The sequence below is a fragment of the Diabrotica undecimpunctata genome, chromosome 1 (genome assembly GCF_040954645.1).
Source record: "Diabrotica undecimpunctata isolate CICGRU chromosome 1, icDiaUnde3, whole genome shotgun sequence".
NCBI classification, from domain to species: domain Eukaryota; kingdom Metazoa; phylum Arthropoda; class Insecta; order Coleoptera; family Chrysomelidae; genus Diabrotica; species Diabrotica undecimpunctata.
The window spans coordinates 24,760,578-25,688,781 of NC_092803.1; the positions used below are offsets into that span (position 1 = coordinate 24,760,578).

General features: G+C 33.6%; 12 protein-coding genes and 1 pseudogene across 50 annotated transcripts in view; 6 read left to right on the plus strand and 7 right to left on the minus strand.

Moving 5' to 3' along the window:
• The window catches only part of sw (cytoplasmic dynein 1 intermediate chain short wing), a 52,336-nt gene extending 38,445 nt beyond the window's left edge, over window positions 1-13,891 (plus strand). For all 29 annotated transcript variants that reach the window (XM_072539145.1, XM_072539139.1, XM_072539143.1 and 26 more), the window contains 6 exons: window positions 2,427-2,580; window positions 5,372-5,744; window positions 5,866-6,066; window positions 6,370-6,561; window positions 12,673-12,939; window positions 13,056-13,891. In XM_072539145.1, the coding sequence (XP_072395246.1) occupies window positions 2,427-2,580; window positions 5,372-5,744; window positions 5,866-6,066; window positions 6,370-6,561; window positions 12,673-12,939; window positions 13,056-13,217 (1,349 nt within the window). In that variant the 3' untranslated portion in view covers window positions 13,218-13,891. The remainder of the gene's footprint in view (window positions 1-2,426; window positions 2,581-5,371; window positions 5,745-5,865; window positions 6,067-6,369; window positions 6,562-12,672; window positions 12,940-13,055) is intronic.
• A 6,970-nt stretch (window positions 13,892-20,861) lies between these two features.
• Window positions 20,862-23,955, minus strand: mms4 (Methyl methanesulfonate sensitivity 4). Its single transcript, XM_072527916.1, has 6 exons — window positions 23,448-23,955; window positions 23,179-23,347; window positions 22,956-23,114; window positions 22,609-22,892; window positions 22,353-22,548; window positions 20,862-21,037 (listed from the first exon to the last, which is right to left on the minus strand). Exons 1-6 carry the CDS (start codon window positions 23,840-23,842, stop codon window positions 20,882-20,884), a joined length of 1,359 nt encoding a protein of 452 aa, XP_072384017.1. The 5' UTR covers window positions 23,843-23,955; the 3' UTR covers window positions 20,862-20,881.
• A 60,299-nt stretch (window positions 23,956-84,254) lies between these two features.
• PIG-B (phosphatidylinositol glycan anchor biosynthesis class B) lies at window positions 84,255-100,509 on the plus strand. The gene is made up of 8 exons (XM_072539245.1): window positions 84,255-85,037; window positions 85,093-85,303; window positions 85,462-85,612; window positions 85,735-86,016; window positions 86,093-86,194; window positions 96,726-96,911; window positions 99,920-100,123; window positions 100,186-100,509. The coding sequence occupies exons 1-8, from the start codon at window positions 84,792-84,794 to the stop codon at window positions 100,277-100,279; spliced, it is 1,476 nt and encodes a 491-aa protein (XP_072395346.1). The 5' UTR covers window positions 84,255-84,791; the 3' UTR covers window positions 100,280-100,509.
• A 31,046-nt stretch (window positions 100,510-131,555) lies between these two features.
• On the plus strand, window positions 131,556-143,576 carry LOC140438213 (nose resistant to fluoxetine protein 6-like). The gene is made up of 10 exons (XM_072527923.1): window positions 131,556-131,946; window positions 138,272-138,453; window positions 140,499-140,668; window positions 140,818-141,017; window positions 141,069-141,333; window positions 141,423-141,794; window positions 142,112-142,319; window positions 142,436-142,564; window positions 142,635-142,850; window positions 143,437-143,576. The coding sequence occupies exons 1-10, from the start codon at window positions 131,616-131,618 to the stop codon at window positions 143,542-143,544; spliced, it is 2,181 nt and encodes a 726-aa protein (XP_072384024.1). The 5' UTR covers window positions 131,556-131,615; the 3' UTR covers window positions 143,545-143,576.
• Window positions 143,577-143,778: 202 nt separating this feature from the next.
• On the minus strand, window positions 143,779-854,404 carry LOC140446660 (uncharacterized). 11 transcript variants are annotated; one of them, XM_072539252.1, is made up of 29 exons: window positions 853,886-854,404; window positions 267,350-267,438; window positions 258,941-258,976; window positions 255,430-255,465; window positions 253,331-253,366; window positions 233,985-234,020; window positions 227,928-227,999; window positions 225,473-225,541; window positions 224,489-224,542; window positions 214,698-214,877; window positions 214,560-214,631; window positions 214,455-214,499; window positions 213,883-213,988; window positions 213,556-213,635; window positions 201,394-201,502; window positions 198,124-198,212; window positions 197,932-198,066; window positions 187,380-187,406; window positions 182,758-182,799; window positions 182,533-182,637; window positions 178,589-178,633; window positions 171,251-171,313; window positions 157,735-157,761; window positions 157,289-157,342; window positions 157,089-157,115; window positions 156,927-156,962; window positions 153,883-154,017; window positions 149,643-149,834; window positions 143,779-144,287 (listed from the first exon to the last, which is right to left on the minus strand). In XM_072539252.1, the coding sequence occupies exons 1-28, from the start codon at window positions 854,241-854,243 to the stop codon at window positions 149,685-149,687; spliced, it is 2,313 nt and encodes a 770-aa protein (XP_072395353.1). In that variant the 5' UTR covers window positions 854,244-854,404; the 3' UTR covers window positions 143,779-144,287; window positions 149,643-149,684. The 11 variants fall into 11 exon arrangements, with proteins under 11 accessions (XP_072395353.1, XP_072395365.1, XP_072395358.1 ...); XM_072539264.1 differs by lacking the exon at window positions 224,489-224,542 and adding an exon at window positions 227,820-227,831; XM_072539257.1 differs by lacking the exon at window positions 253,331-253,366.
• Window positions 198,231-200,922, plus strand: LOC140442301 (ubiquitin carboxyl-terminal hydrolase MINDY-3 homolog; annotated as a pseudogene).
• On the minus strand, window positions 255,095-390,132 carry LOC140446703 (uncharacterized). Its single transcript, XM_072539303.1, has 2 exons — window positions 388,238-390,132; window positions 255,095-255,106 (listed from the first exon to the last, which is right to left on the minus strand). The coding sequence occupies exon 1, from the start codon at window positions 390,013-390,015 to the stop codon at window positions 388,279-388,281; it is 1,737 nt and encodes a 578-aa protein (XP_072395404.1). The 5' UTR covers window positions 390,016-390,132; the 3' UTR covers window positions 255,095-255,106; window positions 388,238-388,278.
• LOC140442308 (uncharacterized) lies at window positions 346,325-354,840 on the plus strand. Its single transcript, XM_072533384.1, has 4 exons — window positions 346,325-347,805; window positions 347,935-348,296; window positions 352,865-354,230; window positions 354,328-354,840. The coding sequence occupies exons 1-4, from the start codon at window positions 346,432-346,434 to the stop codon at window positions 354,688-354,690; spliced, it is 3,465 nt and encodes a 1,154-aa protein (XP_072389485.1). The 5' UTR covers window positions 346,325-346,431; the 3' UTR covers window positions 354,691-354,840.
• Window positions 382,590-384,340, minus strand: LOC140446726 (uncharacterized). Its single transcript, XM_072539320.1, has one exon. The coding sequence runs from the start codon at window positions 384,307-384,309 to the stop codon at window positions 382,606-382,608; it is 1,704 nt and encodes a 567-aa protein (XP_072395421.1). The 5' UTR covers window positions 384,310-384,340; the 3' UTR covers window positions 382,590-382,605.
• LOC140446713 (uncharacterized) lies at window positions 398,394-400,247 on the minus strand. The gene has a single exon (XM_072539311.1). The coding sequence runs from the start codon at window positions 400,198-400,200 to the stop codon at window positions 398,473-398,475; it is 1,728 nt and encodes a 575-aa protein (XP_072395412.1). The 5' UTR covers window positions 400,201-400,247; the 3' UTR covers window positions 398,394-398,472.
• LOC140442311 (uncharacterized) lies at window positions 410,470-412,210 on the plus strand. Its single transcript, XM_072533389.1, has one exon. The coding sequence runs from the start codon at window positions 410,483-410,485 to the stop codon at window positions 412,208-412,210; it is 1,728 nt and encodes a 575-aa protein (XP_072389490.1). The 5' UTR covers window positions 410,470-410,482.
• Window positions 854,405-873,897: 19,493 nt separating the features above from the next.
• On the minus strand, window positions 873,898-879,085 carry LOC140438223 (uncharacterized). The gene is made up of 3 exons (XM_072527928.1): window positions 879,016-879,085; window positions 875,747-875,930; window positions 873,898-875,661 (listed from the first exon to the last, which is right to left on the minus strand). The coding sequence occupies exons 1-3, from the start codon at window positions 879,022-879,024 to the stop codon at window positions 875,366-875,368; spliced, it is 489 nt and encodes a 162-aa protein (XP_072384029.1). The 5' UTR covers window positions 879,025-879,085; the 3' UTR covers window positions 873,898-875,365.
• A 17,833-nt stretch (window positions 879,086-896,918) lies between these two features.
• LOC140438235 (phospholipase A1-like) lies at window positions 896,919-906,251 on the minus strand. Its single transcript, XM_072527936.1, has 4 exons — window positions 906,163-906,251; window positions 897,751-898,116; window positions 897,250-897,534; window positions 896,919-897,191 (listed from the first exon to the last, which is right to left on the minus strand). Exons 1-4 carry the CDS (start codon window positions 906,233-906,235, stop codon window positions 896,959-896,961), a joined length of 957 nt encoding a protein of 318 aa, XP_072384037.1. The 5' UTR covers window positions 906,236-906,251; the 3' UTR covers window positions 896,919-896,958.
• Between the last annotated feature and the right edge of the window lie 21,953 nt (window positions 906,252-928,204).

The following is a 928,204-nucleotide window of genomic DNA, read 5'->3' on the forward strand; positions in this document are numbered from 1 at the left end:
GTATTTAAAGACATATCAAGAAATAGTATTACATAAAATATACCAAAATAACAGTGGTGTTTTTATTGGAAGCCGTCTGTTATAAACTGGTGTCAATGCAGCCAGTTGGCTTATTGTACATCTTCTTTTCATTCCTGATATCCATTCTAAGATTGTGGAACCTTGTACTAGCTTGTATAGGTCTAGAGGATGGATACCGTATGTTTTTGGAGTCACTTCATAGTCTCCAACAAATGTTCTCTGCGAACAATCTAATACCTCGCAGTCTTGCAAGCTATGCTTGACCGTTTCAGGTTCTCACAGATAGTTGCATTTATCCTTCTTTGAATACGTCCATCTTTTTAATTTTGACTTACATCATGAGCTGTCTGTTCTGATTTTATTAAGCGATCTCAATATGGTCTTCTTCAATTTTAATTTAGCCATATTAACTGTTTTTCTTCAAAATTGCCTCATATTCGATTGGAATATTGTTATTCCATCTCTATCTAGGTCGGCCTTTTTTTCGGAAGCCGTCTCTTATAAACCAGTTGTACTGCATTCAATTGGCTTACAATCCAGAATTCCGGAACTCTGTACCAGCTTGTACGGGTCTAGTGGACTAGTACCATATTTTTTTAAAGTCACTTGCCTCTCCCCAAAAAGTGTTTGCCGCCTGCGATCTAGTGCCCCGCAGTCATGCAAGTTATGGTTGATTGATTAAGTTTCTCTGATAAGAGTCAGCAGCTAAGTTTCCTTGAAACAGCCCCATTCTATGAAGGTGTCCCCTGGCGTATGTCCGCAGTACTTCAGTCCTATTAGCGCATGTTCGTCCAATATATAATTTGCCTTGGGCTTTTCCGGTTATAATTTTCTAGTGAGAGTTATTCTCTGTTCGGATTCAGCCTTTTTTCGGCCGCGGACGGTACTTTTTGTCACTCCCATGTCTCGCTCTGGACCGAAGCATTTTGTAGCTGTTGCTCTTCTGGCAAATTTATTAACTTTCATTGCCGTGTATTCCTCGGTGACCTGGAACCTATACTCCGAACCTGGATCCTGGAACCATTCTACACCAGCCTAGAGTTCACCTTAGGGCTTCTAAGAGCCCCCATGGCCGCTTGGATATCTGTGTTTATATAGATGCGCTTGTTTGAAAGCTCTCATCTTAATTTCTCTTGTAAAGTGCAAGATTGTATAAATCTCTGCCTAGATGTAGGATGATCCACTTCTCAATGTAGGTCTCTCCCAATTGCCTCCATATTTCTCTATTTTGGGCCAATCTAATCCATTGTTTGCCTGCCACTGCTCTTATGTCATCTACTCATCTCTCTTGAGGTTATCTTGTGCTTCTTGTTCCCCTTGGTCTCCAATCTAGGATTCTCCGTGTCCAGCCATATTGACTGTTTTTCTCTACTAGAATAAAAATGTTCCGCACCCGACCTTTCTGCAGTTTTATACTGATCTGTGCACCAGGTATACTCTGCAGTATGAGTCGTGTGTTTCCTTTGCAAATTCCTTTCGTGCGGCAAGTTTCCGCTTGGAAAGGTACTAAAGGCATGTATCTGAGTACTTTATGGTCAGATATCATCATCCATTCGCTATTCCTGATTTCATTTATGATGTTACTGTATCCTGCACTGAGCCAGATTGCGGTCAGTCAACAATCTTACATTTTTGGCCAAGAAACGCAAAAGCGCCCAATAATCCACTAGAAAGAGAGAGAGAGAGAGAGAAATATTCTGATCTCACAGTTACGTTGCTAAGATTTTCTCGCAGTCTACAATATATAATTCTTGTCTCCCCTTTATAGACCCTGTGATTCCAGGGCAAGCTTTGCATTTTGCTTAGTTTGGGGAACACTTTTTTGTTGCACCTTTGGCCACCATATTTCCATGAGTATGTTGGCTACCATTAACATAGTTACCACTCTCTTGGTTATTTGTTGTATCTATTAATTCCAAGTAAGCCTTGAGTCTAATATTATCTCTCAAGGTACTTTAGTTCTCTCACTAGATTTAAATTTGTACTATTTGGGCGAGTCAGTCCTGGAAAATTTCCTGAAGCGCTTCTGATATTTAGTGGTGAAACTTTTGACTAAGTAAGCATTTTACCAAGTAGTCCATTTTATTGGATAATTGAAAAATGCTTGTTTCTTATCTATCATTTAGATATGAATGGTTCTGAACCGAGCTTTACAAAGGACGAACACAACAATAAAAATCAAGAATCGATTTCCAAAGTATTTTTATAACGCAAATCTAACCATATTTTTATATCCATTGAACCAAATCCTTTAAAGGAACGATTTGTCGATCGGTCTTTAGAGGAACTCGCTTAATGTTACCCTTTCAAAGTGCAGCTGAATTAGTTGCAGTACATTTTAGTTTCTAAATGAAGAGTGCAGCTTGTTGTTTATACTATGATTTTAATCAAATATTGTTTTATAGTTAGGGAACTGAGCGAGGAAGAGAAACAGATGATCATACTTTCAGAGGAATTCCAACACTTCATAGATAGAGCCGGCAGAGTGATGGAGAGGGCTCTGTGTGAAAGTGTCGACATTTATATGGATTACACAGGCAGCTTAGGAGAGGAAGGACTGTAAGTAGGAACTTTCTTTTTTTATGAACCTTTTATATCTGGGAAAATAACTTTCCTTACTAATTCTTCTTCAATAACGTATGTCCAACGTCTTCTTTAATAACGTATATTAACAAAAGCAAAATAATATCGAGTTGCCTTTGGAAACAAAAGTTTGTTTACTTTGTCTACTGTCAGTTGAGATTTTCGCTTTAAGATGTATAAATTAAAGATGAGAAACAGTATCTACAAGTTGGTTGGGCGGGTACCCAAAGCTAAAATCGGTCGAATATTCCAGAATGAAAACATTTCACGCAGAACCGTTTATAGAATAATAGCCGAGTACAAGCAGGGAATACCATGTCTGAATCTTTCAAAGAGAGATTGGTAAGAAGAGCAAAAAATCAGGTTGGAATGTCAACGAGAAAACATGCTGGTCAATATAGATCTTCTAAGAGTACGATATCGTTGGAATTGAAAATTAATGGTCTTAAATATTGAAAGCGATGTAAGTGCTCTAAATACTCTCAAGCGGAACTCCTTCATATACCAAGATGATTTCACACTTTCAGTAATTCTGAAAAAAAGGGATACGATGGATTTTATAAGGACAAGTAGAAGACTGCCTGACAATGTTGGATACAAACATAAAGGGAAATTTGCAAATAAAACCTTTGTCTGGTCCGCAATTTCTAACAGGGTTGTATCCCGACCTTTTGTGGGAAGAGTGAGGAGTGAAGCTTTGAATAGTTAATGCTATATTGATAACTGCCGTTCCAAATTGCTTCATTTTGTTCACGAACTCATGCTAATGACGATATTAGGTTTTACGGACTCAAGAGACATGCCATTACTCAAGAGACCCAAAACTGGCTTCGACAACGACACATGCCTTTTGTTTCCAAAAACGATAATCCTCCAAACTTGCTGCAGGCAAAAGACAAAATACGTATCCCGTTGAGCGACAGTCAATCTGAATCACAACAATAGCAGTTTGTGGTAGCGGAAACACGACGAAACGACGTTAAGACGGCGGCAAGATAGCGTCTAGTAATTTACATTATCCAGACAATTATAAAATAGATGGGTAACATAAGTAAATACAAATATAATAAAAAACAAAATACATGAAAATAGGTACGCAACCACAAACACTACGGCCACTTGTTATAGAAAATAACGTCATCGAAGCAGTTAACGAATTTGTATACCTGGGAACGCTCGTCAATACTGAAAATGACACTACCGCAGAGATAAACCGCAGAATTTGCACGGCTAATAGATGCTATTTTGGGCTTAATCTCCTTTTTAAATCTACAGTTATATCAAGAAATACAAAAGTAAAACTCTACAAAACAATAATACGCCCAGTCCTAACATGTGGTTCAGAAACCTGGACTTTAACAAAAAGCAATGAAAACATGTTAGGATGTTTCGAAAGAAAAATACTAAGGCGCATCTATGGAGCGGTAAATGAAAATGGTGTCTGGAGAAGACGATACAACTTCGAACTCTATAGGATATACCAGGAACCAGATATCGTAAAACACATAAAGATAGGACGTCTGAGGTGGGTAGGCCATGTAATGCGGATGGAGCAAACCGACCCAGCTAGAAAAACGCTCCTTGATAGACCTATTGGTCAAAGAAGAAGAGGAAGACCCAGAACAAGATTCCTAGATAACATCGATGAAGACATGAGAAATATGGAAATACGTGCTTGGCGGAGGAAGGCGATGGATAGGGACGACTGGAGAAAAATTCTTGGAGAGGCTAGGACCCTAGGAGGCTAGGAGGAGCAGACCCACACAGGGTTGTAAAGCCAAAATGATGATGATGAATATAAGTAAAGTTATAAGATACCTAGATGGAAAATATAAGAAACATGAAGTTATCGCCAAGTATAACTGGTTCGTTCGGAAACTGGTACACAAGAGAAGTAATATTTAAGATACTCTATTAGGGCTTAAATTTTCATCTAAGAAATCATGCTAGATTAGCCCTAAATATGGGTAAGCACAGGGAACCACTTCGAGTCAACAGGGTTTTCTATTTTTAGAAACTCGATATTTTGGCTAGAGGAAGCAGCATGTGAATGGGTTTAGGAAATGTGTGATTCCTAAATTAACAAAAGGCAAAAAAATCATTGAATCAGTCCACTTTCAGTAATTAAGAAATCGATGCAAAAACGTAGTGGACGTAGCAAAAAAATGTTGAGAGAAAATAATTGGGAGAAATTGTGGGATACTTTGAACATGCTTCAACTTAAGTGAACATTTTTCACTTATAAGTTATTTTTTGGGTAGGGTGTTATTTTAAATATATATTGAAATTTCAAAAAATTCGTAAAAATAAAGCAGAATTTTTAAAGAAAAACTTATGTAATAGATTATTTTTGATTGCATATTTGAATTCTAGTCATCAAAATACACAAGAAATAGTGGAAACATGGTTGTAATGAGTTGTTTAGACGGTATTAAACATTAACATTACCATGATTATACATATTCGAGTTATGTGTATATATTTTTTTGAACATAAATAAGTGTTATACAAATTGCGACACACACAATGTAAATTGAGATCATTTTAATATTTTATATAAACAAAATAATATTTAATATTATTCTCCGGATAATTTGTTCGTTACAGCTTTTAATAAGCTCCCTCATGTCAAATAGTACAAAACTGCAAAAAATTTTAAATATTTTTAAAAGCATCACCTGCTGGAGGTAAACCTGTATACAATTGTAATCCTTTTAAATAATCAGCGCTGTTACGTTTCTGTAACGTAAAATACTTTGATTTCCAGTGACGAAAAATCTCACCAACGTATTTCGTTTCACCGAAACTTCTTCGATGAACGATGGTCCCGAAATCGCACCGTCACATCTCTAGACTGGTCCCCACAATTCCCCGAACTCCTTCTTGCAGCTTACAACAATAACGAAGAATCTCCCAACGATCCGGACGGTGTCGTACTAATTTGGAATACCAAATTCAAGAAGACGACGCCGGAGTACGTATTCCATTGTCAAAGTGCCGTATTATCAGCAACGTTCGCCAGGTTCCATCCGAATCTCATACTTGGAGGAACGTATTCGGGACAGATAGTGTTGTGGGACAATAGGGTACAGAAAAGGACACCCATCCAGAGGACTCCTTTGTCTGCTTCCGCCCATACAGTGAGTAAATCGAATACTTGTGGTTTAGAATCAACTTTGCAAAATAAATTGTGATAAAAACAAGAAAACAATAAAATTTATTTTTTGTTACAAGTACCGTAAAGTTTTGGTTTATTTCTAGCATCCTGTATATTGTATGAGCGTCGTAGGCACGCAAAACGCACACAATTTGATCAGCATCTCCACTGATGGCCGACTCTGTTCTTGGTCTCTGGATATGCTCGGTCAACCCCAAGAGATATTAGAACTACACAGAATGCAATCCAAACCAGTCGCGGTAACATGCTTGGACTTCCCCCATTCGGACGTCAACAACTTTGTGGTAAGTATCATAGAAAAAGATGTTGACCAACCAAACAAAAAAAAGTTCCTCATAATTTGGGTATAAGAATCAACTGTAGATGTTTTAAAGACTTTTGCATCAGGTTAAGACTTTATAAAAGTTTACTTCCGGGTAAACAACAATATAGTTTGTACTAAAGAAATTAATCATATGTCCAGCTGTAAAAAATTAACCACTAGAAGCGAGTGCTTTGGTTCCCTTAATTTGTACCTATATTTCCTAATTTTCATGCTGTATATCCTAATTCTTGCAAACAATATTTATGAAATGAGATTTTTTTAGGTGGGAAGCGAAGAAGGATCTGCATATTCGGCGTGCAGGCACGGAGCAAAAGCGGGAATCACGGATACTTACGATGGACATCAAGGTCCTGTAACTGGGATCAGCGTGAATGGTGTCCAAGGCGGTATAGATTTCTCGCATATGTTCCTCACGTCGTCGATAGACTGGACCATCAAGTTATGGAGCTTAAAGGTAAATCTGCAGTATACAGTCATATATTTTTAAGACCAATTTACAAGAAACTCTTTGATTTTTTTAAGCCAGCTGTAGCATTTTCTCTACTGGCTTCACTTTGTGCTATTTTTGTTCTCTACTTTGATATCTGGTGATGTTGTTTCAATTACTTATGGTCAAGCAAATGAAGCGAACTGCTTGTTTTTTCATTTTTAACAATTTTAATAATTTTATAAGTAGATCATGGATGTTTTCCGAAGCATCTACATAAAATCGGAGTTTTCCCAACAGACAGATGTCAGTGTGGAAATAGTATAGCTTATCTAGATCACATATTCTTCAACTGCCCCTTACATGTCAATACAATTACGTGGCTGCTTCAAGAATTGTTGAAAGCAGGTTTAAAGACGCCATTGAACTTAAATGTACTATTAGGTGAAGATAATACAAAAATGTTTAAATTAATTAATTATGGTATTTCTGCAAAAAATTAAATTAAAGGTGTGGATGAAAATTTTGATCGTTTGAATGGATATTTCCTTTGTGTGTGTACCTATTTGTTGCCTACCTATCTAACCGTAGTTTATTTCTTGTGTGTTATAATGAAATCACTCTAATGAACCCCTGAGCGTGAAAAGTGTCCTCCCTGTACAATCCTGAATTAATTAATACTAATATTTGTATGTAAGTACGTGGATAAAGGTTCTAAACCAAGGCTAAAATACAAAAAAAAAATTAATAACTTTTGATGTCATATTTTCCGTCATTGACGAAAATTTCATCTTCATTTTTTGCGTGATAGTCTTTTCTTTATCAGTATACTTATGCCTACTGCTGTTCTTATCTTTTCCTGTTTCACTATCGAAATGAAAAAAATCCTTAAACTCATCTATCCGATTCCATTTTAGTGTAAGGATTCTTACATCTAATTTAAATCTTTTAATTTTTTTCTACACCTCATCTAGCTTAGTCCGAATACCTTGCACATTCCAAAACTCATTACTTCTTCGGTAATCTAGGCCGTTTTTCCATAGGACCTATTCGGTCCGGTTTTTTTCTAGGATTAAAGGAGTTAAATTCTCCAGTAGGTTTGTATGACTGTTTAACACTTACACTGCCACCATAGTGAGAAAAAGAGGGTCCTTCTGGCCGTAAATATTTTCCCCTCTATATACACACACAATTAAAAACTAAGCATATATTTAGACGTTTCTTTTCAAAAAAACGTTAATTTGCGTTTGTTAGAGATGAGAATCACCATATGATTCACGCGGCCTTGTTGGCTGATACCGTTTATTACAGCCGTGTGCATCATATGCCGATTCACACAAAAACAAGTCCATATAATTCACGCGGTCTTGTTATCTGATATCGTTTATTACAATTTTATGCCCATTCCCACAAGATGAGTCATTTCTTGCAAAAATGCAATTTGGCTATAAATGGATATTATTCATTTCCAAGCGTTAGCCCGTAGGTGTTAGTCGATTTCTCTCGAGTATTTTGTGTAAATCTTTATACTGTGAAAATGAATTACGAAAAAGAACAAGAAAAATTAAATCGTCTGTGGCAGGAATATCTTTCAGATGAAGATAATGAACCATTTGAAGATTCTGATGATGAGTTTCTCCCTAGTAATTCTGATAGTTCTTTAGATAATGAACCAATTAAAATTAATAAATCAACCAAGTACTTCTGGCACATCAAGAAATATATCTGATAGTGTAATGGAAACAATAAATAATGTTATTGAAAACAATTTAGAAGAAAGTGAAGATGAGGATAAAGAAAGTGAACACATTGATAATAGTGCGAATTTATCGTGGAAAGACGTGAGTGGACAGTATATGAAATTATTTGATTTCACTGAAATAGATGTTGGTGTAAAAGCAGAACTACACGGTGAATATTTTGATAAAGGTCCTTTAAATTTTTATGAGTTATTTCTTACTGACGAGGTATTGGAATTAATGGTGACGGAAACAAACAGGTATGCAAATCAGCTAAAAAGTACTGTAAAATTACCCCATGCCAGAATTTCTGAATGGCGTGATACAAATGTTGAGGAAACAAAATGTTTTATTGGGATCTTGATTTGGATGGGCTTATGTCGTTTTCCTACAATTGAAAGTTATTGGTCTAAAAGTAGTCTGTACGATAATAAAATGAAAAATTTGATGCCTCGCAACCGTTTCCAATTATTACTCAAGACATGGCATTTTCATAACAACGAAATAGTAACAGATGATAGATTACAAAAAATTTCTCCTTTGACAAACCTGTTGATAAAAAATTTTCAAAAACATGTTGTTCCCAAAGAGAATATATGTATAAACGAATCATTAATACCATTTAGAGGACGGTTGAGTTTTCGGCAATATATTAGTAATAAAAGACATACATTTGGTATAAAACTGTACAAATTATGCATTGAAAAAGGATACACCTATAACTTCCAAATTTATTGTGGCAAGGATAAACTACCAAATCAATCGTCCTCTGAAAATGTAGTACTGACTTTGTCTAATAACCTACTGGATAAGGGACGTACAATTTATACAGATAATTATTACACCAGTATTTCTCTAGCCCATAAATTACAGAACAGAAACACTCATTTAGTTGGAACTCTGAGAATCAACCGAAAATTAAATCCCAAACATATAATTGATACAAAATTGCAAAAAGGACAAACAGTTGCAGCTGAAAGTAATACAGGAGTGGTGATTCAAAAATGGAAAGACAAACGCGATGTTTATACTCTAAGTACAAAACACACTGCCGAACTCACAGAAGACAGCCAAAAGCCAAAAGTTGTAACTGACTACAATAAATATAAAATATACATCGATATGTCTGACCAAATGAAAACATACACCACCTCATTGAGAAAAGGGAGTAAAGTGGTATAGAAAGTTAGCAATTGAACTGTTTGTGGGTACTACGTTAGTAAATTTGTATATATTACACCAAGAAGTTTCAAATGAGAAAATGACTATAACAAAATTCAAAGAGGACCTTGTAGTAAGCCTAGTAAAGTCCATTCAACAAAACCCTAATTCTAACGACAGTCATTTGTTGGAAGACGTAGGTTCCAGTAATCGTCGAAGGTGTGTTGTTTGTTATGAAAATATTGCTAAAACTGGACGAAAAAACGCTCAATTGAAAACTCCTCAGTCAAGATATCTTTGTACACAATGTAATAAGCATTATTGTTTGAGTTGTTTTTTTGAAATACACAAATGTACAAAATAAGCGTAACTTTTAAAATTTTGCAATTTTTATTAATAAATAAAGTTTTTGTTAATTTCTTATTAAAATAACAATGTATGAAAATGATAATTTTCGTTAAAAAATAAATAAATAATAGTTGACTTGAGTATACAGTTTTTATCAGTAACCCACTTTTCAGGCTGTGAGAATCAAACATTGGTTAACATATTTCAGAGGCCAAATAGAGTTTCTGTTGCTTACAGCCGTCTATTTTTAAACTGCATTAACGATACATTGATATGAGAGACCAAAACTGCTTCTCGCAGCTTTTATAATTTGTGATGCGTGAGAATCGATATTTGATTCTCGTGGCTGTAAAGTCATATTACCCGTGCATCACGTTATGCTTCTCATGGCAGTGAAAGTGTTAAGAAGTCAACAAGTAATTACCAGAATTGATCATCTTTACCTGTAGACAAGCAATATAGATAGATCAACAAACAAATACAGGGAAATTGTTTAGGCTGTTGTTTTTCTAAGATCTATACAATATTATCCTTGGTGGCGCAATGGAGAAGAGGCCACGTGGTGTGTGCACAGTGACACTAACTGGGAAATTTTACTATCTTTTTTAAGTTATTGTTATGTTTGATATCATTTTCATATTATTCCTGTCTTTAGAAAAAACTCGCGAAAATTCTACCAGAAGATAAACAGCTGCAGAAAAGAATTCAAACCCAAAATAACAGCATGTAAAGACAGAGATGGTTCCATAATTAGTGATACACAGATACTAAACAGGTGGGCGAATCATTTTGAAGAACTGCTTAGTGACAGTCATGAAGAAGACCAAATAGAAATTATACTTTCCCTGAAATGGATGAACGCTCAAGAGCCGCCCCCCACCGAAGAAGAAATTAGAGAAGCCATTTCAAAATTGAAAAATAAAGCCCCCGGTTTGGACAATCTTCCTGCCGAACTCTTTAAAAATGTTGGTGACACCCTTTTTAAACACATGCATAAATTAGTAACCCAAATTTGGCAACGGAAGAGAACGCCCGCGGACTGGAAAGTAGGTGTAATGCACCCCCTTCACAAAAAGGGAGATATGATCTTGTGTGATAATTATAGAGGCATCACCCTACTTAACGTGGCATATAAAATATTGTCCAACGTATTGTACAGAAGATTGATCCCCTATGCTAAACAAATAGTTGGGAACTACGAGTTCGGTTTCCGACCCAATAAATCAACAACGGATCAAATCTTCACAGTCAGGCAGATTCTTGATAAAACGCTTGAGTTCGGAGTCGACACCCACCACATATCCGTGGATTTCAAAACCGCATACGACTCAGTCAACAGACAAAAACTTCTACAGGCTATGGTGGAATTTCAAATGTCGCTTCATATTGTTCAACTAACGCAACTTACACTTACAGGCGTAAAGAGTGTAGTCACAATCCAAAACGACTTTTCAAGACCCTTCCATTGTAAAAATGGACTGAGACAGGGAGATGTACTGTCGTGTCTCTTATTTAACCTTGCACTAGAAAAATTAATTCGAGAGTTCCATATTAATACGAATGGCACCATCTTTAATAAATCTGTACAAGTGGTCGGATATGCCGATGGCATAGACATTATTGCTAGGTCCACAGAATCTCTGATCGAAGTATTTCGACCACTAAGGGCGTCTGCATTGAGAATGGGATTAAAAATAAACGCACAGAAAACCAAGTATATGTATTGTACTAGATCAGGCAACCAGATACCTAGACTATTAATTGATGATCTGGAACTGGAAGGTGTGGACACCTTCGTCTACCTGGGTTGGCTGATGACCAAAGACAACAATGTCAGCGAAGAAATTAGAAGAATAGAGCTTGCCAATAAGTGCTATTATGGCTTGAGGAAACAGATGGTCCCAAAACTACCCAGAAAAATTAAAGTTACCATATATAAAACACTAATAAGGCATATTAATGTTAACATACAAGTCAGAAACGTGGTAACTTTCACAGAACGACCAAGAATTGCTTAAACGTTTCGAGAGAAAAATTCTAAGGAAAATATATGGAGGAGTCCAAGAACAGGGTTTGTGGCGTAGGCGCTACAACTTTGAGTTATACAGAAGTTTTGGGGAACCCGACGTTGTAAAATGTATTAAATTAGCACGCCTTCGATGGATAGGTCATGTAATTAGGCGAGATGAAGATGCGACGATCAGAAAAATTTTCGACCGAAGAGGACCAGTGGGAAGACGAGCCAGAGGAAGACCAAAACTTAGGTATCAAGATAACATAGAGGATGATCTAAAATTCATCGGAGTTAAAGCATGGAAAAGAGTTGCCAGAGACAGGGGCGAATGGAAGATTGTTCTGAAGAAGGCTTTGGCTCATAAGGAGCTGTAATGCCACTGATGATGATTATCCCTGTCTTAGTTTAAAAATTCCATCATCGATTTTCTCTAAGGAAGATTGTGTAAAAACAGTGTGGAAAACAGATTTCTGTAATGTTCTAAAAAAGAGCCTATTATATGAAACTCAAAAAATATTTAAGAGACATTTCTTCATCCTTTTTGACCTTATTAAATGTAGACGAATCCGAAAATAAATTAATGACATCTTTATGATATTGTTCCAAGATCTAAACCATATCTGACGCTTTGGAATACATGAGGAACCAGAGACAACAAGAGATTATCCTTGAAGAGAAAAGCATACCATAATGCTGTAAATTTCATATAAAAATGCAAAATTGTAACAAAAACTTATTATTCTAAAGATACTTATACACGGAAGTTCACTTACAGAAGTCAATTTTTCACTTAAAATTTATTTTTTTTCTCAAGGTCTTCTCTATACTTTTCTATAAAAATGGTGAGTTTTTGTTTCTATTTCTTATTCTTTCCAGGATTCAAAACCAATATACTCATTTGAAGACAATGGCGACTACGTTCTCGACGTGAAATGGTCACCTACGCATCCAGCCCTATTCGCAGCAGTAGACGGTAGCGGTCGATTAGATTTGTGGAACTTAAATCAAGATACGGAAGTGCCTGCGGCTAGTATCAACGTAGAAGGGAACCCCGCATTGAACAAGGTCTCATGGACCCCCAACGGCCTTCAAGTAACAGTCGGTGATAATCAAGGGAAGATATGGGTGTACGATGTCGCAGAGGTAAGTCTTACAGCACATTTTATTCTTAAAAGTCATTCACAAAATCCATATTTGAATAAAATTATATATTGCGCCTTATCGACAGCTCTAATGAATTTAATAAATGTCTTTTACAGACCTTTGCCCATCCTAGGCACGACGAATGGAACAAATTCCTTTATACGACGCAAGAACTAAGGAATAACCAAGTCGATGATGATCTAGAAAAATTAAATATTTCTGTACCGAATACGTCTCTAGGCAACATGACTTCTCTATCGTTAACGCCCCTTCGATAAGTTATTTAAATAAATCCATAGTCTAATTATATAATTAAATAACGAGGACGAGGCAGATGTATAATCTATTGAGCCACAAGAAAGGAAGAGGTAAAAAGTCACATGGTTTTGAGTCTGTGATAAAAGAGGGACGTAAGTTAACTGTAGAGTACCTTTTCCTTCTGCTGTAATGCATTTTGCAGTTATTTTCTTCTACGATTTAAAATATTTAGATGCCGGCAAGTAGTTTATTTCTCTTAATTGATGAAAAGCTGTTTTGTGATCAGAAATAATACCAAACGAATCCAAAGCAAGAACAAAAAATCACCTGATGCCAATTCTGTTCTACCAAAGGCAAGGATAGAAGAAAACATAGGTATGTAAAATGTAAAATTCCGGTGTATTGTCTTTATTTTGTATAGTAACTTCCTTCTTGTGATTTGATGGTTTACACAAAGCCCCCTACTCGTTCATAGCGCTTCTAGCCCATTTATGCATGCGAAAAATCTATAAATACCATTGGGAGATGTGTGTAGTGTCCCTGCAAAAAATAACCCATGTTAAGTTAAAATTGGTACTTAACAGAAAAATTGTAACAACACGAACCGTTTTTATTGCTAAGTTTAATTTATATATTTGAGAAAAATGTAGCTTATATTCTGTAAATAAAAAAACTGTTTTTTTATTAATGCAAACATGGCTCATTTAATTTTTTATATAGCTCTCTACAATATTTTGTATTAGAATAATAAGGGAAAATTAGGAAAATGCCTGAAAGCTGTTGTAGTCTTGAAAATAACCAAGAACTATCTATTTTTCTTCAGAGAAAATATGAATTTATTTATAAGACAGCTGAAGAGGCGTTCTAGTATGACATTATTTTATACAACTGCGTAATAATTAGGAAAATATTGAGAAACTGTTGTAATCTTACAAAAACCAAAAAGAATCTATTTTTCTTTAGAGAAACCATGAATTTACGTATAAAAGACTACTGAAAAGGCGTTGTAGAAATACTCTTAGAAAACTGTGTAAAGATTATAAAATGTTGAGAAACTGTTGTAATTTTGGAAAATTTAATAATTACTATTTTTTTCAGAGAAAATGAACATGAATTAAAAGACAGCCGAAAAAGCCTTTTAGTATGATATTCTTATAAAAAACTGTATAAAATGAAGAAAATTCTGAGAAAGTGTTGTAATCTAGCAAAAACCAATAACTATCCATTTTTCCTCGGGAAAAACATGAATTTACTTATAAAAGATAGCTGAAAAGTCGTTCTAATATGATACTCTTAAAAAACTGTTTGAAAATTAGGCAAATGCTGAGAAACTACTGTAATCTTGTAAAACCCAATACCTATCCATTTTTCCTCAGGGAAAACATGAAGTTCCTTAGACAGTTTAAGGCGTTCTAGTACGATATATTTTAAAACAATTTGTGAAAATTAGGAATTGTTGACAAACTTTTGTAATCTTGCTAAAACCGATAAATATCTATCTTTCTTCAAAGAAAACATTCATTTACTTATAAAAGATAGTTGAAAAGGTGTCTCGTATGATACTCTTTTAAAAAACTGTGTGGAAATAAGGTAAAGGTAAGAATTATTGTAATTTTGGAAAAACCAATACCTCTCTATTTTTCTTCAGAGAAAACAAGAATTTACTTATAAAAAACATCCAAATATGATGAAAACATCGTTTAATTCTAGTATGATACTCTTTCAAAAAAATTGTGCAAATTAATAAAATGTTGAGAAACTGTTGTAATCTTGCAAATAGCGAAGTCAATAACTATCTATTTTTCTTCAAATAAACCATGAATTTACTTATAAAAGGCAGTTGAAAAGACGTTGTAGTATGATACTCTTAAAAAACTGTAAAAATTAGAACATGCTGAGAAAATGTTGTAATTTTGAAAAACCAATAACTATCTACTTTTCTTCAGAGAAAACGAAAATTAAAAGACAGCTGAAAAAGCGTTTTAGTATCATATTCTTATAAAAAAAACTGTAAAATTAAGAAAATTCTGAAAAGGTGTTGTAAAAGTGTCTATTTTTACCAGAGAAAACTTGAATTTACTTATAAAAGACAGCTGAAAAGGCATTCTAGTATAAAACATTTAAAAAAAAAATGCGTGAAAATTAGAGAAATGCTGAGAAACTGTTGTAACCTTGCAAAAGCCAATAACTATCTATTTTTATTCAGAGAGAACATGAATTTACTTACAAAAGACATCTGAAAAAGACGTTCTATTATAGTATGACACTCTTTAAAAACTCTGTCAAATAAGGAACATGCTGAGAGACTGTTGTAATCTTGCAAAAATCAATAACTATTTTTATTCAGAGAAAATATGAATTTACTTGTAAGATAGCTGAAAAACTAATAATTAAGACAATGCTGCTAAGGTTTTGTAATCTGGAAAAAACCAATAAGTATCTATTTTTCTTGAAACAAAACATGAATGGCTTCTAGTATATTTTTTAAACAAACTGTGTGAAAATTTGGAAAATGCTGAGAAACTGTTGGCTTATCTGGCAAAAACTAATAACTATCTACTTTTCTTCAAAGAAAACATAAATTTACTTACAACAGACAGCGGAAGACTTGTTATATAATATAATGCTATAAGTAGGTAAAAGAATATTTGCAAGGGAGAAGTATTAACAGTTCTTACGTTTCCATTATATTCCTTTGAGCATCTTGAAAGCGGTAAGCTGGTTTCAGGTAGAAGAATTTTGCTTAAAACCAAAAAGAATGAAGAAAGGGAGAGATACATTTTTATTCTAGAATACATAGATACTGATACAGTTTTACATAGTGCTTAACACCAACTTTCTTGGTAGGCAACAGTTCAAAAGAGAAAACAGACATGTAAAACTTATTTGTAAAAAATGTAATGGTTTATTTTTGAGGGGACACCAAATGATAACTAACTTAAAACCTATCTATGTATATTGTTACGATATTATAGAACCATACATTCATAACGAATAATCGATAAACAACCTGGTTCTCTAAAATGAACATACTTAATTTCAGTGACACATCCGGTTTCACAATTTTTATGAGATTTTTTTATGCAAAGAGTATCGTAACAATATTTTGCATAAAGCTGAATAGAGGGAGTAAAGATGATATTCTTTTTGAAACTTTTCTAACTGTGACATGAATAAAGAACTTGTTTGTCCATTAATTGTCTTATTAATGTATTTTACTTCACGTCACATTTTTTTATTCATTAAGTTTAGATAAAATTAGTATCTACACAATAGAACAGATATGAAGAATATCCTAAATGTGAGAAAGTATTTAACATAGATTAATGGATTTAAATATGAGAACTCTTACCTCTAATTTGAGAACACTACCGGTTCAAAAAGCTATCCAAAGATACTAAGAATTTATTAAAGAGACAAATACAAACAACACCAAGCACCTAAAACATAAACGAAGTCCTAAAACTACAATATTACTTACTAGTTAATTCAAGTCTTTCGGACGGCCGTGTATACTATTGCCCACTAAGTCACTATCAGGCAGATCCTGAATGTAGGGATGTGGCAACCCTGCTGGGCGTCTAAGAACGCCAAAAAAACTAATTGACAACTTAAACATAACTGACCCGTTTACCCAAAAGGAATTTTATGGATATCTACTACAATAATTCCTTATACTAACAGTGGGACAAATCTTGACAGATTGGAGAGTACTATTCCTTCTGTGCAGCTGACGGGAGGGGATATATGTCACGTTTAAAGCGCTCATATCAAAAGCGCCAAACTTGTCATCACCGCAAGGTCCGCTTGCCATTATGCTAATTTCAGTACTAAAAATATTAACTTACAACTTAACATTAACTTGTAACTAACAAGTCGATTTAGTATGAAAAATGTGGGTTTGCGTTTGAAACTATCTTAATTTTAATTAGCGTGTAGGCATACACTCTACCAATTCTGAATTGATAACCTTAAAATGCAGTTTGTTTTTTGCTTAGAGTAAACAAAACACACAGGTAAATAATGATGGCGAAAAAGAAGTTAAAATTATGTGTAGTATCTTTAAGTAATAAAAATGCTTAAAAAAAAGTCACACACTTCTTAAAAAAAATCGGGTGCCGGTGGAAGTTACACTTCTATACACGCATTCGCCGTTACAAATTTATTTGGGAGTCAATCTGCACAATCATTACATTATGTAATTCTATAGGTAAGACATAGCAGAAAGAGAAACAGAATTAATAACAACTTACTAACAATGAAGGATTGAATCAATATTTTGATGAAAATGTATATTTTTATTTTCATATATGTATGAAAGGAGTTGAATGCAAAAATTTTTTTACACATACTCTGCAGTAAAATTCATTGTTTATTTTGTTATTAATATAATAATACAATACAAGTTAAACTGCAATATTCATAAGTATTTAAAAATGACAATAATATACATAAAAAAATACACTACAATACAGTGCAACATAATTCCATATAATAATACAATACAAATTAAAATGCAATATCCATAAGTATTTAAAAATGACAATAATGTAATATTAATAAAAAAAGTCCTCCCCGACTGGGAATCGAACCCCGGTCTCCCGCGTGACAGGCGGGGATACTGACTACTATACTACCGAGGACATAACACAAACTTATTTCAAAATTGACAGTTCTGGATCATACAGTGATTTATTGAGATTATTATTTTGAAATACAAAAGACTAATATAATTATGAACATTTAATAAATTATACAAAATATATCACCTAAATAATAATATTAATAAATATTTTATTATATGTATAATATTATATATATATATATATATATATATATTTATATAATATATATATATATATATATATATATTTATATATATATTTATATATATATATATATATATATATATATATATATATATATTTATATAATATTATATTAAATTATATATACAAAAGGAACATTTTTATATTCGAGAGAGGAAGAGAGAGAAAATATATCTTCTGTCTCTCTTTTACTCATTATCTTACATATGTAATGATTTCACAGATTCATTCCCATACAAATTTCCAACGTGGAGCGCGCGTATAGAAGTATAACTTCAAAAACATTTATGCAAAGGAATATTAAATATGTTGAATGAAGAATTATTAGTAGAAGACCCTTTTGCATATAAAAACTTTACGAATAAATAATAATTTGTTTACTCTAATTTTTAGTACTGAATCGGCGCGCCCATCTTTGTAGATACAATATATTTAGCAATTTTTAGTATTAACACGTTGCATGCTAATCACGCCTATGAGCGTTAAGATATCGTTTCAGTCATATGCTGATGACGCACATGTGAGTTTTTAAGATATCTATGTTTTGTCTTTTCTAGCATAAATACCCTCGTGTATAAAAGTTCACTTTTTGGAAGAGTTTGTAGAGGAAACTATCTGTTAACATATTTATCAAGCGGTTCTCAAAAATATTTTCTACCTTTCGTTCTACTACTAATAGTTCCATAGTTCCCTTTCTTATGGCTAAAGTAATTTAGGCATTCTAGGTTTACTTTTTTTTATTAGCCTGTAGTTTATATGAGGCTGTTCCAGACGTGACAAGTTAATCCTGCCAGACCGGCCACGGCATTTTTATGTACATAATGAGAAATACTCTATGTCCTTATTATTTCTTTTTCTCCTTTTAGAATGTTTTCATTATCTTCTTTAATTTCACTTGTGTTTTGGTAATTTTTTCTCGGGTGCTGTATTAAATCAAATTATTTTTGATTTGCTTAATAAATTTAAAGGTTAAAAAATAATATTGTTTCTGGTAAAATTATTCAAAGAAAAGCAGTAGAAAGTTTAAGTGAACTAAGCATTGATATGAAGGCTTCTAGTTCTTTTAGGATTGAGAAATTTTGAAAGCGACAAAATAGTTTCTTCAAATTTATAAATGACGAAACAGCTGCGAAAAATTACTTAATTACTAAAAAAAAACTGCTCAATTTATTGAGTATACAAACAACAGACAACCACAACATTTCAAAAATTTTAAATGTTGATAGTAAAGGTCGTATAAATAGAAAAAGATGTAAGGTATGTTCAAAGAATAATTTAAGAAAAGACACGATATTTGAGTGCAGCTTCTGTCCTGAAAAACCTGGCCTTTGTGTTGGAAATTGTTTTGTACAGTTTTATAATAATAATAATTTGTAATTATTAATATTATTATTGTAATATATTTTCTATTAAAATTTCCAGTAAATGTTTCTTTTGACAATAATGACTTTCTGCAATTTAGAAATCAAAAACGCACATGTGAGTCTCTTAGCATGTGGATGAACATTAATGATCTAGTGCTGACGACGCCTATGAGCGTCACGCGTTAAAAAAGACAAAATTTATCAAAAACTTTATAAATTTACTAACAAGAAATCAATTACAGTTATAACGATTTACAAAAAAATATTCTCAGCACCTATCAATAGCATATCTTTAGACTTTAAGCATGCAACGTGTTAAATTTAGCATAATGGCAAGCAGACCTAAGGTTTTTATAACTTATAATTATATTAAGTATATAATAATTGTTCAGAATGATAGTAGGTAATATTTGTTGCAATGTAAACTGCTACAGTAAGAGTAAAAGTGGTTGCACTTTTCATCGATTTACGAGTCAAAATCATAAAAAGCATCAGTGTGAACTGTGGATTGCAGCTACAGTAGACTCCCTCTATAACGAGAACTGATATGGCAGACTAATTACCTCGTTATAAGCCGATCTCGTTATATCAATCGTGCATACATATGAATAAGTAGTTTTCTAAAATTTTAACTTTATATAGTGAAGCCATTCGGAACAATATAAGATGCTAAATATTGTTTGAATGGTGTTTTTGAAAAAAAGTTGTTTACTTTTATTGTCAATGATATACGTTAAAACAAAAAATATGTATTCTGTAAATCTGTATAAAGCGTATTTGCAAGGATAACATAAACTATTGCTTCTGCAATTGGAAGAAGTCAGTCATTTTTGACTGCTTTAAATTGTCGAATATTCTATCATCATATTTTCTAAAGATGTGAAACAGTTGTATGCTTCTTCATTTGCGTTTTTTATTTGGATACATTTTTTACAACGTTTAAAGCATTTTCCACATCTTGTTTATTGGGCCCTTCTTATTATTAGGTGCGAATGGTCAACTCCCTACAATGACACTTGGGAATTATAAATTGTAAATTTCCGAAGAAGTTTATTGCGGGCGGCAGTTAAAAGGGGTATGTAAAACAACACGATTTTCGATCTTATTTTCTCTCGTTATAACCAAATTTGCCTCGCTATAGAGGGTTACAGTTCAATAGAAATTTCAAGGGACATCTAATGCACCTCTGTATAAGGTCTAATTTATATAGAAAGAAACTTTTATGTAATGATTACTATTATAGGATATATTATGGCTAACTGATATTTTGTTTATTTCAACCCCGAAGAAGTGAAGAAACATTCGCAAGAACGTTATACAAACAATTGATACACATTGAGATTTTTATTGCAAATTTCTCAAAAGATTTGTTCATGCGATTTTGTTTTACCATTAAAATAAACGAGTTGACAGGGGGGGTAAGATTTTATCCTTGTATGAACACCAATAACAAAGAAATAAAACAACAAAATTCAAACCAATTATTTTCATTCATAACAATCTATTGCTCTCAGACATAAAATAATTATGGCACTTTTTGCTGAACTCTGGACCCAATTTCCTGACTGAAGCTAGTGGACCTTGGGCTCTCCTTATAGGCAAATCTTGCACCAAAGCTTCACCGGGCACAGTGCTAGTTCCATAAGCCTAAAAAAGCCAATAAATAAATTTTAACACTTAGCCATAAATGTATAACTTGGTAATCCATGTGTTTCACTGGGTTAATTATAAGCTAAAATAAAGTGAAAATTGTATGTAATGGTGCTTTTTGAATATACATATTGATGTGTTTAATGCATTATTTTGTTGGAAACAATAAGGTAAGTTCACATACAACTATTATTTGTTTTCTCTAAAAATAAAAGGTTTTCCTGTCAGAACCTTATTTATGGACACACTGTATGTTGGAGAAATTATGGTTCTAATTTAGATCTATTTTGTAATATGCTTCAATACACAGCCAAAAGTAAAGGATTACTGGTCAAGTTGAGCATGTTTAGGTAATCATTTTATAAACAAATAATATGTTGCGAAACAGATTTACATTTCTTAATTAATGACTGGTTCGAAGGACCTGTTGCTTTGCAGCAATACTTGCCAATGAAACCAGTCAAATGTGGAATCAAAATCTGGGTTAAGTGTAATGCTGGAGCTGAATCTACTAAGCAAGATAACAAAAGGAGGTGAAAAGCTGGCAGAAACAATAAAACTATCTAATATATTATTGTGTATAGACTTTTTACCTCTGTCAAATTGTTCAAAGATATAAAATTTGCCATTGTCACTTATAATACACAGATGTGAATCTGCATTTGTAACGAAGACAACATAATATTTACTGTTGCAGGACACAAAATATATTCTATTAATGAGTGACTGACACTCAAAGTATGTTTAGACAAAAACTAGCTGTAGATAGCTAGATAATATATAAGATGAAAAGAAACAAGAACGAATTTATTGACTTTTTACCAGACTTAGCAGAAGAAATGGCTGCTTTTAATATTTCCTTTGAATTTGACAGGTCCCTTAGAAATAAACAACATATGCTTTGTTAATACATCAATAGGTGGCATTAGGAGTGCAAACATAATAAATAATTCATTGAACTATTTGAATATAATATAATTTCTTTAAAATAGAAATAATAAATAAATAATAAAATTACTTTATTCAATTTTAAAAATATTATTTAAATTTTAAAAATATAGAAAACAAAATACAACGTCTCAGGCTAGTCTATTGTAACATCTTCTTTTATTATCTTTATCATTATAACATACAACTGAGACAAAAATACCATCAAGACTTACAGGCTCCTATAGAGTGTAAAATAGTGAAAAATTAAAAATATTCTTATTTATATACAGTAATTAATGGTTTGAAACGATAAACAATTATTTAAGGTTATAAAAAATTGATTCTGAATGGATGGAATGGATTATTAAAGTGTATTAAGTACCTGAAATAAGGATGACATTGTGGGATAGACTGTAGTGATTGCCTCAGCTGTCTCCAATCTAGCTAATGGAAATTTCGTCAACATTTGGCGCCACAATCTATTCAATCCATTGCCGTTTTTATCTATTTTTACTACATCTTTGTTAACATCATTGAAGTATTCATTTTGTTGTTTGTCTTTCTCCTCCCTTTCTGCCCTAGAGTATATCAGAATTAAATCATATGTGGTAGATATTTACCTATTTTTTTTTTCTTACTTATAAGGATAATAAGAAACTGCTTTAGTAGCCATGTAAATAAATGAAGCTACATCTTCCTTGGTTCTTACAAAATTCCAAAATGTTGGGAAAAACATCTCTGCTTCCAAAATCTCCAATTCCTGCTCATCTGTAGGCTTGGAAATGCCATAAACAAGAATGGTGAGATGATCAAAGTTTGTAGAGGACTTAAGACTTGTTAAAATTGGAATTAAGTTACCAAATTGTGCAGGACTTATAATTTTCATATAGTGTCCCTCTTCGCTCTCAAATTCAATTATTTCCTGAAAAACAAACAACAAATTTTTTATTATGGTTAATACAATTAATTATGCAAAATAACTTACCTCATCTTCTATTTTTTCAATTTTTCTTGTCCAAGATATCAAATCTTGTGAAGAATGTTTCTCTACATATGAAATACCTTTGTTTTCTAAATAAGTTTTGATACTTTCTCCATAATCTATGTTATTAAGTATTGATTGATCTATGTTCAGTGTTAGTTCCTTAAGAAATATGACAATAAAGATAATTTTAATAATAGTAAACATATAATCACATAAATATTACCTCTATGGATTTTTCTGGGTCTCTACTATGCTTTTGAATGGTTTTTTGAACCTTTTTTAGATTATTCTCTTTTTCTGATTGTTTCTTTTTCTTTTGCTTTGGTGATGATATCTCATTGGTAGGACCATTTTCAGTGTTTTTCTTCCTTGGTGCTCTCTTTTTCTTTGGGCTACAGAATATATTAGGTATACTTATTATATACAATATAAAAGTCATTCTTCAATAAATAAATGCTAACATGTAATATATAGTAAGTACAAAAATATTACCTATCAGCGTGTGTTTCTTGTTTATCACCTGTTGCTATATCAAAATTTTGCATTTCAAAAATTGTATTATCTTTTTCTAATGCTATCTCAGTACTATTTTTATGTTTAAAGATTACTTCAGCCTTATTCCTGTTAGATTCAGGCTCATCATCACTGGATAATACAATTGTATCTTGAAAATTTCGGCTTGTACATGCATATGCTGAAATTTGAGGATGAGATTCATCTTGGAAAGGTGAGGTACGCGGCGATAAACTTTTAGGTGGTTCGCATTCCTCGAATTCAGATAAATCATATATGTTCTTTACTTTACATTTTGTAATACTGTTATCTATAATAGTAGTATCACTGTCATTGCTGCTTAGTGAGCAGGTATCAATTTCTTTTTCATTCATATTAAATCAGTAATATTTAATTTATTCAGAATTATTTTTTACATCATCTTTAGTTTGTTCTTACTTTGTTTGGACATTTAAAGCACTTTAAAGTGTGGTTATGGTTAGATCATATATGTCAACTTCAAGCTTCAAGTAGCCATCATCTAATCTACTAATCCATCATCTAATCTACTAGCCATCATCTAAAGCGGTGTCTAAACTACTGTCATTGTGTCATTTGCCCATTGACATTTACCGTTACCGAACACCATGGACGTATAAACACAGATCTATGTTTATACGTCCATGCCGAACACCAACCGGAGACACCGAACAACCCGGAGATCGGGTTGTTCGGTGTCTCCTCTTACCCTCAAGTAACATATTCTGTCTGATATTGGTTAAAAATTTACAACTGCTTTGTTTACTTTCTCCGACACCATGAATCCCACTCCAAAATATCTCTTGGTCCCCCCACTTGAACAGTGTGCTCTTTCCTATTTTTATTATTTCATTTCCCAGTTATTTCGTTTCTTGCAGGGCAAGGATATCTATTGTATACTTTTCCTAGTTTAGTCTAAGTTTCTTAAAGCTTCCTGCTCATAAGTACCTCTCACATTCCAAGTCCCAATTTTTATTATATCGTTGGATTGTTGACTTTCTTTTGTGTTTATTTTCCGTTTTCCATGGTCTTATTCCTTTGTCTTGTCGTTTCGGTATCATATCTCCCCGGTTGTTTTTTTCTACTAGTTTTTTGACAATTTTTCTTTGGTATTTTCTTTTAGTTGTTGTTTTTCTTCATCCCCTATCCATTCTTTCCCATTCACGAACAACTTCTTATCGCCTCTTTTCGTCTGTTTTCCTTTACTTTTATCTTCCTTTGATACTTTAACTATTTCTTTCTGTAGTTCTTTTTCTTTTACTATCAGATCATTATTTATGTAGATGCGATCTTTATTGTATTTCAACTTACTTTTCCTATTTAGTATCTTAATTTTATCCGTGTAAGTTTTTGTTTCTATGGCATAGACTGTTCCTCCTATTTTTGTTGCGTTCCTAAGTTTTATTTGCACCTGCAGTGCTTGTGATATGAATGTTTCGAAGCTTTCTTTTAGTGTCTTATTATCATTTGTATCTATTTTTAAGTATCATTTGTATCTTTAATATTTAAAGATTTCTATTAATGTTAACTTAAAGAAATACACAATAATATGTTTCATTTAATTTGTATAAATTCATTATAAAGCGTTTTTATGAAGAAAATTTGTTTGGAACACACTGTAACTGTAATCGAACGAAGGCGATATTTTGGCATAAATTGGTAACACTTATTTGACAGTTGCGGTGTTGATAGTTTTTGTACTTAATTATTTTGAAATTTAAAGTGTATACCTCTTGTTTTATATTTTTACCTATTTAATAAAATCTGTTATTTTTAGAACAAAATTAGTGTGTTTTATTTCAAAAATATCACGTAAGAATTTAAATAGTCGTTGTAAAGAGATGGTAGTTCTTTTGCAATAATTATTTGACCTATTTGATTTAAAATGGATTCAGGATTTTTTTTATACTTTGGCAACTATGTCAACTTAGATCTCTGTCAATGATAATGACGTGCTACGGTAAGTAAATTAGATGGACTGTACTTTCTTATCTGCCAAGAAACCAAAAAACGCGTAAGAATGCTTAAGCAGGTCGACCCCTCGGACTTAAAACATTCGCCAAAACCAGTTTTTAATCTTTCACACAATTATTTATTTACACTATTTACTCAAAACTTGTTAAAATTTTAACACTTAACAGTCTAACAACTTTTTTTGGTGTATAAATATCTATTATTTGAACGTATTTATAATTCAATTGCGATGAATCAATTTTAATTTATAAACCATATTTCTCTCCACCATTGGTAATTAAATTATTAGTTTCATCTTACGTCAATAGTCTTCAATATCAAATCGACCAAAAAGAGTGAAACGGACATAATATACTAAAAAGAATAAGTAAATGTTTGAAAAATTATTGTCTTAATACTATATAGGTATATAGAGATTATTTTGAACGATTTTGGCTGAACTATTGCTTAAATTGCTTTATAACAATTTTCCATTTATTTACATGACATGAGGACAATAAATATTGATCTTATACTAATATATCTATTTTGAAACAATATATAGGTATTTCGATACAATATAAATTTAAAACCTTTTTTATAATTAATGGATACATTATAATATCTAATACATTTTCTACAATTTCTTTTATAAAAATGTATCAAGAATAACATATTTTATAAAATAAAATAAAATATCAATACCGGGTTAGTGTAGAACAGGTTTCTTAATCTTTTTGATAAATGGAACCCTTTTTAGTAGTCACTTTTATTGTGGAACCCCTGAATGACTGTTAAAAATTTCGTTCAGGATTTTTCGAAAGTCTTCTTCAAAAGCTTCCTTTTCTTGTACTGAGTAGTCATCATTTACGGCATATACCCCCAGAAGTGTTATTTGTGTTCCTCTTAGGAGAATCGTCACTTTAATAAAACGTTCGTTGTATGCTTCTCAAGATTTAATATATTTTTCGAATTTCTTGTGTACAAATATTGATATCCCTGCTCTTGCTCTTTGATCCTTTCCCACTCCTTAGAAGAAATGTACATAATCTTTTAATTTTTTGCTTCCATTTCCTTTTTTCTTGGTCTCAGAGAGAATGGCTATATCTAATTTTCGATTTACGAATTCCTGCATAATTTCTTGTTGCTTGTTCCGGATTCCCTGTATATTCCAGACTGCGTAATTCATTGTCCATTTTCCTTGCTGTTTTCGTCTACTGTAATTTCTGTCCGGTAACCGAGGCTCATTGGTTTTTTTAGCACTGTAGAATTTTCACAAGTGTAAGGTCGCTGGGCTTACGACTTAAACCCCATCCTTGGAGGACCGAATTTTCTGTTGGGGTCCGTTCCCCTAGAACATTATCCTTTGACCTGAATAAAATTCCAAGAAATTTTCTAATCTCTTATAAACACTGGCTTTACGTACCTAGAAATTTGTAATTCTGAATTCCAAGTACAAATGCAATTAACTGATTAAATTTAAATAGGTACACAAAATTATACTTAAAATTTTATTTACCAATCATTTACAACTCAAAATTGAAATACGTACCTGGCTACACCTACTTTGTATCATTTAGTAAAGTACCCTTAAACTTTGGATAGAATTTAAAATTGAACCTAATGTAACGAAAGACTAAAGGTCGCGGCATATTATCGTGCACGTATAGTTTCCGGCACGTAGCGTTTCCACTCCAGCAATTGGGCTGCGCGTTCACATTTTCATACATAGAACGTTTCAGTTTGGTTCGGTGAAGATATGATCTCGCTTTTCTCGACAAAAATTATGTGCAATTGCTCTTCTACTTAACGATGAAGAATAAAAAAATGTGTTAAAAAGAAGGTTTGAAGTACATCCAATGCTAAGAGAAAGGAAGAAGGAATGTGAATACTGGACTTTATACAGAGAATTAATTGATGACGATGAAAAATATTATGGATATTTTAGAATGAATAGGGTTCAGTTTAAATATGTTTTAAATTTAATTTCATCTTCAGTTAAAAAACAAAATACTACATTTAACGAAGCCATACATATCAAACCAAAAAGTATTTTTAAAAAGAAGAGGTATCACTTCCGTACAAAAGTCCTAATTGTTTATCACTTCCGTGATTAATTGTCACAAAGCAATAAAAACACATGCATAAATGACATAATAGCCTCGAAAATTATTTTTCTAAATACTCTGTATCAAAATCAAACAAATACCTAAATAAACAACGGGGGGAAAACGACGGACATCTAATTCACATTATCCTTACCAACCGGTTAGGTACGACTCGTTACGTAGCCGTCGGCATCAGTAAAATATTGTTTTCAAAATACTGAACTGAAACGTTAAGTGTCTGAAACGCTATGTTGCGGACAGTGTGCGTTGTTCATATTTAAAACCATTTAAATTATATTTTTCGGAAACTAAACGCTATGTGCTGGAAACGCAACGTGCACGATAATATGCCACGACCTTAAGGGTGACTATTCGTTACAGCATTAAGGGAGTACAGTCATTTTGTGCTTGATATCGGCTCAGTCTCTTAATATGGAGAATTCCATCCGAATTATCTTGCAACGGATAGTACAATCTAATTAAGAAAACGCACGTTTTTTGTTATTTTTGTCAACAATTTTTCAACAAACTCATTTTCTCCCAAGATACTTGATACTGTGCTTTTACAACGCCTTTTTTGTCTTTAATTAAAGTTTCAACTTGCATATTGCCTACGGCAGAGGTATAAAATATTACATAAGGTCAACGCTCTTTTACTGCACTTAAATCTGATATCTGAAATCTGAGACATAACTTCTTACAAGAAAATTTTGAAAAACATTTATATATATATATATATATATATATATATATATATATATATAAACATATACGTTATTGTTAATTGTTTGCATGCTCATTGCCAGAAATAATGAAAAATTGTTGAAAAATGTAATATAGGTATTAGGTATAAAATGAAGTTTCTTACTAATATTTTCCAAATAAAAAATATGTAAATATTTTAACGTGTTTTATTCAGATTTATATAGGCTTTATATAAATATAGGATATATGATTTATATATTCACTTATATATTCACAATAGCAATTTTTTTTCTTGTACCTCGCTTATTTTTGTAAAAAATTTTGCTTTTATAAGTGCTTATTTTTGGGGGACAAGGAAGGAGCCTCCATGAGATCAATAGTGCCACATCAACTACAAAGTAAACTCTATTGACGACGTCTACTAGTAGACGGCTAATCCTTCCAACACCGGACCAAACCAAATCAGATGGCAAACATCAAGCCAAAACGGTTCTTCTCAGAGTCAAGACTGACAGTAGCGAGCATAAATATCGAGTTCATCAATATAGCCAAACAAGACATCTTATCAGAATTCTGCAAGAACACGAAATGTGAGGTATTGTGCATCCAGGAAACTCACCGAGACCTAACTGCAGTGAGACCGAAAGTCTCCGGTATGAAACTGATTGCGGAGATACCACATAATAAGCATGGATAATAACGAGTGGCCTCACGTTAATCCATGATCCTAAACTTCCACCATCTTTTCAGAGCAAACTTTGGAAAAGAGGATGTAACCCGGATATTTGTTTTTCAAGTAATAACCTCAAAGACCGATGTACCAAAGTAGTATATGGCCCCATACCAAAAACTCAGCATAGACCAATTAGTATAAATATCTTTCCAATTGTCAGACCACAAGCTATTTCATTCAGAAGGAGATTTAACTTCAAAAAGATAAACTGGCAAAAGTATGCAGGTATACTAGATTCTGAGCTACTACGTCTTGAACCAAAAGTAAAGAACTACGAAAAAATTGTAGAGGTACTCAAAAATGTGTCTAGAAAAGCTATACCCAGAGGATGTAGACAATATGTTCCCGGGATGTCCAGCGAGTCCCAAGAACTAATGAGAATATACGAACCCCTCTATCAAACATAAACCACCTTGCAAGGTTACAGCAAACTAATTCGCTACTCAACTCCTTATGAATGGAAGAACTACGAATCGATATAAGGACCCAAATACTAGAAGAAGATTGGATTCGGAGACGAACCACCTAGGAACTCCTTTTACACTAAAAGAACTCCAAGACTGTATGAACAGGTTAAAAAACAGGAAAGCTGTAGGTGTGAATAATATATGCAGTGAAAAAATAAAGCATCTAGACCAAGGAGCAAAAACCTGGATGTTGCAACTTTATAACACGTGCTGCAAAGATTGCGAAAGGAAATTTAAAGTAATAGTCTTGTTAAAACCAGGAGAGGACCCAGAAAATCCCAGTAGCTACAGACCGATTTCGCTGTTGTACCACTTTTTCAAACTATAAAAGAGACTCATACTCGCCAGAATAAAAAAAAAATGTCGACAAGCACCTCATCCCACAACAAGGAGGATTCAGACCCGGCTAATCTTGCACTAGTCAAGTCCTCGCACTGAAGAACACATTGAAGAGGGCTTTGAAGTAAAACTTATAACAGGGGCTGCTTTCGTATATTTGACAGCAGCCTATGACACAGTAAGGCACAAATCATTGCTCCACAAATTATACGAAACTCTCAATGACCACCATCTGGGTAAAGTCGTATATTCTTTACTGCAAAACAGACGTTTTTTCGTTATGCTAGAGGGTAAAGTAAGTCAGTGAAGAGTTCAAAAAACGGCCTCCAACAAGGAAGTGTTTTAGCACCAATGCTCTTCAATATATACACAAACGACTAACCTACGCCGACCGAAACCAAGCACTTCCTCTATGCTGACGATCTTGCAATATGTACTCACTCAAGGAAATAGTTTTGAAGAAGTGGAGGAGAAACTCGAAACTTTCTTAAAAACAATAACAGCGTACTACCTGCAGAATTCCCTGAGATCCAATCCCTCTAAAACCTAAGTCTGCGCTTTCCACCTTCGTGCAAAGGAAGCCAACCAAATTCCGTGGAATGGTAATACATTAGAACACACAAACCAACCTATATATCTTGGAGTAACTCTGGACCGGTCCCTCACCTACGAACAAAATTGCATAAAAACGAGAGGGAAAGTAACATCTAGGAACAGTACACTCAGAAAGTTAACGGGAAGTAAATTTGGTACACGTCCTGGCGTTTTAAGAACAACAGCACAGACACTGTGTTTCTCAACTGCTGAATATGCGTGCCCCGTTTGGGGCAGATCTGCCCACACCAAACAAGTTAATACTGCGCCAAATGAGACATGCAGGATAGTAACGGGCTGCATAAAACCAACGCCACTCTCAAATCTATATAAAGCAGCGGATTTTGCAGAACCCTCAACACGCAGAGGCGTTGCAGAGCACATAGAGAAAATTAAACAGATCGCGGATGAGCGGCATGCCCTATATAAAGCTCGAACACTACGAAAGCGATTAAAATCCAGGAAAAGCTTTCTTGGAACAGTGTAGGATGAACCGCCTGAGTATTTTTCTATTCCCCATGTTCAATGGACCGGCCAGTCCCTAGACTTTAAAACGTGGAAAACTATGAATAGGATAAGAACGGGGGTCTCTCCAGTAAAATCAAACATGGCAAAATAGGGAAAAATAGACTAAGATGATGTGAATGGTGACTGTGGAGAAATACAGAATATGGAACATCTTCTTACATGCAGAAACTGTCCTCATCGATGTGCCCTCGAAGATTTGTGGCTCGCCAACAAAGATAAAACGTAGCCCATACTGTGCCGAAATTTTATGAATGACATGTCCGGACACGATAAAGTAAAGTAAGTAGTGCTTACTTTGATCTTCCTTTCATGCTTATAATTTGGTCTTTAATTATCACTCACAATAACAATTACAAATTATAATATTTATCACTATTCAATTCATCATATTACATTATAATTAAACCATGTTAAAACTAAACAGTCCTAAACGCTCCAGCCTAATTAAGTCCTTACTGAATTTCCTGTTGTAGTCTTTACACGACCTTTACAGCCACAATTTGATTTCAGTCTAAGGTAGTTATAATACGTAAATATTGACTGTCAACACTATTCTATTTAGCAGTTCTACCAGTTTCTTGTGGTACACGCTATCAAATGATTTCTGGAAATCTAAACTGATATATTTTATATCTATTTATCTATATCTATAACATTTTTCAGTGTATTCAGTGGTATGATGGACAAGAGTGCAGCAAAAAAGTGTTAACCTCAAACTAAACAAGGTGAAAATATTTGCTTGAACTACGTGAAACTACAATTTTAAAAAACCTGCAAGAAAAATTATTTGAAGAATAAAAAGACGATATATACGGTACTTATTCGAATATGGTTGGCAAAGAACTAGTACAAAATGAATGGGGAATTCATCCCATCGATAGTGATTGGAAAAAGATTCCTGCCAAGCCAAGAATCCGTTGGTTTAGATACATTTGAAGAATACCAGCTGAGTAGCATAATGAAAGCACTAAATATAATTTTGGGAGAAAAATAAGGCTAGGAATCTCAAAACATTATTAACTAAGTAGGTTCTTAAGTTCCCAAAAAAAGTACAAAACAGAGTGACCAAGTATTGTAATTGAAGGGTGCGTACCGCTGTTAATAGGTGTACTATAAGAAAACTCCCAATTTTCATTAGTGATTAAGTTGGAGGATTGATAGCTCTAAATTGCAGAATTATGATTATATACGTTGAAGTTGTAGAAAGAAATGTTGATAAAACCATTTGGTTGATACCAAAAAATCCAGCGCAGCTAAATTTCGGTATGAGGTACTTTATAAAATTGACCATATCTTGAGCGGTTGCATCTTTTGTTGTTCCTGCTGCATAGATACAGGCTTCCAGAAGTTCGTTGGCTTTCTTCTCAACTCTATCGCAGGAATTTATAATTATTATCAAAACTACCTATAAAAAATTAACATATGTCAAAATTATCATATATTAATATAAGAATGTAGGCTTTTTCGGCAAATGTTTCTCAAAGTTACATTTTTATCGAGGTTATAGTGTTTCTATGAACTGCAACTGCTGCAGACGTAAAGGTCGGTACACATATACGAGCCAAACGGTATGCATACGGTATGCGAACGCTATATTCGGTAATGTGTACGGCAGAAAAAACCGCTTGCGTCCTGTTTCATCGTGACTCGTCGCGAACCAAATTGTTGCGGTTTATTTTACGACTTCAAAGGAAGTCGTAAAGTCTTTCTGAACTCGTCTTTCAGTTTGGACGGCGCTTACTAGACGCAGCGAACATTTTTATTGTGTCATCAAATCGACATTGTGTGAATGACGTGTTCCTTCCTAGAGAGACGTGAGAAAACAGTAAACTGATTATTGTACATATTTTTATTTTTGTTAAACAAGCAAAAACAGGAACATAAATCAGTACCCAAATTATAAATAAAATGAATTATTTCGCACGTGTGTGTTCGTTGTTGGTTTGTCGCTTTCCATGGATCGAGATAAGTATGCGATCAGTACGATGTAGAATATTTTTCAAGGATCTGTACGCGTACGGTACGTATACCGTTCGGCTCGCATATGTGTACCCACCTTTATACAAAACAATGCGACAATGATCGACATAGTTTCTTGCTAACCGACAGTCGTCAGATCACGGGCTATAAATACAGAAAGCAATATATTATGTATTTTGCTTAATGCAGATCATATACTAGATATACATTTGGCATTTGTGGACCTAAGCAAGGCGTATGACTCCGTACTAACGTCAGAGCTATGGGAGGCAATGTATAAATTAGAAATACAGAAGGAGCTCATAGAAGCTACAAAAGCTCTGTATAAAGAAAATAAAGTTTCCATTAAAATGGAAACAAGAATTATAGGAGACTTCACCAGAACAAAAGGGCTCCTGCAGGGTTGTTCCATATCTCCAACCCTATTCATAATATACTTAGAGAAAGCCTTGACTAAATGGAAAAGAAAATGCGAAGGCATGGGAGTACCGGTACGAAACGAATACCTATATACGTTAAGCCTTGCAGACGATTAAGTGGTAATTGCACACGACCAAGAAGGCCTGAGTTACATGATGAAGAAACTACAAGAAGAATATACCAAAGCTGGCCTAGATATTAACCTCGCGAAAACAGAGTACCTATCTACAAGTGAAGAAGTCATAGAAGAAGATCTACAGATTGAGGACAACGTAACAATTAAGGGAAAGTATAAATTCAAATACTTGGAGTTTATAATCACGAAAAAGGCAACAACAGAGGAAGAAATTAAGCAAAGATTAGGACAAACAAGAACAGCAATCCGACAACTTAACTCAGTATGGTGGGATATACACCTAAATCTGAAGACAAAAACACAGATTTATAAAACATTAGTGCGAAGTATTATGACATATGGGACTAAAAAGTGGATTATAAATAAGAAAAACAGCAGATAGTAGCAACAGAGATGGAATGCCTGCGAAGATGCTGCAGAGTAATAAGAATAGATAGGAGAAGTATTGACGAAATAAAGCAAAGAACATCAATAGAAACAGACATACTAACATATATACAACGGCTATACAAAAAAGGCTAAAGTATGGACATGTAAGAAGAACTAGCGACAGCAGATGGATAAAGAGAATAACCGAATCAAGCCCCATAGGAAGGAGCAAAAGACGACAACCCCGAAGATCCTGGAAGAACGAAGTAGACAACGCCATGAGTAAGAGAGGCCTAAACGATAGAGAATGGGACAACAGAGAGAGAGAACCAAACTTTGAAAATTATTCCGAGACACCAATATAAATCACGCTCTCATAAAGGCCCTACAAAACTTATCTATATAATGGGTCGGCATCTGCTGTGATGAAAGGGCAACGTCAACGTTGATGTATTTCTATAACACTATTTAAAATTTATATAGCAAAAGAATTACACTTGGGAAAGAAAGTGCCATGGTATGAGAATAGAATTGGTATTCTACCGATTATGGTGCAGATTCCCTTACATAGTCGTTGTTCATTTCTGCTTACAATTGTCTAATATTCGCTTTTCTGCGCCATGTTGTACTAGTTTGTTTCCTTATGTCATATCCTAAGTTTGGACGTCTTCTTGCTCTTTTGACGCCTCTTGGATACTTAGATTGCTAACTGCATTTAGGTCGCTTATGAGTTCTTGTAGTTCTGCAGGACTATTAGCAATCAGAACGATGTCGTCTGCAAATCTTAGATGGCTTAGGTATACTTCATAAATGGATAGGCCTTTGTTCTGCCAGTTCATTTTGTTGAATATATTTTCTAGATTTACAGTGAAGAGCTTTGGTGATATTGATATCTATATGGTTAGTAGTAGACTTATAGGTCTGTAGTTTATGATATCTTTTTTACTACCTTTCTTATAAATGAAAATTATGTTTGCTGGATTCCAGTTGTCTGGTAAGCATTTTAATCTTAGGCAATTCGTAAATATGCCAGCTAAGATTTTCCAGGTTTTTTTTGCCAGCGTATTTAAGCAGTTTCACTGTTCTGTCATCTATTCTAGCTGCTTTACCGCTTTTATATAATAAAATAATACTTCGATAATCTATATAACCAATAAGCTGAGACGACAAGGAATCGAGGGATTTACTTGAACTGGCTAGAATCTATGCCCAAGAATAAATTTGTAAATACTAGCATCTTTGAAGAAACAGTGTTGACCTGGGTCATCAGAGAATACCCGCAGGGGGTAGTTCTGTCCCCACTGCTATGGAATCTGGTGACAGACGGATTGATAGGAATTTTAAAAGCAAATATGCAGATGATTTGGTAATCATCTCACAAAGAAAGTACAATACAGTAGTCAGAGATCGTATGACCGAGGATTTAGATTTAGTGAGATAATGAAATTATAAGGAGGGCCAAGGAAGGTATAGAGTAGCTATGTTTTGGATCTCAAACCTTTTACCCAGTTTTGTATCAAAAATGTAAAACTGATATACGGAAGTGGTCGAACACTGGTGGTAACGGGAAAGTGGAAGTGGAAAGGTGGAAGAACACCTGGTAAGATAGAACTGGAGTAGTGATGGTCGTCAGACTAAGACCAGTGGTTCAGTCTTGTTAGGAAATCAAATAACTGATATGAATATATATGGAATTCAGGAGTTAGTACAGGTCATCATAGGTAACGCTAACCTCGTGACTCTGGGAAAACCAAAGGCTGCAGTCAAAGGATTGTAGAGTACTGAATCTGAGACAATCATGGGTGATATTGGGAGAAAATCCTAAAACAAACACATACGAAAATCTTCATTGGTGGAACATGTATAAAAACAAGAGAGGAACTGCTACATATGGGTAGGAATTTACTGAGAACAGTAAAAGGAATGCACGTAACAGTAAGAGAATTCCTGAACAAAATAGGTATTTACAATATTGAGACCTTAATTGCAGATTCTGCAATAAGGAACCAAAAACTATATAACATGTTATGTGGTTGCGAGGCGCTGGATAGCAAAAGACAAATAAGGTATGGGAAACCAAGAGAAGTCCCTGGAATATTTAGGACACACCAAGCCAAAAAAATTGAAGAAATTGTACCGGGTAAAAAAAATTATTAAGCAAACACAATAAGCTTTAGCTTCAGTGATAACGAAGATCTTTGGATCAAACGAGCCAAGAGAACAAAAAAAGTTTTGTAATATAGTTTGAAATTAGGAAGAAAAAAATGTCTTAACTTACCCACATCTCTGTTACAAAAATAACGTAAAATTGAAGCATCTTCAACAAGCTTTCAAATGTGTAGAAGTATAGTATATAATGGAATATCGATGTAAATGTTAAGAATGACGTTGAAAATATTACCAAAAACAGTTCTCCAGCATATCTGTTAAACGACGTAGCAATCTGGTGTAACATCAAAATGCTTTTTTTAAACATTTTAATTTCTTTTATATATTTATGTCTATCATAATCTTTCTTCGTTAACAATTTTGGTACAATCGTTGATAATATTATATATCTCCTGCATAAGAAATTACTCAGTTGTGAGGTAAATATAGTGAATATTTTTATTTTAAGACCATGTAAAAATTGGAACAGCGTAAATCCTAGATAACTAAACGAAATTGTAAAATGTAGTACGCAATCTTGGAATGGACAAAATGCCAAAACAAAAAGGAATACTATCATGGGGATGTTAGAATAAGCGTTAAATTGTGGTTTGTACATCCTTTCCAATAAATTAATGCGGCGAAACATCTTCATTAAGGGTCTCCTTTGTTTTATACAGGCAATGAAACCAAATATATGCCAAAAAATCCGCAAAATATAAGATACTGCATAGTACATGAGCAAAACAATCGGGAGATGATGGTTAGCTAGCAAATCAATTTGGTCCAAAAACGATAAGTAAACTGCAACTATCATTGCAATAAGTATACATGGAATATACGTGTAAATAAACAGGGATATTCTTTTGGCAGGAAACATGCCAAAATATGCCCCTACCGTAAAAAATAGTTTAAGAAAAACGGTATCGCTGGTCATTTTCAGTAGGTTATACAACAGTATGTTATGGTTGGAAAAAATATATTTACTTTTAATGTAGAAAAAATAATGGATTTAATAATGATGTGTTTTATGTCCTTTACTTGTTATAAATTACAGATCGATCGCAATCTGTAGTTATTTTAGTAAATGCTTAAAGTTTTACCGTTCTTAGATTAGGTCTAACTAATATAGAGGTTTTTACTAACATTTAAGATTTAAAAAAATGTTTTCTTTCTAGCTATTTTTTTAAATAAGCGCTTTTTAAGATTTTTGTTAAGCATTGATTAACTAAAATTATTCTGACACATTATTTTTATTTTTCAGAGAAAGCATGTGTCCAGAAAAACAAAAATTAAAACTTACAAGCTAGTAATCAGGTCATCAGTAGCATAAGAATGTTAAACCTTGCTTTTATATTCAAAATATTATTATTATTATTTATTTAGCTAAAATAAACTTACAAATCAATAGTTACAGAATTAGCAAAAAGTCAGTTAGTAAAAGTTGGAGCAAAAGAACAGAGAGCCTTACATCTGGCACTTGAAAAACAAAAACGTGACAGTTAATCGGGTAGGGACACGAACATCGAATGAATGACAAGAAGTTCTCAAAAAAATGTCTGGAATGGCAACCTCCTGACTATTGGAAGCAAGGAAAATCGAAAGTTAGGGCTGGTATCTGCAAGACGATGAACGCAAGAGATCTCAGGGACGACCTGTGCCACTGCCAGAATAAGATGGAATGGAGTTTGGGAATCAGACAGCTTCGGAAGACGTTCTATAAAAAGCGATTATAGATATATACATATATATATATATATATATATATATATATATATATATATATATATATATATATATATATATATTATATCAATGGTATGCTTGCCGAAACGTCGTCAAAATGGTTTTTATCAAAACCAACAACATTTAACGCGGAGTCAAACCCGGAATACCATTGATATAACATACAGCTCCCGCGGAAATATCAATACTAACATATATATATATATATATATATATATATATATATATATATATATTTATATATATATATATATATATATATATATATATATATATATATATATATATATATATATATATATAGTAAACTCTTAAATATTGGGGAAATCTGCAAGAAATACTCTAATGTGTATCAATTGTTTCGCCGAACGTTTTCGCCAAAGAGAATTAATTTGGCTTCTTCAGGGCTGAAAGAGAATAAATTATAATTAGCTACCATATATTATCTATTAAAACATTATTGATCTTACCGTAACTTAGAATTGTAGAGTTAGAATATTAAAAAACTTTGCTAGTAACATAGTGGTGTTTTTTTGTTACTATGTGCAAAAAAAGTTTTTTATAAGAATTGAAATGTATGGTAGCTTCGAACTTGACACGTAAAGGCTTACCCAAGGTTAATCGAAAAACCCAATGCAACTACATTTAAAAGGAGGTAATTCTTTGAAATGTCGGCAATAACTAAGAATTACCTCCTTTTAAATGTAGTTGCATTGGGTTTTTCGATTAACCTTGGGTAAGCCTTTACGTGTCAAGTTCGAAGCTACCATACATTTCAATTCTTATAAAAAACTTTTTTTGCACATAGTAACAAAAAAACACCACTATGTTACTAGCAAAGTTTTTTAATATTCTAACTCTACAATTCTAAGTTACGGTAAGATCAATAATGTTTTAATAGATAATATATGGTAGCTAATTATAATTTATTCTCTTTCAGCCCTGAAGAAGCCAAATTAATTCTCTTTGGCGAAAACGTTCGGCGAAACAATTGATACACATTAGAGTATTTCTTGCAGATTTCCCCAATATTTAAGAGTTTACTATTTAACTAATCTGCAAAGATTAAATTTCTTTTCTATATATATATATATATATATATATATATATATATATATATATATATATATATATATATATATATATATATATATATATGAAGAGTACACTGCAAAAAGGGGGAATGTCAATAAAGTACAATTTTGGGAAACCTGGTTTTAAAGGTTTAGAGCACCACATTTTAAAAATTGTTACTTTTGGCAACTTCTGATATATATTGTTTTGATTGTTGGAATATTTTTAAAAGGTTACATATAAGTTTTATTTATTTTTGACATTATTTATTTCTTGGCAAACCTTTTTGAAGTAGTGTAAAAAATTAAAACCGGTGTTATTGCAGTATTTATTCGTAAATAACTAGATAATCGTTTAGAACATATAACTTAAAGTATTCTTCTTTTCTTTTTTTGATTAGTGACTTCTGCGACTGGTAAATTTTCAAAATATGTCTTTGCTTTTGGTCCACAAAATGTCTTTAAACGTTGTAGATCTTTAAATTTAGCATCTGATATTGGTAAAAGTGCTAAAAGAAACATTTTTTAAAAACAATAATAATAATAATAATGATATACTCACCGTTGTATAATTTTTGTGGCAACTCAAATTGGCCTTTTGGGTATACTTCAGTTAGGTCTTTGATTGGTTCACGAATCACAGAAGATTCCCAATGCCCATTGTAACTTGATCTGTGTTCCACTATTCGAGGATGATCCTCAGAAATTTTAAACTCTCTAATAGGTCTTGATGCAAATGGACATTTCTTTTTGTAATAACAATCCAGTAGTGTTGACCAATCCCTAATCATTGGTTGATCTACTTCAATCACCTGAAATGGAGTGTTCTGCACGTACGAATTTCAGTAATCCAATCTTGAGGAACTTCAGCTTTTGTCTTTTGACATACCAATGCCATGTCTCGATCACACTCTAAATACGAATGCCCACGCATTGGAAAAGTGACGGTAATGCTTGATAGCCTCTTAGCAATGTGAACAACGTAGTGTAGGAAACGGAACATTGTAAAGTTTTTATTTTGTCCGCCACATGAATCGCAAAATATGGCTAAGTGGCGTACATTTTCGTTAAGACACAAAAATATAAAATTATGAAGAAATGAGACTACCTCATTTGAGCCTTTTCCTCCAACTGTCTCTGGATAGCAATAAAAAATTGGCTGATTAGTTGACATCACATGAATATTAAAAGAAATGAAAGTTAATTGTCTTTTATAGTATGCATCATTTGTTGTAATATTAGGAAGATTTAGATTCTTCTGGTAGTCTAAAGCAATGGCTTCCATTTCAACTGTTTTCATTGCTTTCTTACGGGCAGATCTCTTTCTATCATAAAAAGTTTCAGCTTTTGCTTTGTGTACACTATTAGCAATATGTAACTTTCCAATATGTGCTTCTATTTCTTGCCGTGAGACTTCAGTACCAACTGGAAGATGTTCTAGGGATAGTTTGAGTGACTTCATTTCTGCTAAGAATTTGTCACACTCACTGCATGTATCACTGCGTGGATACCCGAAGGAAATGTTGAATTTTGTATTAAATATCCCTCTATAAAACTCATATGAAACAATGGGATTTTGAAGAGCTTTGTACATTTCATGCATTTTTTTAATATTCAATTCATCAGGTAGGTATAATTTACTGGTTTTGTTTCTGCTGTAATGGCTTTCTCTACCCTTGAAAGATTTAATATGATTAATCACACAATCAACTACCTCCTTCGGTTTTTTGTTTAATCCACGTTTGTCTTTTGGAGCAATCCCAAACATTTTCAAACTGAATTGAATAGTTTGTAGCCTCTTTTTCGTGATACCGTGAAGAGAGATAAATGCTAAATAACAAACAACAGTTTCTTTTACGATGTTATCGGCAGTATATCTAACTTTATGAGTAAGATGCAGATGAAATAAGACCACTCAGATAAGAATTTTGGTCATTATAATTTTGAGAATTAAAATGATTTATTATAAAACGCCTATTCTCTTCTGTTATTTTATTAAAACATTGCAATCGTTTGCACTTACAGTCATCACCTGTTTCATGACTCTGAACACGTAGTAGTTTCATAACATCCACCATGCGTCCAGTTTTTCTTTTTTTCTTGGATGGTTCCATTATATTATTATATGCACAAAATATTTTAATGATTGAATAATAAACACTCTTTAATAATTAGGTACTATTAAACGACACTAAAAGTAACATTAGGTCACAAACAAAATAAACACATAAATAGGTTAAAATATTATTCTAACCTTTCTTACTATTTCAACCGCTAACAGCGAATGGCATTCAATAACATGACATTCCCCCTTTTTGCTTGGTTCGTTCTGACTATTCCCGTTTTTGCTTGGTACCGCATATATTTAAATGCTTTTTTATCACTGACTGTCGCCGTTTCAGCCTTGAATGATAGTTGACATTAATCTGCTATATTCAGAGTAACTGTTACCAACCTTAACTCGAAAAATGAAAAAAACTGACATTCCCCCTTTTTGCAGTGTACTCTTCATATAATATATATATATATATATATATAATATATATAATATATATAATATATATATATATATATATATATATATATATATATATATATATGTATATATATATATATGTATATATATATATATATATATATATATATATATATATATATATATATATATAAGATGGTGGTATTATTGACTGTTGATTTAAATATCAAGTGGTGATTCTTGAAGATGCAGTCAGTCTATTTGGCCCACAAGACAAAGAAAACTCTTTGACTTAAGGTCGCCGCATATTATCGTGCACGTATAGTTTCCGGCACGTAGCGTTCCCAGTCCAGCAATCGGACTGCGAGTTCACATTTTCATACATAGAACGTTTCAGTTTGGTTCGGTGAAGATATGATCTCACTTTTCTCGACAAAAATTATGTGCAATTGCTCTTCTACTTAACTATGAAGAATGAAAAACTGTGTTAAAAAGAAGGTTTGAAGTACATCCAATGCTAAGAGAAAGGAAGAAGGAAGGTAAATACTAGACTTTATACAGTGAATTAATTGATGACGATGAAAAATATTATGGATATTTTAGAATGAATAGGATTCAGTTTAAATATGTTTTAAATTTAATTACACCTTCAGTTAAAAAATAAAATACTACATTTAACGAAGCCATACATATCAAACCAAAAAGTATTTTTAAAGAGAAGAGGTATCACTTCGGTACAAAAGTCATAATTGTTTATTACTTCCGTGATTAATTGTCACAAAGCAATAAAAACACATGCATAAATGACAAAATAGCCTCGAAAATTATTTTTTTAAATACTCTGTATCAAATCAAACAAATACCTAAATAAACAACGAGGGGAAAACGATGGACATCTAATTCACATTATCCTTACCAACCGGTTACGACTCGTTACGTAGCCATCGACATCAGTAAAATATTGTTTTCGAAGACACTTAACGTTTCCGTTCAGTATATTCAAGAAAAATTCAGAACGATTTCCTAAGTGAAAATTGAAACATCAATAAACGTACTTTAACCTTTAATTGTGGCTTATTCCCATTTAAATAGTAATTACTACCTATTCAGTCATACTAACTTTGGGTTTGAGCTGATTTTGATAAATAAATTAGACACATACTAAAATTGTAGTTTCTCATTTAATTAATAAAAATTTAAGAACCAGTTCTTATATACTTCTTGACAGTAATGCACCCTATTGTTAAACTCTTGTCGTACAAGTGTGTCAGGGGAAATTGCCCTACTTTTTTATAATTGGTTATTTCAAAATGTCAATACTATCGGATGCTGTAGTGTAGACCTTAGATTTCAAGTAATCCCATAGAGAAAAATCTAATGATGTGAGGTTCGATGACCAAGCTAGCCATTCTATCGAATCTCGTCGTCTAATCCATCTACCACGATATTCCTCATCTAGGTAACGTCTTACTGCACCATAATAGTGTGTAGGAGCATTATCTTGTTGAAACGTTATTTTTAACTAGCCGAATTCATCTGGATTATCTTCCAGAATTTCAAGATTTAACGGCTCAATTCAAAATTTTACTCATTGCAAAATTGACATGAATGTTTAAAAAGAAGTTTAAAAATAACATAAATAACACTAAAAACATATTACAATTGCTTAGTTCGAATAATCAAATTCGAGTACATTTTATAATAGTGTTTCATATAAACTGCTCAAGGGTAAAACCCTGACTTAAGAAATTATTTTAAGATATTCACGTATTTACTAGGGCTCATCCAATTAAGAGAAATAGTTTTTATAATTGGTCGTAGCAGTACTGTCTTGTATCCTGATTGCTTACTTACTCCTCATAAACAGTCAATAGGCCATGATAGAATTTTATTTTATTTAATGTTAATTTCAATCAGATATTTTTTTGTACATTTGTGTTCTTCTTCTTCATGTGCCGAGCTCGATTATCGAGCGTTGGCTATCAAATTGGCTATAGTAATTTTGTTGACGGCAGCTCGGAAAAGAGATGCAGAGGATCTGTTAAACCAATCTCTCAGGTTTCTAAGCCATGACATTCTTCTTCGACCTGGCCCCTTCTTCCGTCTACCTTGCCTTGTATTATTAAATGGAATATATTATATCTCTCTGGGTGGCGCATAACATGGCCAAAATATTCAAGTTTGCGATTTTTAACTGTTTTGACGACTTCCGTAACTTTTCCCATCCGATGCAAAACCACTTCGTTACGAACTCTCTCCACCCAACTTATTCGTAGGATTCTCCGATACACCCAGATTTCAAAGGCTTCCAGTTTCTTGAAAAGTGTATCCGTCAAAGTCAAACCTTCGACACCATACAAAAGAGTAGAGAATACATAATATCTCACTAATCTAATTTTCAGACTTAAAGTAATATTGTTTCCACATAACAGTTTCTTTATCTTAAAGAATGCAGCTCTGGCCTTCTCTATCCGTATTCTAATTTCTTTGCTCATGTCCCAGTTCTCATTTAGATTACAACCAAGGTAAGTGATACTGTTAGTTCTCTACAGTTGTTCACCATAAGCTGTTACCACTTCCGTTTGTATTGGCGTTTTACTGACGACCATCACCTTTGTCTTTGCGGTGTTTAGCTTAAGGCCATATTCATCACACGTTGTGGTAATCCTATTAATTAGATGTTGAAGTTCTTCATAATTGTTTGCAATTAACACAGTGTCATCCTCATATCTCAAATTATTAATATTGACGCCATTAATTTTTATACCACATTGAACATTATCCACTGCTTTATTGAAAACGAACTCAGAATAGATGTTTAATAGTAGCGGGGACAAAATGCAGCCCTTCTTACTCCTCTTCGTATTTGAAGCTCTTCAGAAGTGTCCCGGCCAATCCTGATGTTTGCACGTTGATGCCAGTAAAGATTTTTAATAATGTGTAGGTCTTTATCATCAATATCTACCTGCTGAAGAATGGCTATCATTTCATATATTTTATTCGATCAAAGGCCTTCTCAAAGTCAATAAAACACATATAAACTGGATGTCCGACATCTCTGCATCTCTATACCATAACCTGAATACTAAATAGTGCTTCTCTTGTTCCAGGTTATTGCGAAATCCAAACTGTGTGTCACCAAGTTGTTGTTCTATTTTTTGGTACATCCTAGAGTGCAAAATTCGTAGAAATATCTTTAAAACATGACTCATCAAGCTGATGGTTCGGTAGTCACTATATCTTTTTGCATTTGCTTTTTTAGGTATCGTCACAAAAGTCGACAGCCGCCAATCCGTTGGTATATAGCCAGTTTCATAAATTTTATTAAACAGATGGAGAGATATTTTACCTAAACTTTCGAAGAGCTTTATTAATTCACTCGGTATTTCATCTGGTCCCGTCACTTTTCGGGTCTTTGCTAATCGTATTGCTTATTCAATTTCGTCCATAGTTATGTCAGGTCCTGTAACTACTTCGTTAATTTCATGCTCGGGCCTTTCATCACTAAACAGTTCCTCAATATACTCTTTCCATCTATCAACGATGTTATTTGCCTGTTTTTTGTTCTGACCTGTCAGTTCTTTTATTTTTTTATACATATTAAATGAATCATTTTTTTGCCTGTAATTCAGGGAAACATGATTCATTTAATAAAAAAACATTTTTATTATACAGATAAAATACTACTACAGAAGCTGCTCCTGAAAGCCTACACCCTTGACGATTATTTATTGTTATAATGAAAAACAAAAATGGCTTTACTTACCCAGAACTCTGTTACTAAAATAACGTAAAACTGAAGCGTATTCAGCAAGCTTTCAAATGTATAAGTATATAATATATAATGAAATATCGATGTAAACGTTAAGAATGACATTGCAAATATTAATAAAAAGAGTACTCCAGCGTATCTGTCGAAACACATGGCAATTTGGTATAACATCGAAATGCTCTTCTTAAACTTTTTAAGTTCTTTAGTATACGTATGTCTCTCATAGTCTTTCTTCGTTAAAAACGTTGGTACAACCGTTGATAATAATACATATCTTCTGCATAAGAAATTACTCAGTTGTGACGCAAATATAGTGATTATTGTGACTTTAAGACTGTGCAAAAATTGAAAAAGTGTAAATCCTATAAATCTAAATGAATAATCAAAATGTTGGACGCAATCTTGGAATGGGGTAAGTGCTATAACCAAGAGAAATACTAATTTAGGTATATTGGAATAAGCGTTAAACTCTGGTTTGTATAATGTGTCCATTAAATTAATGCGCTTAAACATTTCCATTAAGGCTTTCTTTTGTCTGATACAGATAATAAAGGCAACTAGATGCCAAATGACTCTCAAAGTACCAACTACTGCAAAATATATTGGAAAAACAGACGGGACATGATATTTATGTACGATATGAATTTGCTTCAATAAAATTAGGTAAGTTACAATCATCGCTGTAGTAATTATACATGGAATATATATGTAAATAAACGTGGATCCTTTTTTGGTGGGAAACAAGCCAAAATATGCCCCTACGGTGAAAAATAATTTAAGGAAAATAGTATCGCTGGTCATTTTGAATAGTGAGAGTATTGAATGCCTGTAACAGTTGCCTGCAAAACTAAAAGTATATTTCTTGTGATAGTAAAAATATATATCTAATCCAGAAAAAAGTTAAGTAACGTAAAAGTTTAGAAATTTACGAAACATAATGGATTTAGTGATGATGTATTTTAAATCTTTTACTAGCAGATCAATCAATATTTGTAGTCATTTTATTAAAAGCTGAAGGTTTGACCGTTCTTAGATTAGAGGTAAATGTCATATATAGGGTGTCTCAAAATTGACGCCCTTTGTTTCTAAATATGAATCGGCTTACAAAAAGAGCTTAATTATTGATAAAAAAGAAAGATCTAAAATTCAAATTTTAAATTGTAGTAAAGCTAATAATTGTTACAAAAGGTGTTCAAACAAACCGCTTTCTTCTTCAATGAAAACATTTGCACTATTTATTAATAAATCAGAGAGGGTTTTCAGACGAGGATACTGTATGCGAGATACTGTATGCGAGATACAGAATTTTCGATGGCTACTGTATCGGATTCACGGGCATGCTCGTCAGTATGAAAATAGTAGCAGTGCAGTGCGGTTATATTTTTGGATTATGGATGTAGAAGAGTGTGTTATGCTGTGGTACTTATTAAATAAAAAGAAAAAGAAACTGAAAAGACGACGTAATTTGTGGGTTCATCCTATTGTAGAATTAAGAGAAACCAAGGGAACGTATAATTTGCTGTATCAAGATTTATTGCAAGATCCATCGAAGTTTTTTAATTATTTTCGAATGTCTGTGAAGTCGTTTGAAGAACTTCATAAAATTTTAGAAATTCAATTGAGTAAAAAAGACACAACTATGCGTAAAAGTATTTCGTCAAAAAAACGGCTTTCTGTGACTTTAAGTTAAAGTTAAAGTCTATGACTTAAATTTAAAATAAATCTGTGTACTTATTTCCAATTTGTAAATTGTTTACCTCGCCCTAAAAAAATGACCGTATTCCTTTCACAATAATGTAGTTTTATATTCATTAAATAATCAAAATTTCAATTAGAAAACTTTTAAAACTAAACTATATACGTATGAAACAAAATACCTATGTATTTATAATAAAAACATATTTATTTCTTACCATATTCATTTTGCTGTACTGCAGTCATGGCCTCAAAATTGTCGCACATTTGCTTAGAAATTTCGACCCAGCACTGCTGCTTTTTATTTTTATTGCAGTAATGTGGCGATGCTGTATTGCATAGACAGGGATTTGATTGTACCAAACAAATAAATTTGTCACTATCAAATACAGTACGCCCCATTATTTAACTATATTCAGAAAACACCGTCTTTCTTTCGTTGCTCATTCACAATTATTCGACAGAAAATCGCGCGTCTATGGAATGTGGTGCAAAAGTATTCGTGTCTGAAAGCGTTCATTTAACGTAATGTTTCTTCTGTATCTGGGATACGCATTCAGTCGTCGGCGACAGGAAGGTCCGAGATACTGAATTCGGTATCTCGCATACTGTATCTCTCGCGCGTCTCTTGTGAAAAGCTCCATTTGAGTCTATGTAATATCTGCCTCTCGGATACGCGTATCTCGGATACAGTATCCCCGTCTGAAAGGGGGCTTAGATGGCGTATTGTGTGTATCAAACCACGTTTCATCTAAATAAATAATAGGTCGATTCTCTCGACGACACTGTTTAATTTTGTTTAAATATTCCATTCGCCATATCCGTAAACGATTGGATTCCATAAGTACCTTTCTTTTATCTACTTTTTTGTATTTAAACCCTATACGTTGCAAACACTTCCAAACAGTTGTTCTACCGCACTTAATTTCAGTGTTGTCGACGTGAAGCCTGTCAACTAATATATCTAGTGTGGGTACAATTTGTTCTTCATACAAGGCATACACTTTGCGACGAATAAGATCTTCATCTGCACGATCGAGCTTCCGAGAAATACTGTTATCCCGTCTTATTAATCTTGGTATAATAGGATTAGTTACAATTTTTCTGACTGTGGATAATGGTTTTTTAGTCAAAGTTACCGTTTCATGTAAGGCTTCGTTACTGTCCATATTTTTTTCGACAAGAGTTTGAAAAACATTAGCAATAATTTGTTTTGCATCAGTAGATAAATGTATTCGTTGGCGCTGTTCAGGTTCTAATACTTGAATGAGATCACCTCCTTGTCAATTTGCTTCCAATTCATTAACTGGCAGAATTGCCCTATTATCCTCTGGACTCCAGGGACGCCACATTGTTTCATACAATAAAGGTAAATTTGACTACGTGGATTCACCAGCAAGTGTACACACTCTAAAAAAATAAACACTTTTATTACAATACTCAACTAATTTTTTGCACAAACTGAACACTCAAACGACTTTACAACCAATTCCGTCGAAGCAGACTTTTAAGTGTTAGTTTGTCATCGTACAACTCTCTTCAAATTAAAAAACAATTAACGATAAGTAACAGGTAGAAAGTTATATAAATTCCAAGTAATTTGATAATCGGCCAATTAAGTTAAACGTTTACTCATTATAACTGTATATACGGGTTTGTCAGTTCTAATGTGTTTGGGATATTACCCGTTTTCCCAAAACTTATTAATTTCCACCACCGGTCCAGTCAATTTAACTAAATTGAGATCTTCATAATTTTGGGCGCTTTTATTTCGTTGAGACTTAAAATAATGATTAATAAAAGAATACAATAATTATGGGAAATTTGTATGTTTATAAAAAGAGTTTTTTGACATTACGCTTGAATGATAATATTTGATCTGATTATATGTACTAACCTACAGTTGACTTGGCTATATGCCGGTCCTGTCAGCTTGGATAGCTGTGATAATTATACAACAATAGAGTACTTACAAGGGATTATTCAGTTTTACAGCTGTTATTAAAATAACTTTTATAATGAGACACTAAATTTCTGGATACAGTATACCTATCAGACCACAGCGAAGTGTCGTGTTCGTACAGCTGTGGCTCGTCGAGGATTGCATTTGCCGTGCTTTCTTATGTATAAATTTAAGTAAACTGTCTGTGGTAAACAAAATCAGAGGTTGGTCCGTTAAACCACGTGTTCACAAACATATTAGGTTATAATTTCATACATACTTCAGTCAGTATCGGTTCGAACGTCTAACGAGGCTAAGACTATTTTCTCTTCAGTTTTTTGTTAAAAAGTGGAACTAAAAAAGAAGATAATGTTCCGTAAAAGACTATCGGAAGACGAACTTCGCAGAATTGCTGAAAAAAGCTAAAGTTTGCAAACAAACACAAAATTGCAAAGAATTTACTGCAGGTCCTAGTTCTAACCAAAAGAAGCCTGATACAAGAAGGATAGGTAAGTTATTTAGGAATGCACAATTTCTGTTTGTAGATTACTTTTTTTGCTTTGTAGAAAAAGCTTAATCTACAAACGTTAGCCTGGAAGCTGTTGACGATGTTGTATCAAGAAATAAAATAATATGGAGCGATGTGCCAAATCCAGTTGATCTCAATAAGTTCGAACTATCCTTTACTTCAGGAATAAATCAGAAAGAAATTGCACAACTTACAGACCACAAACCAATAGATTTATACCTTTTGTTTATCGACCGTCAAGTGCAAGATTTGTTGGTTACTGAAACTAATAAATACGCCGAACAAACAATAATCGCTGTACTAAAACACACGATTAAAAGTAATGCAAATCAGACAACTTAAAGAGTTGTCTTTGAGTATTGGAAAGTGGGGTAGAAAATAATTTTCCTTTTTTTGAGGAGTTTAAATGACCAATGAAACTTATTGAATTTGATTGTTTGCTAAATAATCGCCAATCATCTTTTTCTACCCTTCAAATAGATCAGGTTTCGAATGGAGTTTCTTTTCTAATTAAAAAAGAGTGACTTTCATATGTGAATGTTTCTTTGGGATACGACCACTTACAATAAAACCAAAGATCGAATCTCGCAATGTAGGTAAATTTTTACCAAGATGAATCACCTTTTTTAAAATATGTCACTGACGTATTCCGCGTTTAAAAGAATATCAATTTTTGAGAAAATACAAAAAATACTATCGGCAAGTTTTATTTTAGGAGAGATATTCAAAATTATTTGCATTAATTCTTACTTGTGGAAGTTTGCAAGTAATCTGATCCAAGACCAATCAACGAACATCCAAATATGAATCAGAAGATATAGAATTTATGGGAATTACTGGTTCCTTTTTGAGGTCACTAGCAAAGATCTCCGACTAATTAAGAACTTATATTGGAGGCAGAGTGCCAAGATTAGGATCGACGATCATACATCTAGAAATATTAGTATAAATAAAGGAGTAAGGCAAGGATGCATACTGTCCCCTATGCTGTTCAATCTTTACTCGGAACTACTATTCAAGCAAGCCTTGGAAAACCTTTCCACAGGAATAAAAATTAATGGGGAGCCGGTATCTAGCATGGGATATGCAGATGACACTGTCCTACTGGCTGATACAGACACAAACTTGCGGGGGGTTGTAGACCACCTTAAGGATGCTTGTCGAGAGTTTGGAATGAAGATCAACGAAAAAAAAACAAAAGTAATGGTGATCCAAAGAAAACAGAATATCCCCTTACCTATAAAAATAAATGGGAATGTTTTAGAACAGGTAAACCAGTACAAATACCTTGGCTGTTGGATTAATTGCAAGCTGGACCCAGAACAAGAAATTAAAGCGAGAATTGCTCAAGCTAGGGATAGTTTCTTTAAGATGCGCGTTCTATTCTGCGATACACATATAAATATTAAATTGAGATTAAAACTTGTAAAATGTTTTATCTGGTCTGTTCTTCTCTGCGGAGTCGAAACATGGACTTTAAAAATAAAGAGCCTGAGTGGAATCGAGGCATTTGAAATGTGGGTGTACCGTAGAATTTTGGGAATTCCTTGGACAGCACGAAGAGCAAATGAGGAGGTGCTAGCGAGACTCAGTTTGGAAAAAGAACTATTGAGAACAGTCAAGGGAGGAGAAACCAGTTGTTTAGGGCATTTGTTGCGCAACGAGAAATACTACATCCCTCAGTTGATAATAAAAGGCAAAATAGAAGGAAAGCGAGGAATTGGAAGAAAAAAATTGTCCTGGTTACGTAATATCAGAAACTGGACAGGACTTGGATTTGAGGAACTCTTAAGAACAGCTGAAGATAGACAAACGTTTGCCACCATAACCGCTAACCTCCATTGATGGAGACGGCACTTGAAGAAGAAGAAGATAAACCGCCTGGTATATACTTGGCAACACAGGTAGGCAACACCGCTCACGGACACAAGGGAATGAAGTTAGTCAGTTATTGGGCAATAAAGGTTAATGATATAAAACCACGTTGTATTATTAATTATTACCTTATTTAAGTAAGAAATACCAAATACACAACAATTGGCGACGAGGATGGGATACATATGATGGTAATAACAACTACTACAGAGATTATTACGACTACTACCATTGCTACTTCAACTTCAAGTACAGTTATTTACATTATTATTATACTACATCCCCAATTATGTCTACACAAGTATCTACATTTCAATTTTCCGTTGAATCTTTCAACCAGTCTGCCACAGGTCTGCCGTCTGGTCCAGGTGGGTAAAGAGGCTGGAAGGTGCTTACAAGGTATTTAAAATTCCAGACGAAATGAGATTACCTTATCTACTACACTACATGGGTTCTGAGGCCTACGACACCCTATGCGACAAGTTAGCCCCAGAAGTCCCGGAAGACAAGTCATACGACGACATTGTCAATTTAATGGATAATTTTTACAACCCTGCACCCCTGGAAATTGCAGAAATCTTCAGATTCCAATCAAAAAGGCAAGCCGAAGGAGAAACAATACAAGAATACCTTCATTCACTACAAAAGTTGTCAATTAACTGCAATTTCTCTACATATCTTAAAAGTGCTATAAGAAACCAATTTGTTTTTGGCCTACGATCGAAAAGAATACAAGCTAGACTTCTAGAATCAAAAGGACTGGACCTAGATAGAGCCGTTGAGATTGCCACAAGCATGGAGGCATCAGAAAAGGACAGTAACCAATTTTTTCATAATCAAAATTATAATAATTCTAGTGTCAATATATTAAATACAAAAGCAAGGAGTGCAAATAATAATAGGATGCAATTTCAGAATAACTCTGCTGCAAATTCTTCAAACACAACAATTGGCGACGAGGATGGGATTCGAAATTAGAGTAATTGGGCAGGATACACCTATAGAATATAACCCAACTTGTTTCATTCCTGATACAGTTACACATAGTATAGTTCCAAGGGAGGTATCTGTCCCTGAACCCAATTCCGTTTCACCACCTACAAATGTACAAGAACTTCTAAATGATACAATAGAGCCAACAGTACCTGAGGCTCACACTGAAGCTGAACCAGTGTTAAGACGTTCAAGTAGAGTATGTAAACCTGTTCAGAGGATGAATTTGTAAGTACATCTTTATTTCAATCTGTATTTATGAATTTTGGTCAAGAGAGGAGGTGTTATATACTTGGCAACACAGGTAGGCAACACCGCTCACGGACACAAGGGAATGAAGTTAGTCAGTTATTGGGCAATAAAGGTTAATGATATAAAACCACGTTGTATTATTAATTATTACCTTATTTAAGTAAGAAATACCAAATACACAACACCGCCAATTCCACAAACTTTTACTACGTGTTGTGTTGCGAGGGGATATTTAGAATTTTTAACAATGAGACTCTTATAAAGGATATTATATAGGAGAGGCGGCGTCAGGTGATACCTTGACAAATACTTTTTTCCCATTTGAAGAATTTATGTAAACTTGTAATGTACCTAACAACACCATAGAAGAATTTATATTGTTCACTTTAGAATTATCCAAACTTATTGAATGTTTATAGGTGGAAGGTCTATTTTGCGAAGGAGAATGGGAACGTGAATCAGGAAAAAGGAAGGAGACATAACTTCTTAGAGGAAAATTTCTACTTGCCTTATAGAACCCATTCAGACAATGTTAGCAGCAACCCCCTATAAATTTTTTATCGATTTAAGGATTTTACCCCGATATTTAGTAGCTTGTCTTATGTACTCCTGGTAATAATATGCTGATGATGGACTTTATAGTCCGAAAACGTTTTGTGATGTAATCTGAAAGGGTCTTTTTATTTATATAACTTTTATAACGGATTTTTAAATAAGATTTAAAAAAATATATTATTGCTAATTGTTTGCATGCTGATTAGCAGAAATAATAAAAAATTGTTGTAAAATATAATATCCGGATTAGGTATAAAATTAAGTTTCTTACTTATATTTTCCAAATAAAACATATGTAAATATTTGAACGTGCTTTATTCAAATTTATATAGGATTTACATAAATATGGGATATAGGATATATATATATATATATATATATATATATATATATATATATATATATATATACACTCACTTATAGGCTATAACAATTTTTTTTCTTGCATCTTGAATATTTTTTCACATTTGTGTGCTTTTATAAGCGTTTATTTTGACCATCCTGTCATAATATAATTTCGTCTTTAATTATCACTCACAATAACAACTCAAAATTATAATATTTAGGTATCACTTAACAATTCATCATATTTCATTCTAATTAAACCAAGTGAGGGCTTACTGTATTTTCTGTTGTATCGTTTACACGATTTTTATAGACCACAAGCCCATGGGAGATTTCTAATGGGTTATTTTATCCAGCATGAATCATATATGAGACAATACTACAATATGTAATGGCTCCAGTACACGTTGGGCCAACTACTTGGCGAATGAGTTGGGCCAATAAGTTGAGCCAAGTAAGAACAGTGATTACACGTTGGTGGAATTGATCAGTCTGCATTAACCTTTCAGTGAGTAGAGTAAACTCTGATTATGGATCTGGATGTGGAGACCGTAGCAGCCTCCGCAATTAATTTGTATTGCGCTTTTAATTTGTATAGAAAAGTGTACCAAACAAAGGTAATTAAAAAACAATGGCGCAAAAGACGGTGCTGGATGCTGAGTATTCATCGAAATAGGAAAAGGTAATTATAAGAATACATCCAGTTTGCATACAGTATCGCGCAAAGTTTTAGCGCCATTCTAGCTCGTAAATAGACTTTTTACACCGCAAAAATATTAATATTAAAACCACAATGTTAAAACTTATAAACAGTAGTACACGAGAAAACAAATATTTTAAACTCAACCAGCAGCTGTCAATAACCAAACATGACCAACAGCTGTTTGCTGGCCGCCAATCGCAAATTTATGCCAAGTGGTCATGTACACGTTGGCCCAACTGCCTGGCCTAACTGATTGGCCCAACGTATACTGGCGCTATAATAATAACTTAAGAAACTGTCAAATGCCGTCAATTCTTATCGGTACAGATCATTCACATGTAAGATAAACTTACCACTCAAAGAGGAGGGGGACTTTTTGGCCAAATATATTTTTACGGAATTGGTAGGCAATACAAAAATAATAACCTGCGACCTACAAAAATATTGGTACCATGTGCAGGGAATTTTTTTTTATTTTTAGAAAACTTTTTTCCAATTTTCTCAAATTTGACACAGTACGACATTCATACAAATAGTTTCGGATCGGTACATAGATAAATTTTTTTGTAACGCCGTACATGTTGGCTGAAACATTTTAAACCCTCATGCTTTGAGTTCACAACATACCAATTCTGCTCTGTTTTGCAGATTACACAAAGAGTTTCGATTTAGTAAAATGGGATCCCCTCTAAAGTATAATGGAAAATATGGGAGTACCTATCCATCTAGTTAACGTAATAAGAAATCTGTAGGATAAAAATTCAGCCAAAGTTAAAATACACGAAATATATTCAGATGAGTTCAAAACAAAGAAAGTAACTGCATACTATCACCATTATTATACAACATATATTCTGAATATATATTGAAAAAAGTACTAGACGAATTGGATGGAAGAATCCCTATAAAAGGCAGAAAAATGAGCAACCAACGATACGCAGATGACACACTTATACTAGCAATACGAAATGATTACCAGAACTGAACGGCTAAGCCGGATAAGCAAAGAATTCGGGCTTCAGGTCAACACCGGAAAAACAAAAATAATGATCGTAGACAGAGCAAATAATAATCTACCGCACATACATTAAGTGAGGAATTTCGAAATGGTAGACAGATTTATATACTTAGGTTCCCTGATAACCAACAATGGCGATAGCTTCTCAGAAATCAAGCGTAAACTAGCAACGGCCCGAACCGCAACAGCTAAACTGATTAAAATATGGAAAGACCAAACAATAACAAAGAATACTAAACTCAGGTTGATCAATGCTCTTATTTTTTCCATTGCTACATACGCAGCTGAAGCATGACTCTCAAAAAACCGATATGAATACGATCGAAGCCTTCAAAATGTGGGTCTATGGAAGAACCAACCTGTGAATTCTGCAAGAGCTTCATATATATGAAACAGGGTATTAAAAAAAGTAAACTGAGTATACCTAATTTACTTTGGCCACGTAGCTAGAAGAACGGGGACCAAGAAACTATTGGTAGTAGAAGGAAAGGTAGAAAGCCGAAGGCCAAAATAAAGATCTCCAACTTGATGAGCAGAGCAAATCAAGGCTCTGGTGGGAAAATCCTTAAATGAAGCATGTGGGACAGGATCGCAGACAATGGAGACAGCAAGCTAATATTAATTAGCAAAGCTAATATCTAATTAGTGTCACCACCTCTAGGAATGAGGAGGAGGCTTTGAGTACCGATAAGAATTGGCGGCATAGTTTTTAAAGTTGTTATTACATATTGTAGTATTGATTTATACGTGATTCATGTTGGGTCAAATGACCCCCAAAAAATCTTCCAAGGGCTTGTAGTCTGTTACAGCCGTTACATACTCTTCTATTTAGAAGTTCTGCGAGTTTCTTGCAGCACACCCTATCAAATGATTTCTCAAAATCTAAACTGATATGATTTATATCTAAACATTTTTCAGTGTATTCAGTGATATGGTGGTCAAAGGTTGCAGTAAAAAAGTGTCAAACCTCAAACTAAATAAGGTGAAGATATTTGCTTCCCTTAGAATCACATAATCTCCGAGGTGCACACTTACAGCAGCTATGAAGGCTATACTGAAGCTCTCTCATCTACACATCTTTCGAGGAAATATTGGAATATCGTAGACTACGAGAAATCCTAAAAAATGAAGATTAGATCAGGTCATAATAACATCATAAGTGAAATCAAGAATACCATATGAATGATATCTTCTAGTCATAAAGTACTCAGATATAGGCCTTTAGTACCTTTATGAGTGAACATTTGCTCATGAGAGGGATAGAGTAGAAAAAACACAATCCAGACTGCAAGGTTATACCTGGTACACAGACCAAAACTACAGAAAGGTTGGATGTAGAAATATTTAGCAGAAGTGCATTCGACTACACAGACGGTTATAACAGACACTTTACGAAAAAAAAAAAAGAATCTGTGTGAAAAAATTGTAATTTACTAAATTTAGTACAAGAAAACATAAGAAATACTAAAAATTAATATTATTACAAAAGATACTATTATTGTTCTGAAGCTATTTTCTTGTGGCATTTTAAATTAATTTATATTTAAATGGGAATAAGCCACAATTAAAGGTTAAAATACGTTTATTGACGTTTCAATTTCCACTTCGGAAATCGTTCTCCGAATTTCAGAACGATTTCCGAAGTGGAAATTGAAACGTCAATAAACGTATTTTAACCTTTAATTGTGGCTTATTCCCATTTAAATATAAATTAAAATATACTACACCAATATCTAGACTAAGCAAACAAGTTAGCTATTATGGCTACATTTTTAAACTTGAAACAGCTGAAAGACAAGTTAATTTAAGAATAAGCAAGCAAGCAATTTAATTAAACCCAGTCAGAACCTTAGAATGACATTCGGGTGTACAAATTTATTGGATCAAGGTGTATTGACTTGTGTTATCAGGAACCAATGCTTCAGACCATCCCTTTCCCCTCTATAACACCCGGATGCGCGATATGGGCTCACTATCACTATCACTAATGCTTTTAGTGTGGAAATCCTGGGTACAAGAACTTCAACACAATATCCTAACCCGATCAATGCAGGCTAGTGTGAGGCGCTCTTTTCCTGCTTTCTCTAGTGACGTATTATCGAACTGAAATTGCTTGCTCGGGTCTCGAGTCTCCGCTCCAGGCTGCGCTCAGTTCGGCAACTAGGTGCCCGAGGATGTGGGCCCTTCATGCCCAGGGTTTAGAACTTTTTTTTGGATGGCTGCTGCCTTTTTGTTAATATTTTTTAAATTTTTCTGGTGGTCGAAGCCTAATTATTAAAATTGACAGTGCTGCGTGCTGGGATTTCTTCTGTTGGTAGAGCTAATTGGTATTAAAAAACCGAATTTAATTAACAAAGTAATAAATCGGATATATTGGAAACGAAATGATTAATAAAGCAAAATATAAAAGATTCGAATAGGGTTGGCAAAGAATTGTAATAAAAAATAACTTATGGAGAATTTATTCCATCGATAGTGGCAGGAAAAAGATTTCTACCAAGCCAAAAATCGTTAGTTTAGATTTGAATAATACCAGCAGAGTAAAATGCACTATAAAGTACTAAATAGAATTTTGGGAGAAAAGTAAAGGTAATAATTTCAAAAAATTATTCGCTAAGTCGCTACTAAAGGTCGAAAACAAAGATCAAAGCAGAGTAACTAAGTATTGTAATTGATGGGTGTGTAGTGCTTGTTTTTGAATACCATAAAAAAACGATTAATTTTCATTTAGGATAAGTTGGAGGATTGATAGCTCTAAATTGCAGTATTATGATAATATACGTCGAAGTTGTCGAAAGAAACGTTGATAAAACCATTTGGTTGATACCAAAAAAACCAGCGCAACTAAATTTTGGTATGAGGTACTTTATAAAATTGACCATATCGTGAGCGGTTTCATCTTTTGTTGATACTGCGGCATAGATACATGCTTCCAGGAATTCGTTGGCTTTCTTCTCAACTCTATCGCAGGAATTTATAATTAAGATCAAAATTACCTGTAAAAATTAATGGTTGTCAAAATTATTGAATAATAAAATAAGAGTGTAGGCTTTTCGGCCAGGATCTATAGACCGTGGTCTGGAATTATTTTTTGAGGTATTTCTACAGACTGCAACTGCGGCAGATGTTATAAAAAGCAATTCGGCAGTTGTCGAAACAGTCTCTTACTAACCGACACTAGTCAGATCACGAGTTATAAACACGGAACGCAATAATATCATTATTAAAATAATAGCTTGTATAAAGATCGCAATTCTGGACTCTTACCTCTACCCCCAACTATTTTCTGAAGCGTAAAACTTAAATTAAGTATTTAGGTAACTGATTTATACGCCATTTAAAAATTATTGTCTCAGTTATATCACCACTGCCGGTGGTCGCAGTCGACCATGGCTCTCATAAGCGCGATTCCCGTTTACTTGGACTGTCATTGAGTGTTCTACTCTGGAAGATCCATCTACTGTGCCGTAGCCCATTTCTCCATACGATGTAGCTGGCTGTATGTATTCTACCACAAACATGTGTTTTACTTGCTCGTTCTGTGACCATTTCAGAATGTAAGAAATGAATGCGAATACCTTTCAAGGTCAATGATATACATTTATTGAAAGATCGTCTTTTCCGCCCAACCACAGTTTCTTAAAAAGGATTAAAGTTTCCAATCGACATAGAATTACTCATTGTCAATTATTTAAGTTAAAATTTATATTTATTTCTGTTCATACCTTTAAACATAACGTTTAGTAGTTTCCCTGAGTTTGATATTTACATCAAAACTTCCTTTTTTAAGAAATGTGAGAGACATCACGTTGTCTATCACATTTCTTGGAGTATTAACAAATGCTTTTTCTAAGTCAATAAAGGCTTGTTATAACTCAGTGCTTAAATTTCGTGCATTTTGAATTAATTTATTGATAGTAAAAATGTGGTCTTCGATGCTTCTGCCTTTTCTGAATCCACGCTGCCATTGTTCCATTTCAGAATCAACTTCTTGTAAAAGACTTTTCTTTAATATTCTCCCGTAGACATTTCCGCCTATCTCCCTTTTCGAAGATGGGTAGAATAACCTCCACTTCCCAATCTTTTGGTATTTTGCTCTCACTCCATGCGTTATTGCAAACATTTGCTAGCAATTCAATGCATTTGTCGCCCATGTTTTGTAGCAATTCCGCTGTGATTTTATAAAATATTTACCGCATTACCTTTCTTAAGTTTTTGAATAATTTCTTTTATTTCTGCTATAGTTATTTCTCCCGGATTTTGGTCTTCTTCTTGGTCTTTTTTTTAGTATTTATTTCATTGTTTCACCAGTTTCTATACCTATTACTTCTGTTATTTCTTATTATTCCTCATAACTTGTTTACCACGGTTTATTAGTGCTGCTTTCAGTTTCTGTCAAGCTTTGCCCAAGTCACAGTCGTGTTCGGCGTACTCTGTTACGTAGTTTGTAGCATTTCTATTTCGTATCGTACATGTCAAAACACCGAAAAATATTCTTAATCTTTTTGCGTCGCTGATATTGATAATATAAACATTTTAATTTTGTTTATATAACATAGATGGGTATTTTTTTTTATGTAGATTCCTACACAGGAATCTCTTCGCTGATGCGGGCAAGAGACCGGTTTTTGAATGATGAAATTACCCTACCATGGAACGCCAAAGCGTTTGGTTTCATTGTTTAGTCCGGATTTTTCTTCAAATTCGTTATTGTTTGTTCGTTGTTCGTTTTTGTCATGGGAAAACGTGTAGTGTAGTAGCAGTGTGGAGTTTAAGTGAAAGTTAAGATATTGATTCGGAAGAAATAGCTTGCGGCGTGTAGTTCTTCAAAGCCGGCAATTTTTTGTCGAGAGGTGAATTTGAGCTTAAGATGCTTATATTTGGCAGTCTTTGTTAAGTTAATCACCAATTTGTTGTGCTGTGTCCTATGTGAGGAGTTTTGTAAAGCAGCGTTACAACAATTTGAGAGGTCCACATAGTTTTAAGCAGGCTCCAACCAAATCAAGAGTGGCCGTTCGCAAAGGTTTCGGAATGTTTGCTTACCCTATCTCTAGCACAGTAATTGCTGTCCCCACTTTCAACCCCCTATAAGTGATACCCAATGTGGTAGGCAGATTAAATCGTTACAAGTTATCCACGTAATTCTCAAACTTCTTTGCTATCTTCTTGTCTGCTAGCTTATATGACTTGATAACTTGTATAGTGGGAGTATTATGAGATTTACTTCTTTTCTTTGCGTCTTTCGTTATTGGTTCTCGTCGCAGTCCCAAGCTGGTCCTAGCTACAACTAGATAGTGGTCACCATTTATCTCAGCTCCTCGTTTTACTCTTACGTCTTTAACACATTGCCTTGGTGGTCTCCCCACTAACACATAGTCTAAGATGGATCTTTCTCCTCTGCTTTTGCATTCTCTTTTGTATTTGTGTGCATCTTTGTGATGGAAAAATGTATTCATTATTATTAAATTATTTTCTCTGCATAGATCAATAATACATTCCCCATTGTCTTTTTTTATTTTTTCTCCATATGATCCTAATACATCTGGGGTATGTTTATCTTGTATACCCACTAGACCATTTAGGTCCCCCAATGCTATAATGTTGCCTTTTAAATTGTCTATTATCTCAGACTAAATCTTTACTAGCTGCTTTTTCGTCATCATTTATTCCATACATAACGATAATATTAACTAATTTATGTTCAGCAGTCGCCAGTCAGTTAGAATCCGAAAATGAATTCCCAATCTTTAATATTCTTTACTAGGTTACTTTTTATTAGGAAGCCTACACTTTCTTTTGTCCCTTTGCTTTATGATACTCCACTGGTGATAAGGAAGTGCCCATATTCTAAAAACTGTGTGCTTTTTCCCTTCTTTTGGTCACTGTTATAGCTAGTACGTCTATTTGATTTTTTTCAAATTCTTCAGCAAGTTCAACTTCTTTGCCGTTAAGACCTCTGACATTCCATGTTGCTAATGTCCATCGTTCGGGTTTGTGAACTACTCTGTTATTATGGGCCGTGTCATTGGACTCTTTTATTTTGCATGTGGGTTTTAAATATTTACCGTTTATGTTGCATTTTTAGGAGTTTTTCTTTTCTTGTCACTAGTTGCTCGCAGTTTTGCTCATTATTTATATATCTCTGTCTTTGCTGCTTCTTCTATAATTGCTCATATCCATTGTCTTGGCCTGGTTCGTCATAGTATTTGCTGAGCAATGATTTACTAGTTGTTTGTCTCCATTTTGACTATTTTGTTCTCTTACACAAGTTATTAACCAAAATAATTCCTGAACAAAATTATAATTTAAACATGAAAGGCAAACGGGCTGCTTAACCATAAGTAGAAAGTAATCACTTTCTTAAACCTTTTAAAACCGTTAAAACTTAAACCTGAATAAAATGGTTATAGTACTAATCTCTGGAGAGAAAAGCTACAGCTACAAGTACGAAAAAGAAATACACAACCCTCCAAAAGAGGAAGAGAAAAAAAGAAGAAATAAAATCTTCATAAATATTTTCAGCGTGCGTTTGGAATCAGTAGTGGTCTCGCTTACGTATTAGTTGACAACTTTATTAATCTTCCAGTCGATAATATATAATAGTTGATAGTCGATAAAAAGAAATGGTTTTTACAATTGGTCGTAACAGCGCTGTATCCTGATTGATTACTTAATCCCCATAGACTGTCAATAGGTCATGATAGAATTTTATTTTATTTAATGTTAATTAGAATTTAATAATTTTTTGTACATTTTAACTAAACAGATAAAATACTACTACAGAAGCTCCTGGAAGCCTACACCCTTGATTATTATTTATTGATGTAATGAAAAACAAAAATGGCTTTACTTACCCACATCTCTGTTACAAAAATAACGTAAAATTGCAGCATATTTGACAAGCTTTCATATGTGTAGGTATATAAGGTATAATGAAATATCGATGTAAACGATACGAATGACATTGCAAATAGTAATAAAAACGGTACTCCAGCATATCTGTTGAAAGACATAGCAATTTGGTATAACATCGAAATGCTCTTCTTAAACTTTTTAATTTTTTTAGTATATTTCTGTCTATCGTAATCTTTCTTCGTTAATAACGCTGGTACAACCGTTGATAATAATACATATCTCCTGCATAAGAAATTACTCAGCTGTGACGCAAATATAGTGATTATTGTGACTTTAAGACTATGCCAAAATTGAAATAGTGTAAATCCTATAAATTGAAACGTATAAGTACAATGTTGAACGCAATCTTGGAATGGGCTAAATGCTATAGCCAAGAGAAAAACTAATTTAGGTATATTGGAATAAACGATAAACTGTGCTTCGTACAATGTGTTCATTAAATTTATACGATTACACATTTCCATTAAGGCTTTCTTTTGTGTTATGCAGTTAATAAAAGCGGCTAGATGCCAAATGATTCTCAAAGTACCAACTACTGCAAAATATATTGGAAAAACAGACGGGGTATGATATTTTCCTACGTTAATAATTTGCTTCAATAAAACTGTGTAATTTATAATAATCGCTGTAGTAATTATACATGGAACGTATATATAAATAAACATGGATCCTTTTTTGGTGGGAAACATGCCAAAATATGCCCCAACCGAGAAAAATATTTTAAGAAACGTGGTCTCTCTGATCATTTTGAATGGTTAGAACATTGAATATTTGCAACAGTTAGAACTAAGCGTTTATTTGTTGTGATAGCAAAATATATCTAATTTAGAAAAAAGTTAAGTAACTTAAAATTTTAGAAATATACGAAACACATAATGGATTTAGTGATTATGTATTTTAAATCTTTTACTGGCTATTAACTACAGATCAATCACTGTTTATAGTCATTTTATTAAAAGCCGAAGGTTTTGATGTTCTGAGATTAGATGTAAATGTTATATAAAGGGTGTCTTAAAATTAATGCTCTTCATTTTAAAAATTGAATCAGCTTATTACAAAAAACGGGATATGGTACTCCGGGAGTGACCGAGGAGGGGAAGTATAGCTTTTTTATCATCTAAGTACAAAGACATGGTTTTTAATTCAGTTTAAATTAATTTAATTAATAGTTATTGAATCCAATTGAATTCAAAAGATTTAATTGAATTCAATGGAATACAATTTAATTCGATCCAATTCAATTCAATTCAATTCAATTCTTTTTAACTCAATTCAATAATTCAATTCAATTCATTTCATTCAATTCAATTCAATTCAATTCAATTCAATTCAATTCAATTCAATTCAATTCAATTTAATTTAATTTAATTCAATTCAATTCGATTCGATTCGATTCGATTCGATTCGATTCGATTCAATTCAATTCAACCGATTTTAAACAGTTAGAGATTTTCAATTTGAATAGTTCATTTAGGGTCTTCAAGTAAGCTCCTAAATAAAATAACAATTAGTAGGTAAATAATGTGCTTTATTGTGTAGTTTATAAATAAACTATTTAGTGAAATTATTGACAAACATTAATATGAATTTCAAACAAATTACTGTAATGATCAATCCGTGTTAATATTGTCCAATCCTGTTAATATTCTTAGATCAATTACTGAGTATGCGTACTTTTATCTGCAACTCTAAACTGTAAAATGACAATTACGTACGTGGATGCAGTACACAAGATTGTTGGGATAAGATTTTTATCCAAATCGAAAAATCCAGCGGCTGTAAATTTCGGAATTAGATGTTTTATAAAACTCACCAAACTGCTAGTATTGCTATCATTAGCCACAGCACGTAAATAAATACAGTTTTGCAACAATTTTGTTGTACTCTTCTCAATACTGTCTAAAGACATTATAATGGTAATCAAATAGATCTGAAACAATATGGAAGTAAATTAAAAGTAAAAGAAAGAAGGTTAGTAAAGAAAAAAAAAGCTGAAAAAAATCTTGTACAGGTTTTAAAGGTTCTCAAAGCTATATGAGGAATAGCTAATGACAAATCTTTGACTTATACGCTTTAGAGAAAAATGATTAAATAAAAATTGTAGATCTTAAAAAGTTTTTTTAATTTTGTGTTAATAAATTAAAATAAATATAGAATTGGTTCTTGAAGTGTATAGATTGGACAATTAATTGGTTCTTGAAGTGTGTTAAATCTTAGCTACTAATCGACCAAATAGTTTGTAAGTTTTCAATTTGTTTATCCCGGAGACTGATTATCTAAACAACTGTACTTGTCCAAACAGTGACTCTAGAGATATTTAGCAGATCTCACTCGATTATTTGAACATTCATTATAAAGATATTATAATTTTCTTAATTTTAACACGCTAGCTCTCTAAAAAATAATTTTTTATCGCTCTGAATACGTCGAGTATGAGTACTTGAAAAGTTCTCCTTTTCATACTAAATTGGATCTGGGTGTTTAGAACTTTATTTTAAATGAAATCTCAGAGCTTACAAATTACTTTCTCATAAAAAAAAGATATAGCTAAACCCAATTTCAGTCTCAGTTCGTAGTTATCCGTCGAAATGGCTTATGAAGTCTAAATTCATGGCCAATGTCTCGTGTTCGTTTAGTTGTGATGAAACCTGCATTTTATGTGGTAAGATTTATCATTATATCGTTAATTTATTTGATATAAAGAAGTATTTTCTTTATCTTCATATAGGGTCCTTCTCTTAAGCTGAAAACGACCCCGTCAACCTTTTGTGCAGTCTGTTCTGCTACCAAGGGCGATATACCGTTATTATTTTGGGTTTTTTTCTGACTAACCAGAAAAGGGAATCACCTTTGGTGATTCAGGGAAATGCACCTGGTTCCTTAATTTTAGCTTCTGTGATTCTATGAAGCAATGAACTTTTAATGTGAGTTTTTATGAGTCTATTGACCATGTTTTGCTTTTATGTTTAGTTCGGAACTTTTTTAGAAAGAATTACATATAGTTTCATTATTACCCATGTAATTTTTGTTTTCAGTTATCTTTGTTCATTTATAAAGAAAAGGAATGAAGAACATTTCCCATTTGCAGAGCATGCCTTGCAGGCCCGTTATCTCCGGTGTTGTATATGTTGTACTTAATATCCGAATTTGGCCATTTATCGAAATTTAAACCCACAATGCGCTGTAAATTTCGTTTATTTCTCACATCGCGTTTCGGGTATTTTTGACGTGCACAGAACGCGTTGTGGGTAAATTCACGATACACACAGACACGGTATGCCACTATTGATACGTAATTCCGTCCACTTCGCGCATGACGTCAGGTACGAGGACCAACACTGACTACTGACTTGCTATTTGACTTGCAAGTGCTTTGTTTACATGTTATTTTTACGGAACGGAGAGAATATTTTGTTGTTTTTTAATTGTTTCTCATTATTATTAACGTGTTGGATACCCAATTTATTATTTGTATTGTATTTTGTGAGTCTGTAGTAAATTTACAATGCCGAATTGTGCCGTGTGTAAGTGCAAAAATTGTAATCAAAGTACAAAAGGTACGAAAATAAAATACTTCAGCTTTCCAAAGGAAGAAAATTTGGCAAAGCAATGGATAAACGCTTGTCGGAGAGAAGATAAAATTAATTTAAAAAATGGTAAGTGTGGAATTAAAGAAAGACCTTAAAGAACTGTATTAAATAGGTAATAATATATATATATATATATATATATATATATATATATATATATATATATATATATATATTTCAGCAACGATTTGCTAAATACATTTTGAAGAGAAGTATTTTGAAAGTCCTCTGAAACAAAGATTATTGAATTACTTCCCAAAGAATGCTCGTCATTTAAAGGCTGATGCAGTACCTACTTTAAACTTACCTGGAGGCTCATCAAATGCTGACCAAAAGCGAAAATCTGAGGAAAGAACACTGAGGATTACAAAAAGAAGACGTAGAAAAGAGGTGGAAAATATTATAAAAGCATCAGCCAGTAGTATTTCAAGTTGTACACTAGCACAGAACAATGAAACGGTTACTGAGGAATCACAGCTTCCAACATATGATGAACCATTAATTTCAGCAGTACCAAATATTGAGTAAGTGTTGCAATATTACAGAATGTTAATAATAGTATTTCTTAGATTTTATTAATGGATTTAAAGTAAGAGACTTATTTTATTTCCAGAAGAGACCAGGCTGAACTAATTAAACTCAGACAAAAAGTAGAGTCCTTGGAAGCACAGAACAAACATCTTTTGAAGGAAATCGAAGAGACTAAGTCATCTACTGCTCGAAAATATCATAGTCTTTTAGCGACAGTGTTTACGCCGGGACAAATTAAAATGTTATTAAACCCAGATAAAAAAATAAGGGTTCGTTGGTCGACAGAAGATATCGCTTCAGCAATTTCATTGCGAAGCGTAAGTCCGAAAGCTTACCGATATTTAAGAGCAAATAATTATCCATTGCCAGCTCTGTCGACATTAAGAAAATGGGCTAGCAATTTTGATGTCAACGAGGGGATTTTAAAAAGTGTTATAACACTAATGAAGAAAAAGTCATCCGATTTCAATATTCTTGATCGGCTCTGTGTTTTGACATTCGATGAAATTTATGTCTCAAATAAAATGGATATAGAGAAAAAACAAGAGCAGGCTGTTGGACCACACAACGCTTGTCAGGCAGTTATGGCACGCGGATTAATTTCAAATTGGAAACAACCCTTGTACTACCAATTTGATCAACCAATATCTAAAGAAATTCTTGAAGAAATTATTTCTGAACTTTACCAAGCCAATTTCATTGTGGTTTCCATTACAAGTGATATGGGTCCTGGAAATATTTCGTTGTGGAATAAACTGAAGGTCGGACATGATAAAAGTTGCTTTTTCGTTCATCCATGTGATGAAACTTTAAAGATTTTTGTTTTTGCAGATATTCCACATTTGATAAAACTTGTAAGAAATCACTTAATGGACCATGGATTCATTATTGATGATAAAATAATAAATATCGATTATTTTGAAACGCTCCTTAACATATCTACTTCAGAATTAACCTACGCCCATAAATTGACCCAACAACATTTGAATGTAAGAGGATCCATGCGACAAAGGGTCCGTCCAGCAGTGCAAGTTCTATCCAACTCAGTGGCAAAAGCCATAAAATATTGTGGAGAGAGTGGCCTTATGCCGAAAAATAGCTTTTGGCAAGAAGCCTCTGTTATGGTCCAACTGTTCAATGACTGGTTCGATTTGTTCAACTCACGTTCAAAATTCACTTCTAACTGTCCAGGAAGAAATGCTTTCGGTACAGATATTAACAACCAACGACACCTACTGGATCAAATGATGGTATTCATTAAGTCTATGAGAGTAGGCACTCACAAGAAAATGATTCCCTTTCAAAAAGGAATTTTACTTACAAGTACATCAATGTCGCAAATGTACGATTATTTGAAAAACAAATACGATGTGGAGTATATATTAACTTCCAGACTAAACCAAGATGTTCTTGAGAACTTTTTTGCATATATTCGGGGCATGGGTGCAAGTAATGATCACCCTTCTTCCCTCGATTTTCGGTACAGACTTCGATGGTACATTCTGGGCAAAAATTCGTCAGCAATTTTCACAGAAAACCGAAATACAACAGATTCTAATGAGGAGTGTTTGTTGGATATTCTCAAGGAGTCTCAGGGCGTAACATCTGATCTAGAAACAGAAGAAGTTTGCTTGACACAGAAATTGTTGCACAACCTTGCAAAAATTGACGAGCCGCAAGAAACAAAAGAATATGCCGAAAAAGAAATTATGACAATTTCTTTTGTAGAACCATATTATTTGCAAGACGAATTTATCAATAACGAAATAGGGCAGCTAATGCAAGATTTTGAGGTAAAAGAAAAAGTGAGTCAAGAATCACTTAAATATATTACAGGATTTGTAGCATACAAATTTAAAAATAAATACTCATTGGAAAACCCCACTGCAGGTATGGACATAACTAGGGCCCCTGACTGGATACAAACTCTCTCTAGAGGTTCTCTTATACATCCAAATGATGATTTGTGGGAAGTTGCTCTGAAACTTGAGACTGAGTTCCATAAAATGCATGGTAACTCTTTATCTAAAGACAAGAACATTTTTCATAAATTAGCTGATAAAACCATGTCACAAATAAAAACCACGTCTGTGCCTTACGAAGTTGTCCTTTACTTTGCTAAAACTCGAACATATATTAGGCTACGAGAGTTAAATAGAAAAATTAGTTTTAAGAATGCTCAAAGAAGCCTAGAGAAGAAAATGTTAAAATTTACAAATTTTAAAAAATAATAGTAGATGTCTTTTTACTCTATCTTGTAATAAGATATCTTGTAATCATTTATTCTATAAAATGTCGGTTAACCATGTTATTTACAAGAAGTTATAGATGATGAAGCAGAACAGTTGTTGCAGAATTTTGAAATGAAAGAAACAGTAAGCCAGGAATCACTAAAATATATAGCAGGCTTCGTGGCATTTAAATATAACAAGTACTCTCTAGGAACATCTACATGTATAGACACAAAAAATGCACCTGATTGGATAGATGCTCTTTCTCGAGGTTCTCTCGTGCAACCCAATCATGAGTTATGGGAAGGAGCATTGAAACTCGAGTCTCGGTTTCATAAAATGCATGGCAATTATTTATCTAAAGAAGTAAACAAATTAGCTGAAAACACGATGGCCGAAATACAAAATACCACTGTTCCTTATGAGGTTATCCTGTGTCTTGCCAGCACTAGAACTTATATAAGACTGAGGGACCTGAATAGGAAAATAAGTTTCAAAAACGCTCAAAGAAACTTGGAGAAAAAGATGACAAAATTTACTAATTTTAGAAAGTAGACCTACAACTTTTATCCATGAAAAACTTAATTCGGGAAGCCGACGCCGCATAGGAATAAAAACAAGTATGTATTATATTTTGTAACAAGTTTTTTAGTATTATAGTATAGCGTATTATTGGAAGGACATGTTGTATTTGCTCTTATATTTTATTGTATTACATTATTTAACGAAATATTAACCTTTTTCCAAGGTTTGAAAGTCGTTAGAATATCTTAGTAATTTAATAGTTCTGTTTTTCTTAATTAATCTGGTCAAAGAATTCAAAACATTCAATAATAGCTATATAAGATCAAATTGACAATAAAACGCGTTTTAAAACCTCATTTTTGGTATAAAAATGTAAGAATATTTATTATAGTATGTAAGAAAAAATATACCTAGTAATTACAAAAAATGTAAGAATACACATTAGCGGAAAAACGATAATCTTTATATTAATATCAGCATTTGTCATTTGAATATATAATTTATGAACTTATCGATATTGAACAATTCCGTAAAAATAGCTAATAATATTTATAAAATTCGTTTTAAGTATATCCTACCCAAAAATTAGCTATTATAATTTTAAATAACTGAAAATTCTGCTTTCAACTACGCTAGCACCATTAGAACCAGTAGAGTTTTACCTCGCAAGTGACGTCACGCCAAGCGACAGAGATGTTGTCAATATGCGCATTGGCATACCGTGTGTAAGTGTATCGTGGGTAAATTACAATAATCCACAATGCGACACTACGAAGACCGTCGGAAACACACGACGAATTTCGCTTTATGGCCAATATAAATACCCTCTCTCTCTCCAATGGCGCTACAGCCCAAATCGGGCCTTGTCCTCTTCCAAACTATGCCTCCAACCTTGTCGGTCCTGCGCCGATCTTCTCGAGGTTCTCACGTCTAGCAAATTTTGCGCGTCCGCTGCCACTTCATCCTCCCATCTTTTCCGTGGCCTTCCTTTTGGTCTTGCGCCCTGCATTTTACTATCTAGGACGCTTTTCGACAATCTTTCTGTCTCCATTCTTACTACATGACCCGCCCAGCGAAGTCTCTGAAGTTTAACGAATTCTGTGATCGGTGTCTCTTTGAACAGTTGGTAGAGTTCATGGTTATACCTGGATCTCCATATTCCGTTTTCGTTAATAAGTCCAAATATCTTTCTTAGGACTTTTCTTTCGGATATAAATCCCCACAAAGCGAAATACGGAAATCGCATATCGATGTTATGTTACCGGTAACACGAGTTTTATTCAGTGTAATTTCTGATAATTTCTAATACAATGGGTGAATCAATCAAAAAACTTAAAAAAGAATTCGGGGATGGTTTGAATAAACTTTACGTGGAGTCAAGTATTAGGTCTACGCTACTTTTAGAAGGCGACTATAAGAAAACAATTTATAAGGTTAAAGAAGCACAAGAAGTGCAGAGATTCGGAAGGACTATTATCTAAACATTATCGAAGACTCAATCGATATGAATTAATAAACATTGGAGAAAAGGAATATCTGATAGCCAAAAGACACAACGAAGAGGAAATCAAATTTTTTGTTCATCGTGAACAGTTATTTGATATTGTGCATACAGCCCACATAAATATAGGACGTAAAAGAGAAAAAGGTAGGTACATATTTCCGTTTTTTTTAACTATGCGTTAAGCACAGTCTTTATGTACCCCTCTCTCTTTCTCTCTTCCTTTGGCAAGTTCTTGTCAAAAAGTTTTTAAACATTTTTTTATTGTTTATAGGAATGGAGCATGAGTTAAATAAAAAATACGCAAATATAACCCGAAATCTACCTGTGCGCTACCCATCCAAGACTAACTAGGGAGCAGCGTGCATGCAGATATCGCTGAGCGATGGAACACTATCAATGGAATTTCGAGAATTGGAGGAATTATTTCTTTACTGACAAGTCCAGATTTCGTTTGTATACGAATGATGGCCGAATATTGGTGTGGAGGGAAAGAGGACAACGTTACAATGAAAATCTAAGAGTCCCAACCACTCTTTTTGGAGGTGGATCCGTTTGCGTGTGGGGAGGCATATGTTTTGACGGTCGCACGGACTTAGTCGTCTTAATTAATGAGACAATGACTGCTACACGATATCGAGACAGAGTCATAGTACCAATAGTTGTTCCATTTTTTGGTGCAATAGGCGAACAATTTGTTCTGATTGATGATAATGCTCGCCCTCCCCGTGCGAGAATTGTCAACGAGTGTATAGAAGCTCATGGCATTACAAGAATGGAGTATCCACCGTGTTCACCTGATTGCATTGAACATGTTTGGGCCGAAATGTCTAGGCTACAAAACAGGCTCCTTCAACCGTCCCAAACCTTAGATCAGTTGGCCAATACATTACGTGCGATTTGGGAACGTATACCGCAGCAGTTCATCAATAATTTAACAAGAGTCTTCCAAATAGAGTTAGAGCACTAAGGCGACACAGAGGTGGACCCACACATTATTAATTTTTCTTTTCGGGATATTAGAAATTGAGCAGGAATAGAAATTTTAAATTGTTAATTTTACAATTTTTGTTTATTTTCTATTTTTTTTTTCTTAAAGAATTTCTTTTTTTCGGTTCATCTCGATTTCATCATGTATGAAAATACGAAGTAAAAATAAATCTTTATTTATATCACTCCATTTCTCTATTTAACCTTATGAACAAAAAATAAAATACACATTTTCATAATAGGTATCCACTTCAATTGTTGAGAAGTGTATATATATATATATATATATATATATATATATATATATATATATATATATATATATATATATATATATCGCCATCATTTTTATTTACGAGTTTTAAAGAAAATTAGAAGTTTCGCCTTGTGGGTATTTGTATTGCCCATAACGAGAAAAATCGTCGTGTGTGTCCGACGGTCTTCGTAGTTTCCCATTGTGGGTCTTCGCATTTTATCCACAACGCATTCTGTGCACGTCAAAAATACCCGAAACGCGATGTGAGAGAGAAATAAACGAAATTCACAACGCATTGTGGGTACAAATTTCGGTGAATGGCTGAATTCGGTCATTGAGTACAACATAATGTTAGTCTGGAGTCTCGTATATAGGTACAAGGTGATATTTTATTTAAAAATTATATTTATATACATACCCATAAAGTTGCGATGAATATAACGTAAAATCGAAGTAAATTAAATCTATTGATACTCTTATCTGTATAAAGGGTCATGTGCAAGACTCCCGTTAAACTGTTAAATGAAGATACAGATATCATTAAGAATAATTTTCCCATAATATTATTATAAATAGTAGCAATTTTGTGAAGCTGTAAGCTCTTCTGTTTAATCTTTAAAATACCTTCAGAAAAGTAAGTTAAATTTCTAGATTTATCACGCTTCAGCGCTATTAGATGTTGGCATAAAACATTGTATCTCGTGTGCAAAAAATTCCTAATCTGCAATGTTGTTATTGCTATCAACGACATTTTAAGGAATGTCAGAGAAGAAAACGAAGTGTATGAGTAATACCTAAAGGAGTTATTAAAATGTACAAAGTAATCTAGAAACGGTGAAAATCCCAATGTAATTAGAAGAAAAATGGGAATAATTTGTTTCGTAAGGTCAACGGTGTGTTCAGATTCCTTTTCTAAATGTTGAACAATTCGCATCATTTTCCTGCTAGCAGCTTTATCTCTGTACACAGATATGTAACATATTATATAAAATGATACTCGTATGGTACTTCCTATTGCGAAATAAGCAGGAAACACTGAAGGAGTTTTTGATCGGAACCAAATTCGAAGGAAATTCGCTAGGGATAAATAATTTCCAGCCAATCCTACTAAAATAATGACAAAGGTGTACACACGTATGTAAATTGAATCTTTTTCTAAAGAGAATATGCCAAAATATCCCCCGATTTTATGAAATAGTTTCAATAGGTACGTATCTTTTTTATATATCATTCTTCCCAGTATTTTTAAGTCTTTTTCTTCTGAATGCAGTTTTCAACCAAAATACTAAATAAACGATTTGAATTTCTTATTATTAATGAAAATAATTATCAAAATTGCTTCACATTGTCTTAACAGTAGACAAATACTGAAAAATTGAATACTACCTAAAAAGTGATAAAAGCATCAAAAATCGATTGGTATACCCTTAGCAATTACAGTACATACATAAAAGTTTTACACGTGTAATAATGATAAACTTATTATCGTTTGTAATAGTATGTTATATATATATATATATATATATATATATATATATATATATATATACAAAACTCAAATATTTGGGTGTGCAGCGGAAGATAGGACAAAGAAGTACTCTTTTTAGTTAACCAAGCTTTCGCAAATCTTTATTTGCATCATCAGGGTGCTACAATAAACAAAATTAGTACAAAATACAGAAAAGAATTATTTTGCATCTTACACTAATTGAGGTTAGTTGTCGTGATGTTTATTAAATGAAATGTGCAACTCATTTGATCCCTACAAATGATAGCGAAAACTATCCAAAATTGTTTTTAAAAAAACGTTATTTAACAAATACATATTTAAAACACTTTAAAACACATATACAAGAACACTCAAATAAAATTATGTTAAAATAATTACAGAACATGTCATAATATAAAATTTAGGTTATAAACATTCTTATCAGAAACAAAAGAATTGGTTGTGAATTCGTTACTGCCAACTTAAAACGATAGAACGTTAGATCTTAATGATAACAATGTAAAGGTAATAGTATACCTGATAGACGCTGAACTTCTTGAAACAGAAAAGGTAAAAAGACTTATATTAGAACAAGTAGGAGAGGTACTGTATATCTCATATATAATGAAACTTATATTGTTGATGATGAATTGTCTGTGTTAGTAGATTCGTGTTTATCCAAAGTTAACAATAATGAATATAGGTTGCTTAAATTATTGGTATCTGTCTTTTTGTTAATAGTTTCTTTTTCTTGAAAAATGAAAGCCATCTCGAGAAACAATCTTTTTAAATAATTGCTCTCCGTGGATAGGATTTTTACATTTGGAAAATCGAAAGAGTGCCCTGTTGTGTTAGCATGTGTGGCTAGAGAACATCTATCAGGGTGTAACCTAATGTCACTCTTGTGAAGAGTCAAGCGGCTAGAAACTTTTTGGGAGGTGTGACCTATATAAGAACCTTCACAGCCCAAACAATTAAGTTTGTAGACAACATCACTTTTATCTAAGTTTGGTACTTTATCTTTCAATGACTTGTACAAAGATCCCACAACTAGAGTGCTTTTATAAGCAATTTTTACATTTGGTAGGTATTGAGCAAAAATTCTGGTCAATTTGGGAGAGACGTCCTTAATAAATGGAAGTGATACAAAAGATATATTAGGAATATTGTTAGTCAGTGAGTGGGAATCAGAGCTAACTTTCATAGCACCTGTATTTTGGGGAGGGTTTACTTGTGTGTTGAGTATAACAGAGGATGTGTTAAAGATGATTTTCCTGAGTAAGGATTCGGGGTAAGAATTATCTAGGAACAACTGTAAAAGGATGTTGAGATTCTTTTTTCTAAAAACAGGGTCAGCTAGTTTACAAACTCGTGTGGTCATTTGTTTGACTAGATTAATTTTCATGCTTGACTTGTGGTAAGAGTGGTAGTTGAGATATCTTCCAGAGTTACACTTTTTTCTATACCAATCAATTGTAATGATGTTATCCGGTTCTCTAATAAACATTGTGTCGAGAAAAGGAACAGATTGGTTTTGATCCTCTTTTTCAAGAGTAAATTGAATGTGGGAGTCGTAGCTATTGAAAATGTCTAAGAGCTCAATTTCTAAACCTTGTGGGCACGACATAATAATGTCATCCACATACTTTTTAATAAAAGGAACATTGAAAGGAACAACCTGAAGAATAATATCCAACAGATCATCCATTACATATGTAGCTAGAATTGGAGAGATACTGGCTCCCATAGGAGTGCCAAAGGTTTGTTTATAATATTTGTTATTGAAAGAGAAGCAAGTGGAATTAAACAAGAACTCTATCATCTCAATAAACATATCGTAATCGATGCTACATACTTGTGAAATTTTATTCCAGTGTTTATGAATAGATCGGAGAACGGCATTTAAATAAACATTACTGAAGAGGGAGACCACATCTAGACTAACGAGAACATAATTATGTGGTAATACAGTTCTGTTAAATAACTCAACAACTTGGAAAGAATCTCTGATGTAGTAGTCATTACTTGAATCATAAGCTTTGGTCAAAATATTAGTGAGAAAGCCTGCAATATGTTCAGTTGGTGAGCCTATGGAGGAAACTATAGGTCTCATAGTTAAGCTAGGTTTATGGATTTTAGGGAGGGTGTAGAATTTAGCAACAACACTTTTATAGGATGAGAGTCTCTTTTTTGTGTTCAAATCAATTTGTTTATGTTGCCAAAGGCGTTTTATTATGGCATTAGATTTATTTTGAATATTGCTAGTTGGGTCACTAGGGAGGGTTATGTAGGATGAACCCTGATCAAGAATATCTTGAGAAAGTTTAAAGTAATCATCTTTCAACATTATTACGGTAACATTACCTTTGTCAGATTGAGTCACTACTAACTCAGGGTGAGATTTGAGGAAGCGTTTAGTTTCTTCAAAGAGATTTTGTAGGAGAGAAGGGGAACTCCTACGTTTAAACGAGTTATTAGTGATTATGTTAATCGATCTAGCAATTGCAATATTTCTACAATCAGGATCCGGAATAAATGATGATATAAAATCAATATCTGATAAAAGCGGTTTAATAGGAGAATCAATACCTAACCGTGGTTCAATGCTAAACTTAGGACCTAACGAGAGAAACTTAATAACGTTTGATGGAATTTCAACTCGGGAGATATTTTTTATCCAAGCATACTTAGTAATAAGTTGGTTGTTCAACATAGTAGATTTTAAATTGTTGAATTTATTAATATTACTATTTTTTATCTTATGAAAAGAAAAATTATAGTGTTTCATTTGTTTCTGAATAAAATTATTACAAATATGTTCACTAGTACTACTAATTATATTTAACTTAAGGGTATTTAGTTTATTCTCTAATGATTTTATTAGTTTATGATTAATGTTTATTTCAATAGTTAAAAGTTTATACCCTAATTTGTTAATAAAAGTTCTCGTAAGGTGGGTGTGAGTATCTTGCCTGTAAATTAAATTCTCAATTGGGACAGCACAATGTGAAATGTGTTTCGGAAGTATTCCAGATTTCTTACATTTTAAAAGGAAAATTCTTCTATTTCTTTCTTTGGATAATTTTAGACTCGTCTTCGACCATCCCTTGAGGAATCCAACGGCTGCAGTTCCATATGTAGCGTAGATGTTCTCGTAAAAACCCATTACACAGTAAACTGAAAAAGCGATAAACGCTTGTCATCAACGCTGATCAAATAGAATACAAAACTCAAATATTTGGGTGTGCAGCGGAAGATAGGACAAAGAAGTACTCTTTTTAGTTAACCAAGCTTTCGCAAATCTTTATTTGCATCATCAGGGTGCTACAATAAACAAAATTAGTACAAAATACAGAAAAGAATTATTTTGCATCTTACACTAATTGAGGTTAGTTGTCGTGATGTTTATTAAATGAAATGTGCAACTCATTTGATCCCTACAAATGATAGCGAAAACTATCCAAAATTGTTTTTAAAAAAACGTTATTTAACAAATACATATTTAAAACACTTTAAAACACATATACAAGAACACTCAAATAAAATTATGTTAAAATAATTACAGAACATGTCATAATATAAAATTTAGGTTATAAACATTCTTATCAGAAACAAAAGAATTGGTTGTGAATGTTTGTATTGTTTCTGATAAGAATGTTTATAACCTAAATTTTATATTATGACATGTTCTGTAATTATTTTAACATAATTTTATTTGAGTGTTCTTGTATATGTGTTTTAAAGTGTTTTAAATATGTATTTGTTAAATAACGTTTTTTTAAAAACAATTTTGGATAGTTTTCGCTATCATTTGTAGGGATCAAATGAGTTGCACATTTCATTTAATAAACATCACGACAACTAACCTCAATTAGTGTAAGATGCAAAATAATTCTTTTCTGTATTTTGTACTAATTTTGTTTATTGTAGCACCCTGATGATGCAAATAAAGATTTGCGAAAGCTTGGTTAACTAAAAAGAGTACTTCTTTGTCCTATCTTCCGCTGCACACCCAAATATTTGAGTTTTGTATTCTATTTGATCAGCGTTGATGACAAGCGTTTATCGCTTTTTCAGTTTACTGTGTAATGGGTTTTTACGAGAACATCTACGCTACATATGGAACTGCAGCCGTTGGATTCCTCAAGGGATGGTCGAAGACGAGTCTAAAATTATCCAAAGAAAGAAATAGAAGAATTTTCCTTTTAAAATGTAAGAAATCTGGAATACTTCCGAAACACATTTCACATTGTGCTGTCCCAATTGAGAATTTAATTTACAGGCAAGATACTCACACCCACCTTACGAGAACTTTTATTAACAAATTAGGGTATAAACTTTTAACTATTGAAATAAACATTAATCATAAACTAATAAAATCATTAGAGAATAAACTAAATACCCTTAAGTTAAATATAATTAGTAGTACTAGTGAACATATTTGTAATAATTTTATTCAGAAACAAATGAAACACTATAATTTTTCTTTTCATAAGATAAAAAATAGTAATATTAATAAATTCAACAATTTAAAATCTACTATGTTGAACAACCAACTTATTACTAAGTATGCTTGGATAAAAAATATCTCCCGAGTTGAAATTCCATCAAACGTTATTAAGTTTCTCTCGTTAGGTCCTAAGTTTAGCATTGAACCACGGTTAGGTATTGATTCTCCTATTAAACCGCTTTTATCAGATATTGATTTTATATCATCATTTATTCCGGATCCTGATTGTAGAAATATTGCAATTGCTAGATCGATTAACATAATCACTAATAACTCGTTTAAACGTAGGAGTTCCCCTTCTCTCCTACAAAATCTCTTTGAAGAAACTAAACGCTTCCTCAAATCTCACCCTGAGTTAGTAGTGACTCAATCTGACAAAGGTAATGTTACCGTAATAATGTTGAAAGATGATTACTTTAAACTTTCTCAAGATATTCTTGATCAGGGTTCATCCTACATAACCCTCCCTAGTGACCCAACTAGCAATATTCAAAATAAATCTAATGCCATAATAAAACGCCTTTGGCAACATAAACAAATTGATTTGAACACAAAAAAGAGACTCTCATCCTATAAAAGTGTTGTTGCTAAATTCTACACCCTCCCTAAAATCCATAAACCTAGCTTAACTATGAGACCTATAGTTTCCTCCATAGGCTCACCAACTGAACATATTGCAGGCTTTCTCACTAATATTTTGACCAAAGCTTATGATTCAAGTAATGACTACTACATCAGAGATTCTTTCCAAGTTGTTGAGTTATTTAACAGAACTGTATTACCACATAATTATGTTCTCGTTAGTCTAGATGTGGTCTCCCTCTTCAGTAATGTTTATTTAAATGCCGTTCTCCGATCTATTCATAAACACTGGAATAAAATTTCACAAGTATGTAGCATCGATTACGATATGTTTATTGAGATGATAGAGTTCTTGTTTAATTCCACTTGCTTCTCTTTCAATAACAAATATTATAAACAAACCTTTGGCACTCCTATGGGAGCCAGTATCTCTCCAATTCTAGCTACATATGTAATGGATGATCTGTTGGATATTATTCTTCAGGTTGTTCCTTTCAATGTTCCTTTTATTAAAAAGTATGTGGATGACATTATTATGTCGTGCCCACAAGGTTTAGAAATTGAGCTCTTAGACATTTTCAATAGCTACGACTCCCACATTCAATTTACTCTTGAAAAAGAGGATCAAAACCAATCTGTTCCTTTTCTCGACACAATGTTTATTAGAGAACCGGATAACATCATTACAATTGATTGGTATAGAAAAAAGTGTAACTCTGGAAGATATCTCAACTACCACTCTTACCACAAGTCAAGCATGAAAATTAATCTAGTCAAACAAATGACCACACGAGTTTGTAAACTAGCTGACCCTGTTTTTAGAAAAAAGAATCTCAACATCCTTTTACAGTTGTTCCTAGATAATTCTTACCCCGAATCCTTACTCAGGAAAATCATCTTTAACACATCCTCTGTTATACTCAACACACAAGTAAACCCTCCCCAAAATACAGGTGCTATGAAAGTTAGCTCTGATTCCCACTCACTGACTAACAATATTCCTAATATATCTTTTGTATCACTTCCATTTATTAAGGACGTCTCTCCCAAATTGACCAGAATTTTTGCTCAATACCTACCAAATGTAAAAATTGCTTATAAAAGCACTCTAGTTGTGGGATCTTTGTACAAGTCATTGAAAGATAAAGTACCAAACTTAGATAAAAGTGATGTTGTCTACAAACTTAATTGTTTGGGCTGTGAAGGTTCTTATATAGGTCACACCTCCCAAAAAGTTTCTAGCCGCTTGACTCTTCACAAGAGTGACATTAGGTTACACCCTGATAGATGTTCTCTAGCCACACATGCTAACACAACAGGGCACTCTTTCGATTTTCCAAATGTAAAAATCCTATCCACGGAGAGCAATTATTTAAAAAGATTGTTTCTCGAGATGGCTTTCATTTTTCAAGAAAAAGAAACTATTAACAAAAAGACAGATACCAATAATTTAAGCAACCTATATTCATTATTGTTAACTTTGGATAAACACGAATCTACTAACACAGACAATTCATCATCAACAATATAAGTTTCATTATATATGAGATATACAGTACCTCTCCTACTTGTTCTAATATAAGTCTTTTTACCTTTTCTGTTTCAAGAAGTTCAGCGTCTATCAGGTATACTATTACCTTTACATTGTTATCATTAAGATCTAACGTTCTATCGTTTTAAGTTGGCAGTAACGAATTCACAACCAATTCTTTTGTTTCTGATAAGAATGTTTATAACCTAAATTTTATATTATGACATGTTCTGTAATTATTTTAACATAATTTTATTTGAGTGTTCTTGTATATGTGTTTTAAAGTGTTTTAAATATGTATTTGTTAAATAACGTTTTTTTAAAAACAATTTTGGATAGTTTTCGCTATCATTTGTAGGGATCAAATGAGTTGCACATTTCATTTAATAAACATCACGACAACTAACCTCAATTAGTGTAAGATGCAAAATAATTCTTTTCTGTATTTTGTACTAATTTTGTTTATTGTAGCACCCTGATGATGCAAATAAAGATTTGCGAAAGCTTGGTTAACTAAAAAGAGTACTTCTTTGTCCTATCTTCCGCTGCACACCCAAATATTTGAGTTTTGTATTCTATTTGATCAGCGTTGATGACAAGCGTTTATCGCTTTTTCACTCTATATATATATATATATATATATATATATATATATATATATATATATATATATATATATATATATTACAAATGTAATAAAGCGTTTTTTTGCACAAGATGGAGAAAATTGTGGCCACATGCAAGCAATTACAGCAAGTCAGTTGTGTATACTTCATTTGCTATTGAAAGAGACTCGTGCAATAAAAATGTGTTTCCTTTAATAAAAAGTTATTTACAATAAATCCATTTGATATAATTCATGCCCACTGTACATTTGAAGCGGAAATGTTTGCTTGCCCAGCAGTTTTACTTTTTTTGATTTTTTGATAGCAAACATTAAAAACAGATTCATGTTAATTAATAAGGTTATGAAAAGATTTAGACTTTTGAAACATGTTTATTTTATATACATATATATGTATATATATATATATATATATATATATATATATATATATATATATATATATATATATATATATATATATATATATAAATGTTTTGGATGGGTTGGAGTCAATAAAAGGAGCTATTGGTTAACTATTTATTATCTCGAGCCTTCAATTGTGTTTACAATTATTATCAAGAGCTGCTAAAAAAGACAAAATATCTTACAAAGTTGAACTAGAAAGAAAAAAATTTTTTGTTAACTCACCAAATAAAATTAGTTTTGTTAATAAAATTGCTGCTAATACATTTCAAAAAGAATTAATAGTTTTGACCATGTTAGGTAAACTGGCAGTAGTTGAAGGTGGTTCTAATCTCCATTGCCTTTTTAAGTTGTTGCACTCTGCTTCGAATAAAACGTCATTAAATAATTTTTCAGCCATAATCCTTTGATCTGCTGGAAGAACCATTAATTTCATAGCAACATACCCGTCTGCATTTGACCGGTTAAACTTATCATTAATTGTAATCAAAATATCATCCCTAGGCTTTGATTTTCGCCCACGTTTTCTGCAACCAGATGGCATTTTACTATCTTCTTCTTCTTCTTCGTCTAGCCATTCACGTCCACATCTGAACATAAGCCTCTTCAAGTCTTCCTTTCCATTGTTTTTTATTGTACACTACTTGTAGTCAATTTTTCCCGGCAGTCCTTTTCAGATCATCTGTCCATCTCATAGGAGGTCTGCCTCTGGGTCTTTTGTGTTGGTATGGTCTCCAGGTTAAAATTGATCTGTGCCATTTGTTTAGATCGCTCCTAGCTACATGTCCAGCGTATTCCCATTTCAACTTATGATTTTTGCACCACATCGGTGACTTTGGTTTTCTGTCTTATCCATGTGTTTGTTTTCTTGTCCTTAAGTGATATACCATTTTACTATAAGTGGAAGTATCTGCTGATAGAACTGAAGGTTAAGATATTTGGGAGTTTCATTTTCTTCACTTGACGGTGACAGTATCGATTTAGTGCAACTACTTTCGTTATCAGTTATCTAAAAATTTAAAACACGATAAAACTTTTCCAATCAATTATTAACTATTAAGCAACATATTTTGTTCTAGTTTCCAAAAACTAAAAGCGAATGGAAGCGTATTGCAAATAATTTCGAGCAAAAACCTCCAATGTTCTGCTGTTATTGGAGGTTCCGTAATAGGTATTCTGAACCTTAATCCATATTCATTTAAGCGTCTTCGAACGGTACAAATGAAAACTGTGTTTCTATGGACATCATTTAATCGTTGAACAACTACTAGTGCTGATAATGCATGATCGCGTAATGCTTGAAATCAAGTAAAGCGATCTTCAACTTGACTTATGATTCTTCTTCTACCTTGACCTGGGCTACTGGTGCATTCCATTTAGTCTAGTACTGTTTTGCCAAATCTTTGTACTGCATTAAACACTGTACTTCGAGAAATTCCTAAAGCATTTGCGATGTAACGAATGCTCCGCTCACAATCCTGTAAAGCAACAACTTGTTCTACTTCTTCTGGTGTTATTATTTTTTATTGCAATTTTTGAATAGCAAAAAACTAAAAAAAATTAAAGCCAAGCTTGCAAAAATTTAGAATACTATATAAAATCTCCTCTCTCTCTCCAATGGCGCTACAGCTCAAATCGGGCCTTGGCCTCCTCCAAACTATGCCTCCAACCTTGTCGGTCCCGCGCCGATCTTCTCCCGATTCTCACGTCTAGCAAATTTTGCGCGTCCGCTGCCACTTCATCCTCCCATCTTTTCCGTGGCCTTCCTTTTGGTCTTGCGCCCTGCATTTTACTATCTAGGGCTCTTTTCGGAAATCTTTCTTTTTCCGTTCTTACTACATGACCAACCCAGCGAAGTCCCTGAAGTTTAACGAATTCTGAGATCGGTGTCTCTTTGAACAGTTGGTAGAGTTCATGGTTATACCTGGATCTCCATATTCCGTTTTCATTAATGGGTCCAAATATCTTTCTTAGGACTTTTCTTTCGAAGACTTCCAGTTTTCTTTTTGTCTCTTCTGTCATCACCCATGTCTCGCATCCATAACATACTATTGGTCTGATAATAGTTTTGTAGACCCTGATTTTCGATCTCCAGTGTGTGTTTTTGGAGCGGAACACATGATCGAGTGAAAAATAAGCTTTGTTTCCCTTTACTATTCTTCTTTCAATTTCTGGTTCTTCTGTTCCATCAGTGTTTAATGCAACTCCTAAATACATATACTATATAAAATGAATGTAAAATAATGCTGTTCAATTTAAGGTACTATTTCACATTAATAACAAAAAGTTTCTGTAGAACGGTTGTTGTTTGCAAAAATCATCTAAACAGGTTCAAATAAGAAAAAAACGTTATCGATAATAAAATAAAATTCAAAAAAATTAAACAAGTTTTTGTCGGAGAACGAAAAAAACATAAAAATCTGATTGTCCCGTTAATTTTGCATCCCAGTGTATGTTCGTATTGTGCAGTCAATTCCATTCGATTCGATTATACTCGATTCCAATTGATTCGATTCAATTTTATTCCAATCGATTCAATTTGAGTCGGTTTCAAACGATTCGTTTTTATTGCATTTTGCTTAAATATAATTTTATTTTAATTGATACATTTTTAAATAATCTTATTTAAAATTATTGAATTATTTTATTTTTTTTATTTTAGTTTATTTTAAATGACTGCGTTTACTACTCCACCTAGTGTGTGATTGCGCGAATTGTGTGGTGGCGCGATCTGTCCTTACAGTCGTTATTATCGGTTGCCAAAATCTCCTACATGTATGCAACCCGTGTTGCAATGTTTTTGTGTGTATGTTGCCTACCCTGTAGGTCGCGCTGGGTCGTATATTATATTAGTGATATTATGTCCTGGGTCCTACTGGAGAAAAGGGAATACTGGGATTATTATTATTGACAAGAGGTTATAACGCCTAATGTTTTTTATCTAGATCCTGTTAATCGTTAATCTTTGTTTTTTTTTCATGTAAGAATAGTGCTGTAATAAATACACGTTAACATTGAAAATACATTATTTCCCTAAGTAAAGTAATCAAACGAACTCAACGGTGATTAAAGGGGAAATAACAACTTAACCCCTTATACTGTTTTATTTTTTTCTCACATCTGTGCGATCCATCGCTCCGTCCGTAGCCCACGATAAGAAAATTATGCTTCAAAAAAAAAATTGTATAGATGTGCAAATGTTAACGAATAACTATGTTTATGTCATAAATAAATATATAAAGTTGAGTGATACAAAGTATTATCAAATATAAATATTTTAAAGCATACTTAGGGTTTAGCAGAAAATTAGAATATAATTTTATATTCAGTATTCTCTTCAACAAACAACTGATGCCATATTTGAATTTAAAATAAAGCTGCGGTTTTTGTAATGGGTATTACTACATCTACGGTAAAATCTGAATTAAAATTTAATAGAATTCTACCATTCAGTATTCTAAAAAACTAAAAAATCTTCTTACTACACCTATTATTCGGTATTGTACATTCGAAGTGGAGATGGCGTATCTAAATACCATCGCCATTTTTTATCCATCAGTTAAATTAATTCCTTATTCCGTTATTGTTATCATAGTATAAAAAAGAAAAAAACTTTGTGGTTAAACCAGAGAACAACCAACACAATACTAACAAGAACAATAACAATAATAACAGAACAAACAACTTTGTGTTGTTCTGTTATTCTATTCTATGGTTAAACTGTGTTTTCTCTGCTGTGTTGTTATTCCTTTAGTTAGACTTAGGAATCGAACATCGAACATGATGGAACGATGGAACATGCAAATTGCAAAGCAAATGTAAATAATCGTAATCATATATCAAAATGTGATAAGATTATCAAATAAAGGAAATATTGCAAAATACCTAAATTAACATGGGCATAAAATTAATTGATACATTTTTGAAAATCATAATGATCTGATTGAGTTCACCCATAAACACTCTGCCCATAAACAAAACATAACCTTAAAATTAAAAATACAATTTAGCCCAACCAAAATAATCTCTTACGAGACAAAATCTAAAAATAACACCTGTACCCAATAAAAAAGAAACACTTACGTTTTATACTCACGTTTCGCACGTGCCGTAGTAAAAGATATATAAAACCTTATTCAAAACTTTGTATTTAAAAACCAATAGTACAAAATGAAAAACCTGGATGTGTTCTTGATATTTCTAACTGTAAGATTAGTATCTGTGTATTTCGTTCAAACGTTTTACGTGCCAGACGAATATTGGCAGACTTTAGAAGTTGCCCATAATTTGGTTTATGAATATGGGTATTTGACTTGGGAGTGGAGTAAAGGTATAAGAAGTTACATACCCCCGTTAGTGGTAGCAGGATTGTACAAATTTTTAAACCTTCTTGGCCTTGACAGTGCTGAATTCTTGGTAAGTATCCATTTTCAACATTATCTCTAGTTTTTAAACCAATACTGCTTTTTAGATTTATGCTCCTAGAGTCCTTCAAGCTTTTCTCAGCTCCTATTCAGATCTGTGTTTCTACAAATGGTCGGGGACCAAAAAATGGGCAGTGTTTGCAATGGCCAGTTCATGGTTTTGGTTCTATACTGGATCCAGGACTCTGATAAATACCATGGAGTGTTCCTTAACCACAATAGCTCTATCAAAATTCCCATGGCCAGGAAAAGGGATAGGTACGTTTTATCAGACTGTTTCTAGAACAAAAAATTCAATTATTGGTATCAAAATAGACATGACAGTAGATAAAGAGACTTATATTATTTATAAAATAAATCATTATCAGGTATTAGTTAAACACTTATAAACAGATTAATTTCATTTTCTTTTTTAGAAGAATCTTCTACCTTCTTATGGATAACAGCTTTATTGTTTACTATAAGACCTACCAGTGCCATAGTGTGGCTTCCACTTTGCTTGTATCATTTGAAGATAAACAAAAAGTCATTCTTAAACATCACCCTCACCAAATATTTCCCAATAGGGTAAATTATTTGTTTGCATTTAGATTGTAATATTTAAAATTAAAACATTACTTAATTGCAAATTTTAACATTGTATAATGAAAAATTTCTGTAAGAGCATAAGATCTTTTTTTACTTTGTAGATTGATCGTATTGTCCTTAGCTACTATGTTTGACAGTTTATGTCATGGATCTCTTTTGATAACACCCTATGGGTTTTTAAAGTTCAACCTTCTTGAGAATTTGAGCTCGTTTTATGGAGAACAGCCATGGCATTGGTATTTATCCTCTGGGTTGCCTGGCATATTAGGTATACAAGTACTACCTTTCCTTCTGGCTACAGTGGTTGTTTTGAAAAATAGAAAAGTACATCCCAATGAGTTAGTGATGCTTGGGACGATTGTTTTTACTGTGGCTGTGTACAGGTAAAGGTGTTACAAACATGATAATTTGAATTCATAAAAAATCTTAATTAATTTTTAACAATCATTTACTTTTTAGTTATTTACCTCACAAGGAATTTAGATTTTTATTACCTCTGTTGCCATTGGTGTTCTATATATCATCCAGATTCTTATCAGCTTGGAGTAGAAAAGCCAACAAGTAAGTAATTTTATTCGGTTAACAGACCTTCTTTAAGTATATTTTTTTATACGGATGTTTATACCCAATGCATGCTTGTACTGAATTTGGAAATGCTTCATAGCACAAAGGCTATTTCATGACAGAAGATTATAACAGTCTTTATACAGGACTATAGATGACTATTTATATCTTATTCCCTCAGTTTTGTATAAGAAGTTACGCCATACTTGCATATCTTTAGTGCATGTATTTATTACATCTCTCTCCCCAGTCCCTCCAAAAATCTCTTTCCCTGATCATTTCTTTTACCTCATGCATAGATCGTTTGTATATTACTGTAATTTGGTTGATACATCTCGTTTGGGATCTTCCTCGCGATCTACGGCCTTCTACCTTTCCTTGCATAAGTATTTCCATATTTTCTGTGTCTGCTCTCATAACATATCCCATCATTTCCCAAAGAAATTATAATAGGCTCTATTGTTGTTTCTATTATCATATCAAGTTTCCATAATTTTTATAAGACGAATAGCTTTAAGTTAAATGTGGTATTATAGTCAGATACAGTCAATGTGGTTAAGATCGCAATAATAAGGTGGAAATTAGAACAATGTAACTCCATGTTCTTTTACTACTTCATCTACAGCATATTTCTTAAATTTTAGGAAATGTAATTTACATATCTGTATAAACTCTTTTATTTCTTAGTTTATTAACTAATCTAAGTCTTTCTTTTTCCAGTTACACTTTTCTCTTAGGTAATGGTTCTTTTAATCATGAATGGTAACTGGCATTGTCTGTAACTATAACAGAATTAATTGGTTTGAAATGTATCATTTGACCAAAATAATCTTCTAAAACAGAAATCATTTCTTTCAGTTTAAAATTTTAATCAATTAGACAAATAAACCCTCAGTAAACCCCTGATGAACATGTGTAAGCTGTTTATCTTGTCAATCTTTTTTGCACAATGTTATTTATTAATTCATGTTTCATTCATAGAAAAAATATTATTGCTTTCTCTTCTTTATCTATTGTGCTTCTCCTAAATGAAGTTTAATTTGTGCAAGATTTTCCACAATTTGTCTTTGTTCATGTTTTACAACGTGTTGTCACTATTACTGTCTGCTAAAAGTTTAGCTGAAGTAGATATCTTATTTTAGAAAATAAAATGAATGCAGTTTTTGAATTGTTTGTTTTACAATATCGTGTATTTAGGGTTTTTTCCTGTTGACGTTTCCAGTGCTTCTGTAATAGCAAAGAATATAAACGTCTATATTCTTTGGTAATAGTTCCTTGCTTTCATTGTTTCAAAACTCTATAATTGGATGCTTCTCTAACTGCGGTTCGTTGAACACTTAGAAACCATATTCTGAAACGGTAAATACACGTCTTTAAAATAACTTTATTCAACATCAACAATATTACACTATTTTAATACAATCACAACCATAAATTTCATAATAACCTTCAAAATAATCAAATACTACTGCTATTCGAACTGTCAACTGGCTATGTTTGTATACATTTTCTGACATTCCAAACATTACTGGACATTTTGGGATTTTTCGATAACATCTCGATCATGCCAGATTTGTTTCAATACTTCTTCTTTTTGGACACGGGACGTTTTCTATGTGGAATAAATCTCACGGAGCTGTCTTAATACTGCTCCCTCCTTTATAGTTATTCGTCTCGAAGAACTGAACTATCAGGTACCTATTGAAGTCAACAGGGTGGATCAGTACCATGGTATGAAGCTAATCTCTCGATATGAACTACTTTGGGTTTACTTCTAACTGAAAACTGGATGTGGTAGATTAGATCGTTTATTTTCTATAGGACGGTGTATGGACCTTCCCAGTTTCGTTGAAGGGCCTCGGCTTCATCACTTTAAAGCTTCAAACTTTTACGAGTAAATTCATAAACTTTTTCCAGTTTTCTTTCAAATTTTCGATGTACGTCAGGGATGAACAGTTATCTTCACAAGGAGGCGGAGAGGAAGGTAAGGAGGTCCATGCGTGGTGTTAATGAAATGCCTCCCCATATTATAAGCGAGTCCAAATAAAATGGTATAGAATGGTATTTGTTATGTTACATTGTGCATATTGTTTATTAGGCCTTCTAAAAACCCGAACTCGTGTATCACTTGTATGTAAGCAACAGCGTGACTCATTTGTCTGCAGAACTTGTTTCCAATCGGATTCTTACATGTTTCTTGTCAAAAACTATCCATGATTCGTCTGCAATGTCTCATTTACAATGATCTCTGATTAACACTGAATCTCGGGTAGCAATGTGAAGATGCAATTACCTTATAGAAGACGTTATTAAACTGTTTCCAGGCTTATTTGGATGCCACTTACATAGGCAGGTTACAAAGCATTGTTTTATAGTAGAAAGCTCTTACTTTTAACAAACTCTGGTACTCTCACCAGTTAACTTGTGTTTTTTAACCATTTGCGACACTGATGAATGGGACCCACCGAATTTTTCACCTATTTAGCGATAACCCCAACCTTCTTCTTGTAATACGAGTATAATGGCATGAGCACTTCCTCTATTGATCCCTAACCAATTCTTTACTGCAATTAGTATATGCGTAGTAATACATTGTTTAGTGATCAGTGTAGTAGTGTCTGGGGGCTCGGGAGACTGAGACCTCGGAAGCCCTGAAGAAGACATGAAAGATGATGTCGAAAGCTCGGCGCAATGATCATCGAGGCGGGAAGACTGTTGAGTTTAATATTAATTCTTGTAATAGTATTAATCTTAGCTCTAGCTTTAATATATATATATATATATATATATATATATATATATATATATATATATATATATTGTTATGATGTATTTTTTGTTTGAATGATGAGCAATGAGTATTTTTAATAATATATAGGGTTTTTATCGCGGTTCTCAAAGAATTAGTTTGCAAGTACTTTTTTTTAAATTATCTTTATTATAACTATTATGAAACACACATATATATCTAACCTAGCCAATGTAAATTTAAAATAAACTATCTTTAAATTGATGTTCTTATAAAACTAATTAAATTCTATAGACAATGTTAAATTTAAACAAACTATCTTCAAAATTGAAATTGTTATAACACTAACTAAATTATATTAACAAAATTTTGTACCTTTCTTTCACTGAATGCCTAAATGAACTGTTTTCCACTATATATATTCTAATCACCACTGAATGTCTTCGTACTTCGGTTATCCTTGTTTTTGTGAAATTTCTTTTTCCAAATATCAGCTTCTACCAATTTAAGATATATTTTTCTTCACCAGCAATTATACACCACCAAGCAAACCAGCAAACACCATTTATATTTATTCTTCTTTTCAATATACCAATATCCAATTATTATAAGTTGATTTATACTAATCTCCAATCATAATATAATTTTAATTCTTTCCAATGTCCATCCAATATTCTTCTAATATACTTTTATAATCTTCAATAATTATTTGTGTATAATTATAAATGTGCATTAAATATATGCATAATTTTTAATCTTCATTTAACTCACTATATTAAACTGCTTGACTGACTTACTAAAACTGTGAACAATTGACTTCACTAATTAATTGTGTCTATCTTCTACTAACTTTCATAATAAACTGCTTGACTTCTGACTAAAAACTGCCCTCTTGAATCCAAATCACGGGTATTTATGTCCTTTTTGATATTCCAGAACCATCTGGTAAGAGATCATGTTCCATTCGTTCTATTAACTTCTGTATAGATGTTCTCGAAAAAAATATCTGTTCGATCCACCGCCATAATCATTATTCCAGAATGTTCCAACATAAACACAGGTCAAATTCTGCACTCTGGCGAATTCGTTAATGTTCCATTGATAATTTTGTTGACATTTAGGCTTTTCAGATCAGAATAAACATTCAAATTAGTAACTAACACTCTAATTTAATAAAATACACAATTCAAACAATATATTATTATAACCCCACTTTATATTCCCAATTATGATTAATTTCTATCTGTCAATCACTCGAGAGTATTTTTGGTTGCCTATGCACATGGCTCACTTAAATCTATCTACCACATTATAATTACTAAAATACAACTTTTTTACAATTATTATATGCTAATTTCTTAAAATGCCCTCACATAAATATATTTTTATAAAATTCTCTAGTATATAACTTATTTAAAACAACCAAATATCTAATATTATGTAGTATATAACTTATAAATTATTTTCTATAAACCCCAATCGTCACAATACCCCAAAAATAATATTTAAAATAAATAATTTACTTATTATTTTTTTAAATATTAATTTTCTCATACCTTATTAAATTTAATAAATTAATAATTCAATTTTTTTTTATTTAAAATGTGTTAAATACATCCCTGTTCGCTGTCTATGTCAAAGCAAAGAACAACGGATCACAGTTCGGCTATTCTATGGTCAAACTGTCATATCAAATGGAGAGAATAAAATATAACCTTAATTAAAAATATAATGGATATTGTGTTCTGTTTATTTATAGACAAAATCTAGGAATTATTTCCATTCAAAATAACTTTCATCAATATAAATTGGTAAGTTTTACACTTTTTATAAAGACATTTACACAATCAATTCTGTATCTAACCCCAAATTATGATTTTTAGGGTACCAAACAATTTCCGTATGTACAAAATTCAACAAGTATGATGTCAAATTTATTTCCAACAAAGAAATCTATCATCTATCTATGAAATGGATCTATCAGTAAGTTTTTTTTTTTTTTAAATTTTTTTTGAAATTCTTTTCTTTGTTTAGTTGACATATTGGGCATTGGGTAGTAATTTCTTTTGCTATACTTATGTCATTCTTTGCAAAATAATTGTCCCTAAATAGCATCCATAGCTTTCTTGAACCAATATGCATATAATTGTTATGTAAATTTTTCAATATTTTCTTTGCTAAAGTTCTAGTTATTACATATACTTCTATGCCATTTATTATTTTATAATATACCCCATCTTTCTTAAGGACTTTTTGTTTTTCACTCAAATTGATCTGATCTCTTATAATTTCTTCTTTAGAATATAATCCTGTACTTTCTACTAATTGATTTAATCCAATTTTTATTGTTCGCTGCCCTTTTTGTGGTGTATTTTCTAACCTTGATAAAACATCTGCCACTATATTGGATTTTCCAGAAATGTATTTGATTTCAAAGCAGTATTCACTAAGTATTAGACTCCACCGATGTATTCTACTGTTTCCATATTTGTTATTTAATATAGACGTTAAAGCTTGGTGATCTGTTTCTATTGTGAATTCATTACCCAACAAATAAAATCTTAATTTTGTGACACAGTGTATTATACTTGCTAGTTCTAATTCTGAAACTGAGTAACCCTTTTCATGTGGCTTTGTAATTCTTGAAATGAATTGTATTGGGTATTCGACCCCATCATGTATTTGTAATAATACCCCTGATAATCTCTCTATTGATGCATCTGTTCTTAATATGAATGGCTGTGTGTAGTCAGGATAGTATATTTTCAAATTTGACAGAAAAATGTTTTTAATTTCTTGGAATGCTAGTTCTCTTCTCTGATCCCATCTCCATTTTACACCTTTTCTCAGTAGTTCAAGTAATGGAATTTCTTTTATACTTAGATCTGGTATCATCCTTTTATAATAATTAATTATTCCAATAAATCCTCTTAAAGTTCTTAAATTGTGTGGTGTTTTATATTCCTGAATGACTTGTGTCCGTTCTGGATCCATTTCGATTCCCTTAGTGTTAAGTTTATAACCTAGATATATGACTTCTTTTTGAAAAAATGTACATTTTTCTTGATTTATTTTTAGTCCAACTTTGTCTAATCTATTTATTATAATTTTTAGGTGTTTCTCATGATCTTCAGCCGTTTTAGAAAAAATTAATATATCATCAATGTAGTGAATTACAAAATGTTCATATTGATCCAAAATATCATGAAGACATCTACATAGAACACTGCAAGATGATTGAAGTCCAAATGGTACTACTTTGAATTGATATACTACTCCATCTATCTGAAATTCTGTATACTGTCTACTTTTTCTTTCTAGAGGTATTAACCAGAAACTATGCTGTAAATCGATTTTAGTGAAAAATGACATTCCTGTAATTCTTCCTAGTATTCCATCTATACTCATTGGTGCTTCAAATTGCTTTTCAGTAATCTTGTTAATATTCCTTGCATCCAAACATAACCTGATTTCACCTGATCTTTTTCGTACTACTACTATGGGATTTATAAAACGTGTGTCGGCTTTCTCAATGATTCCATCTTCTAACATATTATTAATTGTTTTGTTTACTTCTTCTCTGTATTTATATGGTATTGGGTATGATTTTGTTTTAAAATCTTTTTCTTCTTTAACTTTTATACTATGGATATAATTTTGTGCAATTCTATTTTCTTTATTGACAAGTCCCTTGTGTTGCTGCAATATGGAAATGACTATTGATTTATATTCTTCAGGGCAATTTAAAACTTTTATCACATCTTCTTCTTTACAAATAAAATTATTCTTCATTATGTACTCATTATTCCTTGCTTCCAATTTTACGCACTCCGCCTCGTAGGCATCCATCTGCTTAAAATTTCCATTCCTTAAATATTCACTACAATAATTATTCTTTACATTCTTTTGGGACATTTCCCTATCATCAAAATACATTTCTTCTTCATAAACATCATTATTTTCTTTTAATAATATCCTATCAACTCTTATTCCTTCTTCTACCTCATCTTTCTGCATAAATTTAATTATTTGCCCTTCCAAAGTTACCATTTTTTTTTTCAAAATCTATCTTTACTTTCTTCTTTTCCAATTCATCATTTCCCATTAATATATCAACACATAAATCCTTGACAATAAATCCTTGCATATTAATTTCTTTATTAAGAATATTAATTTTAAAATTGGCTAGTTTATCAATTTCACCCAACTTCTTATTATTTGCACCAATAATTTTAATTTTTGGAATCTTTATTATATCTGATAGTTTTAATGTATTAAAAATAAAATTCTCCGAGACTAATGTACTTTCTGAACCAGTATCTATCATAATTTTAATCATTTTATTTTTGGCCAAAGCATTTATATAAATTAAATTAATAGATTCAATAATTTTCTCTTCATCTAAAGAAATAAATTCAGAAGGTTTTTCATAATAGCAATGGCCTAACTTGTAATTCAGAAAGTTTACTGCACAAAATTTTGATTATTAGAATTGTCAGATTGTATCTGACCACTTGGATCTGATGTCCTATGTCTTTCCCTACTATGACTTCTACTCACATTTTCCTGACTTGTACTACTTCGTTCCCTGTCTTCGCAGCTTCTATTCCTTCGAACACAATTTACCTGTCTGTTATAGTTAGGTCGCTCTGTATTTCTTCTATTGTTAAAATCTTGTCTATTATTATTAGTACTGTTATTAAAATGTTGTCTATTATAATTAGTATTATTATTAAAATTTTGTCTATTATAACTAGTATTATTATTAAAGTTTTGTAAATTATTACCATATCTATAATTATTATATTGAAAGTTATTATTGTTTTTTCTGTTGTTATTATTACTTGTCATATTGCCTCTTTGTATTCTTTGAATAAAATTAATAAAACTATCTATTGTTTGAATATTTTGTACAGTTACGGTTTGCACAACATCAGCATCAAAATGTCTAGATACATTTAAGACTGTTTCATCCTCTCTAAGTGGTGGTTCTAAATATTTTGCAACTGTTATCAATTTCAATGCATAATCTACCATATTTGATTTTAAATTTTGATTATACTTTCCAAAATATAGAATTTCTCTAAACTTTGCTTGCTCTAATTCACCCCAATAATAATTTAAAAATTTATTTTCAAATGTTTGAAAATTATCTAAATCATTCTCAATACTAGCAAACCAAGTTGCTGCATTGTCATTTAATGTCATTCTAATATAATCTTTAATATCATTAATATTATTCACCAATCTTAATTTATGTTTTAAACTATTTATGTATACTCTAGGATGCAAATTTTTTATATTACCAGAGAATTTAATCCCAGTCTCATTTGTTAAATTTAAGTAAGGTCTCCCTATGTCTCTCATTTGTGAAATATCATCTATTCTCTGTTCCACATTTCTTATTTGATTACTATTTATTTGGATATTTTGTTGTATATCGTCTAATTTTTCTTCTGTGTTTCTCCTGTCTTCGTTAATTTTTACTTCTAAGTTACATTTCTGTAACTCTATTTTCTGTTCTATATCTATCTTATTATCTTGAATAATCCTCTTTACTTCTGTCCTCTCATTTTCTATCCTTTTCTTGTAGTCATTCCGTATACTTTTTATTTCATTTGCTACTTTTTTCTCTGCAGCTTCAAGTTTTTTATCCATTTGTTTTACAATTTTATTATTATTATCTTCTATTTTCTTTTCTAATTTTCTATAATTCTCTTCCAATTTCTGTTCCATTTTTTTCATGTCTTCTTTGACTTCTTTTGAATTCTCTTCCAATTTTTTTATGTCTTCTTTGATTTCTTTTGAATTCTCTTCCATTTTCTGTTCCATTTTTTTCATGTCTTCTTTGATTTCTTTTGAATTCTCTTCCATCGTCTTGTTCATCTGCATCATTAATGACATTAAAGCTGCCATATTGACATTTTCCTCTCTTTCTGGATTCATTTCTGCAGTATCTTGTGGAATTTGAACTAAACTCTCCTCTTGTATAGGTTGTGTTTCTACTTCCACATCTTCTTCATTCTTTTTGCTTCTTGTACCTTTCTTTCCTTGAGACATTTTGAGACTTTACTTGTTCAAATATAATTAAAAATAAAATCTATAATTTTTCCTTTCTACTGATAATTAATTTAATTATATGAGAGCACTTATCTTCCCAAACTAATTCTTTTAAATAGAGAGCCACCGCGTTGGGTGCCAAATTGTTATGATGTATTTTTTGTTTGAATGATGAGCAATGAGTATTTTTAATAATATATAGGGTTTTTATCGCGGTTCTCAAAGAATTAGTTTGTAAGTACTTTTTTTTAAATTATCTTTATTATAACTATTATGAAACACACATATATATCTAACCTAGCCAATGTAAATTTAAAATAAACTATCTTTAAATTGATGTTCTTATAAAACTAATTAAATTCTATAGACAATGTTAAATTTAAACAAACTATCTTCAAAATTGAAATTGTTATAACACTAACTAAATTATATTAACAAAATTTTGTACCTTTCTTTCACTGAATGCCTAAATGAACTGTTTTCCACTATATATATTCTAATCACCACTGAATGTCTTCGTACTTCGGTTATCCTTGTTTTTGTGAAATTTCTTTTTCCAAATATCAGCTTCTACCAATTTAAGATATATTTTTCTTCACCAGCAATTATACACCACCAAGCAAACCAGCAAACACCATTTATATTTATTCTTCTTTTCAATATACCAATATCCAATTATTATAAGTTGATTTATACTAATCTCCAATCATAATATAATTTTAATTCTTTCCAATGTCCATCCAATATTCTTCTAATATACTTTTATAATCTTCAATAATTATTTGTGTATAATTATAAATGTGCATTAAATATATGCATAATTTTTAATCTTCATTTAACTCACTATATTAAACTGCTTGACTGACTTACTAAAACTGTGAACAATTGACTTCACTAATTAATTGTGTCTATCTTCTACTAACTTTCATAATAAACTGCTTGACTTCTGACTAAAAACTGCCCTCTTGAATCCAAATCACGGGTATTTATATCCTTTTTGATATTCCAGAACCATCTGGTAAGAGATCATGTTCCATTCGTTCTATTAACTTCTATATAGATGTTCTCGAAAAAAATATCTGTTCGATCCACCGCCATAATCATTATTCCAGAATGTTCCAACATAAACACAGGTCAAATTCTGCACTCTGGAGAATTCGTTAATGTTCCATTGATAATTTTGTTGACATTTAGGCTTTTCAGATCAGAATAAACATTCAAATTAGTAACTAACACTCTAATTTAATAAAATACACAATTCAAACAATATATTATTATAACCCCACTTTATATTCCCAATTATGATTAATTTCTATCTGTCAATCACTCGAGAGTATTTTTGGTTGCCTATGCACATGGCTCACTTAAATCTATCTACCACATTATAATTACTAAAATACAACTTTTTTACAATTATTATATGCTAATTTCTTAAAATGCCCTCACATAAATATATTTTTATAAAATTCTCTAGTATATAACTTATTTAAAACAACCAAATATCTAATATTATGTAGTATATAACTTATAAATTATTTTCTATAAACCCCAATCGTCACAATATATATATATATATATATATATATATATATATATATATATATATATATATATATATATATATATATTTATATATATATATATATATATATATATATATATATATATTTATAGTATAGTACTTTGGAATCTTTTATATAACACTGTAATCATTTTTAGGTTTTCCATATGGTTAGTAGCAGTCGTAATCTTTATTGGAAATTTGGGTCCAGCTTGGTACTTGGGAATGGTACACCAAAGAGGTACACTGGATGTCATGACCCCATTACGAGAGGTAGCCAAACAGAATCTGCAAGATACCCGTTTGCTATTCTTAATGCCTTGTCATTCAACACCATTGTACAGGTAAATTTAATAGAAAAAGTTTTTTAAGTTTGGAACAAAAAAAAAAAGAAGTCGCACAGGCCAAATATGTAGGATACGGTGGATGGGAAGGAAGCACCACTGTCAGACTTCATTAGAATACACAGATTGCAATGGGCCGGACATGTGATAAGAATTGGAGAGGATAGGCTACCAAAAAGAGACCTGAATGTAGGGAAAGAGACCGGTTGAAGAGCCAAAAAAGCGCTGGGAAGACACAGTAAACAGTGACGCACAAGCCCTTTTAGGAGTCCGTGTATGGAGAAGATCAGCCACAGACAAGCAAGGGTGGAGGCAAAAAATAAAGGAGGCCAAGGCTTAATTTGGGCTGTAGTGCTGTAGAAGAAGAAGAATATGCTGGATGGGCAGCAGTTTGCAGCACACGTCGACCAATTTGGTCGGTGGTGTGAGACGGTGCGTTCCCATGGTGGAAGAGTACTTGTCGCCAAATGGGACCGTTTTTTTCTGCAATTGGGCGTCTAATCGGCTCAATAATTCGCCATAGTAGAGCCCAGTCATCGTAGTTGATGTAGATCACACCTTGCGAATCCCACAAAATGGTGGCCAGCACCTTTCCGGCTGATAGGACAGTTTTCGCCTTCTTTGGAGTAAGTTCGCTGGGTAAAGCCTCCTTTTTTAACTGTTCCTTGGTCTCTGGTGTGTACCAGTGGATCCATGTTTCATGTTTCTCTTTTTCAATCTTTATAAAATCCGCGGACACGCCCGCTTCTACACACGAAAACAAGACTACTACGAGTCCAATTCTGCTGAAATTTTCACATTAACTGTAGTGTTGCCCAAAATCGGTCTTGGTCTTGCAGTCTTGGTCTTGTTCTTGCGTTTTTGCAAGACCAAGACCAAGACCGCCTAATTTTAGCAAGACCAAGACCAAGACTGACCGTGCAAGATTTAAGCAAGAACAAGACTAAGCCTGCGAGACTCTTGCGTCTTGCAGTTAGGACTGAATGTGGTTTTAGCAAGAATAGTAGTTCGGGTATTTAAAGACTCAATGAGACGCAAAAAAATGTAATAAAAATTTGAAAAACTGAACTAATGCGTATTACAAACAATACCATAAACATACATACCGAATCAAAATGTTTATTAAAAAAACACATTTGACACGTGCTCAGAGGTCGAGATTACAAAATTAAATATTTTGTACATTCTTTTCCAGCACACGACTTCTTCGCTCTGAAATTAATTGTCCATATTTTGAGTATAGCCGCCCTCTAATCATAAAAATAATCTTCTTGCATTGCGACGCCGACAGTAATATCGTATTTCCATTATAATTTAGTCAGAAGGAATCTAAATAAACAAATCTTATCGGCCTAAGACTATAAATTGTTTCTGCTGAGTGTGCGATGAGATCATTCGGTTAAACAAAATTTGCTGAAAGAGCGCGAAAGTAACGAGACAAATTAATAACATATAATGCCGCCTACCGTAACAAAATACCGAAGTATTTAGAATAACGAAGTAAGGATATATAATTCTCGGTTTGTTATTAAATACTTAAGGTATTGGATAGTAACGAACATAAAGTAACTTTTTTTTTATAGTAGTATCGTAGTTACTTTTTCGACATTACTTAACTTCATTCCCAATTGAGTTTTCCTTTGAGTTTAATGTAATAATTGTTTTTCATCTAATCCTTTTTGTTCCCGGAGTGACAAATTTACAATTTGACATGAGGGACAAAGATTCAAATAATTCTAGTCGGAATAGTGAGCGTTGGAGTTATAGATCTAAAAGACCTAAAAGCAAATTTGATGAGTTTTTCGAAATAATTCATGCATCGCTAATAATTATTGGTTTGTGTAAATTGTGCCTACATAGAAAGGTTGAAATGAAAATGAACAACAGAAACACGTCAGGTTTAAGGAAGCATCTAATATCTTTTCACAAAAAGGAATTACAAACATTTCTTCCTGAAAAACCAAAATTCGGTAGAGATATCACAAGCTTTTTAATAACCGCTGGTAAAAGTGGACATGTAAAAAAATATACTTATTACCTTATTACCAACTACATATATCATATACCTACTACTTTATTTTGGTAAATTAATGTATTTATTAACTAGGTATCTCCTGAATTTAAAAGAACTTCTTTTGATTGTCATTGCTTTTTTACCTATTCTATATTTTTTCAAGTTAGTTTTTTATATAAAAGTAGAGATAAGATTTCTAAAAACATTTATTTTGCTTTAATAAGTGGATTATAGTTTGTTATCTTATCACCTAAAAAATCTGTGCCCTTGATACATGTATGTGGATTTTTTGCCCATCATGTCCATCAATCTCTTTTTTTGGCAGATAATGTTCTTTAAAATACAGGCATGCTTATGTCATTAATTTGTTTTTTTTTGTGTTTTAACCATGATTTAGCACATTTAAGCTTAGTAAATGCAAACGTTTATTAAGAAACAGATTGACTTCTGTGGGGCATGGTAGATATCTGAGTTAGTTAGAACATAGGCACGGTAAGCTTAGATCGTGGCTTCGAACCCCACCCGATGTCAGTTGTTTAGACATTTATTAATTTGGTTGGTCTTTATTATGGCTATGTTAATTCAAGCTTAAAATGTACTTTAAGATCTAAAGTAACGTTTAATGAATAGCAATAGGCTAATGGGTAACTGCAAGATTTGCAAGACTCTTGCTGCAAGACCAAGACCAAGACCAGGAGTGCAATACCAAGACCAAGACCAAGACCAGGTGTATTGGCGCAAGACCAAGACCAAGACTGCCTAAGTCTCGTCTTGTTCTTGCATTTGGGCAACACTAATTAACTGTCTACGAGAATATACTACTCGATAGTAAATTTCTCTTGCGATAGAGGCGCCATCGGGCGGCAAGGCTAATTACTTATCAGATAGTCATCCTATATCTCATATTTAATCTAAAACCACTGCTATTATCATTTGATAAAATCAAATATATTATCTTATAATTTAGTTTATAATATATTTTTTACATTTTTAGTCATCTTCATATAAATGTTACCACCAGATTTTTAACATGTTTACCAAACTTCAGTAACATAGAAAACTACATAGATGAAGCTGATGCTTTTTACAAAAGTCCCACTGACTGGTTAAGGCAGAATTATCCACCAAATGGAACTCTACCGTCCCATATTATTAGCTACGACGTTTTGGTACCTTCTATATCTGATATACTAAGCAGGTAAGAGAGTTCTGAAAATATTTCTTAATTTTTTGATATTTAATGCAATATTCTTGTTTCAGGTATAAATTAACTCACGAAATCTTCCACACCAACATACCAATCTCCTCCCGCATTGGAAGATATGTCGTGATACACAAACTAATAGATTTCTGAACGTCCTGAAGTATTTTAAATGCTTTAAGAGCGTTAGAAGAATTGCTCAATTATTTTGTTTAATAGGATTTTGCGGTGTCATGAATGCCTTGACCAAAGAGAGCCAGAATCGAGACTTCTGCCTCATAGTTTAAGAAATAAATGCATTTTTGTGTTGTTTTTGAATGATTTGGAACATATTTTCCAAGAGTTTTTAATTTGTGAGTTAATAAATGTTTTTGAATTATTTATCATTTTTTTTTATTTCATTAAGACAAATTATTTGGAGCAGCCTTGTAAATTAGCTCACTTACAGCCTATGCAGAGCATCGCATTGACACTAGCAATAGCTTACCAATCGCACTGTCACCATACCGAATGTTACCTACAAAGAAGAAAGTGCTTAAAACCGAATTATGTAGACAAACTTCTGAAAGAAGGTGATCAGGTGAATTCATAATCGAAAAATGTGATCTTAATATAACCAGCGGGGCACATGCCCTGTGCTGTGCGTGTTTGATCGCGAAAAAGGATAATATAAACATGCTGATCGACGTTTGAAAGAACTCAGTCCATTCAAAGGAGATTTAGTATGGGCCAAATAACCGCTCCCAGTAACAGGTCGAAAGGTCACACAGCTAAATTCTATCCCAAGAGAGATGGACCCTATAGAATCAAGCGAATGGTATCGCCTGTGAGTTACGAGCTTTGTGGAGTGGACATCCTTACTGCTCTTGCTATATTCCACGTATCCGCTCTTACACACGCTAACCACAATGATGTAGTGCCAAGACGAGGAAGCCCCAGGAAGAAACCTGCACCTTTTGCTGGCCCCTGATTATCATTTTCTTGTAAAAACCCTAAAATCCCTGAAAGTCTTGCTAAGAAACTAAGTCCATGCTTCTTCTTCTTCTTCTGGTTCCTATCCGTTTCGGATGTTGGAAATCATATTGGCAATCATGACCTTGCTCGCTGCGGCTCGAAACAGCTCCGTTGAGGTTTTCTTAAACCATGTTCTTAAATTCCGCAGCCATGATATTCTCCTTCTACCGGGTCCTCGCTTACCTTTGACTTTACCTTGCAATATAGACTGCAGCAGGGAGTAACGGTGCTGATTTCTCATAACGTGTCCCAGATATTGCAATTTTATGCATTTGATCGTAAACACAATCTCTGGTTCCTTCTTAATTTTTTCTAGAACTTCCTTGTTCGTGATCCTTGCTGTCCATGATATTCTCAGCATTCTTCTATAAAGCCACATCTCAAATGCTTCAAGTTTTTTAATAGTGGTGTCTGTAAGCGTCCATGCCTCCGCCCCTTACAACAACACAGAGAAAACATAGCATCTCAAATGTCTCATTTTTGTATCTAGGGATATGTTGTGACTTTTGAAGATGGCGCTCATTTTGTTAAAGACCGTTCTTGCCTTTCCTATGCGGCACTTTATTTCCAGTACATTGTTCCACTGTTCGTTTATAATAGTTCCCAGGTAGCAATACTGTTTTACTCGCTCTATCTGCGTCCCATTAATGTAAAGATGAGCCCCATTTATATTCTCCTTGCTGATAATCATTTGCAAGTCCATGCTAAAATGTTAAAATTGTCGGGAATAGCAGAGGAATAAAGAAAGGGCGTGATACCTTTTTTTAAGAAAGACGAAAGAAATGATGCGAATAATTCTCTCTCTTCAATCCTGACCCGCCGAAGGGAGTATAGTGGTTATCGTGATGTCGTGTATTGTCCTCTTCCAAAAATCTCTGTCTCTGGCCATTTCTTTTAACTCATCCATAGGTCTTTTGCATATGCTTGTAATTTGATCGATTTATCTTGTTGGAGATTTTCCTCGTCTCTTCATCTTCGGTTTTCTACCTTTATTTGGATATAATAATTCTTTCAAAGTTTGCTGACTTTTAGCTCATTTAAAAATGCGAATAATTACTGGGCAATAAACCTGTAAGTACCATTTTGAGACTCTTAACGAAATTAATAAATAACAAATAAGCTGACTAAAATAAAAACGTGCGTATATCAGTTTATAATCCGGAATATCTCCCGGCACAATCGAAGAAATTTGATGCAAATGATACAAAATTTCTAATAAAAATATCATGAAAAATACAGAAGGACAAAACAAGGAGTAATGTGATCACAAACATAACGCACGATAGAAAGGATAAATGAAACATACACATTCATAAGACGGCAGAAAACAGATTAGTTTGAATAGCATGAGACAAGAATAGAAAAATATGCTAAATAGAGAGGATAGGGCCATAGATAGTTGGACCATTTGAAGTATTTGAAACATGGTGTCATAAAACAATTTTAAAGATTCAATATATTAAAAAATCTATACAAATGCTATAGTCTGAACAATGACCAAGATATTATAAAAACTATTAAAAGAACTAGGCTTTAGAACTAGAAATTATGCTAGAAATTAGTCCATGTTGTGAGAGCGATCAGGAGTTCTGCTTCTAATACCTATTCATGGTAAACGTCACAAAATATTGGAACAGCTACTTTTAACTGTTCATTGTTCGCGGAAAGCACAGTGTGTGTCTTCACAAACTCAAACAATGAAGTCACATCATGAATGGACTTTAATCTGGTTTCGAGTTCAACATTAAATCGGGCAAAACATTTCAACATATTCTTTTGAAGTTCGGCTCAAAGTGTGAATCCTGTATCAATAGCTAACTCACCATTAATTCGTTTTTGACATCGAATTCGTCTTTCAGTGGGAATGTCGTAGTCCTCACATTTTTTCTTTGCAAAATCTTTATCTTCTTCTATAATATGAACACGTTTTTCTTCAGTATAAAGACGAAGTGCTACTATTTTGGTCGCTGATTGATCAATGGTTATACCTTTACTTTGCAATTCAATCATAACAAAAATTTATTTCTCTTAGTATATAGTTGCAAAATAATAGATAACAAAAAAGGTGAAATTATACACAGCGGGAATATTGCTATGACCCACTTCTGGGGTCTAAATTTTCTTGTTGATGATATAATTCCGCAAGTGCAGTAACAACACTATCAAAATATTCTACCAATACTTTAACTGCAGCATAGTGAGCACTCCAGCGGCTAGTGGACGAGAAAAAAATTTAAAATTGCGGTTTTGTGTGTTCACAAAATAATATCGAATTATATTTTGATTGTAAAATGAGTAAAGTTACAAATTAACGATCAATTCTTTTGTGATCGGGTCTTTCGGGTGCCATCCATTTGGGGACTTACCAGGTTTACTTGGGAGTCAAGTCTCCGCTCATTTTCAGAATGTTTTTAATCCTATATGACAATCATCAGTGAAAAACGTCTATATTTGAAACGTCTATATTGGAACTAACCACATAACTTGGTCAGATAACCTTAAATTACCTAATTAAAGTAGCAAACATTGTAATTATTAGGTCACTATGTCGATGATTAGGGATTACATTTTTAAGAAAACGTACAAATTCTCAGCTCCAACAAGGACTTGAACCACCTAGTGGTAACAACCAACTTACCTACTCACTGAAGAATTATCGAAATAGTACAATTCCACCGCATTAGATTTTTTAATAGCGGCGCCGACGACTAATAAATTAAGAATAAGTCTTCTTCTTCTTCTTCTTCTTCCTACTTTATAAATAGGCAAAATGCCTGTTTTACTTCGGTTTTTAACCTCAATTGACGTTGTCTGACCATCTATTCTTCAGTCGTCCCAATGATCTTCCATTTGGCGATTTGTCTCTTGCTATTCGTACTATTCTATTTTCTGTCATTCTTTTGATGTGTTGATTTCATTCCACTTTTCTTTTTTTGGTCCACGCGTTTATTTCCTCTATACCACATCTCGCTCGTATTTCCTCACTTCTTACTCTGTCTCTTAGAGTTTGGTTTGTTATTTTTCGTAAGACTTTCATTTCTGTTGTTTCTAGTAGTCTTTGTGTTTTCGCCGTATCTGCTCTTGTTTCCGCTGTGTACGTCATTATCGGTCTTATTGTTGGTTTATATATCCTGGTTTTCGTTTCCGTTGTGAGGTATTTGTTTCTCCAGATTGTGTTGTTGAGACATCCTGCTGCTCTGTTTGCCATGTTCACTTGTTTTTGTACTTCTTCTTCCACTTTTCCGTAGCTTGACAGTTTTATTCCCAAGTATTCAGTTTCTATCACTTGTTCTATTATTTTGTTATTTATGACTAGTTTACATCTTCTCGGTTCCGCTGATATCACTATCGCTTTAGTTTTCTCTGTTGAGATCTCCATGTTGTATATGAGCGCCGTATCTTCGAATTCTTTAATTAATCTTTGTAGGTCATCTTCATTTTCGGCTGTTATTATGACTTCGTCGGCGTAGCATATTATCCTTATTTCCTTTTCTCCCATTCTATATCCTCTTCTTTTTTTAACTTTCTTTATGATTTCATTCATTATCAGATTAAATATTAATGGGCTCAGCTAATCTCCTTGTCTAATGCCAGTTTCATATTTGATAGGTTGCGATAGTTTTCCCTTACATCTTACCATAGCTATGTTATCTTTATATATTGTCAATGGTTTTTACTAAATCCAGTGATATTCCCTTTTCATATAATAAATGTGTCGCGTCCCGAATTCTCACTCTATCAAACGCTTTCTTCAAATCTATCTGACACATATATGCTGGTTTGTTGTATTTCAGCGACTTTACTTTTATTTGTCTTATTACAAAAACTGCATCCGTGTATGATTTTCCTGTCCGAAATCCTTGCCGTTCCTCTTGCAGAGATATTTGTTCGTTTATTTTTGTCGCTATTATTCTTGTTGTCAATTTGAGTGTTGTATTTAATAGATTTATTGCTCGATAATTATTGGGGTCTTTCTTATCTCCTTTTTTGAAGAACATCACCATAATCGCTCTCCTGTGCAATAAGATTAAGTAACTTTAGATAAATAAGAATAAGTAACTGTGATAATATTCAATCTCCGATAGAAATAAAACCTAAATCGGCAACTAACTAAAAAAAATTACAACCGAGTCAAAAGGACATGTTCACTTTACACTAAACATACCCGCATTTGGAAACACCAACAACACTACATACTATTCTTAAGAAAATTATTCTCATGCATTGCTAATTATTATTTTTGTTATTTGGTCACCAGACCAAAACATGATCATCAATTATATAAAAATGCAAACAACAAATAAGGAATCTCGCTATACTTTCATGCTTCCTAGTTTCATATAGAAAATATGAATTATCACTTAACCTACTTTGGTCAACTTTATTGCAATATTTATATAGTATTGTTAATCTATGGCTATTGCAAAATGTGACAACTGTGTTTGCCACATTTATTATGGTATAATGTTTTCCGTAATAATATACAGTGACAATATAAAAATTTTTAATAATATTTTCCAATACGAAGATATTTTTAGAAAACGCTGGCAGTTCTTTTTTTATTGGTGACGCTTAATTGGAGACTTATGCAATCATGTTTTGTTAAGGTCTTTATTATACATAAGGGAATAGCTTAACGAAAATGCTGATTAAATATTGGGAGAACTAAGTCCAATCAAATATTTTCCATTAAAAATGGATTTTTTGGACTGAAAATAATATCTTCACGAAGATTAATGAACCTGTTCTTCTCCAGCCAAAAAAATGTTTTAAGAGTTTATGCGAGATATATCTACGATTAGTTACGTCAAATATTAGAAAAAACCAACAAATTTAATATTTTTCACATCTTTATAGATCTTAAATCAGCATATGATGGCGTTGGATAGCGTGCTATCAATGTGTGTTGTCGGTGTTGACTTACGGAGCGAAAACGTTGGAAATGACAAGGAAAATAGTGCAAAAGATCCATGTGACTCAAAGGAACATGGAGCGTTTTATGTTCGGCTTTTTTCTACGAGACAAGATCCCAAACCGCCAACTTTGATCAAGATCAGGAGGTTGATGCTATAGAGACAATAGCAAAACTGAAACAGAACTGGGCAGGTGACATGACTTAAAGGACAGATAACAGATGGACAATGCGAATACCTACCGAAAATACCTACCGAAGTAAAGGTCGTTCATTAACTCGATGGACTGACCATCTAAAAGTAAAACTGCCAAAAAAATTCGATACAAGAGGCACAAAATCTAAACTGGAGAAGACTGCAAAGATACTGAGCTATGGAACTTATGGAGGTTTGCCTGATTCTTAATTCTCGAAAAAAATCTGGGGCTTAAACAAATGACGAGAAAATTAAATTAATCTAACAATAAAATACAAAATCGTTGCTTTAACAAAAAGAAAACACCAGCATTACGGACAGAAATAAAATAATACAACTGGTAACTAAATTCTACAGTGAACTATACAAAGCCCCTGAAACACTTGAAGAAGCAATCAGTAACCAAGAAGACGTACCAGAAGTCCTTCCAGAAAAAGTAGAATCGACAATTAGAACAATGAAAAGCGGTAAAGCAGCTGGAATAGATGGCATAACAGTGGGACTGATTAAATATGCTGGCAAAAAATCTGGAAAATCTTAGTAGGCATATTTACGAACTGCCCAAGAAGCACACCAGATCACTGGAATACAGCAAACATAATTCTCATTCATAAGAAAGATAGCGATAGATAGAGAGGACATCAAAAACTACAGACCTATAAGTCTATTACCAATCATATACAAGATATTCACAAATATCCTCAGCAACAGATTAACAAATGCATTAGATGCTGCATAGCCAAGAGAGCAAGCTGGCTTAAAAAGTGGAGTCAGTACCCTGGATTATATCCATACGCCACGAGAACTAATGAGTTTAGCTAACGAATATGAAATATCGCTAGCATTAACCTTCATAGATTTTATGAAGGCTTTCGATTCTATACATGCTAAGGCAGTGATACAAGCTTTGACTAACCAAGGCATTGACAAACCGTATATGAAGATTTTAACAAATATATACAGACAAGCAACAGCTACGATCAAATTTTGGAAAATACTGCAGAATCTTCCACTATCAGAGGCGTCCGACAAGGAGCCGCAAGGAGACCCAAAGCTCTTTACTGCAACTCTAGAAAATATATTCAGCAAAATGAACTGGCAGAATAAAAGGGTATCCATTGATTGAGAATACCTCAGCCATCTAAGATTTGCAGACGACATCGTTCTGATCGCTAATATTTGTGCAGAACTACGAGAACTTATAAGATAAGCGACCTAAATGCAGCTAGCAATCGAGTTGGCCTAAAAGTGACCTTGACAAAACACAAACCATGTACAATGAGCTAGTGGATGTCCAATATGTAATAATAAATAACACTGCACTTGAGACAGTAGACGAGTATGTATACATGTGATAATTAATACATAAATCTGGCTCCTTACTCCCAGAAATCAACAGAAAAATGAAACTGACTTTGGCATCTTTTGGTAAAAATACAGTTATATTCAAATCTAGGATGCCACTCCACCTGAAGAAAAAAGTATTCGATTAGTATATACTACTAGTCATAACATACGGCTGCGAAACTTGGACACTAAATAAAGAGGTAATAGCGAAACTCAAAGTCATTCAAAGGACAATGGAGCGATGTATGCTAGATATAACAAAGAGATATTGGAAAAAGAATAGAATGGATTAGACAGAAAACCAAGGTCACATGAAATTTACAGAATAAATTCTTTAAAATAGCAGTGGGCGGGATTTTATATAAATTGTGGCTTATTCCCAATAAAAATAGTAATTGCATTAAAATGCCACAAGAAAATAACTTTAAGAACAATATTGACAACAAAAGATGGTCCATTAGAATTAAACTGTAGTATCCAAGAGATCAAGAATGTTATATATGAGTCCGGCAGCGGAATAAGAGACACTGTGGAAAAGACTAGGGGTCGATAGTGAGGTTAGGTGATGGAACGCCGTGGGTCTACGGATCCATCCATAATGTATGTTTGTAACCACTGTATCTTTTAATAAATAGTTTTGTACAATATTCGGTGCCTCATTCAATACATACCATATTTGGCGACGAGTCACAGAAAGAATCCACGCAAAAGTCGAAAAATGTCGTTAATTGGATACATTGAGCAGTTCAATCCTGCGAAAAGTGATATCACCTCTTATATAGAGAGACTTGAGCAGTTGTTTATATGTAATGTAGTGGAAAAAGACAAGGAAGTTTAATTATTGATTTTTTTATTGGCGGAGAGACATTACAGTGTCTTAAAAGACTTATTAGCACCAGAGGTACCAAGTTCAAAAACATTTGAGGAGTTAAAAAGAGTTCTGATTGAACATTATAGTCCAAAGCGGTTAGTTATCGCTGAAAGGTATAAATTTTACAATACAAATCAAGAGCCTCAGGAGGATATTAAAAGTTTTGTGTCAAAACTGAAAAGTGTTGCTCAATATTGTAAATTTGGGCAATTTTTGAAAGAATGTCTCAGAGACAGGTTTGTATGTGGTGTACGATCAGTCCAAATAAGACGTAAACTCCTGGCAGAAGACAACATTTCCTTTGAAAGAGCTTATGAGATAGCCTTGTCAATAGAACTTACAGAAGGTCAAGTTAGAAGGATGGAACAGGAAAATGTAGCGGCAATTAAAGGGAAGTTAGATAAAGTAATGTTCAGAAAGAGGGAAGCTACAGTGAAGAAAGATGATGGCCATCAAACTGGTAGAAGTAATGTCCGTGGCCGTCTGCACCACACAACTTTTACAGAGTATATATAGATTTCTTTGTTAAATTTAAGTACACATTTTTAATTTTAATCGATCAGAAATCAAAATGGTTAGATGTAAAATTAATGTCAAATGGTACAGAGGCATCAGAAACTATATCAAAATTAAGAGATATGTTTACTGTAATTGGTCTTCCTGTCGAATTAGTCTCAGACAATGGACCTCCTTTCAATTCCAGTGAATTTGTGGCATTTAGTCAAGCAAATGGAATTAAACCATTAAATACACCTCCATGTCACCCTAAAAGTAATGGTGCTGCGGAGAGTAGTGTTCAAATAGTAAAGAAAAATTTGGAAAAAGCCCTGTTGACTATTAAGAGAGAGGAGATTAATAAACGATTGGTTATTCAGAAAATTCAAAACTTTTTATTCTCTTATAGAACAACTCCTACAACAGCTACAGGGATTTCTCCAAGTGAAAGTATTTTTAAAGTGCGTCCTAGAACTAGATTTAACATGTTGAAACCTTCTTGTCATAATAGTAAGCATGCATCTATCCCAATTAAAAATGGGCATACATGGTATAAAGTAAATGAAAGTGTCTATATTAAAAACAAACAAACAAAATTATGGCAAAAAGGAAAGATTATGAAAATTTTAAGTTACTGTACTTATCTAGTATGTAGTAATGGTGTAATAAAATTTACACACGCAAATGATATGAGAAAAGACAGAGGTGAAGATAGAATCCCAGATTCTAACGAAGCTCAAGCAGAACCTCCTATAGTGAGTGATAATGTGCCAGTGTTACGTGACAGTGTTACAATTGAAATCCCAGTGAATCCAAATTTGAAAAACGAGCCTATTCAATTAGAACCGAAGGAGCCCATTCCAAGTTCATCACAAGAAGAATCAAACACATCTCTACCGAGTGATGAAACATCCAATGATTGCAATATTAGAACGCGCTCTGGAAGACTAGTAAAAGCTCCCATTAAACTTGATCTCTAACGAGGGAGGAGATGTTATATATGAGTCCGGCAGCGGAATAAGAAACACCGTGGAAAAGACTAGGGGTCGATAGTGAGGTTAGGTGATGGAACGCCGTGGGTCTACGGATCCATCCATAATGTATGTTTGTAACCACTGTATCTTCTAATAAATAATTTTGTACAATAGTCGGTGCCTCATTAAATACATAACAAAGAAGACGTCCAAACTTAAGATATTATGACATAAGGAAACAAGCCGGTACAACATGGCACAGAAAAGCGAATTTAAGATAATCGTGGGCAGAAATGAAGAACAAGTGCCATCTAAAGAAGAAGAGTATGCCAATGAAAAATACGGTATTTTTTAAGATATATAGACCTTATTTAAAACCATTAAACAATATTTTGAACCAATTATGAATTTGTTCCAGTTTGGGTATTTATTTTATTTTAAAATATATTGTGTGGAAATCATTATCTAGCATTTAAAACTCCTTAAAATGTAGCTACAACTTTCTCTTTTATATAGTTACGACTGTTTATACAGAGTGTTACCATTCAGGTGCAACCCATACACTATGTACCACCAGACTCGTGTATCTGCAGGAAAGAAATAAAAAATACCAAAACGATATTAGAATTATCTAAAATAATAGAAAATATTTATTCTACATACTCCTAATTTATTTTGAGCTAAAGCCTGTAATTATTTACTCAACGGTTTCCAAAGTTGGCGTTAAATCATTTTTGTGTCGCCCCGTAAGAGACTTGTAGTACTTCCGATAGCGACGACACATCTTTTGGTTCGAGTTGTATCGTTTAAACCACTTTCCTTTGCGCGATAAGGTTAAATAACAGCTCCATACGCGTTTTATTACCAGTTCGCGATTATCTCATAGTTCTATAAGGAAATTGTTTCTTCAGACATACTTTTTTAACATAAATAAAAGAAAAAGTATCTATATATTTTTCTTTGGTAGCAGTACAATCGAAATTATATACAATTGTAAGGATGATGGTTATTGCTAAAATATGTTGGCAATCGCAATGGTCCACATAACTTTGTTGACAGTTCTTTTGCCATGCAAGATTAACTGAATTAGTGGGTACCTCCCATTACATATCATAAGTAATTTATCCAAAATTTTTATTTAAAACTCCTTTATAAACAATATATAATTAAAAAACGCTTTCGGGCTACATTACAACACAAAGCTTTCGGACTAAAAAGTCTACCATCAGTGCATATACCATCTGTACATATGGATAAAAACCTTTAAAATTGTACAAAACTTGTAGTCAATAGAAAGGTCGTATGCTTTTTCGAGACTTATAAAGATAAGATTCTTAGTAACGTGTTTCTCTATGGCTATTTGTAAACATATTGTCCATACAGAACCGTATTTCCCAGAAGCCGTTCTATTCTCCTATTTATTGGTACTTCACTTTTATTAGTTTTTTAAGTATCATGCCATACAACCTTCCCATCGAGCTAGTAACGCCAATGTCTCTATGATTATCTTCTGTCTTCTTTTTTGTAGTTGGAGCTTATACACGATAGATTCTAATCGAAATACATACACTTTTATTCTGAATTAGGTCTATATTTCCTGTTTATTTCCTCTCTTATATTTTTGATAAATTTCCAGAGGCTTGCGCTACTATAGATATCTCTAACATCTTCACATTCTCGTCCCCAGAGTTAGTTTTTCTTTTTTGGCATCATTCTTTTGGTTTCTCCATTCAGGATTACATAGGCTTTTCTGTATTCTGGATCTACTGTTTTAACCAAGTCATTTTTTGTCTATTTACTGTTTCTTCTATTTCATCTGTGATTCACTCAAAATTTTCTTTAAGGCTTTCTTCCCAATATTCTAAAGTCTTCCATTTTCGCTTAATGTAATAATTTTTTTACTAACTGTTACTCCCCTTTTGATGTTTCTACTTCATTCAAAATATTTATGCCAAAAAAGCCAACTTGGAATGCCAAAGCGATGTAGAAATCAATGGCATCAGCATTTAACAGATAATAGAAGCAAAATACCTTGGGAGTAGACTGTCCAGATATGAAGGTTAGGAGGGACAAGTGACAGATCAAGTAAAAAAATTAAACAGATTTGAGATGAAATCAAGAAATTATGAAGCCAGTATAAGACGCCATCAGAAATAAGAAAAACACAGTCACAACACAAAAGTTATTGGAAACAGCGGAGATGAAAATACTTCTTCTCCTTTTTCTCTCTAACACTACAATCCGGGCTGGGTCTTCGTTGATTTCATAATCTGTCCCCAATTATAGAGGTGCATCACTAGTTCCTCTGCTTGTTCATTATTTTGAGCACGTAAATCTGCTCCAATATTATTTCTCTACGACATTTTTAGTGTTCTCAGCGATCGCTTTTTTGTCGGGTTCTCTTCCTAAACACGCATGGAGACACACTGATCTTGTTTATTGACATAGCCGGCCCATCTTAATTTTTCAAACTTGTTCGGTTCGTTCTCACTGTAATAAACATACTGAGATAATTTATTAGGCAAAAATGATGATGATGTGGAACTGCAAATTGCATTATTGAACAAGGAAAATGCATTTTCCAAAGTGCAATAAGTCGGTAATTATTAACGGAAATGAGTTCAATATTACTAATCAGAAGTTTTTGAGGTCACTTAATACGAATATCAGGACGGCGATGGTTTCTGATGTACCTGGTGCACAGGGGCACAATCTACTGGCGTTTTGTGGAAATTCGATACAAAATCAGGGCAAATTCTTTACTCGAAGATTTTTGTGATCGCGGAACACTGATATTAGATCGGCGATAGTCTTTGAGGCACCTTGTACCCATGGGGGGCCTATTCTCCTGGGGGGTTTTTGGAGTTGCTGATCATAAAAATATTATGACAATGGTGGTCTCCGATGCCCCTGATACCTAAGACGGGCCTCGTCTCGTAGAATTTTGTAAAAATTTGTTACAAAATCAGTGAAAACTCGCTACTTGTGTGTTTTTGGGGTCGCTGAAAACTAATATCATATCGGCGATGACATGCGAGGTACTTGGTGCAAGGACGGGTCTCGTCTCCTAGAGTTTAGTGGAAATTCGATATAAAATCAGTGGAAACTCGTCTATCTTCATGTCGAAGATAATATGCGACGTACCTGGTACCCGGGCGGGCCTCTTCTCATAGAGTTTTTTTTTGAAAACTCGATCCAAAATCAGTGCAAACTCGGTAATCGGGATATTTTGTGGTCGCTGATCACGAATGGCATAACGGCGGTGGTCTCCTATGCACAACCATCGCACATCATCGCCGACATGATATTGGTGTTCAACGATCAAAAAAATCTCTGAGTAATGAGTTTGCACTGATTTGGTATCGAATTTCCCCAAAACATCAAGAGACGGGGCCGACCTAGGCGCCTGATGCCTCGCACATAATCACCGACATGATATTAGTATTCAGCGACCCAAAAAACTACCGATAAATGCGTTTGCATTAATTTTGTATCGAATTTCTACCAAACTCTAAGAGACGAGGCCCCTTCTGGGCACCAGGTGCATCTCATACCATTGTTGACATCGCTGTCATGATATTTGCACTGATTTTGTATCGAATTTTCAAAAAAGTCCAGGAGACGAGGTCCAGGTGCACCACTCCACATTTAAGTTAAGTAACTCCAAAAAACCACCGATTAGTATATTAAACTCATTTCTGTTAATTATTTAAGATTTACAGATTTATCATTTTCCATCCCTTCCAAATGTTCTTTGGAAAATGCATTTTTCTTGTTCAATTATGCAATTTTCATTTCCACATCATCATTGTTTTTCACCAAGTTTCCAGGCACTCATACAAATCGAATGCAAAACGTTTCATTGAGAATCATCCTGGAAAATATCCATAGATCCATACAGCAAACATTTGGTACGTTTATTGATTCATTGCCTAGCTTATATAGGGCATGGAATATTCATATATAGAATGAAAGAGGCCAGAGTTGTCAAAATAGCAAGGAATAAAAAGGCGGATGTGCCAATCCGCCAATAAACAAGCATAGAAATGTTTTAGAGAGAAATAAGACAAAAAAAAAACAAAAAAGACATTACTACACAATAAAATCTATCTAGAACCTACTATTGATTGCGTAATTTTAACGTAAAAGGAAACAACGCACTAAACGATGTCAGAGCATAATAGAGTGAGAACACGTGGCTCGGATTATTACATGATCAATGCAAAAATACTGTTTTCATATGGTCCCAAATAAAAAAGGTTAACGAGAACATGGTGAACAATATAAATCTGCCACTGAAGACCAATTTGGTATCACAACTAGAGCTTTCGGCAATAAAAAGAATTTTAAGGCAAAATATTAATAATGCAATGAGAGAAATGCGAACAAAATATGAAATAAAATAAATATGCCCCACTGTTCGAACTGAAGAAGATGTTCGAAATAATGGAAATTCATAAAAATATTAAAATCGAAATGAAAATAATTACAAAATGTGGATTAATCATTATGGGCAATTGCTGATAGAAGACATGTATGAACGTTTTACAACTTCACCAACCAAAATTTTAATTGAGAGCAAAACAATGAACATTACAAAGCAGTAAAACAGCTTAAAAATGAATGTTTTGTAGTTCAGAACGAATTACAACATAATTAATTAAGAACAGCGTAAAACAACCATCTGATTAGCTGCCGGAGGAGAAGGTAGCCCATGCAAGTTCAAATCATACCAAAGGAAATAAATTAGACTGTACCAAGTTAGTCCTAATTATACCTATATGGAATAGTTCTGTCTACACCCGTATATCATTTCTTCGTCAGCTGTTTCCTCCTTTTAGGGCTTCAATCTTCTTATCTCGATTAAAATGAATATAGAACTGTATTAATTAATGAACGAGCAAACGAGGAACAATGAAAAGAAATTGTTAGTAAACTATAATAGTATATATTGATTTATTTATCTGCACTGAATAATTAATACATTAACATAATCACACTAACAGGGTTATTCAAACCATATCTTTTTTTCGCAGCCTCACTGGATTGTATGTGCCTTGTGTGAGCACTGTGCTTCATCAGCGCTAACAGTTGCTTATCATTTATCGGTCCATAATATTTCTGTTCCCTTCTTGTTTTTTCACAGGCTCTTTGTGCTAACATATCAAAAAATTTACACGACAAAACTCTCGTACCTGAAAAGTTGATATCGTTGAGATATTTACAACCTTGAAGGATTTTACACAAACTTTTGCCCTCTAAGAGAAGTGGAGGAGACCAGTTTGAGTAAGTACTAACTATCTTTAAAGACTCTAATTTTTTACAGAAACGCGAAATGGTCGTAGCTAAAACATTTATCTCCTTTCTGCTCCTATCTTTGAGCTCAAGTTCTTTTAACAAAGACGCGTTACGTAACCAGCTACAAAGAACTTTCAGAGGGACGTCTTTAGAGGCCTGAATATTTTTCCAAAGCGTTGGAGAAGAGGATATTTCATACCATCTCTTACACACTAACCTTAGACAGCAGTAGATTTCTTTAATTGTAAACAACGAAAATATTCTTAATAATATCTCATTTGGCAGGATTTCTGTATGGTCGAAGTATCTGCGACGTTTGCTGATGATGTTTTCTGAGGATACTGATGATTCGCGAACACGTTTTATTAAATTTGTCATTATGGTTTGAAACTATAAGATTTTGAGTTTATTTTGACAAAAGTATGTAGCTATTTGGGACAAATGTGACAATCATAATAAAACATAATATTGACATATTGACATATGATATATATTGACATATAGGTGACTGGGAATAGTTGTCACCACACAAACTTATAACAACTGAGGTTTCTAAATAAGTTGTCAGTTTTTAGTCCAGTCAGGTTAGACGAAAAAAAAGGCCTAACCTTGCATGGCAAACTACCACAAATTTTATTATTCTAAACTTTTAAATGACCTACACATCTAACGATTTATCAAACTACATGCAGTACTGCATCGGTTAAAACTGCCGCAGTAACGCATGGTACAATGAATACACAAGGTATGATACATAATGTTCCAAAATCGGTTCGCTTTCGCGCATGACGTAGCCAAGAACGCTTATTTGAATGTAGTTGTATAGGAAAGACTTTTAATTTTAAGTTTTTTTTATATAATTTGGCTAATTTAATTATAGTAATTATAAAGAGATAATAAAATTATGTTATTATAATATTTATCCTTTATAAAACATAGATATCCTTTATAAGACAGGTTTTAATTATCTTTTATTACACGTAGGTACAGGTTAATTAACTTATACTCCAGAGTTCGATATTTCAGATGTTTAAAAAGATACAGAAAAGTGGTAATGGAGGTATACAAAATTTGTACGTACATATACCTACTGAACTAAACACAAAATCAAAATAAATAATGACAAAGTCAACTTTATTTATATCGAATGAGCTAGCTGGCCATCGAATATGAGTGTAGTGAGGGCACACAATATTGCACAACATTTAAAATGACATTTTTGTAATATTCACATCTAAAATTATCTTGGTATTGTTTATAATAATGATAACATTGTATATTTTAATGATGATAACATGATTTAACAAAGAAAAATATGTTATTTTGGAAGATGCTAAATTGATTTCCTCCGAAACAGTTCTTATTGCAAATTGCATAGCAGGCTGAGGCTAGTTTCTTACTTAACAAATCGATATGAAAAAACCATTTAAGGTTTCATGACTAATAATTAATAAAAATAAAGATTTAGACTTACGTCGTTGACCTAGAAGTAGTAAGAAGCTGCTCAACATACGTTTTGGACTCTCTGTGTTCGCCTCCTTGTACGCATTTCTTTTGGTTGGTTAAAAGGGTAGCCGATGTTGATTTAGGCAAATAAAGGCTAGGTACTGCCTCAGGTTTGAGTTTTAGACCCTTTTTAGAAACGTAATTTAAAAGTTCCTGTTGTAGATTTCTTTGGTAATCTTCAGTTTTAAAATGTGTATAACAAATTCTTGCAGTATTACAATTAAAATTATCCTTTCTACAACAAGATATAATACACAGTTTTCTGGTCACACTATCTTTAGGAAATGTATGAAACCTAAAGATTTTATCTTCATCGTCACTATTGCAACAAGCAATTGCACAGCGTACTTTGAAAAAGGTACAAAATCAGATATACAATGGCAAATAAAAACTTTCAGTTTGACAAAAAAATACTATCATCATCATTTTGGCTTTACAACCCTGTGTGGGTCCTAGCCTCCCCAAGAATTTTTCTCCAGTCGTCCCTATCCATCGCCTTCCTCCGCCAAGCACGTATTTCCATATTTCTCATGTCTTCATCGATGTTATCTAGGAATCTTGTTCTGGGTCTTCCAAAAAATACTATACAGTATAAATAAATAGTAACTAAACACCATTTGTATAAAGACACATTATATAAGCATAAATCTAAATTATTTTTCTATTATAAAATACATGATTCAGTCAGTATTGAGTTACTTTAAAATATTTTTATTATCTCATAACTTGCAATTTGCAATAGTCACCATTGATAACCAATATTATTGTTGAACTTTTGTTTTTATACAAGCTTTCTGTCTTGCCGGTGTAAAGTCGTCTGAAGTCGATATTTATTGTGTTTTGCGTTTGAAATAATTTGTGTCTTATTTTCGTATTATTATATTGTTTATTAAGTAAATTTTTCATATAGTAATCGGTAGGTTATAGTAATGTGTATATTTTTTATTTTACTAAATTTCATTATAACTCATCTAAAATACCATATTGAATTGTAAAACAGATTTTTCTGTATTGTACTCTATTTTGTTTTTATTTCAGTAAAACTGCTTGGAAGTAAGTGACAGTGAATCAGAATAAGCAAATCTACTACTATTTACCTATTCACAGTATTTCCTCTGCAGAAAATTTTCAAATTTCAAGGGATTTGCATACAAAAAGAGTACTTATATTATTAGTATATGTATAATAAATATTTCGCCTAAATCTCTAGGAGAAGTAAAGGTTTTACGCTACTGAAAATATATTTTTTATTCAATTATAACCAAAACAAAACATTTAAAAAAAAATTAGATCACTTTTTAAGCATAATTTCAAAATTAATGTGTACGTTAAGCTGTAATAATGGGTTCGAGGTTGTTCAGGCGATCTTAACTACGTCACACTCCTGGGCCAGCTGTCAAATGTCATGCACAATATCATACCTTGTGTATTCATTGTACCATGGCAGTAACGATAAATCGTCATGTGCGTAGGCAAATTGGATGCTGCGCAGTACGTAGTAGTCGTGTCGTTCGCAGTACGGAGCTTCCATAAAATATCGTAACAACGATCGTGTTTGAACGCAAGTTGTATGTAACATGTGTAGAGTCTTAACTACGGCAGTATTGTTGTTGATAGCCAGTAATTGGGACATTAATCATGGACATTAAACAAAAAATTCTGGGAAGAATTTATTGAAATATATAGACAAAACAGCTGTCTATGGAATGTAAAATCAAAAGACTATGCAAATAAAATAACGAGAAACTCAAGTTATGATATTTTATTTAAGAAATTTCAGGAACTGTTTCCAAAAGAGACAAAAGATGTAATGAAAAAGAAAATAAATAATATAAGAACATCTTTTAGGCGTGAACTGAAGAAGGTAAGATCTATAAGGTCCGCAACTTTTCTTTTTGAAAATCTTGATGACATAATCCTCACTCTTTTAATAACAACACCACCAATGCGATAAATGTGAACTACTGTAGTACGATATGTGTTGCATCGTATGTACAGAAAATGACAGTACTGCAAACCTTACGATTTTCTCTACGACCTGCAGTATAAACGCGCAGAACAATAAATCATTACGTATGTAGGGCGTTTTAGGGATGGTCAATTGTAGTGTAAATTTAAAATCACGACTGAATCCCACTCTTATGTAAGCCGTTATGCTATCAAGGAGAACCGTTTTTGCTTAATATCTCCGCCATTTTCAACTTTTTGATAAAAATGATAAGGACTGAAATTGATGCAAATGCGATTTCCTAAAACTCCTTTTTTACAAATTTTTTCGTGTGGTCGATATTTCCGAGTTAAGGGGGATATAGTGAAAAAATGTGGAATAAACAAAAATGGGGAGAATTATACTTTAATTTTAAGATCTTTATCTTAAATCAATATTTGAGGTAGTAGGTTCGTTGCTTTTATGACTTTTTGCTGATAGTGTCAGCGTCTAGAGTTCATTAGCCGCTTAACTTACTCACCCGAGTTAACTCGTTATTAAACTACTTTTCTATTTTCGCATAACCGAGTTAACTCGTGCTCTATGCGTTTTAACTCATCTAGCGCTAAATAACGGTTCCCCCTATTTCTTTTCTTGTTTCTAATTTTAAACTTCCTACGATCGACCGCCGGCTGGAATGTTTAGTCAAATCCAAGGTTAGTCAAGTTTAGTGCGTTTGGAAGCCAGATATAAGTGGCATATTTATTCGTCTCTTGCAGTGGGTTAGTTATTTTTATAGTTTTTTAATTTGAAATGAAAAAGACAGTAAATATTTGATTTTATTTCGCTTTAATAAAGCTCATCAGAACAGATATTCATAGGCGTTCTCAACGTGAAAAATAAATCTTTCCTGTCTTTAAGAAACAACAATAAAATGGCTTCGAAACGGACGCAATAGCGACATCTGATATTAAATCCGTAAAATAGTTTCGAAACACAATTCAGATTTCTGCCTTAATCTGAGCTTTCTAAAAATTGTAAGGCAAAGCAGACGTTGATAAATATGTTAATAGAGACATGGGGAATCTAAAATTTGCATTCCACGACATGTCTTCTCAACTAAGCAGAAATCATTAGCGAATTGGTTTCTTGTACTCACACAGAGTAGATCCGAATAAAATGAAAAAGACACTAAAGATTTGATTTTAGTTTTTTAATTCTTTTATCAACTGCAAAATAAGTATCGATGAGTATTTATTAAGTTTAGATGTATCTGATGTCGAAGATAATATGGAAGAAAGTGGTTGAGATACAAGTATCGACATTTCTTCAGAAAATTCTTCAACTTCGGATGATACTGTGAGTATGAACATGATGCAAATTACAGCCAAATGCTCCAGCACCCCCATATTTTCCTTTTACTGCTGTTTCGGTTATAAATTTTACTGCTATCGACTGGAATACAATGGATTTTTTTAAACATTTCTTGGATGATGACCTAATAAATTCCATTGTAGAGGAAACTAACTGATATGCGGACCAAACAATAGACATTAGTTAGTATCTGGTAACTTCGGCGGAACTGAGAGTGTTTTTGGGCCTCATTATTTTGCAAAGCATAATAAAAAAACCTGAAATATGGCAGTATTGGTCTAAGAATTCACTGATGACGACACCTTTTTTCTCAAAGTGTTTAAGTAATAAACGGTTTGAAGGAATAAACCAAAACCTTCATTTCAGCAATAATGCTGAAACATCTAAAAAACATGAAACCATCGATGAAAGCCTACTATTATACAAAAGTCGGCTTGGATGAATCCAGTATATGAAAAGAGCCAGGTTTGAAATAAAAACCTATTTATTGTGTGAATCAAAAAATGGTTATGTGTGAAATTTTCTCATTTACACAGGAAGACAGACCAATCACAACTTGCAAACACAACTTGCAAATATACTTATTTCCAGAAAAGAAGTTCCATCAGAATTATAAAATACAAAGTTGCAAAAAGGTGACATTATAGCCTTTCAAAGATGCAAGGTGCGTGCTCTCAAATGAAAGAATAAAAATGATATGTACATACATATATGTAACAATAAGAAATGACACAAAAGTTAAGCCTACAGTTGTTATCGACTATAACGATACGATGGGCGGTGTAGACTGTGTCGATCAGCATCTAGCAGATTACATCTTTCACGAACAAGAGGAAAAAAGTATTTTAAATTTTAAATTTTAATTTTATTTTAAAAAACTAAAAGTAAGTTGGCTTTGAGAAAATAAAAAATGTTATATTATCAGTTAACAGGTACGAAAAAATCAGACAATTTTTATTCCGATTCTAATACGATAGAGTTTGTAAAATTAGACCAATAATTGACCACCTCAATAAAGCATTTTCAAGCAGAATTCCATTGGAACAATATCTGTCCGTCGATGAGCAAATTTGTTCTATCAAAGCTAGGCACCACACGAAGCAGTACCTACCAAACAAGCCACATAAATGAGGTTTTAAATTTTTTGTCTTATGCATATCGTGTAGAATTATATACAGGACAAGAGAATGATCAAAAAATGAGACCTGCTTTTGAACCTGACCTCGGAGCAACTGCAAATGTTGTGGTGAGGTTGGCTAGAATTATTCCTAGGAATATGAGCAAGAAGGAATAGGATTCCAAATTGTAAGCTTTCGGATAAAAAAGCCTATGAAAAATGAAGAAAGTTGAACTAGTGTAGAGTTTGTTAGTACTTGCAATGGTGTGGTAATATGAAGCCTAGTGTGAAAAGATAACAAATTAGTCCAATTTCTATCGACTTTCGCTGACGAAGTTCCTAAAACTACTGTCAAGAGATATGATAAGAAAGAAAAGAGAACAAAAAAAGTAAGTTGTCCATATCTTGTACAAGAATACAACCATCATATGGGCGGTGTTGATTTGTTGGACAGCAATATGGGACGGAATAAAATTATTCTAAGGAGTAAAAAATGGTATTTTAGAATATTTTACCATTTACTACATCTAACCGTTGCTAACAGTTGACTTCTTTGCAAGAATTCAGCTGAACATAGAACTAGCGTGAAGCCTAAAGTCACACACGCACAGTTTAGAACACAACTGACAGAAGCACCATTGCAAAAAAGGGGAATACCTTCAGCGAAACTGAAGAGGCGTTACAAATAAAGAAAAGGTCCAGCACAGGTTATGCCAGTAAAGGATGTTCGAATGGATGGAATTCACCATTGGTCTATATGGTCCCCGAAAAACAAATAAGCTGCAAATTCCCACAGCGCAATGGTTATACACATGTGTTGTGCGAAAAGCGTGGTGTAGCACTTTACTTCACTAAAACGAAGAACTGTTTAAAAAATTTTCATTTTTCCTAAATATTGTTTTAGGTATATCCTTATTTGCATAATGTTGTTAATCAACAACACTTATATTTTTCAAAAAAAAAAAGAAAAAAATAGTTGTTCAGAATTTATTTATTATTTTTTCCCGCAAAAATAACGAAAATCCAATCGGCAAACTTTTTTGTAACGAAAAATAAAAAATCATGCACTGAAGGGTTAATACAATAGATTATAATCTGTATAATTGTTTTTTAATGTAAGTCCAATGTAATGACAGTCCAAATTCTAGCATATGCAGACGACGTGGACATTATAACAATAACTAGGGCGAGAACTACGGAAATCCTAACCGAGCTAGTAGCAGCAGCAGAACGAATGGGGTTACAGATAAATCAAAATAAAACCAAATTCATGGCGACTAACACAAACACAAGAGCTGGAAATGTTGACACAAATTTAAACATCAATGACCAAAACTTCGAAGCAGTAAAAGAGTTCATATATCTAGGGACATCGGTTAACCCCAATAATAACACATCTGAGGAAATAAAAAGGTGAATAATAATTGCAAACAGGTGTTATCATGGTCTATCAAAGTACTTAGCTAACAAACGTCTGTCTCAAAAAACTCGTATAAGGCTGTATAGAACACTGATAGTCCCTGTTCTCACATATGGATCAGAGGCATGGACGCTAACGAAAACAGATGAATCCGCTCTATCCATTTTTGAAAGAAAGGTGCTACGCAAGATATTCGGAGCGGTCTGTGAGAACGGAATATGGAGGCGTAGATATAACTTTGAACTGCAGAATATCTACAAGCATACGTTTGGTGGTAAAGATATTACCACTATAATTAAGCGAAACCGCCTGCAGTGGGCAGGACATGTAGCCCGGGCCCCTGAGTCAAACATGATAAAAAAGATTCTAACAGCGCAACCCGTGGGAATGAGAAGACGGGGTAGACCAAAGGTGAGGTGGATGGACGGGGTAACACTGTCACCTCGGGGGAACAATTAAGGGTCTAACCACCTTCTGTTGTCTCCGGGTGCTCTGTAGAGGGCTTCGAATATACTGTCGAGAGCTCCCCTACTTAAGTCCATTTTCGGGTTATGGACTTGGAAAATATTTATCTTCGGTGTCTTGCCTTGAAAAAGGCAAGATATTTCTTACATGACAATTTCTTTGTCGAAATAAAACACCAAGTTAAGTTGAAACAATTCTCAGCCACAGAGTATAGTAAATAAATGCAGGAAGCAGAGCCCCGAGAGCACTAAGCTCTCGGAAAGCCCGTGAGGGACTGACCTGGCTGACCTGAAAATCGCCAATATTTATATGCGCTGCTCCGAGAAGATCGGAGTCGGCAACTGGAAAATGTAAGCGAGGGACAGAATAGAATGGCGTAGAAAGCTTGAGAAGGTCGAGGCCCTCTAAGGGCTGTAGCACCAAGATGATGATGATGATAATTGTTTTTTAAACCTGAAAAAAAAATTGATCCAATGAATTCTAAACAATTTTATAAATTAGCAAAACACTTCTTGCTGGAACACTGTTTCTACAGTATATAGGAATTTGTTTGTTTAAGCTTATAGTGTGGTCATTTTTATGAAAACTATTTTACACCTAACTGAATTGTTTTTTTTTTCATATTTTTATATTTCTATTTTTCACTGTATATGTTATATTATGTGTTCTTGTATTATTTCTTAAGTATACATAAGTGACTTATTTATATTGTGACATGACATGTAGTGTTTACTATGTAAAAATTGTCAATAAACGTATCTATCTATTAACATATTTACAGGTACAATTAAAGAAATAACCAGATTCAAAACCAAAAATTACCACATGTAAAAATGGTTTGTATTTTTTTGTGACAATTAGCCCCGATTACTCCTATAATATAGTATATATTATAGAAGACAGGATATTAGCCGTACAACAAGAATGCTTAAATCGATTATATAAAATACCTATGTTTTTAGGTGTGAATAAAGCTGATACTACAAATAAGTAGTTTTCAATTAGAATATAAAAAATGAAAAAAAAAAAAAACAAAATGTGCTACACACTTGACTTCTATCGATTTAACCATCGTTCTACTTTCACCAATTTCAATTACCTACCGTATTATCGCAATTATGATGCAGGTGATTAGATTGCAGCACGTTAAAATGCTTATTAATGATGAACAAACAAATTGGACGATGTCCGATGGTCGAAATGTGAAAATTATCGAAGTCCACTCGGCATTCTTATCATACCGATAGATTATGCAAGAGAAAACAAAGCAAATACATTTAAATGACTGTTCAATCGAGGGAAGAATAAATGGTTCAATACGTCTCACCTCTCGTTTATATTACAAGAAAATTATGACAAATTTGGCATCTATTCCTGATATAGAAAAATGTAGAATGTGGATTTTCGGCATAAATAGAACAAAACTAGTCTGTCCCGTTCCCGTTTTATATTTTGCTAGAACCCTTATCTAGATATCTTTTTAACGACCCATCTTGGCGTAGAAACTAAGTATCCTTCGAAGGTGGTATCTACTAGTTCTTAGTTACTGCTAATATTATCCATCCGGGAAAACTGAGTTAGAATGATAATCTAGCTTATATTTATCGAGGAAGGAAATATAACCTTCTACATTTTATAATGGATTGAAAGACTAAAGAATAAAGGAATCAAGGAAAAAGTAAATTGTCCTGGCTAAAAAATGTAGGAGGTTGGACAGACGTGGATACGCATTCATAACTAAGTCCTGCATAAGACAGAGATCAATTTGCCACAATTATGGCCAATGAGAATCGTTGGAGATTATAGAGCAGTTTTCCGCCGAGATATTACGACTAGAGTCATCGTGGGATGAATACAACTATCAGTTGCCAACGATTATTCCGAAATTATAAACTTTTTTGAGTCAATAAGCAGATGGAAAACGATACATTTATTATAAACGCTCTTTTCATCGTTGAATACAAATAGTCTGTATTTTTGCCAATTCTTAGGCCGTATAAATATATATGATCACCTACAAGTTCTAAAGAGCCTTACATAGAAAAGTATGGTGTTCATACAACAAATCACTTACCCTAATATTTATAAACTATGAGAAAGCCTTTGATATAGCCTACCTGCATAAGATGGTTGAAGGATAGACCATCGGTATACAGCAATAATCAAACATATCTGCGAAAACGCTACAGCAAGTGATAGACTCCATGTGAGTACGTGAAGGAAATATTATATCTCCAAAACTATTTACCACAGTACTCGATTATATATGCAAAATATATAAATTAAAATGACTTAGGAATAAATATCAAGGCGAAATGCTAACGAATTTGAGATTCGCCGATAACAGCGCTAATAGTAGATAATGACAAGAAAATGTTGGAGATACTACATGAAGCCTCGCGATAAGCAGACCTAAAGATATATTTCTCAAAAACATAATTAATGACAAACTTGGTTTTTAGCAAAAATATTGACATTGTTCTATTCCACAAAATACGCATTTCTAGAGATAATCAAACGTACCAACTTTGCCGGAGAATGGTACTGGCGTGGGCAGTCCTTTTAGACATGGTATGATTTTTAAACGAAAGAATTTCAATCAATGTATCTTGCCGGTCTTCACATATGATGAGGACCTTAACCCTGACAAAAAAACAGTTAAATAAATACAAACCACACAATATGCAAAAGAAAAACAGAAGTATAAGATGCTTTGAAAGAAAATACCAACCCTAAAATGCCTTTCAAAACAGGGGGCGTCCTCAACAAAGATGTACCGACGATTTCCGACGTATACAAATAGACTGAACATAATGTGTACAAGATGGATAGACATAAAAGCATTCAAGGAAGGCTTACCTTCACTAGTAGACAAATTTATAAGCTAAAAGATGTAGCGAAGTATTTTATAGTAAGATGGTTGGGCAATGGCGAACACTAGACCTAAACAGGACAACTACTATAATGCAAATCTTTGCAACTGCATAGCATAGCGTAGCATAGTATTCTTTTTATAGAAAAAAATGCTATGCTACTAAGAACACATCTTTCTATGAAAATAAAGACATTTTCTACGAACAACTAGAAAAAAGACCCAGGAAGTAAACCAAAGCAATATACTTATAGTGATAGGCGATATGAATGTTAAAATTGGAGAAAAAAATAACTTAGTAACTGTAATGAGCAAACATGGCCTAGGAGTGACGAATGATAACGAAGAGCACTTAACAAACTTTTGTTTCAATCACAGTTTAGTTATTGGTGGAACCATTTTCCTACATAAAAATATCCATAAGGTTACATGGACTGCACTTGGTCATACCAGAGAAAATAAAATAGACTACACCGCCATGTCAAAAAGATGGAGATCGCCTCTGCTTGATGTACGTAATAAACGAGGAGCAGACATCGCAAGTGACCATCATGTCCTAATCGAAACTATTAAAATCAAGATTTAATCAAGAAATCAATTTAGACAAACTAACAATTCTCAGAGAAAAGCATATATTCAGGGAGAAACTTTTACTTAAAATAAGAGATTCGAGGTGAATACCTAGGAACCTTTGGCAGAAGTTTGGATAGAGATAGCTAAGGAAGAGCGAAAACGAAGTGCAAGAAGAGACAAAAAAAGGTAGGATTTAGAACTGCCTAAAAAAGCAGAAACAGCAGCACAACACACATAGCTAGGGACCTATACCAAATTACTAGACAATTAATACACAATAGGACCAACAGTTTAAACAGTGTAAGATCCAATACAAGGGAATTCCTTACATAGGGCCAAGTAGATCCTCATTCCTTAAGCTCTTGTCAGGGCGCACTGACACTCTAAAAAATATCGTTAGCTTTCTGCCATTGGCTGCGATCCTGTGCCAGATGGACAGCTTCATGTAGAAATTTTCTCACCGGAGTCTTCATTTGGTCTGCGTATCGTGTTGGAGGTCTTCCTCTTGATACTTAGCCTTCTACCTTTCCTTCTACTACCAAGGAAATGGTACTAATGGTTCCATAGTCACCGTTCTTTTGACTGTATGGCCGAAGTAATTTAGGTATGCTCAGTTTACTTTTTTAAATTATAATAGCCTGTCTTTTATATGAAGCTCTTCGAGAATTGACAGGTTGGTTCTGTATTCTGCTGAGGACACGCATATAATTCTTCTTGAGAATAACCCACATTTCGAAAGCTTCGAAAACTTATACCGCTAGTGCGGCTTTGGGATTATGGTAGAGTAGTCTGCTATCTCTTGGGCCTACAGTATATAAGGAAGGTAACGGAGCCAGTGCTACGCTTTAGCCGCCTATTATTAACAATTTTTTACCCAAGGTACTTATTTTGTTCATGCTAAGTCGACCTAAGGCCAGTATATATTTAAAAATATCTAGATATTCTCGCCGGCAGTGGGAATAAATCCCTGTCTTCTGCATGGAAGTTAGACACTCGCTGAACTATCCAGCCCTAGGTAACATTATTAAACTTCCTGAAAATTGATACTGAAAAAATTAACAAATTAATTGGACATTAGCTAATGGGTGATATTTTGCTAGTTTCAGCGTTTGAGCTCAAATTGCTTAGGTAAAATGTTACTAGTTTGCGTTCTACAGGATGATTCTTTAATATTTTTTTATATTATTTTTAGGGATATATTGAACACTATTTAATCGATTCAAGTGAAATTTGGTATCTTGCTATTATTTAGTATGCTTAATATGAAAATGATATTAGTTTTACCATTGACACTAGGTGGCGCCACCTACTATAACATTGGTTCATTAATATGGCCATAATTTTTTTGTCCGCTCTGTATAAACATTCTAGGAAGAAAAGCATAAAAAAACATTCAATTTTACACATAAAATGTATTCTTGTTTCAAATTAAAAAAGTACACCGTTTTCGAAATAAACGTATTTTTTAAAGACGTGCATAAAATGAAAAAAGTTTATAAAAACTTATGTAAATTCAAACATTATTTAAAAGTTCTCAAATATCAGTGAATATTAAATGTATTAGTAGTAGATAATTTTTGCAAACAAAATAATGTATATGATTGAAACAATTATTTTCATTAAACCTTTTACACAGTAACAAATTTAACAAAAAAATAAGAAATTAAATTAAATTAAAAAATAAAATGAATATAAAACAATTGGCAAAGTGAATAATTCAAAACCAAACGAAAAAAATTACAATAAGTGTTAAAAATGTTCTATAATAATAAAAACTATAATAATATACATACATAATCTAATTCCTTTGTGTAAGTTTTGTCTAATTTTAAATGAGTTTCTTTGAGTCCTAATTAAGTTAACTCCCACTACAATATTTTGCCATAACTCTTGACGGTTATTTTTATAAATAAGTGACTTTAGGTAGCCCCACAAGTGAAAGTCTAGGGGATTTAGTTCGGGAATGCGTGCTGGCCATGGGTATACACTACCTCTACCAATCCACATTTGAGGATAAATTTCATCTAGATAATTTCTAAAACTTCTAGGCTCTAATGTGGGGGTGCATCATCATGCCTGTAGCAGGAGTTACGTCTCAAATTTAGAGGTATGTCTTCTAAAAGGTAAATTTTGGTAAAGGTTGATAAATCTTCTATCAAAAAATTTAGATACGTTACTCCGTCAAGCCTAGTTGGTAATTTGAATGGTCCCACAATACAATTCCCAAATATGCCACACCAGATATTTATGCAAAACTCATGTTGAAAATGATGTTCGTGTAATGCATCTGTGGCATAGGTCTATTGCGCCAGTTAAACACACCTCTTCTCGTAAATGTGGATTCATCGATAAAAAAAATTTATTATAAAACATTGGATCGTCTAAATGCCGCCCTATCATAAACTGACTAAATCAGAGCCTTGCTGGAAAATCCCGTGGTAAAAGATTCTGTACTTGACTAAAACGATACGGATACAGATTTTCTGTTCGTATTATTCTTGACACCGTGGATTTGCTTATACCAGTGGCCGCAGAAACAAGTCTTGTACTGGTTTCTGGATCTTCTGCAACACGCACAACAATTTCATCCTCCATATCCGAATCAATTCCTCTCAGTCTTCCATCATTCCTGTTTTTGTGATGAAATGACCCTGTTTCGCCTAATCTGTCGAACAATGATCTAATAGTTTTATGGTTTGGTTGCCTTCTATTGGGATAAAGTTCGAAATAGCGTTGAGCTACTTTAGGAGAACAAAAAAATTTCCTGTGCATGCAAACAGATCATATCGCGCATTTCTACATTAGAAAATTCACTATGACAATTTTACCTTTTTCTTAACTGGTTTATAAAAAACTTTGCAAAGCACAAAAGCACTTTGATAAATAGTGACTCGCACTGCACTTTGACAACTAATAATAAATAAATTCGTAGTTACGTCTACGTAATTACGAAAACTAATATCATTTTCATATTAAGCATACTAAATAATAGCAAGATATTAAATTTCACTTAAATCGGTTGAATAGTTTTCAATATATCCTTAAAAATAATATAAAAAAATATTAATGAATTACCCTGTAGAACGCAGACTAGCAACATTTTGCCTAAGCAATTTGAGCTAAAACGCTTTATTTGATGTCAGCTATCACCCATTAGCTAATGTCCAATTAATTATGGGACACCCTGTATAAATATCGCTTTGTCCCTATCCTGACAATTGACCACTGCACAGCCAAAATTCGATTTACTAAATGACCTATATTACTTTACCTAACTTATAAAAAAACAAACAAATTTACAAACTAAATTATTTACTGTTTCGTTTCAAACTTCATATCTCTGTAATCGCTAGCTCGCTCCTCCCTTGTTGGATCTGCTCCCAAATTAAATCTCGATCTCACGTCCTTACCAAAACGCGTATCTCCTTTTGGATACTAAATTCTCCCGACTTAAACTTCTGCCGATGCAATAATAATTTATTGGTACTTACAAATATTGTTGACATTAACTTCTGCACTGCTACCAATCAAAATACATTTAATCGCTACTGCTACTGCTTCTTACAACACTTTAGAAAATAAAAAATTACTTTTTAATTCACACAATTTAATTTTCTTCGACCGTTTAGTTCACCGGCATTCAATCTCTTTTCTTTCTTTAGATGTTATTTTTACGACCAGGAACATACTGTCTATTCCACTGCTTTCAAAATCCCATCAAACATACAACTTCTACTCCCCTCTCCATTTTCAACCAATGCTCTTTTAGAATTTCGAACAAACACTCAGAATTCCCATTTTGTACGAAATCCATCAATTATTATTTTCTTGTTTTCGATACACAACCAACAATAACATCTGCATAAATAAAATTTCTATACTTTTGCATTTTTGACAAGACAATAGCTGAATACAATTAATCACTGTTTTAAAATCCCCTTATAAAAGACAGTGTCAAAAAGGTTTTTCCCTAAATTTTAACACGAAACACTTTACATTTATATAACATTTAATCCAACTAATATCTTAAATCTGTTATCTATAAATAACAGTCTATGTCAATATTCCTCTTCTCTGTATTTTGAACAAATGTAAAAAAAAAACAAACAAATAGAACAGAAGCTAAAGCCACGACTAGAAGATTATAATTACGCATTTATCAACGAATCGTAGATGCTCCGAGGAGAATGGTACCCAACGATTATGGTTCTACGATTTTAAGTTGAACGACCATATCTCAGCGATCAGAAGTAAACAATTTCCTTGTTATTTAAAAACTATTGATAATTTTTATTCAATTGATTAAATATTTCCAATATAAGTCATGTTGATTATTACATAAAGTTTCTGAGCTATTTTATAATATCATACTAACCTAATAACCGAAATTCGCCTTAGGCATGTCCACAAGCAATCCAGTTTCTTTATGGAACCTTTCCTGGATTTTTTGTTTCCTTTCTTTTTCCAATTGTTTTTCAGCTTCTGTTTTTCTTGCTCTATATTTTTTTACTGGCAATTATCGAGCTTAAATTCGAGCGAGCATATCAACGGTAGATAACATATCCATTTTTTGTCAAGTAATCGAAAAAATAGCTTATTATAGAAGAGAAAATAGAAGGCAGACGCGGCCCGGGTAGACGACAAATGACCGGGCTGCGCAACATCTAAAATTAAAATAAGATCTATTTTGTTTTACTAAATATAGCAATAAATAAGAAAAATTGTAATGTAAAGAAATTTTTATCCTGTAAATGATAAAACTTCTATTTGTGTTGAAACTTCGAAATCACCAAATGTTAGAATAAATGAAAATGGATCTGAATTAAAAATTGATAATTTAAAGTATCTCACATATACCAATAAAAATTTGAAATAATTTTTAGTTGATAAAAATCATATAAAATCTATAGTAGATGGAACATATTACTAAAAGTCATAAGATTAGTTTTCACATCATACTAAAATGGCCTGGACTATACAAGTGCAGTATGCAAGCCTCCAGTGCAGTGGGGACACCATCACATTCCAACTCTTCGATGAAATCGAAATTCACTCAGTCTAAGAACTATGTAAGATGCACAGTCTCGAAAAAATGTTATATAAGTAATTATTTGTAAAAAACGAAGCAATGAATAATATATTTCAAATTTTATATATTTCTGTGATATGGTACGCGACAAGGGTTTATTCCAATGCCACTAATGTTAAATATACATACAATTCGTCGGATCTGTCGTATTTATCGAATGGGATTCAATTCCCGGTCGATGAAAGTGATATTGAAATATTAGGGCAAGATAAAATATTTAGTAACGGGTCTCAGTTCTGGTGGTTTTCGAGGCTGTATGATCACTACAAATGGTGGAAACGATTAGAGGATTTAGATAATGTTTCGTGTAGAAGTGATATGATGGTGTACTTAAAGGAATTAGTAAATGGTACTAGTTGGGCATTGAAAAGTGAGTGTAGTCATTTTTAATTTTAATCATTACGCTGTTTATTTTTTACTTGCAAATTCATGCACCAATCAAAGCTCTTAAATATCCGTTTTTTGTTAAAAAACTTTTTTTAGTGTAATACACAATTATTGCTATCAATAAGTCCTCACAGACACTTCGTCTAAGGACTAGCAACCTCCAGGAGGTTGCCTCTTAAGGAGTCTTTCGTTGCCATGTAATCTATTCCTGTTGTAACTTAAACTTCATAGTTTATAATTAAAAAAAAATGTAACTCAAAGTCAATCTAACAACATTTAAAGGGTATTTTATCCATATATTTAGTGGCTTCAAATATGTACATCCAGATAGCACTGATGATGGAATATTATTTCCGAAAACGTTCTGTGATGTAGCCCGATAGGGTTTTTATTAATATACGTTTTATAAAAGAATTATTTAAATAAAATTTTTGTGATACATGGTATATATACAACTACAGGAATTTAGTTTCCTTGTAGATGATTATAAACACTTTTATTGACCAATTTGTTTTTGTTTTATGACACAAAGTTTGCAGCAATAATAATTCTTCATATTCTCTAAGAGTTTTGAGAACATTTGGACGATTTTGTAACATATTTTAGTTTGTTTTAGATTTTTTAGCATACATGATTTTTGTTTACTATATTATTTTATTTATTAATATTTTTATTTAACATTATATAAAATTATATCACTATTAGGAATTAACAAGAAGTTTAAGATAAACATTGAGTTTCTCTTATATCGCTGTTTGTAAGTTTTTATTCCTCCATCATAGCTTTTAGTTGTTGTGTGTTTTCTTAATGTTGACTTAATCTATTTTGATATAGATCCCTTATGCTTTTATTTTCGAGTTAGTGCATTTTATAGACGTCTTGAGCTGAGACTTTTTGGTTTATCTCTAATTTCTTTTGAGCTATTGATTGTTTTGGATATCAAAAATCCATGGTCTTAGTGGATGTCGCTGTCTCTGTAGATCCTCGCGTATTGTATAAGGTTTTACATCTTTTCATTAGCTTTGATATTTGGTAAAAGAAGTAGTTGATTTAATTTAATAAAAAGAGATATCTTGAAATAAAAAGCCGTCGCAAAACGCTGCTGAAAAATACTGAATCATTTTAAAGACTTTTACTATTTCCCCATTTAATTTCTTTTGTATAGGATATATTTTTTAATAAAAAGGAATTACCGTGCAACGCGACACATTCAAGGATAGCACGATTTGCTCCCGATCAGTGAAGCGTAGCATTCATTTCTCTAATAGCGAATTGTCGTCTATTTCACTAGAGTTTTATTTATTGTTAATTTATTGATCTAAAAGAAACTACAAGTGGTCTATTCTATCGGAGAGAGCAACAAAAATGTCGGTTATGTAATGCGGTGTACCAGCTACTTCAGTTGCACGTGCACATTACTTGATCTTAATTATTTTCTTCTACTATTCAGAGAGGAAATATATTTTTAGAAACAGGTATTCAGGATTAAGACTGATTTAAATATGCTAATCAATAAGGAAATTTGACAAACAAGACAACCTGGATATATATAGGGTGTTTCATCGTAAATTTACATACGTCAACTGCAAATAAAGGACATAGCCGATCTCAAATCCCCATATTTAGCGGGCCTTAAAACTAATAACCAATATTAGGTGATATTTAATATAAGTGGACGCTTAACTACCCTTCCACTCCACTTAAGAGGTCTAAGAAGAAACAGGGTGTTTTATTTTTTTTGTCAATATTTTTAGGTTGACATAACAAAAAATAAAAAAACTATTGATACTTAAGATTTAACAACCTAATATCAGAATTTTTGGTTTGGATATTTGAAACGAGTAGAAAATTTTTAATGGAATCATTCACTTTTGGTTGTCTCGCGTTTCAATCTAATATAAAAAGCATTTGATGCAGTAATCTACAGGATTGTCCATTCCCGATCTTTAAGAATTCATATAGGGGGTGTATTCCAGACATGAATGTATGGAAAAACAAAGATTACCATAGCCAACGGAGTAAGATCTGGTATACAGATGGATCCAAAACTAAAGAGGGTGTGGGGGCAAGAATATACTCCAAAAATCCAAGAATTAGCGAAAGATTTGATTTAGGGAGGAACTGCACCGTTTTTCTGAAGAACTGAATGAACTGGAAGACCGGAACAATATTGAGCTTCTCTGAGTAACAAAAGCAGGTCAACTTGCACAAAAAGGATCCAATGAATCAAACGAACCGGCTGTAATTCTGGGAACACCAAAGACTGCAATTCGTAGGGCTGTAAAAGGACTGGATCAAAGAGAGTCATGAGCGATATTGGGAGAGGATCCCAAAACAAATACATAGAAAAATCTACATTGGTGGACCATGTAGACAAAGAACAGACGAACTGATTTACATGGATAGGCACTAGTAAGAGAATTCCTCAATAAAATAGGTATTTATAATGGAGACCTTAACTGTAGGCTCTGTGCTAAGGAACTAGAAACTGTAAAACATATATTATGAGACTGCGAGGCGCTGGACAGTAAAAGACAAAAACTGTATGGACAAACAAGAGGAGGTATATTTAGAACACGCCAAGCAAAAGACCTGTACAAACTTCTACAGGATACAACAATTCTAGACTGGGTGTAGGAAACAACAATGGGAAGCAAACATAATAAACTTTAGCTTTAGTGATAACGGAGATTATTTTTATCAGACGGCCCCAGGGAGAAAAAAAAAACAGATTAGCGCACAGAAAGCAGTTTTGGCAGCATTAGTACAGAAAGTAGCTCTGGCTTACATAGGCGGATTATTATTTTTTTTGCTCATATCCCAGTTGTCATTAACTAAAATTAGCGCCCAAATAACTGACGTTGTTGACTCTTTGAAGATGCAATCCATACGTTTTGATTTTATTGGTGGTACCGTTGTTTTAATAACCCCAAAGTTAGTATTAAGATTTTTAAGTTTTCGCGCATATCCATTACATTCTTTGGTCATTCTGTTTGATTATTTGCAATTCTTTATCGTTGAAAGCAATCAGCATCTTAGATTAGTCTTCCTCTATTTCATTCAAGGTTTTTTTGTTTCATTTAAGGTATCTCCACTTGTTATATTCTGACCAATTAAATTCTTAAAAACATCAGTGTCAAAATAATTTATTGATACAAAGATACTGGTCTCTCGAAGTCAATAAAACAGATGAAAATCGGTTGTACTATATCCCGACATTACATCCCCTACATTAAATCATAACCTGCAATCTGGATAGTGCATCTAGGTTAGAAGGTTGTTTCTGAAGGCAAACTTTTCGCCAAATTCTTCTATTTTTGTAAAGTAGTATTGACTGCAGTATTTTTAGTTCCTTTTCAGAAGGTCTCTTATTATTTTCTTTTGCACATTGCAGTATTGCACAAATCTCTGCTTGAAAAACGGATTATTGGAGTATATTTCTTCCCCCACACCTTCTGTAGTTTTGGATCCATCTATATACCAAATCTTACCCTGCTCGTTATGGTACTCCTTGCTTCTCCATACACTCCTGTCTGGAATAGATACTATATGAATTCTTAAAATTGTATTTTTTGTCATGTAATCTGGTTTCTCATTAAAAATGTCCTTCGTCACAGTCCTTATATGCCCTGTCCCTTCATTGCAAAGTTTCAGTGATTATTTTATTTTGTAGGCAAACTTGCTTCTCCTTGTATTATTAAATGTAAGGGAGGTAGCTGCTGTTGGAGTAGTAAGCATGGCACCAGTTATCCTCATACACACAAGTCTTTGCACCTTACTGAGTTTGGCTTTTGCAGTGTCTTAGTTCACTACATCGTTGTTGCATAGGTAATTAAGGGTTTGATCAGCATGGTGTACACCCAGTACACCATGTCCGGCTTTAACCCCTATTTATTCCCACTAAATGGGATAGGTTTCGAGACTAGTGACCCCGAGATACTTTACCTCTTTCTTTGCGACTATGGTGGATTGTGGGAACTTATATTTAACCTCTCTCTATACGTCTATTATCTCAATAGTTCTAGGACCTCGTTCATGCGATATCTGACTACCGTATTGTACTTTCCTTACGAGATGATTACCAAATCATCTATGTATTTAATTGTTTTATGACTTTAAAGTTCTTATTAGTTCGTCCATCGGCAGATTTCACAGCAGTGGGGACAGAACCCCCTGACGTCATCTGTCGACCCGGGCCAACATATGTCCTCGAGTCCTATACGTCTCAGGGCATTGGTTATGGATTTTGTCGAAAGACCCCTCTATACCCAAAAAGGATTCCAGCATCACCTCTTTATTTTCAATTGTGTTTTTCACATTTTTTACGAGTCTGTGCTGTGGAGTGCTGCCCCGATTGAATTCCCTGCGCATGTTGTTCTTGTTGTATAGGAGGTTGTACCAATGTTTCATCCCTAATAGACCTGTCGAGCAGTTTTTTTAAAGCCTTTTGTTAACATGACTTATTGGTCTTAGAGACTGCCTTTTCCCGTTATCTTATCACCGGTTTAGGGATAAAAGTTACTTTAATCTTTCTCCATGCTTTAGGTATGTACCCGAAGGCTACAATTCTTCTGATTACATTGCATATTCTGCTTCCTTTCGGTTCCTTTTGTAATAACACTGGATATATACCATCCATTCCTGGTAACATATAGGGCTTGCATGACTTTATTGCCCATGTTTTTTTGACTATGTGCCAGTTAATTCTTGTGGATCTCTACAGAGCCTCGTTACCTACTGATTCCCAATCAATGGGTGACTCAACTATTTATGATCCAGAGAAGTGCACTCTTAAGTTAATCTGCTAAAGAGAATTCTCTTTAATAAAGATATTACATCAAATTAAAACTCAGATCAATACGGAATACTTTGGGATATGAATCCAACGAACAATATTACAGACAAGCTAAGAAACGAAGTAGTTATACACTGAATAATAAAGAACAAAGATATCACTAAAACAATAACTATTCGAAAGAGGGTACAAGAAGAAGATCCAAAAGAAAAAATGTACAAAATTAACTATTGGTATCAGAAATTGAATAAAGAATCAACGAATAATCTTCCTGGAATTCACAAATTCTGAATAGGCTTTCAATAACGATGACTGATGACTAATAAGTAGTAAGTATTACAAAGCACCCCGCCACTTTTTTATGTAAAAGTGGTCTCAGTTAAACTAGCTAAAATTTTCCAGTGAGGTAGCTTTGTTTATGCTGATCAAAAGTTCTCAATGACTTAAGATTCAGAAATCAATTGTTTCTCAGTTACAAAGCTTCAAAATGTCCGTTTTTAGTTTATTTTAATAATATACTTCATACATGAATAATATACAGGGTGTTAGTAAATATGTAAGTGCAAAAAACTTTAGAGGGTAATTCTGAATGAAAAAATAATGACCGTTTGTTATATAAATATGTATATCTGCAAATACTTTTTTCCGAGATACGGGGTATTGAAATTTTTCTTACAAACTGACAATTGATTTATTGCTCTGAAACTGGTGGATATATACAAATAAAATCTAGTGGATTTTAAGACCAAGTTGTTGCGTATTTTTTGAGATACAATTAAGAATTTTTTCTTGCCTTTTTTTTCGCCTGAAATGCCGTTTTTATGTAAAAAAATAAAACATCTTAACGCGTATGTTTCATTTCGTTAATACAATATTAAGAAATATCTAATACAATAACATTAACCGAGAACAATAACAAAAAATACCACTAATAAAATTTGAATACACATAAGAATCCACTGAAAAAAGTGGACGTGGAAAAAATTCTCCAAGTAGTAGATCTTGCACATGTTGGATATGAAACAGATACAGTTAATGTTGATGTATAGCTCCATCAAGCAATACAATTAGACATTAGAGCATTCACCCTATAGTCCCGATTTATTACCTTGTGATTTTCACATTTTTGAGCCACTCAAAAAGGCGTTAAAAGGTAATCGTTTTCAGTCTGACAAAGAGAATGCCGAAAAAGAATTCTTCGAGCAATAGCGACAAGAATTTTGTAAGCAGGATATACATCGGTTGGTAAAACAATGGAAAATGTACCTTACTTGTAGTGGTAATTACTTGTAGATATATTTGCAAATAATTTTTTTTTGAATCAAAGATGGGTTTTAATTGAACAAGCCTCATATTATATAGTTTACTGAATTCTACAAACAAAACATCAATGCAATTTTTTAAATTATAAAATTCTAACTCATTTCTCTTTCCGTTTTGTTAATAATTTTCGTTTCGGCTTTCTCATCTACACATATGTTTACTTTTAATTATTTTATAAAAATTTTTACAGTGTATGATGCTTCTGGAAGATACTCCGGCCAATTTTTCTTCGGAAACGACTACTGGCTAGGATCGATGACCCTCTGCGAGGAACTAACCAATAAGAAATGGAATGCAGCAGTACCACCGTTTCTAGTTCAATTCTATATTGCAAAAGTGCGGATAAATTTGAACCATCAAGATACACCAGTAGTATGTACTATTTTTTATTTAAATGATATCTGTGTTACCAATAATTCATTTTATATATCTGCAATATTGAATTTAAATTAGTGGGTAAAGACAATATAAAAATATTAAACGTTTTGACAAAGTTCTTTTTTGAAAATTTTTGATTTGTTTTCGTATTATCTACTATTCTCCCTATTTATTTCTCTTTAATTTTCTTTCCTAAGCTATTGTCACTTTTCTTATGTGTTATCATTATTAATATTATACATAAGTCGCCTGTCGTATGCGGGTGACCTAAGAAGAATACACACAGAATCTTCTACTTGTAAAAGGCGACTAACTGGAGCAACTGACCGCTGTGCTTAACCTTATGACATTCCGTCATAACCTTACTCAATTATCTATCCTAGAACCCGTCTCACACACACCCCCAGTGTCAAAGATAGTCTTTTTGATCATGTTTGACTGGAGGGGGTTCATTTTGCTCGGGGTATGTGTGTAGCATATATATGTCGGGCCTTTTAACCTGGGGTTGAGAAAAGCTCCGAATGCAGATGAATCAAATATTTGGTCTATAGCATAACGATGTGGAAGCACAAGTCTGGCAAATACCTCATTAAAGAGCTACATTAATATACCCTAGTCAATCAATAATGGCAATCCAGATCAAATCAGATCTCCGGAGAAAACCAAGTTGAGTTCAGCAAAAGATAATGAATTGAAATGCAGAAAGAATATCAAGATCTGATCATGGCATGTCAAAACCTTATACTAAACTAAGCAGGAGATAAGTGATGGGATCACATGAATATGGAGTCGCAGTAGTTGTATCAACCAAGGTTGCCGAATGCGTTACTAACTTTGCACCAATATCATATAAAGTGATGTTACTACAAGGACAAGCCAACCCCTCAATATAAACATTATCCAAGTTTATGCCCCCACTGCAGACATAGAGGAGAAAGAGACAATTGAGTTTTATCACAAAATCAACAAAATCAAACAGAAAATTCCATGGCAAGAAGTTTTCATCATTATGGCTGATTTTGATGCCAAGCTTGAAGCTGGAGATAAGACACAGTATATTGGACTTGAAGTCGGAAACAAAATAGAAGATCAAATAGAAAAAATCGCAGAAGACAAAAAATTAGTTAAACTTTAATCAAATGAAAGGTAGATATTGAGCATAGTTTGTTTATTAAATCTTGCCCAAGTACTTTCGCTCCTAGAGCATCTTCAGGAGCATTTCAGGGGAATTTATTTCTCTCCTGATGCTAACCAATATGTAGCTTCGCCGTTTTTTAAATTTTAAACTGTTTGTCCTTGTGTGGTGTAGTGTTAATGTATAATTATTATGTTTATGACATTCTCAATAGATTGTTGGATAGGCCAAATTTGACGAAATGCCCCTGAAGATGCTCTAGGAGCGAAAGTACTTGGGCAAGATTTAATAAATAAACTGTGCTCGATATCTGCCTTTCATTTGATTTAAGTTCATTTATTCGAGTATTCAACCTTATATCACTTTAAAAAATTAGTTGTCCTTAACACATTCTTCCAATTACCACTTCGACTGCTGTACACGTGGAAATCCTCTCAAGAAAGACTCGGACGAATCAATAGAAATCAAATAGATTACATTTTAGTAAATAGAAGATTCCGAAACAGGTTCACATCTATTAAAATTTATTCGGGAGCAGACTTGGAAATGGACCACGTTCCACTGTGGGAATGGTATGCTCAAAGACCTTTATTCGAAAATGGAATACACAATCCATGAACTTTCTGCCGAATGAGTCGGTCCTTTATAAAAACATCTTTTAGACAAAATTTTAAAACAGTACTGACTTTTTGATATTTAACTGTTATGCAAAACTTCTTTATGAAATAATTACTTTTCACAGAGGTATTTTGAAAATCAGACAGAGCACAAAATTATACGTATGTCATTAACTTACTAGCAGGTTTGAGTGAAAACACCTTTTCCTCATCGTACCTTCAGGTTCTAGGTCTTTAACCTCATGATAACGTCCATCATAGCAATATTAATTCAACTTTTCTTTCAGACCAGACAGCTAAATATTGGAGAATGTCTTCCCAAATCTTGTGGAACACAAGAAGTGCTGTCTCTACTTACGTTAGAACAAAATGGGGCAACTTCCATGACTATAGCGGGTATTCGTAAAGTACCTGGTGACTACTCATTGCTCTCAGATATCAAGGTTCATCTACTTGGGTAAGTAAAAGAGATTGGACCAATGTCTTGTATCTTTACATAGAAATCTGAACTATAAGAGTATTAATTTTCGAGACGTAAACTATGAATGTTTGTAATAATTTGTCCGAAGTATATTTTGGTCTACTAAATGTACCCTTCTTTTGTAGAGGAACATGTCTAGCTTTATTCTTCATAATATTAACAGCTTCAGTGGTAGATTATTCCAAAATATCAAGTGACCAAAGGCAAAACTCGAAGAAACTCCATTCAGACAACAATAACATTGCTAATTATAACCATGGAGACATACGAAATGAAGCTATTGATCTAAACATTGAAGCAAAAAAGGAAGATAAAAAAAAGACGGGTAAGGTTATAAATTTCAAGATATAAGTGTTTAGTATTATTGTTTTTCCAGGTCTGCTAGTAAAACTTCTTCTATCCTTTTCGTCTGTCACAAATGGTAGAAAAATTTTGTCGGTACAACACATTTCTCTGGAATCTATCAAATGCATCCATGGTTTACGATTCTTCTCGATATCCTGGATAATATTGGTTCACAGCTACTTAGAACTGTTTGCAGTTAGTGACAACAAGAATTTAAGAACTCTTACAGAGAGAAGGTTTCTGTATCAGACCATTTCTAACGCTACCTTTTCTGTTGACACTTTTTTCTTTATAAGGTAATTATGAATTTAGATGAGTAGTGTTTCATCTCCTATTTACATTTATCCAGTTGTTCGCATTTTATTTACATCTAATTTCCTTTTAGTGGTCTCCTAGTGACACTAACTTATTTTCGTACCGCAACTAAGAAAGACAGCCTGCCAGAACCACGGAAACCTCTCCAACACGTCATCGGTAGATTTTTTTTGATGATTATCTACAGAATACTAAGACTAACACCAGCATATGGATTTATTTTGGTTCTTAACGAAATAGTGATGAGATATTTGCACTCAAATTCCGTTTTCTCTCCAGCCATCATCGACCACATCAGCTGCGACCGCTACTGGTGGCGCAACCTACTCTATATCAATAATTTCTTTCCTCAGAATGAGTTTTGCATGCTCTGGTCTTGGTATATGGCCAATGATACGCAGTTTTACATAATTGCTTGTGTACTATTGTTGATAGCAGTTCGGTGAGTACATTATTGTATACTTATATTTAAAAAAATATACATAACTTTGCATCCTAATAAAATCGAATCTTTATGGCTATACAATGCTATCAAAAAGTTCTCGATGTAGTAGTATGTGTAAACGTATAAATTTCCTTCGGCAAATGAAAAGGATAACTTACTAAAATTATTATGATTATAAAACTTAAATCAAACTTACCTGTTGTTGGACAGAACTAGATCGGATTAGGTCGCATTTAGCTATCGGCACACTCTGTGGAGTCATCTTTAAGATTCGGTTTGAATTTCGCTATTTATATAACAATTTTTATTTTCAGCAAAAATAGCTACGTAAAATTGGCAGGTGTGGCTATCGCCCTACTGATGACGGCTTCCTGGATTACAACCTTCATCATCGCCATGAAATGGAACTATGTAGCGAGAGTAGAAGAGCCTTTTGCTCTGTTTGACCAACTTTACGACAAGCCTTGGTTAAGAATAGGTCCATACCTTATAGGAATGGTGGTGGGATACTATTTGTTTAAGGTATACGCATAATATTAAAAATAAGTGATCACGTAATTAATGTACGTCCAGGAAATAAAATTAAGGTAATAGATACTGTTCTCAGATTTTTATTTTTACTCTGTTCTGTTTTTAAGGTTGATTGCAAGCAGAAGTTTCCCGCAATAGTTGTTACTATCGGATGGATATTATCTTTGGGATGTCTGGGGTGTTTGGTATATGGATTGGGAAGAGAGGGATTGGCGGTACCAACATCTGCTTTCTATGTAAGTAAATTTTAATTTTTTTATGATAACACTGAATAATTTTTGTTTTACTTACATATAAATTTTCTAGGCAGCTTTAGGTCATTCGGCTTGGGGTCTATCGATAGCTTGGATAACTATAGCTTGTTGCAGCGGATACGGAGGACCTTTCAACTCTATTTTGAGCTGTAAGCTGTTCTTGCCCTTAAGTAGACTCACCTATTGTGCTTATCTAGTCCATCCTGTGTTAATGTGCCTTACCAGTTTCCATTTAGATGGATCTCTTCATTTGCATCAAGCCATGGCGGTAAGTTAGATCAACGAGAGTCCAAAAATACTCTATGAGAAGTTTGTATACTTTTTTTCTAAAGTATGTTTATTTGCTTTTACTATCTGTATGAAAATTGAGAATTCTGCAGTTTTGGAGATCTAAGTTCTTGCTTAGACACAATTTTCTAGACACAAAGATTTAAAAATTTGTTATATTAAATCATCCATAAAAGATTCCATCTTCAGTGCTGCTACTAGGTATATATTTATGTTTAAATCCACTAAATATATGGGTGAAAAACCTTTAAATGTTATTTAATTGGTATAAGGTGACATAATTAGTTACTATCTAAGGTCCATTTAGAGACTACGCCACCGGACCAGTAACTCTAGTTGGGATTTTACGTTACCACGAAGTAAATCTACTTAAAACTTTAACATCTTATAAAAATTATCAGCAACCATGTAATCTAATGCCAACTAAATAATATTTAAAGAGTTTTCACCCATATATTTAGTGGCTTTAAACATGTCTTCCTAGTAGCAGCACTGAAGATGGAATATTTATTTCGAAACGTTCTGTGATTCTTAATGTACAAAATTAACATTTTATTTTGTTACAGGTTGTAATATATTGCGGAAATCTGGTGATTTCATATCTGAGTGCCTTCATCATCTCCTTGGCATTTGAGGCTCCCATCGTGAATTTGCTCAAAATTATATTTAATTAACTAATTTAATTTGATTACTGTATATATACCTTAAGTTAAAAAGTGTAAATTTTTGATTACATTATCTCTATACAAATTTACAGAAATCACAAAGAAAAATTAAGAAAAGTAGTGACAATTCTTGTCTTAGTGATAACAGATATAGCTCTGGTACAAATATAAATAATATATTGGAATGTTGGCCAATAGCCTTTTAAGGGTAAATTATATAGGTACTAAATAATAACAAAACAACACTATAAATAGGCTTTAATGAAAAAAAAATGTACAACAGGAATTCTGGCTTACAATATTATGTGGATTAGAAGAAAATTTTAGTAAATAATATTCCAAAAGATACAAATATAAGAAACCATTACAAAATATTGACTATTGGACCTACAACGTAACTTATATATTTACAAAACTTTCATAAATATATGGACAATAGTTCTAACGCAGAAGGACCACGCCAAAGTTATTAAAAGTAAAAAAAAATGATAAATGATCATTCTGTTCTAGTGAAATAACTCTATTTTGTTCATTTTAACTTCTTAATAAACTTTAGCAGGTCCAAGTAATTAACATGCTTTATTATAAACTTTTTAAAACACCCAAACGTTGATAATGTAGTACAAAAAAATTTACTGCCGAAACGTTGTTCAAAGCTTCATTATAAAAACAACTGTCTGTGGGAACACTATGTACATGGTCACTTTGCACTATAAGTACTGGACAGTTCTGAAGGGGGGTTAATGTCTGATCTAAAACATAAAACAAAACAGATTATTAGTATTTGGCAACGCATTAAAAATACGTTTAAAACTACTGAAAAAAATACAAAGGAAAGAGACTTAAGAACCAACGAAATATTATGAATGATCAGTCACTTTGGTATAAACAAATCGTTTGACGTCAACAACATATTCATAGATCTCAAACAGATCTACGACTCAATAATAGACACAAGTTATATCACATATTGCACAGCTTTAACTCTTCCAAAAATACATTAGACTAGTAAAAGCAAATCGAAATTGATATGATTGAAATTCTGAGAAACGCCAATAATTAAAATAGAGCACACAACATCCAAAGGTATACGAATCCGATGAGGAGTGCGACAAGGTTGGCTTTTATCACCGCTACTATTTAATATATATTCGGAATCTATATTCAGAAAAGTATTAGACGAGATTTAAGGTGGAATCAAGATTAACAAAACCAGCATAGACAACATCAGGTACACGGATGATACCGTCCTAATAGCAAGCAACGCACAAGGACTACAAAATATAATAAATGCGATAGTTCGTCATATTTCAAAGATACCAACAAACGTACATTTGTATGCCAATGGACAAATAATAGAACAGGTAACTTCCATAAAATATTTGGGACCAAACATCAACAGCCAATGTAACCCAAAAAAAATCCTATCCAAAATCGAACAAACGAGGAAAACACTCATGAACATGAAAACATTTTTTACAAGATCAGACCTTAGTCTTGAGTTCAGAATTCGAAATGATCAGATGTTGTCATGCGTTGAGAGGTGAAAGATATGAGTTACTGAAAATCATATTGGAAGGTAAAGCGCAGAACAAAAATCAGTTTTAAGACGCCTGAACTCATGGCTGAAAGACCTGAGGTGATGGTTTTATCACTCATCCACAGAAATCTTTCGTGCAGCAGTTTCCAAAGCTACAATAGCCAGTTGGATCGCCAACCTTCGAAAGGAGACAGCGCAATAAGAAGCAAAAGTAAAACCAACAATACAGTAGTCAACAGCAACTTTCAGAGTAGAAAATGAGCTTTACTCAGATTTTTCCAATATTCAAACGATTAAAGCAAACACCGACACTGTTCACCTTTCTCTCGAATATGTGATAAGACAATTAAATATAGGAAGAGCTAATCTCCTAACAAATAAATTAATACAGATTGCCGCCTATGCCGATGACATCAGCATTATGTCTCGCAAAATAGAAGAGGTAGCAGAAATATATTCACGATTAAAGACGGAGGTAAAAGAGACTGGACTAGAAATAAATATTCAATAGACGAAACAGCTAACACAGGCAAGAGCTAGGTAAAACGGACGCACAGTTGACTTAGAGGACGATATTGAAACAGTAGAACGTTTTATATTTGTGGGAAATAAATTAAGCACGAATGGAACAGAAGAAAAATTCAAAGAAATATGGTAAAGTTAAAAAAACTTATTAAATTTTAATAGAAGAATGCTAAGAAAGATATTTGGACCTATTAACGAAAATAGATCATGGAGATCCAGGTATAACCATGAACTCTACTATCCCTTTAAAGAGGCACCGATCTCAAAATTCGTTAAACTTCATAAACTTCGATGGGTTTGTCATGTAGTAAGAATGGAGACCAACAGATTGGCGAAAGGTGCCCTAGATGGAAATGCATGATGCGAGATCGATAGACGGTCATGGAAAAAGTATGAGGATGAAGTCGTAGCGGATGCACGAAATTTGCCAGACCTGAGAACTTAGAGAAGAGCGAAACGGGACTGGAAAAGTTGAAAGCATAGTTTGGACGAAGAAAGTGTTAGATGAATACAGAGCGTTATCAAAAGAAATCAGGAAGCAGTGCCGCAAAGATAAAGCTGATTATATCTCTCAAATATGCAGGCAGATAGAGGAACATGGCTGTTGAAATTAACCGAGGGATTTATTTTAGACGATTAAACTCCTTACCAGAGAATTTAAATCTCAAACGTGATCTGTAATAGATAAGGAAGGTAATCTAAAGGTAATCTAAAACATGGCGAAACTACTCTTTTACTCGCTGAAGTCAAAGATGCAATTAAAACGCTAAAGAAAAATAAATCACCAGGAATTGATTCAATACCAGGTTAAATACTACAGTTATTAGGTAACAAAGGATTACACACCATCTATGTCGCTGTTTGGAATTCAGGAAAATGGCCATCATACCGCACACTGTCACTAATAACACATGCTAGTAAAATCTTGTTGCATGTCATCAAAAACAGATTAAAAACCTATATACATTATCAAATACCTCAGGAACAAGTTGGGTTTGTAAAGGGTAAAGGTACATGGAAACAAATTCTGAACCTGAGATAACTCATCGAAAAGTCTAGAGAATTTCAAGTACCTATGATTATATGCTTTGTTGACTACCAAAAGGCATTTAATTGTGTAAGCTGGATAAATCTGTGGTCCATTTTAATTGAAATGGGCACACCAATGCGCCTGGTGACACTTATTAAAAATCTGTACCAGTCCTGTATAGCAACAGTACGACCAGAAGTTCTCAAACCAATACAAGACCGAGAGAGGTGTTAGACAAGGATGCGTGTTGTCACCTGACTTATTTAACATTTATGGTGAACATGTCATGAGGATGACTTTAGATGGATGATCCGGTGGAGTAACAGTGGCTGGTAGGAAAATCTCCAATTTAAGATTTGCTGATTACACTACACTTATAGCAGCAAATAAGCAAGAAATATTTAATCTCCTGGAAGAGTTGAGTACGAAATCAATATATTTGGTCTGAAAATCAATAAAGCTAAGACAAAAATAATGGTAGTCGACAGATTCCGCCCTATTCAACTGGCTAACATATTACAGGAATACCAGATGCGATGAGTTGCCTAACCAAAGTTTGAAAAGACTGGTAAATGCGCTTGTATTCTCAATATTTCTATACGTGGCAGAGACTTGGACTCTTCGCGGACGCGAGCATCAAAAAATTGATGCCTTTGAGATGTGGTGCTGGAGAAGAATGCTGCGCATACCTTGGACAGTTTATAAAACAAACGTTTCCATTCTAAACCAACTCGAGATTAAAAAAAGGCTGCCCACAATATGTTTGCAACGTATTCTGTAATTGGTTCTGAAACGTTCCGGGGAGAAGATCAAGAGAACGACCACTAACTAGATGGTCCGACCAAATTAAGAATTCAGCTGGAAACTCATTCTGCGAAGCTTTCAGAGCAGCTGAAGGTACAGACCAATGGAGAAAAATTGTTAGGAATATTGGAAGAAATCACGATCCTTAGTAATGGCGAAACGACAAGAGGAAGAACTTAGATTTAGGCGCTATTGGAGAGAGAGAACCGCTGTGTTAAAGTTAAACAATTATTTAGGAATACTTAAATAGTAATATTAAAATAATATTACTATTTAAGTAATATATAGGAATATAATACAAATAATAGTAATAGTAAAAAACTATAATGACCAGTTCTTCAACATGTTAATAGTGAATAATTATGCGGAACAATGAATAATAACCTGTTAATATTAAATACTGATAAGAGGAAAATCATTTGTAAATAGTGAGCTGTTCATACTAGAATACGATCAATATGCGTTGCGTCCAAATAGAAAAAACAACAATGAAAAATTATGTGTAAAGTGTAAACAAATAGTAAAAGCTATAGTAGTAAGAACAGTTAATAGTGACTAAACACTCATACAACAATAATAACTAATGAACTTTCATATAAAGACAATTAACAACCAGTGAATTATGAAGAATGAGCAGTGAATAATAAGTCACACACTGAATAATTAAAGGTCCGTAAGATAGTAACCGTGTTTAAGCGAATAATAGATACATGCAAGTGAAAAAATATTATTTAACAATGAACAATATATAAACAAGTGTGAATAATGAACAATGAATATTAACTTTACCCTAAATAACAACATAAGGGTTATATTAAATCCTACATACCTACCCAAGGAATATTTGCTATTCATAATAGTAATGAACGAATTAATAAGAAACACTAGAGTCAGAACTAATCAACTACAGACAATAATAGGTTACCGCAGATTACAACCGGTAACAATAGAGTCCTTAATGTATGCAGACGACATAGTACTAATAGCAGATTCCGAGAATAAAATGCAGAAACTAATGGATATATGGGTAGAACAAATAGAAGAACTTAAAATGGAGATAAACGAGGAAAAAAGTAAGATAATGATAATCAGCGGCAAAGGAGATAATGAAGATAATCAAATAAAGATAAAATGTAAAAACTCAGAATTGGAAATAGTAACAACTTACGAATACCTGGGAAGTATAATAACTAATGATGGAAAAATAGACTGGGAAATAACAAATAGAGCAAAGAAATCAAACAAGTTATATTATGCGTTAGCCCCAATAATGGGAAAAAGAGAACTTGCACGAGAAACAAGATTAAAAATATATAACACAATAGTGATACCGACTGTGCTCTATGCAAGTGAAAACTGGACAATTCTGGAAAAACATAAGAGCAGGATAAACGCAATGGAGATGAGACATCTAAGAAGGATAGTTGGAAAGACAAAATGGGATAGATTAAGCAACGAGACTATTAGGAGAATGGCCAACCAGGAACCGATAATGAACAAAATAGCAAAGAGACAAATGAACTGGTATGGGCATCTGATGAGGATGCAATCCAATAGAATAACAAGAAAAATTTATGAAGCAAAAAACATCGGAAAAAGAAAAAGAGGCAGACCAAGAAAAAAATGGATACAGCAAGTAGTAGAGGCAGGAAAACTTAAACAAAAATCACTCGAGGAATTGAAAATAATGGCAGGAAACAGAAAAGAATGGAAGAGGTGGGTAAATGGAAATTAAAATAGCTAGCCCAAATCCGACACCCTGTTAGGGTAAAAGGAAGGGGAGAAAGAAAGAAAGAAAGAAATAGTGAGCTGTTCATACTAGAATACGATCAATATGCGTTGCGTCCAAATAGAAAAAACAACAATGAAAAATTATGTGTAAAGTGTAAACAAATAGTAAAAGCTATAGTAGTAAGACCAGTTAATAGTGACTAAACACTCATACAACAATAATAACTAATGAACTTTCATATAAAGACAATTAACAACCAGTGAATTATGAAGAATGAGTAGTGAATAATAAGTCACACACTGAATAATTAAAGATCCGTAAGATAGTAACCGAGTATAAGCGAATAATAGATACATGCAAATGAAAAATATTATTTAACAATGAACAATATATAAACAAGTGTGAATAATAAACAATGAATATTAACTTTCCCGTAAATAACAACATAAGGGTTATATTAAATCCTACATACCTACCCAAGGATCAAATGAATCAAAAATAGAGGTTAGTAGGTGAAATTAAGTGTCAGTCGGCAGAGCTTGGTTGATTTCTGCGTAATCGTCGTATTCCTCCCCTTCGACTTCCTCGTAATCTTCTCCCTCTTCGGTCGGATCTTCAACGTCGAATTCTGTGTGTATCGGCGGTGGTGGAGCTGGCCGTGGAGCTTCCTGGAATTAGTAACACCAACACCCATGCAGTTAATCAAACAAAAACATGTACAAGGTTAACGGTAATGAAGTATAAGTGGACGTACATTAATGAGTAAAAGGGTAAAATTAAATATAATCATTATTCAGCGAATAGAGTTCGCTGATAAACTCAGTTCTTTCTTATTCTCTCATTGTGTCTATTTTGGGATGCTTATTACAGGTTTAACGAATATACCTTTTACAACATCGATTTATGTGGTTTATATTCTATGTCTACCGTTCTATCATTAAGTATGTAGTCTCGTAGAAGTTCTGTTCTGTAAGACCTAATTTGTCTGGTCTCTGGTTACCTTTGGCTACTATTTTTATGTATACTAACTACTTATAAGCGACTAGTTGTTGTATACTTCTTAAATATTGATTCGAGGGCGTCTCTCAACAGTTTTTTCTTAAATATTGTCTCCTTTTCTTAGTACTTTAACCCAAATTTCGCATAACAAGTATAGTCCATCGAAAAGTTATATTGAGATTACATTTTTGAGAGGACGCAATTTTATTAATTTTTTTATGTGTGGGGATGTACGAGGGTGGATTAATATAAAACTAGCCTTTGATAGAAAAAACAAGATTTTTGGAATTAAATCGATTTATTTCTCAACATAGTCCCCTTTTAGCTCGATACACAATCGCTGGCGGCAATATCTGGGGAGTATGGTGGGTGATCAACCAATTCATAGCCCAATTCGTGTAATTTTGCCATGGCGATGGCCGATCGGTGAGCCGGTGCCTTGTCTTGGCGAAAGAGCACTTCTTTGCGTTCTCCAAACCGGGGTGTTTTCAACGCAATTCGTCATCGAATCGATCCAGTAATGCTGCGTAGTACTCACCATTGATTGTTTTTTCTTTTATCTAAGTAGTCGATGTGGATGATGCCCTTCGCATCCCGGAAAACAGTCGCCATTACTTTGCTGGCCGAATGTGCACTCTTTGCCTTCTTCGGCGGCCCTTCGTCGGGTTTACGCCACTGTTTCGACTGTTCTTTGGTTTCCGGTGTGTAATAAAGCATTCAGGTTTCATCAACGATGATAAATCTGCGAAAAAAATTATTGGGATCGCGCCGTATCATCGCCAAAAGCGTCTCCGAAGTGGTCACACGTTTTTGCAGTTGATCGATTGTCAGCAAACGCGGCACCTATCGCGTGGATAGCTTTTTCATGTCCAAATGATGGTGAATGATGTTGTGTACACATTCGTAGGAAATGTAGGACCTCTATTAACTCACGGAGCTTAATTCGACGATCTGCCATAATCATGTCATGGACTTTGTTGATCCTTTCCGGCGTGGAGACTTCATTTGGCCTCTCGGGACGCTTATCATCAAAAACACTCGTACGACCACGAACAAATTCAGCTTTCCAAAATTTTACTATTTCTAACGAAAGTGCAACCTCAGCATAAACTTCGTCCAGGGCGGCTTTTATTTGCACATTCGTTTTACCCTTTTTGTAGAGGAACTTAATCACCGAACGATATTCGACTTTTTCCATTTCCCCGAAAACACAAATTTGCTTGCTTTTGGCGGCTGTAAAAACCAAACTAATTGTTTTAAAAACTTTGATTGTTTTTGACAGACGTCATGTCATGAATGGCAAATGTCAACACCGAAACCAATTCGGTATCAAGTAGCGCCATCTGTCAAAGGCTAGTTTAATATCAATCTATCCTCGGATAGTAAAGCTTAAGTTCAAGTTGACCTTTGTCCTCCGGCCGCCATCTGTCGGGTATTTGGGGCCGCCCTCTGTCGGGTATTTGGGCCCGCCATCTGTCGGGACGTGTCTCGTAAATTAGCATCCCTACAGAAAATTTTATAAAGCATTATTTGTAGAAAATTAAATTTTCTACAACTTTATTGTTCAAAACTTTTGAACAAATTTTCTTTTCTATATAACTTTTTTTCTGTTATTTTACAATAAAATGACATTAGATCAATAATAAAGAGGGTTTTCCAAAGAATAATTATCATTACAAATGTGTTTAATTTCATTAATTGTTCTGGGTTTTACAGCACTCCGAAGTTGACCGGTTTCTTGAATAGTCATAAGAATAGGATAAAAACGAAGGCTGCAGTTCTGGACCCAACGACAGTAGGCAAATATGCTCGGCTTTCTCACTGAGAAATAATGCTGTTTCGCTAGCTACATAACTCAGGATGATTCGATAAAATTTTGATGAATTTAAGTTTGCCAATCTTGCAAGCTACTAATATTGTATCGCATCCTGAAAAATCATGGAGAAACAGCAAATTATCTGCAATGACATCGCCATATCTAAAACTTGAAGTACAGTATAATTGATGCGACTTACACCTTTTTGAAGGTTTAAAAAATTAGGCACTTTGGACACATAACATTGGACTGCTCCCTTCCTAATGCCGTGAGCAAGACAAGATTGTCAATGTCCTCTATTAAGACAGTCACAGAATCATAGGCTCGGAATGCAGCAAGCGCAGAACGGATCTGCATCAGATCCTATTTCTGATAGAGCAGTCTTGAGAAGGTCTATTAAATTTGTGTTTTTCGTTTCATTATCAAAAAATTTATCTTGGAATAATATTGGTATCTCTTATTAAACTTTATCTCTGTCCATTGGTGCTTTTTAGTGCGATGGAAGCGCACGAGGTGGGGTAAATTTTGTTGTGGTAGAATGAGTCTTCTTCTTCTTCCTCTTCTCGCAGCACTACAACTCAGGGTGGGTTTTGGCTGACTGCACAACTTGCTTCCATCTTGAACGGTCGTCCATAATAGTTGGGTCAGTGGGTAGCCCCATTGTTCGTAGATCTGACCATTTAATGTCTCTCCATCGCATTCGTGGACGTCCTAAGGGCCTTAGGACGTCCACGAATGGACTAGATTAGAGTCTATGGACATGGCCAGTCCATCTTAGACGTTGGGATTTAATCTCTTGGACTATATCACTCGCTCTATACATCTGTTTGACCTCAGCATTTGTTCTCATTCGGTATTGGGGTAGAATGAGTGGATAATAATTTAATAATAACATATGAATGTTAAGAAAATAATAAATTGATCTAAAACGATATGAATAAAAAAATATATAATAGAAAACGTAAGTCTAAGGGTTGGTTTTTGTCGTATTCTTACAAATAATCAAGAACATGGGCAAATTTGTAGTGAAAATCACTCGTTCCAGAACTCTATAAAATATTGCTCTGACATCATTTTATTTCAAAATGACTAGAAAAAATTTAAGACCGAAAAGAAAATTTGTTCAAAAATTTTTAGCTCTTTTTGTTAATAACTTTTTATTTTCTATTTTACCACAAAAAGTAATAAAAATAAACTTGTGAATAATTTAATTTGCTACAAATATTGTTTAATAAAGTTTTCTATAGAATTGCTAGTTTACGAGACAAAGCGCGAAAACCCTTTGCAGCTATTATTTTAAGATGGCGAGCATTCAAGAAATTTTTAGTAAAAATTATTCTATAAAAAACTCTATGATATTGCTCTGGTGTCATTTTATTGTAACGTTACCAGAGAAAAAGTTATAAGGCCCGAAAGAAAATTTGTTTCAACATTTTTAGTTGTTTTTGTTTATAACTTTTTTATTTTTCATTTTACGATTAAAAGTAATGTAAATAAAATTGTAGACGATTTAATTTTCTATAAGTAATGTCTAATAAACATTTTTGTAGCGCTCTTTTTTTAAGAAGGCGACCGGTGAACAAGGGTGTCGACCCCACAAACTTAAAAGCTTATACTTACTTACCCACTCAACATATCAAAAAATAAAATTGCGCCTCTTAAGCAATGGACGCTAAGGTATAAAAAATCAAACATTTCAAAGGACTAGTATCATCCATTACCTTATACCCTTATACTCTATAAAAAAATATAAATCTAATTTAATAAGTTAATAAACAGTTGTGTGTGATTGAGGGTTATTGGCTTCGGTGTCAATGTTCATCCACCATCTTACAAGTTAATAAACAGAAAATCAGTTAGCACAAAATGATATGAATAATTAAGAAAAAATATCCACATACCTTTGGAGGTCTCCATCCACAACCTGGCAATGGTAATCCGTCTGTTCCTAGAGGACAGGGAGCATCAAGTCCTGGAACTCCTTGGTCTCCCTTATCTCCTTTATCGCCTTTTCTTCCGCGTTTTCCAAGCGGACCCTGAAAAAAATATTTAGTTAAGAAAGAAACAATTACTACTACATGAAATGTGGACAAATACATCAACATCTAAGGTATTAGAATGAATAAACGTCTACAATATAGCAATACAAATATTTATTTATTTCTAGAAGACATCTGATCAAATATTTTTAAAAAACTGTTTAAAATTATGTGATAAATTTATAATAGGCAGTGGTTTATCTTTTACCTTTTCTATTTTTTACTGCTTACCTTTATAGGATCTTTGAGTTAGAAGGGTATAACAAGCCTATACTAAAAAACCAATATCGTCTCGTGGGAATAACTATAAAACTATAACAGCTTACAAGATAACTTTGAGCTTACAAGATAACACGAAAATGATGATGCCTTCATCGAGCTTGTAAAACAATCCTCATGTAAGCGCATACCCTGAGGATGTCAACATTATACATCTGGTCTTAACGACACCTTAACTTAAGAAAAAGACACTGGCAAAATACACCAAAGAATATGACAAAAGTCCATTTAGCGAAACTAAGGTGGAGCTAGATGAAAGATTGCATCAAATACTGAGCGCCTTAAGTCAAAAACAATGAAGTGAGACACAAAGTAAAAGGAAAATGACAAACAACTGTAAGTATGCTTGGAATATGATCAACAAAGTTAACGGTGATCCCACAGAGGTAAAACAGCCATGCGTAGTAACGCCAAATCAGATAGCACACCAACAGCTGCTGAATGGTAAAACAAACCACCGATGTAAAACATCAAAAATTAAGGAGACGCAAGAACAGGAAACAACTTTGTTGCGAAACGCATTTACCACTTCTTTAAACGCTTTCCTATCTTTTGTAACGTAAAATATCTGTTCAACAGTGAGGTTAGTCCAATCTCTGATGTTCCTCAGCCAAGATTTCTTCTTTCTTCCCAAACCTTTTCTTCCCTCCTCTACTCTTCCTTGCACGATGACGTGTAGAAGAGAGTATTTATCGTTTAGAAGTATGTAGCCCCGATATGATGTTTTTCTTATTTTAATTGTGTTCATAAATTTTCTGCCAAGGAAAATTAATAGAGTGGATGAAATCCTAACGGAATAGATAAAGCACGCACTTCGGATCAAAAGAGAAATAATGGGTGCTTGACCTAACAAATGTCGGTCTGTATACCAGATTCCAAAATTCTGACGAAAATCAAAAGTGATACCTCTTTTGAAACCAGGAAAGAGGCCTTATAGACGCCATATTTTTAATAGTATCCAGAAACAATATGCAAACCTAATTTCACAATAAGCAGGCCTCATGCCAAGCAAAGTCTGCACATGCCAAGTACTGAATTTATATTTTTAATATCAATAAATGATATAATTTTACACACACACATATATATATATATATATATATATATATATATATATATATATATATATATATATATATATATATATATATATATATATATATATACTGTTTTATTATATCCGCTAATTAAAAAAACAAAATTATGTTTATAATTGTCAGATTACCAATATTCCTCCATATAAATGTCAGAATATCTTACAAAGGCCTTCTTACGCCTTAGCCTTGGTTGTTGTCCATATACTCCAGCTTCTTCATCGGTTTTAGAGCCGTCTGCTGGTCTGTTTTTGGTAGTATTTTGTTGGTATTTGGACCACCATATTAGAGTGCCATACGTAATCATAGGACTAAACTCATATATAGCCAGAACGCGTGTTTAGTTTCATACCCCATGTTTTCCCACATATCATTCTATATGTCCAAAGAAAAAGCTTTGCTTGTTGGTTACTTTTTTTAAGGGGCGTTCCATGTAAGCCACTTATACAGTATTAGAGACAGTATTATCCTAGTTACTCCTAGATATTTGACCTCATCTGCCTCTTTCACAGCTTCTCCATTCAGAACGGACATCCAGATGTTATCTTAGTTCTGTCCCCCTCTGAAACTGGCTACCTCTATTTTACTAGGATTGACAGAAAGTTTTTTCCTGTCGCACTATCTAGTAAGGATATTTAATGTTCTTTGGAGTAGAATGGATAGAACATTTCCATATTTTCCTCTTACCATGATTATTAAATTATCTGCATAGGTCTACACTTCTACCCACTGTGCTTCAAGGAGCACAATCAAGTCATCCACCAGCAGAAACCACATGAGAGTAGTAAGCTCTACCCCCTGTAGGCAACCATTAGCTGTTTTGGCCAAAATCTTCTCTCCTTGCAGGTCTGTTAGAATCAGCCTATTTTTCAGAATGACTTGGATTCTGTTGCATACGGTAGTAGATATCTTTTTGATGCTGTTGCATCATAATGAGAATTTGGTAGTGTATTATTAACTGTAGTTTCTATATCTAGAAAGACGGTCAACACAATCTCTCCAGTATTATTAGAATGACCAGTTTTCTACTTCGTTCAGTGGTGTTTCTGTTGATTTTCCTTATTGATATGAATGCTGAGACTGGTTTTAATTATATGCCAACCAACAAAATATCTGTACATAAATTTGCTTCTGAATATCTGAATATATTTATATAATGTAATTTTCTTTTAGAAACAACATCAAAACATTTTGTCTTGTACAGATATTATAAAGAAATAAGGCACTAAAAAAAATCGCGAGAACAATATTATATAATATATCAACACCAGAGGTGAACTTACATTTAAGCAAGGACAATAATTTAAAAGTAAACAAAAAAGATATGGTGTTTGAATGTGGTAAAAGCACCATTCATTTGCTATACATTTGACAAAAAATGAAGATCAAGTGAATTAGTCTGATGATTACTACAAGACCTTCTACTTAACAGTCCTGTTGTGCACGAATATTCAGTACACATGCACCGAAATACATGTTGAGTATCAAAATGCAGCTGTCATAACTACAAAATTTTAATAGGAAAACACTCACCGCATCACCCTTGTAGCCTTTGTCGCCTTTCGGACCCTGTGGACAAAATAATATGTCGATTATAAAGTAATTATGGCTTGAAATTGTGCATGCGGTGTATTGTGTAGTAATAGTAGAAACATTAGATTATAAGCATTATATAATAATGATTGGTGTTAGTACCTCTTGTCCAGGAATTCCATCGGTACCCTGGAAAATATAAGTTTCGGTTAGTACTAGTAATACCCAATAAGTTTAGTATTTTTAGTTTTTCTTAAGTTCCTCTACCTAATGTCTTGTTAAGACGTTATTCGTTACTGATTTTATAAAATGTTATTTCGCAAAATTTATAGCCACTTCTAATTTATACCGCCAATACTTACAGGAAGTCCTGGATCTCCTCTCTCCCCTTTACTTCCTGGTTCTCCTTGAGCTCCCTAGTAAGAGATTTTTTTTCAGAACAATTATTTGGGAATACAAAAATTTAACATAATTTATATTTTTTATTTTTCTATTTTTTAATTGTGTCAGATAAGTTGTTTCAAATTGTAACAGTATAAACATAAATATGATTTTTATCATATTTATTATATTATATATTATCAGTAAATAAATAAGAATTTTTGGTTGGCGGAATCATCACTGTTCGAAATTGATCTCTTCTTATTGGTTCAAAAAGGTAGCAAAAAACCATAAAAACAACAAAATTTGTGTGCTTGTGAATATTTCTGATAAATTTTTACACTGTTGACAATTATTAAAATATCGTAATAATATAAAAAAAATTAAATATCGTAATAATCGGGTAATAAAAACGAAAAGAACTTACTTTCATTCCATCCAGTCCTGGCGGCCCCTGTGGAATTTATACAATATAAAAAACTTGTTAATTTTGATGGTGTTGGAAATAATGATAAAGGATGATATAGATTAACTTCTTGTCTATATGCTGGTCAAATTCATGCCTGTTAGTAAGCTCAATTAAAGTGCCAAATATTCGTAGAATCACAAAAGAAAGTGGATGCTTAAAGAAAAAAGGACAAAAACTGCAGGCTTACTTTCTTACTAAAAAAGTGACAGATGTTTGTTTGTTCTTGTAAGAAAATTTAAAAGGAAAAATCTGTTTAAAAAAAAACATGAGAGTCAGTAAGAGGCATGCCTAGATCTCTCTAAATAGATATGCTGTCAATAATAATAAGAAAAGTTAAAGGAAATGTAGATAAAAAATTATATAACTTGACAGACTAGAGAAAACACTTAAACCTCTGTAGAATTTTATCTTAAATATTTGTAGAATTTCCAAATTAAACTGGGGATTCATTTTGTTTATATAAACCACGTTTTCCAGTGGTTTCCATATTGAAGGCTTATTATATTTTAGAAATTTGGTTAAAATTTTCTTAAATATTTTCTCATTTATGTCCCATAATATCTTTTTTTTTATCCGAATCCTAAGAACAACTGTATGGTGCGTTGAAAATTTTAAGAGATGGGAAAACCCAAAATTTTTTGCAATCTACCGTCATAGACAGCGACGATAAATAAATTAAAAATATGACCATACATTGGGTATAATACCTTCATGAAATTCCTTGCTAGAAGTAGTTCTATATATAAGAATCTACAATCTCATACTTTAGAATTTATGCTATTAAAATTATTTCGTAACATCTCATAATATTTCATAACACAAAGTGTGGACGATATTTCTCCTTTATTTACTATTTATTTATTTAATAATGATTTTATTTCTACTATTCCTTTTGCAGCTTCTTCTTCCTCTTCTTAAATCTAGGATTTAGCAAGTTATTATCCGTTCAAGCATCAACCGCTTGATATTTTCATACAGTGTTCTATATTTTTTTGTTGGTGCTACAACACTTCGTGAGCATTGGCCTATCTCAAAACATCCTGCTCTTTCATTCTTTCCTGCCAAGTGCATATCTTTGATTTTTGTTTGTTTGATATCTGAGTTTAGATGTATCCTAGTTATTTTAGCAGGATCATTTTCATCCATCTCCATAAAAGCGGCTTCCCACGATCTGCGATATTCCGGACGGACGCAGACCAGCTCGCATCACGCACCGTGGGAAATGTCTCGTCCGTGATAGCACAGGCACGTCTGTGCTGGTGCGTCCTATCCATCGAGAGTCGGTAACATCAAAGGTGCGGTACATGCCCGTGGGACGCGATCCGAGCGCGTCCTTGTTTTAACTGACAAGTGCAAGTCAGACCAGAAGTTGTTCATTCGCTGACAAGAGTAGTTGTCTGTAGTGTTGTCAAAGTTGTTTTGCACTTTTTTGCTAAAAAATGGAATGGACAATGTTATTTTTGATTTGTTACATTTGTATCAAAATGAAACAAGTTTATGGAACGGCGCCAGAGCATAAGAACCGGAACGATATATACGATGAGAAATTAAAAAAGAAGAGAGACAATTTAATGTCGACATACAGAAGGCAAAAAACAAAAGTAGCGACCTACACAGACTGTCACGGACCGTAGGAAGAGCTCTGTCTGCGGTACGTTGCCGTCCGTGCTCATCAGCTGTGCGCGATGAACTGTAGAATCGAAGATCTTGAGAAGCCGCTCTAACGTAGACTACCCTGCTTAAATGGTTTATTTTGATGGTTTTCGCGATATCTGCATCACCAAAAATCTGTAGGGTTCGAAATTATAGCCTTTTCCCTATAGATCCTGTTCTTTAACTCCGCCAAACATGCTCCTCAATACTGTTCTTCCAAATATTCGCAGTAACTTTTCATCTCTTGTTATAATTGCCGATTTTTTCGATCAGTTATTGAGCACTGGGCGTGTTATTGTTGTATAAAATTTGCACTTTGTTACTCTTGATATACTTCGTGCTCTTAATTGAAGCCTATGCCAAAATAACAGTAGTTAGCCACGCACCACTAGTGACTCTAAAAAGCAGAATTCTTCCACCGTTTATATAGTGTGATGTTGCACCTCTAAGTTATTTTGTTGCATTCTTGGTATAGATGGCATGTATGTATTTTCTGTTTCTTGAATAGTTGGTATTTGTATTACTACTATCCTGTATAAACAACTATTTTTTTAAGTTTGTCGACAAGAGGTGCTAATAAAACTTTTCTTGTTACTAATTTATATTTGCTACTCAGTTTCTTGGAGGTAAAATACTATTCAAAGCTTTGAAGTAAGTTAAATGTGATTGTTATCCTTTAAAATCTTTTGTGGGAATTATCGACAGTGTTATAGAATGTTGACGTCACCACCAACTACTGAACGATAGATTTTTTCATCATAGTTCATTACTATGCATAATAATCGGCTCACTTATTGTGACCCCAATTGCTATAGTATGTGGGTAAATCTAAATCAGTCTTGGAATCGTTGGTTATCAAATCGATATTTTATTAAAAATACATTAATGATTTCATTTGATTCACTTCGATTAAATTCAAATTACGTTAAAACATTTTATGAAACTTTATGTTTCAAACACTAGAATAACAAACTAATAAACTTTCGTTTCGTTCGCGTTTCGTCAAAAAAAAATAAAAAGTGTAGTGTAAAGTTTGATGAATCGAGCAATCAAGTATTATTGGTAGGTCTGCATAGATTCTTCTTTATGTAACTTTATTAACAAAGTTAATATACAGTGAGGGGCGAAATTATGGATTAAATTCACTTCTCGAAAATAGACAATTTTTGAGGCAAATTCCGAAAAAGGTCGATTTTTATTTTTAAATTATGATTTGTTTGGAATACATATCATGCTTGGGACGTTGTCCATCTTATTGTCCATTTACAAAATAGTAAAATACTAATTCACGAAAAGGATGTCAAAAAGAGATGGAAAAAGTATTTTGACAGGTTATTAAATGAAGAATTTTACAAACAACCAGGTGAGTTAAAAGAGACAGTAACAGCCATGGTGATCGAAATAACAAACGAAGAAGTAGCTCAAACAATTCAAAAAATAAAAAAAAGGAAAAGCAGTTGGACCATATGATATTCCTGGGGAAGTGTGAAAAGCATTAGTAGAGACAAGGACAAATTCGTTAACAGGTCTATTTAATAGAATTATGGAAGTTGGACAAATGCCAGACGAATTGAGAATCAATGTATTAGTACCCGTCTACAAAAACAAGGTAAATATACAGCAATGCACAAACTACAGGGCCATAAAACTACTTGACAGACGGATACGTGAAGAAACCGAAATATCCAATAACCAGATTGGTTTTATGCAAGGCAGATCTGCAACAGACGCAATTTTCATTATAAGACAGTTGATGGAAAAATACAGGAATAAAGAAACAAACGCTCATATGGTATTCATTGATCTTGAGAAAGCATATGATAGAGTTCCTCGGGAGATTCTGTGGTGGGCACTCAATAAGAAAGGAGTCCCAACTAGTGTTAGGACAGGTGTGAGAGAGACTGATAAATTTCATGTGAAAGTAATGTAAGTGCTTAATCCTTATTTATTCTCATTAGTTCTGGGTCAAATAACAGCGAAAATACAGGGCAATATTCCGTGGTTCATAATGTATGCTGATGATTGTACTGTTAGTAGAAAATAGTGGAAGCGATTTAGAAAAAAAACTGGAACAGTAGAGACAAGCTCTTGACAAAAAAAGTTTAAAACTTAGTAGGACGAAAGAGTATTTGGAATGTTCATTTAAATATGGAGTTAGTACAAATAGAATAATATATTTGGATGGTGAAATGGTTGTGAAAAGTAATAGTTTTAAGAACCTAGGGTCGGTGTTACAGAGTAATGGGGGAATATATGAAGACGCATGCAGTAGAATTAGGGTTGGATGGATGAAGTGGAAGAAAGCGAGTGGTGTGTTGTGTGATAGAAAAATTCCAATGAAGCTGAAGGGAACATTCTATAAACTAGACACAAGACCAGATATGATGTACGGAATTGAATTTTGGGCAGTTAAAAAGAAAGAGGAGTAGCGAATGTATGTGGCAATAATGAGAATGCTTAGATGGATAAGTGGACTGACAAAAAAGGATAAAATTATGAATGAGTAGGTATATTAGAAGTTTAAGGGTTGGCACTAATTATTGTCAAGATGAGAGAGCATAGCGCATTAAGATGGTTTGGTCATGTTCAACATAGAAACGTTAGTCACCCAATACGAAGAATTGCTAATCTGCGTATTCCTGGAAGTAGTAGGAGAGGAAGACAAGAAAAGATCTGAGGAGAGACGCTTAGGCAGGACATGTCAGTAAAGGGTACTCATATTGATATGACCCAAGATAGTCACTTAATTTAATTTAAGGAGAAATTTAATTAGGGAAGCCGACCCCGCATAGGGATAAAGGCAAAGAGAAGGATAATGAGGTTGTCCATCTCGGCGTAATGACGTAATCCATGATTTTTTTTAAATAAGAATAGAGGTTGTGTGATAGCTAGATTGAAAGGTTATTCAATTCTCTATTCAGTGATATAAACATTAACGTAGTTATTTATTTAGGGTGGCCAAAAATATTTAATTTTTAAATTAAATTAATTAATTAAGTGCAAACTGCGGATGTGCCCCATCTTGTGAGACCATATAAAAAAAATTAATTTACTCTGAAACTGAAACACTGCCTGAAGCAACGAAGCGATTTAAAAGTTTTTCCAAGGGTTTTTTTTTTGTAGGATTTCTTCTGCGCTGATATCTCTGATCTACACTTTTAAAGCTAGTAAGCAGTTTCTAAGACATTCCCCCAATACAAATGTCATACTTGTCATACTGTCAATATTTAAAATATACAAATTTATAACAATTATGCAAATTCAACAATATTACAAGCTTTTGTGACACAAATAGATACTATTTATTTTAATAAATATTTTGACAGATACATTGAAGGTTTTTCTTTGTTTCAAAGCATCCTTTATAAACTTCAGAAATCTCATATTTTAAAATTTACAACGCAGTACCTATATAGTTTACTGGTATTTTTCTTCGGTCTCGGATAACTCTGTCTCCAAAACTTTGATATATATGAAAATATGGAAGGTGAATATATGAAACAAATGAAAAATATAATAGAAAGTGATAAGTAAAATAAAATAATAAAATATAAAAATCTTTCACCAAGAAACAATTTAACAGCCTTGAAAGAATATGAAAAAAACTGAAAATTAAATCACTAAATTTTACCACCAAATATACTCCCGTGTATTTTGTGTTGCCAACTTTTTACAAGGGCACATATCGATTGTACTTTACACGGTGTAAGAAGGAAAAGGTCAGAAAGCAAGAGAAAAGAGTATAAATTAAAGCTTTTTAATACTTACAGCACATGCACAAAACACTTACTCCGTACATGTCGATAATGTTACATCGAGAAGTTTTCTAGGGAATTAGTAAATCTAAAAATATCTTACAATTCACAGGTTTTCGATTCAACCCTAAGCCTTTGTCAGTCACGTTATTTTCAGAAAGGCCCTTTCCAAACACAAACATTTCACATCTTCTATAAATAATGAAGGACTTAGATTACTGGAAATTATTTACAAAAGGATTAGAAGTAATAATTCTTGATATTCTGCAACTGTTTTCTTGTGGCATATCTACATAAACATAATATTTATTATTTATATTATTATGTAAAAGCCTCTATAAGCTTCTTAAGATAAAAGGATTTTCAGGAATCCATAATATAACTATTAAGTCTTCAGAAACAAAATAAATAAAAAAAGTGGTTAACAAGGATATTGTACATAGGTACCACTTTTAACTTATATCTTATATGAAATACTGGTGGGGAATGATTTTCAGTATTTTGAAATTGTTAATAAGATAGTTAATTAATTACGAAAATTGACACTTTAAAAGTGAGCGGTGTTTTGCATGCGAGTTATAATCAAAATATATCCACGTCCACAGTCCACTGAACCTTAGGTCAGTTGTCAGTGGATTTTTTTAAACGTCCCGTATAAAAGTAAAACGACCTCTTATATTGAAATAATGTTGCGTATATTAAAAAGATATTAGATTTTATTTTTAAAAATCACGATCTAAACTGCATGCGTCTTTTTTGTTAAATATAATATTTAAGGATTTTAAAAAATATATAAAAAATTGAAACATACATACAGATTGAGATGTTACTAATACTGTGTGTGACCATCACAAAAAGAGCCACTTTTTTTTATCAATATACACTTTTACGTATATGTACTCATGATAATACGTTAGCATTGAAACTTTTAGCGAAAATATTGCAAAACTTGCAAAAGCCTTATTTTTTGCTAGTTTAAAGTATTCTTGTAAAATGGTTGAATTTGGAGAGGATATTTCGTTTTGTTATGGCTATAGTAGCTATCCCACTATAACATACCTAAAAATTGTTAACATTCATATTATATTACAGCACAAAACCCTTATTTTAACGGTTTTTCAAAGTCTTTATTTTTTATACATTTACTAAATATCAAGAATATGGTTCGATAGATTGACAAATATCAGCTACATTATAAAACTATTTTTTAGTGAAGTTTCTTTAATAACTGCCTACCAGAAAAGTTGTTTTATTATTTGACAAGCTTTATTAAACTGTTGTTAAATAATAACATATTAGTAACTTGGCCAATTTGTCAAACTCAAGTGTCAAATGAATAAAACATTTATATCTTCGTAAAATTATTTTAAAGTATCTTTAATATGTATTTCTAAATAAAAATTACACTAGATATCCAAGAATTACATTAAAATCATCAAACTTGAATTTAGATATAGGCCAGGTAAATAAGTGAAGAGTATCCTGTTTGTGACACTGAACCATCCAGGGAAACGACAGTTGTTTTGAGTAATATGGACCTCTTTAACAAAAACCTATGGTTCCTGCAGTCGATTTTTTGAACTTAATTAATTTAATAAAACCTAATTTCCCTGGTCTAATATCGCAAGAAATTTAGCAACCCGTCATTCACCCAAAGTAGATATAAAAGTCTTTATAGATAGATAGGATAGATAGGTAGATATAAAAGTTTTAGTCCGTTCGCACAGCTCGGGAATATTTTGACCGAGTCATTGTCGGAAACGTACTTAGAAAAACGAAAAATTGCTACCTCCCATATTAATAGCTTAAATAAACTTACTGTTGCAGACTTTTTTCATTGAAAAAAGAAAAATAATCATGCATAAGAGGAGTTTAAGAATATTCATTAAAATCTTTCCATTTGTAAATACAGTCCATCTAATTTACAAACCGTTGCACGTCATCGGCGTCATAGCCCGTGACGTCACATGATACTAACACGAAATATTTAGGCGGTAGGTGTGCTCTTTTTTAGAATCACTTTGCCGAGTACACTGGCATTACAGCCACTATACAGTGTTCCACGTTAAGAAAATAACATTGCGGAGATAGGGCCATGTATTTCTTATGGACGATAGAAGCGCAGCGATGCCACGATGAGCACAAGCACGATTCAGGGTTGTATAATTTGTATTTTCATTTTCATAGACATGAATTAAATAATTGTTTTTTAACGTAATTGACCAAAAGTGTCCATTCGAAACAAGAGATGAAAAGTAGGGAAAATGATTTTAATTACATAAATAGTATTTACAAAAGATAATTTTATTTTATCTTATTTTAATTATAGTAACGACAGTTGATTTGTTTTTCGGTAAGAATATCATATACCATGAATCATAGAAATCAGTAGAAAATATTGCTTAGTTAAATCATGCACTTTGCCGGCTATTAAAGATTTAAAAGCAAATAAACGGACCGCTTGGAATGCGTATATCTAATTACTAATTGCAACTTAAAATAATACGGTGTGCGTATTTCAGCGATTTTATGTCGCTCTCTGAGAGTACATAATGATAATAAGGCTTTGTGGTTCTTCAGTTGTTATTCTGACTTTACAGTTAAATGTTAATTGAAAATGGAAATTCGAAAAATATATCGACAATCTAGTAAACCGCATGCCTGAGAGTTTTGGCAACACTGATCTCCATAAGCCTAATGTTATTTTCTTAACGTGAAACGCTCTATAGACATATTTTATTATATACGCGTAGAACTAATATTTAAAGATTTCTATTAATGTTAACTTAAAGAAATAGACAACAATATGTTTCATTTAATTTGTATAAATGCATTATAAAGCGTTTTTATGAAGAACATTTGTTCGGAACACACTGTAACTGTAATCGAACGAAGGTGAAATTTTGGCATAAATTGGTAACACTTATTTGACAGTTGCGGCGTTGACACTTTTTGTACTTTATTATTTTAAATTTTAAAGTGAATACCTCTTGTTTTATATTTTTACCTATTTAATAAAATCTTTTCTTTTTTGAACAAAATTAGTGTGTTTTATTTCAAAAATGTCACGTAAGAATTTAAATAGTCGTTATAAAGAGTATAATAATAATTATGTGACCTATTTGATTTAAAATGGATTCAGGATTTTTTTATACTTTGGCAACTATGTCAACTTCGATCTCTGACGTAGATAATGACGTGCAACGGTTTGTAAATTAGATGGACTGTACTTAAATATAAACCATTATTAAATTTCAAAAATATACTTTTGTTTTAATGGATGAAGTTTTTTTATTGGTAATAAACTGCATGCTAATATTTTTTGCTTAAATATTGGTTATGAGCACTTATTCTTGATTTTATAGTAATTTACAGCCACTGCCAGTCGGTCAAAATTTAACCAACATTACCAAAAAAAAATACTTACTAAATTTACTAGAGAGTTGGGACTAGGATCAACAAACCGAGTATATTTAAGTTCTTCACAAATGAAAGTTTATTATAGGAAATGGTTTAAATAACACAAAATAAATATTTTTCTTTTGAGAACTGATTTTGGTCAATCCATCTCGTTATAATGGACGTAAAAAAGTTTTGTAAAGAGCTTTGGCTCTTATATCGTAAAGAAATAAATAAGTACAATAAAATGACAATGTTGTGGTGCTTTTCTCACATCAACGAGAATTTTTCTAAACAAAAACATATGCTCTCTATTAATTTAGAGTATGCATCAGGTTTTTTATGGCTACACATTAAATTACACTGTCCCAAGTACTTATGAATATAACTTTTGTAGCTCATTCCTGATCAAAAACTTCAACATCAACTTTAAAGATGTTGCTAGTATTCATAACTGTCAGTTTCTTAAAAAAAAAACCTGATGAACATTGTACAATTTTCAAATAAGTACTGAAGCGGCAAAATTATAGGTTCCATTTTATGACTAGATAATAAAAAGAGCCGAGCTGAAATTTTAAGATCTATATTTCATTTTACTTTCTTGAAACACATCCAAGTAAATATAAGAGATAAGAACCAAAGGAATGATCAAAATATAAATGTAAAATAATACATTTTTTCATGTCTTATTCCTATTTTCAGATTACATTTCAAAAAAATTCAGCTTGAATCGTATGTTTACAGTTAAAACACAAAAGAAGTTAATTAAAACCAAATGATTTTTAAAAAGGTCAAAATAAATTTATGCTATTATTTAAAAAGTTCCCTTTCCGAAATATTTGATATCCTTAGAATCAGAGAGTCTTTTATTACAAAAAACCTGGTGACAAATCTCCAACATAATTTTAATCAACTTCTGAATTAACATAGCCTCTTTCAAATTTTGTCGTACTTATTTTCTTCTGTGGTAATCTATATAAATATTTATAATAAATATTAATATATCTATCATAGATCTTGAATACAAAGTTATTACAAAAAAGGTAATATCGATGGAATATCAGGTGGTTGCCTTTGTAAAATTGTACGAATGTGGTGGCCACTGCTCAAATATATGCAACAGTAAAAATAATATTTATATATTCATATTTATGGATCTGAGAAGGGTATCCAGGTTAAAATCTGTAAACTAGACTCTATATTTTTTATGTACTATCAAAGGGTATAAAAATTTCTACGGGCGTTCTTTAATTAGGCCAGAAGTGCCAAGAATCTCCAGTTCAGTCGCTATTGATATGCAATCTGGACGAAGAATAGGTACTTGGAATCTAAAGCCAGGATCTGACACAACGCGTTTTTCATTGGCGAAGAAAAATAGAAAATACATAAAAAAGACAAAATCTGAAGACGGGAATCAACGCAACGTGGAATACGGTTTTTTTACCTCAATATTTGTGATTTACGATCCCTGGTATAGGGCAAAACTGCCAATATACCATGGGTGCGTGTCCCGTCGTTTGTCACTAAATCAACGCGGTTCAAAGCAAGGTTGGAAGCTGATGCATAGCACATACTAACCCCTCCTCCCTTCCGCTGCGGCTAGGATCTGCTACGGCCAGTTTAGTGCTAATTTTACCATAAAGTGGTCTAACGAAGTTGTGTTTTAATTTTTATCATTGTATAAATTACCCAACTTACTAACTAAAATTTCTACCCCCAACATTGGAGAATAAAACTAAACTAAACCCTCAAACTCGAGGGAACATGTTCCATTAAGGTAGTTATCAATAAGTGAATATTAATTTCACACTAAGGTGGGGTGCCAACCGTGCTCTCTTTGCTTTTCCCTATTATCTATTTTTTATTTCCCTTCGCCCACGTGAACTGGAGATAAGTGCCTTATTACGCTTAATGAAATCACGGCCTAAGAAGTTTATATGAGGCCGGAAAACTCATGATACTATAGAAGAAAGGAAAAGACTGAATATCTCGATATTGGGTATTAGTGAAATGTGTTGGCCGGGTTACGGAAGGTCCAATATATATGAGAATACAGTATACTACTCATACTACGTATACCCTAGAAGACATCTTTAAGTCAATAGACTGGAAAAATAAGGGAATCCCTATTAAGATACTTAAACCATCTTAGATACGCAGATGATGTAGTACTAATAGCCGACACGTGGAATGCACTGAATACGATGATTGAGGAGCTACATACAGAAACTCTACACAAAAAGGACAGAAAGTGAATTTCAGCAAAACTAAACCAATGTCAAACAAAGATGATGACAAACCTATGATAAACATCCAAGGGACAGATATAGAACAAGTAGATGAATATACAGATCTGGATCAAAATGTCAAGATAAGCAAAGAAAATCAGACTACCGAAATAAGCAGACGTATAAAAATGGGATGGGCAGCATTCGGAAGACTCTTATACGTACTTAAAAATAAAAATATTCCTCAAAGACGCCTAACCAAAGTGTTTAATTCCTGTATCCTACCTGTACTTACATATAGAGCTCAAACCTGAACAGTCACTAAAATAAACATGGAGAAGATCAAAAAAACTTAGAGAGCTATGGAATGGCAGATGCTGGGTATCTCACTCAAAGACCACAAAACCAATAAAGATATTAGTAATAGAACAAAAGTAAAAGATGCTGTCGAACAGGCAGCTAAACTGAAATGGAAATAGGCTGGACGTAACGAACGTCTTAAGGATGGCCGGTGGAATAAAGAAATCGGGAATTGGCAACCATATAAAGCCAAAAGACCACGAGGAAGACCGCAAATGCGCTGGAGTGACGATATTAAGAGAACTGCAGGACCAATGTGGAAACGTCTTACAAACAACAGAGATGAATGGCGAGAATTAGGAGAGGCCTATATAATAGAGAGAAGGGCTTAAAAAATACTACTCAGATTGAAATAGAGTAGCTTTCCAAGCAGGTTAAAGTTGTAATAAAACAGTATGCTACGTATCCTGATGCAATTGAGGTCCAAAACTTCTATTATAAATCTCGTTCGTTTTCTGCTGTTCGTAAACATGGGATATATAAATGACAAGATTGGTGAAGCTAAAGAAGAAAATTATTGTAGGAGGGTTTGGACTTGGAGAAGGCAACGATAGAGGATGAGTACCTTTTTCAAATTCTAATAAAGAACTTGAAGAGCTTCAGCATAGGGTCCTAGGACATAAAAAATCAGGAGAAATCATAGATTAGATTATATCACTATCAATGAGCGTTATCGAAACTCGGTTAAAGTAGTGAAAATATATCCTGGAGCTGACGTTCCTTCTGGCCATTTCCTCTTAGTCGGTGATTTGAAACCAAGACTCAGGAATCTTATAAAGCATCATCCCAATCTCACTCTCTCAGTGTATCAAAGACTTCTACGCATAAGGTGGACTGAAAGAATGCCAAATAAAGGGTATTAAGTACAACATCTAAAAAAGCAACAGAAGAAAGGAAAATCGTAAAAATACGAAAATTATTATGTGGAAAGAGGGGTTCCGGTCAAAGAAGAACATCATGGCTTTGTAACCTAAGTTAGTGGTTTAATCAGTCTTTGTCGTCACTCTTCAAATCTGCGGTGAATAAAGTTATCATAGCCAATTTAATAGCCAACATTCAGTAATTAATATGGTAGAAAGAGAAGAAGAAAAACGCCAATTTAAAGAAAAGAGAACAATATAACTACTCTATAAAATTAAGGATTGTTCTTAAAGAGTTCTAAATAACAGTACAGTTATATTAAACCATATCCTAGGGAACAAACAAAAGAAAACTGAGTCACGAAGATGATACTTAAGGTTACGAAAGAAAAGACCAAGAATAAGAAATTGTACACTGACAAAACATAACTGAATAGAAAACAAGAAGTAAGGTACCGCAGTTTGACTTTGACTAAAACGGAGACTTCTGAAACTAGAATAAAAAAAATTGTGACAGAAGCAAAACCTTTTAGTAGCAGATAAAGTTATGGACACAACAAAGAGTTTTGATTTAAAAAAGTAATACAACATACAGTGTTAACAGGTATTATGAAATCAAAAATCTATGGAAATTCGTAACTTTTTTCAAAGGCATCCAAAATTGAAACCATTATAATATTCATTTCTTACATTTATATCCAAATAAAAAAATGTTTTTACAAGATATTTACTTATCATTTTAGTACTTAATGTAAAAATTAAGTTTCCGGGGCAGTTGTGTATCTTTCAATTCCCTTATCTCCAATTATTGTCCTCCTGGGAGATAGCATAAGAAAAAAACGACATACAAAATGATCATACTGTCAAAAAGTCTATTACCAACATAAATAATATTCATCACTGCGATATGTGTATTGTATGTATAAACCAAACCGGCTTTCTTATTACTTCTTATGAAAAAGCTGAACATTTTATTATTAAAGAACATACGGAATTCATTTTAATTTTGTGACGAATACTATTTAGTTAGTATTAACATATGTGTAAATATAATTTAAGAAGTGTTGGTTATTTAAGCTTGTTGAAAAACAGAGTCAAACTGTTAATAATGTTTTGGTTAATGTTTGTTATTGTTTATTCAGGTAAGCTCACTCTGTAGTTGGATTAACATCGACTAAAGTACTGATTTAGTTCGTTGTGAATATCTAGATTTTCTTACCATGGGGCCATTTTTGCCATAGTCACCTGGTCTTCCGCTTTCACCTCTAAGTCCCATCGGACCCTAAAAAATAATTAATAACGAAATAATCAAACATGTTTTCGTTAAATCAGAGTAAAACATCTTGTCGGAATTTTTAACTAATACAATCTGGTGACCAATGAGCAATTCATCTCTAACCTAATGCAAAAACTAATGTAATACTCCTATTATATTTAATAAATAATACACTAGCTCTATGTGCAATCCTATATCTTACTATGCCGTGGTTTTATACTAAATTTTTAAACCAACCCCAAGAGTTTGAGTCATCTTTTAATTTCATTGATGTCAAAAACCTCGATTAATTAACATTCACATGACTATAGACTCCCAGCCTGTGAATTGCTACTGTCTTCTTGATTATTTTATACACATTTTATTTTTCAATAAGGAAATACGAAACCGTACAGGAATTAGAGATACTCTTTCAGATAGAATACAAGGAAGGCAATTACAATGGTATGGTCACGTGATGAGAATGGAGGAGGAGCGGTGGCCAAAGAAAGCCTTAATGTATGTTCCGCCAGAAAGAAGGAAAAGGGGAAGACCACCAAATTCCTGGAGAAGAGAAATTACAAAAACAATGCAATCTAGAGGCTTAGAAGAGGGAGACTGGAGAGATAGGAAAAGATGGAGGCTGAAATGCGGGAAGCGGCAATCGCCGTAGGACCCCCGTTACATGATGATGATGATTTTTCATGCTCATCATCCGATAGGGATCATCTTAATCATAGACAGATAAGCAAGTAAGAAAGCTAAACGTTCTGTCGAGTGTGACACCTAAATATTTTGGGTGTTTACTGTGGTTGAGAAATCTTTCCTCAAAGCAGTTTTTAAGATAATCTTTAGACATCATGTTGTTTCACTGGAACTACTCTACTGCGGTCTTGGCGACATTGTAATGTAATCCTCAGTCGCGAAAATATCTCCCAAGGATATCCCAGTAGTTTGTTAGGATTTACTCAGTAGTCTCTAATACTTATAGCTACGTTTCTGAATTTCTTTTATATCATTTTAAGCATGTCTGCTATGTAGATACTGAAGGGCAGGAGAGAAAATAAGAATCTTTGAGATTTAAACCGCCAAGGATGACTTGGAAGCAACTTTTGGATAACTTGGAAACAGTAAATGTTTTTAGTTACTTTTAAAAGTCTATTTTACGTTTGAAGGATATCTGATAAAAACTGCAAGCTATTATCTGTTAAATCTAGAGTTCACTTTGGAAACACGAGTGAAAGTTAAGGCATTCCTAAGTTTTATTTCATTTAAGGCTTCCGTGATTTTCTCATCGGTGAGAAGGATGAAACATACTGTTGGGGCTTACTAAGTTGTATAAATGGTCGAATGTGTTGTTGCTTTCTAGTTTTCGCAACAGGGACTAAGCTTATCTACTTGATTTGAACATCTACGTGTTTAACTATCGCAGTCCATTTCTCGAGCCTTGCAACATCAAAGCTATACAGAGTACTTCAGACAATTTTCTGCTCTCCTCAGACCATCGGAATATCTCCCACGAATGTATTCTGTATGGTAACCTCTAAGAATCAGTCTTAATATTAATAGGTCTTAACAGTCTTAATAGAAAGTAGGTTAATTATTTTTCCTGAGTGTGAAAAGGACCTTATACTGGGATGCTAATACCGATTTAATCTGAACAGGGCAGTATTGGTTATGAGGAAAGTTAGATATTATCCTTCCTGTTGCTGATAGAGATTGACCTTTGTTTTTCATGGTAACAAAACAAATATCAGGGTAAAGTATGGTTTCAGGCGAAAGAAATAAATGAGGGCAAAGATTGCTGAACTATTTACACCAGAAAAATTTCCCCATAATGAACTCTTTTTCCGATAAAAGGCCTCAGCGTAAATAAACGTGGATCAGCCCAGATGGCAGTCAAAACTGAAATAGATCATATCATAACAAACAGAAAAGAAATAATCAAAAACATGGAAGTACTGAACAAATTTTCAATAGGAAGCGACCATAGATTAATCCGAGCTAAGATACTATTAAATGTCAAATTGGAAAGAACACAGATGATCCTAAAAACAAGAAAAAAGAAATGGATTCCACCTAACGGTCCACCAAAAGGACCTGTATGAATATACACTAACCAGGCATATACAAGACTTGCAAGATGAAATAGAAGATGTAGATTAAGCAAATGATGGCGTAATGAAGGCTCTAAAAGAAACGGAAAGGTAGTGTTGCCTAACCGTTCTGACCCATAAAGAAAATCTAAGCCAAAATACCAAAGAGCTAATAGGTAAAAGAAGACAGTTGATGGAAAAATACGGCTCCAACTACACAACAATGTAGAAATCAAATAAAGATATCCATCGGTCAATCCGAAAAGACGTAAGAGAAAACAATACAAGAGAATTAACTAAAATAATTAAAGAAAACAATAGTTTAAAAGTTTTGAGGCGAAATACGAACAACATAGGCAACAAAAATATTTTTGTTGCAGATGTTCCCTAGTAGTAATCCGTAGTAATGTTCCTTAAAAGATTAAGAACCCAGATAATATAAATATACATCACAAAAATATTATTTTCGTAGTATTTTTTATTTTATTAATACTTAAATTAGCACTTAAATTAGCAATTAAATCAAGAATAAACTTAACATTTCTATATATAACATAAAAAAAATTGACTTAAAAACTACAGAATTTAACTTTTGAATATTTGACATTAAAATTAGACCAGGCGGTATCTGTTTTAGGTTAGGTAAACCATATATCCTACTTTTTTGCTTTAATCGCTTCAAAAGGTGGGTTAAAATTGTTATTAACAATTTGTGAAAAAAATTTGAAAAGTTCAATTTTATTCTCCTTCTCGTTGCCATATCTCGGCAGCTACGCATTTTAGAAAAATTGTACAGACAAAAAAGTTTTGCAATTAAATTTTCTACAAGACAGAGTTAAGTTCAAATTAAAAAATAGTTATTGTTATTGCAAAATTAGCAAAAATCATACAAACAGAGTCAAAAATAAATGTTTTTACAATAATTTTTTTCAGGTATTTAAAAGCAACATGAAACCTTTATAATTTACAGAAAAATCTTTTTAGTATAAAAAACAACTGCACAAAATTTCAACACAATCGATCAAATAGTTTTTGCAAAATAATTTTCAATCTAGCTGTCTGAAAAAAAAAGTTAATTAAAATTAGAGAAAAGAGAATTAAAAGCTATTAAAAATTGTTTGTATATAAAAGGACACTTAGGCTTTAGAATAAAATTCGAATCATTGAAATTTGTTGAATAGAAAAGCCTAGTGAGTTTTTTAAACAAGTGTAAATTTTTTAAACTAATAAACAAATATAAATTTTTTTTAAATTTTCAATAAACCTTTTATTTCTAATCTTATATCAAAAGTTCAACAAAGAAAAACAACATAATATTGAAGCGTAGATTAGAACAAATTTTACAGCTTTTTCTTCTAGTTCCATGACCGTTATCGATCGTTAGATATCACGTTGGCTACCATATTCGCTATAGTAACTTTATTGACAGCAGTTCTAGTGATGTAGTCGATATTCCGTTTTTTCCGATTTTCCATTGTTTTAGATTTTTTAGCAACGATGTTTTTCTACCAGGATCACCATATTTCTCTGAATGATAAGTAAAAGTTCATATTTTTCAAGATGTCCCATAATGTCACCGAAGTATTACAGCTTGCGCCTCTTTATTATATTGACCAGTTTGGTACAGACATCTAAGTACCTCCTCATTTTTAACTGTCGACCCAGCTTATTCGTAGTAGTTGTCTATATAACCATATATCAAAGGCTTTCGCCTCACTTAGAAAAATATAGCAATATGTCATTCGAACGCGAAGGTCAATAATAAGATCGTGGCTGTAAAGTACGTTTCTCACTTAAGTGACTCGGGCTTGTTCTATGCGGCTTTTAATTTCTACGTTTGGATCCCAGCTGACATTGATATTACTGCCGAGACACACGAGTTTCTCTACTCTGTCCAGTACGGCATCTGCGACTTTTATACCCTCATTCTGTATATAGTTTTTTTGCTAACTATCATATATACTTTTCTTAACGTCGAGTTTTAATCCATACTGATCACATGTTTCTTTTATTTTGCTCATTAGATTTTGAAGGTCTTCTCGGCAAGTAGGTGGCACTAACGATTACTCGCAGAAAAATCTTCAAAATGTAACTTATCACACTTATTGTCTGATAATCACTGCATGTCTTTGAACGATGTTTCTTTGGTATTGTGACAAATGTCGACATAAGCTAATTAGTTGGTAATATCCCAGTATCATAAATTCTGTTAAAGAGACCACACAGTTCTTTAATTCCATTTTCTTCCAAAAACTTTAATATTTCAGCACTTACTTTATCGGTGCTTTTCCATTATTTGACGTTTGTATTGTCGACGTTATGTCTATCCATCTTTGCAGATAGTCTGGACGGTTTGCAAAGAATAATGTCGCGTATATCAGATATAAGTAGAGAACACGGACTTGATCTTAATACGAAGAAAACAAAGTACATGGTAGTCAGTAAGCGCGAAATATTAAATACACAGCTTTTGGTTAACTAACATCCAATTGACAGAGTGGACAGCTACACATACCTTGGTATCAACATTAACAGCCAATGGGATCACTCCAGTGAAATAAACAACGCATAGGAAAAGCGAGATCGGCGTTCATAATGATGAAGTCTCTTTTCAGAAGTCACGATTTACCACTTGCTACCAAAATCTCTCTCATTAGATGCTATGTATTTTCTACGTTATTATAAGGAGTAGAGGCCTGGACACTTTCCGAAGCTTCTTTAAGAAAACTCGAGGCATTCGAGATGTGGTGTTACAGACGTATTTTAAGAATTTCATGGGTGGATCGTGTGACTAATGTTGAGGTCCTACGTAGAATAGGCAAGGAATGCGAGATTATTAACACCATCAAAGAGCGCAAACTAGAATATATTGGCCATGTTATGAGGAATGAACAGAGATACAGCTTGTTGCAACTAATTCTTCAGGCAAGGTATTTGGAAAGAGAGGACCAGGGAGAAGAAGAATATCTTGGCTTCAAAACCTGAGAAAGTGGTTTAATACATCGACAACCGGACTATTCAGAATAGCAGCAACCAAAGTTAGGATAGCCATGTTGATCGCCAACATCCGGAATGGATAGGCATCGTAAGAAGAAGAAGAAGATTGTCCACGTAACTGACTTTCTGCTATAGATAGACCTGTTATACCAATCGGTGTATAGTATTCTATTCTTTAATCTTCAAATAATTCAGAAATGCAGTTTTTCCATCCCTTTAACTGTTCATTAATATCCAATATTCTAAACCCGTTTTTTTCTTCTAAACTTTGGGATATTGGGATATTTGGGATATTTGGGATCTCTTTCAATTTCTTGTGAAGATGAAATGTATCGTGTTTGTTTTCATATTGTTCAATTTCATGACATTCTTTGCTATGGAATTGTGTTTTCGCATGTCTTAGATTCTGTCTCATTATTGCGTGAATCCTCTTGTATTCATTTTTATCTTTATTTCTGATTTCTCTTTCATGAGTCTTAATATTTCTTCTGTTATCCACCCTTGGTTTCGTCTTGATTTTACTGCACTTTTTTTTATTTTGTTTATTGAACGGTCTTTAATATATCTATAATTCTCGTTAAGTTTTCTTTAATGCTTTCATCTTTCCTTGATGTCATTTTTACTTTCTGTTCTAATACACTAGTTATTTCTTATTTTACGGTATCGTTTGACATATTTTCTCTATCAACTGTTGGCTTATTAGTCCTTGTAAATCTTTTTAAGGCTGGCCTAGATATTAACCTCGCGAAAACAGAGTACCTCTCTACAAGTGAAGAAGACATAGAAGATCTACAGATTGATGACAACGTAACAATCAAAGGAAAGGATAAATTCAAATACCTGGGGTTTATAATCACGAAAAAGGCAACAACAGAGGAAGAAATTACACAAAGATTAGGACAAACAAGAACAGCAATCCGACAACTTAACTCAGTATGGTGGGATAGACACCTAAATATGAAGACAAAAACGCAGATTTATAAAACATTAGTGCGAAGTATTATGACATATGGGGCTGAAAATTGGATCATAAACAAGAAAAATAGCAGTAAGATAGTAGCAACAGAAATGGAATGCCTGCGAAGATGCTGCAGAGTATTTTTTTTTTTTTTTTTTAAGGCTTCGGCAGTTTGCCATACAGCCAGTTACATGATCTTTTAATCTCATTAGGTACAGTAAAAAGTTTTTGAGTTATTTGCAATCGAATAGACTAAAATAGATAAATTTACAACATTTAACAAAAAGAAGAGAAAAAATATAAATAATACATACACATATATATCCATAAACATATACAATTAACATGGGGGACAAGAATGGATAGGAGAAGTAATGACGAAATAAAGCAAAGAACATCAATAGAAACAGACATACTAACATATATAGAACAAAAAAGACTAAAGTGGTATGGACATGTAAGAAGAACTAGCGACAGCAGATGGACAAAGAAAATAACCGAATGGAGCCCCATAGGAAGGAGGAAAAGAGGACGACCCCGAAAATCCTGGAGGAACGAAGTAGACGACGCCATGAGTAAGAGAGGACTAAACGATGGAGAATGGAACAACAGAGAGAGATGGAAACGGTTGAGCGAGGGAAGGCAGTGAATACTGTAGAATCCCTAAATATATATATAAATCTTTTTAATCTCGGTTTTATTTTTCCTCCAGAATATTGTGAAGTGTTGGTACATCTGCACTTGGATATGTTCTGACTGCTAAAACTGAATTTCTGTATCTTCTATTTATAAATATATATGAAGTCTATTTGGTTACGAATCACATGTTCAGGTGTATCTGTTGGTGATCTCCAGTTGTAAATAATTTCTTATAAAATTATTTAATTTCTTATTTTATGTATATTTTTGTATTAACACAAATAAAATTATATAACCATTTGATTTTTTTTGCATTTAAATATAATATAATATCAATGTTAACTGTAGTATTTTTTATTAATTAATCTAAATACATACATTTTTAAATATTAATTTTAATTAAATTGGTTATTTAATTGTTTTTTCAGAAATTTTTTAATAAAAAATTTGGCCCACCTTTTGAAGTTTCCGCATAGTGAAATTATCATTTCTTATAACATTTCGAAGCTAATAAAGCAAAAAAATAGGATCATATACGATTTACCCAAATTAGAGTATTTTAAAATAGATACCACCTGATCTAATCAGACAATAAACATAAATAACACTTACAGGTAGTCCCATAGGTCCTGGATCTCCCTTTGAGCCTTTTTCACCCTACAAGAAAAAATAAATATAAAATTCTATACATGTGAATTATAATAAGTCTAGTAAATCAATATTAAAGGTTGTCCCTAGCTGAAATCCGTCTAATTCAAATCGTTAAAATAATATTGAAGATATACCACTAAATCTTAGTGCTGACTCTAGAACTTCCTTGTACATAAGAATAATATTATCATCATCATAAGTGGCTCGACAATCCGTTGTGGATCTTAGCCTGCTTACATCAATCCATCTCTTTCGTGGTCATCCTCTACTTCTTGTGCGTTCTGGTTTTGAAAATGTTAATCTCTTCGTGTATTCGTGATCTGACATCCTAACAATGTGTGCAACCCATCTAAGTCTCTGCACTTTAAGAATTTCACAATATTTGGATCGATGTATAACTGATATAATAGTTCAAAGTTGTATCATCGACGCCATAGGCCATTTTTATTTATGGCCCCAAAAATCTTTCTAAGAATTTTTCTCTCAAAAATACGAAGAAGTATATCATCATTTTAAGATAAGGTCCACGTATCAGCCCCATACAGTGTGTCCGTAAAGTATGGAATAAATTCGATATTTCCTAAATAAAAGGCCTTTTTAAAAAAATCTAAAACACGTCGATTTTTTAAGTTTAATGTTCTTTTATTTTAGAATAAAACTTCATTATACAAAGTGATACACATTGAAGTGATGACGTCATCGGCTCTTTTTTTTTAAATGTAACACCCTATATTTTACGACATTTTTAGATCGATAAAAATGAGCTGGTTCCAAAAAAGTATAATACTAAGGGTCTAACGGATATAATTTGAAAGATATGCGCTTAGAAAATTAATTTTTATTGAATTCTAATATTAGTAAATTATAAATAAATTATAATAAATAACTTGAAAGTAATCCAGTAATTAATACATGAGTTTATCTTAAATGTTCGAATTGTAGCCTATATGCATTATATAATGCAGTTTTTTGACACTGTGATAATCTGCTTTGAAGTCGACGAAGAGATGGTGTGTATCTATGTTATATTCTAGACTTTTTTTGAATCCGCCTATGTGCTTTTATTTGATGTGTAGTTGACTTTCCAGCAGTAAATCCGCATTGATATTGACCAACAATATCCTTTGTAAAATTTTTCAGTCTTTCAAACAATACATTGCCGAAGATTTTATACGCAGATGTTAACAGAGTAATGCCTCTATAGTTCTTACACTCCAGTTTATCACCCTTTTAAACAGATTTCATCGATTACTGGGGCTTTAAGTTTTAGGATGGCATTTGACACTTCTTCTCTTGTCGGGTCTTCACTATGTAGTTAACATTTTAGATTTTGTTGATTGTCTATGTTATAACCTCCTTCGATATCGCTTATATTTAGATGTTCGCTGAAATGTTGTGCTAATCTATTAAGAACTGAGTTTTTATCATGTAGAATTTCACCGTTAGTGTCTTTACAAATTTCTAATCGTGGTTTAAATTCTCGACGGCTATTGTTTATTTTTATCAAATAAACTTTGTGTCTCATTGAGAGTGTTCTGTTCGTATTCCCGCTTCTTACGTCGATGGATACGTTTTTCCTCTCTTCTTAGACGTCAATATTCTTCTTTTTTTGTGCGTGTACAACCTATGTCGATGGTTTTTTGATATGCTGCGTTCTTTCTATTTGTGGCCATTTCACACTCATGATCAAACCAATGATTTCTTTTTTCTGACTTGGTTTTGCCCAATATTTCAACCGATTTCTATAACACAATATCTCGTATATTTGTCCATTGTTAGTTGGTTAGTGTCTTCTTCTTTTTCTAAGTTTTATGTCCTTATTTGATCTTCTATTTGCTGTCTGTATACATAATAATAATATAAAGTCATTGAAAAAATCGTAATTGAGATTAAGGCCATGAAATCACATATCACCGGAACGAATAAAGATTGGTTAGACATTGATGTACTCACATTTGTGTAACATGCTAGATTAAAATTAAAATTAATGTTAAAGAAATAATAAGTTAGACTTACTCACAATCAATTTAATTTAACTAATCGGACGACCGGTTTCGCTTTCTATAATATGCAAAGCATCTTCAGGTCACGATACAAAGTTAAAATGATGCCGGTACTCTATTAATTGATGGTTGAAAGAACATGGTTCAAACTATCTTGTATTGTTGATTGGAGAACTCAGGTCAACTATTGTAATTGTTTAACAGTAAACGGGGAAGTTCTTGAGGAGACAGATTTTATCCAATGAAGTAGAGATAGGTGAAATGTAATTGTTTGTTTGATGAAAGTAATGTTCTATACCATTAAGTTTTTAAAGTTATTTATATTTATTCTGGAGATATATTTATGAAATGTGTGTTATTTATTGAGATTTTTATGTTTTGTTTTGGAAGGTGACAGTTGTAAGACAATGAATAAGAATGGATGTACAAATTGTGTGGGTGTGCAATTATATCAGGTTGTAGTTATCAAATTTCTTTGTTGAAATATGTGGCAAATTGTTGTAAAGTCCAAAAAAAAAATTAATGTTAAAATTAAATTAAGACACTTTTATACACACAGAAACACACAGAAAACACTTAAAAAAACGGGGGACGAAACAGACATTTAATTTAAAAGGGGGAGGATTTTAAAAAGAACTACATTTCTTACTTGGAGACAATGAGTTTTTTTTTTTTGTTGGAGACAATGAGTTTTTCAAAAAAATGAGTTTTTCAAATGAGCTTTTACCTTTTGAAATGGACTCACACAAGCAACACATTCATGATAGTTAGTAGTAGTAGCTCTACTTCAGTGAGTTTTTATGTTTATTTAGTATTTAGTATGCTTTTTGTTTTTTATAATCTATATTATAATGTAAGCCTCCTAAATAAACATTATTATTATTATCCAGAGTTAGCCATACGGCTCACACTCCATCTAAGGGGAAAATTCACTCATCCCAGATACCGACGGTATCAAAACGATTGAGCTCTGGTGGGACTCTTTCCGTGTTATCGAGCCCTAGGTGACTTGGTATGCTGGAGTATCTCCCAAAAATTTTCGTACACATCTGGTTGTCGAGAGTAGTACAGCTTTCTGCATGGTCTTATAGAGATGTTCATTCAGACCCAGCTTTTTTATGTCTTCTAGGAGGTTCTTCGGAATGACTCCAGTAGTAGAAAGAATAATAGGTATCGTCTGAGTACTTTTCATTCTTCATTGTTTAATTATTTGTATTTCCAGTTCTCTGTATTTGGCGATCTTTTCCTTGTATTTAGTACGCAGATTATTGTTGTTTTTATCTGTTATCAATATGGACTTTCATGCACTTGATGACGACACACTCAAATATTTGCCATTTTTACACTGCTATCAATAAATTTTTGTTCAGATAAATATGAAACATTTATGTACCCTTTCTACATTAATTTAAATGGCTTTCCTATTCCTTTTATAATAAATTTTTTCAATTTACTCTTAAAAGTAATTCTATATATTTCACAGTTTTGTTGGGTTTTAAATTCACTGTATTAGAAGAAATTCAAGTATATCCATTCTTTTAGAAAGTGCTTTTAGACAATCAAATGGGATTTTACTTTGAATAACTTATTAGTATTAAGGGACGATTACTAATTAGTAATAAGGGAGGCTTATTCTAGGACCTGCTATTACGTTTTTCAAAGGCTCATTAGTAAGCTTTCTAACATTCTATATATAGCACTTATAACTCCTATTATATCTATGTACCTTCCAAATCATTTTAGAAAATCCAGTTATCAATCTTTTTCAGAATTTCTAATTTTTCTAATGCCAGAATTTCCATTGTCTTTTATCTTAGTCTTCTATCTAATTTAAGTTTAATCTAGTATGACTTTATGTACTAACCTAATTTTACCATAAACTGATGGAAAAATTGAACTTACTGGTTCACCCTTTAGTCCGTCTGCACCTCGATCGCCCTTGATTCCTGGAGGACCCTGCAAGCCTGGTACTCCTGGCGGACCGGGTGGTCCTGGAGGTCCCATAATCTGTTTATAAAAAGAACACAATCAAGTACATTATATTTGGAATTTGGATACGATTTTTTAAACAGCTGGTAACCTTTAACTTTTTTTATTGTAAAGTTAAGCAAACACAGAATAACTTACCAATTCTCCGGTAGAAAACTCTCCCGTGCCGTCTCCCTGAAACAGTGTAAAAAATAAAGGAGAAAGATAAATTCTTCAAAGCAGAGATAAAAATAAAAGTCTTCGAATATACACCCCTACTATAATAGATGCAGATCGGGATTAGCAAAATTTAGAATATACGAGTATTTAGGTACATTTATTTTTGAATCAGATCATTTTTTCTGAAAAAATTTTTTTGGTTGTTTTTTCATTTGTTCCACAACAATATTTTACAGAGTTGTTCAATAAGTCCGTAGAAAAATATATAAAAATAAATTATTTAGGGTATTTTTTTATCGTTAACATAACCTTTTTTAAACTCAATATGCTCAATAAAAGTTTAAGTTTTTGAATCCATCTAAAAGGTAGGGAATTTGGAAAGTCGACAAAATAGGCATCTCTTTTAGTGATAAGTGGGGTAACGGGAAATAAAAAGTCACTGGGGGTCGAATCAAGTGAACAAGATGGATGAAGTAATAATTTCAATTTTATATGCTTAATTTTCCATTGAAAATTGTGCAGATAAATACGCATGCATAGTTTTTCAATTAAATAATATAAATTCTTCTTGCATCCTAAAATCCCGTAGCTATAACTATGCCGGTCGATTTAACCGTCATCTACGTGTATCTACGTTTCTTTCACATTTACATATTGACGCAGATATTAATCAGGATTCCGACGGAAAAACATTAAAGCATTTCAGAGTCGACCACTTGATTGCGTTTATTCTCTACTAGAAGAAAACGCAGCTCCCACCTTGCAAAGATTTTTAAAAGTTTTGATGAAGCATTGAGAAGACTGTTTTCTATGACCTCAATTATTTCCATAAATTTGATCCATCGATCGTTCAAAACCTTATCGCAGATTTTGTTAATCATTTTAGAGGGATGGTTACTTCAACTGGAGGTTATGTCTCAGAATTATGTTCATCTTTTTGTATGCAACGGTTACACTTATTTATCCGATTGTATTTTTTTTATCCACTTTGAACTCTTTTGACGTTTAACCTTTAATAAAAATCTTAAAGTGAGAGAGTTCCCGGGAGTTGGCTGTATAAAGGAACACAATTCGTCAAAACTTTCCGTGTATAAATTGGCATCAATAGACTGTTATAACATTATTTCTGTATGCCCTACGTCTTCAGACAGTCCGGTATATTGACAAATCGGTAAAGTTTGACGAATTGTGTTCATTTCGCAATTTTTATATATTGGGCGTCTCAATTCATCAAACTCGTAGCAAAGCTCTTGCTGAAATTTGTAAATCTTTTACACATTTCGTACAGCTCAAAACAACAGAAAACGACAGTCATTTTCGTTTAAGGTTACCAAAATATAGTTGGCGCTTTTTGCAGCTTACGGTAGAATACTAGAAACAGCAGGCCAAATTTGCTGGCTTTCCGTAATTGAGTTTGTATCTACCTGACTGATATTGCTGACGCAGAATAAAGCATATTTTATACGCCGAGAGTCATTCTATTGGATTTTATAAGGACTTATCGAGTGACCTAGGAAGTATTATTATATGGTATAAGTATAGGAATCTTATGTGGAAGTTTTCGGTTAACTGAAATGAAGAGAAATGAACAGAGGAAGAGTATAGGCAGCTAAAACGAGAAGAAAAACGAATACTTAAAAAAAAAGAAGAAAGAGCATATAGAGAGCCAACTAAAAGAACTAGAGAACTATAAGGTACAAGCAGAAACGCGAAAGTTCTACAAGAGGATTAACCAGAACAGGAAATAATTCAAACCTAGATTATCAATCGTTAGAAATAGAACAGGGGAGATCATTGGTGATCAGGACCAGATACTAGAAATATGAGCAGAAAACTTCGAGGAAAGGCTAAATATAAGAGGTGAGACAGGGTTCCACGAATCAGAAATCCAACTCGAGAACATTGACGACGAAAGAGAGAAAGATAACATCCCAACAGAAGTAGAAGTCATCCAAGCTATACAAAATTTGAAAAAAATGAAGCTCCTGGGGCAGATGACATTCCTTCAGAACTTTTAAAACATGGCAAACCGACATACTGTATATGTAGACTGGTAGAACTGATCTGGAAGCAAATAAAGTTGCCAGAAGACTGGAATGTAGGTATAATTGTACCTATCCACAAGAAAGGAGATCAAACAATATGTGACATCTACAGAGGAATAACCCTCCTAAACGTAACATATAAAATATTGGCGACTATCGGGATATTACGGCCGACTATCGGGATATTATAAAGACATAATAGGTGAATATCAGCGTGGGTTTTGTAAAGAAAGATCAACGACCGATCAAATATTCCTTTTAAGGCAAGCTCTGGAAAAAACATATGAGTATGGCATTGATACTCATTACCTGTTTGATGTGCCTTTGATAGTGTTGAAAGAAACGCACTGTACAAGGCCATGATAGAATTCAGCATACCAGTACACTTAGTAAAATTGGTGAAAGCGACCCTCTCAAGAGTCGAGTGTAAAGTTAGAGTGCAGAACGGAGTTTCCATAAAGTTTCAGTCTCAGATAGGACTTAGACAAGGAGGCAGCTTATCATGCCTTCTATTTAATATTGCACTAGGGAAAGCGATAAGAGAATCTGGAATAACAACCAGAGGAACTATTTTTAATCGCAGCGTACAATTAGTAGCGTTCGCCGTTGATATCGACATTATTTCAAGAAGACAGGCGGACGTGGTCGAATCATTCAAGGCACTTGATGCAGCAACAAAAAGAATGGGACTAGAGGTTAACACTAGTACGACGAAGTATATGAAAGTATCAAATTATATACAAGCAGCACAACCAGAAGATCTAACGATCGGAACATATATTTTCGAAGGAGTAAGAGAGTTTATATACCTAGGCTCACAAATTAATCAGAATAATGCAGTAAGTGGAGAAATTAACAGACGGATATATCTGGCAAATAGAGTCTATTATGGATTAAAAAATTTTTTAACAACAAGAACAAAACAAACAAACCTAGTTACAAAAAGAACGAAACTAGTGATATACAGAACTCTTATCAAGCCCATCCTCACCTACGCGGCGGAAACATGGACGATGACAAAGAGCGATGAAGAACGTTTAAGATGCTTTGACCGTAAATTTCTTCGGCATATATATGGAGGAGTACAGGATACCGGAGTCTGTCATACCGCCTGTATGACAGACCTGATATTATTAGGTCCATCTAAATAAACCTGCTGCAGTGGTTAGGTTAGGTTACAGAGAGAATTAATGATATGGAGCCGCCAAAACATATTTATAACCAAAGAATAGATGGAGTGAGAAGGAGGGGCAGACCCAGAGCACGATTTAAGTATCAAGTGGAGAAAGACTTGAGAATGTTGGGAGTACGAAACTGGAAAGCCAAGGCGAAGAATAGGAGAGAATGAAGACTTATCCTTGAGCAGGCCAAGACCCACCATGGGAGCCAACGATGATAATAATGATGAAATGAAGAGAAGAAAAACAAGGATCTTACTACTTTACCTGTATTAACTGTATTAACATAAAATTGACTAAAAAGGAAAATATATTAAAAACATTATTGTGACACTGAAGATATCCACAAGATCTAAGTATATACGCTTATAGATTAGAAAAGCAATGCTATGCAAACGATTAGAAACTTTCAGCAAAAGCTTGCCATTCTTATGAAATAAAAGCCAACTATTATGACGTTGGAACACAAATTAGTCAAATCTTTCGCGTCTGAATCGGAATCAATAGAACAATTAAATTTTATTTCAGTGTCTCCACCTCATCAGTTGTTCGAGCTGATTCAAATTTAAACTCGAAAGGTCTCCAAAATACTTCTGGCTTTTATAAGGTGCCATCTACTTTGATAGCAAGGTACGAAAACCATTTAATAAAATCGTTTTCAGTTTCTCTGAGCTATCGAAATGTGCAAACGATTTAAAACTTTCAGCAAAAGCTTGCTATTGCTCTCATGAAATAAAAGCCAACTGTTATGACGTTGGAGCACAAATTAGTCAAATCTTTCGCGTCTGAATCGGAATCAATAGAACGATATAACTGTTATTTCGGTGTCTCCATCTCATCAGTCGTCCAAGTTGATTCAAACTGAATGGCGAGGTGGAGAAACCGAAATAACAGTTATACCGTTTTGTTGATTTTGAGTCAGACGAGAAAGGTTTCACACTAATTTGTGCTCCAACGCCATAATATTTGGCTTTTATTATATATATATATATATATATATATATATATATATATATATATATATATATATATATATCTATTCACATCCAAAGCCTTTTCAATTCGGGGATTCCCTTGTTACATGATGTCTACGTATTAATAATGTTTTTTTTTCATTCTGATTCCCTACCTTTTTTTTTGTAAGGTTGATACCAATATTGATTAATTATTTGTACGGTACAAAAAAATGTAACTTTTATTGAATATATTTTACATCAACTAATATAACTGTTGTAAAACCGTTCAGAATCAGTCTTGAAGATTTGATTTGAAAAAATACCAAAAGATTCATTTTGTGCTCAATCCGTCTCTGCAGGGGCTGAAAGCCCCGTCTGGTACATTTGTCCTAAAATCTTGTATAGCTGATTCTTATATTTACCTGTCGCCTTCTCAGTTTTTTGTACTTCTGCAGCCGAGCCGGGACGATCCGAGAAAAGAAAGAAAAACAAAGTAAGAGCGTTAGAAAACATCTCGAGGATATGCAGGAAAAAATCCCATAAATGTCGAGTATAACAAGAACGTATCCGAGATGATCGAAGGGTTTAAAGGGATGTTGAAAAATATTTTTAAAATAATACAAATCATTAAATTTTATTATACAGTGAATATAGGCTTAAAAGTCGTAAAACATATGATAATATCAAAATGTTTTAATTAGCACTCTTTGTAGACATAAGATAGGCTTTTGACAAAAAAAAACATCACCCATCTCGACTCCTCATATTATAGAAGTAGCAACCCTGATAATGTTTTTCTTTCATTTTGTGTTATTCAGTATAAATTATTCAAGTGGTGCCCCATCTAACTAAATTTATTAGTTGGATAATTCAAACACGTTAACAAACTTGTTAATTATCTGTGGCAGTCAATATTGCCTTGCATCACCAGATTTTTCCTGTTGTATTGCAACATTCTACGGTAGACCCACATTTTAAATAATATAAGCTAAGTTAAGCTAATAATATAATAAGCTTCGAATCGGATTTTTTGATGGTCCATGTTTCTAAAGCGTAGGTGGCGATAGGAAATATTAATGTTAGAACAAGGCGTAGTTTTGTAATGTCAGTATTCTTCCATATTTTTGTTAGTTTGACTGTTGCCGATCTGACCGTCTTCGCACCCTCCAGACTTCGTCCTCTACCATGTTTCCTATTTCTGTTTGGTTTTTTTGTTTATATTTTTGTTTTTATATATTTATTTTTAAACCATATTCCGTACTCATTGTGCCCAATTTATTCATTATTTTGTTCCAGTTCTTCTACTGAAGACGCCGATATAACCGTGTCATCAGTATATCGAAGGTTTTTCATCTTTCGTCTTCCTGTTGTTGCTTCGCCTGGCAATTTCTCAAAAACTTATATGGGGATATTATACATCACTGTCGAACTCAAGATTTCAATTTGCACGTTATCAACTCTTACAGTGGCGGTACTATTTATATACAATTCTTGTAACAAATAAATTAGATGTTCTGGCGTATCCATTTTCCTAAGTATATGCTACATTTTGTCCTATTTTAGATTAATGAAGGCCATTACCAAAGGACCAATAGTCAACAAAGCACAAATATGTTTCTATATTGAATTTTTCTATAATTTGATGAATATTAAAAATGGATGCTTTTGGGCTCCTACCCGGGACGAATCCATAGTTTTATTAGGGAATCTGTAGTAAGAGTATCGATTTCAGTCTTTCATCGATGATGGTGAGGAGTACTTTGGTACCATGGAATATTTTACTACTTTAAGGTAATTGTTACAATCAGTCGATGAAACTTTTTTATATATGGGAAGAAAAGTGAGCTTACCTCAGTTATTTGACCACTTTCCTGTGTTTCAGATTTCATTGTAGATTCTAAGTCTTACTTCAGTCCCTATCTCTTTCATTTCTTTTGAGTATCTCAGCTGTTATTCTGTCTTCCCCTTCTGCTTTTTCTGAATTTTAGCTTTTTGTTGCCGCCCCAGTTTCGGATTTCAGTACTTGTGGTTTTTTTTCATAACTTCTTTTTTGTGTATTATTGTCTGGGTTGTTGTTAGGGAACAGCATTTCCCAATATTGTTTCCACACCGCTGCCATACCTACTGTTTGTTATGGTATTTCCACCACTATTACCTTTAACGATGTGTGTCTTCGGTTTGAATTCTCTCGCTAGATATTTGACTGTTGATAATAGTTTTTTAGATTCTTGGTGGTCAACATGTTCTTCTGTTGCAATGCTTTCAATTTGATTTTTTTTTCCTTTCTATCTCTATTTCTTTTTGTATTGAATTTGATGTGCCGCTTCAGCCATCCAATGTTTTTTCTATATATTTTTTTCTATGGCGTTTGTCTTGTTGATGGTTTCAGTGATCCACTTCTTTGTGTGTTTCCATGTTTCGTCAGAGTCTCCATTAGTCATTTCTTCAAAATTTTCTGGGTGTTTTGGAATCAATTTTTGTCTTTTATTTATAATTTTTTTTTTGTTTTTTCGCTTAATATTGATTTCTGCTTGTAACATTTTGTGGTCGGAACCAGTCTGTAGCTGGTTTTATACTCTTCACATTGGCTGCTAAGCTCCTCCATTGGTTAGTGACAAGAATATAATTTATTTGGTTTGTGTATCGTCTGACAAGTGAAGTCCATGTTAATAATCTTCGCGGAAGATGTTTAAACATTGTGTTCATTATACTAAGATTTGTATCGCTAGAGACCTAGGGGAGCTGTTCAACTCTTTCATTTTGCTCTTCTAAGCCATGCTCCGTGGAACAATTTGATTAACCCAGTCTGAGAGAGTTGCACACCTTTTAGAATGACATTCGGGTGTTACAATTCATTGGAGCAAGGTGTATTGATTCGTGTTATTAGGAACCACTTCACCGCGATCCAATGCTCTAGGCAATCCCTTTCCCCCAGATACCACTCTAATGCGCAATAGGGTGTCACTATCAGCCAAATGCTTTTTGTATGGAAGTCCTGGGTACAAGAACTTCAACACGACATCCTAACCCGATCAATGCAGGCTAGCGTAAGTCTCTAAGGGGTGCGCCCAGTTCGGCGACACGGTGCCTGAGGATGTGGGCCCTTCATGTCTAGGTTTTGAAGTTTTGTTAATTGTTTTTTGGTTGTCTCTCACCTTTTTGTTGGTATTTTTAAATTTTTTTTTGGTGGCCGAAGCTTTTATTTATTTATTTTTTTTAAGGTTGTCCTGAAAATATCAATGATTACAATTTCTAGTGCTGCCTGCTGGGGCTTCTTCTGTTAGTAGAGCTACGAATTATCTAGACTTTATGTGTTTGCCAGGATTTGCTGCTTTGGTCAATCATATCTTATTTTCTCTCGCAGGATCGGGCTTAGGTGATTCTCTATTTCTGCAAACCTAACTCTGGCTTTTTTTGCCATTTAGATTTGCCGCTTCTCTGAGGATGTTATCGTGGGCTGCTTGTATTTTCTTTTTATTTGAATTGCTTATGTCTCCCCATGCGAGAGATGCATGTGTGATTATTGGAAGTATGATGCTGTTTATATTCTGTCTTTATGCACAGTTTGCTTTTTCTACCTGCAAGTCCTGTTATTGCTGCTCTGGCTGTTGCTGTTTTCTGGATGGTTGTGTCTACGTATTGCGTGAATGTTAAGTCTTGGTCCATAATGACTTCTCTTTTTCACTCGATGGGATTATTTTGCACTAACATCTGTTCCTCTGGGGTTTCTGTTTTCTTTTTGAATATAATTGCTTGTGTCTTCTTTAAATTGATTGCTATTTTCCAATGGATACCCATTCTTCAATGTTATCCAATGCTGTCTGTAGATTGTTGACCGCTACTTCTAAGTTTCTGTGTTTGGCCGCAATAGCTGTGTCTGCGTAAAGGCCGAGTAGTGTTCCTGGTATTCTTGGAACATCTGCGGTGTATATTGTGTACAGTAGAGGTGACAGGACTGCTCTCTGCAGCACTATAGTTTTCCGAGCTCCGTGTTCGGATAGCACTTGTCCTATTCGTATCCTAAAGCTTGAGTTGCTCAAGTACGAAGATATCAGTCTTGTCATGGCCTCACTATATCCGTATATTGGGCCTCTTATTTTGTATATTGGGCCTTTATGCCGTACCGTAGTATATAAATGGCAATGTAATAAATATAAAAAATTAATTTATTTTTGTCAGCTCTTTACTCCTTAATTATTTCTGTGAACAATACATTCAACCAACTTACACCTCCAAACGACTAATGAAATTCTCAGAAAACCTTTCGTTGTAGTAAAAGGCACGGCAAACTGCACTGGAGTTCTCCATAATCTTTTTAATTACTTACTGTGTTTAGAATATTTTTGTCTGTATTATCAGTTAGAGTTAATTTGTATAAAATGAGGACCAAAAATTCAAATGGAATTTAAAATATTATTGTTTATTTGGCTAATAATTAATGTATAAATATAATGGTTAATCTGCTGTATAATTATTTTGTAAATAACATTAAAATAGTGTACTTACTGATTATTTAAATTTATAAATCATCATCATCGTCACTAAATTCACTACCGCTATCATTATGTAAATCTATAATCACTGGTTTAATTTCACTAGTTTTATTTTCCCGGATCCACTACTCTTCTATTAATTTTTTACATTTATTTACAGTATTGGCCCATATTTCTGGAGTTGCAGTTTTAACAGCTTCTTGCCAAATTTCCGTAAATGCATCGTCACTGTATCCACTGCATCCAACGTGATTATCATAATGCGTTTTACATATATTCCAGATATGTTCGATGGAATTAAACTGGCAGTGATACGGCGGTAACCGTAGTACTTGATGTCCATAACTTGATACAATAATTTGGTCATCAACTATATAAACTGTTGGTTTTTTCTTACGTTTCGAAATTTCCAGTTGCTCTGATTTTAAGGCGTATTCCGGAAAATTGATATTATTTTTTAATAACCAATTTTTCATGCTTGGTACGTTCCACGACTGTTTTGATTGTTTCTCCAAAATCTCCGAATGGTAGGGTGCATTATCTAAAACTAAAGCTGATGGCTTACTCAGACTAGGCAACAGTTTCTTCTTAAGCCATTTAACAAACATATCTGCATTCATATTTTCATGGTAATCAGCAGATTTTAATTTTGAAAAAAAAAGTCAAATCTGCGTTTTCTATAAAGCATTCTTTCCCTCCTGCATGAAGAATGATGTGTCCTTTGCCTTCACTATATGTGTTTTATTGATTTTATGCAGTTGTTTTGCCAAATTCTTTTAATTCCATCCTTTGCAAATATCCATGTCCCATCTAAGTATACGAATGTTGCATTTTGAGATTGAAGTCTAGTATATCCCCTCAAAAAGTTAATTCTTTTATGAACCACACTACTCCTTTCGCATAAAAGTAACCTAATATTTTATTTTTTGAATTTAAATCCTAAATCTCTCAACACTCACAAAGGCTAGTCCTCTTAATTTCAGAAACTTATCTTTCTCTTATTTTGGCCAGTAAAGTATCTAAACTGAAATGTTGATTATTTTCACGCATTCGATACAAAATATTGCGAATTTTAAATTTTTTTCCATCAGTTAAAACTTAAATATATTTACCAAAACCCTAACTTTAACCCGTAATAGCAGACATCTCAAAAACGGTACACTCTAACAGACATATGGTCAATCTAACCACCATTATTTAAATTGACAAAATGTTCTAGTTTACTCCGAAGTAGTTTTTAACAAAAATTAAAAGTGATATTTTAGTACTTTGTATATCTACTTTGAATATAAATTATCCTTAGCACGGTAGTATTTGCTTTAGAAAAAATTATTAAGCAAGTAGGTGAAAGAAATTTATGTTAAATACTATTATCCAAGAAATACTATTTATTAAAAAAAAATGTAACAAAATATGCAAAACTATGAACAACGAGTTAATGACACATATATTTATTTTATACCTAAAATTTAGCAATGTGTTAAACATTATGGAGGACACCAGTGCAGTTTACCGTGCCTTTTGCTACAACGAAAAGTTTTCTGCGAATTCCGTTAATCGTTTAGAGGTGTTGGTTGAATGTACTGTATATATTAAACAAAATGGGAAACAAAATACATCTGCGTTGAAGACAAACCTTTGCACTAAATAGTATTGTTACTGTTTCTTAGATTTTAACTATTCTAACTTTCATTGATGTACGTTATTGTTTTATAAATATTTATAACATGTGTTGGTTCTCGTATACAATAAGTTCAGAATAACAAAAAATAGTACATTTGGACTCATCTTCCTGATTTTTTGAGTAATTCGAATTGCTAAATTTAGCGACAAAACAGTTCTACAAGGCCAAATAAAGTTGCATGCACTTTACCAAGGTCGTAATTCTATTGTATGTGTGGGTACATTTCAGAAAAGTGTATGTTACTTTAGTTTGCTAAACAATCACTTCTAAAAATAACCCGATCAATAAAAAAACTTTTGTATCAAAATAATGTATATACAATATAGCTTTTTTGGATTTAGACGTCCCTCATTGTAAAATTTTGTGTTAAAATGTTCATGAAGAAACCACCAATTAATGACGGAGTATTAGTCACTACCAGAAATATTGCCATGTTGCCGCGTCGTTTGTTGAGTTTTCAATCAGTGTTCTGTGACTTTTGTACTCGTGGTATCATCGATTTTTGAGGTTATCTTGTGAAAAACATTTATTTATTTGTTAAAATGCCCAAACAGTTGAATAGTCGATGCAAAGAACTTGTGGCTTCACTAGTTAACTATTTTAAAGAAGAAAGCAATAATAATGGCCCTTTGTTACCCTTAAATGCTGTGCAAAAGGTAATATGCGAATAAAATATCATTACTTTCCTTTACAAAAATTTGTATTATTTTAGCGTGTAGCTGCTGCTTTAAAAATCGGTGTAAGAACAGTAAGCAGCATATGTCAAATGCAGAAAAAAAGTGAACAGTTTGAATCACCAAAGAAAAAGCGTTGCACTAATAAACAGTAACAAATAAAACAACTTTAAATACAAGCTCTATTCGTGATACCATTTACAATATGTACCAGAGAAGTAAGTATGATTATAACAAATATACATTTAACATAATTTTATTTCTGTGTGCTTTTAGAACAGCACGTAACGGTTCAAGCAAAGGATGAAGGTATATACCAATTCGTGTTTCTCGATGAAACTTGGATATTTCAAAATGGGATCATTGGTCATTCTTGGCAAAATGAAAATATAAAGAGTGTTAAAACCACTAAAACGGATGGCAAAATGTTTGTTGTATTAACATAATATCATTGCAGATATATTATACTCCATGCTGGAAATGAAACCGGATTTATAGAGGGTGCTGAAGCACCCTCTATATTTTATTCACAAACTCAACTTAGTGATTATCATGGGGAAATGAACCAGGCAAATTTCTTGAAATGGTTTGAATATCAGTTGCTGCAAAACTTAGAGAATCATTTTCTAATTGTACTTGATAATGCACCTTATCACAGTATGTTATTACATAAAACTCCGAATACAGGATGGTCAAAAAGTGCTATTGAGGAGTGGTTGACAGAAAAAAAAAACATTCCCTATTCCCATATAATGTTCAAAACAGAACTATTGCGTATCGTTTCTCAGTAAATATACAGATATAATCTTACATATAAATGTCATTTATTTTAAACATTTTTTTTAGAAATAAACCACAAACCAAGTATATAGTGGACGATATGGCAGAACGGTATGGACACAGGTTTTACGTCTTCCTCCTTACCATTGTATCTTTAACCCTATTGAATTAATTTTGGGCATAGCAATAAATAGCACATTGGTAGAGATGATAACAGCGCTAACAACTGCCTAAACATGTGGCATGAGGCACTTTACATGATTACTCCTGATATGTGGAAAAACTATATCAATCATACTGAAAGAGAAATATTTAAATGGTATGAGAGAGAAAGACTATTTGCTCGTCAAGAAATTAGTCCAATAGTAATAAATGTTAATAGTAGAGAGAGTGACACTAATGTGGAATCAGATTCAGAAATTGTTTAGTTCGTTGATGTTGTTTTTTGTAGTGTCATGTTTTGCCTTTGAAAATATTTTATTTACTGCTTGTGGTTTTATTTTGATTATATTTATTGTTTGGTAACTCAGTAATAACCTTACCACTTTTATTGTGGAATCCCTTACTTTGTGGAATCTATTCATGAATGTAATTAACAAAAAAACAAATAAAAAAACACTAATTTTCAAATTCTATGTAATATAGTGTGAAATTTGCTACCTTCACCTTTTTTGTTTACTTCAGTTCTGTTCTGTAAATTTTCATACTTCATGAACCATCTGAAAATGCTGCAAATGTTCACAATGATGACGTGAACGCAACTTTATTTGGCTTTCACTGTACTTTACATATGTTATCTTAAAATGTAATAAATAAAAGCTCACCAATTCTTATTTTTACTTTAAAACTGTGGAGTAGAGTAGCCAAAAGAACTATCTACTCGAAATCCCTTCGATACCGACCTCTGATACGTCCTTGAATTCAAATACAAATTCGATTAGGGTAAAAGCCTGAAAGTCAAAGTTTATATTCTCAGTTTCGTGTTGAGTAATATAAGCTCTCAGCCGTTCCAGCCTTTCTAAAATGTTTTGTAATTAGATATTGAAAGCTCTAAACGAAATTTCGGATAATCTCTATATTTATTCTTGATTTTCCATGTCTCGCAAGCAAAGACCGACCTATCGAATGTATCAGAAATTTTACAGTTGTTAAAGAAAACTTTTTAACCAGAAAATGGAATAGTAATTATGAAAAGATTTTTAGTAATAAATATGAAGAATTGATCAATTATTGTACTTTTACCCCTTAAAATTATAATCTAATAATTATTGACTTTCCAAAAGGGGTAGTTAACCGGTGAAAAATTACTAAGGTGGTAATAGATTCATAAAAACCTAGCAGAGCACTGTGGTATATCATAAAATTTTTTGTTTTTGGAATTCTACTAGTTTTAACCATAAGCTAGCAAAATCGCTCCCCTTACGGTTGGTTTGATGGTGAAAAATTATTAGGGTGGTAATAAGTTAGTGAAAATGGGTGGAAAAATATTACGTAGGTTAAATTGGATTTCGCTCATCTGTCTCTGCTAGCTTAAGGGTCCTCAGTTTGACTGGGAAATAATTGATATCTCTTTAGCAGTGTAAGTTTTGGCCCCTTTATATGCTGGTAAATATAGTAAGAGCCGTGGAAGCCGACAGTTGGGATATTACACATGACATCTTCAGGTTTAGTCTTCTCGTCGGAGATTCAAGATCAGCAACGCGATTTTAATCTTATGTAGAGCTAATATAAAGCAACTGCTCTAAATTAAGCTTATTTTTTTTAGTTTTTATCGGTTCGTTGTACTTAATAAAAACAAAACTAACAATTCGGTTTTTGGACACAAATGATTGAATAATGTCTACACTTTAAAAGCTATTGAACAAGCCTTATCCAACTCAGAAGTCTGAGAGAGGAGCAGCAAACGTTTCCCTATACGTGGCAGAAAGATTCCTGTTCAGAAACAATCAGCAAATCAAAATATTGAAGACCAAAAGTGTATGAAACATTAAGAACAAAATTCGTTGAACTACAAGACCATTTAAATCAAATGTTGCGAGAGATAATATTCTTCTCCTCAGAATTCTTCGCTTTCCGAATACTTTGTCTTGAAGGATTATTTTCAGTGATCTGTATCTAGTGCCGTTTCTCATTGTGTGTCCTAGATATTCTAACTTTCTTCTTTTAATCGTATATATCACTTCTCTTTCTTTGCCCATTCTTCGTAGTACAGTCTTGGTGGTTATCTTGTCCGTACATGATATCCTTAGGATTCTTCTATATAACCACATCTCGAAGGCTTCAAGTTTTTTCTCCATCGCTTCAGTTAGTGTCCAGGATTCAACTCCGTAGTATAATGTCGAGAAGATATAACATCGTAGGAGCCTTACTTTTATCTCCAGTTAAGGTTATGGCTTATAAAGAGTTTGGCCATGTTGTTAAATGCACTCCTAGCCTTCTCTATTCTACATTTTAGTTCGTGTGAGTGATCCCATTGTTCGTATACTATTGCTCCAGGATAGGTAAATTGTTTTACTCGTTCCACTGGTGTATTCTTGATAAGCTGTTGGACGTCTCTAATTTTATTTTTGCTAGTGACCAAAAATTTAGTTTTTGATATGTTTACTTGTAGTCCAAATCTTTCACTTACTTCATTTACTTTGTTTATTAGTTACTGTAAACTGGTTAAACTGTCTGTAAAAATAACGGTGTTATCTGCATATCGGATGTTTTTTAGGCGTTCTCCATTTAAAAGGATTCCATGTTCGCAATTTTCCAAGTCTTCACTAAATATTTCCTCTGAATATATGTAGGTGAAAGTATACATCTTTGTATAACGCCTCGCAGAATCTGGATTGCTTCCGTCGGTTCATCTCCAAGATTTGTTCTTATTGTGGCTAATTGGTTCCAGTATAAATTTTGTATTATACGCCGCTCTTTATCATCTATTTGGGCTTTTGTTAGAACATCCATAATTTTTCGGTGTTATACTGTGTCAAATGATTTGTGGTAGTCCACAAAGCAGGTGTAGATATCGCAAGTCATATCTCTGCATCGAGGGAATAATACCTCTAGACTAAACAGTGCATCTCTCGTACCTACGCCTTTCATGAATCCAAACTGTGTGTCTTGTATTCTTTCTTCGCATAGTTTATCATAGATAGAAGCACAGTAGACCTAAATAACAACTTTTTATAATGTTGTTGCTTTTATCTGCTGAAGCTTTCCCGAGCCACAGCCTGTAAATGATAATTCTCAATCACGTAGTTGCCACAATAAACAGAGCGTATTTATTCTGACTGTATAAGCACTAATACTATACCATATCAAACCAACACAATTTTGTAATTTATAATAAACTTACCGAGTCTCCTTTTTCTCCTTTCTCTCCCTTTTGACCAGGATAACCAGGAGGTCCCGGCAATCCTGGAGGTCCCATAAGCCCGGGAGGCCCAATATCGCCGTAGTCTCCTTTTTCTCCTTTCTCTCCTGTAGATCCCTAATAAAAGACAATAATTGCATTATCTATTCAATATTATAAATATAATTTAAGTACCGGAAGACCTGGAGGTCCCTGAAGTCCCGGTTCTCCGTTAAGACCAGAAGTTCCTGGAGGCCCCATTACTCCGGAATCGCCTTTGGCCCCTTAAAAATAGAAAAGCGATGATCAAGAGTAAAAGTAAGTGTATTAAGTAGATACAATAAAAAAAAGGGGATTCGAGATGATAATGGACAACCAGTACCAATCGATTAAACGATATATTTCATAAGGAAAAATCAAAGAAAGCGCTTCAGTGATTTCTGTCTAAAATTTAAAGCAGTATTTTACGAACGTAATAATTGTTTGTAAAAAGGACCATTAACTAAGAAAGAATAATGTTTGGTCTGCTAATCACTTTACCCGAATTGTTATATTTCAAACTTAGCCTGTTGCGTGTGCTTGTTGTAGTGAAAATTCTTTAATGACATGACGTAGGTAGATACTTTTAAAAGGTGTCGTCTTTGAGAGAACAATAATTAGGAGCATGAGATTGAAGGACCAATAGATAAAGATTATTATCAATTAGAAGATCCACAGGGCGACATGTGGAATGTAAGCGAAATATTAAATATTTCTCTCACGCTACCACAGGCATAGTGAAAAATATGTATGAAGGACTGTGCTCTGAACTCACTAAATTTGAGGCCATTACAGACACCGTTTTTTAACAAAAGTGCCAAAATCAACCGTAAATGCCATTATAGGAGGGATATCTACATTAAGAAAAAAGAGAAATGATAGTGGCAAGTTCCGAAAAATAGAAACCAACTTGATTCAACCTATAAGTACAACAATATATAAAATGTATGCAGCCAAAATTTTTCGCACGATTGAAACCTTTTGACAAGAACTAATTCGAAAAGATATTGTTTCTTGTTCGGCAACAACGCTTTGCGTTTTTCTTAAGATAATAATTTTAAGGATAGAACTGTAGATAAACGTCAGACACTCACGGAAAGCAGCAGAATAACTTCGTTGCGAAAGAGTATATTCGAAATATAATAGAGTATGGAAAAATAAAACGAAACATTATATATTTGGATGAAATATGGTACACGATACGCATTACACCGTAAAAAAGCTGGAAAACAACAATAAAACATTTTTAGTTGCACTACCATCCAAAAAAGGTAAAGGAATTATTATTTTACCCCACTGTGGAGAAAACGGATGGATCAACGACGCCCTATTGATATGTGCCAAAAAAAATTAGAGATGCGTCATTAGACTACCACGATGATATGTACAGTGTTCTTTTTGAGTTTTGATTCGAAAAAATTCTTCTCCCAAAATGGCCCAAAAACTTATTGCCCATTGCTTATTGAAAAAAATGCCGAATTCTACTTGGAAAAAATCCCAAATCCAAAAATTTGAATATAAGAAAAATTTAAGATTTAGATACGAAAAAGCAATTATTAGAGCTTACTCAAAGTAAGCGGTTTCAAAAGAAATGTATTGTTGATGACTGTGCTCTGAATAATGAACATACCGTGCTTAGTTCCTCCTTATTTTTGCATATTAAGTCCAATTAATTAATATGGGCGCAATTAAAAGAAAATACAAGAGGAAAAAATGAGGATCCTAAATTTTCATTGGATGTTTTCCAATTAATTGCAGAAGAAGTAAAATATATTATAGCGACAAGTTGGAAAAATGTCATTGAACATGTAATGGGAGAGGAAAACGAATACGCTAAATATTTGCCACATTAACTAATTTAATTATAACTGTAGACAATACCAGTGATTACAGTGATATAATGTGTGACAGTGATTCTAAATAGAGTTTTATTTAGAGTTTCTGAAACGCCAATTTTGTTATAACCTTAAATGTAAACTAAATATTTATTGTGAAAATTGTATATTTAAATATTTAATTTGACAATCGCAAATACTCTACCCTCTTCCATTGAACAGGAATTGTATTTATTAGGTATTAAAAGTCTTCTCTGGGGCAACAAAATTAAACTAGACGTTTTTAAAAGATGGTCACAGGGCTTTTACTTTAGCACGAATGAACAAAGCGCTTTAGAACAAACAGAGGGAGGGCCTTGTGCAGTAATAGCACCTGTTCAGTTATTTATACTTAAAAACCTTTTATTAGACTACAAAGATCTTTCATTTCGAGAAAAGGTTAACTTAGAGTTAGTATCAGCTCTCTGTGAAATATTTTGACAATGTAATATCCGGTAGCATCATGTAGTATATTTAAACAGTGAATTTAGTGCAGCAGTCAACCAAGCAGAATTAAAATGTGAAGCAGAGACAAGTACAGCTGTAGAAAATTTAGAAATAGATTCTGCTAGGTTTCATGATGGCCTCAACGTACATAGTTATCAGTGCCTAGATGAAGTTAAAAACTATTATTGTAAGAATATCACAAAATTAACAGTACAGTACAGCATTTTGTGGTTTATATATTCTGTAATAGCTTCAAAGGGTTTAGAAATGGTAAAATCTTAGTCAGATTAACAGGATCCTTAGATAGATGAGACATATGGCTATGGTAGCCAAAGCCTTATAAATTTAATGATAACTGGTAGGGCAACTAATTATGTTTGGGATCACCATGAAGATATTGGAGGTTTGAAAACTATTAGGAATTGAAGGACAAAGTCAAATAGGTTTTATAACTGTAATGGAATATCACAGGTATTATACAGTTGGATCATTTTATAAAAGTCCAATCGATCATGTTTGGGGAGTTGGTTCAGATACACATTTAACAGTGCGCTTCACTGATCAAAGCAAGTTAATAAGTCCGGAAACTAAAAGTGAACAAGCCAGACGGATTAAAGGTTTTGATCCTCACTGAATAAAGTTGTAAGTAATTAGAAATATATCTTTATTTACTGTAGTGTTTATACTTGGTTTAATATATTTTTATTATTGATAGTATACTTTCCTCCAGATTTTTCAATTTTGATATAATAGGGAAAATTGGAGCAACATTGATTAAACATTGTAGGAAAATAAATTACAAAATTTAAAATTTTAAAGCATAATACGGTCCTGTTATTATCCGAGAATACTACTTGTTCTTCACACAATGTTGCCAAACTGAATTTTGTTATTTTCGGTTTAAATTATCTCGAATTCCAAGTCTACTATACCATTTAGGTAACTTAATGAATGGAGTGAAAATAATACCACCAGACGGACTCTGTGGTAAACTAAATTTATATAAAGAGACATATCACAACATTCAGCTGCCTTTTAAAATTTAATTCTAACCTCTAAGGTCAAGTAGATTAAACTTTTATCTTATGTATTATGTTTTATATACCTGAGAACCCAGTAAACCCTCTAACGCCTCTACCCCCTTTAGTCCCCGGCCGGCCTATGGCCCCCTTTTCTCCCGGTAATCCCCTGGACAGTACATCTCCGTCTAGGCCCTAAACAATCGCACTCATTAGAACATAGCTTCAATTTAAGCGTGTTTGCTCTTGAATGTGAAACATTAAAGAACAATAATCATGCCTGGATATATCTACAACATTAATACAAATAAAAAAAATGTTAAAATAATAATTTAAAGATGTTGCTAGAAAAGTTCATGTGACCATATACAGAAAAAAATAATATTTTGATCGGTTTTATATGACCATCAATGATTATTATAAATTTGAGTACAAATTCTTATTAGATTAGAAAATGAGTTTGTCTCGGCACTTTGAAATATCCAAGTATCTCAAGCTTTTCTTGCTGTAGGATATATAAAAAAACCATCTCAGATATACGGATAATTCTCCATAACGTTTTTTTTTGTATTGATGTAAAAACCTATATACAATAAATATGAGATATCCATTTTAGTCCCATAAACTCAAAATTATAGAGTAATTTCTAGGAAGCTTTATGGTTTGTTAAAAAATTATGCAAAAGTGTTTTATAGTTGTAAACAACAAATAAACAGGATGTAATAATGAATATTTTTAATTTACAATTGGAAAATGTCAATTGGACCTAAGGTACTAGATATCAATTGTTTTATACATGAGATCAGTGACGTCATCACGGGCGCTATAACGTCATTACAATGTAAAAAATTGATCAGGGGGGTGAAGGTTAGGTCAGATGAAAGGGTTTTTATACCAAATTCAACGGCGTACGACAATAAAGGTATTAATTTAAATAAGTATGCTAAACTTTCAACTTAATATTCATTTTCAACAATAATTAATATTCCTTTTCCTTTAACTAAAGCCTCAAACCGTCTAAGCAGTTCACGTGTACATGGCGCATGTATCATCTCTGGCATAATCAGGGTATATGCTTGTCTGATTTTAGTTTTTAAATAGTTTTCATCTGTAAGCCCTTTGTTATAAATGATTCCTTTTAAATAGCCCCATACAATGCGCCATCTTGTTGCCATACTATAGCTCCTCTTTTGCGCAAAGGATTATCCTCTAGTAACAATGATAGGTAATTTTTCAGAAAAGTCAGATATCTCTGAGACCATTTAAATATTCTTCAAAGAAATATGAACCTATTAAACGGGTAACCGCTTCTCAGGAATTAATTCCTCATCTAGTTTAAAAACGAGTTTCCCTTAACCGGTGCAGATTTTTCACTGACCAATAATCGGAGTTATAATCCCATTATTATGGAAACGAGCTTCATCACTTCACAAAATTCTAGTTACAAAGTGATAGGTATTTCGCATCATCACTTGCATTATGGCGATGAAGGTTAGTCATTGACCCAATTCGGTGGGTCACAATTTATGAACCAAACACAATTTAATGGAGTTTAATGTTGGATTTTTAAAATCGTTTGAACTGCAGTTGAAGAGACTGCAGTAATGGACTATATGGACAAATCTTGATTAATTGTTACTTAATTAATTAATTGTTAATTTTTTCCATTGTAATGACGTCACGGCACTCGTCATAACGTCACAGATCTCATGTATACATTAATTTTGATAGTATCGAAGGTTCAATTGACATTCTCAATTTTCAAATAAAAAAAATTATTACTTCCTGAAGTTGTTAAAAACATTTTGGAACACCCTGTATATGTCTGTTATATTCAAACAAAAAGGCCATTGGTTATGTAGGACATCACAAACGATTAGTTTACAGATGTTGTCAAATGAACTTTTCAAAAAACAAATATATAAACATTATTTACATAGTAAAAGTAAAAAAAATGTTGAGTAAATTTATATAAGTGCAATATTTATAAAAAAGCGATATTTAAAAAAGAGCAATTTCAAATAATTTTTTACTTCCATCTGTAATATAAAAGTTAAAAGTTGCATCAAAATATCTGACAATTTTTCTTTTTTTTTATAACTTTTTCTCCAAAATATTAATTTTTTAAACGATATAGTCTTCCAAAGATGGAAAAACACTATTTTCTCCTTTTTTTTCCCAAAATTTAAAAGTTTTTGATAGTTTTTAAATCAATTTTGTAACAAACTATTTTCTAAAATATCATGTATCTCTACTTTGGTCTTCATTTTCTGTTCTTTCATATTTTTTGTTCTTTCGCATCAATTAATCTATATTTGTCTACTACTGAACGTACATCTCCTGTAAAATATTCCACCTGTTTCTATCTTGAGCTTCTTGCATCCAATTTGTGGTAATTCGCTTTAGATCATCCGTCCATCTAATCGGTGGTCATCCTCTGGTTCATATATATCTTTCTGGTCCATCTATCATCCATTAATCTGGCAACATGTCCGGCCCAAGCCCATTTAGCTATGACTCATATTCTTTCAATTGCATTCGTGACTCATGTTCTTCTTCTTATTTCTAAGTTTGCTACTTTATCTCTGATGGTAATACCTAACATTGATCTTTTCATAGCGTGTTGTGTAACTCTTATTTTATTGATTGTTCGTATTGTCAGAGTCAGTGTTTCTGCACCATATGTAAGAACCGGTAAAACACATTGGTTATAAACCTTTCTTCTTAAACATACTGGAATATAAAACTTGAAAATGTTTATTCTACCAAAGACAACCCAAGTGAGAACTATTGATCTTTGTATTTAAATTGTCTAATTATCTCGGCGTAAGCCAATCTCATATTTGGTGGTAAAGACGTAGTATCCCTTATAAAAATAGGAAGACTAAGATGGGCAGGACATCTGGCAAGATCACAGCAGAACAACCCTCCTAAAAGAATCCTTATGTCACAACGGGTGGAAAGTAGAAGTAGGGGTATGCCAAAACTCAGATGGAGGGATGGTGTAGATGAGGATGGTAGAAACTGGCAACAGTTGGCAATGGATAGAACTGACTGGCGTAATAGACTTGGGATGGTCGAGGCTCTTTTATAGGGCTGTAGCATTAATGATGATGATGATGAAGCGAATTTCATGCCCTAGATAGTTGTAAGCTATAGAATTTTATCGCTGACTACAAGGTTGCTTATAAATTTTGTTAATTTTAAGAAAAATTTTTTGACGCTTCATAGAGTGTTTTTAGCATTTTTGTAGCTTTAATAACTAGTATCAGATATTAAAACGATGTCCTCGGCAAATCTTAGGTGATTAAGATCGTCTCCATTTATATTAATTCCCATATTATCCTCTGGTTGAATTCGCTTGAGCATATATTCGAGTATAGCTGTAAAAAAATTCGGGGAGTTGGTATCACCTTTCTCTAATTCCACGTTCTATTCGGAACTTTTTGGTATGTAGATGAAGTCGGATACAAGCTGTACTAGTTTCGTAGATACTCTTAATCAAGGCAATATATCAGTAGTCAATGCGGCAGTCCGCCAATGCTCGGAGAATTTTACTATGATCTATAGTTTCAAACGCATTTTCTTAGTCAACAAGTATAAGAAAGATAGGCTTGTTGTATTCTGTGCATTTTTCTATTAGCTTTTTAATAACTTTTCAGTAGTAGATGATCATTTGCTCCATATCTGGAGTGGAACCCAGCCTATTCAGAAGGTTGATAACTACCCAGTTTGTTCCCAAGCCATTTTGTTATTATCGTTATGAATAGTTTATATGTATGAGAGAGAAAATCAATAGATATGTAGTTTTTTAGGTCTGAAATGTCACCTTCTTGTGCATTATGGTTATTATTACATTATGCCATTGGGAGGGGTTACGCCTCTTGTCAAACAAACATTAAACATCTTTTTCAACATATTTATTAACGTTTCTCTTCCTTCTTTAATTTGTTCAATGACTATCCCATCTTCTCCTCTTCAATACTTCTTACAGTACTTTTAAATGCCTCTCTACACTAGTTCTTTTAATACTTTTACGAAGTTCGGTTAATTTTATCTTACGAAAGAACTGTCTATACCATATAAAGTACGTGTCTCCTAGTAGCGAGATCCGGCCAACAATACGCTGACTGACAGACAGTTCTTACAGTGGGGATTCCGATTCGTACAGAAAAAATAAGCGGTTGCGGGGGTAATACCGTACTTTGGTCGCATTGCTAGTATGTTGAACAAATTGTGCTGGACATGATGTAAACAAAAAAGGCATTCAGACATTAGATGTTCGAAAATCTATTCAGGCCATGTTAATGAAAATTTTTCGCCAATGTGAAAATAATTATGAAATTTTCCTCTAGAAAAAGAAGGTATGCATGTTTGTATATTAACTCCGACGTAACTGGTCCCAAGTCCGGTTAAAAAAGGAGGAAAGTGAATGGTTAATGGATTGGTCGTGGTGGCTTTTTTGATTAAACATCAAGCAAAGCCCTAGTTGACATACGTCAATGTCATTATCAAATCCTACTCGCGATGTGATAGGTGAATGTGATTCCATTCCAATCATGATATTTTATTAAGAATTCAAAAAGAAAAAGAGCTGTTAACCACAATAAAAACAAAAAAAAATCAAATACCCCGGTCACATCATGAGGTATAGCGAAAGACATGGATTGGAAAGATATGGAAAGGTATGATTATGGAACCACCATAAATATTTTTAGGGCAGCAGTTTGCAAAGATTGGCATGATGGTCATCAACATCCAAAACGGATAGGCACTACAAGAAGAACAGTTTAAATAATTTTAATGGGAAAACACGATTACAGATTAGTAAAATCAGAATAGGATCTCGGAATCATGGAAGTCTTTTAAGTAAGAGTATGGAAATTGTAAATACGCCTTAAAGCAAGAGAGGAAAAACTGCTTGCATTTAGATGAAGTGGAAAGAACAGGGGCGAAAGAACTAGATAAAGGATACAAATTGAGGTATGTTGAGATAAGTAACACTAGGAATGCAGTTGGTATAATTGATGGTAGAGAAATGAAAGAGAGTAGTAAGAGTTGAAAAAACGAGTGCTACTTGTCAACTTGTTAAAGAAGTGTTGCATGTTGTGTGTATAGGCACCTCAAGTTAGTCTGAGTGAGAACACAGGAAAAAACTTTTCATAAACAATTATTAGGAGATATACTTAAATATATCCCATCAGAGGAGAAGGTTATAATAGCTGGTGATTTAAATGCACATCTGGGTCAATCTGATAGAAAATATGCAACAATACATAGCTGAGTAGGCTATTCAATTAACAATGATGGTTAACACATTCTTTCAAATATAGAAAGTCAAATTATCATATACAAAAATAGACAAAATCATTGTCGAATAAACTTTTTCATGACAAGAAAAGAAGATATACATGAATTTAAGAATTGTAAGGTAATAGTGAAACTTTATAAGTTACTTGTGCTGAACATTTAAGTAAGAATCAAAACTAATGTCTGGTGAATGTCAGGAAATAAGGAAGAAATTTTACTTAGAGCAAAAATGGTAAAATTTAAAAAAATATGTCTAGCATTACTAGAGATACTATAATTGAAATATTTGGAAAAGGCTCAGGAACTGAAAGCTATTTAAAATTTGGACTCAATATGGTCTCGCATCCTATTCAACAAAATTAATTCCAATATAAATTATTATATTTATATTCCAAAAAAAGTTATGTTGGCGCCCATAGATGTCAGATATTTTGATCAACTTACAGAAAAACTAAAACTAAACATATACTTACAGAGAAATAAACGTTGAAAATGTTAACAAAACGATGAAAAAAGTGTTAGGGGTCAATAAAGCGTGGTGAGCAAAAAAATCTATAGCTTGTGGGTTAATATACCCTACTATTAGTCTACTGGGCCTGAAACAAAGTCTATTAAGTATCTAAGAAATAAAAAATAATTGTTATCCAAGCTGCTAGAAATATCAATATAATATTTATAGTCCAGTCGTCAGAAAGTTGACCCCTAAAAATCATACGAACAAGCTGAATTTTGCCGAGAATATTTACTCCAAAAAAGATGCATAAAAGTTTACCACATTTACCCCTGGGTTTCCCCTTAAAACTCCCCTCGTGGGGGGGTAAAAACACAAAAATATCGATTTACCAAGAATCTGTAGTCCGTAGAAAAAAATATTTCAAATAAAAAATGTGATTTCAAACAAAAATGTTAATAAGCACTTTTTGTGTAGAATGAAACGTTCTTTCAGAAACAATGCTTGAAGCCACCATCGACGGTAAAAATTTGATATCTTTTGATCCAAATGTCCTATTGACAAAAATCAAGATGCGTTTTAACCCTCTGGCGGTCGCGCCGGCGGCAAACATACCGCACAATTTGTTTCAGACTGTATAACACAAGAAGCGCTGAATGTCCAACTCTCTAGTGCTAGATATTCCTTCCTTTCAGTGTGCACGAGCAGCTAGTGGAGTGTAGTCAGATTTTAAATCGCATCAAGTCCGTTGATATTACGTTTTTTGTGGGTGTGTTTGCGGTGCAGTTGCTGTTACGCAACCGATAATGTAAGTGTTTTATTTTTTACAATTTTTAAGATATTCTAAACGATTTTATGTTCTAGGAATCGAAGGAGTCTAAAACCTAACGAGTTGGAAAGGGAAGCAGAAAGAATTTCACGAGAATTACAAGAAGAAGCACGGTGAAAGTGAAATAGACACTGACGATGATGAGTGCATAGCGAGAGAAGTAGAATTTATAGTGAGAGAAGATCATGATAGTGAGTCCGAGCAATCTGCTAATGAAGATAATCATAAAGAATGCATATCTTCCTGGAGATTACAGATTTTTTATTGGACGAGATGATGAAAATGTTTTTTTATAAGCAAACCTCTTACATCATGTAAGACAAAGTCAAAACATATTGTTAAAATATTACCCGGACCAAAATTGTTGGCTGGAAACGCTTCAAACGGTGTGGAAGCATTTAGCTTATTCATCACTGATAAAATGATAGAAAACATTGTATCTAATACAAACGAATGTATTGAATTAAAAATGTACAAATATTCAAGAGACAGGGATTGTAGAGAAGTATCAAAATCTGAAATAAAGGCTCTCTTTGGAGCTTTACTTCTTATTGCTGTTAAAAAAGGAGCACACACAAACTGTGCCGAGCTCTGAGACACAGACGGAACGGGAATGAATCCATTGCGAGCACTTTTTAGCTACAACCCATTTTTATTTTTAGTTCGAGCAATAAGAATTGATGATTTACGTACTAGAGACGAGCGAAAAAAAAACTGATAAACTGACACCCATACGAGAATTTCATGAACAATTTGTCACGAATTGTAACTCTCATTTTAACTTAAGCGAATTTGTTACAAATGATGAAATGCTACACGCCTTTAGGGGAAGATGGAGATTCATTCAGTATATTCCGAATAACCCTGCTCGGTATGGAATTAAAATTTACGCACTATGCGATGCAAAAACTTTTTATACATACAACTTTGAAATACATTGCGGAAAACAAGTTCCTGGGCCATATTTACAATCAAATAAAGCCATTGATGTTGTTCAAAGATTGGTTGTTCCAATTGAAAAATCTAATAGAAACGTGACAACTGACAATTATTACAGTAGCTTCCCGTTAGCGGAATATCTGTTAGAAAAAGGACTCACATTTTTGGGAACTTTAAAAAAAAAAAAGAAGGAGATACCGCGAGAATTTTTAGAAACTAAATTCAGAGATCTTTAATCAAGCCTATTTGGTTTCCAATATGACAAGTGTCTAGTTTCAACGGTTCCAAAAAAAAAACAAGGTTGTACTATTTCTTTCCACGATACATGATGACAATCATGTGGACGAAGAAACCAAAAAATCCGCTGTAGAAGAACTACCCGGAGATAGCCTCTTTCATTATTTTATAGACATCTAGATATAGCATCAATAAATGCCTATGTTATTTTTAAATTTAATAACCTTAACATTAACAAACGACGAAGAGTACTTCTTAAAGATCTGGCATATGAACTTATAAATGACCACTAAAATTGAGAGCAACACTAAAAAATCTTCCTAAAGAAATGTATGTTTATTTGGAAAAATATAGAGATAATGACGAAATTGTTTAAGACATTGTCAAACCTGGAATTTGTTACTTTTGCGGGAAACACAGAAATATTCGCAAGAAAGCAATTTGTCAGCAGTGCAAAAATTACGTATGTAAGAAACATAGCCACATCTCTGTTAATTGTATCCATTGTGATAATAATGAATAAATGGAAAATAGCGATGAGTATGTTTTATTTGTAAGCATAGGTAACTTGTTTGTAATGGTAATAAATTAAATTTACAAACTAAAAACTTATTTTTTTTGTAAATACTGAAGAAAACAATGAAATGTCTTATTTAAAGATCTAAAAATCGAAACTATCTAATGCGGTGTAAAAGCCGCCACGCGACTTACCATTATAATGGGCGATTTCAACGCGAAAATGTACAAAAAACTAGAAGAAAACGAAAACTGTATTGGAGAATTTGGACATGGAGTAAGAAATGAAAGAGGAGATCTATTGGTTAACTATCTAGAAAACAACAAATTATTGGCCATGCACTCTTTCTTCAAGAAAAAACCACATAGAAAATGGACGTGGATGTCGCCAGATGGGAACACTAAAAATGAAATTGACTACATACTAACAAACAAAAAGAACATTTTCGAAGACGTCACAGTAATAAACTCAATCTCTACTGGTAGTGATCACAGAATGATACGGGCTAAAATAAGTATTAAACACAAAAAAGACAATATGTGCACTCTAAGAAAAAAGTCCACCCAGAAAAATTAAAGGAGAATAAAGGACAATACCAAAACAAATTAAGAACAGCTGAAGAACTAATGCTAACAAACCTAAATCTAGATCAACTAAACAAAGCCATGACTGAAGAACTTCTAAAGACTAGCTTAGAAGTAGTACCAGCAAAATCAGACAAAAAATCAAAACTAAGTGCCATATCTTTAGACATGCTACAACAACGGAGAAGCCTACTACAAGAAAATAAAAGAAATACAACTGAATACAAAACCCTTAATACAGAAATAAGAAGACATATAAAACAAGATTTCAAACGAGATCAAGAAGAACGAATCGAGAAGATTATAGAAGAAAACAGAAACTTAAGATCTATCAAGTCCCACATAGGAAGAAATAAAATCATAGAGATGGAAAATAAACAAGGTGTAATAGAAAAAAGCAGAACCCAAATATCTAAGATAACAAGGGAATATTATAGTGACCTCTACAGCTCTAAAAACAGTCCACCTGATACAACTCAATAAAACCTGAAAAAGAAAATAATTAATGTAAACTCTGAAATATTACCCCCATAACCGGAGAAGCAATAGAAAAAGCAATTGGAGATATGAAAAGAAATAAGGCTCCGGGAGACGATGAAATTCTAATTGAAATGTTAAAAGAAGGAGGGGAAAAGATAAAAGACTGCCTAAAGATACTTTTCAATAAATGTTTGTTTGAAGGACAAATACCGCAAGAGTGGAACAAGGCAAATACAATTCTGATATATAAGAAAGGAAATAGATCAAAATTAGCTAACTATAGACCAATATCTCTCTTGTCACAAATCTATAAAACTTTCACTAAGGTGAAACTAGACTAAACAACAAATTTGATGCATAACAACCAGTTGAACAGGCAGGATTTAGAAAGGGGTACAGCACAACCGACCACCTTCACACCCTTAAAATATAGATAGAAAAGACCAATGAATACAACCTTCCAATATACCTAGCGTTTGTTGACTATGAAAAAGCGTTTGACAGCATAGAACTATGGGCAGTGGAAGAAGCGCTAGTTAATGGCCGAATAGATTCACGGTACCGAATGTTAATCCACAATATATATCAAAACGCCACTATGAGAATTCAGCTAGACAGAGAGATGGAATAAAGAAAGATGACATTGAGCAAAGCGCAGGTCCAATGTGGAAAAGACAAACAGAAGACAGAGACAAATGGAGATAAATGGGAGAGGCCTATATTCAACACATGAATAGATTTTGGGCTATAGATAGATAGATAGATAACAAATATAAGGCATTTGAAATATGCATAAAAAACGCAGAATTTATTGTTTCACAGTTCAAACCACTGCATGTCACAGAAAATGGCTCCAAGAAGACAGTGTTGGGTGTAGTTTATAGCAAAAGTTTGGTTCTTTTCAAAAACGTACTAATTTCATTGAAAAAAAGTCTTAAACTTTTTAGATTGTTTTTATGTGAAAGTTTAAATCCAGCGTTTTTTAAAGATATTTCAAATGCGTCACATTTGTGCATCATGCTCTAGAGTCTAGGCTTTGAAGGTTAGGTTCTCATAATCACAACTTTATAGTATCCAGCCAATAAAAGGGAGATACTGTCTTGATTTCATGAGAATAAAAAAAATTGCAAGAATCGCGCCATGTTTATTTATTTAACACCTTTATAAAATCTAAGTTTACTTACAGCAAAATACAAAAACTGCATACGAAACTTTTTACCTTTAAAACGTTTCTTGATTTTTGTCGATACCACACTTCGATCAAAAGATATCGAATTTTTACCGTCGAGCTGTTACAAATTTTATTGTACATTGATTTCGCGCCCGTAACTGCCATTTAAAATCGACAGTCGCTTTAAGTGTTGTTTCCAAGAGAACGGTTTATTCTACACAAAAAGTGCTAATTAACATTTTTGTTTAAAACTAGCTTAGCTACATTTTTTACTACGGCGTACATATTCTTGGTAAATCGATTTTTTTGGTAAATCGTTTTTACACCCCTACGAGTGAGGTTTTAGGGGGAAGCCCAGGGGTAAAAGTGGTAAACTTTTTTGCATCTTTTTTGGGGTCTCCAAATTCATATTCTCAGAAAAATTCAGCTTGTTCTAATGATTTTTAGAGGTTGAGTAGCATTTTCGTCTCTGACGACTGGAGTATTAATCAACCAATTTAATGCAATATTTTAGAATGTTTCAAATATTTGTGTTCTACTTTCAAAAAATATTTAAGAAAAATAAATAATTTTGGTTAAGTCATGCTGAAAAAAGGTTTCTGTGATATAAATATATGTAAGAAGATAAAAAATTATAACCGATTGGTATTTTTCCAATAATAAAGGATCTTTTCGTTTTTAAATTTTTATTTGATTACTTTAAAGATGTCTTCCAGTTCAATATTCTCTTACAGTTTAATTCACAGCAACCCAATTGGTACTTTTTGTTAAGGTCCATATTAAATTCATGTCTGTAAAGTTAACATATCCATTTTATACTGCCGAATTCAGACCAACCCAACAATTAATTAGCAATAAAATTTGCCGCCGAGATGGGCCTTGATAGTTTTGAGCTAGGGGATGATGGTGTAGATGTTGGTGATTAGTTAATTTACTAATCAACAATATTTAATTAGCAATAAAATATTGGTGATTAGTTAATTTACTAATTAACAATATTTAATTAGCAATAAAATATGCCACCAAGATGGGCCCTGCACCCCTTTTTCTTGTCGAGATATAGCTATGGCTATCCTAGCTTTACCGTAAAAGTAGCACACCCATTGTTTCTCGGAAACGGCTACCGCAATAAATGTTTTTTTTTTCGTAATAAATTAGCAATAAATTAGCAATAAATTAGCAATAAATTAGCAATAAATTAGCAATAAATTAGCAATAAATAAACAATAAATTAGCAATCAATTACCAATAAATTAACAATAAATTAGGAAAAATTAGCAATAAATTGGCAATAAATTAGCAATAAATTAGCAATAAATTAGCAATAAATTAGCTATAAATTATGGTGTTGGTCTGAATTTGGCCTTATAAAATGAAGATGCTAACTTTAAAAACGTATTACGAAACGTATAAACGTAAGCTTCTTCTACGAAAAAAATATAGATATACATAAGTAACTAAAAAATAAACTTAAGGAGAAATATATGTAACATGCAGTTAGTTTTACAATCAATTACATGCAGAAGTGATAGAGCAAGAATGGTTGTAAGCTATTCAAGAAGTTTCATTGTTTGAAGCTATGCCATGAGATGTTTTGTTAGATTTTTAGCATGTCTTGATGTATTGAAATAGTACCATACTCATTTATTAATTAAGTGAAGCAGATGGATCTACTATTTAAACTTTTTAATACACCAAGACATCTCAAGCCTGTCAAAGATGTACAGTACCTTCTTGCCACGCCTTCCTCTTGCTCCCTTTTCACCAGGGGCCCCTGGAGGTCCTACAGGTCCTGGTTCTCCTTTATCACCTTTCAACATAGTTTTTAATACCGTTGAAAACGTGTCAAATTAAAGTAGGTCAAATTTTATACAGCACATGCCAATATTTGCATTTACAAAAATAATATAAACAGATTATAAAGTTAATATTATTGGCACATCCTGTATAGCAAAACTAGCTTAAAAAGTAATTAAATGAATCAGATCAATTAATAGTATACTAAACACTTAAAATGATCTATTTTGCTGAAAGTAAGGATAGCTTAAAAAATTCACCTGGTGGTCCTGGGGGACCTGGTGGACCTTCAATGATACCTGTGGGGAACTGGTCACCAGTTAGTGTTGTCGTAAGACCTCTTTCACCCTTATCTCCTTTGTCTCCCTGCAAAAACAGTACAAGTTTTATCTTGAAAATAAAAACAATACGTTTTTCATTATACTCAGTAGTATCTACATAGAACGAAGTATGTAATAGAAATACACTAATATGAATGAATAATAGGTATAGTTAATTACTCGACATTAGAAAATGTAAACGAACTAGAAATCCAGGAATTACTTCATTAGTAAATGAACGCGATATTAGGAAATGTAAGCGAACTAGTAATACAAGAATTACTACATTAGTAACATTTTTTTCCTAATATCCATACAAACAATCTCCAACTAGGAAGGAATATCAACAGAAATACAATTTATTAGTAAGATAAATGAAGAACATGAAACTTTTGCTGATTCGAAACCATCACCTCTCTCATGCTATCAGTAAGACCGCTACTACGTTTACTGCTTGTTAACCACAAAACTATCTCAGATTCTCTACCAATCATCTGTTTTTTGAGACTTACAGGCTTACCAGGTTCACCTTTGCTCCCATTTCTGCCGGGAACACCCTGCGACAACAAATAATATATGAAAAAACCTAATGACTATAAAAATTTAAATTATCTCACAGGCAAACCCATATGTCCTGGAAGTCCTGGATATCCTGAGACGCCCATTACTCCCGTTGGACCTCTCTCTCCCTAAAAGTGATGTATGAATAATGAAAAATTATCCTATAGTTTAAATATACACTTTAAATGTCTTACTTTTGGTCCGATCATACCATCCAGGCCGGGGGGTCCGGGTGGTCCCATTGGTCCCGACTCTCCTCGATCTCCAGCTGGTCCTGGCTCTCCAGGCATGCCTTGTCGACCATCGTGTCCAGGCATGCCTTCAGATCCTGGAGGACCTGGTGGTCCTGGTGGTCCTGGTTCACCAGGTTCACCCTACACAAGAAAAATAATGAAATATGTATGTATTTATATAAAATTACATAATATCGAAAATACTTAAAAGAAAGCTATAATCCGAAAGAAATAAAAGTTTGGAGTCCTTATAATAACTGTGTATTTGTGTGTCTTTAACACGTTCACTGCCACGTTGGTAACATAGGACCAACACCGATGCTGCGTCAGCAGGCCGCATTGCTTCTATGGGGCCAACATACATATAATTTGATGTACCAGGCCATGTTGGTCGCATGGGGTCAACACCTTTTCTAATAGCTGATGGGCCGTTGGAGCATATTTAACTATATACGATTGTAGAAATTGAGGAACATGGCCTAAAATCAATATTTACCACATACAATTTTTTAATCATAATGAAAAACGTGGTTCCTATTGAAAAATGAACCCTATAAAAACGTAATACTCGCTTTAAAATAAACTTTATTTAACAAATAAACGTGTTTGCATGAATAAAATAATAGCTAAACATTACTCGCTATACAAAAAATAAATGTTTTTATCTTATTTAATTTTTATGAAGTTCATTAAAACAAGATATTCACAAAAATGGCTAGTTTTGTTCATTGCATATTGGCTTTCATACTCTTCACTGTTCTTCTTATAATAATTTTTGCACATTGCATTTGCACTTTCTTTGCTGATGTTTACTTCCATCTGTTTTCCATTCAATAACGTGATAAACAGTTGGTGTAGGTATTTGTCTATCTGAATTTATTTTTTCATTTTGTGTCACTAGATGCTTCACTATCTGCTTTTTAAAATCTGTCACTGGCATATTTTCCCTAGTTACAAGATTGTATAAAATATAAGAATTTACCATAGATATCGTTAATAAAAGTTCGAAAGCTACTTTCCTAAACCACTTTCCTAAGCTTTTATTTAGAGGACTAGAGTATGCCTCTAGTAGGTCGGATAAATCAACTGCTGTTTTGCCTTTGTTATAGTCTAATACTACTTTTGGTTTTGGCTTAGTTTACCTATTACATAATACTTCTTGCATGTCGTTCTTTTCATACGGCGGCCCAGTGGAGCTCAGTGTAAAATATATGTTCGTCATGGGTGCAAAATGTTAAAAACATCTCTGGCAGCGAACGTGTTAATGATTTTTTTACATACACAAGTATTTAGCGATAATTTATAGCGATAATAACAATAAGAAAGTGTTGAAACAATTAAATAAGCAAACATTTTTTCCTGGAAGGCAGTAATAAGGATATTACGTTGAGTAACAAATATTTAAACTAAAATCATTGCCTGTAGTGTCCATTAAACTTAAAAAGGCGCTCATAAATTTTTATCATTTTTGCTATGTACGAGTAAATATACGACCGAATTCTTTTTCCTTTCAAAACCTTAATTTCAGTCCAACGCTAGTAGCACGTCTAACAAAAAATTCTCGCTGTGATACAAATTTATATCTCTAATTAAAACCGCGAAACTTGTCGAATATGGTAGTGTGCTAAAAGTTATGATATGACATCAACTACTCACCCTAAAACCAAATTATGCTGGGGATATTTTCGTGACGATAGGAAGTAAAAAGAGAAAAGCAATTTTGTCGGTAAATAATTTCAACAGTAAATTCGTCGGGGGTTGCCAAGTTTACATATTTTCCGGACTTCAAGGAATAATGCTTAATTTTATTTCTGGTATGCACGACAAATTAACGAATACGCTGATGCAATATCTTTCATAAAAATTGCAGCCTCCCTTAAATATTCGTTCTTAATTTCTACCCACGAATGCCTGATATTCGCTTTTCTGTGCTATGTTATACCGTCCTTTTACACCATCTTAAGTTTGTACGTCTTCTTGGTCTCTTGACGCGTCTTGAACCACAGTGTAATTCTAGTGGACCATCTATTGTCAGTTCTTCTCACTAAATGTCACGCCCACTGCCATTTTAAAGATTTAATTCTCTGGATTACATCAGTGACCTTGGTTTTCTGTCTGTTGCATTCTATCATTTTTCGATCTCTCTTTGTTATACCTAGCATGCATCGCTCAGTTAACCTTTGAGTGACTTTGAGATTCGCTCTTATCTCTTTATTTAGTGTCCAAGTTTCGCAGCCGTATGTCATGATTAGTAGTAGGTATACACTGATAGAATGCTTTCTTTTTTAGGTGGAGTGGCATCTTCGAATTGAATATAGCTGCAACTACAGTAGGTATACCTTCTCGCTTATTGTCTCAAGTGCAGTGTTGTTTATTATAACATCTTGGACATCCACTAGCTCGTTGTACATGGTTTTTGTTTTTGTCAAGTTCATTTTTAGGCTAACTTTATTGCTAGCTGCATTTAGGTCGCTTATAAGTTCTTATAATTTTGCAGGATTATTAGTAATCAGAACGATGTCTTCTCCATATCTCCCTATTAGAAGGACATTCTGAGGACAGAGGAGAAGACATTCTGAACGACAATGGTCAAAGATTAATAGATAATAGAATAATTTTTGCGAGGCACATTCTTTGAAAATATTAAATGGTTTCTTCCCCCATAAGAATATACACAAATTTACATGGACGCAGCCTACCAGGAATTTAAAATCAATAATTGACTATTTCATTCAGCGTAAAGATTCTAAACTAAAAACGAAGGACGTGAAGGTGTTTAGAGGGCCAAAATGTGGAAGTGACCACCATATGATTATTGCAAAAGTAATGGTGGCATTTAAGAGAGAACAATCAAGTCACAAAAATGATGAAGTAACAGACATAGGAACAACCATAGAAAACATAAAATATAACCTGGAAAGCTTTAAACAAGATTCGACAAAGTTCTTGTATAAAATTAGAATAGCTCAGAAAATAAAAAATATAGACACAAAGGACTTAGACCCTGAAAGTCTGTATGAGGTAATTAAAAAATATATTCATGAAGCGGCAAATGAAGCACTGGGAAAAGTTGAAAATCGGAAAAAAGGAAAACATGAATGGTTGTCAACGGAACTAGAAGAGAAAGTTCTCAAGAAAAAATAAGCATATCACATATGGCTTCAATCCAAAGATCCTCAAGACAGAGAAATATACACTAAATGGAATAGAGAAGTTAAAAAAGACGTGGATAAGGCGTAAAATATAAACTGGGAGACTAAGTGTGATGAAGTGGACAGATTTATGGGTGGAACAAAAGTGGCACAGGCTTGGAAAACATTAAAGCAGTTTAGGAAAAATGAGAAAAATGAAGACAACATTTCTCTCATAAAGTTAAATGAATGGGAAGAATATTATACGAAACCGCTGAAAGAGGATGGAGTAGAGTACAGATGGGAAAAGATAAGGGAATTAATAGACAACAGAGATGAAAGACAGGAAATCCCTATAATAACATTATTTGAATTGACGAAAACTTTAAAAGAGGTTAAAAACATAAAAGCCGCAGGGCCTGGAGACATTCCCATAGAGCTGGTTAAATATGGGCCAACTGCACTTTTAGAATTAATAGTAGACCTTTTCAATAAATGTATGTGTTCAGACCAGGAAATTCCTAAAGATTGGAATAAATCTTATATAAGCTCCATATATAAGAGAGGGAATAAAAGAGACTGTTCCAATTATAGAGGTATTAGTGTGACGAGCTCTGTGGGCCGGTTGTACGGCTGAATATTAAAGAAGAGGGTTGAAAGACAGATACAGGATATTGAAGAACAAAGCGGCTTTCGTACCGGGAGATCCTGCCTTGATAAAATATATCCTACGACAAATAATTGAAAAGCGTGTCGAAAGAAGTAGAGAGACCCATTTAGAAGTAGAGAGAGAGCGATATATAAATTGTACAAAAATGCAGTTAGTTGTGTAAAAATTGGAACCAGAACCTCAAATGAATTTAAAGTCACTAAAGGCCTAAAGCAAGGATGCTGTTTGTCACCGACACTCTTTAAAATATACGTCCAAGAAGCATTGAGGAATTGGAGAAATAAATGTAGATTTATGGGCATCGAAGTGGGACAAGAAACTCTGTATACATTGTTGTTTGCAGATGATCAGGTGGTGGTTGCAACCGATGAGGAAGATATAAATTATATGAATCGAAAATTATTTGAGGAATATGCCAAATGGGGGCTTACTGTAAACATAAGCAAAACAGAATATTTAAAAATTGGAGGAAATACCACAGATCTGAGGCTTGAAAACGCAGTCATAAAAGGCTGCAACCAGTATAAATATCTAGGAAGCATCATATCAGCAGATGGCAGAGTTAAGATAGATGTACAAAACCGAATAACCCAAGGGAAAAAATGCATACGAATACTGAATTCATTACTGTGGTCTAATAAAATAAAGATGCATACCAAACTTCGCGTATACAGAGCAATTGTAGAACCAATTACCACATATGGTGCCGAATGTTGGACGATGACAAAGAATGAACGAGATAAAGTAGACGTTGTGGAAATGGATTATCTTAGAAGGTCATGTCGAGTATCGAGAATGGAAAGAATCAGAAATGAGGAAATACGAAACCGTACAGGAATTAGAGATACTCTTTCAGATAGAATACAAGGAAGGCAATTACAATGGTATGGTTACATGATGAGAATGGAGGAGGAGCGGTGGCCAAAGAAAGCCTTAATGTATGTTCCGCCAGAAAGAATGAAAAGGGGAAGACCACCAAATTCCTGGAGAAGAGAAATTACAAAAACAATGCAATCTAGAGGCTTAGAAGAGGGAGATTGGAGAGATAGGAAAAGATGGAGGCTGAAATGCGGGAAGCGGCAATCGCCGTAGGACCCCCGTTATAATGATGATGAGAACGATGTCGTCTGCAAATCTTAGATGGCTGAGGTATTTTCCATCAATTAATAGGCTTTTGTTTTTCCAATTTATTTTGCTGAATATATTTTCCAAAGTTGCAGTGAAGAGCTTTGGTGATATTGCGTCTCCTTGTCAGACGCCTTTAGTAGTGGAAAATTCTGGAGTGTTTTCAGAAATTTTAACCTTGGCTTTTGCTTGTCTGAATATATTTGCTTAAGTTTCTATGTAAGGTTTATCAATGTCTTGGTTGGCCAAAGCTTCTATTACTGCCTTGGGATATATAAAATCGAAAGCCATCTCGAAATCTATGAAAGTTAATGCTAGCGGTATTTCATATTCTTTAGCTCTACTCATTAGTTCTCGAAGCGCATGGATCTGATCCAGGGTACTGAATCCACTTCTGAAACCAGCTTGCTCTCTTAGCTGTGCAGCAACTAATGCATTTGTTAATCTGCTGTTGATGATCTTTGTGAATATTTTGTATACGATTGGTAGCAGACTTATAGGTCTGTAATTTTTATTATCTTCTTTGCTAACTTATGAATAAGAATTATGTTTGCAGTATTCCAATGGTCTGCATTCCGGTGGTATGCATCTGTATCTTAGGCAGTTCGTAAATCTGCCTGCTATTGATTCCAGGTTTTATTTCAAGACTTATGGTACATTTTCTTGGTTACTGATTACTTCTTCAAGTGTTTCAGGGGCTTTGTATAGTTCGTTGTAGAATTTGGTCACGGGTTGTATTATTTCATTTCGGGCTGTAATTCTGGTGTTTGGTTTGTTAGAGTAACGATTTGCTTTTTTCCCAATGATAAATGATTCTCTTGTTTTTTATAGTTTTTTCTGTTTTCGATTGCATTTTCTACCAGTTTTTCATTGTAATTTTTTATCTCTTCCTTGATACATTTTTTTATTGTCTTACAAAGTTCTGTGTATTGTATTCTCTTAATGTTGCTATTTACTTTCATTTCTATTGTTTGTTTTAGCATTATTTTGGTTTTATCAGACTGTCTGTTATTTTCATTTTGTTGTTATGGGCCTCCGATTTCTATGGCACTGTCATCGATGATTTCCGTTAAGATCTGTCGATTTGGTCATGTCAACTTTCAACAATTGTTCTTTGGTAGTGATCTGAGTTTTCTTTTAGACTGTTAATATTTATACAGGTTACTGTTGATTGTGTGATTCATTTTATTCTTTCTAATTTCATATCTAGAACAATTTTTGCTCTGATTAGTCTATGGTCGCTGCTTCTTTGAAATTTATTTAACACACTGGCATCTTTTATTATAGCAATTTTGTTGGTTAGAATGAAGCCAATTTCGTTCTAAGTGGTTCCATTTGGTGCTACCGAAGTCCATTTTCTTTTCGATTTATTCTCAAGAAATGTATTTGCAAAATGCATGTTTTGGTAGTGTGCAAACTGAACCAGTCTTTCTCCAATTTCATTTCTCACACCTACTCCATACTTTCCCATGACTTGTTCCTTGCCGTTTCTCTTTCCTACTTTACGGTTAAGTTACCAATTAAATACTTAAAGTGACTTGTATTGTTATTTAATCCTTTCTAAAGCCGAAATCCTATATCTTTCTATTTTATATAAGAAGCCGAATTTTGACACAGAACTTAGCTAAACGAAGACAAAATACCGAGCAATCAATAATATAGAGCATAATCTAAACAAACGGGCTCTGAAATATATCACATAAGGAAATAATGCATACAGCAAACAGCGAAATGAGAAGAATGCCACATCGACAATATACATACTTATACTATAATTTTTTTATATACTAACACTGATGGAAACTTTCCATATTGTTCCGTTTTTTTCTTCATTATTCTTCCTTCTGCTCTTTAATAACCTCTAGATTTTATCAATATACGCTTTTATGTCAATATGAATATCACTACCTTATACAGTGTGGAAACCACTTATGGAATAAAATTGTTTGTGTCCTTGTTATAGAAAATAATAAAAAACTCCTGGACACGTTAACTTTCTAATCCCTAATCTAATTCTAATTCCTAATTAAAAGCAAATTTCTTGCAGAAATAAAAATGAAATATTTAACTGAGACCCACCGAATTGAAATTTAGTGATGATCGGTTGCGGAGAGAATTATAGAAGTCAAGTTGAAATAGCAAACTTATTTAATCAGAGGTATCATCAGTTGCCTAATATTGCACAAGGTACTGTGTCCAAAATTTATGCACAATTCAGAGAACTTGGACATGTCAAACCACTTAAAAGGAAACCGAACTTCATTGAAGATGAAGTGAAAGTGAATATTTTGATAAATGTCGCAGAGAATCCAACGTCAAGTTCACGTCAAATTGCACGTCACAATAATATGAGTCACACAACTGTCCTAAGGTGTCTCCATAAGGAAAAACTTCATCCATATAAATTGACTTTTATGCAGGAGCTAACAGAAGACGATCCAGATCTTAGAATGGATTTCTGCAAAAGAATGATGGATAAACTTAACAAAAATGAAATAGCTCTTAGCACAATTCTTTTTTATAATGTATCAACATTTACATTGAACGGAGAGGTAAACCGACAGAACTGTAGATATTGGTCAGTATTATAGGAGATCATATTATTGGTCCTATATTTTTAGATGGTAATTTGACAGCGGAAAAATATTTAAGCATGCTAAGAGACGATGTTCTTCCTCAGTTCGCTAACTTATATCCCAGTCCAATAGATTCGACCCTACCGCATGAAACTGTCTGGTTCCAGCAGGACGGTGCAACACCCCATTATGCTTTAATGGTGAGAAATTACTTGAATGAAATCTTCTTCAATAAATGGATTGGACGAAGGGGTACTATTGAGTGGCCAGCTAGGTCGCCAGATCTTACGCCTTTGGATTTTTTTCTGTGGGGTTATCTCAAGAACAAAGTATGTATATGCAACACAACCAACTAGCATTGAAGACCTCAAAGGAAGGATAACTACAGAAATACGGAATATTTCACCTCAAACTTTAAACAAAGTTTGGGACGAGTTTTATAGGAGACTGTGTTATGTCCAACAACAAGGTGGAGAACATTTTGAGCATTTATTTTAATGTAATCCTATCAATTACCTCAAGTATTCTATGAATTGATTGCCTTGAAGAAAATTATACTCAATTAAAAAATTTCACCTTGTATTATTCATAATAGACCCTACATGATAGTTCGTTGGGTTCAGGTTATTAAGGAGCTTTTAAAAATATAAAAATATACAGGGTGTTTCATTTAAAATACAGATTATGGACTATGCCAGACTTGCGTGAATCACCCTGTACATTCAAATTTATGTTTAAAAAGCGCACATTTAAATTTAAAAGTAAAGGTATCTCAACGTTTTTTATTATTTTCTAAAGGACACAAACAATTTTATTCCATAAGTGGTTTCCACACTGTATATATATATATTTATGTTTGTTAGTAATAGATTAATCTTTTTCCATATTCGCTCCGTGCGTGACTGACGCGACACCTACCGCCTTCATCTGACAGTTTTGGACCTACCAATTTTCAGGTTAAACATATGACATATGTTTGACATTGTTAAATACATGCGAAATGACAATTATTAATAATTAACGTTTTAATTATATTTTTTCAGTTTATGTACAAAATAAATGTAGTATTAAAAACTGGGTTTCTCAAAATTCATCATAATATATCTTTTCAACCATAAACGGAAAAGAAAGGGAAAAATCTAGTACTGGCAAATCAAGTTTTTCACGTGAAAGAGCATATATTTAAAAACAGTAAGAGTAAAAGTTATGATACAAAAGCTAAAGTCATCAGGCACTCTGCAGTTAGCTTGAAGCCTTATAAAATATCATTTAAGGTAAATTGTTTAAATTTTTCCTATTTCAATTGCAAAAAAATGAAGTTATGTGATATTTACTTTTCCATATTAATAGCACGGATCCATCTTTTTATTTTCTATAATTTATATGTAATCTTTGGGAACATATAAAAACTACACTTACTATTTTTGCTATTATTAGCACAATTAAATACGCAATATGTATTTGCACACATTTTTGATAAAATTTATGCGTAAAAATTTAGGTCCAATTTTGTCATATTTCGCCGCTACGCACGCTGGCATCGTTTCAAAGTACCCCTACCATGGTCACGCACGGAGCGAATAGAATTATTTTCAAACTTTGCTTTACGAGTTACGTCTTTTTCCACATTTGTGATTATTTAACTTTTACGTGATTCAGCGTATTTTTCTTGTAAAGTTCTTACATCTTATTTGTTTTGCTTCTATTATTTTTGTCTTCTGTGTTATTTTGTTTTGGTTCAAATGCTGCGAATTATTTATGCAAGTCATCTAAGGACGCATATAAATACATCGAGTATTTTGTGTAAAAACTACATAAATTTTCTGTATAATATCGGCAACACTGTGTTTGTTTTGTAGCTAGTGAAGTAAACGTGTAAACATGTGCGATTGGGTGCAATGAAAAGTCGATTAGGACATTTTCCCGATTGGTTAGTTAAACGTAAACAAAATGCATTTTTAAAGGTGTGTGATTAAATTATTTTTGTTGTTTGTTTGCAATTACCATATAATTTAAAAGTCTCCGAGCACTTTTTGCTCATTTCTAAAAGAACTGTAGCATTAAAATATATTCCTAAATATTTACGCCTAAAGTTTTTTTACTTAACTAATGGTTTGTACCCATTTTCAGCATAAGAAAAGGTAATTGACAACAAACATTTTATTATCAAATAATGTAACATACTATTTACATTTATCATGCAACATTAAAGAAAATAAAAAAGGTAAAATAAAAAAAAATGAAACTCACTTTCAGGGTTATCAATACTTCGCCAGAAATATTGTGACCCCTTTCTTGCAATCCCTAAAAACAAATATAAAGTGCACTAACTAATAAACAAAATATAAATATCAAAAAGAGTAAAAATCATTAAAAAATAATATAAAATGCGTCCATAGTGTTTATAACAAACATTAGTGCAAATCTAAGTCTCAAATACTTTTATTTGATTTAGAGTTGGATCAAATAGGTTATCTTATTCATTGATCGTATTATTTGCTTAAACCGTATTCATTTTACAAATTCCCAATTGTCAATAGAACCACGTGAAAGCCAAAAGGGTGGTACTGATGTGTATCATAGGATTTTTAAAAATATTTACTTTTGAAACTGTTAGTGTAAGAATTTCTTGAAATTTAATCATTATATCACATTTAAACTAAACTCTAAAAAATAACACGAATAGTAAATAATTTAACAATAACTATAACATAAATATAACACAATATATTAACTTAAAAATCAACACGATACAATTTGAATTTAAAATGTTGGCAAGTTTGGATCTGTATCATGAGAATCTGTCCGGCTTAAGGTAATAAATTATATTTAATAGCCTCTTGACGAATGAGACTGCGAATATCAACACGTGGTCATGTTTATAGATAGGAATTTGGTAAATGAATGTACTTTAGAATGTAAGAGTAAGTATAAAATTAAGAACTTAATCACTAAAAAGAACAGTTTATTTGATCTTTATTAACTGCTTTTTAAGATAGCATCTGAATAAATTCCAAAGTTACTATAGATATACGCACTATCATTTGTTAGTCATACTGTGTATCATCTATCCCATTACAATAAAACAACCAAGCCAAAATGTAATAATCTACCTAGAATGAAACCAAACATCTATGCAAACCTGCTAAACATAAAAATACTCTAAATATAATAATAAATAATATTCCACTACAAATTATATCGAGAAAAGACCGAAAATTGAAAAAGTCAAACCTTGACAGCGACGATTTCGGCGTACCCCAGGGTTCCTCCCCGTAGCGTCGTTACTGATCGTTTTAGTGTCTGAAAACCACGTTGACAAGCTTAAATGATATTCATGGTTCATGTATCGATGTATGATCAAGATCAACTATCTACACCAAAAACTACCGTGCAGCAAATACAAGTGGTGAAGTCTATTGGGTATTCACGAAATGAAATTGATGAGATGGGAAATGAGATGAAAAAATGTTACAGGTTACGATATCAATGTACCAAGCTAAATTAAAATGATGGAAATCGACAGTATCACTGTTGCAGATATTTATCTAATGATTGCAATTCTATTGAAATGCTAGTTTTTCTATATGTAATATTATTTTATAATTTTCTTCAAGTGCCATATCAGAATTATCCGATGTTGGCGATCACCATTGTAAAGGCTTCTCGATCTTTTGCCACAGGAAAAAACCTGTTTTCTTCCTACACCCCTTCGGCCTTCTATTTTGCCATTAAGGATCAGTTGTAGTATTATATATCGATTTTCCCTTATTATGTCCTTGATAAGACAATTTTTGGTGTTTAACAATCGTTAGCAATCCTCTATCTTTATGGAACCTCCTTAGTACTTCCTGATAAGTTTTTCTTACTATCCAAGGTATCTCCAGAATCCGTCTATGAATCCACATTTCCAATGCTTCAATTTTGTATATGGTTGTTACTTTTAGTACCCACATTTCTGCTCCTTACCAAAGTACAAATTTTTAATAACACGAATATCTTTGTCACCTATTCCTATAATTTTTAGCATATGCATTAATTTTACATGCTGTACTTTATGGAATGCCTTTTTCACGAAGTCCACAAAGCGTGCAAATACATGTTTTCTTTAGTTTTTACATTATAAGTTAATTGTACTGTTGTAGACTTTTCTAGACCCAACAAAATTTATATTTAATTATTCTTGTCAGAGAGTGAATAAATATCTTGGATGATGTAAAATCGGCATGTAGTTCGACTTCTACTTTTTACCTGACATATTTTTTTTTCTTATTCGCTAACCTGATAGAGGTGTCGTGTTATCATGAGTTATCATAAGTTGGTCTTGCCGATGTTCCTTCATCTTTCTTGATCTTTCGTCAATCTTGCACATTTTGATGGTGAAAAGCCAATGATTAGGTCGATGTGATCGGTGTACTTTGTAGGGGATCTGCCTCTGACTCTTTTACCTTTCATGTCACTTTGTACTGTGAACTTCTTAATGCCATTTCTTCGAAAAAGTGTCCAAAATAGGCTATTATTTGTTCTGTTATATGTGTCCGTAACCTTGATTTTCAGTTGTTCTAATATGGACAAATTTGTTCTGTGGGCTCTCCAAGGAATTTTCAGCATACGTCTCCTGTAGAACATCTCGAAAGCATCTATTCTCTTTTTTTCGATTTCTTTGAGGGTCCAACATTTTGATGCATGTAGGAACATTAGGAAGACTAGTCTAATTTTAGTTCCTTCACTGATTTTATGACTTCTCCAGAGTTTAGTCAGCTTAGCCATTGCATTTTTGCTATTGATATTCTTCGTCTTCTTTCTTCAGTGTATCCACCTGTGTTAGTCATCAGGGATCCTAGGTGTACTAGGTGGTCAACAAGCTTGAGGTTGGTTGTTGTTTGCTATATACATTACCATGATTCATATCTTTTTTCTGTTTATGTTGAGACCTGCCTCTTTACTGATGCGTTTTATTATCTCTAGTAATTGACATAATTCCACTATCGAGTTGTCGAGAATGGTTGTGTCATCTGCGTATCGTAAATTAAAGATTTTTCTTTCGCTTATAGTGACACCGTCATTCTATCTATCAGTAGCCTTCCGAATAATCCATTTCCCAAATATGTTAAATAGGATTAGACCCAGTGTGCAGCCTTGGCTTCCCCCCATTAGTGAAGCCGCAACTTTCAATCAGTTCTTAATTGTGTTTAACTTGGCTAAAGTTGTTATATAGATTGATTTTGGTAAGTTAAATCACATGATGTAGAACACCAATTTCGGTAAGAATCTGCCAGAACTTCTTCCAACTCACCACACCAAAGGCCTTGCCATAATCAATGACACACATATATGTTGTGTGTATACCTTCATATATATCACGTGTTATGTCATGTATTACTTCAATATTTTTGGTGCAATATAGCCATATTTAGAAAATATCATATTTATCAGACTCTTGAAAATCGGTGTAACTTTCCTTATCACCTCAAATCTTTCAAAATAGATCACAACCAACTGCAAACCATATTTATGTATGTACACAATCGCAACAGAAAAACAAATAAAGACCTATCTACTCAGGAAGCTCGATACTCACCCTGACAGGCAGCTAGAAAGGAATAAACAAAAGATTTTTTGATAACAAAGCCACTTTTTCTAATCATTTCTGTACATTTTTTGTATTTAGATAATGATAAGTGCATACCTTGACTGCTTGTAGCACATCGATACCTGCGCTGCCCGTTTGGCCCTTTTGACCTTTTTCACCAGGCCTGCCCTGAAAAAAAACGATAATGTTATATATCACAATACACACATCAAAATAATCTAGGGAACACATATATTAATTGCTTTAAATCAATGTTAGCTGCAAATACAAAAATAAATTTATGTTTTTAGTCTTTTTTAGTAAAAGCATACACTCCCTTCTCAGACAGAATATCACTCCTTCAGCTGAAAGCATATCCACTCGATCTAAATATCATACAAGTATACGCTCCAACAGCAGACAAAGATGACGAGATTGTGGAAGAATTTTACCAACAACTGGAGACCCTGATGAGAATGACCAAGAAAAACGAAGTGACATTAATAATGGGCGACTTCAATGCAAATGTCCGCAGAGGTAAGGTGTCAAACGTTATGGGCGGTCACGGATTAGGAACTAGAAACGAGAGAGGGGAACGTCTCATACGCTTCTGTCAGGAACAAAAACTATTGATAACTAATACTTTTTTTAAACTGCCCCCACGCAGACTTTACACCTGGAAGTCGCCAGCAGACTCGAAAGAAACAAATGTAAGAAACCAGATCGACTTCATTGCCATACCAGAAAGATTCAGAAACTCAATCACATCAGTGCAAACCTATCCCGGGGCTGACGCTCAATCGGATCACAACCCAGTGGTGGGTAAACTGGGAATCAAACTAAAACGTATAGAAGGGAAGCCTAACAAAACCAAGATAAACATTAGGAAATTAAAGGATCCCAACATTAAACAACAAGTACAGGAATCCTTAAGAAGAAACATTGGAAACTTGAGTGAACCCGCACAAGACGCAGTTGCTAAATGGGAAGAAATAAAAAGAGCTGTTGAAATAACAAATAGGACACTTCTGTTACAGGAGCGCGTAAAGAAGAAAGAATGGATGACGGATGAAATCCTTGATATGATGGAAGAAAGAAGACAACACAAATGCAAAAATCAAGTGAAGTATCAAGAAACAAGTCACAATATAAAAACAAAGATAAAGGAAGCGAAGGAACGCTGGCTGAAGGAGAAATGCGATGAAATCGAAGAGTGCGACAGAAGATATGACTACCACAACATGCACAAAAAGATCAAAGAATTAACAACTAAAAAGAAAACCAATAATCCCCACCCGACACTAATAGACGCAGACGGTAACCTTATATCAGATGACTTGAAGCTCATTGACACATGGAAACATTACGTAGAACGACTTTTTAACGATAAACGCAGAGCGACAGTGGACCAAGATGACGACATGACTGGACCCGAAATACTAAGGTCTGAAGTGGAAAAAGCCATTTCATCGCTAAAAAACGACAAAACACCAGGTCCCGACAACATACAGAGCGAGATCATAAAACTCCTTTGCGAAACGGATGACCACTTCCTCGATTTTCTGACAGGCCTTTTTAACACCTTTTACGACAAAGGGGAGATTCCGGAGGAATGGCTTCGATCGACCTTTGTAGCCATACCTAAAACACCAAGTGCAAAACACTGTGATCAACACCGCTTAATAAGCTTGATAAATCACATTACCAAAGTTTTCACCAAAATCATACACAATAGAATATTATAACAAATGCGAAGCAAATATATCACAGTTCGGATTCCGAAGCGCATTGGGCACAAGAGAGGCGATCTTCAGTCTGCAAGTTTTAATTCAAAGATGCAGAGACATGCACAAGGAGGTCCACTTGTGCTTCATCGACTTCTCTAAGCCGTTTGACAAGGTCAAACATGATAAACTCATCGAAATGCTCAGGAAGATGCATATTGATGGCAAGGATCTGCGCATAATAACCAGTCTCTATTGGAACCAAAGTGCTGAGATAAAGATGGGTAACTTACACAGTGGGAAGATAGATATTAAAAAGGGTGTACGACAGGGATGCGTCCTCTCGCCGCTCCTGTTCAATATATACTCTGAACAAATCTTCAGAGAAGCACTGGGAAAAGTTTCGAAGGGTATCAAAGTAAACGGAGAGGTAATCAATAATATTAGATATGCTGACGACACAGTTATTATAGCAAATGACTGCAACGAGCTTCAAAGACTCATGCAAAGCATACACACAGCAAGTCAAGAATATGGTTTAGAACTCAATACAACCAAAACTAAATGCATGCTCATCAGCAGAACACAACAACCTCCGATGCAATTGACATTAAACAACAGAAAAATAGAACAAGTGGAGACATACACATACCTTGGAACCACAGTCAACACAAAATGGGACCAGTCAACAGAAATAAGATCACGAATTGAAAAAGCGCGAAACGCGTTCAACAATATGAAAAAGTGGTTCACAAGCAAAATCTCAATGGAACTAAAATTAAGACTGGTCAAGTGTTATGTCTTCCCGGTCTTGTTCTATGGAGCAGAGGCATGGACCACAACGGAAGCCACCCTGAAGAAACTAGAATCCTTTGAGCTGTGGATATATCGCCATATTCTTCGGATATCCTGGACAGACCACATCACTAACGTAGAAGTAATGCAGAGAATAGGCAAAAGCAAAGAAATAATCTTCACCGTAAAGAAACGGAAGCTTGAGTACTTCGGACATGTCATGAGGCATACTAAGTACCGGCTGCTACAGTTAATAGTCTAAGGAAGAATCGACAGTAGGAGCGGACCGGGAAGAAGACGACACTCATGGATGCATAACCTGCGACAATGGTTCGGACTAACATCGACCGAACTGTTCACAGGTGCCGTAAACAAAGTCAAAATAGCCTTATTAATAGCCAACGTCCGAAACGGATAGGGAAGAAGAAGAAGTATTTTTTGTTATTTGGTCGATTATTGTACCAACTTGGGCGGCAATGCTGATAAGAATGGCTATAAAAAATTTAACAAAACTTCAATATGCGTTTTTTGTCTACAAGATATAAAGTAATATTTCTTTATTGGTACTTGATTTTTGATATCTATGTGGATTTTTATTTAGTTTTGCGATTGCCAGTAATGGAAAGACATCATTTAAATCGCGAGATACAGTGGCGTGCTATCTGGATGCTTCAAGCTGGCAGAAATCAAAGAGACGTTGCTGAGGTCCTCCACACGAACAAAAGTGTCATTAATCGTTTGTGGTTAAGGTGTTAAGAAACTGGTGATATTTCTGAACGTCATACAGACCGTACAAGGATAACCAACCAGATTGATGACCGTTTTATTAGGTTGCAGGCTTTGTGAGATATCACTGACTGCATCACAATTACAAATGAGACTGCAAGAAACCCATCAGGTGTTTGTAAGTGGCCAAACCATTAGGAATAGTCTGCATGAAATAGGGTTAAATGCTCAAAGACCTGTGAGAGTGCCTGTGTTATCCAAAGGAAATCGCGCTCTTCGACTTCAGTGGGCACAAGATCACGAAAATTGGATTAGACGTGAGTGGGCCTCTACTTTGTTCACAGTTGAGTCCCGATTTGGATTTGCACCAGATACAAGACGGACAAGAATTTGAAGATAATCTGGCAATGCTAAACGGTTGGCCACCGTACAGGAGGTTCATAGATAGCAAAGCGGCAGTATAATGGTATGGTGTGGCATTACTCTTGGTGGGAGAATCAATCTCGTTTTTCTGGAACTTTTTAAAATGCAACAGACTACCGCGATATTATTCTCGAACCTATTTTTCTATCCTTTGCACAACAAGCTGAACAACAATTTCAATTAATGGACGACAATACGCGTCCATATACTCCAGGGTCGTGCGAAAATTCCTCGAAGATAATGAAATTGAGGTTTTACCTTGGCCTACATAATCACTAGATTTAAACCCAATATGTGGGACATATTGGGCAGATACATTTTACAACAAAATATTGCGTTTTAAAAAAGTCCTTTGTTCGCAGTACCAGTAATGCATTGTTTAGTAATCAGTGCAGTAGTTGTTTGAGGGCTCGGGAGACTGAAACCGCGAAAGAACTGAAAAAGACATCGCAGAGGATGACAAAAGCTCGGCGCAATGATAACCGACGCGGTTCAACCCGGAAGGCTGTTGAATCTAATATTAATTCATGAAATAGTATTAATCTTAGCTCTAGTTTTAATATAAATTTACATTTACACATATATATATATATATTGTTATGATGTGTTTTTTGTTTGAATGATGAGCAATGAGTAATTTTAATAATATATAGGGTTTTTATCGCGGTTCTCAAAGAATTAGTTTGTAAGTACTTTTTTTAAATTATCTTTATTATAACTATTATGAAACACACATATATATCTAACCTAGCCAATGTAAATTTAAAATAAACTATCTTTAAATTGATATTCTTATAAAACTAATTAAATTCTATAGACAATCTAAAATTTAAACAAACTATCTTCAAAATTGAAATTGTTATGACACTAACTAAATTATATTAACAAAATTTTGTACCTTTCTTTCACTGAATGCCTAAATGAACTGTTTTCCACTATATAGATTCTAATCACCACTGAATGTCTTCGTACTTCAGTTATCCTTGTTTTTTTGTGAAATTACTTTTTCCAATTATCAGCTTCTACCAATTTAAGATATAGTTTTCTTCACCAGCATTTATACACCACCAGCAAACACCATTTATATTTATTCTTCTTTTCAATATACCAATATCCAATTATTATAAGTTGATTTATACTAATCTCCAATCATAATATAATTTTAATTCCTTCCAATGTCCATCCAATATTCTTCTAATATACTTTTATAATCTTCAATAATTATTTGTGTATAATTATAAATGTGCATTAAATATATGCATAATTTTTAATCTTCATTTAACTCACTATATTAAACAATTGGACTATCTCCAACTAACTTTCATATTTCTTATTAAACTGCTTAACTGACTTACTAAAACTGTGAACAATTGACTTCACTAACTAATCTACTAACTTTCATAATAAACTGCTTGACTTCTGACTAAAAACTTCCATCTTGAATCCAAATCACGGGTATTTATATCCTTTTGGATATTCCAGAACCATCTGGTAAGAGATCATGTTCCATTCGTTCTATTAACTTCTATATAGATGTTCTCGAAAAAAAAAATCTGTTCTATCCACCGACATAATCATTATTCCAGAATGTTCGACCGTAAACAATGGTCACACTCTGCACTCTGGAGAATTCGTTAATGTTCCATTGATAATTTTGTTGACATTTAGGCTTTTCAGATCAGAATAAACATTCAAATTAGTAACTAACACTCTAATTTAATAAAATACACATTTCAAACAATATATTATTATAACCCCACTTATATTCGTATTATGATTAATTTCTATCTGTCAATTACTTACTGTATAGTTGGTTGCCTAGTCACATGGCTCACTTAAACATATCTACCACATTATAATTACTAAAATACAACTTTTTACAATTATTATATGCTAATTTCTTAAAATGCCCTCACATAAATAATTTTTATTAAATTCTCTAGTATATAACTTATTTAAAACAACCAAATATCTAATATTATGTAGTATATAACTTATAAATTATTTTCTATAAACCCTAATCGTATCAATATATATATATATATATATATATATATATATATATATATATATATATATATATATATATATATATATATATATATATATGTATGTATATATATTTATATATTTAGAAAGATTTACGAGGTTAGTACAATTAAACCTAAAGCTAAAATTAATACTATTACAATAATTAATAATGAACTCAACAAGCTTCCGCGTTGAATCGCGTAGATTATTACTGCGCCGAGCTTTCGACATCCTCTCTGATGTCTTCTTCAGGGCTTCCGAGGTCTCAATCATCTGAGCCCCCAGACACTACTATACTGATTACTAATCAATGCACTACTGTAGTAGCGCATTTATTAAAAAAGATATGATAAGTTACAATCAAAAATATTATATCCTGAGATACATAGACGTATAGATTGGAAGACCAATTTATCAAATTCGAATAACTTAAGTTATAAAATACTTAAAAAATTTAATTATCAATAATACTTACTGGTTCTCCTTTGGGACCATCAAGTCCTATAGGTCCCTGAAACATAAAATACAATTTTAATGTCGTTCTTTCTTTGTTAGTTTCTGAGTTGTAAAAGGGAAATTGTCACGTGACTAGCTATAAAACAAGTTACCAGGAGGTAAACAAGAAGAATTTGTTGCTGTAAATGATTTGTTTGTATAAAAATAAACATAACTTTTCCTGTCCCACTTATTCCGATTTCTCATCATCATCATCACACAGCCTGTAGCATTCATTACTGAACATACACCAGGTGTCTCCAAACTTCCGATCATGGGGCCTTGTTTATTCAGTTTTGTTACAATCCTCGAACGCTACTCCATTAGGCGTTTAGTCCACCTTCATTCAGCACCATTCATTCCATCTTATTCCATGTATTATATTTTTTCTACAGCATCTGTAGTTCCTGTTCTATAATTATATTTATAACACTACATCTTAGCTGTAATCCCAACATTGATCGTTCCATGTCTCGCTGAGATTGTTAAGTAAGTTTATGCACCATAAGTCATTAACATCTTAGCGCAGATGTGATGTGGTTCATCATTGAGCTTCAGCGGCTCGGACAGTTTGACTAATGGTCTCCACTTGTCGCGTTCATCCGTTACATGTACTGACTGAGTACACTGTTTGTTAAGAAGCCTGTTGTATGCTTTGAGAAGTAAATGATGATGCTTGTTGTTATAACAACTGTTTTTCCATAAGCGTTTTCATGATTAGTAAGCGATAGTATGTACCATAATCCAATCTAAAACATCCAAGCTCTTTAGGGTGATAGCAGGATAGTTTGGAAGTTAATCGTCTTGTTAGTGTCTTTGTCAATAATTTGTACTGGGGTTCTGTTGTTTTTCATTTTTTTTAAATACTGTTTAAAATTTCTGACGATGTAATTTCCAGCATATTTTCGGAGCCCTGATTGCAAGCTTTTGGAATATTGGTTATGTCTGTGTTAGCGACATTTTTCTCTATAAAGAGCTGAAGAAATCTCATACTATCTGAAGTCTTTTTATTTATCTGATATTACTGTATCTATTGGGACGCAAAGTTTATGAACATTTCCTTTATTCTTGCTATATTTCCTATTTCGTATTTTCTATATTGTATTTTTCTATGTCTCTCATATTCTTCGGCTTATTCCTATATTTTCTGCTGGCGTTATCTACGATTCTTCTTCAGTTTTCAATAAGTTGGTTTGGATGTTCACTTATTTTATCAGATATTTTATTTTGTTTACTCTCTTACTTCCTTTTTTACAGGGTCATTCAGAGCTCTTCCCATTCGGTTATATATTTCCTCCAGGCCTAGTTTCTCTATCTTTTGAAGGCTGTTCTCCACATATTCTGTGTATTTAGAAGGGTTTTCTGTGGGTGCCCACTCCTTGTTTCCTAGTTTCTTCCTTGTTATTCTAGTTCTTTCTTTGTTTTTTTTTGTTTTCTTCTCACAGACCGATGGTCACTACTTACTAAAAACACATTTAATACGCTCACGCCTTTAACTATTTTCTTCGATTAGATTTTATTTCCGTTTGAATACCGTTTGAAATTGTTCAGGTCCACTTTCAGGTAGGTTTTCTAACGAAGGTATTTATTATGTAAAGTTTATATTCCAGTGCGAATTACAGCAATCGTGCACCAACTTTGTTCCTTGTACCTGTTTTGTGGCGATCAATGGCCAATTCTTCTTCGTCTTCTTTTCCTCCTTTTTTCACTTGAGTTTGAGTTGAGTTTACCAATTATTATTGCAATACCAGTGGCATTAGATTTTATATGCTAAAGTTCCTGTTGGAGTTCTATAATTTTTTTTCGGACAACCTAGTCCAGATTACCAAAACTCGAAAATATTTGTAACCCGTGGATGTTTTTATTTTTAAGGTTTTAAATATATCAACATCATAGTTTAGTTTTCTCATCATGTGAGCCAGTTTTTTCTGATCTTTGTCTGTTACTCCCTGGATATAATCAAAAAATAGTGAAACGATTGCATCATTTTTTTACTATTATTGATGAAATCTTATATGATTTGATTTACTTGATTAGTGGATTTGGCAGCTTTATCAGAAACAGTTTATATATGTTAAAGAAATATTGTCGATTTATTAATATTTTTTCGTTCTCGATAATGGTGAAGTGAATACCAAATATGGCCTTTCCATCAAATTCTGCACATTAACAAAACATTTACATATTTTATCAAAAAACCTCATTTCATCACTATTTCCTGATTTGGTTGTTTCGTAGTGACTAATAACTTGTTTCATACCAATTACAGCGTCGGAAAATGAACGACGTCAGTGAAAATAGTCCGGAAATGCGACAATTTCCTTTCCACATACATGATTGAATCCAGGTGTTAATGGTACAGGTCTATTGGGTTATTAAAGCAAAATTAGTGTTAAAAAAAACAGAGGCGAGGATGCTAACGGTGGCTAATATCAGTCGGTTAAGGGTCGAACATCTACAGGAGTATATATAGGGTGTTATAAGTATCTAAGTGAGTTTCTACTAGATTAGTTTTTACCCCAAAGCTTTTTCTTTGTGTCACTTTTACATGTCCTTTGAAAAAAAAAATAAATGAAAAAATAAAGTATCTTATGTATATTACTGTAAAGATTTGATTTTTCTAATAAAAAATTATATTCATTAGTTTTTATTATAGATTTTCGATTACTTGTTGAGATAGTGAAATTTATCATAAACATGAAAAGCATCATTTTTAAGTATTAAAAATACTTCAGTTGCCGATGATCAGTTTATCAAATTTAGAATCTCGGTTTGCATTAAATGATACATAATTATGTTATATTGTCATTTATTGTATTTTATTGTAATTGTATTTCTTATTGTGAAATAAGATGCAGAAGTAGAAACAAAGAGTGTGAATTCTTCTTGTTGTGCAACTTCTTATGGAGTGCCTATTGACTTCATTTCTGTTTTACCTTCCGTTATAAAATAGTCAATTTTTTTAAATACAATTTCTTTGGGCACCTGTTCCATTTATCGCGGTTCTTAAATAATGGTAGTTTGCTACATTTTCAATTTAAAAGCCATTTATATTAACATGTGTAAGTTATAATGTAGTCTTACTAAAGATCATATATATTATCATTTGCTGAAATTATTTACTGCAAATCATATGCGCTTCTTGCATATCGTTCTGTGTGGGAGACACAAAGAAGAAAAACTTAACATATATTTGTATAAAACATATTCCTGCAACACATCAAAAATATACACCCCAAAATACAGTTTACCATGGAACGGGAGAATATCCAACAACTTCCATTCTTAGATGTGTTGGTTATAAGGAAAGAAGACGAAAGCATAGGATATACAGTATACCGAAAACTAATCCATACTGACAGACATTTACACGCTCATTCATACCATAATCTACACAATTATATTCGGTAATCAAAATCCTATAAAACCCTAACCCAATAAGTATCCATATATCTCCGATATATCTCAAATGCGTCCAATCTTCTGCACATATCTTCGTTCAAGGTCCACGATTTAACATCATAAAAAAGGACAGAGAGAACGTTAGCAACATTCTTGTCCCATTCCTTTATCCTTCCAAAATCTAGTTACCTACTTCCTATCCCTCCCTGGTGAAGGGCAGCAGCGATCATCAGTACCAGTTCAAGGCGTAGAGGAAATGATCCTGGACCGGCTTGAAACTGGATTACCACAAGCATGACTGGAGCAGTTTAAATGGTTGTGGTACTGCGATGGGGAAGGCAACGAGAAAACCACCCCATTATATTTTCCACAAATCTAAATGGCAGACGAGAAAAAGAAAATGGCCCTCAGTCCGGGGCACCCCTTAAATGGGGAGAGGGTGCGAAGAATCCCCCCGTCAACTACCCAAGAAAGTGCACAGAGAATACAAATATACGACCGAATAGTACGCATTGCCACCTGGAACGTACGCAGTTTATTTATGTCCGGGAAACTGGCAAACACTGAAGCCGAGATGGTAAGACTGAAAATAGACATATTGGGGATGAGTGAAGTAAGATGGCCTGGATCAGGAATACAAAAAGCAAAACATGGATACATATACTATTCAGGTGGAACCGACCCAGAACATCAATATGGAACTGCTATATTAGTGTCGAACAAAATTGCTCAATCAGTCATAGACTTCATCCCTCTAAATGATAGAGTAGCAATGTTGAAATTACAAACAACTCACAGAAAACTAAATATTATTCAGGCCTATGCTCCAACAAGTGACAAGTCAGACGAAGAAATCGAAAAATTTTATAACAACATAGATGAAATAATGAGACTGACAAAAAGAGGTGAGATAACGATGATCATGGGTGACTTTAACGCTAAAATTGGTCGTGGTGCTGAAGGAGACCACATAGGAGCATACGGTCTAGGTACCAGAAATAATAGAGGAGATAGACTTGTACAATTCTGCGTAGAAAACAATCTGTTAATTGCCAATACCTTCTTCAAACAACATCCTAGAAGGCTATACACATGGAAATCACCTGCAGACAGAAAAGACAAAATTGTTAGAAATCAAATTGACTTCATTTTGCTCAATAACACCTTTAAGAAATACATACAATCTACGAAAACATACCCTGGAGCTGATATACATAGCGATCACAATCCAGTTATAATGGATTTTAGATTAAAAAGATTTCTCAAAGTCAAAAAGAAAACAGTGACAAGAAAAATAGACATCTCACAACTGAAGAACCCTGAACAGAAAAAAGAAATAAGTATCAAGCTTGAGGAAGAAATAAAAACGATCGAAAACTTGGTACAGACAGACATTGAAGTAACATGGACTGCTCTAAAAACAAAAATAACAAAGATACAAGAAGAAGACATCGGGTTCATAAAACACAACAAAAAACAAGAATGGATAACGCAAGAGATCATGGACCTCATGGACGTAAGACGAAAACATAAAACAAGCCCAATAGAATACAAGCGAATCAACAAAATCATTAGAAAAAAGTGCAGGGAGGCGAAAGAAAACTGGATGTCAACAAAATGCCTAGAAATAGAACAACTTCAGGAAAAATACGACACCTTTAATATTCATAAAAAAGTAAAAGAAATGACAGGTAGACACAAAAAGAGACAAGCAACAATATTAAAAAATGATAATAACGAAATAATTATGGGTACAGAAGACAAACTAGAGAGATGGAAAGAATACATACAAACTCTTTTTGACGACGATAGACCTTATTCTCCACCATCCACAGATAATCGAATAAATGAAAAAGGCCCAGAAATAACCAAAGAAGAAGTGATTCATGCAGTAAAATCTCAGAAAGATGGAAAAGCCACCGGTCCAGACAATATCAATGTCGAAATACTTAAACTAATTGCAGATAACGAAAGTAAAAGCCTAGATTTAATAACAGCACTATTCAATAAGATATATGACACAGGTAAAATAACAACAGACTGGCTAAAATCAACATTCGTAGCATTACCAAAAAAATCGAATTCCTCACAATGCGATGATTATCGAATATTAAGCTTGATGTCTAATGTCCTTAAAACTTTTCTCAGAATTATCCATACACGAATTTACAAGAAGTGCGAGTTCCAGATGAGTGACACTCAATTCCAATTTCGAAACGGATTGGGAACACGAGAGGCTCTTTTTGATTTAAATGTGTTAACGCAATGATGCAGAGACATGAATGTGGATGTATATGCATGTTTTATTGACTATCGAAAAGCATTTGACTGCGTTAACCATCAAAAGATGATCGAAATTCTGAGAACAACTGGAGTTGACGAACAAGACTTGCGAATTATCTCAGAACTATACTGGCACCAAACGGCAACAATTGAAATAGAGCACACAACATCCGAAGACATACAAATCCGACGAGGAGTGAGACAGGGTTGCGTCTTATCACCGCTACTCTTTAATTTGTATTCGGAGTCTATATTCAGAGAAGCATTAGACGAGGTCCAAGGCGAAATTAAGATTAACGGAATCAGCATAGACAACATCAGATATGCTGATGATACCGTCTTAATAGCAAGCAACGCACAAGAACTACAAAATATAATAAATGCGGTAGTTCACCACAGCGAAATGTTCGGTTTACATCTAAACGTTTCCAAAACTAAAACTTTAGTATTTTCAAAGACACCAATAAACGTACAGGTTTATGCCAAGGGTCAAATAATAGAACAGGTAAATTCCATAAAATATTTGGGAACAAATATCAATAGTCAGTGTAATCCAAAAAAAGAAATCCTGTCAAGAATCGAACAAGCAAGGAAAACATTCATGAGCATTAAAACATTTTTTACAAGATCAGACCTTAGTCTACAGCTTAGAATCCGAATGATCAGATGTTACGTTTTTTCTGTCTTACTGTATGGCTGTGAAAGTTGGACAATGGACTCCGAAGTAGAAAAAAGAATAGATGCCTTTGAGATGTATATATACAGACGAATGTTGAGGATTCCATGGGTACAAAGAGTTACTAATGTTGAGGTACTTCGTCGCATGTGTAAACAAAAAGAATTACTAAGAATAATCAAAGAGAGGAAAATGCAATACTTGGGTCATGTGCTGAGAGGTGAAAGATATGAATTACTTCAAGTTATACTGGAAGGAAAAGTACAGGGCAAAAGATCAGTAGGAAGACGCCAGAACTCGTGGCTGAAAGACCTGAGGAGATGGTTCGACCGCTCATCCGCAGAGATCTTTCGCGCAGCAGTTTCCAAAACTACAATTGCCATTTGGATCGCCAACCTTCGAAAGGAGACGGCGCAATGAGAAGAGAAACTCTTGTTGATAATATCCAGTTTTCATTCATGCATAAAGGATGAGTAATAGTCTACTAAGAAATGTTAGGATCCTATATATCGTATTCGTTTCAGAGTATACCTTTACAGGTTCAACAAGGCCTCATACATTCTGTTGGTATATGCTAGATCAGTAGGCGAGATGAGCCTGCTTAAAAGAGAGAGAGAGAGAGAGAAAGAGAGAGAGAGAGAGAGAAAGAGCTGGGAGCAATCGGTCACGGAACTGGTGGAGGAGATGCTGACGTTACCGGATGGTGGAGAGCAGTTCAGTGATATGCGAAGAAGACGCTGGAGAAAAAGGAATAGGTAGAAAGACGACCCGACCAAAGACAAGGTGCAAAGAAAAGAGAGAGTAAGACGTCCCGAGATTGAACATAAATAGGAAGAGAGAGGGAGAAAATGATTAAACAGTATCCAGCGGAAAAGTTCAAGAATGCGTGAAGATCGTGTATAAATGAAAAGACATATGTCGACGTTATACCCCAACAAGGTTCGTTCTGGCGATAATTGATAGTTAAAAAGGGTGTTTTTTAGCAGGTTGGTCTCTGGAACTGTCGATGATAGTGTCTGAAGAACTCTTGCAGTCTCGGATGTCATCGTGAGTAATCGTGACCACAAAGACGGTTCTGCTTACTTTCTATGAGCAAGGTTTGTTCCGACCTTTTTTACACCTCTTCTTTAAAAAACATAAAAAAATGTCGCATTCAGTAATGTTATTCCTGTATAATGTTATATTTTATTGGTTAACCCTTCTTGAATATTGGCGTTATCCTACCCTCCTTCCAGTTTGTATACATTGATTCTATTTCCCATACTTTGACTGTTAATTTGTAGATATTAAGTAGTAATTTTGCACATTCTTTTTTAATGAAACTGTTAGAGAGTTCTTCTTTTAGGGGACTAGGTAGGACATTTTTTTCCTTTTATGCTTCATTTGCTTTATATTGAGCTTTAAACATTTTTTTTATTTTTTGGTGTTTTATCTCATTATCTCTATTGTCTCCTTTAGGGTATTCTTCTTGTTTCTAGTTAGCTTAATTTTTGTATGTGATGTTAATTTTAATATTCTTTTGAAGATTTAACTTCTTTTTATTGTACCGTCTTCTAACCAAGGTTAGCGATTACTTCTTTAAATGCTTCCCTATCTTTTGCAACGTGAAATATCTATTCAACACCAAGGTTAGTCCAATCTCTGATATTCCTCAGCCAAGATTTCTTCTCTCTTCCCAAGCCCTTACTTTTGTCTACTCTTCCTTGCATGAAGATGTGTAGTAGAAAAGAGTATTTATTGTTTTGAAGTATGTGGCCCAGATACAATGTTTTTCTTATTTTAATTGTAAGAATTAGACATGGCAGAAAAATAAGCTTTCTGCCATGTCTAATTCCTCTTAACACTTCTTCAGTCAAAGGAATTTTAAGAATACGCCTAGATAGGCCACATTTTGAATACCTTCAATTTTTTTACGGATTGAGCTTTCAGAGTCCAAGCTTCTACACCCTATACCAGTTGCGACCATACATTACATTCAACGATCCTCAATCTGATAACCATACTTAATTTCTGATATGTAAACATTGACTTGCATTTTATAAATCTTTTTCGAGCTATTTCAATTCTGACATTATTTCCCCATCTTAATCTAACTGTAAGTTTATAATTGGTCCGTGGTATTTATACATGTCGACCCTCTCTAACGGTTTATCCTCCAATATCAGATGTATGTTGTCAACAGAGGTTTTCGAGATCACCATGTATTTGGTATTATCTATATTCATTGTTAGTCCCATCTTTTTGCTTTCTGTGTTAATGATTTCTATAAGAATTTGTTAATCGTCTATATTTTCTGCAATGATTGCGATATCGTCTGCAAATCATCATCATCATTTTGGCTTTACAACCCTGTGTGGGTCCTAGCCTCCCCAAGAATTTTTCTCCAGTCGTCCCTATCCATCGCCTTCCTCCGCCAAGCACGTATTTCCATATTTCTCATGTCTTCATCGATGTTTTCTAGGAATCTTGTTCTGGGTCTTCCTCTTCTTCTTTGACCAACAGGTCTATCAAGGAGCGTTTTTCTAGCTGGGTCGGTTTGCTTCATCCGCATTACATGGCCTACCCACCTCAGACGTCCTATCTTTATGTGTTTTACGATATCTGGTTCCTGGTATATCCTATAGAGTTCGAAGTTGTATCGTCTTCTCCAGACACCATTTTCATTTACCGCTCCATAGATGCGCCTTAGTATTTTTCTTTCGAAACATCCTAACATGTTTTCATTGCTTTTTGTTAAAGTCCAGGTTTCTGAGCCATATGTTAGGACTGGGCGTATTATTGTTTTGTAGAGTTTTACTTTTGTATTTCTTGATATAACTGTAGATTTAAAAAGGAGATTAAGCCCAAAATAGCATCTATTAGCCGTGCAAATTCTGCGGTTTATCTCTGCGGTAGTGTCATTATCAGTATTGACGAGCGTTCCCAGGTATACAAATTCGTTAACTGTTTCGATGACGTCATTTTCTATAACAAGTGGCCGTAGTGTTTGTGGTTGCGTACCTATTTTCATGTTTTTTCGTCTGCAAATCTTATGTTATTAATGATGTTCTTTCCAATCCTTACACCTTCACTTCTTTCCCATACTGCCTCCTAAAATATTAAATAATGGGCTTACATATTAAATAATTATGGCGACAGAACACATCCCTGTCTGACTCCTCTTTGAATTTCTACTTGGTTAACCTCACTATCTTCCACACTTACGACCGCTGTTTTAGATTTAACTACTGGTTTATTTTCCATTTTTTGGATATTAGTCTATGATCTATTTGCTTTCATCTATTGGTATTTCAGGTATCATCCATGTTATGTAAATACTTTTGTCTGTGTTTAATCCAGACCAACAATAATGTAAACATTTTCTTTAAAATTTTCTTTGGATATAATTTCTTGTATCGTTGTTAGGATTTTTCCTGCTAGTTCGTTGTTATTATCTTCTTTTCTACTTTTGCGTTTACGTCTTCGACATTAGGCAGTCTATCATGTACTTTTAGGTTTTCATATAGTTCTGTTATATCTGAAATATATATTTCTAGATATAGAACGTTAATACATCATCTTTCATAGATTTTTATTTCATCAAAGCAGTACTCTGCATATTCAACACCGGATTCAGGTCAACAGTACACAAAGGGGGGAGTACAAAAGTACATAGGTATATAAAATTAATCATTTCAATGAAATAATTCAATCCGAGCATTATTTGCTAATCCAAACGAGTGCTACAATAATTAATTAAATGTTTATTCGCAATATTCTGCACCAAAACATACAAGTTCCAGTTATTAAAGCATTTCCAGGGAAATTTAATATAGGATCTCGAATTAATTCCCCACGCCAACACTCTAAATTCTATTTCTGCATCTGTTTACATAATAATACCCCACTGGAGCTTATTATTTAACTGTTAATAATATATACAGGGTATATCACATGAATATTCTTTTAGGGAGATACAAAAAGGCAAAATAAATAAATTTAATAATTAAATTATATAAGAAATTGGCTCCATGAATGACACTACCGTTGTATCTGACAATGCGCCCTTATTATTTACATTATTCGATACAAAAATTGAGAGTTTTAGTGGTACTAAAGAAAGAAAAAGTCTCATTATTTACGGGCGCAAAATTTAAATTTGAAAAGTATTTACCTTATGTAGGGTAGAGCGGGAAAAGTTGGGACAAATTTCGTATTTTAATTTTTACAATTTTAGTTTAGATTTTTTTCCTATTAAAAAAGTTACTATATGATATTTTTATATGTTGCAAATTTTTCTAAGATATTAACTGTTTGATTGAATTGATACTTTTCCCAAAATTGACATTTTTATATATTGGTACAAAGTTTATCAATGTTACCCACATGGGAGCAAGTTGATATTAGCTGGAGGCAGGTTGAGACAAATATATAAATGTTAAGAAAATGGATATTAATGTAGAAATTAATCACCCAATAAAATATTATTAGTATCAAGTAATTTATTTAAGAAAGAGATGTACAAAAGTGACAAGTAAAATATATTATTGATGTTATTCACATAAGTTATGATGTTTTTGTTCAAAACTTAGTCTAAATCGCTAATTTAAAAGTCAGAGGTACAATGAATATAAGGATACATTTTACTGTCTTTGCCAGATTAATTGTGGGCTAATTTTTTACATGATATGCACTGTATCCAGTCTTGACCAGGTTTGGATTTCGAATAAATCTCCAAACATATGAGACACAAGATATTATCCTCTCCTCAGACTCAAATTCAACCTTGATCATTTGATTTGAAATTAATTTTATCATCTTCTTCTTTGTGCCATTCTAGATCATTTTATTTTAATCTTTTTTTGTTCACTTTTTCTATTGCAGCATTTTTTTGCTTCTTTTTCTTTAGCTTCTTCCTCTAGCCTTTCCTTTACTGACTGAGTGCTTGTAAGAACCGCAGATTTTAAGGGTTCTTTCCTTTTTTATTGTTTTTCCTTTATCCAGCTTTTGGATAGCGACAAATTTATTCAGGACTCACGGGTAACAGGTGTATAGAAACATTAGTATGCGTAGAAGACGTATATTGTTGTTCCTGTGACTATATATTTACAACGGTGCTAGTCACCGTTGTAAATATACAGTCTGGGTAGTTTCTGCCTGGGTAGTTTCTACAGCGCTGTTTTGAAAAGTCATCTCTCTATCTGTAACTGAACTTGACACGAAGTCAGCATCAGTAAACACGTTTTTGTTGTAGAACGTAAATCCTGTGGCTTAAAATCCAGAAATATTATTCCCAGAAATTTATTGCTTAGGGCACTGCCAATTTGACGATGCCAGGACTACCGTAAGTTGTCACTGTTTTACCTGCATTGTTTGTCATCCAATCTTCAACTGAAGCAAAATAAATTTTTTTAAAAGATCCGTGGATTGATCTCTCAAGAGGTTGCTGGCAATGAGTGCGAAGTATCAGGGAGAAAGGACAACATGACGATACTATTTTTTTTACGGCGGTCCGTTGTCTTTCCGAATTTCCGTATAACCGAATTTCCTATGACGCTGACAACCAAGACCATAGTAACCATTTGCCCTCTCTCCGCTGACGTAGCTTTCCCTACTTGGCGTACTCTTTTTCTGCTACAATTTTATTTAGTTTCTGTACTATTTGCACAACGGTTTCATCGACATTCCATATATACTTGTTTTCAAATTTGTACTTTTCCAAAACACATTTCAAATTTTCAAAAATAGGGCAACATTGGTTTTATTAAAGCTGGTTCCAAGCTAAGGCTCCTAGCTTTAGGTTTCCTTGATTATTAGTCGAACGTGTCTTTTCATAAATAATGTGAACCAGTTCTTTTGTTGCCTTTTATGGTTAACCCATGTATCAGGTACAGAAATGACATTCTTATTAGCCATAGCAAGTTTATAAGCTAATATTTTGATGTTTTGTGTAGTGAGTCCATAATAAATTTTCAATGAATGTATTGTGTACTCTTCAAGTTCAGACTCTAGTCTGAAGTTAATTTCCTAGAAGATATCTTCTTCCCTAGAAGATATTCACTGAAAGACAACACTCAAAAATTACTTCGCATTAAACAAAAACCAGCATTCAATAAAATCGCCTAGCCTAGAGTGTTCCATTAACAGTAGGACTTAGTAGTGCACTGCGTCGCAGTAAACAGAAGCTTCTACCCACTCATTTTCTGTCTAGCTATGTGCGTCTGCTAACTGTCCCTGCTCTATCAACTTGCCCGCGTATCAATTTACCCCGCTCTCCCCAAGTGAAAGTGGGAATAAAATTTATGATTTTTTTTACTGACCATTTAGTAGGCTACCCGGGACCGGAGTTTTAAACTGGTGATATATCTTTGTAGTAGCAGGAAAATAGAGGCAAAGAGCAAGGAACTAACTATAACTATTAGATGACTAAGTTTTTGAAAGTTTCACGAACAAAAAAGATTAGTTGATGCACGAATCCAACGACAATTGATAATGAGACTTTCGAAAATATCAACGAGTGTGAATATCTGAGTAGAACGATCAGCGATACTAATGAGATTAGTCAAGAGATACATCTAGAATACTGAGTGATAATCGAGTAAAAGGTTCTTTACACAAAATGTTTAAATCCTTGTCCATAAAGCTAAAGCTTAATATATATAATATCATCATAAGACCATTAGTGCTATATGGATGTGAAACGTGGTGCATGACTCTAAGAGACCAATAACGTCTTATTTCCTAGGAAAATAAAATTATCAAATCCATCTTCGTATCAAGACGCACAAGGCAACTGAAAAATTTATAACAATCAGGAAATATGAACACTCACTAGACAGCCTTTGCTAACAAGTATAGTAAGATCCCTTAAACTAGCCTGGATAGATCTTGTACTAAGAAGTAATGATGGCAGAGATACGAAAACCGACTTTACTATAGGAAGGCACCCTCTAGGTCGTCCCCGACAGAGATTGAGTGACAATTTATGGAAATTTAAAACAGATACACCTCTCGATATAAAAACAGGACATAAAGAAATTGTGAGGCTTTGAGAAGGAGGCCAAAACCCTTTAAAGATTATTCGAATATCAAAAATAAGTTACTAAGATATATCCCTGTGTACCAAGTCTTACGGCAATCCTAATATAAAACATTTTTTACACCAATTTCTACATAACATAGTAGTGAGGAGCAGTGAATGTTCAGGAGAAGTGAAAGACTGGTGGTTACAATAACTGAATAAATGAAGTAATCAACGTACCCACCGAAGAAAACTAAAAATTGAATGAGGATTTAGATACTCAGTAACACAAATACTCAATGGATCGAGAGCTCAATCGTGAATGCGTTGAGAAAAACCACACGCGTCCAAGTGAAATTACTAGTTGAAATATAAAAAATGAGAAAGATCTTTGATTTAGGCTTTCTTTAGCCTCTTCAGAGAATGAGATGAAATGGGAAGAAAGAAAACAAAACAACGCATGTCAAATTTAAGTTGCTTTTATTAAAGGTAAAATACCTCTTTAATAATTCTCTATTATCACGATATTTAAATAAGAAGATAAAAGACGAAGGAAGTGAAGTTGAACATCTTGAATATGTTACCTATATGAGGAATCTACGACAAAAGGACGCGGAAAACAGGACGCGAGACCAAAGGACGCGGAAAAAAGGACGCGCGAAAAAAGGACGCGCGAAAAAAGGACGCGTGGAAAAAAGGACGCATATTATTAATGAATTACTATAAATAGTTTATTTTAATTGACATTAGCCATTACCCCCTTTTTATCCCCATATGTTATTACAGAAAATGATTCTACCTAACCTAAAATGGGTTACGGTAAGAGTAAAAAGTGAAAAATAATTATATGAAAAAAACTTGCCCTCACATTTTATCGAGGCTTAGGACTAAAATATTTTAAGTAAAATAATAAATACTAATATAATGTTGATTCAAGATTTCTGGTATTGAAACAGGTTAGATTCCATATTATCAGAATTATGTATGGGATTAGAAAAACCCAAGTACCAGCCCAGTAAGGGGTCTAATGAGGGTTTAACGCGAACCGGAAGGTTGGTAAATTCCTCAGGTAATGTTAAGAATGTAAATAGAAACGATTAGTAAGAAAATAAAAACTTTCTAATTGTTTGATAATTGTTTTTAAGAAATGAATATTACAAAAGGTCCGATATAACAAAACATCATTAACCAAATTGTTTATACAGGGGAAACTTGTCGCGGTAGGTAATTTATTCTGTTATTAACAAGAAAACATTTTACAAATTGATATCAGTTTGTTAAGATCGTGTTAGCGTTTGTGAAAAGCCAAAAAGGCAACAACTTGTTACTTTATAATGGATTTCTCCATAAAAAAGAGCGAGTGATTGGTGAAAAGACAATTTGGAAGTGTGCTACTTATAATAAGTGCAAATGTACAGGAAGAGTGCATACCGTTGTGGATGAAATTACAAAATCCACAGAACATAATCACGTTACAGACACGGCAAAGATTGAAGCAAAAGAAGCTTGTAACCGGATGAAAGAAGTTGCACAACAACTGGAACACTCCACCCAAGGTGTAGTAAGTGAAATTTCTCAAGGACTTTCCTTAGCTGCTACGGCACAACTTCCATCAGTGTCGTCGTTAAAAAAAACTGTGCAAAGAGTTCGGAACGAGCTAGGAGGTACGCCCGCAAATCCCAGAAATTTAGAAGAACTTGTGCTTCCTGAAGAATATAAAACAACTACAGGCGGTGAGCTATTTCTATTATTTGATAGCGGGCCAGAAGAAGAACGTATTTTGTTATTTTCAACACAAAGAAATTTAAGATTTATGGAACTATGCGATCATTGGTATGCCGATGGAACATTTAACTCAGCACCACCATTGTTTTCTCAAATATACACAATTCATGGAGTGCGATACAGTAATGTAATCCCGACTGTATTTGCACTTCTAACGAACAAAACACAAGAGACTTATACATGTGTTTTTCAGCAACTAAAGGTGTTGAATCCGGCCTTGCGCCCTCTAACAATAATGATGGACTTTGAAAGAGCGGCAATGAATGCTGCACAAACTGAGTTCCCAAATGTGAGAATTCGCGGATGTTTTTTTCATTTCTCGCAGTGTATGTGGCGCCATATTCAAAGTGCCGGATTGCAACGTAGATATATTGAGAATCCTGACTTCGCCCTTCACCTAAGACAATTGACAGCTCTTGCGTTTGTTCCAGACAACCATGTAGTCAGAGTGTACGAGGAGTTGCTCAATAGCGATTTTTATACACAAAATGAAGAACTACTAGTGCCACTGATTAATTACTTTGAAGACACTTGGATAGGGAGATTAGCTAGAAGAGGAAATCGAAGACAACCCCTTTTTCCAGCAAATGTATGGAATTGTTACGATTTGGCAGACCAAGATATACCTCGAACTAATAATGCTGTCGAAGGATGGCACAACAGCTTTTCTTCTCTTCTCAATAGTGCACATCCGAATATTTGGAAATTTATTAATTCTCTAAAAAAAGAATATGATTTAAATGTTTTGAAAATAGAGCAGTACATTTCGGGCAATGTACCTCCACGCAAAAGAAAATATCAAGATACAGCAAACAGGATAAGGGCTATTGTTGCCAATTATGCTGACAGGCCAACTTTAGAATATTTGCGAGGCATTGCTCACAATTTTCAGTTGCAAACATAAAAAAATACAAAAAAAATTAATATCAAAAATAAAACAAAAAGAAATAAAATGACAAAAAAATTCCAAAAAAAGCAAAAAATTAAAAAAAAATTAAAAAAAACTTGTAAACACGCCAGCTTCTGCTGCCAGTCCTAAGCCTGGATAAAGTGTGAAGGCAAGTTTTTTTCATATAAATATTTTTCACTTTTTACTTTTACCGTAACCGATTTTAGGTTAGGTAGAATCATTTTCTGTAATTATATATAGGGGATAAACGGGGGTAATTGCTATTGTCAATTAAAATAAACTATTTATAGTATTTCATTAATAATATGCGTCCTTTTTTCCACGCGTCCTTTTTTCCACGTGTCCTTTTTTCGCGCGTCCTTCTTTCCGCGTCCTTTTTTATGTGTCCTTTTTTCCGCGTCCTTTTGTCGGTATACCCTATATGAGACCATTTCAATTTAGGTAAAGAGAAATAAGAATAACACTCATATATTTATTCATTCGTTTTTAACCAGTTCATCCATTACATATGTAATGTATATGTAACGTAGTGTACTACCTACAACCTTTCCACTTTCTTTTAAATTAAATGTGTGTTTTTGACTTTTGAGTGTGTTCTGTTTGTTCCTTAAATGTTTTTAATATCTTGAAAATTTATTTCTATTTTCTTTTTTACTATCTGAAATCACAATATTTTCTCTCTACCAAAAAAGACCAAGATCTGATCTTTATTTAATTAATAAATATGGTTTGGATCATTTGCACATCCAAACTAATATCAAAACGTCTATCTTCTTCTACCTTGTTACAGTGATGTCTGTTGAAGATTAATAATTTAAATAAATAATACGAATTTTCAAAATATATCTCTGCAATAAATATGAATAAGTTTTAAATAATATAACATCACACTTAATTTTCAACAACAAATTTACGTCAATAACTACATTCCTATCATTCTTCTTCTTCCTCCTCTTTATAAGCAATTTTGCTTGTTCATTGGCGGATTAATACCTTTATGGAAGGTTGTCGCTTCATCTCTTGCTATTTTACGACACGGGGCTCCTCCACTCTGCTTATTTGGTTATTCCATTCTTTTTTTCTATTTTGTGTTCATTTATTTATACACTGTACGTTACATTGTCTTCTAATGTCTTCACTTCTCTTTCGATCTCTCACCGTATTTCCTGTAATTCTTCTCAGTACTCTCATCTCTGCCGTTTCCAGTAGCCTTTGCGTTGTGGCTGTGTCGGGTCTTGTTTCTGAGGCATATGTCATTATTGGTCTTACACTGGCTTTATAAATTCTTGACTTCATCTCAGTGTTAATGTGTCTATTTCGCCATATAGTGTTATTAAGGCATCCTGCCAGTCTATTTGTTTTTTGCAGTTGATCTCTCGCTTCTTTGTCCAGGTCTCCATAGCTGGACAGTGTAATTCCCAGGTATTTTATTTCCATTACTTGTTCAATACTGATGCCATCAATTTCTATTTTACATCTGGTTGGTTCTTTGCTGACTACTATTGTTTTAGTTTTTTGAGATTAGATTGTCATATTAAATTTTTTGCTCTTATGTTAAATCTGTGGATCAGTGTTTGCAGACTATCTTCATCTTGGGTAATCAATATTGCATCGTCTGCATAACAGAGTATTTTTATTTCTTTATTTCCTATTCTGTCTCTTCCTTTATTAACGCGTTTGATGATTTCATCGATAATTAAATTAAAGAGCATGGGGCTCAGTGAATCCCCTTGTCTTATTTCGCTGCCTATATCTATAGGTTCTGTAAGTTGGTCATCTATTCTGACTTCCATTTTGTTGTTCTGGTAGATGTTTTCGATAGTTTTTATAATGTTTAGGGGCACTTTTCTATTATACAGAAGATAGACTACATCTTTGAGTCTTACTCTGAAAAACGCTTTCTTTAATTTAATAAATCTGTACACAATCTTACACTACGAAAACCCTGTTGTTTATCTGCTAAACTTATCCTCTGATTTACTAGCACTTGTAAAATTTAAGTTGTAAGTTTTAGGTTAGTATTTAACAAGTTTATACCTCTGCAGTTTTCTAGCTGTTTTTTATCTCCTTTTTGGAATAGTAGAATTAGTTCGCTTGTTTTCCAGTCTTCCGGTATTTTATTATGTTTTATAATTTTATTAATTAATGTTGTTAATTGCTCTATCACTGCTGCTCCACAATATTTCAGTAATTTGTGTGAGATCCCGTCTTTACCTGCTGCTTTTCTGTTTTTCAGCTTTTCAAGTATTTTCCGAGCTTCCTGAATATTTATATTAAGTTCTTCATTTGTGGTAATTTCTGGTGTTTCAGGTTCTAACGTCGTCTGTTCTTCCTCTGCATAGAGCTTGTTTAGGTAGTCAATCCACGTATTCTTTTCTATGTGTATTTGTTCTATTAGTTTCTTTTCCTCCGTTTTTTGACTTCTTATGAAGCGCCATATTTTCTTTTGCAGACCGTAAAAATTATGTTCCATTTTTTTCGAAAATTGTTCCCAGTGATCATTTTTTATTTTTCTTACAAGTGCATGCGTTTCGTTTCTATCAAGACCTTTCCCAATAGTCGTCAATTAGTGTAGTGAAGCCGATGGCCACCTGTCTCCAGCTAAATATAACGAAATTTTTCACTACTTTTTCTCAAACACTTAATAATAATTCTTGTATCGGCATCATTTAAGTTGCCATGAACCGTTGACCTGACGATGCATAGCAAATTATAGTACGCGAAACCGGTCGTCGGTGGTAGAATAAATTGATTGGGAGTAAGTCTTATTCTTATTTCGCTTTACTTGAATTGAAGTGAAGAATTAACCACAATGACAGTCAGAATTAACCGTGTCTTTTTTGAACCACGTTTCGCTACCCTTGGAGATCGCAACTTGCGGAAGAAAAATTAGTCACCTTCAATTTAAGCAATCTCTATGTTTATTTTACTATACTGGCCTTGCAAGTTGACATTTGAAGATTTGTACTTTCTAAATCGTATCTAGAATTTAATCTTATTATTACTTAAACTTATTTTACACATATATTTCCGAAAATATAAGAAATATGTCATAACTTGTCAATAGTGAACGATAAATATATAAACTTTTTGAAAACACAGGAAAACTTTTGTGACTTAACAACATCGTTTAAAAAACTAACGTAAATTCCTAAAACATATAATATAGCTAATTAATTCGGCTTTTTAACTTTTTCGTGTGATATACCCTGTAGGTTGTTAGGTTAGAATGCCACCACCAGCACTACAACAAAAACAAATGGAACACACCGGAAATCCCGGAAATCCGCGTACCCCGGTCTGGCCCTGCAACAGATCGTTTTAATCACAACATAAATATTTTTTAATGAACTGTAGTACGCTAGTATGGTTGGGGGGTAATTAATCGGAATTTGTCGCAGCGGGCTTTTGTCTAACGAAAATTGTTTGTTTTTAGAGGAAAATATGTTTTATAATTGTATATATGGTGTGAAATACTATCTCTTATAACCAGAGAAAACCCCAAAGAAAATATCTCATCTTGGACGCTCGTAAATGACATAATTGTTGCAGTTTTTTTAACAACAATAGGAAATGTTCATGTTCAGAATATGACACTACTATTACGACTTTTTTTTGAGATTACATATAAAAAAAAATTAGGAATTATAGGTAGTCTTATTCTGTATGAAGTATGAAGAACGAAATAGTCAATTCTAATGGGTCCACTCAGATTTTTTTATGCATTTTTGGCTGCTGATTACGAATTTCGGGGGTGGATTTCGATCCTAGCAGCAAACAATTGTTATAAACAATTTAATTGTTTATAAGTCTCTAGCTCGTAAACTAAAATAGATAGAAACACTTTTTTTTCAAATAAAATTTGTTCTTTGTAAAAAAACAAAGAAAACCGCGTTCACTAAATTTGAATCTAATAATTAGAACTGTAGATATTGTAAAATTAGTTCAAAATGGTTGCAAAATAAGTGCTATTAAAAGCTTTTTCGATCGTAATTCGGCTTCTATGCATAAAGCTTTACACAGTCTCGTTTTAAAGCTTTATTTATAAACTTTCAAATAAAATTGATTAAATTACTTTATCTTGATTTGTATTAAATTTATACATATTTGAAGTTGTCATTTTCTTAAAAATATTGTAAATTAATTTGTTTATATGGGTTTTAGGCAAATTTTAGCAACAAACATTTATACTTAAATTATCAGTAATGATGGAAGAACTCAAAAGGAATATTTTGAGCTTAAGAAAATGTTCGTAGGTTTATTTTTGGCCAAGACATCGATATTTTAATAGCATGCTCTTAGGCTCAAGATCAGTTCGCAGCGAAAAGGTATGCAATAGTGGCTTAACTCAAAAATTGACATAATTGAGTTAACACACCGCAGGGTTCGAAAAAGCCTTAATTATCACCTGCAAAACTGGCACAATAATAATAGCAAAAATGTCCGCTAGACGTCACTAGTGTCGCTATGACATGTTGTCGGTTGAGATAAATTGTTTCCTGCAGTACTGGCACCTTTTACTCTTGAGTATGCAGTGGAAGTCTCGAACTGTGTCGATATCAAGTTTCTATGTAATACCGGCATTATTCAGTTGTGCCACTATAGTAGACAATTTTAAATATTTTCAAACTGTATCAGTGAGAAAAATCTCTTTTAGTTTACGAGCTAGAGTTTTATATTTATATAACTGTATTGTTTATAACAATTGTTTGACCACTCGAATCGAAATCCATCCTCAAAATTTGTAACTAGCAGCAAAAAATGTATAAAAAAACTTGGGTGGACCTATCAGAATTGAAAAGGGCACGGTAGCTGGCCCCTAGACTAAAGGAGAATAGATTTTATAGTTCCTGGTCTAATTTATTACTTAGAAATATATATCTGAATGCAAAATCTACAAAAATTCATCATAAAAGGAAATAAATCGTTTATTAAAGTCCCATATATGGAACCAGTATCTTCATATGAACCAAAACTACAAGAACTTACATTTTCTGATAAATTTCACAGAAAAATATTGAGGAGTAGTAGATACAAAGAATATTACTGTTCAAGGAGTAAATAGTCACTAAAAAATGATGAATATAAAAAATTTTGAACAAGCAAAAACTGAAAATTTTTCTTTAAAAGATTCCACACAGGAGACCAAAGTCGAGAAGAGTACATATTATTATAACAGACGATATAAAGTTCAAAATTATATTAGTACTAATATTAAAATTTTATTTAAAAAATTGCAAATACTCGTATAAGTGGCAATGGGTAAGTATATCAGACTAAATCTACTTAAAATGCTTCAAAGTCATTTTTAAAACTAGTTTTTGGGATTTAGCTACAGGCAATGGATTGTTTTGTTTTCTACGTCTTACCCTGTAGCCAGTTTCTCCTTTCAGACCCCTGATACCCTGTAATAATTACTACCCTTAACAAAATGTATATGTAATGTATTTCTTTACCGAAATGGTCCCTAAGTATATCCAAAATATTTTCAATTACAAATATTTTTCTTACAATATACAGAGTGAGTCATTAGGAACTGTAAATACCTCTTATTATCTCGTATTGAGGCCCCTAGGGGAATATCTAATGAACCTTGTCTGCTCCCATTATTTTTAAACAGTAAGTTCGATGTGTCTCACATTTTTGTCAAAATTTGCACTAATTTACTCAAACTAGAAAAAAATCGGGTCCGGCTTTAAAAAATTAGTTACTTTTTTCATAGCAAAACTTTGAACCTGTTTCTGAAAAGTTTTTGAAAACTCTACTAACAATTGTATAAATTAGACAAATAGACAAGAAATTATAATAATAATGGAATATTTAAATGCAAAGATAGGAAAAGGGCAACTGGACAATATAATAGGTGATTATGGTTTAGGAACCAGAAATGCTAGACCCGATAGATTGGCTCAATTTTGTCAAGAAGAAAACTTGGCGAATATGAACACATGGTTTCGATTACCATCCTATAGAATATATTCTTGGAGGCCACCAAAGGATAATAAACAAAATTTCATTAGAAATCAGATCGACTTTATACTAACCAATCTAAGATTTAGAAATTCCATTATAAGCGATAATTCCATTATATTCCATATAAGACTTACCCTGGAGCAAATATTCCATCAGACCATAATCTCCTTGTCTCAAAAATGAAACTGAGAATAAAAAAGATAATAAATTCCAAAAGTTCTAAGGTGAACATTCAGTTGATCAATATACACGAAATACGTGCTGAGACTTCAACTTTTAAAAATCAAAAAATGAAAAACACTAAGAATGTGAACGTTATATGAAGCAAAATTAAAAATTCTGTTATAAAGACACAGAACGAAACTTTATGAAACAAATAAAAAGTCGAAAACTTTGGATGACTTAAGAAATACTGGAAATCGTGGAACAAAGAAGAAAATATAGAAACAAAAACCCAGATAAATACAGAGAACAACATAAATAAAGAACAAAATAAAAGTGGCTAAGAAAAAGTAGATGATGGAAACATGCATTGAAATAAAGACATGCAGAAAAAACATGATCATTATAATTTACATAGAAAAGTCAGAAAATTATCTGAAAAATCACGAACAAACACACCTACCCAGTTAATTGACAAAAACAATAAACGTATAATCAACCCAATTGAAATAAAACAAGTATGGACTAAATATATTGGAGATCTTTTCGTGGACACAAGAACGGAACAATCACAAATTGATAGCGAGGAAGCTCCAATAATATTAAAATGAAGTCCAATATGCTATAAACAACTAAAAATCTGGCAAAACCCATGGGCCAAATAAAATTCACATTGAGCTGATTAAACTTATAGTGTAACGTAAGCCAACTATTTACTTAAGTACACAAACAATCTAGGCCTTTCTGCTCGTGTCAAAAAAGGTTGGGAGTGGTTCTTTCTAAATTCATATACAATCTGTTAGCATGATCATTTCCAATTACAATGAATTGGGCGCCATTCCTTAATAGGTACCCTCATAAGGAAACAAGTTCAGACAAAGAAACAAAATGAAAAATTTAAAACAAAGCTAAGCTTTATTATGTTGTAACGAACAAAAAGTTGTTTAAAGATTTTTGGTTTTAGAACACATACCATAAACTCAGCTATTTAGATAACCTTGGGCCAATAAATATCTTCTTAGCTTATCTTATTACATAGCATTTAATTAGCCTTATTCTGAGGGCCAATGTCAGATCTTTGCTGCATAAAATCTTTTTCATTTTCACGAAGTTGGCACGTGCTTTTTCAATTCTGACTCTTATTTCTGCAATATAATCGTTATTTTCTATGATTATCGTTCCTAAGTAGTTATATCTGTTTACTCTCTCAATCTGCTGGTCGCCTACCGTTAATATTTCAGTTGTATTGTTATTCTTGCTAATTTACATGAATATGGTTTTTTGATGTTAAGAGAGAGTCCGTATTCCCCACTATATCTTAATATTTTGTTCCTAATGTTGTTAATTAAACTTCCGTTCACTTTTATACCGACTGTCTCGTTTACCAAAACTTCTTGTATGATTTCTTCTGAATAAACAATAAACAATTACGGCGACAGTATGCAACCTTGCCTGACCCTTCTCCTTATCTCCACTTCTTCTGACACTTCTCTTCCAATTTTCACATTTCGTTGGCTGTAGTATAAATCTGATATCAATGTTACATCCCTCACATCCAGATTCTTGTTTTTGAATACTTCTATAAGTCGGTCATGTTTTACCTTATCGAATGACTTGTTGTAGTGCTGATCCAAACATCTTTGGGTCAGCACGTTAAAAAAAAAATAGTGCCTCTCTTGTGCCCACTCCATTCCGATATCCAAACTGGGAATCACTAATATCCATCTCCAACTTAGCGTATTATGGATGATTTTTAGCAGGGTTTTTAAGGTATGTGAGATTAGACTGATCGTTCGATAATCACTACATTCTTTACATTACATTCAATACAATAAATATAGTTCTGCCAACTATTAGGGCTCCCGGTGAGAAATACATAAGAGAAAAGGAATTTTTCGGCTTACCTCGTCTAGAGACCACTCAAACAAACTTTTGTCCTGTCTCTTGGACGTTCAAAGAGAGAAAAGGGAGATGAATGGCTGAGTAGCTGAATCGCTCCAATTTTGAGGCGACCAAGGTCGGAACCATTAGGACTACAGTTTTATTCTTGGAGTAGGTTAAATGCTTCCGCGCTAAGCGGATAGATGGCGTGAGCAACATTAATTTGAATATTTACTAGGAATTTGAATACAATTTGAATACAACGGTTACAATAGATGAAGGCAATTTAAGCGCAATCACTATCCTCTTTTTAACAACATATACAAATCTGGTGACATACCTACAGAATGGCTACTATCGATCTTTGTTCTGTTACCAAAAATCAAGAATTACAAACACTGTAATGAGACTTACCGTTCAAAAGTTATAACGAATGGAAATTTAAGTAAAAATTCATAATATTCATCCTGTAGATTATTAAACAATGTGAGCAGACACTTGTTAATGTTCATTTGTTATTAACCATAGGGCCTCCATACGAGGTAAGAGTATGTACAGTTCCTCATGACTCACCCCGTATATTTTTACAAATCGAACCCTATCTACAAAAAATTTATTTAGTAGCTTATGATTGCTATTTTTTTAAGTGTAATATTTCAGTGTTTAATTTATAAAATATGCTATATATTTGTATTTTAATTCATAAATTTTAATAACAGGGATCCAAGATAAAGAAATACTGTATTTTTTGCAATATTCAAAATGGCATGGAAATAAAAAATCAAAGAAAAAAAAATGAATGCTGATGATTTGCCTGTAAAAAATTATGATTAAATGAAGAAAAAATAAACAAAAATAATATACCGGAAAGCCATTTTTGCCCGGTGTCCCTGCTGTCCCCTAAGAAATAAAAAATAATGGATAAAATAAATATAAAAAACCAATAATTTAGTATAGCTATTTTTCTAAATATACCTAGGTAAAAAGAAAGAAAAAAAAGTTCAAAATTTTTGACAGTTTCGATTTAACAATATCAAACAGGATTTGGAATTTTTGTTCATTATCATAGTTTTGCATACTAATATTAGATTTTCTTTAATGGAAAAGCTCAAATTTTAAGGAAAATATAAAATCTTGTAGTAGACAAGTTTACTCTTCATTCGCTTTAGTTTTGCTGAATTTTTGTGAAAATTGGGCATATGATGTATTGTTTACGTATATAATTACATACAGGTATAAAATTTAGAAAAGATACATCAGATTACAGTTATCAAAACATAATGTGTGAAAATGGTATGGTGTATCATGTCCTGCATTGCTATGCCTAAAATGACTAAGCCACAGCAGAAAATTACATAAAACGTTAATAACGGTTCTATCGTGAACCTTTAAAAATCATACGAACAAGCTGAATTTTATTGAGAATGCCAATTTTGGGACTCCAAATAATATGCAAAAAAAATTACTGCTTCCACCTTCGGCTTCCTCCTAAAACCACCCCTCGTACGTCGATTTACCAAGAATATGTAGGCCCAAGAAAAAAATGTTTCAAATAAAAAATGTAGCTGAGATAATTTTGAACAAAAATGTTTATTAGAACTTTAAATGTAAAACAACCCGTTCTCTCAGAAACAACGCTTGAAGCGACCGACAATTTTAAATGTTAGTTACGTGCGTGAAATCAATTTTTATCAACTCAACGATAAAATTCGATATCTTTTAACCCATTAATTACCAAGGTATGAAAAAATAAGAAGAATGAGGACTTTTTTTATAACTTTTATTATCATAATGTAATTAAACTAAACAATCAAGAAAAAAAATTAAAACATGTTTTATTGCAAAAAACTGGGTGTTGCGTAGACGCATTACCGGTCAATGCTGTGTACTATGTGTGGTATTTTTGAAAGCAGCCAATATGAAAGTAAACGTTACATTTTTTGCTGGTATAAATTGTCTGACTGTGACAAATTTGACATCTTCTTCGTACTTCTGTCTTCTGTGGCGCGTGAGTACTATTTTGGCATATTTGGATTTCACGGTTTGTTGATGGATTTGCTATTTTTTTTTCTTCTGCTGCGACATCTTTTTTTCATGTGTAGTGTTATAAATTTTCCATGAATTTACCAGAATATTATCCATGGTATTAGTGAACACCACCATTTTTTTCCTTTGATATTTATTCGATAATTGGCTATTCCATTATCGTGAAGGTCAACACTCTCGTACTCGCTGAACTTCGATCAACTTCGCGAGTAGTATAGTGGCCGCTTAACAATTTCCTCCGTAGCTAATTGAAGTTTAATTTTCGTTAAAGCTTTATTTATATTATTTATAAAACAAAACGATTTGTTTCACACTATAACAACGTCGATATCAAAACAAGCAGCAGGTCTGATTGTGACTGGCAACTTGACTCATCACATATTTGAAGTGGATACACCACGTGCAACTAGCAAAAACGCACAGTAAGAGTATTTCATTTATGGCGGTAAATACCAACCAGAACATAGATTGGTAGATCAGGCCTTAAAAATTTCATTCTCGCTTATATTACTATTTGACCGGTGATGCGTTTAGGCAACACATAAATTTGAAGTTGATTAGAAAAAAAGTTATTTTTTGTATATACTTATTTATAATAAAGTAAAAAAGTCAAAAAATATTATTTAAGGTGTTGTGTAAAGCTGAAAAGTGCAGATTTTGTATGCACTCTTTATATTTGGCCGCAAAGGTGTTAAATAAATAAACGTTGCGTATTTTTGCCATTTTTTATAATTCTCATGAGATCAATAAAATTTATCGCTTTCATTGACCGATCATTAAGGAATTTCCATCATAGAGGCATAGAGCCTAACATTTAAAACTTAGAGCATAAAATTTCGGTTTCAAATTTTGAAATATGCTTAAATAACACTGAATTTAAACTTACACATTCAAACTTTTTAAAACGTTGTACGTTTTTCGAAACTACACAACTTCAGCTACAAACTACGCCCAATACCGTCTTCGTAGAGGCATTTCCCGTGACTTGTGAGCTTTGTAATGTAAAAGTTTAAATGCTGCGTTTTTCGGCGTACTTCAAATGCCTCACAGTTGCTGAAAAAACTCGAAACATCATGTAATACTTTAAATATTAGTCTCTAACAATAGAAATTTCACTACGACTGTCAACGAAAGTGATAAATTTTGGAATTAAAAATGGCAAAATGGCAAATGGCAAAAATCTCGCAACGTTTATTTATTTAACACTTTTATAAAAACTGACTTCATGCTCGACAAAATACGAAAGCTGCACTCTTTATATTTAAAATGTATTTTGATTTTTGTCGGTAGGACACTCTGATCAAAAGATATCGAACTGTACGCGCGACGTACAGATTTTTGGTAAATCGATTTTTTCCGTTTCCTGTCCAATTGTTGGCTTTGTTTTGCCAGTTAGCACTTTGTTGTTTTTTAGGAAGTCCAATATCAACTCTAACTAAACTCCTTGTCGGTTTTTAATTAAAGCCATTATTATAATTATAATTTAAAAAAATACACCCAAATATTCAAGGCATGTTAACACACAAAAAAGTGATTTAACAAATAACATAATACAATCTAATTAAGAACGAAAACGGCATGTAATTTTAGACAGGTTTAAAATTACGTTTAATAAAGTACATAAATTTCATATTGTAACGAACATGCATTCGACGTAGCCCACATAACGGTTACATCTCGAGAACCATGATGTGTGTTCTATAAATAAATATATTTATATAAATAAATTAGAACCTTGAAATTAGAATTTCTTCTTATAAATAAATATATTTATATAAATTAGAATTTTGAAAAAGAGTTTTGAACTTTTGAAAAGTATTGTTCGTCGGGTAAGAAAGAACATTTAAAAAAGATCCTTCAATAACGACTGAAGGATGTTCTCAACAAGAATGGAGATGACCCAGAAACATTCCAGTTCCAGTCAGCAGAAGAAGCAGTTTTAACGAAAATAAAAAATATTTCTCAAATGATCGAGGAAACTTCTAGAAAAATTGATGATAAATTAGAGAATGTTTCCAAAAGATTTGATGATATGCCTCAAATTATTAAAGAAGCAGCTAGACAAACCGATGAGAAATTTGAAAATGTTTCTAGAAGATTCGACGAAGTATGTAGTCAGAACAATGAGAAATTTGAAGAATTTTCTAGAACATTCGATAAGATACAGCAAAATGTAAACGACAAGATAGAAGACGTAGAAGAGAAGATCAAACAATTAGAGACCATGATAACCAATACAAAAGTGCTACCACCAGTTAATACAGTAGTTTTAGATCCTGTACTGAAAGAAGAATCACCTAGAGATGAAACGACACATCATATGAGATTCAAATTGCCACCATTTGATGGAAAGTCTTCTTGGTCCATATACCTTAGACAGTTTGAAGCTATTACGACAGCCAATCATTGGACAGAACAAGAAAAGGCTGTTTTCTTGACTGTTGCTTTACGAGGTGATGCTGCGGATATCTTAAGATCGATTCCTAAGGGCCAAGAAAAATGTTACCAGACCTTGATCATTCGACTAGACAAACGTTACGGAGATGCTCATCTACAACAAGTCTACAAAGTACAAATAAGGAGTAGAATTCAACGAGCAAGTGAGAATTTGTAAGAATTTGGTTTTGAAATGAATTGAATGTTGGCTTATCCGAAGGTACCAGACAACATTTTGGAATAAATTGCTGTAGACCCCTTCGTCAGTGGGTTGAGAGACAGTGAATTACAAAAAGCTTTACGACTAGCAAGAACGAAAGTTTTAGATGAAGCGCTCGCCATTGCCTTGGAACACGAATCAGCTAGTCGAGCTTCACGGAACTATCGAGTACGAACCCCTGGAGAGATCGATGAACAAAACAATAAACGTCTGGAGGAAGTCGTACGGAAAGTAGTACGGGAGGAAAGACCTTCTTGGCAACATGTGTATTTAGTCCAGAATTTAAGTATAACTGGAGCCAATGGAATTGCCTAGTACTAAAAGATGATCTTCTGTATAGAACCTTTGAGAACGATGATGGTACAGAATCTAAGCTTCAGTTGATTGTACCTAAAAGTAAAAGTACTGTCAGAAGTATTGCGTTGGTTGCATGACGGTTCATCAGGAGGACACTTTGGTATTACGAAGACTCTGCAAAAGTTTCGAGAACGATTCTATTGGGTGAACTGTAAGATGATGTAAGAAGATGGTGCCGGAAATGTGAACTGCGTGCAACCAGTAATGGTCCAGATGGTAAAAAAAAAGCACCCATAAAACAGTATAATGTTGGTAGTCCTATGGAAAGAGTAGCAATCGACATTGCAGGTCCATTTCCAGAAACCAATGATGGAAATAAATATATCCTGGTAGCTATTGATTATTTTACGAAATGGGCTGAGGCCTACGTGATATCAAATCAAGAAGCTGCTACCGAAAAATTCTTTAGCCGATTTGGTGTTCCCTTGGAGACCTACTCTAAGGTCGAAACTTTAAGTCAACCCTCTTCCAAAACGTTTGTAAATTGATTGGTGTCAATAAGACCAGAACGACACCTCTGCATCCTCAATCAGATGGAATGGTCGAGAGGATGAACCGAACGATGGGTAAACACCTGTCCAAAGTTGTATCAGAACATCAAAGAGATGTTGGCCAGCACATTAATTTATTCCTAATGGCCTACCGCTCTGCTGTGAATGAAACAACAACTCCAACCTGCCTGATGTTAGGTCGTAAAGTTCGTTTGCCTGCTACCTAGAGTTTGGCTACAGACCTTCCGAAGAACATGTTGCAAGCGAAGAATATGTCGATCGCCTGAAGTTAAGAATGAACGACATTCATGAACTTGCCCGACAACACATCCAGTTAGCCAGTGACAGAATGAAAGATCAATATGATTCTCGATGCAAGTATTGACAGCTATGAAGTAGGTGATCTTGTTGGGCTTTATAATCCACAACGTCGCTGAGGCTGATCTCCTAAACTGCAAAGACAATGGGAATGTCCGTATGAAATTAAAAAAAAAATAAGTGACGTAATATACAGAATTAAGAAGTTGCCGAAAGCAACGTCTTGCACCTTATGCTGGCTCAAATAAAACAGAAGAAGCACGAACCCTTTAACATGAGATCAAAGATGACCGGCGACCAAGCTTTAATGAATTTATGTCAAATTACGCAGAAAGGAAGAGTGCTAGGTTCGGCGAACAGAAGTTCAACAGGATCTTTTTAGTGTTCCGCATAGCATCCCTCTAGCTCACTATGTTTTCAAAGATCTTGAGATGACTAAAGTAATCTCGTCCGTATTCTATAAGAACTTCGGTTGTTTGGACGAGTTAAAAAATTAGCAGCCTAAGGTTGGAAGAGTATTGAGATTAGAAGATAGTCCTCGATCTTTGCTGTATATGGTGATCAGGAAGTCGTATACAGACAAGGCAAGCTACGAGGATATATGGCGTGCTCGAACTAATTTGAAGAAAATCGTGTGCAATCATGACATCAAGAATTTGGCCTTAACCAAGATAGGCCATGCACTAGAAAAACTGGATTTAAAGATTGTCAGAAGCATGCTTGAAGTGATCTTCCGAGAAACCGGCGTACGAATTACTATGTGTTGCATTAACCCGAAGAGATCGTGTCCTTCAAAAAACCGTTATTTTATCTTGAGGGGTTCATGCAGAGCTGGAGGGTCCTATAGAGTCCGCCATCCTGAATCTACATTATAGAGTTGCTGATCGGGACGCTCAGATCTAAGAGGGGAGCAGTGTAACGAACATGCCTTCGACGTAACCCATAATATAACGGTTGCATCTCGAGAACGATGATGTGTGTTATCGAAGGTTCCGGATGTATCGACCGGGTAAGAGATCGAGCCATCTAACAAGCGAAATAGAGGTGCACTATTCCAGATTATTCTAGTACATAATACCTTGTATATCTAAGCAGCGCTGTTATGAGTTAAAGGGGAGTTGATAAGATATTATCGTGCTGTAAACTTTTATATTTATTTACATTTATATACATTAGAACCGCTCGTTTTATTGAAACATGCTACAATATCAAGGTAGACAACCCGTTATACTTAGATGACACATCATACCAATTTGAAAATTTTTACATAAATATGTTAAAATTGGAGTTTACTCCATGTAATTATTTTACATAAACGATACATCATAGCTTCCCTAAATATCTTTCAGGAACAAAATACTGTAATTCGTGTTATAGACAGAGGCACAGTTTAAACTAAAAGTCCGTTATTCCTTCAGTCAGACATGTTTCGACCTACATTTGGGACCTATCAGTTAGTAGCAGATGAAAGACTGGCCTAGAGTCAAAAAGACCAAATTTTCCTCTTCATGGAGTAGACAAGCTACGTAGAGTCATTTATCCTGGATTAAAGGAAATGGACACTATTAAATAAGGTCTTGCATGACAAAAAATAGATACCACTTTGAGGTATCTCTTTTCTATATTTACTCATGTCTTCTTTTTAGTAGTTATCAAACGACTAAATTAGCTTTACATGTTTTGTTCATGCCGAAATTCTTCATCTTATGACTTGAAATTAATTAACAGCCTCCTCTTTTTCTTCGTTAACTAATAATCAAAACAAATTTTCAAGTCATTGTAACTATTGTGCTATGTTTAGGTACTATGTATGCTAGTTTTTTCATATTTCTTCTATTATCTCATCCGTTATGATACTGCAGATAAATATGGAGCCTAGATTGATATTGTTATTAGTATTTTTTTTTTCTTCAAATTTTTGTTTGTGAACGGATCTTCGACACATTGTCTAAATATATTATTGTTTTTAAAACTTTATTAGACCGTGTTAAAATGATAATATTAATCTGTGTGTTTCTGTGAGATGGTGTAGCGGTTTAAATGCTTTTTACTTTTTATCATATCAAATAACAAAATTAATTTTGATATATTGAATTATTTTTTATCAAAAAGTCTTTCCTAAAACCATTATTTTTTATTTTTACCTAGGCTACAGAACTATTTCAAAATATTTATCAATTATTATTTTCTAACTATTCTAATGAATATTAATAATACGAAAAATACAAGGAAATATAAATTTTCAGTCCTTTTCGTCCTTTTTTCAAATAATACATCATATTTTTTCCGTGGTGAAAGTATCATTAATCTACAGGGCCAAGGAATTAGCAAGGGACAACGAGTAAATACGTGTTAAAAACAAGAAGATATCTGAAACGCAACTGAGTACTTATAATAAACTTTATGAAATGCTTGATGGAAAAATTCCAAGATATCAAATTAAAATCATTAACAATGAAAATATTCAAGATGGTAAATGTACAACTCTGAGAAAATTTAGGCTTGTAGTTCAGATGTTCCAGAAGTAAAACTATTTCTTTCATAGTTATGAAATAAACAAAACCGACCAATAAAGGGCATGGCTGAAGCTAAGCTAACATTCAGCACCAAAGGATCTAGACAAGATGAACACATTTATAAAATTATTGTAATTACTGACATATTGTACCTCAATGCAACCTATGTCAAGTATATGGACATCCTTGTTAGGCATATGGTGAACATCCAGTGAAGTATAGAGGATATGTCGAACCAGATCAGATGAGACAAGGGAATTAAACCCCACGAGTTTGTGCAGTGAAGTGATATCACAAAAGAAGAGCATAGTAGTGTACACGTTAATCTAAAAGAAATACTGCTGACTAAGACTTAAGCTTAGAAAAAAATCGAATAGATTAAGTTACACATAAGTTACTCAATGTTTTATCAGTGAACATATAGAAGTTTATTTGGAAAGGAACATAATAAAAAAAAACTACAAGGCATGTATTTTTTTATTTGTTTAAGGTAATATGATGTAATTAATTGCTTGCAAGAGAAGTTAAGCGAAAATATGCTTTATCACTACTTTTATTATTTTTTTGTAAAGTTCGTATTTATTTACATACATACTTATATGACACCATCAACACGAGGAATAGTGTACAGGAGGAAAATTATAGACATTAAAGGAGAAGGCAAGGACATTTTTCTATAAAAAGATTGTTGTGTTATAATAAATATTTTGAAACATTAATTTTTATTTGTTGCAAAAATCTTCCCATCTGAAATATAGCGTGACCTTTATTTATAAAAACTATATTATCTAAGCATTTCTTTATGACGCTAAAAATTAAATTATGTTAGGTATATATTTCAGATCAGAGGAATATAATTTAACATTTATATAAATAAACTTATACTTACAGGTGGACCAGATTCCCCAGATTCTCCCTTTTTTCCCTTCCGTCCTCTTTTGCCGGGCACTCCAGGAGGTCCAGGTGGACCTGGTGGCCCTGAAAAGATAAAATGAAACTTATGTCGCTATTTCAAGAATGCATGTACATAATTCCCGTTTTATGTTAGTTATGGCAGTAACGCTATCACAATATCCAATACTGGATGTTAGAAGTACCTTTATTACATTGCACCATACTGATGCAATACCTTTATTGCATCAGCAGTTTACCTTTGGAAAACCATCAAGTACGTATAGAGAAATAGTGATATTCGAATTAAGCCAATATCTTTAATATGTCATTTGTTCAGCTCAAATGTGGTTTTATTTTTCTAGATATATAATTCACAGAATAAGATATGGTCATTATCTACAAAATACCCCATTTTTTGTTGAAAAACCATTATATCACAAAAAATTGTTGTTTGGGCTAAAATATGTCACACTTACTGTTACAAGATACATATTCAGGCAATTGTCTCTCGCCAGATAGTGTGTCGCGATTTTCGAGTAAAGAATTCAAGTTATTTCCTTTTCGATAAAATCTTAAATCATCGACATTAACTTTTTATTTCCTTTTAATTTATACCATATTGTGTTTAATATATTAGTATTAAGTTTTCTCTGAATTCTTTATATCCAATTTAAAATATTCTACAGTCCCATGGTCAGTCACAAAGCCTATAAATACAGAGTAAAATACTATGATTTAAGACAATATTTAAAAATATTCTGCATTAAACTAAAATTGTACAGAATATCAATAAAAATGTACAATTCCAAGTTGTTATACGGATAATTACAAGTAAAGCTTTGTCCATATACTAACAGATAGATATTCACTAACATATATACTATACCATATACTAACACATAGTTGTTGACACTATTGAGATTGTACTAGTTTGAAGTTTTGAACTAATTCGTCACTCTAACAAAACAACTATGTCTTCACACTTTGTATCCACATTCAAACATAAAGGGTACAATTACACATTCGTCGATAAACAGTTAAACTGATTTTTGTATGGCTAAAATAGTTAAACAGGGTACAGAATGGGCAACAAAGCCAAAAATATTCTATGCTACGCAGATGACGCAGTAATGGTATCAAATAATGGAGATGACCTACAACGAATGGTCCACGCTTTGGAAGCTAACGCAGAAAAATTTAACCTGAAAATATTAGCACTAAAAATAAAGTCCCCCGTTATTGATAGGGAGCCAGTGAGATGCAAAATTGTAATTAACGAAGAAATAGTAAAAACAGGTATCGAAATTAATTCAACTATCTGAGAACGTAAATATCGTTTTATGGCAACATCTCCGAAGACAACCGCATACAAGCTAATAGAGCAGCGTTTGTATCATGATGCCTACGAGACTTGTGTACGACCGATATTAACCTACTCGTATGCTATAGAAACAAGAACAGAAACAACAATTACAAAGAAAATCTTAAGAATCATAGATATGCAAACACTGAGGGCGACAGCAGGTAAAACTTTAAGAGATAGGATCCCCAATATACAAATCAGAGACATCTGTAAATCAGAGAGACTTGCTCAAATAGTAAGAAATGGAAAACTGGAAGGTAAAACACAAGGCATACCTCCTAAAAGATGGAGAGATAGCTGGCAGTCAACATAGCAAACACTGCTAAAGCATACCAGAAACAACAGATCTTAAGGCCTAACATACGAAAAGGAAGAAGAAGATTATCGGATTTAAGATTCAATTTGGACTATAACACAAGTTCTTCTTCTTCTTATTTTTATGTAGACATGTCTGTCTATTTTTCAGTGTGCCTCCAGCAGGTTGTCGTTCCATCGTTTTCGTGGTCTTCCTACTGATCGTCTTTCTATTGGGAAACCGTCTCTTGCCGAATTTACTACTCTATTTGTTGTCATTCGGCTTATATGACCATTCCATTCTACTCTTCTGTTTCTTACCCAGTTCATGATGTTCTCTACCTTGCATCTATGTCGTATATCTGTACATATAGCTCTGTCCCATGGCGTTTTACCATCAATTTTTCTAAGTGTTTTCATCTCTATTGTTTCTAACATCCTTTTTGTCCTATCTGTATCAGATCGTGTCTCTGCCGCGTATGTCATTATTGGTCTGATGACTGTTTTGTAAATTCTGCTTTTCGTTTCTTTCCCGATATTTTTATTTCTCCATATTGTTTTATTTACGCAGCCTGCGGCTCTGTTTGCTCTATTCAATTGATCTTCCACTTCAGTTTCAAGCTTTCCGTAGCTAGATTATGTGATGCCTAAAACACCATCACTTGTTTATTAATTATAATAGAAGTTATCTAAGTAAATTCATTCGCAAAGTTAGTCACTGCTTTATCGCAAACACCTATGTTATGACTGGAATTATCGATTCTAAAGTAGTTAGTTAATACATTTTGCGCGATTTTCATATACTTTAGAAGTTCTGAAATTACTTAAAACAGATAACACAGAGGCAAATAAGGTTTTGCTTTGAATGACTTCATTCAAAAGAAAAAAAGTTTATTTCATTGCCTCTTTTAATTATAATTTTTTTTAGAGGACGTTATAATATTTCTTGTATTAGTACCTTTTATTTCCTCTTTTATTTTTCTGTTTAATAAAAACATCTTATACCCACGTGTAATATTGTCTTCTTAGAAATAATCCCCGAAACACATTTTCCGCACTCAATAAATCTCGAACTTTTCCACTAATTCATTTACAGTTCATCTCGCAATCATCCCCTTGGAAGGAAATATGAACTTACGACCCTCTAACGACTTGAGATAGACACGTAAAGCAAATTGCTGCGACTGTTCTCGGCACAAAAGGCGAGAGGGACCGTTCTGCAAGTGAACAGAAGAAGAGCAAACACTCGAGGAAACGATGATGGTTGGTAATGCAACAAAACACTGGATGGGGCAATAATCGCGTTATGTAAATTCTCCGAGAGGGATAATCAGGGGTGAAAGTATCTTTTTCCTAATTTCAGATGGAGAAGTGCAAGGCAGGGGCGCACACTTTTTTGTCTTGCACAAAAAAAGGAAATTCATACGTGAGAGCTTTTATTTCGACGAACAGTATATAAAGAAATTTCTTTTTCTATTTATTGGCAGATATTTTTGATCCGATATTCAGGCTCCTTTCTCCACTGCCTTAAAGAAAGTATTATTTTACTGTTTTTTTATTTGGCACATAAAAAGTCTTCATGTATGTGTAATAATATTATGTATTTGTAACAATAGATAGGAATATTATATTCATAGTGCATTGTTACGGTTTGACTCAGTGTAAATTTCAAATGCAGAAACAAATGATCCATCAAAGCAGTGATTCATATTTTTATGAGTCACGATGCTCTAATTGCAGTTATGGCGTAACAATAATTTTAGAAGTCGAATTAACCACTTTGTCAATTCTCCGTTTTGCTTGTATTTATAAAAATAATTTTTTTTTCTATTTCGTTGCTGTTATTTCAAACTTCTTGGAAAGAATTCTTACTTTTTTCTGTATAAATCGCGTTTCTATTTCCTGTATCTTTTTCTCAATTATCTCCTTCTCTCTTCCTTCTTCCTTCTTCCTTCCTTCCTTCTCAAATCTCCTTTTTCTCTTTCTTTCCTGTCTGTACCATTTTTTCTTTTGTATTCCTTCTCTTATTGATAATTTCTTTGCATTCGTCGTCGAACAACCTTAGAATTATCGATACGAGAATAGATTGATATTAAACTAGCCTTTGATAGATGGCGGTACTTGATACCGAATTGGTTTCGGTGTTGACATTTGCCATTCATGACATGACGTCTATCAAAATTTTAAGTATTAAAAACAATTAGTATCGTTTTTACAGCCGTCAAAAGCTTTGACGGCTGTAAAAACCTGCCAAATTGCGTCGAAAACGCCCCGGTTTGGAACGCGAAAAAGTGCTCTTTCGCCAAGACAATGCATCGGCTCACCGATCGGCCGTCGCCGTGGCAAAATTACACCAATTGAGCTATGAATTTGTTGAGCACCCACCGTATTTCCCAGATCTTACCGCCAGAAATTTTTTTCCTGTTTTGAAACCTAAAAAAATGGCTCCGAGGACGCCGTTTCGCAACAAATGATGAAGTCGTCGCTGAAACTCCGGCCTATTTTGAAGAGCTCGAGCAAAAGTAGTATTTGGATGGGATAAAAAAATTGGAACATCGCCTTACTAAGTGTATCGAGCTAAAAGGGGACTATGTTGAGAAATAAATCGATTTAATTCCAAAAAACTGTTTTTTCTATCAAAGGCTAGTTTTATATCAATCCACCCTTGTACTCTTTGCAGGTTATGTTTTGCGATTTCATCTGCAAATTTACATTTTTGTTCGTTTAGCGGTTGTATATTTAAAGTAACACTAGGATTAAGCTGCTTTTTTTGTTCTTTCAAATATTTGGGCAAGTTTTGCGATTACCAGGAAATCTGCATCTGCGCCTCTATAAGATCTTGTACCTGTTTACCATCTTCTTATATTATTTTTTAATGACCACATGGTCTATATGATTGGTATTTTTACCATTTGGAGCTAGCCAGGAACTTTTATGTATGTCTTTATAAGAAACTCAAACAAATATTCCTTCTATTGTTGCTAAGTTTACTAGTATTTGTCCGTTATTATTGTTCATTTTGTGCTTGCTAAAACTGCATATTGTTTCTTATACATTTCTTCTTTTCCAACGTTTGCATTGAAATCTCTTATTGTTATCTTTATGTCTTGTTTTGGTAATGAGTTATAATAATTTTATGTTTTCATAAAAAGTCCCTTTTTCTTCGTGTTCTTTATCCCCGCTTAACGCATACGCAATAAATCCCTCTTCATTATTTCCCAAGAGAAATAATCAATGAATTTTTATGTATTAGTAGTAGATAAAGTATAATATTTAATTTTTTACTTTATTTAATGTGTTGCATATATTTTCATTTTATAAAAAGTTGCAGAATCAAAGCTCTATAATTATGCTCACCGAAATATATGGCTTGCCATGGATTTCAAAACTGTCAGTGACAGATGTAAATGTAGAGTCCCAGTTGTTTTGAGTCAAGTTTTAATTAAATTAAAAAAAAAATTATTAAACAATCGAATAAATCAGATATGGAATTTGATAATAATGCACCTGGGATTAAAAGTTGTGCAAATAATATATACCAGACCCCCTGTTGCAAAAATCGAGAAATAATATTATGAAAAGTTTTATGCGCTATTTAGAGATTAGCAACAAAAACGTGAAAAGATCTTTTCCGAAATTTTTTTAAGTAAATTTTTTGTAAAATGTAAAAAAATAATCATCAAACCTCTGGAAAATAAATTCAATCCTAAAAAAAAAACAATATGTACGATACAGCATATCGATATTGCAAGAAAAAATTAGAACTTTATTCCCAAATCAATTTAGCTAAGAAATTGGTCCTTACAGAAAAAAAATTAAGCATTTCTTAGAAACTGTCCCGGATGAGAAATAATAACACTAATTTTAATAAAATGTATTTACTTTCAGGTCGATCTTGTCACTGGTATTTTGAGTGTTCCAATGAACGGTTAGGTTAGGTTAGGTTAGGTTGACTATTGAAGATACTGCAATTGAAAGTGTTAATAACTATAAATACTTAGGAACATGGATAACATCAGATGTAGACCAAACCAAAGAAATTAAGACACGTATTGAAATAGCACGTGCATCATTCATTAAACTTAAAAAGTTTCTTTGTTGTCGGGGTAAAAGGTTAGAACTACGCCTGAGAATGCTTCGATGTTACGTGTTCTCTAGTCTTCTTTATGGCTTGGAAGCGTGGACACTAAAACAAGTCCATCTGAATAAGTTGACCGCCTTTGAATTTTGGTGTTACAGAAGAATCCAGGAATATCATGGATTCAAAGAATGTCAAACGTGGAAGTAACTAGAAGGATAGGAAATGAGGCGGAAATAATATTAACTATCAAAAGACGAAAACTTGAGTACCTAGGACATGCGATGAGAGGGCATAAATACGCATTATTACAACTTATTATGTAAGGCAAAATCCGAGGAAAGCGAAATGTGGGACGACGAAGAATATCCTGGCTTAAGAACTTAAGGGAATGGTTTGAATGCAGTAGTGCAGAACTTTTTAGAGCGGCAGTCAACAGAGTCCGTATAGTCATGATGATTTCCAACCTTCGATAGAAGATGGAACTTAAAGAAGAAGAATGAACGGTTGATTCTATAAAAGCTGAGTTTGCTCTTTACTGTTCTTTGCCAACTTTTAGACATCACCATTTCCTGATTCCTTATCTTATAATCTGCCATCCTTAGCAAGGTTACCTTGTTGTTTGTTAACAGTTTCTGAAAAATCATTATTATCTTCTTTTTTTTTTTTTTAAAAGCCCTTTCCGTTTCGGACGTTGACCACCATCAAGGCAATGTGAACGTTATTTACTGTGCTTCAGAATAACTTGGTTAATGTTGCTCCAAACCTCTTGCGTAAGTCATGAAATTCTTCTATCTGATCCTCTCTTGCCTTCAATATTTCCCTGGAGTATAACCTGGAGTAACCTATATTTTCCTTCATTTCTCATATGTGTAAAATATTGTAGTTGTCAACATTTTACTGTTATCAGCTGGTCAGGTTAACAATTCATTCGTCTGGGTACTTTTTCGTTAGTAACATTTGTGGCCCATGAAAGTTTCAGAACTTGTCGGTATGTCCACCTGTCGAATGCCTGTATTCTTCTCTCCGCAGCTTCCAAGCGCCTGGGTGTAATAGAACAGAGTAAATATAACATGAAGCATCATTCTTCATTCAATGTACATCTGAGATATGTGAACTTTCACACTCGTTTTAGAACCTGATCATGCTTTGTTTGTTCGAATTAGTTCTGACCATATTTTCGTCGTTTTAATGTTTAATTTCAGTCCGTATTCTTCACTTATCGATAAGGATGTACAAAAAAGGTGTCTTCTTCTTCTTCAGTGCCTTATCCGGTCCGGATGTTGGCGATCATCAAGGCTATCATGGTTTTGTTGACTGCTCTGCGAAACAGCTCCGCTGAGGTCATCCCAAACCATTGTCGGAGATTTTTCAACCACGAGATACGACGGCGTCCTGGTCCTCTTCTGCCAAATACTTTACCCTGCATAACAAGTTGAAGAATTCGATATTTTTCTTCGTTCCGCATCACGTGGCCGAGGTACTCAAAAAAGGTGTACATATGTGAAATTATTAATATACTTTCAGTGTATAAGGACTGAATTAAGTAGGGCTGGTTCAAAATAAATTAGGATAGGTAGTAAAGGGTTATACAGATAATAGCAAATCGAGTTTATAAAAGTCCTACCAATACTGCTGCTACACACACACACTCGCGATATTTATAGGCTTTTACTTGCGGTTGTTTTTCGTACGGGGAGAGCTGTCTTTACCGGATTCTCAACACGTGTCTCGCGGAACTAATGCTAAAATCAACAGACAGAGCAATTTGCGTTTGTTGTTTCTACGATTGAAAGGAAAAATCTTACTATCAGAGAGAGAGAGAGAGAGAGAGAGAGAGAGAGAGAGGGAATGTCTGTTACTAGCGGCAGTCAACAGTCGAGAGAGAGAACGTCTGTTGCTAGTGAGAGTCAACAGTCAAGAGAGTACTTCTGTTGCTGGTCGCAGTCAACAGTCAAGAGAAAGAGAGAGAGTCGTTTTCGTTTGCTATTTTAAAACTGTCTGTCTTTTTAAAGGAGTCGGGTAGAAATGAGAGTAGGAAGGGTTAAAGTAGGGTAATAATTTTAAAATTGAGGTAGAGAATGATAGAAATTAATACATGACATGACTTTTCACATGTGAAAAATTGAACAAAGGAATTGTAAACCTTCCAGGCTGTCCGCTAATAATATGGACCATTCGCATCTCTGATATTGTTAATGGATTTACCATTCACTTTAATTCGCTCTGTGTTTAGCGTCTCTCTAAAAATCTGCTGTGAGTATAAATTGAACAACAATGTTCTTTCAGGATTTGAATAAAACTGGTATAGTGTTTATCCAATCGGTCTTTCGCCTTTTGTGTCCAATATAAATTGATTATTATTCTTATATCCTTCCTGCGCTTCTCATGGTGTGAACCATATTTTCATTATTGCACATGTTGATATCTTTGAGTAGTCCAGAAAACAAATATACCCGTGACAATTAACTTCCCTACATCTCTGAATCATCACCTGTAAACACATTATATTAGTATCTAATAATTATATTTCTTCCCACGCTCACTATTATCTTACTTATCTATTATCGTCCTTTCTTGTTCATCATTGTTCTTGTTATAAATCATCATTTATCCTGTGTTTTACTCTATATGATAGTGCCATTTTTTCAAAACTTTGCTTTTTTGTTCATTCTGCATAACCGACTTATCACTTACTTGTTTTGTTCCATTCTTCTACGTCTTCTGTTAGTGCCATCATTCATTTTTCTTTGTTAAGTCCTTGGTTTCACTATCAAAACCTGATAGATTCTCGGTCGTCTCCGCCAATGATTTGTGGGGCGGGCGGTACAGTATTTAACCGGAGTCATCGGTAAATTAGATGTGAATAATTCAGTTCTGGAAAATGAGTTGTGTATATCTCTTTGTAGGTGCACCATTCGGGACGAGAAGGGGGCGTTTTTTGAAATTATTCGTCCAAATCAGTTCGGTAAATAGACCCTGTTGAGGGGTCGCAGTACAAAGTGGCGATTTTTAACTACGGGGTTGCTTGTAGGGTTGTTAAGTGTTTTATTTATTGCCGGCTTTTGTGTCGTTGCGGATTTGGTGAATGGGTTTCGGCGGAAATATCCCTGTGGGGTCTTTAATTGGCTTTTGATTAAGAGTTACAATAGACTAACTAACTATTGTGTACTTATTTCCACCGTATATTTATTTGTATCACTAGATAGTTAAAAATTTTGATTAGGAACCTAGATATGTATTTTCCTTCCAAATCGTTTTAAAGAGTATAAAGTAGTTGTTAGCATAAGTTGTAGTTAGAAATCTTCGCTAAAAATCGTGAAAGATAAAATTAAAATGACTCAGAAATAACATTTATCTTACAAATAATTTTTATCGTCCTAAAAGCCCTCCAACAAGTCGACTTCGCCCAATCCAGGCAGCATCCGGTCTGGATTTGGTATTTTTGCTCAGATCCAAGAGCGTAATTTGTTTTTCTTGGAAACTTTTCTAATAAACTTCAAAACTCATTAGAGGTTTGCCATAGGCGCTTGTTGCTGAACTTTTCCGACTTTTAAACGGACTCATTGATATTCCAAAGACGTCGTTAGTGTACAGAGGCGCCAAAATCTATTGTTCCCTCGGAATCAATCTGGAAATTCGGTGTTTAAAAACCAGTTAGAAGTTTCTAATTTAATATCGACGACAAAGTTGGCTTTGCGGGTAATTCTTGAGGTCGGTATTGACATAAGAGATGATTTAAGATAATAAATGTGTTGTTTGTTTTCCCCTGTATCATGGTTAGTATAATTATTATAAAAGGATGTTACTAATACATCTGTTATTCAAAGTTAAAATAAAAAAAATTAAAAATGAATATTAAATCGAAATAAAGTAGAAAAATCAGTTCATGATACAGTCTGTTCGCTCAGCTTGGGAATATTTTGACATATTCATTATTGAAACAATACAACACAAAAATGTCTACCTTTCAGTACTGCAAATTACTGTTGGAGACTTGTTTTATAAGATAAATGACAACAGAGCTGGATAATTACCTGTGAAAAAAAAGGTAGAATATAAATAATGTGATACAGGAAAATTAATTATGATCTTAAAAATCTTCAAAAGATCAGAAACTAATTATAGCACATAGCATCGAAGCAAAGATTAAAATCATGAATGTGTTGCTTGTGTGAGTCCATTTCAAAAGGTGAAAGAAATAATAAGTTAGACTTACTCACAATCAATTTAATTTAACTAATCGGACGACCGGTTTCGCTTTCTATAATATGCAAAGCATCTTCAGGTCACGATACAAAGTTAAAATGCTGAAAACAATAATCCCATATTAGGGTGTTGTCTAACAAAGATAAAAAACATAGGTAGGTGATATAAATTATATAAATTACAGTAATTATGCCAATATTACATGTCTGTGGTTTTATAAATGAATAAAAATAATAATAATAAAATGTTTAAGCAGACAAGGTAAGACCCACAAATTGGTAACATCGTCTATTAAACTGTAATGAATCAATAAATAAATAAACCACTAAATAAACATTACTTACATGCCGGTACTCTATTAATTGATGGTTGAAAGAGTACCGGCATGTAAGTAATGTTTATTTAGTGGTTTATTTATTTATTGATTCATTACAGTTTAATAGACGATGTTACCAATTTGTGGGTCTTACCTTGTCTGCTTAAACATTTTATTATTATTATTTTTATTCATTTATAAAACCACAGACATGTAATATTGGCATAATTACTGTAATTTATATAATTTATATCACCTACCTATGTTTTTTATCTTTGTTAGACAACACCCTAATATGGGATTATTGTTTTCAGCATTTTAACTTTGTATCGTGACCTGAAGATGCTTTGCATATTATAGAAAGCGAAACCGGTCGTCCGATTAGTTAAATTAAATTGATTGTGAGTAAGTCTAACTTATTATTTCTTTCACCTTTCAAAGATTAAAACTTCTTCTTCTTCTTTTTATGTAGACATGACTGTGTCTGTTTTTCCTTCAGTGCCTCCAGTAATTTGTCCTCCCATTGTTTTCGTGACCTTCCTACTCATCGTCTTCCTATTGCGTCTCTGGCCGTCTTCACGTTAATCGTTTCATTCTATTCTTCTATTTCTTACCCAGTTTTCTATTTCATGTCTGCTGTTTCTAACATCTTTTTGGTCATCTCTGTGCCACGTCGTGTTTCTGCCGCGTATGTCATTATTGGTCTGATGACTGTTTTGTAAATTCTTCTTTTCATTTGTTTCCCGATATTTTTAGTTCTCCATATTATTTCATTCAGACAGCCTGTGGCTCTGTTTACTCTATTCACTTGATCTTCCACTTCAGTTTCGAGCTTTCCGTAGCTAGATAATGTGATGGCTAGATATTTAAACTCCATCACTTGTTCTATTATCTGACCTTCCAGCTTCATTTTCATATTCATAAGTTTGCTGTTTTAACCATGCATTTTGTCTTTTTTGGTAAAATTAACATGTTTTATTAAATTGGTGCAGCACACGTTGTAAATCATCTTCACTTTGAGAGAGTAGTATTGCGTCCTCTGCATAGCAGATTATTTTAAGTTGTTTTTCTCACATTTGGTATCCTTTTTTAGTTCTTACTTTTATTAATATTACATCCATAATCAGGTTGAATAATAAAGGACTTGGGGAATCTCCCTGTCTTATCCCATTGCCAGCTTCAATAGGGTCAGTTAGTTCTTCGTCTACTTTTACTTCTATTGTGTTGTTTTGTTAGATATTTTTGATCGTTTTAATTATTCTTCGAGGTATCTCTCTTGCGTAAAATAAGTGGATAACGTCCTTTAATTTGAGCCGGTCAAATACCTTCTTAAGGTCCACGAAACATAGATATGCCGATATACATATATTTGTTGTATTCTAATGATTTCTTTTGCACTTGCTTCATTATAAATACGGCGTCGGTGTATGATCTTCTCGACCTAAAATCTTGTTCATCCGATTTGTCTCCCTTTTTGAAGAGAGTTATTAAGATGCTTGAGATCAAGGCTTAGAATTCCTCATTCTTGAGGAATTCTGTTTTATTCTGAATTATTTTTTTGGATTAGTTTTAATAGTTGTTTGGTCAGGTCTGGTCCTCTGTACTTAAGGGAATTCGTTCGGTATTCTGTACACTCCTTGTGATTTTCTATTTTTTAATTTCCTTAATGCTTCCTTTACCTCTTCCTCCTCAATATTTATTTCTTTATTTGTCGTCACCTCGGGTGTTGGTGGTTTATTATAGTCAACTTTAGCAAATAGGGATCGAAAGTAGTCTACCCATGCTTTCTTCTGAATGTGTTTTGTTTTTATTAGTTCGTTTATTTCTTTTCTTTGTCCTCTGATTACTCTCCATATTTCTTTTTGTGTTCCGCAGAAGTCGTGTTCCATCTGTTTTGAGAAATTTTGCCAGTGTTCCCTTTTTATTTGTCTAACTAAAGTATTCGTTTCATTTTTGATTCGTTTATAGTGGTTGTATGCCTGTTGTGGTTGTTGTGTTCTGTATTGTAAAAAGGCTTCCTTCTTTTCTTCACATTTTGTCTTGACTTCCTGTCTAAACCATGGTTTTTTCTTTTTTGATATGTTAGTGTTCGTTACATTCCTCTCTTCAAGTGATTTTCCTAGCTTTGCTTGATGTTATCGGTTTCTAATATTTCATTCCCAGGGATCTTCTTTGACATTCTTTTTCTATATAAGTATTCCGTGGATACCGTATTTAGTCCTTCGACTTTGATTTTTGTTTGTGTTGCCGCCGCTCTCTTGGGTGTGGAGTATTTCACGATGATTCTTATTTCACATAATACTAGGCTATATTTGCTACCTACATCTGTTGAAATGAGACATCTTACGTCGATTATTTTCAATGGATATCTCTGTTGGTTTTAACATAGTCTATCATAGATCTTTGTCCACGGGTGTTAAACAATGTATATTTGTGTTGGTCTTTGTGGTCAAAAAATTTGTTGTTTATTCTAAGCTCGTTATTCGTGCAAAAATTTATAATCAGTTCTCCCATATCTTTTCGTTTTTAACAACCTTTTTAACTAATTAAAACTTGCCTGGAAATATTTTCGTTGGTTAATTAGTCAGCAGAAAAAGTTTTCCTAATCCATTATATCAATCCACCACCCTAATAGTTCTCTCCCAATTGCTTTCATCTTCCTCTATTGTACCAATATAATTTAATTTTTGTCCACCACTGCTATGTCATCTATTTATCTATTTTGTGGTCTCCCTGTACTTCTTTTTGCCTCTCTTCCGTAACCAACGACAACGTAACCAATGGGGCGATGCCCTAAGTTACAAACGCAGTGCTACTGAACAAACAGTTCACCACATAATCCAAGAATGTTCAGCCACATGATTCGAGGATAGTTTAAACGAAATTAACAAAACTAACTCCTGAAACAATGGAAAGGCACCACGGTAACACTTCCTACAATTCGATACTAGCGTTCATATGATGCTAAAAGTGCAGCCTATTTGACAGGTTAGCATTCGAGCTTATTCGTTGGGCGGTTTGGTATAATCTTGGTGAGCAATTTATAAAGATGTGGTGGTTACAATTTCGTAATTTTGTCGAAGGGTATTAAAGGCCATCGCATAAAGGGGATATCGTGTGCGTAATACAACAGAGATATCAGGGAAATTGGTCGGTAATTTTCAGTTGCCGTTTAATACCCATTCTTAAACATAATGATGACTTCGTAGTTGTAACATTTGTGAGTGATTTTTCATTCATCGATTAACCAGTTACTCTAATTTTCCAAATAAGTATACAATTATGGATTAAATTTACAACCCAGATTTTTTGTTTTATTTTTGCTTTCTCTTACTTCCAGGGATGAGTAAACACGAATCTTTCATCAAATTTGTGTACTTTTACTAATTAACATTCAAACTTCCAACCTTGTAGCTTACTTAATTTGGTTTACAGTGACTCTAAAAAATAAATTTTGTAACATATATTTGAAATTAAACGAGGTAGGTACGCTTGGCAACATTGCGACATTATTTATAGTTGTTGCTTACTATTATATACAATTGTGTAATATGTAATCAACTGCTTTATTTGTACTTTTTTGTTTAATTGGTTACTTAAAAGATAATATCGCGATTAATTAAAAAAAAATAAAGATAATATAATAGAACAAAAAATTCTTCAAGTGTAGATAAATATGATTTTAGTCAAAATTATACATGATTTTGGACAAGATAACACTTATTTGCTAGTAGAGTATAGTACATAATACTTGTCTTTCTAATAACTATCTAAAGAAAGATAACAGATTACAAATAAATCAAATTTCTTTTAATAATTTCAAAAAACAGTTTTTTCCTCTCTAAAACGGATATTACAACAGATTTATTTCAATGTGTATATTGTGGGTGTGATGTTCAATTTATCTACCTGTCAATGGTGGACATAGGTCTCCTCTTCAATTTTTATCAATTTGCTGGTTATAATACTTACTGACGAATTATTTAACAACAAAATTTAAAAATCTGTAGAACTTAATATAACTTATACCTTAAACAATAAACTTATAGTACTTACAGTATTATGATCAAAGTTGAAAGAAAGAATTTACAACAATATTAAGATCAATTATATAGTTGCGAAATACGGATCACGATCAAACAACACCTAAACAAAGTAAATATGTATTGGAAACAAAAATAATTCTAAAAGTTCGAAATTCGAAATGAACAAGTAAAGAATTTGTATAAATGTTTTAAAAAATACAAATATATTCTCGACACATTCTGTTATATATAAAGCTGTATGTATTATAAAATCTGTAAAATCTCTTAGAATATTCAAAAGTTCTTCGAAATATAATGTAGGAGCATGAAGTAGCAAATCATCCATCGTTTATAAGAAAGGTGCACGCAAAACATTTGCAGGTATCTACCAAAGGGATATAATTGGGAAATAATGTAAGTTAAGAGACTAGCCAAATTCAGAATCAAAGAAAACTTCCATATTGGTTTGACGAAGAAATAGAACAAGAAATAAAGAAGAAAAAGGACCAATATCAAAAATTCTTAAATACAAAGAATATAACGGATAAAATAATCTACAAGGAGTCTCAAGCTAAAGTACGAAAAATAATATGTCGGAAGAAAAATGAAGCATGGCAACAAAAGTGTAATATGATAAATTCACATCTAGGAGGACGAAGAAGCACAAAAAGTTGGAGAGTCTTAAAATTCACAAGATAAGAAGAGAGACATAGTGCCAACAATAACAATGGATGACTGGGACCAATAGTTTGAGAAACTAAGGGAAGATAGACCACAATTTAAAGACAGCAACGAAACACAAAATATAAATATTTTAACTTCGCTTATACGAATAACAACGAAAAAAGTGGAAGATGTATGTAGATCTCTAAAAAATAAGAAAGCACTGGGTCCAGGTAACATCCCTGCAGAGTTAATTAAACACGGTACAATCAAACTATATACAAGTTTAGCCAAACTGTTCCAAAACTGCATTAATGGAATGACAACCCCATTGGAGTCGAAGATTCTATTCATATCCACTACACACAAAAAAAGCAGAAGGGATGCATGTGACAATTACAAAGGCATTGCCGTGACAAACTCGATCAGTAGAATATACGGAAAAGTAATTAAAAACAGAATAGAAAGCGAATATAAAGACTTTGAATCTGAGGAACAGGCAGGATTGAGGGCAGGTAGATCTACTGTTGACCATTTATTTTGCATTACACAGATTATTGAAAAGAAAATAGCCGTTAATCAAGAAGTACATTTATTGTATGTATACCTACGAAAGGCCTATGGTAGCGTACCACATTATAAATTATGGAAAGCGTTAGAGAAAACAAACATAAGCATGAATTTAATAAATGCGAAGGAACTGTACGCTAATGCTAACTCAAAGGTAAAGGTCGGAAACAATCTGTCAAATGGATTCCAAATGAATGAAGGCCTTAAGAAGGGCTGCTCTATCCTCGACATTATTTAAAATTTATCTAGAACAAGCTCTAAAACTGTGGAAGCGCAAATGTAGAAATATGGGAATGCCGATTGACAAGAATAGCATATACACTTTGTCATTTGCAGATGATCAACTAGTGATAGCACAAGATTATGAAGATATTGTGAACTTAGTATATGAGTATTTTTTTTAACCTATTTCCTATTCTTCCATTGTTGGATGTAGGGCTCCCCCAGTTCTCTCCATCTTTCCCTATCTTAAGCTGTTCTCTGCCATGTGGGACCTCCTTGTTTCCTGATGTCATCTTTCCACCTCATCTGTGGTCTGCCTCTTGATCTCTTTGCATTGTATGGACACCACTTTCCGATGCCATTGTTCCATCGTCCGTCTTGGAGACGTTCCTTGTGTCAAGCCCATTCCCAGTTTTGCTGCTTGTTCTATCGCGTCTACTGTCTTTGTTCTGGTTCTGATCCACTGGTTATGTTTTCTATCTTTAAGTGATATACCCAACATTTGTCTCTTTATCGCTCTTTGTGCCTTCCTTATCCTATCCAAATTGGCCTGTGTAAATGTCCATGTCTGTGCTCCGTAGGTGAGCACCGGTATTATACAGGATTTATATACCTTGCTTCGTAAGTATAGAGGGATTGTTTGATTTTTTAGAACGTAAGAAAGTTTGCCGAACACTGCCCATTCCATTCTTACTCGTCTCGATATTTCGGCTGTTTGATTTTCTCTGTTAGCTCTGATTGCTTGTCCTAGATAGATATACTCATTTACCTGTTCTATTTTTTCTGTTTGTATTTTTATTGCGTCTTGGTCTTCCGTGTTTGTCATTACTTTTGTTTTGTTGAAGTTAATTTTTAGGCCTTTTTGCAGTGATTTTTCATGAAGTTCATTCAGCATTGAGTATATGACCCGAAAATTAATCGGGGAGTATAAAAAATGGGGACTTTAAATCAATATCCAAAAACCGAGTATATGTGTAACGGCGGGAAACAACAGGACTTCTCAATAGTATCCTTTGGGATCAATCAATTTCTAATAATAACAAGCACAAGATATATAACACAATCATTAAAAGTATAATTACCTACAATAGTGAAGTATGGCAAATAAAGGAAAGATACAAGAGAAAACTTAAAACAACGGAAATGGATTTCTGGAGATGTTCAGCTGGAAAATCTAGACTAGAAAGAGTAACGAACAACAGAATAAGAGAAATTATGAAAGTAAAACATACAATAGTAGACGATATTAGTACCCAACAACTCAGATGGTATGGTCATGTACAGAGAATGTCTGAAGAACGTCTCCCAAAACAAGTCTTAATGTGGACCCCTCACGGTAGAAAAAGAAGAGGAAGACCCCGCCTTAGTTAGAGAGAAGGCATCAATAGAGAAATGAAAGACAGAGACATAGAAGAAGACTTATGAATGAATCGAGAGGATTGGCAACTGTACAGGACGTTTAGTAGTGGATTGTTATTTTTACAGGCTCTAAATAATCCACACATCGTTTATTAAGAGTTTATAAAAGATAAAATCGCAAAAGAATAGAAAATGTATAATTAACTTAAAACACCACCCTATCGTAGCAGAAAAGGTGCGTACTGCCCTCCATTATGGAGCGAATTGTGATAATTTGTAAAGTATATGAAATTATATGCTGCTGAGACTAAAATTAGTATTTTTGGAATTGTTTGATTACTTAATATTGATTAATTTTTATACTAGAACGCTGTATTTACTCATAATGATTTCCTTTAGGTCACGATCAAATTCAGTATCTGTCATTTCCACATTTTGTTTGTTCTGTTAGTTAATCAGCTTCAATCGATGTAAATAAACAGTTTAGTTCTCAATCATTAACGAAGGTAATGTGTTTTATTTACTCTCTAAATAATAATGCGAATAATTTTTGTATAAAATATATTTGAAGATAAAAGGGCCACATAAAATAAAAACATTCTTTAGACGAGCCGACAAAAATTAATAAAAAACTTTATATTTTAATTTTACATCACACGTATCTTATATGTATAAATGGTAAAAAATATTGAAAAAGTCACATAAATAGATTATTCTTTAGCAGAGTATGAAGGTGTATGTGACATATGAAACTGAGACTGAGCTTCTAAAAGTTGTTCATAATCTAAATTAAACACCTGTTTACATATGTAGGAAGATGTAAACATCGCAATTATCTTCTGAACATGAGATTTAAGGTTTGAAAAACTTAAGAATATTTAAGGTTGGAAGAACGGAAAACAGCGTTTTCCGTTCTTCCAACAATATTTAGATCATCAGCATAGGCCAAGATTTGAACTGATTTATTGTATATTGAACCAATGGTTGTAGCGCCTGCGTAGGGCCTGCGTAGCGTAAGCGGTAGGATGCTTGCCTCGCATGCCGGTGGTCCGGAGTTCGAATCCTACCGCCGGCAAGAACAACTAGACATTTTTAAAAATGTCTATAGGCCCCAGGTCGACTCAGTCTGAATAAAATGAGTACCTTGGGTAAAACCAGGGGTAATAATAGGCGGTTGAAGCGTAGCACTGGCCATGTTACCTTCCTTGTATACCGTAGGCCCTAGATATAGCAGACTACCCTGCTATACTCCCAAAGCCGCGAGCGGTATAAAACGGGAGACTATTATTATACCAAGGGTTGTGATTTGAGACATACGTATTACTTTTTCCAGAGCCAGATTGAACAGTATACAGGAAAGAGTGTCCCCCTGGCGCAGCCCGTTATTTTATTTTAAAAGGTTCAGACAGTTACCCCTGAATTCGTACTCTATATTCAACTTTTTTTTAGGGTTAGTTTTGTTAAATTTACCAATAGATTTGGTATTCTTAGCTCTTTCATTGCTTTAAATATGTCTCTTTTATTTACAGAGTCATAGGCTGCTTTGTAGTCTATCAATATGTGATGATTATCAAAGCCACATTCCAGTGTTTTTTCTAAAATTTGTTTCAGGGTTACAGTCTAATAAATTGTCCATTTCCCACCTCTAAAACCTACCTGGAATTTTTATAACTATCCGTTCTGCATATGGTGGCATACGATGACATAGTACTGTAGAAAATATTCTATGCGCTGCCTTTAGAAGCGTAATTCCTCTGTGGTTAGAGTATTCAAATATATATATCTCCTTTTCCAATTCAAATCATTGGGGAAGGATTTCTGTGTCCACATTTCTTTTATAAGCTGCTGTAATGTCATTATGGTATCGTGGCCACCTTGTGTTAAGTGCCTGGTTATAGTATTCCATTCATCTATTCAATACATCTTTCCTTGTTCCCGTCTACCGCATTTCCTGTAGTGCTAAAATATGTACCTACTTTGTACGTCTTCAGTCTATCTAGTAAATATGTGAGTGCTCCAGTTTGGTACAGGGTTCGGGTATTCTTCTTTTTCTTCTTGGTGTGCCTATCCGTTACGAATGTTGGCGATCATCATGGCAATCTTTATCTTATCTGCAGCAGCGCGAAAAAGCTGCACATATGTTGCATTGAACCAGATTCTGAGGTTCTTTAACCAAGATGTTCTTCTTCTTCCTGGACCTCATTTTCCAAATATTTTTTCTTGCGGGATGTCATTGACATTTCGCATAATATGTCCGAAGAATTGTAACTTTCAAGATTTGATGATGGTCAGTACCTCTCGGTTCTTATTCATTCTTGTAAGGACCTCCTCTCATTTGTGACTTGGTCAGTCCACAGGATCTTAAGTATTCTCCGATATAGCCACATCTCAAATGCTTCCAGTTTTCTGCATATATCTTCGTATGGGTATTCCATGTTCCTAATTGGAGTGTTCCTAAGTGTTGCTAGGCCACTGGTAGCAAACAATTTCTAATTTCGTAAATCTACCGAGGTAACTTTCTTCTAGCAAATTCCAAAGAAATCGCTGGTATAAAGCATTCAAAATCTGTTTTTAACCAATTAAAACTGTTAACTTGGAAATCCCCGTTAGCAATCATTCAAAAGGGGGTTTTAGCTACCTAATAGAAATTTCGTAGAAATTTCCCCTGACCCCTGATAGATGAGGCAATGATAATTTGAAAGTAGTCATGTAGTCAGTATCAAAGTGTATGCAAGCTTAACTGGTCGCGTCTTGGTTAGAGTTAGTAACTCTCGCCTATTCGTCAGTGTCACATTGTATCCCAGCTTAGCTGGTCGCATATTGGTAAGAGTTTTCAACTCTCGCATATTAGTCTGTGTTAGTTTCGTATTCGATCAAATTCGACGCATTTCTGGTTTAAGAGTTTTAGACTCTCGGGTATTGAGTATACCTAGTTATTGTTATATAGTTTAAAGGTCATAAGTTTCACAACGCTCATTAATAGTCAATCATATTAATACTGAAGAAAACATCGTTGGTTTATGTGACAATTTTATAAGTAACTTATTGAAACTGTAACAGCGAGAGCGCTGTTATGTTTCGCGGACTCGCGTAAATTGGACAGTAATCGGCGGTTTAGATATAAAAACTTTAAGCTAATACTTTGGCTAGATCTTAACTTAGTTGTAGTAACAAAGTTAATCATTAAATTACGTATTGTTTAATGCTTGTGTTCTTATTTTTCACTGTAGTGGGTGGTCCTTCAAATTGAAATTAATTACATTACTTAGTACGCTCTAAATGGTAGTAAGATCGCCATCCTAATTTGTGGCACAAATCTTTCGTTTATTTCTACCACCAATCTCAATCCAATTTTTCGTTTTCAGAGTCGTCGCCATGAGTTTCGTCTAGTTAATAGTTCCTGAGGTTCTGTAACATATGATTTTTTACAGGAAGAGGTTGTCGGTCTCTAGCCCAACCCCCAACCTGGAGGATCAAGGAATCTGTTAGGGTTGCCATACCTTTCTCTGTTTTAGTTGTTGGTAATTTTATTTCCCAGCTACAAAATATAGTTCACAAGAAAATTTGTGGGATTCTTTAAAGAAAACCTTTCGCATATGAATCTATACACATTATCAGTTCATCAAAAGTAAATCAATAAGTTTTTAAACAGTAATATATTGGTAACTCTTTTTTACTTTAATTCTTTAAACAACGTGGATGTAAGATGTTACCTAAAGTCACGTATAAGCTATTTATGAATGACCTAAACCTCCCTACCAGGGATTTGGAATTTTGTTTGTGGTCCCAGGTTAAAAAGTCTACTGTACTTCTATTTTTTTACATGCTTTTGTTTTCGGTTATACTGAGTTCTATTTTTTCTTCAAAAAAACATTGAATTTTTAAGTCAATGGTTCCAGAGTGGAAGTTTTTTATACTTCACTATCATCAAATTCATATCACTCCATATAATTTTATTTTATTAAAAAAATCAATAAATCACTAGTCGATAAAAGAGTTCCTACTTCGATTTGTTAATAGAAGCGCAAGACTATAATAATATTCTTCGATTCCGGTTTAATAGCCTTGTGCTGAAAGTTCGAAAGTGTTGGTATTTCGGTGTTTAGAGATGAACGATACACACGCAGAGGTCTTTCGGCAAACTGACAATTAGAGGCCACACATGAAGAATATGGCCAATAGGCATGGAAACTAAGATTCACCAGTGGTGTAGAATACATTGATTTAAAAATGATGTGCTTTTTGTTAACGAAACGATTTATTCTCTGTTTCTTTGGTTACTCTTCCATTTCAATTATTCTTTTAATATTATCTCTCTGAAATCCGATATAAATCAACCAGCGAAGTAAGTTTATTATTATATATTGAAATTCTATATACACAGTATGAATATTATTTATGTAAATAGTATATTTACGACGATAAATATGTTTCATGCATCGCCAGACATGATAAAATTTATTAATTAACATTAATACCGCAGATTAAACATGTCATTTCGATCGCGAATGCTTGGAACATAAATAATGAATACGTTCAATCATTTCAAGTGTAGTTATTGGAATAATTATGAATTTTCATTGGATATAACGAGTTGTTAGTCGACTATTTATTGTTTACTGGGAAATACAGGAAATGTTTTGTGTGTTAAGTTGTTAAGGTTGAACTGATCCGGATACATTGATCTGGAACCAATATATGAATCTCATTCAGGATATTGGTTTCAGATCTGTCAGTTGAATCCAAAATTACTGAACCTATTGGTAGAATTAGGTTACGATGTGAACGAGACAACAGTAAGAGAATTATAAAGAATATATTGGCGAAATTTTTTATTATATATCGGACATTCCATAATTCCTCCTCCATGTCCCTTTCTTTCACCTTTTTATCAATTATTTTCTTCCGGATCATTTTGGATCACTATTTCGTCTGCCATTATTTATCTTCTAAATATCTCCTAAGCAATCCAACATCTCCTAATCTAAAATCTCTAGTATCGATATAGTTGAATCAGGTATTGCTCTTGACGAACTACAGGTATATTTGTTGGTTTCGCTATTTCTTTTTATTTATTACTTGTGTGAGGGAGAAAATGTGTCTATTTTTTATCTGCTTGCAGAAAAAGCAGCTTTTTATTCTGTTTTTCAGTTTTTCGTTTTTCATTGTTTCTTATTCTTTGGTGGAGCCATGATTCTATTGTCAGGTAATTTTCGTCAGACTCCTCTAATTATTCCTAACTAACATGCGAGTATTTGCAACACGATCAAAGTGAAATTCGAAGCAGATGTTCGACATTGGAAGTGGTAAAGCTATTGACTTCTAGACCGGATTCATTAAATTAGCCACATATTTCTGTTACTTTCCAGACTCAAAAGAGGAGCTTGTTTACCGTGTTTTTCTGTACAAAGCCCAACAGTTCAATATCCATAATTGCCTGATTTAATGAGTAATATTGGTGGCAAATTCAGATATCGATAATCTTAATGCGACCGTTGAGAATTTTCTTCTTGGAAAGTTGTTTCCGTTTAAAAGTTGACACAGTTATAAACCAGGATAATGTAGTCAACTATCTACTATGAATATGCCGAATGACGAATAAAGCAGTTTTATAGCGTCTACACAAATATATAGAGGTTCTAAATACCCTAAAAAGGATAAAATTTGATACTTTGCCCACGTAATGAGCAATCATAAGAATTACTACATGTAATTATTCATGAAAAAATAGAAGGGAAACGTGTTTCTAGACGGGGAAGAACATCCTGTCGCCAGTGGTATGAAGTCAGCATCACGACACTATTTAGATCCACTACGAACAAAGTAAAAATCATGCGACTGATCGCCAATGTTCATGGAGGAGAAGGTACTTAAATAATATATGTATATACATATTAATATATACATATTAGCCTTCTATCACCAACCGCTATTTTTTAATAGCCGTATTAGTGTATCAGAGTTAGTTGCCATACTCTTCTAAAACGGCTTGACCGACTTTTATGAAATTTTACATGTATATTCGGTAGATATGAGAATCGCTCGTAATAATATATTGTTGGTATACCTAAGTGATAAGGATGATCCATTCCAAACATTTTTTTAAATTTTTTGGACGCTTTTATTTTTATACTTTTATGATAAGGCATTAGGCAATACATACAACCCTTATTTTTCACACTTTCACCAACCACTATTTTTTATTATCCATATTAGCGTCACCATATTAACGTGGATTATAATCTGAGGCCACGTCTGATCCAGGATATGTTAAAGCCGTGAAAGCATATTCTGAATCAGACGTGGCCTAGTTCACAATCCACTTATTGCCAAGATAACACTAACCCTTAAGAATATAAAAAGACATCAAAGAATCCCTACAATAGACACAAGAATTCCTAAAGAATGCCTCCAACATGAGTTGCATGTGAACTGCAGCAAATTAAACACAAACACCAATGATATTAACGAGTACATGGATGGACTAAAACATTGTCTACTGAACCCTGTAAAGAAATACTAAAGACTTCCGCAAGGAGAAAAGAAGAATGGATGAACGACTCAATATGATGGAACAACGGAGACAATTTAAAAACAAAGACAACAATGAATACAGAGAGATAAACCACGAGATCAGGAAGACGAGATAAAGCAGTCAAAAGAAAAATACCCTGAAGAGAAATGCAAAGACATCGAAGACCTTTAAAATTAATATGATCTGTTTGACCTACACAAGAAAGTTAAAGAACTGGCAGGACTAAGAAAACAAAATCCTACTGGTGCACTTCTGGATAGACACGGGATTACTATAACACAGATGGACGAGAAAGTACAAAGATGGGCAGAATATATCGACGAATCGTTCGATGATTAAAGAGGAGATCTTAGGAGTACATAGAAGCTATGTCAGAAGAAATAGGTCCATATATTACAAAATAAGAAATATTACACGCATTAAAAACAATGAAGAGTGGGGAAAGCCCTGGACCTGACATCCTTCCTATAGAAATCCTAAAAATTCTAAATGAGAAGCACACTGATATTTTAGTGACACTCTTGAACCAAATTTATAGTCCAGGTTTATTACTCAAAGAGTGGTTAACGTCGATTTTTATTTGTCTCCCCAACAAGAAAAACGCAAGAGAATGCAGCGATTACCGCACCATTAGCTGGATGTCTCATGTGCTAAAGTTACTACTAAAAGTCATCCATAACCAAATATATCACAAACTGGACATAGACGTTAATGATACACAATTTGGTTTTCGCAATGGCCTAGGAACGCGTGAAACTCTTTTTTAACTTATTATACTGATATAAAGATGTCTGGATGTCAATCAAGATATATACACATGTTTTATTGACTATAATAAAGCATTCGATAAAGTACGACATTAACAATTAATTAATGTCCTGAAATCAAAGAAGATTGACTACAATGACCTCAGGATCATATCAAATTTATACTATAAACAGCGAGCAAAAGTACGTGTTAACGAACAGCTGTCAGAAGAATTTGAAATTGGACGTGGAGTGAGACAGGGATGCGTATTGTCTCCAATTCTTTTTAATGCCTACTCCGAAGAGATCCTGAAAAAAGCTCCTGAGGGTGAAACAGCTGCAATAAAGGTAAATGGAGTTCCCATTAACAACATTAGATATGCGGACGTCACTGTGATCTTAGCCCAAAATATTGAAGATCTTCAGAGACTGGTGACCAGAATAGCGGAGTAAGGAAAAGAAGACGGTCTAACAATGAACGTCAAGAAGACGAAATTTATGGGAATATCGAAAACTCAAAGAAATAGCGAGAATCTTCTAATAAGCGGAACCAACGTCGATCAAGTTGACAAATATGCATATCTGGGAACAATGATTAACTCCACAAATGATTACATTTAGGAGATCAAAATCAAAATAGAAAAGGCAAGAGCAAATTTCAACAAAATAAGAAGAGTGCTGTGTACAAGGGATTTAAAATTTGAACCAAGAGTTAGGTTGGCGAGGTGCTATGTTTTTTCGACTTTGTTTTATGGAATGGAATCTTGGACCTTGAATGCAACATCAATGAAAAAATTGAAATTCTAGCTGAGGGTGTATAGAAGAATTCTGAAAATATCGTGGACAGAACACGTCACAAACAAAGAGGTTCTGAGAAGGATTAGCAAAGAAATAGAAATTTTAAATGCAATTAAAACAAGAAAATTTGAATATCTCGGATATATTACACGTGGAGAGAAATACACCTTGCTCCAACTGATTATGCAGGGAAAGATCGAAGAAAAGAGAAGCATATGGAGGCGTAGAATGTCATGGCTGCACAACCTTAGAGAGTGGTACGGAAACTTTTCAGAGCAGCCGTCTCAAAAGTCCGAATAGCTATGATGATTGCCGACCTCCGCCGCGGAGATGGTACTTGAAGAAGAAGATAAGCGTCACACAGACAGTTGCTATACTCCTCCCAAACGGCTTGATCGATTTTTATAAAATTTTGTCTAAGAATCGGTTGTAATATATTTTTTATGACCCTAATTGGTTATAGTGATCCACCCTAAGCTTTTTTTTGTTTTTTGGACAACATTGTTTAGTTTTATTCTTTTATGATTTGGCAATAAACAATGCAACTCTTAATTTTCACCCCTAGGTTTTAATAGCCACATTAGTAATTTAATTATTAAAACCCTGGTCGATAACTCATCAATTATCACTAGATTAGTTATCTCCGCAAGAAGTCCACCAGTGCCACTTTTCACTCAGTAAGAGCTCAAAGTAGAGATGAACACAAAGCCATACTTCCGTTCCTCCTACATAATAAGCCTTCTCTCACTCCAAAAATCTACACATTTTTCGTATATAATTATCATTTTACCTTTGCTGGGTCGGGATTATTCAGCGCTTTTTTCCTGGAATAGCTCACAAGTTCAAAAACCATAATTGGATGAGCAATATTGGCGGCAAAAAATGCAGATGTTGATGAGCTTAATGCCACCATTTTGAATTTTCTATCAGGAATGTTGTTTTTATTTAAATCAATTGACACGGTTACAAATCAGGATGACGTAATCAACTATCCTACAGAGTTTTGAATTCACTGGAATTAAATGGTTCTAACCTAACAATTTACAATTAAAAGTAAGATCAGTTGTCATGTTATTAGTGGTCTGACTACGGAATGAGACTGACTGTGAAAATGCTAATGAATAAGGTCATTGAGGCTACGGTCATCAAGGATAAATAAAAAGGAGATGATGTCTTGATCTCGCGTTTACCAATGATTCCAACGAACGTATCATTTGATTTTAAACGTTTACAATTTCCCGTGCATCTGGCTTTTGCAATGACAATAAACAAATCACAAGTTTGCTAAATTAATTTAGCAAATGCAACGCAAAAATATAAAAATATTGTTTATCACAAAGCATTAAATTAATTCAACTTTGTTCACACATAATATGTGTGTTATTTTAAGAAGATGTGAAGAAAATTGTTGAAAAATCTCATGTTTTTTAATTTATTTGGTTTAAATTTTACCTACAAATTTTAGATAGAGAGAACGTATTAAGATAAACGTAATTAGATAGTCCGAAGTGAAGTTTGTTTCAATAATTAGTATTGGATAAGCTATGCACAAAACACTTTTGGTTAATCGCTTTATTTTTACGGAACGCTTTAAGAAGTAATTAACTTATCAAAAACATGACTATTACTCATAGATGTAATAGCATACTTCGATATAGTTCTAAAGGCGGGTACACATTTGCGAGCAGAACTGTTCGCGAACCGTACGCGTACAGATCGTTGAAAAATATTCTACATCGTACTGATCGCATACTTATCTCGATCCATGGAAAGCGACAAACCAACAACGAACACACATATGTGCGAAATGATTCATTTTATTTATAATTTGGGTACTGATTATGTTTCTGATTATGTTTCTGTTTTTGCTTGTTTAACAATAATCAGTTTACTGTTTTCTCACGTCTCTAGGGACACGTCATATTCATTTAATTTGTAATTAGGGTATTTATTACGTCACGTTTCTAGCTTCATGTTCAGTCAACAAAATATTTCATTTTCAAACTATTTCAAAGTAGTACAAAATTTAAACCAATTAAACTAAAAACCGCGAACTCAACGTCAAAATGCGTACACATTTTGGAGACGTAGGGGAGACTGGTGTCATTTGTAACAAGAGTGATATTGGCGCAATCATTTGAGATAAATCAAAACGCACTAATATGCATAGACGGATATCTGCCTCACACCACCGACTGTAGTTTCAGAGTTGGCCGTAACCTACTGCACAAGTTAGAGTCACTTGTTTCTATCATCATTATAAAAGTAAATTTTAGTTGCGCCACAAATTGTTGATTTTTAACATCTTTACCTCCGTTCTCCGTTTACTGTAGCTAACTTTTTCTATGAAGGGCATAATATATACAAAAATCATCTTTCTTATTTATAGGTTAACTTGGTGTCGATTGTAACACACACTGCGGTGTCGTTTCTAACATGTTACAATTTACACCTATTATACTATTATTTAATAGAGTTTAATTATTTTCTATGGAATATTTTGGTCATGTGATGAGAGGGAAAAAGTACCGATTGTTCCAGTTAATTATCCAAGGAAAGATTCAGGGCAAACGAAGCGTGGGGAGACGACGTATATCTTGGCTGCGCAATTTAAGAGACTGGTTCCAGTGCACATTTAACCAATTATTGGGGTTAACACCAATAGTTATTTATGACGAAGCAGCTAGGAAGGAAATAGATACTAACCAATCTATTAGAAAAGTGACTAAAGATTATGGTATGTGTCACGATTCTTTATATCGCTATGTTAAATCGTTAGCTGAAAACTCACAATCTCTGGTTGGATACAATCCTCACAACAGAGTATTTAATGACGAAATGGAGTTACAGCTTGCTAAATACTGCGAAACTGCTGTATATTTGTATTTCGGACTTACCACAAAAGATTTACGCAAGTTAGCTTTTCAATTTGCAAAGTGTAACAGACTGCCCTGCCCAGAAAAATTGGACACGACTGAACGTGCAAGTGAAGATTGGCTTATTGCATTCATGCGACGAAATTCAAATTTAAGTCTTTGTACACCTCAAGCTACTAGCCCTTCACGAGCAATGAATTTTAGTAAAGAAAATGTAAACTTTTTTAATAAATTGTCAACTAAATTAGACAGATATAATTTTGAGCCTTACAAGCTATCCAAAGTTATAGCTAGAAAAAAAACTAAGCAAGTGGGGAATACCGTACCTCCAATGTTCGTCTTCACACGGTTACGTTTTCAAGACCACTTTATTAGAGATGGACCAGTTGAGTGTATAGGAACTGGAAATAAGTCTGGATGGACGCAAGATAATGAATTTCTTGTTATTACGAAACACGTAAAATCAAGTGAAGCCAATAAAGTGCTTGTATTGCTAGACAACCACTAGTCTCATATTTCAATTTCTCTGATTGAATTTTGGAGAGCTAATTTCATTACTCCACTTTCATTTCTGCCGCACACTTCACATAGGCTTAAACCTTTAGATAATAAATCAGTGGATGAAAAACAATGCTGAAAAAAGAATGACTATACGATTAGTCTTCAATTATGAGAACATCATTTCCTTTGACCACTATGCCTGTCAATATTCTTGCTGGTTTCTCCTGCACTGGTATTTGGCCTGTCAATCAAGATATTTTCCAACGATAGTGATTTTACTGCATCAACTCATAGACCGTAACTCATAGACCTCTATATGAAGAAACCATAGAAATTAATCAACCTGAACCACCTACAGTTCAAGACAACAGTCACTTGAAAAGTCAACCGGGTCCATCCACTACCTTGTCACCTAAAATACACACTATTCCGTCAGCCAAGCCTAATAATCCAGCTGTATTTATTTCGCCTCAAGATATTAAGCCACTGCCGAAAGCATATCTAACCAAACTCAAAAAAGAAGGAAGAACGAGACGAAAGACAGCTATATTCTGACTGATACACCAGAGAAGATGTTGATTGAAGAAGAAAATTCGAAGAAAAGGGACACCTTCAAGCGTAAAGTTCAGGTTGAACATAATCTAAAGACAAAATCTTTGCAATTAAAGAAAAATATCAAAAAGAGAAAAGCAGCCCTGAAAGCAACCGAAAAAGAGTCTTCCAATGAGGAAGTTTTGTGCTTGGTATGCGGTGGTCCATATTCATCAAGCTCCGAAGATTGGTGGTTAGTACAATGTCGAGAATGTAAGCACGTTACCCATTTAAACTGTATAAACAAAAGCCCATTATACATTTGCTTTAATTGTAAATCTGACTGTGATTAGTGTTTTCTCTTTAAAAATATGTTACCAGAATTTGTTTTAAAAATTGGTTTTATTTCGAACGCTTACACATATTCTTTTCTGTCATTGTAGTATTAAATATATTTTTTACTACTTTCTATTTAATTTATTTACTCTATGGGTTAATTTCTCTAACAATCAACACCAGCAATCATTTCTGTAATACTTAACCAGCTTTTGAGCCAAAGATACTGTGTAATAGACTCCCTAGTATAGGCTAGAATAAATTAAAAATTTCAAAAACTTCAACTGACTCAAAAAAACAATTTGTGAGATTTGTAACAACCCACACCAGTCTCCCCCACACACACGAAAGGCACAATCGAAAATGTTAAATCAAAACAGCATTTGCTTGTTTAACAAAAATAAAAATATGTACAATAATCAGTTTACTGTTTTCTCACGTCTCTCTAGGATGGAACACGTCATTCACACAATGTCGATTTGATAAGACTTTAGATAAGATAAGAGACAATAAAAATGTTCGCTGCGTCTAGTAAGCGCCGTCCAAACTGAAAGCCGAGCTTCCTTTGAAGTCGTGAAATAAACCGCAACAATTTGGTTCGCGACGAGTCACGATGAAACAGTACGCAAGCGGTTTTTTCTGCCGTACACATTAACGAATATAGCGTTCACAAACGGTTCGCGAACAGTTCTGCTCGCAAATGTGTACCCGCCTTAACATGACTCCTCCTGCTAAAATGAATATTACTTTAAAGATAATAAAAAAACAAATAAATACCGAAGAAGATAAATAAAAAAAAACATTAGTAACAAACAACACAATACAAGTAACAAGTATTAATAGAAAAATGTTTTTCCGTTATCATTATCCATCTTAGATCATACCATCATGCTTCTTAGTTTTTTAATACCATCTGGAGTTCCGATTCGGAAGCAGTAGAAATGTTTGCTAATATTATGCATTTTGTATTACGTGAATATTATTTATCTCTTTAATTCCACCACCCTAGACCCTTTTAAATAAATACAAATCCCAAAAGCTAGTCTGAATCATAAAATTACAGAAATGCTGTAAAACTAAAATACGGTTTACGCTTTTCTTCAAAATTGTACGTATTTTTATGATTCTGTATCACTTTTATAAAGTATACTCATAAAATATTGTATAGAGATAGGTTGCTCTTTATTATTCGTAAAAACAAATTGAGGAATAAAGTTTGTCATTCATTTAGTCCAGTAGCGATGGGAAGCGATATCATTACATTGGTTTCAGATATTGTGTCTAGTATAGAGGACCATACACCTTATTTGTTGTGTCGATGAAGTAACTAAATAGATAGCAAGATGATAGGGTAAGATGACATTAGGTAAGATCGGAAGATGAATGGGAAATGCTTGCTTTGCATAATATGCGACATACGAAATGAGGCACAGTGTTATACATGTGGATTGTTAATCTCCGCAAGAACAGATGTAATTGTTCTTCTGCTGTCCAGCAAATTTAAAGCCATCTTCTCTAGCACCAGATCTCTTCTTGTATCGATTATTTTACTATCTGCTGTTTAAAACGGTTTACTATCTGCTATTCAAAACTATAACGGTTCTATCCATCTGTATCCGTCATCGAATTTCTTGTTCACAGCTTCCATTGTTGTTGACGGTGCTGCCTAAACGAAACTTACAACTACTTCATATGTAGTAATGTTCTAAATTTCTGCTCTGTTGTTGTTGATTCTATCGACAATCATTACTTTTATCTTGTTTTATCAATTCGTAGTCCATGTTCCTCGCTAACTCTTTGTAGTTTATCGAATATCAACGGAAATTTTTTCTCGTTTTGGGCTATAGACAATGTGCTATATACAGGGCGAAGATTAGACACCTTGACTCCACCTACTGGAATGCCTTCTTCCCGTTTAAATAGAATAAGTCAAAACACGAGATAATCATTCTTCTTCTTCTTTAAGTTCCATCTTCTATCGAAGGTTGGAAATCATCATGACTATGCGGACTCTGTTGACTGACGCTCTAAAAAGTTCTGCACTACTGCATTCATTCAACTAGATCACAATACAGTAAGAATGCAAAGAGTCACAACGATCTTTATTCGGTGTGTTGAGTACGTGTAACATCTTGCATCTAGCTTGGTCGCACTCATTTACCTGCTTCACAGTTGCATGTCTTTTATATTATCTATATGCACGAGATAAGTTACATGAGCAGATGCACCATATACATGCCTTATAAGCGAGAAGAGGGTGACATATACCGGCAAAACATGTATTGAATTAAGAAAAGTCATTAAACTAAGTAAGTCGCAGACTTTTAGCAAGGGAGCAAGAACTATTGACAACCTTCAGTCAAAGGGCGGTTATACAGATACAGAGATAATAACCAGCCTGGGACATGTAGTGCCATGTGAGCTAAGAAGAAAAAGAAAAAGAAGACTAGGCAGATGAAGGTAAACTGATAAGAGGATAATCACAAGAATACAAAATTTTGGTAATTATAAAAAAATAAACAGAATTTGGAATCAGATAGGTGCATCATAGTGAGATAGATGAGATCCTGATTGACATATGTTTCATTTTCCTTTGAATGATTCTTTTCTAGAATTACACAATAGATTGTCTTCTCCAATTTGACTGATTTGCTGGTTTTCTTTCTGCTGCTTTTTTTGTTTCTTTGTCCAAATGACTATCACAGATTATAAAAAACAAACGAAAGTATTAATTTAGTGAATATAACATATAATGATAGTACCAAAAAGACTAAAGAATAATTTACTTAAAAAAAAGCAATAGAAACACTCTAACGTAAGGAACATAAGTTTAGGGAAAAACTTTGCCTGGAAGTATCTACTCATATTAAACAACACCCAAATCGTGGTTTGTGTTTATTCATAAATTATATTAAACTTATTTAATAAATCAGTTAACTTTAATAAATAAGTTAACTTTAATAAATAAGACAAATATCTGAAAGATATTTGTCTAGGAATAGTCAGTATATTGCAAGTGTTGCCATTCCCATAATACATTCAGTTTTTGCCAGATAACATTTGTCAGATAGGTGTTGAGATCACCGACTTGGATTTTAGCAGGGTTTAGTTTTAGTCAGTTTTTTGTAATACGTTGACATTATGTTTAAAGCCTCTTCCATTTTCGATGCTATCTGTGCGAAGGTTTTCCCTTTTACAGCGATATGATCGTCAGCGTTAACAAAGCTTTCAGCTTGGAGTGCATTGGCTGGACGTTTGTGTAGATATTAGATAGAGACGGGAATAGAACGCTTTCTTGGGGTAGGCCATTTTTCTGAGTTCGTCATCTGCTCTTCTTTCCATTTAGCACAACGTATAAGCGTCTATTATATAGCAATGACCTAATCCACCCTCTAATGACCCTCTATCTATCTCTGCTCAAATCCATGCTTTATGTAGTCTGTTAGGTTTAGTACTTGCTCTGTACAGGATTTCCTGCCCTGAAGCCTGCTTGCTGCGGAATATGTACATCTAATTCTTCCTGGATGCGATTAAAAATAAGACGTTCATACAGTTTCTACAGGGATATTGGACGGCAGCTATTCGGTAGTTCAAGGACTTTTCCAGGTTTCAGAAGGGCTTCCACTTTTGATTTGAGATACAATTTTGGAATCTGTTAGGTAGACCGGCAGTTGTTTAATGCGTCAAGCACCCATTGACCCAAAATGCTTTATCTGGTCCGTTAGGATTTTATCCATACCAATTTGCCGTTAAGAACTCAACAAAGACTTAAGACAACATAAGACAAAGAAATTTTAATAAAAATTATTTATATTAAATATGACAAAGATGAAGACATAAATGATAAAGTTGTCCAGGACTCTGCAATTTCAATCGTCAAAATTAATAAACTAGGTTTGAAGTGAAACTTCATTCAGAGCATGTCCCAACTGACAACATTTGACTGACTTACTTTAAATAGTTATAATAGGTATCTCGAGCACTTGGTTTTATTTACATACATTAAGGTAAGTGTTAAATTAGAATATTGTGAGAACAATCGTCTTAGCTGTGCATTAAACCAACTTGAAAAATGTTTTTTGGTAAGAAAAACTTACATTCTCCTTGACTGTGTATTTCATCTGATCTGAAACATACTGCATTTTAATTGTTTTGTCGTATGTAGGATTTCAGTATTCTCCTACATTATTTTCCGTAATTCGTGTATGGCCACCCTTTCAATTTAGACCTCTCAATATTCAGCGCTTCTACATTTCTCGCTCTATCTGGAAACGAAACAAAAAGCCCTACATAAATAGGACAGCGCGACCGACCTTCATGCCAGATTTGGTAAAACTTTCAGTTCCTGGGATTAAAATTTCTCTACAAAAAAGAGGAACGTCCAATACAAAAACAGCGGCTTCGTTTGATATCCGTATACAAATCGTTTTCTCGTGACGGTTCTTCCTATTTTTCGTAAATGTAGGGGAAACTGGCTGAGTGATTTATAATGGAACAATGAGTGATAGATAGTTTATTAGAATGATAAGTTGGTTTGGTATATTTTGAATGACAAAGAGAATTAATGATATTTCAGTAAAACTTTTTATCAAATGAACTATTCAAAAAATATATTCTTTCTTCAATAAAAAAAACCACGATATATAATGCAAAATGACGAGAGAATGTATTGAACATGAAGCTATAACAGAGAAAAGATGATATAGTAATGTACATGTATTGCCCCAGTTTTAAATTAGTTCTTTGAGAAAAATCTTCCTTGAAAGAGAAACTATTGTTCAACTTCCATCACTAACGATATTATGGGGATCGACCAAAAACAGCTATTGTCCCGAGAATCATCGATGCTGTATAAAACATGACTGAAGAAGATCGGCGTGTGAGTGTACAGACCTATAAAGGCGTCTTTTGGCATTTTGCAGACTGCAATAACATTTATTTTCCATGAACATGCAAAACACAGCGGGAAATGGGTCTTGTTAAATGGTGTCAAGAAATGCTGAAAAATTCGACTTATGACGTATAAGATCCATATAAAACATGATTGCTTTCTTCTTTGGTTATAGTAGACACGTCTTTCGTTAGTGGATCCAAGAACAGTTAATATTGAATGGAATACAACGATTTTTTGCCAACTGTTTCGATGAAATAAGAAAACATAACAAAAAAACGTCGGATCATTTTTCATCACGACAATGCCAGTTACCGCACAGCACAGAAAACATAAAATGAATGTTTGTTTAACTGTCCAACAAAAGATGCGTGCACAGCAATTTTCACCACTTCAACAAGCTGCTAAATATTTCACAAGTCGGGATACTTTCAATCCAAATGAACAAAAATCAATGGAAAGGCGAATGTGACATATAAAACTTAAAGATTGTCAATGATATTAGTGGATAGAAGCATAATAAAAGTAAAATATTTAACACAACAAGTGGAAATACACTAGAGGGAGAGGAAGGGAGATAAAATAAACCGTCGATCTAAACAAACATACTACACGATGGATGGCAACAACACTAAATAGGAACCATTAGAAGAGAGAATGTTTGTATCTGAAAATGAACAGACAAAGTAAGGATATACAGTTAGCAATATAGGACTTATAAAGACCAGTCCATAAGTCACGAATCTAAGAATTCCCAGAACTATGAAAATAAACTTGCTTATAGTCACAATATAAACAAAACACTCGACTGTATTTTTCTTGTAAATATTTTTGCAGACAAATATTGTACTTCTTCACTCCGTTGTTTTCTCGTCCATTCGAGTTCTATAAGCGGCAGTGATTCCTGGTGCTATTAATAACTTCTCGTGTAAAAAGCAAACAGTATTACACAAACCAAACATTTGTTTCTATTCGGTTCCTGGTACCTTTCATGTTTTTTAATGTACCGCGAATTCCAATATTTGCTGTGTATAGCTCCTACAATAATAACATCGTAGTATGTGGTTATTTAACCGATTGCTGAAAATTAAAATACAAAGAGGATTTCAGGATCTTTGTTGACGTTTATATTTGTAGAATATCTTTTTGTGGAGACGTAGTTACTGGTTTTTGTTCTGATATTCCGATTGTGCCCCTAGTATAATGCCAGTCAAAATATGTAGTCGTACTAATAATGTGAACAAATTTAAAAATAGCAGAGAACAGCTTTTAGTTAATAATAGTGCTTTTAATAATTTTTATACATTCAAAGGATTTAAAAAAATAAAAATAAAATAGACAGTTAAGGTTTAATTTCGTACCACTATTCGCTGCTATGCATATTTCTACCTCTTGTCAAACGAGTCAAACAACACTAATCGATGTGACGATACCTAACAACAATAATCTGCGTGTTAAGTATAACGAAAAGATCGCCAAGTACAGAGGTCTGGAAATACAAATAAGGAGATAATGGAGAATGGAAAGTACCCAGACGATACCTATTATTCTTTCTACCACTGGAGTCATTTTGAAGAACCTCTTAGAAAACATAAAAAAGCTGAGTCTAAATGGACATCTATATAAGATCATGCAGAAAGCTGTGCTACTTTCGACGTGCAGATGCGTGCGAAAATTTTTAGGAGATACACCGACATACCAAGTCACCTAGGACTCGATAACATGGAAAGAGTCCCACCAGAGCTCAATCCTTTTGATACCGTAGGTCTCTGGGATAAGTGAATTTTCCCCTTAGAGACAGTGTGAGCCGTATGCCTAAATCTGGATAAAAATATTAAAAATATTGACAATTCAAATATTGTTAATATTTTCTACACATTCTTCACTACGTGTGACTTAACTTTTGCAAGGATACTCTGGCAAATGTATTATTTATCTTCATTTATCTGCAAAAATTTGTAATGTGTTTAATTTGTAAACCAATTTTAAGATTTGTTTTCAATACACATTCTAGTTCTCTACAAATAGTATCTAATGACTTTTGATGTAAAATAACTAGGGAACCAGGAATTCAACAGTTTAGAATTTCCCATTGAGTTTCCTATTGCCCGTTTAACGATTCACCACCTGGTATAGAACATCAATTAATTGATGTTGTATCCATCTTTATAAACTTTGTTAGATTGGAATTGGAAAAGCTTTTAATAATTGTAGACGAATTGGTAAATAAATATTAAATTTTTATTCCTGACCTTATTAATATCTAAAAAAACGGTCTAACGCTCTTATTTTATAAAGATTGTACGTGGTCTTGTATAAAACATTCTTTTTTACATTTTCCAATATTTCAATTTGATGAAAGTTCAAATTCTCTGTTAGTATTCAAGCTCGCCGATTCTTTTCCATCTTAAAAAACGTCTTTTCAAAAGCTCTAGAATTATCTTCATAATTTACCAGCCATAAATTTAATCTTTTAGAAAACATAGCCGTAGGGTAGACTGGGGCTAGTTGTGCCACTTTGGACAAAATAATTTTTAACATTTTTTTCGTAATTTTTAGGGCTGTTAGATTACTTTAATGAGGTACTATTTTTAATTGGGAATCATTATTTGGGAACATCAGCAATTTTTAAGCAATACCTTACAGTATGTAAATAGTTTTACAAAATGCACATATTGTCACAATTTACCCCAATATGGGGTAAGTTGTGACGAACTTGGGGCAGGTTGTGACAGTAAATATTTTTAAATATAATAAACTTTAGTTGGAGAATAATAACAAAGTTTCCATAATAAATTTATTTTATAGTTAAGTATAGATACATAAATGTTTGATAAATGTTTATGTAAGAAACAAATGTGTAGAAAAACATCTAGTGAATTTAAAGTAAAATAAAAAACTTAATCGCTATCGTCAATTTGTGCTGATTCTACTTGTAGTTCTGAAGAGTGGCAGTTTATACAAACATAATAAAGATCATCTTTTGTGCACTTTACATGAGCCCACCTCTTGCATTCCATACATTGCACCCAGTCTTCTCCTAACCTAGACTTTTTATATGGTCCCATACAAACTAAGCAAAAGTAATCTTCTTCCTCTTCTTCTGAGCTGTCTTCTCTTTTTCTTGTTGCGGTCTCTTTCTTTGGCGCTGCTTTTTTCTTAGGCAACAGTTGTTTTGAGTCAAATAATTTTTTCTTTATTTTATCCTCTTTGCACTTTATTGTTTCCTTCCTCTTTAACTCTTCACTGCGAATTGTCTCCTTGACAGGTGTGCTAGTCAAAATTGCAGATGTTAAGCTCTTGCATTTTTTATTTTTTCGAGGACCAGCTTTTGGCAGAGGTCTTATATCCATAGGGCTGACAGGCAGAACTTCGGCATGGAATGATCCTGGTAGGTTGGCCTGCGATGATCCTTGTTGATATGGTCCTGGTTGATAGGTATGGGAGGGTCCTGGCTGGTTAGCATAATATGACGACGGTTCAGGTTCATCGAGATGCTGAAACTCTTTAAGCTGCCCAGCACTGGCTTCTTCATTACCATCTACGATGTCAATAGGCCTATTCAAAGGTCGGTCGGTCACCGAAGAACACAGAAAGTCTTCTTCATTAAAAATGTTTCTATTGAATTCCCATATTCCTGTAGAACGAAATCCTGCCTGAACATTTGTTGGTGTTACAGCTTTAGGTAATGCTGTTTTCACTATACTTGGGATGTCATAAATTGAGACTGTGTTTCCAGGATGAGATTTCATCCATCCACACATGGCGTCGTTTAAAAACTTCTTAAATGGACCAAAAACGGAAACATCCAGTGGTTGAAGTCTATTTGTTGTATGGGGAGGGAACGATAAGAGAGTAATACCGTGCTCTGTACAATAGTCAAGGACTTCGATATATAGGTGAGCACTGTGGTTGTCTAACAGAACTAAAACCGGTGATTTCTTTGAGCACCTTACTTTTTTTACAAAATGCTTCATAAAAAACAAAAAGTCCGGGCCTGTTATCCAGCCACTTGGGTTAGCAGTACCACAACAACCTACTGGCCCATCACGTACAAAATGCTCCTTGTAAAACTTACGTGGAAAAACGAACATAGGAGGAACTGAGTTACCCTCTGCGTTAATAGCAAGAACCATAGTAACATTGGTCCCCCTCTCAGCTGAAGTGACACCACCAACTCTTTTCTCGCCTTTCTTCGCTATGATTTTTACCGGTTTTTGGACAGTCCCAGTCCCTGTCTCGTCTATATTCTAAATATCATTAGCTGTAAAATGGTTTTGACTTAATACTAATTCGAGGTTATCAAAAAAGAGTCCGACATTGTGCTTGTTGAAACTTGTACTCCGACTTAAGCTGGTAGCTTCAGGAACACGAATAGATACATTATTGTTACGTTGCATGAACTTTGTAAACCAATCATTACTGGCGTGTTTTGTTGCTACCCAATTCTCAGGCACAAGAACTTTGTTCGCTATAGCAAATTCAAAAGCTAAACTTTTCATTTCTTTTGGGCTAATACCATAAAATATTTTCGCTGCCTGAACAGCATATTCACAGAGCTCTTCTTCTTGTTGTTGTGAAAATATCATTCGAGGTCTTTTGTAACCCATTTCTACCACTCCATCTGGATTGGTTTGTTGTTTTTTTATATATCTAAGTAAGGACATCCGGTTAACGCCATATTTTTCAGCTGCTTGCCTTAAACTACACGATCCAGACTTAACATCTAACGAAGCCGACTCGTAACTGTTTATATTACTCCGACCACGTTCCGTTTTCCTTTTATAATTTCTCACCATTATCTGTAACAAACCCATAAACATGCATTAAAATTAGTAGGGGCATGTTGTGACACTGTCACAATCTGCCCCAAGCCTTTCGTCACAACTAGCCCCACCGTACGCCATTTTACATAAAGCCACTTGCACAGACCTTGACACGTCGTATAGAAACCAAACTGTGTCTTACTAGAGAGAAATAAACAAACTATCTACTACAACTAGAATAAGTTTCTTACCTTGTGGTTTGAAAGTGAAATAACAATTCAAAGACAACAGCAAAATTTTACTTCGTTACAACGAAATGACATATAATTTTATAAAGCGGCAGAAACGCATAGCATCACAACCAAACTACACAAACAGACTGAGGACATGCGGACGTGGAATTCTGGGTAACCGGGCGACGCTGCTACCTATGGTTAGTCTATAAAACTATTTGTCACAACATGCCCCTGTCACAACTAGCCCCGATCTACCCTACCTAAGAAAATCCATAGAGGTATTTATATTAAAAGTTACATTTGAGAAAGAGTGTGATAGTTGTTATAAAGCCATCGAAAAAAGAATGATTAGATTAGTAGTAAATGTAAAAATTAATATTAGTTTTTAACGCCGAATTCCATCAACATGCATCTATTTTCTTCAAATTTTAACAGTCAGTAGTGAATACCTTAACAAACAAAATTTACCTTATGCTACACTGTACTTCTACCCGCAGGTGAAATCCATCCCAACTAGGGGGTGGGAAACTTTATATTAAAAATATAATACAGAGTTTTCAGAAAAACGATTTTTCACAAATAACTTAAAAACTGTCAAAGGATAAAATGTCGCTCATAAAAAACAAACATATCATTTTTTTAGTTTTAATATTGTCAATGATATTTGATATGTCAATTTCAAAAGTGACGTTAAAAATTTAAAAAACGTCCTAGAGATACATGATAATTTGAATTAATAAAAAAACTAACTGTCCCAACTCTGGAACTGTTCACTATATACCCGTGCGCAGACGCAGGCGCTTGACAGGTAGCTTGTCAATAACGTTTTGTTGTCTACGCCCAGTATTTTCAAATATCGTCATATTTTGTGATATTAAGCTTATTTTTTAAAGTGATTGTGATGGAATCGAATATTTCAGGTAAGAATGTATATTTCTTGAAATATTTATAGAATCTGTACTGTTATTTTATATTATTTTTACAAAATCAAAGGCAAGCTGATTTGTAGTGAAATTTCTGTTTAATTTTTATGTTTATAAGACATAATAAGTTATATTATCTTCAAGCTTCAAGCTTTGCCTAATTTAGATGATAAACTGAAATATTTGGAAAATCAATTACTGGCCTGTTATGGTGACACATCTGACAATTTAACCAGTTTAAATCGAAGATTTCGGCATTTTAAAACGGCCATGAAAGAGAAAAAACCCACCAAAAAGAGGCTATATTTCTACAAACAAATAAAGTTTGGTTAGATGGAACATTTATCCTGGTCGAAAACGAAAAAATGCGACCAGGTCGGCCGTCTAAATCATTTGATGACTTCCGAAAGAACGAAAAGAAGAAATACGTTCTTTGCTTGATGGGGAAGTTATCGTTCATGCAAGCACAATCAACATTACAGGCTCAAAGAAAAAGAAAGGCTTCAAAAATATTAAAAGTGATTACAAACTTTCCAACTCGTACAGATAACTATAGAGATGCGTTCAGGAAATTAAATAAAGAAGAAATTACTGATCTTACACCGTTGCAAGCCCTACCAATGTTTGTTGAATCTGATTTAACCAAGCGAGAGTGTAAAATCGTTAGAAATACAAATAAATATTTTTATCCATTCTATGACTTATTGGTAAAGGAAAAAAACAATGCTACCCGCCAACGGATTGCATAAAGTTTAATAGATAACACCGTTCACCGCTTATCAGTGGAAAATATGGAAATAAAAAAACTGATGAAGAAAATAAGATAGAAGTGCTCACAAAAAATATATTCAGGAAAGATTTAGAAAAGAAACTGGATTGTTAATTGACCCGCCAAAAACCAATTTCGGGAACACTAATGACGGCAATACTAGCCGAAGATGTTTTAAAAATCCTCAACTAGCTGCCGATATGACACAAGTTAATTTTGAATGGATATAAAGATTGAAGATTATATTGGAAATAATTTCAAGCGGTCATAAAATTGACGTCCAACAATTTGGCGATTATTCCAAAGCAACAGCGAAACTGTATGTCGATCTGTATGGATGACACCCTATGGCATCGACATGCATAAAATATCAGTTCACCGTGCGGAAGTACGAAATCGAAAATGCCTTATTACCCATAGGACAGCTGTCGGAAGAGGCAGTAGAAGCTAAGAATAAGCATTTTCGATTATACCGCAAGAACTATGCACGAAAGTTCTCGAGGGAGGAATGCAACCTAGATACATTCAACAGACTTCTTCTAACTTCTGACTCACTATTAACCATTTTAATCTGCAAGAAACGTGTACAGACAAGGGTCAAACAAGGGTCATTTTGCCCTGAAACAATTCAAATGTTTTAACCAGGTGACCCAAATACTGAGTCCGATATGTCACACTGATATGTCAAGTAAAACAAAAACTTATATATTTTTTGTTCATTTTAAAATTTTTCCATGAACAATAGATTCCAATATTTAAAAAAACAATATTTTCGTTAATTTTTACCAATTTGAGTAGAACTATGCTGTAAAATAATTTTGGCCGCATAAATCCATTAAATCGACGTATGTGCACCGAGTTATATTGAAGGTGAAAATTACGCATTTAACAAAAAAATTTAAGAATTCAACATAGAATAAAAGGAAAACTGTAAATTTTACGGAAAAAATTCATAGTAAAAATTCATTCATAGTTCTTTGTAGAACTCTACCATATGAATTAAAGGAGTTATAACGAAAAAAAGTCGATTCCCATTTTTTACGTGAAAAAAAAAACAACAAAACTACCCTTGCTATTTCTACCCTAATTACAATTAAACAATATACATTTAAACTTTACTTTATTTAAACATCACTAATGGGATTCAAAAGTTTGAACAATTTAAAATGGATAATATTGAAAAAAAAATGGTTAAAGTGAAAAAACTATTTTTTACATTTTTAAAAATACCGTTTGTTTCAAAATACGTACAAAACCATCAAATTGTACATACAAAGTTTCAAAACTATCAAACATTCGTACGAACCATCGTAAAATTTGCTACAGAACAAGAAGTTTTGTCAAAGTTAGTTGGCTGATGTCTGCAGAAAAAAAAACTCATGTGAGTGCTATTTCGAGTAGGGACATATTGTTCCCGGACAGTTAACACGTTAAGAGATGAAAAAATTGTTAAATTGGTGCTAGACAAGCATTCAATACAAACAGAGTGAGTCTGATAGTGATCCTGAACATCAACAAAAGGAAGTATATGAAAATAAGCACGCAACCACAAATACTTCGACCACTCGTTATAGAAATCGACGTCATCTTAGCAGTGAACGAATTAGTATACCTGGGAGCGCTCCTGAATACGGAAAATAATACTACCGCAGAGATAAACCGCAGAATTTGCACGGCCAACAGATGCTATTTTGGACTCAATCTCCTCCTTAAATCCACAATTATATCGAGAAATACAAAAATAAAACTCTACAAAACAATAATACGCCCAGTCCTAACCTATGGCTCAGAGACCTGGACTCTTACAAAAAATAATGAAAACATGTTAGGATGTTTCGAAAGAAAAGTACTAAGGCAAATTTATGGAGCAGTGAATGACAATGGAGTGTGGAGAAGATGATACAACTTCCAACTTTATAGAATATACCGGGAACAAGATATCGTAAAACATATTAAGATAGGACGTCTGAGGTGGATAGGGCATGTAATGCGGATGGAACAAAATGAGGCAGCCAGAAAAACGCTCCTTGACAGACCTATTGGTAAGAGAATAAGAGGAAGACCTAGAACAAGGTTCCTTGATAACATCGATGAAGACATGAGAAAAATGGAAATACATGCTTGGCGGAGAATTCTAGGTAAAGCCATAATGATAATGATGATAATATTCTTCTTCTTTCAGTGCCTATTCGTACCGAATATTGGCAATCATTCTGGCTATAATTATTTTATTGACTGATGCTTTAAATAGATTCGTTGTTGTTGTGGAGAACCATTTCCTCAGGTTCTTCAACCATGATATTCTCCTTCTCCCAATTCCTCGCTTTCCGAATACTTTACCCTGTAGGATTACCTTCAGTAATCTGTATTTAGTGCTGTTTCTCATTATATGTCCGAGATATTCCAACTTTCTCCTTTTAATGGTATACATCACCTCTCTTTATTTGCCCACTCTTCGTAATACGGTCTCGTTGGTTATCTTGTCTGTCCATGATATCCTTAGAATTCGCCTGTATAGCCACATCTCGAAGGCTTCAAGTTTTTTCTCCATTGCTTCAGTTAGTGTCCAGGATTCAACTCCGTAATACAATATTGAGAAGATATAACATCGTAGGAGCCTTACTTTTATCTCCAGATTAAGATTGTGGCTTTTAAAGAGTTTGGCCATGTTATTGAATGCACTCCTAGCCTTCTCTATTCTACATTTTATTTCCTGTGAGTGATCCCATTGTTCATTTACTGTTGTTCCAAGATAGTTATACTGTTTTACTCGGTCCACTGGTGTATTATTGATAAGATGATAATGATAATATGATAATATAGAATGATGACGATGATAATATAGAAACTAATAATTATGAATCGGAAAAAGAATTTGGTAATAAGAAAAGTGAATCTTATAATTTGATCATCATTATCTTTATTTATATGGTAATGCAGAGAAAGATGTATAAACTGACATGCACGAAACAGATAAATTAGATTTTAATGAATATCCTACAGATTCTAAAATAAATACATCATTGACATAATTATAAAAACAAAACCGCAACAATGTCGCGCCACTGCAAAATCTTAAATTAATTTCAAAAGGACCAATAATTGCACCTTTTTCGAAACGCCTTCGGAAAGACAGCTTCAAAAAGTCTTTCTAGTTTTCATGAATTCCATAAAGGCACGTTCTTTTATCGATGAGCAATTAGTGCCTGATATAAACTCATTTTAAGCCCTCTGTCCGTTGGAGTTTTATGGCCATGTTAATGAGTACACAGTCGGAAAAGTATAAAAGACTGAGTTAACATGGAAGGTGATCGTTTGAAATAAAAAAATGTGATTTAATTGATCAGTGAAAAATAATGTCCAGCAGTTGGTAAAAAAGCAGAGTATTCCACCAATTTTTCATATTACGTTTTATATTAAAAGTGCTAGTCACACATTTTTTTGGTATAGCTGTATCTTGCGGCCCTAACAATGTTAATTAAAAGGAAATCAAATATCAGTGTCTCTTTGACTTCCATTCAGTCACTATTATCCTCGTTAAAAAACATACCCCTTCGTTGAAGTCTTCCAAATACCAAACGGACTGATTGGGAAGGACTCTACTACGAAAAATTCTCACTAGATATAGAGATGCGAGGATCGGATCTGATCTGGCTGGGTAAATTGGATTTTTTGAAATAGTTTACTTATCCAAAAAAATATGTTTTATTAATAATGTGAGTTAAATGGATGTAGGATTAGGTCAAGTGAAACAATGCACATGCAGATAGACAAACGACTATGGGAGCTATCAGAAGAACTAATGAAGTCTCGTAACGGTTAAAAATATTGTATAAAATTTTATTTCACATATTTTACATTCAATTTGATTCATACAGCAGTAACTTTTATTTGGCCCTGTTTAAAGTTTGGATTTGATAGTTGCAATTGCAGCTCAAAATCTCCTAATCGGAGCACTTTAGTTATCTGGGAATAGAATAAACAAAATTCAAAAGTGTTTATTTTATTCAGTTAATGGTTCCTCTTAAAATCTGAATACGTCGCTATAGGCAATTATCGTCTTATGGGATTTACCAGATTCGTTATAAAAAAAGATGCGATGCGATGATGCGAAACTCCCATAGTTTTTCTCGGCGGAACGCCTTTGTCTATTTTCGCTAATATTCCTTTTGGCGGAATTTTGGGTTTATGAATTATTTTAGTTTCCTTTTTTAACGTTTGTGAAAATAATAATTTATGTGAAATGTTAAATAATTTTGAAATTTCAATTCTTAAGTACTTTCTGAAAATGTGTAAAGATTATTCTTTAGATTCTGGCACTTAAAGAAAAATTGAATCAACTTAAACTGAACCTAACTAATACATTATACCTTGATAAAAGTAGGGCAGAAAGTATTACTGCAAAATAGAAGTATTTATACAATATAGTTGTTTATTTTTAATTTCATTGAAAATAGAATTTGTAATTAATATTACTAGTATTATAAATTATTAATCATAGAGGAAAACCGAGAAGATGGAAGGATTGTATGGCAGAAGACTTGAGAAAGAAATTTTTAGGTGAAGAAGATCCGATGGACAGAAATGAGTGGCGACGAAGAGTAAGAAACTTAGCTTTTCTCCGAAAAAGGAAAAGTTAAGGATGAAGAAAAAAAAAAGATTATTATTATTATTAATTAAACGCATCGTTCAAGAACAAAATATGATTGATTCAGTAGGTTGAAATGACAGTAGGTAGTTCAAATTTCTTTCCTAGGTGGCGCTAGAAGTTATAGTCACGGACAAACTACGTCTCTACGTGACTTCATCATCAGTGGCGTTACAGCTCTTTATGAGCTGTCTTGAGAGCTGCCTTCTTCAGAACAATCCTCCATTCGCCCCTGTCTCTGGCAACTCTTCTCCATGCTCTAATTCCGATAGACTTCAAATCATTTTCTAGGTTGTCTTGGTACCTAAATCTCGGTCTTCCTCTTCTTCGTTGTCCGATCGGCCCTCTTCGGTCAAAAACTTTTCTGACTATGTCATCTTCCTCTCGTCTGATTACATGACCTATCCATCTGAGGCGTACTACCTTAATGAATTTTACAACGTCAGGTTCTCCAAATCTTCTATTCAACTCAAAATTGTAACACCTGCGCCACAAACCTTGTTATTTTATGCCTCCATGTATTCGTCTTAGTATTTTTCGCTCAAAACGATTGAGCAATTCTTGGTCATTCTGTGTTAGTGTCCAAGTTTCTGAACCATATGTTAGCACTGGTCTTATTAGTGTTTTGTATACAGTCAGTTTAATTTTTCTAGGCATTTTTGAGGCCATCTGTCTTCTTAAGCCACAGTAACACTTATTGGCGAGCTCTATTCTTCTTTTGATTTCTTCACTGACGTTTTTATCTTTGGTTAGCAGCGACCCTAAGTATATGAAGGTGTCAACACCTTCCAGTTCTAGGTCATCAATTATTATTCGTGTAGGTGTCGGGTTGCTTGACCTAGTGCAACACATATATTTGGTCTTTTAAACATTTATATTTAGTCCCATTCTGTGTGCAGATGCTCTTAACGACCGAAATGCTTCAGTCAGAGATTCTGTGGACCTACCTATGATGTCTATGTCATCTGCTCTGCGTGACTTAAGTAATAAACTTAATAGTAATAAACGTAATAAACCAATTGTATTTTTACAGTATCAGCGGGTTTTGATAGAGAGCTACCAGAAAAAAAGGATATAGATCGAGCTATGGTCTATGTGGGATGGGTAGTTCATAAATAAGATTGATGATTCAATATTTATATCGTAGAAACAAAAAAATACCACAGTCGAGCCTATCGATATAAAATGCCCTACATCATTTAAACTAACACTGCTAAGTTCAATGAGGATTACAACGTGAGCATATGTGATATTCCTTCATAATATTCTCTGGTATTTAATAAATCTAATATTGCTCTTGAATCTCGAAGTCCGATGTTTCAATGAGTCGGATCACTGAGTCGGATTCGCTGAATCGAATTTAAGAAATGCACCAAATCCATCTCTACTCCTACTCCGCCTAAATCTCGTCGAATGTGATGTCCATGCAAGAATATCACCACGGTGTCACATGACATGGAAGGGGCTGAGAACCGAAGAACCGAAATTTGTCAGTGTAATTGGATCCTCGCTATCGATCGGGGGTTGGGGGGCGACGCGATAACTGCACTTTGATAGAATGCCTGTACACGGTCATTAATCTTTACAGTCTTCTGCGGAAGTGGACGTAGAAAATCGCGATTGAATATCAGCTGGAATAAAGACAGATGGGAGTTTGTGGTAAAAACCGAGCCGAAGAGATTTGTTGCCAAAAGCGGTGGATAAAAACGACAAAACACTGTTTTTATACGGACTCTATGGCTTTCTTTATTGTCAAGAAATTAAACTCACAACTTAAAAACATTAGATAATGTGATGTAGTCCTCGGCGTCGAAATTCTCATTCGTCAATAACCACTTAAAAAATCTCATATTCTCTACATGTTTAGGGTACATTCATATCATCGCTCAGCTCTCCATATTGATATTCATATTAGTGGGGGAGAAATGACGCATGGTTCAAAAACTCAATGAAGTCATAATTATTGTGATTTTCTAGTTTACCATGATATTGGATGTTTTTCTCCGTTATAATATCCTTGTCATAAGGTATGTTTAACTTTTCGCGCGGAGTTTAGTTTAGTTTAGTTTAGTTCGAAACGTACCAGAAAGCATCTGCAACCAGATAAGGATCTTAAACTGGCATATCCTAAAATAAGATTAGTTAAGCCCAAGTTGAACTTGTGAAAACTCAAATTGAAAAGGAACGATTCATTTACCTGGCTATTATTGTAACTAGATTTAGGCAAATATGTAAAATGCATATATAGCATATTTTGCACATTTTATGCAAATATCTGCGGATTTTCCATATTTAAAAAAAATTATATAAAATGCATAAACTTCAATTTATTTCGAATTGCGAATTTTAAAATAATATTTATCTAACCGTAGATAATGGTATGATTAAGTAACTGGAAAGTCCAATGTTCATTTTATTTTAATATTTCAGTCTTCAATATTACCGATAGTACCAATACATACTACCTAATATTCTTGGTATTGTCGTAGCAGGTAACCGATTATAGTCTAGTAATAAAAGTGTGTTTCAACAGATTATCCGGGGTTTGAATAGAATTGTTCTTTTGCAAATCATTTTGTTCTCAAAAGTGAAAGTAAAAACTTAAGCATCGTCAGTCGAGCTTGTTTAATTTGTTTAAACCTTACAAATAGATTTATAGATCCAATATCCCCTATGGATATGGACAATGTTTATTGTTCAGTTTGTTCAATAATTTTCTAGATTTGATATGTTATTTAAAATATTTTAATGATTGCATTAATTAACGTTAATAAAACAGGAATAATATAATTAAATTTTAATATAAATAGGTATTTATGTATATTTCATTATAAAATAAATATTTTAACTATTGCCATTGCGGTTATTTGAATGAAATTTCTTATATTAATGCCTTTATTTTAAGATTATAAAGAAATCGGTTCTAACTGTAGTTATTTATATTAAAAAATATTACTTATAGGTTGCATACGAAAAGAAATATCAGATTGATCAACATGTCAGATTTGCGTCACATTTAGCAAAAAAAGAGAATAAAAATGGAGAAAAATATCAATTTTCGGTTTCTAAGTCTTTTTGGTCAAGTTCGAAAGAAGGAAACGAACAAGATACTTTTAATGAACACTTGTGCCGTGCGTTAATCTCTTCAAAATTATAAAACGAAAATTTAACTTCTTGTTTAAAAAAATATTGTAAATTGAGGATAGATAATATAAAAACTAATATTAGTGACAATTACTTCTTCGTGTGTGTTGACGAAACCACTGATTCGTCAGGAAGATATATCACACATTTAATGTTTGGTGTTCTAAGCAATCATCATCATCATCATCATCAATGGCGCTACAACTCTTCGTGAGTCTTTGCCGCGTTTACTATTGCCTTTCATGTTTGTCGGTCCTGTGCCAGTAATTCCCATTGTCGCACTCCCATTTTCTCTAGATCTTCTTTGACTGCATCTTTCCACCTTTTTCTAGGCCGCCCTACAGACCTTCTTCCTTCTGGCCTTTCCCAGAACACATTGTTTATAAGGCGATTGTCGTTACTGCGTATCACATGCCCTGCCCATCTGAATCTATTGGCCTTTATTTCTAAGCAATCAGATCATACCAAAATTCTCTTTAATAATTTAATAATAAAAAATATAATAGTCGCTTTAACGGATGAAAGTTACCAATCTCTGCTTGACGCTAAACAAATTTTTAAAAACAACGTTCTTCAGCAGCAACTTTCATTAATTAAATCAAATTTTTAGTTTGCTTCAAAAAACTATTGTTGTCCTTGTTAGGACGCACAGCCTTAATCAAAGAAATTAAATCATATTGTTAAAATGTTAAAGGTGACATTGAAAAAGGTGTTTTTCAAAAATTTTAAACAATAATTGAAAAAACAATGGTTTTTAGAAACTTACTCAGGTAGCTGACGTTCTTGTTAATACTTTTTGCGAAGAAATAGATTCAGAATAAAATATTTTTGTGAATTTAAAATATGCTTCCATTGTATACGTTGATGTGGAGAGGAGCTTCTCAATTTACAAATATATAATGTATACAGACAGAAACCACAAGTTTTTATTGGAAAATTTGGAAAACATTTGGTCATTGATTGTTTCCATAATTCTAAGAAATGGTATTTTACTTTGTTACTATTTTCATTACAATAAGTACAGTACCAAATACCTACTAAGTTTTTTAAATTTAATTATATTGTTTTCTAATTATTAAAATAAACATTAATTATTATACCATGATTCAATTTATGGTTTCATTGACAGTATGCATATATTATAAAAAATTGCATATTTAATGCATATTTTCTAAAAAAAATGCATATTAAGTGCATATTTTTGGTTAAATTAGTGTATATTTTTCTTTTTTTTGCATATTTACCTAAATCTAATTATAACACAATAAGAAACATGAAGTCAAAAGACTTAAGTAAACTACAAATCAAAGCTTGCTAAAAGCTACACAAAAATATGTTTTATTCCTACAAAACATCAGTAGTTTATTCATGCAAAACATCAGAATTTGCAGTTTTTACGTAAAATAAAAATGTTCATGATATTATGAATTCTATTCATGGTAGGAATGAGCTGTATAAGATATATAAAAGAAAAAATATGAGGTGTATGAACAAAATACGAATACACCACGGACCTTTGGCATTGTGGTTATTTGTATTTATTTGTATTAAATAACATTTCTTGCAATTTACATATTATACAAATAATTATATTGTAACTATAATATTATAATGAAAGCTGAAACATTTCTTCCCGACCAATGCCGATACGAGATCGAAGCGTCGTAATGAGCTCGCTCTTAATAACAAGTTTTTTGAAAAGTACTGTCCAAAAGTACACATAATTAAAATAAGGTAACTTCAAATAAGTATTAAACGAATGTTTTCCTAATAATTCAACCTAATTTTGCTCTAATTCAACCACTATGACCCTGGCATATAAAACGTACAATCATTAGCAATAGATAAAGCACCATTTGGGAATAACAAATAATAAAACGGCGATAAAATACTAATTATTGCTCAATGTTTCCGATCTCTGGAATTATCCAGTAATGCAGAAAGTGGGTCGACAATTAAAGCTAATTTATGGGCACTATTAGTAATTACCGTGAATTGTGTGCTTTTCATAAAACTTGCAAAAATAATTTACGATTAGAGACGTTCCTAGATATTTATGGGGTTTTTGGGGATAAAAAGAAGTATTATGGATATTATTTTGTAAAAAGGAATGATCTCAATCATTTTGAAGCTTTTATAAACAAGTGTTTCTTGTTTTATGTATCTTTTCTACATACTTCATTTTTATTTTTATGATTAATTTATAAATCAATTACACAGGCCGACAAATTAAAAAAACCTTGTGAGATATTATATACTAGCGCAAACAAGTACCTTATTGATATTTCGTAAATTGCATTAAAATTATTTCTTTAAAATACTTGATAGATCGAAAGAAAATATTTTAATATCATTTTAATGGCAACACAGCCGATGCCGTCAAGTTGAAGGCATCGGCAGTTGTGTATTGCATAAATAGAGTTAGCGTCAGTTGTTTGTAGCATTGAGTTGTATTTTGTTTTATGAGTGTGTATCGCGCTATGTCATCAAGAAAATGTAAGAACAGTTCTGATATATTTTGTTACATGTGTAGTGATTTAACAATAGGAAAGCATCAACGAAACATAACGGACTTTATAAAGAAAGCTTATCACGCTTACTTCGGTGTAAAGCTTGGTATTCAGGTCAAACCTTGGGCTCTTTACAAAGTGTGCTTTCAGAGTGTCGAACTACTGAGAAAATGGACAAAAAGTTCACGTAACTCTTTAGCCTTCGGCATTCCTATGGTATGGAGGGAACCAAAAACCATGTAGACGACTGCTACTTTTGCTCCTGCGATGTCAAGGGTTTCAATTGAAAAAATAAACACAAAATTCAATATCCTGATTTACCTTCTGCTAAACGACCTGTATCTCATGGGCCGGGAATCCCTATTCCTCCACCTTTTTTTCACACCATCCAACAGCAATCATGAGATGAAAGTTCAGACGAAAAAACCGATGAAGACAAATTGAATCCTGGATAGACCAACCTTAAAAATTTATCAAAGCTGAACTAAATGACTTAATGAAAAACTTAGGCCTATCGAAGAATGCTGCACAAATCTTAGGATCACGACTGAAAGATAAAAATCTATTGTCTCCAGGTCAACAGTTCTGATATATTTTGTTACATGTGTAGTGATTTAACAATAGGAAAGCATCAACGAAACATAACGGACTTTATAAAGAAAGCTTATTATCACGCTTACTTCGGTGTAAAGCTTGGTAATCAGGTCAAACCTTGGGCTCTTTACAAAGTGTGCTTTCAGAGTGTCGAACTACTGAGAAAATGGACAAAAAGTTCACGTAACTCTTTACCCTTCGGCATTCCTATGGTATGGAGGGAACCAAAAAACCATGTAGACGACTGCTACTTTTGCTCCTGCGATGTCAAGGGTTTTAATTGAAAAAATAAACACAAAATTAAATATCCTGATTTACCTTCTGCTAAACGACCTGTATCTCATGGGCCGGGAATCCCTATTCCTCCACCTTTTTTTCACACCATCCAACAGCAATCATGAGATGAAAGTTCAGACGAAAAAACCGATGAAGACAAATTGAATCCTGGGATAGACCAACCTTAAAAATGTATCAAAGCTGAACTAAATGACTTAGTGAAAAACGTAAGCCTATCGAAGAATGCTGCACAAATCTTAGGATCACGACTGAAAGATAAAAATCTATTGGCTCCAGATACCACATTTTCGTGGTATCATCATCATCATCAACCTGTATGCGTCCATTGCTGAACATAGGTCTCCCTCAGCCCTTTCCATCTGTCTCTATCTTATGCGGCTTGCATGCAGTTATTGCTAACACGCTGCAGATCATCAGTTCCTCTAGTTGGTGGGCGTCCACTGCTTCGTATTGCTTCTTGTGTTGGTCTCCACTCTAAAATTACATGATAAAAACTCAGTTCTTAACAGATGGGCACAACATTTCAGCGAACATCTAAATATAAACGATATTGAAGGAGATTACAACATAGACAATCAACAAAGTCTGTCACGTCAACTACTCAGTGAAGACCCAACAAGAGAAGAAGTGTCAAATGCCATCCTAAAACTCAAGATAATAAAGCCCCAGGAATCGGTAAAAAATTTTTGCAGCAATCCATAAACTAATAGTATTTATATGGCAGAATTAATTGATACCAGAATAGTGACTAAAGGGAAAAATATGTGAATTGCATAAAAAGGGTGATCAACTGGAGTGTAAGAACTATAGAGGCATTACTCTATTAGCATCTACGTATAAAATATTCGGCAATGTATTGTTTGAAAGACTTAAACATTTTACAAAGGATATTGTTGGTCAATATCAATGCGGATTTACTGCTAGAAAGTCTACACATCAAATTCAAGGACATAGGCAGATTCCAGAAAAGTCACTAGAATATAACATAGATGCACAACATCTCTTCGATTTCATGACAGTGTGAAAAGAACTGCATTATATATTGCAATGATAGACTTTGGGATCACACCTAAGTTAGTTAAGTTGACCGAACTAATAATGCAAAACGTAAGCTCATGCGTTATAATTGAAGAAGAACACTCTAAGTTCTTTGACATTAATAATGGTCTAAGACAGGGGGACGTGCTGGCGTGTCTCCTTTTGAATACTGCCTTGGAAAAGTCAATCAGACAATTAAATATTAGAACGAATGGAACTACTTTTAATAGATCGATATAGTTATAGTGGGCAGAAGTATGAAAGACAAAGTATTTTACGAGGCTTGCGGATGCGGCAAGTGAATTAGGACTTGTGGTAAACGAGGAAAAAACCAAATATATGTTAGTTTCTAAAAACCCCAGAAATATCCAACAGAGAATTCAAATTAACAACCATACCTTCGAGCAAGTCAAAGAATTCACGTGCAGTAAAGCTCAATATATACAAGACCTTAATATGACCGGTTTTGATATACGGGGCCGCAACGTGCACCTTATCGTTTGGGACCGTAAATAAAAATGGGCTATGGCGTCGAAGATTCAACTTTGAACTATATCAGTTACACGCCGATCCAGATATTGTGAAATTCATCAAATGCAGAGACTTGGATGGGGTGGATACATTGCTAGGATGTCAGATCACGAATACACGAAGAGAATAACATTTTCAAAACCAGTAGACACAAGAAGTAGAGGACAACCACGAAGGACATGGACTGATGATGTGAAAGAAGACCTACAGAGTCTAAGTGTCAGAAGATGGAGTGAAGTTGCCATAAATCGACAGGAGTGGCGACTTCTTTGTCAGCAGGCCAAGATTCAGAACGGATTGTCGAGCCACTTATGATGATGATGATCCGGAATATTTACGTAATCGGGCGCAACTCATCCAGTAGATTAAACTGTCAATTTTTGAGATAAGCATTGGACTACGAAAATTAGAACACTGGCTATGTTTCAGATATAGAGCGTGAGGAAGCTACTATCTCCCTTGGTGTTGAACGCCGCCCGTAGGAAGACTAAATATCTAAGTATTTATTCTCACAGATTACGTGCGCCCGACCAAATTTTAATGGCATGCATTTCGTCTAAAGTGCAATATCATCGTCTTCAAACATTTGCCCAATCTATTAAAATGATTTTGACGAAAGTCGTTGCAGGTCGATTTAGTTGTCCCTGTTTATTGTCGGCATAGTATAAAATGATAATCTAATTTTCTCTTATTTTGATTTTAAAACCAATTGACTATTGACTACTCATATATCCCAAAATTATAAATTTGAATTTTTTTCGATGTTCTATGTAAACTTTTAATACTTTTCTCAGTAATCCCATCAATAAAAGCCTAATTTCTCTCAATGCCCATGACCCGGAAAAGATGATATATCTGGTCCCTTATAATTCTGCTGAGCATGTGTGGCTCGTCTCTCGCTCAATTAAACTGGCAATTGATATCTTTGGAGAACGCACAAGAGCACGCCGAGTTTTACGATGTTATTAAAATAGTCCGCAGTAGAGATGGACAAACCGAATCTGATCTCGATTTGTGAGGCAGAGCTAGGTGAAATGAGATAACTGTTACAATTTTCTTAAAATGTTTTAGACTGGTGGAAAATCAAATTTGATCAAAAGTTGTCTTAATATTGTTCTGAGGATATTTTATTGTGGCATTTTAAAGTAATTACTATTTTAAATTGTAATTACTTTAAAAGGTGTCTGTTTAGCATATGCAGATGATATCTAACTCAATTAAACTATCATTATTTTTAGAGATCATAAAAATCCACGAGTTTACAAGAATTTTAAAATAGTCCAAGTAGAAGATAAATGAAATGAATGATGTCTGGATCATTAAACATATTGTTTGACACGATTTTGACAAGAATATAATAACTTCATTATAAATATCACAAGATTGGGGCAAAAAGATGCTCTTAAATTATCACATTGGTACTATTTAAAGAAGACAGTCCAAAATATACCAACGTATCTAGATATGTATAAAATCTTACAGTATATTAAGATCTTTAAGTTACATTGATCATTACTTAGTTATAATTAATTTTTAATAGGATCTATTAAACATACAACTGTGGTAAATATTAAGGAAAATACAACGATTTGATCTATATAATAATAAATTTATTCGCTGATTGCAAACGTTTCTTAAAAAATTTCTACCATAGCGGCAACACCGTTTGATGATCGCATCAAAGGCGAGGTCCAAAGGCTAATGAAGTTATCTTCTGTTTTATATTCATTAAGTCCAAATAAAAGAGTGTGTTTCATCATCAATTTCATGCATAACCGATTATTTTAATGTGTGGTCTCTTGTGGCCATCGCACAGATTCGAGGGGGATTTTTCCTAATATATATTGTAATTTTTACCGGGAAATATTAATTCGACATTATTTACTTTAGACTTTGGTAATTGGTGGAAAATGTACAGATTTGAAACATAAAAATGTATATACCATTTTAAGCTTCTTCGTTTTTAAGTGCCATACACTCTTAGCTTATAGACGTTCGTATGCCATTTATTCGTAATTGTCGAACAATAACAAGTCATATTATAGGCATTTATTTCCAAATTTAGCCATACGGCTCACACTCCCTCTAAGGGAAAAATTCACTCATCCCAGATACCTACGGTATCAAAAGAATTGAGCTCTGGTGGGACTCTTTCGTGTTATAGAGACCTAGGTGACTTGGTATGCTGGAGTATCTTTCTGCATGGCATTATAGAGATGTTCATTTAGACCCAGTTGTTTTATGTTCTCTTGGAGGTTTTTGGGAATAACACTACTAGTAGATAGAATAATAGGTACCGTCTGAGTACTTTTTATTCTCTATTGTCTCCTAATTTGTATTTCTAGATCACTGTACTTGGTGATCTTTTCGTTGTATTTAACACGTAAATTATTGGTGTTAGATATCGCCACCTCAATAAGTATTATTTGCTTAGTAAGTTTATTAACTAGTATGAAATCCGGTCTATTATGTGCCACTGGCTGGTCTGTGACATCAGTGCGGCCCAGTATAGCTTGTAGTTGTCATTTTCAAGCATTCTGTCAGGGACGTATTGATAATAAGGAAGATGGTCGGTGTGGAGAAGTTCCAGTTTGTCAGCTAGTTAATAGTGGATAATTTTTCCTGCTGAGTCATGGCGTTCATTATAATCAGTTCCGACAAATACCTGGCAGACTCCCGGTAAGATGTTGGATGGTTTCTTTGGCTTGGCATTCATATCGGCATTTGTCATTTTGGACTTGAGGATATTTAAGAATACATTTTACATAATTTTTAGTTGGAATAACCTGATCCCGAATGGCAAGTAGAAAACCCTCAGTCGCGGGAAACATCTTTCCTGATGTCAACCAATAGTTCGATGCTGAATTGTCGACATATTAATGGCTGATCTCATTGAGATGTCGCCCATGCAAAGGTTCACTCATTCAGGCGCGCATTTTTTCTGGCTTAGTCAGGTGATTTATGCGTATTTCTTGTTCCCTGTTGGCGTGTGTTGCTTTTTTATACACCTTAGTCTCATATCTAGTATCGTTTTTAGAGATTTAAACATCCAGGAAAGGTAGTGTGTTATTATATTCATTTTCCATGGTAAATGTTATTGTTTCTTCTTATCGTTTATATAATTTAGGAATGTGTCCAACAACTCTGATCCATGAGGCCATATTGCGGCAATTTTATAATATCGGTGGTACTATAAAAGATTTCTATGAAGTTGGGATTGAATTTGTTAACAAAGATTTGTCCACTAAAGATGCTATTGGAGTTGCTAAACTCTCTGCACAATTACGATATAATAATGGTGAAATATTTTTCGATCCAGACGACGCGGTTCTCTTTAAAAAAGAACCTGATACCTCGTTAACCAATTCAGTAGAGATGTCAATTGTTAATAAACTTTCCATCATTCTGTCAGTTGATTTCAAATCTGAAAACGTAGCATCCGTGCCATCTGTAAATGCACTGGAAACTGTTTCGGCACCTAATTCACAAACCTTTTCTTTTAAAAATATTAGGCATCGTATTAGGCATGGAGGATAAAGAGACATATCGCCGATAGATTCGAGACTTTCGAAATGTAGACTTGAAATGTCGAAATGAAGTCCTAAAAAATATCAAAATTAGAAAATTGCTATATTTGTGTTATTTTATTAGAGGTGAGCGCTACGAACTCTTGCAGGTGATGGAGGGGAAAATATAAGGACGAAGAAGTCGATGTAGAAAACGAGTTTCCTGGCTAAACAATCTAAAAACATGGTTTAACAGCAATTCTACATAACTGTTCAGAGCACTTAAAAAAAAGAGTGCTCATGTAACCTCTTTGCCTCTTAAAATTGTTCTTATAGTCACTTTTCTTTTACTTGTTTTATTTTATTTTTCATTCTATCAAGGATATCCATCCAAGTCATCCAAGATTTCTTTGCTTCTTAATTACTGTGCCCAATAACTTTTTCTGTTGCTTGGTTCATGTTCGTCTTCTCCCAATATATTTTCCCAATATTCTTCTACACTTTGCTCCTTAGTTAATCTAAGATTTCGAAGTTTTTCTCTATTTTAGTTTTATTCCTTTGGTTCATTTTTCTTGTTCCTTTATCTCAAAGTCTTGATATCAATATTTTTATTTTTTTGTGGAATAGTATTAATTGTGTGACCCGTGTGACGTTATTTCGAAAGCGTCTGTTGATTATAAAATAATCCATTTAGTTTTTTTTTATCTGTTGGGGGGTATCTTGGGGAGATTTCTATGTGTAGCAAATTGTAATAGGTATCCCATTTTAAACACCAGACTTTAGTTTTCGTTGTTTCTACTGTTGTTTTTTATTATAAAAACATAATATCCAAAAACACCGACCTTCTCATTCTATTTCCATATTTTACCGTCCTTCGGCAAACAAAACTATCGCCCGAAAAGGTTACACCGCTCGGGAGCGCGTCTCTGCGAAAGGAAGAGGATAAGAAAGACAATGGCGAATGATAATGAGGAGTATTTGTTTTGGAGAATGGCATTAAAATGGTTTAACTCCGTTCGAATGTATGCAATGCACTTGAGCTTGAGGATTCGATGTAATACAGTAATAACAACGAGATGATATATTTGGTAAAATAAGGGTGCAGGCACACAAACGAGAAGGCGGTTAGAATAAAGCAGGGGTGGATTTCGTATGCAATGGGGAAAACTACGCTGTTCATAGGTGTGTAGATAGTACATTTCTAGACATTATCATAAATAATAGAATACCTGAACACATTAGGCAGAAACTTATGAATATTGTTTTGAAAATATAGTACATATGGTATGTTATGGTACCATATTTTCAGCGAAGTAATGGCAACCTTGTGCAGCTCGAAATAGTAAATGTAAGTTCAAATTACTTCAATCTCTTATATTTTTTCACCACGAATGTTTACGTCTTCCATAGTTTTGATAAGATGCAAGATATTTGCTGTAGTTTAAAGGTAATGATGATATAAGCTACCACGAAGTAAGATTAATTATAAATAAATAGTCTTTCATCATATACAATATCTCAATACCCTGACAAGAAGTATCCTGACATATGGGTCCGAAAACTGGACAATAAACAAGAGAAATAGAGGTAGAATAAGAGCAGTAGAAATGGAGTTCCTGAGGAGAAGCTGTAGACTTACAAAAAGAGACAGAATTGAAAACGCAGAGATTAAGCGGAGAATGGGAGTGCAATCAGACATAATCGACTATATAGAGGAGAAGAGACTATCCTGGTACGGCCACGTCAGAAGAGCGGACAGAGGACGCTGGATAAACAAAATCACAGAATGGAGCCCGATTGGAAGAAGAAAGAGAGGAAGACCCCGAAGGTCATTCAGAGATGAAATCGACGAGGCTATGGAGAAAAGAACCCTGCGAGATGGAGACTGGAATGACAGGGAAAATTGGAGAAAACGGTTGAGTGAAGGAAGACAGTGAAAACTGTGGAAATCCTTAGTAGTAGTATCATATACAGACAACATAAGGGTCGATTAGATCATTAGGTGATATGTTATATTTAAATACTCCAAAAACACAAGCTGGTCCGGCTCAATCGATGGGCAGTTCTTAAAAAATGAGAAAATCGGTAATATTTACTCAAAAACAAATTTATTAACGGATTCGGATTCACAATGAAATAGAATTTATTAAAAATAAGTGTGTAAAATCAGTCATGTGGTAACCATTTTTGATGACGCATTGCTGGAGGCATTCTTGAAAGTTCGCTTAGACGCTCTCCAACATGTTCTCGCAACTTGGGCAACTTCCACGCGTATTGACTCTTTAAAATCGCCCAGAGTTTGAGGCTTCTGCTCGTATATGTAAGCCTTGAGGTATCCCCATAGGAAATAATCGCAAATTGACAAATCTGGGGACCGCCGATGTCAATGAACATCACCAAACCAGGAAATAAGGCGATAACGAATGAGAGGGCGATTTTAGATTAGATTAAGAGAGGTGGCCTTTCGGCCTATTCCACTGCGACCTTTTCAGATCTATTGTGGTCCTCTAGTCCTAGATAACATTCTCTAGCCTGACCCTTTTTATAAAGTCTAGTAGCTTCGAGACTGTACCTTCCATGTAGCTATTTGCCGGTGGATTTTCTTCTCCTAATGCAAAGAACCGCACATTTGCCAGATTGTCACACTGACATAAAATGTGCTCTGCTGTTTCTTATCGAGGTGGCAGAATCTGCACAGGTAATCATCTGATAATCCCATCAGTTTCAAGTGCCTATTCAGCTTACAGTGCCCTGTTAGAAGACCTACTATGACCTTGACTGTTTTCCTGTCTTTGCTTATTAGGTCTGCCGTAAATTTTGGCGAATGTTCTGTAATGAACTGTTTCGCCTGTCTTTGTCCTGGTGAATTCCTCCACCATTCCAGAGATTTGCGAGCTACCCACTTCCTTGTAGCCGTTCTTGTTACTGATTTAGCAACTCCGCAGAAGGGTTCCGGTCCAATGAATGGCAATGATGAGCCTTGTTTGGCCATTTCATCAGCTTTTTCATTACCCTTATGACCTTCGTGCCCCGGTACCCAGGTTACCTTAACCTTGCTACGGTCTCCTAGTTTATTTAGGGCACACACGCAATCCCATACTAGCTTAGAATTGACCTCTACAGAATTGAGTGCCGTAAGCGCTGCCTGACTATCTGTGAAGATGGCAACTGAACAGAACGTTCTTTCCTGCCTTTCTATTTCTACCACGCAGTGATGAATTGCAGTTATTACCGCCTGGAAAACTGTCACATCCTTAGATAGACTTACCGGGAAATCTATCCCTTGATTTGTCCCTACTATACCGGCTCCCACACCCTCCGATGTTTTTGAGCCATCCGTGTACCAGGTAGCAGCAGCTTGTATGGGTACACCTTTATTCTAGTCTTCACTGCCTGGTATCTTAATTGTGAACTTATTGTTAAAGCTATATCTCGTAACTGTCGCATCGATAGGTTTCCCCATCACAATATCGGCTTTTAGCTCCTCGATTAGCTTTCTGTTGTCAGTACCATGCATCTGACTTATATGTCGCTGACTATGGATTAATCTGTGCATCACGGATCTGGCTTCGCCCTGTATAAAGATATGAAGTGTTGGTAGATTCAACAGGACTTCCAGCGATGCGGTAGGAGTTGTTTTTAAGGCCCCCGTAATACACAAGCATGCTAGCCTTTGTGTATTACCTAGCAGCCTTATTGCTCCCACTTGCTGCGTCTTTGTTCACCACGTCACCGAGCCATAGGTTATCATGGGTCTAATAACCCTTGTATATAACCATAGAGTCATTTTGGGGTTAAGTCCCCAATTCTTACCGCACATTCTTCTACATCTGCCAAGGACATAGTAGCTTTCTGTGTGGTTTTTAGAATGTGAGTATTCCATGTAAGCCTATGATCAAAATATACTCCAAGGTATTTTGTTTCTTTGGCAAATGAAATCTCTGTTCTTCCCAGCACCGGTGGTTTTAGGCCTTGTAGTGCTGTTTTTTTGGTGAAGTTGACAATTTGTGTTTTCTGAGCATTGACTATCAGTCTCTCTTGTTTACACCAGTCGTCAACTATATTTAGGGCTGCTTGCATTCTCTCAGACACTACCTGAGCAAACCTGCAACTGATAACGATTGCTATATCGTCAGCATATCCTAGACAATAAAAGCCTTCTGTGGACAGATTTCTGAGGAGATCATCTACCAAGGTTGCCCAAAGTAGAGGGGACAGAACTCCTCCTTGTGGACAGCCTCCACCTACTTTTGCTTTGATGGTTGCTTTACCCAGAGTGGACATTACTGTCCTATTCTCCAGGGATGCCCTTATCCATCTGCATATTAGAGGGGCGAATAACGTTCATCGTTGATCTGGCTGTGTGGGTGGTCGCCCCATCCTATTGGAACTATACACGTAGGAATGGAACACGTCGTCATCGTAATTCAGATGAAAAGAAGTTGGTGATTATTTCGACATAGCGCCTCGAGTTCACGGTAACAGCTTTGCCATTACCGTCTTCAAAGAAGTAAGGGTCCATGACGCAAGCTTGAGATACAGCAAGCGTCACGTTTATGGTGTGTAACAGTCTTTTATGTAACTTTCGAGGATTTTCATTACTCTAGTAACTGCAATTTTGCTGGTTAACCATGTCATTAAGATAAAAGTGAGCTTTATCACTCATGAACAAAATAAGGTTCTCGTTTTTTCTCAAAAATTGCTTCCATCTCACGTGCGAAGTTCATTTGTTGTGCATAATCTCCAGGCTGTAACTGTTGCACAGTGGCCAATTTGAAGGGGTGAAAGGGCAGTTCCATATAAAAAATACACCATAATGAAAGATCATTGAGGCAAGTTCAGCAGCATGTTACACAGCAGATTGATTTTGTCGAACGTGTTCCACATTTTCAGGGTTCGAACCGTACGTGGAGCTCCTGTTGGTCTTTTGTTAATCAGAACGTGTGCGAAGTGCTTTAACCCAACAAATAATAGATTGGAATCGAGAAAAAATTGATTTCGATGAATATTACAGTGCCGACGAAACTCACTGTAGTAAGTGAAAACGCGGTGCTGAACCGTCCACGCCTCCATAATTTCGACTGCTCTGGTAAGAAATGCGTGGAATGAACTAGTCTAACTCTAACAGCACTCTCCCCATCACTCTCGCTAGTGGAAGGTACTAGTCGTTTCAAAAACATTAGTCCTTTGTGCTGAACCCTGTATAACAATGATGAAATAAAATTTTTTTTGAGTAGATCACCATAGCACTAGAAGAATGAAAGTCAATATTAATACTGATAATAGGACCTCTAAATTGAACCTATAAAAATCATAAGAATAAGCTGAATTTTGCTGAGAATATCAATTTTGTGACCCCAAAAAAGGTTTACCATTCGTACCTCTCTGACTTCCCCGTAAAACCGCCCTAATAGAGGGGGAAACGAAAAAAAATCTATTTACAAAGAATCTGTAAGAAATGAAAAAAATGTTTCAAATAAAAATGTAGCTGGAATAATTTTAAACAAAAGTGTCCATTAGCACTTGCTTTTTATGTAAATAGAATGAACCGATCTTTTAGGAACAACACTTAAACGAACTAATGTCAGTTACGCGTGCAAACTCAATTTTAAATAAAATGTGTATTAAGTCGGCGATGAAAATGCAATATCTTTTGATCAGAGTTCAACAAAAATCAAAATTTTTTAAAACCTGTAGCATGAAATTTCCATTTCGAGTTTTAGCAACAAATGTGAGGCATGTAGTTTGTACCTAAAAAACGTTGAATTTTCACATTACAAATAATGATCTAAAACGTTTACTGCTTTTATTCAATTACTGAAGTACGTTTTTCGAAAGGTTTTGTAGGCATTTTTAAAATGCCTCAGATTTATTATTGTCAAAACCCAAAACGAAATTTCATGTTATAGATTTTGAATATAAAAATTGCATACAAAATCGCACTCTTCACCTTTAAAAGGCATTTTGATTTTTGTCAATAGAAAACTCTGATCAAAAAATATCGAATTTTTACCGTCGACTTGATACAAATTTTATTTAAAACTGATTTCATGCGCCTGACATTCAAAATCACCGGTCGCTTCAAGCGTTATTTCTAAGAGAATGGTTCATTCTACACAAAAAATTCACATAAAAATTATCTCAACTATATTTTTTATTTGAAACATTTTTTCTACGGCAGGCGTACAGATTCTTGGTAAACCGAATTTTTCCCTTCCCCCTCCCCTTCGAGGTGGCGTTTTATAGGAAAGCCGCAGGATAGAAGTGGTAAAATCTTTTGCATTTGTTTAGGTTATCAAAATTGACATTTTCAGCAAAATTCAACTGGTTTATATGATTTTTACAGGTCAAATCTCTGACGAGTGGACTACAAGATCATGTTCTGATGAATTACTTAGAAGAGAATTTATTTGTCATTAACGAAAGTTGTTATGGATAAGTCCCTATAGTAATACTCAAAAAGTCAAAAAGGACATCGATTACTTTACGAAAAACGACTTTTTTCTTTTATATTCCAATTTATTAGTTTATTTCAATATACATCGACTATCCGAAGAAGGGCAAAACTGTCACAGAACTCTACTATGCCAAAATAATGAGTCGATTCTACGGCGAATTAAAGAAAAAAACAGCCTCATTAGGCGAAAAAAAAAAAGCTCGTCCAATTTCTGCCCAAATTAGTCGAATTGGGCTACAAACTGCTGCCCGTCTACCGCATTCTCCAGATTTCGCCCCATAGCGACTTCTTCTTGTTTCCAAGCCACTCGCTGGGTACAAATTTATGTCGAATGATGAGGTCATCGCCGTCAGCAGGTCATGCAGACCCCGTGAAAATGTAGTTTTCAGACGAGTAAAAGAAGTTGGAGCATCGCTGGGTCAAGTGTATCAAGCTAAGAGGAGACTATGTTAAGAAATAAATCGCCATTTTTCCAAAATATTTGTGTTTCTTTTGTAGGCTAGTACTTACTTATTGGGCCACCCTAGCACTTATGTATTCATTTTAGTTAAGGCTGTTTTAGCAGTTCAAGCCAACTGCGATTTGAAATGGGCGTATCACTTACTTTTCTACACTGCTTACGCGAGACCATCTTTACTCATTGCCGCCGGCCGACGGGTAGTTTAATGACAACAAATACATTATTCTCCATTCAAATTAGTTTTAACACGAACTAACTGACCGTACGTTCATGAGATTTGACGTCACGAAGGCGATAACGATGAAACTAAGCCCAATGATGAGTAACACGTTTCACTATTAGATTTCAGTATTTTTTAGCAATTTTCTTTAAAGTTGGAACACGCTTTTCTCGATTATTACTGGACACAGAAAGGTGAAACAAAAATCAACGATTACAGAAAAAAAAACTCTTTCGAGTGATGGGCGTAAAAAGTTTGGTTATAATAGAACGTTAAACATTATATTCCAATTTTTCAACAGAAGTTTCAAAAAAATAAAAAAAGTAAAACCATCAGTTTAAAGGCAACATAATTTCGAATAACGTGTCAAATTTCGAAACATTTTGTCAGTAAATAACAGAGAAAACACTGTCCCTAGGTTTTGATGCACCGATAAAACAGCCTTCGATTTGTCTCTTATCTATCATTATTTGATTAATGGGAGTATTGTCGGTATTATTCACGAAGTTCTTTTCTCCATTTTTAAAGATCTTTGTATTATATCATCTTATTAGAGTGTTTTATATTTCTTCAGTTCTGCAAATATTCGGTTTTCTGTTAGAATATTGTCTGGTTGAACCTAAGAATTTGTGTTTTTATTTTAATACGTTGTCCCCTATAAATGCCTTTTATTGGTACTTTTTGGTCTTTTATAATTCTTTAGATCATTTTATCTTTATGATCTAATTTTTGACATTTATTTAAAATTTTTCTTCATTTTATATTTTATTTATTTCAAAAATTTAAGATTTGTTTTGATTTTTTAATTAATTTTTTCACTTCAGCTTTCTAAACGTGTGTTTTGGCGCCTTTTATATTTTTTAATGGTGTTGGTAATGTTAGGTAACTCGATATATGTATATAGATTTTGTTTCTCCTTGCCCCAGCTAAATATCTTCTTTTAGTCATCAGATCTTTATTTTTTGTGAGATGTTGATGTAAGTAATAAGTATTTGCTGTTTTCCTGAAAGTTTGGTATTACATTTCCTCCTTCTAATCAATTTAACTGATACTTTGAATAATAACTTTCTATACAAATTAATAATTGTTAAACGCTTTTTGTTTACTTTTTCCTGCTTCGTCGGACTCCGGTCCTGCTGCATCCTGCGCCTCCATACCGCCGGCCAATATACACAAACACTCGGAAATTTGTAAATGCAGGATACATCTCCCGTTTGTCGAAAGTATAACCAGGGATCCGGATACGAGATCAACATTTCGCCGTTAAATAAATAGAAGAGGACTGTGGCGACGATCCTGCCCGAGGGAGCTTGTTCCGGATTTAGTTTTTAATTACGAAGAGACTTTTTTGCTACTGGTACTTTTTATACTGTATTTAATGAGTGTGATAATATTATATTAGTCTGTAACGAACAAAAATGCTTTTAACAGATCATACATTATACGATTGAAAAGGAATTTCACAATGAGATATCTTTTTCTTCTGATTTCACTTACCATTTACCTACTACCTCCGTACTACAATTCGAAGGACCACCCACTAACGTAGGAAATAAGAACACAAGCATTAAACAATACGTAATCTAATGATTAAGTTTGTTACTACAACTAACTTAAGATCTAGCCAAAGTTTTAGCACAAAGTTTTTATATCTAAATCACCGATCACTGTCCAATTTACACAATGTGAGAGTGAGGGAGAAAGAGAGAGAGCGTGAGAGTCTAAAACTCTTAAACCAGAAATACGTCGACCCCTTTGATCGAATACTAAACTGATACTGACTAATATGCGAGAGTTGAAAACTCTAACCAAGACGCGACCAGCTAAGCTGGGATACAATGTGATACTGACTACGTGACTACTTTAAAATTATCACCTCGCCTATCAGGAGTCAGGGGAAATTTCTTCGAAATTTCTATTAGGAAGCTAAAACACCCTTTTGAATGATTGCCAACCAGGGATTTTCTAGGTACCAGTTTTCAATGGTTAAAAACAGCTGTTGAATGCTTTATACCAGCGATTTCTTTGGAATTTGCTCGGTGAAAGTTACCTCGGTAGATCTTATGAATTTAGAAATTGTTTGCTACCAGTGGCGTAGCACTTGGATAAATTTTTTACAGAAATTTATCCACTTATTAAAGATTCTGTGATCTGTTTGTTTCTTTCATAGACAATGTATAATATTTATTAGAGCGTTTCTTCGATAATTTTTCTGTCATTTATATTCGCCTGTTTACATGATTGTATTGTGTAGAGATTTGTAGACAATACAATTAATTAAATTACAATATTTGACAGTCTTCTGAGGTGTCCTAGCTCTTAACGAACTTTCTCCATTCCTTCCTATTGGATGCCATCTGTGTTGCTTCCTGCCAAGTCTTACCCTTACTCTGCAGTATCTGCGAGATGTCACTGTTCCATTCTTTAATGGGTCTTCCTCTTCTGTTCTTCCCTATTGGTTTGGCGTCCCACACTCTTTTTACTTGTCTATTATTGTCCATCCGGGTTAGATGTCCGAACCATGCCAATTTTTTCTCTTTGATTGACTCGAGTATCGGTTTGATTTTGAGTCTTTCTCTTATTTCTTCATTTCTGATTCTATCAGTTCTTTTTACTCCTATCGTTCTTCTGAGGTATTTCATCTCTGCTGCCTGAATTCTGCTCTGATGTCTTTTGTTTAATATCCAATTTTCTGCTCCATATGTCACTGTAGGTCTTATATTGTTTTGTATATTGTCATCTTGGTCTTTGTTGATATTTCTTTGTTATTGAGGAATCCTCTATTTAGTGCTTGGCATAGTTTTCCTGTGTTTTCCATTCTGTTGTTAAGATCATCCTCGATGTCTCCTTTGTTGTTGATTACTATTCCTAAGTATTTGTATGAATTTGTCTGTATTATTTTTTGTTGGTCTATCATTACTTCTATTTGATCTTCCGTTGCTTGTTTCCTTGATATTTTCATCATTTGAGTCTTCTCTTTGTTTACGTTTAAGTTGTATTTGCTTGCTTCTAGGTTCCATTTCTCTAAGTTGTATTTCAGTTTTTCTGCAGTTTCCGCAATTAATATGAAACATGCAATAAGCAACAGGCAACATATTTTGTTGTACTTCGCATACCAAAGCGATAAAAAATCAGTTGTTCAAAATGTAGTCTGATGATGAAGACAAAGTGATAATGTTGTGGCAAATTTTAAAGAGGAAAAGAAAAAGAAGACGATATTGGATTCATCCAGCATTTGCAGCGTTCGCTGAACATGGAGCCAGTATATGTGTTCAAGGATTAAAGACGCATCCTACACAGTTTCAAAACTGTGACCGAATAAGTCAGAGCACTTTTGAAACGTAGTTCAGCTGACAGCACCTTATATTACTAAACAAGACACCAATTGCAGATATGCGATCAGCTCACAGGAGAAGCTTTTAATCACATTAAGCTAAGATAAGTTAAATAAAACTTACATAAGAAAAGTACGAGGTTAAAAAAAATTGATATTATAGTTGTAAAGACCAATTCCTATCGTCATCACTTGATGACATGTTGGGTGAAAAATTCTAAATATATGTTCCTGTAGATGAAATCCGTCCTCCTCCATATCTTTGGGTGAATGTTACTACGCACACGAATTGTTTTGTAATCGATTATCACACATTTTTAAACTACCTCTTTTGATAATCCTTTAATTTTGCAATATCAGGAAGCAAACTTTAAAAAAATTCCAAATCTAGATTATTATTTTCCACAGCAAAACCTTTTTTTGACTCCACATATTCCATAAAATACTTATCAATTTTATTAAGGGTATTTGTTGGAACTTTTCGTCGTTTCATTGGTCGAATGCTTGTATTATCCAAACACTGGACGTGGGTGAATTCATTTTTCTCATCGGGGGGCTTGTCACATGTCACATTCTGGGAGTTTATAGCAGATGCGATCATTTCTTTTTCAGAATGATCTTCATTTCAGTGTCACTGTTTATTTATAAAATTGCTTCTGTTTCTTTGGGTAAATTACTTTGTTGTGCTTTGGATTTCATAAAAGGAGTAAGTAACTGCATGACGTCTTTTAAATAATAATTTTTAATTCATTTGAAAACCTTGAAATTTTTCTAAGACCCCAAGAAAAATTAGCTATTTCGATAATAAAAACTGCCTGTGTTCTCCATAACTTTATAAAACTCAAAGAGGGCACGTTTTCAATTCCACAGATTGCAAAAGATGACTATGTACTTATATAGAAATCTACTTGCTCATAATTTATTAACAAATAAAACATCTCATTATAAATTACGTGATTACTTGATATCATAATTTTTGAAGCCAGAAAAAATGCCTTACCATGGCAAGATAACTTCGTTTAAGAAAAAATAAATTATTGGTACTTGTCAGATAGTTTTAATTTCCTTGCAATTTCAACCCGTGCTTTCTCCACAACATTTCTTTTGTTTGGATCCTGTCGTCGATAGGTACTCATAAATACATTTATATTTTTCAAGAAGTTCCACAAACTTGATATTAAATGCGGGATCGTCTGACATTTTGTAAAAAATCTACTTGATGAACGAAAATTGCCAAATTGGGCGATATAGTTGCTTTTCAAGCGACACGTCGTGTTGCTAGCGATATAATATGTTGCTCTACAAAGGTTATAGCGATATCGTATTGCGACGGTGTGCGAGATCAGCAAAAATTTAATAAAAAAAAAACATTAGCTAGTAAAAGGGTATAAGTGAAATTTTTGTAAATATTGAGAAAACTGCATCTCTGGACTGGAAAATTTTCATTCGATTTGGAGGTAAAAAGTTCTAAGCGATATGTTTATCAGGTGCTGCCTTCTAGCGGCAAGTTACTTAGCCTCCAAGCCAAAGATGAGTAGGGCTTGAAAAAAAAGAGATACAAGTGCACTTGTACCCCTGTTTCACTGTGTCAGAGTGTTAGTTGATAATTTTAGATGGGTAGTGGTATAACTCCTAAGTAATACTTTAATGTAATTTTATGCTTTAATGTAATGCTTTAAGTTATTATAAACTACAGTGTTTTTAACAAGAGTTCGTTTTGTTTCTTTGCGGAATACGGAGCCGCTGATAGATGATTTACCTGTTTAGACGTTTCTACTACCAAAGCAGACTGGCAAGAAATCGATTCGGAGGCGAGATAAGTGGCAAAAAACAGAGCTAAAATAGCAAAAAATTCAGGTGAAGTTTACATGGACAAAAAACAAAATTCTCATGAAGCTAAAAAGTTACGAGAACTTGTAAATCATCATTGTTAGAATAGATGTACCAATATTATTTCAAAAAAACAAAGACTTTCAATTTTTAAAGAGTATTGAGCATTGGGCACTGGAATCTCCCAAACAGCTTTTCTAAATCGGTTTATACAGACATATAAAAAGAAAAAAACTAGATGCAGTTAGCAACCACGAGGTGTCATGTCTTTATAATCTGTAAAGTTTTAGAGTATGTAAACAGCTTATAATGAAACCTCTTAATGTCTCGAACAAACGTTTACAAAATGTAGTTGAAAACAAAAAAGTCTCTTCAGGCGTGTCATGAATATACAAAAGAGCAAAGAAATCACCCCCGAACAAAATTTCTGTAAAGGAATTGAAATCATAAAAGAGTATATTAAAAGTTTTCTAGGTACCCAAGCCACTACACTAGAAGTGAAGACTCAGAAAAGGAGGTATCTTCCTCAGGAGTGTTATTTAAAAATATTGTACAAACTTTATTGTGATTTCTGAAAGAAGGAAAAACAAGAAGAATCTGCTTTTACAGGAATATTTTTAATACTTAGTTCAACCTTATTTTCAAAAGGCCAAGTAGAGACATCTGTGATAAATGTGAAAAATTTCAGATAAAAATAAGCCATGGTTCGGCAGAAGAAAACGTAGTATCATGACCTAAAGGATGCTAGCAAAGTTGCGATCATCTTCGACTTGCAAAAAACTATGCCAACTCCTAATGTGTTAACTTCTAAAGCATATTATTTGAGGCAACTATGGACGTATAACTTAGGGGTCCATAACCTACAGACTGAAATGACCCATTTCTTTATGTGACACGAAGGTCAGGCGTCATGTGGATGTCAGGAAATATCATTGTCTCCTAAAATATATCAGAAACATTCTCCCATATGTAAAACACATAACTGCATTTAGCGACAACTGTGGAGGCCAAAAGAGTCACGTGACAGTCAAATTTCAATATTCAAACAGTAGATCATCGCTTATTTATAAGTGGTCATTGTTATAATGAGTGTGACCAAGACTGTGGTTTGATAGAGTTAAAAAAGAAAAGAACCAAAAAGAACCTTTATGTATCTTAACATTGGATGGAGCTGATAACTTCTGCAAGTATATGCAATACAGAGTATGCAATGAGTACATTTTCAACCGTACAAACCTTTAACTCTGTTTTATAATAAAACAGCTGGAGGTATCATAGAAGAGTTTAGAGAACTCTCTATGAAACCCATTCGAGCTGGCAAAAACTCTGCCCTTCCGCCAGATCTCTTGCCAGTACCGATTGACAAAAGGCCTCTCATTAAGCAAGCTAAATATTCAAATCTTCAACAGTTACTCAACTATGTACCTCCAATTTACCATGAGTTTTTGATAAATCTGCGACATGATGGTCAATAACGACACTGATGTCGATGAATCATAAGTTAATTATATATTAGAGTTATGGTGAAGAATAAATTTTGTACAAAAACTTTTCACATTTTTTACCTTTATGTTGCATTTCTTAAAAGTAAAAGGGTACAAGTGCTACATAGCAACATAAAAATAGCTCCAATATAAGTAAAGTCAATAAACCTATGATTTTTGTTACAAATAATAATAATAGTGCTTACAGTTACTTAATTGAAGAAGAGAAGAAAACCTAGCATTAACAAATCAAGGGAATTACATTGAAGGCTTAACTTTGCATTTACTCAAAATTTACTTTTTGTCACTTATACCCCTTTACTTTTAGGGTCCTCATTTATAGTTTTTACTTATATATATATTGGTCCGGTATGCGTGTGCGAGCCGCGTTACATTCAGCAACTGCTTTTGACAATTTATAATTTTCTCTAATTTAATTTTACTTTTTATTTAATTAACGAAATTGTCCATCTTCCAACTTTTTATTTTTGCATGTATTCCTTGTATATATCCCATTTTTGAGCTAGATGGTTAAGACAGCCACATCGTACAAACTTTGGAGAAAATCTTTCCTTCGCGTCCACGTTCATCAACTGTAACTGACCATGAATCTTTGGAATAACATTTGACCTCAGAGCCTCGGACCGCACCAAAAGGAATTTATAGCCCATCCTTCGACCCTTTTTGGGCCAAATGTTTACACTTCGTGTTTTCTTTGACGTGATTGTAAATAGTTTCTGGTGGGAAGCAACCGCCACGACTTGATATACATTTTATCGGTTGTACAGTGAGGATTTCCCGTTTTGTGAGATGTTTGAATGGCGGAGGAGAGTAAATAAAATTGTGGAAACTGCTGTTCTTTACATTTTCAAAGTTTTATTACTTAAGTCTTAAACTAACCAGAATAGTTTTGGTAACATAGCACGTTTCTCAAGTGAAATATTTTAAACTCTGTGTAATTTTTGAGTGAATGCTGAACAAATTTTTGTGTTTTTGAATCTGCTGTCATTAACGAATGACTTTTATCTGAATCTTTTAAGAAAACAAAGACAGTTAAAATTTAATTTCACGTATAGTGTCTCTGTATTGTGAATGCAACTTTTAGATTCCCCATATCTCTCTTACACCTTAAGCATCGTCTGTTTTGCCTTGCAATTTATAGAAGGCACAGATTAAAGCAAAAATCTAAATTTTGGTTTTGTCAATAGAAATCTTTGCCTATATGTCATTAACCAACTTTTTACAAAAAAATTTGGACATAACATACAAAATTTTTCGTAACAACGGATATCCTAAACAAATTTAAAAAAAAAACTGATTTACAGCACTAATTTCTATAACAGTCCCGTCCATGATTCTAACAACAAATCAATCAAATATAAGAACTCCCCTTTATTAATGGTCTAACTCATTCTGTCATATCCATATTCAAAAATGTTCCTAGTATTAGTATAGCTAAATATAATACCATGAACAGCAAACAACTATTTTCAAAAATCAAAGACCCAGTACCAACCTTATATAAAAGTAATATTGTTTATGAAATACCGTGACTAGGATGTCAAAATAGCTACATTGGCCAAACATCACAATGGCTAAAACAACGCATCACACAACATAAAAGTGATTGCCGCTTGAGAAAAAATACTTGCGCAGTAGTTGAGCACTATGAAAACACTGGTCATATGCTAGACTATAACAAAGCTCCCATTTTGGCACAGACTGCTTACTACAAAAGTAGGTTATTTTTTGAGATGTATTACATTAACAAAAATAAAAACACTTAAAATTATAAAACGGATAATAACTAACCTTAATAATTCATCAAAGAAATATCGTTCTTTTAACGTTTCTTTTATTGTTATTTTTATTTTTACATTTGAAATAATTTTAATTTTTTATCGTATAGCTGTAACGAACGTGCATCCTATTGATGTAATGCTATAATCTTCCTATTGATGATATTACGCTTATTCCTCTGTAGTTTTCGCATCGTTTTCTATCACCTTTCTTAAATATAGATGTCACATATGCCTCCATCCATTCCTTTGGGAGCTATTCTTCATTTATGGTTTTCTGAAATGTCCATTTTATCATCTGGTGTCATTTTTTTCAACCGTACTTTATAAGTTCAGGTGGGATGCCTCCAGGTCCGGTGCTTTCTTATTTTTGATTTCTTTTATGGCTTTTCTCATTTCCCTATTTCTTTTATTTCGGTTTACTTTTTATGAGTACTAGAAACCAATTCGCCAAGGATTTTTGCTTAGATGTGGAGATATGTTGTGGAATGCAACTTTTAGATCCCCATATCTCTCTTTCACCTTTTGCATCGTCTGTTTTGCCTCGCAATGTATATAAGGCATAGATTAAAGCAAAAATCTGAATTTTAGTTTCGTCAATAGAAATCTTGGCATTTCTATTTTCGTGACTTCTAAGAAAAGTTTAGCTCGGTGAACGAGCTTCTGAACACGAGGAGAACGTGGTGTTAGTTTGCCTGTCCCATCTTTGCTTCATTTTATTTCCTCCATAAATTCCACAAGATTTGTCTCTGTCTTATGTCTAGCTTTGTTTTGACTTTTTGTTTGTTGCTAATACTTTTTAATTACAAAATGTATGCTTTTTATATTTTAATTAAATACAAAGTAGTAATCTATAAATATTTCCTTAATAGTTTCTCGAGTATAAAAACGAATGTGAAAATGGCAATTACGGTAATTGAATCACCTTTTCCTAAGTGTGTCTGCAGCTAATATGCCGAGCAGTTCTTGGGACATTATTATAAATGACTGGCGATATAAGAAACAACTGGCAACACGCCTACCGCTTATCTTATATCCATTCGTTTACGTTTTGTTTCTGATGGCAGACCACTGCAGCAGCAGGATTATAGTAATAGTCCAGGCGATGTCTGTTCTAAAAACCCTCATTTGAGTAAATCGTATATGATCATATTTTTTGCTTTAATCGCTTCGAAATATTTTTAGAAATAATAATTTGACTATGACACTTCAACAGGTGAACTAAATTTTTTATTAAACAATTTTGAACAAAATTAGAAAAATTCAATTTTTTTGTTGCTTTTTTCGGAAACTACATTTTAGAAACGCTTTAAAAGCCATAAGAGTTTACAATTAAATTTTCTACAAAATTGAATTCATTTTAAATTGACAAAATAATAATTATTATGGCAAAATTAGCAAAAACCATTAAAAATGGGTAAAAAATCAATGTGTTTTCAATAATATTTTTCAGATAATTAAAAGTTACGTAAAAACTTCAATAAAAAAAAAATCATAAAATTTCAGCACAATCGATCAAGTAGTTGTCGCCAAATTATTTTGCGAAAATTTTTGAAAAAAAAATAATTTTTGAAATTATACAGTGTCAACAAAAACAGTTTTAAATACTTAAAATATAAAAGGGCATTCAAGCTTTTAAATCAATGAAATCCGTTGATTAGGAGTGTCTAGGAAATTTTTTAAACTGTAAGAGAAAGTTGCCTATTATTGAATAGCTGCCTAATTTTGGATACTGCATTATCTCAAAACATATTAACCCTCTTGAGCACGGTCCCACTTTATATCTATTGTACACAGTTAAGGTACACACACTGCATAAACTTTTACTTTTTGTCTCGCAACATGAGACCATGCCCTGTAAATGGTCTTAGTTCGTGATATGCCCGTTACGTCAAAACGGCGATCAGCTACAGTGTGACAACTACAGAAGTATAACCCTGTTAACAACTGCTTACAAAACACTAGTAAATATTATCTACGAAAGGCTACAAGTTTATGCAGTTGACATAGTTGGAAAATACCAGACCGGATTTACTCCAGAAAAATCAACAATGTAGCAGATTCATGCAATAAGACAGATCCTCGAAAAAACAGAATTAAACATTGAAACCCGTCACATATTCGTCGACTTCACGGCCTCATACGAAAGTGTCAAGAGAACAGTACTGTACCAATTAATGCGTGAGTTTAGTATACCAGAAAAACTTCCGATTAACGAGAATAACAATCTCTAACTTAAAAGCCAGCGTTAGGCTACAGGGAGAAAATTCTCGATTCTTTAAGATAAAAGATATACTCAGAGAAGGGGATGTTCTGGATTGCCTCCTATTCAACATTGCCTTGGAAAAGGCAGTCCGAGACACACGAATTAAAGACAGTGGTACTATTTACAATAGCTCGATACAAATCTTAGCATATGCTGATGACATTGACATAATAGGGCGTAGCAAACGAGATGTTGAGCAATATTTCCTAGAATTGGAAACGGCGGCTAAACAGATCGGTCTAGTCATCAATGAAGACAAAACCAGGTACATGTAGTTACTTAGGATCCTACAGCAAAAGAGGAATGGGAAACAGCATTTGGAACTCATATCTTTGAACGTGTTGACAGCTTAACATACCTTGGCTCGCTAGTGACTACTACCAATAAAAAAAAGCGAAGAAATTAAAAGACGAATAAACCTTACAAATAGGGCATACTATGGACTCCAAAACAATTCCACTCAAGAAATATCCAAAAAAAAACTAAAATTATTATATATAAAACACTGCTGATGCCGGTCCTCCCATATGGGGCGGAAATATGGACTATAACGCAGAAAGATCGAAGACTTCTGAGAATATTCGAACGTAAGATACCCCGCAAAATATTTGGAGCTATAAACGATCAAGGGCAGTGGCGCAAAAAAATTAATTTCGAATTATACCAGCTCTTTAATGAACCAGATGTCGTAACATTGACTAAAATAAAGTGACTTAGATGGGCCGGACACATAATACAAATGCCTGAAAACATGATTGCTAAAAAGCTAACGACAGGAACACCTATAGGAAGAAGAAGCAGTGGCCGACCGTTGGTTGTTAGATGGAGTTAAGACTTGTACGAGAGATTGTCGAGATCAAGAATCGAAGAGGTGATTGAGAGATCTGGAGGGCTATCCCCAGACCAGTATGGCTTTTTCGCGGGCAAAAGTACAACTGAGTGTATGTTGGCGGTGTTTCGGGCCTTGGAGGGAAGCAACAGCAAGTGTGCTGCTTTGCTTCTCTTCGACGTCAGAAACACCCTTAACAGCATAAAGTGGTTCCACGTGATGAGCTCCTCAAGTGGACGGAATTGCCCAAAATATCTGAAGAACATCGTCGCGGACTACCTGTCGGAGCGAAGGCTCGTGGTCAAGGGGCCAGTCGTGGTCGACGTTACGGCCGGTGTCCCCCAGGGGTCCGTCCTTGGTCCGACGCTGTGAAATCTGGCATATGACGGGGTCACGCGCCGAGAATATGGAGAGGGATATTCCCCTTTCGCATTCGCGGATGACGTCGCTGTGCTGGTCATAGCTCGGGACAAGGACGAGCCTTGTGAGCTACTTGGGGGTGAACATCCACACAAACGGACGGTGGGGGAGCATGTCCGTGTGATCGCACAGAAGGCCGCTCAGAGAGTGGCTGCGTTGAGCTGGTTGATGCCCAACATCGGTGGTGACAAACCTGAAAGGAAGAGGGTACTACATGGTGTCTACATGGTACTACATCTGTCCGTGTGTGTATGTAACCAAAGAGGGGTATTGCCCAGTTAAATCTGGGCATATGTCCAGAGTGTTTGTAGAGAGTAAGGACTTAGACCGTGCGTGGTTTTTTCCAGAGCGTCGAGTGTTCCTTTTATAGTAGAGAGTTGTGAATATGTACCCATCAGGGGTACACCTTATTGATACCTTGCAGATTGTTTGATGGAGCGAGGAAATTCCTGCAAAGAGGTGAACGAATAAGTCTGGGAGGCGCCAAAGAGATGTTATATCTACACAGGATGGTTCCATTTGGCGTTCTCTGGGGAGTATGGCGGTGGTGGTTTTGGCTCGAGTCCGGCACTGTTCTGTGGATCCTTCAGCTCTGCACTTCGGACATAAAGTCTTGTCACCACCGTGAGCAACCCGTCTTTTCACCACCCGATTGGGGTACTAGAGATCAAAAGATGGCAACACGTTGCCAGAAACCAGACAGAATGGCAACTAATTTTAGAGCAGGCCAGGATCCACAAAGAATTGTCGAGCCAAAATTGATGATGATAACAAATTAAGGTACCCGGGTACCAACCTAAGTAGGTTTTTTTTTGAAATATTTATCGAATCCGTTTTGTAAAATTGTGTCTAAAATTGCTTACAAAATAGGGAAGGATTACATTAAAAATTTTTTAAATTGATAGTCGCAAAATAGGTAAGTTTTTTAATGAATTGTAATAAGTAGTAGTATACATCGATTTGTTTATGTGTATTTAGACTCACTAACGAGCAACAAAAGGAATATTTAGCATTCATGGGTAAAGAAGTATTGAGTGGAAGTGAAGGGGAATGTTTAAGTGAAAATGAGAACAAATAGATTCTACCAAGAACAACAGGAGATCTGTCTTCGCTTTCGGATGTTGAAGATTTGAATGTTAGGAGAACGGAAAACGCTGTACGAGAGGCGTATGTAGCATTAACAGAATTAGCTACAAAATGGGTTTAATAGTAAACACCAACAAAACGAAGTATATGAAAATAAGCATGCGAACACAAATCATACGAACACTTATTATAGAAAACGACGTCATCGAAGCAGTGAACGAATTTGTATACCTGGGAGCGCTCCTTAACACTGAAAATAATACTACCGCAAAGATAAACTGCAGAATTTGCACGGCCAACGGATGCTATTTTGGGCTCAATCTCCTCCTTCAATCCACAATTATATCGAGAAATACAAAAATAAAACTCCGAAAAAAAATAATACGCCCAGTCCTAATATATGGTTCAGAGACCTGGACTGTAACAAAAAATAATGAAAACATGTTTCGAAAGAAAAGTACTAAGGCGAATCTATGGAGCAGTGAATGACAATGGAGTGTGGAGAAGACGATCGAACTTCGAACTTTATAGAATATACACGGAACCTGATATCGTAAAATATATTAAGATATGACGTCTGAGGTGGATAGGGCATGTAATGCGGATGGAACAAAATGACCCAGCTAGAAAAACGCTCCTTGATAGACCCATTGGTCAGAGTAGAAGAGGAGGACCCAGAACAAGGATCCTTGATAAGACATGAGAAATATGGGAATACGTGCTTGGCGGAGAAAAGTGATGGGTAGGGACGACTGGAGAGAAATTCTTGAGGAGACTACGACAAACGCAGGGTCAGGGTGAAGCCAGAATTATGATGATGATGATAAAGATGTGGATGGTGACGTAGATGGTGAAATAAAATTAGAGGAAAATCCTTTGAAAGAAAAAAGATAAAACTGACAGAAATAACACTGCTGCTGATGATGAAACAACACTGCTGCGTTCACTCTTCTGAGATATCTCATTTAGCTAGCGTAGATTCTAGAATTATCTTCTTGTATTATTACGCAATTTTCACATTCATATATTAGAGTGTCTTATATAGTATGATGATTGTATCGTTTCTTGTCTTGTTCTTTAATATTCTGTGAATTGTTTCGCACATACCCCGAAACCTGATAAATTTGTCATTAATGCCTAGTCTTTATCTTTCTCTAATTTGTGTTATTGGATTATCTATCGGTTGATCATCGGCTGAAAATATTGTTTTTATTTCAAACAGATTTATTTTTCCAATTTTTTTACAAATATTAATGATATCACTGTCGCAGTTTAATCTAAAATATTTCAAAATGTAGAACATTATGTATTCCTTAAAAAACAAAACTTCATTTTAGAACATCTGCAAATCAGGAAAAAAAATTTTAAGAACACCATAGGGAAAGCAGTGTATGTAAGAAAAATACTACATAAAAAAAATCCTGATAACTCTCACAAAAAAACGAGCACGTCACTGTCGCAATCACATAATAAAATAGAGAGATAATATCTGTTTGAATAATTGCCAACTGATGTTTATTTCAAATAATATCGCGTATCAGGAACGTGTATTAGTCTAAATATTTTGGTGTAACTGAACAAACAATATCAAAAGCGAGCACTTCAGTATAATCTACAATGCAAACAAGTGCATTAGAAGTTTTAATAGACATATCCTCAGCCAATTGTGACGGTGGTCGAGTAAAATGTAGTGAAAATGCACTGAAACTGCTTTGGAAACTACCCCGTGACGAATACTTTCAAGAAATTGAATATACATATTTCAAAGATGCTATTGAAAAGCAGTGGCGACAATTTTGTGAGTATTATGAAGATTATCAGAAAGATACGGTTAAACACATAACGTTTCATGTATTTACAAATATTTTTCTTGCCACAAATCAGAAAGAAAGGTTTCAAGCATGGGAAACTATAGTGAAGTATGCCTATGACTCTCTGGTTCAAAAACTAGCTCAATCAAAGCTGCATGCTCTCATTATGACCAAACCAGAATATCAAAGCTTGGTAAAAGATCTTCTTCCTTTTGTAAAACTTAATGTAGCTCTTATATACCTAGAATTGCCTTCTAAAAATACTGAAACTTTAAAATCGATGCTTCAAGAGCTGAATGAGCATACATTATCTCCTGTTATATCAAGAGAAGATTGCTACGAGATAATTGCTGCAAAATTGGGAACGAATGATGTAGATTTAATAAATTTTGAAGTTGATTATTTGGATTCCAGCATGGGTTTTATGGGAGAATACGCAAAACTAAAAATCCTTGTCCGTCGCTTCCAAAAAGAAGAAACTCATAAGTTTTTCATCAAGCTCGTACCACAGGTCATTGATGAATTAAGAGAAGGTTGGCTTAAAATATCTGTCAGAAAAGAAGCTGAGCTGTACCTGCGATTTATAGCATCGGCAAGAAAATTGGGTTTTGAAAATGTTAGTAAGTTTGCACCTGAATGTTATCTTCATTCTCAGTCATTTCTAGCTTTCGAAGACGCTGCGGTGGATAATTATCAATCTCCACCTTTCATAGATTATGACTACAAACATCTTTCAATTGTTTTTAAAGAAATGGCCAAGCTACACTCCACTTCTCTTTTAGTAGAACATAAGCTAGCAGCATTATCAGGTATAAAGAAGACTTTGGATGAGTATTTTCCAGAAATGCTCACAGAAATGTTTATTCATGACTCGTCAGATGCATTCACAGCCTGTAATCTACGAAGTATGCAGAAACACGCAGAGCGATTTCCAGAAATTGTGAAAGATATGTCTATGGAGGAGTTTCAGAGCAGAATTAAAACACAGGTATACTCAAAGATATATTCGGGCTTCAGAAAATCTAAAAAGTACGTTAACGTCATTTGCAATGGGGACGTCTGGTGGAAAAATATGATGTTCAAATGGGATGATAATAAACACCCCATAGCTTGTTATTTGATCGATTTTCAAATGTGCAGATACGTACCACCAGCTTTGGACCTACTGGTGCTAACTCAGGTGAGTCTCCTTTATATTTACAGCTGATAAGCTACAAACTATAAAGCTTTATTTTTTTTGGAAATTATAGGAATATGTATGCTGGTACAGTAAACTAGCATTATAAATACCTGTTTTGTTTTGTTTCAGGTGTGTACAAATATAGAAACGAGGCAAAAGTACCTGCCAAAACTTCTAGACGAATACTATAACCACGTAAAGACAAATTTGGAACAATATGGGGTTAAAGTTGAAGAAGTCTTTCCTTACAACGATTTTATTTCCTCAGTGGATGAGCTTAAACCTTGTGCTGTCTATGTAGCTACTCAGAACCGTCGTGTTATTTTTATACCGCCAGAAAGACTGGAGAAGATGAAGTCCAGCCCAGAAGAAGCTTTACATTTCTTTACTGTTGATAAAGAGTACTTGTTCGATGAGGTTTGGGACCAAATGCCCCTTCATAGAATTAAAGAAGACTTTCAAGAACTATATTGGCTCTGTTTAAAAGATTGATGTAATATATTTTCTGTTATAAAGCGTAGATTTATTGTAGGTTTATTAAAAAAACTGGTGAGCTCGGTCACGGAGCTTTCATACTTTTTAATCATGAAACTTAAACAAACAGCATATGGTCATCCGATGATGTGTTGAATGGTTATAAAACTAAATTGACGTTTCGATTTCCCCTTCGTAAACCCTAAAAACAATATGTTGTAGGTTATATTCTTCAAAATTGATAGTCAATTTACTTAGCCAGGACTTGTAGGCAAGAGCTTACTTTTGGTTCAAAATTGAAAAAATCTAAGAGTATTGATTTTACCTTCGGGATATCAAATTCGGACTGTGCTGTGTATTTTTTGTATTGGTTGTTTAATGTAGTGGGTTTACGTAGATTGTATGTTTGTGTATTGTGTGTTGCGTATCTATTCTGCATAAATTGTAGATGATATTATGTGTCCGACCTTTCTATTAATCCGCTGTTGCTGGTAAATTCTTGTTGTTGACTTCTTCTTTGCGTATTGGCAACTAAAGCATTCTAACTTTGTCTGCTGTTGGGTTTGCTACACATTTTTCTTTATTAAGTAGGATGAGAGCTGCTTTTTGTTTCTTTCATGATTATTGACGCATATTTCCATTGTACTCTATTCTCGTTCTCCTAGGCATGTTTGCATATTTGAGATTTATCGAAGTCCCTGTTCTTAATGCATGTTTCATGCTTGTTTATCCTGGAACATAGTGGTCTTGCAGTTGCTCCCACATTGAATTGTTGCGTTCGCAGGTTGTTTAATACATACAGTTCTTTGATCTTTCTTCTGTGTTGTTGGGTTTGGATCTGGACAGACTAGATCTAAGTGTGTTGCTTGTTTTGAATGTTGTGATATTGTACCTATTTAAATTTTTCTGATAAGTCCTTAATATGTTATTGTTGACATCTTTGAATCCCTTCTTGTCTTCTTCCTATGTGCCTATCCGTTACGGATTTTGGCTACTAGCATGGCAATTCTAACTTTATTGACCGCAGCTCGAAATAGTCCTGAAGTGGTCAAGGAAAACCATTTTCGTAAGTTCTGGAGTCAAGATATTCTTCTTCTTCCTGGTCCCCTCTTTCCGTAGACCTTTCCCTGTAATATAAGTTGCAGCAGGTTATATCTATGATCGTTTAGCATTACATGTCCAAGATATTCTAGGTTGCGTTGTTTCACTGTGGATATAATTTCACATGTTTTATCCATCCGACGTAGAACCTCAATGTTTGTTATTCGGTCCACCCAGGAGATCCTCAGTATCCGTCTATAACACCACATCTCAAATGCCTCGAGTTTTCCCATGGATGCCTCGGTTAGTGTCCATGATTCAACCCCATAGAGCAGCACTGTAAAATCTGACAAATGCTGACCTGGCTTTTTCAATTCTTTGTTTTATCTCAACTGAGTGGTCCCAATTGACTAGGTGGAATATGCTTCTTACTGATGACCATGTACTTTGTTTTCTTGATGTTAAAATCAAGCACGTAGTCTTGACTGATTCTCCACAATTGCGTTACTAGTGTCTGTAAACTCTCTAAACTGTCTGCAAAGAGGATGGTGTCGTCTGCATATCTGATGTTATTCAGGCGCTCACCATTTATGAGAATGTCCTCTTCGATATGCTAGGCCTGGCTCATGACGTGTTCCAAATAGACGATAAATAATAGGGGAGAGAATATGCCGCCCTGTCGTACTCCTCTCTTTATTGCAACTTCTTCTGTTAGTTGGTCTTTCACCCGAATGGTTGCTGATTGGTTTTAGTATATGTTCTTGATTACTCGAAAGTCTTTGTTATCCAGATCAGTTGCCTTTAGTATATCGAATCGAGAATGATACATTCTTCTGTGTATTATCTTTAAGAAGGTCTTAAGAATGTGGCTCATTAGAGTGATAATACAATGCTCTTCGCATTTTTTTGCATTGGGTTTTTTATGCATAACAATAAATGTAGATTTTAACCAGCTCTCTGGGATTTTCCCCAAGTCATAGATTTTATTGAACGTTGTCGTAAGCCATTTTACTCATTTGTCTCCCATGATTTTTAGAAATTCTGAATGAAAGTTGTCGGGCCCTGGTGCTTTGCCTGCTTTGGTTGCTTTAATTGCGGCTTTGACTCCGTCTTGAGTGATTGGTGGTCCTGTGTCGTATTCCATAATTATCTGGTTGTTATCTTTGTCGTCATCGAATGTCTTCTCAACGTATCTCTTTCATATATTCTTTGTTTGTTCAATGTCTATTACCGGGTCGCCATGATCATCAGTCATATGTCCTGATCTCTTGGGTTTGTACATTCCTGCTGCCTCTTTTACCTTCTTGTGGAGATTAAACGAGTCGTATCTACTTTCTTACTTCCTTTTTGTCAGTATTTCTGAATTGCTTGTGTTGTTTTGCTTTTTCCTTTCTTCAATCTTGTGAAATTCTTTGTTTATAAATGAGAATGGATAGTTATTTTTTGTCAAAACCTTTGTTAGTATTAACAAAGTGTTAATTGTGATTAACACATTCAAAAAAGAAGGTGAATTGTTGTTTTCTTTTTCAATAGTGAATTTGATTGATTTTACTTTTATGTTGATATACATCAGAAACTTATTCAATACTTCTGGTCCGTGGGGCCAAATGAAGAACTCGTCATCTCCATATAACCACATCCTACTGTGGGTTATTTTCTGTGAAAATTTCCTATCGCCTTCACAATATGAAAGTAAAGCGATATATAGCAATGAGAAGGAATCTGATAGAAAGAAGTAAAACTGACAGTAGTTGCCTTGTTATTGAATTTGACTATGGACAAAATCTACCAGTTCCGAAACTCAATGTAACAGTGCAGTTTTATAAACGTCTACTTTGGTGTTATCTCTTTAATATACATATTTACAATGGTGGGTCATCTTTTATGTATACATTTATGAAAGGACAAGGAAAAAAAGGCGCCGATTCTGTTATTTCTCATTCGTCTATGACTGCTTGTGCAAAAAAATTAATCGCGATGTCACTGAAATCGTATTTTTGTCGGATGCAGAGGGCAAAATAAGAACATTTCAATGGTAAAAAGTTTAACGTCAATAGTCGACATATATTTCCGGATCGTGGCCATTCCTTTAACCAGTGCGATCGCAATTTTGGGCTGGTAAAGTCATCTTTAAAAAAGAAAGAATACATAGGGACGGCAAAGCCATATTTGGAAGCAATAGTGCATTATCGGAAAAATCCATCTCCTTTTCATGTTGTCATGGACAGAACGCTAATCAAAAATTGGACTGAAAGTTTGGAAGGACTCTTTCTAAATAAGCCAAAAATTGGACTTAAAGTTTGGAAGGACTTTTTCTAAATAAGCCAAAAACAAAGGGACTTGTTTTCAGCATTCAACAGTGTGTACAAATGAAATACAAAAAGACGGAATTTGGCTTGTTCTCAAACATATATGAAAAATTACATACCATTCACAATTTGGAAAGGAAGAAATATAAACACAAACATTCGTCTTCAAACTGTCCCAGTGGTTGGAATAAAGCCGGCGAAGGAAAAAGACGTGAGAGATCCATTTTCGTTTTTGTCCCAAGAAGACGAACAATGAATATGCTTGATACTAGAAGAAGTTTCTGTATAACTTTCTTTGTATAATAATAACTTGTTTTAATGTTTATTTTTTACGCCATTTGTGATTTGCAAATTTGCTTTCGCAAATGATCTGTGGAAAAAGGGCCCATGACAAGCTAATGTAAAAAAATTATATTTACATAAAAATGTGTCTTTATCTTTGAAACATCTTATTGTAACTTAAGTTTAAATACAATACTTTTATTTTAGCTTTCAATAAAGTTCAAAATTTTAATCTTTGTTTTCAAAATACTTTTCAATTACGTTTTTCTCAAATGCGCCATTTGGCATATGGGCCCTTTTCCGGGGATGGTCTCAATTGTGGCTTAATCCCATAATAACATTATATTTAATCACTTTTGTGAACCTGACATGCTTATTAACATAAGCATATGTAAGAGGTGATGTTTTGTGAGTGTAAAATGTTTAGAGACATGAGATGAGGTGAATATACATTCAGGAGAAATCCAGGAGTATGGGATGAACATCCTGGTGAATTTTAATTACGAAGTCGAGTTTAGTCCAAAGGTCCTACGGCCAAGTAACACATACAAAAAATACTATAGTCCGTAATAGGTATACCAAACCGAAATTTATCTTTAAATTTCTACAAATATTACAAATTCAGAACGGTATGTATTAAAAAAAAACACAACTTCTTTTGAGGGTATGTTCAAATCCAAAAGAAAAAAATATGGGAAAAGTAGTGTATTTTAGACAAATTTTATATAAAATAAATAACGCTGATAACTCAAAAAAAAAATAAACACGGCACCGTCGCAATCACGCAATTAACTAGAGAGAGATACTATCTGATACTATCTGCATACCGATGTATACTCATAATATTATATATTATTGTGTAATAGAAACGTGCATTAGTCTAAATATTTTCGTGTAACTGAACAAATAATATCAAAGGCAAGCACTTAAATATAATCTACAATGCAAACAAGTGTATTAAAAGTTTTAATAGACATATCCTCAGCAAGTTGTGACGGTCATCAAGTAAAAAGTAGTGAAAATGCTCTGAAACTGTTTTGGGAATTGCCCCGTGACGAATATTTTCAAGAAATTAAATATACTTCTTTCAAAGATGCTATCGAAAAGCAGTGGAAACAGTTTTGTGATTATTACGAAGATTATCAGAAAGATTCGGTTAAAAACATAACGTTTCATGTATTTAATAATGTTTTTCTTGCCACAAATCAGAAAGAAAGGTTTCAAGCATGGGAAACTATAGTGAATTATGCCTATGACGCTCTGGTTCAAAATCTAGCTCAATCAAAGCTTCATTCTCTCATTATGACCAAACCAGAATACAAAATCTTGGTGAGAGATCTTCTTCCTTTCGTAAAACTTAATGTAGCTCTTAAATCCCTAGAATTGCCTTCTAAAAATACTGTAACATTAAAATCTATGCTTCAAGAGCTGAATGAGCATATAGTCTCTCCTGTAATATCAAGAGAAGATTGCTACGAGATAATTGCTGCAAAATTGGGAACGAATGATGTAGATTTAATAAATTTTGAAGTTGATTATTTGGATTCCAGCATGGGTTTTATGGGAGAATACGCAAAACTAAAAATCCTTGTCTGTCGCTTTCAAAAAGAAGAAACTCATAAGTTTTTCATCAAGCTCGTGCCACAGGTCATTGATGAATTAAGAGGGGGTTGGCTTAAAATATCTGTCAGAAAAGAAGCTGAGCTGTACCTGCGATTTATAGCGTTAGCAAGGAAATTGGGTTTCGAAAAAGTTAGTAAGTTTGCACCTGAATGTTATCTACAATCTCAGTCATTTCTAGCTTTTGAAGATGCTGCAGTGGATAATTACCAATCTCCATCTTTGGTAGACTTGGACTATAAACATCTTTCAATTGCTTTCAAGGAAATGGCTAAACTACACTCGACTTCCCTTTTAGTCGAACATAAGTTAGCTACTTTAACGGGTACACAGAAGACTTTGGATGAGTATTTTCCAGAGATGCTCACAGAAATGTTTATCCATGACTCATCAGATGCGTTCACGGCCTGTAATTTACGAAGTATGCAGAAAGAAGCAGCACGGTTTCCAGAAATTGCTACTAAAGATATGTCTATGGAGGAGTTCCAGAATAGAATTAAAACCCATGTGTACTCAAAAATATACTCAGGCTTTAGAAAATCCAAAAAGTACGTTAACGTCATTTGCAATGGGGACGTCTGGTGGAAAAATATGATGTTCAAATGGGATGATAATAAAAACCCCATAGCTTGTTATTTGATCGACTTTCAAATGTGCAGATATGTACCACCAGCTTTGGAACTACTGGTGCTAACTCAGGTAAGTTCCTTTTATATCTACATACAGTTTCTTTGTACCTTACCAGAATCTGTAAGTTATTAAAGTAAACCAGCTTCTATATTTTGATTTGTTTTAGGTGTGTACAAATATAGAAACGAGGCAAAAGTACCTGCCAAAACTTCTGAACGAATATTATAATCATGTAAAGACAAATTTGGAACAATATGGGGTTAATGTTGAAGATATCTTTCCTTACAACGATTTTATTTCCTCAGTGGACGAGCTTAAACCTTGTGCTGTCTATATAGCTACGCAGAATCGTTCCGTTATTTTTATACCCTCAGAAAGATTGGAAAAGATGAAGTCCAGTCCAGAAGAAGCTTTGCATTTTTATACTGTCGAAAAAGAGTACTTATATGATGAGGTTTGGAACCAAATGCCCCTTCATAGAATTAGAGAAGATTTTCAAGAACTATATTGGCTCTGTTTAAAAGATTGATGTAATATATATTGTGTATCTACAAAGCGTAGATTTATTGTAGGTATATTATAAAAACTAATGAATGTGTTAACATGACAAACGGTATAAATTTGTGACAAATTTAATAATTACTGGAAACTGATAGTGAGTAAAAGGATATAATACTAAGTCTTCTTATTTTTCTTTATGAGCCCTCTCCACATCGGAGGTTAGCGACCATATGTCTACCAAGAGAACTTCTTTCGTCCGATGCCACGTCTTCGTTCGGTCTATGCTTTAGCGATCAACTGCTGGTACAAATGAAGGATGAAAGACACATGAGGTAGGAAATTGTAAATAAAGGCAAGGAATTAAGAGCTGAAGGTAAAAACGTGAAGATAGAAGAGAAAAAAGTAACTGTGGATGGCATAAAATGGGAATGGACCGGAAATCGTACTTTCAAACGAGAAAATTCTAGAAATATGGACCCAAAAAAATCGCATACGGTAGTGGAAAAAGGAAAAGACGATCCATTATACCGACGGACCCTAGCGATGAAAAGGAAAATGAGTGTAAACATAAATAGTAAAACAAAAAATAAGAATACGTACCTAAATCTTGCGACATGGAATGCACGAGAAGTATAAGAGGAGGGAGGGAGCATTATAGAAGAATTTAAAAAATATAAAATACACATCATAGCAATACAAGAAACAAATTTGACGACTAAAAGCAACATTGAAAATATTAGTCCATACACGTTTTATACAAGTGGGGGCGATACTAAGAATTTTGGAGTGCGTTTTCTGGTACATGAAGACGTGGAGCAGGTAAAAAAATTCGTAGCAAAATTTGACAGATTGTGTACAATTAGAAACAAAGGAAAAGAGAAAATTATATCGCTGATAAAAATACATACAAAAGAACAAGAAGAAGAAGTGAAAGATGAATTTTATGAGAATTAGAGTCATTGTCTGAAGAAATGCCCAAACAGAATATTAAAATTATTATAGGCCAATGCAAAGGTCGGAAGAGAAGATATTATATAAAAACATAACAGGGGGTGAAAGTACACATATGAATACTAATGAAACTAATCAAATATACCACATCTCAATACAAGAGAAATTCGCCAATTTAATAATACATGTGAAAACGTGTAGAGGGGCTGATGTAGACTCTGATCATTTTTTGCTTAGAATTAATATGAGAGAAGCAATAATTAAAAAGCATAAACGGAAAAAACGTACAACGTAAATTTAATTTTGAAAAATTGCGAAAATTTTAACTAGTGCAGGATTATCAACAGGATATACAAGAAACCCTTGCCAAACAAGACAGTGCCACTGTGAGTAACATACAACAAAATTTTTGAAAATGTCAATGACGAATGTAGAACAGAGTTAAAAAACAGATTTAACCCGGCAACTGTGTTGTGGGGTGAAAATCACCCACGTCGTTCATTAGCGCTTGTTAAAATACTGGCAACATCGCCAGATTCATCTAGCGCCACGAGTACCTTCCCATAATATAACAGATCTTGTATTGCATCATAAATTTCAGTATATAAATAAGATTTGAACGAGTGGTGTCGCCTTCTTTGGACTTTTGGGTGATTTTAACCCCACCACACAGTTGAAGTGCAGTAATATTTAGTTTTTGGGTAATTTTAACCCCACAACACCGGTTAATTATTAACAGGTAAGTTCTTATACTAGCACAATTTATCTCTATTTTTTTAACAAAAACATAATGTAATTGGTAGGAATATTGAAAATTGATTAGATATTTTTAATTTCAGACATATAGAAATATGTGTAGTTGGGAGAAAGAACAAGAAGCTCTCTTGAAGCTTTGGCAGGAAGAATTAACTGGATCAGAGTTAGGATCAGAAAGCGAATCTGAAACTGAAAGTCAGCAGGTTAGCATTCGTCCCAGTGAGGATGTTTTAAAAAACCAACTTCAATCAGTGGAAAATTGTCAGCCTGGAAGTTCTAATCAGAAAAATCGATCATCGTCGGAAGATTCCTCTCAAGACAACAATAAGTTTGAAGATAATAAAGTAAGGCAATCTAAGTTTTTTATCGGACGGGATGAGAAAACAAAATGGGCAAAGAACTGTCCTAATAAATCGGTTAGAACACGACAAGAAAATTTAATAACCTTACTTCCCGGTGTTCGAAATAATGCAAAATATTGCAAGTCGCCCATTTCTTGCTGGAAATTATTCATGGATAATATTATTATGGAAGATATTGTCCACTGCACTAATAAAAAAATCAGTTTAGTCGCTCAGAATTATAATGACCAACATAAATATATCACCAAGTCTACGGACGCAGAAGAAATTCGTGCAGTTTTCGGATTATTATATCTATCAGACGTTTATAAAGCCAACAGGTTAAATCTGGAGGATCTGTTTGCTACATATGGAACAGGAATTGACATTTTCAGGCTAACAATGTCCCTGCAAAGATTTATATTACTTTTAAAATGCCTACGATTCGATAATATCGAAAATAGAGAAGAACGAAAAAGAGTAGATAAACTGGCAGCTATACGAGCTGTTTTTGATCGATTTGTATCCAATTGTCAACAATATTTTATTCCTAGTCAATACTTGACAATCGATGAAAAATTAGAATCTTTTCGTATACGTTGTTCCTTTCGGCAATATATCCCCAATAAGCCGTCCAAATATGGAATTAAAATATTTGCCTTAGTGGATGCCAAAACATTCTACATTTTAAATTTAGAGGTATATGTTGGCTCACAGCCTGAAGGAACATTTGCTTAATGAACATCGGTTAACATCTGTTGGAACTATTCGTAAAAACAAGAGGGAAATACCGACAATCTTTTTGAATTCCAAAAACAGAGCTGAAAACCACGCAATTTTCGGATTTAAAAAAGACATTTCTTTGGTGTCCTTTGTCCCGAAGAAAAATAAAATAGTGTTAGTAGCTTCTTCACTTCATCATGATACAGAATTTGACCACAAATCAAATAAACCTGAGATTATAGACTTTTATAATCACACAAAAGGTGGCGTAGATATGGTTGACGAAATGTCTGCGTTATATAATGTGTCTCGTAATAGCAAGCGATGGCCTCTAACAATTTTTTTTTCACTGCTTAATAATGCAGGAATAAATAGTTATGTTATTTATCAACATAACAAGCCAACTGAAAAACTAAAACGCAGATTTTTTTTAAAAGAACTTGGTTTGGCACTAATTAAACCATATATTGAAAAAAGAGGTAACAATCAAAGAATACCATCAGACATAAGAGCCAAACTAAAAAGAAATGATGGCGGAGAGGACTCTCAAGGACCTCCAAACAAGAAGCAACGAACAACATCCAGATGTGGAGTGTGTACCTGTGGAAAGGACAGAAAGTGCCAAAAAAATGTGTGAAATGTGACATTTTTCTTTGTCTTGAACATTGTGTATATTTTTGTTCCAAATGTGCACATAATTGTTAATTATGCTATTTAAACAAAAGTTCCTAGTTACTTTTTATAAAATTTGTATTTTTTTTTATTCTATATCTCTAATAAAAATTTTGGTAACAAAAATTGTGGTAGTGGTTTAAATATAAACTAAATTTTAGTATATTTTTTAAATCGTTGAATTTTTAAAGGAAATTTTTTAAATGATTTATCTTTGAAAAATATTATATAACAATATAACCATGATTTAAAATCTTAAGGTTGCATGTAAAAATTAAATATTTTCTCAATTTTATAAATAAAAAAAAATGGGGTGATAATTACCCCAACACACAGCTCCTGTCAGAAAATTTCACCACACAGTCGCCGGGTGATCAAAAAGTTTGAGATTGCAAAAACAAGACGACCTAGAAAGGTATGATGATCAACGAAAAAAAGTTAAGAAAATATCAAAAGGGGGCGGAAAAGAAAGTATATGGACGATAAAGTAAAACGTATTGAAGAAAATTACAAGAAAAATGAAATAAAAAATTTTTACATAGAGATAAAATACATTAAAACTGGGTATCAGGGAAGGCCGTTGAATGAAAAAGATAAATAAGGAAACCTGATAGTGGACGAAGGCCAAATATGTGAAAAGTGGGAAGAATATTTCAAAGAGATGCTAAATGATGAAGTGACTTCTGAAGAAAATTATAATGTTCCTAAACCTCAAATAAAAATAGAAGAAATACCAAAGCCCACAAGAGAAGATATTGAAGAAATAAAAAAAATATGAAAAATCAAAAAAGCCCCGGGGAGAGCGGCATTGTGGCAGAGAACTTAAAATATGGAGGAGAGGCTTTAATAAACCAACTTAATACTAATAGTGTGGGATGCCGAAGAAATGCCTCAAGAATGGAACAAGTCCATTATAATTCCTATACACAAAAAGGGAGATACAACTGAATGCGCAAACTATAAAGGAATATCCTTGTTAGAGGTAATATATAAAGTGCTCGCCATACTAATTAAAAAACGATTAGAAATATATGTAGAGAAAAATCTAGGAGAATACCAGGGAGGATTTTTAAGCATAATACAAATCCTGATCCATTACTATAAATACAACATTTCAGCACAAGTTAGTACTTTTCATTAATTACAAAGTCGCGTACGATACAATAGACAGAAATAAATTAATAGGAACGCTAATAGTAAAAAGAATATGAATATCTGAGTCACATAGTTAGGAATAATTAAAGAAACTGAGAAATTCAAATACTTATTAGCTTGAGATGGGCCACTTGTTGTCAAATTCTTTGCCAACAAATGAGGAGGTGTCAATCAAAATCAATCATATCCACCTTAAGAAGTTTTAGGGAAATCGCAAAAAACGTATTAGTAAATAACCTTACATGAAAAATCGGATAAATTAGCATATATCATTTTATTTATTGAAATTAACTGACTCTTAGTAAATATTTCAAATCTGAAGTTAGAAATAAACCTGTAAATACATTTTAAAAAAAGGACATGTTCTTATTTGATTGACTTCATGGACGTTGATAGAAGGGGTTGTTAAAAAAAGTCTTAGACTACTTAAAATATCTATTGTATTGTTACAAAAAATATCTTGAAAAATGGCTAACATTTACCAACGACACTTTCCACAAAATATAAATGTTTAAATGTGTAGTCCAATGTCAGGTTCTAGACAATCACAGGATTCGTTCACTTCGTCAGCATCAATTTCGTCGTCCTGAACTTCCACTATTATGGTCTTATACCAAGATAAAAAGTCATGTTTCTGCCAGTCATCACCATACATTTTCACAAGTAACGTCTCCACGTCCTTCTTCTTAGCTGCTTTCACTATATTGCTCAGTGGAAGTGACTCTACAGGAGTTGAGAACGACCTTGCAGAATGCCAGCCTTTTTTTTTTGAGGCTTGTTGTAGGTTTCAAAATCACTTTCAAACCTAAAATTCTGTGCCGATTTCACTTTGATAACAGTAAGTTCTTGTCCATTGCGGTTGACAGCTTTCTCTTTCCTCACAAAAATCCTCTTCTTTTCAGATATCATTTCAATGTTTTTAAATCGTGTAGCCAAACTTTTAGCATCAATCAATCCCAATCCTCTCCAAGTTTCCGTACTTCTCCAACAGAACTATATACATTGTAGTACTCTTCCTTTGTTGCAATGGTAGGCTGCTTCCTGAGTAACTTTTCAACCCTTCCGAACACCCGATCAGCGGGGAGGAAGCTATGCCCGCGAACAGGGTATGTTAGAACAATCTCCTCTAAAGTATTTTGCACTGATCCTAAGTAATACACTAATGTGTGAACAATGGCATTGTTTTTGTTTTGACCGGCACACCCATCACACAGAACAGATTCAGTCTTGTTACATTTGAAAAATTAGCGGAGTTCAAGAAATTTATAAGTGCAGATGAAACTTCGGTCGCACCCCTTCCTGCAAGTTCTTCAGTCCATACGTAAAATATGGGGTTTTGTGCGTTTGATGCTACAATACAAAAAGAGTAAAAACTTAATTGTCTTTTGTAGAACGCGTCTTGAATAGGAGTTTTGGGAAGTGCTTGAATTTGCTGGAGATCAAAACAGAAAGTAACCTCATTTTCTTTGTTTTCCTTTAAGAGCCCATAAAAAGCATTAGCTCTTAATCTGTGTATTCTTTTCTCCATCATAAATTGGTTGACCACTACCAAGTCTTTCACAGCTTTAGCCTTCTCAATTTTCAGCTGAAGATCTATTTTATTGCATGTACTGCAAACGTCAGAAGCTGGTGATGAAAATCCGATATTTAATTCATTGAAAACTCTCCTAAACATAGATTTCTTAACTTTAAGATTATCAAGTACAGAATCATTGTATATTAGCCACAACTTCTTAATGTTTAAGTCTGCACCAAGATAAATCCTTTTCGATTTTTTTCGATTATAGTGGCTTTCTTTTCCTCTTAAATTTCTCAAAAAAAGGCGGACTGATTCCTTGTTCGCAGCAGATTTGTGACTCTTCCTATCGCCACCTCTCTGATCCTTAACAGCCTTTCCCTCTTTCATCTTTTTAGAAATATTAGTCAATCTTGTTCCCTTCACCATGGTAATATGCATGAAAAGTTTCCTACACACAGGTATAACTTTACCGGTTGATGAAAGTATAGAGTATTGTACACTAAAACTTTTAGCCTTTGATTTTTCAGAGGTAGGCCTAGGCCTTCGCCGCTTTATGTTACGTTGATTTATCCAACTGGCAATGGTGTTATCTTGCGTGTTTTTGTCAGGTATTTTGTAGAGGATATTTCGAACAAAAATAGCATCTATAGGCCTAACTAATGCACATTTCATACCTTTGTTCATGTGTTTACATGGAACAAACACACGACATCCCACTGGAGTACTGTATCGCTTAAGCTTGGCTCTAGTTTTTTTATCCACAGTCTTTTTATTTTTACGAGATCCTTCATTGGCATCGCCCACTCTCACTAAGTTTTCTTCATCCATGGAAAATTTCAATTTTATTTAATAAAAACTACTATAATAATATTAAAATTAAACCACAGTGCAATACAAACTCAATACTCGCTATCGACATAACCTAGAGGGAAAACACAGACAATGTGTTGACATGGTCAAATCACGTGACCAAATCGGGGCGCTCCTATTAGCTGAATGGACATGTGGTGGTATGATTGAAACTAACTGTGGACATGATTTCATTTGAATTGGGAACCTAATATTGTGTATTCATTTTAAACAGGACATGATTTTTTTTAACCGAAACCGAAAACACCATAGAATAGGATTCACTCTTTATATTATGAAACAGCTGCTAACTCATTTTTTGATTTTTATGGACATGATTGATTTTGATTGACACCTCCTCAATTAAAAAATATATAACATGGATAACATTGCCAAAAATTACAAAGCCAAAAACAATGAAATAAATTACAACTTTTCTACAAGCAACCTTTTAAAGGATTTTTTAATTTTGTTATAATTTGTTCGTTTTTTCTGAGCCGGTATGTATTAAAAAGTAGCATGTACTTTGTTTTTCTTTACATACCTCTGACAGCTGTTTTTGTACAAATTCTGCTAGCCTCGAGACAAAAAAATACCACATTTCTGGTCGTACATCAGCCATAAAATCCGGCTATATTCTTTTAGAACTCTCAAAAACTACTCTTTCCGTCCAAATAAACATGAAAAAAGTTGATCACATATATTAAGAAAAAACCAAAGAACGAGTCTTTGTATAGAGATTTACAAGTGTGTCACAAAACAACTGGGAGAAAAAGCCTCTACGGGATTTGTTTCACTCGCTGAGTCTGAATGTGAGATAAAAAATATATACATGCCTGATTGATTATCTTCTTAGAATGCTTTTATAGGGTTTAATAGAATGTCGTCTGGGAACTAAGAAGAAAAGAGTAGCCATAATATTAGATAGATTATACTAAAAATATCGGTATTAAATACAATAACACGTTTGGAAATCTGCATCAAAAAGTCTACAAAAAATTATTTCACAGAGATAAATTCAGAATTGCAACAGTATAAAAAAGTATAATAACTCATTAAACAATCGCGGAACAATTCAATCAATTGTTTTTATTAATAAATCTCGAAAATAGAGTACAAATATTTTTTTGTTTAGTTTAAAAAACACAAATACACACAGATTTTGTAATTATTGTATGATATTATCCAAGTTAGTGTCATACATTTGTAAATTAAAATTAGGTGTGTTTTAAAATAATAGCATCCCAATTGTCTGCTTTTTAGTGTCATTAAAAACTATTAAATTTTATTAATAAATTAAGATAATTAGGTAATAAATATTTACTATTGCTGTGTAATTTATTAATTCTCTACAGTATGTAATTACAAAAAGACAATATGTGAAAACATTGAAACTTGAAACACAACCAAAATGAAATACAATACAAAGGCCCATTAACTATGTTTATGTAAAAACTTCTTACAGCACAAAACACAAAGATTTGGCAGTTATTTAGACGTTTCTTGTTAACATTTATGACCTTTTCGTGTTACGTTTCAACTGAAGCCATAAAAATGACAGCACCTGCAATACTACACGGCTTTTAACAACGAAGAACTCTACAGAGTCGGGGAACAACCAGGGAATGATGTTGGTGATGCAGTTTTCTACTTGGCCATAAAATATTTTACGAGTCACGTTACTTATTCCATCACAACAAAGAAATTTGCAATCTTAGAATATAATAAAAGAGTAGAATTAGAAAAGACAGTAAGGTTATACAACCTTAGAATTGTATATGTGATATTTAAGAAATTTTCAAAAGCTTGATTTACACCTTAAAGATAATAGATCTTCTCGACTTGTAATTTACTAGTCATTAGATATTTCAGAAGTTTTCGGAAGACGAATGGCAGTATGTATTTTAAAAACAGCAGGTTCATCCGTAATAAAAAATAAAAATCAAGTCTTATTTTTTACTCTTTTTGTTCGATTTCAGTAATATTCTCAATAAAAGGCAAAGATTTGTGAAAAGATTTCTCGGTCAGATCGATTTTTATTTTCAATTTAAATTTTTACTATGCTACTAGACAATTTAAAATACTTTCTTAAACTTGTATGGCAGGAGTTGGTAAAAGATTTCCTCTAATTAAACAGATGAAGGTCCTCTTCATATAGCTCGAACAGTGAGGAATGTTATAACTTAACAGAATTACCAGGGCTATCCGATAAGGATAAGGAAAATTTTGAAAAAGTGGCGATTTATTTCTCAACATAGTCTGCTTTCAGCTCGATACACCTGACCCAGCGATGCTCCAACTTCTTAAATCCGTCTAAAAAATACGTTTTCTCGAGGTCTGCAAAGTAGGCTTCCGTGGCGGCGACCGCCTGATTTTCAAACAAAAAAGTCACACGGGCTCAAATCTAGAGAGTATGGTGGATGGGACAACAGTTCGTAGCCCAATTCGGCGTGGACGTGGCTTATCAAAAACCGACGTTGCGAACACGTTGAAACTCGTTAAATCAATTGTTGAGGATTGTCATCGAAGGAGAAGAGTCACCGTACATAACATCCAAGTGCTCTTTGGACTCGAATCACCGACCGATATTGACCTCTTTCCATTTTACATACAATATTATCATCTCAATTTTAAACTAAATATTAATGTCGAATTTAACACAATCATTTAATTGCTTCTGAAAAGCTTCCAAAAACACCATGGGCTATGGTCTTTCTAGGTGATTCGCAATCGCACTGTGGATTTTCTGCACGTGCCTATTTAACAGCGAATGAACACATTTAACATGTTCTTTACGTATGCTATTAAACCTCGCCCAGCTAGATAAGGGCAGATTTGATCCGATCAAGCCTTGAGTTGTAGTGGATATCTGGATATCGTCTGATTCTATTGTTGGCATCTATCTTGTTGACCATCGTCAATGTATAAGTATGACTAATTTTTTGGACAGTTCTGATTGAAGGATTTCTAGATTTCATTCGCTGGTGCCCTTTTGTGATGTGTGGTATATGTTGATATGTTGGTAATTGTACATGGGCTACAATTTTCAGGTACTCCCTTTATAATGCTGCTGTACGGCGGAGATCTGGTAGACAAATAGTACTCGAAGTAGTATTGAGCGATCTCATTGGAGTTAATTTTATTGCTCCAGTGATTATTCTCAGGGTTTGATTAGGTTTAACATCGATTTTGTTGATCTGTGCAGTATTTACAGAAGCCATATTGGTTCCCAATATTCTGCCACTAAAAAAACCAAAGCTAAAGCAGACGTCCAAATTATACCCTAAGAAGTTATTCAAATCCTAAGTTGTTTCTTGTTCTTAGTTTACCGGCTGCGTTTTTAAAATGACTTTTGAAAGTTAGTGTTTTATCAAGTATAACGCCTAGATATTTGGGGTTGTTGTTATGTTTGTTAGCTGTATCATTTAGAATTACATTAAGAATATTGTAGCATTTCGATTTCCCCTCGTATGTATTAAAACAACGAAAAATATTCTCAATCGTTTTGCGTCGCTGAGATTAATATAAACATTTTTATTTTGTTCATATGGGCATAACACAGATGGGTATTTCTTTTGATTTTGATCCTGCCTATTGGAGATTGCGCGTCAAATAAACAGGAATCTTTTCGTTGATGCGGGCAAGAGACCGGTTTTTGAATGATCGAATGATGTCACTCTACGACGGAACACCAAAGCGTTTGGTTACATTGTTTAGTCCGAATTTTCTTCAAATTCATTATTGTTTTTCGTTATTCGTTTTTTGTTATCGGGAATTTAGTAATGTAAAGTGTAGTGTAGTAGCAGTGTGGAGTTTAGTGAGGAGGGTAGATTTGGATTTGGAAGAGATAACTTTCGGCGTGTAGTCTTTAAAGCCGGCAATTTTTTTTAAGTTGAGAGGTAAATTTGAGCCCAAAAAACTATTTTTCAGTTTTTGTTGAGTTAATCATCGATTGTTTATGCTGTGCCCTATCCGAGGAATTTGTAAGATGGCGTGTCCAACTATTTGAGAGGTCCACATGGTTTTAAGAAGGAATTGAGTGGACATGTTTTGAAGATTGCAGTTTGTTTGTCATCCAGGATAGTCCGAAGCCCGAATCAGTGTCCAACTTCCCAAGATTTGTCCATTTTTATGTTCCATGGTCACCCCAGACTATTTGTAGTTTGTGTGAGGACACAAGTGTGTGTTATTTGCAGTGTTTTTGATTCAATTCCAATCCCAAAAACTTTCTTAAAGGAAATACACCAGCCAGTGATACCAAGTACTTTTTATTAAAATTATTCAAAGTAAAAATAAACAATTTTTTATTAATAATAAAAGTGCTTTCATAACAAACTAAAAAATTATAAATAAATATTATAAGTTTTATGGATTAGCTATTTGTCATATTAGTCTTCTTTTAAATAAAGTTAACTGTTATAATTAAAATTAATATTTTAAAAAGATTTATTATTTCATTTCGACATATTTTATGACATGTCCTTTAAGGACATTTGGTACATAACCATAATTTTGAATTCTTTTGTTTAAAGGTTAACCTTAATGTAAGCTCCGTTGAGAAATTTAGATAATTTTTATTTTAATGATAATTTAAATTCCTATAAGTGTCCCCAACGTCTGGAGCTTGTTGTTAATCGTTACAAATGTCGCCCAAACTGTAAGGTTTGTTGATAAATTTTGTTAATATTATTTCTAATAACTGTTGATGTGAAGTAATAATAACTATGTAATATTTCTCTCTAAACCAGAAGTTGTAGAATTATTTCCTTTAAAAATATTTTCACTCTTTAATATTTTTTAGGAAAGAAAATCCTTTCTTTCCATCCAGCACGAGGATTCTTTTAAACGGCGTCCATTTCAAATAGTTTAGGAACCTTCTTGTTTGTGTTGCCCAGAAAATCTATGTAAGTATTTTTTTATTTCTCTCTTTGTAGTTACCATCCAATCCCTCTCTTGAAGAGTGACCGTTCGCAAACGTTTCAGTTGTTTGCTTACCCTATCTTCAGCCTAGTAATTGCTCAGTCCCCACTTTCAACCCCCTATAAGTGATACCCAATGTGGTAGGCAAATTATATGGTTACAATATCTCCAGCAGGTTGACTCGACAGGTGAAAGAAACAGGTTTCAGTTTTGCTTGTGTTAGGGCCTAAGCGCCTGCTCTTCATTATTGCTCGTTCTCCTGCTTTTTTACGTCTATCTTGGAAACCAACAGCCAGGCTTTCAGCGTAAACAAAGTTTCTCGATTTTGTTTCAGATATGTCAGCCATACAAAGATTAAATAATATTGAAGCTAGCAGTGAGCCTTTAGAAAAACCGTTGTAAAGTTTTCTAACGTTTCTTTGTGCATCATTAATATATACCTGAAACAGTCTGTTAGTAGATTGTTTATTAGCTGACAAGTTTTGAAACAAGATATGATTTTCATTAGCTTATAAATAAGGACCTCTCTCCAGACAGTGTCATAGGCAGCCGTAAGGTCTATGAATGTTGTGGCAGATTTTTCGCGTCTTTCAAAGCCAGATTTAATAAATGTAGTTAGTAACAGTACTTGATCACAGCAGCTTCGTCTTCTTCCAAAACCGGCTTGCTCAATTAGTACAGCAATCTTAATAGTGTTACATATTCTGTTATACAAGAGTCGTTCCAGTAATTTATAACAACTGAGTAAGGCAATGATAACTTTCAGACAGCTTGTTGTCTTTGTCAGAAGGTTGGATTGCGATATTTTTGTTCTTTTGCTGTAATCACAATGTCACTAAAGAATTACTTGATCTTCTGTCGTGTTTTTGTACCGGTGTGGAGTATAAATTCAGGATACATTCCAGCGAAGCCAGCTACTCTTCTTGTTTTAGTTTGTTGTTTGATGGTGCAGGACTATTTAAAACAGCCGAGCAGAAGAGCAACGAAACTATTAGGCGAGCGGTTTACCCCTATAAGCAGAGCATTAACCGACTAAAATTCTTTTTGCATTTCTAATGCACCAAACCTTTTTTATTCGATTCTATATATTTTTCCAAGATGAAATGTATTTTTTTTAAATTTTTACAAGTGGGCCGGCAATTGTTATTAACAAATAACTTATACAAAAAAGCAATTTCACCGAATTGTTTCGGAATCAATTTTTTAGGTGTATCTCATCAAAATAAACACTTTTTCTCTCTTGATAATTTTTCGAAAAATGCTTCCTTTTCGAGTTATTTGTATTTTTTGTTGAAAAAATGCCGTAATTAGTGATTTTTGGGATTTTTTTTCTAAAAAACTACTAAATGAATTGCAATTTTACAAATAGCTTTATAATCTTTAAACCGTCGAGTACAAGTTAGAATATTTTGACAAGCATAAATGGTTTCTATCTCGCTAAAAACGTGGACCCAAATATTTCGAATATGCCCTTCGGGAGTATCCCGCTAAGCGTGTACAGCGGTTGAGGTGCTGTAGGCGCTAAAAAAAATGCATCTAATGAAAAATTACCACCTTCGAAACCAGCATTATTACAACATTGCTTAAGAGCAAAGTGGCAAATAAATGAATGGATTCAAGCAAAAAACAATATTACTTCATCTCTTGATCCATTAACCCATGGTTGGACAATGGAAAATAATTGTTTCGATTTTAATTATTTTGAAACTAGTTTATATGTTACAAAAGTATTTCGGCTCATGTACCGGAAAATGTTCTACGAAAAATTGTAATTGTATTTCCTATAATTTAGAATGCTGCGCAGTATGTGCATGTACACAAGAGAATTGTAAAAATGTTAAAGACGACTTTATTGAAGACAATGAAATCAGCTTATTAGATGGAAATCCTGTTGCTGTTGACGAAAATTTTCAAATTATTGACAATGAAAACGATGTATAATTAATATTATATTTTAATTTTATTATATTTTTCAATGAAAATTAATTATATATTGCTTAATGTATTTCACTGTAATAAAACATTCAATAATATAGTCACCACGTATATTAAAAGAAAAATTACATTATTATAGCATTGTAAAAAATTTATTTTAATTGTTTTATATTTCTATTTTCTACGTGCCGCACGCCTGTATCGCCGCAACCGCTGTACACACTTAGCGGTAGACTGCTCGAAAGGCATATTCGAAATATTTGGGTCCACGTTTTTAGCAAGATAGAACAAAATTATCCTTGTCAAAATATTCTAACTTGTACTCGACGGTTTAAAGATTATAAAGCTATTTGTAGAATTGCAATTTATTTAGTAGTTTTTTAGAAAAAAAATCCCAAAAATCACTAATTAAGGCATTTTTTCAACAAAAAATGCAAATAACTCGAAAAGGAAGCATTTTTCGAAAAATTATCAGGAGAGAAAAAGTGTTTATTTTGATAAGATACACCTAAAAAAATTGATTCCGAAGCAATTCGGTGAAATTGCTTTTTTGTATAAGTTATTTGTTAATAACAATTGCCGACCCACTTGTAAAAATTAAAAAAAATACATTTCATCTTGGAAAAATATATAGAATCGAATAAAAAACGTTTGGTGCATTAGAAATGCAAAAAGAATTTTAGTCGGTATATTCTGTTTCTAAGCGTCTTTTGAGGGGTAAACCGCTCGCCTATATACATGTGTACAGGAAACATTATCTATGTTAAGCTCTGCACAATAATTCGCCTGAAGTCTATTCAATGACATTTTGAGTATTGAAAGAGCAATAAAATTGTATAGTATAAATTATAAAATAATTAAAATAAAGTGTTCATTAAAAATGGCAAATCGTCGAAATGTTTGAACAATATTAAATTGTTTTATTAATCACAGACCAATAAACAGAGGAAATTTACATAGTGTTATTGAAAATTCGCGGTCAGATAATCATATACATAAAATATACACACATACATGATTTCAACAAGAATAATATAACAATATGTATATTAAAAATCAAAATTTCTAAATAGTTAACACATTTTTTAGAAAACACTGTATTTTTTATTATAACAGCCTTGCTGGATGTTCACTCAATATTTCTACGATATTTGATAAAAAAATATTTATGCAAAAACATAGTCGAAGTTGCATGGAAATAAAAAACCGACAAGTAGACCATCTGCTTCTAGAATCCAATAAAATTCCAATGGGGATATTTTTGTATGGCGCAGAAGGGCCGAGACTAAAAATCTGCCGCAGGAATTTAATCTAAGTCCCTTCCTGGAGAGCCGGAAAGAATGCAATAAGATAGAGAAGATCGCTCTCAATATGGGGTGTTTGTTTTTCCACTTTCCGAGAGGTATGTAATAAAAATTTTTTATTTGGATTCGTCGCTTGTGACTATTTCGCTAGGTACGTGGCGGAAATATATTCCACAAAATTTTAGATTCTATAGTGCATCTGATACAAAAAATGGAATATAAATGTGTGCGGGCAATATTTACTATGTGACATTAAAAATGTAACACCCAGTAGAAAATAAGGAAATTTAAAAAAAAATTGTAAATTATTTATTGTAAATACTAAAAATAAATACTGATAAAATTTTTATTTCGATTAGTTTCTGGGTCAGTGGCACAGGAATATCTGACCGCTGTAGGACATAGTCTCTATGATCACTTTATTCTAGTGTCTTTCAGTTTGCACTCTTTTGTCAAAGACCTAAAGGGGTGACGAAAGAGTGAGGTGATGTTGCAGTGATGTCAAGAACGTGTCTACTCTAGAGCTGGGGTCAGCAACCTGCCCTGAGCGTTGCATGCGGCTCTTTCGTACTTTTTGCGCGGCCCGCCAAAGCTCCAATAAAATTTTAGGAAAAAATCAACAAACTTAAAGTTCTTCTAAACGAGCAATATTTTTGACAACATTGAATGCAGCAGACATTGCAGCATTGATGCAACAGTATGGCCCGTAAATTTTTTCATAAACAGGCAATACAGTCGGGTAACAATGAATGAAAATATATCGTGTTAAAAAATTTAAAGAAAAAAAGATTGTTAATTCACTTCACTTGTCGACTCTTTATCACTTGTAATTTCAAATTTATCAGTGACAACAGCCCATCCGTCTATTTTGCATTTCGATCTTTATATATTCAAATTTTTAAATTACACAACTCAGAGCGTAATTGTATTTCGTTAATTAAATTTATAATGATCTTATTGGACTAATTATTAGTTATTTTATTCTTCCAAAATTTTTTTAAAACAACAAAATAATCACCAAAACAAAGTAAATATTGCAAATCGTCTGGCAACTACACTGCGGTCCAAAATTAACGCATAATTTTAAAAACCCTGGTAAATCAAATTTTAATGTTTCGATTTTTGTGCTAATATATTATTGTTACCCCCGGTATATTGTAAAATTTGTCGAAAGAGCTGTAAAAAACGCTGATGTTTTTAGCATTTTTTGCAAAAAAATTAAAAACATGCTAATTGAGCTTCATTTTATTTCGAATTTAGTTGGGTTGGATTACGTTGTGCTGAACGTTTAAAGGGGTTTTTCAAGTTTATTAAGTGTTTTTTCTTTGAAATTAACCACCAGCAGCAAGAAAATCGAAATTTGTCAGAAAGTGACTGTTTTAGAATCGTTACTCTTCGCGAAGAAGGATACACTCAAGTAGAACTCGCTGAACGTTTTAATGTCACACAGTCAATAATTTCAAGAGTGTTAACACGTTTGTCTGTTACTGGAAGTAACTCGAGAAGACCCGGTCAAGGCCGTAGAAGGGTTACAACTCCTAATCAAGACCGGTTTTTGACACTTCGTACACTGAGACAAAGGTTTGTTACCAGAACTTCTCTACAAAATAAATTTTTGGATCGTTATAACTTTAGAATCAGCCAAAATACGATTAGAAGAAGACTTGCCGAAAACGACCTACACTCTGGAAGGGCACCAATTGGCCCAGTATTGACCAGAGACCATAGAAGGCAAAGATTGCATTTTGCTCATGAACATGTTGATTGGAATAATGACGATTGGGGAAGAATATTGTTCACCGATGAATCCAGGTACTGTCTTTTTTCTGATGACAGGAGAAACCGAGTGTATGGAAGGCTTGGGGAACGCTACGCACAGTGTAACACCGTAGGGACTGTACAGTATGGCGGCGGCTCGGTAATAGTGTGGGGTGGGATTAATTTAGAGGCTCGTACGGAATTAGTTATAATAGATCGCGGTCGGCTTACATCGCAGAAGTATATAACAGACATTTTAGAAGAGCATGTCGTGCCATTTGAACCATTTATTGGGGATAATTTCATGCTTATGCAAGATAATGCAACGCCACACACGGCAAGAATTGTGCAGCAGTATAGTCAGGAGGTTGGAATTTCTGCCATGGATTGGATTGCGAGACCCAATAGAACATGTTTGGGATATCATAGGCAGACGACTATGACAACTACCTAATGCACCAAACACATTAAATGAACTGTTTTTGCAGTTGGTTGAAAGTTGGGATCAAATTGATCAAGAAGAAAAATCAGAACGATTATTCTCAGTATGAGAAATCGTTGTCAAGCAGTAATAAATGCCAGAGAAAGCAATAATCGATACTAGTACACGGTACTATGAAAAAAAAGTACATAGTATTTTCTTTAACTTTAAAAATTTCAATTTTGTCATTAATTTATAATGTTGGTTTGTTTAGATCAGTTGTTTGTTTAGATGTTTAAATTTATGATGTTATATTGTTAATTTCAATACATTTTTTGTAAAAAAGAAAAGTTTTCTATTTAGGATGTTCTAAAACAACCATAAAGCAGAAAAGAACAAACAAACATTTTTTAATTACAACTCAAAATAGGAATTTTAAAATTATGCGTTAATTTTGAAGCGCAGTGTATTTTAAAACAATGCAGGCGATACCAAAAATGTGTGGCTAGTACTGGTTATTATGTTCAAAACATAATGTAACTAACATCTAAATTTCGACGTACCCCATATAACGGTTGCATCTCTCGAAACAATGATGTGTGTTCGAGAATCTTCAACGACCGGTTGAGTAGCAACAAAGACAGGTAAGAGTAGCAATCGACATTGCAAGTCCATTTCCAGAAACGAATATATGGAAAGAAATTACGAAATGGACTGAGGTCTATGCGATACCAAATCAAGAAGCTGCTACCCTTGCAGGGCTACTTGTTAAAGAATTCTTCAGCCACTTTGGTGTTTCCTTGGAGATTCACTCCGACCAAGGGCGAAACTTTGGGTCAATCCTCTTCCAAAACATTTGATTGGTGTCAGTAAGACCATTATAACACCACTGCCTCCTTATTTAGATCGAATGGCCGAGAGCATAAATCGAACGATGAATAAACACCTGTTCAAAGTTGTATCCGACCATCAAAGAGATTGGGACCAGCACATTCATTTATTCCTAATGTAACAACCAAAGTGATAACAAATAAACTGAATGAACTTATAACACTAACAGAAGAACAACAAGGTTTTAGGTAGGGAAGATCCTGCAATGACGCTATATTTATAACGAGGTAAGCACAAAATGAAGTAAGTGAAAGATTTGGACTTCAAGTAAATATAACAAAAACTAAATTTATGATCATCAGCAAAAATAAAGTTAGAGACGCTCAACTACTTATCAATAATACACCAGTGGACCGAGTAAAACAGTATAACTATCTTGGAACAACAGTAAATGAACAATGGGATCACTCACAGGAAATAAAATCTAGAATAGAGAAGGCTAGGAGTGCATTCAATAACATGGCCAAACTCTTTAAAAGCCACAATCTTAATCTGGAGATAAAAGTAAGGCTCCTACGATGTTATATCTTCTCAATATTGTATTACGGAGTTGAATCCTGGACACTAACTGAAGCAATGGAGAAAAAACTTGAAGCCTTCGAGATGTGGCTATACAGGCGAATTCTAAGGATATCATGGACAGACAAGATAACCAACGAGACCGTATTACGAAGAGTGGGCAAAGAAAGAGAGGTGATGTATACCATTAAAAGGAGAAAGTTGGAATATCTCGGACATATAATGAGAAACAGCACTAAATACAGATTACTGAAGGTAATCCTACAGGGTAAAGTATTCGGAAAGCGAGGAATTGGGAGAAGGAGAATATCATGGTTGAAGAACCTGAGGAAATGGTTCTCCACAACAACAACGAATCTATTTAAAGCATCAGTCAATAAAATAATTATAGCCAGAATGATTGCCAATATTCGGAACGAATAGGCACTGAAAGAAGAAGAAGAAGCACAAAAAAAATCATTAGAATACAATAAACCGGCATATCTATATTTCGTGGACATTAAGAACGCATTTGATGCGGGTCAAATTAAAGGACGTTATTTTCGTATTATACGCAAGAGAAATACCTCTAGGAATAATCAAAACGATTGAAAGTATCACGCCAAAACAACACAATTTAATTAAAAGTAGAAGAAGAACTTACTGACTCTATTGAAACTGGCAATGGATAAGTGGGATAAGACAGGAAGATTCCCTGAGTACTCTATTGTTTAACCTGATTATGGGCGAAATAATAAAAAAAGTAAGAACTAAAAAAGGATATCAAAATGGGAGAAAAACAACTTTGCTATGCAGATGACGCAATACTACTCTCTCAAAGTGAAGATGATTTACAGCGTATGCTGCACCAATTTAATATAATCGCCAGAAAATGTCAATTTCTCCAAAAAAGGCAAAATGCATCCTTTTAACAGCAAATTTACTAAGATGTAAATTGGAGCTGGAATGTCAGATAATAGACTCGTTCTATGGATGAAGTTTAAAAATCTAGGCATCACATTATCCACCCACGGAAAGCTCGAAACAGAAGTGGAAGATCAAGTGAATAGAGCAAACAGAGCCGCAGGTTACCTGAATGAAACACGTAGTAGTACAGATATACGACGTAGATGTAAGTTGGAGAACATAAAGGACTGGTTAAGAAATAGAAGAGTAGAATAGAATGATCATATAAGCCGAATGACAACAAATAGAACAACAACTTACTAGAGGCACATTAAAAACAGACAGTCATGTCTACAGACATGACATGACATGAAAGAAAGTATAAAGAAAAGAAAGTTGGAATACTTGGGTCACGTTATGAGACATAATAAATATAGAGTACTACAGCTGATCGTTCAAGGGAAAATAGACAGCAGAAGGGGTCCAGGGAGGAGAAGACACTCGTGGCTCCAAAACTTGCGGCAATGGTTGGGATTGTCATCTGCTGAACTATTCAAATCTGCCGTAAACAAAGTCAGAATAGCCATGTTGATTGCCAACGTTTGGAACGGACAAGGCACATGAAGAAGAAGAAGAATGTCTACATAAAAAGAAAAAATTAAAGACAAATATGTCTACATAAAAAGAAAAAATTGAAGACGATATTACGACATGATTTCTTATTTTCTTGTATTGGTATTGTAGTGTTCTTTGCTAGAATGGTATACGTTTGCTGTATAAAACTTGTTGAAAAATACCAATATGCTTTTAATTATTATTGACTTTCTGTATTTTTCAGAGCTCATTTGGTATACCTTCTTCTCCTGAGGTTTCCTCTTTTTTAACTTAAATATGATATTCCTAATTTATTCTTTTGTTGGTTCTATGCTGAGTTTATAAATACTTTTTATTTCTTCTGCTGTTTATGTAGGCATAACACCATCTTCATTGAGTTTTTTTTATCAAAGATATATCTTATTTTTATCTAAGATATCTTCTTGAGTTTATAAGATATCTATTGCTCTGTTTCTATTTTGTTTAGATTTTTATATTCATTAAAAGATTTTTTCCCTTTGAGGATTTTCCAAATTTTTGTATTGCACTCTATATAGGTCGTGCTTTATCATTTTCATTAGCTGATATTTATTATATTCCTGTAGTTTTATAGGTAGGCTTTCTTCTCCTTATATGCTATATTTCTGATTTCAATATTAAACTATGACTTCGATATGTTTGTTGCGTTGAACTCACTCACTTTGTTTTGTACTCTGTATAATAATACATTCTAATTTGGCCTGCATGAGGTTATATTCTCCTTGGTTATAGCGTTAATCGCAAATCTTTTTCTAAACATTTTTCATACAACCATTTCGCACTCTGATTCTCTAAAGACTTATATTTCGTTTTCGGAGTATTTGGATATTTTTTCTTGACTTGTGGTATTTTGGTAAAAGATTTGTCCAACAAATAATAAGAATGTTATATTAATAATCCTAGTTAAAAATTACCTCTATATGTACTATTGATGACGTCTCGCTTGCGTGTGCTGCTGCCCTTTGCGTTTGCTTGGGTTTTTAAGAAGCCCGGAATCCGAGGTAATTGGCAAATAGGCGGACTCATCGCTCCAGTGTGGTCGGCTGTCACGCGATAGGTCTCTTTCAGGTAATCTGTCAGTTTTTTCTTTCATATATAATTGATGAATCGAGCCTTTGGTGGTTTGGGAAATTGGTTTTGGGGTTTTGTTTCGTCGTGATATCATAATATTATTAATAGATTTCGATCGAACATTGCTATAAAAAGCATTATGTAGTTTATACAGGGTAAAAGATGTACAATAAAACACAAACCAAGCTATAAAATAATATGAAAGGCAGAAAAGAGAAAACTCTTTTGATTAAAAATATCACGTTGTAGTTTTTTCTGTGTCTACGGAAAATTTAACACACAATTTGGCTTAAAAAATGGTATGAGTACAAGAGATGCTTTGTTCGGCTTGAATGTGCTGGCTCAGAGATGCATAGATATGAATCTGGACATGTACTTATGTTTTGTAGACTTTGAAAAGGCATTTGATAAGGTTCAACATAAAAACCTTGTAGATATATTAAAAAGCAAAAATATTGACAGTCGTGATATGAAAATTATATCTAATTTATATTGGAATCAAACTGTCAAGGTAAGAGTTGACAACCAGTACACCCAAAATATCAAAATACAGAGAGGAGTCCGCCAGGGTTGCGTGCTGTCCCCACTACTTTTCAATGTCTACAGTGAAGCGGTATTTCAAAAAGCGCTCTCAATAGACTCAATAGAAGGTATATCTATCAATGAAGAAGTTTTGAATAACTTACGTTTTGCAGACGATACAGTAATAATGATGGATAACAACAACAATTTACAGAACGTAATGTTACGCCTTAATGAACGCTGTCATGAGTACGGACTGAAGATAAATTTAAAGAAAACTAAATGCATGATCATGACTAAATGCAAATATCCAACTGACTATTGAAGATAATGCAATTAAGAGTGTTAATAACTATAAATACTTAAGAACATGGATAACATCAGATGTAGACCAAACCAAAGAAATTAGGACACGCATTGAAATAGCACGTGCATAATTCATTAAACTTAAAAAGTTTCTTTGTTGTCGGGATATAAGGGTATCAAATATCATGGTTTGAATATCATGGATTCAAAGAATGTCAAACGTGGAAGTAACTAGAAGGATAGGAAATGAGGCGGAAATAATATTAACTATCAAAAGACGAAAACTTGAGTACTTAGGACATGTGATGAGAGAGCAAAAATACGCATTATTACAACTTATTATGCAAGGCAAAATCTGAGGAAAGCGAAATGTGGGAACACGAAGAATATCCTGGCTTAAGAACTTAAGGGAATGGTTTGAATGCAGTAGTGCAGAACTTTTCAGAGCGGCAGTCAACAAAGTCCGCATAGCCATGATGATTTCCAACCTTCAATAGAAGATGGAACTTAAAGGAGAAGAAGAAGGGAAATTTAAGTTAAAACAGCGCGAAGATATTAACGTTTCAGAGAAAAACAAACCAGTAGGTAACAGGAAAATATTAAAAATATTATAAATTGATAGATCCTGCAAACTACAGAGGTAGATAATAACCTCTTAGTAGACCCTTTTACAAGATAATAAAGAAGATACTTGAAATAGCAACACCACTAAATATAAGTGAAGACCAAAATTGAAATGAAAAAGATCCAGTAGGTCTTGTGTTGATAATCTCTTTATTATACAACAAATCTTAGAAAAGTGTCATTCGATAGAAACGCACATCGCCCTAACAGTATAGGAACCAGGGAAAGGTTGAGTATGCACTTTTATGTCCTCTCGGTACCTTGACATTTTTATGTTTTCTGGAACGTAGATTCAATTTTTGGAGGATACGAGGCTGATAACCGGTCAGATAATTTATTATTAATAATTTAATTGTTTAAATGATGGTATCTATTAAACTATTTAAGATATTTAATTTTACCAAAAGGGAAACTGTTTCTTTTGAAAAAATGAACAAAATTTCGTTTGGTAATACTACCAAAACCAAAACCAAAGTAAACCAATAGAGAATCATGGGGCGTAAACATAATCTATTTCTCAGTGACGTTATGCGTATTCCGTCGCCAAGTTAACTGGCGTTTGCTGTACTAAAGGTCAATATAAAATTTACGTTTCATATAATAATGTAATGTTCATTTTGAGTTGTTCTGTACCTTCCATTAGCCAGATATTCAAAGTTTATAGCTTAATTTTGTTTAAATCTCTTTCAAACAAATTAATTAATTGATATAACAAAATAATATATAATTTTTAGAGAACATAGGGGAATAATCTGCCTAGTAAAGCATTAGAAATTACATTTTGTCTATATTTCAAAGTTTATATGCCAAATTATTTCAAAATTTCAGTCCTATTTGTAAAATTTAACCTTGTACTAATACAACGTCAAATCCAACAGGAGACGCATGTAAAGGCCATAATGGCAAACACGCAGACACAAACATATACACATCGACAATGTTATTCAATAATTAAATAATAACTGTGACCGAAGAACAAATTGGAATGCCGAGGGAAGTGTTATATTGGTCCTGTGCGTACATACAAGCATACTATTAGTGGTCCTTTGTACTCTAATTATTGCTCTGATTGTTCGAGTAACGTAATTGCCAGTCTTATACAACGATATTCTCACTTGTGTGATTTCAGAGGATATTGTCAACCAAACAGTTCGTTGATTCGTGTTGTTTATGAGTGAATATAGATAACATGGATTCTTGTATGTTTGTTAAACCTACGTTTTAAATGATTTTTATGAAAATTCTTGCATTGGATGTAGATAACTAGATGTTGATTGCAATTAAAAAAGAATATAGAAATACATAAATATTAATAAATACAATCATTTTAAATTTAAAGGGAGATAAACTGGAAGGAGTATCGAATCAATGTGATTCTGACAAGTTTTTCGGATACGATTATGATAAATATCTCTATTTTAGGGTGTTTTAGATCTAAAATCTTATGATTCATCTTTCCAAGGTAAAGACTTACTTTAGTTTTTGTATATATTTAATAAAATTTATTCGTTTTTAGTTGATATTTCAGTAATCAAATATTAGCTCCATATTCGGCATTCCTAATAAATCGATCAAGGATTGACAAGTGCAAAACAAATTATCTACGGTTCAAGAGACAAGATATAATTAGGTCTTAGATACAACCTATTGGTACAACAATGTTAAAAAGTGGACGAAAAAAGCTGCCAAATCAAGCAATAGACGCAATATCAGTAAAAATATTTTTATAGCACACTGGAAAAAACAATAAGAGTTTGTAGTGGTCTACCTACCAACCTACCGAGAAGTATTCCTTAAACGAAAAGTTTTTAACTCAGGCAAAAAGCCAGGCGTCACTGAGAGGCTAACAAAAAATTTAACTGTAGCGCAGGATACTAGAGAGTCAGGAGAGTTATTAAAATAAGAGAAGCCAAAACATTAAAAGCTAGTATACTTTACAGCTTATAAAAAAAAATAAAAAAGAAATACTGTAAAAGTAAATACGAAGAAGTACAAGAGGAAAGAAAGGTTCAGCTTGGAGGTTTCGATATGCAAGATGGCCGAAACATCCAAGCAATGGGTGAAAATGATATGTACAAATATCTCGGAGTAAAGCAAGCGCGGAAAATTGACCATAAACAAATGAAAACCGAACTAACTTCCGAGTTCGTACGAAGAGTAAGACAGCTAAATCGGCCATACCTTAATAGTAAAAATTTGTTGAAGGCATTTAATACGTACGCCTGTTCCGCGCTGAGCTACTCATTTGCTCAGGTTGCTAATTTAATGACTGATTTTCAAGTGCAGGCTGAGACAATCTAACTTACATCTTACACCAGGGAGCAGGTAGACAATCGACCTTAAACCTCTGCATGGGCGACATCTCAATGATATCAGCCAAGAATATGTCGACAATACAGCGTCGAACTATTGGTTGACATCAGGAAAGATGTTTCCAGAGACTGAGGGCTTTCTACTTACCATTCAGAATCAGGTTATTCCAACTAAAAATTACCTGATATATCTTGTTAAAGATTCTGACAAAAATGCCGATATGGAAGACAAGCCCAAGAAACCATCCAACATCTTACCGGGGGCTGCCAGGGGTTTGTCGGAACTGATTATAAAGAACGCCATGGCTCAGTAGGAAAAATTTTCCACCAAGAACTAGCTGACAAACTGGGACTTCTCCAAGCCGACCATCTTCCTTATTACCAATACGTCCCTGACAGTTCGCCAAGTACAGAGATCTAGAAATACAAATTAAAAGACAACGGAGAATGGAAAGTACCCAGACAGTACCTATTATTCTACCTACTACTGGTGTTATTCCCAAAAACCTCCTAGAGAACATAAAACAACTGGGTCTAAATGAAAATCTCTATAAGGCCATGCCGAAAGCTGTACTCCTCGCAACATCCAGATGTATACGAAAATTTTTGGGAGATACTCAAGCATACCAAGTCACCTAGTGCTCGATAACACGGGAAGAGTTATCGAGCCAGAGCTCAATCATTTTGATACCGTATGAGTGAGTGATTGACACATTACTCCGACATGATTGGTTAACCCTGCTGGCTAAAATTTTTTATATTTATTTGGGTTTTGCTTCAGTTTAAAAAATATCGATACGCATATTGTTTAGTTTGGATTTTCCAATGACTTGCCGCAAACTTTATTATACAGAACAAGAATTGTACGTAATTTTAATAAATAGTGATAGTGAGGGCGACCATTTCGACGCTTCTGAAAGTGAGGATGACGGCTGTGTTTCAGATAATGTTTTCGAGGATGATCAAGAAAATGGGGACGACATATTGGATAATGAGAATGATCCATTGGATAATACACCAAGTAAAAAACAGAAGACAACTGACGACGATTTAAAATTTGAATTGAAAAAATCTGATCTAGTCCCAACTTTGTAGATTATATCAGTGAGGAGTGTTCTTCTTTAGATATTTTCGAATTTTTTTTTAATATAAAATTATGCTTAAAATATTAACCCAAACGAAGTGTTTTATGACTTATTTATTAAAAATAATCCACAAAGAGCTACGAAAAATTACAGACCTGTAGACATAGACTAAATGAATGTGTTTCTAAGGGCTTTCTTTACTCATGCCTTTAGTGAAAATGAATAATACAAGACTATTGGTCCAAAGACAGAATTATTGAAACGCCGATTTTCATGCAAGATGGCGCATGACACATAACGGGTACAAATTTTTAGTAAGGTTTCTTCATTTTAATGATAATAAAAAAAAATCAATAAAGATGATAGGTTGTTCAAAATACGGTGTTTAGCTGACCACTTCAAAAAAATGTTCTAGATTTCATTCTATCCTTTTTAAAATATAGTTATAGGTGAAAGTTTGTTGCTATTCAAAGGAAGATTATCGTTTAGACAATATATTCCATCAAAAAGACATCGATTTGTTTTTCAATTTAGTGAATTGTGAAAGTGGATATATATATATATATATATATATATATATATATATATATATATTGGATTTTTTGATTTATATAGGAGCAAGCACTGAAATCCCAGAGTTTGACAAGAGTCGGAAAAACTGGAAATATAGTTCTAACAATGACCGAACATTACTGGAACAAAGGTTCATCGTTTGTTATGCAGTAATTGTTATGCAAGCCCACTTTTATATAAAGTACTATTCAATAAAAAATCTAAGTGTTGTGGCGGGGTCAAAGCTAATAGGCTTATCATTTGAGAAAGAAAATAAACAACGGAACTGTTTCAACAATTTATCACATTCCCAAAAAATGGAAGAGAATCGGTAATAAAAATACTTAATCTTACAATCTTACAGAACAAAAGATATCTTAGTAGCTACAAAAATTGGCGTGTAAAACACGCTTAAGTACCACATCTAAGATAATGACCAAAATCATTGAAAAAATACTACAACTGAGGAGAAATGTGGAAGCTCTTCAGACTATATGGCCTACCAGTAAAATTAGTTAATCTAAATAACGTATTCTATGGTGGATACATAAGAAACACGTCGGAGAAATTACAGAATAAATACCCATACAACACAGAGTAAAACAGAGTTGAGTTTTGGCTCCTACACTATTCCTTATCACGTCAGACTGGATAATTATGACAATAACTGGGCATAAAATAGACATTAGATGGAATCTGTGATCCAATTAAAAACCATCGATTTCCAGTCGACATTACTAACTAGACAAGGAATCCAAAAGCAACCTAAAATTGATAGATTGACACATTACATTGATACATGACACATGATTGGTCGAACAAAGCGCCGGACACAATAAACATCAAAACATTAAAATGAAGATAAATGAGAAGGAACTAGAACAAGTGCACAAATTTACATATTTTGGATCAAATACGATAAAAATGGGAGCAAGAAGAATATATAGACAAGAAAATAAAGGCAAAATTTGTCGAAGAAAACATTAAAAACAACAAAATCAAAACACAAACAAAACAAAACAATAAATATTAAAAATTTTAATAGATATATTACAAAAATACTGACCCAATAGAATAACCAATACTAAACTATGAGAAAGATTTTTTTTCTGAAAACAAGGCCGACTATTATTTTTCAATAATTGTACTTATTGTACTCAATTCCCATTATTACATAACTGACAAAACTGGTTAAAAAATTAATCCTAACACAAAACATGTACTAGCTTTAAAACCATTTTATTCATTTTTACATAACTCATACAGTTCTTCTATATTGTTCAACCACTCTTTCTTCCAAACTTCTGCTATATCGTCCCAAAAGGAATAACACAGATCTGTTCTGAATTTAGGATCTGACCAAAACTTATCATTTGTTTCAGGATTTGCGAAAACTGATCCAAACTTTTGCTTCGGCAATGCCAGAAAGTATCCATATAGAGTTCCAATAAAATTTCCAAACACCCTAAGGTCCTGTACATAGGCCTGTAGTTCAATAAAGCTGAAAATTTTCTCTAGATCTATATTAAACCTGATTAAAGTTGATTTTAATTCGTTGTGGTAGTCTAGAAGGAGCTGGAACATGTAATTGTCCCTAGTTTCTTTTGTTGCATTAACATGGAGCAGCATAAGTATATCCAAAGCTGGTGATGCATACCTTAGTAACTGAAAATCAAAAATTTTAGCACTGCATGGTTCGTGTTTTGAGTCAAACTTATAGAAAAAGTTTGGTTGCCATACATCACCATGATTCAGAACATTCTTGTGCTTCTGAGACTTTTTGACGACACTATAGATATCGTTATACTTCTTTCTAGCTCTAACCACAAAATCTTCCAATGGAAAATCTTTCGCTACACTTGGGAACTTTTCTAGAAACAATAACATATGCTCAAACTGACACCCAATCAAGAAATTTGGTAGTATTTGAGACTCTTCTATTAAATCTGGAAAATATGTGTCCAATAAAACACTCTCCCCTAATTTTTTACTTAAATTTTCTTCAAAAATAATAGAGAATGAATGGATTCGAGCAAAATATTTTATAATTAAAGATAAATGATCATAATCAAGAAAATCTTGACCGGAATGGGTATAGCCCAGCTCAATAATATCACTTAATACAATCAGATCATCCCTAACCAAGTAACATTCTGGAATAAACTCCAATTCTGTCACACCGAGTTCTTTTAATAGTGGCACAAATTTTCCATAGAACAAGACTTCTTTTTTGAAAGCCAGAGGAGTCAGGATTTTCTGAACAGTTGTTTCTTGTGTTGGCAAAAATTTAATAAAAAACTTGTAAATTTTCTTTTCTTGTTCTTCTATTACTAAAACGTTAAGTCGGGAACAATCAGACAAAATTCCTTTAGTGGATACTGCTTCTAAGTGAAACCGTATAAGTTTGAAATTGCTATGACCTAGTTTCTTCTGTAACACTTGGTAAATGTCTTCTCTAAAAATATTTGGCGTATCTAAGTACTCCACCAGCTCTTTAAACAGGGTTGTGTTCGTAGCGGGGTACTGTTCGAGAAGTATTTCCAACTTAACCAAAGGTATTAGTTTTCTTACCAGGTGTTCATATTCTTGGAACGTTATGAGGCTTTCCAACTTGTGTAATTCTAGCAATTTTTGAATTAGGCTATTGTAGAAAAGTTTAACTAAATCATGGTAGTGTAGGAGTCTTTCTTCTTCATTAGTATTTAATAAAATTACTTTTAGGGACTTAAACACCAGACACTGAACTTCACCACGTATTTCTGCCTCGGCCTTCTTCTCCAAATCTTTAACTTTCACTACATCTACTTTACTATGGACATTTTTAAAGAGTTCATCGATGTATTTCAAGTTTACATTCTTTCTGTACATACCATTTTGTTCAGAACTACCCAGATTTTGGGGCAAAACTTTGAGTAGCACGTTCAGTAGAACACAGTCACCCATTTCGGATTTTTTTAAACTGATAATTACTAACATTTACTCAGGTTATCTGTAATTAGATATGGACAAAATAATATGTTGAGAAATGTTTTTAAGGTCAATGTTAAATACATATAGATACAGGGTGAAAATTGAAAAAAGATAATTAATACAAATGTTTTTCATAAATGTTTAGCAAACATGCCTTGATGAACAATAATGCATATCAACGACTACACCAACGACATAGAACACGAAAGGCAGAGAAGGAATATAGAATGCTAAGGAGGAAAGAGAAGAAAATACATCGCAGAAAGAAAAGAGAACACATAGAAAAAGAACTACAAGAAATGGAAGAACTAAATAAACCATCAGAAACCAGAAAATTCTACCAAAAACTTAACAAAAGTAGAAAAGAATTTAAACCAAGAACAATGATGTGTAGAGGCAAAGAAGGAGGTATAGTAACTCAACAGAGTGAAATACTACAAAGATGGGCAGAATTCTTCAAAGAAAATTTTGAAAAAAGTGGCTGAAATGCAAGAAGCAGTTACCAGACTGAAAAACAACAAGTCACCTGGATTAGACAATATTAACGCAGAATTAATAAAGGAAGGTGAAGACTCCCTTTTGAATGCGATACGAACTAATAGTGAACATATGGAATAATAAACAACTGCCACAAGACTGGAATACCGGAGTAATTACTCCACTACATAAAAAGGGAGATCAGCTTTAATTTAAAACCTACCGGGCAATAACGCTACTGACTGTGGCATATAAAATACTGTCAAATATTGTGTATGACTGACTGAGACCGTATGCGGAACAAATAGTTGGGGGATATCAATGTGCCTTTCGCAGCAGAAGTCCACAATAGATCAGATCTTCGTCTTGAGGCAAATCTTGTAAAAGACTAGTAAATTTAACATAGACACACATCGTCTTTTCATTGACTTTGAGAGTGCCTATGATAGCATCCATCGAGAATTTCTGATCCATACACTGAAAGAGTTTAATATTCCAACTCAACTCATTGATATCATAAAAGAAACACTTAAACTACAAAGCAAAATTCGAATTCAAAACGAACTAACAGATACAATTCATGTGAGAACGGGCCTACGACAGGGAGATGCCCTATCCTGTATTCTATTCAACATCACATTAGAGAAAATAATTAGGGAGTCACAAGTCAACACCAGAGGAACAATAATAACAAAAAGTGTACAAATATTGGCATTTGCAGATGATGTTGATATCATAGCTAGAAGCGAAAGAGAGATGATAGAAAGAGCGGCACAAAACAGTGCCCGAAACATTAATGAAATAAAAACCAAATACATGAAGGCCAGTAAATCGACAGGCCAAAGAAACCTACAGAATCTGACAATAGGAAACTATAACATCGAAATAGTGAAAAATTTTACATACCTAGGTTCACTAGTTAGAGAAGAAGTTAAGAGAAGAATACATATCGCTAATAAAACATATAATGGACTAATTAAACATCTAAGATCTAACAATATCACAAAAAAAACCAAATGCAAAGTATACAAGACCCTGATAAAACCGGTCCTTGTATATGGATCAGAGATATGGACAGTGTCGAAAAGCGATGAAAACCTATTAGGCACATTTGAACGAAAAATCCTTAGACACATATATAAGGGGGTAAAGGAAAACGACATATGGCGCAGAAGATATAACTTTGAACAATACACAGCATACAATGAACCCGAGATCATAACATCCATAAAGATCGGACGTCTGCACTGGATAGGCCATGTTCAACGAATGTTGGAGACTAAAACACCAAAACATTTATGAGGCAAACACCAGTAGGAAGAAGGTCAAAGGGAAGACCCAAACTTAGATACATGGAACAAGTGGAACACGATCTGAAAACACTTAAGATTACCAACTGGAAAAACAAAGCAAGGAACAGAACAGAATGGAGGAAAATCCTAGAACAAGCCATGACCCAGAAAGGGTTATCGAGCTAATGATGATGATGATGATGATGAACATGCCTTGATCACATTAATCTACAACAGTTTTTTTTTCTTGTGTTCTTTTCTTCTTCCTTTTTATAAATAATTCTGCTTGCTCATTGGCGGATTAATACCTCTATGGAAGGTCACTCCATTTTTTGCGCGGTCGTCTGGTACTTCTTCTGCCTATTGGTAGCTTATCTCTTGCTATTTTGACGACAAGGGTCTCCTCCATTCTGCGTATGTGGTTATTCCATTGTTTTTTTCTATTTTGTGTTCATTCATGTATACACTGTATGTTACATTTTCTTCTAATGTCTTCACTGCTCTTTCGATCTCTCAGCGTGTTTCCTGTAATTCTTCTCAGTACTTTCATCTCTGCCGTTTCCAATAGCCTTTGCATTGTGGCTCTATCACGTCCTGTTTCTGAGGCATATTTTATTATTGGTCTTACACTGGCTTTATAAATTCTCAGTCTATTTGCTTTTTGTACTTGATCCCTCACTTCTTTGTCTAGGTCTCCACAGCTATAGAGTGTAGTTCCCAGGTATTTTATTTCCACGACTTGTTCACTACTAATGCCATCAATTTCTATTTTCCATCTAGTTGGTTTTTTGCTGACTACTATTGTTTTAGTTTTCTGAGATGAGATTATCATATTAAATTCTTTTGCTCTTATGTTAAATCTGTGGACCAGTCTTTGAAGACTATCTTCATCCTGGGCTATCAATATTGCGTTGTTTGCGTAAGAGAGTATTTTTATTTCTTTGTGTCCTATTCTGTATACTCTTCCTGTGTTAACGCTTTTGATGATTTTATCCACGATCAAATTAAAGAGCGTGGGGCTCAATAAATCCCCTTTTCTGATCCCGCTGCCTATTTCTATAGGTTCTGTAAATTGTCCATTTATTCTCACTTTTATTTTGTTGTTTTTATTGTTTTGGTAGATGTTTTCGATAGTTTTTATAATATTTTCTCTATTATACAGAAGATGGATTACATCTTTGAGTCTTACTCTGTCAAACGCTTTCTTTAGGTCAATCATACACAGAAATGCTGGTCTATTATACTCTCGTGATTTCTCAGTAGTGGGCTTTATAACCAATATTGCATCTATACATGATCTTCCACTACGAAAACCCTGTTGTTCATCTGCTAAACTGATCCTCTGATTTATTAGCACTTGTATATTTTGCTCGTTCTACATTCTTCCGGTTAGTTGTCTTTTATAATTTTATTAATTAATGTTGTTAAATGTTCTGTCACTGCTGCTTCACAATATTTTAGTAATTAGTTAGGTACTCCCGTCTTTACCTGCTGCTTTTCTGTTCTTCAAGTTTTCAGGTTTTTTCCGAACTTCATGTATATTTAATATTAAATTTTTCATTTGTGGTAATTCCTGGTATTTCCGGTTCTAGCGTCGTTTGTTCATCCTGTGCATAGAGCTTTTTTAGGTAGTTAATACACGTATCCTTTTCTATGTGTTTTGGTTCTATTAGTTCCTTTACCTCCGTTCTTAGACCTCTTATGAAGCACCATATTTTATTTTCTTTTGCGAACCGTAAAAATCATGTTCTATTTTTTTCGAAAAGCGTTAACAGTGATCATTTTTTTATTTTTCTTAGAAGTGCATGTGTTTCCTTTCTAATTGTCTTGTAATCATGGTATGCCTCTTGTGTTTTGGTTGACATGCATTTCAGGTAAGCTTTTTTCCTTTTATTTACATAATTCCATCACTTCTGTACAAAATCATGGAGTTCTTCGCCTTGGGAACGATTTATTTTTATTTGCCCAGCTGTCTTCGATTTCATCACTATTATACATCATTATTATATTCTTTTACCATAATAAATCATAAAAATCAAAAACCATAATAAAAGAGTACTTTATTAATCTAGAAAATGTTTTTGACAAAATTCATAACTTTAAAAATGGCTGCAAAGAATATTATACTATACTACTAAGAGTACTAAAATAATAAAAAACATATATACATATTTTATGTCGACATACATAATTCGTACAACTCTATTACATTTTCCTCGCACTTTTTTTTCCATTCTTCATGCACATCGTCCCACATTACATTCAGAACTTCTGTTCTATAGTTGACATCGGTCCAGAATTGCTTATTTTTTGCTGGATCTTTTAGTACGTTCCCTAGTTTATCTGTTGGTAGTCCCATAAATTTGTTATACAACATCCCGATGAAGATACCATGTATTTTCAGTTCCTGTACGCTCTGTTTTAGATCCTTAAAAGGAGAAATTTGTTCAATATTCATACCAAATTTTCCCAAAGTTGTTGTTAGTTCACTATGGTACTGTTCTAGGAGAAGATCCATATACTGATCTCTTGTTTGTTTGGTAGCATTTACGTAAGTTACCATGAGGATGTCGATGGCTTGAGGGCAGTATTTGAGCAACTGGTAATCTATAATAACCGAGTGTTGGGGGTGTTTATTTGAGTCCCATTTAAAGAAAATGTTAGGCTTCCATATATCGCCATGAGAAATAACATTTCTAAAGCTATCAGACTTTTTAACCGCAGAATACACTTGATTTAACCTGATTTGGGCCCTTCTCTTAAACTCCTCAATAGATATATGTTTGGCTAGATAAGAATATGCTTCCAAATCAGACACTGCATATTGTATATGAGTATCGTTTAATTCATTTGGAAGAATATGATATTCTTCGGTCAGGTCTGGAAAGTATTCATCAATCTTAATATTTTCTCCTAGGACTTTACTTAATCTATGTTCTATGAGAAACGACAAGGAATGCAACTTTGCCAACTGCCTTATAACTAAAGATAAATGTTCGTAATCGAAAAATTTGCCTTCTGTAGATGAATACCCCTGTACGGAAAGGTCATTTAAAACGATCAAGTCATTTTTTACCAGATAACATCTCGGTAAGAAATCCATATCGGTCATACCCAACTGTTCTGCTATTGGAACAAACGTGTTGTAGAACAGGATCTCTTTTTTGAAACCTTGTGGTGTCAACAGTTCTTGGAAATATAGTAATTTTGACGGCAGCAACTTAACAAAAAACTTGATGTTATTAATCCCTTTTTCTTCTTGTATTGATACTGCAAGTTTCAGATAGTCACTCAGATTACCATCTTTGATATTAATATCCTCTATATAGTATGCTAAAAGTTTGTAATTTTTGTGTTTCATTCTTTTCCGGAGTATTTCATACACATCTTCTCTTAACACTTGTGGTATTTGTAAGTATTCTACCAATTCTTGAAGTACTTCTTGAACAGAGTCTGACTTTTTACTAGAGGAAATTTGGTCTAATACCATTTCTAATTTTACCATGGGAATGTAGCTTCGTATAATATCTTTAAACTCTTGTAGGGTCATCAAAAGCTCGAGATGTCTGTGGTGTAACAGTGATTGAGTAAGAGAATCATAGCTGCAGCAAACTAACTGGTCAAAACCAAACAATCTTTCTGCGCTTGTTGTATTTAGAAAAATAACTTTTAGAGATTTAAAGATTACATTTCTTACTTTACTATTTTTCCTAACGCTTTCTTCTCTTCGTAATTTTTCTAACAAATTTTCCACTTTCACAAGATCAATATCGGTATTAATGGATCTTATACATTTACACAACAGCTCGATATCAGATGATTCTGTATTGGTTTTAGTTTCACTGATATTTTTTTTAAAGATTTGTTGCGGTAAAATATTCAGTAACACTTGCACAGATGCAAAATTCATGTTTATCTTTTCGTTGCTAAGGTGTAACTGAATTGTTTTGAGTCAACCTGTGATTTTCCAAAAGATTCGATAAAATAATATATCAGGCTTGCTAAGCGACACTTAAAATTGTTGTTATAAAAACTAGTCGTGCTGCATTATAGACAAATGAATATAATGATAGCATTCATTAAATACAAGTTGTTATAGTCCAGTCAACAGTAAATTTAATTAAAATAAATAACCAACTTAAAAATAAAAGAATGTATACAGTATATAGAATAAGTGTATTAGTAAAGTAAAAGGTAAAAATGACTAAAAAAAGGGGTTTAATTAATAATTCCATCATCAGGTTAAAAGAAGGTTAACATTCCTGAGCCACCAAAATATTAGGGTAAAACCCTTTACAGAAGTTAAAGTTGCCAAAAAATGTACATATTGTTGTTAAAAGTGAAGGATGTTTAAGATTTTATTAGATTTAACTTCAGGCAACATACAACCATGTCTCACGTGAGTACCAGTATCCGGAGGGTAGACCTCTTCAAACGGACTTCAGCTGGCAACTGATGACTACAAAAATTACTGTTTAAATAAATCTTATTTTCTAAAGAGTTCGCATTCACTCGGTTTTTTATATTATGCATTGTTAGTTATTCTTTCTTCAATGCTAGGTTTACTTAAAAGACAGATAAATATATCTTAATGTATTAGTTATTTTAAATAATATTAATTAGTATGTTAGGCATGGCAATGCGCTAAATATCTCTCTACGCGAGAGTAATGATGCTTATTCACTAACAAAGTTGCCAGCTGCTGTGTTAACTACTAGTTCAACTCTCTAAAAGTCACTAACATTTGTTTATATTTCGCTTACTCATTAAATCAAATCATTTATTTCAAAAAAGTTCCAAAATTCAACCATCCAACCTTCTGCGTCCAAAGTTGAACATATTCCTTCCCTAATTTATTCCAATTCTGTCGGTCTTAGGCTTCCTACAGAAAATACATAACACCTCAGTATTCGTATTTTTCGGAAAATGTAACTTGTCTTTCACACGTAATACACAAAATCCAAAACGATGATTGAATAATTAAATTACCACTTTAAATATGTAGAACAGAATAATTATTCTATTATTGTATAAATACACAATAATTGATAATATTTTTCATTATATTTAGATATCGATACCTAATATTAGGCTTATGAAAAAGTAGACAGAACGAGTCTGTTGCGAGTAGCATGCACCTACAAGACTGTATCTGCGGCGGCCTTGTGGACTATCATGGGTTGTATTCCTCTGCATGTGTTAGCAGTAGAAAACAGACATCTCTATGGGAGAAGAAAGCATTTGACAACAGCTATAAAAAAAGAAGAAAGGGAAAGATCAATGGAAAGATGGCAAGAAGAGTGGAACAATAAGGAAGATGTTGCTGTTGACAAAGATGCTGATCCCGAGCCTAAGGGACTGGGTAGATTGTCTGTTTTAGGGCATATCTTCATAAGTTCAGAAAGACAGATACAGATAAATGCCTATACTGCGAATATTCCGACATTGTTAGAGACGTGACGAGACCTGTGACTGTTAGAGAGATGATCATGAAGATGACGGGAAATACGGATGGAATAGTTTTCACAATTACATCCGAGCAGTCATTAAAAAGAAAGAAGTAGAAGAGAAACACCAACTGAGCTAACGACAGAGATAAGATCTAATTACTATTTTAATGGAAATAAGTCGCAATTGAAAGTTAAAATAAGTTTATTGACGTTTGAATTTTTTATTTTTGATCTTGCACTGATAACTTGTTTATACTTCAACAATTAATAGAAAAAAGACATCTAGCCTTTATCGACCTAGAAAAGGCGTATGATACAGTTCCAAGACTTAAATTGTGGCAAGCTTAACAACAACTCGACATTAGTCCATACCTTTTAGGAATAATCACAGAAGTATACTGGGATAACACTACTTACCTAAAAATCAGACATAGACTATCAGAGCCAATAAAAGTAACTAAAGGACTAAAACTAGGATGCAGTATGTCACCCTTACTGATTAATTTATATATTGACGCAGCCCTCCAAAATTGGAAAGACCGCTGCCAGGGAATGGGAATCCCCATAGGAAATGACGTACTGTTCTCCCTGAACTTTGCGGATGACCAAGTCATCCTAGCTCAATTTTCTTATGATCTAGAACTTATGATAAAGCATATATAGAGAGAATATTTAAAATGGAGGTTACAAGTCAGCATGAAGAAAACAGAATATTTACTTAGTTATCAATTCAGATGCAAGGTTTGAAGTGTTGATAGACGAAGATGTGGAAATCAAACAAGTGGAAAAATTTAAATATTTAAGTCTACTCATTGCTAAGAACGGCTTGGGAGAAACTGAAATTAAACACGAATTAATCAGGGACGTAAAATTGTAGGATGTCTGAACTCCTTATGGTGGGATCACAACATTTTCAAAAGGAACAAAAAAAGAATAGGGCAAACCATAATTGAATCAGTTCTTTGTTATGGCTCTGAAGTATAGACAATTAATGCAGACCTGAAGAGAAGATTATTGGCAGTTGAAATGGATTATTTAAGAAGAAGTGCTAGAACATCAAGGCAGGAAAGGAAGACCAACGAATCTATAAGAAATAACATGAATGCTACAGAGACGGTCATTGACAGAATAGAAAGAAGAGGTTCAAAATGGTTTGGACATCTATTGAGAATGCCTGATGAACGTTGGCCCCAAAAACTTCACAAATGGAAGACCCCTGGAAGAAGAAAAAGAGGTAGATCTCGACGATCATGGAATGAAGGAATTAGAAGAGCAATGGAATCGAGAGGTTTGGAGAAGGAGCATGCCTTGAACTGGGAGGATTGGCGGAGGAGAACGGGAATACGGCGATAGCCATCTCCAAAATGTATTGTATTTACAAGTTGGATTTATTTCAAACGTCAATAACCTTATTTTAACCTTCAATTGTGGCTTATTCATATTAAAATAGTAATTAGGTACTTTAAAATGCCACAAGAAAATAGCTTCAGAACAATAGATAAGATCGAGATAAGAGAAGGGAGTGTTCCAAAAATGTCGTCAGCCTTACAGTGGCCACCCCACTTTCGGAGTACGGTACGTGCGACAGTCAACTGCGCACAAGTAAGGGAGGGTGGTTTTAGTTGGTAGCCAGGATAATAAATACCTGAATGCATAGCGGTTTGGCACCGCTATCTTTAGTACTTTAAATTAAACTAAAACCTAAATTTTAGGGACTCAAAATAGAGGTAGGATAAAAAAATTTCAAAACCCCCCCCTAAGACAAATTCTGGGTGCGCCACTGGTATTCATACTGTACTTAAAGTTGCAGACTCATGTCATTGCTGCAAACTACTTTTCTCAAATTACTGAACGTTAATCGGGCACTTCCTATACATGATTTGATCTTATGTGCACAATCGTTGTTTTCGGTTACAATTGTTCCCAAGTAAGTATATATCTGTATACCTTTTGAATGAGTTTGTCCCTAAACCAACTTCTCTGGTTGTTGTGTCTTTACAATGGTCAGAAATTTCGTATTTTTGATATTTAAACTCCAGAATCTTCACTACTATCTACAATCTTATTCATCAGAACCTGCAATTCTTTATTCCTGCAAATTCTAGTTTAAAGAGCAGCGGAAAAAGTATGCATCCCTGCCTCACCCCTTTCTATTTCTTCTGATAGTGCGTTGTCAATCTTTATAGATGCAACTTGATAAAATTAAGTGTTTGATATCATTCTAATACCTTTCATATCCAAATTTTTGTCTTGAAGTAGCTGTAGGAGGCTATTATGTAGGACTTTGTCAAATGCCTTGTTGTAATCAAGTAATCAGATATAAACAGGTTGGTTAACATCCATACGTCTTTACGCCAACATATTAAGGGCAATACCTCTATTGTACCCATTGCATTTTTGAAGCCAAACTGAATCTTGCTTACTTATATCCTGCTCCAGTTTTCTAAAAATTCTTTGATATAAGTTCCTCATATAATCGTATAAAATTCGAAATATTTTTTAGTTTTTGTTTGGCAACGTTAGACGGGTACTGAAAATGACCTTGTTTCCTGGTTCAAATTCAATAATATCCTATCCAAACATTACTACTCTTCACTAGTTGCTTTAAGAGAGTAAGTAATTCGTCATGAATTTATTTACCTGCCTCTTTTTTCCTAATTTTTAAATACTTATCCAAAGAGTCCAATTGAAAAAAATCTGATACTAAAAATAATTTTTATTTTAAGTCTGGCCTTGAATATAATCTTTGTGTCTACTGAATTCATTTTGCAAAAACTTAAAACGCAGATTGTTTTTTATCTAATGTAAACTAAACAGTGGATTTTCCTTGATAAATTACAGAGAGTACAGAGTGTAAAATTATAGCCATCACCTACGATAGGCTCTACTAGGAAAAACGAAAAACATACAAAAAAATATTAAAATAGACTCTGCAATTTAAATGTTTTAAATTGGAAAGAATATTAGATTGGTTTAAACTAAAATTTTAAATGAAAATTAAATAATGTATAAAATATTGCCAGATTTTTATTAAAAACTACTAAATCTCAAAATAAAAATTGGTATTTTGAGAACGATTTCAGAAGTGAAAATTGAAACGTCAATATTCTCGAATAAAATAGTAATTGTTTATTGTTTATTGTAACTTCATAAATGTGTCGAAATGCCATACGCTAAATAAATGCACGAAGGATTCCAAATATCCAAACATTTTTATATTAAGCTAAAATATTTAGATAACTATTAATAACATAGATAGAATAATTAATTAGCGGGTGACAATGATTTTGACCTCCGAGAAGTTCAGATCTGGCGTCCTACCACGGTGCCGATAACAAAACAAACGGACTACAGCACCGGACTTGCAAAAAGCACATAAATAAACTAATAAACATTAAAATACAAAGACGGTAAAAGAAAAAATTCAGAAAAGTTAAATGAAATATTTAATAGGAGTAAAAAATATTAAAATATAACATCAGATAAGTCCGTGTAAGATAATACAAAAATAATTGCAGTAGAAAACAAGGAAAAATTATGGAGTCAATGAAATAATTAACAAAAATGACAATAAAAATAACAATAAAGGTACAATACTGTACAATAAAAAACTGTGATCGACCATAAGGTACAATTTTTTTAAAAAAGAATAGTAAATTTAAAAAACAAATGAAAGAAGCAATCGAAGAAAACGAAAATTTGACAAAGGAAATGGGGATCAAAAAATGGATAAATAAAAATATAAACTTTGAAAATTAAAGCCAGATATCGAGCACAGTTTTATTAATCAAATCTTGCCCAAGTACTTTCGCTCCCTAGAGCACCTTCATGGGCATCTCAAATAAGCCAAAAAACGTTTTTTTTTTAATGAAGAAATTGATTAACCTCGATAAAAACTCGAAGTTAATGGATGATAAAAAGTTTTTTTTGTGATTAACGTTTTAGACTAACTTCGTAAATTTTGGGCTATCCAACAATTGCAGAATGCCATACATATAAAACTAAACAAAAAGTTGAACATAACACTACACTAAAAAAGGACAAACAGTTTAAAATTATTTAAAAGTCGAAGCTACATTCTGGTCGGCAACAGGAGAGAGAATGGCTCCCGGTATTAACGGAAATGTTTAGGTGACATGTGACATACGACAGCTTGGATAAGAAGTCACATTCATGTAGATGTGATTCATTTCAAAATTCTATGTAACTAAACATTGACCAAAGATACCAACTGACACTACTCTAGGAAATCAACTGATGAAATATGACATATATAATATTTTAACTAGATTGTATAATCCAGATCTCACACTTAAACCTGTAAGATTTCCTACCTTGCGAAACTGAATTCACATCTTTACCACTGTGCTTTCTACAACTTGCAAGTAAACAGATTGATGAATTAGTCGGCAAATCTAAAATATGCATTCCACCTGTCGTTCATCATGGTTTCATCAATATGTTTGCACATGTAAGTTGTAGAAAGCACAGTGGTTAAGATTTGAATTTAGTTTTGCAAGGTAGGAAATCTTATGATTTCTCTTATTATTGTTTTTCTGTTTCAAAGTTTATTTTCACAACTTTCACAGCCATACAGCAAGACAGAAAAAACGTAACATCCTATCATTCGGATCGGAGCTCACAATTTGCTTCATCTATAACGAAATAGATCCATACAGAATAACGTACATTAATGGAAGATTTTCGAAATAATAAGTAGATATAAATCTGATTTGGTATTTTTTAGCATTCCAAATGTGTGGAAATAAGCTTGAGGGAAAGGTGATAATTTTCATTTTAAATAATGTGTCACTTCTTCGTCTTTGTTTTTCTTTGACAACGCATATTTTGTGAAATAATACTTCAGGATCAACAGATCAACAGATCCTTACGCAGATCCAGAAGCAAGTAGCTCGACGACCTTTGTCATTATCAGATTTTCATTCGGCAACCTCGAGAACTGGAGTAATGACTCTCGACTGATTTATAATGAAATTAACATAAAAGTCCTGGAGACGAGTTCCGCGTTGGGCAGCAGGTAGCTTAAGGATCATCTTCGTTATCATATTCATGTTTAACGACCTCCAAAACACCCCGAGTAGTGACTGTAGACTATTTAGAATGAAATTAAAATACTTCAGGAGACGAGATTCACTTCGGATCCCAGGTAGGAGGACGATCCTGGTTATCATATTCGTATTTAAAGACCTCAAAAACCCCCCGAGTAATGACTGTCGTCTGTTGTAGAATGAAATTAACATGAAACTTCCGGAGATGAGGTCCACCCTGGGTACCTCAAAGAACATCGTTGTAATCATATTCGTGTTTAGCGACCTGAAAAACCCCCTTGTAACAAAATTTAACTTATTCCTGCCGATATTTTTCGAGATACAAATTTTTATTTTCTATGCACTTCGAAAATGCAGTTTTATTATGCACAAAATGCAAGTTTTATTTTACCATCATAAATTTTCATAAAGTATCCTGACACTTTCCTGAATCAAATGCAAAAATTATAATAGCGATTCATCTTACTGCGGAAAATTGGTGGGTTTAATCTTTATTAGTGCTTTATTTTCTTGTCTAATAAGACTCTTAGTGCAGACATTTAAACAAATTTTAATAAATAATAAAAAAGTTATTAATAATATTCAAAACAGGTGAAACATTAATTCCATTAAATGTAAGAATAAGTGAACATCAATCATCTTAAAATAAAAATAGAGAATTTGATAGATCTCAAATATGTAAACACGCTGGGAAAATGAACATAGGGTTAAATAGAACGATTCAAGTAAAAGAAACAGATGATAAAAACAGAAAAATCATAGCAGCGGCTCTAATTATGCTAAATGAGACCAATTGTGTCACAAATTCCTCGTCAGAATTCAGTAGGATCTGGTTACCCATATTAAAAGAGGAAGTTAATAAAAGGAATATACCATTATTAGTAAGTCAGTAACATATCGAGGATACATCATTAATGTTTTGTAAATAACAGACATATAAAATCGGAATTTGGTGTTTATTGAAGGTAAACTAAATGCACGATCAAATACTTACCATGTCGGGATAGTATTATGAGGTTTTTTTCCCCATGATTTACTATGGAATCACTAACAGGAGAATTTTACGGTCATCATAGCATGTAGTTGTCTTTTTAAAGACGAATCACATGCTATGATTTTTTTTAAGGATATTTTCAAGTTAAAGTTGATTTCATGTAATCGAATGAACTATCTTAGAATTAAGTCGCCCCAGGAACGCAAGTCAGAAATATTCGTTGTGCTGAATTGTCAATATAAATGAGTCAGATAAAATTAAATTATTAGAATTTTTCACTAAGCAACAAAAAATAAAATTTGTTTATTTTATTAATGTTTGTATTTTGATATCGATTTTCGAAGTAGAAATTGAAACGTCAATAAACTTATTTTAAACTTCAATTGTGGCTTATTCCCATTAAAATAGTAATTTAGCACATCTTATTTTGTGTATTTTTTATTCTGAAAAGGTTTTCTCTTTACGTCACATCTGTAAATAGACAAGTTTTTAAGTTATGAGCAACATAATGAGTTTGGCGCTTTGATTGTTTATTAAAAAATATTTTCAGTAAAAAAGTAATGAATTCCTAGATGAAAATCTTTTTATATTATCTCATAGTACACATTTCAACTGTTAATCAACTTTAGCTACTACACATTTCAACTGCCAAACCCATTTATACAGTTATGACGACAAATTATATTTTACTAACTTATTGATCTATAAAGAGTTTTTGATTGTTGTATTAATTCTAAAGAAACATAAGACATATCAACGTAAAACATAACAATTTTATCCTCAGTTATCATGGTCTATAGTAAATTAAATTTTGCTATCAAAATAAATCTTTATTAAAGTAAGTACATAATATTTTATATATTCCCACATAGTTCAACCAGATCTTCAACATTTTCTTCAATTTTTTTCTTCCACAGCGGATCTACATCATCCCAAAGTGATTGAATCACTTCTTCTCTCTCTATATGGTTAAACCAGAAATTAATTTTGGGGTCCTTTAAAATTTCGTGGAACTTTTCTTTAGGTAAACTTACAAAATTGTTCATGAAGGTGCCTACAAATACTCCAAACAATTTTAAGTCGTGGACACTTTGCACCAGGTCATCAAAAGGAGTTATTTTTTCTAGATCGATATCAAAATTGTGCAAAATAGACCTAAGATCGGAGTAGTAGACATGAAGAAGATCTTGCATGTGTTTTTCTCTAACTTCTTTTGTACTATTTATATGTAATAGCATTAGTATATCTAAAGCTTGTGGAGCATACCTTATCAACTGGAAATCTAGAAGAACACAGTGTTCTAGCTGGTTATTGGTGTCGGATTTGTAAAAGAGGTTATTCATCCATAAATCACCATGTGTTATAACGTTCCTGTACTTTCCAGATTTTTTTACAACCTCGTAGATTTCATTGAGCTTTTTAACTGCCTTTTTTTTAAGTTCTTCTAAGGAAGTATTAACTAAATGTGGATATCTCTTCAAAACACACGCAGCATGCTGAATGTGTGCTTCGGTTAACTCATGTGGAAGAAACTGACTCTCAATAACAACACCTGGAAAGTATTGGTCTATTTCTACCTTTTCGCCGAGTGTTTTGCTCAATGTTTCTTCAAAAATTATAGACAATGAATGCATTTTTGCCAGCTGTCTAATAACGAATAATAAATGACTATACTCACAAGTAACTTTGTCAATGGAAGAATATCCTTCAAAGCCAAGATCTTTTAATACTATAAAGTCTTCACCCACCATATAACATTCAGCCAAGAAGTCCAAATGCACTGCACCGAGTTGTTTTAACGTTGAGACGAACAGTTTGTAAAATAAAAGCTCTTTGTGGAATGAATGCTTGGTGAGAACTTCATGAAGATCATTTGGTTCCTTCGGTAGAAGTTTAATAAAATACCTATAGATACATTTTTTATCGATTGAGATTTCTAGTTTAGCATAATCACTTAAATAACCACCACAGTCCACTGCTGATTCTAAACGATATCCTGTAAGTTTGTAATTATTATCTGGTAATGTATTTTTGGTGATTTCATAGACTTCTTCTCGTAAAAGAAACGGTTGTTTCAAATACTCAACCAACTCTTCAATCAACACTATCACATCTTTAGAGTAATTTAGACTTCTCTCCTTTGTTTCGAACATTTCTAATATTATTTCTAATTTTACGAAAGGAATGGAGTACCTTATAATCTTGTTATATTCTTCTTCAGTTAATAATAATTCTACTTGTTTTAATTTTATCAATTTTTGAGTTACACCATGATAGATGATTTGTACAAGTTCTTGGAAATGATGGAACCTCTCGTCTTGATTGGTTTGTTGAAATATAACTTTTAAACATTTGAAAATTACTTGCCTCACTTTGTCATTTTCCCTTTTGTTGTCTTCAGTGGTTTTTGTTTTTAGAAAATTTTCCACTAACGTCATATCAATACCATGACCTTTTTGTTTTAATAAGCTGCATAAAATTTTTAAATCGATAGACTTTTTCGAATTCACTATTTTTTGTTTTTGAACATAAAGCTGTTCAGGTAGACTTTTTAGTAATGTTTTAATAGTAATGATATTCATACTTTTTGCTTGTATTATACTACTGTTACAGTAATTGTAGTAGACGAATTATTGTAGTTATTCGAACTATATATATGCTTTAGCATTATGCAAGTAATACTTTTATCTTCAATTTAGTTTGTTTCATGTTTAGTTAAAAAGTTTGGATTTTATTTATACAAAATACTTAAATATATGCTTTAGCATTACCCACGCAATATTCTTATCTTTAATCTAGTTTGTTTAATATATAGAATATTCTAGAAAACATCTGTTAAAAAAGTCTATCTTTATTTTAAAATGTGCGAAATCAGTATTGGTCTGGACCACTTTCTTGTAACAAGTAAGCTTTGAAAATAAATCACAATGATTGCAAGTAGAATTACGTATTTTTTTGTATTTAATATTTCAACAATGTGGAAATATGTAGTTTTCAAAAAAACTTATAATATTAGGTTATTAGCAGATGAATTATTTGAATAATTTGTTTATATAACTACTTTTCAAATACAAATATTGTTTGTAGCAAGCAGTGGCGTAGGGGTATTCATTTCATAGAAAGTTTTCATTACAGTAGACTCGCGATTATCCGAGCTAATTGGGAAACGCCTACCCCGGATACCAAAAAACTCGGATAATGCGGAGATCGGGTATTTGCTTAAAATAAATGAAAAATTCAATAGTTATGACGTATGTAAGTAGTTGATTATGTACAATTGAAGTATGTAAATCTGTATACAGAGTACATAATTAAAATATATAGATAGGAAAACATTTACGTACTGGATCATCTTTATGTTTTAAAAAAGTTTTTGATAGATTTCTGTGTCAACTTGGCCTCGTTTTGACGCTGCGATGTTGCGCCAACGCTGAAGATGAAGAACATCGGTAGGGGTTGACCCTTCCTGTTGCTCAATGTAGGCGAGGGCAGCTTCAATCGCCTTCAATCCTTCGCAGTGAGATATTTTCTCGATTATCTTATCTGTGTTATCCTCAGTAACATTGTGTGGGTTGATAACCATGTCGGGGATTTTATCATCAATCAGTTCCATTTGCTGGTCTTGCATAATCCATTCGTTGACGTCTTCATCAATTATCTGCAGTTCCGTTGGTAAATGATGAGCGAGGTCTACTATTTCAGCAATCCAGTTATTGTTAACTTTTCCATCACTTTTCGCTTCAATTTGAAAAAGCTTTCGCCATGATTTTTGCAAAGTTGTTACTCTCACATCATCCCACGCTGAAGCTATCCAGTAAGACACATCCTTAACAGTGATCTTTTTAAGGGATGCTGTCACAGTCATTCCCTCGTCCAACCAAATCAACAATACTTGGAGAAGCCTTCGACGATAGTTCCGTTTCATAGCCTCTAAAACTCCTTGACCTAGAGGTTGAATAAGAGATGTGACAATTGGTGGCAAGGAAACAGCTTTAATGTCATGTCACCACTAGCCAAAGAACTTGCATCTGGATGAGGTGGTGCGTTGTCCAAAAGAAGAATAGCTTTTCTTGGTAGGTTTTTTTTGTTAAGTAGGCCTCAACCACACAAACGAACTCTTCAAAAAACCAATCTTTAAAAATTTGGCAATCCATCCACGCACTACGTTGATTCCTGTACATGGTGGGTAGGCAGTTTACTTGAATATTTTTAAAAGCCCTTGGATTCTTCGATTTTCCAATAGGTAGAGGTTTTAATTTTAAGGATTCAGAAGAGTGGCTACACATCAAAAGAGTTACTCGTTCTTTGACTTTTTTGTATCTTCTTTTGGGCTGTCAGTGTTTTGGTTCTAAGCATTCTGAAATTGAGACCCGTTTCGTCATAATTAAAGATTTTGTATGACGTGAAACCATGCTCTAAAATGAGATTTCTCAATTTTAAATTAAACGGCTCAATTCCAGATGAATCAGCCGAAAGTTTTTCACCCGAAATGTTCAGTTGTCGGATGCCATATCTCTTCTTCCATCTGTCGAACCAACCATCACTTGCAGTAAAATTTTCCTCGCCATCCTTAAACCGTTTGTTAAATAAAACCATAAAAATAAGGCTTCAGAAGTCTGTTGGTGTTCTCATTTCTTCAAAGTTTTCCGCAACAAATTACTTCCACCACTCATACTTTTATTAATCCATTGTTCAATATTTTTTCGTTTACGTCTCCAATTTTCCTCAGTCACTTCTCCAACACCTAGGTCAGCAGCAACCTTCTTTACTGACTCACCCTTATCCAAGCTTTTTTTTAGCAGTTAATTTGTTTTGTTCTTTTCAATTACTACGTCGGTTAATCAAGAGGCTCGGTTAATCGGCACTAGGATAATCGCGAGTCTACTGTATTAGTAAATCATTTTTTTATAGCCGATAAAGCTTCGTACCTTGAAGACCATCTAGTAGGACATACTTTCTTTGTATGTAAGAATAATTTTATGTAGAGTAATTTTATACTGCTCCGATTTATCGTTACTTAACATTGACCAGCGTTTTATACTATTGGCGAATAATTATATAACCTACACCATATTTGTACATATTTGTACTTTGTCCAAATTATCAAAAAAATTGACACTAAAGAACCGCGTTTCAGAGCATCAATTAAAATTAAATTTAATGCATGTGCCGCACAATGAATGTAATCTGCATTTGGCTAATGTTTTTTTATAAGTGCTTGCAATCCTTCATATGCACCCGACATAAGGTTTGTTTTTTCGTAACCCTGCCCTCTACATTTAGATAATTCAATTCCATATTCTGTCATAGCATTATTTTCATTTCATTTCATTTCTTTGGGTACTTACTCATTGTTTACTATTGACGCGTATGGAAAAACTACAGTAGGTTTGTCATAACTTGAGTTTGTAGCAAAATATCAGTGGTATTAGATTGTAACCAATTATTGTAAGAGCTGTGAGTATTTGTAATCAGATATACATTTTGTGAAATTGCTTCTAACAGAAACCCCCTTAAGCCCAAGCCGAACGGTATAATTTGCTTTGACAGTCTGCTAATATCCAAAAGAAATGACAATATGGTTTGTTCAAAATATTAGAAGAACACAGCTATGGCCTTAAATTTTTATTCTAGCCACATTTAAGTACAAATAATAATAAATTGAAAAAGCCCGCTTTGTTTGTGGATCCTTTGGAAACCGCCATTGTGATTTAAATGGAACCAATTTAAAAATCATTTTTTGTCCGTATTCGGTAAGGCTGCTATCAAAATTTCCTCGATCTGACGAAGAGATATTAAGAAATTCTTCACTGTTATTTTGATTTTCGGTGTGATCTTTTTCAATTTTTCGAAGCTCTGGCAAACTATGCGGTACAGGTGCCCCTGTTTACCGAGGGCCCCTGTATGTCAGGGGCCCCTGTAATTGATACGGCTGATACGTCGGTAGCTACGCCCCTGGTAGCAAGGCAAAAATGCATAGTATATAAATAAGGAATATAAGACGTAACTTAAAAACATCACAAATAAGAACACATATTACCAGAAAATAATTGAAATATTCTTACTTTGCAGTAAAAGCGATGTTGCAGTAGATATTTTTTATAACTTTTTCTAAACTATTACAACTTATAAAGTAGCTTATAGTAGTAGCTTATAATAGCTGTATAATATTTTTTGGTAAAATATTGTAATAGTTAAAGTTAGGGCAATTTTTATCTTAAAGGCACAATCTACAGCGATTTGTTTGTAAGTAGTGAAAGTTTCGAGAACTATGTACGTGAACATCAGACAACTTTATCAAATGGGCCCGTTTTCTCTGAATTTTAGTCAGAACTTGAAATATCAATCTAGTATGTAGCATATGATTAATCCACAGTTTAGGTGTGAGCGAAATAAAGAAAAATATGTCATTTTTAATGTTTCAAAGTTGACAAACCTTGCTAGTTGGCGATTAACAAATAATGATCTCGATAGCTTTTTCTTTAGTTGTGAGATATGAACTTACCAGTTCAGTCGACTATCTATGGTTATTCCCAATAGTTTAACAGTCTCTTTATTATCTGGATCATTATGTAAATTACTTGCAGATATAACCATGTTTTAAGTTTTATTGCGTTTTCAGTTTGTTTGCAGCAAATCGTGTGCTAGATTTGGTAGAAACTTACTCGTAAGACATTTTTAAATCATCATTATTTTTTCCGGATATAACTTATGTCGTATCATCTGCGAATTGTACGGATTTGTACGGAGATATGAAATGTAAGTGCATTGTCCACTCTGTAAAATGTAATCAGTAGTCAAGACACCTTTGGGATGGTTATTAGTTAAGTTAATGAGAAAAGGACCTATCAGAAACCTCATGCATATTTCACAATATTGTCTTACTAGGGAAACTAGTTTCGAGCCACCCACAATGACTTTTCATACTAAACGCGTTCACCCGTTCTCTACAACATTATAAAATTAATATTACCCAGTAATTCTGCGCTCTCCTTGAAAAATATGATTTCATCTCACCAAAAATGATTAACACAAGAATATTTATTAAAACAAATTTCTATAATTCACTTTATAGAATATGGGTGTATTACATAGTAGACTGCATAAATGCCTTAATCTTCCTGTCTAATAGTTTGCGGTAGCATTTAGACATACAGTATTAAAAGGAGCCATCGACGAACTAAAAAAAGTGTTGTGTTTATTAAATCCAAACTCGAAGGGAGAAAGGCACGACTCTTAACAAACTTTTTGTACTACGACGTGGAAAAAATCGTACTCAGCTAGATCACTGTGTCCTGAGTATCATTTAGACACACCAAGTAGTCTCGATTTAAAGTAGAGGAGACCCATGAAGTCCTTCTTCTTTCTTCTTTCTATAAGCAATTTTGCTTGTTCATTGGCAGGTTGTTGCCACTATGGAAGATTTTCACCACTTGGTGGTTTGTCCCTTGGTATTTTCACAATTCTTGTGTCCGCCATTCTACTGATATGATTGTTATATACATTTTTTATTTAGTGTCCACTCGTTTGTACCCTGTACATTATTCTTCTTCCAAGTATTCTCATTTTTGCTGTTTTCAGCAGTCTCTGTGTTTTTGTTGTCTCAGGTCTTGTTTCTGATGCGTAGGTACGCCATTATTGGTTTTACACTGACCATATAGATACTTAATTTCATCTCACAGTTAATCTGTCAGTTACGTCATTTAGGTTATTACTTAACCATATAAGTTACTTTATCTCTTAGTTCTTTTCTAACGTCTCGATAGCTGGACAGTGTAATCCTTAGGTACGAGTAATCCGGTAAACGAAGTTTAAGAAGAGAGATATCGATATGAGAAAAACAGTTTGGGTTTATGCCAAAAAGGACAACGGATGTTGAGACTTGTTTGCGTTATGATAGTTGATAGAGAAATACAGCGAGAAGAAAAGAGAGCTACATTTGATATTTATAGATCTTGAGGAGTACGATATAGTTCCTAGACAAGAGCTATGGAGATGTATGAAAGAGAAATGGGTTTGTGAGAAGTACGTAAGGCTCGTCTAGGATATGTATGAGGTAGAGTACACCAAAGTAAGGACTGCTGTCGAATTGACTGAAAGTTTTCCAGTGACGATTGGTTTGCATCAAGGCTCTTCACTGAGTTCGATCTTCTTATGGATGTACTAACAGAGAAAGTAAGGGGGGGCTCCTTAGTCAATTCTCTTTGCTGGTGATATCGTGTTAGTAGAGGAGAACAAAGAAATGTTGGAGGAGAAGTTGGAGTGTTGGAAAAGGAACATTGAAGAGGGAGGACATAAGGTTAGTAGGTCGAAAACGAAGTATATTCATGTGATTAAGAGAAAGAGGAATGGTTAAGGAAGTAAAATTGCTTGGAAAAAAGCTACGACGAGTAGAAGAATTTAAATATCTTGGTTCCTAAATAACGAAAAATGGAATACTAGATCGAGAAATGCCCACAGCAGACAGGCTGGTTGGTTTAACTGGAAGCGAAAAATACCTGTACAAAAGTGCGGTGAGACCTGCGTTGGTATACGACGGTAAAGTGTGGCCTATAAAGAAGATCCAGGAAAAGAACATGAAGATAGCTGAAATGAAAATGTTACGGTGGATGTTGGGTAAGACTAGAAGGGACAGGGTCAGAAACGACTTGATTGGGGAAAAAGCCAGGGTGACTACGGTCTCAAAAAAGATGCAAGAACAAAGACTGGTAGAGAAAAACCGAGAAGAAGATGGAAAGACTGTGTGGCAAAGGACTTTAAAGAGAAAGTTTAGGGGACGAAGACCCGATGGACAGAAATAAGTGGCAACGAAGAGTAAGAAACAGGGACCTATGAAAAGGGAAAAGCTGAGGAGGAGGAAGAAGAAGGTCGTAAGAACTTCATATTTTTGTTTTGTAAAATTATATTTTCTACTTGGTCTTTTTCTTTGTTTTTATTTATCCTTTTTATCTTTTTCTTGAGAGCTTTGTTTATCTTCAAATATTCTATTGTCAGCCTCTTGTTTTGTTAATCAAGTGTTCTTAGTTCTTCCATTAATGTTCTTGTTTCTAGCGAGATCCATCGCTGTTTTCTTCTTTCTCATTGGTGCCACTTCTTTTTCGGATATCAGTAAAGTTTCTTTTAAAATATTATTGATGTCGTCAATTACTTTAGTTACGAATTCATTCTTAGTATGTTAATTTATGTTTTTAATTTTTTCCTTTTTAATTTGTTTTCTAATTTTTCATTAATGCTACCCTTCGCTTTAACTAATCTATGGTCACCACGAGTTGTGAAATGGTCAAGGACTGTCAGGTAATGTATAATAGACTTTCTTGTTAAAAGTGCCAAGTCTATTTGGTTTTTTACTTGACCATTAGGGCATATATATGTCCACTTCCCTAAGATGTCAAACAAGGATATATATTGTCTCCACAATTGTTTAAAATATATGTGAAACATAGTATAAGAAGAGCGATTAAAAATCCTTGATCACAAACACAGAGTCACTGCAGGAAGAAATAAAGCGTAGATGTGATCTAGCAAAAGTCCTCGTAGAAATCGCCAAAGAAATAAAGGTAGACAGGTTTATACGCCAACCTAACCCCATTGAATTAATCTGCTAGTCTACTTTTAAGAAAGTGATCGAAAAAGTTATCAAACAATAACTATATTCCTATTTTGAGTCCAATAAATTATTTTTGCAACTCACAAAATGGATTCAGAAGGGCTCGTTCTACTGCGAACGCAGTATATAATGTGAGCGAGGTGGTTCAGAGGCTTGAACGCGGCAATCGCATAGCAATTTCTCTTTGCGACTTGTCGAAGAGACACACGACATTTTGCTCCACAAACTACATTACTATGGAATCAGAGGTATCTCTTTTAAACTTAAAACTTATTACCGTTGTGGCAGACACCAGGCGGTAGTATTTAAAGGTCATCTCTCCGATTTTCTACCCGTAAAACATGGAGTCCCACAAGGTTAGGGCTTAGGACCTCTTTTGTTTAATATGTATGTTAAAGATTTGCCTAAATTCATATCTCCGTACAAATCCGTACAATTCGCAGATGGTACGACATAATATGTTATATCATAAAAAAATAATAATGATTTAAAAATGTCTTTCTACTACCTATTTGAGGAAGTTTCTACTAAATCTAGTACATGATTTGCTGCAAACAAACTAAAAGCTAGGTCTGATAAATGCAAAACTTGGTTATATCTGCAAGTAATTTACATAATGATCCAGATAACAAACTATTGAACTATTGGGAATAACCATAAATAATCGACTGAACTGGTCAGCTTATATCTCACAACTAAAGAAAAAGCTATCAATTTCATTATTTGTTATTCGCCAACTAGCAAGGGTTATCAACCTTAAAACATTCTAAATTACATATTTTTCTTTATTTCACTAACACCTAAACTATGGATTAATCATATGGGGCAATTCAACAAATGCACTTCAAATTTTCATAATGCAAAAGAAAGCTATCAGGATTTTAGGAGAAATTAGTTATCTAGAACATTGCCGATCTTTTTTTATTAAATTCAAAATTATGCCACTACATACTCTATTGATATTTCAAGTTCTAACTGAAATTCACAGAAAACAGGACCCATTAATAAAGCTGTCTGATGTTCACGTTCACTGTTCTCGCAACTTAAACTACTTACAAACAAATCGCTGTAGATTATGTCTTCAAGATACAAATTGCCCTAATTATAATTATTACAATATTTTACAATAAAATATTAAACAGCTAAGCTGTTATAGTTTGGAAAAAGTTATAAAAAATATCTACTGCAACATTGCTTTTACTGTACAGAAGAATATATATTATGAATCATTGCAGAACATGCACTGAACTGCTTACCGTGGCTTTCTTATAAATTATTTCCTTGTGTATTGTATATGTGTTCTTGTTTGTGATATTTTTATGTTACATTTTATATTCCTTTTTTATATACTATGTATTTTTAACTTGTTCCAAACAATATTTGTATTTGTAAGTACATAGTTAAATAAATAAATTTTTTAATCAAATCATTCATCTGCTAATAACCTAATAGGTTTTATAAGTTTTTTTGAAAGCTACATATTATCAAATTGCTGGTTGAAATATCAAATACAAACAAATACGTAATTCTACTTGCAATTATTGAGATTTATTTTCAAAGCTATTTAATGTGAAATGTGCCACTCGAATGTGGTCTAGACCAATACTGATTTCACACGTTTTAAAACAGATAAACTTTTTTTCACAGATGTTTTTAAGTATATTGTATATATTAACTAAACTAGATTGAAGATAACAATATTGCGTGTGTAATGTAAAAGCATATGTATGGAACACTAACCAACTATCAGCCTTGCATTATAGGTGCATTTGCTTGTTCAAGAACTGAACAAATGAACAACTGGAAAGCACACTGGGAAAAGTACTGCAGTATTTCAACCACACAATATAGTTTGATACAACCAAATATTCCAAAAAAAAACCTTGGTATAAGAATTTCATCCTCCCTCGCAAATATATAACTACCATCAGTAGACTTAGAGTTGGCCATGCATGTTATCCTGCACATTTATTTAAAATAAATATATGAGAGTCCGATATTTGTCAAGACTGTCAGATTAAAAGTGACTTAAACCAAATATTTTTTGAATGTCAAAAATATAAACAACCCACCAACTACCTAATTAAAAGAATGATGGACAAGAACATCCCACGTCCTGTTAATATTCTTTTTCTACTATCACTTAATGAAGTTTGACTGCTTGATAACCGTTTTGGCTGATAGTAAAGTATGCCTGTAATTAGATTATTGTAACCTATGTTTAGAAAAAAATTAATAAAAAAAAAATAAAAAAAAAAGATTAAAAAAAGGAATATAAAAAAATACTTAAAAAAATTGATTAAAAAAAAATAAAAAAAAGACTATAAAAATATATTACAAAAAAATTAAAAATACAGTAAAACAATCACTAAGAGGATCTAAACCTCCGAGGTGTTGAATCGGGTTTATGTCCTAACGTAGTGAAAAAAAATATATATATTACCATAGTTGTATTTATTAACATAGTAGGTAGATATTTTTATTTGTAAGATGTATACACTATGTATTTCAAAGGACGTCTGTCAATAACTAAATTATAATAAAGGTATAATACAGTATTTATTAACATAGTATGTACATTAGCTAAGTACGGAATAATTATATTATTATTATATTAATCATGTTTCACTAATTCCTTAAATATTTATATACATATTTAAATTCGATAATAAAGCTCATGCTGATTGCGACTGGCTGAATGACAATTGTCCAAGCCAAGAACAAAAAAAAAATATGTATTTTTAACTTGTTACAAACAATATTTGTATTTGTAAGTAGTTAAATAAATAAATTGTTCAATCAAATCATTCATCTGCTAATAACCTAATAGGTTTTACAGTTACATATTTCCAAATTGCAGGTTGAAATATCAAATACAAAAAAATACATAATTTTACTTGCAATTATTGAGATTTATTTTCAAAGCTTACTATTTAATGTGAAAAGTGACACTCGAATGTGATCCAGACCAATACTGATTTCACACGATTTAAAACAGATAAACTTTTTTTCACAGATGTTTCTAAGTATATTGTATATATTAAATAAACTAGACTGAAGATAACAATATTGCGTGGGTAATGTTAAAGCATATATTCAAGTATTTTGTATAAACAAAATACAAACTTTTTAAATAAACATGAAACAAACTAAATTGAAGATAAAAGTATTACGTGCATATTGCTAAAACATAATATATATAGTTCGAATAAAGAGTCTACTTCAATTGTAATAGTAATATAATACAAGCAAAAAGTATGAATATCATTACTATTAAAACATTACTAAAAAGTCTACCTGAACAGCTTTATGTTCAAGAACAAAAAATAGTGAATTCGAAAAAGTCTGTCGATTTAAAAATTTTATGCAGCTTATTAAAACAAAAAGGTCATGGTATTGATATGACGTTAGTGGAAAATTTCCTAAAAACAAAAACCATTGAAGACAACAAAAGGGAAAATGACAGAGTAAGGCAAGTAATTTTCAAATGTTTAAAACTTATATTTCAACAAACCAATCAAGACGAGAGGTTTCATCATTTTCAAGAACTTATACAAATCATCTACCATGGTATAACTCAAAAATTGATAAAATTAAAACAAGTAGAATCATTGTTAACTGAAGAAGAATATAACAAAATCATAAGGTACTCCATTCCTTTCGTAAAATTAGAAATAATATTAGAAATGTTCGAAACAAAGGAGAGAAGTCTAAATTACTCTAAAGATGTGATAGTGTTGATTGAAGAGTTGGTTGAGTATTTGAAACAACCGTTTCTTTTACGAGAAGAAGTATATGAAATCGCCAAAAATACATTTCCAGATAGTAATTACAAAATTACAGGATATCGTTTAGAATCAGCAGTGGACTGTGGTGGTTATTTAAGTGACTATGCTAAGCTAGAAATCTCGATCGATAAAAAATATGTCTACAGGTATTTTATTAAAGCTCTACCGAAGGAACCAAATGATCTTCATGAAGTTCTCACCAAGCATTCATTCCACAAAGAGCTTTTATTTTACAAACTGTTCGTCTCAACGTTAAAACAACTAGGGGCAGTGCATTTGGACTTCTTGGCTGAATGTTATATGGCGGGTGAAGACTTTATAGTATTAAAAGATCTTGGTTTTGAAGGATATTCTTCTATTGAAAAAGTTACTTGTGAGTATAGTCATTTATTATTCGTTATTAAACAGCTGGCAAAAATGCATTCATTGTCTATAATTTTTGAAGAAACATTGAGCAAAACACTCGGTGAAAAAGTAGAAATAGACCAATACTTTCCAGGTGTCGTTATTGAGAGTCAGTTTCTTCCACATGAGTTAACGGAAGCACACATTCAGCATGCTGCGTGTATTTTGAAGAGATATCCACACTTAGTTAATACTTCCTTAGAAGAACTTAAAAAAAAGGCAGTTAAAAAGCTCAATGAAATCTACGAGGTTGTAAAAAAATCTGGAAAGTACAGAAACGTTATAACACATGGTGATTTATGGAGGACTAACCTCTTTTACAAAACCGACTCAAATAAGCAGCTAGAACACTGTGTTCTTCTAGATTTCCAGTTGATAAGGTATGCACCACAAGCTTTAGATATACTAATGCTATTACATGTGAATGCTACAAAAGAAGTTTTAGAAAAACGCATGCAAGATCTTCTTCATGTCTACTATTCCGATCTTAGGTCGATATTGCACAATTTTGATATCGATCTAGAAAAAATAACTCCTTTTGATGACCTGGTGCAAAGTGTCCACGACTTAAAATTGTTTGGAGTATTTGCAGGCACCTTCTTAAACAATTTTGTAAGTTTACCTAAAGATAAGTTTCACGAAATTTTAAAGGATCCCAAGATTGACTTCTGGTTCAACCATATAGAGAGAGAAGAAGCGATTCAATCACTTTGGGATGATATAGATCCACTGTGGAAGAAAAAAATTGAAGAAAATTCTGAAGATCTTGTTGAACTATGTGAGAATTTATAAAATATTATGTATTTACTTTAATAAAGATTTATTTTGATGTCTAAACTCAATTTTCTTATTACTTCTTAAATAGGCCACGATAAGTGAGGATGAAATTGTCATTATTTAAGATGATGTGTCTAATGTTTCTTTAAGATTATTACAATACTCAAAAACTCTTTATAAACCAATAAATTAGTAAAAAATAAAAATTTTGTCGTCATAACTGTGTAGATGGATTTGACAATTCAAATATCTAGAATGAGATAATATAAAAAGACTTTCATTTAGGAATTCATCAATTTGTTAGTGGACATATTTTTCAATAAACAATCAAAACGCCACTCATTATTTTGCTTATAACTTAAAAACTTTATTTAGAGATTTGAGGTCAAGAGACATTTTCAGAAAAAAAAAATGATGCACAAAATGAGATACGATAAATTAAAATCGGATGATAAATAAAAAGATTATTGTAAAATTAACAACGAAATCGCTGTTTTTAAATATTGTTAACACTTTTTTTATTATTTATTAAAATTTGTTTAAATTTCTGAACTAAACTTAACTAAAAATAATATTAAAATTTTACAATTTAAATTGTCTAAAGCAGGCGTTAAATCTATACAATGTGCAGCTGATGCAGATAGGACTATTGTTACTACTGCCATAGAAACAGCTGAAAATGTTAACAAGAAAATAGACGTTGTTTCAGAATATAACGATGTTCTAGTACTAGTCACTGCTTTCACTTCAACTAATTCTAAAATTTTCTTTCTGAAACCGGCTTCACGAAGTAAAGCCGAAGAAGTATATTCTTCGAAAAGTTTAAATCTCAACCCATCTTTTTTGGAGCGTATTTTATTTTTACATGCGTTTACAGATTGCGATGCAGCTTCTACCACATTCTTTTAAGGAAAACGTTTTAAAATAGTCCGACTTAGCCCAGGACGCAAAACATTTCAAAGAATTTGGTCTGTCTGTTGAGAAAATAGTTAAGCATGGCTCAGAATTACTTTTAGCCATTTATGGTGCCTCACTAAATTTCAAAAAGCCTAATATACCGGATGAATATAGACCATTAATTCAGTAGCCTGTGACATATCTGTATAGGATGTATCTCATGGCTATTTTCAAAAATAAAAACGTTCGTAAAATTTTGACAGCAATCACACAGCATCTAAAAAGAGTGTATTTACAAGTGCATAGTTAGTTGTATGGAGAAGGAGTTTTGAATGTAACAGACTGGGGATGGGAGCTCAAAGAAAATTCCTATAAGCCAGCGAAGATGACACAGCCTCCTGGTTCACTATATGATAGCACATGTGGACGTAGAAAGAATGGTTTGGTTTGCATTTTGGCATAGTGCTAGTTTAAATTGCACAAATATGGAGAATTACAATGAAAGTCGTTTATCTGATACAGAAGATGATGAGAAAGAAATAAATTTTAATGTATTTAATTGTATTTATATTCAAGAAATCATATTTTAACTTTTATTTGATAAAACATCTGTAAATTACATAAAACTTCAGGAAGCGAGGTCCACCCTGAGCTCGAGGGCCATCGCCGTCATAATATTCGTGTTCAGCAACCTCGAAAATCTTAAAGTTATTACTTTAGACTGATTTTGAATGAAAATAACATAAAACTCCAGGATACGAGATCCACCCTTGACACCAGGTAGCTCGACGAAGATTGTCGTTATCAACTTCGTGTTCAGCAACCTCGAAAACCTCATAGTAATTACTTCTGACTGATTTCGATTGAAAATACCATAAAACTCTAGGAAACGAGGTCCACCTTCGGCACCAGGTAGTGAGGATCATCTTCATCCTTATATTTGTATTCAGCGATCTCGAAAATCCAGAGTAATGACTTTCGACTGATTTTGAATAAAAATAACATAAAACTCCAAGACACGAGGTCCACCCGGAGCACCTTTAGCTGAAGGACCATCGCCGTCATAATATTTATATGCAGCAACCCCTCAAACTACAGAGTAATCACTTTCGACTGATTTCAAATGAAAATAAGTCCTTCTGTGTCCTGATTGTGTCCTTCTTTTTTGAAAAAAAGAAGGACACAAAATTAAGAATTAAAAAATAATGGGTTGCTATACAGTTATTATTAAGAACTTTTTGGTATTTTATAAAATGGAGTTTAGGTTTATTTTGAAAATTGTTAAAATTAAAATATTAATTTTTCACTAAGTTATCGAGTTATAGAAAAAACATGATTATAAGTTCGACTTTTTTTCCACACCCCGACATACACAAAGCGACATGAATTATGCCTGGAGGAACAACCGCTAACCAAATTGATCATGTCTTGATAAACAAACTGGCCGCAACAAGCATACAAGATGTGAAGAGCCGAAGAGGAGCATGCTGCGGATCTGACCATCTCCTAGTACATATAAAATACAGATGAGGAATTCAGAGAAACAGGAGGGAAAGACAGGAACAAAGAACAGAACAGCTAAATATACAAAAATTGAAACAACAAGATGTCAAACAAAACTATGAAAGAGAAATAACACAAATACTGACAGGCACAGGCAGTCTAGGCACCGAAGAACATTGGGAAGAAATCAAAACAAAATATATTTACGCAGCAAGAAAAATCATAGGCAAGAAAAAGGAAAATACAAAAAGGGAATGGTTCAATGACGAGTGTAATAAGGCCATACAGAAAAGAAATGAAGAACACAAGAAATATATGGAAAGAAGGGCAAGTTACCAAGATGCAAGACGGAGGGCCGATAAAATATGCCGAACCGAGAAAAGAAAATACGAAAACGGCAATATACAGAAAATGAAAGAAAATCTTCAAAGCAACAATATAAGATAGGCAGATATACTTATACGCAATTTAAGAGAAGGATACAAACCCCGAACAAATCTATGCAGAAATCAAAAAGGGCAAATAACCAGTGATCCAAAAGAAATAAAATCAGTCTGAAAAACCTATTTCCAAACGCTTTTAGGGACGCAAGAAAATGAAAAGCATATGGACATGCATCACAATGAGGGAGACACACTATAAAACAAAACTATAAAAAAATAAAGGGTGTCCCATTTGAAATATTGAAGATGCATTTTATTGGGCACTCCCTGTATACACAATTTGGTCTTTTGCTACATTGTTGGTCGGTACAGATAAAATAATACAACTTTTATTTGAAACTTTTGTTGTATTCCCGAAATTAAGGAAAATAAGTGGAGGTCAAAATATTATGAGAATCCCGGTACATCCGGTAGTTATAAGCTGCTTTGTCTTGGATAATTTTGCAATGAAAATACGATAAAGGTTATTCTTTTAACGTCGTAGCCCAGCTTAAAAAAATAAAAAGCAAATTTAGTCCAGTATAACCCGAGATATGTCATTTTTTTCTTGAGTGCTCTATCTTGAAACTGTGTTGGATTTTTAATGAGCGCGACTGGCTCTTCATTCGGCTAGCCTCCCCCCTTTTACTCTAGTCCGAACGAAAAGTACTTTGTTTACAACACACCTTTTAAACAATTTTCAATAATTTTGTTTGCTAAAAATTTTGTTACAAACTTTGACTTTTTTCGTAAACGATGAGTTAATTTCGGCCCTTAACGTTGTTAATTAACGTAACACTGATTTTGTTGCTTTATCTTGGCTCCTAAAGATCGTAGGACCTTTTTTTCTAAAAGTTATGCTTATTAAACAGCTTTCCGAATATTTCTTGCTTTTTAATTTGAACTAAATTCTACGAAATTATTGTTAATGTTTATAAGCTTAAAAAGTAGTGTTTATTATTAAATTATTTTGTGTAAATAAATGTCATTTTATAATTTTTTTGAAGTTATACTTCTATACGCACGGTCGGCGTTGGAAATTTGCATGAGAGTAAATCTGTGAAACCCTTACATATGTAAGATAATGAGTAAGAGAGAGACAGAAGATATATTTTCTCTCTCTTCCTCTCTCGAGAATAAAAATGTTCCTTTTGTATATATATTTAATATTATATTATATATAATATTGTATATATATAAATATATATATAATATTATATATAATATAATATGTATTAATATTATTATTTATGTGATATGTTTTGTATTATTTAAAATTAAACGTTTATAATTATTTTAGGCATTTGTATTTCAAAATAATCACTGTTTTACCGAGAACTGTCAATTTTGAAATCCGTTAGTGTCATGTCTAATTGGCAAATCCTTTACGTGTTTGGTTCATACGCTGGTGGTTGTGAGTTCGAATCCCAATTATGAATTTCCTTTTTTTATTTTTGAAATATTTAAAAACCTCACGTTAATCTTATTAAATATATGTAATATACGCAAAAAACATAAATTTTAAAATAAAATGAAAATTTACAACATAAATCGAGTTGTTGGTTTTTTATTTTTATCTTCGTAAAGTAAGTTATGTATATTGGTAGTTTTAAATACTTATGAATACATATTACATTTTAATTTATATTGTATTATTATATTGAATTATGTTGCAGTGTATTTATTGTATTGTAATTTTTATATTAATAACAAAATAAACAATGAATTTTACTGCAGAGTATGTGTAATTTTTTTTTGCATTCAACTTCTTTTATACATATATAAAAATAAAAATACATATTTTCATTAAAATATTGATACAATCCTTCATTTACTATACTCCTATTACAGGTCAAGTGTTTATATACAGCGAACGATGCACCATATACCTATATAACTAATTATTTTTCTCTTTCTGCTCTCTCTTACCTATAGCATTACATATGTAATGATTGTGCAGATTGACTCCTATATACATTTTTAACGGCGAACGCGTGTATAGAAGTATAACTTCTACCGGCAGTCCCACTGGACTGCCACACCCGTTTTTTTCATAGGTTATTAATATACGTCTTCTAAGAAAATAAGCTCCGATTATTGAGATACATTTAGTTAAGTTATCTACACCGGCCTTAAAAATTAGCTCATTTTAAAAAAATCTTATTAAAGGCCTTTAAATCTTTAAACCGATCTAGATCTTTAAAGAAATTAAATTTCGCAAAAACCATTCAAGCGATCTGACCCACCTTTGGCACACAATTCAAACAAGATAAGACCCCCAAGTTCAGTAACATTTAAACAAATATTAATAACAATAAAAAAGTTATCAACAATATTCAAAAACAACGATTTTAATTTAGCATATCTCATTTTGTGTATCTATTTTTTCCAAAAAAATTGTCTGTTGTACTCAAATCTCTAAATAGAAAAATTTTTAGGTTACGAGCAAAATAATGGTTTGATATTTTGATTGTTTATTTAGGAAGAGTTCCACTAAAAAATTGATGAATCCCTAGATGAGAGTCTTTTTTCATATCTCATATTACACATTTCAAGTGTCAAACTCGTCTATACAGTTGTGTCGAGTAAAAATCTAACTTACTTGGACTATTAAATCCTTTGTTTAAAGTGATCCATTTAGGAGAAACAACTGAGGTAAATGGTCAAGGCCATCGTTAGTTTTAAATCTTTATATTTCTTTCTTTCTTTTCTTTATTTTGTTTCTTTAAATTATTTTAAATATACCAATTACAAATTAATAATCGTAGTATTCTCTCCATCTCTAACTTTATCTTAAGTTCCCACAAACCTCCAATATATGTCTTGGGCCGCCAAAGATGTCGCTTTAGTTACGAGCTGGAAAAACGTAATAAATATCCGAGAAACGGACCGTGGTCAGCCGTTTAGCCATAACTACATTTCAAAAACAGCTAAAGGCGTTCTGGTATGTGTTCCTTCTCCTCGGGCTGATCTTACGAATGTCTGGAACAGTAATGTATCGTTGCCATAAATTCGCATTCCGTCTGGAATGTTTCATAATATCGAACGGTCGAGTGAACATATATAGCGAGAATTTAGTTGGTTCTTTGTGACTATTACAGAAATTGTTTTTTTGTATTTTGTTTTTCAAAAACCGAACGGACTAACTGATGAAAATTTAACTCAATTAAAGGCTTAGAAGTTGGCATATAATGACGTTTTATTTATTTGCGACAAACTGCAAAACATTGATTTTAAGAAAAAAAAAAACAAAATCTAGAAAAATTAATAACTTGAAATTCAATAGGACTATCAGGATATCGCTTCAAAATCAAAAACTGAGAACGGATATACCAATAGAGATAAGAGAAACTCAATAAAGGAAAGTAAAATTATAGTCAGGTAAATCATTGTAAAAACTTCATGAAATAAGTCTTCTTCTTTTTCTTTTTATATAGACATGGCTCTCTATTTTTCAGTGTGCCTCCAGTTAGTTATCGTTCCCACTTTTCGTCTTCCTATTGAAAAGTCGCCGTCCTTACTTCTTTATTGCTGTCATTCTCTTTCTTATCCAGTGTTTAATGTTCTCGACTTTGCATCTCCGTCGTATATCTGTACTTCTAACTCTGCCCCATGGTGTCTTACCATCGATTTTCTGGCTTTTATCGTGTTTCTGCTGGGTATGTCTGAAGACTGACTTTTAAATTCTGACTTTCATTTCTTTCCCTATAGTTTTATTTCTTTATATGGTTTGATTCAGGCAGCCTGCGGCTCTGTTTGCTCTATTCACTTGATCTTTTACTTCAGTTTCGAGCTTTCCTTAGCTAGATAATGTGATGCCTAGATATTTAAACTCCATCACTTGTTCTATTATCTGACCCCCCAGCTCCAATTTACATCCTAGTAGATTTGCTGTTATATCCATGCATTTTGTATTTTTTTTTTGAGAAATTCCTTTGAAATTGGTATCCTCTTTTCATTCTTACTTTGCTTATTTCATCCATGATCAGGTTAAAAAATAGAAGGCTCAGAGAATTCTCACGTCTTATCCCATTGCCAACTTCATTTGGTTAGTTCTTATACGTTTACTTTTGTAGCATTTTCTTTTTACCCTGTAAATCATAAAAATCGAAAATAGTTCATACCTTTTCGCGTTTTAAAAGAGTCTGCTTATACTTGTTGGGTGCTGCTTTCAAGGAGAAATATTTACTGTCTTGCTTTTCAATTCGTTTTCCCCGTTTTTCGCCTATAGAGATTTTAAAATAAACGCAGAGATCTCAAATGAAATCAGCCGGCAATCTAAGTATAAAAATTCACTTAGGGAATTTCTATTCGTTCTCGTGAGATAATGAATTTTTATATCACGCCACTTTCCTTTGAGCGGCCGAGAGAAAGGTCAATTTCTCTTCTGAGAGTCCAAACTGAAAGGGGGGTTCGTAGATCTCAACAATTGAGTGCTTTGCCGCTAAAAATGGGAACAATAATATCTAGGTTTACATGTTTGAAGCCACTATGTAAACCGAGAAATGCACTGATGACGGAATAGTCACTCCAAAAACTTTCTGTGGTGTAGCCCGATAGGGTTTTTTTATTATTATTTTTAAATAATTTTTTTTTGATTTATGGTACCTATACAGCTAACTGCAAGAAATTGTACAATGAATTTTCATGAGATTTACATTTTTCATTTTATTTTTTCTCACAATTCATTCCACAGTGATATCTGTGTAGGTACCTTTGTCATCCCGTGAATTTCTTACTTGCCCAGGTTTCAATAAAGAAATCACAAGTCGTACAAAAAATTGTCGTAAAATCTCAACACTAAACGCAGCCAAAACGTAATAGGAAGTGACAGCTGTCAAATTTGTTTGGTTAGGTTATTTGAGAAGGGGATATTGCCAGATGACGTCACATATAACTACCTGCTTTAGGGACAAGAATCAGTTCGAAATCAGTCAGTGAATCACCTTCTTCAATATATTGTTGAACTATAGTATACGAAATAATTAAGATTTTATTATATATACAATATCAACAATATCAATGTTTCTCTCTTGTGCTCTCTCTTATTCTTAGAAATCACGTTTTCTGAAAAAAGTATTGACTTTTTTGTGTATAAATGTTAACTAATTAGACAGATACCCAAGATAAATCGATCTTGATCTTAGTCTTTCTTCAGTTTGCATTTATTGAATTCATTGCACACTTTACTATATATTTATCATTGGACATTCCTTTGCAATGTCCACACCAGTTATTTTTTCCTTTGCTTGGCTTACTTCGATGTGTTTACATTTAGTCAAGAAAAATTTATCTTTCTTTTCAAACTAAATCTTAACATTCTGCGCCCAATCCTTTAGATACCGAATACAGAACCTTTTCTTCTCGTTAAACGACGATAAATCACTCGAATTGTGCATAATCTGTGTTTTACAGTCTGAGCTTAAAACGGTCTCGGATCCACGCAAATTCGAATTGAAAATCCTCATGTTTCTCCCAGAGTACGAGTACGAGGCCGGCAACTTCAAACGTTCCTCTGCTGATTTATTACTCACTATAATAAATCGATTAAGAATAAATTTGGGAGGAGGAGTATCGCCAGAGGCGGATTGTAAAGGGGATACAAATTTACAATTTATATTACAAATAAACAAACCTATGTATTTTTCAAAGATCAGCGACTAATATGGGGAAGAACAAAATTTACTACTTAAGGGTTACGTTGACCATCAAAAATGCACCTTTATTATTGATACCGTTCTTTATTCAAACCGGATTTCTAAATGGAAAACTACAGCCAACTAAAACAAACTTAGTTCTTGAAACAACTTCAGGTCACACTATTGCAATTCAGGGAGAGATAACGGCAACCATACAGATTGATAACATCTTGATAAAACATATATTTCTTGTAGCCGATATTAAAGATGAATGCGTTCTTGGAATCTTCAAAATAAAATTTTGTTTATTGAAAATGAAGAAGTTGTCCTAAATTTGGAAGAATCGATACCTCAAGTAAGAGTAATAGTAAGGGGGATACAGAAATTCCTCAAAATTCTGAAAGTATCGTCGTGGTGAGACTGAATCAAAAACCTAAAGGTCTACATTTCGGCGTTGTGGAAAGCAAGGAACCCATTAGTGAAGTAATTTTAATAGCCAGGTGCCTTATTATTCTAAACATAGATGAGATAATTCCAGTAAGGGTGGCTAATTTGTCTAAAAATTCTTTTAAATTAAAAACAGAACAACAAATAGCATTCTGAACACCAACAGAAATAATATCAAGTGGGAAAAATACGTACAAAAGAATAGGTTGATTTAGATATTTTTATTTCTTGAACTACATGATTGATACATCTTTTCCATGGAATAGTACTAACATAGTCAAAAGATTCTAATAAAAGCACTTCAGTACTCCATTTAATTTTAAATTTATTTATTTATGTATTCTTATTTGTATATAAAAACAAAAATACAACAAAATAAATATAAATATTGTTTAGACAACAGTGGCGGCTGGTGTGGTAAAATTTTGGATAGGCCAAGCCAGCAAATTACATACAGCTATGTGTAATCAATCAATCCAGAGGGAGGGGTCACGGGGTCATGACCCCCCCCCTAAAAATATTTGGAAACCCACTTATCCTATTGGTGGTAGGACTAAAAGTGAGCTTGCATCTGAGAAAAGTAATCACCCTTAAGATCCATGACCTCCCTAAAAAAATTCTGTAGCCGCCCGTGTGTGTAATACATATTTTTTTTGTGAGAGTGGGAATCTTTTTTTCGAATTTTACGATTTTTTTTTAAATTTATTTGGACAACCGTACACCTGGTGCCTAAACAGCAAGCATAAACACGACAATATAAATCGTTGTCCGGCAAGCTGCTGAACTTCAAACGCTTTTTGTACGGGGATCTTATGTGAGCTGGGTCGGTCAGTTCCGATCGGGCCTATTAATGATATTTAAAATGCCTGAATACGATTCGATGCTTTCTGTGGCAATATAATAACATAGTTGTTTTAACGGACGCTAACGTATTAAGTGATTTAGTAAATTTAAAAGTTATTTACATGCATTAACATAATTTTTGAATATATGTTTTTCAATTTTAAAGCTCTTAAAATTATTGGGTAAGCCCGGCCTATCCTGCCTACCCCCAAAAGCCGCCACTGTTAGACAATATTTGGAATTCAAGTGTTGTGTACATCTGGCTGCTTTTGACCAATTATAATTAAACAGGCAGGCAACTTATTTAAAAAATTTCTTTCTAATTTTTAGGTGGATCTCACTACATCTATGACCCCCGTAGGCCTCCCAATCGCTCCGCCTATTTCACTTATTAAGCATTCACAGCCGAATCGAACACTGAATATGCAGTTGCAGATTCCTTAGTGCCGACTTGACCGTGTTCTTGCAGCCACAAGTTCATTTATAAGTAGATTGCGACATACCACGGGAATTATCTGAGACTCGACCATCTTCCCGGAATTGTTACGGATCTCGAGCGGTAAATCAGCTCACAGCATTTGTACTCCTCAAACGAATGGGCGATGTTTTCCTGGAGTAACGTGAGAAGCAACACGGGAAATTTATGTAAACGGTTATTAAGAGGTTAAATGAATATGTAGAGGCCACTTCTACAAATTGAAATTTAAATATTAAATTGCCAGATCCACTTCTTCTTCTTTTTCTAAGAGAAGAAATAACAAATAATATTTTTCTGTTATACCTGCTTCTTTCTTTTATTCTCATAAAAATTCCATAATACTCTTTTTGTTGACGTTTTGATGAGCGTGTAACAAAAAAAGGCTTCTTATCCATGTAAATTCCCGAAAACCATTTTCAGCATAGTTTTCTCTCTTGGTTTTATATGTCAATTGCAAATTATTTGTATAATGGTGTCATTGTTGGTGTATTGCCTTGAGCATACATTCTGTTATTGGGACAATAATTGTAGCGGCTTTTGTGTAAGCCTCCTGAGTGCGCAACAAGTATGGCGGTAGTACCAAGAGACTTGGGGTAAAAGTAGAACACTTTTTTGCATCTTTTTTGGAGTCCCAAAATTACGGGACTCTATACAGAAGCTCTGCGGTACCACCGGGGGAGCATCGGTTTCCACTCTCCGCTCTACTGCCTTAGCCCTTGTTTTCTCGACCGCTGAATATTGTGCTCCAGTGTGGCTACACAGTCCACACGTAAAAAAGGTCGACAATCAGCTGCACAGCACTATGAGGATGATAGCTGGTACAATTAAATCAACTCCCACCCAATGGCTTCCAGTATTAAGTCACATCCCACCTCCACATTTACGACGAGTCGACGCACTTACACGTGAATACAAAAAGATCATGAACAATATAAACCTGCCGATCCACCAAGATACCGAGGATGCACGAAATACCCGTCTCCGTTCTAGAAAACCACCAATGAAAACGGCAAAAATGATACATGAGGAGTTCAACATCACGAATGCATGGTCCCTAGAATGGAACGAATGGCAAAATAACATGCCCTGCATTACCCACAAGCCACCAGGTTTTGATCTTCCACGCAAAACATGGTCGACTCTAAATAGGATCCGAACCAGACATGGCAGATGTGCATACATGCTACATAAATGGGGAAAGAACCCGTCTCCTTAATGTGACTGTGGGGAGAACCAAACCATCGACCACATTATTCAAGAATGTCCCTCAAGATCCTACAATGGTAGCCCTGAAGACTTCCTGTTTGCAACTTCAGAGTCAATTGATTATATAAATACACTTGATGTTTGCTTGTAACTATTTAAAGTTTGTCAAATACCTATATTACTAGTGTTTGTGTATTTGTTCTAAATGTGTTGTAATTGCCATACGATAAATAAATAAATACGGGACTACATCGGAAAATGATTTACTAAAAAACACCGACAAATATTTTTGCGATGCAAGAGCAATGGACTATCGGCAATAGAATATGTATAGGTAATTGTTTCATTGCAACAATGGACTCTAAACAAATGAAATGTTCCACCATCCCGTAATTATAGCTCAATAACTAACATTTAAACGGGAATCGAAAGCTCCATGGGAATAAATCAAGCAGAGCATCATAATTACGGGACCACCTACATGAGTCACCTGAAAATAATTAATAGTTTTTTCCACCTCCTTTAATGTATCGAATATTTCATAGCATTATCGCCAATAAATCTATACAGAAAATATTATCGGTTAATTGCCTCATTAGGAGCCATAAAAACTGCTGTTAGACATTTCTTTCAGCGAGAACAGAGTCGTATTTTATGTTTTATGAGCTATATCGTGGAACAGTTGGTCTCTATATTTGTTTCCTCTCAGGTAATCGACAAATTCACATGAATGGCATTGTACTTATTAATCTTACATTTCCAATAATACAGTATTGGTAAAAATATTTATTTATTTATTTATATTCATCATTAGTGAATCTTATCTAACTTAATACTTGCCAATCAATATGAAAACCATTTCCTTTCATTGAGTAATTGTGAACAATTTTGGTAACATAGTGTCTTTTTTTCACGCTCTACAATTTAAGTTAATTTTTTCTGTTTTCGTATAATTGTATATAATACAATGTGTGTAAAGCTACTTTTTAGAAATGGTCTTAATTCATTAATGACTAATTTATCACTGACATATTTTCAGTCATTTTATTAAGCAGAAAAAAATATGGGCAATAATAAATATGAAATTTGGTTCTGTTGTCTGAAACCGTCTCTGTCCACATCAAGAATAAATCCTAATAGCCGTTCACAAAAAGAAAAGAGACCGGAGAAATGAGATGACTAGTAAGAGGGAAATGCTAACAATGTATAGCGATAACAACACATAGCAACTATTATATATAATTATAATGGGGGTTCTCTGTGCTAGTTGAATGGACGTTGATGGGAATAATGGTGATGAAGCTTCTTCCTTTTTAAATCCAATTCAGAGGACTCGACGAGAAATGCTAGTTATGCGACTTTTGTAGATGGCATTCAGGAAACTCTTTTTGTGAGTTCCTACCTAATGAAGTAGGGACATTAAATATATGTAATTTTAATGGAGAATACGAAGATTTTTAAACGAAAGTTCAAGTTTTTTGTTAAGAATGTTATTTTATATAGTTTCTTTTTCACTAAACACACTTATTCTAAGAAAATCGTAAATTAACAATACTCCAATTGTCGATATCGTCGTCAATCGCCAATTGACGATATTCAATGAGAGATAAATCTGAGCAATAGGGCAAACGAAGTACAATAAAAGCTCTTTATTATCTCCGCTACGGAGGTTGGCAATCATCATAGCTATTTTAATTTTTGAGGCAGTAGCTCTAAAAAGTTGTTTTGAGCTGCATCCAAACCATTCACTCAGGTTCTTGAGCCATGAAATTCGTCTTCTTCCGATGCTTCTTCTGCCATCTATCTTTCCTTACATTATGAGTAGCAGGATGCCATACTTCTCGCCCCGCATCACATGTCCGAGATACTGTAGCTTTCTTTCTTTAATTGTTAGTTCAACTTGCTTCTCTTTACATATTCTTCTCAGTACTTCATTGTTCGTAACTCTATCTACCCAGGAAACCCTCATATTTCTTCTATAGGTCCACATTTCAAAGGCGTTAAGTCGTCTTATTGTGTCTAGATTTAACGATTATCTATTCGATTATAATGCGATCCAATTGCTATATTCGCGGCCTAAGATTTCTTTTTGTGGATAGAATCGGTGCATCGGTACAGACAAATACCTTAATAAAATGCATTAGGTATTCTTTGTTAACACGTAAGCAAGTAAAATAATAAAAAAAAAACTTTACCTAATTACAACTACGCCTAGATTGGGTTTTCAAAAGCTATCGGCGTTGTTTGTTTGGTTTGACAGTTCCTTTGAGATAAACCGCTTTCGCCCCGGTAGGTGTTATTGAGAATGTAAACAAACAGAATGTTTAGACAAAACAAACTTATTACTCAAAACAAAAAGTATTAAATTCTGCCACAATTGGACCTTCCGTACTTTGCTAAGAGCCGCATCGCTTGTTTTATTATTTTACTTTTTCATTCGCTACAAAAAAAGTGATCGAATAACACGTCTCTTCCGCTGTTAATAATTTATAATGTTGACTAAAAAAAATGAAAAACGAGTTTCGATGCGAAACAATAAGTGTTAACGCTTAAAGTGAAAATAGAAATGCTTGATGGTTTACACCGTGGGGAGTTACTTTCATCCATATCACGTTCATTTTCAATGGTAATGAATCAACGATCGATAAAAAAATCCTAAAATAAAATAAAGTCGTATGTAGCTTCAACTTCACTGTTAGTAGCGTTGTCATTATCAAAAACATGTGCCTCTGAGTAATCCAATGGTGCAAAAGAAGGTAAAGCGTCTTTACGCGCATTTAAAAGAGCCTGGTAGTAGTGGTGGTGGTGAATGCGCATATGGAGGATTTAATGCATCGGAAGGTTGGTTCAATAAATTTAATTAGCGACAATCATTGCATAGTATTAAAATCGTTGGAGACGCTGCATCTGTAGATACTACTTCAGCAGAAAGATATCCAGAAGAATTTGCGAACCTGGTAGCTTATGGAGGTTATACTTCTTCTTCTTCTTCTTTTGGCATCATAACCCTGGATGGGTCTTTGCCTGTCTGGCTATGTCCTTCCATTCAGATCTCTCTTGTGCCCTTCTTCTCCATTGTCTTATGTTCATTGTTTTCAGGTCGTCTTCCACGTCATCCAACCATCTCGTTCTGGGCCTTCCTTTTTTTCGCCTTCCTATGGGCTTCCATTGTAAGATTTTCTTTGTTGTTTTTGCATCGTTTTGTCTCTGCACATGTCCCAGCCATGACAGTCTTTGACTTTTCACAAATCTTACAATGTCATAACCTTCATTTAACTCATTAACCTCGTCGTTTCTCCTGATTCTCCATGTGCCATCTTCCTCTTGTACCGGGCCATATACTTTCCTCAGTATTTTTCTCTCGAATGTCCTGAGTTGGGCTTCATCTTTTTTCGTCATTACCCAAGTTTCACATCCATAGGTTACTACGGGTCTAACCAGTGTTCTGTAGATAGTCATTTTGGTTCTTTTGTCTAATAATTTCGATGTCATCAATCTTTTATGAGCATAGTATGTACGATTCCCGCTGGAAATACGTGCATTAATTTCGCTACTTACGGAGTTATTCTGATTGATTTCTGTGCCGAGATATGTAAAGGCATCCACTAGTTCGATAGTATAGTTGTCTATTGTGATATTATTTTCATTGTCAGTTATTCTTTTGGCTGTCATATACTTCGTTTTTGCTTCGTTTATTTTGAGACCTCTTTTTCTTGCTTCAGGATCAATTTGTTTGAACACTTCCATTAGTCGTGGCTTATTCCTACTAATGATGGCTACATCGTCTGCATATGCAGTAATTTGTACTGATTTGGTGTTTATATGGCCGGGTATATTGGTATTTCTGATGACTGCCTCAAGAACTAGGTTGAATAGCATGGTTGATAGGGCATCTCCCTGTCTTACTCCCATGTTGATGTTAAATAAGGGAGTCAGTTCTCCATCTACTCTGACTGCGGCTTTTGAACCCTGCAATGTCATTTTTATGAGGCTGATGTATTTCTTAGGTATACCTAGATTACAAAGGTCTTCCAGCATTTTGTCTCTTTTCACACTATCAAAAGCTTGTTTAAAGTCTATATACATATTATATAGGTCTATGTCGTATTCATAAGCTTTTTCTTGTATCGTTCTTAGTATGAATATGTTATCTGTAGTGGCTCTATTTGGTCTGAAACCATTTTGATAATCACCAATTATATTTTCGGAGTATTCTAATAATTAAAAGTGAAACTGGAACAAACCATGAAGTGGAAATATCCAGGAGTGGCTAGTATACCTGTTGAATACAAAGCACGTGGTGTTCGTGTGTATTAAGGTATAAAAAAAATTGCTTATTACAAGCTTAAATTTTTATTTTAAGAAGATCTTTTCGGAATTAAATCATTCCATCATCAGTTAAATAAAAAGTTGTTAAAAAACATTGTATGGCCACTTAAAAAAAACTTTCGAAGGACATCCGTATTAAAATATAATCCTCATGGTTTTATCAAGGTAAATGCAATAGACTTAACTTATTGATTATTAAAACTGAAGATGGGGGCATCTTACATGACCCCCTGTAGCTGGTGAAGTTTTTTCGACTTACATTACCTCTGATCTGTTCTGGAGTCTTGGGCTAACTGCTAACTGCTAACAGTTAGCCCAAGACTCCAGAACAGATCAGAGGTAATGTAAGTCGAAAAAACTTCACCAGCTACAGGGGGTCATGTAAGATGCCCCCATCTTCAGTTTTAATAATCAATAAGTTAAGTCTATTGCATTTACCTTGATAAAACCATGAGGATTATATTTTAATACGGATGTCCTTCGAAAGTTTTTTTTAAGTGGCCATACAATGTTTTTTAACAACTTTTTATTTAACTGATGATGGAATGATTTAATTCCGAAAAGATCTTCTTAAAATAAAAATTTAAGCTTGTAATAAGCAATTTTTTTATACCTTAATACACACGAACACCACGTGCTTTGTATTCTAATAATCTATTGTAGATTATACCAGAAAGAATTTTGTATATTACATTTAGCAATGTAATTGGCCTATAATTCTGGCATTCCCTCTTATCTCCTTTTTTATATATTGGCTGTGTGAGGCCAACTGTCCATTCCTCTGGCATTTGCTCCTTCGTCCATATTAATGTTATTAGGTAATGGATTCTTTCCCAGAGTTCGGATCCTCCATGCTTTAATAATTCTGCCGAAATTCCGTCCGTTCCTGGTGCTTTATTATTTTTTAGTTTATTTATTATCTGAACTACTTCTTCATAACTTGGATTTTCGATGTGCAGCTCCGCCGTATAATATATTGTCTCGTTCTGATCATTTTCGTTGTCTGCATTTAGATTTTCTTCGAAATATTGTTTCCATTTCATTATAATTTTTTGCTTCTCTGTTAGTAGTTCTCCGTCCTTGTCTTTGCAAATCGTTAGTTTTGGTCTAAATGACTGTGTGCTTTCTTTTATGCATTTATAGAATTTTCTGCTTTCGCGTCTGTTGTTATGCTTTACGATTTCTTGTACTTGTTTTTTCATAGCCTCTCTTTTCTTTCTTCTGCATATTCTAGTCGCTTGTATTCTTTTTTCGTTATAAATCTCACTGCTATTTCTTGTATTTCTTTGGAGGTTATACACCTGAGCAAATTTTTAATGCAGATGAAACTGAACTGTTTTGGGAGAGAATGCCAAAAAAACATTCATTTCTTAAAGCAAAAAATCTGCCCCTGGATTTAAGGCAGTAGAGTTACAGATACTGTTACAGTTAGCAGATACAGTTACACTGCTGCTTTGTTCTAATGCATCTGGAGATTTTGTTATGCTCCATAGATCTTTAAATTCTTGTGCGTTAAAAAATCAAAACAAGGAACAACTGCCAGTATTTTGGTGTGCTACTAAGAAAACGTGGGTTACAGGCGCTATTTTTTGTGACTGGTTTCGAAATTGGTTTGTTTCTGACGTTAAAATTTATTTAAAAATCAAAACATTTTTACCTTTCAATACGACCTATGAACCAAGAAATAATCAAGGCCTTTAAGCTTTATTACATTAGACGAACCTTCAAAGTATACTGAATAATATTAAATCCTATCCTGATCCTGATATGAATGTTATGGATTACTGGAAGAACTTTCACATAGCAAAATCCATCGTGAACATAAAAGAATCATTGCAAAAACTGAAGTCATGCTAAAAAAACTGTGGTCTGATCTGACTGCAAGAAATGAGAAGGAATATGTGCAAGTTCAAACTTTAACTGCGAACATTGTCGAAATTGAGAGTGGAATAGGACGAAATGGGTTCGAACTGATAGAATCAAGTGATATTCAGGAGTTGCTTGAAGATGAAGATGCGTATAAATGAAGATTTGACTGAAAGAGACTTGGAGGAAATGGTAAATTCACAACCCATTAAACAAGAAGCTTAAACAAGCACTGGAAACGTGACATGAATGGCAAATGAACTTTGTGATTTCTTTGTGAAAATTGATCCATCTATGGAACGAAGTCCTATTTTTAAGAGGCAAATTGGTGATGTCACTGCTGAATGTCAGTCTTAATTGAATGAGTTTTTAAAAACTGCCAAAAAATAGAAAATTACTAAATTGTTTAAACCATTACCGAAACCTGAAGATTATATGTAATTAATCAATATGTATTGTCAAAAACTTCAAATTAAACTGATTTTTTATGTATTTTCTTTTTCATTTTGTTACCTAAGAAAACCCCATACAAATTACCATTTGGTATTCACGGTTTCTGTATTCGCGGCATATTTATGGAATATATAGTTACCCCGCGAATAAAGAGCTTCTAGTGTAGTATAGAGATCACTCCATAGCTATTATTATATTTAACCAATTAAAAGATTATTTTGATACGAAAATTGAAATTAGAAACAACAAAGATAAGAATGGAGAAGGAAGACTTAAACATCATCGCAGCCATCGATGGTAAGACAATATGGAACAGAGCTAGAAGTACAGACACAGGACGTAGAAACAAAGTGGGGAACATCAAGGACTGCGTAAGAAATAGAAGAGCAGAATGGAACCATTATATAAGCAGAATTACAACAAATATAGTAGTAAAGACGGTAAGAGACGGTTCGCCAACAGAAAGACGATCAGTACGAAGACCACAAAAACGATAAAACGACAATTTAGTGAAGGCACACTGAAAAACAGACAAAGTCATATCTACATAAACAAAAGAAGACGAAGAAGAAGAAGGAAAATTATTTTGCAGAATTGTAAAGAAGATTCTTCCTAATTCTCGCATTGTATGTGTCTTGCGTCACATAATTATGAAACACTCCCCATATAGGTCGCCCCTACAATCGAGTAGAAATTATAAATACAAATAAAAGTTCATCAAATCATCTCATATGACAGTTCTATACTTAGATTTTTCTCTTTCTTTTCCAAAATAAAGACAGGGAGGAGAAAACAAACCGTAATATAGTTTATAAAGAATGTTAATACAGTTTCTCCTGTCTAAACAGAAAACAGCCATAAGAAGAGATAGGTATTTGACATACGCTATATTCAAACATTCCATCCGCTACACGAAACTTATGATTGTGATAAGGTAAAATAAATGAAAATTTAATAAATTCTCACAGTTTATTCTGTCAGTTACATCTAGAAATATTCGAGTACGTCAGTTTTGAACGATTTCACAACAGGGATGAATATTAAATCCCACAGACGAGGCAGACCTCACGCACGGATATCAGAAGTCATGTATGTCAGTTTGTACGTTAGCCGATAGTAGACTGTTGCTTGAAATTGATTTTTACAATTTATATGAGTTCGTGTACGAGAGAAACACAGGAAATACAAGTAAAAGTCAAAATATTAATAGGTCCGATGCAAATAACAACACAAATTCATTAAAGAGTTCTCTTAGAAACTGTTGATATAATGGATTTTAGGCAGCATATGAAAAAATGTCAGTTCTGTATTTCAGCAATTACTAAGTCTATTTTTACCAGTCAGTTGTCATACCAACTGTTATGTCAATTGTCATAAGTCAATTATGGCGTCTTTATATATTTTGTATTTTATAATAATAATCTTATATGCCATACTTCAAAATATGACGTTTTTAAAAACACCATTCTAAAAAACAAATTTTCGCAATTCGCGTTATAAAATGCGGCGTTATAAAATTATGAATCAAAGGGTATGAATACCTGCCTTTTCTTTTTAAAAGTTGCTCTTCGTTCACACTACCACTATGTTATTTAAAGTCGTCAGGCAGGCGCAAACCGAGACAGATTGAAAGAAGAAAGGCAAGTGATTCCGCTATTTACTTTAAATGTCGTAAAAATTGTGGTATCTATTTTACGTTGTCTAAAGTATACGGCACTATGTAAAAACACCACAATGTTGAGAGGTTTGTTTATAACTCCTATCTTTCTCTCTCCGGTTCTGTCTGTCTTCGGTCTACGAGCCTGACGAGTTCCACTAAAGATGAAACATATACTGAAAAAGAAAACAGAAAAGAAAAGAGAAAATGAAAGAGAAAAACAAGCTCTGATGCATAATACGCCACCTCCTTTGACCAAGTTGATTCAACATTCTAATGATTCCCAATTCTTTCTAGTACGTTTCAGAAATTCCTAATCAATTCTTTTCCTTTTTCGATGAGACTTTTCTTACGGAAATAAAAACATTGTATTCCTGCCACGCTGCATACGTGCCGCAATACAAATATTACAAGTTTTGTTGGATGTCTTGCAATATTCTCGTCTGTATCCTTATAAATCCCGGAAATTTATGCACGAATAAAACCGTTTTGTTGGCGAGCGACATAACCGAAAGTAAATCCCGCAAAAATCACGACGTTAAACTCCCAGGAGATTACCGAACGGGGGACGGACGACAAATTGGATGGCGAAAGGCCAAAAATGTGTGCATGAGATTTTTGTTAAATTATATAATTAAAAATGGCTATTGTATTGTTTTACTAAAAAAGAAAATGATTCGTTAACTATATAAAGCTATTCACATATCTCTATATTTGCCTATAATATCTCTTTCTTTTTGAGCCTATTTATGTCTTTTTATTGTGTCTTTCACTTTATAGTAACTAATTTTCAGTCTAAAACCTAGTAAAGTCTAATTTAGGCTTTCAAACCATATAATAAAGTTTAGAAATCATATTATCTTACTAGTTTTGATCTTCTTTTGTTAAGCTGCCGTTTTTATTACTTGAGAACTTCTCGATCTTGATTAGTATTGATTTTAATATTTGTATGTAAGATTTATCAAATGTTTACAAAAGGTATATAAGGTGTACAGATCTTAATTGATGTTTGTAAATGTTACATTTAAGCAGAACGTGACTTGATCATATCCCGTATGCCTCTTCGATCTAACTTAACTAATTCCTAATCACTTCGTGTAAAACATATCCAACGTCCCTGGTAGACGGAGCGAGAGAGTCGTTGATAAAGCGACATTTTGTGGTACAAGGGATTTTAAAAATTGGCTTTTAAAAGAGTATTTACGTGGGATATTACCGTCTGTTGCATTCTTTATGAAGAAATCTCGTCGTGGAGCAGGAGAGAAACGGCGTTTTTTGCCTTTTACTTTTTTGTCCTCTTTAATATGCGATAAAAGCATTTGCTTCCAACAAAAATCTTAACGGTTGTAAAAAAATGGACATTATACAGTAGATCCTTTTGTTTTTTTTTATGGAAAAAAGGGTAATAATAGGATTTTATAGAAAAATAAAACAATTTGACATCAAGTATACAATTGTACAGACGCTGACTGCTTGAGTTCTAATCCAAATTACGAGAGAAGTAAAAAAGTAACATCGTAAATAACAATTTAAATTGCATAAACAAGAATGACAAGAACTAAAAAACAAGAACAGGAATTAGAGATACTCTTTCAGATAGAATACAAGGAAGGCAATTACAATGGTATGGTCACGTGATGAGAATGGAGGAGGAGCGGTGGCCAAAGAAAGCCTTAATGTATGTTCCACCAGAAAGAAGGAAAAGGGGAAGACCACCAAATTCCTGGAGAAGAGAAATTACAAAAACAATGCAATCTAGAGGCTTAGAAGAGGGAGATTGGAGAGATAGGAAAAGATGGAGACTGAAATGCGGGAAGCGGCAATCGCCGTAGGACCCCCGTTATATGATGATGATAATGACAAGAACTAAAAAAACGTTTATAAAAATGTATAAAAATTGAAAAAAAGAAATCTGCTTTTTCTTGCTGTATTGATCTGTTCATGTAGAAAACATTTCTGATTTAATCGATTTAATTTAATGAAACTAAATTGTGTGATAATTACTTGTTAGTCCACGAAACTTATTGTTTATAGAGGGCTGTAAAGGTAGTTTGCGTCCGTAGTAGAATACTACACGTGCATCCTGGGTAATGCTAAATAAACTAGCAAAATAGACAGCCAGACAATCTAGAATCTCTAGATCTCCTGGCAAGAACACATCAAAAATAGAAGATATGCCTAGAACCAACAATTTAAATAGACCTTCTTAGGACCAAGCGACAAAAGTACTCGGACCAAACATCCGAATCTGCTATTTAAATGTAGAAGGTATTAGTAGGAATAAATGTGAGTACCTTCAAAAGGTACTCATTGAAAATAATATCAAAGTTGTCGAACTCATGGCTATGATTTCTTAGGTGCAACTTACCATCTAGCTGATGGAGTGGCAACCTATGTTCGAAATAAAATAGAAAATGCACATATATGTTCTACATCAGACATAAATAACATTCATAAGGTTACTATAAAATTGGCGAAATTACCATCAATTGTCTGCAATATTTATAAACCCCCGGCAGTCCTGTGGCCTCCGCATTTTATTCACGCCCACCCACACCCGACAGTATAGTAAGTATAGGCACAGTAAATTGGAGCAAAAAGACTGACACTTATTTAGTCTTGGACGCTAAAGATCGGGGAACTTTTCGATCTGCAGTCTGGAGGCGAGAATACAACCCAGACCTACGTTTTGTTTCCACGAATGAAAACAATCAACCACTGGCAGCTTCCCGTATAGTACTCCCAGATTTTCCACATAGCCAACACAGACCAGTTGTATGTAATAGAAGTTGGGATCAAAATACTAATAATACATCTTTTCCTCGACCTAGGTAGAACTTTCAAAAATCAGACTGTGCGACTTTTACTGAGAGATTGGACAAATGTCTGGGATGGATAACCCCAACAGGTACAAACTACATGAGATTTGTTGGCGCGTTATCTCTACAGCGAAGAAAACTATACCCAGAGGATATCAGTAAAGATTATGTACCAGGATGGGATGAAAAATGTGAGGAATTTTATTAAGAAGACAACAAAAGCCAAGACCGAGGAATAGCGGACGAACTACTGCACAGTCTGGATGCAGCTAAACGACAAAAACCGATGGAAACTGTGGAAAAATTAGACTTTAGTAAATCAAGCAGAAAAGCATGGTCTTTACTTAAAAAACTTGGTAGTAGCAGACTCCCAACTAGAGACAAAGTACCAATAGCTCCCAACAGAGTGGCCTCCCACATTAAAGAACAAAAACAAGAACTAAAAATACTAAAGCCTGCATGACCGCCTACATCTGAACACTCTGACGAGTTTACTCCAAAAGAAATTATTTCAAATATCTGCGCTCCAGATATCCTGCATTGCTAAGAGCCAGCTCCTTACATCAGGAACATTTCAACATCACCAACGCTTGAAGAAGACAATGAGAGAGCGACTCACTACAGGAAGCACACTGAGGCCTGTATCGATCAGAAATCGCCAGGCTTCGAACTGGCCCGCAATGCATGGACAACGCTAAACAGAATCAGAACAAGCAGCGGTAGATGTGCTGACAGCTTATTTATATGGGGGAAAAGCCCTTACTCCTGAGTGTGACTGTGGGGCGCAACGACAAACCGTCCGTCACATTGTTGAATAATGCCCCTGAAGGCAATTCCCTGGAGTTTTCGATGAGTTCCTGAATGATGAGTTTGCAATACTCTACGTAACGATTTATATTGATTTTTAATTATGTGTTCTTATTGTATGCCATACGATAAATAAAAATAAAAAAAAAATTAAAAATAAATAAATAATTTGTTACATCTCGTACTTTATGCCCATTCTTTCGCATTTTTTATGTTTCATATTTCGAGCAACTATATTGATCTGCAGGATATACTAAGTGCAGATAATCCGATATGTTAAAAACACCAAGTGAAAGCCGTGGAGAGCTGCTAAATGGGGGATTCCTTTTGTCCAAGAGGCAAGAAATCATAGGGCAATAGACTCCTTAACTTAAGACAAAATATATAAACAAACTCAAAAGAAAAAGAATGTTAAGATACTACATATTTAGTATCTAAATATACGGCGTAGAAGCGCGGACTATCAAAGAAAATAATATAAAAACATTGAGAGTTTCTAAATATGGTACATTCGTATAAGATGAGTCGACAGAATTATAAAAAAAGAAATACTACTTCGTATGAGTAAAAGATGGAAGTAATACTGAATATAACAGAGAGAAAATTAAATACTTCTGAAAAATATATGCACGGCAAGATCGAAGGCCATGGGATCCAAAACGTAAAAGAATGTCCTGGATAAAATATTTACAGACCGTTTAGTTGCACTAAGCCTTTTTATATGATCAGGTTTAACAATTTACCCGGGTGCTGTCAGTTATTAACATTTTTTCCACAGTTAACATCGCCCCGTAATATTGGAAGCACGCTAGCAAATTCCTGTAATCCATAGTGCACCTTCTTCAAGACGGAAAAAATATTCTCAGCAAACCTAGATGTACCCAATTGTATGAAACTAAATAAATAACGAAAGAGCTGATGTAGCTGACAACTTACTTCAAAACCTCAATAATGTCAGATGAGCTAAATGGGCTACCACAAAGAATAATTTTAACCTTAAGTTCTTTATTCGGGAAGCCTGGGGGACCCTGCTCAAAAAGTTGGACGCTGAAGCGTCTACCACAAAACCAAAGATTGCTCTCAGCGCTAATCAAATCCCTAAACAAATTGTAGATTGACAGAGTTAGACTGATGCCTGATTAAACACAAGTTAAAAACAGCTGTACTATCCACAGAGCGGAAAGAATGATTCGGGGATTTCACTAGCGTGGAATTAAAAGAAATGCTTTTAGAAGAGAATAAAATGAAAATTTCCTGGTTTTAATAAAATATCTCTCAATTATAGTGTAAAGATAAATCAGTGGTTGACTAGATAGACTTTTTATAGATATCCTTAGCCCGAGAAATCGAATTTAAAGAAGCAAAGATTATCACGATTCTTAAGCCAGGTAAACCACAAGATAGATAATTACTTAACTTAAAACCGTTTTTAAGCTCCTTAAACGATTGATATATAACAAAATAAGTTCGCTAGTAATGGAAGAAATACGAATAAATTAGAAATACTAATAGACTTCAGACGATACCGTAGCTGCTTGTATTAAGTAAATACATACATTGAAAGAGGATTGAAGTAGTGGCAAAACACTGATGCAGCTGCACACCAAACAGTATGTCATGGCGCCTAACTTCTAAAATTCGCTTGCTGCAAATAATTTGCGGAATTAAGTCTAAACACTTAAATAATGCACTTTCCAGGGTACTGTAGTACGTCGGCTTCTTCCTATTACATCGTTTAAGAACTTCGATTATGCGGACAATCTAGATATTTCTTCCCAAAACATCAGCAACTAAATCCTGAAATATGTCCTTTTAAATGATCTGAGCTTGTTTAACGAGTATTTTGACTCACTAGCACTGAGTAACAAAAAAACCGAAACCTCTTGTTTCCATCTAAATAATCGGATAGCCAAAATTGGATTAGGAGATATTTTTCAGAACGTCATTCTTCCATCCCAAAATATTAAGGTGTCACCTTGATGCGGACGATTTCGTATAACAAACATCCAACAAATTCAGCAGCAAATCCGAACAGTTGTAATAATTTCGAGCAGATTATTGGATTGACCTGGCAGACTTCATTACACTTCGAAATTTGGCCTTTAATCTTCTACATAATATAGAACTGAGCTTCATCGTAGCTCAAGATCTCCACTTTCAAAATCACAAGATGAGCATGCTTAGTGGATGGGTGAAAAGTACTCCACTTATATGGCTCTAGGTTTTAAGCCAGGTAAAGCCCCCAAATACTCGCAGAACAAACAATCTTTTGCAGAAAATATCCAATATCAACAATAGTGTAGACTAACCAATCCTACTAGAAAAATACTAAGGAAAAACCACCAATATTCTTTAAGAAAACCTACAGGGATTCTGAAATATGGTAAGCAGATGTATCGAACTTGGTAAATCCCGACCAACACGCTCAAGTTGACACCAAAAAAAACTCAACCAGGCTTCAAACTACTCCAATATAAGACTTTAAATATAGTTCAGCCTGTCACGGCAGGTGCGGTGCGAAAACAGTCTGCACTTCAAATGGCAATTATAGCTTTGGAAACTGCTGCACAAAAGATTTCTGTGGATGAGCGGCCAAATCATCTTCTCAGGTCTTTTAGCCACGAGTTCTGCAGTCCTCCAACTGATCTTATGCCCTGCACTTTACGTTCCAATATGATTTGGAATAATTTATTAGCTATACCTCTCAACACATAACCCAAGTATTGTATTTTTCTCTCTTTGATTATGCTGCTCTTCACTTATAGGAGATGCTTTAGAGCCATATATTGCGACGTTAGAGCAGCACGAAAGATCATGCCTCACGTACTATACAAGTGCCTATCATGGACGTTCTAAAGTACAGCATATGACTCCGTTACAATTATTCTTGATTTAGAACTTCGACATCGAACTGTGATTACTTCTACTATACACTAGTGGCCAAAATTCTAAAAACTTTTCAAAAATTTTAGTTTTGTTATCAGCATTCCTCTTTTTCACGAGATTTATGTTATTTATAAGTTTATCTTTAATTTTATTACATTGTTTTATGCTTCTACTTAATATCTAACATCTATTTTAGGGGAAAAATCCTCTAAAAATTTAAAAATAAGTAAAACAACAGCAGTTAGCTATTAGTAGATATATTTAAAAAAAAAGGTACAATGATTATTATCAACAAAATTAGTATTTGGTAGGATAACCTTTGTTTTTTAGGACAGACTCAATTTTTTCCAAATCTTCTATCAGTTCTCTCTTGTTGCTTGGGTTTCGGCGTAATACTAAGACTTTCAGCCTTGGCCATAAATTTTCTATTGGAATTAGATCTGGACTATTTCCAGGCCAAGGCAGAACAGTAACATCATGGTTTCTCAACCATTCCATGGAAGTCTTAGCCGTATGACAAGGCGCTCCATCCTGCTGGAAGATGAATTGTTGGGCATCCCCTTCGAACAAATTTCTCGGCCTCTAGCGATAGTCGGCAGCAGTTTGGCTTGCAGTATTTTTTCCTGATATTCTTTTGCATTAATATTTCCCTCTATTACTGCTAAAAGTCCAACTCTATTAGTGGTCATGCAAGCCCATACCATGACACTCACAGGATGCTTTATAGTGACCGTAGTACACTGGGACAAAAGGTCTTTTCCCGGTCGGCGGCAAACAAACTTCACTCCGTCACTCCCAAAGATCGAGATTTTGATTTCATCACTCCAAATTACTTTACTTCATTGTTCTTCTGTCCACCCTCTGTGTGCCAAAGCCCAATCATTCCGTTTTTGCCTCTGTTTTTTGTTCAGGAACGGCTTCTTTCTAGGAATTCGTGCTCGCAATCCATTTTCATACAACTTTCTTCTGATAGTGCGGTCCGATATTTGTAATCCAGTTGATTTGACAATACCGTTATAATCTTTTCCGGATTTGCGACGATCTTCTAGAAAGTCGGCATATTCTACGCACATCGTAGTGATTAACTGTGGGTTTTCTGCCAGTTCTTTTTGCTGATTTTGTCGTTCCACGTTTGCAAACTTTCATTACACCTGATTTTGTGGTGCCACCACCCAATTTGTTTGCTATTTCTTGATAAGTGTAACCTTCTTCTCGAAGGATAATTTCATTGGCTCTCTGTCCTGGCGACCAGTCAACACCTTTTGGGTTTCTGGTTGCCATTTTCGTTGAATCGACGCTGATGAATTCCTCTCCGACCATTAAACAATATCACCTTAGTAACAACTACCTAATGTCACTCATTAACACTGGAAGCCGCACGAAACTGTACTAATACTAAAGACTATCTAACCGCTTCCAGTTGGGTTGTTGACTGACTAGCAAAACCCTGACGCAATAAAGTATTACCAATGTTGCCATTCACAAATCTCGGATTTTCGGCGTTTCGCTTGAATCTGGTTCCATATTTTATTAAATAATGATGTTAATAAAAAAGAGTGAGAAATACATAAAATATTATGCAGGAATATAAAACAATAAAATAAAAATGTAATTGTAATGGTAAACTATATAAATCATGATCATGAGACGAGTCTTGCTAAAAAAACGATAATGTTTGTAAAGTTTCCAGAATTTTGGCCACTAGCGTAAGTATACGTTGTTAATTATAAGACATAAGATAAATAAAATATAATACGTAATACATTATATTAGAAGACTTTCATCACTTTGTATGTTATTTTAATTGGTAAATAGTACCTTATATATCAAGGATGGACAATTAGTTGTTGTTGTTTCCCTCCCATTCGTTATTCTTCTCACGCTTTCCTTAAAATTCCCTAATTTCAGCCGGAACCGAAAGGACCCTTCTCGAGAATTAATCTTAAGAGAAGAAGAGTCTCGTTGAGGGGAGAATTCCATTATAAAATGCCCGTATACAAAAATGCAATTAAAACTAACAATCTCCGGGTCCGTAGAGTCCAAATTGCAAGAGAGATAGAATCAAATGCCATAAGTAATATGTTGTTCTTTTTTTCTGTTTTAAATTGTCTCCTCTTGGGAGGATGTTCAAGGAATAAGGAGCGTGGCGAATCAAATCGTAGGGATTACTATTGTCTAGAGAATAGGTGGCTTTAAAGCAATAATGTCTATTTCTTAAATAAAGTATTTCACTCAATACAGGTATATGTGGACAACAGATTTATGAGATAAGAAATATTTGTCTGGTCATTAAAAATATTTACATAGATGAAAGAAATCTCACCAACTTTTAATGCTGTAACCAATATTATCTATATTTCTTAAAAATATTGATTGCTGTTAATTTTGGAGTAATATTTTCATTGTAGTTTATTTTTTGTTTCGATGATATCTTTTTATATAGATATTTGATTTATTAGAGTAAGAAGGATATTTATTAATGATGCTATCTTTTTAATTTCTTTAAATTTCTGCAATCATACCAACTGTCGACATTTCCTTTGTTTGAGATACTTCTGTACGTGAAAAGTGAAAAGCAATGAAACATTAGGGAAAAACTGTTAAAAGTTCAGTTTCACATTAACTAGGCGAATATCCAAAATTTACATTGGACAAACAGGGAGACTCTTCTATAACGCATATTAAAGCACATACGATTACTTCAAAACAAAAAATACTAAAAGTACGCATTAGTAGAACTAAGAAGCCAGTCAATGAAGGGTGCCAATTAAAAAAACATAGTAGTTTCATAGTAAATCAATTTTTATAAGGTATTGGCCTTATATTTCTCTCATACATTTTTTTTACACAATCTTCGATAGGAATGATCTAAGATATATTTTTTATAATTTCTAAAGAATGATCATCAACAAAATAGTACCTAATAATTTGTTACAATATTTATCGTAATAATTTATTCATTCTAAGCAATTATTTATTTACAAATTGCTAGAATTGGGACCACGATTTCAATACTCACCAGTTTTGTTGTTGAAAGAATATTTATTGCATTATTCGTGATGATTTATGTATAGTAAATTTATACAGGAAACGGTCCATTTTCTTACCTGTAACAAAAAGAAAACATAATTAATATTTTACTTTCTAATAATAATCTGCATATTATACGAGGTTTTTTAGATAAGATCAACAATACGGAAGAAGGTAGTAGTAGTTAGTACTTTTACGGGAGAGGACACCCTGCGGTCTATAAATTCTATTGTGTCCCTCTTTTCTTAAGGTTTATCAGTGATTGGATCAGTTCATGCCAGGAAGTTTAGTACTTATCTCAGGAAGTTTAGTACATCTAGTGGTTTTATACACATGAACTGTGTATATACACATGACAAGCTGATGAAATGATTCTCGGTTGGTAACTAGATGAAACAGTTCCTCGACCGTTCGACCTGTCCATTGTCTAATGTTACGTAGCCAGGACAGTTGGTTTCTTCCGATCCAACGTTTTCCTTCGATTTTGCCCTGAATGAATAACCGGAGTAAGCGATATTTAGATCCTCTCATTATATGACCGAAGTATTGGACCCTTCCCATTTTGATGATGTTGATCAATGCTCGCTCTTTGTGCACGGTCTCTAGTACGCGTTCGTTAGATATGTGTGCTGTCCACGGGATTCTGAGCATGCGACGGTAACACCATAACTCAAACGCTTCTAATTTGTTAAGATTTTTTATTTTTGTTGTCCAGGTTTCACATCCATAGACCAAAGTGGACCAGACGTAGCACTTCAATACTCTTAGACGTGTGGTCGACGACCACACATTATTATTATTATTATATTTATAACATAGTTAAAAAAACTGTGATCATCTGTCACCAATTTACCATAACAGTTTTTTAACTACGTTTTCTTACATTTTATACATTTGATAATAATCCTTGTATCGGCATGTAAGTAATATTTATTTATTTAATTTTAATTTTACTAGATTGTTTTTCACTTAAGTTTTATTTTGTTTTATTTAATCAATTTTAAAGTCATATTTAATAATCACACACATATACATTGGCATAATTGCTGTATATTCTGTACCAGACAGCACCCCAATACGGGTTATTATATTTTCAGTATTTAGTTTACCATATACCGTTAACCTGAAGATGCATAGTAAATTATAGTACGCAAAACCGGTCGTTAGTGGTAGAATAAATTGATTGTGAATAAGTTTTATTCTTATTTCTTTTTACCTATTTTAAATTCTAGTATTTTCAAAGATAACAATAAACGTAGATTTGTGTGCCAAGGGACAAATAATAGAACAAGTAATTTCCATAAAATATTTGGGAGCAAATATCAACAACAAGTGTAACCCAAAAAAATAAACCCTATCAAGAAGAAAGAAAATCACTCATTAATACAAGACCCGATACTGCTATAATACAAAGTCTGTTGAAAACGGTGGAGATGAGATTACCCAATGATATGAATCACAGGTCATATTGTAACTGTTTCAAAAGATTTAAAAGAAAATCATTATAAATTTCGATTATTTTTTTTAAATAAAACTACTAACCCCATCTATCTGTCAAGTACCTGTAGCCGACTCAAGGATTCTTTTGTAATTTCCAAATATATCCGGTAGATGAGCCCATTCATCAACTTGTCACTCACGCCCAAATTCAGAGAGCGCAAGAATAGCGTCTCCCTTTTTTCTCTTAAGAACGTCCAACCGTTAGGACGTGTTTCTGCCGTGGGTCTCATTTAGAGGTGAGCTAAGAAATCCTTTTCTTGTCCATATTTGAGATAGATATTTATTTTTAGACCCTTATTGGAGAGGCTATAATTATATATTATTATATTATATACTATTATATATATATATATTTCTAATACATGTCTCAAGATAATACTGGTATGGAGTTATTCCAGATCCTGGCCCAGTAGCGCTATCTTTTTATGGAATACCTAACCCCTCTTATCTAGGATGGTGGTGGATTGATATAGGATGGAACCGAATCAATGGTTTCATTTGGTTGACTGATTAAATAAGAAAAGAAACAGAGCAGATTCAGGTTGCACCAATTTTTATTATATCTTCTATCAAGAAAACGAGAAATAATTATGAACTCAAAGAATGAAAATAAAGTAAAGTGTTTTAATTTTATTTAAAGGTTTAATTTCTCTATTATTCCTAGTTGATAAATAACTATATTATTTTTAATGTAAACAAATTTCGAAATTTGGGGTTAATATATATATATATATATATATATATATATATATATATATATATATATATATTCATTTTCTTTATAACTAATTCTTAATTTAATACGATACAAAGCTTTTTTGGTTTATGATAATGTAAACATAAAATGGTATTTTGGTATCCTTTTGGGATGACATAACTTTTAATGTTTTCTTTTTGTTCATTACTAAGAAATAATAAAGTATAGTTTTCTTGTAAACCTTCGATAAATCTTAATTTTTTCTTTGCTCGTCCCCTTCGAGGATAAACCAGGAGTGGCGTCCAATAATAAATTATAATTTCATATTATCTCATTGTGCTTGGATTTAAGATATGATATAGTTTCTATATGTTCAAAAAAACCCCGCCCAACACTCTTCGACAACGAGCGATTCTGGCCTTGCATATATCATTGTAGTACGCAGTGCTACAATATTATGCTGAGAAACCGAATTAATAGTGAAGGCAGCAAAAATAATGTAACGGGTATAAATAAGTGAATAGTAAACAGAAAAAATAATGAAATAAGTAGCATGGAGAAGATCAGAAACTAAATAGCAAATGATAAATCACCAAACGGTAGAAGAGTATCAGCTGACCTCACAAAATATGGAGTGATAATCTTCCCTATCCCACAGAGATATGAATCCGCCACTGGACAAGCAAAATTTCTGATAACAAGAAATAACAAGAAGAATTATTAAGAGAAAATTTTACAGAATGGTAAAAATGATTTCACCGAATTCGCTTTGTTAGACCACATATTTATCAAACATTTCTCGTATTTATAGTGGATCAAATAAAATCATCGCCGACAAAAATATCACAACTAGAAAGAATTCACTCAAACTGCACCAACTAAAATTACATAGGACAACTTTCTACTAATTTGTGCTCGTTATTTTTGCGTCCGCGACACATCCACATTCTTTTCCGCGTTTCCAAATCACCATAATCTATTTTCGTCGTTAAAAATTTCATTTCAGAATGCTAAAAGCGAAACAAAAAATAAACAAAACTTGTTACGGTGACAAAACCGGTACGAGACTTGAACCAGACAGTGATATTGAATTTTTCTAGTTATGTGTGACAGGCCATCAGCGCTAATGAGAGAAAAATATTGTTTAAACGTTTATAGCTATTTTTGTAAGAAAAAAAGACCTAAGAAGGTTGATAGATATTATTACATCTATATTTGGGGTTTTGTTTGTTGTTTTTGTTTAGTTTTAGGTATAAACCAGTGCGAGTTTTAACATTTTCCTTTTATTTATATGCCAATATTATCACATAATAATATATTATTATAAAAAGCCGTATTTAATATGTGCTGATTTATAAAACTCTTCCAAAGGATAAATATCAAAGTTCGACTTAAAATGTTTAACTAAAAACGCTTTTTGTCACACTTTAGTACAATTTTTGTACTGATAATTGTAAAAATCCGACATTATATTTCTGTGAAATAATTTTAAAATGAGAAGTGTATAGAATAAAAATAAAGCCCAATTTTATAGTGACAACTTAAACTAAACCTTTAGACTAAAGTACACTTTAGTGTCACATCCAGTTTCATAATACATACAGCTCTTTTCATTATTAAAAGTAAACTTAGGTATTTAAATTAGTAGGTTGGAAAGCTTTATTTTTGTCGAAATAACCTTATTTTTCTTGTTGTATGTTCATTTATGTGTAAAATTATTAATTGTTATTAATTAATATGTCTGTATCAAAAAGAAGTAGTCCTTTAAATTTCATAAAAAGGGGAACTTTTACTTATTGAAGAAGTATTCAAATATAAATCAATTAAGTATGGAAACCAAGAGAAAACGAAAACTGGAAGTTTTAAGTGAGGAAAATGATCGATCAAAGGACAAAGAAAAGAAAGAAAGGCCAATCATATGATATTATGATATATGATATAAAAGATATTAAGGAACAATAATAAAAAATCAAAATATTTAATTCTAAATACTGAAACAAAAATATGCTTAAGTTTTTTGTGTCAAATTTTGAAACAAAATTTATTGTGGTAAGCTACCCGAAGCCCCCTACAGCATGCGAAATACATATACTGCGATTGTGCAGCTTATTGCTTGTAAAGGAAGTATATGTATTATTTGTGAATGATAGCAATGAGTGTTTTTAATAATATATATAGGGTTTTTATCGCGGTTCTCAAAGAATTAGTTTGTAAGCACTTTTTTAAATTATCTTTATTATATCTATTATGAAACACACATATATATCTAACATAACCAATGCAAAATTTAAAATAAACTATCTTTAAATTGAAATTCTTATGAAACTAATTAAATTATATAGATAATGTAAATTTTAAACAAACTATCTTTAAAATTGAAATTCTTATGACACTAACTAAATTATATTAACAAAATTTTGTACCTTTCTTTCACTGAATGCATAAATGAAAATGTTCTCCAAAATAAAGATTTTAATCACCACTCAATGTCTTCGTTCTCAGCTTCGGTTATCCTTGTTTTTGTGAAATTACTTTTTCCAATTATCAGCTTCCACCAATTTAAAATATGTTTCTTTTTAACTGCATTTATACTTATTCTTCTTTTTAATATACCAATATCCAATCACCAAATATATTATATAATTTTAATTTTCAATTAATACTTCCTTCCATTATCCAATTACCATTTTTACATAACATAATTTTTAATCTTCAATAATATTATCTTTATACTGTTTATTAATCTTCATTAAACTTATTATATTGAACATCTGGACCTTCTGACTATCTTGAACTTACTGAACAATTTACTTCACTAACTAAATGTGTCTATCTTCTAACTAACTTTCTTACTAACTGACTGGCCATCTGACTGAACTGATACTCATAACTGATGCTTGAATCCAAATCACCGGGTATTTATATCTTTTTCCATGTTCCAGGATCATCTGGCAAGAAATCCTATTAGAATTGTTCCATTTCCTCCATATGAATGTTCTCGAAACAGTATATGTTCGATTATGTCCATAGACATAACCATATTCGAGAACGTTCTACCGTAAACAAAGGTTAAATTATGTATTCTAGAGAATTCCTTTCTTTTCTATCGAGAATTTTGTTGACATTTAGGCTTTTCAGATCAGAATATAAACTTAAATCAGTAACTAAACACTCTAATTTAATAAAATACACATTTTAAACAACATATTATTATAACCCCACTTTATATTCGTAATTATTATTTAAAATGTCACTAAAATGTATAGTTGGTTGCCTAATCACATGGCTCACTTAAATATATTTACAACATTCCAGTTATTAAAATAAAACTTTGTACACTTATTATATGCTAATTTCTTAAGAATACCCTCATATAAATAATTTTTATAAAATTCTCTAGTATATAACTTATTAAAATAACCAAATATTTTTATATCTAACATTATCTAGTATATAACTTATAAATTAATTTTTTAAACACTATTTTTCCTCCTCCTACGTCTAATTTCATTTCAATATATATATATATATATATATATATATATATATATATATATATATATATATATATATATATATATATATATATATATATATATATTTGTATGAACTTTACACATTGCAGTTTTACATTAAAAAAATAATGATAATAACAATAATAAATAAGAAAACACAAACATAGAACATATAAAATAAAAATTATTAAAGTCGAAGGTTACAGCCTCGAAGCCAATCTCTGGTCTTGGGAGTAAGTTGGTGGATTTCTTTAAGACTGCCAACGAACTTGGTGGCTGGGCACTCGAAGACGATGTGGTTAATTGTTTGTTCAACAGCGCTGCATTTGTCACATCCCGGACTGGCATTTATACCCCACTGGTTCAGAGACTTGTTACAAACTCCATGACCAACTCGTATTCTATTAAGGTTGCACCATTCACAATGAGGAAGATAAAAGCCGTCTGGTTCAATTGTAGGGTTTTCTATGAGATTAGCATTTCTGATATCTCTGATATCTGGATTCCATTCGCCCATCCAGTGCTCCTCAGTGGTGAAATCAGCCAATCTTGTAGCAGTTCTAGTATGTGGATGTCTGGATTTCAGTCTTAACTCTCTTTGGTCTAGCTCAGCGATGTCTGTATTTATCGGTAGTGCTGGGTTTTGTTGGCATTTTTGAACTAGGGTGTTGAGTGCGGCTAGTCGTCTTGTTGCTGGTGGAGCGATGTTGCTTGAAACTGAAAGCCATTGGGTTGGTGTGGGTTTTATAGTTCCCGTTATGTGCCTTATTGTTTGGTTTAACTGGGTATCTGTGACGTTTGTGTGATGACTGTTTAGCCAGACAGGAGCGCAATATTCTGCAGTAGGATATACTAAGGACAGCGCGCAAGTTCTGATGACCTCTGCATTAGACCCCCATGATGTATTTGCTTATTTCTGAATAATGTTATTGCGGGTCTTTATTTTTGCTGAAGTGTTTCCCAAATGCTGTTTAAATATTAGGGTACGATCTAGAGTTACACCGAGGTATTTTGGGTTCGAACTGTGCTTTAAAATGGTTCCATCGTATTCTATGTTTAGTCTGTAATTTGCCTTGCGGTTGTTAAGATGGAAAGCTGTTACTTCAGTCTTGGATGGGTTTGGTTGTAGGCCTCATTTCTTAAAGTATCTGTTAACAGTGTTTAGATCTGCTTCTATGGTAGTTTCGGCGATTTTTATGTCTTCGTCTTGAGCACCCAAGGGCATGTCATCAGCATAAATAAATTGGCGCGAGGTAGTAGTTGGTATATTTGACGTATAAATATCAAAAAGAAGAGGATACATAACTGACCCTTGTGGTAAGCCGTTTTGCAGGTTTCTGAACTTACTGTTTTTCCCATTTAGGTGTACTTGGAAAAGTCCGTCACTTAGCAGTTGGTTTATCAGACTGTTGAACGAGACCCTCCTTCCACACTGTGTCGTAGGCGCACGTCAAGTCTATGAAAGGTGCTACTGTTTTTAGTTTCCTCTGGAATCCGTTTTCAATAAATGTTGTTAAGGAGAGGACTTGATCGCCACAGCTTCTTCCCGGCATGAATCCAGCTTGTTCTTGGGGAATATTTGGCTTTGCATGGTAAAATAATCTCGTTTGGATTATCCTCTCAAATATCTTATAGCAGACGCTTAAAGACCTGTAAAGGAAGTAAAAGGTCTAATTGGAACCTGACGTATGATAAATAGTATTTAGGTTATTTGTTAGTGAAAAAAACATTAACCAGAAATACCTCAAGACTTTTGCCTCATAAAAGTAGGACAATGAAAGCTTCTTTTTTTGGATTCCAAAATCATGCACCGAAAAGAAATAAAGTGATCGTAGTAATCTCAACACTGCATGAGGATAAAGATATAGGTCAAATCTCGAGTAAAACTGATATCATTTTACATGACGCAATCGAAGGTGGAGATGGTACTGTTGATAAAATGTGTGTACATACTCAGTATCAAAAAGAACACGAAGATAGCCGTTGGTTATATTCTTCCAACTCATGACCATCACGGGAATCACTGGAAAACTGCTATATAATGCAACTCATGTCGATGCAGCTTACAAGCACAGAAGAAAGTTTTTAAAGGTGCTCTCCTTATGTTTGATGAAGCCATAATTCTCTGAAGGCGCCAGCATACAGTCATTGTCAAGCAATATAAAATGTTTTCTGACAAAATACAAAAAACCAACAGAAGCAATGAGATACACCTGTAAAGATACGCGCAATGATAAGGTGTTTCATTTGCGGTAGGAAACAATCGAATTACAACGATCATCTGCGGAAGTTGAAATAGTTTAGTTTGAAATCAACATATGACAAAAGTTGTTACAAGCGATTTCTGAAAAAATGGCGAAGCAAGCTGACTAACCATATACATAAGAGATTTTTAGTTCCTTTTTACTTTTTTTATATTTTCCTGAGTTCTTCCTATATTATATTATAAGATTTAGTGTTTTTTCGAGAATTATATTGTTTTATATATTTTTTTAAAACCGCATAAAAAATCAAGGCACGATGTTTTATTATCCCTATATGTACTTTAGTGTAGATAATACACCGAGCGGGTAGAAACGCGAGATTCCAGAGCGCGTGTAGTTAAAGGTTAAGGAAAAGACTTATTCGTCCAGTTACTACTGGAAAGATAGATACAAGTTGTAAAAAGTAAACGAAATACAGCGTGGATAAATCCAATAAAAAAGATTTTAAAGAATGTATAAGTCATTCTACAAAAGGTAATAACCCACTTATTCTTCAAGTGTCTTCTTAGGTAATTTTATCATTGTGGCTAATTTTGTTGTATCCCTTACTTCCTAAACAGTTCTTTTAAATTATCATTATTATACTATTAGATTATAATTACTCGTTTACATTTCTTAGTAATGATAGTATTTTTGTTCGAATCTTGAATATTTCCTACATTTTAACGTTTGTTTGGATAAATTAGTAAAATTAAAAATAGATAAGGTATAGATAAAAGATAAAAGAGTGTAGTTTCAAAAATATTTAACCTTGGTAGAAGCATTGAGTTGGTTCTGGCCCATTGGTAGGAGATCCTCGCATATCGATTTTAATTTTTCATCTCAGAAGCCTTGAGTTGGTTCTAGGCAATTGGTTAGAGATTCTCGCATATCGACTGTAATTTTTCATCTCTGAAGCATTGAGTTGGTTCTAGCTCATTGGTTGAGGATACTCGCATATCATTGTTATTTTTCAATAAAATATTATAGAAATTGCAAGTAATAGTGATTCATAAATTGGATAATTATTTAAAAATATTATCTTAATTTGTAATACCAGAATAAAAATAAAATTATATATTAAGAATATTAATAAAAACAGGTGATACTATTTAGCAAAGGTCAACAGATTGTTTTGTTGAATTAGAGATAGAAACAAATTACAGGGTCGGAGCGAGTAATATTTTAGACAAGAAATATTAAATTCAAAAAATTATTTTCAGAAAAATTGAAAGGACAATCAACAGATAACGGCAGTAAAATAAGGACTAATAACAAAGCTGAGGAAAATCAATCGTTAGAAGAACCGAGAAGATGTATACAACATCAGAAAAGCAAAAATAAAAGGAAAAAGTGAATTTTGTTTATTAATTCCAATAAAAATTACAATCTATCCAAAAATAAAAAGTAATAAGTAATTTGTTTGTTTACTTAGCGTGTAGGAGCCTCTTCTAATGGAGAGTTAATTTTCTTTATTTAGCATCCATAAATGTTACTCATTTATTAGGAATAGTTTAATTAAAAAGTATGTAAGTTAAAAGCAATAAAAGAAAATAATAAAACACAATCACGATTATATCTATAATTAAGGTAGAATTTGACACTGTAACTTGTTACAACTTTTACCGAAGACACTTCCAGATCTTTTTCCATAGAGGAGGATGTAACACATCATGAAGCATTTACTATAAACCTTAACACTTTATTCTGGAAGCGTTGGCGAATTGCAAGTTTAGAGTTACTAGCGATGCCCCATAGCTGAATACCATATGTCCATATGAGCTTGAGGATCGCCTTGTATATAAGCAGTTTGTTATCCAATGTTAATTTAAAGTTTCCACCAATAAACATTATGTCTAAATTAAATGCCCAGTTGTTTTCTTTTGGTAAAGATGTGCTTCTGCCACGTTAGTCGTTTGACAAGATGGATACCTAAGTGTCGTTTGCCTTACTTAATTGCTTGCCACTGAGTGTGACTGAAGAATATTCACCTCGTTTCATTGTTAAGGTTACATGTGTTGACTTGGTCTTATTTACTGTAATTGGCCATTTTTTAGCCGAGTTTCTCTTTTATTTAGGTTTTTTTGTAAATTTTCTGATGCTTTTGTGGGATTAGAGTCCATGGCCAGTATTGCAGTGTCGTCTGCAAAAGTAGCAACTTCTACGTTACTGCCGGATGGGAGATCTGCAGTGAACATCAGGAATAAAATAGATCCTATCACTTCCTTGTAGAGCACCTTCTTTGATAGGGTGGAGCTGAGTGTATTCATCGTACTGCTTTATCAGAAAGTATCTATCTAATAGATAGGATTTTAGAAGTGAAAAGAAAGGGTATGGCAATTGTTTCTTTATCTTATACAGTAGGCCTTCATGCCAAATCTTATCGAAGGTTTGACTGACGTTTAAGAATGCTGCTGAGATGTAGGATTTACTTTCCAGCTGGTAGGAGATCTTTTTCACTATTATGTGGACCTGTTCGATTGTCCCATGCTTTAACCTGAAGCCGAATTGGTGGCTTGGAATAAGTCTAGTTTTTTTCTAAGATTGGAATCAGTCTTATCAATAGAAGCTTTTCCAATACCTTTTATAGAATTGGCAGCAGACCTATAGGTCTATAGGATTTTAGGTCTTCTGGTGTTTTTCCAGATTTTTAAGCGGTAAGTCCAGTTGAAGCGGGGCTTCTAAGAAGTTATGAATCTTGCTATAATTGTCATTGGAATTTGCTTCGTTTGGTTCAAAAACTTTTACTAAGTGTGCAGCAAAGTCTGCGGCTTTTTCTTTGTTATCACTGGCCCACTTACTCTGCATGTCTCTTATTGGAAGACAATATCGTTGTCGATGTTTTAGCTTTTTTGTTGCCTTCCAAAGTAAGTAGTCTGTATCTACAGAGGCTGCAAGAAAACTTAGGTAATCCTCGATACCTTTGTTTTTGATATTATTTAGTAACTTTTAGATCTTGGTAGCTCTGTTTAGTTTTGCTTTCCCAAGTTAACATGCTCCTTTTCTAACTTGGCTGCACCGTACTGAAGATGGCCAATAGTCAGAAATACGTATATACGCTTCCCTTCCATCGGTATACCTAAATATTTTGTTTTTTTGTTTTCTTGTTTTCCTGTTTTGCAAGACATGCCATTACATTTTACTTTTATATATATATATATATATATATATATATATATATATATATATATATATATATATATATATATATATATATATGCTGTCACTATTTTTCCGGGTTTGACTCCGCGTTGTAAAATGCTGGTTTTCTTGAAAACCATTGTTTTGGCGACGTTTCGGCAAGGTCTCACTTGCCATTCTCAAGCCTGGTGGAACTACTTCTCGTCGTTACTCGATTAGTACTGGTCGACTGGGCATTTCGGCGCTCGTTTAAATACTCTCTCGGCGGCTATCGAGAAGAACATCGAAACGCTATTGCAAAGCAAGAAAAGACATCTTCCCTTGCACAACATGCCCTAACAACAGGACACACAATCGATCTAGAACAGACAACAATGCTAGCGAACATCGAACACAAAACCAAGCGAATAATCAGGGAAGCCATAGAAATAGAAAAATATCCAAATAACCTAAACACTCGAGATGATGCCCAAAGACTTCCAACAACATGGAAACCAGCTCTGCAAAGAACCGTCCAAAAAAATTCAACTTCAGTCAACGCACAGAAAAAACAAACAGCGAAACCGCCAGACAAGGCCCCGCCCACTCGCACACAGGCAGGACCAATCACAAGAGCCCGCGCGCCGCCGAGAGAGTATTTAAACGAGCGCCGAAATGCCCAGTCGACCAGTACTAATCGAGTAACGACGAGAAGTAGTTCCACCAGGCTTGAGAATGGCAAGTGAGACCTTGCCGAAACGTCGCCAAAACAATGGTTTTCAAGAAAACCAGCATTTTACAACGCGGAGTCAAACCCGGAAAAATAGTGACAGCACATATAGCTCCCGCGGAAACCTCAAAACAAATATATATATATATATATATATATATATATATATATATATATATATGTATATATATATATATATATATATATATATATATATATATATATATATATATATATATATATATATATATATATATATATATATATATATATATATATATATATATATATATATATATATATATATATATATATATATATATATATATATATATATATATATATATATATATATATATATATATATATATATATATATATATATATATATATATATATATATATATATATATATATATATATATATATATATATATATATATATATATATATATATATATATATATATATATATATATATATATATATATATATATATATATATATATATATATATATATATATATATATATATATATATATATATATATATATATATATATATATATATATATATATATATATATATATATATATATATATATATATATATATATATACACACATATAGCTCCCGCGGAAACCTCAAAACAAATATATATATATATATATATATATATATATATATATATATATATATATATATATATATATATATATATATATATATATATATATATATATATATATATATATATATATATATATATATATATATATATATATATATATATATATATATATATATATATATATATATATATATATATATATATATATATATATATATATATATATATATATATATATATATATATATATATATATATATATATATATATATATATATATATATATATATATATATATATATATATATATATATATATATATATATATATATATATATATATATATATATATATATATATATATATATATATATATATATATATATATATATATATATATATATATATATATATATATATATATATATATATATATATATATATATATATATATATATATATATATATATATATATATATATATATATATATATATATATATATATATATATATATATATATATATATATATATATATATATATATATATATATATATATATATATATATATATATATATATATATATATATATATATATATATATATATATATATATATATATATATATATATATATATATATATATATATATATATATATATATATATATATATATATATATATATATATATATATATATATATATATATATATATAGATATATATATATAGATATATATATATATATATATATATATATATATATATATATATATATAATATTCAATGACAAGCATGCTTAATTATAACAGAAACGTTGTCGATTACCCCAACTAAATCCAATGATTTCTTACTTGACGACGACGTATATATATATATATATATATATATATATATATATATATATATATATATATATATAAATATATATATATATTTATATATATATATATATATATATATATATATATATATATATATATATATATATATATATATATATATATACGTCGTCGTCAAGTAAGAAATCATTGGATTTAGTTGGGGTAATCGACAACGTTTCTGTTATAATTAAGCATGCTTGTCATTGAATATTATCCAGCTTCTTTTTGTTGGTCTTGTCAACATTTAGACTACCACATTAGTGCTCCATATGTATAAATAAGTCTAAATACAGTCATATATAGCCAATACATGTCTCCACACAACACATATCCTTCGATATGTCCAAAGGCAAAGTTTTGCTTTGATGGATATTCTTTCGAGATGGGCATTCCATGTAAGCAGGTTATCTTTTATTATTTTAGATATTTTACATCATTTGCCTCTTTGACAGTTTCTCCCTACAGAGCGGACATCCAGACATTATCTAGGTTTCATCTCCTTGTGAAAGTTTTTCTCTGTCGCACCACTTTGTAAGGATATTTACTGTTCGTTGAAGTGCGCTGTGCAAAGAAGGGGCTAATACCCCATTCCAAGGTCCAGAACCCTTCTGTGACTATCTGACTATCCAAAAACTACATCAGAGAGGAACTCCGGACCTGGTAACTCAATTATCTAAGATTACACTGGTCTAACACAAGAGGACAAAAGAAAGCAAAAAGGCTCATAAAATTGTCGCGTACTGCAACAAACCGCCTTCTCGAAATGAGTAAAAAGACATCAAAATGGTTACTGGCCTTCTCACTAGTCACTGACCTCTGGAGATATCATCTAAAAAAATGGGCACATCAGATGGTGAGAACTGTCGTTTCTGCGATAATGAAAAAGAAACAGCAGAACATATCACTGTTCTGCAAACGACTAAAATTCCTAGGAAAGGTAGGTCTAGCGCCCTCTAACATAGAAAACAAATCATCTAGGAAGCTAATCAACTTCATCAGAAGTATTGGCATCCAAGAATTCAACTAGCCTGCACTTCTACCTGATCAAATATCGAGATCAGCTCATCCACTAGGACAAAACACAGGAGAGGAGAGAGCATTCCCCTTTGTGGGCACCCCTTAGCTGTTTCTCCCCTTTGTGGACAACCCTAGCTGTTTTGACCACAACCTCCTTTTTTTTGCAGGTCTGTTAGAATCAGCCTATTTTTCATAATTGCTTTGATCCAGTTGCATACGATAGTGGATATCCCTTTTATTGCTACTGCATCATAAAGAGAATTTAATAATGCATTATTAAATGAGCCTTCTATCTAGAACGGCGGTTAAAGTAATATCTCCATTATTATTGGAGTGACTGATTTTCTGCACTACCTCGTCCAGTGCCGTTTCTGTTGATTTTCTTTCTTAATAGACACGCTGCGCTGGTTGCAAAGGTGGCGATGATGCCTCAATGGTCTCTTCTTAATATATCTATCAAGAATTTTTCTATTACCTTCAACAGAAATGATGTAAGACTGATCAGCATAGGATTTAGGTAGAGCGTTGTCTTATTGTAGACTATGAGAAAGCATTTGATATAGTATCGAACGATATACGATGCTTAAACCTTTACAAAGTTGTAGAATAGACCATCGATATACTTTATTAATTAAACATATCTATGAAAATGCTATAAAAAACAGTACGTCAAAGAGATACTATCTTCCCTAAATTATTTACCGCAGTACTCAAATATATGCAAACAGATAAATTTTAAATGCTAACGAATTTGGGATTCGCCAATGATGAAGCCGTATCGATAAAGGCTTGACGAAAAGTAATGTTGAATTTTAACTTATTTGGCATTTATCAATCTTACAGTTCGAATGTAGAAAATTTTTCAAGTAGGAATTAATGTTCACGGTTGGCAACCTAATTTTATCGGCATACTGCCATATAATTTAATATTTTCCAGTATGGTTTAATCCATGTAAACCCAACCAATGTTTGGTTTTGAGGTTAATTTGCAAGTACTTCAAAAGTTCACTGATATGTTCAATGAATAGATTGATTAGTCCGAAAACCATCTGAATCGTTTTGGATTTTTAGATTTAATTTTAATTAAATATATCACTTACACCAGAAGTATTTTACTTCGATGATCGAGTTTTTTAACTATATGGTGCATAGCCAACTCCCGGAAATTATTCCTTTTTAAGATTATTATTTAGCTTTCACATATATTTACGTATCCCTTTGTTAGTTTTTTAGTTAGAGTCTTTAGTTAGATTTAAGCCTTTTAGGAAGCAGTCTGAAGTTCACAGCTAATTACCTATTCTCAGTGAATGAGTACCTATAGAACCTTAGATTGTATAAGTATTGGTAGAGATAATCAACCATGTGACTAACCATAACTAAAGAACAAGTGTTAAAATACGAATCACGTAATATGATATGAACCTAATATGAACCAAATATTCTAAGATATTGGATTACAAAAACAGAAATCTGAAGAAGAACCAGAAAACAAAATAGTGTACTGAAAAAGTGGTGACTAAGAAGTGATAGGATGGACTAAATACAATGTTTTCAGACATAATGTCCGTCCGTCAACAAGATAGACCAACGACAAATTATAAAGTATACATATAAATTGGATACACAGTGTACAGAATAGAGAGATATGGAAGAATTCAAGGGAGGCTTTCGTCTAGCAAAGGACACATTTATAAGCTCAATGATACTGATCAGAGAGAAGAAGATTTACGTTTATTCTTGGTAACTGCAATACAAGAATTGTTTTCATTGTTTCTTATAAAAATTCACATAAAAATTCTTAAGACGCATGTTAAATACCAGTACATTTCCACACATAACCCCTTTGAGGGCTCTCATCGACTCAAAAAAACCTCTCGACGAAGCTCGCCATCACCATCGAGTTTTTGCCTGTTTTACGGCCAATAAAACTGTTCCCGATGGGACGTGTCCCTGGTAGCTCCAGACTAACAGCCCTTAAAAATTTACCCGTGTAACATCCACTTTTCTCGACGACTTGATGAAAAAGTCGTTCGGAAACTTTTTAAAAGGTTTCTGTGTTGGATTTAATTTTTGCGGAATAATTTCACCGAATGGAATAGGGTAAACGGTAATAACGAGCGTCTGTCACATTAAGTCAAGCTCTTTTTAAGATTATGTATTTTATCAGAGTGTATAGAGTGTAGACTACGGTCGTGGAAGAATATATGAAACTTTTCTTTCTACTGAAAAAAAGTTGATATATTATTAATTCAAAAACTATTTGCTATATTAGTAAAACCATCAAATGATAATTTAAGGAAACAAGTTTTATGGCCAGTAATAGTATTCTGTCAAAAGCTAACATTCCGCCGAACTAAACACACTCCCACCATCCTACCGATCCTCGGAGGAAAGAAAAACACAATTCCTTAATTGTTTTCATTTGGAAAACGCAAGGTTCGCTTTCCGTCCTCATTAATTGGTCGTCGCCCGCAGATATTTCCTTAAAACGAATGGAAATTTGCATTGGATAATTAAATTTCATATGGACTGGCTTGCTATATAGTTTGGGAACTCATTAAATAAAAGGGAATTCCATTATGGCCAATTAGAAGCTTGCGGGGCATTTCGTTCGGTGTTTGGATAATGTGTACGCAGAGATACAGCAATATTTCATTTGTCTAAAAAAAAGAAAGTTGGCGGTTCTGCAGTATAATTTTGATTGTTTCAATTTGATGCTGTTGCATTCATGACTTTAATAAGATCTTTTATATTTCCATGCAGTGATACCTTTGTCAGTTAATATATTTATTTTTCCATAAATTAACAAAGAAAGTATCAACTGTACAGTATATAAATAGTCAAACTTATGATATGGCAACGTTGCTTTTATAAAAACCACTCAATGTCCTTCGCTACGATTTCCGCGATAAATGTGGGGACATATCAATTTTTCTCCATCCTTGTAGATGTTATCGCGATCTCCGGACCATTTAAAGAATGGCTCTCGAGAAGAGGACAGTCAAGTTAATTTATCTTTGACTAAATAAGAAGTGTAGTCGGGGATTTTAAGCTTCTAATTTTGTCATTCGAACAGACAGGTCGTAATGGTCGTCTCTGATTGAAAGTGGTAATTAAAATTCTTAGTTTTTAGAAGGATTGACGAGGAAAAACGAATGATTTAAGTAAAACTAGTGAAAACAATCTGACTTACATAACTGATATCAATACCGTTAAAAGAAATTGTTACTGGTGCTATATTGGTTAAAATCGATTGTGGTATGCATCATCATCATCCAGCCTTCATTTATCACGTCCACTGTTGGACATAGGCCTCTCTTAAACTTCTCCATTCTATGCGATTTTGTGCTCTTTGTTGCAAATTTTTGGTGATACGCCTGATGTTGTCAGCCCAACGTGTAGGTGGTCTTTCTCTACTACGTTTGTCTGCTCTTGGCCTCCAATTTGTAATTTTGCTCGTCCATCGTAAGTAATGTATTCTCGCTACATGGCCTGCCTAGTTCCATTTCAGTTCCGCTATTCGTTCCACAACATCAGCAATACTCGTCTTTCTTCGCAGATCTTCGTTTCTTATTCGGTCCCGCAACGTCACTCCCAGCATAGACCGTTCCACTCTCAATTTCGAAGCCGTAGTCTTAGTTAGAATCATAGTTTCCGACCCATAGGTCTTGAACGGTAATACGCATTGGTCAAATACTTTTCTTTTGAGGCTAATTGGTATATTGGCCCTAAGTGTATTTCGCAATTTTCCAAATGCTTCCCACGCTAAAGTAATTCGTCTTTGGATTTCACATGTTTGGTTATCCCTGCTGATTCTTATTTCATGACCCAAATACGTATATTTGTCCACCAGTTCTAGCAGTTTGTCTTGAATAGTCAAATGGTTATTGGGGACCATATTTGTCATAAACTTAGTTTTGGTCAAGTTCATTCTGAGGCCCACCTTCGAACATGCGAAGTCCAATTCATTTAACATATCTGTGGCTTCTCCTAATTATCTGTGATAAGGACAATGTCATCTGCGAAACAAAGATAGTTAAGTTTTTTGCCGTCTATTGAAACTCCTCTGTAGTTAAAATTGACCATCTTAAAGGCATACTCTAATGCTCTAATAATTGTAGTATGCACTTTGTTTCAAAAATCCTCATCCACATAAGATATATCTGTGATAATCACATTCAGTTATTCCCTAAAGCTATTTTCATTCGTCTTACTACGTATCTTCGAAACCTTCAAATATTTGATGTAGTATATAAAAACAGTATCGGGAGAAGACGATATAACTTTGAGATCTATAAAAATATCAGATGATTTAGATGGCCAAAATGTACTTTAATTATTTAACCTTAAACCAATAGAGTGAAGAACCGAAAGAGCAAGAGCCTCAGTCTGATAGTGATTTTCATTAATTCTTGCCTTAATTCTGATTAAAACTTTCGTCCTTGATCAAAATGTAACTCTAAAAGAACTCTATGTCTTGATATGACGTATGCCATGAATGCTTCTGCTACTGTAGTCGCTTCTCGATTAGGAAGGAGTGCAATTTTCACGCCATTTTGAGAAATAATCCATTGCAACCATTAAATACTTGTTTCTTCTCTCTACCATCAAGTGGACCGAGAATATCCAATACAAGTCGTTCAAAAGGCTCTCCGGAATGATATTGTGCCATTTTACCATGACTTCTTGTTCTAGGGCCTTTTCTACCGTTACATAAATAACATTTCTTACACCAATCTTCTACATCTCAGCGAGAATTGATCCGATAAAACCTGTCTCGAACTATGGCCACTATTGTTTTGACACCAAAATGTTCTCTAGAAAGGCTGCTATGAAGTTCTTGTAACACACTTTTATGTGTAATTTTGGAGTTAACCCTTGTTTAACGGTACGTACTCTATCGGGACTTCCCCACTTCCGATATATCGACCATTGGGAAAATACAGAGATTTCAATTAACCCAGTAAGCCTTTATGGTTTCACTGTATTTGGTTATTTCCTGCTAAATACATCTTACTCCATCTTTGGAACCATTCTCTTATGACTTTTAAGTCATTATCTTCTTTGGTTCTTTTTAATGTTTCCCAAGGAAGTTTGATCAATATTATCTTCTGTTTAACTGTGGTCCTCCAGAGACATACTTTTTGGTTACATTCTCTTTTCCTTCAAGCTAACACTGACCTTTTAACCTGTAATTTATTCAAAGGATCTTGGTATTCTTGGTTTAATTATAATTGTAATTGTTCATTCTCAAAATCATCTCTTAACTTTTCTACGCCTCTCTTCTCTTTCTTCACTGCTTCTCCTTCATCTCTTCCGCTTCTTGCTTACGCTACTCCTTCATTTCTTTCCTTTCTTGCCTACGCTACTCCTTCATTTCTTCCTCTTCTTGGAAATGATTATTAAGAAGAGGAAATTAAAAGATAAATGGGCACTATCAGAGGCAGCAAAACATTTTAACATACGCACTACGCAGAACCACAGTTTTTCTTTAATAAAAAAATGAAGGAAACGAGAAACTCTCCAAATAAAGCGAGGGTATGGAAGACCAAAACTATACTAAATTTAGGCATGTAAAAATAAAATTAATATTTTGTAATATCTCCATCAGCATTGATAACACTTGCAGTCTTAGGTCCATCTGCGTGAAAGAAACTATGAAATTGTCTTTTTCAGAGAGCTCTTCATAAACCTGTTGTATATCGTGCCAAAGCTCTTCAGCATTTTGAGGTATTACATTACGCCGATAAAACCGTCTTATAATAACCCCCCACACATTCTCGATTGGGTTTAAATCTGGACTGTAGCTGGGCCATGGTAAGGTTTCGATGTTGTTGTTTTGGAGCCACTGGTTTATTATATTTGCAGTGTGAACAAAACAATTATCTTGTTATTTAGTACAATATGAAGTCTATGATCGATTTAGTCTATGGTCGCAATTGTTTCGTGACCCTCGTAAATACAATTCGCTATTTGCAAAAGAAAAAAGTAGCAAAATGAAAGAGAGAATCGCCTCTAAACAAACGATCATTAATAAGATCGTATTGCGTTTGGTTCGGCATTTCGTTCATCGAAAAAGAGCCACAGACACAACAAAACGAAAACGACGCATCCATCCATTAATTAGAGTCATTATTCAGTCGGTTCGCTGCCAATGAATCACAACACGTGTTTACATCGAGCCATACGGGCTCTTTTAATCCTCTTCTACCGACTTTTTACCTCCCGACAAATCCCCAGCGCGTTTTTTGTGTTAACGAACATTTTCACCGCTCTCGGTGATTAATGCCACGTGGAATATGTTCCTATCCGGTGTCATATGCGGATATTGATGCTGGATTTATCAGTTGATAATGTGATCTCGATATTCTATACATATTCATCGTAACTTGTACATTACATTAAATATCAGAACTTCGTTGTATTCAGAACACTCAGTTAGCTTAAGAAACTATGTATTATTAAAAAAAGTAAATAAAGCAGATGAAGGTTTCTAAAATGGAGTTTCATCTAGACAAACAACCAATTGGCCGGATAAACACAGGACATTTCACTGCCAGAATTGACAAGAATAACGAAAAAGTAAGAAAATATAACACGTTTGGAAGAAGATAGCAGATTAAAATGAGCTTTTGGTTGTCGCATCAGTTTACTAAATGTAAATAAGACTTATATTAAGAGAATAGAGCGAAGTTACGTACAGGGAATGAGAAAAACAAGACACTAGTCAAGAAAATTAATATCTCTAGCTACCTCATTTAGAAACTAAACAATTTTCAGATTTTCAGCTCTTGTTTAACTTTTCAAAACCGTTTACTTGCATCTACATCCAGATTCAAACTTGTCTCAAGTCTTTTAGTCAACTAACGACTTTCCTGTTTGTCGAACAATCCAATGCGATCAACTACAACTATTTTCATCTCTACGAATAGTTACAGTTTTAAAGTTAAAAGTTTGAGTAAGTGGAAAACTTCTTTTCCGATCCGTTGGCCATTTGCCTATCGGAACTTTTGCCCGCAAATTTTATTAGAGGTTTTTTTGTTCAAAAGGATATTGGAATGGAATGTTAATTTTGTAAGGAATTGGATCGATTTATATAAAAGTAACAGGGAAGGGGCCTGAACTCTTTTTATAACACGGTCTCAATTTCTTTAAGAACATCTATGAATTCTGGGCAATTTTAGAGCTTTCGAGTACATCTAGATAATCTAGATGGTTCTAGAACGTCTCGCCATATAAAATTATCTAAACAATTCTCGAAATTTTTTGTCAAGTCTGGTTCTGATAACCATACTGCAAACTGTGCAAACTTTTTACATAGTGCATATTTCTTTAACAGCTGCATATAGATAGAAAGTTTGAACATATTTTGACAATTTACTATTAATTTATATTTAAATGGGAATAAGCCACAATTAAAGGTTAAAATACGTTTATTGACGTTTCAATTTCCACTTCGGAAATCGTTCTCAAAATACAAACATTAGTTGTATTTTGTCGGTAACATCTGAACCAGAATCTCCATTATTGTAGAAATCTTCCACTTAAACTGAAAAATATATTGAATGAAAAAGACAGTCAAGATTTGATTTCACGTACAAAGCGTCTATGTATCTGTTTATACGTATTTCGCCTTAATAAGGCTCATCAGAACAGATATTCATAGGCGTTTTCAACGTGAAAAATAAATCTTTCCTGTCTTTAAGAAGCAACACTAAAATGGCTTCGAAACGGACGCAAACGGACAATTCAGATTTCTGCTTTAATCTGAGCCTTCTAAAAATTGCAAGGCAAAGCAGACGTTGTTAAAGATGTTAATAGAGACATGGGAATCTAAAATTTGCATTCCACGACATGTCTCCTCAACTAAGCAGAAATCATTAGCGAATTGGTTTCTTGTACTCATACAGAGTAGATCCGAATAAAATGAAAAAGACAGTCAAGATTTGATTTCACGTACAAAGCGTCTATGTATCTGTTTATACGTATTTCGCCTTAATAAGGCTCATCAGAACAGATTTTCATAGGCGTTCTCTACGTGAAAAATAAATCTTTCCTGTCTTTATAAAAATATATTTTTATTTTCTATTATATAGCAAATTAAAATCATCAACTTACATTCATACTCGTCGTCTTGCTCAGTTTCTGTATCTGAGTTATATAAGGATTCCATCATTTCCTCAACCGATAAATTTTTTGGATTTCTTACATTAAATTTATAAATTTTCGCTTTTTCATAGCTGAAAGTTCAGGTTCCTGTGAATCGTCCATTTTTTATAGAAAATCAATACAATCCAAATTAAAAATTTCTGTTATCAACACGATATGCAAATTAGGTAATACCAGCGAGTTTACTCGATGGGTAATACCGACAAGGTAGTGTCAAAAAAATTAGGTTATATTTGAGATCATTTATTTAAGAAAATAGACAACCAGTTATACAACGAACGGTTTACTTTGATAAAATAGACCATTCTGCAAGTGCGGAGTTTGTTTTGTGCCATTCCAACAACTGCGAAATTGATTAGTTTATATTTGAAGTTACATTTACATAGGACGCTATATCGCACCGTTCGCATTTTATCAAACACTCTTAGGACGCGATATCGCGCTTTCCGCAGTGAAAGGGCTAGACGATTATTTACAATTGTATACCACTAGGGAACTTCAGATTCTAGAGAACTGTATTCTAGAGATACAGACAAGTCTAAATAATTTAAACTTATTATAAACAGTCATAGAGTAGGTCATTCTGACAAATATTGAATAACTGCAGATAAGAGATAACTGCAATTATAGATAAATTTAAATTTTAAATTCTTTTTCAAATATCCATTCATTAACCGTAGACACTCCGACACTGCCATTTCTTCGTCTTTCAGTTTCCAATCGTCCACCTCGCCAATCCCCTACCCCTTATTTATTGTCTGCGAATAAAAAACCTTATGAAATTTTATACTTCGTTAGCCTTCCATCGAGCCAAAGAGGGTAGTAAAAGATATGTTGCCCTTTTCAAACAAATCTAATCTATTGGGGTTTTTATTTGTTTTATTTATGGTCTGGTGGAGCGAGGCTGTAATTCGGAAATGGAAATCGGCGAGTTTAGCGGAATTTGCATGAGAATGTGAGTTCGGGAATCGGGAAAAGGGTGAAGAAGATGGATCGGATTCTGTTCGTTTTGATTTTTTGGGGGACCGAAGAAAAATTATTGGTGTTACAGCATAATAAAACATGCTAAGAATCGAAATCGATAACTTATTTTCATCACTGTTCTTTTAAGAATTTATAATAACAAGCAGAGATATTTCTATTTTGATATTCCATACAATAAAGTATAAGATTTGTCTCTTTAATTAGAAATTACTAAAAGTATTCGTACATGTTATAATATGATATTGTTAGAAAACCACGACTACTAACGTGGGCATCGTTGGTTGCCTAAGGTGTAGAGACGATCATTGTTATTGTCATGTTATGGTATTATTACCACCTGTGTACGTATGTAATTTGTATCTTATGATGAAAGATAATAAAATGCTTGTTGTAAATAATATTTAAAATAGTAAGAATTTAGCAGTACATACTGAAAGTTTTTCTTTTTCCATGGTTCACAGCTTCATATGATTTCCGCCCAATTAAAAACAGATAGAGAAAGATACTTAATTGTTTTTCAATATCCTAAAATTGTAACTGATTAACAAAACAAACAGCAATACAATGCTGCTTACTATAAATCACATGTAAGCACCCAAATTACTAAAACAGAAAACAGGTATTTGGGTAATTTCGAGCTTTCTGCGTGTACCTTTTGTTTTATCTAATTATCTTGCGAATTAATTCTCATTGGAATTTAATTTTCCCAATCTACCTAATTGAAAGTTACTGAGATTAATGAAGGGAATGCGTATCGGGAACTAATACAAGACGTGGGAAGTGGAGAGAAAGACGTTTGGAAGTTTCCAAGAAGCTTACCTCCCTCCAGTGAGTAATGAATTTATTAAGAGCTAGCGTGATAGACTATAAGCACCTCCTTAACACGTACAGTGCGATGTGTCTGATAAATAAACAGTAATTTTTAGATTTATATCGTGATTATGTGATTATAATCATGAGAAAATAAAGGAACCAATAGAACCTCAAAAATATCAATGCATATATATATATATATATATATATATATATATATATATATATATATATATATATATATATATATATATATATATATATATATATCATCATCATCATCTTGTGCAGCTTTATCAACCGTTTCCAATTACGGTGAAGCCTCCCTTATTTCAATGTTATTCTATGTTCTTATTATTATTCGACGATGTCTTAGTTATTCGTTGTTCTTATAATTTGCGCTATAATTCTATCTTGTGCTATTCGAGACTACGTTGTTCCTGTTAATTTTCTTTTATCATAATCCCATCTGAGATTCAGGCGCCTCTTTGGTCTCTTAGCGTTCCTGGGGCACCACATAGTTGTTCTCGTGGTCCATCTGTTGTCTGTTCTTCTTGCTATATGTCCTGCCCATTGCCATTTCAGGGATTTTATTCTTTGGATTATATCAGTCACCTGGGTTTGCCTCCGTATCCATTCAATTCTTTTACGATCCCTCTTTGTTATCCCTAGTATACATCTTTCCATTGCTCTTTGAGTTACTTGGAGTTTCGACGTTATTTCTCTCTTTAATATCCAAGACAAGATGTAATATTTTTACATCCATATGTCAAGACGGGTAATATGCATTGATCAAATACTCTCTTCTTGAGGTATAGTGGCATTTTGGACTTGAAGACTATGGAATTTCGTCCGAATGCTGACCACGCTTGTTTTATTCGTCTGTTGATTTCCGGAAGTAGTGATCCCGATTTATGTATAAGCTGTTCCAGGTATATGTATTCGTCTACTACTTCTAGCGAGGTTTCATTAATTTTTATTTCCACGTTGGCGATCAGATCATTGCACATTATTTTAGTCTTTGCTAGGTTCATTTTTAGGCCTACCTCATTGCTGGCTGTATTAAGGTCATTAATTTGTAGTTGTAATTCTTCAGGACTTCTAGCAATTATATATATATATATATATATATATATATATATATATATATATATATATATATATATATATATATATATATATATATATATTGTTATGATTGTTTATTTTGAGTTCAAACTTAGTTTATTGAGCCAATAAAAAGGAATTATAACTTATTTGTTATCAAAAGTAAAATAATCCTTATGTTACCTGTGTTCGATGGATTCAAAAGATCTTCTAGTTGTCTTTTATCGGGAGAGAAGAAAAGGATAATAATACAAATATATTATATTACAAAGATTTACGTTTCTTTATTTTATATGAACGAATAAAACAATTATTAAATTCTGTCGTTATCTTATCAATCAGCATACAAGAAAATAAATCAAATTACTATGATAATAAGATTATAAAGCTACATACATTTATATTACGTGAAAAACCAATTTTACTTAAATTTCTCTTTACTTGAAAAAAGAAACCACAAAACTTTAAACTTTTGATTAGCCTAACAAAACCTCAGTTCTTAAATTTTAATGCTAATGACCATGACGTCGAAACGATCCTTCACAGATATAAAATTCAATTGTACAAACACTTACCGTTTATTTTCTTCTTGAGTTGTATGTTGGAACATACCCAGAAAAGTCCAGTCTCCTCAAATATGTGATCTCCCCTTTTTGGCACCTCGGCTCCTTCTTTACGTCTCTGCAAACCTCCTGCAGACTACACAAAAAAACACCTGATTCTCTTCTCCAAACTCCGCTACTTATTTATGACACCAGGACCTCCTTTTGTCAACTTGATGCCGTAAGAATACTTTCACATATACTTTATAAAATGCCCACGGTAGATACAAGGACCTCTTTTAATCTACTTGTTATCTCCTTTTTCAAACTATTCACTTCTTTTCGTTACGCCGGTATCCAAACTCACGAACCACACCCGATCTTGAGACACACGACTGTTTCCTTTCGATGACCAAAATATGACTAACTTCTCCTCTCTCATGATCGACTTACCAAATTCCCATTTTAAAAACGACCGTCCAATGAAAAAGCTTAAATTGTGTTTATCATGATTTTGGAAAAGCCTAATTTCGGTTTCAGAGAAAACTAAATAGCTTACTTTAAAATTGGTTTTTTTCAATACATCATTTATACATATTTCAAAAGATTAAAATATGGTCATTTAATACTCGACTATACAAACAATGAAAAGATTATTAACTTGCAGGTAAAATGTCTTCTAATTCTAAACAAAGGTTTTTTGATAATTTTGTTTGCAACGGAAACAGGTCGTTTGCCAAACAAATTTCTATTCTTATCTACACTAAATCTTATCTTAAATTAATATATACATTTTTGTTTATAATGATTTCTTAAAATTTTATTCCGATGGATATTTTATTTATTTTTCTTTGGTTGGGAAAGAAAAAGTATGACAATATATACATATATGAAGGGTGCAGGGAATAAAGGCGCAATGTCAACTTTTACGAAATTCGAGATTTTAATGCTATATGTTAGGAGTACTATAATAAAGGCTCAAATCAATACCTTTCGTCAGGGAATATAAGCATTAGGTCAGTAGAAAATCGCAAGTATATATTTGGTAGTCTGGGGATAAAGGCGCATAGTCCATGCGTTCTAGGAATGAAAGCGCATTGTCACTTTCGTGTGGCGTCACTGTGACTACAACTTGTCTTTTCTTGAACTGTCAGTTGCACTAAAGAATTCATCGTAGCAGTGTGCAATTTATTTAAGTCTATAATATCTTTAAACTATTGATTAAAAAAATGAGTAAAGTTTTTGCAAGTGACTTTATAGATAGTAGTAGTGATGGTTTAGAGAACCCTAAACAAGAAAACCCAAAAAAACGGAAAAAACTGGGCGGATGAATGAGGTTCGCCAAAGGCTACGGCTACAGAGTCACGTAACAGGGCCAGACTGTAAGTGTAAAAGATATCGTTGATTTGAAATTGTATCACCTGACGCTAGACAGTCAATAATACGTAGTTTTAATTTACTTAACTCAGATGATGCACAGAATTTATACTTATGTGGTCTTATTACAGTTTTACAAATTAGACAACGAAGGTCAAGAAAAGATTTGATCTACCCAGAAAAATTACATGATTCAACATATGTTTACAGAGTTCGATTTAAAAATGCCGACGAAGTTACTACTGACTATCTGCGCTGAAGCTTTTCTGTCTATTCATGGAATCGGAAGAAAGAAGTTAGAGTTATTGCAACGATCTTTGAAATTAACTGGAGAGGCACCTACAAACAAGAGAGGTAAACACGCTAATCGCCCTCATAAGCTATCGGAGGCTGTTACTGCTGCTGTGGTGGAACACATATCTTCCTTTAAAGAAAGAGAATCCCATTATAGATTAAAGGATTTTTCTAACGTGTACCGATCTGAGGAATCACTAATTAGACATTAGAATTAAGCATTGTTATTGTTTAACTGTAGTTTTTGTTATTGTATATAAGTTAATGTAGATTGATAAATAAACTTTATTCGATTACATTGTTATAGTTTCATTATTAATCATTTAAAATTTTCGCTCATGCTTTGGGAATTGGGTTCCTTTTTGAATAAAATAAAGTAAAATAAAAACTATACATGTTCACAACAATATTATCTAAGTACCTAGGTAGCCTGGGGCAGTTCGTAGTCGCTTTTAATCCTACTGTAAAACTGAACCCATTAAAATCTAGGTAGCGTGGGAGAGTTCGTAGTCGCCCGAAATATGGACCAGTTTTTTTTAAGCTTTTGTATGAATTTCTTTCAGATATTCGAAGTAATAATTCATCATGCAGCCTATTTCTTTTAATTTCTGGAAACTTTTTTGTTTTTGTCTTGGTTTTATGTAATTTTAGAAGGCTACACGAGACGTATCCCTACTTTTTCAAGGCAAGTAATGTCTATTTTTATGCAATTTTTTATATGCGCTTTTCTATGGAACGTATCCACCGCATAAAATGAGACCTTACTATTATATTCTTTGACAAGAAATTAATTTCACATAAAATTTCTCTTGATTTAATTCTGCTTTATTAAAAATTCCAGGTGTATATGTTACAGCTATTATTTTTTATTTATACGATCTATAATTAGCTTCAAATACAACAATCCTAAATGACGAACGTGTCGACACAATCAACAGACTTGTATCGAATTGCTTATTAAAAAAATCATCATCAGACCGTCCCGTTATATCTTTTGATTGGCTTGACAGCCATCAATAAATCCGTGGATATTACAGGCAGCGGCACGCCATGAGGTTCTTGATAAATAGCACACACGGATTGATAGAGATGTGCGGATCAGGACCACCGCATGATCCAGGTCTGCAGGCTCGTTTCATAGAGATATTGGCTCATGAAAAGTTTGTTACAAACCTGATTAAGATATATTTCGTTTTTTTTTTCGTATGTTTAATTATTTTATGTACATTTGGTTTGCTGAATATAAATTTATAATACTGAATGAGGTTCAGTTTTGGTGTCTACTCCTAGACACATCTAAACATCGTCACTATGAAGTGAAGTATTAGCTTTTAGAGTTAAGTACTCATCTGTTCATAGACAGGAATGTATTGTTAATTCACTTAATTTAAAGTTATATCTTTAGACATTAATAAATGAGTTGGTATCCAATTTTTTCCCTTTTCAGAGAGAAAAGAAGCAAAGAAGCCCCTTTTCTTACGTTCTCTGTTAGTACATCCATAAAAAGATTAAGCAGGTAAGGATCAAGAAAAGCCTTGATGCAGACTAAACGTCACTGGAAAACTTTCGGTCAATCCGACAAAAGTTCTTACTTTGGTCTACGCTCACTCATACATATTCTTCACGAGCCTTACGAATTTCTTACGAACCCATGTCTATCCCATACATCTCCATAGCTCTTGTCTAGGAACTGTTATGCCTTCTCAAGATCTATACCAAATATAGCTCTCTTTTCTTCTAGCCATATTTCTCTATCAACTGTCTCAAAGCAAACAAGGGATCCGTTGTCCTTCTTAATGGCAAACTGTTCCCTCTTAACTGTTCTTCTCCTATCGATGTCTCCATCTTTAACCTTTGCTCAACAGTTCTATCATCTCTATCTCTTCATCTATACCAAATATAGCTCTCTTTTCTTTTAGCCATATTTTTTCATCAACTGTCTCCAAGCAAACAAGGCCGTTGTCCTTCTTCCTGGCATACTGTTCCCTCTTCCAAACTGTTCTTCTCCTATCGATATCTCCCTCTTTAACCTCTGCTCAACAGTTCTCTCCCAAATTTTCATTATGTGCGGCATTAACTTTTATCACCATATACTTCTTATAGTCCAAGATGCCCTTTTATTTTATCTTTATACAGTGATACCATCATGCCCTCCCTTCATGCATTGGGCATCCTTTTGTGGTCCCGCATCCTCTATCTTTCCTCTGATGATCTTCAGTTAGCAACTTTCCAAAGTACTAATACTACTAATACCATTTTTGATTTATTTTAATATCTAATTTTAACACTTTCATCGGCACTCTTAATCTGCCGCACGAGAGTCAAGTTCTTGACGACTTGTCCCTTGCTTTAGCAATGCTGTATAACCTTATCATCCCCTCGGACGTTTTGAACTCTTCATACAGCGCGATTTACTTTTCCCTTTGCTACCTTGATCTACCGACTTTCTAGCCTCATTCTTCTCCCTAATCTTTTGTTGTACTTCATCGTTCCACCACCAATTCTCTTTTTCCCTAAGTGGTCCTTTACCAGACGTTTTTCCTAGCACTTCCTCTCCCTCTCGTACGACAACTTTGCTGTTGGCTTTCCACCAATCATTTACCGTATATTTTTCCTTAAACTCTTCCCGCACACTGCTCTTGAAGACTTTTGCAAAATCCTTATCTTTTAACTTTTACCATTTTACTTTCTGGTGCCTTATTTTCGTTATTTTCTGCTTCACCTTTATCTCTGTATCAACTGTCAGTGGTGGACGTTGACTAGATAAACACTCATTCTTTATCACTTTATAGTTGGGAACCTCTTTTAGCTGGCTTCTTCTACATAGCACAAAATCTATCTGACTTTTTCTTCCCCGCTAACTGCTCTCCAGTCTTTTCAAGAAGATTCAGTAACTTATTATTAAGCTTAATTCCCAAGTTTTATTTTTGACTCGATAACCCGTTTTAAATATTAACTTAGAAATGATTTAATGTCATAGATACATGTTCTTCGAAATCACTTCAAGAATTAGCTACTACAAATGTGAATCCTTCAATATCCCGGTTCAAGATAATATCATCCCTACTTACTACCTCATTGTAGTTTGGTAATTATTGCAGATAGCTTGCTAATTATGTTACTTAAACGTGTCTAATATTCGTTTCTAATGAGAGATCACTAACTCATTAGTTCCTGGAACCATTTTTGTTTTTGCCACCACCCATCTCTGCTCCGTAAGAAGCGGCACACCACAGGATTCTCGATAAATAACACACGCCACTTGTCAATCAGAAATAAATGATCCATTGTAGCGTGTTTCGGCCGCCATTCTTCCGTGAAAATCGAACATGACGATTCTGAATGCACTCCCAATGACACTAATACATTTATTTATTGTTTTTGTGGATGAATGCACTATTAAACGACCGTTGATTATTGATGGTCACTTGTGACGAGCAAAGAAAATGCTCGTCGTTTTCTATCAGGTCGGTATAATCAGTCTTTATGTCATTTTTATTGAACGGTGAATGATTTGACGAGAGTTTAATAAAAAGATTTATGAATATATAAATTATCGAGTGTTCTTTCTATACATCTATATCAGCTTCAATATAAAGTGTTATCGTGAAAAAAGAAGCTGGTTTGCTGTTTAAAATCAATAATCTGTGCTTCCGCAACGACATTTTGACCCTTTCTCGAACCATAAACTAACTGTACCACTTCCCGACCCCGCAACCATTTTTGCCGGTTGGTATAACAAACAAACAATGCTTGCAACACCCATGAAGCAACTATTTGCTCGTTCGAGGACACTCCCTTGAATAAATTACATGTGCGCGTACATGTGTAGAGACAGCCCGACAATACCACGAAGAAAAGAAGAAGCACACTGAGTAATGGATATTAATTTTAATTGTGGTACTTCTCGATTGCCATTCAATGGAGAAAGGTTTCTGCGACGATGTGATAAATATGCAAATGGGGAGCTGCTTTGACTTTTGCTGGTTGATGTATGGTCTCAAATAACAATGGTGCAAGTATGCGGCGATGATATATTGGAATGACTTGGCATATAAAGAGAGGTGAAATAGTTAAGGACAATAATTTTTTATTAGAGTAGGTTTAAAGTTAGAACTGTTGAGAAATCAATGCAATCAGCCCTTTTTTTATCCTACAGGTACGGGAATTATTACATCGCTATATTATTAGGGCTCAACGATGAAATCTCTGCCACACCATTTTTGTCAAAACGTTTTTTTGCCGGATTTTAATTCAGGAGATTCTAAAGCACAATTTGGTTTGAGAATTAGATATTAAAATTATTAAATAATATTTATAAAGTATTAATTAAAAATATATACTATGATCTATCACTCAGACCGTTATATACATGACAAACACTGAACACGCAAAATTATAAACCAAATAACTAACAATAAAATACTGAAAACTTTTGTTTTCATCACTTCCACAAAATTTATTTTAAATTATTGTCACTGCAGCTGTTTCGGCAGAGAGACTTTATAGTCTTTAACTGAATAAGTTGAGGAGGGGAGAACTGTTTGTCTCAAGTTGGTTATTCGGAATTGTCTGTATTTTTTAATTTATTAATTTCCATAGATTATAATAAAGATAGGCCTTTATTTTGGATGTGGTAAATTTGAAATTCGTCATTAAAAGGATGATTATGGCCTAAGTCTAGAAGGTGAAGTGCGTACGTAGAATCTGGTTTTCTATTACTGAAAGACCTTTTATGTTCTGCTATATGTTTGGTAAAAGTTCTACTAGTTTGACCGATGTAAGTTTTTGTTTTAAGTTTGTATACACCACCCTGTAGGTGCTTTTGCTTTTGGCTCTCGTTGTTCTTAATATATTTGCCCAAGTTCTTGTCTGTTCTAAAAGCTGGTTTTTGTATCAGATAACGGTGACTAATACCAACTTGCTTATTTTAAATAGAACACCCTGTATATTAATTAATCTTTAGATTCCTCAGATCATTTTAGCATTATTTAAATACAATGTCGTATACCTATCTTTGACTGTTTCGGAAATATTAAGTAAAATGCAAAAATTTACATTTTGAAAAAAAAATTATTTATTTGTCGAAAGTCGCTACCACTGTCTTAATCCTTCTTCCCCATTTAGGTCTTAGTAATGATAAAGTAAGCATAAACTATTTAAGCATTCCTTTTTATTGATATTTAAAAAAAACAAAAAATTTTTTACTTTGGTTTAAAACGCCAATGTTTTATTGTTCCATGACAGAAGTAGTTGTCAGAGCTATGGTCGTTTAAATTTCATTAACCACAAGCCAGAAAAATTGTTCATTTAACAGAAATGCACAAAATTACAATTATACAGATGATTGGCTATGGAGATAAGACACGGACGCAAATGGAAGTAGCTCGTTTATTTTACGAAGCATTTCCTGATTTGCCGCACATATCTCAAGAAACAATTAGTAAAATAGAGAAGCAATTCCACGAGCTGGGCCATGTTAGGAAGGTAAAAAAAGAAGCTGCCAATGAAATAAGTAAGGACGCCAAATTGGCTGTCATGCTTAAGTTTGGGGAACATCCACATACATCTGTTCGAAAAGCAGCCCCAGTACTCGAAATTAGCTATTCATCGGTTATTCGAATATTACAAGAAAACAAAATGCATCCTTATAAAATTATACACGCTCGGGAGCTAATGGAAGATGATTTTGACAGGAGAACGTATTTTTGTGAACAAATGATGGCAATGCTAGACAGCAATGTGATCCAATTAGAACATGTTTTGTTTTCTGATGAGCGCACCTTTATTCTTCACGGTCATGGTCATGCTAATCGGCAAAATTGCCGCTATTGGTCCAGAGAAAATCCTCACTGGATGAGAGAAGGCAATACTGAATACCCTGAGAAGGTTAACGTGTGGGCAGAAATTATTGAAGATCAATCATAGGTCCCTTTTTCATAGATGGCAATTTGAATGGCGACAATTATTTAGCATTGCTCCAAAATAATGTAGTACCAACGTTGGCCAACTTGTATCCTGATCCAGGAAACCCACAAGTTCCAGCGAATATGATATGGTTTCAACAAGATAGAGCACCACCCCACCACCAAATCCAAGTCCGGCAATACCTCAATCAAATATTTCCAAATCTGTGGATAGGGAGGCGAGGATCGATGGTATGGCCTCCACGGTCCCCCCATTTGACGCCATTAGACTTTTTCTTATGGGGATATGTAAAAAGTATTGTATACAAAACTAAACCCACTGACTTAGCTGACTTACGAAGACGAATAACGCTTGCGATTAGATCGATCACATCTGAGATGTTGGGTAAGGTTAGAAGAAATTTCTATTCACGGTTAGGGTGTTGCCAAGACGTTCGTGGGGAGCATTTTGAACATCTCCAACATTGACATTATTGTTTAGATTTGTATTATTTACAAGATTTTGAAAATGTAGCGACTTTCAGCAAATAGATAATTTTCTTTTCTAAATGTGAATTTTTGCATTTTACTTAATATTTCCGAAATAGTCAAAGATAGGTATAGGACATTGTATTCAAAAAATGTCTAAAATGATCTGAGGAATCTAAAAATTAATTAATATACAGGGTGTTCTATTTAAAATATGCAAGTTGGTAGTGGCCACCGTTATCTGATACACCCCGCATAAAAAGTTTTTTGAAAAAAAATGCGCAACTATAAATAATAACCGACGTGTTTTTCGAATACTCCCTCATTTATATATTAGCTAATTTATTCTATTTGGCTGACACACAGTGTATAGTGATATTGTATAAATAATCTAACTTATGTACCTTTGTTAACAGAATTTCCTAACAAGAATGAAGGGTTGCTTGTTTCTTATCGAAAGTCATGAAATACTTATTAAAAGCCTCTTTCCTATACTTACAAAGGAAATACACACAAAACACAATTCAAAACTGCCTTTCCTGCGGTCACTAACTCAGGGTTTCTGTTTTTAATCCTGCCATTCATTCAGGATTGAAAATAAACACATGTTTACTCATAGATCGAATTATATTTAGATTTTCTTCGCTGGAGGGCTAAGCAAATATTTTCACTAGTGGTAAAACGTATTGATGTGTTGGTTAAACACTTCAAACGAAGCAATTGCACAATGAGATTAGGACGTGTAAACAAAATTCCGACGTTGTAGGTGAATAGAATACGACTATGTGAGTGTGTTAAGGTCTGTTTTGCGTTTATTGTCAAATCTGAGAATGAAATACAAGTTCTTTGTTGTTATTTATCTAGATGTCTCGGAGAATTACGGGGGGTGTGGTTTAATTTAAAACAAACTACGAGAACTATCAACTATTACTGTTTATTTAATAGTTCAGGAACTGTATCGTTTTGGTAAAAAAATTCTATTTAGATTTTTCGATTTGCATGGACGTAGATAAGATATTGTGTGCAATGTATCACTAAATATGCGGAAGATTTGAATTGAATACAAAACACTATTTTTTTCTTTAGGTTGTAATTTTTTATTGAATCATAAAGAACGAGTCATGTATGAAATAGTACATCAGGCAAATGTCGTCTACGCCTTTGCTTGTCTTTTTTCGAAATTTTTCATGACCATTTTTCATAAATGTGGCTGAATTTCGTTGATATAGCGTTGAATATTCTCCTTCAATGCATGGGTGGTTGTAGGCTTGTTGCCGTAGCTCGTATGCCTTTGTCAGATCTATAAGACTATGAGTTGAAAGGTTGTGGGCTAATCTTTTTTGTATAACCTGCACTAAAGCCGTTTGGTTCTTCTACATCTGTCATTTTTTTTTCAATTTTATTTTTTATTATTTTTCCATAGAGTCTTGAGAGTAAATTTATAACACTTAGTCCTCTGTAGTTTGAACAATTTTTTCTATCTCCTTTTTTGTAGATGTTGTTAATATATGCTTTTGTCCACTCCGGTGGTAAGTAATGTCCTTTATAGAATAAGGTGAAGACATACGCCAGTAATTCGCGCAATAATTGTGGACTGTGTTTTAATAATCCGTTCGAAATACCTTGTGGTCAGTATGCTTTTCGATTTCTTAGATTTCGTATTGCCTCTTCGACTTCCTGTACTATTATTTCATCATCTTTATCGTATTCCACTTCATATGTTGTTCTAATGGTGTTCGTGAATTGCGGTCTTGTTTTAGTCAGAAGTTGTGAGTAATGTTCGATCCAAGATCTTTCTTCTATTAAATATATTCTATACACTTTTTTCTGTTTGTTCTCATATTTTTTACTGTTTTCTATGCTTCTCTTGATCTTGTTGACCCTATATATTTGTTGAGCTCTTCGCGTTTACTTTTCCAGGAAACATTTTTTGCTTTAGTTACTAGATTTTTTACTTCTTTGTTTGATCTTGCGTATGTTCGTCTTAAAAGTCATGAAGATGAAAATGTACTTTATTGCTTAGAATGATTTTGAAACTCTCTTCACTGTTTCTGTGCTACGAGCTCAGTTTTTATGTAAATTGAACTTTGTAAGCATGGAGATGCAGATCCTCATTGAATATACACTACAAAGAGCTTCTTGAAATTTGCAATTCTTGTCCACGATGCCGAATTAATTTTCAGCAACACTCTCACGCACTGTTTCAATATTGACATTTGTGCAGATTGTTGTTGGGCGACTAGTGTATTTAGCATGACCAGTTGATACAGTCTCACTGATTTTTTCAGTTTCTCTCTTCACATTTTAGGCCGGTAAAATTAATATTACGACCATAAATATTTTGTACCCAATTTTTGACCTGTGACCGCCAAACCTTCATTATTTTTAAAATATTGTTCAACAATGAAAATGCTCCATTTGTTCTCTCGTGTAACGCTCCATTTTTACTAAAGGTCGCAGCATATTATCGTGCACCTATAGTTTCCGGCACGTAGCGTTTCTACTCCAGCAATTGGGCTGCGCGTTCACATTTTCATACATAGAACGTTTCAGTTTGGTTCGGTGCTACGCTATGTGATGGAAACGCAACGTGCACGATAATATGCCACGACCTTTAAACTCAACTGCCAGCTGTCAAACTGTTTTTTTACCAACACTTTACTGCACAGTTGGCGACAAAATCAAATTTGGCGTGAATTTTGGGACACCCGATATAAAAGTGACAGAAAATGGAAAAACCACAAGAAAACTTTTACAAAATAGATAAATTGAATAAAATATGCTACATTATGTATTATAAAAAACAAGAAACTGAAGCTTTAAGACAAAAACTGAAATATAATTTATGGTATTAATTTTATTACGATCGTCTCATGATTTCTTTTCCACATTATCTCCTTCCAGTCTGATTGTCCTACACCACTGTACCTTATCAACGACAATATCTCTAATAATACACACAGTAATGGTGTTGATGTGGACAAATATCTTCTGATAAACCATCTCAGTATGTTTTACAAACCCAACAATGATAGCTACGAACGAATTCTTTCTCGGTGGAATCTGAAGAGATAAGACCCCCTATAGATCATTTCCAGACGACCATTGTCTTCGATATAGAATCTGAGATGATTGAATGACCAATTATAGTTTTTCAATTATGTCGTGTAATCTACACTGAAAAAAGTAAATCAACTTTGTCAGTAGAAAACAGAAAATCGACAATTATGGAAAAGAAATTTCTTAGACAAATGACACCAACTAAACAGAAACAAAATTAACTTAAACAAAATCCTAGAATTACAGTACTACTTCCTAGTTATTACAAGTCTTTTGAATGTCTGTGTGTACAATTGTCCATTCAAGTCACTATCACGCAGATCCTGAATGTAGAGATGTGGCAACCCTGGGTCTAAGGCTACCAAGAAACTATGCGAAAACTTCTAAATCTCACTGGTTTACACAAAAAGGGCACTACAAACTTATATTTAATCGCTCGTATACCAAAAGTAAGACAAATCTTTGACAGATTGGTGAGCACCATATACGTATATGTGGAGTAAATCCTTGACGGATTTTTGAGAGCTTCTGCCAACAGAGATGTTGCTTCGTCCCCGTCTTAATTTGCCCTGGTTTTTGTAGGCAGGTACCTAGTGTTCAGGGAGTTTTTTTAACTTAATATGTCTGTTGAAGAGAGAAGAAACAGGCTACATCAAAAGTAACGTAACAATAAAATTTACACACACACTATTCAAATAAATTCGAATTTAACTTATTTCGCCATAAAATATAAAATCCAGCACTTTTTAAATAAATATTTGGCATATATAAAAGATTTCAAGTAGTTTTATTTGTCAAAGTGCAGGCGTCACTGCCTTCAAATGTCTGAGAAACAAAATAGAAACAGGGAAAAAAAAGTAAAATATTCATATTACTAAATATTTTAAACAATGGAAAAACTTTTTTTTTGGTAATTTTCTCGTTTTTCTTTTCATCTTTTAATCATTGAATTTAATTTTTTTATAATCTTTGTTTTGTACTAGGTATCCTTTGTCAGTTTTTCGACTCTTCGAATTTCTCTGAGTTGTCCATTTCTAATGATATAGAGAAAATGAAACAAACATTGTACGTAACTTACAACGACGTGTTAAAAGGGTTGCATAATTCAAATTATAGTACACATCCCTCTCTGGCTTCATCACTATTTCAATTATATCGACAGCAAGTGAGGCCTCCACCTCTTCCAATATAATAATTCTCATTTACTATGACAGATACAGTAATAAACAAAGAATGGCCGAGCCCTGACTACGTAATGAATAGAGAACCAGTAAACACGAGTCCCATGTTCTGATTTAATGAACCAGTAATTATAAAATATTGCACCGAGCACCACAAATCGTGTTAAAACAATCTAATAGGGAATGCAAAAAGAGATATTTGTAGTTTGTGTAGGTACAGACTAGACGTTGCATGATGATACTGGTCGTGTTAACTAACTACTTGTCGTGGCTAAAATAGAGAATATGAATGCGTATTGATGAGTTGTTAGACAAGAAGTTTTAAATGTACTGTTCATTTTTTTACCGTTGAAAATGGAGGTGAGGTATATTTAATAGACCATCACTAATTTTGGATATTCTCGTGATAATAACTATACAAAACGTACAGGGTTGACCACTCAAAAGAGTCCACTGATGTTACATTCAAAAAGTAAGATAAATTGTACAATTTTTGCCCTTAAATAAGGAAAACATATAAAACTATGCCCGGGAGGCGCAGTTACCCTAAACTAACGAGGCAAGTGGGCTACTGCGATATTTAAGAGAAAATAATCATAACTAATAGTCATGAAAAGCCACAGATTTGGGATCTTCCCTAAATAAAGCTCATTGTCAAAGTACCTGGTGCACTACCCTAAATTTCCTAAATTTGTCAGAACTAACACAAATAAAGCATTGGTACAATATTAAAATCAAATATACATAAAAAGGAGTGCATTTGCCCCACTTTATCATAATCCAAACTTTCTATTTAATATTTGTTTTTTGGAGAATGTTTTTTTTTTTTTTCTAAATAGTACTGTTAATCTACACAGCTGCCGTTATGGGGTTGATAAAAATCCTACAGTTCTCCACGAAATACATACCTAACAGCTATTAAAATTAAACGTAAGGGTAGGAATTTTTGGGAATCGTATAGTTGGACCATTTTTTTGTAACAAAATTGAAACTAGAACTATTAGAGGACACAGTTGATCCCATTTTGTCAGATATTATGAATAAACAGGTACTCAGAAGATGATTTGTTAGTCCAATAAAACCGACACACCTTCTTATTATAGCATAGGCGTAAGGTGAATAGCACACACACCGATTTTGGACGGCCGATTTTTTACCGGTCGTCCAAATTTCAATAATGAACATGTGAGAACGGGATCTGGCACACACGCCGACCGCTGATCGGTGCCGGTAAAGTGTCGGTGAGCAACCAGCCTAAGGCGACACTTTAATAAACGGTTTACTAGGCAATGGATTGGACGAAGAAGGGTTATTGAATGGCCAGAAAGATGCCAACTACGAGCTAGATCAAAAATTGAAGGAGATATGTCCTATAAAACAAATACACAATGCTTCTCACTTATTTATGCTGGAAGCAATTTACTCGGAATTAGGCAAAGCTATGTACTGTATTGATACGTATTACTTCATATCATATGCATAAGCCTTCTAAATAGCTGACCCCGTATTTATAGAGATAAAAGCATAGGAATTATAGCGATAATTTCTGAAAAAAGAAACTAAATTTCAGAGACTGCTTAAGCTTTCGTAAAGAGGAAAAGACGATGAAAGGTAAACGCTCCAAATTTAGAGTTTTAAATTTGAACAACAAAGAAACATTATTTCCTTTTTATTTCTATGTAATCATTCACAACAAAAGAAAATGATATCGTGACATTACAAATCTACATACAGTTTTGGTTTGGGTGTGCCAAATTAATTCTATAAAGTCCCTGACATGGCAAATTAGTTTTGGAATGCATCGAGATAAGGAACTAAACGTATTGTGAGAATATCTGTCTCGCGCTATTTGAACTCCCGAGATCTTCCTGATAATTAAAGACATTAATGTATGCAGAAATTACTCAACGATGCTTCCTATATAATATTAGAATGTACACGGGCGTATCAACAAAACTATATTCGGGGAATAGTTATAAATATTATATTATTAGTTATATTTATATGTCTGTTTTGTGTAATAAAAATTTGTCTTAAATTATTAACGCTGTCGTAAAAGAAAAAACCTGTTAACGCAACATTAAAAAGATCCTAAAGCAAGTCTTCTTCTCGTGCTTTATCGATTGCGGCCGTTGGCTATTGACATGGCGATTCGTATCTTGTTGGAGACTTGTCTAAATAGTTGGATAGATGTTATGCTGAACCACTCGCGTAGGTTTTGAATACAAGAGTTTCTTGTTCTACCCAGACCGCTCCTATCCAATTTCTACTGGAGACTGAGTAACTGAAGGCGATATTTACTGTGTCTCATAACATAACTAAAATATTTCAGTTTTTTTTTTCACTGTAGAGGCAATTTTCTGTTGTTAATTAATTCTTTCCAGTACTTCCCTGGTCGTTATATGGTATGTCCAGAGTATTCTGAGAATTCCTATATATGCCCGTATTTAGAAGGCTGAGAATTTCCCCAATATATTAGAACTGGGAACACGTAGCATTTGATTCATCTTAATAAAGTTTGATCTTGTTTTATCAATTCTGGACCTAATCTTCGTTGTCACGTTCCATTCATTGTGGACACCTGTTCCCACGTATGTAAACTTCTCTACATATTTTATAGCTATCTAAGGTGTTTAAGGAGTAAGAAGAAGAAACACGAAAATTTTAATAAGCACCTTTATTTGGACGAGAGTATTTGAGTTCAGTTAGTTTATTTTGAAGGTATTTTGTGTGCCCAACAGAACTTCATTGTGTAAGCTTTGCATTAAATCCACCTGAAAAAAATGGTACGACAATGACGTGATCTAGTATCCATTATTCGAACAACCAGTGCATTGAGTCTTCAATTTTTAGAGTTTGGTATCTATTTAGCTGCAATATCTGATTTTCCTCTGGAAACCAGTGAACCAAACCGTATAAAACTAAAGTTATTTCAGTTTTCTTTCATCCACATAACCTCCAGAAACACATTTTTATGTAAAATAAACATGTGCCATTTTCATTTCCAGTACTTATTTACCTACTTTCCACGTCCAGAACACCAACAAGTTCTTCCTAGCAACTAAATTATTTAAGAAACTCAAAGAATTCTAAAATAAAAATTATAAGTATTTTTCTCAAACTAATTTTGTGTGGTTAAAACAATTTACTATTTTTATTGTGAATAAGCCCAATTTTATTTTGCAGTCAGGAAACGGGCGGAAACAGAACGATTTCCGAAGTGGAAATCGAAACGTCAAAATAAACTTATTTTAAAGTAAAATTGTGGCTTATTCCTAGTAAAAAGTATGTATGACCTTAACCTGTAAATGCTTATTAGTCAGATTCACATTAATTTATAAATATGGATTAAGAGCATTCATATTCAGAAAATTTTAAAAATAAATTTCTGCATTGGAAATCGAAACGTGAAAGCAAATTTAAAATTTAACTCCTATTACAATTAAATATAGTTTAATCAATTTCAAATAAAATAATATCAAAGAAATATGCTGGAAAAATATGGATTACAACAGAACTGGAAATAGGTGCGTGGAGGAGATAAAAAGATGCTTATGCCCAAAGATATTGAGAATAAGATATAAGAATAATGAATATCTCTGGTATTTACCACAATACTTTAACATTCTTTTGCCTTTATAAGTAAATATGCATCAAGTATTTTACATGACTTATACATTTCAACTTAACTCTTCTTAACTCTTCAATTGTCATCTAATTTTATATATACGATTTCCTGTAGACAGTTTTTTATAACTACGGTTTTTAAAGTCTCAATTACCATTTCTCTGTACGAATAATTCTCTTATTCTACCCTTCCGTCCCTTCTCTATTTTCTCAAGCTACGCACGTCGGAAATGAACTGAATGCAGTCCACATTTCTTCCAAATGCCACCGTAAATGGGCTCGTAAATGTGAGATGCATGGAAGATCGGTATCATGACTTTAATTAAGAATTAAAAAGTAAATTGTTTGGTTTATATTTAATTTATTTTGAAATGAACACGATCGTTTTTACGTTAAGAAAATCTTTAAGCGGAGACACCTGGAGAGCGCGGAGATATGCTTGCGTGGGTCTATCACAACATTTAGATTAATAAAAAATTGCGATGTCTGAGAAATAAAGTGCGTGGTGAGAGGTGCAGTCTGTTTCTTATAATAAGGTAATGAAAGAGAATATTTGAAAAGGAGAATTCAATTGAGGAATATCGAGTTTTTACAATCTGTGATACATCAATAAATAAATGTTTATACTTGAAGAGCTTATTGCAACACAACGTATATAAAGAAACCTATATTAACCCACAGAAAAATTATTGAGTGATTATAGCAGTAGATGGCGGAGTTATTATTGAATCGTGTTATTGAAATCACCCGTTTCAGTTGACTTTTTAGCGTAAAACGTGGTAAGCCACATAAAAATGGCGTCGACTTTGTCACGAGACTAAATAACTCATGAATAAAAATGTATGTATTGTAAAGTCCTGACAGGACTATGACATGGGACAGGCGGCACAAGGTCTCATGGCATAGATAGAGGTTAAGCACTTTAGATTAGGTTAGGATGACACTGTATTACTGAAAGTAATGATAATAAAGACGTACAACAGTCCGTATTAAACATTATTACATGGCGCAGTCTTGTGGTTAATGACTTCCAAAATAAATGAGAACAGGAATTAGAACAATATGGAGTTCACAATATCTCAACCATTAGGTAACGTGGCTGAAAACTTTCGGTGATTCAAACAGTCATTTGAAATTTACCTCGTGGCCAATCACAAGGCCGAAAATGAAGACACAGTAAAAATTGTTCGACTGTTAAAATTTTTGGGAGATGAAGGACTTGATGTGTTTCAACACCTTAAAGTTAACGGATGCACAGAGAAAATCGTATGATACAGTATTAAGTGAATTAGAGAATTACTTCACCCTTAAAAAGAATGTGATCTACGAAAGATTTTTATTCTTTATATAGACAACAAGAGTAAGGTGAGCTATTTGATACTTACCTAACTAACTTGCGTAAATTGGCAAACAATTGTAAATTTGAAGATGTTCTAGACTCAATGATCAGGAATAGACTAGTTTTAGGAACAAGCAATACAGATCTAAAAGAACAAATATTGCAGAATTATGAGTTAACCTTACAAAAGGCAATCGACATATGAAATATGTCGTAGAGCATATGAAATTTCCAAAATACAGTTTAAAGAAGTTCAGTCAAGTCAAACACTTAATGTTCATTCTGTAAAAGGTGGAAATGGTAATCAAACAGCAAGGGGAAAAGCTTCGAATAACAACTTTAATACTGTAAGAAGCAAAAGATGGGAACAGAAGGAAAGCTCAAGGAAAAGTGGTCAGTGCAGAAAATGTGGTCGTGCTCATGAGTTCCGAAGGTATCCAGCATTTGGTAAAATGTGCAATAAGTGTTTGTATTACAACCATTTCGAGAAAATGTGTAAAACAGGATCATAAGAGAAGAACAGGTAGACCTAAAAAGTGAAAAGAATACATTGGATAATAAATGCAAATTGTACAAGCACTACTATGATAGAAATACAGCTAATAAAGAAAAATTAAGGGTAGGGGACAGTGTGGTCATAAGAAAAGATGGGCAATTGAAACCTGCTGTGGTTAGACGATGTTTACAAAAGCCAAAATCATAATTTGTTGTTGAGAAAGAAAATGGGACATTTGTAAGAAGAATTAGCTATCACTTGAGACCATCTAATAATGTGCCTAAACATCATATTAACCTAGCAGATAATTTTGATTGCAATTAGAATGACATACCTTCAATATCAACGGCGTGTGAGAGTGAAATACCGAATCCGTTTCCTACCAGAAGTAAAAGATTAATTAAACCCCCATCTAGATATAATGATTTTTAGATGTTCTAGTTTGTAATCAGAATTGTTATTAGTTTTTGTTTTAAAATGTTTATATTCTTAGTTCATTCAGAGAATAACCGAACACACATATTCTCTGGTTCATTGTTGTAATTTCTATGTTTTATTGGAAGAAAAACATGTCATAAGACTGAATAGCTTATGAATGTAAAGTTCTGACAGGACTATGACATGGAGCAGGTGGCACTGTCCTCCGGAGGGGTGTCGGTCGGGAGCTGACAGCCGTGCCGGACGCATCAAGGAATTTGGATATTGGTCAAAATACTTGGGAATTCCAAGTTTGGCCAAATACAAATTTCTAATTGACTCGATGCAGGGAAATTCCACTTTTGCTACGTAAAACAAAGGATTTGTTTTACATAAAAGCAGGTAGATTTTCTCTCATCGATCAGTCGAGCTTGCCTCTTCTACTGTAGACCTAGTCGGTGCTATTATTGCTCCAACTAAGTTATTGTTTTATTTCTGGTTTTCTATATACCATTTTTATTTTAGCATTATTGTATATTCAGACCTTTTCAGGTTAGAATATTACATTGATCTATATTTGTTCATGTACTGATTGTTTGATATTTTATTTGATTATTTTGATTGTTTATTTTTCTTGTATTTTGTGTCTAAGTAGTTCTTTCCGGTAAGTCAAAGAACTCTTAGAAATATTTCTCTGAATATTTGACTTGTTATTTTAATTGTTTGTCTAAGCCGTTCTTTTCCGGTAAGTCAAAAGAACACTTAGAAATATTTTCATAATCATTGTTGCATTATTATTTCCGATATTTTATCTAAGATATTTTCTTCCTTAAGTTAAGAAAATACTTAATACGTTTGTCTCTTTCATATTCTATTGTATGCTAAGTTGTTTCTTCCGTAAGTCAAGAAACACTTAGCAATATTTCCACATATTTTACTATATTTGATTCTCTTGTTTATTTTCTGTTCTAAGTTGTTTCTTCCGTAAGTCAAGAAACACTTAGAAATATTTCCATATTTTACTCTCACATTTACATATTTCATTTATCTATATTTCTGTCCTAAGTTGTTTCTTTCGTAAGTCAAGAAATACTTAGAAACATTTTTTTTCTTTGCATTATATTTTTATACCATTTAATTTACTTGTTTACTAAGTTATTCCTTCCGTAAGTCAAGGAATACTTAGATCATTTTTACCTATCTGTTTTCCATTTTTGCTCTGTTACTTTGTAACTGTTCCTTGGAACCGTTACCTATAACAGATATTTGTCACTGGAACTGTTATTTATAACAGCGGTGGTATTTAACCTTTCTACCAGCGACAAACCAAAGATGGTGAATACCCGATCCAATTCCGGGGATAGGAAGAAGCCCGAAGAGCCGGCGATGGGTCCTACAGGCCCAAATGCCCCCTCTCGGCAACAGCACAAGGTCTTATGGCATAGATAGAGGTTAAGCACTTTAGATTAGGTTAGGATGACACTGTATTACTGAAAGTAATGATAATAAAGATGTACAACAGTCCGTATTCAACATTATTACAGAATTCACGTACACGTGCTGAATTAAGTGCAGTTTTAAGCGAAAATAGCAGTTTAAATGTAAGTTTTATTGGTAATAGTGATGATAGTGTAGCTGACAAAGACTATAGGCCCAGTAGCGATAATTTTTGGTCTAAATCTAGTGAGGTAGGCATTTTTTCTTATTTTTTTGGCTTACCATGTTTTTGTAAACATATACTTCATTTATATTATATGCAAAAATATGGTATGCCATATTGCTTATCGAGTTATTAGTATAAAAATTTTGGACTATTCATACATTCTAGAGTTTAATACAGTCATGTTTTTTTTTATTCCAGGATGAATTGCAGGAACCCATACCTATGGTTTCCGGAGGTAACAAGGTAAATCCAGAAAAGAAAAGAAAAGAAAACCATCCAGATGGAGACAAAAAAATGGGGAAAACTATTATCGAAATGAAAGAAAAAAAGCAGTAATTTGGGACAAAAGTATGCTTGTAAAATAACTAAGACGATTTTTAGTTCACGTGAAATTGGCGAGCCGTGTAGTTGTAAAAATAAATGTAGAGAGAAACTGCAAGGTAATCATGAACATTTATTTAAGAAATTTTAAGAGTTGGGCTCATTCGACCTTCAAAACAGTTATCTCTTTGGGAGTATCAGAGTAAAACATAAGAATGGATCGTACAAAAAAACAAAAAAGTAACATTTCTGGAAAAAATATACTGCTGAATATTTGGTTAATGTAGGAGATAAGGAGATTAAAGTATCCAAGAATGAATTCCTAAGCGTTCATGATATTCAAAAATCTCGTGGAAGAATTAAGAATATTTTTAAAATAAATTCAAACGGAACTATGGTTCCTATTCCTGATATGAGAGGTAAGCACAAAAGCAGACCCAATAAACTTTCAGAGGAACAGATTCAGTCAGTAAAAGCTCATATTGAATCTATTCCTAAATGCCAAAGTCACTACAGCAGAGCCAAAATATGAGGAAGGAATATCTGAACTGCGATATGACAATTACAGGACTGTATACAAATTTTTATGTGCTCTGGTAGAAAACTGAATATTACGTCAGTTAAAGAAAGTGCATAGAGAAAAATATTTTGTACTGAATATAACATAGGGTTTAAACTATCTCGATCTGATACTTGCAAGACTTGTGATGAGACGATCATTAAAATTAAGACAGCAAAACACGCTACTAATACAGATCAAGAAAAAGAGTTAACTACTTTATTGAATTTACACATAGCTCGTGCTGATGCAATGCAAACTTTGCTAAAAACTAAAAAAAAAGAATGTATTACAAACAAGTTAAAATTAGTAATCTCGTTTCACTCACAGCAAAGTATGTCTCTGCCAAAATTAGCCACTGGTCCTGCATTTTACTGTAGACAAATTTGGCTTTATAACTTATTGATCACGACTGCACCAACGACAAGGGATACATGTACTTATGGACCGAAGATCAAGCTAAGCGCGGAACGGATGAGGTTACTTCTGTTGTGATGAAATTTTTAGAGAATAAGTCATGTTATGAAGAGCTCTTTGTTTTTACCGATAACTGTCCAGGTCAGAACAAAAACTGGAAATTAATGGCTTTTTGGTTGCAGTTAGTCAAGAAAAAGAAATTTAAACAAATAGCACATCATTTTCTGGTTGGTGGCCATTCTATTATGCCATCAGACCAAGATTTTGTTCAAATTGAGAAACGCCAGAGAAACCGTGCACCAGTTATTTATTCGTCAGAAGGTTGGGCAGATATTATTATGAAGGCAAATAAAAAGAATCCAATTGTTGTTACGCAGATGACACAGAATGATTTTTACAACGCACATTTTCCTGAGAAGCAAAGCTTAAATTTTGCTGGAACATACAGCTTTCGATTTAAATCACAAAATGGTCATTTTTTGTCAAACATTTGTTAATGGGGAATATCAAAAAGTTAATGTCATAAGGAAAGGCAGACCTGTACAAATAGAGTTGTCAAACATTAAAAAAAAATACAGAGCCTCTTAAAATTGCAAAAAATAAAATAAAAAATATACAAAGCTTATTACCTTATATTCCGCCAGTCTATCATGCTTTTTATAATCAGCTAAAAGAAGCTACTGACAATGATAATGAAGAAGTGAAAATTGTAGATATATAATTTTATAATTTTTTTCCAATATAGTGTTACATATAGAACATATTAAGCCACATTTTTTTTTAAATAAACTTTACTCTTTTATAAATATAACACAATCAAATAACAAGAGTGATGGTTTTCATAGAGTTAACTCAATATTTTTAAGATTTTTTTAAGACTTTAGACCTTAATATCTCAGCTTTCTTATTTTGTGGCTTACCATTATGTTGCAATAAGGTCTTCAGTTATAAAAAATAATCCGTTATACGAGTAATCAATTCAAGGCCATTTAAACAATGAAAATACCATACAACAGTGCTATAAGACTGAGGCAAACCGGAAGAAGGAACTTCTACCAATACCTTGTCAGATTGAACGACAATTTGAATTAGAACATTTCGCAAACAAGGAAAATTACTTAATTAACGAAGGATATGCGGAAGTAATTATTAATAGTTTATTTATAAAGAGTTAAATGATAATTAGTTATAACAGCAGTAAGTGAATATATCATATTAGTCCAATATTATTACTAATACAAAAATGATAAAATAGTTATTGGTTATTATTGATAATCTAAAAAATATCAGTAGTATTAAATCCTTATATCCAGTTTATTATCTATTCTAATTACTAGTTAGGTAAATACTTTGTGTTTGTAACATATATCTCGTCCAAAAACTAAACATGGAACATAATATTATCAGCATATCCACCATACTACCTATATCTCACTTACAAACTAACTTCAATAAAACCTATTGATTAGCAACCTGTACACAATTTCCCACCAAACAGTAATCAATAGTCAGTGCTTTGGAAATATGTACTTGTTTTCAAGATTATTTAATTCCTTTCAATAATTTAATTCAGTCTTAAGATATTATAGTTCTGCAGTATCCAACAAACGTATGTGCTTGTACCTTCCAATGATGGACAGATTCATGCAAAACTATGGACAAATAAAAATCCAAAAGCACATGGTACAAGCCAGAAGACTAAATCGTCCGGTCTATTAAAATTAATAGACTAAGGTGGGTAGGACACCTTGAAAGATGGACACTGGAGACCCCCAAAGACAGATATTATATCAAGAGCCAGTAGGAACCAGGAAGAGAGGTAGGCCAAGATCTAGATTTAAAACTCAAGTCGAAGATGACTTGAAGAATCTAGGGGTCAGAAATTGGAAAGCCAGGGCGAAAGATAGGGGGGAATGGAGACTAATTCTTGAACAGGCCAAGACCCACACAGGGTTGTAGAGCCAAAGATGATGATGAGAAGATTAGTTACCCCAACGAAACGCATTATTTTATCAAACGTATGGCACACAATATCACACAGTTTTTTAGTTGACTACTTACAAAAAATTGGAATTAATATTGTCTTTTCAGTCACTTTTCTAAATTCAGTCCTATCCTACCCAAATACAATCATATCATCATCATCATCATTCAATCTTCGCTTATCCACTGCTGGACATAGATCTCCCTCATAATTTTCCATCTATTTCGGTCTTGTGCCTCTTGCATCCAATTCCTATGACAACGTTTTAGATCGTCAGTCCAACGTGTTGGTGGACGACCTCTGCTTCGGTAGTCATCATCTCTTGGTCTCCATTAGAGTATCCGCTTTGTCCATCTATTATTTATCATTCGAGCCACGTGACCTGCTCAGTTCCATTTCAGTGTTGCTACTCTCTCTACTGCATCAGCCACTCCTGTTCTTTGTCGTAGCTGGCGATTTGGGATCTTGTCTCGTAGTGAAACGCCCAACATAGCACGCTCCATCGCCCTTTGAAACATACGGATCTTTTGAACTGTTCTCCTTGTCATGGTCAACGTTTCCGCACCGTAAGTTAACACTGGCAAAACACACTGATTAAACGTTTTTCTTTTAAGGCATATTGGTATATCAGACGATTTTAAAATATGGTTCAGCTTGCCGAAGGCTGCCCAAGTCAGTCTTATACGACGGAAAAGCTCAACGGTTTGGTTATCTTTTCCTATGCGAATCTCATGACCTAGGTATTTATAGGCCATTACCTGGTCTATGGATCTTGTTCCTACGCATATATCTTCGCTGACTACAAGATTTGTCATCATCTGGGTTTTAGATATATTTATTTTCAATCCCCCTTCTAGCGAGGAAAGGTAGAGCTGATTTAAAAGTTCATATAGTATACCGATAATTACCTTACATAAAAAAAGAGTGACTTTAGGTGGTAATAAGCCGATTGTACACAGAGACATTACGTAGGTCTCATTGCCCATTCTCGGGGACGTGTTTGGGGTGGGTATGAATACGAATAACAGATAGATAACGTATAGATAACAGTTTGACCAAAAAAAAAACAGGAAATACTGAATACTACGGAATTTCAAAGATAAATGGACGCTAATAAATGTTAACTCAAATTCGTTATAAAATATATCAAATCATTACTCACACCAAACTAATAATATTAACCTGCTTACCTATATATAGCAAAAACAGCCCATGAAATAAAATCATAAACAATAAACTTCAAAAAAATATATTTATTAATTACTATAAAAAAAGGGGATATACTGACAACAATAATCTAATATCGAAATAAATTGAGGTACTCGATCAAATTTAAAATAAGCGAATCTTCCAAAAATATATTAGTTGTTACTTAAAATTTCAAAAATGATAACCAAGGGATACGGACCACAATTTGTCAACCAAAAAAGCTTTTTGGTCCATACTTAATATTATCAATACATAGATAAACTTTTAATTTCTAAAATAAGAAATTTGTTGAAAAAGTAACTTCCTAATCAATAAAATAAATGAGAATTAAGTAGTAAAATGAATTACAGAAATACACTCGTAAGCAACTATAAAACTCTAATGTAAAATGTCGATTTAAACTAATCTTAAAATCAGCCGGTAGGTAAACTTAAATCATTTAAGCCTAGAGACCATGTGTTCTGAAGCAAAAAGGCAGGTACCTACGACTTCCAAAAGGGCGTGATCCCTTTTTATCTTGTCGGCAAAAAAAAACAATGGTGGTGAAGACATGATGACGGGGGTGGCTATTTAAATGCTGCCCTGGCAGTAAAACTCTACAAATATAAATTCTTTCTAAATTTTATGAAACAAATAGAAAAGAAATCCCGAAACTCGAAATCCGAAGATTTCTAATTGTCAAAACCAAATTCAGATTTTTGGTTTAATCTGTGCCTTCTTAGAGTTGCAAGGCAAAATAGACGTTGCTAAAGATGTAAATAGAGAAATGGGGAATCTAAAATTGCATTCCACAACATATCTCGTCAACTAAGCAAAAATCCTTGACGAATTGGTTTCTAGTACTCATAAAGAGTATACCGAAATAAAAGGAAAGACAGATAAGATTTGATTTCACGTATAGTGCCTCTGTATATCTGCTTATACGTATTTCATCCTAAAAGAAATCTTCAGAGCGGCTATTTACAGATGCTCTGAACGTGAAAACAATCTTTCCCGTCGTAGTCCTGTTTCCTTTTAAATTCTGAGTTTTTTATTTTTATTTCTAATGTCTTATATTTGTTGCCACAACTCAAAATTGAAATTTCATGTTATAGGTATTAAAGATTGGTCTCTAAAAATGGAAATTTCATTAAGAACGGTCAATAAAAATGATAATTTTATTGATCTCACGAAAATCGTCAAAAATGGCAAAAATTGCGCAAATTTTATTTATTAAACAGATTTAAACAAACTGATTTTATTTGCAGCAAAATACAAAAAATGCTTACGATAGTTGCAAACTCTACCTTTAAAATGCATTTCGATTTTTGTCGATAGTACAATTTTATTTAACATTAATTTCGCGAGCGCAACTGCCATTCAAAATCGCCGGTCGCTTCAAGCGTTGTTTCTGAGAGAACGATTCATTCGACACAAAAAGTGCTAATAAACATTTTTGGTCAAAATTATTTCAGCTACATTTTTTATTTAAAACATTCTTTTCTGCTGCGTACAGATTCTTGATAAATCGATTTTTTTGCGTTTTTACACTCCTACGAGGGGGACTTTAGGGGGACGCCCGTGGGTGAAAGTGGTAAACTCTTTTGCATCTTTTTTGGAGTCCAAAAATTGATATTATCATCAAAATTCAGCTTGTTCGTATGATTTTTAGGGGTCAAATTTCTGACGACTGGAGTAAAGGGATAAATCTATACCACGCCCGTTTCATTCTTCTCGCTGCACTGGTGTTCGTTACAAAAATCAATCCAGGACCTTAATTTCCAGACATCGTATTTTCTATAAAATGTATTTTTGTATACGTAGTTGCCGCCAATAACTATAAATACCGCTTTATGTCTAAATAAAAAAAACATAGGGACACTCCTTATAAATGACAGTAAATTATTTAAAGCAAAAAAAAGATGAATTACAGAACTTTCGAATATCATAAGAAATAGTTTGTGTAAAGATGTGTGTGTTTGTGTGGTTTTAGTAATATTATGTATGATGATTACGCTTACTTAATTTAGGGAATAAGGAATGTAGACTTTAAACTTTATTATCAAGATCCCTCTAATCATATCTTGAGTTAATTCTGTATTTATTTCTAGCATAAAAAGTGACATCCCCTTCATAACTCCACACTCACTCACTTTGGTATCTAGAAAGTGAAAAACAACCTTCGGCTCTGACAAAGGGGAAGTCGGCGAGGGCTCTTTGGCTTCACTTCCTGGCAATTAATGTGAGAGCCCTCCAAAAAGTAGGTAAGCCAGAGAAATAAACACAAACACATACAGAGAGAGACACGGTCCTCTCTTGAATTTCACTTTTCAATATTAGCCGGTGTGTTTAAAAACGCCGGTAAATTGGAAAGACGAAAAAAAGGGGGAGAACACGCAGGAGGTGGTGCACATGATGATTGAGATTTATTTTTACTATACTTCAAAAGGACGCCTGCTGAAAAGGGGAATGTAGAAGGGTAGGAACGATGATTATTATGTATTTCACAAGTTTTTGGGAACTGTAATTTAAAATTTTACTTCACATCTCGTATATAATGAAAAAGAGGTGCTAAAAATCTTCAACAGAGGGCGTGAAAACGATCGACAAATCAATCTATGAAATACGACATTTATAAAAAAAGTTAAAATAAGGGAGTAGGTAGTTTGATTAAAGTGAGGTAAGTATTTTTTTAGTGTTTTTGTCCATCAGATAAATATGGAAAATCTTTACCTGTAGTGCCTATCCGTTTCGGATGCTGGGGACCATCATGGCAATCTGTATTTTGAAAACTGCGGCTCTAAGAAGATTTGTGGTTGTTGTGTTTAACCACGTGTACGTAGATTTTTCAGCCAAGAAATCCTTCACCTTCCTGGTTCCCGTTTTTCTTACAAGGCACATAGTAAAGTAAAAATAGCCAAGAAAACAAATAAATGCAATGAGATCAGAACTGACTGTACTGACTGTACGACAATTAGAGAAAAAAATCTAGTAAAAAAATAGAAAGAGAACGCACCTGATTAAAAAAAAACAATAAAAAGGGTAGTTTACAATGTAAAAGCAAAAGGATAAGAAATATCTGACTTCCAAATACAATTTGCTGTTTAACTTTCTCTGGTCGTTTAGAATATTTCTGTAAAACGCACTTTATTCCTTCTCTTTTATATCATCAAAAATTTACAGCCTCGATAAAATGGCGCCTTTGGGATAACAACAAAATATCTAAATGTACGCCCATATCATAATAAAACACGGAATCGGTCTTGGTTTAATAAAAGATAGCTATAAAACACTTTTTGAAATAGAAACAAGTCCTGATTTTCCTCAAGTGGTGTCGGTTATCTGTTATTTTCGACTTCGGAACGACTGAAAGATATTCGGAAGAGAATTTGGGACAATAAAGAACATATGGCCACGGGATTCACGCAATAGAAAGGCAATGGCGGCGAAAGGGTTTCTTTGATGAACAAATGTTTTATACTATATGTAACGAAATTGAAGAAATCATAAGCGTATCAAAATTTTTATTATAATTTTATTTTATTTTATTTTAAGGATTAGTAAGCTTCTCCATAATCCATAAATTTCCCAATGGAGAAATCCGTAAATTGAATATTACCGATAAGACAAAGTGCGCATTCGGGTGACATGTAGAATATGTCAAATAAAAAAGTTCACTCAATTTGATTTGAGCCTAGATTTGAGGCTCGATAAGAATAATAATAATAGGCTCCGTTATTACTAACAGTGGAGAATGCGAAGACGAGATCCGACGACGCATCACAATAGCCAGATCGGCAACAGCTAAACTCACAAAACTTTGGTGGAACAGTGACATTACAAAAAACACAAAATTACGCCTTGTTCGAGAATTTATATTTCCTATCGCTATCCATGCTTCAGAAACTTGGACAATAAAAAAGCCGATAGTCTACCGTAGAATGTTGCGCATACCATCTTCTTCTTCATATACCATGTCCTTTCAGAACATTGGTTACCATCATAGCTATCTTAATTTTATTCACTGCCACACTAAATAGCATGCTTGTAACAACACCATACCAATCTTGCAAGTTCTTCAATCATGAGGTTCTTTTTCGTCCTGGACTGCGTTTGCCTGCTATTTTTCCTTGCATGATATTTTGTAGCCCATCGCACAAATAACTCAATTCTAGCAGAACTTAAGATAAAAACTAGACTCATTACAACTATCAACCAAAATATACTGAGATATTTTGGACATATAACTAGAAGAAGAGAAGGCGAATGATAGTTGAAGATAACAGTGCGGGTAAAAGATCCAGAGGAAGCTGGTTACTCATTCTCCGAAGCAAAACAACACGCAAAGGAGAGAGATAATTGGACAGAAATAGTCAAACAAATTACATGACGCCACTATATCCTTACGAAGGAGAAAATATTGAGGAGGAAGGAATAATAATACAATAACACATTACGGGTCTGCAAAAAAATTTTTTTATTATTTCATAATAATGTTTAATGTTATGTTTGGTGCTCTAAACGTGAAATTTAAAAAAAACCATGGGAATAAATACAGCACATAGACTTTTCATATAATGTTAATTTAATTAAAAAAACGATGTTATTAGAGTAACAGCAACTACAAAAATAAGTATAAAGTACCATGTGTTCACGCCTCTATCCAATTCAAGTTTATTTTATACATTTTTACAACCCGGCAAAATAGTAGCGTAGGAAGATATATTATGCCATATGTGAAGATAAGGCGAGTCCCTTAAGGCACCCCAAAGACGACAGACAGCACTCAAATACGAGACGAGATCGGTGATACAGCATTTAGCGCGAGCGGACATAATACTTATTAGCATTCATATTATATGTATTGTGTAATTCAAAATAAAGTCAGTTTTGTTTTCGCACGGAGTTTGATTATTAACCAGCGGCACAAGCGAAGTGCATTTCAAGCAAATACATGGTCCATTCGAGTCAAATCATCAAATTTTTGTGTTGAAACAGTGTAAATTCACCGAATTCCGAACTCATATTTGTGTCATCAAATTAGCGGGCGAGATAGTGCATTCATAGTGGCCCAAGCGCGTTATAGACTGTCGAACGTTATTCTTAAGACAGTTACATAATTGGACAACTGTGGGTTTAAAATCTGTGAAGACCTATTATACGAGTTGAGGCAAATCCTTGGCGCCAGGAGGCTAGCTGTTACAATAAACATACAATATTTTGGTGAGCATATCCATTTCACATTTCCTTTTATTTATCAGTCTTTGTACCTTTATTCTGCACATGTGATAATTCTGAGAACGTTAGGGTCGAATATCAAGCGATTTATAATCTGTTTCTGTTTACTGTTTAATTCATTATAAAATTATGGAGAATTTAAAGCGAAAAAGGGGCGGTTTTAAATGCAAACTCACAATATTTTCGAAATTTATATTAGCGTTAAATGATAAAATAACTAAGGGTGAAACGATTTCAGATTTAGAAATATTACAGGCTATTGAAATGGTAAATAATATAGAACATTTACAGGGCGAATTCGATGAGGTTCAGGGGCAAATAGAAAATACGGTTCAATTTGAATTATTAGAGGATGAATATACGGAGCGCGAAGAATTCTATAACAAATATTATTCACAATTAGCGGTAGCGCGAAAAATCATTCGCGATAATCAACAAGTAGCTTGTATAGAAAGCGATAAAGCAAGTGAGCGCTCTAAGAATTCATATACAGGGCATTGTATTGAGCTTAAACCTATCGAGTTACCAAAATTTGATGGTAATTATAATAATTGGTTAGATTTTGCAGATCTTTTTGAATCTTTAGTTAACAGAAATGAGTACTTAGACAATATAAGGCGTTTTCATTATTTACGAAGTTCATTACAGGGCGGTGCGGCGCAGGTCATACTAACATTAGAGTTTACCGCCGAAAACTATGTAGTTGCGTGGAAATTAATTAAGGAAAGGTACGATAATAAGTGATTATTAATTTCCAATCATATTAATGCCTTATTTAATATAGAGCCAATACATAAAGAGTCATCTAATAGATTGCGGCAATTAGTTGACATTTTTTCGAAGCATTTATACGCGTTAAAGCAGCTAGGGCTACCTACTGATTCGTGGGACATACTCCTTATTCATATTATTTCTTGTAAGTTCGATACATCGACTTTACGCGCATGGGAGAATAGCAAGACACATAATGAAATTCCTAGTTTTGATGATTTTAAAACGTTTTTAAAATCAAGGGCGGACCTCTTAGAATCTCTTGAGGTAAATCAAACTGAAAAACAAAATACACGGAATATTTCTCAGGCGGGGCGCTTATTCACGGAATACGAAATATTCACATAACATTCGCGGTCTATATTCATCACAGGGAACTTTAAATAAATCGGATAATACACAGTGTTGCCCTATTTGCAAAAGGGAACACACCATTTATCAATGCGGCGAATTTTCAAAACTTTCATCTAGGGACAGGTTTGATAAAGTAAGACAGGTCAATCTTTGCACGAATTGTCTTAAACCTGGACATTTCTATAAGCGGTGTAGACAATCAACATGCAAGAAATGTGCGTCAAAACACCATACGTTATTGCATCCAGATAGGTCAAGCGAACAGAACGCAGCTTTAGTTCATCAACCGGTAGAAAACGCGAGCGATATACGATCTACAGATAATATACAAGGTAGTTTAAAACACTACCAATTTGTCAGTTTCGGCAGTTAGCGCTGCAGATCAAACTATACTGTCCACAGTATTAGTTAATATTTTTGACAGCCAAGGTAAGGCATACATAGTGCGAGCTTTGTTAGATTGCGGTTCACAAAGCTCATTCATAACCGAAAATTTATGCGATAAACTTAGATTAAAAACGACAAGCGCGAACATATCAGTCATGGGCATAAATAATATTGCATCTCCCGTTCGATTCAAATGCGAAATAAATATACAGTCGCGTAGCGATATAACTTTTCATACAACTTTAAATTGTTTCGTAATACCAGAAATTACGGGGTGCGTGCCGGCATCTGAAATAAACATTAGCGATTATCAGATACCTAAACATTTAAAATTAGCGGATAATCAGTTTCATAAACCACAGAAGGTCGAATTGTTGATAGGAAGTGATCTATTTTGGCAAATACTGGGCACAAACAGAATTAGTTTAGGTAAAAATAAACCATTCATGCAAGAAACAATGTTTGGCTGGATCATAGCAGGGCCGTATATCAGCCAAAACAAAGCATCAGAAAAGCGAATAACTAAGTGTAATTTCACAAACACAATCGAAGTTACAGAACAGCTAAGTAAGTTCTGAGAACTTGAAGAGGTTTTCAATGGAAAACCTGCACTCTCGGCGAAGAAATTGCATGCGAAAAACATTTCGAAGATACGGTGAAACGCGACGCGACAGGCAAATTCATAGTATCATTGCCATTCAAGGAATCGATAAGTTCACTCGGTGATTCATTTCGTCAAGCAAAAAATAGATTTTTAAATCTCGAGCGTAAATTGAATAAAGATGCCAATCTTAAAACTCTTTATAGCGAATTCATCCAAGAATACAAAGAGTTAGGACATATGAAAGGTTTATGCAGAATTACGGAAGCGGCAACAGACTTTAGGGTAAATACTACATTCTATTTTATGCCACATCATCCAGTATTAAAAGAAAATTCTTTGACGACACGTTTGCGCGTTGTGTTCGATTGTAGTGCGCCAACTACAAACGGCATTTCATTAAATAGTATTCAAATGGCCGGACCAACCTTACAAAATGATTTACTCTCCATTTTATTGCGTTTTAGAACACACTTATATGTAGTTAGTGCGGATATAGAAAAAATGTACCGTCAGGTATTGGTTGCAGATGATCAAAAATCCTTACAATGTATCTTATGGCGAAATAATCCGGAAGAACCGATTGAAATATTTCAGTTACAAACTGTTACATACGGTATGAAATGCTCTTCTTACTTAGCGATTAAATGTCTAATGACATTGGCAGAGGAGCAAGAAGCTAAAAATCCTAACATTGCTAGCATTATTAAATCCGATTTTTATGTGGACGACCTTTTGACAGGTTTTGATTCAAAACAGAAAGCGCGCGAAGCATGTAAACAACTTTTTGAGGTCCTTAAAGGCGGAGGATTTACATTGCGTAAATTCTATTCAAATGATCCTGAAATATTGAGAGATATACCGGATAATTCAACTACGGGTTCCGTTATTCAATTCGGTGAAAACGAGAAGGCGAAAACTTTGGGATTATTGTACTCACCGCAATCAGATACTCTGTTTTATAGCATAAGTTCATCTCTAGGCCATATAATCACAAAGCGAACTTTATTATCGGACATAGCTCAAATTTTTCATCCCTTGGGTCTATTAAGTGCGTGTACCATCATAGCGAAAATTATGTTACAACAACTATGGCTCGAGCGTCTTTCATGGGATGATCCCATACCGGAGCATTTAGCAAATAATTATTTACAGTTTAGGAATAAATTAGGAAGCTTAAACAATTTAAAAATACCTCGGCATGCTATATGTTCTAGTAAGGTCAAACTAGAACTTCATGGATTTTGCGACTCCTCAGGAAAGGCATACGGTGCTTGCATATTCATTAAATCTACCGATTCGTTAGGCAGGTCGTATTCATTCTTATTATGTGCAAAAAGCAAGGTTGCGCCCTTAAAGCCAGTTACTTTGCCGCGTTTAGAGCTCTGTGGAGCAGTAATTTTATCGCGTTTGACCAATAAGGTCAAAAATTCATTAAATGTGCAATTTGATACGTGTTACCTCTGGACAGATTCATCGATAGTACTTAGTTGGTTGAAAACAGCAGCCAATGCATTGAAGACGTTTGTTAGTAACCGCGTAGCAGAGATCGAGGAAACCACTTCGTTTGCGCAGTGGCGTCATGTGCCAGGCAAGGATAATCCTGCAGATCTAGTGTCCAGAGGCGTGGAACCAGATAACATAATGGAGTGCAACTTATGGTGGCATGGACCGGAGTGGATCATGCAAGATTCAGATAAGTGACCAAATTTACAAGTTGTCTCTACTGAAACAAGCGAAACAAGGAAAAACATAAAGGTTTTTACGAATAAACTTGATGAAACACAGAATACGGAAGTATTTTCATTTGAGCGCTTCTCTAATATTTTACGTTTAAAAAGAACCGCTGCATATGTATTCAGATTCATCCGCATGTGTAAAAATAAGGAAAGAACTTCTGAACTCCTTTCTTTGGATGAAATACATTCTGCATTTAATCGTATTCTAAAACTGTGTCAATCACAGTCATTTCCTAATGAAATAAAGCATTTGAACCAAAAGGGATCTTTAGATAAAAACAGCAAACTTATAAATTTATCTCCATTTCTTGATGATCAGGGCATCATGAGAGTAGGCGGGCGTTTAAAGCATTCCGAGTTTACGTATGACAAAAAACATCCCATCATTTTAGCGGCAGATCATATAGTTACATCGTTAATATTTAATCATTTTCACAAGGATCTTATGCATGCTAGTCCTCAGCTTTTACTTGCAACTATAAGAGAAACTTTCTGGCCGTTATCAGGAAGAAATTTAGCGCGACGTACCGTACACAAATGTGTAAAATGTTTTAGATTAAAATCTAAATCCATTCAGCCAATAATGGGTGACCTACCTGCCCAGCGTCTCGCAGGTGGCCCACCGTTTATTGTAACAGGTGTAGATTATGTGGGCCCTTTCTTAATTCGCGATAGAAAGGGTCGAGGTTGTAAACTAATAAAGAGTTACATGTGTCTTTTTTTTTGTTTTTGTACGAAGGCCATACATTTAGAATTAGTTACAGAACTGTCTAAGGAATCATTTCTGTTGGCCTTTAAAAGATTTATTGCGCGAAGAGGCAAGCCTCAAAAGATGGTCTCCGACAATGGAACCAATTTTATAGCAGCTAGTTCGGAGTTAAAATCGTTAAGAAAATTTTTAGAGCAGCACACTCCCGCGATAAGAGAATCCTTGCTAAAGAATAATATTTCGTGGTCCTTCATACCTCCCTATTCTCCACATTTTGGCGGACTGTGGGAAAGCGGAGTAAGAACAGTTAAGCATCATTTGCATAGGGTTTTGGGAAACGCGCACTTAACGTTCGAGGAATTTTATTCGTTGCTTGTGCAGATTGAAGCTATAATAAATTCCCGACCGATTCATCCTTTATCCTGTGATCCAAATGATCTCTCCCCATTAACTCCTGCACATTTTCTCATCGGAAGACCACTTATTACCAATCCAGATCCAGATTTGCGTCATGTTCCAGTTAATCGGCTCTCAAAATTCCAGCATATTCAGCAGCTTTCTCAGCATATATGGTAACGATGGAACAAAGAATACATCTCCGAACTACAAAAACGCACGAAATGGACTACTACTAACGGTGAAGTTGCGGAAAACACGTTAGTGCTCATAAAAGAGGACAATTTACCTCCATTAAGGTGGAAGTTAGGTCGCGTGATCGAACTTTTACGCGGCAGTGATGGTGTAGCCAGAGTTTTTAGAATAAAGACAGACAATGGTATCATAACTCGTTCTTTTTCCAAGGTGTGTCCGCTACCCGTTTCGGACTAAGTGTAGTTTAAACATTTGAACATTTAGCATTAGCAGACGATTTTGTTGGCAGTGTTTGCCAAGGCGGGGGCCATGTTCACGCCTCTATCCAATTCAAGTTTATTTTATACATTTTTACAACCCGGCAACATAGTAGCGTAGGAAGATATATTATGCCATATGTGAAGATAAGGCGAGTCCCTTAAGGCACCCCAAAGACGACAGACAGCACTCAAATACGAGACGAGATCGGTGATACAGCATTTAGCGCGAGCGGACATAATACTTATTAGCATTCATATTATATGTATTGTGTAATTCAAAATAAAGTCAGTTTTGTTTTCGCACGGAGTTTGATTATTAACCAGCGGCACAAGCGAAGTGCATATCAAGCAAATACACCATGTTTAAGTTTTACAGCAAAAAATGATATTTTTTCAGGTACACATTATGAAAGTTTCATTAAACCTATCTTATTATGATAATAACTATAAAACACTAATAAGGCCAGTGTTAAAATACGGGTCTGAAACGTGGTCACTTACACAGAATGACCAAGAATTGCTTAAACGTTTCGAGAGAAAAATTCTAAGAAAAATATATGGAGGAATCCAAGAACAGGGTTTGTGGCGTAGGCGCTATAACTTTGAGTTATACAGAAGATTTGGGGAACCTGACGTTGTAAAATGTATTAAATTAGAACGCCTTCGATGGATAGGACATGTAATTAGGCGAGATGAAGATGCAACGATCAGAAAAGTTTTCGACCGAAGAGGACCAGTGGAAAGATGAGCTACAGGAAGACCAAAACTTAGGTATCAAGATAACATAGAGGATGATCTAAAATCCATTGGAGTTAAAGCATGGAGAAGAGTTGCCAGAGACAGGGGCAAATGGAAGATTGTTCTGAAGAAGGCTTTTTCTCGTAACGAGCTGTAATGCCAGTGATGATGATTATGATAATAAAATCCAAGCCATTTTGTAACATCATTCACTGTAGTGGTATTCTACTTTTTCATTGCTTCAATTGGAGTTTCCGGAAAATCGACCAACATAAATGGACAAGCATTGCTGCTGACCACTTTCCATTGTAGCGTCTTTTAATGTACAAAATATCCTTGTGAAACTTTTTGAACAAGCTCATCTGATACAGCACCAAGATTTTTAGAATTTTGAGTGACATATTGCATCCTAAAGCTTCATAGGCAAAAATAAGTTCTTTAATTATTTCTCGGTAGTTGTCAACTTTTTTATTACCAAAGAAAATATGACACACTTCTATTATAGTCGCCCAAACTCTTTTTTCTGTTTTATTTGACATCAAATTAAAAGCTACATCTGTCATAAGCTCTCGTAATTGTGAACCAACAAAAACTTCTTCTTTCAAATTCCACTGATTCGGGGAAATTTAGTTTTGAGATCCTAAAAACTTTTACCAGTTTCTTTCATAGATTTTTTATGAGTCCCAGCTTTATGTGAAGTAGTGACAGGAAAATCTTGTCAAGTAACACTAAAGGTTTTTAAGATAAAGTCCTGGTATTAAATCTTTTCTTTGTACAGAACTTTGTAGAGTCTTTCACGACTGTCCCATTCACATAAAAACAGAAAAACTTATAATATTGATATGTATTGGACCGTATTGTAAATAAATAACAACAGTTTGTATTACTACTGACTTTAATTATCAGGAAAACTTAAGGAAAATAATAACACATACCGATAGTCGAACGTCTATATTATATCGTCTAAAGTTTTTTATCAGCTGATTGTGACTGCATGGTTGATAATAAATCATACACCTCCCTCCTGAATGAATTTGCTCATCATAGTCCTAAAAATGCCTTGGAGGTTTTTTTGTTCGAGAAGCTTAACTTCATCGGCCTGCTCTACAGATTCTGGTTCTGGGTCTACATATTCGTTTGGATGCGGAAACGCACAATTTTGTTTCTATCGAGGTTGACGGTGTAACTTCGTCTGTTCCTTATTGGTCACACACGGGTTCTGAGTTGGTCAGAATGACGGCGTAAAATTTTACCATCAGTTTTCACTTTTAATACCACAAACGAGTCGGTCGCACAGCATTATGTCGAGGCTAGTGCCGAAACCACAGGTACCTGCCAATTTCCGTAATTCTTTCAGATACACAGATATCGTTTCACCAGTCTGTTATATTTCGACGGTAGAACTTAAACCTGCACACAATTTCAGACGTTTTTGGAGAAAAATGCTTTTTTAACTCAGCTATGATCTGGTCATAAGTTTTACCATTTTGGCCGGCGCTAGCAAAGATCGAATAGTCTCGTACGTATTTGGACAGCACAAACTTAGGAATTTTCTTATCAGGGTCCGTAATGTTATATTCCGCGAAGAAAAAGTCCATACGCTCGATCTATGATTCCCAACCTTTGGAGTCACCTACGTTAACCTGTTCGATGTTTCTGAATGCCGCCATCTTACACACAATTTGCTTTATTTATCACCGGGACGAAATAACGCACTTAAAATGGCAAATGCACGAATCCCATCCTCGTCGCCAAAATTATTTGTATAGGACCGGGTTGTAAATAAATAACAACCGTATTGTAATAATACCGACTTTAATTATCACTCCAAAACTTAAGGAAAATAATAATAAAACAAACCCGATAGTCGAACGTATATATATATATATATATATATATATATATATATATATATATATATATATATATATATATATATATGCAAATTACTTAGTTCTCGGGAAGAACCGCGTTGAGAATTTATTACTCGACGTTTCGGCACCCATTTTGGAGCCATTATCAAGAGTGATACGGTTCGGTTCGAGTTCGGGGTCTCAATCTGCCTACTCCCCTTACTCGAGACGTACCAGTATCGTGTTCTATATTGCAAGAACTGTCTCTCGGCACTGAGGTCTCAATCTGCCTACTCCTCAGTGTCGAGTGACAACCGGTCTTACCCTGTGTCGCTGCTTTTATACTCGCTGTATGCGCGGGAACGGTATGCGCTGACGTGGTCTGAACAGACGTGGCCTGGGCGGTGTGGGCGGGAGGTCGCTGAAGCAGGGGTCGCCATGTTGCCGGCAATCGTTTCGCGTCATCGCGCGTGTTCAAGCTGTTAGGCTGTTTTTCAATTTCGATAGCTTCACGAATGATTCTCGATTTTAAGGAGCGGATGGGGGCGATGGTTTTTGCTTTTTCAAAATCTATTTTGTGGCCTGTTTGAATATGATGTTGGGCTAGGGCTGAAGTAGTATAGGAATGTTTGACAGATATAGAATGTTCGTAAATACGGTTATGGATTCGTCGGTTTGTCTGTCCGATGTATGTACGTGGGCAACTGGAACAGGGTATCTCGTAGACACCATGGTCTTCATTAGGGAATGGTCTTTTACGGATCTGACGAGATTGGATAACTTGGAGTGAGTAGTGAAGATGATTTTGATATTTAGAGGAAGAAGAGTTCTACTGATTTTATCAGTGACACCTTTAATAAAAGGTAGACAGATTTTGGGTTGATCCGGCGGCAAGGTTTCTTTTTTGGATGGAATGGGGTTTAGATGTTTTTGAATGCTCTTATTGATTTGGGTTTTGTGGTAGCCGTTTTGTAAGAGTGTTTGCCTTATTGAATTAATTTCGGATGACCTATGATTGTTGTCGCTAAGTCTTATGGAACGAGAAATGAGAGTGTTGACAACTGAATTGAGTTGGGCGGGGGTGATGATGTGACTGGGCATTAAGATATCGGTTTGTATGAGTGGGTTTCCGGTACACGGAATAGGAAAAGCTGTGAGGTAAGTTTTTCTGAATAAGAACATCAAGGAATGGCAAAGACGCTTCAGACTCAACTTCCATCGTGAATTGAATACTAGGATGTATCCCATTCAGGTGGGAGAGGAAGAGATCTAACGTGTCTTAAGCATGAGGCCAAATTGCCATTCCTTGATGTTCTTATTCAGAAAAACTTACCTCACAGCTTTTCCTATTCCTATTCGATACTGGTACGTCTGGAGTGAGGGGAGTAGGCAGATTGAGACCCCGAACTCGAACCGAACCGTATCACTCTTGATAATGCCTCCAAAATGGGTGGCGAAATGTCGAGTAATAAATTCTCAACGCGGTTCTTCCCGAGAACTAAGTAATTTTCATTCATCTGACCGCGGAAATTTATCTGAACATATATATATATATATATATATATATATATATATATATATATATATATATATATATATATATATATATATATATATCAAAAGTTTTTTATCAGTTGATTGTGACGGAGCCGCACTACATGCTTGCCAATACATCACATATATCCTCCCTGTAATCCAGTAAGTATAACTACTACCTGTTGCAGTTTCGCAACGGTGTATAAACATTTATTAAATATTACAGACTTTATGGTAGTTTTGATTCTCCCCGTATATCAAGATTCCATGTACAAGGGTGCATCTGTGTTAAAAACTACATATTACGAGACGGGCCATCTGCAAAATGACACACATTTGAGATAAGAATAGGAAGAGTCGAGTTTTATCTCTCAAACGACACACATGTGTGTGCGTTTGGGTTAAAAGTACCTTAAGACACTTGCCAGCGGTCCTTTGACCGAGGAAGTCGGTTTGATGCAGAAAAGTTGAAATTAGAAATTTTGTGGTTCCTGGTGTACGTCGATGAAGACGTCGTTGGTGCTGTGATTTATGGGGTAAGCTACAATACACCATAATTTTGTTGCTGCATATATCAAGTACGTTTACTTGATATATAGATGTCATATTTGCTTCGAACTTTTTATCAGTTGTGCCGCGATCGCTTTTGAACTTTATTCAGAACATTTAACGTTATTACTTTTACGTAGATTTGTATATTTTTCATATTGTAATAATTTCATTCTTTTCTTTTTGTATGTATATCACAGGGTTGTGTATTTTATTACCTAATATTAACTCATAATGTGTATTATGAGTATACTTTTGAATTGAGTTTATTAATTTGTTTTTATACGACATATATATTCATATTTTTTATTTGTTGTATATTATTTCTATCTATGGTTTTGTTTATGGTTCTCTTTTTGTGTGTCGTTTCTTATTGACTAATATTTAAGTTTGTACTACATATATTCTTCTTCTTTTAAGTAATATCTTCTTCTTTATTTATAATTGTATATTGGGTTATGTGTATTTATTTTTTAATTTCACTTCTTTTTAAAATAGAATTTTATACAGTCCACTGGTTTTCATTTCTTTTCTTTATTTGAATATACATACCCAATCCGAAAGGGGGAAACCAGCGAGTTCTAGATTGAACAGAATATCTTCTGTCCCCCTTCAGGATGACCAAAATTGTTATATTGAGGTCATCGTATGTGCAGAACGCAACATAATGGTCCTTCGAGCCGGATTTTCTTCTTCTTTTTCTGATTTTTTGTTTGTTTAGGGTTCTCTGGTAGTAGATACCCTTTTTCCATGTTCTGTTTCATGTGTAGTTGCGGTTTCCTTATGGTAGGAGCCTTGTCGGTTATGATAACTAGTTAATATGTCGTTGTTTACGGTTTCCTTATGGTAGGGACCTTATCAATTATGATAACCATTTTATTTGACTTGCTCACGGGTTCCTTATGGTAGGAGCCTAGTTGGTTGTGATAACTATTTGTTGGGGTATTTCTTTTATACTGAAAAGATACCCAGTCGTCTGCTGAAAGACGATACCTAGTCTGCTGAAAGACTATTTCTTTGTCGAGGTTCTCTTATGCTAGAGACCTTATTGCGGTTATCACAACCATAGTATAGTCGGGTATTTCTTTTATCTGAAAAGTTACCCAGTCTGCCGAAAGACATTTTACTTTTTACGTTGTACAAGGTTTATTTACTGTATACCTTTTTGCGGTTATCATAACTATATAGTCAGGTATTTCTTTTATGTAAAAAGATACCTACTCGTCTGCCGAAAGACGATACCTAGTCTGCCGAAAGACTATTTCTTCTTTACATTCTTTGTTCCAGGTGCTCTTCTGACAGAGACCTTCTTTTTGCGGTTGTTATAACCATTTATTTTATATTTTTTTCTACGAAAAGATACCTAGTCTGCCGAAAGACTATTTCTTTTTACATTGCTTTCTCGAGGTTCTCTTCTGACAGAGGCCTTTTTGCGGTTGTTATACCCATTTTTACATTACGGTATATCTTTCATACTAAAAGATATCCAGTCGTCTGCAGAAAGACGATTTTCTTCTTTACATTAATTTTTAAGGTGCTCTTTTTACAGAGACCTTTTTACGGTTTTTATAACCATTTTACATTGAGACTTCTCTTATACTAAAAGACAACTAGTCTGCCGAAAGACTATTTCTTTTTCATATCCTTTATTCAAGGTGCTCTTATGACAGAGACCTTTTCCGGTGTTTTTATACCCATTTTTTGCTGATTTTTTCGTACTTATTACTGAGGAGTATTTCCTTTGTCTAAGCATATACTCAGTCTGCCGAAAGACATTCTTACTTTTACTTGTTTAGGGTTTTCTTATGCTAGAGACCTTATTACGGTTAGTATAACCATTTACATTGGGGTATTTATTTTATGAAAAAAGATACCCAGTCTGTAGAGACATTTCTTCTTTTGTATTCGTTAGTGTTTGTGAGGTTGGAAAAAGTATTTTCGGTTATTGCAACCATTTTTTTGTTTAATTTATCCTGATTGTAGGGACATTAGTAACAGATTGTAATCGTTTTATGTTGGGATATATCTTTTCCTTGATAAGATACCTGGTCTGTGGAGACTGTTCTTTTTTATTTTGTTTGTAGTTGTTTTATTATAGAGACCTGCTTTCGACTAATACAAGTATCTCTTTGGTTTATTTCTGTAACAAATCCAGGGATTTACAATTACTTTTACTCGTTCACAATCTTTTTCTTCTTTGTCTTGTCAGTTTTAAATATTAGCTGCTCCATTTTTGTCTAAACAATGGAAACCCTCAAATTCAAGAGACGGTCTGCAAAGAATGCAATTATTCGTCACTGTAATTGGATTGCAGAAAATGTTTCATTGGTCGATATTGATTATCTTTTGAAAGTTCGTCGTGAGTATTTACAGGTTGAGTATGATAAATATGAATGCGCACAGGATGCAATCGAGAATTTATTGGTAGATTCCGCTGAAGATAGCGAGGATCGAAACATTGTAGATGATTTGTTTTGTAAGGCAATGGGACTTATAATATGGGAGCCCGTCCTTTCATCCTTTACGTATTATAAAGTAGGTAGTGCATCCCACTGTTCTTCTAGGTTACATGTGGGGGAAAGACCTCCCACACTCATTTCAGATTTATGCCATCTACTCAATGTAGTGAATTCTTCCCAAAGTAATATGTCAAAAAAGTCATCTATTTCACAACCTCAACCTTCTTTCGAGACATCTACGTCTCAAATACCTCGTGTGATGGCGCCTAGTTCGTCAGGTCAGCTATCCTCGACTTTAGCTCATGTAGATACTGTCCCTAAGGCGTTACCTACTGGCCTTAGCAGTATTGCATATTCCCTCCCACCTGTTGCGGTGGTAAATGATAGTGAGTCCTACAAGACTCGTGACGCTCATACAAACGCGAGTTCTTCTACGGGGCTATCCTTTGATAATGTACATCTCTCTGGACCTCAGGTCCATTCTAATATTCAATCCTTACCCAAGGATTTTTCTTTGTATGATTTCCTTGATGGGGTGTCTGATAATGACGCTGCCGATACAGCTTCGCGGGGAGCTAACCCCGATACACTTGCTCGATCAAATTTTTGGCATTGTGAGCCAAAATTATTATCGTCTCGTGACAGAGACAATTCTAAAGAAGCTATTAACTTAGATATTGCGACCATAATTGGGTCAAAAGTTCCTAGAGTGGCATTACACCCATCTCTAGATTTAGCATTCGGAGTACATATGTTTAAAATGTACTCCTATCTTTCTCGTTTACGCCAAGTAAAGGCATTTTTGTTTTGTTATATTAGAAACGTTCGTAAAAAGCAAGCCGAATTGCTTATTGTTCAAGACTTAAAAAGTCTCTCGTTTCCTCGTATATTGGAATCGTGGCCATCCGGTATTGCCAATCCGGATAATCAGTTGGATATTCCGAATTCATTTCCAGAAGAAATTATTCACCGTACGACAGTTAGCGGTATGTTGAGGAATGCTACCATTCCTTATGCTCAAAAGCATCCTTTTCTTCTTTCTTCGAACAATCTAGTTGTTCTAAAGATGTTTGAAACACACTTATTGGGACATGTAAGGCCCCAAGGTACGTCCAATTGTAGACATCATTTCGGACTTAGTTGTTGCACATTTTATAATGTTGAGAATATCATCCATCATTGTGTTACCTGTTCGAGATTTCTTTTTATTGCCATAGATTATGGGATATATTTTTGCTTAAAGCTTGCGTAGCTTTATTTGTTCATTTATTTGCGCCACGTTATAAAAATAACGGTTTTAATGTTTGGAGACTTATGACATTTTCTTTTGACATTGTACGAATTCTTTAAAGTACAAAGAATTCTTAGAAATCGCACCACTTTTGTTTTTCGTTCGTTTCAAAATTGCCTTCTTATGTATAAAAAGCCTTGTTTATTGAATAGTATAATGTTCGTATTTTATCTATTCTTTATTTCTTTATTTATCGTAATTTTGATTTAATATAATTGACTAAGTCTACTCCTAGCTTAGAGTTATTCACCGCTTTTTATCGAGAGAGAGCTGAGTCTCAACCTGAGATATAATTTGCTTATTGTTGTTAAAATTATCATAATTATCTTTTATGGATAAAGCTTATGGAAGAATATGGTTTCTTCATTTTACATTTTCGTCATGATTGTCTGTCCAGGTAGATTGCTAATATCTAGGGATAGTGTTATAATTCATACGATATTTCTTTTGCCTTTGCTGCTTATTCGTTTCGAATATTTTAGTGGCCATTCCGGCTACAAATATTCTGTTTATTTGCCCTTGACTTATTTGTTGTTGCGGAGAACCATTTCCTTAGGTTTGTTAACCAGGATATTTGTCTTCTCCCATTTCCTTGCTTGTCGAGAACGATTAGAAGGTTATTTGTAGTATTTATATTGAGTGCCGTCTCTCATAGGTGTCCGAGACATCCTGATTGTTGCCTTCTAACGATATACATCACTTTTCTTTCTTTCCTCGTTCTTTTTCATACGGTCCCGTTGGTTAACTGGTCCGTCCATGATATCCTGAGGATTCGCTTGAGTAGTCACATCTCGATGGCGTCAAGTTCATGTATTGTATCCTAGGATAATAGAGGAATGCACTTCCTATTAGAGGGGAAATCTGTTTTATGTATAGTACTGATAATTGTATAATTGTAGTGATGTATATTTAGTATGTAGTTATGTATTTGTAATCTATTATCGTTCGTAAGCTCTTTTGTAAATGTATAGCTTTTCGTATCCTTGTTAGTGTGGCGTTCGTTTCGTAACCGAAGAAGTGTTTACGGTTTCGGAATTTGTACAGTGCGTCGCGAGTACAAAGTACAGTTATGTGTTATTGGCATGTATGCCAACGCGGGGAGAATGTTGCAGTTTCGCAACGGTGTATAAACATTTATTAAATATTACAGACTTTATGGTAGTTTTGATTCTCCCCGTATATCAAGATTCCATGTACAAGGGTGCATCTGTGTTAAAAACTACATATTACGAGACGGGCCATCTGCAAAATGACACACATTTGAGATAAGAATAGGAAGAGTCGAGTTTTATCTCTCAAACGACACACATGTGTGTGCGTTTGGGTTAAAAGTACCTTAAGACACTTGCCAGCGGTCCTTTGACCGAGGAAGTCGGTTTGATGCAGAAAAGTTGAAATTAGAAATTTTGTGGTTCCTGGTGTACGTCGATGAAGACGTCGTTGGTGCTGTGATTTATGGGGTAAGCTACAATACACCATAATTTTGTTGCTGCATATATCAAGTACGTTTACTTGATATATAGATGTCATATTTGCTTCGAACTTTTTATCAGTTGTGCCGCGATCGCTTTTGAACTTTATTCAGAACATTTAACGTTATTACTTTTACGTAGATTTGTATATTTTTCATATTGTAATAATTTCATTCTTTTCTTTTTGTATGTATATCACAGGGTTGTGTATTTTATTACCTAATATTAACTCATAATGTGTATTATGAGTATACTTTTGAATTGAGTTTATTAATTTGTTTTTATACGACATATATATTCATATTTTTTATTTGTTGTATATTATTTCTATCTATGGTTTTGTTTATGGTTCTCTTTTTGTGTGTCGTTTCTTATTGACTAATATTTAAGTTTGTACTACATATATTCTTCTTCTTTTAAGTAATATCTTCTTCTTTATTTATAATTGTATATTGGGTTATGTGTATTTATTTTTTAATTTCACTTCTTTTTAAAATAGAATTTTATACAGTCCACTGGTTTTCATTTCTTTTCTTTATTTGAATATACATACCCAATCCGAAAGGGGGAAACCAGCGAGTTCTAGATTGAACAGAATATCTTCTGTCCCCCTTCAGGATGACCAAAATTGTTATATTGAGGTCATCGTATGTGCAGAACGCAACACTACCTTCAGATCAGCACCTATACTCCATAGATATTGGGAATATTTTATTTTCTCAAGTAATACCTGCAAATTTATATAATTTTCTTGTTAAATATGTGAATGGCACTAAAGGTTATTTATTACAATTGTGGAGTAATGCTGGTTTTAAACTTATCTCAGAAGCACCAATAAACTTTTCCATTCTTCAATGAAATTCAATTCTTAAAGAAGCTCTGCAGCATCATTACAATACACTAAATAAATGTCTTTAACTCGTAAAATTTTCTTGACTTGTGGGAAAATATAAGATACTCCTATTCTTATCTAACAGACTCCACTGTTTCAATCTTGATCCAAATAATTGTGTCTTAGATTTTGATAGCCCTAAAAACAGGATTTCTTTAGAACAGGAGGTTTTTTTGACCGACTTGAAGATTCAAATAGAGTGTACGAAGATGAGGAAGTACACTCAGAACGAAAACTAGATTAAATCTGTAGACCAGAAATATCTTTATCATCTATCTTCTTAGTATGTTTTGAAAATTGTGTAAAAAAAGAGAGTATGTAGCGGTGGGCGTATAGTACGTTAGAGATAACCTAGATAGAGATAACCTAGATAGAGATAACCTAGAGAGAAATTGCTAGGAAAATATTAAAGTACCGCATACTAAAGTAAGATATCTATATAAAATATAAGATATTGTACGATGGAAAAACAGAGAAGACGGGAATAGAAACAGCATATTACATATCAGCAAAAGATTAACCAAAGGGCACGACTACAGTACGACTACAGTCTTAAGATAGGACACAAATATGCCTAATGCCTGCAAAATTATGTATAATATCTAAACTGTTTGTGTAACAGAAATCCAATTACGTTGTGTTTAAATTATTTAAATCTTTGATTCACTAAATTGATTTGATTCTTTGTTTACTAAAATGATTGTTAAGGACCGTATGATTTTGGATGCTAAAATCTTTTTTGGTCGAACAAGAAAAACCTTATAAGTTGGTTTTTTCTTACACCACCATCGTGTCTAGGCTTCTGGTGGGCTAGAGAGATTCTGGAGAGTGATCCACTAAGACCTCCCTAGCTATATCCATGGAAGCAGTTAAACAGAATTGACATGATGAGAGTGATAGTAGTATCAAAATCTGAAATAATAAAACAAGTACAGAAGTGAATAACATTTCACAAAAAAAGCTAGAAAATGATAGTAGAATAAAATGAAGAAAGCACTTTAGGTTATTTAGAATAAGGCATTAGGATATTTAGCGTATTCGACAAGAAAAAACAGAATAAATTTAAAGTCAAAAAGAATATAAACTAAGTGAAGAATGATTAGCAGAGTGTGGACAATGAGTGTAGACAACACTAGCCAAAGTAAAATGGTTATACATCCAGCATACGTCGTAAACCGTAAAACTCAGAGAGAAAGATGGCGACCATGATAATGATTATAATAGAGTAGAAGCTTGTGTCTTTGACTGAAAAACTGGACAGTTTGCCAAGAAGCAACAAAAAGAAGAAAAAAGTTTGACTATATCAAACTAAGGATGAAATTCATCGGGACAAATTTAAAAGTGTATAGAATCATCTTTCTAGATGGCTCTTTTCTTTATAATGGTAATGTTATTATAAAACTGCCACTTTAATTGATGGCAAAGTTGCTATATATACGACACAACTCTACATCATCCAACTTTTTCAACAAAACTGACAAATCCCCGATTCACCACGCCGTACTTGGCTTTAATCCTAATTCATCGCATTGGAAACTCACTAAAACCCATCCGAACGACTCACTCGTACCAACTTTCAACAAATATATCTCTTTTTATAATTAATCGGGGCTGTCAGAGCGCCAACTTTTCGGAAAGATATTTATAGCGATCAAAAAGCGTTTTAATCCGAGTTCGAGCTCAGATTTAAAATTCACGATCCAGTATATCTTCGTTCTTCGAAATGATGGGACGAGCGTGGAAAAAATGGCAATGGAAACGCAGTTTAAGATTTTAGTTTACCACACAAACAGGTCCGGTTTGAGATTATGGGTAATGTGGCAGGTGGCGCAACCATTAGTATTATGATGGAAAGAGTGACAGGCAAAGAAAACCTTTCATATTTTAGTTTTAAAAAATGAATGAACAGTCAATATCAAAATTTTAGTACCGAAGTACACACAAGAACAGGAATAAAATAATATAAACAGAAATCGAACAAAATAAAAACTGGGAACATAAAAAATCAAAGAAAGATTTGGGAAACAAACTGCAATGAACTAAATGAATTTATACGGGCACTACAACTATTTAAACCTCTAGTTTAAAACGTCAAATAAAGATTTCTTAAAAATATGTTCGGTAAAACACAATAAAGAAACAAACATTTTTGTGACAGAAGAAGAAAAAATATTGGAACCCGCTATGATAAACATTCAAAGTTAATTAATTACTTAACATACGAATATGATTTGACAATAATGTAGCCTATGATTTATGATGCCAAGCGAGAACGAGTGTGTGTCATTTTATCTGTCAAAATTTTAATTAAAAACAATTAGTTTGATTTTAAGAGTAGACAAAAGAATGCACCTTTTTTTGAAAAATTAAAAAATACTAATATTGTTCGGTCAACAAGTAGCTTCAATTAAAAGGGAAAAACAATACAGAAATCAAAGGTGAATTGGATGTAGTTTATGTTGTGTCTGCACTGACATTAGGTCGTAAGGCACACCCTTTGATAATGAAAGTCCTGTTGTGACAGAAACCGTGATTACTTGAGAAATCATCGACGGAATTCATGAATAAAAATTCGTAGAACATTCTAATCATGTGAACTGAGCCTCTACATAATATCATAAATAACATTAACGACCACATGGATATATCTCTAGTTGCGCGATGGGTGCAATACATGACTACTTTTATTTCAGCTTCTACTTCTTTTTTTTCCTATTATGAGCTTGTCGTCTTCGTCCTCAATGGCACTGTATTCTCCCAGTTACTTTCGCTGAGGTATCTATTTATCGCAGCATTTCTTATGTACGTTTTCCATCTTATAGCAGGTCTTCCGTCTTTTTCCCGGCAGGTCCCAGTATATTTTTTTTGGCCACCTATGGTCTGGCGTTCTTTGTATGGTTCAGTTTTCCAACTTTTTTCCAATTGACTATTGTATTGTTGTTATCATTGGCTATTCATCACTATACTCCTAAAGATCCTTTTTTTGTTTTCTTTGGTTAAAGTGATGTTCCATATTACTGGAACTGTTTCCGTGTAGTGTTTTCGTGGCTTGTTTTTTCGGTTTTATTTTCATTTCTATACATATATCTATTCTACTAAATTATTTATTATTTTAATTAATTAATCAGCGATTTTAATACGTTCTACATAAACACTCTGTTATGCCTATTATTTTATTAATATAGCGGTGGAGAAGACTGTGAAAGATGTCGAGTTATCCAATAGGAAAGCTATTCAACAAAACTTAATATATTCAACGAAAAATTAAATTATGTTGAAAAATAAATGAGAAGAATAACAAAAATCACACATACAAAAATGCTATAGCAAGTGCAGAAAGAGCCGTATAATTTTTAAATAAAACATCCATATGACTCAAGCAAAGCTTCCTTGTTTTTAATGCATTCGAGGCTGCATATTTTCATTAGGAAAACAATCCTATTTTCAGCAACCCACTATTTTCCAATTCTAACCGGTGCTGGCGGCAAACTAGGGGTGTCAAACACTTTTTCAGATTAAATTCTATTTTCTGTTACCAAGTTCTAAGGGCCAATAAAATGCAAATAATCCGAAAACAATTTTCCGCTAGAGACGAGTTTTATTACCGGCGAAAACATGTGGTAACTATAGATTTGGTGGGAAATGAGATTTTTCGGAAAATACGAGGAGACCATTTTACTTGCACTTACTGACAGATGTTGCTAGAGATATGGGTAGCGAAGGAAGTGCGAACAAAAATTTAACAACTAAAGTGGTAACTCTTTTATTTATATATATATATATACAATATGTCCCACTAATATGGCCCATATTGTCGAATCTGGTTTCATCTGGTAAACAAATTTAGATTGATGTCCATGTACTAAGTTTGACACTGATGTAGCGATTTCTTCACTATTATAAATTATAAATATAAATCTATGTCGGCTCATGCTTTCTCTTATAATGTGCACTTCTTTATTCACATCCTTCGACCAATATATATCAACTTGAAGCAGAGTGTAAACCAGATAATATACATATGCCAATAAATTTTTTAAATCTATGTCATTCATTTCAAAATCGTGACGGTTATTCCGCGATGCATAAATATTTGTAACATATAGAATGCTCGTAATTACTTGTTTATCAAAAAAGACTGAAAAAATTTCAATATATGACTTGCCTCCATGGTTGGCTTTTATATTGTCTAACTAAATATCAACCAGACTGATGTTGAATTACTACTGAGTACGAAGAAGTATCTGTTGTTGATAATAATAACTTGAGACAAATTTGGATTTACTATTTTTGCCTGGTTATTTCTTTGGACGTTTTATCTGTGTTTCAAACGAATATAATAATCATAATCGTCAATCACTTGTATTTCATATGTACCTGCAATATCCGATTTTATTGATTATTCACAGATAATATTATCATCAATATAAATGTAAAGATTCTTCCACATCGAAAACTTCATCTAATTCCGGCGGCAAATAACCCACATTAAGTGAGTCAGTATTTTTACAATCTAAGTCTTCTTCTAACAAAGCTATTAACTCTTTAGTAGTTAGTGCCATCTTCATTTCATATTTCAAAAATTTACTCAAATAAACAAATGCACTACTATATATACCCATTCACATGATAATAGTTTAGTTCACTTCATTTTAATTTATATGGAATATAAAACAAATAAACACAAGGAAACTTTCAAATCAAGTTAAAAAAACAAATATAACGTTTACAGCACACAGCAATTCTATAAATAGAGAATGAAGTGTAATGACGAGATCGTATGTTAAAATTTCAGATTGTATAGTTTAATGAAAAAATAAGTATTTTCCAAAGTTTTCTGTTTTTTGAAGTTCTAATTTTTACGTAATTGCTTATGTGTTTAAATAAATACTTGTTTTTTCCATTCTAGATTTCGCGTAACTAAATACAACTGATGTTTTGAAAGTAAATGTCAAACATATCTTGTTAAAAACAAATCACATGTTTATCAGTGCATCCTAGATTTCACGTATCTATAAGTTGTATACTGTTAAAGTTGCATTGATATTGTATACAAAAATGTGGATATGTCGAGATATTAGTAAAATGAGGGAAAAATAAATATTATAACATAATGTGTATTAATTACGTGTTTAAATTATTGCAAAATTGTTAAAAAACATTTAAAAACGATAAGGTGATCATGTGTTTCTTGATCACAAGAAATAAAAATGTTCATTCAAAATAAAAAAAATTAGTAAAAAATAACAAAACTTATTTTTTAATGTAAATGTATGTAATTGTATATTTGAACGTAATTTTTAGCTTTGAACAACTTTTCTTAATAACAATTTTCGATATTGTGAAATATAAAGGTAGTTTACTTTTAGCGAAATTCATATTTTGTGACATACCTCGTATACTGTAAATAAAATTTGATATCTCATGATTGTATTTTAGATTTTAGAACATGCAGAACTTTTTATAAAAAATAATTTTTTTCTTCAAACGTCAAATAATGATGACATATTACTTATCTAACTTGATCCTGTCAAAGTTTGATGTCTCCGCCGGCAGCAGTTTTTTTTTCCCATTTCTTTACGGCGGAGGGAAAAATGTTGTCATGGCAACAATATGAAACATGTCACAAAGCAACAATACAAATGTCATTAACAACAATTAAACATCATTTTTATTTATAGTAATATTAAAAGTACAATTAGGGAAGTGCTTGTACGCTAACCGATACTTTATTCCGGACTTGGAGGGCCCCAAACGTGCTACTGCATCATTAGCCGCGGACTCAATTTCGTTTAGGTTTTCCATTTTCGCACTAAATTTGCGCTTGCGGTTGCAACAACAATAAGCTGACTTTAATAATTGCAAACAACTGTCAAACAACTGTAACCAGGGAGACGCAAATCCCACCGACGACTTAATTATTTTAATTTCTAACATCTAGACGACTTTGATAGTTGTCACAGTTAATTTCGAGTAAAAATAGCGTATGAATTGTACTATTTATGGTTGAAAATTGCTACGTTTGAAGAAAAAATAGTATACTTTATTCGGCAAAGAAGCGACTTTTCTTGACTTGCCCTCATCGGGCGCGTCAAAAAAAGTCATGCTTCTCCGTCTCATAAAGTAATATACTATTTTTTCGTAAAATTAATAATAAAAAAGATTTCCATATTATTCCAATTTAGTGGGACATATTGTATACAGGATGGTCCTTAAGTAATTGTACAAAAAGAAAAATGAGATTTTACACTTTAAAATATTGCGATTTATGCCAACTTGCTTTAATAAAATCTTGATATTAAGAAAGATACAGGGTGTTAAAGTGGAAATTTAAAATTTTATTTTTCGCTATAATTTTTGTTTGTAAACATTTATGTATAAAAATTTACATCTGGGTGCTTTTGAGTATAAAAAATTATAATTTGATTCATACTTTAATGTAGCTGATGGAGGGCGCCGTATATGCCATCTATCTTGAATATATGTACGCTCAACTTTTTTGCCTTTAAAGATAGCGCTATATTTGTTAAAAAATATTAAAGATACATTATTTTAACAAAAAAAGCTATACCTATTAATAACTTCAAAACTAAACAGTTTTCGAGATAATCGCATTTTATGAATCAGCTGCATAATTATGATTTAACGCAATCACTCCAGGCAACGAAGGAAAAATAGACAAAAACATCAATACTTCTAAATTTTAGTATAAAATACCTTTAACCAAAGTTATTAGTTAACGAGAAAATAAATATATCAGTAGGATAATTAATAATAGGATTTGACAAAATAATAGGATAATAGGATTTTACATCAAACATTTTACGTTTTATATTAAATTAAAGTAATAATCAAAACATTTTATTTACAAACCAAATTAAAAAAAGGTTAAACTAAATAACATTGTACTGTTTGTCAAAATTAGTGTTTGATCTGTCCTCCATTTTCTTCAATGCATTTATTAATACGTTCCATAAAAAATCGTCTCATTTTAAATAAATTTATTATATAAATTTAAAAAAAAATGGTTGCGAATGTTTATGGGATTCTTGTAGATACGTTTTTTAAATGAACCTTATACACCAAAATCGAGCGGATTAAATTCTGAGCTACGTGCTGGTCCAGTCTGATCCAGTGCCCTCCTATAATGTGGTGGTGCACCATCTTGCATAAACCATGTATTTTGCATTACATTTAATGACAAATCAATAAAATCATTTGATCTTCGGACATGTGGAACCCACTTTAAAATGGTATACACGTGTCCCTTAGGGGCAGGGTTGATCACTGTGTGTGTGAGTGTAAAATAATTTTGTAAAATAGTTCTCACCATTCAAATTACAAGGTAATTCGCATGGCCCTAAAAAATTATTACCAATTATTCCACACCATACGGTAATCTTAAATTCGTGTTGGAAATGTCTTCTATCGGTGGTCAAGATTTTGACCGTTTCGGATATAATTTGCAAATTTGCAGAATAAAGGTAACTCTGCTGGTAAAGGGTGAAAATGCTCGCGGTTTAAAATTTTTGACGAAATTAATTTGCAGCTTCAATTATACCAACCCTCAATTGTTGTTCGTCCTCTATTGTTACAGAATACACTTTCTCTTTCATAAACACCCAAGAGCAAAAGACCATGGGGTTAATACCTGGACTTCTGAGTGGCCAAGAAATAGCTGCGTCACGACCCCTTCCAATCCACCGACCAGGATTCTGCCTGCAAAGGTATTCCCGGATGTCATTACTGTAATGCGGTGGAGCGCCATCTTGTAGAAACCACATATTTTGCCTTATTGCAATATTCACTTCTTCCAAATACTCTTGTAGATCGTTTGCCAAGAACTGCAAATAATTATCACATTTAAATTGTTGGGAAGAAATACTTTGCCTATTAGATTGTTATCCACAATTTCTGCCCAAACATTAACTTTGAAAGTCCTTTGGTGATGAGTCGTTTTTTTGGCGTGAGGATTTTCGTCGGCCCAAATGTGCTCGTTATGATGGTTTGTTATTACATTTCTACTAAAGGTGGCCTCGCCTGTAAACAAAATATTTCTAATAACATTAGAAATATCGCAAATATCGCCATTAACAACCAATCGCAAAATCCAATCCTTTTAGGATAATCTTCAACCAATAACTCTTGAACCGTTGTTAAGTGATAGGGTTTAAGCAGCTGATCCCTCAAACGCCTCCAAACCCTTACGTGAGGAACATTTAGTTGAGCAGCTATTACTCTTGTACTTGTTCCAGGGACTTCTTCGATGATTTCTAAAATGTCTTCATCAGTTGCATCCATTATTGGACGACCACTATTGCCAGCAACAGCGGTTGGAATGTACCCGTTTCCCGTTAACGACGATCAACAGTCAGAAATAATCATTTATCGGGTGTATGTCGATTGGGGTATTTTACTTCATAACGCCTTGTGGCTGCTGCACTATTTCCTTGACATTCACCTACGATATTCCCGATAGTTTATTGAAATCATAATTTAATCTGATCCAAGTTACCCAAAGTTAAATGCATATCTGCCATTTCCTGAAATGTGTAGGTCATTGTAATATCAAAATTTTTAATATTAATCTTATTCACACAATAAATGATAGCTTCAAATTATTGACTATTATTGATGGAACTGTTTGTAATTATAATATGCGTAGAAACTAATTGTAATTTTATGGCCAACTAGGAAAAAATTAGTTTTTCGAAAAAGTGATAAGAGGTAAAAAGTTTTAAAATAATGTGTTAAACTAATGATGCCACAAAATTCATTTGATTTGGACGTACTCAAAAGTTTGGGGGGATTTAGGGCTGCACACCCCCCTTAAAATTTTTCTGATCGCTTAGATTTTGCTGTTTCTTTTGTATGAACAATGCTTTCAGAACAAGAAAGTAACGTGTCCATTTTTATTACAAAATATCAAGTAGTTTAGGAGATAATGCAAAAAAAACAATTTTTATTTTGTAACTTCAAAGGGCTGTAACTTTTTTTGTGTACACTTTTGTACTAAGGTAAGTTGGATTCAATCAATTTATTTTTGTCCCCGAAATGCGTGATTTAATTTATGACATACCTTTTTGAAACATCCTGTATATTGAACTACGATCTCTTTTTTCCAAAAATATTTAAAGAAGAGAATGTAAAAAATCGCATTTGCAATAATTTCAGTCGTTGAAAATTGCGGAAATATTGAGCAAAAAGGGTTCTCCTTTAAAATCAAGATGGCGGTTGACGCAACGGCGTAATTCAGTCGCGATTTTAAATGTACACTACCATTGACTCCACTAAAGGATAAAATAATAACATTTGGGGCAACTTGTCATGCAAGGTTAAATGCTATCCCAATTGGACTATATTATTTTAAAAATTAAGGGCGTGGCTGACACCTAATGGGTTTTTATCGACATACCGAAACTTTGATACCATTAGATATCAGAAACATATCTTTCTATAAAGACTATCCTCCCACTGTATAAGTCTATCTTAACGTTCCAATTTTTAATAGAAAATATTATTAGATCGTTGACATTCTAGATCGATAATTCGTTAAATGTTTTATTTCCTTGAATATGACGTTGTTTTATTGCAAAAAACCCATTCTAGCCTATTCCAATTTCCAAACACTTTATTTCAATTCAGAGACATCTCATATAGTCGATTTATGGCTTGAGGTTGTCAGTAATCAATTTTATCCTACATAATGATGAAAAATAGTCAATTTTCGCCCTCGAATTTACTTAAAGGAGACCCATTGGGTGTTTGCATGAGGGCAAGGGCAACTATAATGAAATAAACATGATGTAAATCTCACAGAATCGATTTAGAGCTGACGCTGTCGATTTGAAAGTGTTTAAATTGGTTTATGCGAGGAGAAAACGTTTTAATATTGGAATATTGTGGTTGGAAGTGGAACTTCTTCTTTTAGAGTGCTTTTTCCTCGAACTTTACATATAGTTGTGGCAATTTTTTCTCTGGCATTAGAATATTGTTTTTGCATTTAAAGTTCTTATTTTAAAGAGCTTTTTCCATTACCGAACGTCGCTTGTAGTTGACGTAAATCAGTTTTGTACTGACATAAATATGATCTGTGGAGATATAAAAGTTGTATACGTGATTCTTTGTCAACAAAAGGGATTGATAAAGATCCTCTTTGCAATAAGATTTTAATATAACTTTCGAATAGACCTTCTTTGTTTTAAGTGGAATTATTTAAAATTTTATTATAGCTATTATTTAATGTGTGTTGGTAAGAAACTATAGTCCTTTTCCATTATATTGATAGCAGATTACAACAGGTCAAAAAACCATAGGCGTCACCCTATACTTGTTTTGAAATAAATAAAAAAAATTAATATTTTAAGATGCCGTCAACAATTCATTATCTTTTAAAAAATCTTCTGTAAAATAAGTGTCCACTAAACTCACTATACCTTTTTTGTGCGTAAAAAACGTCGGTATATATGCCACACGATTATTGTTAATTATACACGGGTGATTAACGAGAGAATTCAATGTTTCACGAAATAAATTAATGTAAACAGTAATTTAAAGGTGATTATTGTTTTCTATACAAGTTATCGCCTGACACAAATAGAATACCTTCTTTGAACGATTACCTGGAATTACTGATAAGGCTTCACTAATGATAGTTTAAGTAGTTTTTATGCCACATTACAGCTTATGCCAATAATATAAATTAGAAATTGTTTGCATCTTCCATTTAGTTTGTAGATGTTCATTGTTCATGTCTTACCTACCTACGTTTTTGGTGTCGATATTTTGTTATTTGCATTTAAAAATGACGTCGACAACAGGTTTTATCCCGGTTAAGTGTAGTTTTAAAGGTGCCTTCAGTCTAAGAAAGAAAAATATAATATTAAATGTACACGATGCACTTATACATCAACGCCCTTTAAGTAATGTTCGTGAAATCGTTAACATGTGTTCAAATATGACAGGGGTTGGAGAAGCAACAATTTATAGATTCCTAAAAGAAAGAAAAGGAGGAACTGTTTCATCTCCCAAGAAGAGTGGAGGGAGTAAACCCTTGGAAATTGAAGAAATACATAAAAAAAACATGATAAGACGCAGCGTCCACTCATTTTTTTTTAACAAAGAATTTCCAACATTGGACAAAATCCAAACATTAATTAGAGAAAACGAAGAGTTACCAATCATAAGCATCAAGAAATTATGGGGACTATTGAGAGAGATGGGATTTCGTTGGCAAAAGAATAGAAGAAAATCCGTTTTAATTAAAAAAGATTACATTGTATGTTGGGGACGAGATTATCTAAGAACTATTAAAAAGTGCCGAGAAGAAGGGAAAACAATTTTTTATTTGGACGAGACTTGGCTAAATGAAGGTCATACTGTAATATATCTATTGGTTGATACAAATGTGAAAAGTTCCCGTCAGGCATTCATCGAAGGTGTATCTACTGGAATAAACAATATTCCCGTTAGAAAAGGACGCAGACTCATATTAACCCATATTGAAAACGAATACGGTTTTGTCAATGGTGGATTATTAAGTTTTGCCTCAAAATCAACCAAAGATTACCACGAGGAAATGACTGCTGACGTTTTTGAAGAATATTTTGAGCAAATGTTGCATTTAATTCCAAAAAATTCTGTCATAGTCATGGATAATGCTAGTTACCATTCAAGACTAGCAGAAAAATTGCCAACAACGGCATGGAAAAAAGGAGAGATAATCGAATAGTTGGATAAACACGCAATTGAGTACAAGGAGAATTCGACAAAAAAGGAATTATTACCTATTGTAAGGCAACATAAAGCAGCTTATAAAAAATATATAATTGATGAAATGGCATTAAACCGTGATGTAATTGTTTTACGTTTACCCCCATACCACTGTGATCTGAATGCGATAGAAAATATATGGTCTCAAGTAAAATGTGAAGTCGAACTCAACAACAAAACTTTTAAATTAGAAGACTTACAACAATTATTAGAACATTCCTTATCAAAAGTAACTCCAGAAAATTGGAAAAATGCTGTTAGTCATGCTCACAAGGAAGAAAATAAAATGTGGAATTTTGATAATATGACTGATGCAATGCTGGAACCGGTAATAATTAACATTGGACTTGAAGATTCCTTAGATTCTGAATAAAGCAGTGAATCTGAAATGGAATTTGATTAAAATAATATTCATTTTTTTACAAATCAGCCCCTGTTACGGCCACAAATTATTTTATATATAACCAATAAAATAAACATCTTACATTTCTTGTAAATTCATTAGTACCTGTTAATCTCCATCACTCCAACACTGGCAACTTTATTTAGGGATTAGTAACCCTCAAACTATTGTATTCTATTCTGCTTCAACCTTTATACCTGGTGGTCATACTCAAATTAAAATTGTTTTCCTATATACTTCTGTAAACTTGTTGACAAATATATATTTTTCATTGAGTCACCCGTATCAACAGTTTAGGGATTTGCATACATAATGTGCTATCAATATGATGGAAATAGACTAATGTATTTTATAATGTAATTATAACAAATGTATTTTATATTTTCTTAATTTCCCAAATAATCTAAAAGTATTCGCATTACCGTAATAGATAAAAAGATCTGCCACTTTATTTAGGAAGGAAAACATAAAAAGACCTTCAAGTTATTGTCGAGTTTTTATAGACAGTTCTAAAAGAAGTTTCTACACAATGGAAACAAATATGGAAGTATGCCAATTGAACATTCCATAAAAATAAAAGGGGAATATAAACAATATCTCAAACTCTGTAAGTGGATTTAAAATATATATCCTTCCTTTAGTATTTTTAGGACAGCAGAGTTAAAGATTAAAATTTAAAAAAAAAAACATTGACCTTACATAGCAAGTAGAGAAAAAAGCCTTAATATTACCATAAGTAAAAAAAAAAATTACTCCGGTGCATCATAAACTAATGAAATCAATTTGTGAACACTTTATACTCCAGTTAATAAAGGAAAAACACAGTGTAGCTAACTGTATAATTTTCTGAGCCTGCACCAATTTGCACCAAAATCTGACTATACTCGTAGAAACCCCCAAAACCAGTGGCGGATCCAGAAATTTTTGTCAGGGAGGGTCATGGGTCTTGAGGGTGATTTTGATATAGGATTTAGATTTTTGCACCTTTAGGGTTGATATGATTTGTGCCTCATGTAAGGGAACCATTTTCTCAATAATTATTTTAAGCGATATATTAAACCAATGAGAAGTTATTAAAACCCAAATACCCGACGGGTGCAAAGAAGGGGTACAACATTAAGTCTTAAACTTAAACAAAAAAAAAATAATTTAAACCCACATACTCTATGATAGTAAAATCAAGTGTACAAGACTATTAAACCAAAGGAAAGTTATTAAAGTATAAATACTGAAAAATCAAGGACTGTAAATTTAAACTAGAGTATTTAAAGTATTTTATAGGGTATTATAGAGAGTAGAATAAAGTATTTTAAAGGCAACTAATTTAAACACACGTATCCTATAACTACAAAATCAAGAACAAACCTAGGATAAATAAGTATAAACCGAAGTTAAGTAATTTAAATGCAATAACTCAATGTATGTGTAAACAATAATGAATATATTTAACATTTCTAATAAACTCTATCTTATCGTTGGATATCCGATATCAATTTGTAAAAACATTCATTTATTCCTTATTGATATACGATATGGAAACATGAACTCTCGGAATTACAAGTATGAGGGGTATAGAAGCCTTTGAAATGTGTGTTTTTCGACTAATGCTGAAGATTTTGTGGACAGAGTACGTGAGAAGAATGAGGACTGAGAGGGAACTCCTAAATATTGTAAACAACAGAAAAACGAGTTATCTAGGACATATTTACAGAGAAGAAAAATATAACTTTCTACGACTCGTAATGGACGGGAAAGTAGAAGGAAAAAGAGGTCCAGGAAGGAAAAAATGCTCCTGGCTGAAGAATGCTAGAAACTGGACAGGCATGGATACACATTCAATACTAAGAACAGCTCAAGATAGAGAGCAATTTGCTGTAGTTATAGCCACCCTTCCGTAATGAAGAAGAAACCTTAAGAATAAGTGTAAACACCATTTTATTTAAATTAATTTATTCGACAAAAAACATAATATAATTAAGGAATAGTTATTTCTATAATTAGGCATATTAGGCTATAAGTGAATGAAATATTTTTTTACTTGGTATTGAAATTTTTCTTACGAATTGTCAGCAACAGCCGGCAACGAGTGGTAAATAAAAGTTTAGTGATTAAAAATACTATAAGAATAAGATAAGTAAATATTATATAATTTTATAAAAATGCATTCTTTTCGCCTATCCGATTTAGCAGATCGCTCTATGATTGCATCAACATCTAGAGAAATTTCAGGATGCACATTAATGAGTGCTAAACCAGTTAACCTGTTCGCAGAAGTTCTATTTCTAAGCCAAGTCTCTAGACGCTTAAGTGTAGAACGCTCTGCTGTTGCTGCACTGACTGGCAGTGTAATTAATATTTGCAGAAATATTCTAATATTTGGATATATGTGAATATCGCAGTTTTCTAATACTTCTAAAATATAATCAGGAAGTTTTTCATTATTTTGTACGACTCTTTTCCACTTTTGAATCCACAATGAAAACTCTTGTTCTACTGTGGAATATGCAGTAAGTAGTTGGTCCAATAATATCCTGGAAGGTGTCAACAATTTTTTTAATGCAACTTTATCTTCTGGTGTGTTATAAGTTTTAGGTAAAACAACTCGAAGATTAAATAGATTCTGAAAGTCGTTCTTCTAAATCAGTTAAGATATTGTCTAAAAGGGGTAAATAAATAGATCTTCGGAAATATTCTTCGCAAGAGTTAGCAGATTGGTTTTGACGAGAAACTATACAAGGCATCTTTAATTCAATGTCTAATTGTTCAGCTATTTGTTTACTTCATAGTAAAGTTTGCTAAAAACAGATTCAGCATTTGATCTTTTATTTTGAAGAATGCATTTAGTGTCCTCTATGGCCTCAGTAGCCTTCTTAAAATCTAATTTTGGTGACTGAAGAAGACGACTAAGTGATACCGCTGTACCTAAAACATCACTAAGGCAAACTACTGTTTCATATTTTAACAAATACCTTGGACAGCAGCCCCCAGTTCCTTTATTTGTATTCACTAACGTATCAGACAGAGCTAATGCAACAACAATATTCACTTTGATATTTATTATCGACAAATTATAAAATGTAGCACACAGTCTAAACAATTATAATACATATTCAAATTACAAACAACCAATTCGTAGAAAAACTGCAGATAAGAAATAACTAATACAAAATAAAAATGTGCTGATTTCGTGCGAAAAGTCATGTCATGTACATTGAATGAGCAATAATGTGGGGGCGGTAATTCTATCTCATCGATAATCGAACGATTCTCTGGCACTCAAATGACGAATTATTGACAAAATTTGAAAATCGCGTAACTCTGAATTCGTGGACGTCTTAGTCGAGGTATTACTGTTTTTGAATTGTTGATTTTTTTAAAGAGCAATTTAAAAAGGCTTCCGTATAATTCTACACTTACCCCTAGAATAAATGAGTTTGAATCATTTCAACTCTTGACTTCCTGCTTATAGGGTTGATGGGTTTTAAATTATTTTTTTTAGGATTATTTGATTGATATTTAATTTTGTTTTGGGAGTGGTCAAGACCCCCGTGACCCCCCCCCCCCCTGGATCCGCCACTGTCCAAAACTTCTTTTGAGTTTTGTAAATTTGATTCGGATTCAGCAGTCCAGCAGTAAAGCATGTGTAATTATTTAATGTTTTGTAAATTTTTTCCTTTTATCATCAATTATGTATTCAATTTCCAATTATTAAATATCCAGTTTGACTCACACGAGTACGGAGAAAGTAGCAATATTTCATTCTAACAGACAGAGCGGTTACATAACACTGAATAGTTTTCAGTACAAACTACTCTGATAATAAAAATAAATATTTATCCGGGCCATAACTTATACCGAATCTCTGGGATTACCATCACGACTGGCCATCCACTTACGCCGAAGAACTAATGGTAATCTTGTGATAAAGTCATTAAATTTTCATATTTAACGCATTCTTCACCTCTCGGATAAACGTTGCAGCGTCCATTATAGAGAATTATCTGACAAATGGTTTATAAAGTAATGGGGATTTCTATTAACGATATCAATTATCGGTAGAGAGAATCGTCTTGCGAGGTAAATAGCTCTGATAAATAATTATAACTAACAAGAAGATGTAAAGTCGTGGTGGAATGCAAGGGAATCGTTTTTATCAAATAACTGGTGGAGAGAACAACTATAAAAAATATTTATTTGATATATGGAATTCTAGACAGCAGAAGCCGCTTTCAAAATACAATTAACTGAAGTAACTAACTTGTTTTCGGTGCTGAAACAATATTAAATCATAGGTACCCAAAAGAAAGATTAAAAAGTTTAATTTAATTCATTCTGATTAAACATGTTTAACTGAGACTTTTCTAATACTAAAATTATTCAAATCATGAATGTGTTGCTTACATTAGCTTACATTTTCAATTTCTTTTAATTGTTTAACTACTAAGTTCTGTTAGCTTCAAAAACTTAGTTAACTTTAGAAATAGAAGAAGAACTGTCACACTTTAACCTAAATTATCTTGTCAAATTTACCTCTTAAATACTAGTAGACAACAAAAAAACCCAATTCCTCTCCTAGCAAGTAATGTAGTGCCTATAAGCCCCCTTTTTTAAAGTTTTATGTTTGTTTTGTCCTGTTAATTGTGTCCTGTTTGTCCCTAATTGTGTTTTAATTTATTACGTTACCATTTGACATCACAATTCTCTGCCTAGCCGAAATTAAATGCTTTCAATCAAAAGTTGATAATTACAAGTCACAGAAATTACACACCAACAAAATAGTACAAGTACTTTCATTCATTGTCATATAACTGTCCTCTTTCTTTATAAAAATTTTCAATAATTTAACACACATTTGAAAATATATCTCTTTAATAAATATAAATAACTTTAATAATTTAAATAATATAAAACATCACATTTTCTTTCAATAAACAATAACATATACCTTACTCCTATATCATCTGTTAACATCCCTCCCCTCAAGAAACTTCCTTCTAAGTTGATAGACAGTTACAACATTGACCAAAGATCACTCATTATCAGTAATAAGGTATAGTTTGAACTATGAATCACCAATCACTATATAATAACTCTTGTACCGGAATGTAAGTAGTATTTTGTTTATTTCTAATTTATTACAATTCAACAGATTTTTTCTCTTACCAATTTGTGGGTTGTCTACTAATGCAATTTATGCATATTGATCAACACAGACATGTAATATTGGCATAATTACTAAAACCTTTTTTTGATCTATAACTTTTTTGATCTATATCCTTATAAGACAGCACCCTAATATGGGCTTTTAATTAATTAATTTCAGCATTTAATTTACTTTGTACCACTGACCTGATGATGATTTGCAAATTTTAGAAAGCGAAACCGGTCGTCTTGGGTAGTAAAATTAAACTGATTGTGAGTAAGTCTAATTTATTTCTTTTTTACCTCTACTAAAATTATTAATTGAAATTAGATATGTAACAAAAAATGATGATGTAACTATTAGCACATACAACACGGTAATTAAAAAAATGTCTATCCAGTCTCTGGTATTTTGTAAAACTTTCTTAACTTAAAAGTGTCACCCCTTGACTCGGCTGAAAAAATGCATATAAAGAAAAAATACTCACAATCTTTGAGCTGGATCATATTAACTGGACGTCGGCTCCCAGTGTAGTCAATACACGGTTGGCTCCATCTTTAGCTGAAGGAAAACTCGATTGCCAATCATAGCAAAACGTGAGATAGACTGGGACTAAGTGGATTTACTTAGGAATACTGTAACGAATATTTTGCCTACAACATAGGGTATTATTATAAGGGGTTGAAAATTGGGAACAGAAATTATGTGGCTAGAGATAGGGCAAGCAAACCAAACGAAACTGTTGCAAACGGCTCTCAGGGTTTATTTGGAGAACTGGGTCGTGGATAAGTGAATGGCGAGGGGGTTGGATTGTGGCAACTACAAAAAAAATGTAACAAAGGGGTACTTTTCCACAAAGGGGAAAAACCATTTCGAATTAGAAGGAAAATTCGGACCCTTGAGAGGAGACCAATTCCTTGCGTACAGTCAATTCATAATATTGTTGAGGGTTGTTATTGCCTTACAAATTGCAGAAAAGTCACGCTCAAGAAGTGTCACCAGAAAAATGTGAGGAAAGAGAATACCGAGATACACAAATTTGTGCAACAATCGAGGTAGATTCAACACGTTAAAGAAGAAGCGTTGCTAGAGAGTTAGATGTTAGCAATGTTACTGTAACGAAAGTATGGAAAAAGCACGGTTACAAAAATTTTACATATTCGAAAACGCAGCAGCTTTATCCAGACGACTACTTTCGAAGAATGGAGTTTTGTGAGACTCTAATACCGAAGTCTAATGACGAACCAAATTCTATTAAAAACATTTTATTTATACATAATAGGTATTGAACGCGGGAAATCGAGCACAGAAGTATTTTTTACCGAACTCAACGTTCTCAAAAAGTTAACGTCTGGACTAGCAATTTAAGGAGACCACATAATAGGTCCATTTTTTATTGAGGGCAACTTGAATAGTAGAGTATACCTCGATTTGTTACAGAATCATGTTCTTCCCGCTAATCTCAATCTTGGAGAATTTGGAGAATGTTTGGTTTTATCAAGACGGCTGTTCACTTCACAACGCTTGAATAATTAGAGAATACTTAACATTACTTTCCTGAATCAAGTTATCAGTGGAACAGGCGATATTAAGTGGCCTGCTCGATCTCCATATCTTACACCCATAGATTTATTTTTTGGGGACATTTAAAAAGCATCGTCTACGCTCACCCTGAGGCTAGAGCCCAAAATTTGCCGCAGGAGGTCAAATATTTGAATCATTTCTGTAGAGCATAAAGAACTATTTCTTATTTTATTAGGAATTATTTTTATTTTCAATAAGACTATATTTTTTGTTTTATCTTCACAAAGAAATGCGCTTTAATATTTAATTCAACAACAAAAAATTGTTCACATTATTAACCGATACAAATGCACCGCCTTATAAAGGTCAGTGAATTTAATCGAGTTTATGTAATAAAAAATGAACCCGGCATACGTAAGGGAAACAAAAATCTGAGGTGTATATCCCAAGCATTGTTATGTGTTATTAAATGATTTTGTCGTTTTCTGTCTAAGTGTCGGACGGGATCGGAGAATTACAATTAAGTAGATCGGAGAGGCAATGTTGCCGACTTTAGCGCTGTATGTAGTGTGCAATATCTAATCCAAAACTTAACGTTCTGTATAATAGGCGAGTCTTCTATAACTGGCGCCGTTTCTCGTATCCTAATTTGCAGCTTTTTCTGTCGAAGGAATCTTCAGTTTTTAAATCTCTAGCGGTCATTGCATCTTCGACATCTTCTCTCCATGACCATCGTGTTCTATCTCATTTGTTTCTAGTGGGCGAAGTCCATATTTCTATCATTTTTGGCCATCTATTTTCAGGAATTCTCTGCAGGTGTCTATACCAGTTTAGTCTTTTGGCTTCGATAGTATCTATTATGTCTAGATCAATTTCCATTTCTCTCCTAAAGTCTACGTTCCTCACCCTATCAAGTCTAGTATGCCGGCAACACCGTCTCTAATACTGCAATTAGATTGCCTTAATTTTATTTAAAACTAATATTGATCAATAAAACCTTTATTTAGTACCCATACCAGTAATAGTATTAAAGAAGCTAAAAAATCATTAAAGAATCTATGTCACGAAAACTTCCAATGTTCTCTACATACTCCCTTTGTAATAGTAATAAAGCAATTTTACTTAGAATTTTCTCCAATTTCTCGTAGCTACCCTCTAGGAACTTATTTATTAAAACAAATTGTTGTACTAAGAAATTAAGTAGGTACACAGGTCCAATATATTAGGTATATAACTCAATCTGTTGAAGGGGTAAATTCAGGCCGTTCGTCGTCTCGCGGGGCTCTTAACTGCCTTGTTTATTAACTTTCTGAATTACGTTGAAGTGATGTTATAGCTCGAACTTTACAACGCGAAATTGTTTCCATAAAATAGGAGAGCCTTGCACTAGGAAATGTATTAGGAAGCGACGAAGATGAATGCGCGTGGGAGGGAAATGTGTCGGCGGGGTTAATATTGTGAATACTCGACGAGGAAGAAAGGATTGCAGTATTATGCACTTTTAATGATGTTCAGGAATGCCGATCACTTTAAGTGTTTTATAAAATGTATAGAACGGAAAACTAAGAGAAAATAAGTACAAAACAGGAATGCTTTTTAACCTTCCCAAGTTTTAAAAAATATCGAAAATGAAACAACTTTCAGATATTCCTATGGGTTAATTTTATTCAAAATCAAGTTCATTTTCATCAACATCAGTTCATTTTATTCAAAATAGAGAGAGTGAGAGAATGAAACGAGAAGTAGGACGTGGAAGATGTCACTAATTGCAAACTTGAAACGGCAAATGGACTGTGCGACACCGGATTCTGGACTATTTCCTTATACAAGGGCTCACCGGACAAGAATTCTGTCCATACAGAACACTGAGCGAATATCTTTGCAGGTTCATAAGGGCAGCCAGTGAGAACTTCTAGTACTGATAACTGATGGACACTGTATCATATCCTTTACTGGAGTGCACTGGATGGATGGCCAAAAGAAGCCTGCTTAAAAGAGAGTTGGGGGTTAAGATGTTGTAAGAATGCTAAATTCAGGTAAGTGGTGGCCAATTATAATCAACATTAAGAAGATATATAAGAAAAAGGAACAGAAACAGATACAGCCAGGACTGAGTCAAAAAGATCAGTGAGAGGATGAGGGAGTGCGAATATTATTTAAGTACAAGACAAGTAAAAGCGTGAGAAGAGATCATAAAGTCGTAAAGAGGGTAGAGGTAGCCACTAAGAGAAAAGAAAAAATATAAATGAGATACGTGACAGAGTGTAAAGAAAGACGGACGCCCTACCAAGGTTAAGTCCAACCAAGTGGGCCCAGAATATGTCCAAGAAAAATGTTTTTGATAAGGTGAATCTCTGTCATCAACAACGATGGTGCAAATCAACCCCCGAATATAATTGGAGCCCCAAATATCATTGTTGCCCCGAATATCATTGGAGCAATCGGAAAGAAATTATTCCTGCAGAGCCAAGGTTGGTTGGTGATTCTGTCGATCGACTAAGATTAAGGTATGTTAATATTATTTAATTTTATAAATTTTCATGATCACGAATATTCTAAGGGATTATTTTAATGACTGTGATATCAAAACTAGTTTATGACCAGTAGTGCCTTGGAACTTTAGCCTATTTCAAGACAAATGAGATTAGAGAACGGATAAGGAGCTATGAAAGCGTTGGCTGTACGTATAAAACCACTGTTGTTGTATAAGACTTATCCATTGTCATTTTAGCGTGGATTTTATTTTCTCCATCAAAACAGATCAATCCCCTCTATCGATTTTTGAAAGAAAGGTCTGTGAACTACGAAAAATGTAACTTTAAACGGCAGAATATCTACAAGCATAAGTTTAGTGGAAAATTAGTGGTCTTACCAATGACAAAAAAATTTAACAGCGTAGCCGGTGGAAGTAAGAAAAAGGTACAGAGCAAAGAATAGACGGGGTAATATAGAATGCTGAGAAGATCGGTGTTTCCAAATGAAAAATCCAAGTACGGGACAAAGCAGAATGGCGAAGAAAGTTTGAGAAAGTCGTGTCCCTTTAATTGCTGTAGCATCATGATAATGATGATGATTTTTTCACCATATTTGATTTACAATAAGGGACTCTTAATTAAGGGATCCGAAATTCCTATCTAAATGTCAATAAAACAAAGTCTGTATCAGATACCATCGAAATTTTTTTATTTGAAATTTGAAAGACCTCTTGATACCATTATGTACGAAATAAAACACCGTTTAAACATCCGCGTCAGCTTCACTGAGTGGCGTTTTTCATGACATTTGTTTGTGTTAGTCTTAAGGGTCTGTGACTTATTCGCATAGACTTGCGACTGAATAAAACCCCACAGGGAAAAGTCTAACGCGGTAAAATCGCACGATCTCGGTGACCAATTCATATCACTTCCACCTGAGATGACCATAAATCGCTCGTGCAAATCCAATGTGGCATGAACTATGAAAAAAATGCATGCACTATGAATTCAGGCCAAGAGATGTTGATGACGGTGATGACGAACCAACTTCGTTTTCAAACAAATGTGGACCTATATCGCAGCCAGCCCAAAATCTACATCAAAGAGAGTATCGTCCAAAATTGGATAATACTGATTATTGACATACCCATTCATTCAAAAATAAAGCTCGTCGCTGGAGATAATTTTTCGATGAATATTACAGTCAATTTCTAACTGCTACACAGTTTATTCAGCAAACGAAGTTGTCTATGGTCGTCTACCTTCAGCTTTTGGGTCAGTTGAGTATTATACAGGTGCAGGCATAAGTAACGATACAAAATTCTCTAAATTTTTATCTGTGAATGGTAAAGTTCTTGAAAAAGATGTGAAATCGACTACCTCGGATTCTCCTCAGCGAACTCAAATTTATCCATCACCAAAATGGGCGAAGCTTGTGGATCGTTACCAGTACAGAACATCCATTTTGATAAAATTATTTCATCATTTGCACGTGTTATTGTAGGTTATATCCATCCATGGTGATTAAGCCAAATAGACTGAATAAATATCAAATATCACCCAATTTCACAGATGTAACTTTAACACTATGGTCGCTGCTAACTGTCAAAGTTCGGAAGTCCCTACTGGAAGTCTCTGTAGAACTCAAAGAATCGCTTTCTTCTTTACACCCGGACTAATACCTTTTTCCACACATATACCGGTAGAAACAATCAAATGAACGGTGACCTGAATCGGTCTTGTGAAACGTTTGGTCTTTTAATTGACAAGTAGGGAACGAACGCAGATTCTAATTAAGATTTTTTTCCGGTGTTAGAAGACGGCTTTATCTGATATTTTTGACACGGAATCATAACATGCCTTGTTATTATATTTTTAAATTATTAATCATTAGTCCAAAAGTCTTGTTAAAATCTTATCTGAGGATTGAGGAATGTTTTGTTGTAGAAACGAGATGATGATGTATTAGTAGAGAGTATCTAGTATATTAAGTTTTGGATGTTAATCAGTAAAATGAGTTTGTGAAATAAATATCAATGGTTTCACAAACACAAAGGAACCAGAATTAATGAAGGAGTAAAAAATTGTTATTTGTTGTGGAACTATTTCTCAATAGAAATAAAAAAAAAAATAGAAAAATATTAACTGAAAAAAATGTTTATGAATGAAGTATATACGTATTTTACGTGATTTCTTGTTAATTGTTGTGTTGTGCAATTAATATTCCGACAAATTACAAGTGTACAGTATATCTAGATTTAAAAAAGTTGTTATATTTTTTGATTTTGTATTTTTAAAATAAATAAAAAAAGAGTTTATTTATTTATTTATTTATTTATTAACGGGATACCACCCAATTTAATATATACACAAAGTATTACAAGTATTATCTAGTGATACAAGAATTATAAAGATATAGTAAATATGTATAAAAAGAATTGGCGATGTAGCTACATAGAAAAAAAAAACAAATATTAAAATTATATAAAGCACATAGCAAATATAAATCACATAAAATTACAAATTTTTTTTAAACACATTCTACAGACATTTTCCGAAGCGCACACAAATCAAAGTCTATGCTATTTCCATTTAGAATGATTCTACTCAGTGGAGAATGCCTACCAAAGTTAGAGCGATGAAATTTAACTGCAAAATTATGAGATGTTCTAGTAACTCTAGAGGGAACATTAAAGTCAATTAGAGACAGTAGATCATTGCAATTAATTTTTGAATTCAGTAGTTTATGAAGAAACAAAACATCAGAATACATCCGTCTGGAAGATAGCCTAGGAAGGTTTAATGTATTTCTAATTTCTGAGTAGGAATGGTCGCTTAAAGGTTTGTGTAATTTAAAACTTAAGTACCTAATGAATTTATTTTGGACTTTTTCAAGCTTGGCTATATGGACTTCATAAGTGGGTGACCAAACGACTGAGCAATACTCAAGAACAGATCTAACTAGGGAAATGTAAATCAGTCTGATGGAATTAATGTTATGCAAACATCTAGAGGTTCTAATAATGAAGCCTAACATTTTAAATGCCTGGTTATTCACATAATCAAAATGAGCGCAAAAATTTAGTTTGGAATCTAATTGAACACCTAGATCTCTTACAGTTGAGACAGCCTTCAGTGGTTCTTCAGCTAATTTGTAATTATAAGAGAGGTCGTTAATTCTTCTACAGAAACTAATAAAGAGATATTTTCCAACATTAATGCTCATTTGGTTCCAATTTACCACCATGCCATAATTTTGTTAATATCAATTTGGAGTTTTTCACAATCTGAGACGTCTTCGATAATTCTATAGATTTTTAAATCATCAGCAAATAGCAAAAATTTAGAGTTACTTTGAGATTTAATGTCATTAACAAATATATTAAAAAGGAAAGGCCCTAAGTGGCTTCCTTGTGGAACACCAAATGTTACGGAGATCTCACTAGATTGAAAGTGTTTAATTTTAACAAGTTGTATTCTGCTAGTTAGGTAACTACATAACCAGTTATACAGATTGCCTGTAAATCCAATAGTTTTAAGCTTGTTACATAACAATTTATGATTTACAGTGTCAAATGCTTTGGAGAAATCTGTACAAATAGCATCCACCTGTAGTCTCCTTTCCAAAGCATCAGATATGTATTGCGTGAAAAGTAAAAGATTTGTCGAAGTTGATCTACCTGAAAGAAAACCATGTTGCTCTTCAATTAGTATATTGTATAAAGGTGTCTTAATAGAGTCACATATTATACTCTCTAGTATTTTAGGAATAGAAGAAAGAATGCTTATTGGTCTGTAGTTAGCTATGTTACTCCTGTCACCTGATTTATGAATAGGAACAATAAAACTAGATTTCCACAAACTGGACAAATACCTGAATCAAGTGAATGAGAAAACAGAAAATATAAGGGATGGGTTAAAGTACATCTACATTTTTTTAATAGTATGGGTGGAATTCCATCTGGCCCAGAGTCCCTATAAATGTCTAAATTGGCTAATTTTTCAAATATTATTTCAATAGATACATTACAAGAATTTAGACTCACTGTTTTCTCATACTCTAAGATGGGCTATATTAAATCATCATCATTTGCTCTGTAAATATTTTGAAAGCATTGCGCAAAGCTATTAACGATATCCGCACCATTATTAAGCATTGTGTTTCCAAAAAACATTGTGTTTGGTAGACCATTATTTTTGCGTTTGCTGTTAACAAAATTCCAAAAGTACTTTACGTTTGAACTAATTCTAGATTCAGTTTGACTTATATAAATTTCATGACATGACCTGCTTAGTTCTTTGCATTTGGTTCTCAAGGAAGAGAAAAGTAGATAATCGTCCCAAGAATTTGTTTGTTTATATATCTTATCAGCACTTTTTTTCCTAAATATTAATGATTTTAGGTCATTAGTCATCCAACGAGGAAATTTGGGATTTTTTAATCTTGTACGTGGTATTGAACAATTGACACCAAACTGCAATATGGAGTAGAAGAGTTCCGTGGCTTCGTTAATATCTCAGCAAATACCTAAAACGTTCTCCCAGGATATACTAGCAAGATACATATTAAGAGCAACATAGTCTCCTCTCCTAAAATTGAAGGCAAAACTATTATATTGAAGCTTGGGCATATTATCTTTTATGGCTAAAGAAATTGATAACGCAGGATGATAACGATCACAAGGCAATAAATAATCGTTAGCAATTTTAACTGTTACATTTTCATTATCATTTGCAAAAACTAGGTCAAGTAAAACTCCGTTGCAATTTGTGATTTGATTGAGCTGAAATAGGTTATGAAATGCAAAAGTATCAACTAAAGTATCAGCAGTGTTACTATTATTACTAAAGATACCTCTTTCATCATGGTACCATTCGCTGTTTGGCAGATTGTAGTTTCCTGTTAGAATGAACTTGTGTTCAGGAAAATTGTTACCTACAGATTCTATACTAATACAATGATTCTCATAGCATATTAAGGCTGAATTAGGCGGAAGATAAACTGTACCAAGTATATAGCATTAATTCAGAGTGCAAACTTCGACAAACAGTTCCTCCAAGTGAACATGTGGTAATAGAATAGACCTCGATGAGTAACATTTGAACTAACCCAGTCTTGTTAAAAAAAGAGCGAAAAATGATTCGCAGATATCTAAAACTTTTAAGACATAGGTGGGGGTTACTAGATGACGAATATATGAAAAAGTACTCGTATTTTTACCTTGCCTTTTTTTTTAAAAATAATTTATGGTCACAATTTGATTTTTTGTCTATAATTTTTCCCTTATATTTTAAATAAACAATATGTATATCATTTTTTTTAATCAAGAATATCTTTATTTTCCCGTTTTTTCAATTGATAAATAATTTACGGAGATATTTGCAAAAAAACAGTTTTTTTTTCACTTATTTATAAATTTTATTGATTTTTTTATTAACAAAATAAAATGTTATTAATACATTTGAACATCGAGGAATTACCGTCTTTTAAATTTGTGCGAAATTTCCCCCCGATCGGTCAAATAGTTTAAAAGTTATTTAATTTATTTATCCCTGAGGCTAATTATTTAAACTATTGAACTTGCCCTATGAATGATGCTAGACACATTTAGCAAATTTCATAGGATTCTTTAAGACTTAAACTATCTCAGAAGTTAAATGCATATTGCGTTTTCATCAAAATTATTTACAAAATAAACGTTTGAAAAAAGGGTATGTTTTTTACTTATAAACAATTGTAATAACTTTTATATTTTCCAAGCTACAGACTTGTACGTACAACCATTGGACAGCTGGTAAAAAAACTCATATTAAAAAAAACCTTCTATGACCAATAGGAAGGAAGTTAAGAAACTATTTTTTAAAAAATCGTATCTCCATTGTTATATGAAAATTTAAACTTTATATTGAAACTATAGCTATAAAATTCATCAAATTTTTCGAAACTTACAGCCCTTCGAAACGAAGGTACTTTCGAAATATCGACATAGGAAAGTGGAGAGGATAACTGTTTCAGCTCCGTTTTTTTTTTCGACATCGGAACTTCAAATTGAAACACGTAGGAAAAATATACATTATCTCGGCTTCCATTGCAGCTGGAAGCCTCCTTTTTTTATTCTGGGGTAGCTCGTCGAAATATGAATAACTACATAGTTTTCACTGGCCGGAAAATATGGGAAACCTCGGAAAAATTGAGTCCATTTGAAATTCACCGTAAACACTTACTTTTTTTAAAATTTGTCTGGAATAGTCTGTCGCAGTATTAATAATGACGACATAATTTTCCCGGAAATCTCGGAAAATCCCGGAGAATCAACATATATTTTTTTTTTATTTTATATCAACTGCTTTGATAAAATAAGTCGATTTTTTAATCACCTGTCTTATTAAATTTTGCAATGTTTATTGAACTTTGCTTTTTTTATTTTCTTTACATACATTGGTTTAAAAGTTAAAATTTGGTTAATTCATTCGACTTCACAGTCAGCTCTGAACCTTTTTGTTGCAGGTTGTTTGTCTTCACTTATTAAATCAGTCTCTAAATATACATTTTAAGAATCACTGTCGTCGTCAAACCTAACTGTACCGAGGTTGCAGCATATTTTCTCCTCTACTTCTTCCTCAGTACAATTTATGCACAAGTTCGTACAATTCAAACCACGTTTTCTGCACCCACATCTAGTAGTTTTACAGCCTGTGTTGCATTTGCATGTAATGTGCTTTAATGTCTCTTCGGGAATTAAATTATCTAGAGTATAAATTGGTTCAAAACCAGTGGCACTTTGTCTCCAACCATAGGCACAAGCATATAACTTATTACCTAACCACATTTGTAATTGATAGTAAACCCGAAGAATATGCTGTTTGGCTGCACCTTAAGTTGGTGGCAGAGTTTCTAGTTTAAAAGATATTTACCGATATTTAAATACCGATATTTAAGTACAGATACTTTATTAAAGAAAGTGTATCGTTGTGTTTTTTTTTATAATTATTTATTATAATTAATTATTCATTCAATAGTTTTAAATATTACTTACAATTTTCAATTAAAAAGTAATTACACACTTTTAGTTAAAACTTTTTTATTCAAAATACACAAAATATTTTACTCAAAGAAGTATAGGTATATCACTTTCTAAAGCCACTACACTGAGACTGACGAAATTTTGGAGCGTGGAGCTGAAACAGTTTACCCTTCACTTTCCTATGTCGATCATTCGTTCAAAGTACCTTCGTTTCGAAAGGCTGTAAGTTTCGAAAAATTTGATGAATTTTATTGATATTGATGTTTCAATAAAAAGTTTAGATTTTCATTCAAAAAGTTATTACAATTGTTTATAAGTAAAAAACATACCCCTTTTTCAAACGTTTATTTTGTAAATAATTTCGATGAAAACGCAATATGCATTTAACTTCTGAGTTAAATGCATTATTTGACCGATCGGGGGGATATTTCGCACAAATTTAAAAGACGGTAATTCCTCGATGTTCAAATGTATTAATAACATTTTATTTTGTTAATAAAAAAATTATTAAAATTTATAAATTAATGCAAAAAAAACTGCTTTTTTGCAAATATCTCCGTAAATTATTTACCAATTTAAATTGAAAAAACGGGAAAATAAAGATATTATTGATATATATATATATATATATATATATATATATATATATATAATATTGTTTATTTAAAGTATAAGGGAAAAAACTTATTGAGAAAAAATCAAATTGTGACCATAAATTATTGTTTAAAAAAAAACGGAAGGTAAAAATACGAGTACCTTTTCATCTATTCGTCATCTAGTAACCTCCACCTACGTCTTAAAAGCTTCAGATAACTGCGAAAAATTTTACCGTGAAATCAATGATTTTTGCATATCCAGACTGGACTAATTTACGTTAATTCTAGATTTAAATCTGCTTTTATAAAGTTCTTTTAGTTCTGTCAGTTATCAATGCAAGTATGCGGTAAAAGGGAGGGTCCCTGTGAGATGAAATATAAATAAAAAATGGTCAAAATAAATTTTAGCACATACGATATGTCCCCCTTTAATAGTATACAGGTACTTATCAGGACAATCAGCTGCCGCACTATATCTTAAAGCAGCACTATCAAAACCTACAAAAATGAGCGTTCTATTAAATGTCTTACCACAACTACGCAACGACGTTCAGAAACGTCGTCGCCATGCAAAGCAAGTTTATCATAGAACGTATATGAACGTCGTAAATTGGAAAAATTGGAACATTGGAAGTGTCAGTTCATGCACCTTAGCAAAGACGTCAATAGGCGTTGCCGTCCATCAATGTGTTAAGTGACTGTTTGTGTTTCCAAGATATTACCGACATGTTGTAGACTTCAGTCTTCAACGTAGCTTGACTGTCAGATGGAATAGAAATGTTTGCCTAATTGACACGTTTTTTCACATAAACCACCCTTGAGCATAAAACTTTTTAAATATTGTAGGAGTATTTTCAAGACTATTTTTTATAGTGTTATAGTATGACTAATAACCCCTGTTCCTATTCCTTCGCATACAAAGATCTCAATGTAGAGTTAAAAAAAAGGTAGTAGCAGTAGTAGGTCAATAACAATTCATTGGGTATACACATATGATATTTTCGAACTTATCAATATCTCCTGGTATATAAACACAACTTGTGGCCAAGACATTGTAACTGGACCCTCACGACAGTGCTAAGTTCTGACCATCTATCAAAAACAAATAAAATAAATCATGAATATGCAAATGCATTAAAAAATCGCCATTTAATGTATACAACAATAAAAAGGGATTTATGGCCGCCATTAATTCCATCGATGTTTCCGGTCGATTTTTGTGGGTTTTACGACCGCAAAATTGCAGACAATTCTGATACTAACGCCCCCTGATCCTGCCAATGCGTCGAATAAATAAATTTGGGACAGAAACATTATTTTCGTGAATATGTCAGTACCGTTTCTTTAAATTGTTTTAAAAACTGGTTGAAGGTTTCAGGTAGTTGAAGAAATATGACCAAAAATGAAATTATTTATTTTACATAAACGATTTTACCTTTCGATTTTTTAGCTTTCTGAAACATTAAAATTTGTTTATAACAATCATTATCATTCCATCTACCTAAATCCTTATACGGAGTCGGCTTCCACATACAAACTCTCCATAAGTTTCTGTCTTTGGTCACCCCAATATTAATCCCCTTCTTCTCTTCTTTTTCCGATCCTTCTAGAAATTTGCAACTCTATGTTCTTCATATTAGGTGAATATTATTTCGATTATTATTATTCCCTTCTATGCTCGTTCATTTTCGGTATCAATTGATGACACAAATAGTCTTCCTCTAGTAAATTAATTTTTAATTTTAGCTTTTTTATCCGCCTAGTCAACAATTTAAGCAATTCTTATTTCTGCAATATTTATTAGTTGTTCTTTTTTATTTTTAACTCTTTATCATTCAGTGCCATAAATCACAGCTGGTGTTATAGAACGAATATTCAAGGAAGTGGATAGAATGGAACGAAATCGGATATTTGACATAACACAGAGCAGCATTAAAAAGGAATTTATAGAAAAAACCCAACAATAATAATAATATGAATTTTGAGAACCAGAGCAGAATAAGGGACACAACCGAGAGGATGGATGCTCCATGGGCTACAATGGACAACATATACTCGATTCGGGCATTTCTAAACAAGTATGCAATAAAAAAGTGGCTATACTTAACAACAATAATCTTCTTATTTAATGCAACGAAAAGATCGCCAAGAATATTCGGATATAAATACGGAGACATTAGAGAATAAAAAGTATCTAGACAATATCGATTATTCTCTCTACTACTGGTGTTATCCCGAAAAACTCCCCTAGAAAACGTAAAGTGGGGTTCGCTCACACGTTCACTCACACTCAGTTGGACGTAAAAGAGAAACATAATAACAAGGACTAAAAATGTCACATTTACTGAGATTACAAAATAGAGAGCAACCTACAAAAAAACACGTCAGATGAAACAAATATTGAACAGCTTAACGAAATGTTGGTGGATGTTTTAATGAAAGAACAGAAGTGCCAATCCAAGCAAAAAAGGAAACATGAAAAACCCACAGAAGACATAAGCAACCTTACGCAAAAAATCAGGGAAATAAAAGATAAACATACAAAGAACAATGCAGAGCTTATAAATTTAAACAAAACCATTTCAAAAGCCGTTAGGAAAGACATAACGATCTTTAATAGTAAATAAACAGCTAATACCATAGAATAAAAAAGCCTAAAAGGTAAAAAATAGAGAAGGACACGCCAAGCACAAATCAAGGGTCAGAGGAACCTTCTGATATAACTGAAGAGGAAATTACATCAGCGTTCAAAGGTATGAAGAATAACAAAAACCTGGAGAAAATAACATTGTAAGTGAAATGATAAAACTAGGAGGCGAACAAGTCTTTAAAAGCTCTTTATAATCTACCTAAAATTCTTTCGGAGCAAATGTTAAAAAGCAGGGGCGACAAGAGGCATCCCTGCCGTACTTCTCTTTTAATATTAAGAGCCTGTGATTCCAAACCGTCTACTAAAACTGATGTTGTTTGATTTTAATACAAATTTGCAATTATGGTAACGTCTCTACCATCGAAGCCAATGCCTCTTAGAACTTCGATCACGATAGAGTACTTAACACGATCAAATCCCTTTTGGAAGTCAATAAAACAACAGTACATGTCTACAGATTTATCACAACTTTGAGCAATACTTTGTGTCATTTAAGTATACCTTGCATTTATTATAGATACGGCAATGTACTACTTTCAGAAAAATTTTCAATAAATGGCTTAACAAACTGATGATTCTATAATCAGCACAGATTTTTGCTGTTGTCTTCTTAAGTAGAGCTATGGACAATGAATTGGACCAACCATTAGGTAGGTGTTCGCTGGTATAAATGGTATTGGAAAACGAAGTTATAGCCTCTAAAACAGAGTGCCCTGAGAAACATTAATTGGGAAAATATTGGAGTCCACATAAATGGAATCATGACCAGACTGATTAGATCATGCCTCTCAATTTCTTTAATACCTTCAGAGCTCTTGTATACGAGTTGGCCTTAAATTAACGTTTTCAAAACACAATACATGAGCAACCTTGTATTTGCCAAAAACATTTCAACTAATGGCACGCAAATTAACAAGTTTATAACTATAAATATCTGGGCTACGAGATTAAATTATAAAAAGACAATCAAACAATAGAAATTAATTAGAGAATATAACTAACATGGTCAGCTTACGGAAAACTGGGGGAAGTCTTAAGATCAGATATTTCCATATGCTTAAAAAGAAAGGTCTTTGATCAATGTACTTCAAGTTTTAACGCATGGAGCAGAAACATTGAACCTTACAAGAAAAGTAATCAATATGATACAAGTGGCACAGAGAGCAATGTAGAGGTCAATGTTGGTCAAGATATATCCTTAGAGATAGAGTTTCAAATCAAAAAGTTGGGAGAAAAACTGGTGTTACGGACGTAGTTAAAAGAATTACAACGCTGAAATCAAACTGCGCAGGACATGTTGCCAGAGTCAAATATTGAAGATAGACCAAGAAAATTTTAGAATGGATACCTTTAGAATGGAATAGACATGATTTTTATCGTAATCGAGGACTTTTTTCAACAGGGTGGTCAGATGACATTAAACACACCGAGCAAAACTAGATTCAGGGTGTCCAAAATTGGATGGAATGGAATTATTTACGGGAGGCCTATGTTCAGCAGTGGACGCAACACTGCTATTAATGATGGACTATGCAGAAATCGGTACTACTCTCGACGTCCAGATGTGTACGAAAATTTTTGGGAAATACTTCAGCCTATTAGGCACTTCTTCTTGAAGTGCCTATCCGTGACGAATGTTAGCGATCATTATGGCAATCCTTATCTTATCGCCAGCACCGCGGAAAAGCTGCACAGATGTTATATTGAACCAAGTTCAGAGGTTCTTTAACCAGGATGTTCTTCTTCTTACTGGACCTCGTTTTCCAATTATTTTTTTTGCTTTCCTTGAGTTCTTTAACTTTCCTATGTACATTGTAACTATCATACTTTGCCTATAGTCTCAATTTCTTCACACATTTCCATTCTTCGTTTTCTTTTGCTTCTCTAATGTTCCTTCTTATTGTTATATTTATCGTTTTATATATGTCTGGATCATTTTTGGCTTCCCCTCTTTCGTCTATTCCACTTGTCATCCACGATTTTTTCCTGAATAATTTATCTACCTTTAAGTGTTTATCCTTTACATTTTGAACAGTTTTTGTAATCTGTTTGGTTGTCCTTAGTTTGATTCATCTGTAATTGCAGTCACTTGCTCATTTAACGTGGCTTTGACTATCATTTTCATATTAAGGTCTTTGAGCTTTCGTAGATCGTATGATTGTGATTTTCTTTTTTGCGCTCTTTTGAGTTTGACTCGGAATACTCCCCCCAGTGGAACGTGGCTCATCTCCAAGTTTGCTCCAGGATAAGTCTTGATAGATGTAAAGCGGTTTCGGAATCTTTTATTTAGTAAAATCTAGTATATTTGATTTCTAATGATTCTCCCGGGTCTTAAGGGGATTTCCACATGTACAGCTTTCGAGATGGTAATTGGAAGAATGTGTTGGTAACAACTAGTTCTGAGTCTTCTGCGAATTTTTCTAGGTCTCCTCCCTCCTTTCTGATTTCCAAGTCCGTGGGCTTCGATAAACTGTGTTTTATCTCAAGCTTTAAGCTTGGCATTAAAATCACCCATTATGATAAGAACTTCCTGTCGTGGAATTTTCTGTGCGATTTTGTTGGTTTCTTGATAAAACTCAATTACTTCTTCTCCTTCTTTATTTGCAGTATGAGCATACACTTAAATGGTGTTAATATTGATTATTATTAAGTCACATAGGTCTCGATAATATGGAAAGAACCACACTGGTTATCTGGAATGAGCGAATTTTCTTATTGAAGAGAGTGAGAGTAGGTCTTATATATGGATAATAATAAAAAAAATCTAGAAAATTATACGATTTATATTGTAACTGATCCTACAATTAACAGTACCTACTTTGAATTTATCGATAAAAAAAGTTTTGCAAACTTGTTTTTTTTTATAACTAAAGCGTCAACAAATCTTAAAGAAGGTAAGGTACCTCTTATTACGTTTTTATTAGTATATTTTAAATTAAGTTGAGTATAGAAATACCGAACAGCTTTTAAAAAACGATTAAATCTTTTTTATAAGCAGAACTTTCATCAAATACCGTCAAATTCATTGACTATTTTAAAAATTATACACAACAGATCAAAGAACTCTATCAATTTGGTCTCGTTAGGCCCTCCATTCAATTCTATTGTCACTTCCTCGTTTTCAATGAAAGGCAACGACCATTGTGTACAAATAATGGTCATTACGAGTTGACATGTGTTCGATTTGGGGATTTATGTGAAATGAAAACTGGCAACACGGTTTTTGTTTTTCTTATCTAGCATTTCTGATAAAATCTGTGATTTATGACCAACGTTAGAGGTCAAGCAACGGATGAAGGCTAGAAAGATGAAAGTTACAGATGGACCAGTCAGATTTTTTATGGTATTTTAGATAAATTGAAACAAAATATATTTACAAAACGTTTCTAAAAGTGTTTAATAAACCGTTAAAAAAATTTACAAATTCTCTTTGTGATATTTTATACAAAGTAATATCGTATCAAAATAGACAAGATAGTGCTGTTTCAAATCATTCAATCGATTGTAACACTCGGGTGGGTTTGTGTGGTCTCAGCTGTCTTTATTTTCCACTCGATGACTCTATGAATATTCGATAGTGTCATAACCGCCAGCTGAATTCTGAAAAGGATCATTAGAACAAATGCTGTATATGGAAATCTGCTGCACTAACATTATGGGTATCGTTTGGACAAAAGTATCGGGTGTGAAAAATTTAAAATGCAAATATCAGCGATACGTTCGGAATTATCTTTTGCAACAATTTACTAAAAAATTTAATAAAAATAAAAAAATCAATACAATTAGCAGTTCACAAAAAAAAAATTGGTAAATAACTTAGAAACACAGTACGTATACCTATATGTGTTAGATTTTTATCCGATTACTTTATTTAAAAGGTACCTATTTTCATTTAAAAGTTTAATTAATATAAGTTATTTATCACGTAAGATTTTTCTTCTCCATCTCCTAATTCGGACTAAAAAATTCTTCACCAAGTAACGAAAAACAAAATTTGTTTAATTTATTAATGTTTGTATTTTGAGAAGGATTTCCGAAGTGGAAATTGAAACGTTAATAAACGTATTTTAACCTTTAATTGTGGCTTATTTCCAATACAATAGTATCTACTTTAAAATGCCACAAGAAAATAGCTTCAGAACAATATTAATAAATATTTACTTTTTGATAACTACCCCTATGGTGCGTGTCCCCTGGTTTAATTTGTTGTGTCTGTTGTACGCCACCAGTGTTTCTTTTAAGCCCTTCTCTCTATTCGGATTGTAGAATATAGGCCTCTCCTAATTGATGAATCGCGAGAATTAGGAGAGACTAGTGTTAACGTTTGGTTATTTGGTAATTTTAGTAAGTTAGGTAATTTACACAATGATAAAAATTACAACATAATTTCGTTACACCAGCTCATAGTAAAATTAGCACTACACTGATCGTACCCGACCCTAGCCACGTCGGAAGAAGTACCGTTTCTAAGTAGGTAGTAAGTACGTGCTATGCACCAGCTTCCAACTTTCCTTTTAACCGTGTTGATTTACCGACAAACGACGGGACAGCGCTCACCGTAAATAGACAGCCTTGTCCTATCTGAGGGATTGTAAATCACAAATATTAAGGAGAAAACGGTATTCACGTTGCGTTGGTTCCCTTCTTTAAATTTTGTCTCTTTCTATTATGCATTTTCTATTTCCCTTCGATGATGAAAAACGCGGCTCCACGTTCTGTCAGCAGTCAACAATTACACTTTCCTCGGTGCTCTTCACGGATGAATCAAGATATAAAAGATACTCAGATGGGCGGCCTAGGATTTGATGAAGAGCTAATGAACGTTATCATCAATATTGTTTTACTCCCAGAGTTCAATTTGGCGGAGGTAGTATCATGGTATGGAGAGGCATTTCTAGAGGTTCATACCGAACTTGTTTCCAATTTCCATTCCATTTGTTGGAGAAAACTGTCGTCTGATGCAAGATAACGCTCGTCTGCACATTGAATAATACCACGGGATTACTTGGATGAAATTGGGATTCCTTTATGTTCATGGCCCCCATGGAGTCCAGACGCAACTCCAATAGAGCATGTATGAGATATTTTGGGACGACGTATTCGACTTAACTATGTTGAGTTTGAAATCGTTAATGACCAGAAGCAAACAGTTCGTGAAGAATGGCAGCAAATCCCTCAGGAAGAATTTGCTGCCTTAATACGAAGTATGCCTAATCGAATGAGCGCCCTAATTAGGGCTGGTGGAGTTAATACATCCTTCCAAATATCGTTTTTCATTAAAAATATTTAAAATAACAAAAATGAACTTTTGTTTTCAATTTTTTTTATCCTTTTTCTTTTGTTAAATTCTTGATTTATAATAAATTTTACTATTAAATATTGTTTATTATTAAATACACAATTGGGAAAATCTTAAACTTTTTTAAACGCCAGTTTTTAAGAAAAATCTGTGTCTCCGGTTAATTTTGCACTCAGTGTCCGAACTGTGTATCCAACTCAATGAAGGGCATTTGAGGAGCTCGCGTGCAAAACCGGATATATCCACTTTTAAGTTTTTTCAGGAGATGAAAAAAATACCCTACATATTTATTTTAAAAAATTATATTAATTTGAGAAAACAGTTTCAATTTAATGGGGTTTACTAACTGAATGACGTATATTTTTTTATAAAAAAAGTAAACAACTCGGCGTTATTGGCAAAAAAACATTGGATATATCCGGTTTTGCACACAAAATGACACACTGTGAGCGAAAAAAATTATTTATTTTTCATTAAATAAACAAAACAAGTTAGTTAAAGTAATATTTGCAAAAATAGAATGAAAAAATTTAAATATGTATTGCAGTCTCTTCGTTCAGGCAATCGCATAGCTTGTCTCCATCTTCTTGGGTTTCATTATTTCCGAAATATCTACGGTTTCTTCTCCGTTACTGTCTAATAAATTTTTGTACCACAAAAGGTCTTCCCTGTTTCGCCAATCTTCACCAAAATGCTCTTTCATCAAATGATTCAAACTTTTTTTCTTCTTATCTGGTATTGAATTACTCAATGGTAACCTACTTAGCCGTATATTTTCTGATTTTCCCTTCTTGACAAGCGACTCCCAAGTTGTGTCACCTGATGCTGTGAACCGATAAAATTGAAACTTTTTTACTTTAATAGTAGTTTCATTATTTTCATTCACAAATTTTTTAAGTGGATTTTTTTGCATTCAGAAATTCCATTTATTTTCTTATACACTTTTCCAGTTCTTTAACATCATACATTTGCCAGTCAGAACTAAGTGTTTTTACCGAACCTACTTCCGAATACATTTCTATGTATTTTTCTTTAGACGTTATGACTTAATGTCTTTTCAAGATTTTCTCAACTCTACCGAATGATCGATCCGCAGGTAGAAAGCTATGTCCTCGGAATGGAAATGTTATTATTATTTCTGTCAAATTATCTGGTGACTGTGACTGGTTTTTAAGCCAATATATTAGGGTGTGAATGATATGTGAATTCTTATTCTGCCCTCCAAATCCATCGCAGAATAGTCTGAGAAGATGTACTCCTTCATAATTCAAACTTTGAAGATGATGAAATAAAGCAGAACCAATTTAAATGGCCCCTCTTCCAGCCAAATCTTCGGTCCAGACATAGAATATCGGATTAAGAGACATCATAGGAACGCAGCAAAAAGCATACCAACTAATTTGATGAGAATAAAGCGCATCCCCGATTGGTGTTCGGGGTAGCGGTTGAACTTGCTGAAGGTCGAAACAAAAGGTCATGCTATTATCAGGTTTTTCTTGGGCGAGTTCATAGAAAGTGTTTGCCCTTTTTCTATGGACGCGGTACTCCATAATGAGGTTTTGTCTTCGCTGTAGGTCTCTTGTGTGTCTTAATTGCTCTTTTAACCTGGTGCACTTGAAACACACATCTGACGCAGATGAGAAGCCGACATTAAAATCATTTAAAAATATATTTCTGAACATATCGTAGGTTACTTGATCTTCAGGATTACATTGCCTGTTATACATTTTATGCAGCTTTGCCACAGAAAGAGTTGCAAAAAGATATATACGTTTCGATTTTTTTCTATTGTAGTGGCTTTCTTTACCACGCAAAGAACCAATAAATTGTCGTACTTTTTCTTTTTTTGATGCAGTTTTCTTGGATACTCTAACACCTCCCCTTTTCTCCTTCGGAACACCTCCTTCCTCCAAAATCTTTGTAACAGTGACAAGTCTGTGGTTAGTTACGCCAAAAACAGCAGAGAAAAAAAGTTTTGCAAATCCTAAGCATATTTTTATCAGACTTTAACATGAAACAAACTGTTGCGTTCCTTTCTTTCATTTCTTTATTTTGTCTGCGTCGTTTAACTGTCACAACAGACATATATTTACATAAAAACATATCCTGGCGGATTTTCTTTTCGTTACTATAAAACTGTTTTCTAAGACTTATAACATCTTGCGTACTCACTTTGCAGCATTCATATGTTTTACCATCATGACTACAAGGACATGTAAAACTTAATCTAGGGTCGGGATCTAAATACCTAAAATTGCAAAAAAATTAGTAAAATCGCAATTTTAAAACAATACCTAACCTTACTTTTACTTTTTACTCGCTTCCCTCTTGTTCTCTTTTCCTGCTTCCATCACTTCCTTCACTTACACTAATATCCTCCTCCATAATATACAATTTTTAACGTAAAACTTAAACACACTGCTTTTATTAAGCACGATTGAAAGCACGTGTGATCATAACCAATGTCAGTAACGAACTAAAAATTGCAAAAGAATACGCACAGACTTGTTTATTTGGATATATCCGCTTTTGCCTGCAAAATTTGGATATAACCAGTTTTGCTCCAAAGGTCGAAGTTTAATTAACGATTTTGGAGGGATTCATACGGTTTTGGTTGCAAATCAATATGTAGACCTATAGATATCATGGCTTAGACCCAGAAACCACCAAAACATGATTTTGTGTAAAAAGTGGATATATCCGGTTTTGCACTCGAGTTCCTCATTTAGAACACGTTATTCGTAAAGCTAAGGTTTAAGTTAATATTATTATTATTATTACAAATTATTCTCAGTAAAAACGGTTTGAAATTTTCAGTACTAAAAATTAATCGTCATACTCTATTATGTATAAAAGTTTCCTATGCGCATATGTCTTGAACTATATATTATAAAGTATCATAATTAACCCTTAAGTCGTGTCGAATGCCCACATGTCACTGATAAATTAAACAAACTCGCCGATCTGACACCGCGGGGGTGGATCCGGAGCTTCTTGTACTCTCGAAAAAACCAGTTACTCTTTGTCTGTATAGTGGGATGTGGGTGTGGGCGCCCCGAACCATTATACCCATTTGATGGGGTATTTGTAATCCAGCTTTGTAAAATAACGGCTGCAAAATGTGTCTCTTCGGGTGGCAAAAATGCCCAACGCCGGACGGTGTGGGTTTTATAACTCCTGCATTATGGTAAGTGTATTTCAAATGTTTTTTGTAAGGAAACAATAACTAGATCTTTTTATTCCGTCTTTTTTTCATTTAGCAATAGTACGAGGGTTGCTTATAGTAGACAAATGTTTAATCATTTTAACAGTGACTTCCAAAATTCCAAACAATAAGAAAAAACGATTTTGAAAACATTTTCATCCGTTTCAGATTTCCTTTTAGGAAATACCATAATTTTTATTAGTCTAGTTTACAATATGGTTATCATTAAATGTCCATCTGTTTTACACCAGACGTCAGAGACGAAAATGGCATAGAAAGAAATGTAGCTGAGATAATTTTGAACAAAAATATTTTTTAGCAATTTTTCTGTCGAATGAACCGGAACCGTGCTCTCAAACAACGCTTGAAGAGACCGGCGATTTAAAATGTCAGTTGCGCGCGCAAAATCAATTTTTTAAATAAAATTTGAATCAACTCGGCGGTAAAAATTCGATATCTTTTGATCAGATTGTCCTATGGACAAAAATCAAAATGGTTTTTAAAGCTGAAGAGAGCAGCTTTTTGTCGTAAATGAAGTCAGCGTCTATAAAGCTATTAAATAAATAAACGTTTCACGATTTTTGACATTTTTTTATGATTCTCATGAAGTCAACAAAATGTATCACTTCCACTGATCAGTCACTATGGAATTTCCATTTTTAGGGCCTAATCTTGCCTATAAATGCGAGTACCATCACTGGACACTGAGGAGTAGGCAGATTAAGACCTCAGGACCGTTTGGCGGTTCTCGTATTTCTGGAGAATAAGAGACGGGTACGTCATGAGTGAGGGGAGTACACAGACTGAGACCCCGAACTCGAAAGGTACCATATCCCTCTTAATAATGTCTCCAAAATGGGTGCCGAAACGTCGAGTTTTACATGCTCAACGCGGTTTTCTTTCCGAGAACTTTTTCATATATATATATATATATATATATATATATATATATATATATATATATATATATATATATATATATATATATATATATTGTTATGCTATTTAACTTGTATTATATTGCTTATTTAGGAAAAATCCTGTCTATATTTATTAAATGATCTAATCTCCAATTAATCACAATAAATCAGCATTAATTAATTACAATCTCAGGCTATTTAAATTGTACTATTTACCTTTGATCGTGGATTCAAAATATTTTCCAATTGGCTTCCTAATCGGGATAGGTAATATGACCTGAATAAAATACATAGAATTTCAACTGAACTATATGTGAGATGTCCTTTATTTTAATGAAATTTTATATAACAATCAATCCTGTAATATTTGTAATATACTAACTTTAAATATATGAGAAGTTGTTTTCTATCATGGACCCAAATGTTATTTTACATTGATTTTTAATATGTGTTATAACTAAGCTCTTTTTATAATTCTTTTTTTTTAAGTGATCGCAAAATTAACTGTCTCTATTATTTATTCAATTTATTTAATTAATAAATGAAAATCACACTCCGGCTCTAATGAAAATTGACTGACCTTTCCTTCTCTGCCGTTGCAATTCTATGGCCACGCCACAACAAAAAAATCCTTTCTCTGCTTCTGCTCCTATTGTGGTCCAGATGACGTACACCTTTCTCCTATCTGTCCTTGTATCTGCAACCCAACAACTCGTGTTAGTCTATCCAGCCTCCTTTTGGGCCAATCTCCGGTCCTGTTTATAACTCCAAATATTTCCTGCTTCGTCTGCTATTAATATTCTTATACCCTTTGGTTTTCTATCTCTCTGTACCCCGTTCCTCACACTGGTCAGCTTTTACACAGCAAATAAACACACCCGGTAAATTACGTCTTCGGGACTTCAAACAAACACAAATCACAAAGCTCCTTCCTTCTTGGACGACGAAAACTGACTAACTAACTTTTTTTTCTCTCTCCTATCTCATAGCCAAAACCAACCTCCTTGCATTCAAAAATTGACCAATAAAAATCATCCACCTCTGTGACGTATATCGTTACCAACCAACTCTCTCTATAAAACGTCATTCGGGTAATTGGAGAAAACAACCTTCTTTAATTATTCTAACTAAATCTATCTGCTTTACACTTACTAATAGCTACAAACGATACCTGTTTCTCAATTCAATGTCTTTTGTTAATAAACTTTTACCGATATAATCTTTCGGGGAGAAAAACCACCGCAAATCCCGGTCTATTGTTTACACACTTTCTATATACACTTTTATTCCGGGTAAATCCATTCCACAATAACCGACTTATTTAAATTTCTTATCGATAATATTTGAAAGTCTTGTCTCTGAGGCCTAACGAACAATTCTTCGAACAACTTAAAATACATATTTTGTCTTATACAGGATGTTTGAAAATTTATATGCCCGTGTCTTTATGAAATATCAATAATTTTAATTTTTATTTAAGTAATAAAATTTGTATATCGGTTTTTTATTGCTTATGGACATTCAAAAGTACAACAATATATATATATATATATATATATATATATATATATATATATATATATATATATATATATATATACATATATATATATATATATATATATATATATATATATATATATATCTATATAGTGTTTTGTTTCTACTTCTTTCTTTATGTATTTGTTTATAAAAAAATATACTTATATTTTTTATTTTGAATTAATAATTAATGAAATAAAAATTTTTTTTGGGCTAGCTGAAATTGGTAAATAATCTCAGGGTTTTACGTCATTGAATCACAGAAATGCAAAAACAATACTCAGAGGAAGCTCATGGATAAATAAAATTCAAAAATAAAATATAACCGTATATTAAAAAAAATGTTTTTACCAAAGAAAAAAACACCAATTTCAATAACAGCGTAAATTGCAAAAAACAAACAATTTATGAAAAGAGTAAGTAATTAAATATAAAAAGGCACATAAAAAAATACCGCAAGTTATTTTAAAATAAAAAGTTACCCAGTATAGATACAATAATGAATTATGGTTGCAAGAAATATTTTTAAAATATTACGAAATTGTTTATGTAAAAGTTCCTGTCAAAATACACTGGAGTCTTTATGGGTCGATGAAACAGAAGTCCTCGCAACGGAGAATATTGTTAGAAAGAAATATAGAGGTATATCTGAATACCTTGGAATAATTTGTATTTACGATGTCGGATACTATCATGTGAGTACTTACAACTGCTATCACTTATCACTGAATTTAAATTTAACTTTTCAAAAAATATTACTTTGTACTTGTTACTTTTACGGATGCCTACAAGGCTTATGGTTAACGAAGACTGACACTTTTTTACTTTTTTTTCTTAAACACAAACTGCTCCTTTCAGCTATCGGGAATCAACTCTCTATACTGTCTCTACACTCACTGTCGTTTTTTTCATTCCAAAAACTCTCTTGGCTTAACACCCCTTCCACCAATAACTTTTCTTTCTTTTGATTGGTCAAAACAAATATCCTCTTTGTTCATTTCAACGTCTTTAAACTTCCCAGTCGTAAGTACTTTAACATTTCCTAGGAACTCCAAATTTCCGACTTCTTTCAAATAACCTTTTTCGTTAATCTAACGTTTAAACACAAATTGTTCATAAATGCACTTCAAAACCAATAAACAATTCCATGAATATTATCGATTAGATTAGAAATATGTTAACAAAGACAACTTTATACTGGGCCAAACCAATAACTATGTTAACAATAGACAGACAAATAGGTATTTTACATTTTAAATGCAAGAAACAAATATTTAAAAAAAAACTACTTTAACGTATTACAAAATGACAAATTTTAAGAGAAAATTTAACATTCATATTTGAGAACGATTTAAGTAAAATGCTTCAAATTGTTAAACATTTGTCAAAATTGCAACCAGTAAATGTGCTCAAAGGCATCCTAGTTTGCAAGATCGTAATACAATCAAAAATCTTTGAAAATTGATTTAAATAAGCATTATTCAGTAGAATTAATATCAGAATGCCTCTAAGGATTACACACATAATTGAACGGTAAAGAGTTAAATTTATTCCAGAAACCTTTATGAAATGCCTAGTACTACATTTAAAATAGCAATGATGTGGTTTGTGCCAGTTTAGTAAAAAGGCCATAAGAAAAATGACTAGTTTATCGAAGTAGATCGACCTCCAGAAAGTAGTGCATAACGGAGCGATATTTCAAAATCTTTTGCTCCTGCTCCGGCTCCAAGTCGCTGTTATCTGGCAGCCAAATCGCCGGAAAGTCCGGATACTGTGGAAATACATCACATCCGGTTAAAGCGTATTAACGGGCCATATTCCGAACAGTTTCCGAAATATTAAGCACGTGCCAATGGCGAGGCCTTTTGTGATCCTGCTGATTTATTGAGAGACTTTTTATCTTCTCCACCCCCCTATTTATCTCAATACATGCGATAAATGTGCATGCATGGCGGGATACGATGGGAAATAATAAAGAGAGATCGCTTTCAATGTACAGGGTTGATTTTTAAATGCCCTAGTCTGTTCAAAACTAGTTCAATATTTCAATTTTGCTGTACCTCAAAATTTAAATTCGTATCGTAATATACCGAAAAAACAAAATTAAAACTTATTTTTATATATTCTCGCTACAATTTTCAACATTTCTGTCGCTTTTTGTAGAAATGTTATATTATTAATATTTAAGTTCTATTGGCTATAATACAGTGTAACGATGCTCTGATCGTTTAACAGTTCGAACCGTGGGAGTGTCAATATTTGCGCATCCACTTCTACAACGTGACGGCCAAGTGGGATTCAGAACGGCTATTTAAGGCGTGTGAATAGCGGAATTAGATAGTCTTGTAGCTAGCGCTCTAGGCTCCCTGACTCGCCGGTGTAGTGAACCTGCGAGCCATTCCGGATAGAGAGATTTCCGTATTGAGGATCATACTCTGTCCCTAACCAAGCGGAACCCATCGGTATTGCGTATTGAGCATTACCGTGGATCTGCACAGAACCAACCGGGACAAAGAGATTTCCGTATTGAGGATCATACTCTGTCCTTAGCCAAGCGGAACCCGTCGGTATTGTGTATTGAACATTGCCATGGGTCTGCACAGCTAAATATTTTGAAGTACTAAAGTAGTAAAATTAGTACTAATTAATTTCTTTTCTTTTATAGACGTTCGCCGAGGACTTCGTTCATCGCGGGATCCAGACGGGGACGTAGAATTCGTTTTAGTTTTATTCATTGTATAAGTATACAACGTAGAATTCCTTTTTATTTTTATTTATTGTAGATATACTAAATTAATAGATTTATTTTTATTTCAAACCTGTGTTTTACTGAGTCTCTCGCCCCGAAAGAGCTACCCATCACAACAGGGTATCCAGAAACTCCTCTTTGAGATGTGAATTTATTGACGAGTATTGCGGATATATCGGTTGATCGAATAAGAAATGAGATAGTTTCACATCGAATGAAAAAGAGCACAGAAATAACAAAAACGATAAAAATTCGAAAGTTACAATATTTCGGTCACATAATGAGACATTTAGAGAGGTACAACCTTTTACACCTCATCATACAGGGTAAGATCGCCGGAAGGAGAGGCCCAGGCCGAAGAAGAACATCCTGGCTCCGAAATCTCCGAGAATGGTATCAAGAGACCACCGCTAATTTATTTAGAACCTCCGTAAACAAAGTTATTATTGCCAATGTGACCGCCAACGTTCGATAATCGGACAGGGTACTGAAAGAAGAAGAAACAAACGAAAACAGGAGATTCCTCAGTTAATTTTAAGACGATTTAGCCCAATTCACCTTGTCCAAAAATTCTTCCTAAGGGAGCTAGAGCTCTTTAAAGATGACACCTTGTAAATAGTTTCGTTTAATACATCCAGAATGCTTATATTTAGAAAAATGAAAACGGGTACGATTATTTATCCTCCAGAGTTGAATCGATAATACTTATACTTACTTGTACTTACTTGTATCTTACTTACTTGTATCTCGACTTTTGAAAGTTCGAAATAAATATCGTGGGCTAGTACCAATACCACTCGTTATAATACTCGTTAATTGTACGTCGTTCCTCGCGAAATTAGTGGCGGCTGTAAGATTAAGTTGCAGAGCTGCGGCATATATCTAAATATATACAGAAGAAAAATTTGTATCTCTCTATCATTCACTCCGTTTTATTCCACTATAACGTGCTTGAATTATTTTTCTCCCCTATTTGCCGAATTTATCTGTATTTTTTATTTATTATTCCAGTTTCAGATTAAATATGTATATACATATACAGTATACGTCATACTACTGGACACATAGTAACATAATTGCTAATAGAGTCCTGGAGACTTTCCACTTGTTATATGCCGCACTTTCAAAAAAAGCCCCAACGAAAGTGGACGTGGAAAAGTCCAGACGGTTTCACAAAGAACGAAATAGATTTTATCATTGTTAATAAAAAAGAAATTGTACAAGATGTATCTGTTTTAAACAGATTTACAATTGGAAGCGATCACAGATTGATTCGAGCAAAAATTCTGTTCAATTTAAAGAATGAATGAACAAAAATGATAAAATCAGACAATCGTAAATGGACCCCGCCCGAAAATATAGACCACTTTCGTGACATCATTAACCATAACCTTCAACAAATCAACGACGAAACACAGGTCGAAGTTTTAAACGAAAGTATCGTAAAAGCCCTTAAAGAAGCGGAGAAGTTGTGCTGTCCTAAAATGAAGAAAAAACATGAGAAAATAAGTCTCAACACTAAATATCTGATCGAAGAAAGAAGGAGGCTAAAGGACAGGTATAACACAAACTACGCAGAATTTAGTCAACTCAGTAAAACAATAAACAAGGAAATCCGAAAAGACATACGGCAACATAACATGAGAGAGGTGACAAGGGTGATAGAGAAAAATAGAAGTTTGAAAGTTCTAAGACATAACATGTCCACAGGAAAAAACAACATACATAAGTTAAGAAATAAACAAGACGACATTGTGACTGATAAGGAAGAAATAGTAAAAACAGTGGAAGACTTCTACAGACAACTCTATGAAACAAGTGAGTCCGATGAAAGACGCCCCTTACCAAAGATAGAGAATCAAGGCTCAGAATTAATGCCGAACATAACTGTTGACGAAATTAAAAATGCACTTCGGGTGATGAAGAACAATAAATCCCCAGGTGAAGACAGGGTAATGACCGAAAGCCTAAAACTAGGAGGAAATAAGCTCTTACTGACACTTGCTAAACTGTTCAATAAATGTCTGTGCGAAGCGATAACACCGACGCAGTGGAACAACGCGGAAATCATCTTACTTCATAAGAAGGGAGATATTAGCGACCTTAGAAACTACCGCCCCATTAGCTTGTTGTCACAAGTATATAAGCTATTTACAAGAGTTATTACCAACAGGCTAGGAAGTAAGTTGGATTTCTATCAGCCAAGAGAGCAAGCAGGTTTTAGAGCAGGATATGGCACGAATGATCACTTACAAGTAATTAAGAACTAAATAGAAAAGGGTGTTGAATATAATAAGCCATTAGTCATGATATTTGTTGAATACGAAAAAGCTTTCGACACAATAAGTCATCAAAAGATGTTAAAAGCCTTAACAGAGTGCCGTATAGATCATCGCTATATAAACATGATAAAATACATCTATCAAAATGGGACAGCACGTGTGAAACTGGCAGATAAAAAGACCAACGTATTTAAAATAAAACGGGGAGTGCGTCAGGGAGACACAATTTCGCCAAAATTGTTTACAAAATTATTAGAGCATATATGTTTAAGAACGCAAATCTGAGTGAAAAAGGAATTAATGTCAATGGAGAAATGCTTAGTCATTTGAGGTTTGCTGACGATATTGTCCTTTTTGCTGACAGAATCGATGATGCAGTATAGCAACTGGAGAAACTATACCTAGCCTCCCTACAAGTAGGATTAAAAATCAACCACACAAAAACACAAATCATGACAAATCTTGTGTTAAGCGAAAAGATCCAAACACTTTTCTCCAGATAGGTTTTTGTCTATGAAAAATTGTTCAATCATATCATCTCAATACTCTTAAAATCCGAAAATAGTTTTTGAATTTGTAGAAGTGTATTACTTTGGTAATCTCTCCAATGGAACTACAGCCCTAATCGTGCCTTGGCCTCCTCCAAACTATGTCTCCAACCTAGCTGTTTCAGCGACAATCTTCCTCAAGCTCTCACGTCTAACAAATTTTACGCGACCTCTGCCACTTCAACCTTCTTCCACCTTTTCCGTGGCGATCCTTTTGGTCTTACTATCTAGTTCTCTTTTCGGCAATCTTTCGGCAATTCTGTGATAATTTTTCGACCTACGCTCATTGAGTTATAATTTTGTAGACGTGTGGACTTTGTTTCATGGCTAGGGATGTTTCAAAACTTCATGAATCTTTGAAATACGCATGGCCCACAAAAAAAAATCCTAAAAATATTAACTATTTTAATTCCATACTGAATTCAATATAAAGTATAAAAAACGACTGTAAGAAGAAAAATAATACATACTCAAACTATTTTACTACTGCAAAAACTAGTTTTATTCCGTCTTGCTATGAAAACTCATCACACACAAATAAATGTTTTCAGTAATGTAGGATTTCATAGTTTCGTTCGCAGAATAACGTCACCAAATGAGTGAATCAGGTTTACGAAATTTTGTAAAACCAATACCTCCATCGATACTTCGTTATTGTTCAAAAAACACTACCCTGTACTCACACAAGCTACTTTGATTTTCACGTACGCTCGTTGATATTTATCATTCGAAAAACATTTATTTTGATACCAAACATTTATCTACGTTATAAAAGATGTATCGAATATCGATTTTTTGTTATGCTTCGGGATAGCGACTTTGGCGACAATAAAAGGGGAGAAAAATAGAAGGAGGAGACGGAACTTGCGGAGTTTATCGAGAAGTAAAAATTCCAACAAACATACACAAATGTAGTTGTTATTTTTAAAAAGGTTGTCACGTTGTGAGCTTCAACGTCGTTCGCAAGTCGTAGGTAGAAAAAGTTTACTTGGCATTAGAAATATTATATAATATCTAGTCTAAGGATGAACCGAACGCAGTCTAATTAGTCATACACAAAGCTTGTGGAAAAAAAATGAATAAGAGAGCCCGATTAGAATCATTTGAAATATTAACCACACTTTCTAATGTAACATATTTTATTTTTAAAAAAATATATAAAGAAATCTGAAAGTAATGTCTTTGTAAGCGATATAGTGGGATACCGGTTATTTTATATCGAAACACAGGAGGCATTTGCAGGTAATGGAGAACCCTTGCTACTTGAATTCTCTGTCACACTTCGAATATCTTTTCTCCAATGGCGTAGCAGTTTAGGGAGACCGATATTATCGACTATATTCTTACGTTCTACATACAACACAACTAATTCTTCTCATAATCTAAACTTAGTTGCTTCACCTAAAATTAAAATCAGACACACATCTTAAGTAACAAGTATAGAAAACTAGAAAAAATGCTTGATCATCTCCCGAGATACTAAGTATTTGATACCATATACTTTAAATAAAATCCGTGTGGATGTTGTCTGTCGCCCATCGGACGCGTCCCCAGGTGGTGGATAGGGGAACGCCCTAACCAGTCCTAGGACTGGCGGGTAGGTGGGAAATAAAATACCACCCGTGAAACAAAACAGACTGGTATGGCAATGCATCAGAGTCCCTGGCCCTCCAGGTTGGGGGTTAGGCTAGAGGCTAACAACCTCTTCCTGTAAAAATCATATGTTACGGAACCTCAAGAACTTTTAGCCGGACGGAACTTACGACGACGACACTGCAAATGAAAAATGGAATTAAGATTAGGAACATGGAAGACCCGAACCCTGTACCGAGCTGGAGCACTCGCATCTCTACTAGACATAGAGAACATGTACAGAGTAGATATTTTGGCACTGCAGGAAATGCGATGGACGGGAACAGGCATTCTTGACAAGAGAACCCACTCCATATATTACAGCTGCAATGAAAACCAACACATAGATGGAGTGGGATTTATAGTAAACCAAAGAACAAAAGGCCTAGTTATTGATTTTAAAGCCTACAGTCAAGTAATGTGCTATTTACGCTTAAAAGGTAAATTCTTTAATTACAGTTTAATTCATGCACATGCCCCGACCGACGACAAACTAGGAGACATTAAAGAACAGTTTTTCGAAGACCTAGAACAAGCCTACAGAAGATGCCCCAGAAATGACATCTAGATAGTGCTAGGTGACATGAATGCAAGAATAGGACGAGAGCGAGTTTTTATGCCAACTATAGGAAGGCATAGCCTACACAACATCAGTAGCGATAATAATGGATTACGACTGATAAACTTAGCAGCAGCACTGAACATGACCGTCGCTAGCACCTATTTTGAACACAAGAATATACACAAGGTAACCTGGACCTCCCCTGGTGGAAGAACAACTAGTCAGATTGATCACATCTTAATAGATTCAAGACACGGAACGGACATAACAAACTGCAGAACTTATAGAGGCGCAAACATATACTCAGACCTTTGTTTAGTGATCTTAGCACTAAGGGCTAGAATTTCAAATATTCCAACAAAGAAAAAAAAATAGATAGAAAGAAATGGAACGTACAGAAGCTGAGAGATGCAACTGTTGCAAAAGAGTACTGGGAAAATATTACTAATAGGTTAAGGAATCAAAGTCTAAGCGAAGAAGAGTTCCTACTGGAACAGGAAAAGGAAGATATTGTGTCAGCAGCACAAGATGAAATAGGAATAGAAACTTGTACTCGAAAAAATCACTGGTTTGACGATGAATGCAAAGACCCAACACAGAAAACAATGAAGCCTATGCAAAAATGCTTAACCGCCGAACTAGAACAAGCATAGAGAATTACCAGACAAACAGAAGAGAAGAAAAGAAAGCACACATAATGAAGAAACGAAACCTTAAAAAAGAAACTTCAATATATAGAACACCTCAACAGAGAGAAAGAATTCAGAACATTCTATAAGAAAGTTAACATCAACAGAAAAGAATTCAAGGCAAACACAAATCAATGTAGAAGTTTGAATGGTGATCTATTAACAAGAACAGACGTACTAAACCGATGGACGGAATATTTTAACCAGATACTTAATATAGAGGAAGAAGAAGAAAACCCGGAAGACGAAAGCTGTGAGGTAAGCGCAGCAGACGAGAGGGAGGAGGATCCACCAACGATCCTGGAAGTTAAAGACGCTGTAAACAAACTAGCCAGAAACAAATCACCCGGAATAAATAATCTCCCAGAGGAAGTATCTGATATGGGGTATTAAATTATTTTGTGCCCACCAAATGTCTTATCGTTTATTAACTTCTAGCCATTCTCTCAGTCTTTCTTTTTACATATTGGTCTCGCGTGTGAGCTTACCTTTTTCTCTAGAAGCTGTGTTGGTTATACTTCAGAGAATTCGATTATTGTACATCTTCCAATAATTATCATACAAGTACGAAACTTCGGCAGATCTTTTATATAATAGCTCTTCGCGAACAATCGATACATTTGTTACTGATACCTGGTTTCTCCCTGGTATCTCCAAAATATCCCAAATAAAGTCGCTATCATCATGGGCGATTTAAATTAAATCGGTGTTACTATTTCTGACGAACATATACGAAATGTTGTGGGTAGATACGGAATAGGTGAACGTAATTCAAGATGGAACGGCCTTATCGAGTTCTGCGTTGATATAGTCTGGTTAATAAAGTCTGGTACAAAGATCATAGAAAACATCATAGAAAAAGCCAGAAAATATCAGATCCCTATATTTATATGGTTTGTTGATTATACAAAGGCCTTTGACAATGTTAGATGGGACAAACTATGAAACATACTGACGACAATAGGTATACCTAAACACTTGACTCTGACCTGATTAAAAAACTATATTTAGATAACCTGGTATATATTTGAATGGATATATGCCTATCTGGCGAATGCACTTTGGAGAAGGGAGTACGCCAAGGACGCGTTTTATCTCCCTTATTATTTAACATATATTCAGAGTTCATAATGCGGAGAGTTTTGGTTGGTTGAGAGGGAGAAGTAAGCCTAGGCGGTATCAAAATATCTAAGTTGCGTTTCGTAGACGACACTAGACTTTTAGCCTCTACTTCAGAAGAAATTACTAACTTATTAAAAAAACTCGAGGTAGAAAGTCTTAAACTTAGACTCATGGTTAACTACAGCACAACCAAAATTATGGTTATTGATCGCCAACAAGAGTTTCCTGAAACCCGAACTATTGTAGGATGCGAGGTAGTCTCATCTATGGTATATCTTGCTACTCCAGTTAACAATACAGAAATTAGAAGACGCATGCAACTAGCAAGAACATCAATGACTGTTGACACATTACTATGACAAAAAAGAAGGAAGTCGTTTCAACTATGATCTTTTCCATATTTTACTATGCATGCGAGACATGGACACTTAAAGAATCAGATAGACGTCGTGTAGATGCTTTTGAAATGTAAATGTGGACATGGCGACGACTGCTTCGAGTTTTATAAGCGGCTCTCCGCACGTATGTCTCAGTTTTACATGGAATTAAACCCAATCAGCATCTCTATAGTATTATTTACTCTAGCATTTAAAAGTTGTTTGGTCATATCCATCAAAGTGATTACAAAATGGAGCGGTTGGTGGTTTAAGGAAGATCTCGGAATCAACGCCAACGTGGAAGATCTCTACAGAGATGGGCAGACATTACCAAAAAGTTTCTCAATAAACAGTATACTTATGCAGTACATGTAACAGATGACCGCGACTAGTGGAGAAATATCAATAATCAAACTGTCCGAGCTGCTGAAGCTCAATGATGCACCACAACACATGACATTATGGCATTATGTTCTACCAAAGGTGTTCCACAATGCTGAAGGTACTCTGTTCTTTATTTGTAGACTCAGACCCATAAGAGCCGGTCATTTCTCCGGTAATTTCTGTCCCCCTTCTGTTGGGACAAAATTTTGTCAGATACGGCAGTGCGTCCATACCATGTCAAAGTTGTAATCCCCCAGTTTGGCCTTTAGAAGACTCATTTCTGGGATATATTCTCAGTTTCGAAGAACCACTAGGTCACATATGAGTTGCATAATGTAAAAATATCCATTTCTTTAGTGGTTGTCCTTTATTCTTACATATTTTTCAAATACAAATACATTTATGGGGAATCTAATGTAGTATTCCAATTGTTACGAATTAAACAATTGTCTATTACGATATAATTAATAATAATTAAATTAATATCTACTATGGCTTCCTTCAACAGCTCTGGTGAGATAAATGGATATACTCATAGGTGCAAAAAATAATCAAATTATAAGTGGTTGTAATAAACAAATAAAAAATATAGGTTTAAGGTAAACTTGGGTTGGACTTACTGGTAAATTTAATGTGGTTTTTATATTCTTGTACAAAACGATCAACGAACGAAATCTGTGTACTGGTCAACTGTCTATTTGTCTCTGTCTTTTATCGACTCTCACGCTTATTGCCATCGAAATTCATTATTATCGATAGGAATCGAATGGTTAATAAAAAAGGATAGAACAAAAAAATGAATAGATTAATTTACATAACCATATTTAAATTTATACATCGATGTTGGACAAATACCAGATTTGCTGAGTTGTAATTGTTATAATAGTTTACTTCCAACATCGATATCTAATTCTATTTCGTTTCAAACTTCATAAAATATTTTTTAATATATATTAGAAATGATGCATCTGCGATTTGTCAGGTTTTTATATACTAATCTGTCAAAATTGTTATTTTCTTTTTAACATCATTAAATATAGATAACAATGTTCTATTATCATCTACTGATGAGTCCGCAAGGCAACTTGTTTAGTTTCTTAAAATGTATCGTTTGACCACGCAGACCTTTCTACACTGCCCCTGAAAGATCTTTGCGAGTACATCCCACATATATGTTTAATCGAAAAGATCTATGTAGACCCCCAAGAAAAGTGCATTATTTATTTCGGAAATAAACAAATAAAATGATTTCAGTTTTTTAAAGCTCAAAGAGGATTTTTACATAGCAAGCAAATTTTACTAACTTCTTTGTTTGTCTTCAGCCCGAAATATTTTCCTAGCTAATTCTTTAGCCACATTATCATCAATTTCATTCTCAGAAATTCTATCATGCGCTTACACATATACCAAAGTTACTTGGGTGTGCTTCGCGAAGTATGCTAAACGAGTACATCATAAGTACTTATAGATCTAACAATCGTTATATTTGATCAATATATTTCAGAACCCATGTGTGCCACGAAACCTACTGCACTTACATATCGCCATTATTACTTTTTTGGTTACCAATCAGTGGAGATTATCTAAATCATCCAGTTAACCGAATTTATAATATATCGTATGGCATACAATAAGAACACATAATTAAAAATTAATATAAAACGTTACTTGGAGGATTACAAACGAACATCTAATGTATTATTAATAATTAATGTAAAACATTTTCGGTCGCAAATGGGCCCGCATTCAGGAACTCATCGAAAACTCCAGGAAATCGCCTTCGGGGACATTCTTTAACAATGTGAAGGACGGTCTGTCGATGCGCACCACAATCACACTCAGGAGTAAGAGCTTTTTCGCATCTATATAAGCTGTCAGCACATCTACCGCGGATTGTTCTTATTCTGTTTAGCGTTGTCCATGTATTACAGGTCAGTTCAAAGCCTGGCTGTTTCTGATCAATACAGGCCATTTGGTGTGCTTCCTATGGAGAGTCGCTCTCCCATTGACTTTTCCAAGCGCTGGTGAGGTTGAAATGTTCCTGATGTAAGGAGTTGGCTCTTAATAATGGAGGATATCTGTAACGCAGTCTGTTTATTTCGATATCAACCTTATCATGGTGGATGGATAGTTGATGGTTAGTCTCGATTTTTCGATATTCTCTGAGAAGAGAATGACTTTTTCGCAGTTTTGGCGGTGGAATGTGACTTAGAATTGGAAGCCAATATTTCGGTGTGGGTATAATTGTACCTGCGATCCTTCGCATTGTCTGGTTTAATTGGGTGTCAATATTCTTCGTGTGTTTGCTATTGAGCCACACCGGGGAAGCATATTCAGCCGCCGAGTATACAAGTCCGAGGGCGAAGGATCTGAGTACGGAAGCTGAGGACCCCATGTGGTGCCACATAGCTTTTGGACCATATTATTTCGCGTTTTCAGTTTTGCTGCCGTTCTTTGTAGGTGTTCGTTAAAACGTAATGTTCTGTCCAGAGTCACTCCCAAGATATTTTGGTGTTGTGAGTTGTGAGTGATTTACTGTTTTCAAAGTAAACGGAGAGTTTTTTGTTGGCTTGGGCATTATTAAAATGAAAACAGCACACTTAAACAGTAAGGGTGCCAAAATAAATCCCTGTGTTAGTCCATTGCTGAGCCTAATTTGGATACTTTTAAAGTTGTCCATTGTAACTTAAAAAGGACTGTCGGTGAGCATATTATCAATGAGTTTATTTACCTTTCGACAGGGATGGCACGGATTAGTCTGCAGATTAGTCCTTGTCTCCAGACAGTATCGTATGCAGCTGATAGGTCAATAAAAGCAACGAATGTTTTTTCCTTTCTTTGAAAAACTGCTTCAATATGTGTTGTTATGGATAGGATCTGATCTGTGCAGGTACGGTTAGGTCTGAACTCTGCTTGCTCAATAGGTATCAATTCAAATATGTTTCTACGAATTCTGTTATAGATTAAGCGTTTTAACAGTTTATAGCCACAGCTCAGCAGTGCAATCGGTCGGTAGTTTTGGGGCTGATCATTTGCCTTTCCTGGTTTTAATATGGAGGACCTATAATGGAGGTCTTTTTTAGTGAATGGGGGATTTCTCTTGATTCTAAAATATCTGTATAGAAATCAGCCAGCCACTTTCTAGCATATTTGCTACAGTAGAGTAAAAATTCTTGATGGATTTTATCGGAGTCGGATGCCTTTCCAGACTTAATTTCTGATACTGCTGTCTGGAGTAAACTCGTCAGAGTATTCAGATGTAGGCGGGCATGCACAGTTTAGTATTTTTAGTTCTTGTTTTACTTTGATAGTGTGGTCACGATCACTAGACGCTCTTGAGGTTGCTACAGTGTGGGAGGCCACTCTGTTGGGAGCTATTGGTACTTTGTCTCTAGCTGGGAATCTGCTACTACCAAGTTTTCTAAGTAAAGACCATGCTTTTCTGCTTGATTTACTAAAGTCTAATTTTTCCACAGTTTTCATCCATTTTTGTCGTCTGGCTGCATCCAAACTGTGTAGTAGTTCATCCGAATTTCTCGGTCTTGGCTTTTGTTGTATTCTTGATATAATTTCTCACATTTTTCATCCCATCCTGGGACATACTCTTTACGATATCTTCTGGGTATAGTTTTCTTCGCTGTAGAGATAACCGCGCCAATAAATCTCATGTAGCCTGCACGTGTTGGGGTTATCCATTTCAGACATTTGTCCAATCTCTCAGTAAAAGTCGCCCAGTCTGCTTTTTAAAGTTCCACCTAGGTCTAGGAAAAGATGATATTATTGGTATTTTGATGCAAACTTCTATTACAACTGGTCGTTAAACGAAAGTTAACCGAAATTGCAACTTCTTGATTTTGTATTATTTTTGTCTTTAGTTTTTTCAAAACGATTGACGCATTTTTAAATTACACTCTACGTTTATTTTCTGAATATTTTGATTTTTACAAACACAATCCTTTGTTCTTTTTGTCCATTGCAAACTTTTCTTAAATGAGATATATCCTATCGATTTGGTTAGTTCAAATTTAATTGCATTATGTTTTTCCTATTCATCTTGTTCGTTCTTTATCGCTTTAATTCTGTGTAATTTGCTAAAGTGTTAAAGTAAAGTGTAAAAAATAAACTACACTAATTAATAACAAAACAAAAGAAGAATTGCCACAAAATAAAGAACGTTAGAACCTTTATAAAAAGATTTTTTTTAATTCTCGTCAACCCCAAGTTCTCCCTCATTCTCCGGCCTAGTTGAAATTCCAACCGCGACCATACCACGTAACGGTTATCATCTCGAAAAAGATCAAGTTACCCGTTTACTATAGAGAGTTATTAATTACATCTTAATGCGTATGACAAATGAAGATCGGCGTGATAAAGACCCCGTCGAATTACCCGAGGTGATATCGACACGACAAGGGATGCTGCGGTGTTTGTCTCTTGCCGTATGTGCTTAACCCTTTACAAACCCCATAGCGGTAAGTTTGAGGAATTATTTCGGCAGAGACGGTAAACATGTAGACGAAGTAGGAGGGTTGAGTGTCAAAATCAGCGATTGTGGATAGATATTAAGATGTAGCTTATGATCGGGGTGAGAGTGGAATACAAAACAGTATTTTAACATAATAGAACCAAGGAAGGTAAATGTTTGTTGGAAAAATAAAGAATTTTTGTTAAAACTTCATTGTAAATATGTAGAAATCCTCATGGAACTTTATCCTCTAAAACTTTGCACAAGTATGAAATTAATAACAAATTATTTTTTATATTACGTGTCTTTCCTACTCACAGAAAATAAACGATGAACTTACGCCGCCTGTCCAGCCATAGGACGATGGTCGGTGACTGATTCAGCTACAGTTATTCACCTTTGTTTTGACAGCGTTTGTAGTGTGTTTATAAATTATTTTCATGTTATTTCGTGTCATTTTTCGTACTTTTTTTATTTAATAAACAGTAGATGCTTTTACTACCATTTAGGGCCATTAGCGATATTAGTTATCTCATTATATCAGCGGTCGTGGAACCGGGGTAAATTACCTAAAATACATTCAGCCAGAGAGCAAGTTTTTACTAGTTAGTTGTTAGTTGCTGACAAGACCACCATTTTATCATTAATCATTGATGTATAAAATTTAATTCAAGTATTTTACAACTATTATTTTCTGTCTGGCCTAAGATGGCAGCAAATAGAAAAAGATCATACCACGACGAATTCCTTAATTACGGTTTTACACAAATAGAAGACAATGGTCTAATGAAACCACAGTCTGTTGTATGTATGAAGGTACTTACTTCGGAATCTTTCAAAAAAAGTCAATTAAAGAAACATTTAGATAATTTGCATTCACACCTGCCTTCCAAACCGCGAGAATACTTTGCAAATTTAGAAATATCTGTTAAAAGACAAGGATAAAATAGTAACTTGTTTGGTACATTTGATCAGCGTTCAGCATCAAGGGCTAGCTCAGAAGTAGCCTGGTTGATTGCTCGAAATAAGAAACCATACACTATTGGTGAAGATTTGGTTAAACTAGCTGCTGTAAAAATGGCAGATATTAAGTGTGGTCAACAAGAAGCGAACAAACTGAATTCAGTGCCCTTGTCTGCGAAAATTGTGAAAGAACGAATTTCGATATTAGCAGAAAATTTGAAGGAACAGGTTATTTTCGCATTAAAACAGGCTAAATATTTTGCTATTCAGCTCGATGAGACAACTGATTTTAGTAGCAATTCAAAGCTAATGGTATATGTTCGCTACAACGGTGCAAATAATTTTAAAGAGGAATTGCTGTTTTGTTTTCCTCTCGAGTTGAGATCTCATGGAATTGATGTCTACAATAAAATAAATGAATACTTCAATGCGCAAAGTTTAAAATAAGAAAACAGTATTTCTGTATATTTGGATGGAGCTCCAGTTATGCTGGGTCATATTAATGGTTTTTCGGCTTTCGTAAAAAATAACCCAAATATTGAAGTTACTCACTGTATGATCCATCGCCAGGCCCTTATGGTCAACTATTTAGAACCTACACTGAAAGCCGTCATGCATGATGTCATCAAGATTGTAAATTTTATCAAGGGAAATGCACTAAACACGCGGCGGCTATTTCGTGAATTATATCAGGACGGTGAAGCTGAATATACGGACCTACTTTATTATACAGAAGTAAGGTAATGGCTCTCTCGCAGAAATGTACTAAGTATCGAGTATGGACTCTCAAAACTGAATTCGAAATTTTTATGGTTGATCAAAAAAATATTCTCGCAGATAAAATTAAAAACTCTTCTTGGGTTGCTAAATATCTCTCATATTTAGCTGACATTTTTGAGAGTATAAATATAGTAAACAAATAATTGTAAGCAAAGAATATTAATATCATTTCAGCGAAAAAAAAAATAGTGTCAGCGTTTGGATTAAAGCTAAATATTGGAGAAAGAAAGTAGAACAGCACAAGATAGCTTTTTTTTTAAGGTTAGCTTTATTTTTGGAAGATTGTGAAAATATTACTTTTGCTGACATCAAGCATACAATTGTAAGGCATCTTATCAAACTCAGAAAGCGATTTTCAGATTACTTGTCAGATCTTGATACACGTACTGTCAGTTAGATTGTAGATCCTTTTAAATGTGAAATTGCTATGATACCAGAAGAACCTTCAGGTTTGGCAGAAGCAATTCTTCAACTTCGATATAATACTGAAGCACGTATTCAATTTGAGAGTAAACCAAATCCGTCGTTTTTTTGGATGTCCAAAGCTGCAAAGGCTTTCAAAATTGCACATGAAGAAGCGGTCAACAAATTGGCTTGTGTTATTAGAGTCTAATAATACAAGAAAAATATGATATGAATTACAGAATAACAGGAAATTATCATTTACTTATATTTTCTGTGCGGGCGAATTTTTTTCCCTCAACTGTATATTACATATATTACTATTATTACAGTTATGTATTACTAGGCATTACATTGATAAATTGAATAAATGATGTTTAAATTAAATTTTTAGTTATTGTTTTCTTTTCAAAATTATCATGGGGGCTATAATATGAAAGATGCTGCGATTTCGTTTGTTTTTATCTTCAACATGGGGTAATAGCAACTTACACAAAAATATTTTGGGGTAATGGTTTAAAAAGGTCCCCGACCGCGGCATTATATGAAAATTAACTGCGCGGCATGTTAGAGATATTGTCAATATCATGGTAATGGTATTTCACTCTGCATCAATTATTTGAATGTAAACAATTAAAAATTATTATAGTTTTTAAAAAACATGAAAATTTGGGACCCTATAAAGAGAATCAGACCACAAAAACATTCTAAGTATTGGCAAAGCATCTGTACTGCCATTTGAAAATGACATTTGTTTTCTCAAAGGGGATAAACAAATATAATTGTTAAAAAACTACTTAACCGATTGTGCTCATCTTTCGCAAATGTAGTAACTACATAAAAACGCGCAATATGAAATATGCCTTACATGTTTTTATTGTTTATTTTAATATTTATAAACAATTGAACAACATGCTTACTTTCGAGCTTAATTTGCAATAACTTTTTTGTTTATAAATATTTTTTAATTTAGAAAAAAAAAAACATATTTTAAACAGAAAGTGTTTTTAAGAAAGTTGTCTGTTGAACGTTTTTATTTAGAACTAGCGGCCCGACAGACTTCGTTCTGTCAAATAGATTTGGAATATGGCAGTTTATTTCTTTAATTCTCCTGAACAGAACCGTCACCATGCTGATAGGGCGGTGTGTGAAGGTCAGCTCGGGTGACCTAAGTATCTTCTCTTCCAGAACTTTGGCCACCCTTTTGGACCCACTAAAAACCCGGACTGGGATATCTGCCAGACGGCTTCAAACTAAGAGGGGAACTTAAAGTCCAAACCTGATTGAAAAATAATCTAAAGGGATAGTGGGAAGCTAAAGGTGACAAATATTTATAAAGTGGGTGCTTCAATGACAAAACATAGAGATAATTAATTATTTATTATTATTATTATTATTATTATTATTAGGTTAATAACCGATGTAATAAAGAATAATGAAATAAAACGTAAATAAGTTTTGGAAAAACCCAATTCCAGCTTTATCGTTTCTTTGTCTAGTAGTGTAAAATCAATGTGAAACGTTTAATGTTCGTTACCCGAATACCTTCTCCCTTATTCCGAAGTCTCTTTTAATCCCAGCTTTATTAATAAACCACCAAACAAAATTGTAGGTTCATGCCTACGACACCGAGGCTATTAATTATCGGCGAATAATAAGACACCACCACCTCGTCGAATAAAATTACAACCCTCAGGACGGCCTTTCAGTCGTCCTGCGATCCTTTGAATATCCTTCGCTGTCCGGAGGCTTTTTATGCGACAGCTCCAGAGAGCTAGTCGGACAAGGTGATACGGATGTGACCTGGGGGCGGCACTATAACAACCCCCCTAAAAATTTTAATACCTTTGAACGTGATAAACTTGTTATTTTATAATGATCATTATATAGATGAGACAAGACAATGTAATACTCTATTTTCGAATGGAAATTTAGAGACAGTGAATGGTTTTTATGTTAATTGCTTTTAATAAAATAATTCCGTATTTAAAAACATTAATCTGTGGAATAAATAAAAATTATAGACCAGAGTACATTTGTAAATATTGTAGTTTCTTAAAAAATGAGCATTTTAGCTAAAAAACCGGTTATTTAGCACAATGGCGGTTCTTAGACTAATGAAATTCAACGTCTCTACCCTTTTTTCGAACGTTTTAGTCTATAAAGCTAAAATCTTAGGGAATAATTAAACAACATGAAACTTAATAAGGCAATCCTCTAACACAAAATAATAAGTATCACCACCTCTAACGTTTTAGCATTTTGTTGAAACTACTAAGAGACAAATCTTCTCTTGGCCTAATAACCGCGCCAACTTTGTGTCGTGAAATATATCTCTGCTGAGACATATTAAAGCTAACTATATAATTCCTATTATTCCTTTCGGAGAAAAATTCCCAAAACGTGCCAGATACTTCTAAGCAATTCATCCTGCATTCATGTCGGAACAACCGAGTGGGAATATTGCCCGAAACAAGACATCGAGTCAGTCTTGATATATTTGCCAAGCCTTCAAATTTATTTATCTTCAGTTTTAAGGGAAATTTGCGACAAATATTGAGAAAAATGAGAAACTTCGTTTAAATATTAATAAAGAATATATACTTAATTGGCGATATATCTTATTAACGTATTGAATAATTCTATAATGAAGGATACATATGTTTTTGGTAGAAGACATACAGACTATAATTTGACAATTTAATTACTGCTTTAGTATGACGTATTTTACCTAGAAGTCGGTATTACACATGTTCATAATTGTCGGTTTATAAGAAACTCTCAACGCCAAAATGTTTTAAACTCATAAAATATTCACGAACTCCCAATTTCTACCCCCATATGCGAGGATGAACAAACTTTTTAGCACATCGGCTCTTTCGGGGAATCACATCAAAGAAGGCTTGTTTTGGCATTTACGTCTTGCTTCACCAGACCTTCTTGAATAATTCAGCGAGATTCACGAACGATTAGAAACCGCCCCATCCTTCTCCTCACATGTTAATCCCTTAAGTTGTAACGTAGCTCTTAATTGCCGAGTCTGGTTCAATTTTGATCATCTCGAGGTGGAAGTTTTAAAAGACTTTGCAACAGCGACGTGCGGGGGTTTTCGGCGAATGAAAATGTATATCTCACATATAGCTATTGTATTATTATGTTTAATTGTTTTTTTTTTGTTAATAATCTTTTCGGTGTATTCCTAGTGATATTCCTATAATAATATATACATTTTTTGTTTCAGGTAGAGGTTTTGCGACACAAAGTGGAAAAAGACTAATAAAAAATTAAAGTGGACTTTATTACTTAGTAATTGTGTTAACTGTGAGTGACTGTTAAGATAATGGCTAGAAAATATCTCACAGAAGAATTGGAACGATATTGGAAGACAGTGAGCACGAGTGACGAAGAGTCTTTGGATTCAAAGGATGACCCTGATTATAATGCCTCGGCAACGGATACCAGCGACAATGATAGTGAAAATTCGACACCAGAACATAACCTCACTGCTCCAGGAGTTTCTGCAAGCCCTCCGAATAATTCCCTAAAACCAGGAACATCTGGAACTTCACCAAACAGACCACCAACTGAAGGAATATCTGGATCCCCAAAACGTATCCCCTGTGTCAGCTGTAACTTCAACTGCAGTAGGTAGTTTTAAAGATATTATTTGGAGTGACCCGGCCGGAAAACAGCAGCACTTCAACAGCAGCACTTCACTTTCAGTGCTCAATCTGGTATGGATCCAACAATCTCAGGAATATTGGCATTAGCTGAACCAATCAATTATTTTTCGTTATTTTTAAACCACGAAATAATAAATATCATGGTAAATCAAACTAACTTGTTTGCCACGCAGTATCTTGAACGTGAAAATGATGTCCCAAGGTTTTCACGTATGCATGACTGGACGCCAACTGATGCAAACGAAATGAAACAGTTTGTAGGTTTGCTTAGATGAATGGGCGTGGTGAAAGTCCCAGAACTTCCCGATTATTGGTCTCAAAATCCATTGTTTTCATTTCCATTACCAAAAAACACTATGCCACGCAATCGTTTTGAGATTTTACTGAGATTTTGGCATTTTGCTAATAACGACGATTCAACACCAGGAGATCGTACGCACAAAATAAATGGCATTTTTAATGAGTTTATAAAAATTTTCAAAAATGCTTACATGCCAGGTGAAGCTATATGCATAGATGAGACGATGGTACCCTTTAGAGGACGGCTAAGCTTCCGTTAATATATTCCGTCGAAAAGACACCGTTATGAAATAAAATTGTACAAATTATGCACTGAAAATGGCTACACTTGGAACGTCAGCATTTACGTGGGAACAGATCAAACGACTGATAAGACGAGGTTAGCTTCATACAATCTCGTTATGAATCTTATTGAGGATCTTCTCAATAAGGGAAGAACATTGTATGTGGATAATTTTTATACCAGTGTGCCTTTAGCTTATAAACTACTTTAGTTACAAACACACTTAGTAGGCACAATGCGTGCTAACCGGAAATATATTCCGAAAGCAATTCAAGATGCCAAACTACACAAAGGTGAAATAATAGCGAAAGAGTCACCGGAAGGGGTGACAATTATAAAATGGCGGGACCAAAGAGATGTATAAATGTTGTCTACTTGCCATTTGGGTACCGAGACCATTGTTACTATGTCTAGACGTCAAACAGAAAACGTAGAACCTAAATCCATTGTAGATTATGACAAAGGAAAGGCTCCTGTTGACGTAAGCGACCAACTAGCGTCCTATAATACAGCTCTAAGACGCTGTAACAAGTGGTATAGAAAACTCATTCTTGAGATTTTGTGGGGTACTTTTTTTGTGAATGCATATTTTTTGTATACAAAAAATAATGTCAATGGCAGAGATTTGAACATCATGCAATTTCGACAAAAAGTAATTCTTTCATTGTTGGAAGGTAACAAAAATACTACTGGTAATAAAAGAAAACATGTAACCCACCATTTAGTTACACACGCAGAAAAAAGAGGGCCAGGTGTGTAAAATGCTATGAAATGTATGGGAAGAAAGGCAAAATCGTAGATGGAAAGAAAACAATGGCATCGCAAGTTATTACTATTTGTGACACTTGTGAAGGAAATCTTCACTTCTGCCGGGATTGTTTTAATGCCAAACATTAATCGTGTTTCAAATTATTGTTCGAGTTATTTTATTTATTACAAAAATATCGTTAGAGTTAAGACGTTAATAACGTCTAATTTTTTCAATATTAGTTTTGTATCAAGAAAAATGAATTGCGTTTGATATTTACTTGATGTTTATTTTTCTTTCTTGTAAAATCCTTTTAATACCTTTATAAGACGTTTTATAATAAAGAGATTTTAACCAACATATTTATTCTGCGTTTTTTTAACCCATTTGTAACATTTCACATTTCAACTTCTCATATATTTTTCACGTAACACTCAGGCCAAAACTGTGTATACCGATGAATTTTTATAGGCCAAACCTATAAAATCCCAATATAAAACTAATAGCATGGTGCACTCTAGCGACACACCACCCTAATACCAATGCTGTTGTCAGTGTATCGCTAAAGATACACAGGGCCTGAGTTGATCACACCCGGTGTATCGATAGAGATACACCTGGCAGGGAAAGTGTTAACAAAAAGTTTTACTTATCTTGCCCTTATATAATGACTGTAGCCCCAAAATAAAACATTTATATATATATATATATATATATATATATATATATATATATATATATATATATATATAAATTCTTTCAAGTGACTCCCTAATCTTTCATTTTATTTCTTATTACATTCCGTTCTTTGCAACTTTCACTTCTAAATCTACGGCACATTGTACCTCCGAAATAACATTTTTTCCTTCCCTTATTACATATCCTAAATTTTATATAGGACATAAAGGTTTTCTTGCCACCTTTCCAACCGTTTTTCGAGCTCCTAAATTACTTTCCTTCCCCCAGGATACGGGCGTGTGAGATAAACTCTGAATTAGAGATATTCCGTCTGCGTCGCAGGCACGACATCTGGCGGTAAACTCGCGTATTATCATCTTTAACAGCATCCGAACTTTGTCAGTAAACACGTCAAAAAGTATTTGAGTGTATACCCGGGGTGATTCGGTACTGTAAGATGCAAATTGCTAGGTGGTTGGGAGGTATGTGTTGTTTGTTATAAACAGGGGCGAAGAAGCTAGAAATTAATAAAATATTTTTTTAAAACAATTGATTTCTTCTATAAAAATAACTGATTCAAATAATATTGACATAGACAGAGAAATATAACGAAAAAGAAAATTTAAAGAAAAAATAGAAGTCTCCGAAAAAATCTGTAAAATTAAGTAAAATTTTCACTAGTGTAACTCCACTAGACTTTATCGTTCGTAAATTTAGATCCCTTACCATCTGTAATCAGTATTCGCACAATATAATACATCCACTAACCATATTACATGCCCATCGAATCCGTTCCTACGCCCGATAATCTTGTCTACTCCCGTCCTGGATTTGCTCTTTGGTAGAACGTGCGTCGGGACCCCTAAAGATCTGTTTCGAATATCTGCCAGGATATGTTTATGCAAATGCACTCCACAATTACATTAGGCTTTCCTCACTTTCAATTATGCTAACGAATCCAAAATTGTGGATGCGATATGCTAAACAGGCTCGATAGTTAAGCTGTTTAGATTTATAAAAACAGAGAAATATATTTCAAGCTAAAAGGAAATAAAAATAGGAAAATAAGTAAATAAGAACATCTACTGAAATGCCTACTACCAGTACATTGTCGAATGTACATATTTCCAAAGAAAATAAAAAAAATAGTTTACAAAATCATAATAAAAAGTAAAAAGTAAAAATATCAGTCAAAAGGTTTATACCGATGACGAACAGAATTGCACTCATGAAATAAAACGCCATGCCGTGCAATATTAACATCATTACAGTATACGTACCGACATCTGATAACACAGAGGAAGAAATAGACAGCTTTGACAATGAATTAGACAACATCCTGGAAGAAACCAAAAAAGAACTGCACCAGTGAGTTGTTTGTCTTCATTGAAGCAACATCTCTAAATGAAGCCAAACGTCCGTTTTAAATATCTAAATCTTCTTCTTCGAATATGAACAGATTTTTTTTTTATCTCACAGTACATATATAACATCGAGAATATACTACATATTGAGTTAGATCTGATAAAGCCTTAGAAATATAAGGCGAAACGTCTTCAATTAAACAATTAAACAAAAGAAACAACAAAATCTAAGCGCACAAAAAATTTTAAGGGAGGTTAGCAGCCCTAAATCCCCCCAAACTTTTGAGTACGTTCAAATCAAATGAATTTTGTGGCATCATTAATTTAACACATTAATTTTAAAACTTTTTTGCCTGTTATCACTTTTTCGAAAAATTAGTTTGTTCCTAGTTGGCCATAAAATTACAATTAGGTTTTACTGATACAATAATTACAAACAGCTCCATCAATAATAGTCAATAATTTGATAATAAGTTGGATCAGATTAAATTAGGATTTTAATAAACTATCGGGAATATCGTAGGTGAATGTCAAGGAAATAGTACAGCAGCTGCGAAGCGTTTTGCAGTAAAATACCCCAATTGAAATACACACGATTATTTCTGACTATTGATCGTCGTTTACGGGAAACGGGTACATTCCAAGCGAAAGTTGCTGGCAATAGTGGTCGCCCAATAATGGATGCAACTGATGAAAACATTTTAAAAATTATTGAACAAGTCCCTGGAACAAGTACAAGAGTAATAGCTGCTCAACGAAATGTTCCTCACGTAAGGGCTTGGAGACGTTTAAATGATCAGCTGCTTAAACCCTATCACTTAATAACGGTTCAAGAGTTATTGGTTGAAGATTATCCTAAAAGGATTGCATTTTGCGATTGGTTATTAATGTAAAGCACTCGAAATGTTAATTTTATTAGAAATATTTCAGTAGAAATGGAATAACAAACCATCATAACGAGCACATTTGGGCCGACGAAAATCCTCACGCCAAAAAAATGACTCATCACCAAAGGACTTTCAAAGTTAATGTTTGGGCAGGAATTGTGGATAACAATCTAATAGACCCAGTAGGTATTTCTTCCCAACAATTTAAATTGTGATAATTATCTGCAGTTCTTGGCAAACGATTTACAAGAGTATTTGGAAGAAGTGAATATTGTAATAAGACAAAATATATGGCTTCTACAAGATGGCGCTCTACCGCATTATAGTAATGAAGTCTGGGAATACCTTTGCAGGTAGTATTCTGGTCGGTCATGACGTCGGATTGGAAGGGGTCATGACGTACCTATTTCTTGGCCACCCAGAAGTCCAGGTCTTAACCCCATGGACTTTTGCTTTTGGGGGTTTATGAAAGAGAAAGTGTATTCTGTAACAATAGAGGACGAACAACAATTGAGGGTTAGAATAATTGAAGCTGCAAATCAATTTCGTCACAAAAATATGATTTTTCGGCGCATTCGGTTTTCCTTATTAATACGATACCGAATGTGTATTGAAGAAAATGGGGGTCATTTTGAACATTTATAGTAATATCATGTTAATTCATTTAATTAAGAACTTGTTAATTCATTTAAGCCATTTATTTAGTTGCACGTAATTTTTTAAAGGTTAATGAAAAGGGCCGTAACTCAATAAAAACTGTTTTTTGAAAAAAGTGATAAGAGAAAAAAAAATTTTAAAAATAATGTTTTAAACTAATGATGCCACAAAATTCATTTGATTTGAACGTACTCAAAAGTTTGGGGGGATTTAGGGCTGCACACCCACCTTAAAATTTTTCTGTGCGCTTAGATTTTGTTGTTTCTTTTTTATGAAAAATTCTTTTAGAACAAGACAGTAACGTGTCCATTTTTATTACAAAATGTCAAGTAGTTTAGGAGATAATGCAAAAAATTTTTTTATTTTGTAACTTCAAAGGGCTGTAACTTTTTTTGTGTACACTTTTGTACTAAGGTAAGTTGGATTCAATCAGTTTATTTTTGTCCCCGGAATGCGTGATTTAATTTATTACATACCTTTTTGAAACACCCTGTATGTACTCATGTTCTTTTTGTTTGCTTATTGTGTTTTTTAATATTTTTGTGTTTATACACCCAAATGTTATTGTCTGTCAATACTATTCTGAACGTGGAAATGTTAAAATACTCTTAATTCTGTAAGCTTAATAATTTATAAAATCGTTCTTTTTATTAATTTAATTTAAAATTATATCATAGTTTCTCCTGATCTTACCATCTAGAACCCATTCAGATATTGTCTGAGGGTCAGCAACAACCGCTATTGTGAGTCTTACGTTGCCATACAGGATATCTGTTAAATACTTTAACATCACGCCATCTTTTAATTATATAGCTTTTATAAAGGATTTTTAATTAAAACTTTCTTAGATAGTACTTCTAATGCTTCAGACAGTCAAATTAGAATTTGCCTTTAATTAATCTTGCTTTTACATGTTAAAGAAGCAAACAAAACGTGTTAAATGTTAAATAAAATTAAATGTTAAAAGAGTTAAATGGTACTTATTTTTAATTATTTTAAACTTCTTATGAGGGAGTGACTAACCATCCGAAAGGGGCTTTTTTACGGCCTGCTTTAATTAAGATTTTTTTAGATGGCTCGTTACAATTAAATAACGGAATGAAGAAATAAAAATCATCAAAGTGCTTGATAATTTTACAGATCTAAGCATATAAACCTTCCTTTCCACAATCAAGACAAGACTATGTTGGAAAACGTCCAAAGAAAAGCCACCCGAATTTCTTTGGGACCGAGAAGACCTTCTTATGCAGAAAGACTTAGTATGGCTAACCTAACTTCTTTTGAACTTCGCCGACAACGTGGAGACTTAATTACAACTTTTAAAATACTAAAATTCAATTTTGGAAATCTCGATGAAATGTTTACCGTTAATCAAGATGAACGCCTCAGAGGTCATCAGTTCAAACTGAAGAAAGAAAATTTTTCTACAAGATCAAGGCAGAACTTTTTACCAAATAGAGTTTTTGAGTGCTGGAATAACCTTAACGATAACATTGTCACTGCTCCCTCTACCAACTCGTTCAAAAACAGACTTGACCGTTTTACATTATAGTTAAAATATTGTTTTTCTTTTAAACCAAAAACTGTAATTTTATTTCTTTTATTTTTAATTTTTGTTTTTACTAGTAGGTTATTAATGAAATTTCTTTGTTTTTGCGCATAATAGCGACTTAGAGTTCCTCTGCCCTCGCTTATGTATAATAATAATAATAATCAACAAAAGTACGCTTGTGAAATGTACTTGTCACAGCTATTAGTTGAGAATATTTTACGCTGTTATTCAATGAAGTAAAGACTAAGAGTACGAAAAGAACATCCATCTTGCCGTCTAAACAATTCTGTGTTCACTTTTCTAATCGCTTCATCTCCGCTGTGACTTCTTCGGGCGTCTTTATGTGTTAAAAATTCCTCAAACAATTTTTCTATCCATTCAATCGCCGCAACGATAGCGTAGCAAAAAGAAGAGAAATCGTCGAGGACGAAAAAGAAAAACATGCTCGATTCAGTCGGCACTATCCGCAGCATCAGCGATATCTTTGATCTTGTGTTTGCATATGAGCTCGGTAATTTGCGTCGATTTTCCTCTACTGCGGAACGGACCTTATGCTCGGTATAAAGTTGTCCATAAGTGACGGGTCTTGTATCGTCTAAAAACGTCTAATATCTCTATATTCTTTATAAATATACGCGTCCTTTATATTCTGTATAAAGTTATGTCCTGGAAAACATCTCGTATAAGATCTCGTCAATAAAAATAATCTATTTGGAGAAAATATTCATATAGAATTAACTAAAATAATTAATAAATGCATAATTAGCTATTGTTCTTAACGCCGTGATGACGCAGTGGTAACAGCGTCAATAGATACCGCAGTCATTCGGATATAATAAGCGCGTCTTCGTAAATACAATGAAGCCTACTTTATTTAGTAACAAGGCCAGTACTCAACAATCACACTAAATATAAATAATGTACACGTTCACGTCAGAAACGTTTAGGCTGTTTTGAACGTAAAATCCGTAAAATATATATTTATAAAGGGATGCAGGAAAACGGATTATGACGTAGGCGCTATTATTTTTAGCTTTATCGCCTTTATAGTGAACCTAGTATTAGTCGGTTCATCAAAATAAACAGGCTGCGTGGCTAGGTTACTTAGGGAGAATGAACGAGGTGGAGCCTTCGAAACACATAAAAACACAGTATTTGGAACATTTATTTAAAGATGTGTGAGAAGTAAGAGTTTTAAGTTTTTTTTAATACTTAATAGTTTTAATAGAAAACCTCAACAGAGAGAAAGAATTCAGAGCATTCTATAAGAAAGTTAACATTAACAGAAAAGAATTCAAGGCAATCACAAGACAATATTAACAACAAGGAAAGATGTATTGAATAGATGGGTGGAATACTTTAACCAGGCACTTAACAGAAACCACCAACGATTCTTGAAGTTAAAGATGCAGTTAAAAAGGTATCCAGAAACAAATCACCCGGAATAGATAATCTCCCAGCTGAACTATATAAAAAAGGTGGCCATGATACTATAGTGGTATTACAGCGCAACTTATAAAAGAAATATGGATACAGAAATCCCTCCCCAATGATTGGAATATTGGAATGCTTTGAACCATGCACAAAAAAAGAAAAATCTTTGAATGCTTTAACCACAGAGGAATTACGCTTCTAAATGCAGCGTATAAAATATTTTCCACAGTACTATGTCACCGTATGGCACCATATGCAGAACGGATAGTAGAAAAATACCAGGCTGGTTTCAGAAGTGGTAAATCGACAATTCATCAGATTGCAACCCTGAAACAAATTTTGGAAAAACCACTGGAATATGGCATTGATACTCATCACATATTTATAGAGACAAATCAGCCTACGACTCTGTGAATAGAAGAGAAATGTTCAAAGCAATGAAAGAGCTAGGAATACCAAATCAGTTGGTAAATTTAACAAAACTAACTTTTGAAAAAGTTGAGTACGAATTCAGTGGGAAGTGTCTGAACCTTTTAAAACAAATAACGGGCTGCGCCAGGGAGACCCTCTCCCCTGTATACTGTTCAATCTGACAAAGTAATACGTATATCACAAATCACAACCATTGGTTCAATATATAATAAATCAATGCAAATTCTGACCTATGCTCATGATATCAATATTGTTGGAAGAACGGAAAACGCTGTACGAGAGGCGTATGTAGCATTAAAAGAATCAGCTACAAAAATGGCTTTAATAATAAACACCAACAAAACGAAGTATATGAAAATAAGCACTCAACCACAAATCCTATGACGACTTGTTATAGAAAACGACGTCATCGCAGCAGTAAACGAGTTTGTATACCTGGCAGCGCACCTTAACACTGAAAATAAGACTACCGCAGAGATAAACCGCAGAATTTGCACGGCCAACAGATGCTATTTTGGTCTCAATCTCCTCCTTTAATCCACAATTATATCGAGAAATACAAAAATAAAACTCTACAAAACATAATACACCCAGTCCTAACATATGGTTCAGAGACCTGGACTCTAAAAAAATAATGAAAACGTGTTAGGATGTATTGAAAGAAAGGTAATAAGGCAAATCTATGGAGCAGTGAATGACAATGGAGTGTAAAGAAGACGATACAACTTTGAACTTTATAGAATATACCAGGAAAATGATATTGTAAAACATATTAAGATATGACGTCTGAAGTGCATAGGGTATGTAATGCGGATGGAACAAAATGACCCAAAATGCTCACTGATAGACCCATTGGTCCTTCATAATATCGATGAAGACATGAGAGATATCGGAATACGTGCTTGGCGGAGAAAAGCGATGGATAGGTACGATTGGAGAGAAATTCTTGAGGACGCTAGGACCTACGTAAGGTTGTAAAGCCAGAATGATGATGAATAGTTTTAAGTAGCTAGGATCGGTAAAAAGGATTAAAGCAAGAATGTTATCTGTCCCCCACTTTATTTAAAATATACCTTGAAAGTGCTTTAAAAAGATGGAAACAAAAATGCAGGAGAATGGGGATACCGCTCACCAACACTATGCTATATACACTCAACTTTGCAGACGATCAAGTAATAATGGCTCAAGATTATGATATATGGGGTCTAGAAGTAAATAAAAAGAAAACCGAATACCTGTGCATTGGAGTAGAACAAAAAGATCTCATATTAGACGATAACACCACGATAAAGCACTGCTGTGACTACAAATATCTAGGTATCACTATTTCACAAGATGGAACATTAGACAAAGCCATAAGAGAGAAAAATACGTCAGGGAGAAAAGCCATCACAATGCTAAACAGCATTTTATGGGACCAATCCATCAGCAAAGAAAATAAAAAGAGAATATATGAGACTATAGTTAAAAGTATCACTTTGTACAGCTGTGAGGTATGGCCACTAAAAAAAAAGAACACTGGCAACGCTGGAAGAGCTGCAGGAAGATCTAGAAGAGAAAGGATTACCAACGAACGCATTAGAGAAATAATATGAATCAAACGAACAATCACAGATGACCTAACATCAAAACAACTTATCTGGTTCGGACACATACAAAGAATGGATAAATAACAAATACCAAAAGAAATATTAAAATGGCAACCAAAAGGAAAGAGAAAACGAGGTAGACCGAGAAAAAGTTATAGCGAAGGAATAAATAAAGAACTGAGAGAGAGGGCCATAGAAGAAGACCTATGGAACAACCGAACTAAGTAGCGATTGGAAGTCGAAAAACGGCGGAGAACGTTATAAACCGACAAGTGGTAGTAGTAGTAGGATCGGTATTACAGAGTAATGCAGATACATGCAGTAGAGTAAGGGAAGGAATGTGTGACAGAATGAGTTCAATGAAACCGAAAAAAAATTCTATAAAACTGCATAAGACCGGCGATGATGCACAGAACTGAATGTTGGGCAGTTAAAAAAGAAAGAGGAACATCAACTGCATATGGCGGAAATACTAATACTTAGGTAGATGAGTGGAGTGACAAAAAAGAATAAAATTTAAAATCGGTATATTAAGGGAGCTAGAAGTAACAATAATTGATGTCAAAATGAGAGAACATCGGGCATGCTCAAAGTTCAGAAGCTAATAACTCAATACAAATAAATTGATGATTTGCAAGTTTCTGGAAGAAGTAAGAGATGAAATACAAAGAAAATCTGGGAGAGATTGTTACACAGAATGTGTCGCTGATTAATATTGGTATGACTTAAGATAGTAATTTATGAATTGGAAAAAGTCAAACACAATCATAATAATAGAAATTACAATGAGTAAATATACAACAAATAAATAGACATGCCCTAGAGAAATAAATTTTGTTTGTCGGCTGAAATACTTAATTTTTATATTCGCCTAATAAAATCTACAAGCATTTCCATTTCGAAGGCGTGTAGTGCGGTGTATGGCCGCCTTTAGCAAGGTACAGAATTTAACCTTCACTCTATGCAAATATCCATGGGAAATGGTATTTTGCTCTGACAAATTATACGAATTACCCGTAAATTTGATTGTTCGATATCAAGTACGCCGGAGAAAATTGAGTTATTGTCGGGAGTAGAACCGGGAGAGGGAGCACGGAGGGGTTCTTGTGGAGGTAGACGAGGGGGAACGGGACAGGTATAAGGATTTTCCGGACGATTAAGTTAATAGTAGGAAAATAAAAATGGGGGGTTTAGTGTCAAGTACAAAATAGTGACCAGGATGATATAAATATGGAGATACGATTTATTGTTTGGTGTTTCAGAAAACAAATTTCTGTTTAGTTTATTAGTGGTGTATAAAGGAAAATATTTATATGCATGTAACAAAGTTACAAATAATCGTTATTAAGACTGCAAGTCAACAACATAAGTTGCTTGTGCTAGATATTGAAGTAAAAGTTAAGCGTAACTAGTAGAACATAACTTTGAGTTATAAAAGTTAAATTATTAGTAACTGAACTAGTCGAGTTCTTTTCGTTGCGTTTATAGACTATGAGAAAGCTTTCGACAAAGTTAAACATAATATTCTCATGGAATGTCTATATAGAAAAGGACTCGACAAAAATGACAATAACATAGTGAGAAATATCTATTGGAACCAACAGGCTGTGGTAACATTAGATGGAAATAGCACGGATGCGCAACAGATAAGTAGAGGAGTGAGACAGGGCTGTGTACTTTCACCATTACTATTTAATATATATTCCGAAGAGTTATTTACACAAGCACTTGAAAACTGTACAGAAGGGATCAAGATAAATGGTGAAAATATAAATAACATTCGTTATGCCGATGATACAGTCATTATCGCTGAAAGTGAGACAGACCTGCAGACGTTACTAAACACAATTTCTGATGCTGGGAAACAGTTTGGTAACAATAAACATTAAGAAAACAAAAACCAGGGTTATCAGTAAGAGGAGCAAAGTCATTACAAGGATCCAGATAAAAAATGAAGATATTGAGCAAGTCGACAAAATGAAATACTTAGGAGTCTGGATTACGGAAGATCTGAATCCAAAATCAGAAATTCGCTCAAGAATAGAGCAATCAAGAGCAGCCTTTTCGAAGATGAGGAAATTTCTGAGCAACCAAAGACTCAATCTGCAAATCCGATATCGGATGGTAAAACTTTATATCCACTCTATTCTTCTTTATGGTGTCGAAGCCTGGACTGTTAATGTTGACTTAATGAGAAAACTGGAAGCTTTTAAAATGTGGCTTTTTAGGAGAATTTTGAAGATACCATGGACCGATCATATTACGAACGAAATGGTGTTGCGTAGAATGGGAAGAGACAGAGAACTTTTGACCACCATTAAAAGGCGAAAGACAGCATATTTGGGACACATACTTAGAAACGATCAGTACGAGTTGTTGCAGCTGATTATGAAGGATAAAATCGAAGGGAAAAGGGGTCCTGGAGTACGACAAATATCCTGGCTGAAAAACATTCGCGACTGGACCGGGTTAAATACACAGACGCTCTTAAGAAAAGCAGAAGATAGAGACGAATTTGCAATGGGTACAGCCAACCTTCATTAGTGAAGACGGCACTAGAAGAAGAAGAAGAACTAGAAAAAAAAAACTTGCTGTTGATAGTTGAACGAAGTCTAAGAAAAATAAAAGGAAAGGAATGTACAAAAAAGCAATTAGAAAAGCAGGACAAGTGACAGATGAAAAGTTAGTTGTATCATTTTAGTACCTGTGTAGAAAAAAGTCCACTTCTACTCTCAATAGTATTTCATCAGATAACAGGGAAATTCCAAACTCATATTCTTGACTAATGTGTTGTTAAATTAACAATAAGCTCGATCGTGAAGAAGAAATAAAAGTCTGTATTTCTCAACCCAGGGATAGTTTTATTAAACGCAGACGGCTTGATTCACATTTCAATCTGGATTTGGACTAAAATTTGTGTTATACGAGACCCTTCCCGTATTAGTTGGCCCACCTATGGAATTTGCAGTTTAAGTGGATTACTATAAACAAATTATACTCTGTATGTTTTTATTCCCATAGTCCCCATAAGTCCCCATATTAATTAACATGGCATTTTTATTAATATTTATTAAAAACATTACCCTTATGTTTTTTTTTTATTTTCAACAATAAAAAAGTTCACTAAAACCTGGCTATACATTCATTTATGTCCACATACGTTAATTTTTTCATAATTACGTTAAATCCAGAGGTAGCTATGGAAAAATGGCATCAATACAATAATATTGTCAGTTAATGTCAAATGTATTTGGTAGTATTGTAAAGCTTTTCGCCGTTGTGGATTGTACAATGGGTCGAGGTAAAGTTATCAATGAGAAATTTTGTTCAATCACTATTAGATTTTTTTAAATCCAATTCGGTGTAAGAAATATAGTCAGAAGATATAAAATTACAGGTTCGGTTGTAGCATTTTAAAATTCCTTGGTATATATTGAAATCCCCTATTGATGTGTTAAAATCCCAAAAAGTATTTTCAATCCTCTTTGCGTCGCCGAGTTGATATAAAACATTTTAAATTTGTTTATATCACAAACGCATATTCTTTGATATTTTTCTTTGATTTAAGTCGCTCGATAATGCGTTTCAAATAAACATTCATTTAGATCACTGAAAAGGTTTTGCAGGAAAGATAATTGCCACACTCTCGCTGAGGCGTGGTCAAGAGCAGTTGACTTCAGTGTTAGTACAAATTTTACGTCAAATTTGCAATGTTTTCTTGTTTGTCGTCCATTTTCATGGAAAATATGTAGTGTATTGTGGCAGTTAATAGTTACAGTTAAAGTGAGGTTTGAAAAGATGGGCGATTGAAGCAGAAGTATTTAATTTAGTCGGTCAAGAAGCCGGCAAATTTGTTGGAAATAGTGAATTATACTCTATGTAAAGTGTCAGTTTTAGAAGAGTAGTCACTATTTCTGCGTTTCTAAGTATCTAAGAGATTTGTGTCACTTACAACAACTTTTAAAAATAATCACGAATTTAACAGGCGGTGACGCCTGTTGGATTATGAGAGATGGAATAGCCATCTGCGACTTAAGTGGTTGGCGTTAATGTACATATGTAATCCAAAAAAGGGATTATTCTCTGATACATAAACTTAGATAAAATAAAGACGGTATTTGTTAGTTAGTTTTTAAGAGTTGAGTTTTAACGTTCAATAAAGAAATACACATATTTATCCATGCTTATAAATTGCTTGTTACAAAAACCCTAAAAATCCCTGAGAAAAAGTAGATTCTTTTAATATTTCCGATTTTATTTGATTTATAGTATATGACATGTGATATATAATATATTTTGATTAATTTTACCAACAATTTTATTAATTGCTTTTCTCTTTGTTTTGTAAACATTACATTTCTGTTATTTTTTGGATTAAAACAAAAACAGTGGCGTCCTTTTCTTTTAAAGAGTTATCTTCTCTATTTTTTCTTGTTCTATTCTATTTTGTGTCTATTTGTATCTATTCTTCCTTGAGTTTCTCGCCTCTAAGAACGACCCTGCCCCTGTCCGTAGTCTATCAGTACTGAGCAGCGGAGCATTCCAGTCTATTGTGTACCAGTGTCCTAAGACTAATTCTTCATAATCAAGATTACCTAAGTACGGTAAAATAGAAATATTATGAAAAATCTTAAGTATAGAAGTGAACCACCAACAGTGATAGAAGTAATGAGAATGTTGATTAATTTTTTACTGAAAAAAAAAGTATCACGAATAACTGTTTATCCTATCCTTACTATAAACGTCAATAATTATTAAACTTCTCAAAAAACAGACAAATTGAAGAGACTCCTCTACCTTTTGCCGTAAACTTGGGTGGCGACGCCCCTGGTCGAACGGAGATTAAGGGGAGTGAGTAATGAGAGAGTTTTGAGGCTGGCAGCCAAATGACGATGATTACTTCATCGCGATGATGAGGGTGTTTTACAAACAACATCTCGGAGTGAGATAGCTATGTTTTTACGTCGAAATAAATACACCAATACACGAAGATGAGGCAGCTTGATAAATACACGAGATTTTTTTTAAATAACTGAACTGTTTGAGTAATTTTTGTAATAGGAGACGAGAACGGGAGGAAATTACAGTGTTCTCTAATATTGGTATAAAAGTAGTTGATATTTTTATGGAAAAAGAGAAAATTTGTGGAAACACATACAAACATATAAAAAACAAAAAAAATTCAATACAACTTGAAATGTTAGAATAATTCATCTAGGCTTTTGTGTGCTGTATGTTAGAATAATTTATGGTTTGTGCTGCGCTATATTCTAGCATTCTTTTCATGATATTTTACTCTTTTGTCCAATACAGGTTGTTATTATTATTATTTGAGATATTTTTATTAATATTGTTTCCAACGTTTGGAACTTATTGAATAGACAGATTGCAAATCTCTCTAGGAGTTAATAAACAAAAATTTGAGGCAAAATGCAAAAATATTTTTGTCGATAGGACACTTGAATCAAAATATATCGAATTTTTTACTATCCAGTTGAAATAAATTGTATTTAAAAAATTGAATTATGCAAGATTTTATTTAAAAGAATGGATTTGCGTCGGTCATTCAAATCGGCGGTCGCTCCAAGCATTGTTTCTAATAGAATGGTTTATACTACACAAAAAAGGGCTAATAAACCTAAAAAATATTTTTGGTTAAAATTATCTCAGCTACATTTCTTGTTTGAGACATTTTTTTCTACAGCGCACATATTTTTGTTGTTTCTGTTTTTACGTTTTTTGCCCCTACGAGGGAGAAGTGTTTAGGGAAAAAGTCGTAGGTAGAAGTGGCAAACTGTTTTGCTTCTTTTTTGGGTGCATCTTTTTTGGAGGCCACAAAATTGAAATTCTCAGCAAAATTTAGCTTGTTTGCCTCGTTTTTAAAGGTCAAATATTTGACGATTGGACTATAATTTACAACAAGCAATTAGCTTTTTTTTATTTTTTCTCAATATTTCTACTTCATAGATTAGCTTTTATTTCCATAATAAACATTTATCTCTTAAGATTAATAAAAATATGATAACCTTTCCGTTTCTAAATATTTTCTATTTTGCAATATAAATACGTAATAAATGCATATGCATTTATATTGGAAATAAGCAAATAGACATAAACAATAAGTTACGTAATTAATATAGCAATAATAATTGAATGCAAATTTAATTTTCACTCATTCCACCAGTAATTTTACGTATCCTTTCTCTCGTTCAATATAAAATTCTTAAAACAAATCATAATCCTACGATATATACTGTCTTAAAAAATTGTAAGCTACAGAAAACTTTTCTATAGAGCGTTCGGCTTTAAGAAAATAACATTGCGGAGATAGGACCATGTATTTCTTATGGACGATAGAAGCACGGCGATGCCACGACGAACACAATCACGATTCAGGGTTGTATTATTTGTATTTTCGTTTCCATAGATATGAATTATAAATTAATGTTTTTTAACGTAATTGACCAAAAGTACCTATTCGAAACAAGAGATGAAAAGTAGGGAAAATGATTTTAATTAAATAAATAGTATTTACAAAAGATAAGTTTATTTTATTTTATTTTATTTATTATATTATTTTAATTATAGTAACGACAGTTTATTTGTTTTTCGCTGAGAATACCATATGACATGAATCATGGAAATCAGTAGAAAATATTGCTTATCTAACTCATGCATTTTGCCGGCTATTAAAGATAAGCAATTAAACGGACCGCTTTGTGTAGCACGGTTGTCTAGCTATCCGTTGGAATGCATATATCCAATTAGGTACTACTTGCAACTTAAAATAATACAATGTGCGTATGTCAGCGAGTTTATTTCTTTCTCTGACTACATAATGATAATAAGGCTTTGTGTTTCTTTAGTAGTTATTTTATTCTGACTTTACAGTTAAATGTTAATTGAAAATAGAAATTTAAAAATTTAAAGCCAAGGGAATATCTTGGCCATCCGTGCAAAACAAATTGTTTTAAATGTATTTAATTATCATCTAAATTTAAGAAGTGCTGAAAGTGTTGGAAGTTTAACCGATAAAGTAAGTGCTATGACGGGAGTAAGTTTTAGTACTATTTCTAAAATACGCAAAGAAGCTGCGGAAGGAGGACTAAGGCCAATAAAAAAAAACAAGAAAACATATCAAAAGTAGAGTGAACAGCAGAAAGCTCACTTACGATGCAGTAGTTCATACGCGACTACGTGCCATCGTGCATAGTTTTTTCTTTAAAAATTTACCGCCATTGAACAAAATTTTTGCACTGGTTAAAAAAGACAAAGATTTAACAAACATGTAACGCACAACAATGTGGAGAATACTCCATGAAATGAACTTTGTTTTTTGCAAATGAGTAGTAAAGTCAAGCATGATGGAGGCATCAGTGTTTGCGTGAGATAAAAAAATTTCATTCTCAAGGATACACCGTCGTTTATTTGGACGAAACTTGGGTGAATGTTGGACATAGTGTTTCCAAAGAATGGAAGGACCTCTTAGTGACAACCAGGGATGTGTTTGTTAAGGAGTTGTCAACAGGCCTAAAACAGCCGACACAACGAGGCCCACGATTTGTTATAGTGCATGCGGGTAGGGAATTGGGCTTTGTAGAAGGTGCCGCTTTTTGGTTTTTAGGTAAAAAAATCTCAGCAGACTATCATGATGAGATGGATAGTCCTATATTTGAACAATGATTTAGGGAAAAGCTGCTTCCTAATCTTCCAGAGAAAACTGTTGCGGTCATGGACAACGCTCATCATGATGAGATGGATAGTTCTATATTTGAACAATGATTTAAGGAAAAGCTGCTTCCTAATCTTCCAGAGAAAACTGTTGCGGTCATGGACAACGCTTCGTACTATTCGAGGAGAGAAGAAGTGATTCCGACACAAGCCTTGTATCTTTTTCATTACATTAGTAGACATTATATATATATATATATATATATATATATATATATATATATATATATATATGTAACGTATAGAGTATAAATAAATGGACACTAAATAGAAAAAAGAATGGAATAACCACATAGATAGCAAGAGATAAATCATTAATCGGTAGAAGAAGTATCGGCCGACCGCGCAAAAGAATGGAGTCACAACCTTCCATAGAGGTATCTATCTGCCAATGAACAAGCAGGATTGCTTATAAAGTGGAAGAAGAATAAGAAGATAAAATATAACTTTGATACGCCGAAATTTATTGAGACAAATATTTTAAAATAATTTTAAAATGTAGCTTTTATCAACTTAATGTAGTTTGCTTACTATATGTAATGTTAAACAATAGTACAATTATACTATTTTTATTAGACCTATAATAATTACATATCTATATCTGTCAATTAAAGAAACACGTATTTATAATGCATTATTTTGTATTCAATTATTCATATCCTTTTATTAGTGAAATTAATTAACTACAACTACACAGTGCTAAATACGGCTCTGATTAGAATTAATCATATATCGGCAATCTAATAGCAACACGTGCCTGAGAGTTTTGGCAACACTGATCTCCATAAGCGCAATGTTATTTTCTTAACTTGAAACAAAGTATAGAAGATATTTTTTGTATATATGTGTATATTACCAAATCATATACAGATTACTTTAGTCGTATCGTCAGATTATCTAAATACCAATTACTGCAACACACCATTCGAGGAAAAACAATAGCTTCGGCGTAATATTTCTTGGTTAAATAACATGAGACAATTTACGACTCTTCTGGTGAAAGATTTCTCTAGCGGAGACTAATAGGCTATTGTTAGACGATAATACCCAACGCCTAAAGATAGAAAGAGTACCACGGAGGATCGGTACACTATGATATAGGTTTTCCAGGTGGACGGCCGTAGCTCAGCGGCAAGATACTGGCCTTCTAAGCCAGAGCCCCGAGTTCAAATCTCGGCACCAACAACGACATTTTCAGTTCTAAAAATGTTATGAGCCGTTCACCGAGTGCATCGACACTAGCTACTTGAAACAGGGCTAAAGACGTAATTGGCGTCGGAACAATCGAAGGGATCTCCCCGGCAAAAATGCCATAGGATATTATACATTATAAGTTTTCCACCATGCTGTCCTCAATAGGTGGAGGTTATTAATGGTTAGAAATCCCATATTATCGTCCTGATGGTGTCTACTATTAAATACGATCTGGATGGTGTCTTTTGAAGATCTTACTCCACCCGCGTAAAAACACACAAGGCATCACAAGTATTAGCCTTTATTTTTTATACATTCCTGATAAATAATTCCCCTCCATATATCATAAAACAATCTAAAAGAGCTTAATTATACTTTATAATAATATAATATCAATGACTTTATTTGTGTTAAAAAAAAAAAACAGAAAATTGTAAGCAAAAAGTTAGGTTAATTTATGTTATGCGTGTGCATGTATATTATTGTATTTTGATAGATGTATTGATATAAAATAAAAACAGTTTTGTATCTCCGTCACTGTATAAAGATATGTTCAAATATTATCTCAGCAGATCATTTGAATCTTCCATACACACACGTCCCCTGTTTACGTATTCAGAAGGCGTTGGGTTCACAAAAATATAAATATTGGATAGGAGTATGTTGGTGGCTAGACATCCAACCTTTTAAGGCAACTGGTGCCGTTCTTGAGAGGCCGTTGCAGTGATCTGCGAGTAGTATGCGATTGGAAACTGTAAAACGGAGAAAGACAATTTCTCTATTTGTTATTTTGGATTTTCGTACCTGATGGTAAAGTTAAAGTTAGAGAAGGGACGGATGATATGAATTTAATAGATGCTGTTAAACAAATTGTAATAGAAGGGTCAAGCTATGTACCAATATTTGTTAAGTTGTGTACTAGTATCCTGATGATGTAGTGAGTATAGTAGACTACGAAACCCATGCTCTGATCTTTGTTAAACAAATTGTAAGTAAAGATCTTTTTATTTGTCTTGTCTTGACCTTGTCTAAAATGGAAACAGTAACAGCAAAATTATAGAAATATTTCAGGTGAAAAAAGAACAGTGTCTTAGTATCAGTAAACAAAAAAAAATAATACATTTATCTAAGACAAACAAAAGGATGCAATTTTCATTATTAGACAGTAAAGAGAAAGTTATAAGAATTGTTACTGTAGTATATATTAAAGACGTATCTTAAAAATATTGAGATAAATATAGTGATAAAAAAATATTCTGTTATAATAAATAACTGTTTTTCAATCAGATGCAATTCAAAATATTTTTTTATTTTTATAAGATATTACAGCCCTAACATATTTCTTTACAGACAAAACATATTTGTTTCTTAATACTGATCTGTATATATTTCTTTCTCGACAAACATATTTCAGCTTTGTACTCTATTTACTTTACCACAAAGTCGTTTTCGTTTTCGTTAAATGTCTTTGTAAAAGTTTTTATTATCTCATAAATCACAGACCCTTTCATATATATTCTAAAAAGGATTATTTACATAATATATGAATAGACCTTAATAAAAAACAAAAAAAGAGTACTAAAAATAAATTTAGTAAAAACTAAACGCCTAACAAATGAATCTCTACATATAACTGAGAATAATCCTCAAGAATTTCTCTCCAGTCGCCCCTATCCATCGCCTTTCTCCATCAAGCACATATTCCCATATTTCTCATGTCTTCATCGATGTTATTAAGTAACCTTGTTATGGTTCTGGCCAATGGGTCTATCAAGAATCGTTTATATAGCTGGGTCATTTTGTTCCATCCGCATTACATGCCCTATCCACCTCAGACGTCCTATCTTAATATGTTTTACGATATCAGGTTCCTTGTATATTCTATAAAGTTCAAAGTTGTATCGGCTTCTTTACACTCCATTGTTATTCACTGATCCGTAGATTTGCCTTAGTCCAGGTCTGTGAACCATATGTTAGAACTAGGCGTATTATATTTTGTAAAGTTTTATTTTTGTATTTCTCGATATATTTGTGGATTTAAGAAGGAGATTGAGCCCAAAATAGCATCTGTTGGCCGTGCAAATTCTGCGGTTTATCTCTGCGGTAGTCTTATTTTCAGTGTTAAGGAGCGCTGCCAGGTATACAAATTCGTTTACTGCTGCGATGACGTGGTTTACTATAACAAGTGGTCGTAGGATTTGTGGTTGAGTGCTTATTTTCATATACTTCGTTTTGTTGACGTTTATTATTAAACCCATTTTTATAGCTGAATATTTTAATGCTACATTCGCCTTTTATACAGCGTTTTCCGTTCTCCCAACAATATTGATATCATCAGCATAGGCAAGGATTTGCACTGATTTTTCATATATTGAACCAGTGGTTGTGATTTGTGACACACGTATTACCTTTTCCAGAGCCAGATTGAACAGTATACAGGAGAGAGGGTCTTCCTGGCGCGGCCCGTTATTTGTTTTAAAAGTTTCAGACAGTTCCCACTGAATTCGTACTCTACATTCAACTTTTTCAAGAGTTAGTTTTGTTAAATGTACCCACTGATTTGGTATTCCTAGCTCTGTCATTGCTTTGAACATTTCTCTTTTATTCACAAAGTCGTAGGCTGCTTTGTAGTCTATAAATATATGATGAGTATCAATGCCATATTCCAGTGTTTTTTCCAAAATTTGTTTCAAAGTTGCAATCTGATGAATTGTCGATTTACCACCTCTGAAACCAGCCTGGTATTTTCCTACTATCCGTTTTGCATATGGTGCCATATGGTGACATAGTACTGTTGAAAATATTTTATACGCTGCATTTATAAGCGTAATTCCTCTGTGGTTAGAGCATTCAAAGATATCTCCTTTTTTGTGTATGGTGCAAAGTATTTCAATATTGCAATCATTGCAGAGGGATTTCTGTGTCCATATTGCTTTTATAACCTGCTGTAATGCCATTATGGTACCATAGCCACCTTCTTTATATGGTTCAGCTGGAGATTATCTATTCTGGGTGATTTGTTTCTGGCTAGTTTTTTGACTGCATCTTTAACTTCAGGAATCGTTGGTTCCTCTTCCCTCTCGCCTGTTCCCCTTACCTCATCTCTTTTGTCTTTCAGGTTTTCTTCTTCTTCCTCTATATTAAGTGAAAGGTTAAAAGTATTCCACCCATCTATTCAATACTTCTTTCCTTGTTGTTAATAGGTCGACATTCTGACTTCTGGACTGTCTTGTGGTTGCCTTGAATTCTTTTCTGTTAACGTTAAATTTCTTATAGAACGCTCCGAATTCTTTCTCTCTGTAGTGGTTTTCTATATATTAAAGTTCCTCATTTAGGTGGTTTCGTTTTTTTCTTTTTATCCGCTTTTCTTATCTTTTCTTTGTCTGATAATTCTCTACAGTTACTCTAGTTCGTCGGGTAAGTATCTTTCTGTAGGCTTCATTTTTTTCTTTTGTTGGATTCTTGCATTCATCGTCAAACCAATGATTTTTACGGGCACAAATTTCTGTTCCTATTTACTGAGGATATAACTCTGGACAATAATATAGAAAAGGTTGAGTGGTATATGTATATTTAGGACAACAAATCGAATTAACAAGACTTAACTTAAATGCTGATTTAAATGAAAAATGTTCCTTAGCACGGGCTGCATTTGGAAGATTACAAATAGTATTTAAATCCAACTTACCAAATATTTTAACGGCAAAATCGATCAGTACGTATTTCCGGTTCTGACATATGGAACTGAATCATGGACTTTTAACAACGACATAGTCCAACAAACTCCAAGTGACTCAGAGAGCTATGAAAAGGAGAATGCTCAACATTAAGCTTAGCGATCGCAAGTCCAATGAAGAAATAAGAAGACGAACAAAAGTTACAAATGTCATCTAAAATATTGCTTTGTTAAAATAGAAGAGTAAATGAATGGCACGAAATGAGCAGAGCTCATCAGTCGTTTCCTTCGTAACACACTTTTTTCCTGATCTGCTGCGGGTAGACAAACGTGTCTACCTATGGGCTAGCCCTGCTACCGCCACCTCCATCCACGTGATAACGTACAAACTATATACACTAATTACATTGTTTGCTCTTCTTTAGCAAGTACCGTTTACTTATATAATCGTTATATACATTGATATTGTATCGCACTTTTAACTTTTTCACTGATTTTTTTTTTGGTGAATTTTTTAATTTTTCAAAGAGTCCAAAATACTTAAAATATCCAAAAAAAATCTATAGGATATAAATAGTAAAACTAAATGCGGTTTTGTGGACACTTCTGTTATTTCGTAAGACCTAATAGCTATGTACATACGAAGACTCTTGAACTTGTGTTCAAATTTAATTAAAGCAAACTTTTAAGATGTAGTCTAATATGCCATTCTGGATATATTTATATATTCTTCGGTATGAAGTTCGGTAAGTTTAGGTAATTTTTCTAAATCTTGTGCTAAATCTGAAAATTAAACTGATTGAAACTTGGGAGATATCAAAGAAAAGTATACTTACATAAATATACCAAAGATAAATAACTGTCTCCATTTAGGACGAAAAAGATAAAAGTCGAAATAATTCTCCAATAAGCGTCCAATTCAACTTCCCTACAGCGATTACCTGCAACTACTTCCTATTTACAAGAGTATACATATTAGAGAAAAGACTCAGGTGTCCACAAATGGTTGAGGAACAGTAATCGAGTGAGACAAATTGTGGTTAATTCATATAATTTTCCACTAATAGAAAATAAAATTAGTCACGAAGGTGCTCGTGGGAAATCATAGGTTTTGATAAAATAGGCACGGTCGGAAAACGTGTGAGTGGTTAGAAAACGAGCTGAGCTATAAAATGGTTCTTTACGCCGTTCCCTAAAGGAAGAAACGTAATAGTTTTTAACAAAAGTTGTTATTGTCGTGTAAACCTATGCAGCTAATTGGTTTTCGAAACATTTTTAACAAAATTTTAACCGCTTTTATCTATAAAAATTATAAGTAGGTAAACATAAAAAAGTAAAAGTTACTTTCATTAATTTTTTTTTAGTAAAACCGAATAAAAGTAAATAATATAATGATTACAGTATTATATTATAATAGGTGAGCGGTATACCACTATAAACAGAGCATAAACCGACCAAATTTTTTTTGCATTTCTACTACCACCAAACCTTTTTATTTAATTTTATATATAGGGTGAGTTTTTAGTGCGGTATCAGTCGATAATTCCATTATAGTATAGAATATCCAAAAAATTTATTTAGAAAAAATGTGGGCAATGATATTCTCCATACTTAAATGGGACACGCTATATATTTTTTCAATTTGTATTCTTCTCATAATTCTTGTTCTTATAGTATTGGATTTTGTATTACTATACAGAGAATTTAACAAATTATGACCATTTTAAATTCGAAATCCCTAAAAAGTCCCCATAAAGTTCTTTGTTCTAATGACACCAAACTTAGAATCCAGGAATATATGCTGGAAAATGATATATATATATATATATTATGAAGATAATTATTCTAAAAAACAATTACCTGAAACTTTAAAATCATTTTCCATCAGAAAACAATATTATTGCGACAGTTTGGCGGAAGAAATGGGTCATACAGTATTAAAACTTCCTCCTTACTATTGCATGTTCAATCGTATTGAACACATATGGCATGAGATAAAAGCATCGGTAAGGATTACTCTAAATTCATCTGTGGTTAGTTTAATTAAATTAGAAATGGAGAAAATAACCAATGACAGCTGGAAAAATACAGATAGGTTGCTCAAAGAAACAATTATTATAGATCTAGATAACGACAGTGATAGTGAAACTGACTTGTCTATGTAATATTTTTTAAATGTAAGTACTTTTTAAATTGTATTTATAAAAAATGGTAAAATTTCTATGTATACATAATTTATGTAAATATTTTTAAATTCAGTTGGTAACGGTATAAAACCAGCTTTTAGACACACCTCAATTTTGCAAATATATACTTTTCTAAAATATTTTTGCCTCTGTTCTTTTTGTACTCTATTTAGAAATGATAAAGTTTTGTAAATATGTGAATGTACTGTATGTAAATATTTTTGCAACTATTATAATTTTAGTAGACAATGGTAAAGACCGGCTTTTAAATACACCTAACAATCGAATAAGTAATGCAAATCGAAAATCAAAGTATGATCCCGTTCAGAGGCGATCCATCGCTGCCTGCGGTAGACACTTATCGATAATAAATATTAATGACTCTCTTAGATCTCTGGTAGGACTTTATATAAAAAAGTAATGCATAAACAATTATTTATTTTATATAATAAAGTAAACAATATGTTGTAGTTTTTAAATAAGGTTTAGTTGAAACCATTGACAAAAATGTGTGTGCAGGGTGAACTACACTACACTTTTTTGAAAAGGCTGCACAAGGGACAAAAGACTAAAGATACTCCAAGTAAACATCGGGAGGGCCAAAATGGCACACCAACTAATATATGCAAAAGCCCTCGAGATTGGAGCAGACCTACTTGTTGTCCCTGAGCCCAACAAAAACATTACTAAAAACAAAGGCTGGATAGCGGATATAAACGCAGATGTCGCTATATACATAATGAATAAGAAAGTATGCATAAATAAGATTGTCAAGAAAGAGGGGCAAGTGTTAATTAAAATAGGAAGCCTGACTATTATTGCCTGCTATATCTCTCCGAATATCAGCCTGATGCGCTACAAAGAACAGGTCGAGAATATCATAATGACATCACAAACATATCGGGATTTTATACTTGCTGGCGACGTGAACGCCAAATCAATCATATGGGGGTCTCCCAGAAATGACCATAGAGGGGAGATGTGGAATGATTGGATATTCGCAAATTACCTAGTAGTGCTAAACAATGGAAAACCCACATTTGTGAGAGGAGAGAGTCGAAGTCACATAGATATTACCCTTGTTGGAGGATAATCTCTACACTTTTCACAGATACATAGTCTTTGAAACTGGCATCAAGGTCTCGAAGATCGGCCGGAAAAAAGTAACCTTTAATAAAGAAGCTTATACGAGGCAGACAAGTAACCTACAAGAAGACGACACTACCGAATTCCAAGATTTCAGACAGAAAATTATTAATGCATACACTTCAAGTAGCTCCACCGAGAACGTCACATATACAGTGCCATACTGGTGAAATGATGAGATCCAGAGCAAGAGAGCCGAATGTTTTAGACTCAGGCGTACGGCACAAAGGTATAGGACTCCACAACACACTGAAAATTACAAGCGAGCTAAAAAAGAATTGGGTAGAGAAATTAAACGGGCGAAGCACTCTTGCTGGCATAACCTATGCACAGCACTAGAAGATGATGTATGGGGCGAAGCCTATAGAATTGCCACAAAAACATTAAGAACAGAGACCCCATACAGCCTTTGTGCAAAAAAAAACGGAAGGAAATAACTAATACCCTATTTCCTGCTAAGCCCCCACAGCAGTTCACTCAAAATAATGTCAACGTTCGACCTGTTGATTTTTCGGCTGAAGAAATAGCAATAGCGACAAAAAGTATTAAATTAGGAAAAGCAGCTGGTCCTGATGGTGTGCCTCCTGAGGCGATAAAGATCATCATAGAGAAAAATCCTGAGATGGTTCGGAGGATCTTCAATGAACTCCTCCAGAAGCAAATGTTTCCCATAATGATTAAACAGGCAAGACTGACGTTAATACTTAAACCGGGCAGGGATCCCGAGATTGCCAACTCATACAGGCCGATCTGCCTTCTAGACAGCCTGGGGAAATTTTATGAAAATCTTATTAAAAATCGCCTAGAAGACGAATTACAGATAAATGGAAGTATATCTGACAAACAGTACGGATTCAGGAAATCTAGATCATCCATCGATGCGGTAAAAGAAATAGTTGACACTGTAAAAAGGACGACGAAGAAATGGGCCGCCCTCGTGATGTTTGATGTGAGAAACGCTTTCAACTCAGCCAACTGGGGTCACATTATCACCTCACTGGAAAAAGCAAATGTGTCAGATTATTTGATCAATATAATTAAGGACTACCTCAATGAAAGGTATGTCCAAGTGGCAAAACCTAAAGACCTGAAAACATCAGCAGGTGTACCGCAAGGATCCGTACTAGGACCAATGCTTTGGAACATTTTATATAATGAAATCCTAGAAATCGACTATGGAGCAGAGACCAAAGCTATTGCATACGCAGACGATTTAGCTCTACTCATTCAGTGTAACAATAACTTGGAGTTAGAAATGTTAGTCAACAGAAGCTGTAGAAAAGTCAAAAGATGGATGGTGAAACAAGATCTAGAGTTGGCAACAGAAAAAACAGAAATTCTGATCTTGAAAGGCCCTAGAGCCCGCCCAAACCTGGCTTTTGTAGTAGGTAGTACAAGAATAGAGCCTACGTACTGTGCTAGATATCTGGGCATCCAACTAGACACAGGTCTAAGATTTACAAAGCACCTGATGAAAGTGGTCCAAAGAGCAGAAGAGAGAACCGCGGCATTAATAAAAATTATGCCAAATATCAGCGGTCCAAGTGCCCTCAAAAGAAGAATGTACCTTCAGATTGTGCATTCTACCCTCTTATACGGCGCTCCCGTATGGTACGAAGCCTTGAGAATGGCTAAGTATAAAGAACTGCTTGCAAAGGTACAAAGGAAGCCTCTACTAAAGGTAGCAAGCGCATACCGGACTACTTCTACGATTGCCCTAGAGGTCATAACAGGTACGCTCCCCATTCACCTCCTAGCTAAAGAAAGAGACACTTTATATAACAGAAAAAACGGTCATTTACCGGAAATAAAATCCGAAGTAAGATCACATATGCTCCAAATATGGCAAAATGAATGGGAGGCACAAACGGAGAAGGCACAATGGACCAAAATGTTAATCCCTGATGTGGTAACTTGGTCTAAATGTAGGTTCAGAAGGTTAAATCATTTTTTTACACAATTTCTCACCGGCCATGGTTCCTTTAGGTCGTACACGTATAGAATAAAAAAGACAACAAATGATTTGTGTATAGATTGTGGTATCATAGACGACGCAGAACACTGCATTTTTGCTTGCACTACTTTCCAAAGAGAACGGAATAATCTAATATCAAGGCTAGGAGCGATAACGCCCAACAATCTGATACAGAAAGCGACGCAAAACAAAGAATCCTACGATGTTACTGTCGACATAATTACGCAAATTATAAAGAAAAAGGAGACGCTAGAAAGAGCGAGACAGGAACAGGGTGGTTGAGGTAACAAATTACATAATACGCTGTCATGAGTTCTTTACAGCTCGGCTGCACGACGGAATAGACGGCACCTTTACAGCCAGATCTGTAATTATATTACGTACGTAGTTTTCACGACCTCATGCCTCTTTTAATTCACATTCTTTTCTTGTCAGGCTGAACACACCTGCACTTTTTATGAACCCATATTTTGTTTCCCCACAATACCGTCTCTGCATATCATTTTAAGTGGTTCTTATCGTTTTTAGGTAAGAACCCTTTTACAAGGGTTTACATTTTCTCCCAAATTTTCAGACTGCACAAGGCATCTCAATGTTTCGTTCACCGATTGAACTCGTCCGGGAGTGCCTTGTTCGAAGAAGGGGTGGTTTTTAGTTGGTAGGCGACTGGTCAGGGGTGCATGTGGCGCATATAATCCATACTTTGGATGCTATGTCCTAGCATGTGCTCCTTTCCGGATCGAATCCAACAGTACTAGGGACATCTTCCCTAGTCGGTTTAGAACCTTTCCACCTCAGTCAAAAAAAAAAAAAGGGTGAACTACAAAGCAACATATTTCATTATTTAGAAATATTGTATTTATGATACTCTTTTATTTTTATATAGCATTTCCTATACCTAATACATTCAATTTTTGTAAGTAGAAATAAATAACTCACACAAAACAGAAAGCAGAACAATATGCAATTGATGTAAAAAATTTTAGATTGTTATATCAACAGTATTCTAAGCCAGAAAATTTTAATAAATGATTCCTAACTGCCGATTATGACGCGCAGTTATTAATAAGTAAAAGGCCATTTGTGTCAGTTACAAAAGTAAAATAGTAGGCTTTGAAAAAATGACAGTTTTCATATTATTACCTTTTTAATCGGTCTGTGTGGCTTTTCTTTATTATTAAAAATGAATTTTTCTGTAGAAGAGTTAACAGATATGATCTGGGTATTAGGAGAAAGTTAAATTAAGGCTAAATTTTACAAAAATGGAAAGGTGAATCGGCATAATTTTCATTACTATGCTTCAAGCAATCCCTATTTTGTTAACACTCATAGTCAAACTAGATGGTCTATAAATATTTCTTCGATTAGGTAGTATTGTTGGCGATTATGTGATTGGCCACATTTTTTTGACGGTCGTGTGAATGGTGCCATATACCTGGATTTTCTAAATAATCATTTGCCAATACTATTGCAAAATGTACCGCTTAATATTCGACAACGAATGTGGTTTTTACACGACGGTGCTTCACACGACCGGAATTCTCCAAAATTGATTTTTTTTATGTGGGGCTATATAAAAGACCTTGTATACCAGAAGCCTCCAACAACGTCAGATTATATGAAAAATAGAATAAGAGAAGCTTTTAATAAAACTGACTTACAAATGTTTAGAAATGTGGCTCGTTCATTTGGTAATCGGTTACAAACTTGTATAGACGTTGAAGGTGGACATTTTAAACATTTACTTTAAACTTATTACCTTAAAATCTCATTAATTGTTACATTCATTACATATTATTAGGGTTTATATTTTTTGTTAGTTACTTGAATAAATATAATTTTGTTATATTATCACTCAATAGTCAATACTTATTTCTATTTCTACTCTACAAAAATTGAATGTATTCCCGAAATTTGAAGAAAACTAAAAATATCTAGGAAAATAATGAGTTTAGGTATAGGGAATACCTAAACCTAAAAAGAGTAATATTTTTAAAAAATAAAATACAGGGTGATTCATTTAAAAAAATTAATTGACAAAATCGTAATTTTGTTTTGTAATTCACCCTGTATACAAATTTTAGTCAATGATTTTAATTAAACTTAATTTAAAAACTACAATATATTGTTTACCTTATTATATAAAATATATAATTGTTTATGCATTACTTCTTTATTTACATGGTATTGATTCCATAGGAATTTCGAAATAAAAATGGTCATAACTTATTAAATACTCTGTACAGTAATACAAAGCCCAATATTGTAAGAACAAAAATTATAAGAGGAATATAAATATGAAAGAATATCGAGGGTGTCCCATTTAAAAAATTGTATGTTTGCTATAACACGTAGTTATTAATCACCCTGTAGAACTCCACATATATTCCAAGTATGGAGAATATCATTGCCTACATTTTTTCTACGTAAGCTTTTTCTATATCTTGTACAATGGATTTATCAACCGATGTCGCACTAAAAACTCACCCCACAGTTCAAATGTATTTTTTTATGTTTCCAAGTGTGCCGGAAATTGTTATTAACAAATAACTTTTTCCCGAATCGCTTCAGGTAAAATTTTTTTGGACTTATCGAACTAAATATTTTTCCTTTTGTGGCATTTTTTCGAAAAATGCTTCCGTTTCGAATTATTTGCCATTATTGGTTGGAAAAATGCTGTGATTAGTGATTTTTGGGATCTTTGATCTTTTGAAATGAAAAAAAAATTCTATAAAAAGCTTTATAACCTTTAAACTTTCAACTATAAGTAAGAGTATTTTGACGAGGATAAATTGTTTATATGATGCTGAAAGCGGAAACAAAATATTTCGAATATGCATTTCGAGCAATATATCGCTGTAAACGATAATAAGGGTGCACGGTTGCGGCGATACAGGCGCGCGGCGTTTAGAAATCTTTGTTTAAATTTAAAACTATGTTTTTAGCAAGATAGAAACCACTTATCCTTTACTTGTACGTAAAGTTTAAAAGACTATAAAACTTTTTTAGAATTGAAATTCATTTGTAGTTTTTTTGGAAAAAAAAATTCCAAAACTCGCTAATTAAGTCATTTTTTCGACAAAAAATTGCCAATAACTCGAAATTCGAACAAGAAAGAAAAAAATTTACTTCGATGAAATACACCTAAAAATATATTACTCGAGGCGATTTGGGAAATTGTTTTTTTTTTTATTTATTAAAATCAATTTCTGGCCCACTTTCAGGGGCCGCTTGCCCATAATTATAAATAAAAATTATAAAAGCTGCATATTTTTGACTGGTTAAATGAGTTGTATCATATTATATAGAGTAGAAACCACTTATGAAATAAAAAAATTTGTGTCCTTATTTTAAAAAATTATATAAAAACGCCGACACCAGTCAATTTTTAAATCTAAATTGTAATTGTGCACTTTATTTTTAATGAAACACTCTGTATATTTTTAAAAGCTCCTTAATAATCTGATCTCAACAAACTATACTATGTAGGGCCTATTATGAAAAATACAGGGTGAAATTTTGAAATTATACAGTGTGGAAACCACTTGTGGAATAAAATTATTTATGTCTATATTTTTGAAAATAAAAAACGCTGGGACCCGTCAACACAAAATGGGCACAAACAATTTTATTCCATAAGTGGTTGCCACACTGTATATGTCCAATTATTTCCACTCTGTATATTGTCATATATTTGAAATTAATATTGAATAGGTCATGACACTTCACGGGACATTTCCATTAGTTATGGGTTATTGGCAGTAAGCATAATAAAGACGTATAAACTGTTAGTTCTCAGACAACCAACGGCACGTACTGCTTAGAAATTCAAAATAAGATATTCAAAGACAGACCCTTGTAGAAAATAAATATCTCTGTTATTAGATTGTTTGTTCAGTGGTGACCAAATGCTTGTTTTATTATGTAAAATACAGAATTTACTGAAATGTGAGATGTTAGCAATAAATTCAAACAAGCAATTGACAATTATTACGTGCTGCAATGATACCGGGACATAATGTTACTATTAATGTCTAAAAATTTTACGAATAATGTACAATGATAACAATAATTAACATTTGCACTCACTGAACAACACAACATTAATTTTTGTAATAATATATCTCTAATTATACGACTTTTTGATATGCATTAAAATTAATGATCAATACGAAAGGAGAATCATGAAAAAAATATCGATACTTATAAAAAATTGTGCAGACAGAAGTGTGATATGGAAATACTTGATCATTAAAAAATTGCTGTGATTTACTCTACACATAAAAAGGGAGACAGAAGCAAGAGATTATAATGGAAACTAGACAGCGTAACGGACCAGACAATCGTAGGTTAACTATAGACCAAATAATGGACCAAATACGTATGTTAAGGTATAGAGGTATGAGAGGTATACACGAAAAATGTGCTGAACATAACATACTAATTTACAACTTGCATATTGATTTCAAACAGGCGTTTGATGGAGTAGATAGACAAAAAATGTTAAGAATAGCGAAGAAATTACTTAAACTTGCACAAATAAAAATAAAATAGACAGTTAAGATTTGATTTCGTTAAAGCCTACCACTATTCGCTGATAAGCATATTTCTGTCTCTTGGCGAACTCATGGTAGGCTCTAATGAAATAAAATCTTTTCCGACTATAAAATTAAATCTTTGAAAAATATTAACAAACAGACACTGCAGCGACATCTACTAATGAGAATATAAATAGAAGATCGAATTCAGGATTCATCTTAAATCTGAGTTTTCAAACCGTTGCAAAACAAGCAGACGACGAATGAACCGAAAATGCACTGGCATGGGATAGTATAGAGCACGTCATACTAATATGTCTAGGCAGAAATCCCTTCGAGAAAACAATTCCCTGAGACTCCGTACTAGAGCAAAAGAATAAAAATAAAATAGACAGTTAAGGTTTGATTTCGTTACAGCTTACCACCATTTTCATTTCACCCCGTATATAATAAAACACCGAGGAAGAACCTTTTTACGTCTCTGAGATTGGTAATATAAACATTTTTAGTCTGCTAATAACACAAATTGCTTTTTCGTTTTCCATCGTATTTCCACTTAGGTTGGTAGGAAAATGTATGCGGAGTAGTTTTTGTTAAATTTTTCCAAGTAAAATAAACATTCTTCGTTAATATACTAAGATTTGCTTTCATGCCAAACTAAAAACATAAAATAAATACATAAATAAAAGTTTTATCGATCAGCTAATTGTCCACTTTTAGTTTTCTTTTAAATAAAGTTCACCTTGATAATTAATTAATAATTCAGATAAGTTTGATATTCCATTATGACATATGACAGCCAGTATTATCCTTTTCTGTCATTTGGTACATAACTAAAATTTCAAATTCTGTTTTGTTTAAAGAAAGTCAATGTAAGGTTTGTTGATAAATTTGAATAATTTTATTTGTAACTGTTTATGTGAAATAAAAATAAATATGAAATGTTTCTCTTTAAACCAGGAGTTTAAAATTATTTCTTTTAAAAGATTTTTAACCTTAAAATTTGTTAGGTAAGAAAAGCCTTTCTTTCTAACACGAGTAGCCGTTCGCAAACATTTTAATTTATTTGCTTACCCTATCTCCAGCCCAGAAATTGTTCAGTTCTTCCTTTCAACCTCCTATAAGCAATTATGTATTGTTACAAGTATCACCCAACGTGGTAGGCAAAGAAAAATTGTTACAATCTTTCTGCCTCTTGGACCTTTCTGACTATAAAAGTAATGTGTAAATGCTACAGCGACATCTACTAATGAGAATATCTGGTTTTCACATCTAAGAACTTTATATAAAAAAGTATGAATTCTGGCAAATTATGCAAGACGCTAACGCTTTAACATAACTTCTGAATATGCCACTTCAAAAAGTTTAAAAGAAGTAGTAAATTCTTCTTCTTCTTTTTTATTTTTTTATGTAAACATGACTCTGTTTTTTAATGTGCCTGCAGTAAATTGTCGTTACATCGTTTTCGTGGTCTTCCTACTGATCGTCTTCCTATTGGGGAACCGTCTCTTGCCATCTTTACTACTCTATTTGTTGTCATTTGGCCTATATGATCGTTCCATTCTACTCTTCTATTTCTTACCCAGTTCTTGATGTTCTCCACCTTAAATCTACGTCGTATATCCGTACTTCTAGCTCTGTTCCATAGTGTCTTACCATCAAGTGTTTTCATCTCTGCTGTTTCTAACATCATTTTGTCCTCTCTGTATCAGGTCGTGTTTCTGCCGCGTAATTGGTCTGATGACTGTTTTGTAAATTATGCCTTTCATTTCTTTCCCGATATTTTTATTTCTCCATATTGTTTCATTCAGGCAGTCTGCGGCTCTGTTTGCTTTATTCACTTGATCTTCCGTTTCGAGCTTTCCATAGCTAGATAATGTGATGTCTAGATATTTAAAATCACTCAAACTGGCGGTTATATTAAATTGGTGCAGCATATTATGTTGTAAATCGTGTTCACTTTGAGAGAGTAGTAATGTGTCGTCTGCATAGCAGATTATTTTAAGTTGTTTTTCTCCCATTTGGTATCCTTTTTTAGTTCTTATTTTTTTATTATTTCATCCATAATGAGGTTGACCAATAGAGGACTCAGGAAATCTCCCTGTCTTATCCCCTTGCCAGCTTCAATAGGGTCGGTTAGTTCTTCTTCTAATTTTACTTATATATTGGTAAATATTTTCAATCGTTTTGATTATTCCTAGAGGTATATCTCTTGCGTACAATAAAAGGATAACGTCCTTTAATTTGACCCGGTCAAATGCCTTCTTAAGATCCACAAAACATATGCCGGTTTGTTGTATTCAAATGAGTTCTCTTGCACTTTCCTCATTATAAATGTAGCGTCGGTGCATGATTTTCCTTACCTAAAACCTTGTTGTTCTTCTGCTAGTGTTATAACTTCATTCAGTGTATTTTGTTATCACTTTGGTTGTTAATTTTAGTATTGTGTTTAATAAATTAATTCCTCTGTAATTTTCTGGGTCCGATTTGTCTCCCTTTTTGAAGATAGGTATTAGGATGCTTGATCTCCATTCTTGAGGAATTCTGTTTTGTTCTATTATTTTTTCGATTAGTTTTAATAGTTGTTTCATCAGATCTGGTCCTCTGTTACTTTATGAGTTCGTTTGGTATTCTGTCTTTTCCTGGTGATTTTCTATTTTTTTAATTTCCTTAATGCTTCCTTTACCTCTTTCTTCTCAATATTTATTTCTTCGTTTGTCGTCACCTCTGGTGTTGGTGGTTCATTATCGTCACCTTTAGCAAATACGGATCGAAAGTAGTCTACCCATGTTTCCTTCTGAATATGTTTAGTTTTTATTAGTTCTTTGATATCTTTTCTTTGTCCTCTAATCATTCTCCATATTTCTTTTTGTGGTTCGTAGAAGTCGTGTTCCATCTGTTTTGAGACGCTTTGCCAGTGTTCCTTTTTTATTTGTCTAACTAAAGCATTCGTTTCATTCCTATCACCCTCCCTGACAATGATTAACATCAATGTAGAAAAAGAAATATTCGCCGAAAGTAGACGACAGATTTACAGATTAAAAATTTTGGTCCTAGAACTAAAGTGTAGGTACTGAAGCTATTTAATGACTGAGCTAAGTCTTTTTAAATCTAAAAACTATAGCGTAAAGTAAATGTGATAGCTCTACTTAAACTAGAAAAAGATCATGAAATACTAAACAGCCACCAACCAATCTTCCTTTTGTGCCACTTTTTTAAAGTGTATGAAAGCCCCTATTCTAGACGATAATATCGTTTTTTGATGCGTGAACGCTTCTATATGAAAAATAGCGCTCATTGCGACAATATAGACAAGCTTTTTACCATACTTTTACTTCTAAAAAACTGTTTTCTCGATTATTTAATACCAGTATTTTCCACCTACTTCTCGTATACGACGATTAAGACTACCCCTTTCTTTTCTTCTTTTTCTTTTTCACCTTATGTCAATTTTTTCCGCAATCTTTATACCACTAAATTTCTCGTTCGGCACTGAGCCAGGTAATAACCCTAAAACGAGTCAAGAGGGCAGGGTGTCTATTATCGGAGGACTAAGGGAGCCACTTGACTACGAAAAGCCCTTTTTACTGTTCTCCAGGGTCCTTCAGTGTTCTCTGAGAATATGTATTACATGCAGGTTTTATCTACAAGCACTTCTGTCGATATACCGGATGTTCCGGTCGTCGAGGTCGATTTGCATATAAGTCGGGAGGGATGAATACAGGGAGAGTTTGAAATTAGGGAAAACAATTTAAATCGAAACAAAATAAAACTAGAAACGAGAGAAAACAACAAAGCAACGAACGAAGCCATATATATTAAGAAATGAAGTAAAGAATAAAAAATTTTAGAGAAAAAGAATTTGGTAGACGTTTAGATGATATAAAAAAGATATTCCTCTTAATCCCGTAACGAAAGTTATTAAATTTAAAATGAGACATAAGTCGAGCAGGAAGTAAAATGTTTCTCTAGATTAATGAATCTTTTTAGTTTCTAAGTAGTATCTTAATTCGTTTCGCCTTCGACATTGTCTCAACATCAACGACAAAAACCAGTCTGTTATCTCGGCTAGACTGACATCACTAAACACGCAATGCAATGATGCATCCCACACCGGCATGTCACAAAAAAATTCTGTGTTTATTAAGAACACCACAATTGTGTGGGTACCTAAAGCTAGACAAGAAATTAAGTACGTCAGTAATAAAGGCATTTAACGAGGATTCTCAACGATCGGGAGAATTAAGGAAATAAAAAGCATAAGGCCTTCCTGGACAGATAAAAGATAATGCCACCTAATTTATGAAATGCACTCCATTCCGAGTTGTTAACTCGGTTTTAGTGCTTGTATTATTGTGATTCTGTGGGTGATAGCGCTCGGAATTTGTTAATGACTCTATAAGTTATAAGGGTGTGTAATTTTCGTACAAAAATAAATAGTTAAGAAAACTATTTTATTAGTAAAACACTTGGCAGTATGTTTTAACATTTTATCACAATATATTAACAAATTCATGCCAATTGAGTTAAAACTACGTGGTATAATAGGAAAACGCAAGTTCTCTTGGGCAAAAACCCACAACAGATGCAATTATATAAATATGTAATCAAGAAATACAAAATTCGTAGCAATATAATTAAGATCTGACTAGTATATTCTGGTAACGTGTTTAAATGGACTCAGTCGACGAATAGACTCTGAACGTCAGCGGCTAGACTGAAATTTCGATATAATCGAGTAGCAGACGGTATTTTTGCCACCACTACATCTGAAGTCTGATTTATAAACAATTAAATGTTAAACATTTTATATAAAAAGAATTCTTTAACATTTTCTTCTGTAAAAACTTTGTTAAGTTCTAAATAACGTAACAGCTTCTTTATTTTACATTTGTCTAATATTAGATCAATTATTCTCTTTTCCTCTTTTCAAATAATTCCTCTTCAGGATTCTCCTGCCTCTAAGTATTAATTAATTAGAAGACCTGTAGGAACATCGTCAACATCATCAACTTTCCATCCAGCAGTTCCACACAGAAAACAGCATGACAGGTTAACTAGCTAATATTCAGGTCTTCAGCCACTTTTTTATATATTTTGTTTAGTCATTTTTTTTACTTTGTACAGGACTTGCTGTAAAATGCTGTAGAAGCAAGTCTATTTCTTTATTAAATAAAATGCTTGTGTAAATTCTTGTGCTATGCTTTGATCTCCCTTGTGATCGTTCTTGCTGTCAATATTTGTCTTAGGGATTAGCCGAACTACCTCTGAGAAGAGCTAACCAGGGTAGTGATGTCCATGATTGTCTTTGTGGCGGTGAAGAGGAGATACTTTAGCTAAAGTTGACCTACTCACGATCCTAAGTCAATCGTGGATTTTAAAATTGTACAACCCACGTGTTAAGAACCCTTCAACGTTTATTTCTTAATTTCATAGAAATCAGAAAAGCACGTTAACAAATATTTAATTTTGTACCTATTAATATATTGTTTTTCACATTTATCATTGCTTTAGCATTGATTATTTTTCCCAAGCAGGCGATGATTTTCCATTATATCGATAAATCTTTAAAAAATGTAAGCGAATGTAATCATTTTTGAAAAATGAGTTAGAGTCAGCAGTAAAACTTGTCTCAAAACCACTACAGATACTAATAATAATAACAACCACCGATAATATGATACAGCAAAACCTCCCTTAACCGAAATTTTTTTAACCGAAACCTTGTTTAACCAAAACCAGAGTTTCTATAATTTCGTCAATAAAAAGTAAATTTTTATCGCAAAACGTAAATAGTTCCATTAATTTCACTCACCAATTGATGCCTATGTGTGTTGGGAAATCACAAAAACCAAGAGCTGTAAAAAATATTTCCGAAAAAGCACTTTTAGCTTTTTATAGGGACCAAAAAAGCTCATGGATGTCGACCACTTTATTTTCAGAATGGTTCGAACATGAATTCGTCCCAAATGTAAAATCCTTTTTAAAATCAAAAAACCTTCCCATCAAAGCATTGTTGCTTGTTGACAATGCGCCAACTCACCCCCAAAATATACAAAGACATTCAACAGACATTATAGAGGAGCATTCTTAAGACATCTGTTATTACAGAAGACAAATGAATCCAAAAGTTAACAATGAAACATGTTTATTGGTATGCTGAAACTTTTTGATGGTATTTTGATTGACGATCCTGAAGAAGAAAATGGTAAAGAAACGACAGAAAAAATTAAACCTTAATAAAAAATTTTGCCGGGATCTGTCGAAATTAACCAAGAAGAGACACGTGAGTAGTTAGCAGCCGATGACTCAGAAAGTGAATTCATCGACCAGGACATCAATGATATGGTTCTTCATCCAGACAACCTGAGTGTATCAGACGGCGAAGATGACGACCCAACAGACAACAGGCAGCACGAGACTGCCAACTCCTACCTTCAATGATTTTCAATGCCTTAGAGGTAGGAATTTTATACAGTAGGCCTAATTAGTTAGGGACACGACTAGGTTCTTAATTTTTATTGTCATTGCATACAGTTTTGTCCTTTTCAGATTGCTTTACGTTTCGTCGAACAATCGAATGAGGCAAACTCATAACATTCTGCAAATGAACGAGGAAGAGAAGATTTCTTTAAAAAAGCATGTTAAACTTGTTCATTTTCCTTAATTTTATTACTTTATTCTGTATTTACTTATTAGAAAACATTACAAAATCACCTCATAGTATTTTTTAATACTAATACTTTGACCAAGAATACTATAAAAAACAATTTTATTTTTAACCGAAATTCTTGTTATCCGAAACGGCCTCCCCCCCAATTATTTCGGTTAACGGAGGTTTTACTGTACTGATATTTTGGAAATCTATGACAATCTACCTATTTACTCCAGTATGAATATGGTGGATTACCGGGGGTTACAGAGGTGCATAATTTTACCACTGATATTCAATCTATACTTGGAGCACATTTTTGAAGAGGCTCTAAAAGATATTGATGAAGGCATCTAAATAAATGGAGTCAAGCTCAATAACCTGAGGTATACAGATGATACAATAGTGTTTTCCAATACCATAGAAGGGCTGCAAAACTTAACGAACAAAATAACGGAAACAAGTAGAACATATGGACTGGATATAAATACCAGCAAAACCAAGCTAATGATCATCAGCCAGGAAAACGTAACTGGAGCAAATCTGTATGTGAACCAAATGAGAATTGAATGTGTCTCACAGTACAACTACTTGAGAACTCTAATCAATGAGTCGTGGGAGAATACCCAGATTAAATGTCGCTTTGGAAAGGCAAAAAGTGCATTCTTGCTTATGAGCTCTGTGTTTAAGACCTCACCATAGAAACAAAAATAAGGCTCCTTAAATGTTACGTGTACTCTGTACGGAGTAGAAACGTGGACATTGAAGGCGGAAACTCTATCAAAATTTCAGGCTTTTGAGCTATGGTTATACTGAAGGATCCTGAAGATACCATGGACAGACAAAGTCACCAATGAATAAGTACTACGGAGAATGAACACAACCACGGATTTGGTTAACATCGTGAAGGGCCGTAAGCTGCAGTACTTAAGACATTTAATGAGAAATCAAGGCATATATGAGCTACTCCAATGCATTTTGCAAGGTAAAATTAAAGGAAAAAGGGCTCCAGGACGAAGAAGAATATCCTGGCTTGCTAACCGGAGAGCATGGTATAGAAAGCATGGTATAGCTATTCCGTATAGCAACCAACAAAGTCATCATAGCCAGAATGATCGCCAATGTTCGGATGGAGAGGCACCCTAAGAAGAAGAATGATTATGGAATATTTCCTCTGTGACTTGTTATAAAATGAAAATACGTCTAAATGATATAAGCAGCAAGTTTATTACGTTCTAAAAGGATTATAGAGAAGCAATGTGCCATACCAGATTGTTTGGGTTTTTCGTTAAAGGTTGTATTAAGTCATTGCGAATAGTTCATACAAGTTGCGGCACGAGTTGTGGCAGTCTGTTTGTTTCCCGGTGAGACCACACACACATACATGGAATTCGAGATGTTCTAGTCATCCGTGGTTTATTCACGAAAATATTTACTATTACCAGTGTACTTGCCAAACGACACTTTAATACTAGTTGTTTGCTGAATACCAGTTTGTTGAAGATTGTTAGTATTCTAGGTAACAAATTGTCTTTCTTATATCCATTAGGAGACCTTTTGGTCAGCAACAGTAGCTAAAGACTGTTCCATCTGGATGTTATACAGATCAACTTATTGAGGAACCTTTTTTATACATATTTAGATGTAAGCTCACCATAAAATGAATCTTGTGTAATTTTTTTTTGATAGCCAATTTAATATCTTCTTTCATTCATATTTTTGTATTTAATAGTTTCCTTTCAAACTTTGGAAAGTACTTTAGGGCTCTTAGCTAAAACATTTAAGGTTAATTTTTTATATATTTCTTATATTATTTTCCCTCATTGTATAAAATTACTTTTCTTTTAATTAATTTTGTTTGTTAATTTTGTTTAACAATATATATTTTGTTTTTAATTGTATAAAATTATTTATAACTCAACACATCTTGCATAGCGCTATGCATTCTTACCCACCCCCAGAGAAGATTCTAGTCTCTATAATACGTGCTTATGTTTTGTGTGCTTATGGCCACAATATTTATTACAAATATGATTCACCAGAAGTATGAGAATTTTTTACTTTCTATCATAAACAATAATTTGTGCAGAATTAATAATCTAACCTCATGGTAATCCAAATTTCAAGAGTCTGCTAAGTAGACGATATGACAACAATAAGATAGACCAGAAAAAAAGCTCAAAAAAGCACTAGACTGATTTTGCAAAGAAGCCACACAGATGGACCTGAAAATAAATGAGAAGAAAACTATATCAGTGATAATCTAATCTCATGGTAAATCAAATTTAGACCAACGAAAAACTCATAAAATCCTAGAATGATTGGGTAAAAAGGCAAACAGGTGGACCTGGAAAAAAGTGAGGAGAAAACGAAATATATATATATATATATATATATATATATATATATATATATATATATATATATATATATATATATATATATTGTTATGATGTGTTTTTTGTTTGAATGATGAGCAATGAGTATTTTTAATAATATAGGGTTTTTATCGCGGTTCTCAAAGAATTAGTTTGTAAGTACTTTTTTAAATTATCTTTATTATAACTATTATGAAACACACATATATATCTAACCTAGCCAATGTAAATTTAAAATAAACTATCTTTAAATTGATGTTCTTATAAAACTAATTAAATTCTATAGACAATGTTAAATTAAAAAAAACTATCTTCAAAATTGAAATTGTTATAACACTAACTAAATTATATTAACAAAATTTTGTACCTTTCTTTCACTGAATGCCTAAATGAACTGTTTTCCACTATATATATTCTAATCACCACTGAATGTCTTCGTACTTCGGTTATCCTTGTTTTTGTGAAATTTCTTTTTCCAATTATCAGCTTCTACCAATTTAAGATATATTTTTCTTCACCAGCATTTATATACCACCAAGCAAACCAGCAAACACCATTTATATTTATTCTTCTTTTCAATATACCAATATCCAATTATTATAAGTTGATTTATACTAATCTCCAATCATAATATAATTTTAATTCCTTCCAATGTCCATCCAATATTCTTCTAATATACTTTTATAATCTTCAATAATTATTTGTGTATAATTATAAATGTGCATTAAATAAGTATATGCATAATTTTTAATCTTCATTTAACTCACTATATTAAACAATTGGACTATTTGTACTTGATTCACTGACTCCAACTAACTTTCATATTTCTTATTAAACTGCTTGACTGACTTACTAAAACTGTGAACAGTTGACTTCACTACTTATCTACTAACTTTCATAATAAACTGCTTGACTTCTGACTAAAAACTTCCTGACTGCTTGACTTCAGACTAAAAACTGCCAAAACTGCCATCTTGAATCCAAATCACGGGTATTTATATCTTTTGGATATTCTAGAACCATCTGGTAAGAGATCATTTTCCAATTTGTTCCATTAACTTCTATATAGATGTTCTCGAAAAAAATATCTGTTCGATCCACCGCCATAATCATTATTTCGAGAATGTTCGACCGTAAACAATAGTCAAATTCTGCACTCTGGAGAATTCGTTAATGTTCCATTGATAATTTTGTTGACATTTAGGCTTTTCAGATCAGAATAAACATTCAAATTAGTAACTAACACTCTAATTTAATAAAATACACAATTCAAACAATATATTATTATAACCCCACTTTATATTCCCAATTATGATTAATTTCTATCTGTCAATCACTCGAGAGTATTTTTGGTTGCCTATGCACATGGCTCACTTAAATCTATCTACCACATTATAATTACTAAAATACAACTTTTTACAATTATTATATGCTAATTTCTTAAAATGCCCTCACATAAATATATTTTTATAAAATTCTCTAGTATATAACTTATTTAAATTAGTCAAATACTTTTTTATATCTAATATTATGTAGTATATAACTTATAAATTATTTTCTATAAACCCCAATCGTCACAATATATATATATATATATATATATATATATATATATATATATATATATATATATATATATATATATTAGGGATTCTACAGTATTCACTGCCTTCCCTCGCTCAACCGTTTCCATCTCTCTCTGTTGTTCCATTCTCCATCGTTTAGTCCTCTCTTACTCGAAACTTATAAACGATACTTTCGAAATATATGATACAAGTAAAGTATGAGGCAAACGAGACAATTACCTACAGTACAAAATGTAAATTTGTAACAATAAATTTTAGAATTTTAGTTCAATTTAGGATTGAGGCAACTGGAACAAATAAAAATTAAAATTTATAAACAAGCCTCAAATAAAACCTACAATTGTAAGGATGGCTTGCCATTTCTCTGCATGCCTTCACTCCCACTCCCACCGACAACCTACCACTAATAACGATCCGTGCTGGGGATGGGGATGAAACACCCGCAGAGGTATAAAACAACGTCCACCGCAACAAAGAATCGAGTTCGAACCCGAGAACTGATCTGGTAAGAACTACAATCTCGGGCTTTTGAGTATTGATCAAAGAACAGCAACCGTTCCGGGAGTTCAAGCTGAAGTACTGATCTGGTTTGCGGTCCTAACTAAGGTCTTGGAGCATTGATCTTAGGCTAAACAGTCCTACTTGTCAAAGTAGGCTTGACAAGTCAAAAACACATTTTCGACTGACTAATACATCGTCCTTATATTTCAACCTTCCTAACATCGTCAATATTTATTTTTCGTTATTTGGAAAAACTAAATTCCTGAAGTTACTCCAAATATCTCTGCGGGTTAGTTTAAACAGTTCAAAAAAAAAAGAAGAAAGACACATTTAAATTTGATTTATGTCAGATGATGGTTGCATTCAACATTCCATTGTGTAAAGGTAATTACCCAAAATTTAAATCCTTTTTTGAAAAGAAAATTAATAAATCCTTACTGGTGGAGGGTACACTGAGGAAACGAACTATGGAAACATGCTATGTGGAATGTGTTTTTACATTTAGTTAGGGCAAAACCAGTTTTTATATTGGTGGAGATACGTAGACGATGTACTGGTATATTTTACAGGAACTAACATGCAACTTGACCAATTTATATCGTATATTAATTTACTCCATAGTCATATTGAATTTACAATAGAAATGGAACAAAATCAATCCATAAATTTTTTAGATATCAGACTTAAAAAGAAACGTAAGTTCTCCGAATTTCATAAACCTACCCATACTGACACGACTATACACAATTCATCATCTCATCCTACACAACATAAATTGGCAACCTACCATAGCATGTTACATAGATTAATAGAAATTTCGATGTCAAAATACAACTTTGAGACAGAATTGAATATCATTAAGCAAACAGCAGCAAACAACGGGTACAACGAATAAATAATAAATAAAATTTTAAATCAAAACCTACATTAGAAAGCCCTGAACTTAATATTTTCACTATCAGAGAAAAAATCCAGTACCTTCTGTTCGTTTACATATATACAGGCAAGATATCAATAAAAATAGCCAAACACATAAAAAAGAAAGGAATAACACCAGCTTTTAGAACAAACAGCAACTTAGGCACTTATACAGTGGTACATAAACTTAAATGTGGCGACTGTCCAAAAACTTACATCGGTCAAACTGGTAGAACTGTTAACAAACGTCTAGCAAAACATAAATGGGCTTTCAATAATAGAAAATAGATTCTACGTAGGCACTTCATCTTCTAGACCATAATCATTCTTTTAATGACGAATTAAAAACTTGAAACAAATAGTCTTCTAGAAGTGTTGACAACAAAAGTTTTTAGTATTTTATTCTGGATAAAATAAATTTGAATCAAGTTACGGTCAAATCCATTAAGTTAATTTACTTTGTATAGTAAGTAATATTACAAGAGTTATTTGCCTATATTGCCTATATGTTAAGATTTATACCTTTTTTAAAAAAAATTTTGTCAATTTTTGTTGCCTATAAATCCAAGTTCTGCTCATTACAGATAACGGATGCTGTGAAGAGAAAATCAAATACAAATTGCCAATAGTACGTAACGTAAACAAATACTTGGAACATTATACCGTTAGATGGGTTAAAATCCTACAAGAATAGAGGCAGTAACAAAAATGGAAGGGGGTGATTCAATTTATGAATAGCCCACCAAGCAATATCCTCTGTATATTTTTGATGCTACATATTAAACAATCTTTCAAAAAACACACAAAAAGCTTAAAATTAGCTGACTCCGAGATAATCTCCAACTTCGGCAACTGTAGCAACGTGTCTCAAGTTTCCAGTGAGTCCCAAAATGGAGATTACGCCTCGCGAGATACCCGAAGTGTCATTTGTAAGGACCAAACAAAAGACGCCCGAACTTTACCCTAAATCAAGTAACAATAGAAGGAAACGCGTTCAGATGTTTCTCTTTGAATAATCCCCTCTGTCGTGAGGGAGGGGATGTTATCATAGATGCGGGTAATTCGATTTTCCTGTACGTTTCTCGAAATTTTCAGTAATTGTTTTTATTACAGCGATAAAAGTTGCGGTAACAATGGAAAGAGGGTGATTAAGAGACGGCCAGTGGAGTAGGTAGAAGTTTTAACTAATTAGAGGGGATGCATTCTTTATTGGTGTTTCTCTCTTAGTTAATCCAAGACCAACAAGCGAAATCAAGTACAGAAAAAAACAGTCGAAGAGAGTTTTAATCAAATATTTCTTAAGTACATTAGTAGTAACTTCAGAGAACTTTGACATTTATCACCGGTGACCACTGTTACATAAAAAAAATCATGTAAAAGTGCACTGAAGTGATTTAGTAATAAGCATTTTTGATAAAACTAAACGTTAACTTAGTAGTAAATTTCAGAGACAGCATCATAAGAATAATAATATAGATAAATGTGATATAAATCTGTTTAACTAGAACTTGTAGGTATTACAGAGACATCTGCTCGATTAATTATCATGGACACCATTTCACCATCAGTTCCGCAGAATATTAAAAGAATTCGCCAACAGCCTACAAGACAAGACATTCTGTAACGCTCTGTTTCTCGACATCGTCTACGCGTTATTTCAGGTCCGGTACACATGTTATATAGACTTAACAATACCTTATTTAATCACTATTAGCTACTTGAAATCATATTTAGTAGATCATAACCTTCAGGCACAACAATTTTCTTTCTGATCACCATCCCGTCCAAACAGGTGTTCTACCAGGAAGTATAGTAGTGCTGTTATTGTTCCTAATACGGCACATATACCAAAAACAAAAAAAAGAAGAATAACATCCTTCGTGTCAATCCAGTGATATCCAAAAAATTTTGCCGTTCCACCTAAACTTCCTATCGAAAGAATACAATTGCTGGAGAAAAAAAAACCTTTTTCTTCGTAACTTAGTACTAAATCTCGTTCATTCTTACAACTAAGTCTTGAGACTCCGATGTCCAGCTCTCGTACTATGATTTTCGAGGTTTCCCAGTAGGTTTCCTTGAAATTTTTGTCATCCTCTCATCGTCCATTCTACTGATATGGTCTCTCCACTACCTGCGCCTCTTTCTAGCCCATCTTACTCTTATAAACTTATTACTTTTTCGGCCCCTAAGAGTAAAACTAGCAATAGATCTCAGCTTTCTCTTTTGAGTTTTCCTTAGTTCTAGCTCTTTAGCTTCTTCGCTGAAGCTGTTTCTTCTTTGGTCTTCATAACATAGGTCATTGCTGGTCTTCGCAGGAACACAGCCTAATAAAGTAAAAAAGTGCTACTTACATTCAAAACCAGTAAGAATACATGCTCGCCCGTAACAACCAGTATTTAGATATACCGGAAGACACCGAGATTAAATATCTTCACCTAGTCCCATACCTAGAACAAATGCATACAGTTAGATATCAAGTTCCAACAAATGTATTGTCTTCTAAGACAAAATAAAAATTACTTGTTAATTACAAATTAATTTTATATAAAACAGTTCTGAAGTTCACGTGGTCTTATGGAGTTTAGTTATGCTGCAAGACTTATCAGCTTAAACCGATATTTTAATTGAAAGTACTCAGAACGCTTTAAATAAAGACCTTATCATACTATTCACACAGACGAAATCCAAAGAGCTGCTACCATTTTATGGTAATAAATTAAAAAATTCCAACAACGATCCAATTAATCATTGGTACACAATTATTGACCAACAAAAAGGGGACTACCACAAAGATGTCCAGCGGACCTTGTAGCCTATCAAGTTAGGCGGCGATGTGTGTTCAATTGATCATCGTAAATGCTCCGATAAATAGCAACCTTCTCCTGGTGACATTCTAAATATTATTAGCTTGCTGTCTCCATTGGCTGCTGTCCTGTGTTATATGAACGGCTTCATGTAGAGATTTTCCCACCCGAGTCTTTATTTGGTCAGCACATGGTGTTAAAGACTTTTACCTTTCCTTCTACTACCAATAGTTTCATGCTCCCCGTTCTTCTAGCTATGCCGCCGAAGTAAATTAGGTATGCTCGGTTTACTTTTTTTAGCAGTCTATCTTTTATATGAAGCTCTTCCAGAATTGACAGGTTGGTTCTATGTTCTGTAAAGGACACGCATAGAATTCTTCTATAGACACACATTTCGAAAGCTTCGATCTTATTCCTATCGATTTTTTAAGGGTCTATGTTTCAGCTGCGTGTATGTAGAAATGGGAAAAATAAAAATATTGGCCAACACCAAATAGCAACATTGTTACACAAATCAAGATACTAAGGTCCGGGCTTCAGTCTGGCAGAGGTGTTTTGGTCAGGGCTTGCCAGAGCTAGACTACAAGTGATTAAAAAAAGAGGTATCCAGAAGAAAAGAAAAGAAAATCAGATTTTTGGCACTACTAGACTATACCTGAAAGAAATAATGGTCATTACAGTAAAATAAATAATAAAATATCTGTAACACGAAATAAAACAGTAAACATTTGATCTAAAACTGTTATATTTAATAAATTTGCTTAATGTAAAAAAATAATATAAGGAAACAAAAAAAACAGATTTACATATTTAATGAAATTTACTATAACCAAAAAAAATCAAAGGTAGTATTCCCAAGAAGTAATTTTTAAAACTTATCCTTTAGCAAATAAATTATTTAATCATGATTTAATAAATAAAAATGATCATAGTTTATATCCTAAAATTTTATAAATATAGAAAGGGCATAGTTCGTATGGTTGACATTTTCTTTTCGGAGAATTATTTAGATGCGATAATATTCGAGAGACAAGTGGTAAATGTTCAAAGGATGCAACGGAAAATAACGAACAAAGATGGCACAACTTAATTAGTACCAAGACAAATGATAATTGTAGAATTTTTGGGAAACGAGGTTCCACAAAACATAATAAATAATTTATGCAATTTCTCAGTAGATTCATACATACATCCGGTGGTGCAATGCTATAAATGTCTTAGATATGGTCAATAATAATAGATTTTCTATTACCTACCTACCTCGTCTAACAATGTCCCTAATTTCACAATAAATAAACCGGTAAGCAAAACTAATAACACATCTACAACTAATAAACGTAAAGCAACTTCACCACCAATTTTACCCCATATCTCTGTCTCAACTTCTAGCAAAGACCTACCCCTAAATCTAATCCTATAATACTCAATCCCTACAGGGACGAATTTATTGACTATAGAGAGAAACTTATATTGTCACATCTCATATTAATCAACTTATATATGCCAATATAATCAATCTCAACCTATATGCAATTTAGAAATTGTAGAAAAAGAAAAACTTATTTCTAATAATTTAGAAGAAACAGGTACTAATATAGAAACGGATAATTTAGCGACGAGTGACAATGAAAGCATTCAATCGTATTATTAATTTTCAAATGCACAGTCAACCTAGGTACTCAATTTTCCTTAAATATTTTACAATGGAATTGTAGATCGTAAGTAATAGGGATAATTTCATGTTATATTAATAGTTCTCCTGTAGATATTATTTTATCCGAAACTTGGTTGAAAAGTCAAATGGATTTTAAATATCTAAATATCTTAAAAACTACTATACATAATTGCTATGAAAATATCTTAATAAACCCCTTTCGTCCTTTTAGGTTAGTCCCGTCACTGGAACCGTTAAATGAACTCGTCACACTTCGAAGGTTATAAAAGGAGAATTATGAATTTTATTTATTCGCTTTTTTATTGGCTCAACGATGCCAGAATCTCTCAATTTGGTAGAGTGTGTTACCGTATAAAGGCGTCGTAAAAACTTTTCTGGTTTTCGGAGAACTACTCACATAAAACGGTAATGACTGTGGGACCTAATAGAACTAAGACCAGAGTTTAATAAGCCGTTGCAAAACAAATTTGATTAATTAGATAAATAGATATAGGCTGCCTGTTTGCAGGCTATCGGTTGCTTTTTTTTTAATTTTTTATATTTTTTAATATCGTGCTGACCACATGCAGCTTTCTACTTGGTCTATCTCTTTATATTTTTCTTTCTGGTGTTTTTAATAATACCTATTTGATGACTTTAATAAAAGTTGGCCTGATTTGAGAATGTTCAAACTATCTCCTTTTCTTCTGACTTCATTTCCTTTTATTATTTCCCGGTTAATGTTTCAATTTCCATGTCTGTAAATCTTTCTTCTAATAACAGCCTTAAACTGTTATATGAAGGATAGGCTTTTTAGTTTTTCCAATGTTCTTTCAGTCGTTCTTCCAGTCATTGAGGTTGATTTCTTCGCGGTGTGGTATTTGCCAATTATTGATATATTTGCTATTATTTAGGCAGTTAAAACTCAGTATTTTCCTTGCTTTTTACCCATTTGCGATTCTTTCTGGGGCAATTTCTCTCCATTAGTAGCGTCGTGCTCATGTCCATCTCACCACATACTATACTCCTGGAGTAAGAACTTACTCCTAATATAAAAAATTTAATATTAATTCTTTATTTTTTTGTGTTATTTCTGGCAACGAGTAAAATATTCAAATTTCAGGGCATATTTTTCAACCATTGAAAATGCATTACAGAAGATATCAATGTATTCTAAAAGTAATTCCTGTCTATGATGTTTATAATTTTCTTTCTGAAACAACTTTGCATCAGATATGTGATTTTTAAAGTGATCACGTAGTGCAAGACTAAATAAAGTCTTTACTAACTACTCTTAGCAAAGATCTAAAGATTAGTTTTATTAAATCACACACTATCATTATCATTTCTTAAAACTTCAACTTAAACCTCTATGGTATGGACATGTAATGCGAATGAAAGAAGAATGATGGACAAAACAGGCTTAAACTATGTTCCATGGAATAGAAGAAGCAGAGGAAGACCAGCATTAGAATGGAAAAACTAATCAGAGGAATAATGAGAGATAGAGCCATACTATAAGCAGCACGGTTTTCGGATTGAAACGTTTCAAGTGTGTATCGTAAAGTTTTATTTTTCATGAGAAGAGGTTTTTGCCATCTCAATATGGTAGGTCTAATTTTTTTTATTACTTTTTTTTGATATTTTATTTGGCCCAATGGAAAAAAACATCAATCAGAAAGACAATCAATTTCGTTGAAGGAAACGAAAATTGCAATTTTAGATCTCTTAGGAAAAGGAGAAGGATCTATCTTCAATTGGTAAACATTTTAATTTAGGCAAATCTACTGAAAGAGCAATTAAGAAGAATGAAGTTGCTATAAGAAAATCTATAATTTCTGGTACAAAATTAAGCGCCAAATTTTCATCTTACTCAAGGTATGTATTAGTAGAATGAACAGAAAGAGTCATCGCATTTTGGATTGATTAACTAATTCATAGAAGAATTCATGTAAGTGGTTATTTAATCCAGGAAAAAGCTCTTTAGTTTTATGAGTTAATGAAACAGCCACAACCACCAACTTCCACTTCCCAAGCTGGTAACGAATGCAAAGGATGGCTAACCGGGTTTATAAAGAGAAATGCACTTCATAATATCAAGATTACAGGAGAGAGTACTACAGCAGATGAAGCAGCAGCAAAAATATTTCCACAGGATCTAGGAACTAGAGTTTTAACCTTGTTTAAGCTTTAAGCTTCGTCAAGGAAGGGGTACTCCTTTTTTTTTTCAGAAGTAGTGGTGGTGTGATGAAACGTGATGAATGACGTTTTGTGTGGAGAAATAGTGGACTACTAAGGAGCTGGGGATCAGAAGATGGCGTGTTTGTGTGGGCGATGTATTAGAAGCGCACAAGAGGAATTTGGATCAACTTTGCCAAGCATGTCGAAGGAGGTACTTCAGGGGTTACCAGTCATAGAGTAGAAACAGCTCGTAATCAGCGTTTTTGGCAGTTGTTTCTAAGATTTCAAAATACTCATGAGGATGCTAATGGACAGTGTATTGTAGAAGTTTAGCTGGAGGGAACGGAACTTTTCTTTGTGGAAACCTGGTGTGTATTTGCCCTCGGCGATTGCTAGGAGTCTTTAGTACTTGTTTGGCTCGGTTGTTCGAGCCTGCGATGGTGCGAAGGATATACCTCCTGCTGAGGGATAGAATTCTGTCCTTAATTGGAAATTTCTGTGTTAAAAAAAATAGCTAACCGTACTTACATCGCAAAGGATGAAAAAACTGCAAGTGGACATAAAGCAAGTAAAGATCGAGTAACATTATTACTTTGTAGCAATGCATCAGGAGATCGGATGTAGAAACTGCTCTTAATAAATTAATTTCTTGACCACGTGCTTAAAAAAGGCAAAAATTTAAAACAACTGCCAGTGCATTGGATGGCTAACAAGAAAGCCTGGGTGACAACAGCTACTTTTACAGAATGAATCAATAATTGCTTCATGCCAGAAGTAGAAGCCTATATGAACGAAACATCTCTCGATTTTATTAATGATTGACAGTTTTATTAATGATTGACAATGCAGCCGATCATCCACTTAGAACATCCAAACGTTTAAATAGTATTTCTTATGCCCAATACAACAAGCCTTATTCAGTCATTAGATCAAGTCATAATTGCAACGTTTAAAAAAGATTACGTAAAGGCAACTTAAAAATTCATCGTGAGTAAACTAGAAAATGAGCCCTTAACAATTAAAGACGTGTGGAAGCAATTTCATGTTGCATCTGCTTCCGCTCAAATTAGATCAAGAACTTTAAATGCCTATTGGAAAAAGGTTTAACCAGCATGTGTAATAAGCAATGCAGCCATTCACACATCGACACTATCAGATCAAAATTAATTTAGCACAAGAAATTGGCTGAGATGGTTTTGATACCTTCAGCCACAATGATATAGATCAGCGTTTCCCAAACTGATTTTTACATGACCCGGTTATTTTTGTGCTTATTCTTCGTGACCCACTAATTTTTTTTCATACCTTGGTGTGTGTGTACAAGAAAACATACTTAAATATTTATTATAGTTTTATGTATTTTAATAAAGAACCATTAGCTCAAACAGAAATGTAATAAAATAAAATAAAAATCAAATACTTTTTTAATGAGAAGTATTCAGCTGTTTTTGGTTAACTAAAAACTTCACTTTTGGAGGAAAATATGTTAATTTTAACCTCAGGTCCTGTTCGACTTCCAAACGGTTCCTATAATTAATTTTAAAGTAAACTAGTGTTGAAAACCTTGCCTCACACTTATAGTTCGTAACAAAAAGGAATTAGAAACTTTATCGCTTTTTCTGCTAAAACTGACGACAAGACAGCCAAAAATCTATCAGTGGTATTTTGTTAAATATGTCTTTGCCCTATCACACGATAGTTCAATTACTGACTTAATATCTAAATCCGGAAGTCCTGTCTGGTATTCTACGTCAATTGTAAGTGGATTCCTTATCCATGTTGCTGTGGATAGGGGGAAAATGTTCCTTCAGATTTGCTTCCAGTCCTAGCAGGTGTTCCTTGAAAGCCGCTAAAATCTTATTCGGCAATGAATTTATGTTATATTCTTTTGGTTTTTCTATTAGCTTTGTAATTTCCTGCTTCCGCGCGACGTATCCAGAAATTAAGTTTTTTTATTGCAGCTTCCACCTTCTCCTGTCTTTAAATTAAAATATTGCATCCCTAGCCGTTGGTGGACTTTGTTATAAGAATATTAAAATTTCTTCCTTTAATTTAATAAGTCTTTTTAAAACATTTCCTTTTGATAGCCAACGCACTTCGCAGTGTAAATACTCTTGAGTTCAGTGGGCGAGATTTTATGTTTTACACACTCTTGCAAATATTCGGTTAAAAGCAGTGGCATTTTTTGACAGCTAAAGCCTTCCTATGGATGCTACAATGTACCCAAACACATTCTGGTGCTATGGATTTGATTCTTAGAAAAAGTCCAGTACGAGCGCCTACCATTGGCGGTACTCCATCGCATCTTCAGCCGTTGTTCTTCTTGACAGAGATTTACAAAATAAAAATTCTTCGTGAATCGTATTCTTAATATCACATCTTACAAAACACATTAGATTAGCATTATCTGATATGTCGGTATTTTATAACATATCCGAGACGCTACTATTTTTATTGCTGGAACTAGTAATTTCTCGGAAATTATGTGAGGAAATTATCTGTTTCAGCAATTAATTTTGATATTTCATAAGAAGCCAGTACAAGGTTTTCAGATTGAACGTTCTGAGAAGAATTCAAAGACACAGTCTTTTTGTAAGCTATCTATTTTCTCATTTTATTAATAAAAAATCTATTGGCTTTCATGGACTCATTTGAAAGTGCAGCATAGCAAATAACACATAGTGGTTTGTCATCAGTACTCTTTATAAAACCGAACTGCAAGTAATCTTCACAATATTGTCGGGTCCAAGATTCATTCTTCTTTTTTATGACAGTTGTAGACTGCGCATCGAGCGGCCCTTTGTAATTAGCACTCGTACCTACCTCTGAATGGACATTACTCGACTGTCTATTATTATTGTTGCTCTTAGAATTTGTACACGACCGCAGATCACTCGATGGTCTGTTTTTGCTAGTCTTAGTACTTTGTTTTATAACAAATTTATCCATCGTCAAATTCAACGTAATCAATATGCAAGAAAAATACGTACTCTCTGACTTGACACTAAGCTTAAACTGAACGGAATAAAAGAAGCAGCGGTGGAGTAGACGAAAATTTGTAATTTTGTGGATGTGGTAGTATGAGGTTAAAATAAAAGCAATGGCGTCAGGCAGGGCATGGCCTTAAAAAGCAAGATGTGAAACGGCGAGGCAAGGCGACCCTGCATTTTGCTTTCGTGATGGGAATGCACCGTTTATGAACAGATTCACATACCTAGGAATGGATCTGGTCGCAAGCAATGAAGAAGAACCGGAAATAAATAGAAGATTTATGCAGAGATTACGGTGGGGAGGGCACGTGTTCCGCATGCATGAGAATAGAATCCCCAGAAAATTACTAAATGCAAGAATACAGGGAAAAAGACCTGTTTAAACACCTAAAAAGAGATGGGAAGACGAAGTAGATGAGGATGCCGGGAACTGTCTGGGAACGCGTTCATGGAAAAGAACAGCGGTAAATCTAAATGATTGGAGAAGCTTGTTGAAGGAGGCCAAGGCCCGATTTGGACTGTAGTGCCATTGGATGGAAATATCAACTCAAAACAATAATTTAGTACGTATCTAGATGTAATAGTTAATCAATGGAATGGTAAGTTTTTCTCGGAACTTCTTTCTTAACGCCCATATAGGATGTCGGACTTCAAAATTATTTTAGTTTGTACATCATTTTTCTAGGAAGAGCCCCGTAGCCCTCCTTTACCAGTCGCTACTATTGGAATATAATTATTTACAGATTTCAAAGAGTTATTTGTCGCAGTTTTTATAGCTCCGATTATCGAAAACTTGTTACGGGACTTTTGTAGTTTATTTCGCTATTTACCTGCTTTCTTTTGCATTGATCCTATACCATACAAAGATCCTCTGACCTCTGAGGTATCATAGTGTAGCTTTTAAAAACAGTATCTCTATAAATACGTAAATAAATTAATTATTACAACATTTTACTTCAACCTCCCGACCCAGTTTTAAATCATTTCCTGCACCATTGCCTCACACGCCTACCATCGCAATAAACGTTGAAATAATTAACAAGAGATCAGACGTAGAAAACAAAAATAAAGAGCATCTTCGTATCTCTTCTATTCTACTACAGTATATAAGCCATTAAAGCAACCACTTAACTAAACAGACGGTCCGGAATTAACTCAGGAACATCTCAGACTTGTTCGCCTCTCGTTCTTATCTCGCAGGAACATCTGGAAGGCGTCGTGTGTGCTTTCATACACTCGCTTTACTATCAAAAGTTAGTCGGTGTTTGGAATTATCTCGAGAAACATAACCAGGTGAGATCTTGGGTTTTATTTTAGTTTAATTGCAGGGAATAAGTGGATGTTCCTTTAACATGAAAGGAAAAAAGGGAGAGGGCAAATAGTTATTTATTAAAACTTCGCAAATTCAAATATATTAACACCATATAAACAAACATATAGACACATATAAACACCTTAAACTATTATTGGATATATCGACACTAATTTTATAACATTTTTTAATAATTTCTTTCAATGTTTTTGTAAATTATTTTACAGAATAATTAAGAAGATTCCTCCTAATTCGATTCATGTATATATGAGTCCACTGTATTCAGTATTGGCAGTAGTATTCAGATTTTGTCAAAATTGCATTCCTTAATCAAGCGGTGTTTTTCTTTTGCATTAATCTCGTATGTATTTTGTGTAATATTTGTAACAAAAGTTAGGTGAAAATTATGTTTGTTTTTGTGCATTTTTCCTACAGTGTATTTTGATAAAAATATTTCTACTTTAATAAATAAAGCATTCCGAACGACGCTATATTCCTATCAGTTTTACGGCAAATCGAAATGCATTGCCTCAACTATAACATTTTTACGCGCAATTTTTATGGTACAACACATAAAACGCTCCACGGTACTAAAGCCGGTACTTTTAATAACATTCAAGCGAGCCATTTCCTTTTAATACCGGTCGCAGAACGATTTATCTCGTACCACTGCCAGCTAATAAAGTTTGGGGCGTTATGAAGCTGCGAGATGTGTTGTTGGCATGCAGATTGTGGGTGTTGCGAGAACAACACTGCCTCGAGAGTGCCAACCCGTGTAGCAGTTTGTGTACATCGCGGAAAACACTACTTTGTCGTCTGAGTTTTATTGTAATCGAGAGAATAAAAATTTAGAGGTTTGGTCACAAAATCGAACAATGACACTGCATAGGGAAAATAAAAAAAGAGTCGGAAATTCCAAATAGAGGATTAAGTGCTAGATTGACCCAAAATTAAAATCAGAACTTTTGAGAAAAATCAGATTTATGATAAAAAATGAACATATCTTATAAAAAAGATATATACTTAAATTTAAAAGAAGGTACCGTAAAATGGGGGGAAATTGATCACTTTAAAATTATTCATTCAAAAATATGATAGTAAATTGTAAAATTCACTACATATTTCCTGCGAATCCTATTGTGAATTTCCTGTGTAAACTATGATACCCTGAAAAAAATTGTGTTTACATGTGTTAAACATGTAACTATTAAGATAATTAGTTAAAATCGCACATTTCTTTGTAGTTTTTATCAGGCACCGGAAAGTTAGGAAGCTAAAGAAACTTATCAAAAATATAGCCATAATTAAAACAAGATTGTTTTCATAAAAAATATACTTACTTCACCTAAACAATCACAGGTTTCACGCTAGGGTTTATTAACTAAAGCGACGTTGTCAACCGTTTATTAACCTTCTTAGATTTCAGGGAAAATTTAAATATTCAGAATTATTCGCAATTATCAATTTCGCCCCTTTGGATCAATTTCACCCCATTTTACGGTAATTTGAACCAAATATTAATATATTGCTGTCTACAAGAGTTTATCTATAATATTGGTATATTCTACCTATTTTTAAAAAAGTCTCCACTTGTCTTTGCACTGATGTCTGTCGGTCCAGTGCTTTCGTCATCGATATTATTCCAGTATGTTTGTTAATATCGTCAGTTTATCTGGTCTTAAGTCTTGCTCATCCTATAATGCCTTTTCCTCTCTACGTTCTGTACCTTTTCCTATTTTGGTCACTTCTTCAATCAATTCATTTCGTTTGCGATATTGAAGTTTTTTATGTTACATGAAAGTGTTTATTGCAGAATCGAATTCATATTGAGATACAAGATGCTGAAGTATTACGTTTGGCATGCTTTGTTGTACGGAATGGAAGCATGGGTATTAAATGTCAGATCCATTAACAAGCAAAACATTTTAAATGAATAAAACATTTGCTATAAAGGTGTTATAAATGTCACATGTTTGATAGTTTTCCTCAAATAATTATTGTTGAAGCTAAGCTTCTATACTGGCGTTGTATTATTTTTTTTTCTACAGTAAAATGTTGAGGCCAGCGTCACGGAATTAGCGTCCCAAGATGGCGTCGTTACGGGTAGCGTCATAGAATAGCGGTTCTTGCCCGATCGATTCACTACTCTTGATCAATTCGTTTCTAGCCATCATGCATTTTCTGTTAAGGGTTTAAATTAAAAATTGCTTGGAAAATAACTAACAAAATATAGACATTAAATTAGAAGTAAAAAATTAATATAATATCTATCACTAAAAAATTCGATTCGTAACGATTGTCAAAATTTAATAATAGTCATAAATGCCATCCGATTAATAACGACATTGAATCATCTGTTTAAATTTTTATAATAATTCTCGTTTTAAAATAATTTCATAAAAATACAATTATCATTTTTTAACATAATATTTAGTTTATATAATAATTAAATTTACTATCAAATGATATTTTTTTATATTTTATTATTTTTATTTGGTCTGAATTTGACAAGTTTGTCATAAGCAAACAACATATGCTTTGTTAATACGTTAACAGGTGGCCTTACGAGCAAACATAATAATTTAATGAATTTAATTAAAATAAAAAAAATTATAAAATAATAAAATTACTTCATTTAATTTTAAATATATTATTTAAATTTTAAAAATACAGAAAACATACTATGAAGCATAGCGCTAGTCTACAGTACCGCCTACTGTTCCACTTTTTTAATTTCTTTCGATTTTATTCATTTATTAACTTTTTCTTCATTTTACTATTATTATTCCAAAAATATTTGGCGCTCAACTCTTCGATCAACTAAATATCCTAGTTAGTCTTTATATTTCAATTTTAATATTTTACTTATTACATTCTATTTGCCGTATTCGACTCCAGTATGTTCAGTATGTCCAGTATGACTCCAGACATAGAACAATATAAAATATCTATGCTCCAATTCAGTCGACAAAGTACCTATATTTGTCAGTTGGCAACTCTGTTCTGTCATGTCAGTCTTCACTTCTAAACTTTCTTAATGATGGTGGTGCAATATTTTTTTACATCTTTTATCTATTTAAAATGATGTTTTATGTATTATTTTTATTAGAAGATTTTTTATATATATCTCTCTTTTCAAGCATAAAAAAAGCTTTCTTCTTTATTTTTAGTCGAAATTCTCCACATAATCGTCACTGAAACTAACGGGAAGACTCAAGTGTATTACGATAAATGGAATAGTAAAAACCCAAATAAAACTAAAGCGTATTTTTGCGTTGATTCTGAAAAAATTCAAGCCTATATTGGAGTATTGCTTATACTTAAAACTTTTTGTGGATCGAAAGAGGCGATCGATATACTTTGGTGTGACGATATTGCTTACTGCTGTCTTATAATACCAGCTGCTATGTCTAGATATAGGTTCAAACAAATAACTTCATTTATAAGTTTTGGCAATTTTGAAACCAGCCAAGAACAAAAATCAGTAGATAAACTGGCCCCAATAAGAGAGGTATGTGATATTTTCATTTAATTATAAGAAATCACTCAATCCAGGCGATGATCTATGTGTAGATAAGCAGATTGTACCTTTTAGAGCTAAAGCACCATTCCAAGTTTATACGAAGAACAAACCTGACAAGTACAGATTAAAGATATGGGACGTAGACTGCACTACTCCTTTTATTGTAAATATGCCAATTTATTTGGGTAAGTTTTTAAATTGCCAATAAGCAAACATGCTAATTTTTAAATCTATTAATTTTTACGAAAACAAGGTATATATCTGATATATCTCTATACGTAATTTTTCGAAAAAATAAAACGTTTATTCGAAGGGAGCTTCTGCCAGCATCATATAAAACAGATTGTTTAGTAGAAAACAGTATATTTGCTTTTAGAAAACATCGAACATTATTCTCGTACGTACCAAAACCAAGAACTTCAGCCATCTTACTTTCAAATGAGCATTTTGACGACAAAGTGGCTGGTGAAGAACACTCCTATAAACCTAAATTTATTCTTCATTACAACAAATACGAAAGGAGCTGTCCATACAACCGAAAAGTTAGCTAAAGAATATACGGTACCAAGAAAAGCAAACCAATGGCCAATGGCCATACTTTCATCTTATTGATATTGCAGGTATTAATTCCAATAAATTGTAGCTACTAACATATTCTGATTGGAAAAAGCACAATATAAGTATGCGTAAAATGTATACTTTTGCACAAGGCAAGGAACTTAAAGGAATATCCACAAGGAAACTAAGTTCCTGTAGCTAGCTGTATACCATGTATCACAAAAAATTTGTTAAAATCCTTTAAAAAAGGTATATAATTAAGAAACCCAATCGGGCTATGTCATGAAGACAAAACGTTTTCGGAATCCATATTCCATCATCAGTGTCTAGGTGTACATGTTTTGAGCCACTAAATATCTGGGTAAAAACCCGTTAAAAGTTATAGGTTACAATTTAGTTTACATTATTCGATCTTATATATTAGGATGTTATAGTTACCAGTGGATTTGATAACATGGCAACGTACGACTCTACATGAAGTTGCTGGTCCTGAGACAAAGTGTCTACGAGGACTTGATGATAGCAACATCAGTATTCTAAAAATATTTGGCGCTCAACTCTTCGATCAACTATATATCCTATTTAATCTTTATATTTCAATTTTAATATTTTACTTATTACATTCTATTTGCCGTATTTGACTTCAGTATGTTCTATGCCGTAGACATAGAACAATATAAAATATCTATGCTCCAATTCAGTCGACAAAGTACTTATATTTGTCAGTTGGCAACTCTGTTCTGTCATATTAGTCTTCACTTCTAAACTTTATTATTCCCATCCTTGCCAATTTGCTATTTTCTATTCAATATTGTCTTAAAATTGTAATAATTTGCAATGTTTTATCAAATGGCAAGAAAATATTTAAAAAGTTATTATGTTGCTAACACAAAGTTTATTATTCTAGTTTTTTGGCGTTGTTAATTTTTCTTCTCCACCTTTTTAATGGGACATATCCAAACCACATGGGAGGAACTTCCTGAGCCTCGTGGTCTTTCAAGGACTTTCCAAAACACATGATCGACCATGGGATAACAACTGATGTTGCTATCATCAAGTCCTCGTAGACACTTTGTCTCATAACTTTTGGATATTACTGAGTTGAGTAGAACAAAAAAATACAAAAGGGCGGTGCCATTTGTGTTGTAGAGGCTAAAATAGAAAAACAAGTAAAATATGCGTAGTGTAATAATTTTGCGTACCTAAAACACGCGAAATCCGAGACAGTTTGTGTACATTGTACAAATAGCATCAATCAGTAGAATTTTAAAGTAATGTGTATGTGTATGCTTTAGACTAATAAATGTTCAATACTATAAAAAATAATGTGTTATTGTTACAGGTTTTATTTCGTATAGAGGAACAGTTCACGCAATATAAGAATGGGGTCCGTCTTTTGTGTAATATTTAAAGGTTTGTCAAATGAAGGTAAAATTTCGAGGCAGAGTCCCGAAGAGAATTTTTTTAAATTCAAAATCATTTGATGTACTTACTATATAAGCCCTTTCATTTACTAAAAATATTGGCATTTTAAATGTATAGCATAATTATCTAATAATCACCTATATCTTTTATTTATTCTACCATTCCAGTCCTTTCTTCTATATTGCAACATTTGAAAACCTTCCTGTATGATTACTTTCATATTCGATATCCATTTCCTCTCAAATAGTTATCATATATATATTCTGATCTGCGAAAATTTCCATACAAGTGGATCCGACTGTTTTGTTTTCTCATAACGCGCCCTCCCAACCCCACCATATTTCCCAGCCCAAGTCCATTCGACCGAAATCCCATTCCCATACTTTAAACTACGTTCTCTATTATCGTAAACCTCGTCGGGATGTGCTCTTTTCGGGATCGGAGATGCGGTGCATCTTATTTAATGTCTCGAAACGTTGTCGACCACGCGTCATTGACTCTCCGCTACAGATATTTTCAGGTGTTCGGTCGAGCGCATATGATCGGCGTATCTGAAGACGATTTCTCGGTGGATATTAGATTGCATATTTATGCATATGTATATTATATGTAAGCAGATATAAGGCTTTACGTTTAAGATGACGTTTTATTGGTTCTTTTGCTTGTTGAGTCTGTATGTACTGTATTAATATTTGAATAAATAGTAGAAGAATCAACATTGACGTTGATTTCAAGCTTTAAAGTGGTGTATAGTGATATATTTGTACTTGGATTTGAACCATTGCAGTCATGTAACTAAACTGTAACTGTGGTACTTTGACCTACCTATCATACATTCAATACAATTTTGTGCTGCCTTAAAACAAATCTTATTATAAATCATTACCTTTCATATATGTATGAAAGATATTGTGTCGCTGCCAGTAGTTCAATGCTTTGCCTGCATAGAAACTGATTAAGTATTCTATTTTGTATTACAGGTTGGCTGCATATGATCGAAATACAGTAGACTCGCGATTATCCAAGTCTAGGTTATCCGAGCTTCTCGGTTTTTGCCTCGGTTTTACTTTTATAGTCGTACTTGTTGAATCACAATATCGAGTAATAAAAAAAGGGTTATATGGACAATCCAATGAAAATTGTGGATTATTGATAAGAAGAGAATTGTGTGTAAGGTATGATTTAGGTCAAGCTGATGTCGAGTTAGTATTCTCAGAAATTGGTCCCGCCTTATTTTCAGAAATTTCTCTGTCTTGTTTTGTCTACAACTTCCTGTTCCTTTCTATGTTAATCAGTTTGAATTGAACTTCCGATTTGTTTGCAGTCGTTCAGATCGTCAAATTATTTGTTTGCTGTCGTTCAGATCGTCAAATTAAGTTACTGTACGGTAAAATGTTTCCTTTTATGTACTGTTTCCTTTTATGTAATGTTTTGTGTATTTATTCGAGTTTATTAGTTTCGGTTTCATAATTAATTTTTCATAAGTTGATTTTTGTGAGTGTAAGAGAGCATCTTTCTGTGCAATATGAGTGGAAAGCGGAAGAGAGTAGTTGCATCTTTGGAAACCAATTTGAATGCAATTAAGAAGTTGGACAAGGGTGAATCAATAAAGAAGGTTGCTTCAGATTTAGATGTCGTAGAAGTAACTGTTGGAGATTGGAAGCGTAAGCGGAATGAAATCGAACAGTGGGTCAAACGAAGTGTGAGTGATGGTAGTGGATTAGACCGGAAGACTATGAAGAAAGGGGACCATCCACAAACTTCTGAGGCGTTGTTCTTGTGGTTTTCACAAATGAGTGGATTAAGCAGCCCGATAAGTGGTCAAACACGCAAAAGCTATTGAATTCCAGTAGAAGTTTATGGATCGAGGAGAAAACTTTTGTGCTAGTGAAGGATAAATTGACTTATGGAAGACGAAATATGGCATCCGACAATTGAATATTTGCTGCGAAAAATTTTTTGCTGACTCAACTAAAATTGGAACATCTTATTTAAAATTACAAGACATTATCCTTAAAGATGGACTAACTTCAGACCAAATATTTAACTGTGCTTAACTTTAAAATGCTTCCATCGAAAACACTAACTGCTAAAAATGAAGGAACTACACCAGGTTACAAAAAAAGTAAAAAGAGACTCACAATCATGATTTGCAACAATGCTTCTGGTTCATTAAAATTAAAACCTCTTTTAATTGGAAAATCCATAAATCCAAGGGCATTCAAAAATGTCCAAATAAATGGCATACCTACAATCTATAGCGACCAACGCAATGCATGGATGGACTGTAACACTTTTAAGGACTGGTTTTTTAATGACTTCGTGCCAGTCATTGATGCCTACCTAATAAACAAAAATCTGCCCCGGAAAGCTTTGTTGTTGTTGGACAACGCACGATCCCACCCAGATGCGAGTGAATTGATTAATGGTGATATACGAGCTGTTGTTCCTTTCACCCAATGTGAAATCTCTCATTCAATCCCTAGACCAAGGCGTTATAGAAGCAATGAGGAATTATTGACGGAAGCTTCTTCAGGTACTGCTAACTAAGCTGGATGAAGGACTGACTGTAATTGAGGCATTGAAGAAGATCACGGCTAAAGATGTTTGTTATTCTATTGCGTCTGCTTGGGACGACGTAAAAGTGTCCACTATTCAGAAGTCGTGGAAAAAAATATTTAAGATAGACAACAAAACACGAGACGTTCAAAATGAAACTGATAACTGTGAAGTTGATTCTATAGCCAACCTAGCCAATCAATTACCAGTAGAACAAACAATCTGAAACCAAGACATCATCGATTGGATGAATCTAGATAAAGAAATAGAACTGACAGATGATGCAATTGCCAATCTAGTACTAAACATCACCCATGAAGACGAAGAAGAAGATACAGATGGGATAACTCAAAAAGAGGAATGAAGTTGAAACAAAAATCAATCAAAGACTTTTTTAAACAGTAACATTTATAAGGTAAATTTTTTTATCTTTTATACTAATTTTATATTAGTTTTTAGTTGTTAAAATAAACACAATAATCATTATTTACGTAGGTACACATTTTTCTATCAGTATAACCAATCTCAGAGTTAACCGAGTTTTTTCGGCCAAACGTAAGTAGGTTTGGCATATGCAAAAAAAAAAGCAGACTGGAAGTATCGCCAAAGAAAGCCGAACAAATAAATTTTACACTTCCAGTGTACAATGTGCAAAAAAAGCAAAAGACAAATTTATGATATGATCCAAGACCACAACAGTACAGAAATATGCCTAATTTTAATGATAGTGTAAAAAATCAGGTCATTAATTATACATCCAGCAGGAAGAGAAATTTGGGCATTAATGGTGCTTTTAGTGTAGCATCTGTTCCAGCTATCGCTCATGATCATGCAGCAAATGATACACAAACTTATTCAGGTATCAACAAAAGATACTCGATCTATAGAAAAAGCAACACGACCTCAGGGCAATTCTGCCAGCTGTTTCCAAGAAAGGTCAATGTGGTCATAATAATAGAACCAAAATCTTTTCACTCCAGTGCAACAGATTGGGATAAGAAATATGAAAAAAGAGCGATCCGTGCCTATGAGGAGGTAACTACTAACCATGTGATGATTAGCTGTAGACTTTTCATATCATTGGACCATCCTTATTTAACTGCTTCTCCTGATGTACTTATGGGACCACTAACTGTTTTAGAAGTTAAGTGCCCCTATTCAATAAAAGATTCAATGATTTGGACAGTTGACGTCACCTCCAACTACACTAGCGCCACCTAGGCTGCGGTTTCAGATTAGCTACCATTACAGCTACAGTTAGTTATAAGTAGATAAGAAGAAGAAATCAAAAGGAAAGAAAAATCAAAATTATTTATCATAGATAGTGGTTCTTCGATCTGGAAGAAACTTTTTTATTTAGAATATATTTTTATTTAAATTATCCCTGTGTTTTACTACCCGTTTTAAAGTTAGAAAGAGTTACCAATTGGGATATTCACAGATTTATGAACGTTTACATAATAAAAGAAATAATACATTTATTATTATAATTTCATTAAATTATAAAAATGATATCAAACGAAGACGTGACAAAACCGCGTCGTAAATCATGAAGTAGAATAAGAACAGATATAAGACGAGATAAGAAATATGTATATAAGAAAAAAGCAAAATTAGAAAGAATTAAAAAAGAAATTGTAAAATAGAAATTGTAAAAAAGATAACTGACAATGAGCCAAAAAGACTATCAAGTGAAAGCTAACAATGTAGGTGTATTGCTTAATTTAAATAATGATTTGAAGCATTGTGTTGTCTTAACCCTGTATATTTCCCATTATAAGCAAATAATAGACAACACGCACGTAAACACACACACAAACATCAACTGAGAGTTCCGTTCCTATGCCACATAGAAAACAGCAGTGTGTCTATCGACGTAATCAACCGTAATGTTATCGCATTGAAATCGGTATTTCAAACGGATTACAGCCCTTTGCAAAGCTCGGGATTAAAGTAGGTGATCATCTGTGTGTTCATTGTTACAGAATCCGAGGCTCCATTAAGCAGTGTGTTACACCCTCGATAATAAGGTTTTGATTGCCGACGGTCGTGACGGGAAAGGGTTGTATCGTACAAGTTTTAGATATGCATATGTAGTTTATAGTCTGGGAAAGATTTCCGTCCTTAATTGCCTCGCGTACAGTTACAATTTTTTTTTCATAAATATAAACATATTTGAATATGTCGTACTACAGGCTTGTATGTTATAACATAACCAATGCTGTTTATGCAGAATTACAAGAATACAATAGGTAGTATACAATAGTATACAATACATATATTACAAGTTTATTAACTACATAGTATAAGATTCGGTCTATTATGTGCCACTAGTTGGCCTGTGAGCACAGTGCGATCCCAGTATAGCTTATAGTTGTCATTTTCAAGTACACATTCTGTCAGGGACGTATTGATAATAATGAAGATGGTCGGTTTGGGGAAGTCCAATTTTGTCAAGTAGTTCTTGGTAGATAATCTTTCCTACTGGGAGTCATGACGTTCTTTATAATCAGTAACGACAAATGCCTGTCAGCCCAGCCCATCTTACCCCTGGTAGATGTTGGACGGTTTCTTGGACTTGGAGTCCATTTTAGAATTGAGAAGTTTTAACAATATATTTCAGGTAATTTTTACTGGAAATAACCTGATCCTGAATGGCAAATAGGAAACCCTCAGTCTCGGGAAACATCTTTCCTGATGTCAACAAATAGTTTGACAGTGTATTGTCGATATATTCTTGGCTGATCTCATTGAGATGTCGCCCCTGCAGAAGATTTCTCATCCAGTTGCGCATTTTTTCTTGTTTAGTCAGATGATTTATGTGCATTTTTTGTTCTTTGAGTTTAAGCGGCGTTGTATTATCTACTGCGCAAATTGCTCGATGTAAATTAGATGTCTCAGCCTGCGCCTGAAAATAAGTTCTTAAAATAGTAACCTGTTTATCCAGTTACTCACCTATGTTTATTAGTCCTCCTTCCCTTTGATATCGCGGTAATATTGTTCTCTTTTTATTATTGTTATTAAAATTTTATTTAATTTCATTGTTGATAAATAATAAATATGATTAGTTAATAGCATCTTTGCCATTGCTTTTTATTCAGATTTGCATTTAAGATAAGACGTTTCTACACTTGGAAGACCAAAACTAGTTGAAGCACAGTAAAATTTTTTGGTGGTAACAAGTTTTCTTGCAACATTGTTTTATCCAACCTTAAGCTTTCTTGGCTTCCAACTCTCTATTGAAAAGTAATTTTTTCTCTATTGACCAGTCTCGATGGTCCAATATACATAAACAATCAGAAAATTTGTTGAAACCAGCTTGTTGTCCAAGCAGAATATACAAGATATTTAAATCATTGCACATTAGCAATTATTGCCAAGTTCTCTTAGGTCCTTTTTAAAAACACAGAAAGTCAACAATAAAATTTTTAAAATAGAAATAAAAGCATAGAAATCACCGTTATGTAATAAAATTGTTTTTAAGCTACGCTTCGATAAGTCAATAAAAGATTCCATTAAGTGGATTTATACTGGATGTTAAATTGAACCAACAAACCTTTAATGCCACCACAATAAACTATATGTCTTTAAATGGTGAAATAAGACACAACAATTATTTCAAGATATAGGAACCAAAAAAAAAGATACTCCAGATAGTAATAAATTTTAACTCTTGAGTTGGAATCCAAGCAACCAAATTATTTATCTCCCCTGGGAGAACAACTTTATCTAGTGGAATCCTAAAAGAAGGAGCTTCAGTCCTGATTGTCCTAAGGTTGAAGTTTACTTTTAACTTAGTCTGGTATTTTTACTAACGTAGCAGTGGGTTTTGGGACAGGTGCTTCTGCATTATGAGAAAGATGATGAATATTTGAGAGGAGATTTGGTTATGAAATGGAAAGCTTTGATTTTGAGTTGAACCCTTTGACATCACACGAGCAGAAGTAGTAATTGTCAATATAATTACTTTTTTCTCGCCATACCATAGGTACCATACTATATACCATAATATTTGCTGCAAGTTTCTAAAAACTACAGACCTTGACGAAGCAATTATTTCAAGGTTCGGAAAAAGTCTTAAGATGAACTTGGAAAAAAAAATTGATAAATACACCAAACATTAGAGAAGTAACGTTGAACGACACAACTTTAAAAACAGTAAGCGAATACATCCACCTGGGACAGATAATGAAAGTTAACTGCCGAAATTACCAGAAGAATAAGGTTAGCGGGGCAGGATTTGAAAAACTGAGTTGGATCTTGAAAAGCACTAAAATAGAACAATATTTGAAAATCAGAATTTACGATCAGTGTATCCTCCCTATACTCACATATGGTTCACAAACGTGGACACTCACCAAGCCTAATATGGATAAAATAGTAAAGGCACAAAGAACGATGGAAAGATCAATGCTCGAGTGAGACTTATAAACAAAAAAATACAAATAAATAGATTAAAAGCAAAACCAAAGTAAAATACGCAGGACATGCTGCCGAATTAAAATGGAGCTTAGCAGGACAGAATGCCTGACTGAAGGATAAAAGATGGAACCACGAAATACAACAATGGAGACCATGCTTAGGAAAGAGAAGCAGAGGAAGACCACAAATGAGATGGGCTGATGACATTAAGAAGATCGGAGGACACAACTGGAAGCAAGTGGCGCAAAATAGAAACACTGGATTGATTTGGGGGAGTTGTCCTATGTCCAAAGTTGGATTACCTAAGGCTGAAGAAGAAGAAAAAGAAGAATCTTCGCCATTTTTAAAGAAAATGAGACAGATGAATATCTGCCTTTCGCGGGACCTTATTACAAGTTATTATGAAAACAAAATATAGTTATACAAACTTGTTAAGTCACATTACACAAATTGGAATAAATTGTCATAAAGAAACAGAGTTGATATTATTATCTCATCAAAACCTTATGTCAGATACTGAGGCTCAAACAGTTGTGTTCTATATGTTTCAGAACTCAAACACTGACACTTTACACACTTTACACACTGACGTTTTACACATTTTCTAATATAATTTTCAGCACATCAAGTTACATTACAAAGAAATTTTCACAGCTTGTTGGTTGCAAACCTGTGTAACAATTTATTTAATTTAAATTTTAATCTTCTTTTATCCAACTTTCCCGATTGAACCGATTCCACCAAACTGACCCCCATAAACTCCCGCAAATGCCCACACAAATAGACACCCGCCAACGAAATAGATATATTCAAAACACCCTTCAATAAATTCAGAAGGAGCTCTATATATCACTCAAGTTGTAGCCCGTGTCCATTCAACAGCCCTTATAAGACTTTGGGTGGGCGAACCCTCTTCACCTACATCTCAAGAACCCCCACGTGTCTTAAAAAGGTAGAGGCAGTGGCGGAACTAGGTAATAATATTAACTTATATCATAATTAAAGTAAATTGCACACAGACAGAAAACGAAAAATAATAGACTGGTAACATCACATTTTTGTTTTAATTAATACACCACCATCCCTTTTCCGTTAAGCTCTGTTTTCTGTTATTCACAAAGATACTGGGTGTTTTACCTATTTTGTCAACTTCTTTTTTGGTTCAGAACTTTTTAGCCACACTGTACATTAGATTTTTTTAAAATAGATTCTACATTTAAAAGGAAGATGAAAAACTTGAATTGAATTTTCGGCAAAACGTTCTTTTTGCGATCCCTTAGTTAATCTAAACTGGTAAAATGTTAACATTTCAGTTTTTTTTTGTTATGTGTGTCAAACAATTCATAAAAAATATTAATGTTTAATAAATGAATAAATAATAAATGAGTCCACAAAAAATACATAACTTTTATTAACGAAGTATCTTAAAAATTAAAAAAAAGCTAAAATTTGTAGAAAAATAATATTTAAAATTTCTTCTTCTTCTTTTTATGTAGACATGACTCTGTTTTTCAATGTGCCTCCAGTAAGTTGTCCTTCCTTCGTTATCTCTAAGTTGTGTTTCTCCAGTAGATGAATATAGGCTGCCCAAAATGAGGAGGAACATCTGGTTGTCTAGACAATATCCGGTCTAAAAATAACTGCAGGACCAATATCTAAAAATAGCTCAGAGTTAATGACCTCTGGTTGTCTAGACAATATCCAGTCTAAAAATAACTCAAGGACAAATATCTAAAAATAGCTCCGGGGTCAACGACTTCTGCTTGTCTAGAAAATATCCGGTCTAAAAATAACTCGAGGACCAATATCTAAAAAAGTCGTTAAAAAGTTATCGAATGTTTGGAAAGATATATGATTATTTCCGAAGACACGGTCAATTTCCAACCGTAAGACTATATGAACGCAATGAAAGACAAAACGTTAATATGGAAAATAATATTCTTAATTTAACTGGGAATATTCCAAAAGTAAGCACTCAATGAATTAGTCATGCCCTGCAAATTCCGCATACCATTGTCTAAAGAAAACTTAAAAAGAATAATCTACATCCTTACAGTATACAGGAAGTACAAAGATTGATAGCTGGAGATGAATTACTCAGATTTGATTTTAGCAGATGGATCACCCGAAATCCAAAGATTGTAAACAGATGTTCATTCATGGATGAAACAGCATTCACAAGACATGGTGTATACAATCTTAGGGACCCACACGCTTGGGCAGAGCAAAATTTATTTACCATAAGGCAAAGTCACTCTCAGCATAAATTTGCTGTTAATGTATGGTGAGGCATATTTGATAACAAATTAATAGGATCATATATTTTAGAAATTATAATTTATAATTATAAAGTAATAAACTTTTTAGAAAATATTTTACCAGTACTACTAGATGAGGAAAATATCAATACAGGTGGAATATTCTTTCAACATGCTGGTGATCACTACATTACTATAGTTAGAGTTTTTATATCAGACAATTTTCCAATTGATGGATTGGTAGAGGCTGTCCTCATGTCTGGCCTTCACGATCATATGATTTTATTTCTATCGATTATTATGTTTGGGTATATTTAAAATCCACAGTTTTTCCCTTTTATCTATCCACTCAATCAATGCAATTTTCACTGACCACCTATTAGTTTAAAACATTCATGACATATACCAAAATCTCTAAGCTCACGATGTAACCGTCTTTCCCATATTGTTCTGAAGCTATTTTCTTGTAGCATTTTAAAGTAATTACTATTTAAATAGGAATAAGCCACAATTAAAGGTTAAAGTACGTTTATTGATGTTTCAATATTCGAAGTGGAAATTGAAACGTCAATAAACGTACTTTAACCTTTAGTTGGGGCTTATTCCCATTTAAATAGTAATTACGTCCTTCCCATATTGCCGCCTTCTCATACTGGAATTACTGGTAATGAAACAGCAGATCATTTTTCCAAATAAGTTACCAACCATAGTACTGGAGTCACTTCAGTTCAACTAAATAACGATCTCAAACTCGTTTTTAAAAAGTAAGTAGAGGATACTTGGCAAAACTTATACCAAAAGAGCAAAACAACTCTTTATGAAATCCAACCGTTCATTTGTCATCTCTTCCTGGACTTCCTAACTAGAAGAGAAGCATCGATCTTGTCTCGCCCAACTTGCCACCATTGCAATGTTTACCTGACTGTAAAACACATCCTCACCGACTGCAAACAATTCACCAACCTGTATAAAGCACTGGACTTGAAAACTACTCTTAAGGAAATGATCAACAACTCTACAGAAATCACAAAAACTATACAATTTCTACAAAACCGCCCAACTCCACCATAAGATTTAACCTAATAGAAATTAGTTAAAGTTATATGATTATTATTTCTTTCAAAAAACTATACAGTTTCCAAAAAACGCTAAACACTACTACTAAATTTAACCTAATAGACATTAGTTACATTAATGTTATTATTATTTGTTTCCATTATATATTATATATTATTAGGATTTCAAGTTTCTAAAAAAATAAAAAGAAGATGTTGAAACAAAAATTAAAATCACCGACCGACAAAATCGCAACACCCTGTACACAGTAATATCAAGTTTGTAAAATATAAACCAGGCATGAGAGATATTAAGTGTTTTTCCGAATTAGTGAATCATAATTGTATAGAGACAAAGGGGACATTCACGAGGAAACTGACAATAGTTGGTGACAAAGTAGACAATAGTGGTGTTTCGACCATTTATGCAGATAAGAATTTTGTAAACAAAAAATTGAATAAAGTGTTAAGATGTCTTTATATTGTAAGGTGTACCACGAACGATTAGAAAATATATAAAGTCATAGGATTAGTGAATTTGTTTAGGCAGATATTTACTTATCATCTGTATTTCTGGGAAATTGAACAAATTTTTGAGACTTTTTATTAAGAAATGTTGATTGATGGGATTTTGGTAGCAGTGCGTTTTTTGTGACAGCATTCAAATTTTATTGGTAGAAAACGGCTGAAATGAGAGGGATCTTTGTACGTTCTGATTAATTTAGATACTATGGAGAGAGGTTTGAGGGGTCATTGTGAGTCGAGCCACGAGAAGAAATAATCAATGCAATTTGAAGACCCAGAGACGACACTACAGTTTTTCTGATAAGCCGGTGCTAATTAGCAGAGTTTCCAAAAAGTAAATTTTGTGAAAAGTTGTGTTTCGTGTTTGTAGAAAGAGGTACAACTGTGGTAGCAGGCAAAAGAAGTTGAAGAAATACATGACATACTGTAAGTTAAAAACAGATGTATAGTTTATATTTGACCAAGTCGATCAGTTGAGATATCCTTGTGTCTGAAGAGAAGGAGTTGTTCTTGAAGTGTGGAGTTTGAGTGAGGACTTGAGGAAAGATTAATACAGTTGTACAATTGTTTTATCGAACACGATAGGGAGAGGAGAGAGCAGGCGTATTTGGAGAAATTGGGAAGTACGAGCGAGGTGGACAGGTCACAATCGAAGGAGAATAAGGTGTATTCAGCCGTATTGAAGATAAAAGGTTAGTTTTGTTATTTAGTTAACAGAGACTGTCAACCACGACTATCTATTTAGATTAGGGTTATTTGTTTTTTATTGTTTGTTTTTCTTAATTGAAAATAACAGAGAATATACAATTTTTGAGTAATTAGTAAAAAAGTAAATGAAAGAAGATTATGATAAGAGGTATTTGATTTGGATATAAGTTTATTTAATTTTTTAGTGATAATTTTGGGTGTATGATTTGATGCTTGATTGTTCATTATTCTGATTAACGTGTATGGTATATTTTTTATTTGATATTCTAAAATTATAATACTATACTTGATTTTTTTTTAAATATATAACACTTGCTGATAATTTCATAGTTTTTTTGTAAATTTATTTTCCAATTGTCTACTCTTTCCTCAAGGACAACTAGAATAAATACTTTGAAACCACGTTTTTGTTAAATAGTAAAAGAGCCCTGAGATATCGTATTAAAATATGTTTGTTTTGTAAAGGTAAACTCAAGTAGAGATAAAATCTAATAAATTGAAAAACATGCGTTTGAGCAAATCATAATAATATTTAATATTATTGTTCCTGTTTATAACGATGAAAATACATAGTAGGGAAGAAATTCTTATACTTATTCAAGACGCCTTTCAAGAAATGAAAAATAATCCAGACGAAATTAGGAAGTCAGACATTACATAAAGAGCAAGACATTGTCTTCAACAAGGTGGTGGTCATTTTAAATAATTACTTTAGTTTTGAGAGTAGTTATTTTTCTGCAAACTTTCGCTGTTTTTTTTTTTTAATTTTTAAGATACTTCGTCGATTCAAATATGTATTTTTTGTGAACTATTTATTCATTAACTAAAGATGAATATGTGTTATGAATTATATGTCGCAAATAATAACAAAAAACACTGAAATTTTAACCAATGTTAACCATTGTTAACCAATTAATGTTAACCAGTTAACGAATGTTAACCATTTTAGATTAAATAACAGTATTAACTAAAATTAACTTTAATTTTTTTTTTCTTCGAGCTCTAGCAATTCACATAATTTCAGAATTCAAATTTAAAATTTTTCCAAAAAAAATACATTTTACTGAAAATAAAAAGTATATCACTAAATTTAGTTTTCATCCTCTTTTTAAAAATGTAGAATTCATTTTTTTAAAATCTAATGTACAGGTGTTTTTTTTGGGTCGTAATATGTTTCCAATATTTTTTAATCCCGACCTGGATTTCTTTTAATTATAAATTAATTAATCGATTGTACACCTTAAAGATATCCCTAGTACAATCATCATGGTTTTACAAACTAATAACGGCGTTACTGATTATGGCCCTCGGAAGCCAAGATCTGGCAGGGGACAAGAAGACAAGGACTCTCAGGTCGTTAATCAGCGAATTGCTTGTCAAAAGAACGTAGATGATAAAATAAGACTGTCCAACACTAGAATAGGAACCTGGAATGTTCAGAGCATGTTTCAGTTTGGTAAAATGCACAATATTATTCAAGAAATGAGCAGGTTGAATATCGATGTACTGGGTACCAGTGAAGCCAGGTGGCCCTACTCAGGTTGTTTTTCAACAGACAAAGCCACAATATATTATTCCGGTAGCGAGAATAACCAATACAGATACGGCGTGGCAGTAATAGTTAATAAAAAATCTAATAGAGCGGTGGAATGTTATTTCCCTATCTCAGAAAGGGTAATGGTACTGAATTTGGTGACATCTCATGCCAAATTGAATTTGATACAAGTTTATGCTCCTACGGCGAATGCCGACGAAGAAGATGTGGAATTATTTATATATCGGAATACCGAAAACCCAAAGAAATAACGAGAATCTTCTAATAAATGGAACCAACGTCGAACAAGTGGATAAATATGCATATCTGGGAACAATGATTAACTCCACAAATGATTACATTCAGGAGATCAAAATCAGAATACAAAAGGCTAGAGTAAATTTCAACAAAATGAGAAGAGTGCTATGTACAAGGGATTTAAAAATGGAACTAACAGTTAGGTTGGCGAGGTGCTATATTTTTTCGACTTTGTTTTATAGAATGGAATCTTGGACCTTGAATGCGACATCAATGAAAATACTGGAATCATTCGAGCTGTGGGTGTATAGAAGAATTCTGAAAATATCGTGGACAGAACACGTCACGTACAAAGAGGTTCTGAAAAGGATGAATAAAGAAATAGAAATTTTAAATACAATTAAAACAAGAAAATTGGAATATCTTGGACATGTTACACGTGGAGAGAAATACACCTTGCTCCAACTGATTATGCAGGGAAAGATCCAAGGAAAGAGAAGCATAGTGAGGCGTAGAATGTCATGGCTGCGCAACCTGAGAGAGTGGTACGGATGTACATCAAATAAACTTTTCAGAGCAGCCGTCTCAAAAGTACGAATAGCTATGATGATTGGCGATCTCCGCCGCGGAGATGGCACTTGAAGAAGAAGACCCCTTAAAGGAAATTAGCGTGTCAAATATAAAGAAAATATACAGTGTGGTTAAAAAGTTATAAACTAAATAAGAAGTTGGAAAAATAGATATAACACCCACTATCTTTGTTATTGATGAAGTAAGACTCATTAAGTATAGGATTTTTGAGATCGCCTAAGTATTCCCTGTTTACAGTTAACATATGTTGTTTTCCCGAAGAAACACCCTGTATATATATATATATATATATATATATATATATATATATATATCAATTAACTCGCAAGCTAATATATAGTTTTAGTACGACATACAAATATATTACTAAAGTGTTCGATCGATTTTACTAAATGATTGATTTAATTTCTTTAAGTAAATATGGCCCTGATGTGCAAATAATTATTATAATATTTTAACTGCTTTCGTAAATAAGTCCAGGTATGTCATAAATCTTGATCGCTAAAATGTAAGGCACTTAGTCATCTCTTTGTTTCGCCGTCACTGGTAGGCACCTGCCCTCGGGCCAAAAGGGCTTGTTGGGTCTTGTTTTGGGTAATTCTCTAAATCAAAAACGGTATAATTAATCGTATGGGGCTTGTATCTAAAAAATTTATAACCTTCGGCCACTCTGAGCACTTTATTAACTTTATCATCAACCCGATTGGGGATTAGGGAGGAAAAAATTACGCACGAGTGGAAGATAGGTACTTTTGTTCTGCCCCATGAATTGAGTGTGTACATTCGAATGAACTTTTGATATTTTTAAATGGTTTTGAAAAGTTTTTTTCTTTGGCAAAATAACAAAGAATATATAGAATTTGAAATGCGATACATTTTTACAGTAGAAAAAAAAACGATATGAGGAAATAATAAAGAAAAAATTAAAGGATCAGTGTATGGTTATGTCTCCATAACTAAATAAACCAATAATGACGTAAAAGGTATTCAGAACATAATCTCGAAAAATACTAATATAAAATAAACGTTTTGACTTTCACTCCTGAAATCGTTTTCAGTTAAAATCAGGGAAGTGCTGCCAGAATTGAAAAGTTTTATACTTAAGCCTAAAAAACATCTTGATATTGAGAAAAATATTGAATTCAGATAAATCTAGAATACATATCACATAATATACTATACCATAATATAGAATACATATACTTAATGTGGTTTCTTATTTTATTTTTTTTATTTTCGATTGCTCCTATTTATTTAAAATAACTACAAAATTTTAATTCAATTAGTTTCTTTTTATTTATTTATTTCTTTTAATTTATTTATTCATAATTTTTTTTATTTAAATAATGTGTTTCGGCTGCAAAGACCATTGAGACAAACAATATTGTGTACAATAATTACAAAAAGCACATGTGACTAATCGCTACAGTTAATCTATAAGCTTAGATCCTATGACTAAATAATACAACAGTTTTATCACTAAGTTATAAGTTAAAGGTAAAGTACATGGAAAACAAGGGATCATATTCTGTTGAACAACTGAATGTCCTTCAAGAAAAAAAAAAACTCGGTTTCTGTTAAGTTGTAATTAGGTGGAATATATGTACTGCATATGGCCTATGGCCTCTAAATTGGTAGTTAGGATATATTGTATAGAAAATAAATCATTATATAGATCTTCCTCCACTTGTTCTTGTATACGTAGTCCGAACGAAATGGTAACCTTCAAAATTTTTAAGATCACGTCTATAAGTTTTCTTGAAATTGGTTTCTTGAAGGCAGATGATATCTGTTGAGAGGTTAGAAAAGAGTCGGTTAGATAATTTTCATCATTATTTGTAGATTGGGATGTTGTGCTCCCAATTTCTGAATTGTCTATATTAAGTTGCTGTTTAATTTTCTTAGAAACTCTTGTACATATATTCTTGATTTTTCTATCTTCCAGTGAAGGGTATATTCTAAACATGTCGTCGAGTAGTGATCGAACATTTTGAGTAAACTGCTGTGCTTCTTGAAGAGGGTTATTACTGCCGAATGAGTTTTCCAGAAAGACAAGAAAATTTTCAACCGGTAAAGAGAATAAGTTTGGATTTTCTTGATAAAGATTATTGATTGTGAGAACAGAGGAGGCGGTTAATTTAGATTGTTCGGGTGCGACTTTCTTGGATTTTTTAGTTTTATGCTTTTTATGCACTTTTGCATCGGGTGAAGGCATTTTTATGTCTTTGATGAGTAAGTTAGTAGATGTGTTTGTTTCTTGGGAGGTAGAATCGCTGAAGTCCGAACGAGTTCGTTTCTGACCAGTGGTAGGAGGAAGAAATTCATTGTTTGCGGCAATAGAAGTGGTGGATATATCGACAGTTTTTATCTGTTGACTGGGAACCGTATTTTGTGTTGTGTTTGGTGGTGCCATATTGTTTGATATTGGGGTAGCAGGAATGGGGTCAGCTTTTGTTCATTTGGGAGAGGATTGCTAGGGGGATTTTGACAGTTATTTGCTAGATGTCCATGTTTTTTGCATAGAAAACATGCCATTTTGTCGGTGGAGAGAAATATTCTGTACGAATTATTGTCGAATGTAATTATTAATGAAGTTTCAATTTTGAGGCTACCTGTGGTTGGAGAAACGTATACCTATCTTCTGAAGCTCTTAATATGCGTAAATTCATCACCGGAGATTCCAGCTTTAATATATGACACTGGTGAAGCAAGTTGAAGACCTAGATCTTGAAGGTGTTTTTCTATAATTTCATGAGGTATTGATGGACAGACGTTGGAGATTATTAGTCTTTTCTGGGGTAACCAGTCTTCTTACGGGTAGTTCTACAGAGTTGATTATAATCGTAGGGTATTCTGTTAAAATATGTTCGACAAGTTCAGGATTTGTTAAGTAGATGCATATCCGATTATTGGAAATTCTGGAGGCGAAGCATATGTTTTTGGGGCTAACAATATTACCTATGGCTTTGACGTAGTCGAGTAGTAATAAGTTTGGTTCAGCATGTATTAATATGGCTTGATCTTTTTTGGGATATTTCGGTTTGGGTTTTGACATAGTAGCAGTTGCATATATGAATTTGGATTATTACTGATGATGTTGTTTCCAGACATGGCGTTGCTAACTGTAGGAGAACATTGATTTAAGTTGTTACTCATGTAGTCAAAAGTAACTATTTTTGGTTTTCTTGTAATAAAGTTTCGACTGATAGGCAGCAATTGTAGCGCATATCTGTATTACTGGTTGCCTGGCTAATACTTCGCCGAACCAGTCCTTGATAGGACTGGCTTATGTCAAATGTGACAAAAAATGTCTGAATGTTTTGGTTAGAAAAGTATTAATAAACAATTTCTTACCGAATAAGATTACAGCTCTTGATGTTAAAAACTCTACACAACAATTACTGATTACTTTGTGTTGGTTAAATACTTTTAAAAACTGGTATTTACCGCGATAAACAGCCAATTTTTACACTGATTAACAGAGCGGTATGTACTCGTTCGAATGACATACTGTCCTATTCATAATTTAATCTTTCGAAGTTAACGTTAATAAACAATTCTATAATATATGAAAACTGAAATATGTCGATTAATAATTAATATTATCATTTATATCAATAGTTTATTAAATTATAATAAATCAAATAAATTAAAGTTTTATTATTAAAACTCACATTATAATAGGTACTTAATTTTACTTTTTCAAATATTAGTCCAGTCCTCCAGACGAAAATGTCAACGAACCGCTAAAAATCATACGAACCAAGAATCTGTACACCGCAAAAAAATGTTTCAAACGAGTAATCTAACTCAGATAATTTTGAACAAAAACACTTGTTGATTATCACTTTCTATGTAAAATGAACCGTTCTCTCAGAAACAACGCTTGAATCGACCGGCGATTTTGAATGTCAGTTATTTGAGCTAAATAAATTTTTTAAATAAAATTTGTTTCAACTTGACGGTATATAGGTATATCCGCATATCCTGCATTAGTTCTAACAATTTATCTAATTTATCTAATATAAAAATTATAGTTTTTTTAAATTAAAATTCCGATTACTTCTATCTAAATACGAGAGCGAAGCCATGCTGTATATCTATAAAATCAGTCGAAACTCATTTAAACTTCTCACGAAAACCTAATTTCCTCCTGTCTAATAACTTATCTAAAAAATGATCTGAGAAATAGAGTCCATAAATTTGGTTTTTACTGCCAGTGACAGATGTGCAGAACCATACTTTCGTCTCGGCAAAAACCGACAAATTAATATGTCATCGTGAGCCGTAACTCACTTCACTTCACAACTTCTTAAAATATATAGAAACTCTGCTTGCCCGATTTATTTTCTTCCAAGAATTTTCAGATGTTGAAGTGCTGATTCACTTAACAACACTAGAATCATCACAGTAAAAATAATAAAACAAACTAGGAGAGGTATTTATTTTCGGAAAGCAACACAAAATAATGATTCCAAATTGTTCTAAATGTTTTTAAAAATTGACAATCAAGTAAAAAGCTAACTTGAAATTAGCAAGTTCCTATTGTTTTATTAATACAGACCTTTTTTCTTTTTATTTAAGATTTCTTTTTATTTATGCGTAGATAATTTTTTTGTATTTTATATTTTGTTGTGTATTCTCTTTATTATAAACTCTTGTTTTATTTTCTCTATCATGACTTTACTACTGATTACATATTATTGAAGTAAAAACGTCTAGAGGCAGACCTGAGGGAAAGATATTCTTTTAAAATAATTTCAAATTGGAATCAGCATGTAATTGTTTACTCTGGTAATAAGTCATCGCATACAATACATTGATGTATGTATTAACATGTTAATATGCACGCCTATGGAATACATAGGTACATAATATATAAATATATCATTCCAAAAATCTAAGAAATGTCAAAAATATTATGGGATAAAATAATTACCCACCGAAATTTTCTGCTTATTTTTTGTGTTGATTCTCGGAAAAACATAGTGACCTAATGTCTTGATCACTGTCTTAGTCTGCTATAATAGAGTCCTTCCTCGCGATCTTTTGCGATTAATTTACTCACGACAATAAGTTTTTCTAGTTCTTCTGTTCTTCTCGCTATGTGTCCGAAGTATCTGAGTCATGTGTTAATCTTAAGTTGCTTCATAATTGAAATCTTTGTGCGATATTTTATGTACAGTATTCACAATATTTTCTGTCAGGCAGAAGCCTTCAAAAATATACTCCAGGGCATACTCGTTTCCCCCAATAATCCCAATTTCGACGAAAGCCGAACCGGGAAGATATATTCTATTACTCTCAGGCACATATGGGGCCTCATCCTCACCCGATGATGGGCCCTGTGACTAAGGACACCGTCAGACAGATGTGTAACATTGGTAAAAACATATCTCCTGGTCCAGATGGCATCCACAGAAGATTCCTCAAAAATCTTCCAGAGAATATAATTCCGCTGCTCACCAACATAATCAATGCATGTCTTACGCTGAGCTATTTTCCAATTCCATGGAAAAGGGCCAGTACAGTTATGATTCCTAAACAAGGGAAACCCCTAACCAACCCTGAATCGTATAGACCCATTTCACTACTGAGCACCCTAGGTAAAGTCTACGAGAGGCTTTTTTAAGGAAAGACTCCTTAGGATTAGTATTTTTATATTATTAGTATTATTAGTATTCGTATTCCTTAGTATTCTACTCCTAGAGCGCCTAGGAGTAGAATTCCTAGACGCTCACTTCGCCATTCCTAATTACCAATTCGGATTCAGGGCTGGACATTCCACGCAAAATGCATTGGTTAAAGCAACAACTTTCATTTCACAATCAATTAACGATAGGAAATACGTCATAGGCATATTCCTGGACGTTCAGAAGGCATTGCTGGCACCTTGCTGGACTGCCCACACCTTTCGTTAAACTAATAAATTCCTATCTCTCTAATCGGATGATCAGTATCAAAGTTGGCGACATTTTATACGCACTCTTTACTCCACAAGCTGGAGTAACTCACGGCTCAATTCTTGCTCTAATATTATACACAGTCTACAATAGTGACATCCCTGCCCTTAGTATAGATCGGAAACCCTTCTTTTGTATGCGGATGACACTGCTCTCCTCACGTCAGGACCATATAGAGGTCCTTTAGACGTCAAGGAGGATCGTATGTATTTTTACACTTTTTTAATGTTACCACTTTCAATATCACTTACTTTAAAATTTTGTCTTGAGATGATTGTAAGTTATTTGAAAATCTGTGGTGGTTTTGGAAATCACTGAGAAGCCCGGTATGTCTAAATTTTGGCCATAGGTATATGTCGTTTGTGATAAATTTGTTTTATTGTTGTTCGATTTATGCGGAGATAACGATTTATCCAGGTTAAGCGCCCCTCGCATGATTTTCTGCCTTTACGATATATTGTATATCCATTTATATTAACAGAGGAGTCAGGAATTGAGGGTTTAAGCCAGGATTCAGCAATACAAATAATGTCCGGATTAAGATGTTGCAGTGTACAACAAATTCGTCAAACTTAGCTTAAAGTGAATCTAAATTAGTAAATAGATATAGCCAGTCGTTAAATTTGTCGGTAGAATAATTATAAACGAAATTTTGTGATTCTGGGAGTGCCATTAATGTATTTATTAGTTAAATTATGTTCACCGTTATTTTTGCGAGTTTCTAGTTTGCTTCGGAGTTCTTTTAAACGTCTTTTGTATGGTTTTGTTCTCCAGAAGTTTTACTTTATTTCTCACAATATCTTTAAAGTGGTATTCCGAACCCATTACTACCTTTATCATCCGGGGAAATCGTTGGTTCGCTTTGCCGACTCTTTGCCTATTGAAACAAAAGTTAAGACAGTACGGAAATTGGCAGAATATACATGGCTAATAAAATTAGAAGATGTTTCTGAGAAAGAAAAAATAATGAAGAATAAATACAAACTAAAAAGCTTGAAAGACACACGAGTTTATATAAACCACGATTTGAGTAAAAAAGAAAGGAAAATGCACAGCATGCAAAGAGAAATCAAAAAAAGAAAAACAAGTAAAAATGGGCTTTAGTAAGATAACAATAGAAGGAGACGCAGACGAATGGAAGTGGAATAGAGAGAATGAAAAATTAAGTTAAGACAGTACGGAAATTTGCAGAATATACATGGCTAATAAAATTAGAAGATGTTTCTGAGAAAGAAAAAATAATGAAGAATAAATACAAACTAAAAAGCTTGAAAGACACACGAGTTTATATAAACCACGATTTGAGTAAAAAAGAAAGGAAAATGCACAGCATGCAAAGAGCAATCAAAAAAAGAAAAACAAGTAAAAATGGGCTTTAGTAAGATAACAAGAGAAGGAGACGCAGACGAATGGAAATGGAATAGAGAGAATGAAAAATTAGAAAAAGCAAAAAATTGATAAGGGATGATAGAACTGATATGAAGGAAACGGCCCAAGCAAGGAGCAAGGAAATGATTATTGGTTATAATGAGTTGAAAAGTATAAATAGGAAAAATAATAGAAAGAAGGGAAAACGAAAGCTGATAGGGAAGCTTAAAAAGATGATAACGTGATGATAAACCGAGATGATATACTAGAAACCTGGAACATTAGAGGGTCCTGTTATGAGGAAGCATTTAAAGAGCTAACCAATGAAATAAAGAAATACAAAAAAGATGTTATGGCTCTACAAGAAACTAAACAAATGGGAAATTGTTTTAATGCCAGATTGGCAAACAAAAATAAAAAGATGGGAGGCCTAAGACCACTGATGAAATCCAAACATGGACCAAGAAAACAAAGTTAAGGATATATAAAACAGTAATAAGGCCTACAGTCACGTATGGCAGATAAGTATGGACAAAAAAGGCAAATATGGAGAAATTGGAAAGACGGGAAAGAAAAATGTTTAGAGCTATATATGGAGGCAGAAACAAGGAGGAAGGTTGGGTGCGACGAACAAACAGAGAGCTAGAGCAACTGTATAACGAACCAAGCATCAGTCGCTTCATAAAAGCACAGAGCGTTAGATGGATGGGGCACGTGATAAGAATAGAAAGGAAGAGGATGCCAAAGATTTTAAAAGGGGGCCCAATCACGAAAAGAAGGAAAGCACGTTCCACGTGCAGGTGCGTTTGCACGTTGTTACATCACCGTGATGTATTGTTAGTTATGTGACGAACGTTGTGCTCTTTGGTTGGAAGTAACAAACGGTCTCGCGACCAAGAAAAAATTGTTCATAATAAAAGATTATGTTGGCTCATATGGAAATAATTATTATCAAGATGGCCCAAGTTTAAAGTAAGTCGCAGAACAACATCATGAACATTTTAATAGGCCGACATTAAGTAATGCAGTGGTCAAGTCATTTGTTAAGAATCTAAGGTTTTGTTTACCAGGAACATTCTGGTGAATATAAAGTGTTTTCAACAAGGATGATCTGCCACGCCGCTTGGCAGTTTACGGCTTGCTACTGCAAAAAACCTTTCCAGGACGAATTTCCTGTGGTACTGATTTCTCCTATTCCAGCACATTCCTCCGATCTGACACCGTGTGATGCTTATACCTGGATAATGTTAAAGGAAAATAATTTCAGATGTCTAGATCCAACCAAAACTGTGCCTGAATTACGCAACAAATCATCTCGTTTTTCAGGACTCTAAAGCAACCTACGCGTAGGTTGAAAATGAAAAACATTTTGAGTATTTATATTATCATTCCGATAACTAAATACTTTTCAGTACTGTATATTTTGGCGCATACTCTATGAGATATGTGGTTATCAAAATCTAGAAAATTAGAAGCCTATTTCAGAATTATGTATTGGGAAATGCATAGATAATGGCTTATAAACGTGACTTTAATTAAAATTGACCTGGTAATAACTTCTCAAATTTGCATTAGGAATATGTTCAGTCAGTATATTTGCAACAGCATATCAAAAATAATTAAAAATGTACATTGGTATTATATTTGACTACCTGATTAGTATCAACTTTTATCTGTGTAAATAGCTATCAAACCCTCTCCATTTTGTGGCCTCAAGATATGTTAAAGAATTAATTAGATTGATTATTCAACGCTAGTAAAAATACACACACTTTCAAGTTTTCCTGTAAAATCCATTGTCCCTAACCGATGTCTGCTCTAGTAAAACGATCACATCGTGACTCTAATGGACGAGATGACAGTCGATTGACCTGGTGCGACAAAAATTATATCACAAAGGAACAATCAAACGAGCGTTAACGAAGTTAAGTGTCTATGAATATAAGTGATGAAATTGGAAGAGATTCACTTAAATGTTCTTAACTCTTTGTGAGAACGGTGATTTCTAATTGGGCAAAGGAATCCGCGCTTTAGAATTGCTTTCGCTTTATTGTATGCGGTACACAGTGGCGTACTCACGGAAAAATTTTGTTAAAAAAATAAAACCATATATGAAATGTATGATTGTTGCTTGTTCTTGCTTTTAAAATCCTGCTTTTATATGTGTAATTAGACTTAGGATCTGGTCTGCGCAACTTCGATTTGATATTAGACCTTCTTGTTCGAGTAAGATGTTTTCAAGAATTTGTGGGTCTATTTTAATTAAGATAAAACAATCTCTAGTAGGAGCTCAGAAATGTTATGGCACGATAGCTTCCTACTTTATCGTGGGGTTTATTGGGTTTTAATACAGCAATTATTTTGCTCTTTTTAAAAGCTTTTGGTATGTTTTTAGTTATTAAGATCCCTGAGTAGAACATAGCCAACCATTTTCTTATCCTTTGGTGGCATTGTAGTAGGAACTTAGGATGTATTACGTCAAAACCAGGCGCCGTGTCAGTTTTCATGTCTCGGGGGATTGATGTTATTTCTTCGGTGGTGAATTCGTGGGAGAGTTCTGACTTATGTCGGGCTGTTTGATGTAAATTATTGAGTTTCTTTTTTATATATTTTGTGAGTTCTTTATTACGTGGAGCCTTAGATAGGGTCACTATTTATTTAGCTATTTGGTCGAGGGATAAAAGGGAAAATTTGGGGCTTTCGAACGGGCGAAGCACTTCCCCCTAGTTTTCTAAGTAGGGTCCAAGTGTGTCTGCTCGACCTTTTATAGTCCATTTTCTTCATTGTTTTTATCCATTTATCTTTTCAAGCTTCATTTAACATATGTAACAGGTCTGTTACAAAAGTTCTTCACATTCATTATTCTAGCCCGGGATATACTCTTTGCAGTAACCTATTGGTATACACTTCTTTGCAGTTGATATTACGGCACCTACAAAACTATCGTAGCTGATGTAGCTGGGACCTATCTTATAACTTTATTAAGTTCAGTAGAGAATTTTCGCCAACCTGCCTTCTAAAAGTTCCATCTTGGTCTGGGAATAGCTTGAATTATCGGAATGTACAGAACTACTTCATATATTATTGGTCGGTGTTGACTGTGTAGGAAATTTTTTAGGACTTACTTTTCTTGTTAAATGGACAGGTTGATTTTGAGAGTTTTGGGATGAGAAACAGAGGTCTGGCTTGTATTTCTTTTTTCACGCTGCGGATCTAAATATTATCATGTCTTTGGCATCAAATATTAGACTAAGGCTGTTTTCGTCTGAATACTTTACAAGTGCTTCGACGTTCTGGACATTGCTGTCATATTTCCATATCGTGTAATGGCTATTAAAATCTCGCATACAAACTGCCGGATAGTGAAGATAAGATGAAGGCTATTGGATTTCAGGGGGATTGTATATATTAGCAATTGTAAGCTCTTCAATTTTTACTGTAACGATTTAAATGTTGCCATTGGTACTGTGTCCATCAAGAACTAGTTTTTGAAATTGTTTTCATATATACTAATGACTAGGAGATCTTTAAGAGATAGACTAGTCGCCAACTGTCGCACTAGCTCATTTAGCCTTACCAAATCGGCATAACTATACAGTGTATTTTCTGTCTTCCAAAGTAGATGGTGCTACGTAACGTGACTAACGTAACTGCCTTTCTTTCCACGGATTGTTTTCGACTTGATATTCACCTTTCAGCTGATGGGGCCCAACTAGTTGAAACAGGTTGTAGTATGAGCAGACAGATTTTTAGAGAGAAAAACAATACGCTACCTCTGGATGTATGTCTTAGATCTCGTCAGGTATTAACAACGCACTGGTAAAATAATGTTGCTCCTTGAGGAAAATACAAGTATTAATGCCATCTACTGCATATTACGCTGCTTTCTGGATAGATCTCTTGACTCTCGTCAGTATAATGCACTGGTAAAGTCTTTTTGACTCATCAATCACGAAATATCTCGTGTAACCACGATTTGAATTGACATTCATCTATGATTGAAGCCTCTAATAATATTAACAGAACGGCTGTTAATATACATACATTCTTATGCCAGAATGTAAGTAGTATTTTGTTTATTTCTAATTTATTACAATTTAACAGATTTTTTCTCTTACCAATTTGTGGGTTGTTACTCTGTCTGCTAATGCAATTTATATATTAGTTAACACAGACATGTAATATTGGCATAATTACTGAAACCTTTTTTTGATCTAAAACTTTTTTGATCTTTATCCTTATAAGACAGCACCCCAATATGGGCTTTTTATAATTTCAGCATTTAATTTACTTTGTATCACTGACCTGATGATGCTTTGCAAATTTTAGAAAGCGAAACCGGTCGTCTTGGGTAGTAAAATTAAACTGATTGTGAGTAGGGTAGGTGGGGGCAAAAGTCCGCATGGGGTAAGAATCCGCACACGCTTTCTAGATGACAGAGCGAATATATTAACTTGATTCACACATGGATCGGTCAGTACCTTTCGAACAGCGCTGTAGATTATACACGTGTTTCGTGCGGCGGTAGTTAACGAAAATATGAGGTAAGTTTTAAATTTTGCTGTTCTAATCTAATTTTTTTATTCATTCTTTTGAAGATTGTATGTGTTAAACTATTTTTCTAAAAAGTCTTTTAACTAATTTATGTAAGCCGGTTTATTGCAAATAATGTTAAGACACAAAATCTTTAATTTGAGGTTAGTTTGTTCCAAACAAGCCTAGCTAAAATTAATAGTGAACTTTGGGGTAAAAGTCCGCATGTCGGAAGGGGCAAAGATCCGCATGCGGATTTTTGCCTCATTAAGGAAGTTTTTGTTTATTATCTAGAATTTTACTTATTTCATAAAGTTTTTTTTAGAAGTTTGTATAAATTACGTTTTTGTTTGTTTGTTTGTAAAAATTACGTTTTTGTTTTAGGACGTACAAGAGAAAAAATGAGAACCTAAGACCATTTACAGACGATGTTTTTATGCCGGCTAAACATTTAAAGGAAAGGGGTCTATCAACACGAGAAATAGGTAGAACTCTTGGCTATGATGAATCTACCATTCGAAAGAGGCTAAAAGCGGACAGAAGCGTTAATTTCTTGGGTAGATTTCGACCTGTATTTACTCCAGAACAGGAAAAGCAAATAGTGGACCATTGTAAAGCTTTAGACTTACGTTTCTATGGGCTCACCCTAAAATCGCTTCGTTTTCTGGCATATCAGTTTGCAGAACGAAATGGTATTCAGCATCAATTTTCTAAGCAATCAAAACTAGCAGGTAGAGATTGGACTAGAAATTTTATGAAACGAAACCGCCTTTCACTACGTACACCACGAAAAACCAGTGTAGCTAGGACCATGGGGTTCAACAAACATCAATTGACACAGTATTTTCAAAATTTAAAATCTGTCTTGGAGAAATATAAATTTCCAGCGAATAAAATCTACAGCATGGATGAGACTGGTCTACAAACAGTGCCAAATAAATTACCTAAACATGTTGCTCCCACTGGAAAAAAAGAAGTAGCAAAAAATGTAGCTGCAGAGCAAGGAAGAACTGTGACAGCTGCATGTTCTATGAGTGCAACAGGACACTATGTTCCACCATTCTTTATTTTCGCACGCAAAAGACTAAATCCTCTTTTGATAAAGGACGCTCCAACTGGTTCTGTTTTGGCTGTAACTGATTCTGGATACATGAATTCCGTTAAGTTTCTTCAATTTTTGGAGCACTTTCGCAAATATACAAATCCTTCCGCTGAAAGCCCAGTGCTATTAATTTTGGATAACCACATATCCCATACCACTCTAGAAGCCATCACTTACGCAAAAAATAATAACATCCATTTGCTCAGCCTCCCACCTCATAGCAGCCATCGAACTCAACCACTGGACAGAAACTTTTTTAGGCCATTAAAAGCTTACTATGATGATTTGTGTGATAATTGGACCACATCTAATCCCGGTCAAGTAGTCACAGAATACCACGTCGCTGGATTATTTAAGCAGGCCTATGAGAAAACTGCTACTATAGAAAAAGCTGTTAATGGATTTAAAATGACAGGTATTTTCCCTTTAGATGAAAATATCTTTACTGAAGAAGATTTTTTACCTTCTTCAGTAACTGAACAAGAGCAAGAAGAAGTAGATGATCTTGACCGAAATAATAAAGATACACAATTAAGAATTGTATTTGACGAAGACAAAAGTCAGGAAAATGACAAAGCAGAAGAACTAAATAGTAAAGCAGAAGAAGCAAGTGGTGAAGCAGAAGAACGAAATGTTGAAAATTTACCAGATAGAGCTAGCATTTCAAGTAACCGGGAATCAAAACCCGGAAGCTCGAAAAATGAAATGTCTACTACGTTACCGTCAGATATCATTCCGTTGCCAAAACTAACAAAAAAGAGAAAACGAACAAGAAAAGGATTGAAATCTACACTTCTGACATCTACTCCACATAAAGAGCAAATGGAAATCTCAGAGCTGGAGAAGAAATACAAAATAAACGAGAAAAAAAGGAAGGAAAGCATTAAGGAAAATAAAAATACAGTAAGAAAAGTATTTGAAGAAAAACAAAATATACTAAATAAAAAGGAACATGAATATTCTTCTGACTCGGACGCGCAAATATCACTTCATGATAGTAGCAGCAATTCAAGTTTTTCTGAAAGTGATGCTGATAATGAATTATCCGAATTAAGTCCAGGAGAGTTTGCTATAGTAAAAGTTTACGGCAAAACCAAGGACTCATTTCGAATGTATGTTATGCGAATTACTGTAATAGTAGATGAGGGTTACAGTGGTATTTATTATAGAAGGGCACCCAATACAATGCGTTTTTCAGAAACTGAAGAAGAGTTTTTTGTTAACAAGACAGACATTATAAGGAAACTTTCCAAGCCATTGCTAGGCAGTTCTGCTAGATTTAAGGACTTTGTGAGCTTTTCAACCGATTTAAGTGATTTAATGTTGCACTAGTTGTAACCTAAAAAGTGTTTCAGCTTTTAAAAATTTCTTTTATTTTTTATCTTTTTGTGTTTAGGTCATATATTTACTTGTTTGCATGTTTATAAGTTTTTAGATCATGTTTTTTGACAAAATAAAGATTTTTATTTGATACGTTGTTAATTTTTATTTTTATAAAATTATTTTTATTCAAAGGGGGCAAAGATCCGCTATGCGGACTTTTGCCCCAATTAATGGGGCAAGAATCCGATTTGTAAAATATTGTACTTTCCGCTATAGTTTTTTTTCTTACAGCTGTTTAGCTGTTGTTTTATATTTAGAGCTAAGGGCATTAGTTATCCTAATGGCCTGACAAATTTAATATGTATACTGCAATCAAAAGTGTGGCAAATATTGCATATATATAAAGTGCGGACTTTTACCCCCACCTACCCTAAGTCTAATTTATTTCTTTTTTACCTCTTTCATCTAAGACTAACTTATGGTATGGACCAGTACTACCGTAAATAAAAATGACAGTACAGACGTATATACCCTTCCTCGCCACTATATACAAGTAGGTTCTTCTGAATGTCACAGAAGCCCTGAAGAGTATATACCACAGAAACATTTACCATTAGATAGGTAGTGTAGATAGAATATTTGTTTATCTACAGAATACTTTTTCAAATTGAGTAATCAAACACGAAAAAGTTTAAGTAGCTATCTTAAGAGAATGCCGGAAACTGCAGAGACCTTTAACTAATAATGTATATAATTGCAATTATATAATTAATATCATAATGTTGATTAACGTCAAAAATAAATATTTTATTGTTAATTGAAAAAAAAACACAATTTTTAAGTGTTACAAACAGGACAATCTGTATATTTTGTCATACGAGACATCTGCTTAAACCCCGAAACTGAATAAAATATCACCTCTTGACGATTCCCCAAATCGCTCTTCTGAAACACATTTCCTTATCTTCAAACCTCGGAAGTGAACCCCAAAAGCCCAACCCACCCTCAGGAGGCTCTTATCGCTCGATTTATGGTCAATATAATCTCGCAAGAAGTGCCAAAATATCGCTTCTGTTCTTATTATTATTCTTATCAGCCTGTGGCCAGCGCGCTTGACCAGATGCGGTGGACACTTTGTTCAGGAGAGGGTGCAACCCCACCATGCTCGATCGTACGTGAGCCCAACAACAAATGTTAAATGGAACGGGATCCACGAAGATGAACAGTTGTTGGTGTAATGTGCAGTTAAATGTTATCTACAGAGAACAAGTAACTATAATTTGCAAAGGAATGTAATAAGAAAGTAATAAAAATGAGGAACGGAAAAAAGAAATTTTTTAATCACTGCATGTACGATTTGAAAGTCAAAAAATAGTATGTGGTATTATGTCAATCATATATATTCTAAATTGAATAAATAAATTTAAGCAAGGAACATATTTAACATATTGATAAACTGGACCAAACCTATAAAAATAAAGAAACAATATTTTTGAACTGCAGTAGCTCGTTAATCTCGCAATTTTCGAGTTTGTGACAGTTCTGATGCGGAATTGTGGAGTTCAAAGGGCGCGATCATCTGGAGAGCGGCGCCTGGAAGCTTCCTACGGCTCCTACGCTGGATTAGAATACAATCGCGGCGAGACAAACAGACACAGCCCGCCGCGTTACTAACGATGAAAAATTATTACCCAAGATCCGTCTTCATTTAGGTTTGTCAGAAAGAGAGTTGGAAAATGATTCGCGTAATGATGCTGAAATGATAAGTTTTTGGGTGAATCGTCGTTTATTCCGCGAATGTCGTTTAATAGATGCAAAAATACTGGAAAAGTAATACAGTGGGTATAGTCGATACAAAGCAACATCAGCCATACGTCGTTATGCAACTTATTACAAATACAAGGACTAGTATATATATTGTTAAGATTCGGAAATATACATGGGATTTTAAAATACAGAGAAGAAAATTAACAAAGTTTAGATTGTAATAGATTAAAGATATTAGATATAATTAAATGTATGAATAGAAAGTGTTTCATTTCAAAATTCCAGGAAAACTCGTTTGAGATTGTTTTTTTAACAAGGTGATTATAAAACAGCGGTTAACCGTATCCAGGTATAGTGATTTAGAAAATTTAGAAATTTAATTTATGCATTTAGACATATTCGAGACTGGACAAACATGACTGTAGACGAATTATTTCACGTTGCAAAAGACAGAGAAACTTTTAGAAATGTGGTCGCCAACCTCCGTTAATGGAGACGGCATAGGAAGAAGAAGAATTTATGCAGTCTATTGTTGGGTATACATCGAAAACAAGAAGTTATTAATTTGATGGAATTTGTCAAAACTAGGAATTCTGTGTGTTTGAAATACCAAAAGATCATTGGTTGAAAATGGAGAGGGGAGAAAAAGTTATATGTTTGACGAGATTTTGAAAGAGAGGAAACAGCAGTCTGTTCCGATTCGTAAAAAGAGAGATTGAATGACGGTAAACCTGAACGGTAGAAGGAAATTCAGTTGTGTGAATAAAAAAGTAAATTTGTTTTCGAAAGTGTTTGAAAAAGTGGTAGCAGTCGCGATGTCATGTATGCTGAATGGTGCAAGTACAGAAGTTAATGTTAGCAGCGTTTTTAAGTACCAAGACTTATCATTACGTCGTGGGAGGCATGGTTAGGACGTGACATCGAGATTCGTCCTAAAAATTTGCAATTTTTTTTAATTAGATGTAACTGCATATTAAAACAAAATTTTTAAATCCAAACAACTTTTTACAATAACAGTTTTTGATATTGTAAAATATAAATATACTTTACTCTTGAGCGAAATTTATATATTTTCACATACCTACCTTGTATAAGATTGATAACATTTGATATCTGATGATTGCATCTTAGGTTTCAGACCATGCACAACTTTTTGTAAATAATAACTTTCTTTCGTAAAATGAATAATATTAACAGTTTTCGAGATACCGAGTGTTTAAAGGTTAAATATGGGTTCTAATGTTTGCTATAATTTTGTATATTCTCACAATTTCTTTTTAAAATTTGGCGTTTTTTTGACATGAGGATTGTTAATTTAGACTCTAATTTAGCGTTACTTATAGACGACGCTAGTTACACTTGGTTGTATTTAGTAAATCCAAACAATCTTTTTTTCCGCTGAACTATGGGCACATAATAAAAAAATATGAAAAAGCGATCAATTTTACAAAAAAAATTACTCTTGTTGAATTAATGTAATTAAATCGGCTTTTGAGTTACTTGCTTCTAAAAAATTGTATTCTCCAACTGTGTAACAATAAAAAATTAAAAAATAAATATAAAAAACTTTAAAGTACATATTCAAAGTGCTCACCATTTACTACAACATACTTTTTATCCGATATCGCCAAAATCTCATAATATCAAATAAACCTTACGTTCGCGAATTTAGCTACAATTTAATTTTTCGCTTTTTTCCTTTTCTAAGTAGGCTTGTGTCGTTTTCAATGAATGAATTTAACCGTGGTTTAATGTTCATTTTTTCAGGTAGGCTTATCAAGTAGACAGTTTTTTTGTAGCAACAAAATTTTACGTTCTAAAAGTAGTCAACACGGAGCTACAAAAACTATTACTGTCGATGAAGAAGATAAAATTTTAATTCGCGTTGTAGAGAATTCACATATCAGCACCCGCCGACTAAGTCTGGCAACAGTGATAAGTAGACTTCGGCAAATATGCAAATAAAAATGTAGAAAATATGCGCATAAATATGCACGTGTTTACCCGAAAATATGCAAATATTTTACAAAATATGCATACAAATAAATAAAAAAATCGTAAAATAGTAACAATTTTATTTAAAAAAAAAAGTGTACATAACTAAATATTTCCTACTATTCATTAAGATTTACATTTATTTTAAGTAACTACATCATTTTTAAGTATGAATAAACTTATTTAGAAATGACCAAGTGGTGTTCAAAATTTTCTAACAAAAATTGTGGCTTCTGTCTGAGTACATATATTTATATATGGAAAAACTTCGTTCAACATCAACTGATGTAACGGGAGCATTTTTCAAACTAACCAAAACATTTGGTTCTAAATTAATTGTTTCCGAAATATTTCCAGCTAGAACACTGACTACTTCAAAAAGAATATGGTAACCTTTATTTTTTTCCATAGTAGCTTCAAATTTTTTTAAAATATCTTTTCCAATATTACCTCTAACGTTCCGACAACATGACGCAAATTCTTTTATTAATGCTGTACTTTCGAACAATGACAGTTTTGGTGATTCCAACTAAGTAATTGTTTTTTGAACAAAACTAAAATTTGATTTTATAAATGAAAGTTCTTGTTGAAGCAAGTTACTCTGAAAAGTTTGTTTAGAATCCAAAAGAGATTGGGAACTTTCATCTGTTAACGTATCAATTATGTTCTTTATTTTAACAAAATGATCTGCATAAAAATTAGCTGCTTCTAACCATGTTCCCCATCCCGTTAAAATAGGTTGTGGTGGAAGAGGAATGTTAGGTAGCAATTCTTTATAAAGTTGAATTCTTATAAGAGATTTAAGAAATACTTTTTTGACACTGGATATCACGGTATTTACAAGAGGAAACTTTTTTCGTATTTCCTCTGCAACTCTGTTTAATCCATGCGCTACACAAGTAACATGTATTAAATCTGGGAAAAATATTTTTAAATTTTGTCCTGCTTTCACCATATAAGAAGCAGCATCCGATAAAATAAGCAGTAATTTATTAGAAGGAATAGTTGTCGGAAGAAAAAAAGTTGCTAATGTTTCTTGTATAAAACGCGAAATTGTTAAAGCATTTGTTTTCTCAAGTTGCTGGCATGAAATAAGATGAGATTTTGGTAAGGTATCTTCTTTAAGAACACCAATCAATAAATGAGCAATATACTTTCCTGAGGAATCAGTGGTTTCGTCTACAGATATGTAAAAATAATTATCTGCAATTTCTTCCTTAATATTAATTAACACCGACGAGTATAGCCCGTTCACATTATTTCTTCTTAGAGACCGATCACTTGGAACATTAAGTTTGCAATATTTTTTTTAGAAACGAACTAAAATTTACATTTGCTAATTTTGAAAGCGGTATGTTTGCAGACACTAATGCGCGACACAAGTCTTCATTAAAAGTTTCTTGCTCATCTAATTTTTTTGAAGTAGATTGGAAACATTTAGCCATTGAAGTTTGATGTTTTCCTCCTATTTTTCCTTTTTTTGCAATTTGTGAAGCAGTTCTCACATGTTGATCTATCTGAAATTTCTTCTCACATGCTATCTATAAATAAAAATAAAAATCTTTATTTTAACCCAACCTTTAAAATATAAAAATATACAAGGTGTTTTTGGTTAATCAAATAACTGGTTTGGAAAAAAAAAACACTCGCTAAGTGTTTTAAATGCAGTATTAATCCACAAATTATTTTTTGTTACTAACCATTAGTACATCATATAACTTATTTTAAAATTCAACAAAAGTTTTTTTTTTGTTAATTCAATTACAATAAAAATAATTGTGTTTTAGAATAGCTGACTTCATAAAAAAAGTAAAGGTGAAAAATTTTTCTAAATACACACCATTGTATTGTACCATGGACAATTTTTTCTCACTAAAGGAAGCTATTTTTCATTTAAAAACAACCTACGAGTACTAAATTTCAAGTAAATACGTTTATTGGTTTTAAAGTTATTGTTGTTATTAACTAAAAGAATTTAATTTTTTTTAATTTTAACACCCTGTATCTCGAAAAGTAAATAAGTTTGACCCCTCATTAACTATATCGTTTTGTTCAATTTTTCGAGAAGTATCTACAGTCAAACGTTGTAAGTGTCATTTGGAAACACCCTGTATGTATGAAATATTAGATATTTAATAGAAAATATTAGATACTTACAATTTTGCCACAGACTGAACAGTAGATATTTCCCATATCCATAGACAGCTCTTTATAAGGTTTAATCCAAGTTGAAGCACTGGTTGTTTTAGGCATTATAAAATCACAATCTTCCTTTTTGTTACGCACAACGAGTGTTTACGCTTTGAATATCAAAACAAAAATGATTTACAAATCTGAGCATCAAATTAGAAATGTTTAGGTACCTAATTCAATAAACTGGGAGATTTTGGAAAATCCCTAAATTAGGAACAAAACTATTAGCCGTTTACCTGCTGTTAAGATACAATAAATTGTAGATAGATTTGGGGATTAGATCATAAAATGCAAATGAGCGAACCCTTAGCGATTATCCAATAACTGAATGCCTCAGTGACCGAGACTTTCTAAGAATGTTGAGGGCTACTTAAATTGATCTTCTTTGAAATTGTAAATATTTTGTACCTGTAGAGATTACGTACTTAGATCATTTCTTGATTAAAATGACTACAAAATGTTATACAAGAATTGAAATAAATTGGTATGTTTAAAAATTTTCAAATACAGTATAAAAATCTGAACTTTTATGCACTTTATGCAAACTTTTATACAAATATGCCAAAATATGAAATATTTGCATAAAATATGCACAATATGCAAAATATGCAATATGCATATTTGCCGAAGTCTAGTGATAAGTCAATCGGCTGTTTTTAGAATATTGGAGAGGGAAAAACTGCAGCCATATGATTACACTTCTGTTCAGAATTTACAACTTTAAGATTTACCTGCGCGTATACAATTTGCTCAAGTTTTACAAGAGAAACAAAATATTAATCCACATTTTCTGGATACAATTCCTTTTACATTGATGAGGCAACATTTACCATACGAGGAATATTTAATAGAAATAATAATCATTTTCTGAAAACTTCTGAAAATCTCCATGCTAAGAGAGAAACCCATTTTCAGCACGACTTTGAGGTTTACATTTAGTGAGGTGTAATATGTGACCACTTAATCGGACCTGTTGAACTGATAATCAATTTAAATGGATCTCTATATTTAGATTTTCTTCAAGAACATTTACACGAACTACTAGAAAATATACCTCTCGCCTTAAGACAAAACATGTGGTTTTTGCACGACGGGGCCCCCAACACATTACTCTTTAGAAGTTCATCAATACTTAAATCAACAGTTTTTGCATCGATAATTTGGTAGTGGAAGTGAGTTTGCTTGGCCAAGTTAGTCCAATTGAGTCACAGTTTATGCTGTGATTATTTTTATCTTGTTGTGAGTGCCAGGTTATTCAAATGGGAATTAATTTTTATCCTGATTGTGAGTTTAAGTCACCCCGCAGCTTGTATTCAGGAGATTGAGCAATGTTTTCTCGCTCAAAGATGAGTACTTTTTTCTTATATGCATTTGTCAGCTGATTCAAGTGGTGGCAATTTCAAGTTAGGAAAGTTACACAAAATACGAGAGACTGGATAAAGGCATTTTTTTATTTGCTCATTATATGTGTTAATAGATATGATTTTCTGTTACGTATTTAATTTTAATTAATAATTATAAACAAGTCTCTATTAAACATGTTTAATTGGAATGGATTAACGAATCACAAATTTTTTTAATTCTATTTTGTATGTCTATCATTTAAAATATATTTTGCTGTTGCATAGATTTTGTTTCATTTGCACAGTTAATCCATTGCAGAGAGGTCGTAGGTTACTTCTCATGTTACCTTGTAATATTTGATATAAATTTATTGATATGTGTTATATTTGAATATTTCATTTGATTATTGAATTGGAGTTTTTTTGTAGTTATGGTATGTGATATACACACAACCAAACTTATCGCCATGTATATAGGTACAGATGTAACGGTTTCAGTAGTGATATTTAATAATATCTATTTGTCTATTTGTGTTGTAAATGTACCATTTCTGTTTCTTTCATTTTCAAACATGAAAAAACACTGGCGCCCTTTTTTAATTTGAAGAGCTGTTCTCTTCCCTGTTTCTTCTTTGTTGTTTCATATCTATACTTTTTTGGATTTCTCACCTCTATAAAGTATCCCGTTAACAATCTACGGAACGTAGCAACGGAACCTTCGAGCCTATTGTGTACCGGTGTAACAAGATCAATTCTTCATAATCTAGATCACTAGGTGTGGTACAGCATGATTGCGTATAAGAAAAAGTGTATATCATTTAGAAGTATGTACCCAGGTATGATGATTTTCTTATTTTAACTGTCTTCAGAATTTTCAATTATGTAAAATGCGTCTTATAATTCTTCATTTGTGATTGGGCCGTCAAAGAATTTTAAGAATACTTCTGTAGAGCCGCATTTCAAATGCCTCAACTTTTTTATGGGATTGGAATTTCGATGTCCAAGTTTTTACCACATATATCAGCTGCGACCAAACATAGCATTCTAGGAACTGCATTCTAATAGACAAGCATATGTTTTGTATAAAGTATACAAAACATACGCATCACAAATAGAGATAAAGATTAATTTGAGAGAATTTTACGAAGAATTTTGAGTCCAATAAAAACGGAAAATGTATACTGAATACATACGTCATTAAAATAAAAAAGCGATAAACTGGAGAGAAACTAAAAATAGAACGACAACCTGTTCAAAAAAGAAGAATGTAAAGTGATTAACCGCAATAAACGAATTAGAACAGCTCAAAGAAGAGAGCGTTAAAAACCATTGATAATAACATTTAAATTTTTAAACCTTATCTTTTACATATCTTCTTTCTTGTATTTCTGACTCTCGTATTTTTCGACATAATTCACATCTAATAATATCCATATGTATTCCCTTTAGAGATTTTTAGAGTATATGTGTATATAATTTCCTATTTATATCTACTCGTAAAAATCCTGTAACCTGCCTATTCCAAAGATGGAAGAGGCAAGAAATCTCGCCTTCAATTTCCTTCAACCCTTCATAATCCCCGATAGCTCATTACCTCCAGAGAAACGACGACTTTCCGATCCCTCGATGGCCGGAAAAATCGAAAGGTCCCCATAAATTTTCCTCTTTCCCGATCGGGGGTGATATTAGCAGGCGCTAACTCGTCAAAGTAGGCTGCGGATTGATCCCCACGGACGTTTTGGCGGGAATCACGAAGTCGTAGTTCTCAAATTTATTATTACGATTGAACGCAAGTGCCTCTGTGATATTTGTAGCTAATGCGAGGTGAAGGGTTGTGCAATGAAAATCTCAACGAGTTAAGATAAAAGGGTGAGAGACGATAGACGGGTAATCTGAGAATTTTTGAACAAAATATTGATATGGAGGACAAAGTTGATGTTTTTTTTCTGAATTTAGTTTTTTTTTATAGATATGTTAATTGTTTTCATGAGCATGTCTTACACTTTAAAAAAATCTGCAAAGGTTACTAGCTATTTTAGATCATTGTTTATTTAGGAAACTAATTATTTAAATTAAGCTTAATTATACTTTAAAATATTATTTTTCAATAATTTTTTGAGGAATACTACGATGGGATTGACTCTATTTTTGTTACTTCTAACAAAAATATTTTTACGCTGGCACAAAAAATGGTCCGATATAGTAGCTAAAAAAAATAAACAAAAAAAGTGTCAAATTACATTTCCTTCCACGTTGCGTCCTGACATTCTCGTCCCTTCTAGCGGTCCCTGAAGTTACCGGTGAACGAAAAAGGGGTTAGAGGGTAAATACGACGCCGAAGAGTGAATTTGGCTTTGAATGTTGACAACCTCAGATTGCTTTGGACGTTCGATTGTTTGCTTTCCTACCGGACTTCGCTTAGAACGTTTTTTAGTTGTGGAAGTGAAAATTTGTATAGCTAGTGAATGATAATGCTACATAAGGCATGTTTTTACTATATCGTTTTTCGTCAATGATTGGTTGCTCAAATTTACGTTGTTAAGCCTGTAGTATATTGTTGTCTATTTATCGGAATAGTAGACTTATATGGGTAAACATTAGTATAATGAAAATAAAATAATTACATATTTTTTGGGAGGTCCACACATGGATAGCTTTTGTTTTTTAACTTTCTTAACGCTATGTATAGCTATATATGAATATCATTTGATCCTAAGTAAGCATAGCATTCGGAATGCCAGGATAGAATCATCATCATAGTCATTAACATATTTTCACATGTGTTGTGGTTCATCATTGAGTTTCGGCATCTCGGATAGTTTGATTAAAATAATATTTCTCCTCTGGTTGCGGTCATCTGTTACATGTACTGCCTCATTATACTGTTTGTTGAGAAGCATTTTCGTAATGTCTGCCCATCTGCCGCGTTGGCGTTAACTTTAAAGCCTTCCTTGGATCAGTCTCATGGATATGATCAAAAAACTTTAATTCTAGAATACACAGTACTAGAGACATTGATTGGGTTTAATTTCATCTAGAACCGATGCGGCGAACCGTCCATTGAATTCCAAGCAGTCATCTCCATGTTCACATTTCAAAAGCGTCTATGCGTCGTCTATCTGATTCTTTGACTGTCCATGTCTCGCAAACGCTAGTAAAATATGAAAAAGACCAGAGTTGAAACGAGTCTCTTCTTATTTGTCATAGTAATGTGATGATCACGCCATACCCCGTTTAGTTCAGTCATTGCTGCTCTTGATAGTTGTATGCATCTTCGAATTTCAGGTCCACAACTGCCTGTGTTCTTAGTGTTCTTAACTAGAGCTACAAGATATATCATAGAAGAGACTACCAGTCTCTTGGTGGTCAATAACCATGATTTTAGATTTGTTGTAGTTAACCATGAGTCCAAACTTAGCACTTTCTACCTCTAGTTTTTTTAATAAGTAATTTCTTCTTGAGTAGAGGGTAGAAGTGTAGCGTAGTCTGCGAAATGCAATTTAGATACCTTGATACCGCCTAGGTTTACTCCTGCCTCTTAATTATTCAAAACTCTGCGCATTATAAACTCTATACAGATGTTAAATACTAAGGAAGATAAAACGCATCCTAGGCGAACTTCCTTCTTCAAAGTGCATTCGTCAGATAGGCATTCGAATATATGCCAGGTTATCTTGATACAGTTTACTAATAAGGTGAGTCTAGTGTTTGGGTACATCCATTGTAAACAGTATGTCACATCAAACATTATCAAAAGCCTTTGTAAAGTCAAAAAAAAAATGATCCAAAGAACCACGCCCACATCTCCTCCGATTCTAAGCAACGCAATCTCGTTCATTTTATGTGTCTCAAACACTGTCCATGTTTGATGTGCTACAAAATTGAACATTAAGTAAATTAAATAGATGATGGTCAACAAAATTACATACAGGATCACGGTATTAAAGTCGGAGGTGCAGTACTGGAAAAAGTGAAGAATGTCGTGTATATTGGCATTAACATAAATGCAACTTGAGATCCAACAGTAAATATTAAAAGTCGAGTATAATCAGATCGACCAATGTTTTGAAAATGAGAACCGTCCTTTACAGCAACGAACGACCTCAGTCTTGACCTTTGATTTAGAATAGCACATCTTTCCACTACTGCTATATAAGACTACTGCTCACAGGATACGGTAGTTTTCGTAGAGACTTGCACAGGTTCAAAAATGCCGAATCCGACAATTGTCTATATTTTGGGGCTTCGAACACTGTATCACATTCCCTTTTAGAGTGTGTGAGATAGGTAAGAAAAAGGAATCAGCTAAAGAGAGTGTTTGAGTCGGTGAGAGAGATGGTAGAGAAGATGGTAATGAATGAGCGCTAGTGGAACAAAATCCATGTGAGAAAGGGGCTGTCGATAAAAAAGAAGGAAGAGCAGGAGCCAGATGCAGATCTAGCAGTTATCAAGGAGACAGAACTGGGCCCGCAAAGGCAGGAAGAAGGAGAAGTTGATAGCACAGGGGTAAAGGCAAGTTTAAATATTAGAGTGAGAGGCAGAAATGGCGGCAGGCACGAGAGAATGAGTGCAAGCGGAACGAGGTGAGTGTCGACTGAGGTGCAGACGGACGACGACAAATAGTATACGGGACAGTTTATCGCGGTTCTGCCTTCCACTTGGAGGCAGGCAGCGATAAGTCTGAAATAATGACGATCAGAAGGTATGTATGTATGCTCAGGAGTAAACATGGTTCCACAGAGAAAATGTGGTGATCGCGAGGGACAAAAGCTAATTTGTTATGACGAGCTACTGAGAATTGGGCAAAAGAAGGACATTGGGGGAGAAGTTATGTTCTAAAAACCATCCCAATCCGATGCACTAATATGAGAGGGGTGGGTGGTCCCCGCCATATCGGATTTACGGATGGCAGAGAGGTCCGACTCAGGGCCAAGCTGGTCGACGTGATTCTGAAGAGGTTTTTAGTTTTTAGTTTTAGGAACCCAGCACTGTCGGAAATGTTTACCTCCGGTGTCTGTTTGCAGATTCCCCACCTAGTGATAAAAAAAATACTGCTATTTGATGTAGAAGCTCGGAACAGTAAGTCAGGCTACGCTTAAACGTTTGAAAGCTTCCGAGTTGTGATATTTCTGATATTTTGTCCGTTTAAACATAATACAATACAACGATGAATTTATTCATAGTTTGCTTGAGAGCCGTTATTTTACACTATAAAGTACATTACAAAATATTTATTCGAAACTCTGATATAAAACTTGTCAGCTTCTTATTTGTCTTAGGATAATTTTCACAAAAGGAAGTTTTACTTTATAACTTTTTAATGTGTCACATAATATGAATAAATATCCAGTAATAAAATATAAGAAATAAATCAATAAATTGACTAAAAATAAAACGAAAACTATCACTCTTCCGGCCATTACCATCCGCTCGCGAAAAATAAATACTTTTTCCACAAGAAAAGAACTTTTATTTTCAATTTGTATTCAATTCTTACTCTAAACATATTTAACACAGTCACACACACACACACACACACACAGACAGGCACATAAGTGTTGAAAATACAAACGGATTCAACCTAAACAAATATATCAAGGCGTTTCGTCCCTATTGAGAATAAAAAACACCACCATTACAAAATCTATTCCAAATATTTAATCACTATTCTTCCATTCTTTGGACGGTGACAATTCTTTGTCACCGTTAGTTTTGAGTGGTTTCGTCGACAAGGGCAGACAGGGGCCTATCTAGCCCCTTTTGGAAACCGAAAGTTTACTATGAAAAAAATTTCTCAAAACTGATGTCGAATATTCAATATCTATGAAGTGTTAGGATACCTTCTGAATTCTTTTATTTTTAAATATTATATCTTTGAAAATTATGTTTAATTAAAATACTAATTGTCTATATAAAATAAAGTAAACCTTCTATAATTTGGTACGTTCGGTAAATTATGTAACGCAGATATTATAGACTAATAAAACTATGTCAAGTCAACACACTAGTAAAACCAATAGTATGCTTACAATAGCGAAAATAAACCTATTAAGAAGCATACCAGAAGAATTAGAAGAAGCCATGAAAGAAATAACGGCAAGAGCTCAATATGGATTGCAAGATGTAGTGAAGTGGGTGAGACAAAAACGGTGTAATGGTATATTCACATGAGAAGAATGATGGACTACAAATCAACCAAAACTAGCAAACAGAAAAGGCCGCTGAAAAGATATAGCCAACTATATTAAGAGATCAAAATATATATAAAAAGGCGAGAAATTTCTCTCAACGGAATATATTTGAATCATTTTGGATATGCCGGTGATGTAGTTATAATAGCGCCTGACTAAAACGAATTGTAGAGGATAATGGAAGAGCTACACATAAAAATTTCAATAAAAAGAACTTAAAATGAAGCTCAAAAAAATGGAACTCATGTCAAACAATAATAATAGTGCAGGGATAATAGTGTCGGAAATTGTCATGGGTCGTGTAGATGAATACGTCTATCTAGGTCAAAATGTAAAACTAAATAAAGAACACAAGACAAGGGAACTACTTCGAAGCAAAGTACTCCCTGTTCTAACATATGGAGCTCAGATATCAACATTCACCAAAGCAGATTTGGAAGTGTTGAGGAAAACTAAACGAGACACGGAACGTCAGAAGCTGGGCATTTCACTTATGAAGATCAAACTATACGGAGGACTTATGGATCGAAGAAATGACGAGGAACGCCCCAAATGCGATGTAGAGATGTAAAAAGTGTTGCAAGTGGGACACAAAAGAGATGTCTGATACTAGATATGAAAGAAAATGAGAGAGGCCTATATTCAAACTGTCAAATAGAAAAAGGATTAAAAAAAATATGAAATTTTATTAGAACGTAGGTAAAATTAAAAGTATTATGAGAATTTTGTATGGTAAGTAAGGTGTATGGGTTGTATTATAGAGGTAGCACCTTTTATCGGAACGACCACATCGAGCGTCATAAACAGGAGATGGTTCCTCATCAGGAGATTAATCAGTCAAGACATACCCAGGAGCTGATATCAAGTCGGACCATAACCCACTGATTTGAAAAATGAGGGTCAGGCTAAAGAAGATCCGACGTAGTGTCAACCCAAAATACGACATCAGGCTACTCAAAGACCAGCGCACAGAACAGAGTGTAAAACAGTATATACATAGCAATTTGAATAAGGTTATTCAAACGGATTTAATAAACCAGAAGCATAAAAGAAACTAAAAAATTATATAGAGTATCATAAGACATACAAGAAAAAATTCTCAAACCACCAAAAATTAAGAAAAATCGTGGATGACAAATGAGATTCTAGATATGATGGAAGAGAGGCGAAAGGTCAAAGCTCAGGACAAGATATTATACAAAAGAATAGACAAAGAGATCAAAAAAGCAATCTGAATGGCTAAAGACACACAGCTGAGAGAATAATGTGCTGAAATACAGCTGTTACAACAGAAACACGATTCATTCAATATGCACAAAAAAGTTAAAGAAGCTGCAGGCTTATACAAGACTAGAAGAGTTGGATGTTGGGCAGACAACCAAGGTAATCCACTACTAAATGTGGAAGAGAGACTAGACACTTGGAAGAAATATGTGGAAGTAACATTTGCAGATGAAAGGCAGATTGCCATTGAAGACATAGAATGCCAAACAGGACTCTTGATTACCATTAAAGAAGCCTATTAGCAGCTATTAGAAAAACTAAAGATAGTAAAGCTGTAGGGCCACAAATTTTATACAGAATTCCTGAAACTTAACAAAATATATATAACTGGAAATAGTTGAAATAGAAAACCCAAAGTTGATTAAAGTCGACTTTCGTAACTATATCAAAAAAAGTAAATGCAAAAACATGCCAAGACTACAGAATAATTAGCCTAATGAACCACTTACTTAAAACGTTTTTAAAAGTGATACTAAACAGAATATATGGACACAATTTGAAATCCGCAATACCTTAGGCACCTAGGAGCTTTATTCGCTATACAATTGCTTATCCAGAGATGCAGGGATGTCAACTGTGATGTATATATTTCTTTTATCGACTGCAAAAAGGCATTTGATAGAGTGAAACATGAGAAGCTCATATCCATCTTGAAAAAAGCGGGCCTGGATGATAGCTACACATATCTTGGTACTAACATAAACAGACAATAGGACCACTCTACTGATATACAACAACACATAGAGAAAGCAAGATCAGCGTTCGTAAAGATGAAGTCTCTTTTCAGAAGTCATGATTGACCACTTAGTACCAACATCTCTATCATCGGATGCTGTGTATTTTCTACGTTATTATACGTAGTAGAGGCCTGGACGCCCTCTGAAGCTTCTTTAGAAAAGCTCGAGGACTTTCGAGCCCGAATGCGAGATCACTAACATAATCAAAGAGCGCGAATTAGAATATCTTGGCCATGTTATGAGAAAAGAACACAGATATGGCTTATTGCAACTCATTCTTCAGGGCAAGGTATTTGGAAAGAGTGGACCAGAGAGAAGAAGAATATCTTGGCTTCAAAACCTAAGGAAGTGGTTCAATACGTCTACAACCGGAGTTTTTCGAATAGCTGCAAGTAATGATAGCTATGAGGATCTCCAACATCATAGGCACCGTAAGAAGAGAAGAAGATAAGAATTTTATTTCCACGTAACAAATGAGAATATAATTTGTTTAATTTTTCATAAAATTGTATTTTGAATAAGAGTTACCAGCTGGAATTCAAATCAAATATTTCTAAATGCAGTAATTTTAAAAAAATATATATAAATTGAAAACTAAAATGCTATAAGAAAATAGTTTTAGAACCCTAATAAACATTCTATCTTCTTCTATTTCTCAAATTGTTTGTACTACAGAATAATTAGCCTAATGAACCACTTACTTAAAACGTTTTTAAAAGTGATACATAACAGAATATAAATGGACACAATTTGAAATCCGCGATACCTTAGGCACCTTTAGAGAGCTTTATTCGCTATACAATTGCTTATCCAGAGATGCAGGGATGTCAACTGTGATGTATATACTTGTTTTATCGACTACAAAAAGGCATTTGATAGAGTAAAACATGATAAGAAGAAGAAGAATTTTATTTCCACGTAACAAATGAGAACATAATTTGTTTAGTTTTTCATTAAATTGTATTTTGAATAAGATTTACCAGCTGGAACTCACATCAAATATTTCTAAATGCAGTATTTTCAAAAAAATATATAAATTGAAAACTAAAATGCTAGAAGAAAATAGTTTTAGAACCCTAATAAACATTCTATCTTAATTAAATTATTTTATTTTATTCCAGTAATAAAGTTTTACATGGTTTCGTGGTTTATTCGAATATAAAGTTTTATTGCTTGATCAAAACAAAAAAGGACAATAAAAAGCGAATAAACAAATTTTATCGATGCCAATTCTCCCCTTTCATATTTTCCTACAACAAAACAAAGTTTAAAATTTCGAAAGACTTTTCAATTTACGTAATTGATTTGTGAGAGTGTATTTTGGGTATACAGTCAGTACGACACGCAATTTTGTCACCACATTGTGTGTCACGCTCATGGACAGCGGCAAGGGGATGGAAATGGTTGAGTAATAATTTTCAACTATTACTTTAACGTTATTTGGGAAAAGCATTTCTTCTTCTTCTTAACTACAGGGATTAGGTTTTATCTGTTTCGTCTTCATAAGGAATTACGAAAATATTTTTCGAGGTCATTCTACATCTATTTAGCCTCTTGGATTGTGATTGAGTTTTTTTTGGGTAATCATTACGTTTAGAAACAGATTTGCCTCTGCTTTAGTAAACTAAAGGCTCTACGAGTTTTTGCAGTTGCAGTGTTGCCCTTTGAAATAAAGAGATCACCTCCGCTTTTTTCCTGGTCTGGAAGTTCGAATCTTAGCTAGCACATATTAAAAAAGTGGAGGAATAATTTCAATTCGCATTTTCTGAGAATCCGATTTTGTTAATGTGCCGCTTGATTTTGATGTCTATCAAGTCTTGTTATGTCTTTAACTCTTTTGGAAAACCCGATTTATCTATCTGTACATCATTACCTAGCTGTCACATACGTATAAAAGAGAAGGTGTGACAATTATCTGATTTGTGTGACGATAAAGATTTATCACTGTATCGTCAGTGGTACTACTGGCTACGAGTAGTACCACCAGCAGATTTTGGAGCATTCTATAAATCAGGACATTTCTTGTAATTATCACGTGTAATATAACCCTAAGTTAGATTGTTGTGATGTTGCTGTGATATAGTTGAAGCCAAATTCTGCTTGATCATATTCACGAGGTAGGAGAAGAAATGGGCATTAAAATAAACTCAAACAAAACCAAATTTTTAGTGTTTAGTCGTGACCCACATCCCGATGCAAAGCTTCAATTAAACGGAGTCCAAGTTGAGAAAGTTCACAAATTGACATATTTGGGAACTGTGATAATGGACCAACTAAATCCAGACAGAAATAAAACATAGAATAACAATGACTAAAACTACTTTTATGAAAATGAAGTCATTTCTTTGCAATAATCATCTCAGTTTAGAACTAAGACAAAGAATGGTTAAGTGCCATGTTTAGTCCGTACTTTTGTATAGTGCAGAACTGTGGAGGCTAAAAGTATCGATCATGAACAAAATTGAAGCATTGGAAATGTGGATTCATAGACGAATGCTGAAGATACCTTGGACAGCAAGGAAAACTAATGAAAAAGTACTAAGGAGCGTCAACAAAGATAGAGAACTGCTAAAGACTGTTAAACATAGAAAAAGTCTTATCTGGGACATATAGTAAGGGGAAGTCGATATAAAATATTACAACTGATCCTTAAGGGCAAAATAGAGGGCCGTAGAGGTGTAGGAAGAAAACAAGTTTCTTGGTTAAAAAACATTCGTGAATGAACACAGATATCAAATGCAGGACAATTATTCCATATTGCAGTAGATCGAGAAGCCTTCGCAAGGGTCATCGCCAACGTTGGAAAATTCTGATATGGCAAGCGAAGAAGAAGAAGAAGTATTTTAACTTGTTTTTTTTACATAATTATTTCAAGAAAAAATACCAAAAAAACTTTTATTTAAAAATTCCCCCGTAAAAATTTTATTGTTTTGTATACACAATAATGTCTCAACCAAAAAATAATAAAAATTTTTAAAATGTGGCTTTATTAGAAGCTTTTCAAACATACATTACCAATGTGCTTAATTTGCCAAAAAGCAACGAAGCTATGAAGCCTTCCAGAATGCCTTCCAAAGAGTCTTTGACTCAAAATTGACAAACAACCGACATTGTCAAAACTCTTTTCAACATAATCACACAAGATGGCGATAGCTTGTGGTCCTTCTAGCCGGATCAAAAACAATGGTGGAACTTTCATCTCTACCAATTGTTGGGTGAAGGCTTATTGAATTCCTTTCCTCAGAGGGTACAGTACCAAATATTTTAGGACCATGTACTGTTAAAGATATTCCTTCGATATACGTAAGCAGACTTCAGGGCGATGATTCCTTATGTAGAAAAATAAAGCATAATCGATCGATACTACACATTTAATAACGAGAGAATATTTACAAAATAACTATTACTAATTACAGAGTTTGCTTTACCACATTGGCCAATATTTTTACCGGTGTTTTTGTGGCGCGCGAATATAGCGAAAATGTATGTCCTTTTTACTGCATTTTTGGAGACAGAACCGCACATTCGGCTAGCAACTTGAGAACACACGCTCATCTGCGATTCTTTTTGCTTGAACCAATTTTTATCTAAAAGTGTCGACAGGCAGGAGTCAGTGGTTATAACCTAACGCTCTTATAAGGCACCTATGAGACAAATATTTTGTAGGCAAGAAGTACAGTCTGGCACATAAGATAAGTATATTTGTAAAAACGAAAAATCAACTAATAACTTGGTGTTTTACAACAGCTTGCTTTCTTCTGACTTCTATCTTCTTCTTCTTCGCATGCCATATCAGAATTATTCGACGTTGGCGATCACCCTTGCGAAGGCTTCTCGATCTTTTGCAATATTGAATAATTGTCCTGCATTTAATATCTGAGTCAATTCACGAATGTTTTTTTACTTCTATATAGTTCGCTAATGATAAAGAAATCGGAAAAACCTCATATTATTGGCGAATAACTAATTATACCGGCTATAAGTGAAGTAATACGTACTGCGCTACACAAGTCAGCATCTAAATATGATTAAGACAATTACATGGAACAATAATATAGTGCAAAGAAGAATTGACGAAATGACTTAAGACGTTAAAGAATTATTATTACATATATGGATATTTAAAACATTTCTGTTTTCTATTTATCTTGATGGGTCAACTTTGCAAAGAAATAAACTTTACTTTCAACATATGTACGATTCACAAACGAAAAACAAATTTGCCAAGAATTATTATTTGCAAAATATATATTTGCAAACTGATACTAAAGAAGAGTCAATATTTGACGCATTGGATGAGTTTTTGGGGCAGGTTGTAAACTTCAAATATCTGATAATCAATACTACCAGTAGCAGAAACCACAAGAAGGAAGTCAAAGCACGGACTAATAGAGCAGCAATGATATCTAGAGACCTAACTGACATTATCTGAAAGAACAAGCACATTAGTATAGGTAGTAAAGAGAGAATACCTGCCTAAGAACAGTTATGACCTTTGCGATCGAGACCAGAGCGGAAACAGCTGTAACCAAGAACCTAAGGACAACCCAAATGAGATTGCTGAGATCCATTGTTGGTTACACCCTTAAAAATTGAAAAAGATATGGATTTATAAGACAACAATGTGGCAACAACCTGTTCTTGTGAAGGTTCTGAAGAACCTAATACATCGAGACCACCTGGGAGACATCCAAAACGATGGTGCGAGAGCTGGATATAGGAGTCCAAAGACTTAATTATAAGAATGAACATGACTTAGTCCTAAATTAATAGGAAGAAGAAGATATCAACACTTTAAAATGTTAATAGCTTTAATGAATCCTATAATGAAAACACAAACGTCTGCCAATATTTTATCTTTACCTAAAATTGGAGAGAAATGTATTGATCAACTATACAAATAGATTTTTTTATGAATAATATAAAAAGAAAAAATGGTAACAAATCATAAACTGTGTAAATTTATTGAAGAAATAGTATAATCACTATCGGTTCTATGAGTATATAGACCTCAAATACCAAATTATATCAAAAGTAAAAGAAATTGTCTAACAATTAAGTTTAAAAATAAATTAAGTTTGAATTAAGTTAAAAATAATGAAGTTAAAAGAATCAAATGACAAGTGACAACTGGCAAATTGGAAAGTTACGTTTGATAGACTTTGATTTAAAAGAAAGTAAATAATGCTATAGTACGTAATAATAATACAGTACGTTTACAGTACGTAAAACAAAAATAGTGCTGTTTTATTCAAAATTTTATAATACGTTAAATTTTTGAAGTTTTGAACGAATTTTCTATAAAAAATCTAATATTAATAGAGAAATAAAGTTAAAAACCAACTCTCAATTAGTTTTATTCGTCCATTGACCAATTATGTAAACATAATCGATTCAGCTTCGCACACGATACAAATCTCCTAAAATTTTTGGTACCCCATTAAGGAATTGGCATAACAACGCCATTGGTGGAATGGATGGAGTTGAGTGATTCACAGGTACGGATCGATATTTAAAAAATGACTGTAGGAAAAATTAACGTGATTCATTGTAATAGGGTTAAAACACGAAAGTTAACTTGCAATATTTGGTTGGACAAAGGTAAAGAGTGGTACTGATCTATTAATTTGTATAAAAAGGGATTTTTATAGAGAATGCATGATTAAATATTTTTTGTTGGTGTAGTAAATATCTAGTTTTTAAAATTTTCCCTGAATTTTATGACACGTTCGTGAGGAGTAAAAAGGTAATTGTTATATAAATAGATAAATTTTTATAAAGTTAACAAACAAGGTAAAGGCTGTATCGTTATTAAACAATATGAGAATATACTTTACTTTATAATTTTGGGGATCAGTGCAAAAAGTAGTTAAGTCACATTTTTATGTTTCTGAGTTACAGTTGTATGAAACTTTTAAAATGGTCCCACATTCTGATTTTTAAAAATCAGCATGCGCGAGAGCAAGATATCGTAAGTGATCAGCTTACTTTCGATTATTGTTCTTTATTCACAGTGTCATGACGGTTAGCTGTAGTCGTAGTCACATCTCTATTCTATGTTCTCGAAGGCAAAGCCATTACCGCTATACTCCATTCGTTGATTCCAGTCCCAACTATCCAGTAAATTTAGTAATTATTTTTGCTACTTTTGTTAACTTTTGACCGAGTGACAGTAGCTCGAAATTACTATCCAATCAAGCACACGTGCTCAGAGCCAATATAATAGTAAAATAATATTCATATAAAGTTTATTAACAAAATAAAACTGCATCAATTAAAGGAAAAGTTAATTTTTGGAATTTTTTAGTGGTTTATAGATTATTTTTGAAAAATCTAAAGTTTTTAATAAACATTAATAGATATACACACCATTATTCATGATTATTCTTCTTTTTCGGTGAAAGAAGTCTGCAACAGTTAGTATATTTGAGCTTTTAATAATGAGAGGTAAGAATTTTTGTATTTTCGACAATGAATCTGTCAAAACGTTCAAAAGCTGAGCGAATGGACTATAACACCAGCAATCGTATATTCTGGAGTCATCCTTATGAGAATTATGACACGTTATCCATCGGAGGAACGCAATTTCGTTACAATATGTTATATTTGCAAATCAAAATCACTAAAAAGTATCTTTAAAAAAATTTCGACCCAATTTCATCATCAGGTTTAATCTATATGAAGTCCCCTTTAAAAAAAAAATGTAAAACTATAAATGAAATTTTATTTTCTGTCTAAGTTAAGTCTCAGTGCCGACTTGATGAGAATTTATAAATGTACAGACAAACACGAATATATACCAAAAAAGAAAAATGACTTTAACACATTATATCTTTTTCCACAGCAATATTTTATAAGTAATATTTAGTTAAATAGCCATATTTTGGTCCACATAACCTAACCATATGTCTCAATAATTATAAACCACCCTGGATATGTGAAGTTATAGCATTCAAGCATCCAAAATTAACCAATATTAAAATCAAACAATTTCAATTGTATGGCCATGTAAGGAGAAACAGGAAGGAGAGGATACCTAAAAAATTCTAACGTTTTCAATTTGAAAAAAAAAAAAATAGAAAATGAAGACAAAAATAAAAAGCTTAGTATAAGGAGCCAAATTAAAAAAAAAGTGGTACAGTAGGCGCTAGTGTATACTAACGCGAAGCCTCATACTAAGTATGCGCTCTATATTTTTAAATTTAAAATAAATTTTTTGAAATTGAATAAACTAATTTTATTACTTAGTTATTATTTTAATTACACGTGTAATTTTAAAAACCACGTGTAATTTTAATAACCACTTGATGAATCTATAGATGATTCAAATAAACAAAAAAAAAATATTTAAGAATTACTTAAAGGCGCTGTTAGTTATTATCCTTGGACTTCTTTAAGTGTTTACAGCACCTTTGCTGTAGTAGAAGTAGTGTCACGAAATACTCTATTTCGTGGAGCTACTTCCGTGATGCCGTATCGTGGCGCTACTTCCGTGACTCGCCTCAGCATTTTACTATAGAGGACAAGTAATACAACGCCAGTAGAGAAGCTTCGGTTCAAAAGGTACTAGAGAAAACGAAATAAAAAAGTTCCGAGTATGGATAGGTAAGAGATGTAGAGACCTAAGATGTAGAGAAAAATCAATAAAGCTGAGCAGAACACTTCGCCAATTTTGTAGACCAGTGTAAAAAGGATGTTATGTACAACTGGTTCCTAAAAATGGTTCCTAAAAAGACTAAAAAGACTCTGAGTAAGATTTGATCATTTTGATCAGTGTATTTGATTGGTCTGACATTATATTATATTTATTATGACAGACAAATAATAAAATAAACAAATAAACAACAAACAATAAATTGATTACATATGTTAATTGATAAATTTGAATAAATATTAAGGTCTAAATTTGGATATTATCTTGAATTCCTGCATTTTCTAAAGAGTATATAAATGATAGTTTTTACATAAAATAAAGTTGTTGTTATTATTGTTATTATATACTTAGCTTTAACTTTTTTTTTACTTACTTAGCTTTAACGTGGATAAGACAGTAGCATTATCTTATAAAGGAGTCATTCAACCCTTGCTTTTGAATGAGAGCCAAATCAGTATCGTTAATTCCGTGGAATTTCTAGGTATTCTTATCGACAACGATCTTAAATGGTCCTTGCATACTGACTCCTTAAGGAAGAAACTAGCCTCAGCTTGCTTTGCAATAAGATCTGTTTCGAAGGAATCAAATTTATCTTCTGTCAAAATGGCATATTTCTCATTGTTCGAGTCCCATCTTCGATATGGGCTTCCATTTTGGGGTTCTAGTACAGCGGCCCAATTTGATACTATTTTTAAGTTGCAAAAAAGAGCAATTCGTTATCTATTTGGTCTCAAACAAACAACCCATTGCAAGACCTACTTCAAAAATCACGGAATTTTGACGCTTCCCTCTTTATTTATTTTGGAAACGGTTTGTTTGATTCGCAAGCATCTAAACATTTTTCCCGATAGACCTGATCATGGCTACTCCATTAGAAATTCGGATTGTGACGTTTATTTACCGATCCCGTCCACTCAGCTAGTAAAGAATTCTATTCTATATAGTGCAAAAAAACTTTATAATCACCTTCCAAGAGAAATTAAATCCGCAACATCTTTCATTAAGTTTCGTAAGATGACAAAAATCTATCTCTCCGAAAGACCATATTATTCAGTTGACGAGTTTCTTAATGTATAACAAAGAAACAAAATTAATATTGTTTATAATTACATCTGGGTGTCTCAAGCAGTGGCTACAATTTGTCTCATTTGTTGTTGTCTGTACAAATTATGTAAGTGAGACAATAATTTTACTAATTTAAAATTGTATTGTTCTGTTTTTTTATTATATTTGTTTTTGTTTTATACTTTTTATACTTTTTGTACTTTTTGACTGATTTTTTTTTAGCTTTGTCCATAAAATTGTTCAATAATTTTCAGTGATAATAAAGCATATTTCTATTCTATTATTAAGGAATAAAACAAACTACTTTACTCAATATATTAAAGCAAGAATTGTAACCAAATTAAAAGATAACTGAGCACTATCAGAGGCAGCAAAACATTTTAACATAAGCAGAACCACAGTTTTTCTATTAACAAAAAATGGAGGGAAAAAGAAACTATTGAAAGAAAGCGAGACCAAAACTATACTAAATTTGAGTATGTAAAAATAAAATCAATATTTTGTAATATCTCCATCAGCATTGATAACAGCTTGTAGTCTTCGGTCCATCTGGTGAAAGGAACTATAAAATTGTCTTCTTCAGAGAGCTCTTCCCAAACCTGTTGTATACCGTGCCACAGCTCCTCAGCATTTTGAGATATAAAATTACGCCGATACAACCGTTTTATAGTAACCCCCCACCCACACATTCTCGATTAGGTTTAAATCGAGACTGTAGCTGGGCCATGGTAAGGGTCCGATGTTGTTATTCTGCAGCCACTGGTTTATTATATTTGCAGTGTGAACAGTAATAATTGTCTTGTTGGGGGATAAAATTATTTTCTTGATACATCTGTTCTACACTGGGAAACATAATGTTTTCTAGAAAATTCAGATAAGTCTGCCCAATAAACTTGCCATCAATAGGCCATACCATTCCCATCCGTCTAGATGAAATCTACCCCTATCTATTTCTATATATCGCATTGGCGCTAAAATGACCTGCTGCTCGATATCTATCAACATATAGAGCATAAAATCTATTATTATCTGCTCTATACACCCCAATTTTGCCCTTTTTAGAAGATTGAAAAGTTTTCTCATCGGTAAATATTACCCTGTTCCAAAAATCTTGATTTTGTAGCTGATGGTTATAATATAAATATAAGTCTTGATTGCTTTTGTTGTGGTGTAAGAGCTTGTTTTTTTTAAGACACGATGAATTCTGCAGCAAGCTGTTTCCTTTCTTCCCGGAAACTGTGACAAAATTCTTGCAGTTTTCGCATCTTCAAAAGGATTCTCTTTTAATCTCTCCAAAAGCATATGATCTTCCTGAGCGGTAGATATTTTTGGTCTTCCAGAACCTTGCTTTCTTTCGAGAGTTTCTTGTTCTCTCCATCTTTTATTATTATTAAAAACTGTTCTGCTTGCGTTAAAATGGTTCGCTACGGCAGATAGTGACCAACCATCTTCTAATTTTGTTACAATTTTTGCTGATAGTTCTTTGCTAGCATGTGGAGCCATTTTTTGAGGTTGAACAGAATTATCTGAAAAATTTTAAGATTTGGCAATGATAGCGGCGGTATGTAAATAATAAGTATTTATCTTTCAAAATACACTGCTTAATTTTCTACAAAATACGCTTTAAGAGTCGTATCAGTTTTTTTAGGAACCAGCTATGTACATAAGCTATGTTTAGAAAAACTAAAAATGAAGCTCTATTCCCCAATAGAAGAAAATAAAATGTGAAATGAAAACTCTGGCGAAATCAAAGTCCCTCGTACACATACAATAATAAAAAAACCTACATAAACCATTGAAAATGCAGCGCAGCGCGAACATTTCCACAGATCCCATCAATTAACATGATAGATGAAATATTAAGAATAAAATATATAAACTGTCAGCAGCAGATATATCAGTCATTCTCGCCTCTCTCCAACGACCATCCATCTCCATCTCTATCCATGTGGATAATAATCTCTCAACGACAACCACGACGAATTATTTTCTGGCGCTGACTTTTCAATGGCGACATGGCACCCCCGGAAATCTTCACGTCACTCCTGTGTGAAAAGTGTGTGACAGCTTCCAGGGCCGTCTATATGGAAAAACATCGGCCAAAAATGCTTTAAATTTTATATTTCGTCCATATACGAGTAAGGCACTATATTTTTTCTAGAGTCATTTACAAATATGCCAATAATTTTGACTTTTAGTTAACTAGTGGAGAAAATGATGTGAGTAGGTAATCCTGGATTGAAATTCATATTAAATATATAATTTTTTGTGTATCATGTATCTTAATTTACTTTCTTTATCAAGTACTTTATAATACCAAAACTATACATTAGTTTTTCAAGAAACAGCTTCTTTATAAGTTCTTCTTCACTGGCAATAATTGTCGTAAATTATGAGTAGAAACAATATGCAATCATGAAGTGTTATATCACAATTAACAATACTTTGCTGAAAAGCTGCCAGTTTTAAGCAATGCAAGTTGATTAAAATAAATATCAAATTCGCTGTAAGTGTATAAGTATAAACAGAATAGTGGTTTATAGTAATGTTGCAGTATAGGGGTGCAGACTTGGTTTTCTTTAGCATTGAGTTTTTGTTTATTATAGATTAAAAAACCTGACACAGTATAAAAATCTATACCGGTGACACGACGAATAAAAAAATGTTACACAGAAAAAAATAAATTAAAATTGATCATTTCAACTACAATTGAACATTGGTTGTCTATTATAGATCAAGTGGAAAGGACCTTTTAACTACATGCTTTATAAAAATCAATAAAGAAGAATTCTTCTATGATACAAGATATATGTTTACAATTGTATTTTCAGTTACAGACAACCTGTTGAGATGGAGGAGTCTTTGAATTCACTGAAAATTTTATAGTCGTGACATAAGCCTTGTCTGCATTTCTCAACTTCTCAATTCCTTGTGATAGGCTTCCTTTTGCTTTCTTCCTACGCTTTTTAACACCATCGTCAGCCAAAGTTAAACTGATTAACTGAACTGTTAATTAAAATAACTCACAACACGCTTATTAACTGAACAAATGGCACCATAACCGAAAAGAGCACTGAGAATGACAACCAAGTTGCTGCTTTCTTTGTTTCAGAGCACGTTTGGAGTTAAATCCACTTTTAGGTTAGTCTGTCTGGCACATAGGTAAACCTAGCGCATTCTGTTAACGACTACTGCAACTAATAGGAATGATTCCGACACTAAGATCACATTTTATGTTACTGGCGTTGGTAAAAAAATTCATCTAACAATTGGTAAAAAGCTTTAAGATATGATTAAGAGAGTTTTCTTCCTCTGTTTTAAGCAGAGCTCTAATCCCTGGTTTTTTACATATTTTACTCTATTATATATTTTACTAGACTATATTTTACTTTATATGATTCTGTGTAACTATTTTCTTGTGGGGTTTCTATATTGTGTACTCTTTTTAATGGAAATAATAAACATGAAACATGTAACGATTGATACGGGCTTTATACTTTATTTTTTTTATATTCCTTATTCGTATTAAGTACTTTAGAGGTACGTAAAACCGTCAGTCGAGCTAATATGCAGAGATACTAGTTACCTGAAACAGGCTTAAAAATGCAATTGGCCCTGGGACAATCCGAAAGGATCACCTCTGAAAATTGCCATATGATATTATTATTGATGACAAAACAAGTGCGGCCAAAATAAACAAACACCATTTAGATAAAAATACTAATAAATTAAATTTAGCATAAATATAAAAATATTCTAACAAAAATTTTTAGCAACTGATCTGTTTTGAATGCAGGGACGAAAAAAGTTTCGTCCCTATAAACACTGTCGATATCTGTCATAGACATTTTATTTTTATAAGGAACAAGATGAATTTACGCCAACACACAAGTTGGAAGTTTTTGCAATAAATCGAACAGTTTCTGCGGTATCAACGAGAATCCATAGGCGGGTGTAATGCGATTCCCTACGGGTTCGATTTTGGAAGCATAGACAGCTTTCTTATTTATATTTTGAAATGAAAAGTGATCAATTTACGAGATGTAAAGAATACAAGCAATTTTTTAATGAGAAATGTGAAATTATTGAATTTACAAATGATCTATAAGCTATAGACTCTCTTTGTATATCGTCAGGTGACAAGTAAAACTCACTAAGTACCATATTGAAAGAACAGAGATATTGGAGTTTTAAAGCATATTCTAATGTAAAAAATCCATTTTTGAATCAATGTTAGAACAGAAGGTAATTATTTTGAGAAACCATTTAAGCTACGTTATCTTATAGAGTTTCTATTAAAATATTGGGTATTTTTAAAGTTTTTGAGAAAAATGTAATTAATGAATTTTACCTGCCGTAATATTGTCTAAAAACTCATGCTATGACAGAAGGTAAATGCAATGAAGAAAGGAAGAAATGTAAACTCAATGTTATAACAGAGGGTACTTATTTTGAGAAACAGTTTAAGCTATCTTATGTTACAGAGTTTATATTAAAAAATTGTGTATTTTTCAAGTTTGCGAGAAAAATGCAATTAGTGAATTTTACCTACCAAGATATTGTCTAAAAATTCATGGTATAACAGAAGGTACACTCAATAAAGGAAGGACGGAATGTAAACTCAATGTTATAACAGAATGTAATTATTTTAAGAAACAGTTAAAGCTACCTTATCTTATAAAGTTTTTATTAAAAAAAATTGTATTTTTGAAGTTTTTGAGAAAAATGTAAATAGTGAACTTTACCTGCTGAAATATTGTCTAAAAACTCATGCTGTAACAGAAGGTACACTCAACGAAGGAAGGAAGAAATGTTAACTCAATGTTATAATAGGAGGTACTGATTTTCAGAAAAAGTTTAAGCTACCTAACATTACAGAGTTTTTATTAAAAAATGGTGAATTTTTGACGTTCTTGAGAAAAATGTAATTAGTGAATTTTACCTGCTGAAACATTGTCTAAAAACTCATGTTATAATAGATGGTACACTCAATATAGGAAGGAAGGAATGTAAATGAGTTTTAAACAAATTTTCACTTATTAAAGTAATTATTACAACTTAAGAACGGCAAAAAACAATAAATACTGATTAAGTCAACTAATTGAACTAACATTATCCTCAAAATAGCATGCAATAATGACTTTTACCTGCCGGGATCTTATTAAAATTTGCAAATAATGAAATGTTTCAAATTGAAAGTCTGTGTTGATACGATGATGTTTGTAGCTAGTGACTTTTTCCAGGCAAAGATCTTAAACCATTAATGCATTTGGTGATAAAATGTCAATTTCGATCATTTTTGTACTTAGTTAGTTTTACTTGTCAACTGACGATATGCATATGTACTTATTTTTGTAAACGATCAGTTACTATTATTTGTATTTGTCAAGTGTCAAGGAATGCTGTTGAAAATTTAAAGAGTGAAAGGGAGAAGACAAATGATAAACCGCGATCAGGTAGATTAAGTACTATATCAACAGACAGGATGTGTGAAAGGCATTAGCAAGTAGTTGAATTTCAAAAAATGACGATGTGAGTGTAGGATCTGTCCATCTGTATCTGTATCGTATGCCAATTGGGTTTTAGCAAATCTTGTGTGCAATGGGTTCCCCATCTTTTGTCAGATAGCCCAAAAAAGCATTGTGAACGGGTTTATATTTGCAACATCTCACGAAATACAGGAAATACAGGCAAAGCGATAATAACTTTCTTTCATCAATATCTGCTGGTGAAGAATCTTAGTGTCATTATTTTGAACTATCCGGTAAGCTGCCATTGATGCAATGGGAACATGGAAATTACCAAAGTAGTTTTAGTTCAACCTTCTGCAGACAAGGTAAAAATTTTTATAATAATATGAGGGGCCCTTGCCTATAGAGTTTATGAATCTGGAGTGCATATCAACGCAAATCTGTAAAATTAAAGTGCAAACAAGCTCCATAAAGCAAATATGACGAAAACGTCTTATTTTCTTGAATGGGTCAATCATTTAGTGCATTTTCAAATCAGTCAGTTGATTTTCTACTTTTACTTTTGCTGTCTCTAATTCTAATGGCTCTATTGTCTATGATTTTATTTAACAAGATTTCTTTGAGCTGATTAGGCTAGAATCTGCCAAATACCTTCTCAAAACTCGATGAAACAGGCATATACTTCCTGATTTATATCTAGGTATCTCTGCGAAAGAACACTTACTCCAAACAGTGCATCCCGTGTTCCCAGACCTTTTCTAAATCTAATTTGTGTATTAATTATGAATTCATCTAAACTACTTTTAAAAACCGTAATTATCCCATCAGAGCAGGCAAGCAGGCAAGCAGGCAAATATAACTACGAATACATAATTTTAAAAATTAAAAGTCCAGTACCTGTGTGGTGACCATAACTCACGACAACGACATATTAGCAAAATTCGGATACGAATACAGAAAAGAAACAAGAGCTTTTATACCTTATACGATATAATAAGTATTGGAATAAGACATGCCATGGAAATACAAAATCGGACAGAAGACACCAGGGCAAGAGAGGCCCAGGCCCATATATATATATATATATATATATATATATATATATATATATATATATATATATATATATATATATATATATATATATATATATATATATATATATATTACTGCCAATGAACTCGTCTAAAATAACTGTTTTAACAATAAGAAGAAGAAACTTCTTCAGCGAACAAACTTTTTATGAACTCACTTAAAATAGACTTTTGTTATGGAATTTCAGTTAGTATATAAATCCATAAAGCTTTTACAAGTTTCTTTAAATCAAAGTGACTGAGATATTGAAGGAAAAAGCAGGACAAAACTCGCGGAACTGGAGAACCACGCAAGTCACATAATGCGAGAGATCATGACATACTACGCTTTCTACCTGCGGAAGCACAAACGACCCAAAGAACAAATAGTGGAATAAAACGAAATAAATACCAGAGAGAAAACTAAAATTCATCACCATAAGTGGCTCAACAATCCGTTGTGAATCTTGGCCTGCTCACAAAAAAGTCGCCACTCCTGTCGGTTCCTGGCAACTTCCCTCCATCTTCTGACCCTTAGAATCCCTAGGTCTTCTTCCACATCATCAATCCATCTCCTTCGTGGTCGTGCTCTGCTTTTTGTGCCCTCTGGTTTTGAAAATGTTAATCTTTTCGTGTATTCGTGATCTGACATCCTAGCAATGTGTCCAGCCCATCTAGGTCTCTGCACTTTAACGAATTTCACAATATCTGGATCGGTGTATAACTGATATAGTTCAAAATTGTATCTTCGACGCCATAGCCCATTTTCATTTACGACCCAAAAATCTTTTTAAGAATTTTTCTCTCAAAAATACCAAGAAGTGTTTTACCATTTTGAGACAAGGTCCACGTTTCAGCCTCATATCAAAACCGGTCTTATTAAGGTTTTGTATATATTGAGCTTTACTGCACGTTGTATTTTTATTTTGTAAATGTTTCCGGAGGCCGTGAACAGTTTTGTTTGCTATTGCTATGCATCTTTTTATTTCGTCGCTTGTCGTGTTTGTTGCGTTTACTAGCGATCCAAGATATGTGAATTATTTGACTTGCTTAAAGGTATGGTTGTTAATTTGTATTCTCTGTTGGATATTTCGGGGGTCTTTTAGAAACCAACATGTATTTGGTTTTTTCCTCGTTTACCACAAGTCCTAATTCACTTGCCGCGACCGCAAGCCTTGTAAAACACTGCACTATGTCTCTCATACTTGTGCACACTATAACTATATCATTAACGAATGATTGACTCTGTCTTAGACCAATATTAATGTCAAAGAACGTAGAGTTTTCTCCTTCAATTCTAACGCATGAGCTTACGTTTTGCATTGTTAGTTGGGTCAACTTAACTAACTAAGGTGGGATCCCAAAGTCTATTATTGCATTATATAATGCAGTTCTTTTCACACTGTCATAGACTGCTTTGAAGTCGACGAAGAGATGGTGTCTATCTATGTTATATTTTAGTGACTTTCTAGAATTTGGCTATGTGCTTGAATTCGATGTGTAGTTAACTTTATAGCAAGCATAAAGCTGCATTGATATTGACCAATAATATCCTTTGTAAAATGTTTAAGTCTTTCAAACAATACATTGCCGAAGATTTGATACGCAGATGCTAACAGAGTAATGCCTCTATTGTTCTTACACTCCAGTTGATCACCCTTTTTATGCAACGGACACATTATTCCCTTTAGTCACTCTTCTGGTACCAATTTATTCTGCCATATAAGTACTAATACATAAATTCACCAATATGCTAGAGAAAAAACTAAAATTACTGGAGAGAAAACAAAATTAACAACAACAACATCACATAAAGTTCGGAAAGTTCGTAGCTTTATAACAACGTGGACAGTCACAACTCAGTGTAAGCCCCAGGTAAATAATTTGAATATATAATAATTATAATTTTTATTTTTCAAACATCCTACAAAAAAAAATTATAAAAAACTCAAAAACGGCTTCGGCCAACAAAAGAATTTATAAAAATTACTTACAAAAACCGGTGCAAGCCAACAAAAAAAATTAACAAAACCACAAAAACCCGGGCACGTAGTTCCCAAAAACTTGAGCACCAAGTCTTTGAACTGGGCTCAGGCCAGAGCGGAGACTTGAGATCCAAGTAAGTAATTTTAGTTTCGCGGCCAAGTAACAAGAGAATAGCAGGAATAAAAGTACCTCACGCTAGCCTGAATTTAAATCGAATAGGGTACCATGTTGGAGTTTTATTTCCTAGGACTCCCACATGAAGAGCGTTTGGCTCATAGTTGTGCCGCTATCGCGCATCAGAATGCTTTAGGGGGGAAAAAGAACAGACTGCAGCATTGGAGCGCGGTGGAGTGATTCATGTTTAACTCGAGTTAATGCACCTCGCACCAACGTAATTCTAAGGGATGGCATGTCTTACAGGTTGCTTTTAATTAAATTGCTCAATAAACACTAATATAATAATAAAAATGATGAAAATTCAAAATAGACACAAGAATTACTGCAATAATATTCTTTAGTATCGAGGAACATATCAAACTTTATTCAAAATTGGAAATATGTCATTTAGGTATATTATTTCATTATTATTATTTCATAAAGTACACAGGTTAATGCATTTGAAAAACCGGAATTACCTATATTTCAAAAAAAGGGAACATATAACAACGCAAATACCACATGGAAATAAGTCATATTACACAATCCGTATAAAACAAATGTCATAATTATATAAGCCGTTTATGAAGTAATTCAACCGTTTTATAAATTTGCCTTTCATTGAATAGTCAGCTTTAGAACAACATAATCAATAAAAAAGAATATGTATCCATTATCTTTTGTAATGTGTTCATGTAAACAATAGTTTTTTCATATTATAAAAACTCCCTTTGTCACATGACACTCTACGTGCATGCTCCAACAAGAGCCAACCAATGCAACAACTTCCATATGATGCGGGAAAACGCTTTTTCTCGAGTACAAGTGGAATCCAATTTGAGGGATAAAAACTAGGTGAGGATTTCTGGTCAAAGAAAAACTTGCGACTTCCACAGTCGTCAAGTACACAAGTTAAAGCTGGTTTTTTTGATATTATGTTTTGGTGGAGGATATTGGCTGAACTTTATTGGATTTTGAAGAGATTTTTTCCTTACTTCGGCTTTAATTGTGTTATTGCTCTATTTTTAGGGTATAGGCATCTTTACTCAAAACTTATACAGTTTTTGCTCAGTTTTTATTTAAAATATTTACGTATTTACCCTTAAAAAGTACAGTAATATTAGTATAATTGAATTATCATCATTAATAAACATGAAGAAATAAATCATCTTTTATATTTTTTACCTTCTTTTGCAGTTTTGTTTATTTACATGTTATTGTTTTTTAAATCATGTTGAAATTTGGTTTGAATAAGTTTAGTTAACTTTATCATTATAAAATTAGAGATATGATAGATACTGTATTAACTTTTGGTTGGTTAAATTTTATTTTTAAGTCAGTTTAGGAAAAAAATTCCTTATACTAATTGACTTATTCATATTTTATCTATATATCATCAAGTTTAAATTTGCTAGTTGGCCAAGTAATTCGAAATGAATATTATAGCAACAATTATCAATATGCTGAGTGAAGTCTTGAGATCAGATATTCCCAAGTGTTTGAAAAGGAAGGTCTTTGATAAATGTGTACCCCCAGTTTTAATGCATGGAGCGGAAACATCGATCCTCACCAGGAAAGTAATACAAGTGGCACAGAAAGAAATGGAGAGGTCAACGTTCAATATACTTTTCAGAGACAGAGTTTCAAATCAAATACTTTTGACAGAAACTGGTGTTACGAACGCAGTTACAAGAATTACAACGCTGAAATGGAACTGGACAGGACATGTTGCCAGAGTCAGAGATGGAAGATGGATACAGAAAATTTTAGAATGGAGCACTAGACACCATATTTATCGTAAATGAGAAGGTCCTCCAACAAGGTGGTCGGAACACATCAAGCGCATCCAACATAATTGAAGGGCTGAATGTGAAACAATGACAAGCCTCAAAAAGGTAAAAGTGAGATTTTGGACTTTGAATGTTAAAAATAATATTATAAAATCCAGTAACAACTTTTGTTGTTTTCGTTGTTTTAGATATGTCAATGCATCATGCCCTGTGGAACTATAGTTAAAACAATATTAATAAAATTACTCCAAACTTGAGAAAAAAACAGTCTTTATTTAAAAAAATGTGGCTTGTTACATTATTTCATTAATAATAAATACTCAAAATCTTATTTAATCAACCAGGTCGTCGATCACATCAGCAACATCAGGGCTGACATCCTCACGTAAACTATTGTAGAAGGTGTGATACACTGAAGGTATATAGGGTAATAATGATCTCATATTTTCGAGTTTCTTTTTTGCAATCCCAATGGGCTCAATATACTTCTGTTGTAAATCAGATAAAGAAAGCACATTTGGACGTCCCTTCTTGACAACAGTAACGGGGTTGTAGGTACCATTCACAGAATGCTTAACGTAAAATGCTTTTCTGTTATCACTCTTAAATAAAAAGGAAAAAACATTGGAAAATCCAAATATTGCTGGTCATCAGTGCGAGCACTCTTTTTAATGATCTCTAAGAGTGGTTTTACATTGAGGAAATCTTCCTGCTTTATAATTGAGTGCCAATCCTTGGAAAAGTATACAAGCGGATCATACTTTCTATGTCGTTTTTCTATAAGAGCAAAATCCTGTCAGGGGAAAGGTGAGTACGTCCGCTGACAAAAAAATGGTGTTTAATATACTTAAACTTTTGTTCTTTTACTAGATGGAACCATAAAGACATTAAAAGCCAGTTTTGGTTTTGCCCGGCACAATTATCCGTAAAGAAAACGACATGTTCTACTTCACCTATCTTTGAGCTCAGAAATTTTATGAGTATTGATGCAATTTCATCACTTCCTCTTTTTGCAACGTTTTCCGTCCAGACGAACATATGGCCAGCGTCTTCGGTACAATCCTGGATTCCTAGATTATATATCCATTTTTTTCTGCAATAAAATGCAGGACCAGTGGTTAATTTGAGAATCGGTAACGCTGGCTGCAAGTCAAATGATATAACACATGTCTTCGTCGCATGTCTTGCAAGTGTCTAATTTTGACAATTTGAATCCAATATTATACTCGGTACAGAATATCTTACGGTAAGTATGCTCCTTAACTGGTTCAATTCCTGCTTCTTTACACCAAGGGACATATCGATCCGAATAGAAACTGGCTATACTCATGTCATGGTCGAGGTAAACTTTATTCATGTTCTCTTATCGACTGTAGTGACTTTGATACGTTGAAATAGAATGAATGTGGTTTTTAACACTATTTCCGAATCAGATATTTTTTCACACAGTTTGTATGCTTTTCTCTGTTGTCTCTTTCTGGCACTAGAATTCCTTCTATCTTCTTGCGAACAATGTTATTTACTCTGCCCTTATGACCTTGAAGTCCATGGATATTTAAAAATTCTGTTTTACAGACACATGTAGCTTCATCATTAACATTAATGGAGTAGACTGCATTGCTCTTTCTATGCGATGTTTTTGCTTCTTTCGGTAGGACCTTTTCTTCTTAACAACATATACATCCGGATAAGTAGCTATTTTGTAACTCCCATGAATCAAGGTTCCAAAACTTGTTAAAAGTATAGTGCAACAACAAGGCGTTCCCAATTCTCGACCAGCACATTTTTTTTCGTTTTGTCGCTTACATATGGTTGCTATAAATTTGTTAGAGATTCTGTCGGGTGTGTTTGGTTTTGTTCTTTTTCTTGACGGACCTTGTTCATTATCCTACAAAAAATGCAATAATATAACGAGCCATGTCACAAGGCACTACAATCATACTTTAATCTTGAATGGTAATAGCGTGACAAGCCACATGTAACAAAAAAATTACATACCGCTGTATTTTCATCACTTAAGTCACTTGTAGATCGTACATAGTCAGAATCACGGTCACTGTCATTAAACGTCGACTCAACTTTTGATGTGGCTTACCATTACGTCGAGTAGATACTAAGACAAGTTAGACCTATGCAATAGTGTTACCATAGGTTTTTCGCGTCATCTATTAACAACGGGCTGAAATAAATTTTTAGTTTCTAGTTATACCACTACTTTAACCGAGCATAGCATTAAGTGTAAAGACACACACATCGGTTTTAACCAAAGCGTTAAACGCATCGGTGTCCAAGTCGATGCATCATCGATTGAATTATAATGGTGTAAAACATACACAGCGGTTCTGACCGCCTCGTTTCCAAAGCGGTTTTAAAACAGAGTCGGTTGGTGGTAGATGTCTGGAATCTCATCTGTTTTAAAAACGAGAGGAATTGGGTTCTTATTGTGTTTTAATAGCTCTATACACACACGCGCGCGTTTTTGTCTAGATTTTTGAATTTTAGAAATGGCTGAAGAAAAATTTGATGTAGAAAAGCTTATTACCGAAGTAGAAAACCGACCAGCACTTTGGGATATGAGGAAGAGTGAATATAGTGATAGAGTGCTAAGAATTTATTTGCTTACTGGATAGTTATTACCAATTTTCCTCTGGTGTTATTGATTTTCTCATACGTGTATCTCTCTTTGTTAGCCCTTCTCGGCAAATTGCGAGCAACTCATCAAAAGTATCTCGCGACATCCTAGTAAAGTTAAAAAATTTTTCATCTTCTCGTTGCACTTCAGCAAACAGCGTATAAAAATGCCCTTTTTGTTCTGTTTTATTTTGATAATTGGATGTATCCACATTCTACGTTTTTGTTGTTTTTTTTTGTAATATTTTCAACGCATGTGCAATACTGACAAATACAATACGTCGTCCATCTCGAAAACCCTATCGAACTCTACACAAATCGTGTTTAAAATCACTACCGACTCGTTAAACGCTTCGGTTAGAAACGCTGTGTCTATCTTTACACGAAGCTACCGACGCGTTAAACGCTTCGGTTAAAACGGCAGTGTGTCTCTTTACCCTAACTATTTTTAAACCTATGTGTGGCTCGTCATTGTTTCACAATAAGCCCTTCAATTGAATTTAAGGTGCTCAAAATTGGCAGCAATGGAATTATATACGGGAGGCCTATACTTAGCAGTGAACTTAAAACGGCTAATGACGATGATGTCACTTTAATTTAAATTTAACACTGAAATTATATTTTCAGACTTTATATCCATATCCAAATTCAAAAGAAAAACATGTGCTTGATTTTCGATTATTACTCTATTATTTTTATTTTTATTTGTGTATTGTCAGTATTTGAAGTTACATGCATTTGATTTCAGAAACTTTTAGTTGGTTTATATCATTAATTTTAACTAATACCGTACTCTGTAGCCCATTTTCCGGGTTACTCTAGTAAATGATTTTTATGAATATTTCACAGTTTTGTTGGTTTTAAAATTAACATCATTATACTTATTTTGAGTAGTTCCTCACCACAAATGATATCACTGAAATTTTTGTTTCTTGTTTTAGTTAATTTTAATGTATTTTGATCTGCTTCTACTTGATAAAAGTAACTGAAGTAAACCACATACCTACAGTGAAATTAAATTTGACTTTAAACGATCTTGTTCTTGAATTTTATTACATTAATGCCAAACAACCCTCCTATGTATATTAGAAAAGTAACCAAAAGTGATTAAACTTGTTTTATTCTATTTTATTTTCTTTAAAATTGTGTTTTAAAAAAATTAGAGACTCCTATATACAAGTTAGGTTATGCAGTAATTATCTACATTTGTTATGAAATCCTTGTTGTAGTGACTAACCATCCAAAAGAAGAAAGGCTTGCTCTAATCACGTTTTTTTTTGATGGCACATTACTTTTCTGTTAAAATAAAAATTACAGTTGAATTATATTGAACAACAGAAGTTTTCCAGACCCACTTCCTCGTTTTAATTCCTTTAAAGAAAATCCTGTCGTTAAACTCAAAGCTTCTCGGTGCAATATAAGAAAATTTACGATTTGAAAGGCATCCGACAAAGAAAGTCATAAGTTCCGTCGGGAATGATCCCATAAACCGCACGGCAATAACAATAAACTGTAAAAAACGCGAAATAAAAATTCCTTTCCTTTCGATGTTTTCGTCCGACTCTCTGGTGTGTTACACGATTCATTAGAGGTCCGCCCGTCGGGATCATACCTATTACTATTCCTCCTCTTCTTTGCACCGCTGGTGTTTCGACAGCTACTCAAATGTAAATGAGACGTTGCCAAATGGGATTATTTCAATAAAACTACGACTTCCTCACAGGGATCAGAGAAAAATACATGCGAAATAAACAAATAAAAAACGCTGCTTAATCGTTTAGATGAGGATAGAATGCATAGAAAACACGTAAAATGGCGATAAGTAACTACAATTTAATCAAAAAGGCCACAAAGTTTGGATAAATATATAAGTTCTAGAATTAATGTATAAAAAAACAGAATTCAAAAATACGAACAAAACAAAATACGAGAAAATAATTATGTTTAAAATATTATAAAACAAAGAGTAAAAATAAATAGCATAAAAGAAAATGTAGCCAGATAAAGAAGCTCTCTATCTTTGTCAACCATTTTCCATCCACTCCTGAATATAGGTCTCTCCCAATTGCTTCCATCTTTCTATATCTTGCGCCAATCTAATCCACTGTTTGCCTGCCACTGCTCTTATGTCATCTACCCATCTTTTTTGAGGTCTTCCCATGCTTCTTGTTGTCGTCCTTGGTCTCCACTTTAGAATTCTCCGTGTCCACCGGTTGTCATTATATAGGGCTACGTGACCTGCCCACCGCCATTTCATTTTTGTAACTTCTTCTACAATATCCCTAATCTTCGTTCTACGTCTTATCTTGGTGTTTCTAATCTTGTCGCTCAGTGATATTCCAAGCATGATTCGTTACATTGCTCTTGCGTTGTTTCTAATTTTTTAGCAGATTTTTTGGTAAGGGCTACTGTCTCCAAGCCGTAGGTACAAACTGGTTGTATGCATGTGTTTTACACATTTTTCTTTAAGTTTACAGGAATGGAGGTGTTTTTCAAGATATATGCTAGTTTGTCGAAAGCGCCCCATGCCAGTTGTGTTCTTTTAATTTCAGCATCTTGCTTTGGTTTTCCCAGTTTGATAACATGACCTAGATATACATAATATTTAACATTTTCTATGGTATGATTTTGTATGATTTTTTTGTATGATTTTATATGATAAAGAAGCTAAAGAAAAACTATGATAACTATAATCAGCACAAGAAAATTAGATGAGTAGCCGATATTTACAGAAATAACAGCATAGTAATGGCTAGAACTCATTCATTATTAGTCCCATCTTTCTGCTTTTTCTGTTAATGATATTTATAAGAATTTGTAAATCGTCTATACTTTCTGCCATGATTGCGGTATCGTCTACAAATCTTATGTTATCAATGATGCTCCCTTCATGATCTTTACACCTTTAGTTCTTTCCCATAGTGCCTCCTGAAATATTAGTTGAGACTGCACATTAAATAATTGTGGCGACAGTACACATCCCTGTCTGACTCCTCTTTGAATACCTTCCACCCGTACGGCCGCTGATATATTTTTAATTAAATTAATATCCTTGGGATCTAGGTTTATGTGTTTCAATGCATGTATGAGTTGACCATTTGAACTCTGTCAAACGCTTTTTGAAAATCTATATAACAAATGAATACGTTTTTATTATATTCCCTGAATTTTTGTAATAGTACCGTCATTGCGCACAAGATGGCAATTTTTTTCTTAAAATCGTATTTCCATTGTTTAATAACAAGAGCTAAAAATTATAACCGATTATTATGAACAGATTATAAAAGAAGATCTATATTTTATGGCACGTAAAATAACCACTTTATTTTTTTTAAATGGAACTTTAAATTGGAGTACTCTGAAAAATTTGCAATATCTAGGTTTCTGTGGCATGCAAAAGCTTGATTTTTTTTTAATTGTCGTAACTTGATAACATAACAAGAACTGTGAATTTTCAACTCCCAGAAAAATCGGAAATTCGAGAAAAAATCAATTAAATTTTTTAATAAAAATGTTAAGGACGGCCCTGACAGTAGCATGATTATACCACGTTTTAAACCGCTCTGTTATTTTTCAATTTTTAAATGTAAAATACGAAACAAAAATTTGATATCCTTAAATACTATCAACAAACAATAGTGCAGTGTTAATGCCAATCGACTCAACCCGACGTGAGTAACAAAAAACCTTTATATATAAGATATTACAATAGTAAATATAACCTATACAATTCGAATCAAGTTCAACCTACTGGTTTTATCAACTGTTTTTTTGGAACCGTTCGGAACTGATCCACGCCGGTTCTTTGGCCGGTGACAGGACCGGACCTGCGGCAACGCGGGAAACAAAATAAAAATGACTTCAATTAACAACATGACTACTTCTACTTCAAATACACCAAAAAATACTTATTCCAATGTAGTAAATACGTTCAAACACCCAACAGAGGACCAAGCAGTAGTACTCTCCAGTATCGAAGGCATTAAAATTCACAAATACAGCGTAGCAATTGGAGCACTGGTTGGTCCACGTAACGTCTTGTTTGCATCTAGAATTCCAAATAACAGAATATGTATCTACCTCTCTACCAAAAACATAGTCGATATGCTTCTTCATTCCTACAAATATATTAATATAAATGAGTCAGAAATAGAGATAAGAAGATTAATCACACCAGCACAACGACTTGTAATTTCTAACGCATGTCCTTCAATTCCAAACAATATCATTGAAGCAGAATTACAAAAATTAGGCATCACTGCAGTTTCCAAGATGACTTTCCTAAGAGTTGGTATGGCAGAAACCGAATATAGCCACGTCCTAAGCTTCAGACGGCAAGTATTTATTTCGCCCCTGGATAATACCTCCATTCCTGACTCCTTCAATGTATTCCACAATAAAACTTATCGTTTATTCCTCTCTATTGATGGACTGAACTGCTCTAAGTGCAAGACTATTGGACATAACGATACTGATTGTCCCATCATAACAACTGCTAACTCCTCAACCGTACCCTCAGAAACCTCTCCAAATACGACACCTGAAATAGATGATAGAGATCCTGAAACACAACAAAACATGGAAACGAACGCCAGCATAACTGAAACTATAGAAAACGCAAGTCAACCCTCCTTACCAAAAGAAACAATATCATTAAATCTAAATAATATTAATAATCCTGCCGAAACTGTAACTCTGCAACCTTCAGTTAATATTAATAAACAACTTACTCAAGTATCTACTCAAGTTAAAAGACAAATCTCATCCTCACCTGACATCGACCAAAATAACCCAGAAACGGACTCACAAATCTTTACTCCTCCTATCACACATAAACTAAAAAAACCTAAAAAACAAACTAAAACCTCTAACGACGACATTATTTGTTCTCTAGAATTGATAAAAGACAAAATTGAAAACCGATTACCCCCATTCATATTAAATTTTAATGAAATATGCTACTTTCTAGTTAATACTCTTCATGCTAAACATCCTGAAACTATCTCAAAGAACTACTCAAATGAACCTTCCGAATTAACCAATATCCTTAACTTTATTCATTGTTACTCTCACAACTGTAAATTAAAAAACAAGATTACCAGATTAAAGAAAAAACTTAACCCCACTCACACATCTTCAACGGAAGAGACCGAAAAATCCGATGGATAAATCACTAATCCTTCAATGGAACCCAAATGGGTATTTCGCTCACCTCGAATCACTCAAACTATTAATTCAAAAATATTCTCCACTAATACTGTGTATACAAGAAACTCACTTTAAAGAGAATTCTATAATAAACCTAAAAAATTATACTCCTGAACCTGAACAAATTAAAAGATGTCATAGAAATTGTCGGCACCACCTTACCACTCCCACTCAAACGTTGTGAACAAGTGATAATAACTCAACTACGATTAGGACATACTATACCAACCCATATTCACTTAATAAATAAAGAAGCCATCCCTTTCTGCCACAACTGCAAGACACAAATCACTGTGAAACATATTCTGTTAGAATGCAAAACATACACCCAAGAAAGAAGAAAAAATAACCTCTCTACCAACATGAAGGATCTACTAAGCTGCCAGTTCAACGAAGTGCTGAAATATTTGAAAGACATTAAATGTTACAATATTTAATAGAATATATTTAAGTTATATATACATTGTAAGAAATTGAATACTTGTAATTTGTGTTTGTACCCCCTGCTAATAACTCTTAGCAGTTGATGCAGGGTCATTTTTGTTTAAATAAAAAAAAAATGTTAAATTTTGCTATTATTTCGTAAGAAATATTTAAATTTTATTGAATAATATATAATATTAATATAAATATATAATAATAATTATTAATTCTTCTTGTAAAGTACAACAAGATTCGTTTCAAAATTTGTTTTTAAATCATTTATTCAGAGAGTGTAAAAACTTCTTAAAAAATAAGTCGTTTCATATTTTAATTTAAATAAAAACATTTGGAATATTAATTTATATTTAATATTAAAATTTATATAAATAATATACATTAATTATTAAAATTTAAATATTTCTTACGAAATAATAGTAAAATTCAATAACTTATTTATGGAAAAAATTAATTAATTTATTTTTCTGGGGGGTGAAAGTAGTCCAGTCCTTATTATTTTGTTGAGCTATCCCAGCAAAAAACAAAAATGAATATTGCGCGTGCCATAGAAGGCAAGAGATTGCAAATTTTTCTGGAGCACTTCAATTGTAGTTCCATTCTAAAAGTAGTATCCCTTATGCTAAAAAGCTATCCCTTTTATACCTTTTAGAACCTTCAAAAACCTGTATAAGATTTTTTCGTGAAATTGATAATTTTTTCACAGATTGGCTGGGCTAATGTTGCTAATAATATCGAGAGACCATTATTATTCAAACCGATTGATTAGGGATGTTGCTTAGAATTTTATAATATTTATTAATAACATTTTTTTATATACAGCTAATTTTTCACCGCATGAATATTTGGCAACGTTGCTTGCACTTTTCGTCTTGATATTCCCCGTTGGCACGATGATCATCGGGGGATAAAATGACCCCAGTTCGCATTTTGCATACATACGAGGTATTTACAGGAATGCGAATTGAAGTAATTTTGACAATTTTTGTCAGATGAAACGTGTTTTATGTGATTAGACGTCCAGTCCATCGTGACATGCAAATGGATCCTCTACTCTTTTAGAATGGAATCATAAATAGAAGAGAGAGATAGTCCAGTTGAGTTTTGTAATATATATTTTAATATTTCGGTTTTATGACATTTTTCACTATTTTTTCTTAATAAATACCACATATACATATACAACTGATACATTTTCGCAGTTAAATAAATACCGAATAATAATTAAAATTGCAGACTTTTCACTTCTCTGCACATCCACCTTTTCCGTGTAACACAAAATGCGAAATTAATCCCCGACTTTCAGTAGAGACAAAAATAATGAAAAAGAATTCTTGCTACGATGCCAAGGAGGTTGATCCTTTTCACCGACAAGGCCAGGAAAGTGCAGATTCCTTTCTTGCTTTGCCTCTTCCGGAAGAAAGGTGACGAAAGAAAAGGGCCTTATTTCCACAAAATGAAACCACTCTGAGATATTGGCTGTTAGTAATACCCGGAATGTGGGATGTCGGTGACACGGAAATAGACAAAGAGATTTTTTGAGGGTTACATTGTGTTAAAGAGACTTTGATTTAGGTGAAAGGGAAATGATTCGTATTATACGAAAAGTGAATTAAATCTTTAGCTATGTATAGAAAAAAAATATAGAAGACTATTATTTGTCGTCTTATATATAAACAATAACAAAAAAATTAAGAATCATTAAAAAAACAGAGATTCAGATTATTTTGCCTAAGATGTAAAAAAGTTTACATAGCACAAACCGGTAGATTTTTAAATACCGTACACTAAAGCATAAAAAAATGTCAATAAAAATGTAATTGGAAGGACAACCTGTTGTGCAATTGAGAAATTGATCTCGAAGGCAGAAAAACCAAGAAAGTGGTAACGGCATCAAAATACAGAAGGCAACGAGAAAGCAGAGCATTAAAGGTCTCTGATGACATTTCTAGTATTTATCATGGCAAACACAACTAAAGTGGAAACAACTACTAATCATGGTATACGAAAGCCAAGATTCGGCAGAGGATTAATCCACCTCTAGATCACAGTGCCTCCCAGGTCGTAACCCAGAGAAACCCCTGTGACAGAACTGGAAAAGTCTCTCTGAAAAATTCAGAGTTGATTATTAAAATAAGTACCTGGAATGTGAAGACAAGGTATCAGGCTGGAAAACTTCATAATACCATTCAAGAAATGGCCAGATTTGGAGTAGGTATCATGGGCATAAGCAAAATGAGGTACCTAGCCAAATAGTGGTGCTTGTATCGTTGACAATCATATTGTATACCACTCGGAAAATGATGACGGTCAACATATGTATGGGGTTGGAATAATCGTGTCTCCTCAATTACGTCAATATGTTACAAATGTTATACCCGTTTCTGAAAGATTAATAATAATCCAACTGAATACCCCTGCTGTTCAACATATACGCTGAGGAAATCTTTCAAGAATCAGTAGAGCATGTTGAAACCGGAATTCGGATTAACGGAGAATGTATCAATAACATCAGATACGTGGATGGCACGGTGGTATTCGCTGACAGTTATGAAGACCTCCAGGAGATAATGAATAGAATCACAAAAGTGAGTCAGAGATATGGAATCAGTATCTATTTCAATGAACATTAACAAAACAAAATGTATGATGATCTCTAAGAAGGAACAGCAAATTGAAAGAATGAGTGTGAATGGTCAACCAATAGAAAAAGTAAAAACATACACCTATCTTGGTACGAACGTTAATGAAAATTGGGACCATTCCCTAAAAATCAAATGTAGGATAGACAAAGCAAGATCTGCATTTCAAAAAATGGCTAAGCCATTAAATGATTTATCAGTGCCCATAAAAATCAGGTTCATCATCATCATCATCCTGCCCCATTTCCACATCCATTGTTGGATATAGGCCTCCTCCAAACGTCTCCAGTTCTCTCTATCTCTAGCTGCTGCAATCTAGTTTGTTTCTATTCTCCTTAGGTCGTCGGTCCATCGGGTGGGTGGTCTGCCTCGACTTTGCTTGTCGGCTCTTGGTCTCCACTCCAATAATCTCTTCGTCCATCTTCCGTCTTCCATTCTAGCAACATGTCCAACCCACCTCCACTTTTGTTTATTGATTCGCAGTATAATATCGTCTACGCCAGTTCGTCGGCGTATCTCCTCATTTCTCACGCGTTCTTTCAAGGTCAGGCCCAGCATTGATCTCTCCATTCGCCTTTGTGTTACCCTCAGTTTTTCGGCAGTAGCTTTCGTTAAAGTTAGGGTCTCTGCTCTGCAGGTCAAGACTGGTAAGATGCATTGGTTAAATGCATTCCTTTTCAGGTGAATTGGGGTATTTGTTTTAAAAATGTCTCTCATCCTTCCATATGCCGCCCATCCCAACGTGATTCGTCTATTTAGCTCGCAGGTTTGGTTGTCTCTGGTTATTTTAATTTCATGACCCAAGTATGTGTATTTATCGATTAATTCTACCTTGTTGATATTGATCTCTTCGCTGGGAACCATATTGGTCATCATTTTGGTTTTCTCGAAATTTATCTCCAGCCCAGTTTCTTGTAGTACGTCATTCAGTTCTTGGAGCATGTCTTTGATCTCTCCCAGATTATCTGACAGAAGCACGATATCGTCCGCAAAACGTAGATGGTTTAATCTTTCTCCATCGATGGACATTCCTTTCTGTTGTCATGTTAGTCTTTTAAATGCATACTAAAGAACGGTAATGAACAGCTTTGGTGACATGGTATCACCTTGCCTGACTCACAAGTCAGGTCAGTCACCTGGTGAAAATCAGGTTACTACGATGTTATATCTTTCCTATACTGTTGTACGGAGTTGATTTGTGGACTCTTACAGACGCTACCTGCAAGAAAATTAAAGCTTTTGAAATCTGACTTTATCGTCGAATCCTGAAGATATCCTATACCGACCAGGTTACTAACCAGGGCGTTTTTTTTAAGGATGCCAATAGAAAAAGAGATTTCCTGGTTAAAAAATCTACGTACGTGGTTCAACACAACAACCACAAATCTTTTCAAAGCAGCAGTTTGCAAACTACAGATTGTCATGATGGTCACCAACATGCGAAACGGATAGGCACTAAAAGAGGTATTGGTTTGTCCCCACAATTATTTTATTTTACTATTTGTTTCCGATTTTAAATCTTTTTATGGAAGCACTCAATCTAGTGTATAAATAAAGAGTCCAGGGATACGTGAAACAATAATTTCTTGTCTCTTTAATAACCTTTTAATAAACTTTACACCTAATGCTTTCTAGATCACTATAATAATTGATATTTTGTAACAATACCTATTTATATCTATCAAACAGGCGTATTTTACTATTCTGCAGGAAACGATTCACCCTTAATCTGATTGATTAATTTAACATGAGTTCCCCTTAGATAAGTAGATTATGTCCTGTTGACTAGAGGTGTCCGAAATGGGACTAAAACTGTAGCGAATCATCTTTAGCTAATGTCATTCATACAACCTAAGAGGAATGTACATAAGTGGTCTTATTAATATACGTGATGATTCGCTCCTAAATATTATCAAACCCACCTCTAGTAGTGTGTAACATTTTAAAGAGCGGGAAGCGCGAGAAAGAGAGTGGAAGAGAGTGGGTGGGAGAGGAAGAAAAGCGAGGAGAAAATAAGAGGGACATTGGGACCAAATATTTGAAAGTTTCAAGCAGCTATAGAAACATTATTTTCTAAATGTTTAAAATTTTTAACTATCTGTTTTACTTTGTTAGTATAGAGTGGAATCACTGATCTATTTCGCAGATTCTTTAAATTTAAATTAATATCCTTCTTAAATGTCGGTATCTCGGCTATCAGCTCATGTGTATGTGAATTATGGACCCAATATGACGAAATAGGAGTCTGAAAAAATATTTCATTCCGACCGCACCCACCTCTACTAATGCACCCCAACATATGTGTGTGCCCTTTGTTTTCGGTTTCAATTTGGGTTCAGAGTATAGTGTCATCCGGCTTCGGTGCCATTTACCAACTAGGCCCCAAATTAAATTTGCTGCAATCAAGCTGTGAATAAAATAGAGATAATCAAATTTTTCACAAAATGTTTTTAAAAATATTTTAATTGGAAAATTCAATTTAAGGTTATGCATAGACAATTAGTATGGTAATCGAAAAACGGTCATTGAAATGGCATATGGTTGTGTATTATTCTATCGATAAAGGTACTTGAAGTTAATTGAATATTGATTGGGGGGTAACAGGTACGTGACTGGGTGGTACAGACATATAGAATTTCTTACGAGTGTTGATCAAAATTATGGTCAAGATATGTGCTATATGATCGAATGAAAGTTTTTTTTTTCTAAAATAACTGCAATATGGCTAATCATTTACAGTACCGAAAAGTATGCCCAGGTTTGCGTAAACTAAAATTTAGTTTTTTTTTAAACATTAAACATTGACTTTTTAATGAAACCGTTTTGTTTAGTTGAGCATCATTTTCGCCCGTGATTATGTTGACAAAATAGCAAAAGAATATTTTAATAAGTAGGCATCAAGTAAAGTGATTGCAGTTAATGTTATAGCTAAATTTATAAACACTGTAACAAAATAAAATTTGGATACACGTATTCAATCATAGCGTTGAAGTCAAGAAAGGTCTGCTACAAAATTTAATACGAACAGGACGGACTTTTTAGAAGATATCGAAACAACTTCACAATTATTTAGACGACTCTACTGAAAAACATAAATACCAATTTCATTCATAACATCTGGTACGGAAACAAATAATAAGCATAGCAATAACTTTCTAGACTTCCAATGACCTTACTTCATTAAAGAAAACAGACGTTCAGCAATGATAATCAGGAATACTATATTACTCTATATTAGTGTACTAGTTTAACCCTTTCAATACTGTGCGGACATATATGTCCCAGCAGATTTAAAAAAATCTGCTGGCATCTGTTTGAAAACCAAGGCCCATGTTATTTGAACGAATCCGTATTTTTAGACATTCCTTACTCATTACCTAGTAGTATGCAACCTACAAAACACGTGCATCAATAACTCGTAAATAATACAATTTTAGTAAAGAAAAAGTAGCAGCTCTGTTTGTTAACCTATTATATATAATTTAATTGCTGATTAACACAGTTTAGTGATATATATGTTGTTTATTGTTTATATTGTTTTCCTCGATTTTACCATAATTTCTAAACGGGACTCTAGTGCCCCACTACTAGTTTATACAGGGTAGTATTTATCCCATTCGTATTGTTTGGTTGCAGACTCACTATGACACGTAGACGTTTTCTAACAAAAGAAGATCTTCAAAAAGAAATTGAAAACTTCTCAAATATTTCTGAAAATGAATCCGAAGAAGAACCTTATGCTGCCTCAGAGTCTGATTAGGTACTTGGTGACAATTCTGCCTCAGATTCTGATGAAGGACCTGAGAATACTCTTGACCGTGTGGATGTAAACATCACTGCTTTCGGCGAAGTTCTGATAACGCGGAAATATCTGAAGATGAGTCTAAAATTAATGAATTGACTGCACAATGAAATATACCAAATACAAACTTTTGTCTGAAAAAAGATATTCCTACCCAGAGAAATGGGACAACAATACTAAATATTAATAAAGGTTCTCGTCCTCGTTGATATTTATGCATATTGCTTCCTGTACAAACCAAAGAATAGCAGCACTTGCAAAAAACAGAAATATAAAATTAAATATTAAAAAAAAACAGATATGTAAGAAATGATAACAGTGATTGGTTGAACTATGGTTATGTACAATATGTTACAATAAGGTACCACCTATCTCACACTACTGGTCGAAAAGCAAATCACTTTCGAATTCCCTCATGCTTTTGATTGTGTGCAACACGATGTACTGCTCGATAGATTGTATAGATATGGTGTTAGGGGAGTTGTCCATAGTTGGTTTGGTTCCTATCTGAAAGACCGGCACCAAATAGTTAAAGTGAAAAATAACTTCAAGATTTTAATGTCTGATCCGATTGTTAATAACAATGGAGTACCACAAGGCTCCATATTGGGCCCGATATTATTTATTTTGTATATTAATGAACTACCATATGTAATGTCTGATGCATTTGTATCAGTTTTTGCTGATGACTCAACAATGTTATACCGCGATAAAGACATAAATTTTTTACAAGATAAAATAACAAACTCACTAAAGACCTTCTCTGATTGGTCCAGTAATCAGTCGCTTCTGTTCAGTATTAAATACAAAACTAAATTTTTATCATTTACATCCCGTTCAAATTCTACTAGACTCGATTTAAGTATTTCCATCAATGGTGAGGGTGTTTTGAGTTGTAGTGAGGTGAAGTTTTTAGGAGTGACTTTCGACTCTCATTTATCGTTCAAGGCTCATTGTTGGAATGTATGTAAAAAACTCAATTCTAAATGTTATCAATTGAGAAATTTGGGTAGAATACTTAGTCTGCAACACCTTTGTCTTTTTTATTTTGCTGAGGTACAATCGACAATGAGTTACGGTATAACTGTCTGGGCTGGCTCTTCTAGCATAAAGGACGTTTTCAAGGCCCAAAAGCGCATTGTCAGATGTATTGCAGGTGTTCCGTAGGGTTGGTATTGTAAAAACCTATTTAGAGATTTAAATATATTAATAGTGTATGGAATTTACATTTTAGAATTATTGATACTAATTCATAAAAATAAAAGAACTTTTTTATGTAACAGCGATATTCACTCACACAACACAAGAAATAAGAGACAGTTTGTAGTACCCTATCGACATTTAGAAATAAGTAGGAAGTCATCTACTGTCTGTGGTTTACTACTGTATAATCAACTTCCTCAAAAATTTAAAAACATTAATTCAACTACAGCTTTTAAAAACCAAGTCAAAGAGTACCTAGTGACCATGTGTCCTTATACATTAGGTGAATATTACGAGAGTATATCTGTGAATGCCCAAGCTGCAACATAACCAAATTTAATATTATTTTAATTATATGTCTATACTGTACGTTTTTATGTATTTTAATGTTTTAAATATTTTTAATTGTAATAATAATAATTTTTTTTGTAATATTTATAATTTTAGTTTTGACTTGCTGCAAACCTTGCTGTAACTTACAGTCAAACAAACTATCTATTTATCTACCTATCTCATTAATTTTTCAAGAGATCGCTGTTTACTCCTGCTATCTAATTCCTACTATAATAATCCTGAAAGAAATTTTCTATCATTCCATCGACGAATCAATAACTAAGTTCAAAGTAGGATCTGCCCTGAAGCAGTATCTTCCTATATAACCAGTAAAAAGAGGTATAAAAATGTGATTTCAATATTTACTTTAGAAGAACGAGTTGTTGAAACTCTAGTCAACATCATACGGTCACCAGATGTGTGTCTACGCTTTGATAGATTTTTCACTTCGTTCAACTTACTACACACCCTAAATTTTCCATGTTTAGGAACCTTTATGGCCAATTGAGTAAACGTAGCCAAATTTGAAAATAACAAAATGTTAAGGGGTGATATGGAGTTTTTAGTTTCATCCGAAGGAATTTTAGCTACTAAATGGAAAGATACGAAAGAAGTGATACTGATGTCCAATTATTACAGTGCAACTGTTGGAATTAAGAAACTGCTGTAAGAAGAACTAGCGACAGCAGATGGATAAAAAGAATAACCGAATGGAGCCCCATAGGAAGGAGGAAAAGAGGACGACCCCGAAAACACTTAAGGAACAAAGTAGACGAAGTAAGAGAGGCCTAAACGATGGAGAATGGGACAACAGAGAGAAATGGAAACGGTTGAGCGAGGGAAGGCAGTGAATACTGTAGAATCCTTGAATATATATGTTGGAATTGTCTAGAAGCAATTATTTTTTTCAATAACTTTATGGGAGAAGTAGATCTCGCCGATCAAAGCGTTAGCATATATGATATGGACCCAAAATCTGCGAAATGGTGGAGAAAAGTTTTTTATGCATTAGTTATGTATGCTATTGTAAATTCTTGGATTATTCACAAGGATTTGCATAAAAGAGGTGTACAACAAGATAATACAAAATACCAAATTTTCACTTTTGAATTTTCTGGTGTCACTAGCAGAACAGCTAATTGAATTAGGAAGATCGAAATCGAATATAAAAAGACGAATAAGTGGGCGTTCTGGAAGAATATCTAAACGACAGAAACAGATGATCAAATTTGGAGACCATTTGCCACAACAAATACCAACTAGGAGAAGGTGCTTTAGATGTTCACAAAATAAATCAGAAACTCGAACTACGACTATTATTTGTATAGCATGCAATGTGCCTCTATGCAAAAATTGTTTTCTACTACATCATTCATAATAAGTAATGTTTTTTTTTGTGTAATATACTTTTTTTATTTTGAATATAAGTTTGTCTCTTTACTGATGGGATTTATTTATCCCACCATTCAACACTAATGGGACATATCTGTCCCATGTCCTTTCTAAGGATACAAGGACACGCATCAATGTAAAAAAAATCAATCGCTTTGTTAGGTCTCTAGGCATCAACGAATATAATTGCAGTCATTTTAAACAGAGTTTTATTTAGCTACAATAAAATCAGTAATAAAAACCAGAAAGATTTCTGAATCCTTTCTTTGTCCAGAAGTGAGTGAATTTTATATAAGAAATCAGGTTAAAACCAGAAAGTAGAAAGATTTCTTGGTTGACGAAAGCAAACCCTAGATTTTTGCTTAAATCTGTGCCGTCTATAAATTGAAAGGCAACAAAAGACGATGACAAGATGAAAACAACAACATCGGAAATCTAAAAATTGCATTCAACAACATATTTACTCATCAAAGCAAAGAAAGCTTTGGTGAACTGATTTCTTGTACTCTTCTTCTTTAGGTGCCGTCTTCTTAGCGAAGGTTGGCGATGACCTCTGCAAAGTCTTCCCTACTTTGGGCTTTTCTTATTAAACTTTGAAAGTCTTTGCACTCATAAAGAGTAAATAGAAATAAAGAAAAGTATATTAGCTTAAACGTTTTTTATCCTACCAGGATGAAATACATACCAGTGGATCTGATGAATCCTGGTAGGATAAAATACGTATAAGCGAATGTACAGAGACTTTACAAGAAACCAGTCCACCAAAGGTTCTGGTTCACTGAAAGAGCACATTGAAGAGCTGATGCACTTGCCAGAAGAGCATTAGCTACAAAATACTTTGGTCTAGAGCCGACCATGAGAGTGCCAAAAATTTTTTGGGAAAAAAGCATGGATACGAATCGAACATAACTAACACTAGGAAAACATACCCAGTCAAACAAATGGCAGAATGTATATTGGACGGAAATGAGCTAATAGGGCTGAAGTCCTGCGGAAAACAAGAAGGAATCAACTCACAGTTTTAACAAGCTTCCTTACTGGACGTGTGCCAAACAAGAGACACCATAATACAATGGGACTATTTACAGCTGGTACCTATATAAGCCTGGAGTGGGTATCATGAAGAAATGAAAGGTGTACAATAAGCCTACAGTACGAATAGGTTTATAACAGACGACTTTAATGAAAAAAAATATGACCGTCTTTTCCTTAAAAGATTTAAGGAATGGTCCCGCAATTGGCCAAAAATACTTTATTAGCCAAGTATTTATATGTTGGTTAAACAATAGAATAGAATATTGTTGCTCAATTGTTGCTATTGGCGCTTTTATTGTTTACTATTGGATATTAAAAAATTATTAGATTATTGTTTGCTATATTCGCATTTTTGGATTTATTGGAACTTTAATAAGAAAGATGACAAAAATATGTTTTTTAAACATTGAGTAAAGTGTAAATACTTTAGATATGTCTGCACATTTTACAAGAAAGCGCAAAAAACCAACAAAACCACCGATTCTAGGGAGCCTGCGACCACGACTAACGCTCTTGGCAAATTGTCAACCCTCGAATGGAAAGCCTCCCTCTTAAAAGTTAAAACACAGCTTTTACAAGTCTCAAAGACTCATTTCCTGCCATTGGAAATGTATTTCCGAATGGAACACTCCCGATAGAATTACAGACTCTATATTTGGAGATGCCGCCCGGGGGATGAAAAATAATTTATCAGATCTCGAATAAAACAGCTAAAGAAAAACAAATAAAGACGCTCATCCATCATTCACAAGAGTTCCGGTAATGCAACGTGCAGCTTTCATTACGATCGGAAGGATGATGTTTGAAATTTTTATGTAACTTAAGTTTATAACATCGTATTTTTCTATTCATAAACATGATGTACTTTAACATCGTTAGTGTCATTGAAAACATTTGATTCTTATATATCTGAATATTTAATAAAATATAATCATTGTAGACATATTGAAGTTTTTTGGGTCGCAGTAATATAATTTGTTTTATTTATTTTGGGATTTTGAACATCTTCATTTCTTTATTTTGACACTTTAGAAAGAATGTCCCCACATTATTACTATTTAATAATGGTAATAATAATAATGGACGAAAATAATACAAGCAGTACGTGAAGATCATGATTACAGAATGGGGAACAAAGAAATCCAAATAGTATGTTATGCAGACGACGCCGCATTAAACGCCGAGACAGAAGATGAGCTCCAAAGATTCAAGCACATCTTCATTACAACAGCCAAGAAATACAATATAAAATCAGCCGAAAAAACCAAATGTATGACAATATCTAAATACCCACTACGATGTAAAATCGAAATTGATGGGAAAATAATAAATCAGGAAGCAAGGTTTAGATATCTGGGAATAGATATAGCTAGTTACGGAGATGTTGAAGAAGAAGTACGACAAAAAAGCTTAAAAGCAAGTAAAGCGGCGGGATCTCTTAATGACACAATCTGGAAGAACAAACACCTAAGACAATACACAAAAACAAGAAACTATAAAGCAGAAATTAGACCTATATTAACATACACAGCGGAGACAAGACCTGATACATCTAAAACGAGACCACTACTAGAAACCACAGAGATGAAAATACTTTGACGAATATCAAAAAAAAGTATGTTGGATAGGAAGAGAAGCGAAAACATAAAAGCATGCAATATAGAAGACATAAATGGATGGGTGACAAAACGGAAACAGGAGTGGAACAAACACATTAATAGAATGGCAGAGGATATGATAGTACGAATAGTACGAGACAAGTAACCAATTGGACAAAGAGGTATTGGCAGGCCAAGAAAAAGATGGTGCGATAATTTAAACAATTTAGGAGGCTAATATTGAAGAAGAAGCAGGCTTTAAAGCCTACAAGAAGGAAGAAGAACAATGGTAACAATGGTGTAACAAAAAATGCTTGTTTAAACGTTCAAGGATTTGTTTACGAATAAAAAATACATTTTATAAAATTTTTCACATATTGTTGTAATGTAATACTGATAATTATCCACCACTTATGTATAAGATTATCAAAGTGGAAGCAAGATCAGCAATGACTGTGAGATTAAAAGGGAGGGAAGGAAGACATATTCAATGTAGTGCAAAAAAAATCATTACATCAGGCTACAGCCTCGTAAGCCTTGGCTTACCTCAAAACATCCTTTCATCCTTTCCTGTGGAAAGCCTATTTTCTCCAGTCACTCATTCCAAACTCACTCAAAACCTCTATATCGTCTAAATATCTAAGCGTCTAGATCAGCGGTGCTCAAAAGGTTGATCGCGATCGACCGGTCGATCTAGATCGTCACCAGTTTTTTCCTCCGATAGGCTTGTTTAGCATAGTAATCTTAGCTTAAGGTCACTTCCATACATCAGCATCACGTGACCCAGCTATCTTAGGCGGTATATTTTTATGGCTTTAACAAAATTGGCCTCACTAAAAATCTATTAAGTTCAAAATTATCTTGCTCTCTCCATGAATCGTATTCGTTAACTCCGCCATAAAACGTCCTCGATACTTTTCTTTCAAACTTTCATAGCAGCTAATTTTGCGTCGTCATTGCGGATGTTCCTGTATCGAGCTTTGGGCTTTGGGCGTATTATCCTTTAATAAAGTTAGCATTTTGTGTCCCTTGACATATTTCCTCTCTCAATTAAAGATTGGCAAAATACAGTTGCTCAGGATAAACGAAACGCATGCTGAACTGAACATTCAACTCGTACAAATAAAGAAATGAAAAGAATAACATTAGAAATGAAAAACACATAGAACAAACCTACAAAAGAAAGAAGAAAGCCACATGCCATTTGGAACTACTGGAAATCATGAAACAAATAAAAAAAAATAGAAATAAAAACCTAGATTCCAGAAGCCGAAAATGTGAGATTTGTGAATGGCAACATTGGCAATACTGTATTGCGTCAGGGTTTTATTAGTCAGTCAACGACCCAATTGAAAGCGTTTAGTATAGTTTCGTGCGACTCCAGTGTTTATAAGTGACTTGAGGTAGTTGTTTCTAAGGTGATATTGTTTAATTGTCGGAGAGGAATACATCAGTGTTGATTCAACGAAAATGACACCAAGAAACCCAAAACATCTTAACTGATCGCCAGGAAAGAGAGCCAAAGTAATTATCGTTCTAGAAGAAGGTTACACATATCAAGAAATAGCAAACAAATTGGGTGGTGGCGCCACAAAATCAGGTGTGATGAAAGTTTGTAAACGTTATTATAATGCTAGAATGACAATATCAGCAACAAAAACATGCAGGAAACCGAAAGTTAGCTAATACGATGATCGTAGAATATGCCGACTTTCTTTAGAAGATCGTCGCAGATCCGCAAAAGAAATTAATGTTATTGCCAAATCAACTGGCTTACAAATATCGGACCGCACTATCAGAAGAAAGTTGTGTGAAAATGGATTGCGAGCACTAACTCCTAAAACGAAGCCATTTGTGAACAAAAAACAAAGGCAAAACGCATTGATACACAGATGATGGACAGAAGAACAGTGGAGTAAGGTAATTTGGAGTGATAAAACCAGAATCTCGATGTTCGGAAGTGACGGAGTGAAGTTTGTTCACCGCCGACCGGGGAAGACCTTTTGCCCCAGTGTGCTAAGGTCACTATGAAGCGTCTTGTGAGTGTCATGGTATGGGCTTGTATGACACTAATTGAGTTTAACGTTTAGCAGTAATAGAGGGCAATATTAATGCAAAAAATTATCAGGAAGAGATACTGCAAGCCAAACTGCTGCCGACTATCAGAGATTTGTTTTAAGGGGATGCCCATCAATGCATCTTCCAGCGGGATGGAGCGCCTTGTCATACGGCGAAGACTTACATAGAACGGTTGAGAAACTATAACGTTGCTCTCCTGTCTTGGCCCGTCATTATTCAAATCTGGTTTAGAGTTATTATACCAGAAAATTTGGCTCATCTCGTGAACTCCACGCCTCGCAGAATCGAGTCTGTCCTAAAAAATAAAGGTTATATACCACCAAATACCAATTTTCTTGATAATAAAATAACCATTGCACCATTTTTTTTAAATATATCCACTAATAGCTAACAGCTGTTGTTTTATTTGTTTTTACATTTTTAGAGTGTTTTTTTTTCTTAAAATAGATGTTAAATATTAAGTAGAAACATAAAACGATTCAATAAAATTATAGATGAACTTATAAATAACATAAGTGTTGTGAAAAAGAGGAATGCTATATATATATATATATAATCGAACACCTCTCTACCCTAAGGTGTGAGGTAGGAATGCTGATAACAAAACTAAAATTTTTGTAAAGTTTCCAGAATTTTGGCCACTAGTATATATACTCCGAAGATTTATTTACACAAGCACTTGAAACTATATAGAAGGGATCAAGATAAATGGTGAAACTATAAATAACATTCGTTATTCCGGCGATACAGTTATTATCGTTGAAAAGACCTACAGGTGCTACTAAACAGAATTTGAAATTCTGGGGAACAGTGTAGTTTAACATGAAATATAAAGAAAACAAAACCAAGATCATTAAGATGGATAAAGTCATAACAAGGATACAGATGAAGATGCTGAACAAGTGGTCAAAATGAAATACTTCTGGAGTCTGAATTACTGAAGATCTAAATCCAGAATCAGAAATTCGATCAAGAATGGAGCAATATACGAACAGAGAAATGTTGACCTTGAGAAAACCTGTAACTCAGGTTTCAGTATCTCTACGGGGAACGAATAAGAAAAAACTTCAAGAATAACTATTGTTAGAAATGTAAGAGAAAGTGAGAAATTTCACGTGTAATTAAAATTAAAGCGGGGGTCAATGCAAAAGATAATTAAAAAGTTCCAATATAAAATCCTTTGAATTAGAACAAAAACTGAAACTGAAATATTGTATCTACAATATGTAATTGAAGATGGCGATGGAAGTACAAATAAGATAAAAACTTTGGATGGGAAATTATGTTAAAATTTAATAGTTTTATTTAGTACTAGTATTACATAACGATAGAGAAATATTTGGTGAAGTATACAGTATAGATAAAGTAGGCTAGATGACTTTGACGGAAAAGAATGGTATGTGTCCGAAATATCCCAATGAAACAGAAAATTATTATAAAACCAACATAAGACCTTGTAGGATATAAGTCAATGAAATTGGACATTTAAAAATAAAGAAGAAGGCTTTTATCAAAGTGTAAACAAAACAATTCTCTGCAACAAAGACCTTAGATCAGAACTGAGATGCTACGTGTTTTCGATACTGCAATATGGACTTGAAAGCTGGACATTAAAGCAAAAACACATAAATAAGTTACAGTCCTTTGAAATTTGGTGTTATAGGAGGATGCTTAGAATAGCATGGACACAGAAGAAAACTAACACGGAAGTATTGCGAGAAATGGACAAAGAATGCGAAATAATAAACACAATAAAAATAAAAAAGTTACAATATCTGGGACACGTAATGAGGGGACAGCGATATGAACTGCTAAGGCTGATAATACAGGGAAAAATAAGAGGAGAAAGGAGTATAGGAAGAAGGAGAGTGTCATGGTTGAAGAATTTAAGGGACTGGTTTAAATGCAGTTCTATAGAACTCTTCAGAGCAGCAGTAGATAGAGTAAAGATAGTGATGATGATATCCAACCTCCTATCGGGAGAAGGCACTTAAAGAAGAAAAAAGATTAAAAAATGTATTATAGCTTTATAGCGAAGTTAATATTTTAATCACTTAATATTTTCACAAAAACATCCTCTAAATCACGGCTTTAATTTTCCATCCGATCGTAAACAAATATTTGCGAAATTTCGTGTATGTACACGTCGATTCAAGAGTTATCAAATCCATCAACAAATAAGGGAGGGATATCTGAGCAAAGACAAACGCTCCTTCAGTTGCGGCAAACAACTCGGACAAATCAGTCAAGATATCGATAAAGCTAACATTTCATCCATCGCTGCCATCATTACTGATGATGAATGTGCGGCGCTGACAACGAGACGTTGCATCGTTATTATCTTTATGGGGCAAACAAGGGCAATAACGTGTTGTTGTTGTACTAGTCAATCTTTCTTATTACTATATATTTCGACAAGAGAATACGGAGACAAGAAGGGTTGAAGTTATAGTTCTCGTTACAAAGAATGTTAAAATATTTGTATCACGGAAAATAAATTAAAGTTAGAATTATAATAAGAAGAAATCATGTTGTCTGTTGGTAGAATTTTCAAAATAAAAAATGAAGTTTCGTTTTTGTTATAGTAAACATTACTGTTTACTTTTAACTCTACTATTCAACCGGTCATAGGCGCAAAACACTATCAATTAGAAAAATCAATTAATTATTATAGTTATTATTATAGTCCAGTATCAGATAATAAAAAAGTCAAATTGTTGCATTCCATTCTGATGTTATTGGGGAATAAAAAACAAGTGCCGGGTTATGAAGGGGTGTATAGGAATGAACGAGCAGATTTTTTGTCAAAACAATGTATGGGAGAAACCTTTGTAGGCCTCAAAGAACGAGAGACTAAAGTGGTCACCGAAATGGTGACTAGACATTATCGTTTAACCAAACCCCTACATAAAAAAAGGAAGGTGAATAAACTAGACTACCAGACTAGAATTGAGGCAACAGAACTTATTGGGTGTTTAATGAAAAAACAGGGTATGGTCCAAAGGTCTTATGACAAGGTGCCAGAGATTAACGTGTTTTTCCTGAACTAAGAAGTAAAAAAGAAGTTACGTTGTAAGAAAAAAGGTCGTGGCAATTGTGGGAGTGTGAATTCACCGATAAGAAGGTTATGATATTGCATAATCTGAAAAACTGAATCGATGGAACTGAAATAGAGAAGTTAATACAAACAAGGACAAAGTTATATTGAAAATGTATTCTTAGTTGTTTATTCATACATAGGAAATTAAAACAGCTAAGCAGCTTTATCAAAACTCAGTTATTTTAATAATTCTTAATAAACTTTTTAGATTTAATTAGCTTATTTGCGCTATTTAATTAGCTAAAAGCAGATAAGTAAGAAATGTTATTGTTATGTTATTATTGTAAGTACGCCTTGGACGACACATATGGTGATGTACGCTGATTATGTGGTTCTCATTGCCAGATATGGAAAAGAACTGGCAAGTATAGCAAAAACACTGACTCGGGAAAGTTTTAAAATGGGACTGAAAGTTAATATTAATAAATCCAAGCGTATGGAAATGTTGACCAAAAAAGGAATAAACTGCAAGGGCTCCTTTAAATTAAAGGTGGAGGATGGATCAGTTAAAAAATAGGAGAAGGTGCATAAACGAGAGGCGTATATAGCATTAAAAGTATCAGCTACAAAAATAGGTTTAATAATAAACACCAACAAAACGAAGTATATATAAATAAGCACGCAACCACAAATCCTACGACCAATTGTTATAGAAAATAACGTCATCAAAGCAGTGAACGAATTTGTACACCTAGGAGCGCTTCTGGACACTAAAAATAATACTACCGCAAAGATAAACCACAGAATTACAAAATATAGAAATAAAACTCGACAAGACAATAATACGCTCAATCTTAACATATGGTTCAGAGACCTGGACTCTAACAAAAGATAATGAAAACATGTTAGGATGATTCGAAAGAAAAGTTTTAAGGCGAATCTATGAATGACAATGGAGTGTGGAGAAGACGATACAACTTCAAACTTTATAAAATATACCAGGAACCTGATATCGTAAAACGTATTAAAATAGGACGTGTGAGGTGGGGCATGTAATGCGGATGAAACAAACTGACCAAGCTAGAAAAACGCTCCTTGATAGACCCATTGGTCAGAGAAGAAGATGAAGACCCAGAACAACGTTCCTTGATAACATCGATGAAGACATGAGAAATATGGGAATACTTGCTTAGCGGAGAAAGGCGATGGATAGGGACGACTGGAGAGAAATTCTTAAGGAGACTAGTAACCCACGCAGGTTTGTAAAGCCAGAATGATGATGATGATGATGATGGTGGCTAAATATATTATTTACTTAGGTACCCTTATTGATCAGACATGTAAGGAAGAAATTGAAATCAACTTGAGTCTGACCAAGAGCCCAGATGTGCTGCCTCCATGAACAAAATTATTAAAGCTAAAGATGTATTTCGTAATACAAAAATAAGAATATACAAAACTATTATTAGACTCACAGTGCTATATGCTACCGAAACATAGACTATGAACAAAACAATACACAACAGATTAGAAGCATAAGAGAGGAAGATGCTGCGCAGAATGTTTGGTGAAAAAGTAGTAGAGGGAGAATGAATGAACGAACTAATGTAGAAGTGTATCAACTGTATGCTAACCATAAAATAACAAAAGTAGTGAAAAAACGTAGACTAGAATGGCTCGGACAACTAGAAAGAATGCAAGGTAGTAGACAAATTAAGAATATTGGTTAGAGAGTACCTGAGGACAAAAAAAAAAGAGGAAGGCCAAGAAAAAAATTGAGAAATGTAGTGATGAAAGATGTCAGAGACAAGGGAATCAGAGATTGGACGATTGGAAACGCTATACATACATTCAACACGTAGTTGGAAAGAGATGTTATTAGTGAGTTTCAAAAGCTAAGCAGCAGTATCAATGCTTTGGAAAAGTACATTTCACATAGTCAATGGAACAAAAGAAAATAGTTTTTATTTATTCTTTCCACAAATATACTCTATATACTCGTATTATGAATACATAGGTACCATTTTTTTAAATGTCTATTATTTTTAATTAGCATTTTTTTGTCGTCAATTATTACTTTTATTATTAAAAATAATTACCTCAATACGTTTTTATTGTGATTCGAATTCCCTTTAAACCTTTGCTACAAAAATAAATTTCCCCAACGAGAAACATTCATACCGACACATTCTCGAACAATAACGGGGCAATAAACAAAACAAACAGTTATTTTCCAGACTTGTATGGTTCAATTCAACTGCAGAATAACAAAACTCATGTAGAAATAACACTGCAGTGTAATTCAACTGAATATGAAGGATATCAAAGTGAATTGCGAACATAAATATGCTGGAATATGTATATTAGCGTTGGTGTTACTGGGTTATGTTTATAATATTATTAAATACGGTATAAAATTGTTTTTTCTCGGTATTATTTCTACAGAATTATGCCGAAGGACATATTTCTGGATGTCCGTTTCTCTCTTTATTAATATCGAGAGTTTTTATTCAGTTCTTCTTGAACTGCAACAAAATGCCTGCATTTCTCATATTCGATGGGATTTTACACCTACTCCACTATTTTACTCCTATAGCTAAAATTAATATAACATATTCAAACTGTTTGGGAAAGTATTTAGTATTTATTTTCATATTTTACATTTTTTTTTACTTTTATTACTGTACTATAATATGATCTAATTTAATGGTATATTCTAACGACTTTGCTTTAAAAGATATTATTTTCTTCTATTCAGTAAAATCTCATTGTTAAACTGGCTTAAGCACATGTCTGTTTTTAAGTTCAAAGAATCTGACTTCTCCTTGTTATTTTAAAAATTACGTCGCAAACGCAGAAACCACTAAAGTATCATTTTTTAGTGACCATAAAGTTAGATTATCGCCATTTAAAAGCGCCATACAATAGCGCTGATTTATGGGAGAGCACTTGTTACATAGACGACCTAAGAACGACCAGAGGATTATTCTGAAAATCTCAAGACACACTTCCTATCGAGACAGCGTATAGTAATCATCCTGGGTTTACCGGTTACGTCGTATCGTGCCCCGGTGTCCCGGACGTCGCGACGGGCAAATACAGCTCTACTCCACTGACTACGATTAAAACACCAATATTCCAAAGGTAAGTTCTATTGTTTGTACAGATAACAGCAATAAGTAAAGCCAGCTAATTCTTGTAATTTATTCACAATTAAAATATTGCATTTTTCTTCGTTATTAATCCAAATTTGTACAGATTACATGATATTATAATTAATTAAATTACATGATATTTAAATGAATTGCTAATTTATTCACAACCAAAATATTGCATTTTATTTTTTTTGTTTTTATTATTCTAATCACTTTACCAGCAACCTCAAGTTTTACACAAACAGGCTTATATAATTCGAAATACTGATGACGTCACCATTTTATGTACATGAAGTCACCGATTTTTTTTCAAATGGAACGATTATGTTATTTTTTCAATAGTCTAAAATAATCAGTTCGTGAATTTGAAAGAAATGTTTATTACAATTTTATTACAATGTTTATATGTTTATTACAATTTTTTATTTTGAGTAACACAATACATCTTACAATTAAATTAAATGTTAAAACTGTATGAGCTTTACTTCCTTACAAAAACCAAGGCGGTATTCAAATTCTTCCAAAACTCTATTTAATAAAATTTTTTATTTAAAAAATTTCTTTATAAAAGTTATATTAATATAAAAGCTCTATCGGACTACATCATAAAACTTTTTCGGAATAACTATTCCATCATCAGTGCTACCTGGATATACATGTTTGAAGCCACTAAATTTGTGGGTAAAAATCCTTTAAATGTAGTTAGATTAACTTTGAATTCCATCTTTGATACTCTAAAACTGTGATGTTTAAGTTATAAAAGGAATTGATCACATGGCAACGTAGCATTCCACTAGGGTTGCTAGTCCTTAGATGAAGTGTCTGTGAGGACTTGTTGATAGCAACTCAGTTCTTGTACAAGAAAACATTTATGACTTACGCCAGATATTTTCTTTTATTTACATTTATCTCTTCTACTTCCAAGTACAGAAGAACACTGGACCAAATGCAAGGAAGCTGTCTATACAGCGGCTAAAGGCTTTTTAAAACCTAACCAGGCTAAAATTACGAAGATTGGTTTGACGAAGAATTTAGATCCATTAGCCAACAGAAAATTGAAGCATATAAGAGACTTCAGCAGCGCAGAACGAGATCAAACCTGGAAGACTATGCAAATCTTAGACGAGAAGAAAAAAGGACGTTTAGAAGGGAAAAAAAAAGAGCCACACAAAAACGTTCTAAACGAGATTGTTAATCACCACAATAGAAAAGACTCGCGAAAATTCTACAAGAAGATAAACAGCTGCAGAACAGAATTCAAACCCAGAATAACAGCATGTAAAGACAGAGATGGTTCCATAATTAGTGACAAAGAACAGGTAAGAACAGGTGGGCGAATCATTTTGAAGAACTGCTTAGCGACAGTCGAGAAGAAGACCAAATAGAAATTACTTTGCCTGAAATGCCTCAAGAGCCGCCCCCCACGGAAGAAGAAATTAGAGAAGCCATTTCAAAACTGAAAAATAACAAAGCCTCTGGTTTGGACAATCTTCCTGCCGAACTCTTTAAAAATGGCGATGAGACCCTTTTTAAACACATGCATAAATTAGTAACCGATATCTGGCAACGGAAGGAATCGCCCGCGGACTGTAAATTAGGTGTAATGCACCCTCTTCACAAAAAGGGAGATATGATGGTGTATGATAATTATAGAGGCATCCTACTTAACGTGGCATATAAAGTATTGCCCAACGTATTGTACAGAAGATTAATCCCCTATGCTAGTTGGGAACAAATAGTTGGGAACTACCAGTGCGGTTTTCGACCCAACAAATCAACAACGGATCAAATCTTCACAGTCAGGCGGATTCTTGAGAAAACGCTTGACACCACCACATATTCGTGGAACCTGACGTTGTAAAATGTATTAAATTAGCACGCCTTCGATGGATAGGACATGTAATTAGGCGAGATAAAGATGCAACGATCAGAAACATTTTCGACCGAAGAGGACCAGTGGAAAGACGAGTCAGAGGAAGACCAGAACTTAGGTATCAAGATAACATAAAGGATGATCTAAAATCCATCGGAGAGACAGGGTCGAATGGAAGATTGTTCTGAAGAAGGCTTTGGCTCATAACGAGCTGTAATGCCACTGATAATGATGATCCCTTCTACTTCAATTATTTAATACTTTTGAATTTCTATTTGATTAGAAAAAGTGTGGGCCGAACACCAAAAAGATGGAGTGAAAATATAAAATGAATGCATAATAAAAAAAAACAAACAGGCAGAATTGCCAAACATTTTTGGTGATCTCTGTAATACCAAGAATAAATATAGATTTTACACTTGACCTTGATCATTCCATTTTGTCTTCATCATTTTGTTGACCAAAACTAAATCATTATACCATATTACAACTATTTACTTGCAAAAGAATATTACGAGAAGCAGTGTATACCTACACTGAGTGTTTTAACCCTTTGGCATTTCCCAGCCCTTCAACCAGCAATTCGATATGCTCCATCAGGAAAATATCGATCATCTCACAAACGATATACGAGATGAAACTGTTTAAAGTGCATCCTCGACACATCATCAATTATACGACCAATAATGAGGCTGACTACCCACTTTCAACGAGATAAAGACTGTATTGTAGTGGTCGGGCCTTTTTACCGGTCGATTTTTAATGCGATAGCCACTTCATGATCTTTTTGCATGGTAATTACTGATGTGATGCTGGTTAGAATAGGAGTTAGTCGATATTAAACTGATAATTTTACGTAATAGAAACCGAGATGCTGCTACCAAGAAGATATATTTCTGCTTAGAAGTAAAAATATAAATATTTTTTATTCCTATTTTTCTCTTACTATCATAGAGCTGAAACAAATATTTTGTATAACGAATCAAACGTTCATCAAAACTTCTTTAATTCAACTGTACCCAATATGTTACCCAATATATGGTATCTGGTATATGGTACCCAATAATGTTAATTTGAACCTACTTTTTTATTTATCGTATTATACAGGGTGGTCCTTAGGTAATTGTACAAAAAGAAACAGTAGATTCTACACTTTAAAATACTACGATTTAAGCCAAATTGCTTCAATAAAATGTTGATATTAAGAAAGTTACAGAGTGTTAAAGTGCATATTTAAAATTTTATTTTTTGCTATAACTTTCATGTTTGTAAACATTTATGTACAAAAATTTACAACTGGGTACTTTTACATATGAGAAATTATAATTTGATGCACACTTTGATGTAACTGATAGACGGCGCCACATACGCCACATATGTGGTATACATTTGAACTAAAAAATATTAAAGATACATTATTTTAACAAAAAAAAATATACCTGTGAATAACTTCAAAACTCAACAGTTTTCGAGATAATTGCATTTTACAAATCAGCTGCATAATTCTGATTTAAGACAATTACTCTAGGCTACGAAGAAAAAATAGACAAAAACATTAATACTTTTGAATTTTGGTATAAAATACCTTTAACTAAAGTTAATAGTTAGTAAACGAAATATAAAATAAAATAAATATATCAGCAGGATAATTAATAATAGGATTTGAAAAAATAACAGAATAATAGGATTTTACATCAAACATTTTACGTTTTATGTTAAATTAAAGTCATAATCAAAACATTTTGTTTAAAAACCAAATTAAGAAGTAGTTAAACTAAATAACATAACTTTTTGTCAAAGTAAGTGTTGGATATGTCCACCATTTTCTTTAATTCATTTGTCAATATATTCCATAAAAGATCGTCTCATATTAAATAGCATCATTGGTTCTAAAGTAACTGCTGCAGTATTTATTTCTTCCAATAGTTGGTTGCGAATGTTTATGGGATTCTTATAGACACGTTGTTTTAATGCGCCCCATACACCAAAATCAAGCGGATTAAATCCTGGGCTACGTGATGGATATAATGTATAATGGATGAATATATTCTTTTGGATACATATCCAAATTTTATGGTATATTATGGAACTACATCTTATTTGTCGCAGAGGTTAAATAATGTATTAACCTGTGATGTATCTCGTTCATTGGTTACTTATATACACACGGAATAACCTATGGATGACATTACTTATTTATATGATTACGTTATAGCTTACGAGTAACTATAATTACATCTCGAACAAATGGACTACTATGATTTACTAACTAACTAATTTTATGCTGAACTGAATTGCCTGTGTGTTTACTATATTTATAACAATATCAGTTATTAGGCCAACGATAATATTTTTGTAAACATGCTGAGTCTTTAAGGTTAGATTTGTAGCAAAAGTATTATGAAACAAGACACATATGTGTTATTCAATACTTGTGCTCTAGTTTCTATTTGTCCTAATAAAAATGGGTAAACAATTTACGTAATGAATAATAAGTATTCTTTTCGGATTTTTTATAAATTAAATAATTATATCAATATCTCACCACATTGCCAAGGAATATGACTACCACGACCAATCCAACGTTCAGAAAAGTTGTATTTAAGTATGTTCTAACTGCCTTCTCTCTAGAATGTGGTGGTGTACCATCTTGCATAAACCACATATTTTGGGTTTTCAGCATTTTACAATAGATAAAAATTAATACAACGCCATTGTAGAAACTTAAGAAGCGATAGAAAAGGGAAATTGTAAACATGATGACGGCCAACGTCTGATTTCGGACACGGCACCTAAAGAAGAAGATGAGGAATCTTTTCTCCAATAAGACATTTAGCACCCATAACAAAGCATTTTGTGATGTCACATAATCATCTTTAAGATGTTTTAATAAGAATAAACTATCAATTATGCTTATCTACAGGTATTCAGTGCTTCACCGCACAAATATCAAACTAAGAATTATTATGCAGCTGACTTATAAAATGCGATTATCTCGAAAACAGTTGAATTTTCGGGTTACTAACAAGTATACCAATCCCCAGAAATCAACATATAAATCAACAGTATACTCAGAAATCAACAAATTCAATTACATCTTAGATCTAAAGTTTTTGATGCATGCATTATTCCGATATTAACTTATGCGGCACAAACATGGACAATCACAAAAAAGAATATGAATATACTTAGAGTCACTCAACACGCGATGGAAAGAGCAATGCTAGGTATATCACTTAAGGACAAGAAAACAAACACATGGATAAGACAGAAAACCAAAGTCACCGATGTGGTGCAAAAATCATTAAAGTTGAAATGGGAATACGCTGGACATGTAGCTAGGAGCGATCTAAACAAATGACACAGATCAATTTTAACCTGGAGACCATACCAACACAAAAGACCCAGAGGCAGACCTCCTATGAGATGGACAGATGATCTGAAAAGGACTGCCGGGAAAAATTGGCTACAAGTAGCGTACAATAAAAAACAATGGAAAGAAAGACTTGAAGAGGCTTATGTTCAGATGTGGACATGAATGGCTAGACGAAGAAAAAGAAGAAGAAGAAGAACAAGTATACCGTTTCTTTGTAGAAATAATGTATCTTTTTTATTATTTTTTAACACAAATGGAGCTAACTTAAAGAACAAAAAAGTTAAGTGCAAATTTATGCCACATATACGTGGCATATGTGGCGCCCTGTATTAGTTACATTAAAGTATGTATTAAATTACAATTTATCCTACTCAAAAGCATCCAACTGTAAATTGTTGTCCAAAAATATTTAAAAACGTAAAAGTTATTGCGAAAAATAAAATTGTAATTTTCTACTTTAACACTCTGTATCTTTCAACAACATTTTATTAAAGCGAGTTGGCTTAAATTGTAATATTTTAAAGTGCAGAACCTACGGTTTATGTTTGTACAATTACTTAAGGACCACCCTGTATATTTAGTTCTTATTGTTTTTTGAGTAAAGAAAAGCATTTTTACAATTTTAACAGTGTAGTTCCACTAAAAACCAAAACCTTTATTAATATTAAAAGAGTGTTTTAAAAAGAAACACGCCGTTCAAATATTGACTCTGCGATGTCGAAATAAAATATACGGGAAAATAGAAGAAGAACGCGAAGAAGGGAGTCGAGTAAACATGTAACGTACCGGTACCGGTATTTTGGTTAGATCTCGCTGTTTGCTTCGGTAAATATTGAAAATATCGGTGTTTGTCTAACAACGAGCAGCCAAGGAAAAAACCGTATTTTGCACCTCTTTGGACTACGTGAATTATACGAGAGAGACACTAGAAGTTTGCAACTCTGCACTATATATTTCTATTTCTCTTATTCTCACATCAGTTACAGGTTTCCACAATTTATAAACATCAAATTTCAAATCTTTATATTGCAAAATAGGTGTATTCCTGTTTTTGGATAATTCAGACCCTACATTTAATAGATAATTAGGATAATTAGAGTTGACATTTAAGGAGAACCGTATTGTTGTCATTGCTCTTCATAAATGTGGAATAAAAAGAGCTCGTATTTTTGAATTACTAAAACCCTTAAGTTACCGTAAAAGTTCCAGCTAGCCTTGTATGGTTTGTGGCCACAGGTTATTAACGTTTTTAAGTCAAAAATTAACAAAAATCCTGCCCGACAATATATAAAAAAAGATTAAATGAAATAACGTTACTATATTTAGTCCTCGTATTATTATGTAACTTTCTTAACTCGAAAATTACATCACTTGGATCGGCTGACAATAGAAGAAAAAGTATTCACAATAAAATAGATTGAGTTGTTAATCAAATCAACTGGATGTTGACCTTCAATGCAATCAAACTCCTTATACATATGGCTGGAGTCAACGGAATTTGCTAAGGTAGTGAGGAGAAACTTAGATTCCCAATTTAATAAACTGGGACTAATTTTGGGTAAATTTGGATTCCCAATCTATGACTCCCAGCGGGATAAACTAAGACTCTATGAGACCCATACTATGGTAAGAGAAGCATTTATGAAACTTAGATCTATATTCTATAATTCTCAGCTGAACCTACAACTACCTAAAATACAAAGTCAAATATATGTAAAGAAACAAAAGATAAAATGCATTCATTTCGTCTGCATAACGGATAATAAAGTAGAAATGAAAGGGTAATCCTTTTTATAGAAAAATATTTAAATAGGAAAGATACTGTTATAGTACTACCATGTATCTATCATGAGAGATTCATGAATATTTAGTTGAATGGGATTCTATTGCTTGAGGTGTGAAATTCTATAAACAAAGAATTACCTGTTTTATGGAGCTTTTTACCTCCCGCTGAGCTGAATATTAATGAGTGTCTTAGAAAGATGGTAGTACTATACTTAGTGTTTTCTATGTAGTCGCAATAGAAAGAACTTTATTTGGTCTTGCGGCATATTTTCGGTAGTATTAAGACGGTAAGTTCTTTAAACGGATTATGCGGGTAGTTAAAGGAATTAGTTTGAAAATTTGCAAACAAAAACTATAATTGGCTGGTTAGTCAAAACAAAACTGAGTGGTCTTAACGACAATTCTAATAGCACGGCCAACAAAATTAATTTGTGAGAAAAGTTTTGCAAAAATTAAAGTTATGTACAGAGTCTTTTTAATAAAATTTAATAAAATGAACGAGAATTGGACAAGCTATATCGTACCGGATTTTTAACACTCTGACAATAAAAGACCACGTTAAAACCAGCTATGATATACGCTCTGAATAATAAAGATAAAAAGGAAGAATAATACTAAATTAATAATAGTAATAAATAAATCAATGAAATGCTTAGAAGGATGAGTGAGAAAAAAATGTATGAGCCATAATACAAACAGGGAGAAAGTAATTAGGGAAGCAGATCTAGTAGAGGGGTAAGAGAAGTAATACTGCATGGGGTAATTCCGGGTAGATTGAGTAGCTTTGTGGTTACCACAGCCGGTCCCAAGCCCGGATAAAATATGGAGTGTGATGTGCAAGATTAGCCACTTACCAATCGTAAAAACGAATATTGCTCAAAGAAATAATGCACAGACTCGGAACAGGACTGATACTATGCGACCACGGCAAGAAATAATGACATCAGATTAGGACAATAAAACCCAGATCAGAGTTACTACATGAAATATCAGATCGCTCAACTTAAGGGACCACGGACCAAGGGATCTACGCCTAACTCAGCTCATGTAGGTAGCGACCATAGGCTAGTATTATGTAAATCACGAAATACTTCACACCTAAGAGATCGTTGCCAACACAAATAAACATTGCTGAGAATGAAATATTAGAAAACAATAACATTGAAGAAAAGCTGGACAAAAATTAAAAAATAACATAATTAACGCAGCATCTCTTGGAGAGAGGAAAGTAACGAACAATAACATATCAAAAAAGAAAACCCAATGGTTTAGAGAAAAGGTGAAGACAAAATGTGAAGAAAAGAAGAAAGCCTGTTTACAATACAGAACACAACAAACACAACAAGAATACAACCACCATAAACGAATCAGAAATGAAACGAATACTTTAGTTGAACAAAAAAAAACATTGGCAGAGCTTCTTAAAACAGATGGAACACGACTTATACGGAACACAAAAACGTAGAATGCTCAGAGAAAAGAGATCAATGAACCAATAAAAACGAAACACATTCAGAAGGAAACATGGGCAGACTAGTTTCGATCCTTATTTGCTAAAAGTGACGATAATAAACCACCAACCCAGAGGTAACGACAAACGAAGAAATAAATATTGAGGGGGAAGAGGTAAAGGGAGCATTAAGGAAATTAAAAAAATAGAAAATCATCCCGAGAGGACAGAATACCGAACGAACTAATAAAGTACGGAGGACCAAAATCTGACCAAACAACTACTTTAACTAATCCAAAAAATAATAGAACAAAACAGAATTCCTTAAGAATGGAGATCAAGCATCCTAATACCTCTCTTCAAAAAGGGAGACAAATCGGACACGGAAAACTACAGAGAAATTAATTCAACACAACACTAAAATTAACAACCAAAGTGATAACAAATATGAATGAAATTATAACGCTAGTAGAAGAACAACAAGCTTTTAGGTCCGGAAGATCCTGCACCGACGCTATATTTATAATGAGGCAAGTGCAAGAGAAATCATTAGAATACAACAAACCGGCATATCTATATTTCGTGGATCTTAAGAAGACATTTGACCAAGTCAAATTAAAAGACATTATCCACTTAATGTACGCAAGAGATACCTCTAGAAATAATCAAAACGATCGAAAACCAGTACCAAAACAACACAATAAAAGTAAAAGTAGAAGAAGAACTAACTGACCCTATTGAAGCTGTCAATAAGGTAAGACAGGGAGATTCCCTGAGTCCTCTATTGTTCAACCTGATTATGAATGAAATAATACAACAAGTAAGAACTAACAAAAGATACCAAATGATAAACAACTTAAAATAATCTGCTATGCAGACAACGCAATACTACTCTCTCAAGGTGAAGATGATTTACAACGTATGCTGCACCAATTTAATATAACCACCAGAAAATTTAACACCTTAATTTCCACAAAAAAGACAACATGTATGGTTAAATAACGAAATACGCGGCAGAAACACGATCTGACACAGAGAGGACAAAAAGGATGTTAGAAACAGGAGGGATGAAAACACTTAATGCTAAAACACTATGCGATAGAGCTAGAAGTACAGAAATACGACGTAGATACAAGGAGGAGGACATCAAGAACTGGGTAAGAAATAGAAGAGTAGAATGGAACGATCATATAAGCGGAATCACAACAAATAATAGTTTAGTAAAGATGGCAAGAGACGGTTTCCCAATAGAAAGACCATCAGTAGGAAGGATGGAACGACAACTACCTGGAGGCACATTGAACAACAGACAGTCATGTCTACATAAAAAGAAAAAGAAGAAGAATACCTAGTAGAGGCATATTGCCTTTGAAAATAAATTGTTCTTACTCTGTTTCTTAAATTATAGATTTGTTTTAGCGTTATTTTTAATATTATAGTGTTCCTTTGTACGTAGGTAGATAGACAGTTATTTTCTAGTTTTTGATACGACTATTTAATGATGCTATTCTTTCATTTACTGCTAATACACAATAACTCTTTTCATAATTTTTATTAAAGAGTTGTAAATGACACTGCTCTCTTTTTTTATCTTTCACAACTGATTTTTTTGCTACTTAGAATATTGGCCCAATAATTTATTTATGTTTGCATTAAAAATAAAAAATGCCAAAACGTCGATAATTTACATCCTCAATTTATGTGACAAGATTGAGCATTACCTTAACATGTCTGAATTTTTATTAAAACAAAATTTATTGCAAATTATACCCGTGTTGTTTTAGTCAGAAAATTTATCGACGAAGACCAAAAATGTATCTCCTTTTCAAGGTCAACGATCTCCGCAGATCATGTTTGATGTAACAATATACTCGTAATACTCTAAGCTCTTGTGCAGGTAGAGTTACACGTGGTGTTATGAATAACTTGTAAGGATAAGTCACAAAACCATCAAACTAAAACGATATTAATAATTTTAAACACAAAGTTCAATATTAAAGTTAGTGAATTAAATCAAATACATAACATCTCCTTTAATTAACTAAAAATATATTTTGTTATTAAAAAAAAGAAAAGAAAAGGATAATAAATAATATTATATACAGGACTCATTGACTTTAAGTCAGCAATCGATTGTTTACTACACTGGGCTTGTTTCCAACTACTTTTTGTTTACTACAAACGCATAAGTACTAAGTACTTATCGCGTTCCGATAAGTACTTAGCCTACAAAAGAAAAACGAAAATTTTGGAAAAGTGTCGATTTATTTCTCAACACAGTTTTCTTTTACACTTGACTCAGCGATGCATTAACTTCTTTAACTCGTCTGAAAAATACGTTTTCTCGAGGTCTGCAAAGTCGGCTTCCGTGGTAGCGACGACTTCCTCATTCAACTTAAATTTCTGCCTGGCGAGTGCCTTTTTCAAGTTTGGAAACAACAAGAAGTCGCACGGGGCTAAACCTGGAGAATATGGTGAATGGGACAATAGTTCGTAGCCCAATTCGAGTGATTTCGCCATGGCGACGGCGGAGGTATGAGCCGGTGCGTTATCATGGTGGGAATGCACTTTTTTCTTCGCCAAGTGAGGTCGTTTTTTCTGTAATTCGGCATCGAATCGGCCCAATATCAGATTAGTAAAGACCTGTGGCCGATTTGCCCTTTTCCAAGTATTCGATGTAAATCATCTCTTGCGAATCCCAGAAAATTGTGGCCATAACATTCACGGTCGATAGGAAAGTCTACGCCGTCTTCGGAGAACGTTCACCGGGTGTGATCCACTGTTTCAACTGTTACTTGGTCTGTAGCATGTACCAGTGGATCCACGTTTTGTCAAAGCTTACGAAACAATGTAGAAACTCCTTCGGATTATCCGTAAACGTCTCACTGTTGCGCTTATTGTCTGAGGATACCAGATAGTGGATTTTTGTCACGGTATCCTCCGTGGTAGCTATTTTCGGAGTTCCGAGACGTGGCTCATCAAAAACCGACATGTGACGTCGTTAAAACTCCTTAAACCAATGTTTGACGGTGGCCATCTAAGGACAAGAGACATCAAATCGAATCAAATTAAAAAATCGAATCATCGACCGATATTGCTCTTTTTCCATTTTTCTAAAATCGCGGACACGCCCGTTTTCACACGAAGTCAAAACAAAACTATGAGTCAGATTCGGCTGAAATTTTGACGTAAGCTGTCCACGAGAATATATTACACGATAGTAGATTTCTCTTGAGATAGTGGTGCCATCGGGCGCTGAGTGCAAACTAGACGAATTGAATATATTTTTGTTCTTAAAGATGCATTTCTGATCAGACATATGCAGTTGATTGTCTTGTTAAGTGAAACCTTGACAAAGAAAAAAAATTGAAATGGGAAAAGTACTCCAACCATGTCAAATTATCATATCGGAATAATATACAATGTCTTACAAGAAAACATTGGAAGAGCTTGATCGTAAACTGTGAGATTTGAGAGGAAACGCACGATTCTTCGGTGACGCACTCATTTTATTGTCTGGTGATTTTCAACAAATACTGCCAGTTATTCCACTTTCAATATCCGCTGTAATCTTAATGCATGTCTTAAATCATCAGTTTTATGACGTCATTTACGGAAATTGACTTTGAAAACCAACATCCGTGTACAAATACTGGCTGGAAATTTTGCAAAACGATGTATATTGGAAATGGGCGAATGAAAATTGATGAATCTACGCAATTTATCACCTTGCCAGCAAAATTTTTTAAGATCAAAGAAAGCATAGACGAATTGGGCAAAAAGTTTTCTCAAATATTGCAAAGAACTACAAAAATAATTAGTGGCTCAGTACTTGTGCTATATTAGCGGTCAAAAACATCAATGTCAATACCATCAAATTAACCTTTCAGAATGGAATATTCAGCAAAACGACAACATATAAGTCCATCGATACTGTGGTGAATTAAGACAAAGTTGTCAACTATTCAACTGAATTCTTTGCTTGATTTGAATATGCTATTCGAAATCAAACGTTTACAGTTTCCGGTGTGACTCGCTTTCGTAATGCCTATCAACACAGCACAAGGAAAATTATTGCAAGTGCTTCTTACATGGCAGCTCTATGTGGTCTGTCCACGCGTAGGAAAACCTAATTTATTCGTTACGTACCAGAAGGAAAAGCAAGAAATATTTTGTATCCCACAGTAGTTCAATAAATATGTAATTGAAACGAAATGCTGCAATGTCACAATTTTTTCGAACTGAACAAAATCAATAAAATGACTGAATATTTGTGTAATATCTTTGTGTACAGCTAATTTTAAATCTATTCGGCTTTTCAAATGTATTTTGTTAATTTTATGTAGCATGTATAACCACAGGGAGGAACCCTTTACTATCTCTCTAACCGTTCTAGCATTAGTTATAATTATTTTGTAGTTTAAAAATTTAACTTTCAACTGCCTCTAGCGGTCATAGAGCTTTGCAAATAAAAAATATAGAAGTATTGGACCTTGCATACTTATGTGTACCTCAGCGGTTAAACGCACAAGCGAACAAGCGAAGAATGAACCACAATGCCCATTCTTCAGACGCTTCTGGTCTGCGACGTAATAAGAGTAAGTAGGACTTGTTTGGCAGCTACACAATATGGGTGGTCGGCTCGTTCATGGTCTACACATTGATAACAGCGTGTGTTATACTCTGTTTTCTTTTTTCTTAGTACCGGAAAATATATGGATGGTTATCTATTTAAAATCACGAAACAGTTATATGCACAGGGCAGTAAATCTTCATAAACAAGGATACTTTACTATAACTTTAAGAAGAGTGGAAAAGAAACTATAATAGCATAGTAGTTATTTGCAAAAGAGACTATAATAACATGCAAAATAAATAGTTTACTATAATATTAAGAAGAGTTTTGTTTATTCACAAGAAATTTTGGTACTTTGTTTAAAGTTGGTTTATATAAATTATTCAGCAGATAGGTGGTCCTGAACCGTCTTATTTGAAAAGTAGTTTGAGAGACAATTGGTTTTAAACAATCCTTGTTGGAAAACATACCATTCGTAAAAAACTAACTATATTCCAAAAGGAATGAAAAAACACAGCAGTTTTATTAACCTTTTACAAAAAGAAGAAACATAGTTCTCAGAAAATTCATTCAAACAAGACAGCGGCAACTCTACCATCATTCAAAAACAAGCCTTAATCTTTCTGTACGTGACTACTCAATTCCGATAACAAAATTACTTTACTATTTGGTAAATACTTAGCCAGTATATGTACACTGGCCTGTAATGAAGGAAGAAATTAACTAGTAAGATACGCCTCAAGTGTCGCGAACAATATATCTAGATTTAAATCCTTGACTATAGGTTTTTAAGATGACATAATTTTTTTTACTAATTTTTTTACGAAACGTTTTCGCAATGTATGTATAACACGCAATTTGTCGACTAAACTACTGGTACAAACATTTTAAAGAGCCGAAATAATTTTTTTTATTTTTAACGTTATCTATAGTCTGGCAAATATTAAATGAAACTATAAATTACAAATCACGAGTCGTAAGTGGTCAAAAGTAGCTGAAATCACGTTCCTATCATGCATTCTCTGAAATTTTGAATTCGATCATTGGCGTCGCTTAAGAAAATATGTTTCCTTGCTGCTCACTTTATATTGTAACAATAGAATATTGTATTTCCGCTTATAATAATAAAAATAATACATTAGATCTAGTTTATAAAATAAGTTTTCATTCACAATAATAATATGTATAGTAAGCGGTTGTACGGAAGTCGACGGAATTCTTTTCAAATCTTCTTCTTAGAGTGCCATATCCCTACGGAACGTCGGCGACTACCATGCTTATAATATTTTTATACTGATCTCGGTCTTGCGCTACGTGTAGCAATTGGTCCGCTGTCAAACCTGTCCACTGCCCCAAATTCCTCAACCAAGAGAGTTTCTTCCGTCCTATCCATTTCTTTCCTTCGATTTTACCCTTGATAATTAGCCGAAGGAACTCATATCTTGGTCCTCTGATTATATGTCCAAGATATTCTAGTTTACGCCTCTTAATAATATTTAATATAGTTCGTTGATGTCCCATTCTTCTAAGAACTTCTTCGTTTCTGGTTCTGCTAGTCCATGGAATTTTTAGTATCCTTCGATACAACCACATCTCAAACGCCTTGATTTTATTCATGATATCGGCGTTTAAAGTCCAAGTTTCACATCCATACAAAAGTACAGACCACACGTAACATCTTGTAAACTTTTCACGGATTTCCAAATTTAATGAGTTATTGAATAATAGAGGCTTGAATTTTTGAAATGAGTTTCTTGCCTGTTCAATTCTACATCGAATTTCGAAGGATGGATCTAGATTTTGGGTAATCCAACATCCAAGGTTTTGAATCTCTGAACTCTCTGCAGCGGTTGTTGGTTTAATATCAGTTGGGTTGCGCCGATATCCACTTTACTGGTCACCATGTATTTAGTTTTATCGATATTTATCGACAGTCCCCCATTTGTGCATTCCATGTCAACTCTATTGATTAGCTCCTGCAGATCGTCGATGTTTTCAGCTAGAATCACAGTATCGTCGGCGTACCGTATATTGTTAATTATTTCTCCTCCTATGATAATTCCTTTTTGATCTTTTAAAGCTTCCCTAAATAGATTCTCAGAATACACGTTAAAGAGGGTGGGAGATAGTATACAGCCTTGTCTTACGCCTCGTTCAATACTGATTGGCTTTGATTCTCTGTTGTTGGTATTAATAATGGCTGTTTGGTTCCAGTAAAGTATGGCAATAAGTGTGATGTCTTTCTCATCTAGTTGGATGCTCTGCAAGGCGGTAATTAGTCTGGTATGCTGAACGCGATCAAATGCCTTTTCAAAATCAATTAAGCACATATATACGGGTTTTCTTACCTCCCAACATCGTTGAAGGAGTGTTTGCATAGAAAATAGTGCTTCTTTAGTTCCAAGGCATGCATTATCTTTTCAAATAAATAATACTAAATAATAATAAATAAAAATATAATCAACGTCCTGACATTATTTCGAAATGTGAATAATCAACAGCTAAATCAGCAGATTGCTGCAACTACACAACGAAGCAAATACTTTCATTTTATAAACGTCAATAAAAAACTAAAAATTCCGTCAAAGGAAAAACTGGAATACAAAGTAAACGTGTAAATGGTATGGAACAGGAATGACAACATTGCTCGAAAAAATATACACAAAGGCAGTAAATATGATAGATCATTCTATTTAGACTCAAGACACCAATCCAATATAATAAACGTTTGCACCAGAAGAGGGACAAATGCGGGTTCTGATCACTACTGGATCGAAAGTAGCGGCCAGTATTTTAAACATTTTAAAAAAGGAAATAGGTTCAAAACATAAACTATACAATAAGGACTTAAAATACAAACAAAAATAGAGAATATATACATCAAACTAAAAACCAGACCAAAACATGAAAAAATAAATGAAGAGTAGGAAGAGTACAGAAACATCATGAAAGAAGCAGCTGAAGAATTACTAGGCATGAAAAGCAAACAAAGAAAAACAAGAACGAATGACTGTTTTGACAAAGAATATTAGATTATACAAGGGCCTGCGTAGTGCAAGCGGTAGGATGCTTGCCTCGCACGCCGGTGGTTCGGAGTTCGAATCCTACCGCCGGCAAGAACAACTAGACATTTTTAAAAATGTCTATAGGCCCCAGGTCGACTCAGCCTGAATAAAATGAGTACCTTGGGTAAAACCAGGGGTAATAATAGGCGGTTGAAGCGTAGCACTGGCCATGTTACCTTCCTTGTATACCGTAGGCCCTAGATATAGCAGACTACCCTGCTATACTCCCAAAGCCGCGAGCGGTATAAAACGGGAGACTATTATTATTATATTAGATTATAATAGAGAGACAAAAACAGAGCATGTTTAATGATGCAACACGGGTACAGAACCCGTCAATCAAAGGAGGAATATAAATAACTACGCAAGGAAGAAAAGAAAATCCACCGCAGAAAGTAGAGAGAAACTATGAATAAAAAACTTCAAGAACTACAAGATGTAAGTAAGCCCATAAAGACGAGAAAATTTTACCAGAAAATGAACAAAAGCAAAAAGGAATTCAAACAAAAGAAGTAAAGAGATAATGAGGGTAATATATTGACAGAACAGCAAAAAAAGTAAGACGACGGAATTCCTGAATGAGATCGAAAATGTTTTAGATTGTATTGATAAGTAAATGTTCATTTGTAATACTCCATTTAACGTTTTTTATAAAACTATTGCTTTTATTATGTGTTCTTAATGTACCATACGCTCAATAAATAATAAATACTCCACTACTAGTACGCTTCTTGGTAAAACTCATAAGGACAGCTAAATTATACAATAACTTACGATGCGTATGACTCATTTCACTAATTTCACTATTTCTTTGTTGGAGTATAAATTACTAAAATTACTAATAAATAATAAATATGGATTTGTCCTTTAAACAATGGATTCCTTTATATTAATTCGGCTTTAGACAAGATCACTTAACAGTTTAGCAATTGAATAAACTTCGCAAAAAAAGGAGCATCGCTCATCGGTATTCTTGGATATTAGCCCAGGCCTTTGAAAGATTTTACCCAATGGATTGTTTTATAAGATGTAAAAACTGTCTCACTAGCATTTTATCGTGTACATAAATCATATCTGCTTGGTGTATAGGAGGTGAATATTGAAGCCGAACGTATTGAAAGAGTACACCGATTTAAATATCTGGGATATACAGTAAATGATAAGTGGGACCCAGACGTAGAGATTAAGATCCGAATTGAAATGGCAAGATCCAGATTCATCAAAATGAGAAAGCTCTTAAGCAACCGCCACCTAAGCGTTAACCTCCGATGGCGCGCCATGAAATGGTACGTACTCTCTACGCTACTTTACGGAGTTGAAGGGTGGACGTTAACAACAGCAACTATAAAGAAGTAAGTGGCTCTAGAAATGTGGCTGTATCGACGCATACTGAGAATACCTTGAACAGACAGAATGACCAACACATAGGTATTAAGACGAATGGGTAAAGAGGTGGAATTGTTAACAATTCTGATTGTTCCGTAATGATAAGTACAGTCTGCTACAGGTAATCGTGGAAGGTAAGATTGAAGGTAAAAGAGGTTTGGGCAGAAAGCAGAAATCCTGGCTGAGAACTTAAGAGAATCGTTTCAAATATAAGAAGCTGCGAACATAATACATGCGGCACAAAACAGAGAAACCTATCGTTTCATGGTCGCCAACCTTCGGTAGAACAAGGCAAAATTTTCAATTCTAAAGGCTTAGTTACTTACTATGACTTGCTGACTTGACATTGGTCAGGTCAATACTTACTGCAAATATTACAGTATACATTAACAACAAAGTAATTCCAAAAAACAACTCCTTTAAGGATCTCGGTTTACATTTAAACTCCAAGCTTAAGTAAATCAAAAGAAACTGTTAAAATAAAACACTATAATTAAACTAATAGGGATGTATGAAATTAGAGTCTGGGAAGTTTCAAGCAAACCCAATGATTCCAAATGTTTTTTGTTACGTTTCAAACATAACAGTCCATCAGTATCTAAGACTTCATTCCGTCAAAGAATTTGGTTAAACTTAAAAAAATTTCATTTTAATATTTCTTTACTAAGACGTCACCAGAAGATGTATAAGTAAATAGCGTCGTTTGAAAAAGTGTGACCATTTATACAAAATTGAAAACAACAACTCCCCTGTGAAATATCGCATGTTTGAATGTAAGCAGCTACATAGGTTGAACGTCACGATGTTTTTGATTCTAAAGATTGAACATCCATTTTAAAGTAATTTATTAGAAACTTTTTTTTTTGGTTAGCATGTATCCAATTTCGCAATACATACACATATACTATCGTTTAACTGTATAACAAGAAACTTATTTAAATCACTTAATCACTCTGTATATATGAATGACAAAACTAATGACCCTAACAATTATCCGTGACACCGGACACCGACTTTTTAATCGCTTTTCATTCTTGAATCATCACCGCCAGTGCCCCATGACCATAATAGCTTCTGAATTAGATCATCATCTCGGATTGCACCAACAAATAAAGTTAAGCCCAATCGTTTATCACTTTTATGACCTCAATCCAGATATATTGAATGTTTTTTTAAGAAGACCGTTCGCTATACGGAAGCCTAAGTGGCTTTGCAAAAAGGGCTTCCAGGATTTTTGCGCTTTATTGCCCCGTTAGGAAGTGCCATGGCGGGCATTAAGATAATCGCGAGATAGCTGAAGGATCTTTGTTAATAGAAACGGGTGAAACGCTTATATATATATATATATATATATATATATATATATATATATATATATATATATATATATATATATTTATATATATATTATATTCCCAAAAAGTAATCATTTCAACATCGCTACATTTAATGCACGATATCTCTGAATTAAGAAGAGTACTGAGAAAAATTACACAAAATACGCTGAGAAATCGAAAAAACCTGAAGACATAAGACAAAAATGTAACGTACAGTGTATAAACGAATGGACACTAAGGAAAAAACAATAAAAGAATCACATAAATAGAATGGAGGAGAGCCGTGTAATCACAATGGCAAGGAGATAAATCACCAATCGGTAGATATACAATAACTTTAGGGAAATGAAAACTAAGCAGAAGAATACGCTCGATTTAAGTCGAGTAAAGTTTGGTGCACTTCATAAAAAGCAATAAATAGAATGCCATAAACACATTTTATAGGAAAAAACCGCCAGAAAAATGGACGAAGGGTATCCCCAGAGGGAAGAACCACAGCAGATATTATAAAGAATGTAAAAGTATTAAATATATAGTTTCTATATATTCAAACTAAGGACCAAGCGCATAACATACAAGTAAATTTAGAAAAGCTTGTAACATCCTCCTCCTCATTCCTTGAGCCCTTATCAGGGCGTGGTGACACTCTAAATATTATTGGCTTGCTGCCTCCATTGGCTTCGATCCTGTAACATATGGACTGCTTTATGTAAGGATTTTCCCACTAGAGAAATTTTCTTCATTTAGTCTGCCCATCGTGTTGGAGATCTTCCTCTTAGTCTTCGGCCTTTCTACCAGAATTAACAGGTTGGTCCTACGTTCTGTCCAGGATAAGCGTAGAATTCTTCTACAAATTCATATTTCAAAGACTTCGATCTTATTTCTATTTAAAATAAATAACAACCACTTAAACATGAAATCTAAAACATCTAAATTTAAATAAAATAGATCAAGTCATAAAAAATAGTAGAATCACAGAATATGTTAAAATAACGAAAAGAGCTCTTTAGACAGAATGAAAGAAACACCACATAGTTTAAAGAATTTAATCGTGTAATATGAAAACAGATAAATGAAATCATTAACAAACTTCAAGGAGACCACACAAAAGAGCCATAAAGATAATGAGTCTAAAAACAAACTAAAACTAGGAAAGAAGAATATCGTAACCATGAAAAATCAACAAACTTAACACAAAAAAAAAACAAAATCAAATAACAAACTCTATCAAAACGTTATACACCCACTTTTACCGTTCCAAAAATGATCCCTAAGTAGTCAAAACAAAACTTGCTTAATGCCTGAAATAAGCGAAGAACTGTGGCTCAAACAAATGGAAAGGAATAAAGTACCTGCAAGCGATATACACCCAACAGAAATGCTGAAAGAGGGTAGAAAAGAAATCATTAGATTACTACAGACATAAACAATTACCGACCAATTCCCTGTCTCACCTATAATCATTTACATACTCCGAAGATCCTAATAGAAACGGTCAAAAAAATATTATCTTCCAATCAGCTTAGCTTTTCTAGACTATGAAAAACATGTTGACGGTGTAGAAGTATGGGCCATTGAAGAGGTATTACCTAACAGCCTAATAGACTCCAGGTACAGAACATGAATACATAATAAACACAAGCAGGCTATTTGTGGAAATAGGGACGAAATACCAATAAAACAACAGAGGAGTAAAATTGGTTAAATCTCGTAAAACTCTTATTGTCATATCTCATAACCTTATATTATGATAATTCTCAGTTTTATCTCAGAGTCGTTCTATCGAAATGAGGAACATACAAAGCAATTCCGAAGTAAGCCCTCCGATCGGGTCTCCAGGGAGAACAATTTTGAGTTCACCAAAAGATAATAAACTAAAATGCAGAAAAAAGATCAATATCTGAACTTGGAATGTCAAAACTCTATACAAAGCAGAAAACATCCATAATGCAATGTACAAGAAATGAAAACAATGAATAGTGAAATCATGGGTATAGCAGAAATGAGATAACTAGATTCTGGACAGACACAAGTGGAAGATCACAATATATACTACTTGAGAAAAAGTAATGGATTACATGAATATGGAATCAGAGTAATCCTATCACTGAAGGTTGCCAAATGCGTTACCTGCTTTACATCAATATCAGAGAAAGCGATGTTATTACAAGTACAAGCCAACACATCAATATAAACATCATCTAAGTTTAAGCTCGCACTGCCGACAAGGAGAAGGAAAAAGCAATTGAGTTTTATCAGAAAATCAACAGGAAGTTTTCATCATTATGGAAGATTTTAATGTCAAGCTTATAGCTGGAGATAAGACAAAGTACATAAGAGCACATGGACTTAAAGACAGAAACGAGAGAGGAGACCTTCTGGAAAAATTCACAGAAGATTCAGAACCAGTTCTCACCAACACATGCCTCCAATTAACACCTCGAAAGATGTTCACGTGGAAATCTCCTCAAAACAGACCTAGGAGAATCAATAGAAATCAAATAGATTACCAAAGCCCAATTAAAAATGTAAAGGAAAAGCACTTAAAGGCAGATAAATTCTTCAAGAAAAAATGAAAAGCCTACAATGAATTAGACAGATATAAAAAGCTAAATATAAAAACAATAAAATTAGAAAAGCGAATAAATAAGAAGCAATGGAAATATGCGAAAAAATTGAGATGAGACTATACAATTGAAGTACGATAGTCACAACGCATATCTTTTCTAAAGGAGCCTATCTTCTAGTGATGTTGGCGATTACACTAACTTATCTTATTCTATTCACAGCAGCTCGAAATAGATCAGTTGATGTTAGACCAGTAGGTTTCCTACGATTATCCAGCCATAATATACGTCTGCATCCAGGACCACTCTTGCACAATGTACATAGGAAAGTTAAGGAAATCACAGGTGTACTCAGAGAGACGCAGAAAGGAAAGCTAACTGGTTCTGTAGGAAACAACCTGGAAATATCCTGGAAAAAAAACAGAGGAAAATAAAAACGTGGAAAGAATACCTAGAGAAGCTGTTTAAAGACCAAAGAGATAACACCTTTAAGCTACAAGGGGAGATAAATGATGGACCAAGAATATTGCAGTAGGATTAGCGGCAAAGATACTCAACGACATACATACAACTCAAGAGAAATACAAACAGAATGAATGATGTCTGAGTTTGTTGCATTGCTGAAAAAGTGAGAAACCAAGAAATGCGAAGAATGCCGTACGCTACGCTAAGCCTCATGAATAATCTCCTGAAATTATTTCTAAAGAGAATCCATAAGACAATTTACAGCTGTGTGAAAGTTAAATTTCCCCCAACCAGTTAGGGTTCATAAATGCTGTTGGTAAGAGAGAGGCTTTGTTCTTAATACAAGTCTTATTCCAAAGATTCAGTGACGTCAACTGCGACATATATGCTTGTCTGGTTGATTACGAGAAAGCATTTGATCGAGTAGATCAAGATAATGCGAATATTAAAATAAGCAGGAATTAACAACCAAGAAATGATCAGAAAACTTTACTCGAATCAGATCGCAAATCTCAGCATTGAAGATAAACACACCGAGTACATGAAAATTACGCGTGGAGTGAGGCAAGGCTGTATTTTTTTCCTCTAATCTTCAATCTCTAATCTGATAAAATATGTTTGCACGAAATTAAATATTTTACTAAAGCATTCTACTAAACCGGTACCGGCTAAAGAACATCAGATACGCAGACGATACCATATCATCATATCAGTATTTTGCGAACAACCTAGAAGTCCTTTTGAACAAAATCACACATTACAGTCAACAATCTGGACTCAATATAAATATAAAAAAAGCAACGCTAATGATAAATAGCAAGAAAAAGGTAACATAAGGTCAATTCTACCACAACCAAATCCCCGCAGAAAGAGTAACGCACGGCACCATAATAAATGAAGAATGGACAAACAACCAGCAGATAGAAGCGCGCATCGTAAAAACTAGATCCACCTTCAACTGGAACAACCACAACCTCTCTTATCTCAGTAGAAACCTGCAATACTACGACTTCTTTGTCCTTTTTGGATTGACCGAGTCACAAATGAGGAGGACCTCCGAAGTGTGAAGAACTGAAAGGTACTGACTACCATAAATCCAGATATGCCTTCCTACAAACCATTCTGCAAGGAAAAATATTTGGAAAGCAAGGTCCAGGAAGAAGAACATTGGTTAAAGAACCTCATAACCTGGTTTAATATAACATATTTGCAGATGTTCCGCGCTGCTGCAGCAAGATAAAGGTTGTTAAGATTGCCAACATTCGTCACGGATAGCCACATCAAGAAGAATAGAGATAATTATATTAAGATAATTAAGTTTTCCTTAATAAGGATGCATGGCTACCCGTACTGTCCTGTGGGTCGATCCACTCATATTCGAACTAAAGATTTTGTGCGAATGCTAAGAAAAGGGGATACAACGTTAGAGAAAACCATCCTCACTGATGAACTCTATTATCGATACCTTCGGGAAACACGGGTATCGGCTATGGACAAGAACGACTATCGAAACTACTAATTAAAGTACTTCTACAGTATAATAACTACTAATTACATTACGTCAACACTGATGACGATTATTATAAATTATTTGCTTTCCCGTTGACCTTTGCGCCTTTTTTTTATAAATATAACCTTCAACTTGATCAATATTAGCGTTTGTAAGGATCCAGACTTGTGCACCATAAACAAAAACAAGGAGTATACGAGTATACCTTCTGGAAATTTGTTTACAAGATGATTTAAAAATCATGTTACATCATTTTGAATCATACTATATTGCTTCAACTGTGGTATTAAACAAATGCGGTCATTTTATTACATAATTAAATCCAAAAGGTCTTTTAAGGTTAGAGAGACAAGAATGGCAGAGCGATAACATACATTTGTAATAAATTGATTATGATGTATTATAATAGTATAATGTGCTGTTTAGATTTGTCAACGAATATTATTAATTTCCATTGTGTTTCTTACGTTTAGTTCATTGTTAAATTTAATTTTCTTAAAAAAGAATTGCAAAGTATACCTATCAAACAACCATTATTTTGACAATATTAAATCAATGTCATTTAAAAGAAATTTAATAAGTAACTAAATTCTAAAACTTTAATGTTAACAACCTCCTTTAATTACTTGTTTTTTTGGTAGCTCCATAAACAGATATTAAACCCATTCAAAAAAAAACCTAACTGCCAGAGGGATGTTGGTCACGATAACTCAAGTATTCAAGGAATCCAATGGTGAAAAACAATTATCACGAAGGATTCAGGTTCAGTTACTCAATTATAAAACGTACAAAACGGATACAGAGGCAAAACAAGAATCACACTGAATACTCTTTATGAAAAAATCCTTGAAAATTTTCAATTTTCAAGTGCAACAATTACAGCTTGTACGAACCACAATATTTCTATTCATCTAGTTCATTGTTTTGTTCATACATTAATAAATGTATCGATAAATGTATGCTGGAGAAAATCCATCTGAAAAAACTGAGCATATTGCTATCTCTTTACAATTCAGTTGGTTAGTAAGTGAGCATGAAAAATTTTCGCTACCTCTATCTATTCGCTATACAAAAAATATATTCACCGAAAATAGCGCCGCTAAATAGCTATCCATGTGTAAGTATTAAGATAAAACTAACACAGCTTCCAATTTCATTCAATAGATCGAAAATATTTTACGCCAAAATGAGACAGTGGCGTACTGGTAAAGCATAAACGCCAAGTTACATATTTTGGTAAAGAAAATAGTTTTGATTTGTACAGATAGATTGATGCCTGTGCCGCTCAGTAAATACTATATGAATAGACTTGAAACATCGTAGAGAGTCATGGAGAGAACAACTTTGAAGAATTTACTAGAGAGACAATAAAAAACGAATAGTTCAAAAACATAATTAAAGTAGCAGTAACAGAAAAAGTGGGGAAAAAGTACAGGTAGACTCGTAAAGTGAAGGCCGAGATAAACAAAAAGAGTAAAAAATGGGTTGACGATATAAAAACTACAGCAAAAAAACAACGGGTTGCACAAAGCACATTGCAGAGATTAATGGAATATCTTGGATGATATCTCTATCCACAAGTGGAAAATATGGATTTAAAATATTAAAAAGAGGAAAAATGATTTTTCAATTTTTTCTTTTTTCCTTTTAGCTATTCTCTTATTTTTTTGTTGCTCTGTTTCTTCCTCTCTTTTTTCTTATTCTTCTTGAGGTATCAATGATTTTTTCACATATTTTTATTTATGTTTTTATTATATTCACATACATTAGAGTGTCTTACCTATATATTATATAGAGTGCTTTTCTATGGCGATTTTTGCAAAGGTTTATACAAAGATCTAATACTAGAAACAAAAAATAATCAAGTTAGTATATTAGACTCTCTTTAATAATACCATCTTGTCTTATTGCATTTTTCTAAACCCTAAATAATAAAATAACAATAAAAACAATCAATAATAGTTTCTTGTTTCTATATAATAACCACATCGAGCAAAAAGACAGAAGATGGAATATAAAGGTAGTGGGGGTAAAAATACTGTTAGACGGGAAGTACCATTTTGAGAGGCCACATTAAACAAGGAAAGAGAGTCTCTTTCCTTGTTTAAGAAATCAAATTTTGTTGGGTTATGTTATTGTTTGTCCCAACTGTCACATGAAAGCTTATTTATATTGAAAATTTTTTAACAATTGTTTCACATTTTAGACTATTATCGTTATTATTTAATTAAAATTTTCTCGTCGAAGACACATTCTGAAAAATATTTTATAGCTACTGTATTATGACCTTATAAAAAAACATGAAAAATTTTCCAAATTAAAACAATCATTATATTAAAGTTTTTAAACTTTGTGCTAATTCTATTACTTTAGATAAATTAAAACCCCTATACCACTGTATGATTATTGTGAAGTGTTGTAAAATTTAAATTTGGCGCCTTTGCATTTCCGGCTGAAAAATGGAGGCGTAAGGATAGTATCCTTTATACGAATGTTGTTCAATAAAATCGAAGCAGGAGAGAAGATTCCCGATGAGTGGAATTTATCATACATGTCCTCCATTTTCACAAAAGGTGACAAAAGGTCACCCAATAACTACAGAGGGATCAGTGTAATGCCTTCAATAGCAAGAATCTTTTCATCAGTTATAAAAGAAAAACTAGAACAACACATGGACCATTTATAGCGAAGAACAAGCCGGATTCCGAAAAGCCAGATCATGTTTAGATAATATATTCATTATGAGACAGGTGATTGAAAAGAACAAAGAAAAAACATTGAAACACATATGACCTTTATTGACTTAGAGAAAGCATACGATAGCGTGCCCAGGAAACAACTATGGGAAGCAACGAGAAGAATGCGCGTTAGAAAGAAATGGGTGAATATAACACAAAGACTGTATAAAGAAACACAAGTGCAAATAAAGTTAGGTAATGACATAACAAAAACAATCACCACAATAAAAGGCCTCAAACAGGGATGTGGTCTCTCACCTACACTTTTTAACATATATATATATATATATATATATATATATATATATATATATATATATATATATATATATATATATATATATATATATATATATATAGATCAGGCTTTAAAAAGATGGTATAGAAAATGCGGAACAATGGGCATACCAGTACAAGAGAATATATTACATTCACTACTCTTCGCAGATGATCAAGTCATTTTTGCACAAGACAGGGAGGATATGGAATATATGATAAGGAAATTAAAGGAAGAATATGAACTTTGGGGACTCAAGATAAATATGTGCAAGACCGAATACTTATGTATTGGACCCGAGGTTGTATATTTGAACTTAAGTTTAGAAGAAGAGACTATTAAGAGTTGTAAGGCTTTTAAGTATTTAGGGTCAATGATTAGCCGAGATGGTACTTGTATGAAAGATATAGAAATGAAAATAACACGGGGAAAACAAGCCACAAGAGCACTTCACGGAGTGATATGGAACAACACTCTAACCAAAGAAAACAAAAAGAGGATCTTTCAAAGCATAGTGATGAATATTAGCCTATATGGAGCGGAAGTATGGCCAATGACAACAACAATACGAAATAAAATAAGAACAGTTGAACTGGACTTTATGAGAAGATGTCTACAAATCACAAGAGCGGATAGAATAAGAACGGAGGAAATATGGAACAGAATGAAAGTAAAATGCTCAATTACAAAAAAGTTGGAAAACAGAGCCCTGCAGTGGTACGGGCATGTACAAAGAATGCCAGAGCATAGGTGGCCGAAAAGAATATTAAACTGGGACCCGCCGGGAAGAAGACGGAGAGGAAGACTTGCTACAAGATGGAAAAACTTACGTCGGAAATGCTATGATAGATAGAGACCTCAGAGAAGGTGACTGGGAGAATAGAGTGCTGCGGAGGACGAAAACGGCGAACTCATAATGGGAAAAGCCGAAGAAGAAGAAGCATTTCCGGATATATCCGCCATATTAAGAGGCCACTTTTATGAATTTTGGTCTCCTTTTCATAACGATTAGATTCCCTCTTTTGTCTTTTTGGTCGATGAATAACCAATAACATAATAATAATTTGTGTGAAAGTTAGAAAAGACATAGGTGATGGGGGGATTAATATTAATATGGCCCAAGATATAAACATGTGAGAAACAGGCAAGCTAATAAAATTCAAAGGAATGTGATTAATAAAGCTAACCGCGCATATTTATGCAGTCAAATAAAATGATAATCAGAAATGGTATAGTCCTTTTCCATCATATTGATAGTACATTATGTATGCAAATCCTCAATAGGTCAAAAAACCATAGGCGTCACCCTATACTTGTTTTGAAATAAATAAATAAAATTAATATTTTAAGATGCCGTCAACAATTCATTATCTTTTAAAAAATCTTCTGTAAAATAAGTGTCCACTAATCTCACTATACCTTTTTTGTGCGTAAAAAACGTCGGTATATATGCCATATAATTATTGTTAATTATACACGGGTGATTAACGAGAGAATTCAATGTTTCACGAAATAAATTAATGTAAACAGTAATTTAAAGGTGATTATTGTTTTCTATACAAGTTATCGCCCGGCACAAAAAGAATACCTTCTTTGAACGATTACCTGAAATTACTGATAAGGCTTCACTAATGATACTTTAAGTAGTTTTTATGCCACATTACAGCTTATGCCAATAATATAAATTAGAAATTGTTTGCATCTTCCATTTAGTTTGTAGATGTACATTGTTCATGTCTTACCTACCTACGTTTTTGGTGTCGATATTTTGTTATTTGCATTTAAAAATGACGTCGACAACAGGTTTTATCCCGGTTAAGTGTAGTTTTAAAGGTGCCTTCAGTCTAAGAGAGAAAAATATAATATTAAATGTACACGATGCACTTGTACATCAACGCCCTTTAAGTAATGTTCGTGAAATCGTTTACATGTGTTCAAATATGACAGGGGTTGGAGAAGCAACAATTTATAGATTCCTAAAAGAAAGAAAAGGAGGAACTGTTTCATCTCCCAAGAAGAGTGGAGGGAGTAAACCCTTGGAAATTGAAGAAATACATAAAAACATGATAAGACGCAGCGTCCACTCATTTTTTTTAACAAAGAATTTCCAACATTGGACAAAATCCAAACATTAATTAGAGAAAACGAAGAGTTACCAATCATAAGCAACAAGAAATTATGGGGACTATTGAGAGAGATGAGATTTCGTTGGTAAAAGAATAGAAGAAAATCCGTTTTAATTGAAAAAGATTACATTGTGTGTTGGAGACGAGATTATCTAAGAACTATTAAAAAGTACCGAGAAGAAGGGAAAACAATTTTTTATTTGGACGAGACTTGGCAAAATGAAGGTCATACTGTACCATATCTATGGGTTGATACAAATGTGAAAAGTTCCCGTCAGGCATTCATCGAAGGTGTATCTACTGGAATAAACAATATTCCCGTTGAAAAAGGACGCAGACTCATAATAACCCATATTGGAAACGAATACAGTTTTGTCAATGGATGATTATTAAGTTTTGCCGCAAAATTAACCAAAGATTACCACGAGGAAATGACTGCTGACGTTTTTGAAGAATATTTTGAGCAAATGTTGGATTTAATTCCAAAAAATTCTGTCATAGTCATGGATAATGCTAGTTACCATTCAAGACTAGCAGAAAAATTGCCAACAACGGCATGGAAAAAAGGAGAGATAATCGAATGGTTGGATAAACACGCAATTGAGTACAAGGAGAATTCGACAAAAAAGGAATGATTACCTATTGTAAGGCAACATAAAGCAGCTTATAAAAAATATATAATTGATGAAATGGCATTAAACCGTGATGTAATTATTTTACGTTTACCCCCATACCACTGTGATCTGAATCCGATAGAAAATATATGGTCTCAAGTATGGGGTGAAGTCGGACGCAACAACAAAACTTTTAAATTAGAAGACTTACAACAATTATTAAAACATTCTTTATCAAAAGTAACTCCAGAAAATTGGAAAAATGTTGTTAGTCATGCTCACAAGAAAGAAAATAAAATGTGGAATTTGGATAATATGACTGATGCAATGCTGGAACCGGTAATAATTAACATTGGAGTTGAAGATTCCTTAGATTCTGAAGAAAGCAGTGAATCTGAAATGGAATTTGATTAAAATAATATTCAGTTTTTTAAAAATCGGCTCTTGTTACGGCCACAAATGATTTTATATATAACTAATAAAATAAACATCTTACATTTCTTGCAAATTCATTAGTACCTGTTAATCTCCATCACTCCGACACTGGCAACTTTATCTAGGGATTAGTAACCCCCAAAACTATTGTATTCTATTCTGCTTCAACCTTCATACCTGGTGGTCATACTTAATTTAAAATTGTTTTCCTATATACTTCTGTAAACTTGTTGACACATATCTATTTTTCATTGAGTCACCCGTATCAACAGTTTAGAGATTTGCATACATAATGTGCTATCAATATGATGGAAATGGACTATAGGACTAATTTATGTAGTTTAACCTTAAATACTTTTTACTAAAGTTTACTCAATTTCCAAAGTGACTTGACTACTTATCTCAGTTTATATTGGCAGTGAAAAAAAATTCTATATAACTAATTTACATAACGCGTGAATAACTAAACCCTTTTGAAAAAGTAATCCGACACTGTTAGTGTCCGCATTCAGGCTGGCTGATTCGGAATAAACGCGATGGCAAAAAGGCTCAATGTGGCACAATGGAGCGTATTCAAGGCCCACCTACTGGCGGCCGCAGATAGCCCGTTTCCATTTAAAATAATACCGAAAGTAATCAAGTTATGGGAATGGACTCACGAGGCACAACAATGGCCTGTTCGGCTTGCGAGTTGTGATTAGGCCACACCGAAAGTATTGAAAGTTTCTATTCGCGTTTGCCCTATATTTATCACAGAAAAATCGCAACAAAAAATATAGTGGAAGATAAATAAGTAATTAGATTACATACGTGTAATCTATATAATATGTGTCGATGTGTACAGCGAGTACTGAATATTGTTGTGTGATGAGTAGTAGTTATTTAGATTGTTCTATAATACTGGAAAATTTAATGAGAAGCATATTAATATTAAATAATAACCTATGTCTTAAAAGTTTTGTCACAAAATACATTGGCTTTAATATTAAAAAAAAAACAAAATAATATCAAGTTGCCTTTGGAAATAAAAAGATTGTTCACATTGTTTACTGTCAGTTGAGATTTATTTATTTTGAAGTTTTCCCATATCAGAATCATCATCATCATCTTGGTGCTACAGCCCTTAGAGGGCCTCGACATTCTCAAGCTTTCTACGCCATTCTATTCTGTCCCTCGCTTGCATTTTCCAGTTGCCGACTCCGATCTTCTCGGCATCTTGTGTTACCCCGTCCATCCACCTCAGCTTTGGTCTACCCCGTCTTCTCATTACCACGGGTTGCGCTGTTAGAATCTTTTTTATCATGTTTGACTCAGGGGCCCGGGGTACATGTCCTGCCCACTGCAGGCGGTTTCGCTTAATTATAGTGGTAATATCTTTACCACCAAACGTATGCTTGTAGATATTCTGCAGTTCAAAGTTATATCTACGCCTCCATATTCCGTTCTCACAGACCGCTCCGAATATCTTGCGTAGCACCTTTCTTTCAAAAATGGATAGAGCGGATTCATCTGTTTTCGTGCCTCTGATCCATATGTGAGAACGGGGACTATCAGTGTTCTATACAGCCTTATACGAGTTTTTTGAGACAGACGTTTGTTAGCTAAGTACTTTGATAGACCATGATAACACCTGTTTGCAATTACTATTCGCCTTTTTATTTCCTCAGATGTGTTATTATTGGGGTTAACCGATGTCCCTAGATATATGAACTCTTTGACTGCTTCGAAGTTTTGGTCATTGATGATTAAATTTGTGTCAACATTTCCAGCTCTTGTGTTTGTGTTAGTCGCCATGAATTTGGTTTTATTTTGATTTATCTGTAACCCCATTCGTTCTGCTGCTGCTACTAGCTCGGTAAGGATTTCCGCAGTTCTCGCCCTAGTTCTTGTTATAATGTCCACGTCGTCTGCATATGCTAGAATTTGGACTGATCTATTAAATATTGTTCCCCTGCTATCTAAATTAGCGTCTCGTACAACTTTTTCTAAGGCGACATTAAAAAGCTGAAACGCCAGCGCATCTCCCTGCCTTAACCCCCTATGTATTTGAAATGGGGATGACGAGTCATTTTGAATTTTTACTGCTGATAGCATCTTTGCCATTGTCACTTTTATCAAACATATGAGTTTTTTTGGAATTCCTAACTTATTCATAGCGTCGTAAAGACTTGGTCTTAAGACACTGTCATATGCCGCTTTAAAATCGACAAAAATATGATACATATCTATGTTCAACTCTTGCACTTTTTCGAGGATCTGTCGTAGTGTAAAGATCTTGCACGATCTGAATCGTGCCTAATATTCTCCTAGAAACATTTCAGTATAAGGCTTTAATCTCTCGTGCAAAATATTTGACAATATCTTGTATGCTGTATTTAGGAGAGTTATTCCGCGGTAATTATTGCATTCCAGTTGGTTTCCCTTTTTGTGTAACGAGCAAATTAAGCCTAAGCTCCATTCTTCAGGCATTTGCTCCTCAGACCAAATTCTACAAACAATTTCTCGCATCACCTTGGTCAGCTGCTCTCCACCGTGCTTAAATAACTCTGCTGGGATGCCATCGCTACCTGGGAACCTATGGTTCCTTAGTTTTTCTATAGATATTTTTACTTCATCTACCAAGGGGGGTTCCACGAGTTCCTCATTTCGGTATTCCAGCTCTATATTGTTAGTAGGTTCCCCTTCCAGCAACTCTCCAGATAAAAGTTTTCCCATATTGAACCCATATTCACCCATATTGGACTCCTTAGCAATAGAGTAAAGCTTTTCTTGCTCATGAGTTGCATTTTGTCTGTCCGCATCTGACGTCTGAGAAAGGGAATAAAGAAAAGAAGGAAAATAATAATTTCGACTGCGCCAAGTAGTTTCCATCTATGAAATCACATACTGACCTGTTAAACATGGAAAATTATTCTCATAATTGATCAGATTTGTTTTCAGTCAGATTTTGTTTTATTGCAGCTTTATGCCAAAGGACATATTGTTTGAGTATTAATTGGAGTAGTTATTGCTAACGGAACTTTTCACCAGATATTAATCAGATGGGATCAGTTTTAGATATAAGTTCATCGTCGTCTAGCGATGCAATCGATTCTTCAAGAGTTACTTTATATTACAGATTTGAATAACTCTATGCCATGATGTAATTCACGCCCTACAGGGAAATAAAAACATAAACAACATAAAAAAATTTACTTTTATGATTATTTTATTTTCTTTCATTAAAATATCTACCTCTGAGTTTTTTGAGATCATATAATATATTGATATGCATTTGTTGGAATCTTTTGAAAAATATTGACATTTTGGTTATTTCTGCCTGTATATTCTTACCAATTTGATCCTGTTTAATGCTAATATGGAGATTTACTGAACTCCACCTTACTTAATATCGGGAAACGGTTTAATAAGCCCCATCAAAATTAGCAATCAGTGGGTTAGGTGCGCTCTAAATCGAGACCATCTAAACATATTACCCAAGGAAATTGCTTGCGACGGAGGTAGAAGACGCTGCAAGGAAGGAGATTTGGTAATTCCAGTGTTAATAGACTTTGTTTAAACGAATTTACTTGTGGCCGGAGTTAAAGTACCCTTTAAGATGAATACGGATTGAAAATTAATGGAACTTAAGCCGGAGGATAAGCATTTACAAGCGATAGCTACATTTTTTGTTATTGATGATCTACCAATACAGTAGATTATTCAGTTTTTTTTTATTTTATTTATATTAGATTGATTGGTATATCTAACTAATACTCTTGCATAACATTTTCTGTTCCAATTTTCTTACTTTTTATTATGTTTTTCCTTGCATTTTCCAATAGGATTGGTCACAAATAATGATTTGGAATACCTTCTACAATTAAAATAACAATTTCTTTATTTAATTTTAAAAATTCCTTTTGTGTGTAGCTTAGATATTTGCAAATAGTAAAGTAAATAAAAATTACAAATTTAATCCATGAAATATCTCTTTTTCTACTACAATTTAAAATTTCTCCAAAATTATTAAGTATAGGCATAGGAAATAGGGAGTTTTTGTAACTACCTAACGTAACGTATCTCCCTATACGTAAAGAACTAACGTGTCGAAGAAGATGAACGTTAAATTGAGAGTTAAAGTTCTGCACGCAACGTAACGATGGTGTTGCCCTCACCGAATTAGTGATTAACTAATAAAATGTCAGTTCCAGTCATGTCCTTGTCATTTAACCCTATTTTTGATATTCAAAATAAATAACAAATATTTTTTTGAACAATTTTTAATTTTTGAAATGGACACGATATTAAATGTAAGTGTCTTTATTGATGATGAAGAAGACGAAGACATTGAAGATGCCCTTCTTCTCCACATCTTGCACGACTATACGGCCGCTTTAATTTTGGTACCATTAAGTTTCGCAGACGATCAAGTAGTGATTGCACAAGACCAAGACGACCTCAGCTACATGATGAAGAAACTACAAGAAGAATATACCAAGGCTGGCCTAGATATTAACCTCGCGAAAACAGAGTACCTATCTACAAGTGAAGAAGACATAGAAGATCTACAGATTGATGACAACGTAACAATCAAAGGAAAGGATAAATTCAAATACCTGGGGTTTATAATCACGAAAAAGGCAACAACAGAGGAAGAAATTACACAAAGATTAGGACAAACAAGAACAGCAATCCGACAACTTAACTCAGTATGGTGGGATAGACACCTAAATATGAAGACAAAAACGCAGATTTATAAAACATTAGTGCGAAGTATTATGACATATGGGGCTGAAAATTGGATCATAAACAAGAAAAACAGCAGTAAGATAGTAGCAACAGAGATGGAATGCCTGCGAAGATGCTGCAGAGTAACAAGAATGGATAGGAGAAGTAATGACGAAATAAAGCAAAGAACATCAATAGAAACAGACATACTAACATATATAGAACAAAAAAGACTTAAGTGGTATGGACATGTAAGAAGAACTAGCGACAGCATATGGATAAAGAGAATAACCGAATGGAGCCCCATAGGAAGGAGGAAAAGAGGACGACCCCGAAAATCCTGGAGGAACGAAGTAGACGACGCCATGAGTAAGAGAGGACTAAACGATGGAGAATGGAACAACAGAGAGAGATGGAAACGGTTGAGCGAGGGAAGGCAGTGAATGCTGTAGAATCCCTAAATATATATATATATAAAAATATTATTCGCTTTTGAATTAAATTCCACCTTTCTGGATGGTCGTAAGGGTTCTTGCCTACGACTTTCTTCAACAAGAACAAACCATCTTTATTGCTGAAGTGAAGTCGTTTTCTACTGCTTTCCATTATTTATAAAAATCAAAACCAATATACTTAACCAAAAATGTGAAAATACACGTACCACGTGTGCTTATGAAATGTGGATGTTGAAATTTTGGTAATCGGGTAAGATTCCCTTGCGCATTCGGTTACCTTCGGCTCGATAGGGATGCGTATGAACGTAACGTACCAGCCCGTTACGTTATGTAATACGTATCTAGATACGTTAGTTCAACCATTAATGCGCATACTTATATGTCAAAAAGATACGTTACGTATACGTATTTGCTTGCACAAAAACTCTCTAATACTTAGTATTGTACAACGTAAACTCCGTTGACGTAAGTTTGTGGTAGTAATAAGTACAGAGTGATGTATTTAAAAATAATGAGCGAATAATGAATTTGTGTTTTGACTTACCTGTATTAGATTTAAAGGGTATTAGTAACATCAATCATTTTATGAATTTTTCCAACCATTTATAGTATAGTTTTCAGCGATTTGACCTCCAAAAATAATACGAACGAGTTGAATTTCACTCAGAATGTCAATTTTTGAGACCCCAAAAAGATGCTAAAAAGTTTACCACTTTTACTCCAAGGCTTTCCTCTAAAACCCTCCTCGTAGGTGGGGAAAAACGGAAAATACCGATTTAACAAGAATCTACACGCCGTACAAAAAAAAAAGTTACACGCGCAAAATAAATTTTAAATAAAATTGTTATCAACTCGACAGTAAAATTTCGATATCTTTTACAAGATTTTCCTATCGACAAAAATCAAAATGCGTTTTAAAGGTAAAAATTTTAGCTTCCTTATAATTTTTCTATATTGCCGCAAATAAAGTCAGTTTCTATAAAGGTGTTAAATAAATAAACGTTTAGTGATTTTTACCATTTTTTACGAGATCAGCATGAACAGAACTGTGACTTAAGGAGACCCGCAAGGAACGGTGTTGGGGCCGCTTTTATTTACTATTTATATAAACACATTACTTACATTACAGACCTCAGGCCAGATCAGAAAAAGTTATATGAAAATGTCGAAATAAACTTTGTAAAAATTAAAAAAACGGGTGTGGCAGTCCAGTGGGACTGCCGGTAGAAGTCATACTTCTATACACGCGTTCGCCGTTACAAATTTATATGGGAGTCAATCTGCACAGTCATTACATATGTAATGCTATAGGTAAGAGAGAGAGCAGAAAGAGAAAAAGAATTAGGTATATAGGTATATGGTGCATCGTTTTCTGTGTATAAACATCTGACCTGTAATAGGAGTATAGTAAATGAAGGATTGAATCAATATTTTAATGAAAATATGTATACTCAGTGACATTAGATTAAGATTCTGTTTAGGAATGCATGATGGTCGTAGGATGGTAAGACGCCGCCGTGGAGAGCGACGAGATATCGGGTTTGCTGTTGAGAGACATGTACACAGCACAGTTGGAGTAATGGTTTGGGGGGCTATTGCCTATGGTAGCCTATCACCACTTGTGTTTATTAGAGGCAATATGACAGCTGCGCGTTATGTTGATGACATCTTACAAACCACTTTACTGCCTTATCTCGACGGCCGTTGAGACGTCCTTTTTCAGCAAGACAACGCGCGTCCCCATATTGCTCGTCAAATTATGGACTTTCTCCAAGAAGCTGGCGTTAATGTTTTGCCGTGGCCACCCCGTGCTCCGGATTTAAATCCTATCGAACATGTATGGGATATGATGGAAAGGAGACTGTCCACTTTGCACCATCCTCCACAGACTCTGGCACGTTTCTTGGAACGAGGTGCCACAAGCAGACATCGATCATCTCATTTTGTCAATACCTAGACGTATAGAGGAGTGTATTCAGCTACGGGGTCGCCAAACACATTATTAATTTTTTTTGATTACTTGTTAATAAAAATTCTTGACAACGTTATCGTTTCATTCTTGATGTAAATCTTCCATGTTGCCAAAAAATTAAGTTCAAGAATTTATTCCTTCTAGGTGTAACACTTCTAATGTCATTGAGTATATTTTTAATTTTCATATATGTATAAAAGGAGTTAAATGCAAAAAAATTTTTTTACACATACTCTGCAGTAAAATTCATTGTTTATTTTGTTATTAATATAAAAATACAATACAATACACTGCAACATAATTCAATATAATAATACAATACAAATTAAAATGCAATATTCGTAAGTATTTAAAAATGACAATATACATAACTTACTTACGCATATGTTTAATTTACCATGATAATAATTCTAATAAAAAGATAATAATATTAATAAATATTAAATATATTTACAAAAGGAATATTTTTATTCTCGAGAGAGAAAGAGAGAGAAAATATATCTGCTGTCTCTCTCTTATCTATATCTTACTGTATAATGATTTTGCCGATTAACTCGGATTATGTTGTAAATTTTTATTTTTTAAAATTTAGCATTTTTGCGCATATTACATATATTTAATAAGCATACCGTGAGGTTTTTAAATATTTCAAAAATAAAAAAGGAAATTCATATTGGGATTCGAATTCACATATACCAGTGTATGAACCAAACACGTAAAAAATTTGCCAATTAAACATGACATTAACGTATTTTAAAATTGACAGTTCTCGGTCATACAGTGATTTATTGTAATTATTATTTTGAAATCTAATATTAAAATAATTATGAACATTTAGTAAATAATACAAAACATATCACATAAATAATAATAATATATTATTATATATATATATATATATATATATATATATATATATATATATATATATATATATTATATATATATAATATATATAATGTTAAATATATATACAAAAGGAACATTTTTATTCTCGAGAGAGAAAGAGAGAAAATATATCTTCTGTCTCTCTCTTACTCATATCTTACATATGTAATGATTTCACCGATTCGTTCCCGTGCAAATTTCCAACGTCGAGCGCACGTATAGAAGTATAACTTCAAAAATGGTTTCAACATAACCAGTTAACATTAAATATTGAAAACATTAAATACTTGCCGTTTTCATCATACTCCACTGGGTTAAAAAACTTTAACCAACCGAAATTTTAGGCTATATTTTTTGAAGATTGGCTTCTGATAATAAAACTTCCATAGTGACTGGTCAATGGAAAGTACTATTGATCGCACGACAATCGTAAAAAATATCGCTAAACGTTTATTTATTTAACACCTTTATAGAAATTGAATTCATTTGCGGAAAAATTCAAAAATTGCATACTAAAGCTGCTCTTTTCACCTTTAAAACGCATTTTGATTTTGTCGATAGGGCACTCTGTTTAAAAGATATCGAATTTTTACAGTCAAGGTGATGTAAATTTTATTTAAAATTAATTTTACGCGCGTACCTGACATTGAAAATCACGAATCGTTTCAAGCGCTGTTTTTTTTTGTTAAAAATTATCTCAGCTACATTTTTTATATGAAATATTTGTTTCTACGGCGTACATATATAGTAATTATGCAACATGCACACACAAGGGAGTAATAGAGAACTGAGGCAAAGAAGAAGCGTTACAGCATAAGGCAAAGTCATGACAAATGACGTAACCGCATCTGAATTAATTTTACTTCCAAGGCACTTCACATCAAAATTAATAAAACATTTTAAGTTCGCAATTATTCTTTGTGTATTTTTTTATTTCTAACAGTGTATAAAAACTCCACTACACTAGCTACCTTCGTATCGTTATCCACCGACAAATTGCTTCTTTCCCCTTGATTTAAAAGTGCCCTGTCAGTCGTTCTAACTATCAAAGACGTTCATCTTCAAAACCGAACATGACCTTTGATGGTTAGAATCCGAAACCCTCAACCTCTTCGGATTGCGATGCATTTGCGACCGACCGTGAAATGAACTTTCTCAGAAGTTGAGGCCGATGACGATCGTGCACTGTCGCTCGATCAGAAAAATTTGTGAGGCAGTGCCGGGGGACAGGAAGAGGAAGGGCAACTTTGATTTAAGGGAACTTTAAAGAAAGACAAATAAAAGGGGACTTTTAATCAACATGAGAGGAGTGTGTGGGCTAAGATGGGAAAAGATATTTATAATTGCAAAAGAAAGCAAGAGAAAATAGATTAATAATGCACTAGCGAAGGATGTAAATACATTTTTATTGAATACTATTTAACGAAATAAACTGTTATTACGCGAAGTATATATTCAATAAGAGTCGATTTAACCTACTGCTAAGAGCAGTTAAATAGACTGGAAACAAAATTAGATTTTAATCAACATAAAGAACACGCAGGTTTTAGAAAAAAACTTTGGCATTAACGACCACCCCCACTGCATAAAAGGGATTATAGAATAATCAATTGAATACAACCAACCATTGGTTCTACCTTTCGTAGACTTTCGCAAAGCATTCGATACGAATAAATTAACAGTGTAATGAGTGCTTTAGAGGAAAGTCGTATAGATTATCGGTACTCCAAACTGATCGCGAACATGTAAGACTACACAAAGTTACAAAAAGTTACATATAAAAATCAACAGAGGAATCAAACAAGGAGACACGTTATATCCCAAACTCTTTACGGTAGTTCTGAAATATGCTTTCAAACAATTAGTGTAAGACGCCAAAGGTATCAATATCGATGGCAAAATGCTCTCCTACCTACGATAGACGATATAGTTCTACTAACAGAAAACTTAAAACAGGTTGGAACTATTCTCACTAAGTTAGATGCCGCCTGTAAGGAAGTTGGTTTGAACATGAATTTTGGATATCTGGTATCAAGCAAAAATCCAAAAGTTGACTGAAATTTAAATAGCATTAATTCACAAATATAAATTTATTTAGAAGAAGATTAACTTTAACATTGTCCGAATATGGAGCACCATCAGGTATTTTCAAGAGTAACGTGCTAAATTATTTAAAAAAGAAGACGTTCGATTAATTTGTGCTTCCTGTAACAGCCTAAACATTTTCCTTAACCCAAACCATATCAACCAAACTCAGAGTGGTTTAAAGAAGAATGAAGGGGTCGTTACTTGGACTGACTCTCAGAGAGAGGGTTAGAAACGAATAAATAAAAAGGACAGGCATCATAGAGTGGAGTATAGAGTGTGGAGTTCACAAGCAAACAGAAGAAGAAGAGGTAGACCACCTATCCGATGGACGACTGATGAATTGGCTAAAGAAAGCTCAAGATCGCCTGAACTGGAAGAAATTGGGGAAGCATATGTTTGGATTTTGGACGCATACAGCTGGATGATTATGCAGAGCAGTCACACTCATTCTGCCAGAGATATTGTAGCCTATGAATTCTCCCCTAGTTTCATAGGATTTCTGCATATTTTTGGTTTAGTAGTAGTAGTCCACATACTAATTTTCTGTCATAGTGTCCTCTATTGCCATCAAATCATCAGAATCATCTGCTGTAGTGCAGCCCAAAAAAAACATTTAATTTGAAGTCTCGGACGTTGCTTTGTACGAAAATCTGCAATTGGCCCTATGATTATATTGGAGTACCAAATGAGACTAGGCATAGTTAACACTGTTAGGTGTGGTACTGGCCGTGACAGGTGTACCAGCAGACCGCTTTCCTGTACATTGCCTTGAAAAGTACGTAGACTTCTTAACAGGTTCTGAAACTATTTTCTTGTGTGATGTTTAAGTTAAATATTTTGTTTATATGGGATTAGATCACAATTGATTGTAATAAAAATTATATTTTATATTTGATTTGAAATATCTGATCTATCTCCAATGCGAAAATTGTTAGCAGTTGCAGTTACAATTAACGTACAGTAAATCGTGGTTAAACCGTTAATGTGCAATGTGCAAACGTTAATGTCCTTCACGCCCAAAGCCTGTAACACATTTGTACATTTACTTTCGCAACCTAACCTCAAATGTCATTAAGTGTGAGCATGCACATTTCAGTCAATCAAGATTATTTGTTTTGTAAATTAAACATAGCCTAAGCAAGCAATTCGACATATGCTGTATGTAAAAACGTTATTATTTTTACCTCGTAACTGTTGGCAAAATAAAGGCTTTGGTTTAAGCATATTTTATATAAAATAAAGTATAAACCAAAAAGCAGCTTCCCTAACACATTGAAGTTACGGTTTACATTCTTTAACCAAAGAAAAAACAATTCTTTGTTGGATATCGTTTGTGGATACCTACGCTCCCTATCTGTTTGTTTCTATTTTCTTTATCTTCAAAGAAGAACCTTTTGTCAGAAGAAAACTAATCAGTAGATGAAGGGAGTATTTACTTTATACAATAAAACGATTCCAAACATTCAAGGAAGATATTAGAGTTTAGTCAATGGGCTGCAGTATAAGAGAGTGAATCAGAAAGAAACGGGGGAAATTTATTAAGGATTTGCCGTACAGTGAGCATAAAAAAACAGATAAAGTAAAGATTTCTATCGATTCCAATTATTTTTTTTATATTCAGTATTCTTTTGATTATGCAGTCTATCGTAATCTTCGGAATACTCAAATATTAATAATTTAAAAAATATTTGTTTTGAGAATGAAATTAATATATTCAAAACCAAAAATTACGATTCGACGCTACGTCACTGGGTATAAAGCATCTCATCTCATCTTTCCTAGCTCTAGTCGCCTGTCTTGGTAGTTTATTGGCTCCCAATTTCCGGGTGGCTGTATGCCTTTAACAATTTCCTCCTTCGGGGACCCAATGGACCGACGCATTTTCTCTGTTCTCCTCGGCAAAATTTCTGAATGAGTCCTTCTCGGGATTTTCGGAACACTTGATCTGTCTGTGGTTATCACATTAGGAAAATTGAAGGGAACTCGTTCGTCAACTGGAGGTCGAAGATCACTTTTTCGTCCTCCTTAATCTGGCTCTCGGCGGAAGTAGATTGGGGACTTAGGCGGACGGAGAAAGAGTTCTTGGAGTGGATTTTTACATTTAAACAAATGGCGTGTGATTATTTAAAGCTTTTGTGCCTTTTAAAGAACAATCTACTTTTAATAGAGATGGAACGGATCCAACCATAAGATCAGTGTGAATTGGAAACGGATCCAATACGTCAATCGATTGAAATATTCATTTATAACGATTCATTTTAACACTTTTCATAATTATTATATGAAATGGCAACAACAGTTATTAATAATAATAATAATAAAAGTAGTTTCTTTCTGCTTCTTCGTTTTTAAAAATTACGCATATCTAATTTTTTCTTCAAGATTAAATCTTAAAACAATCAGACATACGCAAACTAATTATTGACTTCTGAACAAATAGTTCTAATTGCTTCGTCCTAATATACTAAAAGTAGCTAAGACTAAGTGAATCGATTTGTTTTGTCATGTAAAAAGTTCAAATTGTATTATCCCTTTGAGTCTTCTGTTAATATTACACACGTTAAGAAGTGTGGACGCTTCAGTGTTAACGTGGTTTTGGCGTGACGTTTTTGCTTTGACTTGTGACCGAAAGCAGAGTCGTATTAAATATGCTCTTCTCCTTGCGTGTGACATTTTTGGAGTTCTGTGTCAAAACCCTGTTCCAACACGGATTTGTATTTTTGGCTGTTCATCATGCCTCCAATTGGTACCAAAGTTCTAACTCCTAAGTATGAAAAAATCTGCATGTTTTACGGCTTGATCAATATGAACTGGTGTAAGGTTTTTATTGTCAGACTTCCTGGCGAATTTTGACTGACAAATGACTGACCTGAACTATAAAATGAACTATAAAGTTTCATCTGTAAATTAGACTTTTCTCCAGTCGTCTACAGTCCAATTAGAGTATTTTTTGGCCCACAATAGACTTTATTTCTTCATTCGTATTCTCCAAAAGTATTTTCCGAACAGTTGAGTCATGAATCACTACACCTGATGCTGCTAGATCTTATTGAAGCTCTTGGCTTGTTTTTCTTGGTTCCAATTTGCTCTTTCGAAGTAAAAATCTTTCATTTGTTGGTGTTGTTTTTCTCTTTCTTCTGCATTTTCCTAACCTTTGCAAATCCATTGATCTCGTTTCTCGTTTACGCTTCAAAATCTTGCTTACTACCCACTAACTCACTCCAAACGTTCTTGCGATTTCTCTTTGTGACATAGAAGTGTGTTCAATTAACGTAATAAATCTTTTGAAGCTTCCTAGGCGTAATATCAGTGATGGAATTAAATGAAACAAACTCACTAATTACCGAAAACAACACAAAATGGTACAAAACAACACAAACTTAGTGGGAAATGTCCTAAAACACCCTCAAATAAAAAGGCAGAGAAAAGTAAGGTTATGTTTTTAGTGCTTAGTCAGTTGTAAATGTGTGGAAAGTGTTGTCAACTGTGAATATTGAAAAATGTCACAATGATTCCATAAATTCACACAATACTATAGGTTAACTGAGTTTTTGTCTTTCACACACCGTGGCATTTTATAAAATAAAATCACTAACACAGTCGAAAACTTTAACCAAAAAGTCAACTTATTGCCGGCAGACAGTGCTGGAGGGGTATACTCTGTCTGATTATTTGGATTGGCAGAACAAAGGAGTGGGGATTAAGGCTAAATGTATAGGCTGCTCACTTGTCGAGGTTATATCTATCTTCTTCTTGTTTAAGTTCCATCTTCTATCGAAGGTTGGAAATCATCATGGCTATACGGACTCTGTTGACTGCCGCTCTAAAAAGTTCTGCACTACTGCATTCAAACCATTGCCTTAAGTTCTTAAGCCAGGATATTCTTCGTCTTCTCACATTTCGCTTTCCTCGGATTTTGCCCTGCATAATACGCTAGCCCTGCTAATATATCTATCAGTTTCAATTATTTAAGTTCACTATACACTTTGAAAATGTTGGGTCACGTGGATGTCAGATCTGTTGGAGTATTCTGATAAAATGGACACTATCACTACAGACTAGACACATTTCTTGCTTATATAGGATAAGTCTGTTGTGGATTAGTAATTCAAAATTACGACCACGTAACCAATACATTTTTCTTCACCTGATGTTGAGTTTATCACTTTTCTTTATGCTCTTTCCGCTGAATCTTGGTACCAAAGAGTCATACCAAGGCTATGTTGGCATACTCTATTTGTGGACCGTTAATGGAAACTGATTGTCGTTCAATGCGTTTATTTGTAAAGTCAAAGGGAGTCGATTGTGCCATTTCCTTGTATAGATTGCAACTTTGTTCATAGCAGATTGAAGTTTTCTGCTTGAACATCCTACGAAGTTGTCGTTGCGCTTATAATGTTATTGGAATATCACTGATGTATATCAGATACAGGACTGGCCTCAAAACACTCCTTTCTGTTTTATATTTTATATGAAAATCCTGTTACCCAAATGAGATTTTAAAAATTCATAGAAATGAACAGGAAGTAATTATCTTAATTTGGTGAAAAGATCATGGTATAATCGATCAAATGCCTGTTTGACTTCAAGAAAAAGGACAGAACATATTATGTAGTATAGGGTTAGATACGAACAATTTAGATCAATAACAAATTAATTATGTAATCGATTCCTGAGACAGTCAATATTTTGATACCTATAAATATGTAGGTAACAACAAAAGCACGACGACAGTATTATTATTTTCAAATTTGGGATTAGATCGTTTTTTTTAATGTTATATGTTGCGGTAGGATAACTCGCGAAAAAAAAATTGGTTTTTTGAAGTGTTTAGGATCGCCATTTCAAATGCATGCTTTATTTGGGAGCAAAATTATTTTAATGTTAAGTAGCTCAGGGATAATAATATTAACATACCTTTACTCAACGAAGTCTCAGTTTATTCTGCTCTGTATGCTAGCTCAGCGGAAAGTGTGGCCTTTAAGTAACCATAACCCTTTATATTTCGAAATATGAAACCATTTACAATATTTGTTTCATTCGCAATATTGACCCAGTTTAGTATTAAATAGTATTTTATTTGATCTCTGTGATTTATTTTTCTAATATATGTAATTTTATGTCGATCGGATTAGTCAAGAGGGCTGGGCGGCTGGCTTCTAATTCGCTTCAATGCGAAAGATGTCAGTTCAATCCCCGGCTCGGTGTACAGAAAAACAAAAAGGCTAACGCAGCAGTTTAAAATTCTAAAATGAATCTGCTGCTTAGTCTAGAATATGCTGGTATCTGATCGGTCTATGGTGGAGCAGTACGGCAAGAGATAAGGGCTTGCGGCTAGGTGATACTCCTCCATAGATCCCTACCGGAAGGGCGTCGAACGCCTAAATACCGGGTATATATATATATATATATATAAAGTAGTTAGGTATTATTGACTGACACGTTATGTAAAATAAAGTTTTATTTTGAGGTTGCAGTCATTAATAGGGCAGGAAAGTAAAACTCTTTGTTCTTTATTCAAGCTTTCGCAAAATTTATTTGCTTCTTCAGGATATGCTAAAATATGGTATCAGTAAATACAACGAAATTAGAACTAAATAGCATTGTATAAAACTAGTAAAAAAACTTACAACATGAGGTTAATCCATTAAATTTTCAAATTTGCAAAACATTAAAACTTAACTTATTTTAAAAATTATACAGTTATGTAAGTACAATATTCCAATTTAATTTAATTTTGTAAAAATTCATTTTGACATTGATTGTTTGATTTATGTCAGAAAGACACTCGTTTCTGTTTATTATATTTTTTGTTGTTGATAACTAGCTCTTGATTGTTATTATGGTTATTATTATCAACCATAATAACAATCAAGAGCTAGTTATCAACAACAAAAAATATAATAAACAGAAACGAGTGTCTTTCTGACATAAATCAAACAATCAATGTCAAAATGAATTTTTACAAAATTAAATTAAATTGGAATATTGTACTTACATAACTGTATAATTTTTAAAATAAGTTAAGTTTTAATGTTTTGCAAATTTGAAAATTTAATGGATTAACCTCATGTTGTAAGTTTTTTTACTAGTTTTGTACAATGCTATTTAGTTCTAATTTCGTTGTATTTACTGATACCATATTTTAGCATATCCTGAAGAAGCAAATAAATTTTGCGAAAGCTTGAATAAAGAACAAAGAGTTTTACTTTCCTGCCCTATTAATGACTGCAACCTCAAAATAAAACTTTATTTATATATATATATATATATATATATATATATATATATATATATATATATATATATATATATATATATATATATATATATATGTAATTTTAAATAATTATTCTCATCTCATCACAGTTGGGTTAGACATAAGCAGTTAGATTTACGCTTTATTAAGATGAAGAATATATTTACCATCAGTAACATTTCGATACCAATAAAAATCCGATTAATCAAATTTTATATATTCCTAGTTCTACTATATGGGGTGGAAGCACGGACCCGGAGAAGGCAATTAATAACAAAATTTCTCGGTTTTCTAAATTTGGATATATACAAGAATTCTCCGAATATACGAATTCAGGTGTCCGAATACACCCTGGACAGACCAGACCACGTAACGAAAAGAATGATTAAACAACGAAAAATTGAGTTTACAATGAAATAAGGAAAACTAAAATACCTCCTATAACAGCTCATTCTTCACGGAAAAGTGGATGGAAGAGAGGTCCGTGCAGAAGAAGAAACTATTCTTATGCGATGGCGCGCCACGTTAGGTACTCTTTACGCTACTTTACAGAGTAGAAGAGTGGATGTTGAACGTATCAACTGTAAAAAGAGCCTTTAGAAATGTGGCAATATAGACGCATACTGAGAATACCTTTAACAAACAGAGTGCTAATAGCTGCTAATAGGAGTTAAGCGTCGTATCTGAACCATATGTTTCATAATGATATACAGTCTGCTACAGCTTATAGCGGAAGGTAATTATGACGGTAGAAGAGAGTTGGGTCTAAAAAAAATCCGGGCTGAGAAACTTACAGGAGTGCTTAGAACATACTGTATGCTGCACAAAACGGAGAAACATATCGAATCATGGTCATTTGGCAAAGATATTACAGAATGGTCTGAATTCATGTCAAAGCCATCTTCTATTTTAATGTAATTTCATGATATATTCTTAACAACAAAGAAATCTATCAAGTATGCAGTCTTAATTGGATCAGTAAGCTAGTACGTCAGTTTGCCAGTGGATAAGAATTCACAACCATATCTATGAGCAGATTTGTATAATTCGCGTCTCTTAGGAGTAATGAGTCCAGAACCCCAATAGGTATGTTTAGCCTTAAAGCCTCCGTTTACAAAGTGGTCGTAGAGAAGCTCTAAAAGTGAAATTAAATCTTTTACGTCAAAAGAAGCAACAATAAAATGGCTTCAATCTGAACGCTATAGCATCTGAGAATAAATCACCAAAGTAGAAATGCGAAGATTTTAATATATTTTTCCGTCGACCGTCCATTTATGATCAATTTTATCACCCTCAAAATCATTGATTAATGACCCCTATTAATGAATGATTTTCTATTAATGAACTATTTCATTATAGGCAACACAACGTACATTGCTTGCATAAATTAATTAAACGCTCTGTGATTGGCAGTGACCTGTGGTGTAGGCAACCAAACATATACCTATTTATATTCCCACTAAAAAATTAATTTAAAATAAAGTAGCCGCTGTTAGTACTATCTGTCATTATATGTCATTATTTACTTTATTGTTTAAAATTCTGTGTATTTGAAAAATCAAAGGATGGATATTGACGAAGAGTTTAATTTAACTCCACCAGAACTTAACTTCTTCCATCACAGAATTTACAGAGGTCCAAGAAGACTTAAATATAAATTTGTCAAAATGCTATACAGCAGATAATCATTTATCAATATCTTCCTTTAATTTCAGTAATTGTACCATTTCGAATATTAATGTTTACTATAATAAAACTACCACTAAGGAAACTTTGAATAAAGTTAATGAAAGCTGAAAAAATTGTTGTTTATCGTTAAGTAAATAAATATTTAAACTAAGATATCTTTATTTCTAAAAAGTACGGTCGACGGAAAAGTTTTGTAACGAACTCGTGAATTAAAATGGCGATTAACAATCTCGAACATTAACGCGCTCGCTTCGCTCACGCGTTAAAATATCTCAATTGTTAATCGCCCTTACTAATACACTTGTTGGTTAAATAACTATTTCTTCATAAATATATAAATATTTCATGATTTTAATTTTGTACAGAATTCAACGTTGTAAACATTAAAATACTAACATAATAGTAACAATAATCCTAAAAAGAATTGATAAGTGAAAGACTTTTTAGCATTTTACCTTTTCGAATATAAAGAATTAGTCCTCAAAAATATTTCTTAATGAATCTCTCATTGAATACGCTAGAACCTCCCATACTAATTCTTCCTCCTTCGTTTTGTAGAGGAATGCTCAAACGATTTATTTTCCTTATTAAATTAACAGATTTTATCAAAGCAAGAACATAATTATTGTGTTGTATAAAATTTATGGGTCATGTTTATTAGGCATAGTCCACGCTCATTAGAAAAACGCCGTTTATCTTTACTTTGAAAGATCAATCTTGATTATTCGGTACAGGAATAGAGATGAGCACGTTAACAACCAAGCACATACCGTTTAATAACGGTAAATAATTATTAAGTATTTTTATCAAACAATTCTTTTAGAAAAGGTCACCGAAGTGAAGAAATGAATATTTAAAATAAGAAACTTATTTTTTCTTACTACAATTGGATACATCTTAAGCAGACTTTAGTAACTAGTGTAAATATAATATTTATTATCCACCTATAATACTAATTTTTTGAGAAATCTCATCCAAAAGTTCTACTTACTATATCCCCAATATCTGTTTTCTTATTTGTTCGATCCCATCTCTATTCTTTGGGTGTTTTATTCCATAATATGTGCTCGCCTAGTTCGTGTACTTAGGCGTTTTTATTGATTCGAAGCTGAATATAGGTTTATGCTAAATACTATCGAGTCAGAAATTAATTTAAAACATGCATAAACGCTGGGTTCCGTGACTATTAAAAATTAATAAACGTTCTAATATGTAGGTTACAAGGACAGCTTTTCAGAACCGCTCTATTAAACTTTCAGTGCTCTATTGCAATGAATTTAAGATTCAGTATATTAACATTATTTTTTGTGAACAGCAATTAAGGAAAAGCTCTGTAGTATAAAATAATGGAATTTTAAAGAACACTTCATCAATCCCTTATTTTTTTACTGTTTGTAAGTTTTTTTCCTCTTTTTTCTTTTTATATATACACATCGGTTTAGAACGTCTTTCGACGTTGTCCGATACCTAAACACCATCTCTTCCTATCTTCGCAGTCGTTTGTTGTTAAATTTCTTTCGCTCATGGACTTGTTTACGCCGTGTTGCCATTCTAATCTGGGTGTTCCTCTTTTCCGTCGACCTATCGGTTGCCATTCTATTACTTTTTTGGGGAGTCTTGATGCTGACATCCGTTGAACATGCCCATACCACCTTAATTGTTTCTTCTCTATATCTTGAGTTATATTTCCTTCTATTCCCATACGTTGTTTTATTACATCATTTCTGACTCGGTCTCGTCTGGAAATACCTAAAGATCTTCTCATTGCATCCATCTCTACTGCTTCTATTCGCTTTTTGTTCTTTTCACTAATTCTCCATGTTTCAGCGCCATAAAGAAGAATAGTTTTAATCATGGTCTCATATATATTAAATTTCCTTCCTTTCGTTATCTCTTTACTCCACAGTATACCATTGAGACATACTAAGACTTTCTTTGCTTGAGTGATTCGTTTTTCTATTTCCCGTGTATCAGTTCCTGTATTGTCAAAGGCAACACCCAAGTAGTCATAGCTCTGACAGTAGGAAATATGTTGTCCGTTTTCGAGGTCTATGTTATCTGACTCGTTTCCAATACAAAGATATTTGGTTTTTGTTGTATTGACATTCATTCCCCAGTCGTTATATTCTTCTATCAGTTTTCTTAGCATGTACTGCATGTCTTCCCTGTCGGTCGCTAGCACTACCTGGTCATCAGCAAACTGGAGTGTATATATACATTCATTGCTAAGCTCTATACCCATCCTATGTACCTTTCTTTTCCATCTTTCCAATGCCGCTGCAACATATATCTTGAATAAGGTTGGTGAGATACAGCATCCCTGTCGCAAGCCTTTTGTAACCAGGAATTCTTCCGTTAGATATTTTCCTTTTTTTATCTGTGCCTTTGAGTCTCTATATAGTTCTTGTACAGCATTTATCAATGTGTGGTTGATGTTAGATCTTTTCAACGTTGTCCACAGTTTTGTTAAGGGGATGTTGTCATATGCTTTTTGCAGGTCTACAAAAGTAATATGAGTTTCTAGATTCTTAGCCGATCTTTTGTTCTATTATTTGTTTAAGACAAAATACGTTATCGGTGCACGATCTTCCTGCACGGAACCCGCTTTGTTCTTCCTCTTCATTGTGCTTATATTCTTCCTTGATCATATTTCTCAAAATTCGTCCATACAGTCTGCTCAGGGTGCTGGTTACCGATATGCCTCTATAATTATTACAATTCCTTTTGTCCCCCTGTTTGTGTATTGAGGACATGTATGCCGTTCTCCATTGTTCTGGTACTGGGTGTCCATTTAGACACTGATTGATCATATAAGTTAATATTTCAAATAGTTTATGAGTTCCATTCTTAAGCATTTCAGCATAGATTCCCTCAGGTCCAGCGGATTTACCATTCTTTAGGGTCATTACAGCCTTCCTTTTTCCTTTTTATGCATAAACATAATTATTTTTTTATATAATTATTTGACCGTATATTAAATTTAAAGTATTTGTTATTCACTTTGTCGTACGTCTTCTTTAAATCTACAAGCCTTATTCTATTAACACTCCAAAGAAATAGTCGAGATAAATTACCCTGGAGAACACTTGTAAGTTATCGAAGAAAAATTGTTCAAGAAGTTCTGAAGGAAAAGGACAAATCAGAGTCCACAAAACAATCAAAGACAGTTTCTACGTGACATGCCATAAGCTTCATTTAATTTTCCTGGCGTGAATAATGCATACATCGAATTTTCTGTGATTGGAGAAGCGTCTTTGATAATTTTGCCTGTCATGCAAGCAAATTTCAAATAAAATCACCTAAACCAAGGTTCATTCATGAATGTGGTTACGCCATGAAAACTTCAACACATGTTTAAACTTTTTACTAGTTTAACTATTTGGATACTTCTGGATGCATAGGCAGTAGTAACATCTGGTCTTAAAACCAATGCTTGTCTAAAGTCCGTCATCCCCAACTGTTTTCTGAATTATTGAACACAAATATTAAGTGACGATGATTTAGTGATATAATTATTCAAAATAATGATTATGGATATTTTGTAAACTTATTTTAAATGGGGAAAATTGACAAAGTTTAAAAATCAAGATAATATCGTTAATAGCGATATCCGTAATAAAAACAGTGTGAACCATAAGAGATAGAACTCTCTACAGTGGCGGATCCAAGCTAAATGTCTAGATCCGCCAATGATTCTTTATGATTTTAGCCGGAATTTTAAAACAGAATTGAAGCCGTCTAGAGGGCGCAATCTTTTGGCGGAAAAAATAAGGGGGCAATAATTTTAATATTTATTTATATATTTATTTGTTATGGAATAATGAAGTTTGGGACTTGATGTATCAACTTTACTGTAAGCAAGCAAAACGGTTGTTTTATGCCAAAACACTTACAAAAAAGATACATATAGTTCGTACCAAACCCTTCTTTCAGTGCGTCATAGTTGATCGAATTCTCTCTAACAAATTAAGCTAGAAGTGACAGAAAAAAACATGAGTCTGTGATTATTATACATAGAACTTAGAAAATTATTTATCATAAGCTAATTCTACTTACGGATGTATAATTGGTTGGAGTTTAGAATACGCTAAATAGATATCCAATCAATGATGCGCATAAATATAATTTGACGCAGATTGTCTCGATCGTGACAGTACTTTTACAATGTCAACTGATAAAATAATAATTGTCATTCCAGGTTAGTATTTTCAGACATTTTACAGTGAAAATTTAATTTTGTATTTATTGTCATAAAAATATTTTAAATATGCCGAGATATATCTAGAAAGAACAAAGACTAATATTAAAATTATTAAATTAATTTCAATTAGAAAAAGACAGATTACGATCCTGCAACTGTCAAATTTAACTAAAATGTCAAGCAATAATTCTCGACATTCTTAAAATCCTATATGACGTCAAAATTAGTGGCGCACTGAAAGAAGGGTTTGGGACAGACTGTATCAGACAGGTTTAATATTGAGGTCTAAATGGTTTGGATGCCGTTTAGGAACTTTTCTTCTCTATTTTTCCCACGAGTGAAAAATTTTATTTAATTAATTATTGCGTATACACTTATGTGCATAATTACATTAACAAGCAATGACTATTAGGGAAGAGTGGGGCATATTGGGGTACCAGGGCAAAGCGGAGTTTTTGTGTTTTGCAGAAATGCCTATATATTTTAATAAATACTAATAATAACTAATACTAAATGTTAAAACTTAATATTAATACTAACTATATGTAAATATATTTTTTTCCACAGCGCTAAGACCTAAACCAGATTTAACACCTAGGAGGTTTAAGCCCTCTTTGTGTTGTGTTTTTCATATATGTATTATTTTTGTATCTATTTTTTTTTATTGAATATAAATATTTTAATATTCTTTTTTTAATATTTTTTTTTATTTTTTTTTATTTTTTCATTTTATTTGTATTTAAAATATTTTTTTTATTTATTTATTTTTTTTATTATTTATTTTTTTTTGTTTTTTTTTAAATATCAATTTTTATATTTTTTAGATGGTTATAAACAATTTTGTACAAATTTATACTACGTGTACATAGAATCGCATTTAAATTGGTGGGGAGAGTAGCTCCTGCTGTTTGTAGATTTTTGTATAACGTTGGGTTTAGCATCTGAAAGTTTGCACAATCGAAAATCACATTTTCTAATCCAACTCGTTCAGTTTACTTGATACCCCACTTTGCCTCTATTACCCTATACATAGACTACGTTGGTTACCTACCTGCAATTTCTTGTATTTTTTTATAGGACCGTGGTTAGAGAGTACAAGAGAAAAACCAACATTCCTGGAGTGAGAAATCGATGACGAAAGCAGTCTCCAGTGTGATATCGAATCAAATGGGGTACAAAAAAGTATCACAAACCTTTGAAGTTCCACAAACTACGCTTGAAAGGTATTTGGCCAAATATAAGGCAAACCTACATCGTTCTACTTCTGTAGAAAGGCTTAGAGTGAATTCAAGGCTTATATTAAACTTATGGAGGGGCGATTTTATTGACTAAACCCTTGTGAGCTGAGAACGTTAGCTTTTACTTAGCAGAACAAAAACGTATTGCTCACAAATGTAATGTAACCTATGGCATGGCTAGAGCTGATTGCCAACAAGGTTTTTTAAAAAGACATAAAGATATAAGTCTTATATCATGCCAATATCAAAAGAAACTTGAGTAACAAGGCGCCTCACGAAAAGAAGAGGAAAAACCGCTATAATCACTGAATCACCTTACAAGAATGACCTTTAGGAGACAAAACAAAACAGAGAAAACCCGGAAAAGTAAAGGAGGGTCACCAAAAAACTCAATCAACTCAAACTAAGAGTAAAAACATACAAAAAAAAACAAAGAGAGGAAGAAAGAGGAAGAAAAAGAAGAAACTGGATCCTCAGGTGCTGGAGAGGACTGAACCTGGGAGATGATCCTCAGCGCATCTATTGTGGTTATATAGCAATCCGATAAAGGATGGATAATGTGCCGAAAATGCAGTGGTTAAGCACACTGCTCCTGGGCTGGAGAAGAAGATGAGGATGATGAAGCAACCCACCTTTGTACTAGGTGTGAAGCTTTTGTTCAAAATAATGTAACAATTTATTTTAAGGTCAGATTGGTGATTGTAACAAAAATTATGGACTAATAATTTGGAAATAAACAGCTTTTATGAAAAACACTCGAATATGTCAATTTATGTTTCCTTTTCCCATATTTTGATAGAATTCATATGTTTTTATTGTCTGTCAAAAGTATAACGTTATCGAAATTTTTATATTTTTGAAACATTTGAAAATTTTTGTGTTACCTAGTATCTTCTTTGTCATTTTTCTTATTAGTCACATAATGCAAATTAAACTTCTATGTCGTTTGTGGCCGTATCCCTCTATTTATACAAACCCCTTTGAAGTAAATTCAGATATACATTCCACGAACTGTATTAACATTGAGTAATGATTCACGTAAGAGTAAGAGTCTCCAATATTGATTTACGACAGACACGGGAAATTGTTCATCAATTTTCTATTACCTCAGCCATGTAGAACCTGTAATCGAATAAAAATTAATGTTTGACGATTTATTGTTGTCTATGAAGGGCCGCAAAGGGCTTAACATCCGAACGGAACGATTGATGGAGGCGGTAGAGCGGAGCCAGTGGGAGGGAGAAAGAGGTGTGTTGGATTTCATGGTTGAACGATGGTTGGGAGGTTAATTATTATTCAGTGGCTATATCAATCTCAGTTTGCCACATTATCCATTGTTACTCATATATTTTGTACAAACTTAAAGGAAAAATATATTTTTGGTGTATGTAAAACAGAACTGATGAGGTAAAACTAAGAGGAAGCAATTTAAAAGACAACAAAAATAGATTAAAAAGCAAAGAAAAGAAAAGCTAAATATAAATATCACTATTGTCATTATATTCATAATAAATACTTTTGGTTATGCCGATTTTGTCCTTATTCTCACTATTATATTCTATGAAAGAACTATAAAAAGGCTCCTTAGTGTCATATGCATGTCTAATAGCATCTGTAAATAGCAAAACACTTACCAAGGAGGTAGCAGAAGTACCAGAAGCAGGAAAATACTAAATCTTTTCGACAATAAAAGAGTAAAGATATCAACTATCATACTAATCTACTTAAATGGGACGAATACTTTGAAAAACTACTGACGAAAGAAGGGCAGAATATCTAATAACAATAAAAACACATTCTTATATACAAGTAAACACAAAAGCATCCCCACTTAGGATTGACAGGAAAGAAGTAAAATAAGTATGTCAACCGTTAACGAACGGAAAATCATCAGTCCCAGCTGAATGTTTCAAAAACGGAACCATCAAACTATACAGTCAGTTCTTCTTCTTCTTTAGGTGCCGTCTTCTTAGCGAAGGTTGGCGATGACCTCTGCAAAGTCTTCCCTATTTTGAGCTTTTCTTATTAAACTTTGAAAGTCTAATCCTGTCCAATCTTTGATGTTGCGCAGCCAGGTCATTTGTCGTCTACCCGGGCCGCGTCTGCCTTCTATTTTCCCTTCTATAATAAGCTGAATGAAGTTATACCTGTCGTGTCTAAATATGTGTTCAAGATAAGACGTTTTACGCTTCTTGACAATTTCTGTGAGTTCACGTTCTCTATTCATACGCCTTAAAACTTCTTTATTTCTAACGCGGTCGGTCCATGGAATTTTCAGCATACGACGAAATACCCACATTTCAAAGCTCTCTAAACGTCGTAACGAGCTGACTGTTAACGTCCAAGCTTCCACGCCGTGTAATAGTACACTATATACATAACACTTTATCATGCGGTATCGTAGGGACAAATCAAGATTACGGGTAGTGAGTAACTGTCGCATCTTTAAGAAGGTATTTTAAAAATATATGAATAGAGAGAATATACCGGAAGAGTGGAGTACATTGTTTATATCAGCCATACATTATAAAGAAGATAAAGACATATGTGACAACTACCGAGCAATTGCAGTGCCTTAGTCATTACGGAAATTTAATAAAAAATTGTATAAAGGGAGAATGTAGTTATATACAGGCTGAAGAACAGGCTGGTTTCAGAGCAGATAGATCTGCTATTGACCATATTTTTACGGTTACCTAGCACATACAAAAAAAAACTGCACAAAACCAAGCAATACACCTCTTATACGTAGATCTTAAAAAAGCTTATGACAGTGAACCACCACAAAAACTATGGGAAGCTTTAGAAAACACAAACATCAGCGTAATTTTAATCAAGGAAGTACAAGAACTCTATTAAAACAACACAATCAAAACAAAGATATATCCAAGGATTAGTGTTCAAAGACCTCAAACAAGGAGATAGTCCATCTAAAACTTTTAAAGAGTGCAAGTATTCTTCTTCTTAGGGTGCCTGTTCGTTCCGAACGTTGGCGATCAGTCTGGCTATGATGACTTTGTTGGTTGCTGTACGGAATAGCTGTATTAAGGTCTTTCTATGCCATGCTCTCAGGTTAGCACGCCAGGATATTCTTCTTCGTCTTAGGGCCCTTTTTTATTCAATTTTACCTTGCAAAATACATTGGAGTAGCTTATATCTGCCTTAATTTCTCATTATATGTCCTAAGTACTGCAGCTTACGGCCCTTCACGATGTTAACCAAATTCGCGATTTTGTTGATCCTCCATAATACTTCTTGATTGGTGATATTGTCTGTCCATGATATCTTCAGGATCCTTCTGTATAACCGTAGCTTAAGTTTTGATAGAGTTTCCGCCTTCAATGTCCACGTTTCTACTCATGACTTAGACACGTGAGGTCAGGACTCTTGAACACAGAGCTCATAGTCAAGAATGCATTCTTTGCTTTTCGATTCGATATTTAATCTCTTGGGTATCGTTCCACTACTCATTGATTATAGTTCCCAAGTGGTTCACATACAAATTTGCTCCAGTTATGTTTTTCTTGCTGATGATCATTACCTTGGTTTTGCTGGTGTTTATATCCAGTCCATATATTCTACTTGTTTCCGTTATTTCCCTGTCCTCTTCCATCATTTGTTCATGCCTGACTCTATCGAAAGCCTTCTTGTAGTCAATCAGGCATGCAAAAACATCACAGCTGGCATCTCTACATTTCTGAAACAAAACCTACACGCTAAATAAAGCTTCCCTCTTACCAACGGCGTTCACAAATCCAAACTGATTAGGCGCAATTTGTTCCTCGCATTTCCGGTAAATTCTTTTGTGGATGGCTTTTAAAAACAGCTTCAGCAGATAGCTCATTAGGCTTATGGTCCTATAGTCTTCACAAACTTTTGCTCCTGGTTTTTTTTGGGCAATGGTACGAACTACGATTTGAGCCACTCTACAGGTATTTTTCCTGCCTTGTATAATTCATTAAATATATCATTTATTATTTTTATTTGTTCTGCATCTAATAGCTTCAGCAGTTCTGCAGGAATTTCATCAAGCCCCGGTGCCTTTCGATCCTTCATTTGTCTGACGGCTCCCGTAATTTCTTCTGGTAGGAATTCAGGACCTGAATTTTATTCAATGGTGGGTTCTTGTATTGTTCTAAGGTCGTGGAAAAGTTTCTCCAAGTATTCTTCCCATACTTTCTTTTTATCTGTTTTGGGTATGACAACATTGCCTTCATCATCTCTTATTTTTCCGCTGTTGCGTTTTCGGAACTTTCCAGCTACTTCTTTCATCTTTCGATGGACATTGAAGTTATCATATCCACTCTGATACTCCTCTATTTCTTGACATTGTTCTGTTTTTTGTTTCCCTGTGGCTTCTCTTATCTTTCTTTTGACGATCGTATGTATTCTCTTATATTCTTGGAGATTTTTTTTTGTTTTTTTTTCTGATCGATAAGTAAAAGTATTTTATCGGTCATCCACGATTTCCGTTTCTCTATATCTTTCTTCAGGTGTTGTTCTTTTATTTCTCTCACTGTTTCCTGTATGATGGTCAATGTAAACATAAAAAATATAATTATGTAGTGTAACGTTCATAAAATAAAATGCTTATTGAAAATGGCAAATAGTCGAAACGTTTAAGTAAAAATAAGTGTTTTCAAAAATTCACGGTCAGAAAATAACAATATCTGTATATGTATATATATATATATATATATATATATTGATTTATAGTATCAGCAATCGGTAATGACCGATTGCTGATACTATAAATCAATATTTAAAACAGTACGGTCGAAAAAATAATTTGAAATATATATATATATATATATATATATATATATATATATATATATATATATATATATATATATATATATATATATATATATATATATATATATATATAGTTCATAGTACATACAGTTCTTCTAGAAGTTCTTCCAGATTATTCGATTTAATATTTTGAATAATGTTGTTTGAATTAATACTTTTTATTTCTAAAAAGACAAAAAATACCTTCCAGGGATATCTTGTACGCTTTGTTTTTCATAATCTATCGTAATGATACAACATTAATCGCAAAGGTTGATACGATGTCCCCTCTATCATTGATCCCCTTCGACAGGGGAGAAGGGCACCGTCATATATCCCGGATATCGCAATCACGGGCGAAATTAGTAATGAAAGCCCGACAGAGACGGAGATAGAGGCTGACAAATGGTTCTATCCGGCTACAACACGCGATATTCCTTCTACAGGGTGTTACGAAACTCACATAAGCGCCTAAATACAAAAAAAAAAGAGAGGACGTGCCAGAAGGGTGCTAATAATAATTGCAAACATAAAAAATATTTGCAGGTAAGAGAAATCGTCAGATAAATGCAAATTTGCAATCAAATCTGCGTAATTTATTAAAATAACATCCATATGCGCTGTTTATTTGACATATAATATATACTCTGGTAAAAACAAGTAACCTAACATAACCTACCTTTTATCGATTCATATAGAGTAAACTTAAGTTTAATAACTAAATTATAAAATGCACTTGAATTTAAAGAAAAGAGAATACGACTTCCTTATTTCCGACTAGATATCTTCAGAAACGCTTCGTTCTACTGCAAATATGGTGTAGCATTGAGGCGACGGAACAATCTCCTGTCCCGATATTATGCAAATACTAATAAACTCCACGTTGTCGTATCTGCAGATTAATTTTTCTCGTATGCATACACCAACACAGTCAATTTGTAAAGGCTCACGGCTCCTTGTCGCCCATAAAGGCTTGTAAATGGCTCTTATCTGGATTAGGAACATAAGTGATGGTGTAGTTACTTCATATCGAAGAGAGGAATCACAAAAAATATATAAAAAGGTAATATATACATGAACTGAATATAACAAGACATGCATCGCATTTCTTTGGTTTAATATTTGTATAGCACAACCAAATTGTGAAAGTTATTTTAGGAAGCTGCAGAAAATAACTAGAATTTTTATAAATATCTTTTAACTACCACATTCATAACACTAAATAATTCGAAAACAACGCGAATAAATCGAGGAATTAACAAACTGTCCATGTAAACAACTCGAAATCTCATAAACAATTACATATATCATTAATAAAGCAGTAAAAATTCCGAGAACGTTAAAATTCACCATTCGTGAGAATTTTTTTAAATTTATCTTGATGAATGGTGCCTTAAGTTGCTGGTTGTCGCAGTCACCGAATTAAAAACATAATTTGAAAGGACTTTTTCGTATAATGATTACCAGGTCCTAAATTAGCAAAAAAGTCCGGGTTTGGTCGTATTTTTGGGATGTGAGATTTTGAAGGTCAGCAATAATGCAATGATGATAATACTTTTTTTTCTTCTTTTATTTTTGATTAGCTAATTTAGTAGCTTTCTAGTAGTTTTAGGACTGCTGTGAAATCACCTATGATGTCTTCTCCTTTGCGTGCCATCTAAATCGATGGATAACACGTAACAGTGAAGCAGGTTCCAACGGCGCAGTACGATTTTGTCGAATGCAATTGCAGTACAACAATGTTGAAAATCGGATGGAAACACACACTACCGATTTTGCAGTACGAGTTTTACTTTCAAATCAGAAACATGTCAGATAACGATGTACTTTTAGAGGCTCTTACTCTTTGTATAAACGAAAAAAATACAAGAAACGTAGGTGATGTGCAAAGATTGGTTGCTGAAAAGACATACATACAGTCACGTACATACATGTATTAGAAGAATTGCGATTATTGTAGATAATTTTAATTTCCTTTTGTAAACTGTTCGACAATTATTAATTTTCGTTTTTACCAACTCTTCATTAGTATCTGTCTCACTTCTTGAAATTTAGCAACCAAATATTTACTTGGCTTAGCTTGTTTTCTAGCGGTTTTATCATGATATGATGTTGGTTTTATTTTCCAAACACAATCTTGTTCTTTGTAAATGTCAAAGAAATCTCTTAAAGCTATAAGCCATTTTCAAAATTTACCAGCAAATGATTTTTTGCAGTCGTACGATTTTGTCGTTGTCTCAATATACACGATAAAATTTACAACCCAACCAACTCTGTCGTACTGCTGCAGACTGACTTGTTTGTCTGCCGTCAAATCGCGCCGATTTGGTCGAATGGTGCAAATATGTACACGATCAAGTTACGTTCAATTTTGTAGCATTCGACAAAATCGTACTGTGGCGTTGGAACGTGAATGGCTGACCTTACATAATACTTTGGAGGTCCTTCTAAAAGCAGCTCTGGTAAATTAGATGGCTTTGGTAAAGACCAATTAGCCAGAAAATGTATTTCATCTTGTCCTATAGATTTTCTGTTTTTGGCTATTTTTATTGCATTTTCTAATGCTTCCATTGTTATTGTGGAACCTGTAATATAATTTTTTATTTCTTTTACTCTTGTTCATCACTAAATAGTTCGTTAATGTATTCTTCATATCTTTTTAGTTTACTGATATTATTTATCATTTATTTAAGGTTAGGTACCTTCTTTATCGACTAGTTTGTATGATCTTTTATTTCGTATACAGCCTTGTCTTGTGTAAGTTGAATACTCGTGCTTCTTTTGCAGATGTTTAATTTCCAGACATTCATCAAACCACAATTTATGCTGTTCATATTTTTTTATTTCTTTCTGTACGTCCCTGTATTTTTAGGATCTCGGTTTTTAAATTTCCTTCTTTTTCCATGAGGTTTAATATTGATTTTTTATATTTGAAACCCGAATTAAACTCAATAAAGGTCTTTATTGTACAGTTTACTCTGAAATTTTAAAGTTCTTTGGTCATATCCATCGAAACGATCACAAAATAGAGCGGTTGTTGGTCCAAGAAAGGCCAAGACTAATGGAGAAAGATGATAAATCAAACTGTCTGCTAAAGCTTAATGATGGACCACAATACGTCTGTCAATATGTTAATGACTAGGATGATGATAAAAGAGAAAAAGAGGGAGACTTCGAAGACCAATCGCAGACTCCATTTAGACATGAAACATACGAGACAATAAAAAAGAGAGATCTGGAAGATAAAGAAAACAGTTTAGAAAAGCAATACAGTGGAAATACTTCTTCTTCTTCTTTTTATATAGACATGACTTTGTCTGTTTTTCAATGTGCCTCCAGTAAGTTGTCGTTCCATCGTTTTCGTGGTCTTCCTACTGATGGTCTTCCTATTGGGAAACCATCTCTTGTCATCTTTACTACTCTGTTTGTTGACACTCGGCTTATATGATCGTTCCATTCTACTCTTCTATTTCTTACCCAGTTCTTGATGTTCTCCACCTTGCACCTCCACCTTGTTCTCCTACGTCGTATATCTGTACTTCTAGCTCTGTCCCATAGTGTCTTATCATCAATTTGTGTTTTCATCTCTGCTGTTTCTAACATTCTTTTTGTCCTCTCTGTGTCAGGTCTTGTTTCTGCCGCGTATGTCATTATTGGTCTGATAACTGTTTTGTAAATTCTGCTTTTACAAGACAGCTGCTTGAAAAACGATGGGAATTCAATAGAACTATCCATAATCTCTTCATAGATTTCCGGCAAGCGTACGACAATATTAAAAGAAATCAGATATGGAATGCAATGGCAGAACTTTCAGTTCCAAAAAAACTTATCCAGCTTGTTAAGTTATGTGTGAATAGCTGTAGATCCAGAGTACGGATAGGTAACAAACTCTCAGAATCTTTCGAAATAAGCAGTGGCCTGAAACAAGGAGATGCGCTGTCATCTCTCTTTAATATCATCCTGGAGAAAGTAGTAAGAGCACAACTTAAAACAGAATTACTGACAATAAATGGACCAAAATTACTACTAGCATACGCAGATGACATTGACATTGTGGGAAACACAGTCACAAATTTGAAAAGAATCTTCGGGCCTTATCACGACCTTAATAGCAACCAATACCGAATGAGAACAAATGCTGAGGTCAAGCAGATGTATAGAGCGAGCGATATAGTCCAAGAGATTAAATCCAAACGTCTAAGATGCCATGTCCATAGACTCCCTAATAACCGCCTTGCCAAGTTAATATGGGAGGAAACCCACACAGAAAGAAGGCCCTTAGGACGACCACGAATGCGATGGAAAGACAATATATGGTCAGATCTGAGAAAATGGGGTTACCTACTGACCCAACTATTATGGACGATCGTTCAAGATGGAAGCAAGTTGTGCAGTCAGTCAAAACCCACCCCGGGTTGTAGTGCTACGGGAAGAAGAAGAATGACGCAATAATGAAATTTGTAGACAGATGATTGGTTACCCTAATAAGTTCAGAAGATCCTATACCTCGATTAATAACTAAGGAGCTTGAACAAGATCCAAAAATTGTCTTAGAATTATAATTTTTTACTACATCATTAATTCTATGTCAAACAAAATAACTGTTTTGCCATTACCATATTTTTAATTCTTGTATAATAAATGTTAGATTCTGTAAACAAAACTTCCAGACACTACCGAAAGGAATCTCTACTTTTCACTCACCATCTCACAATTTTCAATTTAGCCGCCAAAAGATTTATTCATTCTCCACCCTATATTTAGTTTTATTTAATTTGGAACAGTTCCAGCCTCTCGGACTACGATATTTGGAGTAATTTATCCTTCATCCACAACTTCTGGAAGTTAATTGATGTAGCTTAGTGTTGTCAACGCATTTGTTTGCTTACGAATGATATTTACGAGCAGCAAACTGTTATGGGGCCTTGTATTTTTGTAGATCAGTTTATTTTTGTATCGGTGGTGAATGTTTCGAATCGTTTGGGCTGTTGATTGAAACAAAAATGGTTTTGTAGGTACTTACTAATTTTGTACGAGTTTGATAATTTTAAATTAGCTGATCATTTAGTCGTATTATTTGATCATTCTTATGGATAGCATACACTTAAGACAAACGAAACTATACAACTCTTTACAAATTGAAGTTGAATAGTTGTAGTCGAGTTGAATATTTTGATTCTCAAAGAAGCAATTATTTATTAATTTTGAAAGATGGACAGTAATGAAGGATAGGAGAATTTTTAATATAATGGAATATTTAGTCAAGATAAATCATAGTGATTAATCTGTGGTACACTACATACACATTTTTAAAAACTCCCTTTGGGTAATGGCTCTTCTCATGACCTCTTCATTTTTAATATGGTCGACTCATGTAATTTCAAGCAACCTTCTAGAGCAGTGGTCTCCAACCTCTTCAATGTGTTGAGCTACTTTGTTAATTTTGGAATAAACAGCGAGCTACCCACACGGAAGTCACGTAACGCAACGTAAATGAAATAATCCACAGTTAATCTATCATTATATGTATTTATTTTATTATTTAACTGGTAATACAGAATACATAGGTACTAATTACAAATTAATAACAAAATAACTAATATTACTAGTACGTACTTGTTCATAGCTACATTCCTACCTATCAAACGAAGGTATTTGAAAAATAAACACAAAATTTTATCCAGCCACAACCGCATGTCACGTATGAGTTAAAAATAGTTAATAATAACAACAAAAAAGTAACGCACTATCATAAACATAAACATTGAAAAATAAAAAAGCACGTTCAATGAGAAGGCTCAGACTCATCGATAATTTTTTTAATGTTTGCAGTATAATTTGATGCAGCCATTCGAATACAATTATCCAAATGTTCATCTGTAAGTCGATTGCGATATTTGTTCTTAATAAACTTCATATTGGAAAAAGAAGATTCACACAAATAGGTTGAACTGAATAATGCTTTCACTTTCAAGACAACACGGCATAGAACTGAATATTTGTCTTTACTTACAATAGGCCAGATACATTCAGTATTTGAGACTAACGATTTTAAGGCTAAATCATTTTGAAACTCAATGAATTCCATTTCTGTTGCAGCGATGTCTTCGCCAAAGTTCTGCATAACACAAGCTGCAAACTGCTGGATATCAATTTCCATAAAGGGTGAAACAACAAACTGCGCTACTAAAGCCATTTCATTGAAATCCTTAAAATGATTTTTGAAGTTACTCTTCAGGGTAGAAATTATTTCTACATGATATTTGTTGTCATAGGGTTCTAATGGATTTTGAGATATTTTTTCTGAAAGAATAGGAAAATGCTTGGAATGGCTGTTAATTAGGTTTTGTTCCCAAAACTCCAGCTTTTTGATAAATGCTTTTATATCAGAAATCATTTCCGCTAGTTCTTTGTCTCTCCCCTGAAGCTACAAATTAAGTTCGTTTAATTTCTCTGTAATGTCCACGAGAAAACCAAAATCTCTAAGCCAGATTGAATTTTCTAGTTCCGGAGTCGGTTCATCGCGTTGTTTGAAAAATTGAACTATGCCAGATAGGACATCATTAAAACGTTTCAGTACCCGTCCTCTACTTAACCATCGGACTTCAGAGTGAAGGAATAGGTCCTCATATTGACAGTCAACTTCATCGGCAAAGGTTCTGAATAATCTTCTTTGTAACGCTTGGGCTCTAATCTTGTTCACAATTTCTACCACCAGTTTCATAACGTTGTTTAGTTTCAGGAAATTTCCACATAATGCTTGCTGATGGATAATGCAGTGGTAACAGAGAAATTGTGGAAAAGTTTCATCTTTACGACATAACGCCACCAGACCCTTATCACAACCCACCATAGCTGGAGCGCCATCGGTTGTTAAGCCTACCATTTTCGATATTGGAATTTTCTCGGAAGAAATAATATTTTTTAAATGAGAAAACAACTCCTGTCCAGTAGTGTGTCCTTTCAGTGGAATGAACTTCAAAAGATCTTCTTTAATCGTAAAATCACTAAAAACCATCCTGACGAACACGGCCATCTGGGCAGTGTCAACGACATCTGTTGATTCATCCAGTTGAAGTGAAAAATAAACACATCTATCTAAGTCAGCTCTTAACTGTAAAAAAATATCATTGCTCATTACTTCTACACGTCTCATCACTGTATTAGCAGAATGTTGCATAGATTTTATAGCTGAAACTATCTCGTCTTTATTTCTAAAGTTGGCAAATAACGAATCAGCAGCTTCTAAAAACGCCTGTTTTATCATTTCCCCGTCTTCATAAGGTTTCTTTTTTTGTGCAATTATCTGGGACACACGATACGATGCTTTAGTTGCAGCCTTATTTTTGTCGATTGTTCTTAAAAATATTGATTGTTGTCCAATTAACTGTTTTTTTAACTATTTCAGTTTCTTCTTTCTGGCGGCAGAATGTAGTGGGAATGATTTTTCAAAATTAGAATGTACAGTTTTATGATGTCTCTCAATATTTCCTTTTTTAGCAACGGAGACCGAAGTATTACATAACAAACACACATTTTTATCTTTAACTTCTGTAAAAAAGTATTGTTCTTCCCATTCCGAATGAAAGTGTTATGTCTTTACCTTCTTACAACTGCTTGCCATAATATTATTTTTGTTGTTCTCTACTAACCCAACCGCTGGACGTTGGTTACGCGTTCAGTTTTAAACTAAGCGCAATGTCGCCGCGCCGTGTGTATTTATCCCGTTCAAAGCAATCCAGATCGTTCTCGAACACTAACGCGCTGGTCCGGCTGGTCGGTTCTATAAATAGCCGATTCACGCTTGACGGCGTCAGGGGCAGATCGCTCACCGCAACGTTGCCGCTGTTTATGTTTAATATTATGACAATTAGATTTTTTTGTGGAATTTTCGGAAGCTTCTCTGATTTTTGCAGTTTGTATTTTTTAAATTAAAATCGTTGTGAGAGCTACCAAAATTGTCTCCGCGAGCTACCGGTACCACATTTGGAACGCTTTAATACGCTTTAGCGATCTTACTTTAAGTGACCAGGTCGTGACATTGGCCGTGTGTAGCATTTACGTATGTACGGAGATGGTCCTGCAAGTGACAACAGTAGTTTCGTTGATTTTCTCTTCGTAATAAAATTTACAAACAATTGGGGAATTACAAGTTAGAAAATTCAACATAGTTCAAAAATAAGTGTTAAAAGTTAAGTGCATACAGGTGATAGTAGTTAATAAAGAAAATTATATCAGAGAAGTAAGATAGAACTATCCTAATAATTTTAACAAGTTTTGAGGAAATAAATAATTGTGTGAAAAATTAAAAAACTGGTTTTGGCTAATGTTTTAAGTGCGAGGGGTCGATCCGCTTAGGCATTCCTACGCGTTTTTTTTTTGGATTTTTGGTAGATAAGAAAGTAATTAGTGCCGACAAAAAATTAAATATCAAAATAAAAGCCACATAATTTTATTACAAAAATCCAGATTCGGCCTTAAAATAAATTAGATTAAAGTTAAGATTAGAATTAAATTAAATTAAAATAATAAATAATAATTGTTACTGTAATAAAAAAGTTTAATTAATATAGGAAAATGAATAGAAGTGACAAAGAAACAGGAAGCGAAATAGATACAGGTGAAGAAACAAAACGCAAGAGAAGAGACCAGGATGAATATTTTAGAAGTAAAATGACAAAGCGTACACCTTATACACGGAGAGAAAGGAAGAGAAAGAGGATGTCATGATTAAACTGATGCAACAACTAATGGAAAAAATTAATAAATGATGAATGAAATAAAGCAAAAAAGAAATAATGGAGAACAAATGGAAAATAATAAACAAGTACAAGGGATAAAGGAGAAAAACAAAAAATTAAAATGTGAAACAATTGCAAGACAGAATGAAACAACTGGAGAAAAGTAAAAAGTAAAGTTTGATTATATCGGGTTCAAAAATAGATGATAAAAAAAAAACTAAAAGAAAGCATGGAAACATTCATATCACAAGAACTGCAGGCGCAAATAAAACTGAGGAACGCAACAAAAATAGGAGAAACAGTCTATGCCATAGAAACAGAAACTTTCACGGATAAAATTAAGATACTAAATAGGAAAAGTAAGTTGAAGTATCATAAAGAACGCATCTACATAAATAGTGATCTGACAGCAGAAGAAAAAAAAATACAGAAAGAAATAGGTAATATAGCAAAGGAAGAAAAAAGTAAAGGAAAACAGACAAAAATAGGCTAAAAGAAGTTATTCGTGAATGGGATAGAATGGATATGGGATGAAGAAAAACAACAACTAAAAGAAAATACTTAAGAAAAATTGCCAAAAAACTAGTAGAAGAAAAACAACCGGGGAGATATGATACCGAAACGGAAAGATAAAGGAATACGACCATGGAAAATGGAAAAATAAACACAAAAGAAACGCAACAATCCAAGGATATAATAAAAATTGGGACTTGGAATGTGAGAGGTACTAATGAGCAGGGAACTTTAAAAAACAGACCAAATTATAGAAAAATATACAATAGATATCCTTGCCCTACAAGAAACGAAAAAACTGGGAAATGAAATAATAAAAATATGAAAGAGTACACTGTTCAAGAGTGGGGAAACCAAGAGATATTTTGGAGTGGGATTCATGGTGTCGGAGAAAGTAAACAAAGCAGATGTAAATTTTCAACCAATATCAGACAGAAAATGTCGAAAGTATAGGAAGATAAGTATTATTAATGTACATGCGCCCACTGAAGATAAAGACTTAGAAACCAAAACAGAGTTCTACGAAAAGCTAAGCACCCTAATAGGAAATATACACAAAAACGATATAAAGATAATCATTGGTGACATGAATGCGAAAGTCGGAAAAGAGGAAATATATAAAAGAATAACAAGGGAACGAAGTTTACATAAGGAATAAAATGAAAACGAGAAAAAAGTTAATAGAATTTGCTACAGAGAACAAAATGAAGATAGCTAGCACAAGGTTTGATCACAAAGACATTTATAAGGTAACATGGACTTTTCCCGATGGAAATAAAAATCAGATAGATCATGTCCTAATTGAGAGCAATGATTATAAGGCAATAATTGATTGCAGGAGTTACAGAGGGCAGATACCAACAGTGACCATACACTAATAATAGCAAAACTAAAACAAGAACTACTAATAATACCAAAACCTGTTAGAGATAGACTAAATTACCAATTAGAGCGCCTTCAACAGAAGCAGGTTGTAAACAGACTAGAGGAAGAAATAAATCAAAAGCTAGAGAATCCAGTCAAACAGAATATAGATGAAGAATGGCAGACCATACAGACTGCCATGTCGGAAGCAGCGGAAAAGTGTATAGGAAGATAGCATATAAAAAGACGGCAAGACTGGTTCGATGAACAATGTAGGAATGTTTGGACAAGAAGAAACAGGGAAAAACTACAAAGAGATAACGAAAATACACAAAATGTGATCGAAAACTATGTGGCAAGAAGAAGGAAAGTGAAAAAAATTTGCAGAAAAAAGAAAGAACGGCTAGAAAAGCAATTGAAAAACATAGAAGAAGCCTATATAAACAAAGAGGTAAAGAATTTCTACCAAGAAGTTAAGAAATCCAGAGAAACTACAAAGAATAATCCACAGTATTGCAGAAACAAAGAAGGCTTACGTCTAGATCGGCTTTCGAAGATCGATTAAATACAGACCGACAACAGAAACTTGAGGTAAATGAGAATTGGCAAGAAGATGGAGAAGGGACGTCGAGGAACCAACTCTGAATGAAGTTAAAAAAATAATAAGAGACCTAAAAAATAACAAAAGTGCAGAAGAAAGTGGCATCCCAGCGGAGATTTTTAAGTAAGGTGGCGAAAAATTGAAGGAACGGATATTTCATATGACACTAATAAAATTTGGCAAAAGGAAGAAATGCCGAAACAATGGAATAGTACTCTTATTTGTCCTATCTATAAAAAAGGAGACAAAACGGAGTGCGAAAACTATAGAGGTATATCACTATTATTTATATTATAAAATATTACCAGAGAGGTATTCTCCAGGAAGAACAACTACTGATTAAATAAGTATCTCAAAATTAATACAAAATAATAGCTAAGAACAAAACTTAGGATTACATATGCTATTTATCGATTTTAAACAAGAATATGACTCCCTAAATCGAACAATGCTATATGATGCCATGAGAACATTAGAAATACCAGAAAAGCTTATAAGGCTAGTGAGAATGACGCTTCGGAACACGTTGAATAGAACAGAATTAATGGAAGGAAGCTTTTCAAGACAGTTCACAGTGAATAGAGGTTTAAAACAAGGGGATTCGCTATTAACGAATTTATTTAACCTAGTATTAGAACAAATTGTAAGATCAAGTATAAGCACCAACGGTACTATTTTCAATAGCAGGGAACAGTGCATAGCGTACGCGGATGATGTGGTGATACTAGCGAGAGCAAAAAAACATTTAGAAAAATTTACAGAAATTTGAAGAAGAAGCGAAAGGATACGGATTAATAATAAACCAAACAAAAACGCAATATATGGAAATGAGAGGAAACATAACAAATAATAATAAATATATCAAAATGAAAGGGGCAGAGACTGTCTATAGTTTTGAAAAAGTGACAGAATTTGAATACTTAGGAGTAACCATAACGAACATGGAAAAACAAGAAAAAGAGATAGACAAAAGATTAATGAAGGGAAGCAGAGCGATAGAGTCACTAAATTCATTACCGAAAGCAAAAAATGTATCAAGAACAGCTAAACTGCGAGTCTACGAGACAGTAATCAGACCCACAGTCATGTATGCCAATGAAACTTGGATTATGAACCAGCAGAAAGAAAAGAAAGTAGAGATCTGGGAAAGAAAGATGCTCAGAAAAATCTTCAGAGGAATAAAGACGGCAGAGAATATTTGGAAGAAGAGGACGACCAAAGAAGAAGTGGTTGAAAGCAATAAAGCAAGACTTGTCAGAATTAGGCGTGAGAAATTGGAGAGAGAAAGCAAGGGACTGAAAAAATGCAGGGGAAATAACCAAGTGTTTAGAAGCAAGGGGCCTGTAGCGCACAAACAAGGTTTCATGCTGAGCAAAGTAGTTATTGAATCTTGTAACAGCTTTTGTAGATATTGCTTCTTGTATCTTCAGTTCTTGTATCTTCATTTAATTGCAATTCTTCGGTAATTGTTAATTGTAATTTGTTATTCTTAAGAACCGTTGTCCAAATTCTTTATTTTGTTTTTTACGTCGATGAGATCAGTGTCAATATATCGTAGTAGTGTTAATGATGACTTTACTATGATAGATAATTCCCTATTAAGTAAATTATAGTATTCACCTAATATGTTATTCTAGATAAAGCTGCAGAATACTTATTAAGAGAATACCTGACAATAGAAAATATTTTGGGTTATAATTCGCATCCACTAAAAAGCATTATTTATATTTTTATTACCATGTACAAGTACAAACGATCAAGTTTATAATTGTCAAGTTCTTTGTTCATGAAAGCTTTCCTCTCTAATTGCACCCCGCATTCTTAACGAAAAAAAGGAAGTATCGCGCCTAGCGTTGATAAATGGTCGTAAAGTCAGGGCAGAACAATAAAAAAATCCAAAGGAAGCTTTAGAGCATTCATCATGTTCAAAAGTCTTTACAAATGTAATCCACACAGCATTTTTCCGTATTTTTACATACTCCCGCCGGCTGGCACGAAAAAAGGGCAGATAAGAATTTTATTCTCCCGGGCAGAGAGGCATCAATCTTGACGTCCTTTCTGGGACAGAGACATGAAAGAAAGAAGGGGCTCCGCTAAGATGACTTAATTACCACGACGTGTTGACTTGCAGTGAGGGCGACCAAAAAATTTTTCTTCAGGGATAAATAATCCTTAAGTAACCCCTCAGAAGACTAAGTATATGTGATTTAAATAAATTTTGTACATTTGAAAGGTACGTTTAATAATTAATTTTTAATAGTAGGTAAAATATGGCACGTTCTAAATCCATTTAAATACAATATCCCTTTACCCAGTTTTACACAGGGCTTTCCCGAATATATAAAATGATTAATGCACAAACAATGTAACCCTAAAACACTTTTTAACTATCCAGGAACAAAGTTATAACAGGATTTGATCGACTCTCAAAATTTTCGATGGCTGCTTAAACATAATTTGGCCAGTGCGGTCAAACCATTCACAGTCTAACCCTTTTATTTCGGTAAATATACATAGGAACCCCATAAGATTGGACTTTTCCACGCTCCTTCGCCAAATATGAACAAAAAGCAGCATCCTCCCTTCTTGCATTCTTAACACTCCAAAGGGATTGGGGATTAAATGCAGACTGTGTATGTAAATACACTTCATCTCCATAATCGATGTAAACAAAAAACCGAGGGTTTCGATCTGTCGTTTTGCTTTTATGTCTTAATTGAAACGGAACAGTATGTAAATATATTTGGAATTTGAATGTGGCTGTGGAGAGGATGTTTAATGATGATAACAAAAAAAATATTGGATGGAGGTTTAATTGGAAGTGGGGAATATATAGCAAATATTTTATCAGTTAAAAATAGGATATATCACCCAATTCAAAAAAATCTTTAGTGACGAAACCTTTTAGGTGGGGAGTAAATTCTCAATACGTGTTGATTATACAGTGTGTAAAAGCCAAATGGAATAAATTCATTATTTAGGTTACTGTACATATTTATTAAAAATCCCGAAACACGTCGAATTTAAATTATAACTTAACATTCTTTAACGTGAAAATGCAACCCCTACCTTCAACCCCCTTAGAATGACAGGTACAACCCCCAATTTTTAAAATAGGAAGTATAGGCTTGTGATATATCGTTTGAAAGGTCTTTTCATTCTCCATTCAAAAATGTTGTCGCTTTCAAGTTTATTAAGATTAATTAAGATAAAATTAATTAAAATCATGTGATTACCGAAATTCGCTAAAATATACTCAAAACTTATTTCCCCTTTAGGTCTTGATAATGAGAAAGTGAACAAAAACCCTAGCAATGTGGTTTTTAGATGGTAACCATTAAAAAACTTTAAAGAATTTCCGTGGCAACGTTATTTTAACATGCATTAGTAAATTGTTTTGTTTAAGTTGTCAGTATTTTAATTTAAGTAAAAAGTTCGTTCAGTTCAATTCTGAAAAATGGTTAGATTAACGGAAATGCATAAAATAACAGTTTTACAAATGATTGGTTACGGAGATAACACCCGAACACAACAGGAAGTAACTCGCCTATTTCATGAGAAATTTTCTAATTTACCGCCTATATCCCAAGGAACAATAAGTAAAATAGAGAAGCAGTTTCGCGAGTTTGGTCATGTAAGGCAGATAAAAAAAGCAGCTGCCAATGCACTGAGTGATGAACTCAAATTAGATGTGTTGCTTGAGTTTCAGGAAAATCCACATACATCGAGTAGACAGGCATCCACTACATTCAATGCTAGCCATACATCGATAGTAAACATATTAAAAGAAAATAAATTGCATCCCTATAAGATGATACCTACTCAGGAGCTCATGAAAGACGATTTTGATAGGAGAACTTTTTTTTGTGAGCAAATGATGGACATGTTGGATAACAATATTATCCAATTAGAAGGCGTTATGTTTTCTGATGAGTGTACTTTTTCACTTAACGGTCATGCTAATCGGCAAAATTGCCGCTACTGGGCCACGGAAAATCCTCACTGGATGAAAGAAGAACACACTCAATACCCTCAAAAGGTTAATGTTTGGGCAGGGATTGTAGGAAACAATATCATTGATCCCTTTTTCATTGAGGGCAACTTGAATGGCAACAATTATTTGGCACTACTTCAAAATGATGTCATTCCAACGTTGGGAAATTTATATCCTGATCCAGGAAACCCTCAAGTTCCAGCGAATACGATATGGTTTCAGCAGGATGGAGCACCACCACATTACTAACTTAATGTCCGGCAGTACCTCGATACAATATTTCCCAATCGGTGGATAGGGAGGCGAGGATCGATTAAATGGCCAGCGCGATCACCTGATCTTACATTATTAGATTTCTTTTTATGGGGATATGTGAAGAGCCATGTGTACAAAACTAAACCTTCTGATTTAAATGACTTAAAAGAACGAATAACGCTTGCGATTAGGTCGATCACGCCTGTTATGTTAAATAATGTTAGAAGACAGTTTTATTTGAGATTAGGAAGACGTTCGCGGTAAACATTTTGAACATTTACTTCATTAACATTTATAGTTCTTTTTCGTGTTCTACATTTTATTACGTTTTGCATTACATTTTAGTTTTTGATTGTATTGTAGCGAATTTCGGTAATTTGAATGGAGAATGAAAAGACCTTTCAAACGATATATATCACAAGCCTATACTTCCTATTTTAAAAATTGGAGGTTGTACCTGTCATTCTAAGGGGTTTGAAGGTAGGAGTTGCATTTTCACGTTAAAGAATGTCAATTTATAATTTAAATTTGACGTGTTTCGGGATTTTTTATAAATATGTACAGTAACCTAAATAATGAATTTATTCCATTTGGCTTTTACACACTGTATAAAATATATTTCTTTTAATATTTTTGGGAAAAAATCATCTACATCACAATAAATTCTTGTTTTATCAGAAAGTAACAATATCATACGATTGGTCCATAATATTACCACAGGTATCAGGTGATAAAAGCAAAACTAATAATACAACGAAATAACTTATGACACTATCCCAATAAAGTAAGAATTCTTTGTAATATCTATTTTTTTCTGTTTTGTAATATTTAATTGGTAAGTGATAAAGAATAATTCTTCCAACACAATAAAAGCGTTTTACTAGGTCAGTTAAGTTGTCTATTCAATTTAAAAAAACGGAAAAAAACGGAATAGCTACCGGCCCCGATAAAATCAACTTGAAAATACTTAAATGTATTTCAGAACACATCTCTATTCAGTAAAATAATATATGACTAAGTCAAAAATCATTAGAAATAAATGTTCATAAAATTACCAAAAAACTTCCTCCCAACCTTCTATCGTCCATTTTTGGACAAAGGCCTCTCCCAACTCCATCCGTTGATCTCTATCCTGAGCAACAAACTTCCAATTTGTTCTAGATGTTCTTTTTATGCCCCTCTACTTATTTCATCTGTGGTCTTTCTCTTGTTAGGATAGAAAAAATACACTGGTTGAACACTTTGTTCTTTATGTATTGATGTATTTTGCGATTCTTCACTATTCAACTGAGTTTTCCAAATACTGCCCATACAGTCTCGCTCTTCTAGTGATTACCGCACTTTGGTTCTCTTTAGTTTAAGAATTTGGCCTAGGTAGATACATCCCTGGACATGTACTATCAAACTTCCATTTATAGTTATACGTCTGGGATCGTCTGTGTTTGTCATTGGTTATGTTTTTGTCATATTCATTTTAAGGCCAACGTATTGGGTGCTGTCTGCAAGTTCCTTCATCATAATGTATAATTCCTCGAATCTGAGGTGGTTTACTTGTTGCCTTTAACACTGATGCCATATGTTGACCAATTTGTACTTTTGAAGACGTCTTCTAGGACTAGATTAAAAAGCTTTGGAGATAGTACATCGCCTTGTCTAACTTCGCTAAATAATGGGGATGGGATTTGTATTTTCGTCTAGCTGTACGATCATAGTTGCGTTTTCATATATGTTATGTATTAGTTGCCTATATCTCGAATCTATTTTACAATTATTAATAGCTTGTTCTGTAGCCCACATCTCGATACTATCAAATGCCTTTTCATAGTCTACAAAGGCAAGGCATACGGGTAGTTGATACTTATTTGCCTTCTCTATCAGCAAATGGTTTGATGTACTAAATCCTTTGCGAAAGTCAGCCGGTTGATAATTATCCATTTTGTAAGTCAACCGATTGCTAATAATTCTCATAAACAGTTTGTATGTATACTTGATTGAGCAACGATATAGGTCTATAATTCTTGGTCACATTTGTCCCCTTTTTTGGTAAGAGTATTACTAGAATCTTGTTTCAGTCCTTAGGGATTTCGCTATTACGAAGACATATTTATATTAAATGGCTCTGTTAGTACAGGGATTGTTACTGTCTTACTTGATTTCAGAAGCTCGGCAATTATACCGTCGTGTCCTGAAGCTTTATTAATTTTTAGGTCTTTTTCGAATCCCTCTATATTTAGTAGTACATCTGATCCCACGTTTTTTAGTTTTCTTTTGACGTTCTCTTTTGTTGATTTATTAGGGTGGCTTTGTGAGCTGCACAAGGTTTTGTAGAAGTCTTCGACTATCTTTGTTATTACCAAAAAATTAATTCTTAACAATTTGATGACTATTAAATGATAAGAATAATTGTTATTATACAGTCTTGGAAAAAGAAAGGTCAACAGCTTTCTTTCTAGACCGCTGTTAGTCTAATTTCCGCTGTTAGTTATGAACATTTCATTTCTGTTCACAATTCCGATTTAATTTCAGCTCTAGGTCAACACCATCTTCATACAAGTCACAAAATTGATTTTGAAAACTACAAAACCATAGCCCCCATCCGCTTCTATAAACCAAGAATTATCCAAGAAGCCATAGAAAATGAAAAAAAAGCCAAATTACTTTAATAAAAGAGATGACGGCATACGGTTATCTTCTACATCGAGACCTCTCATAAAGAAAATATCGTCCGCTACATACGCGAATCAAAATCCCACCGTCGGAAATGTTCGCGTCAACTCCCGTGTGGGGTCTGGGGAGACTGAGACATCGACAGCTCTGAAGAAGACATCAGAGATAATATCCAAAGCTCGGCGCAATGAAATCGCGGTTCAACCCGGAAAGCTGGTGAGTTTAATAATATTTTTTATAATTTTATTAATCTTAGCTCTGGGTTTAATACATATATATATATATATATATATATATATATATATATATATATATATATATATATATATATATATATATATATATATATATATATATATATATATATATATATATATATATATATATATATATATATATATATATATATATATATATATATATATATATATATATATATATATATATATATAGAAATAGAAAGGAGGGGGACAAAAGAATCACGAACATTAGATATCCGAAGAGAAACATTGTGGCTTTCGAAAAAGGCGCTCATCGGTTTAAAAGATGTACCGATGTGCTCTCTTATCTCCTGATTGTTGGTACATTCTTCATTTATTATGGTGCTAGGCTAGTTTCACTCTTGCACTTTACTTCACTGTTTCTACTGGGTTTGGTTGACGTAAAGTTGATCTTTTGTTATCTTTTACTTGCCCATTATCATTAGCTTTGCTTCTTTATGTTTATATTGATTCCATTTGTGACTGTGGTAGGTGATATTTGTTCATAAGCCCTTGTAGGTCTTCTACGTTGTCCGCAAATGCAATTGTGTCATCTGCATAACTGATATTGTTCAACATCTACCCGTTTCCAGCTGCCTGATATTGGAATGGTAAGTTTTCCGTTTATTTTAGCTTGAATTTGATTCTCTTTACATATGTTTTCCATAGATTTATTGGATTATGGGGAGTTTGTCTATTATAGAGGAGATCTATGATGTCTTTTGATTGAACACGATCACACGGTGAAACATATATAGGCAGGCTTGTTATATTCTATTGATTTTTCTGTTATTTGACTTCGACATCTGCGCAAGATCTGCCTGATCGGAATCCTTGTTTTTCGTCCTCTAGGAATACAAGGCTATTAATTTTGTTTGTAATAAGTTTCAGTGTTGTGCTTAGTAAGTTTATTTCCCATTTTTAACATTAGTATGATGCTACCAGTTCGCAAAAAGATGGATCTAAATAAATACAAAGAAATTCAGAAAACCATCCGAAAGAAAATTCGAGAGGCAAAAGGGAGGTGGATCTCCGAAAGATGCAAGGAAATAGAAGATCTGGATAAAAATGATATGGTAGCTTTAATTTACACAAAAAAATCAAAGAAATGACAGGTTCTAGAAAAATCACAAGAACGAATATCCTTAAAAATGATAAAGCAGATATTATTACTGATTTGAAGGAAAGATTGTGCCACAGATTGTGGACTAATTACATCCAAAAGCTATTTAATGGTGAAAGATAAGAACTATCATTAGAAACTAGAGAGGATACCGGACCATCAATACTACGGAAAGAACTCATCTATATCATCAAAAATACAAAAGAGAGCAAAGCTACTGGACCAGATAATGTGCCGATCTAATTATTAAAACTTATTGATGATGCTATTGATGTAATGGTTGAACTTTTTAATCTAATATATCAGACTGACACAATCCCTAGACAATGGCTGCAATCGACCTTTGTGGCAATACCCAAAAAGTAAAGTGCAATATCCTGCTCAGATCACAAAACAATAGCTTTAATAAGTCACACACTTAAAACATTTTTGAAAATAATACACAGCAGAATTGTTAAAACTCTTGAATATGAAATTACTGGCACACAATTGTGCTTTAGAAATGGTATGGGCACAAGAGATGCTTTGTTCGGCTTGAATGTGCTGGCGCAGAGATGCATGGACGAGAATCAGAACATGTACTTATGTTTTCTAGATTTTGAAAAGGCATTTCATAAGGTTCAACAGCGTTCTCAGATTCAATAGTAGGTATATCTATCCATGGAGAAGTTTTGAATAACTTGCGTTTTGCAGACGATACAGTAATAATGAAGGATAACAACAATGATTTACAGAACGTGATGCAACAACATGCTGTCTTAAATACGGAGTAAGGATGAATTTATAAAAAAAAACTAAATGCTTAATCATGACTAAATCAGCAGATACAAACACCCAATTGATGGTTGAGGATACTGTAATTGAGAGTGTGGATACCTACAAATACTTAGAATGAATAACATCAAATGTAGACTAAACCAAATAAATATAGATACTTATTGAAATAGCACGTACATAATTCGTTAAACTTAAAGTTTCTTTGTTGTCGGGAAATAAGGTTTAGGCTTCGCCTAATAATGCTTCGGTGTTACGTAGGTACTACTCTTCTTTATGGCTTTAAAGCATGGACATTAAAACAAGAGCATCTAAGTAAGTTGGCCGCCTTTGAATTTTGGTGTTACAGAAGAATCCTACGAATATCATGGTCTCAAAGAAAATGTCAAACGCAGAAGTTAAAAGTGCAAGGCAAAATTAGAGGAAAGCGAAATGTGGGAAGACCAAAAATATTGTGGCTTAAGAACTTCAAGAAATAGTTTGAATGTACTAGTGCAGAACTATTTAGAGAAACAGTCAACAGAATCCGCATAACCATGATGATTTCCAACCTTCGATCAATGATGGAACTTAATGAAGAAGAAGAACTTCGCTATTAATTTGGAATTATATGTTGGTAGAGGGTATTCTGAATTAATTGTGTGATTTGTTGTATTAGACTCTGTCATCCATATTTTGGCAGTTTATTTGGGATTTCGTCCTATCCGGGACTTTTTCTATTCTCTAATTTCTAGAGGCTGATTGTATATCCTGTGGTTCGATTTCAATGTTCCCATTTATTATTATTTCCGGTGTGTTTGACAATTCCTTCGTGTTTTCTATTTTGTACATTTCAGTGACATAATAGGTCCATTCTTCCTTCTTTTCAGGTATTTGATTCGTGTCAACTAGTTCATTAACTTCTTTTTTTGTGATCCGATCCACCTCTGCATCTGTTTCGGTAGAACATAGAAGTAGTTTTCCATCCTTTTGGAAAATATTTTCCAATATTGGTTTTTAGCTTGTCTCATTCCGTCTCAAAGTCAACATTTCCGGTATTTAACGTACGATTCAGGAGTTCTCGCTGCTCGGTATTCAAGGTAAATCCGTTTCTTTTCTTTATATTATTGTTTAATTTCTGAACAGAAACAAAGGGTTTTATTCATGTTCTCTTGCTGTTGCTATGAACTGTTCTCATGACAAGAGCTTCACACTTAATTCCATCTTCCTCCGTTATTGGCATTGCTTTAATTTCTTCTTTCAATATATTCTCATAAAACTCTCAGATCTTAATATTAGTTAATTGTTTTAAATAGTTTGCACCATTGTATTGGTTTCTCTTTTCTCTCTAATTATATAAGCTTTTTCTGTAATTATTTTTCATTAATTTTAGTATATTTCAAATGTAACAGATAATAGCAACAAGCATACATTTAATGCAAACAAATGTTTTCCTACAATCATTCCCTTTCGATTCTTTTTAACAAAAAGTTTTATCCCATTCGTAACCTCTTCTTGTGACCAGCAAAGCTCTTAAAGTATATTTTTCTCTAATTAGAAATCTAGAAAGCTTAAAATTAATTAAATTGATACATAAAATATCAAATGTAGGTACTTTATTATTTTTTATTGGCCTCGTAGGTGTACGACAAGCTGTTAAGGATATTTTGGACAGGCATATAAAATTTATTTATGAAAATTATAATCAATAAAGTGATAATTTGATATCTGGATAATCTCTAGTTGGTTGAATTCATTTTATATAGAATATAAAAAATTCAATCAAAATAAATATCAAGTTGTAGTTGATTAACGAAATGAGGACTGGATCAGAGGCGTAGAATATAAGAAAGGATGAAATTTTAGAACACGAATAACTGAAAAAGAATCATATTTCTTTTAAAACCCTCTCTCAAAAGATTTTAACAAAAGATAATCACATGTTATGTATTGATCTTTTATTCGCGTATACTCCATACGGGGGGTGTTATAACTATTGAAACGTATACAATGGTTACATTATTTGGGCCAAATATTACTTAATAAAATGTTTCTGTGGTAAAAGATACAGTGTGTTCAATTAAAACTTTTTTGTTTCGTTTTTTGATAATAATTTCACGGTTGATTTGTTGATTTATAAATAATTTCCTATCAAAATTTGATAAGACATACATGGAATATAATTTTATTTAAAATTTGACATTTCCTTACAGGAAGCGTCACGTGGATGATTCCTAATAATGACATTGGGCTGAAACTTCTTTTTAGAGATTGTTTTTCGTGATTTAACATAAGAAAATTTTTGCAGTTGCTCAGCAGCCAAATGTTATGGATTATTATATGCAGACAGAAAATTATTTGTGTAGAAAAGAATAATGAAGGAGTGGTTAAGACAGAGAAACATTCCCTTTTGAGAAGAAATGGTAAGGCAGAATTACGAGTATATAGAATAATAAAAATTCACATATCCAAATATAGAACGTATGAGATAGATCACATTATCAATGATGTAGATCACTCTGTCTTAAGACTACCATCCTACCACCCGGACTTACGATATGAAAACCACACAAAAATAACTTACATTTTTGGTTTTGTTCAAGAGAACATTTTTAACGTTTAAAACTCTGTCATTATGTTATAATACATCTTACAATTAATCAGCAATAAAATGAATAAAATTTGCTATATTGCTATTTTCTGTACTATGTCAGCGTATGGCACCATATACAGAACGGATAGTAGGAAATACCAGGCTGAAACAAATTTTGGAAAAAACAATGGATTATGGCATTGATACTCATCAAATCAAATCAGTTGGTAAATTTAACAAAACTAACTCTTTAAAAAGTTGAATGTAGAGTACGAATTCAGGGGGAACTGTCTGAACCTTTTAAAACAAATAATGGGCTGCGCCAGGGAGACCCTCTCTCCTGTATACTGTTCAATCGGGCTCTGGAAAAAGTAATACGTAAGTCACAAATCACAACCATTGGTACAATATATAATAAATCATTGCAAATCCTGTGCTGACGATATCAATATTGTTGAGAGAACGGAAAACGCTGTACGAGAGGCGTATGTAGCATTAAAAGAATCAGCTACAAAAATGGGTTTAATAATAAACAACAACAAAACCAAATATATAAAAATAAACACGCAACCACAAATCCTACGACCACTTGTTATAGAAAACGACGTCATCGAACCAGTGAACGAATTTTTATACCTGGGAGCGCTCCTTAACACTGAAAATAGTACTACCGCATAGATAAACCGCAAAATTTGCACGGTCAACAGATGCTATTTTGGGCTCCATCTCCTCCTTAAATCCACAATTATATCGAAAAATACAAAAATAAAACTCTACAAAACAATAATACGCCCAGTCCTAACAGATGGGCCAGAGACCTGGACTCTAACAAAAAATAATGAAAACATGTTAGGATGTTTCGAAAGAAAAGTACTAAGGTGAATCTATGGAGCAGTGAATGACAATGGAGTTTGGAGAAGACGATACAACTTCGAACTTTATAGAATATACCAGGAACCTGATATCATAAAACATATTAAGATAGGACGTCTGAGGTGGATAGGACATGTAATGCGGATGGAACAAAATGACCCAGCCAGAAAAACGCTCCTTGATAGACCCATTGGTCAGAGAAGAAGAGGAAGACCCAGACCAAGGCTCCTTGATAGCATCGACGAAGACATGAGAAATATGGGAATAAGTGCTTGACAGAGAAAGGCGATGGATAAGGACGACTGGAGAGAAAATCTTGAGGAGGCTAGGACCGACGCAGGATTGTAAAGCCAGAATGATGATGATAATTTGTGCCAAAGAACCTGATTATAGTATTCCAACAGTTAGAACTCACCCTGCATATTACAGAAAATGTTTTTATTTTTTTTACAAAAAAATTTATTTAAAATCCTTTATGAAAGGTATATAATTAATTTTTTATTTTTTAATTATACACCTTTTGTAAAGGATTTTTAAATAATTTTTTTGTGATACATGGTATACATACAGTCAGCTACAGGAACTTAGTTTCCTTGTGGATTTTAATTAATATGGTATTTTTCCTTCAAGAAAATCGATTTGTCCTAATTGTGCATCCATATTTACTTCGGTCGCCAGAAATCTTGAATATAATCAATACAGCAATCTGTAGTTTCTTTCCATTGAAACTAGCACACAACTTCCGTTAGAGACTTCGTTCGAGATGTAAGAACTTTTCTCCTGACATGTAAGGGCTAATCTTGTCAATTAAGACAAACAAATAATTCACTGTAGGCTTGGTATGTGCATGTCGTATCGTTTTCAAAGGACAAGTCCCGTATCTCTTCGGGGATTTCGGCTGTCTACAACCGGGAGCTAATATATAATTTAGAGATGTTTTCAAGATAGAGGGATGTTTATTTCTGTAACGAGATCCGGGGGAATTAAGAGACTTTGTGATTTTCGTGGAAATATTGTGGCAATCTTCTTAGAAAACTGATTAAGTAGTTTATATTATGTGTTCTTTCTTTCACTGTAATATGTCAGAAAAGTTTTTCTTTTCTGGCACATAATACCGTAAATTTTTCCTTGATTTTACTTTTAAAAAGGATACACATTTCTATTTATCTTATCGCTGAGAAGGATGGATGTTAGTAGATTCACTAACTTCTGCATGTTGACATACGTTGAGACTATATTTTCTAATAGTAGCAAACATTATTTGATGCATCATCATGGCAATTTAACACTATGCTCTGACAAGAAGTTGGGGAGGATGACTCATAAATATAAACATGATATACTGAAATACGCCATTTACTTAAACCAAAATTAAACCTTTTCGATTAAAAAAATTTTGATAGTTCTCCGTACACTTTTATGGATAATATGTGGTACTTAACAGTGAGCCAGTTGTAACAAGAGACGTATTAACGATACGTTTTAGCAAATTAAAATTTGGTCAGCAGAATTTATCCTAATTCTTAATCATTTACTACCTATCAGTGGAGTTTCATGAGGGCATCTTAAAAGTATTGTCTACATCGAAATTTAAATTTATTTGGGACATTTATATATTGATCACATTTATATATTGGTAGTCCACTGGTCAGAGATTTGATTCCTAAAAATCATACGAACAAGCTATCCATAAAAGATCCAAAAAAGTTTAGCATTTTTACCCTTGGCTTATTTGCGGCAAAATACAAAAATTGTAAATGAAACCTGCCTTCTTCACCTTTTGATTTTTATCGATAGAACTTCTTCTTAAGGTGCCCTCTCCATTACTGAAGAATGGCTATAATTACAGCAAATTGCTCTTTCTCTTGAGCTGTTCTTGGTATCGAATGTGTGCCCATGCCTGTCCAATCTCTTACATTTTTCAGCCAGGAGCTGTTTCTTGTTCCTGGACCTCTTCTTCCTTCGACTTTCCCTTCCATTATCAGTCGTAGGAAGTTGTATTTTTCTCCTCTGTAAATATGTCCTAGATAACTCGTTTTTCTGGTTTCTACAATATTTAGGAGTTCTATCTTAGTCCCCATTCTTCTCAGCACCTCGTTTTTGGTCACGTGCTCTATCCAAGAGATCTTCAGCATTATTCGAAAAACCCACACCTCAAAAGCTTCTACACGTCTCATTCTTGTGATTCCTAGAATCCATCGTTCCACTCCGTATAGCAATATGAAATAAATGAATGTTTTTACAAATTGGTATCCGATATCCAACGATAAGGTAGAGTTTATTAGGAATTTTTTTTCATTCTTTGAAAAGCGGACTTAGCATACTCTATACGAGCATATATTTCAACTTCACTTTTGTTTTATTTGTGTTTATATTCAGCCCCAAGCTATCTCCCTCTCTGGTTGTTGCATTCAAAAGTCGTTGAAAACCCTCAGCACTGTCCGCAATAATGACGGTGTTGTCTGTGTATTTTAAGTTCTTTACATATTCTCTGTTAATTTTTACTCCTTCTTCAATATTTTCGAGGGCATTTTGGAAGATCTTTTCGGAATATATATTAAACAATAGTGGAGAAAGTACACAGCCCTGGCGAACTCCCCTTTTTATTGAGATTTCTGCTATCATACGATTGTCTATTTTAATCGACGCCATTTGATCCCAATATAGGTTTTTAATAAGTGCCACCGTGTTATGGTCTATACTCTATACCATATTGTGTTAGTGTAAGTTCTGTGTGTTTGTGTGTTTCTATGAATTCTGTGTGTTTTTACTCGATCAAACGCTTTTTCGTAGTCGACAAAACAGAGAAACACGTCTTTTTGTTGATCTCGGCGTTTTTGTAGTAATATCTGGAGGCCAAATAATGCCTCCCTCGTACCAAGCCCCATACGAGATCCAAATTGATGGTAGCTCAGATTTTTTTCGCATTCTCTGTATATACGTAGATGTAAAATTTTGAGTAAAATTTTTAGAAAATAATTTATCAGGCTAATTAATCTAAACTGTGAGCATCTATTGGCTTTATTTTTCTTGGATATAGGTATAAATGTCGATCTAAGCCAGCTTCTGGGAAGATTCCAGTGGTATATATTTTGTTAAATAGTAGTGTTAAGGACTGAAGATTTTCTTCATTGATAAGTATTACAATCTCTACATATATCTCATCTGGACCTGAGCCCTTTCGTGGCTTTGGCGTATTGATTATTTTTGTCACTTCCAATGTTATCCAATATATTAAGTATTGTGTGTTGTACTATATTCATTTGTGGTTCTGTTCTCTCGTCATCAAACAGATCTTGGATGTATTTTTCCCATATATTTCCTACATATTCTGGGCTAGATACTATTTCGTTGTTATCATCTACTAGAGTTGTAGTGAATTTTTTCTTCATATTTGTGACTTCCTTAATTTTTTTGTATGCATTGAAGTAGTCATGTTTTTTAGTAATTCCCTCAGTTCCTCACATCTGCTGTTCATCCATTCTTCTTAGGCTTTCCTGATTTTTTTTCGGATGGTTTTCTGGGTTTCTTTATATTTTAATTCATTGCGGTTTTTGTAAGATCTTCTTACGTCCATCAGTTCTAAGATTTCTTCTGTCATCCATGTATTCTTTGTTTTTCTCGTGTTACGACACTTTGATCAAAAGTTATCGAATTTTTACCGTGGAACTGATACAAATTTTATTGAACATTGATTTCGCGCGCGTAAATGATATTCAAATCACCGATCGCTCCAAGCGTTGTTTCTAAGAGAACGGCTCCTTCTACACAAAAAGTGCAAATGAACTTTTTTTATTTAAATTATCTCAGCTACATTTTTTAATTGAAAAAATTTTTTTTCGGCGTACAGATTCTTGGTAAAACGATTTTTTGCGAGGGGGGTTTTAGGGGGAAGCCCGGGGGTAAAAGCGTTGAACCAGTTTACATCTTTTTTGGGGTCCCAAAATTAACATTTTCCGCAAAATTCAGCTTGTTAGATAATTAAATGCCAAATAATTAATACACCGATTGTTAGTAAAGCGATCTTAAACTATACATATTCTGAGCCGTTAAATCCCTATCTCTTGTATTGTTCATCCATAGGTATATCCGATACAGTGTATTCTAGTCTAAGTAGCAGACTATTTAGTTATAGGGGCAAAATTAAGATAACTTATTTTAGAATACGAGTTTTCTCACTACTAAGCAAGTGAATAAACTATTAAATTGACATTAGCGGCCATTGTGATAGAAACCTACAAAATAAGAGCAAAATTTTTGTGTTTGGGTATTTTATACGTTTAGTCAGACTAATTAGAGTAACATAGACACTTTTAATGAGTGCTTAAAAAAAAAGAGATGCGGCTGAGATTATATAACGGGTTGATTTCACACACTTTTAACATACTTATCCCCAGACAAAATCGATTAGGGGGAGAAACTTAAAAATAAAGCGTAGTCATCGGCAATATTATTATTATTATATTAAATAGTCTAGACACACACAGGGTTACTGATAAGTGAACTTAAAAAACGGCGTGGTTTGGTACAGTACCGTCAAAAGTTTTAAACTTTAGGAAAATAGAATGCTACAACCTTACATCATTAAATCGATTCAATCCCTGCTCAGTACTAGGAATATGATTACCTACCTAAGAGATTAGTCATCCACTATAAAGGCAGCAGAGGACTGTTCTCGAGGAACAGTCTGATCACCTCTACTATAGTCTATTCTTGCTGATAATCTTTTAGCAAAACTCAAAAGATAATGAGAAGATTTCGTGCTTTGGGTTATGCAAACTATCTTGTTTTCATGTTTATAGGTAATCATGACAGTATATTTCTTGCAGTAAGTTCTAATAAAAGGTCACTTTTTTCATTCACAAATAGGCGGAAATTAATAATTCAATAATTCAAAGTGTAAGTGTAACACTGTTATTCTCATAAGATGTTAAGTAACTCAAGAGAGTAAAGTTACTTTATCCTAGATAAAACATATTCCTTTTATTGAACCAGAATAATTCTGCGGTGTACCAGAAACCTGCATCGCGGAAGATGTCCGAAAATAGGAAAGGCAACGTTGTGTCGGTAGCCGACTGAAAAGATATTTCTGGCCAAAGGCAAACAAAAAGGTTATAACAACCTTCTGTTATACAAAAATAATCTTGAAGCTTCACAAGACCGAAACTCATCAGGAGAGAGAATCTTCTTCTCCTCATGCCAACCAATATGTAGCTTCGCCGTTTTTTAAAATTTTAAACTGTTTGTCCTTGTGTCGTGTAGTGTAATGTACAATTTTATGTTTATGACATTCTCAGTAGATTGTTGGATAGGCCAAAATTTACCGAAATGCTCCTGAAGATGCTCTAGGAGCAAAAGTACTTGGGAAAGATTTAATTAATAAACTGTACTCGATATCTGCCTTTCATTTGATTAAAGATTATCTTTTTTATCTTTTATCTTTTTATCACTAATTTTTGATAATCTTGTGCACCTAGCTAGTGTCAACGTTTTTGACTGATATCTAGATTTTCCCGTGTGTGACTTTTGCGCTAGAGAATCTAGTTTTTTAGGGTTGGTCAATATACCAATCAACAGGAATTAATTGGAAATAAAATATGCCGTCAAGATGGGCCCTTTAGCCCTTTACATTGTTTCTCGGAAACGATCACCAGCAATAAATTGTTTCTTGGCGAAAACTTCAGCAATAAATTAGCAATTATTTCCTAGCGATTCACTTTTCTGGTTTCAATGTTTGTCTCCGATATCTCGATTTTCCCGTGGGTCACTTTTGCGCTAGGGAATGATTTGGTAGTTCATGAGGGTTGATCAATGTACCATCAACAGCAACGAATTAGCAATTAAATATGCCGCCAAGATGGACTCTGTAGCTCTTTTCATTGACGAGATATAGTTATGGCTATACTAGCTTTACCGAAAAGTTAGCATAATTATTGTTTCTCGTAAATGGCTACAGCAATAAATTTTTCCTTTCATAATTATTTAGCAATAAATTACAATCTTGATTAGAATTCGGTTTTATAAAATGGATATGCTAACTTTACTGAAATATGGATATGTGAGAAACTGAAATAATTTATGGAAGGCAGATCAACAACAAATGCACTTTTCGTGATCATACAGCTAATAGAAAAATATGAAATAAAAAAAACACCCATTCGGTATTTATTTATATGGTGTGATAGGTTCTCTGAAAGTGCAAACTGAACAAGGAAGGAGTTTCAGGTGAGTATGCGAATATTGTAGAATATAAATGTATGATGGAATAACGACTATTGTGGTATAGACTGATAAATGTCATGTCAAAATAATATGACATTAAAACTCAGTATTTATTCTCTTATTAACTCCATATTTATATCACCATTATAAATAACATTAACCTTGAAAAAGCATTAGGTTCTATAGAATACTGGGCTGTAATAAAACGTAATAATCCACTCTCTAAACTTGATTTATGTAATGTTTGCTTAAAAATAATAGATGATGGAGACAATCTAAAAGTCAAAGCAGGGCATAACCCTAAACAGTGACTTCTTGTTATACTAATAGTCACGTCTATGTCAATTTGTGTTTGTTTGGATTAATTAGATTCATTTGAAGCCAAGAAACATCCCTCAGGTGCGCAAACACTCCATCCAGACATCTGAAACACTATTAACCTCTGCAAACGCGATCTCGAATCGAGATGCTCCAAGAATTTTTCACCCCAATCCGGCAAATCGCATCCAGCATTCTGAAACGAGTTTATGTTCGGTCTGGATAGGTCTAGAAGACTGAGTTTACACAAACCGATCCTCGGGCTACGGCTGTATGTACACACCATCTCAAATTTAATTAGGGAATTCGATGTTTTCGGCTTACGGGTTGGTTTTTCCCTACAGCTTCGTTAAATTAGTGTTTATAGCAAAAAATAACTGTTTAGGGTTGAATGTCTCAAAGAGAATAATCCCGGACATATTTTTATAAATTTTGAATTGGTTAAAGCCGGGACTGTCAAGTTGCTGTTCTATTAACGTAATATTAACAGCATGCAAGTACTTATTAACTAACCTGCCCGTCATGTGGGGTTGCGCGTTGTTTTGACAACTGTGGCAAGTTAATACATTTTGTGGAATTTTGTAAAACAATAGCTCCTATGGACTAGTTTCCCAATCCATAAATACAAAATTCATTAAAAATTATGTGTTCAAGCACGATATTTTTGAGTTAAAAATTCGCATTCATAGATCTCGTATATTTATTATTCTATTACTTTTCTAGTCAGTCAAACAACTATTATGTAAATCACCTTGTATAAGTCGTAATAGTTGACTTGCACCTGGATAACTACTTCCTGCATAGCTTAAGTGCTTTTCGTTTGATTATCTCAAAGTCATAACTTAGGAATTTACACCCAACAAAAGCCAATTAATTATCGTCTTACTAGAATGTTGAGGAATATACACAAAAACAAGTCTTTCTCAAATAAATAACATGCAACAACGATAGAAGGTGTAATAAAACGTTTTGTAGAATTAATACGGTGAAACATGTTGCTTTAAAAACGTGTTTATATGTTGGAAATTATTTTCCAAATTGAAATTTACAATTGGCATTTTTTCAATACAAAAAATATACCTACACTATATTTATAATTTTGTTTCCGAAACTTCTGAAATGTCTAAGTTAAATACCTATTATGTTTATATGAGGTTATGCCATAATTGATTATAAAAAAAATTATATTATTAAATAAAAGTTACGTTATCGGAATAAAAAATCCATCATCAGTGTATTATTACCTCAAATAAGTATTACCACTTTAGTGAAAGCAAACATAAAATTTAAATTTTGACTATGGTTGAAAAAGCAATGTATTTAAATACTAACCAGGTATACATGAGTCAAGCTACTTAAGATATATGGGTAAAAACCCTATTCCCCTATTAACCTATTCGTCGACTTCTAGGCCGCATACGACAGTGTCAAGAGAACAGTACAATACCAATTAATGCGTGAGTTTGGTATACCAGAAAAACTTATCTGATTAACGAGAATTACAATGTCTAACTTAAAAGCCAGCGTTAGGATACAGGGAGAAAATTCTCGATCCTTTGAGATAAAGGATGGACTCAGACAAGGAGATGCCCTGGCTTACCTCCTATTTAATATCCGCAGTCCGAGGCACATGAATTACAGACGGTACTATTTACAATAGATCGATACAAATCTTAGCATTCGCTGATGACATTGACATAATAGAGCGTAGCAACGGAAATGTTAAGCAATATTTCCTAGAATTGAAAACGACGGCGAAACAGGTCGGTCTAGACATCCACGAAGACAAAACCAAGTACATGTTGGTTACTAAGGATCCTATAGCAAATGGGAAACGAGAAACAACATTTGGAAGTCATATCTTTGAACGTGTTGACAGCTTCACATACCTTGTCTTGATAGTCACTACTACCAATGAAACAAGCGAAGAAATTAAAAGATTAATAAACCTAACAAATAGGGCCTACTATGGACTCCAAAAACAATTCCACTCAAGAAATATCCAAATAAAAACTAAAAATTATTATATACAAAACATTGCTGAGGCCGGTCCTTATATACGGGGCGGAAACATGGACTCTAACGCAGAAGGATAAGAGACTTCTGGAAATATTCGAGATTAAGATACTCCGCAAAATATTTGGAGCTGTAAACGATCAAGGACAGTTTTAATTTTGAATTATACTAACTCTTTAATGAACCAGATCTCGTATCTCGACTTAGGGATACTAGAGATCAGAAGATAGCTACACGTTGCCACAAACCGAACAGAATGGCGACTAATCTTAGAGGAGGCCAGGATCCACAGAGGATTGTCGAGCCAAAGATGATGATGATGATAAATAACCCTTAAAAAGTTACAAAATTTGTTAGGTGTTATATTATTGTTGAAAATATGTTGTGATCAGGTACCACAAAATCTTTTTAAAGGAAATAATTTTAAACTCCTGGTTTAAAGAGAAACATTACATGTTTATTATTATTTCACATTAAAAGTAATTACAAATATTAACAAAATTTATCGACAAACCTTAAGGCGGGTACACATATGCGAGCAGAACTGTTCGCGAACCGTTTGTGAACGCTATATTCGTTAATTTGTACGACGGGACGAACCGCTTGCGAGCTGTTCGTTCGTTGCTCGTCAGGAACCACAGCCTGTCGGTTTTTGGGACGAACACAAAGAATGTTCGCAGAACTATAAATTGTGTCTATAAATTGTTTCTGCTAAGTGTGCGATGAGATCATTCGGTTAAACAAAATTGCTGAACGAGCGCGGCTTATTCAAAAGTAACGAGAGAAATTAATAACAGATAATCTAAACAAAATACCGAAATGTTTAGAATAACGAAGTAAATTAATTCTCGGTTTGTTATTAGATACTTAGGGTATTGGATAGCCTGAACATAAACATATTTTCAACGAACTCTTCGCTCACGAGCAGTTCGCAAACAGTTCGGCTCGCATAATGTGTACCCACCTTTACAGTGGCGCTATTTGTAGCAATTTAAACAATTATTATAAATTAAAATATTCTAATTTTGAACAACATTACTTACATTGAGTTTAACCTTTAAACAAAACAGAATTCAAAATTATAGTTAAATACCAAATGACAGAAGAGGATAATACTGACTGTCATATGTCGAAATGAAATATTAAAACTTGAAATATTAATTATGGCGTATCACCATGACGTGGAAGCCATAGAAACAAAAAAAAAAGAAGAAGAAGAAATATTAATTAAATATTAAAGTTAACTTTATTTAAAAGAATATGATAATTAGCTATCCACAAAATTTGCACCTTGTATCACTGGCTGGTGTACTTATTTTAAGAAAGTTCTTTGGATTGGATACGAATCAAAAACACTGTCCCACACAAACTGCAAAATGGTCTGGGACGACCCATGGAAACACAAAATTAACAAATCTTGGGGAGGTCAAACACTGAATCGGGCTTCGGATTATCCTGCATGATAACAAAATGCACTCGTTAAAACTCGACCGCTTAATTCTTGCTTAAAACCATGTGGACCTCTTAAAATGTTGGAGACGCTGCTTTACAAACTCCTCACATAGGACACAGCACAACAAATCGGTGATTAACTAACTCAACAAAGACTGGCAAAATAGCATTGATTCACCTCTTAACTCAGAAAAATTGCCGGCTTTAAAGAACTACACGTCGAGAGTTTATCTCTTCCGAATATAAACTCTAGACTGCCTCTCCACTAACTGCTAATACACTCCCTTTGAATTTCCGATAACCAAAACAAATAATGAAAAACCATAACGAATTTAAAAAAAAATCCGGACTTAAACAATAAAAACAAACGCTTTGGCGGTCCATCCTGGAGTGATCTCATCTTTTTCCTCGCGTCACTTTCTCACTAACCTAAGTGGAAGATTCATATTTATTTAATGCGTAATATCTAATAGGTGGAATAAATATCAAAAGAAATACCAATTCGTGTTATATAAATAAACTAAAAATGTTTATATTATCAATCTCAACGACGCAAAAAAAGAAGAAGAAGAATATTTTTCGGCGTTTTAACATATCGAAATGCTACATGGTTTTATTCAAGTTTGTGGCCTTTTGGCAATTTTTGCTCATAAAATTTTGATAAAATCACTCGACTGACGTCTCGTGATTTAACTGTCAAGATTTAATTCGCGAAAATTGCCAACAAACTTTCATACCAGTCGAAAATATAACCGGCAAAATTTTCTCTCTTGTATTATAATATCTCCCTCTCTTAATTATATACGATAATAGAACAAGGATTTAGAAGTTTTTCTGTCAAAACAATGCATTTTTTTTAGACAGAAGTATTTTACAAAAATTAACCTTAATTTTGTAAAAATCAGACTGTCGTTAATAGTTCATTTACACATATTTATATTAACTAAACTTTAGCATCTTTATAGTAGCCTTCAGAATATAAATTAAGTGTTTAAGAGAAAAAGCATGTTAAATTTTGATAAAAAGATTAATTCAAAAAAATTTTGATCAATAAACTACAAATAATTTAAATATATTAAAAAAATCTGTTCATTTCAAACTTTATTAGTTTGGCTTAAGATTTTAAAATGCAGAAATATTATTACTAATTTGTTAAATATACACACAACCAAACTTATTATCGAATCACCATGTATTTCAAACCAATAATTATTTCTTTTGAAAAAAACTTGATATTGTTGCGAAGAATAAAGGTTTTATTGAAAATAAACAAACCAATAAAACAGTCAGATAACACAGTCCGGCATATAGATTATTTGTTTCAGTTGTAAATTGAACAAAAATAAATAAACTCACTTCCGCTTTCAAAAACGAAAATATGCCTTGAGTGGGGTTAACGGATATGCAAACGGGAAAGATTAATGGTCTTATGGAGCAAGGAATGTCTCAGAGGGCCATAGCTGCAGTGGTAAGCGTAACACAGGGCGTTGTGTCTAAAACCTATGCTATATATCAGGAATTAGGAACGTTTAAAAATAAACTAAGATAAACTCAACAAAAAGTAACAATGACTTGTCACGATCGTTTTATTGTCCAAGTTGCTAGAAGAGACCCTATATTTTTTCACCCGCAACTCCAAAACCAGCTTTTGGAAGGTACAGGTGTAAGGGTGTCATTTAAAACGATAAGAAGAAGACTTCGTGCCCAAGTACTATACAGCAGTACCTAGAGGTTATTCATAAGATTGATTGCCCAAATTGGTGTCTTCAATAACAAAACTGGAACATTGAAAATTGACAAAATGTGCTATTTTCAGACGAAACCAAGATTTGTGTAAAATCATATGACCGATAAATTCGCGTACTTAGAGAGCGTGGAAGACAAGCAAGATCGGAAACAACCAGATCTGTTCAGAGACATGAAGGAGGACGTGTTATATTCTGGGGAAGTAATATGGCCGGTATAAAACTTTAATTTCCATCCAACCAAATTTAATAGCTCGCAGGTATGTTGATTTGGTTCTAAATCTTGTAGTTAGACTTTGAAAAAGTGCAGTGGGAAAAATTTAATTTTCAGTCATGATAATGCACCTTCACATACCAGCAGAGTCACTACAGACTTCCTTGAAGCAGAAGATTTCATTATTCTGTAATGGCCTGCTTGCTCACCCGACTTTAATAACCCTATAGAGCATTTGTGGAATAAGCTTAAAAAATAATTAGACCTCACCAGGATAATCCACAAAACACCCTACAGCTAGTACAAGCTGCTCTAGAACAAAGGAAACAATCTACCTACCACAATAAAATATTGACAATTTGTTTAGGAGCATGTCCACGCGAATCGGAGCTTCCATAATAGCCCAGTCTGGTTAAAAAAAAAATCGAAAATTTTTTCACAGGTATCTAAAGCTTTTAAGACATAGGTGGGGGTTACTAGATGACAAATAGATGAAAAAGTACTCGTATCTTTACCTTGCGTTTTTTCAAACAATAATTTATGGTCACAATTTGATTTTTTGTCTATAAGTTTTTGTCCTTATATTTTACATAAACAATATTTATATCAAAAGGTAAAAGAAATAATAAGTTAGACTTACTCACAATCAATTTAATTTAACTAATCGGACGACCGGTTTCGCTTTCTATAATATGCAAAGCATCTTCAGGTCACGATACAAAGTTAAAATGCTGAAAATAATAATCCCATATTAGGGTGTTGTCCAATAAAGATAAAAACAAAGATAAAAACATAGGTAGGTGATATAAATTATATAAATTACAGTAATTATGCCAATATTACATGTCTGTGGTTTTATAAATGAATAAAATGTTTAAGCAGACAAGGTACGACCCACAAATTGGTAACATAGTCTATTAAACTGTATAAATAAACCAATAAATAAACATTACTTACATGCCGGTACTCTATTAGTTGCTGGTTGAAAGAACATGGTTCAAACTATCTTGGATTGTAGATTGGAGAGCTCAGGTCAACTATTGTAATTATTTAACAATAAACGGGGAAGTTCTTGAGGAGACAGATTGTATGATCTTCAATGGATGTACAGATTGTGTGGGTGTGCAATAGTATAATCTTGTAGTTATCAAAATTTCTTTGATAAAGTTGTTGCAATATTCGGCAAATTATTGTAAAGTCCAAAAATTTTTTATGTTAAAATTAAATTAAGACACAATTACACACACAGAAACACACAGAAAACACTTAAAAAAACGGGGGACGAAACAGACATTTAATTTAAAAGGAGTGGATTTTCAAAAGAACTACATTTCTTAATAGGAGACAATGAGTTTTTTATGTGCTGTATATCAGATTTTAGAGGTAAACTTGACAAATGTAGGTTAAAGTGTGACAGTTCTTCTTCTATTTTAAATGCTGTAAATTAAGTTATCCAGTTTATGAAATAAGCTGATATTAATAAAAATCTAAAATTTTTTTAATTTTAGATATTAAAGTTGTTTGATGTGTTAATATTGGCATACTTTAACAAACTTTAAATAATTGATTTCAATGTAACAATATAAATAATTGTAATACTTATTCTATGATAACAAACTCAGCTTAGTCAAAGTTACAGAACAAACTTAAGTGATTATTTGTTAATTAAATTAAATATGTACATTTGTAATGAAAATGTATAATGTATAACAAAATTACAAACTTTCTTTGAAATAATTGTTGGTGTGAGTCATCTGTCATGGTGTGTATAAGTATTTTTAAATATTTATTCCAATTCTAATATGTTAATATGGAACTTAAATAATAAGTAAATAAACCATTGTTGATAAAATTATTGATAAATTAAAGAAAATTAAAGAAATTGACTGAATAATTAAGTATTCAAAAATTAGTTGGTAATTTTAATATCAGACAGTTGGGACCGGAAATTGGTTATACCAACAGGTAAAAGGTTCTCTATTTAAACCGGTGTAAAGTACTTTACACCGGTTTAAATAGAGAACCTTTTACCTGTTGGTATAACCAATTTCCGGTCCCAACTGTCTGATATTAAAATTACCAACTAATTTTTGAATACTTAATTATTCAGTCAATTTCTTTAATTTTCTTTAATTTATCAATAATTTTATCAACAATGGTTTATTTACTTATTATTTAAGTTCCATATTAACATATTAGAATTGGAATAAATATTTAAAAATACTTATACACACCATGACAGATGACTCACACCAACAATTATTTCAAAGAAAGTTTGTAATTTTGTTATACATTATACATTTTCATTACAAATGTACATATTTAATTTAATTAACAAATAATCACTTAAGTTTGTTCTGTAACTTTGACTAAGCTGAGTTTGTTATCATAGAATAAGTATTACAATTATTTATATTGTTACATTGAAATCAATTATTTAAAGTTTGTTAAAGTATGCCAATATTAACACATCAAATAACTTTAATATCTAAAATTAAAAAAATTTTAGATTTTTATTAATATCAGCTTATTTCATAAACTGGATAACTTAATTTACAGCATTTAAAATAGAAGAAGAACTGTCACACTTTAACCTACATTTGTCAAGTTTACCTCTAAAATCTGATATACAGCACATAAAAAACTCATTGTCTCCTATTAAGAAATGTAGTTCTTTTGAAAATCCACTCCTTTTAAATTAAATGTCTGTTTCGTCCCCCGTTTTTTTAAGTGTTTTCTGTGTGTTTCTGTGTGTGTAATTGTGTCTTAATTTAATTTTAACATAAAAAATTTTTGGACTTTACAATAATTTGCCGAATATTGCAACAACTTTATCAAAGAAATTTTGATAACTACAAGATTATACTATTGCACACCCACACAATCTGTACATCCATTGAAGATCATACAATCTGTCTCCTCAAGAACTTCCCCGTTTATTGTTAAATAATTACAATAGTTGACCTGAGCTCTCCAATCTACAATCCAAGATAGTTTGAACCATGTTCTTTCAACCAGCAACTAATAGAGTACCGGCATGTAAGTAATGTTTATTTATTGGTTTATTTATACAGTTTAATAGACTATGTTACCAATTTGTGGGTCGTACCTTGTCTGCTTAAACATTTTATTCATTTATAAAACCACAGACATGTAATATTGGCATAATTACTGTAATTTATATAATTTATATCACCTACCTATGTTTTTATCTTTGTTTTTATCTTTATTGGACAACACCCTAATATGGGATTATTATTTTCAGCATTTTAACTTTGTATCGTGACCTGAAGATGCTTTGCATATTATAGAAAGCGAAACCGGTCGTCCGATTAGTTAAATTAAATTGATTATGAGTAAGTCTAACTTATTATTTCTTTTACCTTTTGAAATGGACTCACACAAGCAACACATTCATGAATATTTATATCATTTTTTTATATCAAGAATATCTTTATTTACCCGTTTTTTAAATTAATATTGATAAATTATTTACGGAGATATTTGCAAAAAAGCAGTTTTTTGCACTAATTTATAAATTTTATTAATTTTGTTATTAACCAAATAAAATGTTAAGTACTAATACATTTGAACATCGAAGAATTACTGTCTTTGAAATTTGTGCGAAATTTTCCCCCGATCGATCAAATAGTTTAAAAGTTATTTAATTTGTTTATCCTTGAGGCTAAATATTTAAACTAGTGAACTTGCTCTATTAATGATGCTAGACACATTTAACAAATTTCATAGGATTTTTTAGGACTTATACTATCTCAGAAGTTAAATGTATATTGCGTTTTCATTGAAATTATTTCAAAAATAAACGTTTGAAAAAGGTGTATGTTTTTTACTTATAAACAATTGTAATAACTTCTATATTTTTGAAAGTACAGCCTTGTACGTACAACCATTGGATAGCTGGTAAAAAAACTCACCTTAAAAAAACCTTCTATGACCAATAGGAACGAAGTTGGGAACTATTTTTTAAAAAATCATATCTCCATTGTTTATAAACTTTAAGTAGTAAAATTTGCACAAATTTTGAATGAAAATCTAAACTTTATATTAAAACTTGTTGGGGATAACTGTTTCAGCTCCGTTTTTTTTTTTTCGAGAACGGAACTTCAAATTGAAACACGTAGGAAAAGTTTACATTATCTCGGCTTTCATTGCAGCTAGAAGCCTCTTTTTATCTGGGGTAGCTCGTCGAAATATGAATTACTACATAGTTTTCACTGGCCGGGAAATATGGGAAACCTCGGAAAAATTGAGAAAATGGAGATATGATTTTTTTAAAAATAGTCAACTTCGTTCCTATGGGTCATAGAACGTTTGTTTTAAATGTGAGTTTTTTTACCAACTCTCCAATGGTTGTACGTATACAGTAGTTTAAAAAATATAGAAGTTATTACAATTGTTTATAAGTAAAAACCCCTTTTTCGAACGTTTATTTTGTAAATAATTTCGATGAAAACGCAATATGCCTTTAACTTATAAAATAGTTTAAGTCCTAGCTTAATAGCTTAAAGAATCCTATGAAATTTGCTAAATGTGTCTAGCATCATTAATAAATAAATTAAATAACTTTTAAACTATTTGACCAATCGGGGGGAAATTTGGCACAAATTTCAAAGACGGTAATTCCTCGATGTTCAAATGTATTAATTACATTTTATTTTGTTAATAAAAAAAATTTATTTATAAATCAGTGCAAAAAAACTGCTTTTTTGCAAATATCTAAATAAATTATTTATCAATTTTAATTTAAAAAACGGTAAAATAAAGATATTCTTAATATAAAAAGATTATATAAACATTGTTTATGTAAAATAAAAGGGAAAAAACTTATAGACAAAAAATCAAATTTTGACTGCATAACTAGCTGTCCCCAAAATGTGACGAAGCGTGCTCCTGGACAAATATTAATTTGGTTCACTAATAATTATTTGATATTTTCAACCTTTGATATGAATTAATTTGCAGTTGAAATTTTATTGGTATATAAATGAGGCAGTTAGATAATAATGTGACAAAATATTTACGCTTCAAAATAGCTGTCCCAAATTAGAGTAATGACAAGTTTAAATTTGATTTCATATCTCGCTCTTTGGTATAGAAATAATACACTTTTGACCACATGTTATAATGTTAAAATAATTTATTTATGACATAAAACATATTCGGCACTAATCAACCAATAAATTATAAATAAATAAATATATAGCATTCTTTGCAACACTTTATCCTCTAGCATCGATTGCTGAATGCTGAATTATATGTTAAAAAGTTAGCACACAAACGATGCATTGCGTTTCCACTCCTTCTTACTCTTATTGGCAACTCTCCTTAATGGCAACTAATTTAAAATGACTGTTTTTAACGAATGCCTGAAAAAAGCAGTCAATGTAACGAAAACTATGTTAAAACCTTCTAATGAAACCTCTTCTGATGATACTTTCAAAATACTTTCAAAATGTTTGAATCTAAAGTAGGCTAGCATCAATACATGTACCTTAGTGGAACAAGGATAAAAGAGAAACTGATGAGACCCTTTATTTTATAAATTAACATTAAGTACCTTAAAAATTAAATGAAAGATGCTTGCATGATATTAAGTTATTAATTGACAAAGACAGATGGTTGAACTGTTTTGTATATATATCGTTCTGAGACCTGATGTCCAATTAAATGGACATTTACGTATTATATATTTTTTTGGCAAGAACTAAATTTACAGCGCCTAGTCCCACGGTCCATCGTATTTGTACATACTAGGGAACCTTACAACAGCGCGCCGTATTGCTAAGAACACATTTTACCTTAGTTAACCTGTCAATCGCAAGTGACAAACATGACGGGCAGTTATAGAAAAACAATTGATGGTAAAAAAACATACAGAAGTTAAAACACTTCACCATTGTATTTAGGTATATAAAAACATATAGTTAAAACTTTTACTAGTGTCGTCAAAATTTAAACAGTAGCAGCATAACGTTTTCGATCTAATTAGATCATCTTCAGTTGGTCTGTATCGTATAACTGACAAGAGCCACGTGTTAAAAACCGAGCAGAGAGACATGTAGCTCCTCAAGTATTAAATTTATCCATTGTTATCGACCTAGAGTCAACATATAATTTAATTTTGGAAAGATGTAAACCTATATATGGATGTCATAACCACAAATTCATTGTTAGCTTCAAGTACATAAGGCACTGAAGATGATCTGAACAATATTACAAGGACAACATGTATTCATTGATATATTATATTTCACCACCTTACCTTTAGTTAAGTACATGTTAAACAAAAATATTTTTTAACTGGTGCAATAATGAGATCCAGAATACCCAAAGCAGTTTATGTAACATCGGATACGGTGATGAGTCGATTAGGTCGTGGTTCTTCTGACCAAGATCTGATAAAAAAAATTAAGAATTAATCCAATGGTATGATATGAAATCAGTTATGCTAGCATCAACTGCGTTGCAAATAGAACATTCAGATGAATGTAAGAGATGGTCAAAAAAGGACTCCCAGTATGTTGAGGTACCTAGACCAAACATTGTTAAGTACAACGAATACATGGGGAGAATAGATTTAATCGACATGACAATCAGTTATTATCGAATAGAAGCTAGAAGTAAGAAATGGACAGTCAAAACCATCTTTCACTAATTTGAACTTGCGATTGGCAAGTCTTGGATTCTATATAGAGATGACCGTAAGCAACTTGGTGATGCTAATAAAACCGTTATGAAGTTCCTGGAGTTTAAAATAGCTGTTTCTGAGTTGCTCCCTAAAAATATCATCTACGAAAATTCTGATGTTGGGAACATTTTAACACTGGTAACTAGAAACAGTTACAAACCTAGAACATCACTCAAACGTCTACTAAGAGAAAGACACAACAGATTCCTGAAATGGCATCCGAGTTAAAAAATTCTATTACATGTAAGCTTCCAGGTTGTAAGGGCAAAACAAAAGTTTATTGTGAATTATGTGACATATTTTATGTTTAACGGGAAATAACAATTGCTTTAAACAATTTCATTTACAATAATTTTGTATAGATGCGATCCTGATGTCCTTTTGAATGGACATGTTTTTTTCACATTTAGCAAAAAAATAAAAATTTAGAAAAATTTACAATGTGTTTTCATACTAAAAATCATACGAATTCTATTATTTAATCAGAAAAACAAAAAAGATTAGGTCAGGTCTCAGGAGGATATAGAGTTGGATGTAGAAATCTACGAAATAAAAGTATAGAAGAGTTATATTGTAATTTTATTAAAGAAAATATTTGGGTTGTAAGTAGGCAGCCATCAATACAAATACTTGCTGTACTGGGGATAAATAATGATTAATAAGGAATAAGACCCTGTATGTTTATAATTAACATTTGGTAGGTACCTGAAAATTATACGATACATATAGGGGAGGGTGTTCCACAGCGAAACATGTTCCACACTGAAACAAAGAGATTTTAAAATTCAAATACCGCGCCAAATCACCGCAACCTTCGCTTCAGATAAGTTCCCGCCGTCCTCTACTTGTTATCTTAACCTCAGTGTGTGTAAATCCGCCGTTCTGTTGCGACGAAAAAAATATTGTTTTTCTGGTTCCAAGTAAATTTTAAGTGATATATGTTCAACCCGGTAAGTCTCCAATTATTTAATTTAATATTTTCTAAGAACGTTGCGAGGTAAGGTACATAATTGATTGATGATTTCTGAAATTTGCGGCATTTTGAATGTTTTAGGTTAGGTTGTTAAGTTAATTGTTGGGAAAAGTGCTTAATGGTCCAGATTGAAACAAGTCCATGTGGGCCACAGTGAAACATATTTCACTGTTCCCCATGACACATGCAACAATGTTTTAATTATTTATTTTTTAGTTGTCATCCAAGTTTAAGATGGCTCGTAACCGTAAGCGCAAAACAAACATTGGCACTTTCAGTCAAGAGCAGATAAAAGCAGCTGTGCGTCTCGTTGTTCAAGAAAATCTGCCTATAAGACGAGCAGCCGAATTACAAGGTGTTGCCTATGTTACTTTGTTTAGATAAGAAATCAGATGCATTTAAGTAACTTTTTCTGTTGTATGATGCACTATTTTTCATTTCTAAAAATAGTTTTTCTTTTATTTTAGGTATGTACGCAAAGTTAAAGCGAACCCCGATTCAGACACTGTTTTTCGTCCCAAATATGATGTGAGGTTAATTTTTACACATGATGAAGAGAAAACCTTAGTTGACTATATTTTGACCTCTGCAAAGATGTGCTATGGACTTACTCCACTGGAATGCCGCAAGCTTGCGTTTGAGTCAGCAATAAAAAACAATAAGGAAATCCCTAATAATTGGAAAGAACAAAAAATGGCAGGTAGAGAGTGGTATTTTGGCTTCAGGAAAAGGCATCCAGAATTAAGTTGTCGAAAACCAGAAGCTTGTAGTTTATCCTGTTCTACTGCGTTTAACAGGTACAATGTTTCAACTTTTTTCAAAAATCTTGAAACAGTTCTTAAGCGTGAGTCTCGTTTTAGTGATGGCAGTAGGGTCTTTAATTTAGACGAAACTGGAACCGCCACAGTTCATGCTCCTCCTAAAATTCTTGCCAAAAAAGGTATGAAACAGGTCTCTCAATGTACTAGTGGGGATAGAGGGGTTCTTGTAACGACCTGCAGTATCATTTGTGCTGATGGTTATGCCTTACCTCCGGCCATGGTATTTCCCAGAGTTCATTTCAAGGAAATGATGATACAAGATGCTCCAGCTGGTACGTTGGGATTGGCTGCTTCTTCTGGATGGATGAACAGGGAATTATTTCCGGAGGTAATGGAACATTTTATAAAATATTCTTCTAGTTCTCGTAACAACCCCAGCCTTCTCATCATGGATAATCACGAGAGCCATTTGTCAATGGAAACCTTGGATCTTGCAAAGTCGAATGGGGTCACGATATTGACACTACCTCCACACTGCTCAAACAAAATGCAGCCCTTAGATGTAGCAGTATTTTCATCGTTCAAGGCGCATTATAACAATGCCATGCAAGGTTGGCTTCTTAATCACCCTGGTATTCCAGTAAAGATTTTTAATGTCGGAAGTTTTGTTAAAGTTGCGCATAAAAGATCAATGACACCTACGAACATCAGTTCAGGATTTAAGAAAACTGGCATCTTCCCTTATGATCCAGAAATATTTTCAGATGACGATCTCATGTCGGCTGTAACAGACAGACCAGAAAATCATTCTGAACCAACAGTTATTCAACAGCCTGAGCAAGAAACAGAAAAACAGCAAGGCGTCGAGGGAACTGATGAAACGCCAGCAGAAAATAAAACCAATAATAAATCTTCTTTTGTTTCTCCACAAATCTTTCGAGGATTTGCAAAGGCACAAAAAAGAAAGATTCAGAAATCTAGAAGGCAAGGAAAAACAATTATTGCGACTGACACTCCTGAAAAGGACGAACTAGCTAAAAGGGAATTGAGTAGAAAAAAAGTAAACCAAACAGCTGTTAAAAAGGTGACAAGAAAAATTACAGATGATGATAATGACGAAGAACAAGAATGGCAGGAATCATCAAGTGAAAGCGATTGGACAGCGGAAGATCCAATTCCAGATCTTACTGAGGAATTAACCAGACCTCCAACTAAAATAACTTCGTTTTGGTACAGTTTACGACCAAGAATTTGATTAACTTTGTTGGGAAAATATTGAACGTTTTGAAAAAAGATGAATTTGAAATTTCCTTTATGAGGAAAAGCGCAAAAGTAACTGGCAAATTCTTCTTTCCTACAAATCCAGATATTTCAGTTGTTCGGTTAGAAGATATTAAAATGCTTTTACCTCAACCGAATCTTTCTGGCTCAACGTCAAGACAAAATGCCTACATGAGTTTTGAAATAAATTTTAACAATCATGACGTTCGGTAAAATATATCTATTAATAAGTTCATTTAGGTCCTAGTGAGTAAAACTTGTATGACACTACATATTTTACATTAAACATATTTTTGTTTAGAAAGTGTTTCATTGTACCCCACCGATAGTTTCAGTGTGCCCCATATTTGGGGCACACTGAAACAAATGACATGGTAATAAAAAAATAATAAAAGATAGGTAATATTATTAAGTAATTCAAACCAATCGCTGGTATAATGACAAGTAATGTCTAATATTTGCGATATTACAAACAAATTATACAAAAATCTAATTTTTCTAAAAAAAAAATGTCATTTGAAAAAAAAATGATTCACTGTGGAACACTCTCCCCTACATATACATCATCTACAATTATTCACAATAACCAGATATGTAACACACCATACACAATCATATATTCTACGTTAAACACTCATTATACAACCAAATAAAACAAAACACGAAAATAGTTAGAATTTAATATTCCGAGGGTAAAAACACCATCCTTAGATTTTTTGACAACCAAAAGAAAGCTCTTGCCTGCAAGATAAAGGCCAAGTCAAAAATAAATTTTAAAAACAACCTACTAAAAACTTGTTGGTTTTACATTTTCCCGTAATTTTTTAAAATAATATTTTTTGAAAAAGATTTCTGTAGTGGAAATGGAAACGTCAAACATTATTTAAAAATGTAATTGTTATTACAATCAATTGTGGCTTATATTCATAATTTTGATCATTTAATTATCCAACATTCTTTTCTTTTTCTTACGTAACTCCCTCATTAATGACTAAGAATGAGCACTTACTTTGTATCATATGCCTACTTTAACCCAATTAGCAGCGAATAACTAATAAAGACCAAGTTTTCATTATTAATTAAGCTATTTACTTGCCTCACGCACAGTAACGACCTTCAACGCTATCGTTCACAAATTATGTGAAATGAGATTCCAACAAGGGTTTGAGCCTCAAAGAGGGTAAGTAATTAGAAAAAATATTTTGAGATGTTAAACAAAAAAATTATGAGAACAGAAGAAAGTGGTCCTATTTTTCTAAATTAGAGAGCTGTTTTAAAAAGCAGTAAAAGGATAACAGGAATTATGTTGTCCTTATCTTCGAAGGTGGGAATAAATCACTCAACTGAATCACTGATTCATAGAACAGAATCAATCATTGATATATACCTACGTCTTCTACGATAGTTCTGCATACTGATTATGTACGTACGTTAATCATAAACTATATAGTTTAAAACCATTCTTTTCAAATCAACGGACTGCGAATCTTGAATTACCTCTCTAGAATTTAATATCGTGTGTCTAGATGAATAACTGGTTTGAGTACGATTGTTACATAGCAGACCATTAAAGGTTAAACTGTCGGCTTCTTCATCCACTTTACTTAATTAATTAAAGTATCAGTTTACCCGCAGACCGGCCATTTTCTTGATCTGGAAAATCACTGCATGTATTACCGCGATATGCTCCATCGAACGCAAGAATTTTTATCTGTTCTGATGTGTATGTATGTAGTGTTTTTCCAAGCCGCTAAGTAGCAATAAGAGAAGTCGGTAAAAAAACAGGTAAAAGGATATTGTAATCGATTAATGTGTAGAGATGGGGGGATGTTGAATCTTCGAATATGCAGAAATGGATCGTTATTATAAATTGCTTATTTATTGAGCTTAATCAACTACTACTTCTACTTACCTTTTTCTTAAATCAATTAACTGTATCTTGAATTACCTCGGTTGAATTCAATATCATACCTCTTAAAATCAAGTAACTATCTTAATAACTCGTTCAAGTGAGTCTGATGGAACTTAGGCCATTAAATGTTGGCTTTCTCGTTAACTTTAATTAATTAATGAAAGTATCTGTTTACGCGCAGATCATGAATTTTCTGGAACTGGAAAATCACTGTATATATCGATAGACGTGAACGAACGCAGGAATTTTTATCTGTTCCAATGAGTCTGGGATTTTTTACAAAGCAAATAAGTAGTAACAAGAAAAGTGGATATAAAGCTTGTAGGTAGAATTTGTTATTTTTTATGGTGTAGAGATGGAGGGTACGGATTTTTCAAATATAAAGAAATGGATCGTAGTTATAAATCGCTGATCCACTGAACTGAATTATTAGATAAAACACGTGGCATAAGTTGGTTCCGCTTTTTATTAGTTTTTAAGTGTTATATATTGCCTTTGATCTACTGATCCAGTCCTGTTACGTTTTGTTTACAAATATTCTCAATAATCTAGGATGTCAACATTAAACTCAGAAAACCGGAGAAAAAAGTTAAAACCACCAAAATTAACATCAAAAACCGAACAGACGACAACTGCCAACAGCAACTAAACGCAGAGATAAATAAATTAACTGAAGGAAGCGTTGAATGGGCAGATATGAAAAAAGCCATACTAAAAGCAGGAAAGGAGGTCTTAGGTGAAGAAGAGAAAACCACTAAAAAAGACTGGATGACACCGGAAATAGTTGAGCTAATAACTGAAAAAGGAAAATACAAAAATAAAGATGAAAATAAATATAAAACCATCAAGAATAAAATCAAATATGAAATCAGAAAGGCTAAGGAGGAATAGATGAACAAAGAATGCCAGGAATTGGCAGAGCTCAGCAACAAACATGACACCTCAAACTTACGTAAAACATGAAAGAACTTACAGGCAACACCAGACAAAGAAGAACACTCATAACAAGAGATAATAATGGAGGAATACTTACTGAAGAGAGCAAAATAAAGGAAGTATGGGAATAATATATACGAGTCTCCATGACGAGAGAGAAAATGAACAAGATATAGGTGAAGAAGAACAATACCTACAAATTTTACCCTCAGAAGTAAAGAATGCCCTACAGAATCCAAAACAAGGAAAAGCACCGGGTCCTGATCAAATTCCAGTTGAACTGTTAAAAGCCTTAGATGACGGTAATATAAAGAGACTCACCCGAATTCTCAACCACATATATGTAGAGGGCAACATCCCGGAAGAATGGCTTAAATCGCTATTTTTACCTCTACCAAAAAACAACAATCCCAAATCATGTAATGACTATAGATTGATAAGCCTAATGTGCCACCCTTTAAAGATTCTCTTGAAAATTGTTCAAAACCGAATTTATAAGAAATGTGAGGAGCAGATAGATGAAACGCAGTTTGGCTTCAGAGGAGGCATGGGTACAAGAGAGGCATTATTTGCGTTGACGGTACTCTTGCAGAAATGTCGGGAATATAACAAGAGTGCATATGTATGCTTCATAGACTTTAGGAAGGCCTTTGACCGAGTGCAGCATATGAAGTTAATAGATAAATTAAAAAACATCAATTTAGACAAAAAAGACATTGAGTTTATTAAGGCTATATACTGGAACCAGAAACCAGTAGTAAAGGTGAAATATAGAAACAAATAATATACCGATTGCGACAGGGGTTAGGCAAGGATGCGTCTTATCTCCGACACTTTTCAACGTGTGCTCACAGGTCATATTCAGAAAAGCCTTATGGGAAAGAAAAGAGCGAATAAGAATAGGTGGAGAAATCATAAACACCATGAGATTTGCAGATGACACGGTAATTATGGCTGAGAGTATAGAAGAACTACAAACTTTACTAGATGCAATAAATTAGTGAATGCATTCAAATGGGACTTGACATCAACACAAATAAGACCAAATTTATGATAGTATCAAGGAGTCCAATAAATAATGAACAACTAACTCTTGGTGAACAGCAAATAGAGACAGTGACAAAATTTAAATATCTGGGAGATTACATCAACACAGAATTAGATCCAGACCAAGAGATCAGGGTACAAATAGAAATGGCAAGGGCAGCGTTCTTAAAATTCAAGCAATTGTTCTGTGACAAAAATCTGAATACTGCGCTGAGACTGAGGTTTGTTGAATGTTACGTCTGGTCGCAACTATTGTACGGGGTAGAAACATGAACATTCAAAGCGCAAATAATTAAGAAGGTTGAAGCCTTTGAACTTTGGATATACAGGAGAATGTTGAGAATTCCATGGATTGCCAGGGTCACCAATGAGAAAGTGCTGAGAAGGATGGGCCGAGAAAAAAAATTGTTGAGAACAATAAAAATACGCAAGACTGCATACCTTGGACACATACTAAGAAATGATAAATATAGTCTTCTGCAGGTCATCATGCAGGGTAGAGTCGATGGCAAAAAGGGAATAGGTAGAAAGAGGAAGTCATGGCTGCGAAATATTCGAGACTGGACAAACATAACTGTAGACGAATTATTCAACGTTGCAAAAGACAGAGAAACTTTTAAAAATGTGGTCGCCAATCTCCGTTAATGGGGACGGCATAGGAAGAAGAAGAATCTAGGATATCGTTAAAAGCCACCCAAGAATTGTGATATTTAGATGAAATTCGAAAACAGCATTTTGTCCAGGCAAGTTTTTGTGTATATAAAAACGCATACCTTTTTTATTCTATTAATTTTCCGTTTTGAGTCACGATTTGAAAGACGATTCTACGTATGATCCAGACCCATTTTAGGGTAAGATCCTCCTTTTTGCCTTTGTACTTAACGTTTCCTTCGCATTTTCTCATCTAACTGTGGTTTACATTTGTTCTAGTCCTAGTTCGTCCTAGAGACGATGTCCTAAGTGATTCAATATTGTCTTAGTTAGCTCCTAAGTTATCCAAGTTCGACCTAATTAGAGACGATCTCCTAAGTTATCTTAGTTTCATTCCTGGTTAGAGACGATCTTCCCAGTTCGGTACGGTGTTACTAATAGGGGGCGAATCAAGTCTAATTTAGATTGAGATTATCAACTTTTTATCCTTGACTGCGGAGGAAATTGTAATCCGATTAACCGAGGGCCTAATCTGTTTTGAGTACTTTTTAACTATCGATGAAAAGTGAGTTCTAAGGAAGCCAGGTCAAGAAGTATGATTCTTTCATTTTAAGAAAATCGATCTTAAGAGACTGGATTTATTCAATAGATATAATAATCGAACGATTAAGAAGTTTCTGAGATCATATAAATTTAAAGATATAATAAATGGATACTATCAGCACAATGATATTCATAGATTCACTTGGACCCAACCAACGAGAAATTTAAAATTAATAATCGATTACTGTATATGCAAGAAAAACCCCACAATAAAGTGTAATATTACAATCCATCGAGTAGCTGATTGTAGATCTGATCACTATTTACTTAAAGCGTCACCACGATTTATATTTAAAGGAAGCTAAGGCTAAAATGAAAATAAAAGTTTAATGATACTGCAGGACATTTCAATAAAGAGATATTATCTGCAAGGTTTTAAAAATGAGTCTGCCCAGTTTCTGTATCGAATGAAGTTGAATTTAAAATTACACAATGTTTGTTCCTCCTCTTCATTCCTTGAGCCTTTGTCAGGGAATGGTGAGACTTAGGGTGTAGTGCCTAAAGTAAATTGGGTATACTCGGTTTACTTTTTTTAATAGCCTGTCTTTCATATGAAGCTCTTCCAGAATTGACAGGTTGGTTCGATGTTCCCATATTTTCAAGGCTCTTACTCCTATCTATTTTTTTGAGAATCCATGTTTCAGCTGCGTATCTAGCAATAGGAATAACAGGGCATTAACCAACCTGAGCTTAGTATTCCTTGTTAATATTCGGTCTTTCCATTATTTAATCAATTTAGCTTGAGCGAATCTTGGGATTCGGATACCAAGATCCGGCAGAGAAGGACAATCACAAGACGGCAAGGCCTTCTCGGTCGCCAACAGACGAAGTCCTTGCCAATCTGGTACAAAGAAAACGCTCACGATCTGCACATGAAATGTTAAAACATTATACGAGGCCGGTAAGACTCATAATGCAATCAAGGAGATGGATAGACTATTAATAGACATCATACCAATAAGCAAAATGAGATGGACGAACTCTGGGCAATGTGAAATTAACAATCACCACATATTTTATTCAGGTAACCCCAACGGAAGACACGAAAATGGAGTAGGCATAATCTTAAATCAAGAAACTGCCTTCTTCCTTTGCCCTATCCGTTTCGGACGTTTTCTATTAACAAGGCTATTTTGACTTTGTTTACGGCACCTCTGAACAGTTCGGTCGATGTTAGTCCGAACCATTGTCGCAGGTTATGCATCCATGAGTGTCGTCTTCTTCCCAGTCCCCTCCTACTGTCGATTCTTCCTTGGACAAGAAACTGCCAGACATCTTAAAAACTTTGTACCCATATCGGAAAGAATGCTCCTCCGCCAACTTGATACCTACCCAATAACAAATAACATTATTCAGGTATATGCCCCTAGAGCTGACAAACCAGACGACATAATTAAGGCATTGTATAATGAATTATCCAACACTTGAAACACCTTCCCAAAAAGGATCTAACCTTGATTGTGGGTGATTTAAATGCCAAGATTGGTAGGAGAAAATCGGGAGAATTCATAGAACAGTTTGAGTTTCAAATTAAGAAAAAATCGTGGACAACAAATAATATTCTAGACATGATATACGAGAGGAGAAAGTTCAAAGATCAGGACAAGACATTATACAAAAGAATAGACAAAGATCAAAAAAGCAATCAGAATGGCTAAGGACACACAGCTGAGAGAACAATGTGCGGAAATACCGCCAATATGCACAAACAAATTAAAGAAGCTACAGGCTTATACAAGCCTAGAAGAGCTGAATATTTGACAGACAACCAAGGTATTCCACTACTAAGTGTGGAAGAGATACTACACACTTGGAAGAAATATGTGAAAGTAACATTTGCAGATGAAAGGCAGATTGCCATTAAAGACATAGAATGCCAAACAGGACTCCTGATTACCTTTGAAGAAGTCACGGCAGCTATTAGACTGAACTAAAACTAAAGATGGTAAAGCTGTAGGATCTGACAAATTTTATAGAGAATTCCTGAAACTTATGGACGAGCAAGGAATAAAATGGATAACGACTATATTTAACAAAATATATATAACGGGAAATATTCGTTCGTAACTATACTAAAAGATTAAACGCAAAAACATGCGAAGACTACAGAATAATTAGCCTAATGAGCCACTTACTTAAAACGTTTTTAAAAGTGACACAACAGAATTTATAAAAAAATGTCAAGAACAAGTGTTATGGACACAGTTTGGATTCCGCGATACTTTAGACAGCCAAGAAGCTCTATTCGCTATACAAGTGCTTATTCAAAGGTGCAGAGATGTCAACTGGGATGTATATATTTGTTTTATCGACTACAAAATGGCATTTGATAGAGTAAAATATGACAAGCTCATATCTATCTTGAAAGGAGCGGTTGATAAAGTCTTGCGAATTATATATAATTTAGATAACAACATTGGATATGTTGACGACGCAGTAGATTTTGCATAACGGGACCACTCTACTGGAATAAAACAACGCATAGGGAAAGCAAGATCAGCGTTCGTAAAGAAGAAGTCTCTTTTCAGAAGTCATGATTTACCACTTAATACCAAAATCTCCATCATCAGATGCTCTGTATTTTCTACATTATTACACGGAGTAAAGGCATGGACGCTTCTTTAAAAAGTTCGAGGCCTTTGAGATGTGGTGTTACTTCACCAGTTGTCTTCAAAACCTAAGAAAGTGGTTTAATACGTCTACCGGACTATTCCGAATAACTGCAAGTAAAGTTAGGATAGCTATGCTCATCGCCAAACATCCGGAGTGGATAGGCACCGTAAAAAGAAAAAGAACTAAAGAATAAATTATTTGATTGCATGTTTTTTATTTTTATGATTCCAAAAAGGGTAAAGTCCCTTAATATCTAGCCGGCAGAAATAAATTGATATAGCAGAAAATGAAGAAGTAATAAAAAGATCAGCTTTGTATGTAGTCTGTGTGTAGATGAGAACGGCTACTAAATGCCAGCCCCAGCAAAAGAACTATAGTAAGATAAGAAAATATTTCTAAAATTATATTTAATGTTTTAACGAGAGTGACAAATAATTAAAACATTGCATAAATACGAGTTCTCGATTACACAATCGTTTTAAAAAAGCTAAGTACTTTACGTTAGCTGCCATCGTAATACAAACTGAAATGCCTCAAAACTTGGCGTCTGGATTTTATATATCCTATTTTCAGATAACTTGAAAGCGTTCATATAAACCTTCTTAATAGATAAGTAAGTATGTGTTTATAATACACAACGGATTGCCTTACCTAGGTACTAAATACTTTTAACTTAGTCTAGACACCGACGAGATTAATGATAACTATAGTATATTTGAAGAATAAGCTGGAGTAAATTCTCAGAAAAAAAAACTAAATTGTTAAGCATATTTTAGTACGTGTGGTTTTCTTACAACGTCAATATTTTAGCTTATTTTACGTTGGGTTTGACTATTTAGATAGAAATTTTTTCATGTCACATGGACTATCGTAAAATTTAAATACCTGCTATTGTTAGAACTGTGTAGGCTAGGGTTTTTTCAGCTGGTCATAGACGTACTTTAAGGGTATTACATTATTTGTTTCGGTTTGTTAGATATTTAAACCATTTTCAAAGCATATTATATTTATATAAATCTGTTTATTTTAGTAACGTTATTTATGGTTATTTTTGTCGTTATAATAATGACCCATTAAATAACAAGAAATAAAGAAACTCTTAAAATACATAGGTATTTAGTTAATAGTCTTTTGATAGTTTACATAGAAAAAGTCGATTAGCGAAAGATGGTTTCTGATAAATGTGAACGCTATCTTAAATAGTATAAATTTCGATTTTGTTTGGAAAACCAATGATTAATAAAATAATGGTCTTTAAAGAGTCATTCATTAATATCAGAAAATTTTTGTTTAGTCGATTATAAGCGAGTGAAGAGATCTGACACAGTTGTTTTTTGCAAGAGTGAATAGTGAGTTTATAGAATATGGAATTAACGTGTGATTATACACCAGTTAAAAAATTAAAGTTGAATCATTTATCACTTAACGAAAAGAGTGTTATCCTTATTGTCTACAATTATTTTAAGCAACACAATCCTTCCAATACTGTTGATAGTATAGTTGAAATTTCGTCTAAAGTAATGGGATATTCAAAATCAACTGTATATAACATTTTAAAAGAGGAAAAATCAGCTGGTATAACGCCACCCAAACCGAGACCAGGAAGACCAAAGTTGTCGAAAGTGAATGTGGATGAATTTTTCAAAAATGCAATTCATAGAATGGTCCACTCATTTTTTTTTAACAAACAAATACCAACTTTAGATAAAGTTTTACAAGCCATTACCGACGATCCCGATTTACCCACAATAAGTAGAGACCAACTTTGGAAAGTTTTTCATGAGTTAAACTTTAAGTATAAAAAAGTGGGCAGACAGTCAATGCTTATCGATTCCGAAGAAATTGTGTGTTGGAGACGAGACTACCTCAGAAAAATAAAAAAAAAATGAGGACAGAAAATAAGAACATTTATTATTTAGATGAAACGTGGGTTAATGAAGGGCATACTTTAGGGAGAGTTTGGAAAGACAAAACTATAAAAATATGTCGACAAGCATTTCTGGAAGGATATTCACCTGGTTTCAAGGAACCAACAGGTAAAGGTCGATGATGAATAATTGTTACCCAAATAGGTAGTATGAATGGATTTCTTAAGGAGGGTTTACTTTTGTTTGAATCAAAAAAGACCTGTGATTATCATGAAGAGATGAACGGAGACGTGTTTGAAGAATATTTAGAACAGATGATTGAATTCATACCTAAAAATTCAGTTATTATGATGGACAATGCAAGTTACCACTCTAGATTAGTTGAACGTTTACCAACTACTCAATGGAGGAAAGATGAAATTGCAATGTGGTTAACTTCTAAGAATTTAATCTTTGACAATACAATGACAAAAGCAGAATTATTAGAGCTTGCTAAAATTAATAAACAAAATTATAAAAAATATGTCATTGAGGAAATAGCCAAAAAACGAGGAATCGAAATACTTCGCCTACCACCGTATCATTGCGAGCTAAATCCGATTGAATTAGTATGGGCCGAAGTTAAAAGTAACTTTGCTCGAAATAATACAACTTTTAAATTGTCAGATGTTACTATTCTTTTTCATAAATCAATATCCGAAGTAACGACTGAACATTGGCAAAAATGTATTAATCACGTTATGGATATTGAGAAAAATATGTGGGAGCTTGATCATATAATAGATAGCAGTATGGAACCTATAATAATTCATCCTGGATCGGATAACACTTCGTCTGAAAGAGAATATGAGGAAGCTTAATTTTACATTTGAACCAATTGCCGACAACTTCATTGTTTATTTTTTATTTATTTTTTATTGCTAATATAATTTTCATTCTTATTTCTAATATTATTAGTATTAGGAATATTATTATTTATTAATAGGAATATATAAAAACTTACAGTTTTTGTGTATGTATTTTACGTTTCAGTATAATTTATTGTGTTTTATTATTTTATATTAACTGATAATAGAATTTTTATTCTTTTTATGTATATCTTTTTATTTTAAACCAGTATTGGATTGGATTAATTACTTTGTTCTAAATATCCAAATAAATTTAACGCAAACTTTTCTTTTAAGATTACGTTTTAGTTAGAAGATGTGCACGCCTATGTATTTCGAGGTGCGAAGATTAGTATTCTGAGAATTTACTCCAGCTTATTCTTCAAATATACTATACAGTAGGGCATGCTTAGACGTAATAAAAAACAGTCTACGAGATAGTGTAGCCACATCTTGGTACAGCACAACCAACAATTTTAATGGTCGTTTTTATTAAAAAAACAAAACGTTATAATTCTTAATGCGATTTTTCTGCACTCCTATGACACGCATTCTCTTTAGGCCCCTTTTCAGCGCTTGACAACGAGGCATTTAACACTAGCTTTAAAATTTTAGCTGCATTTTCTCAAAATTACCGCGAGTGCAGTGAATTTTCAATGGTACATTTGCAAACTGTAAGTAAAATACGCATATTTAAACACACCAGGGTAAGTAGTTGTTAATTGTTTAATTGGTTCTTCAGTTACATTATTTAATTAAAGAAGTGATTATAAAAGTGATTCACGCAGGTAAAAAAATAATGTAAATGTTTAATACGTAGAGAAAAGAGAGCTATTGACTCTTCGGATCAGCAGAATTCATTAAGATATACGCCCTAGACGTTGACTCTGCTTACTTCGAGAGCAAAAATATATCTTGTAGTCCTTATACATAGTAAAAATTTAATTTTTCTACAATTAACAGACTGTACCCTAAATTATATCTCGTTTTGAACCCTATAATGTAAACTTAAGCGAAGATGAGAGAGTATTGACTTGCATATACAGAAATGAATCATAATTATGAATCACTGATTCAATGAACTAAACTACTCTTTATAACATACGTCCAGAAGTTAGTTCTTACTAATTATTTACTACTTACACTAATATATTGCTTAAAAAGCGAATTTTATCTTAAAATACCTTGCTTGAATTCAATACAATGCTTTAGAGGCCAATCAAAATCTCAATATCACGTTTGTATGTCATAGTTACTTCGAGACTATTAAAGATTTAACTGCCAACTCCCCCAACTACTGTACTTAATGAATTAAAGCAACTATTTACTGACATAGTAATCGGTGATCTGAACGCAAAAATCGGAAGGGAAGAAATATATCTACCGCACATTGGTAAATATAGTCTCCATAATAATACTAATTCGAATGGACACCGAAAAGTCACCTTCGCAGCCTCAAAGAACATGATCGTAGGAAGCACATGTTTTCTACACAAAAAATACATATGGGGACTTGGACCTCGCCTGATGGATTAACGAACAACCAAATTGATCATGTGATCATAGATGCTAGACACTTCTCCAACCTTATGGATGTCCGCACCTATCGAGGCGCCAATATTGATTCAGATCATTTTGTGGTTGGCACAAGAATTCGGGCTAGAATCTCAAATGCGAAGAAGGAGGGAAGTACCAAAACAAGGCGCCTTAATATTGAACTCCTCAAAAACCCGCAAATGGTAGAAAGGTTTCAAAACTATATCGAAACTAAATACATAACTAAAGAGAATCTAACAATTAGTGAACAATGGGAAATGTGTAAAAATTACATTAAAGACGCAGCAAATAACATTCTAGGGCTGCAAAGACCACCACCACGCAATGAGTGGTTCGATGTTGAGTGCGAGGACATTACAAGAAGAAAGAACAATGCATATAAACTGATGCAGCAATGAAGAACCCAAGAAAAAGAACAAAAATATAAAGATCTCAGAAGAGAAGAGAAGTACATCCATCGGAGAACAAAGTGAACTTATGAAAATAGAATATTGGAATACCTTGAGGCATTTAAAAAGGAAAATCAAACAAGAAAATTCTATAAAAATCTAAATAAAGCAAGAAAATAATTTAAACCAAGGATCGGACTATGTAAGGATAAGGAGGGGCATATACTCAATACAAAAGAAGAACTATTGAAAAGGTGGGTGGAACACAATAAAGAACTGCTTACTATCGAAGTAGAAGATCCAAATCAACCACCCCCAGGAGCAAACAACAATACACCATTGGAGCCTCCATCAATTCAGGAAGTACGGGATGCAATAAAACACCTAAAAAATAATAAATCTCCAGGAAGTGATGGTATACCCGCGGAACTTATTAAATGTGGAGGTGCTACTCTGACTAATCATATATATAAAATCATACTGAGAGCCTGGAATGAGGAACAAATCCCAGAAGAGTGGTGTATTGGGATCGTTTGCCCGCTACACAAAAAGGGCGATGAATTAGAATGTAGAAACTATAGGGGAATATATTTTCGAGTATTTTATATGGTCGCCTAAGTGAATATTTAGAGAAGCTTCTTGGCGAATATCAAAGTGAGTTTAGGCCTGGTCGATAAACAACAGACCAGATCTTTGTGCTAAGGCAAATACTGGAAAAAACCAATGAATTCAATATCGACACATACCATCTTTTCGTAGATTTTAAATCGGCCTATGATAGTGTCCTAAGAAATAAATTGTATGAAGCCATGGATGAATTCCACATCCCCGATAAACTGATAAGATTGGTTAAGGCTACAATGCGTAAAGTTGTATGCAAAGTCGAAATACAGGGCGAACAATCACAGGCATTTGAAACGCATGTTGGGCTGAGATAGGGAGATGCGCTGGCGTGTCTCCTTTTTAACATAGCTTTGGAAAAAGCGGTTGCGGGTGCCCAAATAGACAGCAGAGGAAATATTTTTAATAAATAATCTCAAATTTTGGCATATGCAGATGATGTTGATCTAGTTGCCCGCACAACACGCAAGCTAGAAGAAATGTATAGCACCTTGTCAAACGCCTCAAAAAATATGGGCCTGCAAGTAAATGAAGGTAAAACTAAGATAATGGCATCAGCACCCAACAATAGAGCCAGAAACATCGGCCACTAATTCACGGTTGATAATTCTACCTTTGAAGTGGTGGACAAATTCACATACTTAGGCTCCCTGATCACCAAGGAGAACGTCATGACGGAAGAAATCAAGCGAAGAATAATCCTAGCAAACAAATGCTATTTTGGACTGAGTAGACATATGAGAAGCAGAAACTTAAGCCAAAAAACAAAACAAACCATATACAAAACCCTTATACAACCAGTGTTGACATATGGGTCGGAGACATGGACCATTTCCAAGGCAGATGAAAATCCCCTGCTTATATTTGAACGAAGGATCCTGAGAAGAATATTTGGTGGTATCTGTGAAAATGGTGTTTGGAGAAGGAGGTACAACTACGAGATATATCACAGATATAAACATATATTTGGTGGTAAATACGTAGTATCCTTTATAAAAATAGGAAGACTAAGATGGTCAGGATATCTGGCAAGATCACAGCAGAACAACCCTCCTATAAGAATCCTTATGTCACAACCTGTGGGAAGTAGAAGTAGAGGTAGACCAAAACTCAGATGGAGGGATGGTGTAGATGAGGATGGTAGACAAATAGGCGCAGCAAACTGGCAACAGTTGGCAATGGATAGAACTGACTGGCATAATAGACTTGGGAAGGTCGAGGCTTTTTTATAGGGCTGTAGCACCAATGATGATGATGATTTACTGACATACCGGACATTTTTTCATTCTGAAAAATCACTTTATTTGCAATATTTTTCATTGAAATCAGGAAGTTTTGTCTGTTCTCTCATGTATATTTTAATCTATATTTTTTAAACCAGTAGCATTAAAAAGGTAATTTAAAAGCAAGTAAAAGGATAATGTAATCGTTTAACCTACAGAGATGTGGGAGGTAGTAAATCTTTGGGATTTAGTTACGGACTGTACATAAATCGCATAAAATAAAATCACTAACGTAGATAAATATCAACGAAATATCAATAAAAGGATATTATGGTAGGAAAAAATAATATAAATCTAGTTAAAAGTGCAGTATTAATTTTTGAGTGTGAAATACAGACACGTAAAGCTCTAGAGTGAGGGAATCTATAAAAACAAATCACTATAACTATTATAGGTGCTACAAATACATATATAGACTATAGATCTAGATCTAAAAAACTTTTATATCAACTATTATTGGTCCAAAAATGAATTAGATAACGGTCAAGCCATTAGAAGAGAGCAAAGCATTATGTAAAAGACAGAAAATGTTTATTTGAATTGTAAATCGATATTTAAATCAATTTAAATACCAATCTCAGACACTAATCCTCACCAATCGCTAACACCTCCTTCAAATTATAATATTTATTACACAAATCAACATACGAACCATTTATATCATCTCGAATCGAAAGAAACGATCCCATTTCTGGTTTTTTAATTGAATCGTTATATTTTCGAAACTGGAACGCCCGAGGATGTTTGCTCAACGGTCATGTCTTCATATTTACAATTTCTCGTAATCATAGGAAATTGGCGTTTGAAAGTAAACGTACGAACTGTGTTTTTCTTTTTGTTTTTACAAAGTAGCGTGTACAGAATTAATATGTATTTATTCACTATATTTATAATATTAACCTTATTAAATATTAAACAAATATCTCTTTACTTCACTCTCTTCCTCTTTGATAAAGAGACTTACTAAATAATATAATAATAAAAATTGATGAGAACATAAAATCTAAGAAAAAACACATTCAGGGGAGAGTAAGACAAGGCCATACGATTTGTCCGAAGTTATTCACATAGGCTATACAGGGCGTTTTCAAGCAGCTTTTACTGTGAGGGAGGAAGTGATAGAAATGGTGGAAAAATATATTTCCTCCATAACCTCCATGGGATTTACCAAAGAAAATTCTAAACAATTCTGAAAGGAATCGTTCCGTTTTTGGAGGAATCTGTCCCAAACTGTCAATCAAACCCCTGTCTCGAAACTGACGGCAGTCTTAAGTCATTAACAGAAAATTGCACCAAATACACATAAAAACCACATTCCTTGATAAGGCATGTAGCATAAACGAGGTACTCACAACCCCTATTTTCATCCCACAAAAATTCTATTATTCCATTTTAGATGAGGAAAGACGATGTCATGTCATGTCATAAAGTTGAGCACAGAAAACCAACACGCAGAAGAAGCGAAGAGTCCGCATAACATGGGTTGCGTGGGCACACTTCGAATTGTCCTCAAAAACAATAATATTCCCATAAATCTCAAGTAAAAAGCTTTCAATTTTGGCATCCTTCCAGTGATGACATACGTAGAAACAATTACGTTGACCATAAAACCAATAACAAAATGAGAGTAACACACCGTGTAGTGGAATTACTTATGCTGGAAAAGATCACATTGAAGAAATACGTAGAACAAAAGTTGAGGACGTAATATAACACGCTGCTGCATTGAAGTGGTTTTGAGTAGGACATATTGCCAGAGAAGATGATACCATGTGGACTAAACACATCGTACAGTGCAGACATCGTTACATAGGAGAGGTGTGGATCGACCTCCAAAAAGATGGCTGACCGATGTGAAAGAAAAGTCGGGAAGATAATGGCATTAGGTAGCAAAAGACAAATTAAAATGAAAACGCCATGTGTGAAAAGAACTAATTTATGAATATTTATATTCGACAAGATCCTAGGGAAGAGTTAGCTATACAGCGTTCCACGTTAAGAAAATAACATTGCAGAGATAGGGCCATGTATTTCTTATGGACGATAGAAGCGCAGCGATGCCACGATGAACGCAAGCACGATTCAGGGTTTTATAATTTGTATTTTCGTTTTCACAGACATGAATTAAATTAACGTTTTTTAACGTAATTGACCATTCGAAACAAGAGATGAAAAGTAGCGAAAATGATTTTAATTAAATAAGTAGTATTTACAAAACATAATTTTATTTTATCTTATTTTAATTATAGTAAAGACAGTTTATTTGTATTTCGGTAAGAATATCATATACCATGAATCATAGAAATCAGTAGAAAATATTGCTTAGTTAAATCCTGCACTTTGCCGGCTATTAAAGATTTAAAAGCAAATAAACGGATCGCTTGGAATGCATATATCTAATTACTAATTGCAACTTAAAATAATACGGTGTGCGTATGTCAGTCGAGACTACATAATGATAATAAGGCTTTGTGGTTCTTCAGTTGCTATTCTGACTTTACAGTTAAATGTTAATTGAAATTGGAAATTCGAAAAATATATCGAAAATCTACTAAACTGCATTCCTGAGAGTTTTGGCAACACTGATACCCATAAGCCTAATGTTATTTTCTTAACGTGAAACGCTCTATAGCGAGTTGATAAGAGAGTATCTGGGTGAATTTAAAATTTGAAAGAAATTAAAAGCGGTGTATTAAAATTTGAGAACAATAGTACAAAGATATAAAGTTTTGAAACGTAGTAGTAACAAATTAAATTTATAAATTTGTTTTTGTTTATAAGTTTTGTAAAGTAGTATAGGTTATTTAGTAAAGCGAATCAATATTGGCAGCGGAGAAAAAAATTCGAATTATCCAAAAATTCGAATTAAAAATATATCTACAAAAAACAATGATACCTACAAAAACATCTGCAAATGACAAAAATCAACAATAGTTGACCATTTTTATCGTTTTCAGATTTCAGTTTTCGTTCCTATTGTCCGAATTTTGTCAACCGAAAAAAAAATGGGTTAACAAAATTCGGTAAAGAATACCAATTAAAACATTTGCAAGCTATAAAAATGTCGGTATTGCAGGTGTTCTCATTAATATTTTCGGCCAAATCTTGCCCGAAAAAGGCCAAGTTTGGTTTGTTTTATATGTGTAAACACATTTTTAAGGTGTTTTATTAATATATTTAATTTTTTTGAACAATTTACATTTGTTTTATTTTTTTCTGTCCCTGTTGTATATTTTCACACTCTTATAAGGCTAGGGTATTTCAGAACTCAAAAAGGAACTCCTGATTTTAAACATTAGATTTAAAGTTAGCGTCTGTAATTTAGGTCATTGAGATAATCAGTAACTGTATGTAAATTAAGACTAAAATTTTAATATTATGGTATTCTTTATATATAAAAATCTCGTGGCACGGTGTTTGTCCAAGCTAATATTCAAAAACCACTGAACCGATTGCAATAAAACTTTGTGAAAGTGTATTTGTTGGTTCAACTTAGGAGATAGGATATTTTTTATCTCGATGAATGACCCTTATTTTTTTTAATTGGAAATTTAAAATGTTTTATCCGACTTTACCTCTACAGTTTTAGTTCATTTGATCCATGTAGTTATAAAATATCATAAAATGACGTTTTTATAACTTTTTTTACAAAAAATCGAGATGACTAAATCGATTTGACAAATTTTGGTTTTGAAATATATGAAATTCTAGTAAAGTCTATTAGGTGAGAAAATATGACGAAATTGCAAGGAAAATAGTAATAGTTTTATTTTCTCATACAAACAGTTATATATACTGATCTATACCATATACCATCAGATATAAACTTTTATTAGTTCTATATGAAGTATTTTATAGATTAAAGTATTTAGATTAAAGTTTAATATTTTTAAGATTAAAATATTTTATTCATGACAGAATTATTTGTGTTTAGAATTAAATTTTTTAATGTTTATCATTGTTTATTTACAATAAAAAAAATATTTTTTAACATTTTCTCTGCAATAAAGTTAAAAATTTAAGTTTATGCATTAATTCAATATTAAAATTTAAAATTAAAAAAATATTAGAATCTACTGGAATGATAATAATTTACAGTCGTTGAGTTGCGCCAAATGTAGGCAACTTACAATAAATTATTGTAAAGAACGCTGAAAAATCATTTCACTTAATATTGCCATAAAGTAACGAATAAAATTCAATATTAACATCTCAGATTTAAAGTAATGATTTGAAATGAATTTCATTGTTTTGTGAATTTATTATGTGTTAATTTGATCAATACATTATATGGTGTAAATAAATAAATTTTGATTGGCGGTAATTAGTTTTACTGTACACCAAACAAATGGTGATGGCCCAAAAGCCATATTCCAATAATTTAAACATTAAACCTCTGATTTATAATTTCACGCTGTTTTATTTTGCATGTGTTAGTCGTAAATAATTATTAGTTTACAAGCACTTCCAGTCTATCAAAATGTAACTAAATTTACAAAAAAAAGTAATTGCTAAATTTTGATTTTACTATCATTCCGCCGTTTTTTATTTTATAAATTATTAATAACAATATATATAGTTCAGCTCAACAGGCCTCAAAGGCCTAAGGCTTCAACGGTTTTCTTCCATTTCTTTCTATCTTGTGCTAAATTTTTCCAATCTTGTACCCGCAGCGACTTCAGATCTTCTTTTGCCGACTCCAGCCATTTTCTTCGGGGGCGGCCTCTTTTTCTTTTTGTACCAGCCTCCGTGTTTATTAATTCATTGGGAACTCTTCCTTCCTTCATTCTTGCTATATGTCCGAGCCATCTTAATCTTTGAATTTTAACGAGTCTTGTTATTTTTGGTTGCCCATATATTTGCATTATTTCTTCATTCGTTCTTCTTCGCCAGATGTTCCCCTCTTTTACACCTCCGTATATCCTTCTAAGAATTTTTCGTTGCCATCTATCTAATTTTACTTCCATATCTTTATTTAGTGTCCAGGTCTCGCTAGCATAGAGTACTGTAGGTCGGATAACTGTTGTATAGATTCGTTTTTTGCTGTTCTGGATATTATCTTCCAGCACTCTTACTACCTTTGGCCATTCTTTTTATGATTTCTTGGTTCTCTTCGTTCCTATTTGTTAGTGTCACTCCCAAGTATTCGAATTGACTAACAACTTCAAAGTTATATTCTTTACTTGGGCTTTGTATCTTAAAGGACTGTCCTAGATGATTTTCGTTTCCCCTCATCACCATATATTTTGTTTTTTCTTCGTTTATTTCTAAACCATATTCCCTGGCTATTCTCTCTATTCTAGTAAAGATTTCTCTTAATTCTGCAGGTCTCCTTGTTATTAAGGTACAATGCTACGCATTGATGCCTGTGATGATTATTGTGCCTCTAGTGTAGATGTTACATTCTCGTAAAATCTTCTCTAAGATCAAATTGAAAAAATCTGTTGATAACGGGTCACCTTGTCACAGACCTCTATTGGTGATAAAGCTATCCGAAACCCGTCCTTCTAACATGACTTTACTTTTAGTATCATTGAGTATGCATTTAGTCAGTCTTACTATTTTTGGTGAAAATTTAAAATATTCTAGTGCTTCATATACTTTATTTCTTTTTATAGTATCATATGCCTGTCTAAAATCAATAAACAGCATGTGTAATGTTAGGTTGAATTCGTATGAGCTAGCTAAAATTTGTTTCATTGTAAAAATTTGGTCTATTACCGATCTGTTTGCTCTGAAACCTGCTTGATATTCACCTAGACAATTTTCAACTTTTGTTTTAATTTTATTTCTAATTGATATGGCCAGAATCTTATACACTGTATCTTGTAGAGCTATTCCCCTGTAATTTTTACATTCTGTAACGTCTCCTTTTTTATGCACTGGACATAAGATTGCTTCTTTCCACTGATTGGGTATTTTTCCTTTGATCCACACTTCGCGTATTAACTCAGCAATTTCTTCTTGTACCATTTCGCCACCTTCTTTTAGAAACTCGGCAATGATACCATTTTCACCAGGTGCTTTGTTGTTTTTTAAGGTTTTTATGATCTCTATAATTTCTTCCTTGGTAGGTACTTCTTCATTTACATCTGGGTACCTTACTTCTTCATGTTGTAGTTGCGTTTGTTCTCTTTCATCTTGGTCGTCCGTACATAATATGTTCTCGAAATAATTGGCCCACCTTCTTAATTTTTCATCTGTTCCACCTAACAGATTCCCCTCTTCATCTTTATAATATCTTGATGTGGTTTTGTACTGGGTTCGGTCTCGTTTTATTTCTTGGTAGAAATTCCTGACTTGTTTATGTAAAAAATCTTCTTCAATACGAACTAGTTTCTGCACTAAACTTGACCGCTTCTTCCTTCTACAGATCTTCTTTGCTTCCCGTCTTTTTGTGGCATAAGCTTTTTTACTCCCTTCATTATTTCTTATTATGCTATTTATTCTAGCTTTATTTCGGTCACTAATGGCTTTCTTACAATCCTCATCATACCAATCCGTTTGTTTATATTGTCTGTTTCCTGATAATACTGAGTCGGCTGCTTCTTGATTTTTTTCTTCTAGTTGTACCCATCTGCTTTCTATATCATTTACTGTTGTCTGGCTTTTCAGTTTCTCTTCAATTTGCTGCCTGAATTTTTTCTTAACTTCTCCCTCCTGAAGTAGTGCACCGTTATATCTTTTTATTTTTTTACAACTAGTGTTATTAAATAGTTAGTAAATAATTATTAGTTTATAAGCACTTCCAGTCTATCAAAATGTAACTAAATTTACAAAAAAAAGTAATTGCTAAATTTTGATTTTACTATCATTCCGCCGTTTTTTATTTTATAAATTATTAATAACAATACGCAAATTTAAATTAAGTTTTGTATATTACTTACACTGTTACTTCAGTTTATTTTTATTGGTAATTTTAAGGTCACGTTTATTGTCATAAACTTGTATAAAATATTGGAATAAAATAAAAAAAAAACAGGTGGGTTTTACTTAAAAACTAGCGCTTGAGAAGCACTACTAGTTGACTTGACAATGGCAAGTGCGACCGTGTCGAAACGTCGTCAAAATAATGGTTTTTACCAAAACCAAAATTATTCATTACAAAGTCAAACCCAGAAAACTACAGAAAACATATATATATATATATATATATATATATATATATATATATATATATATATATATATACAGATATATATATATATATATATATATATATATATATATATATATATATATATATATATATATATATATATAATCGTTAATTACGAGAATTCTGCCCGGCCCTTCGATTATATCAATCACAGTATTCAGAATATTAAATCACACTGATTGATGTGTCTTTCCTGGATCTGCAATCATGATCCATCACAATTGACGATTGTAATATAAACGAAATTTATGTTTGTTAAGCAGAATGTATTGCTGAAGGCATCTAGGGTAGAAAAATGTTTGAATGGTTGAATAATATAAATAATATAATATAATAAAAATAAAATATAATAAAATTGAATATATCGTATTTACTTCTCACTTATTTACGCTGGAATAATTATCGATTCTTTTCCTTTTTTCTGCCTATTTTCTCACTATTTATTTCGTGTTGTTCCTCTCTATTTCGTTCCATTGTTAAGATTTGTGTTGTTAAACTTTTATTAGGGGTTCATTTTTCGTTACTCGGTTACTCTTCAATATTTTTACAGTTTACATTATTTCATCATAATTAAAGGTACCTATAAATTTTCACGGTGAAAAGTTTTAAATAACTAATAAATGATTGCTGCACGCCAAAAAAAGTCTTGTCTAAAGTGGTGTACTTGATGTGTCATTTATTGCTATTTGCAGTCGATAAAAATACTTTCAAAAGAGTAACAATTTAACAAATTAAGTATTATTTTTTTCCAAAATTTAATAATAATTGGCGATATTCAATTTGATCTGTTGAACTAAATGTGTAAATGTCAATTTAAAGTTTATTATTGTTATATATAACAAGGAATTATTGTTTACTAACCTGCAGGACATACACATTCTGGCACGTCTCTCAGCCTTCTTCCATCGTTGGGCACGTCCCTCAGCACCCTCCTCTTGAGGTGATAAACAGCTTCCCTACGATACCTCTCGAACAATCCCTCCATGCCCTTTTCCGGCGAGTCGGACCTCAGCTCTAGATAAGCAACTCTGTCTTCCAGAAGGGTCAAGCGACCCTTCATGTCGAACTCTCGCCACACCGACGAAGAAACACTCACAAGACACAAAACACACATCACTAGGTTTATGCCGATGTTGCAGGAAGGTTTGAGCGGTGGTTGCGGCTTCTTCGCCTGCTGCTGCGGCCCCCTGGGGGCAGCACCTAAGGAGTCTTTGTCCATGGCCTAAATTCTATAAACTACCATTATTCTTAAGATCACTACCACTGGGTTTGTTACGCCAGAGGGGTGGTCATGTGTTTCGCGGACGCGATTTCCTCCGCAGCGTGTTTTACTGATCGAGGGCTCGGGAGTCTGCGTGCTGTCCGCTCTCTTTGGCTGTCGCGGTGTAACTGACGGTGGGAATTTTGGAATTTTATGCGCTATGTCCGTACTGCCGATGTGAGCATCTAGTGTAGCGCTGCTATAGGGATGAACAACTTTTTATTATTAGAAAAAAACAGGGGTGAGTGTTCTTCGTTTTTATTATATACAGAAATATATTTAATAATTCTAATACAAAATCTCTACAACTGAATTGCATTTAGATCTAGAAAAAGTTTTAATTATACACAGAGTCGTAATTTTTTATACATGAGTGATTACTGATCGTGATCTGATACTATTTTTGCTGAAATTTCGTCTGTGGTTATAATACACATTATTATCAAAGACGATTCGGCAATGGACGAAGTTGCTGTTGCAGTTTTACAATTTTAGTTTTACAAGTTTCGGTGTTAAATGAGGAATGTACGGTAGTGATGGTAATCCTGTTATTGGACTATTTGTTGGTATATTGATTAGTGAATGGTTTGTCGATGTTGTTTGTTCTATTTGTTGATTTTGACTTGTATTTGTGGAAGTGGAATCACATTCATGTAGTACTAAAGATTAGTCTGTTTAATAATCTGTTTCGGTATGAATTTTCTAATATTTTATTTTTTTAAACCCACAACTATATATATTTTTTTTATATATGACTACTGTATGTGACAACTTTATGACTCTGTTTTTTAGTTCATAACCAAACAAATTATTAAACAAACTAATTTATGTACTAGATACCATATCTACAACCAGAAGTCACAACCAAATAATAGAACAAACAACGTCGACAAACCATTCACTAAACAATACAACAACAAATAGTCAAATAACAGGATTACCAACGACTTTTGGAACACTACCAAACATTCCTGATTTAAGAGCGAAATGGTTTAGGGACCAACACTTCAAAATCACTACAAAAAATGTTAAGATCATCTCCAATTTATACACTAAAACTAAGGATTCTTTAACAGTAAATGAAATTTCAAGGTTTGTGTGTGAAGTACCATGCTCAAGTTGTGACAAAATATATATATAGGACAAACTTCAAAAACATTGCACAGTAGCGTTGTATAATACAAATATTGTATTGTATAACACAGAAGTGACATAACCACAAAACAATGAAAAGTTTGTGCATTAAGAGATCATCCAATCAATCTCAAGCATGACTTTAATTTATTTGAAACAATCGTTTATGCTCCTCCTCAAATGCTTTAGCCTGACAATATTACAAAGTTTGATAAATCAATGTAAAACATTGACAATGACAATGTGTAACATATAGTAAAGATTAATGGAGAATATGAGGAGAGAGGCTTATATTCCGCAAAATGAATAGGACTAAAAAATGTTAATAAAATTTGAATAGATAAGTGGATATTTTAAATTTACCGATTGGTGTTCTTTACTACTCCCAGTTCGGGTTTAGGCAAGGTTTAGTAACACGAGAAGCAATAGTAGCAGCACAGGTGCTGGTCCAAAATTGTTACGATCAGAAGAAGGATGTGTTCCTATGCTTTTAAGATTACCAAAAAGCGTTTGATCGTGTCCAATACCACAAGTTAATGCAGATCCTCAAGAAAGTTGATATAGACCAAAAAGACATAAGATGCATTGAAAACTTGTACTGGCATCAAACGGCACAGTTAAAAATAGACAATTCTATATCCAAACCCATACATATAAGAAAGGGGCGTTCGACAGGGATGTGTGCTTTCCCCTCTTTTATTTAACATTTATTCGGAAGCCATATTTCAAGAGTCTTTGGAGGATGCAAAGATGGGAATCAAAGTGAATGGAGTATTGATCAACAACATACGATATGCTGATGATGATGGTGTCTTAATTTGTGACAACATAGTCGATCTTCAACAACTTGTCACTATAATCGGAGAATACAGTAAGCGAATGGGATTAGAGATTAATACCAAAAAAACCAAATTTATGATCATCTCCAGAAACTTGGATGCACTTGAAAACTCCACCATAACACTGAATACTAAGTCCATTGAAAGAGTGAGTAAATTTAAATACCTGGGATCATGGCTTTTTGAAGACTGGGCATCGGACAGGGAAGTAAAATGTCGCATTGAGCAAGCTCGACAAGCTTTCGTAAAATTCAAGAAGGTACTGACTTGTTCAGAATTCGATCTTCAACTGAGACTAAGGTTTACTAAGTGCTACGTGTGGTCAGTGCTGCTATATGGCGTAGAGGGCTGGACACTCAAAACGAGGGATATAAACAGATTAGAAGCTTTCGAAATGTGGCTCTATCGCCGTATCCTAAAAATACCATGGACAGCGAAAATCACAAATATAGATGTCCTTAAAAGAATAAACCAAGAACGCCAATTTTTCGAAACCATCAAGAAAAGGAAAACGGCGTATCTAGGTCACATCATGCGAAATGAAAAATACCAGTTCCTCCAACTTATAATCGAGGGTAAAATTGAAGGCAAGAGAGGAATGGGACGCAAGAAAATGTCCTGGCTCCGAAACATAAGGCAATGGACAGGGATTAACGACATACAATCTCTGATACATATTGCAAGAAATAGAGAATTAATGGAAAATGTGATCGCTAATATCCATTAGTGGATTTGCATCTGAAGAAGAAGAAGAAGTTTTTTACTTGCACTCTTGAAGCTAAAGCTCTGAGCCAAGAGCCAACCAAAGCGTTGTAAGTGCCTTATCAGTTGCAACCACAGTTGCTACAATCAGTCTATGCAAAATTGCAGACGAAGTACTTGAGTGTGTGACTGTAGCATCAAAAAAACGTGTTTTAAATACATTGGAATGGAAAAAAATACTATTAGAAAAGGCAGTGAAAGCAGAGGACTTAAGTATATAAATACCAAGGTGTATTAGAGTATTAAGAAGTAGGTGAAAAAAGTGAGCCAAAGGAGGTAAGTTCTGATAAAAAATAGTTTTGTATTTAAAAAACACTAATAAACGCTATACCTTTAGTCTCTGCTATATTTTTTGCTTAAAGTGTTTTTTATTTATTAATACTCTAAGCAAATACAATTTATTTGGTCATTAGGGTTAACATTTTTTAATTATTTTCGTTTAAGTTATCCTGCAAATGCCAGTCCTCATGTATGTGTATAATATTAGATTGCCGTAAAAAGCTTTTCCATGACTTTTGGGATATGGGGAATTATAACGAACAACAAATATATTATGTAAAAAAACCTCATTCGAATCTGTTTGGCAAAAATAAGGAGACATGGTAGTTACGATGATGCAACACAAAGCCGGCAACAGCAGACATACAAATATATGCTGATAATTCGGGGCATGTCTGAAGTTAAGGTATGTAAAATTGAGTATTGTTCTTTTGAAGCGTTAGTTAATAAATTGTGTTCTGTAGGCAGAAGTTAGTTCACATTTTTTCAGGTTTTCAATTCAGCATAAGAAATGCACTACGGTAGAAGTGACGCCCCAAATCAAAAATATCTTTCGACAGAGCTTAATGTAGTTAAGTTGTACAAAGGATTTTTGGAAAAGTACTTTGCTAATTCTACCGAGCCACCAGTATCTAGACAGTGGTTTAATGGTATATTTTTGACAGAGTTCAATCTTTCATTTAAGCTCCCACGAGTTGACACATGTCCAATATATGACTCGCTTAAAGTCAAAATAGACACAGCTCTAACAGAAGAAATAAAAACTGATGCTAAGCAAAAACTAGAAATTCACCACAGGTAAGGTAACGTGGCAAGACAACAAAGGAGTTAAAATTGCATAGAATCCAGAGGAAACAACTCAAATATTCGAATGGATCAATTTGATCTCTAACAACAGATGTACCTTCCAACATTCTCATACCCAAATGTAGTACAGCCGTCAGCTTGCCTGTACTAATATGGTTTATGCTTATTCATTCAGAAGACGAACAAAGAAGCATCATGCCCTTCAGGAATAAAACTGTCGGGCAAAGAGTCTAACGAGATAGCTCCTTGTTTGTACACGTTTTTTACCAGTAACGATATAGGATTCACTACAGATAAGCAAAAGCTAATTCTCTGGTCAGATAATTGTGGTGGCCAAAATAAGAACCAGGCTTTACTTGTTATGTATCTCGTTTTGATTGCAAAAAATTTCTTTTCAGAAATTACTGATAAATTTCCTGTGAAAGGACATACCTTTCTCGCGTGTGAAAGCAAAGAAGCATGCCAAGCTGCTTATACCAAAAGACCTTATTGAAATTATTGCTAATGCTGGAAAGAAAAATCCGTTCTTAGTAGTGAATACTACAACATTTTTTGACTGGATGAATCAAGCTAAATGCATGATAAACACTAAAAACTTGCAGATATCTTTGGCTACTATGATTCTAGTAACATCTTAAAACTTTGGTGAAGTTTATATAAAGAAAAGTTTCGGGGATTTTGCTACATGGCTTAAAACTTCAGTGATCAAACCTGGATTCGCTAAGGCGAGTTTTGAGGAGTTGAAAATTGAAATGAAGGAAACCCCTGTGCCATTGTCTATCGAAAAAAAATCTAGATATCCTAAACATGCTACCATATTTTTAGCAGGAGAAGCAAAAACTTTTTACGAAAACCTTACAAAATGTTAATTTTTAAATTTTTAAAGTAAATAAATAAATGTTGGCTTTATTTTCACTATAGTTATTGTTAATTTGATCTTTTTCTTTTGACTTTTAAACGCAAGTAAATACACACTTACAACGTTATGACTTGCATAAATAATGACACTTACAACCTTTTGTTCTCTTAGTGTTTTTAAATTAATTAAAACATAAACTATTTTACTTCACTAGACTTCAAATTTGTATGTCAATAGTTTAATTGAACCAAAGTTTAATAATACAAATATTAAAAATTATTTCATTCATTATTTTTCAACTAAAACAGTTTTTTGTCTCTACTGAAAACTTTTATTTTGGGCACTTACAACGTTATGGTTTGGCGCTTCTCATTTGTAATAGGAGTTATAAAAATCTAGACATTCACTCGCGCAAATTGCTCTGCTTTAAAACTATTAACAAATATCATAGTTATATTTTTGTTTTTTTTTTGCTTTTCTAGCAGTTGTTCTAGTTTGTCAATGCGGTCTTTTTATGACGTAATTTTGTCTTTTGTCGCTTGCTCTATTTTTGATTCTTAGTATGTTTCTCTATATTATAGTTTTTCAATTGATAAATTTGCACTTATTCCTCTAGAGTTTTTGCATAGTTTTTTGTCTCCTTTCTTAAACACTCATGTCATATATGATTGTATCCATTTTTTTTAAGTTATTCTTCATTTAAGGCTCCCTGGAACATCCGTTGGATCATTCTGTTCGGTTTATATCATCTTTATTTTTTAAATTAAGGTGGGAAATTTCTGAGCCCTGGTGCACTTTTCTTTTTGATATCTTTTATAATGTTTCTGTGTTCCTTTTCTGTTATTGTAACTTAGAAGCTTGTTTCTGTAGGAGTTTCTGATACTAGGCTTTCCATTTTGTACCCGAAAATATTCTATAACTAATATTTTTTCTTTCGAATTTTGTCTTGGTCCTTTCGATGGTATTCAAGATTTCAAAATTCTTATTCCTTCTAAGAATGTTTTTCAGTTTAAGCAGGTCTGATACCATTCTTTATTCTTTTGTTTTATTATTTGTTTTTACTCTTTATCTGTCTTTTCTCTAAATGTTATATGTCCTTTTTTTTGTATTAAGCCATTTCCCACAGGTCTGTTTTTATTTGTATTCTCGTAGTTTCGTTTATTTCGTAACCATGGTGTTTATTATATGCACCTGTGTTTTAAAAACTGCTTCTTTTATATCTTATATGTTAGTTGTTTTTCCGATATTATAATATCTGTATTGTATTAGTTTTTGGTCCAGACGTTGTTTTTGGAGCCCTCTTATCGATTTCTCTTGGAGAGATACTGGTATTTATTTTAATTTTATTGTCTATAGTTTTTGACCGAGAGTCAGTGAAAAATAAGATCCAGGGTCGGCTTGTATACCAGCACCAGTCTCACCGATATTCCTGCGATCCGCGATATGATTGAAAAATTGTTGATTATTATTATGTACATCCCAAACCTCCCTACTACCTTGATACTTTCTCTTTTCCAAGTTCTAATTCATAATTGTTCTCAGTGTTTTCGATGTATTCAAATATTTTTTGACGTAGTAGTTGTAGCATGAAATTTTCTTTTTCTAATCTGTCTGTCTTCAGATAGTGTATGTATGAATCAGGTAATTCCATAATCACCATCGTCGTACCCATTATTCAATTTTTCACATAAGAAAAATAATATTACGCTGTATTATTTCTATAATTCCCAGCTAATAACATTAGTACTCAAGATGTAACAGGCCAGCCTCTCTTAAAGAATGTGCTATTAGCACAAACAGTCACATTTTAAACTATTCCAGAATATAATTTAACCCCGGTACCGGCTCTTTGTGGTGTACCTACAGTGGAATAGGCAAACATACCTCTTCCACTAACACGCAAAAATCACATACTCCTCCCACAGCCTCATACTGTCACAGCTAACATCACAGTCACAATATGATTCCTTAGATTCAGTCCACCCTGCCTTTTTACTGTTACTAATATTCCTTCCTTGATAGCTCAGTCTGTATTGTCGCCTCCTGGTATGGTGAACGTCAATGTAACATACCCTCATCCGTTGTTTACTGCCCCTCAGGTTCAAATTTTTATTAATCAACCACCACCGGTGACCAATCATAGCTTGATTTGAACATGTGGCCGGTAGAATATTTAAATATGACCCAAACTAGGAGTAAGTGAAACATCCCTACTAGTCCCTTGATATTGGTAATGTGGTACTAATTAAAGATGAAAAGACTCTCCCACTTCTCTGACAAAGTTCATCGAATTGCTCCCAGGTAAAAGTTTTATTGTTCGAACTATCAGGGTATCCACACCTAATGGTGAATAGCTTAGGTCAATAAAAAAAATTAGCTAGGTTACCCTTTAGCCAATTGTGGCGCTTTTAGCCAAACATCTTAATAATCTTGTTTTTACGATAATGTCCCTGATATGTATCATTTTACTTTTATTTTAATGGTAATCATTTGATGTCCTATCTCAGTGGCGTAACTCTTCTTGCCCGCCCCCAGTATGTTTAATTTTTCACAAGCGAAAAACAATATAATATTTTTCGCTATATCAATCCAATAAATCCCAATATAATAATTCCTCCCCTTTACTTTTATCCCCACTCTTTAGAAACATCGACAGTTTTTACAACGAAAACAAAATGACTGGCTCTTACAGACAGCAGACGTTGTATTTCGCCTCTTTTAATTTGGTTCCCGTAGATAACAGACGCTTTTTTGCCTCTCTCCTAATTTGGTTCCCGTAGAAGATGGTTGAAGGACGGTTTTTTTACCTCTGTTAATGATAACGACTAAATAAACAGAAACAATGTTTACAGTAAAAGCACTGCGAAAGAAAAATCAAAATTTATACGAGAAATCACCGCGTGTGACACCAGCTTATGGGAATGCCGATATGTAGATATTTTTCTTCTTCAAGTGCCATCTTCGTTCCGAACGTTGGCGATCATCAGGGCTATACGTATTTTCGAAACTGCTGACCGAAACAATTCGTTGCTGCTACAGCTATACCATTTCCGTAGATTTTTTAGCCAGGAGTTTCGTCTTCTTCCTATGGACCTTTTTCCTGCTATTTTCACTTGCATAATTATTCGAAGCAGTTCATATCTTTCGCCTCTTGTAATGTGTCCCAAGTATTGCAGTTTTCGTTTTTTGATCGTATGTATGATCGTATGTATGTAAATATTGTTAAGCGTTATTTTATAAACTTTATTCAACTATTGTCTGCATAACATTTAAAAACCTGTCCCAATTATTTTTAAAAAATCCTATTGATACAGTTTTAACTCTTTAACTATTTTAATAATTTCGCATATGTACATGACCTTAATTGTACACCTTTGTTAACTTAAATTTAAATTATTTCTTCCGTTAATTGACCTTTTAATCTTATTTTTAAGAAGTATTTGTAGCTGTGTAGCTTTTGTCTTACTTTCCGAACCCCGGTATACCAACAAAACATGTCTTAAATGTGGGCTCAGAGGATCTCCCTGAAATAATAACATCAGAAATTAGAGCCGCCTTAAAACAAATGAAAAATGGGGAAACACCAGGATAAAATTACTTCAGAGATGCTAAAAATGGGAGGCACTGCATTAGAAGAGGCAATGAGAGCATTACTGAATAAATGCCTGTTGGAAGGACAAATACCAAAAGCATGGAAAAAAGTCATTCTACTCCATAAAAAAGGGGACGCCGCAAATATAGAAAACTACCGACCAATAAGCTTATTGTCACACCTTTACAAACTACTAACCCGAATAATAACAAATAGATTGACAGCTAAGCTAGATACATACCAACCAGTGGAGCAAGCAGGCTTTCGTAAGGGTTTTAGCACTATCGATCACTTGCAAACAATCCGGACAGATATTGAAAAAACAATAGAGTACAACATACCACTACATCTGGCATTTGTCGATTATCACAAAGCATTCGACAGTATCGAGAAATGGGCTTTCTTAACAGCATTGGACGAGGCCAGGGTAGATTCAAGATATGCTGCCCTCCTTAAGAATATATACGATGATGCTACTTTTCACGTAAAAATAGATGATGATCTGGAAACTATGAAAATAGACCTTGGCAAAGGTGTGAGACAAGGCGACACCATCTCACCCAAGTTATTTACTTTGGCATTAGAAAATGTCTTCAAAAAACTAAATTGGGCCGAAAAGGGATTAAAAATAGATGGAGTATATCTTAATCATTTGCGTTTCACAGACGACATAGTACTAATAAGCACAGATATCCATGAACTAAAATAAATGCTACAAGATTTAAATCACAAATCGAATCAAATAGGATTAAAAATGAATCTCGACAAAACAAAGATATTAAGCAACAGCCTAGAAAACATCACGATAGATAACATCAATATAGAAAAGGTAGAACAATATATATATTTAGGACATGCAATTAAAAACGAAAAGGAAAATCAAACCCTAGAAATTAAAAGAAGGACACAATTGTCATGGGCTGCTTTTGGTAAGTTGAGCTTCATTTTAAAAGACAGAAAAATCCATTTACACTTAAAACGAAAAACCTATTACACTTGTATACTACCAGTTGCAACTTATGGATTGGAAACTATGGCAATAATAAGAAAAATGACAGAACAATTAGGAGTAACTTAACGGGCCATGGAGACGGCCATGTTAAATATAAGCCTCAGAGACAAAATTCCTAACACCGAAATACCGACGTAATAAAGTAACCGACATCATGGAAAAAATAGCGACATTGAGATGGCAATGGGTAGCACATGTAGCAAGACAAGACACCAACAGATGATCTCATAAAGTGGCATTCTGGAGACCTCGAGAAACAAAAAGAAGCGTGGGAAGACCCAAAAAGAGATGGATAGACGATATAACAGCTGTAGCTGGAAAGCAGTGGATGAGAATTGCAAAAGATAGAAAAGCGTGGAAGCAATTGGAGGAGGCCTATGTCCAAGAATGGATAAATGAAGGCTGAAGAAGAAGAATATGCTTTATTAACATTATTGGAAGACCTCTGTAGTTTGGGTGTTCCAGCCTTATACTCGTATATTCATGTTCCAGCTAACAATTTTATTCCTTTTCTCCTCTTGAGTTTTTACTACCTGCATATTCTTATTCAAACATTTTATTGTATTTCAATTGAATCTTATAAATATAGGATTAGAAGCATTTTAAAAATAATGTTAGAAAATAATATACAACGTTTTTACAAAGATACTGAAGAAGTAAAAAAATTTCACTAAAAATTAACTTCTTGCATATTAGTATTGTTTTAAAGCAATGATAACATAATGACGTTAACCCCATCGAATATTTACGTGAAAAAGTTCGATTTTGATTATTATTTTCTGGACTTATTGTTCATTAACTTTAATACTATACCTGAACTTTGTTTGCTTGTACTATTCACGAGGTAATTTATTTTTATATTATTCCTGTAAATTTCCAGCTTCACTTTTCCCAAATAATTTTCAATCTCCTTTATATTTCTCAAAACAAAACTTGTTTGCGAATATATTATTAACGAAAATCTGTTTAACGAGATTAAAACATAGTCTGCACCCTCTTACCCGGCATTCATATCCATCCAATCCCTCGAGAACAACAACCCTTTGCGACTGCTGCCGTCGCGGCATCACGGAGAACCAAGTAGTGTTCCCGTAGGATTCGTACAAGAAGTTCCAGAAGGAACGATCCTTCCGTATCGGGCGGAGCGGGTTGGAAGATAGGCCAGGTAAAGGAGATAAAAGAAAGGCAATATACAGAGTGTGGCAGATAAACGGCCAATTAGAAATATCTCGAAAACTAAATGTAAATGAATCATGAAAATTGGATAGAAAGGGTTTTGTAGAGTGAACTGTTTAATGAAAATATTTTTATCCATTTGTTACTTCCGGTTTAGAACCGGAAGCACCGGCTGCACCGTACTGAAGACGACCAATAGTCAGAAATACGTATATAAGGTTGCCTTCCATCGATATACCATTTTTGGTTTTCTGTTTTGCGAGACATGCCATTACTTTTTACTTTTATTATTCACTCGCATTATCCTTTTCCATTTGTTTTAAACGTTTTAACGTTTGGCATTCCTTTCACCAGGTAGCTGTAGCTTACTCCGTGGTTGGTGTTAGTTGTTGCCCTGGAAACCATCAGGGTCTTCTAACTCTAATGCCACAAATTGGTTGGATTGCTCCTGTAGTGATCCTTTCCCAAGTTAATATGCTCAAGGCAATTTTTTTAACTAATTAAACCTGATTTTATTTAAACTATTTAAACATGTTGCGTATTTAGTGTAGTGAAATGCAAAGTTTTTTTATTTGGGGTATGGTCCTTAATTTTTTTTGTGTATTCCATAATGATCTTTTGTTTTTTTTTGTGTACGACCTAAAAGTTTATACGTTCGTAATATTTTTATATGCTCAGTAATAGTTTTTGTTCGAATCTTGTCTGACCTGAACTTGAATAGAAGGACGTGCCTTTTTGCCTTCAACGGTGCATTTATTGATCCCACTGATTTGCTATCTTTCAACAACCATTGATCAATTTTGTTTTCTTCGCCTCCTGTATTTGTATCTGTTATTCAAATTCTGTTATTCTCTTCCTCCCTTATTCGTTTTAGAATGATCCATTTCATGATGTTTTATTTTAAGAGGAGTGACCTCTTAATTCCATATACTTATTTTTTTCTTGATTTATAGTCTGACCATATTTTCTAGCTTCTTCTTCAAATTTTGTGAACAATTTTTCAAGTTCTATTTTTGAACGTGTCAGAAAGGCTAAGGGACTGTGCCAAGGCATCTTCGAAACCTATGCACCTATTGATAAAATTATAATTATAGAAACCAACACAGAATAGCAGTAACAACAAAACCAATATAAATATATTGAATTAACATTAAGCGAAGAAGAAAGCCAATAAAACTTTTAAAAACAGTAAATCGGCGGGAACAGGAGCAACTGTAAAGAATAAAATCAAATATGAAGCCAAAAAACTACACAAAATCATACATCAAATGTTTAAAACTACAATAATCTGGAATGAAATACGAAATGAATGGTCCAAAGTGTATCACTTAAATATATAAAAAAAAATAAAAGAATTATAAAGAAATGCGAAAAGTATAGAGATATTATTGGTATAGCAAGTATGAGCGGGCTATATGGAAAACCAATATAAGAAAAATTAGGAAGATGTATATCAGATCAGCAAGATTTACAGCTGGAGGATTCTGCAGCCCTCCAAAATTGGAAAAACCACTGCCAGGTAATGGGAATCCGCATACGAAATGACGTACTGTTCCCCTGAACTTTGCGGATGACCAAGTCGTCCTAGGTAAAGATTCTTATGATCTAGAATTTATGATAAAGCGTCTATACAGAAAATATGTAAAATGGGGGTTACAAGTCAGCATAAAGAAAATAGAATATTTAGTTATCAATTCAGATGCAAGGTTTGAAGTATTGATAGACGAGGACGTGGAAAGCAAACAAGTGGAATAATTTAAATATTTTGGTGCACTCATTGATAAGAACGGCTTAGGAGAAACCGAAATTAAACACCGAATTAATCAGGGACGTAAAAGTGTAGGATGTCTGAACTCCTTATGGTGGAATCACAACATTTCCAAAAGGAACAAAGAAAGAATAGGGCAAACCATGGTGGAATCAGTTCTTTGTTATGGCTCTGAAGTATGAACAATTAATGCAGACCTGAAGACAAGATTGTTGGCAGTTGAAATGGGTTATTTGAGAAGAAGTGCTAGAACATCAAGGCTGGAAAGGAACACCAACGAATCTATAAGAAATAACATGAATGCTACAGAAACAGTCATTGACAGAATAGAAAGAAGTGGTTTAAAATGGTTTTGACACCTATTGAGAATGCCTGACGAACGTTGGCCCCAAAAACTTCACAGATGGAAGCTCCCTGGAAGAAGAAAAAGAGGTAGACCTCGACGTTCATGGAATGAAGGAATTAGGAGAGCGATAGAATCGAGAGGTTAGGAGGATGAGCATGCCTTGGAGCGGGAGGATTGGCGGAGGAGAACGGGAATACGAAATAGCCGTCTGCAAAATGTATTGTACTTCCAAGTTGGATCCTGTAATATATATATATATATATATATATATATATATATATATATATATATATATATATATATATATATGTTATTGTGATATTTAAAGTCTTGGTGCGCCAAGCAATAATTAGCTAATTAATTTTTTTGATTAATTAAAATTATTTAAATGATATGATTATTACTCTATCACAATTTTAATTCTTTTATCTCAGGGTTAAATTCGTGCTTCAATATCTATGCTATTACATGTGAAAGGTAAGGTCCAGAGAATACCGGAATAATAAAAAACACATATGATCTAACACTATATATTGAAATAAAAATAATGAAATAATTCACACTCAAAAGTTTTCAATAAACAAATCTCATATAAGGATTCTCAAAATTTTGTTCTCCGTACGTGAACAATCAAAATTAATGGTACAAACAATATTAATTGAAATCTCAAAATTCCAAACTATTCTAACTCTCCTAATCAAAATATTTATATCCTTTCCAAATTACGTGTAAAAATTGTGTTATCAATAAAAGAAAAAAAAACTGCAGAAACAAAATATCTCTCTCTGATGATGAGTGGTCCAAATCCTTGTTCCTTGTAGACTATATTATCTCCTCTCAACCGCTCCCTATGTAATCAGCAATCGTACAACAGATTGTTGCAAGTATATCGTCCTTAATGATCTCCTTCAAAAGCACAAATCATTCAAATTATGATAGCCTTTCTCCTCTCGATAAACTGAATCTCTCGTTGGCCCGAGTGAAAAATGACTCTTGGAATATCTTCTCTTTACGATAAACTGAATCTCTCGTTGGCCTGAACAGTGACTCTTGGAATATAAGTAGGAAAATATGACTTACAATATTTTGCTGCTCCAGCTTCTGTCAGATACACTAACTCCACAAAAACTCACTAACATTCAACACTACTGCTTGCTACTTCTCAGGAACCGCCAGAGAACAATCCTTGTTCCTCTTACAGATTTGGAAAACCAACTGCACTCACGTTCTCTCTCCTCAATCTCGCTAAACTTTTTCCTACATATTTATCCCACCTTTTTCAATCTCCGCCAATCAAAACTCGTCACAATTCCCCCATTTTTTCATTTCGATAACAAACAAATCTTTACCTATAATTATAAATTTCCTAAAACTTATTTACAAATAATATTTTTCTATAATTCTTAAAAACTAACAAAAACCACTTTCTATAATCCCTTCTATTGTCTTTAATCACTGCATTAATGTATTTTGAAAAACCCCGTTCAATTGTCTGTGGCTTTCACTTAAACTTATGCGGGTCACTCAAGTATAACAAAGAAATAATTTATGCAAAGCTTATACTTTGTTTAGTACAGGAAATCCAAGGATTTAATAACTTTCCTTCTCCGAAATGTTTGTTGGATATTATCCTACTTATCTGAATTATTTTAATGTTTTTGAACTTTGAAATATTTTTAAACAAACCAATATTTTTCTCGATTTTACATATCATAACAATATATATATATATATATATATATATATATATATATATATATATATATACAGATTCTGCATAAACAACATTTACATACTCTGCATAAACACCCTGTATTTCAAAAATAAGATAAATTTTAACTAAGCTTTTTTTATTGAAACGTCATATTTTGAAGCTGAGAATCTTCAGTTATTTTATCTCATTATTAACAAGAAGTCCTGTATATACCTAGCGATTTCATTTTTACAAAGACTTAACGGTCCATTAATGGACATATCCATTTATCTCCAATTTTGTATACCTTCGTTCTATTTTTTTTTTATTTTTTTATTAGTCTTCTTAGCCATACTTTATAGTCCTGTATCTATTAAAGGACTGGCCTAGAGAAGAATCCTGGCTCGTTGCCGATTTTCCGACAGTTCTGCTAAGATCGGGACAGCAGTAAGGCGCATAATGTTTTCGGACGGCAGAGAATGACAATGAGCTGAGCGAGATGCGTTTTGAATTTTCACGGCAGATATGGTGTTGCTGCCTTGGGATTGTCAAGACAAAAGAGGATAAAACTGTGCTTTTCCAGTGGCCCTCCCGAGAGTTGGTTGGACTTTGATGGTTTTGAAGTTGTTAGTGATATGAAGTTGAGTGTGAGGTTATTGTTTAAAATATTGAGGAAAAATATAAGAGATCCTGTTTTTATTTTCTTGACTACCAGACAATTTCTATTTATCTTTTGCGACCTTTATTTTGCGATTATACTGCAGATATAAGAGTCAGAATTGAAAAAGCACGTGCCAACTTCGTGAAATTGAAAAAGATTTTATGCAGCAAAGATCTGACATTGGCCCTCAGAATAAGGCTAATTAAATGCTATGTACACAGTGTACTCTACTATGGGGCTGAATCATGGACATTAAACCGGAATACAATAAATCGACTTAACGCGTTTGAAATGTGGACATTTAGAAGATTGTTAAGGATTCCATGGGTAGATAGAGTCACGAATACAGAAGTAATAAGGAGAATAGGCAGGAAAAAGGGAAATGGAAAATACAATAAAAGAAAGGAAATTGCAATATCTCGGACATGTGATGAGAGGCGGAAGATACAACATCTTGAGACTCATAATTCAAGGAAAAGTAGAGGGTAGGAGAAGCGTAGGAAGAAGACGCGTTTCCTGGTTGAAGAACCTGAGAGAGTGGTTTGGTTGCAGCTCAAGGCAATTGTTCAGAGCAGCTGCCTCGAAGGTCAGAATAGCCATGATGATTGCCAACCTTCGTCGCGGAGATGGCACTTAAAGAAGAAGACCTTTATTAGCCTTTAAACGACCAGGTTTTTTAATCTAAGGTTATTATTCTATTGTCTTTTATCTTATGTATTATATTTATATTTTTATTTAATAATTTTATGAAGAAAATCAAAATGAACTTTCTCTTCCAAATCTCGTATCGCACTCGTCTTTAAAATTCTTTTCTTTCAAAACCAACCCTCTCGTTTTCTATCATACCATTTGTAGAAGATAAACCGCAGAATTCAAAGACCTGGACTCTTAAAAAAAGTAATAAAAACATGTTAGGATGTTTCGATAGAAAAGTACTAAGGTGAATCTATGCAGCAGTGAATAACAATGGAGTGTGGAGACATGCATCTGGAAATCCTGATGACAAAACAATAAATGTAATAGAATTTAGAGTAAGAGACAAGACACACGTATACAGGACGCAACGGTTCAAATCACGATGAACATTAGGATAGTAAGAGCAACAATAAATAAAAAAAAACAACATTTGACAAAACTCAGATCACACTAGATGAAATTAAAAATTACTACAAAAGATGAAAAATAATAAACCTGGTCAGGCCAGACCAAGATCAAATAGTCGCAAAATCAATAAAAATTAAAGTTGTACCTGATTAGAACCAATATCAAAGCGTTTCAATTTATGCCTGTAGAATGCTTCCTTACCACAAAGCTGGAATATCGTACTGAAAATCCTAATACATAATACAAAGTTAACACTATTGTTCTAGAAAATTACAGGCCTATAAGCTTTTACTATCCAACGTATAGAAGCTTTTCGCGAAAATAATCAGTAAAAGACTGGAGAAAAAAACTATAAACAATACCATATTAAGCAGACTTCTGTTCGAAATACAAAACTAATAAACAAATCATGATTTTATTTCATTTAAGCTATTAGAATAAAAAAAAAGCTTTTCAATTTATTCCTGTATAATGTATTCTTACCACAAAGCTGAAATAACATACTAATAAAACAAAGTCATACTTATAAATGTATGAGGTAAAATTACTGGACTACAAGTTTACTGTTCGACCTATACAAGATTTTCACTAAAACCATAAATAAAATACTGGAGAAAAATATATAAAAAACACCAGAACCAGGCTTTTGTTTGGAGTACGGAACAAATGATCACCTTCTTAGATTAAAGCTGCTCATCGAGAAATTAATAAAATACAATTGGCGCTTATGTTTGTTGACTTTAAGAGAGTATTTGACACAATTGAAATGCATGCAATTCTAGAGGCTCATAGTCAATGTAGAATGGACTACAGATACACCGGTTTCATACATAATGTTTACAGCTACTCAATGACCAACATAAAGATACATTATACTACCAAGGAACTTCCCATACAAAGACGAATAAGACAAGGTGATAAATTATTTTTACTCCTATTCAATGCTGTTTTAAAAGATGATTTTAAGACCCCAGTTCGGGATAATAAAGGGATCAGTATATGCGTGAAAAATTAAACAATTTATGCTTTACGGACGACAAAGTACTACTAATAGATGCTTTAAAAGAGGCCGATTCGATGATGAAAGAGCAGAAGAATTCAAGAAAAATAGTTGGCTAGTGCATAAATCAACAAAAATAAAAATTACTACTCGGGGAGCTATATCTCCAGATAACAAAATTATCGAAGAAGCCAACAAATTAAAGTATCTAGGGCACTAGATTATATTAGAGACAATCAAACACAGGATCTACAAAGAAGAATTTGTCTAGAATGGAAATAGATGGTTGGGGGATGTTTTTAAAAGCAACATATCGTTAAACTACAAAAATGAAAGTATTAAGTAATCAGGATCATTATGATCTACCTCTAACGTCTACTGCTGGAAATAAGTCTCTCTCAGCTCTTTACATATGTCTCTATCTTATGTGGCTTGGATCCAGTTACTGCTAACACGTTTCAGGCCATCAATCCATCTGGGTGGTGGGCGTCCTCTACTTTGTAGTGCTTTTTGTCTCCACTCGACTATACGTTTTGTCCATCGGTTGTCTAATAATTTGACGACGTGTCCTGCCCAATTCGATTTTAGCGACGCAATTTTCTCCATATGATTGGAAATAAGGACGTCATCTGCGAATCTCAAATGACTGAGCTAATCTTCATTTATCTTGATAAAACACTACTCGTTCAGTTATGCCTTTTTACAAGTATGTTCTGAACGCTTCGTAAATATTGTGGAAAGACGGCGTCTCCTTGCCGTACTCCTCTCTGTATGCAGAATTTATTTGTTTCTTGCTCAGATAGTCTTACTCTAGCTATCGTATTTTGGTAGATATATTTGACTATGTTAATGTAGCGATGGTCTACTTAGCCTTCTGTCTATACTTTTAATATTTTCTGCTGGCTTATGGTATCGAATGCTTTCTTGTCGTCCATATTGTATCCACAATGGCTTGTTGTATTCTGCAGACTTCTCTTTCAGGTTCTTTATGCCTAGTAAGCGGTCGATAGTGCTGTATCCCGATCTAAATAAAGATTGTTCTATAGGCTGATACAAGTCTACCTTAGCCTCCAGTCTTTTTTGCATAATTTTAGGTGAAAAGTTCATAAACGTGTGATAACAAACTGATATGACGGTAGTTTTTTAGGTCTGTTATGTCTCCTTTCTTGTGTAATAAAACAATGACTGTATTATTCCATGGTGAAGGGATTTTTCCTTGTTAGATGAATTCTGTGAAAAGTTTGGCCAAAATCTGGATAATTGTATTTCTACCTAATTTGATCACCTCGATTATTACTCGACTAAGTTATCAACAGAAGATTTGTTATTTTCCATTTTCAAAAGTGTTGTTTTGACTTCAAATGGTGTTATTTCTGGCATTAATTCTGATCCCTAGTTTATGATTACATGCTCATTAGCAGAACACAACAACCTCCGATGCAATTGACATTAAACAACCGAAAAATAGAAGAAGTGGAGACATACACATACCTTGGAACCACAGTCAACACAAAATGGGACCAGTCAACAGAAATAAGATTACGAATTGAAAAAGCGCGAAACGCGTTCAACAATATGAAACAGTTGTTCACAAGCAAAATCTCAATGGAACTAAAATTAAGACTGGTCAAGTGTTATGTCTTCCCGGTCTTGTTCTATGGAGCAGAGGCATGGACCACAACGGAAGCCACCCTGAAGAAACTAGAATCCTTTGAGCTGTGGATATATCGCCGTATTCTTCGGATATCCTGGACAGACCACATCACTAACGTGGAAGTAATGCAGAGAATAGGCAAAAGCAAAGAAATAATCTTCACCGTAAAGAAACGGAAGCTTGAGTACTTCGGACATGTCATGAAGCATACTAAGTACCGTCTGCTACAGTTAATAGTCCAAGGAAGAATCGACAGTAGGAGGGGACCGGGAAGAAGACGACACTCATGGATGCATAACCTGCGACAATGGTTCGGACTAACATCGACCGAACTGTTTAGAGGTGCCGTAAACAAAGTCAAAATAGCCTTGTTAATAGCCAACGTCCGAAACGGATAGGGCAAAGGAAGAAGAAGAAGTTTATGATTTATGGCAGGGGCTGATCTTGCTTTTCGTTGGTACCCTTATACATTTCGCGATAAAACGATTCGAGAACCTTGAGTATTTCAGTTCTATTCATCTTTGCTTCTTAGTTTGTACAAATTTTTTTGCCTATGTTGTTTTTATTTTAGCTCAAAACTTTTAAACTTTTGTTGTGTCAAATTATTTTAGTCATTTCTTTTGTACTATTTTCTTTTATCTCTTTCGGATTGATCGGTGGATACCTTTATTTAATTTCTTCATTGTTCTGTAGTTAGAGTCGTATTTTTTCGTCGGCTGTCTTCTTTTACCTATTAGTTCTTTGATATTGTGGTTTAGGCATGAGGATAGATTAGGGGAAACTGAAGTCCAGAATGTGGTGTGATTGATACGAGCACGACTTTGCAAATGGAGAGATCATATCGACACAATGGATCCAGCAAGAAATGCGAAATGGGCAAAAATACATAACCCCAATTCAAGAAGACTATTAGAAAGACCCCAGAAGGGTATATGACAGCTGGATATCAACACCACAAGAGCTGAGATAATACAATAAACAGAACCATATTCCACAAGATGAAGAAGATATCGTTAAATCTAAAAACAAAACTATATGATCAAGGTGTACTGCCAGTGCTGATTTATTGTGCCAAAAAGCTTACATTGACAAACAACACCGCACATGAAGTAGAAGTTACTCAAAGAAAAATGGAGAAGGTTGCGCAACAAATACCAGTAAAGAACAAAAGTGCAATATATAATATAACGAATTACAATACCAAAAAGGAAGTGGGATGGAATGGGAGGAAAGCAATATGTAGTTCCTTCATAGATTACGCAAAAGATTTTGACTGTATCAACCATCCTAATTTAATTAAAATTCCAAATGCAAAAAGAATCCATTTTACCTGCATAGGTACTAAGAGGCATCAGTAAGACTAGAAAGTTACCTAACAACAGAAGCACCTATTATCCGTGAAGTAACACAAAGGTGTATCTTATTGTTCATTTTGTCAATGACTACTCAGAGTTCATCTTTGCACGAGCACTATAACATGAAAAATAAAGCATAACACAAATGGTAAATAAGAATAAGATACGCTGACGACACAGCGGTGTTAGCAGACCAGAAACGCAGAAGACCTTCAACTTTTATTAAACAGATACGTAAAGACTATGTAACAAAATTTAAATACTTTGGCTGCTGCAACAAATGTTAAAATTAACCAACACGAGAAAGACCGTATGCCTAGCACATATGTATATCTACACCAATATAAGCTCTCAAAACTAATCATATAAGGAAAAATAGAGTGCCGCAGGGCACCTGACGTAGTGGTACTGACTGAAGAACATCTGCGAAGAAACTGCACATAGTTCGCCGTAATTATGGTCTACTTAAACTAATTTAAATGGCACTTAAGGAAGATGGTATCAAAAACTTATACAAAAAAGGAACAAGCTAAACTAGAACAAACGATTGGAAAATTTTGAGAAAAATCGAAAATCAACGATAGAAAATGAAGAATTCCGCCGAAGACATAATCATGAGGTTAATGAACACTTGGAAGACATTGTTATCAACATGATAAAACGAAGAATGATATTTATATACGAATCCTCAAAGACATACCCACCACATTCACTTTTGTATCTGAAGATCACCATCTTATTCAAAAGGGGCAAGCGAAGCTAAATGAGATATAAAACAAATGGAAATTTCACCTGGTGACTTCCAAAATCGTCAAGGCTTTAGAGATCAGGTGAAATCTAATAGAAACCTTATCCGTCTCACTATCACAGCTCCTCATTCCACTAGCAAATGGTCACAAGAAAAGAAAGAAGAAAATGAAAATCTGACAGGGGAGCAAACCTCACTCATGAAAGAAATGAAAAATCTTCATGACCTTCAGTATGACGAAATGGCAGCAAAAAAAAAATCATTATAAGCACTACGTATATATTTCTAATTTTAATAATTATCATGGTATATCTTGTAAGCACCAAACGGTTTGTTGTTGTGGTAATCGTTTGTAGCCTGGTAGGCATAAATCCCTTTTCCAGCTCCGTATATAGGTACATACCGCCCGTATTGTGATAACAAAAGAGCTATGTAAGGGTTGATGGGCAGCAAATCTGGATGGTTTGGTGGCACGTTTTTGGCTGGTATATGGAGGTTACTGCTGAGTAATATAGCATTGAGTAGTGGACTGCTAGATAGCTGAGCTTGGAGATCGGGTTTCGGTAAAGGAGGCTTAAGTGGTGGATCTGAAAATACGAAAATTATTTGTCTAATTGCTTTTTTAAGTTAGCTAAATACAATCTGGCTATAGTTTTTCCAAAGATTTGTTACCTTTAACCCTATCAAATCTTTTGTCCTCCTCTTCGATTTCATCTTCATCGACGTATGGTCCATTTGGTACAATATATTTGTAGAAAACTTGGTCGCTGTAGGTAGGAACTAATGTTTCTTTTTCGTGGACGTTGTAACGTTTGGAACTTGCTGCTAGTGAAATCAGATAAAACCAGATAATTACCTGAAATATGAAAGAATTTTAAAATGTTTATTTTCATAACTATCGTGAAAAATAGTTCTAATGCATGAGTCTTTTAACGTGTCTCTTGAAAGTAATACATATCAAATTTTCTAAAAAGGTTATCGAAATACTTAAGACTTAAAAACTATTTATGTATAATGTAAAGTTTTAATTTAACAATGTAGAGACATTGACATAGATAAATGTATGTATATGCCTATTGTTTCATCAATATAACAAAGATTTCGATAATGTACTGCATCGAAAATTGATTGAAATACCAAGATAGAACAGAACAATATACATTGTTGCCATTGACTCTCATAATAATGTACTATTAAATTTTTAAATAAAAACTATTAAATTATTAATTAACACGCTTAATTGTTGTACGTGGTCTATATTCAGTCTATACAGAGTTGGCTACTCAAAATAGTGATATTTGGCAATATTCATTGGATTTTGTGAAATGCTGAAACATGTCGATTTTCATTCTAAAGAAGTCATCTTATAACATTATAGGCATCTATCATTTGTCAATCCCCTCCCCAGTAATATAATCTCATAGACCATTGGAAATGGTCTATTCTACCGCAACAAAGTTTAAACAAAGAAGTATATCAAGAATTAGAGGACATATTTGATCCCATTTTGACAGATATAATAGAAAATGATAATAGAATAAATAAATTTGAGTTAAATGTAATTTAAAAAAAAACGAATATTTAGCAAAGAAAATAAAGATTTTTCTTAAATTCATGTTAGGTAATGTAGACTGGGTATCTGTTTTTGAAACATTAAAAGATATAAAACATTGTAAATCTAGGCTTGATGTTTTGTTTACACTGTCTACTAATAATGTTGGTTATAAAGAACGAATTGAAAATAGCAAAACTAAAATGGCTTGGCAATTGGTAAAAAAATTAAGTGTAATTTCAAAAACCAAGGTAATTTCTGTTTGTAGGGTGAGCCTCAGGTGCTCTCTAACGAAATAAATCAATTTATGACAAATGCAGCGCCAGAAGCTGTAAAGAAAATAAAGCATGTAAAATTTTTTCAAATTAATATCGAACAAAATAATCACTGCATGATTCTAACTCCCGTTTCAGAGAAAGAAGTAAGTCACATAATAAATAACTTAAAAAACAAGCATAGCTCTGGTTATGATGAAATATCAACCAACTTAATTAAATATGTTTCATCAGAGATTTCGCTTCCTCTTTCTTTTATAGTTAATGCTTCTTTCAGGCAAGGTAAATTTCCTCAAAGTTTAAAACTGGCAATTGTCAAACCACTACAGAAAAAAGGTGATGTTACTAAGATGAATAAGTATAGACCAATAAGCCTTCTTCCATCATTCTCAAAAATATTCGAAAAAGCAATCTATTCCAGACTACAAAACTGTTTTACTACAAACAACTTATTTAGTAGTTCGCAGCATGGTTTTCTCGACGGGAGATCTGTTGAGACAGCTACCTCTGATTTTATATCAAAAATTTAAAAAAAACTAGAGGCAAAGATGAAAACACTAGGTACTTTTTTCGATAGCCTAGATCACGTTCTCTTATTAAAAAAATTACATCTTTATGGAATACAGGGAACGGCATTAGAGAAGAAAGCTTAAAAACTATCTATAGGAAAATATGGATATAAAGAGGTAAATACCTAAAAATAAACTGATAACAAAGATTTAATGATTTTGGATACTCTAGTTAAACATGAGAATAGGAAAGAAGAAAGAAAAACGAGGAAATTGTGGGGAACAGTTTTCATGATTGAGAAATTTAAAGAAGATTATTGAAGAATAATTCACGATTTCTCTGAAGATGTTTTCACTTAAAGATCCTTTTTGCGTAAGGGATCATCCCACTTTGGGTTTGAGTTTACAGTTTCTGGTGTGATTTCCTCCACTGCTTCCACTTCTTTTCTTCATTCTTCTCTCTCTTTGATTGTCCTTTATAAATTTCTAATTTCCATGCTCCTTAAGTCTTCTTACACTTGTTTTCTCCATCTCAGTTTAGGTGTGCCTCTGGTTCTTTTACCTGGCGGTATCCATTTCGCTATAACTCTCAACGGATTTCTCTTCTCTCTTCTCAATATGTGTCCATACCATCTAATTCTTTGTGCTTTTATTGCTCTAGCTATATTCTTTTCGCCCATTCATTCTTGTATTTTGTGATTCACCCATTGTCTTGCATCCTCTTCGTTTTTTCTCTTTGGTCCCAGTATTTTTCCCATAATATTTCTCTCTCAAAAGCTTTAAATTGCTCTTCTTCTCTTGCTGTTTATGTAAATATTTCTGCGGCATATACTACTAATGGTCTTAGGGTCGCTTTGTAGATTTTCATTTTTGTCTTTCAGTCTTTCAGACTTATCTTTTATCTCTAAATGTTTTTTTATTTCTATAGAACGCTGTATTGCCAGCTTGAATTCTTCTTTTTATATCTACACATTCATTTCTTCTACTGACCAATACTTCCAAAAATTTGAATGTTTCAACCGCTTCAAAACTGTGTGCATCTATTGTCAGTTCTGTCATTTGTATTGTCTTTTTCTTGCTTGCGGTCATGTATTTTGTTTTATTTTCATTTATTTCCGGTCTTCTCAGTTTGGCTTCGTTTTCTATTTCTTAGAAGGTTTTCTTTAATGCCATTTTGTCTGTTGCTACTATGGTTATATCGTCCGGATATCCTATTATGTGTACTGCATTCTTGTTTATAATTCCTGCATTTGACAGCTTTTTTATTATCTGATCTAGTGATAGAATAAATAGTACCGTTGAGAGAGCATCTCCTTGTCTTACTCCATTTTTTATTTTTATTATGTCTGTTCTTTCACTTTCGGTGTCTATTGTTGCTTGGGAATCTCGCGTTGTCATATGGATATAAGGATATATGACGTACAAGGAAAAATATATACAGGTATTTTAAATAATAAGTTTAAATGTACATTACTCACTCAAATTAAATAGTTTAATGGATCTTCCACTTAACTTTCTCGTAACAAAACATTTCTAGAACTATTTTCAGCACAAAAACAAAACACTTGAAAAAGAACTAAAAAAAGAAAAAACAAAACAACATACCTTTCGCATTCTGTTCGGTTTGATTACGGTATTAGAATAGAACTAAACGGATGATCGTGCGAGTGTACTTCTTGTGTCACTTTTGCGGACAATTTGGATTAGTAGTCGTAGTACAGTTAAGTGAAAAACCGTGTATTTTCGAGGAAATGTCGTAATATCAGACTGCGATTTCGCTGTACTTTCAATTTCTTTTCGTTATTGGCTTTTTAAAAGCAGATTACTACATATAGGGTGGAATATATTGAATAAATTGATTATACTATGATGTAATATTATTTCTTGAATAAACTTATTTTCTTGCAATGAAAATATCTAACATTAAAGGTTGTGAATCTGCACAGTTATTTATAATTTGTTGGCCGTCTCGTAAAAATATTCTTCTTCTTAGAGTGTTGTCCCCTATGAAGGTTGGCAATTAAGTATAATGACTATTTTTATTTGGAACTTGCTGCTATCAATAAATGAATCGATCTGCATTGATATCATTCAAATAGATTCTTCAACCAACCAATAATTGTTTATGTTCTCGCCTTTACACGAATTTTATGGTGGACCAACTCGTTTTATATTCACCGATAAATACATTTCTGAATTCCTAGATCAACATTAAGTGCAACAGGTGCATAGACAAAAACAACAAAGTCTATTTTGATGCAATAAAAACAAGTACTTGTTTATCCAAATATAATTACTATTTGCTGATAAACAAAACATCTAGTTCTACCTATTCCTAGTTGATTTTAATCAAAAATAAAAACACAATAACTTGTATTACAGCAGTCCAGAATGTTGAAGTAAACAACAGACAAGGGCCCTGATTCTAATTGAGATTTCGACTCAAAACATGTCGAAATTAATATGGCGACGTCGAAATGCGACTTTGCGAACCTTGTGGATTTCAGATGAACTAACCAAACGACGTCACTAATTTTCGATTTATCGAAATTAATTTCAACTTCAAGAAAGTGGTTGAAATTTTATTTCGAGTCGAAATTAATCTGACATGACTGGCTGCCTGGCTGGACTGGGAGAAGTGAACTTAGGTTCAGTTTAGGTAGGCGGTGTTTTGATCCTTGCAAGGAAAACTGAGGCAAAAAGTATTAATATGGCTGTGTTTTACGGACATTTGCTAGTTTTGGAGGAATTATAGAGGATAGATATCCGACGCTAACAACGGAGGATAAAAAGAATGTTACGGGATACTCAAAATTCTTTTTCACTAAGTGATGATCAATTTAGGCAGCAATTCCGGCTTAATAAACAAGCTGCAAATTATTTTATAAGGGTATTAGAACCATATTTGTAAGAGGGTGTTTATGCCTTTAGGATACCCAAAATGTTTAGGGTTAGTATTACTAAGCTGCAGTAAATTTAAAAATATATTAGAATATAACCACTAAGTCAAATCTTAGTGGTTATATTAACCTTTGTGGTTATAACTTAAGGATCTCCCACATCGCCTTTTTTCTTTCCTTGTCATCTTTTCTCTCAATTCAAAATATAATTGAGAATGGCCACTATTTATGATTTAACAACTTAAGAAAAAAAAGACGTTCACGTAACATAAACAAAACAAACATTCAACAATCGTAGTGCTAGTGCAGCGTGCAGCCAATAAACAACAGGGCCAACCCAAATTTTCAGCAGTGTCAAAATGATAAAGTAAATATCCCCAGTTTTAACTACAATCGAAATGAATGAGAATCTCTAGCGATTGCGACAGTCATGGCGTAGTCGCTTTTAAATTTCGACATCGAAATGAAATAGAATCAGGACCAAGTTCTCTATTTTACACGAATTTTATTGTAAACCAACTCGTTTTATATTCACCGATAAATATAAAGATTTCTGAATTCCTAGACCAACATTAGGCGCAACAGCTGCCTATGGTATGTTGATGGTAAATAATTCTTCTCGAGTACGTATTCCATTTCGGATCCCGAACTGCGTCTCACTAATATTCTCCTCTTACTTTTCATAGATTCTCTTATGTATTACTTTAAGCAGTACTTTTAAAGTATGACTCATGAGACTCAGTATTCGATAGACACTTTTACTGCTTTTTCTACGGATGATTATAAATGCTGACTTCAGTCACTCTCGGGGTATTATTCCCGTATCGAACACCTTGTTGAACAAATCTGACAATACTTTTAAGTTATTTTCTTCCACTAGGTTTAACAGTTATATAGGTATTTCGTGATTCCCAAGAATATTCTTCTACTTCTTAGAGTGCCGTCTCCTTACGGAGGTTGGCAATCATAATGGCTATTTTTATTTTTTAATAATAATTTAATAATAAAGAATATTCTACACATTTTCAAATACACTATTTCCCATCCAGGTATTTTATTTATAATACTTAATATTATTGAGCCTTTACATAGTTTAAAACAAATTCCTTGTCCCAAAAGCCCAGTTATTCCTGTCTTCAACAGTGGTCATCAACTCTTCCTCTTTTTCTTTATGCTCTTTATTAAAAAGCTCGATTTTCTGTTTAAAAGTTTTTACAGTTTTAAGACAATGAATGAGATGTCACCTTCATAAAATAAAATCTCAATAAATAACACACATTTCATAAATATATCTCTAGAATAAATATAAATAACTTAAATAACTCCATGGTATAGAACATTACTTTCATCAAACAAACAATCATATTACACCTATCTCTACTTCATTGGATAAAATCTGTCTCCTCAAGAACTTCCCCGTTTACTGTCAAACAATTATAATAGCAGACTTAAGTTCTCCAATCAACAATACAGAATAGTTTAAACCATGTTCTTTCAACCATCAATTAATAGAGTACCGGCATGTAAGTAATGTTTTATTTATTTGTTCATTTATTAATTTATTACAGTTTAATAGACTATTTTAGCAATTTGTGGGTCTTACCTTGTCTGCTTAAACATTTTATTCATTTTGAAAAATCACAGACATGTAATATTGGCATAATTACTGTAATTTATTTCATATTTCATCTATCTTTGTTTACCTTTATTAGACAACACCCTAATGTGGGTTTATTATTTCAGCATTTGTTTAACTTTGTATCGAGACCTGAAGATGCTTTGCATATTGTAGAAAGCGAAACCGGTCGTCTGGATAGTTAAATTAAATTGATTTTGAGTAAGTCTAATTTATTATTTCTTTTACCTTTAAAAAAAAAACATTTGAATTAGAAAAAATATATAGAATCGACTAAAAAAAGTTTGGTACGGTAGAAATGCAAAAAAAAATGTAGCCCCACCCTTTACTCATATATAGGCCCACTAAGCTTTAAATATTTTTCTTCAAAAACTTGTCTTCAATGTTTCAATCTGTTAGCGCGACGTCGGCATACACTACACCTTAGGAAGGGTTTTGTGAAATGTCAGTGTTATCTGATCCAACACTAATGATTATCAACTACAGAACCTCTCAAAAAACCATAGGTACATACGCTTTTTCAAAACCAATGTTTTGATTAAGATATCTACATAGATTTATCTAACTGACTTGAAAATTATTTATCATAATCTATAGGAAGAATATATTTATATATTTTTTACATGTTTACAGAATTTGTATAGGTACTCTGAACCATTAAAATATTACTTATTTGTTATAATGTTATCCAATTGAATTTGTTATACTTATATAATTTGGTAAGTTAAAAATACCCATGGTATAATAAACGACAAAAAAATGAAAAATACCAATTATTTATATTTTAAAGATTAGTCGACGCATTGCGCCGTCTGTGACACAAACAATAAAGCAGAAAATGTGAGCGTAGAGAAAATCATTATAGTTCTAGGATATTTCAAGAGAGGGCAGGATGTGGACAGTACATATATTTTTTAACAATTATTTTTCTTAAATTATTTTTAACCTTAATAAAACAAAAATTTTTTAAAACAAGTTGTCAAGCCAGGTAAAAGTAACCAAAATAAAGAAATAAATAAAAGAGTAATAATAATGGGATGAAAGGAATTAAGGATGTAAAAGTTTTACACGCTATTGAACAATAAAATATGCGTTTCGAATTAAAATATTTATTATAAAAACAAATTATGTTGATATCATTGCAAAACACAAGAGAAATGAGTGGACCATTGGCGAACTATCCCTAAAACTAAAATGCAGGTGAGATGCATACCTATCCTATATCGAATATAATATCAAAGAATATAGACACATATGCGTCTATATTCTTTGATAAAAAAAAGATAAAACGATCAGAAGACCATTTACTGCAAAAAGATCAAAAGGTTGATAGCTAAAGCCATTGTTTAACTAATGCTATGGAGCGATGATGTTAATGGATATCAGACTAAATATAGATATATTTTATTTTAAAGGTTTTGTAAAATTTGAACTTTAATTAAAAATATTTTTTTGTCATTAATACAGATTTGTAAAGTTTAAACAATTCGAACATAATATATTATGAATATTAATGTTTATATTTAATAGCTTAGCCAACCATTATGTAACAAGTACACCATGTTTGTAACGACCTTCAAAAAAGGATGCTGTAGGTTAAATCAATGTACTTTGAACGAATTCTGATAGATGTCAGGACATGTACACAAAATATACTTATTCAATTTTATTTTCAAATAGATAAATTTTGTAACGGCGGTATTTTAATTTCTTAGTTATAATTTTCTCTGGTAGGAAAAAATAAAAGATCAGTATTTGGAAAACTTTTTAAAAAGAATGGAAAATGATCTTATACAGCTTCTAAAAAACAAATACATATCGTTAATATCGGTAATCGGTATATGGTTAGATGATAATGATGAGATGAATATAAAAAAAATTTCTTGTTGGTTTTTCCTTACCTAAAGCTTAATGGCTGCTTTTATCGATTCCATGATGTCTCTATAGGTATACTATAGTGATCCCGTATCTTGTTTTATAGTTATTTTTAATTCATTGTCTAGTCTCCTCTGCTCTTGGCTGTTTGTACTGTCGTCGTAGAGACCGGTTAGTTAGAAAATCTCACTTCTTTCTCTGATTCTTCTCTGATTTTACTGTTATAAGGTCATTTTTTTATATATCATAAAACGTCAGTTCAGGGTGTTACCAAATAATGGTCAGATCCACATACTATGCCTCTGAAGACTCGAATTTCTTGTACTTTTAATGTTTAAATTGAGATTTTTGTTTTATTATAGTGTAATCTATTGTGAGGTTTATTCTTTCGTATCTTGAAGCCATGTGTATTTGTGTATTATGTAGTAACAATCCGTTTACGTCAAATTGCCATGGTACATCTTCGCCATGGTTTTCTATAGTTGGATGATTTTGAGTTTTTCGTGTTCTTGCATTTAAGTCGATCATCAATATTATCTTCCCTTGCTTACCTATTTTGAGGAGGATTTCTTTCAGTTGTTCGAAAAACTCGACTTTTTTCTGTATTACCTAGTGTGTCATCACTAGGTGCAGAAACTCCCATTATGGTGGATTTATCTCTGTATAATTTAAGGTTGACAGTTACTATACGTTTATTTAATATTTTTCAATGTGTTCTCTTATTTCTAAGTTTCCTGTCAATGGAGCTCGATACACCTTTAGCGGCTGTTTAGTCTTTTGGTACTCCGTTGATAATAGGTTTAGAGATATAATTACCGATTTGTTCTATTCCTCAGCCTCTCCTCTTGGTTTCGTTTGTTAACAACAAATGATACATTCATTTTTTCAAATTCCGTGATTATCTCTTCTATCTTATCATGCAATCCTTTTGTATTCCAAGTACATTATTTATATTATACATTATTTTATTTCGTTGCCGTAGTAATTTCCTGTGTAGTCCTTCCGACATCCGAGACTTTTTCTTTGTGTCAAGATGATCCATAAAAATATCTGATAGCAATGGGCTTAGATGATTACCCATTATAAGTAAATTTAATATAAGTCAAGTCAATTTGATTATTAAATTCAAAGTAGTCCTGGTTTATGCAAATTTCAAAAAGATGTAAGATTTCAGATGTAATGATAGGATTTGTAATATTATGGCCTAAAATGTTTTTTACTAGAACAAAAGTTTCTGTAGAAGGAATACTAGGAAAAAGATTTTTTACGTCAAATGATATTAATCTGGAGTTTATAGGTAATTGAAAATGTTGTATTTTATTAACTAGTTCTATTAACTGTAAAAAATACAATAAAATACAATATGGAGAAACACAAATATCGAGAAAGAAATGAAAGACAGAATTTACAAAATAGTTATCAGGCCAATAATGAAATACGCCGCAGAAACACGACCTAACACAGAGAGAACGAAAGGGATGTTAGAGACAACAGAGACAAAAACACTTAGAAATTGATGGTAAAACTCTATATGAATCAGAGCTACACTTACAGATATACGACGTAGATGACAGATGAACAACGTCAAGGACTGAGTAAGAAATAGAAGAGTAGAATGTAACGATCACCCCGGATTAGACCACCCTGGAAAAGACCCCGGTTAATTGGGATATCTTCAGTTTCGATATTGATTTCACGAGGTATTTGAAGGTGAATTTTAGTCTTCCACAGTGCCATTATATGCTTTAAAAAGGTCACTAGATTATCATCGACCTTATATATTTTCAATATATCTATAAGCCATTCATGCGGCACTGAATCAAAGGCCATCTTGTAGTCAATGAAGGCAGTAAAAAGGTTCCTTTTTTTGGTGTATGCCTGGTTAGAAATGACTAAGTCGATAATAAGTTGTTCTTTACAGCCCATGGAGCTTTAAGCGCATCCTAAAAACTTACATTATTATTATTATTATTATTAAATATAATAATATAAATATTATTATTATTAAATTCTTTTTTAGTATTGTTTTAAAGAATTATTTCACTTCAGAAAAGTGGCATAACAAGTAATCGATAAGGTTAACGATGAGCGAATTTAATTTTAATGATAAATTAAGAGATTCTATCCAGACCAGGATCAATTTTCTTAATTAATCATTCTGGATCATTAAAAAGAACGGTTTGAATCAGCTCGCAATATTTTCCAATGGGATTACCAGGGAAAGAGGCAACGGCCTCCGCTCCTTTGTATTTATTTACAAGAAGACAAAAGACCAGGGGTAAATGGCCGAGCGTCCATATTCTGAGACGTTTGTCACCAAAAATGAAGCTAAGCCGTGTGAATGACAAGGGTCGCCAGGATGGATTCTACGGGATCATTTAAGCAATTTGAAACGACTTCTCGGGATGAATGATGTCGGGTTGTTTCAGTAAATGATCCAGAATCGAGGCCCTAACATCGGTTTGGGGATTTTCACTGTACTTCCGGGTTTTCTCTTACTGTACTCACAATTCACTCACATTTCCAGAAAAAAGGTAAAATTTTGTGTAAATAGAGTGTTTTATGTAAAGGTGATTTATAAAGAACGGGGTATTATTATACATGCAATCTTGAAGTCGACTTCAATACAACCTATTAGGATTTTGAACTAAGATTTTCTCAAAATGTGATAATAAATAAGTATATGGTAGATAATACAATTAACTCAAACGTTACCTCGTTATTTCTCATGTGAACGAGGTAGAAGTCAACTGGAGTATACGTCATCAAGGTAATGTTTTTTCAAACAAATTTTGTTTAATTTGTATTTTTAGAAAAATTTTCAAAGTGGAAATCTAAAGGTCAAAATAAACAAAATGTTATACTAAAATTGTGGTTAATTCACACTAACAATAGTAAATCAATTTAATTAGCTTGTCGTGCACTCTTCTATTGCCAAAAGCCAATAAAACTGTACTATTGATTTTCAAATTAACTATTGATTTGTGTAATTCATTAAAAATATGTCTATGTTGGTTATACAGTGAGAGGATAAAGGTTTTCTTCTTCCGACAACTAGTTTATTTTAAAGATCAAAAGCTCGCCTAAACACGTAGATTTTTAAACCAATATCCATTATGAAAGTTTCGGTATTTTGAATGTAACCTGTATCAATAAAAGGGATCAGGAAACAGAATTCATTTGAAAGGTTATCAAAATCTAATATCAAAAAAATATTAACTGTGAGGCACAAGTTAGGGATATATCTTAATATTAAATAAACGATAATACAACAATTACATAACTATATAAATCAATTAAGTCACTTAGGTATCTACATTAACATATAACACTAGTTTTTTGTTTTTATTTTTTATTCAAAGAAGTAAATTTTCTTTGTCAACCATTTTCCATCCACTCCTAAATGTAGGTCTCTCCCAATTGCTTCCATCTTTCTCTATCTTGCGCCAATCTAATCCACTGTTTGCCTGCCACTGTTCTTATGTCATCTACCCATCTTTTTTGAGGTCTTCCCGTGCTTCTTGTTGTCGTCCTTGGTCTCCATTCTAGAATTCTCCGTGTCCACCTGTTGTCATTATATCGGGCTACGTGACCTGCCCAGCGCCATTTCATTTTTGCAATTTCTTCCACAATATCTCTAATCTTCGTTCTACGTCTTATCTCGGTGTTTCTAATCTTGTCTCTTAGTGATATTCCAAGCATGATTGGTTTCATTGCTCTTTGCGTTGTTTCTAATTTTTTAGCAGATTTTTTGGTAAGGGCTACTGTCTCCAAGCCGTAAGTACAAACTGGTAGTATGCATGTGTTATACACCTTTTTCTTTAAGTTTACAGGAATGGAGGTGTTTTTCAAGATATATGCTAATTTGCCGAAAGCGCCCGATGCCAGTTGTGTTTTTCTTTTAATTTCAGCATCTTGATTTGGTTTTCCTAGTTTGATAACATGACCTAGATATACATAATGTTCAACATTTTCTATGGTATGATTTTGTATTGTTATATTTGTCTGGTCTCGGCTCAGTATTTTTGTTTTGATGTAGTTCATTTTTAAGCCTACCGCTCCTGAAACTGCATTTAATTGTAATATATCATTTAGTTCTTGGATATTATCGGCTATTAAAACTATGTCATCTGCGAATCGAAAGTGGTTTAAGTATGATCCGTCGACGTTGATACCCTTATTATTCCATTCTAGTTTCTTAAAAATGTCTTCTAGAGCAAGGGTAAATAGTTTGGGAGAGATGGTGTTCCCTTGTTTTATTCCCCGTTGTAGTCTTATGGGATTAGTTTTTGTGCTTTCGTCCAGCTTTATCTGCATGGTGGCATTTTCATATATGTTTTTAATTATAATATTTTCATATAAGTAAATAATTAAATTAAATTAAATTTATAAGTTGTTAGTTTATTACCCCATGAAACGAAGCCGAAAAATCACTTGAAAAATCGAAAAATGGGCGCTATTTTTTAACTGGAGTATATGGAGGTCAATACAAAAGGCGTATTATCTGGTGGTTATCGAAACTATTACTACGTCATGACATTTAAGCAAAAAAAGCGACGTTTTTCATTAATTTTAATATTGTGAAAAAACGATGCATTCTAGATAAAAACGTTCAACAGACCACTTTCCTAAAAGTACGTGCTCTTTAAAATGAGATTTTCTAAATTAAAAAATGTTTATAAACAAAAAAATTTTTGTAAATTAAACCCAAAAGTAAGCATGTTATTTCATAACGTATTTTGATAATTAAGTCGAAAATAGATAAGTGACAAAAACTGGTAAGATAAATCCAAATTACTTTTAAATTGTTTATAGTCCGGGCGCTTGGTCAGAAATAATGAAGAGCATCTAATGACTGCTATGATTGTTTGTTCTCGCTAAAATGATCCGTCAAAATGCGGGTCCGCAAACACCTAACGAGGTACATACAACAAAATAGTACCCTCTTTCAGGAAAATTATGCAAGGTTCCAGAATGAACAGATGTTGTACACGGCATGGAAACAGACGGAAATTGAGAAGATTTACGCTACGGATAGAGTAAATCAGCTCCAACTCTAGTTAGATAACTTACAAAAATTAAATAAAAGCTTGCAATTAAAATTTACAGATCTAGAGAAAAACGTCCAAAGAGAAAGAACCTAAGAATGAGGAATCTCATACTGACGAGGAGGAATTAGCTGAGGAGACAGAGTGGATACGTGTCAAAAACTTCAAAAAAACCTAAAATGGATACATCATTGACCCCACCACAAAAAGAGTCATATGTCCAACAAAGAGAAGAAAAAACTAGAAAAACACAAATCCCACCTCCAATAATTGTGGAGAAAATTGCTGAATTTAGCCAATTTAATGAATTAGTCAGACTACATACTGCTTAATTCCAGATAAAAGTACTTAGAGACAAGAGCGCTAAAATTAATGTCGATAGTGAAGAAAATTTCAGAAAATTAACGAAAAGTTGAGTGAAGTAAATTATCCATGGCATACGTATGAAAATAAGCAAAGCCGACCCATTAAAGTTATGGTCAATAAGTTACATCATTCAGCCAGTAACGATTCGATCATGAACGATTTAAGTAATGAAGGATTCAAGATAATAGATGTAATACCGAAATTAAAATACAAACCAAAGCAACCACTAAATATGTTTATGTTGGTTCAGAAATGACTAAAATATTAATAGAATCTATGAGATCTCAGATATCATGAGCGTAAAAGTACAAATACTTCCGCTAAGAAAATCAAAATTGGTACCTCAATGTAAGAGATGTCAGGCATATGGACAAACACAAGGTTACTCTGCGAAATAACCAAGATGTGACGGCTGCACAGGAAAATACCCAACAGCCAAATGTGAGAAACCCAATGAGGCAAAACCTAAATGTGTCCACTGTGGAGAAGGGCATCCGGCTAACTGTATAGGATGTATCGTGGCAAAGGAAATACAAAAAATGAAAGATAAATATAACAAGAAACAGACCTTACCCAGACAACCACAAAGAATGCATCCAAAACCTGTAGAAAATCCAAAACAAGAAGAAAACAAAACAAGAACTTATAGCAGGTAGCAGCTGGTAAAAGTAACGAAGAAAACTATAGTACTCAAAAAGATCTGAAAATAGAACAAACACTACAGAAAATATTAGAGAGATTAACTAACCTGGATGAGCGTATAACCAGAATAGAATATACCACCAAAGGAGCTATATCTAAACGACTTGGTAATGGCGGGTAGTTTACGAACAGTAGAATGGAATACAAATGACATCTTGAAACATCAGCAAGAACTACAAGCGATACTAGATATAGAAAAAATAGACATATGAATCATTTCTGAAACCCATTTTACGAATGAGTCATATATTAGATTTAGAGGTTATAAAACTTATCATACTACTGATACCCTGATAATGCAGCCAAAGGAGGTAGTGCAGTAATAATTAAAGAAAATATTATGCACTATCAGGAAATGGGATACAGAACTAAAGAATTTCAGGCCACATCAGTAAAAATTAAATGTAAAAACTATGAGGTAATCGTCACAGCGGTTTACAGTCCGCCAAGACATCAAGAAAAATCAATATGTAGATTTCCTGACCAGTCAAGGACATAGATTTATCCTTGGAGGAGACTTCAATGCAAAACATACGCATTGGGGGTCACAACTGACTACCACTAAAGGAAAAGAATTTTTAGAAGCAATGAAATACATAAAATGCGACACAATATCAACGGGAAAGTCAACATACTGGACACAAATAAAATCCCAGACTCTATCGACTTCTTTGTAGTCAGAAATATTTTAACAAATTACATAGAGATAGAAGAGACATTGGATATGAACTCGGACCATTCTCTAATTACTGGGGAAGTGTTAAAGCAACTTCCAAGGAAAGCTATAATAAAATTAACACATTTTATAAATGCTTTCTTTAGGCTGAGGTACGTACCAAGGATGTGGAAGGTGGCAGAAATTATAATGACACTAAAACCAGGAAAACCTTCACAAGAAGCTTCTTCATATAGGTCTATTTCACTGTTACCTGTCATGTCTAAATTATACGAAAAATTACTAAAGAGACTAAAACCGATTATAGAGGAAAAAAATCTAATTCCTAATCATCAGTTTGGGTTTAGAGCAAGCCACTTAACGATAGATCAGGTGCATAGATTAACAGATATAGTAGAAAAAGCTCTAGAAGAAGGAAAAGTCTAATCCGCAATTTTCCTCGATGTAGCGCAGGCTTTTGACAAAGTATGGCATGACGGATTATATCATAAAATGAGATGCTACGGATTATATCAAAACAATATTCTGAACTACTAGAATCATATATATCCGACAGATACTTTCGAGTTAAATATGAGGAAGCATATTCAGAATTAAGAAAAGTTAAAGCTGGAGTTCCACAAGGAAGTGTCCTGGGGCCAGTGCTATACCTGCTCTATACCAGCGATATTCCATCATTGCGACATTTGCAGACGACATATGCATTCTAGCAGTCGGACAAAACCACGAGGATGCAGCAACCATGCTACAGAACTCTGTTGAACAAATTAACATCTGGACCAGGCGATGGCGTATCAAATTGAATGAAACAAAATCTGCGTATGTCAATTTTACTAACAAAAGAGAACAACATATTCCAGTTAGTATAAATAGAAACCAAATACCTTATGCAAATACGGTAAAATATTTTTGTATGACATTAGATTCCAAGCTACGTTGGAAAGCACATATTAAGAAAAAAAATTAGAAATTAAGTTCAGAAAGATGTACTGGTTGATGGGGAAAAAATCCACTCTGTCTACTTATAACAAATTGTTATTGTATGAGCAAGTCATTAAACCGATATGGACATATGAGATACAGCTATGGGGCTGTACAAAAGAAAGTAACATCCAACGATATCAGAATAAATTATTAAGGAACATCGTTAACGCTCCATGGTACTTCAGAAACTGTGATCTTCATCGAGACCTCCAGATGGATACGGTTATCCAGACAATAAGTAGTTTTGCCGAGAGTCATGAACAAAGGCTTTCCAACCACGTGAATGTCAAGGCCATCAAACTCCTATACAACGCCAACCAGATAAGAAGACTTAAGAGAACGAAGCCGTTTGAGCTAGTGCTATAAGTGAGTGAAAGTGAAAAAGCAGAGCAAAGTGCGGCTAAAGTGTACATGTTAGCTAGTAGTACTATAATGTATTAGAGCCTAAGGAATATTGCTGAATGTAACCTTAGATAAGTTTTTTGTAATATTTTGTATATAGAACTAACTTGCTTATTGATCATAGTGAATGATCAGATAGCAATAATCATAAGATTGCTGTTGGAGTCTTCCATAAAATAAAAAAAAACAAATTTCATAACGTGAGTTTTTATGTAATTATTATATTTGTGAAATATGGGTACTATCGGTCAAATAGTTTTTAAATAAATGTATTTGTTTATCCCAATTGAGAGAACCAAGGTCATTTTCAAATGGTTGTACAAGTACTTTGTCAATAATTAAAATGTTTTTTTGGTTTTCTCTTTATTATAACGTCTCAAATTTTCATGATTTTTAAAAACTATAATAATTTATTAACTTATTACATAGTAAAAATTAATGTGTTTTGCATTTCTTTTCCACTAACGATAAACAATTTTTAAAAATTAATATTAAAAAGGTATTATTAAATATATCTTGTATTTTTAACTACTTTTTTTATTACATGTTTTGTTAAGTTTTGGTTTTAGAAATGATTTATGTCCGCAATTTAGTCAACAAATGCGAAGCAGTTATTATTTTTGAAGAGGCTGGCCCTAACTACCACGAAGCCGGTAGATTTTTAATCAATGCTTTTCTGACCGTCAAATTAATAGACATTATTTATATTTTTTTGATTAGAAGACACACGCATTAATATTTTGTCACAATTCTTTATAGATCGATCTATATCAAACAGAATGTAGCTCGTGAATACGATGTAAGTCAAAAAATATTTTTAAAAACGCTTAAAAAATAAATGGTATTCATATAAACTGCAAATGGTTCACGAACTAAGTAAAGGTAATCCAGGCAGACGAATGGAATATTATGAAATTATGACCACCATTCGTAAACAGAATTACGATTATTAAAGTGATGAGCTAATTTTCAGGTACTAGTCTGATACAAATCCTCATTTGCTGGTGAAGATCATACATAATTTCTGGAAAAGTTAATATGAGTAAGTAAATTGTAATGATCTATTCACCATACGTTGGTGCCAGTAAAAAATCATACCAATCACCATTGCGAAGGATTCTTGATATTCTGTCACATGCAATAATTGTCCTGCATTTGATATCTCAATACATTCACGAAGGATTTTTAACCAAGAAATCTGTTTTCTTCCTACACCTCTATGGCCTTTTAATTTGCCTTTAAGCATCAGTTGTACTATAGATGGCCAATGCAGATAGGGACCGAGCGATTGCCGGTATAAGCAATCTCTCACTTAATGACCAACGGCTACGGGTGGATGAGTTGGTAAGTGATAGGGCACTCTTTTCTCCTGGAGTTGAGAAATCGACTCCAAAGGTGGATGAACCAAAAAAGTGGTCAACGGCAGAAGGATGTAGAAGGCAACGAGAAACCACTACATTAAAGATCTTTAAATAGATATCTCTTGTCAATTATCATGACTATTATAAATGACAATTTCACAACTACTGATCATGGACATCGGATACCAAGATTCGGCAGGGGAGGCAATTTTTAGCTAGACCGCGGGGCTTCCCAGGTCGCCAACATGCGAAAACCCCGCGTCAGGCACAAAAATATAAACGAACTGCAGATAGGTACCTGGAATGTAAAGTGGTTGATCGCAGTTTTTGCCAGGCTGTAACTTCTTTTGTTCCTATATCGGATAGAGTGTTAATGATCACAGCCCAAACAGCGCATAGAACTCTTAATATCTTACAGGTGTACGCCCCCACTGCAGATAAAGATGAAAATGAAATAGAAGAGTTCTACAATGACATTAAAAAAGCACTAGACAGCACCAATAATAGAGATATAACAAGAACAATGGGGGATTTTAATGCCAAATTAGGAAAAGGTAAATTCCAGGACATTATTGGTGAATTCGGACTATGAATAAAGAACGAAAGAGGGGAAAGACTGACGGAATTCTGTCAGGAGTTTGAAATGATAGCGACAAATACATTCTTTCAGTTACCACCACGTAGATGGAAATCACATATGAATAGCAAAGAAAAAATTATCAGAAACCAGAGAGATTATATCCTTATCAATAAGAGATACCGTAACTCCATCAATTCGCAAAGACATATCCAGGAACAGATGTATCATCAGACCACAATCCAGTAATCGTAAAATTCGAAATCCACTTAAAGAAAATAAAAAATCAACAAAAGACACAACAAATAAGCACTCTGCTAAAACACCCGAATATAAAAGGAGAACTAACGTTGAAAATTAACGAAGAGTTAAGCAAAACAATAATCAATGATAATGAAGATTCCAATGAAAAATGGGAAACATTTAAGAACACATTAATGATGCCAATTAAAGATACGCTGAGTAGTCACAAAATCGATGAAGCTAAGACTCCATGGATGACAGATGAGATCCGGCAACTAATGGACAAAAGAAGATTATACAAAAACAAAAATGTAAACGAATACAAAGCCACACACAAGGAGATCAGGATAAAAATACGGGCAGCTAAAGAGAAGTGGCACAACGACAAATGTTTAGAGATAGAAGAACTCCAGAGAAATCATGACAGTTTTGAATTGCACAAAAAAATTAAGGAATTAGCAGGTATAAGACGGTCCAACAATAGTAACACCCTGGTTGATATGAATGGTAAAATAATATCTGATATCAAAGGCAAACTAAACAGATGGAGAGAATACGTACAAGAATTGTTTGAGGATGACAGGACACAACAAGATAGCATGAACGATTGCGAGGAACATGATATGGGTCCAAATATAACTAAGGATGAAATAATCCATGCAATAAATCTGGCGAAATCTAATAAAACTGCGGGGCCTGACACAATTCCAACTGAAATAATTAAATTAATATCAGAAGATCAGATCAATGTATTAGTAGACTTATATATATAGTATATAATACTATATATAATACGGGTATTATTCCTAGAGATTGGCTCAAATCAACATTTATTACATTACCAAAAAAACCTAATGCAAAGGAATGTAATGACCACCGTATAATTAGTCTAATGAGTCACACACTAAAAATATTCTTATAAATTATCCATTTAAGTATTTTCAGAAAAGTGGAACAAGACATCACTAAAACCCAATTTGGATTTAGGAATGCCATGGGTACACGAGAGGCATTATTTGGATTTAACGTCCTCATGCAAAGATGTATGGATGTAAACCAACCACTCTATGTTATACAGTTACTTAAAGATAAACACATTGACAAAAAAGACTTAAGAATAATAACTCATCTCTACTTTAACCAAACAGCAAAAGTCAGAGTAGGCAAAGAACTTTCGGATGAAGTAGAGATAAAAAGAGGCGTAAGGCAAGGTTGCATACTCTCCCCCTTATTGTTCAATCTATATTCGGAAGAAATAATTAAAAAATCACTCGAAAATGTAACAATTGGAATAAAAGTCAACGGCCGACCCATCAACAATATCAGATATGCCGATGATACTATACTAATTGCAGAGAATATACAAGATCTACAGACACTTTTAGATAATGTAGTAAATGCTAGTGAGGAAAGCGGACTAACGCTTAATGCTAATAAAACAAAATTTATGACAATTTCCAAAACACAACAACAAGACATTTTAAACATAAGAGGGATTCCAATAGAAAAAGTAAAAAAATATAGATATCTTGGTACAATTATTAATGAAAATAACGAGTATACAGAAGAAATAAAAATGAGAATTGGACAAGCTAGAGCAACATTTAATTAGATGAGAAAAGTATTATGCAGTAGAGACCTTAGTTTGCAACACAAAATAAGAATATTATGTTCATATGTGTTTTCGGTGCTGCTGTATGGGGTGGAGGCCTGAACCTTAAAAAAATAGGTGAGCGATCGACTTGAAGCATTCGAGATGTGGACCTACCGAAGAATATTAAAAATAAGTTGGGTAGACCGAATAACAATTATTGAGGTCCTCAGAAAGATGACAAAGGAAATGGAAATCATTAATACGAGTAAGATAAAAAAGTTACAATATCTCGGCCACGTTATGAGAGGGGATAAATATGTGTTGCTACAAACCATAATGCAGGGAAAAATACAGGGAAAACGAAGTATTGGAAGAAGGCGCATCTCCTGGCTCAACGATCTGAGAAAGTGGTATAATTGCAGTTCCGTCGACTTGTTCAGAGCTGCAATCTCAAAAGTGAAAATAGCTGTGATGATTACCAACCTCCTTAGAGGAGACGGTACCTAAAGAAGAAGAATCAGTTGTACTATTCTATATCGATTTTCCCTCAGAATATATTCCAGATAAGACATTTTCCGATGTTTAACAGTCTTTAGCAATTCTCTATCTTTGTTGTCCCTCCTTATACTTTCTTATTAGTTTTTTTGATGTCCAAGGTATCTTCAGCATCCATTTATGAATCCACATTTCCAATGCTTCAAGTTTGTTTATACTTGATACTTTTAGTGTCCATATTTCTGCTTCATACAAAAGTGCAGACCAAATATAGCACCTAACCATTCTTTGTTTTAGTTATAAACTGGGATGATTATTGCAAAGAAATGTCTTCATTTTCAGAAGAGTAGTTTTAGTAATTGCTGTCGTTCGTTATATTTTATGTCTGGATTTAGTTAGTTCGATATAACAGTTCCCAAATATGTAATTTTGTGAACTTTTTTAACTCAATCATCGTTATATCAACCTGTATGCATCCACTGCTATATATAGGTCAAACTCAGCTCTTTCCATCTATCTGTGTCTTGTGCGTCTTGCATTCAGGTATAAAATATTGGCATAGGTATATACTAATATACATAATGTTAAATTTATAGAAATAATTTAGTTATTTTTTACAGATAAACAAACAAAAAAAAAACAAACTAAATCAATTGTTGCTGATATCAATAATTTTTTATTTGTAGCATTTACAGTGACATTACTAGGTATGGTGGAACGGCCTGAGTTGAAAGAACAAAACTACCAGGGACAGTTTGTTGTTCAACTTGTTCCCCAAACATGAGAACTCTCGCGGCATTTGGATCTGCAGGGTTAGAAACGACTAGTCCATCCTCAATAAGGATGTTAACTTCTTGAGTTTGAACTAGAGACGTAATAGACTCGACAAACAAATAGTTAGCTCTAACATGACTGCAAACATCTAAAATGAAAACAATCGTAAGAAATTATAATACATCTAAACATTTTTTAGTTTTTACCTTCATCTACATCGGTACCATCACATCCAGGCTGGAAATTGCCTCCATTGGGATAAAAATCGACCATACCGATGGGTTGTTTAAAGCCCCATTGTCTAGCATCTGTATGAACCAGTGCCACGAAGTCAGCATCTTTTATTGACAATCTATTCTCTTCTGGTACTTCTGGAAGTTCAAATTTCTTAGCAGCAACATCTAAACCAAATATCCTGGGCACCTTCTGTCCCGTTTTCTGGAAAAAGTATTTGCCAGCATGACCTGCTGCGTGTCCTCCCAAGCAAGACCCTAAAAAATATATATGTATACTGTAACTGTAAGGTTCTATTGTGTTAACTATATAGTTTCTTGTGTTATGGAAGAAACATTACTACTTTTTCAAAATGAGTATTATTCGTACAGTTCGAATATTTGTTACCAAGTTTTTCTTCTGTCACTTGCATTATCTTTTGGCTGTCAATTCTGCTAATATACATTTTACATTAAATTTTTGTCTCTACTTACCAATAATTTCAGATCTACTATAGTCTAGCCCACTATCAATAAGAAACTGTCCAACATATTCGCCAAGCTTTTGAACATTGGAAGCACCAAGTTCGTAGTTAAGTGCAGCTTTGGACCAATCGACAACGACGACAATGTATGAACCTTTAGACAAGAAACCATCCCTCATTTGGATCACCCATTCTAAGTCGGGATTCTCGCCATAACCGTGGATGATTATTCTGACTTCTGGACTAAGAACTGCTTTTTGTCCGATTGCAAGAGTCTGGAAACTAGTTCCAGAAGTTTGATAGATCATAAATGATACGTCGTCATCTTGAATGTTTGCCAGTGAGAAGTCAACTGGAGACTCTATGTCACCAAGATCTAAAAACATTTTAAACAGTTATAACCACAGATTAGATCGATTTTTTTATATGCAAAGTAAAGTGTGTTAATCCCAATTAGATTTGGGCAACTCTTACTTAAAAAGTTATTAATAATTACAATAATACTTTTTCGTGTAATTTTAATTGAATTTAAGTTACTTATTTAAGTCATTTGGATGGTTTAAGATTGATAAAGGATCTTGGAGGCAGTACGGGTTGCTAATGTTCGTACTGTAATAAAACTTCAAGTAGTGTCCACTGTAGCCTACAAAAGAGTCGGAGGTTCTAGAAATAGAACACAGGATTTGTTCTACCAACAAATCCTACTTTCACGTTCCCGAAGGCTTTTGACCCGTAACCACTGGGTGCATGGCGTACAATGGGTGTGCGTTGTGTAGCGGACGAGAGGGTAAAAGGTGAGTTTCCAGCGCCTTAAAACTGGAACAAACGCCTTGAAAGAAAATAAACCCAGACAGAAAATTCTGGTTCTCCAGGGTTGGGCATTGGGTTAACGCACCCTCCTATAGAAAACCTTTTGTTATAAAAACTTTAAAATAATCAGCCGGACGGTCTTTTTGTCGATGACTTCGCAAACCAAATAAGGTATTGGTTTATTCACTTGTAATGTTCGTAAGTTTTATAGCGCAAATAAGTTAGAAAGTATATCAAAAATACTAGATAAATACTCAGCAGACATCATAGCACTTGGTGCTATGATGTAAAATAAGAATTCAGGTGGGTATAATACGTACAATAAGTCCAATAATATGTATGGAGAATCCGAATAATAAGCAAGTTCTTTCACTATAGTATCGTCAATATTCATGCTCCAACTGAAGATAAAGAAGACAAGAAAAAGGATCTATTTTATGAGAAACTGGAAAGTACGTATAGGTAATGTCAGAACAACGACATAAAAATTATTAGTGGCGATCTTAAAGCTAAAGTCAGTCAAGACTATCTATCGAAAAACTATCGGCGAGCATAGTCTTCATGCAGTCAGCAAATAAAATGGTTTACGCTTGATTGAACTCGCAGTATTGTTGGGAATAATGGTAGTAAGTATTTGTTTTCCCTTCAAAAATATATATAAAGCCATGAGGCAATCACCACGTGGTCACCAAAAATCCAATTCAAGCAACCAGAGTCCTAGAAGAATACTAATTGACGATTTAAAACTGGAAGGCGTGGACACCTTTATATACTTAGGCTCGCTGTTAACTAAAGATAGAACGTCAGCGAAGAAATGAAAAGAAGAATAGTTCTTGACAATAGTGTGTTAATATGGCTCGGGAAGACATTCCTCAAAACTACCCACAAAAATTAAAGTAACCATGCAAGGTTACTAGATAAAAAACACTAATAACACCAGTGCTACCATATGGAGCGGAATCGTGATTACTTATACAGACGGGCCAAAAACTGCTTAAAAGTTTCGAGCGAAAAATTCTAAGAAAAATATATGGAGGAAAAAAAGAGCGAAGTTTGCAATAAAAGCGTTGCAACTTTGAGTTATATAGAAGTTTGGGGGAACCTGACGTTGTAAAATTCGTTAAAGTAACACGTTTTAAATGGATAGGGCATGTAATCTGGCGAGAGGAAGGTGCAATAGTCAGAAAAGTTTTTGGCCGCAAAGGGACCGATTGGACAACCAGCCAAAGGAAGACCAAGACGTAGGTATCAAGACAACTTAGAGGACCATGTACTTATTCATAGTCGACATTTCTCCGATATATTAGACGTAAGAGCATGTAGAGGTGCTAATATAGATTCTAAACACTACATTCTAAGATCAAAACTCAGAGCACGTATATCTAACGCTAAAGAGGCTACAGCATAAAATCTACGAAATATAATACTGAGTTGCTATACTCTAAAACCGCTAGAGATAATTACTTGCAAATTTTAAACGTAATCTAAAAAAAAACTAAGAAAATCTAAACATAGAAGATTCCTGGGCTAAAAGTAAAGAAGCTATATACTTAGCAGCAAAAGGCGTTTTAAAATCTAACAAGGCCAGAAGAAACGAAGGTTGGCTCGACGAAGAATGTAGATTTATTACTACTACTACTTGTCGGTTTATAACGTTCTCCGCCATTTTCCGACTTCCAATCGCCACTTAGACCGGTTGTTCCATAGATCTTCTTCTATGGCCCTCTCTCTCAGTTCTTTATTTATTCCTTCGCTCCAACTTTTTCTCGGTCTACCTCGTTTTCTCTTTCCTTCTGGTTGCCACTTTAGTATTTCTTTTAGCATTCGTTGTTCGTCCATTCTTTGTATGTGTCCGAACCAGATAAGTTGTTTTGTTGTTAGGTCATCTGTGATTGTTCGTTTGATTCCCATTATTTCTCTAATGCGTTCGTTGGTAATCCTTTCTCTTCTAGATCTTCTTCAGATCTTCCTGCAGCTCTTCTCCAAAAATCCATTTCCGTCGCTTTCAGCGTTGACAGTGTTCTTTCTTTCTATGTAGATTTATTAACCAACAAAAAAATGAAGCATATAAAGAGACTCGAGTAGTGCAGAACATATTTAACTCTGGAAGATGAAAACCTTCGACGAGGAGAAAAAAGAGGGTTTAGAAGAAAACAGAAAGAGCAATACGAAAACGTCTTAAACGAGATTATTAACACTATAACAAACAAAATTAGGCATACTTTACAAAAAAGGAGACATGATGGTATGTGATAATGATAGAGGCACTACTCAATATAGCATGTAAAGTAATTCGAGATTCCCAGATTAACATAAATGGCACTTTCTTTAACAAATCTGTACAAGTTAATGGATATGCAGATGACATCGACATCATAGTTAAGTCCACAGAGTTCTAACCGATGCATCCCGATCATTATGGGCCTCTGTACAGAGGATGGCACTAAATATAAATGCCCAAAAAATTAAATATCTGTGTTGTACTAGGTCAAGCAACCAGACATCTAGAGGAATATTAATTGGCGATTTAGAACTGGAAGGTGTAGACACCTGTATACACCTAGGGCCGTTGTTGACTAAAAATAACAACGTTACCGAAGAAATTATTAAAAGTATTATAGTGCTTAACAATACGAGCTGTGATGTCACTGATCATAATGATGATTTAAGTTAAATGTAATTGTAATTAGATTAAAACATATAAAGGAATTGTACTTGATATTTATATTACATTGTAACTTGCGTTGATTGAGTAGCTCGGTGGACTGTTGTCGGTTCCAAGCTCGAGTAAAGCAGGAGGGTTGAAATAATGGGCTAGCAACTCATTTTTTGTAAAAACTAGATACGCTAAATGTTTTAAACAAAAACCTAGGGATCTTGACGGAAATACGGTACGATTATGAGACCGTACGAAAAGGATTATGAGACAACATTGAACATTCAGGATCTGAGAACTAAAGAAACAGAAGTATTTGAAGAGCCAAAGAATAATAATGTTGATCTATGTGTCCTTACAAACATAAATTAAAAAGAAAAAGCAAATGAAAAAAGGGGAGAATATATCCATTTCTATAGTGGCCTATGTAGGAGTTCTTGAGCAAAAATGGGAGTTTCTGTGGCTATATATAGCAAATTAAAAGCTGAGAGGAGATAGATGAACAAATATTTTTACTAGAAATAGGAAAAATGATCACGAAATAGTGATAGTAGGAATTTAATAACAAAGACGACTTTTTTAATAAATTATCAAGTATTATTATGACAAGATAGAGAAATCTAAAGGAGGAACAAGGGTTTCACAGGCGTGGAAAACCATAAATAATTGAAAAAAACAATAAAAGATGGAAACATGGAATTAATAAGAAGGGTTGAGGAAAATAATTTTAGACGAGATTAAAGTTATGTTAAGAGGAATGAAAAATGGAGGATCTTCGGGGCCAGAAAATATTTCTATTGAAGTGGTAAAATATGGAGCAGACATTTTACTCGAAATCTTAGTAGATTTATTTAATTGGTTAATGATAAGTGGCTTGAATAAGGGCGACAACATCTCATGAGACTGGAACGTATCATATATATAAGATCGATCAACAAAAAAAGTGACAGAAAGATTTGTAGGAACTACAGAGCAATTAACAACACCAATTCAATAGGGACATTGTACGAAAAAATAATAAAGGAATTAATTGAATCAGAGTATGAAGAAATGGAGGAGCAGAATGATTTCCGGCAGTAAGATCGTGCACGTATAATATATTTCTTCTTCAACAGATAATAAAAAAATGTAAATCTCGAAATCTAGTCGTCTCGTATCGTAGAACCGGAAAAAGCTTACAATGATGTGCCCTTGAAGAAGCTATTTAATGTTTGGACGTTAGTAAATGTATGTTCGAAGACCCTCTTTAAAATTCAAACTATACATGTAAGAGTCATTCGAAGGCTGGAGGCTGGAGGCCGGAGAAGAAAGTGTGCAGGAATGGGAATAAACCTTGAAGATCACTGCATGCGAACGCTGATTATTTGCAGATAATTTGGTTATTATTCCCAACTGTGAAGATATTGATTACATGTTACAAAAGCTTGAAAAAGAATGTCAACTTTTGAGTTTGAAGAAATATACGAAAAACAGAGTATCTGAGAGTAGGTGAAGACAAGAGGAAGCAGACCTACATTTAAGACAAGTACAGAAGTGCGAAGAAGAAATTGAAAATGAATCTGAGTAAAACTAAGCTAATGTCGAATAAAGATGATCAACCGACGATAACCATCCAAGGAACAAAAGTGGAACATGTAGAAGAATACATATATCTGGGTCAGAATATCAAGGTAAACAAAGAAAACCAAACTACCGAAATAAGCAGACGAGTAAGAATGGGATAGGCCACATTTGGAAAACTCTCATGTATACTGAAAGACAAAAAGATACCCCAAAACCTTCGAACCAAAGTGTTCGATTCGTGTATCCTTCCCGTTCTCACTTACGGAGCTCAAACCTGGACATTCACAAAAAAGAACATGGACAAGATTCGAAAAACTCAGCAAGCCATGGAACGACAGATGCTTGGTATCTCACTAATAGATCGGCAAACGAACGAAGCAATCCGGAACAAAACAAAAATAAAGGACGCCGCGAAACAAGCAGCTAAATTAAAATGAAAATGGGCTGGACACAACGAACGTCTCGAAGATGGTAGATGGAACAAAGAAATCGGAAACTGGCGACCGTACGATGCGAAGAGACCAAGAGGAAGACCTCAAATGCGCTGGAGCGACGATATCAAAAGAGTCGCAGGACCAATGTGGAAACGCCTAGCACACAACAGGGATGAATGGCGAGAAATGGGAGAGGCCTTTATTCGACAATTCGGATAGAAAAAGGGCTATAAAAAGAAAAAAAAAAGAAGTGCGAAGAATATACATTTTTAGCCGGGGCAGCCTAAGAAGATAAGGCAGACCAAAGCTGAGGTGGATAGACGGGGTGGCACAGAATGCTGAGAAAATCGGTGTTGCCAACTGAAAAATCCAAGCAAGCGACAAAGCAGAAGAGCACAGAAAGCTTGAAAAGGTCGAGCCTCGAAAGCTTTTAAGGGTCGTAGCACCGTGATGATGATAAATATCAACTCAAGAAACATCAGAAAGAGATATATCCTTCTCCTTCTTGTTCCTTAACCGTTGTCGATCGTTGGATATCATATTGGCTACCACATTCGCTATCGTGATTGTATTAAAAAATGTCTTGTCTTGTCTTGAATTTTTGAGCCATGATGTTCTTCTTCTACCAGGATCACATATACCTTGGATCTTTCCCTAAATGATCAGATGCAAAAATCATATTTTATCCTATTGTAAACGAAGTATTTTAGTTTAGGTCTTTTTATTATATTCTTTAGTTGTGTTGTTTGATTTAGCCGCCTAAGGACTTCCTCATTTCTAATTCTGTCGACCTAGTGTCTACGGCTTTTAAGTGCTTAAGCATAGCCTCACTTAGAGTGCACGATTCCACAGTAGCACTGAAAAGATATAGCAATATGTCATTCGAACGCGAAGTTCAGTAGGTACTAAGATAATGGCTGCAAAGTAAGTACCTCACTTATACAAATGTAGCTGGGGATCAATTTATGGGAACTTTAATTTTAACGGTTGGATCCCAGCTCTCATTAATATTCGATATTGCTGATATACATGAGTTTGTTTTTTAAAACATAATATATTTATCAGTAAATTCTATTACAACACAGTAGGATTCTGTGCTTTACGTGTGGTATGCAAAAATTAATTTTTCCACATTTAAAAAATTTTTTTTTTACTGTTTTGTATAACACTAACAGAAAAAAAAGTTCATTTGGTACCTCCCAAACAACCGCCGACAGTTGTGGGCGACTATTTCACTCATCTTAAAATTTTCACATAATCTGACCAATCACAAACCAAAGAAGCTTGTGTTATCGCGAAAACACCAACTGTCTTTCAATTCTGATTGGTCTATCAGCTTCGTGTTTTCAACGACGTAACCATGGATACCGATCGCAAAGCAAAGTTTGACGTTTGCCAAAAAAATTATTGTAGCTGTATACGTCAAAATGAGTCGTTTCGGCGGTACTTCAAACGAAGTTATAAACCAAAACATTGAAGAAAATATACCGAGTAACACAAGAAAATCTAAATCTTATATATGGAGACAATTTATAAGTACATCAAGTAATAATAGCAACAATACATTGTATCCACCTAATAACGGTCATACTATTCAAAATTTTTACAATTGCACCGTTTATAATGATAAATGACAACAACAACATCAGTCAAGAAATACAAGCACGGATTCTTAGCGGTAATAAGTGCTTTTATGCATACAAAGACTTAATGAAAAGCAAGTTACTGAATCGTGAGTCTAAGCTGAGAATCTACAAAACAGTAATTAGACCAGTGGTCACATATGGATGTGAAACGTGGACCCTCTCAACCACTGATGAAAATCAACTGAGAATATTTGAGCCCAAAATACTAAGGAAGATATTTGGACCAACCCAATGCAGCGATAGTTCGTGGAGAATTAAACTGAACCACGAGCTGGATGAACTAATGCAGAGCGCAGATATTGTCAGATTTGTAAAATCACAAAGACTAAACTGGCTTGGTCACCTAGAAAGAATGCCAGATAATCGAGCTGTAAAAGTAGTCCAGAGATGGAAGCCCCAAGGAAACAGAACAAGAGGAAGGCCCCGTAAAAGATGGATAGACGACGTAGAGAGGGATCTTAAAACCATGAACATCAGGCAGTGGCGAAGGAAAGTATCCGACAGGGCAGAATGGAAGAACATTGTTAAGCAGGCCAAGACTCACAAAGGGTTGTAGCGCCATTAGAAGAAGAAGAAGAAGACCGTTTATAATAATTATAGTCGAGAATAATGTATTTTTTTCGTGTACAAATTATTTATTGTTATAGGTAAAAAATAACAAATTATTTATAGTTATAATAAATATTTCATGATTATGACTAATTGTGAATTATTCACAAAATGGGTAGATTTGGGTTACCTAGATTAAATGTATTATTATTAAATTCCTTCCTCTCATTCTACTGATTTTTTGACCTATCACTTTGTTCATGAAATAGTCTAATAAAATACCACTCGTGATTTAATTTAGCTTATAAGTCTGTCTTTTATTTCTAAACTCAACCGAGTTTCTTAAAGAAAACACCACTCGTCCTATGGACTCGTGGTGTTTTCAAGCAACTCAGTTTCGTTTAGAAGTAAATCGACACACTTATCGCGAAAATTGAATCACTAGTGGTGTTACTATTGATAACTAGCCTTCAAGGAATGCAGTGCATCCCTTGCAGGCAAGTTATCGCCGGCCCTGCATGTGGCGCATGTGGTCTAAAAATAAAAATAAAATTTTCTGCATGAACTTGTGTTAACGAGAACTTCAGTTATAACATATTTATAACAACTTATTACCGATTAAAACCACAATCGGTTGTATGAGAATAACATTTTATATGTGGCATGTGACAATTAGACTTTTTAATTTTTACGGTATGTTTTGGTAAATTGCTTGTTCTGTATGTTTTTAACGATCAAATAATTAAGTATAAAAATATACTCACCTGCGGATGAAAATCGAGCAGTCGTTACAAATAAACACAAAACAACTCCGAAATCTTTCAACAACATCTTCATCTTCACACTATGTATATTTTTTTAATCTTACACCCTATTTATAGTGATTTATGATTAACAATTAAAAAAAATTGATTACTACTTAATGAATATATAATGGGTCTACAATGGATATTACAGGGGAATAAACACGTATGGAATATGCCACACGTGATTATGGCATATAATTACTATTATGTAGACATTTAGATAATAGAAGTTTAAAATAGTTTTGGATTTTTTCCTTTCGAATTCTTTTTTTAAACATTGATAGTTTCTGGTCCAAGTTTTAATAAAAATATGAGGCCCTTCCCATGTCAGTTGACCCTACATTAGATTGAAAAGAAAATTAAATGTGAGAGAACAAAAACAAAAGTCCAGCGTAAATTTTTGAAGTTTCAATTCATCGAACAACGTTTTTGGATTTCCATAATTATGGAAAATATTTTTTAAATTAATGAAAAAAACAGATTAAAAAACGCATAGAATATTTAATATTAACAAAACAAAAATGTGGACGTTTACCTAGTGAAATGCCCTTTATTTTTAAGTACATACACGCAAAATTCTTCGAGGTATAAATTTTACCAAGGTCTTTTAAAATTCTGGTATAAATAAATCCTATATTTCGTCGCTGAAAAGTGTAAACCTGCTATCTTCACTTTTGAGTGATTTTGTGATTTTGACATAATTAAAAAGGAAAAAAAATTCTATATAATCATAAAAACTGTCATATCCATTAAAATTCAAATAAGTGAATTAATTCGCTTCAGTATTTCCTGCTAACTCCGCACATTCTTAACTTGTCACGGAAATACTGATATCTCCAGTAGTTTGGTTAGAACATACAAAGTACAAGTACGTCGGCTGATTTTGGTAACGTTTTGTTTAGATTTTTTATGATTTGGAAGTTCTTTTCTTACCAATATTTAAAGGTATGTATTTTTAATGTGGACGAACAAGTGGACAAATATGCATACCTGGGAACAATGATTACCTTCACAAATGATTACAATCAAGAGATCAAAATAAGAATAGAAAAGGATAGAGCAAATTTTAACAAAATGAGAAGAGTGCTATGTACCAGTGATTTAAAACTGGAACTAAGAGTTAGGTTGGCGAGGTGCTAGGTTTTTTCGACTTTATTTTATGGAATGGAATCTTGGACCTTGAATGCGACATCAATGAAAAAACTGGAATCATTCGAGCTGTGGGTGTACAGAAGAATTCTGAAAATACCATGGACAGAACACGTCACAAACAAAGAGGTTCTGGGAAGGATGAACAAAGAAATGGAAATTTTAAATACAATAAAAACAAGAAAATTAGAATATCTCGGACATATTACAAGTGGAGAGAAATACACCTTGGTCCAACTGATTATGCAGGGAAAGATCCAAGGAAAGAGAAGCATAGGGAGGCGTAGAATGTCATGGCTGCGCAACCTGAGAGAGTGGTACGGATGTACATCAAATGAACTTTTCAGAGCAGCCGTCCCAAAAGTCCGAATAGCTATGATAATTGCCGACCTCCGCCGCGGAGATGGCACTTGAAGAAGAAGATGTTTAATGTATTACATAATTGTTTTTGTTATATAAATATCTTTAAATTTAATTTAAATCATAATACGAAAATTGGCGCCTTTTCTCATTGGCGTCATGATTAAGTTAAAATTTTGGCGCTATTAGTTCAGGCGCTTCATCTACATTATTGTTATTCATATTTAAATCGTAGATAACGTTGTTTATGTTATATGTTTTATGTTGAAAGGCTTTAGTTGAATCTGTTTGTTATTAAATTATGCTTTAAGATGTTTACCATTGGTACTTATAGTCGTACTTTTTTACTTTATAGATGTCTTTCAACACTCGTTCAAAGAGGATTATATCAATGGTAGAAAAAATGGAAGAACCGTCAAATTTTAATTCCGAAGACGTCAACTGCCTTGCTGCTAGTTCGACCGGCAGCAATCTTATTATATCAGGAGTAGTATTAGCTAGTAATGACCTGGAAAACAATAGTCAAACTCATTTTACAGAAAATCTAGCTATTGTTGACAATATTGACATTGAGGTAATAGATGTTCCATGCGTAGAACCCAACGAGAAGACTGATGGAGAAATTTAGGTATGTCTTATAAGTAAAAATGAAAATACAATGAGTACTTCAAGCCACCGCGGCAAATTGGTACCCTACACTGACTCCAGTTCCAGTTCCGATTCTGAAAGTTTACCCCAAAAAAGTAAAACTAGAAAAAGGCGGTTCCAAGTAAATAAAAATAGCTGGTTTAGTGAGCAGAACAAAAATAGACGAGAAAAAGGATATTTGGGTCGCCAAAAGGTTGATCAAAAATAGGCTTATGAAACAATAAAGGAAGCTAGGCAGATGAAGACAAGATGTTGTTGTACCGATAAAGCATCCAAACTTTTGAAATGCACGCAAGTAACGAAGGATAAACGCAAAAGTATTTTTGAACACTTTTGGACGAAATTAACGTGGGGAGAGAGAAAAGTTTATGTGAATAACACAGTCACAGCCGCCCCTACGCAAATTCACAGAGATCGCAAAAATACACTGATTTCTAGAAGATCCCAGTCACTATTTTATCATCTCAGAATTAATGATATTAACATCCAAGTTTGTAGAACCATGTACTTAACCACATTATGCCTAGGAAGATGGACAATTCTCAATTGAAAACATAATGGGAATATGGACATTACAAGTACACCAAAGCCAGCGGCAATGAACGAAAATCATACAAAACCATTTAAAATGGAGACACAACATCTAAATGCCTATTTAGATGCATTGCCAGTAATTTAATCTCATTACTGTCGAGCTTCGTCGTCTCGAAAGTACCTTCTGCCTGAATGGTCCTCAGAATAGTCACTTTATAAGTTTTATGTAGCAGACCATTGTCAGAAACAGATTATAAAACCGCTTTCCAAGACATATTTTAACCAGGCTCTAGACATGCGTAACATTTCTCTATTTCGTCCAAAAAAAGACGAATGTGAAAAATGTGCTGGTTTCAAGATAGGAAGTGTTTGCGAAACAGAATATACGGCACATCAAACGAGAAAAAGGGAAGCTATACAGGAGAAGGAGAAGGACAAAGAAGAAGAAGCTTATGTTTTCACTGTAGACTTGCAGGCGGTTTTGTTGGCACCAAAATCGAAGGTGAGTACTTTGTACTACAGAACAAAACTACAAGTTCACAACTTATGCTTCTATAATTTAATCAATCATGACGGTTTCTGTTTCCTGTGGAATTAAACTGAAGGTGGTTTAAATGCAGAAGAATTTGCTTCAATTTGGGTATATTTTCTAAAAGAATCAGTTATACCAAGTGCTCTACATGACGGCGTCAAAATAATTTTATTCACTGATGGCTGCAGCTACCAGAATCGTAATGCCGTTATGGCAAATGCTTTACTAAATGTAGCTGTCACTAATAACATCACTATTGAACAAAAATATTTGGAACCTGGCCATACTCAAATGGAAGCAGATAGTATGCATTCTACAATTGAAAAGCATGTACGTGATAAAGTCATCAACATGCCAACAGAATACGTCCAGCACTCTAAGATGGCTCGAAAAAATCCGAAACCATATAATGTAAAGTATTTGGAACAAACATTTTTCAAAAATTTTAATGACGTAATGACTTACAAGACGATTCAACGTGGGCGAGTTAAGGGTGATTTAAAGGTGACAGATATTAAAGCCCTAAAATATACACCTCAATGCGATACTTTTTATAAAGTGCAATTTAATGATCCTTGGAAATAATTTGCCACAGAGAGAATTTAATATTATCCACAAACAATTCGATGACTTGATACAATTGCATGAAAATAGATTGCCCATAACAACCCGGAAATATAATGATTCGCAATCTATTAAACGCACTTTGCCAGCCGATAACCATGTTTACTATGATAATATACCTCATCTGTAAAATTCATTGAATTATTATGAATATTAAACATACAAATATTATTGTGTTTTTATTCTTAGACACCTACTTACATCTTACACAACATAACATGTTGTGTAAGATGTTACATCGCATACTGCTAACTCCCTAACATTTGATAAGTTGTGGTTAAGAAATCCTGCTATCTCCACTTTTTTTAAATAAATAAACAATGCATCACTTATTCTAATGTTACTATTATTCTAAAATGTGGTCCTTTTACATATTCTTTATGAAATGGATTGATTGTTTCCTAGAATCTACTTTAATTTTTTTATTAAGTTTTTACTGTCTCCTGTAAAGTTAGGTCAAATGGAGATAGCAGGTTTACACTTTTCACTGACGATTTCTTGTAATTTTTGCTTCAATTAGTTGACAGGCTAACAGGGTGGTTCTTGACATTTTTTACGATTGGTTACGATGCCTAGAGTACGGAGACCTGTACGATTTCGTCAACTTAGTGAGTTTGATAGGGGCCGTATAATGGGACTTCAAGAAGCTGGACTTTCTTTTCGGGAAGTTGCAGTTAGAGTGCAAAGAAGTGTAGACACTGTAGTTAGGTGTTGTCAGGTATGGCTTCAAGAAGGCCGTACGCAAAGAGCTAGGGGCACTGGACGCCGCCATAGAACAACAGACCTTGAAGATCGCCGCCTAAGATTATTGGCCTTAAGAGACCGTTTCTCCACTACCAGCTCCATTGCAAATAAATGGTTTACAGAACACGGAAGACCTATTGGCATGCGAAGTGTTTACCGACGAATGAAAAGTTTTGGCCTGTTTTCATACCGACCACATTGGGTCCTCCCTTTAACTCCAGAACACCGGCGTAATCGCCTTCAGTGGTGCAGAGAACGGTCACTCTGGAATCAGGAATGGAACAGTATTGTCTTTAGTGATGAGTCTCGATTTTATTTAGGCATGCACGATGGTAGAGCGAGGGTTAGAAGGCGACGTGGTGAAAGGAGGAATCCACAGTTTTTTGTTGAAACACATGTTCATCACACTGTTGGAGTTATGGTTTGGAGTGCTATAGTTTATGGTTTGAGGTCACCTTTAATCTTTATCAGAGGTAACATGAACGCGCAGCGTTATATCCAAGAAGTTCTAGAACCCTACCTTTTACCCTATCTTGACACCCTGGCAAATCCAACTTTCCAACAAGATAATGCCCGACCACATGTTGCAAGAGTCACAATAGACTTCTTTCAACATAATGATGTCACATTGTTAGCATGACCACCAAGATCTTCCGACGTATCCCCAATTGAGCACGTATGGGATATGATGGGTAGAAGATTACTCAATTTGCAACGTCCTCCTTAGACTCTACAAGCACTTCGAAAGAAGTTGGTGGTTGCCTGGAATGAGATACCACAAGAGGACATTGACCACCTGATCAGAAGCATGCCTAGGCGCGTTGGAGAATGCGTAACACATCGGAGTGCATCCACACATTATTAAAGGTAAAAGGGCTTTAAAGCAATGCAATCATTTTGAAATTTTAATCATTTACTTATTATGCTTCATTAAGTACTTATACAAAATTTTATTAAAATAAAATCATTTAAACTGGGTGTTCGGATTTCTATGTCACTTAGTATAATTAGTACGGGAAAATGATCGCTTCTTTATGTGTTTCTTCCATCATTAAGTATATTCCTACTAGAATCAGTAAAAATTTGTTTAATTTTATGTCCCAAAGGGTCTGTTTTTTTGCCTTCCCAAAGTGTATTATGGGCGTTAAAATCGCCTTAAAGATTACGAGGCTCAGTGATTTGATTAAAGAGTTCAGTTATTTAATTTATGGCCTGGACTAAGTCCGGAGAAAAATAAATATTACTGATATTGACTTTGTGAGGCCATTTTATAGTTACTGCTTTTATCTCTTACTCAGATGTTAAACATATGACTTCGGTATTATATGAGTTATGAACATATACTACTACTTCTCCACTAGTAGTTATTCTATTCTTAAAATATAGAGTATAGTTTCTGAATTATGATAATTACCTTCTTTAAAGTGAGTCTGTGGTAAACATATTATAGATGGTTTAATTTAGCTATGAGTAATTTAATTTCTTCTAAATTGGTGTAATACCCATTTAGGTTCGCATGCTTTTGCATTTAATTTTTTTGGTATAGTTACGAAGGTCGACTTGAACCAACTTTGGGGTATTTTTCCAGTTACATACATTTTGTTAAATATAGTTGTTATCCATTTTATTCCCTGTTCATTCCATTGGCGCACCCAGGGGGGGGGGGGGGTTTGGGGGTTAAACCTCCCTCCCCCAGGGCACTATTTCGACACTCACAAATTTTAAGTCCTCAAAATGGAGGTAGCATAAAAAAATTCGGTGCCCAATCAAAATTCCCCCCCACAGGAAAATTCTAGGTGTGCTACTGGTTCACCCATAAGTTTTAGAAATTCTGCACAAAATTTATCAGACTCTACAACTTTACCATCTTTAGCTTTTTTAATAGCTGACGCGACTTCTTCGACGGTAATCGGGGTTCTTTTTGGCATTCCGTATCTTCAACGGTATTCTGACTTTCATCTTCAATAGTTACTTCCGCATATTTCTTTCAAGTCTTTAGTTTTTCTTTTAGACTTTCTTAATAATGGTTTGTCTTAGTTATCTGCCAAACACCCATCTTTTATTGCTTTTTTTAACTTTTTTGTACATATTGAATGAATCGATCGCATCGATCGATCGATCGATCGATCGATGAATTCGATGACTGCAGCGAAGAATATGGACTATCTTTGAACATAAAGAAAACTAAATTTATGGTAATATCGAAATCAACACAAAATGTCCAAAATTTATATTTACACAATGAAATTATCGATCGAGTTAGCAAATACAAATATTTAGGCACTTTTATAAATGAAGACAACGATAGCTCAGCAGAAATCAAAATAAGAATAGAAAAAGCCAGATCCATATTCACTAAAATGAAGAGAGTGTTCTGCGGAAGAGAATTGAGCCTTGAAATGAAACTTCGCCTGATGAGATGTTACGTACTTTCTGTGCTGTTCTACGGAATGGAGTCATGGACGTTGAAAAAGATTGATACCAAAAAATTAGAGGCATTTGAACTGTGGATGTATCGCAGAATCCTGAGAATATCATGGACCGAGAGAGTCACAAATGTCGAGGTCTTGAGAAGAATGAATAAAGAAAAGGAAGTCATATTTACGATCAAAAAACGAAAACTGCAATACTTGGGACACATTACAAGAGGCGAAAGATATGAACTGCATCGAATAATTATGCAAGGGAAAATAGCAGGAAAAAGGTCCATAGGAAGAAGACGAAACTCGTGGCTAAAGAATCTACGGGAATGGTATAGCTGTAGCAGCAACGAATTGTTTCGGTCAGCAGTTTCGAAAATACGTATAGCCCTGATGATCGCCAACCTTCGGAACGAAGATGGCACTTGAAGAAGAAGAAGAATGAATCTGCAAATATAGCTAATTGGTCTCCTCTCTTATTCTCGGAGCTACCCAAGCTCAAATCTGTCTATGACTTCTTTAGAAAAACATGTGGAAATCTTGGCAAATATATCACCTGTAATCAAAGTTAGATCTTTTTTGGGGATGTTTGTTAAGGTGATGGGTAATTATTTCTTTACTTATCTCGTGCGGATTGTCAAATGTAGGAGCATGTAACTGAATATTGTTAGTTGTAATTGGGTAAGTATTTAGTTGAAAGAGATTTAGTGGAATATTTAACATATCCGAGAATTTCTTGCTTTAAAATCAAAACTACCCAGGTTTCGTGCCTTACGTTCAGGTTCCTAAATAATACAGTGCCATCAAAAACAATCTTTACATTGCCAAATAAATCACTAAATTGGAAGAAAAATTGCATGCGTTCTGTTTGCGCTTGTATAGCATTTGAGGGGAGAGGGGGTAACGTACTTTCGACGGCGGTTGTCTGTAGTTTACTGACCGCTTAGTTTCTTTAGTTTATTCTGCGTGTTTGTACTGTACACAGTTGGCTTTGTGCGAGTAGTCAGTGTTAAACTTCTTTTTATTTACTTAGTAAAGTTTGGGATCGTTAAATTCTAAATTGAAGTGAAAAATATGGGTCGAAAGAAACTCACACAACAGGAGAAAGTTTGTGCTTTAATATTACTTGAGAAAGGAGATTCTGTAATTACCGTAGCACGTGATATTGGTATTTTAAGAGAAGTAATTTATCAATTGAAGCGGTCGGCTGCGTCGTTGCCTTCAGGGACTGTTTCGGAAAGAAAACCTGGTTCTGCAGCTCCTAAAAAAACATCATCTAGGACTGACATGAAGTAATGTTGAACCTTTCCATAACTGCCACACAACTCCAAAATACACATTCTAATCTACTTCAGAACGTTTCAACAAGAACGATTCGTCACCGCCTTCAGAAAGATCTAGCATTATTAAGTCGACGTGCTGCAAAGAAGCCCTAGCTTACAAAAGCTTTAAGAAAAAAAGATTAGATTTTTGTAAAGGGTATTAGCATTGGACACCTGAACAATGAAAAAAAGTCATGTTTAGTGACGAGAGTACGTTTAACTTAGTAAGAGGAAGCTCAAAATTTGTTCTTCGTAAACACACCGCATCAAGGTACGATCCAAAGTTCACAGTTAAAATCGTCAAACATCCTAAAAGTGTTATGGTATGGAGTGCATTTAGCGGAAATAAATGGAGGGCAGGGTTGTATTTCTTGCCAAAAAATGTTACAATGAGGGCAAGCAACTATGTGACTATCCTAGAACAACATTTTTGAACTTGTGGAAATTCATGAATGTGACTTCTTTATGCACAATGGTGCCCTTGCTCACAAGGCCAAGGCAGTGTCAAAGTTCTTGAATGATCACAATATCAACGTATTGGAATAGCCAAGTAACTCGCCCGACCTTAATCCCATCGAGAACGCCTGGAATATGATGAAAAATAAGGTTCAAGAGTGTCGGCCGAGCAACATAAATCAGCTGAAAGATGAGTTAAAAATGTTGTGGGTGACCATGGAAGACGAATATTTCTGAACCTTGCTCAATCCATGCCCAAGAGAATCCAGCTTATTATTGACTACAAGGGTGATATGGCAAAGTATTCATTTGTAAAATTATCATGATTTATTTGTTTTATTCACTGCGTAAAGATTTTTTTTGCCAACACTGTATATAGATATAATGATTATTAAAATCAGAATAAAATGAAAAATTTTCCTCACATTAATTAATGTTATCTTAATAACATTATTCTTGCTTCCCTCGTATCGCAGTTTTTTTTTCCCTTTTTGGAGCACGACAACAGTAAACAGGCAAGATTTTAGTATAATGTGTCATCTCAACTTTTTCTGTTCAAAGTTTAACGACATTCTTGTAAATATAGCAGTCCATTGAGCGATTGCACTTCAAGAACAACAGAGAGCCATGACATTGAAATCGATCTCTTCTTTCAATATTTTATTACAGTATTAATATTGTGTCTGCGTCTCTAAACGTTTGCAAATGACTCAGATTATTTTTCTGTTTTTTTTTGCAGCGTTATAAATATACGTGGGAAACTTTCCAAGCTGCTGCTGCGTTTCAATGTATACAACTTTTTACATTATATACTGATCTGTTTACACAAAAATCATTAAACAATGCATTTATGTTTTAAGTAAGTACTAGTACAGGAAATATTGTGACGAACTGATATTGCCGCTGAATTAAGTTCGTTTAAAGGCACTGTTATACGAGCGATGATCTCGTCGCGGCAGCAGCGCCGCGTTTTCGTCGGCCCAGCTGGACGTTGGACTTAGACAATAGCACTACCATGGAATGAATTATACGAACGACAATGTGGTTCGTATAATTTACTTTATGGTATAGACTTATAGCAACATTGTCCGGTTGGGCCAACGCTAATGCGACGACATTAGCGCTCGTATTTTGTATCATAATAAATATAATCTCATATCATACCTTGATAGCAACTGAGTTTTTGTTGAAGTTCTTTAACCTTTTCATGGGTGTGAGCAAATTAAATAATTTTAAACAATTTTCTTTGACTGGCTAACAATTATATAACTAGACCTAATGATTCGTAGTATCAAAAAAATTTTTGCCCCTCCCCATCTATTTTATTAGGATAATGGGAATATTAATTTCCAGTGCCAATACACAAAAAATTTGTATAGCATGTAATTGAGTCTGCCAAGCACCATACTTTATATTTTCGTTTGACAGGCTTCATGGGCATGTATTGTTTGAGTGATGATTTGCCCTTGAACGCTATCATCGATTCATTAACAGCTAAGTAAGATGAGTGGTTATATGTAGATTACACTGTTGAGTTTTTCCACAAGTGATCTCACCTTATGCCGTTTGTCATATACAGGTTTTCCTCGAGGCACTTCCTTTTCAGTGTTGTCTAGGAGAAAATTTTTATTAAATTTTGTATCTCTTAGATCCAAGTACTTGCGAAACTGCTGATACGCCTAAATATGGATCACTGGACCAGTAATTGAAAAGCTGAGGAAGTGTATGTATTCCCATTATAATCATTACTCCAATTAGGGCCTTCACTTCCTCTAGATTTGTATCTTGCCAATTTTTAGATTAACCGAGTTGATTGTTCTTATGAGCTCTTCTAGGCCAATTCTGCTTTGCATGTAGATTGGTCTGATAAACTATCGTATCAAGAATATTTAAATCAAAAATTTTGGTGAAATAATCGATTTCTTTGTCTTTGACATTAAAATCGTATGCAGAATTGACATCTTTGGAAAAATCAAGTAAGTTGTCAATGAAATTTATGTTTTGATCCCATTCCTCATCATTTTCTTCATCTTTACTATCTTCCGATACAGATGGTTGAAAATGTAACGGAGATGTAGGGAGCGAAAAATTACCTGAATATTGAGCATGTGAAGATTCCAAACAGGCTGTATTCACTAGAAGAATCCAAACGTTTATTTTCCAAATTTTTAAGTTTTTCGAAAGCACCTTCATCTGATTCTTCCTCTGAATGTTTCTCATTGTCAGTTAAAGCATATAAATAAGCTAATGCAGCCTTAGCATCTCTGGGGTTTACTAGATCTTACATTTCTAAAATAAAATAATAAAAATGAACAACGAAGATGGGCGGTGGGAAGCATATAATCCACTTACAAATATAGAATAGTTTTTATATGAATGTCTGTATAAAAGTTAAAAGAATAGAAAAATAATATTTAAATCCTAGCACTTACCTTAATTTTCTTTTAAACAATTATTTATTCACAACTAGAACATACCCGCACAAAAAACCGTTAAAACAACGTATATTCAAATAGCTTCAAATAGTTTTTTAAAGGTTTACTGATATCACTATTAGGTGGCAGCGTCAAACGGTGGGAAAATCGATGTACACTGCCTATAGACGTGATAATATATGGTGGGAATTATACTTCCCACTGCCTATGAAAGGGTTAATGCTGCATAGTTTTTGCTATACTTAGTGCAAAACATTATGAACGTTAGAAATCCGCAATCCCAAAAAGTACAGTTCACATGATCCTTAAAATTACGTTCGAATTCTGCATGAGTTCCTAGGATGAAACACCCGCTTACTTCGAAGGATCGCGCTATACCTACTGATGAAACTCAATGGAAAATTATTTGAAATTCAGCAAAATCTATTTGCATTTATAGGTTGTTCTTGTCGTTGTCGTCGCTATTAGACATTTCTGTTTCAGACTCGCTTTCTTTTTTTAAATTTTTGATAAATTCATGCGCTTCATCCGTAATGAACTCTCGGTTGAAGTACTCTTCTTCGGTTTTTTTAACATGCCTACAAATATTTTCCCATATCTCTGGACCTCGTGTTTGTTATCTCTTGAACATCTACGAATTTAAAACTGGTGTTTATTTCCAGGCTGCCACTTCATTTTTAAAATGGCTCATATCTTGTCAATCCGGTTAAGTTCCGGACGATATAAAGGTAAAGTTTTTAACAGATACCCTGCATGCCAACCTGTTGCTGACCCTGAGACGATGTCTCTGTATGGGCTCCAGTTGACATCAATTAGGGGTCAGCAACCTGCAAATTGGGAGTCTTACGTTGCCATACAGGGTATCTGTTAATAACTTTAACAACACACCAACTTATTAACAAAGATGTAATAAACAACAAATTTTGTAGCCTTTTAGGCGTTTTTATATATATACAAGGATTTCCACTGTTTTCACTGTATTCCTTCACTCAACCGTTTTCTCCAATTTTTCCTGTTTAGCCAGTCCCCTTCCTGTAGGTTTCTTCTACTCATTGCTTCGTCCACCTCATCACTGAAAGATCTTCGGGGTCTGCCTCTCTTTCTTCTTCCTATCGGGCTCCACTCTGTTATTCTATTTATCCACCGATTTTGGTCTGCTCTTCTGACATGTCCGTACCAGGTTAACCTCTTCTGTTCGATGTAGTCTATTATGTCGGAGTTAATTCCCATTCTCCGCTTAATCTCCATGTTATTTATTCTATCTCTTCTTGTTACTCTGCAGCTTCTCCTTAGGAATTCCATCTCTGTTGCTCTTATTTTGTTTTTGGTTTTCTTATTTATTGTCCAATTTTCACACCCATAAGTGAGGATACTTCTTGTCATGGTATTGTATATTTTTTTCTTTGTTTTCATGCTGATGTTCTTATCCCATAGTACCGGGTTCAATTTTCGTAAGCAGTCTCTTGTTTGTCCTAGTCTATTTTTTATATCTTCCTCCGTTGTTCCTTTGTTTGATATTATGAAACCTAAATACTTATACTTGTCTGTTCCTTTGATTTGTTTACCTTCGTCTATTTCCAGCTGTTTTATTTCTGTATTCTCCGTTGTTAGGTATTCAGTTTTCCTTAGGTTTATTTCCATCCCATTCTTTGTATATTCCTGCTCCAGTTTTCTCATCATAAAACTGAGGTCATCCTCGTCTTGTGCGATCACTATTTGGTCGTCGGCAAAACTTAGCGTATATAGATATTCGTTCCTTACTGGTATACCCATTTCTTCGCACTTTCTTTTCCATGGTTTCAGGGTTTTTCCAGGAATATTTTGAACAGGGTGGGGGATGTGGAGCAGCACTGTAGTAGTCCCTTTGTCGTCTTAAATGGACTGCATATTCTATTGCCCGTTTTGATAGCTACTTCGTTATTCTTGTAGAGTGCTTTTACCGCGTTTATTAATCTTCGTGGAACTTCGATGTCTTCCATTGCTTCCCGTAGCTTGGTTCTAGGTATTGAGTCATATGCCTTCTTAAGATCAACAAAAGCCAGATGGACGGATCTATTTTTGGCCATTCTTTTTCCTATTAGTTGTTCGACCGTGTAAATGTGATCTAAGCATGCTTTCCCCGCTGTGAAACCTGCCTGGTCTTCTCCGATTTTATCTTGTATATATATTTCTAATTTTTCCTTTATGGTCTTTCCATACAGTCTACCTATAGACGATATAATGCTGATTCCCCGATAGTTTTCGCAGTTTTTTCTATTTCCTTTCTTGTATATTAATGTCATATATGCTTGGGTCCATTCTGCCGGTAAGTCTTCTCCATTCAGTGCTCTCTCAAACATTTTATGTATCATACGGAATAACTTTTCCGATCCGTTTTTTATCAATTCATTTGGTATTCCGCCGGGACCTTCTGCTTTTTTGTTCTTTAGAGTTTTGATCTTTCTTTTTACCTCAGCTATGCTTAATTCGATTTCGTCATGTGTGTAGATTTCTATTCCGTCTATTTCTGATTGTTTGAATTCGGGGCGGTCTTCGGTTAGCAATTTTTTTATGCGTTTTTACCCACATATTAAGTGGCGTGATTCATGTACACCTGGTAAATGCACTGATGATGAAATAGTTTGTCTGAAAACGTTCTATTCTGAAATTCTTAGAGAAATTAAAAACATTTTTGAATAAAATCATTACCCACCGGAATTTTTAAATCATCAAAAAAAGAGAAGATTTGCCAATAAATATTCTTTACGAAAAATTCTAAACTCAATAGCTTGCAAAACACTACTCACAGAATAACAAAAATAATCTTATCAATACTCATAAGAACTTAATATCATTGCCATATGCTATGTAGGTACGACATAAATCACCAAAAACTTCAATTTAAAAAAATTTAAAACTTAAAAAAATCCAATAAATACAACTTACCATTTTTACTGGGAAATAACCAGTTTTAGTTTAAAATAAGTTGTAATTAAACAAATTTTGTTTAATTTGTTTTTTAAGTAGAAATTAATAAAAAAACATGTATTTTGGTAAACATGTTTACTCTACAACCCCCGTAATATTGTGAAAACTTTCCACTAGCCGAAAACAACACGTTTGCGTACGAACACATCGTCGCAAGAGGTGATTACTCTGATCTTACTATTAGCAATCCTAAATGCTGGTGTTCTCGAGCTGGAAATATCATAAAATTATGATAATCGATGCTATCTCGTGTGACGAGAATATCAAATTTTGCTAATCTGCGATGTAGACTTAGCATTTCACTTTTTCGTTCATCCATGAATGAATATTTGTGATTTAGAGGCCGTAGAGTAGCTGTTAGCCGCTTTGGGACGTTGACAGGGGTAGATAAGCAATAGAGACGGCGAAAAACCGATGGTAGATGGGGTGGCTGCTTAAAAAAACAAAAATCTGCAATTTTTCATAGGAGACTATATTGAATACCAAAGAAAAAGTGTATATATAATACATGCTTAATGTCTGAGACTCACTTCGCTAAGGAATCATTTATTAAATTTAAGAGATATGCAATATACCATATTATCCACCCTGATAACGCAGCGAGTGGAGGAAGTGCGATTATAATATAAAGACATAAAAACATAAAATATCATCAAAAAATTGTCTACCATTGGTTGTCTACCAAAATATACTTTCAAGGAAAATCAGTATGTAGAATTTCTAAGTAGTCAAGGGTAAAGATTTATTATTAGTGGCGATTTCAACACAAAATTAAGATGAGCCTTTATCTGATAGGCTAGAATATAATCAAGATGGCATTAAAATGATTACCTTATTATTGACTTTAAAGCCTACAGTCAAAGAATGTGCTATTTGCGCTTAAAAGGAAAATTCTTTAATTACAGTTTAATCAATGCACATGCCCCAACTGATGACAAACCAGACGAAATAAAAGAACAGTTTTTCGAAGACCTAGAGCAAGCCCACAGGAGATGTCCCAGAAATGACATTAAAATTATATTAGGTTACATGAAAGCAAGAATAGGACGAGAGCGAGTTTTCATGCCCACGATAGGAAAGCATAGCGTACACAACATCAGTAGCAGACCTTTCAAATCTCTAATGTATGATTTAAAAAACGGTCCTACAAGTGACTCATAAGACTTATTGTTCTGTAATCACTGCACTTTCGGCCCCTTGCTTTCTTCTTCTTTTTCTTGCTCTTTATAAGCAATTCTGCTTGTTCATTGGTGGAATAATACCTCTATGGAAGGTTGTTACTCTATCTTTTGCGTGGTCATCCGAAACTTCTTCTGCCGATTGATAACTTCTTGCTGCTTTCTTGGCAGTACTATAAATTCGGATCTCAAACTCATCGAGATAAGTTTTAATTGTCGATATGTCAATCACTTAATATGAAGAATTGCTGATCTGCAAGTTCTTAGAAGCAGTAGAAGAGGGAGACCAAAGAAGACCAGGGGAAGACTCTTAGACAGAAATTTCGGTAAAGGACGTTGATATTGGTATAACCCAAGATAGAAACTTATGGAGAAACGTAATGAGGGAAGTCGACTATGCATAAAAATAAAGGCAAAAAGAAAGATTAGGATGATGATGAGATATCCAGGCTGTATATTACCATCATTGTTTGTTAACCAATATTTGCTAAAGAAATATTCTTTTTGGAACGTTCTTACTTATCAATAATTTCAAGCTTGCTATAATTATCGTCGCTGAGTAAAGAAACTCTCCAATATACTTTCAAAATTTTCACACATTTTTAAAACGCATTTTTATACATTAGAAATTCCCAGTTCACAGTTGACGGCAGCTCTGCACCAATCAACGATGAGAACTACATGTGTACGAGCCTTGGAGGAAAAAAAAAGTAAGTAAAGTAAAAGCCAAGAGCTTTTCTTTGTCTAATGAAAATATTTTGAAAGACGATTTGACAAAAGATTTAAAATGAAACATCGTAATCACCAGTATTGGAGGATGAGAAGTTAACTAAAGACTGTCTCTTTCTCTAGTAGAACCAATCTCAAAAATATTCGGTGATGCATTCCATGCATAGTTCATGCCGTATAAAGTGTAAGTGTGGATGGAGGATTCTTAAAATCTAGATCTACGCCTATAAAAATTGGAGAGTGCAAAGAAAGACAGTGTATTGTCACTGAATGTGGTGGTAGTGATGACTGCGGTACCACCGATATACTTGATGGCTGAGGTAAGGACAAATAATTGGAGATAAAAAGAAAAAGAAGGGGACTGACAACGTGTGAGGGATAAAAGATGAATAAATGGCAGCGGAAATGAATGGAACAGAGAAGGACCAAGGGGATTATCACTACTCTCAAGACACAGGTTGATAAAGAATAGAAGGGAAGTGACGAAGTGAGAGGGATAAAAGATGAAAGAAAGAAAAAAAAAAAGATTATCACTACACAGAAGACAAAGGACGGCCGTGAAAAAAGAACGTAAACTAATCTAACGCAGGTGTTTACATAACATTTTTCAGCTGCTACCTGAAGCGGATTGGCGAGGAGACTGACAAGTGTGTATAGATTTTTAAGTAGTTATGAAGATACTGTGGTGCCTATTTTCTTTCTATGCGAAGGCTGAATAAGAGTAAGACAGGAGTCTAATGGATATGCAGGTTGAACTGATGTATCGTAAGTTAAATGAAGAAATGAGAAGTGGAATTGAATTCCATTCTTTTTTGTTTTTTAAAAACGTTTTTTAAAAAACAAAAATTAATTAAATAAACGTTTTTTTTTTAATTTTTCTTTCAGTTTTAATCACAAGACAGTTTCTTACACACAAAAATCTATATAAACCGCTCAAGCCGTTTTCGAAATAATTGGGGCGTTCCATATTTAAAACTCACCCTGTGGAAAGCATTATTTTAAAAGTATAAAAAGGTCTTTGTTTGTTTAAAAAGGTTTGTAGGTGCATCTGAACAGATTCTATAGTGATTTTAAGTCGTGATATTTTTACACCTCAAAATCACTAGTATTTCGCTCATTTATTTTTGAAATCTCGCAAAGATTATCCTTGTTTCGGATGGCGTCACTATTTTTATCATTAGTTTTGAGTACTAAAAAATAAAAAAAAAATTGGGCCAAAATCCCAAACTATGTTCTCTGAAGATCTTCCAGCACCCGCGAAATAAATGTAATTTAATATTAAATAAATAATGTCATTATTTCAGAAAGCCATAAATGGAGAACAGCTCCCAAAGGAATGGACGGAGGCATATATGACATCTATATTTAAGAAAGGAGATAGAAAACGATGTGAAAACTACAGAGGAATAAGCGTAATATCATCAATAGGAAGATTATATGGGAAGATACTGCGAGAAAAGATAGAGCAAGCGATAAAAGGCAAAATCGGGGAGGATCAGGCAGGCTTCACGGCAGGAAGATCATGCATAGACCACATATACACACTGGAACAACTGTTGGAAAAGAAAAAAGCAAAAAATAGAGATATACACTTGGCATTTGTGGACATGAGAAAGGCATATGACTCTGTACCAAGGTCAGAACTATGGGAGGCAATGTACAAATTAGAAATACAGACGGAGCTCATAGAAGCTACAAAAGCTCTGTATAAAGAAAATAAAGTGTCCATTAAAATGGGAACAAGAATCATAAGAGACTTCACCACAACAAAAGGGCTCCTGCAGGGTTGTTCCACATCTCCAACCCTATTCAAAATATACTTAGAAAAAGCCTTGACTACATGGAAAAGAAAATGCGAAGGCATGGGAGTACCGGTACGGAACGAATACCTATATACCTATATACGTTAAGCTTTGCAGACGATCAGGTAGTGATTGCACAAGACCAAGACGACCTCAGCTACATGATGAAGAAACTACAAGAAGAATACCAAGGCTGGCCTAGATATTAACCTCGAAAACAGAGTACCTATCTACAAGTAAAGAAGACATAGAAGATCTACAGTTTGATGACAACGTAACAATCAAAGGAAAGGATAAATTTAAATACCTGTGGTTTATAATCACGAAAAAGGCAACAACAGAGGAAGAAATTACACAAAGATTAGGACAAACAAGAACAGCAATCCGACAACTTAACTCAGTATGGTGAGATAGACACCTAAATATGAAGACAAAAACGCAGATTTATAAAACATTAGTGCGAAGTATTATGACATATGGGGCTGAAAATTGGATCATAAACAAGAAAAACAGCAGTAAGATGCTGCAGAGTAACAAGAATAGATAGGAGAAGTAATGACGAAATAAAGCAAAGAACATCAATAGAAACAGACATACTAACATATATAGAACAAAAAAGATTAAAGTGGTATGGACATGTAAGAAAAACTAGCGACAGCAGATGGATAAAGAGAATAACCGAATGGAGCCCCATAGGAAGGAGGAAAAGAGGACGACCCCGAAAATCCTGGAGGAACGAAGTAGACGACGCCATGAGTAAGAGAGGCCTAAACGATGGAGAATGGAACAACAGAGAGAGATGGAAACGGTTGAGCGAGGGAAGGCAGTGAATACTGTAGAATCCCTAAATATATATATATATATATATATATATATATATATATATATATATATATATATATATATATATATATATATATATATATATATATATATAATTTCAATAAATCAAGATACTTTTTTAATGTTTACATGCACATGATAGGTGAGATATAGCTACAATGAGCCAATAAATTAGAATAAGATATTATAAAACCTGAATACTTCTAATTTATGTTAATAAATGTGTCTGTGTTCTTATCTAAATAGTTCAAAAATGGATATCATGCTTATTATTTGTCAATAATAGCTTTATTATTATATAAAGACACTTAGATAATTGTTAAATTTCCCAAGAAAATTCGAAATTGTTTTTAACCTAAAAATGATTCAATTTTTTTATATTTTAGACAAAAGACAATAATTAACTACTAATTTAGATATTGTAGGGTAAAAAAAAATCAGGAAATAATTTAAAATATTTCGTGTTATAAGTTTATAAGAACCGTTCTCTCACAAACAATGCTTGAACCGACCGTCGTCAATTACGCCCGCGAAATCAATGTTCAATAAAATTTGTATCAGCTCCACGGTAAAAATTCAATATCTTTTGATTTAAGCGTCCTATCGACAAAAATCAATATGCGTTTTGAAGGTAAAGAGTTCAACTTTCTTATTCAATTTTTGTATTTTTTCCGCAAATAAATTCAGATTTTATAAAGGTGTTAAATAAATAAACGTGGCGCGCTTTTTGCATTTTTTATGATTCACATGAGACCAATACAATATATCCCTTTCATTGACTCATCACTATGAAGTTTCGATTACTAGAGCCTAACCTTCAAAATTTATAGCATGAAATTTTAGTTTTGAGTTTTGGCAACAAATGTGAGGCATTTAGAATATGCTTAAAAAAGACTGGATTTAAACTTTCATATATCAAACGATCTAAAACATTTAAAACTTTTTTTTTCAATTACACTAGTATGGTTTTCAAAAGAAAAAAACTTGTGCTATAAACTACTTCCAAAACCGTCTTCTTGGAGGCATTTCCCGTGACGTGCGATGTAATGTAAAACATTAAATTCGGCATTTTTTATTCATATTTCAAATGCCTCATATTTGTTGTCACAACTAAAGATTGTTTTAAAGATTAATCCTCTAAAATCCTCTTATTTATTTAATACCTTTATAAAAACTGAGATTATTCGCGGCAAAATACAAAAACTTCATACGAAAGCTATACTCTTTACCTTTAAAACGCATCTTGATTTTTGTGGATACGACACTTGGATCAAAAGATATTGAATTTTTACCGTCGAGCCGATACAATAGTGTATTAAAGTATAAGTGGATATTGAGGTCTTTAAAACACGCGCGACTTTTCGAGCAAGTGTTTTAAAGACCAGTTATCCACGAATACTTTACGCTATTTTTTTTATTGGTACTTTAAAATCATATATTATTACCACAAAAAGACTGAATTTGTGATGTACATCAGTATCCCTTTCGCTAATATAGAAATGAGAAAAACAAAAATTAATTTTCAATCTGTCACATCAGATTAATTGTGATTACTGGTTGTATATTGCTTAAAAGAAGAATGAGAAAAATGTTTCAGACATTATTTTAGACATAAGGAGTGCTATTAATGGAAATACAACCCCATTGGCTTCCGAGATGTCGGTAGTATTAATTTGAACAGCATTTCCTCTGATTTATAAAAGGGAAGTATAAATATTTTAAACAATACCAACTGTACTTTTCACATTCATTTAAAAGATTAAGATATCCAAATATTTAAATAAAGCTTTTGAAATATATATATATATATATATATATATATATATATATATATATATATATATATATTATAACGAGTTTATTACAGCTGCCGCCGTTTCTCGCAACCTAGCTTCCAACGCTTGCGATCGTTCCAGTCATCTACTTGTAGTCCCCTATCTTCCATTGCACCTTTTACTTCTTGTCTCCACGATCTTCTTGGTCTTCCCTTTTTCCTGCGGTTGGTGGGGATCCACTGTAACATTCTCTTTGGCCATCGTTGATCATTCATCCTTTCTACATGGCCATACCATTTCAGCCTTTTGCATTCTATAGTTTCCAGGACGTCAATGTCTATACCCATACGCTCTCTGATTTCAGTATTCCTTACTCTATCTCTTCTAGTGAGTTGGCAACATCTTCTCCAATAATTCATTTCCATTGCTTTTATTTTGGATGCGTCATTTTTATTTATTACCCAAAGCTCTGAACCATATGTAGCAATGCTTTCTATGATACTTTTGTATATCCTAATTTTTGTGATTCGGGTGATGTGGTTATTCCAAAGTATACTATTCAGTTGACGTATTGCTGAATTTCCTTGACCAATTCTAGTAGCTATTTCTTTTGTATTCCGACCATTGTTTGTAATGTTTACACCGAGATATTTATAGCTATCAGTATTTTGAATTTGTTTCTTCTTAGTTCTAAGTGCTTTCCTTCACCTCCCACTACTACGTACTCTGTTTTTGATGGATTAATTGATTAAGCCCCACTTAGTATATTCTTCATCTATTTTTCGTAACATGTAGTGGATATCATCTTGATCTTCTGCAAGTATTACTTGGTCATCAGCAAAATGCAAGCTGTACAGTGTATGGTCTCCAATTTTAACACCCATAGGTTCACATTTTCTTTTCCAAATATCCAAAACCCCCTCCAAATAAATCTTAAAAAGTGTAGGTGCAATGCAGCAGCCTTGGCGCTGCTGCTTTTGAAATATTTGTTAGTAATATTTTATTCATATTTTATTTATTTGACGTTACAAGTTATGTACTCCTGTCAGGTCAGATAAATATTTAAAACTGTTGATGTTGCCATAGTAACTTTAAAACACGCGCATTTTTGAAAGTTGAATTTAACACGCTACGGCGTACTTTAAATAAGCAAAATGGCAATACCAATAAAAAATTTTTTATTAAACATTGATTTCGCGCACGTGACTGACATTCAAAATCGACGGTCGCTCCAAGCGTTGTTTCTGAGAGAACGGTTCATTCTACACAAAAAGTGCTAATAAACATTTTTGGTTAAAATTATCTCAGCTACATTTTTTATTTAAATATTTTTTTCTGCAACGTACAGATTCTTGGTAAATGGATTTTTTTTGCGTTTTTACCCCACTATGAGGGGGGTTTTGGGAGAAAGCCCGGGGGTAAAAGTATTAAAGGTTTTTGCATCTTTTTTGGGGTCCCAAAATTAATATTCTCGGCAAAATT

What these genes read in the sequence shown, in the direction of transcription:
- mms4 (XM_072527916.1), bottom strand. Translation starts at nt 23,842, where the DNA reads ATGAATGAAAAAGAAATTGATACCTGCTCACTAAGCAGCAATGACAGT. An exon ending in CAAGAAACACACGCTGATAG is followed by an intron (nt 23,348 to 23,447) that starts GTAATATTTTTG and finishes TATATTCTGTAG; the next exon opens with CCCAAAGAAAAAGAGAGCAC. An exon ending in ACCCAGAAAAATCCATAGAG is followed by an intron (nt 23,115 to 23,178) that starts GTAATATTTATG and finishes ATATTTCTTAAG; the next exon opens with GAACTAACACTGAACATAGA.
- PIG-B (XM_072539245.1), top strand. Translation starts at nt 84,792, where the DNA reads ATGAAAAACCTGGATGTGTTCTTGATATTTCTAACTGTAAGATTAGTA. An exon ending in TGGAGTAGAAAAGCCAACAA is followed by an intron (nt 86,195 to 96,725) that starts GTAAGTAATTTT and finishes AATCATTTTTAG; the next exon opens with GTTTTCCATATGGTTAGTAG. An exon ending in CATTCAACACCATTGTACAG is followed by an intron (nt 96,912 to 99,919) that starts GTAAATTTAATA and finishes TTACATTTTTAG; the next exon opens with TCATCTTCATATAAATGTTA.
- LOC140438213 (XM_072527923.1), top strand. Translation starts at nt 131,616, where the DNA reads ATGAATAATATATTTCAAATTTTATATATTTCTGTGATATGGTACGCG. An exon ending in TACTAGTTGGGCATTGAAAA is followed by an intron (nt 131,947 to 138,271) that starts GTGAGTGTAGTC and finishes AAATTTTTACAG; the next exon opens with TGTATGATGCTTCTGGAAGA. An exon ending in GACACTTTTTTCTTTATAAG is followed by an intron (nt 141,334 to 141,422) that starts GTAATTATGAAT and finishes ATTTCCTTTTAG; the next exon opens with TGGTCTCCTAGTGACACTAA.
- LOC140442308 (XM_072533384.1), top strand. Translation starts at nt 346,432, where the DNA reads ATGCAAACAAGTGCATTAGAAGTTTTAATAGACATATCCTCAGCCAAT. An exon ending in ACCTACTGGTGCTAACTCAG is followed by an intron (nt 347,806 to 347,934) that starts GTGAGTCTCCTT and finishes GTTTTGTTTCAG; the next exon opens with GTGTGTACAAATATAGAAAC. An exon ending in TGGCTCTGTTTAAAAGATTG is followed by an intron (nt 348,297 to 352,864) that starts ATGTAATATATT and finishes AATGCAAACAAG; the next exon opens with TGTATTAAAAGTTTTAATAG.
- LOC140446726 (XM_072539320.1), bottom strand. Translation starts at nt 384,309, where the DNA reads ATGGGTGACTGTGTTCTACTGAACGTGCTACTCAAAGTTTTGCCCCAA.
- LOC140446703 (XM_072539303.1), bottom strand. Translation starts at nt 390,015, where the DNA reads ATGAATTTTGCATCTGTGCAAGTGTTACTGAATATTTTACCGCAACAA.
- LOC140446713 (XM_072539311.1), bottom strand. Translation starts at nt 400,200, where the DNA reads ATGAATATCATTACTATTAAAACATTACTAAAAAGTCTACCTGAACAG.
- LOC140442311 (XM_072533389.1), top strand. Translation starts at nt 410,483, where the DNA reads ATGAATATCATTACTATTAAAACATTACTAAAAAGTCTACCTGAACAG.
- LOC140446660 (XM_072539252.1), bottom strand. Translation starts at nt 854,243, where the DNA reads ATGGACAAAGACTCCTTAGGTGCTGCCCCCAGGGGGCCGCAGCAGCAG. An exon ending in AGGGTTTACTGGGTTCTCAG is followed by an intron (nt 198,213 to 201,393) that starts GTATATAAAACA and finishes TCTATTTTTAAG; the next exon opens with GGGCCAAAGGCGATTCCGGA. An exon ending in CAGGACCTATGGGACTACCT is followed by an intron (nt 171,314 to 178,588) that starts GTAAGTGTTATT and finishes ATTATTTTTTAG; the next exon opens with GGTCCGATGGGACTTAGAGG.
- LOC140438223 (XM_072527928.1), bottom strand. An exon ending in AAGATTTGATAGGGTTAAAG is followed by an intron (nt 875,662 to 875,746) that starts GTAACAAATCTT and finishes TCGTATTTTCAG; the next exon opens with ATCCACCACTTAAGCCTCCT.
- LOC140438235 (XM_072527936.1), bottom strand. Translation starts at nt 906,235, where the DNA reads ATGAAGATGTTGTTGAAAGATTTCGGAGTTGTTTTGTGTTTATTTGTA. An exon ending in TGCTCGATTTTCATCCGCAG is followed by an intron (nt 898,117 to 906,162) that starts GTGAGTATATTT and finishes AAATGTTTTTAG; the next exon opens with ATCTTGGTGACATAGAGTCT. An exon ending in TGGTACCGATGTAGATGAAG is followed by an intron (nt 897,192 to 897,249) that starts GTAAAAACTAAA and finishes TTTTCATTTTAG; the next exon opens with ATGTTTGCAGTCATGTTAGA.